Below are 1,082,500 nucleotides of genomic sequence, written 5' to 3'. Positions count from 1 at the left end.
GGGAGGATGTTGTTTGCATGGACTTCAGTAAAACCTTTGACAAGGTGCCTCATGGCAGACTGGTACAAAGGTGAAGTCACACGGGATCAGAAGTGAGGTGGTAAGATGGATACAGAACTGGCTCGGTCACAGAAGGCAAAGGGTAGCAGTAGAAGGGTGTTTTTCTGAATGGAAGGCTGTGACTAGTGGTGTTCCATAGGGATCTGTGCTGGGGCCTCTGTTGTTTGTGGTGTATATAAATGATTTGGAGGAAAATGTAGCCGGTCTGATTAGTAAGTTTGCGGATGACACCAAGGAGTGGCAGATAGTATTGAGTATTGTCAGAAGATACAGCAGTATACAGATAGGTTGGAAACTTGGGCAGCAAAATGGTAAATGGGGTTTAATCCGGATAAATGTGAGGTAATACATTTTGGTAGGTCTAACATAGAAGGAAAAATATACCGTAAATGGCATTTGGGAATATAGAAAGTCAGAGAGATCTGTGCGTGCATGTCCACAGATCTTTGAAGGTGGCAATACAAGTGGACAAGGTAGTCAAGAAAGCATACAGAATGCTTGCCTTCGTTGAATGGGCATTGAGTATAAAAACTGGCAAGTCATGCTACAGTTGTATAAAACCTTGGTGAGGCCGCACTTGGAATATTCCGCACAATTCTGGTCACCACACTACCAGAAGGATGTGGAGACTTTGGAGAGGGTGCAGAGGAGGTTTACCAGGATGTTGCCTGGTCTGGAGTGTGTTAGCTATGTGGAGGCTGAATAGACTTGAACTGTTTTCATTAGAAAGATGGAGGTTGAGGGGTGACCTGATCGAGGTCAACAAGATTATGAGGGGCATGGATAGAGTGGATGGTCAGGCACTCTTTCTCAGGGTGGAGGGGTCAGTCACCAGAGGGCATAGGTTTACGGTCCATGGGAGTTTAGAGGAGATGTGCGAGGCAGGCTTTTTACGCAGTGGGTGGGGAGTGCCTGGAAAGCGTTGCCAGGGGAGGTTGTGGAAGCAGATATATTAACGGCCTTCAAAAGGCATCTTGACAAACACATGGATAGGATGGGTATAGAGGGATACGGCACAAGGAAATGCTGAGAGTTTTGGCAAATGTTGGTAGCATGACCGGTACAGGCTTGGAGGGCTGAAGTACCTGTTCTGTGCTGTATTGGTTCTTTGTTCACAGCACCAGGGTCCCAGGTTCGATTCCCGCTTGGGTCACTGTTTGTACGGAGTCTGCACGTTCTCCTCGTGTCTGCATGCGTTTCCTCCGGGTGCTCCGGTTTCCTCCCGCAACTCCCAAATGTCTTGCTTGTTAGGTGAAATAGATGTTCTGGATTCTCCCTCTGTATACCCGAACAAGCGCTGGAGTAAAGGCGACTAGGGGATTTTCACAGTAACTTCATTGCAGTGTGAATGTAAGCCTACTTGTGACAATAATAAAGATTATTATTGAAGATTGTCTGGTTTCTTCTCAGCAGACCAAGAATGAATTTTGATTGACTTGCGTTCGAGCTTCCATGCCATTCACGGTCAATTCCACTGTGAGCTGGAACTGGCTTCCAGAGAACTTCTCAGTTCTCAGCACGCTGGCGCACAAGATAGCTTCTTCCAGCCTCCTTTATACAGATCAAAAATCAAAATGGCTACTGTGTTAATTATCAGGAAGTCATTGTTTCAAACAAACAAGGAAATTTATTATATTGAGGCATGTTAACGTCCCTTCCGGTCTCCCTTAGGAGCCAAAGGGTTGTCACACCTTTTAGAAGATTAAGAAAGTGTGAATTCCCATGATTTAATTTTCAGGTCGTTAACATTGAGGCCCAGATTTCCAGAGGGTCATGGACTTTTAAAAATGGCGGTTGAGATAAATCTGGTTGTCTCCTGCCCTGTTTCTGACAGATCCCATTTTTGCTGGTGGGGAATGACTCACACGAGTGAAACATGAACTCAGCAGGACCTTTGATCTCAATGCTGAGTTTACAGTTTGATTGACAGTCGAAAGAGGTTATTAAAGGATTAGCTATCTTTGATGTGGAACTATGAATCCTAATCCAATTTTTTAAATAGGGGATTAAGTCCTTCAGGGGGTTTAAATGTTTTGAATGGGCTTTTGTGAATGAGTTTTTTTGTTATAATAAAACATATTTAGACCTTTATTTTATTTCATATCAACGTGGTTCCTGAGGATTGCCCATTGTGCATTGGCATGAATGGTGTAAGGGCAAAGAGTGGTGGGTGATTGTGCTTTTAGCTGTCTTCATCCAGACTCTTTATAAGTTGTAGAGAGATGGATATTTATGGACCCTGGAGGAAAGGTTGAAGCCCATCTGGCCAGTCCCAAACTTTGAAAATCATGTAGCTCATTCTTAAATAAAGCCAGATTTGAGATGTTGTCAGATTTATGTTGTCCAGTGATAATTCTAGATCTATGCATTTCAAGCAAAACTGTAATAAAGGAAAATGGGCATTGATTTAATATATTTTATTAACCAGTAGGTGATAAGTAAAGGCACACATTCAGTGAGGAGAGACTTCGGTCTGAGTGAGACAGAGACCAATGTGTACATTTGAGAATTTGATTCAAAGTGGGAAAGAGGTGCATAGGGAGAAAGAGGAGCTTTAGGCAAGTTTTACTGCAAGAGGTGCAAGTTGGGAGTTGAGTAATTAAAGATGTTAAGGGAAGGAAGGGAAAGAGATGCTCTTTTTCCTTTTGTTTTCTAACTTTCTCGGCCTCAACAAGTGGTCTTATTCTGCTACATGTGAAGGTGCAAATTATTTGGTAAGTGACGATGGTTTAATCTATTCCTAAGGTTCAGCAATTAGTGATAAGGTTAATAAAATATATATCAGCATAAGTAAAATATATAATTGAATAAAGTAATTAAATTGTTAATTGGAACACGTTAAGGATGGCAGGACAGGTGATGTATCACAACTTCAGCATGTGGGAGCTCCTAGATGTCAGTTTGATCCAGGCCAAATATGTGCAGTAAGTGCTTGAAGTTGGAGCAGCTTTGACACAAGAGTTTAATAATTTAGAGGCTGAACTACAGACACTGCAGCACATTTAGGAAGGGAGAAAGCTGCCTGGATTCTTTGTACCAGGAGGCAGTCACACCTCTTTGGACAGTGTCTTCTGATTTGGTAAGTGGCCAGGGACAGGAAAATGTGACTGTGAATAAGGCAGGTAAGGAGACTCAGAGGGCTGGAGCACAGGAACCTCAGTCTTGATAATTCTACAACAGGTTTGAGGTATTTCCAGCTTGTGGTGAGGGGGCACAGGGTGGATACACTATAACTGAGCATGACTCTATGGTACAGGAAGCCATTCAAGTGGGGGGAGCAAAAACAAATGTAGTTGTAGTAGGGGAGAGTTTAGTCAGAGGGATTGATACCATTCTCTGCAGCAAAGAACTAGAGCCCAGACAGCTAAATTGCCAGCCTGGCGCCAGGGTCCTGGACATCTTCTCAGGGCTGGAGAAGGACTTGCAGTGGGAGGGACAGCACCCAGTTGCCGTGGTCCACATAGGTACCAACAACAAAGAAGGAGGTTCTGCATAGTCTTTGTGAGGTCTTAAGTGCCAAATTAAGAAGCAGAACATCAAAGGTCATAATCTTTGCTTCATTCATCGTTTTCATGGTTCAGGAACTCTGAAGGGCTCTGACCCCAATTTTTACAAACATCAACCACTTCAAAGAGAATTTTCAGCTGAACACTTCAAAATAAGTCAAGCGTGAAGCAGCAGGGGGAGGGTGGATTGGAATGCATTTAATTGCAAAGAGAGGTGGCAGATCAGAAGCATGGACAGAATATTAGGAACAGCAAAGGATGACTTAGGGAAAAAAGAGTGAGAGAAAGTTAGCAGAAATATAAAAACAGATGGAAAGAGTTTTTATAAATATTTTTAAAAGAAAATAATTCATAAAATGAGTGTTTGGTCCTATAGAATGTGAGTCTGGAGAATTGATAATGGAAGACGAGGGAATGACAGATGAACTGATCAGGTATTTTACACCAGTCTTCACTAGAGAGAATACAAGTCACATTCCAGAAGCAGCTATAAACCAGGAAATAGTAGGCAGGGAGGAACTCGGGAAAATCAGTCACAAGAGAAGTGGTACTGAGTAAATTGTTGGAGTTGTTGGCTAATAAGAGCTTGGTTCCTGATGGACTTCATCCTAGGGTCTTAAAAGAAGTGCCTAGTGGGATAGTTGAAGCATTGGTCTTAATTTTCCAAAACTCCCAGATTTGGGGAAGGTTCCATTAGATTGGAGGATAGCAAATGTAAATCCTTTATTCAAAAAGGATGGGAGACAAAAAGTGGGAAACTACAGGCCAGTTCGCCTAACATCTGTTCGAGGAAAAATGTTATAGCCAATCTAATGAAGTTATGGCAGGGCCTTTGCATAAGCTCAAAGTAATCAGACAGAGTCAACATAGTTTTGTGAAAGGGAAATTATGTTTCCCTTCATTGCAATTCTTTGAGGAAGTAACCGATATTGTGGATAAAGGGGAACCAGTGGATGTATTTAGATTTGTAGAAGTGATTTGATAAAGTGCCACATCAAAAGCTATTGTAGAAATTTAAAGATCTTGGTTTGGAGGATAAATATTGGCACAAAATGGAGATTGGTTAGCTAACAGGAAACATAGTTGGCATAAATAGGCTGTTTTCTGGTTGATAGGATGTGACAAACGATGTGCCACATGATCATTGCTGGGACCTCAACGTTTTAAAATTTAACATAAATGATTTGGCTGAAGGGACTGAAGATATGGGCCGGGATTCTCCCCTACCCGGCGGGGCGGGGGTCCCGGTGTGTTGGACTGGCGTGAACCACTCCGGCGTCGGGCCACACCTTTAGGGTCCAAGCCGTCACATTGAGGGGCTAGGCCCACGCCGGAGTGGTTCCCGCTCCACCAGCTGGCGTGAACGGCCTTTGGCGCCACGCCAGCCGGAGCCGAAAGGACTTCGCTGGCCAGTGTAAGTCCCCGGATGCGCCGGAGCGTCAGCGGCTGTTGACGTCATACCGGCGCATGCGCAGGGGAGGGGGTCTCTTCCTCCTCCGCCATGGTGAAGACCATGGCAAAGGCGAAAGAAAAAGAGTGCCCCCACAGCACAGGCCCTCCCGCCGATCGGTGGGCCCCGGTCGGGAGCCAGGCCACCGTGGGGACACCCCCCCGGGGTCAGATCGCCCCGCGCCCCCCCCCTCCTCCCCCCCAGGACCCCGGCGTCCGCCCTGCCACCAATCCCGCCGGTAAGGTAGGCGGTTTAATCCACGCCGGCGGGAGAGGCTTGTCAGCGGCGGGACTTCGGCCCATCGCGGGCCAGAGAATCTTCGCGAGGGGCCCGCCGACTGGCGCGGCGCGATTCCCGCCCCCTCCAAATCTCGGGTGGAGGAGAATTCAGGACACAGCGGGGGGGGGGGATTGAAGCCGGCCCCGGGCGATTCTCCGACCCGGCGGGGGGGGGGGGGGGGGGGGGGTCGGAGAATCACGTCCCTGGTTGCTAAATTTGTCGACAACACAAAGATCTTTTTTTATAAATGTTTTTTTATTGAGTTTTCATATTTTATATATGACAAATTACAAGTTATTAGAGAGAGAGAAAAGAAAAGGAAAACACAAAAATTTAACATGAATATTTACAGGTAAGCATCTTCATAACAATAATTGTGGCCGCCCCCTTTAGCCAGCATACATATTTTACATTCCCCAATATGGCCGAGGCACATGTTTATAGGCATTTATTTATAGTTTGGTTTTGGGCCTTGGCTTGCCATCAAACCCCCATACCGAGCCCGTAGCCCCCCCCCCCCCCCCCCCCCTCCCCCCGGCTACCTTCCCCCGATTCCCGTCCATTTTCCCCTGGTTCTTGGCCACCCAACTATTCTTCCTCATGTACGTTGGCCACAAACAGGTCCCGGAACAGTTGCATGAATGGCTCCCACGTTCTGTGGAAGCCGTCGTCCGACCCTCGGATGGCGAATTTGATTTTCTCCATTTGGAGAGATTCCGAGAGGTCGGACAGCCAGTCTGCAGCTCTGGGTGGTGCTGCTGACCGCCAGCCAAACAGGATTCTACGGCGGGCAATCAGGGAGGCAAAGGCAAGGGCGTCCGCCCTCCTCCCCAGGAATAGATCTGGCTGGTCTGAAACCCCGAAGACCGCCACTATCGGACATGGCTCCACCCTCACCCCCACCATTTTGGACATAGCCTCGAAGAAGGCTGTCCAGTACTCCACAAGTCTGGGGCAAGACCAGAACATGTGGGCGTGGTTGGCCGGGCCTCTCTGGCACCGCTCACATTTGTCCTCCACCTCCGGGAAGAACCTACTCATACGGTTTCTCGTTAAGTGGGCTCTATGTACCACTTTTAGTTGCGTCAGGCTGAGCCTTGCGCACGTGGAGGTGGAGTTGACCCTATGCAGTGCTTCGCTCCAGAGTCCCCACCCTATCTCCATCCCCAGGTCGTCCTCCCATTTCCTTCTTGTTGCGTCCAGTACGGTGTCGTCCCTATCTACCAGTCGGTCATACATGTCATTACAGTTCCCTTTCTCTAGGATACTTGCGTCCAGTAGGTCTTCCAGTAGTGTCTGTCGTGACGGTTGTGGGTACGTCCTTGTCTCCTTTCGTAGGAAGTTTTTGAGCTGCAGGTACCGTAGCTCGTTCCCCCCAGCTAGCTGAAATTTCTCTGTCAGTTCGTCCAGTGTTGCGATCCTGTCGTCCGTGTATAGGTCCCTGACTGTCAGTGTCCCCCCGTCCTGCCTCCACCTTTTGAAGGTGGCGTCAGTCAGTGCTGGTTTGAACCTATGGTTGTTGCAGATGGGAGCCTTGTCCGACATTTTGTACAGGCCAAATTGCTGCCGCAGTTGGTTCCAGGATTGGAGGGTGGCTGTCACCACTGGGCTGGTGGAGTGTTTTTTTGGGTGGGGATGGGAGTGCTGCCGTGGCGAGGGCCCGGAGGGAGGTTCCCATGCAGGAGGCCTCCTCCGCACGCACCCACTCGGCTTCTGGCTCCTGGATCCATCCCCTTACTCGCTCGGCTGTTGCCGCCCAGTGGTAGAATTGTAGATTCGGGAGGGCTAGCCCCCCCCCCCTGGATTTTGTTTTTTGTATGACCTTCTTTGGGATCCTAGCATTTTTACCCCCCCATACGAACGCCATGATATGTTTGTCCAGCGCTTTGAAAAAGGCCTTGGGGATGTAGATCGGAATGGATCTAAACAGGAAAAGGAACCTGGGCAGTACGTTCATTTTGATCGTCTGGACTCTCCCCGCGAGGGAGAGCGGGAGTGTGTTCCATCTTTGCAGGTCCTTTTTAACTTCCTCCGTCAGGCTGGTGAGGTTCCATTTGTGGATCCCTTTCCAGTCATGGGCTATTTGGATCCCCAGGTAGCGGAATTTATTTCGGGCTTGTTTGAACGGCAGCCCCTTTAGTGCTGCCCCCCCCCCCCCCCCCCCCCCCCTTGCGGGTGTACTGGGAAGATCTCACTTTTGCTCATGTTGAGTTTGTAGCCCGAGAAGGCTCCAAACTCTTTCAGGAGCGCTATGATTCCGTCCATGCTGCTTTGTGGGTCCGAGATATAGAGGAGCAGATCATCCGCATAGAGTGAGACTCTGTGCTCTCTACCTCCCCTTCGGATCCCCCTCCAATTTTTTGCTGCCCTGAGCGCGATTGCTAGCGGTTCGATTGCTAGTGCGAACAGCAGCGGGGACAGTGGGCATCCTTGTCTGGTGCCCCTGTGCAGCTGGAAGTATTGGGAGTTGGTATTGTTGGTCCGTACACTCGCCATGGGAGCGTTGTATAGGAGCTTTACCCAAGCGGTGAACCCTGTTCCAAGCCCGAACCGCTCCAGTACCTCTATGAGGTATTTCCATTCGACTCTGTCGAAGGCTTTTCTGCGTCCAGGGAGACGATCACCTCTTGTGTTCTCTCCCCGGAGGGGGTCATTATCACGTTCAGCAGGCGCCTGATGTTCGCGGTAAGCTGTCTACCTTTGACGAAGCCCGTCTGGTCCTCTGTGACCACCTCAGGTACACAGTCTTCTAGCCTTTTGGCTAGGATTTTGGCCAGTATTTTGGCGTCTGCGTTCAGCAGAGATATGGGTCTGTATGACCCACATTCCATTGGGTCTTTGTCTTTCTTATGTATCAGCGAGATTGAGGCCTGTGCTAACGTGGGTGGCAGTGTGCCCCTAGCTAGCGAGTCTGTGAACATCTCCCGCAGGTGCGGGGCCAGCGCTGTCGCGAATTTTTTGTAGAAGTCCGCCGGGAATCCGTCCGGTCCCGGCGCCTTCCCCGTCTGCATGGAGCTAATGCTCTCCATGATCTCTCCCAGTGCTAGTGGTGCTTCCAGATCCCGTTTTCTGCCCTCTCCCACGACTGGTATGTCCAGTCCATCAAGAAACCGGTTCATCCCAGCCTTCCCCGTTGGGGGCTCCGAGGTGTATAGCTCTTGGTAGAAGGCCTTGAAGGTTTCGTTAATCCTCTCTGGTTCTGTTTCCCACGTGCCTCTGGTACCTCTGATTTGCGCAATTTCCCTGCTGGCTGCCTGCTTTCTCAGCTGGTGTGCCAACAGGCGGCTGGCTTTGTCTCCATGTTCGTACAGGGCCCCGCGTGCCTGGCGGAGTTGGTGTACTGCTTTCCTGGTGGAGAGCAGGTCAAAGTTCCTTTGTAATTCTTTTCTCTCCGCCAGGAGCTCTACGGTCGGGGCCTCGGAGTATTTACGGTCTACCTCCAGTATGGAGTCGACCAGCTTCTGCCTAGCCACCCTTTCCTCCCTATCTCTTTGCGCTTTGTAGGCAATGATTTCCCCTCTTAGTACGGCCTTAAGCGCTTCCCAGAACGTGGAGGATGAGACCTCCCCGTTTTGGTTGTTCTCCGTGTATTCCGCTATGGCCCGCGCTATCCTTTCGCTGAAGGCCTTGTCAGCTAGTAAGGCACCGTCCAGCCTCCATGTGGGGCGCTGGGCCCTTCCCGTCTCCAGCCGCACGTCCATGTAGTGTGGGGCGTGGTCTGATATCACAATTGCGGAGTATTCCACCTTGTCTATCCCTGGAAGCACCGTTTTCCCCACCACAAAGAAGTCAATTCTGGTGTACACATTGTGTACTGGGGAGAAGAAAGAGAATTATTTCCCCCCCGGGTGGGCGAATCTCCAGGGGTCCACTGCTTCCATCTGCTCCATATAGTGACTGAGTTCCCCTGCCATGTTTGAGGTTTTCCCCGTTCTGGGGTTTGATCTGTCCGTCTTTGGATCCTGTACACAGTTGAAGTCCCCCCCCATGATTAGTCGGTGCGTCGCTATGTCCGGGATTTCTGCCATGGTCTTTTGGATGAAGCTCGTGTCGTCCCAGTTGGGCGCGTACACGTTGACTAGAACTACCGGCGCCCCATCCAGGGCCCCGCTGACCATGACATACCGCCCCCCTGGGTCTGTAACCGTCTTTGTCGCCCTAAACATTGTCCTCTTGCCAATCAGGATCGCCACCCCCCTGGCCCTTGTCCCGTAACAGGAATGATAGGTTTGTCCCACCCAGCCCTTTCTTACCCGCAGTTGGTCCTGCTCCCTCAGGTGCGTCTCTTGGAGGAAGACTATGTCGGCCCTCATATTTATGAGGTGGGTGAGGACTCTAGATCTCTTCACTGGGCCGTTAAGTCCCCTTACGTTCCAGATGACTATCCTGGTGGGGGGCTTCTGCCCCCTCGTTCCTGTGGGATTAACCATATTTGTCTGGTGGACGAGCCCCTGCCCTCCGGGTTTTCCCTTTGTTAGGGGGCCGTCCAGGATGGCCACTATCACTGCTCTCCCCATGCAGTCGGGTCTCTGCGCTCCGGGGTTTCCCCTTGTCCCGGGGGCACCCGCCATGGCCGTCCACTGTGTGTCCGCCACGCGGGTAGTCCCCTGCACTCCGGGGGGCCCCTTTGCTCACAGACCGTACTGGGTGGGTGCTTGCAGCGGTTCCCTGTTTCAAGCCCTTGTTTGTGGCACTTTGTGGCCCTGGTCCTTTTCTGGCCTCTTTTGTCCCTTTGTCCCTGCGTTTCCCCTCCCTGGTCTCTCGCACCCCGAGTGCCCCCCCCCCCCCCCCCCCGCTCTCTCCCTTTTCCCCCCTCCCCTGTATACCCCTCCTTTGCCCCTCCATCCCCTATTCCTGTCCCCATTTGCTCTCCCGACTTTGATGGGTGATCCCCCCCCCTCCCCTGCCTGGCGCCTTCCCCCTTGTTGGGGGTGCGCTGCGGCCCTGCTTTGTTGCGTGCCCCCGTCGCTAGCTTTCCTGCTAGCACAGTGGCTCCCCTCTCGGAGGTTGCTGTCCCGCTTCTCCTCTCCCTTCTCCAATACTCCCGTTCCCTCGTGCTGGGGCCTGGCCTCCCACCTGGAGCGGTCCCTTGGGCAGTGGGTTGTTTTTTGTTCTGGGTGTTCCTGCCGAGGGGGAGGGGGCTGGCTTTGCCTCGCCCCTCCCCACCCCCCCGTCAGCATGTCGTTTCTCCTTGCCATGGGCCCCTCGTCCCTACCTCCCATGGCGTTTTTCCAGCCCTTGCTCCTCGACGAACCTATTCGCCTCAGCAGGGGCTATGAAGAAATATTCCTTGTTTTGGTATGTGACCCAGAGTTTTGCTGGGTACAGCATACCAAAACGCACTTTGCTTTTGTAGAGGGCTGCTTTCGCTCTGTTGAACTCAGCCCGTCTCTTAGTTATGTCCGCTCCAAGATCCTCGTAGACTCGGATGGCGTGCCCTTTCCATTTGCAGGCTCTATTTTCCTTGGCCCAGCGCAGGATTGTCTCCCTATCCCGGTACCGGTGCAGTTTGGCTATGACTGCTCTCGGTTGTTCCCCTTCCTTGGGCTTCGGGCGCAGTGACCGATGAGCTCTGTCCATTTCCGGTGGGGTGGGAAAGGTGTCCCCCCCCACTAAGGAGCCCAGCAACGCAGCCACGAATGTTGTGGGGTTTCTGCCCTCGACCCCCTCTGGCAGGCCCACTATCTTAACATTTTGCCTTCGCGAGCTGTTTTCCTGGTCGTCTACCCTGCCCTTCAGGCTCCCCTGTGCTGCACCCAGTCTCGCCACTTCCCTCTCCAGGGCAGTGACCCGGTCGCTCATGTCGGTCGCTGCTTTCTCCAGCTCTTTAATGGTTGCCTCATGGGCTGCCAGTTTCTCCCCTTGGGCATCCACTTTCTCCTCCAATCTGGTCAGAGCCTGCTGCACCCCTGACATGGCCCTGGCCACTGCTGTCTGTACTGCGGCCTCTCCGTCCGCTTTCAACTCTGCCTTGATTGCCTGCAGCTGCTCCCTCACCACCTCGGCCAAGGCTGCCTTCCAGTTCACGCCCCCCTCTAACCCCAGGGGAGAGGGTACCTGTCTGTCCAGCTCTTTTTGATGCGGCGATACATCCTTCCCGCCGCTTCGTGTGCTGACTCGTTCACCCGAGCTAACTTGCCCTTTGCCCCGTCCACTTCTGGTGCCCCCTTTCTCTTGGCCCCCTTCTGTCATTTTTTTTCTCCCACTTCCCTTTCATCTTTTCTTCTCCCCTTGTTTTTCTTTCCCCCCCTTTTCCGCACCCTATTTTTATTTTATTTATTATTATTATTTTTTTTTTTTTTTAATTTATTTCCCCCCCCCCCCCTTCTTTCCTTTACCCCTTTATTTTATTTATTTATTTCTTAATTATTTTCTCTCCTCCTCCCCGCTTTTATGCAACTCTTCTCCGATGGGCTTACTTTTGCTGGGAGCGAGTGTATAAAGAGAGAAAATAGTATATACTCCCCCCTTTCTCTTTACCAGTTTTCTTTTGGGTTTTTTTTAAAAAACAGAAATATAAGTCTTTGTTTTTGTTTTATCTCCCCCTTCCTTTCTCCTCACTCACCCAGGAGAGAGAGAGAGGCTTTTGCCCAGTCCCTTTGTTCTTGCCACGTGGTGGTCGCTGCCGGTTTGGGGGGGGTCCCCGCTGCCGGTTGGGGGGGGGGGGTCCCCGCTGCCGGTTGGGGGGGGGGTCCCGCTGCCGCACTTCGCACCCCGCGGCCTCCTGGTCGCTGCCTCCGGCTTGGCCCCCCCTTCGGTCCCGCACCGCTCCTGGCCTGCGTTGGGGGGGGGGGGGGGGGGGGGGTTTGGACCGGGTTGGACCTGCCGCTGCCGAGCCCCTCTGCCGCCACTGCCGCCAAGCCCCGCTGTCGCCGCCGCTGCCGCCGAGACCCGCTGCCGCCGCCGCTGCCGCCAAGCCCCGCTGTCGCCGCCACTGCCGCCGAGACCCGCTGCCGCCGCCGCTGCCGCCGAGCCCCGCTGTCGCCGCCGCCGCCGCTGCCGCCGCCGCTGCCGCCGAGCCCCGCTGCCGCCGCCGCCGCCGCTGCCGCCGAGCCCCGCTGCCGCCGCCGCCGCCGCTGCCGCCGAGACCCGCTGCCGCCGCCGCCGCCGCTGCCGCCGAGACCCGCTGTCGCCGCCGCCGCCGCCGCTGCCGATGCTCCTCCGCCGACCGGCCTGCCCGGGGGGGTCCCTTCCCTGCTCTCTGCCGCTTGCGGGACCCCCTCTCCCTGCGACCGCTTCGCTCGCCGACCGGAAGTCGAATCTGACAACACAAAGATAAGTAGGAAAATAAATTGTGAAGAGGAAGTAAGAGACTGCAAGGGGACTTAGGTTAAGCGAGTGGACAAAAATTGCGCAAATTGGGTATAATGTGCAAAAAAGTGAAATTCCATTTTGGCAGGAAGAATGAAAAAGCGCATGAACTAAATGGTGAGAAATTACAGAGCTCTGAGGTGCATGGGGAGCTGGGTGTCCAACTGCATGAATCACAAAGGTTAGTATACAGGTACAGCAAGTAATAAGGAAAGCTAATAGAATTATATCACTTATTGCGAGGCGAATTTAATACAAAAGTAAGGAGGTTATGCTTCATTGTACAGGCCACTGGTGAGGCCACATTTGGAGTGCCGTGTACAGTATTGGTCACCTTTTTTAAGGAAAGATGTAAATGCATTGGTTTACAGAAGAAAACCTGGAATGGGTGGGTTGTCTTATGAGGAAAGGTTAGACAGAATAGGCTTATATAAGCTGGAGTTTACAAGAGAAAGTGGCAACTTGATTGAAACATATAAGATCCTGAGGGATCTTGACAAGGTGGTTCTGGAGAGGATATTTCATCTTGTATACAATCTAGAAATAGGGGGTCACTGTTTAAAAGTAAGAGATCATCCATTTAAAATGGAGATGAGGCAAAACTTAGAGGGTCATGGCCTTTGGAACTCTCTTATTGAAAAGATGGTGGAAGCAGCTAGGGAGCTTCTTTGTTCTTTGAGCATATACCCTGGGTGGAGGTTGTGTTGTTCCTCGTGTCTTAATAAAGCTCGCAGTCTCAAATGTGGAGAAGATGCTTTATTGTGAGTTCGTTCAGTTTCCAGAGCTCGACCTAGAACTACCTTCCAGTGCTAACTACCAGCTTTGCTTGCTGTGTGTCCTGCTTACCAGCCCGCCTGCTGTGAAGTGTCTCTCACTTCCTGTCCTGATCTATTTATATGGCTCTCCCGTGCTCCCTCTAGTGGTCGCTCAGTTGTGTTGCATCTGGTTAACTTGTGATCACCACATCCCCCTTTTTCTCTTAACATATTTTCTGAACATCGTTAAAGAAAATTGTACATCCTGTCCCAGTGTATTTATAGCTCTCCCGCTCGTGTTTGCTCTGTTGTTTTGTATCTGGTCAACTTGTGATCACCACAGAGGTTACCTCACTGGCAGCAAAGGTTAAGCTTGTGAGTGGGAGTGAGGTGGGGGGAGGGGCTGCGACCTGTTGGGATAGGTTTCAATGAGCCTGGCGTGAGGTGGGGGGGATCGGTTGGAGTGGGGGGAGTATTGTTCTCTGGTGGGCAATTTACAGGTTTATGGGGGGAGAAGGTGTTGGGAAGAGGGGAAAGGGGTAGAGATCTGACAGTGACCAGGGTTTTTTCTCTATCTCGCCTTATGGATGGGGTTGGTGGCCATCTTGGATGGGCCTTGGGCCTAGTTATTTAGCGTAAGAACTGGATATTCCTCCACGGTGGAAATGGCTGACTCGGGGTTGAGGGGGGGGGGGTGAGATGCCCCCGATTAGACTTACCACTGGGAACGTAAGGGGTTTGGGGGGGTCCGGTGAAAAGGTTGAGAATTTTCTTTCACCTGAATAATTTGAGGGCTGATGTGGTGCTTTTGCAGGAGACTCACCTGCGGGCGAGAGACCACACCTGGCTCTGAAGGGGGTGAGTGAGCCAAGGTTTTGTAGAGGTTAGGGTTGGGGTTAAGGTTTGTGTCATGGGTACGTTTGTATATAAGGCTCTCTCGGCTAGTGTTCACACCAATACCATGAGCTTGGGGTACTGTCAGTTAAACAGGGGAATGAGACAAGGGTGTCCGATGTCCCCTCTCCTGTTCTCATTGGCGACTGAGCCTTTGCCATCGCTTTGAGGGCTTCAGGCAAATGAAAGGGGATAATTGGGTAGGGGTGGAGGTGGAGCATAGGGTGCCCGTATACTGATGACCTTTTACTTTATGTGTTGAATTTGGTTCCCATTGTGCGTGGTATAATGGGACTCTTGAAGAGCTTTGGCTCTTCTTCAGGATATAAATTAAATGAGTATTTTCCGGTAAACCTGGGGTACCTCCTTTTCACCAAGCCAGATCTAGCTTCAGGTATTTGGAGGCCTGGGTGGCTCAGGATTGGGCCCAGCTTCGTAAACTGAATTATACTAGTCTGGCTATTAAGGTCAAGACCGGCCTGCAAAGGTGGGATAACCTTCCCCTGTCCTCGTCAGGCAGGGTCCAGTCGATTAATATTAACATTCTTCCACAATTTTTGTTCCTTTCCAGTGTCTTCCTGTTTTTATCTCTAAGTCCTTCTTTGGGATGGTCGCTGGAATGATATCATCCTTTATATGGTTGGGCAAGACTCCAAGGATTCGTAGAGCAATCCTTCACAGGGGCAGACAGTCAGGGGGGTTAGCTTTGCCTAACTTGCTGTTTTATTATTGGGCAGCTAATGCAGAGAAGAGTTAGGTTGGTGTAGCGACCCAGGGTCCACTTGGGTGCAGAAAGAGGTGAAGTTGTGTAGGGGATCTGGTTTGGGGACACAGGTGATGGCTTCATTCCCGTTCTCACCGAAAAATTATTCTTCTCGTCCAGTGGTTGTTTCCACTATAAAAATATGGGGAGAATTTAGACAACATTTTAAACTTGGGTCAGTGTCAAAGCTGACCCCCATCTGTGAAAACCATCTGTTCGAGTCAGCGAGATTGGACGCCACATTTGGGGTGTGGGGGTGATGGGGGACACTGAAGAGATTGGGAGACCTGTCTCTCGAGGGACAGTTTGCCAGTCCAGAGGAATTGATGATGAAGTTTGGATTCTCGGGCTTGGACTCGTTCAGATATCTCCAGGTTCTGAATTTTATACGGCGGATCTTTCCAACGTTCCCCATGGTCCTACCAGTATCTCTGATGGAGAGCGTCCTTTACCTCCCGGGGTTGGAGGAGGGTAGCACATTCAGAAATTTATGGGCAGGTTTTGGCGGAAGATTTGGTTTCAGCGGAAGGGATAAAGGTTAGGTGACGGGAGGAGTTGGGGCCCATAATACATGATGAGGTATGGAGTGAGGCCCTTCGTAGGGTGAACTCCACGTCTTCATGTGCAAAGCTGTGTTTGATCCAGCTTGAAATGGTGTTTAGGGCGCACCTGGTCAAGTCCACAATGAATTGTTTCTTCTCGGAGTGGATGACATGTGCGAGCGCTGTTCTGGGGGTCCAGCCAACCACGTGCACGATGTTCTGGTCTTGTCCCAAGTGTGTGAGCTTTTAGGTCTCTCTCTTTAGCGCCATGGCGGCGATTTTGAATATTGAACTGGAGCCCTTTCCGTTAGTTGCCATATTTGGGAATCAGTCTTGCCAGGGCTGCAGACAGGTGGGGTGGTCGATGTTCTTGTCTTAGCCTCGTTGATTGCCTGGAGGTTGGTTCTGCTGGGGTGGTGGTCTGCATCTCCACCCAGCGCCTCAGTATGGTTAGGAGATTTGATGGAGTTTTTGTACCTAGAGAAGGTCAAGTACACCGTGAGGGGTTCATTGAGGGATTCTACTGGAAGTGGCAATGTTTCCAGTTTATTTTAAGGAACTGATTACAGTGAGTTGTTAGGGGAGAGGGGTGTGTAGGGGGTTGTGTTAATGTTATTTTTAATGTCTTTTTTCTGTAAATTGTATTTGGTTTGTATAGATTTGTTTATTTTGTAATTTATAACATTTTTAAAACAAAAAACTAATAAAAACATTTTTTAAAAAATGATTCTAATTTTGAAAACGACATTGCAACGATTTTATAACATATTTAATATGGCATAAGTCAGTAGGGTCTTTGTCCATCCAATATAATTTTGATTGGTTCCTGGACCTGTAAGTTAGCTTGTGAACTTAGGGCAGAATTCTATAATTGCGGCCATGGGCCCATCGGCCAGCTGGTGAGCCTATGGCAGCCCTGTCACAGCCATTTCCAGGAGTGCAAAAGAGTTTAAATGCCAAACAGGCATTCTGCCAGTTGTCTTTGGATTTCCTAGGTCTTTTATGGGAGAGAAAGAGAGTGGAAGGGAGCCAGATAGAGTAGGTGTGCGATAGCTTAACTGATAGCATAGTGTAGTATTGTAGCTGCGTATTGAATAATCTCTTAGTAATGTGTTTGAATCTAATTCAGTGTAGTGTAATAAATTCGCTTTGTTTGTTCAACACTGCTTGCTGTTCTTTGTTAACACTACAACCTTCACCATCCTGAAAGAATAAAAACAAAGAACACAACATGGTACTAGGATAGGGAGACGTGTACGAGATCCAACAGGTGGATGGCCCTGCACGGCTCGTGTTTTAAGTCAGGCAGCTTCACATTCCTATCTCGTAAAAATGTCTGAAGGTTTGATTTTCAGGAGAAATCATCGTGCATTGCTGAAGGTAAAGCAACCTCAAACTCCAATTCAACCTCCAATCAAGCCTCAACAATTGTTTACCAACAGTAGGTTTCCTGGACATTTGTTAAACCTGAGTACTTCATCATCTGATACTCAATTTCCTGATACAATTATAAATCAGAAGTCAGAAAATTCTGACTCACTGACAGTTGGATTGAGAAGATCATTGCGATCAAGAAAGAAACCTGATTGTTTCAATTTATGAATTATAAACCACTGATTTAACTCGTGTAACTTTTAATGATGTTCATTATTGTACATTTCCCATATACTACCTGTGTATATAGTTGAATGCAAGTTCAAATTTTTCAAAGAAAGGGGGATGTCACAATATGTGGATATTGTAAAGCACACAAAGAGTTAATGCAATGTTACTACTCTAGTAACTAGTAAAGCACATCGGACTATTGGACCATATAAATATCACATGCCTTCATGACGTCTGGGAGAGAGTGGAAGGGAGCCAGATAGGAGGTGTGAGATAGCTTAACTGACAGCATAGTAGTATTGTAGATGTGTAGTGTAATCTTTCCTTGACTAATGAAAAATGAAATGAAAAATGAAAATCGCTTATTCTCAAATGAGTAGCCTTCAAATGAAGTTACTGTGAAAAGCCCCTAGTCGCCACATTCTGGCGCCTGTTCGGGGAGGCTGGTACGGGAATTGAACTATGCTGCTGGCCTGCCTTGGTCTGCTTTAAAGGCCAGTGATTTAGCCCAGTGTGCTAAACCAGCCCCTTATCTCTTAGTAATATGTTCAAATCTACTTCAATGTAGTATATTAAGTTAGCTTTGTTGTTAAATACTGCTTGCTGTGCTTTGTTAACACAACATTTACCATCCTGAAAGAATTAAAACAAAGAACACAACAATTATGAGTGACATCCATGACTGTAATGCTAGCTGCTGGACACTCATTTAGCATTTCCAGAGAGCAGTATTATAACAGTCTCTAGACAAGAATAGGGTTGCCAAGCTCCAACATTTAGTTTCTGAAACAGCGAATCCTGCCCTTGGTATTTCTGCTTTGCAAGATATCATTTCTATGGCAAAAGCTGAGTTCCACACAGAAACATGTGTTTGCCTGAGCAAAGCAGAAAGTAGGTTACCTGCTGCCAGAGGGCTGTGTATTTTTCAGAGAAGCTACTCCAATCTTACAGTGAAGCATTGGTGAACAATACAAGGCACGATTGTCAGCACTTTTACATTGGCAATCATTTGGAGACCATTACATTTGCTGCTCATTTACTCCCACAATTACTCAGCCTCCTCCAGTAGCTTCCTCCAGCAGGATTTCTAAAGTTGTAGCTTTAAGTAGTCCAACTCTCCTTTTGGTTTGGTGTGCCATTTTGCCCTCCTCGGTAGCAGGACAACATTAAGGGCAACCAGCAGCCCTTTAAACATTTCTGGTGCTGGAGGTCCCTGCTCATTGACTTGGATCCGTTTACAATTGCATTATCTGATAAATGTCAGGAAAATTACAGTAAACGACCTGACCTCATGTTAAGTTGCAGTGATGATGGGAAGCTCAATACAGCAACTGGATTGTAAATTAAACCACATAGAGGAGAAAATTGTAGTTGCAATATTAATGTACTCTGAAATTATACCATATATTAGTAATGTACATCTCTTTACCCTAAGAATTTGAAATTTCTCTATTATTTTACCAAAAATGTTAATGTACGTATCTTCAAAAGGTCAATTCCTCTACCAAAATAGAGGAGTGGACCTTGAGGCAAATATCTTGAGTATCAATGCACTGGTATTCTGGACCTTAATGAATTATTGCACCAATGCCAATTGCATATTGTGTTGATCTTAAACATAGTCAGAAAATCTTGATCATTATAGGTTTTTGCCATTCCTGCATTGAATGACAACAGAATAACAACTAAATCTATTACTTTTTTTAAAAAAAAAATTCCAATTAAGGGGCAATTTAGCGCGGCCAATCCACCCAGGTCCACCTGCGGGAGCGAGACCACACAGACCGAGGAGAATATGAAAACTCCATACAGACAGTGACCAGGGTCCTCGGCGCCGTTAGACAGCAGTGCTAACCACTGTGCCATCACGCCGCTCCCAACTAGATCTATCACAATGGTTAAATCTTTGCTTGCACCCTCCATTTTGCAAAATTTCGCCAGTCTGGTTTGAATTGGTTGTGTAAAGACCCTCCCTGTTGAGTCCCTTATTTCCTATTTATTTAATTTTGCTGTTATCATTTTGATCTATGGATGTTTAATGGACATTTACCTTTAAGCCGAGCAGAGGACTTGAGGAACTCAAAAGTTACAACATAGCGCACAGCGCTAGCTTTGAACGGTAAAACTCAGACGTTTTGGCACCCGAGAGATTGTAGGGACCCGATTCAATTGGTTGGCTGTTGGCCAATGAATTGGGGAGGGGGGAGGGGGAATGCAACATGGCAAGAATGGAGGATAAGTGTGGTCATGGGCGGGGGCCATCTTCGATGGGCCCTGTCTAGAGTGGGAATGGGTGAGGACAAGCCTAAGGGTGGTGATGCGGACACTAGAGGGGGGTGGAGGCGTAGGCCTCCGTCCGTGGACTGAATGGGCCGGTCAAGAGATCCTGGGGGTACGCGCACCTGAAGAGCTTGAGGGCGGAGGTGATTTTCTTGCAGAAGACGCATCTCCGGGTGAAAAATCAGATGAGACTGAGGAAGGGATGGGTAAGTGCTTCACTCGGGGTTTGATTTGAAATCAAGGGTGAATGGCCATTTTGTTGAGCAAGAGAACGAGGTTTAAGATGGCCAGGAAGGTGTGGGACTCGGTGTGTGGTGGGGGGGGGGGGGGGGGGGGGGGGGTGGTACATGACAGTTAGTGGGGTGTTAGAGGGGACACCAGTGGTGTTAGTGAACGTGTATACACCTAATTGGGATGATGTTGGTTTTGTAAAGAGGTTACTGGGAGCGATTCTGACCTGGACTCTCACCAGTTGATCATGGGGAGGGATTTTAATCGTGTAATGGAGCTGAGGTTGAATATTCAGGTCGAGCCCTATGTCGATGGGAATGTCGAAGATGGCGAGAGAGCTGGGAGGGTTCATGGAAAGGATGGGTATGGTGGATCCGTGGCGGTGTGGGAACCTCGGAAGAAGGGAGTACTCCTTCTTCTCACACATGTATGAGATTGATTTTTTCCGTGATGAGTCGGGCGGTGCTGATGGGGATGGTAGGGGGGGATATGCAGGGATTGTGATCTCGGACCATGCGCCGCACTGGTTAGATGTGAGGTTATGTTTAGGACAGGTGCAGAGGCCGGGATGGAGGTTGGATTTGGAACTTTTGGCTGATAAAGAATTTTGTGGGAGGGCGAGAGTGACAATTAAGATTTCTGTGGAGCTCAACCAAACTGGCAAGGTATCAGCGGTTACGTTATGAAGGGTCTTGAAGATGGTGGTCGGGGGGGAAATTATTTCATTCAAAGCCCACAGGCATAAGATAAGGAGGGAGAAGCACCAGCGGTTATTGGATGAGATAGTTGAGGTCAACAGGCGATACAATGGACCTGTGGGCAGAGAGGAAGAGGTTGCAGGGGCAATTTGATTGGTTGACAAGGGGCAAGGCGGTGAGGCAGCTGCGGAGCGTGAGTGCAGTATGAGTATGGGAAGAAGGCGAGTCATATGTTGACCAACCAGTTGCGGTGTCAGGCAGCATCCAGGAAGGGTTTACAGGTGAAGGCAGAGAAGGGGGAGGTGATGTCGGACACGGAAAGGGTAAATGTGGTTTTTAAGGCTTTCTACAAGGCGTTGTATAAAGCTGAGCCAGTGGGGGAGGTGGAGGATATGGGACAGTTTCTGGATGGGTTGGAGTTCCCAGAGTTGAGGATGGGAAGGGCGGGCTTTGGAGGAGACGTTGGGCTTAAGGGAGGTGATGGAGTGCATTAGTAGGATGGAGTCAGGGAAAGCCCGGGGCCGGATGGTTTTCTGGTGGAGTTTTACAAGCAGTTTGCGATGGAGATGGCCCCCCACCTGGTGGGTATTTTCAATGAGGCAGTGGAAAAGGAGGAATTGTCAGCTACGTTAGCGCAGGCGTCGCTTTTGTTGATCCTGTAAAAGGGGAAGGACCCACTGGAGTGTGGATCAGACAGGCTGCTAAACACAGATGTGAAAGTCCTGGCGAGGGTGTTGACGTGTAGGTTGGAGGGGTGCGTCCCAGAGGTGGTTTCTGAGGGCCAAACATGTTTTGTGAGGGGGAGGCAGTTCTCCTCTAAGGAGGTTGCTGAATTTAATTATGACTCAGGGGAATGGAGCCAGAGGTGATTGTATATCCATGGATGCAGAGAAGGTATTTGACCAGGTCGAGTGGAGGTATCTGTTTGAAGTTTTGGGAAGGTCTGGGTTTGGTCCGGAATTTGTGGGCTGGGTGTTGTATGAATCCCCCATGGCTAGTGTTGGAATGAACGAGATCAGCTCGGGGTATTTTGGGTTCCTTAGAGGGGTGGCTGTTGTTGCCGCTGTTGTTTGCGTTGGCTGTAGAGCCCCTGAGCATCAGCTGAATGTCGAGGGAGTGAGATGGGGTAGGGAGCACTGGGTATCATTGTATGCGGACGACCTGTTGTTTGTGTCAGACCCTTTGGAAAGTATGGGCAAAATTATGAGCTTTGAGAGATTCAGGGCGCTGTTGAACATCGGGAAGAGTGAGGTGTTCCCGGTGAACGCAGCGGTGCGGGGGCTAACCTGGGGACGCTACCATTTAAGGTGGCAAGGGAGCGGTTTAGGTATGTGGGGGTCCAGGTAACACATGAGTGGACTACAATGCATAGGTGGAACTTGACAGGGTTGGTGGAAGAGGTTATGGGGGACTTTAAAAGGTGCAAAACATTTCATTTGGCGTTGGCAGGGAGGGGCAGGTGGTAAACATGATTGTGCTGCCAAGGTTCCTGTTTGTCTTTCAGTCCCTCCCGATTTTCCTTCCTAAGGCCTTTTTCCGGAAGTTGGAGGCGCTAGTCTCAGATTTTGTGTGGGCAGGGAAGGTGCCGAGGGTGAGGAGGGCTCTGCTACAAAGGCAGAGAGGGGGTTGGCTCTCTTGAACCTAATGCACCACTGCTGGACAGCAAATGTGGAGAAGGTGAGGTAGTGGTGGAGGTGGGAAGGGGGGTGGTGGTGGTGGGGGGGGGGGGGGGGATGGTCTTGTTAAAGCTGGCTCTGAGGAAATATACGGCGAGTCCTGGGATGGAGTCAACAATTAAGATCTGGAATCAGTTGAGGAGGCACTTTAAGCTGGGCCACATGTCAGTCATGACACCACTGTATGGGAACCATAGGTTTAAGCCAGGGGTGGGCGGGGGGGGGGGGGGGGGGGGGGGGGTGCAGGAATGGATGGGATGTACATGCAGTGGAATGAGGAGCGGTTTAAGTGGATCAGGGATAAGTTCTCGGAGGGAAAATTCACTGGGTTGGATAAGCTGCAGGAGAGGTTTGAGTTACGGAGGGGGCGTGAGTTTAGGTACTGGCAGGTACGGGAATTTGCACGGAAGCTGCTAGCAACGTTCCCCCAATTACTGGAGTACATGCTCACTGGGGGTATTCCTGAGGTCAGACCAAATAGCACATCTGCCAGGGGGTTGTTTTCAAATTTAAACATATAGTCCATCTGAAAGGCATAAATTTCCAAGCACAAAAGTTATAACAGCAAAGAATAACAGAAAATAAAGGGAATACAGAAGGGAAACCAGGTTTAATCAGGAGGATCCTTACAGTGTGGGCTTCCTCCAGGTGTTCCAGTTTCCTCCCACAGTCCAAAGAGGTGTAGGTTAGGTGGATTAACCATGAAAAATCTCCCTTTAGTGTCCAATGATGTTACGGGGATAGGACAATGGATTAGGCTGAGATAGAGTGCTCTTTCAGGGGGTTGGTGCAGACTCGATGGGCCAAATGGCCTCCTTCTGCACTATAGGGATTCTATGGATAACTTATATTCCACAAACTCTATGGGGAGTTCAATCGATGAGTCATCGTGTCCTTCATGGTCGTCATAACATCACTGTCCCCTTGAGTCAGTTTCACCCCTGGTGCTTCCACAAACATAGAACATAGAACATTACAGCGCAGTACAGGCCCTTCGGCCCACGATGTTGCGCCGTTCTGTAAAACCCCTCTAAAGTCCCTCTACACTATTCCCTTATCGTCCATGTGCCTATCCAATGACCATTTGAATGCGTTTAGTGTTGGCGAGTCCACTACTGTTGCAGGCAGGGCATTCCACACCCTTACTACTCTCTGAGTAAAGAACCTACCTCTGACATCTGTCCTATATCTATCTCCCCTCAATTTAAAGCTATGTCCCCTCGTGCTAGACATCACCATCCGAGGAAAAAGGCTCTCAATGTCCACCCTACCTAATCCTCTGATCATCTTGTATGCCTCAATTAAGTCACCTCTTAACCTTCTTCTCTCTAACGAAAACAGCCTCAAGTCCTTCAGCCTTTCCTCATAAGATCTTCCCTCCATACCAGGCAACATCCTTGTAAATCTCCTCTGTACCCTTTCCAATGTTTCCACATCCTTCCTATAATGTGGCGACCAGAACTGCATGCAACACTCCAAATGCGGCCGCATCAGAGTTTTGTACAACTGCAACATGACCTCATGGCTCCGAAACTCAATTCTTCTACCAATAAAAGCTAACACACCTTCTTAACAATCCTCTTAACCTGGGTGGCAACTTTCAGGGATCTATGGACATGGACACCGAGATCGCTCTGCTCGTCCACTCTACCAAGAATCTTACCATTAGCCCAGTACTCTGTCTTCCTGTTATTCCTTCCAAAATGAATCACCTCACACTTTTCTGCATTAAACTCCATTTGCCACCTGTCAGCCCAGCTCTGCAGCTTATCTATGTCCCTCTGTAACTTGTAACATCCTTCTGCATTGTCCACAACTCGACTTTAGTGTCATCTGCAAATTTACTCACCCATCCTTCTGCCTCGTCGCACTCGGCCTTGAGTCCGTTGCAGATGGAGCAGGATCGGGATGTGTGAAAAGTATCAGCAGGTGGGGATATTGGGGAGCGGGAGATGGGATGGTGGGAGTTAGGTATTTAGTTGGGTTTGATTATTTGCAGCCCTGTTGGCTTGTTGTGTTTTATGGTTGTGTTTGATGTGTAAATATAGAAATGCCTGAATAAAATATTTTTCAAAAAAAAAGAAAAGGATCAGCAATCTTTGCTCGCACAGGGAGCGTCAAAAGGTCATCGAGGTGGGTTCTCCTTCGGCATTGGGGGAATACCCGATTCCTCAACCATCATGTCAGGTCCAGAGTCCTCATAATTTGGGGAGGTGGACATAGGGTCCCCTATTGGTGGTAACCCTGCACCAATGATGGCCAGCATTGGAGTCGGAGACGAGGCTTCAGTGGGAACAGGCTCCAACTTCTCAAATGGGCCTGGTGCTTCCTCAGGACTTTGTCTTGGACTTTGACCTTCTCGGATACATGCCCCATTTTCTCTAATGAGTCCAGGGACCCAACCGGAGCCATCTCCGAATTTCCATACATAGACTGAGTCAACACTCTCGGATCGTGATTTCTTTTTTGATTTTCCTGTTGGGACTTCACCCTCCCTGCCAAGTTTGGAAATAACAAGCTTAACCTGATGCGAAACTGCCATCTCATCAATAATTCTGCCAGGGTGACTCCTGTTGTTGTATCGGGAGTGGTCCTGTAATCATATAAGAACTGTGCTGACCTAGTCTCTATGGAGACGGCCGGCTACTTCTTCATGCCGTTCTGGAAGGTCTGCACTGCTCACTCTGTCTAGCCATTGGATGAAGGGTGAGATGCCATTTGATTTCATGAAGGCCTGGAACTTCCTACTAGTAAAAACGGTGCCACTGTCGGAGACTAAGACCTCCGGCATGCTGTGTATTCTAAAACTTGGCCAAGTTTCTCGATGGTGGCATAGAAGGTCACAGAAGCCATGCAATGTGGGCGGTACGGTGGCACAGTAGTTAGCGGTGGGGAGGCGGTGGCGTAGTGGTATTGTCACTAGACTCGTAATCCAAAGACACAGAGTACTCTGGGGTCCCAGGTTCAAATCCCGCCACTGCAGATGGTGAAATTTGAATTCAATAAAAATATGGAATAAAAAAATCTAGTGATGACCATGAAACCATTGTCAAACCATTCCAGATAGAAATCTGGAATAAAAAAATCTAGTGATGACCATGAAACCATTGTCAAACCATTCCAGATAGAAATCTGGAATAAATAAATATAGTGATGACTATGAAACCATTGTCAATTGTGGGGAAAACCCACCTGGTTCACTCATGCCCTTTAGGGAAGGAAATCTGCCACCCTTGTCTGGCCTACATGTGACTCTAGACCCACAGTAATGTGGTTGACTCTTAACTGCCCCATTAGGGATGGGCAATAAATGCTGGCACAGCCTGCGATGCCTAGGTCCCATGAAAGAATATAAAAAAAAGCACTACTGCCTCACAGTGCCAGATACCCGAGTTCAATTCTGGCCTTGGGTGACTGGAGTTTGCACTTTCTCCCTGCGTTTGTGTGGATTTCCTCCAGGTGCTCCAGTTTCCTCCCACAGTCCAAATATGTGCAGGTTAAGTGGATTGGCCCCTTAGTGTCCAAAAGAGTAAGGTGGTGTTACTGGGTTACGGGGGCCTGACCCTAGGTAGGGTGCTCTTTCTGAGGATCGGTGCAGACCTGATGGGTTGAATGGCCTCCTTCTACTGTACCTTCAATCACGTGGAATGCACATCCACTAAGATCAGGAACATAGATCCCAAGAATGGCCTGAAGAGGTCTACATGCACCCGCACCCATGCCTGGCTACTCTCATGGGTGTAGGGAGGCTGAAAGGAGGTGTTTCTGTTTTTACTGGCATAAATTACATTGTTCCATGATGCTCTTGTCAAGTCTGGGTTACCAAACGTGGCTCTTGGCGAGTATCTTCATTTTGGAAACCCCAGGGTGGCCATTATGTAATTCCATTAGGATTGGGGAACAACTATCTGAGATTCCTCACAAGATCAAACCGTCCTCGACACTGAATTCTTCTCTTAGTTAAGTACAGTTTTGTGTCATCAGAGTGTTGTCCTCCAATCCCACCATTCAGGATCAAGTGTTTTAGCTTTGAGAACATTGGAACATTCGAACCAAGCATTGATTTGCTTCGCCAATGCCGGGAGGGTTTCTGTGAAATTCAAGGCCATTGTGACCTCTTCCAATGCAAGCAAGGGAACCAGGCTTGTGGGCAGCAGGAGATAACTCAAACTATCAGCGTTGGCTATTCGAGTTCTCGGGCGATGCTATAAGGAATATTCATAGGCTGCCAGTAACAAGGCCCAACACTGTATGCAGGCAGAGGCAATAGGAGGAATTGCCCTATCTTCTTTAAAACACCCAATAAAGGCTTGTGGTCTGTCACTATCACAAAATGCCTACCATAGACGTACTGGTGAATTTTATTTACACCAAATATAACCACCATCCTTCCTTCTCGATATGCGAGTAGCATCACTCTGTATCCAAAAGAGTGCTGGACTCCTAGGAAATGAGTCATTCTGTGCTGTTTTTCCAATGATGCAAGAGCACTGGCCCAGCTCCATAAGGAGAGGCTTCGCACATCATTATATGTACCTTCTTGGCATCATAATGGGCCAATAAATTTGACGATAATAACAGACTCTTTCAAAGGCCTCTACTTGTGATGCCTCCCAAGACCATTTCTGGTAATTCCTCAATAGTAGAGGTAATGATGATACCCAGGAGACCAATTTCAGGATGAATTTCCCATTATCATTGACTAGTCCCAGGAGGGATTCCAATTCTGTGCCATTTTGTGGGATAGGCACTTCCTTAATGGCTTTGACCTTGTCTTCTACCGGTGTAGGCTTTTTTTGTCCACTCTGTAACCAGGGTAGGTTACTTCACTTACTTGGAAAACCTACTTTTCTCTTTTAAGATGTTCCCCTGCTTTTGAAATGTGCCGCTGGACCTCATCTAGGCTTGTTAGGTGTACCTGCTCCGTCCGTATACCTTGTAATGAGAACTTCATCCAGGTACACCGCCACCTTGGGTAACCTTTGGAGTATATCCTCCATACCTGCCTGAAATATGGCACATGCCAACAAGACCCTGAAGGGCAGGCAGGTATACTTGTACAGGCCCTTATGTGTGTTAATTGTGATGTATTTACGGGAGGGTTCGTTCAGTTCGAGTTGGATGTCAGCGTGGGTCATTTCTAGTTTTGTGAAAGACTGGCCCCCTGCCAGTTTGGAGTATAAGTGCTGTACACGTGGCATGGGGTACCTGTCCAAATTAACAGTGGGTTTATAATCCCCGCAAAGGCGAATTTTTTGGGTTTGAGGACGGGAATGATGGGTGCAGCCCATTCCATGAATTACACGGGTCTTAATATTCCTCGGCTTTCCAGTCACCCAAGCTCAGTTTCTATTTTCTTTAGCAATGTGTATGGAACTGGTCGTGCCTTGAAGTATTTTGGCATGGCGCCAGTGTCGATTCTGGCTCGAGCTCCTTTTATTTTTCCAAAGTTCTCTTGGAAAACTTCAGGGTATTTACTGATAATTCTGTATAATCCTCCAACGCCCAATCTGGAAATTTCCAGCCAATCCAGTCTGATCCACTGGAGCCAATCTCTGCCCATAATACTTGGTCTCTGTCCTCGCACGACAGTAAGCGGTAGTCGAGCTGACTGTTGTTTGTAGATCACTGGGGTTGTTGTAGTTCTCATAATCCATAAAGGTTCCCCCGTATATGTGGCTAATTCAGCTCTGGTGTCCTCGAGACTCAGAGGTAGGATGCCAGTCTGGAGGCGATTAAATGCCTGTTCTCCTGGGCAGCACGGTGACACAGTGGTTAGCACTGCTACCTCACGGTGCCAAAGACTCAGGTTCGATCCCGTCCCAGAGATACTGTCTGTGTAGAGTTTGCACATTCTCCCCGTATCTGCGTGGGCCTCATCCCACAACCCATAAAGATGTGCAGGTTAGGTGAATTGGCCATGCTAAATTTACCCTTAATTGGAAAAAAGGGAATTGGATATTCTAAATGTATTTTAAAAATACTCTGTTCTCCAATGATGGAGACAGCAGCCCCATGTCCATCTCCATAAAGGATGACCATTCATAAGTAACCTTAGACGTAACGATACAGTTCAATTGCATCGCCTCTTCATCTGGATGCGGGTGTAAAATGTGGTCCAAGGCTGTGATGACCTTGGCTTCTTGCCTGGGTAAAACTTTATTGTCGATTCTGGCAGTCTTGCCTCGGTTATGCACTTCTGCAGTTCTTACAGTAGCTCCTCACATTCCTCCACAGTGGGTTCCCTGGTGAACGTGGGGTTGTCATTTTCTTTTATTGCCGGAGGGGCCCAGCGGAGCACCAGCCAGGCCTTGGCGACTCATATAGGTGTCTTCATCTAAGGTATGGAGTTTCTTGTACAAGGCCCCTCCCCACAACCAGAGGACGCAACTGTCCGGTGCCCCTTGTAGTTTCTTAGCCCCATTTCTCAGCATTTTCCAGGGATAGATCTAACTCAATGGCCTTTTTCAGGTAGGTTCCGCCAGTAACTTATTTTTAGAACATAGAACATACAGTGCAGAAGGAGGCCATTCGGCCCATCGTGTCTGCCCTGATCCACTTAAGCCCTCACTTTCACCCTATCCCCGTAACCCAATAACCCCTCCTTACCTTTTTGGTCACTAAGGGCAATTTATCATGGCCAATCAATCTAACCTGCACGTCTTTGGGAGGAAACCGGAGCACCCGGAGGAAACTCACGCAGGCACGGGGAGAACATGCAGACTCCGCACAGACAGTCACCCAGCAGGGAATTGAACCTGGGACCTTGGCGCTGTCAAGCCACAGTGCTATCCACTTGTGCTACCGTGCTGCGACATTTTAGTCGTGACATTGTTTATGCCGCACACCATTCTATCATGTAGCATCTCAGCCAGGGATGAGCAAAGTTCACAGTGTTCTCCCAGTTTCCGAGGCCTCCTGAAGAATTCAGTGATAGGTTCCCTGGGGGCCCTCACTGCCTTTTTGAAATGGTAACTCTGGATGATGATTGAGGGCTTCGGGTGATCGTGGTTTTGCACTAGGTCTGTGAGCTTATCAGAAGTTTTTGGGCACCTGGGAAAGTCAGAAATTTTATTACACAAAATGCTGGGGCCCTGCATACTGTCAGTAGAATTACCTTCTACCTCTCGTCCTCCACAATGTTGTTAGCCCCGAAGAAATAGCCCATGTGCTCTGCATATTTGGCCCAGCCTTCTCCGTTAATATTAAAAAGCTTGAAATTACCGAAAAGAGGCATTTTCTTTGCTGCTTACCGGAGAGCTGCTTGTTTCAATCTGAAGGTTGCTCGGTAATCTCGTTTTTACTCCTCGTCGCCAATGTAATAGGTCTGCCATGGTCTGGCATCCTGCAAAACTCTTGGTTATTCAAACAACGAAAAGAACCCACTGCTGCGGTGAGCTGTACTTACATCCCAGCCCATCACGACCATGAGGAACACAAGTCCGGGTCTGGGCTGTGCGTTTTAAATTCTCACCAAATAGTTCCTCTTGGGCGAGCCTCTGCCCGTTCAATAGGGGAACTTGTATTCTATGAACCCCATAGGGAGATTAGTTAACGATCCTTCATGGTCATCATAACATCTATAAATTCTTATAATTTCTCTTCTCATATGGAAACATTTTCTAATCACAGAATTGATTTAGTGCAGAAGGCCCATCAAGTCTACACTGACCCCCCCGAAAGAGCACTCAGCCTATGCCCATTTCCCAACCCCATACCTGCAACCCCGTAACCTAACTTATACATCTTTTGACACTAAGGGGCAATTCATCATGGCCAATCCACCTAACCTGCATATCTACGGACGTAGGAGGAAACCAAAGCATCCGGAGGAAACCCAAGCAGACATGGGAAGAACATGCAAACTCCACACGTTCACCCAAGGTTGGAATTGAACCTGGGTCCCTGGTGCTGTGAGACAGCAGTGCTAACCACTGTACCAGCATGCCACTCTGATATGAAGAGAATGTCAACAAATTCTCATACTCAAAGTAATATATTTATTAAATATTTACTTCTGAAAATTATAATTTTCCTGTGAATTCTGTCAGTTTCACTGCATTCAATGTGTCTGAATTGTTTTGTGCTCTCTCTATTCCTCTCTCTAGTCTGAGCATCTAAATTATGAATAGACGTTGGATAGACTTGGGTTGTTTTCGCTGGAGCAGAGAAGACTAAGGGGCAACCTGATCACAGTGTACAAGATTATGAGGGCCATGGACAGGGTGGATAGGGAGCAGCTGTTCCCCTTAGTTGAAGGGTCAGTTATGAGGGGACACAAGTTCAAGGTGAGGGGCAGAAGGTTTAGGGGGATGAGAGGAAAAACCTTTTTACCCAAAGGGTGGTGACGGTTTGGACCGCACTGCCTGGGAGGGTGGTAGAGGCGGGTTGCCTCACATCCTCTAAAAAATACCTGGATGACTACTTGGCACATCATAACATTCAAGCCTATGGGCCAAGTGCTAGCAAGTAGGATTAGGTAGGTAGGTTAGGTGTTTTTCATGTGTTGGTCGGTGCAGACCCGATGGGCTGAAGGGCGTCTTCTGCATTGTATTAGTCTCTATATAACTGCGCATTTATTTCTATAAAATCTTGAACAGTCCTGAGAAGGTGACACAAATGATGGTTTATTTGGAAAACAAAAGTAGAGGCCGCAATGCAGCACATAGGTCCCAGCCAGGACTACCACTCATGCTGGCCTCAATCCGGGCTGGCTTTTAAGCACTAGGTTCACGAGTCCCAGCTGCTAGACCTTCGCCCCTTAGTGGGGGAGCTCGTCTTCCACAAACTCCATGGGGAGATCAATTGGGTCATCGTTGTGGGGGTCTCATGAGGATTGTTATAATTTCCTGATTCTTGTGGTCTCTACAGTTCCATACAGTATTCTGCACAACCAGTATCTAAAACCTCAGAAATGTGGCTGCAGTCTGATCCTAATCAGTACTCAAATGGTTTTGGAAAAATGTCCTAGATTGCAGATACAATACTAGAAGTCAAGAGACAATATTCTGCCATGAACATAAGATTACATCTCAAGTGTGTAAGACTTTATTTCATAAAGTACTTCAAAGCAATAAAAATGCATACAGAGAACATTCTCCTAGGAATAGTTGGATATGATTCTTTTGATGATAGCTAGTTCTGTATAACCCAGTCATAGGTTTATTGCTTGTGGTTTATGAAATCACATTAGTTGTTGAAAATTTCTCATTTAGCTGTGCCTTCTATAGATGCTTCTCTATTTATTTAATCGATTATCACATATTGAGTGAAATTTCATAGCCACTAGAGCTGGGGGCTTAGGAACAGAGCAGGTCCTAAACAATCAGACCAATATTACTGGAAAGGTGCCACATTTGTTCTAAGTTAGATTTTCCAGCTGGCCTCATGGCCATCTCACAAAAATGAAGCTTCAATTAAAATCAGATAAGACATTTAGATGAGGCCAACCCTTATTTTCTGTCTTTGACATTTCATGGGACATCCCTTTGTCCAACTACACAGCACCAAAGGAAGTTGAATGGGTGGAAGAGCTCTTAAGAATGAAGTTGATTTGTTGTGGTTGGTGCGAACTAGTTTCACAGTGCAGTTAAAGACACAACTTTCAATTACACAGTGACTTTCAAATTGCACATCTCAATCTGTTTCACAGCCAAAGAATAACTGTTGAAACGTAGTCACTATTGTTTAACTGGTAAACACAAGTTAAATTGCACACAATAAGATTGTAAATTTTGGGTCATCCAAATCTCTGCTATCCATGTCCTAGCTTGCACAAAGCCTCGATCACCTGTTGCCATGGTAGCACGGTAGCACAAGTGGATAGCACTGTAGCTTCACAGCGCCAGGGTCCCAGGTTCGATTGCCCACTAGGTCACTGTCTGTGCGGAGTCTACATGTTCTCCCCGTGTCTGCGTGGGTTTCCTCCGAGTGCTCCGGTTTCCTCCCACAGTCCAAAGACGTGCAGGTTAAGTGGATTGGCCATGAAAAATTGCCCTTAGTGACCAAAAAGGTTAGGAGGGGTTATTGGATTACCGGGTTAGGGTGGAAGTGAGGTCTTAAGTGGGTCAGTGCAGACTCGATGGGCCGAATGGCCTCCTTCTGCTCTGTATGTTCTATGTTCTATGGAGCCTACTTTACCAATATTGGCTTCTGCTTAAGCAATGTCTTGACTTTAAAATTCTCGTCCTTATTTTAAAATCCCTCCATGGCCTTGATCTTCTGTATCTCAGTAATCTACAACCCTCCAAGATACCTGCACTCCTCCAATTATGGACACTTGAGCATCTCCTATTTTAACCATTTCATCATCGGCAGCCAGCCGTTCAGCTGTCTCGGCCGTAAACACTAGAATTCCTTTCCTAAATCTCTGCGCCTCTTTTTTCCACTTTAAGAGAAACCTAATGCTTTGTCTCTTTTAGTCATCTACTCTATATCTCCTTATGTGACTCAGTGTCAATTTTGTTCAGTAACATTCCTGTGAAACACCTTGGGATGTTTTACTGCATTAAAGGCACTATATCAATGCAAGTTGTTGTTATAAATGATCAATGAATCTGCTTATGGCGGTGTTGATTGAGAGACAAATGCTAGGCAGGACATCCAGAGAAACCCCTTGCACTTTTTGAAACAATACCATAAGATCTTTCACACCACCTGAAATGATACAGTGCCCAATGTCTAATCTGGCAGTGCAGCACCCCATCAGTACTACATTGATGTGTTAGCTTAGATTATATGATCATGTGCGAGTGTGGAGCTTTCCCATGGATAGTAATTTTAACGTGCTGCAGATGACCATATTTACATTCTTGTACAATTTTTCATATATGGTCATTGCAGCAAATTCTACAGCCCTTTGGGTCAGGCTGGCTTCATTGGTGTCAAAGTGGACTTAAGTGGCAGCCTTGGCAAACCATGACATCAGTCACCTGGGAGATATACTTGTGGGCAGCATATTGTGCAATCCTACAGCTGTCAAGAGTAAATCCCTCGAAGAAAACAGAGATGAAGAAATTCAGGGCTGTGGTAGCCTTGCCAACCAATAGCAATACATGCCCATGTGGCCCTCTTTGGGAGGAGCTCTTGTTCCAGGAGGCTGCAAATGACCTGCCATGACGCTGGAGCTGCCTGAGGTACTGTTGTGCCATCATGTCACAGAACGTGTGCTGGGAGTATCACCTCCTTCGAGCTGAATTGCCGTGTCTATTCCCTCTGTCCTGTAGAGTGACACACGGCTGAGGAGAAGGTAGCTGCTGTTACTCCAGTTGCCGCTCTTGTTGTTCACATTGGTATTGTTGCTCCCCTTGTTCCTCATCAGGGCTGCATGATGACTGACAGCAGGGAAGTGCAGAGAAAAGTGGGCACAGTCCAAGATGGGTGAAATGACTTCCAAAATGCAGGCTTTCAAACAAAGTGACGTGGGGCAAAAATCTTTCACATGGGTAGGAAAGCAACACTGCAGTTTTACTCTTTAAAGGTTTTCCAGCCAGCCAGTCTCATTGATCAATGGTTCCCTGCCGTTCCTCTGCCTGGTTAATCTTGGCGGGTTCCAGAGCTTGGGAAATTTGTGCACTGACTTTTAAAGCCAGGACGCACGAAGGCTAGAGGCAGAATGAATGGCACTTTAGATGTTTAAATTACAGACCCAACAGCTCCAAACATGTTGCCAAACACGTTCTGGTAAAAGTCGGAAGTGAGTAGGATCTCAGGTTACTGAAATCTCAGCATTTTATGTCCATGTTAGGCAGCTCTTCCTGTACTGTCGAGCCTCCTGTTCTATTCTCTGAGTCTCTATTAATAATTTACCTTTTCATGTTTCAAAATCACATAGGGAACTAATGTTTTGTTAATAATACAGTCCTGCTTAATTACAGTATTTGCCTTATAACTTCGGAACTGACACAGTTATATAAATCTGATTTAAATATTTCACATTTAATCACTTTCCCTGAATGCTGATAATAATCAGCATTTAGTTGTTGGTGTGCTAACTTAAATATTTGTGGTAAATTTTGATTTCCCTCCAAAGAGTGCAGGTGTTTGATCTCTACCTTGAAATGTTGCCCTGAGGCAACATTTTCCATTCTGTGTGGAAATGTGCATGGACACATCCACTATTTCCCTGCGTGCTGTGTGTTGCCCATCATTCCCTTATTCACGTGGGCTCATTCCAACCAACCCCCTTCAGGTGATTGTGGGGATTAAATGTGATCCAAAGAAACCAAATCCTAAATGCTGTGAATCTGAGATATGGATTATAAATCAAAATATAAATATAGCTCTGTCTACACCAGCCAAAATCCCAGCTATCAATGACAATGGAATTATGCATTTAAAAACGAACCTTTCTTGTGGCCACCCTCTCCTCCCTGAAGACACTGGCTCATAGGTTTCCATTGTTTAATTGTTGGCAAGTTTTCATTGAGGGAACGCGTGTTCAGAACATTATTCAACTATGCGGACAATCAAGCTCAATTCTGTTCTTAGCTATAACGCGACATGCACTTTCCAGCGTTAGTGATTGTAATCAGGAGCAAAAATGTTCGTAATTTTTTTTCTAAACTTAGAGTTTCTGAGGCTAATTATATCCTTTCCTTGCCCCAAATGACTTTGGATAATAGAACAGAGTGGAGAACAAGGGCGGGGTTCTCTATTCCACCAGCCGCATGTTTCTCGGCAGCACACCATTCGCTGGCAGCGGGATTCTATCCTCCTGCACTTGTCAATGGGATTTCCCATTGAAACCACGCCACACCGCTGGGAAAACTGCTGACAATAGTGCGCTGCCAGTGGGAAAAGTGAATCCCAACAAACGGAGAATTTCAGCCCAAATCTTTAATCTTGGTTCATGTGGCTTGGTTGCACACCTGAGCTACTACTGTCTGTGGTGATATGATCTGCATACCTGTCTGCCATTGGGCCAGAACGTCGGCTTACCATTGGCCCTGGTCGGTCATGTGCCGCTCGACCGATTGGCCGAGAGGCTGAATTAACCACGCCTCCATTAACGAGGTATAAATGGTCAGACGCCTGACGATCGTCCTTTCCATTGTAGACGATCACAGAGCTGTGTTCTAGTCTATTAAAGCCTGACTTTGGTAAAGCACTCGCCTCGCGTACAATTGATGGCACATCACTGTCCATGGTATTTTATTGGTTAAATGGAAATTTCCAATATTTATTTAAACCCCCTGCGTTATGAAACCTCAGCAGCCATTCTGTTCTTCATCCAAAAAAAACACATTCAAATTCTTAATTTTTTGCCTCAGGCCAATGTTGCACATGTTTGTCATGGTGCTCCATTAATAGTGTGGAACTCATCCAAAGTTAAACTTTGCTTTCAAAAGTATTTCCTTTTCTGTGAGAATGAAGTTCAAAGAATCCTAGAAGCAAAGCAAAGAATCATAGAAATAGCAATGTCTAAATATCAACAATGCTAGTACTGCAAAGAAGACTGAGAGCACACACATAAAATTTCAATAGTACTATGACTTGTACCGGCTATAGTAATGAAGTCTTGTGCTCCAGAACTTGCCGTGCCCTTAGCCAAGCTGTTCCAGTACAGCTACAACACTGGCATCTACCCAGCAATGTGGATAATTGCCCAGTTATGTCCTGTACACAAGAAACAGGGCAAATCTAACCCAGCCATTTACCATCCTATCAGTCCAATCTCCATCATCAGCAAAGTGATGGAAGGGGTCATTGAAGTGCTATCAAGCTGCACTTACTCAGCAATAACCTGCTCACAAATTCTCAGTTTGGGTTCCACCTGGGTCACTCAGATCCTGACTTCATTATAGCCTTGGTTCAAACACGGACAAAAGTGAGGTGAGAGTGACTACCCTTGAAATCGAGGCATCAGCATGTCATCAAGGAGCCCTAGCAAAACTGGAGTCAATGGAAATCAGGGGGAAAACCCTCCAATAGTTTGAGACTTCCTGACACAAAAGAAGATCACAGAATCCCTACAATGCTTTCAGCCCATCGAGTCTGCACTGATCCTTCAAAAGAGCACCCTACTTAGACCCAATTTCCCGCGCTATCCCAGCAATCCCACCCTAAGAGGCAATTTATCATGGCCAATTCACCTAACCTGCACATCTTTGTGACTGTGGGAGGAAACCAGAGCACCCGGAGGAAACCCAGACAGATATGGGGAGACAGTCATTCGAGGTCAGAATTGAACCTGGGTCCCTGGCGCTGTGCGACAGCAGTGGTTGTGGTGGCTAGAGGTCAATGATTTGAGCTTCAGTGCATAAGTTCCTCAGCGTAGTATCCTAGGCATAATCATCTTCAGCTACATCATCAATGACCTTCCTCCTATCATAAGGTCAGAGTGGGAATGTTCGCTGATGACTGCACAATGTTCAGCACCATTCATGACTCCTCAGATAATGAAGCAGTCCATGTCCAAATGCAGCAAGACCTGGACAATATCTATTCTTGGCTGACAGGTGGCAGGTAACATTTGCGCCACACAAATGCCAGGCAATGACCATCTCCAACAAAAGAGGATCTAACCACCACCCCTTGACATTCAATGGCATTACCATCACTGAATCCCCCACAATCAGCATTCTGGGGGTTACCATTGACCAGAAACTGAACTGGACTAACCATATTAATACTGTGGCTACCAGGGCAGGTTAAAGGCTAAAATACTGCAGTGAATAACTCACCTCCTGACTCCCCAATGCCTGCCCATCATCTACAAGATACAAGTCAAGAGTGTAATGGAATATTCCCCACTTGTCTGGATGAATGCAGCCCCAACAACACTCAAGAAGCTTGATGGCATCCTGGACAAAACAGCCCGCTTGATTGCTACCTCTTCCACAAACATTCACTCCCTCCACCACCTGTGAAAAGTGGCAGCCATGTGTACCATCGATAAGATGCACTGCAGAGTGGCAGCACGGTGGTGCAGTGATTAGCATTGCTACCTCACGGCGCTGAGGTCCCAGGTTCGATCCCGGCTCTGGGTCACTATCCGTGTGGAGTTTGCACATTCTCCCCGTGTTTGCGTGGGTTTCACCCCCACAACCCAAAGATGTGCACGGTAGGTGGATTGGCCACGTTAAATTGCCCCTTAATTGGAAAAAATGAATTGAGTATGCAAAATTTGTAAAAAAAAAAAGATGCACGGGCTTCCGGTGACGGCGGGCGGGAGGCAGCCGTGCAATGGAGGGCTCTCGTTCGGGAACGGCATTTTTGGGGCTTTATGCCCGGTCCCAGGGTCCACTGAGGCACCAAAGGCAGGGAGAAGGCACAGAGGAGGCACAGTGAAGGCACAGTAAAAGAAAATGTCAAAGATCAGCAAAAAAACGACCGTTAAAAAAAACAGCTGCAGGTCCGTCGGGGAGTGGAAAGGTCACCGCGGGGTCACCAAGGAAAACGGAGGCTGGAGCACCAGGGGAGGCCGCATTGCTTACGGCTGAAGAAATAACAAAGGTAATGGCTGCGGAATTCGAAAGGCAGTTTACAAAATACATGGAGACAATGAGGAAGGAGATGAGGGAGGTTTTGAGTGCGCTGGTGGAGGAGGCGATTTCCCCGGTGATGATGGCGGTGGCGAACGCAGTGGCGGAGGTGCGGACGCAAGGTGAGGTGCTGAAGGAAGTGGAGGAGACATTATTGCAGCACGGTGATCAACTTACCTCAATGGGGAAGGAAATGCGGAAGGTGATGGAGTTAACAAGGATCTGCGAGGAAAAATGGAAGACCTGGAAAACAGATCCAGGCGACAGAATTTGAGGATTGTGGGGCTGCCCGAAGGAGTTGAAGGGCTGAGGCCGACTGAATATTTTGCCGCTATACTGGCGAAACTATTGGGGGAGGGGGAGGACCCCTCCCGATATGAACTGGATCATGCTCATCGGTCGTGGAGGCCTGTACCAAAGGCGGGTGAGCCGCCAAGGGTAGTGACTCTGTGCTTCCGTAGGTACAGTGTGAAGGAGAAGGTACTGTGCTGGGCCAAGCAGAAGCGGGTGGTGCAGTGGGCTGGAGCTGGTATACGTGTATACCAGGACTTGACGGTGGAGCTGGCGAGGACACGGGCTGCTTTCAACCGGTGAAGAGGGCACTGTACATTAGCCAGGGTGCAGTGCGGCATTGCATATCCAGCGAAGCTGAGGGTGACTTACAAGCTCAAGGACTTTTATTTTGGAACGGCGGAAGCAGCGAAGGAGTTTGCAAAGGCAGAAGGACTGTGGCAGAACTGAGAAATGCCGATGTAACCTCAGGACTGTATTTTCTTCTTTTTTGTTTCACTGCGTGCGGGTGTATGGGCTAAAGGAGCCAATGTTGTATATATTTGGACAAGGGAAGTGATGGGACTTTCACTCGAAGTGAGGGCTCTTTGGGGTGTAGGTGGATATGCGGGGTGTGTGTGCTAAAAGGGGATTTTGGGGCCTTCCTAGGGCCGGACAAGGGGGAAAGGGGTTGACAACTCTTGCGTATCACGTACAGTACTCTTTCAGAGGTTGGATGCCGTTGAGTGTGTATGGTGGTGGTGGTGGTGGTGGTTGGGGGGGGGGGGGGGGGGGGGGGGGGGTGGAGTGGAGTCTATGGTGACCATGGGTAGTCCCGGACTCCTTTTTCTTTTTCTCCTTTGTTTTTTGTTTCCATGGTGGGAGGGTTTGTTTTATTGGATGCATATATTGACAGGTGGGCCGTTGTTTGGGGTGGTGGGAGGATGGGATTGTTGTTATTGTTAAGGGGGTTGATTTTGTATTTGTTACCGTTTACTGTTTGTGGGTGGGGTGTAAATTTTGAAGGAAAATGTGAAAATGGAGAATAAAAACATTTATATAAAAAAAAGATGCACTGCAGGAACTCACCAAGGTTCCTGAGGCAGCACCTTCCAAACCCACAACCACTACTATCTAGAAAGACAAGAGCAGCAGATACCTGGAAACACCACCACCTGGACATTCCCTTCCAGGTCACTCTCCAGCTTGGAAATATATCACTTCACTTGGGCAAAATCTTGGAATCTCCCTCCCAAACAGCACTGTGGATGTACGTACACCTTAGGAACTGCAGCTGTTCAAGAAGACAGCTCACCACCACCTTCCCAAGGGCAACTGGGGATGGGCGATAAAAATGTTGCTCTAGCCAGCAAAGCTCACAACCTGTAAAATAAATTTTTTGCAAATTCACAATAAAGAGCCTCTTTCAACAGGGTTGAAAAAACCCTTTAAATGTTCATTTGAACTGTATATCTCAGTTATGTTGCACAGATGATCTAGTAATTGAGACTAACAATTTGTTTATGCAAAATCTTCACAGTTTAATAGTTGCAGCAATCATTGATTGGAGGGATGTTCTTTGGTAAGGCTGAGGAGTTGCCTAGTGTTTCTAACGAACACTAGGCAACAGTCTTATCAATTGCAAACAGGTGCTGGACTGAAAGATAAACTACTGCAACAAGTCATTAAAATCACAAACACTAGATAGATAAGCTTTTCTGTTCAGGCAAACTCATTTTACAATGGAACATTGGAAGCTGAATGCAGTACTCAAGCTATTTAAGAGGAAATCTGCAAATAAGGTTGACATAAGCAGGAATTATTTATTATTAAAGCTGATGTGCTGGACACAACACAGAAAAAGACACGATTTCACATGTAGTAAAATGCATTTATTGAAATCTGTTGGATGGGAGCAAACATGCAGAACAAGATTGTGCAGATCTCATTCTATCCAACTGCAAATAGTTTGTGTCGTCTAAGAATATTAATTCAATGGCATGAAAATTAGATCAAAATGAGACCTTTCCCAATCATCGTTTTCTTCCTGAGGTACAGAAACAATGGAAATGAACACTTTTTAAAACTTTCATTCAGAGGGAAGAAAAAACGCATCCAAATATTTTATGAACTAAAGCAGTTACAAAATTAAAAATGCTTCTTTACAAATAATAGAAGCAGGCACCCAGGAGAGACAAGAAAGGAGCCTCAGTGAGCGACACAGCACATGAAAGGGACAAGAAAAAGAAAATTATGGATCAGAGGATTTTCACAGAAATCAGAGATGAAATGATGAAAGGTTAAACCAGAACTCACTTCCATTTACAGAAGAAAAGAAGAAATGACTCATAGGCACAGACTAATAAGAAAAACCATATCAACCAAGGGTGGTATTTGACAGGGCCTGTAAGAGTGGGAAACATGACGGGTGGGGTGACGTAATTAGGTGGGAGCCGAAGTCTTGGTTTCCCAACCTCTGAAGGTTTGAGGCCTTGAGGGCTCCGATCTACCAGGGTGTCTCCCATACTGGTGCAAAGGCATCCTCCTCGGTCTCACCTTCTCGAGATGGTGTGGTCAATGGCAAAGGTGCTGAGGAGAATCCGATCATCCTGGACAAATCCTGAGAGAAAGCTCCCAGGGCAGCAGACACTTGTTTCAGTTCCTTCTGTGTGTGTGATGGCACCTCCCTGACTCCCTTGAGTAGAAGAGTCACCCAGAGGAAAGACATGGTGCCTTGTTCTCCTCTTGCCACTGCTGGATAGAACCTATGGCTCGAGCAACAGAATGCAGATCAGAGGGCATTTGGGGTCTATGTTAGATGTGGCTTTCCACAGGCGGTTGCCAACTTTTCCATGGAGGAAACCATGAGCTTTGAGTCATGGCAGAGCTCATGGCTTGCATGGACTCCTCCATCTCCTGTGCAAAGCTACTCATGGCCACTTGCATCTCTGCTCTATGTGCAACTAACTTTTGCTGCATGGCTTATTTTTAAAAAATATTTCCAATTAGGGGCAATTTAGAGCGGCCAATTCACCTAACCTGCACATCTTTGGGTTGTGGGGGTGAGACCCACGCAGACATGGGGAGAATGTGCAAACTCCATGTGGTAGTCACCACTGTTTGTATAATACGTGCATTTGAGGTAATACGGTAAGGCTCCCGTACTACAGGTACGGGGGTAGATCCCTGCCTGCTGGTTCCACCCAGTAGGCGGAGTATAAATGCGTGTGCTCACCGAGCTGCAACCATTTCTAGCAGCAGCTGCAGGAGGCAACACATCTCTGCTTAATAAAGCCTCGATTACTCTCTACTCTCGTCTCGTCGTAATTGGATTGGATTGGATTGGATTTGTTTATTGTCACGTGTACCGAGGTACAGTGAAAAGTATTTTTCTGCAAGCAGCTCAACAGAGCATTCAGTACATGGAAGAAAAGGGAATTAAACAAAATTCAAGAAAATACAAGAAAATACATGAGAATACATAATAGGGCAACACAAGATATGTTTGATATATCACAAGATATAATTAATACATGGGCAGTGACCTGGGGCCAGGATTGAAACCGGGTCTTCGGTGTCATGAAATGAAAATCGCTTATTGTCACGAGTAAGCTTCAATGAAGTTACTGTGAAAAGCCCCTAGTCGCCTGTCCGGGGAGGCTGGTACGGGAATTGAACCGTGCTGCTGGCCAGCTTGGTCTGCTTTAAAAGCCAGCGAGTTAGCCTAGTGAGCTAAACCAGCCCCATTGCGCCACTGTGCCGCCCTATCCAACAGGTTTATTGTGGCTTTGACCAAAAGCCTATTTTCAGTGGAAGGCTCGTCAAGAACCGCGGCTCTCAGATCCTCCATTAACTGCTGGGATGTGTGTACAATATTCTCAGCAAATTGTGCTCCTGATTCTAAATGCAACCCCTCTGCATGCACTGTGGTCTAACTGTGCTGGTGGAGGTTGTGGAAGGGGTAGGTGACGGTGCATCCTCTGGGTCAGTAGTGTCATAAGAACATAAGAACATCCTTCACAGAGGTGGAATATTCAGGCTCCGGCCGTGGCTGTGGCCTGAGCTGGCCATTGCCAGTAGTGGAGAGCAAAACAAAACACATTAAGGATCAGCACAGTTTATAAGCACTTCACCTTTCCCTGTGTGTCTCCTGCCTGCCCAAATGCCAGCTCCAGGTTGGATGCATTCTCACAGTTACACGTGGCCAGTCCAGCCTCACCAGCTGTGATTTCTCGGCTGCCCTCTTTTCCTGCAATCTGAATTGCCTCTTCCTCTGCAGGGGTGAGCAGCCTCAGATCCAGCTCTCCCCCCGTGGTCCTTGACCTCTATCTCATGTTGTGGGTCTGCTTATTCTGCCTGACAACATGCAGATTTAGGGACACCCAACCCCTTTGTCTGCCTGCATCCCATCACACTTCCTCACAGAAGCCTAACCATCACAATCTTTGATCTCACTTGCCAACTTTCACCAGCTTCACCTATCTGCTCGCTAGCAGGTGTGCATTACTTGATGACCCCACAAGAGACTCTTTGGTAACATACAACTTACCCTGGTGGATCGGAGCAGGTTGTTCATCTTTTGTTGGTGGACACCACATTTCTCATGCCCCCCGGCAGTCTCACGCCAGGCCCCTTTGGTCAGGTGTGAAGTTCTTTTGTTGCCATCTGTGGAAAAGAGCACCTCCTGCTGTTCCTGACAGCCTGGAAGGGACTTTGCAGGGAGACGACACTGAATCACTGGGCCAGCCTCTGACTGGTCTCAGGCATGCATGTAGTTGAAATGTCTTCAGTGATGTAATAACTTCACTCAAGGCCAGTCTTCCAACAACAAATCCCTTTATTGCAATAACGAAACACACACATCCAAGTCGGGGACCTATGGAGAAGCCAGTCCAGGTGGGAGCAGCGAGTTTTAAGCTCCCGCCATACATTTCCTATTGGGCAAGCTATTTCCCTTTTAATAAGGGAAATCATAGTCCATGAAGTACAAGAAGAGAGCTATTGACCATCCCCCGTATCCTTCATAGCCACCATAACATCCCTCCCCCCTCAAGTCCGTTTCTCCCTCAGTACTCCTGCGGCGAGGAGGTCTCTCCCACCTCTTTGCTATCAACCTGAGGTCCATCAAGGGTGGAAATATATCAGGAGGTGTGAATCGAATTGGAGACTTTCGCTTCTGGAGGGAGTGCCAAAGAGTTATCAACGCAGATTCCTCCTGGGTGTCTGCTACAGTCGGAACATCTACTTCCTCTGCTTCCATGTTGAAACCTGAGTCCTCATTATCAGGGGAGAAGGGCACAGGGTTCTCTTTGGGTTGTTGCCCTGCACTAGTGGTGGCCACTTCTGTGGCTGGTAGTGACACTTGTACGGGGACGGACTACCTAGTTCTGCGATGGCCGAGGTGTTTCCTCAGAACCTTATACTGGACCTTCATTTTGTAGGATATTGGCCCTATTTTTTCCATTATGGCTACAAGGACTCAGCTGTAACCATCTCCGAAGTTCCTCACATAGACCCGATCAGCCGGCTTGAATATTCCTTCAGCCCTCGCAGAGTCAGGTTTGAGAATAGTAGGCTCAGCCTCGTCTGAATCCTCCACCCCATTAACAGTTCCACTCAGGTGATTCCTTTTGTAGTATGGGGAGTGGTCCTATAATCAAACACAAATTGTGCCAATTTTGTTTCTATGGATATTGCCAGTTGCTTTTTCATGCAGATTTTCAAAATCTGCACTGCCCGTTCTGCCAGCCCATTTGATCTTAATCTTTCTTAATCTTTATTATTAGTGTCACAAGTAGGCTTACATCAACACTGCAATGAAGTTACTGTGAAAATCCCCTAGTCCCCACACAATGGTGCCTGTCCGGGTACACTGAAGGAGAATTCAGAATGTCCAATTCACCAAACAAGCACATCTTTCGGGACTTGTGGGAGGAAACTGGAGCACCCAGAGGAAACTCACGTAGACACAGGGAGAACGTGAAGACTCCGCACAAACAGTTGACCCAAGCCGGGTTCGAACTTGGGACCTTGGCGCTGTGAAGCAACTGTGCCAACCACTGTGCTACCGTGATAAGCTGCTATTCTGATATGAATGCTGCCATTGGATTGCATGATGCTTTAGAACTTATCACTGGTGAATGGTCAGAAACCAGGACATCCAGTATGTCATGCGTGCAAAACTCTGTCACAATTTCTCGATTGTAGCGCAGGAGGTCATGGAGCCCATGCGGTGTATCTCCAACCATTTGGAGTGTACATTTACCAGGATCAAAAACATGGAATTCATAAAAGGACCGGCAAAGTCCACGTGTACTCGCACCCATGGCCTGCCTGGCCACTCCCATGGTGTAGGGAAGTTGAAGCAGTGAGTTTCTGATTCTCCTGGCATGATTTGCACTGCTTCACCAAGTCCGTGATATCTGAGTCGACAGCAGTCCACCAAAGTCCTTGTGAGCATTTTTCTTTTAGATATCCCAGGGTGTCCATTATGTGGTCCCATTAGTATTGGGCCTCACCCTGGGCGGGGGAAAACTACCTGGGACCCCAAAGAATGGTACTGTCCTCAGCTCTGAGTTCAGTTTTCTTGGTTATCATTTGAGGGTTGTCCTCAGGATCATATGTTTCAATTCTGACCGTGTTGGATCCTTTTGTGTCCAGGTCTTGATGTGCTTTGCAGACACTGGCAAACTTTCTAAAATCTTACAGTGTCCTCTGGACCTCTTCCAACGCCAGTAAGGGAGCCGATTTGTGGGCAGCGGGAGGCGACACAAGGAATCAGCATTAGGTATTTGCGTTCCAGGGCAGTCCTCTAAAAGGTATTCATGAGTTGCAAGTAAAAGGGCCCAATGCTGTATGCGGGTGGAATAATAGGGGGAAATCGCCTTATACTCCATAAATAATCCCATAAAACCAGAAGACCATAAGACATAGGAGCAGAATTAGGCCACTCGGCCCATCGAGTCTGCTCCGCCATTCAATCATGGCTGATATTTTTCTCATCCACATTCTCCTGCCTTTTCCCCATAACCCCTGATCCCCTTATTAATCCCAATAAAAGCTTGTGGTCGGTCACTATTGTGAAACCCCTGCCATAGATGTACTGGTGAATTTATTTTACATCAAACACGACTGCCAAGCCCTTCTTCTCGATTTGAGAATACCTCCACTTGGTATCCAAAAGGGTCCTGGATACGTATCGATGGGCCGTTCTGTCCCATCTTTACAGCGATGGCAATAATAATTGAGTAGGATATCAATTCCATGGGGCGGGATTCTCTAATAATGGGACTATGTGCCTACGCCGGCGTAAAAACCGGCGCCAGCGACTCCGGCATCAACAGCCCCCGAAAGTGAGGAATTCTCACCTTTCTAGGGGGCTAGGTCGGCGCGGGAGTGGCCCCCGCAGCTCCAGCCGGCGCGGAATGGCCCGCGCGAGACCACGCATGCGTGGAACGGCTGGCGTATTTCCGTGCATGCTCAGGGGTTTCCTTCTCTGCGCCGGACCCCGGGCAATATGGCGGAGCTCTACAGGGGCCTGGCGTGGAGTAAAGTAGGTCCCCACGGAACCAGCCCGCCCGCCGAACGGTCGGCCCCGATCGCGGGCCAGGCCACTGTGCCCCCAACCGGCGTGGAGGCGATCCCGCGGGCACCCGAAGAACGGCGCCAGAGAATGGTGAAGTCGGCGTTGGGGCGGGGAGCGAAAACGGAGATTCTCCGATCCAGCACCGGGTCGGAGAATCCCAGCCATGGTGTTTCTTGGAGTTGGTGCTTCCCTGATGGCCCTCATCTTGTCCTTCACTGGATGTAGCTCTTTTTTATTTACCCAATAGCCTAAATAGGTCACTTCTCTCACTTGGAAAATACAATTTTCCCTTTTCAGATATACCCCAGCTTTTGAAAATCGCTGCAAGACTTCTTCCAGGTTTTCCAGGTGCTCTCGTACTGAAGTCCCTCTGACCAAAATGTCATCTTAGTACAGCCAATTTAGGTAACTCTTGGAGTATGTTCTCTATGATTCGTTGGAATGTGGCACATACTGATGAGACCCCAAGCCCTTGTGCGTGTTGATCGCAACGTATTTCCAGGAAGGCTTGTCTCATTCGAGTTGAAGATAGGGGTGGCTCATATCTAACTTTTAAAAAATAAGTTTAGAGTACCCAATTCATTATTTCCAATTAAGGGGCAATTTACCATGGCCAATCAACCTAGCTTACACATCTTTCGGTTGTGGGGGTGAAACTCACGAAAACAGGGGGAGAATGTGCAAATTCCACACGGACAGTGACCCAGAGCCGGGATCGAATCTGGGAACTCGGCGCCATGAGGCAGCAGGGCTAACCCACTGCATCACCGTGCTGCCTGGCTCATATCTAACTTATTGAATATCTGGTCACCTGCTAGCTTGGCATGCAGCTATTTATGTATTTATGGCCTGGGTTACCTATTCAGTTTGGTCACTCAATTGACCGTGAGCTTGTAATCCCTGGAGAGGCTGACCTATGTGTCCATCTTAAGGACAAGGACGACGGGAATTGCCCACTCTGTGAATTATATGGGTCTTACTACACCTAGATTTTACAGGCACACCAGCTTGGTCTCTACTTTCTCCAACAGGGAATATGGAATTGGTCTTGCTCTAAAATATTTAGGCATAGCATTGGGTCAACATACATTTTGGCTCTGGGTCCTTTTACTTGCCCAAGGCCCTCCTGGAAGACTTCAAGGTATTTGCTGATGATTTCATACAGCTCTCCCGTGCCCAGCCTGAAATGTTCTAGCCAGTTCAGCCTGACCCACTGGAGTCAATCTCCCCTCATAAGACTTGGTCACTGCCTCTTGGTCACGATGAGTGGGAGTCGGGCTGATTGCTGCTTGTAAGTCACTCGGGTCATTGTGGTGCTCTTAATCCGAAATATTCCCCTGTGTAGGTGGCTAGTCTGGCACTCAGGTTTTCTAAACTCAAAGGTTGGTACCAGTTTGGAGGCGCTCAAATGTCTGCTCTCCAATGACAGGGACGGCAGCCTCTGTATCCACCTCCATTTCCAATGGGTGACCATTTACCAGCAGTTCTATCATTATTGGGGTGACCTTGGTCATGATGATATGGTTTAGTTGCATTGTCTCTGCTTCTGGGAGTGAGTATACCTGCATGGTATAGGCCTCTCCTGTCCGTCGCTTCTTCCCTGAATAGCATGCATTTTGCCTATTCCTATAGCTTTTCCTTGTCTGTGCCCTTTTGTAGTACTTACAATAGTCCATCGCCTGACTTCTGCAACCTTCTGGAGCAGGTTCCCGAGCATCCTGAGGACCATCATAATATTTTCTTGGCTCCAGGGGATGCAAGCTGAGCTCCGATTTGGTGATGGACTATTCACACAGGCACCTTTAGTTGAGGAGTGGTCAATTTTACACGAGATCCCTCCCTGTAGCCAGAGGACATTACTGTCTGATGCCCCTTGTAGCTCCTGAGCTCCGTTTTGTGCGTTCTCCAGTGGAAGGGCTATCTCAATGGCTTTTTTTAGATCCAGTTTGGGCTCCGCCAGCAACTTTTGTTGAGTTGCCACAATGTTTATGCGGCACACCAATCTGTCTCGCAACATCTCTTTCAGGGGTCGGTCGGTGGGTTTCCGGGTTTTTGACTTCTGCTAGATTCTCCGCTCCGGTCCCCTACCAAACCCAGTGTGGGTGGGATGGGAAAATTCCCCCTATTGTCTCCCAAGGAACCAAAATCTTTTAGTTGAGTTAGTATGGTTAATTCCTTCCCACACTAACTGGTTAACATATAAAAATAGTTGCAACACCAGGCATATAAATTTTAGACACAGAATTAGAAGATTACATTGAAAATGCGCAATGCAATAATTTTTAAAAATAAAATATTAAAACAATCCACTTCCTCCTCCTTATAAGGTGGCCAGTTTAAATACTACATTATAGACTCACAAGTCTTTACCCCCAAACACCTTCAGGAGCTAGTTTAGCACATGGCTAAATCGCTGGCTTTGAAAGCAGGCCAGCAGCACGGTTCAATTCCCAAACAGGTGCCGGAATGTGGTGACTAGGGGCTTTTCACAGTAACTTAATTTGAAGCTTACTTGTGACACTAAGTGATTTTCATTTCATGTTCTGCTTTATTATATGTATTTTATACATGTATACATGTGCAGTGTGTGCCTCATTATAATACACAAAATACTGGGCTCCAAAGACCTGTGTTATAATGTGAGCAAACAGCAGGGAAACTTTGATGTCTTTTCAGAGTAATTATTCATAGGCTTCAGGAGTATTTATGCACTAGATCCAAAAACTGAAGGATTCAATTTTCTTCACAGAATACTGGGCTTCATATTCTCAACACTTTACCCTAATCCCCATGTACTATTCAGCATTTGCATTACCAGCTTATCATTTTAAAAAAAAGCAATAAAAACAATTTAACTCTTTCCCCTCCTTCCCCAAAGTTCGCTTAAATCTGCTTAATGGCTGATTAAGCAGACATGTAGAGAGTGTGGGAGACAGAGGGGTGGATTTTAGGAGTCCACAATGGACTATACATCCTTCAGGAGAATTCCCTCTGTCGTCTTGGGGGCCCTCAAGATGCTCAAACCTCTTTGTTACTTTCTACCTGGTCACCAAAACCGACCCTTCCAACCCTATCTCAGTTCCCGATCCCTCTCCATCCAATACCAACTTACCTCTCTCTCTGGGATTCATGTTGGGGGCCTCCTGGGGCCTATCTCAGTCCCAGCAATGCCCACTGCTTGCCTTTGGTGCTGCTGAGCCTACTGCCAACCATTCAGATTGGCCGGTAGTTCTAAAGGGTGGGATCTCATCCCCCTGAGATGAGGTAGCCTCACTGTCACCTACTTAAGGCTGCTCAGAGTGTGTTATGGCCGCAAGTTGGCCTTGTTTAATGTTGACTGGTAGCTGCAGGACTGACTGATAGTTCCTCTCATGGGTCGAGGTGGAGGGTACGGGAGGTGGGGGTGACTGAGGAGTAAAGGTTGGCCCAGAGTGAAACTCTAATTGGTGAATTCATTAGTTCTGTCGAGTCTTATGGGATAACTTTTAGAAGACAAAGTTAATTCAGTAGATATAATGGGCTGGATTATCTCAGCTCAGGGCCGGGCCGGAGAATCGGCACGACCGGCGCGAATTGCGCCACGCCGCCCGGATGCCGGGATGCGATAGAATCGGTGCCATTGGCACTGGCATGGTCGGCGTGGCGCCGATTGGGGCCCGCTCCACCGGGTCCCCCCCTGGTGATTCTCCGCCCGGGATGGGCCAAGCGGCCGTACCAAAAAACCCAAATCCGCCGGCGCTGTTCTAACCTAGTCTTACCTAGCGGGACCTCAGCGTGGAGTGGTCCGGGAGTGGCCTATGGGGGGGGGGGGGGGTCCGACCCGGGGGGGTGGGGCCTCCACTGTGGCCTGGCCTGTGATCAGGGCCCATCGATCGGCGGGCCGGCCTCTCGGGCTGGGGGCCTCCTTTGTTCCGTGCCGGCCCCTGTAGCCCTACACCATGTCGCGTCGGGGTCAGCACGGAGTAGGGAGACACTGCGCATGCGTGGAAATCGCGCTGTCCTACCACGCATGCCCGGTCCCGCGGCGTCCATCTGACGTCGGGTTCAGCGTGGGTCGCTTCAGTGCCGTGCTGGCCCCCTGTAGGGGCCAGAATTGCTGAACCTGAGGCCATGTTGACGCCGTTGGGAAACGCGACGACATTTACGACGGTGTCAACACTTAACCTCAGCATCAGAGAATCCCGCCCAATATATTTGGATTTGCAAAGGCCTTTGATAATGTGGCAAATCCAGTGGGAGATGGATGAGCATGTTACCCACTGAATTATGTTTACATTTGTATTTGTATCTTTTGTTGTTATAAAACCATAAATGCTTTAATAAAATGTTTGTTAAAAATAACAAATCGTGGAGTCATGTACTATGACAGAGCATTTGGAGTCTGTGTATGTGGAGCAGGAAGGATAGCAAACTAAGTGCAGAGTGGTATATTTCGGTCGGAAAAATAAAGAGACTTCAACTGGTTGGATAATGAGAATTTAAATGGAGGAGAGCAGCAAAGGAATCTGACGTACAGATACACATAGTGACACGTGTTATATAAAATCAGAGAAAAAGCAAACCAAGCATTGGGATTCTTTTCCAGAGGGAAAGAATTTTAAAAAGAGCAGAGAAATCACGTTAAGCATGTATAGGAACTTGGTTAGGCCACAATTGAAGTATTGAGGACAGTGGTCTCCATATTCTATAAAGAGCCCAGAGGGACCGGCAAAGGTACAAATAAAAAGATTTACAAGAATACTACTAAAACTGAGAGAATATACTCCTCAGAAAATGATAAACCTGCTGTGGAAAGAGCTAGAAAGCCAAATCGTGTGCTGATAGAGGCTGTTAATATTATTGAATGGTTTGAAAGGGTAGATGGTTGGGATTTGCGTAGGGTAGTTGTGTCCCCGAGTACGGGCTGGAAAACAGGGGACATCCCTGCCTTGGACATTTGGGGGAGCCAAAACCATGTTTTATGTCCTTCAAATACCTAATGAGGTGACGTTGTGTCTCACATCCCTTTCAGGGATGAGATCCTACCTCCAGGAGTTGTTGACCAATCAGAGTCCGGCAGCTCTTCAGATTCAGTAACTCTACTAGAAGTCTTGATCACTGATGTGGTTGCACCCTGCCCAGAGAAGCAGAGGTGGACATCACTGTCACAGCAAGGTAAAGGGGGTCTGGAGTCACTGGGGCCTGGGAGGCAGGCCTTGACAAGGAGTATGGTTGCTGGGGAACGGAGCGAGGGACGGTGCCTGGTTCTTATTGCAATGGCGTCACCATTTCCACTGGAAGTGTACAATTCAAATAATGTTCCTGAAGATGACAATGGTTTTGGAGAGGAAATAATCCACTTCCAGCACTCCAGCTGACCCAATGACATGCCAGGTCTAGGACCTAACCTTCAGGAGCAATTGAACCCGAGGGATGATAAAAATGCTTCAAACGTAAGCCTGCATCATCCCCATGGGCAAAAATAATGTACTGCCACAGCAAACTAATCAAAACGTAGAGTGGATTCATAAAATATAAATGCGAATGTCAGCTCAAGAAAATGCAATAAATAATTTATTTAAGGAATTAATGGCGGGGGAAACAACTGGTGGGCAGAGCAGTGAATAACATTAGCATAACAACATGTATGAGAGGGCATACTGGAGTAATAAGATAGTGATGGCGTGCAGATGAAGCAAGACAGATGGAGCATAGCAATGCATTTTTGGAATGTAGTGAAAATCTTTTCAAGGAGTCATTGGGTGAATGAGTTGAAATCTGTTACTTTTAGAAGATGAAAAGTGGGAAATATGCCATGAGAAAACATAATGGACTTAGTTTTAATGTGGTTATAGGTATGAAAGAGAGGATCATGTCAAAACCTGCCACAGGCCAGCAGAGATTGTCCCCAAGCAAATTATATTACAATAGTGAAGTCACTTACGTCTGGTAGAACAAAAGTGATTCAGGAATATTAAACAAGAATAAAGCTAATTAATTAAATATAGTTTTAAGAAAGGCGGGTCAAATTCTTTGGGATTGTATGATGCTGTAATAGAATTTTAGATAATGGGCGGGATTCTCCGGAAAGATTTCTAAGTGCCGATTCAACGACACCGCGCTCGCCAGTCCCCTGCTTACAAGATCAAGAATTACTTAAACAGCACTTGCACAGCCAACCCCACTCGGCTCACAGCCATGGCGCTGAGACGACCGACCCCAAGGTTTGGAGACGTGGACCTGGGGAGGCGCCTCGATTCGGTGGAGGCCAGCAGGTCTGTCCTGTTCCCCCGAGGGTCGTGGAGGGTGAGCCACAGGGCAGCCAGTGCCGCCTGGGATGAAGTGGCAGCGACCGTCAGCTCGGGAATCGTGACCAGGGGGACTGACCTCCTGTGCCGCAAGAAGGTCAACGACCTACACCGGACAGCACAGATGAGTTGACACCCGCCCCCCGCCTCGAGATCCACCCCCACCCCAAACGCGACCAGCAGTCCTCAACCTTCCATTTGCCCTCTGTGGTGAATGTATTCACCTAATGCATGTACGATACTGTAACCTATGACCTATGACCTGGAAGTGGTGATATGAGCTACTTCAAGGTACTGTACTGTAACCCCTCTGGCTCCGCCCTCACCTGGGCCATATACAGACCGGCCGCCTGTGGACGGCATTCATCTGTACAACCGACTCTGGCTAGGCAAGTTCATGATTAATAATTTACTCGCTCTCTCTGCCTCTTGGTGAATTGAAGGTATATCAATTTATTAATCATAGACAGCACGATGGAAGCTGCTCTAAAGCCAGACAGGCTCGAATTCGACGCCCGCGCGTCCGATGCCAAGGCAATATTCGAACATTGGTTTTGATGCTTCGAAGTCTACCTCGACTCCTCCACAACGCCTCACACAGAGACCCTCAAGCTGTGACTCCTCCATGCTCGGGGGAGCCATCGAATCTCAGGAATGATCGAGAAAGCGGCCACGTACGAGGCGGCAGTCCCAACCCTCAAGGCACACTTCATGAAACCCGTAAATTAGGTGTTAGGAGAATTGCTGGTCGAGACTACGTCACAGGCCTGTGCCGCGCGGCTGCCAGTCCAGCTCGGGGAACCACAGTGCTACTTCTGCGGCCAGGGCCAACACCCTCGGCAGCGTTGCCCAGCCCGCACAGCGACATGCAGCGACTGTGGGAAAAAGGGACACTTCGCCAGAGTCTGTCTGGGCCGACCAAAGGCTCAGAAATCAAAAACGCACCAGGCCCGACCCATGGACTCGCAGCCCCACAGACCCCGCAATGTGGCTGCGTGCCCGCCCGGAAGCCCCGTCAGATGCGTCATCAGCATCGTGCGACTCATGGGGGCCGCCATCTTGCTCGTCGGCCCCAACACCGACCGACACGTGCGACTCATGGGAGCCGCCAACTTTGCCGCCGTCTCTGGCACTGACCAACACGTGTCACCGATGGGGGTCGCCATCTTGGTCGCCATCTTCGCCTCAGCCCGACACGTGCGACTCATGGGGCCGTCATCTTGTGATTCCACCATCCACACAGGCTACCCGCAGCTGGGCGCAGTCACTCTCGACCAGTCGCAGCCAAAACAACTGAAGAACTCCATGATGGTCGTCCGAGTCAACGGGCACGAGACCCCCTGCCTTTTAGACTCCGGGAGCACGAAGAGCTTCGTCCACCCCGACACGGTAAGGCGCTGCTCCCTCCACACCTACCCAGCCTCCCAAACAATCTCCCTTGCCTCTGGGTCCCATTCGGTTCAGATCCGGGTGTACTGTATCGCCAATCAGGGCGCAGAGTACGCTTGTTTTAAGCTCTACGTCCTCCCCCACCTCTGCGCCCCCCTACTGCTCAGATTGGACTTTCAATGTAACCACCGAAGCCTGACCCTACAGTTCGGCGGACCCTTAGCCCCCCACCCTTCACAGTATGCAGCCTCGCAACCCTCAAGGTCTCCCCCCCCCTCACTCTTTGCGAACCTCACTCCTGACTGTAAGCCCATCGCCACCTCGAGCAGACGGTACAGTTCGATGGACATGACGTTTATCAAGTCGGAGGTCCAGCGACTGTTGAGTGAAGGGATCATCGAGGCCAGCAACAGCCCCTGGAGAGCACAAGTGGTGGTCGTCCAGACCAGAGAAAAGAATCGGTTGGTTGTGGACTACACCCAGACAATTAATCGGTTCACGCAACTGGATGTGTACCCCCTCCCCCGCATAGCGGAGATGGTCAACCAGATTGCGCAGTACCGTGTGTTCTCAACTGTCGATCTGAAGTCAGCCGACCACCAGCTGCCGATCCGCCCGGAAGTGCGCCACTACACTGCCTTTGAAGCAGCCGGCCAACTCTTCCACTTCCTCAGAGTCCCCTTCGGCGTCACTAACGGGGTCTCAGTCTTTCAGAGAATGATGGACCGAATGGTGGGCCGTATGTGCCCCCTCACAGAACTCCCCCTCCTCACAGCCTCAAGGCCCTAAAACGATGCCTGGGGCTGTTCTCCTACTATGCCCAGTGGGCCGCAACTATGCGGACAAAGCCCACACACGTATTCAAACCACCACTTTTCCCCTGACGGCTGAGGCCCGCTCGGCCTTCAGCCACATCAAGGCCGACATCAACAAGGCCACAATGCACGTGGTAGACGAGTCCATCCCCTTTCAGGTAGAGAGCGATGCGTCAGACGTCACACTGGCCGCCACACTCAACCAGGCGGGCAGGCCAGTAGCATTCTTCTCTAGGACCCTCCACGCTTCCGAAATTTAACACCCCTCAGTCGAGAAGGAAGCACAAGCCATAGTGGAAGCTGTGCAGCACTGGAGGCACTACCTAGCCGGTAGGAGGTTCACCCTCATCACCGACCAGCGATCGGTCGCCTTCATGTTTGACAACGCACAATGGGGCAAAATAAAAATGACAAAATCTTGAGGTGGAGGATCGGACTCTCCACCTACAACTACGATATCAAGTATCGTCCTGGGAAGCTCAACGAGCCCCCAGATGCCCTGTCCCGCAGCATATATGCCAACGCGCAAGATGACTAACTTCAGGCAATCCACAATGACCTCTGTCACCCGGGGGTCACCTGGCTTACCCACTTCATTAAGGCCAGCAATCTGCCCTTCTCCACCGAGGAGGTCAAGACAATGACCAGGGACGCCAGGTCTGCGCGGAATGCAAACCGCACTTCTACCGGCCAGACAAGGCCCGCCTGGTAAAGGCCTCCCGGCCCTTTGAGCGCCTAAGCATTGACTTCAAAGGGCCCCTCCGCCCCGCCAACCGTAATATATACTTCCTCACCATCATCGATGAGTACTCCCGCTTCCCCTTCGCTGTCCCCTGCCCTGACATGACCTCAGCCACCGTAATAAAGGCACTGCACAGCATCTTCACACTGTTCGGTTTCACTGCCTGCGTCCACAGCGACTGGGGCACATCGTTCATGAGCGATGAGCTGCGTCAGTACCTGCTCAGCAACGGCATCGCCTCGAGCAGGACTATGAGCTATAACCCGCAGGGAAATGGGCAGGTGGAGAGGGAGAACGCGACGGTATGGAAGGCCGTCCTTCTGGCCCTCAGGTCTAGAAGTCTCCTGACCCCTCGCTGGCAGGAGGTCCTCCCCGACGCCCTCCACTCCATTAGACCACTCCTCTGCACGGCCACGAACAAGACCCCTCACGACCGTTTTTTTATCTTCCCCAGGAAGTCCCTCTCCGGGGTCTCGCTTCCATCTTGGCTGACAACACCAGGACCTTCTCCGGAGGCATATGAAGAGCCATAAGACCGACCCCCTGGTCGAGAGGGTCCAGCTGCTGCACGCCAACCCCCAGTACGCCTACATCACGCACCAGGACGGATGGCACGATACGGTCTCCCTACGAGATCTGGCGCCAGCTGGTTCCCCTGCCAACATGCCCCCTCCCCACTGCCTGCCACCATCCCCAGCGCCCCGTACGCTCCCCTGGGTCTCCTGTATTGTCCCGCGCCAACATTGCCGCCACCCATCACCCCCCTGCCTACCCCCACACCCTAACCATCTCCGACACACCGGATTGATGCTCAAGCTCCAGACACAACGCCCCTGGAGTCACCACCTGCAACAACTGTGCCCGCCGCACCGCCAGACCTGAGGAAGTCGAAGAGAACGATCCGGCCTCCAGATAGACTGAATATGTAATGACCCCACATCACCCCCGCTGGACTTGATTTTTTTAACAGGGGGTAAATGTGGTGAACGTATTCACCTAATGCATGTACGATAGTGCAACCTATGACCTATGACCTGGAGGTGGTGATACGAGCTGCTTCCAGATTATGGTAGTATGACTAGAGGTATTACGGTAACTAGCAATGCCGAGACACCATTGGTGGAGAAGGCTCGCTGCTCATTGGCCCAATGGTATATAACACTAGTCACCCATTGGGTAGAGCTGTAAGGTAGCTCTGCCCTGTGAGGCGGGGTATAAGAGCCCGTGTGTTCCCCACAGCTTCCTTTCTGTACCTGAGCTGCTGGGGAAACATATTGTCTATTAAAGCCTTCAGTTTCGGACTACAACTTTGCTTCTGTAGTCAATTGATAGTGCATCAATTTAATAGACAAGATTTTAAAGGATGGAGCTCCACATCAAGCTGGAGTGTCTACAACTCAGCCCCCATGCGGGTAATGCAGCAGCAACCTTTAAGCACTGGTTAGCATGTTTCAACAGCTACCTCGGCACGGCAGAAAGCACACCTACAAGGGAGCAGAAACTACAGATCTTGCACTCGAGAGTGAGTCCACGCTCATCGAGGACGCTACTGACTACGATTCCACAATGGAACTACTCAAAGGACATTATATCCACCCAGTAAACCAAGTCTACGCCCGGCATCTACTGGCAACGAGACGGCAGAGCCCTGGTAAGTCACTAGATGAGTTCTATCGTGCGCTCCTCATACTAGGGAGGAACTGCAGCTGCCCACAAGTTTCGGATAACGAACATACTGAACGTTTGATCCGGGACGCTTTTGTTGCGGGTATGCAGTCCCCACAAATCCGCCAGAGACTGCTTGAGAAAGACACTCTGGGCCTCAAGGAGGCACGGGCCCTCGCCGATTCACTGGACGTGGCCTCCCGAAATGCCCATGCCTACACCCCCGACCGCGCGGTGGCCTCCTGAGCAGCGTGGAATTCCCCCCAGCGGACTCTGAATCGCCTCAGGCCTGCGCTTCGAGATGCCCCGGCAACCCCGCTGGGCCCCGTTGCTATTTCTGCGGGCAGGCGAAACACCCCCGACAGCGCTGCCCAGCCCGTTCGACAATGTGTAAGGGGTGCGGCAACAAGGGCCATTTCATGGTAGCCTGCCAGGCCCGGGCGGTCGCTGTGGTTCCGGGCGGCGAGTGCGGATCGCCGCTCCAACCCTCTCCACGGGCCATGAGCGTCCCACGAACATCGGCAGCTTCCTCGCCCTGCGCCACATGGAGCCTCCGGATGCCGCCATCTTGGTCTGCCGACGCCACGTGCGGGGGATGGGCGCCGCCATTTTGTCCACCCCCAGCCATGTGCGACCAGTGGGCGCCGCCATCTTGGACCGGCTCCAAGGACCACAGCATGGGTGACCACACACCGCCCGAAGACGATTCTGAACTCCTGCCACGGTTGGCATCGGTGACCTTGGACCAGTCTCGACCCCGCAACCTTTCCACAGCGACGACGACGGTATTGATCAACAAGCACGAGACATCCTGTCTGCTCGACTCTGGGAGCACGGAGAGCTTTATACACCCTGAAATGGTAAGGCGCTGTTCTCTTCCTGTCCACCCCGTCAATCAAAAAATCGCCCTGGCCTCCGGCTCCCATTCAGTTGCAATAAAAGGGTATTGTGTAGCGAACCTCACGGTCCAAGGGAGGGAGTTCAAGAATTACAGGCTCTACGACCTCCCCCACCTTTGTGCAGCCACACTCCTAGGGTTGGATTTTCAGTGCAATCTTCAGAGTCTAACGTTTAAATTCGGCGGCCCTATACCCCTCCTCACTGTCTGCAGCCTTTCGACCCTCAAGGCCGACCCCCCCCCCTCCCTGTTTGCAAACCTCACCCCGGATTGCAAACCCGTCACCACTAGGAGCAGACGGTACAGTGCCCAGGATCGGACGTTCATCAGGTCCGAGGTCCAACGGCTCCTGAGGGAAGGGGTCATCGAGGCTAGCAACAGCCCCTGGAGAGCCCAGATTGTGGTGGTAAAGACCGGGGACAAGAACAGGATGGTCATCGACTACAGCCAGACCATCAACAGGTTTACGCAGCTGGATGCGTACCCCCTACCCCGTATATCCGACCTGTTCAACAGAATCGCGCAGTACAAGGTCTTCTCCACAGTAGACCTAAAGTCCGCCTACCAATTTCTTAAGAGTTCCCTTCGGTGTCACAAACGGGATCTCGGTCTTCCAGCGAGAGATGGACCGAATGGTCGACCGATACGGTTTACGGGCAACATTCCCGTATCTCGATAATGTCACCATCTGCGGAACGATCAGCAGGACCACGACACCAACATCCACAAATTCCTCCAGACCGCAAAACTCCTGAACCTAACGTATAACAAGGCTAAATGCGTGTTTAGCACCGACCGCCTAGCCATCCTCGGCTACGTAGTGCGAAATGGAGTGATAGGCCCCAACCCGGAACGCATGTGCCCCCTTATGGAGTTCCCCCTCCCTCACTGCTCCAAGGCCCTGAAGTGCTGCCTCGGGTACTTCTCTTATTACGCTCAGTGGGTCCCCAACTATGCCGACAAAGCCCGTCCTCTCATCCAAACAACTACTTTCCCCCTGTCAACAGAGGCCCGCCAGGCCTACAGCCGCATCAAAGCAGACATTGCAAAGACCACGATGTGAGCCATCGACGAGTCCCTCCCCTTCCAAGTCGAGAGCGACGTGTCCGACGCAGCTCTGGCGACCACCCTCAACCAAGCGGGCAGACCCGTGGCGTTCTTCTCGCGTACCCTCCATGTTTCTGAAATCTGCCACTCCTCGGTCGAGAAGGAAGCACAGGCCATAGTAGAAGCTGTGTGACATTGAAGGCAACGGACCAATGGTCGGTAGCTTTCATGTTCGACAATGCACAGCGGGGCAAGATAAAGAACGATAAGATCTTGCGGTGGAGGATCGAATTATCCACCCATAACTACGAGATCCTGTATCGTCCCGGGAAGCTAAACGAGCCTCCCGATGCCCTGTCCCGTGGCACATGTGCCAACACACAAGTGGACCGCCTCTGAGCCCTTCACGAGGACTTCTGCCATCCGGGGGTCACTCATTTCTTCCATTTCGTAAAGACCCGCAACCTGCCCTACTCCATCGAGGAGGTCAGGACAGTCACTAGGAACTGCCACATCTGTGCAGAGTGCAAGACGCACTACTACCGTCCGGAGAAAGTGAATCTGAAAAAAGGCTTCCCGCCCCTTTGAACGCCTCAGCATGGACTTCAATGGCCCCCTCCCCTCTACCAACCGCAAAATGTACTTCCTCAACGTGATTGACGAGTACTCCCGCTTCCCGTTCGCCATCCCCTGCCCCCACATGACCACAACCACCATCATCAAAGCCCTGCACACCATCTTCTCCCTGTTCGGTTACCCCGCTTACATTCATAGTGATAGGGGGTCCTCTTTTATGAATGACGAACTGCGTCAATTCCTGCTTAGCAAGGGCATTGCCTCGAGCAGGACGACCAGTTGCAACCCCCGGGGTAACGGACAGGTCGCGAGGAAGAACGGAACGGTCTGGAAGACCGTCCTACTGACCCTACGGTCCAGGAATCTCCCAGTCCCCCCACTGGCAGGAGATCCTCCCAGACGCCTTCCACTCCATCCAGTCTCTGCTCTGCACTGCAACTAACCAAATGCCTCACGAACGTCTCCTTGTCTTCTCTAGGAAGTTCTCCTCAGGCCCCTCGCTCCCGACCTGGCTGGCAGCCTCCGGGCCCATCCTGCTCTGGAAACATGTGCGGGCGCACAAGTCGGACCCGTTGGTCGAGAGGGTCCATTTACTCCACGCTAACCCTCAGTACGCCTACGGGACCTGGTGCCCGCTGGATCCCCTACCTCGCCACCAGCCCCACCCTCCCCATCCCCCACCGGCGCAGCTCACTGTCGCCCCCCGCCCTCGACAACCGTTTTTCCCGCCGGCCCTGCCCAGAGTCACAGACGCCTGCACCTCCACCGACGTCTCTGCCGAAGCTCCGTCGATCGCAAAGGACAACCAAGGCCCCCAACCGTCTGGTTGTGTCGCTATGAACTGTATATAGACCTTTTAATGTGACATGTACATGGCCAATTGTGTAATTGCGAAACTGTATTATGTCTTTGTAAATAGTTATGGGCCAGTGGGCAGACGCAGTATGAAAGCAGCGCAGTACCTCAACACTAGTCATACTACCAGTATGCTATTCAACCCGGGCGGACCACCAGTTATGGTCGGGCGACCAAGCCGCCACCACCCCCCTGCCGGATTCTTTTTCAACAGGGGGTGAATGTGTTCGTATGACTAGAGGTATTACGGTAACTAGCAATGCCGAGACACCATTTGTGGAGAAGGCTCGCTGCTCTTTGGCCCAATGGTATGTAACACTAGTCGCCCATTGGTTAGAGCTGTAAGGTAGCTCCACCCTGTGAGGCGGGGTATAAGAGCCCGTGTGTTACCCACAGCTTCCTTTCAGTACCTGAGGCGCTGGGGAAACATCTTGTCTATTAAAGCCTTCAGTTTCGGACTACAACTTCACTTCTGTGGTCAATTGCTAGTGCATCACAGATATACAGACCGGTCGCCTATGGGCGGCATTCACCTGTACAACCGACTCTGGCTAGGCAAGTTCATGATTAATAAAGCCTAATGTTCACTCGCTCTCTCTGCCTCTCGGTGAATTGAAGGTATATCACCCTCCAACACACACTTCACCCCCCAACCCTCCATTCCTCCCCTCCCTCCATCACCTCCCTTCACCCCAACCCTCCCATCACTCAAACCCTCCCTTCACAACCCCCGCCCTCACCCTACCCCACCCCGCCACTGTGAACTGCATGTATGGCTAACAATTTCCTCTCTGTGTCTCCACAGGAGAAGCTCTCCCACAATCGTCGGGAGAGAGCCAGACTGGGCGAGGGACATAGGAATCCTCACAACCTTTGAGGTTATGGGAGTGGCCGAGGACAGAGCGGTCACCAATGCGGAGGCAGGCACACGCTGCAGAGGTGAGGATTCACTAGACCCCACCCAGAGGACCTAGCACATGTGAGTTGTTATTACCATACAGACTGACCCCTCCCTCCTGCTGACCACATGTCCATTCTCCCGCAGGTCCTCAAGCCGATTGTGCCTGCCCATTCGGGGTGGCCCCCTCCCCTGTCACCTATGAGACCATCTCGGGGGAGAGCTCCGAGGGTGCCACGGTCACAGTTGTTATCCTCACCCTTCACCAGCGCAGAGACATGCACCTCAGTGGGTAACACGCCCCTCGGTGGGCAACACACCCCTCGGTGGGCAACACGCCCCTCAGTGGGTAACACGCACCTCAATGGTCAACACGCCCCTCAGTGGGCAACACACCCCTCGGTGGGCAACACGCCCCTCGGTGGTCAACACGCCCCTCAGTGGGCAACACACCCCTCAGTGGGCAACACACCCCTCGGTGGGCAACACGCCCCTCGGTGGGCAGCACGCCCCTCAGTGGGCAACACGCACCTCGTGGGCAACACGTCCCTCGGTGGGCAACACACCCCTCGGTGGGCAACACGGCCCTCGGTGGGCAACACGCCCCTCGGTGGTCAACACGCCCCTCAGTGGGTAACACGCCCCTCAGTGGGCAACACGCCCCTCGGTGGGCAACACGCCCCTCGGTGGGCAACATTAGTGGTCAGGCTTCTGGTGAGCACCACACAGCTGCTGAGCCACATCAGATGGAGGCAGGAACGCCCAGACGAGACAGCATTTGGAAGGCTGCTGGATTCCAGGACCCGGCTGGGTCCCAACCTGATGCTGAACCTCTGGGAAAGGTCTACCCAGAGCTGATGGAGACATTAGGGAGTGGCCGGGACATTCAGAGGGAGATGTCAGCAACACTCCAGCGGGTCCGTGGCCGATTGGAGGAGTGTCAGAGGCTACACGTGCAGAAGGTGTCGCTGGCAATGCATTGCACTGAGGCCAGCACTGCTGGGATGGCGATCGCAGTGGAGAACCTGGTGCACGACACCGGCAGCACGAGTGAAGTTGTCCAAGGCATTGCACAGTCGGTGATGGCCCCATGGCTGAGGGCCTCGGTAGACTGACTCGATGGGGGGTGTGACCCAAGTACCAGGCTGACTTTGATAAGGTTCTGTGGGACATGTTCGGTCTCAGATGGGAATGGCCGAGATACTACGGAGCTCGTCCCAGTCGCAGGTGGGAATTGCCGAGTCACTGCAGAGCATGGCCCAATCACTGGGGAGCATGGTCGAAGGCGTTGACATAATGGTGCAGACTTAGGGGAGCCACCAGGCTGGCAGAGCCAGATGATGCAGTGGCAGCCGGGGCTCAATCTTGTTACCCGCCATCTCGAGGTGAACCCCAGGACCCTATGAGCTCCGACCAGGAGGAGGGGGTGCTGGGTGGCGCCCCAGACCTCTCCTATGGAGTGACGAGTAGCCACCTGCTCCCCAAGTTCAGTGCCTCTGATGAGGTCGCGTCTCACAGCCAGAACACAGGACAGAGCAGCACAGCCAACAGGTGAGCCGGGGCCCCACCGCCCCCAGAGCCCCCAGTGGACGCCCGCCAGGGGCATCGAAGGCCATAGGATCTGATAAGCAGCTGGCTGCGTCCACCTCTAATGTTCATTCTGGGGTTACACCTAATCGTAGGGTAGAGCAAGGAAGGCCAAGCACATCCAAACTCCCCCCTGCTGCAGTGAATCCCCACCCCCAATACCACCAGGCCCTCTTGTGGGCCCACCTCAAGTTGCCACTGTAGCCCCCCCAGCACAGGGGCAGCATGCCCAGTGCCCCCGGGCTCACTGCCTGTGAGCGAAGATGGCTACTCACCTCCTCGGCTCCCTGCAGTAACCCATCCACCGGAATCACGTTTTTCAAAATTACTAATTGCACCAGCGTGACCAGTTGCTGGAGAGGCTGCTGAATCATGGGAGGCCGTTGGATATGAGGTGGTTCCCGTCAATTGTATGGAAATAGGGCTTAAGTGGTGATAATTGGTTTCTTGGCACACTATGGCAGAATACCGATTTCGCCTGTGGGAGCATCGGAAACAGTTTGGTGCCCGGCGCGGTTCTTGTTTTCCGCCTCTCCCGCTATTCACCGACCTTGTTGTGTGATGTACCATCAATTGGACGCGAGACACGATGAAGGTCCAAACTTAGGCTTTAATCAGCTAGATGTTAGCCCGGTGGTCGACTACAGTGAAAGGCCGACCGCCGGGAACTCTGGGTACTTATACCCCGCCTCGGAGGCGGGGTCTACTTGCCTCTCGACCAATTGGTGAGCAGTCACATGACTAGTCCCAGCCAATCAGCCAAGAGGCACATGACCAGCCAGAGCCAATGGGAAACCAGTGCTCTGCACTAATGGCAGTGCTCCTATTCATACCACCACATTGTGCTCGAGCGAGGATACAATGAGGCCGAAGAATCATGCCCAATGGTACAGTTATGTTACCGTATCATGGGCAGCATGGTGGCTCAGTGGATGGCACTGCTGTCTCATGGCGCTGAGGTCCCAGGTTTGATCCCGGCCCTGGATCACTGTCCATGTGGAGTTTGCACATTCTCCCCGTGTCTGCGTGGGTTTCGCTCCCACAACCCAAAGATGTGCAGGTCAGGTGGATTGGCCACGCTAAATTGCCCCTTAATTGGATAAAATGATTTGGCCACTCTAAATTTATAAAAAAATAAATAGATAAATACTGTATCATATGCTTTGAGCTTCAGAAGATATTTGATAAATTACTTCACAGGAATTTGTGATGTGAAGGAAACAGTAAATTGGACAACATGTTGAGTCAAGTGTACTTGTTTCAAAATAATGAAACAGAATACTAAATAAAGAGCGGATAATATTTTTTTAAAAAGGTGATTCAGGAAAAAAGACCTTTGGTGGAATTTTCCGTTTCAGAAACTGAGGGCTGGATTCTTCCACCCCGCCTCCCGCAAGAATGCCACGGGCGAGACATGGACAATGGAGATGTCCATTGACCTCAGTCGGGATTCTCCGGCCGCCGGTTTGACGCGGACGTAGAATCCGACCCTAAGTGCTGACGCCAGGACTGAATCGGTGGTGTTTACAACAGCAAAATTGGTGGTGTTTCCATTGACGGTTGAGGGGCCAGCACCGGCTCCACATGGAACACGACTGATTCCAATGAGAAACGGTGCCCGATTCACCAGAGTCAGGATTATCATTCAAGAGGCTGACGAGCTGCAGCCACGTATAAGCACTCCCCTCCCCACACACACCATCCCAGCCAACAAGATGGCAGCAAGGAGAGTGGCACCACGGTTCACCAACGCGGAACTCAAGGCCATGCAGGGGAGAAGGGGCACCCTGTACCCCGGGGTGTGGAGGAGGTTGCCATCCACCTCCGTGCATCAAGCCTGGGCGCAGGTGGGAGAGGTCGGGAGCGCCGAGCACAACACCGCCAGGCAGTGGCGTGCAGAGGGGGGGGGCCGACGGTGCATTGGCCCCGGGCATCCATTGGATGGGGGCATCCAATCAGAGAAGGAAAAAAAAAAAATTTTTTTTTTCTTTTTTTTTTAAATTTTTTTTTAAAATTTAGATTACCCAATTATTTTTTTCAATTAAGGGGCAATTTAGCGTGGCCAATCCACCTACTCTGCACATTTTTTCGGTTGTGGGGGCGAAACCAACACAGACACGGGGAGAATGTGCAAACTCCACACGGACATTGACCCAGAGCCGGGATCGAACCTGGGACCTCAGTTCCGTGAGGCGGTTGTGCTAACCACTAGGCCACCGTGCTGCCCCAGAGAAGGAAATAAGATAGTAATTTTAAAATTTCAGCGGTGATAAATCAATTTTTGGAGGCTCACCACACTGCAGAGGCAGTTGTTAGTCCTTTATTCCTTTAACATGGTGTACCCTTTCTGTCTAGAGAAAATGGTCCTTCTCCCCATCCCCCCACACGCATGCGCATGATGTACGTGGTGCAACCATCAAAAGCAACAAGCAGACGTGGCTGTTCGTTCCTGCGTTTCCTCGAGTCATAACTCTTCTTTTCTTCAGCTTTTTGTGCATCTAGATTAGTTTTTTTACCTACTCGGGTCAGTGAATAGCTCTAGAACAGGTGCAACTACGGTTTTTATAGGTTTTTTTGGGGATATTTAATGAAATATTTACGTGGGATGTAGTAAGAGTGAAGCCTGGATGATCAGAGGACTGCTATGGCATTTAATCTCAGAATAGGAGACATTTATTCCTTAACATGCTAATATTCGAATACAGATACCACTAATTTGCAAGTCTATGATATAAATTGCACAAAATTATCAGTGGAGAATCAGTGTGAAATAATTTGATACGAAGGAACAAAGAAATGAAATATGGTTTATCCGTCTGCAACTGACCGATTGTTTACCATTTTCTTCCCATTTTCTCATGCGTCTTACGGTTTTTGAGATAGAAAATGAAATGTTACGAGTATTTCGTGTACAACCGAGTGGAGCACAGAACAGGAAAAAAAAGAGGGCCAGAGTCGAAGAAGAGTCCCATCAAAGAGGGGCATTAGATGCATGGATAAAAAGAAGTAAAGAAGAAGTAGGAGAACCTGGAGAAGTAAAAGATGATGTGGGTGCAGAGAAGGATTTTTCTGATACGGATTCAGCTCGGTCAGAACATAATACTCTCTCCTCAGTCTCGTTGTCAGGATGATGATCCATGTGAAGAAAATAAAGAAGATATTTGCATATTTTTGCAAAGAAGTGATTTTGGCTGTTTGAAGAAACCGATTCCAGATCATTTGAAGATGACAATATTACAACATGGCCCTGAAAGATATCAGAATAAAAGTGGTCCATTTGCTGAGAAGGATGGGAGATCATTTTCCAAACAGTGGTTTGATAAAGTTTCCACAAACGGAGAAATTGTGGAGAGAAAATGGTTGTTATACTCTCCATATCGGAATATTGTCAAAATTGGGGAATACCAATTGCACGAACAAGGAGAAGAAGAATAATGCCTGGAGAGTCAGCAAGAGATAGTGGACTGACGGCACAAGAAGAAATGAATAGAGTAATGGTAGAGATTGTGAACAGATTTAAAAACTGAAATTGAAGACCGCAGTGTCCGTCTTCAAAGACTCAGTGACCGATTTTCTTTTTTTCTGAACTTGAATTCAGGAGTGATTGAAGATGAACAAGAAAGAGAGAAATTAAAAAAGGAATGTTCAGACTTTGCAAATTATTATGACAATGATGTGGTTGCAATTCAGTTATATGACAAAATTATTGATTTTGTGATGCTCCTTCGAGCTGGAGGGAATAGAGTTCCCCCTGATCCTAAAGATGCTCTGGAGTCTTTACTGCAGTATGGGAGCGATGTCTTTCCGACGCTGTGTGTTTCATACAGATTACTGCTTACAATCGCATTTTCAGTCGCAAGCTGTGAAAGGTCATTTTCAAAACTGAAATTAATAAAAACATATCTGAGGTCTTCTATGTCACAGGAGCGACTGACCAACCTGGCTTTAATAAGCATTGAAAAAGAATTTCTCACAGCTGATGTAAAAAGTGAAGTAGTTCAGGTGTTTTGTGACAGGAGGTATCATTTGGGGAAAAGAACTTAATAAATTTGATTGATTTATATTAAAATCGAATAAAGCGTTTATTTCATGTTTCATCTGTGTTTATATATTCAAAATGTTTTCCTTTCTCATAATATTTCTCAGTATATTAGGCCTTATACTTGAGTCCTAGGGGCATACAATCAAGATTTGCCCCGGGCATCACCAGACCTCTGCACGCCACTGCCGCCAGGACTAGCCAGCGGTGCCATAAAAAAAACTGCACAACCTCCTCGGGGCGTGAGTCGACAGCACTGTGCCTCTGGAACTAGGCCCCGACGCACACACCCATAACCCCACCCCTTCCCCACCATTACCTGGGGTGGAGGGGTGGGCGACCCAACCTCCACTCCACTTACCCCCTGTGCTGCATGCGTCTAACTGTCTAACACTGTGCGTTTCTATCTCCTTCCCCATCAGGTGAAGTCAGCGCACAAACGACGTGATAGGGAGAAAACCGAAGTGGGACAACCGGGCCTGCGGCCCTTCACCGCAGCTGAGCAGCAGCCACTGGATCTGATGCGTGGGGAGAGGGTGGTCACTGAGGCAGAGGTCGGCATCGGGCGAGCAAGGAGACCCATTGAGTTGCAGTTCCCCATGGCATGTGCGTCACCACCTTCACACCCACCACCACCCCTCCACCCCCCCCCCACACACCCACACCACCCTGACACACACCCCCACACTGCCCCCTCCACCACCACTCACCATGCCAACCCACCGTCCAATCATGCATCTTGTCTTCTGCCTTGCAGGATCACTTGGCGATGAGGCAGGTCCTTCTAGTGCCCCCCACTCTCGACCCCAACCACCACTCCAACCCCAGAAGGATTGCAGCGAGGAGGAGGAGGGTAAGGACACCGAGGGGAGTTCTCGACCAGCAGCCCAAGACATCTCGGAGCACCAGTCCGGGTATGACACTGACTTCCCGTCACAGCTATCAGCCACACCCTCCACCATCCCGAAGACGCTACCTCAGTTGGGCAATTTAGTGAAGAGGTTCCTGGTGCACTATCTGGTGCACACCACAAACGTGTCAAGGTACAGCAGGTGGAGGTATGAACGCCCGAAGCAGTAGATGGTTGAGGGTGGTCCGACCCCAGGGACTAGCTGCCATCTTGGACTCCCCCTCCTTCCCTGGTGCATCTGGTGGGAAGTGTGCAGAACAGGGCAGCACCACACCACTTGGGACACCCGAGCAACAGCGGCGACCATCCAGGCCCAATTTGCCTCATAACATGGCTGCCAAAGAGCGGGAATCGCAGCAGGCCAGCTCCACTCCTGAATTATCACCTAGGGATCCACCTAGGTGTAGCATGAGGGCCTGGAAGGCTAGATAGGTAGACAGTATAGTGGAAGGAGCGAGGGCACGAAGATCTTTATATATGTTCACTTGTTCACATTAAACACCTATTCACAACGTTACAACCTGCCTCAGTGCTCTGTCAGTAGAGTGTGAGGGGTGGGATCGGCTGGTCTGGGCTGGCCGCAGAGTGGCGCAGGGGGTGGGGGAGGTAGATGGACGGACGTTGAGGGTGGGGTTGGCCCAGGAACCCCAGTTCAACCAGCGTTCTCCGCTCCGGTGTCCCCCCCCCACCCCTCCTTACCCAGGGGGTGACCGTACCCCCACCAGGCACCATGTTTTAACACGGCTGGTTTTCCTGGCCATGAAGGCCGCCAGCCACCCACCCCCTGTGCTGCAAACATCTGACTGTCTCACTGTGATGAACGGTATTAATAACTGCCGTAAACGGTACCTGACCTTTAATACTTTGCCCCTTTAAGAGGCTTGGAACCCTGGGGGACTCCGCCTCTGGCTACGCCCCCAGGAAACGGTATATAGGATAAGGCTCCATGTGGCGAGCACACTTCTCTCGAATGCTGTCCTGTTCTCTGTAGATTAAAGCCTTTTGATTACCGACCTCGCTCTCGCGTCGTAATTGAGGGTGCCTCACTCACACTGTGCATTTTCTGTCAGCACACAGCCGACGTGGTAGGGAGAAAACCGAAGTGGGACCACTGGACCTGCGGCCCCTCACCACAGCTGAGCACTGGACCTGATCGGCAGGCCCGGGGAGAGCGTGGCAACTGAGTCAGCATCGGGCGAGCAAGTGAGACCCTGCTGAGTTGTGGTTGTACATGGCACGTGTGTCACCACACCCAACCCCACAACCGCCACCACCCCTCCAACCCCCCCGCCCCCACACCACCCCACCCCACAGAGTGCCCACCCTACCCCCTCCACCACCACTCGCCACCCCAACCCGCCATCCAATCATGCGTCTGGCAGGATCATGTGGTGATGAGTGGGCCCTTCTGGTGCCCCGACTCCAACCGCAACCCCAACCCCAGGAGGAGAGCAGTGAGGAGGAGGAGGACGCGGACACGGATGGGAGCCCTCGACTCGCAGCCCGAGAGACCCCAGAGCACCAGTCCGGGGACAACAACGTTGGATTGAGGAGAGAAGCCACGAGTGAAATCTTCGCTGAGTGGAGTCAAGCATGAAAGAAATTACAGCCAGCAGCCAATCAGGGCACGGGCCGTGTGAGCGGCAGGTGAGAGTGCAGTCAGGAATTACGCCAAAAGAGAATCTGCAGCTGGCAACGCAACAGGAAGAGCAGGTTCGGGGGTCAGAGGTTGTGAATAAGGTCAGGCAGCAGGAGGATTTCCTGCTTGTGCCAGTCCTGTGAATGCAGCCTGATAGGACAATAATTTTCAAAGGTTTTTAATAGCTTTCCCCAATGTAAACATTTACCTAACAATTGCCATGATAAATTGTGAGATAGAAAGCGCTTCTCAAAAATCATGAAAGGCAGCTGGAAGGTGCACGAACAGGAAACATGCTACATCTGCAAGACTTCCAATAATAATTAAATAGAAAGAGCAGGAAAATGCCATTAGGTTATCAGGCCTTTTCATTCCACAGATCCTGTGATTGCTGGTCTCTCCTGTATGGAGTTTGCCTAAATAAATATTATTTTTATTCACTTATTGGATGTGGAAGTTGCTGGCTGGGCCACCATTTATTGCCCATCCCTAATTGCCCTTGAGAAGGTGGTGGTGAGCTGCCTTCTTGAACCGCTGCAGTCCATGAGGTGTAGGTACATCCACAGTGCTGTTAGACAGGGAGTTCCATGATTTTCACCCAGCGACAGTGAAGGAACAGCGATATATTTCCAAGTCAGGATGGTGAGTGGCTTGGAGGGGAACCTCCAGGGGGTTTCTGTCCTTGTCCTTCCAGATGGTAGTGATTGTGAGTGGGATTCTCCGTCTCCCAATGGAGAATTGTATTCGGCAATCGGGTGGAGAGACCCGTTTGCGACCGAATCCAGACTGGTGCCGTTTTTCAGATGCTCTGCCCCCTCCAAATCGGCATCATCGAGGCGGGTGCCACACGCCGTTCCGACGGCGCCAACACGCCACTTTAAGGCCCTCCCCCAATAGGCCGGGTTCCTGACCCCACGGGTCGCGTGTGCTCTTAGTTTTCATAAACCCAGTGTGGCGGCTGCGGACTCTGTCCAGCGCCGCCACAGTCGAGTGGGAGCAGTGCTGCTGGCAGGGGGGGCTTCGGTGAGGGTGGGGGGACTGGTGGGGGGTGTTAAGGGGGTGGCGAGAGGGGTGTCCGGGGGGCACTATTTGGCGGCATGTTGTACAGCGCGACCGCTGCAGGTCGTCGCCGTCTGCATGCACGGCCACAGACCCGGCAATTCTCTGGCCATTTATATCGGGAACGGTGGGAATTCTATGTAGCGCAGCTGCTAGCCCCCACCAGGACAGGTTTGTGCCCGTTTCCCGGGGAGCATCCATGACAGTTTAATTTGTGGGCAGTCCCAATTCCGGAACCTTTGAGGGACACCCAAGGTTGCAGCTCATCGGGGACAAGGCAGCACAGTAGCACAGGGCAGCACGGTAGCACAGGGCAGCAGGGTAGCGCAGGGCAGCACGGTAGCACAGGGCAGCAGGGTAGCACAGGGCAGCACAATAGCACAGGGCAGCACGGTAGCACAGGGCAGCAGGGTAGCACAGGTCAGCACGGTAGCACATGGCAGCACAGTAGCACAGGGCAGCACGGTAGCACAGGGCAGCACGGTAGCACAGGGCAGCACGGTAGCACAGGGCAGCTCAGTAGCACAGGGCAGCACGGTAGCACAGGGCAGCACGGTAGCACAGGGCAGCACGGTAGCACAGGGCAGCACGGTAGCACAGGGCAGCACGGTAGCACATGGCAGCACGGTAGCACAGGGCAGCACGGTAGCACAGGGCAGCACGGTAGCATAGGGCAGCTCGGTAGCGCGGGGCAGCACGGTAGCACAGGGCAGCACAGTAGCACAGACCAGCACGGTAGCACATTGCAGCACGGTAGCACATGGCAGCACGGTAGCACAGGGCAGCACGGTAGCACAAGACAGCACGGTCGGTAGCACAGGGCAGCACGGTAGCACAGGGCAGCACGGTAGCATAGGGCAGCTCGGTAGCGCGGGGCAGCACGGTAGCACAGGGCAGCACGGTAGCACAGGGCAGCACGGTAGCACAGGACAGCACGGTAGCACAGAGCAGCACGGTAGCACAGGGCAGCACGGTAGCACAGGGCAGCACAGTAGCACAGACCAGCACGGTAGCACATTGCAGCACGGTAGCACATGGCAGCACGGTAACACAGGGCAGCACGGTAGCACATGGCAGCACGGTAGCACGGGGGAGCACGGTAGCACAGGGCAGCTCGGTAGCACAGGGCAGCACGGTAGCATAGGGCAGCACGATAGCACAGGGCTGCACGGTAGCACAGGGCAGCACGGTAGCACAGGGCAGCACGGTAGCACAGGGCAGCACGGTAGCACAGGGCAGCATGGTAGCATATGGCAGCACGGTAGCACAGGGCAGCTCAGTAGCACAGGGCAGCACGGTAGCACAGGGCTGCACGGTAGCATGGGGCAGCACGGTAGCACAGGGCAGCACGGTAGCACAGGGCTGCATGGTCGGTAGCACAGGGCAGCACGGTAGCACAGGGCAGCTCGGTAGCACAGGGCAGCACGGTAGCACAGGGCAGCACGGTAGCACATGACAGCCGGTAGCACAGGGCAGCACTGTAGCACAAGGCAGCACGGTAGCACAGGGCAGCACGGTAGCACATGGCAGCTCAGTAGCACAGGGCAGCACGGTAGCACAGGGCAGCTCGGTAGCACAGGGCAGCTCAGTAGCACAGGGCAGCACGGTAGCACAGGGCAGCACGGTAGCACAGGGCAGCTCAGTAGCACAGGGCAGCACGGTAGCACAGGGCAGCTCGGTAGCACAGGGCAGCACGGTAGCACAGGGCAGCACTGTAGCACAAGGCAGCACGGTAGCACAGGGCAGCATGGTAGCACAGGGCAGCACGATAGCACAGGGCAGCACGGTAGCACAGGGCAGCACGGTAGCACAGGGCAGCTCGGTAGCGCAGGGCAGCACGGTAGCACATGGCAGCCGGTAGCACAGGGCAGCACTGTAGCACAAGGCAGCACGGTAGCACAGGGCAGCACGGTAGCACAGGGCAGCACAATAGCACAGGGCAGCACGGTAGCACAGGGCAGCACAGTAGCACAGGACAGCACGGTAGCACAGGGCAGCACGGTAGCACAGGGCAGCACGGTAGCACAGGGCAGCACGGTAGCACAGTGCAGCACGGAAGCACATGGCAGCCGGTAGCACAGGGCAGCACGGTAGCACAGGGCAGCACGGTAGCACAGGGCAGCACGGTAGCACATGGCAGCACGGTAGCACAGGGCAGCACAATAGCACAGGGCAGCACGGTAGCACAGGGCAGCACAGTAGCACAGGACAGCACGGTAGCACAGGGCAGCACGGTAGCACAGGGCAGCACGGTAGCACAGGGCAGCACGGTAGCACAGTGCAGCACGGAAGCACAGGGCAGCACGATAGCACAGTGCAGCACGATTGCATGGTGGTTAGCACAGTTGCTTCACAGCTCCAGGGTCCCAGGTTCGATTCCTGGCTTGGGTCACAGCCTGAGTGGAGTCTGCACGTTCTCACCGTGTGTGCGTGGGTTTCCTCCGGGTGCTCCCGTTTCCTCCCACAGGCCAAAGATGTGCAAGTTAGGTGGATTGACTAAGCTGAATTGCCCTTAGTGTCCAAAAAATGTTAGATGGGGTTACGGGGATAGGGTGGAGGTGTGGGGTTAGATCAGGTGCTCTTTCCAAGGGCCGGTGCAGACTCGATGGGCCGAATGGTCTTCTGCACTGTAAAGTTTATGATTCTATGACAAGCGCTATTTGCTCAGGGACTGGCTAATGACGCAAGTGTGCAGGCCACAGGCTGCTGCAAAGAGCTGTTACAAGGAGGCACACACTGCGACTCACGCAATGATTGAGCAGACCATTGGCCTCCTCAAGTTGCATTTCTGATGCCTGGACAGGCCTGCTGTAACTTGCACTGTAGCCCGGGAAGGTCTCCCATATTGTGGTGGTGTGCTGCACCCTTCACAACCTGGCTCTGAAATGGGGTGAGGAACTTTTAGAAGGGGATCTCCTCGGATGAGGAGGAAGACAAAGAGGGAGCTGAGAAGGAGCCTGCAGAGGGAGCAGAGGAAGGCGGCCATGCGGGGGGTGGGGGAGGGGGGGGGATAGAGATACCCTCACGACTCAGGGAGCCAGTGGTGTGGAGTTCATGAACGCCAGCGGCCCATTCAATGCAGGAGGGTGATAATGACGCAGTGAGGACTGGCCTGTGATACCCCTCACAGATGCTGCTAATGTTTGACTCCTGTCTGTCTGATGGCAGCACACAGACTCCCTACAGCCTGAGTCATTTCAGAGCGATGATGATCTCTCCTGAAGCTGTCTCTGGGATATGAGGTTCAGTTAGAAGATTCAGTGCATCATTACTGAGTGTTATCATTGCGAGGGAAACACTTTGACTGATAGACATAATCCTACAGAGGAGATGGACATTCTGTAATTCCAAATGCATCCTCAAAATGAGATGTGCCATTCCATTCAGAAATTAATAGAGATAGGCCTGCCTAAAAGTGAGATTACAGTGATAGATTAATTTAAGTAGTGCTCAACAGATCTAAGTGCCTAATATTACCCATACCCACGCTGTGCAACTGCACTTTCTGACCCTTACCAACCCACCCGCTAGATTTAAGTGTGTCCCCATCATCCACATCTGAGGTTAAGGCAGCCACACCCTCCTGCCTGAGATCCCTTTGGCTAGTTTCCTCAGGAGGGCCGGGACCTGGAGGGCCCCGCCTACTTGTGGGTGGCACAGGTGTTGCTGTGCCACTCTGTTCTGTCCGCTGTGCGGGAGGTGTCCTGGTCTCTGGAAGGGGGAGGCAGATGGGCTGGACACTCCCAGGGTCTCCCTGGAAGGCTCTGGATGATGCACCAGGGGACCCTTCTCCTTTTGGGTGCTCCTCAGCCCTCGGGTCACTCCATGGGATAGAGGGGCAGCTGGACTGAGATCCAGGCACCCCTCCGTCTTCTGGCACTGGCACACTTGGATGCCCACCAATGTCTGCACCACGCAGTTGATGCCTTGACCACCAAGGTCATTCCGTGAACCATTAAAGTTCATGGACTGAACCGTGGAGCCCATGGACTGAGCCATACTTTGAACACCTTCCGCCATGGATCTGATGTCAAGCCCCAGGCTGTCCACTTTGGTCACCACCATTCCAGTGCTGGCCTGGTTGCATTTCCAGCTCCATCTCTGATGAAAAAAGTTTTAGATGGCCTTCTAATCACTAGAGTGTCGCTGACACTGTTTTCTGGTATGCGCTACTCTGCCTTTGTATCTCCAGCAACTGAGGGATGAACAATGCCTGAGGCCTGGGGTGCAGCTATGTCCTGGGGTCCAGCAGATCTCTGACGTTCCTGCCTCTACCTGATGTGGATCAGAAGCAGTGTGATGCTCACCACACAGTGACCCAGAAACCTGTTTACTAAGTTCACCTATCGATGTGTGTCTCTGCACTGGCGTAGCATGCAGGTGTCAGCCGTGAAGCATCTTCTGTGTCCTCTGTCGACCCCCCTCGGAATAATGCCCGTAAGTTGGCACTGGATTCCTGCTGGTGGACAGGCCAGGCTGCTCTGGTGATTTTCCTGCAAGGGAATGGGTATTGTCTTAGTGCATGGCAAAGGTCTGGGAGATACAGAACTCACATGGGTAAGGTCAGATGGATGAAAGTGCAGAGGTTCCTCACTTTTCTTTCTCCCGCTAACCTCGCGCTCTGTACAGTCCCACTCCTGTTTCACCCCAGCCAGCTCCAGTGCTTGCTCCTCGAAAGGAGTCAGGATCTTGAGCTCTGCTCGTGGAGGTTATAAGCAAGCTTATCCTGCAGGTAGACAGATGGTGAGGTAGCAATTAGGCTGTGTGCCGGGTAAGTGGGCAATGATGCCTGGCATTTGTGGGCACCGTGTGGGAGCAGGGGTGAATTCTGAGGAGAGGAGTCTCAGGGCGATGGAAGAGTGTGTGAGAAGTCAGCTGGTGGTGCCCAGTAAGGTGGCATCATGCAGGGTCCAAGTGGCATGGCGAGGAGAGTCTGAGAGGGAGAGTTGTGAGAGAGGACACAAAGTGCTGGCAGCACAAACGGCTCATCCATTTTCTTCCAGCATTGAACCCGTCCTCTTGTGGGGATTGCTGGCACTCGCCAGTGCGGCCACCATCTCCCATGCAGGTTGGTGACCTTACTGGGGGGCCTCCAGCCCACCTGTGGGTAGATTGGCATACAACAAATGGGTCCTCTGGTATCTTTCTGCCATTCCCTGTGGCTTGGCTGTGAGCAATATCTGTGGAGCCATTTAAATGCAGTGCGCCCATAATTACATTGTTCAGATGATGCTCAGGCTGGGCGAATCAGATACTTTGTGCCATGGGCATGGCATGTTTCATGTGGGGAAATATTTTTTTCTGAAATACCTCATGAGTTTGGTTCAGACTGTGCCAATAAGGCCAGTGGAATTTACACCGGTCTTGGCACCAAAATTGACACTTAGCCTAACTTTGGAAACATTCTGCCCATTGGAGCTGTCAAAGTGTCAAGGAGCTGTTATTGAACTGTCAAAGCTGCCAATGAACTGTCAAAACTGTCAAGGAACTGTCAATGCTGTCAGGAAACTGTCAGATCTTTCAAAAGATATGAGGTGAGTTGGCATAGAGGGGGAAGTGTAAAGAGTGGTGGGTGGTGGATTTGGTTAGCATGGTTGGCACTGAGTTGGAATGGGGCTACATAGTGTGATGGGATATGGCGGCCTTGCGAGTATGAAGGGCTATGGGAGTGGCTAGAGGAGTATGGTTGACATAGAAAGTATAATGGGCTATGAGTATGAATGGGGAGGGCATGAGGTGGCATAGGTTTTCATGGATTAGGCATGGGAAGAGTGTGAGGGGGGTGAGGGCTGCTTTTGTTTTATTCTTTTTATTATTAACGAAGTGCTGGGGCACAGAGGCACACCTTCCATCCAGCCCACCTGTGCACCTGGCAGCACTTGCTCCGGAGAAGTCGTCCAAATTTCTAAGCCAGCCCATCCCCAAGAATGAAAATCCCAGTTGCAAGCGGCCATTTTTGAAGGTGGTATCACCCGACCCTAGAGTAAAAATCAATTCCCACAACCTCCAATCCTGTTCTAAACAGGATTTATGTGGGGGGGTTTTTTCAGAACTTTTTTTTTATTGTTTGCATCAATGTTTTACCATTATAGGCTGTTGAACTATTCAGTTCATCTGATTTTATTGTCTGAACTATAAATCTGTTCAACGACAACATCATCTGGATCCCGTCAAACGGATGGGAGAGTCACAACAAATGCCAGATTCCAATGTTTCTTCCAGGCGCTTACATCTCCCAAGGCAGTACTGAGAAAAGTATTTTGTTAATAATATTGCAAAAGGGTCACTTGTAGGAAATATAAAACCTTTTTTTTGGGAGTTTTTTATTTAACACAAATTTGTAACATTTACAGGGAGAAAAATGGCCCTGTGCAAAGAGCCTTAACATAGTGAAAACGAACAGTGGGAAAGAATAAACATGTTAATAAGGCACTTCCCCTGCCAGCTCTGTTTGCCCATGCCACACGTGTTCAACTAAACTAACGTGAGACTTCCGGTTGCGGCTATGCGGAGCTAAACCGCACGTTCGGCAGCTCCCACTACTTAAGGACTTTTGGGCCGATTTGAGGGCCCCAAACGGCGCTGTCTCGACGAATCCCAGTGGGGGAAGGTGTCTAGAGGAGCATTCCCCATAATTTATGGTGCTCACCCGGAGTGGGGCAAAGGAAAAAGCTGCAGCAGCTCCACAAGAAAAGTGGGGGAAGAAGGACAAAATGCGGCCGGCGGAACACCCGAGGACTGGTGGAAGTGGGCGCAGGAGCAGCAAGCTTCTCTCCTGCGCTGTTTTGCGGAGCTGAAGGCTGAGTTGCTGGACTCCCTGAATGCGACTACCAACAGGCTGCTTGAGACCCAGGCGGCCCAGGAGGTGTCCCTTCGGGAGTTGCAGCAGCAGGCCGCTGAGTGGGAGGAGGAGGCCATGGTCCTCGTGGGGAAAGTGGAGTTGCATGAGGCACTCCAGAAAAAGTGGCAAGACCGCTTGGAGGAGCTGGACGTTCGCATGAGGCGAAAGAATTTAAGGATCCTGGGCCTGGCGGAGGGGCTAGAGGGGTCGGATCTCCCGTCGTATGTGACCACGATGTTGAGCTCGTTGATGGGAGCGGGGTCCTTCCATTTGCCCCTGGAGCTTGAGGGAGCTCACAGAGTGCTGGCCAGGAGGCCCAAGACAAATGAACCCCCGCGGGCGGTGCTGGTGCGGTTCCATCGATTCAGTGACCGGGAGTGTGTGCTGCGCTGGGCCAAGAAAGAGAGGAGCAGTAAATGGGATAATTCGGTAGTGCGAATCTACCAGGACTGGAGTGCGGAGGTGGCTAAGCGGCGGGCCGGGTTCAACTGGACGAAGGCGGTGCTTCATGCCAAGCAGGTCAGATTTGGAATGCTGCAGCCTGCGCGCCTGTGGGTGACATATAAGGACCAGCACCACTAGTTCGAGTCCCCGGAGGAGGCGTGGGTCTTTGTACAGGCGGAGAAGCTGGACTCGAACTAGGGTCTGAGGACACGCTATGGCCGTTGCTGTTTTTTTTTCGCTGTTGATGTTCTGCAATTTTGACACGTGTTTTTTATGCTGGTTTTCTTTCTGCTCTGTTTCTGGGTGGGTCTGTCTGTTGGGTATGGTTGTGGGGTATGTGGGGAATGTTGGGGGTTTGTGTTTTATATGTTCTCATCTGTACGGGGCTGGGGGTTGGGGTGAAACTGGATTTTGAGGAGCTGCGTCAGAAGGATACCGGGTTGCTGCTGGAATAGCCAGGAAGGAGCTGGTGTGGGCTGGGGGGGGGGGGGGGGGGGGGGGGGGGTAGAGGAGAGGCGTTATCACCATGGGGAATGGGTCGGGCGGGGCGAGCTGGCCTGGGGCGAACAGTCGATAAGCTATGGCTAGCCGGCGGGGGAGGGGGGCGGGTTACCCTCTGATCCGGCTGATTACCTGGAACGTGAGGGGGCTGAATGGGCCGGTTAAGAGAACTAGGGGCTGAAGGCGGACGGGGCTATGCTCCAGGAGACCCACTTGAAGGTGGCGGACCAGGTTCGTTTGAGGAAGGGGTGGGCGGGGCAGGTTTTTCACTCAGGATTGGACGCGAAGAACCGGGGGGTGGCGATTCTGGTGGGGAAGAGGGTGGCGTTCGAGGTGGCTGAGGTGCTGTCGGACAAGGAGGGCAGATATATTATGGTGAAGGGTAGGCTGCAGGGAGAGAAGGTGGTGCTGGTTAATGTATATTGCCCGAATTGGGATGATCCCGGCTTCATGAGGCGCTTGTTGGGCCGCATTGCGGACCTGGAGGCAGGGGGCCTGATCATGGGGGGAGACTTTAACACAGTGCTGGATCCCCCACTGGACCGGTCCAGTTCAAGGACGGGTAGGAGACCGGTGGCGGCCAAAGTGCTGAGGGGGTGAATGGACCAGATGGGAGGGGTGGATCCCTGGAGGTTTGGGAGACCGAGAGCGCGGGAGTATTCCTTTTTCTCTCATGTCCATAGGGTTTATTCCCGAATAGATTTTTTCGTCCTGAGCAGGGGATTGATCCCGAAGGTGCAGGATGCCGAGTATTCGGCCATAGCAATTTCAGACCATGCTCCGCACTGGGTTGATCTGGAGATGGGGGAGGCGCGGGACCAGCACCCGCTCTGGCTCCTGGATGTGGGGATGCTGGCTGATGAGGAGGTCTGTAGGAGGGTCCGGGGAAGTATTGAGGGGTATCTTGATACCAACGACATGGGGGAGGTCCGGGTGGGGATGGTCTGGGAGGCTCTGAAAGCAGTGATCCGGGGGGAGCTGATCTCCATCCGGGCCCATAGGGAAAGGAGGGAGAGGAAGGAGTGGGAGAGACTGGTGGGGGAGCTCCTGGATGTGGTCAGGAGATACGAGGAGGCACCGGAGGAGGGATTGCTGGGGGAACGGCGTAGTTTGCAGGCCAAATTTGACTTGTTGACCACCAGAAAGGCGGAGACACAGTGGAGGAGGGCGCAGGGCGCGGTATATGAGGGAAATTGGTGGAGCGACGGATAAGGGTGGGAATGTAGTGCAGAAGGGGGCAGAAGTAAATGGGGTCTTTAGGGACTTCTACGAGGAACTGTACCGGTCGGAACCTCCGGTGGGGAGAGGGGGGATGGAGAGCTTCATGAACAGGCTATGGTTCCCAAGGGTTCAAGAGGAGCTGGTAGAGGGGCTGGGGGCGCCGATAGAGTTGGAGGAGCTAGTCGGGGGATTGGACAAATGCAGTCAGGTAAGGCGCCGGGGCCGGATGGGTTCCCGGTGGAATTTTATAAAATGTATGCGGATCTGGTGGGCCCCCTGTTGGTGCGAGCCTTCAATGAGGCATGGGAGGGGGGGCTTTGCCTCCGACGATGTCGCAGGCACTGATCTCTCTGATCCTGAAGTGGGATAAGGACCCCTTGCAGTGTGGATCATACAGGCCTATCTCGCTCCTCAATGTTGACGCTAAGTTGCTGGCGAAGATCCTGGCCACCAGGATAGAGGATTGTGTGCCAGGGGTGATACACGAGGATCAGACAGGATTTGTCAAGGGACGGCAGCTCAACACGAATGTGCGGAGATTGCTAAATGTTATTATGATGCCGGCAGTGGAGGGGGAGATGGAGATAGTGGTGGCGCTGGATGCAGAGAAAGCGTTTGATAGAGTTGAGTGGGGGTACCTGCTGGAGCGGTTCGGATTCGGGGAGGGATTCATCAAATGGGTGAGGCTGCTCTACGTGGCTCCGATGGCGAGTGTAGTTACCAATGGAAGGAGATTGGAGTACTTTAGGCTCTACCGTGGGACCAGGCAGGGGTGCCCCTTGGCCCCCTTGCTTTTTGCATTGGTGATTGAACCTCTGGCTATGGCGTTGAGCGAGTCAGGGAGATGGAGGGGTCCGGTGCGGGGTGGGGAGGAACATCGGGTATCGCTGTATGCGGACGACCTGCTGTTGTATGTGGCGGACCCAGAAGGGGGAATGCCGGGGGTGATGGAGCTGTTAGTGGAATTTGGGGGCTTCTCGGGCTATAAGTTAAATTTAGGCAAGAGTGAGGTATTTGTAGTACACCCGGGTGATCAAGAGGAGGGAATTGGGAGGCTCCCGTTTAAGAGGGCAGTGAAGAGTTTCAGACACCTGGGGGTGCAGGTGGCCAGGAGTTGGGGGACTCTCCATAAGGTTAATTTTACCAGGCTGGTGGAGCAGATGGAGGAGGAATTTAAAAGGTGGGACATGGTGCCGCTATCGTTGGGGGGTAGAGTGCAGTCCATCAAAATGACGGTTCTCCCGATGTTCTTGTTCCTCTTCCAGTGTCTGCCCATCTTTATCCCTAGGGCCTTTTTTAGAAGGGTGACTAGCAGCATCATGAGCTTTGTTTGGGCGCATGGGACCCTGAGGGTGAAGAGGGTCTTCTTGGAGCGGGGTAGAGATGGGGGGGGGCTGGCGTTACCCAATCTCTCGGGGTATTATTGGGCGGCCAATGTGTCGATGGTGCACAAGTGGGTGATGGATGGGTATTGGGCAGCATGGAAACGGATGGAGAGGGCGTCCTGTGGAGATACAAGCCTGGGGGCCCTGGTAACGGCGCCGTGGCCGCTCCCTCCCACGAGGTATACCACGAGCCCGGTGGTGGCAGCTACCTTCAAGATTTGGGGGCAGTGGAGGTGACATAGGGGAGAAGTGGGGGGCTCGATGGAGGCTCCATTAAGGGGGAGCCATCGGTTCGTCCCGGGGAACATTGATGGGGGTTCCAGGTTTGGCACAGAGCGGGCATCAGACAGCTGAGCGACCTGTTTATTGATGGGAGGTTTGCGAGCCTGGGGGAGTTGGAGGAGAAATTTGGGCTCCCCCGGGGAACATGTTCAGGTATCTGCAGGTAAAGATGTTTGCTAGACGGCAAGTGGAGGGACTCCCTTCGCTTCCCGCGAGGGGGGTGAGTGACAGGGTGCTTTCGGGGGTCTGGGTCGGAGAGGGGAAGATATCTGATATCTACAAGGTTATGCAGGAGGTGGAGGAGGCGTCAGTAGAGGAGCTGAAAGCTAAGTGGGAGGGGGAACTGGGGGAACAGATCGAAGACGGGACATGGGCTGATGCCCTGGAGAGGGTTAATTCTTCCTCCTCATGTGCGTGGCTTAGCCTCATCCAATTCAAGGTGCTGCACCGGGCCCACATGTCCGGGTCTAGGATGAGTAGGTTCTTAGGGGGTGAAGACAGGTGTGTCAGGTGTTCGGGGAGTCCAGCGAACTATGCCCATATGTTCTGGGCATGCCCGGCACTGGAGGAGTTCTGGAAGGGGGTGGCGAGGACGGTATCGAGGGTGGTGGGATCCAGGGTCAAGCCAGGATGGGGACTCGCGATTTTTGGGGTTGGGGTGGAGCCGGGAGTGCAGGAGGCGAAAGAGGCCGGTGTGCTGGCCTTTGCGTCCCTAGTAGCCCGGCGAAGGATCTTGCTACAATGGAAGGATGCGAGGCCCCCAAGCGTGGAGACCTGGATCAACGACATGGCGGGTTTTATCAAGCTAGAGAGGGTCAAATTCGCCCTGAGAGGATCGGTACAAGGGTTCTTTAGGCGGTGGCAACCTTTCCTCGACTTTCTGGCTCAACGATAGGGTACTGGGACAGTAGCAGCAGCAACCCGGGGGGGAGGGTGGGGAAGGGTGGGAGGGAAAGGGTGGGAGGGAAAGGGTGGGAGGGAAAGGGGGGGAAGGGTGGGAGGGAAAGGGGGGGAAGGGTGGGAGGGAAAGGGGGGGAGGGGGGGATGATGACTATGTTTGTTTATTTAATTTTAATTTATTTTAAAGTTTTTTTGTTGTTCATTGGGGGTGGGTGATACATGCGGTGATACGGTCTGGGGGGTGTTACAGTTATTATGGGGTTATTTTGTTGCATTTCATTGTTTGCTGTTATATTTTCTGTAAAAAATTCCAATAAAAATTATTTATTAAAAAGAACTAAACTAACGTGGCCCTAACCCTCTGCCCCCCCCCCCCCCCCCCCCCCACACCCCCCCTGGCCTCCCCTGCCCCCTGAGGCCTGACCTGCCAGGTCAGCCCTGCGCTTTGCCCTAGCCTGCCCCGCCCCACCTCCAACTCTCCCTGGTGCCCCCTGACCTATGCTAGCTACGCTGACCCCTGCCCTTGGCGCCTGCCTGTCTCCCGTCCGAGCGCTCGGGCCCTCTCCCCACTCACCAGGGACCCATTAACCTAATTGCATCCCACCGTGCCCTTTCAAGTCCCGTAACCAGCCAAAAGGTACCAAGTGCAGGGCCCCCTTTGCAGGGCCCCTCTCTTCCCCCCCCCCCCCCTTGTTGCAATCCCCCCCCAATGCCGCTCCACTCGACCACTTCTAGTCCAGCTGCCCATACCCGGAAAGGAAGCCTCTTCCCTATCGTCTCCTCCACCGATTCAGGCTGCCAGGTCCCAAAAAAGTCTGTTAAAAAAGGTCCGTTTGACTTCCGGTTGCGGCTATGCGGAGCTAAGCCGCACGTTCGACAGCTCCCGCTTTAAGAGGACTTGTGGGCTCTTTTAAGGGCCCCAAACGGCGCTGATTCGACGATTTCCGGTGGATAAAGGGGTCTAGAGCAAAACCTCCCGGGATTTATGGTGCGGACTCGAAGTGGGGCGAGGAAAAAACGGCAGCAGCTCCCCTGGAAAAGCGGGGGAAGGTGGACAAAATGGCGGCCGGTGGAGCCCCTGAGGAGTGGAGGCAGTGGGCTGAGGAGCAGCAGGCGGCCCTTCTGCGCTATTTTACGGAGCTGAAAGGGGAGTTGTTGGAATCCCTGAAGGTGACGACGAGTAAGCTGCTGGAGACGCAGACAACCCAGGGTGCAGCGATACTTGAGTTGCAGCAGCAGGCCTCCTCCCTCGTGGGGAAGGTGGAGATACACGAGGCGCTTCATAAAAAGTGGCAAGATCCGTTTGAGGAGATGGAGCTTCGGTCACGGAGGAAGAACCTGCGGATCCTGGGCCTCGAGGAGAGGCTGGAGGGGTCGGACCTGACGGCCAATGTGGCCGTGATGCTGAACTCGCTGGTGGGGGCAGGATCCTTCCATCTGCCCCTGGAGCTGGAGGGGGCCCACAGAGTACTGGCCAGGCGGCCTAAGGCGAATGAACCCCCGCGGGCGGTGCTGGTGCGGTTCCATCGGTTCAGTGACCGGGAGTGTGTTCTCCGATGGGCCAAGAAGGTGAGGAGTAGGAAGTGGGAGAATTCGGTAGTGCGTATCTACCAGGACTGGAGTGCGGAGGTGGCCAAGCGGAGAGCCGGGTCTAACCGGACGAAGGCGGTGCTCGATGGAAAGCAGGTGAAGTTCGGCATGTTGCCGCCTGCGCGCCTGTGGGTCACCTACAAGGACCGGCATCACTACTTTGAGTCCCCGGAGGAAGCGTGGGCCTTTGTGCAGGCTGAAAAGCTGGACTTGAACTAGAGATTGGGGGCTGTGGGAGTTTTTCTATTCTATTCATGTATCATTGTTTATAGGGCAGCACGGTGGCCTAGTGGTTAGCACAACCGCCTCACGGCGCTGAGGTCCCAGGTTCGATCCCGGCTCTGGGTCACTGTCCGTGTGGAGTTTGCACATTCTCCCCGTGTCTGCGTGGGTTTCGCCCCCACAACCCAAAAATGTGCAGAGTAGGTGGATTGGCCACGCTAAATTGCCCCTTAATTGGAAAAAATAATTGGATAATCTAAATTTATTAAAAAAAAAAAAAAAATGTATCATTGTTTATGCTGTAGTGGGTTATTCTGTTTGTTTCTGTTTTTTCACTCGCTTTCGGACGATGTGGGTTATGGTTTTGTGTTCTAAGGGGGGTACTGGGGTTTGTGGTTGATCTGTGTCCTTGTTTGTACGGAGTTGGGGGTTGGGTTGGGACTGCTGTTTGGGAGCTGCGTTGGTGGGGTGGGGCAGTGTGAAAGCGCGGGCTTTTCTCTGGTTTCCCGCGCTGCGGGACGAGGGGGTGGAGCTGGTGGCGAGGGGCGTGGTTATTAGACCTGGTTTCCCGCGCTGAAGCGGTGCCAAGGAGCTGATGCAGGGGAGGAGGGGGGACCTCATATCGGGAAGGGTCGGAGTTAGAGCGGGAGCTGCCGGAGTCAGCAGAAGTCAGCTGGCTCACGGGAGTACAGTGGAGGGAGAGTCGCGGCTAGGAGGGGTCCTAGCCTGGGGGGTGGCCGGGGGGGGGGGGGGGGGGGGGGGGGGGGGGGATACCGGGTTGCTGCTGGATTGGCCAGGGAGGAGTTGGTGCGGGTCGGGGGGGTCGGGGTGAGGTTCTATCGCCGTGGGAAATGGGCCGAATAGGTGCTGGCCAGGGGCGAGCAGTCGATGGGCTATGGCTAGTCGACGGGGGAGGGGGGGCGGGGTGCCCCCTGATCCGGCTGATTACGTGGAACATGAGGGGGTTGAATGTGCCGGTTAAGCGGGTCTGGGTGTTTTCGCATCTGAAGGGGCTGAAGGCGGACGTGGCCATGCTCCAGGAGACCCACCTGAAGGTGGCGGGCCAGGTCCGTCTGAGGAAGGGGTGGGTGAGGCAGGTTTTCCACTCAGGGCTCGACTCGAAGAACCGGGGGTGGCGATCCTGGTGGGGAGGAGGGTGGCGTTTGAGGCGTCAGAGGTTGTGGCTGATAGTGGCGGCAGATATGTGATGGTGAGCGGTAAGCTGCAGGGGGAGAGGGTGGTGTTGGTTAATGTGTACGCCCCAAATTGGGATGATGCTGGTTTCATGAGGCGTATGTTAGTACGCTCACGTACTACTCATGTTAGGGGCAGCAGGGTAGCATGGTGGTTAGCATAAATGCTTCACAGCTCCAGGGTCCCAGGTTCGATTCCCGGCTGGGTCACTGTCTGTGTGGAGTCTGCACGTCCTCCCCCTGTGTGCGTGGGTTTCCTCCGGGTCCTCCGGTTTCCTCCCACAGTCCAAAGATGTGCGGGTTAGGTGGATTGGCCATGCTAAATTGCCCGTAGTGTCCTAATAAAAGTAAGGTTAAGGGGGGGGGTTGTTGGGTTACGGGTATAGGGTGGATACGTGGGTTTGAGTAGGGTGATCATGGCTCGGCACAACATTGAGGGCCGAAGGGCCTGTTCTGTGCTGTACTGTTCTATGTTCTATGTTCTATGTATGTTGGGCCGCATTCCTGGCCTGGAGGTGGGGGGCTTGATCATGGGGGGGGACTTCAATACGATGCTGGATCCCCTACTGGATCGTTCTAGTTCAAGGATAGGCAGGAGGCCGGCGGCCTGTGTTGAGGGGGTTTATGGACCAGATGGGAGGAGTGGATCCCTGGAGGTTCGGGAGGCCGAGGGCTCGGGAGTACTCTTTTTTCTCCCATGTGCACAGGGTTTATTCCCGCATTGATTTCTTTGTTTTGAGTAGGGGACTGGTCCCGAGGGTGGAGGAGGCCGAGTATTCGGCTATTACGATTTCGGACCATGCTCTGCATTGGGTGGATCTGGAGATGGGGGAGGTGCAGGACCAGCGCCCGCTTTGGCGTCTGGACGTGGGGTTGTTGGCTGATGAGGAGGTGTGTAGGAGGGTTCGGGGATGTATCGAGAGGTACCTCGAGGTCCACGATACTGGGGAGGTCCAGGTGGGGATGGTGTGGGAGGCTCTGAAGGAAGTGATTAGAGGGGAGCTGATCTCCATCCGAGCCCATAGGGAGAGGGGGGAGAGGAGGGAGAGGGAGAGACTGGTGGAGGAGCTGTTGAGTGTGGATAGGAGGTACGCGGAGGCCCCGGAGGAGGGATTGCTGGGGGAGCGGCGTAGCTTGCAGGCCAAGTTTGATTTATTGACCACCAGAAAGGCGGAGACACAGTGGAGGAAGGCGCAGGGAGCGGTCTATGAGTATGGAGAGAAGGCGAGCAGGATGCTGGCGCACCAGCTTCGTAAGCGGGACGCAGCTAGGGAGATTGGTGGAGTGAAGGATAGAGATGGGAACGTGGTGCGGCACGGGGCAGAGGTCAATGAGGTCTTTAGGGACTTCTGTAGGGAACTGTACCGGTCGGAGCCGCCGGCGGTGGGAGGGGGAATGGAGAGTTTTTTGGACAGGCTCCGATTTCCAAGGGTGCAGGAGGAGCAGGTGGAGGGACTGGGGGCGCCGATCGAGTTGGAGGAGCTGGTCAGTGGGATTGGCCGCATGCAGTTGGGGAAGGCGCCGGGACCGGATGGGTTCCCGGTTGAATTTTATAAGAAACATGCGGACCTGCTGGGCCCCCTGTTGGTCAGGACCTTTAACGAGGCATGGCAGGGGGGTGTTCTGCCTCCAACGATGTCTCGGGCACTCATCTCCCTGACCCTGAAGCGTGATAAGGACCCCTTGCAGTGCGGATCATACAGGCCAATTTCACTGCTGAATGTAGACGCCAAGTTGCTGGCGAAGATCTTGGCCACTAGAATAGAGGACTGTGTGCCGGGGGTGATACATGAAGATCAGACGGGTTTTGTGAAAGGGAGGCAGCTGAACACTAACGTACGAAGGCTGCTAAATGTGATAATGATGCTGGCAGCAGAAGGAGAGGCGGAGATTGTGGTGGCATTGGATGCGGAGAAGGCCTTTGACAGGGTTGAGGGGGGTACTTGTGGGAGGTGTTGGAGAGGTTTGGGTTTGGGGTGGGGTTTATTAAATGGGTGAGGTTGCTGTATGAGGCCCCGATGGCGAGTGTAGCGACAAATGGGAGGAGGTCCGAGTACTTCAGGCTCCCCCGTGGGACGAGACAGGGGTGCCCCCTGTCCCCCTTGCTTTTTGCGCTGGCAATTGAGCCTCTTGCCATGGCTCTCAGGGAGTCGGGGAGATGGAGGGGTCTGGTGCGGGGTGGGGAGGAGCACCGAGTGTCGCTGTATGCAGCCGACTTGCTGCTGTGTGTAGCAGACCCGGTGGGGGGAATGCCGGAGGTGATGGAGATTCTTGCTGAGTTTGGGAGTTTCTCGGGCTATAAATTGAACCTGGGCAAGAGCGAGCTGTTTGTTGTACACCCGGGTGATCAGGAGGAGGGGATTGGTAGGCTCCCGCTAAAGAGGGCAGTGAGGAGTTTTAGGTACCTGGGGGTTCAGGTGGCTAGTAGCTGGGGGACTCTGCACAAGCTCAATTTTACTAGGTTGGTGGAGCAGATGGAGGAGGAATTTAAAAGGTGGGACATGCTGCCGTTGTCGTTGGCGGGTAGAGTACAGTCCGTTAAAATGATGGTGCTCCCGAGGTTCTTGTTTTTGTTTCAGTGCCTCCCCATTTTCGTTCCGAGGGCCTTTTTTAGGAGGGTGAACAGCAGCATTCTGGGATTTGTTTGGGCGCACGGGACTCCGAGGGTAAGGAGGGTCTTTTTGGAGCGGGGCAGGGATAGAGGGGGGCTGGCGCTGCCCAACCTCTCTGGGTACTATTGGGCGGCTAACGTCTCGATGGTACGTAAGTGGGTAATGGATGGAGAGGGGGCAGCATGGAAACGGATGGAGATGGCGTCCTGTGGAGGCACGAGCCTGAAGGCACTGGTAACGGCGCCGCTGCCGCTCCCTCCAACGAGGTACACTACGAGCCCGGTGGTGGCGGCTACCCTCAAAATTTGGGGGCAGTGGAGGCGACACAGGGGGAAAGTGGGGGGCTCGGTGGAGGCCCCGCTGCGGGGGGACCACCGGTTTGTCCCAGGGAACATGGATGGCGGGTTCCTGGGGTGGCACAGGGCGGGCATTAGGAAGTTGGGAGACCTGTTTATCGGCGGGAGGTTCGCAAGCCTTCGTGAACTGGAGGAGAAGTTTGAGCTCCCCCGGGGAATATGTTCAGGTACCTTCAGGTCAAGGCGTTTACTAGGCGACAGGTGGAGGGGTTCCCTATGCTGCACCCGCGGGGGGTAAGGGATAGGGTGTTTTTGGGAGTGTGGGTCGGGGGTGGGAAGGTGTCTGACATCGACCAGGTAATGCAGGAGGTGGGGGAGGCGTCAGTAGAGGAGCTGAAGTCTAAGTGGGAGGTGGAGCTGGGGGAGCAGATTGAGGAGGGGACATGGGCGGACGCCCCGGAGAGGGTGAACTCCTCCTCTTCATGTGCGAGGCTTAGTCTCATCCAGTTCAAGGTGCTGCATCGGGCCCACATGTCCGGATCTAGGATGAGTAGGTTCATAGGGGGCAAAGACAGGTGCGTCAGGTGTTCGGGGAGTCCAGCGAACCATGCCCATATGTTCTGGGCATGCCCGGCACTGGAGGAGTTCTGGAAGGGGGTGGCGAGGACGGTGTCGAGGGTGGTGGGATCCAGGGTCAAGCCAGGCTGGGGACTCGCGATATTTGGGGTTGGGGTGGAGCTGGGAGTGCAGGAGGCGAAAGAGGCCTTTGCGTCCCTAGTAGCCCGGCGGAGGATCTTGCTGCAGTGGAAAGATGCGAGACCTCCGAGCGTGGAGACCTGGATTAATGACATGGCGGGATTCATTCAGCTGGAGAGGGTCAAATTCGTCCTGAGGGGGTCGGTACAAGGGTTCTTTAGGAGGTGGCAGCCTTTCCTCGGCTTTCTGGCTCAACGATAAGGTACTAGGTCAGCAGCAGCAGCAACCCGGGGTGGGAAGGGGGGGGGGGGGTTTAGGGGGATAGTGTTTAAGTTAATTTGCTTATTGTTAATATATTTTGTTGTTTGGTGGGGTTGGGGGGGTGGGGGGGTTTGTTATATGCGTTGTTACGGGTGCCGGGGGGTGTTTATTACTATTATTATTGTTATTATTGTTTTGTTGATATATATTTTTCAAAAAATTCCAATAAAAATTATTTTTGTTAAAAAAGTTCCGTTTGCCCATTGCGGGCGGGAGCGATCCGACGTGCGACCTGTCTCCTCGAGGGGGCCACCGGAAGTCCCGACTAACATAAAACCTTAAACGACAGAAATGGGTTTCATGTGAGGATTGTACATTACTGGAGTTTGTTGTGAAACTGCAACTTTTTCACATGGTTCGTTCATGGCCTATAAATTTATTGGACAAAGGACAACTTCTAAAATTTCTAATAGCCTAACTCTGTGTTTCATGGTTTAGCTGTTGTATGTCAATGATCATCTGGTTTCCCTCCAAGAGCTTGCATCGTTTACTGTGAAAGCTGCATTTTCCCCAAAAAAGGTTAATGGGGATAATGCAGGCACTGTGATGTAAGTAAAGGACATGAAAAATTGTTTGTGGTGGGGAAGGGAAAACATATTTCAATGTAAAACTTTAAATTCCATAGCATTTTCACAGATGAAGTCTGTGGGATAAGGTTATGCAACCCAAAGCCAATTCTATGTAGCAATGAATTGATGTTGGATGAAGTGTTGGTAGCAGTAAAAAAGTACATTTAAGTGGATAAGTGGAATTTACGAGCTCTGATTTTGAGCAGCACGAAGCTACAGCTTCTAGATTCACTTTGGAGTTCCTACCATTCCTGCTTCTGACAACCCAATATCACCAGCTCATCCCATGCTTGATGCCCATAATAAGCTCGCTGTCCCTTATCTGCCAACATTCATACATCCTTTAGGAATAAAGAATTCGTGCCCTTTTCAAGAAATACCCTTCTCCTTATCTAGCTGTCATCTTGTCTCCTGTGTTCTCATTCTTTCCAACATCTTGGACCATATTAATGACTTGTGACCGTACATTTATCTCCTTGACCACACTGCAATCTGACTTTTGCCCAATGATAGTGCAATGGTCAAAATTGTTAACAGCATTCTGTCATTCTCCTAATATTCTCCTACTTCATTAATCTGTAAAATTTTACATCATTGACCACTCCATATTTCTCCAATCCCTCTTCTCCTCAGTCCACTTCCAGGATGTTAATTTATTCTGCTCCTGCTCTTATCTGATGCTAATATATATTGGTGGTAACAGCTTCTATTCTGCCACCCACATGTCCAGTGTACCCTATAGAGATCTCTGTATGTGCATGTACATAAGGGTTAATGTGTAATCAGAAGATCACTAGAGGGCAGCACTAAGGGGTATAAAAGCCAGACTCAGGCTGTTCCTCTCGCTCTTTTGGTTTTACTGTAACGAGAGCAGGAGCATAGATTTAGCTCAGAGTGATTAGTGTAGTCAAACATAGCTACTGTATTTAGATCTTGTAAACTTACCACTAGTATTAATTTTAAAGTAAAGAACTCATGAAGTTATTGTTTTAGTTACTCAACAAACTCATTACTGCTGGACGACTTTGAGTCTTTTCCATCAAGATTCAGAAGACCTCATCAGCAACTGGATTGAGTAGCGTATATTACATTTAGTAGTATAACCAAACATACTACAGAAGTGTAACGGTAATGAAGTGGGGCATTGACAGGAGGAGATAGCGGGGGAGGGAGGATGGGTTGTTTTTTTGTTTAGTTATGGGGGGAGGGGAGGGGTGGATGGGTTGCTCATGTGGGTGTGGTGAATTATACTGCATTGTAATTCACACTCTATTGCATTGCGTTGTATTGTGTCCTTGTGGGCTCTGTATGTGAGCCGTTGCGCGGCTCTGCCCATAGGGGGAGATGAGGAGTTTGTACTGGGCTCCAGCCTTGGCTCCACCCATGGCTCCGCCCATGGCTCCTCCCACTAACCGGAAGTATAAAGTGCTGCAGCCGTAAGCCTGCCCTCAGTTCCTCTGGTCACAGGCTGGCTTAGTTGTAAGACTATTAAAACCACAGTTTACTTCCAATCGTGTGTCTAGTGAATTGATGGCCACATCAATTTAATAGTCTTAGAAAACTTGAAGAAAACTACTATGGAATCAGCCCTCAAACCTGACCGACTAGCAGGCTACAGAGGCGAAGGAAATCTTCCTACATTGGCTTCGATGTTTCAAGGCCTACCTGGCTGAATCAAGCACTTCCGAGGCTACAGAGGAGCAGAAACTCAGCCTACTGCACGCACGGGTGAGCCATCATATCTCTCCGCAACTTAATTGTACCACCTCATATACTGAGGCCCTGGCCATGCTCGACCAAATGTACGCGCAGCCCATCAACGAGGTCTATTTCACGACCCGCCGCCAGCGCCCAGCGGAGTCGCTTTCTGCGCGATTTAAAAGCCCTTGCTCGGGACTGCAATTTTCAGTCACCCAGCATATGGAACTCGCTGTACGTGATGTATACGTTGCAGGGCTCAGGTCCAACTATGTGCGCCATCGATTGCTTGAAAAAGGGGCCCAGTAATTGGAGGACACTGTAGAGTTAGCTACAACTATGAAGGTCTCGTTCCGCAGTTTGAACTCATTCCCCGTGGACCACGCGACCCCATCGTGGGCCCCCGACCAGCGACTGCCCCAGGCCTGCGCCGCGCGGCCACCCACCCACTATGCAGCACCAGCGTGCCATTTTTGTGGACAGCCCCAACACCCAAGGCAGCATTGCCCGGCCCGCAACGCGACCTGCAGCAGCTGCAGTCGAAAAGGACACTATGCCCGAGTATGCCTGGCAAAGTCGAAAACTCCAAACTCCCCCGCAGTCCAGAGCACTCGCCTCCCCAACTCACAGGCCCACAGGCCCCGTAATGCTGCAGCGTGTCTGCCAACTCCGCCCCCACCCGACATGTGCGACTCATGGGGGCCGCCATCTTGGCAACCCTCCTCCACATGGCCGGCCACGTGCGACTCATGGGGTGGCCATCTTGGACTCCGTCCTCTCCAGCCTTCGAATCTCATCTTGACGACTACAACCTCAGCGGACAGTCATCACGGGGCCACTCCAGCACAGCTGATCGAGCCGCCGACTTCCTGCAACTCAACGCAGTCAGGTTGGACCAGTCGCGTCCGAAACACCTCCAGGACTCGATGATGTCCGTTAAAATCAACGGGTACAGGACACCGTGCCTCTTCGACTCCGGGTGCACCGAGAGCTTCGCACACCCTGACCTGGTAAGACGCTGTTCACTCCCTGTCTTCCCTGCACGGCAAACTATCTCCCTCGCCTCGGGCTCACACTCTGTCCACATACAAGGGCGCACCGTCGCGACCCTAATGATTCAGGGCGCCAGCTACTCTAATTTCCAGCTGTACGTACTCCTCGAACTCTGCGCTCCACTCTTACTTGGACTCGACTTCCAATGTAATCTCAAGAGCCTCACACTCAGCTTCGGCGGACCCCTACCTCCACTCACTATCTGCAGTCTAGCGATGCTAAAAATCGACCCCCCTCCACTGCAAACCCATAACCGCTCGTAGTAGGCTGTATAGCCTGCAGGACAGGGTATTTATTAGAACCGATGTCCAGCGGCTCCTACGTGAGGGAGTCATAGAGCCAGTAACTGCCCCTGGAGAGCTCAGGTGGTGGTCGTCAAGACCGGGGAAAAGTTCCGAATAGTAGTGGACTATAGCTAAACCATTAACCGGTTCATGCTCCTCGATGCGTACCCCCTCCCCAGGATTGCAGACATGGTTAATCAGATCGCCCAGTACCGCATATTCTCCACGGTGGATCTGAAGTCTGCATACCACCAGCTCCCAATCCGCCCGGAGGACCACCACTACACGGCATTCGAGGCAGATGGCCGCCTCTTCCATTTCCTCTGGGTCCCCTTTGGCGCCACGAATGGGGTCTCGGTGTTCCAACGAACAATGGACTGAATGGTGGACCAGTACAGGCTGCAGGCCACGTTTCTGTACTTGGATAACGTCACCATCTGCAGCCATGATCAGCAGGACCACGATGCCAACCTCGACCGATTTCTCCAAACTGCCCAGAAACCTAATCTCACTTATAATACGGAGAAATGCGTTTTCTGCACGACCAGACTAGCCATCCTCGGCTATGGCGTGGAAAACGGAGTCCTGGGCCCCGACCCGGACCGTATGCGCCCCCTCTTACAACTCCCTCTCCCTCATTGTCCGAGGGCCCTCAAGAGGTGCCTGGGATTTTTCTCGTATTATGCCCAGTGGGTCCCTCAGTATGCGGACAAAGCCCACCCACTATTTAAGGCCACACTCTTTGCTCTGTCAGCTGAGGCCCGCCAGGCCTTCAACTGTATCAAGGAGGACATCGCCAAAGCGGCCATGCGGGCGGTGGATGGATCCGTCCCCTTCCAGGTGGAAAGCAACGCCTCAGAGGTTGCTCTCGTTGCCACTCTAAACCAGGAAGGGAGACCAGTCTCCTTCTTCTCCCGAACCCTCTCCGCTTCAGAACTTCGACACTCCTCAGTCGAAAAAGAAGCCCAAGCCATTGTGGAAGCCGTACGGCACTGGAGGCACTCCCTCGCAGGTAGGAGGTTTACCCTCATCACCGACCAAAGATCAGTTGCCTTCATGTTAGACAATTCGCAAAGGGGCAAAATTAAAAATGATAAAATCCTGCAGTGGAGAATCAAACTCTCCACCTACAATTACGATATTATGTATCGACCGGGGAAGCTCAACGAGCCCCCAGATGCCCTGTCCTGCGGCACGTGCGCCAGTGCACAAGACGACCGCCTGAAAGCTATCCACAATGACCTCTGCCACCCAGGGGTCACCCGGCTCGCCCACTACGTCAAAGCCCGAAATCTGCCTTTCTCCACCGAGGAGATAAAAGCCATCACCAGCAATTGCCCGATCTGCGCGGAGTGCAAACTGCACTTCTATAAACCAGACAGGGCCCACCTGGTAAAAGCATCCCGGCCCTTTGAACGCCTGAGCATCGATTTCAAAGGGCCACTCCCCTCGACCAATCGAAATGTGTACTTTCTGAACGTCATCAATGAGTTTTCCCGCTTCCCGTTTGCCATCCCGTGCCCCGATATGACCTCCCATACAGTCATCAGAGCCCTGCACAGTATCTTCTCCCTGTTTGGTTTCCCCAGCTACGTACACAGCGACAGGGGTTCGTCCTTTATAAGCGACAAGCTGCGTCAGTACCTGCTCGACAAGGGCATCGCTACAACCCCAGGGGGAACGGGCAGGTAGAGAGGGAGAACGCAACGGTCTGGAAGACCGTCCTACTGACCCTCCGGTCCAGGAATCTCCCGACCTCCCATTGGCAGGAGGTCCTCCCCGACGCGCTCCACGCTATTAGGTCCCTCCTGTGTACTGCCATTAACCAGACCCCTCACGAACGACTATTTGTTTTCTCTAGGGGCACTACCATGGGGGTTTCGCTCCTATCATGGTTGAGGACACCGGGCTGTCAGGACACCATTTCCCTCCGGGACCTGGCGCCTGCAGGATCCAACTCCACCACCACCACCGCCGAGGTACCCCTCACACTACACCCCACCCAACCCCCCACCCCCCACGCCCCCGCACCTATAGGTTCCCTGCCCATGCTCCACGCCCCCGCGCCTATAGGTTTCCTGCATCGCCCGTCGCATCGGTCAGGTATGAAGCTCGGTCCGAATCACCCCCGAAGTCCACCATCGTACCTTCACCAACCGCCACCACCCAGCCACCCGAAGAGGCTGCAACCCTGGTGCTCTGCCGATCCCAAAGAACGACTCGGCCACCGGACCGACTCAATTTGTAGACTCGTCACCCCCGCCGGACTTGATGTTTTACAGGGGGTGAGTGTGGTGAATTATACTGCATTGTAATTCACACTCTATTGCATTGCGTTGTATTATCTCCTTGTGGGCTCTGTATGTGAGCCGTTGCGCGGCTCTGCCCATAGGGAGAGATGAGGAGCTGGACTGGGCTCCACCCTTGGCTCCGCTCATGGCCCCGCCCATGGCTCCTCCTACTAACCGGAAGTATAAAGTGCTGCAGCCGTAAGCCTGCTCTCAGTTCCTCTGGTCGCAGGCTGGCTTAGTTGTAAGACTATTAAAACCACAGTTTACTTCCAATCGTGTGTCTAGTGAATTGATGGTCACATCAGTGGGAAATGCTGGTGTGGTGCAGTTGGTTAAAGAGGGATGGCGGCGGACATCTTGGGAAGGGCTCGGAAGTGTGGGGCAACGTGGACTGAGGGGAGCTGGGTAAAAAAAGGATATGGCTGACCGGCAAGGAAGAGGGGTGAGGATCCCCCTGACCCGATTGATTACATGAAAAATGCGGGGGTTGAACGGGCCGGTTCTGGTGAATCTGGTGATCAGACAGGCTGAGGAAGGGGTTGGGCAGGTGTTCCACTCGAGGTTGGACATGAAGACGAAGTGGGTGGCAGTGCTGATCAACAAGAGGGTGGCCTTTGAGGTCAGCAGTACCGTAGGCAACCTGGGGCAGGTACGCGATGTTTAGCAAGTTGGAGGGGATGCCTGTGGTGTTCGTGAATGTTTATGTCCAAAACTGGGATGACGTAGATTTTTTGAGGCAGGCTTTAGGGAAGATTCTGGACCAGGCATCGGCTGATTATGAGAGGAGATTTCAATACAGTTCTGGATCCTAGGTTAGACCAGTCGTGCATTGGGCCCCTGAAAGTCTCATCTGTGGTGAAATAGTTGATTGGTTCGTGGAATATATGGGAGGGGTGGACCCACGGCAGTTTAGGAGGCCGAGGGCAAAGCAGTTTTCATACTTTTCGCATGTGGACTGGATGTACTCCCGGATAGATTTCTTTGTACTGGATAAGGCCTGGATCTATTCTACTGCTCCTCCACCTTTACTCGCAGCGAATTGCCTAGGTTCCCCAGGATCCCCACCTCTGCCTTCAAGGACTCTATCCTATCGCTCTGGTCGAACACCACCTTCTCCACCTAACGTATCGTGGCTCCTTGTGTCTCGAGGCACTTTTCCACTCAGTCCATCGACCCTCGCAAAGGTGCTATTGCTCCCTCAATGGCCTTTGCCCAGTCACTGTGCATCTCCTTCCTTTGCTGGCAAAATTCCTCCTTGATGAAGACCATCAATTGCTCCATCTGGAGCTTTCCCACCGACGGCGGCCCTTCCCCCTCTACCATTCTCAAAATTGTTGCTGCGCCACAGGTCCCCTCCAATTCCTTAGCCAGGTCTTTAACTGTCTTTTGCTGGGTCTGGTAGCCAGGATACATGCCAATCTTGGGAAGAACCTCTTCTCCTACATCTTCCTCACCACCTTTTTGCTGAAATTACCCCACTAACGGGTATAATGCGCCCAAAAAAAGGCCTTCCCTCCATGGCCTCCACCGGAAGGGGTGATTGTAGATTCTGACCACGAATCGTGGTGGATCTACGGGTGGTGCATGGGGAGGGTCAGCAACCGCAATGGAAGCTAGTTGTGGGATTGCTGGTGGACAAAGGGGGTCTGTAAGACAGCAAGGGCGGCCAATCAAAATTATGTAGAGCTGAATAATACAGAAGACGCCACAGCCTCCACTCTGTGGGATGCATTGAAGGCGGGAATAAGGGGAGAATTTATTTCAATTCGGGCACATAGGGAGAGAGTGGAACGGGAGGAGAGACTGATGTGTGGTAGTCACCACTGTTTGTATATATCACGTATATGAGATGTAATACAGTAAGGCCCCTGTACTACAGGTACGGGGGTAGATCCCTGCCTGCTGGCTCCGCCCAGTAGGCGGAGTATAAATGTGCGCGCTCACAGAGCTACTACCATTTCTAATAGCAGCTGCAGGAGGCAACACATCTCTGCTTAATAAAGCCTCGATTATTCTCTACTCTTGTCTCGTTGTAATTGACAGTGCATCAATTTATTAAGCAGAGATTTTACAGCGATGGAGCTCCGCATCAAGACAGATCGCCTGCAGCTGCACCCTCAAGCAGACAACGCCACGTTGGCCTTCGACCACTGGCTAGCTTGCTTTGAAGCCTACATTGGATCAGCAACAGAACAACACTCAGAAGCACAGAAACTCCAGATCCTGTAGACACGGCTGAGCTCCGATATCTTTCCCCTTATCCGGGACACACCAACTACGCTGAGGCCATGGTGTTTCTGAAAGAGAACTACACCCGGTTGACCAACAAACTCTACGCCAGGCACCTCCTGTCCACGTGGCATCAACTCCCCGGTGAGTCTGTGGAAGATTTCTGGCGTGCCGCGAGGTACTGCGATTGCCAGGCCGTTTCGGCCATTGAACATTCCGACCACCTAATCAGGGATGCTTTTGTTACGGGCATAAGGTAGGCGTACATCTGCCAGCGCCTCTTAGAAGGGGCTACCCTCGACCTCGCGGCGCCCAAGAAACTCGCGACCTCACTAACGGTTGCCTCCCGTAATGTACAAGCGTACGCCCCCGATCGCACGACGCTGCCCTCCTGGACATCGTGGACCCCACCAGCGACCGCCCCCAGCCTGCGCTGCGGCAGCCAAGCAACCCCAGGGGGCCCAAGTGCTATTTCTGCGAGCAGACAAAGCACCCCCGGCGGCGCTGCCCCGCGCGGAGCGCAATCTGCAAGGCCTGCGGGAAGAAAGGACATTTTGCTGCCATGTGCCAGGCCCGATTGATTGCCGCTGTAACCAGGCCCATTGTTCCTGCACCCCCCACGTGCGACCCGTGGGTGCCGCCATTTTCATCCCCACAACCCACGTGCGGCCTGTGAGCGTCGCCATCTTCCTCGCATCAGAACACGTGCGGCCCCTGGGCGCCGACATCTTCCTCGCATCAGAACATGTGCAGCCCGTGGGCGCCGCCTTCTTCCCCCATCAGACCTCGTGCGGCCCATGGGTGCCGCCATCTTTAATGTCGCCCGCCACTTGCGCTAGATGAGCGCCGCCATCTTCGGCGCCTCAGGACCCCTGCTCATCGGGCACCTCACCGGGCCGCTCATCGGCCGCAACCGCTGCCGACCAGCCCGGGGCATACCAACACCAGCCGCAGTTCGCCTCCATTACGCTCGACCAGTCCCGGTCGCACAACCTAGCAACCACATCGACGACGGTAAAGGTCGATGGGCACAAGACATTCAGCCTTCTTGACTCCTGGAGCATGGAATGCTTCATCCACCCCAATACAGTAAGGCGCTGCTCCCTCGCGGTACACCTCATTACCCAAAGAATCTCCCTGGCCTCCGGATCCCACTCCGTGGAGATCCGGGGGTGCTGCACCGCCACCCTCACCATCCAGGGTGTAGAGTTCAGCGACTTCCGGCTCTACATCCTCCCGAACCCCTGCGCTGCCTTGCTACTCGACCTAGACTTCCAGTCCAACCTCCAAAGTCTAGAAATTCGGCAGTAAGAGGTAGAGGAGTTGGGCGGAGAGATAGAGGATGGTCTCTGGGCAGATGTGCTGAGTAGAGTCAACGCGTCCACAAAATGTGCCAGGCTTAGCCTGATACAGTTTAAGGTTGTTGACTGGGCTCACATGACAGTGGTGGATGACCAGGTTCTTTGGTGTAGAAGACAGGTGTGCGGGAGGACAGCGAACCATGTCCACATGTTCTAGACATGCCCAAAGCTTAGGGGATTTTGGCAGTGGTTTGCGGATTTCATGTCCAAGGTATTAAATGCAAGGGTGGCACCGAGTCCAGAGGTGGCGATTTTTGGGGTGTCGGAAGATCCGGGAATCCAGGAGGAAAAAGAGGCAGGCGTTCTGGCCTTTGCTTCCCTGGTAGCCCGGAGACGGATATTATTAGCCTGGAGGGATTCAAAGCCCCGAAGTCGGAGACCTGGCTATCTGACATCCACTCATGTATATAATGAGATGCAGACAGGCAGCGATTGACACACAGGATGACCAATGAACACACAACACAGAACAACCAATCACCAGACAGGACACCACCACTATAAAGCCCACAGGGCATTAAGACTCTCCCTCTCTCAGGACCCAGCTACTGAGACAGTCAAAGTGCATAAGCTAGTGAGCACTATTACCATGCGGTAGCTAGTAAGTCTGGTCAAGCCAATAAGAGGTCATCAGTTGGATTAGTAGAGTGCCAACCCACAGCTGAACATGTACAGCAGTCCATTGTTAAATAAAACAGCGTTGGATCATCTCCTGTGTCAGACATCTGTTTCTAGCTTCCCTGCATCCAGCTGCAGTCAACGTCGAACCAACCTGCCTAACTCATCATGGTACCAGAGCGCTATTAATCCTGCCGAACCTACCTCGAGTGAATCTGCAACAACCAGCAAGCGGCCATCCAGCCAAATCGAAAACATCCAGCCTCCTCCGCAGCTCCCCATCTCCGGCAACCTCGCTGCCAATTGGAAAAGCTTCAAGCAAAAGTTCCTCCTGTATATCGAGGCCTGCGACCTCAAGGCAGCATCGGATGCCAGGAAGATCACGCTATTCCTGTCGACCGCGGGGGATCACGCCATCCATATCTACAACTCGCTTATGTTTGCCGATGGCGAAGACAAGACAAAGTTCAAGACAGTTCTGCTAAAATTCGACAGCCACTGCGACATTGAGGTGAATGAGAGCTTTGAACGGTTCATCTTCCAACAGAGGCTTCAGGGTAAGGGTGAACCTTTCCAGTCCTTCCTGACCCATCTCTGCATCCTGGCGCAGTCATGTAATTATGGCTTGACGGCTGATTCCATGATCTGGGATCAGATCGTTTTTGGGGTCCACTCCGACTCCATGCGGCTGCAGCTCCTCAAAATCAAACAGTTGACCCTCTCCATTGCTATCGAGACGTGCGTAGTCCATGAGCATGCCAAGAATCGTTACTCCCACATCAGGGCGGCGGAAACTGCAAAACTGGCCTCCCACGAGGCAGAACGGGTGCAGGCCATTGCAAAAATGCAAGGCCTGAGTATCGAGGAGAGTGGCCGTTTCGCGTGCTTTTCCCAGGTCCCTGCGCATGCGCGCCATGACCGGGTGGGTGACGAGGCCGAAAACCCTAATGCACAGGTGCTTACGTCGGCCGACCGCACTGCGCATGCGCGATGGCGCACAGAACGCGCTGACATCAGCGTCATGACGTGTCTGAATTGTGGCTCCGCCCATTTAAAGCGGCAATGTCCAGCCAAAGGATATCTACAGTGTGGGAAGCCTGGCCATTACGCGGCCTTCTGCAGGTCCGCTCCACCAATTATCAGTCTCAATATCGGGTGGGCATCATAACCACACACGCGCTGGTCTCCACTTGAAAAATGAAAATCGCTTATTGTCACGAGTAGGCTTCAAATGAAGTTACTGTGAAAAGCCCCTAGTCGCCACATTCCGGCACCTGTTCGGGGAGGCTGTTACGGGAATCGAACCGTGCTGCTGGCTTGCTTGGTCTGCTTGCAAAGCCAGCGATTTAGCCCAGTGTGCTAAACAGCCCCTTCACCTGCAACCCGCCTTTCGATCCTCAGTGTGGATCCCGATGATGAGTGGTGTGCTGTCCTCACAGTCAACCAGGCTCGCATCCGATTTAAACTGGACACCGGCGCGTCTGCGAACCTCATATCACAGTCAGATCTCGACAGCATCTGTGACCAACCAAGCATTCTTCCACCAGCCTGCCAACTCCTTGACTACAATGGCAATCCCATAGCTGCCAGTGGATCGTGTCGGCTAGGGGTATCTCACAAGGCAATCAAGGAAACATTACGATTCGAGATCGTTCGGCCTGACAGGGCGTCCCTGCTCGGTGCTCGCGCCTGCAAGCTCCTGAATCTGGTCCAGCGAGTCCACACCATGTCCTCGACACCGGCGACTGCTGCGCCCGATGTGAATCTCCAGGCCGAGATAGGCGACATTCTCACACAATAGCACAATGTGTTTGATGGAATGGGCATGCTCCCATATCGCTACAAAATATTGCTCAAGCCGAAACGCCACCCCAGTGATCCATGCACCAGGCAGGGTGCCGGCTCCTCTCAAGGATCGTCTGAAAAAGCAGCTACAAGACCTCCAAGACTAGGGCATCATCTCAAAGGTCACGGAACCAACAGACTGGGTCAGCTCCATGGTCTGCGTAAAAAAAACCTCTGGTGAACTCCGCATTTGCATTGATCCCAAAGACCTGAACCGCAACATCATGCGAGAGCACCACCCGACCCCGAAGCGTGAAGAGTTAACCAGTGAGATGGCTCATGCCAAATTCTTCACCAAGCTGGACGCCTCCCATGGCTTCTGGCAAATACAGCTGGAAGCATCCAGTTGGAAGCTGTGCACGTTTACCACTCCGTTCGGCCACTATTGCTGCAACTGCATGCCTTTTGGTATCATATCAGCTTCCGAAGTATTTCATCGCATTATGGAGCAAATTATGGAGGGCATCGAGGGGGTGCGAGTCTATGTGAACGACGTGATCATCTGGTCCATGGCGCCCGAGGATCACATTGCCCGCCTCAAACAGTTCTTCCAGCGGATTCATGAAAATGGCCTCCAGCTCAACAGGGCCAAATGCTCATTTGGTCGATCCGCTATCAAGTTTCTGAGTGACCACATTTCACAGCAGGGTATGCAACCTGACGCCGACAAGGTGCTGGCGATCAACGCGATGAAGACCCCGGAGGACAAGAAGGTGGTCCTCCGCTTCCCCGGAATGGTAAATGTTCTCGGGAAATTCATTCCCAATTTGGCAGCCCACACCACGGCCCTCCGGCATCTCGTAAAGAAGTCAACAGTGTTCCAGTGGCTGCCCGCACATGAAAAGGAGTGGCTCGAGCTAAAGGCGAAGCTCACCACAGCCCCAGTACTGGCGTTCTTTGACACAACCAGGAACACCAAGATATCTACTGATGCTAGCCAGGACGGCATTGGGGCGGTGCTCCTCCAGCGAGACGACTCCTCGTCCTAAGCTCCAGTGTCTTATGCCTCCAGGGCCATGATGCCAACCGAGCAACGGTATGCCCAGATTGAAAAGGAATGCTTGGGTCTCCTGACAGGAATAGTCAAGTTTCATGACTACGTTTAGGGCCTGCCGAAGTTCACGGTGGAAACAGACCACAGGCCCTTAGTCCACAAATCCAGAAGGATTTAAATGACATGACATCTCAGCTACAGCAAATTCTTTGTCTCCGCCGATATGACTTCGAACTCATCTACACACCGGGTAAGGAGCTGATCATCGCGGATGCCCTATCCCGATCCATCACCATGCCGTGTGAACAGGGCGACTTCATCTGCAACATAGAGGCACAGGTGCAGTTGTGTGCCAGTAACCTCCCAGCCACTGATGAACGAGTGGTCCAAATACGTGAAGAAACTGCCAAGGATCCTCTACTGCAGCGCATGATGCAACACTTCGCCCACGACTGGCAAAAGGGGCAATATCCCCAGTTCTTTAACGTTATGGACGAGTTAACGGTCATTGAGGGAATCCCTCTTAAACTGGATAGGATCGTCATTCCTCAAAGCATGCGAGCTATGGTGCTCGGACAGATCCATGAGGGTCACCTTGGGGTCGAAAAATGTCGACACAGAGCTCGGGAGGCGGTTTATTGGCCGGGCATCAACCAGGACATTGCCGACACGGTCCTCAACTGCCCAACCTGCCAGACGTTTCAACCGGCTCAGCCCAAAGAAACACTGCAACAGTACGAGATTATGACCTCTCCGTGGTCTAAAGTGGGGTCGACCTCTTTCACGCCAATGGGCGTGACTACGTGTTCTTGGTCGACCACTTTTCCAGTTACCCGTAAGTGGTGAAATTGTCAGACCTCACGTCCAGGTCAATCATCAAAGCCTGCAAAGAGACATTTGCCAGGCACGGAATACCACTCACAGTAATGAGTGACAACGGTCTATGTTTCTACAGCCAAGAGTGATCCGACTTTGCACGATCCTACAACTTCAGTCACATCACCTCCAGTCCCCATTAACCGCAATTAAACGGGAAGGCTGAGAAAGGGGTCCATATTGTCAAGCGGTTCTTGTGCAAGGCTGCAGACTCAGCCTTCAATTTCAACTTGGCGCTGCTGGCTTACAGGGCAGCCCCTCTGTTGACTGGTTTGTCTCCAGCGCAGATGCTCATGAACCGCAACCTAAGGACGGCTGTTTCAGCGATCCATATTTCAGACCTTGACCACCTCATGGTGCTGCAAAAGGTGCAGCGATCCAGGGACCAGCAGAAGATCACACATGATGGCCATGCCACGGATCTGCCTGCGCTGGCTCCAGCAGATGTTGTTCGCGTCCAGTTGCCTGAAGGAGGTTGGTCAGCCCCAGCTGTTGTTGTCAGGAAGGCCGCCCCAAGGTCTTTCATTGTTCAAATGGCTGACGGCTCCATTCTCCGGCGCAACAGGAGGGCGCTGCGGAGAGTTCCCCGCCCACCGCCTAACCGCATTGCTCCGCCGGTTGTCATGCCTCCTCCGGACGCTCCTGCCACGAGGCCACCGAGCTGCCAGCGATCCTGCCTGTCCACGACACCACTGCATTGGCAGCCATCCCGCCAATACAGGTGCCGGCGTCCCCCCCCTCCACCTCTGCGGCGATCGACAAGAATTCGGCGCCCACCTCAAAGACTGAATCTATTGACTTAACTCTTGTAAATTTTGTTCAGTTTGCTCTATATCTGCACGATTGACACCTTCCCATGTACATATGTTCATTAACTCACCACTTTTTTTATTTTTTATTTTTATTACATAGATTTTACAGTGCAGAAGGAGGCCATTCGGCCCATCGAGTCTGCACCGGCTCTTAGAAAGAGCACCCTACCCAAGGTCAACTCCTCCACCCTCTCCCCATAACTCAGTAACCCCAGCCAACACTAAGGGCAATTTTGGACACTAAGGGCAATTTATCATGGCCAATCCACCTAACCTGCACATCTTTGGACTGTGGGAGGAAACCGGAGCACCCGGAGGAAACCCACGCACACACTGGGAGGATGTGCAGACTCCGCACAGACAGTGATCCAAGCCGGAATTGAACCTGGGACCCTGGAGCTGCGAAGCGATTGTGCTATCCACAATGCTACCGTGCTGCCCTTGTACATAGTCAGGCATGTATATACCTCCACGTTCCAAAACTTATTTTTTTTAAAAAGGGGAGATGTCATAATATCCACTCATGTATATAATGAGATGCAGACAGGTAGCGATTGACACACAGGATGACCAATGAACACACAACACAGAACAACCAATCACCAGACAGGACACCACCACTATAAAGCCCACAGGGCATTAAGACTCTCCCTCTCTCAGGACCCAGCTACTGAGACAGTCAAAGTGCATAAGCTAGTGAGCACTATTACCATGCGGTCGCTAGTAAGTCTGGTCAAGCCAGTAAGAGGTCATCAGTTAGATTAGTAGAGTGTCAACTCACAGCTGAACATATACAGCAGCCCACTAGTTAAATAAAACAGCGTTGGATCATCTACTGTGTCAGACGTCTGTTTCTAGCTTCACTGCATCCAGATGCAGTCAACGTCGAACCAACCTGCCTAACACATCACGGAGTTGAGTTGGGAGAGAGGCCTTCGGCCTTTGCCTCCCTGATAGCCCGGAATCGGATTTTGTTGAGTTGGTGGGGCTCAGAGCCGCCAAATGCGAGAGTGTGGGAAAGTGGAAGAGGGGTTCACTTCTTGACTTCTTTAAAGTGAACTAAGGTGCCAGTGGGGTGGGGGGGGGGGGGGTGGGGGGGGGGGCGTTCTGGGTGTTTGTTAGTTGTGGGGGATATGAGGGGAAGGGAAATAAGAAAGAGGTGGGCTTGGGGTGACAGGGGGGTGGAGGGTTGGAAGGCGGGTGGGGCTGGGGAAGGGCGATAGGGAGGGTGGGTTGTTAGTTTAGTTACCTGTCGCTGAGGTTCGGTTTTTGTATTTTTGTAATTTTGTACATATGAAAAAAGCCTTCAATAAAAATATTTCTAAAAATAATCTCTTCCTTTATATCTCTGCACGCGCTCCCTGCTCTTCCAGTCCCAGACTTTCCATTCCTTCTTCCTCCGCCTCACCATTGGAACCCAATTCCTAACCACATCCGTTGCCATTTTCTTCCCTGCTTTTTAATACCGTCTGAAAAACCTCCCCTTCAGTCATAGCATTGACAGCCTGGTCCCTCCGTTTCTCTCCTCTTTGCATATGTTTAGTGACCAGAGAATAATTTCCCTCATTATCATAGGTGTTCCACACTGTATAAATTGCTGCATCAGAATGAACTACCTTTTTGATGCCATTAGCAGTTCCAGAGCAGATAAAGTATTGTCCAGATATCATATTTAAGAAGAACAGTGTGGCTTTAAGTAGTGTTGGGTGGTTTTAAGTGGTGTGAGTCTTGCACAAGCTTTGGCCCCCAGCTGAGATGTATAGCCAGCCAACAGCACATTCAGCACTGTTCAGGAGGCCACATACATGGAAATGAGCTGGCAGCACAACGTTTGTGAGCTGCTTGCAACACACATCACAATGCATTTGCCTGATGTAGAGGGCTATTCAATTTAGTCCTCATTATATTTCCATCTACACTGCTTACAACGCTGCCTATTATTGTGTCCTCGGCAGAAATGTGTCTCTTTCCTGCCATCAAATTTGTTAGTGAATGCCATGAGTAGTTAAGGCCCCAACACAGATCCCTGTGGCACACCACTCGTCCCAACCTGCCAACTAATGAGCCAATCAGAAGCAAATTTGGGACAGGAACTCCTGTGATTGGAGCAGCAGTGAACACCAGTAGAAGAGAATTTATTTCCAGTGTCGGGCCCAGTGAGAGGGAACACGAGTACTGGGGAGAACAGAGTGCCAGGGTGTGCGTGTGTGTGAGTGTGCGTGTGTGTGTGAGTGTGCGTGTGTGTGAGAGTGAGTGTGGGAGTGGGAGTGGGTGTGTGTGTGGGAGTGGAGGTGTGTGAGTGTGGGGGAGTGAGTGTTTGAGAGTGAGTGAGTGTGTGTGTGAGAGTGAGTGTGTGTGTGAGAGTGTGTGTGTGTGGGGTGGGAGTGAGCTTGTGTTTGTGGTCAGAGTGAGTGTGAGTGTGGGAGTGAGTATGTGTGTGGGGGGGATGCGACAGAGTATGTGTGTTTGTAGGAGGGTGGGAGTGAGTATGTGTGTATGGGGGATGTGACAGAGTGTGTGTGTTTGTGGGAGGGAGGGAGTGAGTATGTGTGAGAGTGAGTGAGTGTGTGTGAGAGTGTGTGTGTGTGTGTGTGTGGGGTGGGAGTGAGCTTGTGTTTGTGGTCAGAGTGAGTGTGAGTGTGGGAGTGAGTATGTGTGTATGGGGGATGTGACAGAGTGTGTGTGTTTGTGGGAGGGTGGGAGTGAGTATGTGTGTATGGGGGATGTGACAGAGTGTGTGTGTTTGTGGGAGGGTGGGAGTGAGTATGTGTGTGGGATGCTACTATGTGTGTGGGAGTGAGTTGGGAATGAGTGTGTGGGAGCAGGATTGAGTGTGTGTGGGAGTGAAAGTGAGTGCGTGTGTGCAATTGAGTGAGTTTGTGTGTGAAAGTGAGTGCATAAGTAAGCATGTTTGAGAATGAAGGAGGGAGGGGTGAGGGAGTGGGTGAGGGAGTGTTTGTGTAGGAATGAGTGAGTGAGTGAACTTATAACTTTACAAAACAAGCAGAATAAGTCAGAAATAATTTCCTTTGGAAGTTTTCACTGTTTCGATTGAAACTTCTCTTGTCCTTGAAAGGTACTTCTTAAAATCTGTGTTCAACAGTTCACAGTTAGTTATTCTGTGGAACACAATAAACACACCTATCTGGCACGCACAACGATTACTGAAGCTGTAGCATTTCTTTAAAAGTGACCCAGGACTATTTTTCACTTGATTGTTCTGTTGAATAGTATTGTCAATTGGCTGTGGGTAGAAGAAAGAAGCAACCTCACATAACCCAGGATCTGCAACGTTCAGCTCTGCAAGCAAGACAATTAGATTGTAGACAGCTCAGGCATTTTTTGTTTCTGATGCAGATTTAAAAGCAGTGGGCTGAATTTTATTTCAAGGTTGCATCTCCCAGTAGTGGCACCGGTAGCGGCTGCACTTTCTACAGAATCACAGAATTGTTATAGCAGATGGGGAGGCTATCCGGCCCGTCACGCCTGCACCGGCTCTCCCAATGAACAATGAACCGAGTGCCATTTTCCCGGTTGCCTTCTCCCCATAATCCTGCATTTTCCTCCTTTTCAGATAATAATCTAATTTTCTCTTAAATGCCTTGATTGATCTGCCTCCACCACACTGTCAGACAGCACATTTCAAATCTTCGCCACTTGCTGCATGAAAAGGCTTCTGCTGGTATTTCCATTGCTTGTTTTGAGGTTGAGAATAGAAATCCACCACAACTTCTCTGCAGTGGTAAATCCACTCCAGCGGGAAATTTAACCAGCCTCGGTAAGGAATTATACTTTATCCTTCTTTCTTATTAGTTAAAATTGATTGTTCGTTATACAGAAATTTCCGCCTTGTAAATCAAATCAGACACTTCTATGTTTGGGAAAATATATTTTATAACATTGCATATTCTCTCTCCAAATGGAATGTTGTCTTCTTGCTGGTGGCCTCCTGACTAAGGTTAAAATGTAAAATATAAAAGCAAGTTACTGCGGATCATGGAATCTGAAACGAAAGGGAAAATGCTGGAAAATCTCAGCAATTCTGGCAGCATCTGTAGGGAGAGAAAGGAGCTAACGTTTCGAGTCCGATGACTCTTTGTCAAAGATAACAGACAGAGAAAGTGGGAAATATTTATACTGCGGAGTGAGAATGAAAGATGAGTCATAGCCACAAAAACCCAGGGAAACCGGGTGCTAATGGCCACAGAAACCAAGGGGAAAGAGTGTTAATGGCAGTCCCCAGAGAGGACAAAAGATGTGAAAGGTCAAACAGCAGGGAAACTAACATCAGAGGATAGACTGTAGATGTAGGGGGAGGGGAAGGGGTATAAATATTTCCCACTTTCTCCGTCTGTTAGCTTTGACAAAGGGTCATCGGACTCGAAACGTTAGCTCCTTTCTCTCCCGACAGATGCTGCCAGACTTGCTGAGATTTTCCAGCATTTTACCTTAAAATGTAAAATAGTTGGAATTTTTTTCATTATAGTATTCTGACACATTGGACAAGTTCTCAGTCATCAATACACAAGCCACATGAGTAACATGTGCTGAGCAAAAATTAATTGATTACCATGTAGACAAGAAGGAATTGATCATGTGAAAACTTTTCAAGAATCTCGAGATTTCCTCACTTGTGTAAGGCGTTACGTTGTCGGTAACTAACACCTCTGGGATACTGGAAGACAGGCACAATTTCTCAATGGTTGTCTTCGAGGTGATCAACGACATTCTGTAGACTTCCAACCACTTGGAGTGGGCATCTATCAGGAGTAAGAATATTGAGCTTTGAAAGGGGTCGACAAAGTCAGCATGTAACCTCATCCACAGTCACCCCGGCCATTCCCATGGGTGAAGGGGCGCGGCTGGCGGAAGCTTCTGTTATGCCTTTTTAAAAATAAATTTAGAGTACCCAATTATTTTTTTTCCAATTAAGTGGCAATTTAGTGTGGTCAATTCACCCACCCTGCACATCTTTTTGGGTTGTGGGAGTGAGACCCACGCAGACACGGGGAAAATGTGCAAACTCCACACGGACAGTGACCCAGGGCCGGGATTGAACTCAGGTTCTTGGCACTGTGAGGCAGCAGTGATAACCACTGTGCCACCGTGCCGTCCATGGCTTCTGTTGTTCCTGATGTACACTGCACAGCTGGGCTACCTTCTCTATCTTTGCATCCAGGCCCGGCCATCAATTGTAGCTGCGGGCGAGCATTTTTTATTTTGGACACCCCTGGGTGCCCATTGTGCAGGTTCCTCAAGATCAGGTCTTGGCCCTTGCCCAGGATGGTGACAGCATTTACCCACAAGAGGAAGCTGTCTTCTCCACTAAACTCAGATAATTCCGTTGCGAATGCCCATAATTCGTTGGGCAGTCTTCTATGCTGATCCCTATACAGGACTATGTGTCGAACATTTGAAAGGACCAGGCCAGTCTGTGTCCCCTCACAGATTTGGGATGCTGTAACAGGCAACGTATCCATAAAGTTGAGCATGGCCACTACCTTGTCAGTCCTGGGAGGAGAAGGAGGGCGCATCGGCAAAGGCAGTCAGCTTAATCCACCCGCATTTGTGATCTGGGTACCTGGACCATGTTGAGTTGAGCACTCAGGTGGCCAGCAGGAGGGCCCAATGCTGTATCCTGGCAGAGGGGATGGCCTTGGCTTCTTTGAAAAGACCTTGGAGTGGCCTGTGATCCGTGATGATCATGAACCATCGCCTGTACACATACTGATGGAATTTCTTCACAGCGAAGACAACTGCCAGACCCTCTGTCTCAATTTGCGCATAATTGAGTTTGGCCATGACCAGAGTCCAGGAGGCAAAAGTGATTGGCCTCTTTGTGCCATCTTCCAAACCGTGTCATAAAACACGTGACTATTAGTTGCTTTGCGGGATCTAAATGGGTTAACAAGCCTGAGGAAGGCAATTGTTTTTTCACTTTCGTGAATGTTTCTTGCTGTTGCTTTCTTCACATTCACTCCTGGTTATTTTTTAAGAGGAGGTGTAGGAGGGCTAACATGTTTGCGAGGTCAGGGATGAACTTGCCATAATAGTTAACCAATCGCAAAAATATCTGCAACTCTGTGGTGTTTTCAGGTGTAGAAATGCCCGTACTTTCTCTGCGACCAGGTGTAACCCCTCACCGTCCACTCAGTAGCCCAGGTACACCAATTCCCTTTCGTGGAACATCCTTGCATGGAACAGACAGTTTCCTCTCCGCAGGCAAACGCTTGTGTCTGAAAAATGACGGAGAATCTCACCCAATTTACTTAAATGTTCCTGTTCAGTTGTCCCTGTGACTAACACGTTGCACAGATACACTGACACTCGCTGCAAACCTCTTATTATGTTTTCCATTACTCTCTGGAACATGGCACAGGCCAACGGCACTCCAAAGGGTAGTCTGGTGTACTCATATAGGCCTCTATGGGTGTTTATAGTGACATATTTACGTGAGGCACGGTCCAAGTCTCACTCAGGTACCCATGGTTCATATCAAGCTTCGTAAATTAGTGTCCACTGGCCAGTTTTGCATCCAGGTCCTCGATACAGGGCATCAAATAATGATCCAGCCGGGGGACCCTGTTGACCATCAACTTATAGTCCCCACATAGTCTGACCATCTTATCTGGTTTGAGCACCGAACCACCCAATTGGCAAAATGCAATGGTCTAATGGTCCCAAGGCCTTTGAGCCGGCTGCGTTCAGCCTCAACTTTTGCTGACAAGGTGTGAGGAACTGGGTGAGCCTTGGCTGTGCATCCAAGTCTACCTGAACTTTCTCCAAGGCCCCATTTATTTTTCCCAGACCGGGTTGAAAAACCTTAAGGTATTTCCCTTACACTTCATATAGGACCCTGGATCCCATTTGGAAAATTTGTTGCCAGCCCAGATGGGCGTTTTAGCCAACCGCTGCCTAGCAGGTTGGGGCCAACTCCCTTGACTATGAACGACAGATGTTGCACCGATGGTTGTCCGTAAACCACCAGGGCCATTGTGGTTCCCGCAATGGCTAATGGTTCGCTGGTGTATGTCACTAATCTTACCTCGGTGTCTCGCAGATCTAACTCGAAGGTTTGCTTTTCAATAACTGAAACCACAGATACAATGTCTAGTCTCATGTCTAATGATGCCCATTAACTCGCATGGTTAACTTGATAGGGGCAATTTGAATTAGAATTAGAATTAGAACAGTACAGCACAGAACAGGCCCTTCGGCCCTCGATGTTGTGCCGGGCAATGATCACCCTACTCAAGCCCACGTATCCACCCTATACCAGTAACCCAACAACCCCCATTAACATTATTTTTTAGGACACTAAGGGCAATTTAGCCTGGCCAATCCACCTAACCCGCACATCTTTGGACTGTGGGAGGAAACCGGAGCACCCGGAGGAAACCCACGCACACACGGGGAGGACGTGCAGACTCCGCACAGACAGTGACCCAGCCGGGAATCGAACCTGGGACCCTGGAGCTGTGAAGCATTGATGCTAACCACCATGCTACCGTGGTGCTGCAAAGTAATTCAGCTGCATACACTCCTCCTCCAGCTGGTCCAGGTGGAAAGTGCGAGCCCTTGGCTGGCACCTGCCTCTAACGGGGCATCAGGGTTGATGGCTGACTTGTGCCTTGTACTCCCTGCGGCTCCTGAGTCCACATGCCCCACAACGCCTGGGGTCTCCCTCTACGGACTTGGGGATGTATCCCATTGGGATGTTCCAGTCCTTGATCAATGGACCTGGCCCTTACGGTACTCGGTCCAGGGCGGCATTTCAGTCTTGGGTGGGGCCACTTGTCAGGAGCATCCTAGGATGCTTATCTGCATCCCCTGGATCTCATGCACTCCTCTCTCAGCACTTTTGCCAGAAAGTGCAATTTTCACTGGCTGCTGAATGTCTACAGTCTGTTCGGCTAGCAACATGAGTAGCCGTGCTATGTACACCTCAGACCAAGCGGTCATGCAGCATTTCAGAAAAGGAAGTTCTGTGTTCCCAATATTTGGCTAGTTTTTGTAGCCTCGTCAGAAACTTGGTTACGGAATCTCCTGAGGTCCTCTCTGTTGTGTTAAAACGGTATCTCTGCACTACAATTGAAGTGTTGCACCACTAGAGTTACTAATTGTTCAAACATTTTAGTGTCCGGAGCTGCAGGATATATAAGGCTTTTATCAATCCATAAGTATGAGCTCCACAGGCAGTCAGCAATATCACTGTCTGTGCGGTATTCTCCCAAAATGGGACTATGTCCACATGCCGGCATAGAAATGCTGGAGTTTTACTCCAGTGATTCCTGGAGAAAAGATCAGCTAATTCAATGCCCTGCAGGGACCAGGAGTGAATAACGCAGCTTTAGCTGTGGATACGAGCCTCCGCTTATCTGGTTCGGAGTATGCGCATGCACACAGTGGCGGTCTCCAATGGCCGCGCCGAGCTCCATGGACCGCGAAGCCACACACAAAAATTAGACCCCCCCCAATCGGCCGTATGCCCGAGTATCTAACCGCACGGATCTAACCCCCACCCCCCAAAAAGGTCTCCCCGGTGTCCGATCCCCCCGCCCCCCACCAGGGCACCCGCGGACTGAGTCCACTGCTGCCACGCCAGCATCCCGACCAGCAATACCAGGTTAGTTCCACGCCGTCAGGATCTCGGCCGGTCGGGAGTGGAGGATCGCTGAGCGGGCCTCTGGCAATGGGCCCCCAGCCGCGCGGCGTACTCCACGATCACGCCGATTCTCGGGTCCCGGAGAATCGCCAGACTGGCGCCGGGCCCAATTTTGGTGTGAAAGTGGATTCTCCGCCCCTGCACCGAGCATGATTTCGGCGCGGGACTGCGGAGAATCCAGCCCAGTGTTCGTCCGGAAATGTAACACATGTTTCCTGCGTACTGTGTCCAATCCTCTAAGCTTGCTTTGAACACATCCAATCTTCTGAACATAGACGTATTTACAAACAAAAAATAAATTCTGCAACCTTAGTCCAGCAGGGGAAGGGAGGTGACATATCAGCATCAACAGTAATCCAGTTTTACCCTTGTTGCCTGTTTAGTACGCTACAAATGAGTCCAAATCGAGTTGGTAAAAAGAAAATTTAATTTATTGCAAAGCAATTATATTTACAATATACATCAGATCCCAGCTGGGTCTGCTCTGTCGGTTCCATACCTGGCCGACTTTATACAGATCTCAATCATGAATGTCCTCGGGTTCCCCACCCCCTTAGCGAGTAGCTCGGATACAGCGAGACTCATGGGGAGATGATTGTTCCAACCCGGTAGGTCTCTTGCGGGTTATAACACAGACTAAGGTATTAGAGTTTTCAGGGATGAAAGAGTAAAGGTGTTTGACTGGAAAAACAGTACCACCCATATGATAATGAAAGAGAGAGTCACATGACTAGGCATCGAGCGGAGAAAACTCATGGCTTAGACCGAGTAGTACCTGCAGTTTTGGACATCTGTAAGTAGGTATGTTCTCACAAAGAAACGGTCATTATTCAGACATATATCTCCACAAGTCACAATCAACGTACAACAATAACTATTTATCTGTTGAATATATTCTTATCAGTCTGCCTTTCAATAATTTCTCTGTAAAGGCCCTCTCTAGAATTATGTTCAGAGCAATGATCTTTGCTTCATGCCATATCACCTCATGTTTATTCGCACTCCCAACCAAAGTTGATTAATCACTTCCACCTCTATGCACCTTGCTGTCAAGTTGTTTCAGCATATCTTATATGGCTTGACAGGTCTGGCCTCACATACTCCCATTCTGGCACAGCACTTCATCACATAGCTTTTGTCGAACTGTTAAAATAAATTTTTCTTCAAGTGATCTGTTGCGGGAAAAAAAAAACTCAACTGCAGTGGACAAATTGCACAAATCTGTTTTTTATTAGATCTGCCAAGCTTTCTAAATCAGGTCAAGTTTCCTCGTCGAGATGATCCCATCTGGAATACATTAACCAGAGTAGTGGGCAACAATCTGGTGATACTGCTAATTGATGGCCAGATGATACTTTGCATTCAAGCACCCTGAAAAACGTATCCCACCTAACATCATTTTAAACTAGCAAACATGACCATGAAGTACTGTCAATTCACCATCTGGGCAAGAAAAGTGTGATTTTCTATAAAGAAATTTAAACAGTTGAATCAATTGGATAAAAAAGTTTATTGCTGAATGCAAGTCGAAGTATATTGTTCCCTAATGTCGCATTTATATTTCAGCAATACTGTTAGAAGGAATCCTGACTACAACACCACAGCTGTAATACAAACAAGAAATGCAATGGACAAGTAGGTCAAAAGGTTGTTTCTCCCCATGCCGCTCTAGACAACTGTCAAAGCCAGCAAAACTAAAAAGCTTTTTAGGCTGCCATTTTGCTTTGGCAATGGAAAAGTACAGCTCTCAGTCTGACAGTACAGTGCTGGCTAATCATCTTTTCATTCAGCTCATCAAAAAAAATGATAATTGAGTTGTTTTTATTTCAGAGTTATCAATGGAAGTCTTATATAAGGTTGTGGGCATTCAGTTCTGATCGGAATCTTTCTCCCATGGGCGCTGGTTGCTTCGTGGTCTATTTCAATTAATTCATTAGATCTTCAAACTATTCTGTAGAATTCACCTTTTCTGCTTTGAAAATCTGGATTTGCTCTTCCGTACCACGCATCTGTACTTCAGGTTATTCAGATTGAACCGAAGTTCATGAATTTAATCACTTTTGGTTGTTAATTCTGCTTTCAAGCAACTGTTATGATTCATTAGCAATTCCTGCTCCTGTTCCTTGAACAGTTTGGGCCATTGATGAATTTAGTCCCTCAGCAATTCCAAGGGTATATACTCAGCTTGAATCTTGAGTTTCAAATCTTCCAATTCAGTTCTGATATAAATATAAATATTTTCCAACCTAATTTCGTTTTCCTTTTGCAGGGTTTGTTTATTTTGGGTTTGATCATATAGCTTCCCTTCATTCATAGCCAGCTGCTCATTCTGCACTGTCACCTATTATTGCACTTCAGGTGCAATTTGAAATTTCAAGAAAGTCCCCTGCCTCTCTGGTGCTCCTGTGCAGTTAACTCAAGTATTGTCTTTGTCCCCTTTTGTCACACTTTTCTGGGGGCTTTCTGTACCTCCTTTTAAGCTCTGTGCACTCTATAACTTAAATTTTAAAATATTTGTCAAAAGCTTTAATTATTCGACAAATTTTCATAATTTTCACCATACAAAAGAAAAAGAAGAACAACCCCAACAATATAAAATCAATCCCTCCAAAACCCAAGAAACCCCCCCACACTTCTCCCCGATTCTTCCCCTCAACAGTGAATGATAACAAACTCCCGAAAGTGCATGATAAACAAACCCCAACAATTGTAGAACCCTTTCTTCACCCCCCTCAGCTCAAACTTCGCCTTCTCCAGGGTCAAAACTCCAGTAGGTCCCTCACCTCACCAAGGTACAGGGTGGAGAGACTGACCTCCACCCCAACAGGACCCACCTACGAGCGACCAGTGCGGCGAAGGCTAAAATATCCACCCCTGCCCCCACCTGCAACTCAGGCTGGTCCGACACCTCGACTATGGCTTCTATGGCTTTTCAGGCTCCACATCCATGTTCAAGATCCCCAAGATTGTGCTAAATACTGTCCTCCAAAACCTTTCCAGTTTTGGGCAGGACTAAAACATATGAACATGGTTCACGTAGCACTCCCCACATCACTTACAGACATCCTCCACCCCCTTGAACAGCTGGCTCATCCTTGACTTTGTGAGGTGCGCCCAATATATCATCCCAGCCTCGCATATGAGGTTGAGGCATTCACCACCCTCCGCAGCACCTTGCATCATAATCCCTCTTCTAATGCTCACCAACTCCTCCTACCACTTTGCCTTAATCCCATCATAGACACCCTGTCCTCCTCCAGTATCCTTCCGTAGGACGCCGAAACAACCCCCCTCTCCAGTGCTCCCGCTGACAGCACCGCCCCTAGCAACAAAGAGGCCGGTGCTATCTGGAAGGTTCGGAAAACCTTTCTTGTGAAGTCCCCAACCTGCAGATACCTAAACCCTTCCCTCTAAGCCAACCCATACTTCTCTCCCAACTCCTCCAGTCTCACAAATCGCCCCCCAAGGAACAAATCCTTCATTTCCTTAAATCTCATCAAATTACTGAAACCTTGCATCCATCCTCCCCAGCTTGAACCCATGATCCCCCTAATCAGCATTCCCCCTGATCTGGACCCCAGCTTCAAATGTTGCCTGAACTGCCTCCAGATCTTCAATGAGGCCACCACCACCGGACTCACCGAATACTTTTGTGGCTATCTAAAATAGCCGCCCACAAAGATCGATGGGAAATTTGGTCAAAGACAGAGCACAGATTGGCTGCAGTTTGTAAATATACAAAGCTGCAGCTCAGACTTTTGCAGACAATGACACAGGAAAAAGGCTGTTAAAAAGCCATCCGAGGACAATGGGCTCAAGGTAGAAACTAACAACAAGTGGTGGACTTGGTGGTGTCTGTTTTCTTTATTTGGGAAGACCTACGTGCCTCGGACACTAACGGCCATGGCGGACCGGGACCCCCCAGCCATCAAGGTGGCAACCTTTAATTGGTGAGGGTGATCGAGCCCTGATTGATCCATTGGACATTCACCTGGGACCGCCCAAAAGCGCACAAAGTTCCCAAAGGATAAAAGGTGCTGCGTAGCCCACCACTTGCTCTCTCGACTGCAGCAGTCGACTGATGACATCAATGGTGACCCCTTCACCAGCCAAACAGAGGACCATCCACAGAGGGATCAGAGGAAACAGATGACCAACAACAGACATCCAGCACTGCCAGACAACAAGATTCCTGGTACAGCCATATCTGCTCTGTACTTGCCAGTCACCTACAAGTTAAGTTAAGGTCTTTCTAGTGTATTAGCTCAGAGTTCAACTTGTATGTGCGTGTGATTGATTAACATTAACTTTGTGTGTGCGAAATAAACTATTATTGTACTAAGCAACTTGTGGTAATTTGTGGTACACTGTGGTTTAGAAGGGACAACAATTTCCTCAAGCAATCGGAAGTGGTGCCGTTGCCAGCGCCCGCAATCCCGACCCCCTACACGAGCCTGCCTCTATCTTAACCCACCGGGGCTCCCCCTCCTTGCTCCAGCCCTGCACATTCTCTGCATTCGCCGGCCAATAATAGTACAGCAAGTTTGGGAGGCCTAACCCCACCCCGCCTGTCATCCTCTCTGCAGAACCACCCTCCGAATCCTGGCCACCTTCCTCTCCCCCAGATGAATGAGGAGATCAACTTGTCCACACCCTTGAAGAAGGACTCCCCTTACTTCAATCTGGTGTACTCCAATAGTTTAAAAATTCTCTTCTCCAGGATGCCTAATTTTCCATTGGGTTTGGCTCTCGGATGAGTCCACACTGATCTGCTAAATTACATTTTTGATCCATGTTTTAATTTTTTTTTAGGTGTAGGTTCAGCTTTAAGATATTGTTGAAATTCAAGATGATGCCACTGTTTATCTGAAGGCAATGAGTTTTACGCTGCTTGCCATGTGTGGTGGGCTCCTGCTACAATGAAGCTCACACTCAGCCTTGAAAAACCTTTAAACAATGGCTGCTTGGAATGACTAGTGTGGACTTCTCCATTTTAGAGCTGTGCATGAGGATCACAAAAGCAGTGGTGCAGTGGTTATCACTGCTGCCTACAATGCTGAAGACCCGGGTTCAATCCCAGCCCCGGGTCACTGTCCGTGTGGAGTTTGCACATTCTCCCCGTGTTTCACCCACACAGCCCAAAGATGTGCTGGTTAGTTGGATAGGCCACGCTAAATTGTCCCTTAATTGGAAAAAATAATTGGCTGTTCTAAAGTTCTTTTATAAAAGGATCACAAAAGCATCAAATACTAACCTTTAAAGTTGTTTCTCTTGATGCAACATTTGCGAATGATTAATATTTTTATTTTTCAGAGAGAGCATGGAAATGTTCAGGTCCAACTCAGGAATCTGATATTTCCAGCAAAGTTTTTAAACGGCAATCTCCGACTACTGAACTATTTATAGGTTGCTCAGGAGTTGTTTTTTTTCCCTAAATTTAAATGTTTTAGTTCACCCCTGCTAGATCTGCTGACTCTGAACTCAGTGAATTGAAGTTTGACGTCCAGGAGATCCAATGGAGTTGTCTGCTGCAGTGAGATATTTCAAATTTCTACCTTCAGCTTCCAAGCTTTTCTATGGAGTTTTTCTCTGATGACTTTCCTCTGTGCATCTGCTTCTTGAACTTTCTTCAGGTCAGAATGCTTCTTCAATTTTTCATTAGTATTGCAACATTTTAGTTTTTCTCTGCATTTCTGCGAGTTTTGGCGGTTTCCACTTGCTGCCACCATGTTGTACCGTGTTGAATACCATTCAGTAGGTCTTAATGGAGTTTTTTAAAGTACATTTAGAGTACCTAATTATTTTTACCAATTAAGGAGCAATTTAGCGTGGCCAATCCACCTATCCTGCACATCTTTTGGGTTGTGGGGGTGAAACCCACGCAGACACGGGGAGAATGTGCAAACTCCACACGGACAGTGACCCAAGGCTGGGATTCAAACCCGGGTCCTCAGCGCCATAGGCAACACTGCGAACCACTGTGCCACCTCGCTGCCCCTTAATGAAGTTTTTGTGGTCTTAATCAGGTTAACTGTATGTATTTATTAACTACAATAACTATGTACAAATATACAATAAAAGGTTTGATGCATGATCAATTGCACAAAGACGAGAGTTGAATACAACTGAGGCTTTATTGCTCTAAGATGTGTGGCCTCCCACAGCAGCTGGCGAAATGGCTGCAGCACGGAGGACACACATATTTAAACTCCGCCCACTGGGCAGAGCCAGCAGGCAGGTACATCACCTAATATAGGTGCAACACTGGTTTACCACATTCACCCCCTGTTAAAATTGAGTCCGGCGGGTGTGGTGGAGAATTATATACAACAACTGAATTTTACATATACAATTTTTGTGAGAAAAAAAATGCCTTTTGAAGTCCAGTGGACTAGTTAGAGATTTAACCGGTCCGGGGCCTTGATGTACCGCTGGGAGTGACACAGTGGTGCGGGCGATGCCGATGCTGGTGTGGTCTTCGGTGACTCCGGGAGCGTGCCAAAATCCTCTTCATCCTCGGGCGTGGGCAGGGGGAGGACGGATGGTCCTTGGGGGGTTACTGCTGGGAGCGCCGGGGGAAGGGAGGGTGGCACTGGACCAGAGGGGTGTGTATGTGGGGAACCTGCTGGTGCCAGGTCCCTGAGGGAGACAGTATCCTAGCAGCCGTCGGAGTACGCCACGTAGGCATACTGGGGGTTCGCATGGAGCAACTGTACCCTCTCCACCAACGAGTCAGCCTTGTGGATTTGGACGTGCCTACGGAGCAGGATGGGCCCTGGAGCAGCGAGCCAAGTCGGGAGCGACACCCTGGATGTGGACTTCCTGGGGAAGGCAAAGAGACGTTCATGGGGCGGTGCACAGTAGTGACTGAATGGAGTGGAGTGCATCAGGGAGGTTCCTGGACCGTAGGGCCAGTTGGACGGCCCTCCATACCGTCCTGTCATCCCTCTCTACCTGCCCGTTTCCCCGGGGGTTATAGCTTGTCGTCCTGCTGGAGGCAATACCCCTGCTGAGCAGGAACTGACGTAGCTCATCACTCGTGAATGAGGATCCCATATCACTGTGGATGTACATGATGTGGAGATGCCGGCGTTGGACTGGGGTGAGCACAGTAAGAAGTCTTACAACACCAGGTTAAAGTCCAACAGGTTTGTTTCAAACACGAGCTTTCGGAGCACGGCTCCTTCTTCAGGTGAAGAAGGAGCCGTGCTCCGAAAGCTCGTGTTTGAAACAAACCTGTTGGACTTTAACCTGGTGTTGTAAGACTTCTTACTGTGGATGTAGGCGGGGAAACCGAATAGAGCGAAGATTGTGTTGAGGGCTTTGATGACGGTGGCGGACGTCATGTCGGGGCATCGGATGGCGAAGGGGAATCTGGAGTACTCATCAACCACACTGAGAAAATACGTGTTACGGTTGGTGGAAGGGAGGGGCCCTTTGAAATCCACGCTGAGGCGCTCAAAAGGGCGGGAGGCCGTCACAAGGTGCGCACGGTCTGGCTGGTAGAAGTGTGGCTTACATTCCGCACAGACCTGGCAGTCCCTGGTGATTGTCCGTACTTCCTCGACGGAGTAGGGCAGATTGCGGGCCTTTATAAAATGGTACAACCGTGTGGCTCCCAGGTGACAAAGGCTGTCATGCAGAGCCCGGAGTCAGTCTACTTGTGCGCTGGCACATGTACCTCGGGATAGGGCGTCTGGGGGCACGTTGAGCTTGCTGGGGCGATACAAAATCTCGTAATTGTAAGCGGAGAGCTCGATCCTGCACCTCAAGATCTTATCATTCTTGATCTTGCCCCACTGTGTGTTATTGAACATGAAGGCTACCGACCATTGGTCAGTGAGGAGAGTGAATCTCCTGCCGGCCAGGTAATGCCTCCAATGCCGCACAGCTTCAACGATAGCTTGGGCCTCTTTTTCGACGGATGAATGCCGAATTTCTGACGCATGAAGTGTGTGGGAAAAGAATGCCATGGGTCTGCCTGCCTGATTGAAGGTGGCGGCTAGGGCGACGTCTGATGCGTCGCTTTCCACTTGAAAGGGCAGCGTCTCGTCTACTGCATGCATCCCAGCCCTGGCGATATCGGTTCTGATATGGGCGAAGGCTTGTTGAGCCTCGGCCGTCAGGGGAAAATGGGTGGACTGTATGAGTCGGCAGGCCTTGTCCACATAGTTTGGGACCCACTGGGCGTAGTATGAAAAAAAACCCCAGCCAGCGTTTGAGGGCCTTGAGGCAGTGGGTGAGGGGGCGCATGCAGTTGGGATCCGGCCTGGATCACATAGCCGAGGATGGCTAAGCGGTTTGTGCTGAACACGCACTTCTCCTTGTTGTACGAGAGGTTTAGGAGAGTGGCGGTGTGGAGAAATTTGGTAAGGTTGGCATCGTGGTCCTGCTGATCATGGCCGCAGATGGTGACGTTGTCTAGGTACGGGAAGGTGCCCCGCAAACTGTACCGGTCGACCATTCGGTCCATCTCCCTTTGGAAGACCGAGGCCCCGTTGGTGATGCCAAAGGGAACCCTGAGGAAGTGATAGAGGCGACCGTCTGCCTCGAAAGTCGTGTATGGACGGTCCGCTTTACGGGTGGGGAGCTGGTGGTAGGCGGATTTGAGGTCTACCGTTGAGAAGACCCGGTACTGTGCAACCTGATTGACCATATCAGATATGCGTGGGAGGGGTACGCGTCGAGCTGCTTGTACCGATTGATGGTCTGGCTGTAGTCCACGACCATTCTGTGTTTCTCCCCAGTTTTAATTACAACCACTTGGGCTCGCCAGGGGCTGTTGCTGGCCTCGATGATGCCTTCCCGAAGCAGCCGCTGGACCTCGGACCTGACGAAGGTCCTGTCCTGTGTGCTGTACCATCTGCTCCTGGTGGCGACAGGTTTGCAATCCGGGGTTAGGTTTGCGAAGAGGGAAGTTGGATCGACCTTTAGGGTTGTGAGGCCACGCACAGTGAGGGGTGGTAGGGGCCCACCGAATTTCAGGGTTAGGCTCTGGAGGTTACACTGGAAGTCCAGGCCGAGTAGTAGGGCAGTGCAGAGATTAGGGAGGACAAAGAGGCGGAAGCCGCTGAATTCTACACCCTGGACTGTGAGTGTGACCGTACAGTACCCCCGAATTGCCAGAGAATGGGATCCAGAGGCCAGGGAGATTCTTTGGTTGGCGGGGTGTACCGCGAGGGAGCAGTGCCTTGCCGTATCTGGGTGGATGAAGCTTTCGGTGCTCCCGTAGTCCAGCAGGCAAGAGGTCACGTATCTGTCGATCTTAACGCTGGTTGATAAGGTGGCCAGGTTGTGCGGACGAGACTGGCCGATGGTCACTGAGGCAAGTCATGGTTGGTCGTTGCTGGTGTCAGGTGATGGGGTGCCCGGGGGCACGGGTCCTGGAACGCTCGTGGTGCCCATGTGCCGTGGGGGAGACAAGATAGCGGCGCCTGAAGATCTTGGGGAGGACAAAATGGCGGCGCCCATGGGCCGGACGTGTCGCGCGGAGGAGAAGATGGCGGCGCCCATTGGCCACTCGTGGTCTGAGGGGAAGAAGGTGGCGGCGCCCACTGGCCGCATGTGGTCCGGGGAGGTGAAGATGGCGGCTCCCATTGTCCGTAAACAAGAGGGGTGGGGGCGATAGCGGCGACTGCGTGGGCCTGGCACACCGTGGCGAAGTGCCCCTTCTTACCGCAAGCCTTACAAAGGGCAGTGTGGGCCGGGCAGCGTTGGCGGGGGTGTTTCTGCTGGCCACAAAAGTAACATCGGGGACCCCCGGGGTTCGCTGCATGCCGCGTGACGCAGGAGTATTGGCTGGGTAAGGCCCCCGCTGGGGCAGACATCTGTGGGGTCCACGAAGTGCAGGAGGGTTGGGCCGCGCGGCTGGGGGTGTAGGCCTGAACATCGCGAGAGTCATAGAGAGCGCTAGCCTCTTTGTCTCTGCGAGATCGTGCGTGGCCCCTTCCAAAAGTCGCTGGCGTATGAGGTCCGACCCAATCCCCGTAACAAAAACGTCCCTCATAAGGAGGTTAGAATGTTCAGTGGCTGTAACGACCTGACAGTCACAGTCCTGGACTAGTGGGATTAGGGCCCGCCAGAAGTCTTCTATGGACTCACCAGGGAGTTGAGAGCGAGTGGCGAGTACTTGCCTGGCGAAGAGCGTGTTCGTGTTCTGGGCATAATTTTTTTTGAGTAGCGTCTTGGCTTCAGCATAGTTTAGCACGTCCTGGATCAGCGGAAAGATGTTGGAGCTCAACCTCAAGTACAGTATCTGTATTTTCTGAGCTCCGGAACAGGGCTTGGCGCCAAGTTGATGTACGCCTCGAAACAAGCTAGCCAGTGCTGAAAGTCCTTTTTGGCGTCGCTTGATTGCGGATCCAGCTGCAGGCGATCCGGCTTGATACGGAGGTCCATCTTCTGAAAATCTTAGAGCAATAAATTGATGCACGATCAATTGCACATAGACGAGAGTTGAATACAACTGAGGCTTTATTGCTCTAAGATGTGTGGCCTCCCACAGCAGCTGGAGAAATGGCTGCTGCACGGAGGACACACATATTTATACTCCGCCCAGGGACTACCACCGTACCTGTAGTACAGGTCCTACCATACATCACCTAATATAGGTGCAACAGTGATTCACCACAAGGTTCTAACTGGAAGCAGTCTCCATGTTTGCTGGCACACATGGCTCTGTCCAACACTAGACTGACCCCCTAGGTTTGGGTCATGCATTCTCTTACATCACTGTGAGGACGGTACGGTACACAGACCCACACTAACCGGATTGCGCCAGACCCTTATAATACAATTACCAGTGCTTTGCATTGCACAACCGATTTAAACAGGGCAAATCAAGAGTATTTGAAATGCCAGGAGCGTATGAAACACTTCCATAATATAAACACAACATTAATAAAGTTACCCTTTAAAGTAACGCTTAACTCACATATCTGCCCAATCCCATGTACACATTATGTTGCGAGCATTAAACTGCTGTGGGTGCAATTGGTAATGCGTGACTAATCCGGGTACCTAGTAAAATATATTTGACAGTTAGCCACAAAGGGCAATGGACTAGAAAAAAGCTCACTCCTAATGTGCCTGTACTGCTGTATTTAGTAGAACCAGATGGGTGAAAATTGCTCTAGGCCAGTGGTAAAATACTAGGGCTGAGAAATCATCCTAGTTTTGAAAGGATCACTAGTTCATAATTGAATGCATGAAAGCTGACATATGTCCATTTTGGCAGTGACTAATATCAGCAATAACGATGGAAGGAAAGCAAGTTAGTATCATTATCATAACAATTAACCTGATTTAGTTAATGTACTTCTCATTAATTCCATTTTAAATTGTATCTTTTTTTATTTCATTTTAATCTCTTAATTTTTAACGAGAATGAGTTACTGACTGGCTATTTTATAAACATTACAGCCATGCGGAAAATGACAGGCCAGGCTTTTATAATAGTAATAATCGTTATTAAAATACTAGCAGTATTTCTGCCAGTTTACAAATTCTGACCTGAATTTAACACATGTAAATTTCAAGTGGCAGTGACCAGAAAACATGAATTAAACTAATATTTGGCTTGCAGGATGGGTTGTGGAATTTGCTGTATTGTAAATGCTGAATAGTTATGTAGTGACAACTGCGGTTTCAAGTAATACGAAGAACAAGCCTAAAGCTGAACCAGTCGAGTGAGTATAATGGAAGGCAATGTTCAACAGCAGTGTGCATTCATATGTAGTCTCGGTATGGAGAAGCATTAACTGGAATGGTGATTAGAACTAGACCATTCAAAAATAAAACCAGGAAGCATGTTTTCACACAAACAGTCGGTAAAATATGGAATTCTGTCTCCGGGAAGACTGTGGCTATGGTAATTAGCTACATTCGCTAACACCATGAAATACCACGGGCTGGATTCTCCCATTCTGCGGCTATGTTTGCAGGATCCGTCTGGTTTTACAACCAAAAAGTCGGCGCCACATAAGGCCCCCGGCTTAACCTGCCGATATGGATGTCTGATGATGACCATGAAACCATCTGGCTTTTAGCAAAGGACTAATGTTCTTTAGCGAACAAAATCTGCTGTCCTTACCTGGTCCGGCCTATACGTGACTCCAGTTCCACAGCAATGTGGTTGACTCTGAAATGACGCAACCAGCAACGCCCACATCCTGTAACTGAATTTAACAACGTTCACCTGAGAATCAGCCTCTTGCAAAGTCAACTTCAAGAGGCTTTACCAGTTGCTGAAAATTGTCTGCTTTACAAGACCCTCTTCACTTATAGAAAGCACCGATCATTGGCATAAGGAAACACATACATTCTGTCTGTGACAATCACACCCGAGCCATCTAACTGATGCCCTTAGACTGTGGATATGGTGTCAACTGAAATTTTCAAAACTTGAGCTCGATAGTTTTTTGGTGCCAAGGGAAATGATACAATAGCAGGTAAATGATGTTGAGGTACACAGCAAACATTTGCCTATTTAATGGTGAAGTAAGCTCAAAGGGTTGAAAGGCCTCCGGCTGATCTTATGTTCCTCAGTGGCCGACATTACTCTACATGCTACCAATTGTTTTATTACGGTCTTTGTCAAAGAGGTGTGATGTGATACCAACTCCTCCTCCATGTACTAAATAACAAGATGCTGCAATTGCTGAATTGTGGGGTGCCGTGGGCTGATCACGATGGGAAATCACATTGACAAGCGGCGGAAAGTTGAATCCCGCCACCAGCAAACGGGGCACTGCCGAGAAACACGCGGCTGGGGAACCGGAGAATCCTGCCCAAGACCTCGCTGGCGAGAAGCTGGCTTCCCGACTCTAGAGGGATTATTGAGCCCGTGTGACTGTTCACACTGATTTTGAATGTGGCCATAAAATCGCCCCCATGGTGCCTCTTGAATGTTTACAATCCATTCAGGCAACAAGTTTAGCATTTATGCTCGGTAATTTTGTTTTCAATGATACTGACCTAAAATCAGGAATCAGCAGCGAAATTTACATTCTGTCTCACATTTCTTTTCAATTGACCTCAACAGGAAAAACAATTACAAGGTGCAAAACCTGCAGGCGAGTCACCTTCTGCCATTTTGCACCTCACCCAAAGCTAAAATTAGCCCTCAAGACTCCAGTGTTGAGAGTACGTTAGGGGCAAGATTCTAACTGACTTCAAAGTGAATCAGAGTAACTGCATTCTCCAAAAAGCATCAGCCTCATTCATTCCAATGTCATTTTGGCCCTGACTCTACATTCAGGCTCCATTTATAACTACAGTGTTGGTGTAAAGCAATATTCTTAGTGTCAATATCACAGTTATTAAGGAGTTTTCTGCAAGTTTATTCACAAAACAACCAGGAACAACTTGTCCTGAAACTCGATTACATTGGTTATGGCATCTTATTCACACTGATGAGTTGTAAATATTTTCGGAAAAAATAAGCACCACCTGTGTACAGTACCTTACAGTGCAAATGCCATTGCTGAGTCTCCTTCTGTGATTAAACAAGCTGGAATATCTTGTCAAGTCACATATTTTTCAACTTTCGATTTATTTTTAGTGGTTGTTTATGTTTCAAGTATTTTCATTCATTTTTCTGGACAATAAATTCTCAGTGTGGTTTTATGTTTTTGATGGATATAGAGTGGTCAATCACAGAGGTTAGTTCAAACTCTCTTGCTTAAGTTTCATGAATTGATGTCCCTGTGAAAGACAAATACCAAGCTCAGAAAGTGTGAAATTCATATATCACAGCAATTATGATTTCACAACTGCAAAGTTCTGTGTAACAAAGTCGCTGGCCTGATTATGAATTCATGTTCTCTGTGCTCACGTGCCTTGTAATTTGGGCATGATAGATTGAATAAGGGTGAGCAATGGGAGCAATGATTTATGAAGTGGATAATGAAAGACATGATGGTGTATCTAATACAAAATTAAGATATGTTCTGTTTGATATTCTGGTTACTGCTTAAAGCTTGGAGGAAAGCTACATTTTGCCAGAATCCTCAACTGCAATGTGTTTGTAACCTCCTGACCAACTAAAGCACACATTTTGGTGAACATAATTCTACTTGAGAGAGTGGCTGGGCTTTTTGCGGATTGGTGGAAATGGAAGGGCAGGCCCTCCCAATCCTGTCCCCGCACAATTTTGTGCTTTCGGTCCATTCATGGCCAGCAGCATGGTGGCCGGCCAATCAATGGCTGGAGCCGGGCGCTGAAGCAGTAGTCATGCCATCACTTGATGCAGATGGAAGTGCTGGTACCATGTTTAAAGGGTCACCAGTGTCTATTTGCCCTGATGTCTTGGCCTTAGTGATCCTCCCTGCAAGCATCCCGAGAATGTAAAAGCCAGTCAGCATCTAGGATCCCCCACCCCCAGCATCCTGACAAGGAATCCACAGTGAAAAAGCACTTGTCCCAGCATGGGAGAAGCAAGATCCCAAGTGGCCTCAAGGCTCAGTGATGACTACTATGTGTTCTTTTCTAGGCAACTTGGGCAAGATGGGAAGTCCTCTTCCCCAGCAGGAGGAGACAACCTTGCCTAATTAAGCACGTCTGGATGGAGGTCAGAAGGGAGGTCAGCTGCCAGGGGGTCATCGGGAGAACCTGGTTGCAGTGCCACATGTTGGTCAAATGCTTTCTCCCCTCTTTAAGGATGAGCACCACAACCTGGTTCCATTTTTCGGGCAACAAATGAATAAGTGTGGTGGTGCAGTATGTGTAGAGAGTGAGCGCACCATGTCAGTGGCAATGGCTGGAGGCTGCAGCATCTCTTTGATAAAGAATAGCTGCAGCTCTGTCAAGGGAGGTAACCTGCCACTATTGACCTTCACAGGGTGGCTCCAATGTTGCCCAATGTCATATGTAAGCCATTGGCCACAGACGCAGCAGCAAGTGTGCAAGGCTATTAAACATCGCGTTTACTTTAATGCAGCCACCAACATTATTGATATGTATTCCCACAGGAGAAGAGGACCCAGAACATCAGATAGAGAGCCTCAGCCGATGATGGAATCTCAATCATTGGCATCCTGACTCACATGGAGGAGGAGTTGCTGGAGCTGGAAGGGTGGTGCCCTCCTAGAGGAACAGTGATGTCGGAGTGCAGTTGCAGGAGAGTGAGTAGCTTCATCACCAGGCACGAGGGAGCCTCAGGCAAGCATGATGGATGGTGTTGCTATGTCCTCCAATATACAGGTATCAATGTTAGATGCTCCTGACCCTGCCGACTCCTATCTAGTAATATAATAATAATAATAATAATCGCTTATTGTCACAAGTAGGCTTCAATGAATCTACTGTGAAAAGCCCCTAGTCGCCACATTCCAGTGCCTGTTCAGGAAGGCCGGTATGGGAATTGAACAAGTGCTGCTGGCATTGTTCTGCATTGCAAGCCAGCTATTTAGCCCATTGTGCTAAACCAGGCCACTAGTGGGGCAAGAAGTGCTGATCTCTCATGGGCCAATTACAGGAATAGAGAGCTGTCATCAAACCGTGGGACTGCTGCAGGCACCTCTGTGCCCCCGGTGTGGTCATCACGACTAGTTTTCATTTTTGAAAACCAGTAGTGATTCACGCCGGGATGACATCACGCCACCGGTGGGGGAGGGGCGGGGGGGATGGGTGGAAACATTACAGTGTCAAGGCCAGTAATATATGGTAAGTTATTAAAATGCATGGAAACCAGGTTGATTATGTCACTGGTGGGGGAGTCAGAGAAGATCTCAAACCGAGATCTCATTGGCTCAAATTGGGCTGGATTCTTTGCCGGCGTGATGTTCCATTTTGATGGCGCACGGGGGTTTCTCGACACAATGGAGCTGCCCCAAAATGGGAAACCCCATTGACCAGCTGGTGTAACGGAGAATCCCGCCGGCAGGGCGGAGAATCCAGCCCCCATTGACCTGCTGGCGTAACGGAGCATCCCGCAAGCGTGGTGAGGCAGAAATGTGGCGTGGCGGGGCGGAGAATCCCGCATGTCTTCATGGCCATTACAGGATTTGTGCTCACGGCTAATGTGGCCGCTAGTTCGCACCCTTTACCGAATATGTTGAATAGAGGGGAACCAGTTCACCCCTTCTCACCTGGTCACAACCCGAGTGAATCCTTACAGGTTGGACCAGGAGACATTGACATATCATAGCTTCCTGTCCATCGCTGCTTCAGAGAGGTGACAAAAGGAGTGGACACTTTCATCATCTTCCCACTGAACAGAGGGAAGCAGGAAGAGTGACACTTTCCAAAGACTCAAAATGTTCACTCTGTATCTCTCTCCGGAGGTGTTGCCAGACCTGCTGAGCTCTTCCTGTACTTTCTGGTTTTATTTTTGAGTGAACATGTGCCTTTGCCAGGTTAGTGGGATGCCGGATGCTGCAGGGTGGAATTGACAGTACACATGTGACTTTGCCAAGTTAGTGGGATGCCGGATGCTGCAGGGTGGAATTGACAGTACACATGTGACTTTGCCAGGTTAGTGGGATTCCGGATGCTGCAGGGTGGAATTGACAGTACACATGTGCCTTTGCCAGGTTAGTGGGATTCCGGATGCTGCAGGGTGGAATTGACAGTACACATGTGACTTTGCCAGGTTAGTGGGATTCCGGATGCTGCAGGGTGGAATTGACAGTACACATGTGACTTTGCAGGCCCCATATAATAATGGGGAGATTTTTTGTAATTGTGAGGGCAACCATTCCACTAAACGTAGTTGGTGCAGAACCCGGCCCTGTCGATCAATGACCGCTATTCTGGCAGCGGCCATGGCACATTTATCCTGTGCCAAACAGCTGCACCCTCCCTTTTCGGCCCAGAGGCTGCCTGCTGGTTGACAAAGGATACCCACTCTACACCTGGCAAATAATATTGAGCATCTCTGGGCCTTGTGGGTCCAACTTCACTTCACTTCAGCCAAGGATGACTGGCTGAAAGGCAGCAGCAGTGGCACTGGCAGATGGCAGTGGCGGGCACATGAATGTGCCACTGCCATGGGGCAATAGTGATAGTTATAGTGATACTACCACAGCAATAGTGGCAGTGGCCTGAATCTGCATAGGATCAAGCTGGGCTTGTATGACAACAAGCATGGATTTTATGACCTTCACCTGAGCTTCCAGTGCAGTATTGAGACCCAGGGTGACTTCGGCTGTGAACTGGATGAAAGCTGAGGCATTGGTCATCAGATGCCACACACAGATAGGTTTGCAAACATTCTCATGGAGCCTCCCACCACTTCTATGCTGGAATGAATGGCTCCAAGGTCTGTGGAAAACCCTCTGCCAACTTGGACTACTTTGCGCCAGTTGACAGTGACAAGACATGCCATTCAGGCCTCCCAGTGCACCAAGCACCTTATGTGCTCACCAATCAGCGTTCGTCTCTGTTCCGGCCCATCAAAGTCCCGCATCCATGCCCTCTGCACCAGAATTCATGTGAGAAATCATGGGCCTTGGCATTTCCCCTGTTTCCAAGCCTCTTATTTCCATCCATCAACCATCATGGCCTCCTTCTGCATTGTAAATTCTATGAACCCCCCCGACCCCGTCCAACTCACTCACCTCTTTTGGGCTGATTGGTGGTACAGTGGTTAGCACTGTCGCCTCACAGCTACAGGGACCTGGGTTCAATTCTGGCTTCGGGTGATTGTGTGGAGTTTGCACTTTCTCCCCGTGTCTGCATGGGTTTCCTCCGGGTGCTCCGGTTTCCTCCCATGATCCTAAGAAGTGCAGTTTGGGTGGATTCGCCATTCTAAATTGCCCCTTAATGTCAAAAAGGCTAGGTGGAGTTACTGGGATGCAGGGATAGGATGGAGGCGTGGACTTGAGTAGGGTGCTCTTTCTAAGGTCTGGTGCAAACCCGATGGGCCAAACGGCCTCCTTCTGCACTGTAAAATAATGCGAGTCAACCAATCCTCTTAATCAGGCATATTATTGCATGTCGATTTTTAAAAATTTACTTCAATTTATGTTTGACATCTGAACCTGAAGCTAACATATCTAAAATATCTTGGGGTGGATTCTCCGGTCGGCAATGCTGAAATCCGGAGAATCCGAGTTCCCGACCAAATCAGGAGCGGCGCCTCTTTCGTGATGCTCCACCCCCTCCAAAACGGCTTACTCCAGGAGTACGCCGCACCACGTATCGATGGTCTCAGGACGTTGCCTGAGGCCTGCCCCCCCGATGCTCCGCCCCCAACTGGCTGAGTTCCCGACGGCGTGGGTCTCAAATGGTCTCATCCGTTGGGAACTCTGTGTGGCAGCTGCGGACTCAGTCCAGCGCCGCCACAGTCGGGCGAGGGCCTTATTTGAGGCTGGGGGCACTGTGGGGGGGGGGGGGGTGGGGGGGTGGGGGTGGTGGTCCCGGGGCACACGAGCCGGCCGAAGGACGGGACCGTTTTACGGTCCGGGTCCGTGGGCCGCCGGCGTGATGTAGCATGACGCAGCCACGAAGGCCGCCGCCGTGCGCACGTGCGGCCACGGAACCGGCAAATAGAACTGGGTGCACTATGCTGCCATCCTGTTAGCCCCCAGCAAAACAGGAAATCAGTGGCCGTTTTGCGCCATTTCCTCTGACGTTAAACACCACCGTTCCCACGCCAACATGGGGACATAGCCCCAGAATTGGAGAATCCAGACCCATTGCTTTATAGGTTAAGCCAATTTTGAGATATTTTTTTTCTAACCACCATCAGTCTTGCATGTTATTTATAGCATTCTGACGTAGCATACTATTATCTATGTTTCCTTACAAACTTTATGTTCTGACGTCAGATATATTGACACCGCTGCTTCCTTGCCATGCATCCTCCTCCTGCAGTTATTATTTTGCAGGTGCACTGAATTCGGAATAAAGTAAATGAGTTGATGGCACAAATCATCGTGAATGACTATGATTTAGTGGCCATTACTGAAACATGGTTAAAGGATGGTCACGACTGGGAGTTAAATATCCGAGGGTATCAAACTATTCGGAAGGACAGAGTGGATGGTAAGGGAGGTGGTGTTGCTCTGTTATTTAAGGATGACATCCGGGCAATAGTAAGGGATGACATCGGTGCTATGGAGGATAAGGTTGAATCCATTTGGGTGGAAATCAGGAATAGTAAGGCGAAAAAGTCACTGATAGGAGTAGTCTATCGGCCACCAAATAGTAACGATATGGTGGGGCAGGCAATAAACAAAGAAATAACTGATGCATGTAGAAATGGTACAGCAGTTATCATGGGGGATTTTAATCTACATGTCGATTGGTTTAACCAGGTCGGTCAAGGCAACCTTGAGGAGGAGTTTATAGAATGTATCCGTGATAGTTTCCTAGAACAGTATGTAATGGAACCTACGAGGGAACAAGCGGTCCTAGATCTTGTCCTGTGTAATGAGACAGGATTGATTCATGATCTCATAGTTAGGGATCCTCTCGGAAGGAGCGATCACAATATGGTGGAATTTAAAATACAGATGGAGGGTGAGAAAGTAAAATCAAATACTAGTGTTTTGTGTTTAAACAAAGGAGATTACAAGGGGATGAGAGAAGAACTAGCTAAGGTAGACTGGGAGCTAAGACTTTATGGTGGAACAGTTGAGGAACAGTGGAGAACCTTCCAAGCGATTTTTCACAGTGCTCAGCAAAGGTTTATACCAACAAAAAGGAAGGACGGAAGAAAGAGGGAAAATCGACCGTGGATATCTAAGGAAATAAGGGAGAGTATCAAATTGAAGGAAAAAGCATATAAAGTGGCAAAGATTGCTGGGAGATTAGAGGACTGGGAAATCTTTAGGGGGCAACAGAAAGCTACTAAAAAAGCTATAAAGAAAAGTAAGATAGAGTATGAGAGTAAACTTGCTCAGAATATAAAAACAGACAGTAAACGTTTTTACAAATATATAAGACAAGAAAGAGTGGCTAAGGTAAATATTGGTCCTTTAGAGGATGAGAAGGGAGTTTTAATAATGGGAAATGAGGAAATGGCTGAGGAACTGAACAGGTTTTTTGGGTCGGTCTTCACAGTGGAAGACACAAATAACATGCCAGCGACTGATAGAAATGAGGCTATGACAGGTGAGGACCTTGAGAGGATTGTTATCACTAAGGAGGGAGTGATGGGCAAGCTAATGGGGCTAAAGGTAGACAAGTCTCCTGGCCCTGATGGAATGCATCCCAGAGTGCTAAAAGAGATGGCTAGGGAAATTGCAAATTCACTAGACTCTGGGGTGGTCCCGGTGGATTGGAAATTAGCAAACGTGACGCCACTGTTTAAAAAAGGAGGTAGGCAGAAAGCAGGAAATTATAGGCCAGTGAGCTTAACTTCGGTAGTAGGGAAGATGCTGGAATCTATCATCAAGGAAGAAATTGCAAGGCATCTGGATAGAAATTGTCCCATTGGGCAGACGCAGCATGGGTTCGTAAAGGGCAGGTCATGCCTAACTAATTTAGTGGAATTTTTTGAGGACATTACCAGTGCAGTAGATAACGGGGAGCCGATGGATGTGGTATATCTGGATTTCCAGAAAACCTTTGACAAGGTGCCACACAAAATGTTGCTGCATAAGATAAAGATGCATGGCATTAAGGGTAAAGTAGTAGCATGGATAGAGGATTGGTTAATTAATAGAAAGCAAAGAGTTGGGATAAATGGGTGTTTCTCTGGTTGGCAAACAGTAGCTAGTGGTGTCCCTCAGGGATCCGTGTTGGGCCCACAATTGTTCACAATTTACATAGATGATTTGGAGTTGGGGACCAAAGGCAATGTGTCCAAGTTTGCAGATGACACTAAGATGAGTGGTAAAGCGAAAAGTGCAGAGGATACTGGAAGTCTGCAGAGGGATTTGGATAGGTTAAGTGAATGGGCTAGGGTCTGGCAGATGGAATACAATGTTGACAAATGTGAGGTTATCCATTTTGGTAGGAATAACAGCAAACGGGATTATTATTTAAACGATAAAATATTAAAGCATGCCGCTGTTCAGAGAGACTTGGGTGTGCTAGTGCATGAGTCACAGAAGGTTGGTTTACAAGTGCAGCAGGTGATTAAGAAGGCAAATGGAATTTTGTCCTTCATTGCTAGAGGGATGGAGTTTAAGACTAGGGAGGTTATGTTGCAATTGTATAAGGTGTTAGTGCGGCCACACCTGGAGTATTGTGTTCAGTTTTGGTCTCCTTACTTGAGAAAGGACGTACTGGCGCTGGAGGGTGTGCAGAGGAGATTCACTAGGTTAATCCCAGAGCTGAAGGGGTTGGATTATGAGGAGAGGTTGAGTAGACTGGGACTGTACTCGTTGGAATTTAGAAGGATGAGGGGGGATCTTATAGAAACATTTAAAATTATGAAGGGAATAGATAGGATAGATGCGGGCAGATTGTTTCCACTGACGGGTAACAGCAGAACTAGGGGACATAGCCTCAAAATAAGGGGAAGTAGATTTAGGACTGAGTTTAGGAGGAACTTCTTCACCCAAAGGGTTGTGAATCTATGGAATTCCTTGCCCAGTGAAGCAGTTGAGGCTCCTTCATTACATGTTTTTAAGGTAAAGATAGATAGTTTTTTGAAGAATAAAGGGATTAAGGGTTATGGTGTTCGGGCCGGAAAGTGGAGCTGAGTCCACAAAAGATCAGCCATGATCTAATTGAATGGCGGAGCAGGCTCGAGGGGCCAGATGGCCTACTCCTGCTCCTAGTTCTTATGTTCTTATGTTCTTATTCCAATAAACAAAGTTTTTTTGCAGATCTTTAACTGCACTTTTTACCTGCTATGTAAACTCGATTGAGGCCTTTATTTCTAACTGTTTTGGGCCAGGGTTCAGAGAATCCCAAAGTGTATCATGGAGTTCACTTGACCCACAACTTTTAATAGATTATAGACACGGCTCACTCTACAGGTATGGTACAGCAGAAAATGGACCAGTGGTGTTTAAAACAATACAATGTTTATTCTATGAACTCAAGTTAACCTTTTTTAAAACAAACAGTGAATAGCTTAGCAACCAGTAAATCAAATACACCCCCTAAAGAATGCAACACTAAGTAACCTGTATGCTGTCCTTTTACACCTTAAAGACTTAACAAACCTTCAAACAGGAGCACATTAAGTTTACATTTAATACTGAGACCTTTTTACAATTCTGAGTTCACCCAAATGATCCATAGATAGTCTTTCAATGCAGAGATCAACAGCAGTGCAGCTCACTGAAAAACACAGACACACCCAAGCTTTTCTCAAACTGAAACTAAAAATCAGAAGTTGAGCTCAGCTCCACCCACACTCTGACATCACTCCAGTAATATGAGCAGCTTCATTTCTTAAAGGTACATTTCTTAAACACCCATTTCTTAAAGGGTACTCTCACATGACACTAACAAACAGCAACACAGAAATGGTAATGAATTTACATCATCTAACTTAGTTTGCAGAGGCTTGTATTAAATCTGACATGCTGAGCGGGATTTTCTGGCTGTTTACGCTGGTGGAATCTTACGGTCCCGCCAATGCCATGTGCCTGCCGTGGGTTTCATGGTGGTCGGGGTGCATTCAAAGAGAAACAGTGGGACCAGAAGATCCCGCCGTCATCCACTGGCAGACATCTCACGCCACTGCGAGACACAGAGGGGAAGGAAAATTCCTGCTCATAGTCCCTGATTATGATTTGCATTAATTTGGCTACAATCGATTAAACACTATGGGCTGGATTCTCTGATTCTGAGATTAAGTGCTGACGCCGGCGTGGGAACGATGGTCTTTTATGACCAGAAAACGGCGCCAAACAGCCACCGCCCCCCCCCCCCCCCCCACCCCAATCTGGTGTGTGTGTGCCCGGCAGCAGACGTACAGAAGAATGGCCGACTGCCGGGAAGCACGGGTTCTTATATCCCGCCTTGTAGGCAGAGCTACCTATCTCTCAGCCAATTGGCTGAGAGGCACATGACTTACCCGGGCCAATGGGCAGCGAGTCCTCTCCACCAATAGCAGCTCACTTCTAGGGTACCTTAATACCCCTAGTCATACTACCACATTCACCCCCTGTTGAAAAAGAAGCGGGGGAGGGGGAAACGCGGACATGAGGGGGGGGTTGGTGTCCCATGAGTACGTAAGACTGGTAGTATGACTAGAGAGATGTTTAGGTCGTACCATCGCATCGATGGCTGCCCACCGACCCATAACTTATGTGCAAAAGGAAAAACAACAACTATGCACACTGTGCACAATTGGGGGGGGGGGGGATGGGTGAAGCAGGTAAAGACCAAGAGGAAATCTCAAGAGTCCATCCGCAGGCAGAAATCCACCAGTAGGTCACTTCGATTCAATCAGTCGAGTGGGCGCCTTCGATGTCCTGCTTGACCTGCGTAGTGGTGCCGTCGACGTCGGAGCGGTGGTCGTCTGTGACTCCGGGAGCGATGATCTTGTTTCTGTGTCCGTACCCCTGGTTGGAGCTAGCGGGGGCCAGGCCGGGGGAGGGGGTCCCTGTCCGCTGAGCTGTGGGTGCGTCGGTGCTGGGGGCAGTGGGGGTCGGGGGGGGCTGGTGTTGGGGGGTGTGGCCGAGATCCGTCGGGTGCCAGGTCCCGAAGAGAGACCGTGTCCTGTCGGCCGTCAGAATACTCCACATATGCGTATTGCGGATTTGTGTGGAGTAGCTTGACTCTTTCGACCAACGGGTCCGACTTGTGCACCCGCACGTGTTTCCGGAGCAGGATGGGCCCGGGGGTGGCCAGCCAGGTCGGGAGTGGGGTCCCTGAGGAAGACTTCCTGGGAAAACAAGAAGGCGTTCGTGAGGCGTTTGGTCAGTGGATGTAAAGAGGAGTGACCGGATAGAATGGAGGGCGTCTGGGAGGACATCTTGCCAGTGGGAGACTGGGAGATTTCTGGACCGCAGGGCCAGCAGGACGGTCTTCCAGACCGTACCGTTCTCCCTCTCGACCTGTCCGTTACTCCGGGGGTTGTAACTGGTCGTCCTGCTGGAGGTGATGCCCCTGCTGAGCAGGAATTGACGCAGCTCGTCACTCATAAAGGAAGACCCCCGATCGCTATGAATGTATGCGGGGTAACCGAACAGGGAGAAGATGGTGTGCAGGGCTTTGATAATGGTGGTTGTGGTCATGTCGGGGCAGGGGTTGGCGAAAGGGAAACGGGAGTACTTGTCAATCACATTGAGGAAGTACGTGTTGCCGTTGTTGGAGGGGAGGGGAACTTTGAAGTCCATGCTGAGACGTTCAAAGGGGCGGGAAGCCTTTATCAGGTGCGCTCGTTCAGGGCGGTAGAAGTGCGGCTTGCACTCCGCGCAGATGTGGCAGTCCCTGGTCACTGTCCTGATCTCCTCGATGGAGTAGGGCAGGTTGCGGGTCTTTATGAAATGGAAAAGGCGGGTGACCCCCGGGTGGCAGAGGTCCGTGTGGAGGGAGCGGAGGCGGTCCACTTGTGCGTTGGCACAGATGCCGTGGGACAGGGCATCGGGAGTCTCGTTTAGCTTCCCAGGACGATACAAGATGTCGTAGTTGTACGCGGACCATACTCCACCGCAAGATCTTATCGTTCTTTATCTTGCCCCTCTGTGCATTATCAAACATGAAAGGCACTGACCGTTGGTCTGTGAGGAGGGTAAACCTCCTGCCGGCCAGATAGTGCCTCCAATGTCGCACAGCTTCAACTATGGCCTGTGCTTCCTTCTCGACCGAGAATGGCGGATTTCAGAAGCGTGGAGGTTACGTGGGAAGAAGGCCACGGATCTGCCCACTTGGTTGAGGGTGGCCGCCAGAGCAACAACAGACGCGTCGCTCTCGACTTGAAAGGGGAGGTACTCGTCGACAGCACGCATCATGGCCTTTGCAATGTCTGCTTTGATGCGGCTAAAGGCCTTGCGGGCCTCCATCGACAGGGGAAAAGTGGCTGATTGGATGAGGGGATGGGCTTTATCGGCGTAATTGGGGACCCACTGGGCGTATTATGAAAAGAAGCCCAAACAGCGCTTGAGGGATTTGAGGGAGTGGGGGAGGGGGAGCTCTATCAGGGGGCACATGCGTTCGGGGTCGGGCCTATCACTCTGTTACGCACTACGTAGCCGAGGATGGCTAGATAGTCGGTGCTAAACACGCACTTATCCTTATTGTAGGTCAGGTTAAGGAGTTTTGCGGTACGGAGGAATTTGCGGAGGTTGGTGTCGTGGTCCTGCTGGTCGTGGCCGCGGATGGTGACATTGTCGAGATACGGGAAGGTTGCCCATAAACCGTGTTGGTCAACCATTCGGTCCATCTCCCTCTGGAAGACCGAGACCCCATTCGTGACACCGAAAGGAACCCATAAAAACGACAGGCAGCTCGTCTCGTGGCCATTGAGAAGGATCTTCGTGGTCGCCGTGGAAAGCGTGCGGGGCCGTGACTGAGGCGAGTCGTGGCAGGAACTCCGAGTCGTCATCCGGCAGCGAGTGGTCACTTGCGGGGTCCTCGGTGCTGGTCCAAGATGGCGGCGCCCGTCGCCTGCACGTGGTGGGGGGTGAACAAAATGGCGGCGCCCGGGGATCACACGTGGCGGTGGGTGGTGGGGCAGCGAGGTCCGCGGGCCGTGCAGGGCGCGTAAGGAGCGCGGGGGGGACCCGCGGTCGCTGCTCGGGACTGCAGCGACCGCCTTTGACTGGCAAACGGCCGCAAAATGGCTCTTTTTGCCGCAGCTTTTACAGGTTGTGTTGCGGGCCGGGCAGCGCTGGCGGGGGTGCTTGGCCTGGCCGCAAAAGTAGCAGCCGAGCCCCGTGGGTTTATCGCGGCGCCCTGCGGCACAGGCCTGAGGGGGTTCCGAGTCTGCGGAGGTGATGGGGGTCGCGTTCCATGCTGCCCAGGGGGCCGCTGCGCGGTCGGGAGCGTACACGCGGGCGTTGCGATTAGCAACATTTAGAGAGGAGGCGAGGGCCCGTGCCTCGGAGAGGCTTAAAGTTTCTTTCTCTAAGAGTCTCTGGTGGATCTGGGAAGATTGAATACCCGCAACGAAAGCATCTCTAATTAAAAGTTCGGTGTGTTTGGCCGCAGAAACTTGTGGGCAGGCGCAGTTTCTCCCCAGAACAAGGAGGGTTTGGTAGAATTCGTCTAAAGACTCACCAGGGAATTGCTGTCTCGTGGCCAGTAAGTGCCGAGCGTAGACCTGGTTCACCAGCCAGATGAAATGTCCCTTGAGCAAGTCCATAGCTGCGTCATAGTCTGTTGTGTCCTCTATGAGCGTATACACGGCGGTGCCAACGCACGAGTGGAGGATATGCAGTTTTTGTTCCCTCGTCAGGCGGTTTTCGGCTGTGCTCAAGTAACTATTGAAACACGCCAGCCAGTGTTTAAATGCAGCTGTTGCATTTGCCGCATGCGGTCTGAGTCGAAGGCACTCCGGCTTGATACGAAGCTCCATCTTTTAAAACTTGTGCATTCAATTGATGCACCATCAATTGGACACGAGACGAAGATGAGATCCAAACGATAGGCTTTAATGCACAAGATGTGTGCCCGGCAGCAGACGTACAGAAGAATGGCCGACTGCCGGGAAGCACGGGTTCTTATATCCCGCCTGGTAGGCAGAGCTACCTACCTCTCAGCCAATCGGCTGAGAGGCACATGACTTACCCGGGCCAATGGGCAGCGAGTCCTCTGTATCAATAGCAGCTCACTTCTAGGGTACCGTAATACCCCTAGTCATACTACCACATTCGGATACCGGAGGATCCCGCCCTATAACTCCATTCTGGTTAAATGGGAAGCAGTGTTTGAAGAAGCTGCTTTTTAATTCAATGTCCCTTATCATTTGTTGATACAATGATTGTTTTAAAAATATGAGGAACATACTTCTGAAAATTCAATTCTTTACCTCCAACAGAGACCCTACCCACTTGAATAACTATGTGTAGGGACTTTCTGTGGTATTGCAAACCAGAAACTATCTGAAACAGCTCTATTGAAAGCTTTGGGGACTGAGACTGCGTCATTAAAGGAACTTTACACTTTCATTAGGCCACCTAATACCAGAAAACATTATTTTATTGCGGTGGATGTTGAGACATGGGAGTAACTGCAGCAACTTAAAACAACTTTCAAAAATTCCTGTGCGAGCTGGGCTCTGCAAATACTGTATCCTCACAGGGACTCCAGGCCTCATGGCTGATTGATCGTATCAGATGCCCAAGGAAAATATTGGTATCACGGCAGAAAACTTTCTATTATCACTAAACAACAGAAACACGTGTGGAAATCGAGATTTCCAACTTACTTCCCAGTGTAAGGCTACCATTAGATTGGCCGGCTGTAATGGAAATCACCGTTTTTTTCTCTGAAAATCCACTTTACCACTTATATGCCTGGACAGACAGTCGAAAATTTACCCGCCTGTGTTTTTTCAGGCATCGTGAGCTCAACCTCAGACAGAAATCTGATGATTTTCTGGATACTGCTCACTTCCCACCGAGGGTCCATAGACCCCAGCTTGGAAAGTTAAGCTTTGACGTCCAGTTCGAAATTCCTTATTATAAGTCGGTTGATGGAAAATTCATGACAGAGCTGTTAATGAAAAAGTTTTCATTTAATTGCTCAACAGATCAGACAGTTAACAGTTATATTGAGGTCTTCACACCAAATGTGTTTATTCTCCCTTCAAAGTTTTTGTTCGGTAGGTTTCTTTGCCTTAGCTGACAGATCGAGGTGCTCTCACTGAGTGAGAAGTTGAACTAATGGGTAGGACCCTCACTAACCTGAAGTCCTGGCTGGATATCGGCATCTGATCAGACCATCCACACCGATATTGACCTATCATCAGGGAGGAGGTCCGTGGAATTCTGAGGATTGTAGTCTATTTCACCCCCTCTTGATCAAATTGAATCAAAGCCCCTGAAAACCCATCTGACTGACAGCCAGGTACTGTCTGTTCAACCTTCCTGCACTGCCCAGGCAATCAGGACATTATGGGGCTGCTTGAGTCATTAAACATTCAATCAGATGGGTGGAATGTGTTTACTCGAGTCTGGGCCCCCATTGAGCACAGGCCCCGATGTTTTGCACCCCCTGTAACCCTTTGGGTCTTGCCAGTCATCCTCAGCTAATCATTACATGCTGATCATGACACTACGCCACCCTGTAACTTACTCACAGTATCAGCCTCTGAGCTGGAGGCGGTATCAGATCAAGCTTCTTCATCAGAGGTCTGGTGTAGTTCTTGGCCTTCATGCAAGTCTGCACTCAAATGGCAAATCTTGGGTGTCTGAAAGGTTGGGGTGAAGAAGGATGGAATAGAAAACAAGAGGGAGATCTTTGGTTATAAACAAGATCATAAGAAATAGCAGCAGGAGTAGGCTTATTGGTCTCTCGAGCTTGCTCCACCATTCAGTAAGATCATGACTGGTCAGTTTGTGGCCTTATTCCTGACCACCCACCCTCTGAACTGTTGATTTTCTTGTATGCCATCTGCTTCTTGCACTTAATGCCAGAGTAGGATGAGGGTGGGAAGTTGGATTTGAAAAGGGGCACAAGAAAAACATCCGGAATGCTCTCCGCGATGTCCAGTTCAACGGCGTCAGTAACAGCCAGTCCCATGATGCAGACCGCTGTCTCCTCCAGAAGGTTTTAGTCAATGCAGGCTTGTCTGTTCCCTGTGGTATTGTGGGATCCTGTCCTGCAGGAGAGAAAGGCGAATGTCGGTGAGAGTGTGGCAATGCGTTTGATGTCCCAGCCATAGTTGAAAAGCTAGAGATATGTGGAAGAGGTTGGGTGTGAGGCATTAGCGTGTCTGTGAGGGTAGGGTGGAGTCTGAATGTAAGACATGAGAATTGATTGCTGATGGGTGAGAGATGACGATGTGGTACACTGAGCATCATGAGATATTGATGGGAGGGAGTGGGTAAGAGATTCATTCAAAGATGTATTCATTGACCTTGATACAATTTGATGTGTTTGAACATTTTCAGTTACTAAAGTTAGGTGTTTAGACCAAACACTGGGAATGTACGGCATGGCCTCCTTCTGCCATTCTCTTCTCAGGGTGAGCTGTAAGGTTCTCCTGGACTCCTTGTAAACATGGCATTACTCCTTCTTTCCATCTCCATCACTAGGGCCTCCAGCCTATATCCAAAAGAAACCTGGGAGATGTCTCTCTAGCCTCTTGTTCCACTTTCTCTCCTGTACCTCCCATCCAATCCGCCAGAGAATGTTGCAGAGGTTGCTGTATCCGCAGAGGACCTCCCCTTTAAGAAAGCAAGCTAGCTTTAAGAGGTCCAGACTAACCATGCATCCAGCAAATCATAAATGGACTTGGATTCCCTGCTGAAAGTGCAGCCATTCAGCAGCAAATTTCAGCAGCATGCTGTAATCAAGTAGATGAACTGGCAGCACAAAATTTGTGTCCTCTCTGCCTCAACCGACCAGGTGATCACGTAGTGCCACCTCCACGCCGATACTGGACCTAATTCAATTTTCTCGCCAAGATATTTTCCTTTGTGGATTACTTAGCTTCTATCTATAATAATTATTTACGCCATTCTTTGTAACTTTTCAGCCCATCAATTTTCTAAGCAGTGCAACACTTACAATCTATCTCCAGTTGCTGCTTTATGTTTTACTCAGAAGACGACATTGACGTTCCTGTTCAATGCACAATAGCTTCTGTTCCTGGAGACATTCCACAAATCTTTGTTAAATATTACTCTTTTAATATCCATTTACGTAACAGACTAAAAATGGAATAAGTTAGAGTATTGCATGCTCTTGGCTAGATGTAGGCAAAGGTCATCAGTGCAACTTGGCCTTAAAAGGAGAAGTAATGATTCAGATTAGTTATAAAAAGGGTTAGGAAATTTCTCTGTTTGCTTTTACTGTCAGGTTTTGCTATCTTCTCTAATGTTGTTTTATCAGTTTTATCAGTCATACTATCTTTAGGATAGTACTCAGCAAATGTTCATGGATCTCAACTTACAAAGGAGCTGAGTTAATGTCCACAGCCAAACATAATTGTACTCTTCAGTATGAAATAGTTAAGCAAGCAGATTTATCACCAACTGGCATGTTATCAATGAGGCCGGTCGTAATTTTTACCATCTACAAAAAACACTGATTAACCTTTTGCAGTTGCCAACATTCTTCCCATAAACTGTAAAATATTACATGGAAACATATGGATACAACAATTCATTCTGATACACTGCAGAATCATGGGTGGAATCTTACCAGAATTTGGCAAAGTGTCAGGCTCAGGCTGAAAACTGGTGTGTTACTCTCCAGTTGCACAGACCAGTTTTCACTCCAGCTATTGAGGCTCCTTCGAGACAAAAACGAGTGGCCGTGATTTACACCATCACTCTGGCAGGGCGAGGCCTGACAGAGCTGGCAACAGGCTTCATGGAGAACAGGGGCGCCCCGATAAGCACTGAGACCCAGTGATCCCCAGCCCCACCATGGGGGTATCGGGGACCCTCCCCCTGCCAACCCGCCAATCATTGCTGTCATCCCACCCCTCCCCCCTACCGTGGAAGTACTGCCAGCAATCCCCTTTCCCTCAATACCTGCTCTACCCCCAGACGTAAATGAACTTCCCCCATCAGGCTCCCCCTAGGGCCCGGCCCTGGCACAGGTTGCTACTGCCAGAATTGGCGCTGCCAGGTTGACATTGTAGAAACCTGGTAGTGCCAACCTGAGCCAAGGCGCAATGCCAGGGTACTGTCCAGACATGTGCCTCTCCCTCCTGGGGGCTATAGTTACCTCGCCGCCCCTGGAGGGATCCCCTCGACTCATTCTCGTTTGGCCAAACCTGTTGTAAACCTCGCCGGCGTTAATAATATTCAAATACGTTAAAATTATTCAAATGGGGTTCAGCCCTTTGTGGGCCGTGAACCTTATCCGGAGAGAATCACGGCCGGGATTCTCCACGCTGCAATCGTACTTGGCGCGGGGGCAGAGAATGGGGTGTCAGGCCCGCGATCGGGTCCGACGCCTTAATCGCCCTCAATTGCACACGTGCGGTCGAGGCGGCGCCAGTCGGGGGCCATTGAAAGAGACCCCCGTGGCGATTCTCTACCAGCAATTGGCCGAGTTCCCGCCAGCGTGGTTCACTCATGGTTCCACCCAGCGGGAGCTCGGAGTGGCGGCTGCAGACTCAGTCTGTGGCTGCCCTGTTGGGGGGGCGGGGGGGGGGGGGGGGGGGGGGGGGGGTGGAATCCGTCACCAGGGTGGGACCTCCAGGATGGCCAGGCTCGCGATCGGGGGCTACCGATCGGCGGGTGTGTGATCTGCGGGTGGGTTCCTATATTGTCGGGGCCGGCCCGCTGTGTGGGTCTGCCATGTTGTGCGGGGCCAGAGTGATTCACGCCCATTTTCTCGCGGGCGTGGGGGACATAGCCCCATTATCAGAGAATTCCACCCCACATTTCCCGATTCTTTCAGGATTGTCCACCGCATTGACAATCCTGCGCACAGCTAGTGCGGGCTCAAAATCGCCTCCAATATCTTCAATAACAATTTCAATTTGCATCCTTAGATTACAACATGGCTTTTGCCAATATCTTACAGAATACTTGTATGTGGGAGTTATAATATGTGAAAGAAACATATGGAAGATATATGGTACAGTAACACAACCTTTGGCAAAATGATTCGTTTTTTTTTAAATCGTGAACCTGTTATGATTTTATAATATTTATTGGGGGATTTCTCTGCTGTTGTTAAAACTCCTTTGTATGATGTAGAACTGAAAGATGGAAGCAAAGCTTTCAAGTAGCTGGGAAAATTCTCAACAAATTTACAGCATTTGATAAATGGCCGAAAATTATTATGGGAAATTCCTTCTCACCCCAGCCCATCAATTTTATTTAAATCATCCCTGTCATTTGCTACTTGGATTTTGAAAGCAATTGTAACTATTTTGAACCTACAGAAGCTGAGACAGCTTTTGCTTGTTGCTAAGCAACAGAGCATACAGTGTTGAGCTTTTGTGTTCTTTGTTTTGGCTTCAGGTTTGGATGGAAGGAATGTCAATTTGAAACCAATGTCTCACCCACAGAAATTGTCACTCTTCATTGATCAAAGAGTGATGTTGTAATTTATAAAGTTAAAGCAAACTTTTCATAGCCTTTCCATATTAACTCTTCCAAAATGTCCTCCTTAACTAGTCGTCGTATTTTAATTGGAAGTACAAAAGAGCTCTGTCCAAGACATCAATTTTAAATCAAGGTTTCATTCAAACAGTACAAAAGAAAAATGAAATTATTATCAATGTGAAATTCCTCTCAAAAGGAAAAGTTGGAGACTGCCAAAATTTGTACAAAGCCACCGATGTAGTCGAAATTCAATGTCAGAAATCGCTGAATTGAAAGCTGTTCAACCACATGATTTTGGTGATGTGTCATGAGTAATGACGTAGAAGAGATATTCTACTTGTTTATTTCGAAATAACAATTTTACCCCACAGGTCGCTGTGAAGCGTACGGTATATCCTGATATTAAAAAAATGGGCAGCAGTTCACATGGCGAGAATACAATTCATCTGCCTGCATTGCGTCTTCCCACTTACAATTAACTACAGCTGTTGGATAAACCCACAAGGATAGGCATAATACTCGCAATCTTGTGGTACAATGTAGTACACGGGTATGAACTTGCTGAAACAACAAGTCTGAAACTGCACTACATTCAGATGTGCCAAAGCACCCTACATGAAATCTGTCCACACTTATTCAAGCACACAAGCCTTTTGTTTGCTGAGTGATAGATTATAACAACATAACCTCACCCTTCAAAAATGAGTGCCACTTCTGAGCAAAATTTTGGACTACCTCCAGGTGAAATATTTTTCAGTCAAAGGCTATTGTTTCTATATATTCACCACTAAATTCTTTCTTTCTTCCTTTCCAGGGACAAAATTCCCATGACTGCACCATTCCTACTAATGCATACAGATATGTCTGGTATAAATCAAAATTGACCGAAGTTCCTTTTTTTAACCAAAGCAACTGTACAAAGTTCATGATCTCCTGACGAGACAGTTTATAGGCGGCCAGAAAGCCAGAATGACTTACATTCTTATCCAACAGCTGTTCAAATGCAAATGTGCTGAACCCTAACATATCTGTTGCTCAATGCAGGCTAGTTGCATCTAAGAAACTATTTGGGAGTTCAAGGCCACATAATCATCCCTGACATGCAATCTCCACTAAGGGCAACTCTTCGCATTTCTTATAAACTGTTTTGTCCAGTTTGAATTTTGTACACCAACAACTTGTATTTATACAGTACTTTTAGCGAACGTTTTCAGACAAAATTTGATACCAAACCACACAAGGAGGGCAGATGTCTCAGAGTTTGGTCAATGAGGTACGTTTTGGGGATTCTCTTAAAAAAGGAAAGAGAGGTAGAAAGGCAGAGAGGTTGGAGAGGGAGTTCCAGAGCTTGGGCCTGAGGCAGCTAAATCCAGAGCTGAGTCAGTTCATCTTCTGGGAGGTTTAGAAATGAATATTCTTCATTCTGATGCCCCATGGACAAGCAAATCTTAAGCCAGAGCAACACAATCTGCTCGCATCAGCAACACAAACTATGCAAATTCATGGGAACATATTTTTAAATTTTATATGCACCCACCCCAACAAAGCTTCATGGTTTGCACTAGTGTGGCACACCAAGACCACTTGTAGTACAGGTCGAAAATCCCTTATTCAAAATGCTTGGGGCCGAGTGTGTATCGGAGTGTGTATCGGTTCCGACCCACAATTTTGTCGTCTCTTATCTTGTTCAGATGATGAACAGTTTTTATTTTTAAATTTCAGTCATAAAATCAATAAACCATCGGATAAAAGGGATATAATGATTTAATAAATAACACAATAATTCATAGTTACCAAACCTTACCAGAGCCTAATAGTGCCAGAGCTGCATGACAAATTAACTTTTCTAAACCATATGATGTGGAGGTGGATGATCATCTCGAAGTGCTGTTCAGATGTCCTCAGTAAGGAGGGTGACATAATCAGCAGCCTGGTAGTACATTCAGCCAATTGGCTCTCTTGAGAAACCCAAAGGACAGGATGTACTTTAAAAGGAAATACACAGTTTGCTATCATTGGACACGTTTCCAAATAAACAAAAAATACTTCAGCACCTGATGTATTGGAGACCGCCCTTCTTGAAGAGTCGGCCAATCTTTCCAGGGTGGAACATATTGACTCCAATTATAAAGAGAAAATGTACTGGAAGTGATTCTCAGTGGGTCCTTGCTCACTTAACAACGGACGTGCAGGACCTCAATATGTGTCGGTTTGTCATGCAAGTAAATTGAGAATGGGCTAGTCCGTAGCCTGATGAAGAGATATAAAGGTGTCTGAGGCAGCTTGGCACAGGAAGCAGCCTGAGAGAAAGAAATAGCAGGCTTGAGGAAAAGGACTCTGTAATTGGGACGAGAGCAGCAGTTGCTATGTATCTAAATGGAAGAAGAAAGCGATATTTTGAAATGTATTGCTGTGGTTTTGAGAAAAGTGGGAGTACTGAGGATTGCGAGGGCCTACAGCACAGACCCATGCAGCGCCATCTAGATTGCAAGATCTGTACGTGGAAGTCTTAACTCTCTGCATCTCTGATCAGGCCAGTTAAGGTCTACATTGCTGCTAGACCTATGCCACAGATTCCCGGAATTCATGTGCTCTGCTCCTTTTCCTCACTGCCTACCCTTTCTGCCACCTGCTGACTCAAATTCCGATTTGCTGGACTGCCTTGGAATTTGTGGGTTGAGGGAAGAAAGAGTTTGGCTGAACATTCTGATCCTACGGGATGTGGGAAAAATATCTTCTTCCTCCTGGTCATCTCGTTCACCAAGACATCTTGCTGGAAGCAACAATTCACCAATTATCAAATACATTTCTCCTTTCAGAGGTGCAGTAAGCTTTTAAGTTGTTCACATTTTGAAAGGTTTTACTATCCCCAGCCCCACCCTCACCGTAATAGGCAAGCTGCCAATGATAAACCAATGAAGTGCTGACAGCTCACTCTAATTATGGATGTGAGCCATGCAAAGGTGGTATGTGTCTTAAGTCATGGGGTTCAGGTGGGTGCCCCACCTACTTCACAACCATTTGGCTGCAATTGGAAAACATTCAATAAACATGAGTGCTCACAATGTGGGTGTTGCAGGCCAAGCCGACATAAACTGTCCACCTCTAGTTTCCTTGAGATTGCTAGAAATGAGTGGTATGCCTGGCCATTTCAGGGGGCAGTTAAGAGTCAACCATGTTGGTAGAAGACAGAAGTCAGACCAGATAGCAATGAAAAGTTTCCTTCTTTAATGGATGTTAATAATAATAATCTTTATTATTGTCACAAGTAGGCTTCCATTAACAATGCAATGAAGTTACTGTGAAAAACCCCTAGTTGCCGCACTCCAACGCCTGTTCGGGTACACAGAGGGAGAATTCAGAATGTCCAATTCACCTAGCAGCACGTCTTTGGGGCCTGTGGGAGGAAACCGGAGCATCCGGAGGAAACCCACGCAGATATAGGGAAAACATGCAGACGCCGCACAGACAGTGCCCCAAGCTGGGAATCGAACCTGGGACCCTGGCGCTGTGAAGCAACAGTGCTAACCACTGTGCTACCGTGCCAGGTTTATCAGGTTTTTACAACAATCAACCAGCTTCATGATCAGTTTTACTACTACTTGCTTCTTATTTCCAGATTACTAAACTGCTAGTGTAACCTTTAGCTTTCTACCCACAAAGCCTTTTTTGAGGTATGTTAGTGCAATTATGGAAGGTTATGAATAAAGTCTTGGATTACACCAGAGTTTAGAATTGAAGACCCCTTTGGAATGGGAAAAAAACTTCAATTCCTGAGATATAGTTATCAAATCTGAGCTTTTCCAATTCTAGCGACTCTGGACCACATGACCTGAACTGCACGTAATTACAATTGCATGTTCACTGCAGGATGTATGTATGTGACTATCTGGCATGTGTACAACTCCAACAGTTCAGCTCCCTTTTTACTGTGGATAAAAATGTTACTGAAATAGGATAGCGCATGTTACATAAAATAAAAATATTGACTGCTTTAATACTGTATTCAAATCCAAAACAAAGCCACTTCTGCGCTATTTTAATTGAAAACTTTTTGAAAATATTATCAATGAGTAATGCCACTAAAGTCTTGCTGTGATTGAACACCCCGCTCCCTCCGAGCAAGGTTTTTTTTAATATGAGCAGATGTGACGTTTATATAAACACTCCACCTTTTTGTATACTTGGCGGCAGTCCCTAGACAAAAGAGTTACTGTGTGGAGAAAACCGCAGACACACCCCATGAGGGTTAGTCAGACAGCCAAGCAGCACCAAAGACACATTCTTAAAAGAAAAATGCCATAAAGGAAATGCATGGCTTGAAGTAAAAAGCTCTTTTCTGTTTTTACTGGAACTTTTCATCAGCACGGTAATCCCCGAGTGGTTCTGAGTTCTGTGCCAAGCAATTACTTCACCCCCTGCACCGTTGGTCCTTTTTCCAACCTTTCAATCAATGTCTGAACTTAAAATAAACAAAGGGCTGCTGCAAGTTAGTCCACTGTGGGAAAATGGGAGGATACAACCAGATTTGGCCACCATTGTTACTGTGTAACCTAATACCCAGTGTTTTATTTCGACAAAACTTCTTGGAATTTGCAATTTTTCTTGCAAGTCCATAGGGATGGTGGAATTACTTCCAGCAGGACTTTGCAGTTTGAAAAGGAAAATCTCACAAGGCAACAAAAAAAGAGGAGTTACTTTAAAAAAAAATGAACAAGCATGTGCTGTGATTGTGTTGAATCTGACTTTCATTCTGTAGCATTTCCAAACAGTTAATGGCCAAGAGGAAAAAGCCTCATGAATAAAGGGCAACTGCTGCTTACCCTGAGGATTGGGGAAATTGCAACAAAGGAAAAAATACTTGGTGATGCGATAAATAATAATTAAAAAAAAAATGTAGAGTACCCAATTCATTTTTTCCAATTAAGGGGTAATTTAGCGTGACCAATCCACCTACCTTGCACATCTTTGGGTTGTGGGGGTGAAACCCACACAAACACGGGGAGAATGTGCAAACTCCACACGGACAGTAACCCAGAGCCGGATCGAAGCTGGGACCTCGGCGCCGTGAGGCAGCAGTGCTAACCCACTGCGCCCCCGTGCTGCCCCTTGATAAATAATAATAGCCATAAGTTAGACTTTTAAATCTCAACATAGAGCTAACATTGCGAGGTTAGCTAATTACTCTGAATAAAAGTTCACTGTGGAGGTTTTATTTGAAATAAGAGGGTGACTGGGATGGGGGATGGGGAGGAGTCATTTTGACTTAGCATGCTGGTATGAAATGGTTATAACAAATTGGCGGTCCATTTTATACCTCTCACAACTTTTATTTCCATTGATAGAAAGAGAAATTAGCGGGGATATAAACGGGATTGTCAATTTGCTGTCATTGATTTGCAACAATTGCACAAAGTCAAAATCACTTCCAGAGAGCTCTAATACTATGGGGAGAGGTATAACTGGTGCTCCACCTCATAAAGGGTCTTTGCTCCCGCTTAAATGGAAAGGAGCATATCCTTTATAAGCCTTATTTCTTTCTTTTTGATCTTGCGGAATAAAGAGATGCTAATGGTCCAGGGTTAAGAAAGGAAGACTAACCATTTTGTCTCTGTAAAACTGTCCACAATGCATGGGAGGAGGTGGCCAAAAGAATGTACATTGTCTTCTATGTTAAAGGCCATGGAAGCAAATATGCAAGAAGCTTAACGGCTACAGGAAGATTGCCAATTTCAGATTACTCAGTGTTTGTCTAAATGAAGATCCAAATCTTCCTGTCTCTGGATCATTGGAACCTTACGGAAGTCCTGATGCGCTGTTGCCGAAGAAGGATGATATTGGACTTGAAATGTTAACTCTGTTTCTCTCTCCACAGATGCTGCCAGACCTGAGGAGCCGTTCCAGCATTTTCTCTTTATTTCCGATATCCAGCATCTACAGTATTTTGCTTTTATGCTGTAACTTTATTGATGCACAAATTGAAACATAGGGTGGAATTACCCAGCACTGTCTGCCAGTCTGGCACTAGAGTGACAATATCCCACATGCCTTTAAACCCTTGGTGATCACCGTTGGCACTGGCTGCCTTTCCAGCAGTGGGCACCATTCCTGGTGGCACTGCTGGGACCAGAGAACTGCTGGCCATTTGATTGGCCAGCAGCTCTTGGAGGCAGGTCTTCCCTCCCAGGTGAGGGCAGAAAGCCCAGCTCAAACCAACTAACAGCTGTTGGCTGAGCTGCCAAAGAGGGGCGGGCTCACTGCCAGGATGTCCGGACCCTGACCCAAGCAAAAAAATCCAGCCCAGAGAGATGGGCAGTACCTATCTACCCTTAAAATCCAATGTCCATTTGCTTTGTTTTTTTTTCTCATGGGAGAATGTATCGATGTGCCATGAATCTCCAAAATGTCCAGCCGTGAATCCGTTTTAGAGCATTAGAAATTCTTGGTTTGTCCATTGAGATAGCAGAGGTTCCTTCATCTTACAGCGCACACCACCCTTTAATTTTCATTCTTTCTGAATTCACTTATTCATTCTCTCTCTCTCTCTCTTTCCCTCCACCTCTCTCTCCATGCAAGCTCTGTATGAAGAGCGATTTTGCTGCCAGCAATCTAACATATGTTCTTTCTGTTTACATAGGCATCCAGGAAGGCCCAGAAGCAGATGGCAGTGATGAGGCCAACACCTCTTATCATCCTGCTTCACTCATTCCAACTGCCACAAGCACCAGCACATGTACTTCCAATCTGGGAGAATTCAGTCATGGATTTTAGGGAGGAACACCAGGTTCTGGCCATAAGTAATTAGAAGGAGGTGGACTGGAACTAGCTGGACAAAGAGAGTACACACTCATACCTGAATAAGTGATACATTTGGCAACTTATCTGCTCTCTCTTGATCCTCCCCGTCAGAGTTGGAAAAATGTAACTAAGACACCTTCACTCGTCAATGCTGATCCAAAACTCAAATGCTTCACTGTCAACTCCACCCTTCACAACACCATGGCCATTCCTTTCCCATCCTAACTCAGAAAAACAGAAGCCAATTATAGCATTCTTACCATTACCCTGGAATCAAAGCTGATAACTTATTGGTTTGTATGGCTCAACTTTTGACATTGCAGAACATACATCATCGACTAAAGGGCGTTGATGATTGTTGCAACAGTTGCTTATTTGGGAAAGAATGTTGCTTTTCAGCTTGAGTAGAGCAGGGAGTCCCTGAATACACATGAGGAGAAGACTAGCTGGTGGTGATGGTGGGGGAAACAATGCTCATTACCTATAACAGGGGTTCCTAAACTGGGTTCTGGGACTCTTTCAGGGGTTGTGCGGTCGGTCCAGCCAGAGCTCGGTATGATCCAGGGCCGGGGCCTGGGGAGTCCAGGGAGAGCAGGGATCAAGGCTGGCGGGGTCCTCAAAGAGAGACGGGCCAGATAGGGGTGGGGGCCCGAGAAGAGCCAGGGCCAGGTGAGCCCAAGATGGGCTGAGGGGGGCAGGGGGGTTGAGAAAAGCTAGGTGGACCCAAGAGGATGAATGGGTGAGCGTGGGTGAAAGTAGGTGAAGTAAGTGAGACTGGGTGAGAGTGGATGAGAGTAGGTGATAGTGGGTGAGGGTAGGTGAGAGTGGGTGAGGGTGGTTATGGGTGAGGATGAAAGGGGTGAGGGTGAATGAGTGCGGTTGAGGAAGTGTGTGTGTGTGGCTGTTCCCATTAAAAATCATAGAACCCCTACAGTGCAGTAGGAGGATATTCAGTCCATCGAGTCAGCACTGACCCTTTGAAAGAATACCCCACTTGGCCCACACCCCCGCCCTATCCCCATATGGGCTGCACAGTGATTAGTACTGCTGCCTCACAGGGCCAGGGACCGGTTCAATACTGACCTTGGGTGACTGTCTATGTGGAGTTTGCACATTATGCCCGCGTCTGCGTAGGGATCGTGTGGGTTCTCCGGTTTCCTCCCACAGTCCAAAGATGTGCAGGTTAGGTGGATTGGCCATATTAAAGAATGTAAGATTTGAAAGTATTTGTTGAAACACAGAACTCTTTTATTATAACAACTGTACACATATAAAACATAGAAACATCTTTTAAGATTGATTTTGCATGTTTATACCTATTGGGAGGTCAAAAGGGTTCCACAGACATCTGGTGGTGGCTATGAGGTGTGCAGTCTCACATGTGGTGTCTCCAGCCTAGAATTTGGGTTTTTGGCCCTTTCTGCCTGGTTAGTGGGTGATTTTTTGGAAGAAATTGGTGCAATGCGACAGAGTAGGATCTCCTCTTGCAAGTGCTGTCTGGTGGATACAATACAAGGCAGAAGTCGGGCAAAGGATCTTCATCAGATTCAGAACGTCCTCGAGCCTCAAAAGAGGAGAAAATGGCCAGGGTGTCTGTGGCGTTGTTGCCTCTTCAGTGGAGGACTGAGAAGATGGTGGACTTTTTAACAAGTGAATTTAAGAAGCAACATCAAGCAGTCACTGCGGATCTGATGAAGGCGATTGAGGATCTAGTGAAGGTGATTAAGGATCTGGTGAAAGTGATTGAGGATCTGGTGAAGGTGATTGAGGATCTGGTGAAGGCGATTGAGGATCTGGTGAAGGCGATTGAGGATCTGGTGAAGGCGATTGAGGATCTGGCGAAGGTGATTGAGGATCTGGTGAAGGTGATTGAGGATCTGATGAAGGTGGTTGAAGATCAGGTGAAGGTGATTGAATATCTGGTGAAGGTGATTGAGGGGGCCTTGGCACCTATTCTTGTGTCCTTGGGTAGGATGGATCAGTGGATAGAGGTACAGGGGGTGACAATCAAGAAGGTGGAGGAGGTGCTCACTGACCTTGGAATCGGATTGTCTCTCTGGAGGCAAGATGGTGTTGCTGGTGGAGAAGTGGACTGTGTTAAAGGCCAAGGTCGGTGATCTGGAGAATCATTCCAGACTGCAGAATTTAAGAATTGTTGGGCTGTCGGAACGCCTCGAAGGTACAATCTCTAAGGATTACATCTCTAAGATGTTTGGAAAGTTGGTGGGGAGGTGATCTTGCTAACCCCTCCTGAGTTGGATTGGGCCCATCGATTGCTGAGGCAGAAGCCCAGATCGGGAGAGCCACCACGGACAATCATAGTCAGGTTCCATAGGTACCTGGTCAAGGAACAGGTCTTGAGATGGGCAAAGAACCATCGAGATTGTAGATGGGAGGGCCATGCCATCAGGATATATCAGGATGTTGGGGCAGAGTTGGCAAAAAGGCATGCGGTGTTTAATAAGGCAAAGGCTGCGTTCTCCAAGAGCAATGTGTGTTCCTGGCTTATCTTCGGGTTACCTTCAAGGACAGAGACTATTACTTCGATGCACCGGAGGATGTGAATGACTTTGTTAAGAGACACAGATTGTGGAAGACGTCCGGAAGTGCTTGAGGACTATGGTCTTTGCTGTTTGATCATTGTTAAGTTCTTCTGTAGCTGTATTTTTGTGTGGGATTGTTGTAAAGTGGGGGACAGTGGGGTGTTGTTGTGGGACTTGTTGCTGAGGTTGTATCTGGGCAAAATTGGGGTTGTTTATTGTATTGTTGGAACAGTTTGCAGAAGGGGATTTGGGTGTGGTTCTCTTTCTTTCTTTCTATAATGTTTGGTATTAAAGTTGGGTATGGGTAGGGGTGCTGATTGTTGTTTCAATGCTTGAAAGACATTGACGTTTACCCTGGGTGGGGGTCATCTTGCTAGCAGTATAGCTAGTTAACGGGAACGGAGAGGGGGAGATGGCTGCAGATTGGGTTTTCTTTTGTTCTTTGAGGTAACGAGCTTAGGTTTTTTTGCTTCTGTTTCGTTTGAGATGGGGAGGGGGTTTTTTGGTTCTCGGTGGGTTGTTTGTCAGGTGCCGGGGGCGGCTGAGAGGAGGAGGATGTAGGAGGGGAGAGGGGTAGTTTTCTGATGGTGATAGTTTCTTTGTTTTTGAACTGGCTTGATGGAGGTGATGGTGGACATCTTGGGTGGGCTTGGAGCTGGCGCAGGTGCCTCACAGTGGGGATGGGGGGGGGGGGGGGGGGTGTCAGAGGACCCCTGTTGGTTATGTGGAATGTGAGGGGGTTAAATGGCCCAGTTAAAAGATCCAAGGTATTGGCCCAGCTGAAAAATTTGAAACCTGATGTGATTTTTCTACAGGAGACCCATTTGAGAGTCGGAGATCAAACAAGGACACGTGGGGCAAGTGTATCACTTGAGTTTTGACGTTAGGACACGGAGGACTACGGTGCTGATTAACAAGAGGGTGACTTTTTCTGCAGTTAACATTTTAGCAGACTCAGGTGGGAGATACATAATTGTTAGTGGGATTTTAGTGGGCATGCCAGTGTTTTGGCCAACGTGTATGCACCAAATTGAGATGGCACGGCATTCATTAAGAAGGTGCTGGCTTCTATTTCCGATCTTGACTCACATCAGTTAAATATTGGGCGGGGGGACTTCAGTTGTGTTCTGCATCCTAGGCTGGATAGGCCAAGTGCAAAGTCCTCCACTACATCGGGGATGGCAGAGGAGTTGTTGGTGTTCATGGAACAGATGGGGGGGGGGAAAGACCCGTGGAGATTTAAGTGTCTGAGTGAAAAGGAATTTTCTTTTTTGCCCACGTCCATCGGATTTATTCCAGGATTGATTTCTTCGTGGTGGCTATGTTTCTACTTCCTGAAGTTGTGGAGCCCGGGTACTCGGCAATCATTATATTGGATCATTCCCCACGTTATGTGGACCTGTCGTTGGAGCCAGGCTGCCCTCAGTGACCTCCGTGGAGGTTAGAGACGGTGTTATTTGCTGATAAGGGATTTTGAGAGCGGATATCCTCTGCTATTGGGGATTATGTGGACTTTAACAAGAACAAGACGGTTTGTTAACCGTGCTCTGGGAATAATAATAATATTCTTTATTGTCACAAGTAGGCTTACATTAACACTGCAATGATGTTACTATGAAAAGCCCCTCGTCGTACATTTGGGCACCTGTTCGGGTCGACAGAGGGAGAATCAAGAATGTCCAAATTACCCAACAGCACATCTTTGGGGGCTTGTGGGAGGAAACCGGAATTTTATGAACAGTTTGCTGGTCTGTTTGTTCCACTTTTGCTGGGTGTGTTCAATGATTCTTTGTCCCAGGGGCCGTTGCCGGCCATGCTGGCACAAGCATTGATTTACTTGATTCTGTAAAAGGACAAGGATCCCTCGGAGTGTGGGTCCTACCAACCTATTTTTCTGTTAAGCGCTGACACAAAGTTGTTGGCTAAGATGATGGCAACTCATGTGGAGCCCTGGCAATTGTCGGCCAACATTAGGAAATTGTTGAATCTGGTGTTGTCGCCCTCCTCAGTGAATGAGCCAGAGGTAATTATATTGATGGATACAGAAACGTGTCTTTGAAACATGCATGGGTGCAATGGGATAGTAGTTGGTTTCAGCAATTTCAAGTTGGCAGCTTAAAAAAAGCAGAGTTACTGAGCATTGTCAAATGGTCACACTCCTCAATCCAACCTGCCTCTGCCAAACCCTCCTTTATCTCTGTTGCGAGTGTGTACATGTAGGCTCATTATTAGCCTCAGTTGTAACCACTTCCAGGTTGACATTTACCATGAAGGTTCATTTATCAAAAATGACCATTTGAACGATGTACAATGATCTGCCAAGAGCTATCCTAGCATGAATTCCTGCCTTTTAGAATGGAGAGGCAAATAGATAAAACTAGGAGGGCTGTGTATAATGAAAGAAGAAAAAAACAAATTCCATTTCAAAACTTGTAATTAACTTGTAATCAAATTGTAAATACAAGCTCAGGTGCCAGGTTGTCCATGAGAATACATGCTGAGAATTATTATAGATGTAAATCCTACTCCAATTACTCAGCTGACTATTGTCTCTAGAGATCAGTTATTGATTGAAATGTTCTTATCAAAATGGCCAGCAATGCCCTATGAGATGAGTGGTGCAATTGCTCTGACTGAGTGACCAGGGACGGACTTACCATGAAACTCACGGCGCTGCAGCGTTGGACCCACGCCAATCAGGGGGCCCCATACTGAGAGGTGGCTATGGTGTGGGAGCACCAATAGAGCCTGGTAGCTTTGAATTTGCAGGTGGCTCATTTGAAATTCTTGAGCCTATTAGCAGGCAATGCCCAACAACACTGGGCTCTGATTAGTTGAGTCCTCTTAGAGCAGGAAAGCACTGTCCCAATGATGGAAACTTGGGAGCAGTTTGGACGGATGACTTGATTGTCTGGTGTGAAGTTTCTGAACTTTCCTTTAGTGAAGCAGCAGCCAGGTTTTCGGGCCCGGCAACTTCAGGTAAAAGAGAGGTCGCCGACTTTACATCGAGGTATGAGCCTGCGAGGCCTTCAGCAAGGACTGAGAAGGAGGCACTGTCCAACGGCCTTCGAGGGGAGCAGTGGGGTGACTCTCGCCCTCCAGGCCAAGCTAGGCCAGGGCTAAGGAAGGGCGGGGGGCAACCAGCCAAAGAAAGGACAGAGACTGGGCCAGGCAGGCTGGATAAAGTCAGCAACAACCAGGATTGCATGTGATCATCGAGGCTTGAGGTCCAGGCACCAGAGCGAGTGATGAGCCGTCGAGAGGTGCGAGGGCTAGGCAGATGCTGCTGTGGTTTTTGAGGGAGCAGCGGGCTGACTCGACCAGAGGCCAGGGCTGAGAGAAAGGGGGCTGGGTGTAAACCAGGCCGGCAAGGGTGAGGCCACCAATGGAGGGCAACAGCAGAGGCCGGATAAAGCCAGCAGTAGCCAGGCAGCCAGCCAGGAGTGCACACAGTCATTGAGGTTCGAGGCCCGGCCATTCGAGCGAGAGGTGAGCAGTTGGGGCAGGGACCAGGCAGGCGCCAGCGGGTTTTGGGGGAGCAGCGGGGCGACTCGACCAGAGGCCAGGGCTGAGAGTGAGGAGGCGGGACAACTGGACCAGAGCAGAGAGTATTGTATGAGCTGAGGGCAGATGGGGTCAGGAGGGCATTGATGTCATTGGGGGCGGGGTTTGATGTCATTTAGAGCAGGGCTTGATGTAATTTGTGGTGACATGAGGGCCCAGCAAAGAGGGAAGCGTGGGGCCCCAGAGGTGGAAATCTGCCTCTGTGAATGACTCTCAGCATCTCAAATGTGGGTGGCTGATTTCATTTTTATTATTGAGAAATCAAAATGAAGGTCCATGGTGTAAACTACCAGCAAGACTAAACCAGAATAGCAAAATAGCAGGAGCCTAGGAAACCAGGACAGATACCAAACTCAAAATGAATAAACTAGATAGCTTAACAGTCAAAAGCTTGTAGGTATGTTTACATTTTCAGTGTTGGCCTACTCTTCCCTTCATGGGTGGGTAGTTTTTAAAAAAATAAGTAAACAGTACCTTCTAATTAATGTTTTGGTTGTAAAAGTCAATTCTTTAACCAAAAACAGACTTCTTTGCCATTCTAAAGTGAGTGCAACGTGAAGTTTAAATGGTCTGTCTGAAAAATGGCATTGCCATGTTTTTTCCATTTACTTCAATAGCTGGGTGCACAGTTTTCAATAAAATCGCAAATTATAGCTTCCCTGTTGTCTCAGTGGGAAAACACGTTAAATGACGCAATACTGAACTAGACACATCAGGTTCAATCCTGGGTCTGTGCTGAATTAGCTGATTCCAATCAGTACAATAGTGGGGTGCTATAATTACCAGTTGTATCCCTAGGCTAATGAGTGAGGAAGGGAAATTGACCAGAATTTTCTCCCTTGTTAACTTCGTAATGACCTTTGCCGGAAAGTACATGTGTATGGGCACTGAGTAAGGACAGGGCTATGCTGCCTCCCACTGTCAGAATTGTTTTTGACACCCATGGCTAACAACCATGGAACCTACGACTTTTAGAAGTCTGGGCTACTGAGAGAAGCCTCTTCCACTGACAGTTCTCATCGGAAATTTGGAATCATGCTGTGATTAATAATTGAGAAATTGCAATGGGAAATGCTTAGGCCTGTTTTATTGTGTGAGTCTCTCCTACAGAAGAGTAGAAATAAGGAAAGAATACTGTGAGGGAAAAGAAGGAAGAGTTCCATTTATACCGCACCTTTCATGACCTCATAACTTCCCAGAGTGCCCAAACTTTTGAAGTGCAGTCACTAATGTAGGAATTGCAACAGGAAGCTTCCCGAAACAGCAATGTGTAAAGACCACAAAACGAACTGCGTATATCTTCATTCGGAGCACTGTCACATTGAAAACTGCAGATGAGTAACGGGCAAGTCAATGTGAATTATTGATTCTAAAACTGCAGTTCTGGCAATTTTCAATTCAGGCTGGGCCAGTAACATTTATTTTATAAGCACAACATTTCCAGTCTTTTGGATTTCTGGAGGTGTCATGGGCTTTTGTCCTACTTTCTGCTTTGCCACTTGATTGAGACTATTAATCTGCTAATAAAAATTCAAAGGAGTTAGTTTGCACTCTTACTTTTTAATAACTTCAATTTGTCCCGAAAGAACACATTGGGCAAAATCTCACAAAAAAATGGCAGTCTCAGTTCTACTGAGAAAAACGGTGCAAATGCCGCACTCACGGAATTTTGAACCTCTTAAACAACATTTATTTTCACAAGAATCATGCCACGCGCTTGGCGCCCTCCCACTGATTTGCTTGCACCTGGGAAACAATCACTGCAATCTTGGGGATCTTCATTTAAACGTCTCCCTAGCACTCAGCAGCCCTTGTTCCAGATCCAACTGAGGGGATTGCAGCCAGGAAGCTTGCTGCAAGATTTTCAGAGGGACCCCTCACTAGATCCCTGGATGGAATCTAGCAGAGGCAGGAGGCGCTATTCTCCGAAATGGAGACTAAGTATTCGCGCCGTCGTGAACACCATTGCGTTTCACGGGACAACACGAAACGGGCGGGTGGGCAACCAATTCTGTCCCCCTCAGGGGCCACATGGCGTGGGGGGTTCAGGGGCTGGCTGCACAACAACGTAGGCCCGGGGGGGGGGGGGGGGGGGGGTGTGAGAGGCCGGACCGCCAATCGGTGGGCCCTGATCGCGGGCCAGACCCCATCGGAGGTACCCCCCGGAGACGGAGCCCCCCTTCCCCCCCACAGGCCGCCCCCCCACCCTTCACGCAGAGTTCCCGCTGGCAGCGACCAGGGGTGAACGGTGCCGGCGGGACTCTGCCGTTTCCGTCCGGCCGCTTGGCCCATCCGGGCCGGAGAATAAGTGGCCTGCCGATTCCAGCGGCCGACGCCGTGCCAAATGCGCCTGTACAACTGGTGCCGATTCTCCGCACGTCGGGCGTCGGGGTGGCGTGGCGCGGTTGCGGCGATTCTCTGGCCCGGTGCGGGGCTCGGAGAATCATGCCCAAGATCTCCTATACCCAAATCCCCAAAGATGTTCCCCCAGAAAGATGATCATTCCCACCTGACAGCAGCTTTAGTAAGTGCCAGATCCGACCGGGCAGCAGTGTCGAAAAAAATTAATGACCTTCTTCCCGCAGCCAGGGTAAGTCTGCCACCTGCAGTCTCTCACTGCTCCCCCTCACCCACCCCTCACACCTCTTAGGTGATCTCTCAATGAACCATCTTGCGGGTTGCCCACCTGTCATGAGGCCCTTTTCCCCCCTCCCCCATTCCCATGCTGCCCCTCCAGTCTCTACTCAGTTCCTCACATCCCCGCTCCCACTCCTATCCCACGTATGCCATTCCTCAACTATCTGAACTGGCAAGACTCCCATCTGCACTCTCCCCACCTGTGTCTCCACCACGCAAACTCAAACACAACCGACATGTGAGGGCACAGCCCGGTGTCCTGCGAGAGCTCCGCATCCTTACCCCACATGAGGAAAGAAACCCTGAGATGACGTAGAGGAACCTGACCGTCCCTGTGCTGATGGCGAAGTGGGGGCAGAGAGCAAACGTTAGAACCCTAAGGTTACACAATCATTCATCAAGTCTCCCCCGTGATGTACTAATGTCATCTCGCTTCCCTTGCAATCAGACGAGCAGCCTGGACCATCCTCACAGCCTGTGGATACCACTGACCAAAGCTACTCAGAGGGAGACGTCTCGGACATCACCATAGAAGAGGAATGTCACCCACACCCTCCAACAGCGCAGATACTCACACTTCGATGCGATTAAGTAGTAGGCAGGCTTTCGTTCACTCACTGGTGAACACCTCATGGCTGATAATCCACAGCAGGTGGAGGCAGGGATGTTCCATAGATCTGGCACCTGGGCTCCGGCATTCAATCGGGACATTCCAGAGCCCCTGGCCGATGACATTCGCCTGAGTTCGGTCATCCCAGAGCTGATACAACTGAAAAGGCATTGGTGGGTGTGGTGATGTGCATCACTGTAGATACACAAGGGGTTAATGTAAATACACGTAGACTAGATAGACACTAGAGGGAGCACCAGAGACGTGACACACAGACATTCAACCAATAGGTTAGTAAGATAGGACACGACCAATGGGCATTCACGACACACACAGAGGTGACACTACCACAGGAGGGCATTACACCAACCCATATAAAAGGGACACAGCACACATGATCTTCCTCTTTCCAGTGGAGACACTCAGTGAGCACAGGGTTGATTAAACACATCACACACACCACGTGGATTGTAGCAGACTGGTTCGTCAGTCTGAGTAGCTATAGCAGGATTAACGGGAGAGTCGAATCCAAGTAGGAGAATTGTTAACAGTTTAAATAAACGTGTTAAAGCTATCTCCAAGTCTGAACCTTCCTTTGTCAGAGTGCACATCAAGGAAGCAGCTTATGCTACGTCAAGAGCATAACAAAACATGGTACGCAGGAGTGACCGTTTAAATCCATATAGTTACAACTCAGCAAACAGTGACAACCAGCAACAACAGCCAGGCAAGCTGATGTTCGGGATTCCGGTTCCACAGCAGCTCAGGTACCAAGGCAATCTCAGTGAAAACTGGCGTTGGTTCAGGCAGAGATTCGAAATCTACCTGGTAGCGTCCGACTTAGATGGTGTGGCGGATGCAGAGAAAGTAAAGCTTCTACTTACCATCGCGGGTCCAGAAGCAGCTGAAATTTTCCAGACCTTCAAATACTCAAAGGGGCAAAAAAAGAGCGACTTCCAGGCAGTCCTGGAAAAATTCCAAGAATTCTGCAAGGGGCATACAAGAAAAAATGGTAAAAGAGGCACCAAAACTCACCACGAGGTAGGCTTGCAGCAGAAATCTGCAATTTTGATTGGCAGCATCTTGGTAAAGGTGCTGCACATGCGCAGTGGAGAAAAAGGCCCCAAGTAAAGGAACAGCGATCTGAGCATGCCTAATCACTTCCTACGACCTACGTCACACGCTTCGTGATGTCAGAGGCCCCAGACCACGCCCACTTAAAGGGGAAATGTCCTAAAACACGTAAAAGAAATTTTACAGCCGTAAAACTCGATTCTTTTACCTGGAACGACAGCACAATGTCTGAAATTCGACCAGTAGCTGAAAGTAACCTCTGCAGAACCCTGCAACAAGCAGTTAGCACCACCCAAAGAGATGATACAGTCCTTGAAGACTATTACTCAGACCTTGAATTATTTGGACATCGCGAGCCCTAGCATTTAGCTCCGACACAAAACGTGATGATATGGTCTTGGAAGACAACAACTCAGATGAAGATTTCACCTTGGGAGGTGGCTACCCCAGTACCAAATCTGAACCGCAACTAGACATGTTGTACATTGACAACCCCGACGACGAGTTCTTCGGATTGGGGAATCCTCAGCCCAGCATATATAACATCCCAACTCGTGAGTGCGGGATTATGCTGCGGCCAGACGCCAAGAGACAGAGAGCGGTACAAGCCCACAGAGAGCGGCCTGCTGCCACATAGAGAGTGCTCCATTCGCCACGAAGAGTCCCCGACTCCACACAGAAAGTGGTCCACGCACCACGAATGGTCCCAGCCTCCATACAGAAAGCGATGAAAGACTCCACAGCAAGACAACTGCACGTCTCCACACAGAAAGTGACTCTAGTGTCACAAGCCTCCACGATAGAAGCAACGCAAGGCTCCAGAGTGCAGTCTTTGCATGAACAAGAAGTGACTCGAGTGACACAAGCCTCCACAGCGAGCTTGTGGACAGACTCCACAATTGAAGAAACGCAAGACTCCAAAGTGCAGTCCTTGCATGAACAAGACCATGAGTGTCAGGCAACCTCCTCTGAGCAACCAGCAGCAGATAATGCAAGTCTGCCACGCTCAAGTGAACAACAGAAAGACTATGACAGTCTACCACGCTCCAGTGAACAAGACAAAGCCTCTGACAGTCTATCCAGCTCAAGTGAACGACAAGAACACACTGGGGCTCTACCCACTGTATGTGAGGCAAGTGACGATGCCATCCCACTTCCCATACAAGATGTGCAATGTGACAGACCTCAGCTAGTGTGTACAGAGGCACTCGACAATCACAGTGAGACTACTGGTGACTCCGGTGACACCACGTTACTTCAAACCTCATTCGCTCGAGCCTCTCCACAAGCAAATGCATTCCTGAATGTTTTGACTCCAGACGCGGAGCATCAAGAAACCTCAGAAGATGCAAGTGAACCTGCAATGACTCCGGACGGGGAGCATCGACAAACCAAAACTGATTCAGGTGAAACAGACCAGACTCAAGATGGGGAGAATCAACAAGCCAAAGCTGATTCAAGTAAGCCGGATATGACTCCAGACGGGGAGTGCTGCAAACTCAGTGACGGCACGCTCAAGGAAACAGCAGATGCCACAATGCACGCTGACACGAGTAACTGTGTGAAGAACCCGTAGTATCCACATAGTGTGGTCCTTGAGCGCAGCAAAAACAACAACAGAACCATCCAACACAACAACACAACCTATAAAAACCACATCAACGACAATAACCAAAGGCAACAATGTCGACAACAAGCACGACAAACACAACGCCACTGGAACTACGACTGGTACAACATGGTACAACTCTGCCCATGAGGGACACTGTTACTGCTCAGCTCAGTACAATGACACACCATGGCAGGATGACACAGATTGCATTCATCGCTACCACAAGCATCGGAAGAAAAAAAGACTCCAAATCAGACAACAAAGTGATTTGACCACTTCTTGGTTCCTTATGCACAGGGACACTGATGGCATTCACAAGGACATGCCACCATCAACATCACCACCTCACCAACCAAACAAGAAAGACACTCAACCATAATAATTAATGAATTTTGGACTCATGCATATGATTTAGATTTATTGTTTAATGATCACTGTTATCATAACTTGTACATAGCATCACTTATCTACCTGTTTTTGTTCAATTTTCTTTAACACTCTACAGAAAATATGTAACATGAAAAAAGGTGGATGTGGTGATATGCATCACTGTAGATACACAAAAGGTTAATGTAAATACACGTAGACTAGCTAGACACTAGAGGGAGCACTAGAGACATGACACTCAGACATTCAACCAATAGGTCAGTAAGATAGGACACGACCAATGGGCATTCACGATACACACAGAGGTGACACCACCACAGGAGGGCATTACACCAACCCATATAAAAGGACACAGCACACATGATCTTCCTCTTTCCAGTGGAGACACTCACCGAGTAGAGACACAGGGTTGATTCAATATCACACCCACCACCTGGATTGTAGCAGACTGGTTCGTCAGTCTGAGTAGCTATAGCAGGATTAACGGGAGAGTCGGATCCAAGTAGGAGAATTGTTAACAGTTTAAATAAATGTGTTAAAGCTATCTTCAAGTCTGAACCTTCCTTTGTCAGAGTGCACATTAAGGAAGCAGCTTATGCTACGTCAAGAGCATAACAAAACAGTGGGAAGCCATAAATGTCAGCACCAGAGGATGGTAGGTCTTCTGGATCTCACTCCAGGTGCCCCTCTAGCCCATGGAGGAGCACAGGACTCACCAGAAGCCTGAAGGGAAGAGGATTGACAGGACTGCAACCTGGGGCCCTGTACCCAGGGAACCCTTCCCTGTGAGCGATGCACCTTCAGCCCCACACAATGTGAAGGGAAGCACTGCAACACCCGTCCTACCCAAAAATAGGCCCGGAACCTCAAGGTCCAGACCACCCCAGGGGACACCTGCCAAAGTTATCTCAGGGCGTGGAAGTCAGCAGACCACCTCGACCTCAGCTGTAGATCCTGGAGCAATACCTAGATATGGTGGGAGGGTGGGGAAGATTAAGAAACAGTCGGCACCTCGTGGGCACGGGTGAACATAGGCAATAGTTAAAATAGGTCACCACTGTAATATAGCACTTTTAAATAAACATTACTCTGACCACCAGTAGATCCTCCACCCTGTCATTTTTTTGGTGCCAACCCCTGCGCACACTCAGCACTCCATCCATGTGCAGTGTGAGAGTGGCAGATCTGTGTCTCTCTCACCTCGCACACTGATGACTCAGTGAAGACGCACTGCTTCTGGCAGCGCCCCCCCCCCCCCCCCCCTCCCCTTTAACACTCAGGTCTTTCATTTCTCCCACTCTTCTCCAGCATTGAGGATGCCGTGGGCTGACAAAGTGTAGCAAGGCTGACCCACCCCAGAGGTTAATTGGAGGAACACATCAGGACCACTGACCTCAAAGGCGTCTGCATCAGATTAGAGATCATCCCGCGTCTCTAAACCCCATGATAAGACCCTTGGCAGGAGGCGTTCAGCTCTCTGCCAGGCAGGAGTCAGACATATCACTGAGGATGAGAGGGGCATCGCTCTGTTCTCAATGCAAGTCATCATCATTCTCCCGCAGAGTCCGGCCAATAGCTTTAGCCACCTGCCATTGAATCGAGCAACACCACAGAAACCAACCATTGTCACCACATCAATGATGAGATCACTGGGCAGCACGGTGGCACAGTGGTTAGCATTGTTGCCTACGGCGCTGAGGACCCAGGTTCGAATCCCGGCCCTGGGTCACTGTCCATGTGGAGTTTGCACATTCTCCCCGTGTCTGCGTGGATTTCGCCCCCACAACCCAAAAGATGTGCAGGATAGGTGGATTGGCCACACTAAATTGCCCCTTAATTGGAAAAAATAATTGGGTACGCTAAATTTATTTTAAAAATTGATGAGCTCACAGTCTCCACAGTGGGAGAGCTCCTCCCTCCCTAGTTCTGGTCGTCCAAAAACCGAGAGGCTATGAGGACCTCCCTAGCTTTTCGGCCCATGCGAGCGCAGTCCATGGCCCAAGGCCCTTCCTCCTCCTCCTCTGTGAGTAGCCCCTCACCACCCTCCTCCACCACCTCCTCATCTCAGATGTGGTCCTCCTCCATATCCTCCTGATCCAGCTGGACTCCCCGCTGCAGTGCCAAGTTGTGAACAGTGCAGCAACCACAATAATGCGGGACACCCTTGGGGGGCTGTAATGCAGGGGCCTACCCCAACCAGTCCAATTGCCAGAACTGCATCTTGAGTAGTCCAATCGCCTGCTTGACCAGTGCATGAGTGATGCACGAGCCTCATTATAATGAGTCTTAGCAGGTGTTTGTGGCTTCCGCCCTGGCATCATCAGCCACCCCTGATTGGGTACACTCTATCCCCAAGGAGTCATTAATCCAGCTGCCGCTCTCCCTCGAAAAGGTCAGCTCTCTGAGATAGCCCAAGATGAAACTGTCATGGACGCTCCCCAGGAAACGGACGCAGACTTGCATGATGTGCATCGTGTAGTCAAAAACAAGTTGAACGTTGAGAGGTTAGCATCTCTTGTGGTTCATGAACGATACCGTATGAAGTCAAGCAGACCACAGAGCCACATAGGTACAGTCTCTCACACTCTGTATCTGGGGCATGCTTGCGAAATGGGCAAAGCCCATGATCCTGATCCAAGTTGATATACATGTGTGTCCTTGAATAAAGGGCATCTGTAATCTGCCTAATGCATTTGTGTGCGATTGACTGGGAGATTGCAGACAGATCATCGGTCCTGCCCTGAAACGAAGTGCTCACACAGAGGTTCAGAACGCAGATACCTTAAGGGCTATAGGCAGTAGATGCCCTCCAATTCCATGTGGTGGCTGCCCTTGCAGGACATGGCAAAGGTTATGGAACCCCAGCCAAGAACACAGTCACCCCCAGCGTGAACCTCTGTATTCACCTCCTCCCACCCGCTTTCTGGCTTCCTCCTAAGGACGGACACTCCCTCAGCAACTATTTTCCTCAGTGTGATCTACTTGTGGAGGTCTCCCTGGGGATCGGAGGCCCACAGGTGCATGTCCTCTGAGCACCCTGGCTCTGTCAGCCTGGCACCCTGGCAGTACCACCTGGATGTCAGCCTGGCATTGCCAATGTGCCCAGGGGGCATTGCCAGCTGTCAGAGACACTGCCAGGATACCAGGTTGGCACTGCCAAGGTGTCCAGCTGACACTTTTCATGTGGCATTTATCAGGCCTGAGGTTCCCTGCACGGGTATTGGGGAAGGACACCCTCATAGTGAGTTGGGGCTTGGGGCGGGGTGCGCGGGTTGCGTTCCGATCTCTCGCTACACTGCGGAGCTCCTCAATGCACAGAATGGGGCTATGTGCAGCCTCGAGCACGTGTTCCCTGCTGAAGCCCCCTAACTAACCGCGTTAAATAGCGGGGTGTTTCTCGGCGCTGCGAGCAGCAGTAAACAAGCGGATAAACGCGCTTGCTATGGGACCATTTAGTTAAATTGTGACTCAGATTTATATTCCAGATTTATTAATTGAATGCAATTGCCACCAGCTGCTGTGGTGCATTTCCAACCCATGTCCCCGGAGCATTAGGCTAGGTCCGTGAATTGCTAGATCAGTTACAATACCACTAATCCTTAGGCATTAAGGTAAAGTATTTACCAACAGGAAAATAGTGTAACTGACCGGAATGGAAGTAAATCCAGTGACTTTCATTTCCAGCAGCAGGCCAAGCTTGCTGGGAGTCCAAGGGTTAGATGCACCCTCAAGAATGGGCAGTGTCCTGTTGTCTCCAATATCTCTTGATTTTGCTAATCCTGTTTATCAGATCCCAACTCCATGCAAAAGGGAAGTATTGTGCATTATACACTCACTATTGTTAAGAGCTAAACATTGGATGATCTGATGTACCCAGCATGGCAGGAATTTCACAGGGCGTAAATCTTCTATCACCATTTTAAATCCTTTGGGTGTGTACATAAAACTGAATTTTGAATTTCAAGTTCCGACATGCTATTTTGCTAATTTTTGTGAGCGCATGAAATCTCTTGATTTTTCTCAGCAGGCCACATGCCTCCTATGGTTCAGCAACCTGCTCTTCGCTCTTCCAGTGCCCTGGAGTGGTTGCTAGGAGGCCTAGATTATTATAGCCCCATTCTATGCATTGAGGAGCTCCCTACCCCGCGGGCTTTACTCGGCACCTCCGTGTAACAGCGTTTGTTAAGATGACAATACACAAAATTAATTTGAAATGGTGCTCAGCGTTTTGATAATTTTATATTTCAACTTCATGAAATGTTAAATGTAATGTAAAATGTTGTTGTGTAGCCATCTATTTGCCACTAATGTAAAAATATTGTTGTACAGAACTTCTGCTTGGGAATGTCTCCTTTGGGTGCTGATATTGTGCTGTCTGAAAGAAGTACATTACATGAAGAAATTATGAAAATATTATGCACACACACAAGAGGGAAATTCTGAAAAAAGTCTGATCAATCCCATTATACACGCATCTTGATAAAATAAAGGATGCATAGCTTTACTGTCTGAGAACAAAGTGACAGCCTTCTCTCTCATTAAATGATGGTTTTGCGACGATGGTCAACTCTGTGTCAAACATCGCCTGCTGTCAGGAGCCCCACTCTGGCTAGGCTGTCTCTTTACTGCAGAAGAATGCAATGGGCACAAGTTGATAACCTCGATATTCTCTGGACCCTCTTCTTGGCCAGCTAAGCTTTTAGTTTCTGCTTGCCTCTTCCAATTATCTTCCAATCATCTCCAGAGGTCACGACTGTCAGAGACTCTCTCCCAGTCGTCACTGTCAATGTCCGGTATCTTCATATCTCATTTGCAAGTGTACTTGTAGTGGAGATATGGATAACCACCAGGTTGTGACTCAGTGGCCACTTCACCGTACAGAGGTCTTTGTGTATCCTGCCATCATTCATCCAATGCACATGACTGAGGCAACAGATGTTATTGGCTTAGCAATAAATGTATGCTGATTGAATTAGCATGTTCCAGAACCTCTGAGTTGTCCTGCCAAGAGATGTTGAGGATACGTCTGAGACAGTGAAGGTGGAAACTGTTCATTCTTTTCTCCTGCTTAGCATTTGTTGTCCAGATCTCACCATTGTACGTTTGGTACACTCGCAGTGTGATGATCTCAGTTGCTATTGTCCAACACTTTCTTACTCAGCTTGGACACAATGGCTGAAGTTTTGCAAAGCTTGTGTTTATTTCAGCTTCAAGTGACAGATTGCTGGTGATTGTGGAACCTATATATGTGAAGATATCAACAACCCTTATCATCATAATGTAAATGCTGATCAATGATGGCATGGCAACATCCTGGATCATGACACTGGTCTACCTGACGGAGATGCTCAAACTGAACTCTTTATAAGCATGAGGGAATCTGTGTAATTGCTGCTGAAGGTAGTCCTCAGTTTGGAATGCTAATATGGCATTGTCAGTGCATGGCAACTCTCTGATGAGGACTTGGTGCACCTTTGTCTCTTATCTCAGGTGAGTAAGGCTGAATAGTTTTCCATCTGTTCTGGTATGTGAGTAGAAACACTCAGTAGATGACCTGAGGAGCTTGAAAAGCAACAACCTATATTTTAATGTAAAAATATGTCCCGAGGTGCTTCATAAAGAAAGAATGGAAGAGAATCTTGATACCTTGTGAGAAAGCTGAGAAGTTACTAAAGTCCTGTTTGAAAGATGGGATTTAAGTTCACATTTGAATCAAATTTTAAAATATGCTAATATGTTCCATGATTAAAACATAAGATACTAAAATGGGACACTTTTTTTAAGCATCACAAAAACATTTCCAGCATTGAAAAAATGTAATACAGATTTATCAGGGGGCTGGGTAAAATCATTATAAACAGAATTAATAGTCATTTGATTACCACAGAAGGCATTAAGACAGAAATGTTGTGTCGCTGCGCCAAAGCTTTCCTGTGTCATGTTCCAACAACACCTGATTCACCCAATGAAGGCTGCTGCACAGGAGTGTTGGATTGAGTGAGCAAGGGGGGGGGGGGGCAAATGGAATTTTGATGTGTGACAAAAATGAAGCACTTCCTATTTGTTTTAGTTTGGGATATTTTATGCATGGTTATAGCATAGATGTTGTTCATTCTGGCTTCTGCTAGCGACTTCTTCAAATTCTAGAATACGGGCTGAAGTCAACTAATGTGGGCTAGAACTGCGCAAAATACCACAGATGCTGGAAACCTGAAACAAAAACAGAAAATGCCGACAGCTGGTCAGGTAGCATTTGTGGAGAGAAAAACAGAATTAATGAGCAAAATGTTCAGGAGGCAGGACTGAAGGCAGGCATGCCGAAAAATTCCTGACACCACCTTGTGTGCCAGTTTACCAGCATGTTCGCATCACCAAGCCATTTCTGACACACCGTTTGGGTGGGAAATTGTTACGAACAAGCAAATGGCAGGTAGCTGTCACAAGGGTATGCCTCTTTAGTTTTTGATAATATGATTTTTCAACTGACTGGAAATTTTGCATTTTAAACTGAGTCACAGCAAACTGTTAAAAATACAAGGCGACATTCGAAGATGAAGGTGAGAAACAAACAAATCACTCTCAGGGGAAGTGTGAAGAGAGAGACAGTTCCTACAATCCTTACACCCTTTGAAACTAAGAACTGTCAAAGGAAGAGACATGGGCCAATGACCATACTGCGTCCGAAAAGCTGCTCGCCACGGCACAGCGTGGCCAATAGAAGCCGGGAGACCCCCCCACCCCCCCCCCGTCCTGGGATCTACCCAGCTCACAATGCCTCACAACATCGTGTTAGATCACGCGAGATGTTGCGCTGTAAATCCCACCCATTGTGGGCGGGATCGCATTTGAGCAAATCTGCATATTAAAACGATTCAGCTAGTCTCACTTTAATGTGCAGTTTCCTGAGGTGTTGGGATCAATCCCCTTTGACTTGGAGACCTCGGGTGAGCGCCATTCAGCACTGGTCCCCACAGATGGAGACCAAATGGAACAACACTAGTAGGGGTCTCTCAAGGGATCGGAGGCCCCCAGGTGCATGCCCTTTGGGCAGGGTGGTACCCAGGACACTGCCAGTCTGACACCCTGGCAGTGCCAAGGTGCCAAGCTGCCATTTTCTGTGTGCTGCCGTTCGGGCTGGGGGTGCACTGTGTGGGTGTTGGTGGGGGGAGGGGGGTACCCTCCCATTGTGGATTGGGACTAGGGGGTATTGGGGGTCACGTCAGGGGTCTTGGAGATCGGGATTCCATTTGAAAATGGCGTCCCAATCTCTCCCTACACTCGATGAGCGGAACACCTCGGTCTAGAAAATGACCTTTGCGCTGCCTCGGCCGCGTGTTCCCTGTTGAGGTCCCTTATTTAACATGAGTGTCGTTGTATAGCCACGTGTTTCTTAGCACTATGAGAGCCGGGAAACATGCGCCTAATAATAATCTTTATTTGTATCACAAGTAGGCTTACATTAACACTGTGATGAAGTTACTGTGGAAACTGTGCTCGCTATGGGGTTTTGTTCCCATTTAGTTGAATTATGCCCATGATAAATGCAAAGTACTGGATATTGAACAATCGCTGCCACAGACAGACACATGCAAAACCTCTTGGAAATACGCAACGGCTGAACTATTTCAAAGAAAGTTTGAGAGAGATTGCAACTGACACAGGTTGTGTCAAGAAAGTCTTCAGTGAGGGAATCAGCCTCGGGGCTGCTCTCTCTCCCTTTTTCACTTTGGGACTAAGCAAAACCTACCTGATGAAGGAGCTACGCTCTGAAAGCTAGTGATTCCAAATAAACCTGTTGGACTTTAAACTGGTGTTGTAAGACTTCTTACTATAATAATTGCAACATCTTCTGCATTTGACCACATCAAAGAAACCAGCTAACCTAAATCAGCCTCAGTGTTTAAAATCAACACATCAAGGATAATCAAAAGACGCTTATATTCTTTCAGCTTTTTTTATTGGACTCCAAATCCCCTGTGCCTGTATGTGTTTTTGTGTGTGTGTGTTTTTGTGTCTGTGTATTTTTGTGTGTGTGTGTTTTTGGTGTGTGTTTTTGTTTGTGTGTGTATTTGTGTGTGTGTTTTTGTGAGTGTGTATTTTTGTGTGTGTGTGTTTTTGGTGTGTGTATTTTTGTGTGCATGTATTTTTGTGTCTGTGTGTTTTTGTGTGTTTTTGTCTGTGTTTTTGTGTGTGTGTTTTTGTGTGTGTATTTTTGTGTGCATGTATTTTTGTGTCTGTGTGTTTTTGTGTGTGTTTTTGTGTGTGTGTTTTTGTGTGTCTATGCGTGCCTCAATGACTGCATGAGGACCCAATGCTTGACGTCCTGTTTTTATTATTTTTTCTTGGGTTAGTGGTTAATAAATTTCCTGCTTTCACGCTAGAAAACCTTATTGATTGGCTTCTTATTCCTCACAGCTTAAATAGTTAAATACATTCTGATTTGGAAAAAACAAGGCCTCGTGAAAATCATAGAAAATAGGTGCAGGAGTGGGCCATTCGGCCCTTTGTACCACCATTCAATACGATCATGGCTGATCATATAAATTCAGTATCCCACTTTCTCTCCATACCCCTTGATCCCTTTAGCCGCAAGGGCCACACCCAGCTCCCTATTGAATATATACAGTGAACTGGCCCTAACAGCGTTCTGTGGTAGAGAATTCCACAAGTTGACAACTCTCTGAGAGAAGAAGTGCTTCCTCATCTCGACCCTGAATGGCTTACCCCTTATTCTTAGGCTGTGACCCCTAGTTCTGGACGTCCCCAACATCGGGAAAATTCTTCCTGCATCTAGCCTGTCCAGTCCCATCAGGATTTTATATATTTCTATGAGATCCCCTGTCATTCTTCTAAACTCCAGTGAGCCCAGTCGATCCAGTTTTTCTTCATATGTCAGTCCTGCCATCCTGGGAATTACTCTCTCGTTCCTCGATAAAATTACTCTTTCGTCCCTCGATGAAAAGGACAGAGAAGCACAGCGAAAGTCTCTGGCTTTGCTGAATTACACTCTTTTTCATCTTCTCACAAAAGATTGTGATTTAAAATTGTGAATTAGTCTGCTGAACTTTCGCTGGACACTCTCAATAGAAAGAATGTCCTTCCTGAAACTAGGAGACCAAAACTGCACACAATACTCAAGGTGTTGCCTTACAAAGGCCCTGTATAGCTGCAGCAAGACATCTCAACTCCTAGACTTAAATCCTCTCGCTATGAAGGTCAGCATGCCATTAGCTTTCCTCACCGCCTGCTGTACCTGCATTCAGATAATAATCTGTCTTCCAGTTTTTGCCACCAAAGTGGATAACTTCACATTTACCCACATTATATTTAATTTTCCAAGTATTTTCCTACTCAGCCAGCCTGTCCAAGTCACCCTGTGAACAAGAGGTTAAAATTTGATGTGACCAATCGAGGATGTTGAATGGAGCGGAGCCAGTGCACTCCTTCTCAGTTGGTTCTAACACAGCCAATAAGGCAGATAAACTGGCCTATTAAGACCCCTCCATTGCCAACGATTAGAATTTTCCATTTGGCAGATGTGCCCTCTGTCCTCCTCCCTTGATGGCCAGAACACCATGGGGTATGGAAGCAGCTTCCCCCTGATGGTAGGGTTGCCATGGTGCTGAAGGGCCACCTATTGGCCACTAATATATCCAGATCACTAATCCATCAGGAACCGAAAAGCTGCTGATATTGGGGTGCTGAGCCCAGATGATTATGTTAATCAAATGGAAAAAATAATTTATTAACATTGGCTGGGATTTTCCGCTCCCGTTCTTCTCAGGTGGATTTGAGGAGAGGAGCAGGAAATCTTGGAGGAGGCCCAAATCGCGTTTTATGCCAGCGGGAAGTCTTGCCGTGATTGTCCCCGTCCCTTGTCATTGATGTTCAACAGGGAGAACTCCATTATGATAAATTTGTATGTCACCAGTCCTCTACGCCTGATCCCCCCCCCTCCCCGCGCCCCCTGCACCCCCGTTAGATAACCATTCACATTAGTGTGAGAGTGCACTAACATGAATTATGACCTGTTGGAAGAGCTCAGGTGAGTGCATCACTCAGGGGTCAAAGGGTCATAGCTGAGTAGTGCCCAGGCGGTGCCAGGAGGCAGTGCCGCGAGGTGGGGGATGGTGTGGGCGAATTCCATTTTAACTTTTGTGCATCGGGGCGGCGTTTAAAAATGGCACTCTGACCTTTAAAAACGAAGTTGGTGGCGGGGCAGACTCCCAGCGTGCCAACTTTTATGGATTATGGGCACGATTCTCCGGCCTCGTTGCGCTCTCGCTCAAGTGAAATGAGGCTGGTGAATAGGGGAAGAGACCAAAATCGAGAACTGCAGGCAAAATCAGGATATTGCCTTGGCGTGGCGGGAAACCAATTGTCACCACTTAAGCCCAATTTCCATACAATTAACGAGAACCACCCCGTATCCAATGGCCTCCTGTCATTCAGCGGCCTCCCCAGCAAGTGCTCACGCTGGCGTTGATTCGTGCTCCTTTTGAATGTGAACCTGGCGGAAGGGCCTCTGTGTGGAGCTGAGGTGATGAATGGCCATCTTTGCTCACAGGCAAAGAGCCCAAGGGTACTTGCCTTGCCACCCCAGTGCTTGGTCAGGGGGTGAGGGACCCTCAGTGGGGGTGGGTGACCCTCCACAGGGGGGGGGGCTGCCATAGGCGGGGGGGGGGGGGGGGGGGGGGGGGGGCGCTGGTCAACCGGAGCGCAACCGCTCGCGGCGCCACCATTCCAATCCCAGAACATGTGCACTCGTTCTGGGGGCAACTCTTGTCCCTGCCCGTCAGTCCCAATGACCACCATAACCTCCACTGACTGCTGAGGCTTCTGGCCTTGCGACTGAAGCTATTGCTGATATGGAATTGGCAATCGTGGTTAAGTGAGCCAAGTGGATTCCTGTGGGTGGGCTGGCCATGTAGCATGTGGGAGTCATTGCCTATTGCCTAGCATCCCGATCACACCTTGATGCTGTGGTGATCCAACCACTGTATGTGTGCTTGCAGGAAGGGGATGTATGGCCGTACCTGTATTACAGGTTTCTCCGGTAAGCCCCTGCCGGCTAGCTCCGCCCACAGGGAGCTGTATAAATATTCGTACGTTTCACAGAGATGCCATTCTACAGCTGCCGCCGGACGAATAGCATATCACTGTAATAAAGCCTCTCTTGTACTTCACTCGAGTCTTTGCGTACAATTGTTAGTGCCACAATTTATTACAGTGAGATTTTCCTTACACCATGGACATCAGGATCAAACCTGACCGCCGGCAGCTGGATCCGCAGTCGCCCCATGCCAAGAAAGACTTTGATCACTGGCTTGCAGTTTTCGAGGCCTACATCTCTTCAGCGGATCCTCCACCTTTGGAGGCTCAAAAACAGCAGCTTCTTTACTCAAGACTCCGCTCCAGCGTGTTTCCGCTAATTCGAGACACGCCTGACTACGCCAGGGCCATGGAACTGCTCAAGGAAAACTACGCACTGTCGACGAACACCCTGTTTGCAAGACATCTACTCTCTACTCACGTCCAACAGCCGGGTGAGTCGATTGAGGACTTTTGGAGGGCCCTGATACCTCTAGTATGAGACTGCGACTGCCAGGCCCTCAAGGCCACAGAACATTCCAACTTAGTCATGCGGGATGCCTTTGTTACGGGTATTGCACCGGACCCCATCCGACAACGACTGCTGGAAGGGGCCGCTCTCGATCTTGCGGCTACAAAGACTCTGACGCTATCAATGACGGCCACCTCCCGTAGTGCGCGATCCTACCCCGCTAGCCACTCAGCCCACCCGTCCTACCCCTCGTGGACCCCGCAAACGGCCCCCCGGCCCACCCGTCCTACCCCTCGTGGACCCCACAACCAGCGCCCCCGCGCACTACGCCTGCGCTGCTCGCCGCACCGCGCACCCTGGGGGTTCCCGCTGCTACTTCTGTGGTCAGCAGAAGGATCCCCGCCAGCGCTGCCCGGCCCGCACCGCGACCTGCAAAGCTTGTGGCAAGAAAGGCCACTTTGCAGCGGTGTGCCAGTCCCGGACGGTTACCGTTATCGCGCCCGAATCCCCCTCCTCGCCTCAGCCGATCGCACAATGGGCCCTGCTGTCCCTTGCCCCCGATCCCACGTGCGATCAGTGGGCACCGCCATCTTTCGTCGCCCCCGCCATGTGCGCACCATGGGCGCCGCCATCTTCACCCTCCGCCTCCATGTGCGTTCCATGGGCACCACCATCTTGTCCCGCCCCCACAACGTGCGCTCCATGGGCACCGCCATCTTGTCCACTGTCATCCTCTTCCTCACAGGTACTCCAGATGCCGCCATTTTGTCCTCCCCTCAGGACGGGACCACGGGACCCGGGTCGCTGCCGCTACTCATAGGACTCGTCAGACTCGTCAGCCGATCTCCCGCTACTCGCCTCCGTGACGCTCGACCAGTCCCGTCCTCGCAACCTGGCACCCTCTTCCACAATGTGCTCGTCAACAGCCACGTGACCTCCTGCCTCATCAACTCCGGGAGCACCGAGAGCTTCATTCACCCGGACACAGTAAGGTGCTACTCCCTTGCGGTCCATCCCGCCAACCGGCAGATCTCCCTAGCCTCCGGTTCCCACTCTGTCCCAATCCAGGGCTTCTGCCTGGTTAAACTCACTGTACAGGGCGTGTAATTCGACCGTTTTCGCCTGTACATTCTCCCCAACCTCTATGCGTCACTCTTACTAGGCCTGGATTTTCAATGCAACATCCAGAGCCTCACCCTAAAATTCGGCGGACCTTTACCTCCCCTCACCGTTTGCGGCCTCGCGACCCTCAAGGTTGAGCCTCCCTCCCTCTTTGCCAATCTGACCGCAGATTGCAAGCCCGTCGCCACCAGGAGCAGACGGTACAGCAACCAGGACAAGACCTTCAGCAGGTCTGAAGTCCAGCGGCTGCTTCGGGAGGGTATCATCGAGGCCAGCAACAGCCCCTGGAGAGCCCAAGTGGTAGTGGTTAAAACTGGGGAGAAACACAGGATGGTCGTGGACTACAGCCAGACCATCAATCGGTACACACAGCTCGACGCGTACCCCCTCCCCCGCATTTCTGATATGGTCAATCAGATTGCACAGTACCGGGTCTTCTCTACAATTGACCTGAAATCCGCTTACCACCAGCTCCCCATCCGTAAATCTGACTGTCCCTACACTGCCTTCGAGGCGGATGGTCGCCTGTATCAATTTCTTAGGGTTCCCTTCGGCGTCACTAACGGGGTCTCGGTATTTCAACGAGAAATGGACCGAATGGTTGACCGGTACGAACTGCGGGCCACGTTTCCGTACTTAGACAATGTCACCATCTGCGGCCATGACCAGCAGGACCATGACGCCAACCTTGCAAAATTTCTCCACACCGCATCTCTCCTCAACCTCACGTATAACAAGGAGAAGTACATGTTCCGCACAGGCCATTTGGCCATCCTCGGCTACGTTGTCCAAAACGGACTACTGGGGCCCGATCCCGACCGCATGCGCCCCCTCATGGAGCTTCCCCTCCTCCACTGCCCCAAGGCTCTCAAACGATGCCTGGGGTTCTTTTCTTACTACGCCCAGTGGATCCCACAATACGCGGGCAAGGCCCGCCCACTAATCCAGTCCACACAATTTCCCCTCACGGCCGAGGCACAACAGGCCTTCGCTCGTATTCGCTCTGACATAGCCAGGGCCGGGATGCATGCAGTAGATGAGACACTGCCCTTCCAAGTAGAGAGCGACGCTTCAAAAGTCGCCTTGCCGCCACGCTGAACCAGGCAGGCAGACCTGTGGCATTCTTTTCCCGCACCCTCCATGCCTCCGAAATTCGACATTCGTCTGTTGAAAAGGAGGCCCAGGCAATCGCTGATGCGGTGCGGCACTGGAGGCATTACCTGGCCGGCAGGAGATTCACTCTCCTCACTGACCAACGGTCGGTAGCCTTCATGTTCAACAACACGCAGCGGGGCAAGATCAAAAATGATAAAATCTTGCGGTGGAGAATCGAGTTCTCCACCTATAATTATGAGATCTTGTATCGCCCCGGCAAGCTCAACGAGCCCCCAGATGCCCTCTCCCGAGGTACATGTGCCAGCGCACAAGTGAACCAGCTCCGTGCCTTGCACAAGAGCCTTTGCCATCCGGGGGTCACTCGTTTGTACCACCTAATCAAAGCTCGCAATCTGCCCTACTCCGTCGAGGAAGTACGGACAGTCACCAGAGACTGCCAGGTCTGCGCGGAGTGCAAGCTGTACTTCTACCGGCCAGACTGCGTGCGCCTGGTGAAAGCGTCCCGCCCCTTTGAACGCCTCAGCGTAGGTTTCAAAGGGCCCCTCCCCTCCACCGACCGCAACACCTACATCCTTAGTGTGGTCGATGAATTCTCTAGGTTCCCCTTCGCCATCCCATGCCCGGATATGACGTCTGCCACCGTCATTAAGGCCCTTGATTCCATATTCGCTCTGTTTGGTTTCCCCGACTATATCCACAGTGACAGGGGATCCTCATTCATGAGCGATGAGCTGCGTCAGTTCCTGCTCAGCAGGGGTATCGCCTCCAGCAGGATGACCAGCTACAACCCCCGGGGAAACGGGAAGGTAGAGAGGGAGAACGGGATGGTATGGAGGGCCGTCCAGTTGGCCCTATGGTCCAGGAACCTCCCAGCCGCTCGCTGGCAGCAGGTCCTCCCTGACGCGCTCCATTCCATTCGGTCACTACTGTGCACCGTGACTAACCACACACCCCATGAACGTGTTTTTGCCTTCCCTAGGAAGTCTACATCCGGGGTGTCGCTCCCGACTTGGCTCACGACTCCGGGCCCAGTCCTTCTCCGTAGGCATGTCAGGCACCACAAGGCGGAACCCCTGGTGGACAAAGTACGCCTTCTCCACGCCAACCCTCAGTATGCCTACATGGAGTTCCCCGACGGCCGCCAGGACACAGTCTCGCTCCGGGACCTGGCTCCCTCGGGTGCCGATCCCATGCCCACGCCCCTTCCCCCCCCTTGCGCCACCCTCCTTTTCCCTGGCGCCCCCGTATTCGTCTCCACCAGGTCCATCCCTCGTTTCCCTGCCCACGCTGGAGGACATGGAAGATTTTGGCTTGCTCCCGGAGTCATCCCGCCACTGGCCAGCACCAACACCGCCAGCACCTGCACCGTCGTCGCCGACGTCGCCACTACAGCTACGTCGCTCGCAACGGAACGTTCGACCGCCGATCCGACTCAACCTGTGACCGGATTGCCTGATGGACTCTTGGCTTTCTTTTATTTTGCCCTTTTGTAAATAGATCACGTTATGTATTATAGTTCCATGTCACCCCCGCCGGACTCATTTTTTACAGGGGGTGAATGTGGTGATCCAACCACTGTATATATGTGTGCTTGCATTAGGGGGATGTATGGCCGTACCTGTATTACAGGTTTCTCCGGTAAGCCCCTGCCGGCTAGCTCCGCCCACAGGGAGCTGTATAAATATTCGTAAGTTTCACTGAGATGCCAGTCTACAGCTGCCGCCGGACGAATAGCATCTCACTGTAATAAAGCCTCTCTTGTACTTCACTCGAGTCTTTGTGTACAATTGTTAGCGCCACAGATGCTGTGCTGAACACCACGGGAGGCAATGCCACAAACGCAACATCCGATCACCAAGGGGATGGTCGTGGCCGTTGAGGTGGATCAGCGTCGTTGTTTTGGTGAGCGTGCGTGGCCGTGACTGGTCGAGTTGAATGGCCGTGAGCCGTGGAGAAGAACCATCGTTGTAGTCGTCGTCGGCCGAGTAGTTGCTGGCAGAACCTTGCGTGCCAGTCAAGGATGGCGGTGCCCAGGATCCGCACGTGGAGTCGGGGTCCCAAGATGGTGGCGCCCAGGACCCGCACGTGGAGTCGGGGCCCAAAGATGGCGGCGCCCACGGGGCCCTCGTGGTTGCTGGGGGCGGGGTTAGCGGTGCCGGCAGGCCGACCGGAGCGGCTGAGAGCGGGGGCAGAGAGGCGCGCAGGCCATGCTTAGGGGCCCGGGGGCGGCGAGGAGAGAGTTGCGCAGTGCGCTGGAAGGGCCCGGAAGGCCCCGGAGGAGAGGGGGAGGATATGAAGCTTCTGTGCCATGGTGGGGGGCTGTTTGCAGACGCCAGGTATCCATCGAGACATGCCAGCCAATGTTTAAAGATTTCTGAAGCGTTCTGAGTTTGCGGGCTGATGCGGAGGCATTCGGACTTGATCCGGAGCTCCATCTTCAAAATTCTAGCTTATTAAATTGATGAACCGTCAATCGAACGCGAGACGAGTTGCTGTACAAAAGTTAGGCTTTAATAAGCTAGAAGTTAGCCCTGCGGTCGACTACAGTAAATGGACGATCGCCAGGCATTCTGGGTATTTATACCTCGCTCTGGAGGCGGGGTTAACTCAGCCTCTCGACCAATCTGGGAGCCGTCACATGACGGGTCTCAACCAATCGGTCGAGAGGCACATGACCGACCAGGGCCAATGGTAAGCCAGTGTTCTGCAGCAATGGCAGACAGCTATGCAAATCATACCACCACAATATCCACAGCCGGAGAGTGGGTGAGTGCCACGGGGAGGGGGTTTTGTTTGGGGAGATGGGCAAAAGGGTTCGGAGGTCAGTCCGCATTGCGGACGAAAGTGACAGAGACATCATAATTGTTGTGCAAATAGGTGTTTAATGTGTTTTACAATACCACACTCCCGATGGTGCAACCCACCAGTCCCCCCAATCTCAAACCCCCCTACCTACCCTGCCGGGCATCCTCTGGGGCTCTGGGGCCGGACTCTCACTTGTCGTCGGCACATGCACAGCAGTGGCGCCCTGATCCATGTGCTGACCTCGAGGCACTGCCTCATCAGAGGGGTGGAAGTCGGGGGAGCTGGTGGCCACCGTCGTCACTCCATGAGACGGGTCCGGGTTGGCGCCCAGCACCCTGTCCTCTCGGTTGGTGTCCATGGCCCCCTGGGGTTCACCTTGGGATGGAGGGGCAGCTGGTTCAAGCCCTGGCTGCCCCATGCTTCATGAGACACTGCCAACCCTGGTGGTTCCCCATGGCCCACACCATTGTGTCAACGCCCTTGGCGATGCTCCTCAGTGACTGGGACATGCTGTGCAGCACCTCGGCAATGCCCACCTGCGACCGGGACAAGCTCGGCAGGGCCTCATCAATTACTATCTGAGAGCGGGACATGTCCCGCAGAACCTCATCAAGGTCAGCCTGGTACTGGGTGATATCCCCCAGTGAGGCAGACATTCTGCCGAGACCCTGAGAAATGGCTGTCACCGACTGTGTGATGCCTTGGACACCTTCGCTCATGATGTCGATGTTGTGCGTGAGGCTTTCCACTGCGGTCACCACCCAAGCAGTGTTGGCCTCGGTGCCACTCATTGCCGGCGACATCTCCTGTATCCGTAGCCTCTGGGACTCCTCCAAGCGGCTATGGATCTGCTGGAGTGATGCTGACATCTCCCCCTGAATGCCCCGGCTGCTCCCTATCATCTCAATCAGCTCCAGGTGCTTCAGTACTACAGGCTCAGCATCAGACTGGGACCCAGCTGGGCCCTGGGATCCAGCAGACCTCTAACTGCTGTCTCGCCCGGGGGTTCCTGCCTCCATCTGATGTACATCATCAATAGTGTGGTGCTCACCAGATTGTGCCTCAGAAGCCTGTCCACTAACAAGTCCCACCGAGATGTGTACATCTGCGCTGGTGGAGGGTGGGGATGACAGCTGTGATGTGACTAAAACGGTTGAATCCGCGGAGCTCTCCTCCAAGGTGTTTTCCTCAGAGCTCGGAATGGGCTACGCCATTGGTTGGAGGACCTGCAGGAGAATGGGCATGTGGTCAGTGGGAGGGATGGGTCAGTCAGTAAGGCAATATCAACTCGTGTCTGACAGGTCCTCCGGGTGGTGCCCGATGGTTCCTCACCTCTGTGGCGTCTGCCAGCCTCCGTGTGGGTGACCGCCCTGTCCTCGGCCATCCCAGTCACCTTCAGGCTGCGCTCCTCAAAGGTGGTGAGGATTCTTAAGTCCGGGACCCCTCTGCCAGTCTGGGCCCTCTCCTGATGATTATGGCAGAGCTTTTCCTGAGGAGACACCGACGGGACCACATGCATGGTTCACAGTAGTGGGAAGGAGGTGTGGAGGGAGGGTTGGAGGGGGTTTGATAGGGAGGGGGTGGAGGAAGGATTTGGGGTTGCGTGGGATGTTGGGATGATCTCTTGGTAAGGGGGTGGGAGGGGCATTGGTGCCTACTCACTCGTGCTGCCCTGTGTAGGTCGTTGACCTTCTTCCTGCACTGGAGGCCAGCCCTCCTGATCATACTCCCCGAGCTCACAGTTGCTGCCACCTCATCCCAGGCAGCACTGGCTGCCTTGTGGCTGACTTTCCGGGACCCTTGGGTTTCCACCGGGTGCTCCAGTTTCCTCCCACAGTCCAAAGATGTGCAGGTTAGGTGGATTGGCCATGCTAAATTGCCCTTGGTGTCCAAAAAGGTTGGGTGGGTTTACTGGGATAGGGTGGAGGTGTGGGCTTGTGTGGGGTGCTCTTTCCAAGGGCTGGTGCAGACTCGAAGGGCCGAATGTCCTCCTTCTGCACTGTCAATTCTATGATTCTATGATAAGTCTGCAATCTATCTATATCCTGCTGTATCCTCCTACGTTCCTCGGCACTATCAGCAACAGGACATCCCTCCTGGCCTCCACGGCGTCTAGCAACTTCCCCAGATTAGCATCCTTGAATCGTGGGGCCGGTCTCCTCGGCTCCATTGTTGCGAGCTGGCTAGCGTTGGCTGAACAAGTGCAGTTTAAGTGCTGTTCAACCTTGTTAGCGGGGGGCTGGTGAGCGCGGTCCCGGCGAATCAGCTGGCTAGCCTTCATTTGCGGTGAGGAACCTGTGAGGTCTCGTTAAGTGGACCAATCAATGCTGAATTTCATTGCCGGCCGAGCGCCGGGAAACTCGCGGCAATTCCAGCTCACACTACCACACTTCGAAGCTTTTCTGGAGAATTGCGCCCTATGTTCCCAGCAATACGGTAGAGGAAGCCGTCATTGGTGCCAGCAGCTTCAACACCATTTTTCTCACCCGCTGCACATTTTACAAAAAAAATTTTAAACTCTGCCATTGACTAATTGTTGAGCCCGCGGTATTAACCTGTTAACAATTGGACTATTACTGCATCGATTCAGTCTAAAGATCAGTATGCTATGTATTTTTCTAAAAGTATTGTTTGAATGGGGTTAAGCATATTTATTTTGCCATGTCTTCAAAAGATCTTGAAATGGTCAATCAAGTTATCTAGCATAGATCAAAGAATCAGTCCAGGCAAAAGTTGTGGCTTTGATTTACAAAGATCTGCGAGAGCAGGGTCAATTCATGTCTGTAGTTCTTTGGTCAGCTCTGAATTTATCTGGAGTTCCCCATGAGTCAGCAAGGCAATCTACAGATAGGAAAGAAATCTGGACTAGCTGGACCCCATGTGAGCATTTCACTGCCTAGAATTCAACAACCTATTTCAGATGCGTAACTACGTTGATAGATAGCCTGGAGATAGCAGGTTTGATATAATATGAAAGGCGATCTAGTTTGGAAATGACTGAGAAAGCAACTGTTTTTGCACTGAATAATGTTTATTTACCTATCTTTGTTAAACAAGTGGTTTGCACAAGTGTTCTCCCCCAAAGTGAAAACATACATTTATAGTCGAGATACATATGTTGAAGTTTTTAGACAGGAAACTGAGACATATACAAATGCTGCTTGAATTCTTATAAAATGGTTTACCATACACAAATGTGAAAATGTTAGGCCACCTCGGTGCTGATAAGAGACATTAGTTGTATGAATGTACCATTTGAGCTTCTACTACAGTGTAGAATAGGTCAGTTTACTGAGGCTGTCCACTCTTTTAAAACATAGGATGTTAGTATTAAATGGTATTAATGTTAAAGCAGAAAACAGACACTGCTCCCCGGTTCCCTCACTGCAATTAAAGATTAGCCACCCAGAGACTTTACAAACTGTGCTACTTTTCATAGCTACAGGCCTGATACTGACACCTATAATTTAACAGCAGTGGAGCTCTGCAATGCACTAATATTTTTCAAGTTGGTTGAGTGACAGTTATGGGAACATATTTTGTTAAACTAAGCTTGACTTTAAGATAAATATTTCCACTGTCTTACTTCAAATTAGGTGATGCTGTGGATTTGAAATCAGTTTGAAAATTAACAAAATTAAATAGGAACCAAGAAACGTAGAAGATCTTTGGGACAGAAAGAGGCCATTCTGGGTAAGATTCCAACTTACTAGCCTGTGAAGCTGAAATCCCTGTGTGCATTTTCAGAAGAATCCCAGTTTTTAAGATGGAGTTTAATAGCAGGAGAATTAGCAGCCAAGAATGCTAATTTATCAGAATTAATGGACCATATGGTGCATTTAAAAAAAGCTATGACCAGACATTTTTTAAATGAGACAAAGTCAAAATGAATTATTAATATGATCAAAATAATTATTTTCAACTCAGCCCAAACTCATTGCACCCTGCCTGTCTGCTCCCCACGAACCATCAATGTTTTTTCTGACATTCAGTTGCTTTCTGATGTTTTGAAATGCATATCAAAAGTGATTTAGAAAGTTATATGGCGCGATTCTCCAGCCTCATTACGCTCTCGTTCACGTGGAACGAGGCCGGTGAATAGTGGGAGAGGCCGACAACGAGAACCGTGCCAGGTGTCAAACAGTTTGCGATGCAACCGGCCCGTTTGCATAGGCGAAATCGGGATCTCACCGTAGCGTGGCAAGAAACCAATTATCACCACTTCAGCCCTATTTACATACAATTAACGGGAGCCACCCCATATCCAATGGCCTCCTGTCATTCAGCGGCCTCCCCAGCAAGTCACGCTGACGCCGATTAGTACTCCTTTTTAAAAACGTGAACCTGGCGGAGGGCTTCTGTGGGAAGTCAAGGAGGTGAGTAGCCATCTTCGTTAAAGAGCACAAGGGGTTGGGGGTCCCTCGGCTGGGGGTGGGGATGCTCGGCTGTGGGGGGGGGGGGGGGCGGGGAGACACAGCCAAGTGGGCCGCCATGGGGGGGGGGGGGGGGGCAACCGCTTGCGGCAGCATTGTGCCAATCCCTGTATCATGTGTACCGTTCCGGGGGCAACCCTTGTCCCTGCCCGCCATCACACCAACCATCCATAAACCCCACCAACTGCTGAGGCCTTTGGCTGTGCAGCTGAAGGTTGTTGCTAATAAGGAATTGGCAATCGTGGTTAAGTGAGCACTTCACACAACCCAAGTGGATTCCTGTGGGTGGGCGGGCCACGTAGCATGTGGGAGTCATTGTCTAGTAGCTCGATCATGACCGTGATGCCTGAACACCTTGCCTGAACACTGCAGGAACACCACACCACATCTAAACACCCAGGGAGTGGGTGCCAGCTCCCAGGACATGTCCACAGCCGGAGGATGGGTGAGCGCCACTTATGGGACCAGTGCCAGGTCCAGATGACGTTGTGAGCTGGTGTCTGGGATACAGGGCCTGGGATCCGGGTGAGGGGGTCTCGCTGTGGCCGGGAGTGTGTGGGCAGGGCGTTCTGGGGGGGGTATCAATGGGGGATATGAGGGTCTCAGCAGCAGCATCATCAGATGCACGAGGTGGTGGCCCATGTGTCAGACCCCGCCCCACGCCCTGAGGACCCGGTCATCCATCAGGCCAGGGTGGGACCCAGACATGGAGGCCCACAATGGTCCAGAGTGTACACGCGTTGCTGACGGATAGCGCGTGCCGCACAAGGCACAAGGAGATGGTGCGGTATATGTGCCATGTCCTCGTGGACTTGGCACCACATGGGGGAAGTGGCCATCAAGGTCACCGCAGCCCAGAACATTTACGCCTCAGGATCATTCCAGGGCTCAAGCGGGGACCTGTGTAGTATCTCGCAGGCCACAGGCTTCAGGTACATCTGACAGGTCACGGATGCACTGTATGTCCGGGGGAAAACTACATCATCTTTGACATGGATCAAGCCCAGCAAGATGCCTGGGCAGCAGGTTTCTCCACCATCACCAGGATGCCCCAGGTCCAGGGGTAATAGATGCCACGCATGGTGCCCTGCGCTCACTAAGCCATCTGGGGGTGCCCTATATTAACCGAAAGTGGTTACACTCCCTCAATACACTGCTCGTGTGCGACCACCAGATGAAGATCATGCACGTGTGTGCCCTCTTCCCAGGAAGTGCCCATGAAGCTGCATCCTGGAGCAGACGTCATCCCTGCCCTCTTCAAAGAGCACCCCAGGATGGGCAGCTGGCTCTTCGGGGAGAAGGGGTACCCGCTGAGCTAATGACGCCAGTATGGAGACGGATGATCGAAGCAGAGACCTGGTACTATGAGGTGCATGCAGCCATGGGCTGTGATTGAGCAGTGCATCGGATTCCTCAAGATGCGGTTCAAATGCTCCGCGGAAGGTCGCCCACATTGTGGTGGTCTGCTGTGCCCTCCACAACCTCACACAGCAGTGGGGCGACTTGTTTGAGGTTTGTGGTGAGGAACATGTGGCCACTGAGGAGGAGGAGGATGAGGATGATGAGGTAGCGGTGGACCAGCAGGGGCTGGAGGATGAGGGCAGCGACGAGGGATCGGCAAACATGGAGGGACAGGGAGGCCCTCATACTCGCCCAATTCACTTAGGACATGGCCTGGTCCATCACCCCACACTCCCATTTCCCACCCTCCCAGGGCCTGTGTTACATCGCTCCTGGGTGCTGGGACTGTGTTGGCACTGTCAGCGGGTCACTGTCGAGGGCAGGGGGTGATGATAACCCACAGAGAGCTGAGCGCCAGTGCTTCTCAATCTATGCCATACTCTGACCCCTGCCTGTCTGCTGAGTGCTCGCTCACATCCATCACCTGCACACGGTGTGCCCGGGGGGGGGGGGGGGGGGGGGGGGGGGCGGATACCTGGAGAGATGGGCCAAGGGTTCGGAGATTGGCCCGCATTTCAGAAGAAAGTGACAGAGGCATCATACAGATTGTGCTCAAGGGTATTTATTGTGTTGTACAATTCTCCACTCTCCCAAAGGTGTCACCTCCACCTCTCCACTCCGTTCCCCCCTCCTCCTGTGCCCTCAGTGATCCTCAATGTGTTTTGCCTTCCTAGCCCTTCCGCTACGTCTAGCTGTGTCCCTAGGATGCACATCTGAGGTGGAGGCAGCCAGCTGCTTACCTTGTCCTGTGGCCTTCAATGTTTATGGCGGGTGTTCTCTGGGGGTTCTGGGGCCAGAGGCCCCGGCTCACTTGTCGTGGCACATGCACAACTGTGCCGCCCTGTCCCATGTGGTGGCTGGGAGACATGGCCTCAGGTGAAACTAGTGCCCACCATCGCCACTCCATGGGCTGGGTCCGGGTTGGCACCCATCGCCTCCTCCTCCCGGTCAGTGCCCATAGGGTCCTGGGATTCACCTCGGACTGGAGGGGTAGCTGGTTCAAGCCCCACTGCTCCTGCAGCATCTGGCCCTGCCAGCCCTGGTGGTTCACCATGCTCCGCACCATCATGTCGCGCGCTCAGCGATGCTCCTCAGTGACTGGGACATGCTCTGCAGCGCCTCAGCAATGCCCATCTGAAAGCGGGACATGTCCTACAGAACCTCGTCATGGTCAGCATGGTACTGAGTGACATCCCCAGTGAGGTGGACATTCTGTCGAGACCCGCAGCCATGGCTGTCACTGACTGCGTGACGCCTTGGATGCATAAACACACACTGACTGACACACTGAGAGACCAATCAACACACAGAACACAGCAGCCAATCACCAGACAGGACACGGCCATTATAAAGCCAGAGGGCACTAGTTTTCGCGCTCATTCGGGATGCAGCCTCTGAGACAGCCAGAGCCCGCAATCAGTAGCACAAACATCTACCATGTGCTAGCAGTATAGTCTGGTCAGGTTAGCCATAGGTCTTCAGTCAACCTAACATAGTGTCGACCCACAGTGCAAGTATGTTCAACAGTTCATAGTTAAATAAAATAGAGTTGCACTTCTACAAGTGTTGATAGCCTGTCTCTCTCACTGCTCTGGTAAACGCAGTCATCGCAGACCCAGCATACCCAACACATCATGGTACCAGTAGGTGATGTTAGTGTTTGATGGACCTACCCTCAAATAATCCCCCTGTCCCTCCATGTTTGCCGATCCCTCGTTGCTGCCCTCGTCCTCCAGCCCCGGCTGGTCCACCGCCACCTCATCGTCCTCATCCTCCTCCTCCTCAGTGGCCACATGTTCCTCACCACAAACCTCAAACAAGTCGCCCCACTGCTGTGTGGGGTTGTGGAGGGCACAGCAGACCAGCGATCAGCCATCCGGTAGTATGGACAGTGTCCGCCCTCCCCCGATGCTCCTCATCACCGGCAACCTCGGTGCGAACTGGAAGATTTTTAAACAAAGGTTTCAACTGTACCTCGAAGCTTCAGATCGCCAGGAAGATTGCTTTCTTCCTCTCCACGGCCAGGGACCACGCCATCCATATTTTCAACTCCCTCACATTCGCTGAAGGTGAGGACAAATCCAAGTTCAAGGCAGTCCTGCTCAAATTCGACAACCACTGTGATATCGAAGTCAACAAAAGTTTTGAACGTTACATCTTTCAACAGCGTCTGCAGGGTAAGGATGAACCTTTTCAATCTTTCCTCACCCATCTTCGCATCCTCGCGCAATCCTGCAATTATGGCTCCATCTCCGATTCAATGATCCACGACCAGATCGTTTTCGGTGTGCACTCGGACCCCCTACGCCAGCAGCTCCTCAAAGTGAAACAGCTCACCCTCGCTATAGCCATCGAAACCTGCGTTCTGCATGAGCACGCCACTAACCAATACTCGCACATTCAAGCAGCAGAGACGGCGCGGCAAGGCCCCCACAAAGCAGAGCGCGTGCAGGCCGTAAAACAGCTCCAGGGCCTGAGCCTGGATGAGGGCGGCCATTTTGTGTGCTTTTCTCGGGCTCCCACGCATGCGGCAACGACCATGGGGACGGCGAGGCCGAAGACTGAACTGCGCAGGCGCGCACTATGTACGACCGCACCGCGCATGCGCGGTGGTGCACTGAGCATTCTGACGACATGACGTGCAGCAACTGTGGCTCTGCCCACTTAAAGCGGCAATGTCCCGCGAAATCTCGATGCCGTTTCCAGTGTGGCAAGCTTGGCCACTATGCAGCCCTGTGTAGGTCTGCTCAAACAACTACCTCTCGTCGCTCCCACCAGCTGCGCAGGGATGTCAGGACCGTCCAACCACCGGTCACCGATTCTGACTCCGACATGGTTCCGGACCCTGACACCGAGGATCTCCAATCACCATTCCGGGTGGGCATCATCACCAAGCACAAGGTGCTTCAGAAGAAAAAAGCCAAGTCCTTCCCAGTGCTGAGCATTGATCCGGACGACGAGTGGTGTGCCACCCTCACGGTCAACAAATCTTGCATCAGATTCAGGCTGGACACCGACGCTTCAGCCAACCTCATTGCACAGTCGGACCTCGACAGCCTCCACGTTAAGCCGACCATCCTGCCATCCGCCTGCCAGCTTCTCGACTACAATGGCAATGCCATTGCTGCCAGCGGCTCATGCCAGCTTGTGGTGTTGCACTGTTCCTTAAAGGCCACCCTGCCCTTCGAGATAGTAGGGTCCACTAAAGCTTCCCTCGGTGCTCAGGCATGCAAGATCCTAAACCTCGTCCAAAGGGTTTACTCCTTGTCACCCGCTGAGGCTTCAGCATCGACGGACGCCGACTTTCAAACACAACTGAAGAACATCATCACCCGATACCACACCGTCTTCGAGGGCATGGGCACACTTCCATACACGTACAAAATTATTTTAAAACCAAATGCCACGCCTGTGGTCCACGCAGCTCGCCGGGTACCGGCGCCCCTCAAGGACCGCCTCAAGCAGCAGCTGCAGGACCTCCAGGACCAGGGCATAATATCTAAAGTGACAGAACCAACTGACTGGGTCAGCTCCATGGTGTGTGTTAAGAAACCATCCGGAGAACTACGCATCTGCATCGACCCCAAGGATCTGAACCGCAACATAATGAGGGAACACTACCCTATCCCAAAGCGCAAAGAACTCACCTGCGAGATGGCTTGTGCCAAATTTTTCACAAAGCTGGACGCATCCAAGGGGTTCTGGCAGATTTAACTTGACGCATCCGGTCGGAAGCTCTGCACCTTTAACACCCCATTTGGCCGGCATTGTTACAACCGGGTGCCGTTTGGCATCATCTCAGCCTCGGAGGTGTTCCACCGAATAATGGAGCAAATGATGGAGGGCATCGAAGGGGTGCGGGTATATGTAGACGACATCATCATCTGGTCTACCACCCCGCAGGAACACATCGATCGCCTCCAAAGCGTCTTCCGAAGAATCCACGAGCATGGCCTCCGCCTCAACAGAGCCAAATGCTCCTTTGGTCAAACAGAAATTAATTCCTCGGCGACCATATTTCGCAGTTCGGTGTGCAGCCAGATGCAGACAAGGTGTCGGCCATCAATGCCATGAAGACACCGGAGGACAAGAAGGCGGTCCTCCGCTTCCTGGGCATGGTCAACTTCCTGGAGAAGTTCATCCGCAATCTCGCATCTCACACCACGGCTCTCCGCAATCTGGTGAAGAAGACAACCGAATTCCAATGGCTCCCCGCCCATGAGTGACAGCTCTGATGCGACCATCAATTCACTTGGAGACTCAAGTCAAAGTAAACAGTGGCTTTAATCAGTTTACAACTTTGCCTGCCTGCGACCGTACAATACTGCAGGCGGTCCCGCAGGTCTGCTGCTCTTATACTTCCTATAAAGGGCGGAGCCATGGGCGGAGCCCGTACATTCTCCACATCTCCCCCTGTGGGTGAAGCCACACAGTGGCCCATCGATGGAGCCCACAGGGTTAATAGCATGGTATAATGCAACACAGTATACTGGTGAATTAACAGTATTTATACATTGTGGTGGTATGACAAGGAGGTTTACGGTACTCAGAGTAGCGCTGCCATTGGTGCAGAGGACTTGCTGCCCATTGGCTCAGGCTGGTACGCCGACAAAAAACGCCCCCTCATCCAATCCACCACGTTTCCACTGTCGATGGAGGCCCGCCAGGCCTTTAGCCGCATCAAAGCAGACATTGCAAGGGCCACGATGCATGCTATCGACGAGTCCCTCCCATTCCAGGTCGAGAGCGACGCGTCCGGTGTAGCTCTGGCCCTGAACTAAGCGGGCAGACCCGTGGCCTTTTTCTCCCGGACCCTCCACGCTTCCGAACTCCGCCACTCCTCGGTGGAAAAGGAGGTCCAGTCCATAGTCGAAGCTGTGCGATATTGGAGGCACTATCTGGCCGGCAGGAGGTTTACCCTCCTCACAGACCAACGGTCAGTAGCTTTCATGTTCGATAATGCACAGAGGGGCAAGACCAAGAACGACAAGATCTTGCGGTGGCGGTTTGAGTTGTCCACGTACAACTACGATATCTTGTATCGTCCTGGGAAGCTCAACGAGCCTCCGGATGCCCTGTCCCGTGGTACCTGCGCCAGCGCGCAGATAGACCACCTCCGCACCCTCCACGCGGACCTCTGCCATCCAGAGGTAGCCCGCTTCTACCATTTCATTAAGACCCGCAACCTGCCCTACTCCATCGAGGAGGTCAGGACTGTAACTAGGGACTGACACATTTGCGCGGAGTGCAAGCCGCACTTCTACCGCCCCGAGCAAACGCATCTGCTAAAGGCGTCCCACCCCTTTGAACGTCTCAGCATGGACTTCAAGGGTCCCCTCCCCTCCAACAACCGCAACATGGTAGAGGGCAGCACGGTAGCATTGTGGATAGCACAATCGCTTCACAGCTCCAGGGTCCCAGGTTCGATTCCGGCTTGGGTCACTGTCTGTGCGGAGTCTGCACACCCTCCCCGTGTGTGCGTGGGTTTCCTCCGGGTGCTCCGGTTTCCTCCCACAGTCCAAAGATGTGCAGGTTAGGTGGATTGGCCAGGATAAATTGCCCTTAGTGTCCAAAATTGCCCTTAGTGTTTGGTGGGGTTACTGGGTTATGGGGATAGGGTGGAGGTGTTAACCTTGGGTAGGGTGCTCTTTCCAGGAGCCAGTGCAGACTCGATGGGCCGAATGGCCTCCTTCTGCACTGTAAATTCTATGTCTATGTAACATACACTTTCTAAGTGTGATTGACGAGTACTCCCGCTTTCCTTTTGCTATCCCCTGCCCCGACATGACCACAACAACCGTCATCAAGGCCCTCCTCCCCATTTTCTCCCTGTTTGGTTACCCCACATACATCCACAGAGCAACCGGGGGTCCTCTTTCATGAGTGACGAGCTGCGTCAATTCCTGCTCAGCAGGGGCATCGCCTCTAGCAGGACAACCAGTTATAACCCCTGGGATAACGGACAGGTCGAGAGGGAGAACGGTACGGTCTGGAAGACCGTCCTACTGGCCCTACGGTCCAGAAATCTCCCTATCTCCCACTGGCAAGAGGTTCTCCCAGACGCCCTCCACTCGATTTGGTCTCTCCTCTGTACTGCCACGAACCAAACACCTCATGATCGTCTTCCTGTGTTCCCCAGGAAGTCGTCCTCAGGATCCCCTCTCCCGACGTGGCTGGCCACCCCCGGGCCCATCTTGCTCCGGAAGCATGTGCGGGTGCACAAGTTCGACCCGTTGGTGGAACAAGTCCAGTTACTCCACGCTAACCCGCAGTATGCGTACGTGGAGTATCCCGACGGTCGGCAGGACACGGTCTCCCTCCGGGACCTGGCACCCTCCGGCGTGCGGCCACAACCCCCCACACCAACACCCCCTCCCGCCCAATCCCAACCCCCCGCGGCGCTCCCAGCGCCCCCACAACCCAGCGCACAGGAACCCTCTCCCCCGGCCAGAGCTTCGCCAGCACCGACCAGGGGTACGGACACAGGACCACGACCGCCACTCCCGGAGTCACGGACGACCACCGCTCCAACGTCACCGGCGCCGCTGCGCAGGTCCAGCAGGACATTGAAGGCACCCGTCAGATTGAGTCAATTTGATGTTCCACTGGACTTTTTGTTGGACTCTTCGTGTTGATCAGCGTTCCCTTGTACACTGTTGCATCTTCCTTTTCATTTTTTTTTGCTTGTTTGTTCCTCGATTGTTCATAAGTGCATTGTGCGCGGTATTGTTGTTCTTTTGTACATTCGTCGTGGGCCGGTGGGCAGCCACCAGACATCTCGGTACACCTCGTTCTCTCTAGTCATACTACCAGTTCGACGCCCCCCCTCTTTTTTTCTCCTCTCCTCGTCTCCCCCCTCCGGCTTCTTTCTCCACAAGGGATGAATGTGGTGGTATGACTGGGAGGTTTACGGTACCTCAGAGTAGTGCTGCCATTGGTGTAGAGGACTCGCTGCCCATTGGCTCAGGCAGGTCATGTGTCTCTCTGCCAATTGGCTGAGGTCAGTCATGTGACTGCTCACCGATTAGCCGAGAGGCCAGTAGCCCCTCCTACGAGGTGGGGTATAAGTACCCGTAGCAGCCGGCAGTCGGCCTTTCTCTGTAAGTCAACTGCCGGGCACACAACTAATTCATTAAACCCTGATATTTGGAACTTCTTCACGACTCGAGTCCAATTGATGGTGCATCATACATTCACCACAAGCTCCAGCGCCCGTAGCCTGTGGGACACCTCCAAGCGGCTATCGAGTGATGCTGACATCTCCCCCTGAATGTCCCGGCCGCTCCCTAACATCTCCATCAGCTCAGGGAAAACCTCTTCCACAGGCTCAGCAACAGGCTGGGACCTGGCTAGGACCCAGCTGGGTCCTGGGATCCAGCAGACCTCTGACTGCTGTCTCGTTTGGGGGTTCCTGCCTCCACCTGATGTACATCAGCAGCAGTGTGGTGCTCACCAGGTTGTGGCCCAGAAGCCCACTAAGTGTGACCCACTAAGATGTCTCACCGAGGTGTGTGTATCTGCGCTGGTGGAGGGCGGGGATGACAGCTGTGCTGCGACTATTACACTGACGTCTTTGGAGCCCTTCCCTGAGGTGGGCTCTGGGGAGACTGGAGAGGAAACCACCCGGGATGGGCCGGCGTCATCGGCTGGAGGACCTGCGGGGGAATGGACATGTGGTCAGTGGGAGGGAGGGTGAGCCAGTGAGGCAGTAACAACGCATGTTTGGTCTTGCAGCAATTCCCGCTCGCTGCAACAGTTAGAAACCTTTCTGGAGAATTGCCCCCATTATAAATTGTACAATAGCATTGAATTTGTTAGAGACTGTTATGAAAGCAATATACCTCCATGTATTCAAAAGCTGCATATGACATCTTACAGCGTTACAAGGTAAAGTCCAAGTTAGACAGCCACGTCTGTGTTGTTAGATGGATTGGCATGAATTCTGGGGTTAATTTTGTAAATCTCATTCATTAACAATGTGGCAAACAATCTGATCCGGGTGACCACAGTTACATGCTGGGCTGTTCATGAAATTCCATTCGTGCAAGAGGTGTGACATCCTTGCATGGGAGTATGGATCCTTTAAAATGCGGGCCACTGTTTTCACGGGAGGCCCTATTGTGGGATCGCTCACCAGAGCATTGTTGCTGATATTGGTGTCAGCTCAGAGGTTGCACAATTTGTCCAACTTTATACCCATGCTACCGCTAAACCTAACAGGGTGATAACCGTTTTTTGCTAACTAAAAGTAGCGAAAGGTACATTCCTCTATATTATTCGAATCTCGAATAATGGAATGCAAAGTTGACGAGTAAATTGCTGATTTAAAGCAGAATTTCTTTTCATGCATATCCCTTTAGGTACCAACTGTGGAAATGGCTGCTCAGTGTGTTGGAATAGTACCCTTTCAATTACAGCACCTCGATTTCAGTCCAGCCAGCCAGACAGATGGAATGAAAGTCTCTTTGCTCTGACAGCTGTTAAGAATTCTAAGTGAAATTAGTTTTGGCAGTCTGAAACTGATTCCCAGTGAGCAGGAAGCCACTACAAATAACTGGCAATAATTCTGTACTAATTGGTTAAGCTCATCCAAAGCGGCCCTCACGATGGCTGGTGTGGGAAATGGAAATGTCCCCTATAGTTTATGTAGGATTTTTTCCAAAGTTGAGGAAGATCTTCAATGTGAGTCAGACCTCCAGGATAGACAATAACATAGTGGACCATAAGCATTCTACTTTGAGTTTTTTTAAATATATAACTGATAAACTAAAAATAGCCACATTCTACTTACTACTTTTGGCGCTGAGTGGAATAAGTAAAAGTTGAAAAGCCATTATTGTTTTGATTCTCTGCAACTTTGGTTGAATGTAGTGAATATCAATGTTCAAGTTGCCTCGATTCTGAAACTGAACCTAGTCACATATTGATGCACCATCAATTGGACACGAGACGAAGATGAGATCCAAACGATAGGCTTTAATGCACAAGATGTGTGCCCGGCAGCAGACGTACAGAAGAATGGCCGACTGCCGGGGAACATGGGTTCTTATATCCCGCCTTGTAGGCGGAGCTACCTACCTCTCAGCCAATTGGCTGAGAGGCACATGACTTACCCGGGCCAATGGGCAGCGAGTCCTCTGCACCAATAGCAGCTCACTTCTAAGGTACCATAATACCCCTAGTCATACTACCACATTCACCCCTTGTTGAAAAGGAAGCGGGGGGGGGGGGGGAACGCGGGCATGAGGGGGGGGGGTTGTGCCCCGTGGGTACGTGAGACTGGTAGTATGACTAGAGATGTTGAGGCCGTACCGTTGCATCGATGGCTGCCCACTGACCCGTAATTAATGTGCAAGTGGAAAAAAAAACAACTATCTCAGTGTGCATAATCGGGGGGGGGGGGGGGGGGGGGGGGGGGGGGGGGGGGGGATATGGGTCAATAGGTAGAGAACAACGAAAATCACAAGAGTCCATCCGCAGGCAGAAGTCCACCCGTAGGTCACATCAATTCAATCAGTCGAGTGGGCGCCTTCGATGTCCTGCTTGACCTGCGTAGTGGTGCCGGTGACGTCGGAGCGGTAGTCGTCCGTGACTCCGGGAGCGTGATCTTGTTTCTGTGTCCGTACCCTGGTCGGAGCTAGCGGGGGCCAGGGCCGGGGGAGGGGGGTCCCTGTCCGCCTGAGCTGTGGGCTGCGTCGTTGCTGGGGACAGTGGGTGTCGGGGGGGGGGGGGGGGGGGGTGCTGGTGCTGGGGGGTGTGGCCGAGTTCTGGTGGGTGCCAGGTCCCGAAGGGAGACCGTGTCCTGTCGGCTGTCGGGATACTCCACATACGCGTATTGCGGATTTGCGTGGAGTAGCTGGACTCTTTCGACCAACGGGTCCGACTTGTGCACCCGCAAGTGTTTCCGGAGAATGGGCCCCGGGGGTGGCCAGCCAGGTCGGGAGCGGGGGGTCCCTGAGGAAGACTGCCTGGGAAAACAAGAGACGTTTTGTGAGGCGTTTGGTTAGTGGCGGTACAGAGAAGTGACCAGATTGAGTGGAGGTCGTCTGGGAGTCTTGCCAGTGGGAGACTGGGAGATCTCTGGACCGCAGGGCCAGCAGGATGGTCTTTCAGACCGTACCGTTCTCCCTCTCGACCTGTCCGTTACCCCAGGGGTTGTAACTGGTCGACCTGCTGGAGGTGATGCCCCTGCTGAGCAGGAATTGACGCAGCTCGTCACTCATAAAGGAGGACCCCCGATCGCTATGAATGTATGCGGGGTAACCGAACAGGGAGAAGATGGTATTCAGGGCTTTGATGATGGTGGTGGTGGTCATGTCGGGGCAGGGGATGGTGAAAGGGGAGCGGGAGTACTCGTCAATCACGTTGAGGAAGTACGTTGTTGCGTTGTTGGAGGGGAGGGGACCTTTGAAGTCCATGCTGAGACGTTCAAAGGGGCGGGAAGCCTTTATAAGATGCACTCGTTCAGGGCTGTAGAAGTGCGGCTTGCACTCCGCGCAGATGTGGCAGTCCCTGGTCACTGTCCTGATCTCCTCGATGGAGTAGGGCAGGTTGCGGGTGGCCGAGGTTCGCGTGGAGGGTTCGGAGGCGGTCCACTTGTGCGTTGGCACAGGTGCCACGGGACAGGGCATCGGGAGGCTCGTTTAGCTTCCCAGGACGATACAGGATGTCGTAGTTGTACGTGGACAGTTCTATCCTTCACCGCAAGATTTTATTGTTCTTTATCTTGCCCCTCTGTGCATTATCAAACATGAAAGCTAATGACTGTTGGTCTGTGAGGAGGGTAAACCTCCTGCCGGCCAGATAGTGCCTCCAATATCGCACAGCTTTAACTATGGCCTGTGCCTCCTTCTCGACCGAGGAATGGCGGATTTTGGAAGCGTGGAGGGTATGGGAGAAGAAGTCCACGGATCTGCCCACTTGGTTGAGGGTGGCCGCCAGAGCAACATCAGACGCGTCACTCTCAACCTGAAAGGGGAGGGACTCGTCGATAGCGTGCATTATGGCCTTTACAATGTCTGCTTTGATGCGGCTAAAAGCCTGGCGGGCCTCCATCGACAGGGGAAACGTGGTGGACTGGATCAGTGGGCGGGCTTTATTGGCGTAATTGGGGACCCACTGGGCGTAATATGAAAAGAAGCCCAAACAGCGCTTGAGGGATTTGAGGGAGTGGGGGAGGGGGAGCTCCATCAGGGGGCGCATGCGTTCGGGGTCGGGGCCTACCACTCCGTTACACACTACGTAGCCAAGGATGGTTACACTGTCGGTGCTAAACACGCACTTATCCTTATTGTAGGTCAGGTTAAGGAGTTTTGCGGTACGGAGGAATTTGCGGAGGTTGGTGTCGTGGTCCTGCTGGTCGTAGCCGCAGATGGTGACATTGTCGAGATACGGGAAGGTTGCCCGTAAACCGTGTTGGTCAACCATTCGGTCCATCTCCCTCTGGAAGACCGAGACCCCATTCGTGACACTGAAAGGAACCCCTAAAAAGTGGTAGAGTCGCCCATCCGCTTCGAATGCAGTGTACTTTCGGTCACTCGTGCGGATGGGGAGCTGGTGGTAGGCGGACTTAAGGTCCACCGTGGAAAAAACCTTGTACTGCGTGATCCTGTTGACCAGGTCGGAGATACGTGGGAGAGAATACGCGTCCAGCTGCGTAAACCTGTTAATGATCTAACTGTAGTCTATGACTATCCGATTTTTCTCCCCGGTCTTAACCACCAGCACTTGTGCTCGCCAGGGGCTGTTGCTAGCCTCGATAACCCCTTCCTTCAGAAGCCTTTGGACTTCGGACCTGATGAAGGTCCGGTCCTGGACACTGTACCGTCTGCTCCTGGTGGCGACAGGTTTGCAATCCGGCGTGAGGTTTGCAAACAAGGATGGGGGATCGACCTTGAGGGACACGAGGCTGCAGGCAGTAAGGGGGGGCATAGGGCCGCCGAATTTGAATGTTAAGCTCTGGAGGTTGCACTGGAAATCTAACCCCAGGAGTGCTGCCGCGCAGAGGTGGGGAAGGACGAAGAGCTTATAGTTTTTAAACTCCCTCCCCTGGACCGTGAGGTCCACTATGCAGCACACTGTGATCTGGACCGAGTGCGAACCGGAGGCCAGAGCGATTCTTAGTTTTACCGGGTAAACGGGAAGTGCGCAGCGTCTTATCGTGGCGGCATGGACGAAACGTTCTGTGCTCCCGGAGTCCAACAGGCAGCTCGTCTCGTGACCGTTGAGGAAGATCTTTGTGGCCGCCGTGGAAAGCGTGCGGGGCCGTGACTGGTCCAATGTTACTGAGGCGAGTCGTGGCAGGAACTCAGAGTCGTCATCCGGCAGCGAGTGGTCACTTGCGGGGTCCTCGGTGCCGCTCCAAGATGGCGGCACCTGTTGGCCGCACGTGGTGGCGGGTGAACAAAATGGCGGCGCCCAGAGATCGCACGTGGAGTCGGGGGCCCAAAATGGCGGCGTCCGGGGATCGCACGTGGTGTCGGGGGCCCAAAATGGTGGCGCCCGGTGATCACTCGTGGCAATGGGGGGTAGGGCAGAGAGGTCCGCGGGCCACGTGGGGCGCGTGAGGAGCGCAGTGGGGGGGGGGGGGACCTGCGGTCGCTGCTCGGGACTGCAGCGACTGCCTTGGACTGGCAAACGGCCGCAAAATGGCCCTTTTTGCCGCAGCTTTTACAGGTTGCGGTGAGGGCCAGGCAGCGCTGGCGGGGGTGCTTGGCCTGGCCGCAAAAGTAGCAGCAGGGCCCCGTGGGTTTATCGGGGCGCCCCGCGGCGCAGGCCTGAGGGGGTTCCAAGTCTGCGGGGGTGAGGGGGGTCGCGTTCCATGCTGCCCAGGGGGCTGCCGCGCGGTCGGGGGCGTACGCTCGGGCGTTGCGATTAGCAACATGTAGAGAGGAGGCGAGGGCCCGTGCCTCGGAGAGGCTTAAAGTTTCTTTCTCCAAGAGTCTCTGGCGGATCTGGGAAGATTGAATACCCGCAACGAAAGCATCTCTAATTAAAAGCTCGGTGTGTTCGGCCGCAGAAACTTGTGGGCAGGCGCAATTTCGCCCCAGAACAAGGAGGGTTTGGTAGAATTTGTCCCAAGACTCAGCAGGGAATTGCTGTCTCATGGCCAGCAAGTGCCGATCGTAGACCTGGTTCACCGGCCGGATGAAATGTCCCTTTAGCAAGTCCATAGCTGCGACATAGTCTGTTGTGTCCTCTATAAGCGTGTACATGGCGGTGCCCACGCACGAGTGGAGGATATGCAGTTTTTGTTCCCTCGTCAGGCGGTTTTCGGCTGTGCTCAAGTAACTGTTGAGTGTTTAAATGCAGCTGTTGCATTTGCTGCATGCGGGCTGAGTCGAAGGCACTCCAGCTTGATACGAAGCTCCATCTGTTAAAACTTGTGCATTAAATTGATGCACCATCAATTGGACACGAGGCGAAGATGTGATCCAAACAAAAGGCTTTAATGCACAAGATGTGTGCCCGGCAGCAGACGTACAGAAGAATGGCCGACTGCCGGGGAACATGGGGTCTTATATCCCGCCTTGTAGGCGGAGCTACCTACCTCTCAGCCAATCGGCTGAGAGGCACATGACTTACCCGGGCCAATGGGCAGCGAGTCCTCTGCACCAATAGCAGCTCACTTCTAAGGTACCGTAATACCCCTAGTCATACTACCACACATATGCAGCTCACATTTCAGCAGTTCACCATCAACTCAGCTTAATAAATCACAGGAAAACAAAAATTGATATAGCCATAATATTTTACTTCAAAAGTATCCTAGGACGGCACGGTAGCACAGTGGTTAGCACTGTTGCTTCACAGCTCCAGGGTCCCAGTTTTGATTCCGGCTTGGGTGACTGTGTGTGGAGTTTGCACTTTCTCCCCGTGTCAGTGTGGGTTTCCTCCGGGTGCTCCGGTTTCCTCCCACAGCCCAAAGATGTACAGATTAGGCGGATTACCCTTAGTGTCCAAAAGATTAGATGCAGCTACTGGGTTATGGGGATTGCTTGTGGTGTGGGTCTAAGTAGAAGGGTCGGTGCAGCGATCCTATGATTCTATCCTATGTTTTGCAATCATAATTTGTTATTTACTCAGTGTTTCAGGAGAAATTAATGGAATGCAGTATAATTGAGTGAATATGGATTGTACACTGATGAGTAGATTGTTTGTGGTGTTGCTAATGGTGAGTTAGCAGCTTGATAAGAATAGAGTGGTATGCCAAGTAGTAGCATGAGAGCCACCAACATATCAATATTCAGGTCAGCCCTGGGGAACTAGGAGCCCAGGGAATGGAGCCTGAGATCTGGCAGTGCTCTGTTGGAGTTTCAACCCTTGCTGACTTGGGGACATAGGGTTTCCCACTGGAATTGGGAGAGAGGCCTTCACATCCAAGAGCATTTGTGAGTGAGGTATCAAAATCTCACAGCACTATGAAGTGATTCATACTGATAGGGATCCCAGGATCTGGGAATTGAGGGGCTCATTAATTACAGGTGGATTGGATAGGGAGGGGTTTGGAATATTGGAAGAGAACGGCGGAGTCCAGCTGCCTTGCGGGATGGAGAAAGAGAGCAATCTCCAGCTGAATTGTTGGGGGAGAGCGGCCGGCCTCCCTAGAAAACTGGGAGCAAAACTCTTTCAACAAACTGATTAAACAAGCGACAGATTTGTTTTCTCGCCATTGTTTTAAAAAAAATAAATTTAGAGTATCCAATTATTTTTTTTCCAATTAAGGGGCAATTTAGCGTGGCGAATCCACCTAACCTGCACATCTTTAGGTAATGGGGTGAAACCCACGCAGACACAGGGAGAATGTGCAAACTCCACACAGTGACCCGGAGCAGTGCTAACCTCTGTGCCACCATCCCGCCCCCGTTCCCCCATTGTTACATGGTAATGTAAGTGTTTCTGTTACAAAAGCATAACACTTGACGTAAGGTTAATATGTACATGAAATGTTTGCCATGTGCAAGCTTTTCGATATCATATTAATGAACTGCCTTTCACGTAGTTCACGATCAGTTAATTGATACGTTTTTTCCTCTGTTCAAGAGTATGACAGTAAAAAAGAGAAAGACTTCAGAAAGTTAGTCCGACAAAGCACAAGGTGACAAGCAAAGTTGAATATGAAAAGTTGACAAAGCCATTTACGGTTGTAAACAGTCAATAAAAAGTGACCAACAATTGTGATAACAGAAAATCATTTTTGTGAGCAATATGCTCCTAATGCAAAATTTTGGTAATAGACAGTTTGGTTATCCACTTGATCAGAATTCACCCCTTCTATTTTGCTTCATTGTATTACAGTTAAAATTTGCCATGATGTGGAGATGCCGGGGTTGGACTGGGGTGAGCACAGTAAGAAGTCTTACAACACCAGGTTAAAGTCCAACAGGTTTGTTTCAAACACGAGCTTTCGGAGCACGGCTCCTTCTTCAGGTGAATGAAGAAGGAGCCGTGCTCCGAAAGCTCGTGTTTGAAACAAACCTGTTGGACTTTAACCTGGTGTTGTAAGACTTCTTACTGAGTTAAAATTTGGACAGTAACTATGCCATACTGTATTTGATTAATTAAGTCTGTGCAGATTTCTTTCATTACAAAACTGGAGCAGAAGAATAACCAATGTTCTCCTACCCAAGAATTTATTTTGCTATAAATCATTTTTAAAAATCATTATGCGCTACATTCCCATCCAGAAATACTTTTCATTTTAAAATACATATGTCTGCATATAGTTATGTCACCTTCAAAACACAAGAACTACATTTTGCAAAATCTGGCAAAGTAAGAGGGCAAACCCCCTTTTCCAGTTTTTAATCGATCTGCTATGGTATTGTACATGACAACTGCAGTTTGATGAAGAATGAATCTGGACTGCTATTTGCTGCTGTACTTACATTAAAGCACAAAAACACATTTTTCTTCAGATGTAAAATAGCCATGGCAAATCTGTCTCATGATTTAAAAACTGGAACAGAACAGATGGAACCACTAGCAAGGATGCAAATTACTGTAACATGTGCTCATGCAGCAGGGAAAATTTGAATTACATGGCCAAAAATGCAGTCTATAAACACATATTAAATTGGTTCATGGAATGTGGATGATGCTGCATTTTTAAAACCCTTATTAGTTCCCCTGAGAAGATTGGTCTTCTCTTGAACCACTTTAATTTGTGTATCGATGGTGATTCCACAAAGGTGTTAGTTAGAGCATAGCAAGTTTTTGACCCAGTGATAACAAAGAAAGGCATTCATGCTCAATTCAGGATGGTGTTCCCATGTCTCTTACTGCTCTTTCCCTTGTTGGTAGAGGTTGTGAGGGGCTGATGAACCTGCAGAGTTCCGACAGTGCACCCTGTGGACTGTGCAGCCACAGTGTGCTGGTGATCGGGAAGGGTGGATAGTGAGTCCAATGACAAGGTAATCAAAAGCAAACTGCTCTGCCTTGCCTTTGTTGATCCTTTTCAGTGTTGTTGCAGATGCACCCATCCAGCTTAAATGTCAGGAGATGGGCCACTTGATGCAGAGTACCTAGACTACCCTTCTTTTGTAGCCAAATTGTTGAAATGGCTGGTCAGGTTAAGATTTGGGTCAGTGGTGATCCCTCAAAATGTTCATGCAAAGGATAAATATATGCATATTTATAATACACTTGTGCTTTACAAACAACTGGCTTCAAAGGCTTTAACATTCCTGTTAGGTAACTAGAAATCATTTGGTCTCTGTGGCCACCTGGTGGACAATTGCATAAAATAAAATAAAGAATAAAAGTGCCAAGTGATGATGCTATTCCCGGTATGAATATAATGCAGAATGCTTGAGCTTGCATGGGGGGGGGGGGGGGGGGGGACCTTTACATAATAAGTACAACACATATTTAGCTGCTTTGGGACAATTTTGCCCATTTTAAATTCATATGATCTATTTATCAGAAGTGTGCTTGTGATCTTAACTTACCTTAAGTTGTTCAGTAGGAGTTCACTAATAATGATCTGGGTGATTTGTCTGATATTGTGGGATTCTTTGTCCAGTTTCATCTGGCTGCCCACTGAGTATTCTCCTTAACAAACTTGAGATTAAGGACAGCAACAACTTGCATTGAATTCGAAGAACTGGAGGGGGATTGTGCGGGGTGGGGGGAGGAGCACCGATTGTCGCTGTACGCGGATGATTTACTGCTGTATGTTGCGGATCCGGCGGGGGGGGGGGGGGGGGGGGGGGGGGATGCCAGAGGTGCTGAAGATACTTGGGGAGCTTGGGGATTTTTCGGGCTATTAGCTCAACGTGGGTAAGAGTGAGCTGTTCATACTGCACCCGGGGGACCAGGAGAGGGAGATAGGAGAGCTCCCGTTGAAGAGGGCAGTGAGGAGCTTTAGATATCTTGGGGTCCAGATGGCTAGGAGCTGGGGGGCCCTGCACAGGCTAAATTTTTCGAGGTTGGTGGAACAGATGGAGGAGGGGTTTAAGAGGTGGGACGCTTTGCCACTCTCTTTAGCGGGTAGGGTCCAGTCAGTTAAGATGACGGTGCTCCCGAGGTTCTTGTTTCTCTTCCAGTGCCTCCCCCTATTGATCCCGAAGGCTTTTTTTAGGAGGGTTAACAGGAGTATTTTGGGGTTCGTGTGGGCGCGCAAGACCCCGAGGGTGAGGAGGGTATTCCTGGAACGAGGCAGGGAGGTAGGCGGGTTGGCGTTGCCCAACTTGTGTGGATACTACTGGGCTACGAATATGGCAATGATCCGTAGGTGGATGATGGAGGGGGAGGGTGCCGCATGGAAGAGGATGGAGACGGCGTCCTGTGTGGGCACGACTTTGGAGGCGCTGGTGACTGCCCCGCTCCCACTCCCCCCGGCAAGGTATTCTACGAGTCCAGTAGTGGTAGCTTCCCTCAAAACTTGGAGACAATGGAGGCGACACAGGGGGGAGGTGAAGGCTTCAGTGTGGGCCCCGATACGGGGCAACCACCGGTTTGCACCAGGGAGAATAGATGGTGGGTTTTTGAGTTGGCAGAGGGCAGGCATCAGGCAGATGGGAGACCTTTTCCTCGATGGGAAGTTTGCGACTTTAGAGGAGTTGGTGGGGAAGTGGGGTCTCCCCCCTGGGAACAATTTTAGATATATGCAGATTAGGGCGTTTGTTAAGCGGCAGGTGGCGGAGTTTCCGCTACTGCCGCCTAGGGGGGTACTGGATAGCGTGCTCTCGGGGACGTGGGTCGGTGAAGGTAGGATCGCGGCAATTTATCAGGTGATGCAGGAGGAGGAGGAGGCCTCGGTGGAAGAACTGAAAGCGAAGTGGGAGGTGGAGCTGGGGAGGAGGTCGATGAGGGGACATGGGCGGACACACTGGGGAGGGTGAATTCGTCCTCTTCTTGCGCACGGCTCAGCTTGATTCAGCTGAAAGTGCTGCATAGGGCCACATGACTGGGGCCAGGATGAGCCGGTTCTTTGGGGGAGAGGACAGATGTGGGAGGTGCTCGGGGGGCCCGGCGAACCATACCCACATGTTCTAGGCGTGTCCGGCGCTGGAGGGTTCTGGAAGGGGGTGGTGGGGACCTTGTCCAAGGTGGTCGGGTCTGGAGTGGAACCGGGCTGGGGGCTCGCGATCTTTGGGGTAGCATCGGAGCCGGGAGAGCAGGAGGCGAGAGAGGCCGGCATTCTGGCCTTTGCGTCTCTAGTAGCCCGACGTAGGATTCTGTTGCAGTGGAGGGACGCGAAGCCCCCGAGCCCGGAGGCCTGGGTTAACGACATGGCCGGGTTGATCAGACTGGAGAAGGTCAAGTTTGCCCTGAGGGGATCGGTACAAGGGTTCTTCTGGCGGTGGCAGCCCTTTCTCGAATTTCTGGCGGAGCTTTAGAGCAGGGGTGGGCAAACTTTTCCGTGCAAGGGCCACATTCAGAAATTCACAATTTTAAAGGGCCGCATGGTATATTAAGTAAAATAATTAATATTTAAAATAGCCAAAATAAAAGGTTATTAAAGAAAAAAAAAGCAATTAATTTTTATTAATTAATATTTTAAAGTAGAAACTTCACATGAAACACATGTTGTGCCGAGCAATGATCACCCTACTCAAGTCAACGTATCCACCCTATACCAGTAACCCAACAGCCCCCCCCCCCATTAACCTTAAAATTAAAAAATTTTTTTTTTTATGACTTGATCTTGGTGGGCCGCATGAAGACCTTTGGCGGGCCGTATGCGGCCCGCGGGCCGTAGTTTGCCCACCCCTGCGTTAGAGGGTGGTCAATCCCAGCAGCAACCCGGGGGGGGGGGGGGGGGGGGGGGGAGGGTGTTAGGAATCTGTTAAGGGGGGTTGTTTTTGCGACTGTTTGTCTGCTACTTTTTTTTCTTGCTTTTTTGTATTGTTATTAATTTATTGCTTTGTATTGGGGGGGGGGGGGGGGGGTGTTCCTGTTTATTTTTGTACTCTGTTTATTTTACTGTTGGGAGAAAATTTGTTGTTGAAAAATTTGAATAAAAATGATTTAAAAAAACAAACAACTTGCATTGATTTAATGCCTTGAAAATAATAAAAAATGTCCCAACACGCTCCTCGGGACAGTTAGCATACAAACTTTGGCATCGAGCCACATGAAAAGATATCAGGGAAAGTTTCCACAAGCTTGGTCAAAGAGGTGGGTTTTAAAAATGAGAGAGAATTTGAGAGGCAGAGAGAGAGAGGATTCCGGAGTTTAGGACCCAGATCGTTGGAAGGCATGGCTGCCAAAGTCAGGAAGCTGAAGTAGTCAGAATTGGATGAACACAAAGATCTTGGCAGGAACTTAAATTAAGGTGATTCATGACCTTCTGCGCACTCCTACTTTGTAACAACTTACTTCATTTAAAAAAAATTGATTCCATCAGGCCCATCATCTTATTTAAATGTTCTGTGCCTCCACCACTGGAAAATAATAACACTGTATTTAAAATGTGCATCATGTGTATTAATTTTCCATACGTGTATGTAACTAACACCGGAAGAAATTTAGATTTGCAAATTCAAGCAGGCTCATTTCAGGTGGGCAGGCTGATTTGCCTTTTACAATCCTGTCTGAATATTGTACCATGTGGGCGTTGGGCATCAAAGGGGCAGCAGAGGTTCCCTTCTGATTTTCACATGCAACATGGTTGACTGTGATTGAATTCCTTCCCCGAGGTATCTTGTCCAAAAGTAATTAAATATCAGCATATCTGCAAGAAAGTCATGATTAGCTGGAAGCTTGGCAGAGGAGTCACTCCCAACCACCCTGACCCCACCAAATATCTTGGGGGGGGGGGGGGGGTGTCAAATGAATTTAAATAATTTAGGTTACTGAATGTAGGGGGATGAGCAGGACTTTCAAGGGCCAAACATCATTAAAAGACAATATCTTTGGATTTGAAGTAGTGAAAAATGACTGAGGACCTGGTGAATCTAAGCATCCTTTGGAGCTTTGCAATAAAGTGTGGCGGGTCCAAAAAAGGCTGATGAGAAAGGCCGTCTTTAAGGTCACTGGGGAAAAAACGCTCAAAGCCCAATATTAGGAGATGGTCACAGCAGTAGGCCACACCTGAATTACCCCATGCATGGGTATTCATTGTATTTAATGGCTTTACTGGCCAAGGAAGATACAAATTACATCGTCCAAGAATGCAACATACCCAATGGACAAAATTTAACCCCAGGATGGGGGTTTTGTCTGCCAGTGGGAAAGCACCCCCCCCCCCCCCCCCCCAGAGCCCTGTGCTGCCTCCTTTGGGAAAGGCCCATCCATTATAAGTACTCGGCAGGCCTCCCCTGGGAACAAGGACCCTGGGAGTGGAAATCCCAGTATCCCCAAAAGTTGCTGGCAGTGCCACTGGAGGAATGCATTCATCGAGGCTCAAGACCAGTGAGGGAATCAGGCCACAGGTAAGTGAGGGTGGGATGGATGGGGGTGGGGTGCATAAGCAGTATGCTAATTTCTAAAATTTGCCAGAGCACCGATTGTAACATTCAACAATTAAATTGTCAAATATTCTGATTTGGAGCAAACGTGATAGTGCAGTTGGGTGGCACAGTGGTTGGCACTGCTACGTTGCAGCGCAAAGGATTGGGTTCTATTCCGTCCTTGGGCGATGGGCGACTGTCCGGGTGCAGTTTACACATTCTCCCCGTGTCTGAATGGGTTTCCTCGCACAGACCAAAGATGGGCAGGTAAGTTAGAATGGCCATGGTAAATTGCTCCTTTGTGACCAAAACTTATGGGATAAGGCGGGGGAGTGAGCCCATGTAGGGTGCTCTTTAGGAGGGTCGGTACAGACTCAACGGGCCGAATAGCCTCTGCACAGGAGGAATTCTCTGAACTAAGTGCAGGTGACAAAAGCGAGAACTTTCGAACGACTCATCCAGTTTCCCCCCCGACCTTATTTAAAGGCTGCAACCAAGGGTTTATAATGGTGCAGCCGTAATCAGGCGTCGGGCAGGAAACATTATCCCGCCGGCTGAGGACAAGGAGCAGAGCAGCTGCCGGAGGAAGGCTCCGGGTGAGGTGGGTCAGGGCGAGTGCGGCTTGTGGGGTTAAACGTTTTAAACCAGCCTGTTACATCGCTGTTGTGTTTGTCTTTCCTCTGGCAGCCGACTGCAGCAGCGAGCGATGCCCTGCAGCAGAGGAGATTTGCCGAGCGCATCCCTGCCGTCCTGGGAGCTGACTTTCTACCTCGCCATCACCCTGGGATTCCACTTTTACTCTTTCTACCAAGTGTACAAAGTCTCCAGAAGTAAGAGCAAGCTACCAGCGGCACCTTATACGTTTATTGAATAAAATTTAAATGAATTCAAAAATGTTGCAGGCAAGTGGTATACACCAGTTTGTTGTCCCTCAGGTGAGCATTCAAACTAATGCCAATAGTGAGCATTCAAACTAATGCCAATAGTGAGCATTCAAACTAATGCCAATAGTGAGCATTCAAACTAATGCCAATAGTGAGCATTCAAACTAATGCCAATAGTGAGCATTCAAACTAATGCCAATAGTGAGCATTCAAACTAATGCCAATAGTGAGCATTCAAACTAATGCCAATAGTGAGCATTCAAACTAATGCCAATAGTGAACATTCAAATTTATGCCAATAGTGAACATCCAAAATATTGCTAATAGTGCACATTCGAAATATTGCTAATAGTGAACATTCAAACGAATGCCAATAATGAACATTCAAACTAATGCCAATAGTGAACAAACAAAATAATGCCAAGTGAACATTCAAACTAATGCCAATAATGAACATTCAAACTAATGCCAATAGTGAACAATCAAAATAATGCCAATAGTGAACAGTCAAACTAATGCTAATAGTGAACATTCACACTAATGCTAATAGTGCACATTCAAAATATTGCTAATAATGAACATTCACACAAATGCTAATAGTGAACATTCAAAACAAGCAGTCTCAAGATTCTAGAGGAAAAAAGAAAATCCAATCTAAAGTAGGAGCAGAAAATGCTTCAAATGCACAAATACCAAACGCTGCAGATGCTGGAAATCTGACATGAAAATTACAGAAAATGCTGGGAACACTCAGCAGGTCTGGCATTGCCTGTGGAGAGAGTTACAGAGTTAATGGGCTGGATTTTGCCGTGAGCTGTGTCCCCCCTCCTCCATGACTAAATAATGTCAGTCAGGAGCCTACCCACATTAAAGGCAGCTGTCACCTCCCCAGCCGTTTAATGCTGAGGAGCAGACTTCTGACCCCTCATCTGGGGAGTAAGTCCTGTGTTGGAGAGCTGCCAGTCAAGCTGATTGGTTGGCAGCTCTTTGATCCCACCAGTGCCAGGTTTTAGAACGGTGGCCACTGCTGAGATTACAGACAGTCCCTGAAAAATAAGTTTTGGGGGATGGATGTAAGATTATGGAGGCTGGACAGAAGGTATTGGTGGATCCTGTTTGGCAGGCCCCAGACAAGGGGGCAAGGGGCTGGGTTTGAGAGGATGGGGGGGGGGGGGGGGGTGGTACGAAGGGTTAAGGGAGCTATAAATTTGGGAGCAGGGGGAGAGGGTGCCCCAATGGACATAGAGTACGCCAAAGAAGGTTGACAGCTCTGTAAAACTGCTTTGCTATCTGCTTGGTGTGGATTTCTGCTAAGTATGGGTCAAATAGCAGTGGAAGCCAGATGAGGCACTTCAATTGGCATTAATTGCTGGTGCCTCCATTGCTCATCCCCTCCCCCCTGTAAAATGGGAGGAGGTCAGGGGCAGTAATTTAGCTGGTGGGAAGGCTGCTTGCTGGATTTTATGAGCCTGCACACGTTCAAACCCGCCACTAGGGCAATGTAGGTCCAGGCCAATGCTTCAGGTCTGTAACCTTTCATCAGAATAGAAAATAAGTTAGGAATGTAATATTTGGAGTAAGTGAAAGGGGAGAGGGTGGGAAGAAGAACAACAAAGAAGGTCTGTGATAGGCTGTCGGTAGAAGAGATTAAATAGTAAAAGGATTCATGGTGCAAGGTCAAGGCAGTGGTAGTGGAGATTTCTTTTGTTTCTTGTCCCATTACAATTCCTACATGGAATAAGGTGACTGTTCCAACACTGTTAAATTTCACTGCAGTTTCACAAATGAAGTAACAGCAGGAGAGTTTCCTTCCATAGAGGAGGATTTCACATTATTAGAGGATTAGAAGTTATGGGTAAAATAAAAGCTCATAGAGAGGCTGATATGGTAGCATTTGCCTCGCTGATAGCCCGGAGGTGGATATTGCTGTGCAGGCGGGTCTTGGAGCTGCCAAAGGTGGGGGCATGGGTGAGCGACTTGGCAGAGTTCCTCCACCTGGAAAAATCAAGTTCTCCACAAGAGGGGTGAAGGAGGTTCTCCGCGAGGTGGAAGCTGCTCACTGACTTCCTTAAGGGACAGTAGCACGTCAGCGGGGGGGGGGGGGGGGGGGGTTGTGTTCTATTTGGGGTTGGGGGGTCTGGGTGTAAATGGAAGGGGTGGCACGGGGGAATAGGGGCAATTGTACATGGTTAATTGTTGCTGTTGTTGCTTGCCTGTTTCTGTTCTGTATGTACTTGAAAATACATCCAATAAAATATTCTTTAAAAGCTCACGGTATAGGGGATTACATATGGCATGGATCGAAGATTACATAACGGGAAACGGTTGGCATAAATGGGTCGTTTTCTGGTTGACAGAATGTGACGAGTGGTGTGCCACAGTGATCAGTGCTGGGGCCTCAACTTTATACAATTTACATAAATGACATTTGGTTGAAGGAACTGTCGTTAAATTTGTTGACGACACGAAGATAGATGGGAAAGTAAATTGTGAAGAGGACTTAAGGAGACTACAGAGGGACAATATATAGGTTAAGTGAATAGGCAAAAATATGGCAAGTGGAGTATAATGTGGGCAAATATGAAATTGTCCATTTTGACAGGAAGAAAAAATAAAAGCTTATTATCTAAATGGCATGAGATTGCAGAGTTTTGAGATGCAGAGGGATCTGGTGTATGAATAACAAAAGGCTAGTATACAAGTACAGCAAGTAATTGGGTAAGTCAATCATGTTCTAATTTATTGTGAGAGGAATTGATTACAAAAGTAGGGTGGATACCTTTCAGTTGCATAGCGTATTAGTGAGACCACATCTGGAGTATTGTGTCCAGTATTGGTCTCCTTATTTAAGGAAAGATGTAAATGCAATAGAAGCAGTTCAGAGAAGGTTTATTAGACTGATACTAGGATAGGTGAGCTGTCTTATCAGGAAAGGTTGGAGAAGTTAGGTTTGTATCCACTAGAATTTAGAAAAATAAGTGGTGACTTGATCAAAACCTTTACGATCCTGAGGGATATTGACAGCGGATGTGGGGAGGATGTTTCCTCTTTACTCAATCAAGGGCCGGCATTGGTGAATGATTCAGTTGTGTATGAAGTGGCCATAAGTCAATAAGCCAACAGACTGTCAAATATTGGGTGCGGGTATGGTGATTGCAGGTAGGGGGGGGCACGGTAGCACGGTGGTTAGCACAGTTGCATCACAACTCCAGGGCCCCAGGTTCGATTCCCGGCTGGGCCACTGTCTGTGCGGTGTCTGCGCGTTCTCCCTGTGTCTGCGTGGGTTTCCTCTGGGTGCTCTGGTTTCCTCCCACAGTCCAAAGATGTGCAGGTGAGGTGGGTTGGCCATGCTAAAAGTGCCCTTCGATTAGGTGGGGTTACTGGGTCACAGGAATGGGGTGGAAGTGTGGGCTTGGGTGCTCTTTCTGAGAGCCGGTGCAGACTCAATGGGCGGAAGGGTCTCCTTCTGCACTGTAAATTCTATGATTGGAAAATGTGCCATACTTGTCCACTCTTCTAAGATTAGGAATGAGGCATTTTGCTCCTATAAGATTTTTAAATGCTTTATATGTAGCCACGCTGCACCTGATCTGCAAATACTTAATACAAAACAGCTCAATACCTGTCAGCAGGATGGACTCCATTTATGAATACTAAAATCTTTCCTTATGTTGGAAATTTACAAGAGGAATGTTAATGTTATATTACTTTATCCATTATTTAGAGTGTAAATCACTGCCTGTAAGAATCTTGTGGACTAGCACTTATGTTCTGTTTACTTGCAGCCTGCAAGTTCCGAGTGACAATTATGTTGTTTTAAATCCATCATAGCTTGCACCTTTAGCAGTTGTATTGCTATATGTTTTCATTTTTAGCGCTTTAACTCCTTTGGAGTATTAGCATTTTGGTGGTAAACTGAAATTAACAATCTTTATTGGGATAAATTGTTCTGCGAAATAAAATTGCAAGCAGCATAAATAAGAATGAATTTACAACCTTGCAATATTATGATCGAAGAAACGCTTTAGGCTTCAATACCTTTCATAAATTCAGTTTAAACAAAAGCATATGCAGGTGTGTGGGAATATATAGGACTATCAGAATTTTTAATACTAATAAAAATCTATCAATCTCTGTTTTTTTACATTTCAATTCACTTAGCCATAGCAGGTTTTTTGAGGAGGGAGCACTATATTCATGATCCTTGCATGCTTTGATATCACCCTGAATTATCTGGTTCTAATTACAAGTTTATGACCCCTAGTTCTGGACTCAACACCAGATTGATATTTTTTTCTCTCTTTTTCATGAATCATCTTGAGCATCTCAATTAGGTCAGCCCTTAAGTTTCCATAGAAGAATTGGGAGTCAAAGGTTTATCAAGTTGTTCAGTATAGAGTCATAGATATTTACAGCATGGAAACAGGCGCTTTGGCCCAGCTTGTCCATGCCGCCCAGTTTCTATCACTAAGCTAGTCCTACTTGCCCCATTTGGCCCATATCCCTCTAAGACCACCCTGCCCATGTAACTGTCTAACTGCTTTTTAAAAGACATAATCGTACCCGCCTCTATCACTGCCTATGGCAGCCCGTTCTAGATGCTCACCAACCTCTGTGTGCATAAATTTCCCCTCTGGCCTCTTTTGTATCTCTCCCCTATCACATTAAACCTATGCCCTCTAGTTCTAGGCTCATCTACCTTATCTATGCTCCTCATTATTTTATAGACCTCTATAAGATCACTCCTAAGCCTCCTACGCTCCAGGGAAAAATGTCCCAGTCTATCCGGGTGGAACAAACCATTACAAGGGGACATAAATTTAAGGTGAATGGTGGAAGATATAGGGGGGATGTCAGAGGTAGGTTCTTTACCCAGAGAGTAGTGGGGGCATGGAATGCACTGCCTGTGGAAGTAGTTGAGTCGGAAACATTAGGGACCTTCAAGCGGCTATTGGATAGGTACATGGATTACGGTAGAATGATGTGGTGTAGATTAATTTGTTCTTAATCTAGGACAAAAGTTTGGCGCAACATCGTGGGCCGAAGGGCCTGTTCTGTGCTGCATTTTTCTATGTTCTATGTTCTATCCAGCTTCTCCTTATAACTCAGACAATCAAGTCCTGGTAGCATCCTCGTAAATCTCTTCTGCACTCGTTTCTAGTTCAACAATGTCCTCCAGTTTTTGCAATATTACCTACCCAAGGATATTAGAAACAAAGAACAAAGAAAAGTACAGCACAGGAACAGGTCCTTCGGCCCTCCAAGCCTGCGCTGACCATGCTGCCCGTCTAAACTAAAATCTTTTACACTTCCTGGGTCCGAACCCCTCTATTCCCATTCTATTCATGTATTTGTCCAGATGCCCCTTAAACGTTACTATCATCCCTGTTTCTGCCACCTCCTCCGGCAGCGAGTTCCAGGCACCCACAACCCTCTGTGTAAAAAAGAATTGCCTCGTACATCTCCTCTAAACCTTGCTCCTTGCACCTTAAACCTATGCCCCCTAGTAATCGACCCATGTCAATTGTTCATGTTCAGTCAGTTGTACCTTAATTTTGAAGAAAATGCTATTTTTATATCAAATATATTTAGGTGCAGCAGTTACTTCCTTTGAAGCGTTTTATTTCATTCATTCATCACCAGTTGTGTGGAACACATTCTTAAATTCTAATATTTAACACCAGGGGGCAAACCTTGGATTCCCTATGCAATTTCACTCTTTGTGAGATTTTAATTTTCTCTCTTCATTGACTGCTTCCAACATTTGTGAATGTTCCTAATCTGGTTGTTGGGGGTTGCACCTATTATATCTTGTCAATTTTTTTTCCCCTGTCTCTGCCATTATGGCTGGTATTTCTTAGTAAGGCTATCATCATGTGACTAGAAGGACATTGGGCACGATCTTCCGGCCTCAATACACTCGGGCTTCAGCGTAAGAAGGCAGGTGAATATCGGGAGAGGCTAAAAACGAGAACCGTGCCAGGCGCCAAACTGTTTGCAATGCAATCGGCCCACTCCCGTGGGTGAAATCGTGATATCGCCATAGTGTGGCAAGAAACCAATTATCACCTCTTCGGCCCCAATTCCGTACAATTAACGAGAGCGTCCCCATATCCTATGGCCTCCTGTCATTCATTGGCCTCCCCAGCAAGTGGTCACGCTGGCTCCGATTTGTACTCCTTTTGAAAAATGTGAACCTGGTGGAAGGGGTTCTGTGAGGAGCTGAGGAGATGATTAGCCATTTTTGCTTACAGGCAAAGAGACCGGGTGTGCTGGGCTTGCCATCCCAGTGCTCGGCGGAGTGTGGGGGAACCATCCGCAGGGGTGGGTCGCCATAGAAGGGTGGGGGGGGGGCAAGCTCTTACTGCACCACCATGCCAACACCTGGATCCCAATCCCATTCTGGGGGCAACCCTTATCCCTGCCCTTCTGCTCCACTGATCACCCACAACCCCCCCACTGACCGCTGAGGCCTCCAGCGTGCGGCTGAAGGCTATCGTTAATAGGGAATTGACAATCATGGGTAAGTGAGCACTTGGCACAAGCCAAGTGGGTTCCCGTGGGTGGGGCGGGCCATGTAGCATGTGGGAGTCCTTGCCTAGCATCCCATCGCACCTTGATGCCTGGACACTATGCTTGAACACTGCAGGAGGCAATACCACACATGCAGCAGCCACCATCTGAACACCCAGGGATGGAACACAGCTCCTGGGACATGTCCACGACTGGAGGTGGGTGTGTACCACTGGGGTGGGGGTTGCCTGGAGAGCTAGGCAAAGGGTCCGGGGGCCAGCCCGCATTGTGGAAGAAAGTGACAGAGGTATCATAATGCTTGTGCAAAGAGCTGTTTAATGTGCTATGCAATACATCATTCCAGATAGTGCCAACTCCCCGATGCCCTCAGTGATCCTCAATGTGCCTGGCCCTCCTTGCTCTACCACTACGTCTTGGTGTTACCCCAGGATGTACATCTGAGGTGGAGGCGGGCATGCTCTGAGGCCGGAGGGCCCCGGCTCACTTGTCGGCAGCACACGCACAGCCTCCGTGTGCTGCCTGCGGTACGCGTCCTCAAGAGAGGGGTGGATCTTGGCGGAGCTGGAGCCCACCGTCGCCACTCCATGGGACGGGTCCGGGTTGGCGATGCTCCTCAGTGACTGGGACATGCTCTGCAGTGCCTTGGCAATGCCCACCTGCAATTGGGACAAGCTCCGCAAAGCCTCGGCCATGACCATCTGAGAGCGGGACGTGCAGAATCTCATCAAAGTCAGCTTGATTCTGGGTGACATCCCCCAGCGAGTCAAATATTCTACCGAGACCCTCAGCCATGGCCGTCACCGACTGCGCGATGCCTTGGATCCTTCACTCATGGTGCTGACGTTGTGCTCCAGGTGCCCCACTGCGGTCTCCATGCTAGCAGTGTTGGCCTCGGTGCCACTCATTGCCAGCGCCATCTCCTACACCCGCAGCCTCTGGGACTCCTGCAAGCGGCTATGGATCTGCTGGAGTGATGCTGAAATCTCCCTTTGAATGTCCCGGCCGCTCTCTATTGTCTCCCCCAGCTCCGGGTAACCCACTTCCAGTAGCTCAGCATCAGGCTGGGACACGGCTGGGACCCAGCTGGACCCTGGGATCCAGCAGATCTTCGACTGCTGTCCCGCCTGGGGACTCCTGCCTCCACCTGATGTACATCAGCAGTAGTGTGGTGCTCACCAGATTGTGCCCCAGGAGCCTGACCACTAACATGTCCCACCGAGATGTGTGTATCTGCGCTGGTGGAGGGTGGGGATGACATCTGTGCTGTGACTATTATGGTGTCATCCATGAGCTCTCTTCTGAAGTGTTCTCTTCGGAGTGAGCAGTGGGTGCCACTCGGGATTGGTTGGCCCCATCGGTTGGAGGACCTGCAGGAGAATGGACATGTGGTCAATGGGAGGAATGGGTCAGGCAGTAAGGCAATCACAACTCGTGTTTGACAGGTCCTTCGGGTGGAGCCCAGTAGTTCCTCACCTCTGCGATGTCCGCCAGTCTACACATTGGCGACGGCCCTGTCCTCAGCCATACCAGTCACCTCCAGAGTCTGCTCCTCAAAGGAGGTGAAGATTCTCAAGTTCGCACCCCACCGCCATTCTGGGCCCTCTCTCGCAGATTGTGGCAGAGCTTTTCCTGAGGAAACACAGAGAGAGCATCGTTAGCCACACAAGTGGTTTAGTGGTGGGAGAGGGTGCGTGAGGGCGTGGTTGGGGGTCACTTGGAGAGCTGGGGTGGGGGGGGTTCACGTCGGTGTCTACTCACTCGTGCTGCCCGGTGTAGGTCGTTGACCTTCCTGCACTGCTGGCCAGTCCTCTTTGTCATTCCGTTGGAACTAACGGCTGCTGCCACCTCATCCCGGGCAGCACTGGCTGCCTTGTAGCTCACCCCCCAGGGGAAACGGGACATCCTTCCTGGTCTCTACCGTGTCTAGGAGCTTCCCAGCTCTGCGTCCCCGAATCTTGGTACCGGTCTCCTCGACGCCATTATTGCGAGCTGGCTGGGGTTGGCCAAGCAAGTGCAGTTTAAGTGCTGCTCGACCTTGTTAGCACAGTGGCTGGCGAGCACGGTCCGGGCGAATCAGCTGGCGAGGCGTTATTTGCAGCGAGAAACCCATGAGGCCTCCTTAAGTGGACCAATTAATGTTGAATTGCTTTGCCGGTTTCGCTGGGCCGAGCTCTGGGAAACTTGCGGCAATGCTCGCTCTCTACAACGCTTGGAAATTTTTCTGGAGAATCGTGGCCATTATTTTTAAAAAACCAAGGTAAATAAAAGCCCACCTAGTTATCGAATCCTTTTAAAATTTTGTTCTTGGGATGTGAGCATCACTGACAAAGCCTGCTTTTATTGCCCACCCCTAATTGCCCTTGAGAAGGTGGTGGTGAGCTGCCTTCATGAACCACTGAAGTCTCTGTGGTGAAGATACACTCAGAATGCTGTTGTTCAGGAGGGAGTTCCAGGATTTTGATTCCGTGACAGTGAAGGAAAGGTGATATACGTATTTTTGAAAAAATATTTTTATTCTCCTTTTTCACATTTTGATCAAAATTTACAACAACTGATAATCAACAAATACAATGGCAATCCCCCAGCCAACAATCCCCTTATCCCACCCACCAGCAAACAGCTCCCAACATTTTGAATACAAAACACTAATGAAAAAGAATCATCAATAACTTATACATTCCAAACCCCCCCCTAATGTCATCCAATTCATGAAAATGCATGATGAACAAGGCCCGTGATTTGTAAAACCCTGCTTTCCTCCCACTCAACTGGAACTTCACTTTCTCGAACGGTAAGAACTCAAGCAGATCCCCCCGCCACGCAGAGGCAAAGGGTGGAGAAGCTGACCTCCACCCCAACAGAATCCACCTTTGGGCGATTGGCGAGGGGAAGGCTAAGACATCTGCCTCTGCACCGCTTCCAACCCCGGCCTATCCGACACCCCGAATATGGCCTCTAGGGGACCCAGCTCGACTCTCACGTGCATCACCTTTGAGATTATCCTAAAGACCTCCCTCCAATACCCCTCCAGTTTTGGACAGGACCAAAACATATGAACGTGATTAGTGGGGCCCCCACGACAACGTTCTCAAACATCCTCCACCCCCTCAAAACGTCTGCTCATTTTCCTTTTGAGGTGCACCCTACACACCATCTTCAACTGTATCAGCCCCGGGGTCAGCACGGCGGTGCAGTGGGTTAGCCCTAATGCCTCACGACGCCGAGGTCCCAGGTTTGATCCCGGCTCTGGGTCACTGTCCGTGTGGAGTTTGCACATTCTCCCCGTGTTTGCGTGGGTTTCGCCCCCACAACACAAAGATGTGCAGGGTAGGTGGATTGGCCATGCTAAATTGCCCCTTAATTGGAAAAAAAAATGAATTGGGTACTCTAAATTTATTTTTAAAAACTGTATCAGCCCCAACCTTGCGCACAAAGTTGATGCATTCACCCTCCGGAGCACCTCACACCATGACCCCTCCTCAATATCCTCTCCCAACTCTTCCTCCCACTTTGCCTTAATCCTCTCTAGCGATACCTTATCTTCCCCAAGAATTACTCCATAAATTGCCGACACCACCCACTTCTCCATCCCCCCTGTCCCAACAGTGTGGGAGCCAGCACCATCGGAAAGCTCTGTACCTCCTTCCTGGAAAAATTGCGGATCTGTATATACCTAAACATCTCCCCAGCTCCTCCAACTTCGCAAACCGGCCACCCAGAAACAAATCCTTTAATATCCTAACTCCCCTCTCCTCCCATCTCCAAAATTTCCCATCCCACCTTCCTGGCTCGAATCTATGATTTCCTCGAATCAGCATTTCCCTTGACCCCACCCACAACCTAAAGTACTGACGCAACTGCCTCCAGACCTTGAGTGTCACCACTGCCACCGGACCCCCTGAGTATTTCCCCGGGGCCATGGGGAGTGATGTTGTTGCCAACGCACTCGACCCTGACCCCCTGCATAGACTCTCCTCCAATCTAACCCACTGGGAGTCAACCCCTCCACCCAGCACCTTACCTTCTCAGCATTCACCACCCAGTAATAATACAATACATTTGGGAGACCCAGCCCCCATGATTGCTGTCCTCTCTGCAACAGCACCTACTTTTTTTTTTGAAAAACATTTTATTAAGGCATTTATGATTTTATAACAGTAATTACAAATGTAAACATATCTCAGTAAAGAACAGCCCCCACCCCCCCAGCCAACCACCATACCCAGCCAACATGGCTTACACACACAGTTCCCCAGTAACAGCACCTTTTTAATCCTAGCCACTTTCTCTCCCCCTTCCCACAAATGAACGAGGTAATCACCTTTTCTACTTCCCTAAAAAATACCTTTGATAAAAAGATCAGCAGGCATTGAAAAATGAACAAAAACCACGGCAATACATTTATCTTCATTGCCTACACCTGACCTGCCAGCAACAGAGGAAGACAACCCCATGTTGCCAAATCCGCTTTCACCCTCCCACCAGACTAGTAATGTTATATCTATGGACCCCCCCCCCCCCCCCCCCCCCCCCCCCCCCCCCCCCCCCCCCCCCCCCCCCCCCCCCCCCCCCCCAATCGCATGCCACCTGCACCCCCAGGTATCTAAAATGGATTACTGCCCTACGGAATGGCAGCAAGGTGATATACTTCTAAGTCATAATGGTGTGCAGATAAGAGGGCAACTTGCAGGTGGTGGTGTTCCATGTGTCTGGTGATCTTTTCCTTCTAGGTGGAAGCAGTTGCAGGTTGTAAGGTGCTGTCAAAGGAACCATGGTGAGTTGTTGCAGTGCATCGTATAGATGGTACACACTGCTGCCGCTGTGTGCCATAGCGGGAGGGAGTGAATGTTTGTGGACGGGTGTCGATCGAGTGGACTGCTGTCCTGGATGGTGTTGAGTTTCTTGAGTGTGTTTGGAGCTGTGGCAAGTGGAGAGTATTTCATCACACTCCTGATTGTGCCTTTTAAATGGTGGACTCGCCACAGAATCCCCAGCCTCCAAAAGCCACAACACTCTTCCTTTGTGCTGGGTATTACTCCAACCATCTATTTTTAAATCCATTGTGTACCATATTTAAAAGATGAATTCAATAGTGCAATGCATTTCTTTGTGAATTAAATCAGGCACATATGGAGGCAACATAATTGTAATTGGGCTAGCGTATATTCTCTCTCGCTCTCTCTTCAGATACAGTGCCCTAAGGGGACATTGGCAATCATGGACTTCCTTGTTAATCTTACTGTAGTGCATATTATGGATTGAAAATATTTATTGGCAGCAATTTCTATAGACTTCAGAGTAGTTTCTCTCCGCTCTTGTATCTCAAATTAAGGCTGTTTCTGGGTGAATATGCTGCATCAAGTTGTGCAAATAAACTATTAGTGCTATTCTGTCCAGAAAATGTCCCTGTTGGTGATCAGGTCATGTTAATCTTCTTCACAGAGGTGGTTCAGGCAGATTAGCAAGCTTCTTGGGAAGGTAGTAAGTTGTTTCCTTCATTAACAAATATATAGGATGGGATTCTCCGCCGGCGGGATGCTCCGTTTTGCGGCCGCCCAGCGGTTTCCCGACGGCACAGGGCTGCCCCACAATGGGAAACCCCATTGACTGGCTGGTGTAACGGAAAATCCCACCGGCGGGTTGAGGCAGAAATGTAGCGTGGAGGGACGGAGAATCCCGCCGATGTTATGGGGTTGTTTCCACTATGTTCATCAGCTATATTTGTTGTTCAAATGCCTTTTGAATCGTGATTAACTGACCAGTAGTTATAAGAAATACCTGTTTTGAATTATTTTTGTTGTTGCATGTGTTTAAGAAAACTCAATAACAATATTTATTTGTATTGCAACAAGAAATCAGTCTACTTGAGAATGTAAAGAGTACGATGTGTCTGTGTGTTCCATTATATCACATCCTCACTAATTAGCAGTGGTTTGGTGTATGGGCACTTGACAAACATTCACTGAAAGTAGTAAACAAATTGAACAGGGCGGCACAGTGGTTAGCATTGCTGCCTACTGCGCTGAGGACATGGGTTCGAATCCCAGCTCTGGGTCACTGTCCGTGTGGAGTCTGCACATTCTCTCTGTGTCTGCGTGGGTTTCACCCCCACAACCCAAAAGATGTGCAGTTTAGGTGGATTGACCGCACTAAATTGCCCCTTAATTTGAAAAAATAATTGGGTACTCTAAATTTATTTTTAAAAAACAAATTGAACAAGGATTTTTTGGTGATTAACTTAATGATCATAATTACATAATAATTCTGCAGAATGGAAACCTAAAGATACATGATTCGTTTCAGTTGTATGTGACATATTTTTCTTGTCTGTTGCACACACTAAACAGTGCTTTAAAAAAACAATTTATCGGGCTAGATTTTGCTGCAGCAATTATTGGAGTGTAAAGGAGAATGCTTCTTCCAGTGGTTACATGTGCAGTTAAATGTGGAATTCCACGGTGGCCTAGTGGTTAGCACAACCGCCTCACGGCGCTGAGGTCCCAGGTTCGATCCCGGCTCTGGGTCACTGTCCGTGTGGAGTTTGCACATTCTCCCCGTGTCTGCGTGGGTTTCGCCCCCACAACCCAAAAGTGTGCAGAGTAGGTGGATTGGCTACGCTAAATTGCCCCTTAATTGGAAAAAATAATTGGGTAATCTAAATATATTTTTTTTAAATGTGGAATTCCAGAGGTTCAGCCTGAGTTAGCCTGGCATTAAAATACATGAAAAGATGTGAAATTCTTTCTTACGTGATCTATACCCTCTGAACTTCAAGAAAGATTCCAGTGTATGTAAATTCTTAATGGTGCAATAAATCTTGATTATTGGCAGACAACCTCCTGATATTGAAAATTAACAATTGTGGAGTTTCATTCCTTCAGCAATTAAAAAAAAAAATACTTTTATCTCTCTTTCTTAATGCAGCCTTTCTTTCCCCCCCCCCTCCATTATTTTGTTTTCTGTGCATAATTTTATATTGAATTAATAATTCTATTTGACAGTTGATGTTTGTTTAACCAAGATGGAATTCTAACCTAACAGCTCATTGGTCTGTAGGCAAGCTTTTAAAAATGACCGCAACATGCATCATTTGCAGAAAAGTTTGATTGGTTGAAAATGTTCGTATGTTTTTGGCAGATATTGTGGTGTAAAATACTTAACAAATTCTTGATGTAATCCACCACAATGAGAAGCTTTTGGGTGCTTTTAGCCCAGAAGGATGCAGTTTTAACATCTGGGGCAAATCTCCTTTAGTGAATTCATACAAATTAGATTGTACTGATCTTTTTAGAGATCAAAACCTGTTTTGTATCTAACTCCAACTGCTCTATTTCCCGTATTTTCTGATAGAACTCTCCTTCCCTCACTCCTGGGCTAACCAGTGATGATCTGGACACAGGGTGCTTTGTCAGTATCAGTCTAACCTTGTTGGGAACTCTAACTACTGATTGTAGATTTTTTAAAAATTAAATTTTTCACTTAGGCAAACGCATTTTGATTGCATGGTCACTGAGACAACAAAGCATATTTCTCCTAAAGAAAATAACGAAATATTAAGTAATTTTAACTTTTATGACTGAGCACAAAGTAAATGCTGGCAAATTCACAACGGAACCTTATCCTGGTGCCAGAAGTAAAATTTATCTGCAAGGCATTATGCTAATTCTCACTTGGTACATTTTAATTTTATTTGGAATTGATTCAGATTAGATATTGCCTCTATTTTAATATCAGGATTCAGTATCAGAGCCGTTGATAACAGTTCATGAATATTGTGCTATTAGAGTTTCAGATTCCCGATAATTGCAAGGTTTGGGGGGGAGTATTGACTGGCCTGGATTCTTTGAATCCATCACATGGCAAGTGGAGGTAAAATCTCACCACAGAGATTACTAGATCTCTCAGTGAGCGTTCTTCGATGTTAACGACAAGCATCTTTGCTTTTGAGCTGATTGTGCCCTGACATATTGGCCTTGATTTGTGTACTCCGACCCATATTGGCCTTGATTTGTGTACTCCGACCCATATTGGCCTTGATTTGTGTACTCCGACCCATATTGGCCTTGATTTGTGTACTCCGACCCATATTGGCCTTGATTTGTGTACTCCGACCCATATTGGCCTTGATTTGTGTACTCCGACCCATATTGGCCTTGATTTGTGTACTCCGACCAATATTGGCCTTGATTTGTGTACTCCGACTCATATTGGCCTTGATTTGTGTACTCCGACCCATAATTGGCCTTGATTTGTGTACTCCGACCCATATTGGCCTTGATTTGTGTACTCCGACCCATAATGGCCTTGATTTGTGTACTCCGACCCATATTGGCCTTGATTTGTGTACTCCGACCCATATTGGCCTTGATTTGTGTACTCCGACCCATATTGGCCTTGATTTGTGTACTCCGACCCATATTGGCCTTGATTTGTGTACTCCGCCCTATATTGGCCTTGATTTGTGTACTCCAGCCCATATTGGCCTTGATTTGTGTACTCCGACCCATTTGGCCTTGATTTGGTGTACTGCGGCCCATATTGGCCTTGATTTGTGTACTCCGGCTCACATTGGCCTTGATTTGTGTACTCCAGCCTATATTGGCCTTGATTTGTGTACTCCGACCCATATTGGCCTTGATTTGTGTACTCTGGCTCATACTGGCCTTGATTTGTGTACTCCAGCCTATATTGGCCTTGATTTGTGTACTCCGGCCTATATTGGCCTTGATTTGTGTACTCCGCCCCTATATTGGCCTTGATTGTGTACTCCGACCCATATTGGCCTTGATTGTGTACTCCGGCCTATATGGCCTTGATTGTGTACTCCGGCCCATATGGTCTTGATTGTGTACTCCGACCCAATGGCCTTGTTGGTACTCGACCCATATTGGGCCTTGATTGTGTACTCTGGCTCATATTGGCTTGATTTGTGTACTCTGGCTCATATTGGCCTTGATTTGTGTACTCCAGCCTATATTAGGCCTTGATTTGTGTACTCCGGCCTATATGGCCTTGATTTGTGTACTCCGGCCAATATTGGCCTTGATTTGTGTACTACGGCCTATATTGGCCTTGATTTGTGTACGCCGACCCATATTGGCCTTGATTTGTGTACTCCGACCCATATTGGCCTTGATTTGTGTACTCCAACCTATATTGGCCTTGATTTGTGTACTCCGGCTCATATTGGCCTTGATTTGTGTACTCCAGCCTATATTGGCCTTGATTTGTGTACTCCGGCCTATATTGGCCTTGATTTGTGTACTCCGACCCATATTGGCCTTGATTTGTGTACTCCGACCCATATTGGCCTTGATTTGTGTACTCCAGCCTATATTGGCCTTGATTTGTGTACTCCGACCCATATTGGCCTTGATTTGTGTACTCCGACCCATATTGGCCTTGATTTGTGTACTCCGACCCATATTGGCCTTGATTTGTGTACTCCGACCCATATTGGCCTTGATTTGTGTACTCCGGCCAATATTGGCCTTGATTTGTGTACTCCGGCCATATTGGCCTTGATTTGTGTACTCCGGCCCATATTGGCCTTGATTTGTGTACTCCGACCCATATTGGCCTTGATTTGTGTACTCCGGCCCATATTGGCCTTGATTTGTGTACTCCGGCTCATATTGGCCTTGATTTGTGTACTCCAGCCTATATTGGCCTTGATTTGTGTACTCCGACCCATATTGGCCTTGATTTGTGTACTCTGGCTCATATTGGCCTTGATTTGTGTACTCCAGCCTATATTGGCCTTGATTTGTGTACTCCGGCCTATATTGGCCTTGATTTGTGTACTCCGACCCATATTGGCCTTGATTTGTGTACTCCGGCCCATATTGGCCTTGATTTGTGTACTCCGGCCCATATTGGTCTTGATTTGTGTACTCCGACCCATATTGGCCTTGATTTGTGTACTCCGACCCATATTGGCCTTGATTTGTGTACTCTGGCTCATATTGGCCTTGATTTGTGTACTCTGGCTCATATTGGCCTTGATTTGTGTACTCCAGCCTATATTAGCCTTGATTTGTGTACTCCGGCCTATATTGGCCTTGATTTGTGTACTCCGGCCAATATTGCCTTGATTTGTGTACTCCGGCCTATATTGGCCTTGATTTGTGTACTCCGACCCATATTGGCCTTGATTTGTGTACTCCGACCCATATTGGCCTTGATTTGTGTACTCCGGCCCATATTGGTCTTGATTTGTGTACTCCGACCCATATTGGCCTTGATTTGTGTACTCCGGCTCATATTGGCCTTGATTTGTGTACTCCAGCCTATATTGGCCTTGATTTGTGTACTCCGGCCTATATTGGCCTTGATTTGTGTACTCCGACCCATATTGGCCTTGATTTGTGTACTCCGACCCATATTGGCCTTGATTTGTGTACTCCAGCCAAATATTGGCCTTGATTTGTGTACTCTGGCTCATATTGGCCTTGATTTGAGTATTCCGACCCAAAATGTCCTTCGACCCATATTGGCCTTGATTTGTGTACTCCGACCCATAATGGCCTTGATTTGTGTACTCCAACGCATAATGGCCTTGATTTGTGTACTCCGACCCATATTGGCCTTGATTTGTGTACTCCAACCCATAATGGCCTTGATTTGAGTATTCCGACCCATATTGGCCTTGATTTGTGTACTCCGACCCATATTGGCCTTGATTTGTGTACTCCAGCCCATATTGGCCTTGATTTGTGTACTCCAGCCCATATTGGCCTTGATTTGTGTACTCCAACCCATAATGGCCTTGATTTGTGTACTCCAACCCATATTGGCCTTGATTTGTGTACTCCAACCCATATTGGCCTTGGTTTGTGTACTCCGGCCCATATTGGCCTTGATTTGTGTACTCCAGCCTATATTGGCCTTGATTTGTGTACTCCGGCCCATATTGGCCTTGATTTGTGTACTCCGGCTCATATTGGCCTTGATTTGTGTACTCCGGCTCATATTGGCCTTGATTTGTGTACTCCAGCCTATATTGGCCTTGATTTGTGTACTCCGACCCATATTGGCCTTGATTTGTGTACTCTGGCTCATATTGGCCTTGATTTGTGTACTCCAGCCTATATTGGCCTTGATTTGTGTACTCCGGCCTATATTGGCCTTGATTTGTGTACTCCGACCCATATTGGCCTTGATTTGTGTACTCCGGCCTATATTGGCCTTGATTTGTGTACTCCGGCCCATATTGGCCTTGATTTGTGTACTCCGACCCATATTGGCCTTGATTTGTGTACTCCGACCCATATTGGCCTTGATTTGTGTACTCCGACCCATATTGGCCTTGATTTGTGTACTCCGACCCATATTGGCCTTGATTTGTGTACTCCGACCCATATTGGCCTTGATTTGTGTACTCCGACCCATATTGGCCTTGATTTGTGTACTCCAACCTATATTGGCCTTGATTTGTGTACTCCGGCTCATATTGGCCTTGATTTGTGTACTCCAGCCTATATTGGCCTTGATTTGTGTACTCCGGCCTATATTGGCCTTGATTTGTGTACTCCGACCCGTATTGGCCTTGATTTGTGTACTCCGACCCATATTGGCCTTGATTTGTGTACTCCAGCCTATATTGGCCTTGATTTGTGTACTCCGACCCGTATTGGCCTTGATTTGTGTACTCCGACCCGTATTGGCCTTGATTTGTGTACTCCGACCCCTATTGGCCTTGATTTGTGTACTCCGACCCCTATTGGCCTTGATTTGTGTACTCCGGCCAATATTGCCTTGATTTGTGTACTCCGGCCTGTATTAGCCTTGATTTGTGTACTCCGGCCCATATTGGCCTTGATTTGTGTACTCCAGCCTATATTGGCCTTGATTTGTGTACTCCGACCCATATTGGCCTTGATTTGTGTACTCTGGCTCATATTGGCCTTGATTTGTGTACTCCAGCCTATATTGGCCTTGATTTGTGTACTCCGGCCTATATTGGCCTTGATTTGTGTACTCCGACCCATATTGGCCTTGATTTGTGTACTCCGGCCTATATTGGCCTTGATTTGTGTACTCCGGCCCATATTGGCCTTGATTTGTGTACTCCGACCCATATTGGCCTTGATTTGTGTACTCTGACCCATATTGGCCTTGATTTGTGTACTCCGACCCATATTGGCCTTGATTTGTGTACTCCGACCCATATTGGCCTTGATTTGTGTACTCCGACCCATATTGGCCTTGATTTGTGTACTCCGACCCATATTGGCCTTGATTTGTGTACTCCAACCTATATTGGCCTTGATTTGTGTACTCCGGCTCATATTGGCCTTGATTTGTGTACTCCAGCCTATATTGGCCTTGATTTGTGTACTCCGGCCTATATTGGCCTTGATTTGTGTACTCCGACCCGTATTGGCCTTGATTTGTGTACTCCGACCCATATTGGCCTTGATTTGTGTACTCCAGCCTATATTGGCCTTGATTTGTGTACTCCGACCCGTATTGGCCTTGATTTGTGTACTCCGACCCGTATTGGCCTTGATTTGTGTACTCCGACCCCTATTGGCCTTGATTTGTGTACTCCGACCCCTATTGGCCTTGATTTGTGTACTCCGGCCAATATTGCCTTGATTTGTGTACTCCGGCCTGTATTAGCCTTGATTTGTGTACTCCGGCCCATATTGGCCTTGATTTGTGTACTCCGACCCATATTGGCCTTGATTTGTGTACTGCGGCCCATATTGGCCTTGATTTGTGTACTCCGGCTCACATTGGCCTTGATTTGTGTACTCCAGCCTATATTGGCCTTGATTTGTGTACTCCGGCCTATATTGGCCTTGATTTGTGTACTCCGACCCGTATTGGCCTTGATTTGTGTACTCCGACCCGTATTGGCCTTGATTTGTGTACTCCGACCCCTATTGGCCTTGATTTGTGTACTCCGACCCATATTGGCCTTGATTTGTGTACTCCGGCCAATATTGCCTTGATTTGTGTACTCCGGCCTGTATTGGCCTTGATTTGTGTACTCCGACCCATATTGGCCTTGATTTGTGTACTCCGGCCCATATTGGCCTTGATTTGTGTACTGCGGCCCATATTGGCCTTGATTTGTGTACTCCAACCTATATTGGCCTTGATTTGTGTACTCCGGCTCACATTGGCCTTGATTTGTGTACTCCAGCCTATATTGGCCTTGATTTGTGTACTCCGGCCTATATTGGCCTTGATTTGTGTACTCCGACCCGTATTGGCCTTGATTTGTGTACTCCGGCGAATATTGCCTTGATTTGTGTACTCCGGCCTGTATTAGCCTTGATTTGTGTACTCCGGCCCATATTGGCCTTGATTTGTGTACTCCGACCCATATTGGCCTTGATTTGTGTACTGCGGCCCATATTGGCCTTGATGTGTGTACTCCGGCTCACATTGGCCTTGATTTGTGTACTCCAGCCTATATTGGCCTTGATTTGTGTACTCCGACCCATATTGGCCTTGATTTGTGTACTGTGGCTCATATTGGCCTTGATTTGTGTACTCCAGCCTATATTGGCCTTGATTTGTGTACTCCGGCCTATATTGGCCTTGATTTGTGTACTCCGACCCATATTGGCCTTGATTTGTGTACTCCGGCCTATATTGGCCTTGATTTGTGTACTCCGGCCCATATTGGTCTTGATTTGTGTACTCCGACCCATATTGGCCTTGTTTGTGTACTCCGACCCATATTGGCCTTGATTTGTGTACTCTGGCTCATATTGGCCTTGATTTGTGTACTCTGGCTCATATTGGCCTTGATTTGTGTACTCCAGCCTATATTAGCCTTGATTTGTGTACTCCGGCCTATATTGGCCTTGATTTGTGTACTCCGGCCAATATTGCCTTGATTTGTGTACTCCGGCCTATATTGGCCTTGATTTGTGTACGCCGACCCATATTGGCCTTGATTTGTGTACTCCGACCCATATTGGCCTTGATTTGTGTACTCCGGCCCATATTGGTCTTGATTTGTGTACTCCGACCCATATTGGCCTTGATTTGTGTACTCCGGCTCATATTGGCCTTGATTTGTGTACTCCAGCCTATATTGGCCTTGATTTGTGTACTCCGGCCTATATTGGCCTTGATTTGTGTACTCCGACCCATATTGGCCTTGATTTGTGTACTCCGACCCATATTGGCCTTGATTTGTGTACTCCAGCCAAATATTGGCCTTGATTTGTGTACTCTGGCTCATATTGGCCTTGATTTGAGTATTCCGACCCAAAATGTCCTTCGACCCATATTGGCCTTGATTTGTGTACTCCGTCCCATAATGGCCTTGATTTGTGTACTCCAACCCATAATGGCCTTGATTTGTGTACTCCGACCCATATTGGCCTTGATTTGTGTACTCCAACCCATAATGGCCTTGATTTGAGTATTCCGACCCATATTGGCCTTGATTTGTGTACTCCGACCCATATTGGCCTTGATTTGTGTACTCCAGCCCATATTGGCCTTGATTTGTGTACTCCAGCCCATATTGGCCTTGATTTGTGTACTCCAACCCATAATGGCCTTGATTTGTGTACTCCAACCCATATTGGCCTTGATTTGTGTACTCCAACCCATATTGGCCTTGGTTTGTGTACTCCGGCCCATATTGGCCTTGATTTGTGTACTCCAGCCTATATTGGCCTTGATTTGTGTACTCCGGCCCATATTGGCCTTGATTTGTGTACTCCGGCTCATATTGGCCTTGATTTGTGTACTCCGGCTCATATTGGCCTTGATTTGTGTACTCCAGCCTATATTGGCCTTGATTTGTGTACTCCGACCCATATTGGCCTTGATTTGTGTACTCTGGCTCATATTGGCCTTGATTTGTGTACTCCAGCCTATATTGGCCTTGATTTGTGTACTCCGGCCTATATTGGCCTTGATTTGTGTACTCCGACCCATATTGGCCTTGATTTGTGTACTCCGGCCTATATTGGCCTTGATTTGTGTACTCCGGCCCATATTGGCCTTGATTTGTGTACTCCGACCCATATTGGCCTTGATTTGTGTACTCCGACCCATATTGGCCTTGATTTGTGTACTCCGACCCATATTGGCCTTGATTTGTGTACTCCGACCCATATTGGCCTTGATTTGTGTACTCCGACCCATATTGGCCTTGATTTGTGTACTCCGACACATATTGGCCTTGATTTGTGTACTCCAACCTATATTGGCCTTGATTTGTGTACTCCGGCTCATATTGGCCTTGATTTGTGTACTCCAGCCTATATTGGCCTTGATTTGTGTACTCCGGCCTATATTGGCCTTGATTTGTGTACTCCGACCCGTATTGGCCTTGATTTGTGTACTCCGACCCATATTGGCCTTGATTTGTGTACTCCAGCCTATATTGGCCTTGATTTGTGTACTCCGACCCGTATTGGCCTTGATTTGTGTACTCCGACCCGTATTGGCCTTGATTTGTGTACTCCGACCCCTATTGGCCTTGATTTGTGTACTCCGACCCCTATTGGCCTTGATTTGTGTACTCCGGCCAATATTGCCTTGATTTGTGTACTCCGGCCTGTATTAGCCTTGATTTGTGTACTCCGGCCCATATTGGCCTTGATTTGTGTACTCCAGCCTATATTGGCCTTGATTTGTGTACTCCGACCCATATTGGCCTTGATTTGTGTACTCTGGCTCATATTGGCCTTGATTTGTGTACTCCAGCCTATATTGGCCTTGATTTGTGTACTCCGGCCTATATTGGCCTTGATTTGTGTACTCCGACCCATATTGGCCTTGATTTGTGTACTCCGGCCTATATTGGCCTTGATTTGTGTACTCCGGCCCATATTGGCCTTGATTTGTGTACTCCGACCCATATTGGCCTTGATTTGTGTACTCCGACCCATATTGGCCTTGAGTTGTGTACTCCGACCCATATTGGCCTTGATTTGTGTACTCCAACCTATATTGGCCTTGATTTGTGTACTCCGGCTCATATTGGCCTTGATTTGTGTACTCCAGCCTATATTGGCCTTGATTTGTGTACTCCGGCCTATATTGGCCTTGATTTGTGTACTCCGACCCGTATTGGCCTTGATTTGTGTACTCCGACCCATATTGGCCTTGATTTGTGTACTCCAGCCTATATTGGCCTTGATTTGTGTACTCCGACCCGTATTGGCCTTGATTTGTGTACTCCGACCCGTATTGGCCTTGATTTGTGTACTCCGACCCCTATTGGCCTTGATTTGTGTACTCCGACCCCTATTGGCCTTGATTTGTGTACTCCGGCCAATATTGCCTTGATTTGTGTACTCCGGCCTGTATTAGCCTTGATTTGTGTACTCCGGCCCATATTGGCCTTGATTTGTGTACTCCGACCCATATTGGCCTTGATTTGTGTACTGCGGCCCATATTGGCCTTGATTTGTGTACTCCGGCTCACATTGGCCTTGATTTGTGTACTCCAGCCTATATTGGCCTTGATTTGTGTACTCCGGCCTATATTGGCCTTGATTTGTGTACTCCGACCCGTATTGGCCTTGATTTGTGTACTCCGACCCGTATTGGCCTTGATTTGTGTACTCCGACCCCTATTGGCCTTGATTTGTGTACTCCGACCCATATTGGCCTTGATTTGTGTACTCCGACCCCTATTGGCCTTGATTTGTGTACTCCGACCCATATTGGCCTTGATTTGTGTACTCCGGCCAATATTGCCTTGATTTGTGTACTCCGGCCTGTATTGGCCTTGATTTGTGTACTCCGACCCATATTGGCCTTGATTTGTGTACTCCGGCCCATATTGGCCTTCATTTGTGTACTGCGGCCCATATTGGCCTTGATTTGTGTACTCCAACCTATATTGGCCTTGATTTGTGTACTCCGGCTCACATTGGCCTTGATTTGTGTACTCCAGCCTATATTGGCCTTGATTTGTGTACTCCGGCCTATATTGGCCTTGATTTGTGTACTCCGACCCGTATTGGCCTTGATTTGTGTACTCCTACCCATATTGGCCTTGATTTGTGTACTCCAGCCTATATTGGCCTTGATTTGTGTACTCCGACCCGTATTGGCCTTGATTTGTGTACTCCGACCCGTATTGGCCTTGATTTGTGTACTCCGGCCAATATTGCCTTGATTTGTGTACTCCGGCCTGTATTGGCCTTGATTTGTGTACTCCGACCCGTATTGGCCTTGATTTGTGTACTCCGACCCATATTGGCCTTGATTTGTGTACTCCGACCCATATTGGCCTTGATTTGTGTACTCCGGCCCATATTGGCCTTGATTTGTGTACTCTGACCCATATTGGCCTTGATTTGTGTATTCCAACCTATATTGGCCTTGATTTGTGTAATCTTACCACGGGTAGGGAAGTACCAAAGTTTATGAAAATTTCTTACAACCAAATTTTTCTGAAAACCATATTATATTTCTAAAAGTTGTTTAGTTGAACATTAGATTCAGAATTATTTTTCCCTGAAATATTAAATGTGTTTGCAAAAACTAGTAATTAGCTGAAGGTCACATTTTAATAGAAGGTCTTTCACCGGTCAGGATCTTGTCCAAATATGTTCAGTAAGCAGGTGGCTAAGCACCTGTGTATATTGTAAACTTATTGCAGAATATTTGTTATTCCATAAATTTGTAAAAATCGTAGTTTGTATCGCTCCAAAATAAATGACTGGAAACACCTGTATTTTCTCTGGAAGAAGAACAAGGCCCTGTATTTTGCTATTCTGACCACATCTGTTGATTCCGTTATGGCAGCCTACAGATCAGCTGTGAAAGTTTAATGCTCTGATGATTTGACACTGCAAGCAGCATTTTAATCATGGCGCACCATTCATGACAGAAGAACAGGAAGTAAATATTTCATGTTACATTGATTGTACTTTATTCATGTATGCATCATCATTATTAACTAGCTTAGTCAGAGAGCCATCTGTACTAGCATGCCTCATTGTTGGCACTAATTGATGGTTACACGGGAGTCAGGGGCATTTCCTTTAATGTGGAAGAAACAATATTATGTATTTGTGTTCATTCTTCATTGACATATTCATCTTGGTATCCAGATTTGTACTCACCACTCCGTGGGACATGGTTGAATTTGCAGAATCAGCTGGACCTCCCTCTGCATTGTAAAGCAGATTATCCAAGATTACCCTCAGCAGGGATAATTGGAAAGTTGTAGGTGGCCTCAAATCCCTGTAAGGACTTTGCCACCTGGGGACGTAGGCAGCATTAACGCCGCCCTTTAGGCCCCACATTTTCCTACTTTGACTGACTGTTTCCACCATCCCCTAGACCCTTCCTGATTCCACATTTCCGTGCTCCCGGCCACACCACCTATCTCCCATGGATCACTCTTCCATTCCTCCTTGCTCGTGGGCCCATTCCACAACCCCCTTCCCCCACCATTGATTCACGCTTACTGGTCTCCAAGCTCCATGCAAATTTCTATTCTCCTGCGCCCCTCCCACAGAGTTCTACAAGGAAAACTGCTGACCTCGCACACAACTGCACAAAGCCAACTTGCACGCCATCTTTAAACGAGTGCGAACTGGATATCATAAGTGGGCCACTGACCTTATCTTAAAGGTGGGACATAAATTCAAGAGCTTATGAATTGCATATGGTTCAGTAGTTTGGGTTATATTCTGTCCTTGCTTGATCCATGAGCAAATTTGAAAGAACACCGCTTTTTATTCCTTTGAATCTTTTGGAAATAACGTTAAACCCACTTTTCTATTGGATGGATATGAAAGTTGCCATGGCACTCTAGGAAAACATAAATCTCCCTGATGTCCTGGCCAATGGATATCCCTCCACTAGCAACAATAAAAAGACACTCTGACGTTATGATCGTGGTAGAGAACAGTAACTTTATTTTTAAGTGGATGAAATTTACTAAGAGGGCATTCGATGATTACTTGAATAGGAACAATATACAAGGGTGCAGGGAAATGGCACAAAACCATAATGTCCCTTTGGAGAGCCAGTGCAGACACAATGGACCAAATGGCCTCCTCTGTATCGTAACAATTCTGTAATTTGGTGATTGAATTAAAACAACAAGATCTCATAGTTTTAAACAGCAGAAGAATTTTTACAATGCAACCTTTCCTATCCAGAATTAACTTGGAGAAGACATGAATTAGCAGGCGAAGGGGAGGAGGGAGCTACAGGCGAGCTTTGATCTGTTGTCCATTAGGAAGGCAGTGTGCCAATTGAGGTGGGCAAGGGGAGCAGTTTATGAGTATTGGGGAGAAGGTGGGACGCAGGTTGGCAGGTTAACTTTGGAGGGAGGCGGCGGCGAGGGAAATTATTCAGGTGCGGGATAATATGGGGAAATTGGTGGTGGCCCCAGGCCAGATTAATAGGGTGTTTGAGGAGTTTTAAGAGAGATTGTATAGGGCGGAGCCACCAGGGGAGGATCGGGAGATGCAGGACTTCCTGGACGGTTTAGAACATCTGAGATTGGGGAAGGAGGTTAGGGCCACATTTCAGGGGGCAATAGGGGAGCAGGAGATAAAGGAGGCAATTGGGAGGATGAGTCGGGGAAGGAAGCAGGGCTGGATGGATTCCCAGTGAAGTATTATAAGAAATTTAAGGATAAGTTGACACCGCTGATGGTGGGGATGTTTGAGGAGGTGATAGGGAAGGGGCTGCTGCCACAGACTTTGGGGCAGGCCTCGTTCTCCTTACTGCTAAAGAAGGACAAGGATCCGACAGAGTGTGGGTTGTACATGCCAATTTCGCTATTGAATGTGGATACGAAGATATTGGAGACGATGTTGGCGGTTAGGTTGGAGGAGTGCCTCACGAAGGTGATAAGGGAGGACCAGACGGGATTCGTGAAAGGGTGGCAGCTATTTTTGAATATTAAGAGAGTGTTGAATATAGTTATGGCACAGGCGAAGGGGAGGGAGACAGAGGTGGTGGTTGCCCTGGACGCAGGAAAGGCATTTGATCGGGTAGAGTGGGGATATTTGATGGCGGTGTTAGAGCGGTTTGGGATCGGGCTGCGATTTGTGGAGTGGGTACGGTTATTGTATAGGGAGCTGAGGATGAGTGTCCGCACGAGCAATATGAGTTTTGGGTATTTTGCTCTGCGCCGGCGGACCAGGTAGGGGTGTCCTATGTCCCCTCTGTTATTTGCACTGGCGATCGAGCATTTGCCCATCGCGTTGAGGGGTTCGGGAGTGTGGAAGGGAATACTGCGGGGGGGGTGGGGGATGCTTTATACGTGGATGATTTATTATTGTACGTGTCAGAGCTGCGGGCGTTGATGGGGGATATACTGGAGATGCTCTGAGCGTTTGGGTCCTTTTCGGGTTTAAGCTAAATTTGGACAAAAGTGAATACTATATGGTGTCCTGGCCTGGGTGGGGGTGCTGCTATTCCGTAGGGCGGCGGCCCACTTTAGATGGCTGGGGGTGCAGGTGGCGCGGGACTGGGTGGGGGTGGAGGGGGTGCTCTAGTTTGATGAGGAGAGTGAAGGCGAACATGGCAAGGTGGGATGGTCTTCCTCTGTCGCTGGCAGGTTGTGTGCAGGAGATTAAAATTTATGTGTTGCTGCGGTTTTTGTTCATATTTAAGTGCCTGCTGATCTTTTTATCAAAGGGTTGGGGTGGCTGGGGCTCATACAGTTGAAGGTGGTATATAAGGCGCACCTCACGAGGGCGAGGATGAGCCAACCCTTTGAAGATGTATGTGAGCCAGTGGAAGGAGCCCCGCAAATCATATTCACATGTTTTGGTACTGTCCGAAACTGGATGGGTAGTGGAGAAAGGTCTCTAAGGTCATCTTGGGGGTGATGCATGTGAGGTTCCAATCAGGGCCCCGGGAAGCCATATTCGGAGTGTCGGACCAGCCTGGGCTGCAGGCCGGAGCAGATGTCTTAGCTTTTGTCTCGCTGATTGCCCGAAGGCGGGTCCTGTTGGGGTGGAGGTCAGCTTCTCCGCTCTGTGCCTTGGTGTGGCGGGGGACCTGCTGGAATTTTTCACGCTCGAGAAGGTGACGTTTGAGCTGAGGGGGAGGATGGAAGGGTTCTACAATTCGTGGGCATTGTTCACCATGCACTTTCAAGAATTGGATGCCATTGAACATTAGGGGGGGGTTGAGTATTGTTTGTTGTTTACCGTGTGTGTGATTACCGTGGATTCTTTTTTGATCGATCTTGTTTTGTATTTGGGATTTAGAGGGGATGTTTGGGTTTGTATGTTGAAGGGATGCTGGTTGGAGATTGCTATTGTATGTGTTATTGTTGGTTATCTGTTGTTGGGTGTATATTTGATGAAAAAGTTGAAAATGAGAATAAAAATATTTTACAAAACAAAATGGGCAATCTTTTTAAAAATGTATTAGCTCATGGGATGTGAGATTTATTCTGGGTTGCTAGATTACTAGTCAAGTGACAACACCACGACACCTCTGCGTTGGAGTACAATGTGGCAAAGTGTGAAGCACAAAGGGACTTGGGGAGTCCTCGTTCAGGATTCTTTTATGGTTAACATGCAGGTTCAGTTGGCAGTTAGGAAGACAACTGCAATGTTAGCATTCGTTTTGAGAGGACTAGAATACAAGAGCAGGGATGTACTGCTGAGGATGTATAAGGCTCCATTTGGAACATTGTGAGCAGTTTTGGGCCCCATATCTAAGGAAGGATGTTCTTGCCTTGGAAGGGGTCCAGAGGAGGTTCACAAGAATGATCCTAGGAATGAAGGGCTTGTTACATGAGGAGTGGTTGAGGACTTTGAGTCTGTACTCTCTGAAGTTTAGAAGGATGAGGGGGGGATCTCATTGAAACTTGCAGAATACTGAGAGGCCTAGATAGAGTGGGTGTGGAGAGGATGTTTCCATTTGTCGGAGAGACTAGAACACGAGGGCACAGTCTCAGACTGAAGGGACGATCCTTTAAGGGCAGCATGGTAGCACAGTGGTTAGCACTGTGGCTTCACAGCGCCAGGGTCCCAGGTTCGATTCCCAACTGGGTCACTGTCTGTGCGGTGTCTGAACATTCTCCCCGTGTCTGCGTAGGTTTCCTCCGGATGCTCCGGTTTCCTCCCACTAGTCCCGAAAGATGTGCTGTTAGGTAATTTGGAGATTCTGAATTCTCCCTCAGTGTACCCGAACAGGTGACGGAATGTGGCGACTAGGGGCTTTTCACAGTAGCTTCATTGCAGTGTTAATGTAAGCGGAGAAGAGAAGGACCCCACGGAAGCAGCCCGCCCTTGATCAGTGGGCCCCGATATATTTACTTGTGAAATATTTACTTCCTGACACTTACCTGCCAGGTCCCGCCGCGTGTGCGGAGAGTAATCCACGCTGGCGGGACTGGGCAAAACTTGTCAGCCACTCGGCCCATCAGGGCCCGGAGATATGCCGGGGGGGGGGCTGCTGTCAACGGTCCCCGACTGGTGTGGCGGTAATCCCTCCGGTGCCCGTAAAATGGCACCGGAGAACAGGGAAGCCGGGTCGGAGAATCGCGGCACCCGTCTCAGCTCCCCAGCCGTGCTGCTGAAGGGACTGATCAGTGTCCTGTAATATCTCCCAACAGGATTCAGCCTCTGCCTTGAGGCAGGATCTGATGTATAAAAGCTTGTTATCTTCTGTACCTTAAATATTATAATCTCCAGTCAATCAACTATCACTACCAAAGATGCTCAATACCCTCACTCTGGTCATTTTTCCACAACGCTATTTGTGGGGCAATGCTAGACTAAAATTGCCTGTATTTTGTACATCACATACAACATAGGAACAGAATTAGGCCATTCGGCCCCGCGGGCCTGTTCCACCTTCTATAAGATCTTGACTGATCTGTTTGTGTTTGGAATTCCACATTCCCATCTACTCCCAATAACCTTTGTTGATTTCCTTACCTAACAATCGTCTATCTACCTCCGCCTTAAAAATATCCAATGGCCCTGCCTCCACCGCCTTCTGAGGCAGGGTATCCCAAAGTCGCACAACCCTCAGAAGAAATTGCTCCTCATCTCTGTCCTAAAAGGGTGATCCTTAATTTTAAAACAGTGCCTCCTATATCTGGACTCACCCACCAGAGGAAGCATCCTTTCCATGTTCACCTTGTAAAGACTGTTCAGGATCTTGTATACTTCAATTAAGTCACCCTTGACTCTTCTAAACTCCAGTGGAAATAAGCCTAGTCTGATCAACCGCTCGCTCCAGGCATCAAACCAGTAAATCTCCCCTGAACCACCTCCAATGCATTTATATCCTTCCTTGACCAAAACTCCACACAGTATTCAAGATCTGAGTCACCAATGCCCGGTGTAGCTGAAGCATAACATTCTTATTTAATGTTTAATTCCTCTCGTAATAAAGGGTAGCATTCCGTTAGCCTTAATTACTTTGTAGCTGCATATTAACTTCATGTGATTCATCTACTGGACCATCTAGATACCTCTGCAGCTCGGAATTCTGTAGCCGTTCTCTGTTTAAGTAATACTCTGCCTTTTTATTCCTCCTGCCAAAGAGAGCAATTTTATTATTGTAACTCTGTTAACTCCCAACTAACTGGAATTAATTTATATGGAGCACTAATGTGCTTTGTCACAGAAAAAAACCTGTATTTGTAACCATGACTAGCCACAATACCTGACTTTTACAGAGTGGAGGTAAAGCACTTTCCCATCCCCACCACATGGACAGAAAATTGGACGTGTGTTTTTTATTTGATTTTTACTTGTGTGCATTGTAATCATTCCTTTTCAATTTTTTAGCGGGAGAAATTAAAGTCCCCATCATTACCAAATATTGTTATTATTTCGTAATGCACTTCAGTCATCCTTTTACCATTTTATTATATTCAGAAATTAAAGTTCCACTTGCTTGGCATGGCATATGTTTTAAAAATGCAGTCCTTAAATTCTTTTTATGAATAATGAATCTACAAAGCCTTGTAATGCTCTGTGTCCTCAGACCACCTGTTTCAAATTGTTACATGGTTTGTATGACTAGCAGAAACCAAGTGGTTTGCTTTCAGCCTGGGAGATCTGAAGTGGAAGAATTAAATTATTTATAAAACTGGGAATTTAAAAAAAAAAATCTCATTCCAAATGGTAACACATTTGGTGCGAATCTCTGGTTTTGGGACAAAGTGCTCCCGCTAGCAGGAAAAATGGAGTGGTTCCCACTAGCACTAACAACATCGGTGAGTTGGGATTCTCATACTTTTACTATGCTAAATTATGCATAGTGGAGAGCACGCTGGCTAGCCTGCACATGCCAATCTCGGGCCAACATTTTGAGTGGGTGCCCCGATCCCAGCGTCCAGAGACAGGGTCCCCTCCCTCTCACAACCCAAATGTTGATCCCCGACCCCCTACACACACATACACACACAGCCACCTCAAAGCATTTTTCAGGCTTAGAAAAGAGGAAGAGAAACCACTTAGCATTGTTGAAGTGGCTATTAGCTGTCAATCAAAGCAAGGATGCTTACAAACATTGCGGCCACGGTTAGGAACTTCAGATGCATTTAAGTGTGAAGGGAAAGTTAAACAAACAAACCTGCCTGCTGTGATTAAATCATTACGCTGTCAATCAAAGGCTAGCTAAAGATGCTACGCTGTGAAATTGAATGAATGCAAAGCATTTCAAAGGATCTCCGGGGATTTCAAAGCTTTTCAAGTGTTGTGAGCTTTCTAGGCAGACTCGGGCACTTCAAAAAGCAGCAATGTTAAAAGCATGGAGTTGAAGGAGCAGATGGGAGGAAATGGAAAGTCCTTGAGGCTTCTTGGCTTGAATCTTCAATGAACTGTTTGTTTGATCTGCTCATCAGCTTTCAGGCAGATCAGTATAAAATGAGAAGGCCACTTTAATGTTTAAACTGTTCACAGAAGAGGATGATGATTTTGAATGGAGGGCTGCCTTAAATCACCAAATCCAATGATCTTTAGGTTGTCCAGAGCTAGAAGGGTGGGTTGGGAGAAGAGAAAGGTGGGTTGTGGGGGGGGGGGGGGGATTTGGGATTCCAACCCATTAATCGCATTCAGATGAATGCATATTACCTGTTTGCATGTTCTTGCTGGCTCGGGGTGGGAAGCCCACAATGGCCGATGGGTCAGGACTGGAGACTCAGGACGACCTGGCGCCGATTGCTTTTTTGGGCCGGCGAGGAATTCATCGCCAGATCAAAGCTGATTTCATAGTAATTTGCTGCTTTTTGAGTTGTCAGTCTGCCTTCGACTGTGATCCATGTCCAGTGTTTTCCCTTTGCTTGCCAACCAACCTGTATTTTCCCAACAATGCTTTTTTGTTGTACCCCTGACAATGTGTTGATATTTACTACAAATCACCTGCAAACCATCTGTATAGTCCTGACGCACTTGATAACGAAGCCTATTTTCTCTTCATCCTCAAAGCTGGTTTACAGTTAACATGTTTGTTTGAAGGAATTATATTTAACAGCAATTGAAAATTTAAATGAGTAAAAATTTTGGAAGTAAACCCGGGATGAATTGGTTATAGATTACTGCTCTTTTGCTTGGGATGGTTTCTTCTGCCAAAGTGTAACTTTCAGAGGAGTAGAGAAATTCACAAAAGGCCAACAGCAAAACCCATTTGGCTGTTTGCCTTCAGCTATTCTATGAATACTTTGGTTCCTGATTAGAAAATAGTGCTGAAATCAATGATTTTGCTCATTTCAATGGAAAAATAGACTCCAGTTTGAAGATAGTGTTGCATGAGTTTCACTAGGTTTGTTTGCTAATTTATGATGTAGACATAGAGGGAGTTGTAGGAAAATAGATTTGAAGATTCTGATGAATTTGTTACATTGGCTTTGGAAAGAGGCAAATGGAGAGTTTAACTTAAAATTGTCTGTAGTGTCAACCTTTTATATGATAGTCAAAACACTAAATCTGATTCTTTAGTTTAAAATAATGGTAATGACCAGGATTAGCTGTTTGACAAGTAGGCTGCCAGATAAAGTTTAAGATCCAAAGTCCTACCATCTATTTGTTATTTAAATGTAAGCTGCGACATTAAATAGAATCACAATTTCTGTGAAATTCAAGAATACACAAAGTACAGCACCATTTGTGACTCCTCATATAATGAAGCAGTTCATGTCCAAATGCAGCAAGACCTGGACAATATCCAAGCTTGGGCTGACAAGTGGCAAGTTACATTTGCGCCACACAAGTGCCATGCAATGACCATCTCCTACAAGAGAGCATCCAACCACCGCCTCTTGATATTCAATGACATTACCATCGCCGAATCCCCCACAATTAACATCCTGGGGGTTACCATTGATCAGAAGCTGAACTGGACTAGCATATTAATACTGTGGCTAATTCACAAAACCCTGGCCAAACCCGAACCAACCCAACACCTCCAACAGATACGCCCACTCCACCCGATCCAAGTGCCTTCTCCGCATCCATTGCTACTACTACTTCTTCCTCCTAATCTCCGACGACATCAGAATGACATTGGGCAACCTGCACACATTTGCCGACAGCTGCCGCCCCTTCACAAACCCTGTCTAATCCTCCCCAATCCGCCACGGCACACAGTTCTCTATCCGCGACGCTAACAACTTTGCATCCACATTAAGCAGCCAATAGGCCGGTACGACCCGCACTGCTCTGGGTCCTTATCTTTCTTTAAAATTCAAGAAATTGACGTCTGCAACAATGTTGGTGGAGCTCCCTCCTTCCCCTCACCTCATTATATATCCCCACTTGCAGAGGCCCTGCCTTCCCACCAAATGTCTTATAAAACTCTGCTTGGAACCTATCCGCCCCCGGGGCCTTCCCTTCCTGCATTGATCCTACACCGTCCATCACCTCTCTCAGCTCAATCGGGGCCCCCAATCCCTGACCCTTCTCCTCCTCCTCCACCGTCAGAACTCCAACCCGTCCATGAACCCCCTCAACCCCTTCGCCACCGCATTCATCCCAGATTGGAACATAAACATCTACCAGGACCACCGGCATCTCCTGCAGCCTCCCACTAACCATCATGTGCCTACCCGCTGGGTCAGCTACAATACTATCCACCTCGAAGGCCACTTTCTTATTTACCAGCACCACCTCCCCCTCGCCTTCATGTCCAACTCAGAGTGGATCACCTGCCCTACCCATCCCTTCCTCAGCCACGTTTGATGTCCCAACTTCAGGTGCGTCACCTGCAGGAACACAAAGTCCGCCTTCAAACTCCTCTAACGCATGAAAACATGCAACTGCTTAACTGACCCATTCAACCCTCGCACATTCCAAGTAATCAGCCTGGTCCGGGGCTTTCTGCCCCCCTCCCCTGTCGATCAGCCATACCCCTTCTTTAGCCTCGGCCCCCCCCCCCCCCCAAAAACTCCCACCTCCTGGCACTTCTGTTTCACTTCCATTGACTAGCCCAACCAGATAGCATGGTGCCCCCCTCCCCTGTCCAGGGCTCTGACTATACACCATCCCTCCAAGGAACACACATGCAAGGGAAAAAAAAACACACACTTAGTATTTCAGTGTATCTATCTTTATGAGCACCACTGGCAACAGCATCTTTCAAACCCGTAACCTCTACCACCTGGAAGGACAAGGACAGCAGATGGATGGGAACACCAAATAACATGACATCCTAACGTGGAACTTTATCAGTGTTCCTTCACTATCGCTGGGTCAAGCTCCTGGACCTATCTTCCTAACAGCACTGTGGGTGTTTCTCCAACATATGGACTGCACCAGTTCAAGAAGGCAGCTCACCACCACCTTCTCGAGGACAATTAGGATGGGCAATAAATGTGGGCCTAGTCAGCAGCGGCCACATCTCGTGAATAATAAAAATTCCTAATTGCCCTCGAAGGTACCCTGGATCAACTATGTCCAAATTTTGAGACCGGAGTAATGGGAGGGCTCTAAGTGCTCTTCATTATATTAGAGCACATGGGGCAGTAGCTTCAACGGCAACTTCTGGATTTTCTCACGTAGGAGAAATCTCCACAGGATGTGTTCTAATAGCCCTTACCTATTTGACTCAACACTTAAGACCATAAGACATAGGAGCAGAATTAGGCCCATCAAGTCTGCTCTGCCATTCAATCATGGCTGATATGTTTCTCATCCCCATTCTTCTGCCTTCTTCCCTGACCCCCTTATTAATCAAGAACCTATCTTTCTCCGTCTTAAAGACACTCAGTGATTTGGCCTTCACAGCCTTCTGCAGGACACGGTTCCACGGATTCAACCACCCTCTGGCTGAAGAAATTTCTTCTCTTCTCTGTTTTAAAGGATATTCCCTTTAGTCTGAGTTGAATCAATGCAATGGCAAGAACTTGGGATAATTGGCCACAAGTGCCCCATTCAAGATACCAGAAAAACTTAGGACCGGTACATTCAGGAGTAAATGAATTCTTAGTAGTATGATAATGATAGTTGCTAATCAACTATCTCTTGGCTCTGAAAATTTAAGTTTACAAGTGTGGAAGCATCATTCATTCATTCAGATGTTAATTAATGTTGGAGGTGTGCGCTTGTGTGTGTGTTCTCTCTCCTGCACTCTTTTCCTCTTGCTTTCCTGCTCTGGTTTTCTTGCTCTCTCAAACTACTCTCTCCTTCCCAATCCTAATTTTGCTTTCTGTACATGATGTAAATGCAGTATATATTTCCTGCTTCATACTTCCTGGTTTAGACTCTGCGGGCCTGAGTGTGGTCCATTAATTGCTGAGTGCAAAAAACATGGCTACGTCTTCGATTTGATTAACCTGCCCAAAAGTGAAAATATGTATTAATCCTTGTGCTTCAAGTTGAACTCTGGAAGTCCAGTTGATGTTGAGATTACAAATTGTGAAGTTAAATAAAATATTCCAAGAGAATCTTAGAATTTACAGCACATAAGGGGGTCAGGGGAGAAGGCAGGAGAATGGGGATGAGAAATATATCAGCAGGGCCTGCTCAAAGCACTGGCAACTCGGGCTGTTGCCCGGGGCGCCATGTGCTAGGGGGCGCCAGACTCGGGTCCCGCGCATGCGCAGTTGGGCCGGCGCCAACCAGCGCATGCGCGGTGGCCGCACTCCCCCAGGGTGGCCGCACTCCCCCAGGGCGGCCCCCCCCCCCCGGTCCGTCCCCTCGGTCCGCCCCCCCCCGCTCGCACCGCTCGGATCCCCGCCCCCCCCCCCTCGGGTCTGCCCGCCCCGCCCCCCCCTCGGGTCCGCCCCCCTGCCTCGGGTCCGCCCCCCCCCGCCCCCCCCCCCTCGGGTCCGCCCCCCGCCCCCCCTCGGGTCCGCCGCCCCCCCCTCGGGTCCGCCGCCCCCCCCCTTGGGTCCGCCCCCCCCTCGGGTCCACCCCCCCGCCCCGCCCCCCCCTCGGGTCCGCCCCCCCCCGCCCCGCCCCCCCCCCTCGGGTCCGCTCCCCCCCTCGGGTCCGCTCCCCCTGGGTCCGCCCCCCCTCTCGGCCCCGCCCCCCTCTCGGCCCCCCCCCCCCGCCCCCCCCCCCCCCCCCAAGGGCGCCGAAGTTCAGCTTGCCCGGGGCGCCAGCAACCCTAGGGCCGGCGCTGTATATCAGCAATGATTGAATGGCAGAGCAGACTCGATGGGCCTAAAATTTGATTTTAAATGATTTAATAGTCTCTCCCCCAAGCTATTTATGGTAAAGGATTGCATGTTCTAGGGCTGCACAGTGGTTAACACTGCTGCATCACGGCGCCGAGGTCCCAGGTTCAATCCCGGCTCTGGGTCACTGTCCGTGTGGAGTTTGCACATTCTCCCCGTGGTTGCGTAGGTTTTGCCCCCACAACCCAAAGATGTGCAGGGCAGATGGAGTGGCCACGCTAAATTGCCCCCTTAATTGGAAAAAATGAATTGGGTACTCTGAATTTATTTTTTTTTAAAGGATTGCATGTTCATACTAGGTCAGAGTCTATCCTCTCTTGTTACCAATTTGCAAACCAAGGGCACGATTCAATGGCCTCATCTTCCCGACCTCGTGGCACGACGAGGCAGATGAATCTTGCGGGAGGCCTCTTGCGAGATTCTCTATGCCTGAGACATGAAATTCAACCGAACCTCGCGCGATGCTGCAATCTGCATATTTAAATATGTTTTATGACTCATTTAAATATACTTTCGCTGTATTCTCCCGGGGTCTGGGAACTAACGACCTTGCCAGCGAGGACTCAACTGGTCCACACAAACGTGGACCAGGCCTAACAGCACCTGTGGGGTTTCCTAGGCATTTGGAGACCCCTGGTTAGTCGGGAACAGGGCAAGGTGGCCCCCTGCCTGGGTGGCACTGCCAAGGGTATGGGCGTGTGAAGGGTGGGGGGGGATGAAGGGTGGGTATGAAGGGGCCTAATAAAGCTTGGGGGGGGTAATGGGAGGGGGTCCTGAAAGGGGGGCTACGGAGGCTTGAATAGAGAAGGGCCCTCCGTGTTCCTCACTTTGGTGGGTAATGCCCATGTGTGCAGGGGTGGAGTGGGGCAGGGTACATTGCCCGTGGGTAGGGGGTGTGGGGGACCCTCAAACTCACTTAGAGATCAGGACACTATTTCAAAATGGCGGCCCGATCTCTGAGGAGCCCGTCTCATTGGCAAGTTCAGCTCTCCAGTGTTGAAAACATTCCAGTGTGGGTTAGATCGGAGAGAAACCCCTCAAAGCCCAAAAAATGATGAAGAGTGGTTGAACAGCGGTGTGGATCTCGCTTAAATAGCCGACGAGAAACACCCACCAAACTTGCCCAAAATGGCACTCAGAAATTCTTTGGTTGAATCGCGCCCCATATCCTTCAAAATTTGCTTTTTTGAAGCATCTCTTCCATTCTTTCCTTCCCAAATGTGAGATATGGGTGGAATTCTCCATTGACTGACACCGAAATCGGGAAACGCAATTGGGCGGACAATAGGTTCTGATGCTAAAATCGCAGTGTGCGCCGACTTGACACCAAATCGCAATTCTTTGTCACCTCAACAGCGGCGTCAATGTGGTCCAGGACGCACATACAGTAAACACCATTTGCATATCATTAGCTCGCCTGACCTGGTATTCTCCGGGCCTCCGCGATTCTCTGCCTCCAATAGGCCGAGTTCCCAATGGTGTGGTTCACTTGTGTTTTTAAAAATCGTGAAACTGGCGACGTGGTTGCTGAGGGAGAGAGGGGGGTTATGGAAAGTGTCCAACATCACCATAGTTTGCTGACAGTTGTGCTGCTGGCTGGGGGGGCTTTAGCCAGGAGGTGGGTTGTGGGGTCAGGGTGGAAGGGCACGGAACACCATTACCGCAGCCGGAAAGGCAGCCATGCAGCTGCGCACACCGCTGACAGCCACTGCGAACCTAGGGCCACGGGCTGAATTGATGTCCCCCCAGGCCACCCCTCAGGGCTGTTTAGCACAGGACTAAATTGCTGGCTTTGAAAGCAGACCAAGGCTAGCCAGCAGCACGGTTCAATTCCCGTAACAGCCTCCCCGAACAGGCGCCGGAATGTGGCGACTAGGGGATTTTCACAGTAACTTCATTTGAAGCCTGCTTGTGACAATAAGCGATTTTCATTTCATTTCATTTCTAGCCCCAGCTAGCCCATCAGCTGTATGGGTGCACACCTGCACAATCAGTGCCATCTTGTTGGCTGGGATGGTGTGCGTGGGGATTCCATTGCGACTGCAGCTTGTCAGCCTCCCAAATGTCAATCACGGACCCGGTGAATCCCGCACCGTTTTTCCTTGGAATCGATTGTGTTCCATGTGGCGCCGGCGCTAGCCCTTCCACATTTGCTGAATCAGTCCAGATTTGGAACCAGTTTTGCTGTCGTGGAACTCCACGAATCCTGCCCCGACGTCAACACTTAGGGCACGATTCTCCGCTCCCCATGCCGGGTGGGAGAATGGCGGGAGGGCCCCCCGACTAATTTCACGACCCCCAGGCGCACCCCGTGATTCTCCCACGCCCCGCTCGGAAGAATTGCTGCTCGCCGTTTTTCACGGCGACTGGTGATTCTCCGACCCGGATGGGCCGAGCGGCCTGCCGTTCGCGACCGTTTCACGACGGCGGCAACCACACCTGGTCACTGCCGTTGTGAAAACGCCGTGAGATGCCCGTTTGGGCTTGTAGGGGGCCTGGTGGGGAATGAGCACCACGACTTGTCGGGAGGGGACAGGCCCGCGATCGGTGCCCACCGATCGTCGGGCCGGCGTCTCAACGGGACGCACTATTTCCTCTCCGCCGCCCCGCAAGATCAAGCCGTCACATCTTGCGGGGCGGCTGAGGGGAAGACGACCACCGCGCATGCGCGGGTTTGAGCTGTCAGCCATCGTGACATCAGTCGCGCATGCGCGGGTTGGAGCCGGCCAACCTGCGCATGCGCGGCTGATGTCACATAGGCGCCGCCGTCGCGTCACTCTCGGTGGGCCGCCCGGCGGCCGAGAGTTACGGAGCGCCGCTCCTAGCCCCGCCGGGAGGGGAGAATAGGTGGCGAGGAGCGGCCTCCGAGGCCATCGTGAAACTCGGCCGAGTTCACGACGGCCCTCCCGACTTTTCCCAGGAGCGGAGAATTCCGCCCTTAGTCTCAGGAACGAAGAATCCAGACCACAATATCATCTGAATGTTCCTGCACCTTCCAAGTGCTCTACGTTAGGGCCACTTAATTGACCCGCCTGTTACCCAGAGGTAGATCAAGCACATTACCCTTCATGATCTAACAGTTTTGGGTGAAAATGTTATTCTCTTTCTGTCTCTTTGAATTTCAGCAATACTGACAATAATATAATGGCCAGACACAGTGAGCTGGATTATCCGCTGGCGGGATTCTCCATTTCGCCGACGCCCGGGGTTTTCCCGACGGTGTGGGGCTGCCCCTGCGTGTGGCTGCCCCCCATTGGGAAACCCCATTGACCGGCCAGCCTAACGGAGAATCCCGCCGGCGGGTGGAGACAGAAATATGGAGCGGCGGGGCAGAGAATCCAGCCCAATGTATCCAAATCTCAAGTGGCTTTCAATTTCAAATTTGACCGTTAACCCGGAATATTTTCATGTGTTCTAATATTGAAATTTTGTTTTTTTAATTTCTGATAGCTTATGAAGAAGACCTGGATGCTGATTTTGGATTTGAAAAAGGATTTTTTATTTGGGGTTTTAAGAAGGTAACTGAATTGCCAGTGAATAATTATGCGGTTTATTGTTGTAAGTAAAATGGATAATATAATCTTGGTGTTATTTTAAGCAATCTATAGGATTTGTATAAACTATGATTACAAAATTGGGAGATACTCAAATTTACAAATTTGGTCTGTATCTGTACCAATACAGATTTGGTATTGTAAAAATAATTGGCTTATGTTGAGGTTATGACTATACAAATATTGCCCAACCACACCATTACACACATATAAAATTGACTCGTGGTGTTGGCACTCTTGTTTCTGAGTCAAACAGCCCTGGGTTCAAAACTCACCCCAGACTGAAAACGAGTCTGGCACTTTAGTACATACTGAGAAAACTCTCAACTATTGCAGCTAATGTAACAGGGGACTTCACCCCCGAGTCCTCACCAACATTGATCCTTCAACCAACATCACTTTTTTTAAACCAAAGAGAAAATGCTGGAAAATCTCAGCAGGTCTGGCAGTGTCTGTAGGGGGAGAAGAGAGCTAATGTTTCAAGTTCAGATGACCCTTTGTCAAAGCTTTTTAAAAAAACAGTCATTATCTAATTGCTGTGTGTGGGATCCCATTTGCTGGAGCAGGGACTACACTTCCAGCAGTGATTACACTTCCAAAGCACCTCATTGACATTGACCATTTTCCACATCCAGAGATTGTAAATGATGCTTTATAAATGTAAGTTCATTCTTCCATTTAGATTTTACCTTCCTTTATCCTCCCCATTCTTACTATCTAATGGACTTGCCTAAATATATTCTGTTAGCATGCTAACTTGCAAGTGCACAGAGAGATGTGGCACTGAATAGAATGGACTGGTCCTAGAGGAGGGTTTCCTATTGTGAATTAAAATATTGCAAAATGCTCTTGCATTGTATGGGCATGCACAGACACAGATAACAGAATGGAGAAACTTTTGAAAACATCACAAAGTCAGGTATACACTTGTGTCAGGCGCAGTGAAGACATGCCTTATTCATATTTTTACACATGTAGTGAGCTCATTATGGCAACCTCTGTAACTTCATTTATTTAAAATGGACATTGATAGACTAAGATAGCAGCCAAGGGGTCAAGTGACCGTTACTTATTCAACACAGACTATCAAACTTTTGGAAAATTCCAAATGAAACAACCAATGGGTGAGGGTCTCCCCCTAGAATGGACATACCAAGACCAATGTTATCAGTGAATCCACACCTGTCATTGTTTTAAGCTTACTCAAAACGGAGTCAATGGCTACCTAGACATGATGGCTGGAATCGTATGTTCTAGAGCCTAGGTTCAGACATATGCATCCGACAGGAGCTCAGTGATTGTCACGATGTGCGGCGGGCAGGAAGTCTCTGTTCCCACCGTTGCCTTGTGGGGTCGAAAGTCCAGACGCTGTGTTTAAAGGATCCCTGGACAGCCATTCACTCACTGCAGGTCAGGAGATCCGGATTATCCACATCACAGGCAGCATGTCTCAGAGCAAACAACGTGTGGCCCCACAGTTCAGCGAAGCCTCCCTGCAGGTTCACCTTCGGGCTGTCCAGGAACGGCAGGTAGTACTGTTTCTCCGAGATGGCAGCAGGCGATGCACCCAACTGACCACGGTGGTCTGGGCAAAGCTCGCAGTGGAGATGAGCGTCTGTGGTTCTCACAGGAGGAACTGCTCAGTAGCGCAGGAAAAGGATTAATGATCTGCGCTCTGCCAAGTCTACTCACTGCAAAGTGATGCTCCTTTGGGCACCAGGCAGAGTAAATGTGCGAATGCAAGGGAATTTGGGTTGCAGGACACAGCAGCAGATGGGACATGTGTGCTAAATGTGTGGCAGCCAGGCACTCCATCGTCTTAGTTGCAGCACATCCTGCTTGTTAATCATTTATTTGGGAGGGCTCAGGAGTGCCATGAGCATGCTAACAGAATATAAATTGATCATGCTCCCATTGCGATGATAGTCAATCCTTCTGTCCCTCTGCAGGAGCGCGGGGAGGGAGTGGGCCAAGGCTGAAGGCCGCATGCCTGACATCAGAACCCTTTCCCCTTACAAAGAGGAGGCTGTTGAGTTAGTTGGGGAGGAGCAGGACCGTGTCTGTGCGGAAGACAACATAGGACTTTCCAAGTAAGGATGTCTGCAGTTGTCAGATGTACTGACTGAGTGAGACATTGCTTTTATAAGGGAGCCGCCACTAAATATTTATTTGTTCCATTCTAGGCATCAGCAAGAAAAGGGGCAGTCCTATAAGGGAGACTAGCCACAGACTAGCTATAAGCCTACCTCTGAGGGTGATTCCTCAGACGGTGCACGTCAGTGCCATTTTCACCTTCAATCAGCACAGACATTCAACTCTGTGGTTGTACATTCTGGAATGGGCTTGGGGGTCCCAATTTAGTGAACACCACGCTGACACAGGTCCATAGCTGGTGGAGGCAGTGACAAATGAGGTCTCTGACATTTGAAGGACAGGTGGACGTAAGCTCCATGCTCAACCTCTTGTAGATGATGAACCTTTGGGCTTGGCCATAAGAGAATTGATGGAGGTGCGGCGACAGGCAGGGAAATATCAGGTCAGGTGGCAGAGGCCATGTATAGATTGGATCAAAAGCTAGAAGAATCTGTCCACATTCTGTCTGCTGTTGTGTCTTCAGCATACAACCACTCGGCTGCCTCCATGGACGTGGTTGCCTTTGAGGCCCTGTTGTGGCAGAATGCACAGTGAGTGCACTCGGACCCGCACTCCTCTCTAGCCATGGGTGCAGTGCGACAGTAGCTGGGCGAGAGGTGGATGAGGCAGTTCAACCTCGCTGCAGGTGCCCCTTCTCAGTCAGGGATGTGTCATTGGGCACCCACAGGGAGGAGGAGGAGCATCAACAAGACACCCCGTGAGCTTCTCCCAGGACACCCCAAGGGTGCCCTGTCACCCCACCGCCCCTCTGCCTGTGACCCCATCACCTTCAGCAGGTCAGGCTCAGGAGGGTGCATCTGCACTTGAGAAGGGGACCCGTGGCAGGCTGGGACGCCCTAGGCCTTGGCCACCAGAGGATGCCTGCCAAAGTTATTACTGTCAACAAGGCATAGCAGTCATAGCAGGGTGCCTCCACCTCAGCTGTGGTTGTCAGGGCTGCACTTGGACATAGCAACAGAAAAAGAAAGTGAAAGATGTTTTGAAGGCACACAAGTGGCACTTGTAAATATATGCTTGATTCCACTGTGTTCAGGTTTGCTGTATTAACAGATTCCTTACCGTACAGAAGGAGGCCACTCAGCTCATCAAGTCTGGAAAGACTTTCTGAAAGAGCACCCTACCTAGGCCCACTCCCTCGTAAACTCGTAACCCCACCTAACCTTTGGATACTGAAGGGGTAATTTAGCTTGGCCAATCCACCTAACCTGCACATCTTTGGACTGTGGGAGGAAACCGGAGCACCCGGAAGAAACCCTCGCAGACACTGGGAAATTATGCAAACTTCACGCAGACCATTACCTGAGGCCGGAATTGAACCCGGGTCCCTGGTGCTGTGAGGCAGCAGTGCTAACCATTGTACCACCATGCTGCCTCATATTCTCATGATGCTGCTGGTTTCTGCCATGGATGTGTTTCTTTGTGTTTCTAATTTTTTTTTTACATAGAATTTACAGTGCAGAAGGAGGCCATTCGGCCCATCGAGTCTGCACCGGCTCCTGGAAAGAGCACCCTACCCAAGGTTAACACCTCCACCCTATCCCCATAACCCAGTAACCCCACCCAACACTAAGGGCAATTTTGGTCACTAAGGGCAATTTATCATGGCCAATCCACCTAACCTGCACATCTTTGGACTGTGGGAGGAAACCGGAGCACCCGGAGGAAACCCACGCACACACGGGGAGGATGTGCAGACTCCGCACAGACAGTGACCCAGCCGGGAATCGAACCTGGGACCCTGGAGCTGTGAAGCGATTGTGCTATCCACAATGCTACCGTGCTGCCCGGTTCCTTACCAGCTTCCTCGAACAGGCGCCGGAATGTGGCGATTAGGGGCTTTTCACAGTAACTTCATTTGAAGCCTACTTGTGACAATAGGCGATTTTTATTTTTATTTCATTCATTGAATATCAGAGTATTCTGACATTCGTGTACTTCAGCCTTGACCATCATTTGTGAATGCCCGGCCTAGGCACGCATCATGCAACCCAGAAGGTAATTCTCGCTCGGTTTTGAGCTCTCTGAGAATGCTGTCTGTCCAGTGTTGGCAGTCAAGTAATTGCATGTCCTGCTGGACTTCTGATGTGAAATGTGAGGAGGATGCAAAAAGGCCTCCAGTGTGTTATATATCTGAGAATACATTCCTGCTGGTTATGGGTCCCCTGATGTGTGGTGACGTCAGCAGAGTGTTTGTGTGGGCTTTGGGAAGATTGCAATCTTAATTGTATGAACAACGCCCTTCATAAACCTTTCAACATGTTTTACAAGAATCAAGAGTGTGGGCACCTTGTTACGTTTTCTCTTTGCGCCAACAAAGAAATATAACAAAGGGGAATTAGACATTCTAAGTGAGTGACCAGGAACACAGTAGATGAAGTGTGAGGGTCAGAAGTGTGAGGCTGTCCACTGTGTTCTGAGGAATAGCAAACCACAGTCTTTCTTAGATGGAGAGAAAATGAGAAGTGTGGGTGGGTAAATGTATCTGGGTGTTCTTGTTCAACAGTAACCGTGAGCTAACGTGCAGGTGCAGCCGCCAAATAAGGAGGCAACTGTCCAGTTGCCCTTGATTGCAAGAGAGAAAGATTGTCAGATTAATGAGGTCAGGCAGTGGTTAACTAGAGCTTTGGTGAGACTGCACCTGGGCTATTGCCTGGCCTGTTTGGCTCCTTACTTGGGGAAGAATTAACCTCCATAAGGGGATTGGAACCATCACTCACCAGGTCTATTCCAGTGACTGGAGGATTATTCCAGGAAGTTCGATGACTGCAACGTTTGATTTTGTTGAGATTTAGATGTTATGAGACCCATGAATCAGGGAGCAAACCTTTTTTTGGTAAATATTTTTAATGAAATTTTTATACAAAACTTACAAGAAAAGCCAAACAATAACACATAACTGTAATCAACCACCCCCCCAGCAACAGCTAACAGTGACCAACTCTTTATAATACATCATAAACGACCGCCATCTATGATAAAACCCGTCTACCAACCCTCTCACGGTGAACTTTAATTTAGAATCATAGAATTGTAGAATTTACAGTGCAGAAGGAGGCCATTCGGCCCATCGAGTCTGCACCGACCCTCACAAAGAGCACCCTACTCAAGCCCACGTCTCTACCCTATACCCGTAACCCAGCAACCCCATCCAACCTTTTTTTTGGACACTAAGGGCAATTTAGCGTGGCCAATCCACCTAGCCTGCACATCTTTGGACTGTGGGAGGAAACCGGAGCACCCGGAGGAAATCCATGCAGGCACGGGGAGAACATGCAGACTCTGCACAGACAGTGACCCAAGCCGGGAATCGAACCTGGGACCCTGGAGCTGTGAAGCAGCTATGCTAGCCACTGTGCTACCATCCCTTCTCGAGGTGCAAAATCGCAGGTCACCCAGCCACGGCAAGGCGCTTGGCAGTATAATAGACCTCCAGCCTAAGAGGATCCACCTCCTTGCCACAAGCGAGGCAAAGGCCAGAAAGTCTTCCCATGCCCCTGTCGGGAGCTCCGGCACATCTGATACCCCATAAATCGCTACCACTGGGCACGCCTCTAAACCACTGCTGGTCTGGCCTCCCCTGTCCTGCCTCCACTCCACTGTACTGTCCCCCCTCCCCCTTGGCCTTTCTCCAATGTCCAGCCCACATTCCACCCTCCCCAGTTCCCCATTGATCATGGGGATGGGGACAATAACGGGTTTAGGCTTACAAACGGTCCCCTAGAAGGGCAACGCAGCGGCTTCTGATCTCAAAGTGGTGGAAGAAGTTAACCTTGCGAAGTGCATGCTGCTTGAATACTATTCTAAATGTGAACACTCTCATTTCTGACTGGTGGGATACTTCATTTGGAGGGAGAACTTAATTCTGATGAGCTGGCTTTTTAATGAGCATGCATGAAATGATGATGTGTGTAAAAAGGCCTTCTGACATGGGGGGGGGGGGGGGGGGGGGGGGATCCCTGGAGGTTTGCAAGGCCAAGGGCCAGGGAGTACTCGTTTTTCTCCCACGTACATAAGGCCTACTCGAGGATTGATTTTTTTTGTCCTGAGCAGGGGGTTGGTTTCGAGGGTGGAGGATGTGGAATACTCCGCCATTGCCATTTCAGATCATGACCCGCACTGGGTGGACCTCGGGCTGGGGGAAGAGAGGGACCAACGTCCGCTCTGGCGCTTGGAGGTGGGGCTGCTGGCAGATGAGGAGGTGGCCGAGAGGGTTCGGGGGTGTATCGAGAGGTACCTTGAGGCCAATGACAACGGGGAGGTCCGAGTGGGGACGGTCTGGGAGGCATTGAAGGCGGTGATGAGGGGGGAATTGATCTCCATCCGAACCCATAGGGAGAGGGGGAAGCAGAGGGAGAGGGAGAGACTGATAGGGGAGATGGTGCGGGTGGATAGGAGATATGCGGAGGCTCCAGAGGAGGGATTGCTGGGGGAGAGGCGTAGCCTTCAGGCCAGATTCGACCTATTGACTACCAGAAAGGCGAACGCTCAGTGGAGGAAAGCACAGGGGGCGGTGTATGAGTATGGGGAGAAGGCGAGCAGGATGCTGGCACACCAGCTCCGAAAGCGGGACGCGGCCAGGGAGATTGGGGGAGTGACGGATAAGGCTGGGAAGGTGGTGCGGAGGGGAGTAGATGTTAATGGGGTCTTCAGAGACTTCAATGGGGAACTGTACCGGTCGGAACCCCCGGTGGAGGGGGGTGGAATGGGGCACTTCTTGGACAAGCTGCGATTCCCGAGGGTGGAGGAGGAGCAAGTGGAGGGACTGAAGGGCGCCGATCGAGCTGGAGGAGCTGGTTAAAGGGATAGGGAGCATGCAGTCAGGGAAGGCACCGGGGCCGGACGGGTTTCCGGCGGAATTTTATAAAAGGTATTTGGACCTGTTGGGCCCCCTGTTGGTTCGGACCTTTAACGAGGCAAGGGGGGGGGGGGGGGGGGGGCTTTGCCCCCAACTATGTCACGGGCGCTGATTTCCTTGATCCTGAAGCGGGACAAGGACCCTCTGCAGTGCGGGTCATATAGGCCGATTTCGCTGCTGAACGCCGACGCTAAGCTGCTGGCAAAGATCCTGATCACTAGACTAGAGGATTGCGTGCCCGAGGTCATTCATGAGGACCAGACGGGGTTTGTGAAGAGAAGGCAGTTGAATGTGAACGTGCGAAGACTCCTCAATGTCATTATGATGCCGGCCATGGAAGGGGAGGCGGAGATAGTGGTGGCATTGGATGCGGAGAAGGCCTTTGATAGGGTTGAGTGGGAGTATTTGTGGGAGGTGCTGGAGAGGTTTGGGTTTGGGGAGGGGTTTATCCGGTGGGTGAGGCTGCTCTACGAGGCCCCGATGGCGAGTGTAGCAACAAATAGGAGGAGGTCGGAGTACTTTAAGCTGTACCGGGGAACGAGACGGGGTGCCCCCTGTCCCCCTTGCTCTTCGCGTTGGCGATTGAGCCCCTGGCCATGGCATTGAGGGAGTCAGGGAACTGGAGGGGCCTGGTGCGGGGTGGGGAGAAGCATCGAGTGTCACTGTATGCGGACGACCTGTTGCTGTATGTGGCGGACCCGGTGGGGGGGATGCCGGAGGTGATGAGGATTCTTAGTGAATTCGGGGGTTTCTCTGGGTATAAGTTGAACCTGGGCAAGAGTGAGTTGTTTGTGGTGCATCCGGGGGATCAAGAGGAGGGGATTGGTAGGCTCCCACTGAAGCAGGCAGGGAAGAGCTTCAGGTACCTAGGGATCCAGGTGGCTGGGAGTTGGGGGGCCCTGCACAAGCTCAACCTCAAAAGGTTGGTGGAGCAGATGGAGGAGGAGTTTAAGAGGTGGGATATGTTACCGCTGTCACTGGCGGGGAGGGTGCAGACCGTTAAGATGACGGTGCTCCCGAGGTTTTTGTTCCTGTTCCAGTACCTCCCCATCCTTATCCCGAAGGCCTTTTTTTAGGAGGGTCAACAGGAGTATTACGGGATTTGTGTGGGCGCATGGGACTCCGAGGGTGAGAAGGGTGTTCCTGCAACAGGGCAGGGATAGGGGGGGGGGGGGGGGGGGGGGGGGGGGGGGGGGGGGGGGGCTGGCGTTGCCCAACCTCTGTGGGTACTATTGGGCTGCCAACGCAGCGATGGTGCGTAAGTGGGTAATGGACGGGGAAGGGGCAGCATGGAAGAGGATGGAGGTGGCGTCCTGTGTGGGCACGAGCCTGGAGGCGCTGGTAACGGCGCCGCTGCCGCTCCCTCCAATGAGGTATAACACGAGCCCGGTGGTGGCGGCTACCCTCAAAATTTGGGGGCAATGGAGACGACATAGGGGAGAAGTGGGGGGCTCGATGGAGGCCCCGATACGGGGGAACCATCGGTTTGTCCCAGGGAGCATTGATGGCGGATTTCTGGGCTGGCACAGGGCAGGGTTTAGGAGGTTGAGGGACCTGTTTGTGGAGGGGAGGTTCGCGAGCTTGGGGGAGTTAGAGGGGAAGTTTGGGCTTCCCCCGGAAACATGTTTAGGTACATGCAGGTTAGGGCGTTTGCCAGGCAGCAGGTGGAGGGGTTCCCCTTGCTGCCCCCACGAGGGGTGCGGGATCGGTTGCTCTCGGGGATGTGGGTTGCAGGAGAGAGGATTTCGGAGACATACCGGGTAATGCACAAGGTAGACGAGGCCTCGGTGGAGGAACTGAAGGGTAAATGGGAAGAGGAGCTGGGTGAGGAGATTGAGGAGGGGACGTGGGCGGATGCCCTGGAGAGTGAATTCCTCCTCTTCCTGTGCGAGGCTTAGCTTCATACAGTTCAAGGTGCTGCATAGGGCCCACATGACTGGGACGAGGATGAGTAGGTTTTTCGGGGGCGAGGACAGGTGTGCTAGGTGCTCGGGGAGCCCAGCGAACCACGCCCATATGTTTTGGGCGTGCCCAGCGCTGGGGGAGTTTTGGAAGGGGGTAGCAAGGAAGGTGTCGAGGGTGGTGGGATCCAGGGTCAAGCCAGGCTGGGACTCGCAATTTTTGGGGTTGCAGTGGAGCCGGGAGTGCAGGAGGCGTAAGAGGCCGGTGTTCTGGCCTTTGCGTCCCTAGTAGCCCGGCAAGGATCTTGCTCCAATGGAAGGATGCGAGGCCCCCAAGCGTGGAGGCCTGGATCAATTATATGGCGGGGTTCATTAAATTGGAGAAGGTGAAATTTGCCCTGAGGGGATCAGTACAAGGGTTCTTTAGGCGGTGGCAGCCTTTCCTGGACTTCCTGGCGGAACGGTAGGGAAATAGGCCGGCAGCAGCAGCAACCCGGGCGGGGGGGGGTTTGGATCGGTGGGAGGGAGAACTGTGTACATGGGTTTGTGGGATGTGGCGGGTGTTATCTCTTTCCCTTTTGTTGTTTGGGTGTTCTTTTGTTTTTTTTTTCTTTTGTTTGTAGTTGCTTTTGAAGTTGGGTGGGTATTGTTCTTGAGGTGTCACCGCGGTTGTTTTGTTAATAGAGTTGAGATGTTTATATTTTGTAAAAATTTCAATAAAAATTATTTTTTAAAAAAAAGTTCCAAGAACACAATTGTAACAGTTCATCCTGCTGTCAGGAAACTGATTTTTGGCCTCACACCAAATTCATTTTCCCCACCTGCCAAGCTTCCTGCTGCTTGCGGGCTCAGAAGAGTTTGCTCTATGACTCCAGGTTTGCAATTCAACAAAGGATAGCTAACCAGTTATCCGCCGGATAAGTGTGAAGTCCGACCACATATCTCCTATATCAATAGCCTTTGTAGCTTTAAGCCATTTCTGGGTGACCGTGTGACTGGCACAATGCTTAGCATTGTTGCTTCACAGCGCCAGGGTCCCAGGTTCGATTCCCGGCTTGGGTCACTGTCTGTGCGGAGTCTGCACGTTATCCCTGTGACTGCGTGGGTTTCCTCCGGGTGCTCCGGTTTCCTCCCACAGCCCAAAGACGCGCTTGTTAGGTGAATTGGACATTCTAAATTCTCCCTCTGTGTACCCGAACAGGAGCTGGAATGTGGTGATTAGGGTCTTTTCACAGTAACTTCATTGCACTGTTAATATAAGCTTACCTGTGACAAAAATAAAGATTATTACTGGCTTCAGAGAAAGGCTGTGCCATTTTGGCCTTTAAAGAACAATCCATCGTCAGTCAGTCTGAGAACCAGAAACAAAAGCAGAAAATGCTGGACAATCGCAGCGGGTCTGACAGCATCTGTGGACAAAGAAGGGAGCTAACGTTTCGTGTCTGGGTGACTCTTTGTCAAACTGGAGAGAACTGGTAATGGGGTCAGGTTTATACTGTAGTGGGGAGGACATGAAGCAATGGGGCTGGTTAGGGGGCCAGCTATAGGTGGAGATTGACAAAGATGTCGTGGACAGAAAGACAAAATGAATGTAAATTGGGGTGATTAAGGCTAAGAAGGGTGCTGTTAGTGGCACATAAAGAGATTAGAATGTGTGAATGACAGAACAAAAGTGAGCAGTGTGTCAAAGGGCAACTAGGAACAGATGGCCCAAGTGTAGTGAGGTAGGAAAGGGGAACAGTGGTGAGGGAAAAACAGATCAATGGAAGAAACAAAAATAAATTGATAGAAGTAAAAATGGGGTGAAGGTGGAGGAGAGAGTTCACAGTCTGAAGTTGGTGAACTCGATGTTAACTCCAGAAGGCTGTAACGTGCCTAATTGGAAGATGAAGAGAAGTTACTCCAGTTTGTGCTGGGCTTCACTGGAACATTGCAGCAGGCCAAGGACAGACATGAGAGCAGGATGGTGAGTTGAAAAGGCAAGAGACAGGAAGGTCTGGGTCCTGCTTGCGGATGGAACGGAGATGTTCTGCAAAGCAGTCACCCAATTTGCGTTAGTCTCCAAAGTAGAGTAGACCGCATTGGGAGCAGCAAATGTAATGGACCAGATTGAAAGAAGTGCACGTGAAGCGCTGCCTCACTTGACAAGAGTTTTTAGGCCCTGGGATGGTGAGTAGGGAGGAGGTATATTGCATGGGAAGGTGCCATGGGAAGAGATTAAGGTGATGGAGGAGTGGACCAGGGTATCCCGGAGGCTACATTCCCTGCAAAATGCTGAGGGGGAGATATGTTTGGTGGTGGCATCATGCTGGAGTTGGTGGAACTGGCAAAGGATGATTCTTTGAATGCGGAGGCTGGTGGGGTGAAAAGTGAGAACAAGATGGACCCAATCCTGGTTCTGGGAGGGAGGGTCGGGGGTGAGAGCAGAGGTGCAGGAGATGGGTGGACAAGGTTGAGAGTCCTGTCGACCATGTGGGTGGGAAAGCACGACTTGAGGACGAATGAAGTAATGCGAACCAGACTCTGAAACTAGCTACAAGTTTTCAAGCAGCCAAAATACTTGATCTGTTCCAGTTTCAAAGTTCACCTAAAAACCAACCTCCCAGATATGTGGCTACGAGAAACCTCAGTCTGCAGTGACCTATCTCACTTCAACTTTAAATCATCAAATCCATTTGCGAAGTCACAGGCTAGCCACATTGAGAACAGAAATTGAAACTTAAAGATTGAATTAACTGTAACCTCTAAAAGTACACTATCTTCATCTGAACCCGATTTTTGTGTGTGCCTGTGTGAGACTGAATGTGTGACATCGTGTTCATTCAAAGTACATTTGTGAGAATGAATAACCTTTATTTTAATCTCATGAAAGCATGCTGCTGAATTATTTCATTGGAATACACACTCCCAAGTGCAAGGAAATTTACACATTTCTTTCCATACAAAACATATTAATTATGGAAGGTAAGGGAAAACACTTGGATGGATTGAGAGTGAAAGCCTAAGCTGTACACTAGGACATAGAGACAAAACCAAATACACTCGGCAGAACCAACAGCAACAACAAGTGTTTATGTAGCGTCTTTATGTATGAAATATTTTCCAAGGTGCTTCACAGATATGTAAACAGAAATAAATGAATGTTTGAGTCCGAGAAAGAAATATTAGCAGGGGTGACCTGAAGCTTTGTCATGCATCAGCAATTCTTTAAGGAGGAAAGGGAGGTGTAAAGGCTGAGGTAGGAAATTCCCGAGTGTGAAGCCTATGATGTTGAAGGAACAGATGCCGGTAGTGGAGTGAAGGGTAATGGACGGCAGCAGCAATCATAATGCACAAAATGTGAGAGTTGAAGGAATGGAGACAGAAAGAAATCCACAAATATACACTGTGGGCAAAAAAGAAGATAACAAGGCAAATATGGAAAATACAAAGTGTATTTTCCTCCAGTATCTGCACTTTTATCCAACAAAAATTCATCTATGGGAAACTCCTAGTTCTGATCTCTTGTGTTAATTCACATCAATTTGAGCAGAATTGGTACACAATTGACCTCATGGCCCCTAGCCTACAAAACGAAAAGTAAATAGGCCAATGTATTTATTATTAATTTATATCCAATACGTCCTGCTGGAAAGTGTGTATTTAAACTGGAAAGCTGTGTGAGGGCAAGATCTGGCTTAGTTGTGATATTCTGATTTTCTATTTTGCAATTCCATTGTAGCTATTGATTGTGTTTTTATTAGTTGAGAGATATTTTGAGAACTAATCCTTGCAACACTTTTCAGGACCCAACGGACTTTGAATGGAGCTTTTGGACAGAGTGGGTAAAGAAGTTGTTGGTGTGGACTCTGCTTGGTCACATAATCGTATCACAGGTGACCAGTGCCTTTCTTCTAAAGGTTTGTATTATCCATGAAGGTTTGAATTAAAGCATCAGAAATGTACTGTGCAGAATACATTAGTCTGACAAGGGGCGTCATCTTTCAAACAGCAGACGTTCTTCATCTTTCTAACATTAACGCTGATTTCTATGATGTAAATATGTACGCAACCTTCTATTTCTACTGCCAGATCCTCTTGATGAATTACAATTGTATTTTCCAATTTGCAATATTTTCTGGATAAACGGGAAACTGGAAAACTGAAATTTCCAACCTAAAAGAAAATAGGTTCTGTGATGAGAAACGCTAAAGTAGAGATTTTAAAAGGGTATGCATAGTTCAAGTATAGTGATTGCACTATGCTTTTGAGTTAAATTATACTACCATCACCTTTTATGTAATACAAGGAAAGTGATAATTGGAGTGGGAGCAGGCATTTTTAGAGCATTAATAAGGGATAGAGTTGGGTCAAATAGCTTGTTTCTATCCTGTAGGTTATCTTAATTGTAAAAGGAACTGAAGAAGATATCTATTTCTATATTGAAGGGCTGGCATTGATATTAGACTGTCTGCTGATGAGTGAAATGTATCACAATGATTTGGTTCAGAATTATGAATTCCAAAATGGATTACATTACACTGAATAACCATCTAGTGAAATACTTGTAAAAATTGAGTGGAGTGAAATCTTCCTGTGTTCTAACCATTTTTATATTCTAATCAGTTTATTATCCTAAAGTCCCAACTAACATTCTTGTATAATTTGGAAGTAAAATACAGAGGATGATGGAAATCTAAAACAGAAATTGCTGGAAATGAGGTACTGTTTAAGGTCAATTGACCTTTCATTAGAATAATTCTGTCAAAAAGTAATTGACTTGAAATGTTAACTTGTTTTTCTCTCCACTGGGCCGCCTGCCCTGTTGAGTACTTCCAACATTTGCTGTTTTTTATTTCTTCTATGATTCATCCCGAATTGTCTTCTATAATTCATTGATGAATTATAATCATAAATTGACAGTAAGCCCATGTTCGTAACATTTTCAGCTCTTGCTGATATTCAAATAAATATGAGCATTACTACAGTAACGCTAATTTTCTTTCAGCTGTACTAAACTGAAACTTGGTGACACAAGTTCTGTAATGCAGCAAGTTTACACTTAATTATTTTGTTCCTGTTTCGTGTTGTATGGTAACAAGGATTATTTTTCTTTAGTTTAGGATGTGGTTGCTGATGATATACGGGATGTTGGCCTGCTTCTATACAGTAGGCTACAAAGGCCTTGTATTAATATTATTGCATCTGCTCATCTCCTATACTGTGGCCCAACTACAGTTACCTGTATTGTCTTGGCTGTGTTCAATACTACTACTGTATAGCTTACAAATGGAGTCTCTTGGAAAAATTCAGGTAAGCAAGTAATGTATGGGGATTTTACACTGATTTCAGGAATATGTTGCAAATTAGAAGTCAAAGGTAACACTGGGGAATAATTATTCAAGAATGAATTCAGTCCTTTTTGTGTTAGTGTGAACATGTATAATATGCTTGTAGAATCAACAGACATGCTTTACTGATGGAATTAGGGGTATGTGTAAAACCAACTTAAAAAAAAAAATCCAATTGAGGGGCAATTTAGCTAAAATTTTGTTTAATTTGATTCGCTGTTAACCATGTTTGCTGATGTCAATATTGCTGGATGCATGGAGATCCTCTTGTCTTGGCGCTAAATTTAAACTGGTGACAGGAAAGGGGAAGTCTGTGCCACAGAAATTGTAAAATCCTTCTGAGCAGCTTTCTTTGACGTCGATGACTCGTGGCATTGCTTTGCCACTGATTGCAAATTCAAGTCCCTTATAAAATTAATTTTAGTTTACACGTGCTATGATGAATATGTAAAACCTAAATTCACAGCTTTAACTGCATAATAGTAGCAATTTGCAAAATGTTTTTAAATGGAACCATATTGAAGAATCAAGAGATTAATTTATAGAATCTTACTCTGCCTCTAATTACCAACTTCAGACCTCACTTTTATGGTCTGAGTTTATATATTTGCATTATGTTAATTATTTTAACTAAAATTGTCTGCTGCTGTATTGGATGTAGCAAATTATTTATAATGACTTTGAAATTTCCTCGTGAGGCAAATCTAATATTATATTTGCTTATATAGGGTTTGGAATTCATGCTTGTGTTCATATACCCCACTTTTGATTGTAATTAGATGGTCAATTCTAATAAAATGGCTATTAGTTTTATTTGCCCTAAGTATTTCATATTTATGTTAATGGCAATAAGAATCAATTTTCAAATTTTACACTTTTTCTGTTTGAGCTTTGCAACGAGGCAACGGTGCAGCAGAAATATCTCTTGCATCCCCCAGTGGATTGTGGCTAGTTTCTTTTAGTATTGTGGAAAATTAAGATGCAAAACATCCCTGTTGAATAAAATAATTGGCGCGATTCAGCCACCCTGGGACCAATGGGTGAATCCCGGGAGAGCACAAATCGGGGTTCGTTCCGGGCCGATTGCAAGTCTCTGAGTCATTTAAATATCTGGATGCTGCATTCTCCCTGCGCCTATATAGAACATAGAACAGTACAGCACAGAACAGGCCCCTCGGCCCTCGATGTTGTGCCGAGCTTTGTCCGAAACCAAGATCAAGCTATCCCACACCCTGTCATTCTGGGCTTTTCTCTTTGGAGCGGAGGAGGATGAGAGGCGACTTAATAGGGGTTTATAAGATAGATAGAGTGGATGTTCAGAGACTATTCCCTCAGGTGGATGTAGCTGTTACAAGGGGGCATAACTATAAGATTCAGGGTGGGAGATACAGGAGGGGTAGTTGTGGGCCCTTGTGCTCCCCATAACCACAATCTATTAAAATTTGTCCGAGGTAGGTTCTTTACTCAGAGTGGTTAGGGTGTGGAATGGACTGCCTACTGTGATAGTGGAGTCGGACACTTTAGGAACTTTCAAGCGGTTATTGGATAGGCACATGGAGCACACGCCTGGGAGTCAACTGCTGCACCTGCAACGCCACAACCAGGTGCCGTTTAGCACAGGTTTCCACAAACGTGGACCAGGTCTGATGGCACATCGGAGGAGGCCTCGCAGGCTATTAAGGTCCCCCGGGTGGTCCGGGATGGGGCAGTGTCGAACCATCCCCACTCCTGGGTACCCTGCCCCTGCCAGCCTGGTACCCTAGCCTTGCCACCCGGGCACGGGTGGTGGTTCTAGGGGCACTGCCAGTCTGGCAGGGCCAATGTGCCCGTGTGCCAGGTTGGCACTGCAGGGATCAGGGCCTGGAGGGCCATGCGCATGAAAGGGAGGATGCCGGGGGGTTTGAGGGGTAGGCATTTAAAATAGCACCCGATCTGCGAGGAGCCAGTCCTGCTGGCGAGCACAGCTCCCCAGTGCAGGAAAATGCCTAAGTGTGGCCTCGTCCGAGAGAAACCTCCAAGGCTCAAAAAGAACGTGTAAGTGCTGTTGAATAGCGGCGTCAATCTCGGCATTGCAGCCACCGAGAAACACCCCGCCAAATCTTTGGTTGAATCGCGCCCGCGCCCAATGTGTTTAAAATCTAATTAACGGTCACAGATACATTTTCAGAAATGTGAAAGATAAATAAGTGAAATCTTAAATCTCAGTGGTAATTTATGAATTTGGCTCTTGCAGCTCAGGAATGATGAAATGAAAATCAGTTATTGTCACGAGTAGGCTTCAAATGAAGTTACTGTGAAAAGCCTCTAGTCGCCACATTCCGGCGCCTGTTCGGGGAGGCTGTTACGGGAATCAAACCGTGCTTCAGGCCTGCTTGGTCTGCTTTCAAAGCCAGCGAATTAACCCTGTGCTGAACAGCCCCTATGATGAATTATTGCAGGGCTTTCTGGTACTCGGTGTTGATCACTAATCGTTACGAAGTGAAACATGGACTAGCAACTGACTGTCCTTTCTCATTCATTGCGTACCACATAGTTAATTGCATTTTATTGGGTTTGGATTTGGGATTTGGGTTTATTGGCTCGTGTACCGAGGTACAGTGAAAAGTATTCTTCTGCGTACAGTCCAGACAGATCATTCCATACATGAGAAACATAAGACATACAATAAATACACAATGTAAATATACGGACACAGGAATCGGGTGAAGCATACAGTAGGGCAGTACTACTCAGTAGAGCAGATGTGTGGAGAGATCAGTTCAGTCCATATTCGGGTCATTCAGGAGCCTGGTAACAATGGGGAAGAAGCTGTATTTTGCGGACGGCGTGCATTGATTGGGTTTCGGATGAGCACATAAACTTACTGAAACTATGTTGTAATTGGGTTAGGAGGTGTAGGGTTTAATGTTTCACCTTGTAAATAAATGTAAAACCAAGCCGATTTGCTCCAGTACTGTCCTTCACCAACTTAGTATTTTTGGAGTAGAGCAACAGTGAAGTGAAATTAATCCATGCAGTGGGAAAATAATGGATGTCAGATTTGTGGTCTGGGGCGGCATTCTCCCCTACCCGGCGGGACGGGGGGTCCCGGCGTAGGGGAGTGGCGCCAACCACTCCAGCGTCGGGCCTTCCCAAAGGTGCGGAATTCTCCGCACCTTTGGGGGCTAGGCCTGCTCCGGAGCGGTTGGCACCACGACGACTGCCGCCAAATCCGGCACCAGCGGCACCGGGGCTGGCCGAAAGGCCTTCGCCGGTTCGCGCATGCGCCGGTGGTGACATCAGCGTCAGCTGCTGCTGACGTCACTACCGGCGCATGCACGTTGGGGGATTCTCTTCCGCTTTCGCCATGGCGGAGGCCGTGGCGGCGGTGGAGGAGAAAGAGTGCCCCCACGGCACTGGCCCGCCCGCAGATCGGTGGGCCCTGATCGCGGGCCTGGCCACCATGGGGGCACCCCCCGAGGTCCGATCGGCCCGCACCCCCCCAGGACCCCGGGGGCCCGCTCGCACCGCTGATCCCGCCGCCACCAGAGGCGGTTCAAACCTCGGCGGCGGGAGAGGCCTCCCAGCGGCGGGACTTCGGGCCATCGCGGGCCGGTGAATTGCCGCAGGGGCCTCGCCGATCAGCGCGCAGGGCGTGATTCCCGCCCCCGCCAATTCCCGGGTGGCAGAGAATCTCTGCCACGGCGGGGGCGGGATTTTCGGTGGCCCCAGGCAATTCTCCGACCCTGCTGGGGGTCGGAGAATTTCGCCCCTGATGTGCCAAATTTGAAAATTAGCTAACCTGGGCAACTAATGACCTATGTGAGTTTCTTGCTCATTTTATTATCGATGATGAAGTTTATTCGTTTGTATATGTAGGATGTTGCATTGCATCTCTTGTGGTACAATGATCTATTTATTGATCGGAGTTATGCAACTTCTAGTTTAAAAAATAACCTTCAGTGCGCTGATTTGTTTAAGTTTAATTCTGCTGTTCTGACAGCTGTACGATAGAAATAAGGAACATATGCTCTTGCACAAATCTTGACATTGATCGAAAGCAAAGGAAGTGGGAGCTGGCCTTCAAATGTTTTTTAAAAAACTAACAGGAGGGAAGCTGTCAGCTTCCAGTGTCCCAGGTTCGATTCCTGGCTTGGGTCACTGTGGAATCTGGATGTTCTCCCTGTGTGTGCGTGGGTTTCCTCCGGGTGCTCCGGTTTTCTCCCACCGTCCAAAGATGTGCAGGTTGGGTGGATTGGTCATGATAAATTGCCCTTAGTGTCCAAAAAGGTTGGGTGGGGTTACTGGGTTACTGGGATAGAGTGGAGGTGTGGGCTTGGGTAGGGTGCTCTTTCCGAGGGCCGGTGCAGACTCGATGGGCTGAATGGCCTCCTTCTGCTCTGTAAATTCTATGAGACCATTATAAACATTGTGTTCACACCCAAAGCTAGATGGCATTCTAGTCTTGCAATTAAAGGTTGGACAAACCCTCTCCCACCTATTTAGCCTTCCATCCCAAGGTCCTTCTCTGCTCATAGGTTCCTCCAATGGAACAACCTTTGTTTAGAACTTTACTTGGTGACAAAAGATGATATTGGCAGCAAAGAGAAAAAAATAGGAACATTTGGAAAGTAAGTAATGCATAGTACAAAACACAGAAAATGCAACAGAGAAACCTTCTGCGATGAACGTGATGATGCACCTTGAGCGTCCTTCTCTGGCATCTAAAATGGGCAAGGAGCATACTTCAACGAGAGTTCAAGCTGCTGAACTTGGAAATGAGTACAGTTGTGTCCGTGAGTTTAAGATGCTAATTCACGTCTCAGCTCTCTTCACTTTCTGGGTTGCAAATTCAAATTCTATCTTCAATAGGTGAGTGAGGTTAATTGGAGCCATTGGACAGGTTTGCTAATTCCTGTTTAGGCCACTAGGTGGAGGCAGATTTCTTTCAAGAGTGAGCCTGGTGCAATGAATGGACTGCTGGGCCTCTGGTGAAAAGGAAATGAATCTCTAGTTATTAAACATTGCAAAACTGATAAAAGGACAAATGGTAACAATGCTGCAATGAATGGGAAGAGACAATGACTTTAACTATGATAGAATTGATTAACTTTTTAGAAAATGTTTAATTTATGCTGGGTAATTTTGACTTGAGTAGCAGAATTTCACTACTGTGCAGGATTTAGTAATGTATGTGTTTTCTGAACTTCCACTAAATCCGGGTTAAAACCAGTGACGTGATTAGCAGTTTAGTGTGTACAGCTTGCATTCAAATGGGTTGTCTGGTATCTCCAGATTTGATTTGCTATCTACTTTCAAATTAATGTTATTAAATTAGCACTTAGAACTTTTTTAATTAACAAGAGAAAGGAAATGAAGATCAATATGGAAAAGGAACTGGCCCTTCGGCCCTCCAAGCCTGTACCGGTCATGATACCACCCTTGGCCAAAACCCCAAAGAACAATGCGGCACAGGAACAGGCCCTTCGGCCCTCCAAAATCTTCACTATATTTTAAATGTATTTCATATTTAATCTATGGTGACAGTACATTAATGACAATTTTAGTGCCACATTTACATTTTGAGATCCAACGTTATTATGACCATGTCTTCTTGGTCATGCTGTTTTATATGTAGATTTTCTTTTGCAATAAACCGTTACATTTATAACTGGCTATTTTGGTGTGCTTTTCTTTCTGCTGAATTACCTGTTCTTTATCAGTTTCTGACATTCAGCTTTCCGACTGACTATCTCATTAATGGCATTATATAAATGCATTGAACAAGTAACCATCACGATTTTCTTCAAATGAAGTAAAACTGCCTGTATCGTTTGACACATTAATCCTGGAGATAGTTTTTTTATTCCCAGCTGGAATCTGTTTCTATCAGTGTTTTGTTAAGAGGGGGAGGACAGCAGTGATGGAAGCCCACATAAGCTCTGTGGGTTTCTACTGAAAAAAACCTGATGTGCAGGGTAGCCAGTGGGTCTGGAGATAAAAATCAGGTCTTGGTCATGATCAGAATTAAATAAACTTTCCATTTTGATTTAAGGTGTAAATCACTTTTTGTCCCATTTTGGAAAGTGAGTAGCACTGGCAGTATTTAGTGCCCTTCCTTAGTTGCCTTCTGATAGCTTCTCTGCCCAGTGCCTCAGTGTGGCTGGGGAATCCGATGGAGTTTCTATACCTCTAGAAAGTCAAGTACACCGTGAGGGGGGAGATTGAGGGGTTCTACGAAGATGGCAGCCATTTATCTTGTACTTCAAAGAGCTGGTCACCATTAGTTGCTGGGTGGGGAAGGGTGTTAGACGGTGCCTGCTGTAGTATAAAGAATTAAAGGTTCTGCTGCTTTTCCACAAAACACCTTTTAATTCCTTCAACAGACTTTGCACAAAACTTTTAACATCACATCACCTGACACAAGGGCCACCTGAAGTCCCTTTACATATCAGTGTCAATTATTGGATGCTTAACATAAATGAGACAACTAATTGGAATGTTTCTTAACCCATTACTTAACAAAGGGGACAGGTAGGAGTGAGGGGAGATTGTTCTTTTTTTCCTTTTGGGGCGGTTTGCGATTGGGGGTGTTGTGTTTGGTGTTATATATAAAATGGAAAACATTTGAATAAAAATATATTTTTTAAAAATTGCCTTGAGGGAGGTCATGATGAACTGCCACACTCCATGTGACGTAGGTGTACACAGATACACACGCACACATCTAGGATTTTCCGACACCAGCGGACATCATTGCAGATGGGACGGCAAAATTTGAAGAACCAAATCTTTTTTTTTCAAGTGTAATACAACCTAATGGTTGCTGTGCCTTTTCACAGGGAAGTTAACAATCAAATGAGTAGGCCAGACTGGGTAAGGATGGCAGATGTTCTCCCCTGAAGGATTATTAGTGAGCCAAATTGCTTTTTACAGCAATCTGCTTGCTGTTAATGAAAGTAACATTTTATTCCAGATGTATTAATTGAATTTAAATCCCGCAGTTGCCATGATGGGGTTATGAACTTGTGTGCCCAGAGCATTGGGCGGCATGGTAGCATAGTGGTTAGCACTGTTGCTTCACAGCTCCAGGGATAGGGGGTTCAATTCTCGCTTGGGTCACTGTCTGTGTGGAGTCTGCTCGTTCTCCCTGTGTCTGCGTGGGTTTCCTCCGGGTGCTCCGGTTTCCTCCCACAAGTCCCGAAAGACATGCTGTTTGGTGAATTGGACATTCTGAATTCTCCCTCAGTGTACCTGAACAGGTGCTGGGGTGTGGCGACTAGGAGATTTTCACAGTAACTTCATTGCAGTGTTAATGTAAGCCTACTTGTGACACTAAATATAGATTATTATTAGTCCAGTAACATCTCTGCTTTGCTGCCAATCCTTTAGTCGTTCTATTGACATTCGTTAAACACGATATCGGAATGTTTAATTGAATTACTCCCTTGTATATGCAGGCAGTCTTCCCTCAGTCCACTGTTGTTTTCCAGACAGTGAGTAGAATTGTGTATTTACATTTTCTTCTCTATTTATTTGTTTCAGAAGCGATGGTATGAGACAGAGAATGAGTACTTCTTACTTTTATTTTGTTTGGCTCTTTGCAATCTGCGTTACACAAGTTTCAGCCTAGAGTACTGCCGGCACCGTGATAGTCCTCAAAAGCGCTACGTATCCTTCTGTTGGCTGCTAGCTTATGTATTCTACTACCCTGTATTTCACAATGGACCGATCATATGCTACGATGACTTCAATAACCAGGTGAATGAGCATATTTGGAAACAGAACCTTTTGCTCCAAAACCGAAAACTGATTCATAACACAATGTATAACATTCTGTTGTAACAGAGAAATGTCCAGCAATGTTTTAACTTAAATTATATAAAGGCCACATATATATTGCCTGAATAACGTGGCCAGGATTCTGCAATTATCTTGTCACTTGGGCAATTTATACAATTCAGGGAGAGCTTTAAAATGATCTAGTTGGAAAGTTTGATGCTTTATTGTATGGTTAATCTTCTTCCCACCACTTAACATGAATCTGATTTCTGTGTCTTATTTTGCTGTTAGAGTTAAGTAGTCATTCAGCTCATTTGCTCCTGCTGGGACTTTGCTGTGTGCATTACCCACAATAACAACAGCAGGTACTGAAACTAAATGCTTTGAGCAAAGATAGTTCTACATTCGAGGAACAAAGAGAAATATGGCAACATGGGAACTCCGCCACAGCTGTAGATTTTTTTTTATAAATTTAGATTAGCCAATTATTTTTTTCCAATTAAGGGGCAATTTAGCGTGGCCAATCCACCTACTCTGCACATTTTTGGGTTGTGGGACAGCTGTAGATTTTGATGCTGCTTCTACCATTTCAGAAGTTGCTTCCCTTTTGGTCAGTTTTAACTCCGAACCCTCCTGGTCCTTTAACCAGCTGCTATCTTTTAAGTACTGCAGCAAAACTGGATATCTCTCTCGCCCACAAGTGGTGGGCCCCTCAAGCTATATGCCTCTGGTGACAGGCCAGAGACCTGTTCCTGGAAAAACTGGCTATGGAGACGGATGAAAGTCTGCCTTGTGCACCACTGGGTGGTACGTCATTTGGGAACAAAAATCCGGTGAAAACAGGCCCTTCGTATCAAATGAAGTGTCATCTGGAAAAATGCAGAGGGTTTCTTGCAGTGACCCTGCCCCGTTTCCAGTGAATGGAAGAAGGTCCAGCCAAATGCCGCCTAGAATATTTACCCCACTATAAACACAGGTTGTCAAAAACACCATCAGAAATAGAGTTCCCATGTGTTCAATCAAAACTGCGGGAGATAATTTGAATATGTCTTTTGAAAGATGGTAAAGCGAGGGAATTGAAAATTAAGTGATAAGTAATGAATACTCAATGGGATTTGATGTTGTAAAAACACCTTCACTTATTCAATGGATGTTTTAGAGAATGCAAATCCATTATTTTACTCAATTTATTTGCAAATAAACCAAAACCAATTGCGGAGGGAGTGAGTGGTCCTGGGCTTTGATTTGGCAGATGAATAAGGGACAGCAAGTGGCTTGCGCACAATGGTGTGAAGAAACCTGCAGAGTAAATCCACAAGTTAGCTAACACCTTTAAATGTGAAAATAGACTTTTCAATAACAGAAGGAAGGCATCATATGAATGGCACAGTATTGATTAGTAAGTCTAAAAGGCATGCTACATGTTGACTTTGCATTAGGGTAAAATAATTGAGGATTTATTAAATATTGTTTGAAGCTGGAATAGAATTTCTTAGTTGTCATGGTTATATAATGAATTTTGTCAGAATAAAAAAAAGTGAGAAATTCCCAAGTGTCTGAAATGATTGATGAGCAATCCTCTAAAGTATATTGGCATGGGAGGCGGAGGGGGTTTGTTGATAACTGCTGTTTTTAAAAAGAAAAACCGAATGAGATGAATATATATACTTCTCTACTTCTAAATGGATTAATTCATTTGGTCTGTTTTCTTTTTATTTCCAAAATAAAACAGATGCGAAAAGCAGAGACATTTGTCCCCAAAACAGATCTCTTGTGCTTGTTACTCAGTGGAATGCGCATTTTATTCTGGTGGTGGTTGACCGAGTCCATGCTTCAACTGATGTACATTCATGCAATTCAGGAGCAAGAAACAATATTGGAATCTGCCTCCTACTGGACTTTAGGTTAGTGCAAGATCATTATCTCTTTTCAATGGAAAATACGAGTACCCTTGTGTTTTTTATGATTATAAGCTTGGACAACAAATCTGCTTTTACATGAGCCCCTTGCAGGCATTTGATGTTGGGGAAGCAAATGCTTCCGCTTTATTCGGAACTAGTTCAAGTGTTCCGTAAGTCACCCTGCTACATTTGTAGCCTGACATACTGGTGTGGGGAGGCAACAGACTTAATGACTTAAATCAACAGGTTTTCCAACCCCCTCTGGGGAACAAGGTGCCTTGCCTCTCATCCACAACGTCGTGAAGTCTGGTGAGATTGGTATCCCCCAAGCGAAGAGCAGGTCTGTGTGCTGCCATGTTTGTGTGTTGATTGGGAGTGAGTGGTGAAGGAGCGCTTAAAAGCAGCTCCCCCTTGTTAGTGACGATCAGCTGAGGCACGAATTGGGTAAATCAGGCAGCGTTGGAGCCAGTAACGTAGAGAATCTCGTGGGGCTCATTTTTGGCACAAAGTACTGTTGAATATGGGCCTCAATCTCGCCAACCCGGTCGACGGGAAACAAGCCCAAATGCAGACTTTAACTTCAGTGCGCTGAACTGCACCCGTGATCTCACCAAGGCCTTGTACAGCTGCAGTAAAACGTCCCTGCTTTTATATTCCGTTCCCCTTGCATAAACATCAGCATTCCATTTGCCTTAGAACATACAGTGCAGAAGGAGGCCATTTGGCCCATCGAGTCTGCACCAACCCACTTAAGCCCTCACTTCCACTCTATCCCCGTAACCCAGTAATCCTTCCTGACCTTTTTGGTCACTAAGGGCAATTTAGCAAGGCCAATCCACCTAGCCTGCACGTCTTTGGACTGTGGGAGGAAACCGGAGCACCTGGAGGAAACCCAGGCAGACACGGGGAGAACGTGCAGACTCCACACAGACAGTGACCCAGCGGGGAATCGAATCTGGGACCCTGGTGCTGTGAAGCCACAGTGCTAACCACTAGGCTACCTTCTTATCACATCACTCGCTGCATCTGCATGTTAACTTTTTGTGATTCATGCAGTAAGACACCCAGATCATCTGTTCCACCAAGTTCTGCAATCTCTCTCATTTCCTGCCAAAGTTGACAAGTTCTCATTTTCCCACATTATATCCCATTTGCTAGATCTTTTCCCACTCAACCCGCATATTCCTTTGCATACTGTCTACCTCCTGTTGACAACTTAACTTTTCTACCTAGGTTGGTATCTTGGCAAATTGTGCTATCATACATTTTATCCCTTTGTTCAAGTAGCTGATATAAATTTTAAATAGTTGAGCCCCACCCCGCTTCCTTTTTCATAACCTATCCTTTATCCAACCAAAAGTGTCCCTCCCACCCCCGCACCGTGTGTGCTCTCATCGCCATTGCATCTTATGATCCAGACCCCTGAATTACTGTCACAAACCGGCCAGGGAGCAGTAATTTTTTTGTTTCTAAGTTGGAGATCCAAGGTACTTACGAAGAGAATAAAGCTACAATATTCCAGTTTTAGAACAAACATAATAAACTTTACTATAGCCACTATCAGTCGTATGCTCTAACATACAGAAGTAACATGAGGTACATGTGAATTAACAAACGCCACACTGCATAATAAATGGCAGATGCAACCAAGACGGGTCCCACAGATTCCTCAGAAACCCACTCCGACATTTTAATCTACTGTGAGTTACGCAATCACGTCAACTTTGTCTCCCTCGTTGGAATACAGTCTTTTCACATTCGAACCGCTCTGATTCTGACAACCTCAAAAAATAGTCACTTCCCAGGGTTTTAAACTCATTTCCTGTGACTCCGTACCACTGGATTTCTGTATCTGAACTCCAGCACTAACACGCAGACACAGCTTCAGCTCTTCAGACATGCTTACAAAGGGTCGCTCTCACCCGCTTGCTTCCTGATGCCCCAGTGCTTGCAGGCCAACATGCGTACCGGGATGGGCTGGCGCCATCACCTGGGGGATCTGCGGAGAATGGACAGGAGGTCGGTGAAAGGGATAGTTCAGTCAGTAAGGCAATAACAACTCACATCTGACAGGTCCCCTGGTTGGAGCCTGATGGTTCCTCACCTCTGCAGCGACCGCCAGCCTCTGCATGAGTGAACGATCTGCCCTCGGTCACCTCGAGGGCACAGTTCTTGAAGGTGGGGAAGATCCTGATGTCTGGCACACCAATGCCACTCGCAGTGGGAGAGCTTTTCCTGAGGAGACACAGAGTGGGCATCGTTAGCCACACACATGGTTCACAGTGGTGGGAGGGGGGATGTGAAGGGAGGGTTGGGGGTTGGGAGGGGAAGGCATTGGTGTCTACTCACTCGTGCTGCCCACTGTATGTCATTGACCTTTCTTCCCGCACTGGAGGTCAGTACTCCTGGTCACACTCCCCAAGTTCACTTCCAACACCACCTCATCCCAGGCGGAACTGGCTGCCCTATGACTGAGCCTCCTGGACCCTCGGTGGAAGAGGACATCCCTTTTAGCCTCCGCAGTGTCTAGCAGCCTCCCCAGGTCAGCGCCCCCAAACCTAGGGGCTGGTCTCCTGGGCGCCATTGTTACAAGCTTGCTGGGGTTGGCTGAGCAAGTGGAGCTTAAATGCTGTTTCACCTTGTTAGCGGGGGTTTGACAACCGCGACCCCGGCGAATCAGCTGGCGAACCTTCATTTATGGGGAGAAGCCTGTGAGGCCTCATTAAGTGGACCAATTAATGCTGAATAGCGTTGCCGATCTCGCTGGGCCGCGCAATCCCTGCTCGCTACAACAGTTAGAAACCTTTCCGGAGAATCGCGCCCCATGTCTCAGTGGTTGCTTTCTTAGTCCATTGTTAAAAGATTGAATTGTCTCATGCAAAAGCTGCGAATATCCTATTCTTGCCACAAGGCGGCACTATTGCTACACTCTTGGGTTAACCCGTTATACCATGAGATATTAACAGTTCCAATGCAGATAATCATCTAACGTGTATATCCTTATCTCCTAGGTGGCCTTGGCTTTGCTCATGCACTGTTTTTCTATATGAAATACTTGTTGCTTTATGGCATTCCATCAATTATCATGTGTCTGGATGGTATTGAACCACCAAAATTGCCAAGATGTACCAGCAGTTTATACAGTTTTACAGGAACATGGAGGTAAGTTGCAGCGTTAATTTTCGAAAGTAAACATTAAGAACAGAATGAGATCTTGCAGTTGTACTGGCTTCGGTTTCATTCCATTCATTGTGATTTTTAAATTATTTTATTTGCGTATTTCAGCTCAGGAATAATTTTACAAGGTTACTTTACAAGGTTTCAAATACAATTTAATTTGGGCGGGGAATGCAGAGAGAAGGTGTTGGGCTGGAGCAAGGTGGAGGGGGCTCTGTGGGTGAGGATGGAGGCAGGCGCTTGCAGAAGGTCGGGATTGCGGATGCTGGCAAAGGCGCCGCTCCCGATGGTTCCTGGAAAACACTGGGTGAGTCTGGTGGTGGTGGCTACATTGAGGATTTGGAGGCAGTTTAGACGGCACTTTAAGCTGGGGGCCGGGTTGGGGGCATGCCGATTAGGGAAAATCATGAGTTCAAGCCGGGGAGAATGGATGGGAGGTTTCGGGAATGGGACAAGAGTGGGAGCAAGAAAATGAAGGATTTGTTCCCAGGGGGGTGATTTGCTAGGGAGTATTGTCTCAGCGATTTACGGGAAGATTCTTGAGGAGGCTGTCCATGGAGGGGATTAAGGCGAAGTGGGAGGAAGAGTTTGGAGTGGTGCTGCAAGAGGGACTGTGGTGTGAGGTGCTGCGAATGGTGAATGCCTTGATTTTTAGTGCGATGTTGGGGCTGATAAAACTGAAGCTGAAGGTACTGTACAGGGCGCACCTCACTAAGTCAAGGATGAGCTGGCTGTTCGAAGGAATGGAGGATGTCTGTGAGAGATGTGGGAGGGGCCCCACAAACCATGTGTATATGTTTTGGTCCTGCCCGAAGCTGGAGAGGTTTTGGAGAATGGTGTTCAGCACCATGTTGGGGGTCTTGCATGTGGATGTGGAGCCCGATCCCCTAAAAGCCATATACGGGGTGTCGGGCCGGCCCAAGCTGCAGCTGGGTGCTGGGCAGATGTCTTGGCCTTCGCCTCACTGATCGCTCATAGGTGAATCTTGTTCGGGTGGAGGTCAGCTTCTCCAACCTGTGCCTCGGCGCGGTGGCAGGGTACCGGCTGGAGCTTTTGACCCAGGAAAAGGAGCAGTTTGCACTGAGAGGGGCAAAGGAGAGGTCTACAATTGTTGGGGTTTCTTCATCATGCACTTTCGGGAGTTGGTTACTGTCGACTGAGGGGGGGTTGTGTGGGTGTTTTTTGTTTGTTTGGGGTTGTCTGGGATTGTTTTTCTAATGTGAAAGTGTTGAAAATTTTTCGAATAAAGGCAATTTAATTCATTCATTCAAGTTTGGGTTATTATTAATGCACAACATCCAAGTGCAAGTATAGCCAAAAGAAATCAAACACTCCCCTTTTTGAAAATTGCACAGTAACGTTTGAGATTAAAAGGGAACTATCCTGCATTGATCCTCCTGAAATGGAATACCATTACCAGAAAAGTCAGAAACTTGTCTACTAATTTATTTCATAGAATCATAGAACATACAGTGCAGAAGGTGGCCATTCAGCCCATCGAATCTGCACTGGCCCTTGGAAAGAGCACCCTACTTAAGCCCACACCTCCACCCTATCCCCATACCCAGTTTTCCCACCTAACCTTTTTGGACACTAAGGGCAATTTATCATGGCCAATCCACCTAACCCGCACATCTTTGGACTGTGGGAGGAAACCGGAGCACCCGAAGGAAACTCATGCAGACAAGTGGAGAACGTGCAGACTCCACAACAGACAGTGACCCAAGCCAGGAATCGAACCTGGGACCCTGGAGTTGGGAAGCAACTCTGCTAACTACTGTGCTACCGATTTATCCTGCTCCAACTCTCATCTTTGCACCTGGCAGTAGCAGGAGTTAGGAAAAGCTTGGGAACACTATCTAAACTTCAACATCTTCATTTTTAATAATAATAATCTTTATTGTCACAAGTAGGCTTACATTAACACTGCAATGAAGTTACTGTGAAAAGCCCCTAGTCGCCACATTCCAGCCACATGTTCAGGTACACAGAGGGAGAATTCAGAATTCTCAGCTGGTATAGGAATTGAACCCGTGCTGCTGGTTGTTCTGCATCACAAACCAGCTGTCTAGCCCACTGAGCTAAATGACCAAGTTTACAGGCTTATGGGGTGGGTGTTCATACCTATGATGGTGCTGCTGTTGCTGTCTCCACTTAAATTAACTAACCTTGTCCAGACCAGTGATCAAACTTGGCAGCTTCTTGATCCATGTGGGTCGTTACCACAGGCTCCAACTGCCTGAGCAAAATGGAACTAAAGTAAAATAGAAATCTGTATACAACTGGTTTAATTAAATGATATTAGTATTTTGTTCCATATTGATGAAACAGAATTTTTTGTGCTGCATGTTTATAAATATCAAATGCATCACTGCACATCAGTTGCTTACAGAGATCATCATATTCTTTCTAATGTGTATTCTGCAGCTTATGGAACTAAAATGATTCAATTTGTTAAAATGGGCTTGTCAATGAGAGAGGGCAGAAACCATCAAAATTGTCCAACCACATCTTGGAAATGGCGGAACCATTTTGCATATAAAGTTCTTGGAAGAAATAGATATTGAATTGCGTGTTAATTTTTACCCAATGTGATATTGATGTGGAACACTGAGTTAAGCATTTACTTCATCAGTGTGGTTAAATAAACAAAGCAATATTGAGGAAATCAAATATAGTTCTATAAATTATTAATTTCTCTCTGCTTTTCCCTCCTCCAATCCTGAAGGTGCTATTGCTGCTAATAAATCCTAAATGAGGTTCATTTCACTGTTGCCAAATTTCGTTTGTAGACCATGAAAAAAATGGCATTGTGACAATTCACATCTTGGAATTCAAAACAAAAGACATATTAAAATGGCAGCATATTTGTTTGGTTAATACTCATTATATTGACCATCAGAAATTTCTCATGAAAAATATTTTAAAACCGATGTTATGACTTGAAGCAAATGTGGAGTTCTATTTGTCAATAGGAGTCTGATGGCAACCACGACTATTTCTATCATGGTCATTAGGTTCAGAGAAATGTCTGAGACATCACCAACCTAACTCGTCAATCTTCACCAACCTACTTGTAGATGCGTCTGTTCATGGCAGGGTTAGTACGGGTGACTACCGCACAGTCCTTGTGGAGACAAAAGTCTATCTGCATATTGCATTGTGCAGTACTATCACCATGATAACTGTGATAGATTTTGAATAGAGCTAGATAGCCAAAACTAGGCATCCTTGAGGTGCTGTGGGCCATCAGCAGCAGAAGAATTATATTTAACTACAATCTGTAACCTCATGGTCTGACATATCCCCCCACTTTACCATTGCCATCAAATCAGGGGATCAATCCAGGTTCAATGAAGAATGCAAGGGGGCATGCTACAACCAGCACCAGACATGCCTAAAAATGAGATGTCAACCAGTTGAAGCTACAATACAGGATTGCATACCAAACAGCGCAAGCAGTGTGCAAGATGGACGTGATCTAAGCTCTGCAGTCCTACCACATTGGTCATAAATGGTAGTTGACAATAAAAAAACTAATTGGAGTAGGATGCTCCACAAATATTCCCATCTTCAATGATAGGGGAGACCAGATCATCAGTACAAGATACATGGTTGAAGATTTTCAGCTGCCTGAGCCAGAAGTGCTGAGTGGATGGTCCATTTTTAGCTTCCTCCTGTGGTCTCCAGCATCAAAGATGTCATTCTTTATCCAATTTGGAACAGCTGAAGGCACAGGATACTGTAAAGGGAATGGACCCTCACAACATTCCAGCAATGGTCCTGAAGACTTGTACTCCAGAACTAGCCATGCCCAGCCAAGCTGTTCCAGTACAGCTACAAAACTGGTATCTATTTGGTAATGTGGAAAATAGTACAGATATGCGTTGTCTACAGAGAGCAGGACAAACCTAACCCAATCAAATACTGTTTACTCTCAATCACCAACAAAATGATGGAAGGTGTCAATGACTGTGCTGTCAAGCAGCGCTCCTGCTCACTGACATTTACTTTGGATTCCGCCAGGGCGATTCAGCTCCTGACCTCATTACAGCCTCGGCTCAAGCATGGACAAAAGAACTGCACTCCAGAAGTGAGATGAGAGTGACTGCCCTTGACATCAAGGCAGAATTTGACCGAGCATGGCATCAAGGAGCCCTAGCAAAACTCGAGTCAATGGGAACCATGAGGAAACTTTCCGTTGGTTGAAGTCATACCTAGCGCAAAGGAAAATGATTGTGGACATCACTGCCAGTGTGTCCTTGGCATAACCATTGTTAGCCTATTCATTAATGTCCTTCTCTCCAGCATAGGGACACAAATGGGGATGTGCAGCACCATTCGTGACTCCACAGATCCTGAAACAGTTTGTGCCCATATACAGCAAGACCTGGAGAACATTCAAGCATGGGCTGATAAGTGGCAATTTACATGCGCATCACACAAGTGCCAGGCACTGACATCTCCAACAAGAGAGACGCCAATCATCTTCCTTGACATTCAGTGGCATTACCTTTGTTGAATCCCCCACTATTAACATTGATTAGAAATTGAACTGGACCAACCATATACAAGAACAGACCAGAGTTTGGAAATTTTGTGACGTGTAACTCTCCTCCTGACTACCATCTACAAGACCCTAGTCAGGAGTGTGGTGGAATACTCTCCACTTGCCTGGATAAGTGTAGCTTTGACAATGCTCAAGAAGCTTCACGCCATTGTAAGGGGCGTGCGTGAGAGTCTCTTACGGAGTCTCATTTGGGTTTGGAGCTGTATTCTGGATAGAACAGGAATGAGTGACAATGCCAAGTAATGTGTTAAAACCATAATTTTATTGAATAATAATTATACTAATATGACCATTTTAATTGATATAAAAAGAGAAAGAAGTAAAAAGAAACTTTATTGAATGGAGAAATATATATATAATAATATGTGTGTGTCTATTATAAATGTCAGAAGAAAGGCATTTTTAAAGCATAGGCAGCAGCCCAATTGGTCTGTTCCAAGACAACTCCGCAAAATGGATAACCCCAACTTGATCTGTTCCACAACAGGACGCTAAATTGGTAAAAAAATCGCCTTGGGAGGTGCGTTACTCCATCTTCGGAGTAACCTTGCATACGGGGTTGGATTCTTCGGCCAGTCACTTCAATGAACTTCCTCCATAGTCTTCAGTGATTGAGTATTCCACTCTGGCTACAGCCATGAATCCTGGAAGTCAGGGGCAGCACCAGGGCCGGCTCAAGGCACCGGCAACTCGGGCTGTTGCCCGGGGCGCCATGTGCTCGGGGGCGCCAGACTCGGGTCCCGCGCATGCGCAGTTGGGCCGGTGCCAACCAGCGCATGCGCGGTGGCCGCCCGCCCCCAGGGCGGCCCCCCCGGCTCGGTCCACCCCCACCCGCTCGGTCCCCCCCCTGCCCCCTCGGGTCCGCCCCCCTCGGGTCCGCCCCCCCCGCCCCGCCCTCGGGTCCGACCCCCCCGCCCCGCCCCCGGGTCCGCCCCCTGCCCCGCCCCGCCCTCGGGTCCGCCCCCCCGCCCCGCCCTCGGGTCCGCCCGCCCCCCGCGTCCGTCCGCCCCCCGCGTCCGTCCGCCCCCCCGCGTGTTCGCCCCCCCGCCCCCCCTCGGGTCCGCCCCCCCTCGGGTCCGCCCCTCCTCGGCCCCGCCCCCCCCTCGGGTCCGCCCCTCCTCGGCCACCCCACACCCGCCCCCCCCTCCTCGGCCACCCCACAGCGCCCCCTCTCCTCGGCCCCCCCACACCGCCCCCCCTCCTCGGCCCCCCAACACCGCCCCCCCTCCTCGGCCCCCCCACACCGCCCCCCCTCCTCGGCCCCCCCACACCGCCCCCCCTCCTCGGCCCCCCCACACCGCCCTCCCTCCTCGGCCCCCTCGGCCTCGGCCCCGCCCCCCCCTCGGCCTCGGCCCCGCCCCCCCCTCGGCCTCGGGCCCCCCCCCTCGGCCCCGGCCCCCCCCCCACGGCCCCGCCCCCCCCCCCCCCGGCCCCACCCCCCCCAAGGGCGCCGAAGTTCAGCTTGCCCGGGGCGCCAGCAACCCTAGAGCTGGCGCTGGGCAGCACGGTGGTGCAGTGATTAGCACTGCTGCCTCACAGCGCTGAGGTCCCAGGTTCGATTACGGCTCTGGGTCACTGTCCGTGTGGAGTTCGCACATTCTCCCTGTGTGTGGTAGTCACTACTAACTGTATTAGATGTAGTAAGGTAAGGCTACTGTACTAGAGGTACATGGATAAATCCCTGCCTGCTGGCTCCGCCCAGTAGGCGGTGTATAAATGTATGTGCTTGCCAGAGCTGCTCCCATTCTGGTAGCAGCTACAGGAGGCCACACATCTTTGCTCAATAAAGCCTCGATTATTCACTACTCTCGTCTTTGTAGTAATTGATAGTGCATCACTGTGCATAACCCAGGGGCTGGGTTAGCTCACAAGGCTAAAACGCTGGCTTTTAAAGCAGACCAAGTAAGCCAGCAGCACGGTTCATTCCCGTACCAGCCTCCCCGGACTAGGGGCTTTTCACAGTAACTTCATTGAAGCCTACTCGTGACAATAAGCGATTTTCATTTCATTTCTGTGTTTGCGTGGGGTTCACCCCCACAACCCAGAGGTAATGTGGCGATGCCGGCGTAGGACTGGGGTGAGCACAGTAAGAAGTTTTACAACACCAGGTTAAAGTCCAACAGGTTTGTTTCAAACACTAGCTTTCAGAGCACTGCTCCTTCTTCAGGTGAATGAGGACTTTAACCTGGTGTTGTAAGACTTCTTACTGAACCCAAAGATGTGCAGAGTAGGTGGATTGCCACGTTAAATTGCCCCTTCCTTGGAAAAAAAAATTGGGTACTCTATATTTATTTAAAAAATGAATCCTGGAAGTCCCTTGTAAGCCAAATATCTGGCTCCATTATAGATTTTTTCTCATAACAATTGGTGGGGGGGGGGGGGGATTTCCGTGCCCCTGCAGTGTGTTTCATGGTGGCCTGCTATTGGCCAGTAACCCCCCCTCCCCCGCCACCAGTGAGTCTGGAAAAACATGGATCCTTATCAGCTCTGCTGACAGGAACTGCGAAGCTTTGCAAACTTCGCAGTCCGAACTGCAAGGCTTTGCAAACTTTGCAATTCGAACTGCAAGGCTTTGCAAACTTCGAAATCCGAACTGCAAGGCTTTGCAAACTTCGCAATTCGAACTGCAAGGCTTTGCAAACTTCGCAATCCGAACTGCAAGGCTTTGCAAACTTTGCAATCCAAGCTGTTACGTATCTTTTGATGGTGTCTTCCCATCTGCCATCACTCGGGTTGTAGTTCATCAACCAAACACCATATCCTGATAATCACCCCATGTAAAGCTACTCATTGTTTTGGCCTGCAGTTCGAGGGTAATTGGGGTGTCTACAGTATCAATCACAATGCAAAGATTTTTTTAGCAACGCATCTAGATAAAAAAACAATGTTCAGTCATAGCAACAGCTGTGAATATGCAAAAAAAACATCCTTGGGAGAAAGTCCAAGTCTATAGATAATACTGATTATATAATTGATCACTAATCAAAGTACAATCACAAAGTAAATCAACATTTACAAAGATAAGATTCATTACAGGTTGACTTAAATTTCAAACGTTGAGCAAAAATAAACTTACAAAACAATTAGTGATTGTGACCTACACCATCCAGGTCAAAGCAGCCCACTTGATCACCACCACAAACGTTTACTGCCTCCACCACCGATGCATAGTGGTAGCTGCATGTACTATCTACAAGATGCATTACTGCATCTCACCAAAGATCCTATGACCATAACCTCTGCCACCTGTAAGTGCAAGAGCAGCAGGTGCATAGTAATATAGTACCGTCAAAAGTTCTGAAGAAAAGTCATCCAAACTCAAAACATTAATTCTGTTTCTCTCTCCAGAGTGGAGATGTTGCCAGTCCTGCTGAGTTTTTTCTTGTATTTTCTATTTTTATTTCAGATTTCCAGAACCTCTAGTATTTTGCTTCTATTACCACTATCTTCAGGTTCCCCTCCAAGTCACACACCATCTTTACTTGGGACTTCATGCTGCTGTTCCTTCAATGTTGCTGGGCCAAAATCTTGTAATCCCCGTTCTATAACAGCACTGACAGCAGCGGTTCAAAAAGATGGCTCACTACCACCTTCTCAAAGGCAATTAAGGATGGGCAATAAAAGCTGACCAGCCAGTAACACCCACGTCCCATGGGAAAAAAACAATGCAGAGATTCAGAGCAGGAAAGAACAGGGTCTGCACATAATAAACAGTATATGGAGGAACAACTGCATCCGAGCTTTTGAAGCATGGTATAGATGTTCGGGAACAAATCTCATACCTGGGCAAGGTGACTGAAAGAGTGATGCAAGTTGTGGCATAGGGAGCAGGGAACAAATGGGTTGGTATTAAAGGACTGGAGTGTGCATGCTTAAAGATAAATTGGGCATTCTTGAAATAGGGAGAGGAAGGCTATAGATTGACTTGAAGGTGAAAACAAAAATCTTAGTCAATTCTCTGAAACAGGTAACCATGGACAGAGATGGTGGCCAATGTGGATGTTGGGGTGGAATTCTCCCACTTTGAGACCAAGCGTGGTGGCGGGTAGCACCAGTGGAGCCTGTTCCACTGGGCAGACTGACAGGTTCCCACATCAAATTCAACGCCTGAAATCTCATTAATTATGTCGAGGCGCATTTCCATTCGGCTTCCCTGTTGCTGATTCATCCACCTGCCCCCAGCTGATGGGATTCAAAGGTCCTGGAGCCACATTTAAATCCCAGTCCAGCACACTCGTACTGCTGTCTCCAACCCACCCATTGTCACCAGACTGTAGAGGATGTCAGCAACCCAGAGGGAAAAGGGGAGCAGCCTCAATTGTTTCTCAATTCAATTTACCCCCCATCCCCCCACCCCACTGAGCCCATCACCTCCATGGTGCCCTTGCCCCACTTAGACCTCTTCCACCACATCTGGAGTCTTCATGGAAACCCCTTCCAGTAAACTGTGTGGTATCCTCTTGACCCTCTTATTTATAAGCTTTTCCTGTTACCTTGTCAGGTTCAAGCTTCTCTCCCCTTGGTATTCCCTTTGCCTTCCATTGTTCATCGTCTTCATCCACCTCTTTGCTCCTCTGTTTGCCATCATTAGCCAACCCCCCCCCCCAACCCTCTCTCTTCTCACACGCCACACCTGTTCAAACGACAAACCTATGTTGCGGTGGCTGCATGAGTGCCACAGCACAGTGCTGTCCTGATAGACACTGTTACATTACACCACAGGGGAAGGTGAGCCCCATACTCTACAAACCAGGCGTAGTATTGTTCCGAGATGGTGACACTGAGGGGCCCATGGGTCCAGCAGTATAGTGATGAGCTCGGCATGGAGATGGAGGTAGGAAGCTGTCTTCCCTGCCAGGGCGGTGGACAATGCATCAGGAACAACATAGCACAATGGCAAAATGTTTTTGCATTCACCTTAAAGTCTCTGGTGAACTGAGGACCGCCTTGTACACGCCACCCTTTCATAATTGGGTGTTGATTCTGATGTGATTTCCCACTGATGTGATGCAAGATTGGAAAGCCTGTTGGGACACCAACAGGCAGCTGTTTTAATGAGCAAGAATGATCAACCCTGACCCCCCTGGGGGTTCCCCACTGTGAAAGCAGCTTGCCATTGGCCGCTAGCAGGATCAAAGTTAATGGTAATTTGCATGGTTTGTTTGTCTGCCCGTCGTCGGGGAACCCATGGGGGGGGGGGGGGGGGGGGGGGCAATAAGTTGTGGGCAGCTTTAGCCATTCAATTCTTAATGTGGCAATTGGAGATTGTGACAACAACCAGGGAAGAAAATGGAAAAGTAAAACTGAACATCATGAGAAATATGCAAACCCTTTGCTGGTGGCTAAAATTGGTAAAGGGTAACATGTTATTGATGAAAGGGGGAGCCAAGAAATAATAACATGACCGCTTATTGTCACAAGTGTCAAAAGCCCCTAGAAATGAATTGTATCATACACTTCTGTGGTGTAACAGGGATTTTTATTTGATTTGATTTATTGTCATATGTACCGAAGTACAGTGAAAAGTACTTTTCTGTGGCCGAGGGAACGTACACAGTAACGTACATAGTAGACAAAAAGAATAATCAACAGAGAACATTGACAAATGGTACATCGACAAACAGTGATTGGTTACAGTGAGGAACAAGGGGCCAAACAAAGCAAATATTTGAGCAAGAGCAGCGTAGGGCATCGTGAATGGTGTTCATACAGGGAACAGATCAGTCCCAGGGGGAGTCGTTGAGGAGTCTTGTAGCTGTGGGAAAGAAGCCGTTCCTATGTCTGGATGTGCGGGTCTTCAGACTTCTGTACCTTCTGCCTGATGGAAGGGTCTGGAAGAAGGCAATGCCTGGGTAGGAGGGATCTCTGATAATGCTGTCTGCCTCTCTGAGGCAGCGGGAGGTGTAGACAGAATCAATGTGGGGGTGGCAACTTTGTGTGATGCATTGGGCTGAGTTCACCACAGTCTGCAGTTTCTTGCGATCTTGGACCAAGCAGTTGCCATACCAGGCTGTGATGCAGCCGGATAGGATGCTCTCTATCGCACATCTGTACAAGTTTGTGAGAGTCGATGCAGACATGCCACACTTCTTTAGCTTCCGTCAGAAGTAGAGACATTGTTGGGCTTTCTTGACTGTTGCATCAACGTGAGTGAACCAGGACAGACTTTTGGTGATGATGACCCCCAGGAACTTAAAGCTATCGACCAAAAGTGCTTTTTGGCACCTCATTGGAAGGCTTTGATCCGGGCTTGCTGAGGGAGGTAGCATCGTATTTCTAAGGGAATTATATGCTCCAGGACTTTAGCAAGAAATCAAATTTTGGTATGGGGAGTTATTTGAACAAGGTAAATAGGATTGAGATGTGGTGACCATGGGATAGAAAAGGGATGACAAGAAGCTGGATTGGTGCTTGCATTGTTTCTAGCTGATCAGAATTGTGTTGCTGCATTGCAATATAAATAGGTTCTTCTGCTGCAGTCTAAATTGCATGGGCCATTAGTTCTATGAAATGTTTAGCATAACATTTCAGTTTGAAGATGTGTGCCACTGTTTAGTTGCAGAAGTCTGCTGATTTTATTTTTTCAATTCAAAATAATTATGGGCTCATATCTATTACCACAGATGTGTGTTGCTGAAAAAAGAGACACGTTGTTCAAGTTTTTTTGTCTTCATTCATCGGGTGGGATTTTTGCTGCGGAGAACAGGTCACTGCTTATGTAGCTTCTAATAATTGAGCAACGTTGTGAGCCCATCTTAAATTGGCAGTTAGTGTAATTTTTAGTGTAATGTTTGGCACACATGCATAATATCTCCCAATTGTGGAATCACATCTCGTGTTAGATATTGGCTGGAATTTTCCAGCTGTTCACTGGCGGTAGGATTCTCTGGTCCTGCCGGCAGCGCACCCCATCCGCGGGTTTCCTGTTGGCGTGGGGTGGCTTCAATGGGAATTCCCATTGACAACAGCAGGAAGGGAGAGTTCCACTGTCAGCAAACCACGTGTCACCTTCCCTGCAAAGAAACATGCGGCTGGAAGGCAGGGGAATCCTGCCCCTTATGTTCTGAGTTTTGCAAGCAAGGGCTGGATGAACACTCTGGGCTGGATTCTCCAGCTTGACGCCGTAATCGAGCCCGGCACTGGTCCGGCAATTCTCCGGGTACTGAAAATTGGCGTGATTGCGAAGTACGCCATGCCGCTGGGGGGGGCCATTGCCAGAGGCCTGCTCAGCAATCCTCTGCTCCCGATCGACCGAGTTCCTGACGGCGTGGAACTAACCACCTATTGCCAGTCAGGATGCTCGCGTGGCAGCTGCGGACTCAGTCTGCAGTCGCCCTGGTCGGGGGTGGGCGGATCGGAGACCCCGGGGGGGGGGGGGCATATAGGCGGATCGGAGACCGGGGGGGGGGGGGGGCATATAGGCGGACAGGAATTTAATGTGCGGGGGTTGTGACTCGGGCACGCGGCCGATCGGGGGTGTCTCTTTCTTCGGTCTGGCTCCGCGTTCCGAGTCCGCCATGGAGCACGGCGAGGCCACCGCCGTGCGTATGTGCGGCCTCTGACCCGGAAGTGCGGGGGCCCTATCTGCAGAAAAAGCTGCGAGATTCACTCTGGGTTCCTGCTAGCCCCCTGCAGGGCTATGAATTTGTTTAACTGTTTTGCAGGAATTTCAGGAGTCAAACCCCACCGTTTTTACACCAACGTGGGGACATAGTTTCGTATCAATACTGGAGAACCTAGCCCTCTCCCTTTAATTGGGTGGGCATGTGCTGGTTGCATGAAAAGCTCATTGCTATCCTAACCACCCTGTCATCTCACTTAACTCAGAGGTGGGAAGATCTGCCTTCCTGCCTCTAGGCCAATTGAGAACCTTTAGTGGCCAATTAAGGGCCACTTAAGGCCTCAGCTTGCTCCTGTTGGTAAGGCCTGCCTATGGTTGGCGGGCGGGGGTGGGGTGTGTGTGGGGGGGGGGGGGGGGAGACAGTGTCCAGCGCCGCCACACTCGGCCGAGATCCATGACACTAGGGGGGTTCTGCCAGGGGTGAGGGTTGGCCAGGAGGTGGGTTATGGGGTCGGAATGGGCGGGTACGCAGTCCAGCATGGCCGGCGCTATATTTTCTGGCGTGACCAGTGCGTGTGTGGGGGGGTGTAGGCATGCGTGGCTGCAGCTTGTCGGCCCATGTGTAGCACGGGACCCAGCGATTCTCCAACTGTTTTCCGTGCGTTCCGTGGGTATCTCATGTGCCGCCGGTGCTAGTCCCTTACCGGTAGTGGAATCGGTGAGGGTTTTGCGCCGATTTTCCCGTTGTGGAACGCCACGGATCCTCCGTTGGCGCTGGCACTTAGCCTCAAGAATGGAGCATGAAGATCGGATGTCAGTCAGTGATCTGTGGGGGTGGGGGTTTGGGAATTTGAGGGCGGTAGGCGGAACTGATGCCAGGAGAGAGGTGGAAACTTACCCTTGCAGCTCAGTGGAGGTCATTGGTCTTCTTCCGGCATTGGATGGCGGTCCTCCTGGTCATACTGCCTGCACTGACAACCTCTTCCACTGCCTCCAAGGCGCCATTGCTGACCCGCTGCTGGTCCTCCGAACCCCCTCGGGGGAACAGGATGTCCTGTCTCTCCTCCACAACATCAGGAAGCCTGCCTAGGTTGGCATTGCTAAAGCAGAGTATGTCTGCGCACTGCCATGCTTGTGTGTTGACTGGGAGTGAGTGATGAGGGAGCGTCTAAAAGCAGCTCCCCCTTTTTAGCAGCGAGACCCTGAGGCACCAATGAGACAGACAACGAGACAGCCAGTAATGGCAAGGCTCATGTAGGAGCTCATTTTCGGCACTCAAGTACCGTTAAATACGGGCTGCGATCTTGCCAGAATGATCTGTTGAGCTGCTTGCAGAAAAATACTTTTCACTGTACCTCGGTACACGTGACAATAAACAAATCCAATCCAATCCAAGGAACCCCTGCCAAACCCACCCAAAATGACACTTAGAAATGTTTCTGTTGAATCGCGCCCACTGTTTTAACACATTGCTACATCTGCTATTACGTAGTTTACCAAGTAACCTTTATGAAACAATGTCCTTTGTGTAAATTTTAGCACAGCTCAAAAGTGATGAAGAGCCACAACCTGAGCATTTCGCAAAAAGGAAATAATTATACAGATTGACCATAATCCCAGGTATTAGTCAGACACTTTTATCCTGACAGTAAGGTCCGGGATTTATTTAGCATGTAATAGTATTTAATGGTTCCAGGGAACTGGGATTGTAGAAAAGATTTAACTTATTAACAATGCCACTGATTTTACTGTTTTGAGGAGTGAAAGGACAGAATTGTGCAATTTGAACAAAAATAAATTGAAATAGTTAATTCAGTCACTAACAAAAATGATTCTAAGTCGATCTAGTCACAGAATGTAGGGGCATGAGAATTAGGCAACGGTGTCCCCATCATATAACAACAGTAATGAACATTTTTTGATTTGTGACTAAGATCAAATTGTTAAATTAGTTTTCTTAATTTCTGTAATGAAGACATTGCTTAAAAAGAACAACTTGAGCATTGATTAAATTAAATTGGTCTAATTTCACTTAAATCCACCAATAAATCCCAGTTAACGTTTAATTGACTCCTTTAGAAAGAAAGCGGGCTGCATTCTCTGTCCCGCTGCGCCAGATTTGTGGTTCAGCACGCTGGCGGGATGCTCCGTTTCTCCATCTGGTCAATGGGGTTTCCCATTGTGGGACAGCTCCACACCGTTGGGAAACTCCCGGTCCGCTGGCAATACGGAGAATTCCCTCGGCGGAGAATCCAGCCCAGAATGTTTGGTTTCACCAATAGTTTAACTATTTCAGTGTTGAAATATTGCAATAAAAATAGCAGAATAAACAGTGTTTCCATTTATGAAAAATGTATTCCCAAATTTATGTCAATAGAACAGTAAAATATTGACAGTTAGATACCTTTTCCTTTCATTTTACAGGATGTAGGCATCTCTGAGTGGACCAGAATTTATTATCCATCCCTAATTACCTCTTGAGAAGGTGGTATTGAGTTGCCTTCTTGAACCTCTGCAGTCCATTTGGTGTAGCTGCATCCGCAGTGCACACCCAAGATTTTGACCCAGCGACAGTGATATATTTCCAAGTAGTGGGGCTCCCGTAACAGCCTTCCCGAACAGGCGCCGGAATGTGGCGACTAGGGGCTTTTCACAATAACTTAATTTGAAGCCTACTCGTGACAATAAGCGATGTTCATTTTTTTTTCATTTCCCAGGTATCTGCTGCTCTTGTCCTTCTATATGGCTGTGACTATGGGTTTGAAAGGTGTTGCCTGCAGTGGTATCATGGTTGTGTTGTAATCCACCAACTGACCACTAGGAGTCTCACTAGTATATAAGTGAATGTTAAGAGTCAGGAGACGGCAGACTGGCTGGAGAGAGAGGTTGTGTGTGCATGATCATACAGCTATCCATCTGTTTTGTATATAGTTTACCCCCAGTTAGTGTTAATAAATTGTGTATTGCTTTACCTACAAGTGTTCTTGTAATATAAATTAGGCCACCTGACAAGAACATTACACTGCCTCAGGAACTTGGTGAGTTCCTGCAGTTCATAGAAGGTACACACTGCTGCCATTGTTTATTGTGGTGGAGGGAGTGAATGCTTGTGGAAGGGGGAGCAATCAAGCGGAATGGCATCGAGTTTCTTGAGTGTTGTTGGAGCTACACTCATTCCAGGCAAGTGGAGAATATTCCATGACACTCCTGACTTGTCCCTTGTAGATGGTGGACAGGCTTTGGGGAGTCAGGAGGTGAGTTACTTGCCGCAGGATTCCTAGCTTCTGACCCTCTCTGTGGCAGCTACGTTATTTATATGGCTAGTTCAGTTCAGTTTATGGGCAATAGTAACCCCGAGGTGTCGATAGTGGGGAATTCGATGATGGTAATGCCATTAAATGTCAAGGGACTTGTGTGGCATGAATGTTACTTGCCACTTGTGAACCCAAGCCTGGATTTTATCCAGGTCTTGCTGCATTTGGACATTAACTGCTTCAATATCTGCGGAGTTGAATGATACTTAACATTGTGTAGTCATTAGCGAACATCCCCACTTCTGACCTTATGATGGGAGGAAAGTCATTGATGAAGCAACTGAAGATGGTTGGGCCTCGGAAACTACCCTGAGGAATCCTGTAGTGATGTCCTGGAGCTGAGATAATTGACTTCCATCACCACAACCATCTTTGTGCTAGGTATGACGAATCAGCGGAAGGTTTTCCCTCCTTATTCCCAAAACTCCAATTTTGCTAGAGCCCCTTGATGTCATACTCGGTCAAATGCTGTCTTGGTGCCAACTGCAATCACTCTCTCCTCACCTCTGGCATTCAGCTCTTAGTTTGAATCAAGGCCGTTATGAGGTCATGAGCTGAGTGACCCTGGCAGAACCCAAATTAATTGTCTGTGAACAGGTTATTGCTGAGTACGTGCCGCTTGATAGTGCTGTTGATGACCCCTTTCATCATTTCTCTGATGGTCGAGAGTAGACTGAAGGGGTGGTAATTTGCCAGTTTGGATTTGTCCTGTTGCTTGTCTACCATTTTCCACATTGCTGGGTGATTCCAATGTTGTAACTATTGGAACAGCTTGGCTAGGGGCGGAGCAAGTTCTGGAGCACAAATCTTCAATACTATTTCTAGACCATTGTCAGGGCCCACGGCCTTTGCAGTATTCAGTGTCTTCAGCCGTTTCTTGCCATCACGTGGAGTGGATTGAATTGGTTGAGGTTTGACTCTGTGATGCTGGGGACCTCTGGAGGAGACCGAGATGGATAATCCACTCAGCACTTCTGAGTGAAAATTGTTACGAATACCTCAGCCTTATCGTTAGCACAGTGGTTAGCACTGTTGCTTCACAGCGCCAGTAACTCGGGTTCAATCCCCGGTTTGGGTCACTGTCTGTGCAGAGTCTGCACGTTCTCCACGTGCCTGCATATGTTTCCTTCCTCAAGTCCCAAAAGAGTGCTGTTAGGTGAATTGGACAGTCTAAATTCTCCCTCGGTGTACCCAAACAGGTGCCGGAGTGTGGTGACTGGGGGATCTTCACAGTAACTTCATTGCAGTGTTAATGTAAGCCTATTTGTGACACCAATAAAGATTATTATTGTTATTATTGCACTGATGTGATGGGCTTCTCCATCATTGAGGTTGGGGATATTTGCGGAGCTTCCTCCTCCAGTGAGCTGTTGAATTGTCCCACTCTTGAAGCTCATGTTCTTGTTTGGATTTATTTTAATTAAAACTCTTATGTTTCCCTTTAGGGAGTTTGATGTTGGTTTACACCGTTGGCTGGTGAGGTAAAGTACATCATTTTTTAATTTACCATTTCCAAGTCATGATAGGATGACAGGCCTCTTTCTGTGCTGTACAGCTTTCTGATTCTGTGCCTCGAAGTTGGTAAATTATGTTTCTGTGACTGCGCTGTTCTTTTGGTGAATCCTGAGGATTCAAGATTTCTTGCGTCAGCCATTTTATTATAATTTCATCTGACTTAATGTGATGCTCAAACAATTCCTAATATATGACAGTCATTAACTCAAACTTTTCAGTCAGTTGCTTGCTAAACAGCACATAGGAACCCTTGGGGCATAGCGTCGGATGCAATTCTTTATTAAATAAAGTAATTAATTTAATTAAATGCAATTTTGTAGACTATGTAAATATATTTTCAGTATTTCTGTGATTAAGCTAAGATCCGCGCATTTATTTTTAAAATTGCAAACTTGCTTGCAAAGAAGTTTTCTCTGATGTATGCTTTTAGGGCAGGTCACTGACCATAGTTCCCACTGCACTTCACTGGGATTAAATTGACTTCAGTCCATTGGTTTACACTGAACTGTTATGACAGCACATTCCTGCAGGGTTGCACGTTGATACTTTGGCCTGTGTTTCAGTACTGATGTTGTCTTTTCCTGTTGAGATATTTGTCAGTTGATTTTCTGCAATCCAGCGAGATGGGTTTTATTTGAAGTCCTAAATTTATCCTTGTAAAAGGAACGCAAGGTTTGCAGCAATTGAATTTCTGACCTTTATTTGAGAATTGCTCACGGGAAACCAGATTGTTTAGGTTATCTGTGTTTTATGCAAGTTCTTACACTCTTGGAAATTACATTTTAAGGGCTACATATTTATTATTTCTGGTGTCAAGGAGAGTGCTCACAGATCGTTTGCTTACATTGTTGAGTATTTATCTTCACATGTTAAGATTCTTTCTGTCCTCTTCCCACAACGCCCCCCCCCCCCCCCCCCCCCACATTTCGCTCATAGATTGTGTATGCTTTGTGCCCAAGAAAGTAAATAGGTGAATTACCAATAATCTCTTGAAGATTCAGCAGGAGCAATTCAAGAGTGTCTCCTTGAAGACTCTGCTTTTAATTTTCTCTCCTTTCTGGATCTTGACTTCCATTCAGCATCTCCCAATAGCAGCATTTGACACACGAACGGAGAGAACCAAACCTTCCGTGCATTTTTTAGTAGTACCGTATTTTGATACTGCAATCAATTTTGTTAAAGTAGGAACATCAACCCCCCCCCCCCCCCCCCCCCCCCCCCCCAACCCCCCTCCACCACCAGCCAGGCTTTGTACTTTCTGCCCCGCGATAAGCTGAGACAAAACCCTATTTTCCTGAAAAACACTCAGGAAAGGTTCAGCAAGATGCTTCTGCAGCCAGAGCAAGGAGGGGCATTCCTTGTCTCAAAGCTAACACAGCCCTGATTTTCTTTTTTCAGCACTTTCAGTCTGTAACAGCTGTACCAGCCTCCCCGAACAGGCGGCGGAATGTGGCGACTAGGGGCTTTTCACAGTAACTTCATTTGAAGCCTACTTGTGACAATAAGCGATTTTCATTTCATTTTCATTTTCATCAGCCACATCTCCAAATCTGTAGTTTACATCTGCATGAAGCATTTGACCAGTGCTCTAGATTCTAATGTCACCTTCCTCACTAAGCTCCGCAATCTGTCGGAGAGTTTGCTGCGTGTTTACTTCGTATGCAGGACTTGATTGGCTACATGTGGCCATTAAGGTATCAGAGCATGAACTAACATTTCACAACATAAACTGTCACCATATCAATGTCCCATCGATTACAGGAACACCACTATACACCACCAGGTCTACACAAAGTGCCCATGAAGCTACCATTAAGCTTTTATTGTCAGAAACTTAAGAGGAGCACATGATTAAAGTACTCAAGTTGAGGTTTGTATGTCTGAGCCACTCTGAATGTGAGAGGGGAGGTGGAGGGCTCCTTGCAATATTCTCCAGATATAGATCATAATTTTACCATTGCCTTTGGTGGTCTTGGAGGCAGCAATGTTGGCAAAATGGTGCAGGAAAGTGTCAGGGGACGACCCGATAGCTTGCTGCCATTCTGCTTTACCAGGTTGGGAAAAATGGGAGATGAGTTGCCGAGCAGGAGCTGAATTGAACTATTTGAGTGGTCAATTAAATTACTTCCTACATCCACAGGCATTTTGCATGTGGGGGGTTGGAGGGGCGGAGGGGGGGAATTATATCCTTTTTTAAAGTAAGCGCCAAGAAACACCACACTATCTATTGGGACAATTTAGGGCCTCAGCGGGGAACTCCTCACCGAGTCCGCACATAGTCCCATTTACTGCTCTGGGGAGCTCTGCACACTGAAACTCCTCGGTGCAGAAAGCGATCAGGACGCCATTTTTAAATGGTGCCCTGATCTCTCGACCCATGCGAGACCTCAAAGCCCTAACTCGCCCATAAAGGGGTCCTGTGCCCCCCACCCCGCCTCACCCCACTGGGGCAAGGCTCTCCCAGGTCCGATCCTTGTCGTGGGACAAATGCTGGCCTGTACCTTGACATTGCCAACCTGGCACCATGGCAGTACCCCACCAACTGGCAATGCCACCTTGGCAGTGCAAGGGTGGCACTCAGGTGGTGTTGGCAGTGGCAGGATGCCACCCTGCCCAGAGGGCAACCACCTGGGAGCCTCCAATTCCCTGGGAGACCCCCTTTGAGTGCCGTTCAGTCTGGTCCCTGATTGTGGTGAAGGGGGTAGATCCCAGGGCCTCGGTAGATCCAGAGAGTGCATATTAGATTGTCTCACTCTAATCTGCAGATTTTCCACATTGTGATCTCATCCACAATGGGTGGGATTCAGATTGCCAGGCCGCATTATAATCTCGCAAGGCTTGACGAGCCGGGTAGATCCCGGGTGAGGGACCTCCGGGCATCTACTGGCTGCACCGCCTTTCAGACGCATTGCATCCAGTAGATCGCGCCATAACATTCTATTTGCCTTCCTCCTCACTTGCTGCGCCTGCATACCAATGTTTTGGGACCAGTTCTGGGGGAGGTTACACTTGGTCAGGACCTGGACTGATGTCCTTGGGCTGGTACTTACTAGAGCGGTTTGAGAGGGTTTAAACTAATATGGCAAGGGGGTGGGAACCTGTGTAAAGATTCAGAGCAAGGGGAATCAAGAACAAGAGCAAAAGACCGAAAGGAGAATAAGAAAAGCGATAGGCAGAGAAATCAAGGGGCTGTATCAGATAATAAAACTCAAAGAAATAGTAGGGAAGGCACAGGGTACGTTAAAAGGACTGGCCTTAAGGTTTTGTACCTGAACGCGTGGAGCATTCAAAATAAAATTGCTGAATTAGTTGCGCAGATAGATGTAAAGGGATATGATTTAGTTGGGATTACGTAGACATGGCTCCAAAGTGACCAAGGATGGGAACTTAACATTGAGGGCTATTCAGTTTTAGGAAGAACAGACAAAGAGGAAAAGGTGGTGGAGTTGCATTGCTGATTAATGAAGATATCGATACAATATTGAGTAAAGATATTAGTACAGATTATGTGGAATCTGTCTGGCTGGACTTATGAAACATCAAAGGGCAAAAATAATTTGTTGGGGTTGTATACAGACCACCAAACTGCAGTGGTAATGTTGGGAATAGCATTTGACAAGAAATCAAAGATTCATGTGATAAAGGAACATATATGATTATGGGTGACTTTAATCTGTATATTGATTGGGTATCTCAAATTAGTCACATTACAATAGAGGAGGAATTTCTGGAGTATATACGGGATAGTTTTCTAGACCAGTATGTTGAGGAACCAACAAGGGAACAGGCCATTTTGGCAATGAGAAAGTATTAGTTGACAGTCTAGTTGTGAGAGAACACTTGGGGATGAATGACCATAATATGGTAGAATTCTTTATCAAGTGAATAGTGAGGTAGTTGATTCTGAGACCAAGGTCCTGAACCCCAGTAAAGATAACTATGATGGTATGAGGTATGAGCTGGCAATGACGGACTGGGAAACGTTACTGAAAGGGAGGACAGCAGACAGGCACGAATAGGTGAACTCTAAAAATTGTTTATTCCTGTTTGACGCAAGAGTAGAAAGAGAACTGTGGCCAAACCATGGCTTACAAGGGAAATTAGAGATTGTATTAGATTCAAAGAAGAGGCATACAAATTAGCTAGAAAAAGCAATAGACCTGAGGGTTGGGAACAATTTTAAATTCAACAAAGGCAGACCAAGGGATTGAATAAGTAGGGGGAAATACAATTTGAAAGTAAACTAGCAGGGAACATAAAAACTGACTGTAAAAGTTTCTATAGGTATGTAAAGAGAAAAAGAGTAATAAAATTAATGTAGGCCCCTTACAGTCAGAAACAGGGAAATTCATAACGGGGAACAAAGAAATGCCTGAGTAACTAAAGTCGTACTTTGATTCTGTCTTCACGAAACAAGACATTAATAATGTACCGGAAGTTCTGAGAAGCACAAGTTTTAGTGTAGAGCTGAAGGAAATTTAGCACGAGTAAATAAGTGGTTTTGGGGCAATTAATGGGATTTAAGGCGAACAAATCTCCAGGGCCTGATAATCTGCATCCCAGAGTATTAAGGAAGTGGCCTTAGAAATGGTAGATCCATTCTACGTCCATCGTGGTCATTTTCCAAAATTCTTTGGACTCTGGAATAGTTCTTACAGATTGGAGGGTAGTGAATGTAACACTGCTATTCAAAAAGGGAGGTAGAGAGAAAACAGAGAACTAAAGAAAGTGAGCCTAACGTCGATAGTAGGGGAGTTGCTGGAGTCCATAATCAAGGACTTCATAGCACAGAATTTGGAAAGCAGTGGTGTGATCAGATAAAGTCAGCATGGATTTACAAAAGGAAAATCTATTCGAATTCTTTGAAGATGTAACTAGCCGAGTTGACCAGGGAGAACCAATGGACGTAGTTTATTTAGACTTTCAGAAGGCTTTCGACAAGGTCTCACATAGCAGATTAATATGTATAGTTAAAGTGCATGGGGTTACGGATAGTGTCTTGAGATGACTAAAAAGCTGGTTAGCAGATAGGAAGCAAAAAGTTGGAATAAATGGGTCTTTTTTTGATTGGCAGGCAGTAACTAGTGGAGTATCGCAGTGATCTGTGCAAGGACCTCAACTGTTCACATTATATATTACTAATTTGGACGAGGGAACTAAATGTATTATCTCCAAATTTGTACGTGATACAAAGTTAGGCGGGAGGGTGAGCTGTGAGGAAGATGCAGAGATGCTTCAGCGGGATTTGGACAGGCTAAATGAGTGGGCACATGCAGTATAATGTTGATAAATGTGAGGTTATCTGCTTCGGTAGCAAAAATAGGAAGGCTGATTATTATTTGAATGGGTGTAAATTGAAAGAGGTGGATACTCAGTTAGGCCATGGTGTCCTCGTGCATCAGTTGCCGAACATAAGCGTGCAGGTACAGCAGGCAGTAAAGAAGGCAAATAATATGTTGGCCTTCATAGCGAGAGGATTTGAGTGTAGTAATCGAGATGTTTTACTGCAATTGCATAGGGCATTTTTGGTGTCCTTATCTGAGGAAGGATGTTCTTGTTATGGAGGCAGTACAGCGAAGGTTTACAAGGCTGATTCGTGGGATGGTGGGAATGTCAGATGAGGAGAGACTAAATCAGTTAGGATAATATTCATTTGACTTTAGAAGAGTGAAAGGGGATCTCAAAGAAACTTACAAAATTCTAACCGGATTAGACAGGGTAGATTCAGAAAGAATAGCACGGTAGCATGGTGGTTAGCATAAATGCTTCTTAGCTCCAGGGTCCCAGGTTCGGTTCCCGGCTGGGTCACTGTCTGTGCGGAGTCTGCACGTCCTCCCCGTGTGTGCGTGGGTTTCATTCGGGCGCTCCGGTTTCCTCCCACAGTCCAAAGATAGAACATAGAACAGTACAGCACAGAACAGGCCCTTCGGCCCTCGATGTTGTGCCGAGCAATGATCACCCTACTTAAACCCACGTAACCCGTATACCCGTAACCCAACAATCCCCCCCATTAACCTTACACTACGGGCAATTTAGCATGGCCAATCCACCTAACCCGCACATCTTTGGACTGTGGGAGGAAACCGGAGCACCCGGAGGAAACCCACGCACACACAGGGAGGACGTGCAGACTCCACACAGACAGTGACCCAGCCGGGAATCGAACCTGGGACCCTGGAGCTGTGAAGCATTGATGCTAACCACCATGCTACTGTGAGGCCCCAAAATTTAGAGTACCCAATTAATTTTTTCCAATTAAGGGACAATTTAGCATGGCCAATCCACCTAACCTGCACATCTTTGGGCTGTGGGGGCGAAACCCACGCAAACACGGGGAGAATGTGCAAACTCCACACGGACAGTGACCCAGAGCCGGGATTGAACCTGGGACCTCGGCACCATGAGGCAGCAGGGCTAACCCACTGTGCCACCGTGCTGCCCTAGATGTGCGGGTTAGGTGGATTGGCCATGCTAAATTGCCCGTAGTGTCCTAAAAAGTAAGGTTAAGGGGGGGGGGGGGGGGGGGGGGGGTTGTTGGGGTACGGGTATAGGGTGGATGCGTGGGTTTGAGTAGGGTGATCATTGCTCGGCACAACATCGAGGGCCGAAGGGCCTGTTCTGTGCTGTACTGTTCTATGTTCTAATACTCCCGGCGGGAGTCCAGAACTAAGGGTCATAGTTTGAGGATGAGGGGTAAACCTTTTATGACTGAGGTGAGGAGAATCTGTGGAATTCACTACCACAGAAAGTAGTTGAGGCCAAAACATTGTGTAATTTCAAGAAGGAATTAGATATAGCTCTTGGGGCTAAAGGGATCAAGGGAAATGGAGAAGGCGGGATTAGGGTCTTGAAGTTGATGATCAGCCATGATCATAATGAATGGTGGAGCAGGCTCGAGGGGCCTAATGGCCTCCTCCTGCTTCTATTTTCTATATTTTATGTGTCACGTACCAGAACACCCAGATCCCCCGGTAAGTTCTGCAGTCTCTCTCCATTTAAATGCAGGTCGAGTATCATTTATCCGTGAATCTGAAAACCAAACACATCCAAAAACTGCACTTTGTTTTTAATCTCATCGACCTTTAGTGCGGGAAGTCTAGTTGCTTATCTACCCTTGCAATTTTTGTGGTGAACAGGTCAAAAAAGAAACATGTTATAGGTACCCTAGGCGCAATTCTCCCAGACCCGCGCCGGGCCAGAGAAACACGCAACCGCACCATGCTGCCCCGCCGAGCAATTCTCCGAGGTGCGGAGAATCGGCACAATTTGCACTTGCGCATTTGGCACGGCGCCGGTCGCGGGCCGCTGTACGAGGACGGGCCGCCGATTCTCCGGCCCGGATGGGCTGAGCGGCCGCGCGGAAAAAGCAGAGTCTAGCCGGCGCCGTCCACACCTGGTTGCTGCTGGCGGGGGAACTCTGCGCGAAGGGTCGGTGGGGGGGCGGCCTGTGGGGGGGGGGGGGGGGAGGCTCTCCTTCACCAGGCGGGGTGTCCGATGGGGTCTGGCCCGCGATCGGGGCCCACCGATCGGCAGGCCGGCCTCTCCAGCCCCGGCCCTATTATATTACGTGGCCGGCCCCTGAACCCCCACGCCATGTTGTGTCGGGGCCAGGAAGGGACCGCTGCAGCGCCGTGCTGGCCCCCTGTGGGAGCCAGAAACGGTAGTTCCCGCACCCGTTTCGCACCGTCATGAAACGTGAAGGCGCTCACGACGGTGCGAACACTCTCCATTTCGGAGAATCGCGCCCCCTGTATTTATTATTCAGTGATGCAGCTTACTTTTCTCGCCATTTTATTAACTTTAACCTAGGTCTGAAATCCGAAACACAATCGGTCTCCAGGGTTTCGAGTAAAGGATACTTGAACTGTAATATGGTACTTTTCTATTCTTCCTGCTAAAGTGGACAAGTTCATGTTTTCCTACATTATACTCCATCTGCCAATTTTTTCCCCACCATCTAATCCCTCTGTAGGTCTTTGTTCTCTTGACAGCTTAATTTCTTCCCTATCTTTGTGTCACTAGCAAATTTAGCTACTGCACCTTCAGCCCCTTCATCCAAGTCATTGATATAGATTGTAAATACTTGAGGCTCCAGCACTGAGCCCTGTGGCACTCCACTAGTAATAGCTTGCCGACCTAAAAATGACCCATTTACCCCTACTGTTTGCTTCCTGTTACCTAAACAGTTCTCTCTCTGTGTTAATCCGTTAGCCCTACACCATGAACTCTTACTTTGTGAATTAACCTTTGATGTGGCACCTTGTCAAGTGCCTTTTGGAAATCCAAGTACACCACATCTACAAGTTGCCCTTTGCTTGTTTCTTTTTCAAATAATTCTGGTAAATTCGAATAAAATTCAGTTTCAGCACTGGCCAGCACAGATGATGCTCTGAGCTGTCAGCCCTCTGATTGGGTGGATGGCCATCCTTATTAGGGACATAATTGGCTACTGCCAGGAATATGCGTCTCTGGGTCCTGACATCCACCTAAATGTGGTCGCCTCTGCTTTCGGCCCCGTTGATGGGATGTCTGATCTGCAATATCTAGTAAATTGTTGTGGTCTGCTGCATATCGCACAGCGTTCCATTACAGACAAACCTGCATGTGTCGGAAGAAAAGCAGCAGTCCACATCCGTTATCCTTGTCTGGAGGAAGAAGATGAAGCAGTAGAGAAAGGAGGGCCCCATTGGAACCTGGCAGCAGGGAGATGTCTGGGATCTGCTCATTGCTCAATGATTCCACTGAAATACTACACCATGCCCTGAAGACTTTACAAGGAACCTCTCTGCATAACTGTCCTTGACACATTCTTCACCAGGCACTTCATTTTGCATTAGGAACATTAAAAACATTCAGACAACTTATATATCAGTGATATTCTAACTTACTGAACCACACATTTAGACCAAAGTCCCAAAAGCTCTCAATTTAATTGTGTGTCTTCCCTTAATTTTTCACCCAGGTGGAAATGTTCAGTGCGCGAAAGGCATGTTATCACTGTGCCCTTGTGATTGTAAATTGATGTATGTGATGGATTTTATAATGTAACCAACTAGCATTATCAATCGTTTCAATAATGTAAATAAAATCTACTTCGAAGCTACCAGTGCCATTACTTTTAAGTAATTTAAATTTATAAAATACAACACAATTTCAGTCACATAGTTGAGGGTCAGAACTCTGAAAGTTAGCTTTTGACTGTTGCTGACGCTGGACAATGGTAGAGTAGTGATAACATGCCTTTCGCGCACTGAACATTTCCATTTTCTTTCCTCACACAAAGAAAGAACTTGCATTTATATCACACCTTTTATGGCCCGCGACATTCCAAGTGCTTTACAGTCAGCAAAAAGTACTTTTTAAATGCATTAGCTTTTTGTAATGTCGGAAAACACGGCAGTTAATTTACACTCAGTAAAGCCTTACAAACAGCAAGGAGATGCATAGTTGCAGGAAGAATATGGGGTGACATATGAGATAATATAAGGTCCTTACTCTATAATTTCTTTCTTTTGTGCTGTTCAGTGATTCCATTATAATGATGTTCACCTCCAGAAAGATCAGGGAAAATGACCAGAAGTTTTCTCCATTCAATTTACAAATGTCCCTATACTTGCTGAGGGTAAAGCCAGCACTCGGCTTTACCTGCATTGTGTGTCAACAGTGGAACATAAGAACTGGTATGATGCAAGCTAAAATGTTACGAACGAAAGAAACAGGAGCAGTAGTAGGCCATTTGGCCCTCAAACCTGCTCCGCCATTAAATAAGGTCATAGCTTATACATTTTTGTTTTGAATTCCACATTCCCAGCTACCCCGTTCTTTGATTCACTTACCTGACAAGAATTTATTTTTCTTCACCTTAAAAATATTTAATGACCTTGCCTTCACTGCCTTCTGAGGCAGAGAGTTCCAGAGTTGCACCACCCTCTGAAGAGAAAGAGATTCTCCTCATCTCTGTCCTAAAAGGGTGACTCCTAATTTTAAAAAAGTGCGCCCTAGTTTTGGACTCATGCACAAGAAGGAACAATATTTCCACTTCCACCTTGACAAGACCATTAGGGGTCCAATATATACTTGAATCAAGTCACCCCTCACCCTTCTAAACTCCATGGAATCAAGCCCAATCTATCCAATCTTTCCTCATAAGACAACCCACGCATTCCAAATATCAATCTCGTAAACCTTCTCTGAACTACCTCTAGTGAATTTACACGGTTCCTTAAATAAATTGCACACCGTGTTCAAGATGTGGTCCTACCAATGCCTTGTGTAACTGAAGCGTAACATCCTTACTTTTATGTTCAATTTCTCTCATGATAGAGGATAGTATTCCATTAGCCTTCCTAATTACTTGATGTACCTGCATTCTAACATTTTGTGACTCATGCACTAGAACACCTGGGGCTGAATTCTCATCCCCACATTTCTATTTCACCCCGCCGGCAGGATGCTCCATTACGCTGGCCAGTCAATGACATTTCCCATTGTGGGACAGCCCCACGCCATCGGGAAACCCCCGGGCTGCCGGCAAAACGGAGCATCCCGATGGCAGAGAAACCAGCCCCTAGTCTCCCTACATCTCAAAATTCTGCAGTCATTGTCCGTTTAAGGAAGAGGGCGGCATGGTAGCATAGTAGTTCGCACTGTTGCTTCACAGCACCAGGGATCCGGGTTTGATCCTGGCTTAGGTCACTATCTGTGCAGAATCTTTTCTGCTCATGTCTGTGTGGGTTTCTTCCGGGTGCTCTGGTTTCCTCCCACAAGTCCCAAAAGACGTGCTGTTAGGTGAATTGGGCATTTTGAATTCTCCCTCAGTGTACCCGAACAGGCGCCGGAGTGTGGCGACTAGGGGATTTTCACAGTAACTCTTTGCAGTGTTAGTGTAAGCCTACTTGTGATACTATTAAAGATTTTTATTATTATTTATTCTCCTCTTCCTTTTTATTCTTCCTGCCAAAGTGAACAACTTCACAATTGTTCTGCCACCACTAGGGGTACTAATGAGCTGCTGTCTCCTTTGTCTGAGTTTCATTTTCAGAGACTTCTACCAATGCTATGCCTCTTCCTCTACCATTATAATGCATAACATGGGTATGCACAATAGGAACACAATTCCAGCTGCTTGGTCCTTCTGCAGACATTAGGAGGATGGTTGGGAGAGCTCTGGAGCACCTCAGAGTCTCTGGAGATTGACACCATTATGATAATGTGTAGGGTAAAACTGGAATAAATTAGATGTGAGCTAAATTTCTTACAAAAAATGTACTCATCCACTCACTACCGTAGTTATGCTGAGAAGTTCCAGAAAATTCTGGGACCACGTTTTATTTATAGGCAGTAGCAAGTATTATTCAATGGTCAGTGCATTAATGGTCTAATATCAAATGGTAGTTTTAAGCGTTGTTATTTTTTTGAATGGTTGGCATCTAGCATTAGTTTGCAATTGTTAATCTAACTATTGCTTCCCTGTAGTGAAAAACTGAACTTCATTTAATTAACTTCCAATAGGGGCTGGTTTACTTCAATTTTCATTTTCATTTAGCACAGGGCTAAAGAGCTGGCTTTTAAAGCAGACCAAGGCAGGCCAGCAGCACGGTTCAATTCCCGTACCAGCCTCCCTGAACAGGCCCCGGAATGTGGCGACTAGGGTCTTTTCACAGTAGCTTCATTTGAAGCCTACTTGTGACAATAAGCGATTTTCATTTCATTTTTCATTTCATCAAAGAAATAATCTAACTTGATTTAGGAGGTACAATTACCTCTTTGATGACTTTGTACACAAAAGTTTCCTTAAATGTTCTGCTTAAATATTGCTGTTATACGCCTAGGGCAGTTCCACTCAAATGACAATATATTTGTTTAATTTTTCGTAACACAATATTACTCAAAGTAAATAAAGCAAAGTTACTTTCACTGTTAAGAACAGTTTATGTTTCATCTCCATTATTATTTTTGATGAAATATGAAACCCCAAATCATGTACTACTTATTTGCTTTGCTCTATACCCATGCAAGTTTCCTTCATTTTCAGCTATGACAAGGTGGCGTACAGAGTTACGCCCATATGTTTAATGTACAGCATTGTCCGAAGACATATGACATCAGCATAACTAACCGAGTTCTGGAATTTTATAGTGATTTTATTTTATTAAAATATCATGTGGGCGTGCTGTAATGTTTTTCGAGGGGCCTGTTTAGCTCAGTTGGTTAGACAGCTAATTTTGTGATGCAGAGCGAGGCCAGCAGCGCCGGTTCAATTCCTGTATTGGCTTGAGATTATTCATGAAGGCCTTCCTTTTCAACCTTTCCCGTGCCTGAGGTGTGGTGATCCTCAGGTTAAATCACCACCAGTCAGCTCTCCCCCTCAAAAGGGGAGAGTAACCTATGGCCATCTGGAACTATGACGACTTTACCTTATAATTTTTTAAAAATTCATTTTTTTAACGGGATATGGGCTTTGCTGGCTAGACCAGCATCTGTTGCCCATCCCTAATTGCCCCTGAGAGGGTGGTGAGCTGCCTTCTTGAACTGCTGCAGTCTATGCGGTGTAGCACAGGTACCCACTGTGCTATGAAGAAGGGAGTTCCAGGATTTTGACCCAACGACAGTGAAGGAACGGCGATATATTTCCAAGCCAGGATGGTGAGTGCCTTGGAAGGGAACTTCCAGGCGGTGGTGTTCCCATGTATTTGCTGCCCTTATCCTTTTAATTGATAGTGGTCATGGTTTTAGAAGATGCTGCCCAAGGAGCCTTGGTGAGTTCCTACAGTGCATCTTGTAGATGGTACACTCTGCTACTACTGAGCAGCGGTGGTGGAGCATTTGAATGTTTGTGGAAGGGGGAGCAATCAAGCGGGCTGCTTTGTCCTGAATGGTGTCGAGCTTCTTGAGTGTTGTTGGAACTGCACTCAACCATGCAAATGGGGAGTATTCCATCACATTACTGACTATGCCTTGTAGGTGGTGGACAGGCTTTGGAGAGTCAGGAAGTAAGTAACTCGCCGCTGGATTCCTAGCCTCTGACCTGCTCTTGTAGCCACAGTATTTATATGGCTAATCCAGTTCAGTTTGTGTTCAATGGTAACCCTCAGGATGTTGATAGTGGGGGATTCAGTGAAGGTAATGTCATTAAATGTCATGGGACGATGGTTTGATTCTCTCTTATTGGAGATGGTGATTGCATGGCACTGTGTGGCATGAATGTTATTGCCACTTGTCAGCCCAAGCCTGGATATTGTCTAGGTCTAGCTGCATTTGCACAATGGCTGCCTCAGTGTCTAAGGAATTGCGAATGGTGCTGAAACATTGTCAATCATCAACAAACATCCCACATCTGGCCTTATGTTGGAAGGAAGGTCATTGATGAATCAGCTGAAGGAAGTTTGGGCCGATAACACCCCCCTGAATAACTCCTGCAGTGATGTCCCGGGACTGAGATGCCTGACCTCCAACCACCACAGCCATCTTCCTTTGTGCTCGGTATGGCTGCAATAAGTGGAGAGTTTACTCCTGATTCCCATTGACTCCAGTTTTGCTGGGACTCCTTGATGCCATATTCAATCAAATGCTGCCTTGATGTCAAGGACAGTCACTCTCTCCTCACCTCTGCAATACAGTTCTTTTGTCCAGGTTTGAACCAATGTTGCAATGAGGTTAGGAGCTGAGTGACCCTGGCAGAACCCAAATTGAGCGTGAGTAAGCAGGTTATTGCAAAGTGCTACTTGATAGCATTGTAGATGACCCTTTCTATCACTTTACTGCAGATTTAGAGTAGACTCAGGGGCGGCACAGTGCTGCCTCACAGCGCCTGGGACTCGGGTACAATTCCATCCTCGGGTGATTGTATGGAGTTTGCATGTTCTCCCCTTGTCTGCGTGGGTTTCCTTCGGGTGCTCTGGATGTTGAGGTTAGGTGGGTTGACCGCGCTAAATTTCCCTGTCAGTATTCAAAAGGTTAGTTGGGGTTACGGGGATAGGTTGGGGGTGTGGCCCTGGGTATGGTGCTCTTTTCAAGGGTCAGTGCAGTCTCGATGGGCTGATGGACTGAATGGGCACGGTGGCTCAGTGGTTAGCACTGTTGCTTCACAGCACCAGGGACCCTGGTTCAATTCCTGGCTTAGGTCACTGTTTGTGTGGTATCTGCAAGTTCTCCCCTTCTCTGCATGGTGCTCCAGTTTCGTCACAAGTCGCGAAAGACCTGCTTGTTTTGTGAGTTGGACATTCTGAATTCTCCTCTGTGTACCTGAACTGACGCTGTAGTTTGCAACTGGGCGATTTTCACAGCAACTTCATTACAGTATTCCTAATAAAGACTATTATTATTAAAGAATGGCTTCCATATGCAGTGTGTGGATTCTATAATTCTACGAGACTGATAGGGCAGTAATTAGCCGGGTTGAATTTGTTCTGCTTTTTGTGTACAGGACATACCTGGGCAATTTTCTACATTGCTGGAGAGATGCCAGTATTGTCGCTGTACTGGAACAGCTTGGCTAGCGTTGCAGCAAGTTCTGGAACACAGTACTATTGCTGGAATATTGTCAGGGCCCATAGCCGTTGCAGTATCCAGTGCCTTCAGCCGCTTCTTAATATCATATGGGGTGAATCAAATTGGCTGAAGACTGGTATCTGTGTTATGCAGAGGGACAGGTAGTATTGAGGTAGCAGGGGGTTGCAGATGGACTTGGACAGGCTAGGAGAGTGGGCAAAGAAGAGGCAGATGGAATGCAATATGGATCAGTGTGAGGTTATACCCTTTGGTAGGAAGAATGGAGGCATAGACTATTTTCTAAATGGGAAAGGGCTTAGGAAATCAGAAGCACAAAGGGACTTAGGATTCCTGGTTCAAGAGTCTCTTAAGGCTCAGTCGGCAGTTAGGAAGGCAAATGCAATATTAGCATTCATGCCGAGAGAGCTAGAGTACAAGAGCAGGGATGTGCTGTTGAGGCTGTTTTAGGCTCTGGTCAGACGGCATTTGGAGTATTGTGAGCAGTTTTAGGCCTGTATCTAAGGAAGGATGTGCTTGCCTTGGAAAGGGTCGAGAGGAGGTTCACAAGAATTATTCTTGGAATGAAGAGCTTGTCATATGAGGAATGGTTGAGAACTCTAGGTCTGTAGTCGAATGAGTTTAGAAGGATGAGGGTGAATCTTATTGAAACTTACAGGATACTGACAGACCTAGATAGAGTGGACGTGGAAAGGATGTTTAAATCGCTGGCTTTGAAAGCAGACCAAGCAGGCCAGCAGCACGGTTCGATTCCCGTAACAGCCTCCCCGAACAGGCGCCGGAATGTGGCGACTAGGGGCTTTTCACAGTAACTTCATTTGAAGCCTACTCGTGACAATAAATGATTTTCATTCATTCACTAGCAGGAGAAAGTAGAACTCGAGGACACAGCCTCAGACTGAAGGGACGATCCTTTAAAACTGAGATGAGGAGGAAGGGGATCATGGGTTATGGGGAGAAGGCAGAAGAATAGGGATGAGAAACATATCAGCCATGATTGAAATTGCGGAACAGATTCGATGAGCTGAATGGCTCCTATGTTTGTATGGTCTTATGTGATGCTAGTGACCTCTGGATCATCCACTTGGCACTTCTGGCTGAAGAATATCCAGTCTTGTCTTTTGCAAAGAGGTGCTGGGGGGAGGAGTTGCAGGGGAAGGGTGGGGGAGGTGGTGATTTGAAATCATGTACTGATTTGAAAGCAAGGATGTGAATTTTAAAAATGAAGCTCTGCTTTCCCTATATTCAGTGGTATGGCAGCGAGCACAGGGGTGACGTGTAAGTATAACGTGGTGTGATGTTGCCGAGGTGGCAGTTGGTAGTCTGACCAATGGCATGAATATGTGGTCAGGAGCTCCTCATGAAATCAAATATGGCACCAATGTTGTGATCAGACTGATCAGGACAACTTCTTCTGTAATTAGTTGTTTGAGTTATAAATCATGCTAACACGGCCAAGGTAACAGTTAATTTAATAACAACCCCAATTATGCAAAACAATGATTAAAAATCACTAAACTGTGAAAACTTTATTTGACAGTTTGAAAGCATTTGAAGGTCATCCTATATCTATACAGGAATTTTCTATTTGATTAAAATTCTGGTTGATTTAATGCTTATGTAACTTAATAAGTAAACATATTACTGTTCCTTAAACACCTACTATTACTTCAAGAAATGTAACTGATACTTTAGGTGTAAGTATATGCATGTCGCAAATTGGGGCACATCATTCCAGTACTGCAAATCATCTTTGACTCAGCTATAAATATACAAATGTTGGCTGTGGCAGAATATCAATGTATATTGCTGATTTAAGCATAAAGATTTCCCGAGTTCATCTATTTTGATGATCAGTGCAGTGCATCAGTCCTATCGTCCCATTTCTTCAGAACGCACATTCTTATCTTGAAAAGTATCGTGACAGGGTAGACTGAAAACAAATCTGTATTGGAGCCCCAATGTCAAGATATTAAAATTGATATGATAGAGAAAAAAAAATTAAATCTTCATTTTTATACAAAACAACACCTTGGACGGAATTTTTCTGGTGGCAGGGGCGGCCCACCATTGGTCGGTGGCGGGACGGGATCCCGCCTTTGTTTACGGGGTTTTCCGTTGAATGCACCCCTCGCTGCTGGGAAATCTGTGGCGGGACTGGAAAATTTCACCGGCGTGAATGGGCAGAAAATTCCGGTCGTTTGGACTCTGTATTTGCAACTTCAAATAAAAAAGGGTAGTCAACCGTTTGTTATTAACATCGTGCAATCTGATCACCGGGCTCCCACATTAGATTTTTTAAAACGCATTTCCTTCTAGCTAAGATTTGCAATTTCTAAATACGGAATTAAATTAAATTTTTAAATAACTTTTCACAATGACATGTGAGATGTCTTCATTAACTGTTTGTTGTATCAGTTTATATTTCCATTAATATTTTAATTAAAGGCTTCAAAAAGCTTGGACTTGGACCTGATCATTTTACCCAGAAGTACGATTCCGTGAACTGCAGTTTGCGCATTTCCTAGCATATATTAGTGTCATTCGCTCCATTGTACTGAAAGAATATTTTTCTTTAGCACCTGCTGGTGAATGTTTTAAAAATGAAGACAAATTTTTAAAACTTTCTTGAAATGAAATATATGTGTCTTCTGAAGGAAAATTGGGGATGATATCTGCGTACAAGTGTGTATTTTGTGAAAGATTGGGTTAAAATTGCAATGCAGTGATTACAGTGTGGTTGTAGTTTTTGCCTTTTGTTATATAAACTTCAGAAAGAGAAAGTCTGCGCTATGAGGCCATGTGAAGGTGGAAAGGGTCCCTGCTACTTTTAAAACTTAATTATTCAAAAATAAATGTGTATTCAATTTTGATGCATCTAATTTTTAAACCTGCATTGAAAATACAACCACAATAGGAAGAGGAGAAGACCAAACGGCCAGTCGAACCTGCTCCGTAATTCAGTGCGATCATGGCTGATCTCTGGCTTCAGCTCTACTCTCCCACATGCTCGTCATATCCCTTGATTCCCACGATACAAATCTTTCTGTCCCATCTCACTGCTAAATGATTGGCCCCTTATCCTGAAACCGTGGCTCCTTATTCCAGATTCCCCAGGCAGGAGAAACAACAGCTCAGTATCTACCCTGTCAAACCCCATCAGAAAATGGAATGTTTTGTTGAGATCACCTCTCATTCTTTTAAACTCCAGAGGACAGAAACATGGAAAGATAGGAACAGGAGTAAGCCATTCAGCCCTTTGAGCCTGTGCCGCCATTCAATTAGATTTTGGCTGATAGTCTACCTCAAAGCTATATTCTTGCACTATCCCCATATCTCTTGATATCATTAATATCTAGAAATCAATCGCTCTCTGCCTTGTTTAACTGAGCTTCTATAGACTTCTGTGGGAAAGAAGTCCAAAGATTCACTACACTCCGAGTGAAATAATTCCTTCTCACCTCAGTCCTAAATGGCTTGCACCTTATTCTGAGACCGTGTTCCCTAGATCTAGGCCCCCTCAAGTCAGAAAAAACAGTGAGAATATCTCTCAATATCTCTCAATAGTCTAGAGAATGCAGGCCCAATTTCCTCAATCAGTCCTTATAGGACAGTTCTGTCATTCCAGGAATTTGTTTGGTGAACCTTCGCTGCACTCCCTCGATGGCAAGTATATTCTTCCTTGAGTAAGGAGTCTGAAACTGTGCACAATACTCCAGGTCCAGTCTAACCAAGGTTCTGTACAATTGAAACAAGGCATTTTTACTCCTGTCTTCAAATCGTCTTGCTTTAGACACAATTTACTCTGTCTCTCATCATAGATGAACCCTTATATCCCAGGCTCCAATAGAACATAGAACAGTACAGCACAGAACAGGCCCTTCGGCCCTCGATGTTGTGCCGAGCAATGATCACCCTACTCAAACCCACGCATCCACCCTATACCCGTACCCCAACAACCCCCCCTTAACCTTACTTTTTAGGACACTACGGGCAATTTAGCATGGCCAATCCACCTAACCCGCACATCTTTGGACTGTGGGAGGAAACCGGAGCACCCGGAGGAAACCCACGCACACACGGGGAGGATGTGCAGACTCCGCACAGATAGTGACCCAGCCGGGAATCGAACCTGGGACCCTGGAGCTGTGAAGCATTTATGCTAACCACCATGCTACCGTGCTGCCCAATCTAGTGAACATTTGCTGTACTCCCTCTGATGCAGGTATATTATTCCTTAAATAAGGAGCTGCAGTTTAGCCATCCTGTCATTTAGCTATTTTAACCAATGGACTTAACAAAGATATATGCGCCTGTTAGTTAACCTCTTTGTCATCTCCAAACTTCCGGAAACCCATTCCATCTTCTTCCACAGACTCTCCTTAATCAGTCCAATTTCAGCACTATACTTTCTTGGTTCCATTCCTGCTGTTTCAACAGTTAGTATATTTGCCATGGCTTCTCCTTCCATGCCCACACTATCAGACCGTCAGTATATCTACAGCTGAATCTGTAAAGACAGAGTGTGGATGGGTGCTGCCAAGACTGTAAGAATGAGTTTTCAGGCTTGCAGACTCTGTCATGGTCCCCTTGGATGCATGCTGATTGCCCCCCAACTGCATATCAAGACACTTCCAGGACTGACATATGCACAAAAAAAAACGGTCAACACATCCACAAATCAAAGACTAATCAAAGAAAGCGCAGTCAAAGACTAGTCAACGCAGATGAATTCCAGGACAATATGTGTCCCGAGAAGGTATGACATGGGACATAGGACAGAAGGCTAAATTACAGGACAATCCTGTATAATGCAGAATGGCGATCACCCTGGCCTCCATGCATGTTTACAGAGGATGCCTTATACTCGCTCTCACCACTGCCATCTTTTGATTCTATGGTTTTTATGCTGTCAGATATGAGATTGTCAGTGAACCAGACTTCAGCTTAACATCAGTAGGCGCACTCTGATTGGCATTTGCCAGAAAGTTCACATTGTTTGTACTAACTCCACCTCCTTCCATGACTGCTTACTTAAAATTAACTGTGTGAAAGGTGAGCGGGTTGAGCTTCACAGACACCCAGTGCCAAGTGAGCTTACTCCCACCTATGGACTATCAACAATCTACACCCATATCGAACCTCAGTTACATAGGAAGCTCTTAAATTACCTTGGGTACGAATTACCTGACAGCCTCCTACTGGCTTCCTCGGGTCCATCCCACATGAAATCCATTTTTGCTGAATTCTCTGGGCCCCATTCTGCACAGCATTCTGCACATCATCCATCCATATTTACTGACTTCCACTGGCTTATTATCCACTAGAATATTGATTTCAATGCTTATCCTCATCTTCAAATGCATCTGTTTTATCTCTTTAGTTTTCTTTTTATTAAGTTTCAACTTGCACCCTCCATCCTTTGCATTCTGATCTACTCTCCTCTACTTCAACCCCCGCTTAGGTATTGTTAGAAAAATCTTCAAGCATCACTGCCGGGGCTGTAAATTTTTAATTTCAAAGTCTTTGGTACCTTCAGGGGAATGAGGCTAAGTCATTTGGAAATTCGCCGCAGACGCGATGGGCCAAATGGCCTCTTTCTGCGCCGTAACAGCGCTGTGATTCCCTGGTAGTTTGTCAGGTCATTTGTTTTTTTAAATACGCATTTCATTGAGGTATTTTTGGTTTTACAACAACAAAATAAACAATGTACATGAGTCTGTAAACATAGTGCAAATGCCTGCTTCCTCCCTTACATGTGCCACCTTTATTAACCCCCTACTCGAAGCTAAACTAACCCCCCCCCCCCTTCTGCTGACAATTAATTTTCCGCAAAGAAGTTGACAAACGGTTGCTATCTATCGGTGAACCCCAACAATGACCCTCTCAAGGCGAACTTGATTTTCTCTAAACAGAGAAAGCTAGCCATGTCAAATAGCCAGGTTTCCGACTTCAGGGGCTTTGAGTCCCTCCAAGCTAATAGTATCCGTCTCCGGGCTACCAGGGAAGCAAAGGCCAGAACGTCTGCCTCTTTCTCCTCCTGGATTCCCGGGTCTTCCGACACCCCGAAAATCGCAACCTCCGGACACGGTGCCACCCTTGTTTTTAACACCAAGGACATGACATCTGCAAACAACTGCCAAAATCCCCTGAACTTTGGGCATGTCCAAAACATGTGGGCATGGTTCGCTGGTCCTCCCGCACACTTTACACACCTATCTTCTACCCCAAAGAACCTGCTAATCCGGGCCACTGTCATGTGAGCCCGGTGAACGACCTTAAAGTGTATCCGGCTGAGCCTGGCACATGTTATGGACGTGTTGACTCTACTCAACGCATCCGCCCAGAGACCATCCTCTATCTCTCCTCCTAACTCCTCTTCCCACTTGCACTTCAGCTCCTCAGTCTGCGTATCCTCTGACCCCATGAGTTCCTTATAGATGTCAGAGATCTTCCATTCTCCCACCCACAATCTGGAAACTACCCTGTCCTGTATCCCCCTTGGTGGAAGGAGCGGGAAGTTTGAAACCTGCCTGCGTCGGAAGTCCCACACCTGCATGTACCTAAGTTAATTTCCCCTCGCCAGTCCAAAATTCTCCTCCAGCTCCCTAAAGCTAGGAAAGCTCCCCTCTACAAACGTATCCCCTATCCTCTCAATCTCTGCCAACTCCGACCCCCCCCCCCCCCCCCCCCCCCATTACAAATTGCAGCCCAGACTGATGCTCCCTCCGCTCCCACATGCTTCTTCCATTGCCTCCAGACTCTCAGGGCCGCCACCACCACGGGGCTTGTGGAGTACCGTGCCGACAGGAACGGCAGCGGTGCCGTTATCAACGCCCCCAAGCTGGTGCCTCCATACGCTTCCATGCCAACCCTCCCCCCACCACCTATTTCTTAATCATGGCTATATTCGCCGCCCAATAGTAGTTACTGAAGTTTGGCAGCGCCAGCCTGACCTCTCCCTGGCTCTCCTCAAGCACCCCTTCTTTACTCGCGGGGTCTTGCCCGCCCATACAAAGCCAGTGATCACTTTGTTAACCTGTTTAAAAAAGGACCGTGGAATAAAGATGAGGAGACACAAACAGGAATCTCGGATGGACTGTCAACTTCACCATCTGGACCTACCAGCTAGTGACAACGGGGAGCGCGTCCCACCTTCGGAAATTGTCCTTCATTTGGTCTAGTAATCGGGCCAGATTAAGTTTGTGCAACGTTCCATTCCCGCGTCACTTAGATGCCTAGATATCTAACGCTTCCCTCTACCACTCTAAATGGCAGGTCACCCAGTTGCTTCTCCTGTCCCCTTGCCTAGATTGCAAACATTTCACTTTTCCCCATATTTAGTTTGTACCCCCGAAAACCAGCCAAATTCCCCCAGAATCCTCATGATTTCTTCCATCCCCTCTGCTGGGTCTGATACATACAGGAGCAGGTCGTCTGCGAAAAGCGAGACTCTGGGCGAGATTCTCCGCAAATGCGGAGAGTCATAAAGACTGCCGTGAAACTGGCCGTGTTTCACGGCAGCCTTCACGCCCGTTCCCGGGACCCGATTCTCCCCCCCCCCCCCCGCGCCATCGGGGCTAGGAGCGGGACCCCGGGAATCACGGCGTCGCGACCTTAACGACCGTCGTTAAGCCTGCGCGCCAAGATGGCGCGCGGCTGGCGTCTGTATGACATCAGTCGCGCATGCGCATGTGACGTCATCACGCCATTGACGGAACGCGCGCACGCGCGTTTCCGCATTTCTCCACCGCCGCCCGACAAGATGTGGCGGCTTGATCTTGTCGGGCGGCGGAGGGGAAATTGTGCGTCCCTTTTGGACGCAGGCCCGACGATCGGTGGGCACCGATCGCGGACCTGTCCCCTCCCGAGCACAATTGTGATGCTCCCGCCCCAAACGGACCTCTGGATGCCCCAAACGACGGCAGCGAGCAGGTGTGTTTGCTGCCGTGAAAAAACGGGCGTAAAGGCCCGGCCGCTCGGCCCATCGGCCACGGAGAATCGCCGCTCGCCGTAAAAATGGCAAGCGGCGATTCGTGACGTGGGTCGGGCGGGGGGGGGGGGGGGGGGGGGGGGGAGAATAGCGGGAGGGCGCAAAAAATGTCGGGAGGCCCTCCCGCTATTCTCCCAACCGGCGTGGGCAGCGGAGAATTGCGCCATCTGTGCCCCCCCCCCGACCAGCCCCTTAAAGCTCCCAGTGCAGTTGCCAACACCTCTATAGCTAACGCGAACAACAGTGGGAGAGGGGGCATCCCTGTCTCGTCCCCCGATGCAGCCTAAAATAGTCCCTGCTGTCCAATTCGTCCATACACTTGGAACAGGATCTGATACAGTTACCTGACCCAGTCAATAAAGCCCCACCCAAATCTGAACCGACCCAGTACCTCCGACAGATATTCCCATTCTACTTGATCAAAAGCCATCTCTGCATCCATTGCAACCACTACCTCCACATCCCTACCTTCTGGGGGCATCATGATCACATTTAACTACCTTCTTACATTGGCCATCAACTGCCTTCCCTTAACAAACCCCATCTGGTCCTCCCCAATCAGATCTGGAACACAGTCTTCAATCCTAGAGTACAAAGTTTTGGCCAGCAGTTTGGCATCCACATTCAATACGGATATCAGCCTGTAGGACCCCCACAGCTCCGGGTCCTTGTCCCGCTTCAGGATCAGTGGGATCGTGGCCTGTGAGGCCATCGTTGGGGGAAGCTCCCCTCTCTCCCTTGCTTCATTGAATGTCCTCATCAACGCGGCCCCAATATCCCAGAGAACTTTTTATAGAACTCCGGATAGGTACCCATCCGGCCCCGGGGCTTTACCTGACTGCGTGGCCCTCAGCCTCTCCGCTATCTCTTCCATCCCGATCGGGGCCCCAGCCCTTCTACCAACTCCCCGTTTACCTTTGGAAAATTCAGCCTCCCAAGGAAGTGCTTCATCCCCTCCGGCCCACGCGGGGGTTCCAACCTGTACAGCCTACTATAAAACTCCTTGAACGTCTTATTCACCTCTGCGAAGTCTCCAACCAGGTTCCCGTCTCCATCCTTTACTTTCCCTATCTTCCTGGCTGCCTCCCTCTTTCTAAGCTGCTGAGCAAGTATTCTGCTAGCCTTCTCTACATGCTCATAAATCGCCCCCCTCACCTTTCTCAGCTACTCTACCGCCCTTCCTTTGGTTAACAAGCCGAACTCCGACTATAGCCTCCGCCTTCCCCTTAAAAGCCCTGCTTCTGGGGTCTCCGCATACCTCCTGTCGACCTGTAGTATTTCCTTTACCAATCGGTCCGTCTCTGCCCTGTCTACCTTCTCCCTATGGGCCCGTATTGAGATCAGCTCCCCTCTAACCACCGCCTTCAATGCCTCCCAGACCACCGCTGCTGAAATTTCTCCCGTGTCGTTGACCTCCAGGTAATTCTGAATATGCTTCCTCAGCCGCCTGCAGACCTCTTCGTCAGCTAAAAGACCCACATCTAACCTCCAGTGCAGGCGCTGGTTACTGTCTTTACTAACCTGTAGGTCAACCCTTTGCCATTGCTGGCACCTTGCCCGTTTTTGAGCTTGACCGGTCTAAGCCAGGGTCAATAACTGTGTTGAAGTCCCCTCCCATGACCAACTTATGCAAATCCAGGTCCGGTATCTTCCCCAGCATCCTCTTTATAAAGTGCACATTGTCCTAATTTGGCGCATACACATTTACTAATATCACCTGCATCCCTTCCGATTTCCCACTGACCATAATGTACCGGCCTCCCACATCCGAAACTATTCTTCCCGCCTCAAACACCATTCGCTTGTTGATCAGGATCGTGACCCTTCTAGCCTTCGATTCCAGTCCCGAGTGAAAAACCTGCCCGACCCAACCTTTCCTCAATCTAATCTGGTCAACTACTCGAAGGTGCGTCTCCTGCAGCATTACCATATCCACCTTCAGTCCTCTCAAATGCGCGAACACGCGTGCCCTCTTGACCGGCTCATTTAGCCCTCTTACATTCCAGGTGATCAGTCGAGTTGGGGGGCCCATCACCCCTTCGCCGATCAGCTATCCCCTCTCTTGGGCCAGTTGCCAGCCCGCGCCCAGGCAGCCTCTGCCCCCGACCTCCTCTCTGTCCCTCAGCAACAGTCCCTCCCTCGTCAACAGAACATTTCCCACCTCCCCAGTAACAGCACAAAATAAATCAACCCCTTTGATAAGCCTAATATCTGCTCACCCCCATCCACTATGCTTCAGCAAGCTTACCCGCCCAGCTAGCTTGGTGGCCCTCGCCCCTGGCGCCAGACATTCTCCCACCTATTGTTCCCTCATCGTCCTCCCCCACCCCCGCTCATAAATACATATTCGAATGAAAAACAATCCCAACACAATTGCCCGTCAGAGAGAAAAAAACAACCCCAGTTAAGCAAAGAAAAGATCAAGCAAAAAGATCCAGCATCTAGACAAACACACCTCCATCCCCCAACAGTGCAAATGCAAACTTTAACTCACTCAGCTTTGCAACTGGCCCCAGATCAATACAGAAGGCATTACAAATAACGTGCGCAAAACAATAAACGAGAAACTCTTTTGAACATAAACGTTGCAGCAAAGTTCTCAGTCTGACACCGGTCCTTTCCTTTTCGCGAAGTCCAACGCTTCCTCAGGTGACTCGACATAAAAATTAAAAATGTTGCTCGTCGTATGTGACCCAGAGGCGGGCCGGATACAATAGCCCAAACTTCACCTTTTTGTTGAAAAGGGTTGACCTTATCTGGTTAAACCCCGCTCTTCTCCTGGCTACCTCCGCACTCAGGTCCTGATAGAACTGCAGGATACTGTTCTCCCATTTACAGCTCTGTGTCTGCTTGGCCCACTGTAAAATACGCTCCTTATTCAAATACTGTCAAATCTCACCACCATTGCCCTCGGGGGGGGGTTCTCCCATTCACGGCTTCCTCGCGAACGCTCTGTGAGCCCTGTCCACCGCCAAGGGTCAGGGGAATGCCCCATCCCCAGCAGCTTCTCGAACATGCCCGCTATGTATGCCCCAGCGTCCGCTCCTTCGGACCCTTCCGGGAGCCCAACGATTCTCAAGTTCTGCCGGCGTGACCTGTTCTCTAGGTCCTTCCTAGGAGCCTTTTCTGCTGGTCTCTCAGCATCCCCACCTCCAACTCCACCGTAGTTTGATGTTCCTCCTGGTCAGCCAGCGCCTTCTCTACTTTCTGGATCGCCTGATCTTGGGCATCCAATCTAAGCTCCAGCTGCGCAATTGCCTCTTTAATCAGGTGCAAGCAGTCCTGCTTCTGCTTGGCGAAGCCCTCCTGGATAATCTGCGCAGCTGCTCTGTTGACCGCTGGGTCAACAAGCCAGAGGTCCGGTCCTCCGCCATGCTACCTCCCAGAGCAGCTTCAGCCCAAGCCTTCTCTGTTCTTCTGTTTCTGCCTTTACGAGCACTTCTAGTCCTCCTCTCCATGCACCGATGTGGGAATCCAGTACACACTTGATTTTTCAAATCAAGTCCGGTAAAAAATCGGGGGAAAAGGTCCAAAAGGCTGACCCGAGCGGGAGCCACCAAATGTGCGACTTACTCCTTCATAGCCTCCACCGGAAGTGTCAGGTCATTTGTTAATCCATCAGAATGTGCCAGCACAAAAATGTGTAAACTAAAGCATGCTACTGCTGCTTGGTATGGTCTGTGTAATTTAGAGGTTTGTAATGCATTGATGGATTATTGTTCGTAAAGACAGATTGAAATCCTAACCTGCCAAAACATGTCCTTTCAGAACCTGTTCTGATCAATTCAAAACCTGTCTAATGTGCATCATTTACATGGGTTCTATTATATGGTGTTTTCAAAGTTGCTGCGTTAAATAATGCACATGTTACCGCTTTCAGTTGCAGTCAAGCTCATAAAACCTCTCGATTTCCTCTAATTGCACTGATGTGAGACTGCTGAAGACAAAGTGCACGGCAGACACATCCACTGAACTGAAGAAAATGCATTGCAGGAATTCTTGTCAACCTCTGTTTTTGTCTTGTAGATAATATGGAGTAATCCCTTGTGGTGTAGCGTGATTTCCTCTTGGGGAGTGTGCTAGTTTGCTTGGTTTATCTGTTCTTTAGAGTGCCTTAATGCTTGTTTCAGTGGTGCTGAATATCCATGTTTGAACTGAATTTACTGATGATTTATCTGGCATATGATGAGATGTTTTTGTTTTATTTTTCTTTGTTACTGCATTGATTGTTTTTACTTATTTCACATCTGCTGATGCAGTTTTTTTTAAACCTCCTCATAAAATATAGAAAATATAGCTTAAAAAAACTGCTCTCCATAATAACAAGGGTGGATTTTTTTAAAGGTGTTTTTCTTTTCACCCCGCTTGCTGCCCAGGCGAGGAAGGGATCTGGAAATTGTGTAACCAGAGGTTCTGGCTGGCGCAGATAGAATTGCACTTCACGCATATTTCTCTTGGGGCTGCACTTGCATGGCAATCACTTTTTTTCCAAGCAGAAATATCATTAAGTATGAATGTAGCATGCTAATGAAGGCTGTGAGAAGCCCTGTTCCTCTTCCTGAAGTCTGGGCAGAGATTTTAATTGGCAATACTCTGCTCATCATAATCATTTTGGGGGAAATGATTGGAAGTCTGAGTTTTAAGGGACAGAAGACTGGGGAGGGGAGAACTGAATTCCCTTTTGGATTTGATTTTTAATTTTCTCGGTATTATTTTGCAGCCAGGAACCTATCTCTCTTTCCACTGACCAGCAACAGGAGCATAACGTGGCTAACCAATATCATTGATGGATTTTCCAGCGGCTCATTGATGACAGTTCATGTGATTGTATCTACTTTGTGCTGGGATTGCCTGCATTTAATGCATGCCTGGAGGTTTGACCGTGTAATGATGCGAGGATATCTAATCACATGACATTGGCAAATGTTGTTGCATTTACCTTATAAATGTTAGACTCCCCGTAGTTGAAATGTTGGATTCCCTGTAGCTGAGTAGGTTTACACCTGGTTTTACACCAGCAGCTGTTAGTGTGAGCAGTTCTGAAAATTAACAAATCAACTTGGGACAGTTTTGCAAAGGACTCTTTGTCCTAGACTCAATTTTCAAACCACTCAGAATAAAAAAGGAGAGTTTGCAGAGATTGATGGAAACTAAGTGTGGTGGTGGTCAAGTCCTGTGGCGCATGTCCTGGTGGTTGGAAGTGCCCGATTTTGCACTAGGAAGATCAATAATTATGCACAGACGAGTGGTCCCCGAATCATATGGAAACTGATTTGTCCACCTCACTATTACCTGGTGTGTTCGAAGGTGCGGGCACCATATTTCTCCCCAGCCCAGCTGTCTCCAGGAGACCCACGGAGATATCTGGCAACAAGATGAAGAAGCTGCAAGCCAGGAGAAAAAGTTGCACTCGTTTCAGCCTCGATGCCCTGAGGTACTTGATCAAAGGAGTGCAACAGCATAGTGATGTACTTTATCCGAGGAACGGCTCCAAGAAGCCTCATCTTTCTGGTCTTTCTTGGCAAAGGTTATCAGCATGCTGGCCACTGCACCTGCACCTGCCATCCAGTGCAGGAAGAGGCTGAATGATCTAATCCATTCCACCAGGACAAGTCATCTTTCAACTCCCTCCAATATCAAACTCTCAACAAGGCATCATGTACTGAGAGGGCTACTCTCTTTAGGGATCTCGCACAGCCATTAGTAGGGGACACATAACGCCACTGACATGCTCCTGGAAATTTTCACTGCCATCATCTCATTTATTATGCTATTCAAACTCCATCCTCAGCCCCTTCTGGGGAGGTCTCTCAACACACAGTGGGTATGCATGTTTCCAACCTCTGTTCATCCAGGGCAAGCTGGCCTACAGCAAATGGAAGAATGCCAGACCGGGGGAAACATGGGCAACATCATGCCCCTCAGCCAGTTCAAAGAGGATGCTGCTGAGCTGGCTCGGGAGCACAGAGATCGCTTCTGTGAGGAAGGGGAGATCAGCTTGTCCCAGTAACCGAGTATGGATGACACCTCCCATAAATTAATTACATCCTGACATTCACAGTGAATAACTTGCAATCGAACTGCTCATAAATTAAAACTGCCTTTTCTTTCTTATAAGCACCAGCAGAATTAGGAACATAGGAACTAGGAGCAAAAGTAGGCAATTCAGCCCTTCGACCCTGCTCTGCCATTCAGTCAGATCATGGTTGACCTCTTCCTGGTCTTAAAGCCACGTCCCTACTTATTCCCCATATCCTATTAACCCTTTTTTAAAAATCAGAAATATATCTATCGCCCTCTTTAAATCATTTAATGAATCGGACACCAACACACTATGGGGCATCGGTTTTCATATATTCACCACGCTCTGCGAGAAGTAGTGCCTCCTCATCTCAGTTTTAAATCTATCACCTCTGAACCTAGATCTGTGACCTCTCATTCTAGATTGCCCCAAAAGGGGGAACATTTCGTCCACATTGATTTTCTCAATCTCTTTTAGTATTTTATGTACCTCGAACAGATCCCCTTCATCCTTCTAAACTCCAGGGAGTATAAGCACAATTTTAAAATCTCTCCTCGTACATCAATCCCTTCATCCCCGGAATCAATCTGGTGAACCTCCTCTGAACTGCTTCCAATACTACCACATCCTTCCTCAAATAAGGAGACCAAAACTGGACACAATACTGCAGATGTGGTCTCACCAACACCCTATAGAACTGCAACAATACTCTCTACTTTTATACTCCAATCCTTTTACAATAAATGCTAACATTCCATTTGCCTTTCTTATTACATTTAGTATCTGCGTACCGACTTTCTCCGATTCATGAACAAAGACACTCAGGTCCCTCTGCCCAGGTGCATTTTGCATCTGCTTTCCATTTAGATAATAATTTGCCTGACTAATTTTTCGGCCAAAGTGGATAACCTCACACTTATCCATATTAAACTCCATCTGACAAATTTTGGTCCAATATTATAGAAGCCTGTATCTCCTCTTCACTGCCTGCATTCCCACCTATTGAGTATCATCCACAAAATCTGCCATGTTACTCTCTGTCCCTGCTAGCAGATCATTTTATATAGATTGGAAACAGTTGAGCTCCGAGGAATAAACCCTGCGGCACCCCACTAGTTCCAGTTCACCAGCCAGCGAAGGACTCATTTAACCCAACCCTCTGCTTTCTGTCAGTCAACCATTCCTCAATCCAATCCAGATTCTCCCCTCAACCCCCTGCGACCTCACCTTAGAACATAGAACATAGAACAGTACAGCACAGAACAGGCCCTTCGGCCCTCAATGTTGTGCCGAGCCATGATCACCCTACTCAAACCCACGTATCCACCCTATACCTGTAACCCAACAACCCCCCCCTTAACCTTACTTTTATTAGGACACTACGGGCAATTTAGCATGTCCAATCCACCTAACCCGCACATCTTTGGACTGTGGGAGGAAACCGGAGCACCCGGAGGAAACCCACGCACACAGGGGGAGGACATGCAGACTCCACACAGACAGTGACCCAGCCGGGAATCGAACATGGGACCCTGGAGCTGTGAAGCATTTATGCTAACCACCATGCTACCCTGCTGCCCCTAAAGGGTCCACCTTCTGGACCATTTATGCAACACCTTGTTAAACGCCTTCTGGAAGCCTAGACATGCCACATCCACAGGTTCCCCATTATCTACCCTGCTGGTTACATCCTCAAAGAACTCAAGCAAGTTTATCAAGCGTGACTTACCCTTCATAAAACCATGCTATGATGTGGACTGAGCTTTGTGTTTCCAAATGTTCAGTCGTCTCCTCCTAAATGATTGATTACAACAACTTCCCCACCACAGAGGTCAAGCTTCCGGTCTATAGTTTCCAGTTTTTGTTTCTCTGCCTTTTTGAGTTACATTAGCGTGTTTCCAATCCATTAGGTAGTTGCGGAGGGCCAATACAAACCTCAGACTCCAGACCACCTCGGATGAGGAAGCTGAAGAAATCACTGAGGAAGAACTGACACTGCGCTTACCACACCTTCCATCAGCGTGGAGGCAAACACCTCGGTGGGTCATTGCGCTGGGAGTAACCTACAGGAGAACACCTCACTGACATGTCTCTAAAGCAGTTGGAGACTGAGACAGCCCAGGTTTCCAGCACTCATAGGGCTGATGGAGACAAACCACTTGCTGAGTCCGAGTAAGATGATGAGTCTCTGGAAATGGCCACCAACACACTGCTAGTGGTGGAACATCACACAGAGATGCGCAGACTGGCGCAAACACTGGCGGAGAGTGTCTGTGTTCTGTCTGATGTTATGACTCCAATGTGCCAGTGCCTCAAGGTCACCAAGAGAAGGTTGATGTCTACTATAGAGTGGTCTAGCAGGTTTTGCCTGATTTGCTCTTAACCCTGAACTCCTTGGCCACATGCAGAGGTGGACAGCATCATTATCTAGGCGGGAGGGGGATGCGGCACATTGACCTCCTACTAGGTGCCCTGTTTCCTCAAGGAGTCAGGAAAGGACCCTCGGGCAACCACAAGAAGGATGAATATCAGCCGGACACCATAGGGGTCTCCACTCCGGATACTTCAAGGTTGCACAGCCACTCTGAATCCTCATCAACTCCTGCTGCTCAGGCTGAGGAGGGTGCATCTACCCTTGAGCAGGAGATCCTTATCAGGCTGGGATGTTCCACGCCTCGGGACACCAGAAGATGTCGGCCAAGGTAATCACCGGCATCAGCATGTAGCTATCAGCAGACTGCCTCCACCTTTACACTGGATGCTGGGGCTGCACGTAGGTGTAGTGGTTGTGTGAGAAAAATGAAGAAGTATTGAAATCACTTCTGGGACATCAATGTGCAACCACTGTCAAAATCATAGACTTCATTCCAAGTTTTTATTGAATTAAAATTGCAACATCAGCCATGGTCGGATTTGAGCCCAGTGTAATACCCTGAGGTTTCTGGATCCCTCGTCCAGTGATAATACCACTACACCATTGCTTCCACCTAAAATGTTGCACTTTTGTGAATACACTTCATATTTATGTGAATGGCTTCGTCAACTGAAAGCATTGTGATTATGTACATATAAATCCTTTTATTTCTCGGTTTAGCCATCCTTCCACTCAATGATAGCCTTTCAATTGTGAGATTCACATTCATGTGACATCCCCCTCACTGAAGATAGTTTCTACACCTTTGTGTGATGTCATGGAGCTGTGTTTAAAATCTTTATTGGAAATGTGTTCTTAAAGTTCTTGTAACCCTTTTCCTCATGGCACACCATTATGTGTGGGCAGTTCAGTAGCTTTGAGGAATTAGCGGCAGTTGTGTCTTCTCAGTGCTAGAAGACCAGGACGACAGAATAATATCTTCAACCATCTCCTCATCTCAGTGGCTACTGTGATTTCTCATTAATGTAGCAACAGCTGCATTAAGTAAGTAGTGACATGGGACTGTCCCTTTAAGAAATGGTTTGGCTTATCACATGGCTTCAGTGATGTCATTGTGTGGGTGGAGCTGGGCTGTGGCTGAGTTTTACTTTCGCTTTGATTTGGGGTTGTTTTGTGGCCTTTGTTTTCGTTTTCACATTTTGGCTACTGGACTCAAACAGAGAAATCTTGTCCTGTCTCTCCCTCTGCATTTTAAAAGCTGTTTCCAGATTACTTGATAACTTAAAAAGAAATAATTGTTTTCTGGACGAAATTTAAACCTGCTGTTTTGGAAAGGACACAAGAGCATCTAAACCAGGTGCGGGTATCTCCGACCCCCCCGCCGGGTGGGAGAATCGCTGGGGGTCAGTGTAAATCCCGCCTCCACTGTCCTCCCAATTCTCCCCCCCCCCCCCCCCCCCCCCTCCCCCCCAAACCAGCCTGGCGTGCGTCGCGCTGCCCGCCTCGGAGAATGGCGGGGTCCGGTGCGACTCAATGGGCGCCGGGGCCGCCCGGATTTTCTGGCCCGCGATGGGCCGAAGTCCCGCCCGCCTGTAGCCGGTCCCTCCGGCGTAAATCAGAGTAGGCCCCTTACCGGCGGGACCCGGCGGAGCGGGCGAGCTCCGGGGTTCCTGGGGGGTCGCGGGGGGATCTTGCCCCGGGAGGTGCTCCCACGGTGGCCTGGCCCGCGGTCGGGGCCCACCGATCCGCGGGCAGGCCTGTGCCGTGGGGGCACTCTATTCCTTCCGCATCAGCTGTTGTGCTCCTCCGCGATGGCCGATGCGGACGTGAATCCCTGTGCGCATGCGCGGGGATGACGCCAGCACAGGGCGGGGCGCCAACCACTCCGGGGCAGGCCTAGCCCCTGAAGGTGCGGAGGATTCCGCACCTTTGGTGCGGCCTGACGCCGGAGTAGTTCACGCCACTCCGTCCCGCCGGGACCCCCCGCCCTGCCGGCTACGGGAGAATCCCGCCTCAGGTCTTGAGTGCTGTGTGCTGGGCCACACCTTTGAAAAGGGTTTTCTGGTTTGTGGGATCTTGTTATTAAATTGGAACTGTTTAAGGGGAAAATCTATTAAGGGTTATATATAGTGTACTGTAGCTGGGGTATTTATGTTTGTAGTTGATAAAAATGCCTACTGTGTGTTTATAAAAATGTTAATTACATTTGTAGAATAAACTTTGTTTTTGATTAAAGGTGCTTAAGGCCTCTGTTGAATAACCATAATGTGGAGATGCCGGCATTGGACTGGGGTGAGCACAGTAAGAAGTCTTACAACACCAGGTTAAAGTCCCAACAGGTTTGTTTCAAACACTAACTTTTGGAGCACTGCTCCTTCCTCACCTGAGGAAGGAGCAGTGCTCCGAAAGCTAGTGTTTGAAACAAACATTTTGGACTTTAACCTGGTGTTGTAAGACTTCTAACTCTGTTGAATAAAACCTGAAAGGTAGGCCCTTGTGCTCCTCGTAACCAAAATTAAGAAACAGTTGTAGGTCAGGTGAACTCCATAATATACTTTGGAGTTTTCTAAACCCTGGCCCATAACAGTAGCCATTCTTGCTGTTGTGTCAACTTTCACTTCCCAGAGTAAGCACATGCGGCGTGCACCACTGACCATCTTGGAGATCATGACCGGGTCAGTCATGAGGCTGGATGATGCAAGTCTGAATGCTGAATTTGCTCTTGATGTGACTGTTTGGACATCCCTTACAATGAAATGGAATGGCATTAAGAGACAGGAGGAATGTGGCTATATCACGTTGCCTTCACTTTACTCCTCCTTGAATTTGTGGCAATTAAAGTGGTAAAGGCATATCTTCCATGTCTTGCTTCCTCGATGCATCGTCCCGTGGTAGCTGACACTCATCACACTCCTCGGGCTTCTTGTCCTCAAATTATCATCTTACGAAGCGCTCCCATCCTCCTTAAGTCTCCCTCTGGCAAGGGATTACCCCTTTGCAGCGCCAGTTTGTGAAGGGTGCTGATGATGCGGGAGATCCTATCTGGAGTATACCACAGAGCTCTTTACCTGAGCAATACAAATTTCAGAAGTGCGTCTTCAGAATGGTCATAGTTTGCTCGATTAGGGACCGTGTGGAGCTGTCATCTATGTTGTCCCTCTCCTCCGAAGCATTCTGAGGCCGCTGCATGAGCCAGCATTTTGATGGGTGCCCCTTATCCCCAAACAGGGATGGAGTTGAGAGGTAGGAGAGGCAGAGGCTATTGGAAGTTATTGGATTGTAGGTACTTGGTGGTTGTTGGTGGAAAGGGTGGTTGTTGGTGGAAAGGAAGAAATTGCAGGGGCAGTTTGATCGGTTGACAACGTGGAAGGCGGTGGATCAACTTCACTGCTTAAGGGAGTTCAGTATGAGTATGGGGAAAAGGTTAGTAACCTGTTAACCCACCGGCTCAGGCAGCAGGCAGCGGCATGGGAAACTGAGCAGGTGATGGGGGGGTTAGTGACGGCACAGGAGAAAGTCAATGAGACATTTAAAAAAAAATTTTTTTTTTAAATTTAGATTACCCAATTATTTTTTCCAATTAAGGGGCAATTTAGCGTGGCCAATCCACCTACTCTGCACATTTTTTTGGGTTGTGGGGGTGAAACCCACGCAGACACGGGGAGAATGTGCAAACTCCACACGGGCAGTGACCCAGAGCCGGGATCGAACCTGGGACCTCAGCGCCGTGAGGCGGCTGTGCTAACCACTAGGCCACCGTGCTGCCCGTCAATGAGACATTTGAGGCTTTTTACCAGGGATTATATAGATCTGAACCTGGGGGAATGATGCAGATATGGGCACTTTTTGAACGGATTGGTGTTTCTGGAGGTGGAAGAGGAGAAGCGGCAGACCTTGGAGGTGCCATTGAAGCTGCAGGATATTATAGAATGTGTGGGGTTAATGCAATTGGGGAAGGCGCTGGGGCCCGATGGCTTCCTGGTTGCATTTCATAAACAGTTTTTGGCGGAGTTGGCACCTCATCTTTTGAGTATATTTAATGAATCGTTGGCGAAAGGGGCTTTGCCAGATCCGCTGGCTCAGGCTTTTATCTCTTTGATCCCCAAGAAGGGTAAGGGCCCTACGGAGTGTGGGTCTTACAGACCCATCTCATTATTGAATACAGGATGTGAAGATATTGGCCAAGGTGTTGGTGAGGCGGTTTGGGGGTTGTGTGCCGGATATGATCTCGGAAGATCAGACAGGTTTGTTAAGGGATGGCAGTTGTCCAGTAATATCAGGAGCTTACTGAATGTGGTTATGATTCCGTCGCGGAATAAAATACCGGAGGTAATTGTGACAAGATGCGGAGAAGGCCTTTGATCGAGTTGAGTGGCGGTACCTGTTTGAGATTCTTAGAAGGTTTGGGTTCGGGCCGATGCTCGTTGCGTGGCCAAGGTTGTTATATGCAATCCCACGGCGTGCGTGAGGACGGATACGATGAATTTTGGGGTATTTTAGTTTGCATAGGGGAACAAAGCTGGGATGACCGTTGCCTCCGTTGTTATTCGTGCTGGGTATTGAGCATTTGGCATTGCAATCTGTGCCTCGAACAAGTGGCAGAGGATTGTGAGGGTGGTAGAGAGCATAAGGTGCTGTATGCCAATGATTTACTGTTGTATATTGCCAATCCACTGGAGAGTATGGGGAGAATTATGGACTTGCTGGGGTAATTTGGAGCATTTTCTGGATATGAGTTAAATGTGGGCAAAAGCGAGGTCTTTCTGGTGAATGCCCAGGGGAGAAGTGTAAATTTTGGCGCTTTGCCATTAAAGGTGGCCAGGATTAGGTTTGCTCTTTGGGGATTCAGGTGGCTCATGATTGGGCAACTATGCAAAAATATAATCTGACTGGTCTGGTAGAGGGGGTCAAAGGGGATCTGAAGAGGTGGGATGCCCTGCCGCTGTCATTGGCAGGGAGGGCACAGACCATGATAATGAACGTGCTGCCAAGATTTTTAATTATCTTTCAATCTGTTCTAATTTTCCTTCCCAAGGCATTTTTCCGCAGGGCGGAAAAACTGATTTCTGAATTTGTTTGGGCAGGCAAGACGCCGAGGATTACTCGGGACCTTTTCCAAAGGGGGAGGCTGGTGGGGGCTGGCGTTTCAAAACCTGTTGCATTATTATTGGGCAGCAAACACTTGAGAAGGTGAGACCATGTGGGGAGAGGGGCGTTAGAGGTGCAGGTGGAGGAGGCCTCTTTCAGGGTGATGAGTCTGAGGGCCCTTGTGACGGCTCCACTTCAGTTTTCTCCAAGGAGGGATACTAGCAGTCCTGTGGTGGTGTCATCAATCAAGATTTGGAACCAGTTGAGGCATTTTAAGCTGGGACATATGTCAGTCCTGGCCCCAATATGTGGGAACCATAGGTTTATACCGGAAGGGATGGATGCGATATATGGGAGGTGGCATGGTGAAGGTATAGAGCGGATAAGGGACCTGTTTGTAGAGGGTAAGCTTTTAGGGGAGGCACTGCAGGAGAGGTTCAAGTTGCCGAGGGGGAATGAGTTTAGATATTTACAGGTGTGGGACTTTGCACAGAAGGAGTTAACCCTCATTTCCACGGTGTGGTTGGGGGATCTGTACAAATTCTTGAGGTTGGAAAAGATTATGTTCGCCCCTAGGGAATCGGAAGACCGTTCCTGTCCATTTTGAGCTTTTGTTCGTCACCAGCGGGGAGGGAGGAGGGACAGCGAGGGATAATGGGTGAAAAGGGGGATAATTTGACAAACTATGTGACATGTTTATTTTGAGGTGTTATTTGTTATCTGTATTTGACTGTGTTTGGAATAAAATATATTTAAAATAAAGAAAAGGCAAGAGACCAGAAGATCGGGGTCATGCTTGTGGATTAGGCAGGGGTGTCATGCAGAGCCAGCACCCAGTCTGCGTTTGGTCTCTCCAATGTAGAGGTGACTACATTGAGAGCAGTAAGTGCAGTGTACTAAATTGAGAGATACAGGTAAATCACTGCTTCACCAGGAAGGAGTGTTTAGGGCTTTGGACAGTGTGGAGAGATAAGGAGCAAGTGTTACATTTCTTGTTATTGCATGGGAAGGCACCGTGGGAGGGGGATGAGGTGTTGGGGATGATAGAGCGCATTGCACCGGGAACAGTCCCTTCAGACAACTGACAGGGAGGGAAGGGGCAGATACAGTTGTTGGTGACATCAGGATGGATGTGGCGGATATGGCAAAGAATCCATTGACTTTTTTGTGCTATATTGGCATTTACACAGCTATTTTCAGTTTGCAGTTCATTAGTTTAGAGAAATTGCAACAAGTGTTGAGGTCGGTCATTAAAATACCTCATGTCCTGAAGTAGCTTTTTTTTGCTGTTTGCTCAGTCCGTTATTAATCTACTGCTGATGATCATTCAAATTTATTCAGTTGAAATTAATTTGCCATTAATATTGTTACAGATTTTGAGGATTAAGTGCTTCAAGTTATGCTCATGGTAATTATTTCCTGAATTTTCTGTAATGTGACTGTCTTAAAATTCTTCTTGTTTTAATTAAAATTGAGATGTAATATAAACATGACATACTTTATTCATGCTTGTTCATCTCTCATATTTGGAACTGAATATTATTTTTTTTAAACTGGCACAATTTTATGCATACTTAGAAACATAAGTGCAAATGTTTAATATTTATACCATAGAAGGAGGCAATTTGGCTCATTGTGTCAGTTTGCTTGAGAATTTAAAAATTAATCCACTACCCTGCACTCTTTCTCCTTTAGCTGTGTATATTCCTTTGTGATTCACCCAATACCTGCTCATTTTCTTCATAAAATATATAATGTCTCTGCATCAGCCAACTTTGTGACAAAGCACTTCATGCTCTACCAATCTAATATGGAACATTTCTGCTCATGCCTTTATAACAATTTTAAAGTGATGACTTCTAATCACTGACTCTCCAGCCAGAGGATATTATCCTTAGAATGCCACAGAATCCTTACAGCGCAGACGGAGGCCCATCGAGTCTGCACCAACCCTCTGAATTTTCTTTTCATGTACTAAATGATCTGTTTGAGCTGCACGCAGAAAAATGCTTTTCACTGTACATTGGTACACGTGACAATTTAAGTGATTGCATTTGCAACAGTTGGAAAGAGCACCCTGCCTAGGACCACTGCCCCGCCTGATCCTCCTAACCCACCTAACCTCCACATCATTCTGGACACTAAGCGGAAAACTACTAAGGCCAATTCTCCTCGCCTCCACATCTTTGAACTGTGGGAGTAAACCGGAGCACCCGAGGAAACCCATGCAGACACAGGGAGAATATTGCCCTATTCATCCTGCTAAATCCCTTCATGATTTTTAAAAGCCTCTATTAAATTTATTGGGCTTCTGTATTCCAGTGGAAACAATTCCAGTATCTAGAAACTCGTATAACCATAGTTTATCATCTTGGTGAATTCACAATGCTTTTGAAGGCTTTAATTTTCATATGCATTATTCTAAATAATTGATTTATCATTATCGACTTTGGTCCTGTATTCTGAGTCTGTATAATGAAAACCAAAATATTTTTGTCCTTTTTTGAAATGTCCATCTATCTAGTCACACTTTATGTATTATATATTTGAGTTCCAAAGTCCATCCAAACCAAAAAATCTAATTATATCAATGGCAGTTCATTTGAACTAATTGATCTATTGTTGACTGTACAGATTTAATGTGGGCATGAATAACTTCCATTGAATGTACACTCCAGTTTCCTATGTTTTCTCATTAACTATAAACTCAGTCTACTATATCATAATACATTAAGTTATTCTGTGTACTTCGGTACTGAAGAAGTCATATTCGAACCAAAGCATTATCTCTCTTTTTCTCTCATTTTCTCTCTCCACCAAGCTGCCAGACCTGCTGAATATTTCCAGCACTTGCTGATTTTATTTCAGATTTCCAGCATCTACCGTATTTTGCTTTTAAAAAATTATTCTGTGTACTGTACACGCCTTACATGGAAGCATGTTCTAATTTAGGATGAGAAATTTCTGCCACTGTTGGTGGCCATTTTATTGATGTCACATCATTCCCAAGTATTTTACCATGCAACTGGATTAGATTACAACAAAACTGAAAATAAACATACATTAGATTAAACAAACGGAGCCCAAAGAGATCCTAAAATCTACACCTTTAATTATGAACATTTCAATTTTAATTCCTTTATCATCATTCATGCGCAAGACAGATAACTAGATATAAGCAATGTTCTGGTGTTAGCATTTACCTCGTCCTGTTGCAGTAACTGCATGAAACGCTGAAACATTGAAATGCTGAGGTCACTTTGGTGATTTGACATAAATGCATTGGTTCATAGTCTTGATGCTAATCGGAGGTAAACAAAAGGGAAACTAATGTTTCTACCCACTTGAAATCTAATAATTCCCTCCATTTGAAGTGGCCTAGAAGCATTTGCATTCTTAGATCATAGAAAGTGGTCTAATTACATGATTCCTTATCACAAAAGATTTTCAGACTTTTTTGTCTTCGATTACTCTCAACCTTGCTGAATGGGAGATGTTCCAAGCTGAACGATTTCTTGTCATATTTCTGATATAATGACTAAGAAGGACCAAGGTACAGTACAGTGATAGATTAGTGGCTAACATAAAATGAAACCTAAAAGTATTTTAAAAACACAAGTCGCAAAAGAAAGATTTGGGCCAAATTAAGGAACCAAAAGAGATATTCTTGTGGAGGCAGAGGGCATGCGTGAGGTATTTAATGAACTCTTGGCATCTTGCATCAACCATAGAATTTTTTAAGAGGCTGTCTCTTTGGAGTAAGCACCTGGTATTTCATGGAAATTCTTCATAATAATGATAATCTTTACTGTCACAAGCAGGCTTAAATTAACAGTGACTGTGAAAAGTCCTTAAGTCACCACATTCCGGTGCCTGTTCGGGTACACGGGGAGATTTCAGAATGTCCAAATTGCCCAACAGCATGTCTTTTGGGACTTGTGGGAGGAAACCGGAGCACTGGGAGGAAATCCACTCAGACACGAGAGAGAACGTGCAGAGTCCACACAGACAGTGACCCAAGCCGGGAATCGAACCTGGGACCCTGGAGCTGTGAAGCAACAGTGCTACCCACTATGCTACCGTGCTGTCCCAGAATAAAGAGGCAGCCTTGTGTATAACACCATGGTTAGAAAAACAACTGCTCTTAATAAATGGACCCCTGTGGAGCCATATAAATAAGCAATGGTAATGCTTCCTTGGAAACTGCCTGGACCTGTCAATCAGGAGGCTTTTCAAAAGTAATGGTCCGTGAAACCGAATGTAACTGATGCAGTTTAAAGCTTTTAGACTTCTAGGCTTGTACACAGGCTTGAAAAAGATAAAGGGCAATTAAATTGACAGTGGAAAAAAAAACACTTCAAAGGTTTCCACCACATTAAAGGGAATACTTTTATTTTAGTCTCACAGAACTTTGAACTTGGCATTCTGACATTGTAAAGAGTTTAAAGCTGCAGAGGGGAAGACCATCCAAATTGACCGCCATCCCAGGAAATACCCCGATCCTGAGCCCCTCCAGCCCAGCCCAAGCCCCCAGGACCTCCACCTCCCATGAAATACCCCCTTGTGCCCTGGAGGCAAGTGTAAGGAGAGTACATGGCCCTATGCCACCTCCCCCTCCCTCTCGGATGCAAGCCACAAAGTCCCCATTTTGCAGGTCTTGCACCAATTCACACCAGCCGGACTCCTGGCTGGGGTGCTGGAGCATTACATGAGGCTGTTGAATCAGGCAACCAATCTGATAATTGCATTCAAATGAATGCAGATGAGGACTTTGCATTTCTAGGAATCCTGGCGGGACGGTCTGGGAGACTCGCAATAGGTTTGGCGGGCAACGTGAAACCTAATTTTAGTCCAATTCCACTGAGCATCACGAAACCCACCGCTAGCTAGCAGACCTGGAGAGTCCCCCCCTGATATTGTCAATGGGTCAGGCGAAGACTAAAAGACATGCACATTGGGTGCACAGTTTGGTGCACTGGGATTTCCGGCAAGTCTAGGTTCAGTGTCAAAGGACGTGAAGAGGTTTGGCACCATTTTGACACAAGGCCTTACACAGAACTTAGAAGCCATCCCATGGAGTGCCTGGCTACTTCCACAACCCACCTACACATCCAAGCATGCTGCAGCACCTGATGGCTGTTGTCTTCTTCTTGACTAGTAAATCCCGCTGCCGGCCAACGGCGAACTGCCACCAAGAAACACGAGGCCAGAGAAACTCACTCAATATATTAGTACTGTAATGGAAGACGGATGTCATGCAATCTCAGCTTTCTGACATGGCTCCAGAAACCACCATTCAAAGGGGATTCCAGAGCATCAAAGCGTTCTAGCAATCTTCTCTCCAACAAAGATTGCTCAGGCATTGTCCGGAGGTGATGGCTCCAAGGACTATGAACCTGCTCCAGGTGACAATATTCATGCTCCATCCTTGCCACAGCACCAATATCCTTACTGTTACCTGTCAATCAACTAGATCAGACCGCTGCCCATGCCAGTCTCCTCACTGAAAGTCAGCAACTTCCAGCAGACATGCTCTAGACATTAGGAAAGTACCTCATAGGAGCTCTAGGGTAGGTAAACTAGATAGATAGTAGATGCATTAAGAGAATGCATGAAGTATATTTTTTTATTTTTCTGTGCATTATTACATGATTTAATTTATAAATTTGTACTGGAATGTGCACTTTGAAGATAAATTTGAGATTGAAATAAAACGCTTTTTAAATTGGTGAAATTGGAGGTAACCCTAGATTTTGGCCAGGTAGCAAAATTGCTCCCTAGACACAGGCCTAAATTTTCCACTCCCCCAATCTATGTCCTGATGGTGGGACATTACGGCAGGAACTTGCTCTCCCAACCATCATGGCAGGATACTGGTGGGCCTCCATTCCCATCTAGTGGAGTGCCTATATGCAGCTCCTGCTTGTCAGGCTCTCCAGTGCCGATCCCAACCCCACCATATCATACACGGGCATGCATTGGAATTGCACTAACTCCACGTGACACCGGTGCTGGCCCATTAGTATTTCTTGAATCGTTCCCGGATCCGATCACTATCGTGAACGTAGAACACTTGTGATTCAGTCCCAGCGTCAGCACTGAGTCTCTCAAATGGATAATGCAGCCCAATATGTTGCTTATTTAACACAAAGCTTCTCTTACTCGGAAATGGGAATAATACAAAGTGATGATCATAGAATGGTAAAAGAACTGCAGATTGCGATGAAGTTACTGTAGTCATCTTTCATGACTGTAAAAGATCCATAATTAGTGAATACCAATGCTTTATCTTTACTGAATAAAACAACATTGGCGACTTCCTTTCACATTTTGAAAGCACCATAAAATTTGGCAGAGACTGCAGAGCTTCAACAGTTGCTGATGTCAATGCTTGAAAAGAAGATTGAGAAAAAAATTATTTGAATCCTTATAAAATGATTTTTATTTCAGGTTAATGTAAAATTCTGTGGATTTCTGGGAAGACAAGAGTTTCTGTCTGCCCATTTCTAACATGGTTCAGATGTATAGTTTGTATCCATATCTATTTTGTGTATCTCAACTTTCATCTCCTTTACCAGGAATGCAACTTTAAACAAAGTGGAAAGACATGCTTTAACTATAATTGAATCCCCCATATTGCAAGGTAGGTGGTGGTGTCACTGGGCTAGTAATCCAGAGGCCCAGGGTAATGCTCTAGGGACCCGGGTTCAAATATCCCCAACATCAGATTGTGAAATTTGAATTCAATAAAAATTTGGGATTAAAAGTCTCATGATTACCATGAAACCATTGTCAATTGTTGTTAAAACGCATCTGGTTTACTAATGTCCTTGAGGGAAGGAAATCTGCCATTCTTACCTGGTGTGACCTACATGTGACTCCAAAATGGTTGACTCTTAACTGCCCTTTAGTTCAAGGGAAATTAAGGATGGGCACCAATTGTTGGCCTTGCAGTGACGGCTTCATACCATGAAAGAATATTTTAAAAATTGATGGAAATTGTTTAAAAGCAGACATTGAGATTTTAAAAAATTCTTTCATGATAGGTGTCACTACAGTAGTTGCCCATCCTTAACTCCTGATACCGAAATCGTGGCAGGTGCTGGTTTGCAGCCGAATCATGATGCTCCCAGCCTTCCAAATTGGTGTCATTGGGGCAGATAGGCAGGGTATAGGGTTGCCCCTGGAACAGGTACACACTATCCAGGGGCTTGGCATTGTGGAAACATACGCAGTTGCCTCCCACCCCCCCCCCCCCCTCCGCCACCCCCATGATGGCCCCCCCCTGCGGAGGATTCACCCCCCACTCCTCCCCTCCAGCTAAAGGTCCCACAAACCCAGTGCCCCCAGGCTCTTTTCCTGTGAGCAAAGATGGCTTCTCACTTCTTTGGCTCCCCACAGAAGCCCTTCCGCCAAGTTCACGTTTTTCAAAAGGAGTACTAATCGGTGCCGGAGTACTGATCGGTGCCAGTGTGACCACTTTCTGGGGAGGCCGCTGAATGACAGGAGGCCGTTGGATTTGGGGTGGCTCTGATTAATTGTATGGAAATGGGACTTAAGTGGTGATAATTGGTTTCTTGCCACACTGCAGTGGGATCTCGATTTTGCCTATGGGAGTGGGCCCGTTGCATTGCAAACATTTGGCGCCTGGCGCGGTTCTTGTTTTTGGTCTCTCCCACTATTCACCACCGTCGTTTCGCTCAAGTAGGAGTGCAACGAGGCCAGAGAATCATGTCCTCTGTCTCTCTCTGTCTGTGTCTCTGTCTCTCTCCCTCCTCTCTCCTCCGCCCTCCCCCCCCCTCTCTCTCTGTCTACTTCGGTCCGTTTCCTGAAGTAAAAGACTGCTTTATTGTTTTAAAACCAGTGCATGTGGCACGGTGACGCAGTGGTTAGCACTGCTGTCTCACGCCGCCGAGGACCCGTGTTCAATCCCGGCCCCGGGTCACTGTCGGTGTGGAGTTTGCACATTCTCACCGTGCCTGCGTGGGTCTCACCCCCACAAACCCAAAGATGTGCAGCGTCGATAGATTGGCCACGCTGAGTTGCCACTTAATTGGAAAATAATGAATTGGGTACTCTAAATTAAAAAAAATAAAAAATAAAACCAGTGCGTGTGCCTGGCACATCTTTCCTATATATCTGAAATTATCTTGAATCTACAAAGAAAGTAGACAGCTTTGCCAGAAAACAAAATCTCAATCCTAGAAGGAAGCATCGAAGCAAAAACATGATCTCTCGACTGGAAACCATCCCAGTGCAATGGAGATCCTTTAACCTTTTTACTTTGTCATCAGTTTTCTTCCCTCTCCAGCACCTATTCCATCTATGTTGGCTGTGTGTGTGTGTGTAGAGTGGGGCGAAGTGGGAAAAGCGGGCAGGGGGAATGTTCGGAAAGTGTATTAGGTAGTCAGGTACATTTTTGTCAGTTTAATTATATTACTGTTTAACAATATAAATGTTATTTGTGTTGCTGAAAGCTTTTGATACTTGCATACTAACTTTGTGTTCCTTGTCACCTTATCATCCAAGTCCCTCTGAACATCAACTTTACAAGTTTCACACCCTTTTAAAGAACGACCCTGCCTTTCTAACCTTATTGCCAAATTGAATAACTTCTCATTTCTGCTCAATATACTCCAACTGCTACTTTTTTACTAATTCACTTAACCTGTCTACATCTTTGTGTTCCGCTCAGAGCTTATATTCCCACCTTGCTTTGTATCATAATCAAACTTAGATACATTATTTTTGGTCTTTCAATCTAAGTTATTGATATAGATTGTACAGAACCTAGGCCCCAGCACTGATCATTGGAGCACACTACCAGTCACAGCCTGCCAATTTAAAAATGTCTTGTTAATCCCTGCTCCCTACTTCCTGCCTTATTCATGAAGGTCCCGTTTTCTCAACCTTGTCTCTTGTTTGAGGTATGGTGATCTTCAGGTCAAATTACCACCAGTCAGTTCTCTCCTTTAAAAGGGAAAGCAGACTGTGGTCATCTGCGACTATGGCGATGTCACTTACTTTTACTTCCTGCTCCTTAACCAATCTGCCATCCAGGCTAATAATTTACCATCGACTCCACGAGGCTTCGCCTAGCATATTAACCTTTAGTCAAGTACCTTATTGAATGCTTTTTGGAAATCCAAGTGTACTGTATCTACTGGTTCTCTTATATCTACCTGACAAGCTACATCCTCAAGAAACACTAATAAATTTGTGAAACATGTTCTTCCTTTTGTAAAACCACATTTGACTCTGTGATTCTCTAAGTGTATTGTTTACGACTTAATTAATCCAAATACTCATTTGGTAGTATAGAACTCCAGTATTGCTGAAAAAGAGATATATTGAAGCTTGCACTCATCATTTGCGAAGGTGTCCTGATGAGTGTAAGATGAAAAGCTTTGACATGTCTCTTTTTTCAGCAATACTTCTTAGATATAGATTCCAGCATTTTCATGATGACATCCTCGTTTTCCAATTAAATTTGAGGTATGTCAAATTCACAGTCATCTGGATTTGGTTCGTTATTTTTAACTAGAATCATTAAAATCTCCTCCTTTTTCTCTCCTTCCCTTTAAAAGTACCTTTTAAGCATATTCACATGACACACTCGGTGAGTTTTCCTTCTATCTGGTGTTTTTACCACATAATTCACCTCACTTAATTTCCTTTCAATCTGATAAGGTCCACAAAACCTAGCTTTTAAAGGTCCACCTACCACTGGTAACAACACTAAAACTTTATCTCCACTGGCAAAACTCTGAACTTTGGATTTCTTGTCCGCTACCCATTTCATCACATTTTGTGCAACTTTTAAATGTTGTCCAGCCACTTCACCTATATTTAATCGTTCCCTAAAATTTGACACGTAATCCAATAATGTAAGTTCTGGGGCTGGATTCTCCCCTACACGGCGGGGCGGGGGGTTCCGGCGGGATGGAGTGGCGTGAACCACTCCGGCGTCGGGCCGACCCAAAGGTGCGGAATCCTCCGCACCTTTACGGGCCAAGCCCTCGCCTTTAGGGGCTAGTCCCGCGCTGGAGTGGTTGGCGCGCCACCGGCCGGCGGGAAAGGCCTTTGGCACCACGCCAGCAGGGGCCGAAGGGGCTCCACTGGCCGGCGGAAGTCCGTGCAGGCGGGGGAGCGTCAGCGGCTGCTGACGTCATCCCCGCGCATGCGCAGGGGGGGGGTCACCTCTGCGTCGGCCATCACGGAGGCTGATGCCCGACGCGGAAGGAAAAGAGTGCCCCCACGGCACAGGCCCGCCCGCCACCGTCGGGGCACCCCCCCGGGGCCAGATCGCCCCGTGCCCCCCCCCCCCCAGGACCCCGGAGCCCACCCGCGCTGCCAGTCCCGCCGGTAAGAGAGGTGGTTTGATTCACGCCGTGCGGGACCAGCATTACAGCAGCGGGACTTCGGCCCATCGCGGGCCGGAGAATCGCCGGGGGGGCGCCAACAGGCGCGGCGCGAGTCCCGCCCCCGCCGAATCTCCGGTACCGGAGAATTTGGCAGCCGGCGGGGGCGGGATTGACGCCTGCCCCCGGCGATTCTCCGACCCGGCGGGGGGGAGTCAGAGAATCCAGCCCCTGATTTCTCACTCACCAATTTTTCCTTAATCAATTTAAATGGTCCTCTTACCTCATGACCAAAAATTAGTTCAAAAGGACTAAATTTGGTTGACTCATTTGGTGCACCCCTAATTGCAAACAGTATAATTGGAATTCCTTTATCCCAATCCTCTGGATAATTGTGACAATAAGCCCTCAACATTGTCTTTAATGTCTGATGCCACCTTTCTAATGCTCCCTGTGATTCTGGATGGTACGCAGTTGATTTAAATTGTTTTATTCCTAAGCTATCCATAACTTCTTTGAATAACCTTGAGGTAAAATTTGATCCTTGATTCGATTGTATTTCTGTGGGTAGTCCATATCTAGTAAAGAATTTAAGTAACTCCTCCACAATCTTTTTAGCTGTAATATTAGGTACTGGAATGGCCTCTGGAAACCTAGTAGACACATCCATTATCGTCAAAAGATATTGATTCCCACTTTTTGTTTTAGGAACCGGTCCTACGCAATCAATTAGGACCCCTGTAAAAGGTTCCTCAAATGCTGGAATGGATATTAAGGGCGCTGGTTTTATCACTGCTTGAGGTTTCCCTTGACATGTGTGACATGATTGACAAAATGTAACTTTATGTAGTCCAGGCCAATAAAAATGTTTTTGTATTTTAGCTTGAGTTTTCCTTATTCCCAAATGACCTCCCACTGGTACCTCATGAGCAACTTGCAACACCTTCTCCTTTCTATACCCTACTGGCAATACTACTTGATGAACTTCTGCCCACTTTTTATCCGCCTGCATATGTAAAGGTCTCCATTTTCTCATCAAGACATTACTGTTACGGTAATAACACTCTGGTATACACTCAGATTCCTCTTCCTTGTATGCTTTTTGATACATTTGTTTTATTTCTAAATCATTTTGTGTAACTCCGCCAATTTTCCTGAACTAAAAATATCCGCCTCATCCTCCACCTGTTCTTGTTCTTTTTCAACTATCTGATCAAAAATCGTTTCTGACAATTGCACTTCAACGTCATCCTCACTCTTTGATTTCTCCTCTTGTTTTAACCTGTGACTTTGCGACCTTGTCACGGCACAATCTGGAAAAATCCCAGGATATTCGTCCTTCAACACTTCAGTTGTCTGATTTTCCACTGGCTTATCAACTACAGTAGGCATCACTCCCACCTGCGATCCAGCTGTATCATTACCCAAGATAAACCGTATTCCTGGACAAGATAGTTTCTCTTTTACTCCTAAACCACTTCACCACTCTTCACTGGACTTTCCAACCTTACCTTATATAATGGAACACTACTCCTCTCACCCTGAATTGCCACCTTTTCTGGCAACATTCTTCCCAAATACATAACTCCTCATCTCTTGCCATTAAAGATTAACTAGCTCCCGTATCTCTTAAAATTGTGACTTCTTTACCTGCTCCTCCTGATACACATGAGTAAATTTTACCCAAACAAGTAAATTCTTTAAAGAGATCTGGCACCTTCTTGTCAATCACCTCTTGATCAGGCTGTACAATCTTTTGCACCTACTTCGCTTCACTTGGGCTTTCCTTTATCATTTTAACAAACCCTTATCCTGTTGTACCACATCAGCCTTCCCAGTGCCTTTCTTCAACCACCAACACTGACTTTACATGGCCTAGTTTATTACAGTGAAAACATTTGAAATTTTGAAATTTTTCATGTCTTTTCCACCCTCCTGGATTTTTTTAAAATCTGAGGTACACTCTCCTTATTACCTCCCATCAGATCACCTTTACCTTTACCACTTGAGAGTATTTCTCATGTCCCCAGTTTCTATCCCTCACAGGCTGAAACTGATGTCGGAAACCAAGCTTTGATTTATGAACTAATTCATAATCATCTGCCATTTCTACTGCTAATCTCCCAGTTTTAACCCTCTGTTCTTCCACATGAGTTCTCACTACATCTCCTCCAAAAGTATAATTTCTCTGAGAGCTTCACATGTTTGGTCTATTTTCAAAGCCCTTATCCACCTATCAAAATTACTCTGTTTGAGCCTTTCAAATCCCATGTATGTTTGACCAAATTCTTTCCTTAAATCTCTAAACCTTTGTCTGTAGGCTTCAGGCACTAGTTCATATACACCTCAGATGGATTTTTTCACCTCCTCATACGTCCCAGATACCTCCACCGGTTGTGATGCAAACACTTCACTAGCCCTACCTATCAGCTTTGTTTGAATCAGTAATACCCACGTGTCCTGTGGCCATTTCATTTGTTTAGCCACCTTCTCAAATGAAATGAAAAAGGCTTCCAACACCTTCTTGTCAAACCTTCAACTTTGATGCTCTTTCTCACTATCCTCATCACTATCATGCAACTGTATGTTTCCCTTTACGTCTGCCAATTTTAACTGACTGTCATGTTTCATGGCCATTTTCTGAAGTTCAAACTCTCTCTCTTTATCTTTTTCCCTGATCTGTATCTCCATTTCTCTTTCTTTTTGTCTGCTAGGGCTATTCTTTCTGTTTTCCTTTCTTCCCTCTCTTTTTCCTCTCTCTCTCTTTCGTATTCAAGCTGCTTTAATTTTTTCTCATGTTCCATTTGTTTCATTTATAATTGGATTTTAGCGATTTCCAATGAGTCAAACTGTATCTCAGGCAACTTTACATGCTTAGCCACCACCATAATTGCCTCATCTTTTCGCATTTTGTCAGGTAATGTTAACTGTAATGTTTTTGCCAAATCTAACAGTTTGCTTATAGTCTCTGTCCGTAAGGTACTGCGTGTGACCTTCTCCACCCCCATAAATTTCAGAGCCTCTGAAAGAGCCATTGTCCACAACACACTCCCTACTTAAACTAAAATACCACACCTGAAAAGCACCCAATATGCTCACCCCGCACTGTCTTTAAGTTCACAAAGCCAATCCAATAGATAGACTTTTATCCCCCTCGAACCTCCAATTCATTATGGGCCAGGGTTTAGAGAACCCCAAAGTGTGTCATGGAGTTCACCTGACCCACAACTTTTACTAGACTGTGGTATGGAGAGCACACAGCCCGCTCTACAGGTGTGGTAGAGCAGAAATGGAAAAGTATTTTTTAAAGCAAAACAATGTTTATTCTATGAACTCAATTTAACCTTTTTAAAACATACAGTGAACATCTTAGCAACCATTAATTCAAATACAACCCCCAAAGAATACAACACTAAGTAATCCTTTAAGCTTTCCTTTTAATATCCATAAGACTTAAAACACTTTTTACCAGAAGCACATCAGGTTAAAATCATTACTGTTGCTAGTTTTAAATCACCAGGATCGATTTATAGTCTTTAGATTACAGAGAGAGACTCTAATACACATTCTGGCTGTGACTGCAGCTATCTAGCTCTGAAAGCGAAACTAAAACACACCCTGCAGTAAACAGCCTAAAAAGAAAGTAAAAAGCTGACAGACAGTCCATCTCCACCTACTCTTTGACATCAGTGCAGTAATACATACTAATTTCGTAAAGGTCCTCTCACTACAGATACTTAAATACACACCCATTTATAAACACTCATTTCTTAAAGGTACTCTCACATGACAAATGCTCTCCAAAAACCCATCGAGTAAATACACTTCCCCGGGTTTTCATTAATCTTCTGCTGAAGGTATAAATTACACCCCAATGTTTCAGAACAAGTTCTACCATCATCAAAGGAAACAAAAAAAATTCTGTGTGACAATCAAAAAGGGACTTGAGGTATTTTTAAACGCGAACAACTAATGGTACTTTGCCTATCTAATGAACATTTCTGAATTATAGGGTATCACTTTTTGAGGTTATAACCAATGTTATTTTTATTATCTATATCCCAGCAGGTGACAAGGCATTGTGTTAGAATGAAGCCAGTAATCTGAAGGAGGTTGGAGCTCAATTTAGTATTAAATTGTCATCCATTCTAACGGTTCTTTTAGAATGTCTGCAAAGCATTGAGATTCATTGCTTTCAATTATGGATATTACCTAAATTAAACAGAAAATGATGAAAAATTCCCAGCAGTTACATAAACATCTTGATAGGAGAGGGAGACTAATATTCATCAGATCTCAGTGCTACAGCCGTATTGTACTTTGAATAGCTTTCCAACATTCTGTATTGTTATTTAAGGATTCCGGCGTTTGGGTAATTAGTTTCAACACCATAAATTTCATCCCAGGTGTTAGTTTGGCTTGACTTGAATTTTTACAGAAATAAGCTTTTTATTTTCTTCCATTTTACATGGCTTATGAACAAGTTAAAATAGAGCGGCAGCATCAATTGATTGATAATTCATATGAAAAATGTTTGAAATTTTAACTTTCTTTGAACTGTTGGGGTGAACATGCTAATTTAAATGCTAATTGCCCATGACCTGTATATACAAATTAATTTTTTTTAACATCTAGAATACCCAATTCATGTTTTCCAATTGAGGGGCAATTTAGCGTGGCCAATTCACCTAGCCTGCATATCTTTGGGTTGTGGGGGCGAAACCCACACAAACACGGGGAGAATGTGCAAACTCCACACAGACAGTGACCCAGAGCCGGGATCAAACCTGGGACCTCGGCACCGTGAGGCAGCAGGGCTAACCCACTGCGCCACCGTGCTGACCTATATACAAACTAAATTAATTACCCACAGAATTAGTTTGTGCCTCAGAAAACAAGCCTCATTGAATTTACTTCCAAATTTTATAACATTCTTTAGTCTGCTTACTTGATACTGTAGCAGGATTCAAGAAATACAGTTGGCCCAAATCTAGCTGGAGAGGCATCCCAAAACAGGAAACCTTTTCCTGCATCCTTCAGCTCCTAAATACTTTGTCCTGGAATTGCGAGCTGATAACAGCGTGGCAAGGCAGCGGAGCATCTGGGATATTGGTGAACATGGGATCCAACAGTTTCTCTCATTCCTTAACCAGAACTGAGAGAGAATCAGGGGAGCACCAGAGAAGGAGGGTGAATTAAGGCCAAATCAGGTACAGAAAAAACAGGAAAAGAGCACAGAATTGTGAGATGAGGACAATGGAGCATCAGGGACGTTGACAAACAATGGGACCAACAGTCATGTGTCCTTATTTAAACAGTGAAGTTAAAGTATTGAGTAAGAATCAAAGGAGCAACAAAGAAGGAGGGTGAAGAATGGGTGAATTAAGATCATATCATGCATAGAAAGATTCGAAAAAAAGGAACAAATTGAGAGAGAATAAAGAAAAAAAAATAGAAAGCGAAAGTAAGAAAAGTACATTATTTGGTTATTATCTGCTGTTAGCTACCACATGTCATATATAGCCACAGTGACAACATGTAGGAAGTACTTTATTTTAGACTGCAAATTGGGTATTCAAGGTCATGAATGGCACTAAATGAATAGTTCTTTTCTTTTCCCATATTTCTTTTTTTCATTCATTTCACTTAGTTATAAAACCTAAATTGCCAAGTTCCAGAGTCATTCTCATTGTTTTCCAAATAGCTTTTTCAATATCTAGAATATTTAACGATTAGAACAAAGAACAAAGAAAATTACAGCACAGGAACAGGCCATTCAGCCCTCCCAGCCTGCGCCGATCCAAACCTGTTATCTAAACCTGTTGCCTATTTTCCAAGGATCTACTACCCTCTGTTCCCCGCCCGTTCATATATCTGTCCAGATGCATCTTAAATTATGCTATCGTACCCGCCTCTACCACCTCCGCTGGCAAAGCATTCCAGGCACTCACCACCCTCTGCGTAAAAAACTTTCCACGCACATCTCCCTTAAACTTTCCCCCTCTCACCTTGAAATCGTGACCCCTTGTAATTGACACCCCCACTCTTGGAAAAAGCTTGTTGCTATCCACCCTGTCCATACCTCTCATAATTTTGTAGACCTCAAACAGGTCTCCCCTCAACCTCCATCTTTCCAATGAAAACAATCCTAATCTACTCAACCTTTCTTCATAGCTAGCACCCTCCATACCAGGCAACATCCTGGTGAACCTCCTCTGCACCCTCTCTAAAGCATCCACATCCTTCTGGTAATGTGGCGACCAGAACTGCACGCAGTATTCCAAATGTGGCCCAACCAAAGTCCGATACAACTGTAACACGACCTGCCGACTCTTGTACTCAATACCCCGTCCGATGAAGACAAGCATGCTGTATGCCTTCTTGACCACTCTATCGACCTGCGTTGCCACCTTCAGGGTACAATGGACCTGAACTCCCAGATCTCTCTGTACATCAATTTTCCCCAGGACTCTTCCATTGACCATATAGTCCACTCTTGAATTAGATCTTCCAAAATGCATCACCTCACATTTGCCTGGATTGAACTCCATCTGCCATTTCTCTGCCCAACTCTCCAATCTATCTATATTTTGTTGTATTCTCTGACAGTCCACCTTGCTATCTGCAACTCCACCAATCTTAGTATCATCTGCAAACTTGCTCATCAGACCACCTATACCTTCCTCCAGATCATTTATGTATATCACAAACAACAGTGGTCCGAGCACGGATCCCTGTGGAACACCACTAGTCACCTTTCTCCATTTTGAGGCACTCCCTTCCACCACTACTCTCTGTCTCCTTAGAATCCACAGAATCCCTACAGTGCAAAAGGAGGCCATTTGGCCCTACAAGTCTGCACCATTCCTCCGAGAGAGCACCCTACCGAGGCCCACTCCCCTGCCCTATCCCTGTAACACCACCTAACCTTCACATCTTTGGACATTAGGAGGAAACCGGAGCATCCAGAGGAAACCCACGCAGACACAGGGAGAAAGTACAAACTCCATAGACACAGTGACCCAAGGCCAAAATTGAAACCGAGTCCCTGCCACTGTGAGGCAGCAATTCTGTGTTGCCACTGTGCGACCCCTAACATTTGAAAAATCGATAAGTACAATTTACCACCTTGAAACTGCAATTTAACAGCATTTGCAATTGGTCTAAGGCACGCTGCTGTTTGATTCACAGAATTTTGTCTTGATCTGATTTGTACAACATGTTTGCAAATAGGGGACGGGGCTTATGTGCCACTAATAGACCATTGATTGCAGTAAAGGAGAATGGATTACTAAGTTGTGACGCTGCAAGTGTCATTTTCTGCCCTCTTTATAAGCGCTAGTTCCTTGTTGGAGGAGGGTTGTATGGATGAGAAGAACTTGTAAAGCTGAGAATCTCTACCAACACTACTCTTTTGCCACACAAAAGTCAGCCCAGCTGTCCTACAGTAGCTGGTGTTTGTGGACTACACTTTAATGTGAAAATCATCTATTGTTTGTACACTGGCTTGCCATCACTGACAACCTGACCCTCTACTTGTCAGTTGGCCCCTTTTTCTGAGGGTTATACTTTAATTTTGATGAGGGGCTGAAAATGTGACATGATGCAAATAAGTAAATCATGTTGGCCAAATATTAGTTCAAATTTGACCTTCTCAGGAGTCAAGAATTCCAGTAGGTCCACCCGCCACGCCAGGGCACAGGGTGTAGAGGTTGATCTCCACCCCACAGAATCCGCCTTCGGGCGATCAACGAGGCGAAGGCTACAACATCTGCATCCCCACCTATTTCCCACCTATTTCCAAATCCGGCTGGTCCGACACCCCAAATATGGTCTCCCAAGTGTCTGGGTCCAGGTTCACGGGCACCACTTTAGAGATTACCCTAAAAATCTCCTTCTGGTAATCCTCCAGCTTTGGACAGGACCACAACATATAAACGTGGTTTGCGGGGCCCTTCATGGCGCAACGTTCACACACATCTTCTACCCCCTCAAATAGCCGGCGCATCCTCGCCCTTGTGAGGTGTGCTCTATGTACCACCTTCAGCTGAATCAGCTCCAACCTCGCGCACGAGGTGGAGGCATTCACTCTCCGGAGCACCTCACACCAGAACCCCTCCTCCCACTTTGCATTGATCCCTTCGAACGTGCCTTCTCCTCTTCCAAAATACTCCCGTAAATCGCCGACATTACACTCTTCTCCAGTCCCCCTGTCGTCAGCACCTCCTCCAGCAATGTAGAAACCAGCTCTACCGGGAAGCTCTGTATCTCCTTTCTGGCAAAGCCTCAAACCTGCATGTAGCTAAACATTTCCCCCTGCTCTAGCCCATACTTTGCCCCCAGCACCTTCAATCCTGCAAACCGACCCCCAAGAAACAAATCTTTTAGTGTCCTAATTACTTTCTCCTCCCATCTCTGAAAATTTCTATTCCCACTTCCCTGGCTCAAATCTATGGTTCCCCCGAATAGGCATTTCCCTTGACCCTGCCCCCAACCCGAAGTGTTGGCAAAACTACCTCCAAATTCTCAACAAAGCTATCACTACCGGACTCCCTGAGTATTTGCCCGGGGTCGTCGGGAGCGACGCTGTTGCCAGCGCCTTTAATCCCGACCCCCTACACAAGCTCTCCTCCATTCTGAACCACTGGGAGTCAGCCTCTCTGACCCAGCTCCACACCTTCTCCACATTCGCTGCCCAGTAATATGAAGTTCGGAAGACCCAAACTCCCTGCCTGCCTTCCTCTCTGTAGCAGCACCTTTCTAATTCTGGTCAAATTGTGCCCCCCCCATATGAACGAGTTAATCATCCCTTCAATCGCTCTAAAAAATGCCTTTGGCAGGAAAATCAGCAGGCATTGGAAAATAAACAGAAATCGCGGCAAGACGTTCATTTTAACTGCCTGTACCTGACCCGCCAGTGACAGAGGGAGACCATCTTGCCAGATCAGCTTTCACCCTCTCCACCAAACTAGAAATGTTGTACCTACGTAGCCTCCCCCCAATCCCGAGCAACTTGCACCCCCAGGTATCTAAAGTGAGTTCATACCCTACGGAATGGCAGCCCCCCCACCCCCAGAAGTAAAGATACTTATTAGTTTAATAAATGGAATGCTTTTCTTGCCTGTTGTTACTAATACACAAATGATGGACTAAAGGTTAAAAAGTTACTGCCTTAGGAATGCACCAGGTCAACCTCTGGGCAAAGAAACTGCCTGTTGATTACCAGCAACTACACTCCCTCAGCTGAGGAATCTGTTCTTTTCCTTGTTGAAAACCACTTAGAAGGAGCATTCAGTGCAACAAGGGAACAGAATGTAGCCCTGACTTCTGGAAACATAGCCATTTAAGAGGGGAGAAGGGCTAAATCTTTCAGCTAAGTGTCTTGAGGCCATTGCTTATGGGCCAGAAGGAGCAAAGGTGCCTCCTCCATTCCCTTTAAGATAATGCAGAAAATTCCCCATCTTGCGGTCTTTTGGTTAACAGGGAGAAAATGCACCAGAGAAACAATTTCTATATACATATTTAAGGTTTGCTCAGAAAGTATTTCTTCCACTTTTAGCTGTTAATCATTGCACCTTCTGAAATATCTAAAAAAAAAAACAAATTCTATGATGGGCAATCCTGCAGCAGAGGCTACAAGAAGCCTTGGTCTCACTATTTCAGTGCAGTGATTTGTTTTCAAATGGTCACGGCCTATCTTCAGTACTGTATTTAAAATGTTGGCTGTTTTGGGGTCTGTGACTTCTTTTCTGAAATTTTTCATTATCTTTTGCTGTTTTGTGAGATAGGATGGTTGCGGCAAATTTCCATCTCGAAATCTGCACACCGGGGACACATATGGTAAAATCACAGGTGCGCTCCTCATGATCTGACGCTATTTGTTCCCATAGAGAAGGATTGAGCATTCAGAAAATTAGCTCCATTGTCAGCTGCTGGAGAGTCCTCTGCTCCACTGTGAGCTTTTCCATGGTGATAACCCTCTCTAAAGGTCTTCATAGCTCATTGTAATGGTAACGACTTGGCTCTGATAATAAATCATTTCCAGGAGTCCTTGATCTGGAAAATAATATTTTTCTATCCCATCTCTCAAAATTCTATTGTTTTACTTGGATAGGTTGATTTTGTTTCAAGTATTTCTAGATCAGGGACATGATATGCCAAATATAAAAGCAAATTCCCTATACTTTGCCTGATGATGTGGTTTTGATTCTTTTCAAATATTGATGAATTCTTGTTTTTGCACCAGTGTGAATTTTCCCATCTCCCATGCCAGTCTTTTACATGGCTTCCTTAATAGCTTTCACTGCATAAAATTGTAACTGATATCAAGTTTATCACTGTCGGCTCTTTGATTAGCTAAATGAAGTCGACTAATGCTATTGAAGGCACCATAATCTTTTTTGGGATGGTGTTCTGCTTACTGTCACTGGAGGAAAAGTACTTTTGGCTAGCACTGTGGTTTCCGTGTATGGGGACTGATTATTGCTTTACAAAACGTGAGGACTTCGTCTTAAACTTCTGCTGCTACAAAGGATTTTTTGCTCATGCTGAATATGCATTGCTGTAGTGTCTTGGCACTAAGGGAAAGGCTGCGTTCACTGGAAGTGGTTCCATAATATAAATGGGTTATAATTGAATGCAATTGCTAAAATGGGAAATGAAAAGAGAAAATGCTGCAAATAGTCAGTGGGCAGAATTTTCCAACCATGTCATGGTGGAGGAGGAGCCGTAAAATACAGCGAGCCATTCCTCGGCAGGAACGGAAGATCCCACTGGCGGGAGGGGCCTTAAAATTCCGCCCAGTAAGTCTGGTAGCACCTGTGGAGAGAGAACAAATTAATATTGATGACCTTTGCTGATTGTCACCGATATTTCCTGTTTTTATTTTGGATTTCCAGCAACTGCAGTATTTTAGTTTTGTATTGGAATTTAATTTACTGCCATTTCTCATCCATAAAGGCCGACCTTGAAGAAGTTCTCCTTTTCTCCCCCACAGGATTTCAGTTTGTCTTTTTTAACTTGTTCACCTTCATTGCTTTCAATTTCCCATTCTTGCGTTTGATCAAGTCTCCAGTAAAACATGTTTTGACAGGCCCATCTCCTTCCTCAGCAACTGATTCTGTCTTATTCCAGGTGGATTCCAATTAAAATTCCACCCTTCATGATTGTATCCATCCACGGTTTCAGGTATCTCTGAGACACTAAATATTCTTCAAAACACTATTCTCACTGCGTCCTGAGATCCACAATCAATGCCATGCTCTGTCACATTCACACTCTTGACCTCTCTCTTCAGCATCACTGATTCATTCCATTAAAGCTGTCCTGGCCCATTTTAATTTCATCCAATGCCTTAACAAAAAAATGCACTCCCCATTGGATGTGAAGGATTGCAGCTCTGACAACTCACTTAAAGCAACACACCTCTAGATCCATCTGTGAATGGATCGTAAGAGCTGCGTTTTGGGCCCGGCCAACGCCTGAATAGAGGTAGACATGACCTGAAAATGAACGCAGAATGCATGCCTGTATCCTCGCATTGTTGTTGGTGACACCCATTTTAGCCGACACAGTTTCAGGACAGAGAAATCATGGGCACTGGTGCTTCTCCTGTTTCTGGACCCTCAGGAGTATCTGTGCAACAGACCATTTAAGAGGCCGGAGAACAAAGACGGAATGGTTCACAAATGTACTTGTTTAGTTCGTGATCAGCAAGTCTGAAGACTCTACTGATTGCTGCTTCAGGATGCTTTCAATATCTACTGTGCAACTTTATCACAGTATTTCAATACCATAAAAACTCACATAGTATCTAACTGGTTGTAAAATTACATGAATTTGACTGACTGATTTCCATGCAGGTACAATCACAGTTGCTGCTTCTCACCTTTGGGCAGCTTTGTGGTCTCCTGGCGGGCTTTAAAACAAAATCAGAATCACAAAACTGCTTGAAGGGCAGAATCAGCAGCAGAAATGGGCGTAATTGGCACTGGCAGAGTGACAGAAAAAATATCGGAATTATCAGCCTGTTATATTTGCCTTTTTAAGAAAGTATTTCAAGGTTTTCAGCTCTGGCTGCTCAATATGAGAAACCATTTGAAAGCCTGCCCTCCCCCACCCCAAGCCCCTGGTATTTGGCGTCTTTGGCACCCCCTCGCCTCAGCCCTGCACCTGACGAGGCTGCCCACCCCCACAATCCAGGCGAGCAACTAGGCTCATTAAGAGCCTTATTATCCAGGGTTGAAGACTCAGAATGGGATTTTCCAGTTGGCCTTATGTTTCCCAACATGATGAAAATCAAGTCCAGTGCCTGGAGATGGGTACCCTGTGACAAATCAGATGCCAGCACTGAGTAGGCCATTTCTGCCTGCCTAACCTTTACCTCTAAACTCCAATGCACACCTGGCTTATGTTGTTCTAAAGTCTGTGAATTTGAGGCTATCCAAATTTGATGCCTGTGTCTGAACCTACAGTAAATCCCCTTCCTCTATTAGCCCTTTGCACACAGACCTCCATTGGCTCCCAGTAAAGTAACATCCTGACTTTAAAATTCTCATCCTTGTTTTCAATACTCCTTCACCCCCCCCCCCCTCTCTCTCTCTCTCTCTCTCTCTCTCTCTCTCTCTCGCTCTCTCTCTCTCTCTCTTCCCCCACACACACACACACCCTATGGCCTTGCCCCATCTTTTTCTGAAATCTGGGCGACACAGTGGTTAGCACTGTTGCTTCACAATGCCAGGTTCCCAGGTTCGATTCCCGGTTTGGGTCACTGTCTGCGGAGTTTGCACGTTCTCCCCATGTCTGTGTGTTTCCACCAGGTGCTCCGGTTTCCTCCTACAGTCCTGAAAGATTTATTAGGTTACCTGTTAGGTAATTTGGACATTCTGAATTCTCCCTCAGTGTACCCGAACTGGCGCCAAAATGTGGCGACTAGGGGCTTTTCACAGTAACTTCATTGCTAGTGTAAGCCTACTTGTGACAATGAAGATTATTATTATCTCCTCCACCTCCACAAGCAACTGAGATATCTGTGTCCCTCTAATTCTGGCCTCTTGTGCATTCCCAGTTATAATTGCTCCATATTTGGCAGCCATGCCTTCAGTTGCCTAGCTCTATCCCTCCTACACCTCTGCGTCTCTACCTTGTGTTTCTCTTTTAAAACCTTGTTTGATAAAGCCGTTGATCATCTGACTTGGTATCTCCTTATCTTAGATTTTGTTCCAGTAACAATCCAGTAAGCGTTTTGGGATGCTTCATTACCTTAAAGGTATTCTATAAGTTATAGTTGTTGGAAAAGTCCTGTTTCCCACTCACAAGGTGAAAACTCAGCTCAGTCATATCAAAATTTCAAAGATGAAAGTGCAATATATAAAACCTCTGTGACTCAACTTCAGGAGGCATGGGGCCAGATTTTTCCCTTGGAAAGTCAAGAACCACGGATCAGGCTATTTCCTGACCTTGCATCCCCAAAGGTTGGGGACTGCCATGAGATTTTAGTCTCTGGGAGTCAGGATATGGCTGGAGTCAGGAATGTTGCTCCTGAAGCGGGCCCAAGGTGGCATTGGTGGTGAGGCAGACTAGTTAGATAGCCTTCCTCAGTTTTCTGGGCATTGTCCCAGTCCTGTACATGGTTGATAGGCTCCTATTCCTCAAATCCACCCCCCTCTCTCACACACACACACACACACACACACACGCATGCTTCCAAATCCCTTCTATCACAGTTAAAATATTTGGGGGATCAAATTCAAATCCTGTGGTGGTATTTTCAAGAACAGCAGCTATCCTCTGCAATGTCCTGACCAAACGACCAGCATCACAAAACACCGATTAGCCCAGTTTTCCTGTGGTAATGACAGTGCAAATGTCAATGTTCACTGTTATTCACTGAAACTGACAGGAGTCTGAGCATACACAGAAAGGCAGAAGTTGTTGTTCAGAGGGCAGCATGGTGGCGCAGTGTGTTAGCCCTGCTGGCTCACGGCACCGAGGTCCCAGGTTCGATCCCATCTCTGGGTCACTGTCAGTGTGGAGTTTGCACATTCTCCCCGTGTTTGCGTGGGTTTCACCCCCACAGCCCAAAGATGTGCAGGGTAGGTGGATTGGCCATGCTAAATTGCCCCTTAATTGGAAAAAATGAATTGGATACTCTAAATTGATTTTTTAAAAAGTTGTTCAAAGGGTGAGCGTTTCCCATAACTAACAAAATACCTAGCAAGCGTGAATATGTGGAAACTACCACTTTCTGGCTGTTAATCTTGCTGTAAAAACCCTTGGGGAAAAGTTGTTGCTTATTCAATAATGAGTAACTGGGGGTGCGATTCACCAAGCTCCGCGCCGGGCCGGAGAATCGCCGCAACCGTGCCCCGCCGCCCTGACGCCGGCGCGTGATTCTCCGAGGTGCGGAGAATCGGTGCCATTTGCGCCGGCGTGTTTGGCGAGGCGCTGGTTGCGGGCAGAGTCCCACCGGCAGCTTTCACCCCTGGTCGCTGCCGGCGGGAACTCTGCGTGAAGGGTCGGGGGCGGCCTCTGGGGGGGGGGGGGGGGCCTCTGATGGGGTCTGGGCCATGATTAGGGCCCACCGATTGGCGGGCCGGCCTCTCCCTCCCCGGGCCTACTTTGTTGCGCGGCCCGCGCGGCCAGCCCCTGAACCCCCACGCCATGTTGCATTGGGACAGCGCTAAAGAAGTCCCCCACGCATGCGCGGGTTGGCGCGGCCCAAATGCGCACGCGCGGGTTGGCACAGCGCCCATTTGCCGCCGGGAAGGGAGGCTGGAGCAGCGTGAACCACTCCAGAGCCGTGCTGGCCCCCAGTCGGGGCCAGAATCAGTTGTCCCCGCGCCCGTTTCGCGTCGTCGTGAAACGCGATGGCATTCACGACGGCGCAAACACTTAGTCTCCATTTAGGAGAATCGCGCCCTGGTCTTTACCAGTATACTGTCTGTGAGATCATGATGTGCACAGATTGTCAGCAGCATTTCCTGAAATAGAATAATACTTAATTTGCTTTGAAGCACTTTGGGATATCCTATGAAAGGGGATCCTATAAAGGCAAGTCTCTCTTTTATCTCATAATCCACAGCTCATTTTAATAATATATCCTGTAACTTTTAGTTCTATTTCTATTTCTATTTATATGCTCCTTTTGATTGTCTGGTCCAAAAAAAACACTAGCACATAGTGCTTTCCAACTTGTGCAGGAAGTGCACCCCTTCCTATAAGGTTATCTTTAGAACCAATATTTGGGGAAAATTGGGCCCATTATCTGCAGGGAAGATACTGGGCTGGATTCTCCAGTTCCCCAGTTGCGTGTTCCTCGGCCGTACGCCATTTGCTGATGGCAGGAGTCTATCTTTCCGTCAATGGGACTTCCCATTGAAGCCAGCCCATGTCGTGGGAAACCTGCCAGTGGGAGTGCGCTACCAGTGGGGTAAGTGAATCGCGATGGCTGGGAAATTACAGCCATTGATTCAGTGTGAAACATCTACACCTAATCTAATCGACAACTGTTTCTGCTCCTCAGCTGTCAGTTTTGTACAAAAGCAATGATTGGCAATCATACATCTTAATACCTAAAATGGGCACAAGGTACCTTTCACAATCTGCTCATCAGTTTATTTTCCTGCTGATTTTTTCTGATTATTTTAAATGAAATCATGTAGTGCTGTACATTGTTATGTACTGGTAATACTAATTCAGAAGATTTTTAAAGAATCAAGTCTTCATTGCAACTTGTGAGCTAGGGTTTTGTAACAAAAGAAAGGGTCTGTGCTCAAGCAATGGGAAAATGCTGTCAGAAAATCAAAAAGGAAGTTTCTCTTTTGACCAGCCTACATTATACATAGAATAAAGTCAGGCACATTGGAAAAATGTAGTTAGGAATTTATTTTAGCTAAAAAATATATATATTGGGGAAGTGTTTTGTCGTCTTTGCATTGTATGAATCTGGCTAATGATTGCTTGCTCTTGAAAAACCTGCCTAATTTTCACTCAGTTGAGAATTGGGAAGGTTCTACAATAGGTGCACAATCTGCTCCATTGAACTACATACTTGCAGTGAACATAAAACCCATTAACATCTTTTGTGTTCTTCGGCTGGGTTCTGGCATTGGAATTGGGATTCAAATTCAGGCCATGAACCCACCCTTGATGTGAACCAGGCATTCCCTGGTATTTTTGTGGTGGTGACTGGTTGTTTGGAGAGAGGCTGGGTCTTCAGTCAATTAGTAGCCATCAGAGTGGAAACTGAGATGGTGCACCTTCAGAACAAACCACATTTAAATTTCAAGATGTTTGAAACTGTTTGGAACCAATACCATGATATCATAGCAGAGTGGGATTAAAGGGAGCAGGAGCAAGGTGGCCCCCAGGCTTTCTGATGTTGATCAGCAGGCCTTGGTTGGGGCCAAGAAGGAGAGGAGGGAGATTATATTCTAGAGGGTGGAATGAGGATGCCACTTGCCCATATCATGAGGGCATTGGTACAGTTTGCTGAAATAGAATGTGTTCGGAGGAGTCACACAGAGGACATGGATACAGTGCAGGGAAAGTGTAAGGCCTCAAATGCACTGGCAAGTTGAGTTCCGCCTCCAACCATCAGGACTGGCATTTGGGTATAGACACCCTGGACCACTCGTATAAGCTGAGAAGCCACAGGATGCATGCTGCGCCTCCTCATTGGAGGAGTGTGTGCCCAGAAGATTCACCGAACCCTCAGTTATGCTTTGAGCCAGAGTGCCTCTCTGAACATGCCACCACTGACAGCAGTGCTTACCTCCCTCTCTTTTGTTCTCAGGGGAGGAGCAGGAGCATAATGCCTGAGAGACTAGCAACACGGTGGAACAGTGGTTAGCCAGGGACCCAGATTCAATTCTAGCCTTGGGTAACTGTGTGAAGTTTGCACGTTCTCACGTGTCCATGTGGGTTTCCTCCAGCTGCTCCGGTTTCCCCCCACAGTCCAGAGGTGTACAGGTTAGGTGGGGGAAGTGGGCCTAGGTAGGTTGCTCTTTCAGAGGATTGGTGTTGACTCAATGGCCTCCTTCTGCACTGGAGGGATTCTATGGTTATACATCCATCAAGGATCATGGAAGACAAAGTCTTGTTCATAGCTAGAGTACCAGAGCATGAGGAAGTTCACAATGTGCAGACTGATATTCCAGGTGCAAATGGTGATTGAAGAAGCCTCACACGGCTCCATCATAATTTTCGACTTCCGGGGCAGCACGGTGGCTCAGTAGGTTAGCACTGCAGTCTCACGGCGCTGAGGTCCCAGGTTCGATCCCGGCTCTGGGTCACTGTCCGTGTGGAGTTTGCACATTCTCCCCGTGTTTGCGTGGGTTTCGCCCCCACAACCCAAAGATGTGCAAGGTAGGTGGATTGAACACGCTAAATTGCCCCTTAATTGGAAAAAATTAATTGGGTACTCTAAATTTATTTTTAAAAATATCTTTAAAAAAATAAAAAAATAATTTTCGACTTCCTCTGCCCCTCTGACAGAGGAAGCATCTTGCAACAGGGTCTGGCGATGAAGGCTACCCTGCATCGCAGGAATAGCAGTCCCAGGAGAAGCTCCAGTGGGTCCCTCCATGATGAGGATGATTGCCACATGCAAAGCAAGAGAAGTGAGCAGACTGCCTCCAACCCTTTTGAGGCTACAGGGGAGGCACCACGTGGGGATGTCCAAGAATAGAAGCCACGCAGGCAGATCACTGAGTGTGTCACTGGGGTGTTATGTTCATGGGGGCCGGTTTAGCTCAGTTGGCTAGACAGCTGGTTTGTGATGCAGAGCGAGACCATCAGCGCGGGTTCATTTCCCATACCGGCTGAGGTTATTCAAGAAGGCCCACCTTCTCAACCTTGTCCCTCGCCTGAGGTATGGCGATCCTCATGTTCAGTCAACACCAGTCAGCCTTCCCCCTCAAAGGGGAAAGCAGCCTTGGTCATCTGGGATATGGCAACTTTACCTTTTATGTTGATGTACACTTTGTTTTTTTTCATTGCACTGTTTAAATAAATACCGGTATGAGTGAATGGAGATACAAAACTATATTAATTTTGTGCGAAACAGTCATAAGTGTGTCAACAAAACTATGGGCGCAAACTTCCCAAAAGGGAACAAAGTCCCCAAGTGAACGCGTTTAGCTGCGTGTTTAAATAAATAATCTTCATTGCCACAAGTAGCCTTACAGTAACACTGCAATGAAGTTACTGTGAAAAGCCCCAAGTAACCACATTTTGGGCATATTCGGGTACACAGAGGGAGAATTCAGAATTCTCAGCTGGTACAGAATTGAACCTACACTGCTGGCCTTGTTCTGCATTACAAACCAGCTGTCTAGCCCACTAAACTAAATCAGCCTCTCGTAGTGCCGACAAACACATGGCTATTCAACACAACTCACTTTAATTCCGGGGCCGGCATGAGGAACGCGCAGCCAAGGCTGCGCATATCCCCGTTTATTTACAATGGGAGACTCTGCCCGCTGGAACTGCCTGTCGCAGGGAACAATCGGGATGCCATTTGTAAAAGACACCCCCCCCCCCCCCCGCAAAACACCCACCGGACAACCTCAACCGATCGCGCGCATGCAAAAAATGCCAGCTTGGCAGTGCCACCTTGGCAGTTCCAGGGGTGCCAGGGCACCAACCTGCCCAAAGAGCATGCAGCAAGGGCCTCTGATTCCCTTGGAGACCCTGATGAATGCCGCTGCATCTGGTCCCTGTTTGTGGGGACCAGTACGAAACAGCGCTCGCCCGAGGCCCCCGAGGGATTGATTCCCAAAGCCTCTGGTACCTCCGGAATCTGTACATTCGAGTAACGCTTACTGCCTCACTCTAATATGCAGATTTGCCAAAATGTGCATCCTGCCCATCGCAGGCGGGATTTACCTTGCAAGGTCTTGCGAGATTGCGTTGAATCTTGTGAGGCAATGCGAGCCAGGTAGATCCCGGGAACCCTGTGCTGCGGCGAGATGCTTTTCCAGCGCAGTATGGCCGGAGGATAGTGCTCTATAGCTTCTCACCGGTGACACTAATCACTCCAGGCAGTAGTCCAGCTCACTGTAATGGTAAGAATCCAGAATCTTTGCGTACAGTTATCATTCATGGTGTCAGCGGTTTGGATCATTCACATTTCTTCTAAGTCCCTCGGAAACATATTCGCTTATTCTTGCTGGATCAAATGATCTCTCACATTAATGGCATCTTGGCAAGTCTTTATTGTGATGCCTAGACACCTCCATGTTCAGAAGATTGTAGGAAATAGGAATAGAGTAGGCCATTGGGCCTTTGATGCCTGCTCCATCATTCAAGATCATGGCTGATTTCATTCTAGCCTTAGCTCCACTCAGCCAGACTACCATGCATAGCAGAAAGCTTCCCCTCCGCTTTCTCTACCCGAGATCCATGTCTTGCTATTCTTCTTCCTCCAATAGGATCAGTCCTTCCACTGCATCGACATTCACAACGCGCACTCCTCTTTGCTGGGCCATAATGTGAAGGGCCCAACAGACCAGTGAGAGACCCTTGCAGGTGTATATTGTAGGATGCCATCCAATTAGATAGCAAAAGTGCATCTTTAGCAGCTCGATGATCTGCTCATTGAGGGTTTTGGTGAGCAGGTGGATCTCATTATAGTGCCTTTGTGTCACTCAGTGAGGAGTGAGAAGGTATCTCTTCAAAGGATAGCCCTCATTCCCAGAAACCATCAGCTTTGGCATGGGATTGAATAGCTGCAGAAGACTACTCTGGTGGACAATGAAAGCCTCATAACAGCTACAAGGAAAATGTGAACACACATGAAGGAACCGTTGGTAGATGCAGAGCAGATGGATCTTCAGGGAGTAGTAGGTCTTCCAGATAATACACCTTTGAGGTTGGTTGCTAGATACCTTGATGGCAACTTGGTTGCAATCAGTGCTGCCTGCAATTGGAATACAACGATGGTGGAAAGACCCAATGCCCTCTGAGTCCTGCTGTGTGTAGTCTTGGCAAATAAGACTTATGCCACTGGGTGACCTCCTGTGAAATTCTGAAGAGGTCCACAGCTGACCTTTGAAAGGATCCAAAGGTGAAGAAATTCAAGGCCACAGTTACTTTGACGACTCCCAGTGTGGCATGGCAATCGGGTGTGGAGGTGTAAACTCCTCACTGACAAGGGCACAGATGTCTGTGACCATTAGCCTAGTGAGCCACAGTCTCCTTTAGCACTGATTCAGTCATGTCCAGGTAGCTTTGCCTATGCCTCTAGATCTTGTGTCTTTTCCTTTGTACCCTTCGTCCCTCTCCTTTGGCCCTTTAGGCCCAGAACTTAGGCCTTTCCTGTGTAGACTGCTGCTACTCCTCTCCATTGGCTTTGATTTCTGAGGGTGCAGCACCCATTTCCAGCTGCATCCTTCCTGGTCCTCGGGTGGAGTCCAAAAAGCTGTGTCTTCTGTCCTTATGCCCACATAATTCTGTGGAGGGTAAAATTCCATGAATTGACAAAATGCTGGATACTGACTCCACTCCTGACCGGTGATGGGCAGCTGCATCTTTTCCTTTAATCCACACGTTCTATAGGCTCCTTTTTTAGACTTTTACCTTCAAAAAGGTTTCTTGCCTCTCTAACTCGCACCATACTTGCCTCCAGTTAGTCTGAGGCAGACAGCTCCTCAACTCTGGCTGCCTTCACAATAATTCAACTATTTTAAGTCGATTCAAATAACGAAGTGTGACAGTAATTCAAAATGAGGAAAATAACCAGGCTTTTAATAAGTCCCTTAATTACCTCATTTTGCCTTAACACAAGCGCACACAAATACCCTGGCCTGCCCTCACAACTCATGCAGTCTTCTCTTGTGATGCCAGTGTCGCCTCCTTCCATTCAGTTCTAAACCCAGCAGCAAAAATCTCGCCTGTTAACTCTACTGCCCTTCTATTCTTGTGAAGCAGTAAGAGATTCCATTATTATATCTGCAATTGTGATTATTTTCAAGTTCTCCATTGACCAATCTTCTAACCTCTGTCTGAATTTCCTTATATGCACCCTACTTGTTTTTTCCTTTCAGATTAACAATATTTGCTTTTAATCTTTCTTTAATTCTGTTGATTGAATGAAACCTGATGGCAATTCATTTTTGCGTCTTAAAGTTGCATGCTGAGATGAGCGTGACCCCCCCAATAATAAAGATTATTATTATCTTCAGAAGGGCAATTCGGGATGGGCAATAAATGCCGGCCTTGCCAATGATCTTCAGATTCCAAGAACAAATTAATTTTAAAAAAATTGTTAGTCACAAAACAAGCTGCCAAGTGTGTACATTTACATTGACAGCAAGATAGATGGAAATTAGCAGTTACAGTGATCAAGTGCAATATTAATAGTGATAATGTTTTCCCAAAATTCTGATGAAGTTAAACTCACACCAACCTGCTTAAATCTGTGAACATATTCACCTCAAAATATTTTAGTTCAGTTACAGTTTATGAAAAAAACATTAGAAACTGGACCAAGAACAAACCAAACAGCAGTTGTTGTGATGAAAGAAATTAGCCATCATGTGTGATGATTTGAATTGTCAAACAATGGCCAGAATCTTACGCTCCTCTCACACTCCAGCAGGTTCCGAGGCGGAGGAGCCCTTGAAATTGCACAGATGGGATTGCCTCCAGGTTCCCTCCCACCCCAACATCACAATGATTCGATGCTGGGCAGGTAGGACTTCGGACAGGAAGCCCGCCCTTACCCCAGTTGAGGCTGTGAAAAGGCCAGTCAGTGGCCCTGTGACCTACAGACCCCCTCCTCCTGCAGACCTCTTCACCCCCCCCCCCCTCCCCCACTAGCCCCGAGGCCCTGACCGCCGCATTGTGAATCCCCAGGCCTTTCCTATCCTCCCCCCACTCCAGGGTCCCTGACAAAGGGAGATCACGTCTTACAAATTTGATTGAATCTTTTGAGGAGGTGACTATATGTGTAGCTGAGGTTAGTGCGGGGGTAGTCTTCATGGACTTTAGTAAGGCTTTTGACAATGTCCCACAAAGGAGGCTGATGAAGAATTTAAGAGCCCATGGCATCCAGGACAATTTGGCAAACTGAATCCAAAACTGGCTTAGTGGTAGGGGGCAGACGGTGATGGGTGAAGGTTATGCCTCTGACTGGGAACCTGCGTCCAGAGGAGTTCTGCAGGGATCGGTGTTTTGAAGTATACATTAATGATCTGGATGTGAAAATAGGTGTAAATTTGCAGATGATGCAAAAATTGGTGGTGTGGTAGTGAGGAGCAAGGCCTTAGATTACAGGACAATATAGACAGGCTGGTTAGGTGGGCAGAATAGTGACAAATGGAATTTAACGATGAAAAGTGAGAGGTAATGGGCGAGATTCTCCGGACTCACGACGGGTCGGAGAATAGCGGGCGTCGGAAATTTTTACGGCGATGCTGTTCCGACGCCCTCCCGCTATTCTCCGAACCCCGCAAATTGTCGGAGTCGCGTTTCCCGACAAACGCCTCCTTCCCGCCCCTGACACGACCAGAATCGCCACTGAGAGCCCCCCCCGCTATTCACCGGCCCGGATGGGCCGAAGTCCCGACGTCATGGCGCACTGTTTGGACGTCATGAAACACACCTGCTTTTTAAATTCGTCAACCAGTCGGCCTGGCTGACGACTGCTTGGAGGAGGTCAGGGCACCACTCTGCGCACCGCTCTGCGCACCGCTCTGCGCACCGCTCTGCGCACCGCTCAGCGCACCGCTCTGCGCACCGCTCAGCGCACCGCTCAGCGCACCGCTCGAGTCTGGCCACAACGGGGAAGGCATCCCTGGGAACGGGAGGGGGTCCAGAACGGGGGCAGTGGGGGAGACGGGGGGGGCAGTGGGGGAGACGGAGGGGGCAGTGGGGGAGACGGGGAGGCAAGTGGGGGAGACGGAGGGGCAGTGGGGGAGAAGGGGGAGGCAAGTGGGGGAGACGGGGGAGGCAGTGGGGGAGACGGAGGGGGCAGTGGGGGAGACGGAGGGGCAGTGGGGAGACGGAGGGGGCAGTGGGGAGACGGAGGGGGCAGTGGGGGAGACGGGGGAGGGCAGTGGGGGAGACGGGGAGGCAGTGGGGGAGACGGGGGAGGCAGTGGGGGAGACGGAGGTGGCAGTGGGGGAGACGGAGGGGGCAGTGGGGGAGACGGAGGGGGCAGTGGGGAGGCAGTGGGGGAGACGGGGGAGGCAGTGGGGGAGACGGGGGAGGCAGTGGGGGAGACGGAGGGGGCAGTGGGGGAGACGGGGGAGCAGTGGGGGGAGACGGAGGGGGCAGTGGGGGGCGACGGGAGGGGGGGGGTAGGTAGAGAGTGAGCCGTCCAACCCGTAAACAAATGTCTGCCACCATGCCATGGTGTGCAGGTGACGAGGACACGGCGCTGGTTCCCCTGTGGCTTCGGCCACAGGCCACTGACGCACCCGTGAGGAGGCCATAGTTTACTGGCCGTTGGATGCAGAAAGTGACCAGGGGTTAGGCTGACCGCGTGTCAGCAGCCCGGACCAGGCCACCAGGAACAATGGTATCCCATGGCTGGCGGCTGCGAGGGTGTCGATAACGTCCGTCTAACAGTCCCGTTTCTCTGCTCCACCACCCTTCTGTAGGTTAGCACGATGCATGGGAACAGAAGGCTATGTTCTGCGTAGTGGTTGGGGCAGCTCTACTGGATTGGAGATGCAGCAGCATCCCCACCCACAACCCGCAGTGGTGAGGGCCAGCTGCAGCAGCAGAGGGAAGGGCCGAGGAGTTGCCAGTCGTCGAGCAGCATGGGGGGGGGGGGGAGGAGGAGGAGGAGGAGGAAGAGGAAGAGGAAGAGGAGGAGAGTGAGGGTTGCAGCCACGGCGTCAGAGGCGACGACCCAAAGCGAGGGTGTACCGTGTCGGGTCTCTTTCCTAACAATGCCGGACATCACCTGCAGGAGAAGACTCTGGCTGAGTAGGCAGACGGTGATACATATCTGCGAACTCCTGTCGCACCTCGCCCCACGTGGAACGGGGGGAGGACACGCGATCCCGGTAGCCATCAAGGTGACGGTCGCTCTGAACTTCTATGCTACCGGCTCCTTCCAGTCTCCGAGCGGGGACGTCTCTGGGATCTCCCAGTCATCGGTGCACAGGTGTTTCCGGGATGTGACCGACGCCCTCTATGCCATCGCCGATCGCTACATCACCTTTCTCGAGGACCGAGCAAGTCAAGACTCACGAGTCCGTGGATTTGCCAGTGTGGCGGGATACCGAGGGTTCAGGGGTCAATCGACTGTGTTCACGTCCCCATGCGCCCGCCTGCTGTGGACAGGGACGTGTTCACAAACAGGAGGGGACATACTCCATTAATGTCCAGGTGGTATGCGACCCCCACATGAGGTTCATGAACGTCTGTGCAAGGTTCCCAGGGAGTGGCATGACTCTACATACTAGCGCAGTCATTCATCCCTGCGATGTTTGAGGGACGTCCCCCCCGGCCTGAGGGGCTGGTTGCTAGGTGACAGGGGTTATCCGCTGAGGTCTTGGCTGATGACGCCTATACGGAGGCCTAAGACCAATGCGGAAACACGATACAACGAGGCCCATGCAGCAACAGGGGTGTGGTGGAGCGCTGCCTTGGCCTCCTGAAGATGAGATTCAGGTGCCTGGACCGCTCCGGAGGGGCCCTGCAGTACCAGGCCGACAGGGTCGCTCGCATTGTAGTGGTCTGCTGTGCGCTGCACAACATCGCGATGCAGAGGGGAGATGACCTGTTGCAGGAGGCGGAGGGAGAAGCTTAGTGGCAGTGGTGCCAGCACAGAGGGGAGGAGGAGGAGGAGGAGGACGCTGGCGGAGAGTGGCGGGCGCAGCAGCAGGACACGACCCAGGTGCTGGTGATGCCAGGAGGCGGCACGACGGAACCGGCAAGGACGGCGGGCACGCGACGCCATGGGTGGCAGCACGGTTCACGCATCGCATGTGACGTCCCCCGATGAACACCAAACCACTACTGCATCGCTAGTCATGCAGAGGGTCACCACACAACTGCCACCACCCACAACCCCCCCCCCCTCAGTGTACACTGCTCCACTTCGACATGAACGCTTATCACTGGGTACAGGACCGAATGGCACAACATTGATGGCTGTGTCAGGGGTGTGATCCAGTGCCATGTGGAATGATGACAGCCCGCTCTGCGAAGAGCTGTGAGCTCAGAACTATTAGAGAGAGTCTGACCCATGGCAATAGCTGAACCATCCATCTTGGTGGCCGCTGAGTCGTCATGCACTCCATCACGTGGCCCGCGTGGGCTAGTGTGGGAGGGGGGTAGTGGCAGGGGACTGCACCACCGGCACCGAGGTTTCACCACCCGTCACCCCCAGCGGACACTCGGTCACCATTCACGATTCCTGTGGCTGTGGAACAATCACACGGTATTACAAGTAAGGTGGAACAGTGCGTTTAATATTAACAATTATTTACAGGTGCCCTAGCCCCCTACAACTAAACTGTGCCCTTCACCCGTGCCAACTTACTCAGTGTCTATCTTAGTTGCTACGGGCCCTACCACTACGTCTAAGTGAATCCCCAGATGATACAGCAGGAGTGGAGGAGGATTGCTGCGAATCGCCCCCCTCGACTCGTTTCTCCTTGGCCAAGCGTTTCCTGGGGCGACCCGGCCCTTGATGGGCCAGGCTGCTCTGCGGGGCGTTCTCGGGTGACATTGTGCCACCCTGCTCTGCCTGCTGCCCCACCCGATGCACCAGGGATGGGACGGGGGGAGGCCGAGAATTCCGGGACGTCCCGTGATGGAGTTAATGGGACGGGCCCCGAAACCTCCTCCTCCCTCGGGGAGCCCGGTGGCCCCCGGGCCTCACTTTGGGACAGAGGTGCGAGCGGGGAGGTTCCCCGTCGCACCACCGACACCTGGCGCTGCCAGTCCTGGAGGCCTGCAACGGTATCCACCAGGATCCGAAGGTTTGCAGAGACGGAGTCCAGGGAGTTAGACATTCCCGCCAGGGACTGTGCGATCTCAACCTGTGTGTGCACGACGCCATCCAGCACATGTGTCAGGCGGTTTGATGGTCTCCCGCGACTGACAGCTGGGACTGTGCTATCGACTGCTGGGACTGTGCCATGGCGTGCTGCGACTGGCCAATGACCTGCTGAGACTCGGCCATGGCCCGCAGGGCGCCGGCAATGTCGGTTTGGCTCTGGCACATTGCTGCCTGTGAGAGGGCAACCCTGTCCAGGGCCGAGGATGACGCCGTGCACATTAACCCCCAACGTCTTGCATAACCTGACCCATGCCTCCACCGCGGATGCCATCCGTGCGGGTGTCGGACTGGGTCTCTGCCATGAGCGGCACCACTCCCTGCTCTTGGACGCGGTTCGACTCCTCTAACAGCGTCTGCAGAGTCTGGAAGGAAGCCCTCATCCCGTCATTGTTTCCCTGGGTTTCCTGACGGCATCGGCTGTGCGGGTGGGTGATAAACTCCAGGACACTCAGCAAAGTCTGGGAGCCAGCTGCATCCGGGCCTGGTCTGGCCTCGCGAGTCCGGGGCCCTCTGTTGCTCGACCTCCCACCTGCTGTACCTGTCACTCGGATGTGCCAACCAGACTGCTGCCCCAGGAGACTCATCACTAAATAGGCCCGCCGGGGTGCTGTATCTCTGGGATGCTGGATGTGGTGGTGGGAGAAAGCAGTGCGCAAGCCGACGCTCTCAATGGTTAGGTCCTCGTCCATGGTGTGGGGGCTGCTCAGCGACAGGAGGGTTGTCCCTGGCCATTTCTGGTGGTGGTGGTGGATTCGAACCCTCTGTGCGTCCTGGTCCGCAGATTGGGTTGGGGCGGATAGGGCTGCCCGCTGATCGGGCACCCTCGTTGTGAGGCCCCGGGTTGACTGGTGGCGGCAGATTCCTGTCTACTTCTGCAGCCAGACGGCCCTGGTCGTTCGCATCACGTCTAGGGAAGAGAATGAGACGGGTTATTTCGATTTGCTCGGCAGGCCGCTGGACGGTCCCAGGGGCAGGGTGTGTGAAGGGACAGAGGATGGGGAGGGTGTCCCAGTGGGCAGGGTGTGTGAAGGGACAGAGGATGGGGAGGTGTCCAGTGGGCAGGGGTGTGTGAAGGGACAGAGGATGGGGCGTGTGTCCAGTGGGCAGGGTGTGTGAAGGGACAGAGGATGGGGGGGGGGGGGGGGGGGGGGGTTGTTTGTCAGGGAGGGTTGTCTCACTTGCTGCAGTTCCGCCAACCTCGCATTGCGCGATATCGCGGGTGGCAGACCCCCCAACAAGGTCCAGTGCCCCTCTGTTCAAAGGTGCTGAGGGGGTGCATGTTGGGCGAACCCCCTCCAGTCTTGTGCCGCTCACGGTGGTTATGACCGGCCTTGGCCTGTTGGGGGAGGGAACATAGGTAGATCATTACAAAACGGTAGGTATCAGCAGTCCGTTCTGATACTGGCACAGTTTGGGGGGGGCAAGTTGTCATCAGATGATTGCATCTCTCCTCGGGGCCAGAGCGCTGGGTCTGTGACAACTTTGTGAACCACCCTCAAATAACTCTGCCCCAATCCCCCCCACCCCCCCCCCCCCCACCCCCCCCCCCCCCCCCCCCCCCCCCCGGGCAGTTAAGGGGGAGGGATGGTTGTGACTAGGGGGCACCCTCATACACAGACCTGGTGAGGTCGTGTAGCTTCTTTCGGCACTGCTCTGCTGAGCGAGGGATCTGCCCCACAGCACTGACGGCAGCAGCCACGTCACGCCAGGCCTGGCGTACCGTGCTGGCAGGTTGGCGATGCCCTCTCCGCGGGCGGATGATGCCCCTCCTCTGCTCCACGGCATCGAGCAGCGCCTCGACGTCTGCATCAATAAAGCGAGGAGCAGCTCGCCTAGGCTCCGACATCCTGCCCGACAGATTCTGTGGTCACCCGCGCCTTTTTACGGCGTCGGGCGGCGTCACATGGGCGGGTTCGTGTCGTCGTCGCGTTCCGTCGTCATCACGCACGTAATTGACGCGGCCGCGCTGCTAGCCCATTTACAGGAAGTGAATCGGTCGGGAAATGAAGCCTTCGCGACCGTCGTAAAACGGTCCCGATTTTTACGACCGTTTGCCGACTTTCCGCGGGTGCGGAAAATTTCGCCCAATGTATTTTGGGAGGACTATCAATGCAAGGGAATGTGCAATGAATGGTTGGACCTTGGGAAGTACAAAGGATCAGAGGGACTTTGGTGTGCATGTTCACAAATCTCTGAAGACAGCAGGGCAGATAGATAAAGTGGTTAAGAAGGCCTATGAAATTCTTACCTTTATTAACTGAGACACAAGAGCTGGAGCTGTATAAAACCCTGGTTTTATATTCCTCAAAAAGCTGGAATACTGGGTGCAGTTCTGGTCACCACACTGTAGAAAAGAGAGGGTGTGGAGGAGATTCACCAGGATGTTGCCTGGTCTGGATCATTTCAGCCATCAAGAGAGACATGATAGGCTGGAGTTGTTTTCCCTGGAGCAGAGAAGGCTGAGGGGGGTCTGATTGAGGTGCATAAAATTATGAAGGACATAGTTAGGGTGGATTGGAAGGTACTTTTCCCCTTAGTAGAGGGGTCAATAACCAAGGAGCTTAGATTTAAGGTAATGGGAAGGAGGTTTTGAGAAGATGTGAGGAAAATATTTTTCACCCAGAGGCTGGTTGGAATCTGGAACTCACTGCCTGAAAGGATGGGAGAGGTGGGAACCCTCACAACTTTTAAGAAGTATTTAGATGAACACTTGAAATGCAATTGCATACAAGGCTAAGTGCAGGAAAATGTGAATAGAATAGTTAAGTGCTCATGGACAGCACGGACATGAAGGGGTGAAGGGCCATTTTTGTGCTGTATAACTCTATGACACTTAGCTGGGCCTCCGGTTCCCAGGAATTGGGCTCTGGCATCTCCATGAGTTCCTCTTTCACCCACTTCAATGCTGTTGCTGGAGAAACCTTCTCCCGAATGAGGAGGTGGAAGTCCCACTTTATGCCAATGAATACTCATTAGAGTGTAAAATAGCAGGATGCTCTTGGAGTTTGCGGGCATGTTTTCCCCACCAACTCTTTGGATAGCGGAGGCCGGACCCATGAAAATATTCAGGCCCATGAAAATATGTAGTAAATAGATGATGCCTGAAATTAATGATGTGCGACACGGTGGTGCAGTGGTTAGCACTGCTGCTTCACATCGCCAAGGACCTGGGTTCGATCCCGGCACATTGTGTGGATTTTGCACATTCTCCCCATATCTTCGTGGGTCCCACCCCCACGACCAAAAACATGTGCAGGGTAGGTGGATTGGACATGCTAAATTGCCTCTTATTTGGAATAAAATAATTGGGCACTCTAAAAAATTTTTTAAATTAATAATTCAGTTGGAATAAAACCATAGTCTTGGGTTTTACAGCATTTTATATCAGGAATGTATGTCAACTGTAAGTAACATATTGAAATTCTAGTAAAGTATTCCTGGAGTGTGTAGGTTTAAAGGTTTAGAAGTCATAAATTACCCAAGAGAGACAGTCAAGAACTCAAACATTTTTTGTTAATGTAGTTAAGTTTATAAGAAGCGGCAATATGGATATGATGCAGAAGCTAAATAGATAGAACGAGCATACGCCCCGTGAGAAGTTTACTGATACCAGAGGACAAACAGATGGATAGCGCAGATTGTGCTGATCTCTGTAGCTTGTGGCGGCAGCATTCTGCTCAGTAGCCAAACTGTTAGAAAACTATCCCTCTCTGGTCTTCGTCCATCTTCCCTCGTTTTCGTCCATCTGAAGAAGGCTGACAAGGACTGCCCCCTGCCTCTAGAGGCTGTTTGTTTATCCTATGTCAATCATGTGTTTAAATAACTTGGGTGAGGACAGGGATAATAATGATAATATAATAATCTTTATTATTGTCACAAGTAGGCCTACATTCACACTGCAATGAAGTTACGTAAAAAATCCCCTCGTCGCCACGTCTTTCTGAACTTGTGAGAGGAGACCGGAGTCCAGGAGGAAACCCATGCAGACACGGGGAGAACACGCAGACTCTGCACAGACAGTGACCCAAGCCGCGAATCGTACCTGGGACCCTGGTGCTGTGCTACCTTCCAGCCCATACCCAGTGTAGCACGGTAGCACAAGTGAATAGCACTGGCTTCATAGCGCCAGGGTCCCAGGTTTGATTCCCCGCTGGGTCACTGTCTCTGCGGAGTCTGCATGTTCTCCCCGTGTCTGCGTGGGTTTCCTCCGCGTGCTCCGGTTTCCTCCCACAAACCAAAGACTTGCAGGCTAGGTGAATTGGCCATGCTAAATTACCCTTGGTGTCCAAAAAGATTAGGAGGGGTTATTCGGTTACGAGATAGGGTGGAAGTGAGGACTTAAGTGGGTCGGTCCAGACTCGATGGGCTGAATGGCCTCCTTCTGCACTGTATGTTCTATGTGTCACCACTTTGGCTTCTCTGTGGGTACACTGGCCATAATTTTAGCTCAGGGTCATCTTTTAGTTTATCTCTTCCTTGGAGTCATCTGTTAGCCTTTACTGGACGTTTCGATAGGTAAGATGGTACAACATGCCATAGTGTTTACTTAGGAATATCAGTATGGAAGCCTGAACCAGGAGATCTTGATATTTCTCGGGACTTTTTGTGTTTTTGAGAGAGAAAGAAGAGAAACAACTTATCTGCCAGGTGACTTCATGCTGTGCCTACCTCCTCCATATGAAGTCTGTAATATTCTTAAAAATACAATATCTTACAGGCGTTAGAAATTTAGACACAGAGTGAACCTAGTCTTATTTGGTAGTTTTTAACACAAGTAGACAAAAATCAAAAATGACTAAATTCCACAGAGATATGAGTAATACACTTAGCCAATGATATAACCTCTGCCAGTGGAAGCTGCGTTGAATATAATAGCAGCTATTCCAAATCTAGTGTTGGTTTGTGAAACCACGTTATCTGTGTAGTGATCTGCATATCTGTATGTACACAAGGGGTTAATGTATAGACATAACAATCAAGTAATCACTGGAGGGCAGAACTAGAGACAGGTATACATAGACAGACGGAAGCAAAGATCTGCCTCTTCACAAGGACAGTGACTCGTGACCACAAGCAGACAAAGACAGCTCAACACAGGTGTCGCTAATCATAAGTATTTCTTATTTAATCATGTTCATGTAACATCTAGTTTAAGCATTGGAAAGAGAACAAACTCACAGTTAATTCATCAATGTTACTCAATAAAATATTTGCTCTAATTGGAAGACTACGAGTGTTAATGAGCATTGAGTTAAGGATCATTCTGGAAGAAGCAAGTGAGTAACTAATATTGCACAAAGCAACACAACATTACTATCAAAAATAGTAATATAATATGGTACCAGGACGTGACTTCAAGAAAACGTACTAGATAGATTAGATAGAACAAGAAAGAAAAAAAAAGAAAATTCGTACCGGATATTTGACTTTGGAAGGCTTTGCAGCATTCGGATCCCTCGAAGAGCAATCGGCTTGATGGACCAAGTTCAAGCTCCATGTTTACTTATTACGGTAATCTTAAGTCTAATTGGAAACTTTTTATACAACAATTCCATATATTTATGGAAACACATGATTTGAACACACTTCTGAAGCTAGAAAAATAGCTGTGCTTTTATCCATGGCAGGACAGCAGGCTGTAGACACATACAACTCTTTCACTTACTCTGGAAGGGAGGACGAAAATAAACTTGATGTATTAATTAAAGAATTTGAAGATCATTGCAAAACTCAGAAAAATGAAACCTTTGAGAGATTCAGGTTCAAAAGACGTTTGCAAAAACACGGTGAATCATTTATCAGCTTTGTCATAGATTTAAAGTCACAAGCACAAACCTGCAACTTTGCTGCTTTAAGAGACTCAATGCTCAGAGACAAAATTGTACAGGGAATATGTGATGAGGGACTCAGAGAATCATTATTAAAACAGATGGATTTAACGCTGGAAATTGAGATTCAAAAGTGTTTAACTCACGAACAAAGTAAAGAACAGTATAATGAGTTTTACCACCGTGAAAAGATACAAAATGTCCACCACGAGGTCGAGTCAGTTAAAATGGTGTCTCTGCATTCAAAAGTGCTTCTTCATGCTGGCAGATTCGATTCAAACAAGTAGACACATGCACACATCCACAGAAGACGCAAACTGGCAAAATTCCGATTGAATGAAATGAATGAAAAATGAAAATCACTTATTGTCACAAGTAGGCTTTAATGAAGTTACTGTGAAAAGCCCCTAGTCGCCATATTCTGGCGCCTGTTCGGGGAGGCTGGTACGGGAATTGAACCGTGCTGCTGGCCTGCCTTGGCCTGCTTTAAAAGCCAGCTATTTAGCCCTGTGCTAAACCAGCCCCTACCAGCCCAAACCAAGAAGCTGCGCATGCGCAGTTGAAAAGCGCACTCTGATTGAAGATCGATTCGCAGCTGAAAAAAGTTTGCACACTATCCGAAGATCGATTTGCGTATGCACAATCAATTATTACGCATAACGACACAAGCGTCATGACATCAGAAGACTCCGAACATGGCCACTGAAAGGGAAAATGCCCGAAAATCACAAACAAGACTCTAAAAGGTACAGCACCCAAATTTATTTTACCTCAAAAGGCACAACATTGCCTGAATTACAACCAGCAGTTGAAAATAACTTTCACAGCACCCTGGAACAAGCAGTTTGCAGTGAACAGCACAATAACAAATCCAAAACTAAAGAAGATGATTTGTTAATTAAAAGTGTAGAGCACAATAACAAATTTGAAACCAAAGAAGACAATTTGTTTATTGAACACTACTACTCAGACATGGCTGAGTTATTCGGATATGATGATCATAGCATCAGCAACACGGTTGAAAAGCTCAATACGACGCTATTCATGGTAGATGAATCCAATACCATGATGGAATGGCAGATCGTTGATATATTGGATGACAGCAACCTGTCAAATAACCAAGAATAAAATGATGCCACACAGAGAGTACTGACCGACTCCGTTGAAAAAGCACTAATCGATTCCACAGAGAGAACACGGCATGACTCCACAGAGAGAGCGATGAAAGACTCCACAGAGAGAGCGATGCAAGCTTCCACAGGGAGCTTGTTGACAGACTCCAGAATGGAAGTAATTAAAGACTCCACAATACCATGCATGAAGAAGACTATGAATGTCTGTCCACCTTATTTGAGCAACCAGATGTAGACTATAAATGTCTACGCAGATCATTTGAACAACAAAAATACAGCTACGAAGGTCTATCTACCCTGTTTGATGAACAACAAGAAGACAATGAATGTCTAACCAGTGTATGTATGAACAGTGACACAGTGATCACAATCTGCGTACACAATGTGCAAGATCACAGCTCGTCTGTACAGAAGCACTCAACAATCAAAGTAAAACTACTCGAGTCCAGTGAGACTGCATCAATTAAAACCTCATTAGAGTGTAAAATAGGGGATGTAGTGATCTGCATATCTGTATGTACACAAGGTGTTAATGTATAGACATAACAATCAAGTAATCACTAGAGGGCAGCACTAGAGGTGTATAAATAGACAGATGGAAGCCAAGATCCGCCTCTTCATAAAGACAGTGACTCGTGACCACAAGCAGACAAAGACAGCTCAGCACAGGTGTAGATAAACATAAGTATTTCTTATTTAATCATGTTCCTGTAACATCTAGTTTAAGCATTGGAAAGATAACAAACTCACAGTTAAGTCATCAACATTACTCAATAAAGTATTTGCTCTAATTGGAAGACTACGAGTGTTAATCAACATTGATTTACGGATCATTCTGGAAGAAGCAAGTGAGTAACTTATATTGCACAAAGCAATACAACATTACTATCAGAAATAGCAATATAATAATCTAATTTCAGAAATAATTAGGATTCATACAAGAAATATTTTAATTAGTCTCCAGTCACCCAAGTACCTTTCCGATTATGTAAAAGGAAACTACACTGTGGAACATTTACTTATTTATGAGCACTTGCATATTCAATGAAAACCACACTGCTAAACTTCACATTGCACCTGGCTGTGAATGCAACATGCTAGGAAGTGATTGACTTGGGAGCGGAGAAGGAGGGCTGGCAAGTTGTTGGCGGGGTGGAGGCAGGAAGGAGCAGGGAGAAGTACCAATGATGGTCAAAGTGGAGACTGGGCAATTTTATCTTGAAATGAATGAAAATCGTTTATTGTCACAAGTAGGCTTCAAATGAAGTTACTGTGAAAAGCCCCTCGTCGCCACATTCCGGCGCCTGTTCAAGGAGGCTGGTACGGGCCTCATTTCTGGGCCTCATTTCAATTAGCCAACGCTAATTTAAGCTTATGGGGATGATGTGGAGGCCATCGGACTTTGGTGGCAGGCTTGATCAGGCATCATAATTTGGGCAGGACTAAGCCCCGGGCAAATAATCGAGGCCCACATGTTCTCCTTGGGGCATTCCTTTCCCCTCTGGCCCATCAGGAAAAATTAAAAAAATATATAAAAAGGTAAAACCTAGTTGGGCCACTTCTGGCCAAGTTTTAGTTGAACACTCGGACTGTACACAATTCACACCAATTCTCTGTTTAGTTTGTGTCACGGGGAAATGATGCCTTGAATTGTGTTATTGCCTTTTAACGATTGATGAGACAGCGCCGGAAAACTTCTCAGAAACCCAGATTGGTAGGGATAAAATTGTGATGGGCACAAAGGTGTCAGGAATGCAGCACTTAGCTCTTGACTGCTGCTGATTTTCCTTCAGAAAGGATGGCTAAAATGGCAAGGCTAGAGTTTCATTAATCTTTGGATGTATCATCTCGTCATTCTCAAGGGTAATTAGGAATGGGCTCTAAATGCTGGCCTAGCCAGCGAGGCACACCTCATGTGATTGAATTAAAAATAAACATTTTATGGAAAAGATATGATTCAATTGAACTTCCTAATGTTGTGTTAGTTACCATTGGATTTCTTGTTCCTGCAGGTACATTTATATTCCATTGGGAGGGTCACGGCATGGTCTACTAAGAATCATGTTCTCTTCTGCTATGGCCTTTAGCTTTGTCTGCTACTGGCATGGTGGCCATAGCTTCATGCTCAACTGGGCAGCTTTGAATTGGGCTGGAGTAATGATAGAAAATATATTGAAGATGGTGTGTTCCATTTCACCTGCTCAGAAGATCATTGTAAGTGGCAAGTCTATATATTCACTTGGAAATTGTTACAGAACTTTTATGCTCCTCATTTGTCAATGAATGCCAATTATCTATTCTAAATTAAAATGTTTTGAAAATCCCACATTGGTGTGGACTTGGAAGCACAGTTTGAAAAAAAGATAGCTGATTCGTGAATACACTTGTGCTCAATTAATCAATTTTCCTCCCTACAAATGCATTATTAGATATAATTTATGGGAAGATAATTGTAAGTCACATTGCTAAATGATGATTATTGCTTCTTGCTGTTCAAACTTGGTACTCATTAGGTGAAAATGGAAGATTTTCTTAGTAGTTATCATTGGCAGCTGTAGCACTTGAAATTTTAATTTGAAACTTATATATGCAATGAAAATTAAATTTGGTGAAGTGTATACTGGGTCAGCACGGTAGCATGGTGGTTAGCATAAATGCTTCACAGCTCCAGGGTCCCAGGTTCGATTCCCGGCTGGGTCACTGTCTGTGCGGAGTCTGCACGTCCTCCCCGTGTGTGCGTGGGTTTCCTCCGGGTGCTCCGGTTTCCTCCCACAGTCCAAAGATGTGCGGGTTAGGTGGATTGGCCATGCTAAATTGCCCGTAGTGTCCTAAAATGTAAGGTTAAGGGGGGGTTGTTGGGTTACGGGTATAGGGTGGATACGTGGGTTTGAGTAGGGTGATCATTGCTCGGCACAACATCGAGGGCCGAAGGGCCTGTTCTGTGCTGTACTGTTCTATGTTCTATACACAGTTGGTTAATTAGTGGAACTAATGAATAGAAATGAGGGAAAGATGGGGAACAGAGAATGATTTTATATTTCCGCGCACTTTTGTTTTTGTTCAATAACAGCTGGAAACTACTGGTTTCTCCCATGTAGTAACTGAAAATAATTAAAACAACATTGTTTGTCCAGCAAATCCTGTGTATTTCCCTTTCTAACAGTTATACCGTTTTGCATACTGTTGGGGGAGATGACTGTGTCGGGGAAAGCAGTGGCAGCCAACTTCATGGCACCATGGGTGGGTGTGCTGCACAAGAGGGGAGCAGGAATAATGTCAGGCCTATAGTGGTAAGGGATTCAGTTATAAAGGGAACAGACAGGCTTTTTTATGGCTGCAAAAGAGACTCCTGGGTGGTGTGTTGCCTCCCTGGTGCCCGGGTCAAGGATGTCACTGAATGGCTGCAAGGCATACTTAAGGGGATGGGCAAACAGACAGATATTGTGGTGCACATTGGTACCAACGATATAGGCAGTAAAAGGATGAGGGCCTGAAAGCAGAATTTAGGGAGCTAGGAAGTAGAATAAAAACAGGACCCATAAGGTAGTAATCACTGGATTGCTTCCGGTGCCACCCGCTAGTGAGTATAGAAATAGGAGATTAGTCCAGATGAAATGAAAATGAAAATCGCTTATTGTCACGAGTAGTCTTCAATGAAGTTACTTGTGAAAAGCCCCTAGTTGCCACATTCCGGCGCCTGTTCGGGGAGGCTGGTACGGGAATGGTAGATGAATGCATGGCTGGAGAAGTGGTGCAGGAGGGAGGGCTTTAGATTTCATGGACATTGGGACTATTTTGGGGGACGGTGGGACCTGTACAAGGCAGACGGTTTGCACCTGAAACAAAATGGGACCAGTGTCCTTGTAGTTTTGCTAGTGCTGTTGGGGAGGGCTTACACTAACTTGGCAGGACCTGGGATTTTGAGAGAAGTTCAGTAGGGATAGATGCACAGCCAAAATTAGAAGAGACATCAAGTGAATCAGGAAGGCATAGAATATCTAGATCTGGTGAGTCACAAGGGAGTTTGGCAAAATTGGATGGTATTTACTTTATTACTTTATTGCAAAGAGTCTAATGAACAAGGCAGATGAATTGAGGGCACAAGTTAAAACAGGAGGGTATGATGTCATTGCTATCACAGAGACATGGTTGAGAGAGGGGCAGAATTGGCAGCTCAATATTCCAGGATACAGGTTCTTCAGGCAAGATAGAGAAGGAGGTAAAAGGGGTGTCGCAATTTTGATCAGGGAATCAACTACGTCTGTGTGGAGTCTGCACGTTCTCCCCCTGTGTGCGTGGGTTTCCTCCGGGTGCTCCAGTTTCCTCCCACAGTCCAAAGATGTGCAGGTTAGGTGGATTGGCAATGCTAAATTGCCCTTAGTGTCCAAAATTGCCCTTCGTGTTGGGCCGGGTTACTGGGTTATGGGGATAGGGTGGAGGTGTGGGTTTGAGTAGGGTGCTCTTTCGAAGAGCCGGTGCAGACTCGATGGGCCGAATGGCCTCCTTCTGCACTGTAAATTCCATGTAAGGAGGGACAACATCTTAGGCTATTCAACTGAAGCCATATGGGTAGAACTTAAAAACAAAAAGGAGCAGTCACAATACTGGGAGTGTTCTATAGCCCCGCTAACAATCTGAGAGAAATAGAAGAGCAGATTTGTAGGAAAATTTCAGAGAAGTGTAAAAGTAATAGGGTAGTAATAGTGGGGTTTTCAATTTCCCCAATATTATGAAAATGAATGAAAATCGCTTATTGTCACAAGTAGGCTTCAAATGAAGTTACTGTGAAAAGCCCCTAGTCGCCACATTCCGGCGCCTGTTCGGGAAGGCTGGTACGGGAATTGAACCGTGCTGCTGGCCTGCCTTGGTCTGCTTTGAAAGCCAGCTATTTAGCCCAGTGTGCTAAACTGGGGTAGCCATAGTGTGAAAGGGCAAGCGGAACTCTTAAAATTAATCAAGAAGAACATTTTAAGCTGTAGGAGTGTTTCCAAGGCCTGAGTATTGAGCCAGCTATTACATGGGGTTCCTCCCTCATAGTTATGGCTTAGCTTAATACACAGCTCAGCAGACACACATCAACCTGGTTAAGACAGCTTTTTTTTCCAAGCTTGGTTTCATGTATGTGGAGAAAAATCTGGATAAATGCCATGATCATTCTGGCTGACATTGATCAAAAGACACCAATTATATAGTTTTCCAAAAATCAATAGCCCACCCCAGTTGGACTTGATCCAATCCTTGGAGCTGTCACTTCTATATTATCCAGTAAAATTTACTTTAAACAAAATGATGACTTGATGATTTAACCCCACCCTGTCACCTACTGTTTACCAGGATCTTGTGTCCATTCTAAAGTTGCTTTTCTGACATTCCCATCCTACATATCGCATCAGTTCCTGTCCACCTCATTGTTCATCCAGGGACAGGATGCCAAAGCTGGTTTCCTCTTCACACTATGGATTGTTTGAGACAGGATATTGTTCTGGAAAAGGACAAGGATGGGCTTGAGATCAAAGTCCTAAACTGGGGGCAGGCCGATTTAATAAGATCAGATATGATTTGGCCAGAGTGGACTGGGATTAGACACTTTTAGGTAAATCTGTGACAGAACAATGGGATGAATTCAAGAAAGAAATAGGGAGAGTTACAGGCCCAACATGTTCCAATCAAGAAAAAGGCCAGGACCAACAAATCCAGTGAACCCTGGATATCAAGGGATATACAGCATTGGATCAGGAGATAAAGGGAGGCTATGGAAGATATCGAGGACTCAAAACAGCAGAAGCACTGGAGGTGTATAGAATGCACAAGAGGGAACTTAAAAAGGAAATTAGGAGAGCAAAGAGGGGACATGAAAGGACATTGGCAGATTAAAATATTGAAAATCCTACGTTGTTTTCCAAGTACATTAAGGGTAAAAGGATATCTACGAAAGAGTAAGGCCCATTAAGGACCACAGTAGTAATTTGTGTGTGGAGCCGGCAGATGTAGGTTAGGTTCTAAATGAATACTTTGTGTCAGTGTTCACTCGTGAAAGGGACAGTGTGAGGATAGAAATAACGGAGAAGAACTGTAATAATATTAAAGAGATTAACATAGACAGAAAGGTGGCTCTGAGTGGTCTGGCGGCATAAAAGTAGACAAATCTCCAGGGCCAGATTAAATGTATCCCAGTCTGTTGAGTGAGGCAAGGGAGGAAATAGCATTGGCGTTGGCAATCATTTTTAATTCCTCTCTGATGACAGGAGAGGTGCCGGAGGACTGGAGCATAGCTAATGTGGTACCATTATTCAAGAAGGGAGGAATGGATAAACCAGGAAACTACAGGCCACTCAGTCTAACCTCCATGTGGGGAAACTATTAGAACTAATTCTGGGATACAGAATTAATCTGCGTTTGGAGAGACAGGGATTAATCAAGAACAGTCAGCATAGTTTTGTTTAACTAACTTGAGTTTTTTGAAGAGGTGACCAGGTGTGTAGCTGAGGGCAATGCATTTGATAGGTCTCTTGTGTCATAATATACACACAAGTATATGATGGTGCACAGACAGACATTGATTGACACACAGGATGACCAATGAACACACAGAATACAGCAGCCAATCACCAGACAGGACACAGCCACTATAAAGCCAGAGGGCACTAGTTTTCCCGCTCTCTTGGGGTGCAGCCTCTGAGACAGTCGGAGCCTGTGAGCAACAACTAGAACATACGCCATGTGGTAGTAAGATAGTCTGGTCAGGTTAGCCTCAGGTCTCCAGTCAACTCAGCATAGTGTCAACCCACAGTTAAAGTATGTTTAATAGTTAAGAGTTCAATAAAATAGAGTTGCATTTCTTCAAGTGTTGGAAGCCTGTCTCTCTCACTGCTATGGTAAACGCAGTCATCGCAGACTCAGCCTACCCAACACATCATGGTACCAGTGAGTCATGTTAGAGTTTGACGGACCTACTTTGAGATAGTCTGCCTTTGACCAGCGATCAGCCATCCGGTAACATGGACAGCGTCCGTCCTTCCTCGCAGCTCCGCATCGCCGGCAACCTCGGTGCAAACTGGCAGATTTTTAAGCAGAAGTTTCAGCTGTGTCTTGAAGCCACCGACCTCGAGCTGCATCGGATGCCAGAAAGATTGCTCTCTTCCTCTCTGCAGCCAGGGACCACGCTATTCACATTTTTAACTCCCTCACCTTTGCTGAAGGTGAGGACAAGACAAAGTTCAAAACAGTCCTGCTGAAGTTCAACAGCCTCTGTGACATCGAAGCCAACGAGAACTTTGAATGCTATGTGTGCCAGCAGAGGCTTCAGGTTAGGGTTGAACCTTTTCAGTCCTTCTTAACCCATCTCCGTATCCTCGCGCAATCCTGCAACTACGGCTCCACCTCCGACTCCATGATCCGCGACCAGATCGTTTTCGGGTCCTCTCTGATCCCCTTCGCCAGCAGCTCCTTAAAGTTAAGCAGCTCACCCTCACCATCGCCATTGAGACCTGCGTCCTACATGAGCACGCTACTAACCGGTTCTCCCATATCAAGGCGGCAGAGACGGTGCGGCAGGGCCCCACGATGCGGAGTGGATGCAGGCCGTAAAACAGCTCCGGGGCCTGAGTCTGGATGAGGGCGGCCATTTCGCCCGCTTTTCCCGGGCTCCTGCGCATGCACGCAACGACCGAGGGGACGGCGAGGTCGAGGACCGAACTGCGCAGGTGCGCACATCTTTCGACCGCACTGCGCATGCGCGGTGACGCACGGAGCGTTCTGACTGTGGCTCCGCCCACTTAAAGCGGCAATGTCCCGCAAAATCTCGACGCTGTCTCCAGTGTGGCAAGCTTGGCCACTACGCAGCCCTGTGCAGATCTGCTCAACTGCCCACCGCACAGTGATCCCAGCCGCAGCGCAGGAACGTCCGGTGAGTGCAGCAACCCGTTGCAGACTCCGACTCCGACATGGTTCCAGATTCCGACACCGAGGATCTCACGTCCCCATTCCGGGTGGGCATCATCACTAAGCCTACGATGCTTTCCGCAAAAAAGGGCAAACCACTCCCAGTGATGAGCACTGATCCGGACGACGAGTGGTGTGCCACCCTTATGGTCAACAAATCTCGCATACGCTTCAGGCGGGACACCAGCGCTTCAGCGAACCTCATTTCAAAGTCTGACCTGGATACCATCCAAGTCAGGCCGAGCATTCTTCCATCGGCCTGCCAGCTTCTCGACTACAATGGCATTGCCAGTGGCTCATGCCAGCTTGTGGTATCTCATCGTTCCTCAAGAACCACCCTGTGTTTCGAAATTGTCGGGTCCAACAAAGCTTCTTTGCTCGGTGCACAGGCCTGCAAAATCCTGAATCTTGTGCAGCGGGTTCACTCCATGTCGCCCGCTGAGGCATCAACCTTGCCGGATGCCAACTTCCAAACCCAATTAGATGACATCGTAGCACGATACCACAGCGTCTTCGAGGGTATGGGCACATTCCCCTACACATACAAGATACTTCTGAAACCGAATGCTACACCTATGGTTCATGCACCCGGTCGGGTGCCGGCACCCCTTAAGGACCGCCTCAAGCAGCAGCTGCAAGACCTCCAGGACCAGGGCGTCATTTCTAAGGTCACGGAACCCACGGACTGGGTTAGCTCCATGGTTTGTGTCAAAAAACCGTCTGGGGAACTTCGCATTTGTATCAACCCTAAACATTTGAACCATAACATCATGAGGGAACACTACCCTATCCCTAAGCGAGAAGAGCTCACCTGCGAAATGGCTCACGCCAGGTTTTTCACAAAGCTGGATGCCTCCAAGGGGTTTTGGCAAATACAGCTGGACGCATCCAGTCGAACGCTCTGCACATATAACACCCCGTTTGGTGGTTACTGTTACAACCGGATCATTATCTTTGGCATCATCTCCGCCTCGGTGGTGTTCCACCGAATAATGGAGCAAATGATGGAGGGCATCGAGGGGTGCGGGTGTACGTCGATTACATCATTGTCTGGTCCGAAACTCCTCAGGATCACATCGATCACCTCAAGCGAGTGTTCCATAGGATTCACGAGCATGGCCTCCAAATCAACAGAGCCAAATGCTCGTTCGGTCAAGCAGAAATAAAGTTCCTCGGCGACCATATTTCGCAGTTCGGTGTGCAGTCAGATGCAGATAAGGTGCCGGCGATCAATGCTATGAAGACACCGGAAGACAAGAAGGCGGTCCTCCGCTTCCTAGGGATGGTCAAGTTCCTGGGGAAGTTTATCCCCAACCTTGCATCTCACACCACAGCTCTCCGCAATCTTGTTAAAAAAAACCATCGACTTCTAGTGGCTAACCGCTCATGAGGGAGAGTGGTGTGAGCTCAGGGTGAAACTCACCAAGGCCCCGGTACTGGTGTTTTTTGACCCTGCCAAGGAGACGAAGATCTCCACCGACGCGAGCCAGGTTGGCATTGGGGCAGTACTCCTCCAGCACGCCGAATCCTCCTTCTGGGCCCCAGTCGCATATGCATCTGGAGCCATGACACCTACTGAGCAGCCATATGCTCAAATCGAGAAAGAGTGCCTGGGCCTCCTCACGGGGATTGACAAATTCCATGACTTTGTGTATGAACTCCCCAAATTTACGGTCAAAACGGACCACAGGCCTCTGGTTCACATCATACAGAAGGACCTCAACGATATGACGCCACGCCTACAACGTATCCTCCTCAAACTCCGACGCTATGATTTCGACCTGGTCTACACTCCGGGAAAGGAGCTCATTGTGGCCGATGCACTCTCTCGCTCCATCACCACGCCGTGCGAGCAGTCGGACTTCATCTGCCAGATCGATGCCCATGTTGAGTTCTGTGCATCCAACTTTCCAGCCACTGATGTAAGGGTCGCGCAGATTCGTCAAGAAACGGCCAGGGATCCTTTACTCCAAAGGGTTATGCGCCATCTCGCAGATGGTTGGCAAAAGGGCCAGTGCCCACAGTTCTATAATATAAAAGATGATCTGGCAGTGGTCGATGGCATACTAATGAAATTGGACAGGGTAGTAATACCACAGAGTATGCGAGAGCTCGTCCTCTGCCAACTCCGCGAGGGTCACCTGGGGGTCGAGAAGTGTCGCCGGTGAGCCCAAGAGGCAGTATATTGGCCTGGCATCAATCAGGACATCGCCAACACTGTCCTCAATTGCCCAACGAGCCGCATGAACTGGTGTCGTCCCCATGGACCAAGGTTGGCATTGATCTCTTTCACGCAAAAGGCCGGGACTACATCCTCCTCGTGGACTATTTTTCTAACTACCCCGAGGTGGTCAGACTGTATGACCTCACATCAACAACAGTCATCAGGGCGTGCAAAGAGACCTTTGCCCGTCATGGCATTCCACTTACGGTCATGACTGATAATGGCCCGTGCTTCTTCAGTCAGGAGTGGACGGGTTTTGCCCGACAGTACAATTTCACGCACGTCACTTCAAGCCCCCACTACCCCCAGTCAAATGGGAAAGCTGAAAAGGGAGTACATATTGTTAAACGACTGTTGTGCAAAGCGGCTGATTCGGGTTCAGATTTTAACCTGGCGCTGCTAGCGTACATGGCGACTCCTTTGTCCGCTGGCCTGTCCCCAGCACAGCTGCTAATGAACTGCACACTACGGACAATGGTGCCAGCTATCCACATCCCGGACCTTGACAATTTTCCGGTCCTGCAAAGAATGCAACAATCTCGGGCCCACTGCAAGTCGGTGTATGATGCCCACGCCACAGATCTCCCTGCTCTGGTCCCTGCTGACTGAGTTCGTGTTCAGCTACCTGACAGTGTTTGGTCTACCACAGCTGTGGTGGTCAAGCAAGTGGCCCCCAGATCATTTCTCGTTCGCATACATGATGGCTCTTTTCTTCGGTGTAATATGCGGGCATTGTGGCTGCTTCCACGCTCGCCACCTGAACGTGTCCCGCCTCGCCTGCTGATTCCTCAGGGCACACCCTTCCAAGAGGTCACCGATCTGCCGCTTCTTTTGCCACCCTCTACAGTCGATGCAGCTCCGCCCATTCCAGTGCAGGCGGACCCTGACCCGCCCTTGAGGCGGTCAACCAGAATTCATCGCCCGCCACAGAGACTGAATTTATAGACTGGGTGTTGCATTGCCTTGTGCTTCGTTTACACATCTGTACATATTGTTTCTTCCTAATTTGTTGTATGCCCTCTATCTTCCCATGTAAATACGCTCACATACTTTGTACATAGTTAGGCTCATACGCACACTCACTATTTATTGACATATACACATTTTTTAAAAGGAGGGAGATGTCATAATATACACAAAAGTATATGATGGTGCATAGACAGACATTGATTGACACACAGGATGACCAATGAACACACAGAACACAGCAACCAATCACCAGACAGGACACGGCCACTATAAAGCCAGAGGGCACTAGTTTTCCTGCTCTCTTGGGATGCAGCCTCTGAGCCTGTGAGCAACAACTCGAACATCCACCATGTGGTAGTAAGATAGTCTGGTCAGGTTAGCCTCAGGTGTCCAGTCAACTCAGCATAGTGTCAACCTACAGTTAAAGTATGTTAAGAGTTCAATAAAATAGAGTTGCATTTCTTCAAGTGTTGGAAGCCTGTCTCTCTCACTGCTACAGTAAACGCAGTCCTCGCAGACCCAGCATACCCAACACATCGGCTTTTGATAAGGTCCCACATGGGAGTCTGATAGCGAAGGCAAAGGCCCGTGGGATCCAAGGAAATTTGGCAAATTGGATCCAAAATTGCTTGAGTGGCAGGAAGCAGAGGCTGATGGTCAAGGGATGTTTTCCTGAATGGAAGCCTGCGTCCAGCCTCCCGTACCAGCCTCCCCGAACAGGCGCCGGAATGTGGTGACTAGGGGCTTTTCACAGTAACTTCATTTAAGCCTACTCGTGACAATAAGCGATTTTCATTTTTTCATTTTCATTTCAGTGGGGTCCCACAGGGATCAGTGTTGGGGCTCTTTCTGTTTGTGGTTTATATAAATGATTTGGATATGAATGTCGAAAGAGAAAGTGCTGGAAAATCTCAGCAGGTCTGGCAGCATCTGTAGGGAGAGGAAAGAGCTAACGTTTCGAGTGCGATGACTCTTTGTCAAAGCTAACAGACAGAGAAAGTGGGAAATATTTATACTGCGGAATGAGAATGAAAGATGAGTCATAGCCACAGAAACCCAGGGAAACCTCGTGCTAATGGCCACAGAAACCAAGGGGAATCAGTGTTAATGGCAGCCCCCAGAGAGGACAAAAGGTGTGAAAGGTCAAACAGCAGAGAAACTAACATCAGAGGATGAACTGTAGATGTGGGGGGAGGGGAAGAGGGAAGCAAAGAGGAGAAAGGTTAATGAAAGGTGGATAAGATTGGCGGGGCGGAATTAAGTATTATTAAGAAAGAAAGAAATGGTAAAAGACAGTTAAAATGAAATGGGATGAAAACAAATGGGTCGAGGTGGGGTAGAACTGATCATCTAAAGTTGTTGAATTCGATGTTCAGGCCGGAAGGCTGCAGTGTGCCTAACCGGAAGATGAGATGTTGTTCCTCCAGTTTGGGTGGCCCAGGCATAGAGTTTAAGAGCAGGGCGGTAATGCTGGAACTGTATCAAACATTGGTTAGGCCACAGCGAGAGTATTGTGGATAGTTCTGGAATCCACATTAGAGGAGGGATGTGATAGCACTGGAAAGGTTGCAGAGGAGATTTGCCAGGATGTTGCCTGGGCTGAAGTGTTAGTTATGAAGAGAGATTGGATGGACTTGGATTATTTTCCTTGGAGGAGACTGAGGGAAAGACATGATTGAGATGTATAAATTATGAGGGGCATTGAAATGGTAGACAGGAGGAAACTTTTCCCCTTGGTGGAGGGATCAATGACCAGGGGCAGAGATTATAGGTAAGGGGCAGGAGGTTTAGAGGGAATGTAAGGAAATATTTTTTTACCAAGAGGACGGTGGGAGTTTGGAACTCGCTGCCTGAAAGGGTGGCGGAGGCAGAGACCTTCATAACATTTGAGAAGTATTTAGATGTGGACTTGCAATGCCAAGGCATACAAGGCTATGAGCCAAGTGCTGGAAAATGGGATTAGAATAGTTAGGTGGTTGTTTTTGACTGGCGTAGAAACGATGGGCTGAAGGGCCTTGTCTGTGCTGTATGACTCTGTGCCTTAATGATTACGTTTAGATAACCCTTTCAAAAAACTTACTGTCTCTTAATTTCATAAACATTTCCTCTTCAAATGGGAAGTTAGTGTTCTGATCTAAAGTTGTGAATTCTTGTGTTCAGCCAGGACAAGTGTATCAATTTGAGATTTTGGTTTATTATTTGAAAAGGCTGTAAGGTAAATACTTCCATTTGTTCAGGAACTCACGATATTAATGAATTCCTCAAATTCATTGTCAGGTGAGAAGCTATACTGTTCAGAGGTTAAATAGAAAAGCTCACAATCTCACATATTCAGCATGGTTCATTGAAATTTTATTCCAATGATGAAAGTGAAACCGATTAAACATTTCCTTTTGAAATTTTCTTTTACTATGTTGGCTGCTGTGGTGGCTCAAGACACATACTCGAGGCTTCCAATAGTTAACAAAGGAGTTTATTGATGAAAGGCAAAGGCAGTAAGTAACAAACATATACAACAGGACTTAACACTTTGATTCACTGGTCCACACTGCCCAGGGTCCTGCTCCCAGGGCCCCACGCAAACTCCCTATTGGCTGCGGTTCATGCTATTGATCGCAAGCTGGTCATGTGGTCCGTGGAGCCCGCCCCCTAAAAGCGGCCATACTACCACATCCCTCATCCCTTCAGTCCCTTATTACAATGATCCCAAAAACTATATACAGGAATTCCAAATTTCAACAGATACAACAGGGGAAGTGAGTCCATCAAAAAGTCAATAGGTTCGGAGACCTCGGGAACCTCCCAGACCTCTGTAGCCCAACCACAGACTCGGCACTCTGTTGGACGATCGAGTGGTCAACACCAGCGGGAATGGAAATTGCTCCAGATTCACCTGAGCAGAGTGCTGGTCCATTAGCATGTCCTGAATTTCCCTCCGAATAGCGCCCCAACAGAAATACAAACTGCACGTAATTCAGTCCCGGCATCAATACTTTGGCACGATGTAATGGAAAGGTTTTTAAGTATCATTTGTGTCAGGTTTTGCAGGGGGTTTCTCGCTGGCTCTCTGTCGCCAAGTTCCCCATCGCTATCTAACCATACTTTTCTGAGCCCTGGGGAGTTTCTCTCTGATCAAGCCCACGCTTAGAATTATTTGTCGGGGGCGGCACAGTGGTCATCACTGTTGCCTCACGGTCCTGAGGACCCGGGTTCGATCCCGGCTCTGGGTCACTATCCGTGTGGAGTTTGCACAATCTCCCTGTGTTTGCGTGGGTTTCACTCCCACGTCCCAAAGATGTTCAGGCTAGGTGGATTGGCCATGCTAAATTGATCCTCAGTTAAAAAAAGAATTGGGTACTTTGAATTTATTTAAAAAAATTATTATTTGTCACTCAGGAGCTAAACCCACTGACCAGACCGTCTCCTCAGAGATTGGGCCACAATTTGAAAGAGTGCCCCAATCTCTAAGAGGGATTGTGGATCCCCCCCCGCCCCCCATCTATGGGCAATGTCACCCCCCCCCCACACACATGGACATTACCCCACACACCCCCAAGTGATGACACCCCACTGTGCGGTCGCTGAGGGCCTCCTTTTGGCCTGCCCTTGCAGGACCCCCACCGTTCACATCCCCACTACCTTCCAGAGGCCCCTTCATACCCACCCTGCATCCCCCACCTTTCGCATCCCCCTCCTTTCATGAGCATGGCTACTTGGCAGTGGCACCCTGGTAGTGCTCCTCTCAGCTTTGCAATTCCACCTAGGCAGCTTGGCAGTGCTGAGGTGCCAGCCTGGCAGTGCCCAGTGTCCGTGTTCCAGGGTGAGGGCCAGGAGCCCACCCTGCACTGTTGCTGACCATCCTTGGGCTTCCAATGGCCCGGGAGATTCCGCCCGGTCCACGTTTGTGTGGACCAGTACTGAGCGGCGCCCGGCTGGGGACTACCTGTGGAGGCCAGTAGATCCTGGGTGAGCACGTCTAAGTGGGGTTAAAACTGATTTAGTTGCGTGAGGCTTGGTCATGCTCATTGTGGGCGGGATCCTGATTGTGACATCTAGAAGCCGGGAAGCCTGCGGGAGGTCTCTCCTGCCATCTAGCGGCCGTGTCACGCTCCCAATTCTCCGAGGCCGGTGGGCTGAGCGGCCGGCCCTTCACGCCCGTTTCACCACGGCAGCAAACACACCTGCTCACTGCCGTCGTGAAACGGGCGCCAGATGCCCGTTTGGGGCATCTAGAGGCCCGACTGGCACGGGAGCACCACGACTGTGTTCGGGAGGGGATAGGCCCGCGATCGGTGCCCACCGATCGTCGGGCCAGCGTCCAAAACAGACGCACTCTTTCCCCTCCGCCGCCAGGCAAGATCAAGCCGCCACGTCTTGCCGGGCGGCTGAGGAGAAAGACGGCAACTGCCATGCGCGGGTTGGCGTTCTGTGACGCTTGACATGCGGCCTTGACGACGGTCGTCAAGGCCGCGCCGCCGTGACGCACGGGGCCGGGCTCCTAGCCCCGCCCAGGGGGAGAATCTGCCCCATAAGTGGCCGTGAAGGCTGCCATGGGTCACGACCTGTCCCACGGCAGCCTTAACGATTCTCCGCATTTGCGGGGAATCTCGCCCTTAGTCTCCCAAATGGAGAATCCCAGCCGAGGTTCCTATTCAAATTACACATTTGGGGCCCGCAAACTCAGAACTTGCAACTTGTCCTCACCTATGATCTTGTTCGCGGTAAAAAGAACGGAGCCTTTGATGTACTGACTCCTCAACCCTTTGATTTCCCAATGATAGGCATTTCCACTCGCAGTTTAAATGATTTTGACTGTTGCTGGACATTCTCTACGTTCTCAACTGTTTCTTCCATTCCCACTCACTCTCAATGCATGATGACTGCGATCAAAATGTTTTATCCCATCACCAGTATTGTTGCTCGGGACGTACACTGTAGGCTTACCGTAGTTAACTAAAAGCAAAATCAGTTGAGGAACAGACATAGAGCACTACACAACAGGTCTTAATACTTGGTTCCCTGGTCCACACTGCCCGGGTCCCTGCTGGGGTCCACGCTGCCATGGTCCCTGCTGGGGTCCACACTGCCCGGGTCCCTGCTGGGGTCCACACTGCCCGGGGTTCCTGCTGGGGCCCACACTGCCCGGGTTCTTGCTGGTATCCACACTGCCATGGTCCCTGCTGGGGTCCACACTGCCCGGGTTCCTGCTGGGGTCCACACTGCCCGGGTTCCTGCTGGGGTCCACACTGCCCGGGTTCCTGCTGGGGTCCACACTGCCCGGGCTCCTGCTGAGGCCACACTGCCCAGGTTCCTGCTGGGGTCCACACTGCCCGGGTTCCTGCTGGGGTCCACACTGCCCGGGGTCTTGCTGGGGTCCACACTGCCCAGGTTCCTGCTGTGGTCCACACTGCCCGGGTTCCTGCTGGGGCCATCACTGCCCGGGTTCCTGCTGGGATCCACACTGCCCGAGTTCCTGCTGGGGTCCACACTGCCCGGGTTCCTGCTGGGGTCCACACTGCCCGGGTTCCTGCTAGGGCCAACACAGCCCGGGTTCCTGCTGGGGTCCACACTGCCCGGGTTCCTGCTGGGGTCCACACTGCCCGGGTTCCTGCTGGGGTCCACACTGCCCGGGGTCTTGCTGGGGTCCACACTGCCCGGGTTCCTGCTGGGGTCCACACTGCCCGGGTTCCTGCTGGGGTCCAAACAGCCCGGGGTCTTGCTGGGGTCCACACTGCCCGGGTTCCTGCTGGGGTCCACACTGCCCGGGTTCCTGCTGGGGTCCACACTGCCCGAGTTCTTGCTGGGGTCCACACTGCCCGGGTTCCTGCTGGGGTCCACACTGCCCGGGTTCCTGCTGGGGTCCACACTGCCCGGGTTCTTGCTGGGGTCCACACTGCCCGGGGTTCCTGCTGGGGTCCACACTGCCCGGGTTCTTGCTGAGGTCCACACTGCCCGGGTTCCTGCTGGCGTCCAAACAGCCCGGGTTCCTGCTCGTGTCCACACTGCCCGGGTTCCTGCTGGGGTCCACACTGCCCAGGGTCTTGCTGGGGTTCACACTGCCCGGGGTCCTGCTGGGGTCCACACTGCCCGGGTTCTTGCTGGGGTCCACACTGCCCGGGTTCCTGCTGGGGTCCACATTGCCCGGGTTCCTGCTGGGGTCCGCACTGCCCGGGTTCCTGCTGGGGTCCAAACAGCCCGGGTTCCTGCTCGTGTCCACACTGCCCGGGTTCCTGGTGGGGTCCACACTGCCCAGGGTCTTGCTGGGGTTCACACTGCCCGGGGTCCTGCTGGGGTCCACACTGCCCGGGTTCTTGCTGGGGTCCACACTGCCCGGGTTCCTGCTGGGGTCCACACTGCCCGGGTTCCTGCTGGGGTCCGCACTGCCCGGGTTCTTGCTGGGGTCCACACTGCCCGGGTTCCTGCTGGGGTCCAATCAGCCCGGGGTCCTGCTGGGGTTCGCGCACTGCCCAGGTTCCTGCTGGGGTCCACACTGTCCGGGGTCCTGCTGGGGTCCACACTGCCCGGGGTCCTGCTGGGGTCCACACTGCCCGGGGTCCTGCTGAGGTCCAAACAGCCCGGGGTCCTGCTGGGGTCCACACTGCCCGGGTTCTTGGTGGGGTTCGCGCACTGCCCGTTGTCCTGCGGGGGTCCACACTGCCCGGGGTCCTGCTGGGGTCCACACTGCCTGGGTTCTTGCTGGGGTCCACACTGCCCGGGGTCTTGCTGGGGTCCACACTGCCCGGGTTCCTGCTGGGGTCCAAACAGCCCAGGTTCCTGCTGGAGTCTACACTGCCCGGGTTCCTGCTGGGGTCCACACTGCCCGGGCTCCTGCTGGGGTCCACACTGCCCGGGTTCCTGCTGGGGTCCACACTGCCCGGGGTCCTGCTGGGGTCCCAACTGCCCGGGTTCCTGCTGGGGTCCACACTGTCCGGGGTCCTGCTGGGGTCCAAACAGCCCGGGGTCCTGCTGGGGTTCGCGCACTGCCCGGGTTCCTGCTGGGGTCCACACTGCCCGGGTTCCTGCTGGGGTCCACACTGCCTGGGTTCCTGCTGGGGTCCACACTGCCCAGGTTCCTGCTGGAGTCCACACTGCCCGGGGTCCTGCTGGGGTCCACACTGCCCGGGTTCCTGCTGGGGTCCACACTGCCCGGGTTCCTGCTGGAGTCCACACTGCCCGGGTTCCTGCTGGGGCCAACACTGCCCGGGTTCCTGCTGGGGTCCACACTGCCCGGGTTCCTGCTGGGGTCCACACTGCCCGGGGTCTTGCTGGGGTCCACACTGCCGGGTTCCTGCTGGGGTCCACACTGTCCGGGTTCCTGCTGGGGTCCACACTGCCCGGGTTCCTGCTGGAGTCCACACTGCCCGGGTTCCTGCTGGGGCCAACACTGCCCGGGTTCCTGCTGGGGTCCACACTGCCCGGGTTCCTGCTGGGGTCCACACTGCCCGGGGTCTTGCTGGGGTCCACACTGCCGGGTTCCTGCTGGGGTCCACACTGCCCGGGTTCCTGCTGGGATCCACACTGCCCGGGGTCTTGCTGGGGTCCACACTGCCCGGGTTCCTGCTGGGGTACACACTGCCCGGGGTCTTGCTGGGGTCCACACTGCCCAGGGTCTTGCTGGGGTTCACACTGCCCGGGGTCCTGCTGGGGTCCACACTGCCCGGGTTCTTGCTGGGTTCCACACTGCCCGGGTTCCTGCTGGGGTCCACACTGCCCGGGTTCCTGCTAGGGTCCACACTGCCCGGGTTCCTGCTGGGGTCCAAACAGCCCGGGGTCCTGCTGGGGTTCGCGCACTGCCCGGATTCCTGCTGGGGTCCACACTGTCCGGGGTCCTGCTGGGGTCCACACTGCCCGGGGTCCTGCTGGGGTCCACACTGCCTGGGTTCTTGCTGGGGTCCACACTGCCCGGGGTCTTGCTGGGGTCCACACTGCCCGGGTTCCTGCTGGGGTCCACACTGCCCGGGTTCCTGCTGGGGTCCACACTGCCCGGGTTCCTGCTGGGGTCAACACTGCCCGGGTTCCTGCTGGGGTCCACACTGCCCGGGGTCTTGCTGGGGTCCACACTGCCCGGGTTCCTGCTGGGGTCCAAACAGCCCAGGTTCCTGCTGGAGTCCACACTGCCCGGGTTCCTGCTGGGGTCCAACACTGCCCGGGTTCCTGCTGGGGTCCACACTGCCCGGGTTCCTGCTGGGGTCCACACTGCCCGGGGTCTTGCTGGGGTCCACACTGCCGGGTTCCTGCTGGGGTCCACACTGTCCGGGTTCCTGCTGGGGTCCACACTGCCCGGGTTCCTGCTGGAGTCCACACTGCCCGGGTTCCTGCTGGGGCCAACACTGCCCGGGTTCCTGCTGGGGTCCACACTGCCCGGGTTCCTGCTGGGGTCCACACTGCCCGGGGTCTTGCTGGGGTCCACACTGCCGGGTTCCTGCTGGGGACCACACTGTCCGGGGTCCTGCTGGGGTCCACACTGCCCGGGGTCCTGCTGGGGTCCACACTGCCATGGTCCCTGCTGGGGTCCACACTGCCCGGGTTCTTGCTGGGGTCCACACTGCCCGGGTTCCTGCTGGGGTCCACACTGCCCGGGTTCCTGCTGGGGTCCACTCTGCCCGGGGTCCTGCTGGGGCCCACACTGCCCGGGGTCCTGCTGGGGTCCACACTGCCCGGGTTCCTGCTGGGGTCCACACTGCCCGGGTTCCTGCTGGAGTCCACACTGCCCGGGTTCCTGCTGGGGCCAACACTGCCCGGGTTCCTGCTGGGGTCCACACTGCCCGGGTTCCTGCTGGGGTCCACACTGCCCGGGGTCTTGCTGGGGTCCACACTGCCGGGTTCCTGCTGGGGTCCGCACTGTCCGGGTTCCTGCTGGGGTCCACACTGCCCGGGTTCCTGCTGGAGTCCACACTGCCCGGGTTCCTGCTGGGGCCAACACTGCCCGGGTTCCTGCTGGGGTCCACACTGCCCGGGTTCCTGCTGGGGTCCACACTGCCCGGGGTCTTGCTGGGGTCCACACTGCCGGGTTCCTGCTGGGATCCACACTGCCCGGGTTCCTGCTGGGATCCACACTGCCCGGGGTCTTGCTGGGGTCCACACTGCCCGGGTTCCTGCTGGGGTACACACTGCCCGGGGTCTTGCTGGGGTCCACACTGCCCAGGGTCTTGCTGGGGTTCACACTGCCCGGGGTCCTGCTGGGGTCCACACTGCCCGGGTTCTTGCTGGGTTCCACACTGCCCGGGTTCCTGCTGGGGTCCACACTGCCCGGGTTCCTGCTAGGGTCCATACTGCCCGGGTTCCTGCTGGGGTCCAAACAGCCCGGGGTCCTGCTGGGGTTCGCGCACTGCCCGGGTTCCTGCTGGGGTCCACACTGTCCGGGGTCCTGCTGGGGTCCACACTGCCCGGGGTCCTGCTGGGGTCCACACTGCCTGGGTTCTTGCTGGGGTCCACACTGCCCGGGGTCTTGCTGGGGTCCACACTGCCCGGGTTCCTGCTGGGGTCCACACTGCCCGGGTTCCTGCTGGGGTCCACACTGCCCGGGTTCCTGCTGGGGTCCACACTGCCCGGGTTCCTGCTGGGGTCCACACTGCCCGGGGTCTTGCTGGGGTCCACACTGCCCGGGTTCCTGCTGGGGTCCAAACAGCCCAGGTTCCTGCTGGAGTCCACACTGTCCGGGGTCCTGCTGGGGTCCAAACAGCCCGGGGTCCTGCTGGGGTTCGCGCACTGCCCGGGTTTCTGCTGGGGTCCACACTGCCCGGGTTCCTGCTGGGGTCCACACTGCCTGGGTTCCTGCTGGGGTCCACACTGCCCAGGTTCCTGCTGGAGTCCACACTGCCCGGGGTCCTGCTGGGGTCCACACTGCCCGGGTTCCTGCTGGGGTCCACACTGCCCGGGTTCCTGCTGGAGTCCACACTGCCCGGGTTCCTGCTGGGGCCAACACTGCCCGGGTTCCTGCTGGGGTCCACACTGCCCGGGTTCCTGCTGGGGTCCACACTGCCCGGGGTCTTGCTGGGGTCCACACTGCCGGGTTCCTGCTGGGGTCCACACTGTCCGGGTTCCTGCTGGGGTCCACACTGCCCGGGTTCCTGCTGGAGTCCACACTGCCCGGGTTCCTGCTGGAGCCAACACTGCCCGGGTTCCTGCTGGGGTCCACACTGCCCGGGTTCCTGCTGGGGTCCACACTGCCCGGGGTCTTGCTGGGGTCCACACTGCCGGGTTCCTGCTGGGGACCACACTGTCCGGGGTCCTGCTGGGGTCCACACTGCCCGGGGTCCTGCTGGGGTCCACACTGCCATGGTCCCTGCTGGGGTCCACACTGCCCGGGTTCTTGCTGGGGTCCACACTGCCCGGGTTCCTGCTGGGGTCCACACTGCCCGGGTTCCTGCTGGGGTCCACACTGCCCGGGGTCCTGCTGGGGTCCAAACAGCCCGGGGTCCTGCTGGGGTCCACTCTGCCCGGGGTCCTGCTGGGGCCCACACTGCCCGGGTTCTTGCTGGGGTCCACACTGCCCGGGTTCCTGCTGGGATCCACACTGCCCGGGGTCTTGCTGGGGTCCACACTGCCCGGGTTCCTGCTGGGGTACACACTGCCCGGGGTCTTGCTGGGGTCCACACTGCCCAGGGTCTTGCTGGGGTTCACACTGCCCGGGGTCCTGCTGGGGTCCACACTGCCCGGGTTCTTGCTGGGTTCCACACTGCCCGGGTTCCTGCTGGGGTCCACACTGCCCGGGTTCCTGCTAGGGTCCACACTGCCCGGGTTCCTGCTGGGGTCCAAACAGCCCGGGGTCCTGCTGGGGTTCGCGCACTGCCCGGGTTCCTGCTGGGGTCCACACTGTCCGGGGTCCTGCTGGGGTCCACACTGCCCGGGGTCCTGCTGGGGTCCACACTGCCCGGGTTCTTGCTGGGGTCCACACTGCCCGGGGTCTTGCTGGGGTCCACACTGCCCGGGTTCCTGCTGGGGTCCACACTGCCCGGGTTCCTGCTGGGGTCCACACTGCCCGGGTTCCTGCTGGGGTCAACACTGCCCGGGTTCCTGCTGGGGTCCACACTGCCCGGGGTCTTGCTGGGGTCCACACTGCCCGGGTTCCTGCTGGGGTCCAAACAGCCCAGGTTCCTGCTGGAGTCCACACTGCCCGGGTTCCTGCTGGGGTCCACACTGCCCGGGTTCCTGCTGGGGTCCACACTGCCCGGGTTCCTGCTGGGGTCCACACTGCCCGGGGTCCTGCTGGGGTCCACACTGCCCGGGTTCCTGCTGGGGTCCACACTGTCCGGGGTCCTGCTGGGGTCCAAACAGCCCGGGGTCCTGCTGGGGTTCGCGCACTGCCCGGGTTCCTGCTGGGGTCCACACTGCCCGGGTTCCTGCTGGGGTCCACACTGCCCGGGTTCCTGCTGGGGTCCACACTGCCCAGGTTCCTGCTGGAGTCCACACTGCCCGGGGTCCTGCTGGGGTCCACACTGCCCGGGTTCCTGCTGGGGTCCACACTGCCCGGGTTCCTGCTGGGGTCCACACTGCCCGGGTTCCTGCTGGGGCCAACACTGCCCGGGTTCCTGCTGGGGTCCACACTGCCCGGGTTCCTGCTGGGGTCCACACTGCCCGGGGTCTTGCTGGGGTCCACACTGCCGGGTTCCTGCTGGGGTCCACACTGTCCGGGTTCCTGCTGGGGCCCACACTGCCCGGGTTCCTGCTGGAGTCCACACTGCCCGGGTTCCTGCTGGGGCCAACACTGCCCGGGTTCCTGCTGGGGTCCACACTGCCCGGGTTCCTGCTGGGGTCCACACTGCCCGGGGTCTTGCTGGGGTCCACACTGCCGGGTTCCTGCTGGGGACCATACTGTCCGGGGTCCTGCTGGGGTCCACACTGCCCGGGGTCCTGCTGGGGTCCACACTGCCATGGTCCCTGCTGGGGTCCACACTGCCCGGGTTCTTGCTGGGGTCCACACTGCCCGGGTTCCTGCTGGGGTCCACACTGCCCGGGTTCCTGCTGGGGTCCACACTGCCCGGGGTCCTGCTGAGGTCCAAACAGCCCGGGGTCCTGCTGGGGTCCACTCTGCCCGGCGTCCTGCTGGGGCCCACACTGCCCGGGTTCTTGCTGGGGTCCACACTGCCCGGGTTCCTGCTGGGATCCACACTGCCCGGGGTCTTGCTGGGGTCCACACTGCCCGGGTTTCTGCTGGGGTACACACTGCCCGGGGTCTTGCTGGGGTCCACACTGCCCAGGGTCTTGCTGGGGTTCACACTGCCCGGGGTCCTGCTGGGGTCCACACTGCCCGGGTTCTTGCTGGGGTCCACACTGCCCGGGTTCCTGCTGGGGTCCACACTGCCCGGGTTCCTGCTAGGTTCCACACTGCCCGGGTTCCTGCTGGGGTCCAAACAGCCCGGGATCCTGCTGGGGTTCGCGCACTGCCCGGGTTCCTGCTGGGGTCCACACTGTCCGGGGTCCTGCTGGGGTCCACACTGCCCGGGGTCCTGCTGGGGTCCACACTGCCCGGGGTCCTGCTGGGGTCCAAACAGCCCGGGGTCCTGCTGGGGTCCACACTGCCCGGGTTCTTGCTGGGGTTCGCGCACTGCCCGGGTTCCTGCGGGGGTCCGCACTGCCCGGGTTCCTGCTGGGGTCCACACTGCCCGGGTTCCTGCTGGGGTCCACACTGCCCGGGTTCCTGCTGGGGTCCACACTGCCCGGGTTCCTGCTGGGGTCCACACTGCCCGGGTTCCTGCTGGGGTCCACACTGCCCAGGGTCTTGCTGGGGTCCACACTGCCCGGGTTCCTGCTGGGGTCCACACTGCCCGGGGTCTTGCTGGGGTCCACACTGTCCGGGGTCCTGCTGGGGTCCACACTGCCCGGGTTCCTGCTGGGGTCCACACTCCCCGGGGTCCTGCTGGGGTCCAAACAGCCCGGGGTCCTGCTGGGGTCCACTCTGCCCGGGGTCCTGCTGGGGTCCACACTGCCCGGGTTCTTGCTGGGGTCCACACTGCCCGGGATCCTGCTGGGATCCACACATCCCGGGGTCTTGCTGGGGTCCACACTGCCCGGGTTCCTGCTGGGGTCCACACTGCCCGGGTTCCTGCTGGGGTCCACACTGCCCGGGTTCCTGCTGGGGTCCACACTGCCCAGGTTCCTGCTGGAGTCCACACTGCCCGGGGTTCTGCTGGGGTCCACACTGCCCGGGTTCATGCTGGGGTCCACACTGCCCGGGTTCCTGCTGGAGTCCACACTGCCCGGGGTCCTGCTGGGGTCCACACTGCCCGGGTTCCTGCTGGGGTCCACACTGCCCGGGTTCCTGCTGGGGTCCACCCTGCCCGGGTTCCTGCTGGGGCCAACACTGCCCGGGTTCCTGCTGGGGTCCACACTGCCCGGGTTCCTGCTGGGGTCCACACTGCCCGGGTTCCTGCTGGGGTCCACACTGTCCGGTGTCCTGCTGGGGTCCACACTGCCCGGGGTCCTGCTGGGGTCCACACTGCCTGGGGTCCACACTGCCCGGGTTGCTGCTGGGGTCCACACTGACCTGGTTCCTGCTGGGGTCCACTGCCCGGGTTCCTGCTGGGGTCCAAACAGCCCGGGGTCCTGCTGGGGTCCACTCTGCCCGGGGTCCTGCTGGGGTCCACACTGCCCGGGTTCTTTCTGGGGTCCACACTGCCCGGGTTCCTGCTGGGATCCACACTGCCCGGGTTCCTGCTGGGATCCACACTGCCCGGGGTCTTGCTGGGGTCCACACTGCCCGGGGTCCTGCTGGGGTCCACACTGCCATGGTCCCTGCTGGGGTCCACACTGCCCGGGTTCTTGCTGGGGTCCACACTGCCCGGGTTCCTGCTGGGGTCCACACTGCCCGGGTTCCTGCTGGGGTCCACACTGCCCGGGGTCCTGCTGGGGTCCAAACAGCCCGGGGTCCTGCTGGGGTCCACTCTGCCCGGGGTCCTGCTGGGGCCCACACTGCCCGGGTTCTTGCTGGGGTCCACACTGCCCGGGTTCCTGCTGGGATCCACACTGCCCGGGGTCTTGCTGGGGTCCACACTGCCCGGGTTCCTGCTGGGGTACACACTGCCCGGGGTCTTGCTGGGGTCCACACTGCCCAGGGTCTTGCTGGGGTTCACACTGCCCGGGGTCCTGCTGGGGTCCACACTGCCCGGGTTCTTGCTGGGTTCCACACTGCCCGGGTTCCTGCTGGGGTCCACACTGCCCGGGTTCCTGCTAGGGTCCACACTGCCCGGGTTCCTGCTGGGGTCCAAACAGCCCGGGGTCCTGCTGGGGTTCGCGCACTGCCCGGGTTCCTGCTGGGGTCCACACTGTCCGGGGTCCTGCTGGGGTCCACACTGCCCGGGGTCCTGCTGGGGTCCACACTGCCCGGGTTCTTGCTGGGGTCCACACTGCCCGGGGTCTTGCTGGGGTCCACACTGCCCGGGTTCCTGCTGGGGTCCACACTGCCCGGGTTCCTGCTGGGGTCCACACTGCCCGGGTTCCTGCTGGGGTCCACACTGCCCGGGTTCCTGCTGGGGTCCACACTGCCCGGGGTCTTGCTGGGGTCCACACTGCCCGGGTTCCTGCTGGGGTCCAAACAGCCCAGGTTCCTGCTGGAGTCCACACTGCCCGGGTTCCTGCTGGGGTCCACACTGCCCGGGTTCCTGCTGGGGTCCACACTGCCCGGGTTCCTGCTGGGGTCCACACTGCCCGGGGTCCTGCTGGGGTCCACACTGCCCGGGTTCCTGCTGGGGTCCACACTGCCCGGGGTCCTGCTGGGGTCCAAACAGCCCGGGGTCCTGCTGGGGTTCGCGCACTGCCCGGGTTCCTGCTGGGGTCCACACTGCCCGGGTTCCTGCTGGGGTCCACACTGCCTGGGTTCCTGCTGGGGTCCACACTGCCCAGGTTCCTGCTGGAGTCCACACTGCCCGGGGTCCTGCTGGGGTCCACACTGCCCGGGTTCCTGCTGGGGTCCACACTGCCCGGGTTCCTGCTGGGGTCCACACTGCCCGGGTTCCTGCTGGGGCCAACACTGCCCGGGTTCCTGCTGGGGTCCACACTGCCCGGGTTCCTGCTGGGGTCCACACTGCCCGGGGTCTTGCTGGGGTCCACACTGCCGGGTTCCTGCTGGGGTCCACACTGTCCGGGTTCCTGCTGGGGCCCACACTGCCCGGGTTCCTGCTGGAGTCCACACTGCCCGGGTTCCTGCTGGGGCCCACACTGCCCGGGTTCCTGCTGGGGTCCACACTGCCCGGGTTCCTGCTGGGGTCCACACTGCCCGGGGTCTTGCTGGGGTCCACACTGCCGGGTTCCTGCTGGGGACCATACTGTCCGGGGTCCTGCTGGGGTCCACACTGCCCGGGGTCCTGCTGGGGTCCACACTGCCATGGTCCCTGCTGGGGTCCACACTGCCCGGGTTCTTGCTGGGGTCCACACTGCCCGGGTTCCTGCTGGGGTCCACACTGCCCGGGTTCCTGCTGGGGTCCACACTGCCCGGGGTCCTGCTGAGGTCCAAACAGCCCGGGGTCCTGCTGGGGTCCACTCTGCCCGGGGTCCTGCTGGGGCCCACACTGCCCGGGTTCTTGCTGGGGTCCACACTGCCCGGGTTCCTGCTGGGATCCACACTGCCCGGGGTCTTGCTGGGGTCCACACTGCCCGGGTTTCTGCTGGGGTACACACTGCCCGGGGTCTTGCTGGGGTCCACACTGCCCAGGGTCTTGCTGGGGTTCACACTGCCCGGGGTCCTGCTGGGGTCCACACTGCCCGGGTTCTTGCTGGGGTCCACACTGCCCGGGTTCCTGCTGGGGTCCACACTGCCCGGGTTCCTGCTAGGTTCCACACTGCCCGGGTTCCTGCTGGGGTCCAAACAGCCCGGGATCCTGCTGGGGTTCGCGCACTGCCCGGGTTCCTGCTGGGGTCCACACTGTCCGGGGTCCTGCTGGGGTCCACACTGCCCGGGGTCCTGCTGGGGTCCACACTGCCCGGGGTCCTGCTGGGGTCCAAACAGCCCGGGGTCCTGCTGGGGTCCACACTGCCCGGGTTCTTGCTGGGGTTCGCGCACTGCCCGGGTTCCTGCGGGGGTCCACACTGCCCGGGTTCCTGCTGGGGTCCACACTGCCCGGGTTCCTGCTGGGGTCCACACTGCCCGGGTTCCTGCTGGGGTCCACACTGCCCGGGTTCCTGCTGGGGTCCACACTGCCCGGGTTCCTGCTGGGGTCCACACTGCCCAGGGTCTTGCTGGGGTCCACACTGCCCGGGTTCCTGCTGGGGTCCACACTGCCCGGGGTCTTGCTGGGGTCCACACTGTCCGGGGTCCTGCTGGGGTCCACACTGCCCGGGTTCCTGCTGGGGTCCACACTCCCCGGGGTCCTGCTGGGGTCCAAACAGCCCGGGGTCCTGCTGGGGTCCACTCTGCCCGGGGTCCTGCTGGGGTCCACACTGCCCGGGTTCTTGCTGGGGTCCACACTGCCCGGGATCCTGCTGGGATCCACACATCCCGGGGTCTTGCTGGGGTCCACACTGCCCGGGTTCCTGCTGGGGTCCACACTGCCCGGGTTCCTGCTGGGGTCCACACTGCCCGGGTTCCTGCTGGGGTCCACACTGCCCAGGTTCCTGCTGGAGTCCACACTGCCCGGGGTTCTGCTGGGGTCCACACTGCCCGGGTTCATGCTGGGGTCCACACTGCCCGGGTTCCTGCTGGAGTCCACACTGCCCGGGGTCCTGCTGGGGTCCACACTGCCCGGGTTCCTGCTGGGGTCCACACTGCCCGGGTTCCTGCTGGGGTCCACCCTGCCCGGGTTCCTGCTGGGGCCCACACTGCCCGGGTTCCTGCTGGGGTCCACACTGCCCGGGTTCCTGCTGGGGTCCACACTGCCCGGGTTCCTGCTGGGGTCCACACTGTCCGGTGTCCTGCTGGGGTCCACACTGCCCGGGGTCCTGCTGGGGTCCACACTGCCTGGGGTCCACACTGCCCGGGTTGCTGCTGGGGTCCACACTGACCTGGTTCCTGCTGGGGTCCACTGCCCGGGTTCCTGCTGGGGTCCAAACAGCCCGGGGTCCTGCTGGGGTCCACTCTGCCCGGGGTCCTGCTGGGGTCCACACTGCCCGGGTTCTTTCTGGGGTCCACACTGCCCGGGTTCCTGCTGGGATCCACACTGCCCGGGTTCCTGCTGGGATCCACACTGCCCGGGGTCTTGCTGGGGTCCACACTGCCCGTGTTCCTGCTGGGGTCCACACTGCCCGGGGTCTTGCTGGGGTCCACACTGCCCGGGTTCCTGCTGGGGTCCACACTGCCCGAGTTCCTGCTGGGGTCCACACTGCACGGGTTCTTGCTGGGGTCTACACTGCCCCGATTCCTGCTGGGGTCCAAACAGCCCGGGGTCCTGCTGGGGTTCGCGCAGTGCCCGGGTTCCTGCTGGGGTCCACACTGTCCGGGTTCCTGCTGGGGTCCACACTGTCCGGGGTCCTGCTGGGGTCCACACTGCCCGGGGTCCTGCTGGGGTCCAAACAGCCCGGGGTCCTGCTGGGGTCCACACTGCCCGGGGTCCTGCTGGGGTCCACACTGCCCGGGTTCTTGCTGGGGTTCGCGCACTGCCCGGGGTCCTGCGGGGGTCCACACTGCCCGGGTTCCTGCTGGGGTCCACACTGCCCGGGTTCCTGCTGGGGTCCACACTGCCCGGGTTCCTGCTGGGGTCGACTCTGCCCGGGTTCCTGCTGGGGTCCACACTGCCCGGGTTCCTGCTGGGGTCCACACTGTCCGGGGTCCTGCTGGGGTCCACACTGCCCGGGGTCCTGCTGGAGTCCACACTGCCCGGGTTCCTGCTGGGGTCCACACTGTCCGGGGTCCTGCTGGGGTCCACACTGCCCGGGGTCCTGCTGGGGTCCACACTGCCCGGGGTCCTGCTGGGGTCCAAACAGCCCGGGGTCCTGCTGGGGTCCACTCTGCCCGGGGTCCTGCTGGGGTCCACACTGCCCGGGTTCTTGCTGGGGTCCACACTGCCCGGGTTCCTGCTGGGATCCACACTGCCCGGGGTCTTGCTGGGGTCCACACTTCCCGGGTTCCTGCTGGGGTCCACACTGCCCGGGTTCCTGCTGGGGTCCACACTGCCCGGGTTCCTGCTGGGATCCACACTTCCCGGGTTCCTGCTGGGGTCCACACTGCCCGGGTTCCTGCTGGGATCCACACTGCCCGGGGTCTTGCTGTGGTCCACACTGCCCGGGTTCCTGCTGGGGTCCACACTGCCCGGGGTCTTGCTGGGGTCCACACTGCCCGGGGTCTTGCTGGGGTCCACACTGCCCGGGTTCCTGCTGCGGTTCGCGCATTGCCATGCGATTGGCCCCAAGTCAGTCACGTGGTCCGTGGAGCCCGCCCCATAAAAGAGTTGTGCTACCATAGGCTGCATGTTCTTCCCCATTCTTTGGCTCCAACCTGGGCATCCTGTCTAGATCTGGTGCATGTTATATTTAATATTTAATACTAAGATCTGTGAGCTATGATACATACCAGTGTGCCCCCTGTTAAAGTCCATTTTAATTGCATGATTTGCCTTTTTAATTGCATAATTGGCATAGTAAACTAGATGTTTAGCCTCTAACTATCATTTATCGCTTCCTTAAATTTGCATAAATTAGACACTTATTAGCAGAAACTTGCCGCATTCCTTCTCTGTAATTTGTAGGCACTTAAGGTGCTCAATTTATTAAATTTTTGTTGTTTACACCTTAAAATTGCTTACAATGGGAACACATACCAGTCTGTAAATGACACAACTGGGGACCCAATTGCATACAGCATATTGATGATGTGCTATATGCCTATTTTATACATTAACAGAGGTTCAGTTACCCAGCTGCTTCCTGCAATGAGGAAAATGTAGTTATGACATTACAATATAAATGTGCCCAATGTCAAACCAACGTGCAGTAGGAAAAGGCAGAGGGATGCATCAAATTAAAATGTGGCTAGGCCAACAGTTATGGACACGAAAGTTATTCCTTTCTGAGATTTCTTTGCTTCCTCGAGCAGTAAATGAAATAAATGCAGTTGGCTTTTTATGAATTATTTATCGACTATATGCTTTTTGAACATTTACATCCTAAAGTACAAGCTCTCATCAATCAAATTTCAGATTGTCCACTGTAACCATTCATTATTCTTAATGTATTACATGGCAGTCAGAAGTTTCCGTGACAATTAAAAAATGACTGACCTGTTACACATCATCTAGTTTTTATCTGAGTATATATCATGAGGGAATAATAAAATTGTCAGATTCTTGAAAGCAGCCATAGTAATATTGATGCAACTAATACTGCATGCAAAAAGGTGTTAAATAATCCTCCATCAAACAGCCTTGCAAAAGCATCCATTTAATATGTTAAGAGAAGCCATACATTCAAGGGCAATGAAAGCATTTTTAACAGTTGTCACTTGCTGTATTTCCTGGAATTTCTGAGATTTTGATGACATACTAAATTAATAGGAACATTATTAGAAGTAACAACTGATATATTAACATTTTTGATTCCCTGTGTTAGGCTCTCTCCATGTTACGTCTGTTTCTTTTTACTTGCCGCTGGTAGAGTGGATTTAGCAGTAAATTAAATTCTGTTGGGCATGCGAAACAAATGCATATTTCAACACACCTTCAGAATACTTGTTTGCAATCCAAAAATAATGATCAAAACTGTCTCACAAATGAGTGATCTTGCATGCTGGATTATTTTGCTTTTGAGATAAAATTGAACATAAGCCATCACTAAAACAACTAAGATGTGGAAATGCCGGCGTTGGACTGGGGTGGGCACAGTAAGAAGTCTTACAATACCAGGTTAAAGTCCAACAGGCTTGTTTGGAATCACCAGCTTTCGGAGCGCAGCTCCTCCACTCACCTGATGAAGAAGCTGCTCCCAGAAAACTAGTGCTTCCAAATAAACTTGTTAGACCTTAAGTTGGTGTTGTAAGACTTTTTACTGAAGCAACTAATAGTTAATATAAGACAATTTGTAACAACTAATTGGGGGAGAAATTCATTCATTGAATTTCTATTGACTTTTTTCATTGGTATCAATGATGAATGCCAGACAGGTAGTAGGCCGCACACAGGCTGCCCCTGGGGGATTGAGGTAAGCCTGCAGCGCAATCCATGAACAGATTTGTCCCCCATTACACTTGTGCCCATGTTTTTGATCTATTATGATCTTTGACCAGACTCCCGTAGGTGTAGTCTGGGTATTTATAATAGTTACCCAGAAGTTAGACAAAGTTTAGAGTTTTCAGATGAAGGGGTTGTTTACAGTTCCTAAAAGCTGAAAAGGAACTCAACTGTTTGTGCTTTGCAAGCGGAATTTTCAAGTACATTATAGTTTAACTTTATACATTCTATTCAGGATCATGTTAGTATTATGAATATTTAGACACCCATAAATTTATATAAAATGCTGGAACAAATGTGGATCTCATGGTTCCAGATCAGCACTCAGTAAAATTATGCCACTGCATAACACTGGCTGGTGTAAACCACATGCCCATTAGAAAGGCAATGTTGCATCATGAAGGTTTATGGAAAATAATTATTAATTGCAAATGTTTATTCTATTTGTGCGACAGAAATAAGTTTTTAAAAGCAAAATAATTGTTCAAAATATGGCTAGCAGAGAGTAGGCATTAGTGGGTCTTTTTCAGCTTGGTGGGATGTAACAAATGATGTGCCACAGGGATCAGTGCTGGGACCTGAATTGTTTGCAATTTATATAAATAAGTTTGACGAATAAGTTTGATGGTATGTTTGCCAAATTTGCTGATGACACAAACATAGGTAGTAAAATAAGTTGTGAAGTGGACAAAAGGACGCTACAAAAAGAAATAGCTAGGTTAAGTGAGCAAATAAATGGCAAAGAGAGCATAATGTGGGAAAATGCGATTTTGACAGGAAGAAAATCGAAGCACAATATCTAAATCGGTGATCGGCAACCCAGATGAGTGAGTGGACTACCTGAGTGACCCTCCTTCATCTCAGTGTGCTGCAAGATTAAGATTAAGATTGAGCATGTTCAATAACTATGACCCCAAACAAAATTAAAGAGCTGGTCATTGACTTCAGGAAGCAAGGTACTGTACACACCCCTGTCAGCATCAACAGGGCCAAGGTGGAGATGGTTGACAGCTTCAAATTCCTAGGTGTGCACAAAAATCTGTCCTGGTCCACCCACGTCAACGCTACCACCAAGAAAGCACAAGAGTGCCTAGAATTCCTCAGGAAACTAAGGAAATTCGACATGTCCACACTGACACTTACCAACGCTCACAGATGCACCATAGAAATCATCCTATCTGGCTGCATCACAGCTGGTATGGCAACTGCTCAGCCCAAGACCGCAAGAAACTACAGAGAGTCGTGAAAACCGCCCAGTCCATCACACAAACCCGCCTCCCATCCATTGACTCCATCTACACCTCCCACTGCCTTGGGAAAGCAGGCAGCATAATCAAAGACCCCTCCCACCCGGCTTACTCACTCTTCCAACTTCTTCCATCGGGCAGGAGATACAAAAGTCTGAGAACACGCATGAACAGATTTAAAAACAGATTCTTCCCCGCTGTTACCAGGCTCCTCAACGACCCTCTTATGGACTGACCTGATTAATACTACACTCCTGTATGCTTCACCTGGTGTCAGTGTCTATATATTTACATTATGTACCTTGTTGCCCTATTATGTATTTTCTTTTCTTTTCATGTCCTAAATGATCTGTTTGAGCTGCTCGCAGAAAAATACTTTTCTCTGTACCTTGGTACACGTGACAATAAACAAATCCAATCCAATGAATAAGGCTGAATACATTTACTGTAGGTCAAATATTTCATAACGAGTTAAAGAAAATAACCATTCATATATTAATGGAACTATGAACTTCAAATGGTAAAAACAAAATAAATATTTATCCTTTGATTGGGCACAGAGGAAGTGCACGGCTCCCAAAGTCAATTGTGTGCAATCAGCTGGAACCTCACGTGCCCTTGCTTTACATGCATTTCACTTTAGTTATACTGGTCAGAAAAAAACTTGCTGACGGAAAGTGGTGACCCTGCCCATGGGCAATGGTCCACAAAATGTCCCATAGACTGCGCTCTGAACCCTAATGGGCCAGATGTGGTCCCCGAGCTACAGGTGAGAGATTGCAGAGCTCTGAGGTGCAGAAGGATCCGGCTGAAGTTGTGCATGAATCGCAAAAGGCGAGTACGCATTTTCAGCAAGTAATTAGGAAAGCTAATGGAATGTTATCACTTATTGCGAGAGGAATTGAATACAAAATTACAAGGGAAGTTACAATTCAGTTTAAAGGGCATAAGTGACATCACATCTGGAGTGCTGTGTACTGTATTGGTCACCTTATTTAAGGATGGATGAAAATGCATTGGAAGCAGTTCAGAGAAGGCTTACCAAACTAATAACTGGAAAGGATGAGTTTTCTTATGAGGAAAGGTTGGACAGATTTTGGCTTCGCTGGCTAAGTCAGCATTTATTGCCTATCCTTGAGGGCATTTAACGGTCAACCACATGCTGTGGATGTAGAGTTACTTGTAGGCCAGACCAGGTAAGGATGACAGATTTCCTTCCGAGATGGGTTTTTGCGCCAATCGACAATGATTCCATGGTCATTAGACTTTTAATGGTGGATTTGAACCCAGGGCGCCAGAGAAAAAAGAACAAAGAACAATACAGCACAGGAACAGGCCCTTCGGCCCTCCAAGCATGTACCGGTCAGGATACTACCCCTGGACAAAACCCTCAGCACTTCTTAGTGCCATATCCCTCCTATACATGAGTTTGTTGAAATGCCTTTTGAAGACCGTTAATGTATCTGCTTCCCCAAACTCCGCTGGCAACACGTTTCAGGCACTCACCACCCTCTGTGTAAAAAAAAAAAAAACCTGCCTCGCACATCTTCTCTAAACTTTGCCCCACGGCCTTAAACCTATGCCCCCTGGGGATTGACCCCTCCACCCTGGGAAAGAGTGCTTGCCCACCCACTCAACCATGCCCCTCATAATCTTCTGGACCTCTATCAGGTCACCCTCCAGACCAGGCAACATCCTGGTAAACCTCCTCTGCACCCTCTACAAAGCCTCCACATCCTTCTGATAGTGTGGCGACCGGAATTGTGGGCAATATTCCAAGTGCGGCCTTACCAAGGTTCCATACAACTGTAGCATGACTTGCCAGTTTTTATACTCAATGCCCTATCCAACGAAGGCAAGCATTCTGTATGCTTTCTTGACTACCTTGTCCACTTGTGTTGCCACTTTCAAAGATCTGTGGACCTGCACGCCCAGATCTCTCTGACTTTCTATATTCTGAAGGATATTGCCATTTACGGTATATTTCCCCTCTATGTTAGACTGACCAAAATGCATTACTTAACATTTGTCTGGATTAAACTCCATATCCCATTTCTCTGCCCAAGTTTCCAACCTATCTATGTTCTGCTGTATCCTATGACAATCCTCAACACGGTCTGCCATTCCACCAGAACCTTGAGCTCTGGATTAATAGTCCAGTGACCATACCACAACGCCACTGCTAGGCTTTTATCCACTGGAGTTCAGAAGCTTAAGAGGCTACTTGATTGAAACATCTAGGAGTCTTGACAGGGCTCCCTCTTTTGAGAGAATCTAAAACTAGGGGTTCACTGTTTCAAAATAAGAGCTCTCCCATGTAATCTAATAATTAGGTGAGGTGAAATGTTTTCTCTGAAGGTTGTAAGTCTTTGGAATTCTCTTCATGAAAAGGTGGTGGAAGCAAAGCCTTTGGATATTTTTAAGGCAGGTGGATAGGTTCTTGGTAATCAAGGAGGTAAGTGCGATGCAGATTTGGGGTTATAATCTGATCAGCCATGATCTTATTAAATGGTGGAGTGGGCTTGAGAAGCAGAATGGCCCACTGCTGCTCTTGGTTTGTGTGTAAAATAAAGAAAAGATCAGTGAAATTAAAGTATTTTAATAAGAATTTATAGTGCACCTAACAGTAACACCTTCTGGATTTGGATCAACTCTGCTCAAAAATGCAAATTATTCACTAATGTAGTATCAACTATATACTACTGTTCTATAAATAATGCCAAGATAATAAAGGAAAAATAAGATTGAAGGGTATTAATGCCTTAAATCCATGGCCAGGATTTTCTGGAACCGCCTGTGGGAGGAACCAGGATTCCTGCCGAAATTCAGTGGACATTTGCTGTGTTGCCAAATTCTCCAGCTCACCCAAACGGTGGGACCAGAAATTCCCAGCCCCTGTTTCATTTATGTATGTCTGTTTTATAAATATTAGTGGTTTTCTTGGGACAGATACAAAGATATGCAGAAGGACAGGTAGTGCTGAGGAAATAGGGAGGCTGCAGAAGGACTTGGAAAGGCTAGGAGAGTGGGAAAAGAAGTGGCAAATGGAATACAATGCGGAAAAGTGTGAAGTTTTGCACTTTGGAAGGTGGAATGGAGACATAGGGCGCAATTCTCCCAAAGGGAGACAAAGTACCGACGCCGGAGTGAAAACCGGAGTGTTTCACCACCTATTCTCCCACCCCCAGGGGGCTAGGAGCGGCGCCGCGTCAATTACGCGCGCCGGGCCTTGGCGCCCGCGTCAAAGCGGCACCGCGTAAATGACGCAGCCGGCGGTGCTTAAATTACGTCACCCACGCATGCGCGGTTGCCGACCTCCCACCGCCACCCCGCAAGACATGGCGGATTGATCTTGCGGGCGTCAGAGGCAAAAGATTGCGTCTTTCAGAGACGCCGGCCTGACGATCGGTGGGCACCAATCGCAGGCCAGACGCCTCCTGAGCACCCCCCTGGTGCTCGATCCTCCCCCCACCCCCCACAGGCCCCACACGCAGTGGTCGCGCGCTGTTCACGCCGGCAGCGACCAGGTGTGGTTGGCGCCGGCGTGAACATGTTGGATTAGGCAGGCCGCTCAGCCCATCCGGGCCGGAGAATCGCCGCTTGACTTAGAAACGGCGAGCGGCGATTCTCCGAGCGGCCTGACGTAAAACGCGACACGCCGTTTTGGGGGGGGAGGGGGGTCAGAGAATCGCGTGCGGGTGCCAGGGCGGCGTGGCGTGAATCGCCCGGCACTCCCGCGATTCTCCCACCCGGCGTGGGGGTCGGAGAATCCCGCCCATAGACTATTTTCTAAATGGGAAAATGCTGAAGAAATCAGGGGCAAAATTCTCCGACCCCCAGCAGGGTCGGAGAATCGCCCGGGACCAGCGAAAATCCCGCCCCTGCCGTTTCCGGAATTCTCCGCCACCCGGGGTGGGGGCGGGAATCACGCCCCTCCGATCAGCGTGCCCTCCGCGCCGATGGGCGTTCCCCTGCGGCGATTCTCCGGCTCACGATTGGACAAAGTCCCACCGCTGAGAGGCCAATCCCGCCGCCATGGTTTGAACCACCTCTGGTGGCGGCAGAATCGGCGGCGCGAGCGGGCCCCTGGGGCACGATCGGACCCCGGGGGGTGCCCCCACGATGGCCAGGCCCGCAATCAGGGCCCACCGATCGGCCGGCGGGCCAGTTCCGTGGGGGCACTCTTTTTCCTCCGCCACCGCCATGGCCTCCACCATGGCGGAGGCGGAAGAGAAACCCCCAGCGCGCATGCGCCGGTGGTGACGTCAGCGGCAGCTGACGCACCTGCGCATGCGCGAACAGGCGAAGGCCTCTCGGCCAGCCCCGACGCCGGGGGGGCGAGGGTCAAAGGCCGTTGGGGCCGGTTTTGGCGGCAGTCGGCATGGCGCCAACCACTCCGGCGCGGGCCTAGCCCCCAAAGGTGCGGAGCACCACTCCGCTACGCCGGGACCCCCCGCCCCGCCGGGTAGGGGAGAACTTGGGAGTCCTAGTTCAGGATTCTCTGAAGGTTAACATGCATGCAAGTTCATTTCGCAGTGATGTCCTGGAGAGATGTCCTGTGACCATAGGGTCAGCCACAGCACATCAGTGCTGCCTGGGACGGGCTGTAAGCTCCACGGGTTAGACCAGGAGGATTAGCCTCCAGTGTCGAAAACGGTGAACGACCTACACTGGGCAGCATGGGTGAGTGGACACCAATGCCACCTCCCTCCCCCTGAGAGTTTTCTGCTTCAACACAGGCATCCACCTCCCCCCTCCAAACTATCATGCGACTCCCAACTCTCTCCCTTCAACCTGACCCTAACCCTTCCTGCACACACACTAGCCCCAACAGTATCCCCCCCCCCCCCCCAAAACCACTGTGAACCACGCATGTGACTAACAATGCCCTCTCTGTGACTCCTCTGGAAACGCTCCCCCACAGTCACCAGGAGAGGGCCCCGACTGGAGGTGGGGTGCCAGACTCCTCTCTTCTTCGAGGAACGGGCCCTGGAGGTGAGTGGAGTAGCCAAGGACAGATCAGTCACCCACGTGGAGGTTGGCGAATGCCACAGAGGTGAGGAACCACCGGGCCCCACCCGAATGACCTGTCACACATGAGTTGTTGTTGCCTTACTGACTCACCCATCCCTCCCACTGACCACATGTCATACCACCGCTGGTCCTCCAGCCGACGGCACTGGTCCACCCAAGGTGGCCCTCTCTCCAGACACCCAGGAGCAATCTCAGAGGGGAGCTCCAAGGATGATATGATCGAGGTGTCACAGCTGTCATCCATCACCAGCGCAGATATATGCACCTTGGGTTAATGGTCAGGCTTCTGAGGCACAATCTGGTGAGCACCACACAGCTGCTGATGTACATCAGGTGGAGGCAGGAACCCCCAGACGAGACAGCAGTTCGAGAGCTGCTGGTTCCCTGCACCCAGCTGGGTCCCGGCCTGATGCTGAGCCTGTGGAAGAGGTATATCTGGAGCTGTTGGAGATGATAGGGAGTGTTCAGGACATTCAGAGGGAGATATCAGCGACATTCCAGCAGATCCATAGATGCTTGGAGGAGTTCCAGAGACTACGGGCGCAGGAGATGTCACCCGCAATGCATGGCACCAAGGACAACACTGCTAGGGTGGCGAACACAGTGGAGAGCCTGGTGCACGACATCGGCAACATGAGTGAAGGTGTTCAAGCTGTCACGCAGTCGGTGATGGACATGGCTGAGGGTCCCAGCAGAATGTACGCCTCACTGGGGAATGTGACCCAGTACATGGCTGACCTTAATTAGATGCTGCAGAGCATGGTTCAGACACTGAGGAGCATCGCCGAGGGTTTCAACATGATAGTGCAAGCATCGGAGTGCTGCAAGGGCTGACAGAGCAAGATGACACAGGGCAACCGGGCCTTGAACTAGCTGCCCCTCCGTCCGAAGGAGAACCCGGGGTCCTATGGGCACCGACAGGGAGGAGGGGGCGCTGGGTGGCATCCTGGACCCATCCCATGGAGTGGCGACAATGGCCACCAGGACCTCTGAGTTCCACCCCTCTGATGAAGCCTTGGGCGGGATTCTACTGCCATGCGTGCCCGGCGACCGGAGAATCCCACCCATGGTTTTTCCATTGTCGCCGTCTCGCCTGTTGCATTCTTGTGGCGGGTGGGGTGAAAGAATCCAGCCCCATGTCACACAGTCAGCACCTGGAACAGAGCGGCACAGCTGTGCATGTGCTGCCAAGTGCACCGGGGCCCTCCGGCCCCAGAGCCTCCAGAGGACGCCGGCCAAGGTTCATTGAAAGCCACGGGATGAGGAAAGCGGCTGGCTGCCTCCACCTTAGATGTGCATCCTGGGACATCCTAAGAGTCCCCACTCCTCCCCCCCTTTCCCATGGTGACCCACCCCTCCAGAGAGTGCCCCCCCACCACTGACCCAGCCGAGGGCCCCAACCCCGCCCTGCCGAGCACTGAGATGGCAAGTCCAGCACCCCTGGGCTCGTTCCCTGTGAGCAAAGGTAGCTACTCGCCTCCTCAGCACCCCGCAGAAGCACTTTGGCCAGGTTCACGTTTTTCAAAACGAGTACTAATCGGCACCAACGTGCCCACTTGCTGGGGAGGTCAATGAATGACGGGAGGCTGTTCGATATGGGGTGACTCCTGTTAATTGTATGGAAGTGAGGCTTAAGTGGTGATAATTGGTTTCTCGCTCGCTGCAGTGAGATCCCGATTTCGCCTGCGGGAGCGAGCCGATTGCAGCGCAAACTGTTTGCTGCCTGGCGCGGATCTGACCTTTGGCTTCTCCCGCTATTCACTGGCTTTGTTTCACTTGAGTGAGAGCGCAACAAGCCTGGAGAATCACGTCCATGGTCTTAGAGTGTTCAGGATGAGTTGGAGGCTTCGCTGCTGTTTCAAGGCAAGAGTATTAAATAATGTTGAGCAAAGTGCATTTTGTATAATGAATCTGTTGTAGTACTGCTCACAGACTTGTACAGATTGGTTTTCTTAACTGTAAACCACAGGTGGTTAAGGTCTAAAGAAATTACAAAAAAAGAATCACTATAAAGGGCTGCAGCTGGAAAGTCAGGGTAAAGAAAATAACAAAATGTAAGAGCTGGGCTGGATGGGAAAGTGTTTGGCTACAGAGAACTAAATAATAATTGAACAGGAAAGGGCTTTAGTTGAGAATGCAAGACAAAATCACTAGGAATGGCTCCGCCAGCAAATAATTGAAGAGGATAAATGGATGTGTCAAACATGGAAACAAGTACATAGAGGAGAGTAAAACAAGTAAATAAATGAATTCAAATGCGAAGGAATCAGATAAATCAATAAAGAATGGGCTGAATGATGATCTAAAATAGAGACTAAAAGGCCACCGGTATGCACTCAGATGGATGCATAAACCTCAAGTGTCCTTTGATTGGTTTATGGCACATTGATCTGTGACCTAAAGACATGGGGTGGATTTTAAGTTTGGAATGCTGTGGATGGACAAGTAATGCAACTGCACCACCCACCCAAAGTGGCTGGTGAGAGGCCTGAGCCATTTTGAGAGTAGTGCCCCATTTACGTTAGCTCCAAAATTCGCAAGTAACATTCACACCACACAAGGGCCAGGTCATGACCAACTACATCGAGGAAGAATCTAACCATTTCCCCATGGCATTCAATATCATTACCATTACTGGATCGCCCATTATCGACATCCCGTGGGTTACCATTGACCAGAAACTGAACTGGACCAGCCATATAAATACTATAGGTATAAGATCAGGTCAGAGGCTGAGAACTCTGCAGCAGGTAGCACAACTTATAGAATCCCTACAGTGTAGAAGGAGGCCATTCAGCCCTTCGAGTCTGCACTAACCTCCTAAAAGACCACCCTACCTAGGCCCAATCCCCCGTCGTATTCCTGCAACCCCACTCTCAGGGGCAATTTAGCATGACCAATCCACCTAACCTGCACATTTTGGACTGTGGGAGGAAACCGGAGCACCCGGAAGAAAGCCATGCAGACACAGGGTAAATGTGCAAATTCTACACAGTCACCCAAGGTGGAAATCAAACCTGGATTCCTGGTGCTGTGAGGCAGCAATACCAACCACTGTGCCACCGTGTTGCCCTAGAGCTTTTTCACAATCTACAAGGCACAAGTCAGGATTGTTATAGGATGAGGCCCGACACCATCCGGGACAAAGCAATCTGCTTGATTGGTGCCCCATCCACCAACATTCAATCCCTCTGCCAATAGCGCACAGTGACATCAGTATATATTATTGACAGGATGTGCTGCAGCAACTCACCAAGGTTCCTTTGACAGTGCCTTCCAAACCTCAACGTTTACCATCTAGAAGGGTGGTAGATGTGTGGGAACACCACCATCTGCAAATTCCCTTCTAAGCCACAGACCATCTTGATGTGGAACTATATCAATATATTCACTCTCACCGGATCAAATCCTGGATCTCGCTGACCAACAACGCGTTGCATGTACATGCACCTGATGGACTGCAGTTTTTTTAAAGTTCACTCATGGTTCATGAGCTTTGCAGATTAGGCCAGCATTTATTGCCCATCCCTAATTTCTCTTGAGTGGGCAGTTAAAGGGGCGGCACAGTGATTTGCGCTGCTGCCTCATGGCGCCGAGCACCCGGGTTCTATCCCAGTCCCGGGTCACACTCCGCGTGGAGTTTGCACATTCTCCCAGTGTCTGCGTGGGTCTCACCCCCACAACCCAAAGATGTGCAGGGTGAGTAGATTGGCCACGCTAAATTGCCCCTTAATTGGGGGAAAAAAGAATTGGGTATTCTAAATTGATATTTAAAAAGAAAGAGGGGGCAGTTAAGAGTAAACCACATTGCTGTGGGTCTGGAGTCACGTGTAGGTCAGACCCGGTAACGATGGCACATTTCCTTCCCTAAAGGACATTAGTGAACCAGATGGGTTTTTACAACAATGATTTCATGGTCATCATTAGAATTTTAATTCCAGATTTTTATTGAATTCAAATTTCACCATCTGAAGTCCCATTTGAACCTGGATTCCCAGAGTATTACTCTGAGTCTCTGGTTCGCTCATCGAGTCACAAAACTACAATGCCACCACCTCGCCTTCTCAAGAGAAATTATGGATGGACCACAAATGCTGGTCTTGCCAGCGAAGCTCCCATCCCCTGAAAGAATGATTTTTAAAAAATAAAGCTGTGAGTGGTGTTCGGCAAGATTTGATTCATGCTGATTTGATCTAAAGACCGAAAATGTTGGAAAAATTCAGCAGGTTTGGCAGCCTCTGTTGAGAGAGAAACAGAGTTAATGTTTCAAGTTCACATGATTCTTCTTGAGATTCCAGGCTCTGAAGATTTGTACAGACTCGGAACACCTACTCTGTTTCTATCTTGTTGCCAGACCTGCTGAGTTTTTCCAGCATTTTCTATTCTTATTTCAGATTTCCAGCATCCACAATATTTTGATTTTATTATGTTGATTTGAGCTATGGCTACAATGTGTGACTCCCACCAGGTATAGAAATATTGCTTATTAGCACTTGCACGATACAACATCAATGATTATATTATTGATTGCAAACAATGGTTGGAAATTTAAATTTGACTAAAATCTGAAAAATTCCTTTGTTTTGACTGATTGTCGTAATTACATTTTTTTTTAGCAATCTTAAGTGTTCATCGGGTTTCTGACCAAAAAAAAAAATTCCTGTAGAATGTTAGTTGAATATGAATATGTTGGGACTTCCGGTGACGGCGATGACGTAGGAAGCCGCACATTTGGGAGCTCCCGTTTCAAACGGACCTTTCGGCTCTTTTTAGAGCCAAAATGGAATTTTTTCAACGTCTCCCGGTGAGAGAAGGTGTGCTGATCGACTTTCTCCGCATTTCACGACTCGAACTCGGAGTTGAAAGGGGGAAAAAACGGCAGCAGCTCCCCAGAAAAAACGGGGGAAGGAATCCAAGATGGCGGCCGACGGAGCACCAGAGGAGTGGAAGCTATGGGCCCAGGAGCGGCAAGCTGCTCTCCTGCGCTGTTTTTGCAGATTTCAAGGCTGAGGTACTGAGCTCTCTGCAGGAAACGAACAAAAGGCTCTCGGAGATTCAGACGACCCAGGGTGCTTCCATCAAGGCGTTGCAGACGCAGGCCACTGAACGAGAGGAGGAGGCCGTGGTCCTCATGAGTAAGGTGGAGGGGCACGAGGCACTCCACAAGAAGTGGCATGACCGCTTCGAGGAGCTTGATCACCGCATGAGGCGGAAAAATCTGCGGATCTTGGGCCTTGCGGAGGGGCTGGAGGGGTCGGATCTGACAACCTACGTGGCTACGATGCTGAACTCGCTAGTGGGGGCCGGATCTTTCCATCATCTGCCCCTGGAGCTGGAGGGAGCCCACAGGGTACTGGCCAGGAGGCCTAAGGAGAATGAAACCCCGCGTGCGGTGCTGGTGAGGTTCCACCGGTTCAGTGATCGGGAGTGTGTGCTGCGCTGGGCCAAGAAAGTGAAGGGCAGCAACTGGCAGAATGGGGTAGTACGGATCTACCAGGATTGGAGTGCAGAGTGGCTAAGCGTCGGTCCGGGTTTAATTGGACGAAAGAGGTGCTCTACAAGAAGAAGATAAAGTTCGGAATGTTGCAGCCTGCGCACCTGTGGGTAACTTATTTGGACCGGCATTATTATTTTGATTCCCCGGAGGAGGCGTGGGCCTTCGTGCGGACGGAGAAACTGGACTCGAACTAGGGGTTGGGGGTTGCGGGGTCGGTTGTAATACTTTATTGCTGGTTTCTGCTGTTGCTGTGTTCTCTTTTTCTGTACTTTTGTAATTTTGATATGGTTATTTATTGGGGTGTTGTTCTGTTTTTTGTTGGGGGGCATTGTTTGAGTTTTGTATCTTGCGGGGAGGGTTGGGGGGGTTTGTTGTATTCTATATCGGGCTGGGGGTATGGAGTGGGGCTGGTATTTGGGAGCTGCGTTAGAAGGGTGTGGTGGGGCAGTGCGAAAGCGCAAGCTTTCCTCTGGTTTCCCGCGTTGCGGGGCTGGGGGGTGGAGATGATGATGGGGGGGCGGGGCCTTAACTGGTTCTTCCCCGCGCTGGAGCGGTGCCTGGAGGAGGGATACGATGGGGGATGATCCCACTTTGGGAGGGGTCGGGTTTTTGGCGGGAGTTTCCGAGGTCAGCAGAAGTTAGCTGACCCACGGAAGTACAATGGAGGACGGTTCGCGGCTAGCAGGGTTCCTAGCCGGGGGGGGGGGGGGGAATACTGGGTTGCTGCTGGCAGGGTCAGGAAGGAGCTGGTGAGGGCCGGGGGGACAGAGGTGAGGTGTTGTCGCTGTGGGGACTGGGTCGGGCAGGGGGTGCTGGCCTGGGGCGGGCAGTCGACGGGCTATGGTTAGTCGACGGGGGAGGGGGGGCGGGACGCCCTCTGATCCGGTTGGTCACCTGGAATGCGAGAGGATTGAATGGGCCGGTGAAGCGGTCGAGGGTACTTGCTCATCTGAGGGGGCTAAAGGCAGATGTGGCAATGGTTCAGGAGACCCACCTGAAGGTGGCGGACCAGGTCCGTCTGAGGAAGGGGTGGGTGGGGCAGGTTTTCCACTCTGGGTTGGATGTGAAGAACCGGGGAGTGGCGATTCTGGTGGGGAAAAATGTGTTGTTTGTGGCATCTGAGGTGGTGGCGGATAAGGGGGGTAGGTATGTTATGGTTAGGGGCAGACTACAAGGAGAGAAGGTGGTACTTGCTAGTGTGTATGCCCCAAATTGGGACGATGCGGGCTTTATGAGGCGTATGCTGGGACGGGTCCCGGATCTAGAGGCGGGAGGTCTGATCATGGGGGGGGTCTTCAATACGGTGTTGGATCCTTCACTGGATCGGTCCAGCTCTAGGACGGGTAGGAGGCCGGCGGCGGCCAAGGTACTGAGAGGGTTTATGGACCAGATGGGAGGAGTGGATAAATGGAGGTTTGTGAGGCCGAGGGCACGGGAGTACTCTTTCTTCTCCCACGTCCATAGGGTCTATTCTCGGATAGACTTCTTCGTGGTGAGTAGGGGACTGATTCCGAGAGTGGAGGAGGCCGAATATTTGGCCATTGCAATCTCCGACCATGCTTCGCATTGGATAGAGTTGGAGATGGGGGAGGTGCTGGACCAGCGCCCGTTGTGGCGGTTGGATGTGGGGTTGTTGGTGGAGGAGGAGGTGTGTAGGAGGGACTTGGGCGGATGCCTTGGAGAGAGTCAACTCTTCCTCTTCATGTGCGAGGCTTAGTCTCATCCAATTTAAGGTGCTGCACCAGGCCCACATGTCCGGGACTAGGATGAGTAGGTTCTTTGGGGGTGAGGACAGGTGCACCAGGTGTTCGGGGAGTCCAGCAAATCATGCCCATATGTTCTGGGCATGCCCGGCACTGGAAGAATTCTGAAAGGGGGTGGCAGGGACGGTGTCGAGGGTGGTTGGATCCAGGGTCAAACCAGGGTGGGGACTCGCGACTTTCGGAGTTGCAGTGGAGCGGGAGTGCAGGAGGCGAAAGAGGCCGGTGTCCTGGCCTTTGCATCCCCAATAGACCGGCGGAGGATCTTGCTGCAGTGGAAGGATGCGAGGCCCCCAAGTGTGGAGACCTGGATCACTGACATGGCGGGATTTATAAAATTGGAAAGGGTCAAATTTGCCCTGAGTGGATCAATACAAGGGTTCTATAAATGGTGGCAGCCTTTTCTGGACTTCCTGGCTCAAAGATAGGTATCTTAGTCAATAGCGGGGGTGGGGTGGGGGCGGGGCGGGGGGGGGCGGGGGGGGCGGGGGGGGGCGGGTGGGGGGGGGCGGGCGGGGGCGGGGGGGGGAAGAGAGAGGAGGGCGGGTCCTTATTATAGTTTCTATTTTTTTTCCTACAGTTATGTAACTTAACATTGTATTAATTTAAGTTGTTATTATGTTGTGTTCATTGAGGAGAGGCAAATGTTTATGATTGCTATCATCATTGTTGTTGGTATTTTATTATGGTTCGATGTTGTATAAATTCAAAATTTTTCAATAAAAATTATTTTTAAAAAAAGAATATGAATATGTTACTGATGGGTGATGTGCGTTAGATCAGTGCTGGAATAGCTGGTTTTGTATCAGCCGCTTCATGGTAAATTGTTGATCTAACAGGCCTTTGGTAACAAGGCCAAGCTGTCTTAGCTGGCAGCAGGAAGGGAACGTTTGAGGGGATCTGCCATGAATATTATATTCCTTGGCAGGTGGTTATGATACAGAGTTAGCCAAGATAGTATGGAAGTGTGCAGGTATGTGATAACCCAAGTTCAAGATATGTGACCTTGGGGAAATAAAGAGGAAAGCTAAAGACTCAATGAATTTAAATAAAAAGCCTGATTTTTACCGAACAAATAATGTCTGTCTCCTTTCGTTCTTTTCAAGGAAAGATGCCTGTCAGCAAGAATGCAGCGTCGGGCTCACGCTGCCTTTGCGAGTGTCGCCACAACTCTGCTCATTTTATCCAACTTGGTGTTTCTCTGTGGGAATCAAGTAGGAAAGATTTATTGGAACAGAACATTTGTACAAGGTAATTAAGTATGGTTTAATCCATGAGGTTGGTGAAAATTTGCTGAGATTTAAAAAAAATGTATATTATCCATTAAATATCTAAAAGAACATTCCAAATCATGTCAAAAGGGTATTTACAGAAAGTGCACTGATGATTCACCATTTCTTGGTAGAGTACGCTGCATTCTGATGTGCCCCAGTACAATTGTAATTCATGTGATATTTATTATAAACATTCAATGTCTGGCATATGATCTGAGGGCTTTTAAGCAATTTCCAGTCTCTCGGTGCAGTGTGACTGAAAGGTCTTGGGACAGTGAAATTTCCCCATTGCGACTTTGTGGCGGCTGCCCTCAAGCTTTACTGCATCCATCAGCACATAGTCCCGAACCTTGGAATGTGGCAGTCTACAACACTCATGGACATATCTTTTCACTGGAAGACCAACAAGTTTCTGGCAGATCAAAGAGCCTCTTTCACTGAGTTGATGATCCTCCTATAGTGGCTGATATTTGTCTCAGTGCATGCAAACAGGTGGCAGATATATTCTGAAGTGTGGGATGGCAGAATTTGTCAGAAGAAATAGGGAGACGCAATATAAACTAAATGTCACACCTCCAAATAGAATGCAGGATCAGAGGGACTTTTGGTGTGGGAGGGGAGGGGTACATGTCTATAGATCTTTGAAAATGGCAGGCCACATTGTGAGAGTAATTAACAATGCTATGGGATCTTGTGCTTCATAATAGAGGTATGATGGACAAAACAAGGAAGCTAATGCTGAATGTTTCTAATGCGCTGGTTAGGCCACAACTAGAATATTGGGTGGGATTCTCCAATCCCGCGGCAGAGTGTCCACGCCGTCGTGTTTTACAATGGCGTGAATGGGCCGCTCCCACGACTAATTCTGGCCCCTCCAGGGGGCCAGCACGGCGCTGGAGCGGTTCGCGCTGCTCCAGCGGCAGATCCCGGCGCAAACTGTGCGCCGCGGGATCCGCACATGCACAGTTGCGCCGGTGCCAACGAGGACATGCGCAGTGGCACTGGCGCCAACGCGCTTTTGCGCAGTGGCCTCCTTCAACGCGCCAGCCCCGAGGCAACATGGCGCAGGACCACAGGGGCCAATGCGTAGGAAAGGAGGCCCCCAGCCACAGAGGCCGGCCCACCGATTGGTGGGCCCCAATTGTGGGCCAGGCCACATCAGAGCCCCCCCCCCCCACCCACCCCCAGGGTTGGACCCCTCTCCCTCTCCAAAGGCCACCACCTGACCCTTACACGCTGAGACCCCGCCGGCCCAGAGCAGGTTGGAACAGCGCCGGCGGGACTCGTCTCTTTTCCCTTTTCCTACAGCCGCTCAGCCCATCCGGCCTGAAGAATCGGTGGGCCGGCCGCGTAGAGCGGGGTCCCTGCGCGGGGTCGGAGAATCCTGCCCATTGTTTCCAGTTCTAGTCACCACACTTCAGGGAGAATGTGAAGGTACTTGAGAAGGGTGCAATGGAGATTCACCCAAATGTTTCCAGGGATGAGGAATATTAGTTACAAGGTTAATTTAGAGAAGCTTAGGTTGTTCTCTTTGAATCAATCCAGATTGGGGAGAGATTTAATAGAGCTATGCAGGACACTGTAATGAAATGTTTAGGTAAGGCGGACAGAGAAAATTTGTTCCCATTATCTGATGGTGTTGTGGCGAGTGAACGCAAGAAATACAGTTGGGGGTAGGGGTAGGTGTTGGTGGGAGATGTGAGGAAGATTTTTTATTGTCCGTAATGACTCGGAACCCATTGCCTAAGGAGTGGAACAGAGGTGATCAGTAATTTCAAAAGGAGGTTGGACTCAGAAGGACTTGTTTGACTCTTAACATCTCTCGGAAATGACCCTTGCAAGACACTTGGTTCAAGTGCAATTAGGGATGGGCAACAAATGCTAACCGTGGCAGGAACGCCCACAGCCCATGGAAATTTTTTTTTAAATTGCCCAGACAGCAAATTTAATGCATCACCCTATATTCATTGACCTACAAAATCGACCCTGTTGTAGTGTTACCTAAGGGCCAGACATCCAACTTGCATGGAAGGGTAATTTGAAAAATTTCTGCCACTCCAAACTATCAGGAAGTATGCTTTTGGGCATGATGTGTTGCTACATCCTCAGAGAGGACAAGGTTATCTGTTCCAACAAAGCCTACAGCAAGTATGGGGACAGCAGTTGCAGTGTCTATAGCATGACAGGGAAATGGAGCAGAGTCTGTGGAGAGAGAAAACTCTACACAATGCCCTCTCTGCAATTGGAGCTGGTCTGTTTGCTCCTTGACAGTTATAAGAGCCTTTTGGCAGACCATCCAATGCATCCAGGGCATGCACACCCATTTAATATTCTCCTGTGCTCTGCTCATCAAGGTCTCATTTGAATATTCTGCAACAGAACTTGTCTGCAACTTCACCCTCTGGTGAACTTGCAAACAAACTATTGTTTACCATTCTGGATTGCAGTCTGACGTGTTGGGTAAACTGGGTCTATGTGGACTGCATTTGATGCAGTGTAGAAAACAAAAATAAAAATCGCTTTATTGTCACGAGTAGGCTTCAATGAAGTTACTGTGAAAAGCCCCTAGTCGCCACATTCCGGCGCCTGTCCGGGGAGGCTGGTACGGGAATCGAACTGTGCTGCTGGCCTGCTTGGTCTGCTTTAAAAGCCAGCGATTTATCCCAATGAGTTAAACAAGCCCCTCAACAAGAGAGAGACAGGCTTCCAACACTTGATGAGATGCAACACGATTTTATTTAACATTTAACTATATTACATGCTTAACTGTGGGTTGACACTATGCTGAGTTGACTGGAGACCTGAGGCTAACCTGACCAGACTAACTGACTACCACATGGTGTTTGCACTGGCTACTGCTCACGAGCTCTGACTGTCTCAGAGGCTGGAGCCCGAGAGTGCTGGAAAACTGGTGCCCTCTGGCTTTATAGTGGTCGTGTCCTGTCTGGTGATTGGCTGCTGTGTTCTGTGTGCTCACTGGTCATCCTGTGTGTCAATCACTGCCTGTCTGCACTCCATCATATACATGACACAGTCAAATCATATCTCACTCAATGCCTGTTCATCCCAGCTCTATACTAGCCTCCAAAAATATTTGCAGTGCGATTCTCCGCTGGGTCACTGTCTGTGTGGAATGTTCTCCCTGTGTCTGCTTGGGTTTCCTCCGGGTACTCCGGTTTCCTCCCACAGTCCAAAGACGTGCAGGTTAGGTGGATTGGCCATGATAAATTGCCCTTAGTGACCAAAAAGGTTAGGAGGGGTTATTGGGTTACGGGGTTACGGTGGAAGTGAGGGCATAAGTGGGTCAGTGCAGACTTGATGAGCCGAATGGTCTCCTTCTGCACTGTATGTTCTATGTTCTATTTGGGCTGGTGGTTGTGAGCATCAGATCAAGTTAAGCGTTGTCTTTACCTGCTCTGTTGCTGGGCAGGTGGGGCTGAGCATTTGTTGGGTGTCTGAATACAGGAAATCAGGAAAAGTGGAACATTTGTCTGATCAAGAGAAAATGGGATGGGAACTAAGAGGTCCATGATCACAATATCTACAGCATAGTCATCATGCTAGTTAGCAAGATGAAGGTATGCTGAGACGGGGCATAAAACAGGAACATACTGTCATCCTGAATGTTCTCAATAATGCTGGAAGTCACTGTCTCTGCTACAACTGACACCATGGTGCTGAGAGCCATCTCCTCCTTAGGACTCTGCTCCCTCCTATCATGCACCACTTTGTCCAGCAATAGGGAGGCCAGAATCTCAGTGATTGTGTAGCACTGTGTTTGGGTGATCTGCCTGCCATAACTGGAGGTATATAGAGGCATCAAGTGGTGCGTGTGGAGATTGCAGGTTTGGTAACTCTGTGAGTTAAACGGTGTTTGACTGTTAAACATGAGTCCTGAATGCCAATGAGTAATGGGGGTGTGGTACATTGTGCAGTGTGAGAAGTTGGTGGTGTGGGGAGTAGGCGTTATTGATCGGGATTCTCTGGTTCTGCCAAAATTACAGGCAGGACAGGAAAGTTTAAAGAGTTGTTGACTTTTAATGGCTCTCCAAATTTTCCTGTCCCAACCATAACAATGCCCGCCGGTTGTGTAAAAGTTGATCATGTCATGTGAAAGTTGACCTCGATCCTACATGAGCATCATTCTGGACGCCGGGCATTAAGCGCCCCGGTCACTACTCCAACATTCTTCTATCCGAAGGGTATTGATTGAGGACCTCTTGGCTCTTTACAAGCCATGGCATATTTCCTCCTGACCACCTTTATTGCTAATGGCTCCAGTGCCATATCCATCACCCTGAAACCCTTTCTCTGCCCTGGTGTTCCATTTTCCATGTTTTGAATGGCAGTAATATTATTCAATGCAACTTCCCCTTTAAGGGGGGGGGCGGACTTTCTTTAAGGTAGCATCACTAAATGTGATTTGTACAATGCTGATTGACCCGCTGCAGCACAATGTAGCCACTGGCAGAGCAAAGAGGCAGCCAGTAGCCAGGCAGATTCTAAGCCCTGCTCCACAATCACGGTAATGGGGTGGGAGCATTACATTTTCCAACGGGATTTGCGCAGGAAAGTCACAAATTGTGAGCATTGCCGCTGAAAAATAGGGTAAGATATTTTCAAAATTATATTATAATTTGAAGTCTTACAACACCAGGTTAAAGGCCCAGGTCAGATGGCGGGGGGGGGGGGAGTACTCATGCGTGCGGAACTTGGCTATCAGTTTCTCCTTGCGCGATTCTGCATTGTCGCGTGTCCTGAAGGTTGCCTTGGAGAACGCTTACCAAGGCGGCCTTCAGGATGCACGACAACGCAGAATCGCCGAGCAAACACTGACAGCCAAGTTCCGCACGCATGAGTAGGGCCTCAACCAGGACCTTGGATTCATGTCTCATTACATTTACCCCCCCCCCCCCCCCACCGTCTGGCTTGGGCTTGTGAAATACTACCAACTGTCCTGGCTTGAAACAATTCACACCTCTTTAACCTGGGGTTATTCTTCTCTCCAGTCGCACCGTCTGGACCCGTAAAGACTTAATTACTTACAAAGACTTGCAATCCTAGTATCATCTTGTATCATTGACTATGTCTATATATGTGTTTGTGTAACCTACCTCTTCACTCACCTGAGGAAAGAGCCATGCTTCGAAAAAGCTAGTGATTCCAAATAAGCCTGTTGGACTTTAATCTGGTGTTGTAAGACTTCTTACTGTGCCCACCCCACCCCAGTCCAACGCTGGCATCTCCACATTATAATTTGAGGGATGGAATTGGACTCGATGTCCTGGTGGCTTAGAACACTGACCCTTTAATTCTGGTACCTGAGTTTACTATACATCTTTTTTAAAATAAATATTCTTATTAAAATTTTACATTTGTACACAGTACAATAGATAAGCAAGATAGCTCGCATGTACAATTGACATGTTCCCTTTCATCAGTTTTCCCCTTTTGTTTTGCTGTTTGACTCCATCTTGGGCCCTTCCGTCATAGATATTGTAAGCTCTCTTTTGTTTTGTATTTGTTGCTGTTGCCCCTATGGCTTTGTGTGTATGTGGAGGGGGGAGCTTGCCTCAGGCGCCCTCATCATTTTTTTTTCGTGTCCCTTCCTGATGTTTATCTGGGTTCATTACTTGCTGCCCCCCCCCCCCCCCCACCTTTGTTCCTATCTGCTCTGTGTGCTCCTGTCTGTCCTCATTGCTCCCCACCCCTCACCCTTCCTATCCGCTATTGGCCTCGAACAGGTCTTGGGACAGGCTGATGAATAGCCCCCATGTTTTGTGGAAGCCATCGTTCGACCCTCGGATGTTGTATTAGATCTTCTCCAGAAGGAGAAATTCCGACGGGTCTGCCAGCCAGTCCGCAGCTGTGGGTGGTGCTGCCTTTCGCCAGCCGAGCAGGATTCTCCGGCGTCCGATTCGGGAAGCAAAGGCAAGGACATCGGCCCTCTTCCTCAGATGGAGTAGTTCTGGCTTCCCTGGCACCGTTCACACTTGTCCTCCACCTCCGGGAAGAACCTGATCATAGCCTTGTGCAGGAGGAGGTGGAGCTGACCCTGCTCAGTGCTTCGCTCCAGAGTCCCCTCCCTACTTCCGTTCCTAGCTCGTCCTCCTATTTCTGTCTTCCTCCGTGTAGTGGTGTCCTCGTCCTTTCTAACAGGCGTCTGTAAATGTCCCCACAGTTCTCCGTCTCCATACTGTCCGCACTTAGTAATTCCTCCAGCATTGTGTCTCTCGGAGCCCTGGGGTAAATGTCGGAGCTCCTGTCCGTTTGGTAGTTCCATTCTTTCTGTCAGCTCGTCCAGGGTTACGAGTCTGCCCCCATGTAAAAGTCCCTAATCGCTAGCGTCCCCCTCGTCCTGTCTCTATTTCTTAAAAGTGGCGTCCAGCATGCTGGTGGGAATTAGTTCCCGCAGATGGGGCCATGATCGACACCTTGGTTAAGCTGAAGTGCTGTCTCATCTGGTTCCAAGTTTTTAACGTAGCTACCACCACTGGGCTGGATGTGTACTTTGCCGGTGGGGGGGTTGGGAACACTGTCATGGCTAGGGCTTGGAGGGTCATTCCTGTACAGGAGGACTCGATTTTCACCCATTCCCTCACTCTCTCAGCTGTGGCTGCCCAGTGGTTGTATTGCAGGTTCGGAAGGGCCAGGCGACCCATGTTTCTTCTGCTCTGCAATGTGCAGTGTAGTTTTGGGGATTCTTGAATTCTTCCCTTCCATACACAAACGCCACAATCTTTTTATCTATTCCTTGGAAAAAGGCCTTGTTGATGAAGATCGATATGGATCTAAACCGAAAGAGGAACCTTGGCAGTATGTTCATCTTGATCGTCTGCACCCTCCCTGCCAGGGAGAGCAGGAGTGCATCCAATCTCTGTCGGTTCCTTTTAACTTCCTCCGCCAGACTGGTCAGATTCTATTTGTGGATCCGTGTCCAGTCGTGGGCTATCTGGATCCCCAGGTAGCGGAATTTGTTTTGGGCTGGTTTGAATGGTAGACCCTCCAGCTCCGTCCCTCCCCCGCTCGGGTTCACCGGGAATACCTCGCTCTTGCCAAGGTTGAATTTGTAGCCTGAGTAGATCCCAAGCTCTTCCAGGAGCTTCATGATTTCCTTCAAGCCATTCTGCGGATCCGAGATGTAGACGAGCAGGTCACCCACAAAGAGTGAGACTCTGTGTTCTCTGCCTCCTCTTCGGATACCCTTCCAGCCTTTTGCATCTCGCAAAACGATCACCTGGGGTTCAATTGCCAGGGAGAACAGGATCGGCGGCGGTGGGCAAACCCTGCTTGGTGCCCCTGTGCATCTGGAAGTATTCAGAGCTGGTGGTGTTGGTCCAAATGCTCGTCTTGGGGGCATTGTACAGGAGGTGAAAGCCGCCCCAGCCCAAACCGCTTCAGTACCTCTGTGATGTACTTCTGTTCGACTCTGTAGAAGGCCTTTTCTGTGTCCAGGGAGACAATCGCCTCTGGTTCTTTCCCCGGGTGGGGTTAGTATCACATTCAACACCTGTCTGATGTTCGCAGTTAGCTGCGATCGTCGGGTCTTTGTCTTTGTTGGATATCAGCAATATGGTGGCCTTTGTTAGCGCATGAGGAAAGGAGCTCCTTGCTAGCGAGTCTACTGGGTGTAGGGCCAGAGCTGGTGCAAATTTTATATAGAAGGCCTTCCCTGCCTGCATGGAATTGATGCTCTCCATGATCTCTCCCACTCCTATTGGTGCTTCCAGCTCCCTCCATCTATCGTCTCTCATGACTGGCATGTCCAGTTCATCGAGGAACCATTTCACCCCGACTCCTTGTCGGGTGGCTCAGAGGTGTACAGTTCCCTTCCATACACAAACATATACAAGAAGGCCTCGAATGCTTATGAATTGAGATCCAATCTGAATGTTGGTGTTCAAATTATACCTGCAATTCAATCAGGTACAAAGGCAGTGCCCCTGCACTTCCACTGCTTCTGCAATTAAAGCAGAACATTTGCTCCTTTGCCTGGAATCCCATTGTATGGGCTAAACTTTACACTCCCCTACTGGTGGGTTTGCAGGCAGTGTGCGGCGGCCTGCAAAATTCCCTGGATGATCCTCCCATCCCATCCTGAATGTAATTTGTGGTGGGACTTGTGGACCGCACTTTCTCCAATTGAAGCACATAAGTGGGCAATTAATGACCACGTAAGGGCCAATTTTCAGGCTGGCAGGAGGAGTTCAGAAGTAGGGATGAAGCCCAGAAAGTTCCCTGCAGAGGCCTCGGGCTGGAAGGTGGGGTAGGGGAGCCTCTTTTCCACATCATGCACCCTCACCCCTCCCCATAAAGCTCTACCTCATGGGTGCTCTCTTTTCTCTTGCCTCTCCATCAAGACTCCCACTCCTCACCCTCCCTCAGGCCTTACCTTCCCTCCCTGCTGTCAGACCACCTGCATCTAACTGGTTTTGGACTCAGGAGACTGCTTGCAGTCCCAGTCTTGGCCACTGCGCTGCTGGCCAATCTGATTCCACCCGTCCACCTCCAGCTGATTAACGCTCCTTGGAGCGTTAAATGATTGTGGGGGGCAGCTGGTATCAGACAATAATAATAATAATAATCGCTTATCACAAGTAGGCTTCAATGAAGTTACTGTGAAAAGCCCCTAGCCGCCACATTCCTGCGCCTGTTCGGGGAGGCCTGTACAGGAATTGAACCCAAGCTGCTGCCTTGTTCTGCATTACAAGCCAACTGTTTAGCCCACTGTGCTAAACCAGCCCCAGATGGGTGGGAACCCTGCCATCTGAAAAGTACTGCCCTGTATGTGGTATTGAAACCTAACATTTTCCTGATGCCTAATATTTTCAATGTTTTATGTTTTGAAATGATGAATGGAATTATGCTCAAATCCTATATTTATATCGGGTTATTTAAAAATATATATGTTTTTAAAATATATTTTTCCCAAATGCAGATGATGTTCATTGTGGAGAAGAAATATTGATATTTCATGATTACTGAGGTCTAGTAAATGTTAAAGAATAATGTGCTTCAGTGCTGTTGAAGATATTATGAATTTCCTAGATACTTGGTATTTCAAATATCCTTTTCCATGGTATTTTTGTGAGTTATTTTATATTTTGGCATAGTTAATTATTTGTTTTAGGCAGAAATATTGTGGGGTGGACTGAGGAATAAAAAAAATGGGATTTCTGTGCTGACTTCTGCATTGAAGCTGGCAGATACTTGAACATAAATTGGTAATTTAAACGCCACCTGAGGTACCATAAACATTAATACATTGTTAAAAATCTACCGTATCTCAATGATAACTATGGATAATATCTATTTTCTCAGGTTTTGTAATTTTATTTTGGGTGTGTCACTAAATGTCCTTGATGGTGCTGAATGTACATTGGAAGTTTACTTTGGACTCAGTCCAATATGCAGAATGGATAAGTGAGCTAACAGCACAGGAGGAAGCTCGAGTTATGAAAGATGAAGGAAAAAAGCTACCAACAGAGCTTGTAGATGCTTGACTCATTGGACAGAACCTTTGTTCGGAGATCAGGATCTTGATGTCTTAATGCATTTCCTGATCCCAACCCCACTGACACCTGAGATGCAGAGTGATTTTAAACAAACAGGGCATTTAGTGGCCAGGAGGGTTCACGAGCTGTCCAATTAGAGAAAACAGAGGCAGGAATTAGTTGGAACAGATTATAATTTAAAATGAAAGAGGCAGCCATTATTGTGGTTACCAGTTTAGAGGAAATGGCAAAAGGAAAGTGTGTCTGAAGGGCAGGCACCCATGCCAGGCTAGCCCACCCCTGCTTTAGCAGTGCCTTCTTTGTGGTTTTATTGGAGGCAGTATCAACACATTGCGACATATAAATGGCAGACGGTCAGCCAGCCAGATCAAACAATTTTGACTTTGGTGGTAGAGGAGGTGAATGGTGTAGCGTGGTGAGAAGTACCTGGATTTAGTGCTGTAAATGCTTTAACAACCTTTTGTGGACTGGGAAGTCCAATGACAGGCTCCCAGGTCTGCAGTCGCAAACATACACACAAATTGAGGGCACAGAGTCCTGCTGAACAATAAATATGTGATTGCCCAGAAGCATCACTGAGTCATGCACAAAGTTTTTTAAAAATAAATTTAGAGTACCTAATTATTCTTTTTTTTCCAATTAAGGGGCAATTTCACGTGGCCAATCGTAGAAGCAGATTCGGCAATTTAGCATAACCAGCGTGGCCAATCCACCAAACCTGCACATTTTTTGGGCTGTGGTGGTGAAACTCACGCAGACACAGGGAGAATGAGAAAGCTCCACACGGACAGTGACCCAGGGCGGGATTCGAACCCGGGTCCTCAGTGCCGTAGTCCCAGTGCTATCCACTGCACCACCGTGCTGCCCTGAGTCATGGACAAGCTTGACCTCTGAATCAGAAGTACAGAAAAGAACACTATGGCCAATGACATCAGATATATTTGTGAAGCTGGCTGTAGTGAGGGAGTACACACAGCGCCAGCCCTAGGGTTGCTGGCGCCCCAGGCAAGCTGAACTTCGGCGCCCTTCGGGGGTGGGGGGGGTGGGTTGGGTCGGGGGGGGGGGGGGGGGGGGGGGGGTCGGGTCAGGTTGACATTGATCCTGAGCTGCTGCGACCTGTCTGGTAGTGGTACATAAATTTTAGTTGCTGTATCTATGCTCTGGATATATATTAACATTACCTGTCTAATTTTTTTCGCTAAAGGAGCACGGACGAATTCAAGCCTCTAAAATTGTAGCTTCTATGCCTGTGGCCATCCGCCATGTTTGTGCGGGGCGGCATGGGGGAGGGCAGCCACCGCGCATGCGCTGTTTGGCACCGGCCCAACTGCGCATGCGCGGGACCCGAGTCTTTTACGCGGCGCCGGGTCTCGGATGGCGCCCCCTAGCACATGGCACCCCGGGCGACTGCCCGAGTTGCCGGTACCTTGAGCCGGCCCTGAGTACACAGCCGTCTTAACTCCCTTCCTCTTGACCTCTCACAAAAATAAAGAATGTACATAGCAACTGGGACTCAGGTGGGTAGTGGAGAGCCAAGCCTGGCCATTCTGAAAATAATGGAAGAGGCGGCCTTTCAGATGGCTAGGTTGGCAACACATGATGGTGAGAGGGGAGTCCATCCAAGATGGGGTGAAAAGATCTGAACATCTTGAATTGATAGAATCATAGAATTTACAGTGCAGAAGGAGGCCATTCGGCCCATCAAGTCATCACCGGCCCTTGGAAAGGGCACCCTAACCAAGCCCACACCTCCACCCTATCCCCGTACCCAGTAACCCCACCTAACCTTTTTTGGACACTAAGGGCAATTTAGCTTGACCAATCCACCTAACCTGCACATCTTTGGACTATGGGAGGAAACCGGAGCACATTGAGGAAACGTACACAGACACTGGGAGAACGTGCAGACTCTGCACAGTGACCCAAGCCGGGAATGGAACCTGGGACCCTGGAGCAGTGAGTGCAACAGTGCTAACCACTGGTGTTACTGTGTCACCCATGTGATGCTAAAGGAGCTCACTCCTTCCTAGTTTCCTTCATACCAAAGCAGTCAGGGCTGCTTCAACAGAGGCCACAGATACAATGCCAACATTGTGCGCAGAGGAGGAAGAAGCAAGTGAGCCTGCACCATCATGCCAGTCAAGAACAGTTGCCACTAATATTCACCTCATTCACCTCGGTGGGCCCTCAAGCGATTATAGAACAGATAGTCCAGGATGAGCAGCACATCATGGAAGAGGTAAAGGATGCTGAGGCAGCACTGACAGTCCGTCACGGAGGATGGGAGCCAGGCACAGCCATACGTTTTTTAAAAATATATTTTATTCCAAAGATATATGAAAAGTTACAACCCATAAACAGTTTGGGAAACAAATTTCCCAACACACAACTGTACAGTTCGTACAAATTTGACCCTTTTTCGCCCTTCCCCTCCCCCGCGACGAACAACTCCTCAAACACGGTCACGAACATCACCACTCCCCTCCCCGTGAAAGGGGAAAGCAGCCTATGGTCATCTGGGACTATGGTGACTTTTACTTTTTATTCCTATCCACTTGCAATAAAGACCAACATGCTATTTGTCTTCCTAATTGCTTGCTGTACTTGCATACCAACTTTAAGTGTTCCTTGTGCAAGCACCTCCATGTCTCTTTGAACAGCATAACCAACTTACAGTTTTTTCACCTTTTAAAAAATATTGTGCATTTTTATTCTTATAAACAAAGTAAATAACTTCACACTTCCCTACATTGTACTCCACAAACTATCTTGTTGCCCACTCACTTAATCTATATCTCTTACCAGCCCTTCCCAGTCCTTCTCACAGCTTACTTTTCTATCTAGCCTTATATCATCAGCAAACTTATTCTTTGTCTCTTCATCTCAACATTAAACTGAGGCCCCGGCACTATCCCTTGCAGCACTCCCACTATTCACTGCCTGCCAACTTGACGTTAGGTTTTCAAAGTTTATGTTTGAAATAACTCCAAAATGAATTACATGTTTCACAGTGCAAATATAAACTTCAAATATTTTCTTGTGCATCAGTTGCTTGATGCCAACTTGCAGGTTATGATTAAATCAAACCTCAGGTCTACTTCTTGGCAGTTTGCCTGTTGGCTTATTATTCAATAAAGCAGTTATAATGGAGTTCACATATACAAGATTGACATAAAAGGTTTTCAACTATAAAATATTACTTGCATGCAAACATTTTATCCCCAAGCTTTACTCCTAAAATTAAATCAGTATGAACAGCTTTCCTGTCTAGGGTACCATAGTCTCTTATTTTGGGCAAATAGTTTTAAATAGCATTATTTCATTAGTTTAACAGATCCATACCAAAATGAACATGGGCAGTTTCTCTACAAATTACTTCACGTGATGCATATATGTCAAGGAAATAAAGTGGCTAGTCAGAATGCACTCGTAATAATTTTCTTAATGATTTGCCACAACTGCCAAAAATGATGTCCAGTCTATGTGTGAAACATGCCAAAAGCCTTTGCACAATGGCTGCAAAAATTAAATAGAAAATTGTATTCTCATAAAACAAGTCCCAAGTCCAAATGATTTTGGGGTAGAAATTTCTGCTGGTCAAAATGGACATAATTTGGGTATGTGTTTATCAGTACCGCCTCAAGATTGAGAATGACATTTCAGTTCAATGGACCATCTCGTTTTTGTTAACCTGAGTTGGATTTTCTCAACAAGTTTCTAAATTCCTCTTAATTGTTTACTTCATTGAGTAACATTTGTGTGCCTCTGTGTAGGGTAAGAATCTTGCTTTTGGCAAGTCAGCATCAGGAATAGGGAGCTCTGAGACTCCTGATGACGTAGATTCCCACCAGAACCTTTAGTAAGCACCACAGTGGGTTGCCTGTTTGCTGCCTGCTGGAGCTTACATGCACAGAGAAGGATATTTCAAGCACTGTTGCAGCTGTTTAAGGGGCTGTAGCGATGAACCGAATATGTTTTGTTTATTTCTAGCAGACTGCATTCACGGTGTCTGCATTTATTCTTTGGAGAATGAAAAAGTACAGAAATTCAAGAATTTCTAAGTAAACTCGCACTTCACGTGCAGTTCCAAAAGAGAAGTTGGGGCTAGACAAAGAAATATTGGAGGAGGCATGTGTGGCCTATAAACATTGACAAGGCCCAGTTGGGTCTCTGTGCTGTGATTTATCTGTGAAGTAAGGATTCATAAGATTTCTTGACAGTGGATCTTCCAGAAATCTCATGGATACGTATGCAGACAAAGTGATGCGGGAAAATTCAAGTGGGACCAGGGATACTGAGAAAAGGAGGAGTTGTTCCATTGGGATAGAACATAGAAAAATACAGCACAGAACAGGCCCTTCGGCCCACGATGTTGTGCCAAACATTTGTCCTAGATTAAGAACAAATTAATCTACACCCCATCATTCTACTGTAATCCGTGTACCTATCCAATAGCCACTTGAAGGTCCCTAATGTTTTTGACTCAACTACTTCCACAGGCAGTGCATTCCATGCCCCCACTACTCTGGGTAAAGAACCTACCTCTGACATCCCCCCTATATCTTCCACCATTCACCTTAAATTTATGTCCCCTTGTAATGGTTTGTTACACCCAGGGAAAAAGTCTCTGATTGTCTACTCTATCTATTCCCCTGATCATCTTATAAACCTCTATCAAGTCGCCCCTCATCCTTCTCCGTTCTAATGAGAATGGATGGATTGCACTTACCGTGGTCTAGAATCAGTGTCATGGTGATTTGTTTAAAAGAGCAAAGAAAGGGTGAGGGGAAGGGAGATTAATGGAGGGTAAGGTAAAGGGAGAATAAAGAGAAAGGTTGAGGCAATAGAATCACAGAATTGTTACGTCGCAGAAGGAGAGCCATTTGGCCCATATTGTCTGCACTGGCTCTCCTTCTGCACTGTAGGGATTGCACTGTAGGGATCCTTTGAAATAATCACCTTACAGAGACATGGGGCGGGATTCTCCCCTACCCGGCGGGGTGGGGGATCCGGCGCTGAGGAGTGGCGTGAACAACTCCGGCACGGGCCGCCCCAAAGGTGCGTAATCCTCCGCACCTTCAGGGGCTAGGCCGGTGCCAGAGTGGTTTGCGCCGCGCCGGCCGGCAGGGAAGGGCCTTGGCACCACGCCAACCGGCACCGAAGGGCCTTCACTCCTGGGGCCAGATCCCCCCGCGCCCCACCGAAGACCCCAGAGGCCGCCCACGCCGCCAGGTCCCACCGGTAAGGACCTACTCTAATTTACGCCGGCGAGACCGGCAAAAGAACGGCCAGCCACTCGGCCCATCGCTGGCCAGAGAATCACCGGGGGGGGGGGGGGCTGCCAGCCAAATCTCCGGCGGCAGAGAATTCGGCAGCTGGCGGGGGTGGGATTCACGCCGCCCCTCAGCGATTCTCCGACCCGGCGATGGGGCGGAGAATCCCGCCCATGGTAACAAAGTGACCAAGGTTGGGAAATAAATAGCTCAGGGTACACACAACATTTTGGAAAGTTAGGCCGAATAGAAAAAGAAGAAGTGTAGCCTTGATATTAAAGAACAATATAAGGGCAGTGATAAGAAAGGATCTTGGCGACTTCCGGTGGCGGCCATGGAGTAAAATGTCGCACATTCAGCAGCTCTCGTCCTTAGTGTTTTTTTTAATGGTGTTTAGGCCGGATTTTACAGAAAATTTCTCAACATAAGTTGATCAAAAGGAGAGGAAAAGGAGGTGACCCTCAATTTATGGAATCATGTCCAAATAAGAGTCGAGAAAGGAGAAGCCAAAAGATGAGTGAAAGCAAGAATCAGAGGTCATCGAGCTCAATGGTAACGAGACAAAGCGGGTCCACGCCACCTCACTGTTCGATGGAGCAATGGGTTGAATACCTGGATGAGAAGTTGGCCCGGCATTGCAAGGAGTGTACAGAAGATGTAACCCAGATGATAGCCTCGATTAAGGAGGTGGTTGACCGGGTGGAGGAGAAAATGACGACCCAGGGACAGGAGATTCTAAAGTTGCAGGAGCTGGCGACTGAACAAGAGGAGGAGTCCACTACATGGCTTTGGAAATTAGCATACTACAGGACAGCCATAAACGACTGCTAGATGAAGTGGAAGACTTGGAGAACTGGTCTCGCAGGCAAAATATCCGAATCATCGGGCTGCCAGTGGGGAAGGAGGGATCAGATGCTGGAGCATATGTGGGGAAGATGTGGCAGGAGATGGTCGGGGCCAATGTGTTTGACAAGCTGCTGGAGGTGGACCGGGCGCACAGGGTGCTTGTACGTAAGCCCCAGGGTCGTGAGCCCCCGAGGGCCATGGTGGTGAGACTACATCGATTCCTCGACAAGGTGCGTATCATGAAGTGGGCCAGGCAGACAAAACGGTTCATGTGGGAAGAATCAGAGATCTGGGTGTACCAAGACTGGGGACCAGAACTCGCAAAGAGGAGAGCAAGTTTCAACAAAGTAATGGCGGCCCTGTTTGAGAAAGACATTGGATTTTGACTGTTATACCCGGCGCGTCTTGGGTGACCTACGAGAACTGGGAGCTGTACTTTAATTCTCCGGAAGAGGTGAATATATGAACATGGGGAGAAAGCTAGCAGGGTGCTGCCGCATCAGCTGAGGAAACAGGAGACAGTGAGAGAGATAGGAAAAATAAATGATTTGAGGGGGAAGACGGTGACGGACCCGGGGGCACTGAATGAAGTGTTCCGGGAATTTTATAGCCAGCTATACGAGTCGGAACCCCGGTTGGGGAAGAGGGCATGAATCAATTCCTGGGGAGTCTAGAGTTCCCAAAGGTAAATGAGGAGCTGGTGGAGGCCCTGGGGGGCACGATTGGGCTTGGGGAGGTGATAGAGGGACTGGGGGTGATGCAATCGAGTAAAGCCCCGGGACCTGATGGGGTTCCCAGTGGAATTTTATAAGAAAGTGTCTGGGTTACTGGGGCTGCTCCTGGTTAAGGCTTTCAATGAATCCAAGGAGCTGAGAGTACTCCCCCCAATGTTATCACAGGCATGAATTTCTCTCATGCTGCAGCATGACAAGGATCCGGAGAGCTGTGGATCGTACAGGCCAATCTCCCTCTTGAATGTAGATGCCAAATTATTGGCAAAGATCTTGGCCACTCGAATAGAGGATTGTGTCCCGGAGATAATTGGGGAGGATCAGACGTAAAGGGCAGGCACCTGACATCCAACATTAGACAGCTTCTTAATGTTATTATGATGCCAGCGGAGGGGCGCTGGGCTGAGGTGGTAGTTGCCATGGACGCGGAGAAGGCTTTCCCGAGTGGAATGGAAATATCTATGGGATATTTTAGGCAGGTTTGGGTTTGGACAGGGATTTGTGGAGTGGGTCCGGCTACTGTACCAGGCCCCGATGGCAAATGTAAGAACTAACTGAGTTCGGTCAGAATACTTTAGTCTTTGTCAGGGGACAAGGCAGGGATGCCCGCTCTCCCCATTACTGTTTGCCATGGTGATAGAACCCTTAGTAATGGCTCTGAGAGCAGCGAATACCTGGAGGGGTATAGTGAGAGAGAGAGAGAGAGGGGGGGGGGGGGGGGGGGGGGGGGGGGGGGGGGGGGGGGGGGGGGGGGGGGGGGGGGGAGGGTTGGTGGGGGTGGGGGGGGGGGGGGGTTGGGGGGGGGGGGGGGGGGGGGGGTGGGGCGTTGGGGGGGGAAGGGTGGGGGGGGGGAAGAATACAGGATCGTTCTCTATGTGGACGATTTGTTGCTTTATCACGGACCCGGGGGATGACCGAAATCATGGAGGTATAAGGAGAATTTGGGCGATTTTCAGGCTATAAGTTAAACATGGGAAAGAGCGAGATGATCGTGATTCAGGCACGGGGGCAGGAATTGAGGTTGAAGGAGCTACCTTTTAAAGTGGTTGGGAAGAGTTTTAGGTATCTGGGGATTCAAGTGGCCAAGGATTGGGGGCAGCTTCACAAGTTTAATTTGGGCAAAGCAATGGATCAAATGAGAAGGGATTTTTGTAGATGGAACATGCTCCCAATGCCGCTGGCGGGAGGGTTCAGACGGTGAAGGTGACGGTCCTTCCAAGACTGCTTTTCTTTTTTCTGATTTTTGTCCCAAAGGCTTTTGTATGTATGAATGTGGCGATATCGAGGTTTATGTGGGCGGGTAAAACCCCGAGAGTAAAGAGGACACTCCTGGAACGGGCCCGCGGGGAAGGGGGATTGGCTCTCTCAAGCTTTATTTACTATTACTGGGCTACTGAGCTACTGCCAACATATCAATGATCAGGAAGTGAGTAGTGGGGGAGGGGTCGGTCTGAACATAGAACAGTACAGCACAGAACAGGCCCTTCGGCCCTCGATGTTGTGCCGAGCATTGTCCGAAACCAAGATCAAGCTATCCCACTCCCTGTCATTCTAGTGTGCTCCATTTGCCTATCCAGTAACCGCATGAGAGTTCCTAAAGTGTCCGACTCCACTATCACAGCAGGCAGTCCATTCCACACTCTAACCATTCTCTGAGTAAAGAACATACCTCGGACAGCCCTCCTATATCTTCCACCCTGAACCTTATGGTTAAGCCACCTTGTAACAGCTACATCCACCTGAGGAAATAGTCTCTGAACGTCCACTCTATCTATCCCCCTCATCATCTTATAAACCTCTATTAAGTCGCCTCTCATCCTCCTCCGCTCTAAAGAGAAAAGCCCTAGCTCCCTCAACCTTTCCTCATAAGACCTATCCTGCAAACCAGGCAGCATCCTGGTGAATCTCCTTTGCACCCTTTCCAATGCTTCCACATCCTTCCTATAATGAAGTGACCAGAACTGCACACAATACTCCAAATGTGGTCTCACCAGGGTCATGTATAGTTGCAGCATAACCCCACGGCTCTTAAACTCAAGCCCCTGTTAATAAACGCTAACACACTATAGGCCTTTTTCACGGCTCTATCCACTTGAGTGGCAACCTTCAGAGATCTGTGGATATGAACCCCAAGATCGCTCTGTTCCTCCACATTCTTCAGAAGAGCGGAGGAGGCAGAATCCTGCAAAGGTACGAGTCTGAAGGCTTTACTGACGGCGCCCCGGCCGTTCTTACTGGCTCGGTACTCCACAAGTCCTGTGATGGTGGCAGCCCTGAGGGTGCGGGGGCAATGAAGGCAGCATATGAGACTGGAGGGGGCGTCAGTATGGTCACCAATCTGTGAATCACCAGTTTGTCCCGGGGGGGGGGGGGGGGGGGGGGGGGGGGGTGCGGTGGGCTGGATGGGGGTTTTAAGGTATGGCAGCGGGCAGGGATTGAGAGGTCTGGGGATCTATTCATCCAGGAGGGCTTCCCGACCTTAGAGACATTAGAGGAGGAGTTTGATTTGCCGGGTGGAAACGGGTTTCGGTACCTTCAAGTACAGGACTTTGTATGGAGACAGGTCCCAAGCTTTCCTCGCCTCTCCCTGAGGGGACTACAGGATAAAGTGCTGTTAAAAACAGGGGTTGGAGGTGGGTAGGTTTTGGACATATACAGGGAATTGTTAGAGTGGGAAGGGGCCCCTATCAGAGGGGTGAAGAGGAAGTGGAAAGAGGAGCTAGGAGGGGAGCTGGAAACTGAACTATGGGAAAAAGCCTTGAAAAGGGGAAATGCATCCTCATCCTGTGCTAGACTTAGCTTGATTCAGTTCAGGGTAGTCCACACGGCCCACATGATGATAGCTCAGATGAGTCGGTCCTTCGAGGAGGTGAAGGACAGATGTGGGCGGTGTGGGGATATCTCAGCCAACCATGTTCATATGTTTTGGGCATGTCCGAAACTGAGGGAGTTCTGGCAAGGATTTGCAGATGTTATGTCAGAGATCCTGGAAGGTAGGGTAACTCTGAGTCCAGAATTAGCAATATTTGGGGTGTTGGAAGATCCTGAGGCAAAGTGGGGGAGGGAGGCCGATATTCTGGCCTTCTCCTCCCTGGTAGCCCGGAGATGGATCATGCTGAGATGGAGGGACTCGGAGCCCTCGAAATCAGGTGTGTGGGTCAGCGATATGGTTGCGTTTCTCAGTCTGGAAAAAATGAAGTTCGCTCTAAGGATCAATGCAGGGATTCGTCTGGAGTTGGCAGTCGTTCATCGATTTCTTTAACAAAAACTGAACGTCAGCAGTAAGGGGGGGGGAAGGGAAAAAGGGGGGGAGGAAAATAGGAGGTATGATAATGTTAAATAAGGACAGGGAATTTAGTATACGGGTAATTGGGGATAGGACGGGAGAAGTGGGGTATGTGGTTTATTGTTTGTTGTTACTTTAGGGGGTATTTTGTGCGTCGACCCACGCGTTGTTTTAGAAATGTCAATATGTTAAATTGTGAAAATTACAAATGCTTCAATAAAATATTTTCTAAACAAAACAGAAAGGATCTTGGCTTAGAAGATTAGGATGTGGAATCAATATGGATGGAGATTAGGAATAAGAGTCAGAAAACACTGGTCGGAAATGTTTATAGGTACCCTAACTGTAGTTTTGAACATATAAACGGACAAATTAGAAGCAGTAGGCTATTTGATAAGATCATGGCTAATCTGATTATAGTCCCTACTTTCCTGTCTAACCACTATACCCTTTGACTCTCTTGTCCGTCAAATATGTATCCAACTCGGCCTTAAAAATATTCAATGACCCAGCCTTCACTGCTCTCTGGGAAAGAGAATTCCACAGACGAACAACTCTCTGAGAGTAAAACATTCTCCCCATCTCCATCTTAAATGGGAGACCACTTATTTTATACTGTGTCCGGAGGCCTCGTCTCTTAAGCGAAAACATCTTTTCAGCATTTACCCTTTTCTCCTAGAATCTTATAGGTTTCAACAGGATCACCTCTGATTCTTCTAAACTCTAATGGATACAGGCCCAACTTGTCCAGCCTTTCCCCATAAGTTAACTGCTTCATCCCGGGAATCAGTCGAGTGAAACTTCTCTGCATTGCTTCTAATACAATTATATCCTTTCTTAAGTGTAGAGACCAAAACTGTACACTGTATTCCAGATGCAGTCTTGTCAATCTCCAGTATAATCGTTACAAAATGTTTCTATTTTTATATTCCATTTCCTTTGAAATCAATAACAAAATCCCATTTGCCTTCCTAATCACTTGCTGTACCTGAACAATAACTTCTGCAATTCACATATAATGACACCCAGATCTCTAGAGTCCTACAATCTCTTTCCATTTAAATAATATTCTGCTTTCTATTCTTCCGAACAAAGTGGAGAAGTTCGTATTTTTCTTACATTATACTCTATGTATCAAATTTCTGTCCTTTCACTTAACCTACTTATAATCACTTTCCAGGCGCCTTATGTCCTCTTCACACCAACTCTCCTGTCTATCTCATGAGCAAATTTAGCAGCCATGTATTCAGTCCTTTCATCTAATTTATTGATCTAGATTGTAAATAGTTGAGGTAAATACAGAAAATGCTGCTCTGGCAGCATCCATGGAGAGAGAAACAGAGTTAATGTTTCGTGTCTGTATGACTCTTTGTCAAAGCAGACTAATGACTCTCTGAAGAAACTCTGAAGAAAAGTCACATGGACTTGAAACATTAACTGTTTCTCTTGCCAGAGATGCTACCAGACCTGCTGACTTTTTTCAGCAGCATCCACAATATTTTGCTTTTACTAATAGGTGAGGCCTCAGCAGTGATCCTGTGGCAGCAGGGTAGCATGGTGGTTAGCATAAATGCTTCACAGCTCCAGGGTCCCAGGTTCGATTCCCGGCTGGGTCACTGTCTGTGTGGAATCTGCACGTCCTCCCCCTGTGTGCGTGGGTTTCCTCCGGGTGCTCCGGTTTCCTCCCACAGTCCAAAGATGTGCAGGTTAGGTGGATTGGCCATGCTAAATAGCCCGTAGTGTCCTAATAAAAGTAAGGTTAAGGGGGGGGTTGTTGGGTTACGGGTATAGGGTGGATACGTGGGTTTGAGCAGGGTGATCATGGCTCGGCACAACATTGAGGGCCGAAGGGCCTGTTCTGTGCTGTACTGTTCTATGTACTGTTCTATGTTCTATGGCACTCCACTGGCTACAACTTGCCAACCCAGAAATGACCCATTGATCTCAATTTTTGTTTCCTGTTAGTTAACCAATCCTCTATCCATGCTAATATGTTATCGCCTACACCATGAGCTCGTATTTTATGGAGTAACCCTTTGCAGCACCTTGTCAAATGCCTTTTGGAAATAGGTGCACCATGTACACCAGTAATAATACTTTTAGACACAGCATTAAACAAGAAATTATTGAAGCATGAAACAAAGCCAATATAATAATCATGGGAGACTTGTATTTTGCATAGACTTGACATCCTAGCAAGAGTTCCTCAGGGTAGTGCCCGAGGCCCAACAACCTTCAGCTGCTTCATTAATGACCTTCCTTCCTTCTCTGTGCTTGTAAGCTCCAGCAGGCAACCCACTGTGGAGCTTACGAGAGGTTCTGGTGGGAATCTTAAGTCAGCAGGAATCTCAGAGCTCCCTATTCCTGATGCTGACTTGCCAAATAAATTTTTAAAAAAAATAAAATTGGCAAAGTTAGTTTGGAAGATTAATTTATAGATTGCTTTGACATCAGTTTCCTGGGCCAACATATTGTGGAACAAACTAGTGTCCAAAAAGGTTACTTGGGGTTACTGGGTTATGGGGATAGGGTGGAGGTGTGGGCTTAATAAAGGTGCCCTTTCCAAGGGCTGGTGCAGACTCGGTGAGCCGAATGGCCTCCTTCTGCACTGTAAATTCTATGAAATTCTACAGAGGGGGAGGCAGGCAGGGGGTTTGGGTCTTCCGAACCTGATGTATTATTACTGGGCGGCAATTGTGGAGAAGGTGCAGAGCTGGGTCAGAGGGGTTGATTCCCTGTGGGTCAGAATGCAGGAGAGTTTGTGTAGGGGGTCGGCATTGAAGACGCTAGCAACAGCGCCGCTCCCAATGGCCCTGGGGAAATACTCAGGAAGTCCGGTAATAATAGCTTTGTTGAGAATTGAGAGGCAGTTTCGCCAACGCTTTGGGTTGGGGGTAGGGTCAAGGGAAATGCCGATTCGGGGGAACCACAGATTTGAGCCAGGGAGGTGGGATGGAAGTTTTAGGAAATGGAGGAGAAGGGATTAAGATACTAAAAGATTTATTTCTTGGGGGTCGGTTTGCAGGATTGAAGGAGCTGGGAGCGAAGTATGGGCTGGAGCAGGGGGAAATGTTTAGATACATGCAGGTTTAAGATTTTGTTAGGAAGGAGATACAGAGCATCCCGGTGGAGCCGGCCTCCACATTGCTGGAGGAGCTGCTGAAGACAGAGGGACTGGAGAAGGGGATATTGTCGGCGGTTTACGGGCTATTTTGGAAGATGAAAGGCACTACTGGAAGGATCAAAGCAAAGTGGGAGGAAAAGTTGGGAAAGGGTATGGAGGAGGAGTTCTGGTGTGAGATGCTCCGGAGAGTGAATGCCTCCACCTCGTGTACGAGGTTGGGGCTGATACAGCTGAAGGTGGTATATAGAGCACACCTCACAAGGGCGAGGATGAGCCGGCTCTTTGGGGGGGTAGAAATAGAACATAGAACAGTACAGCACAGAACAGGCCCTTCGGCCCTCAATGTTGTGCCGAGCCATGATCACCCTACTCAACCCACGTATCCACCCTATACCCGTAACCCAACAACTCCCCCCCCCTTAACCTTACCTTTATTAGGACACTACGGGCAATTTATCATTGCCAATCCACCTAAATGTGTGTGAACGTTGCGGGGGGCCCCGCAAATCACATTCATATGTTTTGGTCCTGTCCAAAGCTGGAGGATTACTGGAAGGAGGTTTTTAGGGTAATCTGGTGCATATGAAACTGGACCCGCGCCCTCGGGAGGCCATATTCGGGGTGTCGGACCAGCCAGGGTTGCAAACAGGTATGGAGGGAGATGTTGTAGCCTTCGCCTCATTGATCGCCCGAAGGCAAATTCTGTTGGGATGGAGAGCAACCTCTCCACCCTGTGCCCTGGCGTGGCGGGGGGGGGGGGACCTGTTGGAATTCCTGGCTGTTGAAAAGGTTAAGTTTGAACTGAGGGGAAGGATGGAGGGGTTCTACAATTCATGGGCGTTATTCATTATGTGCTTTCGAGAATTGGATGACATCGAACATTAGTGGGAGAGGGGGTTGGGAGGGCTGGGGGGAGGGGGACTGTATGTGTTAATGGTGACTGTGGGTGATTCCTGATTCCTTTTTGTTATTTGTTTTTGTTAACATACGGGTAGTTTTTTGGGGGGGTTTGATGGGATGATGTGATTGTTGTTATTGATATGGGGATTGGCATTATATTCGTTACTGCTTATTGTTGTTGGTGAGTGCAAATTTGGGAGAAAATGTGAAAAAGAAGGAGAATAAAAATATTTTTTAAAGAAGTATCTTTTAAAAAAAACTAAAAATCTCCAGGACATGATGGGCTATATCATCGGGTTCTAAAAGGGGTAGAACTACAGGTAGCGGAGGTTACAAATTTCCCAAATTCTCTAGATTCTACCATTGCCCCACAAAGGAAGATAGAAATGTAATATACTGCAATTCAAGAAAGGAGGTAAAATAATAATCTTTATTGTCACAAGTAGGCTTACATTAACACTGCAATGAAGTTATGGTGAAAAGCCCCTAATCGCCACATTCCGGCGCCTGTTCGGATATACAGAAGGAGAATTCAGAATGTCCAAATTACCTAATAGCACGTCTTTCGTGACTTGTGGGAGGAAACATGACCACCCGGAGAAAACCCACACTGACACGGAGAACATGCAGTTTCCACACAGATGGTGACCCAAGCCGGGAATCGAACCTGGGACGCTGGAGCTGTGAAGCAACAGTGCTACCCACTGTGCTACCGTGCAGGTAAAGAGAAAATTGGGAACTACAGGCTAGTTAGCCTGACATCACTTAGAAAATCATAGTATGATCTGACAAGAGTCATTGGGCGGGATTCTCCGCCGGCGTGATTCTCTGTTTTGCCAGCGCCCGGGGGTTTCCCGACGGCGTGGGGCTGCCCCACGATGGGAAACCCCATTGACCGGCCAGCGTAACGGAGAATCCCGACGGCGGGTTGAGGCTGAAAAGTGGCGGGGCGGAGAATCCAGCCTATTATGCTTTACAAAAAGGAAATCTTGGTGGCCAAGTTTTTGGAATATTTTCAGGATATAACCAAAGGAATTGATAAAGGGGAGCCAGTAGATGAAGCATTCTTGGAGTTTCAAATGGCATTCAATAAGGTGGTACGCCGTAGATTAATACACGGAATATGGTCTCATGCCAAGGGGGGTAATATATTAACAAGGATGCAGGTCTGATTCACAGGCAGGAAGTGGAGAGTAGGGAAACAAGACACTTTTAAGTAGGCAGGCTGTAATGATTGAAGTTACAGGATCAGCGCTGGGGCCCCAGCTATCTATGATCTATATCAATGATATCACTGAAGAGACAAAGAATAAACAGGTTGGGAATTTAATGCCCCCCCCCCCCCCCCCCCCCCAAACCCCACACTCACACACACCCACCCACCCACCCCCCAGACATTTAACGCCCACTTTAGGGCTTCATCCCTCCACCGTTGGTATTCAACCAGTGGTGGGAAAGAAAATCGCCACACAGGAAGCCATCGTCAGATTTTCTTGTGGACCTTGCAGAGTCTGATCAAGGGACCCAAAATACAGGCAAGGGTGGATCCTGAAAGATAGAACCCTGCCCTTGTCTTTAACTACCCCACACCCCACAAGCTTCTCCCCACCCTCACTCGCCTTTGGCTTCAGGCCCCTCTTGGGCCTTTGGTAGGTGCATTGTCATCAGCTGTCACTGCTCCTAGGGGCGCTGCCTGCAGTGAGAGTTGATGGCCTTTTTTTGGCTGAAAACTCTCACTTGGCAAGTTTTCCACCTCTGGGCTCCTTAATCTCAGCAAAGGCCTGATGGTGGCTGGTGGGTATTCCCCAATGGGGTCTCTCATCAGCTTTCATGCCAGAGGCGAGACCTTAAATGCTTGGATTAAATTCCGTCCAGTGAGTGAATAGACAACAAGGTGGCAGATAAGAGTATAATGTGAGAACGTTTGAGATTATTCACTGGTGGTGAGGACAGAGAAGCAGAATTTTTGTTGGAAATGTGAAACATTTAAATGTTGACATTCAAAGAGACTTGGGGTCCTCGTAGAAGGAATGTAGAAAGTTAGCATGCATGGCACAGCAAGCATTTAGGTATGCAAATGGCATGTTGGTCTTTTTAACAATGTGCTTGGACTACAATATGGAAGTCTCGTTATAACTGTATAGCCCTTTGGTGAGACCACACCTATAGCACTATGCACAGTTTGGATCTCCATTTTTAAGGAAGGATATACTTTCATTGAAGACAGTACAATGAAGGCTTTGAGTGGTTCCTGGGATGAGATAGAATCCAAGCCAGTTGGTGAAATCAAATGCAAGGCACAGAACCTTTCTTTCCTAAGAGAATTTTCCTCCCTCTCCAACACTATGGGTGCGATCTACCGGCCACATTAAGCTGGAAAGGCAGCTGGGCGCAGCACAACGTGACAGGTAGATGTCGGGAGATCCCTCTTCTTGGATCTACCGGACTCGTCATGCCTTGCAAGAACTAAAGCGATCTCACGAGACGTCGCAATGCGATCCCGCCGATTGTGAGCGGGCCACTTTTTAGCAAAGTGTGGAGTCTAACCCCTTCGCCTTGGAGATCTCAGGCGAACACTGTCCAGGGCTGGTTTCCACTAACGGGCACCACACGGGACAGCATTCATGGGTGTCTCCCAGGGGATTGGTGCCCCAGGTGCTTACCCTTTGGGCATGGTAGCACCCTGGCAATGCTAGTGGCACCTGTACATCTTGGCATTGCCAGCCTGGCACCCTGTCAGTGCCAGCCCAGCACCCTGACAATACAACCTCGGTGTCAGGCGGCATTTCCATCAGCCAGGGTGGCAGTGCCAAGGTGTCAGGCTGGCATTTTTTCCCTCAACGGGGATCAGGCCCATGGGTTACCCTGTGGAGATGCAGGCAGGTGCGGGGGAGCCGGAGGACACAGTCATTGGTGAGTTACGGCTTGGGGGGGATTTAGGGGTCACGAAGGGGGTTGAGATGACGTCCCAATCTCATCCTGCACTGAGGGGTTCCAGCGAGCTGAGCTCCTCAGTGCAGGAAACTGGACTAAGTGCGGCCTTAGCCGCGCATTCCCCGCTGAGGCCCCCCATCTACCCGAATGGCCGTTCGATAGTGTGGTGTTCCTTAGTTCTCCGAGCGCCGGGAAACACCCGGTTAATCACGCTGCTAGGGGACTGTGGTGGTATGATTTGCATAGCTGTCTGCCATTGGTGCAGAATACCGGCTTACCATTGGCCCTGGTCAGTCATGTGCCTCTCGACCGATTGGTTGAGACCAGTCATGTGACGGCTCTCCGATTGGTCGAGAGGCTGAGTTAACTACGCCTCCATACCGAGGTATAAATAGTCGGAACGCCCGGCGGTCGTCTATTTTATTGTAGTCAACCGCAGGGCTAAGTTCTAGCTTATTAAAGCCTAACTTTTGTATAGCAACTCGTCTCTCGTGAAATTGATGGCTCATCAATTTAATAAGCTAGATTTTTGAAGATGGAGTTCCGGGTCAAGCCCGAATGCCTCCGCATCAGCCCGCAAACTCCAAACTCTGCAGAACTTTTTCAACATTGGCTGGCATGTCTCGAAGGATACCTGGAGTCTGCAAACAGCCCCCCCACCATGGCACAGAAGCTTCACATCCTCCACTCCAGATCTTCTTGGATCTACCGGACTCGTCATGCCTTGCAAGAACTAAAGCGATCTCACGAGACGTCGCAATGCGAATCCCGCCGATTGTGAGCGGGCCACTTTTTAGCAAAGTGTGGAGTCTAACCCCTTCGCCTTGGAGATCTCAGGCGAACACTGTCCAGGGCTGGTTTCCACTAACGGGCACCACACGGGACAGCATTCATGGGTGTCTCCCAGGGGATTGGTGTCCCAGGTGCTTACCCTTTGGGCATGGTAGCACCCTGGCAATGCTAGTGGCACCTGTACATCTTGGCATTGCCAGCCTGGCACCCTGTCAGTGCCAGCCCAGCACCCTGACAATACAACCTCGGTGTCAGGCGGCATTTCCATCAGCCAGGGTGGCAGTGCCTATGCGATAATCAAGGAGGAGAAAGATCACGATGCCGCCATGCTAAAGCTGAATAGACAATTCCTTAAATCAGTCAACAGAGTATTCGCCCGACATCTGCTGGCCACCAGACAACAGCTCCCCGGTGAGTCATTAGACCAATTTTACCAGGCCCTCGCCATCCTGGGGAGGAACTGCTCCTGCCTCACAGTTTCAGCTACGGAGCACATGGAACTGCTGATCAGAGATGCTTACGTGGCTGGGATGCAGTCCCCCGCTATCCGCCAGCTGATGCTGGAGAAAGACGACCTCAGCTTAACTGAGGCAAGGACTCTCTCCACCTCCCTGGAGGTCGCCGATCTAAACGCCCGCGCCTATGTCCCCAGCCGCGTGGCACCATCCTGGGCCTCCTGGCACGCTTCCCCACCGCCATCCGCCGCTCCCGACCTCCCTCAGGCCTGCGCCGCGGGACGCCCCGACAAGTCCACGGGGCCCCGCTGCTACTTTTGCTGGTTCGCGAAACACCCTCGCCCGCGCTGCCCAGCCCGCTCCGCCATCTGTAAGAGCTGCGGGAAGAAGGGCCACTTCTCCACTGTCTGCCAGGCCAAAACGGTCGCTGTGGTTCTGCGCAGCGACCAGGGATCCCCCCCTCCGGGCCCTTGCTGGCCCCTCCTGGACGCCACGCCGATCTTTCCTCCTCGCCCCCGGGCCCCTGCGCCCGGCCTGCGTGCCTCGCTCTCTCCTCCGGGCCCTCCCGGTCCCCTCCTGGGGCCGCACCCCCCCCCCCCCCCCCCCCCCCCCACCCCCGGGCCCCTGCGCCTCTCTCTCTCTCCTCCGGGCCCTCCCGGTCCCCTCCTGGGCGCCGCGCAACTCTCCCCCCCCCCCCCCCCCCCCCCCCCCCGGGTCCCCGCGCCTGGCCTGCGCGCCTCTCTCTCTCCTCCGGGGCCCCACCAGCGCACCGCGCTACTCTCCGCTTGCTGCCCCCGCGCCTGGCCTGCGTGTCTCTGTGCCCCCGCTCCCAGCCGCTCCGATCGGCCCGCCGGAACTGCTAACCCCGCCCCCAGCAACCACGAGGGCCCCACGGGCGCCGTCATCTTGGGGCGCCGACTCCACGTGCGGACCCTGGGCGCCACCATCTTGGGGCGCCGACCCCACGTGCGGGTCCTGGGCGCCGCTATCTTGGGCCCCGCCTCCACGTGCGGGTCCTGGGCGCTGCCATCTTGGAGCCCCGACTCCACGTGCGGATCCTGGGCACCACCTTCCGGGACTGGCACGCAAGGTTCTTCCAGCATCCACTCGGACGACGACGACGAATACGGATTTTCTCCACGGCTCGCGGCCATTCAGCTCAACCAGTCACGTCCACGCACGCTCGCCAAAACGACAACGCTCATCTACCTCAACGGCCACGAGACGGGCTGCCTGCTGGACTCCGGGAGCACGGAAAGCTTTGTTCACCCTGCCACGGTAAGACGCTGCGCGCTCCCTGTCCACCCTGTAAAACACAAAATCGGGTTAGCCTCAGGTTCGCACTCCGTCCACATCACCGGGTGCTGCATCGCGGACCTCACGGTCCAAGGGAAGGTTTTTTAAAATTATAAACTCGTTGTCCTCCCTGACCTTTGCGCACCGGCACTCCTAGGACTGTACTTCCAGTGCAACCTGCAGAGCTTGACCTTCCAATTCGGCGGCCCTATAACCCCCTCACTGTCTGCAACCTCGCGTCCCTCAAAGTGGACTCCCCCTCCTTGTTTGCTAATCTCACCTCCGATTGCAAACCTGTCGCGACACGGAGCAGACGGTACAGCGCCCAGGACCGGTCCTTCATCAGGTCCGAGGTCCAGAGGTTGCTGACGGAAGGGGTCATCGAGGGCAGCAACAGTCCCTGGCGAGCCCAAGTGCTGGTGGCCCGGACTGGGGAGAAAAACTGGATGGTCATCGACTATAGCCAGACCATCAACCGGTTTACGCAACTGGACGCGTATCCTCTCCCCCATATTTCCGCCATGGTAAACGATATCGCGAAATACAAGGTCTTCTCCACTGTGGACCTTAAGTCCGCTTATCAACAGCTCCCCCTCCGCGCAAGTGACCGCAAGTACACCGCGTTTGAGGCAGATGGGCGCCTCTACCACTTCCTTAGGGTTCCATTTGGTGTCACAAATGCGGTCTCGGTCTTCCAACGGGAGATGGACCGAATGGTCGACAAGTACGGATTACGGGCTACCTTCCCGTATCACCACGATCAGCAGGACCATGACACCAACCTCCAGAAATTCCTCCAAACCGCAAAACTCCTTAACCTCACGTACAATAAGGATAAGTGTGTGTTTAGCACCGACCATCTAGCCATCCTTGGCTACGTAGTGCGTAAAGGAGTGATAGGCCCCGACCCCAAACGCATGACCCCCTGATGGAACTCCCTCTCCCCAATACCCTCAAACGCTGCCTGCGTTTCTTCGCTTACTACGCCCAATGGGTTCCCAACTATGCTGACAAGGCCCGTCCCCTCATTCAAACCACGACCTTCCCGCCGTCGACAGAGACCTGCCAGGCCTTTAGCCGCATCAAAGCGGACATCGCAAAAGCCACGATGCGCGCCATTGACGAGTCCCTCCCCTTCCAGGTCCAGTGCGACGCATCAGAAGTAGCTCTGGCGGCCACCCTGAACCAAGCGGGCAGACCCGTGGCCTTCTTCTCCAGAACCCTTCAGGCTTCCGAACTCCGCCACCCCTCTGTGGAAAAGGAAGCCCAGGCCATAGTCGAAGCGGTGCGACATTGGAGGCACTATTTGGCCGGCAGGAGGTTTACCCTCCTCACAGACCAACGGTCAGTAGCCTTCATGTTTGATAATGCACAAAGGGGCAAGATTAAGAATGACAAGATCTTACGGTGGCGGATCGAGTTGTCCACATACAACTATGAGATCTTGTATCGTCCTGGGAAGCTCAATGAGCCTCCTGATGCCCTGTCCCGCGGTACCTGCGCCAGCGCGCAGATAGACCGCCTCCGCCCCATCCACGCGGACCTCTGCCATCCAGGGGTGACCCGTCTCTACCATTTCATTAAGGCCCGCAACCTGCCTTTCTCCATCGCGGAAGTCAGGTCAGTAACCCGTGACTGCCACATCTGCGCCGAGTGCAAACCACACTTCTACCGCCCCGAGCGCGCACACCTGATCAAAGCATCCCGCCCCTTCGAACGTCTCAGCATTGACTTCAAGGGGCCCCTTCCCTCTAACAACCACAACATTTACTTCCTGACGGTAATCGATGAATACTCCCGCTTCCCCTTCGCCATTCCCTGCCCCGACATGACCACATCGACCGTCATTAAGGCCCTCCTCTCCATCTTCTCCCTGTTCGGCTACCCCGCGTACATACACAGCGATCGGGGGTCCTCATTTATGAGCGACGAACTGCGTCAATTCCTGCTCAACAGGGGCATTGCCTCTAGCAGGATGACCAGCTATAACCCCCGGGGTAGCGGGAGAATGGTACCATTTGGAAGACCATACTACTTGGTCCTCCGGTCCAGAGATCTCCCTATGTCCCGATGGCAAGAGGTTATCCCCAATGCCCTACATTCTATCCGCTCACTCCTCTGTACCGCAACAAATCAGACACCTCATGAATGTCTTCTTGTCTTCCCCAGGAAGTCGTCCTCTGGATCCCCTCTCCTGCCGTGGCTGGCCGCCCCCGGACCCATCTTGCCCCGGAAGCATGTGCGGGTGCACAAGTTCGACCCGTTGGTGGAACAAGTCCAGTTACTCCACGCTAACCCGCAGTATGCGTACGTGGAGTATCCCGACGGTCGGCAGGACACGGTCTCCCTCCGGGACCTGGCACCTGCCGGCGTGTGGCCTTCCCCCCCTTCACCACAGACCCCCACCCCCTGTTTTTTTTCCCCCTAGCTTATTAAAGCCTATCTTTTGTATAGCAACTCGTCTCTCGTGCAATTGATGGCTCACCAGGGACTCTGTTTCCATTTGAGTAGATTGCGCCCCTTGTGTCCCCGTTCACCTCATTTATACTTGTTTCAAGCCCAAAAACAAAAATGAACAAAGTAAAAGCCCCTTAATGGACACTGCAACAAAAGGTAAATCTTGAAAGGAAACGTAGCTAAGTAAAAATTTACATTTTGGGACCACTTAAGGACTTTAAAAGGGGCAAGGACACTTCCCATCAAAGGCCCTATCTGCCCCACCGTAAATTTGCCTCTGGGTTGAGGGCGGGCAGGATCATGGAGGGAATCCTGTCCATGCTATTTTAAGCTCCCCTCCCCCACCCTGCCTCAGAATTCCCAGGGAGGGAGGGGGAGGGGTGTAAAATGCTGGCTTTTCGGTAATTTCTGTTTTTATTTCGGATTCTGAAGGAAAATGACAGGGTACATAGTCACAGAGGTTTTCCGCTTAGCTGTGGAATCTAGAACATATGGTCATAACCTCATGGTAAGGAATGACTCATATTGGATGATGAGGAGAGATTTTTCATGCAGAGAATTGGGAATCTCTGGAACTACCTACTGCAGAGGGTTGTTGATGCACCATTGTTGAATATATTTAAGGCTGGGATAGAAAGATTATCTCAGGGAATCACGGTAATTGGCAAGCGGGTGGAAGAGTGAAGCTCTGTATTCCAGCCCTTACTCCTATTTCTTATGTTCTCAGAACTAATGCTGACAATAGGACAAAAGGGTGTTGCTATGGCAGTAACTGAAGGCTGCCTTCCCCAGGGAATAACTGTCCAAAACGCTTGACAGAAGAAGGTCTGCCTGTTTACATATGCACCATTCTTACTGTAATCCTCCAGCTCGACTCAAATTCATTTTCCAAAGCTTAAATAAGCTAAGATACTCTCGCCAAATCTATTCAAGCCCGTCACCTACCCCATGAATTAGCAATGATGGGACATTTAGTGACTGTCAAAAGACTTGCATCAACCACATTGTATCTGGGGGCCAACTATAAAGGTATTAAGGGCTGTGGTGACATTTGTGTGCCATTTTAAATTGCATCTCATGGGGTCTGTGGGAAGTCTGGAGAAAACAGGTGAAAGGTTGGCCTACATTTTTTCAGCTATATCCACATTCTTCAATGTTATACAAGGATTCTTTCTTGCTTAGATCCTTTAAGACCAATCGAAGATAGAATGATAAATGTGGAATGAGCTTGAATTTGCGAAAAAGAACAGAGTGTCACATACTCCACTATCTCACATCAGTAAAATTCAGCAGATTCAACCTAACCACATTTCAGGTTAAATATAAACAATCCTATTCAACTCTAGAAACTAAAGGCATAGAACCAGGGTAGAATATATCGGGTCGAATTTAATGGGCGAAGGTGCCAAATGGGGACATCGCTACCTTCTCACTTCTGCTGATATGAAATCTGATACTGGAAGGCTCTCGGATGGCCTTCCTGCCCTGCTGCTAATTGAGGGTCTTAAGTGGGCAATTAGTACTCCCTTAAGAACCTCATCCCACCACCACTCGTATTTGACCAGGGACCAGTTGCCACTGAGGGAGCTCGTTATGTTTGCTTGCGGGTTCCCAAGGGGTCCCTCATTCAAAGACAGACAGCGTCTGGTCAAAGTATCCATTGAGAGAGGGGCCCTGTTAAGAGTCAATCCCTTGCCCTCACTCACCTGTGGCCTGGGTCCCTAGGCCATCTTAGGCCTCTGTCTGGATCTACCATTTGCACTGGGTGGGGGGTGGGGGGGGGGGGGGGGGGGGGGGGGGTTCTCTCCTGAGGTCGTTGATCCTGGAGAAGGCCCACTGCTGGACTGTTAAATGCCTGAGAGGCACCTAATACTGGCAGACCTCCCCAAAAGCAGCCGACAGGGAGCACTTGCCACTCTCTTGCTGATTAGAGTAACCGCTGCCACTTACATTAAATAGCAGTAAGCTGTGTGAGCAGGCAGTCTTACAAAACCACTGAGTAAGGGAGTGCGGTGGGAAGGTAAAATGCTGGATTAATTTTTACACCCTACCCAGCAGAAACCATGCCAGTTACTATTGAGTGGAGGAATTTGTACACTTTAGTAATCAAGGAAGCATCCAGAAAGGAGAGTCAAACAATGGTTTATTTCCAAAAGGCAAGTATTTACATGCAATAATCCAAATCCCAGGGGCCACTCTGCAGCTCAGCCCCTACCTGGACCGGCTTTTATGCCAGTGAAATAATGAACTGCTGATGGGCCTTCGCCCCTCAGTGGGGAAGCGCGTACTGCACAAGGCCCACGGGGAGATTAATTGGGTCGCCTCTGTGGGCCTCCTGGGGGTTATAACACACTCCAAGGCCCAGATCTGCAGCTCAGATTTTTTGTTGGGGGGAGCTGGTTAGAATAGGAGTGAGGGTGGGCGACTTCAGAATGAGTGCGGAGGCTGGTGGGTGCAAAGGCAGGCTGGGCGCAACATCTGCCTGTGTGTTCCAACACGGCTTCAATTTTTAAAGACAAACGTCCTCCCCTCACACACTCTGTATGCCCCAAGCATGGCAACCTATGCCCTGGAAATCTCATGTGGCCCCCATACCCAAAGCCAACTCATGCCAACCCTCGCCCCCCCCCCCCCCCCCCCCCCCCCTCCACCCTTTGTGCTTACCCCCTCCATGCCAACTTAAGTAGTATCCTTGGACATTTACTGGATAGCTTTTATACTTCCTGGAGAACATCCACACTTCTTGGACAGCTTTGATGCTTCCTGATCACCTGTGACAGCCTTGACACTCCCTGAGCAGCTTTGACAATTCAACAGCTCTTTAACAGTTCCTTGACAGCCGGAAATCTTTTTTTACCATTTCTTAACTGTTGGAAAGCTCGTTAACAATTCCTTGACAACTGGTCAGTTCTTAAACAGCCTGACAGTTCCAATAAGTTTGTGCATTAAAAAAAGCATAATGATGTTCACTTTTAACAATCCCACAGGGTCCCTTATCTCTTTCAAAGGGCACCTTACGTCTCCAAACTTTCCAAATGAATCCACCAAGTTCAGACTTCCTTAACCGGTTCTAATCTGAAAACTCTGGATTCCACACCCCGCCTTACCAAAATCCCACTTTAGTCGAGCAGCTGGTGATTTGAGTGGCTGGCTATTTCCTGGGAAATGCCGAGTTAAGGGGCAGATCTTAGAATTTTAAGCCATTTCTGGGACTTTTGCCATGTCAGAGAGCCTCTCCATTATGACGGAAACCCAGAACCACCTTTCTACTTGATTAGTCAACAGCAGTTTAAAATTGCAGCTAGAAAGGACACTGTCCCATATCAGATTGGGTCTTTCTTTTCATAAGCTCAACTGAAATAGTAACTTGAAACCTGAGCAGGAGAACAGTGCTGCTTTCCTCATCAGAAAATAATGTCCTGCAATGATGCAAGAGGGGAAGAGGCCAAGGCAATATACATTTTTAATTTTTAAAGGTTTTCCTGAGCACCTGGAGTTCTCACTCAGAAACCGTAGGCCTCCTCTGCTCCAGGTTTGCCCACCGATTGTGATTGGCAGCCATCATCGTCGGGTATCTGGCAGTGGCTTTCTACCTGCCTGATGGACAGACAGCGATTTCCAGGTGCTTTAGGCAGTGGTTCAGTCTATCTTGTCCTCCAATGTCTGCCTGAATTGTTTGCTCAAGCTTTTGGATTTGAACCCACAACCTTTCTCAGAGATGAGAGTCCCTGAGCCAAAGTTGACACCTATGGGAAGTGTGGGAAACATTTAGAGGATTTTTATCATATTTAGTGACCTTAGCAGATCTTATTGTCCTTAATTTGAATAGGATAACATTTCTTCAGCCCTTTGCAAGGAGATTTCACTACTAACCAGTAACTTGATATTTTAACTTGAAATTCTCAGAACAATGATATTTAACGTCCTGCTTGAAAAAAATCATAAAACGTTTTGGCCCTATAGTGTCCAATCTGGATGCTGTTTTAATTTATTTATTTACATCCAAAGAATTTTACAGCACGTAATGAGGTAATTTGGCTGATGAAAAATTATTTCTACTGAACCTCTCCACTCCCCCATAGCTCTGTATCCTACTCCTGTTTACGTTCACTGATCCCTGCCTCATGCCTCATGCACAGCCTTTGATAAAGCATTTAAAGCTCCAGCAATTCTCTGCACAAGTAATATCAATGGATTCAGGGGTGCAAAATTACCAATTCAATCTTCTCAGTTTCTTCTTGGGCAGGTTACTTTAACATCATTCCCAATGTTTTGGGCCAGTTTAGTGGTAATGAACAATATGTTGGTGCTAATGACTCCAGTATTGGATTCACAGACAGTTGGAGAACAATCAAGGCCCATAGGACAGAAGTGTGAAAGTGAAGACATAGAACATAGAACAGTACAGCACAGAACAGGCCCTTCGGCCCTTGATGTTGTGCCGAGCTTTCATAGATTATCATAGTCCATCGAGTCTGCACCGGCTCTTGGAAAGAGAACCCTACCCAAGGTCAACACCTCCACCCTATCCCCATAACCTAGTAACCCCACCCAACACTAAGGGCAATTTTGGTCACTAAGGGCAATTTTTCATGGCCAATCCACTTAACCTGTACATCTTTGGACTGTGGGAGGAAACCGGAGCACCTGGAGGAAACCCACGCACATACGGGGAGGATGTGCAGACTCCGCACAGACAGTGACCCAAGCCGGAATCGAACCTGGGACCCTGGAGCTGTGAAGCAATTGTGCTATCCACAATGCTACCGTGCTGCCCTAACAAAGATCAAGCTATCCCACTTCCTGTCATTCTGGTGTGCTCCATGTACCTATCCAATAACCGCTTGAAAGTTCCTAAAGTGTCCGACTTCACTATCACAGCAGGCAGTCCATTCCACCCCCTAACCACTCTCTGAGTAAAGAACCTACCTTGGACATCCCTCCTATATCTCCCACCCTGAACCTTATAGTTATGCCCCCTTGTAACAGCTACACCCGAGGAAATAGTCTCCGAACGTCCACTCTATCCCCCTCATCATCTTATAAACCTCTATGAAGTCGCCTCTCATCCTCCTCCATGCATGTATCACCACATCAATCGGTACGGTATAAAAATACAAATCTTCTTCTTGAATAAGGACTGGGTAATCTGACGACAGAAACGCCTTGCGTGCTCACATCCCCCGTGTCCCGTCTCACACACAGGAACCTTGGCTTTCTGACGTTTTGCTTCAGGTGTTTGAACAAATCTGTTGAACTCTGCTGGACAGTTCATTGAGAATGTCCAAGCTTATAGTAGCTGGCCGCATGATACATAGTGTCGTGATGCAGAAAAGTTAACTACTTTCTGAAGCCGAAGAGAATGACATTGAGAAAGGAGGAGGTGGTCCCCTACACCCGCAGCAAAAGGTTGCAAAGTAGGGAGAGCAGGTGGTGAAGAGATCCATCCGTATACCAGTGTATCATGTAAATGAAGATTCTTCTCTATTTTAAAAAGTTGTACCCTCATGATTCTTGCACTCTAACACTCTTAACTTCCTCATTAAGACTCGGCTCTGTAATTTATCTTGGTAGTAGAAATCACATATTCTGGTGTTTCAGATACTCACTTCATTCGGTTTTATACATCAATAAGTGAACTCTTAATAGTCAAGAAATTTCCATAAACTTTTCAATTTAATATTTGCCAAACTATATCAAGAATTTCAAAGATTAACTGTACTATGGACGGAATATTGAGACCACACTCGCCGCCAGTAGGATTGATAACAAGGGCGGAATATCCCGCGGGAATCCGGAAATGCAATTTGCCAGAGAGATCGCTTTTCTCAATTTTCCCTGACCCTTGCTGGTGACGTCATGGCATTCGCAACAAGGGGCGAGAACTTAATTTTAATAAATTCTAATACATTTCCATGCACTTAATGCCCCCCCCCCCCCCCACTTTGCAAATTATGCCTCTCACTAAATATTCAGACCACATCGGCAAGGTTTTCATCTAGTTGGGCCAGGCATGAGGCAGTCGAGGGAGCCCTTCTGGGGGTGCAGAGGTACAGATAGCCCGGGGGGGGGGGGGGGGGGGGGGGAGGGGAGGTACTGCCAGGGGGCAATGATCAGGCAGACAAGTGGTGTGTGCATATGTGTGGTGGGGAGAGTGGACACTGAGGGGCCCGGGGGGAGAGGCCCCCGATGAATGTCAGGATTGGGAGGGGGAGGGGCAGCACGATGGCGCAGTGGCTTAGCCCTGCAGCCTCACGGCGCTGAGGTTCCAGGTTCGATCCCAGCTCTGGGTCACACCCCCACAACCCAAAGGTGTGCAGGCTAGGTGGATTGGACATGCTAAATTGCCCCTTAATTGGAAAAAATGAATAGGTTACTCTAAATTTATAAAAAACTAAAAAAAAGGATTGGGGGGGGGCTTGCGGTGAAGAATGTCGGGGGAGAAGATGCTTTGCCAGCAATGAATTTGGGTGGGGTAGGGGGCTGCAAGAGAGGCTCCGAGACCTCCATAATGTGGGAAGGGGGCTGTTGAGGGTGTGGGAGGGGGTGCAGGAGAGACCACGAGAGCTCCATGATGTGGGAAGGGGGCTTTTGGGGGTGGGGGGGGGGGTTGCAGGAGAGGCCCCGAGACCTGCATGGTGGGAAGGGGGCTGTTAGATTGCAGTGCTGGTTGGGGTGCCCTTTAAAGACCCAGTCTCTTTGAAGCTGGGTCCCGGGTCTAGGAGGCCCCGCCCCACCAGAGTGATGGCATAAACTACGGCCACTCACATTTTTTGGCAAAGATTCCATGAGAAAGTTCCAGTATATTCCAGTTTTCTTTGTGAGCCTGACACTTTGCCAAATTCTGGTAAAATTCCGCCTTATATCTGACTGCCATATCTGCTCTTTGTGCTTAATATTTTATTGATTCTGATCCCTATGCCTCTGCTTTATTCTGTCTATTTGTGACAGGTGACTGGTATATTTCTATTTTGAGATTTGTGTTTCTTTTAAACTTATATTGCTGGGGGCACCACGTGATGTGAGCACGGGTGCTGCTGTGTTTTGAGAGGTCTTGCCTACTATCATTTAAACCTGTATTTTATCTTAATGCATTTCCTGTAAGTACTTTTTAAAAATATTTGTTCATGGGATGTGGGAGTCGCAGGCTGTGCCAGCATTTATTACCCATCCCTAATTACTCTTGAGGGGGCAGTTAAGAGTCAACCACATTGCTGTGGGTCTGGAGTCACATGTAGGCCAGACCCGGTAAGGATGACAGATTTCCTTCCCTAAAGGACATCAGTGAACCAGATGGGTTTTTCAACAATTCCAGATTTTTATTGAATCCAAATTTCACCATCCGTAGTGGCGGGATTTGAACCTTGGTCCCCAGAGCATTACTCTGGGTCTCTGGTTTACTAGTCCAGTGATAATACTACTGCGCCACCACTGCCCCATCTCGTACTGTGTCCCTTCACGATAGTGGCTAGATTTTACAGACGAGAAGCCAAATTAAATCAAAAAATCCTCGTTTGATTGAGATGGTTGGAGGCGGCTAGGGTAGCGCCCAGTTCACAGTGGGGGCTTAGCTGGTAAGCGGGCCTATGCCTTGGCAATGCTGTTGGTATCAAGTTGATAGCTGCCGTTGCGGATTATGTCCTGGACAATGATCTCGGCTCCGTGGTGCAGACGTTTGGTGCTAGCTTTGATGAACTGAAAAATATCCTTGAGAGAATATTGGAAGCAGAGAAGAGAATCCTGGCATTTGATAGAGTAATCTCCCTGGTGGGGACCCGCCTTTGGTCCTTGGAAATTATGTTGCATGGTTTGTCGTCTATCCTGACTGACTCAGAGAGTTGGGCTAGACAGAGGGTGCTTGTGCACCCTGCCTCTTGCGAGGAGTGAGGGACGAATCCCCGATCAATGTTGAGGGTTGGCTGCCATGATTTTGAAATTTCTATTTGTAGGCTGGAGTTTCAGGTTTGACAGAGCATATTGTATATGCTCTTTGAGTCTTGGGGATGGTCGGTGACCTGGACCATTGGTTTTATGTTGTCTTGCTCTCGATGCCCATCGTGAGGGATTGGTGGCGGCTCAACGCATCGAGTTGTCCCCTCCAGCTGGGGCCAAGAATACTTGTTGCCTGGGCATCCGGATGACAGCGTGGCGGAGGTGCAGGTGCTTCGTTCAATGGAACTTTGGAGGGATTCTGAGGGTTGCTTGACGATCCTGTCATGGCTTTGGTAATTCAAAGCGTCATAGATGGTGTTATTATACTGCAGTTCATCAATAATCATGGACTTTATTCCCCCGTGACTATGCAATTAGTTTTATATTATTGTTTGTTTCCTGACAAGGGTGTATGATTTATGAGCACGGAAGTGAGGGTCCCCAGTTATCCTGTTCTGGCAAAAACCATAGTGAGTCAGTAATGTGACATATTGAGTGGGATTCTCCAATAATGGGGCTATATCCCCACGCCCACAAGAAACGCGATGCGAACCACTCCGGCATCAACGATTCCCAATAATGAAGAATGCTCCCCTTCCTAGGGTGCTAGGTCGGTGCCGGACTGGTCCCCGTAGCTCCAGCTGGCACGCAACGGCCAGCGCGAGTTTGTGCATGCGCGGAACGGCCGGCGTGATTCCGTGCATGCGTGCTATGGCCAGTGTGATTCTGCGCATGTGCGGGGGTTCCTTTCTCCGTGCCGGCCCCGGGCAATATGGCGGAGCCCTACAGGGGCCCGGTGCGGAGGAACATAGGCCCCCACAGAACCAGGCCGCCCGCCGATCGGTAGGCCCTGATCGTGGTCCAGGCCATCGTGGGGGGCTCCCCCCCCCCGGGTCGGAACCCCCCCCCCTACCAGGACAGCCCCCGCAGACACACCTTTCAGGTCCCGCTGTGTGGGACCTGAGTAGCCCCCGACCGGCACAGCGGGAATCCCGTGGGCGCACGAAAATTGGCGGGGGGCGAATCTCACGTCCCCCCGGGGATTCGGAGGGGTTGGAGAATCCCGGCCACAGTTTGTGTATAGCCTTGCCCTTTTCTTTATGTGCTGTAATCCTTGCATTTAGAAAGAGGGAGTGCGTTTTATACAACCCTCACTTCATTTATAGAGAAAATGTGTAGAGCTAAGGCAGGTTAGTGAGCAAATGGTTGGTGTGATGGTGGGTGGTAATGTCAGGTAAGTCCTCACTTCGATTGAGGAAAGCCCCCGGATAGAAATATCTGTATCTGGTTATTATTTTTATTTTTTGTTACTTTGAGTCTTGAGAATCTGTGCCCATTTCCCACGAAAGCCCAGACAGATCATGCATTCTAGAGAAGACTGGGCTCTTTGTGAATCTTCTATGTGCTGGGAGCTGTTGGAATAGGGGGAAATGTGTGGTGGTGCGCACCTGGGCGTGGTCGATTAATCCTTACTCGATTTGTTGGAGTGAGAGTCTGTATGCTATGGATCTGCTTTGTTGGAGCCCTTCTTAGGTTTGCGGCTAGGCTAGATGTGAGAGATGGGGGCCCTTCTCCAAGTGGTTTTATATGATGCGTTTTTGAGTCCCCTCATCATTGTATTCAGGGCTTCTATGGACAAGCAGTGTTTTTGTCTCTGTCGAGGCAGCGCTGCTTTGTCCCCTAGTATCCATTTGCAATGGTGTACAGTGCTGGTCTGTGACTGATATTCTTTAGTTAATCCAGGTGTTCCTCCCTTATGGGGGTTTCTTTCCTAATTGGGCTGGGTAGCATGCTGTTGCGGGTCCCAATTTAGTCTGTTGAGTTATGGGATAGCTTCCCTTATTGCAGAGGACCGGCCTCCACCCAAGACGCCCAATTGATAGGTGTCTTGGCGATTCTTCTTGGTGGTTGGGTCGTCTCAGTTGAGGATGATGTCATTTTTCTAGTGTTGGTGCCTTGGTTGTGGTTAGTGTCTAGTAAGGCTGGTTGGGTGGTGAGTCTTGGCATGTGATGAGCATTGACTCCCATGTACAAGAGTGTGCCGGACTAGGCCAGGTCCTGGGTGGCTGGTATCCTGTTGCCCCCCAATGCTGGAGACTTCCTTCTTGAAGGAACTTAATAAAGACGTCCTGAGAAGCTGAGTCTTGATATGTTCTGAGTATCCTTGGTTTACTGATGCTTAAGGGCACAAGGGACTGGGCCAGGTCCTGTACTGAGTTGGTATCCAGTCGCTCCTTTATGTTTGGAACGTTCCTTCTGAACCAGGATGTTATGAGAAGCTGAGTGAGGTTTGAATGAGCTACTTTTTCTCTACTATATCTTTTGGTGAGGGCTGTGCACCAGAGGATCATGGGTTTATGGCTGTGTCCTGATCCTTTTTATCCTGCGACTCTGTACTCCTGGTAGTTTTCCCTTTTTGTATACTGTCTCGGTTAGCTTGTTGGGAGGAACTGACTGCATTGATAGAACCTGTTGTGTGAATATTTGCTGGTCCTCACTGTATGAATATGAAGAATAATAATTGTTCTGTATTGTGTCTGAGTTTGAGGTTTTGTTGCATCTTGTGGTATATGTAAAATATCCTTTTAGAACTGATGTTCTCGCACAATGTTTTTTTCCCTAATTTTTTATTTCTATTATTGTGGGGTTAAGGAATTAGCGATTGGCTCCTGCAAGACCTGATATCCGAGAGGAGGATGTTACAGTGTGTTATTGGTGCCTCTGGTGTTGCTGGAGTTGAGGGAGATATTTTCTGATGTGCAGCTCGATATGGCACAAAGATCCTATACTGAATTCTTGTGGTCCATGGTGTGCACCATTTAACCATGATTTTGTGGCCTTATCCTCATCTCCCTTCTTCTCTGGTAATGAATATAGAGGCGCCAAGTTGAGTTTAGTGATTGTACTGAGCCAATTGTATTGTTCTTTTGTCCTCCTGTGCATCAATGTATGTTGGGACATTATGCCAAGCTGTACCATTCCTGTGGTTTTGTTGCATTATTTGTTAAAATGGAAACATTTGAATGAAAATACGTTTTTAAAAAAAACTTCTGTTGCTGAGGGCACTGCAACTAGTACGCTTTCTTTGTCAGAGGATACTGCGCCCAGGTCCGAAGATCCCAACTCCTGCCATTGGAAAGGAATTATGCTGATTCTCGCAAGGGTGACATCAGTTAGCAAAGCTTGTCGATTTCTAGTGCTAGTTATCATTGTAAGAAAAGCCACGATACTTCTAATTAGTCTTTTGTTACCTTTCTGTAGTATGGTTGGTAGCACTAACTGTAGGTAACATGCGTTACTCAATCCAGTTGCAGCAGAGGCTTTCTGTACCTTGATAAAGAAGGCTCGAAGTCGTCCAGAGGTTTTGAAAGGTTTATTGAGTAACAGAATTTAACAACTGCGTGAGTTCTTAGTTTAAGATCAAAACCAGTAGAAAGGTTACAACTTTTATCTACAGTAGCTATGTCTGGCCACACTAGTAGCCCTGAGCTAGATCTATGCTCCTGCTCTCATCACAGTCTAATCACCCAGAGGGCAGAGAGCCATTTGCGTCTGCATTAATACCCACCAGTGCTGCTCCCTAGTTATCTTTCAATTTCCCATTAACCCCTTATGTACATGCCCATGTAAAGATCACTACAATTAGGTCCTGGAAGTACTGCTTTTAAAACCATCTGTGGGACCAATCCAGTGGTCTGTTAGTCCAAATAGCTCTTCCATTGCAAACTTCTCCAAGGTGTTCTGCATGGAACTTCCTGGCTGTGTTACAGATATGTAGTAATCCACGGGAAGCAAGAGTTCCGTCACCACACCAATATTTATTAACAATAGCGATATTACAGGAGCAGCTACAAACAGTGCTGCTAGCAGTCCAGTGAACTTAAGACTGCTCACAAAGCCTACACAGGTGATTATATGGGCCCCCTCAATGGGCTATCATTGAGGGAGCTCATACTCCAATTGGCCAACCAATAAAGCCAATTGGAGTTCATTACACCCCTCCCCCCCAAGGTCCGAGGAATTCCTGCCAGCTGACATTCCTCTGAGCTTCTTCTTGCTCCTCATGTCTGGGTCTGTCACCTCTGTGTCATCCGCCGGGTCGTTCTCCGAAGTGGGCTGGGTGTACCTTATAGGTGCCCGTCTTTTCCTTGACGACCTCCTTGGAGATTGTTCTTCCTCCTCCTCGGGGAGAGGTGTCGCGGCGGCCTCGTCGAGTGTGTCGATCTCCGACTCTGATGACTGGATGACGGGGTCTGGAGAAATTGCTCGGGGCTGGGGTGTGGGTATCCTTTCCGTCTGGGCTATCCCAGCTTGAGGCGGTCCTGCTTCGCCTGCCTCCAGGTGTGGTTCCGCTGCCCTTATTTGGTCTAGGTGTTTCTTCAGCACCTTACCTCCTATTGAAACCTCATAGGATATGGGCCCTGTTTGGGACTCTACCGTGCCTTTGACCCACATTGGTCCATTCCCATAATTCTTGACCCAAACCGGTGCCCCCACCTGGAAATGTCTCTGCTGCCGACTATTATCATGCCCCCTGCGTTGGGCCTCCTGTTGTTTCTCCACTTTCCCCGTTAAATTTGGGAAAAGGAGACTCAGCCTCGTTCGCAGCCGCCTTCCCATTAAGAGTTCAGCTGGTGGTATGCCCGTTGTGGAATGCGGTGTGGTCCTGTAATCAAACAGCCAGCGGGACAGCTTTGTGTCTATTGACGCTGCCGGCTGCTTCTTGAGTCCCGCTTTAAGTGTCTGGACCGCTCTCTCTGCCAGGCCGTTGGTCGCTGGATGGTAAGGGGCCGATTTGATGTGACGGACTCTGTTTTCCTTCAGGAATTTTCCAAATTCCCCACTTGTGAATGCCGTTCCGTTGTCTGACACCAATACCTCCGGAGGTCCATGTGTTGCAAACGAGGCCCTGAGCTTTTCAATTGTCGATGCTGTGCTTGCCGTCTTTACCCGGTGGACGTCCAACCATTTGGAGTGGGCGTCCACTATCACCAAAAACATTGAGCCCATGAAAGGGCCGGCGTGGTCAATATGCAGGCGGGTCCACGGTCTGCCTGGCCATTCCCACGGGTGCAATGGCGCCGCTGGTGGCACTCTTTGCCCCTGTTGGCACTCCTGACACCGACGTACCAAGGCTGCCAAGTCTGTGTCCAAACCTGGCCACCAAACGTAGCTTCGAGCTAGCATCTTCATTTTAGACACCCCTGGGTGTCTGTGATGTAACTCAGTTAAGATTGCCTGACGGCCCTGAGCTGGGACGATTACCCGGGCTCCCCATAATAGGATACCATCTTCTACGGTTATTTGGTCCCTTCTGCTCCAGTATGGGTGCATCTGGGGCTCCACTGGTCTTTCCAGTTCCCCTGTTAGCAGTAAATGCTTCACCTTGGCTAAAACTGGGTCTTTTTGCGTCCACAACCGAATATGTTGTGCGTCTACTGGTAGGGTGTCCAAAAAATTTAGGGTCATTACTGTCTCCTCTACTTTTGGTATTTGCGGCGGAGTGTCCGGGAGGGGAAGTCTGCTCAAAGCATCTGCATGTGCTACTCGCGTTCCCGGTCGGTGCTCCAGAACGTATCTATATGCCGCCAGTAGCAACGCCCAGCGTTGGATTCTAGCTGATGCAATCGGGGGTATTGACTTGTCTTCTTTTAATAACCCTAATAATGGCTTATGGTCCGTCACCATGGTGAATTTCCTCCCGTACAGATACTGGTGAAATTTTTTTACTGCGAATATCACCGCCAGTCCTTCCTTCTCGATTTGGGCGTACTTCCTCTCAGCCATCGCCAAGGTCCTCGAAGCATAGGCTATTGGCCGTTCTTCCCCATTCCTTCCTCTATGGGCTAAGACGGCTCCTACCCCGTAGGGGGATGCATCACAAGTGACCACCAACTCCTTCCTTGGGTCATAATGCTCTAGGACATTTTCGGATGACAGCTGTTTCTTAATGGGCTGGTTTAGCTCACTCAGCTAAATTGCTGGCTTTTAAAGCAGACCAAGCAGGCCAGCAGCACGGTACGATTCCCGTACCAGCCTCCCCGGACAGGCGCTGGAATGTGGCGACTAGGGGCTTTTCACAGTAACTTCATTGAAGCCTACTCGTGACAGTAAGCGATTTTAATTTTTTCATGTCCCTAAATGCTCGGTTTTGGCGGGTGGACCATTTCCATTCTTGCCCCTTTTATAGTAGCTGGTGGAGGGGTTCTAGGATGGATGCCCTATTTTCAACAAAATTTCCATAATAGGTTACCAACCCTAGAAATGATCGTAACTCCTGGACCGTGGTGGGAGCTTGGGCTTCTTTTATTGCCCTTACTCTGTCTTCTAATGGATGTAAGCCTGACTCGTCTACTTTATATCCCAGGTACGTCACTTGTGGGGCCAGAAAAACACATTTTTCCCTTTTTAGCCGTACGCCTGCCTTTGTGAAACGCCTGAGCACTTCCTCCAGGTTCCTCAAGTGTTCCCTGTTTGTCCTACCCGTGATTAAGACATCGTCCAAATAAATCGCCACCTGCGGTAGTCCCTGCAAAATATTTTCCATCGTATGCTGGAATATAGCGCAGGCTGATGACACTCCAAAAGGTAGCCTAGTTTAACGAAAAAGGCCCTTCAGGGTGTTGATCGTAGCGAACTTCTGGGAGCCCTTGTCTAGTTTTAACTGCAGGTAGGCGTGGCTCATGTCTAGTTTCGTGAACAAAAGCCCACCTGCCAATTTGGCATATAGGTCGTCTATTTTCGGGATTGGGTATTTGTCCAGCAGTGCGTATTTGTTTACTGTCTGTTTGAAATCTCCACAGAGACGTATTGAGCCGTCTGGCTTCAAAATTGGTACCACCGGCGCTGCCCATTCCGAAAACTCTACTGGTCTGATAATGCCGTCGCGCCGTAACCTTTCTATTTCTTCATATACTTTCTTCCTTAATGCAAAACGTACCGGCCTGGCCGTACAAAATTTCGGAAGGGCTTCTGGGTCCACGTGCAAAGTTGCTTTGGCGCCTATGATTTCCCCCAAACCTTCCTGGAAGACCTCCGAGTATTTTTGGAGTACTCCACCCCACTCAACTGCCCGCTTCCACTCTGGAAAATTTTCATCCAATCTAATTTTAGGTCTTTCAGCCAGTTCCGTCCAATTAAGCTCGGTCCGGAGCCCTCTACTATCGTCAACGGTAATCTGAGCAATTGTTTCTCATATTCCACAGGTACATGAGTCGTGCCTAGAACTTCCAGGGGTTCCCCCGTGTAGGTTTTAAGTTTCGTCGATGTTTTTGTTAGGGTTAGTGGCTGGAGTCCATCTTTGATTTTTCTAAATGCTGCCACTCCCATTACTGATACGGCCGCACCCGTGTCTATTTCCATTATTGTCAGCCGCCCGTTCACCCGTGCGGTAATCCTAATGGGTTCTGCTTTCTTCGTTGTAATATTATATAATTGTTCCCCTTCGGAGGAGGATGGGGCGTCTAGGTTGTGTACTTCCCTGCGTCCCCACCTGCTATTGCTCTTTTGCCACCTCCTTCTAGGGTTTCTGTCGTTGTTACCCCACTCTGTGTGATGCCAGAAACGGTCCTTCTCTGTTGGGGGAGCCTCAGCCGGCACTTCCCTCTGTCTCCAGTTAGTCCTGGCAGACTTGAGGGCAGTTCTGGGGTTTTCCTTTTTCCCTCTATTCCTCAGGTTTTTCCTGAGAGCGGCTATCTGGTAGCAGGACCCGTTGTGGTAGTCCCTCTCACAGATATCTACCTCCATTGGCGTGCCCTGTAGTTCCTGTGCCCCACTTGCTGCCTTTTCTAGGGACAGTGCGAGCTGTAACGCCTGCCTGCAGTCTAGCTCCGTTTCCGCCAATAGGCGTTTCTGTATTGTGAGGTTGTTTATACCACACACTAACCTGTCCCGAAGCATTTAATTTAACGTCGGGCCGAACTCACATTTTTCCGCCAGCCTTCTCAGGCAGGTCAAGAAATTCGTGACTGACTCCCTGTCTTCCCGCTTCGCTGTGTAGAATCTGTACCTACGCAAAATGAGGGGTGGTTTTGGGTCGTAGTGCTCTTTCACCAATTCCGTTACTTCTTGGAAAGTTTTCGTGTCCGGCACATCGGGATAAGTCAGACTACGTATAATGGCGAAAGCGGAGGGTCCGCACGCCGACAGCAGGATAAGCCATCTCCTTTCGTCCATCAGTATATCATTTGCCCGGAAGAAGTAACGCATTCTCTCCACATACTGGGACCAGTCCTCAATAGCCGGGTCGAATGCCTCTAACCTCCCAAAAAACGGCATTTTTAAAATGGCAAGGCGTACCCTCCGAGTGCGGCAGCTGGTCTCCGCAAAATTCGTAGTTTACCTCGTCGCCACTGTAGTAATCCACGGGAGGTAGGAGCTCCGTCACCACACCAATATTTATTTACAATAACGATATTGCAGGAGGAGCTATAAACAGTGCTGCTAGCAGTCCAGTCAACTTAAGGCTGCTCACAAAGCCTACACAGGTGATTATATGGGCCCCCTCAATGAGCTATCATTGAGGGAGCTCATACTCCAATTGGCCAACCAATAAAGCCAATTGGAATTCATTACAAGATACATCTAGCAGACTCTTCCCACATTCTTTTAACTCAGCTGCATTCACAGGCAGTCCCCTCTGACTGCACATAAGTTAATGCTCACTGGTGATTACTCTTTGAAGACCGAGTCCCTTTATTATTTATGGGCTCCTCAGCTAAAGTTAAGCGTTTTTCTACTCATCGTGGCAAAACCAGTCAATCCTACTCTTCCACTTTCAAGTACTTATCATCACTCAGTGCATCAAACTGACTTGGGTAGCAGTTTCTCAGAGTGCATCTCTCTGGGCTTGATGCCCGGAGCATGTAAGGTGCAATCACACAATTGGTGAAAGTGACATTTAAAGTGCTCGATTATCCTGTGATAGGTTTTTCTCTTTCCTAAGCCATTCCCGTGGCTGATAAAAACACAAAATCTACCTTAGCTTTGTGAATAACGACATGGCTTCGAGGAATCCCATTACTTCCTATGCTTCATTTTTTATGCTTCCCAATAAACTGCAACGATTCCTCTTCACAAGCACACTAACTTGAGAAGGTGGGTTCCTCAAGTTGTGTTTCTTTTGGGAGAATTTTAATCCCCAGGAACAGGGCTTCTTGGATCAGGTGGTTTGATAAAAATCTGAATCCCGTTCGCAAATCTGCTTATTTATAATTTTAATAGAGGAGGAACGGGGACTCGGCAACCCATCTGTATTCAGGAAGTGGGTTAGCAATATAAATATTAGAATGAGGCTGGATGTGCCTCATATTTAACCACCATTTTAAAGTTTAACTTTGGCCCGTTGAATTTTCCAGACCTCGGGAAACCCAGTGAATAAAGGGAGTAGAGGACAGCTGTATAGTTTACCTGCTTCCCCTCCCCTTGCCTCCATGATTCTACATCCTCTACTTCTGATTGTCCCCCCACCCCCTCACAAACACCATATCAAATGCGCTACCCTCATCAACTCTCTCTATTACTTCATCAAAAAATCAAGCAAGTTAGTAATACGTAATTTTCCCTAAAAGAAACCCTGTTGGCTTTCCTTAATTAATTCACATTTGTCAAGTGACTGCTAATTTTATCCAGAAATACTGGGGAGCCATGGTCCCTGCCCTAAAAAGTCAGGGAAAACCGCCCACAATCTTGATGGTTGCCCTGCAGTAATTTAACACTGGGAGCAAGGTGAAGTGCTATCAGGTGAGATTTCCACTCCTATTTCACAGAGAAGTCGCACCTGAGAGAGTTGCCAACTAATTGGATGGCCGGCAGCTCTGTAGTCTCAGCAGTGCCAGCTGGGAGCAGTGGCCACTGCTGAGACTACGGGCAGTTCCACCACGCCAAGGAGTGCAGGTAATTCCAGGGTTTGGGATCTCAGCTAGGGTTTGGGGTGTTGGGTTCAAGAGGCCAGGGGGAGGGTTAATGAGGGGATAGACTTGATAGGAGGGAATGCCTCCAATGAGTTCAAGGGCCCTGCAGGAGATTTCCCCCATGCATCTCCCCCATGCAGCTAAAGCTACCTGGCTTCCCGCAAGGCATGGGCCGCCCGCTTTTCACCCGCTCCCCCTCACAAACTGGAAATAAGATACTGACAATGGTGGAATGAGATCCATAAGTGTCTAAAATATCCCAAAGGCCAAGGGAAGTTGTTGAATTATTTCCTACCGAGCTATGTCGCCCAGCAAATGACGACCTACAATTGACAGCCTTTCACTGAGAAGTTTCCAGAATCAAGTATAAAACTGGTGGATTTTCATCCTGCAGCAGTAAGTGAGGTGTAGTCATTGAGCAATAGTTTACTCCCCATCACAGTGATACCATCCACCAAACCAGAGATTGAGATTGTGGATCTCTCAATTCAATTTGAAACGAGGCCAAAATATGCAGACACTGAAGAGGCAGACACTGAAGAGGCAGATACTGAAGAGGCAGACACTGAAGAGGCAGACACAGGAGACACTGCAGCAGACAGTGGACCTGGTTTGGCTTTTTACTGAAGGCGGTAATGAAAAAGAAGCTGTTGTAACACTGAGTGATCCATTGGAAGCTGACATCCTAGAAGTTGGTATGCTATTTAAATCTACCGCAGTTCAAGAGAGTTTAGAACATAGAACAGTACAGCACAGAACAGGCCCTTCGGCCCTCAATGTTGTGCCGAGCCATGATCACCCCACTCAAACCCACGTATCCACCCTATACCCGTAACCCAACACCCCCCCCCTTAACCTTACCTATATTAGGACACTACGGGCAATTTAGCATGGCCAATCCACCTAACCCGCACATCTTTGGACTGTGGGAGGAAACCGGAGCACCCGGAGGAAACCCACGCACACAGGGGGAGGACGTGCAGACTCCACACAGACAGTGACCCAGCCGGGAATCGAACCTGGGACCCTGGAGCTGTGAAGCATTTATGCTAACCACCATGCTACCCTGCTGCCCCGAATTTAAGTGTTGATCTCTTTCAGTTTTCTCTCTTGGATCAATCTTTACAGTTCAGAGATCCTGAAATTTACGCCCTAATTATCAGCAGTCCCGGAAAGCTGCTGTGTTAATTCACCGATGATGTTGCCCACCAAGGAAAATGGGAACACCTCATGTCTCCAAGACATCTTCCCAGAATAATATCAAGTTAAACTATCCCTTATATATTGCTTTTCTGAAACTCTCTTTTATTGCTACAGCTTCTGTCCAGATCCTACTCTTACTCCCTTATAACAGTCGACGTGGGAGAACCAGTGGATGTGATTTATTTAGATTTCCAGAAGGCCTTTGACAGGATGCCGCATAGGAGACTGTTAAATAAGTTAAGAGCCCATGGTGTTGAGGATAAGATCCTGGCATGGATATAAGATTGGCTGACTGGCAGAAGGCAGAGAGTGGGGATAAAGGAGTCTTTTTCAGGATGGCAGCCGGTGACTAGTGGTGTGCTTCAGGGGTCTGTGCTGGGACCACAAGTTTTCACAATATACATTAATGATGATCTGGAGGAAGGAACTGAAGGCACTGTTGCTAAGTTTGCAGATGATACAAAGGTCTGTAGAGGGACAGGTAGTATTGAGGAAGCAGGGGGGCTGCAGAAGGACTGGGACAGGTTAGGAGAGTGAGCAAAGAAGTGGCAGATGAAAAACAATGTGGAAAAGTGAGGGGTTATGCACTTTGGAAGGAGGAATGGAGGCATAGACTATTTTCTAAATTTTTGAAGCACAAAGGGACTTGGGAGTCCTTGTTCATGATTCTCTTAAGGTTAACGTGCAGGTTCAGTCGGAGTTAGGAAGGCAAATGCAATGTTAGCATTCATGTCAAGAGGGCTAGAATACAAGACCAGAGATGTACTTCTGAGGCTGTACTTCTCATCCCAACGAATGGCCCTATACATGTTGCAACAGAGAAGCTACTAGCTGTGGTAGCATGTTTATGAGGCTTCTTAATCATAGAATCTCTGCAATGCAAAAGTAGGTCATCTGACTCATCGAGTCTGCACCGTCCCTTTGAAAGACCACTCTAGCCATGTCTTCTCCCTTGTCCAACCCACCCTATTCCCACAACCTGCACATCTCTGGACACTAAGGGACAATTTAGCATGGCCAATTCACCTAACCTGCACATCTTTGGGCTGTAGGAGGAAACCGGAGCACCCGAAGGAAACCCACGTAGAAAGAGGGAGAAAGTGCAAATGCCACACAGACAGTGACTCAAGCTGGAATTGAACCTCGGTCCCTGGCGCTGTGAAACAGCAGTGCTAACCACTGTGCCACCGTGCCACCCCTTAAAATGGCTTTCCAGCAACACAAAGGGGCAAATAGTGCGATCACTCTTGCAACAACGCACCCATTTCAAGCAGAAGTCCAAACCTGCTCTCAAGGTGCCTTTAATGGAGAAAATTGCCTTCCTGGCATTAATATCTGTCGCCTTGATGAGGATAATTAAATGAAAATACAAAGGAATTGGATAAATGCTTAACAAATATTGACACATAGAAATATCATAGATCATAGATTTTACAGTGCAGAAGGAGGCCATTCGGCCCATCGAGTCTGCACCGACTCTTGGAAAGAGCACCCTACCCAAGCTCCACACCTCCACCCTATCTCCATAACCCGGTAACCCCACCTAACACTGAGGGCAATTTTGGACACTAAGGACAATTTTTAGCATGGCCAATCCACCTAACCTGCACACCTTTGGACTGTGGGAGGAAACCGGAGCACCCGGAGGAAACCCACGCACACACGGGGAGAACGTGCAGACTCCGCACAGACAGTGACCCAGCCGGGAATCGAACCTGGGACCCTGGAGCTGTGAAGCAATTTGCTAACCACAATGTTACCGTGCTGCCCTAATAGAGGATATGAGAGTAGATCGCTCCAGCACAGCCAAGGTAGGCTGAATGGCTTTTTCCAATGCCACAATTTGGATGAAATACTTACAATAATTAACAAACTTTAGTTTAATAGAGCATATTCTTGCCTGAGAATTTCTTTTTGCATTTCAGTAATTGCAGTCTACAGTAATTACACATAATAGCAGTAATTTAACCATTCTTTCTCAAATGCGTATGTTTTTTCATGTACTAATCTTTGTTCACCTGGCAAGATGCAGGTGGCTTGTTCACACACGCTCCTAGTATTACTTTAGGCAAAATTGCGTTTACATATTATGAAAAAGATGCAATGTTTGTGTCCAGGATAAGGTGCATCAATTGTAAGGAATCGAGTTGCTCCTGATTTTAATTTTTAATATGACCACATGATACAAGGTAGGAATGGCAGTATATCTATACATTGATCTGCTTAAATTCCTGATATTACATCATAATTTCTTCTTTAAAGATGTCAAATAAATTTAGAAACTTAATTCAAATAGTTGCAGTCTGAATATTTTGAATCAAACAGAGATATTAAAACAGAGTTAATAGCCTTGTATTTACTTCAAGGAAGGAAGTATAATTATGGAAATTAAAATAATTAAAATAAGAATGTAGTGCAGTTCTGCTGACCAAGGACTGAATAATACATGATGAAAATGAGCTTAGACCGTGCTGACATTATTAGGTGCAATGACATCAGGTTGTGTTCTCAACATCATCACACGCTAACATGATATTAAGGTAAGTGGGTGGACCTAGGTATCGGCCACCCGCCTCCCTTTTAAAATTCAATTTAATTGCTCAGTCAAGCTTGTTAATGTGGCAATTGACTGGAATAATATGTGCTAATAGCAAAAAAGCGCTTAGAGATTGTGAATCACGGCAGGTGGAAATTGTGGTGCTAACAATTGCACACAAAGACTCGAATCGGTACAAGAGAGGCTTTATTACAGTGAGATGCTATTCCTTCGGCTGCAGCTGTACAATGGCATCTCAGGGAAACTTATGAATATTTATACTGCTCCCTGTGGGCGGAGCTAGCCGGCAGGGGCTTACCTGAAAACCTGTAATACAGGTACTGTCGTACATCCCCGAAGGCAAGCACACACATATATACAGTGGTAGATCACCACATTCACCCCCTGTAAAAAATGAGTCCAGCGGGGGTGACGTGAAACTATAATACATAAACGTGTTTTATTTACAGAGGGGGGGAAAAAAAGAACCAAGTGTCCATCGGGCAACCCGGTGCCCGTCACAGCTTGACTCGGACCGGCGGTCGGACGTTCCGTTGTGAGCGACGCAGCAGCGGTCGCGACGTCTGCACAGGCAGTGTTGGCGTCGACGGCGTAGGTGCTGGCCGTGTTGGCGCTGGCGGTGTTGGTGCTGGCCAGTGGCTGGATGACTCCGGGAGCGAGCCAAAATCTTCCATGTCCTCTGGTGTGGGCAGGGGAACGAGGGATGGACCTGGTGGGGCTGAGCCAAGTCGGGAGCGCCACCCCGGATGTAGACTTCCTAGGGAAGGCAAAAGCACGTTCATGGGCTGTGTTGTTAGTTGCGGTGCACAGCAGTGACCGAATGGAATGGAGCGCGTCAGAGAGGACCTACTGCCAGCGAGCGGCTGGGAGGTTCCTGGACCGTAGGGCCAGCTGGAGGGCCCTCCATACCGTCCCGTTCTCCCTTTCTACCTGCCCGTTTCCCCGGGGGTTGTAGCTGGTCATCCTGCTGGAGGCGATACCCCTGCTGAGCAGGAACTGACGCAGCTCATCACTCATGAATGAGGATCCCCTGTCACTGTGGATATAGTCGGGGAAACCGAACAGAGCGAATATGGAATCAAGGGCCTTGATGACGGTGGCAGACGTCATATCCGGGCATGAGATGGCGAAGGGGAACCTAGAGAATTAATCGACCACACTAAGGATGTAGGTGTTGCGGTCGGTGGAGGGGAGGGGCCCTTTGAAATACACGCTGAGGCGTTCAAAGGGGCGGGGTGCTTTCACCAGTGCGGCTTGCACTCCGTGCAGACCTGGCAGTCTCTGGTGACTGTCCGTACTTCCTCGACGGAGTAGGGCAGATTGCGGGCTTTGACCAGATAGAACAACCGAGTGACCCCCGGATGGCAAAGGCTCTCGTGCAAGGCACGGAGCTGGTTCACCAGTGCGCTGGCACATGTAGCTCGGGAGAGGGTGTCTGGGGGCTCGTTGAGCTTGCCGGGGCGATACAAGATCTCGTAATTATAGGTGGAGAGCTCGATTCTCCACAACAAGATTTTGCCGTTTTTGATCTTGCCCCGCTACGTGTTGTTAAACATGAAGGCTACCGACCGTTGGTCAGTGAGGAGAGTGAATCTCCTGCCGGCCAGGTAATGCCTGCAGTCCCGCACCGCTTCAACGATTGCCTGGGCCTCCTTTTCAACAGAGGGATATCGGATTTCGGAGGCATGGAGGGTGCGGGAAAAGAATGCCATGGGTCTGCCAGCCTAGTTGAGAGTGGAGGCAAGGGCGACATCTGAAGCGTCGCTCTATACTTGGAAGGGCAGTGTCTCATCTACTGCGTGCATCCCGGCCTTGGCTATGTCAGAGCGAATACGAGCGAAGGCCTGTTGTGCCTCGGCTGTGAGGGAAAATTATGTGGACTGGATCAGTGGGCGGGCCTTGTCCGCGTATTGTGGGACCCATTGGGCGTAGTAAGAAAAGTACCCCAGGCATCGTTTGAGAGCCATGGGGCAGTGGGGGAGGGGGAGCTCCATGAGGGGGCGCATGCGGTCGGGATTGGACACCAGTAGGAGCCCGCAGTCTGTACCGGTCAACCATTCGGTCCATTTCTTGCTGAAATACCGAGACCCCGTTAGTGACGCCGAAGGGAACCCAAGAAATTGATACAGTCGACCGTCCGCCTCGAAGGCAGTGTAGGGACGGTCCGATTTACGGATGGGGAGCTGGTGGTAGGCGGATTTCAGGTCAATTATTGAGAAGACCCGGTACTGTGCAATCTGATTGAACATACCAGATATGTGAGGGAGTGGGTACGCATCGAGCTGCGTGTACCGGTTGATGGTCTGGCTGTAGTCCACGACCATCCTGTGTTTCTCCCCAGTTTTAACCACTACCACCTGGGCTCTCAAGGGACTGTTGCTGGCCTCGATAATACCCTCCCGAAGCAGCCGCTGGACTTCGGACCTGATGGAAGGTCTTGTCCTGGGTGCTGTACCGTCTGCTCCTGGTGGCTGACTGCAATCTGCAGTCAGATTGGCAAAGAGGGAGGGAGGGTCAACCTTGAGGGTCATGAGGCTGCAAACGGTGAGGGGAGGTAGGGGTCTGCCGATTTGAGGGTGAGGCTCTGGAGGTTACATTGGAAGTCCAGGCCCACTAAAAGTGTCTCCCCAATAGAGGTTGGGGAGAACGTACAGGCGGAAACGGTTGAATTCAACGCCCTGTATGGTGAGTTTGACCAGACAGAAGCCCCGGATTGGGACAAAGTGGGATCCGGAGGCCAGGGAGATCCGTTGGTTGGCGGGATGGACCGCGAGGGAGCAGCACCTTATCGTGTCCGGATGGATGAAATTGTCCGTGCTCCCGGAGTCGATGAGGCAGGAGGTGCGTGGCCGTTGATGAGCACCGTCGTTGAAGCGGTGGCCAGGTTGCGAGGACGGGATTGGTCGAGCATCATGGAAGCGAGTAGTGGGCGATCGACCGAAGAGTCCGATTAGTAGCGGCAGCGACCCGGGTCCCGTAGTCCAGTTCCGAGGGGAGGACAAAATGGCGGCGTCTGGAGTACCTGCGGGGAAGAAGTTGGCGGCGCCCATGGTGCACACATGGCAGGTGCAGCGAAAGATGGCGACGCCCACTGATGGCACGTGGCCTGGGAGCAGCGAACGGCAGGGCCCATTGCACGATCGGCTGAGGCGAGGGGGAGTGTTCGGGCACGATAGCGGCAACTGCGCGGGCCTGACACATCGCTGCAAAGTGGCCTTTCTTGCCACAGGATTTTCAGTTCGCGGTGCGGGCCGGGCAGCGCTGGCAAGGATGCTTCTGCTGACTGCAGAAGTAGCAGTGAGGACCCCCAGCATGCGCGGTGCGGCGAGCAACACAGGCATACTGCGCGGGAGCGGCCCCAGTCGGGGGGTCGGTTTCGGGGTCCACGAGGGGTAGGATGGGTGGGCCGCACGGCGGGCGGGGTAGGATTGCACATTACGGGAAGCGGCCGTCATTGAGAGCGCTAAAATCATTGTTGCCGCAAGGTCGTGAGCGGCCCCTTCCTGCAGTCGTTGCTGGATGAGGTCCGATGCAATACCCGTCACAAAGGCATCCAGCATGAGGAGATTCGAATGTTCCGTGGCCGAGGCCGAGACGACTGGCAGTCGCAGTCCCGTACTAGAGGGATAAGGGCCTGCCAGAAGTCCTCAATCGACTCACCCGGTTGCTGAGCGAGTACATGTCTCGCAAACAGAGTTTTCGTCGACTGGGCGAAATTCTCTTTGAGAAGTTCCATGGCCCGGGCGTAGTTAGGCGCGTCCTGAATCGGCGGGAACACGCTGGAGCTCAACCTTGAGTATAGGAGTTGTACCTTCTGAGCCTCCGATGGTGTAGGGTCCGCTGAGGTGATGTAGGCCTTGAAAACAACCAGTCAGTGGTTAAAGTCTTTCCTGGCGTGCGCCGACTGCGGATCCAGCTGCACTCGATCGGGCTTAATTCTGATGTCCATGATGTTGGAAAATCTCACTGTAATAAATTGTGGCGCTAACAATTGCACACAAAGACTCGAATTGGTACAAGAGAGGCTTTATTACAGTGAGATGCTATTCCTTCGGCTGCAGCTGTAGAACGGCATCTCAGGGAAACTTATGAATATTTATACTGCTCCCTGTGGACGGAGCTAGCCGGCAGGGGCTTACCGGAAAACCTGTAGTACAGGTACTGTCGTACATCCCCTAATGCAAGCACACACATATACAGTGGTAGATCACCACAGAAATCTATTTTTTTTCTTTCACTGAAGAGATTGTAAGGGTGGGTTAAAAGTCAACAGCTGCATCCTTCGTTTGACCTCAGCAGTTCAGGTTGCTGAGAGTGTTTCCATTTTTAACTGGAAGCTGTGTTTCCAGGGGATACCTTTGATGTTTGAGGCATAATTTAAGGCGGCAATAAGGCGCATTTCGACCTTCAACTGTACCTCAGCCTGTTTGATTTGTTAAAAACATGGGATAATGGTCTTTGTGGAAGGCACATCCCCCAGTGAAGAGGGGAGGGGGACATTGAGAGGCACAGGAAGAAGGCCAGATGGTCAGGGGCAGGGCACACTGTTAGTGCATGAAGGTGGCAGACCAGCGCTGGAGCAAGCACCTGATGGAGGCATAATGCTGCACCAATGGAGGTGCAGAACTAGCACTTAATCTGCCAATTAAGAACATAGGTAAATAATGAGTTACCTTCAAATGTCAGCGAAACATTTCCGGAGGAGACTTAGGTTCTCCAGAGTCTCAGCAGCCTCTCTCTGTGAGTTGCTGTCAGGGGAGATAGCAGCTTCCAACTGCATAGGTGGTCACCTGATGCCAATGGCTGTAAAGGTGACTGGTGCACTGAATTTCTTTCCCACTGGATGCTTTCAAGTTGCCTGTGGAGACCTCAGTGACACTATGCAGCCTGCTCTACACCACTGCTTTAAGGTCTTTACAGATGCAATGTCCTGAAGGGCAGGTCAGTGAATTGCATTTTCAGTGGACTTCCACAATTATCTTGAATGAGTCAGAGGCTTTGCAACGATTATAGGTTTCCCCAGAATTCAGGGAGCAATAGACGGCACTCATATTGCCATAAAGACTCCAGGAGGCCAGCTATCACTCCTTAGAGGCTATCACTCCTTAAATGTCCAGTTGGTCTGTCACGGCAATCGTAGAATAATGTAGGTATGCACAAGATACCTGGGCAGATTCTCTGGAACTCCCAGGTGCCTGACATGTTAAATCAATCCGGATAGATGGCTTCTGGGTGATATTACGATCCCGGACCAGACCCCAACAGAGGCTAGGATACTGGACAGAAACCCCAATATTTAATTTCATTTTGTAAGACTGTGAGGAAAGGATACCTTGCTCCAGGAGTGATTTCACACAAAATAGGGATATGATGTAATAAAACAAACTTTATTACCAACACAGTATTAAAATATCTCTAACATCACCCAAGAAACTCGCTTACAACTACCCCGTAAACAATGCTGATCAATACAGTGACACAATAACCCTTAACTCATATCTTTATTTCTGCTCAAACAACAGAACCATTTCAGATCCTAATCCACTTTTAAATGTGGCTAGCACTCAGGAGTACTTGCAGTAAAGAAATTGTCTTGAAACTCCACTTTGAAAAGAGAGATCCTTTGTGTCTGCTTGAAAGAAAGCGACAAGATACCAGAGATACAAGGGCCTGCATGGGAGCAAATGGATGGCGGTGACACACGGCAGGCCTGGTTAAGACAGAGGTTCCAACAGGTCAGGCATTCTCAGCCTCAGAGATGCGTGTACTGCCTATGTCTCAACATCATGCCATCCAGCATATGAGCACATTGATAAAGTCCTGTCAGCACAGTCATTCTCTCGATTACGTAAGCAATGTTGCATCTTAACCAACGTTCATTACTGACATTTCATGAATCCTTTCTCCATTCATTTTCTCAAGTGCTTACAGATATACTGCATGATGGAAAGTAACTTGAAGGTTTATAACACATTGCCAATGATTCGTCTGATGACAACATCTACAAATATGACCATGTCACCATATGAACTCCGTAGTAACTAGTGTGGGATTTTCTTAATCTTTTTCCAGCGCACTGCTTCGCCATCACTTGCTGGTCCACAGGAGAAAGGCTGCTGATCTGCTTGACCTCTTGCCTGGATGGGTTTGGTGGGAATCTTCTGTGCAGCTGAGGCTTTGAGGGCCCCGCAACATTAAACGACTCCTGCCGAGTAGCAGAAGGAGTTTCTGTCGCCGTGGCAATTGGGAAGGACTATGCCAATGGTGATGAGGCGAAGGAAAGGCTGTCTGAATCAGAAGTGCCCTGAGAGGTGCGCTGAGATGGTGGCAGCTGCTGATCATCCTCCGCCATGAGGATTGATTGGTCTCCTGTGCCTTCTTTTGAGTTCCGAGGAGCTGGATCAATGTCCAGGCTCCTAGTCCTCCTGTTTCCCTGAGCACAAAGCCAGGGTGACGGGATATGGGTTGAATTGCACATCATGATTGCAATAAGATGGGTTTGCCTCTCCAGGACGGTCGGATGAAGCTTGGCACTCAAGAGAGTCGGTGATTGTAGTGCACATGGCCTGGATGGACACCCCCACAGTGCACGCAACCTCTCTAGTATATCCACCAAATTTCCATGCACCTCATAGGGCATCCAGCTTTTGCTGCTTCATGGACAACTCCTGGGTTTATTATCTGGCTTGGACTGTTTCTGAATAACCTTGGATACTTCTCTGACTGCCTGATAGCTGCTCCACCACACTCTCCGGCAGCTGCATTTGAAAATGTGAAGAGCCGTCACCAGATCGTTCTTGCTCTTGTTCCAATGCGATAAACCCTGCCGAGGCACCAGTAGCTGTGCTATTGCTTAGTGCAGGGAGAGGAATTGATGCTGCACTCTCCATGGGTTCCTTGTCCTCCTGGGAGGCAAGTGTCAATCCCTTAGGCCTGGCGGGGTCAGCAGAAGACTCATTTCTGCAGGATACAGAGGAGAAAGAGCATTAATAATAATAATCTTTATTATTGTCACAAGTAGGCTTACATTAACACTGCAATGAAGTTACTGTGTAAATCCCCTAGTCGCCACATTCCGGCGCCTGTTCGAGTACATTGAGGGAGAATTCAGAATGTCCAATTCACCTATCTAGCACTGTTTTTTGGGACTTGTGGAAGGAAACCGGAGTGCCGGAGGAAACCCATGCAGACACAGGGAGAACGTGCAGACTCCGCACAAACAGTGACCCTAGTTGGAAATCGGACCGAGCTCCCTGGCGCTAATGGGCCTTTCAAAGCCATCATGAGGTGTGCAAAGTGACAATATTCAACATGTGGATTAGGAGAAATGACACCTTGCAATCATTAAATCACATTTATAGCAAACTCTCAAGATTTCTACCAGGAAGCTTTGTAGATTTTGAATGAATGAAAAAACCCATGTAATATCCATGTAAGCAAGCCAAGCCTCAGTCACACTCCCCCAAGCCCTCTCCCCTTGTGTGGCCCAAATTTGGTTAAAGGCATTTGCAATCTCACCAGCCTCAGGCCTTTCTCAAATTTTGCCTCTTGCCAGTGGAGTGGATCCATTCCATCAAGGATAGCAGCAGGACCTCCTCCTTAAGTGGCATGAGGATTGCCAGTCAGGCACACCACCTCCAGTCCTGTTTCCATAACTGACATTGTGGGGCGCTTCTCCTGAAGTGAGGTACAACATTTCAATGATGATTGTTGTCAAGCGTCTTAATTTCAGCATGCGGCAAGCTCAGAAAGGGCTGTATATTCTGGACAAACTCCTCGTGTCTAAGGCCTCCTGCCCACCCAACCCCCCAGCTCCGTAACCGCACTGAATCTGCCACAGAGGTATTCACACCACCAACCGTGACAATGTGCACATTGCTGCTCAGAGGTACTATCAAGGTTGGAACATTTTTGAGCCTTCTCTGTACCTACCTTGAACGCCAATACAGAGTGGGGATTCACTAACTGCAGATCTTAAGAGGCTATTTAGCCCTGACCTCTGTGGTCGCCTCTGTCCAGGCAGGTTAGGTTATTAAGGGAGATCTCCTCTTCCTGTCAGCTGGTATCAGGACCTCACATCTGGTGGGCACAACCTGGGGGAGAGCGCAGAGGCAGACCATCAAAACATAGGGTAATTCTGAACCTTCCTCTCTGCCGCCTCGCTCCCCGCCTTGGCCATCAATGGAGGAAAACATCTATAGCTAAGCAGCTGCTCAATTTTCAGATCTTAACATTTATGTGGATGATCAGATTTCATGCCATCTGTGTTCACTGGTGAAACACTTAACTCAAAATCGTTGCAGAATTTGACCCATTTTAGTACTACCAATACTTACCTCAAATAATATTTCCCTCAAACAATGTCTTATAATCTTGCGGAAAACAAAATCTTCCTCAGGCTTCGCCCCTTAGATCATCGCTGGGTCACTTAACACTGACCCGTGCCAGGTGCCCCTTTAAATACGTGGTCGTGACCTTCCGGGTCAAGGCCCAACGATTACGGCCACTGGCCATCCCACCCTACAGCTCTGAATGGATGGGGGAACGGCAATCCTGCAACGTTGCAGGCTTAAAACGCACTTCGCTGCCATTAATTGGGTATTGCTGTTTTATATGGCGTTCTGCAACGGCAGGGGCGGGAATCGGAAACCCACTCACTTCTGATCCGACTCCTGCTCACCAATACTGGCCACCGTGTATTATTTAGGCCCAAGTGTCTACTGATGTTGTTGATTTTCTAACATTTATTGTAAGTGGGATGGACACATGGTTCTGTGATATTGTTGAATTGAGGAATTAAAGTATACAACTTTGCAGAAGCAATCTTCCAGTTGCTAAGCAAAAATAACAGAAAATGCTGGAAATACTCAGCAGGTCAGGAAGCCTCTGTGGAAATTCTGCGACTGTTCGTGCCCGTCCCACCAGCAGCGCACCCTCTCCCGCAGGTTTCCCGGCGGCATGGGGTGGCTTCATTGGGAATTTCCATGACAATGGTGGGACCAAGAGAATCCCACCATAAACGAATGGCCACTGCTGAGAAACACATGACTGGGAAACCAGAGAATTCCTCCCAACATTTTAGGTCTGTAACTGTACTCCCAAATCCTATAATACTGTACATCCAGAATTGCATTGTTGCTGTGGTGTGATGTGTAATAATGGGGTCCAAGCTAAGATGTTTGTAACTGTATTATTATGCCACTATATCGTGTTATTGCACATCAGAAATTCGCATTGCTTCTGGGCTTTAATTAGTCCGGTACCAAGAAATTAAATTTTGATTGCAGTTACTTTCTTGTGCGCAGATTTAATGATGTTCATTAACAATAAAGAAGACTGAAATTTGTCCCCATTGGAAACATTCAGTCCTGAGAGCGATTTATCAGCTGCTATCAAAGCCTAGAGCACTTTGAGGTGTAATTTCAACAACAGATTTCTTTGCTGGCTAGCTTTTCTAAATTGAGGTCAAATTATTTGCATTTTTTAGGAGAGACATTTGGGACCCTTTTACATTATATAGAGGCTGTCAAAGCATCGTATGTGTACTGCTCTTTCGTTCTCTCCATTGTTCTTTGCCTCAGCTCCTCAGTAAACCAACTGGGTGACAATGCAGAAAGCTGGAGTTCTGTTCTCTTATGCCTGCAATTTTTGCAGGAAGCTTGAGTATTTTCATGAAATGTCACACTGTAAATGTGAAGATTTTCAAACTGCAACCTGTCATGTTTCTGTTGACTGGTTGATATGAACGAGGCTCTACAGAACATCTAGCTTAAATAATTTATTATGAAACAACTGCATGGTAAAGATAACTGGAATAAATAAATAACCAACTACTAACACTAACTAACTATTATAGAGCTACTGCAAAATACGTCTATCCACCAATATGACTCCCAACTCCCCAGACACACAGTTATGTGTTAGGTTTACACTACCACCTGGTGGTCGGAGGTCGTGTACACAATATTATGTACAGAATTGATTTGTGCATATCATCACACAACCCACATTTGGCAACAGATTAACTGATAACAAAACCACTCTTCTTTCATATTGAAGAAGACAGATTTTTTTTTATCTTGAACATTTGACTGAGTTAAAGCATATAATTTGTAGAATTAGTTTTCACTGTCCACATTATGTTAGCTTACTTCAGAATATAGCAGTTAACACCTTTATGAAAATGAAATGAAATTCTTGCAAAACTGTTAAACAATAGTAGCTACAATCATTTTTGATTGCAATGAGGGAGCTAATTTATGCATGTTCTTATCAAAGCATTACCCATTCTAAGCGTGTACAACAGTTTTATTTGCCATTTGTAAAATTATGCATCAGTCAGAAGCCACATTTCCTAAAGTTTTGCATTTTTTTTTCATAACCTCCACGAGGATCACAGAGAAACCATTATCGATCTCTCCGTGGGACTCATGGAGTAAGAGCTTCCCAGGTAGGGAGCGGAGGCTACCCAGCTGCAGCTCGTTAGACCTACACCACGCAGGGCCCAGGGTTGTAGGTTGTTCCAACAGGGACTGGATTGTGGAGAGTTACTGCCGTGGGCAGACTATTATATGTAGTTTAAATAAATGTTTGTTTCGCTACCGCTGGCTTCCTTGTTACCAAACTTTCATTTTTATTTCTAAAAAAATATGCATTCAGAAAGTCCCACATTGTTTTCTAGTCTTTGATTATTTCAAATGGTTATTTAATTTGACTTTTTAATTTAAAATATTTAAGTTAATCTTCTGCTAATCAGATGGTTAATTGCTTTTAAACATTAATTTGAGTTTTTCACACTGATGAAAGGAAATTGTTCAGTGCTTTTTATAAGGTTTATTTGTCTAAACGTATTGCAACATCCTGCATATAATAGAATTTTGCTTTTTGTTATGTTTTGTTTTCTCTACAGTGTTTTATCGCATTGTGTGTAGTTTCTTCAACTTTATAGACTTTGGAAATATTAGGATGGAAAACTTTTGGGAAGGTGGAGGTGCAAAGCTCACCGGAAAAGGACTTTATCTGTCATCAGCATGTTGGTGCCATTTTGTGATGTCAATTGGGCAGCTCACTGGTTCTTTGAGGGTGATTTGAGACTGGCTGTCTCCCTGGTGTCAGACCTCATTTAGGGCTGGGGTGGGGGCGGTGTTTGGAAGGGAAGGATGCAATCAGAAGGGATGAGGACGATTTGCTGTGTAAGAGTCCTTCCTGTTGATTTCCTTTGTTCCTCTTTTGGTCCGTGGATCGATAACTAAGATATCCCTTTAAGTCTATTGGAGGAAGTAAAGGACTCGAAGTTCAAAACAGCTTGCTTACTGGAACACCGTGTTCTCTAGTTTTGTATTCGGGAAGGGAGAAGGCAGTCTTTTTGGCATCCAGCAGACTGGAGGGAATCAGTTCAATTTATTAATTGGTCACCAAAGGTTGGCCAGGGACAGTGTCCTGCCTGACAACAGTCAGTGATTGGTCCCTGCCACGTGTTTTTTTCAGAAGAACCTGCCAGTAGCCTCGAAGGAAGAGGAACTGCCTTAGTCATTCTCAATGTTTACGGTTGTCTTCTGTCTCTGTGAGTCTGCAGTGAAGATCATTACAAGCTGAAGGAACATAAGTGCCCAACTGAAGGCCTAACCTTGCGAAGGAAAATAACTGGAAGCCATCCATCTGAAACAAAGATTCTTATCTTTATTTTTTTTATTATAATAATATGATAATCTTTATTGCCACAAGTAGGCTTACATTAACACTAATGAAGTTACTGTGAAAATCCCCTAGTCGCCACATTCTGGTGCCTGTTCAGGTACATGGAGGGAGGCTATCTCTCTCCCCGTTCCCTTTGTTGTTTGTCTGTGTGTGTAGAGGGTGGGGTGAGTTAGAATGTGGGCTGGGGGTTAGGATTCAAATATTCGATAGCCAGTTGTATTTTTGCCTATTTTATTATGATTACTGTTAATAATAAAACATTACTTGTATTTAAATTGTTAGAGCCCTTCCTTTTGATTTCCCTTTGTTCCCATTTATTTTATTTTATTATTTTTGGTCCATGGATCAATAATAAGAATTTGCTTTAAAGCAGTGCAGTTAAGCTGAGGCAGCCTGCTATTCAGGACAGTGTGTTCCAGGATTTGTTTTAATGGAAAGGAGAAAATTGACTCGTCAGCACCGAGTGAATATTAAGCTTTGGAGGAAGTTGGTCTCTCTCTCACTCTCTCTCTCTCTTTTGATTGTTCTAAAACAAGTGAGTGCCTGACACATCCGTTCTATATATCCAAAATGATTTGAATCTGCAGAGAAAGTAGACAGCCTTGTCAGAGAAAACCATCTCAAGCCTGAAGGAAGACGTATCAAACAGATTTGAACTCCTGAAAGACTTTAACTGGAAGCCACCCTCGTGCATCGGAGATCCATTTATATTTTTATTTTATCATTATTTTCTTCCTTCTCCACCACCCTTTTCCTCTATGTTGTCTGTGTGTGTAGAGTGGAGCAAGTTGGAACGGAGTGGTTGGGTAAGGGGTATTAGGAGTTAGTTAAATTTTTGTCAGTTTAGTTATATTCCTGTTAAATAATATTTGTGTTAAATTTACAAATGTTATGACTGCAGTTTATTGGGCTCAACCAAGGTTCTCAGGTAGTTTAAAATAACATCTAATTTCACTTGTGTTGCAACTCCGGGTCAAGTGGGGCTGAAAATGACCATGCACTAGCCCAGGGGATCCTGAAAAAATTTACAAGCCTTGTGACTCAATTTAACTCATCCAAAGCCACAGGTATTAATATAAAATCTGATTTCATCTGTGTTGCCACTCCAGGTCAAGTGGGGCTGGAATTCAGCATGCACTAGCCCAGCGTGTAAGGGTTTCTTCCTGTTATTTCCTTTGTTCCTATTTTATTTTATTTTATTATTTTTGGTTTGTAGACCCATAATTGAGATGTGCCTTTAAGCAGAAGACTAGGTTAAAACAGTCTGCTTATAAGGCCACTGTGTTCCCAGGTTTTGTATTTTGGAAAGAAGAAGTCAGACTCCTAGGCAGCGCTTGGATCCTAGGAATCAGCTTTGGAGGGACTCTGTTCGATTGATTAATTGGCAACTGGTGTGTTGGCCAGGGATAGTGTTCTACCTGACAACAGTCAGTGATTGGTTCCTGTGTGATGCTTTCTGAGAGAACTGAGCAGAAGTGATTAGACCTTGGAAGTGAAAGGAACACTCTCTTTTTCTCTCTCTCTCTCTCTCTCTCTCTCCTGCTTGCTGAAGTGAAAGAACTTCTCTATGGTCCTGAAAGCAGCAAATCATCTGGCACATCCTTTTCTGTGGAGCTGAAATAATGCTGAGTCTGCAGAGAAAGCAGAGAGCCTTGCCAGAGGAAACCATCTCAGTGCCTAGAAGGAAAAGAATCAAAACAAAAGCCTGAACTTCAGAAAGACATTCACCGGAAGTCATCCTAGCGCCACAATGATCCTTATCCTTTTATTTTTCTTAATATTTTCTTTCCCTTTCCATCACCCAGTCCCCATTGTGTTGTTTGTCTTGTGTGCATGTGTAGAGAGTGGGGTGAGTTAATAGGCTTAGAAAGTGGTAGTAGATAGTTACACTCTCTGTCCGTTTAATTATAATACTGTACATAATAAAAGGTTCCTTATATTTTCAAGTCACAAACCTGGTGACTGGCTCAACCGAGGACCTCAGATATTTTAAATAAAATCTAATTTCACCTGTGTTGTGACGGTGGGTCAAGTGAGGTTGTAATGGATTGCGCACTAGCCCAGGGTGTTGTGACAACAGGGAATAGATGACTTGGAATTAAATTGTAGCTGTCAGAGATACTCTCTCAAAACTGGTGAGGCCTGTCTTTAATCCCACTGGTTATAGTCGCTAGTGTCATGTGAGAGAACCTTTAAGAAACGGGTGTTTAAGAAATGTACCTTTAAGAAATGTGTGTTTATTAGTGATGTCAGAGTGTGGGTGGAGCTGGGCTGTCAGCTTTTTACTTTCATTTTAGGCTGTTTGCTGCAGGGTGTGTTTTAGTTTTGGTTTCGGTGTTGGAGCTGAAGCCAGACAGAGCAGGTGTACTGTTGATTTCTCGGCCATGAAAAGACTATCTCTTGATCATTTGGTGAATTCAGAATTATAAATGTTTTCTGTGATGAATGTAAACCTGAAGTGCTTCTGTTAAAAGGTATTTCTTCTGTCTTCTGGATGTTGTTTGGGAAGTTATTAAGGATTACTTAGTGTTGTATTCTTTGGGGGTGTATTTGAATGGATGGTTGCTAAGATGTTCACTGTATGTTTCAAAAAGGTTAACTTGAGTTCATAGAATAAACATTGTTTTGCTTTAAAAATTACTTTTCCATTTCTGCTGTACCACACCTGTAGAGTGGGCCGTGTACTCCCCATACCACAATCTATTAAAAGTTGTGGGTCAGATGAATTCCATGATACACTTTGGGGTTCTCTAAACCCTGGCCCATAACAGCTAGGCTCATTCATGGGATTAAGTTTTTGTCTTCTGGGGAATGGTTGAGGAGGTTGAATATGCACTCATTGGAATTTTTAAGAATGAGAGGTGACCTTATTGAAACATATAGGGCGGTATAGGGCGGTGAAATCGGCCGAGGTTCACGATGGGCTCGGCTCCCTGCACCTAATTCGCCCCCACCTGGGGGGCTAGGAGCGGGCCTCCGTCTTTCCCGGCCGCGACCTCGTCGTGCCGGGAATGATGCGCAAAACAGCGCATTTGTGAGGTCATCCGCGCATGCGCGGGTTGCCGGTTCCAACCCGCGCATGCGCGGATTACTTCATTGTGCAGACGGCGCGAACTGCGCATGCGCGGTGGCCATCTTTCTCCTCAGCCGCCCGGAAAGACGTGGCAGCTTGATCTTGCCGGGCGGTGGAGGGGAAAGAGTGCGCCCATTCTGGACGCTGGCCCGATGATCGGTGGGCACCGATCGCGGGCCTGACCCCTCCCGAACACAGTCGTGGTGCTCCCGTGCCAATCGAGCAGCTAGATGCCCCAAACAGGCATCTGGCGCCCGTTTCACGAATGCAGCGACCAGGTGTGGTTGCTGCCGTGTTGAAACGGGCGTGAAGGGCCGGACGCTTGGCCCATCGGGCTCGGAGAATCGCCGTTCGTCGTGAAAAACGAGTGCCAGGTAATGACCATCCCTAACAAGAGAGAGTCTGACACTGGCCCTTGACATTCAACAGCATTGTGATTGCTGAATCCACCACCATTGTTTGGGTCACCATTGACCAGGAGCTTAACTGGACCAGCCACATAAACATTGTGGCCACAAGAGCGGATTATAGTTTGGGTATTCTCTGCCAAGTGGCTCACATCTTGACATCCCAAGCATTTTTCACCGTGCAAAGTCAGGATTATGTTATAATATTCAATTTTCAATTCCTCCACCACCAAGCAGATTGTGGGCTGCATTTTACTGGTGAATCAGACAACTTTCCCCCTTCCACCCATCCCCACCCTGCCCTGCCCCCACACTCCAGAAGGAAAGTCGGTTGGTAGCTGTGTGCCCAGGAGAAGCTTGCGCTGCAACCATAACATGCTGTGGGTGGGCTAGAGTGATTGAGAATGGGACACCCACCTCTCAGTGGGAGGATGCCCACCCTCGGGAGCTGCTGGCAGCTCCACCTGTCCTGACAGTGTTCAATATCAATAGTGGGCACTACCAGGACTGCTAGACGGAGCATGAAATGATAGATGGTTGCCCCAGAAGGGTACGTCCTCGGTTTTATGGTGAAGCGGGAGCCAGGAGTCTAGCGAGGGGGAAGAGAGGGGTGGAAGGTGCTGTGTTTTGGAAGGCAGGTGGTACAGAATGAAAGGGAAGCTGGGTTGTACTGGGGAGTGGGTGGGAAGGTGATGGGCTAGCCACCCAATTTTACATGAACCCACAGTAAAACAAGCCCAGTGGGGCATGTAAATTTCAACTTCATGAGTGCAATAGGTACCCATCAAAAGATGCACTTTAACAACTCCCCATGGGGTCTTTGACAGCACTTTCTAAACCTAAACTTCACAACCTAGAAGGGCAGGGCAGCTGGCACATGGAAAAAGCACTTCCTGTGTGGTACCCCTCCAATTCACGCACCGTCCTGACTTGGAAAATATATCACTGTTCCTTAACTTTCACTGCGTCAAAGTCCTTGAATACTTTGGCTAGGAGTTTCTGCTCCCAATCACATTGGGCAGGTTTGACGACAGAAGTGGAAAGTCTCATGAGAACTGCCAATTTGCATTTTTGACATGAATGCATGACACGATTGTCACGTTCCCGCAGCAATGATTACCCCCCTCCCCGGCATCATAAAACCCATCCACATCCACAACAGGGCAGAGCACTGTAAATCCCGACAGGTTTCCCAAGGTGTGCACCTGGTGAGTAGACCTCCCAGGGGAGCTCAGGTGGGTGCATCTCTCAGTGGGTAAAGGGTCATACCCGGGCAGCGCTAGTGGGCAGCACAGAAGACAGTGTGTGGGGTGAGGTCCAGGATAAAATCTTTAGCACTGGGGCAGCCTTTAAAAATGGCGTCAAGATCCTCAAAGGATTAAATTACTGGCAGGGTAGACGAATAAGAGACTGCCTAGCCAACGAAACGTCGTAGGACCTGCCCCTTGCAATTTTTTTAAAGTGTGAGACTATGTGGCAGAGAAGGCTGCCATTGCTGTTGGCGGCTTTAATGCCACTTTTCCCGCCTGCTATCAGCATGGTGGCGCAGTGGTTAGCACTGCTGCCTCACGGCGCCAAGGTCCCAGGTTCGATCTCAACTCTGGGTCACTATCCGTGTGGAGTTTGCACAATGTCCCCGTGTTTGCGTGGGTTTCACACCCACAACCCAAAGATTGGCAGGGTAGGTGGATTGGCCACGCTACATTGCCCCCTTAATTGGAAAAAGTGAATTGGGTACTCTAAATTTGGGCAGCACGGTAGCATTGTGGTTAGCATAATTGCTTCACAGCTCCAGGGTCCCAAGTTCGATTCCCGGCTTGGGTCTGCGGAGTCTGCACATTCCCTCCGTGTGTGCGTGGGTTTACTCCGGGTTCTCCGGTTTCCTCCCACAGTCCAAAGATGTGCAGGTTAGGTGGATTGGCCATGCTAAATTGCCCTTAGTGCCCAAAATTCCCCTTAGTGTTGGGTGGTGTTACTGGGTTATGGGGATAGGGTGGAGGTGTGGGCTTGGGTCAGGTGCTCTTTCCAAGAGCCGGTGCAGACTCGATGGGCTGAATGGCCTCCTTCTGCACTGTAAATTCTCTGATCTTTGCCGATTTTCGGGAAAATTCAGCCCTCTATCTAACAGCGCAGAGTTTCTTCACCACACAGATTGAAGCAGTCTCAGTAAGTGACTTACCATCTTCTTCTTAAGAACAATTAGGGATGGACAATAAATGGTCTTGCTGGCGATGCACATCCCATGAACAAATAATTAACAAAAATCATGCCTGAGCCCTTGGAATCATCCGGTGTTGCCATGAAATTTGGAAAAGGCACAGAGGTGACCTGGTCACCATATTGTACACTGTGAAGAACTATCGTTCCCCTACTACACCTCCAGTACGTTGCTAGCAGTTTCGGTTATTACAGGCATTTAATCCGCATAACAGGTTTTCTTCTTCCAGCCCCTCCCAATAATTTATTCCCACGTTACACAAGAGTTTTGTTCCTGCCCGCTTCCAATATCCTAACCTCGCAGGTTCTGAGCAAAGTCAGTGACACAGTGTGGCATTGCTGTAGGTAAATTCCACTCTGAATTTTCAGGATTACCATTACATGGCTGTGCGTTCATTGGAAGCAGAAAGGCAGAATGGCGGCATAGTAGAACAGTGGTTAGCATTGTTGCTTCACAGCTTCAGAGTCCCATGTTCGATTCCTGGCTTTGGTTACTGTCTATGCGGAGTCTGCACGTTCTTCCCGTGTCTGCGTGGGTTTCCTCCGGGTGCTCCAGTTTCCTCCCAAAGTCCAGAGTTGTGCAGGTTAAGTGGATTGGCCATGCTAAATAAATAGACAAATTGCCCTTAGTGTCCTAAAAGGTTAGGTGGGGTGACTGGGTTACAGGGATAGGGTGGAGGTGAAAGCTTGGGTAGGGTGCTCTTTCCAAGGGCCGGTGCAGACTTGATGGACCAAATGGCCTCCTTCTGTACTGTAAATTCTTTTTTTTTTAAATAATTTTTATTGAAATTTTTTTGGAAAATGTATAACAGAACAATAACAATGATAAACACCCCCGCTGCACTGTAAATTCAATGATTAAAAGTTTGAGGAAATTTAGCACCAAGAATATTTTTTGTTTTCACAACATACAGTACAAGCATTCCAATTTAACATCATGATTGTTATAATACCTGATTGCTATAATTTTCTCTGATACCCATTATTATAATAGAGAAAGAAACATCGATTATGCCTGAATAATTTCATGTTAAATTTAAAAATCCTAGCAGGTAATTCTGTACCTTTTTGTTGTTTGGTGGCCTTTACAGTTTATTTAATTCGATTTTTGTTACTGTTGCAGTGCAATATGTTCTTGATCTTTTTCTTTTGTCATTTGGATTTCTGCACCTTGGAGGACTGGTATCATGTTTGAGAGCACTTGACAGAATCTTTAAAAAAACTCTCCGGGTATTGCTGTATGTATATGGATGTCTGGGTATTTGATGCACTGTGCCACTACTTCAAGCAGATGTTTGAAAGCGAAACAGCTATGAGCATTTGTCCTCTTTTTCCCTTAAGTCATTATTCAGTCCAGTATCTGTTGGAATTGAAGGTGTTTTCTTCATTGCCACAGGGATTTAGTTAGTTAGCTCATCACACTGATATACAGCAAGAAGAAAAAAGCAAAATGTTGTGATTATCTTACTGTGACAGATAGTCTCTACTTACATTTTTACAAGATAGTAAAAACTTGTGGCTTATCACTGTATGCACTTAAAAGGAGGTTTTTCATATTATTAGAAATCCTGACTCAGTAGACACGGACTGAGGCTCGTAAATTGGTGGATTTTTAAGTCTTACTATTCCAAGCTTTTCATGTGTTGTGGGAAACCCTTGTATCAGAACGTTTGCATTACTTACCATCTAAACTACTGACAGAGATGAATCCTAGTCAAAAGCCAGCTTCACACAATCTTTTCAAGGCTTGAATATCTCTTATGTCACAGTGTTGCTGTCATCTACAGTCCCATCTTTGGCTCAGTGTTATAATATAAAAGAGATGTTACCAAATTAGATAGCCAACAGCACCTGCTGCAGCAGCAACTCCAGAGGTGACCAGTACAGCATTTCAAGAGAGAGAGTGTATTAATTGCAGGGTGTCCTCGATAGGTGAGCTGGATTGGGGGGAAGTTTGCCAGCCATGCAGGCCCTGGCAATTGGGAGAGGATTAGGTTGTGGTGCACAGGCGGTGCCGTTACTTCAGGGGTGACCATTGCCACTGCAGGGTCCTCCGTGGGCTGTGGAACGGTTATCAAGAGGATCCCTCCAATGCTCCCCCCAACTCTCCCGAACTCCCCGCAGCCCCTCCCTTAATGGCCCCACACACCGCAGAACCCGTTGGAAGGCCTTTAGAGTACAGGGGTAGGCCCCTCTGATGTGGGCAAAATGCCTGCAGGGTTGAGAAGAAGCCCTTAATTGGTCACTTGAGTAGTTCAATTGGCCACTTAGTGGGCAGCTACGATGCCAAAGTTCCTGTCGCTGACGATATACCATTCCCCCCACCATATTGCCAGCCCTCTAACCTCCCAGCTGATCTCCAGTGGGCTGGGAAATTTCAACCCCTTACATAAATTCAGCAATCCTATGCTTCTTGTAGTAAACCCGAGGGAAATGTTCAAGTTGGACACTGTTCAGAGAAGTGTCATGAGGCTGATTCTTAATGTTGCATGAGTAAGACAAAGGAGCATGGATTTAGATTGGTGAAGACCAAGTTTAAGATTGACATCAAACAGTTCCTCACACAAAGGGTGAGCAATACATTAAATGTGAGGCATGAAGACAAAAACCCGAATCATAAGAAAAACTTAAATGCTGCAAGATGTTTGGGTGTTTTGAACTAAGTGGCCTCCTTTGCGTTCATCCTGGTAGCACAAACAGCAATTGATTGGGGTAAATTAGGGACTGAAATTGAGAAAAATCTTGCAGTAAAACAATGGCCTAGATTTTGCTGTAATAAAAACAGCAGGTTTTCAACACCTATAATTAAAAAGGTAAATCTAACAGTAGGTTCTGGCATTTGCAATCACACAGATAGATGTGGAAATCCAGAAGTTGCCATCAGAGATACTCTGATCCTGCCAAGGGTGCACCACTGCAGCCCTCGCCAAAAGACCTGGCACTATAAAACTATCATGGCATGGACTGAGTTCTACACTAAAGATGACTGGAAAAGCTGGGACTTTTACATTTAGCAGTAAGTGCCTTTTCAATGGTAGAAAAAATGATAATTACTGCGAACAATCACCCTGGCCCTGAAAAAATGAATTTTACAAGGTGCTAACCATCACAGTATCCACTTGACCACAACACAAAAATAATAGCCAACAAAATTAATCATTCCAAACCAAATGAAATTGTGTCATATTGAATTCAAGTCTCAATGACTTACTGTTAGAATAGAATAGAATAGAACAGTACAGCACAGAACAGGCCCTTCGGCCCTCGATGTTGTGCCGCGCAATGATCACCCTACTCAAACCCACGTATCCACCCTATACCCGTAACCCAACAACCCCCCCCCCCCCCCCCTTAACCTTACTTTTTAGGACACTACGGGCAATTTAGCATGGCCAATCCACCTAACCCGCACATTTTTGGACTGTGGGAGGAAACCGGAGCACCCGGAGGAAACCCACGCACACACGGGGAGGACGTGCAGACTCCGCACAGACAGTGACCCAGCCGGGAATCGAACCTGGGACCCTGGAGCTGTGAAGCATTTATGGTGTTGTTCATTTAAAGGTGTTGAATTATAGGTGTTGTTCATTTCCTTAGTGGCTGCCTTCTATGTTACCTTTGCCTGCTCTCGTGCTCCGATCCAGTGCAACTCCAGTGGCTGCCTGCTGACTTTTTCCGTGAGGGAGATTGCAGATAACCTTGCAGGATGCTCTTGAGCAGCTCGGGCCTAGAAGGCCAGGCGTCAGATCCCACACCATTTCAGCATCGGCCTGCAAGGGTACTGCATGGTGAAATGGCAACGATGGGAGGATGAATGCTGTCATCCTGAGAGAGGACGGCAGGTTCATGCTTAATGGAGCCACTGCCACTCTCCCGGGGCATCGCCTCAGCAATCCTGGTAATCTGTTGGAGAACAGATTACTGCGCTGTCATGGCACCGTGCAAGACCCTTTGCATACGGACATGAGGTGGCAAACAGACCTTGCATGACAGAACTCTGAGCTTCCACTACAGCACCCCAACATTGAATGCAAAAAGTCATATGGAAAGCTGATGCCAGGCTCCTCCAAGCCCTTTGATGTTGCACAATGGCTTTTTGGCAGCCCAATGCTCAAAGCATTTTGTTGTGTATACCCATCAGCCTTTTCCTGTAGGCTGACCCATTGAAGTGCACATCTGAGTCCTCTAGAACCGAGTGTGATCTTGCCTCCTGCCTGGCTGCAGATCACTGTGTCCAGTGCCTCACATGCTTCCATGCTATCCTGTAAATTACTTGCAGTGTCAGTATTTAAGCTGGTGGCTGTTAGTGTGAAATCAAGTGGTGATATTCCTTTTTCATCACTGTATGCTTGTTGTTTCACCTGTTGCGGTCCCACCATTGCCTTGAAAGTTGGCAAGGGTATCTGAAAGTAATCTGGTGGTGGTAGCCACGCTGAATATATGGAGGCAATTTCGACAGCAATTTAAGCTAGAGGCGGGGTCAAAGCTGATGCTGGTTTGAGAGAATCATCTGTTTGAGGCGGTGAGTCTGGGTGCTAGGTTTCGGGGATGGGAAGAGCGGGGCGGTGTTGGAAATGAAGACTTATTTTTGGATGGGCGATTTGCGAGTTTGGAGGAGTTGATGGAGAAGTTTGTGGTTCCGTGGGGGGAGGCCTTTTGGTTTATGCAGGTGTGGGACTTTGCAAGGAAGGTTTTCCAAATGTTTCCAGTGACACCTCCCTCCTCGTTGTTGGAGGTAGTTTTGCCGGTGTTGGGGTTGGAAGGGGGATCACCTCGCCGATTTATGGGAAGTTTTTGGAGGAGGATATGGTGTCACTGGAGGGGGTTAAGGCCAAGTGGGAGGAGAGCTGGGGTGGCATTGGAGCTGGGGTTGTGGTGTGAGGTGTTGCGGAGGGTGAATGTCTCAACCACTTATGCCCAGGCTGGGGTTAAAGGTGGTGCAAAGGACGCACCTTACAAGGGTGAGGATGAGCCGGTTGTTTGAGGGTGTAGGGCACACTTGTGAGCGGTGTGATAGACGTCTGGCCAGCCATGTACATATGTTCTGATTCTGCCCAAAGTTGGAGAAGTTTTAGGGATCATTTTTCAGCACCATGTCAGCGACCTTTCCTTTGGATTTGGAGCCCAGTTCCCTAGGTGCCATATTTGGGGTGTCGGACTTGCAGGAGCTGCACACTGGAGCGGGGGCAGACGTTTTAGCTTTCGCCTCGCTGATTGCTCGCAGGCGGGTCCTGTTGGGGTGCCTCAGTGTGGCCTGGAGGCCTGATGGAATTCCTGTATTTGGAGACGTTTAAGTTTACCTTGAGGGGGTGGGGGTGGGGGGGGGGGGGGGGAGTGATTGATGGGCTTCACAAGAGATGGGGTCTGTTTATTCTTCACTTGTGTTGGTTAAATTGCCCTTAGTGTCCAAAAATTGACCTTAGTGTTGGGTGGGGTTACTGGGTTATGGGGATAGGGTGGGGGTGTGGGCTTGGGTAGAGTGCTCTTTCCAAGAGCCGGTGCAGACTCGATGGGCCGAATGGTCTCCATCTGCACTGTAAATTCTATGATTTTATGATTACCGTCAGCTGCTTGGTGGGGGGGGGAGAGAGAGAGAGGGTGGGTGGGGTGGTGGGGGGAGGTAGGAATGGGGGGCACTATTCTTCGAGCTATTGGGGTGTTGGTTAGTAGAGTGGGGGTATTTTTGTTGTTCTTGTGGTTTTGCATTGTTTTATTTTATGCAAAAAATGTTAAAAACCAAATTTAAATATTTAAAAAAAAAGGGTATCTGAAAGGAGAACGGTATCAGCATAGTGCTGGTGAAGAGAAGGAGAGGAAGCAAGAGGTGCATGTGTATACCATCTGCGCTTGTAAATCAGAGACTGTTGTGGGACGAGGGGGATACGGGATGTGAGGATACTGCCATTTTTTAAAAAATTATTTTTATTAAAGCTTTTTTCAACCAGAATTTTTACATAACAGAAAAATAAACGAAAAATATTTAACAAAACTAGGTGGCTGTTATCATTATACAAAACTCAAATATACATTAAATAGACAATTCCCCCCACCTAAACCCCCCAACTCCCCCCCCCCCCTTCTCTCCGCACCCCCCCTCCCCAGTTGCTGCTGCTGACATTTTGCCGCTCCCCTAGAAAGTCAAGGAAAGGTTGCCACCGCCTGGAGAACCCCAGCAAGGACCCTCTCAAGGCAAACTTTATTCACTCCAGGCTGAGGAACCCAGCCATATCACTAACCCAGGTCTCCACACTCGGGGGTTTCGAGTCCCTCCACATTAACAAGATCCGTCTCTGGGCTACCAGGGAGGCAAAGGCCAACAACTCGGCCTCTTTCACTTCCTGCACTCCCGGATCCTCCGACACCCCAAAGATCGCTATTGTTGGACTCGGCTTCACCCGGGTGTCCAAAATCCTGGACATAGCCGTCGCAAAGCCCGGCAAGAATTCTTTAAGTGCCGGGCATGCCCAAAACATATGGACATGGTCCGTCGGACTCCCTGCACACCTCGCACTCCTGTCCTCCACCCCAAAGAACTTTCTCATTCTCGCTGTCGTCATGTGAGCCCGGTGCACCACCTTAAACTGAATTACACTGAGCCTGGCACATGATGCGGACAAATTCACCCTTCCCAGGGCATCAGCCCACAGGCCCCCGCCTAGCTCCTCCTCCCACTTGCCCTTCAGCTCCTCCACTGAGGCTTCCTTCGCCTCCTGCAGCTCCTGGTATATGTCCGACACTTTCCCCTCTCCTACCCAGATGCCAGACACTACCTTGTCCTGTATCCTTCGAGGGAGTAGCCGCGGAAATAACCTCACCTGTTTTTTGAGAAACTCCTGGACCTGGAGGCATCTGAAAGCATTTCCCGGGGGCAGGCCGAACTTCTCCTCCAGCACCTTCAAGCTAGGGAAAGTCCCATCTATAAACAGGTCTCCCATTCTTCTAATGCCTACCCTATACCAGCCCTGGAACCCCCCCGTCTATCTTGCCCAGAGCAAATCTATGGTTGTTCCGTATCGGGGTCCAAACTGAAGCCCCCTCCTCCTTCCTGTGCCTCCTCCATTGACCCCAGACCCTCAGTGCCGCCGTCACCACCGGGCTTGTGGTGTATCGTGCCGGCGAGAACGGCAGCGGTGCCGTTACATAACGCCTCCTCTAGTCGCCCCCCCCCCCTTCCCGGCTACGCTCCAAAACCAGTCTTTTGACCCACTTTGGTCTTGTTTGCCCTCACAAATCCCGAGATAATCCTGTTCACCCACTTGAAGAAGGATTTGGGGATGAAAATGGGGAGGCACTGAAAGACGAACAGGAATCTGGGAAGAACCTTCATTTTCACAGTCTGCACCCTTCCCGCCAGTGAAAGCGGGAGTATGTCCCACCTTTTAAAGTCTCCCTCCGTCTGCTCTACAAGCCGAGATAAGTTGAGCCTGTATAGGACATCCCAGTTCCTAGCCACCTGTATACCTAAATAACGAAAGCTCCTCTCCACCATCTTGAGCGGGAGCTCTCCCAGTCTCTCCTCCTGACCCCTAGTGTGGATTACAAACAGCTCGCTTTTCCCCACGTTCAACTTGTACCCCGAGAAGCTCCCAAAGTCCCCCAGGATCCACATGGCCTCCCCCATCCCTAGCGGATCCGAAATATACAATAGCAGGTCATCCACGTCGAGAGAAACCCGGTGCCCCCCCCCCCCCCCCCCCCCCCCCCACCCACCGGACCAGCCCCCTCCAGATCCCCAAAGTCCTCAGCGCTATGGCCAACGGCTCAATTGCCAGGTCAAATAGTAGCGGGGATGGGGGCACCCCTGCCTCGTCCCACAGTACAGCCTAAAATACTCCGACCTCAGCCGGTTCGTGGACACGCTCGCTACAGGGGCCTGATACAGTAGCTTGACCCACCCTATGAATCCCTCCCCGAATCCAAACCTACCTAACACTTCCCACAGGTACTCACACTCCACCCTGTCAAAGGGCTTCTCTGCATCCATTGCAGCCACTACTTCTGCATCCCCCCCCCCCCCCTCTGAGCCACCTCACATTTGTGTTCAGTTGCCTGCCCTTAACGAAACTCATCTGGTCCTCCTCGATCACTCCCGGGACGCAGTCCTCTATTCTGATGGCCAGAATTTTTGCCAACAATTTGGCATCTACATTTAGGAGTGATATCGGTCTGTAAAACCCACAATGAGATCCTTCTCCCTCTCCAAAATGAGCGAGATCAATGCCTGCGACATCGTCGGGGGGAGGGCTCCTCTCTCCTTTGCCTCATTAAAGGTTCTTAGCAGGAGCAGGCTCGGTAGCTCTGAGAACTTCTTGTAAAATTCTACAGGAAAGCCGTCTGGACCCGGGGCCTTGCCCGACTTCATACTTGCCAGTCCCTTAACTATCTCCTCCAACTCAATCGGGGCCCCCCAGTCCCTCCACCCGATCCTCGTCCACCCTTGGGAACCTCAATCGATCCATAAATTACTTCATCCCTTCACTTCCCCTCGGGGGTTCTGACTCGTATAGCTTCCCATTAAACTCCTTGAAGACTTCATTGATCCTCTCTGGGCTCAACACCGTATTACCCTCCTTATTTGAGGACATTACCAGTGCAGTAGATAACGGGGAGCCAATGGATGTGGTATATCTGGATTTCCAGAAAGCCTTTGACAAGGTGCCACACAAAAGGTTGCTGCATAAGATAAAGATGCATGGCATTAAGGGTAAAGTAGTAGCATGGATAGAGGATTGGTTAATTAATAGAAAGCAAAGAGTGGGGATTAATGGGTGTTTCTCTGGTTGGCAATCAGTAGCTAGTGGTGTCCCTCAGGGATCCGTGTTGGGCCCGCAATTGTTCACAATTTACATAGATGATTTGGAGTTGGGGACCAAGGGCAATGTGTCCAAGTTTGCAGATGACACTAAGATGAGTGGTAAAGCGAAAAGTGCAGAGGATACTGGAAGTCTGCAGAGGGATTTGGATAGGTTAAGTGAATGGGCTAGGGTCTGGCAGATGGAATACAATGTTGACAAATGTGAGGTTATCCATTTTGGTAGGAATAACAGCAAACGGGATTATTATTTAAACGATAAAATATTAAAGCATGCCGCTGTGCAGAGAGACCTGGGTGTGCTAGTGCATGAGTCACAGAAAGTTGGTTTACAGGTGCAACAGGTGATTAAGAAGGCAAATGGAATTGTGTCCCTCATTGCAAGAGGGATGGAGTTTAAGACTAGGGAGGTTATGTTGCAATTGTATATGGTGTTAGTGAGGCCACACCTGGAGTATTGTGTTCAGTTTTGGTCTCCTTACTTGAGAAAGGACATACTGGCACTGGAGGGTGTGCAGAGGAGATTCACTAGGTTAATCCCAGAGCTGAAGGGGTTGGATTATAAGGAGAGGTTGAGTAGACTGGGACTGTACTCGTTGGAATTTAGAAGGATGAGGGGGGATCTTATAGAAACATTTAAAATTATGAAGGGAATAGATAGGATAGATGCGGGCAGGTTGTTTCCAGTGGCTGGTGAAAGCAGAACTAGGGGACATAGCCTCAAAATAAGGGGAAGTAGATTTAGGACTGAGTTTAGGAGGCACTTCTTCACCCAAAGGGTTGTGAATCTATGGAACTCCTTGCCCAGTGAAGCAGTTGAGGCTCCTTCATTACATGTTTTTAAGGTAAAGATAGATAGTTTTTTGAAGAATAAAGGGATTAAGGGTTATGGTGTTCGGGCCGGAAAGTGGAGCTGAGTCCACAAAAAATCAGCCATGATCTCATTGAAAGGCGGAGCAGGCTCGAGGGGCCAGATGGCCTACTCCTGCTCCTAGTTCTTATGTTCTTATCCCTCACTCCCCCGATCTCCCTGGCCGCCTGTCTCCTGAGAGGTTGGTGCGCCAGCATCCTACTTGCTTTCTTCCCATACTCATAGACTGCCCCTCTCACTTTCCTCAACTGCGCCTCTGTCTTCCCCGTGGTCAGCAAATCGAATTCCGCCTGTAATGTCTGGCGCTCCTTTAGCAGCCCCCCCCCCCCACCCCCCCCCCCCCCCTTGTGAGCCTCCGTGTACTTCCTGTCTACCCTAAGTATCTCTCCCACCAACCTCTCCCTCTTCGTCATCTCCCTCTTCTCTCTGTGGGACCTAATAGAGATTAACTCCGCCCTGATGACCGTCTTCATAGCCTCCCATAAGACCATAAGACCATAAGACATAGGAGCGGAAGTAAGGCCATTCGGCCCATCGAGTCCACTCCACCATTCAATCATGGTTGATTTCAACTCCATTTACCCGCTCTTTCCCCATAGCCCTTAATTCCTCGAGAAATCAAGAATTTATCAATTTCTGTCTTAAAGACACTCAATGTCCCGGCCTCCACCGCCCTCTGTGGCAATGAATTCCACAGACCTCCTACCACTCTCTGGCTGAAGAAATTTCTCCTCATCTCTGTTCTAAAGTGACTCCCTTTTATTCTAAGGCTGTGCCCCCGCGTCCTAGTCTCCCCTGCTAATGGAAACAACTTCCCTACGTCCATCCTATCCAAGCCATTCATTATCTTGTAAGTTTCTATTAGGTCTCCCAGACCGTTGTTGCTGTTACCTCCCCTGTGTGGATACCGACATCTTTGATAGTATCAGCCCAACCACTAGCCACCTCTGGGAGTCCTGTCCAATTAAGGATAGTGGGGGACTCCATGGCCAGGAGGGGCAATAGGACTCCTGATGCTCTGGACAGCCGACAACCCATTCCTGCCGCCCCAGGAAGTGTGAGCAATGCTATTGTAGGTGGGTGAATGAGAGGCACCTCAAGATGGAGGCACCCTCCGACAATTTTAGAAAGTTTGAAATAACACACCACAGCTGCCAGGACACCATTGCGAAGGGAGAGGCCTTTCACAAAATGGCCTGTGGCAGCTGTGCCCCTTAATACCCGCGAATCTGGGGCTGGGGAATTAAAGAAGACATCGCCAGCTCCCTGACATGCTGCAATGAGACCACCTCCATCTAACTGCTGGGCTCCAGCCTCAGTGGGTGGGTCTGTCTCCAGGTGGCATGCAAAGAGTGCTCTTAATAGACACTTGAACTGGCCTTAATAGCTATCCTACACTGGCAGACAGGTGGCCGTCACCACCAGAAGCAACCTCACTGAAAACAGGGCAGAGATGGAACTTGCCAGCAAACAGGTGCACAAAATTGCTGGCATGTCTTTTCAGAATGAAAATCCAGCCCATTGGGTTGCAATAGAATCGGTAAGAAATGAGGAAGAGTCAAGATTAGTGAAAAGGAAAATGCACACTGTCGAAAGGGCTGAGTTGTGAAACAACAAAAGTGCCCAACAGAGGAATTGTCAAAACTTTTTTTAATGTTTCTTGTATTTTTTATTTTTTTTTTAAATTTAGAGTACCCAATTAATTTTTTCCAATTAAGGGGCAATTTAGCGTGTTCAATCCACCTACCATGCACATCTTTGGGTTGTGGGGGCGAAACCCACGCAAACACGGGGAGAATGTGCAAACTCCACACGGACAGTGACCCAGAGCCGGGATCGAACCTGGGACCTCGGCGCCGTGAGGCGGTTGTGCTAACCACTAGGCCACCGTGCTGCCCTAATGTTTCTTGTATTAATGGGTTTGTTCGAAAGGCCCCGTAATTGTGAGGGGGAAACAGAATGGGAAGTCTGTCTGCGGAGGACGAAATGTGTAGGAATAAGAAAATTCTTCTTCTTGGTTATTTTAATTATTTATTGGGTGGGAGGAAGTCAGTGCAACAAAGGAATGGATTGTTAAAAACGTGAGCAGGACAGTTTTATTAAGCAGATTTTTATAGTAATCTAAGTAGTTTGTATGTCTATCAGAGCCTTGGGATGTTTTAGTATGTTAAAAGCACTAGGTAACTATAAGTTATTGTTGTAGCAGCATTGTGAGGTTGAGGGGTTCGTGATTGAAGTAAAGTTTATGCCAGCTTTAGGTCTGATAGTTAAAGAAAATAGGGTCAAAGGCTTATAGCATCAGAGTGAGCAGATGACAATACTTTTAATGCAGGTGCCGGAATGTGGCGACTAGGGACTTTTCACAGTAACTTCATTGGAGCCTACTTGTGACAATAAGCGATTATTATTATTATTATTAGAAACACCCCCATGGACTAGTTGGATGGTTACTCTGTTTCTATGTTGTTGTTTCAATGCAATTTGTACTTTTTCTCTTGATCATTTGCCAGTTCCAGAATTTGTGCGATTGAAGTGGGCTGGGGCGGGATAGCGGTGACTCATTAGTTGGTGATGCTGCACCAACTCTGCATGAGGTGGAGTGGACAAACCAAATCCTTTTCCCATGTTTATTTTTCTTAGTTAATACATTGACAGAACTGATATGAACGGTCACCACTGAAATACTTGGAATAGCATGAAGTTGCTGCATTTGCATGGTAGTCACGGAAAGTTAAACATTGTCCATTTCAGTAATAGTATCCTTTGTTGCCTTTATAGGTACCAGCCTCCCCGGACAGGCGCCGGAATGTGGCGACTAGGGGCTTTTCACAGTAACTTCATTGAAGCCTACTCGTGACAATAAGCGATTTTCATTTTCATTTTCATTTCATAGGTGTTGGTTATTGCCAGTCAAGCTTTATGCTTTTAGTTTTTAATTGTTGTTGTAGGTTTTACAAAAATGCAAAATTAAAACTTTTTATTATTTTTGTTTTGTCTCAGTTTTCTCTTCCTTAATCCAGTCTTTCCCCCATGTTATTTCTCTTTCTCTACCTGATTTGACATTGAATTTACCCTCTCTAATTTACCCTTCCTTCCTAATCCCAGCATTGGTAATTTTGCAATCGTTCAATGCATTCAGTTAAGGAAATACACTGTTGCTTGCCCTGTTTCCCTCGCTGCAACATTATCATCTTGCATTTTCAGCAACCTGCCACGCAAAAACTTAAAAAATCTAAGAAGGCAAGGGTAAGTGTGACTAACAGAAGATGTTATTAAAGTTAATCCCACAGCAAACCACGGGCCAAAGTTAAAATACTGATAAATGTTACTGTTGCTTCTGATGAACATTTAAATAGCATGAAATCACAAAGAAATCCCAGAAATATGTCTTATATTACAGTGTCAGCTTGCTAAGGCTGCCAAAACGATTACAGCCAGGAATAAAGAAACTAATCACCCCTTCATAGAAGCCTTCCCCTCGTTATTATTTATAGCAGTGGAGGTGAATGAACATTGGCAGTTTCTCTCTTCACTAACCCAAGAGGCAAAGGCCAATTGTGGCATTATTCCTGGTGCCCTTGCTGAGATAAATTAACTACATAGAAGGAAAAGAAGATTAAATGTGCGACATACCTAATTTGTATGGCTCAGTTACCCACTTCTGTAACTAAGTCATTAGGGAAATATTTCTGCATAATGCAGTACAATGACAAGGATATGCAAAACTCTAAATATGCATTTCTCTTCCGTCCATTTGAAGTTGAGTTTTTTTTAAGGTGAAAGTCCATTGGTTGAGTGCGGTGTAAATGAGTCTGCATGGGCTTGCGTGATGTGAGCTCCGTTTTCACGAGCTCCGGCTCTTCTCATCTTTTAACCTATTTTTTTTTATCCGGGTGCACATTTTCTTTGTGTTGTTTCTTGGTTGATATAGTTTTTACTATGTTCCGAGATTGGTTTGTCCGTGTTTTGGCATTATTGAGCTGTGACAAAATGGGTAAATCATCATTGCTTCACAGCGCCAGGGACCTGGGTTTGATTCCTGGCTTGGGTCGCTGTCTGTGCAGAGTCTGCATGTACTCCCCGTGTCTACGTGGGTTTCCTCTGGGTCCTCCGGCTTCTTCCCACAAGTCCCGAAAGACATACTTATTAGGTGAGTTGAATATTCTGAGTTCTCCCTCCGAACAAGCGCCAGAATGTGACGACTAGGGGATTTTCACAGTAACTTCATTGCAGTATTAATGTAAGCCTGCTTGTGACATTAATAAAGAGCATTTTTATTGTGCTTTGTTGTCAATGTGGAAGATCCTGAAGATCGCTCACCAATTTTGATCCTACTTTTTCCTTGATTCTACTTTTTACTGTGCCGATGAAGACGTCTTTATGCTGTTAACGGCCCTACATCGCAGTTGGTATCCGGGACTTTTCCCCCTGATAATTATGTACTGTCTGTTGATCCCGGTGTGGAGGGAATTTATTATGAGGAGATGATAAATAGATTGGGCCTGTACTTGTTGGAGTTTAGAAGAATGAGAGGTGAAGTTATTAAGACATATAAGATTCTCAGGGGGCTTGAAAGGGCAGATGTTGACAGGATGTTTCCTCTTGTGGGAGAGTGTAGGACCAGAGGGAATAATCTCAGAGTAATGGGTCACCCATTTAAGACAGAGATGAGGCTGAATTTCTTAGAATCATAGAATTTACAGTGCAGAAGGAAGACATTTGGCCCAATCGAGTCTGCACCGGCCCTTGGAAAGAGCACCTACTTAAATCCACACCTCCACCCTATCCCCATATCCTCTCTACTGTTTTGGACACTAAGGGGCAATTTAGCATGGCTAATCCACCTAACCTGCACATCTTTGGACTGCGGGAGGAAATTGGAGCACCCGGAGGAAACCCACACAGACATGGGGATAAAGTGTAAACTCCACATAGACGGTGACCCAAGGCCGGAATTGAACCAGGCGCTGTGAGGCAGCAGTGCTAACCACTGCGCTACAGTGCCGCCCATCTTCTCTTCAGGGTCGGAAATCTGTGGAATTCTAACTGCCGAGAGCTGTAGAGGCTGGGTCATTAAGTATGTTCAAGGCTGACAAAGGTTATGGGGATAAGGTGGGAAAGTGGAGTTGAGGATTACATCAGATCAGTCATGATCTTATTGAATGGCGGAACAGACTAATTGGGCCGAGTGGCCTACTTCTGCTCTTGCATCTTATGGTCTTATGGTCTGTTGATGTTGTCAATATATTTGCTTGCAGGGACGTGAATCATTTGGGTGTGATGGTTATCTTGACTGAATAAGTTATCATGTTATACTGAATGTTGTGTTCGGGATTTGTACATAGTCTCTTCTGTCCTCTCATGTTTGAGGAAGGTCCCCCCAGTGTAAGTTTGTCTTTTTTTTTGTTTAGCACCTTTCCTTTTTCAGGCCCAGGCAGACAGTGTGTTATCCTGCTGAGGACTGGGACTTGTGTGGCTCCCCCATGGGGATGAGCCAGCTGTTTCTCCTGATATGGGCTATGCCAGATATTCCCTCTTTGACTGCTGGGTGTGATCATAATCCTTGGGGCTTAGTTCTCCTATGTTTTTATTTGATGACTGAAACGACGGAGGTTGAGGGGCGACCTGATAGAGGTCTACAAAATTATGAGGGGCATAGACAGAGTGGATAGTCAGAGGCTTTTTCCCAGAGTAGAGGGGTCAATTACTAGGGGGCATAGGTTTAAGGTGCGAGGGGCAAGGTTTAGAGTAGATGTACGAGGCAAGTTTTTTTACACAGAGCGTAGTGGGTGCCTGGAACCCGCTGCCGGAGGAGGTGGTCGAAGCAGGGACGATAGTAACGTTTAAGGGGCATCTTGACAAATACATGAATAGGATGGGAATAGAGGGATACGGACCCAGGAAGTGTAGAAGATTGTAGTTTAGTCGGGCAGCATGGTCGGCACGGGCTTGGAGGGCCGAAGGGCCTGTTCCTGTGCTGTACTTTTCTTTGTTCTTTGTTCTTTGATAGTGCAGGGTTAGACCAAGCTCGGCTCCGGGATCAGTGACCAGTATCCTGTTGTTCCTTGGGGATGGGTGAGTCCATTTTTTTTTCCAAAGAAGAACTTGGGTTGAGATTTGAGTCTTCGTAGTGGCTGGTTCTGTCCTCATCGTCCTGTAGTTACATCATGGTTACCTGTTCTAGCCTGGGCCTGGAGCAAATAGTGTAATTTGCTCTGTGAGTCGATTTCCCCTTTAGCTTTGGTATTCCCAGGATTTTGTTATCTTCCTTTTGTCATTGTAGTTATGGGTACAATGTAGGTCTGTGATGTTGCTTGTATCCTGTTCTGGTGCAGATTGTCTTGTATGCGTGAAGTGAATATGTTGGGGATCTCACCTCCTATTTCTCCGGTCTTACTTGTTCCCATTCTTGCATTGATCATTGTTGTGCTCTGTATCTGCTGTACATTTCTACCTATGGCTATCCTTTTTGTTATGTTTAGTTTGATGTGATTTCTGTAAAATTTGAAAGCTCCAATAAATCGTCTGCACTGTTCTGCAAGTGTTAAATAAATTCCCAAATCATTGGCCCTTCCGAATTTGTTGCACTATTACTGGGTGGCGAATGCTGAGAAGCTGCAAGGCTGGTGTAAGGAGACGGAGGCTCTGTAGGTGCAGATGGAAGTGGATTCCTGTAAGAGGTGGGGTCTGCGGGCCCTGGCGATGGCGCCGTTAGCATTCTCCCTGGGAAGGTACGCAGGTAGTCCTGTGGTGGTAGCCACGCTGAAGATTTGAGGGCAATTCCGACAGCACTTCAAGTTGAGGGCAGGCTCGAGGGTGATGCTGATAAGAGGAAGCCATTTGTTTAAGTCGGAGGATGGATGTGGCATTCCGGGGATGGGAGGAGAAAGGGTAAAAGAGATTAAGGATCTGTTTTTGGAGGAGCTGGGGGTGAAGTATGGGCTCCACTATGAGGAGGGCTTTAGGTATAAGGTGTGGAATTTCACAAAAAAGGCTTTCCAGAGCTTTCTGGTGGCAGCGTCATCCTCATTGCTGGAGGAGGTGCTGTCAGTGGGGGCTGTAGAGTGGGGTCGTTTCGGTGCTATAGAGTAGGACTATGGAGGAGGACAAGGAGTCTGTGGAAGGGATTTAGGCCAAATGGGAGGAAGAATTGGGGATGGGGACTGGAAGAAGGATTATGGTGCGGTGCAAAGTATTGTATTGGGTTCAAGGCTGGGTTGATCCAGTTAAAAGTGGTGCATGGGGTGCACTTAACAAAGGCTGTTTGAGGGGGTGGAAGATAGATATGAGCGGTGTGGGAAGTGCGAGCGGTGTGGGAGGTGCGAGTGGTGTGGGAGATTGCCAATTGCTTCATTTTTGTATAGGCGTGTTTTCTTTACAATAAATTGATTTAAATTTTGATGATAGACCTTGGTAATTAATTAGGAATTCTCTGCTGAGTGACCTTTTACTTGTGCATTCTTGCATGGCACAATAGTTCTTGTTCATCACAGAAACGCTCCATAGCAAATGTCGTGTGGAATAAGAAAGAATTAGAGTCATTGGTTGAGCTAATGCTCTGATAGCTTTCCTGTATTAGTTTGCAATATTCACCCAACTGTACCTCAAACTCTGGTTCACTTCATATGCTTCCTTCAGTTCAGAGGATCAGCCATTCCTTTAAGGCTATAACTGCGAGCAGTATTTCTAAAAGAAACACATCAACATTTCATCACATTGTTAGGTGGTATTTTCTCGTAATGTTCTACCCGGTAACCCAGCTCACAGCTAATTATAACCCCAACAAATTGTAGTGTGTGACAGTCCTGGTACTGACACTCATCCTGTCTCAAGTTCTCGTGGGACCACATCTGCCAGTGCATTAATGGAACTCTGCTGCAGTTTCCTATTTTAGAGCAACATCAATGTCAGTAATTTCTGCATCGTTAGTCAAAATTTTTGCTTTATATATAATCTATTACATTAAAAATAGTGTCAGAATATGAGTAGATCAGAGGATGCTTTTGTGGGCTTTATGTATTCCTGCAGAAGATTCTATGTAAGGATCACTCTTCTGCAACTCTTCAATGACTGATTCTGGAAAGATTCTGACAGACTAACATTCCACTGTCATTTTGCATAGCACTGAAATTTTGTCACTATGGTAACAACTGCAGTTTTTCAAAGTTGCTACCGTAATTCCACTTCCTTTCCCCTCTCTTTGACACCATGTTCTAAAGGTGCACGAATAGTAGCCCAGCAGGTTTAGGACATAATTTCACGCCTGCGAATCCACATATGCTGATATCCATATCTCATGCTGACTGTTGAGAGGAGGTGCTGTAGGATTCTGTATTGAAAATTAGAGAAGCTTAGTCAAACTGGGCCACTTTCCTGTGTGGGCACGGCTCAATGCTCTGTTTCTGTCTTCAAATGTCAAGGTTTTGCTTTCCATTGGGTGCATTTAAGCAGAATTGGTGAAAATGACATGCTGTGGTTTGGTCTGCCCTCTTGTTAGGGATGGTGTATGATGCAGTGTGATCTTAATGAGTGACAAGAAAGAAAATAAAATCTGGTAGTTTACCCTTTTTAAAAAAATCCTGTCTTGATTTAGGTTGTTGGGAGGCGCTGACTGAACTGACTATAATCCGAATCTATAGCCGCTGGTCCTCTCTGTATAAATATGAGGAATGATGATCATTCTGTACTGTGCCTGAGGTCGGGGTTATGTTGCGTCTTGCGGTATATGTAAAATACTAGGCACAATTCTAAGCCGAGTTTACGCTCTCGCTCAAGCGAAACGACGGCGGTGAATAGTGGGAGAGGCCAAAAATGAGAACTGTGCCAGGCGCCAAACAATTTACGATGCAATCGGCCCGCTCCAGTAGGCCAAATCAGGACCTTGCCATAGCGTAGCGAGAAGCCAATTATCATCACTTAAGCCCTATTTCCCTACAATTAACAAGAGCCACCACATATCCAATGGCCTCCCATCATTCATTGGCCTCCCCAGCAAGTGTTCATGCTGGCGCCGATTAGTACTCCTTTTGAAAAACGTAAACCTGATGGGAGGGCTTCTATGGGGAGCCGAGGAGATGAGTAGCCATCTTTTCTCACAGGCAAAGAGCCCGGGGGTGCTGGGCTTCGCCACCCCTGTGCTCGGCTGGGGGTGAGGGACCCTCCGCAGGGGTGGGCTGCCATAGGGGGTTGGGGGGAGGCGTTGGGGGGAGGGGGGGGTGGTCAACCGGGGCAACCGCTCACGGCTCCACCATGCCTACCCCAGGATCATAGAACATAGAACGATACAGCGCAGTACAGGCCCTTCGGCCCACGATGTTGCACCGACATGGGAAGTCAAAAACTGAAGGCCATCTATCCTACACTATGCCCTTATCATCCATATGCTTATCCAATAAACTTTTAAATGCCCTCAATGTTGGCGAGTTCACTACTGTTGCAGGTAGGGCATTCCACGGCCTCACCACTCTTTGCGTAAAAAACCTACCTCTGACGTCTGTCCTATATCTATTACCCCTCAATTTAAGGCTATGTCCCCTCGTGCTAGCCACCTCCATCTGTGGGAGAAGGCTTTCACTGTCCACCCTATCTAACCCTCTGATCATTTTGCATGCCTCTATTAAGTCACCTCTTAACCTTCTTCTCTCTAACGAGAACAACCTCAAGTCCATCAGCCTTTCCTCATAAGATTTTCCCTCCATACCAGGCAACATCCTGGTAAATCTCCTCTGCACCCGTTCCAAAGCTTCCACGTCCTTCCTATAATGAGGCGACCAGAACTGTACGCAATACTCCAAATGCGGCCGTACCAGAGTTTTGTATAGCTGCAACATGACCTCATGGCTCCGGAACTCAATCCCTCTACCAATAAAGGCCAACACACCATAGGCCTTCTTCACAACCCTATCAACCTGGGTGGCAACTTTCAGGGATCTATGTACATGGACACCGAGATCCCTCTGCTCATCCACACTGCCAAGAATTTTACCATTAGCCAAATATTCCGCATTCCTGTTTTTCTTTCCAAAGTGAATCACCTCACACTTCTCTACATTAAACTCCATTTGCCACCTCTCAGCCCAGCTCTGCAGCTTATCTATGTCCCTCTGTAACCTGCAACATCTTTCCACACTGTCTACAACTCCACCGACTTTAGTGTCGTCTGCAAATTTACTCACCCAACCTTCTGTGCCCTCCTCTAGGTCATTTATAAAAATGACAAACAGCAACGGCCCCAGAACAGATCCTTGTGGTACGCCACTCGTAACTGAACTCCATTCTGAACATTTGCCATCAACCACCACCCTCTGTCTTCTTTCAACTAGCCAATTTCTGATCCACATCTCTAAATCACCCTCAATCCCCAGCCTCCGTATTTTCTGCAATAACCGACCGTGGGGAACCTTATCAAACGCTTTACTAAAATCCATATACACCACATCAACTGCTCTACCCTCGTCTACCTGTTCAGTCACCTTCTCAAAGAACTCGATAAGGTTTGTGAGGCATGACCTACCCTTCACAAAACCATGCTGACTATCCCTAATCATATTATTCCTATCTAGATGATTATAAATCGTATCTCTCTTATAATCCTCTCCAAGACTTTTCCCACAACAGACGTGAGGCTCACCGGCCTATAGTTACCGGGGTTATCTCTACTCCCCTTCTTGAACAAAGGGACCACATTTGCTACCCTCCAGTCCTCTGGCACTATTCCTGTAGCCAATGATGACATAAAAATTAAAGCCAAAGGCTCAGCAATCTCTTCCCTGGCTTCCCAGAGAATCCTAGGATAAATCCCATCTGGCCCTGGGGACTTATCTAATTTCACCTTGTCCAGAATTGCCAACACTTATTCCCTACGCACCTCAATGCCATCTATTCTAATAGCCTGGGTCTCAGCATTCTCCTCCACAACATTATCTTTTTCCTGAGTGAATACTGACGAAAAGTATTAATTTAGTATCTCGCTTATCTCCTCAGCAGAGCAGAGCTACTGATCAGCTGTTCTGGGGAAATCGTGTGTATCCATTCCGGAGGCAACTCCTGTCCCTGCCCATCTGCCCCACCAATTGCTGAGGCCTCTGGCCGTGCGGCTGAAGGCTATTGCTAATAAGGAATTGACGATCGTGGTTAAGGGAGCACATCACACATCCAAAGTGGATTCCCGTGCATAGGCAGACCATGTAGCATGTGGGAGTCATTGCCTAGCATCCCAATCACATCTTGATGCCCATAGGGTGCATATGACTCGGGCGAGAATGAGTGGGTTCTTCCAGAGTGTGAGAGGTGTGTTCAGGGGCCAGCGGATTAGGTGCACATGTTTTGGTGTTGCGAAAAATTGGGACGATTCGGGGCAGTGTTGTGTTTGCAGTCTTAGCCAGGATAGTGGAGAAGGCAGTGGACCTGCACCCTTTGGTGGTGATATTTGAGGTTTCAGAGAAGCCGGAGCTCATGGATAAGAGGAAGGCTGATGTCATGGCCTTTGCCTCTCTGAATTTTGCTGGGCTGGGGGTCGCTATTGCCACCGGGGGTAGCGGCTTGGTTGGGTGACCCGTATGACTTCCTGCAGTTGGAGAAGATAAAATATGAGGTAATGGGCTCTGCAGAGGAACTTGAGAAAATGTAGGTGACGTTAGTGACCGTGTTTGAGAAGCTGTGGGAAGTATGTTTCTGGGGTATTTATTTGTTATAACCTGTTTTGATAAATGTTTGTAATAAAATTCATTAAAAAAAAAAAATGCCTGGACTCTGTGCCTCAACACTGCGGGAGGTAACACCACACATGCAGCACGCAACATTCAAATATCCAGGGAATGGGACACAGCTCCAGGGACATGTCCATAACATGGCCAGAGGGTGGGTTGGTGTCACGGGAGGGGGAGATGCCTGGACAGATGGGTCAAGAGTTCAGAGGTGGGCCCACATTATAGAGGAAAGTGACCGAGGCAACATACTGGTTGTGCACAAGGGTGTGTAATGTGTCGTATAAGCCCCCCCCCCCCCCCCCCCCCCCCCCCAAACCTCCTGCGGTGCCCTTAGTGATCCTCAGCCTGCTTGGCCCTCCTAGTTCTAACTCTACGTCTAGGTGCCTCCCCAGGATGCACAACAGAGGTGGCAGCCAGCTGCATCCCGTGGCCAATGCCCTGGCAGGCGTCCTCTCAGGGCCCTGGCTTACTTGTCGGCCATGCCGCCCTGTCCCGTGTGCTGACTTCGAGACGTGGCCTCACCAGAGGGGTGGAACCCGGAGGAGATGATGGCCCCCATCGCCACTCCATGGGACGGGTCTGGGTTGGCATTCACCGCCCCCTCATCCCGCTCAGTGCCCATAGGGCACTGGGGTTCACCTTGGGATTGAGGGGCAGCTGGTTCGAGCCCCACCTGCCCCTGCATCATCTTGCTCTGCCAGCACTGGTGGATCTCCATGGTCTGCACCGTGGATCCATGGCTGCCCCTGTAGCGCCTTGCTCTGCCAGCCTTGGAAGCTCCCCGATGCCTGCACCTTCATGTCGACACCCTCAGCGATGCTCCTCATTGACTGGAACATGCTCTGTAGTGCCTTGGCCATGCCCATCTGTCCCGCAGAACCTCAACAAGGTCAGCCTGTTATTGGATGATATCCCCCAGCGAGGCAGACATTCTGCCGAGACCCTCAGCCATGGCCGTCACTGACTGCACAAAGCCTTGGACACCTTCACTATTGGTGCAGACCCTAGCAGTGTTGGCCTCAGTGCCACGCATTGCCAGTGACATCTCCTACGTCCCTAGCCTCTGGGACTCCTCCAATTGGCTATGGATCTGCTGGAGTGACGCTGACATCTCCCTTTGAATGTCCCGGCTGCTCCCAATCATTTCCAACAGCTCTGGGCAACCCTGTTCCATAGGTTCAGCATCAGGCTGGAATTCAGCCATGTCCTGGGATCCAGCAGCCCTCCGACTGCTGTCTCGCCTGGGGGTTCCTGCGCATACCTAATGTGCATCAACAGCAGTGTGGTGCTCACCAGATTGTGCCCCCGAAGCCTGTCCACTAACAAGTAGCACCGAGTTGTGTGTATCTGTGCTGGTGGAGGGTGGGGATGACAGCTGTGGCGCGACTGTAACGGTGGCATCCTGGGAGCTCTGCTCTGAGGTGGTCTCCTGGAAGGCTGGAGAGGGGGCTATCAAGGATGGGCTGGCACCATCGTCTGGAATAACTGCGGGAGAATGGACATGTGGTCAGTGGGAGGGATAGGTCAGTCAGTAAGGCAATAACAACTCACGTTTGACAGGTTCTCCGGGTGGAGTCCAGTGGTTCCTCACCTCTGCTGCGCCTGCCAGCCTCCACGTGGGTGGCCGAACTGTCCTCAGCCACATCAGTCACCTCCAGGGCACGCTCATTGAAGGAATGAGGACTCTTAAGGTGGCAGACTTCTGCCAGTCTGGGCTCTCTCTTGGCGATAATGGGAGAGTCTTTCCTGAGGAGTAACAGAGGGGGCATCGTTCGCCACATGCGTGGTTCACAGTGGTGGGAAGGGGTGTGTGAAGGGAGGGTTTTGGGGGGTCTGATGGGGGAGGGGGTAGATGGAGGGTTGGGGGTTGAATGGAGAGTTGGGTGGTGAATGCTCCTTTGGGGTGGGTGGGGTCGCTGTCTTCTTTTCCCAAGCTCACAGCTGCCGCCCTAAGGCTCACCCTCCATGAACCTCGGGGGAACAGGACATCCCTCCTGGCCTCCACAGCTACTGGGCAGCATGGTAGCATAGTGATTAGCACAGTTGATTCACAGCTCCAGGGTCCCAGGTTCAATTCCCGGCTGGGTCACTGTGCGGAGTCTGCATGTTCTCCCCATGTCTGTGTGGGTTTCCTCTGGGTGCTCTGGTTTCCTCCCACAGTCCAAAGATGTGCAGGTTAGGTGGATTGGCCATGCTAAATTGCCCCTAGTGTCCAAAAATTGTTAAGTGGGGGTTACTGGGTTACAGGGATAGGGTAGATACATGGGCTTCAGTAGGGTACTCTTTTTAAGGGCCGGTGCAGACTCGATGGGCCGAATGGCCTCCTTCTGCACTGTAACGTCTATGATTCTATGATTGCTTCTAGGGCCGCCCCGGGTCAGTGTCCCTGAATCTTGGGGTTGGTCTCCTCAGCGCTATTATTGCTAGCTGGCTAGGGTTGATTGAGCAAATGCTGCTCGACCTTATTAGCAGGAGGCTGGTGAGCGCAGTCCCAGCGAATCAGCTGGGGAGCCTTCATTTGCGGAGAGAAGCCCTTGAGGCCTCGCTAAGTGGACCAATTAACTTTGAATAGCGGTGCCAGCCTCGCTGGGCCGAGCGCCGGGAAGCTCGCGGCAGTTCTCACTGCAACTCTTAGAAATCTTTCTGGAGAATTGCGTCTATCCTTTCAGAACTGGGGTTCTTGTGAATTTTATTTTCATTTTTTCTATTTTTGTTATGGTGTCATTAAAGAATCCTTGATTGGCTCCTGCATGGGGCACAGGCGGGTCTGGTATCCGAGCAGTGGGGGATACAATGTGTCATTGGTACCTCTGGTGTCACTGCTGTTGAGGGAGATATGTATTGGTACGTGCCCGAACAAGTCGCAAAGAACCTATCCTGAATTCTCAAGGTCATTTCAAGCCAAAGGTGTGCACCTTTTTACCATGTTTTGCATGGCCTTATCCTCTTCTCCCTTGTTCTCTGGCAGTGTGCATAGAGGCACCAAATTGAGTCCATTGATTGTACTAGGTCAGCCATATTCTTGTTCCCCTCTGCATCCATGTATGTTGAGACATTTCTATTGAGCTGTACCAGTCCTGTGGTTATTTAGCATTATTTGTTCAAATGAAAAACTTCAAGAAAAATACGTTTGTAAAAAAAACTAGCAGTGAAGCTGTTGGGGGCAGGGTCAAGGGAGATGCCGATTCGGGGGAACCATACATTTGAGCCAGGGAAGTGGGATGGAAATTTTCGGAGATGGGAGGAGAAAGGAATTAGGACGCTAAAAGATTTGTTTCTTGGGGGTCGTTTTGCGGGATTGAAGGAGCTGGGAGCGAAGTATGGGATGGAGCAGGGGGAAATATTTAGATACATGCAGGTTCGAGACTTTGCTAGAAAGGAGATACAGAGCTTCCCAGTAGAGCAACTTCCACATTGCTGGAGGAGGTGCTGACGACAGGGGGACTGGAGAAGGGGGTACTATCTGTTTATGGGGTTATTTTAGAGGGGGAGAAGGCACCATTAGAAGGGATCAAGGCAAAGTGGGAGGAAGAGTTGGGAGAGGGTATGGAGGAGGGGCTCTGGTGTGAGGTGCTCTGGAGGGTGAACGCCTCCACCTCGTGTGCGAAGTTGGGGCTGATACAGCTGAAGGTGGCGTATAGAGCACACCTTACAAGGGTGAGGATGAGCCGGCTCTTTGAGGGTGTAGAAGATGTGTGTGAACGTTGCGGGGGAGGCCCCGCAAACCAGGATCATATGTATTGGTCCTGTCCAAAGATGGAGGATTACAGGAAGGTTTTAAGGGTAATCTCTAAAGTGGTGCATGTGAAACTGGACCCGGGCCCTCGGGAGGCCATATTCGGGGTGTCGGACCAGCCGGGGTGCAGAGGCAGATGTAGCCTTCGCCTCGTTGATCACCCGAAGGCGGATCCTGTTAGGGTCGAGATCAACCTCTCCACCCTGTGCCCTGGCGTGGCGGAGAGACCTGCTGGAATTCTTGACGCTTGAAAAGGTCAAATTTGAACTGAGGGGAAGGATGGAGGGGTTCTACAATTCATGGGCATTATTCAATATGCACTTTGGAGAATTGGATCACATCGAACATTAGCGGGGTTGGGGGCTGGGAGGGTTGGGGGGGGGAGAAGGACTGTATGGTTAATGATGACTATGGGTGATTCCTGATTCCTTTTTGTCATTTGTATACGTTAACATGCGGGCTAATGTTTGGGGGTTTGGTGGGAGGATGAGATCGTTGTTATTGATATGGGGGATTGACATTACATTCGTTATTGATTATTGTTTATTGTTGGGTGTAAATTTGGGAGGAAGTGTGAAAAAGGAGAATAAAAAATATTTTTTAAAACTAGCAGCGAAGCTAATGTAATTCACTGTTATTTAGGCACAAATCCATAGAATCCCTTCAGTGCCGGAGGAGCCATTCAGCCCATCGGGTCTACAATGACCATCTGAAAGCACACCATACCTAGACCCCCTCCCCGCACTGTCTCACTTAACCTGCACATCTTTGGACTGTGGGAGGAAACCGGAGCACCCAGAAGAAACTCACGTGGACATGGGGAGAATGTGCAAACTCCACACAGATAGTTATCCAATGCTGGAATCGAACCCGGGTCCCTGGTGCTGTGAGACAGCAGTGCTTGCCACCATTGCGCCCATGGTGCAACAAATTCAGGTGCGAGAGCAGATGTGTGTTTAAATGGCAACATTAAAATGTTGCTGTCTGAATTGCAGTGTCAGCTCCACAAAAATGGATTTTGTTGTTTGTCTCACCCTTGAAATGTACTGAATGTTGTGAAGTTATATTTGCACAGTGGATACAAATTAAACTCGCTACCAAAAGTTAAATATTGTCATTACAAGATTGCAACAGGGTGATAGTTGTAAATTACTGGCAATCAATCTGAACTGCTTGGAAAATAAACAAAGATTAGTGTGGAGCTACATGTCTTCAGGATATCTTTAAAAAGTCAAAGCCATTTCATTTCATTTTCCATCCCAACTCTTTTTGTTTCTCTGTCTTAATCCAATCTTTTTTATCTAGTCTATTTTTCATTCTGTATCTGAAGGAGTTCCTACATTTTATGAATATCCTACTTATAGTTCTTTTGACCCGTGAATTACAAGGGAACAGATTTGCTCACTCAAAAGGTTGTTGTGCTCGATTGGGTTAGTTTATTTGTACACAATTACAAATTTAACATGGGCATGGATTTGAAATGGTTACCAGAAAATGTAATTGGTTACAGCAAACAATTACATAATTAACAGGTTGAAAGAAATGAAAATAATCTAATAACTCCTGAAAGTAAACACTTCACCAGTATCTAACTCAGATATGCTAACTGTGGTTATACAATCAGCAGAAGTGGCTGAGTTGTAGATTCTTCTCCCGATGACCAGTTGAGCTTTCGCGCTCTCTCTAGATCTCTTCGACAATTAGTGGGTTTGTCTTCCATTGCAATGCAGGCCTCTGATGTGTTTAATTTGTTTATACCCTTTTTCACAGGAATGGGCTGGTTCACTATATTGATGAGCCATACTGTTCTATGAAGCTCCATTTAAAAGCAGAATATCAAATTATATTCCACGGCCTTTGTTTAAATCATGATTCGTATCTCCTCAGAACAAAGTTCACCTTTCTTTCGCTTTCCTAAGTAATTTTCCATTATGTGAAGCCTCTTATTGTCAACTTTCTGGGAAAAGAAAAAAATGAAAATCGCTTATTGTCACGAGTAGGCTTCAATGAAGTTACTGTGAAAAGCCCCTCATCGCCACATTCTGGCGCCTGTTCAGGGAGGCTGGTACGGGAATGTGGCGACTAGGGGCTTTTCACAGTAACTTCATTGAAGCCTACTTGTGACAATAAGCGATTTTCATTTTTTTCATTTTTTCTTTTCCCGGAAAGTTGACAATAAGAGGCTTCACATAATGGAAAATTACTTCGGAAAATTACTTGCTGAAACGCTGTGTATCAATTTATTTCCATTCAAGGCACAACTAAGATCCTAGTGTTTCTTGCTGGTCTGTTGTAATCTCTATTGTTTTTATCGATAGCATTTATTTTGTGTCTCTGAAAGCTATTTTTAGAAATAGCTGCACAGAAGTTGCTTCCTTAGTCCATTGCAAAGTGTAATGGGCAGTATTGTCAATCATTGTCCTAGATTTGTTTAAAAGGTTTTCTTGTGCTTGGATGAAATTTTATGACCAAATTCAGTAACACATTTCAGCATGTTGGATCAAAGTGCATTATTCACCAGCACTATGGTAGCAATTTGCTCAAACTATACTCTGCAAACATATACAAGGATATTCAATATTTTGGAAGAATTGTCAAAAAGGGAAAGGAGGTGGAGTTATTAATTAAAGATTAAATCAGCACAATAGTGCCCGAGGATATTGGCTTAGAAAATTTAAATGTAGAATCAGAATGGGTGGAGCTAATCTTTAATCTTTTTTATTGTTACAAGTAGGCTTACATTAACACTGCAATTAAGTTACTGTGAAAAGCCCCTAGTCACCACATTCCGTTGCCTATTCAGGTACACAGAGGGAGAATTCAGAATTCTGAACCCACGTTGCTGGCCTTCTTTTGCATTACAGACCAGCTGTCTTGCCCACTGAGCTAAACCAGCCCTCAGCTAAGAAGCAACAAGGGGTAGAAAACATTAGTAGGAGTTGGCTTTAGACCTCCAAACAGTAGTCACAAAGATGGCATTAAATAGGAAATTTGAGATGTATGCAACAAGGGTGCTACAATAATCATGGGTGACTATAATCTAGACATGGACTGACAAAACAAATTAGCAACAACACTGGTGGTAGATTTATTCCTGAGTGTGTATGAGATATTTTTTTTAGATCAGTATGTTGAGGGATCAATTAGGAAACATGCAATCCTTGATTTGGTATTATGCAAAGAGAAGAGATTTGTTTTGCGGGGTCCTTTAGGAAACTGTGATCATAACATGTTACAATTCTTCATTAGGATGGAAAGTGAAGAAGTCTGATCTGAAACTTTTTAACGGCGAAAATCATGGTCAGTCCCTCCTTTTCAATCTGATAGTACCTGCTCTCTGTGTCAGCCAAGGTTCTTGAAGCATATGCTATCAGACGGACGATGGGACAAAACCATCCCGATGACATATAGGGAGGCATTGCACATGATTATGAGCAGTTTTGATGGACCGTAGTGCGTTAGTAGCTTAGAGGATAATAGTTGGTGCTTTACTTTGGCAAATGCCTCCTCTTGTGGTGCCTTCCCTGCCCATTTCTGGTGCTTCTCTAAGAAAGCATGTAATGGTGTCAGTATGGTCGCCAGATTTGTAATTAACTTTCCATAATAATTAACGAGCCTGAGGAATGACCTTAGCTCCGTCGTATTCTCTGGCGTTTGATGTGTTGGGTATGCTGGGTCTGCGAGGACTGCGTTTACCATAGCAGTGTGAGAGACAGGCTTCCAACACTTGGAGAAATGCAACTTTATTTTATTAAACTCTCAACTATTAAACATATATTAACGGTGGGTTGACACTATGCTGAGTTGACTGGAGGCCTGAGGCTAACCTAACCTGACCAGACTACCTTAACCTGACCAGACTACCTTACTACCACATGGTGGATGTTCGAGTTGTTGCTCACCCGCTCTGGCTGTCTCAGAGACTGAATCCCAAGAGAGCAGGAAAACTAGTGCCCTCTGGCTTTATAGTGGCCGTGTCCTGTCTGGTGATTGGCTGCTGTGTTCTGTGTGTTCATTGGTCATCCTGTGTGTCAATCAATGTCTGTCTGTGCACCATTATATACTTGTGTGTATATTATGACAGTGTTGGGGCACGCTTGGTAGCGAGAACCTTCTCTTCCACCGGGTGTAATCCGCACTTGCCAACCCGGTACCGACCCCAGGTATTTCTCTCACTTGGAAGATACACTTTCCCCTTTTCAGGTAGATGCCTACCTCCCAAGAAATGGCGGAGGACTACTTCTAAGTTATCTAGGTGTTCCTTCTTGGAAGCCCCTGTAATCAATACGTCATCCAGATAGACCGCCATCCTTGGGAGCCCTTGAAGGATTCTCTCCATAACCCGCTGGAAGATTGCACAGGCGGATTATACTTCAAATGTGAGCTGATATATTCATACAGTCTCCTGTGGGTAATGATGGTCATATATTTTCTGGACTCCGCATCCAACTCCAACTGGAGGTATGCGTGGCTGATGTCCAACTTGGAAAAAGAATGACACCCCCCCCCCCCCCCCCCCCCCACCACCAACCTCGCATTGGGTACCCATCCAAACAGGAGGCCTTGTTTACTGTCATTTTACAATCATCACACAAGCAGACGGGCTTGTCTGGCTACAGCCCCGGGACCATTGGTGCTGCCCATTCTGCGAACTGAACTGGGTGAATTGTTCTCTAGCTGGCTGACCTCGTTGTCCACTTTCGACAGAAGGTTGTATGGAACTGGGCAGACCCTAAAATACTTGGGTAGGACGTCTGGGTCCACATAAATTTTAACCGTGGCTCCCTTTATCTTCCCTAAACCATCTTGGAAGACTTCCAGGTGTTTTCACAGAAACCTATACATTCCGCCTGCACTCATTCTAAAGAACTGTTGCCAATCTAGTCGTAGTTTCTGTAACCAGTCACAGCCCAAAAGATTGGGTCCAGGCCCCTGCCCCACTGTCAGTGGCAGTCAAACTGATTGTTGTCCATAGGGAACCAGAGTCATTGTTATCCCAATGATGGTCAATGGATCTCCAGTATACGTCACCAGCCATGTCTTAGTGTCCCTTAGGCCCTGATGCTGGCTGTATGAAGTTTACAGTACATTTGTTGTCCAATGACCAAAACAGCAGCCCCTATACAGCTTTTACTTGGATGTTGATCTTGATGGGAGGCTACTTTTGGCGCCGTAATGTAATTTAGTTTGCATGCAATCATCCTGATTGGGCTGTGCTAAGTGTTATGCCCTGGCTCAGAGCAGTTGTATTACCCGACCAGGGCAATGTGTTCACTGTCGATTCTGATGTTCCCAGCCACCACCGGTCCTGCGACCACAAGTGCGTGAATCTTCCTAGAGCTCAGGACAGATGCCTTGTCGGGCTGGGGTAGCTCATGGCCAATGTGTCTGCCCACGATGTTGCTCAGATTGCGACTTGGTCCCATAGGCCCAGCTCTGGGGGGCATTAGTTGCTTGAATTTGGCCCGGGGGGGGGGGGGGGGGGGGGCAGTGCTATGTACATCCATATCCATAGAGCTCTGGAGTTCTTGGACTCCCTTTTACATGTTTTCAATGCGAGAGGGATAATTCTATGGCCCTTCTCAAGTCAAAAGAAGGTTCTGCCAACAACTTTAGTTGGCTCCCCATGTTGTTAATGCCACACACTAGGTAGTCTCTCAACAGCTCTGAGAAGGATGGCCCGTAGTCGCAATGCTTGGCCAGCTTGCGAAGAATTCTGTGACCGACTCCCCTTGGGTTCGCTCAGCCGTCTGGTAGGGGTCGTAATGGTCTGCAACAAGCGCTACCAGCTCGTCAAAGGTCTTTGAATCTGGGGCCGCCAGGTAAGTAAGGCTTTTGATCACACTGAAAGTTCGGTCTCCGCAGCCGGTATTACTTTTTGTCAGTCGTCTCCGATAATAACATTCGCCTGAAGGAAATACCTCATCTGTTCATTATACTGGGCCTGTGTCAAAGGCCTCAAGCCTTTCAAAAAGCAACATTTTTAAATTCTCTCTGATCTTGACCTTGTGCTGAGGAATCCAAGTGCGGTTCAGCTGTCCAGAATCGCAGCCATAGTTTTTCTTCGTTGCCAATATAAAATCTTCAGGAGACCCAAGAAGGTGATACAAATAGGTTTATTCTTAAGGCAAAATTAAAGGCCACAATGTGGCATACAGCACATAGGTCCCAGCCGGGACTATCGATCATGCCGGCCTCAATTTGGGCCAGCTTTTAAGAGTTAGTTTCATGAGCCTAAACTGCTAGGCCTCCACCCCTCAGCGGAGTAGCACGTATTCCATGAGCCCCATGGGAGATCAATTCGGTCCTCCACGTGGGTCTCGTGAGGATTATTACATCCAGTATTCAGCAAGGAAAGATTAAGAGATTGCTTAAGAGGGGAAGAATAGAGCATGGGAGTAAACTTGCATGCAACATAAAAGCAGACTGTTATACCTTCTATAAGAATATAATAAGAAAAATAATAGTGCAGACAAATGTACGTCCCTACCAGTCTGAAACCGGAGCATTTATAATAGGTGGTTAGCACTGCTACCTCACAGCTCTAGGGCCCCAGGTTTGATTCCGATCTTGGGTAACTGTTTTTGTGGAGTTTGCAGATTCTCCCTGTGTGTGTGGGTTTCCTCCGGGTGCTCCGGTTTCCTCCCTCAGTCCAACGATGTGCACGATGTGCAGATTAGATGGATTGGCCATGCTAAATTGCCCCTTAGGGTGGGGTTGCAGAAGGGGATTGAAGGTTGGGCCTAGGTAGTGTAGTTGTTCAACGGGTCGGGGCAAACCGGGTGGGCTGAATGGCCTCCTTCTGCACTGTAGGGATTCTATGAGAACAAGGAAATGGCACGACAATTAAACAACTACTTCAGTTCTGTCTTCCTGGGGAAGATGCAAATAACTTTCCAGAAATGCTAAGGAATTGGGGGTCTAGTTAGAATGGGGAATTGAAGAAAATTAGTATTATTAAAAAAATAGTGCTGGAGAAATTAATGGAACTGAAAGCTGATTGGTTTGCATGGATTGAGAATTGGTTAACAGACAGAAAATAGTAGGAATAAATGGGCCTTTTTCGAAGTGGCAGGTAGTGAATAGTGGACACCGCAGGGATCACTGCTTGGGCCCAAACTTTTCACAATATACATCAATGATTTGGATGAGGGAACCAAATGTAATATTTTCAAGTTTGCTGCTGACGTGAAACTTGGTGGGAAGGTAAATGGTGAAGAGGATGTTAAGAGGCTTCAAGGCGATTTAGATAAGTTGAGTGAGTGGGCAAACACATGGCAGATGCAGTATAACATGAATAAGTATGAAGTTATCCACTTCGGACAGAGAAAAAGAATGAAAGAATATTATTTAAATGGTGATCGATTTGGAAATGTTGATGTACAAAGGGACCTGAATGGCCTTGTACATTAGTCATTGAAAACAAGCATGCAGGTACAGCAAGTAGTTAGAAAGACAAATGGAATGTTGGCATGCAATGCAAGAGGACTTAAGTTCAGAAACAAGGATGTCTTACTGCATCTGTGCAGGACCTCGGTGAAATCACACCTGGAGTATTGTGTGCAGTTTTGGTCTGCTTATCTAAGAAAGAATATACTTGGCCAGAGAGGGAGTGCAGCAAAGATTCACCAGACTGATTCCTGAGTTGGCAGCATTGTCGTATAAGGAGAGATTGGCTGTAATTTTCCATCCTCGTTCACAGTTGGGACTTTTCCAGTGCTGTTGAAAGTGCCCGGAGTTTTGGCTGGAATGCCAAATTTTCCATTCTCGCTCACAACGGGTCCCGCCACAGATGAGAGCAGAGAATCCTGCTGTGGGTGAACTTGGCCTGTATTCACTGGAATTTAGAAGAATGAGAGGGGTCTAATTGAAACCTCCTTTACCCCTATCCATCTTCATAGTGCGATAGCTTTGACTAAGTATTGGGCTGGATTCTCCACCAACCACCGCTGGCAGCACTTGTCAAGTATCCAGCTTCGGGGAAAATGGGATTGGCTCCCTGTTTCCAATGCTCCAGTCCCCCGCTGGCAGCAACTTCATGGTTCGTGCCCCACGCCGGCAGGAGGATACAAATGGTTCAAAATGACCCATTTGCATCCTAATAATGGGCTGGACACCAGATTCTCCATGCCTTCGAGATCCTCTGGCCCTCAGCCAGGATTCTCTTGGGTGTGGATTGGTACAAGTAATTGTCAACGTGGGCCTGACGTGGTGGACCTCGTGGTAAGCCAAGGGGGTAAGTATTTAAGGTATAGTCTGTCAGAGAGCATCCTATCCCCTAAAAAACCTCTAGGTGGGGTCTCTGATGGGTGGGTCTCTAATGGGCTGGTCTCTGGTGAGGGGTTGGTGGGGAGGGTCGGGTCACCCTTATGTGCGTGTTCAGTTTGGGGGGTGATCCAGCAATTCCCCTGGTGGTAATGGGGAGCATGCCCCTATTCATTGGGGGCAGGATTTGCATTGCAGAGGGCCAGCCGCCAGCCTCATTATTGGGCCGACCATTCAAAATGGCAGCCAGATAGCAGGATGTTTGCTGAATCTCTTCTGGGCGCCGCTCGCAATGCTAATGTGAAATCAAAGCGATACAGCTCCAGTGGGAGAACATAGTCTCCATGGAGAATCCAGCCCAATATTTCTTCTTAACATTTAATTGTCCCAATCCAAATTTTGTATCCATTTTACATTAATTTTATTCCCCTCTGATAAATATTAGTGTTTAATTCTATCCTGATTGTTTTGAAGTCACTTTATCTTTGGAGTATGTGTTAATGCCTTGTTTATTTAAAATTGTTTTCTCATGCTACTAGCCCGCATTAACCATTTCATGTCATGCTGGTTGTCCAGGAACTGAGCATGATTGTGACCTGGTCTTCAATGCAGCTTCAGCATTCATTTTGATATGTTAGTTACTCCAGACATCATTTTGACATTTCAAATTATCCCAAGTTCAAATAGTAATGTTCTTAGGCTCACAGATTTTGTCTATATTCGATTTATTTCTCCTTAAATTAATTTTTCTTTTGATACCCAGGAACCACCTACGTTGTGTGTATTTTTTTCATTCGTTTTATTTTTCTGTGAATTTATTATCTGCTTAAACTTCAGGTAAATTTCCCTGTGAGTGCTTGAAGAAATGAAATGAAATGAAAATCGCTTATTGTCACGAGTAGGCTTCAATGAAGTTACTGTGAAAAGCCCCTAGTCGCCACATTCCGGCGCCTGTCCGGGAATCGAACCGTGCTGCTTGTCTGCTTTAAAAGCCAGCGATTTAGCCGAGTGAGCTAAACCAGCCCCTACGAAGCAATTCGTATCAATTTTTTAAATCAATTCCAATTTCAGAAACAATTGTGCCTCGGCTTAGTGATTTTGAAATTTATGTTTATAGCAGAACTGGAAGTCCTTGCAATCAGTTTTGAGGTAACTTCTGTATCGCCTGTTCTCAAGCATCTTGTCTCGAAAGAAAACATAGGGCCTGAATGGTTACGGCTAAGTCTTAAAATGGCAAAGCCTTTAGTTCAAATTGTCGTTATGCTGTGCATTAATCCTCAAAAATGTTAATAGCATCTGGAAATGAAGGAAAGCTGTCTGAATTTAGCCTGCAGCAACCCTAAGTAAGATGTGTCAAAATAGACAGCAGCAGGAAAGCAGTGCTTTTAAACCAAAGTTCAGCAGTTTTGCTGGACTTGTCTGACATCACTGGAGACAACAGCACTTTATCTCAAGCAGAGTGATTTTCCAGTATAAAATCAACACCATTAATTAGATTAGGCAATTTCAACACAATTCCCATGGGTATAATAACGGAAATTAAATCACATTTTAAATTAACTTAATCCAGCGAAGTAGTTAAACAACCCCCATTAATACCTTTAATCAATACATTCTTAAATACCGCGGGCACGATTCAGCAGACTTAAAACTAAGTTTTGGCGCGGTGTGTCTCAGCGACTGCAGTGCCGAAATTCACCCCGCTATTCTTTGGGCCCGGGGAGTTTCCCCCCCACTGAGGCCGCACTTTAGTAAGTTTCCCGTAAGAACGGCTCCTCGCAGATCAGGGTGTCATTTTGAACGGCAGCCCCGATCTCGACATGCTCCCTTTTGAAAAATTGTAAAACCATTTGTAGGCACCAACAATTATTGAATATGCTCTCATCTGTGAAACATTATGGTCTTCTCGGTGGGACCTTAATTCTAAAGTGAGATACTGTTTTTACATTCTTCCATTATCATTAATTCGCTAAGGTTTTCAAGGTCTTGCTCAATCTTCGAAGCCCTATACTATCTATAAAATATAATTTCCTTCCTCTCAAGCAACATCAACAAAAGTCTGATTCACATCTCTACGTTCTGCAGTGTTCAGCGAGAATTCCCGGAACCAACTTTCAACAGTAAGGCCCACTCTGGTGATTTCTTCTCCTTGATTTACGAAGGCAAATCTTCAAGTGTCCTTAAATCCCTGAAGGTCCCTGTTTTCCTCAACATGGTGAAAACAACCTTTTCCCTTTGCAGACCTCAGCGACTGCTCTTCTGTATCTCTCTCTCTTTCTCTCTCTGTCACTCTGTTAATGTTCAAAGTTTCTCAAACAGAAAACTTGTAATAACAAGAACATCTGCTTTGTCCTTTGTTTTCAGGTGTTAAACCGGACATGTGTATTTCAATAGCACATGACCGTGGCCCCCTGCCTCCATGGTAAATAAACCACACAGGCTTATTGTTGGGCAGACCTTAGCCGATCACATGACTCTATTAGTTCACTTTACCTTAATTTATAGAGAAAGTCCAAAACATAATCATCTTCTAAAACCTTGCATTTGTAACGGCAAGGCAAGTAATCTTACAGCACTGATTGTGGCTCAGTCTTGTTCATCCTTCAAGGTGAGGATGGCCATGTTCATCATCTGGGGGATTTATTAGGGTTTCGGAGGGGTACCTAAGTGACTACTAAAACTGATCTGCACTGAGCTAGAATAGGCAGAAGTGCCTTCCCCTCACCACGACCCAAGAAGCTATCCTATAAACTCCGCCATCTGTTTGACTCCTTTGCTGCATCCATGATCTCTGCTCACCAAATCCCCCCATTCTTTGCAATTACCCCTCTGCAACCACATTGTATCCCTCGATCTCTCCTCTCCCAAATATCGCCTTCACCCCCTTAGGTCCACCATTTCACACCCATGTTCTATCCCCCTTTGAGTTCTTCCCCACCCCCATGATTACACTTTTTGAAACCTTACATCCCATGATCATGCTTCCCCCCTCCAAAAAAAACACTAAACCTATCTGCTCCAATGCTGCCAGACTTTAGGGGGGTAGCATCAATGGCAAAATGAAAAGAAAGTGGGAACAATCCTCCTCACCTCGTTACCGGCTTACACTGCAGGTTTTGATCCAATTTCTCCTCTTCATTAGGAAAGTTTAGTTATCCTAGGGTAGCATTGAATGGACAGGGACCTGATGTTATGGTTTTGTGCGTTCAATTCTCCCTCACTGCACTGGGAACCTGAATGTTGCCACAATGTTCCCAGTACAATGAGGGAGAAATTCCATACCCTGTTGACTACAATGATTTCACTGCACAATTAACTCTTTTTAAAGTCACCCTGAAGTCAACTGAAAGAAGTGAGTTTGTGTACGCAAGCTGACCATTTCCTTACCCACTGAGTTTAGTAGGGGATTTTAAATGTTTGATGATTTACCTATTTTTATGAGATTGGGTTGTAACTGATAACTAATGTGCATTGCTGTAAAAAGAGCCACGCTGTCAAAGCTTTTCATCTTGCACTCATCATGACATGTTGAAAGAACACCAGTAGTAAATGGAACAATAATTTGTACTGCATGAGAAGTGAGAACTGATTGGTTGACAGATTCTGATTGGTAGAGGCATTGCCATGGAGAATGCACCAAGGAACAGTTAACTGCCAAGCATTTGTTCAGATTCAAACTAGGCAGGTCAACACTGACTGGTCAAGGCATTATCATGGGGAAGGAACCAGGGAATGACTTTCCCCCAAGCTTTTGTTTCTGTGAAAAATATGCAATGTGTGGACATGCTCCTTCTGTGTGCAAAGGTTAAGTAGAGCCAGCATGCATTTTGAAAGGTAAAATTGTGTTCAACTTGCTGGAGTTTTTTGATGTAACAGAAACACCCGATGAGGATAATGCTGTTTTTTTTTTTAGGAAATATTTTATTGTGACATTTATAATTTTAACAATTTTAAACATCAAATTTCAACAGAAACAAAAACACAACAATATGATCAACAAACCCCCCGGGCACAAACCCCAGCCAACATGGCTTACACAAACACTGCCACCTTCTCCAACCACCCCTCGGTTCTCCTATTCTTACTCATCTCTCCCATGCCTCCCCTTCCCCCAAAGCTATTCCCCCCATACTCATATACCGCGCAACTGCCCTACCGCCTTACCCATGGTTGACAGTACAAATTCCATTTGCAGCCTCTGGCATTCCTTTAACAGCCCTTCTTTCCGGGTCTCTGCAAATCTCTTGTCCACCAGCAAGATTTCCTCCACTAGCTTTCTATCTCCACCCGTTCTGCCTTTTCCCTATGTGCCCGAATCGAAATATACTTCCCCCTGACCACTGCTTTCAGTGCCTCCCAGCCCGTACCTGCCGAAACCTCCCCCGTATCATTAATCTCAACATACCCCGGATGGCCTTCCTCACCCACTCACACACCTCTTACCTCTTACTCCGCTAACAGTCCCACATCCAGCCTCCATTGCTGCCGCTGCCTTCAATCACTTTAAGTGTGCAATCACACGAGCCCTCTTGACTGGCCCTTTCAATCCTTGCACGTTCCACGTGACCAGCCTGATAGGGGGGCACCCTGCCTCCTCCCCACCCCACCGCTGATCAACCATAGCCCCTCTTGGGCCGGCCCATGTCCCGCACCTCCCCAGGCCTGCACTTGGGTTGCCACCTTCATCGATCCTTCTCCCCTTACACTTTAAATACCTTTCTCCTGTTATCAGTACTCCCCCCCCCCCCCCTCCCCCCCCCTGACTCTCCACCCCCCCCCCCCCCATTCTGTGAACTAGCCCAGCTAGCCTGGCGGCCCCTGTCCATGGCACCTAGCACACTAGACGATTCCCTTCCCATACTTCCTCGCGACCATTAGTTGCAAACAAACCAAAAACAAACCCTCCTCAAACCCAAACAAAGAGACCAATCCTTTGGCGTCCTGTGCGCTCGATCCACCTCCAACGGCTTTATAAACGCACCCCTAACAAAGGACAAAAAAAACAAAATCTGAAGCTGAAAAAGAAAGAAATGGCCCCAAACATAGGTTAACAGCAGCATCATAACATCATCTCTACCAAAGTTCAAAGCCCTCCTTCTCCTGCCTGTCCATTGTCTCTGACAAAATCTACCGCCTCCTCCGCCGAGCCAAAGTACAATTACCACCTTCGTAGGTCACTCACAAACGTGCCGGGTATAGTAGCCCAAACTTCACCCCTTTCTTTTAGAGGGCTGCCTTGACCTTGTTGAAGCTTGCTATCCTCTTGGCCAACTCTATACCCAGGTTCTGGTACACTCGAATTTCACTGCTCTCCCAGGTGCAGCGCCTCGTCTGCCTGGCCCACCTCCTAATTCGCTTCTTATCCAAGAACCGATGCAGCCGCACTGCAATCGCGCTCAGTGGCTCTTTCCCCTGGGGATTCCTCATTAGCGTCCTGTGCGCTCGATCCACCTCCAACGGCTTTATAAACGCACCCTCCCCGAGCAGCTTCGCCACGAATGCATCAACATCGGCTCCTTCACTCCCCTCCGGCAGGTCAACGATCCTTATATTCTGCCTGCGTGACCAGGTCCCTAGGTCCTTGACATTCTCCTGAAGCTGCTTCTGCTCATCACGCATCAGCCCCATCTCCTCTGCCATCGAGGCAAACTGCTCCTCATGTTCCCCTACCACCTCCTCCATCTTCTGGATCGCCTGACCCTGGGACTCGCACAGTCAACCACCGCCCTGATCAAATCCACCGCCAGGGCCAGGTCCTCCAGACTCTCCTTCTGTTGCTGGGTTTTATTCTCGTTCAGGAAGCTCACCAGCTGGTCTGTCGACCACTGAGCCGCCAGGGCCGCTGCCTGCTCCTCCGCCATCTCCACGTGCATCGCAGGCGCCGCACCAGCTCCAAGCGACTGATTCCCTCTTTTCTGACCGCTGCTGGCCCTCAGCTCCGTACACCAGAGGGTCAATCTCTTCCTCTCACTCTCCTGCACCTATATTCCTCCTCACATCCACCTGTTAACCGGGGAAAAGGTCCGAACAAACCGCCACAAGTGGGAGCCACCAAATGTGTGACCACTCACCCCATGGTCGCCTCCGGAAGTCCGAGGATAATACTGTTAATGTGGTGTACGTGGACTTTCAGAAGGCATTCGATAGTGTCCTATAACAGACTTGTGAAAACATGGGAATGAAAGGGACAGTGATAATGTGGATACAAAAGTGGCTGAACAATAGGAAATGGAGAGTCATGGTTAATGGACGTTATTCGGACTGGAGGAAGTTTTGTAGTGTTATTCCCAGCTGTTGGTATTGGGAGCAAAAGAGAAACTGCTGGAAAATCTCAGCAGGTCTAGCAGCATCTATAAGGAGAGAAAAGAGCTAACGTTTTGAGTCCAGATGATCCTTTGTTAAAGCTGGTTTTGGGACCCTTGCTTCTCCTGATATATATTAATGATCTTGGTGTGCAGGGGACAATTTCAAAGTTTCTGGATGACACACAACATGGAAGTATTGTAGACTGTGAAGTAGAACTTAATAAGGACATAGACAAATTGGTGGAGGGAAGATAGATGGCAGATGATATTCAATGTGGAGAAATATGAGAAGATGAGTTTTGGTAGGAAGAACATGGACAGGCAATATAAAATAAGGGGCCAAATTCTGAAAAGAGTTCAGGAACAGAGGGACCTGGATATATATGTGCATAGATCACTGAAGGTGGTTGATGGTGACAGCAGTTAATAAAGTATATATATAATATTTTGGGCTTTATTAGCGTACAAGAGCAAGGAAGTTATGCTAAACTTAAATACAAGACACTATTTAGACCTCAGTTAGAATATTGTATACAGTCCTGAGTGCCATACTTTAGGAAGGATCTGAACACTTGGAGAGAGTGCAGAAGAGGTACAAAAGAATGGTTCCAAGGATGAGAAACTTCAGTTATGAAGATAGATTGGAGAGGTTGTGACTGTTCTCCTTGGAGTGAAGACGGCTAAGAGGAGATTTGATAGAGATGTTCAAAACCATGAGGGGACTGGACAGAGTAGTAGATAGGGAGCAACTGTTCCCCCTTGTAAAATGATCAAGAACGAGAGGGCAAACACCTGAAATGATTTGCAAAAGAAGCAAATGAAATGTGAGAAAAGACTTGTTCACGCAACAAGTGGTTTGGGTCGAGAATGCAATGCCAGGAATTGTGGTGGAGGCAGAGGCAATCCAGGCATTCAAGAGAGCATTAGATGATTACTTTGAATATAAACAATGTGTAGAGGTACAGGGAAAAGGCAGGGGAATGGCACGAAGTCATGATGCTCGTTTAGAGAGCCAATTCAGACAGAATGGGCCAAATGGCCTACTCCTGTACTGTAAGAATTCTGTGATTCTAAATCAGTTAATGTTGCATCCAGTAACTTGTTCTGACAGGTCTACAAATGAAATCAGCCAGTTTTAATATGATATGCTGTCAAAAGTATTGAAGATCCAAATATGCAAGCAGCGTGACCAGACTGGAAACCAGATTAATAAATGCTTGTTGCTGCCAAGATGGATGGCATCAAAGCATGTATTTTTGGAGATGTAATTAACCCCTTCAGCCTATATCCATTTCCTCTGTTTTGTACTGCAGTTAAAATGTGTATTTTGCTTCTGTGCAAAGCGAAGGAAGGGAGAGGGGACGATAAACAATGAGGAACTGTGAGACAGTAGGGAGAATGAAGAAAGGGAAATTAGAGATAGGGCATCAGTAAATAACAGTGAGAGAGGCTAAGAGAGGAGAACCCTGGCCTAAGGTTAATTCAGACTTTCACAACTTCAACACCCTATTTGACCCTGAGGTTCCAATCATTCATACTTTATTTCAAAGACTGTCTACTTCCAACTTCATGACTTGCATGACTTTGCCCCTTTACTCGATTTATATTTTTGTCACTTCCATCCTCAACAGGGGCCGGGGGGGGGGGGGGGGAGGTGGTGTAAATTTTAACTTTTGGTCAGAGAAAATGAACAATATCATTTGGTTGCTTGTTATGCTCTATTCTAGTGATATCTTGGCTGGCTGCCCATCCTCCATTCTTTGTAAACTTGAGCTCATCCAAAATTCTGCTGCCATTATTCACTCCCACATTTGCTCAGCTATCCCACTACAATAGGCCCCAGTCCCTGAATGACTCCAATCTAAAATTCTCATTAAGATCCTTCATGGCCTTGCTCCTCTATCTTTGTAATTTCCTTCAGCTTTACAATTGCCTTACCCCTTCTGAACAAACTCTGCATCCCTCAAACTCTGGTCTCTGGTACATCAGGCCATTTTCATTAATCTACCTATTACAATCTCGGACCAGACCCCAACAGTAGCAAGGATACTGGACAGAAACCCCAATATTTTATTTTAATTTTGTAAGACTGTGAGGGATGTATACCTCACGCCAGGAGTGATTTCATGCAAAACAGGGATATGGTATATTGAAACAAACTTTATTACTAACATGGTATTAAAATATTGTTAACATCACACAAGAAAATAGCTTACAATTACCCCTTAAACAATGTCAATCAACATAGTTGCACAATAACCCTTAACTGCTATCTTTATTTACAATGCAAACAACAAAACCAGCTCCGATCCCAATCCATTTTTGAATACAGTTAGCACTCAGAAATACTTGTTGTAAAGAGATGTCTTGAGAAAGAGAGATCTTTTGAGACTACTTACAGAAAGAGACCTGATACCTAGTCAGAATAATGCAGAATCTCTGGCTGCATCGCTTCAGAATCCTTCTCAGCTCACCTTCTAGCCAAAACCTAACTCTGAAAACTTGAACTGCTTCAACCCCTGCTCCTCCCATTAACTACCCCATAAGCTGAGCACAATTTCACTCTTATTAATTACTCAGCAGGAAATTCTCTTACTATAAATAAAAGTCCAGTAGCTCATACTTTTATGATCCTTTAATTGCACCTCTTGTAGCCACAAAGCCTGGCTGTCTTGCAAACCAGGATTTTTAAAAACACTACTGCAGCAGTCATACACACACTAACCCAGGCTTTAAACTCTTATTGCACCAAATACATATAATACAATATATTTGAAATTCCTACATTCATCACACCCATTGACTGTATCTTCAGTCATCCAAATCCTACGCTTTAGAGTTCCCTCTCTGGATAATGACCTCCCTGTCTTTCAATATCCTCCTCAAGACCACTTTTTTGATCAGGTCACCTGTCCTAATATCACCTTTGTCTGTTTTAATCTGATTACTGAACAATTTATGTAGCAGTTTGAGATGTGTTTTCTATATTAAGGGTGCTATACAAATGCACGTTATTGAAAAATAAATGAGATATGTGGCGAAAAGTAAAACTGAGAGATCAGGAATAAGGGCCAAAGGACTGGGGAACTATGGAAAAAATAATTAATTTGCATTATATAGCAACTTTCATGACCTCAATATCCCAAAGCTCTTCACAGCCAATAATTTGACTTTGACGTGTAGCCAGTGTTGTACTTAAGGGTAATGTGACAGCCACTTTATGCACAAAATGGTCCCACAATCAGATAATGTGCAGGTAATATTTTTGTGTGTGGTGTAGGCTGAGAGATGGGCGTAGACTGGGGGTGGGGGGAGGGGGGGGGGGTGGAAATGTGCAAGCAGGTAATAATTAGTAACAAATGGCTGGATCCTAAAGTGGACTTTGGGACTTGGGACTAAATGAATTCCCAAGCCCACACTTGCAGGCAAAGACCAGTAGCACAATCTTCCAGCACACAGCCTCTTAATTGGCTGTTTCCACAGTCACTGACCTAGGGCGCTGCTGAGGTTGCGGGCTGTGAGGGTGACTTAACATGGAGACACATCAGCTGCCTAACACAGAAGGGCAGCGCAGAAGAATCTGATAACCAGTAGGGACATTAGGGTGGAGGGGAGACCACTCCACAGGCCTATTCGCTGACAAGGCAGCAGCCTTTCATCCCTTTGACCTTTTCATTGGGGCATGGAGCCACTGGTCTGATGGTTCCTTGGTCCATCAGCAAAGCATCAGGATACAGCAGGAGACCACTCTATTGTCAGTAAAATATTGGCACCAGCTCAGAATGGTCCCCGAGTAGGGCCTTAATTGGACTATTGGGTTCCGGCCTCCATGGAGCAGTTACCCAAACCAGTTTTCAACCTGCCTTTGGGAAAGTCCACTGGAGGCAGGAATATATTGGGATGCCATCTCGACCCAACTACTCCCTATTTTCCATGTTTAAGCAGGGCCAGAAAAATCCATCCCTGATCGTGTCAAAAAACTTATTGCTGTCAAGTTCAAGATTTATTCAGTATATTTGTTCCTGTTGGAATTGCAATAAAAATACCAATTAGGGTGATAAATGGATATTCTAATGACTTTTGTTCGGTTACAATTTACCTTTTGGTTGCACATCACTGAGGGGTTGTAGGAAGATTGCAAATTGCTGTTTGAACATTTCTTGCTCGGGAATTTAGCTATTTTGTCTATACATTTTCTTAAAATCATACCTTCTTCGGGAATCATGTGCAAAATAAATCAAAAGTAAAATTCACCGTCCGTTTGCACTGGTGGGGTTCTCTGGTCCCACTACCGTGGGCAGCACGGTAGCATGGTGGTTAGCATAAATGCTTCACAGCTCCAGGGTCCCAGGTTCGATTCCCCGCCGGGTCATTGTCTGTGCACGTCCTCCCCGTGTGTGCGTGGGTTTCCTCCGGGTGCTCCGGTTTCCTCCCATAGTCCAAAGATGTGCGGGTTAGGTGGATTGGCCATGCTAAATTGCCCGTAGTGTCCTAAAAAGTAAGGTTGGGGGGGGGGGGGGGGGGGGGGGGGGGGGGGGGGGGGGGGGGGGGGGTTGTTAGGTTACGGGTATAGGGTGGATTCGTGGGTTTGAGTAGGGTGATCATTGCTCTGCACAACATCGAGGGCCGAAGGGCCTGTTCTGTGCTGTACTGTTCTATGTTCTATGCTGTGAATAGAGTTTTGGTTGAGCACCCAATTCTCCATTCTCGTTGGCAGCGGTGGCAGGGCGAACTGGGATTGGATAATCCCTGCCTAGGTTTCCTTCATGTTACGTGGTTGTTGTTTATTCCTACTCAGTGCAGCCATGGATCGCCAGATCGCACGTGGATTAGTTTTAGAGGGTTTGATATTGGTTGACTATAATTATGTTTTTTGTTTACACTGAATTATTAAAAACCCTGAAAATTGCCTGTTAACTTCTCCATCTTACATAAACCATCATTGAATGTCAGGAGAAATAAATAAACATTTTTTTGATCTTTGGAAGCTTTGCTGTAACGTTCACATACACTTTAGGTTTCTCCAGCAATGAACATTTGTTATGAACAACAAAGAACAAAGAAAATTACAGCACAGGAACAGGCCCTTTGGCCCTCCCAGGCTGCGCCGATCCAGATCCTTTATCTAAACCTGTCGCCTATTTTCCAAGGATCTACTTCTCTCTGTTCCCCACCCGTTCATATATCTGTCTAGATACATCTTAAATGATGCTATTGTGCCCGCCTCTACCACCTCCGCTGGCAAAACGTTCCAGGCATCCACCACCCTCTGCATAGAAATCTTCCCACGCACATCTCCCTTAAACTTTCCCCCTCTCACCTTGAAATCGTGACCCCTTGTAATTGACACCCCCATTCTTGGAAAAAGCTTGTTGCTTTCCACCCTGTCCATACCTCTCATAATTTTGTAGACCTCATAGCTAGCTAGTACCCTCCATACCAGGCAACATCCTGGTGAACCTCCTCTGCACCGTCTCTAAGGCATCCACATCCTTCTGGTAATGTGGCGACCAGAACTGCACATAGTATTCCAAATGTGGCCTAACCAAAGTCATATACAACTGTAACATGTCCTGCTGACTCTTGTACTCAATACCCCGTCCAATGAAGGCAAGCATGCTGTATGCCTTCTTGACCACTCTATCAACCTGCGTTGCCACCTCAAGGGTACAATGGACCTGAACTCCCAGATCTCTCTGTACATCAATTTTCCCCAGGACTCTTCCATTGACCGTATAGTCCGCTCTTGAGTTAGATCTTCCAAAATGCATCACCTCGCATTTGCCTGGATTGAACTCCATCTGCCATTTCTCTGCCCAACTCTCCAATCTATCTATATTTTGCTGTATTCTCTGACAGTCCTCCTCGCTATCTGCAACTCCACCAATCTTAGTATCATCTGCAAACTTGCTAATCAGACCACACATACCTTCCTCCAGATCATTTATGTATATCACAAACAACAGTGGTCCGAGCACGGATCCCTGTGGAACACCACTAATCACCTTTCTCCATTTTGAGACACGCCCTTCCACCACTACTCTCTGTCTCCTGTTGCCCAGCCAGTTCTTTATCCATCTAGCTAGTACACCCTGAACCCCATACGACTTCACTTTTTCCATCAACCTGCCATGGGAAACTTTATCAAACGCCTTACTGAAGTCCATGTACATGACATCTACAGCCCTTCCCTCATCACTTAACTTTGTCACTTCCTCAAAGAATTCTATTAGGTTTGTAAGGCATGACCTTCCCTACACAAAACCATGCTGCCTATCAATGATAAGTCTATTTTCTTCCAAATGTGAATAGATCCTATCCCTCAGTATCTTCTCCAACAGTTTGCCTACCACTGACGTCAAGCTCACAGGTCTATAATTCCCTGGATTATCCCTGCTACCCTTCTCAAACAAAGGGACAACATTAGCAATTCTCCAGTCCTCCGGGACCTCACCTGTGCTCATGGATTCTGCAAAGATATCTGTTAAGGCCCCAGCTATTTCGTCCCTCGCTTCCCTCAGTAACCTGGGATAGATCCCATCCGGACCTGGGGACTTGTCCACTTTAATGCCTTTTAGCATACCCAAAACCTCCCCCTTTGTTATGCCGACTTGACCTAGAGTATTTAAACATCCATCTCCAACCTCAACATCTGTCATGTCCCTCTCCTTGGTGAATACCGATGCAAAGTACTCATTAAGAATCTCACCTATTTCTTCTGACTCCACGCATAAATTCCCTCTTTTGTCTTTGAGTGGGCCAATTCTTTCTCTAGTTGCCCTCTTGCTCCTTATATACGAATAAAAGGCTTTGGGATTTTCCTTAACCCTGTTAGCCAAAGATATTTCATGACCCCTTGTAGCCCTCTTTATTACGCATTTGTGATTTGTCCTACTTTCCCGATATTCCTCCAAAGCTTCATCAGTTTTAAGTCGCCTAGATCTTATGTATGCTTCCTTTTTCATCTTAGCTAGTCTCACAATTCCACCCGTCATCCATGGTTCCCTAATCTTGCCATTTCTATCCCTCATTTTCACAGGGACATGTCTGTCCTGCACTCTAATCAACCTTTCCTTAAAAGACTCCCACATTTCAAATGTGGATTTATCCTTAAACAGCTGCTTCCAATCCACATTCCCTAGCTCCTGCCGAATTTTGTTATACTTGGCCTTTCCCCAATTCAGCACTCTTCCTTTAGGACCACTCTCGTCTTTGTCCATGAGTATTCTAAAACTTACGGAATTGTGATCGCTATTCCCAAAGTAATCACCGACTGAAACTTCAACCACCTGGCCGGGATCATTCCCCAATACCAGGTCCAGTATGGCCCCTTCCCAAGTTGGACTATTTACGTACTGCTCTAAACAACTCTCATGGATGCTCCTTACAAATTCTGCTCCATCTACGCCTCCAACACTACAAGAGCCACATTCAATGTTGGGGAAGTTAAAATCTCCCATCACGACCACCCTATCTCCCATCACGACCACCGACCACAGACAAGGACCCCAATTTTGGTTAAGACCCCACATTAGAACCTAACTATTTGCCTTTGGTAAAACTGTGAGGAAATGTTACTGCACCACATGAGTTAGAACACAGACCAGTCAAGAGCTTTTATATTAAAGCAAACTTTAATTTGAACACAGAATTAAGCACGTTAGCAGCAAAGAAATAGCTTTACAATTAACAGGTACAACATCTTAACTTGCTTCCTGAAACCTGCTTCTACATTCCAATTAAGCAACCCATATATTTCAAATATCACTTATGTATAAAGTTGACAACCAGGTTTTACTTGCTTGTCTTGGTGCAGAATCCTTAAAGAGAGATAACCTTTTTTTTTTTTTAAATACTTTTTATTGAAGAAATTTTTCAGAGTACAAACATTTTAACCCCCCCTACATTTAAATTATATCAAAACAAAGTTAAACCCCCCTACTTAACAAGAATCCCCCCCACCCCCTACCCGCGCGCCCCCCCGTCTCCCCCCCCCCCCCCGCCGACGAACCGGCCGCCAGACCATCTTGTCGTTTCTGGCAGTGTCCTCGGGCAGGCCTTGCCCGTGACCCCACCGATACCGTGTTTCCTTCGTTGTTATCCCCCTCCCCCCCCCCCCCTCCCCCCCACCCTCCCCCCCCCCCTCCCTCCCGCCCTCCCCTCCCCTCCCGGGTTGCTGCTGTCACGACCCCAGTTTCTATCTCTGATCTAAGATGTCCAGGAAGGGTTGCCATCGCCTGAAAAACCCCTGCACCGACCCTCTCAGGGGAGAGATAACCTTTTTGAGGGCCAAGCTGAAAACCTTCTGCTCAGTTTAGAAATCTGACTGGTGGTGATTTAACCTGAGGATATCTCGGGCGAGGAACAAGATTGAGAAGGGGGGCCTTCATAAATAACTTCAGCCAGTATGGGGTTTGAACCATGTTGTTGGCCTCGCCAATTGAGCTGAATCCTGGAAGCAACTCCTTTTTTTTAGATAGAGCTGGCACCTCCCATTAGCTACACCAGCTGCACTCAAAGCACACAGCATTCTTTTGACTCTTGCTACAAGATGTGCCATAATTTGTTCAGCCAGGCTCAACATACATTAGCTCTCTATCTGCAAACAGGCAAAATGGTTTTTAATAGCTAATAGCAAAACACTTGCCCTGCAAAAATCACGGATTGCCTCACTTCTGATCACAGTTCTGGCAGATATACTGTCTGTAAGCATTTTGGCCTGGGTTTTAATAATATTACTGCAAAATTACAAACTATAAAGTGACAATTCCTTACATTCATCACACATTATTGATATTTACCTTGCTTCCTTGTTATATGCCTGAAATGTTATGACATCCCTATGCTGTGAGCATGCATGCGTGCATTTCTTTGTGAAATCAGTTATCTTTATAAGGTTATCTGATTATGTTTATAGTTAGTCCCCAAAGTGATTCCATCCAGTTTGGATCCAGGTGACTATAATTAATCACTCCCTCAACATCAGACAACGACCTCAGTTTGTGCCGGAGCAGATACTAACTTACAACGGAACCGCCGTCAACACATTAACATTCCCAGCTTTGGATCAAAAGGTTGTGGATCTAATCCCACTCCGGAGATTTGAGCATTTAATGGTTCAATGCAGGTTGAGGTGGGTGCTGCACTGTCAGAAGTGCTGTCTTTTGGTAGCGATGTTAAAGTAAGGCCACACTCTCAGATGGCATAATAAAAAATAACTAGGCTGGAATGTTGTCAGTGCGCCATTGAAACCTTTGTTCTCACCGTCGGGGATGGGACATCTCGCCGGCGTGAAGCACTGGAAAATTCCGGCTATTCTGTCAGTTGGAGAAAAGCAAGGGATTTATTTGTTGTCCTGGCTAGTATTTATCCGTAACATATTGGGGAAGGTGGAAGAGTTGGGAAAAGCCCAGAAAAAAGAGTTATCTCACCATCCTGTGCAAATTCCCTGCCATATTTGCCGATCTTGCAACAGTGACTAGGTTTCAAATGTAATTAGTTTACTCAGAAGCGTACCTGAGGAACAGAAGGTTCGAAGTAACTAAGTTATTTATTCTGATTAAATGTTTCAACCCACAAGAGACTGGCTCGGGCATTTTGCTTCCCTGACAAAGCTGGCAGGACTGTGATGAACATTTTTGTTATGACTTAAATTTGCATTGTTTGCAGTATATATGAATAAAAACCTCCCTCCCAGGTGCTGTAGGTTTTTAACGAATTAACTTATGGGAACAGGAGAGTTAAGAGAACTGAAACTCAAGACCAGGGGTGGAATTTTCTGTTTATTTGACTCAGTGTCACCTCGGATGGGAAAAGCGGTGTGCAGCCCGCCAGCCCCACTGCTGCCCTCCCTCTGCTTTTACACTTGGCCTGATCAAAATCAAATAAAAATAAGAAAAAGGACCTCCCCACCCCTCCAATAGACAGGGTAACCCCACTGACACACACAAAAATACACACACAGTCCCGACATGGACAGGAGGAACCACCTTCACGCACTTGCCCCCCCCAACCGGGAATCCCCCCGCACAAACCCAGGGAAAATCCCCTCACACTCTCCCCCCCCCTCGAACAGACCTACCCATTGGAAACCTCCATCCTCAGCACTGCTTCCTGGCCCTGACGGGCATCATCCTCGTCCCCCCCGCTGTACTTAACCTATGCGTCTCTGGGAGGTTCTCTTCGCCAGGTCCCTGTTTTTCAAGAGCTGCTCTAAGTCCAAATGATCGCAATTAAAATGCATGCCATTGGGGTTCCCAACCTTTTATAGCGGGGACCCCATTACGACACTAGCTGTGAACAGGGACGATCAGAACGGGAATGTCTGACGACATAAAAGCCCTTTCGGGACTCCTGTTGGATTTTCCGTCCCGTCCACCATTCTTGCCCACTGAAAATGAAGGGGGAAAATCATTGTTGGATCTGCGGGAAATAAACTGAGGGAAATAAACTAGCAGGGCTACAGGGTAAAGGGACTGACTGGATTGTTCTACAGAGGGGCAGAGTGGACTCGATGAGCTAAATGTACTAACAACTCTGAATCTGTAACACTATAGTTTTCCAGGATTTGTTTTAAGAAATAAGAATTTGCATTTTTACACAATTGTCACAACTTCAGGACTTCCCCAAGTACTTCACAGCTAAGGTATTTTTTTCAAACGTAGTAAGGTCATGACAGCAGTCGCCAATAATGTGCAGCAAAGCCTCACAATCATCAATGAACTAAATGACTAGACAGTCTGTTTTAACGGTTATGGTCATGTGCCAGACAGTGGGAGAACTCCCCAGCACTTCTTTGCCGCACAACCTCAGAGTATCCACCGAAATAATGAAGAAATTGAACTATTTGGATGGAGGGACAGTTTGCTGGTATAGATTCTGCTGGAGGCACCAGCACTGTTCACAACCTCTGCGCTCACTGCTTACTGAAGAAAATTTCAGCCATCCATTGAAGTTGGTTTGTTTTGGGCATCCAAGACATATACTGACAATTCAGTGGGCAAGACTAGGACATGTCCTATAATAGCTATGATGTGGAGATGCCGGCGTTGGACTGGGGTGAGCACAGTAAGAAGTCTTACAACACCAGGTTAAAGTCCAACAGGTTTGTTTCAAACACGAGCTTTCGGAGCACGGCTCCGAAGAAGGAGCCGTGCTCCGAAAGCTCGTGTTTGAAACAAACCTGTTGGACTTTAACCTGGTGTTGTAAGACTTCTTACTATAATAGCTAAGCAGCAATCATCTGACAGCCATCAGTGTTGAAATCTATGTTAATATCAGCATAAGTAAATTCCAGAATTGGCTTTGAAAGGATGACCTTATACATTCAGGAGTTGTTAGCACTAATAAGTGTCATAATATACACCAGTATATCATGGTGCAGACACACACACTGATGGACATACACTAGGACCAATCAACATGCACAGACACCACAGCCAATCACTAGTTAGAACACACTCACTATAAAGACAGAGGGCATCACTTTTTCCGCTCATTCGGATGCAGCCTCTCAGAAGCACAGGAGCTTATAAGTTACAGCACAGACTCTCACCATGTGCTGAGTGATTCGACTGGTTAGGACAGGCACAGGTCTCTAGTTAATCTAGCATTGTGTAACCCACAGTAATAGTATGTTTAGCAGTTTATAATTTAATAAATAGTGTTGTACTTTTTTTAAATATAAATGTTTTTATTGTTTTTTTTGAACAAGGTATAGTTACCGTTATGTACACAGAATAAGAAACACACATATATATATATATATATATATATATATACACACATTTAGAGGAGAAGGGCACACCCTAACATAAAAAAAAACAATAATATATGAAATGGAATAACTGGTGGGGTATTGTGCACCAGCTTGACAGCGGCATCTCTGTACATCTGGCAAAATTACCCACACCACATAAGTAGGCGACTGCCTGCGGGGTGGGCGGGGACTGGGGGGGGGCAAGCACACCTTTGGGTGCTGGGGAAAAAATCACAGTGTGCGATATTTGGCTGTGCTGTGTGTTGCTGTCGCCCGCCCTTCCCGGACGGGTCTCGCTGCCGTCCCACGCTCGCCCCCGCTTCTGCCACTCCTCCCGTCCTCCATCTCCAGTTTCCTCGTTCCCCGCTCCTGGAGATGTCAAGCACGTTTTGGCATCCCGTGTCCTCCCTCCGGCTCCCGCTTCCCTGCCCCCCGCCGGCCCTCCTCTCCCGTCCCCCCACTCCATGGTTCGCCTCCCTCTCCCCAGGTTTAGCTGTCTTCCCCACTCCCCCCCCCCCTCGTGGTTCGCCCCTCCCTCCTCAGGTTTAGCCGTCCCCCCCCCCCCTCCCTCCCAGTCCATCTCTCCCCTCCATGCCCCAGCTACCTTCCCCCGACTCCCGACCATTTTCCCCTGATTCTTGGCCGGCCACCCGACTATTCTTCCTCTTGTTCGTTGGCCACAAACAGGTCCCGGAACAATTGCATGAATGGTTCCCACGTTCTATGGAAGCCGTCGTCTGACCCTCGGATGGCGAATTTGATTTTCTCCATTTGGAGAGATTCCGAGAGGTCGGACAGCCAGTCTGCAGCTCTGGCCGGTGCTGCTGACCGCCAGCCAAACAGGATTCTACGGCGGGCGATCAGGGAGGCAAAGGCAAGGGCGTCCGCTCTCCTCCCCAGGAATAGATCTGGCTGGTCTGAAACCCCGAAGACCGCCACTATCGGGCATGGCTCCACCCTCACCTCCACCACTTTGGACATTGCCTCGAAGAAGGCTGTCCAGTACTCCACAAGTCTGGGGCAAGACCAGAACATGTGGGCGTGGTTGGCCGGGCCTCTTTGGCACTGTTCACATCTGTCCTCCACCTCCGGGAAGAACCTACTCATACGGGTTCTTGTTAAGTGGGCTCTATGTACCACTTTTAGTTGCGTCAGGCTGAGCCTTGCGCACGTGGCGGTGGAGTTGACCCTATGCAGTGCCTCGTTCCAGAGTCCCCACCCTATCTCAATCCCCAGGTTCTCCTCCCATTTCTTTCTTGTTGCGTCCAGTACGGTGTCGGCCCTTTCAACCAGTCGGTCATACATGTCGCTAAAGTTCCCTTTATCTAGGATACTTGCGTCCAGTAGGTCTTCCAGTAGTATCTGTTGTGGCGGTTGTGGGTACGTCCTTGTCTCCTTTCGTAAGAAGTTTTTGAGCTGCAGATACCGTAGCTCGTTCCCCCTGGCTAGCCAAAATTTCTCTGTCAGTTTGTCCAGTGTAGCAATCCTGCTGTCCGTGTATAGGTCCCTGACTGTCTGTGTCCCTCCGTCCTGCCTCCACCTTTTGAAGGTGGCGTCAGTCAGTGCTGGTGTGAACCTATGGTTGTTGCAGATGGAAGCCATGTCTGACATTTTGGTCAGGCCAAATTGCCCCCCCTCCCCCCCCCCCCATACGAACGCCATGATTAGTTTGTCCAGCGCTTTGAAAAAGGCCTTGGGGATGTGGATCGGAATGGATCTAAACAGGAAGAGGAACCTGGGCAGTACGTTCAGTTTGATCGACTGGACTCTCCCCGCGAGGGAGAGTCGGAGTGTGTTCCATCTTTGCAGGTCCTTTTTTACTTCCTCCGTCAGACTGGTGAGGTTCCATTTGTGGATCCCTTTCCAGTCATGGGTTATTTGGATCCCCCGGTAGCGGAATTTCTGTCGGGCTTGTTTGAACGGCAGCCCCTTTAGTGCTGCCCCCCCCCCCCCCCCCCCCCCCCCCCCCCCCCTTGCTGGTGTACTGGGAAGATCTCGCTTTTGCTCATGTTGAGTTTGTAGCCCGAGAAGGCTCCAAACTCTTTCAGGAGCGCAATGATTCTGTCCATGCTGCTCTGTGGGTCCGAGATGTAGAGAAGCAGGTCATCTGCATAGAGTGAAACTCTGTGCTCTCTGCCTCCCCTTCGGATCCTCCTCCAATTTTTTGCTGCTCTGAGCGCGATTGCTAGCGGTTCGATTGCTAGTGCGAACAGCAGCGGGGACAGTGGGCATCCTTGTCTGGTGCCCCTGTGCAGCTGGAAGTATTCGGAGTTGGTATTGTTGGTCCGTACGCTCGCCATGGGAGCGTTGTATAGGAGCTTTACCCAAGAGGTGAACCCTGTTCCAAGCCCGAACCGCTCCAGTACCTCTATGAGGTATTTCCATTCGACTCTGTCGAAGGCCTTTTCTGCGTCCAGGGAGACGATCACCTCTTGTGTTCTCTCCCCGGAGGGGGTCATTATCACGTTCAGCAGGCGCCTGATGTTCGAGGTAATCTGTCTATCTTTGATGAAGCCCATCTGGTCCTCTGTGACCACCTCGGGTACACAGTCTTCTAGCCTTTTGGCTAGGATTTTGGCCAGTATTTTGGCGTCTGCGTTCAGCAGTGAGATGGGTCTGTATGACCCACATTCCGTTGGGTCTTTGTCCTTCTTAGGTATCAGCGAGATTGAGGCCTGTGCTAACGTGGGTGGCAGTGTGCCCCTAGCTAGCGAGTCTGTGAACATCTCCCACAGGTGCGGGGCCAGCGCTGTCGCAATTTTTTGTAGAAGTCCGCCGGGAATCCGTCCGGTCCCGGCGCCTTCCCCGTCTGCATGGAGCTAATGCTGTCCATGATCTCTCCCAGTGCTAGTGGTGCTTCCATGTCCCGTTTTCTGCCCTCTCCCACGACTGGTATGTCCAGTCCATCAAGGAACCGGTTCATCCTAGCCTTCCCCGTTGGGGGCTCTGAGGTGTACAGCTCTTGGTAGAAGGCCTTGAAGGTTTCGTTAATCCTCTCTGGTTCTGTTTCCCACGTGCCTCCGGTACCCCTGATTTGCGCAATTTCTCTGGTGGCTGCCTGCTTTCTCAGCTGGTGTGCCAACAGGCGGCTGGCTTTGTCTCCATGTTCGTACAGGGTCCCGCGCGCCTGGCGGAGTTGGTGCACTGCTTTCCTGGTGGAGAGCAGGTCAAAGTTCCTTTGTAGTTCTTTCCTCTCCGCCAGGAGCTCTATGGTCGGGGCCTCGGAGTATTTACGGTCTATCTCCAGTATGGAGTCGACCAGCTTCTGCCTAGGCACCCTTTCCTCCCTATCTCTTTGCGCTTTGAAGGCAATGATTTCCCCTCTTTTAAGTGTTGGTGGACTGAATGTGTTTCACGGATCCAGAGCACCCAACACATCAGTAAGGAAGTATCAGGCTATTCTCCACTGTGGTTGGAAGGAATCATGAGTAGGGCGCGATTCTCCGCTCCCCATGCCGCGTGGGAGAATCGCGGGAGGGCCCCCGACAAAATTCATGCCTCCCTCGCGCCCCCCCCCCGCGATTCTCCCCCACCCCCGCTCGGATTAATCGCCGGTCGCCATTTTTCATGGCGACCGGCGATTCTCCGACCCGGATGGGCCGAGCGGCCTGCCGTTCGCGGCCGTTTCACGATGGCGGCAAACACACCTGGTCGCTGCCGTCGTGAAACAGTAGTGAGAAGCCCGTTTGGGGTTTGTAGGTGGCCTAGAAAGGAAATAGCACCACGCATGTGCTCGGGAGGGGGCAGGCCCGCGATCAGTGCCCACCGATCGTCGGGCCGGCGTCCAAATCCGACGCACTATTTCCCCTCCGCCGCCCCGAAAGATCAAGCCGCCACGTCTTGCGGGGCGGCTGAGGGGAAAGACGGCCACCGCGCATGCGCGGGTTCATGCCGTCAGCGTCATGACGTCAGCCGCGCGTGCGCGGGTTGGAACCGGCCAACCTGCGCATGCGCGGCTGACATCATTAGGCGCGCCGGCCACGTCATTCTCGGCACGACGCCCCCCGCAGCTGAGATTTCCGGAGCGCCGCTCCTCGCCCCGCCGGGAGGGGAGAATAGGGGGCGAGAAGCGGCCTCCGAGGCCGTCGTGAAACTCGGCCGAGTTCACGACGGCCCTCCCGACTTTTCCCGGGAGTGGAGAATTCCGTAATTTCTGCCCGTAATTTCTGCTTCAACTAAGCAAATGCATGGATCATAGGCACCACTAACGAAGCAGGTGAACCAGTAATTTATCACATTGCTCTTTGTGGAGTTGTCCTGTGCGCAGATTGGCTGCTATGTTTCTCTTATTAGTAGTGAATACTCTTCAAAATTAATTAATTGGCTCAGATACTCTATGGAACATCTGGAAGAACTGAAAGGCACTATATAATTAGATTTTGTTGTCCGTTGATACATAGAAGTACATAGCTCATGGGAGATAATCTTAAGCACAATAGATTAACATGTTGAAAAACAGCATTGCGGGGACTTCTAGACAAATGCCAAGCAGAAGACACATTTGGATTCTTCCATCGATGAAAAACATTACTATAAATTCATTCTGTTTGAAGAATACCTTTGTTTAGGTACAGGCATCATTATCGCCCTTCTGGATTTGATTGAAAAGGTGAACCAGTGACGTCAACTGCCATGAATGAAATGTGTGCATCTTACCTCCCAAGGAGCCAACCATCCATCTTTTCTTCCTCTTTAAACAATTAAATCAAATTAGACTTCCCTCAAAATGATTGATTTGTTTGCTCACTGGGTATGGTATGTGCTTAGATATGTATAATCTTGAAACAATGCACATTAAATACCAGCCTATGCTATATATGTAGGAACTAGAATGATGAACAGTTGCTAATGTCCTGGACTTCAGAGAAGAGGGCCAACAAGTGAAAGCGAAGCTGCCTTGCTCTTGCTGAAGAGTTTTCAGGACCAATTTCTATTTCTCGTATCTCGTAAAAAAAACATTGCTTATGGTCCTATTTCCAAATATATTCAGATCAGCACCATTTTGGTGGAATTCGTGATAAGGGCAGCTCAAGCTCCTGTTGGAAACAGACAGAAGCGTAATTTATCTTGATTTCTGATAACTCAAGTTTCTTAATTCATGTCCGCACTCTGAATTGGCCATGAGCAACTTTGCTATCCTTAATTTTGTAATAAATTGCACAGCAGAGCATACTGCAGTAATGTTCCAGTGAAGCTCATTGCAAGCTGGAGGAGCAGCATCTCATCTTTTAGTTGGGCACATTACATCCCTTGGGACACAACGTTGAGTTTGGCAACTTTAGATTTTGGCCTTTCTCCTCCACGTTAACCCCCCCTTTCTTCTTTTAAATATTCCATACATGTATCGTCTCAATGCAAAACACCCCCTCCCTCTCTCACACCAGACAGGGCTTTTGTCATTTGTTCTTAAAGTTGCTACTTTTCGTTGCTATTTCTTTTGCTCTAACATTCTCCCTCCTTTCAGTTCCAACGGTCTCTGGTTCTCTCCTGATCGATGCTGGCAGACCGGCTGAGTTTTTCCAGCGTCCTCTGTCCTTGTTTCAGATTCCAGCATCCGCAGTATTTTGCTTATTTTACTGCAGTATTGTTAGTCTGCATGACTTGCAAGTATTGCTTAAAATTGTAAATTATTTCTCTCCTTCTGCACAACCCTGAAACTGTTCAATAATGAGGCGATGGGTTGATAGTCAACCGTTGTAAACATTTAGGCTGGGGTTTTGTCAACAGCGTGCTATTCTCAACTCTGTAACTGGAATTCTGGCATAAAAGTGATTTTCTCGTCGAATTTTCTCTCTTTTTGCCTTCTTCCACGCAATTATAATTTAAATTCTCAATGTCAGCAGCGTGCATGCAAAACATGTTCGATTTAATAGTAGTGAAGCTTTGCATTGGTGAAACCCACCATCAGCTCACAATGCTGTAACTACAGCTGTCTATTAAAGAGTCTCCTGGTCAAACAAGGAGATTCTGCATCAAAGCTGCAACTTTCCTTCCCAACTATATTGCCAATAAGATAAGATTTTTGACAGCGAGAAATTTAATTTCACTTGGTAAATATTTCATATTCCATCAGTTTAATTTTATTCATGTGTGCATCATGATTATGTATTGAGACTAGCTTTGTCAGAGAGCAAAATGTACTGACACACCTCATGGTTAGCACATATTGATGGTTACAGAGAAGTTAGGGGCATTTCCTTTGTTGTGGAAGAAACAATGGACTGCATTTAATGGGGGTGCAGACTGCTCGACCTTAGGAAGGAAAGGTCGCTGGACGTCAGCTAGCCAACAAGTCTAATAAACTGTTAATTATTCATTTACATACGGTGGAGGGGCTGGCAATTTTGCTGCCTGCCCACCAAGCATATTATGGAGGTCAGCTTGGAGATGGGTAGGGCAGCACGATGGCGCAGTGGTTAGCACTGCTGCCTCATGGCGCCGAGGTCCCAGGTTCGATCCCGGTTCAGGGTCACTGTCTGTGTGAAGTTTACACATTTTCCCTGTGTTTGCATGGGTTTCGCCCCCACAACCCAATGATGTGCCGGGAGGTGGATTTGCCACGCTAAATCGCCCCTTAATTGGAAAAAAATGAATTGGGTGCTCTAAATTTATAAAACAAAAGCTTGGAGATGGGTGGGAAGTTGGAGGGCTATCCAGCCATCCTATCAGCCCCACATTTGCATTTCTGCATTCATTCTTTATTGAATATTCATGTTAGTGGCCAGTATTGTAGTCACCACTTTGTGGGGCATTGCTGAACTTGCATAATCAGCTGGCTCTCCTTCCTATGCGTGGTAAAAGATATTGTCAGAAAGCAATCTCTGTGGGCATAACTGAAATGTTATAAGTGAACTCGAGTCCAGCCAACCACAACCTGAAATGGACATACACTTAGTCAGTACTGATACTGTCCTTTAGGCCCCTCCTTCCATTACTTTGACTGTCTGTCCCCATCACTCCTCCACATTCACAACACCAGGCCCTTCTCACTTCATTCCTCTATGCCCCAGACCCCACTTCTCAACTCCCCTTTCCACTGACTCTAGTATGTCAGGTCTGAGCCTCCATGCAAGAGCCCATTCCCCCGCTTCCTTCCATTGTGTCAGAGAGTTAAAGGAAAGCTGCTGACCTTACACACCTGCACAAAGCTAATAGCTGCATTTCACCTTTAAACAATTGTGAACTGGTGTGCCGAGATTCTCATGCATCATGAAGTGCTCACTTCATCTCGAACGTAGGACATAATTTTTAAATGTTTTACGCAAATGAGTATTCATGGCATGCAAATGTTTACAATCACAGGCCTGCCTGAGGCCACCAACATGCCACTGTTATCTCTGCACCTCAAAATTTCACATCCTTTCTAATTAAGTCACCACGGTTCCTGCTCTTGTGGGAGCCATAAATATAACCCCCCGCAACACTATGTGTGGGATTTGTGATCTGTAGGGGTGATTTAAAACCTTTAACTTTGGTTACATTTAAACCCCATTTTGTACACCTCAGCCTCCATCACTATTCCCTTCTTTTCTTCCAAATCTTTATCACCTGCGGTTGCATGAGTCCCTTGGCCTGTTTCTCGCCCAAATCTCTTCCATCTCACCATGTTCCTTTGTTCCAAGCAACTCTCGATCCTTTCTGAATTTAATCTTCACCTAAATTCCCCTTTCTTCTCATCTCAATCTCATTATGCACATCAACATACCAACCACTCTCATGGCTGCCCATTCGCCATCTTGTTAGACATTACCTGCTTACGGTACATGGGCACGAGCGTGTTTAGCCCCGTGTTTCTTGGAGCTCGCAGTGCCAAGAAACATAATGCTATCAAACGGCACTCGGGTCAGATATGGGGCCTCAGCAAGGAATGCTGAGCCGCTGCCACACATAGCCCTGTTTTCTGCACTGAGGAGCTCTGTTCGCCAGAATGGTGTCCCGATCTGTGGATCTGTGGAACCCTCAATGGAGCCCTCAGCGCAACCCCCAGCAACCCCACCCCCCCGGTCCCCAGTCATTATTATGGGGTCCCCAGGCCCCTCCAAAACCCGCACTCCCCCAGTCTGATTGCCGCTGTGTGAATAATTCCAGGTGGCACTGCCAGGGTGCTAGGCTGGCAGTGCTAGGGTGCAGGTGGCACCAGCAATGCCAAGTACCACCCTGCCCAAAGGACATGATGCATCAGGGGGCCTCCGATCCCCTGGGTTACCTCCACAAGTGCCATTCCATCTGGTCCCCATTTATGGAGATCAATCACTGAACGGCACTCGCCCGAGATCTCATGGACGAAGGGGATAGATCCTGGTGCCTCGGGAAACTGAATAGCTGTCTCGCTCTAATATGCAGATTTGCCGAAAAGTGATCCCGCCCACAATGGGTGGGATTTACATCGCAATGTTTCACGAGACTGCGTTAAATCTCGCGTGGCGTTGCGGGCTGGGTAGAACTCGGGAGCGGGGTCTCCCAGCTTCTATCGGCCACACTCTGCCACGTTGCGTTGCTTTTCGGGTACAGTGTGGCTATTCGATCACACCCTGTTTCCGTGAAAGACCATCTCTAATCATTCCCTCATGCCTTTCAACATTCACATCTCCCTATTTGCCTTCAGGATCAGCCCTTGATTCCCAACCCCCACCACCCCCTAAAATACTCATCCTTGCTGCCTCTTATCACGATTTCAAACTCACAACTTCCTCACCTTGCTTCTGCCATAACACTCGGATGCCACTAAGCTCCTTACTTGCCTCTATCTTCACTGCCTTATCATCCCATCCCTGCTATTTCTACAGTACAATTTCCAACTCTGTCATTTAGATCTGAGAAGTGTACACTTAAACACATGACTTACCTGAGAGTTATCAGTAAATCTGAAATATCTGGATTCTCCTCCAAATCCCCCCTATTAGTGCAGGATTGTCCTGAAGAGTAAAGAAGCTGCAGATTCCTTTCCTTAATAACAAACAAAATATTCTGGCTTGTTTCCTCTGCTCCCTCATTTTATCTCCAAAGTAAAGTGTGAGGAGATTTTTCTCAAGTAGAAATTGTGAAATTATGTTCAATAACAATTGAGATTACACCTGTATTATAGATTAAGCTTAGTTGAATCGGCTTAAGGTTTTAAACTACAGCCTGTGGAGATTTATAGCGATAAAGGTTTACGGTGATGGAGCACTTCAGTGATTAAAATAAAGGGAATCAGTACAGGTGTGCATTTTCTTTTAAATAAAGCCATAGGCTTAGCATTATGAGAGTGGTCCGTAAAATCCATAGGTAGTTATTGACTGTATCCAGGCACAAGTGCATTTTGGATACTGTGGCTGTGGGAGTGTGTGGTTAAGGGCTGGGGGTTCAGCAGAGAATGACTCACCTCCTAGCTCCCTGGGACATGTCTGACATCTGCAGGGCACGGGTTGGGAATGTGGTGGAGCGCTCCCCACTTGCTTGGATGAATACAGCTCCAATAAAACTCAAGAGACTCGACAATTGTTGGCCGGGCCTCCCTGACACCGTTCGCATTTGTCCGCCACCTCCGGGAAGAACCTGCTATTCAGATTCTGGTTGGGTGTGCTCTGTGTACCACCTTTAGCTGAATCCAGCTCAGCCCTGCACGTGTGGAGGTGCCGTTCAGAGGCCCCTTCATACCACCCTTCACCCCTCCCCCTTTCATATCCCCCTTAACCCTCCTTTCCCGAACATGGCTGCCCTCAGGCCCTGACCCTTGACAATGCACCCCGGCACTGTCACCCTGTCAGTGCCACCCAGGCACCATGTTGAGATGGCAGTGCCAAGGTGCCCGGGAGTCAGAGAGATAGCCAGGGTACCACCCTGCCTTGTCCATGACCACGCAGGGATCTCAAATGGCCTTGCTCGCAGGGGAGCCAGTTAAATCATGGAAGGCCATTCGATATGGGGTCCTTCCCATAAACGATGTTAAGATTGGCCTTCATTGGTGATTATTGCTTTCTTGCCACATTAATGCGGGATCCGGATCTCACCAAAGGGAGTGGGCCAGTTAGATTGGGAACTGATTGGCACCCAGCAGGGTTCCCGATTTTGACCTATCCCGCGATCTAACCAGCTCTCTCGGATTCGAGCCCGGCATGAGGCGGCCGTTAGATTGCATCCTACATCTCCTGTTGCAATGCTTCAAAAGTACAATTAACTAAATTTACTATTATGCCTATCTGATATTTCTTTGAATGAAAGTACAGACTAACATATGAAAATAACATGAACATGCTAGTCTGTACAATATTCATGTACATAGAAATGTAATGGGAATGTACATAGAATCCCTGTTTGCAGAAAGAGGCCATTTGACCCATTGAATCTACACTGACCCTCTAAAAGAGCACCCTACCCAAGCCCACTCTATTCTCACAACCCTGTAACCCCCTCTAACCATTGGACATTAAGAGCAATTTATCATGGTCAATCCACCCCACTTGCACATTTTTGGACTGTGGGAGGAAACCGGAGCACCCGGAGGAAACCCACGGAGAACATGCAAAGTCCACACAGGCAACCGCCCAAAGTCACAATTGAACTCGGGTCCCTGTCGCTGTGAGGCAGCAGTGCTAACCACTGTGCCACCGTGCCATGCCTATGACTGATAAAGAAGGGATGAACCAGAATGTAACTAAGGAGTTATCCTAACTGTTATATAGAAGCAAATTCTCAGAACAATGAAAGTTCATGCAGGAAAGGTGTCAGACATGTGATGTGAAGAAATACATTTGTAGTCGTTCACAATGTAAATCTTAAATGCAGCTATTGTGTAATGAAAATTACTGAGGGAATGTGGATTTGTCCTTGGATTAATTTGCAAAACTTAAAAGAGCCCACTGAACGAACATGCAAAACTGAAGTGTGGCCATGCACTTGGTAAAACTAGGCTCAGTCAGATTACAGTTTTTACACTGTGGACAAAGTCCTTTGATGATAAGGGTTTGAAGGTAATTTTCCACTTTGTTACATTATTCTAGCTTGTGATTTAATTAATGGTTAATGAGCGACTCAATGTTACAAGTGCACCTAGTTTATGAAGTACGTGGCTCACAGTTGTGAGGCACAATATGTTTATTCTCATTGGACTAATTAATTTAGAACCGATCAGTCTTTCTGGTAGATTGTCTTGTAAATTCATAAGAGTACTTTTATTCTTTAAAGGGTCCTTGTTGATCAAATTCTTGTAATCTCATAAATTGAATTAATTCTTTTAAAACGCACCAGTTTGAATATTATCAAAAGTAAATGACCACCTGCTGCAACTATCATTGTAAAAATAAAGTTTCTGAACAAATTTCAAGGATTAAAAACTAGATTAAATTTTTGAAACAGTTTAGGAATGTTCTCGCAAAATTGGCATCTCACTTGCAAGCCACATGTTCCGGATTACTGTGTCCATCGATTATAAATTCAGTTGAGTTTATGTTTTGAACTCCATCCTGGTAATATGTATTGTAACAAAATTGGATGTTTTATTTATTTTTATTTCCAGATTAATAAGTACATAAAGAGTAATTTCTCAGTGATACAAAGACTGGCAGGCATTCCGTTTGAGATCTAGAGCTGAATTTTTACTCTGGAGGTGGGAAGCAGGAATTGGATCTGTTTCTGGGACCCAAGCCACTGGGGGAGAACAAGTCACTCATTGTAGGGGATCAGGGGTCTCCCTCTGCAAGGTAAAATTTGACTGTATTTCCATGCAGAGAGGGCGTGCTGGCACCCTAGTCAACTGCTGGGTGCCCACTTCCAGACAATTGATGTGCTACACATCACATTGAGAAACTGGAGGCCGACTGGAAAATTGCAGTCTGCCTCTGTAATTTACCTTTTGCAATGCTCTTAATGCGTCTAATTGACTGTCTGCCTCATGTGGGGTGGGCAGTTCTGGCAACCCCAAAACCACCTTGGTCAAAGTGGCCAACATCAGGAATGGGGTTGGGAAAGCAGCACTCCAGCCGGACATGGTATTTTCGAGCCCTTTCTCTGTGCACAAGCTTTTATATTCCTAGATTATGTTGGTTCCAGTTTGGTTCCAGTACCGTCTGTAAGCTTTGATCTAGGCTCATAGGTTAGTTGAAGAGTTAGAAGTGGCTTATTGAAAAGTGAGAAAGTTATAGTTCAACTGCAACAAAAATAAGTAGATATATAAGAGCTGTAACAGGTGAGGACAATTTACCAGTCACAAATTGGACTGACAGATGAGGCTTAGAAAAGAACATAAGAAATAGGAGTGGGACTAGACCATACAGCAGCTCAATCCTGCTTTACCATTCAATGTGATCATGCCAGATCTTCTCAATTCTGATTTTCCCTCCTGCTCTTCCTATCCCTCAACTCTTAGGGTTAGGGAATTGCAAAGATTCACATCCCTTTGAATGAAGAAATTCCTCCTCATTCAGTCCTAAATATATCAGTCCCATATCCTGAGACTGTGCCTAGTGACCTAGATTCTCCAGCCAGGGTAATAGTTTCTCTGTGACTACCATGTCATGTCCCTTCAGAATCTTTGAATGAGATAACCTATCATTCTAAACTCCAAAGTTAATTAGCCCAATTTATTCAGCCTCTCATCATAGGACAATCTTAATTATATCTCTGGAGCTTGCAGTATCTATCTTTTCTCCTCCGGTTCCCTCATGAGCTGGATAGTGATGTTAAGCCGAAGACAGCATTGATTCACCTCGACCGTTAAAGCTGACCAAGATGTTAACCATGGATCCTTCTTGAGGGAGTTTTCCCCCTATCCAGCGTGATCTATTCCTCCTCAGTTGCTTGTTTATGTATATTATTTTTGGGGGTTGGTGGATACTTTATGCCAATCACACGTTCAATTACATCTTCCCATTCAATCACCCAATGACCAGGCTACTGGTATTCTATATGAGCCTCTCCCATTCCAGTCCCAAAGCAATGAGGTTATCTCTTTGCCTATCTCTTGTATGAACACCTTACCTCCATCCAGACAGTTTTTTGTAGATACTGCACACGAGTCCTTATCAGTAATACCTGCAGAAACACATGTTCCTGAATTATGTCATTGACTGGATAACATCTTGATGAAAATATTTCATTCGATGCAGCAGAAACCTGTCTTTTTCAGAAACAAAGAGAGGGAACGAGAGAGATCTATTTTTAATGTATAAAATTAATTTCTTCAGATTTAGACAGCATTTCCGTACACTACATTAAGCCATAGCAACAAAATCATTCATTGTTGTACAGGTTAGAATAACAATGAATAAAAAAGTGCTGGGGTGGTTCTTGATTGGTGCCTTTTGATGGTTGTGCTCCCCTGGTGAGAGAGGAATCCGCGAGCAGTTAGCCAGATGGGAAAATATAAAGAATCTGAATGAAATAGCATTTTATATCCCACAGCACTTCACAACCAGTGGGTTAATTTTGAAGTGCAGTTATTTTTATGTTTACAAACTTGCCAGGCCGTCTGCTGCGAACACAGTCCAACAAACAGCAAATGAATGAATGAGCAGATTAAAACAGAAAATACAGGAATACTCAGCAGGTTTGGCAGCATCTGTGGAAAGAGAAACAGGGATAACATGCTGGATTTCTAACTTTGAGGCATGTAGCAGGGAATGGGAAATTTTCTGGCTTGGCCCGCTCACTTTGGGGGAAATTGCCAGCAAAGACAGGAATTGTATTTTGGTGGACAGGGTGGGGGTCTGTGTGTGCGCTAATAGGAGTGGGGACTGCTGCCACTATGGCCGGACTCAGGAACTGCCGGGTGCCAAGGCACACTGTTAGAAAGGCCTACTTCAGACTTTATCTCAGTGATAATCAAACTAGTAAGACCCTCTAACCCACACCCCACACACTCCCCATGCCCCGTTCATGCCACCTCATGCTCCTCCACCTACCATCCATCGCCCCTCGTACCCTCAATGCCACATTATGCTCCTCCACCCACCCTTCATGCTCTCAATGCCAAACTATGGCACGTCCATGCCCATTCACCGACTATATACTCTGAGAGTTTGAGGGGCCATGGGAGAGGAGGGAGCGGGTGGGTTGGAGCGTACGCACTACTTTGTCACTGTATTTCCACTCTAGTGAAAATCACTTTTTGGAAACACTTCATAGAAACCTTACTCTGTAGATTATTTTGTGATATTTTTGCAGCTCAACTTTCATGGTCTAATTATTTTCTTTGGTCGTATATAGGTATAGGGTAACATCCATTCAGGATCATATACGAATCGTAATAGATTCTTTATGGTATAAATGGCAATATAAGATGGACTGGTTGAAAAACACACCACCAACTAACAAAGCACTCTCATTGACACAAGACTCAAACAAATTCTACTTAAATACCATAGTCCCTAATGGAACAGATTACATACTCTACAAACTGACAACAGGAACACTTTTCTATTCTCCCGGGAGTTATTTTTGAAGGGACGCTGGCCATCATACTGGAATATTTGCGATAGATAGTCTTTAACAACTTCAGCACTCACACATGGGCATAGATCAGGGGCAGGATTCTCCCCTACCCGGCGGGGCAGGGGGTCCCGGCGTAGCGGAGTGGCACCAACCACTCCGGCGTCGGCCCTCCCCAATGGTGCGGAATTCTCCGCACCTTTAGGGGCCAAGCCCTCACATTAAGGGGCTAGGCCCGCGCCGGAGTGGTTGGCACCACACCGACTGGCGCCAAAACCGGCAACAACGGCCTTTAACACCCGCCGCCCGGCGTCGGGGCTGCCCGAAAGGCCTTCGCCGGTTCGTGCATGCGCGGTGCGTCAGCTACCGCTGACGTCACCACCGGCGCATCCGCGCTGGGGGATTCTCTTCCGCCTCTGCCATGGTGGAGGCCGTGGCGGCGGCGGAAGAAAAAGAGTGCCCCCACGGCACTGGCCCGCCCGCCGACCGGTGGGCCCCGATCGCGGGCCTGGCCACCGTGGGGGCACCCCCCGGGGTCCGATCGCCCCGCGCCCCGCCCAGGACCCCAGGGGCTCACTCGCGCCGCCGATCCCGCCGCCACCAGAGGTGGTTCAAACCACGGCGGCGGGAGAGCCCTCTCAGCAGCGGGACTTCAGCCCATCGCGGGCCGGAGAATCGCCGCAGGGGGCTCGCCGATCGGCGGGGCGTGATTCCCGCCCCCGCCAATTCCCAGGTGCCGGAGAATTTCTGCCACGGCGGGGGCGGGATTTTCGCCGGCCCCGGGCGATTCTCCGACCCTGCGGGGGGTCGGAGAATTTCGCCCCAGATGAGAAAATCCACAAGAGAGACAGTCTATTGACAGGGTATGACATTAAAGTTGTTGTCAAGAAATATGAGGCATGTCAAGAGCATATGCTAACTTCGCACACAGCACCATCAATTCCACATGAACGTCCTACCCATCCTTGGTCAAAAATCACATCCGACTTCTTTCATGTAATTTAACTTCATTGTCATAGTCATCTACTTTACCAAGTATCCCATTATTTGACAATTGCACAATACATTAAGCACAACTGTCATGTGCACGCGAGATGCTATTTTCAGTTAATTTGGTGCATCTAGAGAAACCATTATGAAAAACAGTTTGCAATTTCTTGAAATGACATTTCAGGATATATGTGGGAAGTGGAATGTCAATCACGCTACTTCTTCTCATTACCCTAACAATAATGGTAAAGTAGGGGGTGGCATTAAACAGGAAATTTGAGATGCATGTAACAAGGGTGCAACAATGATCATGGGTGACTTTAATCTACATATAAATTGGGCAAAAATAATTAGCAATAATAGTGTGGTGAATTCATCGATTTTCGTTTTTTAGACCAACATGTCGCGAAGCCAACTACAAACATGCTGTCCTAGATGTTGTATTGTGCAATAAGAAAAGGCTAATTAATAATCTTATTATTCAGGGTAATACCTTGGCATGGATTGAGAATTGATTAGCCGACAGGAAACAGAACAAGGAGTCACAGTCTCAGGGTACAAGGTAGGCCATTTAGGACTGAGATGAGGAGAAACACTTTCACTCATAGGGAGGTGAATCTGTGGAATGCTTCACCACAGATGGCTGTGCAAGTCAAGTCAGCTTTTCCACAAATCTCTGATTCATTTAATCAGATTGAAACTTGCTCTCAAACCTTTGCAGAAATCCTTTCTGCACATGCAATCACTTTTGTGTCACTAGGGTTTTATTACCATGCTAGTATTGTCTGTTCATACAATATGAATCCTGACTAGCAGTGTATCATGTAGGTGCTCACAATCCTAGCCATGTGCTTCTAAGGTAGTGCAGGATCACATGTCGATTGAGGCTGATTACTGTATTTGTGTAGGGCCTGATGGAGCCACAGCGGCCCTGATCTTCTGGCAGCTGTCAACCCAGCTTAACCTGTGCCACTTGAATTACTGCATGGGCAGCCTCCATGCTTTTCTGTACGTAGCATGCAGACATTGGAGGGGATTGACCGGAGATTCCAGATCATTGACATACCATATTCCAGGTCCATTCCAGCCATATCTCTGCTATTTGGCATTCTGAATAGTTGGTTCATGGATGCAATGGTAACAATGAGCTCAATTGTTTTGAAATCACTCCTTGGCCTCACCCCACCAGTCCTTGCAGTCATAGAGTTTTACAACACGGAAAGAGGCCCTTTGGCCCATCGTGTCCGTGCTGACCATCGAACACCCTAACCATTCTAATCCCATTTTCCAGCACTTGGTCCATAGCCTTGTATGCTGTGGTATTTCAGGTGCTCTCTCATCTAAACACTTCTTAAAAGTTATGAGGGTTACCACCTCTACCACCCATTCAGGCAGTGACTTCCAAATTCCGACCACCCTTGGGTGAAAAAGGTTTTCCTCACATCTCCTCCAAACCCTCTTCCATTACCTTAAATCTATGCCCTCTGGTTATTGACCCCTCCACTAAGGGGAAAGGTACCTTCCTGTCCACCCTATCTGTAACCTCCTGCAATTCTCCCAAGGTATCTGTGCTGCCCAGTTCTGTCCTCCTGCACATTCCTGATATTACTTGTTCAACATTAGCTATCATCCTTCCAGTGACTAGGCCTTGAGCACTGGGATTCTCTTCCTAAACCTCTCTGCCTTAAAATACTCCTGAAAACCCATTTCTTTGGCTAAGTGTACGGTTATTTGCCCTCTTTGTGTGGCTTGTTTTAAACTGTTAAAATTGATAATACTCCTGTGAAATGCTTTGGGATTTTTTTTCTATGTCAAAGGTGCTATATAAATGCAGTGTGTTGTTGCAATGAATCTCCCCTCTATGATTTTGATTAACCAATCCCTAAACCTCTTGAAGGTGGGGGGATAGTACATTCCACTCTAGCAAAGAGTCTGAATGAAATAATCTGTGCATCTACAGGAGAAACTCGCATTCATTTGTGGCATAGGGAATATCACTGGAGTTGCTATATGTGCCATCATGGAGTCCAAATTTACAAAACTGTTGTACAAATCTGAATCTTATGGGTAAAGGAACTTCTTTAACTTAACTTTTATCAACATTACTTTTCACAGCATGAAGCTCAATGACTGCACCAACACATGATGCTCAGAAAGCAGCGTTCACTTAAAAACAGGCTCAAAGAAGTCTAGAATCCTAAGCTCACCAACCAAAGTAGAGTGCAAGGTAGATATACAAAAGGCAAATTCCCCCTTTTCCACCACCACCTGCCACCATCAACTGTGGTGTAACTCACAAAATGCACTCGCCTCTAGCTCATTCTCAAAATACTCCATTTGTGTATGTTTCTGAGCTGCTGAGTTGGAGGGAGAGTACAAGTTATAGTGTGTGCTCTGAAATGTTAGGGTTTCTGGATACAGTCGACCTGGTTTGGCTTTTTGAAGTACATCTGGAGAAAGAGACGAGAAAGATACGTTACAGTGGTGTCCTTATTAGGAGTAAATGAATAACGTTTTCAGTTGCAGTGAGATTGTAAAGGCACTCACTATTTTGGCAGTTAGTTAGTGAGTGAGAGAATATAAGAAAGAAGAGCACCAAAAGAGGATCAGACGACTAAGCTGAAGAAAGGTTTTCCACTTCACATCCAGCACTATTAATAGCCTCCATTCTCAGGAATTCAAAGGCGTCTTTTTCACTGAACGTTAGATGTCTGCTATTGGTGATACTCCTGTTGGTGTTTTGTCCTTGTTGCTATGGATTATTATCTGCAAGAAGAGTAAAATAAGTGAGAAGTTTCAGTTGTACCTGGTCTAAATGTTCTTGTCTCTACTCTGGATATCAATCGCAACAACCTGGATGTTCCATTAAATGTGGTGCACCTTACTAAACCACTAAGCAATAGTACATACTCACAATAATACCATTGCTTAATTTTCCTACGGGCCGGAGTCCGTCTCTGGTGAATCTGCTGACAAGCTCTCCATGCATGACTTCTAAGCAACAGACCAGGTCATTCTAACCACTGTGGCATGTGTTCTTTTGTCTCCCTTTTTTTTTCTATGGCCCTCTACCATACAATGTAACCCCTGTTTTTAACCCATCTAATTGGTTTTCAATTACTTTTTCCATGCCTTCTGCAGGACCACGGTTTTACAGTCCCTCACTCCAGCGGGATATTACGGTCCTGCTGAAGTAAACAGCAATTTAAATGGCTTACCATGTCATCCAGTGGGAGACTCGCCATGGTGGAGCTGTAAAATCCTGGCGGCCCGGGTGTCTCATGTCTTAAAGGAATTTCAAGTTTCATGCTCGAGGTATCATGGCCAGCTCGACTTGCCTTTGTTATCTCTAACACTGGTCTCAATTTCCAAAGCTGGGAGAAGGAAGCATGTTATTATCCCTAAAATGAGGGATAGTGTATTTCTATTCCCTGGTACAAGCCCTTCTTCAGTTTAATTTATTTTTCAGAACTTGCTAATTCTAGCAATTTTTGTCTTAGCTAAATTAACCTTCCCATCTTGCGACTTCAAACCCATAGTACAGTTCTTTAGATATCGTCAATCTGACTACTCCTTTCGTCTTGATATTTCATGTTACCACCATGAGACAAACTCCGCAAACAGGGCTCCACCACAACCGGTCTACATTTATTAATGTAGAAGAAATAAAGAAACAGTTGTATCGTTAAAAAGTGGTTGTACATTTAAAAGATAAACAATATATTGGCTAACTGACTGTGTGCATGATGTGGAGATGCCGGCGTTGGACTGGGATGAGCACAGTAAGAAGTCTTACAACACCAGGTTAAAGGTTCACCTGAGGAAGGGGCAGTGCTCCGAAAGCTAGTGTTTGAAACAAACCTGTTGGACTTTAACCTGGTGTTGTAAGACTTCTTACTGACTGTGTGCAGTCAGCATTAGCGACCAACCCAGTGGATGTGGAAGAGCAACAGTTGTGTTACATGATGTGTCAGGATTAATTTTTGCTGAATGCCCTGAAGAGTGTAAGAAAGAGGAATTTCCAGGTGAATGATGATGCTGTACAGTGTAATTCGTAAAAGGTGCTTTAAGACTGGATGAGGAGAGGAAATTGCAAATATCATACATGGATATGATACTGCATTAATGGAAGGTTATGATCAGTTCTCCCACTTTGGTTGACCTGGCTGGATCACTTAATTTGTACTTGCATTGTTTCCAGGTGTGTGCAATTATGGAGGAGGCATTTTTCACTTGTGGTGAAATCCTCCCATTCTCCTGAACTGAGCTTTAGGCTTTGTGATGCTCGTCACAAAAGCTTAAAGCTTGGGATACGTTATAAAAAGAGACAAACACACTTAAATTGCCACAGGACTTTAATTCCTGCAGCAGTACCCGATTTCCTGCCCACGTGTTTGGAGCTCTCCTGTAATATGGAAATTAGGCTGTCCTTGAAATTTGCACAGGTTGGAACACACCATTATGATCTGATGACTGTGGGTCAATTTGACATATTTTGGATTCTGCCCCATTGGGCTGATGTTCAAATGGAAAATCGATGCAATTTTTTCACCTTTTTCAGCGAAAAAAAGGAATGCCTAAAAAATGTTCCATTTCATTTCATTTCAAAATCAAACGGATGGCACTCACAGTGGTCTCCTCACAGCTGGAGAAAGTCCTTTAGTGCAGAGACTAGATTGATCTTCTCATCGTAAGCTCATTTCTGAGTTATGTTTTGTAAACAGTTTGCTGCAGCCAGATTAGCTCAGTTGCAAACATCATGCGCACAGGAACTGTTGTAAATCATGATTGAAATAAAACTGTCAAACTCCTAAACTAACGGCGTGATGGGAATTATACTGTTACAATTCTGTTTTTCAGCCTTTGCATTTGTCCCTAAACACAGCTGCATATCATGTGAACTCTTAAAGTTCCAAACCGTCGTTAAAATCCTAATTGAATGTATGCATGCTCTTGTCTTTGGGTTATATTAATTAAAGAGTCAGTACTATCACTTAGGGAAATGGTTGTGGGAAAAGTTCAATTTTCATAGATGTCTGTTCTAAAATCATACTTTAGGTGAACTTGCAGTGAGTTACAAGAGGACCCTTACTATTGACCCCGAACAGGTGCCGGAATGTGGCGACTCGGGGCTTTTCACAGTAACTTCATTGCAGTGTTAACGTAAGCCTACTTTGACAATAAAGATCATTATTATTATGATCAGAATGTCAACTGTCCACGACTGCCCCCCCCCCCCCCCCCCCCCCCCCCCGGTGTAATGGGAATATACCAGGACTCCCTAATCCCTGACTCCATTCATAAAGGTTTTTTTTCCAAAAATCTCAGTCCATTATTCAGAGATCCTGTCACTTGCCTCCACCAGTGAGATATGCTTATAGTCTGCCCTCTGCCCTCAAATCAGTGTGCCTATCTGCCTGGGTCCTGACTGAGCCAAGCTAGCAGGAATCCTTGGTATAGGGAGTTCCCCTCTCCTTATCCCAATTCTGCTTTCTGTTGGTGTACAAAAGATCCACTCGTTATGAGGCATCTTGATCTGTCATTTTTGAATGATTTCTTTCAGAGTCCGACTGAAATTACAGCAGAAGACAAGAGATCCCCCAGAGATTGCTTGGATTTGGATTTAGATTTATTGTCACATGTACCGAGGTACAGTGAAAAGTATTGTTCTGCGTACAGTCCAGGCAGATTATTCCATGCATGAAAAAACATAGGACATACGATAAATACACACTGTAAATACATAGACATAGACATCAGGTGAAGCATACAGAGTACAGTGCTACCAATAGTAGAGAAGATGCGTAGAGGGATCAGTTCAGTCCATAAGAGGTTTCATTCAGGAGTCTGGTAACAATGGGGAAGAAGCTGTTTTTGAATCTGTTAGTGTGTGTTCTCAGACTTTTGTACCTTCTGCCTGATGGAAGAGGTTGGAAGAGAGAATAACTCGGGGGGGGGAGTCTTTGATTATAATGCTTGCTTTCCCAAAGCAGTGAGAGGTGTAGACAGAGTCATTGGATGGGAGGTGGTTGGTGGTTCGCGTGATGGACTGGGCTGTGTTCATGACTCTCTAGTTTCTTACAGTCTTGGGCTGAGCAGTTGCCATACCAGCTGTTATGCAGCCAGATAGAAAGGTTTCCATGGTGCATCTGTAAAAATTGGTCAGAATCAATGTGGACATGCCAAATTTCCTTAGTTTTCTGGGGAGGTATTGGCGCTGTTGTGCTTTCTTGGTCATTGCGTCGACGTGGGTGGACCAGGACAGATTGTTGTTGATGTGCACACCGAGGAATTTGAAGCTGTCAACCATCTCCACCTCAGCACCATTGATGCCGACAGGGGTGTGTATGACACTTCGCTTCCTGAAGTCGATGACCAGCTCCTTAGTTTTGCTGACATTGAAAGAGAGATTGTTGTCATTACACCATTCCACTAGGTTCTCTGTCTCCCTCCTGTACTCTGACTCATCGTTGTTCAACATCCAACCTATTACGGTCATGTCATCAGCAAACGTCTAGATGGAGTTAGAGCTGAATTTTGTCACACAGTCATGTGTGTATAGGGCGTGTACTCGAGGGCTAAGCACACAGCCTTGCGGGGCCCTGGTATTGAGGACTATTGTGGAAGAGGTGTTGTTTATTCTTATATTAGCCCAAGGCATAAAATGTAATTGCAGGGAGGTTAGACCACAGCTATAGTTCTGTGTGCAGTTCTGACTGCCACACTATAGGAAGGATGGGATTGCACTAGAAAGGGTGCAGAGGAGATTTACCAGAATGTTGCCTGGGCTGAGAGGCTGGATAGGTTGGGGTTGTTTTCCTTTAGAGTAGGTAAGGCTGAGAGGGGACCTTATCGAAGTGCACAAATTTATGATGGATATAGATAGAGTAGCTAGGAAGAAACTTTTCCCCTTAGCAGAGGGTCCATAACCAGGGGACATGGATTTAAAGTAAGGAGCAGGAGATTTAGAGGGGTTTTGAGGAAAAACATCTTCACCCAGAGGGTGGTGGGAATCTGGAACTCACTGCCAGAAAGGGTGGTAGAGACAGGAATCCTCACAACATTTAAGAAGCATTTAGATGAGCACTTGAACACCATAGCATATGTTATGGTGGATACTAAGGAGTCCGGGATTGTCAATATATCTCCCCGTGGGAATCATGGAAAAGAACTTTTGTATTAAGCAGGTGGTAGCTCGCCCAATAGAATTGGTGGGAGGTTAAAACACGCAGCTCTATTCCAGACCAGCATCTTTGGGCTTGGATGTGGGTATTGTAAGTGGCAGCAGCTGCCTTTTTCGTTTATTCAGTAAAGGGTTTTGGTGTTGGAAGACCAGCCTTAGCAAATTTATTATATTGGCAACGAGAAGATTTTCCGAGCAACCTTTAGTGTCAAAAATGAGCACCTTCTCCGGTAAGAAAAAACAAATGCCTCTCTTCAGTAAACTTAAACCCTATGACGTTAACGGAGTGCATGCGTTACTTTTTCCGGGCTAATAACACTGTGGGAGATGAGCAGCAGAGAGTAATTCTGCTGACATGGGGGGCCTCAACATTTAGCTTGATAAAAACCCAGGTGCCCCTGACTCGAAAACTCAAAGCCCCCTATCATCCTCCAGAGATACTGTTTTAACACGGCAGGGAGAACCCCAGAGGTACCTGCCTCTGAACTTTTGACAAAATTGCAGAAACTGGCAGAACATTGTGAATTCAACCTAACTCTGGCCACAATATTGCGAGAGAGATTGCTATGTGGAATGAACAATGTGACAACTCAAAAAAAGTTATTAGCAGAACCCAACCTAAATTGTAAAAAAGGTACTGAAATAGGTCAATCTCTGGAAAAATTCAGAGAAAGGGGCTCAGGAGCTACAAGAATCATCAGACAGCAATGTCCTCTGGTTAGGGGGAATGGCCTCATGTAAAAGTGACCATTACTTAACCAAAGGCATAAATAGTCCATCACCAAATCGGAGATCAGCTTGCATACCCCGACCTTCAAGTGAATATTATGACAGTCCAGAGGATGCTAGGGAGCCCGCTCTGGAAGGTTGCAGATGTCAGATGATGACCTATTGTAAGGTTTTACCTTCAGAGAGTCCAATGAAAGCTAAGGTATTAGTGAATGGGATAAATGAAGATTATATCCCAGATCCCGTGTACAAAGTATAATTGGCATGTGATTTATTATCAAGTCCAGTAGTTGTTGGTGTGTTTAAGAAGTTACCAGTAGATGGAGTTGGGTTGAAGGTTGTAGTTTTACCCATGATTACAGAGAGTACGAGGAAAGATGAGGAGACAGAACAGTTACAGGAACAGTTTCCAGATATTTTTCACCATGGGTGGTGACCAAGGAAATGGGTAAACAAAGTCCACCACCAGAGATTAAAGTCACAACACCATCGGATGGTAGAATAGCCAAAATTATCCTTGAGGATGAGTATAATTCCAATAAAAGTTTGGTAGTACAACATCAATTGAGGCGCTGGATGCATACCCAGAGTTATATAGATGAGCACAGACAGCTCTCAAAGAGGTTGAGGCAGAGGGGTTTCAAGAATGCTATTACATTCAGAACGGAATACCAATGAGGCAGTGGAGACATCAACATAGATCTGCGGACAAGGAATGGAGGCTTCCTTCATCAGATAGTGGTGCCATCCAAATATCATAGGGAAATCCTGCAGGTAGCACGTGAGATGCCAATGGCAGGGCATGTGGGAATTCGGAAAACTCAGGCTTCAGTCAGCTCGCATTTTTCCTGGCCAGGACTGCATAATGATACAGTGCAATTCTGTAGAACCTGTCATTCCTGTCAGGTAATCAGGAAACCACAGCATGTGATTAGACCAGCACCTTTGATACCCACACCTGTTTTTTAAGAACCATTTAGTCAGGTAATGGTAAATTGTGTAGGACCATTTCCTAAAACGAAGGCAGAGTATCAGTACATTCTTACATAATGGATCCGACCACCTGATTTCCAGAAGCCATTCCTTTCAGAACAATTACAGTTCAGGTAGTAGTGGAATTTAAAAAAAAAAAAATGTATTTTATTCCAAATGTATATAAAAGGTTACAAACCATTAACAATTCGGGAACGATCTCCCCAACACACAACTATACAGTTTGTACAAGTTTTTCCTCTTTTCAGCCCCCTCTCACCGACCCTGGCGATGAACAACTCATCAAACAGGGACACGAACATCCCCCACCTTGCCTCGAAGCCCTACGCTGAACCCCTTAATTCGTATTTGATCTTTTCCAGCTGAAGAAGGTCATATAAGTCGCCCAGCCAGGCCGCAACCCCCGGTTGGCATTGTCGACCATCATCCCAGTAAGATTCTTCGCTGGGCAATCAGAGAGGTGAAGGCCACAACATCGGCCCACCATCAGCTCCAGCTTCTCTAATATCCCAGTACTTTGGGTCTCCTTTAGCACCATGACAGTGATTCTGAAAGTCAAATTGGATCCCTGTCCACTAGTTGCCATATTTGGGGTGTCGGACTCGTCGGGGGGGCAGACAGGGGCGGAGGTGGATGTTCTTGTCTTCTCCTCGTTGATTGCCCGGTTGCGAGTTCTGCTGGGGTGGAGGTCTCCACGTCATCCAGCACCTCGGCATCATTAGGGGACCTAATGGAGCGTCTGCACCCGGAGAAAGGGATTGTTCAAGGGATTCTAATAATAATAATCTTTATTAGTGTTACAAGAAGGCTTACATTAACACTGTAATGAAGTTACTGTGAACATTCCCTAGACACCAAACTTCGGCGCCCCGTGTGCATTAAGGGAGAATTCAGAATGTTCAATTTATCTAACAAGCACGTCTTTCGGGACATGTGGGAGGAAACTGGAGCACCTGTAGGAGACCCACACAGAATGTGCAGCGCCGCACAAAGAGTGACCAAACCGGGAATCGAACTCAGGACCCTGGCACTGCAAAGCAACAGTGCTCAACCACTAGGCTACCGCAGATGGAGGCCTTTCGTTGTATATTTTAAGGAACTAACCACCGTCAGTTACTAGAAAGGGGGGTGGTAGGGAAGGGGGTTTGGGGTGCATTGGCAGCGTGGGGTTATATTTTATTCAGTATTTTTTCTTGTATGTTTTATCTGTGGAAATGCAGAAATGTACATTTTTTGTATTATTTGGTAAAATTGATAGACTTTAATTTATTTTTTTAAAAAAGAAATCATTATGCTAGTTACTGAGAATTGTGCCGAAAATGTGCTTAAAATTGCACTAGTTATCTTAAGCTTTACAATTTTGCTAAAAAAAATTTGCAGAAGCATAAAAATCTTCCCTTAATCTGTGCACTAGGAAGAGCACTCGAATATAATTGTTCCTTTTTTCCCATTAAAAGTATTTTTCCCATGAAAAATACCTGCTGCACTTTAATTAATATAGCGGAAAATGGGTTTATTGGTAAAAATAAGCATTTTTAACAAGGGTGCCCATTCATTCACATCTGAGTAACCCAACCTTAAATGACTGAAAATCACTTTAAAATCTATATGAACGATGTATTAGTTGCAATTGTGTACGTCGGTCATTTTGGCTGTAAACTAAATGCTTTTGGATATAAAAGAACTTTTAAAAGGGGCCTGCGACTGCATGTGGGCCTAAGAAAGTGGGCACAATCTGAAGAGCTTTCCAGTGTAATTTGTGGAATGAAAAATCTAAGTGTTATATGCACCATTGAGGATCAGATGGACTGTTCATTAGCTGTATATGTGCCAGAGAATTGAAAGCTAAAGCTCCATTTAAGATTGGAATATTGTCATATATCAAGAACAAGGAACAAACGCTGACAGTCATCAGCCACACTGACAGGTGCTGCCATTACAAAGTTTGATTAAAGACCAGGAAAAAAAATGGAACCTTATTTATTATAAACAACAACAGATAGCAGGGAAGGATTTCAAAGCAATAGTTTAAGCTTGTGCTCGGATGATGGTTAGAAATGATTGGTCTCCTCTCTTTTTAGAATGAAAGCTGAGCTCAATTCCATTTTGCAGTTATAATAACTCCACATATCTGCCATACCGTATATCACTGGCATTACTGCTGTGATCCTGCTCCTATCAGTCCAATTATACAGGGTTCACTCATTGGGTATTTTAAGGGTATTTTAACTTTCTGAAGTTGACCTGTAAGGTGACATGAAAGATGATCATGGCCTAGCGGATGATACATTTTGGGTGATTAATATGGTCTTCTTTTCATCAAATTAACTCTACTGTATAAATTCTTGCTTATAATAATTTACGGGTGACATGACTGCCGTATTATTCTGATTGAAGTATCTGGAATGGAAAAAACTGACTTTTTCACTGCAACATAATTAGTTCTAGCAGGGTATTATTTATCATTATGAAATACGAGGAAATTTGTTTCTGTTGATCAAACTGGTGAATAATAACTAACAATTACTGGTCAAAATATAGAATTACTGCATTACTGTTGTCCCACCGTGAGCTGCAAGGCAATAAATGAGCTGGTGGGGGGGGTGATAAATTGACAATGGGCTTTTCTGACTCCTGGAATTGGACAGGAATGATTTGTTTATTGTCACGTGTACCGAGGTACAGGGAAAAGTATTTTTCTGCGAACAGCTCAAAAGATCATTAAGTGCATGGAAAGAAAAGGGAATAAAAGAAAATACATAATAGGGAAATTTTAAAAGATTAGGATGAGTATAAGTAAAGTAAAAAGTGGATCTGTTGGGGGGAGCTCGCAGAGAGTCGCCTTGCTCCGGCGCCATCTTCGAATAAGCCGAGAATCCCAAAGAAAGCCCAACGAGATCTTGAATAAAGTAGGTCCATTTTCTCTAGAATTTAGAAAACTGTGATCCCATTGAAATGTAGCTTGACAGGGTAGGTGCGAGAGGGATGATTCCCCCTAGCTGGGAATCTAAGGGCTACGGTTTCAAAATAAGGAGCCAGCCATTTAGGCTTGAGATGATGAGGAATTTCCTCACTCAAAAGTGTTTAGAATTTTTGAAATTCTCTACGTCAGAGCTGTGGGTGGGTGCTCAGTCACTGAGTTGATTCAAAACAAAGATCAATGTATTTCTGAGTACTAAGGGAATGAAGGGATTTGGGATTGTGGGGTTGAGATAGAGCAGCTATTATCTATTGAATGGGTGGAGCAGGCGTGAAGCACCCATTTTCCTATAAGCAGCATCCACACTGATAAATTGATGGGAACTGTAGTCGAACTTCCACTTAAATAACAGGGTTAAACCTCAGATTAGCATTTCAGTGATTTAAGTGTAATGCCCCTAGATTACTAATTCAGAATTTATGGGGGGTAGACTAGATGGCCTAATTTTGCACCTATCTCTTCAATTCACATAGCCTGTAAGGATTGGGTTTGCAAACCATTGTTCTTAATCGTTTAGGTCTTTCAAAATCTTCATTTGTTCAAACAAAAGGACTGCAGTTTCCATGGTGGCTATATTTCAAAAGATCTGAAATCTGCACCTTTCATTTTCTGCCTTAAAGAAATGATTAGTGAAGTTCTGATAAAATAGATTGATTCGAGCAGAGTTTTAAATGGTTTGATTTTTCCAGATTTTTAAAAAAATAATAATTTTTATTCAAATTTTCGCATTTTCACAAAAAGAAAACAATAATAGAAAATCCTAAGAACAAAAAGAACAGAACCCCCCCCCCCCCCCCCCCCCCATAAATACAAAAGGGAAACAATAAATTAACGCCCGTTGTTGGCAAAAAACAGATATTCAACCCAAAACAAAAACAAAGAGACAACCCCCCTTCCCCCCGGGTTGCTGCTGCTGCTGACCTTTTGTCTTTACCGTTCTGCTAGGAGATCTAGGAATGGTTGCCATCTCCTGAAAACCCCCTGCACTGACCCTCTTAGGGCAAATTTCACCCTCTCCAATTTAATAAACCCCGCCATATCGTTGACCCAGGCCTCCACGCTTGGGGGCCTCGCATCCTCCGCTGGGCTACTAGGGACGCAAAGGCCAGAACACCGGCCTCTTTCGCCTCCTGCACTCCCGGCTCCACTGCAACCCCAAATATTGCGAGTCCCCAGCCTGGATTGACCCGATTTTTCCAGATTAATGACTGTTTCTAATGGGCGAATATGTTAAATGCAGCTTGACTCCATCATCCAAAAGAATAATTTAAACCAAAAAATCTCATCATTAAAGAAAAAAATGTGAATTTTTGTTACTTATGGTTGATCGTTTCTATTAATACAAGTTTAAATGGTATAAATTAGAACTGATTCATTTATTTTCTGTCTACAGCCTATCTAGCAGTATGATTTTGTTCATTTAAGTAGTAGTTCTACAATATTTACTTTTCAGATCCAAGTATTAAATCGCATAAATGCTCCCAAACAGGTGTGCAGAAATGAATAAAATGTTTTTCTCAGAATATTTTCATAATTGTGCATTCAATTCAAGATGAAAATAATCTCAGCACCTTGCATTTGGTGCCGTGAAGAGAGACCTTGCTATGCTTAGCTGACAGTCTGAGGCTATGACCCTGATGAGGTTATTGCTTTTTCCCACTGAAACTGTCTCGTTTTTAGACAAAACTGGATTGTTGTGCAAATAATACATGGCATAATAGGTGTGCCTGCACTGGTAAGGAGGTGATGCTAGTGTTGGGCATGATGCATGTGTTAGGTTTAAAAATGTATGAACGTCTCGAATATAATTTTTACAGTGCTACTAACTGATAGGGTGCTAACTGATATTTGTGACCATGGTCAGCTGCAGTGTCTGTGAATGCAGAAGATTCTAATGTACATGCCAGACATTTACTCTCCCCCCCCCCCCCCCCCCCCCCCCATACCCCCCATACCCCCCATAAAAAACAAAAACCCCATCACTCACATTCTTGAGGAAAGAATGAGTCTGAATTCAGCCTGTACCTTTAGGCAGATTTATTTTCAGGGTAAACCATAGACTCTTCCAGTTACCCTCAGTATGAGCACCTTTTTACCCTCGTTCAATGAAGCCCTGATGCTTCCTTAGAGCATGTGTTCTGCTGCAGCACAATTGCAACGTTAACAGATTTCTTTCACTTTTCAAAGCAAAACAAAATACAAGTACATGTTCTTTTTAGACAAATCAAAATACATCATGTCCACACTTTACAGGATAGTGAATTATTGATTTCAGTAATGCTCAATAGCCTAGAATTGACTACTTAAGGGCCTCAATTGGTCCCTGGAAGGAAAGGCCATCCTTCACCTTCCCTGTTGTTGATAAAATTGCCTTGGGATATCAACAGGCACTCCATCCTTAATCTCCCCTCCCAATTCGCCAGCCCTTCCCCGCTACTCCAAACCTGCTCTCAAGGGCTCGATTAAATTCTGCTTGGAATGTGCCACATTTTCTATAACCCAACACGAGCTTCATTGTGAGGACTGATTGTTGTTGCTGAGGGGTGGAGCATGAAGTGTTCAAGCCGTTAATGATATTAAAATCCATTCAAATGCCGGTTTTGCATGGAATCGCCAGCGCGGGGTGCAAACCTAGATATCGCCACCAGTGAGGGACTGGAGCATGGCGTCGGAATCCATTTTGTGAAATTCTCCGCCTGAACGTGATTCTCGATTCCGGCGTCGCAAAGCGGAGAATCCAGCCCCATGCAAAGTCAATCAGATCTGTTTCTCTGGAATGATAATATTCTATATCAGTCCAAGTGTACCTGATCTCTCAAGGTTGGACTTTGAAGATTTATATAAAGCATGCTGAGCATTGCCATTGGTCATTTCCTACTTTCATTGTCCACTAGAAAGTGCACAAGTGCTGCTCTGAATTCCCTTCTAAGTTTATATATCTTCCTGTGGAGAACACCCATTACATCTCTGCAACCCAGCCCAGAGAAGCAGCAGTGGACGCCATAAACAAAGAACAATTATAGGCAACTGAAGGGTCTATTTTGCTGTCACTAGCATTTTATCAGAGGTGGGGGGGGGGGGGGGGGGCTCTGCCACACACTTGGTAAGCCCTACAACCCCAAGCCGACTAATCTTTGTCCAAGCATGAGGGTAGTGGGTGCCTGGAACTCGCTGCCGGAGGAGGTGGTGGAAGCAGGGACAATCATGACATTTAAGGGGTATCCTGACAAATACATGAATAGGATGGGAATAGAGGGATGTGGACCCAGGAAGTGTAGAAGATTTTAGTTTAGACAGGCAGCATAGTCGGCACAGGCGTGGAGGGCCAAAGGGCCTGTTCCTGTGTTGTACATTTCTTTGTTCTTTGTTTATGGCGTTCATTGCTGCTTCTCTGGGCTGGGTTCAGCTCCAACAGTGGCCAGCAATCCGAGTGGAGCTGCTGAGACTGAAGAACTGCTGGTCCTTTGATGGGTCAGCAGCTCTTGGAGGTCAGATATTACCCCTTAAAGGGAGGGAGACCTCAAGGCAGCTAATTGCCACAGAATCGGGTTGGGGCCTCCTGAAATGGCTTGGCTATGTTGCCCCTGGCTTTCAGGCCTACTGCCACCCCAGCAGAATTTAACCCTCTGTCTCTGAATGTGCGATGTTGAAAATGTCATGGGCGCGATTCTCCGCTCCCCACGCTGGGTGGGAGAATCGCGGGAGGGCCCGCTGGTAAATTTCACACCCCCCTGGCGCTCCCCGGAATTCCCCTCCCCCCCCCGGCTCGGAAGACTCGCAGCTCGCCGTTTTTCACGGCGAACAGCGATTCTCCGACCAGGATGGGCCGAGCGGGTTGCCGTTCGCGGCCGTTTCACGACGCCGGCAAACACACCTGGTCGCTGCCGTCGTGAAACTGTAGTGAGAAGCCCGTTTGGGGCTTGTAGGTGGCCTAGAAAGGAAAGAGCACCACGACTGTGCTCGGGAGGGGACAGGCCAGCGATCGGTGCCCACTGATCGTCGGGCCAGCGTCCAAATTGGACGCACTATTTCCCCTCCGCCCCCCCCCCGCAAGATCAAGCCACCACGTTTTGCAGAGTGGCTGAGGGGAAAGACGGCCACCGCGCATGCGCGGGTTCGTGCCATCAGCGTCATTACGTCAGCTGCGCATGCGCGGGTTGGAGCCGGCCAACCTGCGCATGCTCGGCTAACGTCATTAGGCGCGCCGGCCGCGTCATTCTTGGCGCGACGCACACGTGGACGAGAGTTACAGAGCGCCGCTCCTAGCCCCGCCGGGAGGGGAGAATAGGGGGCGAGGAGCGCCCTCCGAGGCCGTCGTGAAACTCGGCCGGGTTCACGACGGCTTTCCCGATTCCGCGCGGGAGCGGAGAATTCCGCCTCATGTTTATGCTGCGGACTACCTTCACCAAAACAAAAATGTCTATCCTAATGTCCCTATGCTCTTATTGGAAACAGTGCATGCATGACATCTTGACATCCAGCTGAGTGAGGACTGTCTCATCTGGAAATCAGCACCTCCAAAAGTATGGCATAATATTGCACTCTAGTGTCAGCATTTACGTGCTTGTCTCGAGTAGAACATGAACCCATAACCTGCTGACTCAGAGACATACTGGTAACAGAGTCACAATACTATTGGTGGAAGAATTGAGGATAGAATAATTAATAATGTAAAATAAAATGTATATTGCTACCAATGCGAGAAGTACCTATGTACAGGAGTCCGGTGCATGATGCTTGCAATGAACACTGATAGTTATTGCTGTAAAATGCCATTTTTTTGAGGCTTTTCAAAGCAGTATTAAGTTGTTGTTTCCCCTGACATTGTTACCCTTATGATTTTCCTGATGAGTGCAAGGTGAAAAGCTTCGACAAACGGTCTTTTTCTAGCATTACTCAAGTTCCGTACTACTAAACAACTAAATGAGAGTTCTTTTTGTTTGTTTTGCAGGTTGGCCATGGATACCCATAGCAGTTCTGGCATATTTCTACTGCTATGCCCAAGTAGGAATTGAATATGACCGAATCAAAAATTGAATCTTGTTAACCGTGCTACATTTCTGTGGTAGAATAAAATATTACTCCTAATGCTATCCTGTGTTTTTCTTGAATTTTATAATACAATACACTCTTTGGATCAGTGTTAATTTGGACACATGATTTGACTGTATTCTGACCTCCCAATTTTCTATACTGTTTGAATAAACTTATACGCGCTTCGTGTGATGCCAAAGGTTTGGGTAGAGAAATACACTCAAAGCAGAGCTTCTATATTGTTTGCTTTGACAAAGAGTCATCCAGACTCGAAACATTAGCTCCCTTCTCTCTCCACAGATGCTGTCAGACCTGCTTTGTTGTCTAGTATATTCTGTTTTTGCTTCTATATTGTTTTCCTTGGTGGAGTTATGCAGGCCCTGCCGTGACAGTTTTCAATGATATCAAAGGAGAAGACGGTGCAGGTAGGGGTCGATGGTGCTGTCTGCTTTTGGGGGTTCACTGTAATCGGTGTAGCAACCCCAACACAAACAAATGTATCCACCTTGGGGTGTGTAGAATGCACCAGTGCTCATTGAAATAGTACATTGAAATGACCTACTATTTAAATCTTCATTTTCCTGCTTTTTGGGGTCGATTAGACACCTTGATCCATCTGTATGAAATTCCGCGACCTAATATTTTAACAAAGGATTGTAAAACCGTTCAGTTGGTCGGCCAGAGGAATACAATGCAAATTGTTCAAACACTTTGGCAAATTCTTCTATTTGCTACATACCATAGGCTAATTTGAAAAAACTCAATTAGGATTTTTACAGAACTGAAGATTAATGCAGGTTAGTTGATCAATTAAATCAGAGAAGTAGTACCTGATTACGTAATCCTGAAGAAGATTCAAAGAGTCAATTTAGATGAAAAAATACTGTCTATTGGAATTAACCTGAACGAGAATGCTAGATATTCGCCTGTGCCTACAATGGAATGTTTATATCACAACAGAAAAATCACATTTTTTTGAACCAGGTGTAACTCAGTCAGGGCAAGCTGTTCTGCAACAATTGATTCCCTAAGATTAATTTCTGTTATGATAAATTAACATCAAAAAAAGACAGTTGATTCTAATAGATATTTCAGCTTCCTAGTCTCAATAACCTTCTCCCTTTATATTCTCTGCCCGCCTCTCTTCACACTAACTGAAGGTATCTTTACGTAATTCCTCCATGATCAAATAGTATGCACATATTCTGCTATCTTGACATCCCTGCAGTTTTTGTCTTGGCTGACCATCCCACCATCCTTCACTACCTTTCTTCCATTATCCAGCTTGGAGGGGTTTACCTTGGTTTGATTTGACTCTTACTTAATTGGACTTAGCCAAAGAATCTTCAGCAACTATATACTTTTCTGCTCTCACACCATTAGGTTTCGTGTCCTCAAGGATTTATCCATGGAGTCAGATTCTGCATGGTTAGTGGTGATGCCCAGTTCAATCTCTATAACCCTTCTACAGTTTCTGGATTGTCAGGCTCCTTGTTCAACTGTCAATGATGGATAAAATGTAATTTCCTCCAACCAAACACTAGACTTAAGTAGGGGTTCCAATTTGGAAAGAGGGACCTTTTTGAGATGCCACACCGAGGCCTGAGAAAGGTGATTTGCTAGGCTTCATTACCTGCCCCTGAAAGCCTCAAAATTGAGACCCCTAGGTCTTGTCCGCCCCACGTTAAATTGCGGGAAGATCAGAGGTGAGTAGGAGGGTAGTAGTAAGGCCACCTGAGCAAATTTACGGGCCGGAGGGGGCCTGTAAAATTCTGCACCTGCCTCAGCCCATTTGTTACGGAAACCTTTATCTCTGCCTTTTCGCCTCACACCTTAACCGCCAGTGTTGGCCACTTTTCCCCTTCCACACTCTGTAAACCTGAGCATTCTGTTTGTGGCAGATTCCACATCAGATCTCACACATCCATTACCTTCAGTACCTCAAACATGAAATTCTTATCAAGTACATATCTTTTTCTCGGAGCTTCCAGTAAAAAGGGTAGTGTGAAATGTAATCGAATTGCTTTTGTTGAATTTGCAGGCAGAGGGAATGGAGTGAAGGAATTTACAAAAAGATAACCATGAAGGCAGTCCACTGAATGGGAAGGAGAAGTGACATAAGAGGAATTGCTGTGGAACCACAGAGAAAATACAGTAGAACAGGAAAAGAAATGTTGTAAACCTATTGACATAAAAGGAACATTAAAAAATGGCTGACAAACCGTATACCTCCAAATCAGGTGTCATCTGCATGTATATTTCGTCACATCCTCTTCACTTCTTCAATATTTACTTTTGAAATTGATTTCCTCTGAGAATCAAAATTGCGAACAAGTGTTGTTTTTCTAATTTCGCCACTAAGACCACAGCAAATTTGCCCCTTTTGTTGGCTGTTCAGAAGTGTTTCCCAATTCAGTATTAGATTGGAACCTATAAATAGATTGAACAATTTCTCCTGTGTGGGACACTTGAGAAAGTGACAATCATCTGTGTGTGCACTGAGTAAGGGTCATCCTAAGAGAAATGATTGCTAGTTTACTTTGAACCAATGTGTAGTTAGAGATTTTGTTCACTGGAGATTATCTGTCTAATTATTCTTGCTAATTTTGCTTACTTGCTATGTATGTAACATTTTAGATTATACAGTGATTTTAGTCTCATTAAGTCTTTTTTAATACATTTAGAGTACCCAATTTCTTTTCCAATTAAGGGGTAATTTAACATGGCCAATCCACCTACCCTGCACATCTTTGGGTTGTGGGGATGAGACCCAGACTGACATGGGGAGAATGTGCAGATAGCGAGGAGGACTGTCAGAGAATACAACAAAATATAGATAGATTGGAGAGTTGGGCAGAGAAATGGCAGATGGAGTTCAATCCAGGAAAATGCGAGGTGATGCATTTTGGAAGATCAAATTCAAGAGCGGACTATATGGTCAATGGAAGAGTCCTGTGGAAAATTGATGTACAGAGAGATCTGGGAGTTCAGGTCCATTGTACCCTGAAGGTGGCAACGCAGGTTGATAGAGTGGTCAAGAAGGCCTACAGCATGCTTGCCTTCATCGGATGGGGTATTGAGTACAAGAGTCGGCAGGTCATGTTACAGTTGTATAGGACTTTGGTTAGGCCACATTTGGAATACTACGTGCAGTTCTGGTCGCCACATTGCCAGAAGGATGTGGATGCTTTGGAGAGGGTGCAGAGGAGGTTCACCAGGATGTTGCCTGGTATGGAGGGTGCTAGCTATGAAGAAAGGTTGAGTAGATTAGGATTGTTTTCGTTGGAAAGACGGAGGTTGAGGGGGGACCTGATTGAGGTCTACAAAATTCTGAGAGTAATGGACAGGGTGGATAGCAACAAGCTTTTTCCAAGAGTGGGGTGTCAGTTACAAGGGGTCACGATTTCAAGGTGAGAGGGAGAAAGTTTAAGGGAGATGTGCGTGGAAAGTTTTTTACGCAGAGGGTGGTGGGTGCCTGGAACACTTTACCAGCGGAGGTGGTAGAGGCGGGCATGATAGCATCATTTAAGAGGCATCTAGACAGATATATGAACGGGCGGGAACAGAGGGAAAATAGAAGACAGATTTAGATAAAGGATCTGGATCAGCGCAGGCTGGGAGGGCCGAAGGGCCTGTCCCTGTGCTGTAATTTTCTTTCTTCTTTGTTCCACACGGCAGTGATATAGGGCTGGAATCGAATACGGGTCCTCAGCATTGTGAGGCAGCAGTGCTAACCACTGCATCACCATACCACCTTAAGTCTCATTAGGTTTGTGCAAATCATTGTAAACAATTAGTTTTCATTTGCATATAACTTATACAGTCGCTTACCTCAGACTTTAAAAAATATATTCTCGGTCATTATAATTATAATGCAACATTATAATTTCCTACACAGGCTTTATTGTGATCTTTCATAGTTAGACCTGCTTGTTAGTGCTGAACTTTCAGTAGTTTTGAGCTGTGTCCTTGCAACTACTCAAAAATTGTCAAACAAAGCTTGCTGTTATAGGATTTCTAACTGCTTCAGAATGATATGTTCTTATTGTAGTTTTTTTTTAATTTAAGAAAGATTCCCAAGGTGTATCCTTTATATTTTGCTCTGATGAAATGAATAACGTAAGGATCATGCCATACCATATATACATTGTTTCAAAACTGGAGGGAGGAATGTGACAGGTGGACTATCTAATATGCAGACAATCAATACTTCAATGATTTATACGCAAACACCAAGAGCTTAAATATGTATAAAATATTCTTTATTGTTATAAATAAAGTTTACATATCTTTACAAATCAAATAATTTGTGCTTCATATTTCTTTTGTTACAGGAATATATTAATATATATGATGTGCATAAATTATATGTAATTGATTTTCAGTACATGTTGCAAAACTGGTACATATGCCACTACTGGCAGCTTTTCTTGCTGACCACAAAAATAGTTCCTAAATTGTTCATTACTTTTGCCATGCTCACAAGAGTATGTGCATAATTACATTAGTGATGAAAGTAAAGTAGTAGACTGGAACCAATATTGTACATTATCTGGTGCTTCATTGATTTGGGAAGAAAATAAGTGAAGCACATACCTACTGTGCCCTAATCTCAATGCAGTTTGCAGGTTCATGCAAAAAGACTAAAATTAACTCATTCAAAACAGGTACTTCTTGTATATCAGAATTTTCTCCAGTCAGTTTTAACAATGACAAGAACCTGGTTTTGTATTTTTAAATCTATGTTTTCCCCAAAGTTCGGAAGGTTTGAATCTTTAAGATAAAGAATTATCCTACTCCACAACTTGTAACTACTGTACACAGTATTAAACTGCGTCTGTGATTTTAATTCAAACACCTTATAGATCAAATTCCTTTACGTGTATCTAGCCATCCTGTGTTGCTGATCCAAATTTATGTAAAATATTGCTCAGCTACTGTGTCATTGCTAATGGAGTACATAGCAAGATTGGTGCACAATTAGAAAAGTCGTATCAATTAATTTCACTGACTAGTTTTAAGAAAATGTGTCCATTTATGATTCTTTAGATATCACAGCTTTAATGCATAATTTCAGCTATGTCAAATAATTTGAACCGAACTGTAAAAAATACACATTAGTAATAATTTAAAACTTATTTTAAAAATTAAAGCATCTTTTCTATGTACCTCTTATGACCACATTCATTGCGTGGTACCATCTGCCAATTCATCCTAGATTGATGAACAAAGGCGACTGTAGAAAAATTACATGGAAATAATTGTAAGTGTTTAACAAAGTCTTTAGAATTATTTAGTTTACTAGCTAATGACAATGGATTAAACCACTCATTTTAACTGAGTAATGTAAACATCATTCCCTGTTAAAGACTGAGTTCTTGGATCCTGGCTGACATAGTCATTCAGTATTCGACTCATTCACAATAATTGTCAACTGTGGGTGCCCAGGAAAGAATGTCAATTTGGGCAAACAGCTTTGGACAATAGTAGAAACTTTTAAATCATTAAACTATTCAAAATGTAGTGAAAGGCCAAACTGAAACTGGAATTTATATTGTTACTTATAACAATAAGAAAACCAGAAAAGCTGACAGTTACAAATTTCTCTTGTTCCCATTCTTTTTAAAGCAAATTTGCTTTGAATGGAAGTATGTTACAATAGGCTTATTAAATTTTTCCCTTTAAGCACTTAAATCAATAGATTGGTCTTGAACTGTATAAGAGTCGCTTCTGCCTGTACATAGCAAACTGGCACTTAGTATGTTGTGGTAGATCCTTTGGATTAGAAAAGTCTATATTATGCTGCCACTGAGCAATTTCTCCAAAGCTGGTCTTTTAACATTTTGGCTCCTGAAGCAGCTGCTGTTTGCATTCACATTTAGGGTGGAAGAAGATACTGACCCAATTTCATTTTTATCTTACATGACCAGTGGAATCATGCAGAGTAAAGAAAATACTCAAATCCTATGGCCTTTTCCAAGGATATGTATGCAGCCACTTTTTAAGCAACTATTATTTCTACATGCTGTTTGAGTTTTGATTCTGAGAGAACTGTGTCATGATTTGGCTACTGGCATTTTCACTATTGAAAGAATGTCAAACTTGTCAGTGATATCCAATTCTCGTGAATAAATTGAAATCTGCCTTTTAGCTTAACAATGGATTTGTGAACAAATAGAAACAAATGTGATCATGGGCCTAAATTCGTTATGGCTTCTAAATCTCCCGAGCAGCCAAAACAGGATTTGGACCGGCGAGATCTCAGTTTGAGATCTATCCTGCATCCCCCTTGCTGGTGGCATAATCAGAACCTGATTTCCATAAATTTTAATAAATTAACAAATACCTACTGGCCTTGACACCATAATGTCCGCCCAAGCCTTATCCTCCCATACACCGGGTGTGATGCCATGCCGGCATGAATCACTACTGGTGATCTTATTGGGGGGAGGGGGGTTCTGCCCTGATGCTGGGGGAGCGATGTGGCGGGTCATGGTGGGGGAGGTGTCCCAACGCTTGATGCGGGGGGGGGGGATGTTCATGGGGGGGGGGGGCTTAAAATTAACTTTGAGATCGGGGTGCTGTTTTAACCCTGGCATTGCCGGTGTGTTTAAGTGCCACCCCTGCAGATGGCCGGGTGATCTCCGCCAGCACACTTAAATTGCACAGAGTGCCGTTTAATCAGGCGAGAAAAGGCGCCTGTGAAGCTGGCGAGTTTCAGACAGCTTTTCTCACCTGATCCAGCACCCTGTGCAATTTTGAGAAAATTCCACCTGGATGTAGGGCGTCTGATTTGGCAACATAAACTTAAAATGTTGGCCTACAAATTCTAGTCTTCTTGGGTTCAGTATGAAATTGGTTTGTGTTCCAAGTCATTGCAGCACATCTGCTAGGGAGGGCAAAATCATCGGTGAGTCCCACTCCTGACCATTATTCTGTCACAGCTGCACAAAATGTGTGTGTGCATGGCACTCGAGTGAAGACAAACCAGACTCAGTTTTGATGCTCCCATAATTAAAAAATTGTTGATACTGACTGTTTTCAGTCACACATGAAGAACAGTCGCTTGGGGCCATATACTGGAGTATATGCAGCACTATGGAACTATGCACACTACAATTTAGTGGCATCAGGAGGGGATGGAGCAATATTTAAAAATCAGCTGAGGTGTAAGAAGACTGCAGGCAGAAGCAGCAGGATAGCAAATATGACTCAGCCATTGTATGTTCAAAAACTGCAATTTTCACAAAATTTCAGTTCAAAAGCTTTAAAAAAAACTTTGATTTGTTTTGCTTAGACAGCAAAGTTTTGAATCACAGAATCCCTATGTACAAGAAGCAATAAGATGATCCATATTCTGTAAAAAGTTGCAAAGGAGAATGATTAATGTTTGCCTTCGGCTGTTATTTTCCTGCAATTAAAAAAAATCAAACTTCCATCTCCTCTGTAAAACAAAATGAGCTACATAGAGCATGAAGAGGCATTATGTATGCTCTGTGTATAATCTAAAAAAATTAAGCAAAATAAATGGCGAATTTAAAGAAATACAATACAAGTCTTAAAAAAATTCCTAAGAGTTCCTTTGGTTGCATAAGTGAAATTGAGAAGCTGTGCAGACACTAAGCTAAAAATAAGGATTGCTGCATTTTTCAAATTAGTTTCCAGCAGAAGTCAGGCATTTGTCTCCATGAAGTGACATAATAATCCAGCGTGCAAAGGTATTTGTAGATTGGGTGCTAATAATTTCATTTCCTGGGGCAGCATGATGGCGCAGTGGTTAGCACTGCTGCATCACGGCACTGAGGAACCGGGCTCAATCCCGGCCCCGGGTCACTGTCCCTGTGGAGTTTGCACATTCTCCTCCCCCCCCCCTCCCCCCAGCACAAAGATGTGCAGGGTAGGTGGATTGGCCACGCTAAATTGCCCCTTGATTGGAAAAAAAATAATTGGGTACTCTAAATTTATTTTTAAAAATAATTTAATTTCCTTTAAACTGTCTGATCAAAATATGTAACACAGCAAATCAGTAGAAACAAAAGGAGTGTTCTTTAGTCTTCATTCCATGAGTGAGACATATATATATGGGATGCCTCCTAGAAAATTAAAATAAGCATGATTATTCCCTATCATTTCAGCACTCTGGACAGCTCATCTTCAAATTAGATGATGTTTAACAAAAGACACCTGAATTTTACCATTATAGATTTCTGTTGCCTAAAGCCTGGTTCAGCTAAAACTGTTGGTCTTCCTTATCAGATTCTGGGGTTGTTGGCCTTGATATTTCAAATATTTCCTCCGGTGAATTTGTGGATCTTGCATTTAATATTCTCAGTATTTCTGAAAGTTGTTTTTCAATATTGGTGATCTTGTTATTCAGGGACTTTATGTCTTGTTTCAGCTCATTTTTTACTTCCAATATGGTTGCTTGAAGGGTTTGTTCAGGGATTGGATAAAAAGTGTGCTTCGCCTCCGTCTGCACGGGGCTTGGGTCCTGAGGGCTCCGTGTTTCCCCTGCGTTGTCTAATCGTAGATCACTCTTTGTGATGCCACTGTCACATGAATCTGTTTTTCTCAAAGACATCTCCTCATGTGTTTTAGTTCTTTCTGGTAAAGTTTCCATGGATTCTGCCTTTGATACTTTATTCCAGTCTTCTGCTTTAGAAGCAGAATCTTTAAATTTTGACCAGCCCTTTCGTTTGCTGGACTCTCCAGACTGCCGAGCGGCTGCAAATTGCTCAGATGTTGGAGCTTGCAGTTTGGCCTGGTCAGATATCTCTGACGTTGAAGCTCTAATCATTTGTGAAGGGATTGGAGTTGCAGGACTTTCAGTTACCGTCACTACACTTGTTGTTGCTGCAACATCTATGACATGACCATCGAACTGTGCAGTGCCTTTCTCGATATCATCAACATCCTTCGATCTTTCTGCTGCTATGCGAGCCTCCTTCTGCTGCCTAAATCTTTGAAAAAGTCTGCGCACAGGATGGTCAGGAGGCAGGTTTAATGGCGCCTCATTCTTTCTCCTCATTCTTTCCTCTTCTTCACGTTTCACATCACTGATCTTCCTGAACACAATCTACATGAATGGAAGGTTGAAAAATCAGATATTAATCGTTCAGTTATAATGTGCTACATGTGTACAGTTCTTCCTTCACATTATCAATGTTTGAAGGTGCATCAATGTAGCCAAACAATTATAAAGAAAGTTATTTTACTTCTGTTAACTTACACTAAAAACATTGATATAAAGTCACAACATCACGATACTTTAGTGTGATGTGATTGTGACCCATAACTCTTGCTGGTAGCAGCTACAAACAGCACTGAACTTTTTAAAATTTGGTCGTCGCTTTGGTTTAGAGTATTATTGATTTCTTGTGTTGATCAGAAACTAATGAGACTCTCAACTGTTCCCAAATAAAAATGCTGCTTTAAAGGAGAAAATGTTAAAAGGTAACATTGTAATTCACATGCAATTAAATATGTTGAACTATGGTTCAAGGCTACACCAAGTTATTGACTAAAGTATTAAAATGTCTAAATCTATTTTCAAAAGAGTACGTTACAGTCTGGGTAATAATTGTAAACAATTGTTCCAGAATTCACTAAGCACGTTATGATAATTAATTGAAGAATAAATTGTCTTTGATTTAACACACAAGCTAAAAATTTTTAAAAATCAAGACATTTAAAAGTTTTAGTTGTACACTAAGACCAGTTAATGATTGTATATTTTAAAAATAGTAATTTTATTTAAGACCCTGAGATTCTGTCTTCATATGAATCTACTGATCAAAAGTTAGTTACTAATCGCTGCATAGATTTTCTTAGTAACTGTATACACTAAATAGTACAAGTCTAATAGGATGCAGGACAGAAAGGCTTAGGGTTTGCATAAATGTTTTGACGGTGACAGGTCAAATTGATAAAGCTGTTTAAAAAGCTTATAGGACCCTTTGACATCTCTGCTACCCACTCCAGATATTAGGGTGAACATATCAATGTAATCACTTTTCAAACTCTTCATATTAAATTGATTTGACACATATATGCAAACAAGGAGCAAGAGTAGGCTGTGCAGCTGCTTGAGCCTGCTCAGGTATTTTATAAGATCATGGCTGATCTGATAGTAACCTCAAATCTGCATTCTGCCTACTCCTGATAGCCTATCACCCCCTTGCTCATCAAGAATGTATCCATGTCTGCCTTAAAAATATTGAAAGGCTCTGCTTCCACCACCTTTTCAGGAAGAGAGTTCCAAAGATTCAACCATCTGAGGAAACAATTTTGCCTCATCTCCATTTTAAATGAGCGACAACTTTATTTTTAAACAGTGACCCCTCATTCTAGATTCTCCCACAAGAGGAAACATCATCTCCACATTCACCTTGACAAAACCCCACAGGATCTTGTATATTCTAATCAAGTCACATCTTACTCTTCTAAACTCCAGCGGATACAAGCCTAGCCTGTCTAACCTTTTCCCTTAAGACATAAAGTAGTCACACACAATACATATATGTATACGCCATGTGACTTGAACATCATATACAAACAAACAAATGCATCAAACATGTTCAAACATGGACAAAAGAGTGAACACCTTAGGTGAGAGTGATTCCCCTTGACATCAAGAGAGCATTTGACTGAGTATGACATCAAGAAATCCAAGGAAATCTGGAGTTAATGGGAATCTTGAGAAAGTTCTTTGCTGGTTGGAGTCATACCTAGCAGAAAGGAAGATGGCCGTGGTTGTTGAATGTCAATAATCTCAGTTCCAAATCTTCAGCGTAGTGTCCTCGGCCTAACCATCTTCATCAATGATCCTCCTTCCATTATAAGGTCAGAAGTGGGGATGATGACTGCACAATGTTCAACAGTATTTGTGCCTCCTCAGATACTGAATCAGTCCATGTCCAATCGCAGCAAGGCCTGAACTCTATCCAGACTTGGGCTGACAAGTGGCAAGTAACATTTGCAAGTGCCAGGCCATAACCATCTCTAACAAGAGAGAATCTAACTATGGCCCCATGACATTCAATGACATTACCATTACTGAACAGTCATTGGCAAGAAAAGGAAATTGACTGGCTATATAAATACTGGGGCTATAAGAGAAGGTCAGAGGCGAGGAATCTTGTGGCGAGTAACTCATCTCCTGACTCTCCAAAGTCTGTCCACCATCTACAAGGCACAAGGCAAGTGATGACGGAATACTCTCCACTTGCCTGGATGAGCGTAGCTCCAATAACACTTGAAGAAGCTTGACACTATTCTGGACAAAGAAGCCCACTTGATTGGCACCCCTGCCACTAAAATTTACTCCCTCCACCACCGGCGCACAGTGGCAGCAATATGTACCATCAACAAGATGCACTGTAGGAACCCACCAAAGCTCCCTAAACTGCACTTTCCAAACACACGGCCTCTACCATCTGGAAGAAGAGCAGGAGGCACAGGGTAACACCACTACCACCTGTAAGTTCTTCTTCAAGCCACTCACCATCCTGATTTGGAACTTCATTGCCGTTCCTTCACTGTCGCTGGGTCAAAATCCTGCAACTCCCTCCCGAACAGCACTTTGGTTTACCTACACTACAGGGACTGCAGCGGTTCATGAACACAGCTCACCACCACCTTCTGAAGGCAACTAGGGATTGGCAATATATACTGGTCCAGCTACAGACACCCACATCCCATGAATGAATTATTATACCTTCAATGTGGACCCAAAACTATCAAATCTATTAACCGTCTTTAAATTATAAACAAAATCACATCATCCAATCATTACAGATACTATGGGCGAAATTCTCCGCGGACCGACGTGACGCCCATTTCCGGCGGGAAAAAGCGGTGCGCATGACTCCGGCGTCCGGGCATTCTTTTAAGCTGGCAATCTCCGTTCCCGGAAGGGCCAGCAGCGGACTGACGCGATAGGCGTCAGTTTCACCAGCTGCGGAAGTGGCGAGTCCCGGCGTTTGTGTGGTGGGGAGAGAGAGAGACCCAGTGGGGTGGGGGGTGGGGGAAGAAGAGCGACCCGGCATTGGGGGGGGGGGGGAAGAGCGACCCGGCATTGGGGGGGGGGGGGGGGGGAAAGAGCGACCCGGCATTGGGGGGGGGGGAGAGGAGAGAAGAGCGACCCGGCATGGGGGGGGGGGGGGGGGGGGAGAGAGAAGAGCGACCCGGCATTGGGGGGGGGGGGGAGAGAAGAGCGACCCGGCATTGGGGGGGGGGGGGGGGGGAGAGAAGAGCGACCCGGCATTGGGGGGGTGAGGAAGAGCGACCCGGCATTGGGGGGGGGGGGTTGCGGAGTTGAGAGGGGGAGAGGGAGGGAGAGACCCGGAGAGAGGGAGGGAGAGAGAGGGCGGGAGGGAGGGAGGGAGGGAGGGAGGGAGGGAGAGAGCCGGAGAGAGGGAGGGAGAGAGGGGAGGGAGGGAGGGAGGGAGAGAGAGAGGGGAGGGAGGGATTGGGGAGAGGAGAGGGGGTACCTGCGTTGAGAGGAGGGGGGGTACCGGCGTTGAGAGAGGGGGGGGCGGCGTTGGAGGGGGTAGGGGTGGTGAGGGGGGGTTGGGGTAGGGGCAGCGGCGTGCAGAGGGGGGGGCGACAGATGGCCAGGACCAACGCACCGTCGCCCCCTCTGCACGCCGCTGCCCCCAAACCCCCCCCCACCACCCCTACCCCCTCCAACGCCCCTACCCCCTCACCACCCTGACCCCCTCACCACCCCTACCCCCCTCTCAACGCCGCAACCCCCCCGCACTCTCCCCCCCCCCCGCACTCTCCCCCCCCCCGCACTCTCTCCCCCCCCACTCGCCCCCCCCCCCCCCCACCACTCGCCCTCGGACACTGAACGGCGTCAACCATCATCAATGGTTGACGCCGTTTTAGAGCTACTCTGTTTTTCGCCGACGCGACCCGTGGCCACGTCGGCGGGACTTCGGCCCATTCGGGCCGGAGATTTGTTGAAACAAAAATATAATGACATCCCGCCGGCGCCAGCTGTTTTCAGAGGCTGCCGGCGGGATTTGCACAACGCCGGTTTTTGGCCGGTCAGAGAATAAAAAACCCTGCGGGAGCGGGATTAACGCCGCTGCCGGCCGATTCTCCGACCCTGCGTGGGGGTCAGAGAATTTTGCCCCACATCTACAGAATCCTAACAGTGCAGAAGGAGGCCTTTTGGCCCATCCAGTCTGCATCGACCCTCCAAAAGAGCACTCATCCTAGGCCCACTCCCCTGTCCTTTTCCCATAACCTCACGCATTAACCATGACTAATCCACTTAACCGGCAAATCTTTGGACTGTGGGAGGAAACCGGAGAATGTGATGAAAATCCATGCAGACACAATGAGAACATGCAAAGTCACAAGACCGGACTCACTGTGAGGCAGCAGTGATAACCACTGTGCCACACTATACATACACAGGTCAAATTCCTTAAGCTGCACCATCTGTTGTGTCCATCTGACTTTCCTCATCGGGACAGCTATGTTCAGGTATAAAACCTGTCTCACCAGCAAGAAAGAAAACATTCACAGCCTCTGAGAAGTGTGAATCATACCGTTCCTTAAGAGAGAGCGACTCTACCTTACGGATTTACCACAATACAAGATGGAGCACCAGTAAATCCATTTACCTTCCTGCCATTATGTCTTTCTATCTCATATTCATCTTTCGCTGGCTATCGGGATCCTATTAACCTTTTACCAGCCTAAATACCTCAGTCACTTGTCCATCTTACATGTACCAACATCCTTGGATTTATAAATAGAGGTATAAGGTAGAGTCGTGATCCTGATGCTATTTCTGTATGGATAACCAACAGGGAGCGTCTTTGACATCTAATTAAGACAACCTATGGGCTTTCATATCGCGAGGACCAATAGAATATCTTGCAGCAGTAACACATCGGCAGCCCCATGATTTGAGGTGGGAGCTGCCGCAGTATGGGTGTTCAGATATTGGCTGCTGCGTCTGTGAGGTTGCCACCCACAGTGTTTAAGCACAGTGTCCAGGCATCACGATTTGATTGGGATGCTAGACAATAACTCCCCCATGCTACATGGCCCACCCACCCACGGGAATCCACTTGGGTTGTGTGAAGTGCTCACTTAACCACGATTGCCAATTCCCTATTAGCAATAGCCTTTAGCCATGCGGCTAGAGGCCTCCATGGTCAATGGGAGTTATGGGTAGTCAGTGGGACAGGACCATACGATCCAGAGGTTGACATAGTGGAACTGCAGGTGCTGAGACACCTATCTCCCCCTCCGCCACCCCTCCCCAACCGATGGCAGCCCATGCTGACTGAGGCAGGCCCCCCCGGGGATCCCCCACCCCCTCCTGAGCACCGGGGCAGCAAGCCCAATGCCCCCGGGCTCATTGCCTGGGAACGAAGGTTGCTACTCACCTCCTCGGGTCCCCGCAGCAACCCTTCCGCGAGCGTCAAGTTTTTAAAAAGGAGTACTAATCGGTGCCCGCGTGACCAGTTGCTGAGGAGGCCATCAAATTACGGAGGCCGTTATATAGAAGGTTGCTCCTGTTAATTGTATGGAGATTGGGCGTAAGTGGTGATTATTGGTTTCTCGCCACACTAAGACGGGAACCTGACTTCGCCAATGGGAGTGGGCCGGTTAGATCGGCGCCGGCACGGTTCTCGATTTTGCCCTCTTCCATGATTTAATGGCCTCACGTGCTCTCGCTTAAGCTCAACTTGGCCATTAAATCGCACCCACGGTTTCCAGTTGCAACAGAGTTGGTAACCAGAGGACAAGGATTGAAGGTAACTGTTTTACACAGCGAGTTATTATGATGTGGAATGTATTGCCTGGAAGGTTAGAGAAAGCAGATTTATGAGTAAGTTTCAGACTGGAATTAAATAACAAATTAAAGAAGGATAACATTGCAGAGGAATGAAACTAATTGGATAAACCTTTCAAAAAGCTAGCATAGGCATGATGTACCAAATGGCCTCTTTATCTGTTGTATCATTCTATGATTCTAAGATACACATTTTAAAGAACTGAAATTGCAGTATTCAGCTAAAGACAAACCTTTCTTGGTTTCTGTTAGTAAATTATCATTTGCTCTGCTTTACTCAAAATGCCCAGCTAATAAAGTGCCAACACCGTTAAATCAGTTAATTTACTTCCTTAGAACATCGGGCAAGAACCATTCATTTTGAGATGCATCAGGCATAATTCTGTATGACTAAACCGTAGTTTGAGCCGCAATTAAACTTTTCCAGTGCCTGCAGCTGACAGCAGACATTGGCAAGGTACATATTTAAACTTACCCCCCTCCTACAAGCTTTCTATGACTAATAAGGAATGTGAAAGTTTGACCCCGGCTTCTCTTCCTGTGGTACTCCGATAATTAAAGCACCATGTAAAAATGACAAATGTTTAAAATGTAAATTTCAGTTCTTGTGATCGACCATTAGCACTGCAAAAGTATCAGTACATTTAGAACTACAATACAGCACAGAAACAAATATGTTGCACTGTCAGACGAGATGGAAGAAGCAGATTCAAGCCACTGGCGCATCAATCAGCCATTCAGAGCTCCAAAACCCAAGCGTAACATTAGAAATGGCAATGATGTCTGCATGTGATGCGTGATAGTGTAGGTATTATCAAGTTGACATTAATGATGGGGGCTTGGCTGAGTGGGTTTCATTGCTTGAAATTTTACAATTCAGGTTTAAGCATTAGTCATTTCAAGGGTGCCATAAATACAAAATTAATTCCTCTCACTATGTCCCGTTCAAAATGAATCCAATTTTATTCCCTGAATGGATTAATTCGTAACCAATTATTCAATTACAAAATAACGTAAAGTCCGTTCTCAACAGTTAATAAAAGGTTGACTCGAAAAATAAGCGGCTATGCAAGACAAAAAATAGCTGTTTCCTAAACTCTTTTCATATTTACTTGCCATATAAAAACAAAACAATTAATCAAAAATAAATAAATCTCACACAAAGAGCACTAGCTGTTACTTCTGATATTTGTAAATGTCAGCAGAACTTAATTGCTAGATCATTAACTTTCACAGTGTCAGTCACAGAATCAATGCATGTCTAGCTGCAAAGCACAAGGGCCGGGAGTCTTCGACCCCGCGCCGGGTTGGAGAAACCCCGGGGGGACGCGAGAATCGCGCCTCGCCGCCGGCTTCCCGATTCTCCCCCGACGATTCCCAGGCACCCGCGGGACTCCCGCCCTGCCAGTCGGGGACCATTGAAAGCGGCCCCCACCCCGGCGATTCTCTCCGCCCCGATGGGCCGAGTGGCCGATGCATTCGGCTGCGTCCCGCCACCGTGGGTTACTCAGGTCCCATACGGCGGAACCTGGAAGATGAGTCTGCGGGGGCTATCCTGGAAGGAGGGGGGGGGATCCGACCCCCGGAGGGGGCCCCCATGGTGGCCTGACCCGCGATCGGGCCTACCGATTGGCAAGCGGTCTGGTTCCGTGGGGGCCTATGTTCCTCTGCGCCGTGCCCCTGTAGGGCTCCTCCATGTTGTCCGGGGGCCGGCGCGGAGTCGGGAACCCACGCGCATGCACGGAATCGCGCCAGCTGTTCCGCGCCTGCGTGGAAATACGCCGGCTATAGCGCGCATGCGCCAACTTGAGCCGGCCCTACTGCGCCGGCTGGAGCTGCGGGGAGCACTCCGGCGCCGACCTAGCATTCCCCAATATCGGGCGACCGTTGACGCCGGAGTGGTCGGCGCTGCTTTTTACGCCGGCGTGGGGACATAGCCCCATTATTGGAGAATCCCGCCCAACATCTTTCAAGTTGTTGGAAGAAAATGTGTTCCTGGTGGGTCCATTAACCTGATAAACACTCAAACTATCTTAAATATACTTCTGCACAAATAAACAGCGTGGAACAAATCAGCCCAAAAACTCCCAAAGAAACAGCATCAATATTGCAAAATGTTCAAGGTCTCTTCAATTCGGAGTGCTGATGACAAAAGTAGCCTTGGGATTATGGTTGAATAACCACTTTTTTTGTTTATGTTCAGTTCTGACAAAATGTCATCGAGCTGAAACATTGGTCGGAATCTGACCAAAAAATGGCAAAGTCCTGGAGTGAAAATTGTGCGAAACCGTGCCGACTCCGTCAACGGCATTTCTCACGGAGCCTCCTAGAAAAAAGAGTGAGCAAAGTTAAGGTGGTCATTCTGGTGAGGTGGTGACTCTTGGAGGTGGTGACTCTTGGAGCTGGAAACCAGCTGAAAGCAGATTGGGGCGCCATCTTTAAAGGGCACCCCAGCCAGCTCTGCAACAAGCCAATCACGCCGAATGAATCACGCTTTTCACTTCTCTCCGGATTTTGAACCCTTGTCAACATCCTCACGGATCAACATCCTCATGGCTCAAAATAGCCCCTCTGAGGGCTGAATTCTCCGTGATAATGGGCTTGGAGGCGGGGAGGGTTGGTGGCTTCCTGATGCATTCCTGCCATCAAGGAACTTTCTCAGGGCGGGCTGTGAATAGGCGGACATCCAATTAAGACAGTTAAAACCCAAATTGAAGGTGCTTTTGCAGAGTGGCACCCTTCCACATGCAGAGGGGTGCCAGCTCAGTGGAGGTAGATTCCTTGTGACAGGCAGAGGACTGTCAGAGCCGCAGGTTCAATGTCCCAATGACAGGGCTATGGGCGGGAAAGACTGCAATTGGGACACTAACAATACCTCCGGTAGGTTTTCCCCCTTTCTCTAAGGTGCCTAACAATATTGAGGGATGAAGAGTGATAATACTGGCAAAAGGTAAGGAGCTGGATTAGGAATTTTTCCCTTTCCATACTCTAAACTCTGGCTTAAAGTAAAAAAAATAGCGGATTCTGTTAATAGGAGTTCCAAGGTCAGTGCTCAGTGGGAGAAAAACTGAAAAGCAAGGGACAGGTAGCCATGTGGGGGAGGGCTGGGGTTATGTTGGGGCAAGCTAAGGGAACCAAAAATAAAAAGTGGGATTGTTAGTCAGTCCTTAATAGCACCATTAACACCTCTACTGCCCCCCCCCCCCCTCCCGCCCCCCCACCAATCTTATGTCCATGACACCTTTGTCAATCTCTCTGTTGGTCAGATCTGTGCTTCTATTCTGCCCCACCTCCTCGCCCTGACCATCCCAATACATCATTCATTACATTACATTACTATCTTTCTTCAGTTCCGAAGAATTTGACTGAAAATTTGGCAGACCAGTTAAAGGTCAGTTTTCCTCGGGAGGGAATTTCCATTCTCGGGTGGGCGCGACTGGAAAATAAGCCTCAGTAACAGTAGGGCTGGGTGGTGAGGGTGGGGGATTGCGCCAGACCAATGTTTAGGAGGAATAGCGGGAGCTCAGAATCGCAGACTGGGGGGGGGGGGGGGGGGGAGCTGACCGATTTCTGCAGATAATTTGCTTCAGAAGCTGGATCGTGATCCACAAGGAGTGATAAGGTAGCAAGGTGGTTAGTACTGCTGCTTCACAGCGTCAGGGTCCCAGGTTTGATTCCCGCTTGGGTCACTATCTGTGTGGAGTCTGCATGTTCTCCTCATGTCTGCATGGGTTTCTCCGGGTGCTCCGGTTTCCTCCCCAAGTCCCAAAAGATGTGCTTGTTAGATGAATTGGCCATTCTGAATCCTCCCTCAGTGTACCCGAACAGGCGGTGTAGCGTGATGACTAGGGGCTTTTCACAGTAACTTCATTGCAGTGTTAAATGTAAGCCTACTTGTGACACTAATAAAGGTTATTATTATTGTATAAAAAGCTTTGCTCCAGACATCATTTAGTTGCCAGGTATCCCAAGTTCTGGAAAATTAAGCTGGCCGGCAATCAAGTCAGGATTGCAGCTGCACTGTGGGAGCCTGATTTCAATATTATAGTGAGGTTTTCTGCTTGTTTAGAACATAAGACCCATATACCATTTGTACTTTTACACGTGTGCCTCTTTGTTGGCACTGCTGACCGTAGCTATTTCCAAGTCTGTTAACAGGATTAGTGTGAACTAGTGAGCTAACAAATATATACTATAGTAAGAGTGAATATTAATATAAAAATATACACATATGTTTAGGTAGCAGAACATAAATCACTTTACCCACATGCAAACAGAATAGTGCCCAAATTAAAGAGACATATGCCAAGTTTGCAATCGGCTCTCTAGTTTATTTAAATTGGAAACAACTTGACCTTCACTTATCCCCATTCCTAACATTTATGTAAAACAAACTTAACTAGTATTGGTCACTATGTCAATTGCCAGCTGCACAGTATGTATAACCTAAAATCCAAAACAGTTATTTGTGCTTGCAACTGTTCCTGAGCAGGTGCAAACTGTGATTTCATAGGGTCCAGGGCAGTTTCATTTTAGAAGATGAAACATTATAATGAATGAAATGGTTTCTTGAAGTCCAATATTGAATGCTCGATTCACACTGAATAACACTTGACTGATACTTACTGGATGAATAGAAGTCAGCTAATTTATATGACCACCTGCAAATATTTTAGCAGTTTTACAGTTTCATTTCAGTCCAATAAAAAACAGCACCCAGGAGGTGACGAGAGGAGAGTGTTATACGCTCTGGGGCTGCATCCAGTAAGGAAAGCAATGTCAGTTCCTCCCAAGAAATAACCCGTACATTATTAATGTGGAACTCTGTAATTTGAAAACAATATGTGCATAAATAGAAAATAGGAATGCTTGTGATTAACTCTCACAAAATAGGTTGAGTAATTTGAACTATTTTCCAGCCACATTTTAATTAACTTATTGATAAGAGTATAGTTTTATTCATATAGGTGCTAGTTGAATGCATATAATTAAAGATGCAAAATATTAAAAGTGTCTTGACTGTGGGAATCAAGTCATTTTCTCATGTAATGAATTACCCGTTGTATTCCAGTGTATTCAGCACTAAGAACGTATGGTTTTCTGTCTAACCAACTAATCAATTCTTAAGGTTTTTGCCAAGCTATAAGACATAGCAAAATGTGAGAAAAAATATCCAGTACGTTTCCTAAGACTGCATACGCAGATGCTAAGCTAGTTTTGATAGGCACCAGTAAATCTTAAGTAATATCCAGTACTTTTCCTACGACTGCACACGCAGGTGTCAAGCTAGTTTTGATAGGCACCAGTAAATCTTAAGCAATGTCCAATGTTTGATTAACAAATCATCCTCTAAGTAGCAGACATTAAATTGAACAAACCAGGAGATCTCAGCTGATAATTAGAAGCTAATGAAGGTAAATGAGGGTTTAAACCAGAGATAAGGGGCTAGATTCTCCGAGCCTCCATGCCGAAATTGACATTGAAAAAGGCCCCTGCAGCGATTCTCCGCCGACAGTTGGCCAAGTTCCCGCCGGTGTGGTTCATTCATGTCCACGGCCGCCCAGGCGGGTGTGGGGGGGCTTCAGGGCGGCCAGGCTCGCGATCGGGTGCCATCGATTGGCAGATATGTGCGATCTGGGGGGGTCTATATTGTTGGGGCCGGCTTGCCGCGTGGGTCCGCCATGTTGCGCGGGGCCACGGCTGGAAGTGCAGGGCCCCGTATTAGCAGCCGGAGCTGCGTGGACTACTCCGGGGCCCTGCAAGCCCCCTTAAAAACAGAGAATCACTCTAGGAAAAAGTCCAGAGTGATTCGCGCCCATTTTCTCGCGGGCGTGGGGACATAGCCCCATTTTCAGTGAATTCTGCCCAAGTATTCCCTGAAAAGTAGGGTCGAAGTCCTTTCTTCCTGAATTCTTGAATCATCTATCTGTTTGTTGTGTATAGTGATTTATTTTTGTTCTACGCTTTTTGCTATGTGCTTGACCCTTTTATGTATTGTTTGATATTTTATTTCCAAGTTTTTATTCAGTTCTTATTCAAGTATATACCAGTGCGTAATTAGTAATAAAGTCAGAGTTTTTGACACTTCCCACAAACCGGACTACTGATTCTTATTGTAATGTAAAATAAGCGTCCCCACACTTATCGAGTAGAATGATGCTTGGAATAGATTGACCAATTTTAGGAAAATTACAAGACCGAGCATAAGTTAAATTTGAGCTTTTTTATACTGTGCTGCTTCTCAAAACAATTAATTTAAAAAAATTATACATTCATTTGGTTCCTATTATATTTGCTACTGCAAAGTAGTTTTTTATTGAATTAATTTTAACATCCTCACTTATTAATATCTTGGATATCACACAGAGGACCCAGGGATCCCTCTCTATTGGCATTTCATTATTTCTTTCCTATCTCACTTACAAGTTGGTGGTCAGATTCCTAACAGGAACATGCTCATCCATCAAGTTGCCAAGAGAGGTTTCTGGCAACACCAGTATACAAACAACTGCAGAAAGCACACATATTATGTCAAGATTTTGATATAGGAACAATTATTTACATTATGGTGCTTCACAAAATATCCATAATTACTTCAGAAGGGGATGTTTCAAGGTTTTTCTTTAAGATGAGGTGGTTTGAATAATTTAATATCTAAGATAAAACGTGCATTTATAATGTGTTTCATGACCTCAGAGTGTTTCAAAGCACGGAATTGATCAGCTTTCATTTCAGTTTTCAATACTGCAGATATAACCTTACTTGTTCTTTCAGAAAATACTGAGGTTGCAATTGATCCTGTAACAAGGTGACAATAGAAACAGTGCAGTTTTATTCATGGGTTACAATATTATGGGATTTAACTTAACAGTATTATTAAAAAACTAATTTGCTGGATGTCTCTTAGTGAATAATAGAGTTTATCAGGAAGTAGTGATTAGATCATGCTAAATTTATGTTTTTATAATATGGAGATTATGGAAGCCAAAATTGTCCAGTATGGAGTACCACAGTGTGCTCGCAGGAAAGAATTTGAGCAGGAGACTCAATGGCCAATACGGAGTAAGATAGTCCATTTGAAGCATGGAATGAATAACATGAGAAAGTTCTGACAGGTGATTTTCACTGTCACATCATAAAGTAGAGCGAAACTATGCAAGGAAATTAGAAGGCAGAGATGAAAGAGCAATCACCTTTCAGATAACAGCCAATTTGCCTGGCCGGAAAGTCCAGACTCGGGAGTGCTTCTTGGAGAATGTGGCCACCATGAAGTGATGTTCTGCATTGCAATGGTGAGCCCATCTTCCTGTAGAAATATTTATTTTTATTCATGGGTCCTCTTTGGGAATCAAAGGCACATCCTGACCTGGACACACAGGTGGGCCCCACGTCCAGTGTTCAGCAACCTGGTATGCGTTGTTTCAACAGATGTCATTGATCCCACCCGAGCAGACTTCAAGGCTAGGGACACAGGAATGGTTTCCACCCTCTGAATCTCATAAACTGTTGGCATTGTAAAAGACAACGGGGTGGATTCTCCGCTCCCTGACGCGAAATCGCGTTCGCCGAGGGGGTGGAGAATCCCCGATGACGCAAAAATCGGGGGCGGCGCCACTTTCATGATGCACCGCCCACTGAAAAGCGGAGTACTCTAGGTGTAGGCCACGCCACGTATCCACGATGCCCACCCCACGATGCTACGTCCCCGACCGGCTGAGTTCCTGACGGTGTGGGAAATGTGTGGTCTCACCCGTCGTGAACTTAGCGTGGCGGCTGTGGTCTCAGTCCAGCACCACCACAGTCGGGGGAGGGCTGATGCGGACAGGGGTAGTTTCATTTGGGCTGGGAGCACTATGGGCGGGTGCTCCAAGGCGTGCGAGAGGCCAAAGGGGGTACTATTTTTGCGGTCTGGGTCCGCGGGCTGAGTATGCCATGAAGCACGATGCAGCCGCTGCAGGCTGCCGGTGTGCGCATGTGCGGCCATGGACCGGCAATGCTCCGGGTCATAGCAGCTAGATCTGGGAATTCTATGCTGCCCCCCCAGCTAGCCCCCAGCAAAATAGCAAATCGGTGGTCGGTTTACGCTAGTTTTCCTGGAGGAAAACACCACCGTTTTCACGTCAGCGTGGGGACTTAGTCTCCCAAACTGAGAGTCCAGCCTAAAGGCTCTGGCCCCTTAAGAGACTGAGCAGAACGTCTCCGGCATGTCCAAGGACCAGTGGGTGTATCCAGGTTCCAGTAAAGAAATTAGGACAGGGGTAATTGGGAATAGTTCTAACTATTCTATATTTATGGTCCCCAGTTACCTCTGTCTAGCTTCAACCAAAATAGAATTACATTGAATTTACAGCAAGGAAACAGACCATTCACCCCAATTGACTATGCTGGTATTGATCCTCCATAAGTGCCTCCTCCCACTTTATTTTCTTAATTCCACCGGATGAACATATCCGTCTATTCCTTTCTCACACATGTATTTATCTATTTTCAATATTCAAGCGTATCTTTATAAATGCAGGTAAAGCTACTGAATATATTATTTAACTTATTACTGAAAATGTTTTTCAGTGAACATAAGAGCCATACAAGAACAGGCCAGAGGCTAGGAGCGTACCCCCCGTCAGTTAGATGCAGCACCGACCGGCGACTCCGAGCAGTGTGTCCCAAGGGTAGCAAGCAACTCACGTCCTGACTTCTCAAAGCCTATTCATCATCTAAATGGCACAAGTTAGGAGTGTAATGGAATACTCTCCACTTGCCTGGATGAGTGCAGCTCCAACAACACATCAGGAAACTCGACACCAGTCAGGACAAAGCAGCCCGCTTGATTGATCAGTGGAGGAATCTGTAATCCCTCCACCACCGATGTACAGTAGCAGCTGTGTATACCATCTGCAAGATGCACTGCAGGATCTCATCAACGTTCCTCAGGCAGCAATTTCCAAACCCACGACCACTACTATCAAGAAGGACAAGAGCAGCAGATACCTGGGTATACCATCACCAGGACCTTCCCCTCCAAGCCCCTCACCACTCTGACTTGGAAATATATTGCCGTTCCTTCACTGTCACTGCGTTAAAATCCTGGAACACCCTTTCTAAAAGCACTGGGGTATTACCACATCTCAACAGTGGGTCAAGAAGGTAACTCACCACCACCTTCTCCAGGGCACAAAATTCTGGCCTAGCCAACGATGCCCACATCCCATAGATGATTTTTTTTAAAAGGCAGCAATCTTTTGCCTTTAGTTGGAGGAAATAATGAAAATATTACATTGCTGTTTCTGAATCTGTAATTGATACGGTTGACAATATTAGGGGCGCGATTCTCTGGAAAGATTTCTAAGTGTTGTAGTGAGTGGAAACTGTTGCGAGCTTCCCGCTACTCGGCCCAGCGAAGCCGGCAATGCAATTCAACATGAATTGGTCCAGATAGCGAGGCCTCACGGGCTTTTCAGCACAAATGAAGGCTCTCCAGCCACTTTGCCAGCACCGTGCTCGCCAGCCCCCCGCTAACAACGTCGAGCAGCACTTAAGCAGCATTTGCTCAGCCCACACCAGTCAGCTCGCAATAATGGCGCCGAGGACACCAGCCCCAGGATTCGGGGATGCTGACCTGGAGAGGCTGCTGGAGGCCAGGAGGGATGTCCTGTTCCCCCGAGGGTCCAGGAGGGATAGGCATAGGCCAGCCAGTGCTGCCTGGGACGAGGTCGCGGCAGCAATGAGCGCTGGGAGTGTGACCAGGAGGACTGGCCTCCAGTGCCGGAAGAAGGTCAATGACCGACACTGGGCAGCACGAGTGACTGGACACCAAGGCTGCCCCCCCCCCAAAAAAAACTCTGTTTGCCCCCACGGGAGCATCAACCCCCAACTCTTCATGCAATCCCCAACACTCACTCCACCACCTCCACCTTCAACCCCCCCCCCCCCCCCCCCCCCCCCCCCCCAACACCTCTGTGAACCACGCATGTGGCTCACAATGCCCTTTCTGTGCCTTCTCAGGAAATGCTCTCCCATAATCTGAGGGCCCGGACTAGCTAAGGGGTGCCAGACATCAGAATCCTCACCACCTTCGAAGAGATCCCCTGGAGGTGACCGGTTTGGCTGAGGACAGGACAGTCACCAACGTGGAGGCTGGCGGACGCCACAGAGGTGAGGGATCACTGGGCCCTACCCGGAGGACCTGTCAAACATGAGGGGCGGGATTCTCCCCTGCCTGGCGGGGCAGGGGGTCCCGGCGTAGCGGAGTGGCGCCAACCACTCCGGCGTCAGGCCTCCCCAAAGGTGCGGAATTCTCCGCACCTTTAGGGGCTAGGCCCACGCCGTAGCGGTTGGCACCACGCCAACTGGTGCCAAAACCGGCACCAACGGCCTTTGACGCCCGCCGCCCGGGCTGGCCGAAAGGCCTTCGCCGGTTCGTGCATGCACCGGTGGTGACGTCAGCGGCAGCGCTGGGGGATTCTCTTCCTCCTCCGCCATGGTGTAGGCCGTGGCGGAAGAGAAAAAGTGCCCACACGGCACTGGCCCGCCCGCCGATCGGTGCGCTCTGATCGTGGGCCTGGCCACCGTGGGGCACCCCCCCGGGGTCCGATTGCCCCACGCCCCCCCCAGGGGCCCGCTTGCGCCCCGATCCCGCCGCCCCCAGAGGTGGTTCAAACCTCAGCGGCTGGAGAGGCCTCCCAGCGGCGGGACTTCGACCCATCGCGGGCCGGAGAATCGCCGCAGGGGGCTTGCCGCTCGACGTGGCGCGATTCCCGCCCCCGCCAATTCCCGGGTAGCGGAGAATTTCTGCCACGGCGGGGGCGGGATTTTCGGCGGCCCCGGGTGATTCTCCGACCCTGCGTGGGGAGTCGGAAAATTTCGCCCAAGTTGTTATTGCCTTACTGACTGACTGACCCATCCCGGGAGGCCCCCTCTCCTGCCTCGGAGGAGACCACTTCGGAGGGAAGCTCCTAGGATGCCACCGTGGTCGCGGCACAGCTCCACCCCCCCAACAGCACAGAGACTTGCACCTCAGTGAGAAATGTTAGTGGTCAGGCTCCTGGAGCACAATCTGGTGAGCACCACACAGCTGCTGATGTACATCAGCTGGGCAGGAGCCCCCAGGCGCCACAGCAGTTGGAGGTTTGCTGGATCCCAGGACCCAGCCGGGTCCCAGCCTGATGCTGAGCCTGTGGGACAGAGTTACCCGGAGCTGATGGAGATGCTAATGAGCAGCCGGGACGTTCAGAGGGAGATGTCAACATCACTCCAGCAGATCTGTAGCCGCTTGGAGGAGTCCCAGAGGCTATGGGCGCAGGAGGTGTCGCCGGCAATGTGTGGCACTGAGGCCAACACTGCTAGCGTGTCGGCCACAGTGTAGAGCCTGGTGCACGACGTCGGCATCATTAGCGAAGGTGCCCAAGGCGTCGCGCAGTCGGTGACAGCCATGGTTGAGGGTCTCGGCAGAATATCCCCCTCGCTGGGGGATGTCAACCTTTATGAGGTTCTGCAGGAGATGTCCCACTTTCTGATGGGCATGGCTGGGGCACTGCGGAGCTTGACCCAGTCACTGAGGAGCGCCGAAGGCTGGCAGAACCAGATGATGCAGGGGCAGCCGAGGCTCAGACCAGCTGCCCCGCCATCCTAAGGTGAAACCCGGGGCCCTATGGCACCGAGTGTGATGAGGGGGTGCTAGCTGGCAACCCGGACCCGTCCCACGGAGTATTATCCACGGCTGTGCATGTACCATTGACATCCTGCGGCCCCAGAGGACGCCCACCAGGGGCATCAAAGGACACAAGACGAGGTAAGCAGATGGCTGCCTCCATCTCTGATGTGCAAGCTGGAGATATCTAGACGTAGTTGTAGAGTTAGGAGGGCCAAGCGGGGGGAGGGGGGGGGTGGCGGATGGTTGGGGGGGGGGGGGGGGCGGCACTGTCGGGAGAGTGGGGATTTGTATTAGACATTAAACACCCTTCTGCACAACCAGTATGATGCCTCTGTCTCTTTCGTCTGCAATGTGGGCCGACCTCCGAACCCGTGGCCCATCTCTCCAGGCATCCCGCCCCCCGCGGGCACACCGCATGCAGGTGATTGATCACTCAGCAGACAGGCAGGGGTCAGACTATGGCATAGATTGAGAAGCACTGGCGCTCAGCTCCCTGCGGATTATTACCGTCTGCCCTCGTCCGTGACCCACTGATGGTGCCGACATAGTCCCAGCACCCTGGAGTAATGTGACACATACTCTAGGAGGGTGGGAAACGGGAGTGGTGGATGATGGACCAGGCCACGTCCTAATTGAATCGGGTGGGAATGAGGGCCCCCCTGGCCCTCCGGGCTTGCCGGACCCTCGCTGCTGACGCCTGTCCTGCAGCCTCCCACTGGTCCTCAGGTTCCTCCCGAGCCTCGTTCTTGAGCCCCTGCTGGTCCGGCGCCACCTCATCCTCCTCCCCCTCCTCGGAGGTGGTCACATGCTTCTCATCACCAACCTCCAGCTCATCACGCCGCTGCTGTGCAAGATTGTGGAGAACACAGCAGACCACCACAAAGCGGGCGACCTCTTTGTGGGCGGGTGGGTGTACTGGAGGGCACCACTGGAGCGGTTGAGGGATTGGAACCGCATCTGAGGAGTCCGATGCATGACTCAATCACAGTCCGGATGGTTGCATGGGCCTCGTTGTAACAGGTGTCCACTTCGGTGATCGGCCTATGTACTGGAGTCATTATCCAGGGCATCAGCAGATACCCCTTATCCCCCAAGAGCCAGCCCCCCCATCTTGGGATGCTCCTCGAAGAAATCGAGGATAACCGACTGCCCCAGGATGTCGCTGTCGTGGACACTCCCCAGGAAGCATGCACACATGTGCATGATCTTCATGTGGTGATTGCAGATGAGCTGTATGTTGAGGGAGTGAAACCCCTTTCTGTTAACATAGGGCACCCCGGAGTGCAGGGCGGCATGCATGGCATCTTTGACCCTAGAACCTGGGCATCTTGGCGATGGTGGAGAAACTTGCTCCCTGGGCATTCTGTTGGGCCTGATCCATGTCAAAGATGATGTTGTTGTCATCCTGAGCATACAGGGCACCCGTGACCTGTCAGATGCACCTGTGAGTTTTGGCCTACGACATGCCACGCAAGTCCCCGCTCGAGCCCTGGAATGATCCCGAGGCATAAATGTTCAGAGCTGTGGTGACCTTGGCGGCCATCGGGAGTGAGTGTCCTCCTCCTGCCCATGGTGCCAAGTCCGTGAGGACATGGTACAGGTGTCGCACCGTCTCCTTGTTGAGGTGGAGCCTCCTGCAGCACACGCAGTCTGTCATCTGTTTGAATGACTATCAATGCCTGTACACCGTGGGCCGTTGTGGGACTCCCCCTCTGGGTTCTTTCCTGGCCTGATGGGCAGTCGGCTCCTCAGGATGTGGGATGGGGTCCGGCACATGGGCCGCCACATCGAGCATCTGCTGACGCTGTTGCTGCCGCCGTCTGGCCGCCCGGCCTAGCAGCCGGACCACTGGGGCAAATTCTGCGTCCAATATCCCTGCCATAGGATTCAATATCTATCAGAAATTGGAAGAGGGTGTAAGACTGACAAACAGCGGTGGCTCCTACCCCGGGACCCTCCATTCTCCCATTATCTTCCCATCCCCACCTGGAATGCACATCCCACGCACGCCAGCTGCAGAGGGCTCCCCTCACCTGACCCCAGACCCTATAACCTAGAACACCAGCCGAGGGTCCCCCATCCCCAAGTGAGTGTCTCTCACACCCCGCCGAGCACTGAGGCGGCAAGCCGAGCGCCCCAGGCTCTTTGCCTGTGAGCAAAGGTGGCTACTCACCTCCTCAGCTCCCCACAGAAGCCTCTCCACCAGGTTCACATTTTAAAAAGGAGTACTAATCAGCACCAGCGGGACCACTTGTTGGGGAGATCAATGAATGGCGGTAGGCCATAAGATAAGGGGTAGCTCCCGTTAATTGTATGGAAATCGGGCTACAGTGAGATCCCGATTTCGCCTACGGGAACGGGCCGGTTGCATCGCAAACCGTTTGGCGCCTGGCGCGGTTCTCATTTTCTGTCTCTCCCGCTATTCACCGACCTCGTTACACTTGAGCGAGAGCGCAACGAGGCCAGAGAATTGTGCCCTGGATCTATGACATATCTGCCTGTTAAAAGGAAGACTTTATATACCAAATAAATACTCCTCAGGGTTGCATGCTTATTTAGAAAGATACATATTTAACCCCTTGGTGACTTGGTAAGAACAGTGAGTAGTTCATCCACTGAGATTAGAAAGTCGCAATTCTGTCCTGGTCTTCACGGATCACAACTGCTCTGGATTTAAAGGGAATAAATGGCATGCATTCCAGTGGCGATTACTATCCACTAACCCTTCTGGATGTGGATATCTGTAGACTTTGGCTGAAGCCACGATTGACTGATGCAACCCAAGGTAAACAGCCTCCTGTCATTCAATAGCCTGTGTGGCTGATAATGAATTATTGGTCAAGTTACTGGGGACCACTGGCACTTACTGAACCACTGAGTAAATTACCTAGCAGTCCACACCCATTTATCTCAAGGAGTCGATTACTTCAGGAGAGAACGGAAAGGCGGATAATTTGCAAAAATGAGAAAGATTTGGCCTACAGCGAAATCATTGTCCTGATTATTTTATACAAACAAATAAAGCACAGCGGTTGTATCCTATTTTTCCGTTATAGTCTGTGTTGTTGAAGGAGACTAATTTTCATTATTTAAAATATGTTTAAAGATATTATTAATGATATTCCTAGAAACATAATAATTATGTTTTCTTTCTCTTACCCAGGTAAATGTGATGCTTCTCAAATAACGAATACCTTATTGCGAATTAACCGAATGTCCAAATTTGTAATTAATTTACGCTTCGCTTTATCTTTTACCACCATAATTATATTCTACAAATTTCATCCTAATAAACTTAGTTTCAGGAAATAATCCATTTTCCAAATAACTAACAAATACCACTGAAGGTTATAAGTTTAAAAAAACATCAATGAAATTATACCTTCCTTCTATTTCTACAAATAATGTTTTTGTAAAGGCAATGCAAACTGGATAACAACTACACTATGCAAGGCCCTTTTTCCTGGATCAATTCTTGCTGAGAAACCACAGAGTGATTGTTCTAATACTGCTCGTTATCAATCTGTCCAAACACCTACAAGGCTTCAATGCTGATTTTAGGAAATCTATTGCTCTGATACTGTTAATCCTATCAATCAACAAGAAGCTGGAGACTCCTCGTCTTTAGGCAAACAATATGTAACGGAACTGTCACTGCAGATACCAAGTGTCAAGGGAGGTAATGGCATTTTGGAACTGAATAGAAAGAAAACAGAACAATGTAGAAAATGTTGCATTTTGTCACATCTCATGTGCTTTGTGAATAACAATCAAGGCCTTGGATAAATGCAACGCTTTTGATGTCCTTTTCCAACAAGGACAGACAAATTATTTTCCTTAAATACTGTCAATGGTCAAACACATCAGATAACATTTGCTGTGTAGTGAATACCTACTCTGAGCCATTGACAATGCTGCCTTCACCATAGCCCTCAAACTAGACCCCTTACAAGATTCCTCCTCCATCCTAACCCACTCTACCCCTTCTCCTTCTCACCATCGCCGCACCTTGTCCACATTCGCCGCCCAATAATAATGAAGCAGGTTTGGCAACGCCAACACCCCCCCCCCCCCCCCCCCCCCCCCGCTGCCTCTGCCTCTGTAGCAGGGTCCTCCCCACCCTCGACACCTTCCCCGTCCATACAAAGTCAGAGATGATTGTGTCTACGTTCCAATAAAAGGCATTTGGTATAAAGATCGGGAGAGCCTGAAAGATAAACAAGAACCTCGGCAGAATATTCACTTTCAGTGTAGTGTATCCCACTTCTTAAGATCCTCCCTGGCCTCCTCCACCAGCTTTGTTAAGTTCCACTTATGGAGCCCCGTCCATTCTCTCGCTACCTGAATCCCCAAGTACCTAAGCCTAGACTTCGCTACTGTAAATGGCATCCCCCCTAAATTAGCCCGCTGTACCAGCTCATTCACCGGGAATACCTCACTTTTCCCTACATTCAGCTTGTATCCCGAGAACCCTCCAAACCTCCCCAACTGGCCCATAATCCTTCCCATACTCTCCAACGGATTCGAAATCAGCTGAGAAGGCATTTTAGGGTGGAAGGGATATCGGTGCTATCGCCGCTGTGCGAGAATCATGGGTTTGAGCCGGGGGGGATGGATAGTGTATACAGGAGGTGGAGGGTATACATGGGGCTGGTCAAGGTGAGGGATTTGTATTTGAAGGAAAGGTTCGCCAGTTTGGAAGAGCTAAGGGGGAGGGTAGAGCTGCTGACAGGTAGTGAGTTCAGGTATCTACAGGTCTTTGCACGAAAGGTCTGGAAGGGGTTCCCTGGATTGCTGGGATACACCCTGCTGGAGCGACTGCTGCTTCCGGATGTGGAAGGGGAGGGAAGAATTGGGGATATATATAAGTGGCTGGGGGAGCAGGGAGGCGAGCGGGTGGTGAAGGTCAAGGAGAAATGGAAAACGGAGTTGGGAGGGGAGATCAATTGGGGAATATGGAGTGAGGCACTGCAAAGGGTAAACGGGACCTCTTGTGCAAGGATGAGCCTGATACAGTTTAAGGTGGTGCACAGGGTGCATATGACTCGCGCGAGAATGAGTGGGTTCTTTCAGGGGGTAGCTGATGAGTGTGAGAGGTGTGGGCGGGGGCCAGCGAATAATGAGCACATGTTTTGGGGTTGTGAAAACTTGGAAAGATTCTGGGTGGGAGTGTTCGCGGTCTTAGCCAGGACAGTGGAGGAGGAGGTGGACCCGGACCCTTAGGTGGCGATATTTGGGGTTTCAGAGAAGCGAGATCTCATGGAGAGGAGGAAGGCCGATGTCTTGGCCTTCGCCTCTCTGATTGAACAGAGACAAATTTTACTGGGGTAGCAGCATGGTTGGGTGACCTGTACGACTTCCTGCAGTTAGAGAAGATAAAGTATGAATCAAGGGGCTCAGCAGGGGAGTTTGAGAAAAAAAGTGGGGGATGTTTGTGACCGTGTTTGAGGAGCTGTTCGTTGCGGGGGGGGGGGGGGGGGTAAATCTGGACAAACTGTCTAGTTGATTGTTGGGAAGTATGTTTCCCGGGGTGTTTATTTGCTGTTACTACTTTGATACAAGTTTGAATAAAATGCTTTTTAAAAAAAAAATGGCTGTGTAGTGTTTTTTTAAATCCTTAACATTGCTCAGGGAAAATTGCTCAGGGAAAAAGAGAGAATTGAAATCTGAAATAAGAACAAACATTTCTAGAATTACACAATGGATAAATTGCTATTTGACAGAGATAGATAGGTTAGTATTTTGGTTGCATTAACCTATTTACAGGCAGTTGCTTTCAGGAGTCCATTTCCACCATTTTTCAGTTTATAAGCACAGTTTATATGGGATTCACTGTTGGTGGGATAAACTCAAAATCCAGCAAAGGAGGACTAAAAAGATAATAAAGAGAGAGAAAATGAACTAGAGGGCAAGCTAGTGTGGAAGATAAAAACTGACAATAAGAGTTTCTTTAAATATATAAAAAGGAAGAGAAAGTAATTGCAGCCCTATTGGTTTGTTTTGATTTGTAATTATGTTTGTTGTGTGAAAATATAAATGCCTCAATCAAATATTTTTCCAAAAAAAAGAAAAGAGAGAGGTCAAAGTGAACATCGGCCCCTTAGAAAATGAATCTGGGGCGGTGGTTATGGAGAACAAGGTAATGGCAGAGGCGTTAAACATATATTTTGTATCAGTCTTTTTGGTGCAAGATACTTCGAACATTCCATTAATGCTAAAGAATATGGGGAAGCAATCAAATACCAGAGAAATACTACTAGACAAACTAATGGGATTAAAAGCAGGTAAGTGTTCTGGTCCTGTCCTGATTGTTTACATCCGAGGATCCTTAAAAGAAGTAGCCACAAAAATAGTGAATGTATTGGCTATAATTTTCCCCAAATCCTCGGATCCTGCAAAAGTACCGAAAGATTGGAAAACTGGCAATGTGACACCCCTTTTTAAAAAAGGAGAGAGGCAAAAAGTGGATAACTATAGGCCGATTAGCCTAACATCCATTGTTGGAAATATGTTGGAATCAATTATGAAGGAATTAATAGCAGCACATTTGGAAAATCATAATCTAATCAGAGTCAGCAAGGCTTCATGAAAGGGAAATTGTGTTTGACTAATTTATTACGAGTTTTTTGTGGAAATCAAAACCAGAGTGGATAGAGGGGAACCAGCAGATGTGTTGTATTTGGACTTCCAGAAGGCATTTGACAAGCTACATTACAAAAGGTTAAGTCATAAGATAAGAGCCCATGGTGTTGGAGGCAGTATATAGCCTCGGTGCAACATCGAGGGCCGAAGGGCCTGTACTGCGCTGTATCGTTCTATGTTCTATAGCCATGGATAGAGAATTGGCTAATGGGCAGGAAACAGCGAGTTGGGATAAGGGGTTCTTTTTCAGATTGGTGACCAGTGGGGTTCCACAGGATTCCGTTCTGGGACCACAATCGTTTACAATATGTATTCATGATTTGGATGAAGGAAATGAATGTACTGTAGCCAAATTTGCAGGCGACACAAAAATAGATGGAAAAGCAAGTTGTGAGAGGGATACAAACAGTTTGCAAAGACATATTGATAGGTTAAGTTAGTGGGGAGAAAGTTGGTAAATGGAGTATAATGTGGGAAAATGTGAAGTTGTTCATTTTGGAAGAGAGAACAAAAGACAGAGTATTATTTAAAAGGAGAAAAACTTCAGAAAGCTGCAGCACAAAGGGACTTGGGGAACCTGTACATGAAACACAGAAAGCCATCACACAGGTGCAGCAGGTAATCAGGAAGGCTAATCGAATGTCGGTCCTTATTTCAAGGGGGTTGAAGTACAAGAGTAGGGAAGTCTTGCTGCAACTGTACAAGGTACTGTTGAGACCACTGACTGCAGTAGTGTGAATAGTTTTTGTCCCCTTATTTAAGGAAAGGTACAAGGTGCGGGTTTTTCCAGCGTGATGTGCCCACCGCCGATCGCCTTGGGTGAGGCCTAAAGTGGGCTTCATGCCGGGTACTGAACAGCACGCAAGTCACCTGACCTGTGGGCCAACGTCAGCGAGACCATGATCCAGATAATATTATTTAAATGATCCATTAGGCTCATGTAAATATGCACAACCTGCTTGAGGCCGCAGTCCCCCGGCTCCCAGGAGTTAGCGGCTGCACCAGAGAGGCCTCACTCGGGCGTCAATTAGTACTGGTCTCAACAAGCAGAGCCTAGGCCATTCTGGGGGTTTCGGAGCCTACTAGAGCCCCAGATGTTCGGGGACACGTCAGGGCAATGCCCTGACACATTCCCTGGCACCTGGGTACCTGGCAGTGCCAACCTGCCTGGATGCCAGGTTGGCACTGCCAGGCTGTCAGGAGCAGTGCCCATGGGCCAGGTTGGCAGTGCCAAAGGGGCCCAGCGGGGGTATTGTCCATGAAAGGGGGTGTAGGTGGGTGGTGAAGGAGGGATGTGAAGTGTGAAGTGACTTTTATGAAGGTTGGGGGAGGGGATTATGCTCACTTGGGGGGTGGGGGGTGGAAATTCCCCGATGCCCACCAGGATGGATGGGTATGGTGCAGGGTCAGCCTCATGCCTAGGTGGTGATGGTGGGGCTCACAATGATGTTTATTGATGACGGGGGTGGTTGCCCCTCGGAGTTGGAGGGTTGATGGTGTTGCCCATGTCTGCGGAGGGTAGCACTGTGCCGGGGTGAGGGGAGAGGGGAAGGTGCGGGACCCTCAAGCTCACTTTTTAAAATTGAGGTACGCTTTCAAAATAGTGTCCAGATCTCTAAGATCATAAGATGTAGGAGCAGAGTGGGCCACTCGGCCAATTGAGTCTGCTCTGCCATTTAATGAGGTCGTGACTGATATATGATAATCCTAAACTCTATTTTCTCGCTTTATCTCCATAAACCTTGATTCCCTTACTGATTAAAAACTGTCAATCTCAGCCTTGAATATACTTAATGACCCAGATTCTACAGATCTCTGTGGTAATGAATTCCACAATTTCACTACCCTCTGAGAGAATAAATAGCTCCTCATCTCTGTCTTAAATGGGTGGCTCCTTACAAATGATGTGGAGATGCCTACACGATGACTACACGATGACATCAATAAGTTCCATCCCACCATCAAACTCACCATGGACTATTCTCCAAATTCAGTTCCATTCTTGGACACACTCGTCTCCATCAAGGACGGTCACCTCAGCACCTCGCTTTACTGCAAGCCCACAGATAATCTCACGATGCTCCACTTCTCCAGCTTTCACCCGAAACACATTAAAGAAGCCATCCCCTATGGACAAGCCCTCCGTATACACAGGATCTGCTCAGACAAGGAGGAGCGCAACAGACACCTACAGATGCTGAAAGATGCCCTCGTACGAACGGGATATGGCGCTCGACTCATTGATCGACAGTTCCACCGCGCCACAGCAAAAAACCGCACCGACCTCCTCAGAAGACAAACACGGGACACCACTGACAGAGTACCCTTCGTCGTCCAGTACTTTCCTGGGGCGGAGAAACTACGACATCTTCTTCGCAGCCTCCAACACATCATCAGCGAGGATGGACATCTTGCCAAGGTCATCCCCACACCCCCACTACTGGCCTTCAAACAACCGCGCAACCTCAAACAAACCATTGTTTGCAGCAAATTACCCAGCCTTCAGAACAGCAACCACAACACCACAAAACCCTGCCAGGGTAATCTCTGCAAGACATGCCAGATCATCGACATGGACACCACCATTACACGTGGAAACACCACCCACCAGGTACGCGGCGCATACTCGTGCGACTCGACCAATGTAGTCTACCTCATACGCTGCAGGAAATGATGTCCCGAAGCGTGGTACATTGGCGAGACCATGCAGACACTGCGACAACAAATAAACAGGCAGGACTGTTCCCTTCCAGTTGGGGAACACTTCAGCAGTCAAGGACATTCAGCCTCTGATCTCCGGGTCAGCATTATACAAGGAGGCCTTCAGGAGACGCGACAACGCAAAATTGCTGAGCAAAAACTTATAGCTAAGTTCCGCACGCATGAATGCGGACTCAACCGGGATCTGGGATTCATGTCGCATTACATTCGGCCCCCATCAACAAGCCTGGACTTGCAGAGGCCTACCGACTGAACTGGCTTGGGACAATTCACACCTCTTTAACCTGGAGTTACCTCTCTCTCTGCATCTTTGATGATTTGATTGCCTGCAGGTGCTCGCATTCCGGGGCATCTCTGACTGTGTCTATATAAACATTTCTGGAACAAGCCTTTCCATTCACCTGAAGAAGGAGCCGTGCTCCGAAAGCTCGTGTTTGAAACAAACCTGTTGGACTTTAACCTGGTGTTGTAAGACTTCTTACTGTCCTTACAAATGGGTGACCTTTTACTCTCAGATTATGCCCGCTGGTCTAGACTCTCCCACAAGAGGAAACAACCTCTCAGCATCTACCCTGTCAAGCCTGTTGAGAATCCTATATGTCTCAATAAGGTCACCTCTCATTCTTTTAAACACCAATGAGTACAGGCTCAACCTACTTAACCTCTCCTCATAAGAAAATCCCTCCATACCCAGGGTTAATCTAATGAACCTTCCTTGGACTGCCTAATTTGTGAACCTGAGCAGTTCGTTTTTCTAATTCAAACTGTTTGCAATTTAATAAGTTCTTCTGAAACTCCTGTCCTCACTCCCACCAAGTAAGTTTCACAAGATTTACCCAGAGAAAGGTGGGATTGTCCTTAGAGAAAAGTTTGAGGAGACTGAGCCTGTATTCTCTGAAGTTTCGAAGAATGAGAGGTGATCTAATTGAAGTGTATACATTTTTGACAGGGCTTGACAGGGTTGATGCAGGAAGGATAATCCTCTGGATGGAGTTGTCTAGAATAAGGGGTAGGCCATTTAGCACCGAGATGAGGAGAAATTTCTTCAGTCTGAGGGTGGTGAACCTTTTCAATTCTCTGCCCCAGAGACTGCGGAGGCTCAGTCATTGAGTATGTTCAAAGCAGAGGTCAATAGATTTCTCGGTACCAGTGACATAAAGGGACATGGGGATAATGTGGAAAGATGGCATTAAGGTAGAAGATCAGCCACGATCCAGTTAAATGGCAGAGCAGGCTCGAGGGGCCACGTGGCCTATTCCTGTTCCTATGTTCCTATATTGCATGATGCAATATTCTGTCTTTCCTGTGGAGATACTTTGAAATCTTCTCACTCATTAATTTCACGCCCAACCTGACCCAGAGTGTAATGCATGTTGTTTCATTAGAGTCTGTAAATGAGAGATGCTAAACAAATTCCTCATTATAAACTTAAAAATTCCTCCCCTTTTAGCTTGATCTTTTGTTAAAGATTTGCAGTTGCTCTTTCAAATTGACACAAATCCTCAACACAGTGGTGGACAGGTACAAACAGTCCGCAAGTTCTTTCTACTGGCATTACACAACAATGATATGTGATAACCATCAACTCCACTTTCCTGCCTTCCCCTTGGTTCACTTACTGATTAAAAATCTATTCCAGCTTTGAACGTACTTAACGACCAGCCTCCACAGCTCTCTGCCATAAAGAATTCCACAGATTCACTTCCCTCTGAGAAGAAATTCCTCCTCATCTCTGTCTTAAATGGGTGACCCCTTTACTCGGAGGTTATGCCCTCTGATCCTAGGCTGACCCACAAGAGGAAACATCCTCTCAGCAATTATCATATCAGGCATTACACAACTTTTGAACACATTCCAACTATTTTGCTATCAGTAGTAAATATAAGTACAATTAAGACCAATTAATTTAGACCAATTAAGTCTTCTTGGAATCTAATTTTCTCAAATAGAAAGCTAAAGCAATGATGATTAGCTGCATGACAAGCATGAAATAAGAAATACAGGGTTCATAACAAAATGAAACACTCACCAAACAACATTTTAACCGTGCTAAGCTACTTTGGGTTGAGGATACAAACTTCTTTTATTAGGTTACATTTACAGACAGATGTTTGTGTTTCCTCCTTTCAAGTTACGAGAGTTCAAAAAATGAGGTAATTTATCGTTCCACTAGAAAACAATTTTCAGATTTTGATTTGATGTGGATGTATGTATATATATATATACATACATATATATATATATATATATATATATATATATATATATTCTAAACTCCTTCCTGTGTGGTGACTGACATTCAGTTCTATTATCTAATATGATTTTAAAAAATAATTATTTAAAAAAACACGGGTACAAAATATGCAATGTGTCACATCTGCTTTTCTACTAATGACGATCTTAGATCACTATGTGTACCCCAGCTGTAATGGTTTGCCATAGGCATTATTATTAGAGACGTGTCTGTGGTGCTTACACCTCTATGATAATGACAAAACAATTGCATTCTGTTGTGCCATCAGCATTTCCTCAACTGTCTTATGTGCAATGCACAAGAAGCCTAAATCAACACTTTTTGAATAGTACCTTCTTTAGTGGATTATATTAAATATACATGTATCCCCTTGAAGAACAGAAGCATGCATCCAATGTATTTTTCATCATGGGGCACTGAACATTAAAAATATCACACACTTAGCTTAAAAGGATGTTGCATGTCCTGACTCAATTAATTATTAATATCTATGCTGCCACTGAAATCTGTGACTTATATCAAAGGCATTCAGCAACTGAGAGGATGCCAAAAATAAATTCTATTAACTTCCACAATCTATATATCTCCTTCGGTGTTGCTCACAGGGGATGGAGGGATATGCTATTTTATGCTATATAACATACAATATATCAGGCCATTGATCCAAATATTGAGCTAGGAACCTTGAGTGATGGTGCAACTGATCAATGGAAAAGAAAACCGGACAGGGTATGAAGGGGAGTGCAACTTATTATTGGCTGTTTTACACCACTGCTGCAGACAAACTACCCCTCCCTGTTTCTGGTAATACCTCTGCCATTGTGCCAAAAGGCTGTGTGTTCAAACTCCACTGCAACTTGAGTATTTGGTCTGGACTGACACTCTGGTGCAGAATTGATTGAGTGCTGCACTGACAGACATGACATCTATCGGAAGAGACATTAAACTGTGCGGGTTCAGATGGATGTGAAAGATCTCACAGCGCTACTTTAGAAAAAAGTAGGGAACTCTCTCAGTGTCCTTGCAATGCTGTTCCTACAATGAATACTAGTGATTACCTGGTCAGTCATTTATTTGCTATTTGTGGGATCTTGCTGTACATGTATTGATTGCCTTGTTTTCCCGCAAAACAGCCGTGGCTATTCTTCAAATGCTAACTCATTGACTGTGAAGTGTTTTAGGATGTGATAAAGTGTGGTGGTATGGATATGAGCACTGCCATTGGTGCAGAGCACTGGCTTCCCATTGGCTCTGGCTGGTCATGTGCCTCTCGTCCGATTGGTTGGGACTAGTCATGTGACTGCTCTCCAATTGGTTGAGAGGCAAGTAGGCCCGCCTCTGAGGCAGGGTATAAGTACCCAGAGTTCCCGGCAGTCGGCCATTCTCTGTAGTCGACCACCGGGCTAACAACTAGCTGATTAAAGCCACAGTTCGGATCCTAAATGTGTCTTGAGTCGAATTGATGGTACATCATAAAGTATTACTTAAATACAAGTTCTTCAGTCATGTTACTAATTACTGTTTAAACACATTGTGCACTGTGGCTGTTCCGTTCCAGAAATGCCAGTCAGACAGCTATTCCTGTAATCACCTCATTGCTCCATTACTAGCTATGAACCAGGAACTTTTTTTTTGTTTCCTGAACACCGCAAAGCTGGTTCCCAGAATATTCTAGAAAATGCAGCAGTCCAGTCCAGGATGTGCGGGGACGCGCAAGGCAGCATACAGTGACGGGGGATCTCGGGGAAAGTGCTCCAGTGTGTGAGAAGAGCGTGGAAGGTTGCACAGAAACACATGACTTCTGGGGAGTCGGGTGTGGGCAGGGGGTTGGGGACGAAAGCAGCCACCCAAATGGAGAAACAGTTCAAAAATGCACATTCTGCCACAGCTGGGTCTGGTTAGCATCAGCTCAGTGGACAGTCTTGGAGTCCAGCTAGTGAAGCAATTTGCCCACTCAAAACAAAATAAATACAGGGAGTACACAATAAATGGGAATATACTAAGAGTGGTAGATGAATGCGTCATGAATCCAAGGTCCCGGTTGAGGCCGTACTCATGTGTGACAACACAGAATCGCCGAGCAGAAACTTACAGTCAAGTTCTGCACACATGACTACAGCCTCAACCGGGACCTTGGATTCATGTCGCATGACATTCACCCCCCACCATCTAGCCTGGACTTGTGAAATCCTACCAATTATCCTGGCTTGAGACAATTCACACCTCTTTAATCTGTGATTATCCCTCTCTCCAGTTGCTCTGTCTGGACCTGTGGACTTAATTACCTGTAAAGATTTGCATTCAAAGTATTGTATTACATCTTTGACTTTGTCTATATACATGTTTCTGGAACCCGCCTCTTCATTCACCTGAGGAAGGAGCAGTGCTCCGAAAGCTAGTGATTCGAAACAGACCTGTTGGACTTTAACCTGATGTTGTCAGACTTCTTACTGTGCTCACCCCAGTCCAACGCCAGCACTGAACATTCATCTGAGTGCATGGCACCAGAGATGAGAGCTCAGGATGCAGTTGAGTGGCCGAAGCTCTTGTCACTTGGACATGTGGTGTGGGCAGAGGCGGTAGTGTGATGGTGGAACCTTCATGCGCACAAACATTGGGCATCTATTTGGTAGCCAGGACTCTCCAGCATGTGTAAAGGGGACTTGAGATGTAGCCGCAGATGATTATTTGGCCAAAGGTGGCCCTTAGGAGGCAAATGCTGACCCTCACTCCTCGGTCTTTGATGCTGCAGTGTGGAACCATCTTGAAAATGGAACCTGATGATCTCACTATCTGCATCATTGCTTTTTAGCAGGAGAGAAGAAGAAGAATTAATCAGAGGTGCATGTCTAAGGGAGGAGCAGAACCCTCAAGACCATGGGTGGCAGGACCTCCTCCGCACAGAGAGAATGATCTCAGAGAGCCATCATTTTGTAGGCACCTTGTTAGACCCACGATCTATAGACGATGCATGTGCTACCTGCAGATGCGGAAGAACCAGTTTCACTGATGGCTGCACATGTCAAAGGAACTGGTCACTCACATATCCCACCTTCTGTAGGATTTGGTGCCACATGGACTTGGAGGGTACCTATCCTCTGTCAGTGGCAGTGAAAGTTACTGCTGCGCTCCATTTCTGCAGCAGTGGTGCCTTCCAAGGCTCCAAAGGCAAACTGTGTGGGATCTCACAAGCCTCCATCCACAAATGCATCCAGGAGATCACAGATGTCGTTTATGCTAAGGCACACAATTTTGTCAAATTTGACAGAGATCAGGCGAGTGCTGGGATTAGCTCAGATTTGTAGTCAGCCTCCTTATGGGTGCCAAGGGCCCCTGGCTAATTCCTTGAGGAGAAGGTGCAGCTGGGGTGACAGCAAGATGTCATGCCTCATCTTGCATTGACACTGATGGATGCAGCTACTGCTTCAGTGATGGAGTGCAGCTCCTGCAGCAGTGCAAGTCCAATGCTTTGGTCCAAAGTCTCCTCTGCAGCTGCCATCCTACCAGTTTTGACCTCAACGCAATGGCAAGCTGGTGGTATCACCTGAAACTGACTCCTCCATTAAGCCTTGAAATCTCAGGAGTGCAGTAGACTTCCCTTCCTGATGTTTCCGAGATGGTCTTTGCAGTTTCAGCAACTGAGGTCACGCCAATTCCAGAGGCTAGTCATCTGACTCGGACTCAGCAGATTCCTGACCTCCAGCTGTGAGTCAGGTGAGCACCCGGACATGTCCCCGCATCCACTGCTGTGGGTCAGGTGGCTTTGTTCACTAGACTGTGACTCGGTGGATGTGTTCTTATGTAGGGCATTGGTGCTCACCACCGCAGTCATTGCCTTCCATGCTAGATTCGTCATCATGGATGAGATTCTTCACCCAGAGCAAGGGGTTGAGGACTTTGTCGGGCTTCCACTGCATCCAGTTGGCACTCGAGAGAGGGGGGCAGCATATTTACTCTCTTTAGAAGCTATGGCTTTTCAGCAGCTTTCAATCTCTTAGAGAGTGCTAGCTCTGTGCAGGGACATCCTGTAAATGTGGCACCCGGATTTCAAGCACAGCGGGCGAATCAGAGGCCAGTGATTTGATGTGAAACCCATGCCTCTAACGTTTATCCACCAAGGTGTGCACAGTACGGGGTGAAAAGCCGCCATTGCCATCAGCGGGTCTGCCTTCCGACTTTGCTGATTTCATGGGGAATCCGGTCAAACACACACAGACATAGATATTTTAAATAGCAGGGTTATGGTTCTGTTCAGTATTTTAGTCCAAGTCTCCTAAGCCAAAACTGTACGTTGTAATATTAGTAACACATTTGCTTGTACAATCTCCGTTCTTGACCATCTTAATAAAGATGGCTTCCATCAGACAGAAATCTGGAATAATTAAAACATAATCTTTCAGGAAAGCATAGATAATTTTAATTAAACTATATTTGTATTGTTAAATATTGGTAACAAGGTACAGCTTTAAGTGGATTTAATTTAGTATTTCTGTGTAAGAAGAGTTAGATTCATGTCAGACAAAGGTGTTTCTATGTGTGGAGCTTTGGTCAGTTCAAGCTATGCTTCTATTGTGCTCAGAGAGGGTTGCGGCATGAAAAATAAACAAGCTTGGAGAAGTAAAACGTTGTCGCTGAGCAACAAGGGCAACCTTTAGGGTAGTAAGGGGCGCGATTCTCCGCACCCCATGCCGGGTGGGAGAATCGCGGGAGGGCCGGGCAAATCACCCCACCCCCCAAAAATGGTGTTTCGCGTTTTTCGACAGGCCGCTCGGAGAATCGCTGGTCGCCGTTTCTCATGGCGATCGGCGATTCTCCGGCCCGGATGGGCCAAGCGGCCTGCTCAACCCGACCGGTTCACACCGGCGCCAACCACACCTGGTCGCTGCCGGCGTGAACAGCGCGCGACAGGTGAGTGTGGGGCCTTTGGGGGGCGAAGGAAGGATCGGGCACCACGGGCGTGCTCAGCAGATGTCTGGCCCGCGAACGGTGCCCACCGATCATCATGCCGGAGTCTGTAAACAACGTACTCTTTTCCCTCCGCCGCCCCGCAACATCAAGCCGCCATGTCTTGAGGGGTAGCGGAGGGGAAGACGGCAACCGCGCATGCGCGGGCTGACGTCACTTGGGCGCCGTCGGCCGTGTCAAGGCCGGGCGCTCGGGATTCACGCGGCGCCGCTCCTAGCCTCCCCGGGGGGGTGAGGAGATAGGGGGCGAACAGCGGCCTCCGATGCCGGAGTGAAACACTCTGGGTTTCACTGCGGCATCGGCACTCAGTCTCCCGTTGGGAGAATCGCACCCAAGGTTTTTGAGATAATATTTTTAACCAAATTCATAGCGATTGGTAATCGAAAGCTAGAGAAGGAACATCTATGGAACCTTTACTAGAAGAAAAGCCGTACCATGGAGTAATGGTGAAGAAAAACAAATGCGGAAACTTAAAGAACAGCTAGTTAAAGAAACTAGAGAAATGAAGATAAGTTTCCAAGAAGTCTGAAGTCAAAGGAACAGAGGAAATAGAGATTAGAAACGGATACTGATCAGTAAAGCCACAGAGCGTTGAAAAGGAATTGGATCCTCAGAGGCCAGAAAGATATCCAAATTAGTTCTAAGGTTTGTGATATATTACTAGTTTGTGAGACTGTTGTAACCTGCACAGATCCTATCCGGTAGGGACAATTGGTTACCCCATGGATATTGGGGAATATGAGTTCACTCCATAAGTGGGCGGGGCAACTGTTAAGTAGAGCTGGCCAGTTAGGTAGCAGCTAGAGAAGACCAGCAGTGAAGTACTGGTGCTGTGCAAATCTCAACATAAATAAAGTTAAGTTTCGATTGACTCACAAACGTAGGGGCTGGTTTAGCACAGTGGGCTAAACAGCTGGCTTGTAATGCAGAACAAGGCCAGCAGCGTGGGTTCAATTCCTGTCCCGGCCTCGCCGAACAGGTGCCGGAATGTGGCGATTCGGGGCTTTTCACAGTAACTTCATTGAAGCCTACATGTGACATTAAGCGATTATTATTATTAAACTTGTGGTGGACTCTTCGTAGCCCCCGCAAAAGAGACGTTATTTTAAATAGTTATGTAAATCAGTGGCTGGATCTTGGAGTTGGTTTAAAAGTATTTAAGACAAAGGAAGCCTGAATGGAGAGTTGGAAAACCTGGATCTGGATTCCTTATTAAAACAGTGGAGCGGAAGCTTTGTTTGACAGAATAATTGGAAAACCTGGAGCGTATTCTTAATGATGGAAAACATTGTTTAAAAGAGGATTCTAAATCATGGGCATGATCGGTTCAGTGACATTGGCCATTTGGTGTCAGAGTGGGGTGTTATCTTTGAAAACAATTTAAGTTTGTGAAGCTAAAAGGGGGAGTAAAAGAGTATTGTACTATAATCAAACTTTTCACATTGAATAAATGTTTTTTTCTTGTTGTTAAAAACTATTTACCAGTCCTGTGACTCTGCTTCTCTACATTTTCTTAGAAAAGTAAAATGTTATGGTCTTCTGATCCAGAGGTCCATTCCAGGTATTCCCATCATGCAGTAGCACCAACAAAAAAATCCACATTTGACATTATTTCAACATTCCTGAAAATGGGACTCACAGCTTCTTTGTAAAGTTCACTCCTAGGCATTACTTTGCTTAAATGAAAGTGATGACTCCGAATGGTGCCCTGAAAATAAGGACTTTCAGTTCACTCTGATATCACAGTTTTCATTACTTGCATTACATATTACTAACACATGGTCGGCAGCAGTTCAAGCCAGGACAATTAGGGATGGGCAATCAATGTTGGTCTAGCCATCAACGCCAACACCCCATGAAAGAATGGACAAATATACACAATTACCCCAGATATTTGATGGCTTTTCTTCATAATATGTTTGTTGCATCATGGTGTTGTAAAGAGTTCATTGAAAAAAGCTTGCCCAGTATGTCAGTTTTCTAACAGTCTTTGAGGCTAATAAATTGCATAGTATTTTGGAAGAGAAAATAAAGCAGTTGAGAGGGATCTATATTTTTGGATTATTTCTGTCTGATTTTGGGTTGAGCCTGGGCCCTGGTTGTAGGACTATAACTCCCAGCATTCCGGGGGCTTTAGGACAAGCACAAGCGAGGGCCGCACATGCTCTGTTCTGGGTTTGCTTTGATGCCTGCTCAGAGAGGATGTGAAAGCGTAACCAAGGGACTGTGTGTGTGGCAGGAGGAGAGAACCCATGTGACAAGAGCCCACATGATAAGATTTGGAAGAAGAAGGTTGGCAGCAGTCAATGACCATAGCACAGCTGAAGAGCTGGAGTATAGACTTTGGAATGCAGCCTGGCAAATACTGTTGGATACATTCTTGGTCAAGGAGATTGAGTGGCTTGGGGATAAGCAGTTGTTGAGGCAGCCTGACAGGTCACAGCAGGCAAGAGGGCTTCCAGGCTGAGTTAGTGCTCTTATTGAGGGAAATCAGAGACCAAATCCTTGAAGGAGAAGAGCTGCATCTCTCATGAGGAAGACAGAGTTCTAAGTATATACTTGTGTGATTCAGACTGATCACTAAAATCTGGGTGGACTGCCGAAAAATTTGTGGGTTCTGTTTTGCTTGTGTTTGCCGCTTGTGTTTGCCATTTGGTGTGTAGTTTGTGGTTTGTGCTTGACCATAGTTTGCCCCTTAATTCATGATTACTTCATGTCAATTCTGGATATTAAGGTGTAAGATAAACAGTATTGAGTGCTTTATTGTATAGTGAAGCATGTCTTCGGATTGTTTAAAGCCATGGAATTTTGTGACTGCACTTTTAATCAGCAACTGCGATTGCAAATTTCGTCTTCTTTACAACAAAATGTACAAGTCCCTGACTGCTTCCTATTTATTGCTATTTCCTATCGCATGAACAAAATGTTGTGACTGCTTATTGACAGGAGTCTAAAGCTATTGTTTTTTAAGATAATATTACTGTGTTAAGTAACAGACAACATTGTGTTAAACACTTACAAAATGATTTCTAAATAATGCTATCCTCATTCTGTTTCAAACTGGACAATTGATGTGACAGTGCTTCATCTATAATAAGTCAAGAAAACAAACTCACCGTACTTTCAGTCATGATTCTAATCTTATGTAATCAAGACCATTTTCAAAGGTCTCAACTGCAATCAATTTTGTTAGAGAAAGGTTTCCGAATTGTGAAGATGGCCAAAGAAGAAAGCCAATTTAGAGGCAGGGGATGAGTGCATTGCAAACACATCGGGCGCGATCGAATGGCCGCGGGAAAGCGGCTGGCCATGGCGCAGCGTGGCCGGTAGAAGCCAGGAGACTCCGCTCTCGGGATCTACCCGGCCCGCAATGCTCTTGTGATCTGACGTGATCTCGCAAAACGATGCGATTGATCACTTTTTCACAAATCTGCATATTGTGAGAGTAAGTCTTACTTTAATATGCAGTTTCTCGAGGTACCGGAGATGTTGTGATCAAACGGAGACCAGGCGGAACGGCACTTGTTTGGGTCTCCCAGGGGCCCCCAGGTGCATGCCCTTTGGGCAGGGTGGTGCCCTGACACTGTGGGTGTCACTTGGGCACCCTGGCACAGCCAGTCTGGCACCATGGCAGTGCACAGCCAGCCTGGCACCATGGAAGTGCCAACCTGGCACCCTGGCAGTGCCAACCTGGAACCCTGGCAGGGCTAGCCTGGGTGCCAGCCAGGCACTGCCAAGGTGCATAGGGGTCAATGCCAGGGTGCCACAGTGGCATTTTCTAGATCATGGCACAGATGTTGGGGGGGTACCCGTTGGGGCTTGAAGGGGTTGGGCTCACTTGGGAGGGCAAGTTCTTGGTATGCCATTTAAAGATGGTGTCCTGATCTCTTGCTACACTGAGGTGCTCCGGCGAGGGAGCTCCTCAGTGCAGAGAATGGTGCTATGTGTGACCTCAGCCACGCGTTCCCCGCTGAGGCCCCCTATCAAAGTGAGCGCCGGGAAACACGCGCGCACTATGGACTTTGTTCCCATTTAGTTAATTTGAGCCCAATGTGTTATGACATTTTAACAGAGCAAAGTAGAACTTGTTACATTCTAAAGGATGGTTATTTCTCACATTTTATAATTACAAACAATATTAAATAAGAACAAAAATGTCCTCAAATATTTTGTAAAATAGGCTGTTATGTAGTATTTTGGTTAGATCAACTGCAAAATTGTATTGAGTTCTAGTCATTTATCCTGTTGCCTGTTCCAGATATCGAAGAACAAGAGAGATATTCAAATTAAATTCAATGCCCTTCTATTCTTGATCCAGGGATGCTACATCACAAATGGGGAGACCCACAGGAAGCCACTCACTGCCTCCACCTTGCTGTCTACTGCCCTCTCGCTTTCCTATGCTCGCTGGTAACTGCTTTCCTGAGACCCCAATCCCACCCCAGTTACCTGAATCCAGAGAAACCTCAGCAATCCTCCAGTTTGGCCCAAACGCAGTACGGCAGTGGCTAACACACAGTACCACTGCCAGTATTGAACATCTGCCAGCCTCTAATTAGCCAGCAGCACTAGGACGTCGAATATCCATTCCACATGAGATGGTTCTGCAATTTGATGTCCCTTTTAGAGTCTCGCACACAAGCAGGATTCCCACTGCCAATTAGACACTTTATTCCATTGGGTCTCCAGGTGATTAGGTTGATGAAAGTGCCACTAGATATCATCCATGGAGATAGGGGGCGGGATTCTCTCAGCCCTGGGCCGGGCCGGAGAATCCCCGCGACCAGGCCACGCCGCCCCGACGCTGGCACGCGATACTCCGCTCTGCCGAGAATCGGCACCGGTGTGGTGCCGGTCACAGCCCGCTCTACGTGGCCAGCCCACCAATTCTCAGGTCGGGATGGGCCGAGCGGCCCTCGTGGAAATGCTGAATCCCACCGGCGCTGGCCACGCCTGCTCTCAGCTGGCGGGAACTTGGCGTTGAAGGGTTGGGTGGTGGCCTGTGGGGGGGGGGGGGGGGGGGGGGGCCCTCCGATGCGGCCTGGCCTGCGATCAGGGCCCACCGGTCGGTGGGCTGGCCTCTCAAGGCTGGGGGACTAATTTCCTACCTGCCAGCCCCTATAGTCCTGTGTCATGTTGCGTTGGGGCCGGCGTGTTGAAGGACGCCATTGCGCATGTGCGCGTTGGCGCCAGGACCACTGCGCATGCGCGGATCCCCCGGCGCCCAGTTCGTGCCGGGATTGACAGCTGGAGCGGCGTGAACCACTCCAGTGCCATTCTGGCCCCCTGTAGGAGCTGAATGGAGTTCAGAGAAGAAGCATAAGACTGATCGTAGCATCAGAAGAGTGAATTATGAGGAAAGATTGGAGAAACTGGAGTACATATTCATCCTTGGCACCCTGGCACAGAGCTTGACATTCCTAGCATGTGAAGCATTGTTCGATTAGCATTAATCACAAAATAAAACATCTCACGGTAGCATGGTGGTTAGCATCAATGCTTTACAGCTCCAGGGTCCCAGTTTCGATTCTCGGCTGGGTCACTGTCTGTGTGGAGTCTGCACGTCCTCCCCGTGTGTGCGTGGGTTTCCTCCGGGTGCTCCGGTTTCCTCCCACAGTCCAAAGATGTGCGGGTTAGGTGGATTGGCCATGCTAAATTGCCCGTAGTGTAAGGTTAATGGGGGGATTGTTGGGTTATGGGTATACGGGTTACGTGGGTTTAAGTAGGGTGATCATTGTTCGGCACAACATCGAGGGCCGAAGGGCCTGTTCTGTGCTGTACTGTTCTATGTTCAGCCTAGCAAAGGGGTAACTGAGAGGTATACCTATATAATCAACAATACATATGTCGACAAATTGTATGGAATATTATGGTGCCCACCGAAGTGAGCTTAGTGGCTGGAGGGGCCCTGGAATTGTATAGGAGCAGCTCCAATGACAGAAACTGATGGTGGAACTAAACAGCAAGTGTGAAGGCAGCAGGGAGGTGAACCTGCATGACTTCTGTGGTAATTCAATTAAGATTGTTGAAAAGGCAGTTTAGAAACATTTGCATGCTACTGAACACAATTAAATGTACCTTTTGGGATTAAGTGCGCAGGAATCACAGGCTGTCAGATCACTGACCAGTGACAAAGCTGGTGGTGTTGAAGTGAGCTGGTTGGCCAAAGTGGCAGGTCAGCTATTTTGCAGCTGCCTTCCACAGGAGACCAGGAGGAGTTCAGAATATTGCAGTCTCAAGGGTATAAATTCGTGGTGACAGCATGTTAGTACAGGCTGAGGGGCATAGATCAAAGCAGGCATGATTGTGCAGGCAGAGGGGAATAGGTCACAGGGGAAGGGTTTGATGGTACAGGCTGAGGCATGTAGATTGTCATTTTAAATCCAGGGGTTTCCCGCTGTGGGCAGCCCCACGCTGTCGGGAAATCCCCGGGCTTGGGTGCACTGCCGGCGTAACAGAGAATCCCGGCACACCCATGTGAGTGCAAGACAAAAATCTTTGACAACATGTGTCTTTTTTCAGCAATGCTCAATTTTAATATTATTGGACAGTGAATAGCGAAAGAACAGCACTGAGGGAGGTGACTGGAGGCACCTGAGACTCCATTATCAGAGAGGCTGGTGCAGCAAAAGGGCCTGTTTCTGCCACGTAATTGGATGGGCAGAGCACACTACTTCCCTTAATTGGACAGACACGTTCTGCCCTTTAAGTATACTTTCTGTTTTGTCTGCATTAATTACTTCCTCCTATAATTTTTCATAACAAATTCCTATGATCACATTCATAATGAGCTTTGTCTAAGCACACCAAGCTAATTGCCCAATTTGGCCACTGATTGTGCAATTCTCTGTTAAATCACCTTATTGTTTTCTCAGTAAGATATTAGTTTACTTTAGTTGTTAAAAAAACATACATTTTTTGCAATAACACAAAGAAAGATGCAGAAAGATCGCGCAACTGCAATGCAATGATCATCAGGTAATCTGCTTTCAGTGATGTTGGCAAACAAATAGATGTTCACCAGGACACCAATGACAATAATGCCATGAAGTGTTTTAGGTTCACCTCACTAGACAGATATGGGGCGGGATTCTCCCGTACCCAGCGGGGCGGGGGTCCAGCCTGGACGGAGTGGCACGAACCACTCCGGCGTCGGGCCACCCCAAAGCTGTGGAATCCTCCGCACCTTCAGGGGCTAGGCCGGCGCCGGAGTGGGCCAGGTCAACGTGGAGGCACCCCCAAGGCCAGATCGCCCCGCCCACCCCCCCAGGACCCCGGAGCCCGCCCGCGCTGCCAGGTCCCACCGGTAAGGGACCTAGTCTAATTTACACCGGCGGGACTGGCAAAGAACCACCGGGAGAATCGCCAGGGGGGGGGGGGGGCGCTGCAAGCGGCCGCCGACTGGCACGGCGTGATTCCCGCCACCACCGTATCTCCGGTGCCGGAGAATTCGGCGGCCGGCAGGGACGGGATTCACGCCCCCCCCCCCCGGCGATTCTCCGACCCGGCAGGGGGTCGGAGAATCCCGCCCATGGATCTTGGTTTAACATCTCTTCCAATGGACCACGCCTGCAACAATACAGCATTTCCTCAGTACTGCATTGAAGTGTCAATCTATATAATGTGAAAATTGTTTTACATTCAAACGCAGTAACTAAATATCTTTATGGTATTATGATTGTTATGTAATGATTGTTATGGTGAGAATAAAATATATAAAGCCAAATTTGAACAACAATTTTATTCCATGTTCATTTTAGGATCAATAAACCCATCTGTTTTCTTTTCATGTAATTGCTACAGACAGAATGTATTTGCTGTCTTACTGCCTATAATCAATAAATTTTGTATGGAAAGAGGTGTGTCTTTTCTTATCCTTGAAATGTGTATTCTAGTTAAATAATTTAGCATCACATTTTGATGAGTTTAAAATAAAGGAGGTTATTTATTCTCACGCATTTACCCCGAAATAACGTAATGTGACACATTTGCACAGATAGACAGATATTGGATACAGATAAAGATTTTAAAAACACTTTTGTAGATTTCAGTTAATTCAGTTTCTGATTTCTGATTTCCAATCTCCCATTTGGCAGGCCCTTGATTTCTTGAATAGGTTCCATTATTTAAAGTTGAAACAAGGACCTTGTGAGGCTTCTTGCAGTCGAATATCTGGATCGTTGGTTCTCAGGTGACATTTGAAACTAGAGCAGGTTGAGTACTTTGCTACTTGATGACTTGCAGCTACTTGCAGTGTCTGGTTCGCAGCTGACTTACAACTCATGGTCCTGGAGTTATAGGGTTTCAGTATTTGAAACTAGTTTCCGTCACATGACTGACTGGTGGGTTAACACTTCTGAGGTCCATCCAGTCAAATTTGGATGGGAGAGGCCATTGTGATACAATAGGAAGTTGATATTGGCCATTGAGTTTCAATCTTCCCTATTGTCCAGTATGAAACATGGGACAAGGCAGTCTACAAATTCTATACAGCAGAATTTTCCTATTTTTCTCGCCATGTTTTCCAGCGCTTTGATAAAGATATATGTGAGTCTAGCTTCGGCGGGAACAGTGAGAGATGGAGGGGTGCGTTACGCACTGAATTATGTTTACATTTGTATTTGTATCTTTTGTTGTTATAAAACCATAAATGCCTTCATGAAATGTTTGTTAAAAAAAGTGTTAGTAGAGTAAGAAGTCTTACAACACCAAAAGGTTTGTTTCAAACACGAGCTTTCGGAGCACTGCTTGTCACACGCCAACCTTCCAGGGTGTGAACCTCGTTATGTCACTGGAAGGGGGAGGTAGGATCACGTCTCAAGATCATGCTGGCGAGCTTCTCGTTTTTGGCCTCTCAAGACTTTGCTTCCACGTTGCCATTTGCTCCTGCAGCATACATGGGTGCAAAATCCGGGCCATATTCTGGAGTTGTTGGCCCATCCTTAAATAACAAGCTGTGTGAATTTCACAAATCCATGGAATGTACCCTTAGCTATGTCAATTTTTAATTAGATATTTGCCAGAGATTTGATACTGTCTGCAGTCCAAATGCCAGAAATCATGTAATTTGTGACAATCATCCTAACAGCTTGCTTGTGTTCAATTTTAAAAAGTATTGACTGAAAGTTCATAATAAGATATATCTGCAATGGACATTACACTAAAATATATCAGAACAAGCCAAATTATCATTTGATGTTTTTAAAATGGGAGGTTAAGCATTGAAATTGTTTTTATTAGCAAAATAAAACAATGTTGTTTGTTTTATTATGTACATTATTGAAAGGCTGTGCTAGCTATATTTTGTAAGAACCATTAAATTCAATAGCTATTAAGCAACGCAAAAGCCAATAATCATTCACATTTGTGGTGGTAATTGTGCATCAAGCCTGAGACTGTCAGCTGCAAAGACAGGGAGCTGAATTTTACCAGCTCTCTGGAGATGGGCTGGGAACTGGGAGGGCTGATAAAATGGCAGTTGAAGAACGAGAGCCTGACACATCTTGTCACTGCAGCATATTACAGGCAGCAGAAACCTCAGTAAGTGCAGCAACCCACTGGGTGGTCAATTGTGGAAATTAAGGGCCAACCCTTGCCTCTTCTAGAAATTTGCCTTCACCGGGAGAGGCCACCTAAGATGGCATCCTGCATAGGATGCTGGGAGAATTGGTCAAGTTTAAGGACAAGCGGGCTGTGACTCAAATAAACATTGATTAGCAAGCTGCAGCTAGACTTTATATTACACAGGGAAAATGCCATCTCCAGGCCACCCCAGGTACAATAGAACTACCCTGTTAATCACACTTGTTTACCAGACACAGCAACACTTAAACTCCTTGGACGCGATTCCCCAAACCCACGCTGGGCCAGAGAATCGGCGCAACCATGCCATGCCGCCCTGATGCCAGCGCGCTATTCTCCGAGGTGCAGAGAATTGGCACCATTTGCGCCGGCGCGTTTGGCCGGGCCGCTGATTCTCCGGCCTGGATGGGCCGAGCGGAAAAACCAGAGTCCCGCCGGCGTCGTAGGGGCCAGAATCGCCAATGCCTGCGCCCGTTTCGCGCCGTCATGAAACTCGACTGTTCATGACGGCGCCGACACTCTTTCCCGCGATCGGAGAATCGCGCCCCTTATTTGGAAGGGCTTACCTGCCTCAACACTTGCAGGCATGACAACTGAGTGCCCACCCCAAAATCGGTGTGGCAGCCCCTGACTGGACTTGATCGACCAGAATGATCGAGCCATGATCAATTGATTGGCAATGACCCAGAGACCTCCAAAAGGGCATGTAATCCAAGCAGGTTAAAAGGTGCTGCACCACCTTAGAATCTCTCTCTGCAGCCACCACAAACAACGGTGATCTTCACCGGCCACCACAAGGAGGACCATCATGCTACCAACAGAAGGAAAACCAGAGCCAGAGACAGACCAGACCAAGGGCCGGACATTGAGGACTGCAGGATTCAGCACACAGATAAAGGCCAATACCTGTCTGCTACTTGCTAGTCACTCTAAAGTTAAGTTAAGGTCTAGTATGAACTTTTAGTACTCTGTAGAATAACTTGTGTTGATGGTGTGATTAATTAACTGTAACATTGTGTGAGTGTGAATAAATACTATTTGATTTTAAAAAAGTCATTTGTCCACTGCATTTGGCTTAAAGACATACTGTGGTAGCAACAGTGTGGAGTTTGTACATTCTCCCCGTGTCGGCATGGGTTTTCTCCGGGTGCTCCGGTTTCCTCCCACAGTCCAAATATGTGCAGGTTAGGTGGATTGACCATGTTAAATTATCCCTTAGTATACAAAAGGTTAGGTGAAGTTCCTGAGTTACGGGGATGGGTGAGGTGCTCTTTCAGGGGGTTTGTGCAGAATCGATGGGCCAAATGGCCTCCTTCTTCACTGTAGTGATTCTATGATCACACTTCATTGATTCTATGATCGAACTTCTATGTTTTATGAAAGAGCCCCCTTCCTCCTCCCTGCGGCCAGGCAGGCAGGCTCATTAGAAAAAACCTTTAGCATTGGCCACCTGTGACTGTTGTCGGGCCTAGCTGCTGGCCCTCTGATTAGGCCGGCAGTTCTGGGGGGGTGAGGTGAGTGGACATCTTTAATTGGACAGTAATAACGGCTGCAGCCACTTTGTTGGCCATCGCTGGTAAAATGTGAAATGCTGGCCTATGGACCCTGCTGGCTCCTACTTCCAGTCTTGATAATGGGAGGTTTTCCAGTGGAAAATTCAGCCCAGAATGTTAACACTAAAATAGCATTCCATTTCCCTGCACTTAAAATCATTTAGTTGGCAAGTAAAAACTGCAAACAGAAAATAAACTACCATCAGAAAATAAACTACCATTCGCACAGTGAGTCAACTAATTGACTTTGATTTTAAAATTTGACAATGCCTTTCGTTAACCACATGATGATTATAGTATGCTTTTATTTGTTGTTCATTGCAAAGTCATGAACTGCAACATCATTACACTTGGCTAAGCACAGCCATAGGTTTGGGGCTGTGCATCCCTCAACAACAAACAAATTTACTATTTTTATTAGTTTTATACCTCAGTTCAAGTACTCATGACATGTAATATCACGAAGATCCACACATTATAACATGATTCAAAAAAATCGCCTCTGGAGGTTTCATTGAGTCAGTGAAATCTTATGGTCAGTCAGCTTATCTGAGCGAACCTTGTTTGTTATTAAACCTTCTGCTATCAGCAGACAGGCTTTGCTTCATCTATAAATGGGTTTCTCGGTTTGATAAGTTCAAAATTTTCTACATACAGTTCATCTTTGTAATGTGTTCACGAAAACAATCCTCGGTGAAGGTTGATAATAACAATCTACTAGTCTCCCAGAAAATTCCATCGGGGTTATCAGTCTTCTTTCCGATCTGACACAATAGGAAGCTTACAAAGTGCATTCACCACAGACAGATTCTGAGCCTAATACAACATTCACAGGCTAGGACAATTTATCCACAAGGGACAGGTTACTCCCACCCAACAGTTGACAGCAAATGGGCTGGGTTATATATTGAGGACAGGCTCCCTGTACCCCAAAGTAAATTCTTTGGGTGAACACACTTTGCTTGGCTGGCTTGCTCTGCTTTAATTTTTCCGGGTGCAGGCCCTCTAATAAGTATGAGACGGGACATCTGTTAAACCTGCCGGGGACACAGTATCCTGTAGGGCACAGGTTTTTCCCACTAGTCGTTACATCACTCATTAGTTGCTCACTTAAAGGTCTTCAATTGGGCCATAGGACAGCCCACTTATGCCTTCCCTTCGCCTGGAAAATTGAGGCAGAGGAGGATGGCCATCACCCATGGCATGCGGCTCAATTTATGGGTCCACCTGTCTTTTCTCCTGCCTCTGGGTGTAAAATTCAGCCCCATGAATCAGCGATATTACGGAAGCTCCTCTGTGAACGGAGCCTCCTTGCCTCAACTGACTCCCCGGTATCACCATCTTCACTTTCCAATGAAAAGAGGAATGGAAACAAACATTAAGTCACTAAATAGCAGAAAAAAGGAATGCTGCGCTATGACAACATGCCTGTCAGACGGTATTTAATCTTATAATCTTTATTTTATTGTCACAATAGGCTTACATTAACACTGCAATGAAGTTACTGTGAAAAGCCCCTAGTCGCCACATTCCAGCGCCACAGAGGGAGAATTCAGAATTCTCAGCTGGTATGGGAATTGAACCCACGCTGCTGGCATTGTTCTGCATCACAAACCAGCTGTCTAGCCCACTGAGCTAAACCAGCCCGCTTCAACTACAGAGACTGGGTTTGAGCATAATGCTGAATGAGCCACTTGGAACAGACTTCGAAAACAATGGATAATAAAAAAGTCAACACAATCCCTCAATTATTATTAAGTAAACAAATCAGATTCTGGTCACGTGGCCATATATCGTTGTATAAAACAAGTTTGAGTTAGGTTTAACAATCACTCCAATGGTCAAAATTCTTACACCAATTGTTTTGAATCCCTTATCTCATTGCTTTTTACGATTCGGAAATAGAAGGACTTTTTTTTTCCTATTTCAGTACAAAGTCCCAATTTTTGTTAAAACCCAATGTGAAATGAGTCTTTAGGATAAAAACAGGACTTGTGTGACAAAAATGCAAGTGTATTCTTAATATTAATTAACCGTTAGATAACTGGGAACTTGCTTGAAGCAATTGTGGGATTGAAAACTGACTTTATGAATTGGCTTTATTAAAAATACTGATGTAATCCTTAAATTGCCTTCAATAGAATTAAACTCAGTTAAAACAGGTTACAAAAATTGAATGCATGCTTGAAATATTTAGAATTGTTCAAAGTTTTCTAACATGTTTCTAAAATTTTATATATAATGGCTGTGAATCGATCAGTGGACTGAAAAACTTTCTTCCATTTGACTAGGTACAGACTGTGGGCCATGGAAATCACTAATAACAAATAGGTGCACATGCATGGGTTTCTCTCATGCATCACCTGGTGGGGATATAAATAGTGACAGAGACAGAACCTTCTTCACCAAGGAAATTGGCCACATCAGCTGAACCCGAAGTGGGAAAAGTGTCAGGAATGAAATAACTATCTCCCCTATGAGCACTCCACCCTTGGAGGGTGTCACGGTGATTGAGATAACACATTTTACTGCCTAACTTGGATCCAAGTGATCTTATTGGGTCCTTTGCATCTCTTGCAATTGACAGAATTAATCAAAATAAAACAGTCAAGACTTCTTCAGCTGATATAATTGGGCCAAATATTGTTTTCCAATTAGTTGGAAACAAAAACAGACTTCAAGAAATAAGTGTTTCAACCAATTAAATAAAGGGTTTTTAATTAGGTAGATTAGTCAAGAGAGACAGATTAAATTGTGGAAAGAAAAACATAAAATATGCGTAAATTGACTGAATAATTGATTTAAAAAACAGTTAGATAATGAACGATAAATATACAAATGATTTTATTTTGGGATTTTTCATAACCGAGCCTGTGTTCTCTCGAGTTTTGAAGTGTGAGAGGTGATTTCATTGAAACCTGCACAATATTTAAAGGGCTAGACAAGGTAGATGCAGGTAAGATATTTCCCTTGGTTGGGGAGTCAAGAACCAGGGGACACAATTTCAAAATAAGGGGAAGCCACTTAGGGCTGAGATAAGGAGAATTTATTTACTTAGAGGCCTGTGAATCTTTGGAATTCTCTACCCCAGAGGGCTGTGGAAGCCCAGTTATCGAGAATGTTTAAAGTAGAGATTGACAGATTTCGAAATGCGAAAGATGTAAAGAGATATGAGGATAGTATGGGAAAAAGACATTGAAATGGATAATCGGCCATGATCATATTAAATGGCGGAACATGCTCAAAGGGCTGAATGGCCTACTCCTGCTCATGTCCATGTTAATGATATTTTGGCAATAAACCAGTTTCTGATATCTCAGCAGCAGTATAAGTGCAATGTTTAAAATGTACGTTCTCCATCAGTATGCCTTCAAAACAAAAGCTACAAAACATTATTATTTAACTGACACTATTTATAATTTTCTTTTGATTTATTCCCCTTTATTCCCCTCAGCCATATAGTTCCGTTAGTGGCAGCAACCCTCTGGTACTCTACCTAATTAACCTTTATTTATGTGCGGGTCCAAATAGTGAAAGTCATCAGGATATTTTACAGTTGAGCTTGGGCTTGTCACGGAACAAGGGGGAGCTGACACAAGCTGAGAAACAGCTTCTGAACATATAAAGCCAGAGTTTCTGCATGGGTCTGACAGGAGTCAGAACTTGTCTTTAAAGCAGCATCAAGAGATCACTCTTTCTCAAAGAGTGATCTCTGTAAAGCAAGTATTCCTATCGCCATTGGTAGTTACAACATAGAACATACAGTGAAGAAGGAGGCCATTCAGCCCATCGAGTCTGCACTGACCCACTTAAACCGTCACTTTCACCTTCCGCCCTATCCCCGTAACCCAATAACCCCTCCTAACCTTTTTTGGACACTAAGGGCAATTTAGCATGGCCGATCCACCTAATCTGCACGTCTTCGGACTGTGGGAGGAAACCAGAGCACCTGGAGGAAACCCACGCAGACACGGGGAGAACGTGCAGACTCTGCACAAAATTTGACCCAGCAGGGAATCAAACCTGGGACCCTGGTGCTGTGAAGCCACAGTGCTAGCCACTTGTGCTACTGTGCTGCCCTAACCAGGGGTGATTGTAAGCTATTTTATTGTGTGATTTTAAAGATTTTAATACTGTATTAGTATTAAAGTTTGTTTTCATATACCATATCCCTGTTTCTTTGTATAATCACCCCTGGAGCGAGGTATCCTTTCCTCAGTCTTCCAAAATTAAAATAAAATTTTGTGATTTCTGACCAGTATACTAGCCACTGTTGGGGTCTGGTCTGGGATTGTAATACTCTCTCACACGGAGCACCATCACAGCTGGCTCAGCTCAGATCAACTAGCTCAGCAGACACCTTCTGGGCTGTACAGCTGAATGTCGCACAACATTTTGTAGCTAATTTGACTCCAGAAGATCTACTAGTTTGAAGACAGGATATTCTTATTGAAGCAATGAATGTTCATCAAGGGGGGATTCACAAAGAACAAAGAAAAGTACAGCACAGGAACAGGCCCTTCGGCCGTCCAAGCCTGCGCTGACCATGCTGCCCGCCTAACTAAACTCTTCTACACTTCCGGGGTTCGTATCCCTCTAGTCCCATCCTATTCATGTATTTAGTTTAGAAAATTTGCAAGATCAAGAGAACATTAGTCATTCTAACTATTGATTTAGTAGAGGGAGCAGTGCCAGGGGAGTCATAATTTATTTGTTAATTGTATCGGGTGGTTTCAGAAAAAGCAGCCCTGAAAGGGAGCTCAAACATTGTGCCATTCTAACAATGTAGATGCTTCACATCCACAAATCTGGTTTACTCCCACAGGCAACTTCTCCTAATGAACTCATTACTGATTACTTTAAATCCAAAGACAGCTGGAGTGAGTTTGAGATGGTTAGTTTGATTAATGGCTTTGTGGCATATGATTGACTAGTTGGACATGGGTTTGTGTTCAAAATGTGTCAACTGTAATATCCAGCTGACCTCAGTCTAATGGAAAGGACTGAAGGGGCTGTGAGCCATCAGTCAGCAGGCTGACATAACTAAATTCAAGACATCAAATTAATCCATTGATACCTGCTACTGCTGGAGTTCACTGATCCACTAACATAATAGAAACTTAAAAAGGATAACATTTTGCACAACTTAAGCCAACAGCTGTTAAAAGCAGCTTAGGCACCCAACAGAGCTGGCATCAGAATGCCTGAACTGGGCCAGCTCACCCATCACTGGTCGGTATCATGCCTATTTTTCCAATGTGCATCTCCTCAGTCGCAACGTGTACTGTACAAGATTAAATTTATAAACAAGCTTAACTTGAGTAAAACAAACTGGCCAAAACGCCAATTTCAAATAAAAGCACAAAATTAAATACTACATCTAGAGAAAAGCAACTTAAAACTCTATAATTTTTTTAGGGCGGCGCTTGGCGCAGTAGTTAGCACCGGGACTATGGCACTGAGGACCCGGGTTCGAATCCCAGCCCTGGGTCACTGTCCATGTGGATTTTGCACATTCTCCCTGTGTGGGCGTGGGTTTCACCCCCACAACCCAAAGATGTGCAGGTTAGGTGGATTGGCCATGCTAAATTGCCCCTTAATTGGGAAAAAATAATTGGGGTGCTCTAAATTTATAAATCTGAGATCTTAATGGGGCTGACACGAAATGAGAGCAATCACTTCAGCTCACTGGAAACAGAAGAGCTGCGAATCACAGGATCTCCTCATTCAACGCTCCCTTTGTGTCAACTGAACACCCAGGGAAGAATTTAACACCCTCCCTCGCATTGACGGGAGCAGGCTGGGAGGGTCCTGGTGTGGGCTGTGGAATCAGGAAGGGTTGCAGCTGCCAGAGTTCTCATCACCTTCGCAACTCCCCCTTGAGTGGTGGTGGTGGTGGTGGTGGTGGGTGGGGGAGAAGAGAGAGAGTGAGAGAGGGGATGAGGGAGGTTCACACAAAAGTCAATTGAGCCTTTTAAGTTGCCAATTAGGGATGACTTAAGCATCTCATCCCACCTCTGGTTGACAGCAGTAGGTGGCTGTTCACCACATGAGTAACCACCCTGTAAAAGCTGGCAGGCTCCCATGGGCTCGCAGAGTGGGGACAGGCCCTACTGATCAGATACCCGATGGCCCATGGAGGGCCCTCTCTGGCAAGGCCCATCCCAGTTGAAAAGGTCCCCCACCAGGGTGCTGCCAGGGCCTTTCTGACTGGCCCCACCAAACCCACTCCATTCACCTGTATTCTGGGTCCTTCACCTTGGCTGCTGTTCCAGTCCCAGCAATGACCTCAGCTCCCAGTAGTGCTGCAGGTACTGAAGAGCTGCCAGCTCTCAGAGGCGACTTCTGTACTGGACGGCAGGCAGCTAACTGCCTGATTGACATTTACTTCTTTCAGGGCTTCTGAAAATAACTGGGGCAGGGATGCCACTGGTTTCCTGGCCACTGCCTCGGACATTAAATCCAACCCTATGCTCCTGGAGAACAGAACCATTAATGCCTTATTGGGAATTTGGGTGACAAGGTTAGCGTGCTCCCGCACAATAGTCTATCCATGAAAATTAGTATGCAAACCAGTCGTGGAAGCTTTCATTGATTCTGAAATTTGACCATGGCCTATCGAAGCTGCATTCTTGTTTGTTTCTTTCCCCATATTCTCCAATGTTCATAAACTATTCTTTACATGAAAATTATTTTTGTGTGAACTTTTTTGAATGAATGAAGATAAGAAAAGCCCAGGCGCTAGAGGATTATATCTAGTTCCATTGGAGGATATCAAAAGCATAATGAAAATGATTATGACTCAACAGAGGCAGGAAGGCTTTGCATTCCGTTGAGTATTCTCTTCTGACTTTACTGGTAAGACACATACTGAGATCTATTAAGATCAAGCCGCATGAAATAGAAATTTGTTTTCCTTTGACAAATAACAAATAATCTCTCGAGCACTCCTGCATTCTGTCCATGCCAATCAACCAAGCAATTTGCTCATATAAATCAACATCCATACACAGATAGTACTTAAAATAAAATCTTCGCAACGGTAGGATACTTTACATCAGCTCAATGTATGAACAAATACATTTCTGAAGACCCAATTCAATAGAAAGATCCAGTGAGGTAATCATTTAACAGCCTTCAATAAAGAATTTGAACCAAATATTGGGGCAGCACGGTAGCATGGTGGTTAGCATAAATGCTTCACAGCTCCAGGGTCCTAGGTTCGATTCCCGGCTGGGTCACTGTCTGTGTGGCGTCTGCACGTCCTCCCCGTGCGTGCGTGGGTTTCCTCCGGGTGCTCCGGTTTCTTCCCACAGTCCAAAGATGTGCGGGTTAGGTGGATTGGCCGTGCTAAATTGCCCGTAGTGTCCTAAAAAGTAAGGTTAAGGGGGGGTTGTTGGGTTACGGGTATAGGGTGGATACGTGGGTTTGAGTAAGGTGATCATTGCTCGGCACAACATCGAGGGCCGAAGGGCCTGTTCTGTGCTGTACTGTTCTATGTTCTATTTAAGCGATCAAGGAATACATTAAAAAGAGATCTCAGGAGATATTGCTAACATCAGCCACCAAGTGGAAACCTTGGTGGAAGTTAGTTTTCTTTGTCTTTATTCGATGTCAATGGGTCCATAACAGCAATGTGCTTGCCCCATTTTGATGCAACTTGTTCAAAACCTGCCTGTTTCAGGTGTTAGACCCAATTGAATATGAAAACTGAGGTACCATGATGCTAATAGTTTGTCATTTCTGGTCACAACAGACTGAAGGTCCAATCAGTTGCATAGGCAACAAGGTCTATGAAAGGATGTGTTGAATTACTTTTGAGGGCTTCATTGGCCCTGGGATTCACGCCGCCCCTCTCCCCCCCCCCACCCCTACCCTCAGCGATAACACCCCACCTTTATCCCACAAACGGAACTTGCTGCCAGCCATCCTGCTCTCAGATCTTGAGACTTGATAAATTAAACGAAGCCGGCACCTCAAAATCGAACGATCCTCTACAGTGCTGGAGCAGGTGGCCATCCAGCGCACTTCACCAGTTGATCATGCAAGGGGGATACCATCAATCCCAATGCAATCAGAACAGCTGTCCCATCTTCCTCACTATTGACACCAAAGAGCAAAATGAGGCTATAAGTAAAGCATGATGTGGAGATGCCGGCGGTGGACTGGGATGAACACAGCAAGAAGTCTTACAACACCAGGTTAAAGTCCAACATGTTTGTTTCAAACACTAGCTTTCGGAGCACTGCTTCTTTCAGGAGCAGTGCTCCGAAAGCCAGCGTTTGAAACAATCATGTTGGACTTTAACCTGGTGTTGTAAGACTTCTTACTATAAGTAAAGCAAGCAGCCCAGCTGATCCTGCCTGTTTCCCATGGCAGGCGGATTAGGTCAGAATTACCTCTCTGTCTTCTCTGATTATCAACATTGTCAGTGTATAACTGTTGACCCTGATTTTAGCTAGCTCAACAATTCTGGGTTGATAAAATAATAAAATGCCTCTAAATTCCAAATATAGCACAGATTATTTTTGTTCTTACTGAATCATAAAGTATAGTTTTTGAAATTAGCAGATTAAATACCAGCCTGACTTGATGGAATTGGAATCATTGAAAGCTGTCACGGAGTAAGAGAAGATTATTGTAATAGAGCGTTTCAATAGCATTTTAATAACCATCTTCCTATTTGATTATGTGTATAGATGTCTTTAACAAAAGTGCGCATGAGCACCTGACGTCATCGGGAATCTGGCTAATGTATGTTTTCAGTTTACCACGAGGACCTTGTGTATAGTTCTGTTTAGTAGCTGCTGGTATCGGAATCTAAATCTAAATTAGCTCAATCGAGATTTAACTTTTACAATGCTTTTGACTACCTTTCTTGTGGTCAAGTTACCACATCCTTTGGGCGACGAGAATGAAAAAGAACAAGAAAGAATTTGAGGTGCAATGAGGCAACACAAGGACTTGTACAGTGAGTAGCTAGTTTGCAACATGGTCGGCCTCAATGGCTATGTTCAGGACAATCAGTGAGTTTGTGAAGGGGCACGAGGACTGGATTAGGTATGTGGAAAGGTGGAGACACTTGGAGATGGTTGGAGATGGCTGCCAACAATGCAAAGGATATTCAAAAGGTACATAGTGCCTTCATTGTAGTGTTAATGTAAGCCTACTTGTGACAATAATAAAGACTCTAAAAGACCCTTGGTTGGCGTAATATCATGTGTTACACAATGACATAATTGGAGCAATTTGCGGGCTTTTTTGGAGTTCACCACTGTACCTTGTTTGAGCAGCATCGTGTAAACAAACCCCTTGCACAATGTTATACGAACTCGAGGTGTGCCACCTCTGATTCTTTCTCTTTGCGGCTACAACAAAGAATCTAACACCTAGTCTCCTCAGGGATGACTGGTGCAGGGAAATTCAGTTGAAGTGGGGAGAGAGAACGCACACAACAGTGACAGAGGATGTCAGTCAGAAATATCCTGAGATTTTCAAAGATAAACTGGATACATTGTGAGGTACATTACAGTTAAGTCGTTCGTGGATCCTCAGGTTAACCCTCGCTTTTTCAAGCCCAGGACCGTTCCCTATGCTATGAGGGGCAAAATGAGGGGCTGGATTCTCCCCTACCTGGCGTGATGGAGGGTTCCGGCGTAGGGGAGTGGCGCCCATCACTCAGGGGTCGGGTCTCCCCACCTTTGGGGGCCAGCCCCACAACGGAGCGGTTGGCACCAGAAGACCGGCACAAGAAACCGGCGCCCCCGGCAGCGGGGCTGGTCAAAAGGCTTTCGCCGGTCGGCGCATGCGCCGGCACTGACGTCAGCGGCCAGCTGCCGCTGACGTCACCACCGGCGCATGCGCAATGTGGGTTTCTCTTCTGCTTCCGCCATGGCGGAGGCCGTGGCGGCCGCGGAAGGAGAAAGAGTGCACCCAGGGCACTGGCCCGGAGTCTGAGCGGGGGGCCCCGATTGCGGGCCAGGCCACCGTGGGGGCACTCCCCGGGGTTCGATCGCCCCCCGCCCCCCCAGGCCCGCTCGCGCCGCTGATCCCGCCGTTACAGAGGTGGTTCAATCCTCGGCGGCGGGAGAGGCCTCCCAGCGGCGGGACTTCAGCCCATCCGGGCCGGAGAATCACCGCAGGGGCCTCGCCAATCGGAGTGGGTGGCGGAGAATCTCTGCCACGGCGGGGGCGGGATTTTCGGCGTCCCCAGGTGATTCTCCGACCCTGCTGGGGGTCGGAGAATTTCGCCCGAGAGAGGAGCTGGAGTGAAGGCTGGAAATCATTGATCCCATTCAATTCGCTCGCTGGGCAGCTTCAATTGTTCCTGCTCTTAAAAATGATGCTGCATGTATGTGGGGATTATAAACTTGCCATTAATCAGGTTTCCACGCTGGACACTTATCCATATCCAAGGGTAGAAGCTCTGTTTTCAACTCTGGCAGGAGGCCAGATGTTCTCCAAACTTGACATGAGTCAAGCCAACCAACAACTCTTCTTCGAGGAGGACTCAAAGCAGTACATCATAATCAACACCCACAAGGGTTTGTTAAAATACATTCGTCTGTTTTTTTGGGTGTCTTCCAGTCTGGCGATTTTTCAAAGGACAATAGACAATCTGTTGCATGGATTCCATGTGGCAGTTTATTTGGATGATCTCCTAATCACGGGGAAAACTGATGAGGAGCACGTCAACAACCTGTATCAAATGTTGAGTGTCTGAGACATGGCAAACACATCTTCCAGGCACAGAGTGTGGACTGTCTGGGTCACAGAATCACAGTGCAAGGTCTGCCCCCTGTGGAGGAAAAGGTTTGAGCGATCAAGAACGCTCAAATCCCCAAAATGTGCCTGAGCTCAGATCATTTCTGGGTTTAGTGAACTACTACGGGAAGTTTCTGCCAGACCTTTAAACAGTGTTGGCGCCACTGTATCTGTTTCTCCACAAAGAGACCAAATGGAAGGGGGCCAGCACAAGAGAAAGCGTTCAAGGAGGTGAAATTGCTGCAACATTCAGCTAATCTGCTGGTTCACTTTGTGTCTCTCCTATACATGCTGTGACTGTGAACCTGTCTCCACTTTATCTGATGAAGGAGCAGTGCTCCGAAAGCTTGTGATTTCAAATAAACCTGTTGGACTTTAACCTGGAGTTGCGAGACTTCTCACTTTGATCAGGACAGAGAGCTCATTCTGTCATCTGGCACCTTGCCTTATGGTGTCATGGCAATGCTCTCTCATCTGATGGGAGGACAGGTCAGAGAAGCCCATTGGATTTGCATCATGCACACTGACAACAGCTAAGAAGGGATATTCACAGCTAGAGAAGGAAGGTCTAATCATCCTTTTCACTGGGAAATGGTTTCATCAGTACCTTTATGGGCATTCATTCAGCATAAGGACAGACCACAAGACACTGATGAGTCATTTTAGTGAGTCTAGATGCATTCCTCCTATGGCCTCGGCGAGATTACTTGGCTCTCATATTGTCAGCTGACCGGTGCAACATTGTGTACAGGGCAGGGAAGGGCAATGCAAGCGCAGACAGGGATCCCGTTTTGTCCTGGGTGAGTAGGTTCCTTATGCAGGTTTGATCTCCTGTTATAGATGATGAGGAATTAAGACCATATGCAAAACACAAGGGTGTGTTGAGCGTGCAGGATGATTGCATTCTTTGGGGGTCTAGAGTGGTTGTTCCATCTGCTGGCTGTTCGCAAGTCATAGATGAAGCCAATGAGGCGCATCTGGGTGTCTCCCGAATGAAAGGTTTAGCAAGGTCATATGATTGGCAGCCAAAAATGGATCAGGACTTGGAAAACAAGGTGAAATCCTGTTCTGCGTGTCAAATAAACCAAAAGATGGTGTCACTAGCACCACTCCATCCACGGGGGTGGCCTGACCACCCCTGGTCTAGACTTTATGCAGACCTTTCAGGACCTTCCATGGGTCACATATTTTTACTCATCATGGATGAGCATTCTAAGTGGTTAGAAGTGCACATCATGAAGAATATTACAATAGAGAAGCTACGCCAAGTTTTTACAATTCATGGTTTACCGGATTCTCTGGTTTCTAATAACGGGCCAACGTTTACGAATGATTTATTCCAAGTGTTTATGCAGAAAAAGGAATACACTATGTGTGTACTGCTCCTTTTCAGTGTCGAATGGTTTGGCAGAGCGAACTGTTCACACTGAAAGAAGGACTGAAGGGAATAGCAGACAGTACTTTGGGAACTATGCTCTCATAATTCTTGTTTCAATACTGTATCAAGCCACAAACCCAACCACAGGGCTTTCACCAGCAGAAATATTGATGGATAGGAAACCATAGTCTCACCTGGATCTGCTACAGCCAGATGCCAAAGCGAGAGTGGGACGGAGACAAGAAATGCAGGAGAGGTATGACTAACATGCGAAGAGAGCCATTTCAATCCGGATGACTGTGTCTATATCAGACATTTCAGAAATAACCAACGGTGTCTACTTGGAGTTATTCTGAACCAAAGTGGTCCAGCGGTGAAGCTGACGAATGGAAGGGTCATCCACAGACACTAAGATCACCTTAGTCTACGCCATGACTTTGAGACAGTTACATTTCCAGATCACACAGCAGAAGGGAATGCCGCTGTGTAAATTCGACAAGAAGTGGTTCCTGTTGCTCAGGGGCAACCAGTAGATGGTACTCGAGGAGAGGTTCTAGGGCTTCCTCTCACGAACAACATATCTACTTCTGTTCCCTCAAGTCCAGCTCAACTGAACCAAGACCTACCAGGGTCTATCGAGTTAACAGTGGTCTTACATAGATCACAATGTAGTCACAGAGTTCTTGAAAGACTGATGTATTAGTTGTGGTACGCATGTTATGATATTTCTTGTTGTCTTTCCTTGGGGGGGGGGGGAGTGTTATTAAGTGTTTTAATAAGCATCTCCCTATTTGATTTTGTGTATGACGTCTTCAGGAGTGCAGGTTTTAGTTTAGCCATAAGGAGTGTATAGTTGTGTTTTGCTGATGCCTGAAGCCAAACTGCATCATTACCTCAATGTTTTCTGAAGTAAAATAGATTTAACTTTTACAACACATTTGACTACCTTTCCTGTGGGCACATTGCCACAATTGCAAACATAATTTCAACTGATAATGTATTTTAGAGCTTTAGAGCTAAAGTTTAGAGCTGATATATCAAAGCTGATTTTTCGAACACTTGTCTGCCTTCCAGGCGTGTTTACCAAGAAACCGCATGCATGCTCTTATAATTTTGTGACCATTAGAAAGAAAGACTGAAAATTTGCAAGTTGCTCACCAGCAAGTATGTGGGTAAGGTTCTCTACTAGGCATGTTGGAAAATTGATTTCATCGGCAAAGCCTTGTTGGCAAGAAGCCACAATGAGGAACTTCAACTGATGGATTGCTAAGACAAAGTTGTGCAAAGACATTTCATTACCTGTTGGTTATTGTTTATGAGCAACTCGAGAATAATAACAAAGTGACAGCAGATCATTGTAAGCGGATCAAAATCAGGACCCGGAGCTGTGTGGTTCAGGAAAAGTGCTTCTGTTAATTTTACAATGGCCAAAAAGCATCCACATCAAGGAATAGTTCCAGATTAAACATATTACTAATAATATTAATAGCTATTTATATATATGTGAATTTACCTGCATCACCTTTTAGCATCAATTAGATAAATAAAATGGTGTCCTTTTCTGGGACATGAACATTTGTCATTCTAAGGTGTTTATATTCAAACCTGTACTCTTTTTTTGTAAGATTTGCTTACAAAACCAAGCATGACTTACATTAAACATGTCTGTCTATATGGGTTAACTCATTCAGCGACACTCATTTTCACTTGGCGTTGTTGCTGGTGGTCTGTGTTTTGCCCCGACAGAGCAACAGATGGAAGACTGAATGTTCACTCACAAACAGACCTGGTGTATTATTAAATAAGATATTCAAAAACTCAGCATTTAAAAATCATCAAGGCGGCATCTGCAAAACCCGACTACCCAGCTTGGGTAGTCAATTGGAGCTGGTAGTGGAAGGAGTTGGAAATGCAGAAGGCAAGTTCTTAGAGGTCAGCTTTTGCATGACCTGTACAATGAGTAACCCTATCATAAAAGCACCTGGATTAATGCCATCAGAGTAGAATCAGATGATCGCACCCAGTACCCAAAAATTAAAGTTGGGAATGGCTGCTTGCCAGAGGCTAATGGATTAAACAGCCACCTTTCCTAGCACTTGAGAGTCAATGTCATGGCTCATAGGCTAATACAGATTTCGGTCTGCCGTCTTTACTCATCATTAAATACGCCAATCTTTATTTACGACCCTATTCTGCTGTTTTACGTAATGGAATTGCTGCAGTGCAAATCAGATGCAAGTGGGAGAGGAAGAAGCACCTACAATAATTAGTGTATCACTTAAGTCTGATCTTACTAGAACATTGCAATTACAAAGTACTGAAGCGTATTATCTTAGTCTTAAGAATGTGACCTTTATTTCACAGGTACATGCATGCCTTGCACACAATCAGTAGCACAGAACTGAAATAAGGAACTCACTAAAACTGACTTGATCATGCAATTCATTCTAGAGATACGCATTTTTGATTGATTTCTTCTGTTAATCAAAGAATTTACAGTGCAGAAGAAGGCCGTTTGGCCCATCCAGTCTGCACCGGTCCTTACAAAGAGCACCCTACTCAAGCCCACGTCTCTACCCTATCCCCGTAACCCAGTAATCCCCACTTAACCTTTTTGGACAGTAAGGGCAATTTAGCATGGCCAATCCACCTAACCCGCACATCTTTGGACTGGTTAAATTGAAAGGGATCCGATCCTCTGCTGCTTTCAGGTAAAGCTTTACAATGTAAAGGTTTTCTCTGACTTTTGATTCAGGAAGTGTTCTGGATTTTAATTGTTGAAAACCTCTGCAGCTGTCAGTGCTCTCTCTACACTACTTGCAATTGGGATTAAGGTGCTTCTAGCAATTCACATTTACCTTTATTGGAGGCCTGTCAGGCATTCTATTGTGATGTTGATGATGGAGGAGACCCAGCACCAACAGGAGGAATGGGAACACAACAAGCAGATGGAGGTGAGCTTATTGGAATCCTCACCCCCTCTGGCCAAGGACACTGATGGTGTGATTCTCCAGCCACATTGTGCTCTCGCTGAAGCGTAACGAGGTCGGTGAATAACGGGAGAGGCCAAAAATGAGATCCGTGCTAGGTGCCAATCAGTTTGCGATGCAATCAGCCCGCTCCTGTAGGCAAAATTGGGATCTCGCATTGGTGTCTCAAGAAACCGATTGTCACCACTTAAGCCCCATTTCCAGAGAGTGACCCCATATCAAACGGCCTCCTGTCACTCAGCGGCCTTCCCAGCAAGTGGTCTCGCTAGCGCTGATTAGTACCCCTTTGAAAAGCGTGAAGCTGCTGGAGGGGCTTCTGTGAGGCGCCGAGAAGTGAGAAGCCATCTTTGCTCACAGGCAATACTGATTCTCTCTGTAAAGAGGAAAGGCGAGAAAGAAATGGGGCAGGCTTTTCCCCACAGGCTCCAGGACCCCAACACCAGAACGTATTTGCAAGCAATGAAGCCAGTTCCTGGAGGAACTGAAATTTCAGAGGGGCCCAATCTTTTCTACCCAAAAGTATAATTTGCTCATAAAATTTATAAAGGTACGTTACATAACAGTTCAATGTTGACCTCATAAGGGCCTCACGGTAGCATGGTGGTTAGCATCAATGCTTCACAGCTCCAGGGTCCCAGGTTCGATTCCCGGCTGGGTCACTGTCTGTGTGGAGTCTGCACGTCCTCCCCGTGTGTGCGTGGGTTTCCTCCGGGTGCTCCGGTTTCCTCCCACAGTCCAAAGATGTGTGGGTTAGGTGGATTGGCCATGCTAAATTGCCCGTAGTGTAAGGTTAATGGGGGGGATTGTTGGGATACGGGTTACGTGGGTTTAAGTAGGGTGATCATTGCTCGGCACAACATCGAGGGCCGAAGGGCCTGTTCTGTGCTGTACTGTTCTATGTTCTATGTTCTATAAGATCAATCTTTTTCAATAATTAGTGAATGGGGTTTGGAGCTGCTTTACTTATATTTACAATATTCATTCTACTTCCAATATACAGCTTGAGGGGTTTTACACAATTTCCAATCGTGCAGTGTACAACAGTGGGAGAGTCCCCATTGCACATTTGTGGCAACTGCCCTCCATTGTAGTGCACCCCCAGCACATAGCCCTGGACCTTGGAATGTGCTAGGTGCAATTCTTTGCACTGGACGTCCAGCAACAAGTCTTTCAGAGAGTTGGTGGTCCTCCAGTAGCGGTTGATGGTTATTCTGCTGTGCGTCTCTGGGAATGGTCCATAAAGCCACAAATTCAACTGAACTCATTGCTCTGAACCTCAATAAAGCCATTACGTCTCATTCCAAGCCTGCTTTTCAAAGGTATGTTCCAGAAGAAGGTGGCCGACCATCAATTGGCCACCACAGCTGCCTCCAGTGGAGCCTGCCAAAGGGAAGAGACGACTCAGGCTTGCAAGAAGGATCTGACGGGGAGGGCCTTCTCACCACCAGCCAAGTTACACCTTAGTACTTGTTTAAACGTTCTAGCAATGTGGCAATCTGTCAAATGACATTAAACAGTCTATTCAGCAAACCATCCAACCAACTTATTTTCCTGCAGGGCCTTGAGGACATGATGTGCTGACCACTGGCTGATGGACTTGTTCGTTAAAGCTATTTATCTGCATAAACATTTTAAGGAGGAACAGATGACTGAGCATGGTGCAACTAAACGGAGCATTCTGCAGCAACGTGGCAAGACCCATCCTTCGCTGCAAGAGAAAGAAATAGATCCTCAGCAGAAGTGACACTTGATGTTTGCATACCAAGAGCTGCACAGCTTGATGCTGCCGTACACAACGGTATTCATCACAATCAGGATGACATACTTTTCTGGAGATTTGTGAATTGTATTCTAGGCCATGGACGATTTTGATCTCCAGACAAAGCAGAAGATTGCTTAGGTGATTGCCATGGTGCAGGAGTGGTGTATGGGCCAGATCTACACCACATAGAGCAACACTGAAATGCCTCACACCTGATTACCAGATTATTAACCTCAATGGAGATGAAGCATCACATCTATATTCCTAGTTTTTGTTTAACCATGGCTACATGCGACTTCCAGTTTTTTAGTGCATGCCCCAGTCTCTCCATACCATATCCCAAGCACCTTCAGATAGCCTGATCTGACGGTGAAGGGAACAAAGGGTCGTATGTTCCTGTTCCCAAATGACATGATCTCAACCTTGCCACAATTTACATTGGTCCCCAAAGCCAGTTTGAACTGGTTGTAGATGCTCATCATTCTACATGAGGATAGCGGATCTGTGCAGAAGACAGGCAGGCCCCTCAGATCAGTGGGAAAACCACAATCGATGGCTGATTGGAGTTGTAGGTACAGCCTTTCCTGCTACCTGCCCCCTTTTGGGGGAGGGGGTGTGAAGCTGGTGACCACGCCCCCTAACCCAACCCCCCACCGTTGGGAGGCTGCCTTCATTAAGGGGTGGCATGGTGTCACAGTGGTTAGCACTGCTACCTCACAACACCAGGGACCCAGGTTCGATTCCGAACTCGGGTGACTGTGTGGAGTTTGTACATTTTTCTCGTGTCTGCGTGGGTTTCCTCCAGTGCTCCAGTTTCCTCCCACAGTCCAAAGATGTGCAGGTTAGATGGATTGACGATGATAAAGTTGCCCCTTAGGGTATGGGAATGGAGTGGGGGATTAAGCCTAGGTGGGGGTGGTCTTTCCAAGGGTCAGTGCAGACTCAATGAGCCAAATGGCCTTCTTCTGCACTGTAGGGATTTGATGAGGATTCTATGATTATACCTTAATGTAACAATTTTAGCAGCATTGCTGCCTCACAGCTCCAGGGTACCAGGTTCAATTCCGGCCTCTGGAGTTTGCATTTTCCCCTTGTGTCTGCGTAGGTTTCTTCTGGTTGCTACAGTTTCCTCCCACAGTCCAAAAATATGCAGGTTAGGTGGATTGGCCATGATAAATTGCCCCTAAGTGTCCAAAAGGTTAGGTGGGGTTACTGGGTTGGAGGGATAGGGTGGAGTGTGGGCCCGTGCATGCCACCTGCCATAGACACCCTCTGATACACCAAGCGTTCGGCTCACAATGCCCTATCTTTGTCCCCGCAGGATAAGTTTGCCCACAACAGACGTGAAAGAGCCTAGATGGGCGGCAGGGTGCCGGACATCAGAGTCCTAAAGCCTCTATGAGGAACCAGCCCTGGAGGTTGCGGGGCAGCCGGGACAGATCGATCACCGACGTGCAGATAGGCCTGCACCGCAGAAGTGACGATCCACTGCCCTCCACCCAGATGGCCTGTCGCAAGTGAGTAGTACATACTGGGGGCTGGTATAGCTCACTGGGCTAAATCACTGGCTTTTCAAGCAGACCAAGCAGGCCAGCAGCACGGTTCGATTCCCGTAAGAGCCTCCCCGGACAGGCGCCGGAATGTGGTGACTAGGGGCTTTTCACAGTAACTTCATTGAAGCCTACTCGTGACAATAAGCGATTTTCATTTCATTTCCTGTCAAGGAATAATGACTCTTCCCTCTCACTGACCACACGTTCATTATCCCGCAAGGTCCCCACCTGACAGGGCCGGGCCGGTCCTGGAGGGGAGTGACGGGGCCAAGCTATCTTGGACCCCCCCCCCCCCCCCCCCCCCCCCGAGGAGAACACTTTTGAAGAAAGCTCCGACTAGAACACCATCAATGCATCACAGCTGTCACCCCCACCCTCCATTCGCGCAGACACACCTCGGTGAGGGGCAGCAGTGGACAGGTTTCTGGGCACAATCTGGTGAGCACCAGAAAGATGCTGATATACATCAGGTGGAGACAGGAACATCTGGGGGAGGCAGCAGTCGGAGGTCTGCTGGGTCCCATCACTTAGCTGATTCCCAATCAGATGTCGAGCCTCTGGACCAGGCCATCCTGGAGCTGACGCAAACGCGAGGGTGCAGCCGTGAGATTCAGGAGGGGAATGTCAGCGACAGTCCTGCGGGTTCATAGCTGATTGGAGAAGTCCCAAAGGCTAAGGTCGCAGATGGTGGCGCCAGCCACGCGTTACACTGAGGCCAACACTGCTAGGGTGGTGACCGCAATGGAAACCCTGCAGAAGGACATCGCACCATGAGTATGCATGGCTCAGTCAGTGGCGAACATGGCTGAGTGCCTCGACAGCACGTCCCAGTCACTAGTCGGCGTGTTCTAGGTGCAACAAGACGTTGCCAATGCAATGCAGAGCGTGTCCCAGTCGCTGAGGGACATGCCCAAGACGCAGGTGGCCAATTGTGGGGTACTGCAGAGCGTGGCCCAATCACTGACAACATGGTGCAGTCAACGGGGAGGCGCTATGGTTCCCACTGAGTGAGCCAAGCCTCCTACCAGGGTGGAGATGGTAGTTAAGGACAATGGGGCTTTCGATTGTACACCATTAAACACAATACACCTCGAACCCTGGAACATGCGAGGCCTTTGTCACTTTATTCCACACCACCATCCCCTGTTACTCTCTGCTTGCCCCCCCCCCCCCCATTGCACACACTCACTCTCTGTTTGCAGTGTGATTCCCAGCACCATGCCTCAGTCTTTGTCTGTTTGACTGTTGGCTGCTGCCTCTATGGTGTTGACACCTCCAGGGCTTGGGCAATGTGTCCAGGCCGCACAGTTACATTAGAACGTGGTGCAGTAATCATCATCTGAGACATTGTAAGTGTACCCATGGGAATGCACTCGGGTATATTTTAGTTTAATAACAGTATCATGATAAAAAAATCATAACAAATTACAGAGCAAACAACGATACACTGAAATTACCGACTATACACCATAGACATAAAAATCAAGTACCAATCAACAAGAAGCAAAACGCCCCACCTTTGGGCACAGTGGAAGGGAGAGAAAAACACCCTCCCCTCCAAAGAGGGGGAACAGTTCAGTCCAAGAACAGGTTCATCGTACAAAAGGCAAGGCCATCGTACATAGCAAACACAGAAATCATAAAATAGGCAATAGTACAAATGAAAATACTAACCTTACACCAGAAACAAAGCAATAAATTATCAATAGGAAAACCAAGTCACCAGCACCTGAACCAACGCACCCCCCCCCCCCCCCCCCCCTTGCGCCGTGCCCCAACAGCAGACCAACAGCTGTGGAAAGGGCCAATGGTGACATGGAGCAAAGCGGGAGAGAGTGAGAGAGCCCCTCCTCTTCACCAGCACGGGTAAACCGCAAACCCGGGCCACAGAAGGAGGAGGGGTGCAACTGGCGAGCACACAGCCGGTGACGAGAAACAAGAAACAATAACACAATATCAAGCATGCAATTCCCCACCAGTTAAATATACACCAACAATAGTATGAAAGAAAACAAAAACGACCAGCAACCTGCATGGCTCCTAAACTGGGAGCAGCAGATAGCCATTAACACAAAAAGTCACCAATAGGCAATAAAGGCGTCCCAACATAGCCTCCAAGTTGCACAGTTGAACCGGGCCGCCACCCCTCCACTTCTTCTTGTCTCATTAGCAAATGACAACCCGTTCCAGACATAAGTCAATAAACAGTTAACGGTCAATAGACAAAGTATTCCAGAGAAGATGTCAGCTAACTACAAGAGGAAACTCTTCTCCATCTTCAGCCTGGTAGTAGGCCAGCCAAAACCTTCCCCACGCCTCATTCCAGGTCAAAGAAAGCAGGAAGGCAGCCTCAAGCAGAAACACAGCCCCAGCTATTTGCAGTACCAGGCAGGTTTCATCCTTCCTCTCCCCCTCCAGCAGCTTCCAGCAGCAGAATTTCAAAACCGGCACAGTCAGTACCTGAGCCACAGTAACTCAAAGCATAGTATAGGAGGGAGAAAAGATCTCCTCCCCTTCTTCAGACTGGTAGTCGGCTTGTTCACAGCTTTCCTGTGCCTCCTTCCAGGCTTCAGGAGCAGAAAAGGCAGCCAGCAAACAGAAAACTGAGGTCTTCAAGCAGTTTTGCAGCTAAACAGGAGGAGCACAGAACACACACAAGCTGCAGCCTCTCAGGAGCTACGTGGTGCTCGCATACCTAAAAATGCCAACACCTTATCAGCAATAGCGTTCAGCAGCGTGGGCAGAGGCTGCTCAGAGTCAGGTCGGATTCAAGTGACCTCCCGTATACAGCTAGGAACAGGGCTCTGTCCTGGAGGTGTGTGGTGGGACTGGCATGCAGCTGTGGTGCAGCTGCCCTTATTATAGGTACACTCATATCCGCCGTTCAGTCCACAAGCGCTGGCCCCTGCCAACTCCCCCCCAGCTCAGAGGCGTCCCCTGTTCTCCCCCCCCCCCCGACCAATCCCATCCCCTTTGGGGTCTCCCCAACCTCTTCCACCCCCAAGCACTGGGTCAGCAGCTCCGGTGCTCCCGGATGCCCGATTCCGAGGATGGCTACCTACCTCCTCCAATACCCTCAGCAGTCATGGTGCCAGGTTCCCGTTTTGAAATACATGTACTAATCGGTGCTGGCGTGATGTCCCACTGGATAGATCCCAGGAGGCCATTAGATAGGGCGAGAGTCTCATTAACGAGATGGAGATTGGTGATTATTGGTTTCTTACTGTGTTCAGGCGGGATTCTGAATCCGCCAACGGGAGTAAACTGGTTAGATTGTGGCGTCAGGCGAGATTCTCGATTTCGGCCTCTCCTGCAATCTAACCAGATCTCCCCGATCTGGGCCGGGCTTGGCATAAACGCTACGTTTATGTTTTGCCATAAAGTCCTTTCAGGGAGCCACTGGCGGGCAGGTGGCGCTGTTGCAGTATGGGTGGCTACTGCCATCAAAGGAGTTGAGGGGCACTTAATTGGCCACATAAGTGGCACAATTTGGTTTCTGGTGTGCGGCCCATCTGCCATCTTTCTCATTTCTGGGAACTTGTAATGGTGGCTGTGTTAAGAATTGAGGAAAATTAAGATTAAAAATGAAATTGGAATAAAATAAAATAAAGAAAGGGGATAAAAGGAGACTGATAAGTGCAGCTGTCTGAAGGTGTGTTTTGATCTTTGAATTGGCATATAAGTGGTAAAAACAATTGTTACCTCGGTGACTAGGGGGAAACAATGGTGGATAGAAAAGGTGGTTTCAAAGTGTAGAGCTAAGGGAATTGGCAGTTATATGCTCTAAGGCGGGTCCACAAGGTGGGTAACATCAAAGGGAAAAATGATATAGCTATAGAGATAACTGGAGAAAGGGACATGGTAGAAGCAGCTATCATCAAAGCTGCTAAATGCAGAAGCCAGGCTCTGCCAAAAACAAATTATTATTAAAAGGTTGCTGTTAAATCCAAAACTCGAACAAAGAAGAGTATTCCTTCACTGAAACTGAAGTTAGCTTTCCCAAATTTGGACAAATAACCTGTGGGTGCTAACTATCTGCTGGATTTAGCTCATAGAGTTATATAATATTGGATGCTGTTTGTCAGGAAATGTAGGTAGTTGGGAAAAGGGGTTAAAATTACCTTATGAAATACTGAGTGTGCAGCCGTCAAAATAGTTAAGTATAATGTTGTAGTGTATTATAGTCCATCTTTCATTTTTTTCTTTTAAGTTAATAAATATACTTTATTAATTGATCACAAAACAATTGGACTGTTCCTCCATAGTTTGGCTAACGTTTTTCACATTATACTAATTAAAAATGTGCACCATTAAGAAGCGGTGTTCCAAATTACCCTTCTTGATTTTGGTTATTTTGGCAATTATCTTAAGTCTATGTCATCTGGGTACCAATCATCCAGCACCCTTTCCAAAATGTGATGCCTCAACCTGGGCACAATACCCCAGTTGAACCATGCCCAATAATTTCTGATGGTGCAATATAAGTGATTGATTTTGTACCTACTCTTCTATTTAAGAATCTGTCTGGATAGCTTTATTGGTTTCACTGCCACCACAAAGATTTATGCATGTGAACCCCAAATCTCACTCTTCCTACACCCTCCTTAAAGTTGTACAATTTACTGTTTATTTGAAAATAGTTTACAGTGGTTACAAATAAACTTTTAATGACAAATGGATTTCAATGAGACCAGAACTTCAGGCCCTTAAAAAAAATCATCATTTTAACAGATCTAATTATTTAACTCAATTTAGTACACAACTAAAACTTATTTTAAATAGTCTGGCATGTATGTTTTTGCGCTTTTGCAATGGCTGAGATTGACAGATTGGAATGGTTTTACCCTTTCACAGTGGTTTTGGCGGTAAAGAAACAAATCCAAGACAATTTTTATATTTCGCCCTGACAATGACTGCTTATCTTTCGGAATAAATATCATTTCTACCTTTCTGTCTTGGGCTATTTCCCCCCTCAAAGCCATTATAATTCAAATGCATGTGGGTCTTAAAAATAGAATTCAAGTGTTAATGTAGATCCTTTTGGGAAATACTCGGAGGCAAAAAAATAACATCCCTTTGATTTTCCATACTCTATTCTCACAAAATAATTTCAAGAATTACTGAGGCTTTGCAGGATGAGGGATTAAGCACGAGCACCCTGCAGGTGCACAGTCAGACAGCTATCAAGCTGCAGCTTCCCAGTGGAAACCCTACTGTGATCGCATACAATGAGCCACGGAACAATACGTTAGTAAACCAGCTTCTCTTCTCTTTTACGTGATTGAGCCGAGTATGGATTCCAAACTTGTTTCTGATCTGTATGTCACTGCGTACACGTACAGTTGAGCCTTTGCAATTTGTAATATAGAATGTCACAGCGAAGAAAAGGCCATCACACCTGTGCTAGCTCTTTGAAAGAGTTATCTAATTTGTTCCTACTCGCCTCCTTCCCCCCTCTACCCCCCAAAAGTCCTGTAGAATTCTTTCCCTTCAAGTATTTATCCAATTCTCTTTGGAAAATTACTACTGAATCTCCCTTCGCCATCCTTTCAGGCAGAGCATTCCAGCTCTTAACAACTTGCTGTGTATAAAAAAGTTCTCACGTCACCTCTGGTTCTTTTTCCAATTACTTTACACATGTGCCCTCTGGCTACAGACCCTTCTGCCACTGAAAACAGTTACTCCTTATTTACTCGATTATACCATTCATGAATTTGGACATCTCAATCAAATCTTCCCTTGCACTTCTCTGCTCCAAGGAGAACAATTCCAGCTATTCCCAGCACATAATTAAGTCCTTCAACCTCAGTACCTTTCTCATAAATGTCTTCCATAACCTCATTAAGACCTTGATATATTTCCTAATGTGTGGTGCTCACAATTAAACCCATTACTCCACCTGAGGTCTAACTAATGGTTCATTAAGGTTTAGTGTGTAATCCAGGGATATGAATTTCATCTCTATAGTACCACTGGATACCTAGTAGGGGCATGCTAGACTATCAGCCATGTACTACGCCTCCTTTAGAAAGGCATCCGTGTGGGCATCCCCTTTATGCACCAGAAGATTGAGCACTATCTTGACCTCACACTGCCCTATTGGGTCAGACAATGCTCAGATTCCTAATTTGGATCATGCAGGCCCACATAACAATTTTGCACACTCCTCTGAAAACAACAGGCACTAAGATGCAAGCTGGATTGTGCACTATCGTTATTTAAAGAACCAGGCACCCAAATTGCAGTTAAGGTTATTTTTAAGAACTTCCACTATTGCAAAGTACCTGGAGATCCGCTGGACCGTTTATGGCGGTGTTGTGGTGATATCCTGGATTTTCCAGGTGTTCCATCCTCATAGCTGAGATTAGGTGATTTTCTTTTACAAAAAGGTTGGCATATTGCCGGGGCAGCGGCAGCCCTGATAACATCAGGAAACTGGGGAACAACTCCACCGTGGCCATTTGGGGCAACCAGGCCAGATTTCTACCAATAGTGCAGCTAACGAGCTGTTGTTTGATGATCTTTCCCTTTAAGAGATGCCAGCCACCTCTAAGAGCTGCTGGTCAATCATAGTGCCGGCACCTCTTCAATTTCAGTAATGCCACTAGAAGCTGTGGCCATTGTTGGAACCGCATCCAGCCGCAAGATATGCTGACAAATGCTGGCCTCGCAGCAAGAGAGGTAGGGTCAGGGGTCAGTGGGTCAATCAGGGGGAGGGTGCGGTGATGAGGGTGGGGAGGTTTTGGCCGTTGGGACAGCTATTGCGGCAAAGGGGTCCTCTGCGGACCACACAGTCATGATTAAGAGGTCACCACTCACCCACGGAAGCCCACAGGGAAGCTACCAGGCAGTCTCGCCGTGCTGTAGAGGTCCCAGCTGCTGAGCCAGTCGTGACAGAAGGAGGTTCTTAATTGTGGCTCGGTAGCACAGTGGTTAGCACTGTTGTTTCACAGAGCCAGGGTCCCAGATTCGATTCCCTGTTTGGGTCATTGTCTGTGCGGAGTCTGCACGTTCTCCCTGTGTCTGTGTGGGTTTCCTCCGGGTGCTCTGGTTTCCTCCCACAAGTCCCGAAAGATGTGCTGTCAGGTAATTTGGACATTCTGAATTCTCCCTCAGTGTACCCGAACAGGCTCCGGAAGTCCCTCAAAGGAAGGAGGGACTGGGGCTTTTCACAGTAACTTCATTGCGGTGTTAATGTAAGCCTACTTATGACAATAAATATTATTATTATTCACCATTTAAATGGTACAATTAACCCCTCTGGGCGGGCATGGGGGGGGGGGGGGTTGTCCTTCATCTTTCCCACCCCATTGGCTCAATGCCACAGCAGCGGTAAGGTGATGGCCCCTCCAACCCCCGCCCTGTTTCCCGATTTTCCACACACCCTCCATCCTGCTTCCCAGCTTGCTCCAACAAGCTTCATAAAATCCCTGGCAAAGACAGCAACATATATGGGAACAGTTGGTGCAGTTTCTGAGTCTGCAGCATGGTATAGTGACAGAGAGATCAATCTCTGTGCAATGGCCTCTGTAAATTGGAGCTTTTCTGTGCTTCTTGACAGCGACAAGAAGCTGTTTGGCAGGATAGGCAATGCAGCCCTAGCATTTCAGGGCAAATGCCCCTTGGCACTCTCCCGTATGCTGTTTCATCAAGGTCCTCATCCAAGTCCTCTATAGCAGATCAATCTGTGACCTCACCCTCCACTGAGCTGGCACACAAACCATCCTTCCTCCGTGCAGGCCTGGCTGTAGTCCACTCATGGCTGAATGGCTGCCAAAGCATACAGTTTCCTCCAAGGTGTACAGTGCCAACATCTGAGCTGGTGGCTACAAGTGTTAGATCAAATGATGGGACCTTTTATTACGTCTGTGCTATGTTTTCTTCATTGGGCTTGTGTGCCAGTCAGGTGGCTTTTCTTGGGTGTCTGGAAACTGTAAATCAGAAAGGGGCGTGTTGATGTGAGGGAAGCGGTTGTGGAGCGGGGAGGGTGGTTTGGGGTAGTGGGTGGGGAGCTATAGGCCCATGTTGACAGCTCGGCTGAAAAGTCTATGAACCTGGTGTCACCAGTCCATGGCTTGCTTGCTGTGGTTGTTGTTGGCGGGAGGTGGTGACAATAGTGGTATTGTCACTGGACTAGTAATCCAGAGACCCAGGGTAGTTCTCTAGAGTCCTGGGTTCGAATCCCACCATGGCAGGTGGAATTTGAATTCAATTAAAAATCTGGAATTGAAAGTCTAATGATGACCATGAAACCATTGTCGATTGTCGTAAAAACCTATCTGGTTCACGAATGTCCTTCAGGGAAGGAAGTCGGCTGTCCTTATCCAGTCTGGCCTATATGACTCCAGACCCACACAGCGATGCGGTTGACTCTTAACTGCCCCTCACTGAAATGGCAGAGCAAGCCACTCAGTTCAAGGACTTTAGGGATGGGCATCAACTGCTGGCCCCGCCAGCGATGCCCACATCCCAAGAACAGAGATATGTTAATATATAGTTTCAAGATCCAGCTACAAGTATTTGGGACACAATTTTCGGAAAAGCAATAACAAACTGTGCAGTTCAGGTGCATCAGGATGTTGATGGACGTCAAGGGTTACTGTTATGAAGTCGGACTTGAGAAGCCAAAGCTTTTTTCATTTAGAGCTAATAAGATAAAGAGGTGATCTGGTAATTATGAAGCATCATGACAAGGTAAGTAGTGATGGTTGTTTCCATTGGGCGCTGAGTTACTAACAGATCCAATCATGGTTTTCAAAAGAGAATTGAATAAGTGCCTGAGGAGAAAAGATTTGCAGGGCTATAGGAAAAGGTCAGAGCAGTGAGACTAGCTGAATTTCTCTTCCCAATAGCTGCAACAATATGGATGGGCTGAATGGTCTCCTCTATGCTCTAACATTTAATGGGCTTGACTTTATGGCCCACTGCCGGTGAATTTGAAGGCGGAGGGGCTCATAAAATAAAGCAAGTGGCCCTCCCACCCAAACCCAGCCTGTCTTCCATATTCCAAGTACGGGGGAGGCAAATGACAGCCCACTCGCCTTTAGCCGTATTGAGGCCCATAAATGGCCATTAGTTGGCAAGTTAAGGGTCTCGTTCCACCTCTGCCACTTCTTTGTGCGTAGCAGCGGAAGGCGGACACAAGATAGGCGGCCTGACAACTTTCACTGCAGGAAGAGAGGAGAATACTTCCTTTGAGAGACCTGGCTTCTCACTCCCTGGGGCCTGCCAGCAAAGCCCATTCAAAATCCCAAACCTACCTTTAAGTCTGGACTCCAGTGCCTGACTGCAGTCGCGGGGAAATACTGCACCTTGTAAATTCCAGTCCTATGATTCTATTCTGTAACATTCTGTATTCTACGTTAGATTTCCATCCACTCAGTAAATGGGCAGAAAATCTTGCCAGGGGTATTTGGATCCAGCTGTTTGTAATTGTTGAGAGTAGTGAGGTACTGAGGAGGGTATCAAGGTTGCAGGAGTGTACCGGCAGACAGAAAGGTGGGTTGAAGTGTGTCTACTTCAATGCAAGGAGCACCCAGAATAAGGTAGGTGAACTTGGAGCGTGGATTGGTATTTGGGACTACGATGTTGCGGCCATTATGGAGACATGGTTAGAACAGGGACAGGAATGGTTGTTGAGGGCAGCACGGTGGCACAGTGGTTAGCATTGCTGCCTACGGCGCTGAGGACCCGGGTTCGAATCCCAGCCCTGGGTCACTGTCTGTCTGGAGTTTGCACATTCTCCCCGTGTTTGCGTGGGTTTCACCCCCACAACCCAAAAAGATGTGCAGGATAGGTGGATTGGCCATGCTAAATTGCCCCTTAATTGGAAAAAATTGGGCACTCTAAAATTTTTTAAGAAAAGAAAAAAAAAAGGAATGGTTGTTGGAAGTTCCGGGTTATAGATGTTTCAGTAAGAGTAGGGAAGGTGGTAAAAGAGGTGGAGGAGTAGCATATTGTTAATCAAGGGATAGTTAATCAACGGCTGCAGAAAGGCAGTTCGAAGGGGATCTGCCTACTGAGGTAATATGGGTCGAAGTTAGAAATAGGAAAGGAGAGGTCACATTGTTAGGAGTTTTCTATAGGCCCCCAAATAGTAATAGAGATGTGGAGGAAGAAATTGCAAAACAGATTATGGATAGGTGTGGCGGTCTCAGGGTAGTTGTCATGGGTGACTTTAACTTTACAAATATTGATTGGAACCTCTATAGGTCGAACAGTTCGGATGGGGCAGTTTTTGTACAGTGTGTGCAGGAGGGTTTCCTGACACAATGGGAGAAATTCTCTGACCCCAGCAGGGGGCGGGAATCGCGCCACGTCGAGCGACGAGCCCCCTGCGGCGATTCTCTGGCCCGCGATGGGCTGAAGTCCCGCCGCTGGGAGGCCTCTCCCGCCGCCGAGGTTTGAACCGAGGACCCCGGGGGGTGCCCCCACGATGGCCAGGCCCGCGATCGGGGCCCACCAATCGGCAGGCGGGCCAGTGCCGTGGGGGCACTCTTGATAGGCTGACAAGAGGAGGGGCCACATTAGATTTGGTACTGGGTAATGAACCGGGCCAAGTGTTAGATTTGTTTGTGGGAGAGCACTTTGGAGATAGTGACCACAATTCGGTGTCTTTCACTATTGCAATGGAGAGGGATAGGACCATACGGAAGGGCAAGGTTTATAATTGGGGGAGGGGTAATTATGATGCGATTAGGCAAGAATTAGGGAGCATAAGATGGGAACAGAAACTGTCTGGGAAAGACACAAATGAAAAGTGGAGCTTGTTCAAGGAACAAATACTGCTTGTCCTTAATAGGTATGTCCCTGTCAGGCAGGGAGGAAATGGCCGTGTGAGGGAACCATGGTTCACAAAAGAGGTTGAATGTCTTGTCAAGAGGAAAAAGGAAGAGTATGTAAGGATGAGAAAACAAGGTTCAGTTGGGTTGTTTGAGGGTTCCAAGGTAGCAAGGAATGATCCAAAAAAAACGGCTTAGGAGGGCTTGAGAAGTCCTCGGCAGGTTGGATCAAGGAAAACCCCAAGGCTTTTTACTCTTATGTGAGAAATAAAAGAATGACCAGGGTGAGGGTAGGGCCGGTCAAGGACAGTACTGGGAACTTGTGCATGGAGTCAGAAGAAATAGGAGGGGCGTTGAATGAATACTTTTCTTCAGTGTTCACCAAGGAGAGGAGCCATGTTTTTGAGGATGAGAGTGTGATACAGGCGGGTACGCTGGAGGAGGTAGATGTTCTGAGGAAAGATGTATTAGCAATTTTGAAAAACCTGAGGGTCGACAAGTCCCCTGGGCCAAATGGGATATATCCAAGGATTCTTTGGGAGGCATGGGATGAGATTGCAGAGCTTTTGGCTTTGATCTTTGGGTCCTCACTGTCCACGGGGATAGTGGTAGAGGACTGGAGAGTGGCGAATGTTGTTCCTCTGTTCAAGAAAGGGAATAGGAATGACCCTGGTAATTATAGGCCAGTTAGTCTTACTTCGGTGGTCAGTAAGTTAATGGAAAAGGTCCTGAAGGATAGGATTTATGACCATTTGGAAAGATGCAGCTTAATCCTGGATAATCAACACGGATTTGTGAAGGGTAAATCTTGCCTCACAAATTTGATTGCATTCTTTGAGGAGATAACTAAGTGTGTAGATGAAGGTAGAGCAGTTGATGTCGTATACATGGATTTTAGTAAGGCGTTTGATAAGGTTCCCCATGGTCGGCTCATGAAGAAAGTAAGGTGATGTGGGATAGTGGGAAATTTGGCCAATTGGATAAGTAACTGGCTATCACATAGAAGACAGAGGGTGGTGGTGGATGGAAATTTTTCAGACTGGAGACCAGTTACCAGCGGTGTACCACAGGGATCAGTGCTGGGTCCTCTGCTATTTGTGATTTTTATCAATGACTTGGAGGAGGGGGCTGAAGGGTGGGTCAGTAAATTTGCTGATAACACCAAGATTGGTGGAGTAGTGGATGAGATGGAGGGCTATTGTAGGCTGCAAAGAGAAATTGATAGGATGCAGAGCTGGGCCGAAAAATGGCAGATGGAGTTTAACCCTGATAAGTGCGAGGTGATTCATTTTGGTAGGAAAAATTTGAATGCGGATTACAGGGTCAACGGCAGGGTTCTGAGGAATGAGGAGGAACAGAGAGATCTTGGGGTTCATATCCACAGATCTCTGAAGGTTGCCACTCCAGTGGATAGAGCCGTGAAGAAGGCTTATAATGTGTTAGCGTTTGTTACAGGGGGCTTGAGTTTAAGAGCCGCATGGTTATGCTGCAACTACACATGACTCTGGTGAGACCACATTTGGGGTATTGTGTGCAGTTCTGGTCACCTCATTATAGGAAGGATGTGGAAGCATTGGAAAGGGTGCAAAGGAGATTTACCAGGATGCTGCGTGGTTTGCAGGATAGGTCTTATGAGGAAAGGTTGAGGGAGCTAGGGCTTTTCTCTTTGGAGCGGAGGAGGATGAGAGGTGACTTAATAGAGGTTTACAAGAGGGTGAGGGGGATAGATAGAGTGGACGTTCAGAGACTATTTCCTCGGGTGGATGTAGCTGTTACAAGGGGGCATAACTATAAGATTCAGGGTGGGAGATATAGGAGGGATATCCAAGGTAGGTTCTTTACTCAGAGAGTGGTCAGGGTGTGGAATGGACTGCCTGCTGTGATAGTGGAGTCGGACACTTTAGGAACTTTCAAGCGGTTATTGGATAGGCACATGGAGCACACTAGAATGACAAGGAGTGGGATAGCTTGATCTTCGTTTCGGACAATGCTCGGCACAACATCGAGGGCCGAAGGGCCTATTCTGTGCTGTACTGTTCTATGTCTATGTAATGTTATGTTATGAATTTGGAGAATTTAATTGACTGAGTAGATCCATCTTACTTACTTAACAAACTCTTGTTTGTTATGTTCATTGGGTTAGGAAGTTTGTGGTAGAGAACAGAACACCTTTCGTTGTTGTCTTTCATTTCTGTTTGGTTAGCCAAATTGCCAGGCCATTGTACCATTTTCTTTCATTGTAACAAACACAATGACAAAATCAAGATTAACATACATTTAAGTAGATTAAATTAGCGTATGGAATTGAGCCCCAGCTGCAATTGTGCACAATTGCCAAGCAATTAGGACAATCTTTCTGATTTGACAACTGTAAGCTGTCAAACGGGTATGCAGCAATTCCTTAGCAGTAACTATTTGGTTATTAAATTATGTTGATTTACTTTTTCTATATTGAAAATTGAGTTGAGCTTTCTTACTAAATGTTCAAAATATAAATTTCAAAGTGCTGTAAATTATATTGTGCTTCCTGTGAGTTTGTTAGCAATATGTCAAGACACTGACACACATAGAATCCTGATTTAATTTAGAAGCAGACTGATTAGGGTGGGCCCAACAGGAAGAGACCCAAAGAATTATTGAAAATTATTTTTCTGTGGGGACCAGGAATGGAAATTGGGTGATTACCAGTTCAGCATTCGGCAATCCATTGTAATAAATTATCTTCCGCAGTCATCATTATCTCTCGGATATTGTATTCCAAATGTCTTTTTTAAGTTTCCAATCTAGACTGAATTTAAAGAACTGCAAAAGCATTCTTCCATTGTTTTTTTCCTCCAATCACTGGCCTGGGGTTTGCAGTGATAATCCAGCATTTGCCATCATTACACAATTGAAAATGACAGCAACTTCAGACGCCTGCACCTACGAGTAATGCCGAAATCCAGAAGTTGTTTCTATGCTTCTCGAGAGGGTGAATGTTGAGGTCCTGTCCAGACTGCAATTGTTGGAAAATCTTTACACTCTTTGTCTTGCTGCAAAATGTTAGTTACTCTGGACAGGATTTTCGGACCATTCAATCTCGCGGGACCTCACCTTCGCCACCTGCACACCGGTGCTCTCCCAGCCACCCATATATGTCTCCGATCCTGCTCTCCCCTTCCACATCCGGAAGTAGCAGTCACTCCCTGCTCCCCTGGGAGCAACCTGGGAACTATTTCCAAACCCTTCCACACAAAATCCCTCATCTGCAAGTATCTAAACGCACTTCCTCTCGGGAGCTCAACCCTCACCTTCAGTTCCTCTATACTGGCAAACCCCTCTTCCAGGAATAGATCCCTCACCTTAACCAATCCCCCTTCTCTCCACTTCCTGTGCAGCAGCACCAGCACCAAAATCTTTTCTATCCTGAAGTGCCTCCTCAGCTGGTTCCAGACCTTTATTATGGACTGCATCACTGCGCCCTCCATGTATTTCCTTGGCGCCATTGGCAATGCCGCCATCACCATAGCCCTCAAGCTGGACCCCCAACGGAATTCCTCCTCTAACCTAACCCATTCTGCCTCTTCTCCTTTCCACCACCACCTCACCTTCTCCATGTTTGCCGTCCAGTAATAGTGTAGTAGGTTCGGCAACACCATCCCCTTCTTCTGCCTTTGCTTCTGTAACAGGGTCCTGTTTACCCTTGATACCTTCTCTACCCAGACAAACTCTGAGATAATCATATCCAGCTTCTGAAAAATGGCCTTTGGTAAAAAAAACAAAAGCATCTGAAATATTTATAAAAACCTTGGCAGTTCCTTCATCTTCATCACTTGGACCCTCCATGCGAGAGTCAGATGCAAAATGTCCCCTCTCTTCAAATCCTCCCTAACCTCCTCCACCAGCTTTGTTAAATTCCATTTGTTGCAATGTCACCCACTTTCCCGTTACCTGAATCCCTAGGTATTTGAACCCATCTCTGGCTACTTTAAATGGTAACCCCCCTATTAAAATCTCCTTCCATAATTAACTGGTGTGTGGCCAAGTCCGGGATCACTGCCAGCAACTCCCTTATAAAGCCTACATCATCCCAATTTGGTGTATACACATTCACTAGGACCACCAGCGTCCCCGCTGGTACCCCACGCACCATCACATATCTCCCACCGGGTCCCTCACTCCCTTTGCGCTCACAAACTCAGTTTTCTTGCTCATCAAAATAGCCAGCCCCCACGACTTTGAATCAAACCCAGAGTGGAAAACCTGTCCCATCCATTCCTTTCTTAGCCTAACCTAGTCCTTCATGCGGAGGTATGTCTCCTGCAGAAAGACCACCCCTTTAAACTCCTGAGGTGCGCAAAGACACAAGATCTTTTCACCAGTCCATTGAGCCCTCGCACATTCCATGTTATCAACCTTACCAGGGACTTACGTCTCCATTCCCCTCTACCATCCTCCTCTTTTGGCTCTACCCCTGTTAATATGACCCTGTACCTGGCCCATCCAAGATAGCCCCTTTCTCCGCCCCAACCATGTTTCTTCTCCAAACTCGCCGCGTCGCATCTCTCCTCCCCCCCACACACACTCCAGCCACCTCTCTCGGCTCTCTCCCCACCTCACATCCATTCACCAGCATTACCTGCCAGCATGGCAACTCCTGCCCAAAATGCTCCTCCTACTGACCCCCACCCCGCCCCCATCCTCATCTCTTTGTTGTTCTGTGTAGAAGGCTCCCTACTGACCTCCCCTCCCCCGCTCAAACAAAGACTCTTTTTGAACCACAGGTCATCTTCCCCTAAAGACAAACAAAAAGAAAAAACACAGCCACAGTCATCCCCTTACAAACTTTTCACCTCTGCTGACCTTTCTCAACCCAACAGAAAAAGGAAGAAAACCCCTCCGCATCGGAGGAAAAGAAAAATAAACCCTCCCTCCATTCCCCACTCTACTCATATTCTCCATTATGCCAGAGTGCCAGCACCTCGGTCTCTCAAAGTTGTTCAGTTCTCCACCAATTTATGCACCTTGATGAAGTCATTGGCTGCTTCTGGCTCTCAAAATAATATTCCCGGTCTTCATAAGTCACCCATAGTTTCGCCGGGTAGAGCACCGCAAACCTGATCCACCGTCGATATATCGCCGCCTTGGCTCTGTTGAACCCCACACGCCGTTTTGCCAGTTCAGTTCCAATATCCTGGCATATTCGGAGCTTGTTCCCCTCCCATTCGCAGTTCCGCTTCTCCCTGGCCTACTGTAAGATCTTCTCTTTCTCCACAAACTTGTGAAGTCTCACGATCACCGCCCGCGGCAGTTCCCCAGGTCTTGGCTTCTTGCTCAGAGACCTGTGCGCACTGTCCACCTCAGGGGCCTTTCCCAGCACCGGCTCCGCCACCAGCCCTGCCAGCATCCTCAAAACATGCCTCGTGGCACTCACACCTTCCACTCCTTCAGGCAGGCCAACTATTCGCAGATTCTGCCTCCTCGACCTATTTTCTTGCTCCTGGACATTTGCTCTCGACATCTTGCAAAGGTCTCCTAAGAGCCCCACCTCTGTCTCCAGTGCCACCGCTCTATTGCTGTGTTCTGTGATCACCCTCTCCATCTCTCCGTCCGATCTGCGACCCCTGAACCTCCAAACATTTCTCTATCGAGCCCTTTGATGGCTTTCGATTGATCCTCCGGCATCTCCTACCTCTGCTGGCGGAACTCTTCCTTGATGAAGGCCATCAACTGTTCCATCTGGAGCTTTCCACCTTGCACTAGCACTTCCCCCTCCGCCATCTTTCCACCAGCTTCTTCCAGCTCCTTGGCCAGGTCTTTCACCTTCTTCTGTCGGGTTTGGTAATCAGCAGACATGCCACTCCTGGGGGGAAACGACTCTTCCGACCTTCAGTTACACTTTTCCGTCGAGCTCTTTTCTGCGCCTTCAAGCAGGAGCGACCCTGTGTGTGTGACCACTCACACCAAGGCCGCCACAAGAAGTCTTTATGTTTATTTATATGGGCATTTCAGTTTCTTCCTGAATCCAATCATATCACTTATTTTGCTATCCGAAAATTCTTGGTTTGCTGCCTGTGAGAATACTTCAATGGCCCTACTTGCTGACATAATTGGTTACTGTATGCCAGACCCTTGACTTGGCATCAGATTTAAACTGCCCGGGGGAAAAGAGAAGTCTGTGCAACAGAGATCACTATTGCTCAGGCACTGATCGAAAAATCTTTGTCAATTGAGAATTTTACCATTTAAGTTCTTTTTCCCAAATTTATGACATCACTCTTAGTTTGAATTGCACTTTCTGTATATCTGTTTTCACTTTTAATCTATTTTTTCATTCAGTCTTCTATATTCATCCCGGCAACCTGCTATGTCCTCTAATTTTGCATCATCAGTAAAATTTGATACCTGGCCTTCTGCATCCAAGTTGCTTTCATGAATTGAAAATAAGAGTTCGATACACAAATCCCTGGATGTATCATTTGCTATATCTTGCCAACTGAAGAAACTCCTATTATCTGTTTTCTACATGTCAGTCATCCCATCTCATTCATGCTCATAATCCTGAAGATAATGACCATTGGCATTATCTTCCTAACTGGTCTTTTAAGGTGCACTGTCTAGAAATATTCTTAAAGTTTAAATATATCACATCCATTGCATTTATTTGGTCTAAATGCTCATTATGTTCCTCCAAGAGTGTGATTAAATTAAGTATAAAAAGAAACAGTCTGCCCTTTACCCCACACTGGTTCCGACTTCTGAGAAAGGTATAAAATCCCTCTGAGTCATTTCTAACCTCATGGGATAGCCGGGAAACAAGATACTTCAAGAGCAGAAAGGGGTGACAAACTTGGCTTCTCACAGAATAATGCAAACCATCAATACACAGTTTGTTGTTGTTTTACAGCAAAGTCGTTCAGGTCTGTAGAATGCCACTGAGTAGCAAGCAGTAACAATGACATCTGTCCTTAGGGGGATCCTTAAGTACAGAGGTGGAATGCACAGTTGTAGCATCTCTCACTAATGATTTCACTGCTGCTGTTAACGAAATGGAGTCCAAATGCCAAGTTTCATTAACAGCTGGTTTCAATGTTTATGGGGATACACATGGCTGAGGAATGATAGAGAATTATGATCGAGGGATCCAGAGACTTCCTGCAGTGCTCTGTACTAAAAGAAATGCTGATGTGAGAACACATCTCAGTAGAGGCTTATGACTAGAAGAAAATGATTAGGCGGGTGGCTCTCAAGCCACACCAACACCTTTCCTTCAGTCGCCTCTGAACAAATGACAGGAAATGTCCCCTAACATCTGACATACCCGAAGCAGAAGCAGAAACAAGTCTCTGTGGACAGAATAACACATACTGTTCTTCCATCGTAAACATCTGGGTTTATCGTTTTTTGGAATAAGCTGCCAACTAGCAATCAAAAGTACCTATCAGAAAGCCTCCACACCTGTTCTGCGACATGCTATCAAGTGCACTGATTTACATATCATAAGTGGTCAGCACTTTGCCACATCATGTCAAATACATTACTCCTCCATTACTATTTTCAAAAGGCACAAAATAACATCACCTTTGCAGTCAGTGCTTAACTTCAAAATTAATGATTTCCACATAATCAACACTATTGAGGAATGGGTTTCCATAAACGAAAGTCAAGGGGCAATTTTAACATAGGAACAGAATGAGTCGGGGGCGGTGAACATTGTGGTGATGTGTATCACTGTAAATACACAAGGGGTTAATGTAAATACATGTAGACTAGCTAGACACTAGAGGGAGCACCAGAGACATGACACACACACACTCAACCAATAGATCAGTTAGATAGGACATGACCAATGGGCATTCACGATACACACAGAGGTGATACGACCACAGGAGGGCATTACACCAACCCATATATAAAGGACACCACACACATGATCTGCCTCTTTCCAGTGGAGTCACTCAGTGAGTACAGACACAGGGTTGATTCAATATCACTCCCACCATGTGGATTGTAGCAGACTGGTTAGTCAGTCTGGGTAGCTATAGTAGGATTAGCAGTAGTGTTGGACCCGAGTAATAGAAGTGTATATAGTTTAATAAACGTGTTGAAGTTATCTCCACGTCTGAACCTTCCTTTGTCAAGTGCACCACAAGGAAGCCGCTTATGCCACACTTTGAGCATAACAAGACAAACATTACCACGCAGCTCTCATTGCATTTCCCCCACCTGATGTCTTGATTCCCAGTTGTTTCTTAACAGGGTTGAGAAGACCTGTCGGGGACAGAATTGAGCTTCACAAACACACAAAAAGAAAGCTCCTATGATGCTATTAGTACTTTGATGTTATTTTAGCATGTAATTCTGGAGATTCCGCACAGTGCACCTCTGCTGACTAAGTTTGAGTACCCAGAGCTCTGTCTGGCGTATGGGTCAGCTCCATTGTGGAAGACTTGTACACAGATGGAATATGGCCCAAACCATTTATCAGCACGAATAAAGAAAAGCAAGGCTGAGGGCCTGCATATAGGCTCTTTGACCTTTTTCACAGCTGTGTTGATGTTGCAGCAAGACGTCCAGAGATGTATGTTTGAATGCATTTTCGAACAAAGAGGAGGCCTTCAAAACGAGTAGAAAATGAGCCTTAACAAAAGTTACGGAGGTATTCAAACGTGAATATTTCTATGTAAGTGATTACGTTCTTCATATAGCATTAGCATTGCATTTGCCATCGTAGCAATCAATTTTGATTTCAACTTTATTGCATCATAGGTCCAACAAAAAAGATTCCTTACACCAGCCAGACCTGAAAACCCAACAATCTCCATTAATAAGAGTAAATTAAATATAATGAACAAGTGTTTTTTTTTGTCTCTAGGTAGTGTGTTTACCAGATAATTACAGACCAAGAAGATTAAATTAATTAATCTACCCACGCAGAATCTAACATTTCTCCATGTCAACATTCAATTGATTCCTGTAAGATTGCAAGGTTTTTGTCTCTCTTACTCTTCCTGAAAGTGTAATCCATATTTTGGCTGCTCCATGGGTGGGTGGCTCCATGGCTGGGATTTTCCAGTCCTTCCCTATGGTGGGATCTTCCAGCCCTGATGAAGGTGACCCCCTGCAATGGGTTCTCTGGTGGCTGTGTGAGAGAGCCAGATAAAACGGTGCAGACTTCAGCTGACTGGAATATCCCACCAGCCATTGGCAAGCCGCCTCTGCTGCCAGAAAACACGTGGGGGAGCCAGAGAACACCAGCCCATTGATGCAGTATCAATTCCGATGAGACGAGAGTAGAGTGTAATCGAGGCTTTATTACGCAGCGATGTGTAGCCTCCTGCAGCTGCTGCCGAAATGGCTGCAGCTCGGAGAGCCCACACATTTATACTCCGCCTACTGGGCGGGGCCAGCAGGCAAGGATCTACCCCCGTACCTGTAGTACAGGAGCCTTACCGTAATACACCTCATATGCGATATATATACAACAGTGGTGACTACCACATTCACCCCCTGTTTAAAAAAAAAGGAGTCCAGCGGGGGCAGTGGAAGACTAGTTACACATATAGGTTAACATTTTAGGAAAAGTTTACAAATTCAGACGATCGGGCACCTTGATCCTCCATTGTGGGCGCCGCAGTCCCGGTGGCTATGCAGGCGTCGGTTCGGTCGCCGGTGACTCTGGGAGCGTGTCGACCGCATCTTCATCCCGGGTGGGACAAAGGGGAGGACTGATCATCCTGGAGCGGGGGCTGTGGTGAGGTGCGCTGGGGAGAGGAAGGGTGGCATTGGGGCAGAGGGGGGAGGGGGGGGTGTGGGGACCCAGCTGGCGCCAGGTTCCTGAGTGAGACTGTGTCTTGACGGCCGTCGGAGTACGGGCGTACTGCGGGTTTGCGTGGAGTAGCTGTACCCTCTTAACCAATGAGTCCGCCTTGTGGAACGCACATGCTTGTGGAGGAGAACAGGTCCTGGAGCTGCCAGCCACGTTGGGAGCGAAACCCCGGAGATGGACTTCCTGGGGAAGACAAAGAGACGTTCATGGGGGGGTTTCATCAGTCTCATTGTAAAAGAGCGACCGAATGGAGTGAAGGGCGTCGGGGAGGACCTCTTGCCAGCTGGAAGCCGGGAGATTCTTGGACCATAGGGCCAGCTGGACAGCCTTCCAATCGTCCCATTCTTCCGCTCCACCTGCCCGTTTCCCCGGGGGTTGTAACTGGTCACCCTGCTCAAGGCGATGCCCTTGCTGAGCAGATACTGGCGCAGCTCATCACTCATAAATGTGGATCCCCAGTCGCTGTGGATGTAGGCGGGGAAACCAAACAGAGCAAAGAAGGTGTTGAGGGCTTTGATGACGATGGCAGACGTCATATCGGGGCATGGGACGACGAAGGGGAATCTGAGGATTCGTCGACCACATTAAGAAAGTATGTGTTTCGGTCGGTGGAGGGGAGGGGCCCTTTGAAATCCCGCTGAGGCGTTCAAAGGGGCAGGAGGCCTTCATGAGACGCGCTCGGTCTGGCCGGTAGAAGTGCGGTTTACACTCCGCGCAGACCTGGCAGACTCTAGTGATAGCCCTGACCTCCTCGATGGAGTAGTGCAGATTGCGGGCCTTTATGAAGTGAAAAAACCGGGTGACCCCTGGGTGACAGATCGTCGTGTACGGTCTGGAGTCGGTCCACTTGTGCGCTGGCACATTTACCTTGGGATAGGGCATTGGGGGGTTCGTTGAGCTTACCGGGGCGATACAAAATCTCGTAATTGTAGGTGGAGAGCTCGATCCTCCACCTCAAGATCTTATCATTTTTGATCTTACCCCGCTGTGTGTTGTTGAACATGAAGGCAACCGACCGATGGTCAGTGAGGAGAGTGGATCTCCTGCCGGCCAGGTAATGCCTCCAATGTTGCGCAGCTTCTACGATGGCTTGAGCCTCCTTCTCAACAGAGGAGTGCCGAATTTCGGAGGCATGGAGGGCGCATGAAAAGAATGCCACAGGCCTGCCTGCCTGGTTGAGGGTTATGGCCAGAGCGATGTCTGATGCATCGCTCTCGACTTGGAAGGTGAGCGTCTCGTCGACCGGGTGCAACACGGCCTTGGCGATGTCGGCCTTGATACGGTTGAAGGCCTGGTGAGCCTCGGCCGTCAGTGGGAAAACGGTGGAGTGAATGAGTGGGCGGGCCTTATCCGCATAGTTAGGGACCCACTGGGCGTAGTACGAGTAGAACCCCAGGCATCGTTTGAGGGCCTTGGGGCAGCGGGGAAGGGGGAGTTCCATGAGGGGGCGCATGCGGTCGGGGTCGGGCCCTAGAACTCCATTTTGAACAACATAGCCGAGGATGGCTAATCGGTTAGTGCTGAACACGCACTTCTCCTTGTTGTACGTTAGGTTGAGGAGTTTGGCGGTTTGGAGGAATTTGGAAAGGTTAGCGGTGGTCCTGTTGGTCGTGGCCGCAGATGGGATGTTATCCAGGTACAGGAAGGTGGCCCGCAATCCGTACCGGTCAACCATTCGGTCCATCTCCCGTTGGAAGACTGAGACCCCATTGGTGTCGCCAAAGGGAACCCTAAGGAAGTGGTAAAGGCGGCTGTCCACTTCAAACGCGGTGTACGGGCGGTCCGCCTTGCGAATGGAGAGCTGGTGGTAGGCAGATTTCAGGTCCACTGTCGAGAAGACCCGGTACTGTGCAATCTGATTGACCATATCAGGTATGCGTGGGAGGGGGTACGTGTCGAGCTACGTGTACTGATTGATGGTTTGAATGTAGTCAATGACCATCCTGTTTTTCTCCCCAGTTTTCACAACTGCCACTTGGGCTCTCCAGGGGCTGTTGCTGGTCTCGATAATGCCTTCCCGTAGCAGCCGCTGGACCTCAGACCTGATGAAGGTCCTGTCCTGGGCACTGTACCGTCTGCTCCTGGTGGCGATGGGTTTGCAATCCGGGGTGAAGTTTGCAAACAGAGAAGGGTGGTCGACTTTAAGGGTCATGAGACCGGAGACAGTGAGGGGTGGTAGGGGCCCGCCAAATTTCAGGGTTAGATTCTGGAGGTTGCACTGGAAGTCCAGGCTGAGTAGCAAGGCAGCACAGAGGTTCGGGAGGACGTAGAGCCGGAAGCCACTGAACTCTATACCCTGGATGGTGAGGGTGGTGGTGCAGTACCCCTAGATCGCCACGGAGTGGGATCCGGAGGCCAGGGAGATTTTCTGGTCAATGGGGTGTACCGTGAGGTAGCAGCGCCTTACGTATCAGGATGGATGAAGCTCTCAGTGCTCCCGGAGTCCAGAAGGCATGATGTCTTGTGCCCATCGACCATCACTGTTGTCGACGCAGTCGGGACTGGTCGATCGTGATGGAGGCAAGTCGCGGCTGGTGTTGGAAGGCCCCTGGCTGGTCGGTGGCAGGCGTGAGCGGCCCGATGAGGTGCCCGACAAGCAGGGATCATGAGGCGGGGAAGATGGTGCCACCCACGCGGCGCACGTGGCGGGCGGCGTTAAAGATGGCGGCGCCCACGGGCCCCTTGTCCTGAGGCAAGCAAGATGGCGGCGCCCACGGGCCGCACGTGTTCTGAGGTGAGCAGGATGGCGGCGCCCACGGGCCGCATGTTGTCTGAGGCGAGGAAGATGGCGGCGGCCACGGGTCGCACGTGGGGGGTGCAGGGACAATGGTCCTGGTTACAGCGGCGATCGAACGGGCTTGGCACACCGCAGCAAAATGTCCTTTCTTCCCGCAGGCCTTGCAGAGCGCGCTCTGCGCTGGGCACCGAGCCGGGGGTGCTTTGTCTGTCCGCAGAAGTAGCACTTGGGTCCCCCGGGGTTGGTTGGCTGCCACGCGGCGCAGGCTTCGGGTTGGCTGGAGGTGGTCACTGGTGGGGTCCACGATGGGGTGTTCGCTGGCGGGGTCCATGTTGCCCAGGAGGGTAGGGCTGTGCGGTCGGGGGCGTATACCTGTACATTGCAGGAGGCGACAGTTAGTGAGATCACCAGTTTCTTTGTCGACGCGAGGTCGAGGGTAGCCCCTTCTAAGAGGCGCTGGCGGATGTACGCCGACTCTATGCCCGTAACGAAAGGGTCCCTAATTAGGAGTTCAGAATGTTCAATGGCTGAAACGGCCACAGACTCTTCCACAGACTCACCGGGAAGTTGATGCCGCATGGACAGGAGGTGCCTGCCGTAGATTTTGTTGGTCTGCTGCGTGTAGTTCTCCTTCAGTAGCGCCATGGCCTCAGAGTAGGTAGGCGCGTCCCGGTTGAGGGGAAAGATGTCGGAGCTCAGCCGCGTGTAAAGGATCTGGAGCTTCTGTGCCTCTGAGGGTGGTTCTGTCGCAGATCCTATGTATGCCTCGAAGCAAGCTAGCCAATGTGCGAAGGCCGACTTGGTGTTGTCTGCTCGAGGGTGCAGTTGCAGGCGATCAGGCTGGATGCAGCGATCCATCGTTGTAAAATCTCTGCGTAATAAATTGATGCAGTATCAATTACGACGAGACGAGAGTAGAGAGTAATCGAGGCTTTATTACGCAGAGATGTGGAGCCTCCTGCAGCTGCTGCCGAAATGGCTGCAGCTCGGAGAGCCCACACATTTATACTCCGCCTACTGGGCGGAGCCAGCAGACAGGGATCTACCCCCGTAACTGTAGTACAAGAGCCTTACCATAATACACCTCATATGCGATATATATACAACAATGGTGGCTACCACACCCATGTGTGCAGGAGAGTTCCTAAATATTAGTCTTAAATTCATTTTTAACTCGCTGAAATCTAAAACTTGGTTCAAGAGGTGGTTTTAAGGAACACCTTAAAATAAGAGGGTGGTGGGGTGGCGGATAGGTTTGGGCAAGGAATTCCAGCAGCAGTTGTGTTGGCTTTGAAACGTAACCAGTCTGATTTGTCTGCAGAATTTGAACTATTATGCGAACTCACTACCAAGGTGAGCAAGAAGCAGCCAGGGCCGGCTCAAGGCACCGGCAACTCGGGCAGTCGCCCGGGGCGCCACGTGCTGGGGGGCGCCAGAGACTCGGGTCCCGCGCATGCGCAGTTGGGCCGGTACCAACCAGCGCATGCGCGGTGGCCGCCCTCCCCCAAGGCGCCCCCCCCCGGTCCGCCCCCCCCGCTCGGTCCGCCCCCCGCCTCGGGTCCGCCCCCCCCCCCTCGGCTCGGCCCCGCCCCCCCCTCGGCTCGGCCCCGCTCGGCCCCCCCCCTCGGCCTCGCCCCCCCACCCCTCGGCCCCGCCCCCCACCCCTCGGCCCCCCCCCCCCCCCCTCGGCCCCGCCCCCCACCCCTCGGCCCCCCCCCACCCCTCGGCCCCGCCCCCCCACCCCTCGGCCCCGCCCCCCCAAGGGCGCCGAAGTTCAGCTTGCCCGGGGCGCCAGCAACCCTAGGGCCGGCGCTGGAAGCAGCATCCACTAAAATCAAGCAACTAGTAATGACAATGTCAGTGCTGAAGTACTACTATCTCAATGATAGAATGGCCTTTCAGTGCGATACTAGCGAGATTGGTCTCGGTACAATTCTGATGCAGTAAGGACAATCGGTCACCAAGGGCACTAATCCAAATGGAATGATGCTACACTTACGATTGATAAAGAGTGTCTGACTATTATTTTTGCCTGTGAGCATTTTCATCAGCACAATCTCGAGAGAGAGACAAAGTCACAGTGGAGTCCGCACATATCCTCTTTAAAACATCTCTCTCAAACTGTTACTATCTGCCCCAAAGCAGCTGCAAATAATGTTATTTTGTTTCCAAATATATCATCTGGATGTGACATACAAGCAAGGAAAACAGATGTACATCACAGACGTGCTGTTGAGAGCAGCATTCTCCATGAAGAAAGTTGAGGATGCTACAATAGATAGATAGATAGAGATAGAGAAATACAGCACAGAACAGGCCCTTCAGCCCACGATGTTGCGCCGAACTTTTGTCCTAGGTTAATCATAGAATTTTGGACAATTTTTCATGGCCAATCCACCCAACCTGCACATCTTTGGACTGTGGAAGGAAACCGGAGTACCCGGAGGAAACCCACGCAGTCACGGGGAGGATGTGCAGATTCCACACAGACAGCGACCCAAGTCGAACTTGGGACCCTGGAGCTGTGAAGCAATTGTGCTATCCACAATGCTACCGTGCTGTCCTTAAGAAGTTAACTTAAACTCCATTATTCTACCCTAATCCATGTACCTATCCAATAGCCACTTGAAGGTCCCTAACTTTTCCGACTCAACTACTTCCACAGGCAGTGCATTCCATGCCTCCACTACTCTCTGGGTAAAGAACCTACCTCTGACATCCCCTCTATATCTTCCACCATTTATCTTAAATTTATGTCCCCTTGTAATGGTGTGTTCCACCCGGGGAAAAAGTCTCTGACTGTCTACTCTATCTATTCCCCTAATCATCTTATAAACCTCTATCAAGTCGTCCCTCATCCTTCTCCGTTCTAATGAGAAAAGGCCTAGCACCCTCAACCTTTCCTAGTATGACCTACTCTCCATTCCAGGCAACATCCTGGTAAATCTCCTTTGCACCTTTTCCAAAGCTTCCACATCCTTCCTAAAATGAGGTGACCAGAACTGCACACAGTACTCCAAATGTGGCCGTACCAAGGTTTTGTACAGCTGCATCATCACCTCACGGCTCTTAAATTCAATCCCTCTGCTAATGAACGCTAGCACACCGTAGGCCTTCTTCACAGCTCTATCCACTTGAGTGGCAACTTTCAAAGATCTATGAACATAGACCCCAAGATCTCTCTGCTCCTCCACATTGCCAAGAACCCTACCATTAACCCTATATTCCGCATTCATATTTGTCCTTCCAAAATGGAATGCAAAATCTTCCAGATTCAAAGTGAAACAGCAGCAAGTCATGATCTGGAAGCCATCAACCCAGCAGAAATTGAATCTTGACAGACAAGTGCCTTGTTTAAATCAAGCAAACTACCCAACAAGATGCAACTTTACAAGCGCTACAGAAAGTAGTGATGAAAGGATTGCCTAAGAGCATCAAGGACCTACCTATGGTCACAAGAGTATTTTATGTGTACTGAGATGAATTGACAGTCCAAGATGGCATCTTGTAAGCAGGGCCGGCTCAAGGTACCGGCAACTCGGGCAGTCGCCCGGGGCGCCATGTGCTAGGGGGCGCCATCAAGGAGTGCGTGACCGGCGTCAGAGACCCGGCGCCGCCGTAAAGACTCGGGTCCCGCGCATGCGCAGTTGGGCCGGTGCCAACCAGCGCATGCGCGGTGGCCGCCCTCCCTCAGGCCGCCCCGCACAAACATGGTGGATGGATCCAGGCTCGCCGGTGGAAGAAAGGAGGCCTGCCGACAGAGAGACCGGCCCGCCGATCGGTGGGTCCCGATCATGTACCAGGTCACTCCGCCCCCCCCCCCCCCGAAGGGCGCCGAAGTTCAGCTTGCCCGGGGCGCCAGCAACCCTAGGGCCGGCGCTGCTTGTAAGGAGATGAGAAGAGAGATGCTGAACTGTATCCATGCAAGTTATTGAGGAACTGAATTGACTCTGAGGAAGGCAAGAGATGTGCTTTACTGGGCAAACATGAGCAATGAAATTGAAGGCCACATTGGTCAATGTGGCGCGTGTAAGGAGTACCAAGCTAAACAAACTAGAGAGCCATTGATGACACATGACAGACCACAGGTGAAGCTGGGAGTAGACCGTTTCACTTTGGCAGGAAATAATTATCTGGGGCGAAATTCTCCGACCCCCAGCAGGGTCGGAGAATCACCCGGGGCCGCCGAAAATCCCGCCCCCGCCGTGGCAGAAATTCTCCGCCACCCGGGAATTGGCGGGAATCACCCCACGCCGATCGGCGAGGCCCCTGCAGCGATTCTCCAGCCCGCCACCAGCAGAGGTGGTTCAAACCTCGGCGGCGGGATCGGTGGCGCGAGCGGGTCCCCGGGGTCCTGGGGGGGGCGCACACGATCGGACCCCGGGGGGCACCCCCATGGTGGCCAGGCCCGCAATCGGGGCCCACCGATCGCCGGGCGGGCCAGTGCTGTGGGGGCACTCTTTCTATTCCGCCGCCGCCACGGCCTCCGCCATGGCAGAGGCAGAAGAGAATCCCCCAGCGCGCATGCGCTGGTGGTGACGTCAGCGGCATCTGCTGCTGACGTCACCACCGGCGCATGTGCGAACCGGCGAAGGCCTTTCAGCCAGCCCCGGCGCCGGGCGGCGGGTCTGAAAGGCCGCTGGTGCCGGTTTTGGCGTCAGTCGGCGTGGTGCCAACCGCTCCGGCGCGGGCCTAGCCCCCAAAGGTGCGGAGAATTCTGCACATTTGGGGAAGCCCGACGCCGGAGTGGTTGGCGCCACTCCCCTACGCCGGGACCCCCGCCCCACCGGGTAGGGGAGAATGCCGCCCCTGGTCACTGGAGACTACGTGCGTGATTCTCCCCCCCCCCCCACGACGGGTCGGAGAATAGCGGGAAGGCCTTCCTGACATTTTTCACGACCTCCCGCTATTCTCCCCCCCCCCCCCACGACACGAATCGCTGCTCGCCGTTTTTTACGGTGAGTAGCGATTCTCCCCTAGCCGATGGGCCGATTTCCCAGGCCTTTACGGCCGTTTTCACGAACGCCAACACACCTGCTCTCACAGTTTGTGAAAACGCCCACAAAGTGCCGTTCTGGAGAACCATGCCACCGATTGGCACGGCCGCGCCAAGTGTGGCATGGGCCCGCGATCGGTGGGCACCGATCGCGGGCAGCGGGTCCGAACCCCGCGCACTCTTTGTTCCTCCGCCGATCCACTGGATCAGTCCGCGGGGCGGCTGAGGGGCATAACGGCCCGCGCATGCGCGGGTTTCACGCATATGCGTGATGACATCATCCGCGCATGCGCGGATTGGAGCCGTCCAATCCGCGCATGTGCGGCTGACGTTATCGTTTGCGTCAGCCGCCGTTAACCTTGGCGCGCGGGCTTAGCGAAGTTCGCTAAGGCCGCGATGCCGAGGTTCACGGGGCCCCGCTGCTAGGCCCCGACCGGGGAGCAGAATCGGGTCCCGGGAGGGGGCACGGAGGCTGCCGTTAAACACGGCCAGTTTCACGGCAGCCTTCACGACTCTCCGCATTTGCGGAGAATCGCGCCATATTATTCTGACTACCAGGAGTTAGACCAGCTGACTTCAACAACAATGGGAGAAACAGCAGAATGCCTGAAAGGCCACATCAGTCAGTGTGGCATTGCAGATATTGTGATGAGTGACAATGGCCCTCAGCTTGCAAGTGAAGAATTCAGTCGATTCACAAAGGTTTGGAAAATTCAGCATTACACATTGTCTTCACACTATTCCCATCTGAATGGAAAGGCTGAGGTGGCAGTAAATATCACCAAAGGAGTCATGAAGAAATCGAACAAATTTAGCATTGACGTGTACAAGGCAATCTCTACATGGAGAAAAACACAGACTGAAGGCATGGAAGGCATGGAAAGTAGGTCTGTCCAAAGACTAATGTTGTGCCATTTGAAAACTTCTCTTCCAATAGCAAAACAAAACACTGAAACCAGAGGTAGTAACCAGCCTGAGTGAAAAGTTCAAAGTGAAATGACAGAAGAACAAATTTCGGTTTGACAAAACTGCCAAACCATTTCTCCAGCTGAGTATTGGAGAGCCAGTCACATTGCAAACGTTGACTGCGCTCAACAAGAGTCAGCCTATGTGGAAATTTGGCACATACGTAGAGACGTCATCACCTCAATTGTATGCAGTGGAACTGAACAACCAAATATACCTGTGCAAACACTGGCATATCCTAACAAATAGCGAAGTTGTTTTTTCACAGCAATCGGCCATTAGGGGGAAGAGATCTCACCAATTTAATGAAACACAGAACAACTTAAATCCTATAGGTCCACAAGTCCCAACAACCCCAATCACAAGTCACCAAGGTGATGAGGGCCATGGAAATGACACTCTCCAGACAAGGAACATTATTCAGGGGAACATCCAATTTCAACTCTCATATGCTCCATTGAGAGAGCTGCACGGTTATGTGTGCAATTCATGTATAGTGACTGACTAGTTGAACAAACAGTGTTCATGCATGAGGACTGTGGGAGTATAGTGGGAACCTTGGGTAACTCACAGTACACATCATCCTGTATGCAAATATGTTGTTTGTTTGCTAGGAAAAGGGGAATTTTTGTATCTTTTGTATGAGTTGAAAAATGGCGTGTTGGGTTTTGAAAAGTAACCAATTTGGTTGACACCTCAGGTTTTCCTCGTCGCTGTGCCATGAGGTGACTTCTGGAGGCAGGCATCTTGAGATCACTTCAATAAAACCTCTCACAGAAACAGACACTGAAGAAGCCATTATACATAAAACAGAGGGATGGAAAGAGAGGGAACTGCAGACCATGCAACCAAGATATATGTAAAAGCCAGTAGTAAGCTGAGAGAAGAGAGTGATGCATCAAAAATCAGGGTCAGGTGAAGAGAGTTTGAGATTGGGTTGGTGGAGATGCTGGGAGATTGGCAGGGGTGATGTCATCAAGCAATTTAAACTTCAGAATGAGAATCTTTAAGTTGTTTTGGGGAACTTGGGGACCAGTGTAGGTTTAGCAACTATAACAGTGATCGCCCTCCTTCTAGTCAGAGTACTTGTAATTTTGTAGCTTTGGAGGAAACCTGACGTACATTTTTGGTTCAAACAAAATAGACAATGATGAGTGTTGTACGTTGACATCTTAGGGAATGAAGAGTTAACAGTTAAACCTTTTATCATGGAGCAACTGGCTCTCCAGGATAAATTAGATGTTTTGAAGTGTTATGAGAGGAAAACCTGGCTTGTCTCATGCTTTTGATGTCCAAGTATTATATATAAGAAATGTTTGTGCAAAGTGATAGCAGTGATGTCAGGCATGACTTATTAAGTGTAACTTTCATGGATACAGTAAGCACAGATGGTGGGATCCATTACGGCCTGCTCTTCAAAGGGGCTAAAAGTAGTTTGGTCAGGAAGACTTGTTTGAGGGAAGTAGCTTTGGGGTTACAAACAACATATTGGACATGAATGAATTTATCTTCAAAAAAAATTGAGAACACTTCATAATGTCTCATCTATGACCTGTAGCTTTGATGTAAGCAAAAGAAGCATGATTTTCAATAGGTTCCAGAGTGCTTGAAAGATACAGAAACTGAAAATCTGCTCTGTGTGTTTAGTTGAACTACACATCAATAAATTCTGTTCCATTTACTCCATCATCATGCTTAGCTGAAGCATGTAGCTGTGGAGAAAGAAGGTGACTGAATGCTAACAAACAGGGCCTGGTACAGGATAGGAAATGGACAACAGAGTTTTGAATGAACTGAAATTTAGGGCTTGTGGTGGAAGAGAGGTCAAGTCTGAAGGTAGTAAGAAGTCTTAAAACACCAGGTTAAAGTCCAACAGGTTTGTTTCAAATCATTAGCTTTCGGAGCACTGCTCCTTCCTCAGGTGAGGAAGGAACCTGAGGAAGGAGCAGTGTTCCGAAAGCTAGTGATTTGAAACAAACCTGTTGGACTTTAACCTGGTGTTGTAAGACTTCTTACTGTGCTCACCCAAGTCCAACACCAGCATCTCCACATCAAGTCTGAAGGTGACAAAGGATTCAACCGCAGTTTGGAGGATAATGTTATAAAGATGGGTGTAGACAAGCTTTGTGATGAGACTAAACGGAGGTTCAAGATTTGCTCAGGGTTGAATGATAAGTGAAAATAATGTAGAAAAGAGTAAACTATTACATGAGATGGAAAATGCAAACATAATAATAATAATGTTGTGTATTGTCACAAGTAGGCATACATTAACACTGCAATGAAGTTATAGTAAAAAGCCCCTAGTTGCCACATTCTGGTCCTGTTCAGGTACACAGGGGGAGAATTCAGAATGTCCAATTCACCTAACAGCATGTCTTTCGGGACTTGTGGGAGGAAACTGGAGCACCCGGAGGAAACCCATGCAGACAAGGGGTGAACGTGCAGACTCCACACAGCCAATGACCCAAGCCGCATATCGAACCTGGGACCCTGGAGCTGTGAAGCAACAGTGCTACCCACTGTGCTATCATGCTGTCCATACTCCATGACTTGTATTAAAATACTTATGGATCAGGTCTAAGAGGAGGTCTTGTGGGGCACTGGGTAGCGCCCCTACCTCGAAGCAAGAAGCTCCGAGTTCAAGTCCCACTCCTGGACTTGATGGTCACAGAAGATGCATTCAAACAGGTTGACTATTAACCTGCTAATTATTCCAGATATGGCAGATGGTCAAAGTGCGAGAGTCTCCTAATCAGACATACATCCTGTGGAGTGACGCACTTCAGGCTATAACATGTTGCATCAGGCTAGCAACCTGTTCCAGGAACAACGAGCTACGAAAATAGGCATAAGCATGTTCTCATGTGTCATGAAGAGGAAGATTAGGCCTAAAAGACATAGGGACTCACTAGACTCAATACTCAACACGTCTAATGGAAGGCTGCAATCAACAAAGATAATGCAATGTTGAACTACACAATGAATATCGTAGCAGATAAATCAAGGAAAATTGTGATCAATCTGTATAATGCTCTACACAAACTACATTTTAAGTACTCTGTCCATTCTTGGTTGCCAAAAAAAAGGAGCCATTCAATCATTGAAGGCAGAGCACAAAACAGCTCTATTGTCAGGGGTCTAATTAATGAGAAGGATCTGGAGAGACTTGGAAAAGAGACACCTAGGATGTGATTTAAGAGACGTATACAAGACAGTAAATAGAACATAGAACATACAGTGCAGAAGGAGGCCATTTGGCCCATTGAGTCTGCACTGATCCACTTAAGCCCTCACTTCCACCCTATCCCCCTAACCCAATAACCCCTCCTAACCTTTTTGGTCACTAAGGGCAATTTAGCATGGCCAATCCACCTAACCTGCACGTTGTTTGGACTGTGGGAGGAAACCGGAGCACCCGGAGGAAACCCACGCAGACACAGGGAGAACGTGCTGACTCCGCACAGACAGTGACCCAACGGGGAATCGAACCTGGTACCCTGACGCTGTGAAGCCACAGTGCTGTCCATTTGTGCTACTGTGCTGCCCACTTGTTTTTTTTTAAAGTGAAAGTTTTTCATTTAACTCAAAATAGTGTAGAAAAAGTTAATCCAGAACATTAGTTTAAATTCTGCAGTGTATGCAGTTTCAAAATAGTACAAGATTATTTGAGGGACGATATCTGGAGGTGCTTCTTCACATAGAGAGTGATCAATAATCGGAATGGAATCTCACGCAGTATGATGGGAGACAAAATCCCCTGAAATAATTTACGAAATCATCATTTATAACACACCAATACTGGTGGGGAGGTGAAGGTTCTTCTGGATGGGTGAATTAAGATGGGCCCAACGGTGACAATCCTTATCTGGAGGAATCTCATAATCTTGTGCTGTAATAACTTCAGTGATAAAATGATGGATTCCGGATCAATTTAACAAAGTAAAGATCGCTGATTATATTTTTTAATTTGGCTAACCTTTGAGGGAAAATGTTAATGGTTCTATCAGACAGTCAAATGGAGTGCCCTGCTGTGGTGCAAAGAATCATACTGAAGGATAGGAAGATTGATAAGAACAGCTATTCTCTCCTACAAAGCCAACAGAATGTTTTACTGGTGATACAGAGTTCTAGGTAGGCACTGGTTTGTGGCATAAGGTTAGAAAGCAATAAGCAGATATATTGCTTTTAAAATTTAATTTAGAACAAAACAAACCACTTTATTGAAAAAGGCACTTGGAGAGTGGGTGGGGGGGAACGGGACAGAAAGGGACACTAGCAAACAAACAACATATTTGCATACAGGATGATGTGTACTGTGAGTTACCCAAGGTTCCCACTATACTCCCACAGTCCTCATGCATGAACACTGTTTGTTCAACTAGTCAGTCACTATACATGAATTGCACACATAACCGTGCAGCTCTCTCAATGGAGCATATGAGAGTTGAAATTGGATGTTCCCCTGAATAATGTTCCTTGTCTGGAGAGTGTCATTTCCATGGCCCTCATCACCTTGGTGACTTGTGATTGGGGTTGTTGGGACTTGTGGACCTATAGGCAACAGAAGAACTATACTCAATTATTATTAGATCTGATTTGAACTATGGTCAGATATCAAAAGAACATTCCACACTACCGTTATTATCAAACAAACCAAGGGCGCAATCTAACCAAATTGGAACGATGTGATGAGTACGTTTAGCCAGGAATTTCCCAGCACTCGTAGCGCTGAGAAACACTGCATTATCTATCAGCAGTCTGTCTCAATTCGGGGCTTCAGCAGTGTTTCCTGCACTGAGGTGCTCCACTCGCTGGAACTCCTTAGTGCAGGCAGAGATCGGGAGGCCCAAAAATGGTGTCCCAATCTCTCACCTCCCCCGACGTGATCCCGAACTCCCTCAAAGCCCAAACTCACCTATTAGGTGTCCTCGGTAGCCCCCCTCCCCCCTCATACACACTCAGGGCACCCTTGGGCCCGATCCAGGCATGGGGAAAATACCAGCCTGGCACCTTAGCACTTCCAGCCTGACAGTGCCCCTACCAGTGCCACCTGGGCACATTGGCAGTGCCAGACTGGCATCCAGGTGACACTGCCAGGTGCCAGGTTGGCAGTGCTAGGGTGCTAGACTGGCAGTGGCAAGATGCTGTGGTGGCACCAGCAGTGCCAGAACACAACCCTGCCCAAAGAGCATGCAGCTCGGGGTCTCTGATCCCCTGGGAGACCCCAAGTGCGGTTCCATCTGGTTCCCGTTTGTGGGGACCAGCACTGAACGGCACTCGCCCGAAGTCACCTAGGCGAAGGGGATAGATCCCAAAGCCTCGGGTAGATCAGGAGAGTGCATATTAGAGTGAGACATGCTTGCCTCACTCTAAGGTGTAGATTTGCAAAATACTGATCCTGCCCACAATGAATTGGATTCAGATTGCGATGACTCTCGCGAGGTCTGGCGAGGTGGGTAGATCTCGGAAGAGGGTTCTCCCGACATCCACCAGTCATGCCACAATGCCTTTCGGGCACAATGAGGCTGGTAGACCATGACCATAGTAGCCAAGTCTATATCATTCTTTTATACACTAAACTGATAACCACAAAATGAATCCCGGTTTTGAGCAGTCAAAAAAAAATAATTGTTTTTTAAAATAAATTTACAGGCTGTGGGCATCGCTGGCTAGGCCAGCATTTATTGCCCATCCCTAATTGCCCTCGGAAGGTGGTGGTGAGCTGTCTTCTTGAACCGCTGCAGTCCCTGAGGTGTAGGTACACCCAAAGTGCTGTTAGGGAAGGAATTCCAGAATTACAGCAATGCATTGGAATGGGGAGCGGCTTGGAGGGGAACCTCCAGGTGGTGGGGTTCCCAGGTCTCTGCTGCTCTTGTCCTTCTAGATGTAGTGGTCGTAGGTTTGGAAGGTGCTGCCTAAGGATCCTTAGCGAGTTACTGCAACTCATCTTTTGGTGATACACATGGCCGCTGTAGTGATCTTTACTCAGGGCTGCTAGTGTGGTCAGGCCTAATTGTAGTGTATAGAAAAGTTGTAACCTTTCTACTAGTACAGTATTTAAAGTAAGAACTCACGCAGTTATTTAAGTTGCGTTGCTCAATAAACCTTCTGTAAAACTTCTGGAAGACCCCGAGCCTTCTTCCAAAGTCTCTATCGTAACAGTTGAGTAGCACAGATTACCTGCCTTACAGGTAACAAAATAGTTGCCACTGCAGGGCTTGTACAAGAGTACAGATAGAAACAGCAGCAAATATAACATATTTATCATAAGGTTGAATGCAAGAACATTTAGCATGGCTTGAAGATTGTGACCCATTCAAGGAAACGGGAAGGAAATACTCCTATTGACATTCAAGCATTCACTCATTTGATCCTGTGGATGCATTTGTTTGAGGCTGCAGGGAAGGGACATCAGTTACCAGCCTTTTGACTCTACTTAACAGTAACCTGGATGCATTTTAAACCTTTGACTTGTGTTCAGAATAGCCACAAGATGGGTCTCCCCCACCACCACCACTGCTCGATGTCCCAGGAACAAAGTGTTTGCAAAATCTCATTAGAAAGTTAGAAGAGCGCACAGCTCCCAGGATGATATGTGCTTACAGCTGAACATTTTGTACATTAACTCGAGCAATGGATGGTTTTGGCACTGGTATCTTTCCCACTACTCACAAGATCAGATTTCGCAGCACATTCAGTTTCCTGAAAGCACTGCAAATGTGCCAGAAAGCCAAGCAGAACTTACTTTTAATGCAAACACCCAATATACCTCATATGCTACTGACATCTGTCTGAGCAGTTAGCAGAAAGTGAATAAATTGTGTTGACAAGTTGAAAGTACAGCTAAAAAGAACCCTAAATATTCATGATCTGTCGAGTACCAGAGGATTAAATATACTTTTGGGGGCACTGGGGAAGAAAGCTTGAGGAGCAGGATCTCCTCTCCTATTCCCTACTGCCCTGACTCCATTTACTCATTTTGGGTGAGAGTTAAGTGGGCATTATTCACATATTTCTTGGTAGTGAACTGTGTAAATTTCATCCTGATGTGCCAAATATACTTATTGCAAGGGATGTGGAATAGCACTGGCCCTGTTTTGGGGCAGATGGGGGCCGGGTGGGGGGGTGATGGGATGCTCATGACCTGAAAATCAGAGTGATATATTTACTGCCCCATTCCCACTCATTTCTGCTTACTCTTACTTAAGTTAGGGGTGTTCTCATTGCACCCAGGCAGCCTATTTCAGTGGGGAGCCTACTTATAATATACTATTTGGGGTCAAATGAAGCACGTCTCCCCAGTTTAATATTGAGGTCACAATGCATACAGCATGCACTATGCACGTTCCACTCACTGGCGTCAGGCGTTGGGTGGTCTAACCTGTGGGGCCGTCAGAAACCTGTAAATTGCAGATAAAACCTCTGGCTCTGCTTTATATATTGAAGGCATGAGAATTTCTGCTCCTCCCAGCCAGCAAGCTGCAATGGTTCTGGACCATCAAAATGGTTCACACCTCTCGGCAAGGATCTCAAGCAGGCCACGGGACCACCCTTCCTGCACTGCCTACCTGAAGTCCAGCCAAATTCAAAGGGGCAGATTCTGACCATGACAGGAAGGTTTCTCGCAAAAACATGAAGCAAGTTAGGTGGATTGGCCATGCTAAATTGCCCGTAGTGTCCTAAAAAGTAAGGTTAGGGGGGGTGTTGTTGGGTTACGGGTATAGGGTGGATACGTGGGTTTGAGTAGGGTGATCATTGCTCGGCACAACATCGAGGGCCGAAGGGCCTGTTCTGTGCTGTACTGTTCTATGTTCTAAGTAGGAGCAGTAATGTCAAAGGCCAATTTTCTTTTCGTAGAGCATAAAATTTCAGTTCCTCGCCTCGGATTAATTTCCAGGATGAATATTTTGACTTTTGTGCCTGTGATTTATGGGCCCATGGATGTATCTCTAACCTAAATCTCGACTGCCTTGGCCAGGAGTCTGCAACATGGTGCAACTCTTTAACATCTCATTTATGGCTCCCAATCTTTTCCAGTTGGATTGCATTAACATGAGAAAAGCCTAAATGAATTAAGTCGAGAAAAGTAAGAGCCATGTTTCATTGTGGGGAGGCTAATCATTATGCTGAGCTTAACTTTCAAATGACTACTTTAATGAAAAGCATGGTCTAAACTTGTTTGAGTAGTATAACAAAGTGGTTATGGAAAATGCTTTTGATTCAAGGAACAGATTTAATGGATATGGTTGTGACCATTCCTGTTTACAGGCAGCACGGTAGCACAAGTGGCTAGCACTGTGGCTTCACAGCGCCAGGGTACCAGGTTCAGTTCCCCGCTGGATCACTGTCTGTGAGGAGTCTGCACGTTCTCCCCGTGTCTGTGTGGGTTTCCTCCAGGTGCTCTGGTTTCCTCCCACAGTCCAAAGACGTGCAGGTGAGGTGGATTGGCCATGATAAATTTCCCTTGGTGTCCAAACGGTTAGGAGGGGTTATTGGGTTATGGGGATAGGGTGGAAGTGAGGGCTTAAATGGGTTGGTGCAGGCTCGATGGGCCGAATGGCCACCTTCTGCACTGTATGTTCTATGTTCTATATAGCTGAAATGAGAAATGATTCAGAATGTGCTATTAGTAGATTGTCTGAATTTGAGAATCAATACCTGAAAAAAATGACTTAATTCCATGCTTCTGAAGTTAAAGTTTGGTTTAAAGATGACTACTGACAGAAATTACAGTTAAAAAATGAAAAACATGATCATTCAGAGTTAGGTCTATTTAAATTTAAATTATTTTCGATTGGTAGATTAATTGTTATTTATGATATCTGCAAAACTAAACATTGTATGAGAAACACCAAGCAATTTGCCAAATATTTTGTTTAGAAATGCCAAATCTTTGTCTTTATTAATTTAGGCAATTTCTTTTTTTTTTTAAAAAGGCTCTTCAAGCAGAGAAAGGTTGCCGGCCCCTAGCCTTGCCTTTAGCCCTCTGTTTTCCATAATCCTTCTACAGGCTGCTAAATCACTCCTTCAACTTTGGTGCCCTTGTCCACAGGCATCTGTTACTCACAATCATCTCTGTTGATCCCCCTGGTATGGTCCCCATTGCTCCTCCAAGTCCAAAAGGTATGACTCAGAAGTGAGTGTACCTGACACACAACTGAATTGGACATCCATCGCAAGTGCTATCAGGACGTCAAAATCACATCTTACTCTGGGATCATCCTGGAAAGTAAGATTGCTCCCACTACTTTGTTTCTCCTTAAACCACTCCCCCTTGCCCCTCCACCCTGATCTTGAACAATTAAAAAGAGTTCAAGAACTTTCATATCACTAAATTTGAAATCAAATGTGAAATCTCATCACTTTAGATTTAGGATTAACAGGTCATCCAGGTGCTCAGAGAAAAGCAATTAGGAGCTCCCACTCCTTGGCCTATTAGGGAGGCCCGGCAGGATGACATGGCCATTTTATCAAAGGAAGGATTTCTGTTTAGAGGGGCCACAGCATTTTTCAGAGAAGCTCGCCAGCAATTTGATTTTTCCAACTGGAGTATCCACAGGGATGGTGAGGAGACATAGGAAGGTTTCCATTGGATCTCCAACCCTGACCTGATAGTGCAGCTGAGGAAGCTGATTAGCTGCAGTGAGGTGAGCTCTCACAAGGACAGGAGGGGGGAGGACAGTCTTCCCCCCCAAAAAAGCAGGCATGGATGGAAGGGCCAAGGCACTGAAGAGCAGGAGTGTGGCCCCTCCAGAATGGAGATGGGGATAAGCCTCCAGTGCCAGGCACCTTGTTGGCCACTGGCAATTTGTATCCATTTGGTTCACTGAAAAAGAAGATCTTGTCTTATGAGGCTACCAATATCAGTTGGGCGCTGATATGACAGCCTAAGCTTCCTGTGACATTGGTTCTCAGACATGCTCAGAGCACTGGAGCTCTGCTTGTAGACCCTGTGTTAGGGGGGCCTTGCTTTGCTCTCACTGGACCTCTGTTTCCATCCTCTGCCCTGTGGACAGGCATGCAGCTCAGGAGAAGGCAGCTGGCGGTGGCGCAGCCTCAGGAGATGTGGACAACGGAGCTGCATAAGCTGTTCACATGCCACCCTGAAGAGTGACAGTAGAGAAGTGCAGTGGAAGGTGGATGCATTTATGGACTAGTGAAGTCCCTTTCAAGAATTTGACAATCACCTGTAAAGCAGTGACAACACTCCTAACAGAATAGCAGCCATGGCTGGATCTTTTAAACATAACTAATCAAAGCCTTTCCAGTGTGCCAGTTTTACTGAGGATGTCCATCCTACTATAGAACATAGAACAGTACAGCACAGAACAGGCCCTTCGGCCCTCAATGTTGAGGCCTTCTATGTATTTGCCTTCTCCATCTCACCAGATTGGAGACACAGCATGAAACTCCTGCACTGTTGGGAAAGAGGAGGGCATCCACATTGCAAAATTCCTCTCAATTACCTTAAGCACTTCAACTGCCTTCACATCTCAGTCTCAGGGGTTTCCTATTTCACTACCAATCCTTTCCAGAAAAGATGGTCGAAGGGGCCAACACATTGGGATCCCACTCTTAGGAAATTTTCTGCAACTTTTCCGGCCCCTGCCCGTCTCTAAGCCTACCTGGACTGCAAAAATTACACTCCAACTGTTCCAACTGTCTTTGCTGCTTCCACACCTTCCTTGTCAACCAACCCAAAAATGTCCCATCCTGGCTAACCTTTGTCCAGCCCAGAATCCACATGTTTTTGACAGATTAATTTCATCCAACTCATATTATCTCCAAGTTCATCAGGTTGAGCCGGTGGCATTGTGGTATTATCACTGGATTAGTCATCCAGAGAACCCAGGTAATGCTCCAAGGATCCGGATTCAAATCTCAACATGGCAGATGGTGAAATCTGAAGTGAATTTTAATCTGGAATTAAAAGTCGAATGGCGATCATGAAAACATTGTTTATTGTTGTAAAAACACATCTGGTTCACTAATGTCCTTTAGGGAAGGAAATTTTCCATCCTTACCTGGTGACTCCAGACTCACATCAATATGGTTGACTCTCGAAAGTCCTCTGAAAGGGTCTATTCAGCTGAAGGGCAACTAGGGTGGGCAATAAATGCTGACACCCGCATTCCATGAACAAATGTTTTAAAAGTGCGTGAGACACCCTCTGCTTCCTTGACCTAATTTCCTCTAAACTGAAATTTCCATTCCTGACATCAACCATAACTAAAGAATCTGCATCAATGATGTCTCTTCCCACCCAATCTGTGGTATCAGCCATGGCCATTCTCTCTTTTTCATCAACATGTCTTTGCGTGATGACATCATCAGCAGGCATGGAATTCAGTTACCACACAATGATAGCCATCTCTCTTGGGCCCTTACCGCTGCTTTGTTGTCAGATCTCTTGTTTATTTCACCAGTTAAACAAAGAAAGGCCAAATCCAATCCAATTCAGGTCAAATGCCACTTATAAATAAAGTTAACAAAACAGGTTACTTGCTTATCTGTGCAGAACTTTGGAGAGAGACCCATTTCAGGAACAACCTAAGAATCCTTCTGTCTTGTCAGACTCTTCTCCCAACCTAAAGTGCAAACTACAGTCAGACATGGCTCCTCCCATAAATTACATAATCTGTATCCCACTAAGATGTCCCATCACCTGCTTAGCTGGGACTAAATTAATAATAATAATCTTTATTGTCACAAGTAGGCTTACATTAATGCTGCAATGAAGTTAATATAAAAAGCCCTTGGTCGCCACATTCCGGCACCTGTTCAGGTACACAGAGGGAGAATTTAGAATATCCAATTCACCTAACAGCACGTCTTTTGGGACTTGTGGGAGGAAACCGGAGCACCCGGAGGGAACCCACGCAGACACGGGGAGAACTTGCAGACTCTGCACAGACAGTGACCCAAGCCAGGACCCTGGACTGTGAAGCAACAGTGCTATCCACTGTGATTCCATGCCGTCAAATTATATTCCTCATAAATTATCTAATCTCCAGGGAATCTCCAGCAATCAGAACAATATCCCATCAGCCATCTCTCTGCAAACAAGAAAACTGTTAGAAACGATGGTTACCTCGCCTTTGTGGCTCCTTAATTATAGCTTTAGTAGACACACTGCCTGTATGTATTTTAAATCAGTGATTTTAATAACATTACTGCTACAAATGGGAAACATAATATATAAAAAATTCTACATTCATCGCACATTACAATGAATTCCATACTTTCACTGGTGATTCTGCCTTCTCTCTTTGGCCACTGGCTCAGGCATATACTCTACATATATCTGAGTTTATACCAAACCCTGCTGTCTTCATCCTACCCCACTCACATTTCACTCATCCATCACCCATGTTCTCCCTGACCTACACTGCTCCCATTCCAACAGCTCAAAACAAAAATTTTCATTTGTGCATAATTTCCTTCCTGGCCTCATTCTTCCGATCTTTGCAACATTCTCGAGCTCTACAAATTCTAGCCTAAACTCTCCATTCGTCTGTCCCTAATTCCGGTGCATCTCCATTCTCTTTACCTCACCATTGGCTGCCACCTACTGTCATGGAACCTGCCTCCAGGATTTATTATTTCAGAGTGTTTAAAAACTCAGCAGGAAAAGCTGACAGTGCAGCCGATGGGCAACACACCATTTTTCCAGACCAAGTTGACACTCCGAAAAAAATGAGAGAACTCTTATGAAACCTACTTATATGTCAAGCAGCCTGATGAACAATATTTCTTACCATTAGTGGCTGTCTAAGAATTGTATACGTACTGCATCAACTACAAAATTGGCAATACGTTATTGCAATGTTGATCCAGATTCTTGTCTCACACAGCTTTGAAATGCTATGAACAGAATATATATGTTGAATATTTATTGGATTTGGTGCTTAACTGGTTGACTCAGCTAAATAAGGACTGTACTTGTACATCATTGTGCTGTATTGTATTGTCAAATAATACAGGGGTTTCTCATTTGTTATAATAATTATATTGGAAAACTGAGAGCAGAGCCAAGAGGATAAATAAATGTGAGGAAGAGCAATATTGAGAGCGGAGCTGGGGAGATAAAAAGAGCACGAGAAATAATGTGACTGGGGGTGGAGTTGGGGAGATAAAACAGCACAGCAAAGAGTGAGATTGAGAGCAGAGCCGGCATGATAAAAGAACGCGAGAAAAAGGCGCGAATGAAAGGGGAGCTGGGAGGATTGAAGAGCACAAGAAAGAGTGAAACTGAGAGCAGACTGCGTGCTTGGAGTTTGGAGCTCCTGAGGTGATGTCAGGGTTCAAAAGAGATGCGGGGCAGGGGAAGCAGATGATTAGGTGAGTTTGGTTGGCTAGGTACTTACTACCTTTATCGCTTACAGTTTGTAAGGTTCACATTTTGTGGTATTGATATTATCTGATTTATTATTGATAATATCTTCCAGAAAGTTAAATGTATAGGGGTAAATCATGACAGGAGAGCTCAAAGTCATTGTGTGCTCCTCCTGCTCATTGTGGGAAGCTGGAAACATTTCCAGTGCCTGGGGCCAGCATTGGTGCAGTAAGTGTCTCCAGCTGCAGCTCCTGGAAGCCCGGGTGCATGAGCTGGAGTGGTAGATGGGGGTCACTGTGGAGCATCCAAGAGGTGAAGAGTATCGTGGATAGCACGTATAGAGAGATGGTCACACCTTAGGTTAAGACTCCACAAACAGGAAGGGGATGGATGACCGCCATGCAGTGCAAGAGAATTAGACAGGCAGTGCAAGAATCTCCTGTGGCCATTTCTTTGCAAAACAGATATACCATTTTGGATAATGTTTTGGGGGGGGGGGGGGGGAATGGCCTGTCAAGGGTATGCAGTAAAAGTCAAATTTGTTGAACCATTTGTTGGCTCTGCTGCACAGTAGGTGTGTAAAAAGTGAGGGAATGCAATTGGTATTGGGGTTCAATTGTAAGGGGAATAGATAGGGATTTTTGTGGCATAAACATGTCTCGAGGATGGTATGATTCCTCCCTGGTACTAGGGTCAAGGATGCCTCAGAGTGCCTATAGGACATTCTGAAAGGGGAGGGTGAACAGCCAGTGGTCGAGGTATACATTGGTATAAACAACATTCATGAAAAAGGGGAAGAGGTCCTAAAAGCAGAATATTGGTAGTTAGGGAGTAAGTTGAAAAGTAGGACCGCAAAAATAGTGGTCCCACGATTACTACCAGTGCCACGTGCAAAGCAGAGTAGAAATAGCAGAGTATACCGGATTAATTCATGGCTGAAGAAATGATGCAAAGGGGAGGGTTTCAAATCCCTGGGACATTGGGACCAATTCTGTGGCAGGTGGGACCATACGAACTGGGCTGAACCGGGACTGATGTCAGAGGGGAGTATTTACTAGAATGGTTGGGTAGGGTTTTAATTAAAATGGCAGGGGGGTGGGGAACTATGCAAGGAGTCAGGGAAACACAGAGAAGAACAAAACAGGAAGGGAATAAGAAAAGTGCTAGGTGGAGAAAGCAAGGGAATTTGGGGAATAAGTGGTAATTCAGATAACACAGTGTGTATTTAAATACATAACTATCACAGTGTATATTAGTTTTTTGTCGTGTGTTTTTCCTTATCTCTTTCGTTAATAACTTTGATATTAATCGTTTACATTACGACCGGACTGGCTCCTCACTGGGTTGTACATTATTCCAAATAAATATACACCACTAAGAACCGGTATTTCAAGTTATCTTTTGGGGTTTTGAGACACTCTCGCAGGTAACATTAGTGAAGGCCTTGGCTGGGATTTTAAAAAGCATAGGGCGGAATTCTCCGCACCCCACGTGGTGTGGTAGAATCGTGGGAGGGCCTCCCGTCATTTTTTACGCCCCCCCCCTTGGAAAAATCAGCGCTCACCGTTTTTCACGGCGAACGGCGATTCTCCGAGCCCGATGGGCCGAGTGACCGGCCCTTCATGCCCGTTTCACCACGGCAGCAACCACACCTGGTCGCCGCATTCGTGAAATGGCCGCCAGATGCCCGTTTGGGACATCTAGGGGCCCGATTGGCACGGGAGCACCACGACTGTGCTCGGGAGGGGACAGGCCCGCGATCGGTGCCCACCGATCGTCCGGCCAGCGTCCAAAACGGAAGCACTCTTTCCCCTCCGCTACCCGGCAAGATCAAGGTCTTGCCAGGCGGCTGAGGAGAAAGACGGCCACCGCGCATGCGCGGTTCGTGCCATCTGCGCGATGAAGTCATCCGCGCATGCGCGGGTTGGAACCGGCAACCCGCGCATGCGCGGATGACCTCACAAATGCACCGTTTTGCGCGTCATTTCCGGCGCGACAAGGTCGCGGCCGGGAAAGATGGAGGCCCGCTCCTAGCCCCCCAGGTGGGGGTGAATTAGGTCGGGGAGCGGGCCCCGATTTTTATCGGGAGCGGAGAATACCGCCCAAAGTTCCCTTTGAGTGTAGGGGACTGACTTTTAAACATAACAAGAGTGGGGAAACTAGCAAACAAGTGAGAAGGTGTTATTTAAAATAAGAAGACTGCAAAGATGTCTTATTTGGAAGTAGACAACATAGCCTCAACAAATTTGAAAAGTGTGCCAAAAGCTAAATTGACGGAATTGGCAGAAAATTGGAATTATGATTAGCCACAGAGGCTAAGAAAGCTGAAGTAATTGAAAGCATGGCAACTCATTTAAATATACAAGCGGTGTCAGACAGATCCAGTACTTCGAGAAGTGGAGAAAGTAAATTAGCTAAAATTCAATTACAAAGAGAAGTAGAAATGAAGAAATTAGAAACGCAAGAAAAAATAAGAGAGCTTTCCAAAGGGAAGTAGAAATGCAGAAGTTAGCATTGGAAGAAAGAGAATAGGATAAAAAGAGAGAACATCAAATTAAAATGCAGCGAATTGCAGCTGGGACAACAAGCTGGATGAGGAAGAACGTAGCTCGGGACGTGAATCTAGTTGGGAGATGCTTAGGTTGTACAGGTGGTTCCAAAATCTGATAAAAGTGATGCTGAGACATTTCTAAATGCCTTTTAGAAAAAAGCTAAATAGATGAAATGGTCTCAAGATATTTGAACGCTGTTCTTACAAAGTAAATTTATAGGTAGGACTAGTGGTGTTGTCTTTGTCAGAAGTAAGGTCTGGGGAATATGAGATGGCGATGAGCTATACTGAGTGCTTATGAGTTAGTACCAGAGGTTCACAGACAAACGTTCTAAAACGTAAGGAAACAATCTGGACAGACTTATATTGAATTTGAAACAAAATAATTTTGATCGGTGAGTGAGAGCATTAAAAATAAAAGAAACCCATGAGGCCCTCAGGGAAGTAATTCTGTTGGAAGAATTTAAAGACTCGTTACTTACAATAATAAGGATTCTTTTTGAAAAACAAAGAGTTAAAACTGCAAGATACGCAGCAGAGCTTGCGGACAATTTTGGGCTGTCTCACAGGTCAAAGACTTTCTTTCGACAATCTTTTAAATCTGAGAAAGATAGAAAATGGGAAGGTGCGAGAAAAGACAGACACGCAAGAGAGGGAGAGGTTAAAAATTCCAAACAGACTTCACCTCAAAAGAAAAAAGATAGTACTGAGGGGATAAGAGAAATGAGGAAAGTTCGATGCTTTCTTTGTAATAAACTGGGCCACACAGTATGCTGGGAACTAAATGTAAAACGGGTGGGAGTTATAAATCTTAAAACAGGAAATATGACATCAGAGGCCGGAGAACAGGAGAAGTAGGTAGGATTTATGCACAGAGGAAAAGAGCAAACAATAGGAATGAAAATATGTGTACAAATGGTAAAAGTGCAGGAGGAGTTGGGGGAGGGATTAAGTTGGGGATTGTGGTGCAAGGCGATGCATAGGATGAATTCAACCTCTTCTTGTGCGAGGATGGACTTTATTCAGTTCAACATGGTGCACAGGGTACATGTGACCCAGGCGAGAATGAGTGGGTTCTTCCAAGGGGTGGCTGATGAGTGCGAGAAGTGTGGGTGAGGGCCGGTGAATCATGCACACATGTTCTGGGGTTGCGAGAAGCTGGAGAGTTACTGGGAAGCAGTGTTTGGAACAGTATCTAGAATTGTGGAGCTGGAGGTCAGGCCGGACCCAATGGTAGCGATCTTTCAGATATCGGAAGTGCCGGAGCTGTTGGAGGGGAAGGGGGCTGATGTTGGCCTTTGCCTCTCTAATTGCCCGGTGAAGGATCTTTCTAAATTGGAGGTGGATATGCCTGGCTGGGGCACTTGTATGACTTTCTCCGGTTGGAAAAGATGAAATTTGAGTTGAAGGGGTCAGCAGAGGGCTTCGAGACACGGTGGGAGCTGTTTATGACAATGTTTGAGGAAGTATTCATCGCGGGGGTTGGGGAGGGTGGGTAAAAGGGAAACATTGTACAAACTGTTGACTGAGTGTTTTCGGAGTGTATATGTTACTGTTTTCTGTACACGTGTTTGGAATGAAATATATGTAACAAAATGGTACAGGGGTACCAAATGACCAGCATTTGTGTTTAAGCTAATGTGTTTAAAGATTTTGAGTGCAAAGGTCAAGTATTTCCATGTGGTCAGAACAGAAAGGGGAAAGATATTAAAATTTCAAGCAATAGAGGTGCGGGTCAGTCCTTAATGTTCTGGGATAAAGATATTTGTAGTTCAGATGGGATATTGAAGGGAGATGTTCTGGTCAGTAGCATTTATGGCAGAGCAAGAAAAATTCCTTTGGTAAATATAAACTTAAGGAGTAGTTTGAAGACGGAAGAAGGATTTGTAGGAATGGTAGAAACACTGTGCATTGCAATGATTAACTTTATCCTAGACAAAGGCGTAGCAGGATCACAGACAGTCGTGATGCCTACTGGGCTACAGTACAGTAGGCATCAGCTGCAGAGAAATTGCAAACATACTATCTGGAGGTTTTTCCTGATTGTGCAGTGATGATATCACAGACAAAAGAGGAAGGAGTTGCAAGTGCAGGATGAGACAAGTGAGATCAGATTATCTGATATGGGGCTCGATTCTCCGACGGTGGGATCCTCTGCTTCGCTGGAAGCGCACTCATCCCCGCGGATTTCCCGACGGCATGGGGGTGCCCAAAATGGGAAACCCCACTGGTCGGCTGCCGGCACAGAGGATCCTGTTGCCGGCGGGGGCGTACCACACCAGAAAACGGGTGCAACAGGGTGGGGAATCCCGCTCATGATCTTTAGCAAGCTGAATGAAGATAAAACAGACAATAAGACTAGAAGACCATAAGACATAGGTACGGAATTAGGCTGCTCCGCCATTCAATCATGGCTGATATCTTTCTCATCCCTATTCTCCTGCCCGCTCCACATAATCCCTGATCCCCTTATTAATCAAGAACCTATCTATCTCCGTCTTAAAGACACTCAGTGATTTGGCCTCTACAGCCTTCTGCGGCAAAGAGTTCCACAGATTCATCACCCGCTGGCTGAATAAATTCCTCCTCATCTCTGTTTTAAAGGATCGTCCCTTCAGTCTGAAATTATATCCTCTGTGTAGTGATCTCTGTATGTGCATGTACATAAGGGCAGTAGCACCAGATGATCACTAGAGGGCCGGACCAACAGGTGTATAAAAGCAACCACAGGGGTCTCTCTCTTTTGGGTTGACTGTGACCAGGACAGGAGTATCAGATTAGCTCAGATGGTTAGTGTAGTTACGCATAGTAACTGTAGTTAGATCTAGTTAACCTAACACTAGTATCAATGTTAAAGTAAATAACTCACACAATTATTATTATAGTTATTCAATAAACCTTTTGTTACTACTGGACGAGTTTGAGTCTTCTTCACCGAGATTCAGAAGACCTCATCAGTAACCAAGGTTTGAGTAACACATATTATACTCCGTAGTATACCAAAACACGCAGAGAAGTGTAATAAAAGATAATACAGGAGTGTAATAAAATATGGTACCAGGACTGGTGGCTTTAAACAAACTAGTTAGATTAGGTTAGACAAAAAGAGAAGAAAATTCAAACCAGATATTCGACCATGGAAGATTTCGCAGCATATGGATCCTCGACGATTAACTGATTCGATGGAACTCATTGGAGCTCCAAGGCAGCTGGAAACAACCGGTAATTTAAGTTATGACTGGAAAATGTTTGAACAGATGTTCCAAATATTTATCGTAGCTAATGATTTGAGCACGGCCTCTGACACAACGAAAATAACGCTGCAGTTTCTCAACAGCAGGGCATGAATCTAGAGATATCTATAATTGCTTTAATTATTTAGAAGGTGAAGACAACACCAAATTAGAAGTAATACTCAAAAAATTTGAAGAACACTGTAAAAGTCAGCCTGCTGAGATGCTGGAAAGACTTAACTTTTGTCATAGGTGCCACAGAAACGGAGAGTCCATCACTAATTTTATTACAGACCTCAAGTTAATAGCACATGCTTAAGAAGTTTTGTGACAGAGGAGATGAGGTCATGATAAGAATGAAACAGGGAGAAGGGTTAAATTCTAACAGTGACTTTCCTAAAATTCAAAAGGCTGATGAAAAATTTAAACAACTGGTTATCTTATCTTCCAGATAAGAGATGGACAGAATTGAAAGAGTTACTGCAGTCCTATAAATGTATTTGTGGGGATAAATTAGGTAGAATGGGGGTAGCAATGCATGATTCAGTTTGTGGGGGACACAATTCTGATAAAGCAACCTCCATGTAGGTTAAATCCAGTACAGTTATCACAAGTACAGAAGGAAATTAATATATGCTCCAAAATGACATCATTCAATTGAGTTCTTGCGATTTGAGATCCCCTATCATACTGGAGCTGAAACCAAATGGAACACAAAGACATTTTGCGTACTGTAGGAGAATGAATATTGTCACCAAGAGGGTTTGTTTCCCATTCCACCTTTGGGGGATTGTATCAAAAGAACTGGACAGTCAAGATTTATCTCCCCGTGATGTTCTAATGCTATCTCCGTTCCCTTGGAGGACAATCAGACGAGCAGCCCAAACCATCCTCGCGTCCCCTGGAATCACCAGACCCGAACAGCTCTGAGGGAGATGTCTCAGATTTAATCATTGACGAGACATCACAGATGTCACCTGCACCCTCCACCAGCACAGATACTCAAACCTCGGTGGGATTACCTTGTTGGCAGGTTTCTGGGTCACTTGCTGGTGAGCACCTCACAGTTGATAATCCAGGGCAGGTGGAGGCAGCGAAGGTCCAGAGATCGGGCACTCGGTGGAATGCTGGAACCCCGCACACTGCTGAGTCCCTGGCCAGTGACGTATCCCTGGGTCCGGTCATCATCAAGCTGATGGAACTGCAAAGACAGAATCGCGAGCTTCAGGAAGGGATGACAGAATCCCTTCTCAGACTGCCGACTGACTGGAGAAGTCCCATCGCTTTCTGACCAAGGAGATGGTGCAGTCACTCCAATGCAACAAGGCCAACATTGCGAGGGTTGCGAGATCTTGGTGCAGGACGTGCACTCCATGAGGGGGGTTGACCGCTCCATTGCTCAGGTCATGACCTCCATGGCTGAGCACTTCACCTGAATGGTGCAGGCACTGCTGGGTGTCTGCACCAGAGAACAGCAGGACTTTTGGATACCACTCCAGCTGCCCCTCTAACCAATGGAGGCGCACAGGGCCCGAGCCTGAAGGGAAAAGGATCAGCAGGTGCACAGCATGGGACCCTCGAACCAGGGGACCGGGGGTTGTCCAACCCATCTGACATCCGCCTGCCTGTGAGCGACACACCTCCAGTCCCACACACTGATGAAGGCGGCACTGCAACATCTGTGCTGCTCGAGAGCACACCTGGACAGTCAAGGTCCAGGACTCCCAGGGGATGCTGCCAAAGTCATCAGGCAACAGGGCATGGAAGCCAGCAAACCACCTTAACCTCAGCTGTAGATCCTGGGTATACACCAACACGTAGTGTGAGGGTGGGAAAGTGTAGGAAACTGTGGCACCTAGTAGGAACCAAAGAGACCAGCTAAGGTAGCTCACCACTGTAAATAGGTACTTGTAAATAAACACACCAGGACCCCTGACCTCAAAGGGGGCTATATCAGATGAGAGCTCATCCCACATCTCTGAACTCCATGATAAGCCCTTTTTTTGGTAGGACGCGTTAAGCTCTATGTCAGGCAAGAGTCAGGCACATCACTGAAGAAGAGAGGGGCATTGCTCTGTCCTTAATGCAAGTCAATCATCATTCTCTTGCAAAGTCCTGCTGATGGCTACCGAGCCCTGCCCATGATATTGGAGCGCATCATGGTAACCTACCCCTGGCGCCACACTAATGCTGAGATAGCTGTCCTCACAGTTGGAGATATTTTCACCCCTAGTCATGCTTGGCCCACAACCTAGAGGCTATGAGGGCATCCCTAGCCCGATGGCCAAAGCGAGCTCCATTGGGGCTTTAGACACTCTCGCAGGTGACATCAGCGGATTCTTCACAGTCGATAGTTGGGAAAGTGCTTGATTCGATTATTAAATATTTAATAACAGAGCACTTCGAAACTTAGAATCGGACACCGTCAGCCTGGATTTAAGAAAGGGAAATCATGCTTGATAAATCTAATGGAATTTTTTGAGGATGTAAACAGTAGAGTTGATGAAAGGGACCCAATGGGCGTGGTTTATTTGGACTTTCAGAAGGCTTTCAACAAAGTCCCACATAAGAGATTAGCATGTAAAATTAAAGTACATGCGATTACAAGGAGTAATAATAATAATAATATACAGGGGTCTTTTTACAAATGGCAGGCAATGGCTAGTAGGGTACCACAGGGATCAGTGCTCGACCATTGGGCGCGATTCTCCGCACTCACAACGGGGCGGAGAATAGCGGGCGGCGCAAATTTTTATGGCGACGCTGGTCCGACGCCCTCCCGCTATTCTCCCCCCTCCCCCACGCCCGCCCCCCCCCCGACACGAATCGCTGCTCGGCATTTTTTTACGGCAAGCAGCGATTCTCCCCTGGCCGATGGGCCGATTTCCAAGGCCTTTACGGCCGTTTTCACGATTTTTAATACACCTGCTATACCAGTTCGTGAAAACGGCCGCAAAGTGCCGTTCTGCACAACCATGCCACCGATTGACACGGCCGCACCACGGCCGTGCCAAGGGTGGCATGGGCCCGCGATCGGTGCCCACCGATCGCGGGCAGCGGGTCCGATTCCCACGCACTCTTTCTCCCTCCACCGCCCCGCAGGATAAGTCCGCGGGGCGGCTGAGGGGCATTACGGACCGCGCATGCGCGGGTCTGACGCATATGTGCGGATGATGTCATCCGCGCATGTGCAGGTTGGAGTCGTCCAATCCACGCATGCGCGGCTGACGTCATCATATGCGTCAGCCGTCGCTAACTTTGGCGCGCGGGCTTAGCGAAATTCGTTAAGCCCGCGATGCCAGAGTTCACGGGGCCGCGATGCTAGCCCCGACCGGGGAGCAGAATCGGGTCCCGGGAGGTGGCACGGAGGCTGCCGTGAAACACGGCCGGTTTCGTGGCAGCCTTCACGACTCTCCGTCTTTGCGGAGAATCGCGCCCATTATCTTTATATTTCAGTATCAGACAATAAGCATTGAAGTAAATATGGCAGATTCACTGGTTATATTTATATAATCAATGTGAGGTGATGTTGTGACATTAAGAAGCAAGTGAAATGTAAACTGAAGCGACTGATTCGGATTAATATCAGTTATTTTAGCTCCCAGAGTTTAACACTTCTGGGGAGCTGTGAGGTTGTCAAAGAAATGCTAATTCAGTACAGATTTTAACTTTAGCACCTCTGACGCTGTTTGAATAGCAGTTGAAATGAAAATCCTAACATAACCTCATCCATCCTTATATGGTTTTAAATAAAAGAATGAGCATAATCAAATATAACCTTTCCATAGATTAAACATAAATGAGTTATGTGGCACGGTGGTTAGCACTGCTGCCTCACAGCAGCAGGGACCAGGCTTGATTCCAGCCTTGGGTGACTGTGTGGAGTTTGCGCATTCGCCGCATGTCTGCGTGTGTTTCCTCCGGGTGGTCTGGGTTCTTCTCACGGTCCACAAATGTGCAGATTAGGTGGATTGGCCATTCTAAATTGTCCCTTAGTGTCAAAAGGTTAGGTGGGTTTACGGGAATGGGGTGGGGGAGTGGCCCTGGTAGGGTGCTTTTTTCAGAGGCGGAATGGCCTCCTTCTGCAGCGGAGGTATTCTTTGATTCGAGTTAAAAAGATATACAGCAAAGGTTCCAGGCCTCGACAATGTTCCGGCTATAGTGCTAAAGATTTGTGTTCCAGAATTAGCTGCCCCCGAGTCAAACTGTTCCAATACAGCCAAAACACAGGGATTCATCTGACAATGTAGAAAATTTCCCAGGTATGCCCTATCCACAAAATGCAGGACAAATCCAATCCACCGCATCAGTCTACTCTCAATCATCAGCAAAGTGCTGGAGGTTATCATCAAGCAGTACCTACATGCAATAGCCTGCTCGTTGATGCTCAGTTTTTTGACTTCATTGGTCCAAACATGGACAAGAAACAAAACTCCAGAGGTGAGGTGAGATTGACTGCTCTCAGCAACATTTGACTGAGTATGGCATCAAGGAGCCCGAGCGAAATGGGAATCAGGATGACAATTCTCCACTGGTTGGAATCACACCTAGCAGAGGGAATGATGTTTGGTTGCTCAAGGTCAATTATCATAATCGCAGAATATTGCTGTTGGGAGTTCTTCAAGGAAGTATCCTAGGCCTAACCCCCTTCAGCTACTTCATCAATGACTTTTCTTCTATCATGACATCAGAAATGGGAAAGTTTGTTGATGATTGTACAATGTTCAGTATCATTCATGACTCCTCAGATATTGAAGCATTCCTTGTCCATATACAGTAAGACTTGGACCACGTTCAAGCTTGGGCTGATAAGTTGCAAGTTACATTCACACCACACAAGTGCTGGGCAATAACTATCTCTCACATGAGTGAATCTAACCACCTACCAAAACATTCAATGGTATTACTATTTCTGAATCCCCCAACATCAAGGGCAGAATTTGCCTGGCCTGCCTGCCCCCCCCCCCCCCCCCCCCCCCCCCCAATGGCAGGTTTTCCCACAGCAGAGCAGCTCGCCACTGGCTGCTGGCAGGGTCTTCTGGCCATGCTGAAGTCAATGATGATTTACATTCCTTGTTCGTGCGATCATCGGGGGAACCCATGGTGGGGGTCAGCTTTGGCAGGGCGGGAAGATACCACCAGCAGAGAGGGTTGAAGAATTCTGCCCCGATATCCTGGGGGTTACCACTGACCAGAAACCTAACGCTAATAGCCCACCACATTAGTGTACCAATATTCTACGCCTAGTGTAATATTTTAATTTGTCCATCAGGATGATGACACCAGCAGCACCACATTAGAAAGGAGGGGAAAATGAATGAGCCTAATTATTCTCACACTACTCCCAATGGCCTGTCACACAGTACCATAAACAGAGCCAGGATGGGAGGTTGCCTGGTTGTCCCTCAATTGGACTAGGGTGGAATCTGAAAAGGCGGCAGGAAAAATAAGCATAAAAAAGGGAAGGGACATAATGTGAGAAAAAAAAAGCATAGAGATATCGAAGGTTTCCAATTCCAAAAAAGTTTGCAAAATATTAACAGTAACCTAGCACTGCGACACAGGTTCATAAGCAACATGTTAATTAATTAACAATAGCATTCCTTCATTTGTACTAAATTTATTTAATTAAAACAACTCTCGTGGGATTTGCATCTCAGACATTACCAACAAATTTATACAATGCTGGCGCATGAACAAAAATGAATTTGAATTATGTAAGCGCATAATTAAATGCTGACAACATTGGTATTTGAGGCACTGCTATATGTAAATTTTTGTGGAAGATAAGGATTACAGTAGCTATTGCAATGATTTTCATTAATGCTGTACAGATATTATATCAAAAGTAATCCTACTTTAAAACCATGCTTCTTGGTTATGATCTAAAAATGTATTATAAAAATTGCATTGTTCTAATTCAAAATCGAAAGAAAAAAAGAATCTTACAAAGTCATTACAAATGTCATTAGTCTGGCTACAGATAAACCACATGCAGATCGTTTCCATAGATTCTGACAATTAACCTCATTCCAACCTTGTGTAAATGTTCTTACTTACTGCACTGTCAAGCTACTGTTTTGAGATCCCAATATAGCTCTATAATTTTCAATTCATACGCTTTCCTAGAACCTCAGAACTGTAACAATCATTACCTTTTCAGTTTTATTTCCTTCTAACGTCTTCAGGCTTTTAAAACCCAGTGTCATCTAATCACTACTTTTTGCTTTACTCCCTGAACCACTTAAGCTTTTCAGTATCCTCCATGTTGGGCTTTAACAATTAATCTCGGCTTCTAAATAAAAATACAATGGAGATGCATTTTCAAATAATAACACACGAGGCAAGAACGGCACATTCCCAATATTCAGTTCTTGTATAAATGTGGTGATTTTGTTGTGTCCAACATGTCTCTTCTCCCCCCCCCCCTCCCCCCCCCCCCACCTCCCCCTCCCCCCCCCTCCCCCCCCCCTCCCCCTCCCCCCCTCCTTCCCCCTCCCCCCTCCCCCTCCCCCCCTTCCCCCTCCCCCCTCCCCCTCTCCCCCCCTCCCCCTCCTCCCCCCCCTCCCCCTCCCCCTCCTCCCCCCCCTCCCCCTCCTCCCCCCTCCCCCTCTCCCCCCCCTCCCCCTCCTTCCATTGAAGCAAAATCCTCCGCCGGGCTACTAGGGACGCAAAGGCCAGAACACCGGCCTCTTTCGCCTCCTGCACTCCCGGCTCAACTGCAACCCCAAAAATTGCGAGTCCCCAGCCTGGCTTGACCCTGGATCCTACCACCCTCGACACTGTCCTTGCTACCCTCTTCCAGAACTCTCCCAGCGCTGGGCACGCCCAAAACATATGGGCGTGGTTCGTTGGGCTACCCGAACACCTCGCACACCTGTCCTCGCCCCCGAAAAACCTACTCATCCTCGTCCCAGTCATGTGGGCCCTATGCAGCACCTTGAACTGTATGAGGCTAAGCCTCGCACAGGAAGAGGAGGAATTTACTCTCTCCAGGGCGTCCACCCAGCTCCTCCTCCCATTTACCCTTCAGCTCCTCCACCAAGGCCTCATCCACCTCCTGCATGACGTGGTACACGTCCAAAATCCTCCTCCCTCCAACCCACACCCCCGAGAGCACCCTGTCCCGTACCCCACGTGGGGGCAGCAGAGGGAACCCCTCCACCTGCCGCCTGGCAAACGCCCTAACCTGCATGTACCTAAACATGTTCCCCGGGGGGAGCCCAAACTTCCCCTCTAACTCACCCAGGCTCGCAAACCTCCCATCCACAAACAGGTCCCTCAACCTCCTAATACCTACCCTGTGCCAGCCAAGAAACCAGCCATCGATGCTCCCTGGAACAAACCGGTGGTTCCCCCATATTGGGGACTCCATTGAGCCCCCCACCTCCCCCCTATGCCATTTCCATTGCCCCCAAATTTTGAGGGTAGCCGCCACCACCGGGCTCGTGGTATATCTCGTTGGGGGGAGCGGCAACGGCGCCGTTACCAGCGCCTCCAGGCTCGTGTCCACACAGGACGCCATCTCCATCCTCTTCTATGCTGCCCCTGCTCCATCCATTACCCACTTACACACCATCACTGCGTTGGCAGCCCAATAGTACCCACAGAGGTTGGGCAACGCCAGCCCCCCCCCCCATCCCTGCCCCGCTCCAAAAACACCCTTCTCACCCTCGGTGTCCCATGCGCCCATACAAATCCCATAATAATCCTGTTGACCCTCCTAAGGCCTTCGGGATAAGGATGGGGAGGCACTGGAACAGGAACAAAAACTGCGGGAGCGCCGTCATCTTGACGGACTGCACCCTGCCCGCCAGCGACAGCGGGAACATGTCCCATCTTTTAAACTCCTCCTCCATTTGCTCCACCAGCCTAGTGAGGTTAAGTTTGTGAAAGGCCCCCCAGCTCCTAGCCACCTGGACTCCCAGATACCAAAAGCTCCTCCGTGCCCTTTTCAGTGGGAGCCTACCAATCCCCTCCTCTTCATCCCCCGGGTGCACGACGAACAGCTCACTCTTACCCAGGTTGAGCTTCTACCCAGAAAAGCCCCAAATTCCCTAAGGATCTTCATCACCTCCGGCATTCCCCCCACTGGGTCCGCCACATATAGCAACAAGTCATCTGCATATAATGACACTCGGTGCTCCTCCCCACCCCGCACCAGACCCCTCCAATTCCTCGACTTCCTTAACGCCATGGCCAGGGGCTCAATTGCCAACGCGAAGAGCAAAGGGGACAGGGGACACCCTGTCTCATCCCCCGGTACCACCGAAAGTACTCCGATCTTCTCCTATTCGTGGCTACGCTCGCCATCGGGGCCTCATATAACAGCCTCACCCAACTGACAAACCCCTCCCCGAACCCAAACCTTTCCAGCACCTCCCACAAGTACCCCCACTCAACTCTATCAAAGGCCTTCTCCGCGTCTAATGCTACCACTATCTCCGCCTCCCCTTCTACCGCCGGCATCATGATAACATTCAGAAGCCTACGTATATTGGTGTTCAGCTGCCTTCCCTTCACAAACCCCGTCTGGTCCTCATGAATGACCCCCGGCACACAGTCCTCTATCCTTGTGGCCAAGATCTTCGCCAACAGCTTGGCATCCACATTTAACAGTGAGATCGGCCTATATGATCCACACTACAGGGGGTCCTTGTCCCGTTTAAGGATCAAGGAAATCAGCGCCCGTAACATAGTAGGGGGCAAAGCCTCCCCCTCCCTTGCCTCGTTAAAGGTCCTAACCAACAGGGGGCCCAGCAGGTCTGCATACATTTTGTAAAATTCAACCGGAAACCCATCCGGCCTTCCCCGACTGCATGCTACCTATCCCTTTGACCAGATCCTCCAGCTCAATCGGCGCCCCCAGCCCCTCCACCTGTCCCTCCTCCACCTTCGGAAATCTCAGCCTGTCCAAAAAGCGCCCCATTCCACCCCCCCCTCCACCGGGGGCTCGGACCGGTACAATTGCCCATAAAAGTCCCTGAAGACCCCATTAATGTCCATCCCCCTTCGCACCACATTGCCTCCCCTATCCGTCACTCCACCAATCTCGCTGGCCGCGTCACGCTTACGAAGCTGATGCGCCAGCATCCTTCTCGCCTTCTCTCCATATTCGTACACCGCTCCCTGTGCCTTCCTCCACTGAGCTTCCGCCTTTCCGGTGGTCAGCAAGTCGAACTTGGCCTGAAGGTTACGTCGCTCCCTCAACAGTCCCTCCTCCGGAGTCTCCGCGTATCTCCTGTCCACCCTCACCATCTCCCCCACCAACCTCTCCCTCTCTCTTTGCTCTCCCCTCTCCCTATGGGCTCGGATGGAAATCAACTCCCCTCTAATCACCGCCTTCAATGCCTCCCAAACCGTCCCCACCCGGACCTCCCCATTATCATTGGCCTCTGAGTACCTCTTGATACATCCCCGAACCCGCCCGCCCACCTTCTCATCTGCCAGCAGTCCCACCTCCAGGCACCAGAGCGGGCGCTGGTCCCTCTCCTCCCCAGCTCAAGGTCTACCCAGTGCGGGGCATGGTCCAAAATGACTATGGCCAAATACTCGGCATCCTCCACCCTCGAAATCAGCCCCCTGCTCAGGACAAAAAAATCAATCCGGGAATAGGCTTTATGCACGTGGGAAAAAAATGAATACTCCCTGGCCCTCGGCCTCGCGAACCTCCACGGATCCACCCCTCCCACCTGGTCCATAAACCCCCCAACACCTTAGCCGCCGCGGGCCTCCTGCCCGTCCTGGACATGGATCGATAATGGGGGATCCAGCACTGTGTTAAAGTCCCCCCCCCAGTATCAAGCTCCCCGTCTCTAGATCCGGAATGCGGCCCAACACGCGCCGCATAAAGCCCGCATCGTCCCAATTTGGGGCATAGACATTCACCAGCGCCACCCGCTCCCCTTGCAACTGGCCGCTCACCATCACATACCTCCCTCCACTGTCAGCCACCACCTTTGACGCCTCAAACGACACCCTTTTTCCCACCAGAATCGCCACCCCCCGATTTTTTGCATCCAGCCCCGAATGAAACACCTGGCCTACCCAGCCCTTCCTCAGTCTAACCTGGTCCGCCACCTTCAGGTGCGTCTCTTGGAGCATAGCCACGTCCGCCTTCAGCCCCATCAGGTGCGTAAACACCCGGGCCCGTTTGACCGGCCCATTCAGCCCCCTCACATTCCAAGTTATCAGCCGGATCAGAGGGCTTCCTGCCCCCCTCCCCTGCTGACTAGCCATAACCTGTCCCCTGCCCGCCCCAGCGCCAGCGACCCCCGCTCAGCCCGTTCCCCACAGTGGCAAACCCCCACCCCGGCCCCCCCTGCATACTCCAGCTCCTTCCTGGCCATTTCAGCAGCAAAAGCCCACGCTTTCCCTCTGCCCGACCCCGTCCCCGCAAAAGACGACAGCACCCCACCCGCCCCAGAAACACACAACCAGCTTAAAACAGCATGAAACAGCATAAAACAGAGACCCTTCCCACCAAAAGTTAACTCAGTTATTTACAAACCCCCGACCCTCAGTCAGAGTCCAACTTCTCGGCCCGCACAAAGGCCCATGCCTCCTCCGGGGACTCAAAATAAATGCGCACCTTATAGGTGACCCACAGACGCGCCGGCTGTAACATGCCAAACTTCACACTCTTCCTGTGGAGCACCGCCTTCGTCCGGTTTAACCCGGCCCTCCGCTTGGCCACCACCGCACTCCAGTCCTGGTAGATCCGCACTACCGTGTTCTCCCACTTGCTGCTCCGCTCCTTCTTGGCCCACCTAAGCACGCACTCTCGGTCAATGAACAGGTGGAACCGCACCAGCACCGCCCGTGGTGGCTCATTCGGCTTGGGCCTCCTGGCCAGTATTCTGTGGGCCCCCTCCAGCTCCAGGGGCCCCTGGAAGGACCCAGCTCCCATCAGCGAGTTCAACAAAACAACCGCATAGGCCCCCAGGTCTGACCCCTCCAGCCCCTCCGTGAGGCCCAGGATCCGCAAATTTTTCCGCCTCGACCGGTTCTCCAAATCCTCGAACCGCTCCTGCCACTTCTTGTGGAGCGACTCGTGCATCTCCACCTTTACCGCGAGGGCCATGGCCTCATCCTCTCTTTCGGAGGCTTGTTGTCGGAGCTCCCGGATCTCTACCCCCTGGGCTGTCTGCGTCGCCAGCAACTTGTCCATATTCGCTTTCAGCGAGTCCAGCAGCTCCACTTTTAGCTCCTGAAAACAGCGCTGGAGAGTCTCCTGCTGCACCTGCGCCAACTTCCTCCATTCCTCGAGGCCTCCGCCGGCCGCCATCTTGATTCTCTTCCCCCGCTTTTTCTTAGGTGCTGCCACCACTATTCTGCTGGCCCCGCTCCTGGTCAAGACCATAGACCACTGGGGATCTGCTGCAGACACCTTCCCACGTCGGGAACCGTCGAGCAAGTACCGCTGGGGGCCCTTAAAAGAGCCCAAAAGTCCGTTCCTGACGGGAGCTGCCGAACGTGCGGCTTAGCTCCGCATAGCCACAACTGGAAGTCGGCAATGACTCCTCTTAAGATGCATTCCCACACTTGTCAGCAACCCGGTCTCGCTTCCACTAGTGGCTATTTTTAGTGCATGAACTCGACAGAAAAGATGACCCTATTATCCTTACTCCACAGGATAAAATCAGTGTGCTAGTTGCTTCCCACAGAGATCCAACTTTGAAGGCAGTGCAGTTTAGAAGTAGGACTATAATGTAGTAATCTCAATTCTTCAAGTACATCTAGGCAAGTTAGAGAAATAGAGCAAAGGGCAAGGTAGGCAAGTGTAAAATATTGACCACTATAATATCGTTAGTATCTTTAATATCCCAAGAAGATTAAACGACAAGGGTTTGTTTAGGCAAACAAAAGTAAAGCCCACAATGCGGCATACAGCACATAATTCCCAGCCAGCTTTTAAGTACCTGGTTCATGAGCCCCAGCTGTTAGGCCTCTGGGCCCCCACAGCAGGGGAGCTCGTACTTCACAAGCCCCAATGGGGAGATCAATTAGGTCAACCCATGGGTCTTGTGAGGGTTATTACAACCTCGTATTCTACTTGAGTAAAGGGGAGGTAGGAAGTAAGAAAGAAAGGCTGCCGTTGTGTCTGTTGTTCGGCTGCCAAACAAAATTAATCTGCTTCAAGATTATTTGAGAGCATAAACAACAAATCATTAAGGTTTGTCATAGCTTATTCAGCTTTGCCAGATATATTAAGATGCCCACTTTTCTTTTTCAAAGTATCAGGTTCAATTCCAGTCACTGTCTGTGTGGAGTTTACACGTTCCCCCCAGTGTCTACGTGGGTTTCCTCCGGGTGCTCCGGTTTCCTCCCACAGTCCAAAGATGTACGGGTTAGGTGGATTGGTCCTGGATAAATTGCCCCAGTGTCCAGGGTTGTGCAGGTTAAGTTACAGGGTTACGGGGATAGCACTGGGTGGATGGGTGAGTGGGAGTGGACATGTATAGAGAGTGTTCTTTCGAAGGGTCAGCTCAGACTCGATAGGCCGAATGGCCTCCTTCTGCACTGTAGGGATTTTATGATTCTATAAAGATACATGGCACGGTTGCAAACAGGAGATTCATAGCTGTTGTAATGGAAACATAGATGAGGTTATATCTTGCTTCTGGAAAGTTACTCCTTTCCCACAACTTGAGTAGGTTTTGATAGATGTAATGCACCTAAATAGAGTGAGATTGAATTGTTCCAGAGCAATGACTTCATAGCAAATATATTTTAGCACAACCAAATGCATGGTGCAAAAAAAGTAGCATAATGACACTGAATGTAAGGTTTCATGAAATTAGTTCTATCCCATGACCATATGGTTTTTGACATTTTAGCTGCAATACAGGGATACTGAAGTCAAGATGGAATTTTAAAAAATAAGGTGAGATGGCAAAAAATAAATGATGGGTTTTTCTCACGGTCTTTTAATTCAGCTAATTTCTCCCGATCATTGTTTCAGAATTCATTAGCAAGAATTCTACCTGGTCATGTGCATCCCCAAGTGAAAAAGATTACTTCTGAATTTTACCACTCTACACAGATGGTCACTGTTTTCTTTTCATTACTCTTCCTGACAACAATCCAATTTTCCTTTTACTAGCTTCTCCTTGTCCGACTTGTATAATTTAGTTTGAAGTGGGTTTCTGAATTTACCTTTTCCACACCATGTGTCATCTTATATAGCTGTACAAATTCACTTCTGACTTGGCTCAATGTTACAAAGATGAAATTTATCAATGTTTCACTTACAGCTTAGTAATTTGATTCTGGCATTGTGGTTCTTCTCTGAATTACCTTCAAGGCTTGAATGTCGTTGCATCTCACTGTGCAGAGGTTGACACAGAACTCAAAGTGGTGCTCCAAGAAGCTCAGACACAAAACTCAAAGTTTGATCTTCTTGGAGGACAACAGCTTTTACATTAACTTCCCTCCCACTTGTCCTCTATTGTTCTGGCTAAACATTTTATTTGTAGACCTAGGTACACTGGATGGCATTATATTCTCTCTCTCTCTCTCTCTCTCTCTCTCTCCCCCGCCCCCCCCCCCCCCCGCACCTCTCCCAGGAGGCAGGCTGGGAGGTGGGACACACACACCCAAGAATGGCCTTCCCACTCAGAAGTCAAATAAGTGGTCACTTATGAGCCTCATGCCACCGTTGCTGGTATTCAAACAGTGATGAGCTGGGGACAAGAAATCTTCCAGGGATTACTTGGCAGGAATTCATTACATGTTTTTAAGGTAAAGATAGATAGTTTTTTGAAGAATAAAGGGATTAAGGGTTATGGTGTTCGGGCCGGAAAGTGGATCTGAGTCCACAAAAGATCAGCCATGATCTCATTGAATGGCGGAGCAGGCTCGAGGGGCCAGATGGCCTACTCCTGCTCCTAGTTCTTATGAATGCATGCAGCTTGGTGGAGGAGAATCCCTTTTACTTGGGCAGCTAGAGGTGAGGACCTCCCACTGCCCAAAACCAACTAATCAATCACCAACTACCAACCCCCATCACCATTTGCTGGGGCCTCCCTAACTGATGGTGGCAAGCCCGCCTCATTTGCCATCTCAGCAGGCCCAAGGGATAATCCTGCAGCCTTAGCCTCCTGCAGTACAGGAATATGAACATAGATACAAACATACATATGGACATGAGAATTGTGAGCAGGAGTAGGCCACTGGGCTCCTGAAGTCTGCTCTGTCACTTGATAGATTCAATCTAATTTTAACCTCAATGTTACATTTCTGCCGATCCATGATAACCTTTCACCCCTTTGCTTACCAAGAATCTGTCTACTTCTGCCCTACTGATATTCAAAGACACTGGCCGTAATTTAACAGCCTACACCCCCCACTGCCTTGGGAAAGCAGGCAGCATAATCAAAGACCCCTCCCATTCGGCTTATTTGCCCTTCCACCCTCTTCTATAGGGCAACACACACAAACAGATTCAAAAACAGCTTCTTCCCCGCTGTTACCAGACTTCTGAATGACCCTTTTATGGACTGAACTGATCTCTCTACGCATCTTCTCTACCAAGGTAGCACTATACTTCATATGCTTCACCCGATATCTGTCTATGTATTTACATTGTGTATTTATCGTATGTCCTATGTTTTTCATATATGGAACAATCTGCCTGGAATGTATGCAGAACAATACTTTTCACTGTCCTCGGTACATGTGACAATAAACCTAAATCCAAGAGGAAACATCCTCTCCACATCCAGCCTGTTAAGTCCCCTCAGGGTCAATGTTTTAATCAAGTAGTCTCTTACACTTCTAAACTCCACCGGATACAAGCCTAGCCTGTCCAACCTTTCCTTATAAATTAACCAGCCCATTTCAGGTATTAATCCAGTAAACCTTTACTGAACTCTTCCAATGCATTTATATCTTTTCTTAACTAAGGACACCAGTACTGTACACAGTACTCCAGATGTGATCTCACCAATGCCCTATACAACTGAAGCATAACCCCCCTACTCTTGTATTCAATTCCCCTTGCAATAAACAATAACATTCTATTAGCTTTTCTAATTAGTTGGTACACCTGTATACCAACCTTTTGTGATTCATGCACTAGGACACCCAGATCCCTCTACATCTCAGGCAGTGACTACCGCTACCACACGAGACAGCTTCTGCCTCTTGTTAGCTGGCAGTTCTCAAAGGTAAGAAATTCCTCCTGAGGAAGACAAGGAATGGAGTGGTAATAAATCATGCTGTGGCATTAGATTCTGCCTGTTATTTCTTTTTGCTTTGAAGTTGGAATGCCATTTCCCCATCAGGAATTTGGTAGAGCATGGTGTTTTACCTCTGACTCTTGTTGTTTACAGTGTTACAGATGATCTATTGTCAGGCTTATTCCTGACAGTCGATTTCATTATTTTGCACACTTTTTAGATAGAAGTTGGTTTATCAAACCATTGAATCTAAAATATTCATATTTCTATATATCTGTCAAATAAGTAATTTAATTTTGATAGACGCTTGTCATTTTTGGAACTAAATTACATTCAACAGACTTTAGACAAAAGCATTGAGACAGATATATTGGGCGGAATTCTCCCAACCAGCCCATGGCAAATTTGGTGGTGGGGGCGGACACATGTGAACCTGGAAGGAGTCAAAAAGTCAGAAACCTGCCAGTGTAAAGTCCAATTGCAATTCTCCCAATGGTAGGTCGCACTTCCTGCTGGTAGGTGGCGCAAGCTCCATTTGATTTCATGAATGCTTATGAAAAATGAAATGAAATGAAAATTGCTTATTGTCACGAGTAGGCTTCAATTAAGTTACTGTGAAAAGCCCCCAGTCGCCACATTCCGGCGCCTTTTTGGGGAGGCTGGTACGGGAATCGAACCGTGATGCTGGCCTGCCTTGGTCTGCTTTAAAAGCCAGCGATTTAGCCCAGTGTGCTAAACCAGCCCCTAAAGTGAAAATTTGGGCAGCACTGTACTCAAAAAAATAAGTATACTGCATTTCTAATATGTGAGGAAGAGAAAAAAAGAAAAGATTTGCATTTAGACAGCACCTTTCATGACCTCAGCATGCCCAAAGTGCTCAATAGTTAAATCAGTCATTTTGGGCAGAATTCTCCATTTTTTTCTGAAGTGTGATGACCGGTGGTTCTAGTGGTGCCACTCATGTTGGCCTGGATGGCATGAACGTTAGTCCAATTTGTGCGTGGAGCCTCATTAATCATGCATGAGCATCTCTCTGAATCAACTGTCGGGTTCGGAGCAGATTCGCCCGGCCGCCGTCAGCTATCGGGTTTGAAGGTTCGGGCACCAAATGTAAACACCAGTCCGACATTCTCACAGCACTCTCTTCAGTCCATCTGTCTTCACCAGGCTGTGAAGGATGTCCAGAACCAAGAGGCAAAAGGCTCGCACCCTATAGAACAAGTCTGTACTCAGACCGTCATGTACTTGAGGCCTTCAGTCGAGGTGTCTGGGCCAGAGGCATGTGCTCTAACCAAAGTAATGCCTGACATGAAGTTTAATATTTGTAAGTGCTGTAGGTTGCATAATGTTTTCATTGTTTATTCTCTGAATGGAGACTGATTATGTTAATGGAGTTGATGGTCTCTTCAGTATGTTCTTCATGGGACGTTGCTGAAAGGACTGAGCGCAGTCACTGCTACTTGGCTGGATGGATCCTCAGCCATGGACAATTTTACATGTGGCAACAGTGTATTATGATACAGACTATCCCTCAAAAGCAGTTTTGTTTTATTGCTGAGGGCAAGATTGCACATGCATTCCACTGCTGAAGTCTCAGATGAGGACTCTGATGAGGCTGGCCACATAAGGAGATTGTTGGGAATGCATAATAAAATGCTTAGTGCAATTTCAAGGAGCAGGAGGAGTCTGGCATCAAGTTGACACATGGCTTTAAGCACAATTTGAAGCCCATTCTGTTCCGCATGTAAGTTGTGACCAAACTCACTTGCAGATCAAACCATGATGCAACATCTGATGGCCAATGTCACAACTTCCACTGTAACACAAGCAGAAGCCACCCAATGTTGGGACGCTGCAGTGGAAAGGTTAGACTTCTGTCACATAAACTCAGACTGCTGCCATCGTGGTTGCAGATCACTGTGTGAAAAAGGGATTTGCAGGATTGTCCCAGCAATCCAGCAACATGCCAATATACAACAAATGACCAAGATTGCTGAGGCATTGCCCCAGGGGCATGGCAGTAGCTGCATTGAGCAGGAACCTGCTGTACTCTCTCAGGAACACAGCATTTGTGGACAAGTGAACACTGTGATAGTTTGTAACAGGCAAGGTAAAGTATGTGACTGTTAGTGAATAAGCAATTGGGATTGTATTTACCAGTACTGCAGTCAGATAAGTTAGTCATGACGATCTAGTGAAAATGGGGCAGTGTAGACTGCGTCCTCCCTTCCTCTTTCCACCACTTCCTCATGCTACTCAGGGGCCTCCATATTACTGGTATGCCCTCAGGATGGCAAGGTTGTGCAGCATACAGCAGCCCAACACAAATCTTGATGGCCATCCAGCAAGTACCGCAGAGCTTTTCCAGAGTGGTCCTGGCAGCGGCAGTATTGTTTTAAATGTCATATTTTGTGTGGAAGCATGACTTTTGTTGTACACATGTGTTGGTTGTACACCAGTGCCAGGAGCCATGTCATCAAAGAATAGAACTTGTTACTTAGTTACGGCCCTCTGGCATGTAATGGTGTCTCAATTTTTTAAAAATTGTTCATGAGACGTGGGCGCCAGCATTTGGGATGTGGGCGCCAGGCTGAGCCAGCATTTATTGCCCATCCCTAATTACACTTGAGGGGCAGTTAAGAGTCAACCACATTGATTTGGGTCTGGAGTCGCATAAAGGCTGGACCAGATAAGGATGGCAGATTTCCTTTGCTAACGGATATTAGTGAACCAGATGGGTTTTTACGACAATCGATTCATGGTCAATACCAGATTTTTATTCAAATTTCACCATCTGCAGTGGTAGGATTTGAACCTGGGAACCCAGGGCTGTACTTTAGGTCTCTGGATTACTAGTCCGTGACAATCTCACTACGCCACCGCCTTCCCTGTAGATGGTACAGCAGACAGTTGCAGAACAAAGGCATCATGACCGCTTCCAAGATACCAGGCATTGGCTTGCATGATACTGTGTATCATTGCACACCAATGACACACTGAGGAAGTACAATCTATTTTAGTTACAGTACATCTCTGAGTTGACATAGTGCTTACAAAGCAATGTACATACAGAAAACCTGTAATCCTCACAAAGCTGTATGCTCGCTCTGCCTACTAGAGACAATGAAATGTATTCAGTTCTCTTTGCATACAGTACCTCAGTGACATCCCTTATGTAACAGTGAATATAAAACTAGGAAATGTTACAACTATCACCTGCCCCTACCTGGAAGGAACCAAATGCATAAAGGTTCTTGGGCATGGTCACCTCCACAGTCACTGATAATACAGTCTTAGATGGTACATTTCAGTGAGGACATTCTTCCTGAAGTGGAGACATCTGACACACAATTCCTTGCTGATGTTCAGGTAGGAGAATTGTTCCCTGATGAGCCGGGATAATTATGGCCTTTGCCTGAAATGCCTTCTTCCCATCCTCCACCTCCCTCTTCTAGCAGATTGTCCTGCACTGTATTGCCTCTACTCATTCTCATTGTTGGGTTATAATACAAGGGAATGCATATAACTGTCCTATGCCTGTGAGCAGATTATGCAAAATCCTTGAAGCTAGGACAAAGTCCTTCATTATAAGCCATACCACTCTCTGTAGACTTTAAAGAACTCTAGAAACCACCAAACTGCAGCAAGAGTTCCTAGAAATCAATCAGCAACTGATGTGTAAGTAATTAATGATCTCTTTAAATAGTATCGCTTGGGTGCATGTTCAGCTGTGTGTGTTGGCATTAGTTGCAGTGTTGAGTTCTAAAATGAACTTCAAATCAGCAATAGTCATTGACTGATGTCACTATCTGTCTATTCTACATTTCCCATTGAACATTCCCCGCATATGTGCTAATGACTGCACAAAATTTAGGGCAAAGCTTGGATCCACGAAGCTTCCACGCCACTTCAGTTACAAATTCCAACCTGGATGACTTTTTTGCCTGCCATCCATGTTGGGACTGTATCTGGGGAAATTATTAGACTAGGCTGGGAATTTTGCCAGAAGCACTATTGTTACAATATCATGAAAGATGATGTGGGTTCCATTCGGAGCCTAAATTAGGGCCGACAGAGCAGGTGAATCAATTGACAATGGATGACGGACTACATAGCACTCTGGCTGTAAAAAAAAAATGTAACCAATTTATAATTTTTTCCCTGAAAAAGCCCTTCGGCCTCTTCCTTCTGAACAAACAGATCCCTTCTGAGATCTCAATGGTACAGAGGAGCAGACAACTTTTGTAGCACCTCCAAAGGATTGGATCACCCACCCCAATTATACAATTGATCCTGTGACCAAAATATAGGAAGGGGGTCATGGCAAGACCAACGCAGCATGCATAAGATCAGTGCTTTATTTCCAACCTTTTCTTCTACACTGTACTTGTGAGATATACTACGGCATTAGACATCATGTGATATCTTTTCAAGATGCATCTCATGTATATTGTATACTTTCCACTTGTTATTGTTATAGTTGCTTATTAACTACACTTAGCAGACAATTTTCTTGAACAATAGCCATTATTAGTACGGTTGATTGTTGTTGAATGCTTCCAGTGATCATACACTGAATTATCTCTGTAGTATTGAGCATCAGAAATGAAACAAAATGCTCCCTTTAGCTGGAGTGGGCTCGAGGCTGGGGTATAACTGGAACAATTTGGAAAACAGGGACATATGATTAGATGGAGCACAGAAGTGATCTGCAACACAGGCTCAGGAACGGAGCGATGCTAAACCCAGGTGTTACAGCAACACCATTGTCGGAAGATTATAATTACAGTATGAGGAACACACATTGGCAGTTCTCGTAACATTTTTTTGGAAATAGGAATTCAAAATGGAATATGTTTACACAAAAGTGTGACAAAACTGACATCCAGAAATCAGCTTTCATACACAGAATAAATGTTTAGAATCTTAGAGTAATATCAATTGCATGTTGCAACATCTAACTCTACTATTGTCAAACAGCAGTCTCTGACTGACTGGCAACAATACCCCGGATCATTCATTTTGTTTTGTTCGCTAATTAAACATGAATTTGGTCAAAGTGATTCAAAGGTTGTGCTTTTTGCACTAGAAAATTCATTCAATATCATTTAGTACCACAGCTAAATTTTCAAGCTAATGCCAGTCTTGTTTTGTACAACACCAGCTTGAAATTGAAATTGCAACACAGCAACAGATGATCCTCAGAAGCCAATACAGCAGATCCAAAACACTCTGACAAAGAGTCAATTCATCTGTTATTTTCCCACTAATACTGACTGGTCTGCTGAATATTTCCAGTATTTTCTGAGCCCTGAAATATAATTCAGTCGACCCAGGAACCCAGCCTACAACAAACTCCCCAAAGGGGAAATTATTGCTGTAGCCAACGTCAACATTAAAATAATAAAAGCAAATTACTTTGAATGCTGGAATCTGAAACCAAAGAGAAAATGCTGGAAAATCTCAGCAGGTCTGGCAGCATCTGTAAGGAGAGAACTGAGAGATGCTAAACCGAGGTTTTACAAAGGCTCCAAACATTAGCTCTTTGGTCAACATTAAAAGGTGTATTTGTAAAAAAAATACATTCACGGAACTTAGGTATATATTTCTAGGATGACTTGCCAAATACTGTGAAGGGGTCAAATTTACTGGGTGGAAATTTAACTTGCTTTGCATCAGAATGCATCAGCTAAGGGTGGCATTCTCCCATCTGTGTGAGAAGATCATGGCTTGGAGCCCTGGGTAGAATTTTAAGGATGGCGAGAGGTTGGTGCTCTCCACCCTTACAATCTGTGCATAAACCCCATGCTACCGCTGGCCCTCAGAGGCCCACTGCCATTTAACACTCACTTGAACGTTGATTGGCAGTGGGCAGGAGTTCCGCCCGCCCTTGGATGGAAGCTCCACCTGTGAGAGCTGAGAGCCAATCTGCCGATATTTCTCCAACCCATCCAAGGCAGAGAGCTGCAGTGGCCAGAAGAGGTACTCGAGCTCTCCACCTGGAACCAAGTCACGGGACCGTCCTCAAGGTAAATCCTGGGTATCGCTTGGGCGGGAGGGTAAGGGATGCCCTCGAGAGTCAGGAGAGGGACGATCACAGTGTTGGGGGTAAGTCAGAGTGGGTGGAGGGGGTGGTGCTGGAACACCAAGTTCCCAGAGGAGACTGCCCCCAAATCTGAAGGGGCCTTCCGATTGAGGCAACCCCCACCTTACCGTCCAAGATGGAGAAAAGTTTATTTCTCTGTTTACTACCCTATTGGCATCCACCAGCCTTAAAATTGAGGTGAAAGGGCAGGTTTCTTGGTGAGGCCAAGTTTGGGTGGGGATGGGTAGGATCCTGTGTGGAATCCTGGCAATTCAATTTTATGCACCCCCCCCCACTAACCTCAGAACCTGCTTTGGGGAGAGTGTAAAATACTGCCCCATATTCAAAAATCTTCAGCACATCCTCTAGATCAGTGGTTCCCAGCCTTTTTTTACATCACACTTTTCTACTATAGAAGATTTTGTGGCACCCCTCCTATTTTCTCCAACTGAACTACACTCTTGCAAAAGCCTTTTATCGCTAAAACCCCCTAAAATTATGCCAAGCCACCATTTAATACCATTTTCATTAGTTTAAGCAGTTTACAATGAAAGCCTTAGCTTTCTTAACTTGCATCTCAATTATAATATTGGAGCCTGTTTCTCCTTTTCTTAACTTTATTGGTTCCTGTTTCTTACCTCTGTCTTCTTCCCTTACTGGGAACATTGTATTTTACTCCTCCCTGTCTTCTGTCTATTTTTAAACCTCTCCCTGTCTCCCTTGCATCTCTCAGTTTTTGCACCTTTTTGTGTTATTGCTTTTCGCAAAGGTGTACGGAGCCTTTGGGCTGGATTCGTCCGCCCCGTCCGCCGCATGAACTCCACGGGCAAGACCCGGCCAATGGAGAAGTCCCTTGACCTCAGGTGGGATTCTCTGGTCTCAGAGAATCCTGCCCTTTGTCTTCAATTGTGTGGTTGGCATCTGCAATTCCCACAGAACCTGGGATCTCTTGTGCATGTGTCAGCCAGGACAGGGCTGTACATGCACGGTTCGGAATGTTTTATGTTGGTAATCCGAACCATGCAAATGCTGACCGGAAAGGGCCATGCACGCGCAGTTCTGATTTTTTTGTCAAACATCGGTTAGGCAGATGCGCATGACGAATGTTAAAAACTCCAAACCACGCATGTTTTTAAAAATGTATTAATTCGTGGGAAGTGGGCGTCTCAGGCTGTGCCAGCATTTATCGCCCAGCCCTAATTGCCCTTAAGGGGGCAGTTAAGAGTCAACCACATTGCTGTGGGTCTGGAGTCACATGTAGGCCAGACCAGGTAAGGACGACAGATTTCCATGCCGAAAGGGCATTAGTTAACCAGATGAGATTTTACGGCAATCGACAATGGTTTTATGGTAATTATTAGACTTTTAATTCCAGATTTTTATTGAATTCAAATTTCACCATCTGCAGTGGCGGAACGCGAACTTGGGTCCTGAGAGCATTACTCTGGGTCTCTGCTTTACTAGTCCAGTGACAATACCACTACGCAACCGCCTCCCCATGAGCGGCTCATTTCCAGCCTGCGCAATGCGTGGGAAGCCTTAGATTCATCGGGACTTGGAGATGCTGGCCATGGAGTTGAAAACGAAGATTAGGTTTAATTTATTTACATTAATGTGTAATCATATTGAACCTTATTTTGTGGCACGCTTGTGGGGCCTTCATGGCACAAACATCGATTGGAAACTGTCATAATATCCACTCATGTATATAATGAGATGCAGACAGGCAGTGATTGACACACAGGATGGCCAATGAGCACACAACACAGAACAACCAATCACCAGACAAGACACCACCACTATAAAGCTCACAGGGCATTAAGACTCCCGCTCTTTTTGGGACCCAGACACTGAGACAATCAGAGTGCACATGTCAGTGGACATTATTGCCATGTGGTAGCTAGTAAGTCTGGTCGAACCAATAAGAGGTCGTCAGTAGGATTAGTAGAGTGTCAACCCACAGCTGAACATGTACAGTAGTTTGTAGTTTAAATAAAACCGTGTTGGATTATCTCCAGTGTTAGACGTTTGTTTCCAGCTTCCCTGCATCCAGTTGCAGTCAACATCAAACCAAACCACCTAACATATCAGAAACCTCTCTCTAGGTTCACATTTCAGTTCAGAACTGTCGGTGATGCCACCTTTCATATCAGATATCACACCAAGGCGCTGTTTGCCTTCTCAGGCGAGTGTAAAAGATCCCATGGTACCATTCAAAGAAGGGTCATTCTCTTGGAATTATGGGTAATATTTTTCTTAACCAATATCATGAAAGCTATGATGTGGAGATGCCGGCGTTGGACTGGGGTGCGCACAGTAAGAAGTCTTACAACACCAGGTTAATGTCCAACAGGTTTGTTTGGAATCACTAGCTTTCGGAGTGCAGCTCCTTCATCAGGTGAGTGAAGGTGGGTTCTATAAACACATATATAGACAAAGTCAATGATGCAAGACAATACTTTGAATGCGAATCTGTGCAGGTAATTAAGTCTTTACATGTACAGACAGAGCGACTGGAGAGAGGGATAATCACAGGTTAAAGAGGTGTGAATTGTCTCAAGCTAGGACAGTTGGTAGGATTTTTCAAGCCCAGGCCAGATGGTGGGGGGTGGATGTAATGCGACATTTTATGGAATTTTCTCTCCATATCATACCTCTCCATTCACCTGACGATATCAATCCAAGGTCCCTTTTGAGGCCGTACTCATGTGTGCAGAACTTGGCTATCAGTTTCTGCTCGGCGATTCTGTGTTGTCACGCATCCTGAAGGCCGCCTTGGAGAACGCTTACTCGAAGATCAGACGATAAATGGCCGTGACTGCTGAAGTGTTCCCCGACTGGAAGGGAACATTCCTGCCTGACGATTGTCGCGCGATCTCCGTTCATCCATTGTCGCAGCGTCTGCATGGACTATGATCTGGCACATCTTGCAGTGGGTTTCTGGAACCCACTTCTTCAGTCACCTGAGGAAGGAGCTGCGCTCCGAAAGCGCCTGATTCCAAACAAACCTGTTGGACTTTAACCTGGTGTTGTAAGACTTCTTACAATATCATGAAAGTTATCTGGTCATTTACTTCATTGCGGTTTTATGTTGAGTTTGCTATTTGTAAAATTGGCTGTTGCCCTCCCCGACATTAGAACAATGACTACACCTTCATTGGCTATAAAGCACTTCAAAATGTTCTGAAGTTGTGAAAGGTATTTTATTAATGCAAGTTCTTTCTTATCTCTGGAATTCATTGAACATGAAAGTACACAAATGAATTAAATATGTAATGAGAATGTATTAGACACTTGCATAATATCAAACTCATTCATGTAAAAGCTAATTCCATACTGATAAAGTTATGATAAAGTAATATCACGTTTGTTATTGACCTGACTCTAGTTTCCCCCATCAAAAGCATTTACAGTATAATTACGACAAAAATGGCATAGAATGACAGTCAAATCATAGGATTTACACTTATTTTTACTCATGGGACATTCGATCATTTTATTACATCACACAGCCCTCCATAAAATGTAAATCTGCTGGATGCTTTTTTTCCCCAGCCATTTCAACAATATTTTACACCATTTTAAAATTTAAGAAAAGGTTCCAACATCATTAAATAGGTGCTGGCTAGAGCTTGGAACCACATTGTTTATGCAAACCACAAAGCAGCGAGTGAAAATAAATCAAGCAAATAACAGTAACACATTATCTACAAAAGCCAGACGATGCAACTGCACAAACAGCAATCAAGATGCCTTGTCAATACAATGATTCACACCTGATTTCACTGTATAATCTAGCAAGAAAGGTAAAAGCTTCAAGAAAAATTTCATCTTGATAAAAGCAATAATAACTGAAGTGACAGTCATACTCTGCAAATTGAGAACAGCCGGTTATCTTTTCAATCTGCGGTCCGTACAACAGCAGTGAAGAGTAACAGATGAAGTGAAGGGGGGTTTTGTGCTGGGCTAGTTGGTCTACAATAGTGAATTAGCTTTAATTTTTCATTCTGGAGAAGTTTAATAAAAGATTTGAATTCTGGATTGTTATTCAGTAATTCTTGCTATGATGGGTGCCATGGTGCCTATTTGTGGACCATGACATCAGCCTGCCTTCCAACACTTACCATTTGAGCTCAAACATGAAAATAAATGGAAAATTGGTGAAGTGCTGCCAGCGTTGGTGGCATCTTAGATGCCTAAAGTTAATGAATGAGAAATTATGCCATGGAGCAGTAATTATTTTAGGCATAAGGTCCATTGCGGGAACAATTTTTGGTTCATGGTCTCTCCTACTGAGTCACACCATAAGCAATCCATCTAAACAAATTGGCAATCAGTGACTTCCAGGTGTTGAGTTCTGTTGAAAATTCATCGACATGAAATGTTAACTTTGGGCGTGATTCTCCCAAAAGGAACAAAGTCCCCGAGCGAGCACGTTTAGCCACGTGCTTCCCGGCACTCGCAGCGCCGAGAAACACATGGCTCTATTCAATGCAACTCATTTTGAATAAGGGGCCTAAACAGAAAACGGGCCACTGAGGCCAGACATCGTCCGTTTTTTTACCGTGGGAATCTCCGCTCGCTGGAACTCCTCGTTGTAGCAAGAGATCGGGATGTCATTTTTAAACAGCGTCCCGATCGGCAAGGCCCCAGAAACAATTCCCAACCCCCCCCAAACCCAAAATGGGAGGGTCCTCCCACCCCCACGCCAGGCAACTCCGGCCCAATGGCGGTGCACAGAAAATGTCAGCTTGACACCTTAGCAGTGCAACCTGGCACCCTGGCAGTGCCCATGCCAGCTGGCAGTGCCACCTGGTCACCTTGGCAGTGCCAGGCTGGCATCCAAGTGGCACTGCCAGGGTGCCAGCTGGCACCAGCAGTACCAGACACCACCCTGCCCAAAGGGCATGCAGCTGGGGGCCTCTGATCCCCTGGAAGACCCCGAGTGCCATTCTGTCTGGTTCCCATTTGTGGTATAACTGGAATTAGTTATACTAATATGTCACTGATAAGCCCTCTGCTCTGAGACGAGCAGAGAACCAAGGAGGGTTCCATAGGCTGTGGTGCAGGTGTCCTCTGGTTGGGGTGAGTTCTACTGATCCCCTGCTCCTCTGTAATGGTGATGTGGAGATGCCGGCGTTGGACTGGGGTGAGCACAGTAAGAAGTCTTACAACACCAGGTTAAAGTCCAACAGGTTTGTTTCAAACACGAGCTTTCGGAGCGCAGCTCCTTCCTCAGGTGAATGGAGAGGTATGTTCCAGAAACATTTATATAGACAAAGTCAGAGATGCTGGACAATGCTTGGAATGCGAGCATTTGCAGGTAATCAAATCATTACAGATCCAGGGAGAGGGATAATCACAGATTAAAGAGGTGTGAATTGTCTCAAGCCAAAACAGTTGGTAGGATTTTGCAAGTCCAGGCCAGATGGTGGGGGGTGGATGTAATGCGACATTTTCTGGAATTTTCTGGAACATACCTCTCCATTCACCTGAGGAAGGAGCTGCCCTCTGTAATGGGGCAGCACTTCTGAGGAGACCTGATGAAGGAGCTGGTCTCCGAAAGCTAGTAATTCCAAACAAACCTGTTAGACTTCAACCTGGTGTTCTAAGACTTCTTGCTGATTCTTTTTTATGCAATTTAATCTTTGTACCTGTATTTTAATTAATAACTTTATCACATATACCTAAGTAACTTTCAGCAGCAGTTTTTCTAATAAAGTAACCTTTATCTTCTTTAACATTAAATTTGTCTGCTGGTCTAGTTTTAAATTGAATCATAAATTAAAAGGAGGCTATATGTTCACAGATAGGGCAGGATTTACCCACCAACCTGCTGCACATTTTCAGTGGCGGAGGCAGCATGCCAGCAGGGTTTTCTGATCCCATTGTTATCTGGGGGATTTGCCGTTGACTGTACACCTCGTCATGGGAAACCCATGCGCCATTGGTGGGACCGGAATATCCTGCCGGCGAGAACAGCTGGTACATTCCACCCATAAATTCTTGGATTTTGAGGCACTTTAAGGAAGTACCTTTTCCATGGTCATGTCACTGCTCGATACAATTTTCATGATACAATGATTGCAAGCAATGTCCTCAACCTGCTGTCATTTTTACATGCAGTAGAGTGAACTGCTGGGCCTCATTGCTGCCGACAATTAGAGCGAATCCCCCCAAAAGGCAGCTGTAAATCCTGCAATAAGGTTTGCAGTTGGTTCATGCATAGATACATTCAATGTCAGAGGCGCGCGCAGTCATTACACGGCTGACCAGAATATATGTGCCATTCAGCATACATTAGTTTTGGAAGTTAAGAAGGTTAAAGAGTAAAGGAACCAGGAAACAGATATAGAGGGGCCACAGAACCAGTGTTGGTCCAATTCTATTTCTCTTCCCGCACCTAGTGGTGCACTAAGGTAGACCTTTTTGTCTGTTTCCATAGCTAGCTATTCCTGGAACAGGTCTCTAGCCTGTCTCCAGAGGCTTATAGCCTGAGGGGCGCCACTTCACACCAAGCCTGGCTGACCAAGAGCCTCTCCTGCTCTTACCGCCAACCATTGACGTGCTGGAAAGATTGCCACATTTCACTCAACCTGTTTGGCTACTTTGTGAACACACCTTACCTGGTTATCAAGTCTTGGGGTGGGACTTAAACCCAGAGCTTCTGGCTCAGAGGCAGGGTTGGGGGAGGCCTGTAACTACAATTCAATAAGTGAGTCCTGACATTGCAAAGAGCCATTATAAATGCTTGCATATTGTAAAAGTGTTGCTTAAAAACAGCAAAGATGATGCATTTACTTCAAGAATTTTAAATGAAAAAATTCAATTGGGCTCATTTTCCAGCATGGGGGCTGTGATTTGTGTTATGCCTTTGGCTGTTTTCTCGAGACAGGCAACATGCAAACTTACAAGCTGCCTCCTCTTTTGATTGTGTCATTACCTGAGCTGGACCCATGCTGCTGGCTGTATGAGCATTCAGCAGGGGGCTGAGCATTGTGTACTCATATCATGTGGTGGAGTCAGTCTGTTCCTCTTAAAGGCAGTCTGCCCCTCTTAAATGGAAGCTGTACTCAATGGAATAGAACAGCTGCTGACTGCTTGTCCTGACATTTGCTGCAAACAGGAGTTGCACAGATGGAGCAGCACTGAGTGAAAGTGTTCCTAGATACACAAATGTGATGCTTGAGGTCTTATTGATGGGGTTGGCAGGGGTTGTTTTCCTGGGGAGACGGGTTTTGAGGAAGCTCTCATGGAACACCCTCCAAAGGGAATGAGAGTAGGTGGTCAGGAAGGTCAATGCAATGCTACCTCTGGCCTCAATGACCTAATTGCAGGTCAATGATCACAAAAAGATGGCTAAGGACAGTGAATGCATCCTCAGATAAAATCTCCTCCCTGCCTTTTCCTCTTCCTCCTCTTCACTTCATGCAGAGGTTTCCCTCTCCTTAGCCTCTGCTCCATCTCACTGTCACGTTGCAGATCTGGAGGCACTGCAACTACAGCACACATACCTACAGCAGCCATTATATAGACAGGTCACGAGATCCTCTGACATCCCTATGAAGATGCAGCAACATTCCCTGCCAAATCCAGCATTTCACAACTATAACTCTGAGAATATTCCACCGTACGTCCACAAACTTTATTCAAATCATTGAGAAATTACTCAAGATCACCTGATCTAAAAGATGGATGGTTGACCTTTTAAATAGTAACATTGTGGGTTGCCTCCTACAGCTGAACACATGCTCATCTTTTACAGACAGGTGAATGTGTTCAGTGGACCTGCACAGTCCAAGTTCAGTGAACTGGCACCAGCACAGTATTGACAGTAATGTCAAAGAGCCAAATTGTTTGCCCTTTATTATATGGAAAAGAATTGTCCCCCATGCCCCATGGCATGGAGACAGACCGCCATACGTCTGCAGTGGAATTTTCCGGTCACGCTGCTATCAATGGAGATTCCCGTTGTTCACACCTCCCGGGGAACCCACGTCAGGAGGACGCCATCAGGAATGGCCTTAAAAACCTGTCCTAAACATGTTCGCCTTATGCTTCTGTGTTTTACACTTTAAAGCCACTTTCAAGAAAGAGGCTGATATCAAGAAATTAATTAATAATGTGCAAACGCTTACCAGAATTTGGACAAGTGTCAGGCTCAGACTCAAAATTGCCGTGTAATTCTCCGGTTAAACAGAACAGTTTTCTTTACAAATATTGACCTCTTGACACCACACATCAATGTGCCCCCCCCCCCCCCCCATGGGCACTCACTAGGACCCCAATCTGGCTGTGCCAATTTGTGCCAGGCTACTGCCCAGGCATGTCCCTCCCTTTCTCTCCCCCCCCCCTCCCCCCACCAACCTCGGCAACCCTGCCGCGTATGCTTACTACCTCTGTGCCCCGAAAAGGAATCCCCCAGACTGTCTTCCATCTGGCTAAACCTGTTGTAAACCTCGCCTGTGTGAAGCATGATTATTTAATGAGGGGGTGGATCCTGTTGTGGGGGGGCACTGTAAATTTATGGACATGCATTCAAATGATGTTCACGCCCTTTGTGGGCATGGACCTTGTGACATCGCCAGTGAGAGGCTGGGGAAATCGGGAAACGCGATCTGTCTGATCCCATGGATGCTAATGCGGACTCAAAATCGCCCCTGACCTCTGATGAGGGAGTCCACACGTACATCTGCTCACTACCTCTCTCTCATCAATATACAAAGAAAAAAAGAAAATTGAGAAGAATTTGTAAATATACATAGTAACCTTCCCGTATATTAGTTGGACTTACACAACCATTCGGATTAATACATTTGTTCTTCACTTCTTCACTGTTGCATGCTCATCACACTATGCAGCTGAATTTTTACAGTTGCTGTCTCTTTTCACAAATGATTACCTTTAAGTCTTCTGAACCTATACATTATTACATGAATCATCAAAGATAGGATACATTTCATCACATAAACTTAATAAAAACTATTTTGTACACATCATTGAATAATCCATAATCAGGTCATCTATTTATTAATATCTTCGGAATAAGAATCATTAGTTAGCTGTGTAAGACGTCACAAATTACTAAATTCATTCATTTTACTAAATGACAAGACTGCTGGGAAGTTCATTTCTAGAACCATTTGTGACATGCTATAGTGTTGAGCTTTGTTATTGATTCGTTTTGAGATTACTTATTTATGAGGTGAGAATCATGCTTAAGCAGAAAATGCCAATGACTGAATGTGAAGTTACTATGCCTGAAGGTGGAAGTGTCAGGGAACTGAGCATAAACAACTGAAGTGACACAAACATTGCCACACTCTAGGTTAGCAAACAGCCATGGATATTAATGAACATCTCTCATGCTAATAGTCTTACTGACCCATCCATCAGCCCTTCACCCAACATCATTAATGCTGTATTTTTAGCAGCCATTTGAATAAATGCAAAAAAAGATAGAAAAGTGTCATAACCCCCATGAGGCCCAAGGAGAAACCATTATTGATCTCCCCATGGGGCTCATGGAGTATGAGCTTCCCAGGTAGGGGGTGGAGGCCACCCAGCTGGGGCTCGTTACAACTGAATATGAAAGCCAGCCCAAGCAGGGACTGGTTGTCCCCAGTAACTATGCCATGCTCTGGAGTACCTCGGCAATGTTCCCCAGTGACTGGGACATGCTCTGGAGTAACCTCGGCAATAACCCCAGTGACTGGGCCATGCTCTGGAGTAGCCTCGGCAATGTTCCCCAGTGACTGGGATATGCTCTGGAGTAACCTCGGCAATGTTCCCCAGTGACTGGGCCATGCTCTGGAGTAACCTCGGCAATGTTCCCCAGTGACTGGGATATGCTCTGGAGTAACCTCGGCAATGTTCCCCAGTGACAGGGATATGCTCTGGAGTAACCTCGGCAATAACCCCAGTGACTGGGCCATGCTCTGGAGTAACCTCGGCAATGTTCCCCAGTGACTGGGATATGCTCTGGAGTAACCTCGGCAATGTTCCCCAGTGACTGGTCCATGCTCTGGAGTAACCTCGGCAATGTTCCCCAGTGACAGGGATATGCTCTGGAGTAACCTCGGCAATGTTCCCCAGTGACAGGGATATGCTCTGGAGTAACCTCGGCAATAACCCCAGTGACTGGGACATAATGTCAAGGCCCTCAACCATGGTCGTCACTGACTGATCCACACCTTGAACACCACACAAGATGCTGAAATCGTGCTGCAGCAATTCCACTGTGATCGCCACCCTAGCAGTTTTGGCCTTGGTGCCATGCATCGTCAGTATCATCTCCTGCGCCCATAGGTTTTGGACCTCTCCAATTGGCTATGCACTCACCTCAGTGTCGCTGACATCCCCTCCTAAGCGTACCCTAGTGTCTGCATCAGCTCCGGGATAACCTTATCCAGAGGCTCAGCATCTGACTGGGACTTAGCTGAGTCCTGGAATCCAGCAGACTTCTGATTGCTGACTCCCTTGGACGTTCCTGCCTCCACCTGGTGTGCATCAGCAACTGTGTGGTGCTCACATGCTTGTACCCCAGGAGCCTGTCCATTACTGTCGCCCTCCGAGCTATGTGCCTCTGTGCTGGCAGAGAGTGGGGATGACATCTGTGATGCCACAATGGTGGCATCCTTGGAGCTCTCCTCGGAGGTGTTCACTTGGGCGGCGTGAGGGGTGGTGGGCAGGGTAGGGCCGGGGTATGACCTGCAAGGCCCAGCCCCATTAGATGGTGAGCCTGCAGGGGAATGGACAGTGTGAGGGAAGGATCATTTAGGATCAATTTGTCTGACAAGAAAAATGTATTTGAGACAGGCCATCAGGGTGAAGGGGCAGTGGATCCAGTTAACTTACCCATACGGCCTGGTGGAGGTTGTTGGTCTCCTTCCTACACCAGACGGGGGTCCTCCTATTCATGCTGCCCGAACTGACGGCTGGTCCCCTGACCCCTCGGGAAAACAGAGTGTCCCTTCTCACCTCCAACAGCCTGGGCAAGTCGGCAACCCCGAAGCGTAGAGCAGGTCTACGTGGTGGCATGGCTGGGCACGGACTGGAACGTGTTCTAAGGGATCACTTATGAGCAACTCCCCCTCATTAGCAGGAAGTTGCCAGGTGCGGTCCAGGCGATTCAACTGGTGGGACAGCTATTTCGCCATGATGCTCATGGGAACTCGATTCCCGCACTTAGTGCTGTTTAATATGGGCCGCGGCTGATTCGGCCATTGGGAAGCACCCATTACAGCACTCAGAACCTTTCCTGTTAAATCATGTCCAATATCTCCTTATGTGGCTCTGTTTCACATTTTGTTTTATGCTCAAGTGAAGCACCATAGGATGTTTTAATGGGGCTCTACGAATATAAGTTAATCTTACTGTTATTGTGGGGACAAAAATATGTCTTTGGGTCCTCTGATCAGAGAGGTATAAGGCTTTGGGTTTTCGACCTACTTCTTTAGGTTTTCCTTCCTAATGGGCTTCATCTGGCAGAGGGGATTGCAAACAAGGTAGAATGTCCCAATCTGACATTAATTGAAATGCAATTGGAAAGCTTCCATTGCATATGCCATTACTCCTCCCATCAAACCCCCACAATCTGAAAATCACGTCTGGATTTTCGCCTTCGTGGAAATTCTGTGAACCTTTAAAAAAGATGGGCACAATCTGGAAGCGGAAATCTTGTCCCATTTCAAATATATCCCATTTTGACAGGAGGGGGAAGGGTACGGGGCATTACTCACATGTAAGAGAAACCCAAACTCAGCAGGCTCTTATAAACTCAGCGCTGAGTTCAAACGGACCCCATTTTTGCTATAGGAAAGGCCTTAACCCACAGTGCGGGAGTCACAAGTTTTTAGAATGAGGTCTGTAGAATTAACAAGATATGATGCTATTTAAATACCCAGCCCCTTAAAAATTAAAAAGCAGACTGCTGGTGTCAATGAGGGCTAAATAAACCATGTCCTAGCAGCTAGAACAGCTGTTTGCTGATATCCCCCTTATTTCTCAGAAGCTATAATTATCTCAGCAGTGGAGTCCTAAGTTTGCAGTTTAATTGATGGCAGAAAGAAGTTATTTGCTTGTCTTTGATGTGAGGTTATGAATAGATGTGTGTTTGTTTTTCTACATGAATAAGCATTTCAGGAGATTCAAAAGTTTTCAATGGACTTTCATGAATGGGAGTGTTTTTTTAACCTTTATTTTATTTCATCTTAATATGGCTTCCGAGGTCAGCCCGAGACAGATACGGAGTAAGTTGTCATGGAGAATGCAAAGGGGTGGATGGGGGGGGGGGGGGGGGTGGTGCATGAATTGACACGGTTTGGTATTATGTTGGCATGGGGGCTATTAGGGGCCAAGAGAATAATTACTGGGATTGGCATGGAAAGTATGTGGAGCCGTTGAGCATGAGGGTTGGATGCCTAAACCTTAGCAAAACAACTGTGAAAGAATCCCAGAGAACTGAGGTTGGCCTTTTGACCAGATCGCCGTGGCACTCAGTCACCCCTGTGGATGTCTCCAAACTGCGTTCAGGGTGGTAGGCCCAATTCTATCCCACACTCGCAACAACCCCCCCGCGCCCTCACTGAATGGAGCTACCCATCTCGTTAATGAAAACCCAGCCCTCAGTGCTATGTGTCTCCACCCTTTATTGTCTGAGCTTTCTGCAAATGCAAAGCATTTATATTCTACATGACAACATTGTATTTGGATAACCCAAAGCAGTTTTTTTTTTTTTTTAATAATTTTTATTGGAATTTTTTACAGAAAATATAAAATATAACAAACAATGAAATGCAACAAACTAACCCACAACAACTGTAACACCCCCCAGGCCGCCTCAACGCATGTATCATATCCCCCCAACCCAACCCCAAGAAAAGAACTTAAAAATAAATTAAAATGAAATGAACAAAAAGTAAACAAACATAGTCATCGTCCCCCCCCCCACCCTTTCCCTCCCCTTTTCCCTCCCCCTCCCCCCCCCCCCCCCCCCCCCCCGGGTTGCTGCTGCTACTGTCCCAGTACCCTATCGTTGAGCCAGAAAGTCGAGGAAAGGTTGCCACCGCTTAAAGAACCCTTGTAACGATCCTCTCAGGGCGAATTTGACCTTCTCTAGCTTAATAAAACCCGCCATGTCATTGATCCAGGTCTCCACGCTTGGGGGCCTCGCATCCTTCCATTGTAGCAAGATCCTTCGCCGGGCTACTAGGGACGCAAAGGCCAGCACACCGGCCTCTTTCGCCTCCTGCACTCCCGGCTCCACCCTAACCCCAAAAATCGCGAGTCCCCATCCTGGCTTGACCCTGGATCCCACCACCCTTGACACCGTCCTCGCCACCCCCTTCCAGAACTCCTCCAGTGCCGGGCATGCCCAGAACATATGGGCATGGTTCGCTGGACTCCCCGAGCACCTGACACACCTGTCTTCACCCCCAAAGAACCTACCCATCCTCGTTCCAGTCATGTGGGCCCGGTGCAGCACCTTGAATTGGATGAGGCTAAGCCGCGCACACGAGGAGGAAGAATTAACCCTCTCCAGGGCATCAGCCCATGTCCCATCTTCGATCTGTTCCCCCAGTTCCCCCTCCCACTTATTTTCAGCTCCTCTACTGACGGATCCTCCACCTCCTGCATAACCTTGTAGATATCAGATATCTTCCCATCTCCGACCCAGACCCCCGAAAGCACCCTGTCACTCACCCCCCTCGCGGGAAGCAAAGGGAATCCCTCCACCTGCCATCTAGCAAATGCCTTTACCTGCAGATACCGGAACATGTTTCCTGGGGGGAGCCCAAATTTCTCCTCCAACTCCCCCAGGCTCGCAAACCTCCCATCAATAAACAGGTCCCTCAGCTGTCTGATGCCCGCTCTGTGCCAACCCTGAAATCCCCCATCAATGTTCCCCGGGACGAACCTATGGTTCCCCCTTAACGGAGCATCCATCGAGCCCCCCACTTCTCCCGTATGTCGCCTCCACTGCCCCCAAATCTTGAGGGTAGCCGCCACCACCGGACTCGTGGTATACCTCGTAGGAGGGAGCGGCCACTGCGCCATTACCAGGGCCCCCAGGCTTGTATCCCCACAGGACGCTCTCTCCATCCGTTTCCATGCTGCCCCCTCCCCCTCCATCACCCACTTGCGCACCATCGACACATTGGCTGCCCAGTAGTATCCCGAGAGATTGGGTAACGCCAGGCCCCCCCCATCTCTACCCCGCTCCAAGAAGACCCTCTTCACCCTCGGGGTCCCATGCACCCAAACAAAGCTCATGATGCTGCTGGTCACCCTTCTAAAAAGGCCCTAGGGATAAAGATGGGCAAACACTGGAAGAGGAACAAGAACCTCGGGAGAACCGTCATTTCGACGGACTGCACTCTACCCGCCAGCGATAGCGGCACCATGTCCCACCTTTTAAATTCCTCCTCCATCTGCTCCACCAGCCTGGTAAAATTAAGCTTATGGAGAGTCCCCCAACTCCTGGCCACCTGCGCCCCCAGATATCTGAAACTCTTCACTGCCCTCTTAAACGGGAGCCTCCCAATTCCCTCCTCCTGATCTCCCGGGTGTACTACAAATACCTCGCTCTTGCCTAAATTTAACTTATAGCCCGAGAAGCCCCCAAATTCTGCTAACAGCTCCATCACCCCCGGCATTCCCCCTTCTGGGTCCCCCACATACAACAGCAGGTCGTCCGCATACAGCGATACCTGATGTTCCTCCCCACCCCGCACCAGACCCCTCCATCTCCCTGACTCCTTCAACGCCATAGCCAGAGGTTCAATCGCCAGTGCAAAGAGCAAGGGGGACGGGGCACCCCTGCCTGGTCCCACGGTAGAGCCTAAAGTACTCCGATCTCCTTCCATTTGTAACTACACTCGCCATCGGAGCCGCGTAGAGCAGCCTCACCCATTTGATGAATCCCTCCCCAAATCCAAACCACTCCAGCACCTCCCACAAGTACCCCCACTCAACTCTATCAAACACTTTCTCTGCGTCCAGCGCCACCACTATCTCCGCCTCCCCCTCCACTCCGGCATCATGATAACGTTAAGCAGTCTCCGCACATTCGTGTTGAGCTGCCGTCCCTTGACAAATCCTGTCTGATCTTCGTGTATCACCCCTGACACACAATCCTCTATCCTGGTGGCCAGGATCTTCGCCAGCAACTTAGCATCCACATTGAGGAGCGAGATAGGCCTGTATGATCTACACTGCAAGGGGTCCTTATCCCGCTTTAGGATCAAAAAGATCAGTGCCCGCGACATCGTCGGGGGGCAAAGCCCCCCCCTCCCATGCCTCATTGAAGGCTCGCACCAACAGGGGGCCCACCAGATCCGCATACTTTTTATAAAATTCCACCGGGAACCCGTCCGGCCCCGGGGCCTTACCTGACTGCATTTGTCCAATCCCCCGACTAGCTCCTCCAACTCTATCGGCGCCCCCAGCCCCTCTACCAGCTCCTCTTGAACCCTTGGGGAACATAGCCTGTTCATGAAGCTCTCCATCCCCCCTCTCCCCATCAGAGGTTCCGACCGGTACAGTTCCTCATAGAAGTCCCGAAAGACCCCTTTTACTTCTGTCCCCTTCTGCACTACATTCCCACCCCCATCCGTCACTCCACCAATTTCCCTAGCAGGATCTCGTCTGCAGAGCTGATGCGACAACATCCTGCTCGCCTTGTCCCCATATTCATATACCGCGCCCTGCGCCCTCCTCCACTGTGTCTCCGCCTGTCTGTTGGTCAACAAGTCAAATTTGGCCTGCAAACTACGCCGTTCCCCCAGCAACCCCTCCTCCGGTGCCTCCGCGTATCTCCTGTCCACATCCAGGAGCTCCCCCACCAGTCTCTCCCTCTCCTTCCTCTCCCTCCTTTCCCTACGGGCCCGGATGGAGATCAGCTCCCCCCGGATCACTTCTTTCAGAGCCTCCCAGACCATCCCCACCCGGACCTCCCCCGTGTCATTGGTATCAAGATACCCCTCAATACTTCTCCGGACCCTCCTACACACCTCCTCATCAGCCAGCATCCCCACATCTAGGCGCCAGAGCGGGCGCTGGTCCCGCGCCTCCCCCATCTCCAGATCAACCCAGTGCGGAGCATGGTCTGAAATCGCTGTGGCCGAATACTCGGCATCCTGCACCCTCGGGATTAATCCCCTGCTCAGGACGAAAAAATCTATTTGTGAATAAACCCTATGGACTTGGGAGAAAAAGGAATAAACCCAAAGCAGTTTTAAAGAAAAGTAAAACAACAGGTTGCAGTTTGAAATTTAGGGGCTGATGCTGAGCATTGAAAAATATAAAACTTCACCAAAAATCAGTGTGTGGAGGCCTAAGCTTAGCATGTACCTCTGCTCTCGGCATTGCCCAAGTCTGGGCAGTGAAGTCAAGGGGAACACATAGTCAGCACTTAGGAGTTCTTCAATCTTCATTTAAATGAATGCCCACTCCATTATGTAACTGGAATGGCTGAGCAGTACTTCAGCTGCACAACTCCTTGAAATTAAAAAGATTCAGGCACTTCTGTCCTTTGCCCCGGCACCATTGTTTCCTTGTGGCCTATTTTTAATCTTTTGCACTGCGCCCAGTATTTCTCTTCTTTATGCCAAAGAACGACCCACCTAGGGCCGGATTCTTTCACCCCACCCACCACAAGAACACAATGGGCGAGACGGGGACAATGGACAAGTCCAATGACCTCGGGCGAGATTCTCTGGTCGCCGGGCGGACGCGGCCGGAGAATCCTGCCCCTGGTGTGCAGCAGGCAGCCAGCAGTCCTCTAATGAGCAGAACTCCTGCCATCAACAAGATCAGCTCTTTAATTTGTTCACAGTTGTGTGGAGTATCTGAACAGCAGCAGCACTGGTTGAACTGAATTAACACCCACATTATCGTCCCCATGAATGTTTTTGCTGAAATGTCAAGGAATATATTTTTAAATTATTTTTCAAAATAGACATGGAAAGAGTAGTATTCCCGCTGGACTTTCTTTACCCTTTAAGAGCTTTCCCTTTATACTGATAAAAATAAAATAGAGTATTGCAATGAGGCATAAATTGGGCACAGGAGAAAGCTCGATTTAGTCATTAGGAAGATGGCTAATTATCTCAAATTGTCACCATGATCTCTTCTATTACAATGCTGAATAGCTGCAGTGCTGTAGACAGCCATATACATTGCACACCAACAGATACAGCTCCTCTCCCTTTAGATGGCTGTCGCAGCAGAGCTGAGTAGGGAAAGAGAAGCTAGTTGGTGTCAGATTTGGAACACGCAGGAAAATTGATCAAGGTTAGTGCTAGTGGGCGAGCACAATGATCTATTCAATGATTCAGAGATTTTACTTGTGCCCCATTCAGTCCCTCACTAGTAACATATCATCAGTAATATAAAAACAAAGCGTCACAACTGAAGAAAATTGAAAAAGTAAATTTGGAAATCACGGCTTTTTAAAAAAAATCACAGAAACTTAATCTTGTGGGAAGCAGAGTCAAACAGTGGAACATGGGTGAAACTACTTTTCTGACATATACAGTAAGTTTCTGCAGCAGAAACAGGGCACAGACTATAGATTTCATTCAACTCTCTGCAGTTTTTTCCCCTCCTGGATGCAAATCAACAGGTTTTCAAAACAATAGGCGATTAGTTGCTTCAAGAGATGGTTGGAAATTGTTACTGCTCAGCCCCGTAATAGTCTTCCCACTGTCAATCCTGGTTGCAGCTACTATATTGAGTTATTGAGAGACCAAAAATTCCCAGACAGCATATAGCCCGCTCCCAGGCCAAAGCGGTATCAACAGCGAAGAGTTATAGCCAGAAGCGGCAGTGACGGTATCACTAAGGGGGGGAGACTGTCTTTGTGACTTGGATGAGGGGGTGGGGTGGCATATGGAAGAGAATACATATGTAAACTGGGGCTAAGGGTGGTTAACGTGCAGGCAGAGAGTATCTCTGCAAAACAGAGAGGGGAAAAAAACTGCAATTCTTTTGTCGGTACAGGCTCTTGTTTAAATGAATGCTGCCGTTGTTAAAGATTCAATAATCCACACCACTGCACTGCAGGGGAGAAGAAAGATTTATAGTGTAGCAACCGCATCAGTGATAAATGCAATCACAGTCTCACAGTTCTAGGATTGCATCCACTGTTCACATTTTATTAGATGGCAACTAAATGTATCCCTTGGAATTTGTTGCTTGCAGAGATGATGTGATTTTAAAAAAACTGAGCACTGAATAAGTGAACTTATAACAAGGAGAGATGGGTAAATGTGAATGTATTTTACTGTACCACTTCTCTGTAGTTAACATTTTAAAAATGATAAATGTTTAAATAGTATTGCCTATGAAAGCCACACCAAAGGCTATCCTGTAAATTGAAAGGTAGCGAAGGTAACCCCACTATTTAAAAAGGGAGGTAGAGAGAAGACAGCAAATTATAGAGTTATGGACCAGTCAGTCCGATGTTAGTAGTGGGGAAAATGCTAGAGTCCATTATAAAAGATTTAATAGAGCACTTAGAAAACAGAGGTAGGATCGGACAGAGTCAGCATGGATTTACAAAAGGGAATCATGCTTGCCAAATCTACTGGGTTCTTTGAGGATGTAACTGGTAGAGTGGATGAGGGGGAGCCAGTGGATGTGGTTTATTTGGACTTTCAGAAGGCTTTCAACAAGGTCCCATCTGAGAGATTAGCATGTAAAATCAAAGTACATGGAATTGGGAATAATGTATTGAGATGGATAGAAAACTGGTTGGTAGACAGAAAATAAAGAGTAGGCAAAAGGGGTCTTTTTCCGCAGCGATCAATGCTAGGACCCCAGCTACTCACAATGTATATTAATGATTTAGATGAGGGAACTAAATAGAACATAGAACATACAGTGCAGAAGGAGGCCATTCAGCCCATCAAGTCTGCACCAACCCACTTAAGCCCTCACTTCCACCCTATCCCCGTAACCCAATAACCCCTCCTAACCTTTTTGGTCACTAACGGCAATTTATCATGGCCAATCCACCTAACCTGCACGTCTTTGGACTGTGGGAGGAAACCGGAGCACCCGAAGGAAACACATGCAGACATGGGGAGAACGTGCAGACTCCGCATAGACAGTGACCCAAGCCAGGAATTGAACCAGGGACCAAGGCCCTGTGAAGCCACAGTGCTAACCACTTGTGCTACCATGCTGCCCCTGTAATCCAAGTCTGCAAATGACAGAAAGCTAGGTGGGAAGACGAGCTGTGAGGAGGATGCAGAGATGCTTCAGTGTCATTTGGACAAGATGAGTAAGTGGGCAAATGAATGGCAGATGCAGTATAATGTGGATAAATATGATATTATCCACTTTGATAGCAAAAGATTGAGAGAGGGTGATGTACAACGTGACCTGGGTGTTGTTGCACACCAGGGGCGAAATTCTCCGACCCCACGCAGGGTCGGAGAATTGGCGGGAAGCGGCGTTATTTCCGCTCCCGCAGGTTTTGTAATTCTCCCGCCGGTCAAAAACCGGCGTTGTGCAAATCCCGCCGGCAACCTGTGAAAACAGCTGGCGCCGGCGGGATTTCATTTGTTAAAAAACTTACACAAATCTCCGGCCCGGATGGGCCGAAGTCCCGCCGCTGGGAGGCCTTCTCCCGCCGCCGAGGTTTAAACCACCTCTGAAACGGCGGGCTCAGCGGCGCGAGCGGGCCCCCGGGGTCCTGGGGGGGCGGGGGGGCGATCGGACCCGGGGGGGTGCCCCCACGGAGGCCTGGCCCGCGATCGGGGGCCCCGCTCACTCTGCGGGGCAGTGCCGTGGGGGCACTCTTTCTCCTTCCGCTCCGCCACGGCCTCCGCCATGGCGGACGCGGAGGAGAACCCCGCATCGCGCATGCGCCGGCAGTGACGTCAGCGGCCAGCTGCCGCTGACGTCACTGCCGGCGCATGCGCCGACCGCCGAAAGCCTTTCGGCCAGCCCCGCTTCCGACGGCGCCGGGTGTTTGCGCCAGTCTTCTGGTGCAAACTGCTCCGGCGCGGGGCTGGCCCCCAAAGGTGGGGAGAATTCCCCACCTTTGGGGAGGCGCGACCCCTGAGTGGTTGGCGCCACTCCCCTACGCCGGCACCCTCCGTCACGCCGGGTAGGGGAGAATCCAGCCCCAGATCTGAAAATAAGTATGCAGGTGCAGTTGGCAGTAAAGAAGGTGTACTGGCCTTCATAGCGAGAGGATTCGAGTACAGGAGCAGGGATGTGTTGCTGCAGTGAAACAGGTGAGACCACAGCTGGAATATTGTGTGCAATTTTGATCTTATCTGAGGAAGGGTGCTTTTGCTATGGAGGGAGTTCAGCAAAAGTTTACCAGACTGATTCCTGGGATGGTGGAGATTGAGTCAGTTAGGATTCCATTTGCTGGAGTTACAAGAATGAGAGGGGATGTCATAGAAACCTGTAAAATCCTAACAGGGCTAGAGAGTGTAGGTGCAGGAGGGATGTTCCTCACGGTGAGGGTGTCCAGAACCAGGGGTCACAGTCTGAGGATATGAAGTAGACCATTTAGGACCAGGGTGAGGAGAAATTTCTTCATCCAGAGTGGTGAGCCTGTGGAATTCTCTACCAAAGAAAGCAGTTGAGATCAAAACATTGCATGGTTTCAATAATGGCCAAATGACCTTCTCCTATTTTTTATGTTAAACATAGGACATTTATCACAATTTCTCTATTAAGCTCCATTGACAACATTGACAAAGGTAAAATTTTAGAGCATTTCTAGAATAATTTTCCTGGACATCTTCCATATTGGCAATTATTTCCAGATTAATATTACATTGGCTTTGCCACAACAAAAATAGGTGTATTTTATGCAATGTTTGAATTTTTAATACCCTGTATACATTAAATTAAAAGAAATGTATTACACCTGCATAACCTACTCACTGTAAATTACAAAGCCAAGTCTCGGATCTCCCTAACACTGGGTCAACACCTCGGTTCGCTGGGACTGTGGTGGTTGGTGTGCAATGACCACCCCAGGTTAAAGGAAGCTTCACACAGGCATCTTCCATCCCAACCCCACGCACTCACCCAATGGGTTCCGGGACCTGGAATTTCAGGACCCTTATGGATAACCCCAACAGCAACAGACCTGAACGTCACACCGCCATCATAGCCCGGGAACTCCGACACCACAATATGGACATCGCTACCCTGAGTAAAACATGACTGGCAGAAGGTCAGCTTAAGGAACAAGGTGGTGGATATACCCTTTTTCTGGAAAGGCAATCCAGAAGAAAATCACCCCTACGGGGTCGGCTTCACCGTAAAAAAACAAATTGGCCGGACTTCTCAAAGAACAACCCTGTAGGGTGAGTAATCGACTCATGATCCTACGACTCACCCAGAAACAGCACATCACAGCCGTCAGTGCCTACGCCCTACCCGAGATGCAACGGACGAGACAAAAGAGGCATTCTACTCCAGCCTTGACCAATCGCTGTCCCGCATCCCAAAAGGAGACAAGCTGATTCTCCTCAACAGCTTCAATACGAGAGTTGGGAAGGACACAAATCTTTGGAAGGATGTGTTTGGCAGGGAAGGCATGGGGAAAGCAAACATCAACAGAGTCCTCCTCCTGACAAAATGTTTAAAACATGGCCTGGTCATCACGAACACCCTGTTCCGCCAGAGGGACAAAGCAGAGGACAACATGGCAACACCCCCATTCCAAGCACTGGCACTTAACAGACGGCATCATCTTCCGAGCAAGGGACCGCAAAGATGCCCGCATCCATGCCACGGCTGGAGCCGACGACTGCTGGACTGACCACTGATTAATCCGCTATACCATCTCCATCACCCTGGCACCAAACCGGCACAGTCAGAAAAACCTCTACCACAGGAGACTCAATGTCACTGGACTCAAAGACCCTGAGAAGAGCTACTCATTCGGCATCTCACGGTTAACCTGCTGACAACCAACTAGCCAGAACTGCAGAACGCCCACAGTGCCTGGTCTGCCTTAAAATCCACCAGAGTCAGCATCTGCGAGGAGACATTCGGGCTCTCGACCAGGAAACACCATCACTGGTTCGACGAGAACAACCAGGAAATCCAGGATATCCTTGACGACAAACACAAGGCGTTCCTGAACTGGCAGCTCCAACAAAGCCTGACTGAAAGGAAACAAGGCTACAGGCAACTGTTGGCTGAGGTGCAACAAAGAACTCGTGACCTAAAGAACAGACGGTGGGTGGAAAGAGTGCAGGAGGCTCAGCAACTCGCCAATAACCACGATGTGCGCGTCTTCTTCAGCACAATCAAAATCATCCACGGCCCGATGACCCAGGGACCCACCCACGGACAGCCAGAAATGGAGAGGTGTTCATCAAAGATGGAGAGGCAGTCAACACCCGCTGGAGAGAGCACGACCAGGACCTCCTCAACCAAGATCTCAGGGATGTCTTAATTGTGACCACCTTCAAGAAAGGAGACAGGTCAGACTGCGGAAATTACAGCAGGATTTCCCAACTTTCCGCCACGGCAAAGGCCATTGTGAGAATACTCCTCAACCTCCTCCTCCCTGCGGCTGAAGAGCTCCTCCCGGAGTCTCAGTGCGGCTTCCGCCCAGAAAGAGGCTCAATGGACATGATCTTCAGCACGCGACAAATCCAGGAAAAGTGCAGGGAGCAGCATCAACTTCTGTACATGACCTTCTTTGATCTCGCAAAGGCCTTTGACTCTGTCAACCGTGAGGGATTGTGCAACATCCTTCTCAAATTCAGCAGCCTGCTGAAATTCGTCACTATTCTCCGCCTGCTCCACAATGACATGAAAGCCGTGATCCTCACCAAGGGAACCACCACAAACCCAATATGTGTGCAAACTGGGATCAAGCAGGGCTGCATCATCACACCAATGCTCTTCTCCATCTTTCACACAGCAACACTCCAGTCCGTCACCCGGAAGATCCCTGATGAAGTGGAGCTACCTTACCGGAGAAGCGGTAAACTGTTCAACCTCTGATGTTTCCACGCCAGAAGCAAGGGCACCCTAACCTCTTGTCATTGAACTGCAGTATGCAGATGACGCCTGTGTATGATTACATTAAAAGGCCAAGCTACAAACATTCGTCGACGCATTCACTGAGGCATTTGAGCGAATGGGCCTCAGACTAAATATCCGGAAAACAAAGGTTCTCTCCTTTGTCTAGTCCTGCCACACAAACTGCTCCCCGACAATCAAGATCCACGGGGGGGACTCCCATACCTCTGGAGCCTCCTCTCGGTACGAGCAGACATTGATGACAAAATCCAACATTGACTCCAATACACTAATATAGTCTTCGGACACCTAAGGAACAGAGGGCGGGATTCTCCAATCACACAGCAGAGTGACCACGCCATCTTAAATGCCGTCGCGGCACTGGAGCGGTTCACGCCGCCCTAGCTGCTGATCCCAGCGCTCATGTGCAGTGGCGCCAGCGCTAACGCACGCATGTGTATTGGCTTCCTTCAACGCGGTGGCCCCGACGTAACATGACGCAGGACTACAGGGGCCGGCACATAGGAAAGGAGGCCCCCAGCCAGACAGGCCGGCCCGCCGATTGGTGGGCCCTGATCGCGGGCCAGGCCACATCGGAGGCCCCTCCTGGGGTCGGGGTCAGGACCCCCCCCCCCCCCCACACACACACACAGGCCGCCCCCGACCCTTCCACGCCGAGTTCCTGCCGGCTGAGAGCAGGTGTGGATGGCTAATCCCCGTAAAACATTCAGAGTATGTGAACAGTGCTGCAGACATTCACACAGAACAAATAATGCATGTGGGTTTTGGTGATTCATAGCAGGTCTTTGCTTTTAAATGGGTTACTATTTTGGGAATAAATCCAAAATACTACAGATGCTGGATTTATCTGAAACAAAAACACTGGAAAAACACAGCAGGTCTGACAGATTCTGTGGAGAGAGAAAATATAAGGCACGCTTCACCGGCCTCGTTATGCTCTCGCTCAAGCGTTACAAGGCCGGTGAATAGCGGGAGAGGCCAAAAACGAGAACCGCGCCAGGCACCGGACAATTTGGGATGCAATTCCCCGTTGCCGTAGGCAAAATGGAAACCAATTCTCACCATTTAAGCCCAATTTCCATACAATTAACAGGAGCCACCCCATATCCAACGGCCTCCTGTCATTGAGCCCTTGCTGGCATTGATTAGTACTCCTTTTGAACCTGGTGGAAGAGCTTCTGTGGGGAGCCGTGGAGGTGAGTAGCCATTTTTGCCCACAGGCAAAGAGCCAAATGGCATTGGGCTTGCCAGCTCAGTGCTCGGTAGGGGGTGAGGTACCCTCGGCTTTGTGGGGGGGGGTTAGGCTGTCATATGAAGGTGGGGAGGGGCGTTTGGGGGGGGGGGGGGGCAACCGGTTGGCGACTGTGCGGGGCACCACCAAGCCAACTCCTGGATCGTGTGTACCCGTTCCGGGGGCAACCTTTGTACCAACCCGACTTCCTCACAGACCACCCATAACCCCCACTGACTGCTGAGGCCTCTGGACTTATGGCTGAAGGCTATTGCTGATTGGGAATTGGAAATCGTGAATAAGTGAGCGCTTCACACAACCCAAGTGGATCCCTTTGGGTGTGTGGGTCTGCAGCATGTGGGAATCATTGCCTAGCATCATAATCACACCTTGATGCCTGGACACTGTGCCTGAACACTGCCGGAGGCAACGCCACACACGCAGCAGCCAACATCTGCACACCCAGGGATGTGAGACAGCTCCAGGGATGTGTCCACAGCCGGACGGTGAGTGAGTGCCATGGGGGGGGGGGGGGGGGGGGGGGGGGGGGGGGGGGGGGGGGGGGCTTGCCTGGACAGTTGAGGAAAGGGTTTGAAGGTCAGCGTGCATTACAGAGGAAAGTGATAGAGGCATCGTAATGGTTGCGCAAAAATGTCTTTCATGTATTTACAATCCCCCCACTCCCGATGGTGTTACCCCCCCCCCCCCCCACACCCCAACCCATCCCCTCCCCATCTGCTACCTACCCCCCCCCCCACCTCCTGCTGTGCCCTCAGTCATCCTCAACATGTTTGACCCTCTGAGCTCAACCACTACATCTGGGTGTTTCTCCTGGATGCACATCTGAGGTGGAAGAAGCCAGCTGTTTACCCCGTCCCATGGCCTTCGATGCCCCTAGTGGGCATCCTCTGGGGGCTCTGAGGCCGGAGGACTCCGGCTCAATTGTCTGTGGCACATGCACAGCTATGTTGCCCTGTCCCATGTGCTGCCTTCGAGTCACGGCCTCAGCAGAGAGGTGGAACTCAGGGGAGCTTGTGGCCACTATCGCCACTTCTTGGGACGGGTCCGGGTTGGCATTCAGCACCCCCTCCTTCAGGTAGGTGCGCATAGGGCCCTGGGGTTCACCTGGGACAAAAGGGCAGCTGGTTCAAGTCCCGACAGCCCCTGCATCATCTGGCTTTGCCAGCCCTGGCGGTTCCCCATAGTCCGCACCCTCATGTCAACACACATGGCGAAGCTCCTCAATGACTGGGACGTGCTCTGCAGCACCTTGGCAATGCCCGTCTGCAACTGGAAAAAGCTCCGCAACATCTCGACCATTCCCATCTGAGAGCGGGACATGTCCCCGAAGAACCTCATCAAGGTCGGCCTGGTACTGGATGACATCTCCTAGCGATTCGGACATTCTGCCGAGAACCTCAGCCATGGCCGTCACCGACTGCACACCACCTTGGACACCTTCACCCATGGTGCCGACGTCATGCATCAAGTTTTCCACAGCGGTCGCCAGCCTAGCAACGTTGGCCTCAGTGCCAATTCCCACTCATTACAACACTTCGAAATGTTTCCGGAAAATCACGCCCAGAGTTAACGTTTCGCGATCATATGACATTTTCGGAGCTAGTATTTCCCTCTCTTTCTGAAGAAGAAGAGTCATATGGACCCAAAACATTGGGCGGGATTTTACCATAATCGGCGGGGCGGGCAACTCTGGCTGGAAGGAGTGGCATGAACCACTCCGGAGTTGGGCCGCCCCAAAGGTGCGGAATCATCCGCACCTTCAGGGGCTAGGCTGACCCCGGAGTGGTTGGCGCTGTGCCGGCCGGCGGGGAAGGGGCTTGGCGCCACGTCAACCGGCGCCGAATGGCCTCCACCGGCCAGCGCGAGTTGGCGCATGCGCGGGAGCACCAGCATGTGCTGGCGTCATTCCAGCGCATGCGCAGAGGGCTTAGTCTCTGCACCGGCCATGGCGGACTACTACAGCCGTCAATGCGGAAGAATAGAGAGCTCCCACGGCACAGGCCTGTCCGCGGATCGGTGGATCATGATCGCGGGCCAGGCCACCGTGGGGACACCTCGTGGGGGCACCTCCTGGGGCCAGATTCCCCCATGTCCCTCCAAGGACCTCGGAGGCTGCCCGCGCAGCCAAGTCCCGCCGGCAAATACCTGGTGTAACATACGCCGGCGGGACTGGCCGAAAACGGGCAGCCACCCGGCCCATCGCGGGCCGGAGAATCGGCGGGGGGGCTGCTACCAGCGGCCATCGACAGCGCGGCATGATTCCCACCCCCACCAATTCTCCGGTGCTGGAGAATTCGGCAGCCGGCAGGGGTGGGATTCACGGCGCCCCCTGGCGATTCTCCGACCCGGCGGGGGGTCGGACAATCCCGCCCATTAACTCTATTTTCTCTCTCCATAAATGCTGCCAGGCCGACTATTTTGGGGATATGCTTTCCCGATGCTGGCAATTATTGCAAGCAATCATTCACCCTTTCTGTTTTAGGTGGTTGAATCGGGTTACAGATATCTGCTCGAGGCTGCGAGCCTTTTGCTTCTGGATTCCAGACATCCTGCATGGTGTCATGAAGACAAATGGGCTGAAGAGAATACAAGTGCGCCTGACTGGCGTCCAGAACTTCAATCCCGCTTGCTGACGGCGGGCGAATGAATCAGCTCCTGACCCGCCAGGTGATTCGGAGAGATGGTGGCTCGTGCATAATTAATGAGGTTCCAAGCACAACACTGGGCATGAGTTCAGGCCATTCTGGCCATTGGGAACACCATCACCGGAACCACATGCCACCGCACTTTGACAACAAAATGGAGAATTCTGCCCCAACGTCCTGAAAAATTCTTAAAATTGTATCCCATCTGCTTTCTGTAGACCAGCAGCATTCTTAAATAAAAGATCAAATATTAGGTCAATCAGAGGAATGTTACAGTATCTGTAAACTAAGGTATCCAAGGTGATTGTTGACTGCTATATCTTACATAACTTTGACTCTCAGAGGGTCTTTCCATGAAGCAACCGTAAAAACACAGGCAGCATCAACCAGGAGCACAGGCCAACCCTGGCTAAAGTTGTGTCCGCCTAACCAGCAAGATTATTATGGCAAGCTCTGAAAGGAAAACCATTCAGTTACAGTTCAGAAGCAATGATCGCCAAAGTATAACTAACAGTTGCACATGTGCCCAATGTTTTAACAAAATTCGACTTTGTCTTATCGACCAAAGTCTCACATCAAAGTCCAGGAACACAACATTTTGTTTCAAACCTCCACCTGCCTCACATCATTAGAATTATTAGAAAACAGGCAACACGGTGGCTCAGTGGTTAGCATTGCTGCCTCATGACACCGAGATACCAGGTTCGATCCCGGCTCTGGGTCACTGTCTGTGTGGAGTTTGCACGTTCTCCGTGTGTTTGCGTGGTTTTGCCCCTATAATCCAAAAGGTATGCAGGGTAGGTGGATTGGCCACGCTAAATTGCTCCTTAATTGGAAAAATGAATTGGGTACTCTAAATTGTTTTTAAAAATAAAGAATTATTAGAACACAGTAGAAAATCAGTGACCCTTAATTTAATTTACACTAGCTGTGTGGTGCAAGAAATTTCAATTTGCTATTTCTTGGTTCTTTCCCTCTATTGAATTGGGTGGGGAATACTATGCTGCCATTTCTCCATTGCAATACAACTATAAGGGGGAGCAGCAGCTCTTTCAAAGCTACTGTTTGCAATGTCTCATGTGAGAGTACCTTTAAGAAATGGATGTTTAAGCAATGTGCCTTTAAGAAATGAGGCAGCTCATATTACTGAAGTGATGTCAGAGGGTGGGGGGAGCTGAGCTGAGCTCATTTCTGCTTTTTGGGAGTTTTAGTTTCAGTTTGGAGGAAAAGAGCTTAGTGTGTCTGTGTTTGCAGTGAGCTGGATCTGCTGTGATCTCTGCCATGAAAGACTATCTCTGAATCATTTGGGTGATTTAAACTCATAATAGTAATGTCTTTAACCTGATGTGTTTCTGTTTGAAGGTGTTAAGTCTTTTGGAGGTTTGAAGGAACATTTTGAGGGATTATTTAGTGTTGTATTATTTTCGGGGTTATCTTTGAAGTAAGGGGTGGTAAATGATCCAATGTTTATTTAAAAAGGTTAAGTTGAATTCATGGAATAAACATTGTTTTGTGTTTAGAAAAACCACGTGTCCATAATTGTAATACCACAGCTGGAGGCCAAGCCGTGTGCTGGAAAAGCAACAATACATTAAAGGGAGAGGTTGGTTGAAATACATGATACATTTTGGGGGTTCTGAAAACGCCGCTCCCATAACAAATGTCTCATGTTCGTGCATACGACAATGTGTATGTCAGAGCAACATACCACTGGGCCCCCTTCTAACCTTTTGAGGCCCAAAGAGGTCCAAACCTCACATCTGCCTGCATTAATCCATCAAGGTCTCTATGGCCACATTATATTTAAATGAACTGGTCTTGTGTTACAGTTGCATGGTCTGTTCAATTTAGTGATAAAACAGCTCTCTTTTGAAGTTGATGCAGAAGTTGCACCAAAGACGGGCCTGATTTACCATCCCAATCTGTAACAGGTGTGGCTTCATTTGAAGCCCAGCCTTATTGGTCAATAAATGGCCATTCTATTCTCATTTGTTCCCACCTTGAAAATAAAAGGTATGAATCTGCAGAAGAGAAAAGGTGCTGTTAAATGTTTCCAAGCAACAATAATGGGAAAGAAAGGCAGTCATCTGGGTCGAGGGAAATTATTAACAGGAATGGAAGTCTAGCTGAAACATGCTTTGTCACTTGATTCTTGCTTTTGTGAAATTTGTGCTGGCCTAAATTCCCAAGGTTCTCAATTGGTTCAGGTTTAAGAAAACGGGGGGATTCACCATCTGTTTGCGGGAGGCGGGATTCTCTGGTCCAGCTGCGGTGAATGGGATTTGGCTAGTGCCAAATTCTCCGTTCTAACTAACAGTGGCAGCGGGGCGGATCCACAATGGAAAATCCCAGTCATGTCCAGACATTCATTCTTGGGGACTTCCACTGATTCTAGTAAATGCTAAATAAACATTCTTTAGTTTTCTGTGGTCCTCCTCATAAGCAAAAGGCTAAATGTAAATTCACATGTTTATACTGCAAATGGCGATCGCCTTCTGGAAAGCTGTGTGTATCTGTCCAACACTAACCCATCTGTATTCAATGTCACAACAAAGAATAATGTGATTTATTTCAATAAACATTAATTTTGCATTAACATATATGTCAGTTCTCACGCTTTTAAGATGGTGAATTGAAGTTTATTTGTCAGAAAATATGCTGTATTGATGGTATAATGATTATTCTGCTAATGTAACCAACCAAGTACGTGAAATACATCGACACCAGATATTGGTACTGTCAACATAAAACAGATCTAATACTAAATAAAAACTTCTATGCAAAATAAGAACATTTTAGTTTAGAAAATATCAGACACCAGGTTGGTTTTTAAAGGCTGTTACCAAATAATGTTTATGACAATAGCTGAAAATTTACAATATTCACAAGGTCATGCTGGCGTTTCTGTAACCGAGAGGGTCTTACAGCAGGGATGATTGACATTGGAAGGAATTACAATCAGCATTGCTACATGGCACTTAAGAATACTTTCAGGCTCTTCTGCCTTTACAGCGAACTTATTAAACATTAAATTAGTGATCTATTTTCTGACGCAATATGTAGCACAATTTATCCTGTAGGGTACAAAATCCAATTGGGTAATGCGTTCATATGAAATTCTTGTATACGCTATGTTATTTATTTGAAATGAGCCTGTGTAAATGCAGCACATACTGGAATGTAATATGGCTGGAGTAAGTGCTCATGCACAGTTTCTCAATTGGAATTTCTACCCCAATGTATGTAAATAATCTTCCAAAGGGATATCAAAACCAGAAAAGAGTGGCAATTAACCACAGGTCCACCAGAGGAATAACTGATACTCTCTTATGATGTGGAGATGCCGGCGTTGGACTGGGGTGAGCACAGTAAGAAATCTTACAACACCAGGTTAAAGTCCAACAGGTTTGATTTGAATCACTAGCTTTCAGAGCGCATTCACCTGAGGAAGGAGCTGTGCTGCAAAAGCTAGTGATTCAAAACAAGCCTGTTGAACTTTAACCTGGTGTTGTTAGACTTCTTACTAATATCCTGTTGTTGAGTGATTTAAAGAGCAGAAACAGATCAACTCTTTCTGTGTCTTTCGTCATACGAGCCACCTAATCTCATCCATTCTCCTGCTCACTTCTTATAACATATAGAATTTTGAACAGATTATTTAATGTTTCAGGTAGAGGCTCTTAATCAGTTGTGAATGATCAGTGTTATGTGCGCAGTTCTGAGGAAAACTCTCTCCTTGTGTCATGTGAGAGTGTATATAAATATCTGTAGTGAGAGTACCTTTAAGAAATGGGTGTTTATTACTGCAGTGATGTCAGAGAGTGGGTGGAGCTGGGCTGTCTGTCAGCTTTTTACTTTTGCTTTCGGCTTTTTGCTGCAGGGTGGGTTTGGTTTCATTTTAGTTTTGGAGAAGCTGAAATCACAGCAGGGTGTGTATGAATCTCTGCAAGCTTCTGAATGTTCATTTGGGATTTTCAAAGTGGTACCTGCTCTCAATAGTGAATTTAAACCTGATCTTTGTGTTAAAAGGGTCTTTTGTCTTCTGAATGTTGTTTGGGAATTTATTAAGGATTACTTAGTGTTGTATTCTTTGGGGGTTGTATTTGAATTGATGGTTGCTAAGATGTTCACTGTATGTTTTAAAAAGGTTAACTTGAGTTCATAGTATAAACATTGTTTTGCTTAAAAAAGTACTTTTCCATTTCTGCTGTACCACACCTGTAGAGTGGGCCGTGTGTTCCCCATACCACAATCTATTAAAAGTTGTGGGTCAGGTGAACTCCATGATACACTTTGGGGTTCTCTAAACCCTGACCCATAACACATGAAATATTAAAACCTGTCTTTGGTCAGGTGCAAATGGTTCACCCATACATATACAGCATTTTTATTGTTATTTTGGATTTTGAACATTTGCAAGTTTCACTGCAAAACAAATAAATGAAAGAAAAGCAAATGTACGTTGCATCTTTAATTACCTTGCATTACACAGCTATGCTTAAAACCAACGTGTTATGTATCTTCTTAATCCTTTCTTGATAAAAAAACTGAACACCAGATTTTTTTTTTTTAAATGTTTAAATAAATTTTTATGGGATGTGTGTTGCTCATCCCTAGTTGGCCTTGAGAAGGTGGTGATGAGTTGTCTACTTGAACCGCTGGAGTCCATTAAGTCTAGGTACATCCACAGTGCTGTTAGACAGGGGGTTCCAGGATTTTGATCCAGTGACAATGAAGGAACAGCGATGTATTTCCAAGTCAGGATGGTGAGTGACTTCGAAGTTAACATCCAGGTGGTGGTGTTCCCATGTATATGCTGCCCTTGTCCTTCTTGATGGTAGTGGTCATGGGTTTTTGGAAGGCGCTGCCTAAGGTCAGTGCCTGCAGTGCATCTGGTAGATTGTACGCTTGACTGGTACTGTTCGTCGGTGGTGGTGGGAGTGAATGTTTGTGGAAGCTGTGCCAATCAAGCGGGCTGCTTTGTCCTGGATGGTGGTGAGCTTCTTGAGTGTTGTGGAAGCTGCACACATAGAATTTATGGTGCAGAAGGAGGCCATTTTCCACATTGGCGGGTAGATACCAGTATTGTAACTGGACTGGACCAGTTTGGCATTACCAAGTTCTGGAGAGCAAGTCTTTAATAATTTTAATTTTAAAAAAATAATCTTTATTGCCTCTAGTAGGCATACATTAACACTGCAATTAAGTTACTGTGAAAAGCCACTAGTTGCCACATTCCGGCACCTGTTCGGGTAGAGGGAGAATTCAGATTTCCAAATGACCTAACAGCACGTCTTTTGGGACTTGTAGGAGGAAACCGGAGCACCCGGAGGAAACCCCACGCAGACACAGGGAGAACGTGCAGACTCCACACAGTGACCCAAACTGGGAATCGAACCTGGGACCCTGGTGCTGTGAAGCCATAGTGCTAACCACTATGCTAACATGCTGCCCCCACTATGCTACCATGCTGTCCCCACTATGCTATGTGCTGCTTCAGTTCTATTACCGGAATATTGTCAGGACCCAAAGACTTTGCAGTATCCAGTGCATTCAGCCGTTTCTTGATATCACACTGGGTGAATCAAATTGGCCGAAGACTGGTATCTGTGATGCTGTGGACCTCAGGAGGAGACCAAGATGGATTCTCTACTTGGCACTTCTAACTGAAGATCATTGCAAATGCTTCAGCCTTGTCTTTTGTACTGATGTGCTGGGCTCCTCCATCATTGAGACTGGAGATATTTGTGGAACCATCTCCTCCAGTGAGTTGTTTAATTTTCCACCATCATTCACAGCTGGATGTGGCAGGACTGCAGCACCTAGATTTGATCTGTTGGTTGAGGCATTGCTTAGCTCTGGCTATTACTTACTGCTCATGTTGTTTGGCATGCAAGTAGACCTGTGTTGTACATTCACCAGGTTGACATGTCATTTTTAGGTATGTCTGGTGTTGCTCCTGACATGCCATCCTGCACTCTTCATTGAACCAAGGTTGCTCCCCTGACATGATGTAATGGTAGAATAGAGGATATGATGGGCCATAAGGTTACAGATTGTGACTGAGTATAATTCTGCTGCTGTTGATCGCCACAGCGCCTCATGGATGTCTAGTCTTGAGTTGCTAGATATGTTCTGAATCTATCCCATTTAGCACAATGGTAGTGCCACACAATGCGATGGAGGGTATCCTCAATGTGTAGATAGGACTTTGTCTAACTATGAGGTGGACACTCCTATCAATACTGCCATGGACAGATGCATCTGCGGCCGGCAGGTTGATGAGGATGAGGTCAAGTATGTTTTTTGCCTTTTGTTGGTTCCCTCACCACCTGTCACAGACTCAGTCTAGCAGCTGCGTCCTTTAAGACCTGACCAGCTTGGTCTGTGGTGGTATAACCGAGCCACTCTTGGTGAAGTTCCCCACCCAGAGTATATTCTGTGCATGTGCCATCCTCAGTGCTTCCTCCAAGTGGTGTTCAACATGGAGGGGTACTGACTCATCAGCTGAGGGTGGACGGTGCATGGTAACAGCAGGAGGTTTCCTTGTCAATGTTTGATCTGAAGCCATGGGGTCCGGCGTCAATGTTGAGGATTTCTATCCCTTTGTACTTTTCAGCCTATTTTAATATCACAGGAAATGTGAAATAACTGATGAAATACAATTGGACCCCGATAATGTGTGCATCTAAAACAGTTGCACTGTAGAGGACAAATCATCACACTCAAAAGTATTTATGAAGCTAGGAAAGAAGGATGCCATAATTTCTAGGTATACATAATGTAACTGTTATTCATTGAGAGAACACAATCAAAAATTGATTGAGAAAAAAATGTTCATAATAAAAGGAGGACTTACCCTTTTTCTAAGATTATATGTCAGGATAAGGTTTCTTGAAAAGGAGTTTGCAAAGGCTGTATAGAATTCTAGTACTTTCTGCAAGGCATCTCTTTTGATAACATGAAGGTCACAATAAGTCAGGGCTCTGACATTAACGCATGACTGAGCAAGGGTATTTTCCTTCCAGAAAACATCTCCAAAGACATCTCCTTTCCCTGGGCAAGCAAAAAAAAAACACAAATGAGCTACAGAGTTGTGATATTTTTGCTTTATAAGAAATATTAGTTAATTTGTATACTAGACTGACATTCTGCACAGATATTTTGCCAATGATCATGTTAAATGTTAAAATGATCATATGAAAATCTGTTATCAACATTTTATCAGTACCATTAACCTACTTACTTTATACATGTGAATACTGCAATTAAAATAACACACATGGAATTTCACAGAAATACATTAAGCTCAATCATTTTAAAACTGAACAGGCAACCATCATATGTTACACAAGTTAACATTTGAGGAGGAGATAAGCAATCAGATTTCATGATGCCATGAGTGTAAAACTTTGATATAGTTATTGTACATGCTATACATCAATCAGGCAGCACGGTAGCATTGTGGATAGCACAATTGCTTTAAGCTCCAGGGCCCCAGGTTCGATTCCGGCTTGGGTCACTGTCTATGCGGAGTCTGCACATCCTCCCCGTGTGTGCGTGGGTTTCCTCCGGGTGCTCCGGTTTCCTCCCACAGTCCAAAGATGTGCAGGTTAGGTGGATTGGTCATGATAAATTGCCCTTAGTGTCCAAAATTGCCCTTAGTGTTGGGTGGGGTTACTGGGTTATGGGGATAGGGTGGAGGTGCTGACCTTGGGTAGGGTGCTCTTTCCAGGAGCCGGTGCAGACCCGATGGGCCGAATGGCCTCCGTCTGCACTGTAAATTCTATAAAATTCACTTGTAAACAGGAAGCATCTTTCCCCATGAAGTACACTATACAGTATTTCCTGAACTCGAACCTCTGGACAATGATACAAGCTATGCATGGTATTAAATGTATGAAAAACACACGTGTTCCGTATATAGAACAGATCATAATACTATTGAAAGATTCCATGTAGAATTCTTGGCCAAAGACCAAGATCCATAGTTAAACACTGGTCCCAACAGCAAGATAATATGACAAGTAGCAATGTGCTGAGGAATCTTTTATTTATGCTGACAACTTCACAACACATTGAACCCAATCAGAATCTATTTCTTCCCCCAATATAACTGACTGTGCTCTTCATGGGAAGCACTATGGGGCACTTCTGAAAGAAGCTTTTCTGCCATAGTGTAACGGCTATCTTTTTCTATCCAACATGAAAGCAGCCATGCACCATGAGCATTTATAAATTATCATCAGGTAGTAGTTATGTTACTGGATTAGAAATCCAGACAGCATTTTTGAGTCCAGTGCACCTTCTGGGTTAATTTTATGGGAGGCGTCCTGCCTATTGGCAGCCTCCGCATTCACCATCCAACTAGGGATGACGAGTGGGTTCTGAAGGTGCAAGGTGGCCCAATGGAAAAGCAGCCTGCAACCATCACTGGATCATCATTTAGAGCAGGGGTGGGCAAACTACGGTTAATGGGGGGGGGGGGGGGGGGGGGCTGTTGGGTTACTTACTGATATAGGGTGGATACGTTGACTTGAGTAGGGTGATCATTGCTTGGCACAACGTCGAGGGCCGAAGGGCCTGTTCTGTGCTGTACTGTTCTATGTTCTATATGAGGCGCCCAGAATCATAACTGGGTGAAGTAATTATTTTACTTAATATACTATGCGGCCCTTTAAAATTGTGAATTTCTGAATGTGGCCCTTGCACGGAAAAGTTTGCCCACCCCTGATTTAGAGCAATGCTGAGAGCCTAGCAGTGAGAAGGGTAGGGATGCAACGTAACATTGCATTGTAACAATGTATCATTATCGGGGAGCAATAGCAGCATGGTGATGCAGTGGGTTAGCCCTGGTGCCTCACGGCGCCGAGGTCCCAGATTCGATCCCAGCTCTGGGTCACTGTCCGTGTGGAGTTTGCACATTCTCCCTGTGTTTGCGTGGGTTTCACCCCCACAACACACAGATGTGCAGGCTAGGTGAATTGGCCACGCTAAATTCCCCCTTAATTGGAGAAAATGAATTGGGTACTCTAAATTTATTTATTTATTTTTTAATTATTGGGGGAGCGACTATTACTGCATCAATCCCAGTATTAGCGAACAGTCTCCGGGAAATCCTCACAATGGTAAGCCTCTGACATGGCAATAGCCTTGCTATTTTCAACCTGTAAGAATTAAATATCTATGAAATCTCCAGCAGCAACATGTTCCCACTGTGCAGCTTCCTCCTCTGAGTTGGCAGGGTGCTGACATAGTAAAGGGGGGGGGGGGGGGGGGGGGGGCTCCATCCAACCCGACAAAACTGACCTATGGTGTGAACATTGCTAATAATTTCACCTTCAACTACCTGAAATGGCCTCCCACCATAGAACCATAGATTTTTGGGATTGGTCCCAGCCGCCCATGAGGAAAGTAGCCGAAGGAAGGAACACATCGACAGGCCAATCCAACACATTTCTTGCAAATACTTTTGGGCCCACTTCCTCACAACGTGTCTCCAAGAGACGAGGAAAAGTCTCCCCAATATTTTCCATTGCAATATTAAGTCCAGGCAGCAGCTGCCTTCTCTGGTTTAATGGCTCAACAAACAAAACAGTTCCCTGACTGAAAGGAAACTCACACTATAAACACAGGAGCATAAAAGCATAATATGGAAACAAAGGCGAGCATTCTGCACCGCAGATATCACCTGGCAGATGTACAGTTTTTCTCTGTCTCAATAAATCTCCTGGAGGCACGGGTTATATCAGAGGGACACTGATTTATTAGCCTAGGGATAGGCCGAAGATCAAGAACTAAAGTCAGGGTGCAGGGCCTGGTCGTACCTGGAGTTGATCCCAGGATCAGGAAACACTGGAGAGAAAAGCTTTAGGAACACTAGAGCAAGCCTTGGAGTTTGAGACCTCTGGGGAAGATATCCTGGGATCTTAGGAGTACTGGGCAAGAAGCTCGCAGTGTCTCCTTTATTCTTTCTTAGAATGTGGCCAACTTTCATTGCCCATCCTTAATTGCCCTTGAACTGAGTGGCTTGCTAGGCTATTTCAGAGAGCAGTTAAGAGTCAACCACATTGCTGTGGTTCTGGGGTCACATGTAGGCCAAGCCAGATAAAGATTTCCTTCCTGAAAGGACATTTATGAAACAGATTTTTTTTTTTTACAACAACGGTTTCTAGATCACTAGACATGCTTTCAATTCAAGATTTTATGAATTTAATTTATATTTCCCCCAAGCACCCATGGTGGGGTTTGAACCCGGACCCGCATATAGTTAGCCTGGGTCTCTAGATTACTAGTTCAGTGACATTGCCACTATACCGCCATGTAGTCCTCACCTTGCAGCATCGAACTAGCTTTCCACGCCCGGGAAACCTAAGGCTCACAGTTAAAACTGAAAAGAAGGCTGTTGGAACCAACAATTCTACGGACACGTGTTTGTAGGATTAGAATAGCGGTTTTAATATACTCACAACAGAGCCAGACTGTTAGCCATTGAACTTTCGGTGAACTGGTCGGCTGACCCTGTGGCACTGAAGTTTATACAGCAGCTCCGGGGGAGGAGTCCTGGGTGGAGCCAAGGGAGAAGCCCAGTACAATTCTCGAGCATTCCCAGAGCTACTCCCCCTGGTGGTCAGGTACTGCAACTGCACTTACAATATAGACACATGTATATACAGATTATAATCCGGTGTGAATCACATTCACCACACAGGCTAAAGTGGAGTGGACACTTTTGAGAGCAGGTTGGCTGCCTGCCCCTGTCCCACCTGAGTAAAAACTAGAAGTTGGCAGGTAAAAGCCAGTCTCTCAACTTACTTCTATTTGTAATTAATTTACCCCCACCCACAGATAATCGCATCTGATCCCCAAGTTTGCATTTCCCCAAATAGTCTGCAAAGGAAGATGGACAGGTTGACTAAGAAGGAAATAAAAAGCAGGTGTATTATAATGTGGGGAAGTGTGGGCTTATTCACTTTGGTAGGAAAAATAGGAAAAAAAAAATTAATTCCAACATTTAACATCACCAGAACAATTTGGGCATCCTTATAAATGAAACACAAAGGCCTGGATTTTCCCACAAGGGATTCTTCGTCATGTGAAAACGGCAGGAGAGGCAAGAATCCAGAAGTAATTCCCTTAAAACCGGGCCCAGCCATTTTTATAGGTGCGAGGAATGAGGGTGGCCTCTGAATTGCACATCTGTGGTTCACGAAGGCAACTGCACATGTTAAAGTACAGCTGTCTCAATAAGATCTGGCTCTGGCTAGCGGGATGTCCAAAACACAACTTCTGCATTTTAGACCTGTTAGGAAAAGGTCTAAAGTTGACTGAATTCTTTGCAGAGGTAGGGTATACTTTTGGATATGGTCTTGGGACACCTTTGGAAGAGATCAGGTTCCCTTGGGGAGAGGTATGGTGCCCTTTGGATTGTTAAAACTGCACATGAATATGTGTAAAAAAATGGATAAACTCTTTGGAACTGTCAAAATGAACTGTAAACGGGATGTGTCAAGCTGCCAAGCCCTTTAAATATTTTGGGGGGAAACTGCCAATCAAAAGTCAGTGCTTGCTTTACACCATGTCTGTTGATACTGAGGGTTAGCATTATAGGAATAGTGCTCCACGACTGATTTCACATCTTACCATTACCACAGTGGGTGCCTGTCAGTTCACAGTTTGATTGAAAGCTGCAAATGCTTGTAATGTCTTTGAAGTGGGTCTATGAACATAAAGGTTTGTTGTAACAAATAATTCATTATTTGAAGGAAGTTAAATGTAGTGAATGGGTTTTTATCAATGACTTTTTTATAAATGATAAATTAATTAATTGGGACTTGAGAACTTTATTTAATCTCAGCATGGGCCCCGAGGTCTGTCCATGGTGGGTACTGGGTGAGTTGGCATGGAGGCTGTAAATGCAATGGATGATGGACGGGAGGCATGGGTTGGCATGAGTTGACACTACCTTGGCACTGATGCTATGAAGAGCAATGGGGGTGGTGGGTGGAGATGTATAGGCTGGCATAGAGGATGTGAAGTATCATGGGAATGGGTAGAGGGCATGAGCTGAAACAAGTTGGCATGGATGGGGCTTGAGAAGTGTGTGGGAATGAGGGAGTAATGGGGGGTTGAGTGCTGATCTCATTCTCTGTTCCACAGCTGGAATAAAGTTTGGATCACTGAGAAGGGCCTTTTCATCGAGCCCGCCTCTGCACCTAGCAAACCCTGTGCTGCCCCCACACTGTTTCCAGTCACTGTTTCCACTGCCACAACTCCCATTTTACACCCACCCTCCCACACTCTCCCCCCACATCCCTTACCATGGAATGAAAATCTGAAGTTTCAGAGCACTTTGTCCCGGGTAGGGTTTGCGGAGCCAGGTACTGTCCAACTCTGTGCTCCCAGCCAAGGAGCAAAAATTCAGGCCGAAGTTAACATGCAGTTCCATCAAGGAAATAGGAAGGCCTACGGTATGTTGGCTTTTATTGTGAATGGGTTGGAGTGCAAGAGTAGGTAATTACTGCAATTACACAGGGCTTTGGTGAGATTACACCTGGAGTACTGTGTACAGTTTTGCATTCCGTACCTAAGGAAGGATACATATGTCTTAGAGGTGGAGCAAAAGAAGGCTCACCAGGTTGATTCCTGGAATGAGAGAATTGTCCCTTCCTGGGATTGTCCTTTAAGAAGAAATTGGTTTGTGCGACAGGGTGCTTTCGGGGGTCTGGGTCGGAGAGGGGAAGATATCTGATATCTACAAGGTTATGCAGGAGGCGGAGGAGGCGTCAGTAGAGGAGCTGAAAACGAAGTGGGAGGGGGAACTGGGGGAACAGATCGAAGACGGGACATGGGCTGATGTCCTGGAGAGGGTTAATTCTTCCTCCTCGTGTGCGCGGCTTAGCCTCATCCAATTCAAGGTGCTGCACCGGGCCCACATGACTGGGACGAGGATGAGTAGGTTCTTTGGGGGTGAGGACAGGTGTGTCAGGTGCTCGGGGAGTCCAGCGAACCATGCCCATATGTTCTGGGCATGCCCGGCACTGGAGGAGTTCTGGAAGGGGGTGGCGAGGACGGTGTCGAGGGTGGTGGGATCCAGGGTCAAGCCAGGATGGGGACTCGCGATTTTTGGGGTTGGGGTGGAGCCGGGAGTGCAGGAGGCGAAAGAAGCCGGTGTGCTGACCTTTGCGTCCCTAGTAGCCCGGCGAAGGATCTTGCTACAATGGAAGGATGCGAGGCCCCGAAGCGTGGAGACCTGGATCAATGACATGGCGGGTTTCATTAAGCTAGAGAAGGTCAAATTCGCCCTGAGAGGGTCGGTACAAGGGTTCTTTAGGCGGTGGCAGCCTTTTCTCGATTTTCTGGCTCAACGATAGGGTACGGGGACAGCAGCAGCAGCAACCCGGGGAGGGAAAAGGGGAGGGAAAAGGGGGGGGGCCGACAATGACTATGTTTGTTTATTTAATTTTAATATTTTTGAAGTTCTTTTGTTGTTCATTAGGGTTGCGGGGGTGGGGGGATGTGATACATGCGCCGATACGGTCTGGGGGTGTCACAGTTATTATGGGTTAATTTGTTGCATTTCATTGTTTGTCGTTATGTTTTATATTTTCTGTAAAAAATTCCAATAAAAATTATATTAAAAAAAAAAGAAGAAATTGGTTTACATTCTCGTTGTCGGGGGGCGGAAAGCATATTATTCGGCAATTGTTATCTTGGACCATGGCCCGCATTTGGTGAATGTGATCCTAGAGAAGGGTCCAGCACAGAAGCCGGCGTGGAGGTTGGACGTGGGGCTGCTGGCGGATCCAAATTTTTGTGTAAAGATTGGGACGGTGATGACTATGTGGGATTTAACAGGAATGGTGAGGTCTCACAGTCAGTGGTCTGGGAGGCACTGAAGACGGCAGTGAGGGGCGAGATCATGTTGTTTAAGGCTTAGGTGTATAGGAAGGCAAGAGAGGAGCGGCAGCGGCTGGTGTGGGAAATTCTGAAGGTGGATGGGAAGTATGCGGAGGATCCTACTCTGCAATTTCTGGTGAGGAGTTGCAGGAATGGTTTGATCTTCTGTCCACAGGGAAGGCATTTTCAGCAGTTAAGGCAAGCACAGGGGGTAGTGTATGAATATGGGGAGAAGGCCAGTCGTTTGCTTGCAGGCCAGCTCTGGATGAGAAATTGGGTTTTGGATGGGACGGGGGAGTTGGTGGTAGCTCAGGAGCAGGTGAACAAGGCATTTGAGGAGTTTTATAAAAAGTTGTATAGGTCAGAGACCCTCGGGGACAAGTCATAAAATGAGGGATTTGAGGGGGGGAGGGAGGTTCAAAGATGCTGTGGTTAAGGGGACACTCCTTCAACCTTGATCATTGATCATTGCTCGGCACAACATCGAGGGCCGAAGGGCCTGTTCTGTGCTGTACTGTTCTAATTCTAATTCCTATTTTGTTGTTAAAAAAAGATAAGGTCCTGGTGGAGTGTGGACCAATATCTCTGCTAAATATGGATGCCAAGATCCTGGCCAAGGTTGAAAGAGTACCTTCCGCAGATGAGTGGGGGAGATCAGACGGGGTTCTTAAAGGGTAGGCAGTTGTATTTGAACATGTGGCAGTTGTTACTCATCAGAGTAGAGGAAGCCGGAGGTGAAGGTGGTGCTGGACGTGGAGAAGGCATTTGACCATGGACGGTGGAGCTATCTGTTTCCGGTGTTGGAGAGGTTTGGGATTGGGCCTAAGTTTGTGAAGTGGGTCAAATTGTTATACAGTGAACCGAAGGCGAGTGTGCACACAATGCCGATGATTTGCTGATGTATATCTCCAACCCGGGTTCTACGGTGGGGGATATAATGGGGTTACTCAGGAGATTTGGGTTTTCAGGTTATAAGTTGAATCTGGAAAAAAAGTGAGTGTTTTCTGGTGTCTTCTCCTGGGGCAGGAGTCAGTCTGGGGGTGTTGCCATTTTGGGTGGCGACTACCCACTTTCGGTGCCTGGGAGTGCAGGTGGCTCAGAATTGGGCCCGGCTTCTTAAATTGAATTTCATGAGCCTGGTGGGTAGGGTCAAGGCAGATTTATTGAAGTGTGACAGCCTTCCCTTATCGTCAGCAGGCCGGATACAGACAGTAAAGATGAATATTTTGCCATGGTTTTTATTGTTACTTCAGTGCCTACCGTTCTTTTTGCCGAAAATGTTTTTTATGGGGGTGGAACGGTTGATTTCATCTTTTATTGGGGCAGGTAAGGTAGTAAGGATTACGAAGACTGCCACCCTCTCTGAAGCAGCCTCTTCGTAATCCTTACTACCTTACCTGCCCTTCTGAACCTGTTGTTCATGGGGGGGGGGGGGGGGGGGGGGGGGGGGGGGGGGGGGGGGGGGCCTTTAGGTATATACAGGTGCGGGACTTTGCAAATAAAGTTTCCCTGACTTTTCTGGTGGTGCCGCGTTGTTGGAGGGGCTGGTGACAGTGGTGAGGCTGGAGTGGGTGGGGTCATGTCAGCAATTGATGGGAAGATGTTGGAGGAGGAGAGGGCGTCGTTGGAGGGCGTCAAGGCCATGTGGGAGGAGGAGCTGGGGATGGCACTGGAGGAGAGGTTGTAGTGTGAGGTCCTGCAAAGGGCGACTGTCTCAGCCTTGTGCAAGAGGCTCGTACAACTGTGGGTTGTATGTTTAAAATGTTAAAAATCAAATAAAAATATATATTTTAAAACAATTGGCTTATATTTTTTGGAGTTTAGAAGAATAAGAAATGATCTAATTGAAACAAAAAGGTTTCAGAGACATTTTGACAGGGTAAAGACTGAGGCAGCTTCTCCTGGCTGGACAGTTTAGAATTAAAGAGCCTGTCTCCAGTCAAGAAGTCAACCATTTGGGATTAAATTAAAATGAGGAAAACTCCTTCAATCAGAGGTCTTTGAAATTCTCTACCCCAGATGCGGTGAATCTTCATCAGTGACACCTCATTTTGGCATCTTCCAGCTCCCCCGTGTGTAATGCAAATTAACTCCTTTATTCCAATCAACTTATCCTCTTATACCCCAAACTACCATGTGTCTTGCTAATAAACAATAATAACATAAATTAAAGAATCATAGAAAAGACAGAATGGATGGCTCTGAAAAGATGACTAAATTAAGTTTGAACACAGTGGTCCTATCACTTCCCACCCTCTAATTTGACTTTGCCTAAAAATTGCACTTGGCGACGACTCTCCATGTACAATGACATGGAAGATCAACAGATGTTGTATCAAAGATAATTGAAACCCCTTCAGCCAAGGGAAAATTCACTTGTTTGGCCAATTTGGAAAAACAAAACTAATGCAAAATTCAGCTGCAATGTAAAAGGCAAAGTCTTGAAAAAGTAATTCACGTAGAAAGATTTACCAGTACCTCTTTTTAAGAGCGATTCATGACCTCAGAATGTTACAAAGCATTTTACAGCCAATTAAGTACTTTTTGAAGTGTAGTCTCTATTGTAATGTTGTAAGCGTGCAGTCAATTTGCACACAGCAAGCTCCCACTGACAGTAATGTGGCAATGACTCAAAAATCTATTTTAGTGGAACTGGTTTAGGGATAAATGCTGGCCAGGACACTGTGACATTTAATCTTATTAAATGTGAATCTTTTACACCAACCTGAGAACATAAATAGGGTCTTAGTTTAACAGCCCATTAAAAATTTCCATAATCTACAATTGTGACATCCTAAATCTTGTGCTGCTCAATACCTTGCAAAGCTGTGCCACACTAAAAATACGCAGTATAGGAACTTCAGTTGCTTAAACTTCATCATCATTGGGTCAAAAAGGGATAAGAGTATTGAGGCTATGCCACAAATACAGTCATGAGTAGAAGCCCACACTATCTACTTAAGTTTAAAATGTGACAGTGACAGTTCACAATGTGCGTTCTTCCCAGGATAGTCTTACAATACCTTATTTCTCAGGTAATTTGATGTATATAATAAATTATACTCAGTTTCAGAACACAATTTGAACACAGATATTAAGCATCGCACTGGAGTAAGCACTGGAGCATACGTTTGGGCTATTTAACATTTTATGAAGAGTCACAACCAGAGCATTAACCTTTACCTTTTAAATGTTAACTGGCCTTCTGTACATCTTCAGTATTTTTTTTGTTTTTTATTTTATCTCTCATATTGATTGACATGAGAACAGCTGGTATGGGCCGGCATGGTGGCACAGTGGTTAGCACTGCTGTCTCACAACCCCAGGGACCAATCCCAGCCTCAGGTGAACGTCTGTGTGGAGTTTGCACTTTCTCCTCGTATCTGTGTGGGTTTCCTCCAGGGGCTCCGGAGTTTCCTCCCACAGTCCAAAGATGTGCAGGTTTGGTGGATTGGCCATGATAAATTGCCCCTTGGTGTTCAAAAGGTTAGGTGTGGTTACTAGGTCACAGGGATAGGATGGAGGTGTGGGCTTAAATAGGCTCTTTCCAAGGGCCGGAGCAGACTCGATGGGCCAAATGGCCTCCGTCTGCACTGTAGGGATTCTATGATTCTATGTCCCATCCAACAAAACATCAGAACCAATACTTTGTAACATGTGGTGACTATTTCCTTTGTTCAATTTTTAAAAATAAATTTAGTGTACCCAATTTTTTTTTTTCAATTAAGGGACAATTTAGCGTGGCCAATCCACCTAACCTGCACATCTTTGGGTTGTGGGGGTGAGACCCACGCAGACACGGGGAAAATGTGCAAACTCCACAAGGATAGTGACCCGGGGCTGGGATCGAACCTGGGTCCTCTGTGCCGTGAGGCAGCAGTACTAACCACTGCACCACTGTGCTGCCCTTCCTTTGTTCAATTTTATTAAGCGTTCATGGTTACTGGAAACTTGAAACAAAGTCACTGAAATTCCTTACCAGCAAGTATCATCAATATAGAAGAGAGATTGCAGCGTACTTCAGTTAAAAATAGTATCAATCTCGTTTTATTGCTTTGAATATAAGGTTCGTCTGTGCTAAATAGTCTGTCTTTTTGCATAGCAACCCAGATCAATTTCTGAAGTTAATGCAATGGATTCGGAAAGAACAATACTGTGATCTATAAAATGCTTTGATCTCTTCTATTATATAACAGGAAGATTTTGTGCTATTTTAATATCTAATTAAAAATTCAATCCAGCTCTGCAGGTGATGGAGTTACTCTGAGAGATCATTGTGTTCTCTCTAAACAGTAGTCAGAATAATTACTTATTATTCTGCCTCAATTTATCATATTAAACCAAAATTAACATGCTCTCTATACAACATTTTAATCCATTTGAGACATTCAATTACAGATAAAAATCTGAATTCCGTTTCAATGTAGCATTCAACACAATTGAAAGACGTTGTGTATTTATAAAGCATTTTTCATAATTTTAGGACTTTCCAAAGCATTCCGCAGCCAATTAAGTACTTTTGAAGCATTATCACTGTTTCTTTTCAACATTTCCAAAGTAATTCTAGTAAGTAGTATCCTTTGGATAAAGCATCAATAGCCAAAGAAATAAATCTACAAACGAGTTTGCTGTTGTACTGCAACGTGATGAATGATTATTAAAATTAATGTGCAGATCTAAATTATCTACATAAACTAGATTTACGTTATGCTTATTGTGCTATTTTAATTACCTTATATTGTCTTATTGTTTTGAATGGAATGTGAAATTACATAAATTTTAAATGTAATTTAATTTCACCTGGAATAATCAATGTATTAACAAAGATACCAAGACATTTATAATTAGGATGTATTATTCCTAATCATAAGATTAAACAAATCCTGATTTATTATTTTTAACAATCAATTCTACATGGCTGACATGGTATTAATGGACGAGGAAACAAAATCCTCTGGTACAGTATAATATCAGTCAGGTGGTTAGATACTTTTGTCAGTCTAACTGGTGATCAGTGCAGCATTCATGCAGTCATCTTTCTTGATGCTTCTGCTTCGGTAATCAAAGGTTAACGCAGAATATTGGTTAATCTATGTTTATATGGATGGTAAATTGCATGATCAAAATCGTAGAATGATTCTTTGGCCAGTGTTGCAGACAATGAGTCAGATTTCAACTCAAGAGTGGGAAGCCAGCTGGAAACTGCTCCAGCAAGTGGATTTTCCTGTCCAACAGAGGCAGCAGGAGGTCAAGGGAATTTTAATTCCCGAGTTGTATTTACATGCTGTAACTACATTTGGCTAGCAGCTGCTAGTAGAGGACGATTGGGCCACCCTTAACCACTCATGGGCTTCTCGGTAAGATGCAGGGTAGGGGTTTTGGGAACACCTTGAAGGTGGCTCTCCACAAAGAAAGATTTTAGATACTAGAATGGCACCTTCTCTCTTGAGATAGCTGCACATCTGGTTCTGCCTAGTGGAAAACTCACAATGGCTCTGGATGTGGACGAAGTCCCCGCTATTCAACGCAACTTGCTTTGAATAAGGTGCCTGAGCGGGAAATGCGCGGCCAAGGCCGCACATTGCCCCATTTTATACAATGGGGAGCTCTGCTCCCCGTAACTCCCCATTGTAGCGAGAGATCGGGATTTTTAAATGGCGTTCCGTTCTCCGAGACCCCAAACAGAATCCCCGACCTCCCCCACAGCCCGAATGCAACATGGGAGGATCCCCGGCCCCACGCACCCCCAAACCCACACCGGGCAACACCGACCCAATTGCGTGCGTGCAAAAAAATGCGAGCTGGATGCCCTGACAGTGCCAACCTGTCACTGCCCCTTCCAGCTGGCAGTGCCACCTGGGCACCTTGGCAATGCCAGGCTTGCACTGCCGGGGTACCCAGGTGGCACAGCAGTGCTAGGGCAACACCATGCCCAAAGGGCATGCACCTGAGGGCCTCCGATTCCCTTGGAGACCCCGAGTACTATTCCATCTGGTCCCCGTTTGTGGGGACCAGTATTAAACACCGCTCATCTGAGGTCCCCAAGGTGAAGGGATTGAATCCCAAAGACTCATATACCTTGCAAACCTAGAGTAAGGCTTACTGCCTCACTCTAATATGCAGATTTGCTAAAATGTGATCCCGCCATTGCGGGCGGGATTCCACTTGCAATGTCTCACGTGATCGCGTTGAATTTCGCGAGGCATTGCAAGCCGGGTAGTTCCCGGGAATGGGGTTTTCTTTTTCACCAGCCACACTGTACCGCAGCGAGCTGCTTTTCTGGCGCAGCGTGGCCAAAGGATCGTGCCCATTGTATCTGGATCCTATATTAGGACCTCGATTTGCATACATTCATGAAGCTTCCTCCAAAGGCCTACAGAGTAACAGTGGAGAAGATTGAAATCTGAATGGGAGATAGAATAGTGTCATCTCGGGCAGCACGGTGGCTCAGCGGGTTAGCACTGCAGTCTCACGGCGCTGAGGTCCCAGGTTCGATCCCGGCTCTGGGTCACTGTCCGTGTGGAGTTTGTACATTCTCCCCGTGTTTGCGTGGGTTTCGCCCCCACAACCCAAAGATGTGCAGGGTAGGTGAATTGGCCACGCTAAATTGCCCCTTAATTGGAAAAAATTAATTGGGTACTCTAAATTTTTTTTTTAAATCTCTACAGTGCAGAAGGAGGCCATCTGGCCCATCTTGTCTGCTCTGACCCTCTGAAAGAGCACCCTATTAGCCCTCACCCCACCCTATCCCCATAACCCCACCTAATCTGCATATCATTGGACACTAAGGGCAATTTAGCATGTCCAATCCAACTAACCTGCACATCTTTAGACTGGGGGAGGAAACCGCAGCACCCACGCAGACACAGGGAGACACAGGACACGTGCAAACTTCACACAGTTGTCCAAGGCTGGAATTGAACCCAGGTCTCTGCACTGTGAAGCAGCAATGCTAACCACTATGCCACCGTGCTGCCCCAGATCGAGATATGCTCGATTTAATAGCCCACCAGTCCTGTTTCCAATGGGTGGAAATAGCTAAAATCTAGAGAAGAATGAGACATTTGTGATAATCAGCTATTTGTTGATGCTGAATAGGTGGTGTAGATACCATAATACTGAAGATCGGATAATCATCAGTCTCCTCATACCTGTTCCAGATTAATATTTCTAGATTTTCACTAGTAATTAAGCTCTGATCACAGTCCAAGTTTTGGGACTGTACAGCAATGGGTAATAAAATGATATGAAATGTTTTAACTTTCAGCTACAGGCTAACTTGTACCACAATCATTGTTGAAGTTTGGGCATGATGGATGTGACAAGTCCAATTCTTTGATTAATTTGTACTGCAGAGGTGGCTCTGGAGTGGATGCTTCTACTAAGGTAGATGAAATGGTCAACATGATTGATGTTCTTTCTGACCTTTGGAGAAGCAATTGATGGAAGTTGCCAATAGAACACATGTGTCGCATCTCTCACCAACTGATTCCCATTCTCATTGTAAATTTGGCAGTTCCTTTGGCTCGATGGCTGTGATCAATAACAGTATAGCTGAGATCAGAGATAAAGGTGTCCAACTAGTCATCATCTCTGTTATATTTCAGTCCGTCACTTCTTTGATCTGTTCTGGTGACGTCTTCTTGAAAAATTTCACATTTAGGAAATGAAATGATTCGGTGAGTTGGAACAATTATCTTGACAACTACTGCAGTGTTTATGATTCTTTGTTGGCAAAGTCAGGTCAGTGATATTGTGATAAAGCCTCACCGGCGACAGGATCAAAGATTTGTCTTTTGTGATGTTGTGATTTAAGCAACATTGTGATGTTGCTTAAAATTATCCACAGGAGTAATTATTTTGTTCGTAATTTGACTAGAAAATTCTGGTCAGTTGTTGAACAGCATAATACAAAGTAAAGCAGTCAGAAAATTAGAAATAGAAACAGAAATCATTGATCCCCTTAGTAGCCAAAAATCTGTCGATCTGTTATGGTTGAGGATCCACAACCCTTTGGGGTACAGAATTCCAGATGTCCACACGCTTTGACACATTTCTCACTCAAGACCTGGATGGCTGACACCTCATTCTGAGACTATGAACCTGAGATCCAGCCTCCCCAGTCAGGGGAAACATCCTCGTAAAACCTGCCCTGTCAAGCCCCTTAACAATTTTATATGTTTCAATTAGATCATCTCTCATTCTTCTAAACTCTAGAGAATATAGCCGTAGTCCACGCAATCTCTCCTCATAAAACAATACTTTAATCTCAGGAGTCAGTCAAATGAACCTTTGTTGCATTCCATCAGAAGCAATGATATACATGTCTTAGGCAACAAGTGCAACAGTACTCCAGGTGTAATCTCACCGTGATCCTATATAATTGCAGTAAGGCCTCTTGGAGGGGAAATTTGGATGAGGCATTAAAACCAGCATGGTGATTGCAATGCTCAATGAATCAAACACCGTTTGTCCTCCTGCATGCAAACTTCATGCTACCTGCTAATTCAAAAGATAACTGTGTACAGCCCAATGCTAGATGCACTGCTGAGCTACTGCCAGCCTCAGCAGAGGACTAAGTTTGTGGAAGGTTAGCATCAGTTAAAGCCCCCACAGAGTACCAACATTCTCTATCAAGCATCACTCATACCTGACATTCAAAGTTTCACCGCAGCCTAGCACCTCCACAGGTCTCGTACACAAACCTCGTCGCTTGTACACATTGTCAGTCAGCAACTGCACCTAGATACATTGCACTCACTGACACACTTGCAATAAGCACACATTAACCGACCCAGAGAGCTGAGGTGGAAGCTCAGACGCAAGTCATGCAATTTCAGCTTCATGCTATACAAACTGCTGTCATCATAGCTGCAGATTTCAGGGCTCAAAAGAATATGCAGTTGTGCAGAAATCCATCCTCCAACAGATTAACAGGATTGCTGAGATCCTATTCTGGGGGAGTGTTGGTGGCTCTGTAAAGGAGGAACCTCCTTCTTAAATTGACAGTATTCAAACTGACAACACTCCCACATGCCAGTACCTGTACAGTTGCCAACTATCCCAGACTACTGCTACTTATGCTGGGATTGTGTAGTGTGAAGCTGGCCCAGAGCTGTTTGCGGCTGTCCTGAAAGACTATCTGCTGTCTCCCCTATTGGAGGTCATTTGCCTTCCACAAGCCATAGTGCAGCCAGTGCCTGGGAGAGAAATTAGTGACCCTGATGCTTCGCCTGTTTCGTCCCCACCGCATACCCTCTTTAACCCTCCACCTCAATCATGCATTTGATGTTTCCCGTTTCCTCCTTTAAAGATTCACCAATTCACCAAACAATCACGGAAAGATCCCAGTAAAATTATAACACCCATCGCTGGCATCTGGTTCCAAATATCATCTGATATATATGCAGCACAGGTCATTAATGTTAAGAGCATCAACAATATAATGCAGTATTAATTTGTGCGCACAGTGATCCCACCATGTCTATTATAGCAAAGAATACACATTTTATCTTAGCAGCATCGTGCAATATTGTTAATTTGACAGGAAAATATTCCATTAGCTATTTATAACACTGCAGACAATAACACTGCTTTCCATACCTGCCTTTTTTAAAGTGTTCTGTCCATTGTTCCCTATGTATACGGTGACTGTAAATTCATTTTTGGGATAAAGATTCCATATTTGCAACCCAGATTGCAAAATAACCTTTCGGGTTTCACCTCTTGTGAATATTTTTCACTGCCAGTTCTGTATAGAAAAGAAAGACCATCTCCAGTCAGCGCTGTTGAAATGCTGTAGAAGGGAGACAGCGAGGGTGTTAGGAAGGGAAGGAAAGGGGATTGCCCCATTCACTTGCTGCTCCATCTCGGATAGGGATGGCCAATGAGGTGGCTCGCCGTTTAACCTCTGCCTATTGACTCTGCCGTGGATTGGTTGTCACGGGGTCGCATTGCTCAGCTACAGCAAAGGAAGAGAACATAAGAACTAGGAGCAGGAGTAGGCCATCTGGCCCTTCGAGCCTGCTTCGTCATTCAATGAGATCATGGCTGATCCTTTGTGGACTCAGCTCCACTTTCCCGCCCAAACACCATAACCCTTTGTTCCTCTGTTCTTCAAAAAATTATCTATCTTTATCTTGAAAACATTTAATGAAGGAGCCTCAACTGCGGAGAGATGCTGGATGACCCAAGAGCTCTGATGATCTCTCTGCTTGGTCTCGATAACAACAATTAACTCCATTACGAAGAAGAGCCAAAGAAGAAAACTGAGCGCATACTCATGTTGAGCTGGGAACAGGTAACAGAGAACGTGCACCTTGTATACGACCTCTCCGGGCCCTGGCTACAGCTAGAGTAGTACTGTATTTGAGCACTACTACAGGCAAATCTTCCACAAGACAGGCACTAAGGGAATGCACGCCGATTATTAGCTAACTTTGGTATGGAATGGTTTGGTAGACGTTAGTTTTGAACATTTTTTTTGATGCTTTTATTCCAATATTGTGGCCAAGCTGATACTGTGATGCTCAATAACAGAGGAAAAGTAAGGGAATGGATATTACGGGTAAAGCAAAGTTGGCATGGAGTTGTATTGCTTACGTATGCCCACCCATGCAGCTATAAAACGATGCGGATTGCATGAACCTGACCAATGTGGGACGTCTGTGCACACCCTCCCCCCCCACCCCCCTCCCCAACCACCCCCGGAGCGAGCAAGGCCTTCTCTCGGGAGCTGCCAGTCAATTGGATTGGCCAGCTGCTCCATCAATCCCAGCAACATCAAGAGTGCATTAGTGAACAACAGGAACAAGAAGGTGGCACATGGATCTCCAGAAACAGGCAAGTGTGGTGCCCTGGGCAGAGAGGGTTTGGGAGGGGGTGAGGGATGGTTTTAAGGCACCAGGCGATAGGAGGGGGAGCAGAGAGGCTCCATTCTAGAGGCACCATCCCTGATTCGCAAAGGGCAGCCCCTGAAAAGAGACCGCCTTTCCTTCCAGGCTCTTGCTGAGAACCATTTTTCCTTTCCTTTCTTTACGGTTAGCTTGTCCTCTTCAGTATTGCCTCTGCCCAGTCTCCGTATTATGCCAGTAGGCCATGGGGTTGATAACTGCAATGATAACTGGTGGCAATGGTCTGACCAGAACCCTTGAAATCAAATCCATGGCCGTTAACATACGCAGACTTCCCTGTGGCATTGTCTATTATGATTAAATGATTGAAATTTCTTCACATGGCTTTTTCCCCACACCTACTCCCTTCCCCAGATGCTCCAGCCATTATTCAGCAAAAGTATCGATCCATGTAACGTACTACTTTCCTGTGCTAACTAGAAAGCAAAAAGGCTCATTACCCAATTGAATGATGCTCGACTGTCAGCCATACAGCCCGTCATTCTCTCATTTTCAATATTTTTATACCCGATAAAGAAAAATTTTTAAAAATCTTTTTTTAATGCAGCAATGATTTTTCTCCAAGGTTGCAAACAGCAGTGTTGTGGTGATTAATCGTCAATTCCTGGAGACTACAGGTCAATCCTTGAGCGTTGGCATCCTTACTTCCCTGACTTTCCACAACGATTTTGCTAATATCTTACTTTCTACATGCCTATTTGCAAACTGCTTTTATGTGTCTTGATATTTAGCTCTCCTATTCCATTTTCTACATAAACTGTATATTAAAATAAGCTGTACTAGAAAGATCAATGCAACTAAGTGGAAAATTCCTGTGGATCAAGGAGCTTACATACAAGGAAGCGGTGGTTTCAGATATAGCAGATGTACGGTGTTTTTCCATTGGTGACGTTGACAGTAAAGACGTGAAATTTATCCAGAGCCTATATTAGGACCAAATAGCAACCTTAACGTGAAAAGATGGACAATCATACATAGAATCATAGGATCCCCACAGTGCATAAGGAGGCCATTTGGCCCATTGAGTCTGCACCGACCCTCTGAAAGAGCACCCAATCCCCCACAACCCATCTAAGGACAATTTAGCATGGTCAACCCACCTAACTTGCACATCTCTGGACAGTGGGAGGAAACCCTGAGCACCCCGAGGAACCCCATGCACACACGGGAAGAACTCCACGCAGTCACCGAGGTCGGAATCAAACCCGGGTCCCTGGCGGTGTGTGGCAGCAGTGCTAACCACTATGCCACCGTGCTGCCCCATGTTTCGAGTGAAGACAAAATTATTCAACCTGTACACAGAACAGGGAATTTGACGTACCTCCAGGGATAAAAATTGGAGGCAAGAACATAACAACCTTGTCGATAACACTTGCAGAATCAGAAGAGGTCCCACAATATTTGGTTTGATTTATTTGTTGTCACATGTACCAAAGTACAGTTAAAAGTATTTTTCTGCAGCTAAGGAAACATACACAGTATGTACACAGTAGGCAAAAAAATAGTTACAGTGAATGTGAAAACGTACACTGTACATCAACAAATAAGTAATTAGCTACAGATATTGTAGATCAAGTAAAATCTAGAAACTGAGAATATGGATTGAGCATGAACATCAATAGACAAAAATAATGGTCGTTGAAAGTAATGCATTAGAAGAATCTAGAGTGAAACTTGAAGTGGATAATTTCACACTGGGACAAGTAGATATGTTTGTCTATTTAGGACAAATGATAACAACAGATGGTAGATGAGGTGCCAAAATTAGAAGGACAGCGGTAGCCAAACGTAATTTGTGAAGATGAAGGATGTGTTAACAACAAAACACTTAAGCTTGCAACAAAGGAAAAAAACACATAAGGTGCTACAATATATCCACTTTCCTGTATGGCTCAGAAACATGGAAAAGAAATAAAGCTCTATGGAAGAAAATAGATGCCTTTCAAATATGGATACTAAGACATGTGCTTCAAATTTAATATATACAGACATTAAGACCAATGCAATGGTGATTGCAATTGCAAAAACAGAAAATTCTAAAAAGTGAAATCCAGAAAAGAAAATGTCAGTAATTCACCTATGTGTGCGGACGGGGGGGGGGGGGGGGGGGGGGGGGGGAGACGACGACGACGGCCCGTGGATGTGTTGGGGGGAGAGAGAGAGAATACTCTGAAGTTCACTCAGAGATCGGCGGGCCTCCTTTCAAAATGGCAGCCCACACTCAAGGAGCTGGCCTGGCCAGCGAGCTCAGCTAGCCAGTGCTGAAAATAATTCTAAGTGTGAGCTCACCCGTCGAGCAATTCGCAACAGCCCAAAAAATGACTAAGTGCCGTTCGATAGCGGGCAGGTGCTCGCCAATGCGGCCATCGAGGAGCTCGCGGGAAACCTCGCTCGCTGCCCCACTTAGTACTCGTCCTCTTAAATTGCGCCCAACGGATTCACCTTCACTTCATCCTGAGTTTGAACATTGAAAATATCTGGGCAATACTGCAACAGCTGGGATATTTCCTATCTTCAGCCAACGAATAATTTACATAACATTGGTCCAATGTTGTCTGGGTGCTTGACTGAACAATTGCTGCACAGCCATTGTGATCACGCAGCACGACAGAAGGTCTGTGAATTCCACATTAAGCAAATGGTCAAAGTGTTCCAGCCATTTTTCTGACTGGTCATGAGTTATTATTTTCATCAAAGAACGGGTTGGCATTGGTTGACCTGCATTTTCATTGCCTCTTGGAACAATGCCTTTTATCCCGTTATGCTTGAAGGCCTTGTTCCAAGGCAAACACAAGAATTCATTATCTTTTTGTTCCAATTAAACCATCCTTTGCATTAAACAGATATTTATCAACTGGCTATTTCCCAAAACAATTTTGCAGCTTCAGAATGGAAACAAACAATTTAGAGGCAACACTATTTCAAAATTATGATGAGTTTTGATAGAGCAATCAAGGGACCTGTAGGTCAGTCAGTAATTAGATGACACAGAACCAAATGAATGTAGAAAAGTGTGTCAGGGTTTGCACCAGACATACCTCAAAATGAGGTGCCAATTGATGAAGTTAAAATACAAGACTGCATACATACTAAACAGCAGAAGCAGCGGTTGACTATAGATAGAGCTAAGTGATCCCACAGCCAATGGATTAGATAAAGATCTGAATTCCGATCACAGGCAATCGTGCATGATGGTGGGAAATTAAACAACTAACAGCAGGAAAAAGCACTATAAACATTGTTACGAGATCTGAATTTCTCTTAAAGCCCAATGGGAGGTTGTGAAGTCCAAGTCACCACAGGCCCCGGGAGTTTTGCACATGTGCAGACCCGGGAGCACACAGTATATGCGCAATTTGATATTTTGTGCTTCTTTGGGACAAGGGCAGGCCCAGTGCGCCTGCCTAAGAAAAAAGGAGTAGCATGTAAACCCCAATCATGTGACCCGGAACGGCGTGACATAATCGGTGAGAGGGGGCAGGGAGAGGAATCCCAGAGATGAGTCCCAGACGGGATAGTGAGAGGGAACAGTGAGAGACCCCAGATAAGAAGAAAGAAAGAAGATCATAGAAAGAAACTCCAGGCAGAAAGAGGACCGTGGTTGGCATACTTTAACAAATGGGAGCCCAAGAAAGGCCCTGAAGATCTAAGTCGGCGGTAGAAGGTTGTTGTTGGGACGTGATAATGATTACGATGCAGCAGAAGAGTTGAAATTGTGCTTGAAAGTTGGTGCTGGAGTACAGATTCAGAAATCCAGGGGGAATGGTGTCTTCGAAGTTGACATCGTACCTATGGAGATGGCAGGTCATTGGGCCGATTCAAGTTTCAGTGACTTTGGAGAGAGCTCAAGGCGAGATCGTCAAAGATGAAGACTGGAATCCATCGTGAGAAAGACAGAGTTTCAATTAGACTGGTTTACTAATGCCTAGATGGGTTGCTAAAAAAATCCATGGAATCTGTCTTGGTTGCACCTGTTATGTATTGTACAGTGTTGTGTTCACTGAGAGTTTACCTGTTAATTCAAATTTACCTCATATTAATCCTGAATGTTAGAGTATAAGATAGATAGTCAATTGTTTTATCTTTCTGACCGTGCATAGTACAGTTTATTTTTGCTTGTACAAATCTGGTGGAATTCTGTGGTTTTATTCTCTTAGCAAGCGTCGTAAATCTCAAACATTGTCTACTTTAAGCAATAAGTTATTGTACCCAACTGGATTGTACCAAAAGCTTGGCGGTCTAGACCAAGGTCATAACAACATCCCCATCCTCAATGATGGTGAAGGCCAGCATACGAGTGCAAAAGTGGGCAGCAGTGATGTAGTGATAATATTACCAGACTAGTAATCCAGAGGCCCAAGAAAATGTTCTGGGTCCACAAAGCAGCTGGGGAAATTTAATAAATCTAGAATTCAAAAGCTTGATTCAGTAATAGTGACCCTGGCCTACATGTCTCCAGATCCACACTAATATGTAGTTTGACTTTTAAATGACCTAAATTGGACCAGCACTCAAGTGTATCAAACCAGTGCAAAAAAAAAACAGGTGATGTGAGCACAGGAACAGCAAGCAGCTGCATTTGAGTTACGGTGGCGTCTTCTCATTTGTGGCATAGCTGCCTTTGAGAGGTTTCCCACCCTGATGATGCAGTGCGCACCGATGGATTAAGGTGATCAACTAATATCCTTGGCTCTGTGGTGCTGGACCTTGAAGCCCAATTTCAAGAGTTGCGAGGCATCTTTATGGAGGCGGTGGTGGCGCATGAGGAAGTTCTTGTTGCAGAGAGAGCACTGTCTGCTGGAAGCCTGCATCCGCACAGTTTATTTCCTGTTGCATGGACTATCGCCCATCCTGAGGAATTCATGTGAGGACAAAGGGAAGCTGGTGACGAGCCAGTGATGCCTGGTGTCTCCGGTGAGGGGGTGGAGGTGTTCCCAGCCAAGTTTGAGAACTGCCTGCCATGACTCTGGAGTCTCGATCAGAAGGCTGGGCTGTTTGAATTCGATGGAGGACATTTAATTCTGTCCACAAGGCCAGGGTTTGGGTTAGCCTTCCAGCCTCTGGTAAAGTGTGGTCATGTTCCTGTTGTCAGAGGAGAGGGGTTGGGGTCACCTGAGTCAGCAGGGCCATTCCCCCCTATTGGAGCCTAGGGAGTTGACTGCCTGGGCTCAGTTGAGTCAAAATATTGGAAGTAATTAGGTTTCCAATCGATGGAATGCTTGGAAGATCCTGAAGAGTGCACTCCGTTTCAGATCCTGCTTTATCCTGAATGTGTGCTTTCTTTGTGTGCCAGTGGATTGGTCTTTACCCTGATGGCTGCTTCGTTCTTCAAGCTGTTATCCTGAAATTTATTCCCTGATAACCATGTTGTTATCTGTTAATATTGTTAAGATATTCGTTTAGAGAAGTAAATATTTTGAATGTGATGTCCTGCACCCTGGGTTATCCTTATTTAATAAAGGGTTTGTCATGTTTCGTTGAATATTGATTTTGGTATTTGTACACTGTTTCTTTATCCCAATATATCCTTTTTTGGGTGGGGGGGGGGGGGGGGGGGGGGGCAAGGATGAGCAGACCAGAGCAGGGGGAGGGGTAGAGGGTGTGGGTGCTAAGGTTAGATTTGTCCTCGCTGTGTTCGAGGAAGGTTCCCCATTATCATTGCGTTCTATGTTTTCTCCGGCTGAGCCTTTTTCTTCTTCAGGCCGAGGTGGACTGTGCATTATCCTGTTGAGGACTGGGGTTTGTTGGACTCCCTTCTAAGGGGGAGTTGGTTCTTTCTCCTGAGGCGCATCTCCCTCTTTGACTGTTCTAATTGCTGTCAGAGCTCCTGTGAGTGAGGCCGGTCTGAATGTCCTTTATTTGGTGGTAGGTGAAGTGTCTGGTGGGATTGTCCCTCCCAAGAGGGTTTCTATTTTTTTTCTTCTCTTCTCCTGTTGGGGCTGTTGGGTGCTGGTCCTGTCGGGTTTTGGCCTTGGTGTTGCTATGTTGATTGGATGATTTGGGAGGGGAAGGGAGATGTCCTGTACTGGACTGAACTGGCTTAACCTCGGAGGAGTGCAAGGACTGGGGTGCCAGAGGGGTCCTTGGAGATAGTTCTCCAATCTTACCTTTTTCTTTGTGGTGGTGCTGGGCTAGGCCAGGCTCGGCATCATGGTCAGTATCCTGTTGCTCCTTGGATTGGGCTATCTCCCTTGGGGGTGTTGTGGGGAAGTCCAAAGTTGGTAGGTCCACATCAGGGGAGGTGAAGATTGGGGAAGGGCCTGAAGGTTTTGTCCAGTTAATATTGTTTTTGTCCTGGGAGTTGGAAGGGCCAACTTGACGGATGCTTTACCAATTTTCATCTACTCGTAATATCTTAGGAGATGGTTTGCAAGTCTGAGGGGTTAGTTTTGACAGACATTGTTCTTCTTCATTCTTCCTCTGACTTTAAGAGGTTTACGGGGAGTTGCTTTTACTTCTCTCTTTGTATTGGTGCCTGTGAGGGATGGCCGTGGTGGTGTTGGATGGTGAGCCTCAGCGTCATGGACACTCGGATTCGGATCTACGTTGGCTTTTGAGTTGCCCAATTGTTTCTTTTTTTGAGTGGTCCTGGTTGCGGGGGGAAGGGTCCAGCAGTTTTGAGGGGTGGGGGCAGGTCGGCCCTCCCTCCCAGGGTGTTTCCCAGTCTGGGGTTCACTCGGACGACCCTCCTATCTGTTTTGCGATTGGGACTAGTTTATATTCCTTTTGGTTATTCTGGTGTCCTCTTGAGGGGGATACTGGTGCTAGTAATCCAGTGGTCTGTTTTGTCCTCTGATCTGGGGCACAGAGATTGGATTATGGAAGTTTGGACTCTTGCTCTTGGCTCTTGTTCCTGCTCTCTTTTTATTTTTTCTATGGGAGACCCTCGGCTGAGTATTAAGGTTTGTTTGTGCCGGGCCCTCTCTTTCCCATTGTTTTTGTCATTTTGCCATCTCAAAAGTATAGGATGGCTGCCAGTTCCAGTCTGGATCTGGAGAAGAGTTTAAACTGTGCTATAATTGTTAGTCGACTCCCCTTAGCACTGGGCTTCTCAGGGTATTGTTTTCTTCTTCTGTCATTTTGTTTTGTAGCTATGGTTAAGATGTAGGTCTGTGATGTTGCCGTCAGGCAGAGCAAAAAAGGTGACAAGTATGAGAAGGGAGGTGGTTAATGCAGGACTGAGGGTGTTGTACCTTAATGCGAACAAAGTAAATGAGCTTGTTGCACACATTGAAATTGGCCGGTACGATGTTGTGGGCTTCACAACAGAGACGTGGCTGCAAGGGGATCAGGGCTGGGATCTAAATATCCAAGGATATGTGTCCTATCGAAAGGACAGGCAGATGGGCAAATGGGGCGGGGTTGCATTGTTAGTAAGGAATGAAGTTAAATCGATAGCAATGAGCGATATAAGATCAGAAGGCATAGAATCTCTGTGGGTAGAGTTGAGGAATCGCAACGGTAAAAAGACCCTGGTGGGAGTTATGTACAGGTCCCCCAGCAGTAGTCATGATGTGGGGCAGAAAATAAATAGGAGATAGAACGGGCATATAAAAATGGCACTATCACAATAATCATGGGGGACTTCAATTTGCAGGTGGACTCGGAAAATCAGGTTGGTAGTGGTACCCAGTAAAAGGGATTTGTGGAATGTCTAAGAGATGTTTTTTTGGAGCAGCTTGTGACAGAGCCTACTAGGGAACAGGCAATTCTGGATTTGGTGATGTGTAATGAGGCAGACTTGATTAGGGACCTTAAGGTGAAGGAACCCTAAGGGAGCAGTTACCACAATATGATAGAATTTACCCAACAGTTTGAGGGGAAGAAGCTGGAATCAGATGTAACGGTATTACAATTAAATAAGGGTAACTACAAAGACATGAGGGAGGAGCTGGCCAGTGTTGATTGGAAAAGGAGGCGAGCAGGGAAGACAGTGGAACAGCAATGGCAGGCGTTTTTGTGGGTTATTCGGGAGGCACAACAGAAATTCCTTCCAAGGGGGAGGAAACATGCTAAGGGGAGGACAAGGCATCCATGGCTGACGAGGGAAGTCAAGGACAGCATAAAAGCTAACAAAAAAACATACAAAGTCACGAGGATTAGTGGGAAGCCAGAGAATTGGGAAGCCTTTAAAAGCGAACAGAGGACAACTAAAAAAGCAATAAGGGGAGAGAAGATGAAATATGAGTGCAAGCTAGCTAGTAATATTAAAGAAGATATGAAGAGTTTTTTTCAATATATAAACGGTAAATGAGAGGCAAAAATAGACATTGGATCACTGGAAAATGTGGCTGGAGAAGTAATAATAGGAAACAACGAAATAGCAGAGGAACTGAATAGTTACTTTGCATCAGTCTTCACGGTGGAAGACACCTGTGACAAGCCTGAGCTCCAGGAGTATCAGGGGGCACAGGTGAGTAGCCATCACAAAGCATTTTCTTTTTGGTTTCAGATTCCAGCATCCGGAGTAATTTGCTTTTGTTCTGAGAAACTGTAAGGTCTGAAGGTGGCTAAATCACCTGGACCGGATGAACTACATCCCAGGTTCTAAAAGAGATAGCTGAGGAGATTGCTCATCCAGTCTTATTTGTTCCCAATTATGTATTATTTTTGTTTTGTGCTGTACCTGCTGTATATTGATACCTATAGCTATCTGTTTGCTTTCTGTTTTTTGTTCGTTTGATATGAAATTTTGTAAAAAAAAAATCAAAATCCCAATAAATAGATATGTAAAAAAAACTCCAGAAAGGAATGAAACCAGATGGATTACCCAGCATCAACCAAGGCACCAGAAATGACAACAGCAAACCAAGCCCTGTCAAGTCTGCAAATCACCCCCCCCCCCCACCCAGCGTTTCAACCTCAACCTCTAAGTTGAACACCATTTGGAAGAAGCATTGAGGGTGCAAGGGCACAGAACGTACTTTGGCGCGGGGGGGGGGGGGGGGGGGGGGGGAGAGAGGGGGGGGCTTCAATGTCCATCACCAGGAGCAGCTCCGTAGCACCACTCCTGATTGAGCTAGCCAAATCCTAAAGGACACAGCTGCTAGATTTGGGCTACCGCAGGTAGTGAGGGAAAAACCACTTGACCTCGTCTTCAGTAATCTTATTATGAGGGGCACAGTGGATGGGCAGGCACTCTTTCACAGGGTGGAGGGGTCAATAACTAAGGTTTAAGGTTAAGGTCCGTGGGGCAAAGTTTAGAGGAGATGTGCGAGACAGGTTTTTTACGCAGAGGGTGGTGAGTGCCTGGAACGTGTTGCCGGGGGAGGTTGTGGAAGCAGATACATTAATGGCATTCAAAAGGCATCTTGACAAACACATGGATAGGATGGGTATAGAGGGATATGGCACAAGGAAGTGCTGAGGGGTTTGGCAAAGGTTGGTATCATGACCGGTATAGGCTTGGAACACAGCCTGTTCCTGCGCTGTACTGTTCTTTGTTCCTGTCACAGGTGCATCTGCTCATAATAGTATTGGGATGAGTGACTACCGCGCAGTTCTTGTGCAGCTGAAATCCTTTCTTCATATTGAGGATATCGTGTAGTTGTGGCATTACGACAAATGGGGTAGACATCAAACAGACCTAGAAACTCAAAACTGGGCATCCATGAGGCGCTCTGGGCCATCAGCAGCAGCAGAAGAATATCTATCCACAATCTGTAACTTCAAGTCCCGGCATATCTACAACTTTACCATTACCACCAAGTTGAGGAATCAACCCTGGTTCACTGAAAAATGTAGGAGGGCATGCCAGGATCAACACCAGGCATACCTAAAAATTAGGTTTCAACCTGGTGAAGCTATAACACAGGACCACTTGCATGCCAAACAGTGAAATTAGCATGCAACAGACACAGTTAGAGTTAAGCAATCCCACAGCCAATGGGTCAGTTCCAAGATCTATAGTCCTTCCACATCCAGTCATGAACAGTGGTGGACAATTAAACAACTAACTGGAGAACAAAGCTCCATAAATATTCCATCCTCAATGATGGGGGGAACCCAGCACATTAGTGTAAAAGACAGAACTGCAGTATTTGCACAATCTTTAGCCAGAGATGCCAGACAGGATGATCCATCTCTACTTCCTTCTGAGGTCCCCGTCATCCTAGATGCAGCCAATTCAATTCACTTCACATGATATCAAGAAACAGCTGAAGGCACTGGATACTGCAAAGTCTATGTGCCATGACAATATTCTCACAATATTACTTGCATTGCAGAATTAGCTGCACCCTTAACCAAGCTGTTCCAGTACAGCTACAACACTGGCATTGTGCCTCCTATCCAGCATTGTGGAAAGTTGCCAATGTATGTCCTGTCCTCAAAATTCAGGACAAAACCAAACCGGCCATCTGTCTCATCAGTCTACTCTTGATCATCAAACTGATGGAAGGGGTCGTTGATAGTGCTATTAAGCAGCACTTACTCAGCAATAGCCTGCTCATTGACATTCAGTTTGGGTTCTGCCGGAGCCACTCAGTTCCTGACCTCATGTAGCCTTAGTTCAAACATGGGCAAAGAAGCTGAACTCCAGAGGTGAGATAAGAGTGACTGCCCTTGACATCAAGGCAGCATTTAACCGAGTATTACATCAATGGTCCCTGGCAGAACTGAAGTCGAATTGAATTGGGGGAAATGCTACACTAGTTGGAGTCATACCTGGCACAAAGGAGGATGTTGAAGGTCAATCATCTCAGTTCCAGGACATTGTTGCAGGAGTTCCTCAGTGTCCTAGGTCCAACTATCTTCGGCTGCTTCAACAAGGGCCTTCCCTCCATTATAAAGTCAGGAATGGGAATATTTTCCGATGACTACACAATGTTCAGCACCATTCACAACTCCTCAGAGACAAAAGCAGTCTGCGCTCATATGCAGCAAGCCCTGGACAACATTCAACCTTGGGCTGATGTGGCAAGTTCACACTGCACACGTGCCAGGCAACGCCCATCTGTCACAGGAATGGCATGACCATCACTGAAACACAACCATCAACATCCTGGAGGTTGCCGATGACTGGGAAACTGAGCTGGACCAGCCACATAAATACTCTGGCTACAAGAGCAAGTTAAAGGCTGGGAATTCAGTGGAGAGTAACTCACCTGACTCTCCAAAACCTGCCCACCATCTACAAAGCACAAGTCAGGAACCTGATGGAATACTTTCCACTTGCTTGGATGAGTACAGCTCCTACAGCACGCAAGAAACTTGGCGTCATTGAGGACTTCCGGTGGCAGCCATGAAGTGAGTGGTCACACATAAGGTGGCTCCTGCCTGAGGACTGGTTTTGTGGCCCTTTTATGCAGGGGTTGTGCAGGTGGAAAAATGGTGCAGGAGAAGAACTAAGATTCCTTCTCCAGTGAGAGCTGTCAAAGAGTTATCAAACAAGGAGTGTGTTGATTCAGTGTAAGCGTAGGCGTCGGCAGAAGGTACTCCGAGGTCCCAACCGTACAGCTTCTGGCGGTGAGGGAAAAGCTACAAATGGAGAATAACCTGCGATCCACCAGGAAAGCAGTGCACCAACTCCACCAGACATGGGGACCTTACTGTATAAGGTGTTAGTGAGAACACACCTGGAGTATTGTGTTCAGTTTTGGTCTCCTTACCTGAGAAAGGGTGTACTGGCGCTGGAGGGTGTGCAGAGGAGATTCATTAGGTTAATCCCAGAGTTGAGGGGGTTGGATTGCGAGGAGAGGTTATGTAGGCTAGGACTATACTCGTTGGAATTTTGAAGGATACGGGGGATCTTGTAGAAACATATAATATTATGAAGGGAATAGATAGGATAGATGCGGGCAGGTTGTTTCCATTGGCGGGTGAAAGCAGAACTAGGGAGCATAGCCTCAAAATAAGAGGAAGTAGATTTAGGACTGATCTTAAGAGGAACGGAGCTTCTTCACCCAAAGGATTGTGAATCGATGGAATTCTCTGCCCAATGAAGCAGTCGAGGCTCCTTCATTAAATGTTTTCAAGATAAAGATAGATAGTTTTTTGACGAATAAAAGAATAAAGGGTTATGATGTTTGGGCGGGAAAGTGGAGCTGAGTCCACAAAAGATCAGCCATGATCTCATTGAATGGCGGAGCAGGCTCGAAGGGCCAGATGGCCTACTCCTGCTCCTAGGTCTTATGTTCTTATGAACACTGAGAAGAGGCTGGCTGCCTATTGGCTCACCAGCTGAGAAAGCAGGCAGAGAGAGATAGCACAGGTGAAATGAAACAAATGAGATCAGCCAAGCATTTGAAACCTTCTACCAAGGGCTAGACACCTCCAAACCCCCCAACGGGGATGCAGGGATTAAACAGTTCCTTGATGGACTGGACATGCCAGTTGTGCGGGACGATAGGCGGGGGGGGGGGGGGGGGGGGGGGGGGGCCTGGAAGTACCAATAGGACTGGGAGAGATCAAGGAGAGCATCGGCTCCATGCGGGGGTTCCGGCCGAAATTTGCACCAGCCCTGGCCCCACACCTACGAGACGTGTTCTCAGGCTCGTTAGAAAGGGGCACCCTGTCTCCAATGCTAACACAGGCCACGATATTGATGATAACCAAAAAAGACAAAGACCTGACGGAATGCAAATCATACAGACCTATTTCGCTGCTCAATGTATATGCGAAGGTATATGCGAAGATACTCGCAAATGTCCTGGACAAGAGACTGAAGAACTGCATACCGGAGGTGGTCGCAGAGGACCAGACAGGCTTTGTCAAGGATAGACAGCTAACTGCGAACATCAGCCGGTTGCTAAACGTAGGAATGACCGCTTCTGGGGAGAGAAAACAAGAATGCGATCGGCTCCCTGGACGCTGAAAAGGCTTTCGACAGAGTTAATTGGAAGTACCTCTTCGAGGCACTGGAGCGGTCTGGGCTAGGGGCGGGTTTCACCTCATGGGTGAAACTCCTGTACAACTCTCCTAAGGCGAGCATTCGGACCAACACCGCCAGCTCTGAATATTTCCAGCTGCACCAAGGCACAAGGCAGGGATGCCTGCTGCCCCACTCCTGTTCGTCCTGGCAATTGAGCCCCTGGCGATCACACTGGGAGACACGAAAAGCTGGAAGGATATCCAAAGAGGGGCAGAGAGCACAGAGTGTCGCTCTATGCTGGTTTAGCTCACTCAGATAAATCGCTGGCTTTTAAAGCAGACCCAGGCAGGCCAGCAGCACGGTTCGATTCCCGTACCAGCCTCCCCAGACAGGCGCCGGAATGTGGCGACTAGGGGCTTTTCACAGTAACTTCATTGAAGCCTACTCGTGACAATAAGCGATTTTCATTTCATTTCATTTCTATATCCCGGACCGACAGAACCGCTTGAAAGCAATTGTGCAACTTCTGGAAGAGTTTGGAGCCTTCTTAGGCTACAAATTCAACCTGGGCAAGAGCGAGGCGTTCACAGTATACCCGAATGGGGGAGGGACTACCATTCAAACTAGCCCAAAGAAAATTCCGCTACCTGGGGATCCAGATAGCCCATGACTGGACATGGACCACAAGTGGAATCTGACTAGTCTGGCGGAGGAAGTTGAAAAGCAACTACAGAGATGGGATGCACTCCTACTTTCCCTGGTGGGGAGAGTGCAAGTGATCAAAATGAACGTACTGCCGAGGTTCCTCTTACTGTTTAGATTCATAGCCATCTTCATCCCAAAGAAAAATGATCATGGTTTGTGTGAGGGGGGGTAAAGAACCCAAGGATCCCTAAGTCAATACTGGAAAGGAGAAAAATATGGGCAGTCGGGCCCTGCCGAATCCACAATATTACAGCTGGGCAGCCACAGCCCAGAGGGGATGGATAAGAGAACCCAATATGGAATGGGTGAGGCTGGAGGAGTCCTCCTGCAAGGAAACAACGCTCTGGACCGTCGCCGTGGCAGCATTCCCATCCACTCCAACAAAGTACACCTCCTACTCAGTGGTGGTAACCACACTGAAGACATGGAACCAAATGAGACAGTATTTTGGTTTAACCGAGATGTCCCCCATGTCCTCCATCTGCGACATCCACAAATTTCCGCCAGCCATGCTCACACCACCTTCACAAAATGGAGACAGGACAGAGGGCGCTAGCAGTCAGGGACTTTTACATAGGGGACAGGCCCGCGACCTTGGGAAAACTGATGGAGGACCAGGACCTATCAATGGGACAGGAACTCAGATGCTTGCAAATTAAACACTTTCTCCACAAGGAGACGGCAAGATACCCCCAGAGCCCGGAGAGGCACACAACAAGAGGAACTAATAAATACAGACAGTAAAGATGGAGCAGAAACTGTGGGAACATTTATGGATGGTTGCTGGATAGGAAAAGACTACCACTGGAGGAAGCCAGACGAAAATGGGAGGACAAATTGGAGGTAGAAGTGGGTTGGAGATTCTGGAGCGAAGCACTGAGCAGGGCCAACTCCACCTCCTCCTGTGCAAGGCTCAGCCTCATGTAGTTCAAAGTGGCGCACAGAGCTCACCTAACCAGAACCCGAATGAGCAGGTTCTTCCTGGAGGTGGAGGACAAATGTGAACGGTGCCAGGGAAGCCTGGCCAACCACATGTTCTGGCCTACCCCAGACTTGTCTGGTTCTGGACAACCTTCATTGAGGTGATGTCCAAGGTTGTGGGGGTGAGGGTGGAGACTTGCCCGAGAGTGGCAGTCTCGGGGTATTGGGGCAGCCAGAACTACATATGATTAAGAGGGCTGATGCCCTGGCTTATGCTTCCTTAATTGCACGCCAGAGAATCCTGCTCGGCTGGTGATCAGCGGCATCACCCACAGCTGTAGATTGGCTGGTCGACCTGTCGGAATTTCCCCACCTGGAAAAGATCAATTACACCATCTGAGGGTCGGACGAGGGCTTCCACAAATCATGGGAGCCATTCATCAGCCTGTTCCAAGACCTGTTTGTGGACAATAGCGACTAGGAAGTTGGGGGGGGGGGGAAATAAAGGCAGATGGGGAGGACCACATGTAAAAATCTCTGTAAATAAGAAACAACTTTATTTGTAAAACTAGGTACACTTGAGCTGTTACTCTGTAAAAACTGGAAAATACCAATAAACATATATATTTTAAATTTTCTCCCATCTGATTCTGCGCAGTCCCAAATCAGTCCCTTGCACTCCAGAATTAGTTGATTCTCTGCAATGTGCCCCACCCATTTACAGGGGTAAAATGGATGCCTGAGCTTTTAAAGTGTCAGGCAAACACTCTTTCTGCACCAGAAATGCATCACTCACCATGATGGAAAATACCCTTGTGTGGGAATCCAGGACACATGCCTGAAACAGGAATTTGGGCAAAAGCAAATGGACAACCTAACACCTGTCTGCTTTAATAGAGGCTTAGGAACCCCATTTTATAATTAAGGAAGCAAATGAGGGCTACACCATCTGATTTCTTGCTCTGGTTGTTTCAAAGGTTTATAATTGCTAATAAGAGGCTGGGTTCTCTGTTCTGGAGACTAAGTGCTGACACCAACGTAGTATGTGTGGACTTTCAGGACAGGGAATTCAGCACCGATCTCTCACCGATTCCGGTGAGGGGCTAACACAGGTGCAGAGTAAAAGTCCCGTGGATCATGCCGAAAACGTCCGGAGAATGGGCTGGTCCCAGGCCGCGCATGTGCATGGCTGACCGCCTGCACTGGTCATGCCGTACAACATGGCGCGGCCATGCATAAAATCTAGCCCCCACAGCCCATCCCTGGTCACACCCCACCAGTCCCCCCCCCCCGGCCCTAGCGGGTGCCCCCGGCCAGCGGCATGGATCCCGGCCGGGTGCGGTGGCGCTGGACACAGTCAGCAGCCGGCACACCGGCTGAGACCACACCTGTACCACGCCGTCGGGAACTTGGCCTATCGGGGGCGGAGCATTGCAGGTAGGACGGCCGACGACGGTCTATTGAACAGCTTCAAATGGATGGAGTTTATACAGAAAAAAAATACTCACCTTCTAAATCAAAGGCATTGGGCTAAACTGATATCATTAATTAGCAATACTATTGCTGATGTTAAAGGTAGCTACAATGATCACCTATTTCCAGCTATGATTTCCCCTTTCAGATAACACCATGGCTTTTTAAAAAATATCTAGACATATTAACTTCTGTATTTCTTTGTTTTGCAATCACATTATCGTAAATGTTTGCTTCCCCTAAACAATAGGCAAGCCTTCTTTCAGTCAAAGCATTTTATTTTAAGCAGGGCATACAATTGCCGATGCAATGGTGTCATCAGTCATATCTCTATGCAATTCTGGTTACATAGCTGGAAATAATAGATATAGTGCCAGGGTCACTGTGTTTTGTGACAGAGAAAATCCACTGTAAGGGCCAACATTCTACCTTCATAATGTGACAAAGGAATGGTACACAGCAAGAAGCGAAATATGATAAAGCATTTAATCTATAGTAAGTGGAGCAGAACCTATTTTAAGGCTAAATATTATACAGTGTCTACTGAAGAATGCGACGCAGCACTTTGTGTCTATGACCACACAAAAATGAAAATTTGTCCAACACACTAGAGTAAATCCAATGGGCTGGATTCTCCATTATTGCGACTATTTTACCCCACGGTGTCAAAATGGTTGAGTTTTACACCAGAAAAACTGGCATCAAAGGGACACGAATTCGTAGCTGTGCAGGGGGCTAGCAGGGACCTGGAGTAGATCTTGCAATTTTTGCTGCAGATACGGGCCCCCGCATTTCAGGGTCAGAGGCCGCGCACGTGCATGGCAGCGGTCTCCAGTAGCTGCGCCGTGCTCCATGGCAGACTCAGACCGCGGAGCTGGACCCAAAAGCGAAACCCGCCCCCCCCCCCCCAATCGGCCACGTGCTCGACTCCAGCACAAGCATTCACCAGCTGCCTATAAGGCTCCGCCGCCCTCCAATCGGCACCCCTCCAACCAGGGCAGCCGCAAATGAGTCAGCAGCCGCCACACGAGTATCCAGACCGGCTGGAGCACATTAGCTCCACGCCATCGGGACTTCGGCCGGTCCGGGGCGGAGAATGGCGGAGTGGGCCTCTGGCAATAGCCCCAGGTAGATCCCGGGCGGCGCGGCATACTCCCCGAGTACACCGCTTTTCGGGGCCTGCGGAATTGGGGTATCGCCGCCGGTCCCAATTTCTTGCGGGAAAATGGATTCTCCACCCTCATGCTGGCCGCGATTTCGGCGTCGGGGTGTGGAGAATTCGGCCCAATGTGTCTCCAATGAAATCCTGCAAAGTGTTCAGCATCTCCAGCAGAGGTCAAGTAAAGATAAAATTGGTGAGAAATGATGACAAGAGAAAGCTAAGCTCAATAATTTTGACAAGTGAAAAACAACGGTTAAGAGGACCATCAAGAGGAGAAAGTTTCCCTCTGAACGATACACGTAAAATAAAATTTTACAAATAAAATGGTTTTACAAATGAAGCCATGAGGAAGGAGCAGTGCTCCGAAAGCTAGTGTTTGAAACAAACATGTTGGACTTTAACCTGGTGTTGTAAGACTTCTTACTGTGCTCACCCCAGTCCAACGCCGTCATCTCCACATCTGAACAACATGATAATCAGAATAAGGCAGCTTTTTAGCACTGCTGCCTCACGGCGTCGAGGACTCAGGTTCGATCCCGGCCCCGGGTCTCTGTCCGTGTGAAGTTGGCACATTTTCCCCATGTCTGCGTAGGTCTCACCCCCAAAACCCAAAAAGATGTGCAGGGTAGATGAATTGGCCACACTAAATTGGCCCTTAATTGGGTACTTTAAATTTTAATAGAAAGAAGGCAGCTTCAAGCGATATGCAGGATTCAGCAGAATGACTTTACCCCTCAGCAATCACAGTGAACTGTTTGTCAGCGTTTTCTTTTTGCTTTTATGTAACACTTCAAACAAGAAAGCTGATGCCATTGAGATCTTCCATGCCACGGGATATTCAACACAGTAAAAGAGTGCACAATGACTCAAAATGAAAAGTCTATTATTGCTTGCATTTGTAAAAAAGCAGATCAAAGATCCTGTTAGAATTGTGAATCTTCCATAATGGCTTTTAAAGAACTGTTAATAAAAATGAAAACAGTAAATGGTAGTTCCAAATTCAATACATTTTCTTTAAATTTCTGTTATTGAATGCATTTTAAAAATAATTCCTTTTGTTGAAGAAAACAACTTCTAGGAAGGTCTGTGATACATTGGAAGGTAGGAGGGATTAAGCAACAAAAGGAAAGGCGATGCAAGACAATAGGATTCACAAATGAGATGGGTAAAGAAAGAAGACATGGGTCTGGGAGAGATGTAATGGGAAGAGAAGCATCATTATGGACAGTAGCTGTCTAAAAAATGGGGACAATTTAGCTATGATTTGAAATGGCTGAACTCAGCTGTTGGCTGAATTGTAAGAAGATACTATTGTTCCTCAGAGAGGTCAGAGAGGTCAGAGTGGGATTGAGGATTAAAATGACAGGCACCCAGAAATTTGGAACCACACTCATGCACTGAATAAAGGTGTTCTGTAAAACAATCACCCGTCAGTGTTCACTTTTTGCATTGTATGCAGCGATTCCAGAATGGTACATTGAAAGAAATACAAGTAATTTGCTGATTCGCCTGAAAGGAGTGTTTGCAGTGTTGGACAATGAGAAGGGAGGAGGTAAAAGCTGAGGCATTTGGTATCCTGTTCTTAGAATCGTAGAATCCATAGAATCCCTACAGTGCAGAAGGAGGCCATTCAGCCCATCAAGTCTGCACCAGCCCTCTGAAAGAGCACCCCAACCGAAGGGCAATCCCCCATCCTATCCCTGTAACCCCACTGGGGGCAATTTAGCACAGCCAATCCACCGAACCTGCACTTCTGGAGAACGGCAAACTCCACACAGACAGTCATCCAAGACCGGAATTGAACATGGGTCTCTGGCGCTGTGAGGCATCAATGCTAACCATTGTGCCACCATGTTCTTTCACAGGAAGGTACTGTGGGAAGGAGAGGAGGTGCGGGGGAGATTATAAAAAAGTCAGAGTAAACAGTCCCTTTAGAATACGGAAAGGAGACTATGGCCGCAAATTTCCGGCTGTTCATGCTGGTGGGATCAGAAGATCCTGCTGCCGGCCACTGGCCAGAAAATCCCGCCTATGTCTGTAACTTCCTCCAGGCTTACAACCCTCCAAGAATTTGGTGCTCCTTGAGTTTTGGGCTCTTAAACAACCCCAGTTATCATTGCTTTACCATGGGTGGCCATGCCATCAGCTGCCTGGACCCTAAACTCTTAACGTTTCCTCCCTAAACCTTTCTTTTTTTCCACCTTTTTTCTCCAGCGTTACGATACCGACCTCTTTGGTCACAAAACGAAAAAGACCAGAAGGGAAAAACAGTTTGACTAGCCTGGTTGAAACAGTTGCCGACTGTGTTTTGGGACCAGTTGAAAATTAATTAATTGGACCCTGTTCTGATCCATGGCCCTAGGAGTGAACAACTGCAACTTCTGCATGAAGCCATCAAAAGGTCCAAAATCTAGACCATGATCCAATACACTAATTCCCTGCCTTGTACTCCATGTGGGCATGTAGGCCTCATCGATGTCTCATACAAGGTTATTGCTCCAATTGGGAGCAGAGACACTACGGGTAGGGGTGTTGCGGGCACCAGCAATATGCAAATATATTGACAATTTATAAATATATATTATAAAGGCAAGTAATTATAATGGGAACTGACCACCTAGCCAGGCATTCTTTGGCCACCAGTTGTGTCCCTTTTGTTGCAGGTTTCTGGGTAGGGTTAAAGAGGATACTTCTCAAAAGCCCTAAAGTCCACGGGGAACAGAAATTTGTAGTTAGTGCATTGTAGGAGGTCAGCTAGGATTTACCTCATGGCAGATTTTTAGGTGCCGACTGTCTTGGCTGTATAACTTGGGTTTTCTGTGAAAACCAGGATGACTTGGGAAATCAGGGGGAACAAAATGATTCGTTTTAATCAGGAATATTATGAAATCGAAAATCCATCTACTGTAGTTAATTTTTTTAAAGGTTTAATATTTAAATATGTGTCTCTTTAAGCTATTGCCATTTAATTTCAAGCAAGCTTTTGATAAGATTTCTCACTGAAGACTGATTCAGGAACTGAGAGCATTGGAAGTTCAAGGCATCACCATCAAAGTGGATCAGAAACTGATGAAAAGAACGGAAGCAGTGGTAGTCAGGGAGTGATGTCAGGGTGGTTCAGTACCAAGGGAAACACCTCAGGCATCAGTGCTGTGGCCCTTAATGGTCTGAATCTACCATGTCAGGGGATGGGAGGGATTATTTATTATTTAAAGCAACATTGCAAACATCTTCATAATAACAAGCATTTTTGATTTGCTTATAAATGATTAGCATAAGCATTTATCCTAAGGACTCAGAAAATCAATGCAAATCAATTAATTGAACAAGCGTATTGAACTAGAAACGGCAACTGATTTTGAGAAATTAGACAGGGACCTACCAAAGAAATTATATGAAATCCCTATAAATCAGCAGAATGGATTTCATGTACATATTATGGATGAAAGGGATTTGGGATTAATAATAGATTTCGTACTAGCATGTCAGATTGCTGTAAAAAAAAACTGCTTACCAAATCAATAAAATATGAATTGAATGGTACCATTATCAAACTGTACAATGCACAAGTAATTCCACAGTTTAAGGACTGTGGTCAGTCTCAGTCAACAAGATTCATGGACAATATCCAGACCACAGGGGTGGTACAGAGATGTCAGGACGCAAATCCTGGTGTCAAAAGGATTGCATTCTGAATAAAGGCTGGAAAACAGTGGATTGTTTTGAAGGAGGTGGCTAAAAGGTGACCTTACAAAAGGCATAGTGTAGCCCTGGGCATGACTTCAATGTGAACCAAAACGCTAGAACAGGGAGCACAGTTGAAAAGTGGCATAAAGCCCATCCAGGGTGGATGTCAATAAGAGCTTCTTCACATAGACGTTGCACATTTGAACTCGGCTCCATTGGTGTCACTGGTACAGGAGTCTGGAGTCCCAAAAATGACAGTTGATCCACTTGAACCCACTTCCAGTACAGCCTACACGGCATGTTGTGTTTCGAAGGGCACTGGGATGGGTGGACCATGTGTGCACAGAAACAAGCAGAGTGAGCACATTGTGATATTTTCTCAACATTTAATACTGATTTGGTATTCAAACTGATATTTTGGGCCTGGCAGGTCTTGTCAATGATCTCTCTTTAACATGCTCAGCTGACCATGCATTCAGCTTCAGGAGAGATCCCCTACTAGCGTTGTTCAACACTGTCAGCATGGGACTTCCAGGTGAAGTGTTGTGTGTGTATTGTTGCCATGATGTGAAGATGCCGGCGTTGGACTGAGGTGGGCACAGTAAGAAGTCTAACAACACCAGGTTAAAGTCCAACAAGTTTGCTTGGAGTCACTAGCTTTTGGAGCACAGCTCCTTCATCAGGTGACTCACATCCTTCACAGAAGTACATAACCACCTAAACTATTCAGAGAGCATTTCTTCCTTACTCTAACTCAGTCAGTAGTGTCTAAAACTACTGCAATTGACCAAGGTGCCTACTAAACTGTCACCTTCTCCAATCGGACAGGTCAGCACAGTGTGGCCATCAAGATCTTAGCGCCCCTCAATTTCTACCCTTAAGGATCATTCCAGAATGGACCCAACAACCTCGTTAACATAAAAACATAAGAACTAGGAGCAGGAGTAGGCCATCTGGCCCCTCAGGCCTGCTCCGCCATTCAATGAGATCATGGCTGATCTTTTGTGGACTCAGCTCCACTTCCCGGCCCGAACACCATAACCCTTAATCCCTTTTTTCAAAAAACTATCTATCTTTACCTTAAAAACATTTAATGAAGGAGCCTCAACTGCTTCACTGGGCAAGGAATTCCATAGATTCAGAACCCTTTGGGTGAAGAAGTTCCTCCTAAACTCAGTCCTAAATCTACTTCCCCTTATTTTGAGGCTATGCCCCCTAGTTCTGCTTTCACCTGCCAGTGGAAACAACCTGCCCGCATCTATCCTATCTATTCCCTTCATAATTTTATATGTTTCTATAAGATCCCCCCTCATCCTTCTAAATTCCAACGAGTACAGTCCCAGTCTACTCAACCTCTCCTCGTAATCCAACCCCTTCAGATCTGGGATTAACCTCGTGAATCTCCTCTGCACACCCTCCAGTGCCAGTACGTCCTTTCTCAAGTAAGGAGACCTAAACTGAACACAATACTCCAGGTGTGGCCTCACTAACACCTTATACAATTGCAACATAACCTCCCTAGTCTTAAACTCCATCCCTCTAGCAATGAAGGACAAAATTCCATTTGCCTTCTTAATCACCTGTAAACCAACTTTCTGTGACTCATGCCCCGGTCTCTCTGCACAGCAGCATGCTTCAATATTTTATTGTTTAAATAATAATCCCGTTTGCTGTTATTCCTACCAAAATGGATAACCTCACATTTGTCAACATTGTATTCCATTTGCCAGACCCTAGCCCATTCACTTAACCTATCCAAATCCCTCTGCAGACTTCCAGTATCCTCTGCACCTTTCGCTTTACCACTCACCTTAGTGTCATCTGCAAACTTGGACACATTGCCCTTGGTCCCCTACTCCAAATCATCTATGTAGATTGTGAACAATTGTGGGCCCAACACGGATCCCTGAGGGACACCACTATCTACTGATCGCCAACCAGAGAAGCACCCATTAATCCCCACTCTTTGCTTTCTATTAATTAACCAATCCTCTATCCATGCTACTACTTTACCCTTAATGCCATGCATCTTTATTTTATGCAGCAGCCTTTTGTGTGGCACCTTGTCAAAAGCTTTCTGGAAATCCAGATATACCACATCCATTAACATTTTCCCAGGCACGTTGCAAAGGGAGGTAATAGAGATCTACAAAGGTGAGCGGGGGGAGGGGCGAGAGAATATTGTTGCCTTCTCTTTAACCACTGAGAAGCAGGGTAAGTGACACATAACTTTACCAAGTAAGTGGGACTCCCAGTGGTGCAGTGCGCCATTAAACACACACATGCGGCACTGCTGACTAATCTCAATGGAGGAGGCATACCAAAGCACTCCCCTGACACTGGTGTATGACAATGTTATGTCAGTGAATGCTCACTTTGCTGGCAATAACCGCATAGCTTTTATTCTGTTCCCACAATATTCAAGCAACAAAACATGAGGGAGATTGCTTGGTAACAGGGGATACCCTCTCGACAGTGGTTCATGAACCCCTCCATCATATCATGCTCTTGGCCAAAATCCTGAAATAAAAGACTGCCCAAACTCACCGTTCCATAACAACTTTATCCAATAAAACTTCAAATAATACATACAAAATTGAAATATTCACTTTTGGGCATTGCAGTAGTACCTGTATCACAGGTGCCTTTACCTATCCTGGTGTCCCTAGCTTTTGTCTGAAAATTGGCAGTTGAAGGCTTGGGAGGAAGATTGTAAAAGGGCTTCCAAGAGCCTTCCTCGAGCAGCTCTGGGCTTTGAGGGCAACATGGGTCTGGATGGCAGAGGTTTGGGCTGGTTGACATGATCATTGGCGGAGTGGCAGCGGTAGGAGAACAAATGCTATCTTCTTGAGAAAGAATAGCAGGCTCCCATCTGCAGAGTCATTGCTAATAACAGATCTCAGACAACATGAGAGCCTCTCTATGCTCCGCTACATTTGTTTAACTGAAAATATTACATTATTGTCATTCAGGGTGCTACTAACCATATTCCAAATGTTACTTTCAAAGGTCGTTTTAAAGAAATGTACCTCTTTCTGAAATGTGAGGCGGGAGGGGTTATTGGATTAGCACAGTCATATCATATCAAAGTTTAAATCTAACCAGACTGATAGGTATTGTAGATTTGTTCTGCATCTGCAAGGGTCATAAAACTGACAACTTACACCAACTAAGTTAAATTTGATTTGATTTTCCCATACTGCACCCAATAGTTGCACATTTACATCAGTACTGTGAATACTGAAATATTTCAATCCTTCACATACAACTTTACATCAATATAGGTTTCAACTTTACACGTGCCTAAATTATCAGTTTAAGATACTTGAGGTTTTAAATTTGTTAATTAATTATTACAATACCTCCTTGGAATGTACCTACTGCACAATTATGAATGAGACATAGCACTATCTTTGGGAAAAAAGTAATTACTAAATTAATGTTCTCAAATGATCTTCTCACAAAAAAATACTTTATACAGTGACCAAATGATATGATTATGAGAAATATTATTCAACAGCCTATTTAAAATATTGTACAACATCCTTCACCAAATTCTAATAAAATGCACAAAAACTATATTTGGACCAATAAAAGATGTTTTTTCTAACAGCTGTTCCATAAAGTCTCTCTGCACATAATTGCTGAAAATGTACTTTAAGGAAGAAACTATGATATATTTCTCCTCACAATAAAATGGTTTTAATCCTGCAGCCGCCACCCCTACCCTACCCCCACCCCGGAACCCGCTGTAAAACCATTAGGGTTCACTCATTGGCATCCACACATGGTAGGGGGCCCCCAGCTGTAGCCATCTGGGATGGCCACTTTCAGTGTACAAAATGGACACTCGCAGAGCCTATAGGGAAATATGGACAATACTAAGCAACAAGCAGGCACAGAGCCTGAATGTATATTTGGAAGGCAGTCAGCAGACAGAATCGAAACTCTGGGTCGATTTACATATTGATGGCCCATCTCCGGGAAACAAAGAACAAGTGCTCAGGTAGCCAATACTGTTCCAGACAGTCCGGCGCCACTACCCCAACCAAAAGACACAAACAAAGCAAGGCCAATGGCCACTTAGGACATGCCCAGTCATCAAGGCACCCATCCCTTTATTGGTTTAGATCGATGACAATGATCAAGAAGCTGCCCAATTAATTGGGACCAAGTTTGGGGCCCGCCTAAAAGCACGCAAAGCCCCTCCAAGTATAAGAAGGAACCCCCGCCAAAGGTTCAGCCTCTTGGATTCGGCTCTCAAGCGGAGAGACCCTTCCACCAGCACCACCATAAGCAAGTAAGTTCAAGTTCAACGCTCGCTACCAGACGGACGACCTTAGCTGTACTCCTGTTACCTCTTCAAACCCAACAACCTCAGATCTGGACAACGGCTATTGTTCCTCTGACTGAGTGGGCACCCGAAGTTAAGTATAGGTGTTAGTGATGGATATAGTTTAGCCTGTAGTGTTATTGTGCATGAGTAAATCATACTGTGTGTAAATAAAGTAGTATTGACTTTGAACTAACTAACTGGTGTGTTGGCTCTTTGATCAGTATTCAGGCTGAACCTTGTGGCGGTATCGAGAGATACCTGGCGACTCTGAAAGCATGCTCATAATTAGGATTAAGAAAGGCGACCTGATTAACCGCCATATTTATAGCAAGTAAACAGAGCAACACAGCCAGTGGTAAAATGCCAGTGGAGATGGTAAGCAGCCCTTAAATTGCCACTTAAGTGACTCAATTGGGCTCCAAGCGGCTGGCTATTTGCTACCATTTCCACTCATAGAAAAATGAAATGAAAGTTGTCATAGTCCCCAAGGACCATAGGCTGTTCTCTTCTGAGAGAGCGCTGACTGGTGACGATTTAACGTGAAGATCACCACACTTCAAGCAAACCTCAGCCGGCACGGGAATTCAATCCACATTGTTGGCGTTGCTCCGCATTATGAACCAGCCATCCAGCCAGCTGAGCTAAACAATCCCCAAAGCAGCAAGACGACGATGGACAATCCACCCACTACCTTCCTGAGCCTTTTGCCAGCCTTCCCACCTCCCAGCCCATCCCAAAGAGCTGGTAAAATCCAGCCCTCGTTTCTGGTGCTGTTGATAAAAATGTCTAGCGATAAAACTAAATAATTTCTGATTTATGAAACAAAGCCAAGATAGGGAGCCAAGTAGAAATCTAAAAAGGAATCAATAATAACTGAATCCATCAAGCAATTTGTTAGATTCAAGAAGATTACCATGGCTGAGATTGTGCTTTGAACATAGCGATACAAAAACAAATAAAGATTAAAAGTAACTACGAAATGGGCTGCAAGGTGGCCATCAAATACAGGTAAACTGTGGTATGTGATTTAGTTAGCCAATTCCAAACGGAGTCATGTTGAGCAAGCAGTATATGCCAGCAGGGAAGAGAAATAATTGAAGGGTGAGAGTGACTGGTGAGTAGCTCCCTGTATCTCCCAGAGAGGCTGGTCATGTGGGGAAACTCAGCCAGTGGTCTGGAATGGGGCAATATTTCTGCTTTCTGCAAGATGGACAAAGACAAATAAAAAAGGGTCAAAAATAACCGATAAAGAGAATGAACTTAAAAGGGAAAGGGAAAGGGAAAGGGTCGGGGGAAATATTGTCGGGTGGGGGTTTCAGTGTGCTGTGGGTGGGTTTTTTTTTGTTGTAAAATGTTGAAAATTGGATTAAAAATACTATTTAAAATGCATAAATGAATAAATAAATAAAAGCATTTTCCCCTTGTTAATGGCAAGCTACTGAGGCTGGCGAATCATACAGCGAAACAGCCAGTAATGGTGAGATATTGGGTGCGATAGAACAGAAACATTTCTGTGTCATTTTGGGTGCAATTGGCGGGGTGTTTCACGTGATTTCGCCAACATGTGATCCCGTGAAACACCCCGCCAATTGCGCCCAAAATGACACTTAGAAATGTTTCTGTTATATCGCGCCCAATATATTCGAACACGGGGCATGCTTGGAGTTTTGTCACACGCAGTAAAGAATTTTATACCCCTCCCAGCATAGTAGTCACATCAACCAAACAATTCTCATGGCAAGAAAATGACTGAGTTAGCAGTGTGTCATTCTGGACAACTGCAAATGCTAATAATAAGTACCAGTATAAAATCTATAGTCCAGGTAGGGGGTTGTCTCTATATTCTGCCAATGCTTCAGCAGGAGATTAGTAACTCTCGTGGAGAAACAGTTTAAACAGCCACGGACAACATTTCGCTCGGGGCTTTTCTGATTTCCCAGTGCGGAAATATTTTTCAATTTTCATTAATTTCACATGGTTCCAATTTGAAAATGATGTTCAGACAACCAACCTTTTTTTAAAAATATTTTTATTCTCCTTTTTCACATTTTCTCCCAAATTTACACCCACCAACAATAAACAATAATCAGCAACAAATATGTCAATCCCCATAACAAAACAACGATCCCATCCTCCCACCAAACCCCAAACATTAGCCTGCATGTTTACATAAACAAATGACAAAAAGGAATCAGGGATCACCCATAGTCACCCTTAATACACACAGCCCCTCCAACCCTCCCACCCATCCCCCCAACTAATGTTCGATGATATCCAGTTCTTGAAAGTGCATAATGAATAATGCCTATGAATTGTAGAACCCCTCCATCCTTCCCCTCAGTTCAAACTTAACCGTCTCAAGAGTCAAGTATTCCAACAGGTCCCCCCGCCACGCCAGGGCACAAGGTGGAGAGGCTGCACTCCATCCCAGCAGGATCCGCATTCGGGCGATCAACGAGGAGAAGGCTACGATATCTGCCTCCGCCCTCGTTTCCAACCCTGGCTGGTCCGACACCCCGAATATGGCCTCCTGGGGACCCGGGTCCAGTTTCACATGCACAACCTTGGAAATTACCCTAAAAACCTCCTTCCAGTACTCCCCAAGCTTTGGACAGGACCAAAACATATGAACGTGATTAGTGCCCCCCCCCCCCCCCCCCCCCCAAATACTCACACACATCTTCTACTCCTTAAAAGAATCGGTTCATCCTCGCCTTCGTGAGGTGTGCTCTGTATAACACCTTCAGCTGTATCAGTCCCAACCTCGCACATGAGGTGGAGGCATTACTCTCCGGACCACCTCACACCAGACCCCGTCCTCTATAACCTCTCCCAACTCTTCCTCCCACTTTGCTTTGATCCCTTCCAGTCGTGCCTTATCCTCTTCCAAAATAGCTCCGTACACCGCTGACACTACCCCCTTCTCCAGTGAACCTGTCGTCAGCACCTCCTCCAGCAACGTGGAGACCGGTTCCTCCGGGAAGTTTGTATCACCTTTCTGGCAAAATCTCGAACCTGCATGAATCTAAACATTTCTCCCTGCTCCAGCCCATACTTCGCTTCTAGCTCCTTCAATCCTGCAAACCGACCCCTAAGAAACAAATCTTTTAGCGTCTTAATCCCCTTCTCTTCCCATTTCCGAAAATTTCCATCTAACCTCCCTGGCTCAAATCTGTGGGCCATTTCCCTTGACCCTGCCCCCAACTCGAAGTGTTGGCGAAACCGCCTCCAAATTCTCAATGAAGCTATTATTACCGGACTCCCTGAGTATTTCCCCGGAGCTATCGGGAGCGGCGCTATTGCTAGTGCTTTCAGTCCCGACCCCCTGCACAAACTCTCCTCCATTCTGACCCACTGGGAATCAACCCCTCTGACCCAGCTCCGCACCTTCTCCACATTCGCCGCCCAATAATAGCAGTCAACCAACCTTGAGAGTTAAGTGCATGTGAGCACCAATTCAATAACCAATACAATCTGACTGAGGAGTCTATGAAAAACTCACTCATTTCTTTCCTATTCCCTCTCCTCTCCTCTGGTACATCATAGGTACTGCATCCTGTCAATTGTCGGAAGCTGTCCAATTGCATTCAAGAAGCCATTTAAAAAATTGTTTTCCCAGATTGAAGTGTGAAAACAATTGATGCAGCGGTAAAATAAAACAGTAGCTTAATGTGCAGCTATTTCGCTGAGTGCATTAGGGCAGTTCTATTCCATGATCAACATGTATATTGAATAAATTGAACATGAACTGGAATTTCCAGCTCTACAATCTCATCTTCAGCTCCTTCATCAATAACCTTCCCTCCACAATAAGGTCAGAAGCGGGAATATTCTCCAATGATTGCACAATGTTCAGCACGAGTTAGTTTGTGCCCATGTGCAGCAAGACGTGGACAACATTCAGGCCTCGGCTGATAAGTGACATATAACATCCGCACCAAACAAGGGTGGCAGGCAATGAGCATCTCCAACAAGAGAAAATCTAATCATCTCCCCATGACAATCAGTGGTTAGACCATCACTGATCAACATCCTGGGGGGGATTACCATTGATCAGAAACAGAATTGGACCAGCATATAAATATTGGCCCCGGGGGGGGGGGGGGGGGGGGGGGGGGGGGGGAGAGAGAGAGAGAGAGAGAATTTCCACTGCCCCCACAGCATGCTTCTCAGCGGCATTGTTGGTTGGTGGTGGAATCTTCTGATGGGATGTCCGTGCTGTGGGCCAGGCCATTAGTTGGTGAACCTTGAGGGAATTAGAGCTTCCCATGTGTGCCAACCTGGCACACACTTTGTGCGGCCTCCTGTGCCTGCCCAGACCCTTGCCTTGCCCACTCCGGCCCTCCTCCGCACCATCCTCGACTTCGAGGCTGGGTATTCATCTTCCTCTTCCAGCACATCGCTCCTCTGCTGCGCGATGTTGTGGAGGACGCAGCAGGTCACCATGATGTGGGAGACTCTCCTAGTGCTATACTAGAGGGCCCCTCCAGAGTGGTCCACACACCCTAACCGCATCTTCAGGATGACGAAGCACCAATTACTCCCCTGGTCACGGCATGGGCGTTGTTGCAGCAGGTCTCTACATCAGTCTATGGCCTCCGGATAGGTGTCATCAGCCACGTTCGCAGCCCTGTCGCCCAAGAGCCAACCCTCACCCAGGGGTGCACCTCAAAGGTGACAGGAGCCGTTGCGTGTGCCAGGATGATGGCGTCAGGGGCTGGTTTAGCACAGGGCTAAATCGCTGACTTTGAAAGCAGACCAAGGCAGGCCAGCAGCACAGTTCAATTCCCGTACCAGCCTCCCCGAACAGACGCCGGAATGTGGTGACTAGGGGCTTTTCACAGTAACTTAATTTGAAGCCTACTTGTGACAATAAACAATTTTCATTTCATTTTATGCACGCTGCCTGGGTATCGGGTGCAGAAATGCATGACGTGTGTTCGGTCAGTTCCTGAGTGAAGTATGCTCTAGTTTAATAACTACTGTTGTAACTCCCACAACAATGTGTATCTCGTGGTCACACACTAGCTGCACATTTATTGAGTGGAACACCTTTCGGTTTCTGAAGACCGGCCCCTTATGAGCCGATAGGGGGACATGCATCCCGACGATCACCGCGCGGACGTGGGTATCTTGGCAATGGTGGCGAACCCCGCTTCCCGGGCATCCAGGTGGGCTCCATCAACATTGAACTTGATATATTGCACCGACCAGGCATATAGGGCCTCTGTGACAGCGCGGATGCACCTGTGCATCGAGGTCTGTGAGATCCCGGACAGGTCTCCACTTGGCGCCTGGAAGGACCTCCGTGCTTAGTTTCAGGGTGACTGTCACCTTGACGGCCACCAGGAGCAGGTAGCCTCTCCTATGCCCCCGCGGTTCCAGGTGCGCCATGATCCGGCCGATATGTCACATTGTCCCTCTGCTCAGCCGCAGCCTTTGACAGCACGCTCTGTCCTGAAGGTCCTCAAATGAAAGGCGTTGTCAGTACACATGAGGCCTCATACCGAAGGTACGTCTGGTGGCCAGGTCTAGATGCAGAGGTAAAGCGGTTGGCTCAGCAGGAGAGTGTTTGCCAGGAGCAACAGATGCTCCCGCCCGCCATGCATCTTCACCCACGGGAATGGCTGGGTCGGCCTTGGGTGCGGCGTCATGCCGACTTTGCCTGTCCTTTTCAGGGCTCCATTGGTTTTAGTTGTGGATGCCCATTTGAAGCAGCTAGAGGTTCACAGGATGTCATCCACTACTTCAAAGTGATGATTTAAAAACTGCGACTCACATTCAGCACGCACGGTGTCCCAGAGGTGTCGGTCACCGACAATAGCACGCATTTTACTGGCGAAGAGTTTAGGGTTTCATGAAGGTAAATGGGATGCAGCACACCCACAGGGCCCCGTACCACCCGGCTTCAAATAGGCTAACCAACAGGAGACTGCCAATATTTAAAAGAGGCTTGAAGAAGCAGACCTCAGGGTCTCTCGACTCAGGATCGACCAGATTTTTATTCTGTTACCATACCACCCACATGCCATGACCGGCGTAGCACCGGCTCAGCTTTTAATGGGCTGAAGACTCCAGACCTGCCTCAGCATCGCGTTACTGGCAGGAAAGTACGCTGCAGCCAGGAGCAGCAGGGGTGTTGCCCAGTCAGGGAGAAATGGAACAGATAGTTCTGACCAGGTGACACAGTTTACATTTGAAACTTCGGAGACGGCGCCAAGTGGGTCCCAGAAATGGTTCTATGAAAGACAGAGCCAGTTTCATACCAGGACCAAGTGATGAAGAAGTACGTAGGTCACCTCAAACCTAAGAGACCTCCTCAACGCAAAGCTCTTCCGGAGGTACCAGTTTCAAGTCAGACAGTCATTACATCAATGAATCCAAGGGCACTGCCTCATGGGGGACTCGACGAAGGACACCGATATGGAGACCCAGCATCGGACGTTTCTGATCGTGAACCAGCCAGAGACCAGCCACCAGCAGTGGCCTCCCTCGGCGGCAATCAGCAAGGGAACAACGATCGCTTCCAGATATACGCCTCCTGGTCCAGCCTCGCAGGCTCAAGGGGCACAACCACAGGCAAAAAAGAGCAGGTGTCTTCCTGCTCCACCTTCCTCAGACTTTGGGGGGTGGGGTGGGGGGGTTGGGGGTGGAAGATATGTTATAACTCGCAAGAGGCCTATGGGGATGGATCAATTAGCCTCCCAGTGAGCCTCATGGAATACAACCTTCCCTGCCCATCAGTGGAGTAAATGGACACGAACATAAAAGCCGGGCCAGATGCGAGCCGAGCATGTGTAGTCCTGGCTGGGACCTGAAGAGTGCCATGTAAATAGTTAACTTTGTAATAAACCAGTTTTCTTTACACTTCTTGTTTGGACTCCTCTGTGGCCACTGAAGTATCCCTTTTATTTGCAGAGAGCAGGTTTCTTATACAAAAGTATGTCACTTCTAGGAAACGTAAATGAGCTTGACTGATTATCTTCAGTTGTTTTTTAGTGAAGCAATTAGCATACTCAAGATTCTTCAGTAAGTGCTACCTAATCGCAGAATCATGCCGAACAGTATTTGTTTTGGATTTGCAAGCATGGGTTGGTTGAGTACAGTTTGAAACCTGCCTATTAAAACAACTCAAGGGATGTGCAGGCTGTAATTGTTCAGAGGAGTGCAGTTAGACAGACAATCCAAATGGCACCATTGAATGAGGGAAAATTAATGCTTCATACAGCTGTAACATTAGAACTAAATGCCTGCGTTGAACAGAAAAGGAACTACACCCATGTAGAAAGCATGTCGAATACGCAAGAGAAAAACAGCTAAAACTGAATAATGGCCATACTAGAAGAACATTGAGAATGGAATCGTAGTGACAGAATGTAAGTGACACAGTTTGGAACAGTTACTTTTTTAATATGACAGCACTCCCTCTGGGCAAAAGAAGGATAACTTCAGCTGTTCATTAACTTCTGTGCATTTGTTTCTGTACTCTATGCATAATTTCTTTGCACACATCTAAGTTGGTTACACTTATTTCATAAATCATATATCTCAGACATTAATCTGTATATTTATGATGCTCACTAATAATTAATCATGTACTCCTTTCTTCAGAATTCCTAGTACACTATGAGCAGGATTTTCCCAGCCTCAGGTGACAAGCTGAGAGTGGGGAGGGCAGGAACATAAGAGGAGAGCTGGTTTGGGAAGGCTCCTGATGCATTCCTGCTGCTGGGGTAGGAAGGTATGTGTATCGGTTACCCACTCAACAGAAGTGGGCTACCGATTCAAGTAATTCAGGCCCCAATTAGAGGTAATTGTTTTGTGCTCATTGGCATTTTGTCAGTGGCAGAGCGGCCTCTCTATCTCATTTGGCACCTGCCTGTTTCACAGAGGCATTGTCCCAGTAGAAGCCCAGTGCACCAGAGTCAAAAACTCCATCCCCCGAAGAAAGTTCCGTGGGGAGGAAGAGTGTCCCTTCAGCCCCAGTGAGCCACTAGAGTGACTTCCCCCCAATCAGTGGAGTCTGCCTGTTTGGTCCCTCTGAATGTTTATTTTTAACAACTCTCTCAGGGCTCCTCCACATTCAGACGCCCTCTCGATTCTCGACCTGTCTCAGCAATACCTGCCTCACCCAGTGGGACTGCCGAACTTTCTAAACTGCTAACCTTCTGTTTAGGCTGATAGCATCAAGAGACCGCCTGTCATCCGTCATTGTGTAAGTGTCCCTCCTGTTGTTCCCATTTCTTTTATGTAATTTTATTGTTTTGGTCCAAGGATCATAATTGGAATGTGCCTTTAAGTAGAGAGAAGAAAGCAGAAGACTCAAAGTTTAAAGCAGCCTGATTGCTAGGAAACTGTGTTCGCAGGCTTTCCATGTTGGGAGAAGGAGAAGGCCAGACTTGTTGGTACCAAGTAAATGGGAGGAACCGGTTTTGGAGGGGATCAGTTTGACTGGTTAACTGGCATCCAATGGGTTGGCCAGGAACAGTGTTCTGCCTGACAACAGTCAGTGATTGGTTCCTGCTGGATGATGTTTCTGAGAGAACCTTCCAGAAGTGATTAGACCTCAGAAGCAAAGTTTTCTCTCTGTGCTACCTGCTGTCTGTACGTGGAAGCGGAAGATCTTTTAAGTATATCAAAACCAGCAGCTTGTTGCACTTCAGGGGCTGAAGTAAAAGAACGGAGCTATTGTTTTGAAAGCAGTGAGTGTCCAGCATTTATTTTGCTGTGAACCTGAAATGATGCTGAGTCTGCAGGGAAGGTAGACAACCTTGCCTGAGAAGATCATACATATCAAGCCTGGAAGAAAGGAAATGCCAAACCGGAAGCCTGAACTTCAGAAAGACATTGCCTGGAAGTCATCCCTGTGAATCAAAGATTCCTATCCTTTTACTTTATTAATACTTTCTTTCCCTTTCCACCCCCTTTCCCATTCTATGTTTTGTGTGTGTAAAGAGGGGGCCGAGTTATAAAGGGGTGGGGGGGCGTGGTTGGGAAATGGTTAGTAGATAGTCAGTTACATTTTCTGTCTGTTTAATTCAATAAGAAGTCTTACAACACCAGGTTAAAGTTGTTTGTTTCAAACACTAGCTTTCGGAGCACTGCTCCTTCCTCAGGTGAAAGGAGGAAGGAGCACCTGAGGAAGGAGCAGTGCTCCGGAACTAGTGTTTGAAACAAACCTGTTGGACTTTAACCTGGTGTTGTAAGACTTCTTACTGTGCTCACCCCAGTCCAACGCCAGCATCTCCACATCATGTTTAATTCAAGATACTGTTCATTATAAAAGATCACACATGCTTTAAAGTTACAAACCGGGTGACTCAACATAGAACCGTGGGTATTTAAATAAATCTAGGTTCACTGCTGTTGCGTCAAGTGGGGCTGGAATTCACCGCGCACTAACCCAGGCTGATGTAACAATTGGATGGAGAACTTGGAGGCAGACAATTAGGAAGTGGTCTCCGGAAAAAGAGCTCCCTTGGTCTGGCTTCGAGTATGTGCAAGCACAGGACTCCCATTTGGTCCTGACACAGGATCCCTAAATCTATGCTAAAATTCAGCCCCACCGTCTGAATGTCACACAACATATTGATATATGTCAATTCATGTAAACAGATCTGATAATCACTTTTGGTATAACTGTAAAAATCTGATGTAATTTACCCCATAGCATTTGCCCATTCATATTAGATAAGGATTAACATTAAAACACAGCAATATGCACACTTGTTCAATGTATTATTCATATTTGCAAAGGGCAGTGTTTCATTTCAGATCATCAATGCAAAGCAGAAAATAGTGGGAGGGTAGGGCCTTAATTTTGCAATCCACAAAGCTGTTAATGAATGGCACTGCACAGGGGATATCAGACAGAAGTCATTCCAGTGCCCAGGGGCAGAGATAATCAGATGGTAGTACTGTCCTCAGGACTTGCATGTTTTTGAGTAGGCAGAGTAGCAGGGCCACTAGCCTAGGAGCAAGCCTTCACTTCTCATTCAACACCAAAAGTGACTTCAAGATACAATTGGATAGAAAATGGCCATTGCTGATAAATGCCTTCATTAAAAATAAACAATTACAGTAATTACATCTGTGAATTCTTGTAAAAAATTCATCCCATTGAGATCAGTGGAATGAAACTTGGACATGGGCTATAATGGGAAAGTGATTGGCTCTACCAGATTACTGCACATGCAATGAAGACAATTAGTGCAAGGTCTCTTGCATTGGTAATTATTGTTTGATCGTATCTTTGGCTAACAAAAAATGATCCAACCATGCAGGAAATATTGCAGGATGACAAAACTCCCAAATAGGGAACAGGATTCAGTACCAGGTTCCTTGCTTCTGGTGGTATACATCATTGATTTAGACTTAAATGTAGGGGGCAGGTTTAAGATATTTGCAGATCGATACAAAAATTGGCCATGTCATTGATAGCGAGGAGAAAAGCATTAGGTGCAAAAAGATATTAATGTACTCGCCATGTGGCTAAAAAGAGACAATGGACTTCAATTCAGAGAAGTGTGGGGGTGAGCGAACAAGGCAAAGGGATATGCAATAAATGGTTAAAAAAGTATAGAGGAGCAGAGTGATCTTGGAGTTTACATCCACATCCCTTGAAGATTGGAGGACATGTTGGGAAGATGAAACCCACGCACACATGGGGAGAAAGTGCAAACTCCACACAGTCACCCAAGGCCGGAATTGAACCCAGGTCCCGGGCGCTGTGAGGTAGCAGTGGTAACCACTGTGCCACCATGCCACCCATATGGGTATCCCATACTTTCCTTCATTAGTTGAAGCATAGAATAAGAGTTATGCTGGAACTACATAAAACACGTACCATGTACAATTCTGGTCACTGCATTACAGAAAGGATGCAGGTAAGTAACAGAGGAGTTTTACGAGGATGTTGCCAAGACTGGACAATTTTATTTATGAGAAAAGTTTGTTAGACTGGGATTGTTTTCTTTATAACAAAGGAAACTGAAGGGAGATTTAACTGAGGTTTATAAAATTATGTCCAGCCTAGAGAGAGTGGATAGGAAGGGCCTAGATCATTTAGCAGAGACGTCAATAAAGTTGAAGAAGTTGATGAAGAATTCAAAGAAATTAGGGATTTTCCCCCCCTTCCACAGAATGGTAGGGATCGAGAAACATTGTCTCAAAGGATGATAAGAGGCAGAAAGCTAGTACTTGGATAGGCTAATTATAACAATATTAGGCGGGAACTGAAGAACCTAGATTGGAGGCGGATGTTTGAGGGTAAATCAACATCTGACATGTGGGAGGCTTTCAAATGTCAGTTGAAAGGAATTCAGGACCGGCATGTTCCTGTGCCGAAGAAGGGTAAATACAGCAAATTTAGGAAACCTTGGATAACGAGAGATATTGTAGGCCTTGTCAAAAAGAAAAAGGAGGCATTTGTCAGGGCTAGAAGGCTGGTAACAGACAAAGCCTGTGAGGAATATAAGGAACGTAGGAAGGAACTTAAGCAAGGAGTCAGGAGGACTAGAAGAGGTCATGAAAAGTCATTGGCAAATAGGGTTATGGAAAATCCCACGGCTTTTTACATGTACATGTAAAGGGGAAGGGTTCGCCCACTCAAGGATAGGCAAAGGAATCTATGTGTGGAGCCAGAGGAAATGGGCGAGGTACTAAATGAATACTTTGCATCAGTCCAAAGATGTGCGGGTTAGGTGGATTGGCCGTGCTAAATTGCCCGTAGTGTCCTAAAAAGTAAGGTTAAGGGAGGGGGGGGGGGGTTGTTGTGTTACGGGTATAGGGTGGATATGTTGGTTTGAGTAGGGTGATCATTGCTCGGCACAACATCGAGGGCTGAAGGGCCTGTTCTGTGCTGTACTGTTCTATGTCTATTCACCAAAGAGAAGGAATTGGTGGATTTTGAGTCTGGAGAAGGGTGTGTAGATAGCCTGGGTCACATTGAGATCCAAAAAGATGAGGTGTTGGGCGTCTTGAAAAATTTTAAGGCAGATAAGTCCCCAGGGCCAGATGGGATCGACCCCAGAATACTGAAGGAGGCTAGAGAGGAAATTGCTGAGGCCTTGACAGAAATCTTTGGATCCTCACTGTCTTCAGGTGATGTCCCGGAGGACTGGAGAATAGCCAATGTTGTTCCTTTGTTTAAGAAGGGTAGCAAGGATAATCCAGGGAACTACAGGCCGGTGAGCCTTACGTGGTGGTAGGGAAATTAATGGAGAGAATTCTTCGAGACAGGATCTACTCCCATTTGGAAGCAAATGGACGTATTAGTGAGAGTCAGCATGGTTTTGTGAAGGGGAGATCGTGTCTCACTAACTTGATCGAGTTTTTCGAAGAGGTCACAAAGATGATTGATGCAGGTAGGGCAGTGGATGTTGTCTATATAGACTTCAGCAAGGCCTTTGACAAGACTGGTGCAAAAGGTGAAGTCACACAGGATCAGGGGTGAGCTGGCAAGGTGGATACAGAACTGGCTAGGTCATAGAAGGCAGAGAGTAGCAATGGAAGGGTGCTTTTCTAATTGGAGGGCTGTGACTGGTGTTGTTCCACAGGGATCAGTGCTGGGACCTTTGCTGTTCGTAGTATATATAAATGATTTGGAGGAAAATGTAACTGGTCTGGTTAGTAAGTTTGCAGACGACACAAAGGTTGGTGGAATTGCAGATAGCGATGAGGACTGTCAGAGGATACAGCAGGATTTAGATTGTTTGGAGACTTGGGAGGAGAGATGGCAGATGGAGTTTAATCCGGACAAATGTGAGGTAATGCATTTTGGAAGGTCTAATGCAGGTAGGGAATATAGAAATAGAACAGTACAGCACAGAACAGGCCCTTCGGCCCTCAATGTTGTGCCGAGCCATGATCATCCTACTCAAACCCACGTATCCACCCCCTATACCTGTAACCCAACAACCCCCCCCTAACCTTACTTTTATTAGGACACTACGGGCAATTTAGCATGGCCAATCCACCTAACCCGCACATCTTTGGACTGTGGGAGGAAACCGGAGCACCCGGAGGAAACCCACGCACACAGGGGGAGGACGTGCAGACTCCACACAGACAGTGACCCAGCCGGGTCACTGTATATAACAGTGAATGTTTAATTACCTCCCAGGCAGTGTATTCCTGATCAAAACCTCTCACTGCGTAAAAATTGTTTTTTCCTTATGTTACCATGGCTTCTTTTACCCATCACCTTACATTCGTGTCTTCTGGTTCTCAATCCTTACTCCAGTCATAACTGTTTCTTGCTAGCTAGCCTGTCTAGACCCCTCATGATTTTAAACGGCGATCAAACCTCATCTTAATCTTCTCGTCTCCAAAGAGAACAGCCCGAGTATCTCCAGTCTATCCAAGTAACTGAAGCTCCTCATCCCTGGAACTACTTTTATCAATCTTTTCTGCACCATGTCTAATAGCTTTGCATCTTTTTTAAGGTGTAGCGCCCAGATTTGGACACCTTTTAAAATCCACTGCCAACAGATTTGGAGACAAGGCGGACTCATTAAATCCACTGGGCAGCTTCCCGCTGCCAACCTAACTGCTCCCGCCATCACCACAATTATACCAGTGGCAGGGTAGCATTGGATAGCCTGCCTGCCACCCGGTCAATTAAGGGCCTTAAGTGGGAAATTAATGCCCACACAAGAGCCTCACCCTTCTCTGACTGGTGGGAGAGGCCACAGTAAGTGGGCTGCCCAGCATGTTTTCCTCCTTAACGGGCCATCAGAGAGTCCTCCCCAAAGTTCTGCCTCCCCCCACCCTCCCTCCGTCACAAGGTCGCACTTCCCCTAAGGCCTCTCAAAGCCAACCTCCATCACACTCGTCTCCTTCACTGGGACTTGCCAGATTGATACCCAGCAAGACCGTCAAACACTGACCCAAATCCCGATCCAATGACACATGCCTCTGTTTCAAAGTGATGGAGATTTATCAGTCTCTGATTGGCTGGTAGCTCTCTGAGGCGCGACATATATTTGGTGAGGAGTGGAAGTCCCGTTTCAACGCTATTATCAGCCAATTAGCCATTAAATAACTGTGGGGCATTTGGTTTTCCACTCAATTGACTCTGCCCTTGACCTTTTAACTGGGAGGGATTGGCGAACCAAGCGCCTTGTATAATTCAGCCCCATACTTCAGTTGAGGCCAAATTGTATCAAAATTCTGCAATCCTGACACATACAGTCATGAATGGTGGTGGGGAACCCAACAACTAACTGGAGGAGGAGACTCCTAAATCATCTACAATGATGGTGGAGTCCAGCACTTCAGGACAAAAGACAAGGCTGAAGCATTAACAATGATCTTCGGTCAGACAAGCTAAGTGGATGATCTATCTCAACTTCCTCCTGAGGTCCCCAGCATCTCACTGCCAGTCTTCAGCCAAATCAATTCATTCCATGTGCCATCAAGGAACGGCTGAAAGCACTGGATATAGCAAATACTATGGACCTGACAATATCTCACCTGTAGTACTGAATACGTGTGCTACAGAACTAGCCAAAAGATTTGTCAAGGTACATCCTGCTCACAAAAACCAAGATAAATCTAATGTAGCTAATTAGCACCCATCAATCTAACCTCAATCTTCAGCAAAATAATGGAACGTGTCTTCAACAGTACCAAGCAGCACTTACCTTGGCACCAGCCTGCTCACTGATGCTCAGTTTGGGCTGTGCTAAGGGTCAGTTAGTTCCAGACCTCATTCCAGCCTTGATCTGAGCACGGACAAAAGAACTGAATTCCAGAGGTAACTGAGAGTGATTAATGTTGACATGAAGACAGCAGTTGACCAAGTATGCAATCAAGGAGCCTAAGGAAAATTAAAGTGAACCAGAATCAGGGGAAAACTATCCACTGGGTGGATTTACCTAGCACAAAAGAAGGTGGTTGTTGTTTTTAGACGTCAATTATCTCAGCCCCAGGACATTGTTGCAGCAGTTCTTCAGGGTAGCATCCTAGGCTCAATCATCTTCAGCTACTTTATCAATAACCTTCCCTAAATCATAAGGTCAGAAGTGAGAATACATCAGACAATGAAGCCATTCATGCCCACCTGCAGGAAGACCTAGAAATGATTCAGGTTTTGGCAGATGAGTGGCGAGTGACATTCATGCCTCTAAAATGCCTGGCGATGAATCTCCAACGAGAGAATTTAACCATCTCCCCTTGACATTCAACCACACTGAATTCCCCTCTACCAACATGTGGGGAGTTACAATTGACTAAAAGCTGAACTGAACCAATCATGTAATTACTTTGGATACAAGAGCAGGTCAGAGGTTGGGAATCTAGCAGTGAGTAACACACCTTCTGAGTACCCAAAGTCTGTCCACCGTCTACAAGGCACAAGTCAGGAGTGTGAGGGAATACTCTCCATCTGCCTGGATGAGTACAGCTTCAACAATATTCAAGAAACTCAACAACGTTGGAGTTTGAGTGAAGGCAAGCATCCAGCAGAGGGCAGCAGAGCAGAGCTACTGATCGGCTGTTCCGGGGAAATTTGCATACGTGCAGTGCGGTCAGCCTAATTTGAAGGTGGTTTGTGGAGGGGCTGTTGTCAAGTGACAGTTAAACCCAAAACACTTTGTCAGTGTTTCCCCCCCTACCTCCTCCTCTAACCAAAAAAAAAAACCCACGGTCGTTGGGAAGCGGGAGCAGGGGCCTGTCGTGAAGGTGAGTGAGTGCCTTTAAATTTGCTTACCTTTCAGCGGGAGCAGGGTTTAAGGGAATATCAGGTAAGCTCTTCCTTTCTTTTTCTTGTTTTTAAAAAAAATCTAGAGGTAATGTCAGGGAAGGCAGTACAATGCTTCTCCTGCAGAATGTTTGAGGTGAGGGACGCCGTCAGTGTCCCTGCTGATTTCATCTGTGGGAAGTGCACCCAAATCCAGCTCCTCAAAAACAGTGTTAGGGAACTGGAGCTGGAGCTGGATGAACTTCGGATCATTCGGGAGGCAGAGGGGGTCATAGATAGAAGCTTCAGGGAGGTAGTTACGCCAAAGAATAAAGATAGATGGGTGACAGTGAGAGGGGCTGGGGGTAAGCAGTCAGTACAGGGATCCCCTGTGGTCGTTCCCCTTAGTAACAGGTATACCGCTTTGGATACTGTTGGGGGGGACGACTTACCAGGGGTCAGCCATGGGGTACAGGTCTCTGGCACAGAGTCTGTCCCTGGTGCTCAGAAGGGAAGGGGGAAAAGGAGTAGAACATTAATCATTGGAGACTCCATAGTTAGGGGGATAGATAGGAGATTCTGTGGGAACGAGAGAGACTCGCGGTTGGTGTGTTGCCTCCCAGGTGCCAGGGTCCGCGATGTCTCAGATCGTGTTTTTGGGATCCTTAAGGGGGGCCGGGGAGCAGCCCCAAGTCGTGATCCACATAGGTACCAATGACATAGGTAGGAAAAGGAATAAGGATGTAAGGCAGGAATTCAGGGAGCTAGGGTGGAAACTTAAAGAGCTAGAACAAACAGAGTTATTATCTCTGGGTTGTTACACGTGCCACGTGCTAGCGAGTCGAGGAATAGGGAGAGAGAGCAGTTGAACACGCGGCTGCAGGGATGGTGCAGGAGGGAGGGTTTCAGATTCCTGGACAATTGGGGCTCATTCTGGGGTAGGTGGTGTAGCCATCTAAGATGGACACTGGGCTAACAAAATGGAGAACTGCTAAGGCTGTAGGGAGAAAACAGCCTTAGCCAGGACAAGCAGTTTGCAAAGGCTAATTAGCATTCTGCACGTATCGAAACTAGTTTATGGCCAGGTGCAAGATCTCAACCAAAGGTGTAAATAGCAAAACGCTTTGCATAGTAATGAGGCGATCCAGATCTGGGCCCACACAATAGCAACATTTGAGTTTGAATGGATACTTTGAGTGGACGCCCAGACGAAACGGCACCAGAAGTATCCATCACAAAAGACCCTAGAGACCGCCCCACCCATCGAGAAGAGACCCTCAGATTGGGGAATTTGTAAGATATCGATTGGGAAATGACCCAATCGATACATGGCAGGTAGAGGCCCGCCCCGAAAAGGCACGGACATTGGGGGACCTATAAAGGTAGACCCCGCACATGGTTCTGTCTGTTGTGCTCCGGCTCCGTTGCTGTTTTGCTCCGGCCTCGCTGTCTGTTGTTGCTCCGGCTTGCTGTTCTGACTCCGACTCCAGCCTCCAGATCCTGTCTTCCATCACCAGCCGTTGAGCACCAGCCATCGTTCAGTAAGTGCCAAAACGACGCTCGCTACGTGAACCCGGCATTGCTTATACATTATCCGACTATTAGAGAACAGAAGGTGCAGTCCAGAAAGGAACAAAGGCCTTGTCCCCTGACCTTGCTGGTTCCTACTTAGATAAGTATTTAGTCGTTTAATAGTAGAAATAAGTATTAGTCTTTAGCGTATGCATGCGTATTTATTATATTTGTATAATAAATATCAATCGTTTGAACTTACTAATCGGTGTATAGTTTTATTACTTTGAACCTGACCTTGAAATACTTGTGAGGTGTCTAAATACGGCACCTGGCGACTCCGAGCTGAAAATACATACACAGAGCTGTAGTAGTGTTAAGCACACGGCCTTTAAACGGAGGCGTGTTAATACACTCCAATAAACGCGTAATACACTCAAGTAAAACGTGAAACAGTGGGACCTCTACAAACGGGATGGTCTACACCTGGACCAGAGGGGTACTAATATCCTCGGGGGGAGGTTTGCTAATGCTCTTCGGGAGGGTTTAAACTAGTTCAGCAGGGGATTGGGAACCTGAATTGTAGCTCCAGTACACAAGAAGCTGAGAGTAGTGAGGTCATGAGTAAGTTGCAGGAGTGTACCGGCAGGAAGGAAGGTGGTCTAAAGTGCGTCTACTTCAATGCCAGGAGCATCCGGAATAAGGTGGGTGAGCTTGCGGCATGGTTTAGTACCTGGGACTTTGATGTTGTGGCCATTTCGGAGACATGGATAGAGCAGGGTGAGGAATGGTTGTTGCAGGTGCCGGGGTTTAGATATTTCAGTAAGGGAAGGTGGTAAGAGAGGTGGAGGGGTGGCATTGTTAGTCAAGGACAGTATTACGGTGGCTGAGAGGACATTTGATGAGGACTCGAATACTGAGGTAGTATGGGCTGAGTTAAGAAACAGGAAAGGAGAGGTCACCCTGTTTGGGCTTTTCTATAGGCCTCCAAAAAGTTCCAGAGATGTAGAGGAAAGGATTGCAAAGATGATTCTGGATAGGAGCGAAAATAACAGGGTCGTTGTCATGGGGGACTTTAACTTTCCAAATATTGACTGGAAACACTACAGTTCGAGTACTTTAGATGGATCCGTTTTTGTCCAATGTGTGCAGGAGGGTTTCCTGATGCAGTATGTAGATAGGCCAACAAGAAGCGAGGCCATATTGGATTTGGTACTGGGTAATGAACCAGGACAGGTGTTAGATTTGGGGGTAGGTGAGCATTTTGGTGATAGTGACCACAATTCGATTACGTTTACTTTAGCGATGGAAAGGGATAGGTATAAACCACAGGGCAAGAGTTATTGCTGGGGGAAAGGCAATTATGATGCGATGAGGCAAGACTAAGGATGCATCGCCTGGAGAGGAAAACTGCAGGGGATGGACACAATGGAAATGTGGAGCATGTTCAAGGAACAGCTACTGTTAGGCAGGGAGGAAGTGGTTGAGTGAGGGAACCATGGGTTACTAAAGCAGTTGAATCACTTGTCAAGAGGAAGAAGGAGGCTTATGTGAAGATGAGACGTGATGGTTCAGTTGGGTCGCTTGAGAGTTACAAGTTAGCTAGGAAGGCTCTAAAGAGAGAGCTAAGAAGAGCCAAGCAAGGACATGAGAAGTCTTTGGCAGGTAGGATCAAGGATAACCCTAAAGCTTTCTATAGGTATGTCAGGAATAAAAGAACGACTAAGGTAAGAGTAGGGCCAGTCAAGGACAGTAGTGGGAAGTTGTGCGTAGAGTCCGAGGAGATAGGAGAGGTGCTAAATGAGTATTTTTCGTCAGTATTCACACAGGAAAAATACAAAGTTGTCGAGGAGAATACTGAGATACAGGCTACTAGACTAGAAGGGTTTGAGGTTCATAAGGAGGAGGTGTTAGCGATTCTGGAAAGTGTGAAAATAGATAGGTCCCCTGGGCCGGATGGGATTTATCCTAGGATTCTCTGGGAAGCTAGGGAGGAGATTGCTGAGCCTTTGGCTTTGATCTTTAAGTCATCTTTGTCTACAGGAATAGTGCCAGAGGACTGGAGGATAGCAAATGTTGTCCCATTGTACAAGAAGGGGAGTAGAGATAACCCCGGTAACTATAGACCAGTGAGCCTTACTTCTGTTGTGGGAAAAGTCTTGGAAAGGTTTATAAGAGATAGGATGTATAATCATCTGGAAAGGAATAATTTGATTAGAGATAGTCAACATGGTTTTGTGAAGGGTAGGTCGTGCCTCACAAACCTCATTGAGTTCTTCGAGAAGGTGACCAAACAGGTGGATGAGGGTAAAGCAGTTGCTGTGGTGCTGTTGTATATGGATTTCAGTAAAGCGTTTGATAAGGTTCCCCACGGTAGGCTATTGCAGAAAATACAGAGGCATGGGATTCAGGGTGATTTAGCAGTTTGGATCAGAAATTGGCTAGCTGATAGAAGACAAAGAGTGGTGGTTGATGGGAAATGCTCTGACTGGTGTCCAGTTACTAGTGGTGTGCCACAAGGATCTGTTTTGGGGCCGTTGCTGTTTGTCATTTTTATAAATGACCTGGAGGAGGGCGTAGAAGGATGGGTGAGTAAATTTGCGGAAGACACTAAAGTCGGTGGAGTTGTGGACAGTGCAGAAGGATGTTACAAGTTACAGAGGGACATAGATAAGCTGCAGAGCTGGGCTGACAGGTGGCAAATGGAGTTTAATGCAGAAAAGTGTGAGGTGATTCATTTTGGAAGGAATAACAGGAAGGCAGAGTACTGGGCTAATGGTAAGATTCTTGGTAGTGTGGACGAGCAGAGAGATCTCGGTGTCCATGTCCATAGATCCCTGAAAGTTGCCACCCAGGTTGAGAGGGTTGTTAAGAAGGCGTACGGTGTTTTAGCTTTTATTGGTAGAGGAATTGAGTTTCGGAGCCATGAGGTCATGTTGCAGTTGTACAAAACTCTGGTGCAGCCGCATTTGGAGTATTGTGTGCAGTTCTGGTCACCACATTATAGGAAGAATGTGGAAGCATTGGAAAGGGTACAGAGGAGATTTACAAGAATGTTGCCTGGTATGGAGGGAAGATCATATGAGGAAAGGCTGAAGGACTTGAGGCTGTTTTTGTTAGAGAGAAGAAGGTTAAGAGGTGACTTAATTGAGGCATACAAGATAATCAGAGGATTGGATAGGGTGGACAGTGAGAGCCTTTTTCCTCGGATGGTGATGTCCAGCACGAGGGGACATAGCTTTAAATTGAGGGGAGATAGATATAGGACAAATGTCAGAGGTAGGTTCTTTAATCAGAGAGTAGTAAGGGCGTGGAATGCCCTGCCTGCAACAGTAGTGGACTCGCCAACACTAAACGCATTCAAATGGTCATTGGATAGGCATATGGACGATAAGGGAATAGTGTAGAGGGACTTTAGAGGGGTTTCACAGGACGGCGCAACATCGTGGGCCGAAGGGCCTGTACTGCGCTGTAATGTTCTATGTTCTATGTTCTAACATCCAGGACAAAGCAGCCCATTTTACTGATACGCACCACCTTAAACATCCACGACTCCACCACCAATGGACAGTGGCAGCAGGGTGTACCATCACAAGATGTACTAAAGCAACCCACCAATCCTCCTTTGACAGCACTTTTCAAACCACGACCTCTACCAACCAGAAGAACAAGAGCAGTATAACGCCTGGGATCACCTGCAGTTCCCCTCCAAACATTACACCTGACTTGGAACTATATTGCCAATCCTTCACTGGGTCTTAACCTCCCGAACAGCACCATGGCTGTACCTACACTACATAACTCCAATGGTTCCAGAAGGCATTTCTTACCACCACCTTCTCAAGGACAATCAGGTGCGGGTAAATAAATGCTGGCCTGGCAGCAATGCTCACATCACAAGCTGGACTGAATTAAAAAAACAGGCCCAACAGATCACTCATTACTGGTTGTCGCTGTCCCACTAAACTTATTTGCTCTAATCCCAATGTTGATCATTTCCCACTTGCACAATCCCTATCCATCCACAGCAAAGGCCAGTTTTTGTAGCCCCGAACCATCTCCTTTCCACCATGAGAATGAAGACTCTCTACACCTCCATATCTCATCAGGGCGGTCTGTGAGCCCACTGCTTCACCTGTGAGCAGGCCAAACAATTCCCATCATCCTTCGCTGCTGTGCTGAACAACTTTGCACTCTTTGGGCCTTAACTTTAACTCATGCTTCCCTAATGATGCTAATCTCGTGCTAATCTTATTTCTGCCATTTCCTGTTCTTCAGCACTTCACAGTAATATTTAATTTGCTGTGTGGCTATGTATTTACATTGCCCCTTCCCCTTGCTTTATTCCTTTACATAAGCCAATCATCTGCAATATCCTGAAGTTCGAGTGAAAAGTTCATAATATTTTGTTTGTTCTCTTCATAGATGCTGCCTGACCTGCTAAGTTTTTCTAGTGTTTTATATTTTTGTTTCAGATTGCCAGAAGCTACAGTATTTTTTAAAGATAAATGATAAGGTTTAGCTCACTGGGCTAAATCGCTGGCTTTTGAAGCAGACCAAGCAGGCCAGCAGCACGGTTCAATTCCCGTACTAGCCTTCCCGGACAAGCGCCGGAATGTGGCGACTAGGGGCTTTTCACAGTAACTTCATTGAAGCCTACTCGTGACAATAAGCGATTTTCATTTCATAAGACAAGTCTTATAGGTATAAGTTATGGTTAAATTTACATTTTTAATTTAACATGTATTAATCTTTTTAAAAAAATACATTTAATTGCAATATCTGTATTAGGATTTGCATCCAAAATATTGTCAACAAGATACATTTTTTACAGATATAAAATGAAGGAGAAAAAGGTTTTAAAACTAAATTATGCTGTCCTGCATTAAGTATCACTACATCACTGAGAGCTAAAATTAACCATGGAGAAGTAGATTTGCACAGATTTGAATATATTGGAGAGAGTTTAGATATCCATGTTGACATACCCAGCACTGGATTTTGTGGTTAAAGCATTGAATAAGCCAATTACACCAGTTCATGATCATGCCAATCATAGAAACATAAGAACAGGCCATTAGACCTTCAATACTCCTCCATCATTTTACGAGATCATGGCTGGTTTGCAACTTAATTCCATAAATCCATCTTTTCTCCATATTCATCAGGACGTTTTGTTAACAAATATCTATCAACCTCAGATTTAAATTTAACTGTTGATCTAGATCAGTTGCCATCTGCAGAAGAAAGTCCTGAACTTCCATCGCTCTTTGTTTGCAGCGGCTTTTCTCATTTCACTCCTGAAAGATCTGGCTCTAATCTTTAGACTGTACCCTCTAGTTCTAGACTCCCGAGATGACAAAAATAATTTCTAAATCCCCATATTTTCCCTTTGATATCTTGAAAACTTCAGTCAAACCATCTCTTAACTTTCTATATGCCATGGTAGCATTGTGGATAGCACAATGGCTTCATAGCTCCAGGGTCCCAGGTTCGATTCCGGCTTCGGTCACTGTCTGTGCGGAGTCTGCACATCCTCCCCGTGTGTGCGTGGGTTTCCTCCGGGTGCTCCGGTTTCCTCCCACAGTCCAAAGATGTGCAGGTTAGGTGGATTGGCCATGCTAAATTGCCCTTAGTGTTCAAAATGCCCTTAGTGTTGGGTGGGGTTACTGGGTTATTGGGATAGGGGGAGGTGTTGACCTTGGGTAGGGTGCTCTTTCCAAGAGCCGGTGCGGACTCGCTGGGCCGAATGGCCTCCTTCTGCACAGTAAATTCTATGATATCTATGATAATACAACCCTGATTTATGTAATCTCTCCTCCTAATTGAAGCATTAGGGCCCACGAATCATTCTGATAAATCTCCGCTACACTACCTTCAAGGCCAATCTAGCCTTCCTAAGGTGAGGTGCCCAGACCTGCTCACAGTACTCCAGGTGTGGTCTAATCAAAGCTTTGTTTGGCTGAAGCATGACCGTTACCCCCTGGTATCATGGTCCTCTCGATATAAAGGTCAGCATTCCATTAGCCATTTTGATTATTTTCTGTACCTGGTCATGATATTTTAATAATATATGCATCTTTATCCCCAAGTATCTTTGGACCATCATTGTTATAACTTTTCACCACTGAGAAAGTAGCCTGTTCTGTCCTCGCTTTCATCCTTTGTGAAGCTAATTAGCGATGCCAGAAACAGCGGGAAATAATCTATTTCCAGAAAACGATATAGTCAAATTCATGCTGAGCTGGGGGATGCAAATCGAAAACTCAGTAGGCAAAACCAATAAAAGACAACGTAAGCATATAAGCTTATTCAATTAGTACTGCATATTTTCACTGATGCAGCAAACGCAGGAAAAAATATTGGTGCACTGTACCCCTTTGTGCAATGCACCTAAAATTTATTGGATTTTTATCAGTCTCCACATAACTCTGATCAGCAGAAGACCAGTAAAATCCCATAGGAAAGGCAAAAATGACTGACGGAAGACCTATGGAATCTCGGTCCTAATGTGCGTAGCACAGTGACGAGAAATTTTTAAAAATAACCCTCTTTTGACAAGATCTCCAAATTACAGGCTATAATAATGATGTTAGCCTTGATTCAGTTGGTGCCACACTTGTCTGTGTCATGATTCTTGAATTACAATCTTTAGAGAACAAAAGATTGATTTTTGATTTAGTTGAAGTTCATAAATTGATACATGGCCGTACTGCCTCGAAGCTTGAAAAGTTCTTTACTCGCAATTACAATATTTTGTGCGGTCATCAGTGTAGACTACAGAAATTTGGTTCCCGTCTTTATATTCGTAATTTTTTTCACATAGAATTGTTGATACCTGGAATGCTTTGCCTAATTTTGTTGTGAATGCTGGAAATATAGTGATGTGATTTGTACATTCCAGTGTAGTACCGAGGGGTTATGACATTGCACAGAAACGATGAAGTATATTTGTGGATAGACACAATGCACAAGGTGACAGAGAAAGTAAATGTATTGATATGTGTATGATTTTTAAAAATTCAGGAAAATTTGTTACACCTGCATTGTATATCGGTCCCTTGAAACCAGCATCTACTTTTCCTCTTTCCATCCATCTTTTAATTCAAAGTTTTCAGACCTTCCCTGTGTATCCTTGAGTGCATCTGATACTATCCCTGGAACATCAGTCACCTGTGACATTTGTGTATTTGTGTAGATGCTGCTGTCATTAATATATTCATTATACCATGACTTGTTCTAATGCAAGATAAATTACTTCCTTCATTCAAATAATGCTCTTGCATCCATTTTCAATATGGTCCACAAGACTTGTTACATCATGCATTAATTTTGTACATTGAATTTGCTATATTTAAAGCCACATAAAAGTATAGAGAAAAACAGTTGTAATAATGCATGATGCGACTAAACAACAGTATGATATGCATAGTCATTTAATTTTCAAAATTCCATCACATGTTAAAAATGTGACCTGAATCATATCAATTTTGCTACAGCAGCACTTTGGTCTAGTCCTGGATCTCACTGACAACACAAAGACACCACGTTCAGAATATGCAGTTAGACTTAATTGGATCTACCCAAACAGTCCACAATAAGTGACTCAATTGGTGGTTAGCATACAATATTTATCACCCAAAGAAGCCACAGTTCTTCAACTGCCAATCTCCGCAGGATGGCAAATCATTATCACTGTCCTTAACGTTTGTTAACCATCTGTAACAAAACAGTATTAAAATCATGGAATAATTAGCTCGAAGACCTGTACTGAAAACATGCTTGCTTTATGAATCTTTTCTCTTGCCTCATATTAAACATAGAACCCCTCCAACAAAAGCCAATCATTCAATAACAATAACCATTGTGTATCCTATTTCCACCTGATACTGCATGCCCCTTTGGTTATCAGTGTTTCTTTCTACTATCCACTTGGGTCCATCAATATGGAACAATAATAATTCCAACAAGTAATTTCCTCCTGATGACTCTGGCAGAACCTTCATATTTCATTAGTTTCATTACATCTCAAAAATCAATAATGATTATAATTCTACTCCACACAAATTTAGGGCGGAATTGCGAGTGTTTTACATTGACAAAAGCATTGCTGGTCCCGGACCCATTCAGGTCCCATTAATGGGCTGGAACCGGCGCCAATTAAAACACGCACAATTTCAATGCATGCCAACCCTCTTCCAGCCAAGATAATGGCACTGGTTGCGCTGGAGCATGCCCATCCCGTTGATGGGTCGGCTGGGGCAAGAGGGTACATGGGGGGGCACCCAAATGACTTGTGGTGCTAAGTTCCCAGTGGATAGTTAGCGACATACGCAGCTGGATGGCTGCCTTGCAGGCTGCGGCAATGGAGGTCACTGCCTGTCCTCATCTGACCCCATGGCACACCTCCTGACCGCACCCTCCAACACCCCCAGCCCTGCCAGATGCCCCCCCCCCCTCCATGGCCAGCAACACAAATGTCAGCACACTACAGCGATGTTGGGCATGGTTCGTACCCCCTCTCTCACCCTCAGCAGCCATGGCGCCTGTTTCCTGATTTTAAATACCACAAGTGAACCTCGCCGTCGGTAATTCCACCTGACGGAGATGGAGCATTGCTGGAGGCCTGAAAGTTGCCAGGTCGGGCCCATTAATGATATGCCAAAGGCATTTACTGTACAATTTGCATGGCCACGCCGGCGTATGGCGTAGATGCATCCATGTCGCTGTCGAGGGACTGGAACATGGCATTCTGTTCAGCGCCTGGCACCAGCCTCGATTTTTGGCTGACGCCCGATTCTCCGCCCAATTGTGTTTCGCGGTTCTGACAGAGAATTCCACCCCCCCCCCCCCAACCCAGTGTCTTTTCACTGAATGTACATTGTGTATATAATACAAATTTTCAACATACATTATTTCTAAATTTGTGCTTTGCTGATCACCCTTCAACCCTACAAGAACTGCAATAGTATTTTTGCACCTACAAAGAAGAAAAAATATCTTTAAGCTTTTAAAATAAAAATTGCATGTTTTGAAAGCTGGAAGAAACATTTGGCATGCAGTAGAATTATTTGTCTCCTTCACACTAGCAACTCAAATGCTCTAATCGTATTGTTTATTTGGATTGCAATATAATTCTCTAAGTCCAAATTAGCTGCCGAAGAACGAACCAAATTAGCATTCATCCAGTCCTGTATCTATTTACTCATTGGACTAAAAACTAATGCTTGATTTATTATGTACTAAGAAATAAAAGCATTATTGATTAAAATTTGCCATTCAAATCACATAATTGAACACTGTTTACATGTGGGTATGTTTACTTTTCACCAAAATTCTTACATAAGCTTTGCTTTATTATCAACCCTCCTTCCATATTTTAAATTGATTGGTTAGTTGCAAATGACAGATTAAAGTGTATAGGACTTAAAATATCCTGGTCTGGCCTCATTAGTTATCAGCACCTTGACTGTAATCAATAGATAATGGCAGCAAATCCCAGAGGGGTGCTCAGTAATTATTGTAGCAGCTGGGTCGACAATATCAATGCGATGCCTGTGTAGAAATTTACACTCTGGAGAGAAATTGACTCGGCCTTTCCCTTGACACATGGTAAGATCTGATATTGCAAGGGCAGCAAAATCAGAACAAGGCCGATATGGCATTGATGTTTCTGCAGTGGCAGTGGAGTGAGACATGCTCAGTGATTGTTTTTTGAAGTTGGGGCAGAATTTAATCCAGGTGATGGGGCCAATCACCATTCTCGTTTTCTTTCCACTCTTCCAGTGTGGAAAGCTGCATGAAAAAATTGTACTTGTGCACAAATATAACTTTCCCTGTCTGGCCCGAACTGCACGACCATCAGAACCAACACGCAATCTGTACAACAGAAGGCTGGTCACATAAGTGGTTGTCTAGATAGTAAGGCAATTTTTAATCATATCTCCAGAAGGATGTCTACAGCCACTGGCAAATTAGTAGGAGAAGAATTATGTTGAAGGTACTGTTGGGCGGAGGAGTTATGGTATGAAATTTGAGAATAGGAAAGTATGAGGTGAGGGGCGGATAATGCGGTTAGTTTCGGATTGCTTGTCATTTAAGGCACATCTTAAAAGAGGAGAGAGAGTTACAGAAATGGGAGAGGTTTAGGGAGGGAATTTCAGAGCTCAGGGCCTGGGCAGCTGAAGGCGCAGTCACTAATGATCGAGTGATTACAACTGGGGATAGCAAAGAACTGGCTGAAATATGGGCAAGAATTCTCCGGCCGGCAGCTCGCAGCAGGATTCTCTGGTCCTGCCAATAGCAACCCCCACCCCGCCTGCGGGTTTCCCAATGGCGTGAGGAGGCTTCAATTGGAAATCTCATTGACAACAGCGGGAGCAGAGAATTCCTCCACCAGCGAACCGTGTGCTACCTCCCACCACTGATGATTTGCTCGAACAGCACTCATGGGGAAATTTGGCTATAATCACAGTATTTTGCTGTAACCATTCCATGATTACATTCTAATCATTTGGGCCTGTACTTCGATTCCAGATAATTAGTGTCAGGAGTCACATGCTCAGTGGATGCCCCTTGCTTCAAACTGCTGGTTAGGTATTCAATTCCCAGGATAGTAAAATATGGGGTACTGAAGACTGGAGAAAGATAAAGGCACCGTGACAATTGGCCAGAAACATATCATTGATCTGCATAATGCATAATCTGGTGACATGTAACAACAGAACGTCAAGTCAATGGAAGGCTTTCCTGTTGCCAGCACAAATAGAAAATCGCTGAAAAATCGGAAACAAATAACCAGAGACTTATCTGAATGCAGCTGAGGATTCCTTTAAATACCGGTGTAGATTTCCTTGCAAATGTTGCCACCAAGGATTTGATGGTGGATTTTTGATTGAGATAATGTAGCATCCCAAATGCTCCTTGTTCCAAAAGCAGCAAGGGCGGGATTATCCGGCCCCCCCCGCCGGGCCGGAGAATCGCCGGGGGCCGGCATTAATCCCGCCCCCGCCATGTCCCAAAGTCTCCGGCACCAGAGATTCGGCATGGGGCGGGAATCGCACCGCGCCAGTCGGCCACCCCCCCGGCGATTCTCCGGCCCATGATGAGCCAAAGTCCTGCCGCTGTCATTCCTCTCCCACCAGCGTGGATCAAACCACCTACCTTACCGGTGTGACCAGGCGGCGCGGGCAGGCTCCGGGGTCCTGGGGGGGGCAGGCAGATCTAGCCTCCGGGAGTGCCCCCACGCTGGACTGGCCCGCGATCGGGGCCCACCGATCAGCGGGCAGGCCTGTGCCGTGGGGGCACTCTTTTCTCTCCGTCTTCGCTATAGTCTTCACCATGGGGATGACGTCAGCAGCCGCTGACGCTCTGACGCATGCGCGGGCTTCCGCCGGCCGGCAAAGTTCCTTCGGCCCCGGCTAGCGTGGCGCCAAAGGCCGTTCCCACCGGCCGGCGGAGCACCAATCACTCCGGCGCGGGCCTAGCCCCTCAATGTTAGGGCTTAGCCCCTAAAGGTGCAGAGACTTCCGCACCTTTGGGGCGGCCCGATGCTGGAGTGGTTCATGCCACTCCATCATACCAGGACCCCTCGCCCTGCTGGGTAGGGGATAATCGCGCCCTAGATTCCTCAATCATGCTGGAGTCAATCTCTAGAATCTGATCATTGCAGGAATTACTTGAAACCTTTTTATAAGTATTTGCATAAGATGTAATCAGGAACTGTGGGAAAGAGCCAGCTAATACTTTATGATCATAATTTTGTAGCCAACAAAACTGCCATAAATCATATCCCTGCTTAAAATCCTAATAATATTGAATACTTATATTGTATTTGTCATAATAAGATGGAAGATAAGCTGTCTTTTGCTATATTGCACACATATTGCAAAGGCCAATTTATGGGAAATAATTGAAATTGCATTTGTCTTGTATGGTAACAAAATTATTCAGTTAACAAAATAACTGATGCAGCAAGTTCCTGCAATCCTCAAAGCATTCAATCGTTTTACATTTATTTAGCTATCTACATATCACTGCCCCTTAATATCATCGGGCAGAATCTTACCAGCATTTGGAAAAGAATTTGGCTCACACTGACAACTGGCATGTAACTCCAGTTGCGCAAATCAGTTTTCCTGCCAAATCTTGAGCCTCTTTCAAGAAAAAATGAGTGGGCATGGTTTACGTGGTCATTCTGAGTGGGCGGAGCGAGGCCAACTCCCCTCAATCCTTGACAGCGTTCTGCTCCCTCCCATACCCCCCACCCCAACAATCACGAATGGCGTTCCGCTCCCTCCCACATCCCCACCCTTGACAATCCTGCATGGCGTTCAAACCCCAACATCCACCGCTGGCATTGAACCCCCTACCCCCAACAATACCGCAGAAGTATATCTGCCATTCTCCCCACATCACACATCAATGCTCTCGCCCCATGTTGCTCCCATAAGGTCCCACCACCGGCACAGGTTGGCACTGCCAGTCCATCTACTCCCCCAGGGGCTATAGTTACCTCTGCGCTCCTCGACTGCCTTATGTCTTGAAAAACCTATTGCAAACCTCGCTGACATATGAATATTTAGTGCGGAGAGATCATTTGTTGGGGGGCCACGAATAACATTTAAATCCATTCAATTGTATCAAAATGAGGTTCACACCCATAACGTTGCCAGCGAGGGCCGGGAAAATCAGGAAACACGATCTCTCCGGCGAGAATCATTTTTTATCAATTCTTGCAAGATTTTCCGTCCGCGTAGCCGATCCCACAAATGACGAGTGTGGGCTCAAGATCACACCCATTATGTTACATTTTGTGGGCTATTGTATCAGTTTGAATGAGACAGATAGATCATAAAATTCTGAGTCAGAAAGAAGCATGTGAATTTTGTCATCTATCCTAAATACCAAGAAATGCTACCATTCCCATTGTTGCTCTTTCTTGCTACCTTTATTTAGCACATCTGCTTTCAGGGAGCTTTCAATCTTTGCACATGTATCGGTCAAACATAACCCAGTATGAGCTTCAAATATTCACACGATTCTGCTTAGCTTCTACCTACCTGCAAATCTACTGTTCCTCTTGATTAAGTTTAATACATACATAGCCACTTCACTAAGTTTATCACTTAGTGATGATTGCTAAGTTTATGGATTTTTTTTTAACAAACCATTTTATTGAGGTATTTTAGGCATATAGAAAAAGTGACATTGTACAGGACAAAAAAAAGTCAAGACAAAAATTACAAATTAAACATAGTGCAAACCATGGCTCTGTTCACGCATGGACCTGCCTCAATATCCCCCTACTCTACTCTTGCCCACCCCCCCCTGCTGACGCTTACTCCTCTGTGAAGAAGTCAATAAATGGCTGCCACCTTCGGGCGAACCCTAATAGCGAACCTCTCAGGGCGAACTTGACTTTCTCTAGGCCAAGAAAGCTCGCCATGTCCGATAGCCATACCTCAGCCCTCAGGGGCTTTGAGTCCCTCCATGCTAACAGTATTTGTCGCTGGGCTACCAGGGAAGCAAAGGCCAAAACGCCGGCCTCTCTCTCTTCCTGGACTCCCGGGTCCTCCGAAACCCCAAAGATTGCTACCTCCGGGCTCATTACCACCCCAGTTTTCAATATCCAGGACATGACATCTGCGAATCCCTGCCAATACCCCCTGAGTTTAGGGCACGACCAGAACATGTGTACATGGTTAGCCGGCCCTCCGGCACATCTAGCACGAAGCATCGTGCTAGCCGAAGAATCTGCTCATCCGGGCCACCGTCATGTGGGCCCGGTGCACGACCTTAAACTGGATCAGGCTGAGCCTGGCGCATGTTGCAGTTGTGTTTACTCTGCTCAGGGCTTCTGCCCGCATACCGTCCTCCAGCTCCCCCCCGGGCTCCTCCTCCCACTTAAGCTTCAGGTCCTCAGTCTGTGTATCCTCAGCTCTCTTTAGCTCCTTGTAGACATCTAAAACTCTACCCTCTCCCACCTCTCCCTGAGAAACAACTCTGTCCTGCCTCTCTTTCGGTGGGGGACGTGGGAAGGACGGCACCAGTCCGCGTACAAAATCCCTCACCTGCAAGTATCTAAAGTCGTTCCCTCTCGCCAGCCCAAACTTCTCCTCCAACGCCCTCATGCTCGGAAAGCTCCCTTCCAGGAACAGATCCCCCATCCTCATAATCCCCGCCCTCCTCCACAGTCGATCCCCCCCCCCCCCTGTCCATGTTCCCCGGGGCAAATCGGTGGTTGCCGCAGATTAGGGTCCACACCAATGCTCTTACCTCCCCTACATGCCTCCTCCAGTGGCCCCAGATCCGAAGAGCCGCCACCACTATCGGGCTGGTACCGGCGGAAGCGGCAGAGGCGGCGTGTCCAGGGCTGCTAAGCTAGTGCCCCTGCATGAAGCAGCTTCCATCCACTCCCAAACCGACCCCGCACCCACCATCCATTTCCTTATCATCGCTATGTTGGCCGCCCAGTAATAGTTGCTGAAGTTCGGCAAATCCAGCTCCCCTTCTCCTCTGCTCCTTTCAAGTGCTTTCCTCCTTTCCTCCCTCTTCACCCGACCATACAAATCCCAGAATAATTGTATTCAGCCTCTTAAAGAAGGACCGCGGGATAAAGATGGGAAGACATTGAAAAACAAACAAGAACCGCGGGAGAATCGTCATCTTAACAGTCTGCACCCTCCCCGCCAATGACAGCGGGAGCGCATCCCACCTCTGGATCTCCTCCCTCACTCGTTCCATCAGTCGGGACAGGTTGAGCTTATGCAACCTGCCCCAGTCCTGTGCCACCTGAATCCCAAATATCGGAAACTCTCCCCCACTAGCCTGAACAGTAACCCCTTTAACCTACTCTCCTGCCCCCTCGCCTGAATTACAAACAACTAACTCTTAGCCATGTTCAATTTATATCCTGAGAACCGGCCAAATTCCCTCAGGGTTGCCATAATACCGTCCATCCCCACCATTGGGTCCGATACATATAACAGCAGATCATCCGCGTATAACAAGACTCTATGTTCCACTCCCCCCCTGGATCAGCCTTTCCAGCCCCTGGAAGCTCTCGGTGCAGTTGCTCTATGGCCAGCGCAAACAGCAGTGGGGAGAGAGGGCAGCCCTGGCTTGTCCCACGGTGCAGTCTAAAGTAGTCCGATATCGTCCTGTTCGTCCTTACACTCACCTCCGGGGCCTGATACAATAGCCTAACCCAGTCGATGAACCCCACCCCGAACCTGAACTGCCCTAGTACCTCCCACAAATAGTCCCACTCGACCTGGTCAAAAGCCTTTTCAGCATCCATGGCTACCACTATCTCTACCTCCCTACTCTCCAGGGGCATCATAATCACGTTGAGCTGCCTCCCCTTTACAAACCCGGTTTGGTCCTCCACAATTACATCTGGTACAGTCCTCAATTCTGGTCGCCAAAATCTTGGCCAGTAACTTGGCGTCTACGTTGATCAAAGAGATCGGCCTTTATGACCCACAGGCCTCCGGGTCCTTATCCCATTTCAGAATGAGTAAGATGGTGGCCTGCAACAGGGGTAAACTCCCTCTGTCTCTTGCCTCGTTAAAGACCCTGACCAGCACTGGCCCCACTATCCCGGCAATTTTTTAATAAAACTCCACCGGATACTCGTCTGGCCCCGGGGCTTTACCCGACTGCATGACCTTCAAGCCCCCCAACCTCTTCGATCCTGACCAGGGCCCCCAGTCCGTCCAGCAACTCCCTCCCCACTCTTGGGAAGGTCAGTCCATCAAGGAATCACCTCATCTCCCCCTGGTCCCCCGGGTAGTTCCGAAGTGCCCAGCTTCCTATAGAAGTCCCTAAAGACCTTGTTCAGCCCTGCTGGATCACCCACTAGATTACCTTCCCCATCCACTACCCTCCCTATTTCCGTAGCCGCGTCCCTCTTCCTCAGTTGCTGTGCAAGCATTCTACTGGCCTTCTCCCCATGCTCATAAATCGCGCCTTTTACCTTTCTAAACTGCTCTACAGCCTTGCCTGTAGTCAGCACCCCAAATTCGGCCTGCAGCCTCTGTCATTTCCTGAGTAACTCTGGCCTTGGGAATTCCACGTAACTCCTGTCCGTCCGTAGAATTTCCTTAATCAGTCGGTCAGTCTCTGCCCTATCCGTCCTGTCCCTGTATGCCCGGATTGAAATCAGTTCCCCTCTCACCACTACCTTCAGTGCCTCCCAGAGCACCGCTGCCGAGACTTCTCCAGTATCGTTCACCTGCAGGTAATTCTGCATGCATTTCCTCAGCCTCTCACACACCACCTCGCCCGCGAGTAGTCCAACTTCCAGCCTCCATGGTGGGTGCTGAAACCTGTCCTTACAAAACTGCAGGTCTACCCAGTGCGGAGCATGTTCCGATATGGCAATTGCCGAATATTCTGCCCCCACCATTCCGGCCAGCAGGTCCCTACTCACCACAAAGTAGTCAATTCGGGAATGCACCTTGTGGACGTGGGAGTAATACGAGAACTCCCTCGCCATCGGCCAGCTGAATCTCCATGGATCTGCTCCCCCCATTTGCTCCATGAACCCTCTCAGTTCCTTTGCCATCGCTGGCAACCTGCCTGTTCTTGAGCATGACGGGTCGAGGCTCGGGTCCAGGACTGTATTAAAGTCCCCGCCCATGATCAACTTACGCGAGTCCAAGTCGGGGATCTTCCCTAACATCCTCCTAATAAAATCCACATCGTCCCAATTAGGGGCATACACACTGCCCAGGACTACTCTCACCCCTTCGAGCTTACCCCTCACCATAACGAACCTGCCATCCCCATCCACGATTGAATTTGTACCCTTTTATTAATCAGGATCGCAACCCCCCTCGTCTTAGAATCAAGCCCCAAGTGAAAAACCTGACTGACCCAGCCCTTCCTTAACCTAACCTGGTCTGCCACTTTCAGGTGCGTCTCCTGCAGCATGACTATGTCCGCCTTCAGAACCCGCAGATGCGGAAACACACGCACCCTCTTCACTGGCCCGTTTAACCCTCTAACATTTCAGGGGATCAGCCTAGTTGGTGGGCACTTTCCCCCCCCCTTTGCCGATCAGCCATCCCCTTTCCTTGGCCAGCCCCCCAGCCATGTGTCGCGCTTCCTCTGGCCCGTCTCCTGGCCAGGTCCACACATGACCTCCTCACTGTTACCATGTCCAGTTTCCATACCCGTCAACAGAACAACTCCCCCCCCCTCCCCCCAGCAACACCATCCTATCACCTAACCCCTGCTCTAATCTAAGTATATGGACACCCCCCACCTCGGCTCCCGTTGACTAGCTGCACTCAGCTAGCCTGGGGCTCCCAGCCTCGGCACCAGCCCATCTCCCACCCATTGTTCCCAGTCCCCCCCCCCCCCCCCCCCCCCTCCGCCCCCCCCGATCTCCACACCACTTCCCCAGATCAGCCCTACTGAAGCAAACACTTTATACAAGTCATAAACAACCCCCACAATAGCACAATTCAAGTTAAACAAGAAAAAAAGATAAGAAATAACAGGCACTCTTCAGTCCTACCCATACAGACACAGAAAAAAATTGCACGAAGTTCCCCTGAAGCATCCATTTTAACCCAACCCTTTTAACTGTTTTCGTTATTAATTCCCCACCAGCCAAACTCCAACTAAGCAAAGAGCCCAAACAGGAAACATTCAGGAAAACCACGCAAAAAGCACGCAGAAACAAGAAAAAAAAGATACATCCCAAAACGGGAGAGACACCACATATACTTAAAAGCTCTAACATGAGTCCAAACGTCCTCAGCTCAGGGCCAGCCCTTGCTTCTTAACGAAGTCCATCACACCTTCGGGTTCCTCGCCGGAAAAAGCAGCCCGAATTTCACCTTGTTTTTATACAGTATCTCCTTCACCAGCCTGTAGCCTCCACTCCTCCTGGCCACCTCAGCGCTCAAATCCTGGTACACACGCAGGGTGATATTGTCCCAAATACAGCTTTGTGTGCTCTTTGCCCATTGCAGCACCCGTTCCTTGTCCAGGTACCTGTGAAAGTGTACCACCATCGCTCTTGGGGGACCCCCTTGTCGCGGCTGCCTCACCTGCACTCTGTGTACCCTGTCCACCAGCGGCGGGCGCGAGAACACCTCGTTCCCCAGCAACTTCTGAAACATACCCTCCACATATGGGGCAGCGTCTAGCCCCTCTGCCCCCTCAGGGAGGCACACGATTCTCACGTTTTGCCAGTGAGATCTGTTGTCCAGATCCACCAGCCTTTCCAGAAGCACTTTTTGCTGGTCCCTCAGCCTCCGAATCTCCACATTCCCCACAGTTTGAAAGTCAGCCTGCTCCTGCACTGACTTCTCCAACTGCTGGAGCTTCTCAGCCTGATCATCCAGCCTTTTTCCCATCCGATCAATCGACTTCTGAAGCGGCTCCAAGTTGTCACGCTTCAAAGCCAAAAAGCCTTCCTGCATAGTCTGCAGCAGCTGCTCCATTGTGGGCTGGGCTGTCGGCTCCTTGCTCTGAACACCAGCCATGCTGGTCTCTCTCACAGCCTCCACTGTGCCCTTACTCGACCACTTCTTCTGCTGTTTACGGTCCCTCCGGCTTCTTAGGTCCATACAATTCTGTATGGGTCCTGTGCCTGAGTACGTTGCTTTCCAGTTCCGGCTCAAAAGCGCAAAAAAGTCAGGGGAAAAGGTCCAAAAGTCCGACCGAAACGGGAGACACCAAATGTGCAACCTACTCCCTCATAGCCGCCACCGGAAGTCCCTAAATTTATGGATGTTGATATAATCTTCTAAAATGTATCCATTTTTGTAAAATAAAGGGAATCCAACTTTTTGTGTTAAGTAGAACTTGCCTCGCAAACTCACATAAAATCCAAGGCTTAAACCAGAACTTAAGAGTCTAACTAATAAGATGTTACATTGAGGCCCTCTCAGATGGATTTAAAGGAGCCCATGACATTATTCAAAACAGGGTGTCATAATATGCACCCATGCACATCATGAGGTAAAAGCAGGCAGTGACAGACACCCAGGTGAGCCAATCAATATGCAGAAAAGAACACGACCAATCACAAGACAGGACACCAGAGGGGGACTTACACCTATAAAACACACGAGGCATCAGCACTCTGCCTCTTTCCACTGGTGACAGCTATAGCAATAGTCAGGGTGTACAAATCATTCAGCACCTCCAACACCAGGATCAGAGCTAGCCTGGTCTAGATAGTTAGCTTTAGTTGCTTAGGGTAGTAGAGAGTCAACCCACAGGCAGCTGTGTGTTTCGTTACTCGAGTTCAATAAATCTCATATTGAACCAACGCCTTTGTTTGGTGTATACTTGATCAGTTAATTGCATCGTGTGCAATCCGTGTTACCCCAGGGTGAACAACACGACACAGGGGAGTCCACCCATTTTCCTGGTCAATATCCATTCTCAACTAATATCTAAAACAGGTAACTGATGAGTATTTCATTTCTGTTTCTGGAAGGAGGTAATGCATAAATTGGTCGTAATTTTTCCTAAATGACTAGAGTCTACACTTCAAAAATATTTAATTGACTGTAAAGCAAGATACAACATCTTGAGTTTATGAAAAGCATTGTTGAAAGCAGTTTTTTTCCCTATATATATGGTTCTCACCTTTCAAGCTTCCCTAATTAAGGTCACTCATACTTTCCAGAATTATGACCTGCATAATATTTTTTAAATGTTTTGAAAATGTCAATGGTGTGCTATGATATCATTAGCAAATATTTCAGTTCAATGCAAATTCAATTGGTACATTATATAATATGTTGTCAGCCTGACAATCAAGCCAACCAACAATTATACTTTTAGGTATTTTTAGATGCTTATAGTTTCCATATTGCATAGCATCATGAATGCTTGAAAGCGGATAAGTTACCAGCTGTCTGACCTCTAAGTAGCCCAAATGTCAGTCTATCATCGACAAAAGTAACCGTAATCAATACAGCATGTTTTTAAGTTTTACCTAGGATAGCAACAACTTCTTCATCTTGTATTACTTCCAAGGACCCAGAAACCACAAAGCAAAGGTTGTCCACACTTTCGCCTGCATGGTAAATTAAATCTCCTGGAGCACTATGTGTGGTTTGAAACTCTATTGCCAGAGCTCGGAGACAGCCATCACTTGCAAGTCTAAATGCTGGGTGTTCTTTGAAGACTTTGCGGTTTAAGTGGACACAAATGTCTGCTCGCATATCCTTGGGACAAATTTCTAGAACCTATAGACAAATAAACAAACAGAATCAATATTTGCTCCATAATTTATTAAAAGCATGCTATATCATTTTGTAGATGTCAGACACACTACATAAAGCATCTTGTATATGAGCTAGATGGAACATATTCTTCTGCAATGTACAAGCAATTATAATGGCACAGAACAATCCATGCAGTTTTAGCATTATTTGATCCTGCTTAACCTGTGAATATAAACGGTGTTAGCAAAATCTCATCGACTCGTTCATGCTCTTACCATATGTCAGAAAGGATTAGGACATTTGCTTTTACCACATAATGCAAAGCATTTTGAAAATTATAGAATCACATAACAATAATGCAATTAGTTAAGGAATGCTATATATATTAAATACAAGGTACTAGAAATTATTGTTGTTTGTTAAGAGTATTAGATCAGGGTGCCATTGTGGAAGGTTGACCCAATCTCCCCCTCTCCTCCCCCCACTTTAAGGCCATCCTTTTTTGACCCCCCACCTCACCCCCGACCTTTGGGAGGCCTCCGGGAACTTCCCCTCTACCTGGTAAGCATCCGCCCCCTCCTCCCAGGGCCTGGGCCTGACCCTTGGCAGTGCCAACCAAGCACCCTGGCAGTCCAGAGTGGCACTACCAGAGTACTCGTGTGGCGGGCACGGCCAGAGTGCCAGGCTGGCAGTGCCAAGGTGCCTGGGTGCCAGAGGGAGAGCCAGGGTGCCACCCTGTCCTGTCCCAGACCACGCGGGGTTTCCAATGGCCTGCGAGATTGCCCTTGGTGCCATGTTTGTGTGGACCAGTACTAAACGACACTCCGATGAGGTCTCCAAGGCATAGCCATTGAGTCCCAGGCGCTGGGTGAATCCGAAGAACGTATATTTAAATTAGCCGTACATGCGGGATCACACCCAGTGAGGGTGAGATCCAGATCGCGACATCTCACATTGGATCTCGAAAGATGTTTCATCCATCGCAAATCGGGTGCGGCGAGGCCTCTGAATTGCACCCGTAATACGTAACTAAGTACCGTGTTATTCAAGATTAACATACATTTCTTTTTCTTGGAATGTGGAGAAAATCAGATTCAACATACAACTTAAGGTGTTTGCTATTTATTTGGGCTCTCCATTGATTGTTTTAGAAATTAGGTTGTCTTAATGATATAAATTCTGACTATATCACAGCATTCTGTACAGCAGTACAATATAAAAGCATGTACTAACTGCAAGACTATGAAAGGAAAAGTAAAAGCAAAATACTGCTGATGCCCCAATCTGAAATAAAAACATAGTGTGCAGTTCTGGCAGCATCTGAAGGGAGAGAAAGAGTCTGTATGAGTCTTCTTCACAGCTGATTAAATACTGTACAAGAGGGGGTGGAAAGTGAGGACACGGGAGATCATATCATGGTTCTGAGAGGGAAGGGAAGGGAAGTGAAGGGGTGAGGGAAGAGGTGCAGGAAATGGGTCAAATTCAGTTGACTACGCTGTCAACCATGCGGGGGGTGAAACCTCAGTTTAGTGAAGAGGCATTCATGTCAGAAGTGCCATTTTCAAAGGTGACATCATCAGACAGATGCCATTTTTTTTTAGAACAGTACAGCACAGAACAGGCCCTTCGGCCCTCAATGTTGTGCCGAGCAATGATCACCCTACTTAAACCCACATACCCGTAACCCAACAATCCCCCCATTAACCTTACACTACGGGCAATTTTAGCATGGCCAATCCACCTAACCCGCACATCTTTGGACTGTGGGAGGAAACCGGAGCACCCGGAGGAAACCCACGCACACACAGGGAGGACGTGCAGACTCCACACAGACAGTGACCCAGCCGGGAATCGAACCTGGGACCCTGGAGCTGTGAAGCATTGATGCTAACTACCATGCTACCGTGAGGCCCCATCAGCCTCAACACTCAAAGGATCATTTTCCGCCATTTCTGCCAACTCCAGCATGATGCCACCACAAAACACATCTTCTCCTCACCCACTAAGTTCACCTTTACACTGTGACCTCACCTTTATACTGTGACCTCAACTTTACACTGTGACCTTTCTCCTCCATCTTAATCCCCTTTTTTTGATATCTCAAACATTTTTTGTCCCAATGCAAAAACCCTCTTCTCCCCTCCCCCACCGGGCCATCTGTCACGTGTTCTTAGGTTTTGCTACATCTTTGTTGCAAACTCTCTGAGATCCCACTAATCACTGACCTTTCTGTCTAGCTGCTCCACCCGCTTTCATACAGTATATAATCCAACACATTTCTCCCTCTCTTTAGTTTTGAAGAAGTCATACCAACCCAAAATGTTAACTCTGTTTTCATTCCCTACAGGTTTAAAAACAAAATTAATTCGCAGGATGTGGGTGTCGCTGGTTAGGCCAGCATTTATTGCCCATCCCTAGTTGCCCTACAGAAGGGGGTGGGGAGTTGCCTTAGAACATGGAACATAGAACAGTACAGCACAGAACAGGCCCTTCGGCCCTCGATGTTGTGCCGAGCCATGATCACCCTACTCAAACCCACGTATCCACCCTATACCCGTAACCCAACAACCCCCCACCCCTTAACCTTACTTTTTAGGACACTACGGGCAATTTAGCATGGCCAATCCACCTAATCCGCACATCTTTGGACTGTGGGAGGAAACCGGAGCACCCGGAGGAAACCCACGCACACACGGGGAGGACGTGCAGACTCCACACAGACAGTGACCCAGCCGGGAATCGAACCTGGGACCCTGGAGCTGTGAAGCATTTATGCTAACCACCATGCTACCGTGCTGCCCCTACTTGCTGCCCCTTCTTGAACCGTTGCAGTCCCCGAGGTGTAGGTCCACCCACAGTGCTGATCGGGAGAGAGTTCCAGGATTTTGACCCAGCGACAGTGAAGAAACGACGATATATTTCCAAGTCGGGGTGGTGAGTGATTGGGAGTGCAACCTTCAGGTGGTGGAGTTTCCATGTATCTACTGCTCTTGGCTTCTAAATGGTAGTGGACGTGGGTTTGGAAGGTGCTGCCAAAGGAACGTTGGCGAGTTACTGCAGTGCATTTTGTAGATGGTGGACACGGCAGTACTACCAGACCTGCTGAGTTTTTCAGCGTTCGCTGTTTGTGTATGGAAAAAAAAAATGCTTGCCAGAAAGATAAAACATTGCACAACAAAAAGCTACTTTAATAATTCAAACACAAAATAATGGAATGACACTAATGTTAAAATAAAACAAAATGGCCAGCTTCTGTTAACCTTTTCTTAACACATTCCTCGAGATAGCCTGCAACTTAGATGCAAGACAATGAGATAATATAATGATTTATTAATTTTGTATATTCTAGAAGCAAGTTACAACTAAAAAAAAAATCAATAGTTACAGGCTAGAGAAACCTGTGCAATCCTGGAGCCACACTTTAACTGCATGTCCTGCAACAGTATATACAACTGCATCTTCACTTTAAGATTCAAGTGGGTTTCAATTCAATCGTTTTTTTAAAAATCTTTTTATTGGCATTTTCAAAATTATGAACATTGCCGTTCATTTTCATTTATTATAGTGTAAAAAGGCTTTGTCTTACGTTTCTTTCTTTACAAATTATTGCCGTCTAATTCGGCTGTCCTCCCGCGCACCCCCCCTGCACCCCTTTCCCTAGCCTCTCCCCCCTTTCCCCCATCCACCACGCTCCTGATGCCCTCCCTGGTTAGTCTGTGGGAGCGTGTTCCCCCTTCTCCTTGTTCCCCCTTTCCTTTCTCCCTCAGTCGGCTTTAGCCGTGTCCTTTTTTGTGGATGGGTGGGGCTTTCTCCCCCTCTCCCCCCTTCCTATGTGTTGTTCCTCTTTGTCCCTCTCAGGCTCTCTGTTTCCTTTCTCCTCCCTCCCCCCTCCCCAAACCATCCTCCTCCCCTCTCGGTTGAGCGACCCTAACGTTTCTCCTTGCGTTTCTTTCTGTCCCCTTTCTAATCCTTCCAGTTTCCCTCTCTACTGGCTGTTGTTGTCCTCGAACAGGTTTTTGAACGGGCCAACAAACTGCCCTCATCCAGTAAGAAAGCCTTCCTCTGACCCTCGAATGGCGTAATCAATTTCCTCCAGGTGGAGAAATTCGGAAAGGTCAGCGAGCCAGTCTGCAGCTGTGGGTGGTGCTGCCGATCGCCAACCGAGCAGGATTCTCCAGCGTGAGATTAGGGAAGCGAAAGCTAGGGTGTCGGCCCTCTTCCCCATGTGTAGCTCTGGCTGCTCTGATATCCTGAAGATTGCCACATTTGGGCATGGCTTCACCCTCACCCCACAACCTGGGACATTGTCTCAGAGAAGGCTGTCCAGAGCCCAGCAAGTTTGGGACAAGCCCAGAACACAAGGGTGTGGTTGGCCGGGCCCCTCTGGCACCGTTCACATTTATCCTCCACCTCCCGGAAGAACCTGCTCATTCGGGTTCTGGTCAGGTGCGCTCTGTGCACCACTTTGAACTACATGAGGCTGAGCCTTGAGCAGGAGGAGGTGAAGTTGGCCCTGGTCAGTGCTTCGCTCCAGAGTCCCCATCCCACCTCTGTCCCCAGTTCATCCTCCCATTTCCGCCTGGTCTCGCTCAGTGGAGTTCAGGCTCTGTCGAGTAGATGTCCATATATCTTTCCACAGAATTCCCCTTCCTTACTGTCCGTATTAATCAGGTCCTCTAATAGTGTGGTCACTGGGGCCCAGGGGCATCCTATTGTCTCTGCGGAGGAAATGTTATATTTGTAAGTGTCTCGTTTCCTGTCCTGTCAGCAATTCCCATTCCTCTGTCAACTTGTTCAGTGTCGCTAGACTGTGCCCTATGTAAAAGTCCCTAACTGTCAGCGTTCCTCTGTCCTATCTCCATTTCTTAAAGGTTGTGTCTAGCATGGCTGGTGGAAATCTGCGGTTTCCGCAGATGGGGGCTATGGAGGACATCTTGGTTAGCCTGAAGTGCTGTCTTAGCTGGCCCCACGTTTTCAGTGTGGCAGCTACTACTGGGCTAGCTGTGTATTTCGTCAAGAGGGATGGGAGTGGCCAGGGCCCGGAGGGTCGTTCCCTTGCAGGAGGCCTCCTCCATCCACACCCACTCCGAGTTGTGTTCGCGCACCCATCCCCTCACTCTTTCCGCTGTTACTGCCCAGTGGGAATATTGCAGCCCCCCACCACACACATTGGCTTCCTCCACCAGGCTGGTCAGGTTCCACTTGTGGATCTGTGTCCAGTCTCTGGCTGTCTGGATCCCCAGGTATCAGAATTTGAGGCTATTTTAAACGGGAGCCCAGCAGCTCAGTCCCTCCCCGTTTGGGTTCACTGGGAATGCCTCGCTTTTGCCCAGGTTGAGTTTGTAACCTGAAAAGGTTCTGAACTCTCTTAGGATCCGCATAATTGCTTTCAGTCCTTCCTGTGGCTATGAGACGTACAGTAGGTGTCCAGATCACCAACAACCTGTCCTGGTCCCTCCATGCTGACACTATAGTTAAGAAAGCCTACCAACTACTCTACTTTCTCAAAAGACTAAGAAAATTTGGCATGTCACCTACGCCTCTCACCAACTTCTACAGATGCAATTCCGGTTGCGGCTATGCGGAGCTAAGCCACACGTTTGGCAGCTCCCGCTATTTAGGGACTTTTGGGCCATTTTGAGGGCCCCAAACGGCACTGTTTTTACGCATCCAGGTGGCGGAAGGTGCCTGGAAGAACTTGCCCCACACTATATGGTGCTCACCCGGAGTGGGACGAAGAAAAAGGCTGCAGCAACTCCCCAAAAAAAACGGGGGAAGGAAAACAAAATGGCGGCCGGCGCAACACCCGAGGACTGGTGGAAGTGGGTGCAGGAGCAACAGGCCTCACTCCTACGTTGTTTTGCTGAGCTGCTGGACCCCATGAATGCAACTACAAACAAGCTGCTTGGGATCCAGGCGGAGTCTATTCGGGAGTTGCAGCAGCAGGCTGTTGAAAGGGAGGAGGAGGCCGTGGTCCTCATGGGGAAAGTGGAGTTGCACGAGGCACTTCATTAAAAGTGGCAGGACCGCTTGGAGGAGCTGGACATTCGCACAAGGCGAAAGAATCTGAGGATCCTGGGCCTGGCAGAGGGGCTGGAGGGGTCGGATCTCCCGGCGTATGTGACCACGATGCTGAGCTCGTTGATGGGAGCGGGGTCCTTCCATTTGCCCCTGGAGCTTGAGGGAGCTCACAGAGTGATGGCCAAGAGGTCCAAGGCAGGTGAGCCCCCGAGGGCGGTGCTGGTGCGGTTCCACCGATTCAGTGACCGGGAGTGTGTGCTGCGCTAGGCCAAGAAAGAGAGGAGCAGTAAATGGGATAATTCGGTAGTGAGGATCTACCAGGGCTGGAGTGCGGAGGTGGCTAAGCGGCGGGCCGGGTTCAACCGGGGGGGGAAGAGGAGAGGCGTTATCGCCATGGGGAACGGGTCGAGCGGAGTGTGCTGGCCTGGGGCGAACATCTGCCAAGCTATGTCTAGTCGGCGGGGGAGGGGGGCAGGTTGCCCTCTGGTCCGGCTGATTACCTGGAACGTGAGGGGGCTGAACGGGCCGGTTAAGAGAACCAGGGTGTTTTCCCATCTAAGGGGGTTGAAGTCGGACGTGGCTATGCTCCAGGAGACCCACCTGAAGGTGGTGGACCAGGTTTGTCTGAGGAAGGGGTGGGTGGGGCAGGTTTATCATTCAGGATTGGACGCGAAGAACCGGGGGTGGCGATTCTGGTGGGCAAGAGGGTGGCGTTTGAGGCGGCTGAGGTGGTGTTGGACAAGGAGGGCAGATATATCATGGTGAAGGGGAGAGAAGGTGGTGCTGGTGAACGTATATGCCCCGAATTGGGGTGATGCTGGCTTCATGAGGCGATTGTTGGGCCGCATCCCGGACCTGGAGGCAGGGGGCCTGATCATGGGGGGAGACTTTAACACAGTGCTAGATCCCACACTGGACCGGTCCAGTTCAAGGACGGGTAGGAGACCGGCGGCGGCCAAAGTGCTGAGGGGATACATGGACCAGATGGGAGGGGTGGATCCCTGGAGGTTTGGGAGACCGAGAGCGCGGGAGTATTCCTTCTTCTCTCACGTCCATAGGGTTTATTCCCGGATAGACTTTTTTGTCCTGAGCAGGGGATTGATTCCGAGGGTGCAGGATGCCGAGTACTCGGCCATAGCGATTTCGGACCATGTCTCGCACTGGGTTGATCTGGAGATGGGAGAGGCGCGGGACCAGCGCCCGCTCTGGCGCCTGGATGTGGGGATGCTGGCAGAGGACGAGGTGTGTAAGAGGGTTCGGAGAAGCATTGAGGGGTATCTGGATACCAATGATACGGGGGAGGTCCAGGTGGGGATGGTCTGGGAGGCTCTGAAAGCAGTGATCCGGGGGGAGCTGATCTCCATCCGGGCCCACAGGGAAAGGAGGGAGAGGAAGGAGAGGGAGAGACTGGTGGGAGAGCTCCTGGAGGTGGACAGGAGATATGCGGAGGCACCGGAGGAAGGGTTGCTGGGAGAACGGCGCAGTTTGCAGGCCAATTTTGACTTGTTGACCAACAGAAAGGCGGAGACACAGTGGAGGAGGGCGCAGGGAGCGGTATATGAGTATGGAGAGAAGGCGAGCAGGATGTTGGCGCATCAGCTCTGTAGGCGAGATGCGGCTAGGGAAATTGGTGGAGTGAAGGATGGGGGTGGAAATATAGTGCAGAAGGGGACAGAAGTAAACGGGGTCTTTACGGACTTTTACGAGGGATTGTACCGGTCGGAACCTCCGAGGGGGAGTAGGGGATGGAGAGCTTCATGAACAGGCTATGTTTCCCAAGGGTTCAAGAGAGGCTGGTAGAGGGGCTGGGGGCGCCGATAAGAGTTGGAGGAGCTAGTCAGGGGGATCGGACAAATGCAGTCAGGTAAGGCCCCGGGGCCGGCCGGGTTCCCGGCAGAATTTTACAAAAAATATGCGGACCTGGTGGGTCCCCTGTTGGTGCGAGCCTTCAATGAGGCATGGGAGGGGGGGGCTTTGCCCCCGACGATGTCGCGAGCACTGATCTCTTTGATCCTAAAACGGGATAAGGACCCCTTGCAGTGTGGATCATATAGGCCTATCTCGCTCCTTAACGTAGACGCTAAGTTGCTGGCGAAGATCCTGGCCTCCAGGATAGAGGATTGTGTGCCAGAGGTGATTCACGAAGATCAGACAGGATTTGTCAAGGGGCGGCAGCTCAACACAAATGTGCGGAGACTGCTCAATGTTATCATGATGCCGGCAGTGGAGGGGGAGGCGGAGATAGTGGTGGCGCTGGACGCAGAGAAAGCGTTTGATAGAGTTGAGTGGGGGTACCTGTGGGAGGTGCTGGAGAGGTTTGGATTTGGGAGGGGATTCATCAAATGGGTGAGGCTGCTTTACGCAGCTCCGATGGCGAGTGTAGTCACAAATGGAAGGAGATCGGAGTACTTTAGGCTCTATCGTGGGACCAGGCAGGGGTGTCCCCTGTCCCCCCTGCTCTTTGCACTGGCGATTGAACCGCTGGCCATGGCGTTGAGGGAGTCAGGGAAATGGAAGGGTCTGGTGCGGGGTGGGGAGGAGCACCGGGTATCGCTGTACGCGGACGACCTGCTGTTACATGTGGCGGACCCAGAGGGGGGAATGCCGGGGGTGATGGAGCTGTTAGCGGAATTTGGGGGCTTCTCGGGGTATAAGCTAAATTTAGGAAAGAGCGAGGTATTTGTAGTGCACCCGGGAGATCAAGAGGAGGGAATTGGGAGGCTCCCTTTCAGGAGGGCAGTGAAGAGTTTCAGGTACCTGGGGGTGCAGGTGGCCAGGAGTTGGGGGGCTCTCCATAAGCTTAACTTCACCAGACTAGTGGAGCAGATGGAGGAGGAATTTAAAAGGTGGGACATGGTGCCGCTATCGCTGGCGGGCAGAGTGCAATCCGTCAAAATGACGGTTCTCCCGAGGTTCTTGTTCCTCTTCCAGTGCTTGCCCATCTTTATCCCTAAGGCCTTTTTTAAAAGGGTGACCAGCAGCATCATGGGATTTGTTTGGGCGCATGGCACCCTGAGGGTGAAGAGGGTCTTCTTGGAGCGGGGTAGAGATTGGGGGGGGGCTGGCGTTGCCGAACCTCTCGGGGTACTACTGGGCGGCCAACGTGTCGATGGTGCGTAAGTGGGTGATGGAGGGGGAGGGGGCAACATGGAAACGGATGGAGAGAGCGTCCTGTGGGGATACAAGCCTGGGGGCCCTGGTAACGGCGCCGTGGCCGCTCCCTCCCACGAGGTATACTACGAGTCCGGTGGTGGCGGCTACCCTCAAGATCTGGGGGCAGTGGAGGCGACATAGGGGAGAAGTGGGGGGCTCGATGGAGGCTCCGTTAAGGGGGAACCATAGGTTCGTCCCGGGGAACATGGATGGGGGATTTCAGGGATGGTACAGAGCGGGCATTAGACAGCTGAGGGACCTGTTTATCGACGGAAGGTTTGCGAGCCTGGGGGAGTTGGAGGAGAAATTTGGGCTCCCTCCGGGAAACATGGTTAGATATCTGCAGGTAAAGGCATTTGCTAGACGGCAGGTAGAGGGATTCCCTGCGCTCCCCGCGAGGGGGGTGAGTGACAGGGTGCTTTCGGGGGTCTGGGTCAGGGATGGGAAGATATCCGATATCTACAAGCTTATGCAGGAGGTGGAAGAGGCGTCAGTAGAGGAGCTGAAAACGAAGTGGGAGGGGGAACTGGGGGAACAGATCGAAGACGGGACATGGGCTGATGCCCTGGAGAGGGTAAATTCTTCCTCCTCGTGTGCGCGGCTTAGCCTCATTCAATTCAAGGTGCTGCATTGGGCCCACATGACTGGGACGAGGATGAGTAGGTTCTTTGGGGGTGAAGATAGGTGTGTCAGGTGCTCGGGGAGTCCAGCGAACCATGCCCATATGTTCTGGGCATGCCCGGCACTGGAGGAGTTCTGGAAGGGGGTGGCGAGGACGGTGTCGAGGGTAGTGGGATCCAGGGTCAAGCCAGGGTGGGGACTCGCGATCTTTGGGGTTGGGATGGAGCCGGGAGTGCAGGAGGCGAAAGAGGCCGGTGTGCTGGCCTTTGTGTCCCTAGTAGCCCGGCGAAGGATTTTGCTACAATGGAAGGACGCGAGGCCCCCAAGCGTGGAGACCTGGATCAATGACATGGCGGGCTTCATTAAGCTAGAGAAGGTCAAATTCGCCCTGAGAGGATCGGTACAAGGGTTCTTTAAGCGGTGGCAACCTTTCCTCGACTTTCTGGCTCAACGATAGGGTACTGGGACAATAGCAGCAGCAACCCGGGGGGGGGGGGGGGGGGGGGGGGGGGGGGGGGGGGGGGGGGGGGGGGGGGGGGGGGGGGGGGGGGGGGGGGGGGGGGGGGGACCACGATGACTATGTTTGTTTATTTTATTTAAATTTGATTTATTTAATTTAAATTTATGGTTAAGTTTTCTTGTGGGGGTGGGGGGAGTGTGATACATGTGATGTTACGGTTTGGGGGGATTTGTGGGTGTTATGGGGCAGTTAGTTGCATATTATTACTTCTTATATTTTTATATTTTCTGTAAAAAATTCCAATAAAAATTATTTTTTTTTAAACTTCTACAGATGCACCATAGAAAGCATTCTTTCTGGTTGTATCACAGCTTTGTATGGATTCTGCTCTGCCCAAGACCGCAGGAAACTACAAAAGGTCGTGAATGTAGCCCAATCCATCACGCAAACCAGCCTCCCATCCATCGACTCTATCTATAATTCCCGCTGCCTCAGAAAGGCAGCCAGCATAATTAGGGACCCCATGCACCCCGGACATACTCTCTTCCACCTTCTTCCGTCAGGAAAAAGATACCAAAGTTTGAGGTCACGTACCACCCGACTCAAGAGCAGCTTCTTCCCTACTGCCATTAGACTTTTGAATAGACCTACCTCGTATTAAGTTGATCTTTTCTCTAAAGCTTGCTATATCTGTAACATTATATTCTGCAGTCTCTCCTTCCTTCCCTATGTATGGTACGCATTGTTTGTGCAACATGCAAGAAACAATACTTTTCACTGTATACTAATACATGTGACAATAATAAATCAAATCAAATCATAATTGGCATTTCCAATCCGTTGAGGAAATGCTTCAACCCCACATCCGTGTCGGGGGGCTCGGAGGTGTATCGCCCTCGGTAGAAGGTCTCACATGCCCGGTTAACCTCTTTTATTTCCGCTACCAGTCTGCCTCTGCTATCTTTTACCTGCGCTATTTCCCTCGTCACTGCCTGCTTTCTCAGCTGGTGGGCCAGTAAACGGCCAGCCTTTCCTCCGTGTTTGTAAAAGGTCCCCCATATCTGGCGGAGTTGGTACACTCCTTTCCTGGTGGATAGCAGGTTAAAGTCCATTTGTAGCTTTTTGCTCTCCGCCAGAAGCTCTACGGTCGGGGCCTCGGAGTACTTTCTGTCTACCTCCAAGATGGAGGCGATCAGTTGTTGCCTGGCCTCCCTCTCTTCCCTATCTCTATGCGCCTTGTAGGCTATAATTTCCCCTCTGATCACAGCCTTCAGTTATTCCCAGAACGTGGAGGCCTTCCCGATCTGGTTGCTACTCACGCCGCCGCCAATGGCCTGTGATGTTTTCTGGCAGAAGGCCTCGTCAGCCAGAAGGTCCATGTCCAACCTCCATGTGAGGCGCTGGTCATGGCCTATCTCCAACCTCACATCTACATAGCGTGGAGCGTGGTCGGAGATGACTATCGCGGAGTATTCCGCTATGGGGCTGGTTTTAGCACAGAGCTAAAGAGCTGGCTTTTAAAGCAGACCAAGGCAGGCCAGCAGCACGGTTCAATTCCCGTATAGCCTCACCGAATAGGCACCGGAATGTGGCGACTAGGGGCATTTCAGTTACTTCATTTGAAGCCCACTTTAGACAATAAGCAATTTTCATTTCATTTCATTTAATTTCTATAATTCCTGGAAGCACCGATTTCCCCACTGCAAAGAAGTCGATTCGGATGTATACTTTGTGCACCTGTGATAAGAGCGAGAATTCCTTTTCACCCAGGTATAGGAATCTGCACGGGTCAACCACCCCCATTTGCTCCATTAATGCTCCCAGTTCCTTAGCCATGCCTGTCTTTTTCCCCATTCTGGCGCTCGATCGGTCGGTCAGCGGGTCCTTTGCATAGTTAATGTCGCCCTCCATAATCAGTCGGTGTGGATCGATGGCGAGATTTTTTATAAAGTTTGTGTCATCCCAGTTGGGCGCGTACACGTTTACCAGGACGACTGGTGCCCCTTCCAGGATACCGCTGACCATGACCATGTCCTCCTGGGTACGTAACCATCCTTGTCTCTGTGAACTTCATCCTTTTGCTGATCAGTGTGGCTACTTCCCCAGCCCTCGTTCCGTAGCATGAATGGTCTGTCTATCCCACCCAGCCCTTCCTTACCATTAATCTGTCCGTCTGTCTCAGGTGTGTCTCCTGTCGGTAGATTATGTCAGACTTCAGGGGCAGGATTCTCCAACCACCCGCCGGGTCGGAGAATCGCCGGGGGTCAGCGTCAATCCCGCCCCCGCTGTGTCCCGAATTCTCTGGCACCGGAGATTCGGCGGGGGCGGGAATCGCACCGCCCCGGTCGGCGGCCCCCCCCCCCCCGGCGATTCTCCGGCCCGCGATGGGCCGAAGTCCCGCCGCTGTCAAGCCTCTCCCGCCGGTGTGGATCAAACCACCTACCTTACCGGCGGGAGCAGGCGGCGCGGGCGGGCTCCGAGTCCTGGGGTCCCCACGGTGGCCTGGCCCGCGATCGGGGCCCACCGATCGGTGGCGGGCCTGTGCCGTGGAGGCACTCTTTTCCTTCCGCCTTCGCCATAGTCTTCACCATGGCGGAGGCAGAAGTGACCCCCTCCCCTGCACATGCGCGGGGATGACGTCAGCAGCCGCTGACGCTCCGGCGCATGTGCGGACTTCCGCCGGCCGGCGAAGTCCCTTCGGCCCCAACTGGAATGGCGCCTAAGGCCATCCACACCAGCCGGCAGAGCGCCAACCACTCCGCGTGGGCCTAGCCCCTCAATGTTAGGGCTTGGCCCCTAAAGGTGCGGAGACTTCTGCACCTTTGGGACGGCCCGACGCCGGAGTGGTTCACGCCACTCCATCACGCCGGGGCCCCCCGCTCCGCCGGGTAGGGGAGAATCCCGGCCCAGGCTTCTCAGGTGTGTGGAGACTCTTGATCTTTTCACCAGGCCGTTAAGTCCTCTTACATTCCAGGTGACTATCCTGGTGGCGGGTTTCTGTCACCCCGGTTCTTGCAGGATTGCCCATACACACCTAATGGGCATGCCCCTGCACCCCAGCATTTCCCTTTGATAGGGGGCTGTCCAAAATGGCCACGAGCGACTCTCTCGCCATGAGGTCGGGTCCCTGCACTCCAGGGTCTCCCTTTGTTTAGGAACCATCCAAAGTGGCTGCTTGCGGTGCCATCTTGGTTCCTCGGCCTGTTCCATGCTCGCCGAAGACTGTGCCTGTTTCGCTGCCAACCCTTTCCTGTCTTTCTGCTCCTTTTCAGTTCTATCCGTTCCCCCACTCACTGTACCCCCTCCCTGTATTCACCTCCCTTTCTGTCCGCCCCTCCGGCCAGACACTCCATCTCCCCTGAGAGGTGCACCGCGGCACCCTTAATGCTTGCCTTCCCGTGCTAGCCCTCCCTGCTAGTATGGTGGCTCCTCTGCCTGGGCTGATCTCGCCCTGTCCCTATTCTGTCTGCCTGTCTCCATTCCCTTCCTCTCCCACTCACCCGTTTCCCCTATTCTCTCTCCCTTCTCTTTGTCTTCCAACTTTAATCCAAGAACGAGGCAGCACAGTCCTGCGCAAACACAGAGTCCGTGCAATAGAAATTGGCCCCATTTCTGATGAACCATCAATTGAACGCGAGACGAGTTGCTGTATAATAGTAAGGCTTTAATAAGCTAGATGTTAGCCCTGCGGTCGACTACAGTAAATGGACGACCGCCGGGCGTACTGGGTATTTATACCTCGCCCTGGAGGCGGGGTTAACTCAGCCTCTCGACCAACCGGGAAGCCGTCACATGACTGGTCTCAACCAATCGGTCGAGAGGCACCTGACCGACCAGGGCCAATGGTAAGCCGGTGTTCTGCACCAATGGCAGGCAGATATGTTAATAATACCCCCACATTCACCCCTTGCGGAGAAAGAAGCCGTGGGGGGGGGGGGGGGGGGGGGGGGGGGGGGGGGGGGGGGGGGGGGGGGGAGGGAGATCAACGAGAGCTGGGGAGGGGGAGAGAACTGGTGGTATGAGTAGTAGCCAGAGAAGGGAAAAAAAGTTTGGCTTCCCACTGGCCCAGACATTTAACAATAGTACATATTGTCCATACAAGGTGCATGGTGTTGTTGAAAATTAAATAGACTCAATCAGCCTTTTCGTTGCCCTTGACGTCCTGGCAGACCGCCGCAGTGGAGTTGGTGACACTGGTTCAGACGATGGTGGTGGTTCCGCTGATGTCCCGGAGTCCGGGAGCGATGGTCCTTGAACTGTCTCCGTCACCCGAGCTGATGGTGGAGACGCCATGGATGGGGAAGGGGTGGCCTGGGTGGGGTGCTGGGGGAAAAAAAACAGGGGGGGGGGGGGGGGTCTGTGGGGAAGGGGGGGGGGGAAGGCCGCAGGCCGGCGGGTGCCACGTCCCGGAGGGAGACCGTGTTCTGCCGACCGTCGGGGTACTCCACGTACGCATACTGCGGGTTAGCTTGTTCCACCAACGGGTCGGACTTGTGCACCCGCACATGCTTCCGGAGCAAGATGGGTCCGGGGGCGGCCAGCCACGTCGGGAGAGGGGATCCGGAGGACGACTTCCTGGGGAAAACAAGAAGACATTCATGAGGTGTCTGATTTGTTGTGGTACAGAGGAGTGAGCGGATAGAATGTAGGGCATCGTGGATAACCTCTTGCCATCGGGAAATAGGGAGATCTCTGGACCGGAGGGCCAGTAGTATGGTCTTCCAGATGGTGCCATTTTCCCGCTCGACCTGTCCGTTACCCCGAGAGTTATAGCTGGTCGTCCTGCTAGAGGCAATGCCCCTGTTGAGCAGGAATTAATCGCTATATATGTATGCGGGGTAGCCGAACAGGGAGAAGATGGAGAGGAGGGCCTTAATGACGGTCGATGTGGTCATGTCGGGACAGGGAATGGCGAAGGGGAAGCGGGAGTATTCGTCGATTACCGTCAGGAAGTAAATGTTGCGGTTGTTAGAGGGAAGGGGCCCCTTGAAGTCAATGCTGAGACGTTCGAAGGGGCGGGATGCTTTGATCAGATGTGCGCGCTCGGGGCGGTAGAAGTGCGGTTTGCACTCTGCGCAGATGTGGCAGTCACGGGTTACTGTCCTGACTTCCTCGATGGAGTAGGGCAGGTTGCGGGTCTTAATGAAATGGTAGAAACGGGTCACCCCTGGATGGCAGAGGTCCGCGTGGAGGGAGCGGAGGCGGTCTATCTGCGCGCTGGCGCAGGTACCGCGGGACAGGGCATCAGGAGGCTCATTGAGCTTCCCAGGACGATACAAGATATCATAGTTGTACGTGGACAACTCGATCCGCCACCGTAAGATCTTGTCATTCTTAATCTTGCCCCTCTGTGCATTATCGAACATGAAGGCCACTGACCGTTGGTCTGTGAGGAGGGTAAACTTCCTGCCGGCCAAATAGTGCCTCCAATGTCGCACAGCTTCGGCTATGGCCTGGGCTTCCTTTTCCACTGAGGAGTGGCGGAGTTCGGAAGCCTGGAGGGTTCTGGAGAAGAAGGCCACAGGTCTGCCCGCTTGGTTCAGGGTGGCCGCCAGAGCTACCTCTGATGCGTTGCTCTCGACCTGGAAGGGGAGGGACTCGTCGATGGCGTGCATCGTGGCCTTTGTGATGTCCGCTTTGATGCGGCTAAAGGCCTGGAAGGCCTCTGTTGACGGCGGGAAGGTCGTGGTTTGAATGAGGGGACGGGCCTTGTCGGCGTAATTGGGAACCCATTGGGCGTAGTAAGCGAAGAAACCCAGGCAGCGTTTGAGGGATTTGAGGGTATTGGGGAGAGGGAGTTCCATCAGGGGGCGCATGCGTTCAGGGTCGGGGCCTATCACTCCGTTACGCACTACGTAGCCGAGGATGGCTAGACGGTCGGTGCTAAATACGCACTTATCCTTATTGTAAGTGAGGTTAAGGAGTTTTGCGGTTTGGAGAAATTTCCGGAGGTTGGTGTCATGGTCCTGCTGGTCGTGGCCGCAGATGGTGACATTATCGAGGTACGGGAAGGTAGCCTATAATCCGTACTTGTCGACCATTCGGTCCATCTCCCGTTGGAAGACCGAGACCCCATTTGTGACACCAAATGGAACCCTAAGGGAGTGGTAGAGGCGCCCATCAGCCTCGAACGCGGTGTACTTACGGTCACTCGCGCGGATGGGGAGCTGGTGATAGGCGGACTTGAGGTCCACAGTGGAGAAGACTTTGTATTTCGCGATATCGTTTACCATGGCGGAAATACGGGGGAGAGGATACGCGTCCAGTTGCGTAAACCGGTTGATGGTCTGGCTATAGTTGATGACCATCTGGTTTTTCTCCCCAGTCCGGACCACCAGCACTTGTACTCGCCAGGGACTGTTGCTGGCCTCGATGACTCCTTCCTTCAGCAACCTCTGGACCTCGGACCTGAGGAAGGTCCGGTCCTGGGCGCTGTACCGTCTGCTCCGTGTCGCGACGGGTTTGCAATCGGGGGTGAGATTAGCAAACAAGGAGGGGGGGTCCACTTTGAGGAACGCGAGGTTGCAGACAGTGAGGGGGGGCATAGGGCCGCCGAATTGGAAGGTCAAGCTCCGCAGGTTGCACTGGAAGTCCGGTCCTAGGAGTGCCGGTGTGCAAAGGTCAGGGAGGATAAGGAGTTTATAATTTTTTAAAACCTTCCCTTGGACCGTGAGGTCAGCGATGCAGCAGCCGGTGATGCGGACAGAGTGCGAACCTGAGGCTAACACTATTTTGTGTTTTACAGGATGGACAGGGAGCGCGCAGCGTCTTACCGTGGCAGGGTGAACGAAGCTTTCCGTGCTCCTGGAGTCCAGCAGGCAGCCCGTCTCGTGGCCGTTGAGGTGGATCAGCGTCGTTGTTTTGGCGAGCGTGCGTGGCCGTGACTGGTCGAGTTGAATGGCCGCGAGCCGTGGAGAAGAACCATCGTCGTAGTCGGCGGCGGCCGAGTAGGTGCTGGCAGAACCTTACGTGCCAGTCCAAGATGGTGGTGCACAGGATCCGCACGTGGAGTCGGTGCCCCAAGATGGCGGCGCCCGCGAGGCCCTCATGGTTGCTGGGGGCAGGGTTAGCGGTGCCGGCGGGCCGATCGGAGCGGCTGAGAGCAGGGGCAGAGAGGCGCGCAGGCCGGGCCCGGGGGGAGAGATTTGTGCGGTGCGCTGGAAGGGCCCGGAGGAGGGGGGTTGGCGCGCAGGCCAGGCGCAGGGGCCCGGGGGGGGGGGGGGGGGGGGGGGGGGGATTGGTGCGGTGTACTGGAAGGGCCTGAAAAGGCCCGGAGGGGGGGGATCCCGGTCGCTGCACGGTACAGCAGCGACCGATTTGGCCTGGCAGTCTGTCGAAAGTGGCCCTTCTTCCCACAGCTCTTACAGAGGGCGGAGCGGGCCGGGCAGCGTGGGCGAACCCGCAGAAATAGCAGCGGGGCCCCGCGGACTTGTCGGGGCGTCCCACGGCGCAGGCCTGAGGGGGGTCGGGAGCGGCGGATGGCGGTGGGGAAGCGTGCCAGGAGGCCCAGGGTGCTGCAGCGCGGCTGGGGACATAGGCGCGGGAGTTTAAAGCGGCGACCTCCAGGGAGGTGGAGAGAGTCCGTGCCTCAGTTAAGCTGAGGTCGTCTTTCTCCAGCATCCGCTGGTGGATAGCGGCAGACTGCATCCCAGCCACGTAAGCATCTCTAATCAGAAGTTCCATGTGCTCCGTGGCTGAAACTTGGAGGCATGTGCAATTCCTCTCCAGGACAGCGAGGGCCCGGTAAAAATTGTCTAATGACTCACCGGGGAGCTGTTGTCTGGTAGCCAGCAGATGTCCGGCGAATACTCTGTTTACCGGTTTAAGAAACTGTCCTTTCAGCTTATCCATGGCCGCGTCGTAATCTTTTTCCTCCGCAATCATCGCGTAGGCCGCCATGCCCACGCTGGAGTGGAGGATATGAAGCTTCTGTGCCATGGTGGGGGGGCTGTTTGCGGACGCCAGGTAACCTTCGAAACATGCCAGCCAATGTTTAAAAATTTCTGAAGCGTTCTGAGTTTGCGGGCTGATGCGGAGGCATTCGGGCTTGATCCGGAGCTCCATCTTCAAAATTCTAGCTTATTAAATTGATGAACCATCAATTGAACGCGAGAGGAGTTGCTGTACAAAAGTAGGCTTTAATAAGCTAGATGTTAGCCCTGCGGTCGACTACAGTAAATGGCCGACCGCTGGGCGTGCTGGGTATTTATACCTCGCCCTGGAGGCGGGTTAACTCAGCCTCTCGACCAATCGGGGAGCCGTCACATGACTGGTCTCAACCAATCGGTCGAGAGGCACATGACCGGCCAGGACCAATGGTAAGCCGGTGTTCTGCACCAATGGCAGGCAGCTATGTTAATCATACCACCACAGTACTCTAAATTTATATATTTTTTTTAAATCAGCTCTCAAAGTATCCAGCATGAATTATTACAAATGAGTCAAGATTGGAAAGGAAACTAACATAATATATTATTCTTTCGCATTTAACCATCATCCAACTAGAACATCCAAAATGTATCATTTAATTATTTTTCATGGCATGTTGAGCAATTCATTTTGAGTAATCTGTGTAACCAGCGTAAAATTTGTATTGCTTAGTTAGTGTATCTGGAAAAAAATTTCAAAATAGAATTTTAAATGAAATATTCCTCATGTCAGTCTCCGGCTCAGTATTTTTGAGGTATTTAATTAGATAAGACACATAAAACCTTTTCAAAACAATGATCAGATCTCCCAACAATGGCACTGTTCACAGGATGGCAGGCAGTAAGCCACCTTGTAAGCGATACAGTTTTATCTTGTAACATAAGAAGTGTTATTAGATAACACACTTATCAGTATTGTCTAGCAATCCCATGCTTTCATTGGGGTTCCACACTCAAAGGGAGTTCAGGGTTAGTACACATTTTCTGGCCCATGCTCGATTCAACAGGCCTCAGGATCAGTGAATTTCCCTTTTATTCTCCAAAGACGTTACTCATGGAGAAAATTAAAACAAAAACATTCTTCCCTTCCTTTAGCTGTCTCTTGTTCTTTTGTACCAGCCAATGATTTATGTGTTGCATTATATGGGACAGATTTTGACTTTGTGTAATAATGTAAAATGGGTGATAGAGAATTGGATTTCAAGGTTTACACTACTGCGCAAAGTCAAAATCTACTCCTCTGTGGGGTTTCCACATGTTCTTTCATCAATATATTCAAAGTTGCATATATTTCCTTTTTAAAACTCAACAGGATAGGCAAAATTTAACAAATTCAAATTATATTTGGGGATCAGATGGGAAAAAGGGGAACACAAAATTGAGAGAGGAAGTATGGATTGGGGGTTCAGTCTGGGAGGTAGTAAAGATTCAAGAACCAGGTGTAAGCAAGAGGGTGAGGTTTGGGAGAGAGGTGGGCAAGAGTTGGTACCTGATAGAGCAGGCTTTTTCAAAGTGCGGGTCGCGACCCGCGGTAGGGTCGCGGACGGGTGTCGGGAGGGTCGCTGAGTGATCGATCGCAGCGTACCTGCAGTGGTCCCGATCTGATCCTGGGAGAAGCGCCCAATGTCCACTACCAGCATATATATTAAAATGGCCTGAGCTGCACTGTTCAAGCCAGGGTTGGTCTTCAGTCTCATCACTCTCCTGTTCTTGAGCAGAGGTGCACTAACAAACCTTCACGCTGTGAAGCAATTACTGTTCTTTTACATGCTGAATTCAGAAGGTGTCTCGTGATGGAGGCTCAATTCAGTATGTACCAGAGCAGGACAGTTTCCTGGCATCGCTAAAGCAAGGGACAGATGGGCCTGCGGACTGTGCAGTATGTTGTCAATGTCAGACACCTGACAAAGTTCTGCAGAGCCAGGTAAGAGTTAACCATTGGGACTCTGGAAAAATCAACAGCTCAAGCAAGTGTTATTGAAAGGACTAAACCTATCTGTCATTTTATGCCAGAGGCAGCTTACGTTGAGCATAGTACAACTGAAGAGCATGGCCCAGACTCTGCAACAGATGATGGTGGAGAAAGGTTCTATGATACCCCAGTAGAACATGCAGATGAACATCGGTCACAGCGGAACAGCTCAATTCCCAAGAGCGATGAGAGGTCAAAGTCACAAACAGGTTTGTCAGGAGGTGGAGTTGGAATATTACAGTTGGCAGATCCTGGAGTCAGCAGCATCGCATGAGCGAATGGGACACAGTTAATGTGGTCGGTTTAGATACAGCATCAAGCCAGACTCTGTTTTGGAACAAAGATGCTTGAATTTCATCCCTCAAAGCTTCAACTAACTCGTTACTCTGGAGGTGCTTGTGGAACTAAATGTTGATTCTGTAAATGCCACTGGGTTCGGTGTCATTTTTGGGATTGTCTTGTCGGTTATCGGTGAGACCTGGTTGCCAATGAGTCTGCTGGTGACCAGTGTATTCCGGAACGGTTGATATAATCCCTTTCCTTGTGTACATGCACATTTCTTCAGATTATAAAACTGAGCTCACTCACCACATCTCCAAAAACAAAATGTATAAACAATGTACAAACTATATGCCAATCAGCATATAGTTTGAAGAAATTGAGATGTATTTATTTCTATCCACTTGCAACAATAAATTAAATCCTTTTGTCATAAATTTTATTTTCGTACTGAACTGATTTGCAGACAAAGATTGAGATCTGGTCATTGTATGGAATTCATGCACTGGTTCCAACACAACGGGGGGCAGTGGAATAGCTGTGTAAGAGAGAGTCACTACAAGGTTCGTGTGCCTGGGTGTGTGAGAGAGAGAGAATTATAGCACATGGTCGGCCGGCGTGGGTCCCGAAGGTCGGCCGGTTGGCAAAAGGGGTCCCGAGAAAAAAAGTTTGAAAATCACTGTGACAGAGTACGAAGAACATCTAAACACACAGGGTATGGAACTTGGGAACCGAACACCACACAGGTCAGCTTCAACCCTGGGCTGGAATTCTCTGGCTGTTCACTGGCAGCGGGATTCTCTGGTCCCAACAGCAGCGCACACCAGCCCGCGGTTTTCCCGGCAGCGTAGGGGTGGCTTCAATGAGAAATCCCATTGACAGCGGCTGGAATCCCGGAGAATCCCACCCCAGACCTCAAGCAGGATAACTCTTTTGGTCAAAAAAAAAACTATTAGTACAGGGTGTTTAATTAAATGATCAATTTTAATTTTTGTGAATTATCTAAGTTTTATGATTATCGGTTGCACTTTTTGCATGCTGGTAAGTCAGTAAGGAAGTCACAAACAACAAATGAAATAAATCACAAATTAAGCGCTTTTTGGTTGAATGAGGAGGGATGATGGTCAAACTCTTCCCTGCTTGCTTCCAAATAAGTCGACAGGATCGTCTACATTCACCTTAACAGGTGAACAGAGCCTTTGTTTAACATCTCACATAAAATACAGCACTCTACACAATGCCCTACACCCTTGGTACAGCAGTCGAATGGCAACACAAATGATGTGCTCAAGTCTTAAGATTGGAGTTTAAACCCAAGACCTAACTCTGAAGGTGAGAATACCACTACGCAAAGGTGACACCATTATACCAAAATATACTACAGATTAGAAAAGATGTGCATATTTTCTTTTTAATTTCTGTACCTTTTCTGTATCAATTCCCTTAGACATCGACCAAGTCGAAACAATGTAGTCCATGACACGCTCACTCAGGCCCTTGGGCACCTGATAAAGCTTCAAAAAGTCTCGGACACAGTTCAGCATCTCGTGGTACCTGTTGCTATTCGCATACATTTGCTGGAAGATCGTTGTCACGTTACCAAAGATGGTTGCATACAGGAGGGCTGCAAACAAGAAAAGATCAAATAACATTTTAGCTGCAAAATGAGCAGTTAAAAAGTGAATGTAAAGGCAGTGTTGAAGAAGGAACATATTGTTCAGAATGGGAACTTAGATTCTTAATGCTACTCCCTTGATTAACTTTTCATTGTGCACATTAAGATCAGACGGTTAATGGAACTAAATAAATCCTGCAACGTAGAACAGCCTGCAAAAGTTGCAGGAAAGGTGGCATTTGGAGGGATAGGGAAAAGATCTAAGTGATACAAATAAGTACGGTCTGGTAAGAAAGCCTGAAGGAACATATAAGAACATAGGAATTACTAGACAACAAGAGACAAAGATCCATCTAATTCACCTTCTATTTGTCAGCCATTTGATAGAGATATAATAATAAAGTTAGTGACAGAGTTGTAATCAATTTGTATTAAATAGTTCACAACATAATCTTTATTAGTGTTACAAGTAGGCTTACATTAACACTGCAATGAAGTTACTGTGAAAATCCCCGCGTCACCACATTCCGGCGCCTGTTTGGGTACACAGAGGGAGAATTCAAAATGTCCAAATGACTTAACAGCAAGTCTTTCGGGACTTGTGGAAGGAAACACACGCAGACACATGGAGAACGTGCAGACTTCGCACAGACAGTGCCCAAGCCAGGAATCGAACCTGGGACCCTGGTGCTGTGATGCAACGGTGCAAACCACTGGGCTACCGTGCCGCCCATTGTCACAGACATAAGGTGAGGAAAACCTCACTGGCGAAATGCTTTGGAAACCATGGATGGAATGTTTCCACCCTGTCGTGGGGGAGGTGGGACGATAAAATGTGGCGAGCCGCTCAAATGTCCAGTGACCTGTGCGGGACTGGAAAAGTTCCACCAGCAAAATAAGTTGCATAAGTCCAAAGTTACCTGTTCCTCCATGTATGTTATACTTATCAACAAGAGTCTTAAATTAGTCATACATTACATCCAAAGAGATTTTCTGATAGTACTATCAATGAAAAGACTGCAAATGGAGAGAAACACACTACTGGCAAATTGCTTTAGGTTGTCATTACATCAGTACTTTAATATTATTCTGAAATATACCCTAAAAATGGCTGTGCATAACATTGATATAAAACTCTAAAATGCTTAATATAAAATCTATCTTTGTTGTCAGTTTTTCAATTGACCGAGCCTCGATAACACTTAAAGGGAGCCAGTTAGAGATTTCCACTTCCCAACATCACCCCTGAACACCTTAGCTATAATTTTACTGAAGCGCCATCATGTCCCGAAACTTGCCCACCAGATTAAATATTTTCTCACTTTCTATCCTATCAAATCTTTCAGTCAACCATACTTCCAGTGGTGGCCATGGAGTGAGTGGTCGCACACTGGGTGGCTCCTGCCTAGAGGTGTTGGTTTTGGTCCCTTCTACCTGAACTTCAGGGAATTTTGGCGGTAAGATTGTATGGAGAGTGGAGGGGGAATCATTTCTGCCCAGGGTGGGCATGTCTACAGGGTATCAAACCCGACGTAAGACAGTGAAAACCCTGGCTAAAGAGTTAGAGGAGACTCGTGGTGCAGCATCAATTGGAAAAATGGCGGAGGGGGAAAGATTGTCGTTGACTGGAAAGCTTCCAATGGAGCAGCCGATGAGCTTCATGAATTTCGGCAGGGATGTTTGTGGCGGGCAGGTTTGCTGGGCTAGAGGAACGTCGGGAGACGTTCGAGCTACCACGGGGGAGTGGGTTCAGATATTGGCCAGTGCAGACTTTGCGTGCAAGGAGCTGCCCTCATTCCCTCAAGTACTGGAATAATAATAATAATAATAAACACTTATTGTCACAAGTAGACTTCAATGAAAAGCCCCTTTTCGCATTTGGAGAAAATGTTGACCGAGCCTCGAGAACATTTCAAGGGAGAAAATGTTTGGAATATACGCTTTCAGAAAAAATGTTGTTCCCGGATGAAGAGCGGGGGTTGGTAGAATTGGGAGCATATATGGGTGGTTGGGAGAGCAGGGCCTTTGTGTAAAGGATCAAGCAAAAGGAGCAGTTGGGGAGGAAGATAGGGTGATAGTAATGTGCCGAGTGAACGCAATCTTGGCCTGCGCAAGGATGAGACTTATACAATTTAAGGCGATGCAGGGTCCACATGACTCGGGCCTGGATGGTTTTTCTTACAGGTAATGGATGGATGCTGTAATGACCTCCAATTAGCATTATTGGTTGGCCAATTGGAGTATGAGCTCCCTCAATGATAGCTCATTGAGGGAGCCCATATAAGCACCTGGAATGCTCGCAGCACTGTTTGGAGCTGCTCTTGTATCTAGTGATTGGAAATAAATATTGGTGTGGTGACGGGACTCCTGCCTCCTGTGGATTATTACAGTGGCGACGAGGTAAACAAAGAACTTCGCGGAGACCAGCTGCCGCACTCGGAGGGTAAGCCTTGCTATTTCAAAAATGCCGTTTTTTGGGAGGTTAGGTGCATTCGACCCGGCTATTGAGGACTGGTCCCAGTACGTGGAGAGAATATTTTACTTCTTCCGGGCCAATGATATAATTACGGACGAAAGGTGACGGGTTATCCTGATGTCGGCGTGCGGACCCTCAGCTTTCGCCATTATACGTAGTCTAACTTATCCCGATGCGCCGGACACAAATTCTTTCCAAGAATTAACGGAATTGGTGAAAGAGCACTACGACCCAAAACCACCCCTCATTTTGCGTAGGTACAGATTCTACACAGCGAAGCGGGAAGACAGGGAGTCAGTCACAAATTTCTTGACTTGCTTGAGAAGGCTGGCTGAAAAATGTGAGTTTGGCCCGACGCTAAATGAAATGCTTCGGGACCGGTTAGTGTGTGGCATAAATGACCTCACAATACAGATGCGCCTGTTGGCGGAAACGCAGCTAGACTGCAGGCAGGTGTTACAGCTCGCACTGGCAGCAAGTGGGGCGCAGGAACTACAGGGCACGCCAATGGAGGTAGATACCTGTGAGAGGGACTACCACAACGGGTCCAGCTACCAGATAGCCGCTCTCAGGAAAAGCCTGAGGAATAGAGGGAAAAAGGAAAAGCCCAGAACTGCCCCCAAGTCTGCCAGGACTAACTGGAGACAGAGGGAAGTCCCGGCTGAGGTTCCCCCAACAGAGAAGGACCGTTTTTGGCACCAGACAGAGTGGGGTAACAACAACAGAAACCCTAGAAGGAGGTGGCAAAGAGGAATAGCAGGTGGGGACGCAGGGAAGTAAACAACCTAGACGCCCCATCCTCCTCCGAAGGAGAACAATTATATAATATTGCGATGAAGAAAGCAGAACATATTAAGATTACCCCACGGGTGAACGGTCGGCCGACAATAATGGAAATAGACACGGGGGCGGCCGTATCAGTAATGGGAGTGGCAGCATTTAGAAAAATCAAAGATGGACTCCAGCCGCTAACCCTAACAAAAACATCGACGAAACTTAAAACCTACACGGGGAACCCCTCGAAGTTCTAGGCACGACTCATGTACCCATGGAATATGAGAAACAATTGCTCAGATTACCGTTGACGATAGTAGAGGACTCCGGACCGAGCTTAATTGGACGGAACTGGCTGAAAGACCTAAAATTAGATTGGATGAAAATTTTCCAGAGTGGAAGCGGGCAGTTGAGTGGAGTACTCCAAAAATACCCGGAGGTCTTCCAAGAAGGTTTGGGGGAAATCATAGGCGCCAAAGCAACTTTGCACGTGGACACAGAGCCCTTCTGAAATTTTGTAAGGTCAGGCCGATACCTTTCGCATTAAGGAAGAAAGTAGAGGTCGAAATAGAGAGGTTACGGCGCAACGGCATTATCAGACCAGTACAGTTCTCGGAATGGGCAGTGCCGGTGGTACCAATTTTGAAGCCAGACGGCTCGATACGTCTCTGTGGAGATTTCAAACAGACGGTAAACAAATACGCACTGCTGGATAAATACCCGATCCCGAAAATAGACGAGTTATATGCCAAATTGGCAGGTAGGCTTTGTTCACGAAACTAGACATGAGCCACGCCTACCTACAGTTAAAACTGGACAAGGACTCCCAGAAGTTCGCTACGATCATCACCCTGAAGGGCATTTTTCGTTAAACTAGGCTACCTTTCAGAGTGTCATCAGCCTGCGCTATATTCCAGCGGACGATGGAAAATATTCTGCAGGGACTACCGCAGGTGGCGATTTATTTGGACGATGTCTTAATCACGGGTAAGACGAACAGGGAACACTTAAGGAACCTGGAGAAAGTGCTCAGGCGTTTCGCAAAGGCAGGCGTACGGCTAAAAAGGGAAAAATGTGTTTTTCTGGCCCCACAAGTGACGTACCTGGGATATAAAGTAGACGAGTCAGGCTTACATCCATTAGAAGACAGAGTAAGGGTAATAAAAGAAGCCCCAGCTCCCGCCATGGTCCAGGAGCTACGATCATTTCTAGGGTTGGTAACCTATTATGGAAAATGTATTGAAAATAGGGCGTCCATCCTAGAACCCCTCCACCAGCTACTAAAAAAGGGGCAAGAATGCAAATGGTCCACCCGCCAAAACCGAGCATTTAGGGACATTAAGAAACAGCTGTCATCCGAAAATGTCCTAGAGCATTATGACCCAAGGAAGGAGTTGGTGGTCACTTGTGACGCATCCCCTTACGGGGTAGGAGCCGTCTTAGCCCGTAGAGGAAGGAATGGGGAAGAACGGCCAATAGCCTATGCTTCGAGGACCTTGGCGATGGCTGAGAGGAAGTACGCCCAAATCGAGAAGGAAGGACTGGCGGTGATATTTGCAGTAAAAAAATTTCACCGGTATCTGTACGGGCGGAAATTCACCATAGTGACGGACCATAAGCCGTTATTAGGGTTATTGAAAGAAGACAAGTCAATACCCCCGATCGCATCAGCTAGAATCCAACGCTGGACGTTGCTACTGGCGGCATATAGATACGTTCTGGAGCACAGACCGGGAACGCGAGTAGCACATGCAGATGCTTTAAGCAGACTTCCCCTCCTGGACACCCCGCCGATAATACCGAAAGTAGAGGAGACGGTAATGACTCTAAATTTTTTGGACACCCTACCAGTAGACGCACAACATATTCGGTTGCGGACACAAAAAGACCCAGTTTTAGCTAAGATGAAGCATTTACTGCTAACAGGGGAACTGGAAAGACCAGTGGAGCACCAGATGCACCCATACTGGAGCAGAAGGGACCAAATAACCGTTGAAGATGGTATCCTATTATGGGGAGCCCGGGTAACAGTCCCAGCTCAGGGCCGTCAGGCAATCTTAACCGAGTTACATCACGGACACCCAGGGGTGTCTAAAATGAAGATGCTAGCTCGAAGCTACGTTTGGTGGCCAGGATTGGACACAGACATAGCAGCCTTGGTATGTTGGTGCCAGGAGTGCCAACAGGGGCAAAGAGTGCCACCAGCTGCACCATTGCACCCGTGGTAATGGCCAGGTAGACCGTGGACCCACCTGCATATTGACCACGCCGGCCCTTTCATGGGCTCAATGTTTTTGGTGATAGTGGACGCCCACTCCAAATGGTTGGACGTCCACCGGGTAAACACGGCAAGCACAGCATCGACAATCGAAAAGCTCAGGGCCTCATTTGGAACACATGGACTTCCGGAGGTATTGGTGTCGGACAACGGAATGGCATTCACAAGTGGGGAATTTGGAAAATTCCTAAAAGAAAACGGAGTCCGCCACATCAAGACGGCCCCTTACCATCCAGCGTCCAACGGCCTGGCAGAGAGAGCAGTCCAGACACTAGAAGCGGGACTCAAGAGTAGCCGGCAGCGTCAATGGACACAAAGCTCTCCGGCTGGCTGTTTGATTACAGGACCACACCGCATTCCACAACGGGCATACCGCCAGCTGAACTCTTAATAGGAAGGCGGCTGCGAACAAGGCTGAGACTCCTTTTCCCAAATTAACGGGGAAAGTGGAAAAACAACAGGAGGCCCAACGTAGGGGGCATGATAATAGTCGGCAGCAGAGACATTTCCAGGTGGGGGCACCGGTTTGGGTCAAGAATTATGGGAATGGACCAACGTGGGTCAAAGGCACGGTAGAGTCCCAAACAGGGCCCATATCCTATGAAGTTTCTATACGAGGTAAGGTGCTGAAGAAACACATAGACCAAATAAGGGCAGTGGAACCACACCTGGAGGCAGGGGAAGCAGGACCGCCTCAAGCTAGGATAGCCCAGACGGAAAAGATACCCACAACCCAGCCCCGAGCAATTTCTCCAGACCCCGTCATCCAGTCGTCAGAGTCGGAGATGGACACGTTCGACGAGGCCGCTGCGACACCTCTCCCCGAGAAGGAGGAAGAACAACTTCCAAGGAGGTCGTCAAGAAAAAGACGGGCACCTATAAGGTACACCCCGCCCACGTCGGAGAACGACCCAGCGGACGACACAGAGGTGACAGACCCGGACATGAGGAGCAGGAAGAAGCTCAGATGACTGCCAGCTGGCAGGAATTCCTCGGACTTTGGGGGGGGGGGGGGGGGGGGGGGGGGGGGGTTGTAATGACCTCCAATTAACATTATTGGTTGGCCAATTGGAGTGTGAGCTCCCTCAATGATAGCTCATTGAGGGGGCCCATATAATCACCTGTGTAGGCTTTGTGCCCCAGTCTTAAGTTGACTGGAATGCTAGCAGCATTGTTTGGAGCTGCTCTTGTATCTAGTGATTGGAAATAAATATTGTGTGGTGATGGGGCTCCTGCCTCCTGTGGATTATTACAGATGCGAGAGGTGGGTGTGCGGCGAACTATGTCCATTTGCTCTGGGGGTGTGAGGTGTTGGGAGAACTTTTGGGAAGCGGTGTTTAGGAACCTATCGAGGATTGTAGGATTTGAGATGAAGACGGACCCTATGGTGGTGATCCTTGGAGTGCTGGAGCTGCTGGAGGGGAAGGGGCCCAATTGCGTGACCTTTGCCTTTCTGATTGCTGGCTGATGGATATGTCTGAATGCTACGCCACTGGGGTTGCGGCATGGTTGGAAGGCTTGTACGAGTTTCTCAGTTTAGAGAAAATCATATTTGCCCTAAGGGGGTCAGAGGAGGGCTTCGAGATATGGTGGAGGCTGTTCATGGCTATATTTGAGGAGCTGTTTGTTGGGAGGGAGGGGTAGGAGTAAATGGGGGAAATGTACAAACTGTATACTCTGTTGGATTTTAAGGTTGTGTTACTATGTTGAACAAGTTTGGAATAAAATACCTTTTTTTTTTTTAATCTTTCCGTCAACAGTCAACAGACATCAGTTAGATTGTCCCTTAATCTTCCATGCCCAAAGGTTAGTTTATGAAACCTGTCCTCATAATTTAGACATTTTAATCTAATATCATTCTGGTCACTCTGAGTTACAACCCCTCCGGGGCCAGTTAATCCTTTTGAAGGTGCAGAGCTCAGAACTGAACACAGTTCCAGATGCAGTCTATCCAGATATCAATACACAGGCAGCATAACTTCCTTCACTTTGATAATAGCTCAAAATCCTTTTCAACCTTTTGAATTATTTCCTGTGCCCTAGGTTCTAGTGATTCCCATGTGCTCTCCTTATATCTTTCTACTCCTGTCTCCTATTGTTTGAGGAATACTCTGATCTTTCTTTCTTAGGTCCGGAATGAATGGCCTTGCACTTCCCTGCGTTGAACTCTATCTGCCATCATCTGCATAATTTAACAATGGGCAGAATTCTCCCATGTTGAGACGAAGCACAGTGGCTGGTGGCTACGCTGACCAGGATGGTGGGTTTCCGTGTCAGATTCGGTGCTTGGAACGTCATTAATTATGCACAGGTACATTCCCCTCTCAGTTACCTGGTGGGCTGCCAGCTCATTCATTAGCTGCCGGGTTCAAAGGTCCTGGTAATATTTAAATCTTGGTCCAGCACACTCGTATCACTCTGTTCAGCCCACCTGCCTTCACCAGACTGTGCAGGATGTCAGCAACCCAGAGGAAAAAGAGGAGCAACCTCAAGAAGAACTTTGTTCCTCAATTCAACAACCCTCCCCCCAAACTCATCACCTACGAGGTGCTCATGCCCCACTTTCGCCTCTGACCACTGCATCTAGAGTCTTTGTGTATCCCCTTCCAGTAAACAATGTGGAATTCCTTTGACTCTCTTGTTTGTGAGCTTTTCATACAGCCTTGTACTGTCCAACCCCAGGCGCAGTACTGCGTGATAGTGGAGGGTCCATGGCTCCAGCAGCATGGTGCTGTCCATGAAGACCAGCTTGGCATAGAAATGGAGGCTGGAGCCAGTCTGCCCTGGCAAGCGGTGACAGTGCATCAGGAGAACTATCACCCCGAAGCCACTTGTAAACTGAGGACCGTATAGTGGACATCCCCTATCTCCCCTCTCACCCCCTCACTCGTCTATTATAGCGGGTTTTAGACAGACATCATTTCAAGCTGGCCTGACGCAATATTAAAATGTCTGACGGCATGTTGGTGGGCAGCTGTTTTAATGAGCGTTCATGAGATGTAAATTAATTCAAATGGCGTTCACGCCACCAACCAGTAGGGAGACCGACTCGTCATTAACCCACGATTGGGAGAATTGTTACATGATTTTATGCTGGCAGTTTTTGGCTCCAGCTAGAATGTCTACTCCTGCCCCATCTATCCCTCCCTCCTCTACTCCTCCTGCTCCCATTTCTCCTCTCCACAATTATTCTCTCTATTATCTTCGTGATTCCCTGCTTCCTGCTCATTAATCTCACATTCTCTCCTCCTCGCTTTACTTTTCTTCCCGACAACCTCATCTTCCCGTCCCCCTCGCTCTCCCTCCCTTCCCTCTCAATTCCCTCCCCCTGCCCTCCTCCCCCCCATACCCCTCACTCTCTCTCCGTAAACCCCTGTCCCAGCATCTCTCCCCCTCTTTGCCCTTTCTTCCCCACACACCTATCCCACTCTCCTGTCTCCCTCCTCAACCCCTCCCATCCCCATAGTCGTCTGGCCCCTACCCTTCTTGCCCCCATCAACCTCTGTTCTCCCTACTCCCATCCGCCTCACCTCTCTCTCTTGCACTCCTCTCTAACTATCCCCCTCCCCCATCATCATTCACAATCCCTCCCCATCCCTATCTCCTCTCTCAGCCCCTCCCCATCTCGCCTACCTCCCCTCTCACCCCCTCCCCTCTCCTCCCCTATCTCTCCTGTCACCCCTCCCCTATCTCGCCTCTCACCCCATCGCCTATCTCGCCTCTCACCCCCTCGCCTATCTCGCCTCTCACCCTCTCCCCTCTAACCCCATCCCCTACCTCCCCTCTCATCCCCTCCCCTCTCACCCCATCCCCTACCTTCCCTCACCCCCTCCCCTATCTCACCTCTCACCCCCTCCCCTATCTCGCCCCTCACCCCTCCCCATCTCATCTCTCACCCGTCCCCAATCTCGCCTCTCACCCCCTCCCCTATCTCGCCTCACCCCCTCCCCGTCTCGCCTCTCACCCCCTCCGCCATCTCACCTCTCACCCCCTCCCCATCTCGCCTCTCACCCCCTCCCCTATCTCACCTTTCATCCCCTCTCCATCCCCTATCTTCCCTCTCACCCCCCCAACATCCTGTCTCCACCCCTCTTTCCTCTTACTACTCCCCTTCCCCTCTATTCCGAACACATAGAACATAGAACAGTACAGCACAGAACAGGCCCTTCGGCCCCCGATGTTGTGCCGAGCAATGATCACCCTACTCAAACCCACGTATCCATCCTATACCCATAACCCAACAACCCCCCCCCCCCCTTACTTTTTAGGACACTACGGGCAATTTAGCATGGCCAATCCACCTAACCCGCACATCTTTGGACTGTGGGAGGAAACCGGAGCACCCGGAGGAAACCCACGCACACACGGGGAGGACGTGCAGACTCCGCACAGACAGTGACCCAGCCGGGAATCGAACCTGGGACCCTGGAGCTGTGAAGCATTTATGCTAACCACAATGCTACCGTGCTGCCCCAACACCTCCTCCTCCCCTATCTCCACTCACAAACCTTCCCTTATGTCCCCTTTAACCTCTCCCCCACAACTCTCTGTCCCTTTCCCTCTCCTTCCTCTCCCTCCTCCATCCATCTCTTCTGCTTCTCAACCCCTCCTCCCCTCTTGCCTCCCCCCCAATGTGTACCTTCCTCTCCCCTTTCAACCCCTTTCCCTCTCCCACCCTCCCCTTTCCTATCTCAATCTCCCCTGCTGCTGCCCCTCTCATCTCTCCTTCTGCTATTCCACCTCCCCTTCCTCACCCCTCACTCCCTCTCTCCTCTTCCCTTTCCCACCCTCCCCATTCTCTCCTCCCCTTTCACTTGTCCCTTTCCCTTCCCTTCTTTCCTCTCCCATTACCTTCCTCCTCCTTTCTCACCGCTCCCCATCTCTCCCAACTCCCCTTCCCATTCACTTTTCCCCTCCCCTTCCTCACCCCTAGCTTTCCCCCTACACTCCTCCTCTGACGGCATCAGTGATCTCCATTCAGCCTGCTTCATGTGGATAGGAGGCCTGCTCCTGCTGCACTCCAGAAAGAAGACTTTCCACTTCTCCTTAATGACTTCCAAAATGGCATCAGAAAATCAAGGTGGTGCACTGCCCCAGATTCCAGGTCTCTTAGTCATTCCACATTTCTCCCAATGTATGATCTTGTAAAAATATGAGGCAGCAGTGAAACCATTGCCATGCAATGGCTGCCACGGTTGTTCAATTCAGGCCAGTACTAAGCACATTATCTCCATTCCTACCCCACAGCTGATTATTGCCTATCAAGCCTGAGGCATGGTGATCATCAGATTGAGCCAACACCAGTCAGTTCTCTCTCTCTCAAGGGGAAAGCAGCCTATGGTCACCTGGGACTATGGTGACTTTTACCAAGTCTGTCTCCAGGCCAATGATGAAACTTGAGGTCTCTAACAGCTTCTGTGTTAGGTCAGAGGGGGGTTTGCGTACCACGGGGCAGCCTGTTCTGGAGTCTGGACCCTTTTGACAAGTAAGTTTGAAAATCAGTGACAGCTTCACAAGTTATTATCTCTATTCCAAGATGGCGCCAGAGCATAGCGACTCTGCGAGCTCTCTCCCCATGTCCCTTTTATTTTATCTCCTGTCAGTGTTCTGACCTACTAAAGCTATTTTCCTCTTATATAATTACTAACAATGTTCTTCTATGTTTTCTTACAGATCTGAGAATCCTTCGAACCTCGAGGTATGTATTTGCTTTGTTTGGCCCTTGTTCCGTACTGTAACCAATCACTGTTTATCGATGTACCATGTGTCAATGTTCTCTGTTGATTATTCTTTTGTCTAATATAATACTGTGTACATTGCCTTGGCCGCAGAAAAATAATTTTCACTGTACTTCAGTACATGTGACAATAAATCAAATCAATCAATCAATCTATTAGATGTTGTATGAAAATTTACGAGATTTTTTTTTAATGCAGCGATTAATGATAGGGCTATGGTTTTAAAAGGTAAGCGATCATTAATTAAATAGCACGAAAAAATGTTCAAATGCATTTCAGTACATTATCCAAAGAATAAAATACTCTACTGAATTCAAAAACATTGAGATTCAAATTTTAATGGGCGATTTGGATTTTGTGCTGTACCCTTTAAATTCATTCACAGCCCAGCCATCTGCAGAGTCTTTGAAATAACTGAACAGTCGGATGTGTTACAATCGCAGTACAGAACACTAACTTTTAAAAAAAGAAATCCTCGGGCAGCACGGTGGCCTAGTGGTTAGCACAACCGCCTCACGGCGCTGAGGTCCCAGGTTCGATCCCGGGTCTGGGTCACTGTCCGTGTGGAGTTTGCACATTCTCCCCGTGTCTGCGTGGGTTTCGCCCCCACAACCCAAAAATGAGCAGAGTAGGTGTATTGGCCACGCTAAATTGCCCCTCAATTGGAAAAAATAATTGGGTAATCTAAATTTATAAAAAATTTTAAAAAAGAAATCCAAAATCCCAGTTATTTGCTGAAAGGATGAAGCCATAAAATTCCATGTCTTAAAACAAAAGAATTTTAGCTACACATGCGTCAGACCAAGGTACCCATCTATCACCCTAAACCCAGATCAATATAAGTTAGACACTAATTAACAGACCAACTACGGCCAATTGTAAACTATATTCTACACTTTGGGCGCGATTCTCCGCTCCCCAGGCCGGGTGGGAGAATCGCGGGAGGGCCGCTCTGGCACCCCCCGCGGTTTCCCCCCCCCCCCCATGCGACACGCCGCTCGGAGAATTGTGGGTCGCCGTTTTTCACGGCGACCTGCGATTCTCCGGCCCGGATGGACCAAGCGGCCTGATGTTCCCGGCCTGTTCACGCCGACGGCAACCACACCTGGTCGCTGCCGGCGTCAACAGTGCGCAAAAGGTAAGTCTGGGGCCTGTGGGGGGCGGAGAGGGGATCGAGCACCACGGCCGTGCTCGGGAGGGGACTGGCCCGCGATCGGTGCCCACCGATCGTCGGGCCGGCGTCTCTAAGAGACACACTCTTTCCCCTCCGCCGGCCCGCAAGATCAAGCCGCCACGTCTTGCGGGGCAGCGGAGGGGAAGATGGCAACCACGCATGCGCGGCTGACGTCACTAAGGCGCCGCCGGCCGCGTCATTATCGGCGCGTCGCCTTGACGCCAGCATCAAGGCCCGCCGGCCAAGTTCCCCGCAACGCCGCTGCGGCCTCCGACGCCGTTGTGAAACACTCCAGGCTTCACGCCGCCGTCGGCCGTTGCGGAGAATTGCACCCATTAAATGGCAGCACAACTTCCCATCCCATCCCAAACATTTTAACAAACACATTCTTTCATACTGTACAGGTAACCCTTTCTTTTGTCACAATTACCCATATTAATTTACAAAGTGATACAGCATTAACCAAAGCAAGTAAATGTACCAATTAGGATTAGCAGGATTCAAACATCATAGAATTATCATAACTCCGAGTCTGTCTTCTCTCTTATATCCCTTCTTTAAACTCTGGACAGAGCATCAGCAATTACATTGTTTTTCCCACCAATTTTTAGGTTAAAGTAATGAAGCATCAAACTCCAGTAAAGCAACCAATGATTCTTCATGCGCAATTTCTTCAAAAATATCAGTGGGTTATGATTATTGTAAATGAATATCGCTCTATGATTATTTGAAACATATGCTTCAAAATTTTGAAGAGCCAAGACAAGATTGAAAGGGGATAACTTAACGTTAGACTTGCCTCCCAGGGGGAAAGTAAGAGACTGTTGTATGCTCGGTTTCATGGCGACATGGCTCACCCCTGCCTCTCCAGACAATGCCATACAACCTGAAGGCTTCTCAATACACCAGACAGATTGCATGGCGTCATCAGGCCTCATCAACTCCTCCTGGTGCTCGGACATGGCAACACTGGTAACCTACTGCTCCTGGGACCTGGAATACTTGACCAAGGAATGCCATCTGTACTATCTTCCACGTGAGTTCCCTTCAGCCATTATCACAGCGGTCTACATCCCACCCCAGGCAGAAGTGAAGAAGGCACTGGACAAATTGTACACAGTTATAAGTAACACCCAGATGCCTTGTACATCGTGGGCGGGGACCTCAACAAGGCCAACCTCAAGAGTGTCCTGCCAAAATTCCACCAAGGCATCTCCTGTACCACTATGTGCATCAACACTCTCGACCACTGCTACACAAAAATCAAGGGCGCCTACCGTTCCATCCCCCGACATCACTTTGGAAAATCAGACCATAAGGTGGGGCTCCTTCTCCCGGCATACAAGCAGAAACTTAAGCGGGAGAAGCCGGTTATAAAGGTCTTGCAGTGCGAGTTCGAGGCAACACAAGAGCTCTTACGTGACTGCATGGAGAGAAGGACTAGAAGTGCTAGTAAAGGCAGAAACAGAGAAGGCTTGGGCTGAAGCTGCAGCTGGAGACAGCATGGCGGAGGACTGGACCTCTGGTTTGCCGACCCAGCAGTCAAAGGAGCAGCTGATGCAAGTTATTCAGGAAGGCTTTGCCAAGCAGAATCAGGACTGCTTGGACCCGATAAAAGAGTCGATTGAGCGGCTGGAACTTAGATTGGACGCCCAAGATCGGACAATCCAGAAGGTGGAGAAGGCGCTGGCTGAGCAGGAGGAACATCAAACAGCAGTGGAGTTAGAGGTGGGGATGCTGAGAGACCAGCAAAAGAAACTCCTGGAGAAGATGGAGGATCTAGAGAATAGGTCCCACTGGCAGAACTTGAGATTCGTTGGGCTCCCGGAGGGGTCTGAAGTTGCGGATGCTGGGGCATACATCGCAGATATGTTTGAGAAGCTGCTGGGGGAGGGGGCATTCTCCCGACCCTTGGAGGTGGACAGGGTTCACAGAGCACCTGCGTGGAAGCCGTGAACGGGAGACCCCCCCCCCCCCCCCGAGGGCAATGGTGGCGAGATTCCACAGGTACTCAGATAAGGAGCGCATTCTGCAGTGGGCCAAGCAGACACAGAGCTGTAAGTGGGTCAACAGTATCCTGCGGGTCTACCAGGACCCGAGTTTAGAGGTGGCCAAGAGAAGAACAGGCTTCAGCCATATTAGGTGGATCATTTTAAAGAAAAAGGTGAATTTCAGACTGTTGTATCCAGCCCGTCTCTGGGTCACATACGAGGAACAGCACTTTTATTTTGAGTAACCTGAGGACGCGCTGGACTTCGTGAAAAGGAAAGGACTGGTGGTGGACTGAGAACTTTTGAACCTTTGCTGCAATGTTCATGGGGGTTTTTTGTTTTCTTTTTGTTTCTCTGTTCTTTTTTTTTAAAATTACTGTTTTTCATTTTGTGGAAGCTATTTGTAATGCCTTCTATATTGGTTTGGGACCAGTGACAGAGCTGAGTGAGTTAAGGTTTCCATTTGCACTGTTGGGGGATGGAGGTATGCTTGTTTAGATTTCAGTATTTTTCTGTCGGGCAATTGTGTGGGGATTGTTTGATGTTGGAGTATGTTTGGGAGCAGTGTTTTCAGAACCCCAAAATGTATCATGGAGTTCAACCAACCCCCACCTTTAAAGGACTGTTGCTTTTGAAGCACATGGCTTGTTCTCCAGGTGTGGTATTACAATTATGGACACGTGGGTTTTTAAACACAAAACAATGTTTATTCCATGAATTCAACTTAACCTTTTAAATAAACATTTGATCACTTAACATCCCTTACTTCAAAGATAACCCCGAAAATAATACAACACTAAATAATCCTTCAAAATATGCTTGTCCACAACTTTTACAGGTGCACCATAAAAGCATCCTATCTGGCTGCATCACAGCCTGGCATGGCAACTGTTCAGCCCAAGACCGGAAGAAACTGCAGAGAGTCATGAACACCGCCCAGTCCATCACACGAACCTTACGGCTGCCTTGGGAAAGCGGGCAGCATAAGCAAAGACCCCTCCCACCTGGCTTACTCACTTTTCGAACTTCTTCCATCGGGCAGGAGAAACAAAAGCCTGATTCAAACAGATTCAAAAACAGCTTCTTCCCAGCGATTACTCTGAGCTGATCTGGTCTCTTCACACATCTTCTCTACTGAGTAGTACCACACTCCTGTATGCTTCACCCGATGCCTGTTTCTATGTATTTACATTGCGTATTTTATTTTTGTCCTGTTATGCATTTTCTTTGTATGTAATAAGTGATCTGTTTGAGCTGCACACAGAACAATACTTTTCACTGTACCTTGGTACACGTGACAATAAACCAATCCAGTCCAAATTTCCGTAAAATTGACGGTGTCACTTTTGGCAAGAAAGTTGGTGCGATTCCCACCGGTCCCTTTGGCGCGAGCTGGATCGCAATTTTTTAGGGACTTCGAAGAATTTGATTTCCCCGCTTGAAAAATGCCACGCCTAGGACACAAAGTGGCTGATTCACCTGCCCCGGGGATCATCTGAGAACTTCAATGAAGTGGGCGCAGCATTTAAACGGCTCCACAGCACTTGCTCTTATTCAAGCCCGGAGGATGGCAGTGAAGATACCTGCTCCTAGATTTGCGGAGGAGGCCCTCAGGCATTTTCTGGATACCGTGGAGGAGAGGCGGGCTACAACATACCCTCGGGCTGGCAAGAGGCCCTCCAGCAAGGAGACCAATCCAACCTGGGAGAGGGTGACAAGTAGTGGTTAGTGCCAGAAGCCTGACCAGAACCTGCGCAACGTAGAAAAAAGATGAAGACCTACTGCGAGAGTAAATGCTCACCCGTCTTCTCTCTGCACTCCACCCTTACACAGCCCCAGATTGTCACCCTCGACTGCACATGCTGCCACCACCTCACAGGGCCCCAGCACCCACCCTCTCACCAGCATCCTCAAATCCCCCGGCACTACTCGGGCGGAATTTTCCTAAGGTATGGTGAAGTGTTATGTTCCAGCTGAAAGTCGACGTGTATTTCCCCAGAAACACAGCCAGCTCATCACTCCAGATCTTCCGACACTTTGTCAAAGAAAAGGGGAGTGTGTTTTGTGTCATTCTAGCGGGGCGGGCCTGATAGAGCCTGCAACACCAACTACACAGAGGTCAGGTCGCTATTTTCAGAGTCAAAGTAAAGGTTCCCCATTGGGCATCGGGACCCCGTCAGAGAAGGGTAGCACCCTGAACTCTAAACGTCAGAGGGGCAACCTTCCCCCACCACTCAACGTTTGGGTTGCCCCCTCCCCCCCCCCCCCCCCCCCCCCCCCCATCATCGCCAGCACCAGGACATCATTAGTGACCTCTATCCCGGAGCCCCCCCCCCCCCCCCCCCCCCCTCTTCCACAGAGCTGACCAGTGGGCTCTGTCCCCTTAGACTCCTTGGTGCTCAGTGGAGACAGTGGTGCTCACCTCCTTCCTCCCTCTCGGAGATCATGGCACCTGGTTGCCATTTTAAAAAGCAGTAATAATTTGTGCCGTCCTTACGTCACGCTTGGTGGAAGCTTTGTTAAGGATTGAAGATGCAACGTTAGCCTCGCTAAATATATTATAATGGGTTCAAATTCCGCCCTTCCTGGCCGTGAATTTAATCACAGCTGGGGGAGGGCCCGGGAAGATCACGTTCCCAAATTTCGCTGGCAAAAAACACTTTTTTGGCCTCTCCTGAGATTTAGCGATCATTACGTGATTTGCACCATTGGCTAATGGGCGAACTACATCCTGCCCAATGTTTCTGTGGTGGCGTGGCCACTTTAAAGAGCGTGTTCTACGGACCACGTGACTGGCTTTGGGCCAATGGGAAGTTTGCGCAGGGCCCAGGAAGCGTGGGCCAGGGAGCTGCAGTGTAAAGACCTGTTGTATAGTGTTCTGTGCCTGTTATCTAACTGCCTTTGCCTCTGCACAAACATAACATTTCAGCCTGACAAAATTTGATTTTGATCACAAAGCCATGTTTCTGCAGAATGGATGGGTATCTAGAAATGAGTAGGTTGCTGACTCACTCAGGTTACAACTACTTTAGTTTTAATCTGCAGTTTCTGAAGGCAAATGAGGCAGTCACCTAAACCAGATGGACCCCTCATGAATTAATTCATATCCAGAGTCCTTTTGCAGAAATTGGGATGGGAATGCAATTTTAGCCTGGAGCTAAGTGGAAAAGTAGCTGGCAAGAGGCCTTCCATTTCAACAGATGCATGTCTCAAGAGTTGTTTGTCATATTTAAGTTTAAGCTTTACAACAAGACCATAACACCATAAGACATAGGAGCAGAATTAGGCATCTGTCCATCGAGTCTGCTCCGCCATTCAACCCTGGCTGATATTGTTCTCACCCCATTCTCCTGCCTTGTCTCCATAACCCCTGCTCCCCTTATTAATCAAGAACCTATCTATCTCTGTCTTAAAGACACTCAGTGATTTGGCCTCCACAGCCTTCTGCGGCAGAGTTCCATAGATTCACCACCCTCTGGCTGAGGAAATTCCTCCTCATCTCAGTTTTAAAGGATCGTCCCTTTAGTCTGAGATTGTGTCTTCTGCTTCTAGTTTTTCCTACAAGTGGAAACATCCTCTCCACGTCCACTCTATCCAGGCCTCGCAGTATCCTGCATGTTTCAATAAGATCCCCCCTCATCCTTCTAAACTCCGACGTCTACAGACCCAGAATCCTCATACGACAAGCTCTTTATTCCAGGGATCATTTTTGTGAACCTCCTCTGGACCCTTTCCAAAGCCAGCACATCCTTCCTTAGATACAGGGCCCAAAACTGCTCACAATACTCCAAATGGGGTCTGACCAGAGCCTTGTATATAAAAGGAAGGAAGTCATGAAATGAATGTTGTTGCCTCTCCTGCAGGCAGGCTCCATTCCACTCCAGGTTTTCCCACCCCGGGATGCTCTCAAAACCCTCCATATCATTTACCTGGATGGCGGGTCCCAGCCATGAGTATGTTGCACTCATGGCTCAGATTTAAAAAACAAACCAATGGGTTTTGTTCAACAATTATAATTACTAAATACTATCATTTCAGGAATCTCATTTAATGCCCAATCAAAACAATACAGAGATAAAGCTCTGCATTATCTGCCATAATATTTAATTCCAAAGCTGTACTAGAATTTTGTGTGACATTACAAAAATAGCACATAGGTATCTTGGCATTATTAATATAGGAATAGAGGATTGGTGCAAAGAAGTTAGGTTAAACCTTTATAAAAACACTGGTGATCCTCGTGGCTTTCTTCCTTTTATTGTTTACAGGATGTGGGCGTTGCTGGCTAGGCTGACATTTGTTGCCCATCCTTAATCCCTTGAAGGTGGTGATGAGCTGCCTTCTTGAGCCACTGCAGTCCATGTGGTGTAGGTACATCCACAGTGTTCGAGAAGGCGTTCCAGGATTCTGACCCAGTGACAGTGAAGAAAGAAATATAGTTCCACGTCAGGATGATGTGTGGCTTGGAGGGAACTTGCACAGGGGTAGTGTTCCAATGCATCTGTTGTCTTTGTCCTTCTGCATGGTCGAAGTCGTGGATTTGGACGGTGCTATCAAAGATGCCTTGGTGAGTTGGTGCAGTACATCTTGTAGATGGTGCACACTGCTGCCATTGTGCATTGATGGTGGAAGGGGTATCGATCAAGCGGGCTGCTTTGTCTTGGATGATGTCAAAGCTTTATGTTGTTGGAGCTGCACTCATCCAAGCAAGTGGAGCGTATTCTATTGCACTCCTGACTTGTGCTTTGTAGATGGTGGACAGACTTGTGGACAGACTTTGGGAGGCAGGAAGTGAGAATTCCCAGCCTCTGACCTGCTCTTGTAGCCACACTATTTAATGCAGCATCATAGCCTGTGTTAAAAGGTTTGCATCTCCTTTTAACACATATAACAAGCTTTACTATTTGAATTAAAATTAAATGTTTGTGGTTTCTTTACTAATAGAGAAATCAAATATAGTTCTGAAACGCAGCTTTAGCTGCCACTACAATTCATACGATTTTCAATTATAAATGTGACATTATGTGTTTTATAATGTGGTTTCTAATAGTTTATTTAAATTATTTTCTCCACAGTAGTGTATTAGAAATCTAATGGAGAACATATTAATTCAGATTAGTTTCCTTCTGAAACAATTGATTTCCAGAGATAGAGGGAAGCAGCAAAATACAGTGGAACTTCCATTATCCACCATAATGGAGAGGCCGTTCTTGGAGGATAATGGAAATTGTTGAGAATTGTGCGCATCATTTTATTTAAAATGCTACAGCAATAATCTAGCATGAGAATAAAGACAAGTATAATATAAATTGCAAATACTGAATTCACTCTTCCTTACCCTGTAAAGTTGAATTATTCAAGAAATAGTAAAAAGTTGTTTTTTTCAGACTGTGAAGTGAAACAATGGACAATTTTTGTGTTTTTTTTGACTAAGTGTCAACTCAAGCAAGAAAAATGCTATGTAGCTTGCCGGCTCCTGTGCCACCTTTTCCCGCCATATTTTTTGACATTTGGTCAAAAGAAATTCTGGAGGTGGATCCCACATCACGCTTGAGAGGCGGTCTCTGAATGAGGCCACCCCGTCAGGAACGTCAGCTTTTAAGAGATCGGGACACTCTTCGTAAAGGGCACCCTGATCTAAAAAGATAAGAGAAAGGTTCCCCCACTGACATGGGAAACCACTCGCATTCTCACCCACCACCTACCCAGGGAATCCCCCCCCCCCCACAGACACGGGCAGAGTCCCACTTAATGGTGGCACAGTGGCTTCCACTGCTGCCTCACAGCGCCAGGGACCCGGGTTCAATTCCAACCTCGGGTGAGTCTGGGTGGAGTTTGCACTTTCTCCCCGTGTCCGGGCACTCCGGTTTCTTCCCATAGTCCAAAGATGTGCAGGTTAGGTGGATTGGCCTTGCTAAATTTCCCCTTAGTGTCCAAACGTTTAGGTGGCTTGCTGGGTTATGAGAACAGGGTTGGGGCTTGGGCCTAGGTAGGGTACTCTTTCAAAGGGCCAGTGCAGATTCGATGGGCTGAGTGGCCTCCTTCTGCACTGTAGTGATCCTATGATTCTTTTTTTTAAAAACATTTTATTAGGGTAATTGTAGTTTTGATGATAATAATAAAAATAACAGAACATAAACATGGTACATAAAACAATTCCACCCCATCCCGTGAAACCCAGCCATGTCACTAATCCAGGTCTCTAATTTCAGGGTCTTCGCGTCCCTCCACATTAACAGTATCTGTCTCCGGGCTACCAGGGAGGCAAAGGCCAGGACATCAGCCTCTCTCGCCCCCTAGACTCACGGCTCTTCCGACACTCCAAAGATCACCACCTCTGGACTCGGCACCACCGGTGTTTTTAGCACCGTGGACATTGCCTTAGCAAAGCCCTGCCAAATTCCTCTAAGCTTCGGGCATGCCCAAAACATGTGGACATGGTTTGCTGGACCTCCCGCGTACCTCATGTGTCCTCTACCCCAAAAAACTTGCTCATCCGGGCCACCGTCATGTGTGCCCCGTGGACTACCTTCAATTGTATCAGGCTAAGCCTGGCACATGATGAGGATGTGTTAACACTACTTAAAGCACCCGCCCACAAACCCGCCTCTATCTCTTCTCCTAGGCTCATCTTCCCACTTGCCCTTTAATTTCTCTATCGGAGTTTCCTCCGACTCCATAAGTTGTTGGTAGATACCTGATACATTCCCCTCTCCCACCCTGTCCTGTATCCCCCATGGTGCCAGGAGAGGGAAGGTCGGAACCTGCCTTCTCAAAAAATCCTGTACCTGCAGGTGTCTAAACCCATTCCCTGCTGGCAATTCAAATTTCTCCTCTAAAGCCTTCAAGCTAGGGAAGATCCCATCCATAAATAGATCTCTCATCCTCTCGATTCCTGCTCTCTGCCGTCTCCGGAACCCTCCATCCAGTCTACCCGGTACAAACCAATGACTGTTGTAGATCGTGGCCCAAACCGATGCTCCCTCCGCTCTCCTATATTTCCTCCACTGCCCCCGGACTCTCAGAGCCGCCACTATCACCGGGTTTGTGGAATACCGGGCCGTGAGAACGGGAGAGGTACCACTATCAGTTGTGTCCTTGCATGATGTGCTCCCAAGCCGACCCCACCCCCCTCACTACCCCTTCCTAATCATGGCTATATTAGCCGCCCAGTAGTAGTTACAAAGGTTTAGCAGCACTAACACACCCTCCAACAACACTTTCTTCACTCGCGGGGTTTTACCCGCCCACACAAAACCCGAAATCACCTTATTCACCCGTTTAAAAATGGCTCTCGGGATAAAGATGGGAAGACAAATAGGAATCTGCAGAGGACCATCACTTTCACAGACTATACCCTCCCCGCCAGTGATAGCAGGAGCATGTTCCAGCTCTTAAAGTACTCCTTCATTTGTCCTACTAGTCGGGATAGGTTTAACTCGTGCAATGTCTCCCATTGCCGAATCACCTGGATTCCCAGATAGCGAAAGCTCCTTCCTACCATTCTAAACGGCAGCTCTCCCAGTCTCCTCTCCTGCCCTCTCGCCTGGATCGCGAACATTTCGCTTTTCCCCATGTTCAATTTAAACCCTGAAAACCTGCCAAATTCCCCTAAAATACGCATAATTTCCCCCCCCCAATCCCCTTTAACAGGTCATCTGCATAAAGCGAGACCTGGTGTTTCCCCCCCCCCCCACCCGGAACCAGATCTTTCCAGTTCCTAGAAACTCTTAACGCCATAGCAAATGGCTCCATGGACAGAGTAAACAACAGCGGGGAGAGGAGACACCCTTGCCTTGTCCCTCGGTGCATTTTAAAATAGGCCAACATAAACTGATTCGGCGCACACTTGCTACTGGTGCCTGATACAGCAACCGCACCCAGTCAGTGAAGCCCTGACCAAACTCGAACATTCTGAACACCTCCAAACACTGATGATTGCCACTCCTTGGAAGATTCAGCCCAAAGTCACATGAAAGGCTCTGTCGCAAGAACATTCCAGCAGTTAAGTGCAAAAGCCAGGAAATGAACAGCTGGATCTTCTGATGAAATGAAATGAAATGAAAATTGCTTATTGTCACAAGTAGGGGCTTCAAATGAAGTTACTGTGAAAAGCCCCTAGACGCCAGATTCCGGCGCCCATTCGGGGAGGCTGGTACTGGAATTGAACCATGCTGCTGGCCTGCCTTGGTCTGCTTACAAAGCCAGCTCTTTAGCCCTGTACTAAACAAGCCCCCCAACAGTGGGAACCTAGGTGGGCGGGGGAACTTACTTTTGCGCGAGAGCAAAAATCAATTTCCTAATGCTATGATGAGCTTTAGCAATCAAATTCTCAGAATTTTAAAGGTGGACTTACCAGAACAGATGAGAAATTAGAATGTTCACATTCATGGCTGCACATACGTGATGTGTACCTACCAAGGTAGACTTCTTCCATTATTAGCGATGCATTCTCCTCTTTGGGGAACATCTACGAATGCCGGGTCTCTTCCTGAGACCGGGTGGTGACAGCACAAGTTGCGTGGAGGAAGACCCAGGATGGGGGGGAAGTATTAGTGGAAAAGGGTAGAGCAGTGCCTCGGCAAAGGGGTGCAGAAGGATTTGGACAAGCTGGGAGAGAGGGTAATGAAGTGGTAAATGAAATACAATGTGGAAAAGTGCGAGGTTATGCACTTTGTAAGGAGGAATTGTATAATTGGAGAAATGCTGATGAAATCAGAAGCACAAAGGGACTTGGGAGTCCTTGTTCACGATTCTCTTAAGGTTAATGTTCAGGTTCAGTCGGCAGTTACGAAGGCAAATTCAATGTTTTTTTTTAATAAACAATTTTATTGAGGTAGTTTTTGGCTTTGTAAACAGTTACAGACATCAACAGAAAGCAAAAAAGGCAAAAATGTGCAAACATCCATGTACTTTCAATACTTCAATCGTAACATACTGCACAAGCCCGCTCCTCTCCCACCGGTACTACCCGCCATATTTTCCCTCCTACTCTACTCTACCTACCCCCCCCCCCCACCCCCTGCTGACGCTCACTCTCCCGCAAAGAAGTCAATAAATGGTTGCCACCTCCGGGCGAACCCCTGTACAGATCCCCTCAAGGCGAACTTAATTTTTTCCATACCCAGGAAACTCGACATGTCCGCAAGCCACAACTCAGTCTTCGGGGGCTTTGAGTCCCTCCACGCCAATAGTATTCGTCGCCGGGCTATCAGGGAAGCAAAGGCCAAAACATCGGCCTCTTTCTCCCCCTGCACTCCCGGGTCTTCCGAAACCCCAAACATTGCCACCCCTGGACTCATCACCACCCTTGTTTTTAGCACCCGGGACATGATCCCCGCAAATCCCTCCCAGTACCCCCTCAGCTTAGGGCATGCCCAAAATATGTGAACGTGGTTCGCTGGTCCTCCCGCGCACCTAGCGCATTTGTCCTCTATCCCAAAGAATTTGCTCATCCGAGCCACCGTCATATGGGCCCGGTGAACGACCTTAAATTGAATCAGCCCGAGCCTAGCACATGTCGCGGTCGAATTTACACTACACAGGGCCTCTGCACACAGCCCGTCCTCCATTTCCCCGCCTAGCTCCTCCTCCCATTTAAGTTTCAGTTCCTCTGTCTGGGACCCTTCCTCCCTCATGAGCACCTTATAAATACCCGAGACTCTACCCTCCCCTTCTTCCCCCCTAGAGACTATTCTGTCTAGGATCCCCATTGGCGGGAGGCGTGGGAAAGATGGGACCTATCTACGAACAAAGTCCCGCAACTGTAGGTACCTAAAATCATTTCCCCTTACCAGCCCCAATTTCTCCTCCAAGCTCCTCAAACTCGCAAAGCTCCCTTCCAGGAACATATCACCCACCCTTCCCACCCCCGCCCGCCGCCATACTCGGAATCCCCCATCCATACTCCCAGGGGCAAACCGATGGTTGTTGCAGATTGGCGCCCAAACCGACGCTCCCGTCTCCCCTACATGCCTCCTCCACTGGCCCCATATCCGCAGGGTCGCCACCACTACCGGGCTGGTGGAGTACCTGGCCGGCGGCAGCGGTAGAGGAGCCGTGACCAGGGCTGCCAAGCTGGAGCCCCTGCACAAAGCCGCCTCCACCTGCTCCCAGATAGACCCCGTACCCACCATCCACTTCCTTATCATAGCGATGTTGGCCGCCCAGTAATAATTAATCAGACTCGGCAGAGCCAACCCTCCCTCGCTGCGGTTCCTCTCCAACATCGCCTTCTTCACCCGCGGAGACTTTCCCGCCCAGACAAAGCTCATGATCATCCTGTTAACTCTTTTGAAGAAGGACTGTGGAACAAAGATCGGGATGCACAGAAAAACAAACAGAAATCTAGGGAGGATTGTCATCTTTACAGTCTGCACCCTCCCTGCCAGCGACAGCGGGAGTGCATCCCATCTCCGAAACTCTCCCTTCATTTGTTCCACCACCCTGGCCAAATTTAACTTGTGCAGCCTGCCCCAGTCTCGTGCCACCTGGATTCTCAAATACCGGAAATTTTCCTCAACCAGTCTAAACGGTAGCCCTCTCAATCTGTTCTCCTGGCCCCTTGCCTGTACCACAGACATTTCACTCTTGGCCGTATTTAATTTGTATCCTGAGAACTGGCCGAACTTCCTCAGCATTCCCAGTATACTTCCCATCCCGGCCACTGGGTCCGTCACGTACAGGAGCAGGTCGTCTGCGTAAAGAGAGACCCTATGTTCTACCCCGCCCCTCACCATCCCCTTCCATCCCTCTGCGGCTCTCAGCGCAATCGCCAGCGGCTCTATGGCCAGCGCAAACAGCAGCGGGGAGAGCGGGCAGCCCTGTCTGGTCCCTCGGTACAACCTAAAGTACTCCGACACTTCTCTGTTAGTCCTGACGCTGGCCCTCGGGGCCTGATACAATAATTTGATCCAATCCACCAATCCCTCCCCGAACCCAAACCGTCCGAGCACCTCCCATAGATAGTCCCACTCCACCCGGTCAAAGGCCTTCTCGGCGTCCATTGCCACCACTACCTCCACCTCCCTGCCCGCCGGGGGCATCATTATCACATTAAGTAATCTTCTCAGGTTGGCCGCCAGCTGCCTACCTTTCACGAACCCAGTTTGGTCTTCCCCAATCACCTCCGGTATGCAGTCCTCCATTCTAACCGCCAGTACTTTGCCAGGAGCTTGGCGTCAACATTAATCAGGGAGATTGGCCTGTAGGACCCGCACGCCTCCGGGTCTTTACCCCGCTTCAATATCAGTGAACTAGTGGCTTGCGACATTGTCGGCGGCAGGGTCCCTCTGTCCCTTGCCTCATTGAAAACCCTCGCCAAGACCGGGCCCACCAGCTCAGAAAACATCCTATAGAACTCTACTGGGTATCCATCCGGCCCCGGGGACTTCCCCGACTGCATGGCCTTTAGGCCCCCCAATACCTCCTCCACTCTAATCGGGGCCCCCAGCTCATCCACTCGCCCCCCACCTACTGTTGGGAAGGTTAACCCGTCCAGAAACCTTTTCATCTCCTCCGGTTCTTCCGGCGGCTCCGAAGTATACAGCTTGTGATAGAAGTCCCGGAATACCTTATTCAATCCTGCCGGGTCCTCCACTTTGCGCCCCTCCCCATCCATCACTCTACCTATTTCCCTGGCCGCCTCCCTCCTCCTGAGTTGCTGCGCTAACAGTCTGCTAGCCTTTTCCCCATGCTCGTACACCACGCCCCTCGCCTTCCTAAGCTGTTCCACGGCCCTACTCGTGGATAGTGCCCCCAGTTCCGCCTATAGTCTCTGCCTCTCCCCGAGTAAAACCTCCCCCGGGGACTCCGCGTGCTCTTCATCTATCCGACCCATTTCCCTGACCAATCTATCCATCTCTGCCCTGTCTGCCGTGGCTCTGTGGGCCCCAATTGAAATCAGCTCCCCCCGCACTACTGCCTTTAGCGCCTCCCACAGGGTCGCCGCTGAGACCTCCCCCGTCTCATTCACCTGCAAGTAATTTTGCATACACCTCCGAAGCCTCTCACAGATCCCCTCCTCCGACAGCAGTCCCACGTCTAGCCTCCATTGCGGGCGTTGGTAGCTCGCTCCCCCGATCTGCAGGTCTACCCAATGCGGGGCATGGTCTGAGATAGTAATTGCCGAGTATTCCGTGTTCTTTACCTCCCCTATACAAACCCTGCTTAGTACGAAGAAGTCTATCCTAGAATATACTTTATGGACGTGCGAGTAAAACGAGAAGCCCCTTCCTGTCGGCTGTCTATCTCTCCAGGGGTCCACTGCCCCCATTTGCTCCATAAACCCTTTCAGCTCCCTTGCCATTGCTGGGAGTCTACCCGTTCTGGGACACGACCGATCCAAAGCCGGGTCAAGGACCATGTTAAAGTCCCCCCCCCCCATTATTAGCCTGCGAGAATCCAGGTCCGGGATCTTCCCCAGCACTCTTTTAATGAAGTCCACGTCATCCCAGTTCGGGGCATATATATTCACCAGCACCACTCTTCTCCCCTCCAGTCTGTCCCGTACCATCAGATATCTGCCCCCCTGCTGTCTGCGGATATGCCTTCCGCCTCAAATTGCACCCGCTTGTTGATCATGATTGCCACCCCCCTGGACTTCGAGTCCAAGTCCGAGTGGAGGCAAATTCAATGTTAGCATTCATGTCAAGAGGGCTAGAATACAAGACCAAGGATATACTTGTGAGGCTGTATAATGCTCGGGTCAGACCCCATTTGGAATATTGTGAGCAGTTTTGGGCCCCGTATCTAAGGAAGGATATGCTGGCCTTGGAAAGGGTCCAGAGGAGGTTCACAGAATGATTCCTGGAATGAAGAACTTGTCGTATGAGGAACGGTTGAGGATTCTGGGTCTGTACTCGTTGGAGTTTAGAAGGATGAGTGGAGATCTTATTGAAACTTACAGGATACTGCGAGGCCTGGATAGAGTGGATGTGGAGAGGATGTTTCCACTTGTAGGAAAAACTAGAACCAGAGGAGACCATCTCAGAGTGAAGGAATGATCCTTTAAAACAGAGATGAGGAGGAATTTCTTCAGCTAGAGGGTGGTGATTATGTGGAGCTCTTTGCAGCAGAAGGCTGTGGAGGCCAAATCACTGAGTGTCTTTAAGTCAGAGATAGATAGGTTCTTGATTAATAAGGGATCAGGGGTTATGCGGAGAAGGCAGGAGAATGGGGATGAGAGAATATCCGCCATGATTGAATGGCGGAGCAGACCCGATGGGCCGAGTGGCCTAATTCTGCTCCTATGTCTTATGGTGGAAGGGATAGCGCAGGCTGTCGTGGTGCTCTTTACATATTGCGCTAGGACCTTCAACCTCATGAGCTAACAGTGGGGCGGAGACTTCCTGCCTGCCCCGGAGTGTGAATCAGCGAGGTTCTCATGGATGCATATTTAATAAGCTGAACAACACAAGATCCTATGTGGTCAGCCATGATGCTGCCCCGCTGCGGAAACCATTCCCACTTCTGCACCCAGCACCGAACGTCTGGCAGTGTGTATAATAGATGTTGTACTGCACTTGATTCTTGGAAGTTTGTATTAACAATGGAGAAATAGCACATCTAAAATTAAGTGCTTTGAGTCGGCTTAGATTTTATTTTGTTTGAACTTCCATTGATAGTTGTGCATCATAATTAAGTGATAGTCTTGCTAATTAACACAATTGCTAAATTTTACGTACTTCAAGCAACATCCTTTGGTAAGGTTCCCAGTGTATTTTCGTATAACATCTGCCATATAAAAGGTTCTGATTGAACTGACTGTCACCAGGAAATCACTTTGAACCTTAAGACTTGCTATATGAAACACAGCACAGCTTGCTGTATGTGAATGTAAAGTGTGATATTCCTTCATCTAAAAAAGGACATTCCCTCAGGCATTTGGCAGAGATGTCAGAGTAAACCCAACAAGAAAGCTAGACTGAACTTATCTATCAACACTGTTGCCACTACAACAGTCCAAATTATTTGGTTGCTTCACAATTCAGCATTTAAACACAAATCTTCATCTTCTCTAAGTAGTATCCCAAATTATTTGAGGATTGCCGAACCACGGCTAATGCCGTGATTTTTACTAAGGGGCAGAGTAAGTTTATGTCAGCCAGAACGGGGACCGAACATCGCACTGTTGGCATTATTCAGAACCACCCACAAACCATCTAGCCACATGAGCTAACCAACCCACTGACCACAGATAATGCAGCATTTATCAGAGAAATCACTGTGATACGAATGTTGAACATATACTCCCAGTAGTGTAATTCCAAGTGTCCATCTGTACCCTCAGCTCATCTACTTTATTTGATTCATTCTACTGGAGGATATGCCACTACTCACTAAACAACTCCTTTGTCGTCTTTTTTTTTTGCATTTGTCTCCTCAATCTTCCACACTCACTTATTAACTTTCTATCATCCCATGCTAGAGTCATGTCGATAGCCTATTACCCAAAACATATTCATTCACAATTTACTTTGTAACAACCATAGGGAAAGAATTCCTCTGTTGATGTTTTTTTAATAAATAATCATCAAATGTGTACTTTACACTTACCGCTATGGTCAGGGTTTTGCTGTCACAGCGAACAGCAATGTGGCGCAAATCCCAAGAGTCACAAAATGTGGAATTTCGTTGGTGAGATCTTGCTTGTGGCGCGATTATCCCCACTGCTCGCCAGTGACAAAACAAAGTTCCCATCCAGGAAGGTCGAGGACCTCATTTAAATAGATTAACGTTTAATAATAGGGCTTTCCCGCCATATACCCCTCCCCCATATTGGGGATCTCCCCCTCACCGACATGACATCACATTAGTGAGGTTTACAGCAGCTTTTTAAAAATGGAAACTAGGCAAAAGGAACCCGCTGGAGGTTCACAGGTAAGTACAACCCCCAGACAGGAGAGGAACATGCAAAGCATAACCCTGGCAATGCCCTCTGATGTCCTGGCACTGGCTCATGACAGTGCCAGGGGGAAGTGCCAGAGTCCTGGGGGTAGTGCCATGGTGCAATGCCGAGGGACAGTGTCAGGAGCGGCTCTCTGGGGAGCTCCATGGGGGAAGGGAGGGAGAAGATTCCTGTCTCCATGGGGCAGGAGGGGTGTTGCCTATGTACATGTGAGGGGGGGGTCTCCATGTGATTGGGGGGGGGGTGCTTTGTCTTTTTTTTTATTGAAGATGAGGGCTCTCGGGAATCTCAACATTTTGGCTTCTTCCTGCCCCGGCCCTGCAGCATGATGGTCCACATTTTGTTTCTTCCAACTGCTGCACAATGTAGTGAGAAAAGCTGACTGTGCAGCCGGCATACTGGACCTGGTTTTTCTCACCTGAGGCAGCACTTAGAGAAAAAGGGAAAATTCCGCCCGATTAATTTGTACAAATCACAAATAGAGAAATTTATTTCTCCGTGTGCTTGTTCTTTCTACAACAGGAGTTAGAATAGTTTACAGGCAAGTCTCATCTCCCCACAATCTCCCCATGAGTGGATAACAATGGGCGGGATCAAATGGCCACACACTGCGCCCAAAATGCAGCCCGCCACGGTGCAACGTAGCCGATAGAAGCCGGGTGACCCCGCTCCCAGGATCTACCCAGCTCGCAACACCTCTCGAGATCTAACGAATGTCACGAGTCTTATGATATAAATCCTGCCCATTTTAGCAAATCTGCATATCAGAGGGAGATAGTAGTTTCTGCAAGCGCTAGGAAACATGCGGCTAAACATGCTCGCCAGCGGGCTTTGTTGCCATTTGGTTGAATCGCGCCCAATGACAATTTGAGCACGGTAAGAAGTCTTACAACACCAGGTTAAAGTCCGACAGGTTTGTTTGGAGTCACTAGCCTGTGGACTTTAACCTGGTGTTGTAAGACTTCGTACTGTGCCCACCCCAGTCCGACACCGACATCTCCACATCCTGACAATTTGAACTGAGAAAAGACAAGTCAAAATATAGTGCTGGTGCATTATAAATTGTTGCATCTCTCTATATAATAAAAGACCTGAGTAGTCTCTGCTACTAATACCATTCAAATCCTACTGTGTCCCTACCTTCAATATGTTATCACTTTTGACAGTCGAGAAGATTTGTGGTGTGTAATGTGCAACAAAATTATAAAGGTATTTGTCATATTATTTTTTATACATGCTGTACCAGAGCAATTTCTCCCTCTGGTGTGTTAAAGGATTACCTTAATCTTGTTTCATATCCAGCATAACCCATTAACAATCTGGCGCTGTCTGCCCTCAGGTGAAATTAAAAGATCCCATGGTGCTATTTCAAAGAAGAGCGGCAGAGTTATACTCTGTATCCTGGCCAATATTTATCCCACAATCAACATCACAGAAACAGATTATTTGATCATTACCACGTTGATGTTTGTGTAAATGAAAATGAAAAAATGAAAATCGCTTATTGTCACGAGTAGACTTCAATGAAGTTACTGTGAAAAGCCCCTAGTCGCCACATTCCGGCGCCTGTCCGGGGAGGCTGTTACGGGAATCGAACTGTGCTGCTGGCTTGCTTGGTCTGCTTTCAAAGCCAGCGATTTAGCCCAGTGTGCTAAACAGCCCCTCCTGCTGAGTCTAAACTGGCTCCTGTATTTTCTATAGTAAAACGATGCCTCAAAGGTGATAATGCACTTTGGGAGATCCTGTAGTCATGAAAGTCATTATGTCACTACAGTGAATAGCTGAAGCCTCAACACAGATCCTTACAGGATGCCACTAGTCACAGCCCAAACAGCAGCGCACCACAGCTCAATGTGGCCGACAGAAGACGGGAGACCCCATTTCCGGGATTTAACAGGCTCGCAACAGCTCACAAGATCAGACCCAATCTCGCGAGATGTTGCGATGTGAATCCCGAGCATTGTGGGCGGGATAACTTTTTGGCAAATCTGCAAGGCGGAAAGTCTCACTTTAATATGTAGTTTGCCAAGGTTCGGGGACCCCTGCATAGCGTGTTGGGGCTTGGGGCTGTCACGTTGGGGCTCCAGAGATCATCTCTCGCTACACTCAGTTTTTCCGGCGAGTGGAGCTCCTCAGTGCAGAAAATGGGGCTATGTGCAGCCTTGGCCGTGTATTCCATGCAGAGGCCCCCTACCTAACCCGAGTGACGTTAGATAATGTTGTGTTTCTCAGCACTGCTAACATGCGACTAAATGCGTTCGCTATGGGACTGTGTTCCCATTTAGAACATAGAACATGCAGTGCAGAAGGAAGCCATTCAGCCCATCGAGTCTGCACCGACCCACTGAAGCCCTCACTTCCACCCTATCCCCATAATCCACTAACCCCTCCTGACCTTTTTGAACACTAAAGGCAATTTAGCATGGCCAATGCACCTAACCTGCACGTCTTTGGACTGTGGGAGGAAACCGGAGCACCCGGAGGAAACCCACGCAGACACATGGAGAATGTGCAGACTCCGCAAGGAATGTCCAGTGATCCAGCAAGGAATGAAATCTGGGACCCTGGCACTGTGAAGCTACAGTGCTAGCCACTTGTGCTACCGTGCTGCCCACTAGTTAAATTGCGCCTACAATTTTTTGGCCTCAACTACTTCCTGTAGTAATGAATTCCCCATTCTCCGGGTGAAGAAATTTCTCCTCATCTCTGTCCTAAATGGTCCAACCCGTAGCCTCAGACTGTGACTCCTGATTCTGGACACACCCACCATTGGGAACATCCTGCATCTACCCTGTCTAGTCCTCATTGGTTTCTACGAGATCCCCCCTCATTCTTCTGAACTCCAGCAAATACAATCCTAACCGATTCAATCTCTCCTCATACATCAGTCCCGCCATCCCAGGAATCAGTCTGGTAAACATTCGCTGCACTCCCTCTAGAGCAAGAACATTATTTGCCTAAATAAGGAGACCAAAACTGCACACAATATTCCAGGTGTGGCCTTGCCAAAGTCCTGTGTAATTGCAGCAAGACATCCCTGCTACGGTACTTGAATCTTCTTGCAATGAAGGCCAGCATACCATTTGCCTTTAGCGGCAGGAGTACCTGCATGTTTACCTTCAGTGACTGATGCAAGAGGACACCCAGGTCTTGTTGCACATTCCCTTGTCCTAATTTATGGCCATTCAGATAATAGTCTGTTTTCTCGTTTTTGCTACCACAGTGGTTAACCTCGCATTTCTCCAAATTATACTGCATCTGCCATTCATTTGCCCACTCAGTCAACTTGGCCAAATCACACTGAATCATCTCTGCATCCTCCTAACGCTCACCCTCCCACCCAACTTGTATCATCTGCAAATTTGCAGATATTACACTTTGTTCCCTCATCTAAATAATATATATATTGTGAATATTTGAGGTCCCAGCCCTGATCCCTGCAGTACACCACTAGTCACTGCCTGACAATTTTAAAAAGACTCGTTAATTCCTACTCTTTGTTTCCTGTTGCCGGCCAGTTTTCTATCTATCTCAATACACTACCCCCAATTCCATGCACTTTAATTTTACACATTAATCTTTTGTGCAGGACTTTGTCAAAGGCCTTCTGAAAGTCTAAATATACCACATCCACTGGCACCCCCTTGTCAACTCTGCTAATTACATTCTCGAAGAATTCCAGTTGATTTGTCAAGCATGATTTCCCTTTCATAACTCCATGCTGACTCCGTCCAACCCGGCCACTGTTTTCCAAGTGCTCTGCTTTAAAATTTTTGATAATGGATTCTAGAATTTTCCCCACCACCGACGTCAGGCTTATTGGTCTATAATTCCCTGTTTTCTCTCTACTTCCCTTTTTAAATAGTGCAATGAAATTTATCAAGTGCCTGCTGAGGTATATAAATAACATCCATAGAACCTCCCCTTCCCACTACATTAGTCACTTCTTCATAAAATTCAATCAGGTTCTTCAGGCAAGACAAACGTGTTACAAATCCATGCTGCCGCTCTTTGATCACTCTTCAGTGCCATTATTTTCTTCATTTCTTTTTCTTTTGCTAATTTAGTGATTTCCTGTCCGCGATTCAATATTAGTTTCCTTGGGTTGTCTGAGATGTCAACCGATGTTTGGCATCCTGATCACTTCCTCTCCTGAAAATGTGAGAGTTGAAGAGGCGATAAAGCTTGGTGACGGGAATTCCGAAGTTTAAGGCCTGGGCAGCTATTGGCACAGATATCAATGGTGGAGCAACGAAAATCAGAGATGTGCCAAGGCCGGGGGCTGGAGTCCCTGCCGGCAGGATGCTCCATTTTGCCGGCAGCCTGGGGGGTTCCTGACGGCGTGGGGCTGCCCCACAATGGAAACCCCATTGACCGGCCAGTGTAACGGATCATCCCACCAGAGGTGCGAAATACAAATGTGGCGGGACGGAGAATCCAGCCCCTGAATAGGAATAGCACAGAAGTCTCAGAAAGTAGTAGGACTAGGGGTTACAGACACAGAGATGGCTCAAGCGGTGGAGAAATTTGAAAACAATTTGAGGACATTGACAGACAAGGAGTCACTGCAGGACAGCAAGCACTGGGTGTAAGTTAGGATATGAACAGCAGAATTGGATTAGCTTAAGTTTACAAAAGATGGAAGAGAGGAAGGATCTAAAGAGAGAGCTAAGACGAGCAAGGAGGGGACATGAGAAGTCTTTGGCAGGTAGGATCAAGGAAAACCCAAAAGCTTTCTATAGGTATGTCAGGAATAAAAGAATGACTAGGGTAAGAGTAGGGCCAGTCAAGGACAGTGGTGGGAAGTTGTGTGTGGAGGCTGAGGAGATAAGCGAGATACTAAATGAATACTTTTTGTCAATATTCACTCAGGAAAAAGATAATATTGTGGAGGAGAATGCTGAGACCCAGGCTATTAGAATAGATGGCATTGAGGTGAGTAGGGAAGAAGTGTTGGCAATTCTGGACAAGGTGAAAATAGATAAGTCCCCGGGGCCTGATGGGATTTATCCTAGGATTCTCTGGGAAGCCAGGGAAGAGATTGCTGAGCCTTTGGCTTTGATTTTTAGGTCATCATTGGCTACAGGAATAGTGCCAGAGGACTGGAGGATAGCAAATGTGGTCCCTTTGTTCAAGAAGGGGAGTAGAGATAACCCCGGTAACTATAGGCCGGTGAGCCTAACATCTGTGGTGGGTAAAGTCTTGGAGAGGATTATAAAAGATACGATTTATAATCATCTAGATAGGAATAATATGATTAGGGATAGTCAGCATGGTTTTGTGAAGGGTAGGTCATGCCTCACAAACCTTATCGAGTTCTTTGAGAAGGTGACTGAACAGGTGGACGAGGGTAAAGCAGTTGATGTGGTGTATATGGATTTCAGTAAAGCGTTTGATAAGGTTCCCCACGGTCGGCTATTGCAGAAAATACGGAGGCTGGGGATTGAGGGTGATTTAGAGATGTGGATCAGAAATTGGCTAGTTGAAAGAAGACAGAGAGTGGTGGTTGATGGGAAATGTTCAGAATGGAGTTCAGTTACGAGTGGCGTACCACAAGGATCTGTTCTGGGGCCGTTGCTGTTTGTCATTTTTATAAATGACCTAGGAGGAGGGAGCAGAAGGATGGGTAAGTAAATTTGCAGACGACACTAAAGTCGGTGGAGTTGTAGACAGTGCGGAAGGATGTTGCAGGTTACAGAGGGACATAGATAAGCTGCAGAGCTGGGCTGAGAGGTGGCAAATGGAGTTTAATGTGGAGAAGTGTGAGGTGATTCACTTTGGAAAGAATAACAGGAATGCGGAATATTTGGCTAATGGTAAAATTCTTGGTAGTGTGGATGAGCAGAGGGATCTCGGTGTCCATGTACATAGATCCCTGAAAGTTGCCACCCAGGTTGATAGGGTTGTGAAGAAGGCCTATGGTGTGATGGCCTTTATTGGTAGAGGGATTGAGTTCTGGAGCCATGAGGTCATGTTGCAGTTGTACAAAACTCTAGTACGGCCGCATTTGGAGTATTGCATACAGTTCTGGTCGCCTCATTATAGGAAGGACGTGGAAGCTTTGGAACGGGTGCAGAGGAGATTTACCAGGTTGTTGCCTGGTATGGAGGGAAAATTTTATGAGGAAAGGCTGATGGACTTGAGATTGTTTTCGTTAGAGAGAAGAAGGTTAAGAGGTGACCTAATAGAGGCATACAAAATGATCAGGGGGTTAGATAGGGTGGACAGCGAGAGCCTTCTCCCGCGGATGGAGGTGGCTATCACGAGGGGACATAGCCTTAAACTGAGGGGTAATAGATATAGGACAGAGGTCAGAGGTGGGTTTTTTACGCAAAGAGTGGTGAGGCCGTGGAATGCCCTACCTGCAACAGTAGTGAACTCGCCAACATTGAGGGCATTTAAAAGTTTATTGGATAAGCATATGGATGATAAGGGCATAGTGTAGGTTAGATGGCCTTTAGTTTTTTTCCATGTCGGTGCAACATTGAGGGCCGAAGGGCCTGTACTGCGCTGTATCGTTCTATGTGCAGTGAGAAGTCAACTAGGTGAGCTTATATCTCTCCTCAGTTCATTCACAAAACAAGGTTACGCATACTACATTATTTCCCTTTAGTCCACTTTCATTGAGCAGAATTTTCCGTTCCTGCCAGCGGCAGGAGTCGTGACAGTGGGGCATTAAATTTGGTCCGATGGAAATGTCAGTATCCCACTGGTAGGAAATTAGATTGCAACTTTGTTCACGGGATTTTGATGGTGGGTTAAAGACAGGTCGAGTTTCCCACTGAGCTATGTCAGGAACCACATTGTAATCATTTGCATCTTATGAATGCTCATTAAATGGCCAACTCACCGGAATTATGTTCCCCCTGCCAGTGGAACCATCTGTTTCCGAACTGTAAATAAGTGGTGTGCGATGTGTTATCTGTGTTGGTCTAACATCGACTGCAACTGGATGCAGTGAAACGAGAAGCAGGCTTCCGACACAGGAGATGGTCCAACACTGATTTATTGAACCTGTTGATTGCTGTACCTAATCTGCTGTGGGTTGACACTCTATTAACCTAACTGATAACCTCCTACTGGCTTGACCAGACTAGCTCTCTATCACATGGTGATTTTTGTGAGGGCCACGAAGAATCCAGCACGAGTCTTCAGGATACAAAGAAATAACATTTATTTACAATAACATATATATACACAACAGCAGCAACTTCCCTTGCAGCTCACTCCTGTCTCTCTCTGCTGGTTCCAAACTGGCCAGCTCTATTTATACAGGGAGTCTGCTAATGATTTCTCCGCCCCCCTCATTGGGGAAGCTCAAACTCCCACAGGATTGTGGGATTGTCATTAGTCCCCAGCCAATGGTATGCAGGCAGGTTATAACATCCCTCCCCCCCAAAGTCCAAGGAATCCACCAAAGACCCTGGCGAAGGAGGGCGTCGGACTCGTTGTGCCGCAGGCCGGGCCCCATTTGCACGAGGCGCTGGATCGGGCGGCGTGTAACGAGATGGAGACCGGCGCTTCCGTGATGAACGGCGTAACGGTTGTACATCCACGGCCCGTGGGCCCGAGGATTCCCCCTCTGAGGTGTCTTGTGTCTCCATCTCGGAGTCAGAGTCTGCTGCCTCTGTCATCTCGGCGTCTCTATCTCCAGGTTCTGTCACGACCTGCGCAGGCTTTGAGTGAGGCACCAGAGGAAGATCGTGAAGAATACTTTCCATTGTGTCTGTGGCTGTAGAAATTAGCTCCTGGGGCGGGGAATCTTTGGAAGTGATAGTCTTCTGGACCGAACACGGTCTACATGTTTGCGCTGTAGACGACCCTGGGCTTGCACCTGGTAAGAGATACGGCCCGTTTGGCGAAAGATTACACCAGGGACCCACTGGGCAAAATGCCAAATGAACACTGGGTCACCGGGCGTAAACTGACGAATCGGCAGATGCCGAGAAAAACCACGTCCCTGCCGCTCTTGTGTGCGGCGTACTTTTGCGCCAATGTCCGGGAAAACCATGCTATGGCGGGTGCGAAGTCCCCGGCCCATTAGGAGTTCTGCGGGAGCTACCCCAGTCACCGCATGGGGGGTGGTCCTGTATGAAAACAAAAAACGAGCCAGTCTCGTGTCCATCGACCCGGAAGACTGCTTCTTGAGGCCTCATCTGAATGTCTTCACTGCGCGCTCCGCCAACCCATTTGAAGCCGGGTGGTAAGGGGCAGTGCGGATGTGGCGTATGCCGTTCATCTTCATGAACCTCGCAAACTCCTCACTTGTGAACGGAGTGCCGTTGTCCGTGACCAGCACCTCGGGGAGGCCATGCGTACTGAAAGACAAATGCATCTTCTCGATTGTTGCGCAGGACGTTGTGCCTCCCATCTTATGCACCTTTAGCCATTTGGACTGGATGTCGATTAATAGCAGGAACGTGGATCCTTGAAAAGGGCAGGCGAAATCCGCATGCAAGCGCGCCCAAGGCCACCCTGGCCATTCCCAGTGATGTAGGGGCCCGGCCGGCGGAAGCTTCTGATGCTCCTGGCAAATGGAGCAGTTTTGGGCCACCTTCTCAATGTCGGTGTCGAGGCCTGGCCACCGGACATAACTCCGGGCCAACATTTTCATTTTGGTCACACCTAGATGCCCATTGTGCAAATCTCTCAGTATCAGCTCCTGTCCTTTTTCCAGGACAATCACACGCGTCCCCCACAAAAGGATGCCGTCTTCCACGCTGAATTCGGACAGCTTGGAGGAAAATGCCCACAACTCGCCTGGGAGCTGTCTTTGCTGCCCAGTCAGCGAAACGGATGGGCCTGATGATACCCAAAGTCTCCAAACGAGTGAGCTCCCTTTCTACCTTCTCGAGCAAGGTGCAAGGCACCTGGCGCACCCGGAAATAGCGCGGCGTGGCTCCTGGTTCGACTTGAATACGGGCTACAGCCCCTTATATTTTCCCCAAACCGGGCTGGAATACATCTGGGTATCGTCCTAGCACCTCCGTAAACCCTCCAGAAACTGTTTGGAGGATGTGCTGCCACTGCAGCCGCAAATGGCGCAACCAGTCCCGACCCAACAGGCTGGGCCCATGGCCGCGCACCACGATAAGTGGGAAACGCCCCTCCTGGCGTCCATAAACAACAGGGGTCATCATAGTTCCTGCAATGTCCAATGGTTCCCCCGTGTAGGTGGCCAACCTGGCCTGTGTGTCGGTTAATGTAAGGGTCTGTATACCCTGCTTGATGTGGTCAAATGTCCTCTGGGTGATCACGGAGACCGCTGCACCAGTGTCCAACTCCATCTCAAGCGGGTGACCATTGACCCGTACTGTCACTTTAATGGGGGCCACACGGAGAGCTGCCAGACAATGCAACTGTAGGCAGTCATCCTCCGTCTCCACGTCCTCGGGAGTAGTCGCTGCAGGTTCATCCAAATGAAAGGTACGGCCCCTGGGCTGGCCCCAGTTTCGGTCAGAAGGACGGCGACACTGGCGCCCCCAGGACCGGCCTCCGCGACAGGGTTGGTGCCTACAAGTCTGACACGGACATGGTTCCTCATCCCATCCTCATCGCCAGTTTTGTGAGGGCCACGAAGAATCCAGGATGCAAAGAAATAACATTTATTTACAATAACATATATATACACACAACAGCAGCAACTTCCCTTGCAGCTCACTCCTCTCTCTCTCTCTTTGCTGGTTCCAAACTGGCTAGCTCTATTTATGCAGGGAGTCTGCTAATGATTTCTCCGCCCCCCTCATTGGGGAAGCTCATACTCCCACAGGATTGTGGGATTGTCATCCAGTGAGTCGGACTGGACCCCGAAAATGATCTGATCGCAGATCATAGAATCAGCCGTCGAGTTATAATTACATGACTGCACTAGGATGCGGAGATGGGTCAAGAAGGATTGAAAAGGTTCATCCTTACCCTGAAACCTCTGTTGGAAGATGTACCATTCAAAGCTCTCAGGGGCTGGTTTAGCTCACTTGGCTAAATCACTGGCTTTTAAAGCAGACCAAGCAGGCCAGCAGCACGGTTCGATTCCCGTACCGGACTTGCGCTGGAATGTGGCGACTAGGGGCTTTTCACAGTAACTTCATTGAAGCCTACTCGTGACAATAAGTGATTTTAATTATTTTTTTTTCACCTCAATGTTGCAGTGGTTGTCGAATTTTTAAAAATATATATTTAAAGTACCCAATTAATTTTTTTCCAATGAAGGACCAATTTAGCATGGCCAATCCACCTACCTTGCACATCTTTGGGTTGTGGGGGCGAAACCCACGCAAACAAGGGGAGAATGTGCAAACTCCACACGGACAGTGACCCAGAACCGGGATCGAACCTGGGACCTCGGTGCCGTGAGGCCGCAGTGCTAACCCACTGCGCCACCATGCTGCCCCTTTGGTTGTCGAATTTTAGCAGAACCATCTTGAACTTCGTCTTGTCTTCGCCATCGGCAAACGTGAGCGAGTTATATATGTGGATGGCGTGGTCCCCCGCAGTCGACAGGAACAGCGTGATCTTCCGGGTATCCGATGCTGCCTCGAGGTCAGAGACCTCGATATAGAGGAGGAACTTCTGTTTGAAGACTTTCCAGTTGGCGCCGACGTTGCCGGAGATCCGGAGTTGCGGAGAAGGTTGGATCTTTTCCATGCCGCTGGATGGCTGCGGTGCTGGTCATTGCAGATTTACTCGAGGTAAGTTTGTTAGAGTTAATAGCTCTCTGGTGACATGATGTGTTATCTGTGTTGGTCTAACATTGACTGCAACTGGATGCAGTGAAACGAGAAACAGGCTTCCGACACAGGAGATGGTCCAACACTGTTTTATTGAACCTGTTGATTGCTGTACATAATCTGCTGTGGGTTGACACTCTATTAACCTAACTGATAACCTCCTACTGGCTTGACCAGACTAGCTCTCTATCACATGGTGATGATGTTCATTGGCCTGTGCCCTGGACTATCTCCCTAGCCGTGTCCTGTGAGAGAGGGAGAGCCTTAATGCCCAGTGGGCTTTATAGTGGTGGTGTCCTGTCTGGTGATTGGTTGTTCTGTGTTGTGTGTGTTCATTGGTTATCCTGTGTGTCAATCACTGCCTGTCTGCATCTCATGATATACATGAGTGGATATTATGACAGTGAGCACCTGGCAAGCTTCACTTCATCAACGACATTGAATTACAAAGATGTTACTTTCGCTACCTTTACTGTGAGATATTGATTGCCTGTATCACGAGACGCTTTGGGTCTGGACATGGGCAATGCAAGCAGGGAGGAGCAGGGAGGGGTGATGTGGCAGGACAATTTGTGGAACATCGGTGGGTGGTGGGGAGAGAGAAAGAAGCAGGACTGGAAATGTTAGTATGGAATATAGGCAAGGAGGGGGAGACAGCAGCAGAACTGTGGGTGGGGTTGTGGAACACATGAGGGAAGAGGGGAGAGAGAGGCAGGGCAGGGTGTGGATGTAGAACACAAATGGTGAGGAGGAATACAGAGGCAAAACTAGGGAGTGGTCAAGGAGTGGTCAAGGAACAGAGTAGCGTACTGAAAGACTGTCCTGGGGCAAGAGTTGAAAGACCATCCAAGGAAGAGCCCAAGGTTGGGATTTTCCCCAATATTGCCAAAGGCTGATGTCAAAAAGGAAAAGTGGCATTGAAGCCACCGACGGCAATGACGGTTTTCTCCACCATATAGATCAGCACTTTGAAAACAAAAGTTCAATTCACGGGTTCCGTGGCATATTGCTAGCAGGACGAGTAGACACTTAATGATCTGGGGTGCCACTTTTAAAGGCCGCCCAGCACAAGGCGAGCAAACTAGTACACCCAAACACCCCCCTCCCCCCACACTCTGCAGCTCACTCACACTACCCGGGAACCCGCCTGGCACTGCCCGGGCCTCAATTTGGCACTGCTGTGGCACTGCCCAGCCATCAAACTGGCACTATCAGTGCATTGCCCAGGAGATGCCTGGATAGTGCCAGCCTGAAGCCAGCAGTGCCAAGGGGTTCCCGGGTAGTGCTGGGCATTACCCTCTTCCCCTAATCACTTCAATCACCTGAGCGCCCCTAGAGGGTCTGTTTGCTATCAGTACACCATCGGAGATCAGTCGTGCATCATGCTGTTCTGACATCATGCCATGTGGGGGCGGATGATTCCAGCGCATTGGGCTGATAATTATATGTAATTTTATTATTGTGATGTTCCTGATGTTGAACATCAGAAAATACTCCCCGTCACTGAAGGGGGAGGGAACAATCGCGTCATGCTTTCATGCCGAAGTAAAACGTGATGTGGAGGTGCCGGCATTGGACTGGGGTGAGCACAGTAAGAAGTCTTACAACACCAGGTTAAAGTCCAACAGGTTTGTTTCAAACACTAGCTTTCGGAGCACTGCTCCTTCCTCAGGTGAATGAAGAGATATGTCCCAGAAACATTTATATAGACAAAATCAAAGATGCCAGACAATGCTTGGAATGCGAGCATTTGTGGGTAATCAAATCTTTACAGATGCAGAGGAAGGGGTAATTCCAGGTTAAAGAGGTGTGAATTGTCTCAAACCAGGACAGTTGGTAGGATTTTGCAAGTTCAGGCCAGATGGTGGGGGGTGAATGTAATGCGACATGAATCTAAGATCCCGGTTGAGTCCGCATTCATGCGTGCGGAACTTGGCTATAAGTTTTTGCTCGGCAATTCTGCGTTGTCGCGTGTCCTGAAGGCCGCCTTGGAGAACGCTTACCCGGAGATCAGAGGCTGAATGCACTTGACTGCTGAAGTGTTCCCCGACTGGAAGGGAACATTCCTGCCTGGTGATTGTCGCGCGATGCCCGTTCATTCGTTGTCGCAGCGTCTGCATGGTCTCACCAATGTACCACGCTTCGGGACATCCTTTCCTGCAGCGTATGAGGTAGACAACATTGGCCGAGTCGCACGAGTATGTACCGCGTACCTGGTGGGTGGTGTTCTCACATGTAATGGTGGTATCTATGTCGACGATCTGGCACGTCTTGCAGAGATTGCCCTGACAGCGAACCCAAGGAGACGACCAATGAACCGGAACAGCAGACCGCGAGATCTGCGGTGCGGTAACCGAAAAGGAAAGAGTCAAATTGGACCCCTCCGGAAGGCCGCTGCTCTAGACTCGACATGCATGCTCAAGCCATCAGGAGTCGTGTCAATTCCAAATTCATCAGTCGCATTCACAAAGCAGCCCCGAATGTCACCCAAGCACAACGCAACGCCATCCGCGCTCTCCAGACCAACCACAACATCGTCATCAAACCAGCAGACAAAGGAGGGGCCACCGTCATACTGAACAGAACGGATTACTGCAAAGAAGTATACCGACAACTCAACAACCAGGAACACTACAGACAGTTACCCGCAGACCCAACCAAGGAACACATCCGCCAACTCAACAGACTGATCAAGACCTTGGATCCAGACCTTCAGAGCACCCTACGTGCTCTCATCCCGCATAATCCCCGCATTGGAGATCTCTACTGCCTCCCGAAAATACACAAGGCCAACACACCAGGCTGTCCTATCGTTTCAGGCAATGGGACCCTGTGTGAGAACCTCTCTGGCCACATCGAGGGCATCTTGAAACCCATCGTACAAGGTACACCCAGCTTCTGTCGCGACACAACGGACTTCCTACAGAAACTCAGCACCCATGGACCAGTTGAACCAGGGACATTCTTCGTTACAATGGCCGTCTCGGCATTCTACACCAGCATCCCCCATGACGACGGCATTGCTGCAACAGCCTCAGTCCTCAACACCGACAACTGCCAATCTCCAGACGCAATTCTGCAACTCATCCGCTTCATTCTAGATCACAACGTCTTCACCTTCGACAACAAATTCTTCATCTAGACGCACAGAACAGCCATGGGGACCAAATTCGCACCTCAATATGCCAACATCTTCATGCACAAGTTTGAACAAGACTTCCTCACTGCACAGGACCTTCAACCGACGTTATACACCAGATACATCGATGACATTTTTTTCCTTTGGACCCACGGCGAAGAATCACTGAAACGACTACACAATGACATCAATAAGTTCCATCCCACCATCAGACTCACCATGGACTACTCTCCAAAATCAGTTGCATTCTTGGACACACTCGTCTCCATCAAGGACGGTCACCTCAGCACTTCGCTTTACCACAAGCCCACAGATAACCTCACGATGCTCCACTTCTCCAGCTTTCACCCTAAACACATTAAAGAAGCCATCCCCTATGGACAAGCCCTCTGTATACACAGGATCTGCTCAGACGAGGAGGAGCGTAACAGACATCTACAGACGCTGAAAGATGCCCTCGTACGAACGGGATATGGCGCTCGACTCATCGATTGACAGTTCCAACGCGCCACAGCAAAAAACCACACCGACCTCCTCAGAAGGCAAACACAGGACACAACTGACAGAGTATCCTTCGTCGTCCAGTACTTTCCTGGAGCGGAGAAACTACGACATCTTCTTCGCAGCCTTCAACACATCATCGATGAAGATGAACACCTTGCCAAGGTCATCCCCACACCCCCACTACTTGCCTTCAAACAATCGCGCAACCTCAAACAAACCATTGTTTGCAGCAAACTACCCAGCCTTCAGAACAGTGACCACGACACCACACAACCCTGCCATGTCAATCTCTGCAAGACGTGCTAAAAGTAAGGTTAAGGTGGGTGGGGGGGGGGGTTTGTTGGGTAACGGGTATAGGGTGGATATGTGGGTTTGAGTAGGGTGATCATTGCTCGGCACAACATCGAGGGCTGAAGGGCCTGTTCTGTGCTGTACTGTTCTATGTTCTATCTCTTCATTCACCTGAGGAAGGAGCAGTGCTCCTAAAGCTCGTGTTTGAAACAAACCTGTTGAAGTAAAACGTGACTTGTGTTTCTCAAATTAATTCCACTCCTGACATCGAGTAGCAGCCATAAGATGAACAGTCGCACATAAGGTGGTTCCTGCTTGGGGATTTAGTTTTTGGCCCTTTTTGCCTGTTTAAAGGGTGTTGTTTAGAAAGTGGAGTAAGTTGAAAGCTTTGGATCCTCCTCCAGCGTGTGATGTCTGGAGGTTATATTACAAGGAACAACTCGAATAAGGATTTCTCGTGTGACTTGAACATCCCTCGTGTCACAAGAGGGGAGAAAATGGTGGAGGCCCCAGTGTCATTATTGCCTTCTCAATGGGCAACTGAGAGGCTGGTGGAATTCCTTACATGAGTTCAAGGATCAGAGACAAGCAGTCCTTGATGACCTGGCGAAGGCCATTGATTGAGGTGGCGGAGGCAACCATTCGTGTAACTCGGGACAGGGTGGAGCAATGGCTGGAGGTACAGGGCATGACTATTCGGAAGGTGGAGGAGATGGTCATGGAGCATAGTGATCGGATTGTTTCTTTGGAGTCAGAGGTGACGATGTTGGCGGAGAGGCAAAAGATAGTGAAGGCCTGGAGGATCGATCCAGGAGTCAGAATTTGAGGGAGGGTACAAGTACCAAGGAGTATGTGGAAAAGATGTTTGGTAAGCTAGTGGGGGAGGGGGTCTTCGCAAACCCTCCCGAAGTGGACCGGCCCACCAGTCGTTGAGACAGAGGCCAAGGTCTGGGGAGCTGCGAGGAGCAATTATAGTCCAACTCCACAGATACTTGGATAAGGAGAGGATCCTCAGGTCAGCGAAGGACACATGAGAATGTAGTTGGGGGGCCACCCCATCACAATTTATCAGGACGTTGGGGCAGAACTGGCAAAAGGACTTGCAGGATATAACAAGGCCAAGGCTCTTTACAAAGCAAAGTGTCCTGGAGCTGAGACCACGCTGTTGGAGGCAGATTGAAGAGATTGTGACTGAGACAACGCTGTTGGAAGCAGATTGAAGAGATTGTGACTGAGACAACACTGTTGGAAGCAGATTGAAGAGATTGTCCTGGGGCTGAGACCACCCTGTCGGTCAGATTGAAGAGACTGTCCAGGGGCTGAGACCACCCTGTTGGGCAGATTGAAGAGATTGTCCTGGGACTGAGACCACCCTGTTGGGCAGATTGAAGAGACTGTCCTGGGGCTGAGACCACCCTGTTGGGCAGATTGAAGAGATTGTCCTGGGGCTGAGACCACCCTGTCGGTCAGATTGAAGAGACTGTCCAGGGGCTGAGACCACCCTGTTGGGCAGATTGAAGAGACTGTCCTGGGGCTGAGACCACCCTGTTGGGCAGATTGAAGAGATTGTCCAGGGGCTGAGACCACCCTGTCGGGCAGATTGAAGAGACTGTCCTGGGGTTGAGACCACCCTGTTGGGCAGATTGAAGAGATTGTCCTGGGGCTGAGACCACCCTGTCGGTCAGATTGAAGAGACTGTCCAGGGGCTGAGACCACCCTGTTGGGCAGATTGAAGAGGCTGTCCTGGGGCTGAGACCACCCTGTTGGGCAGATTGAAGAGTCTGCTCAGGAGCTATATGGGCCATGTTAGAGGGCTCTGTATGGCATGCCTGTCTTGTTCCTGGTCTTGTGCGGGTGGCAAGGCTCCTCTCTGCAGTGACAGTCATGCGTCATATACTGTGCAATCAATTGTGAATCTGTGAATATATTGTGAATCAATATTAAAGGTGAAGGGAGAACAGGCGTATCCACATGGATAATGATGGGTATAAGGATAATAGGGGGAGACTGATAGTGATAGTGAGAGGAACTAGGAGGTACTGAATATAGAGGAGGATGAGAGGAGCTTAGTGGGTAATAGCGGGAGGTTGGAATCTTGTCACCCAGGCGAAGTTCAGCGGCACCATTTTCGATCTCACTTTACAGTGACGAAATTCGGAAAACAAGCCAGACAAAAGTCTCAGGGCATGTAGGAAGAATTCAGCACAGCAAATCTTGTCTGATTGAAAGGGTCTCTATAACTATCCTGCTCAAACCATGGGGAGCATAGCTCAGCTGAGTTTTGGACTTTATATGTAATGCACAATGAATGAGCTTGGTGCACATTCAACAATAATCCATTACATTTGGTTGCTGCGGTACATGTGCATCTGATCCTTACTGAAATATTTCGGAATGAATGTAGGGTTCAAAAATCAATATCTATAATTTTCTGTAGAGAGGCAGCAGTGGCCCGACAGGCCCTGGTGATTCCAGTGCACTGGTCATGACATTTAAGACACTGTGCTTGCAGTCAGGAGACAATTACAAGGATTAGGTATCGATCGTTATTGTCAAGGCCACTGGAGGACAACCACCACAAGGGTGACTGTGGATCCCGGAACTTGGTCTTTTGACCCGAATCAAGCTCCTTGTTATTAATGTGCAGTCAATGTCTGAGGGGAATGTTTAGCAACATGTCATCCTCCAGAGGGATATCATCCTGCAGGGTGCCCAATTCATTTTTTCCAATTAAGGGGCAATTTATCGTGACCAATTCACCTACGCTGCACATAGATACATAGAAGATAGGAGCAGGAGACGACCTTTTGTCCCGTCGAACCTGCTCCGCCATTTATCACGATCATGGCTGATCATCACACTCAATAGCCTAATCCCGCTTTCTCCCCATAGCCTTGGAATGCAATGTGCAGACTGTATTCCTGACTTGTATGTGGAAGAAGACCGGGGCAGCACGATGGCGCAGTGATTAGCAATGCTGCCTTACGGCGCCGAGGTCCCAGGTTCGATCCCGGCCCTGGGTCACTGTCCATGTGCAGATTGCACATTCTCTCCATGCTTGTGTGGTTTTCGCCCCCACAACCCAAAGATGGGGGAAGTGTATTGAGGTGGATAGAAAACTTGTTGGCAGAGAGGAAACAAAGAGTAGGAATTAATGGGTCTTTTTCAAATTGGCAGGCAGTAACTGGTAGGGTGCCCCAGGGATCGGTACTGGGACCTCAGCTAATCACAGTATATATTAATGATTTGGATGAGGGAACAAAATGTAACATCTCAAAGTTTGCAAATGATACCAAGTTGGGTGGGAGGGTGAACTGTGACGAGGATGCAGGGATCCTACAGCAAGATCTGGACAGGTTGGGTGAGTGGGTAAATTAATGGCAGATGCAGTATAATTTGGATAAGTGTGAGGTTATTCACTTTGGAAGCAAAAACAGGAAGGCAGATTACTATCTGAATGGTTTTAAATTGGTAGAGGGGAGTGTGCAGCGGGACCTGGGTGTCCTTGTGCACCAGTCGCTGAAGGTAAGCATGCAGGTGCAGCAGGCGGTAAGCAAGGCTAATGGTATGTTGGCCTTCATTGTGAGAGGTTTCGAATACAGAAGCAGAGATGTGTTGCTGCAATTGTACAGGGCCTTGCTGAGACCACACCTAGAATATTGTGTGCAGTTTTGATCTCCTTCTCTGAGGAAGGATGTTCTTGCTCTCGAGGGAGTGCAGCGAAGGTTTATCAGACTGATTCCAGGATGGCGGGACTGTCATATGAGAAGAGATTGACTAAGTTAGGATTGTTCTCGGAGTTGAGAAGAATGAGGGGAAATCTCATAGAGACTTATAAAATTCTAACAGGACTACACAGGGTAGATGCAGGGAAGGTGTTCCCAATGATGGGTGTGTCCAGAACCAGGGGTCACAGTCTGAGGATTCAGGGTAAACAATTTTGGACAGAGATGAGAACATTTCTTCACTCAAAGAGTGGTGAGCTGTGGAATTCATTACCACAGGAAGTAGTTGATGCTAAAACATTGAATATATTCAAGAGGAGGCTAGATATAGTACTTGGGGAGAATGGGATCAAAGGCTATGGGGAGAAAGCGGGATTGGGTTATTGAGTGTGATGATCAGCCGTGATTGTGATAAATGGCGGAGCAGGTTCGAAGGGCCAAAAGGTCTCCTCCTGCTCCTATCTTCTATGTATCTATGTGCAGCGCAGGTGAATTGGTCACACTAAATTGCCCCTTAATTGGAAAAAATGAATTGGGCACTCTAAATTTTTTTTAAAGTATATAGAAGAAGACCATTCAACAGGAACTACCATTGATTGCTCAATTGTACCCTTCACTGTTAAGGAAGATTGGAGAATGCAGGCTGCAGTAAACACTGCCTTTTTGATAGATAGATTTGATTAGAATGAAGAGGAGCGGGATAAAAATCAAGGATTGATGGAAGACGCAGTTCATACTTGGAAATGAGCAAAAGATGTCTTTGCCTGTGTCTGGATGTGGTAGCTCATATTTGTCACATTCTGCATGAGAAACCAATGCTGCACTAACCTGGAGGGTATCCAATGCTAGTTGCTCTGAGATTTATTGCCACACTAAACTTTTTTGCCTGCAAATACTCATGACCCTGCATTCATTGCAAGCCTGCCCAGTTTACGTCCTGCATTCCCTTGATATTTGGGAGACGTGGCCCAGGCAGTTCTGACACAGCAGTCAATGATAACTTACTCCCTTCATCAATACTGCTGAGTGCTCAAGAGATGTGCCAGAGCATCGCTTTTATACCATTACATTCCTCGACATTGTCCATCTCACAAAGCCCAATAATTTCCTGGAGCCCTAAGTCAATAAGTGCACAGTCAAGCCATTAATTACAAATTGATTTGCGTTCTGTAACTTCAGAAGGATTCTATGAAGCATCTCTAGACAGCCGTTCAGGAGCAAACTGTGATCCTCACATGTAAGTGAATGAGTTCATCAGGATGAGCACACACCTCTGACAACACACACTCATTTCAAATGTCACCGAGTCGAACCAACATCCATCATTCAGTGTCATGCACAGGGATTGTGTGAATTAAGAAAGGAATACGGTTCAGCCTTAAATGTGGAGACAATTTTACTTTGCAGGGAGGAATGAAAGACTATGGTGTTTGACAATGAATACTTCTTTGACCAAAACCTCAGTTAGAAAAAAAACTCCTTTACAAAGTGATTTGGGTAAAAAGACTGCAACTTTGCGACAAATACTTTGTAACATCCGCATACTGCAGACTTCAGTGCGATATTATTGGGATAATCTTAATGAACAATTCTCACGAGGTCCCATAGTGGCTGCCTAAAATGCAAGGGTTACATCTGTTTTGTCCAGCCATCAATTTCATACAGGAAATGACTCTGTTCATGTCACTGATGTGGTAATTCACTGAGGAGATTAAGTTATACTCAATGAAAGCAAGGGAAAATTCAGGAGATAATTAGTTCATGTTGCACCTTTAAATGAATGCATTACCTTGCAACATATTAACAGTCCATTCAATATCTGAGACTTGGCGAGGGATAAATACAGAATATATTTACAATAGTGCATTTTAAAAACTGCTTAATTTTCCTAATTCTACCACCGGTTCAGGTGCATCCTCAACATCTATGGCAGGGGTGGAGACAGCCTGAAACAGCTATGCCCTCTTGACTGAGATGACTTTAGTGGGTGTCCTCTGGAGGTCCCAACCTGGAGGCCCGGTCTGCTAAAGCTCTCCTGCTCTGGGGCAGGTGCATGCTCTTCAGCCTGACCTGCTGGGGTGATGGAGTCACAAGAAGAGAGGATTTGGATAGTTTTGTTTGGATGCCCACAGGGTGTCTGGCTGGTGCTCTTCCTCCCTTTGGGTACCCGAGGGCCTTCCTTGACTCCTTGATGAGATGGAGCACCTGAGGGAGGTCAAGATGCCCTGTTTCCCTCTTGCCTAACCACTGCTGGAACAGACCCAAAGATAAAACAAAGCTGAGCAGGTCCGAGCACAAATCCAGCAGAAACTGCTGGACCTGGGTCTCCAAGACAGCTACCACCCTTCCAATGGAGACTTTGATGCTCTAGCATGCTGGAACCACAACATCAGACAGAATGTGGACGAACTCCTTCATTCCAGTCTGGTGACAACCTCTGACCGTAACGCCAGAGAAACAAATGGCAACCTCTGACTGTCTAGTTTTCCCCTTCCTGTCTTTGCGTTTCAAACATTTCTCTCGGGGCCAATCTGCAGAGGTTTGTCGTCAGAATCTGACTCTGCAGGGACTCATAGCCAGCAGCTCTCAGAGTATCAGGGCCGGGATTCTCCCCTACCCGGCGGGGCGGGAGGTGCCGGCATGTCGGAGTGGCATGAACCACTCCGGCGTCGGGCCGCCCCAAAGGTGCGAAATTCTCCACACCTTTAGGGGCCAAGCCCTCACATTGAGGAGCTAGGCCCGCGCTGGAGTGGTTCCTGCTCTGCCGGCTGGCGTGAACGGCCTTTGGCGCCACGCCAGCCGGGGCCAAAAGGACTTCGCCGGCCGGCGTAAGTCCGAGCATGCGCCGGAGCGTCAGCAGCTGCTGACGTCATACCGGCGCATGCGGCCCGCCCAGGCTGCCAATCCCGCCAGTCAGGTAGGTAGTTTAATCCACGTCGGCGGGAGAGCCCTGTCAGCGGCGGGACTTTGGCCCATCGTGGGCCAGAGAATCGCCGCGGGGGGCCCGCCAACCGGCGCGGGGGGATTCCCGCCGCCGCCGAATCTCGGGGCGCGGAGAATTCGGGACACGGCAGGGGCGGGATTGACGCCAGCCCCGGGCGATTCTCCGACCCCCCGGCCCCCTGCTTCCAACCCTCTGGAAGAGGACCTCAAGCATTTTCTGGAGGAGACAGCCGAGAGGAGAATCCCTCGGGAGGCCTTGCTGAGTCATGGAGCCGAGGGTTTGTTACATTTTGTCACCATGGTAATGTAAATATTCAGTCCACACTGGCCTGGAGTGAGAGAATATCTGTGTAGATGTCGTTTAAATAAGGCATCGGGACCTATGACCCCATGAGGTAACAGCAGGACGGACAAATCACTGCAAAACCCGTTACAAGATTCACCGAATTATGTTGATGCATAATTAATGAGCTGAAAATCCTCAGTGTGGGTGCGAAAATCCACCCCACTGCCCAGCAGGAATCATGCTGACTTTCACACCTCACACACACACCGCCCCCCCCCCCCCCCCCCCCCCCCCCCCAACCACAAACCTAAGTCTCCAGAATGGAAAATTCCACCCACTGATTTCTATACTTAATAATAATTATTAATATTACTGTTATTATTATGAAGGTTCACTCACCTGATGAAGGAGCTGCGCTCTGAAAGCTAGTGATTCAAAATAAACCTGTTGGACTTTAACCTGGTGTTGTAAGATTTCTTACTGTGCCCACCCCAGTCCAATGCCGGCATTTCCACATCATTGTTTATATTGAGTTATGCAAATAGACACCATTAGTACATCTTCCTCTTTATTTCAACTGACCAAAGAAACAACTCAATAACGGACAATTAAATACATGTTGGAATCCCTCTTTAGTTTTATCTAGTTGTGGTAACTATAGTTTTAAACTACGATTTTCCTGCCACCCCTTCAAACTCATACTTGTAGTTGATTTCGCCATTCAATTAATGCTGGCGTAGGTAAATAACTGAGGATGAAAATCATTCGTAGTCCAAGGATCTCAGCTATTAAGCACCAGTATCTCAATGTGCAAACAGTTGATGATAGCCTGCACGTTTGGAAATGCACATATTACGTAGACCTATTGTCTTGACAAATAGTGTCAGAGTGCGCCATTACAATTTGACAACTTCCTTTTCCGTCCCTTTTGCATACATTTTTCTCTTTATTGTTTCAGGGATGTGGACATCACAGGCAAGGCCAACATTTGTTGCTCTTCCTAATTGCCATCGAACGGAGTGGCAATTCAAAAAGTCAACCGCATTGCTGTGGATCTGGAGTCACGTGCAGGCCAGGACAGCAGATTTCCTTCCCTAAAGGACATTAGTGAGCCAGGTGGGTTTTTACGACATTGACAATGGTGTTAGATTTTTAATTCCAGATTTTTATTGAATTCAAATTTCACATCTGCCATGGTGGGATTTGAATCCGGGTCCCCAGAGCACTACCCTGAATATCTGGATAACTATCCAGCAACAATACCCCAAAGCCACCACCTCCCCAGCATTAGTGCTGTGAACTTCATAAGGTGTTTTTAAAAAAAGTCCATGATCCCAAAACAACAAAATAAAAATCAGATTAGCATGCTTTCATTTCCCCTGGAGTGGAAGAAAATTTACAGAAATATTGCCCATGGTTTAAGTAATCAGCATGTCTCTCCAAAGACCAAGCTGTTTGATGCAAACCTCCTCAAATACTCCCCTTCAGAATAACCAAAATAATCTGTCTGTGACCTGTAAGTATTTTTAACAGGATACATTCTCCTGAAACATTTCCCCCATTTTTTCAGCCTTAGCAGGCATTTTCTGAAATGGTAAGAAAACAGATTGTTCTGTTTGGCTTCTGAACCTGCACTGATTGAGTCATTAATTCTCATCTGGCGGAAGACTGTCTCATTGTTGGCAAACCATTGTGCACACTTCATAGGATGCACTCCTTCATAAGTAAGTAAATTATAGGTTTAAATCATAAGGCAGACTTTCCGCTGAACTGAATCTGTTCCAGTGGCACAAAACAGGCATACATGAGATGGGAAGTGAGACATTTTGCTGGGCCTCAAACTTGAACGGTAGTTTTCTGTTGTTCTTTGATGCCAGCCTAAACCATTCCAGCTATTGTAGGAAATTAACCTGTGCTCCGATAGCCTGTACAAAATGTACTATTGACATTTCCCTTGACGTTTGAGCATTTTGGAGGATAAAGAAGTAAATGAAAGGATGCAGAGATGGTTCACCTGTACTCGAGGTGCACCTCCGCTACCCATGCAGCCATGTATGTAGACTCATACACAAGCTTACTGTAAAAAGGACAACTCCCTTCCCAGAAGCTGGGTGCGATTTAACTAAATGGGAACAAAGTCCCATAGCAAGCGTGTTTAGCCGTGTGTTTCCCGCGCTCTTAGCACCGAGAAACACATGGCTATAAAATGTCACTCGCATTAAATAAGGGGCCTCAGCAGGGAACGTGGGCTGAGGCCGTACATCGTCCTGTTTTCTACACCATGGAGCACTGCTCGGCAGAACCTCTCAGTATAGTGAGAGATCAGGGGCTGGATTCTCCGACCCCCGCCAGGTCGAAGAATCGCCAGGGGGTGGCGTGAATCCCGCCCCCGCCGTCTCCGGCACCAGAGATTCGGCGGGGGTGGGAATCGCGCCGCGCTGGTCAGTGGGCTCCCCCCCCCCGGCGATTCTCCAGCCCGCAATGGGCCGAAGTCCCGCTGCTGTAATGCCAGTCCCGCCAGCGGGAATCAAAACACCTCCCTTACTGGCGGGACTGGCGGACTCCGGGGTCCTGGGGGTGCGCGGGCAACCTGGCCCCGGGGAGTGCCCCCACGGTGGCCTGGCCCACGATCGGGGCCCACCGTTCGGCGGGCGGGCCTGTGCCGTTGGGGCACTCTTTTCCTTCTGCGTCGGCCATAGCCTTCTCGATGGCGGACCCAGAAGTGAATCCCTCCCCTGCGCATGCACAGGGATGTCGTCAGCAGCCGCTGACGCTCCGGCGCATGCGCGGATTTCCGCCGGCCGGCGAAATCCCTTTGGCTCCGGCTGGCGTCGCGCCAAAGGCCATCCACGCCAGCCGGCGGAGAGCCAGCCACTCCGGCGCAGGCCTACCCCCTCAAGGTTAAGGCTTGGCCCCTAAAGGTGCGGAGAAATCCGCACCTTTGGGGTGGACCGACGCCGGAGTGGTTCACACCACTCCATCCTGCCAGGACCCCCCGCCCCGCCGGGTAGGGGAGAATCCCGGCCCAGGACTCCATTTTTAAATGGTGTCCCAATCTCCGAGGCCCCCAGCGCGAACCCCCGGCCAAGCACTAACGCACTATGGGAGGGTCCCTACCACCTCCCGCCCCGCATTGTCAGCACACACGCAGGGCGCCCCCAGCCCGATCGGCAGCACACAAAAAATGCCAGCTTGGCAGTACCAACCTGGCACCAGTGCCACCTGGGGACCTTAACAGTGCCAGACTGGCACCTAAGTGGCACTGCCAGGATGCCAGGCTGACACTACCAGAGTGCATGGGTGGTACCAGCAGAGGCAGGGTACCACCCTGACTAAAGAGCATGCATTTAGGGGCCTCCTATCCCTGGGAGAGCCCCCCACGAGTGCCGTTCCATCTGGTCCGCACTTGTGGAGCATGGCAGCATAGTGGTTAGCACAATTACTTCACAGCTCCAGGGTCCCAGGTTCGATTCCCGGATTGGGTCACTGTCTGTTGTGGAGTCTGCACGTTCTCCCAGCGCGTGCGTGGGTTTCTTCCGGGTGCTCCGGTTTCCTCCCACAGTCCAAAGACGTGCAGGTTAGGTGGATCGGCCATGATAAATGATCCTTAGTGTCCAAAATTGTCCTTAGTACTGGGTGGGGTTACTGGGTTATGGGGATAGGGTAGAGGTGTGGGCTTGGGTTGGGTGCTTTTTCTAAGAGCCGGTGCAGACCCGATGGGCCAAATGGCCTCCTTCTGCATTGTAAATTCTATGATTCTAGAACTGAATGGTGCTCACCCAAAGTTTCCGAGGTAAAGGGGACAGATCCCAATGCCTGGGGTACCTCGAGAAACTGCATATTAAAGTGAGACTAGCTGTCTCGTTCTGTTATGCAGATTTGGTAAAAAGTAATCCAGCCCACAATGGGCAGGATTTATATTACAACATCTCACAATATCGCATTAGATCTCGCAAGGCATTGCTAGCTGGGTAGATCCGGCGAGCGGAGCCTCCCAGCTTCTATTGGCCTCTCTGCGCGAACTGCTTTTCAGGCACTGACTGGCCTTTGGATTGCACACTGTGTTGCTGCAGGAAGACTGGAATCAGATCAGCAACAGGCTACCACAACAGTAGGTGTTTGTGGCTCCAGATCCTTTCAAAGTATGACAGGGAACGGTAACAACACTCATGAATTTAGGGGACAGAATTGCATCCAGCAATTTAGCAAACATCCTCAGCACTTTGCAAAAATTAAAACAAATCAAAACCGCCTTGCACATTTTACACATCCCGAAAGTGAAGGACATTATTAATGGTAGCAAGAAGTCATCTGGGCCTCTAAACAGAATGCAATGGATTTAAAAACACAATTATAAAAATGGGAAATCAGTGCTATTATTCAAACATATAGAAAATAAAGTATTTGGATGTACTTACAGCCAATCATCATCATAGCCACAGCAAAAATCTTCTCGCCATCAGTTGTTGGAGCAATGTTACCAAACCCAATGCTGGTGAGGCTGGTCATTGTAAAGTAGAGTGAGGCAATGTATACGGAGTCTTTACTCGGTCCACCTTCCCATTTTGCTGACCCACTCGAATTGAAATGATACGGCATTCCTACAGTTTCTCCTAACTGATAGAGCCAGCTGTCAGTTCTGATTTTGTTTAGTTCTTCATCGATCACTTCATAATCCCCAATGCTGTACCAGATGCAAGCCAGCCAATGAGCTGCAAGCCCAAAAACACAGACAAGTAGTACTAATACAGCTGCTCCGTATTCAATGTAATGATCCAACTTCCGTGCTACTCGGCCTAAACGAAGAAGCCGAACAACTTTCAGGGAGCTGAAGAGACTGCTGATGCCCTGCAAAAATGACATCATATAAGTAAATATATAAGCACTTGGAGAATAAATCTAATAATGATAGAACATTTCAACTATTTCCAAAGTTATGCATCAGATTTCTTTAGTCCTTCTATATTGAATAGAACGTTTTAATAGCAAGAGATTGTGGATTGCGGGGGGCGGGGGTAAGGTCATCATGAGAGGGAGCAAGAGGGGAATATCGGGGTTGCGGGGGATGGGGGATGCAGCGAAACCACTGAGGGAGAGAGGGAGGGAGCGATCAGGGCAAAGCAGGAGGGAAGAGATGCCAATTCAGAAGGGAGGGAGACAGGAATGAGGTTTAGTTGGAGAGGACAGTTGCAATCAGCAGCAGGGGGGGGTCCAGTTTCAGCACTCCTGTTCCTCTTGGCCCCCAAGGAGCACTGGAAAAGACAATTAACTGTCTTGGCTCCTGCTTCCCTTTTACTGTGTGTTTTCTGAACCCTGGAAAACCCACACCGCCGCTGTTAAATTTAAATCAGGCTCCCAATCACTCTGTGGGAGTCTGAAATAAATATGTTAATGAAGTGTTCCACAACTTCCAAACCCGTCATTGCAGAAACAGGAACGTACATAGCAGGTTGGGTATGCATCCCCTGTTAGATTATTTTTAATCACTCACCGACCGGTGTCCCCACCTTCCACTGGTTATTGGGGTGAGTGTTAATATTTACGTCAGAGTTTTTCATAGTCGTGTGTGCTTTGCGTGAAAACAAACATCTTTCAGTTCGCCTTCAACAGCTTAGCAGATGTATGAAAAACTGGTTGTCTGATTGGAAATTGAAATCGGAATACTGTTACAGGCTAATTTGTTTCTTTATGAACAGATTCAGCTATTAAGGGATATAAAACAAGGAATTACAAAAAAAAATGAGGAGGGGAGGCAATGGTTGGAATACTCCAGCCATTGGGATTCTTTTTTCCCGCTGGCAGCACATCCCTGCCCATGGGTTTCCTGGCGGCATGAGGTGTCTTCAATGGGAAATCCCATTGACAAGCAGCGGGAATAGAGAATCACATCACCAGCGAACGGCACACTGCCGAGAAACTCGCTGCTAGTGGACTACAGAATCCAGCCCAATATCTGACTAAGAGTGAGTTATGATTGTCCTGTCATTAATCTGGAATAATAACCAAGAATGGGTCAGAGTAGCCTGTGCCACTTGTGAAAATAACATCTAGAACTCATCTTATTCAAGCAGCCTTCAGCACATATTTGAGGAAATTCAGAAACATACTGCGAATTAGCATTTTGAATTTTCACACCTGTGATATTCATTAATATAGTATATAGTATTTATCCAATCACATTAATTCAATTAATGAAGATTAAATGGATGTTCCTTATGCAACTCATTTACAAAAGTCAAGCAACATTCAATGTTGTCTTCAGCTGCTCACTACGTATGCATAAGCAAGTGGTGAAGAAAGCCATAAGAATTGTAGAATGCATCATAAATATGATACAGTGACTATACTAGAAATAATATTTATACATTTTTATATTAATGACAATTGCAAATACAGGGTGTAATTTTCAAATTTGTGGATGATTAGAAACTTGGAAGCATTGTGAACCCTGGGGACGATAGTGTTGACCGTCAGAAGGACATAGACAAGTTGGTGGAATGGGCAGACAAGGGGCAGATGAAGTTCAATGCAGAGTAGTGTGAAGTGGGTGCTTTATTTCAGTAGCAAAAACATGGAGTGGCAATATAAAATAAAGGGTACAATTCTAAAGGGGTACAGGAACAGTGGGACCCGAGTGACGGCATGCCTAAGTCACTGAAGATAGCAGGGCAGGTTGAAAGTACTGTTAATAAAGCATACAGGGGGCGGCAGATGGCATAGTGGTTAGCACTGCTGCCTACGGCGTTGAGGACCCGGGTTCGAATCCCAGCCCTGGGTCACTGTCCGTGTGGAGTTTGCACATTCTCCCCGTGTTTGCGTGGGTTTCACCCCCACAATCCAAAGATTTGCTGGCTAGGTGGATTAGCCACGCTAAATTGTCCCTTAATTGGAAAAAAAATAATTGGGTACTCTAAATTTATTTTTAAAAAGCATACAGTATCTCAGGCTTTATAATAGGGACATACAGCACAAGAAAAAGGAGGGCATGTCAAACTTGTATAAACACTGGTTCGGACTAGAGTTCTTGGCATCACACTTCAGGAATTACATGAATATACTATAGAGTGCAGGAAGGGGATCGTCAGGGATGAGAACATCAGTTATGTGGACAGTTTGGAGAAGGTGGGAATGTTTTTCTTGGAGAAAAGAAGGTTGAGAGCAGGTTTGATAGAGGTGTTCAAAATCATGAGGGGTCTGGATAGGGTAGATAGGAAACACCTTTTCCCACTGGTGGAAGGATTGAGAAACAAAGGGCAAAGCTTTACGGTTCTTGGCCAAAGAAGCAATAGAGATATCAGGAGAAACATTTCATGCAGTTAGTTGTTAAAATCGGGGACGTGCTGCCTGGGACTGTGATGGTGGCAAGTAGAATCAAGGTGTTCAAGACAGAATTGGATTACTATCTAAAAAACAAGAACATGCAGGGTTAAGGGGAGAAAGTAAGGGATTGGCACTAGGTGAATTGCTCAGCTGGACAGCTCAGACATGACGGAGCTGATGGCCTCCTTCTGTGCTATAACAATTCTGTGAAGTTAAGTGGACACACTTTTGTACATAGATTCTGTGGCATTCTTTCTCCAAATTTCTCAGCAACATTTAGCTGTACTAAGTTCATAGAGCACAAATGATACAACCTATTGTACAAATGTCAATGCCAAGCATCACGAGGAGAGCATTATAAAAAAATGCAGCCCATCATTACATTCAAACACTTTAGAGATGGCACGCTAAAGATAACTTATGAAATAGAAAGCCTACTTTAGTTACAGCATGATGATTCCAGTTCTTCAAACCCCAAAAGATAGTCAGAAGAAGATCAAGCCACAGAAATAAAGAAGCATGCAAGTGGAAAAAGTAGAAATCAAAAAGGATATAAAGCATAAAAACATGGTTTAAATGCTGGTGTAAATGTCGCAAACCATTATGAATAAAATACAGTGCATTATTTTACACATTAAATATCAATACCAAAATAAAAGCACACAATTAACTGCAACATTGTTTAGTATTCTGCATACATCCAGGAAGCTCAGTACCACAAGGTAGCATGTAAATACTACTTGATGTACACAATAAAAACAGCACTTCAAACATTCCTTCAGCACTATTCTCAGTGTACAGCACTTTACGTGCAAGCAAACAGGGCATGAACATGGATTTCTTTGTAATTCAGCAAACAACCCATTGCCAATTTTTTGTTTTAACTAAAGCACATGCTCAGCAATATGGATAAGATCAATTTGATGAATGAACAGCAATGATGTAACTCCCACAGGATGTTTAATCAAAGGAGCCACACCATCAAGATCATTGAGCACAACTGAGTAGAGGACTAAAATGCCACTTTCTGCCTTTTCATTCTACTCCTTGGATGAATATTATAGTATTGAACTTGTTCAGAAATACTCTTTGATAGCAGTGATAGCAGTGACACAGAAATGTAAACAAGAAAACACTGTTCCAACAGTGCATAATTTTATATTATGCTGCAGTATAAAACATACTTTAGCTCCATAGTGCCGTTATGTTGGGTAAGAATTAATAATTGTATTAGTGGATTACTAATCGAATTTCAGGCCTTCATAAATGACAGATAATGACCGTCTCAAAGAGGGGCAAGCCCATCCATCTCCCTCTACCCTTCAATTTGCACCATCATCACTTGAGTCCCACATCAGTACCTTGGAGGTCACCGCTGATTAACTAGACCAGTCATATTAATTCAGGTGCTGGGTTCTGAACGATTGGTTCATTTTCTGCCCCCTCAAATTGTCTCCACCTTCTACAAGGCTGAATTTAAGAATGTAATGGAAAATTCACCACTGATCTGGATGGGCACAGCTGCAACACACAAGAAACTCAATATTATCCACGGCATAACTATTTGTTAGGTTGCCACCCATGCCATTGAATTCAATACCCAGCCATGCACTGGTTGCAGTATGGCAGTCAGATGGCAAATTGACCGGTTTCCCAAGCCCCACTTCCTCACCATCACGGGGCAAGAAACGGGTGGGTAACTGAAACACCACTCAAGTGTTAGGAAGATCTACACCTCACTATATAATTTCCCCCACTTCACAATTCCAATACTGCCTGGTTATGGAAATTTGCTTGGCAAAATGTTGTTCAAATGTCATCACTCGGAAATATTGACTACTAGCCAACCAATTACAATTTTTACTGAACTTTTTTCTAACTGAAAAGTAACATCTTCTAAAGTCAATCCTGTTAATTTTACATATTTAACACGTAAAGGAATCCTCCAAAATAATTTTAAAACTTTGATGAAGTAAATTTTCCAGTAATCTGGCAGAGCAAATCATCCACCTTTACTGCTTCTGTCTAATTTACATTTCAATGATTTCTATAAAAGGAGACTGCTGCACTCTACCAGGCTACCACACAAATAATCACAATGAAAACCTACCCCACTAATTCATTCATACGCTGTAAGGTTCCACTGAATCTTCAATTTTCCTCCCTCCTGAAGCATGAGGTGTTCTGAATTTACCAGAGTATTAACCTAGATGTGATAGTCAAGTCTCATCTGACATCTAGACAGAAGCACTTTCTAGCAAGAGCGACTGGATAATACTCAGAATGAGAAATCCAGATTTATTTTTCCCCTTGCTAGTGTGGAGCAAGGAGAAGTTATTTTACAGGGATTATTTTACTATCCATGAATTACAGGGCAAAATCATCAGATACCAACCTCATCTACATTTTCAAATGCGTTGATGACATCGTACGGCAAACAGGAAAGGAGATCTATAACAAACCAAGTCTTCAAATAATTCATACGGATGAGCTTTGGGTCTGAAATTACTTCTCCCGCTGGCCCAACGAACGTGGTATGAAAATTGAGGACAATGTCTACTAAGAAGATTACATCAACTATACTATCAACCACCAACCAAGTCACATTGTTTTGTTTGGTCTTGAAGGAGACATTGTATGGGACCATGATTGCAGTGTAGAAGGTCAGAATCAGAATTATCCAATCCCAGGAAGTTTTGAATGTACAGTAATGCAAGATGATATGAGGTGGAGTCTTTGGTGCCTCTTGCTTGTACTGTGGAAGGATCTCAGACCCAAGCTGTAATACCTGCACAATAAAGACAAAGTATGATTATTAGTTACAAAAACATTGAGATTAATAACAGCAGACTGCAGTAGTGTACGTTAGCGGTGCTACCAAACTTCCCATCAAGGGCCCTGACAGCCTGATCCAAATCATAGAAGCAAGAAGGAATTCCATGGCATCTAAAGCTATGATTTTGCTTTTAAAAAAACAAAGTTTGATGTATGCTACAGAGGACTAAGAAGAATCTCGAAAGTATTTGGTAAATTAATCTCAGAACTCAAGATTTCTACCAGCGCTTACAGACTTACTCATTTTATCCCTTTGTACTTGTCCTTTTCCCATATTCTTTGAAACTTTTATCTGCCAAATATGCCCACACAGAAAACTGGAGTGGAACTCTCCAGTTTTCTCATATTATAGTGAGCCCCTTTGCCAAAACAAAGTGAGTGGCCGCTGTTTACTCCATAACTTAAGTGGGCAGGGACTCTCAGAATTAGAGACCGTCTCCATACAGATTGGGGTGTCATCTTTAAAGGGCGTCCAGACCAACAGTCTAACAGCCCCCAGCCCATGTATTTGACGTCTCAGGGGTTCTCACAGTGACCACCCCCCCCCCCCCGGACATTCATTTCATCGCTGTCAAAACACCCCTTATGTTTCCGCTCTCCTCCCACACACCCTTGGCACACTACACATGTACATAAACCCCATGGGCCTCCCACTAGGATCCGTCCCGGCACTGCCCACTGACGCAAGTTGGCACTGCCAGGTTAGTGCTGCCAACCGAGCAGTACCAACCTGGCAGTGCCAACCTGTGGTATGACTATTTCGTAAGGCGGGAATCATTTGGTGTGCGGGGGTGGTTGTTGCTGATAAATGTTGCACTTAAATAAATTCAAATTTATTCATGAGGTTCATGCCCTTTGTGGGTGTGAATCTCGTGACAGTGCCGGCAAGGGACAAGGGAAATGGGAAACACAATCTCTCCGGCGACATTTTCCAGTCTTCCCGCCGAGTGCGGACTCAAGGATTTCTATTTGTGCATAATAGCCTTGTTATTTTCATGAAGATCCCTTCCATTTTAAATGTTGTGGGTTTTGTTCCCACACTGTTGATAATGAAGCATCCGATATCCTAATAATCCACTACATCCAAAAAATCTTGCTAATTTCTTCCTTTATTTTTTTGGTAATATTATTAAATTTATACCCTCACTAACCAATGGAAATCGTTTTTCCCACAATTTTCTTTATCAAACCCCTCATAAATTTCAATACTTCTATTAGATCTCTTAATTGTCTTAATTCAATTGCAAAGACTTCGAGTTTCTCCCACCTTGCTTCATAACTGAAGCCTTTCACCATTGATACCATCTTAGCGAATCTCTTCTGCCGTCTCCTTGGTCTTCACTGTATACTACCTGCAGTATTTCTAGGTTTTCTATAGGCTTATCATTATTCATGTTTTCATATCCAAAGCTACTGTCTGTAAAACCTGGGATGCCAGATGTGATTTTTTTTCATTAAAATTCTTATAAGCTTGGTCTGCCCACGTTAAAGCTTTGTGCATTTGAAGCCGCTATCTCCCTCTGCTCCTCTGCTTTAAAAAAGTGGGGCTGGATTTTCCGTTTTGGAGACTAAACGCCGGTGTGAAAATGGTGGTCTTTTACGTCAGGAAAACTGGCGCCAAAAGGCCACCGATTCCCTGTTTTGCTGGGGGCTAGCAGGGAGGCAGCGTAGAGCTTCGCAGCTCTAGCTGCCGCTACGGCCCCCAGCACCCCTGCATGCGCATAGCGGCGGCCTTCAGCGGTCGCATCGTGTTCCATGGCGGACTCAGCCCGCAGACCTGGACCACCAAAGTTGTGCCCTCCATCGGTTGCTCGCGCGCCCTGGACTGCCTGCCCACAGAGCCCCAAGCCCTGAATGAAGCCCCCCTGCCAGCGGATCTAAGTCCGCAGTCACCACGCGAGGTTCCCGAACGGCTGGGACCATGACAGTCCCACGCCATTGGGAACTCGGCCAGTCGGGGACGGAGCATCACGGAGCGGGCCTCAGGCAATGGCCTGAGGGGGTGGATAATCGGCGTAGAGTACTCCTAGAGTACACCACTTTTCAAGGCACGGAGTATTCAAAAATTGCCGGCACTGCCGATTTTGGCACCAAAACGGATTCTCCGCCCCAACGCCGAACGCGATTCCGGCATCGGGGGGCGGAGAATCCAGCCTAAGGCTTCGCCACATATTTCCTCTCATTCTTCTTCCCAAAAAGTTTCACTCCACATTTCTCCACATACACTTCATCTGACACCAAGATGCCCAATTTAATCCATGTCCCTTTGAAATTACTTATAGTCCAGTGGAAGTTGTGTGTTATATTTATCGTCTTACTGTGCAGATTTGTTCATGCTTGCTCGCAACTTTACTTAATTAAGCCAAATTAATTATTTTTATTTCAAATCAGTGCTGGGAAAATCTGAGGGGGGAAGATCCACAGAAACCTCGGAGACATTGCCTAATTGGGATTTCTGCAAATCGTCTGCCAAAGCACAGTGGTTGATCAAGAGAACTCAAGGAAATTCTTGCATATCTGCTTAATTGGAATTTATCTTTTGTTGGCATATTGAAATTGCATCAGTCAGTGAGATTGGGAGTATGGAATGACACCCTATAATATTTCTAGTGCAGCACTTTCCAAACTATTTTTCAATACAACCCCATTTTAAGATTTTAAATTAACACGACACAAGATGCCAACATAAACAAAACAGCATAACAACATTCAGTGTATAATTATTAAAGTTTGTATGTTATAGATCTACATGAAAAACATTGTATAAATATGAAAATCTGTGATGCAAATGCCAGGCCTTTGGTGACCTGGTTGCCGCCAGTTGCCAAATCCACATCTGCCTCCGTTGCCACCGCTCCAGGAAACCTCTACCTTATTTACATGGATGCAGCCAAAGTGTTCACTGTCAGGAGCCACCTTGTGATTGGTTACTTCCTACTGCTCAAGGCTATAAGGCGGTGGAGGTAGAGGGGCTTGGGCATTAATGTAATTTTATTTCTCATGACCCCTTTCACTATTTCACAGTTCAAGTGCATACCCCAACAATATTACTGCTTGTCCCAAGACCTGCTATCCTAGATACTCAGGGTCAAGTTTCTGAATATAGGAAGTATCTGCTTGCCTACGAAAGCTGTATTTTCCATTCGGCAGCATGAAGTCACCTTAGATCATTGCAATTACTCCGAGAGCTGAGTTGTGATAAAAATCAGGGGGCTTTGTAAACACAGACATGGCCAGCTGTTTGTCCAAAACAGACATCTAGAGGCAGCTCACTAACTTTAGTTTCCAGGCTGCATGATCAGCACTCGGGTAAGTCGTCAAATGGAGGGTTTTGAAAACGTAGAAGGGGGGTGCTTGGAGTGACAGCAGCGCAAACTTCTTATGTGGAGCACTGTAGAGCTCTCCTGCTTCACCTGGCCTGAAAAATAACTCTTTTGCAGGACCATAAAGATCCCCACTTTTTGCCCATCAGGTTTTGCACAGTGGAGTGTCTGTTAGCCCTAAATATATCATAAGACCATAATTTGCATGTATCCTTGAGGCTTCCACTGTCCAAGAAAAAAAGTGGAATTACAATAGCTTCCTAGAATCATAGAATTTACATTCAGCCCATCGAGTCTGCACCGGCCCTTGGAAAGAGCACCCCACCCAAGCCCACACCTCCACCCTGTCTGCGTAACCCAGTAACCCTACCTCACCTTTTATGACACTAAAGGCAATGTATCATGGCCAATCCACCTAACCTGCACATCTTTGGACTGTGGGAGGAAACCAAAGCACCCCGAGGAAACTCACATAGACACAGGGAGAACGTGCAGACTCCGCACAGACAGTGACCCACACAGGTGTAGGTGGGCAGTCTTTTGCAGGTCCCGAACAAGCTCCAAAATACATAGGATGTCCATCACAGATGTCTCGTTTGTGAGAGCAGGGGAGGAGCAAACTGTGTCCACTCCGCTGAAGCCTCAGGAGTTGTGCCATGTTGGAATAAGAGGGTGGCTTTGAAAGCAGACCAAGGCAGGCCAGCAGCACGGTTCAATTCCCGTACCAGCCTCCCCAAACAGGCGTCAGAAAGTGGCGACTAGGGGCTTTTCACAGTAACTTCATTGAAGCCTACTTGTGACAATAAGCGATTTTAATTTCATTTCATTTCATTCATTCCAGTCATTCAGCAACAGTGGTGTCACAAGCAGAGTAAGGGGATAATCACAGTGAAATAATTCTCTCAGACAGCAAACCAGGAAGTCAAACATACAAAGCTTTACACTTTACAGGGTAAAGTAAATGGGACATACACGCATGATTAAGAGACGGAAATAACAAACCCATTTAAAAAAATAAAAATTCTACGCTTTTAATCAGAAGGGAGAACCTGGCATTTCACAGATATTGGGGGCGATTCTCCGATACGGAGCCCAAGTGTCCGTGCCGTAGTGAACGCCGTCATGTTTCACGACGGCGCAAACCGGGCCCGGGTACAACAGATTCTGGCATGTGCGGGGGACTTCTTTAGCGCCCCGGCCCCGACTCAAGATGGCGTCAGTGTGCAGGGGCCAGGCGCACCAGAAAGTAGGCCGGGGGGGGGGGGGGGGGGGGTGCGCCGAACGGTGGGCCCCGATCGCAGGCCAGACCCCATTGAAGGCCCCTTCCACAGGCCGCGTGCTGACCGTGCGCGCAGAGTTCCCACCGGCGGGGTGAACAGCACCAGCGGGAGTCCATCGTATCGCTGCGGCCGCTCGGCCCATTCGGGCCGGAGAATCGCCGGCCCCGCCGATTCCAGTGGTCCACGGCCAGCGCCGCGCCAAACGTGCCGCGGTTACGGCGATTCTCTGGCCCGGCACAGGGCTCGAAGAATCGCCCCCATAAAATGTGTTTTCCCAGGGACACGAAACTGTTCAGCAGTCCTTTTTCTTTGCTAAATTTAGAGTACCCAATTAATTTTTTCCAATTAAGGGGCAATTTAGTGTGGCCAATCCACCTACCCTGCACATCTTTGGGTTGTGGGGGGCGAAACCCACGCAAACACGGGGAGAATATGCAAACTCCACACGGACAGTGACCCAGAGCTGGGATTGAACCTGGGACCTCGTCGCCGTGAGGTCTGTTCAGCAGTCTTTATCAACACAGTGCGCCATCAAAATCCCCAGTTACATATCATTCAACAAGGTGTGACATTTTCAAGGTTTTTACAGTGAACCTAATGACACTAAATGAAAGGTTTTCATCAGTTCAGTGATTTCCATTTGATTGCAGGCTGGGGGCATTTCAACAGTGCATGCTATGGGGAATTGTAGAATCACTGACTGCAACTTCTGAGCTTTCGCATTTGGGTGTGTGCAGTCTCCAGAAATTGCTGTCAGTTTCAGAGGAGTAATAACAGTAAACTGGTAATTCCATGTTGTCAGTCTAGGTCATTGTGCCTCGTTCTGCATGCAATGTCAGGTAAATGTATAAATTCATAAGGAAGCACATACTACGCTATGGAAGCCAGTCTTTGTGAAGATATTGAATAAAAGGTATCAAAAATAGTCCAAGTAAAAGCACTTTAAAGGCCTAATATTGTACAAAATAATTCCTAACGGACACACTTGAAGCAAGAGTCATTTTATATCATATTCATGACCACAATTGGAGATTAAATCCTCTTTCTCCCTTGCCCACTCTAAAAAGTGTGATTTGGCCCCCATTTGTCACTTTTGCAACAAACAAAAATCCAACATTTTGTAGATTCCCTTTATTTCCATTTATTGGCCGGAATACTCTGGCCTTTGGGATTCTCTTTTCCTGTCGGCAGCGCATCTCCACCCGCTAGTTTCCCGGCGATGTGGGTGGCTTCAATGGGATATCCTGGTCAGGATTCTCCGTTACCCGACGGCAAAATCATGGGCTGGATTCTCCGCACCCCGACGCCAAAATGGGACAAATGTGCTCTGAGTTTTCGTCAACCTCAAAACCGGAGAATCCATTCCCACGCATGGAATTGGGACCGGCGGCGGTTCCTCGATTCTCCCAGCCGGCCGAAGTCCCAACGGCGTCGATCTACTCTGGTCCTGCCGTTTTGGATACTCGCGTGGTGGCTGCGGACTCAGTCCTCGGATGCCATGGTCGGAAGTGGGTCGAGACGGAGGCAGGGGGGGCCTCATAAGGGGCCGGGCTATTTTTGGGTCTAGGTCTGGCGCACAGCGCACACTATTTACACGGTCCAGCTCCATGGTCAGAGTCCGCCATGGAACACGCACGGCCGCGGAAGTGCGGGATCCCGTATCTGCAGCTGGAGCTGCGAGTTTCACAACGGGTCCCTGCTATCCCCCTGCAGGCCTGTGACTATGTGGCCTTTTGTCGCCCGTTTTTCTGGTGTAAAAGGCCTCAGTTTTTACGACGGCGTGGACATAGTTACTGAAACGGAGAATCCAGCCCCATATTCAGCGATCAGGCGAAGAATCCCTTTTGACGCCGAAATCGGGGGCAGCGCCTGTTTTCGGATGCTCCGCCCCCTCCAAAACGGCATCATTGGTGAGTAAGTCGCATGGCGTGGGGACGGCCTCAGGACGTCACCTGAAAGCCCTCCTCCAATGCTCTGCCCCCAATGGGCCGACTTCCTGACGGCGTGGGACAAGTATGCGCTGAGTTTGCATCAACCTCAAAATCGGAGAATCCAGCCCCCTATTGAGCAGCACGAGCAGAGAATCCCGCCGACCGCCAACAGCACACCGCCGAGAAACACGGGCTGGGGAACGGAGAATCCAACCCAGTATCTCTGCATGCAAAGCATTTCACTGGTGCAGACACTGCAGATCCCGACAACCAGTTTCATAGTGGTCAGGATTTCTACTGTATAAACTATGTTCTGCGAGCTGTAACAAAACGTTTATCCACTACAAATGATTTGCAACATTGATGGCATTCAGGTGAGAGACTGCTCCATAACTATCAACAATAATGTTCCACAATCACGTCCTCAGATGGTTTTGCATCTGGTGGGACTTACAAGAAGCCCTCCCTTTCTCCCCTACACTGCAGTTGGATTTGGACAGGCTAGGAGAGTGGGCAAAGAAGTGGCAGATGAAATACAATGTGGAAAAGTGTGAGGTTATGCACTATGGAAGGAGGAATCAGGCATAGACTATTTCCTAAATGGGGAAATGCTTAGAAAATCAGAAGCACAAAGAAACTTGGGAGTCCTTGTTCATGATTCTCTTATGGTTAACGTGCAGGTTCAGTTGGCAGTTAGGAACGCAAATGCAATGTTAGCATTCATGTCAAGAGGGCTAGAATACAAGAACAGGGATATACTTCTGAGGCTGTATAAGGCTCTGGTCAGACCCCATTTGGAGTATTGTGAGCAGTTTTTGGACCCTGTATCTAAGGAAAGATGTGCTGGCCTTGGAAAGGGTCCAGACGAGGTTCATAAGAATGATCCCTGGAATGAACAGCTTGTTGTATGAGGAAGGGTTGAGGACTCTGGGTCTGTACTCGCTGGAGTTTAGAAGGCTGAGGAGGGATCTTATTGAAACCTATAGGATACTGTGAGGCCCGGATAGAGTGAACTTGGGGAGTATGTTTCCACTTGTAGGAAAAACGAGAACCAGAGGACACCATCTCAGAGTAAAGGGACGATCCTTTAAAACAGAGATGAGGAAGAATTTCTTCAGCCAGAGGATGGTGAATCTGTGGAACTCTTTGCCGCAGAAGGCTGTGGAGGTCAAATCATTGACTGTCTTTAAGACAGAGATAGATAGGTTCTTGATTAATAAGGGGATCAAGGGTTATGGGGAGAAGGCAGGAGAATGGGGATGAAACAAATATCAGCCATGATTGAATGGCGGAGCAGACTTGATGGGCCAAGTGGCCTAATTCTGCTTTTATGTCTTACAGTCTTATGGTCTATACTAAAAAAGATCAACCTCAAATGAATTCATAAAACTGAAGACCTCAACCTTGAGTGCCAGATATATCTGAGATTGCACAGCTGTGATGATGACCACATTCTGTGGAATATTCAATGTTTTAAACTCTTTTTTTGAGAAATTATCAGCATCAAGATGCACAAATCTGAAACACATGAGAAACAAACATTAACTATACCTCTCATTCCTGCCCTGCTCTGCTTGTAGCTACTGCTATGAGGACATCTGCTTCTCATTAAGATGATACAAATGCTTTAAGTTAACACTATCCAAGCATATAAAGGATGCTGGGGCATTAAGTCTTTAATAATTCATGACATGAGAGCACTTCAAATTAGAAATTTAAAAGAGAAAAATTCCTTTCAGTGGCAGCATAGTCTGCATTGCAACAACTCATCGTGATGACAAAGGTACGCGCTTATTCAGTTCAGATAGCTGGTAATTGCTAACCCCAGCATCACAACCAAGACTTCAAAGCACTCAGCATTTGAAGAGGATGGCAGTTCTGAAGTCTTACCAGGATTTTTACCATGGAAACCAATTACAAGCATTACCGAAGAATATCAGTAAGTCAAAAGGACCAAACAGCACTTGAGAAGCATTTAATAACAACCAATGTCAAATACCTATTCCTTCTTTCTATTTTTTGTGACATTATTTCCTTTCAATTAAATAGTGTGCTTAGCAAAATGTACATTACATAAAGTATAAAGCGTTCAGTGATTAATGCCCAATAAAACTTGTATTTTCAGTTATTTTGTGCGTGGATGGATGGCTGTCATTGCAGTTCTCTTCTAGTCTTCATTGCAGGATTAATTTAGGATAGTACCAATTTTATATTACATTGGCTACTTATTGGCTGTGACATTATCATAAATCTAAGAACTGCAAGGGTTAATGAAATGTCTAAATTGAGCAGTAGGGGGGAGCTAGATGTACAACTATATACGGCATTGATGCTAAGCCTTGTGGGTGAGAGATTGAGGAGAAAGCCAGAGTACAGGCTGAAGAAAAGAAAGTGCTAGTGAGAGCAGATCATAGTTAATGTAATAGTGCAGAGATTAGTCGAGGCATGCAGATTATATGTTAATAATCAACTGTGTATTATATAGGAGTAAGTGTTGAATCCAATTAAGTAGTGTTAATAAGTTTATAGCTTTGTTCAATTTAAAAGCTACTTGTGATCTTTGTGAACACTACGCCAATCATCCCGAATTTAGCAACACAAAGAACACCACATTGGCCATTGGTGAATTTGATTCAATTTTAATGACTGAGCACAATAATTTTGCAGAAAATCAAAATTGGGAAGTACATAAAGGCTTTATAATTGTAACATTTTTTGCTTGAAATACAGAATAGAAAGAAATTCACATATCATGAATTTCTTCTGAAAACCAGTGACAGTTGATGTATCAGCAAACATATCAGCCAATTCTGGACACAAGATCAAACAATTATGTAAATGAAGTCAATCTGCTCCTGATTGTAGTTCAATACCTCACTGCTGAAAAGTGATCTTTGCTGATCTTCAGATTTCACCGCCAGAAAAATAATATTGAAAAGGCCACAGATTTAACATAACAAATGTAAATTATAATGATAAATAATATGATGAATACTTCAAAATTTGAGCAAATAAACATTTGTAGAATGACCATATATCCATTCCACCGGATTGCACTTATTACTTTCAATATCAGCTCAGTAGCAGCACGCTCCCCGAGTCATAGACTGTGAGTTCATGCCACAACGAAAACCCGTGCACAAAATCTTAGGTGGACACCCAGTAAAGCACTGAGTACATCACTGACGAATAGCTATCTTTCGAAGAGACACCGTGGCGCTTCAACAAGAATAATTCTATGTCCAGTTTCAGCCATATTTAGCAGGGTCAGTGAGGAACGCCCCATTGAGGCCGCACTTAGGTCATTTTCAAGGAGACTACTTGCGGATCCTGGTGCATTTTTAATGGCAGTCCCGATCTTTCAACCCTGAGTGGCCTCCAGAACTCTCTCCCACCTGCACCCAACTTACCTCTTCCAGGTTCTTCGAGCCCCCTTCACTCCACCTCTCATGGGTAAGGCACCCCAGTCTCTTATCCCTGGCATGGGCAATCTGGCACCTTGGTGCTGCCAGCACCCCTGTCAGTGCCACCTGGGTGGTACTGCCAGAGTGCCCAGGTGGCAGTGCCAGCGTGCCAGGCTGGCAGTGCCAAGGTGTCCCAGACCACCCTATGATCTCCAATGGTCTGGGAGACCCCCGCCAGGTGCAGTTAGGACTGGTCCACGTTTGTGTGGATCAGGACTAAACAACGCCCTGGCAAGGTCTCCCAGGCATATCGGTGAATCACGGGCCCCGGGAGAATCCGGCAAACACATATTTAAATGAGCCTAATGAATCATTTAAATATGCTGATCTGGATCTCGCCTAGCATGGGCGAGATCCAGATATTTTTAAAAATAAATTTAGAGTACCCAATTATTATTTTTTTCCAATTAAGGGGCAATTTAATGTGGCCAATCCACCGAACCAACACATCTTTGGGTTGTAGGGGTGAAACCCACGCAGACACGGGGAGAATGTGCAACCTCCACACGGACAGTGACCCAGGGCCCTCAGCGCCATAGGCTGCAGTGTTAACCACTGTGCTACGTGCCACCCGAGATCGCGATCATGATGTCTCGTGAGGTTTGGTTGATTCTCGCAAGACGTCTCAAGCGTCGCAAATCTCGTGACGTGTCTCTCACGAGATTCAAGGACCCTGTTTTGACAATACATCTGCCGTAAAGAGGCCGTTAAATCACACCCATTAAACTGGAGGTCCATCTGTCGTCTCAGTCTCTGTAAACAATCTTGTGGGGTTCCTTTGAACAGCTGGAAAAATTAGTTGAAACTGCAACTGTCTTCCAGATGTTCCCGCTCCGCTGCGGTGGTTTTCTCCAAGGTAGTTGTGGAAATCCATTTCAATTCCCGTTGACTTAAGCAGTGGGAAGGGCCAGAAAATCCCACCCTGTATCTAATACGCTTTTAACCAGGATAACCGACATGCAAAAAGTTGGTTTGCAGTGCAGCAGGTAATTAAGAAGGCAAATGGAATTTTGTCCTTCATTGCTAGAGGGTGGTGTTGAAAAACAAGAATGTTATGTTGCAGCTGTATAGGGTGCTGGTGAGGCCACTCCTGGAGTACTGTGTGCAGTTTTTGTCTCCTTAGTTGAGAAAGGATATACTGGCACTGGAGGGGGTGCAGAGCAAATTCTCCAGGTTGATTCCGGAGTTGAGAGGATTAGCTTATGAGGAAAGATTAAGTAGACTGGGACCAGACTCACTAGAATTTAGAAGAATGAGGGGGGATCTGATAGAAACATATAAAATTATTAAGGGAATAGATAGGATAGAAGCAGAGAGGTTGTTTCCACTGACAGGTGAAACAGCTTTCGGACTGAGTTGAGGAGGAACTTCTTCACCCAAAGGGTTGTGAATCTTTGGAATTCCCTGCCCAGTGAAGCAGATGAGGCTACCCCATTGGATGTTTTAAGGCAAAGATAGATAGATTTTTGAACAGTAAAGGAATTAAGGATTATGGTGAGCGTGCGGATAAGTGGAGCTGAGTCCTCAAAAAGATCAGCCATGATCTTATTGAATGGCGGAGCAGGACTGAGGGCCAGATGGCCTCTAGAACATAGAACATTACAGCGCAGTACAGGCCCTTCGGCCCACGATGTTGCACTTTCCTGTGATACCCTTCTAAAGTCCCTCTACACTATTCCCATATCATCCATATGCCTATCCAATGACCATTTGAATGCGTTTAGTAATTCTCCTGCTCCAAGTTCTTATGTTCGTATGTTAACACAACATTTGGGAAATCCAACAACATATCAGTTGGTGCCTGTTTTTTGCCACCAACGCAGATTGTGGACATTTGAATTGTTTGGGAAATGACTGGCCGAAGCTTAGACCCCCCCCCCCCCCACCCTGCGAGCGGAGGTATCGGGGGCTCCTCCCACTCTGACAATCATCAGGGGTACTCCCCGCCCCGGTGGACAATCAATCATCGGGGGCTTCCCCCCCCCCCACCACCATGAAGGTATCACTGGCATTCCCTTCCCTCACTGCCTGCTCATCCACCCTCCCCCCCCACAAGTTCCCCGCTCAATGCCCGCCCTTCCCCGTGCCTGGAAACCCCTCCATGGGGCTCCCACCAAGGGTCCAGCCTTGACACTGCCCTTTGGCATGGTGGTGGGGGAAGTTTCAGGCACAGTGCCAGGGCATGTCCCTCGCCCCCGGGGCTATCCTTACATTTGCGCCACCGGATGGATCTCCTCACTACCTCTCGTCTTTCAGAACCTGCTGTAAACATCACCAAGGGTTTGAATATTCAGTGAGGGGGCATCATGTGGCGGGGAGGGGGGGTTGGTAATTATATTTAAATTTATTGAAATCCATTAAAATTAGGTTCTTGCCCTCTATGGTCATGAAACTCATGACGTCATCGCGAGAGGCGGAAAATTGGGAAAAGTGATCTCTCCGTGAAGAATTTTGTTTCCCAATTCTCTCTGGATTTCCACCAACGTCACTGTTTCTCTGACGATGAACATGGCTAAAAAACCGCCCCGTTATTCTCTATATCAGGGGTGGGCAAAACTTTTCCGTGCAAGGGCCACATTCAGAAATTCACAATTTTAAAGGGCCGCATAGTATATTAAGTAAAATAATTACTTCAACCCGGTTATGAGTCTGGGCGCCTCATATAGAACATAGAACAGTACAGCACAGAACAGGCCCTTCGCCCTCGACGTTGTGCCGAGCAATGATCACCCTACTCAAGTCAACGTAATCCCCCTATACCAGTAAGTACCCAACAGCCCCCCCCCCCCCCCCCCCCCCCCCCATTAACCTTAAAAAAAAAAAAATTTTTTTTTTAATGACTTGGTGGGCCGCATAAAGACCTTTGGCGGGCCGCATGCGGCACGCGGGCCGTAGTTTGCCCACCCCTGCTCTATATGGTTCCCTGTATATTGTGTCACATGTCTGATACGAGAGTAGTGTTCCCCATTCTTGCCTGTTATTAGATAGACCTTTTGATCTGTCAGTAAGCAAAGTTATGGGCGGGTTGGACATGGGACCTGTCCCTTCACTGCTTCTTGTCTAAGTGCTTATGAATGTGATGAGAAAAGCTGGCAATGCAGCTGGTGGGCAAAAATCCCTTAAAAACATTCCTCGCCTTTGGCGGCTCGGATTCCCTCCTTCTCAACAAAATCCTTATCTGGAAAATCAGGGAGGCAAAGGCCAAGACATCAGCCACTCTCCCTGCCTGAACTCCCGGGTCTTCCAACACTCCTAATATCGCCACCTCCAGACTCAGAGCCAGAATTTCAGACATTACATCAGAAACCTCCTTCCAAAACTCCCTTAACCTCTGATACGTCAAAGCGTGTGCACAAGGTTCACCAACACCCCCCCACCCCCACCTGCCCACACACACACACACACCTCCAACACTTATCCTCCACCTCCAACAAGAGCCGGCTCATCCTCAAGACCGTCATGTGGGCTCTGTGTACCACCTTAAATTGAATGAGGCTTAACCTCGCACACGACGAGGAAGCATTCACCCTCCAGAGGGCTTCCCTCCATGCCCCGGCCCCTAAATCTGCCCCAACCCATCCTCCCACTTGCGTGTGACATCCTCCACAGGAGCGCCCTCGCTATCCATCAGCTCTCCATATACATCCGCCACTCCCCCCTCCCTAACGCCATCCTCGGACAACAACTTGTCTTGCAGCACTGGAGGTGCCAGCTCCGGAAAGGATGACACCTCCTTCTAACAAAGTCCCTCACCTGCAGGTACCTGAACCTATTTCCCTTAGGCAACTGATACATCTCCTCAAGTTCCTCCAGGCCCACAAAGTCCCTGATGTACTCAAACTGGTCACCCTACACGAAGGCGCTTCCACCCGCCCTCAGACCAACCCCTCCTCACTGCCCATTTCCTAACCATTGCAATGTTTGCTGCCCAGTAGTAATTCAACAGGCGCGGCAAAGCCAAACCACCCCCATGTCGATCCTTTTCCAGAAACATCTCCTCACCCGTGGGGTCTTCCCCGCCCTCGCAAACCTTGAAATCATCCCATTCAACTTTCTAAAAAAGGACTTAGGAACAAAGATGGGGAGGTTCTGAAATACGAACAGAAATTTGGGACAGCAGCATAATTTTCATCGTCTGTACCCACCCTGCCAAAGGCAAAGGACTTCCACCTCTTGGAAGTCTGCCATCATACCCTCCACCAATTCAAGTTCAACTTATACAGCTGGGCCCAAAGCCACGGCATCTGTAACCCAAAATAGTGGAAGCTCACACTCACACCACCACACGGAAGGGCAACGCCCCCCAGCCTCCTCTCCTGCCCCCTGCCATTTATCGGGAACACCTCACTTTTCCCCATATTTAACTTATATCCTGAAAAATGGCCAAACTCCCCCAGGATCCTCATCATCCTAACAAAACTCCCCACCAGGTTGGAAATGTACAACAAGAGGTTGTCAGCATATAAAGAGACCCCTCCCTGCTCAATTCCCCTCCACCCCCTTGATGCCTTGGGAACTCCAGCCCATCCACGAACTGCCTCATACCCTCCTCCCTGATCGGAGGCTCCGATTCATACGGCCTTCAATAGAAGGCCTCAAAGACCCCATTCACCCCATCTTGCTCAGACACCCACCGGTGAATTTTAAAGCAGTGACTTTTTTTTAAACTGCCTCTGTCGTCTGTTCACTAACTTCCAGGCAGAGGTCTCTCTTCTGGCGGGCTTCCAGTAAGGAGTGTCTCTTCTGGGGTGTCTCTTTAATAAGGGGGTATCGGGGGGAGGGGGGGTCACTTTAATAAGAGCACCTCTGGTGGGGGTATCTTTAATTCGGGGGTCTCTGGTGGGGGGTCTCTTTAATTTGGGGTCTCTGGTGGAGGGTAGAGTGGGGAGTCTGGTGGGAATGGGGTGAAACATAGAAAGATAGAAAATAGAAGCAGGAGGGGACCATTCGGCCCCTCGAGCCTGCTCCACCAATCATTATGATCATTCCTCATCATCAAGATCAATACACTGATCCTGTCTTTCCCCCATATCCCTTGATCTCATTAGCCCCAAGAGCTATATCTAATTCTTTCTTGAAATTACGTAACCTTTTGGCCTCAACTACTTTCTGTGGTAGCGAATTCCACTCTCTGGGTGAAGGAATTTCTCCTCACTTCACCTCAGTCCTAAAAGCTTTACCCTTATCCTCAAACATTCTTTCTGAATCTACCCTCTCTAATCCTGTGAGAACTTTGAAAATTTCTATGAGATCCTCTCTCACTCTTCTAAACTCCAATGAATATAATCCTAACCGCCTTAGTCTCTCCTCCTATGACAGTCCCGCCATCCCAGGAATCAGCCTGGTAAATCTTCGCTGCACTCCCTCCATAGCAAGAACAGCCTTCCTCACATAAGGACACCAAAACTGCACACAATACTCCAGGTGTGGCCTCACCAATGCCCTATACAATTGCAATACAACATCTCTATTCCTATACTCAAATCCACTCGCTATGAAGGCCATTTGCATTCTTTACTGTCTGCTGTATCTGCTTGCTTACTTTCAGCGACTGATGCACAAGGGGGCCACGGTCTCAGTTAGTATCCACCTCTCTCAATTTACACCCATTCAAATAACAATCTGTATTCCTCTTTTTGCTACCGAAGCAGATAACTTCACATTTATCCACATTATACTGCATCTACCATGTATATGTCCACTTACTCAGCCTATCCCAATCCCGTTGAAGCACCTCTGCATCCTCCTTACAGCTCACCCTCCCACTCACCTTTGTATTATCTGCAAATTTGGAGGTAATACATTTAGTTCCCTCGACCAAATCATTAATATATATGTGTGAGCAGTTGGGGTCCGAGCTCAGATCCCTGTGGTACCCCACCAGTCACTGCCTGCCAATCAGAAAAAAAAACAATTATTTCAACTTTTTGCTTCTCGTCTGCTAATGAGTTTTCTATCCATCTCAAGACACTACTTGTAATCCCAAACGCTTTAACTTTACATATTAATCTGCTATGTGAGACCTTGTCAAAAGCCTTCTGAAAGTCTAAATCAACCACATCCATTGGTTCTCCCTGGTCAACTCTACTAGTGACATCTTCAAAGAATTCTAGTAGATTTGTCAGGCATGAATTTCCTTTTGTAAATCCATGCTGACTTTGATTACACCACTGCTTTCCAAATGCTGGGCTATGCAATCCTTGATAATGGACTCCAGCAACTTCCCGACTACCGACGTTAGGCTCACTGATCTATAGTTCTCTGCTTTCTCTCTACCTCCCTTTTTGAATAGCGGGGTTACATTAGCTACTCTCCAATCAGTAGGAATCATTCCAGAGTCCAAAGAATTTTGGAAAATGATCACCCATGGATCTACTGGGTGGGATTCTCCCATCGGGCTGCTAAGTGCCGACGCCGGTGTAAAAACGGGAGTGTTTTACTCCGGCTTCGGCGCCCGTTCCGGGACCCCATTCTGCAGCCCACAGTGGGGTAGCACGGCGCTGGAGCAGCTCATGCCACTCCAGCTGCTGATTCCGGCGTGAACCCGGCACTGCGGGGTGCGCACATGCGCAGTGGCCTTCTTCCCCTCGCCAGCCGCGACGCCAAATGGCGCAGGGCGAGCCAGCGCGGAGGAAAGGAGGCCCCCCGACAGAGAGGCCAGCCCGGTGATCAGTGGGCCCCAATCTCGGCCAGGCCACTACGGACCCCCCCCCCCCCCCCCCCCCCCCCCCACGGGCCGCCCCTGGACCCTTCAAGGCGGAGGTCCCGCCGGCTCAGAGGATGTTAGAATGGTGCCGGCGGGACTCGGTTTTTTGATGACGATCGCTCGGCCTATCTGGGCCGGAGAATCGGCACGCCGGCCCAGGTTGGAGAGTCATCGCATACCGCAATCGGCACTGTGCCGGCCACGCCGGCTCCAATGGCGCCGATTCTCCGTTCTGCGGAAAAATCACGTCCCGGCATCGGGGCGGCGTAGTGCGAATCGCGCGGCCCGCCAGCAAAGATAAATTATTTGGTTACACTACATTGCTGTCTCTGAGACCTTAATCTGGAGAAATTAGATGTCCTGTTTCCTCTATCACAAGAGTGGTTCGCCTCAAGATTGAGATGCATATAGTGCTTTTGGGCATCATGAAAGAAATCATATAAATATTCTTTCATTCTTTTATATTTGTGGGATGGGTACATGCACGTATACATGTGAAATCCATGACTTAGACCATAAGATCCAGGAAAAGACGTAGGCCATTCGGCCCACCGAGTCTGCTCCGCCATTCAATGAGATCATGGCTGGGCGAGAATACCCTGGCTGTTGTAATTCACGTTTCCCGCCGGCAGTGCACTCCAGCCAACAGGTTTCCTGGCGATGTAGTGTGGCTTCAATGGGAAATCCCATTGACAAGCGGTTGGAGTATAGAATCTGGCCACCATTAAAAATCTGCCAACCTCAGCTTTGGACAGCCAGCATTAATCTCTACAACTCTCTGCGGTAAAGAATTCCACAGATTCACTACTCTCGAAGAGAGGAAATTCCACCTCATATCTGTCTTCAACCCTGGCTTGTTTGACTTAATTTTACAAGCATTTTAATGTGGTTGAATTCTCACCTCAGCCAGCCGTGAGTGTTTATGAACACTTTCTCCTTTATGCACAGTTGGAGCAAGTTGCTGTAGAACACCTCTGCTGCTTGTCAGTGCTCTCGTCAGACGGGCAAATTTACCCCAACCTACAAATAGATTAAGCAGTTTAAAAACATGTGCCATCCACAAAAAAACATAAGCAAACTGTTTCAACCGTTACTCTTCAAATATCAATTCCATTAATTATATTTGTCAGCCAGTTTAAAAACAGAAAAAAATCAAACATGGAAAGCAGCATTTGAGCAAAATTTGTACCATCTAAACAAATAATTCAACCATTTCTGTTGTCCCTGGAAGTCAGAAATACGAAGTATTCTTTTTGCTCCCACTTTAATGGATATACCGAGAAAAATAAATGATGGAATTAGACAAAAAAGATTGGAAAATTACTAGTTGTATCCTGGAAGTGTTCGGTCTTCATTTCGAATGAGATTTGAAACTAAAGTGAAAAAATGACTTGCATTTAAATATTGGGCAAGATTTTCAAAAAGTGGCAAAGTGTCAGTTTCCTGATTGAAAATTCTACCATCGAGATCTCCCCATACTATGTCACGTTTCAGATCCATCGTGACGGGTGTGCCTAAAGATGCCGGCAAGCCTGGTTCCACAATGATCAGGGTAAGTGCACCAACCCGACCTTTAAAATGAAGTTTTAAACCCCCCCCCCCCCCCAACAACGGCACTGCCCTGCCATGTCCCTGACCATCTAGGGGCTACACCAGCCTCCGGAGCCCCCGGAGGGGTCATCACATCCGGTTTGTTTTTGGAGACCAGTCGTGACTCCCACCAGCATTAAACTACGCCGGCGGTGGGAACATCTAACGTTCACGGGAGATTCAGCATTAAGCCAATTTTGGGTATTTACACATATTAAGATGTATGGGAATCAGGTTCATGACCCTCACTGGGCGTGAACCTGATTACGTCAGGTGGAGAAGATCCAATTGTGAGAACTCCCTGTCGCAAATCCGTTATGGCCATATCACAAGAGTTTCCAGCCATAACGGGATTTGCTTTGGGGCGTAACAGGGCCTGAAAATTGTCCCCAACGCCTTTCATGACCTCAGGACACTCCAAAGCAGTTTACATTCAATTAAGTAGTTTTAAAGTGCAGTCAATGTTGAGACGAAATGGGCAACCAAATTGCAAATAGCAAATTCTCATGAACAATAATGTGGGGCGGTATTCTCCGACCCAGCGGAGGGAGTCGACGTGAATCCCGTCCCCACCGTCTTCCGAATTCTCCGGCCCCCCAAAGGTCGGGGCGGCATGAATCGCGCTGCCCGCCTCGGAGAATGGCGGAGACCCGAACAACTCAATGGGCCCTGGGGCTACCCGAATTCTCCGGCCCGTGATGGGCCGAAGTTCCGCTGGTTTTTTGCCAGTCCCGCCAGCGTGGATCAGACTAGGTCCCTTACCGGTGGGACCTGGCGGCATGGGTGGGCTCCAGGGTCGGGGGGCACGTGCCGTGGGGGCACTCTTATCCTACGCGTCGGCCGTGTTAGCCTCCGTGATGGCGAACCACCCCCCCCACGCATGCGCGGGGATGACATTAGCAGCTGCTGACGCTCCCGCGCATGCGCGGACACTCGCCAGCCGGCGGAGACCCTTCGGCCCCGGCTGGCGTGACGCCAAAGGCCTTCCTCGCCAGCTGGCGAGGCTCAAACCACTCCGGCGCCGGCCTAGCCCCTGAAGGTGCAGAGGATTCCGCACCTTTAGGGCGGGCCGACGCCGGAGTGGTTCACGCCACTTCGTCCCGCCGGGACCCACCGTCCCGCTGGGTACGGGAGAATCCCGCCCATGATAACAACCAGATAATCTGTTTTTATGATGTTGATTGTTTGATGTCCCATGTGCTTTTGGAAAAGGAAAACTTCTATTTTATGTTAGGGTGATGGTCCCTTTAGGAATTGTATTTTTGGAAGTTGAATTTATGTTAAAAAAAAACTTTTGCTGTAGTAACTGATGATGTGACCAAGTTACCTGGGAGATACAAAATAAGGACGTCTGGCGGCGGCCATGGAGTGAGAGGTCGCACATTTGGTGGCTCCCGCTCAAAATGGATTTTATTCAGTCCTTCCCCACCCAAATGGTGTGGTATTTGACAGCAAAAGGTGTACGAGTGTCCAGGGAAGGCAATGCTCCTCTCGCGAGGTCGGAGTATGGATCAGCAGATGAGAAGTGCCACGAGAAAGAGAGCAGTTGGAGCAGGAAGGTTTTGTGGTGCAACACAGGTGAAGATGGCGGAGTGCAAGGGGGCAGGAATTTGGGCGAATGCAATGAAGTTACTTTTGGTAGTCCTCCAGGTGGCTTTCCTGGTGCTGGCGCTGCTTCTTCTGGCGCAGGTGCACCTTCTGGTCCAACAATTGAGGAGGTTGATTAAAAGTAAACAGCTTTCTAAATAGGAGTTTTTAAATAACAAATTCCAGCAGCAGAGGAAAGAGGCCTTGCAGGATTTGGCCAAGGTAATAGAGCCAATTAGGGCGGCGATCGGGCAGAGGCAGAAGGCTCAAGGTCTGGTGATCCAGAAGAAGGAGTCAGTGGTGAAGCATGAGGATCGGTTGACCTCGCTGGAGGCAGAGATGGGGATAGTGATCAAGAAAAACACCTGGGAGAGGAGTGAGCTGCAGATTTACCAGGACCTGGGTGTGGAGCTTTCTCAGCGGAGGGCCGGGAACAACCGGATAAATGCGGCCCTCTTCAAGAAGTGGGTGAAGTTCGGGGTTTTGTACCCTCACCGCTTGTGGGCGAGGCATTTGTGGTAGTCACCACTGTTGTATTATATTGTATATATGGGTATTACGGTAAGGCCACTGTACTACAGGTACGGGGGTAGATCCCTGCCTGCTGGCTCTGCCCAGTAGGCGGAGTATAAATGTGCGTGCTCTCAGAACAGCAGCCATTTCATCAGCTGCTGTATTGCCATTTGCCTCTCTGATAGTCCAGAGACGGATTTTGTTGTGTTGGCGGGTCACAGAGCCGCCGAAGGCAGGAGCATGGCAGAATTCCTGCAGTTGGGACAATAAGTGTCAACAAAAAATGAATTATAAGGGGTGAAGATTGTGTGTGTGGTTCTCTTTTTTCAAGCAGTTTGACTTTGGTTTTAGGTTTAGAACTGGATGCAGAGATCAACTGTTTCAGACTGGATTCAGTTGAACTTCTGTGTGCTGGTTAAAAGGGATTCAAAACTTTGCTACCTTAAGGATTCTACTCATAGTGAGTTAGAATCCTGAGGTAGCCAAATCGAGACGAGAAAGAAAGAGTTCATAGATGCAAGATTCCAGAGTTAAAGAATATTAGAACCAGGAAAGGTACGACTAGAGATCACTAGCTGCACCTGTGTTGCAATGCGAATCTACAACCATGGGATGGTTGGAGTAGATTTGATGGGGCAACTCTGCCGAAAGTAAGCTGAAAGCCCAAGAAATTTCATTGCTTATATGAATCTTTGAAACAGTCCTCAGGGACCAAGTGGTTAAATCTTTCAATTTCAAGGGCAGCATGGTGGTGCAGTGGTTAGCACTGCTGGGTCACGGCACCAAGAACCCAGGTTTGATCCCGGCCCTGGGTCACTGTCCGTGTGGAGTTTGCATTTCTCCCCGTCTCTTCATGGGTCTCACCCCCACAACCCAAAGATGTGCAGGGTAGGGGCATTGGCCATGCTAAATGTCCCCTTAATTGGATTTTTCTTTCGTTCATGGAACATGAATATCGCAGGATGAGCCGGCATTTATTGTCCATCCCTAATTGCCCTTGAGGGGGCAGTTAAGAGTCAACTACATTGCTGTGAGTCTGGAGTCACATGTAGGCCAGACCAGGTAAGGATGACAGATTCCTTCCCTGAAGGACATTAGTGAACCAGATGGGTTTTTACAACAATCAACAATGGTTTCATGGTCATCTTTAGACTTTTCTAATCTCGTTCCCCCTTGGTAGCACAAACCTATACTGCAGCTCCCCTAGCCCAGCAAACACCCCTCCCGCAAACAGGTCCTTGACCAGCTCTAACCCCTCCTCCCTCCATCTCCTATACATCCCATCCAACCCCCACCCCCCGCATAAACCTATGATTCCCACAGAGTGGAGTCATTGCTGACACGAGACCCAGTTTAAAGTGCCTCCCCAGCTGGTTCTAAGTTTTTATAGACAACTCCACCACCAGACACCTCGTGTACTTCCTCGGAGTGAACGGCAGCGGGGCCATCACCAGAGCTCTCCGTCTTTGCTAAAGAGCCCTCTTCACCCTCCACACTATCCCTGCCCACACAAATTCCGAGATTAACGCATTTACCCTCCGAAAAAAGGCCTTGGGGAAGAAAATCTGAAGGGACTGAAACACAAACAGGACTCTTGGCACTATGTTCATCTTCACCACCTGCACCCACCCTCGCCAATTTCAGGTGTAGCACATCCCAACTTTTATGGTCCCCTTAACCTCCTCCACCAACCCTGTCAAATTCCACCTGTGCAACGTGGCCTACTCATGCGTTACCTGAATTCCCAGGTAGCAGAACCGCTCCCTTGCCACCTCAAATGGCAGTTCCCCCAAGTTCGTCCCAGCCCTGCTGCATTCACCGGGAACACCTCGCTTTTCCCTACATTCAATTTATAGCCCTAAAAGGCCCCAAATCTTTCCAATAAGCCCATGATTTTGCCCATGCTTTCTAACAGATCCGTCACGAACAGCAACAGGTCATCTACATACAACGACACCTGGAGCTCCTTGCCACCTCCCCCCCCTTCTCAAACCCCCACCACTAAGCCGAGGCCCGAGGGGCCCTATCGCCAAGGGCTCAATCGCCAATGTGGACAATAGCGGGGACAGTGGACACCCCTACCTCGTACCTCAATGCAGCCTAAAATGCCCTGACTTTGTGTCATTTGTTCGTACATTTGCCATGGGTGACACATACAGCAACTGATCCCATGCCACAAACCTTATACCAAACCCAAACCTCCCCAGGATTTCAAACAAATACCTCCACTCTACCCGGTCAAAGGCCTTATCTGCGTCCATTGATACAATCACCTCCAGCACTCCCCCCCTCCCCTCCCGACACACAGTTCGCACCGGGATGGGAGGTTGGAGTGGCGTGAACCGCTCCAGTGCCATGCTGGCCCCCTGTAGGGGCCAGAATCGGTACTCCCAGTGTCCCGTTCCAACGGCGTGGACACTCTGCCGCCAAATGGGAGAATCCCGCCCATGAATTAGCAACCCATCTTACCCAGCATGGTGTAAATCGGGCTGCTGATTCACTATTGTCCATTTTACCAAGGATGGTGGAAAAAAGGCTGTCAATTCACTCGTGCCCACTTTACCCGACAGTAAACCAGCCTGCCGGTTAACAAAAGTGAGTTTTACCTGGCTTTGTATTAAACAGGCTGCTGATGCGCTGTTGTTTGTTTTATCTGGCTTGCTGTTCAACAAGCTGACGATCTGCTGTTGTATGTTTTGCATCACTACTCAAGATGTATTTCTACCCCAGTTAATTTCATTTGACAACTATTTTAATGATAATTGGCTCAAAAGAACACAAATCAGAACTACTACACAGTAAACTCAATTACCAACTGGCTGCATGGGAGATGCAATTAGTCTTGATGTTTTATCAATTTAACCATGTCTAAACTTACTATCAATTGAAAGCATTTTCCTTTATTTCTGCCACCATAACTTTGTTAGGACAGCATATTAAAAGATTTTGATCAAGCACATTAAAAGGAGATTATCTATTTACTTATTGGAATATACTTATTGGAATAGATTGCTACAACCTTCACTTGTAATGCCTAATAATATAAATGCTGGAAAATCCAGGCATGAATTTATTTATTGTCAGAGTACACTCTGATGTTGGCCGGGATTCTCTGATCAGAGGACGGAGAATTTGACCCTCAGCCAAAACCGGAGAATCCGCCACCGTGAACCAGGGCAGAATTCCGGCCGCGACGTTAAACTGAATTAATATTACAAAAATGAAAGAGGCCAGAACAGTTACCTTTAGATGACTCATCTTCAATGGGTTGCTTGAAAGCTGTGATATCGCTGAAGGTGCAAAGAAATAATACCACCTTGTCTTGCTCATTTCGGATGGGAGCAATTTTCACAAAGAACCACACTGGTGTCCCTTTCACAAGAAAAAAAACGTATTTACTTCAAGATGTCAAGTATATGCTCGATTAATCTTACACAATTTAAAATGGTTGCAATCTTTAATAAGAAAATGTAATTTTAATTATGTCAGTTAGACCATATCCAAGAAAATGTGGAACAGATTTTTTTTTTATTTTAAAGTTTTGATTAAAGGTATTTTAATGTACAAATACATGCTTGGGTGTTTGAATAGATTGGCACAACCAAGGATCCATAGAGCGCAATTCTCCGGCTGTGTTGTACTCAAGTGAGACCTCGACACGGCGGAGAATCCCAGGAGAGGCCTCCCGACACCCAACGCACCTCGCGAGATTCACCGAACTCCTGCGAGACGTCGGAGTCGGAACACCACCCCCAAATGGACGTGACCAAACGTCACTCCCAGAAGTAGATCGTAAACCTATTTACGATCTACCAGCTCAGGATGCACCAGCCTCTCTCGATTCTCCGCTCTTCCCAGGAAGTCTGCAGCCGGGCGCCGGTCAGTGCTGGGCCACACAAACTTGGCATCCGGTGGGTCTCCCAGGCCATCCGAAGCCCCTGGCCCCTGGGTGGTCAGGGTAAGTGCGGGGTGGTCCTCTGGCCCACTCCCTGGAACATGGGCGCCTTGGCACAGCCCAGCTGGCACCTTGGCACTGCCACCCTGGCACCAGCAGAAGCACTGCCTGGGTGCCAAGGTGGCAGTGGAAGGGTGCCCAAGAACCAGGGTGGCACTGCCAAGGGTCGAGGAGGGCTATGCCCATGAAATGAGGGTGGAGGGAGGAATTGAAGGGTGGGGGTGTGCAGGGAGGGTAATTATGGGCTTCTGGGAGGTTGAGGGAGATGGATGGGGGTCCTAGAAGGGAGAAGGTGCTATAAAGGGGGCTTGGGGGATCCTGAAGAAGGGGGAGCCCCCTGGGTCCCCATAGTGGGAGTCCTCACTTGGGTGGTGTGGGCTAGTGTCCATGTATATGGGAAGTGAAACTGCCCGTGGGTGGGGGGTGAAGCTCACTTAGAGATCGGGGCACCCTTTCAAAATGACAGCCTGATCTCAGCTCCCCAGTGCTAAGAAATTCTAAGTGTGGGCTAAACCAGTGAGGAATTCCACAGGGCCCAAAAAAGTGACGACGTGTCATTAAATAGCGACAGGGAACTCCCTGAAAAACCTGCCACAAATTAACTTCAAAATATTTTGAGAGAATCATGCCCATATAGTCCTGGATATGCAATTTAAGTTATTCCGTGAACCATTTTTTCAGAAGACCTATTTTTATGTTAAATCCCTCTCTGCGTTACTTGCTGTAGTCATTAACTAATTTATTTTAATTGAGCTAACAACTGTGTCAAAGGAAATTAATTACCAGAGATGGCATGCAGACCGAAGCACAAACTCTGAGTTCTAATCTACATTAACAGTTTTCATGATGAACAAAAGAAAACCAGCTTGATAAAGTATAACAAGGCGTATTTATCTTGAGAGAGAAGAAAACAAAAGCAGGGTTGAGGAAAGCAAAGTTATTCATAGGAAACACAAGTTAAGTAAATGGAAGAAAACAAGTTTTGATGAACAATTCTGGTGAAATGATAACCTTTCTGTTTTGCATGATTATAATTCTTGCATTTTCTATTTTTTATTCAATTTTGCAAAGTTTTTTTTAAGCCAACCAAATACCCTGGGAATACAGTACTAATTTGTTGAGGGGGAAAAAAAAGATTCATTAAAGTTTCTACAAATTAAAGTTAATACGATATTGCATTGTTTAGCACAGGGCTAAATCGCTGGCCTTGAAAGCAGACCAAGGCAGGCCAGCAGCACGGTTCAATTTCCGTACCAGCCTTCCCGAACAGGCGCCGGAATGTGGCGACTAGGTACTTTTCACATTAACTTCATTTGAAGCCTACTCGTGACAGTAAGCGACAATAAACACCAGATATCTTTTACTTAATCAGGATCTTGCTAACCATCAGGAAATGTACCAGTTTGCATATAGGTACAATTTGGACATTCTCAGTATCGACAGTCACCCATGTGCTTAGATCATAGAATCAACAGTGCAAAAGGGGGCCATTTAGCCCATCGAGCCTGCACCGGCTCTTGGATAGAGCACCCCACTTAAGCCCACACCTCCACCCTTTCCCCACTTAAGCCCACACCTCCACCCTTTCCCCACAATCCAGTAACCCCACCTAATCTAAGGGCAATTTAGCATGGCCAATCCACCTAACGTGCACATCTTTGGACTGCGGGAGGAAACCGGAGTACCAGAGGAAACCAACGCAGACACTGGGAAAATGTGCAGACTCCGCACAGACAGTGGCCCAAGCCGGGAATCAAATCAGGGATCCTGGAGCTGTGAAGCAACTGTGCTACCGTGCTGCCAAATGTGCTTCTTGGTCAGAAAATCGGAGATCACCTACTGCTAAATAAAGATAGTTTTCTGAAACTTTTTTCAAGCTTTCCATCAGTTAAATGGAAGTCCAACAAAATTGAATAATCTTTGCAGACATAATTATCTGGGTACTAATTTGACTAATCTGCTTTTCATCATTTTGGCCAACAGTATGAATTAAGGTTGCTCTGTACCATATGTACGTTATTTAATTTAAGATGGTTGTTAAAATAATCCTCAATTTAAGTTTCTGCAAAATAAAAGTTTTATTTATTGTGTAATGTTATTAGTAGATCACCCATACATGGGCAGAACTATTATGTTGGTGCTTGTAGTCCTTGTGGTGCCTGCACGATTGTAAGAAAAAAAATCACAAATAAGACACTTCACAATGTTATATAAATGTTACATTAAAATTGAGGATTCTAATACAAAAAGCAAAGTTTAAAAACCTCCCACTGCATCTTCATCTTGAGTTCTCTGTCTGAAGGAAGGTTCTTGGAGACAAAATGCCATGATTTTTACTACTAATAGGATGCAGAGACAGGCCACAGGTCTACCTCAGCCAGAACAGGGGCTGAATCCTGTGCTGCTGGCATACTTATATTCCATATTCCACCCAAATCACCGGTATTCCTCCATGACCCTTCTAAGCAACTATAGGATATTGAAAGATCATGCATTGACTAACGATAAGAGCAACAGTATGCTACATTGATATTAACACTTTTGATCTGCCAACAGCTATCCAGAGTTCAAATGGAAGAGTGAAAGATTGAATTTACTTCATGCTGTGACTCACAACATGCGCGAGCTTCTCATGTTAGGAGAGCATGGTTGGCAGAGCCAACATCTCAAAAGGTTTTAAAGGCGTAAGCCCAAGCTTATAAAGAGGGTAAAGTTCAACTTCCTGAAAAGCACAAATAAGGCAGGACTGGAGTAGCCAGCTATTACATATCCCATCCAATTTTTCTTTCCATTTAATTTGGATCTTATCCCAAAATATCCAATTTGGCTTCAATATGCTCGTGAATAAGGTGGGCAACCGATTACCAATTAATCTCATTTTGACATTAATAGATAATTGGAATTGCTTTGCATTGATGCAAAACTAACTTTGGTTATGATATGCTCTTTCACTAAACCTAGATCAGTGAAACATCAGTAAATGCTGCTGCCTTGTTGCATCTTGGTAACTAAATACAAAGCGAGGCTTCTTGCAAAGTACTTGTAAATTAAATCAATTATTTCTTCAAAATAAAACCAACAAAATAACCATTTTCTAATCATACCCTCGCTCACTATCGATATTTCCACTGCAACATAATCTATATAATAATAATAAATTCTGCACAAAACGTTTTTACTTACTGTTCTTTTTATACATCAGGATTTCAAATGAGTTTATCTCGTAGTTTTCAAATGTCTGTTGTACTTTTTCAATTGTTTCTTTGTCAGTTAGCTCTCCAAACATGAAACTGCAAACATAAATCAAATTTAAATTGACATTTATTGAAATAAAATTTTCATTTTTGTTTCAAACCACTGTAAATTGGATTTTACGTTCAACGTTGGGATTTTGCAGCTTAATTTACAACTCCTTGTTAACTATCTCCAGTGCAAGGGCAGCACGGGGGTGCAGTGGCTAGCACTGCTGTCTCACGGTGCCAAGGTCCCAGGTTTGATATCGGCTCTGGGCCGCTATCCGTGTGAAGTTTGCACATTCTCAAGTGTTTGCGTGGGTTTCGCCTCCACGCCCCCACAACGCAAAGATGTGCAAGGTAGGTGGATTGGTCACGCTAAACTATCCCTTAATTGGAAAAAATGAATTGGGTACTCTAATTTATTTTTTAAAAACTATCTCCAATGCCCATGTTAAACACACTGTACACTGTAACAATGAACTGCACGGTGTCGGAAAGTCTAAGAGCAATTGTTTTCTGCTGATTGCTTTGTAGAAGCAATGGGAACTTCATTGAGGGGGAAAAATTGGCAGAATTTCCACTCCTAATGATGCCGCATAAAGGCCACTGGAAAGTACTCTTACGCATATTGGGTGAGGACAGTAACAGGCTCAACTCTGGTGTCTGCAGGGTTCAAGAACCTACAGATACTTGCTGTCTAGCCTTCTAGAAAAGAAGGATTATTGCAGGGCTACAGATACCCCACTGAACTCACCTCCTTCAGGAAGGAAGAGCAGAATTAAAAATATCAATCACCGGCGCGGTTCAGCGACCCCATTGCGACTGGCGTGGATCCGGGCCCAATGGGTAAATCACACGAGATGCCCATGGGGCACTGCCAAGGTGCCGGGCTGGCAGTGCCAGGGATCAGGCCCCGGTGCCTCTCCCAGATTTGCAGCATGAAGTGAAGTCAATTAATTGAGGCGGGGCCTGAAAGTGGGGTGGGGTGGGGAGATCAGGGCTGCTGATGAAAATGGCGCACTGATCTGCGAACAGCCATTCCTACTGGCGAGATCAGTTCAGCAGCAGGAAATCTCTCTAAGTGTGGTCTCGATGGAGAGAAACTCCCTGAGGGCAAAGAAAGCTGTAAAGTGCCGTTAAATAGCGGAGTTATTCTCGGCACTGCAGCCACCAAGAAACACCGCCAAAACGTTCAAAAGTAGACATCAAATTCTGTCCATTGATTCCTGCCCCACTATTCTATCATTCTCATATTTACAAAGAATAGTTACTCCAGCCTCCTAATGGAATTTCCAGACTCCAATCAACTTGCCCCAAAATTCCTGGGTCCATTCCAATAAAGGCAGTGGGCACAATTCTCTGGAAAAATTTCAAAGTGTGGTAACAAGCGGGAATTCCCGCGAGCATCCTGGCGTTCAGCCCAGCGAGGCCGGCAACGCAATTCAGCGTTAATTGGCCCACTTTATGAGGACTCACGGGCTACTCGGCGCAAAAGCCGGCTCGCTAGCCGATTCATCAGGACCGCACTTGTCAGCCCCCTCTCGCTAACAAGGTCGAGCAGCACTTAGGCTGTGCTTGCTCAGCAAACCCAGGCAGCTCGTAATAATGGCACCTTGGGGACTATGGTGAATGTAACTTGGTAATTCACACTCTATCTTTGTAAGCGCAGTAGCGTTATCCGACCACTAGGGGGAGTAGCTCCGGGAATGCTCAGGAGTTTGTACGGGGCTCCACCCACAACTCCTCCCCCTTGTTCTGCTGTATAAATACCCTTGTCCAGAGTCAGCCTGCAGTTCACCGAGAGTTCATCAACGGGTAACAGGCTGGCTCTGTAGTAAGTCGATTAAAACCACTGTTCATATCGGAAAGCACGTGTCTGGTGAATTGATGGTTCCATCAGGGACCAACCCCAACATTTGGGGCTGCTGACCTGGAGAGGCTGCTAGACGCCGGGTAGGCCAGGCAGGATGTCCAGTTCCCCCGAGGGTCCAGGACAGTCAGCCACAAATGCAGCCAGTGCTGCCTGGGATGAGGTGGAGGCAGCTGTCAGCTCAGGGAGTGTGACCAGGAGGACTGGCCTTCAGTGTCAGCATGGGTTCAATTCCTGCACTGGCTGAGGTTGCTCATAAAGGCTACGCCTTCCCAACCTTGACCCTCACCTGAGGTGTGGTGATCCTCAGGTTGAATCACCACCATTTCCTCCAAGGGGAAAGCAGACTATGGTCATCTGGCTACCTTACCTTTATGGGAAGCATGGTGGCACAGTTAGCACTGCTGCCTCACAGCTCCAGGTTCAATTCTAGCCTCAGGTGATGGTCTGTGTGGAGTTTGCACTTCCTTCCCGTGTCCGCGTGGGTTTCCTCTGGGTGCTCCGGTTTCCTCACACAATCCAAAGATGTGCAGGTTAGGTGGTTTGGCCTCTCTAAATTGCCCTAAATATCAAAATGGTTTGGTGGAGTTACTGGGTTATGGGGATGAGGTGGAGGTGTGGGCTTAAGTAGGGTGCTCTTTCCAAGGGCTGGTGCTGACTTGATGGGCCAAATGGCCTTCTTCTGCACTGTAAATTCGAGGATTCTATGACTTACACCAGGGCAGCAAGAGTGAGTACCTCCCAACTCCCCATGTGACCCCCAGCCCTTCCTCCACCACTCTACCCCTTCAAACCCCCGCCCAACCCCTCCTTCACATCCCCTCTCCCATCACTGTGAACCACGCGTATTGCTAATGATGCCGTCTCTATGTCTCCTCAGGAAAAGCACTCTCGTAATCGTCGGGTCACTTGCGGAGGGGTGCCGGACATAAGAATTCTCAGCTCCTTCGAGGATCGGGCCCTGGAAATGACTGGGGTGGCCGAGGACAGATCGGTCACCCATGCGGAGGCTAATGGACGCTGCAGAGGTGAGGAGCCACCGGGCTCCACCCGGGAGACCTGCCAAACACGAGTTGTTATTGCTTTGCTGACTTACCCATCCCTCCCACTGACCACATGTCCATTCTCCCACAGGTCCTCCAGCCGACGGCAACGGCCCATCCCAGGCGGCACCCTTTCCTGACTCCAAGGAGAACACCTCAGAGGGGGGGCTCCGAGAATGCAACTCTTATAGTCACAGCGCAGCTATTAACCCGACCCTCCACCAGCACAGATATACGCACCTCGGTGGGACATTTTAGTGAACAGGCTTCGGGGGCACAATCTGGCGAGCACTACACCGCTGAAGAGCACATCAGGTGGAGGCAGGAACCCCCATGCGAGACAGCAGTCAGAGGGCTGCTGAATCCCAGGACCCAGCTGGGTCCCAGCCTGATGCTAGGCCTGTGATACAGAGGTACTCGGAGCTGATGGAGACATTCAAGGGAAATGTCAGTGTCACTCCAGCAGATTCATAGCCGCTTTGAGGAGTCCCAGGGGGTAGAGGCATAGGAAATGGTATCAGCAATGTGTGGCGCCGAGGCCAACACTGCTAGGGTGGCGACCGCAGTGGGGAGCCTGGTGCATGACATCGGCACCATGAGTGAAAGTGTCCAATTGCCAGTGACGGCCATGGTCAAGGGTCTCGGCAGCATTTCCAACTCGCAGGGGGATTTCACCCAGTACCGGGTTGAACCTGATGAGGCTCTGCGGGACATGTCCCAGTCGCAGATGGGCATGGCTGAGGCACTGCAGAGCATGGCACAATCACTGAGGAACATCGCCAAGGGCATTGACACTATGGTGCAGACCATGGGGAATCGCCAGGGCTGGCAGAGCCAGGTCTCAAACCAGCTTCTCCTCAGTCCCAAGGTGAATCCCAGGGCCCTATTTGCACTGACCAGGAGGAGAAGCCAGACCTGTCCCATTCAGTGCCGACAGTGGCCACCAGCTCCCCAGAGTTCCACCCCTCTGATGGGGCCGCGCTTCGAGGTCAGCACACGGGACTGGGCTCTGCATGTGCCGCTGACAAGTTAGCCAGGGCCCTCCGGCCCCAGAGGATGGCCACCAGCGGCATCAAAGGCCACAGGACGAGATAGGCAGCTGGCTGCCTCCACCTCTGCTGTGCATCCTGGGGAAACACCTAGACATGATGATAGAACTAGGAGGGCAAAGCATGTTGAGGGTCACTGAGGGCACGGGGTGGGGGACGGCATCATCGGGAGTGGGGGATTGTGCAACACATTAAACACCTTTTTGTACAACCATTATGCTGCCTCTGTCACTTCCTTCTGCAATGAGGGCTGACCTCCAGTCCCTTCGCCCATCTCTCCAGGCATTCCCACTACCCCTCAGTGGTGCTCACCCATTCTCCAGCCATGGACATATCTCAGGAGCCGTGTCCCATCCCCTGGGTGTTCAGATGTTGACTGTTGCGTTTTTGGTGTTGCCTCCCGCAGTGTTCAGGCACAGTGTCCAGGCATCAAGGTGTGATTGGATGCTAGGCAATGACTTCCATCGGACGTGTTAGCACTGAGCACCCCTATCTCCCGGTCAGTGCCCATAGGGCCCTGGGGTTCACCTTGGGAAGGTGGGACAGATGGTTCGAGCCCTGGCTCTCCATGCAACATCTGGCTCTGCCAGCCCTGGCGGTCCCCATGGTCCGCACCATCGTGTCGATACCCTCAGCGTTGCTCCTCAGTGACTGGGACAAGCTTCGAAGGGCATGGCCATGCCTATCTGTGAGCAGGACATGTCCCGCAGAACCTCATCGAGGTCGGCCTGGTACTGGGTGACATCCCACAGCGAGTCAGGCATTCTGCCGAGACCCTCAGCCTTGGCCGTCACCGACTGTGCAACACCTTCAGTCATGATGCCGACGTTGTGCACCAAATTTTCGACTGCAGCCGCCATCCTAGCAGCGCTGGACTTGGTGCCACACATTGCAGGCGACATCTCCCGCGTCCCTAGCCTTTGGGACTCCTCCAATCGACTATGGATCTGCTGAACTGACACTGACATCTCCCCCGAATGTCCTGGATGCACTCTGTCATCTTGATCAGCTCAGAGTACCTCTGTACCACAGGCTCAGTATCAGGCTGGGACCCAACTGGGTGCTGGGATCCAGCAGCCCTCCAACTGCTGTCTCGCCTGGGGGTTCCTGCCTCCACCTGATGTGCATCATCAGTGGTGAAGTACTCACCAGATTGTGCCCCCGAAGCCTTTCTACTAACATGTCCCACCAAGGTGTGTGTATCTGCGCTGGTGGAGGGTGGGGATGACAGCTGTGCCGCGACTATAACAGTTGCAACATCGGAGCTCTCCTCTGAGGTGCTCTCCTCGGAGTCAGGAGAAGGTGCCGCCTGGGATGGGCCGCGCTGTCGGCTAGAGGACCTGTGGGAGAATGGACATGTGGTCAGTGGGAGGGATGGGTCAGTCAGTAAGGCAATATCAACTCGCGTCTGACAGGTCCTCTGGGTGGAGCCCGGTGGTTCCTCACCTCTGCGGCGTCCATCAGCTTCCGCGTGGGTGACAGACCAATCCTCGGCAACCCCGGTCACCTCCAGGGCACACTCCTCAAAGGAAGTGAAGATTCTTAAGTCCGGCACCCCTCCCCAGTCTGGGCCCTCTCCCGATGATTATGGGAGAGCTTTTCCTGTGGAGACACAGAGTAGGCATTGTTAGCCAAATGCGTGGAGCGGGGGGTGGGTCACATGGAGAGTTGGGGGGGGTGGATGTTCCCTTGGAGGAGGCGGGGGAACCTTTGGTGTCTACCCACTCGTGCTGCCTGGTGTTGGTTGTTGACCTTCTTACGGCACTGGAGGCCAGTCCACCTGGTCACACTCCTCAAGCTGACAGCTGACGCTACCTCATCCCAGGCTGCACTGGCTGCCTTGTGGCTGACTCTCCGGGACCCTCAGGGGGGAAGAGGACATCCCTCCTGGCCTCCAAAGCATCTCCCCAGGTCAGCCACCCGAATCTAGAGGCTGGTCTCCACTGCACCATTGTTGCGAGCTGGCTGGGGTTGATTGACAAGTACACCTTAAGTGCTGCTCGACCTGGTTAGCGGGGGGGGCTGGCGAGCACGATCCCGGCAAATCAGCTGGCGAGCATTCATTTGCGACGAGAAGCCTGTGAGGCCTCGTTAAGTGGACCAATTAATTTTGAATTGCGTTGCCGGCTTCGCTGGGCCAAGTATCGGGAAGCTCGCGGCAATTCCCGCTCACCACAACACTCAGAAATGTTTCCGGAGAATCGCGCCCATTGTATTTGTCTTTAACTGGCTGTTCTTTTAGAGTAACCATTGACCGGAATTTTCCGGTCATTCACACTGGCGGGATCTTCTGGTCCCACTGACGGCGAATCCCTGCCACAGGTTCTTCGGCAGCGGGGGTGCAAATAATGCAAAACCCCGTTGACAGCGGCAAGACCAGAAGACCCTCCTCCCAGCCAATGGCGGGCCGCTTCTGCGAAACATGCCGTGAGGGGCACAGAAAATCTGGCCCATTGTATTTTAACTTTACTTTTCACTAGTTCCTGTTGAGCAACTATATATATATAGAACATAGAACATAGAACAGTACAGCACAGAACAGGCCCTTCGGCCCTCGATGTTGTGCCGAGCAATGATCACCCTACTTAAACCCACGTAACCCGTATACCCGTAACCCAACAATCCCCCCTTAACCTTACACTACGGGCAATTTAGCATGGCCAATCCACCTAACCCGCACATCTTTGGACTGTGGAAGGAAACCGGAGCACCCGGAGGAAACCCACGCACACACGGGGAGGACCTGCAGACTCCACACAGACAGTGACCCAGCCGGGAATCGAACCTGGGACCCTGGAGCTGTGAATATATGTTGAAACAAGGTTTCCTTTTGCGTGTTTCAGATCAAATCTAATATAAATTGCTTTTACCTGTTTTACTCAAGCATGCTATAATTAACATATGTCATGCCTCAAGTTACTCATATGTCCAACAATATTATTTTTTGAAACAAAGGGATCTAATTTGCATGTGAATAAATCAATGTTATCCATCTTCTCTAGGGAACCTATTTCACTCACTCATTGAAATAGTGACCTGAATTTTCAGGATAGTTAGGGCTCGGCACCCGTCATCCACAGAGTCAGTGGGGAACAGCTCCCCACTAACTCAGACAGACCCACTGCCATTTCATGCTCCAATGAGCATTGATTGGCAGCAGGAGACTTCTGTCCACATTTGAAGGAAGTCCGCCTTGGTAAAAGATAGCTGCAAGCCAATAAGATCAGAAATATAGAAAATAGGAGGAGTTGGCCATTCAGCCCCTCGCGTCTGCTTCACCATTCATTATAATCATGGTTGATCAACAAACTGAACAGCTTGTTTCCGTTCCCCCGTTCTCCTGCCAATGCCCTTTGATCCCTTCCGCCCCAAGAGCTATATCGAACTCCTTTTCGAAAACATACACGGTGCAATTCTCTGGTCCTGAGACCAAGTGTTGACGCTGGGACAGGATTTGTGGACTTCCATGACAGCGAAGCTGGTGCTGCACCTGGACCGATTCAGCGACCGTTGAGCGGCTAGCACCGACGCCACGTGGAACGCAATCGATTCCAATGAGAAACGGTGCCGGATTCGCGATTGACACTCCCCACATACCCCATTCCAGCCAACAAGATGGCAGCAAGGAGAGTGGCCCCGAGATTCACAGACACCGAGCTTGGGACCCTCCAGGATGGCATGGAGGAGAAGCGGGCAGCCTTGTTCCCCGGCCTGTGAAGGAGGCTGCCAGCCGCCACACTTCACCTAGCCTGGGCGCAGGTGGCGCAGTCAGTAAGCACCATGAGCAGCATCATCTGAATGTGCAGTTAGCCTGGGTCACATTGAGATCCAAAAAGACGAGGTGATGGGCGTCTTGAAAAATATTAAGGTAGATAAGTCCCCAGGACCTGATGGGATCTACCCTAGAATACTGAAGGAGGCTAGAGTGGAAATTGCTGAGGCCTTGACAGAAATCTTTGGTTCCTCACTGTCTTCAGGTGATGTCCCGGAGGACTGGAGAATAGCCAATGTTGTTCCTTTATTTAAGAAGGGTAGCAAGGATAATCCAGGGAACTACAGGCCGGTGAGCCTTACGTCAGTCGTAGGGAAATTTCTGGAGAGAATTCTTCGAGACAGGATCTACTCCCATTTGGAAGCAAATGGATGTATTAGCGAGAGGCAGCATGGTTTTGTGAACGGGAGGTCGTGTCTCACTAACTTGATAGAGTTTTTCGAAAAGGTCACAAAGATGATTGATGCAGGTAGGGCAGTGGATGTTGTCTATATGGACTTCAGTAAGGCCTTTAACAAGGTCCCTCATGGTAGACTGGTACAAACGTTGAAGTTACACGGGATCAGGGGTGAGCTGGCAAGATGGATACAGAACCGGCTAGGTCATAGAATGCAGAGAGTAGCAATGGAAGGGTGCTTTTCTAATTGGAGGGCTGTGACTAGTGGTGTTCCGCAGGGATCAGTGCTGGAACCTTTGCTGTTCGTAGTATATATAAATGATTTGGAGGAAAATGTAACTGGTCTGATTAGTAAGTTTGCAGACGACACAAAGGTTGGTGGAATTGCGGATAGCGATGAGGACTGTAAGGGGATACAGCAGGATTTAGATTATTTGGAGACTTGGGCAGATAGATGGCAGACGGCGTTTAATCCGGACAAATGTGAGGTAATGCATTTTGGAAGGTCCAATACAGGTAGGGAATATAGTGAATGATAGTACCCTCAAGAGTATTGACAGTCAGAGAGATCTAGGTGTACAGGTCCACAGGTCACTGAAAGGGGCAACACAGGTGGAGAAGGTAGTCAAGAAGGTATACGGCATGCTTGCCTTCATTGGCCGGGGCATTGAGTATAAGAATTGGCAAGTCATGCTGCAGCTGTATAGAACCTTAGTTAGGCCACACTTGGAGTATAGTGTTCAATTCTGCTGCCACACTACCAGAAGGATGTGGAGGCTTTAGAGAGGGTTCAGAAGAGATTTACCAGGATGTTGCCTGGTATGGAGGGCATTAGCTATGAGGAGCGGTTGAATAAACTCGGTTTGTTCTCACTGGAACGATGGAGGTTGAGGGGCAACCTGATAGAGGTCTACAAAATTATGAGGGGCATAGACAGGGTGGATAGTCAGAGACTTTTTCCCAGGGTAGAAAGGTCAATTACTAGGGGGCATAGGTTTAAGGTGCGAGGGGCAAGGTTTAGAGGAGATGTACGAGGCAAGTTTCTTTATACAGAGGGTAGTGGGTGCCTGGAACTCGCTGCTGGAGGAGGTGGTGGAAGCAGGGACAATAGTGACATTTAAGGGGCATCTTGACAAATACATGAATAGGATGAGAATACAAGGATATGGACCCAGGAAGTGGTGAAGATTTTAGTTTAGACGGGCAGCATGGTTGGCACAGGCTTGGAGGGCCGAAGGGCCTGTTCCTGTGCTGTACTTTTCTTTGTTCTTGAGCCAGCAGTGCTGGAAGAAACTGCACAACCTCCTCCGGGCGGCCAGGGCGCGTAGACAATACAGTGCCTAGCACCAATCCCCATCTGCACGCGCCTGTAACCCCCCCCCCCCCCCACCAGGAGGGCGGCCGAACTTCCACCCTGCAACACATGCTGGCAACAATACTGGCCACTATGGCCAGGTGGCCTCGCCACTGAAGCCACCAGCTATCCACCCCCGGGCTGTCTAACACAGTGCATTTTCTGTTAATCCCTCCCAGTGGGAGAAGGCCGGCTATAACCGATAGGGTGGAGATCGGCCTCGGGCAAGGAACTGAGACCCTGCCGGGTTGCGGTTCTCTGTGACATATATATATGTGTGTGTCACAACCCCCCCCCCCCCCGCCAACACCACCCGCACCTTCACACCATCCCTTCACCCCAGTTCCACACAGCACACCACCCGCATTCCCCACGGCCCACGGTTTAATAATACGTCCTGTCTTGTGTCTTGCAGGGCCTGCTGGTGATGGGGCGGGTCCTTCTGGTGCCCCCCCCTGGTGCCAGAGCGCCGGATGCCAAGCAGTGATGAGGATACTGACACGAAGGGGAGCCATATACCCAGGAAACCCAGCAGCTCGAATCAGAGGATGACAGTTTCCCCCGGAGGTGGGCCCCACCCACAGGTCACTTCAGCAGCAGCCCAGAGTCGGGGAACCTCCACAGGCGATAATTGTGAAGTTCCATAGGTATCAGGACCAAGAGCAGAACCTGAGGTGGGCAAAAGACCCGAGAGGGTGCAAGTGGGACGAACATTCGAGCCCCTTGTAGCAAAAGATTGGGGCAGACCTGGCCAAGCGCCGGACTGAATTTAAGAATGCCAAATCTGCCATATACAAAAACAAGGTGCGTTTTGGCATGCTTTACCCTGCCAAGTTATAGGTCACACACTCTGATGCCCCGGAGGAGGCCAATAAATTTGTTCAGGATAATGGTCTGGGCAAGCAGTGATAGGACACAAGGGTTAGAACGCGAGTTGCGAGAGTGAGAAGGGAAGAAATGAACGCGGGCAGGATGCAGAGATGGTGGGGTAAGGGGGTGGGGAGAGGCAGAGGGGTGTTCAATAGGGGAACTTAATCAAGAGGGGAACTGCTACCTTGCGTTTCAGCTGGTGGACGGAATTACAGTGAAGGAGGAGGCTGCAGTGCACCTCCCGGGAGGAAGGGTGCACCTGGCAAGAGGGAGGGTGATGCACGATCAATTGTACAAAGACTAAGGTTGGATACAATTGTGGCTTTATTGCAGTAAGGTGTGTGGCCTCCCACAGCAGCTGGCGAAATGGCAGCTGAATAGAGGACACGCATATTTATACTCCTCCTACTGGGCGGAGCCAGCAGGCAATGGCTACCGGTGAACCTGTAGTACAGGTCCTACCTTACATCACCTAATACAGGTGTAACAGTGGTTTATCAGAGAGGGAAAAGACAGAAATTCAGGGGAATCAAAGGGCAAAAGAAGGGGAGGGCAGGGCTGCAGGGGAGGGAGGGTAAGGCCAAGGGGAAAGCACAAGGCTACGGGAAAGGGTGGAATGCTGGTTGCAACAGGAAACAGGTTTCCTACAGAAAACATAGCTGAGAGAGACGGGCCGAGGGGTAAGGGAGGAATGGGCGGGACAGACTCATGTTTCGACACTTGGACAAGGGGGGGTGGCCATATTAGTTAGCAGGACAATTTCATTTATGGTGACGAGCACAGTGACAGACCAAGGGGGGGCATAATGGTTAGCGGGACACTGGAAGGGGCCCTGGTAGTTCTGGTAAATATATACGACAGAAGTCGCCAAGAAAACAACGTCTGAAATCCCGGACCTGGGACATCCACCGGCTAATCATAGGGGGGGGGGGCGACTTTAACTGTGTACAGGACCCGACACTGTACAGATCCAACACCAGCACAGATAATGCAAGGCATGTAAATTGAAAGCCTTTATGGAGCAGGTGGGAGGGGGTTACACCCGTGGAGGTTTCACCAACCGATAGAAAAATAATTCTCTTGCTTCTCCCACATGCATAAGGGCTACTTACGGATAGACTCTTTAGTGGGAGGAAAGAGGGTGCTTCCAGGGGTATCAAGGGCAGAATACTTTGCAATTGTAATCTCCGACCACGCGCTGCACTACATTAATGTGTGGTTGGAGAAGGGCCGGCCCAACGCCTCCCAAGGAGGCTGGATACAGTTCTCCTTGCCGATAAGGAATTCAACACTAATACATCCCAAGCCATCAACGATGTATCCTGCCGCTAGAACGCGGGAGTCCACTTTCTGGCAGGCACTGAAGGCGGTGATCGGGGCCCTTAGGGACTGGGAGGAAAGGGAACCCAAGCAGCGGCAGATCGGCTCTATACAGGAGGTGGATCGGCGGTACACCACGGCCCGAACCATGGAACTTCTGGCAAAAAGGAAAAAGCTGCAGATGGAATTTGACCTGCTTCCTACTCAGAAAACAGTCCACCAGCTCTGCCAGGCACGGGGAGTCCTTTTACGAACATGGAGACAAGGCCAGCCATATGCTGGCACACCAGTTGAGAAAACAGGCAGCCGCAAACGAGATAGCTCAAGTTAGGGACAGCATTGGTAGGATGGTAGAGGACCAAACGAGGTCAATGAGGCCTTTACAAACTTTTACCAAGGGCTATGCACCTCCGAGCCCCTCCTGAGGGGATCTCGGGGATGGAACAGTTCATCGATAGGTTGGACATACTGGTGGTGGGGGAGGACAAGAAACAGGCGCTGGAAGCATCGCTAGGGCTGGGAGAAATTGTGGAGTGCATCAACTCCATGCATTCAGGTAAAGTGCCAGGACTAGATGGGTTCCCGGCAGACTTTTACAAAATATTCTCAGCAGCGCCGACTAATGGTCAATGACTCACTACTGAAGAGGGTCCAACCGTCCAGGCTGGCACAGGCCTCAATCTCATTGATCCCCAAGAAGGATAAAGGCCCAACAGATGTGGATCATACAGACCCATCTCTCTCTTAAATACTGACGCAAAAATCTTAACAAAAGTGCTGGCAAGGCGACAGGTGCCAAATATGATCGCAGAAGATCAGATCGGATTTGTTAAGGGCAACTAACAGCAAACATCAGGAGCGGAATTCTCCGACCCCCCGCAGGGTTGGGGAATCGCCCGGGGCCGGCGTAAATCCCGCCCCCACCGTGGCCGGAATTCTCCGCCACCCGGGAATCAGCGGAAGCGGGAATCGCGCCCCGCCGATCAGCGTGCCCCCCGCGGCGATTCTTCGGCCCGTGATGGCCCAAAGTCCTGCCGCTGTCAGGCATCTCCCACCGACGTAGTTTAAATTACCTCTGTGCCGGCGGGATTGGTGGTGCGAGCGGGTGGGTGGGTGGGAGGTGGGGGGGGGGGGGCGTGGGACCCCGGAAGGTGCCCCCACGGTGGCCTGGCCCGCGATCGGGGCCCACCGATCGGCCGGCGGGCCTGTGCCGTGGGGGCACTCTTTTTCTTCCGCCGCCACCAAAGCCTCCACCATGGTGGAGGCGGAAGAGACCCCCTCCACCGCGCATGCGCCGGTGGTGACGTCAGCGGCCGCTGACGCTCCAGCGCATGCGTGGACTCACGCCAACCGGCGAAGGCCTTTCGGCCAGCTCCGACGCCGATCGGTGTGGTGCCAAAGGCCGTTGCCACCGGCCGGCGGAGCGGGAGCCACTCCGGCGCGGGCCTAGCCCCTAAAGGTGCCGGAGTGCTTGCCGCCACTCCGCTACGCCGGGACCCCCCGCCCCGCCGGGTAGGGGAGAATTTCGCCCCAGATGCTTGCTGAACATAATAATGATATCATCCCGGGAGAGGACACCAGAGGTGATCGTCTCCCTGGATGCTGAGAAAGCCTTCAATCGAATAGAATAGAGGTACCTCATGTAGGTGCTTGAACGGTTTGGGTTTGAAGCAGAGTTCACCACATGGGTGAAGCTCCTGTACAGTGCTCCTATGGCGAGCATACGGACAAACAAAACAAGTTCTGAGTACTTCCGGCTGCACAGAGGAATGAGGCAGTGGTGCCTGCTATCCCTTCTCCTGTTTATGCCGGTAATTGTCCGCTGGCTATTGCCCTTAGATCAGCTGATTAATGGACAGGTACTTGGAGAGGGGACAGAGAGCATAGATTCTCACTCTATGCGGATGACCTACTTCTCTACATATCGAACCTCCTAGCCAGTATAGGAAAGATAATCGGATTCCTCAGGGATTTCAGCGTCTTCTCAGGTTACAAACGCAACCTGGGAAAGAGCAAAATCTTCCCGGTAAACCCCCGAGAGGAAGGAGCGGAGCTGGAAGATTTGCCATTTAAAGTAACCCACACAAATTTCAGGTACTTGGAGATCCAAGTGGCCCACACCTGGAAGAGACTCTACAGGTGAAACCTCACTAGCCTGGTAGAGGAGATAAAGAGAGACCTGCAGAGATGGGACTCACTTCCTCTTTTGCTAGCCACAAGAGTACAGACGGTCAAAAGGAACGTGCTCCCTAGGTTGCTCTTCGTATTTAGATCACTCCCAATCTTCATCCCCAAATCCTTCTTCACCAGGGTCGACAAGTTAATCATGGCTTGCGTCTGGGTGTGTGGGGGGCCGCCACATTCCCAGCACCCCCCACACTCAAAAAACTCCAGGAGCCATGAGGTAGTAGCCACCCTAAGGACGTGGAACCAGTTTCGCTGCCACTTCGAAGCACCGACAAGAATGGATGCCACGTTCGGGACACTGGTGGTGGTGGTGGGGGGGGGGGGGGGGGGGGGGGGGGGGCACACACGACAGTGGAACGCTGACAGTAGAGGACATGTATGTGGACACCAGACTGCTAACCCTGGGGGAACTTACAACGTCACCATCTGTGGCCATGATCAGCAGGATGACGATGCCAATCTTGCCAAATTTCTCCACACCGCCACTCTCCTAAACCTCATCTATAACAAGGAGAAGTCCGTGTTCAGCACGACCCGCTGAGCCATCCTCGGCTATGTAGTCCAGAACGGAGTTCTGGGGCCCGATCTCGACCGCATGCGCCCCCTCATGGAGTTCCCCCTCCCCCACTGCCCCAAGGCCCTCAAACGCTGCCTGAGGTTCTTTTCATACTACGTCCAGTGGGTCCCAAAATATGCGGACAAGGCTCGCCCACTCATACAGTCCACCCATTTTCCCCTGACGGCCGAGGCTCAACAGGCCTTCACCCGTATCAGAGCCGATATCGCCACGGCCAGGATGCACGCAGTAGACATTACGCTGCCCTTTCAAGTGGAAAGCGACGCATCAGACGTCGCCCTAGCCGCCACCCTCAATCATGCAGGCAGACCCGTGGCATTCTTTTCCCGTACCCCTCATGCCTCAGAAATTCAGCACTCATCCGTCGAAAAAAGAGGCCCAAGCTATCGTTGAAGCTGTGCGGCATTGGAGGCATTACCTGGCTGGCAGGAGATTCACTCTCCTCACTGACCAACGGTCAGTAGCCTTCATGGTTCAATAACACACAGCGGGCAAGATCAAGAATGATAAGATCTTTAGGTGGAGGATTGAGCTCTCCACCTACAATTATGAGATCTTGTATCGCCCCGGCAAGCTCAAAGAGCCCCCAACGCCCTATCCCGAGGTACATGTGCCAGCGCACAAGTAGACCGACTCTGGGCCCTGCACGACAGCCTTTGTCACCCGGGACTCACACGGTTGTACCATTTTATAAAGGCCTGTAATCTGCCCTCCTCTGTCGAGGAAGTACAGACAATCACCAGGGACTGCCAAGTCTCTGTAGAGTGCAAGCTGCACTTCTACCAGCCGGACCGTGCGCGCCTGGTGAAGGCCTCCCGCCCCTTTGAGCGCCTCAGCGTGGATTTCAAAGAGCCCCTCCCCTCCACCAACCGTAACACGTATATTCTCAGTGTGGTCGATGAGTACTCCCGATTCCCCTTCACCATCCCATGCCCCGACTAGACGTCTGCCACCGTCATCAAAGCCCTCAACACAATCTTCGCTCTGTTCGGCTTCCCCACCTACATCCACAGTGACAGGGGATCCTCATTCATGAGTGATGAGCTGCGTCAGTTCCTGCTCAGCAGGGGTATCGACTCTAGCAGGACGACAAGCTATGACCCCTGGGGAAACAGGCAGGTAGAGAGGGAGAACGGGACGGTATGGAGGGCCGTTCAACTGGCCCTACGGTCCAGGCACCTCCTGGCAGGATGTCCTACCTGATGCACTACACTCCATTCGGTCACTACTGTGCACCGCCACTAACAACACACCCCATGAACGTCTCTTTGCCTTCCCCAGGAAGTCCACATCCTGGGTGTCGCTCCCGGCTTGGTTCGAAGCTCCAGGACCCGTCCTTCTCCGTAGGCACGTCCGATTCCACAAGGCGGACCCGTTGGTGGAGAGGGTGCAGTTGCTCCATGCGAACCTCCAGTATGCCTACGTGGCATATCCCGATGGCCACCAGGATACTGTCTCCCTCAGGGACCTGGCACCAGCAGGTTCCCCACACACACACCCCTCGGCCCGGCGCCACTCTCCCCTCCCCCGGTGCTCCTAGCAGCAACCCCCCCAGGACCATCCATCCTCCCCCTGCCCACGCCCGAGGATGAAGAGGATTTTGGCACGCTCTCGGAGTCACCGAAGACCAGACCAGCATCGGCATCGCCGCCACCACTGCGTCGTTCCCAGCGGCACATCAAGGCCCCGGACCGGTTAAATCTCTAACTGGTCCACTGGACTTCAAAAGATTTTTTTCTCACAAAAATAGTTTATGTAAAATTCAGTTGTTGTATATAATTCTCCACCACCCCACCGGACTCAATTTTAACAGGGGGTGAATGTGGTAAACCACTGTTGTACCTATATTAGGTGATGTATGGTAGGACCTGTACTACGAGTACGACGGTAGTCCCTGCCTGCTGGCTCCGCCCAGTAGGCAGAGTATAAATATGTGTGTCCTCCGTTCAGCAGTCATTTCGCCAGCTGCTGTGGGAGGCCACACATTTTAGAGCAATAAAGCCTCAGTTGTATTCAACTCTCGTCTTTGTGCAATTGATCGTGCATCATCCTGGCCATGCCCAGGCATAACCTGTCCAGTTTCTACATACCATCTTGGAGTCACTGTTACGGTCACAGAAATGCCCATCTATTCCCCTTAAAATTGAATCCCCAATAACTATTACATTCCCAAACATTTTACTCCTCCCCTGTACAGCAGAGCCAGACCAACAATTCTCCAACCCATCCAGGCACAGCACTGCAGTAGCCAGAAGAGGTACTGCAGCGCTGTACCTAAAACCTAAAAGTGAGGTTGGACAGGAAAAGGTCTTGAAGTTCTCTAAAGAAGGCTTTAATTGAGGCATGGGCAGGCTTCTCGCCCGTGGCCCTGTCCATCCCACCACAAAATAAGATCCGGGTTCGGTGGCGGGACCCCAATCCATGTTATTTTATGCTTCGCCCCCCCAATTCTACCGTAGAACCCTTTGGGGGGGGGGGGATTCTTTCCAGTGTTTTCACAGATTAAATTTGAATTTACCCCTTTGAAGTGCTGCGTCCTCTGGTTCAACTGTCCTGGACAAGGTGCATCAGCATGTGTCACTTTGAACTATTGCAAGCCTTTAGATCCTGCAGCAGTATGCAAATTCCTACCCTCTCCACAGCAATCTCCAGTGGGTGATAGTTCTGATGTCAACTCACAATTTATATTTATCTGAGCCGGAAACTGTGGCAGGATCATCCCACCTCTCATTCAAACACTTGCTAAATGGAAAATATAGGTTTGCATCGCCATTTATGTTAGTTCACCGTTGTAGACTATATAGATCAGCTACGGACGTCACAGCACTCACTGGTTACATTATTTTTTTTATAAAACTATATAAAGATACTTAACAAAAATGCCAAATGTATTCATAAATATTTAAAAATAATTTCAGGTGATGACTAAATTCAGTGTTCTGCACAAAGAAATTAGTTACCTATAAATTTAATTACGTCATAATAATCAGTGAGTTATGCTTGAATCATTTAAAGGTCTTGAAAGCTATGCACTTAAACAATGTTTAAGTTAATTAGACTTAGATATCTTTTATGTAGATTACCTGAAAATATCACATGAATCACTCAATTGCCAAATGCAACAAGGTAAAACTAATTTAAAATTTACCCATACAACCACACACAAAATGATTTTAAATTGATCTTGTCAGGTGATATTTTTATACTTTAAAAGTCACTGACAATTGCTACGAGGTATCATTAGAACCTGACAAGTGAAGAACCTCTTGCCTACATTCAAACAGGCCACTGGTTACCCATGAATTGCCATTTGATTACTGATGCAAAATGTGTTCCAGTTGGTCAGATTATTCTTTACAAATATACAGAATAATATTGGACGCAATTCAGCGGCCTCGTCGCGCCTGACTTGGTGTCGGGTCAAGGCTGCTGAATCTCACGAGAGGCCTTTATCGAGAATCACGACATACAAAACATTTCGGGAGATTCGACAGAATCTCACAGCCCATCACCATCTGGATCTCGCTCTGGCTGGGCGAGACCAGGCGTGCATATTCAAATAATCCATTAGGCTCATTTAAATATGCACTCGCCCAATCCACCCTGGGCCTGGGATTCACTGGCCTCGCCAGCGAGGTCTCAATTGGGCACCGTTTGGTACTGGTTCACAAAGTTGTGAACCAGTCATGATGGCACCTCAGGGAGTCTCACTGGGTGGGCTGAGGCCCTGGGTGGTTGTGCACAGGGCAAGATGTACCTTGGCACTCCCCCTGACACCCCGGTAGTGCCACCCCGACATGTCAGGGTATCCAGGTCGCACTGCCGGACTGGTAGTGGCACTGCCATGGTGCCAGGCTGACAGTGTTAAGGTGTCCAGGTGGCAGGTTGCCTATGTCAGTGGTCGTTCCCGGGGGGCCCTTGCCCGTAAGGGGTGGGGGGGGGGGGGGGGGGGGGGGGGGCGCCATGAGGCCTCCGGAAGAGGTAAGTTCGGTGAAGTGGGGGCGGGGGTAACTGAAGCCGTGGTGGGGGCGCAGAGGGAGGTCGAAAGATCAAGGCTGCCTTTAAAAGTGGCGATCTGCGAGTAGTCTTCCTGCACTGGTGAGCTGGTACTCGCCAGGACAGGAAATGACTGAAAAGAGTGGCCTCGATGAGAATTTCTTTCCCAAAGCCCCCCAAAAAACGACAAAATGCCGTTGAATGGCGGGGTCTTTCTCGGCGCTGCAGGCTGAATCGCGTCCATTATGTCCGGCAACACATTTTCTTAGGAAGGTGAAAATAAAATGCTGTTATATCTTTTAATACCTGCAAGTGCTGCTCTTTTGCATAACTTCTGCTCGATGATATCCAGACAGTTTGCAGAATCCATCATTGCTGTATACAATAGGCCAGTCCACTATCTGGGCATTCCCAAGAACAAAATTGGTGTCTGGAGAAAAATAAAACAGATTTTAAAACCCCTCATTTTGACAAGCCATTACTCTTCTCCAATATTTTGGTTTCTCAATAACCGACAGAATGGATTTTCCATTTGCCTCATCATTGTCACAGAAATGAAAACCAGAGCCATTCAGATCTTTCTGGGGAAAGATCACACCATCTGTAGTTTCTGAGTTTTTGGGAAAATTACACAACAATCTACGTATTTGTTTGGGTCCAGCAGTCAAGTACTTTGATCAACAAGTTCACCCTTAATTTTCCAGTACAACTCACTTTAATATAGATTAATTTTTAATCAGTGACTAGAATGACTGGTCTAATGGATTAGGTTCAGAATGCTAAGGGGTAACTTTGACTTCAATTAACTGAAATGGAAATGAAAATCGGGAGAAATGTACAATGGGCAGCTGAATCAATATCATCTGTTTCATGCAATCATCCAATGTCAAAATTAACTCTTATTCTTTTAGCTCCAGGTCAGACATTTCAATCTAGCCCAACTGTTGAAATGAAAGTTTCTGTACATGCTTCGCAGGTAACCTTTACTGTACTTTTTTAAATATATATATTTTTATTGAAGTTTACATTTTTATACTGTACAGCAAATAAATTAAACAATTTACATACTGTACCGTTTTGGCACCCCGTCTCTACTATCACTGGGTCCTATCTTATCCTATCTTAGATGTTTGTTTGTCGTTTGTTTTGCTCTTATAGTTTTGTGCAGGATCCTCTGCCCCCCCCCCCCCCCCAGCCCCCGGTGTTGGTCTCTCCCTGGGTTCCCTCCTGGCGTTTCCTTCGGTCTCTCCCCTGTTGCCCCCTCCCTCGTTCCTATCTGCTTTCTGTGGTCCTGGTGGTTCCCAAGCCCCAGCCCCCTCCACCCCCGCCCACTTCTCCATCCATTGTTGGCTTCAAACAGGCCTTGGAACAGGCTGATGAACGGCCCCCCACGCTTTGAGGAAGCCCTCGTCCCACCCTCGGATGGTGTATTTGATCTTCTCCAGATGGAGACATCCCGACAGGTCTGCCAGCCAGTCTGCAGCTGCCGATCGCCAGTGGAGCAGGATTCTCTCGCGCGTGATTAGGGAATCAAATGCAAAGGCGTCAGTCCTCGTCCCCATATGTAGTTCTGGCTGGCCCAATACCCCGAAGACTGCCACTCTCGGGCAGGGCTTCACCTTCACCCTCACAACCTTCCACATCACTTCACAGAAAGCTGTCCAGAACCCGACAAGCCTGGGGCATGCCCAGAACATGTGGGCGCGTTTGGCCGGGCCTCCCTGGCACCGTTCACACTTGTCCTCCACCTCCGGGAAGAATGTGCACATTCGGGTTCTTGTCAGGTGTGCTCTGTGCACCACTTTAAACTGCATGCGGCTTAGCCTTGCACAAAGGAGGTGGAGTTGGCCTTGCTCCGTGCTTCGCTCCAGAGTCCCCACCCTACTTCCGTCCCTAATTCTTCTTTCCATTTCTGCCTTGTTCCGTCCAGTGGTGAGCGCATCCTTTCTAAAACTCGTCCGCATATGTCCCCGCAGTTCCCTTTTTCCCTACTGTCCATGTCCAGTAACTCCTCCCCTCACTCTCTTGGCTGTGACTGCCCAGTGGTAGTATTGCAAGTTCGGGGAGGTTGCCTTGGGGTGTTTGCAAGCTCGCCCTGGAGTGTTTTACAAGAGTTTTACCCGTGAGGTGAACCCTATCCCTATCCCACACCACTCCAGTACCTCAATGAGGTAATTCCACTCGACTATGTCAAAGGTCTTTTCCATGTCCAGGGAGACGATCACCTCTGATGTTCTCTCCCCAGATGGGGTCAGTGTCACATTCAGAGGCGTCTGATGTTCACAGTTAGCTGTCTACCCTTGACAAAGCCTGTCTGGTTTTTTGCAGCCATCTCTGGTACATAGTTCCCCAGTCTCTTGGCCAGGACTTTTGCAAGTATTTTCACGTCCACACTAAACAACAAAATGGATCAGTATGATCCACATTCCGCGGGTCTTTGCCTTTTTTGGGTATAAACGATATGGTGATCTGGGTTGAGTTGGAGGCAAGGTGTATCTAGTCAGCGAGCCTACGAACAGCTCCCATAGGTGCAGGGCAAGAGCCGGTGCAAATTGTTTGGAGAAGTCCGCCGGGAACCCAATAGGTTTCAGAACCTTCCCCACCTGCATGGAGTTCATACTCTCCATGACTTCTCCCAGTCCTATTGGTGCTTCCAGTTCCCTCCGTCTATCAGCCCCCACGACTGGCATGTCCAGTCAATCAAGGAACTGTTTCATCCCTGAGTCCCCGTCGGGGGGAGGGGCTTGGAGGTGTACTGTCCCCAGTAGAAGGCTTCAAATGCTTTTTTGACCTTTTTTTGGTTCGGCTACCAGTCCGCCTCTGCTGTCCTTTACCGCAGCTATTTCCCTCGTGGCTGCCTGCTTTCTCAGCTGGTGAGCCAACAGGCGGCTAGCCTTCTCTCCGTGCTCAAAAAAGGTCCCTCGTGTCTGGCGGAGTTGATGCAATGCTTTCCTGGTGGATAGCAGGTTAAAGTCCATTTGTAGTTTTTTCCTCTCCACCAGAAGCTCTACAGTCAGGGCCTCAGAGTATCTCCTGTCGACCTCTAGGATAGAGTCAATTGATGCCTCGCCGCCCTCGCTTCCCTGTCTCAACGAGCCTTGTAGAGTATAATCTCTTCCCTAATCTGGTAAACATGGAGGGCAGCATGGTAGCACAAGTGGATAGTACTGTGGCTTCACAGCGCCAGGGTCTCAGGTTCGATTCCCCGCTGGGTCACTGTCTGTGCGGAGTCTGCATGTTCTCCTTGTGTCTGCGTAGGTTTCCTCCGGGTGCTCCAGCTTCCTCCCACAGTCCAAAGACGTGCAGGTTAGGTGGATTGGCCATGCTAAATTGCCCTTAGTGACCCAAAAAGACTAGGAGGGGTTAGTGGGATAGGGTGGGAGTGAGGGCTTACGTGGATCAGTGCAGACTTGATGAGCTGAATGGCCTCCTTCCGCACTGTATGTTCTATGTTCTCCCACTTTGCCAGCATTTGCAGGATGTAGGATACATTAATGAAGGGGGGGGGGATTTTCCAGCCATTCTCAGCAGCGGGACCTCCGGTCCCAGTGAACCCCTGCGCGGGTTTCCCAGCGGCGATTGCGGGTCCCATTGACAGCAACGGGACCGGATGATCCCGCCACTGGCCAATGGCTGGCTGCTTTCCACCGCCGAGGAACACGCCTGGTGGGACATGGAAAATCCCCCCCGAAATTCCAGCTTCACTTCCGATGAAGTAATGCCTGCAGAGAGGGAGAAATTCTGAGCAATTTCCTGAACAATGTTTATCAGACTGAGTGAATGTAAACAGTCACATCCAACAGTGGGTTGTGCTCGGGCTATTGCTATTCTTCAATAAATATAAGAGATTGTTAAATGTTAGTTAAATATGTGGAATGTAAATTATGCAATTTCTAAACTATGCAAAATCTAATAAAAATATTTATTAAAATAAATAAATAAATAAATATAGTAAAACTATATAAATAATCTGAATGAGTTTATAGTGCACAACATCAAAGTATAAGTAAAAATATGGGGCTGGATTCTCCGTTTCAGGGACTATGTCCCCACGTTGTCGTGAAAACGGTGGACTTTTAACGCCATAGATTCACCGTCTTGCAGGGGGCTTGCAGGCAGCTGTCGTGGAGCTCGCAGCTCCAGCTGCCGATATGGTCCCCCGCACTTCCGGGTCAGAGGCCGTGCATGTGCATGGCGGCGGCTTCTAGCGGCCGTCCATGGCGGACTCAGCCCGCAGATCTGGACCACCGAAATAGTGCCCCCGATCGGCCACTCGCCCGACCCGGACCGCCCGCACACATAGCCCCCAGTCCCGAATGAGGCCCACCCTGCCCTCCGATCGTCCCTCCCCAACTGTGGTGGGTGCGAACCGAGTCCGCAGCCGCATTGCGAGTTTTCCAAACGGCAGGATCACATTAGAAATACGCCATCAGGAATAGCGACCGGTTGGTAACAGAGAATAGGCAATGGCCTGAGGCTGTGGATACTCGGCACGGCGTACTCCCCGAGTCCGCCGCTTTTGGAGGGGGGGGGGGAATAGTGGAACCGGCGCCGGTCCCGATTTCGTGCAGGAAAACGGGTTCTCTGCCCCATCGCCGAATGCGATTTCGGCGTCAGGGTGTGGAGAATCCAGGCCCAGGAGCCTGGGTAACTTTGAAGATAACTAGGCGTCTTCAGAATAACATTGACAATAGATTGAGCAGGTAGATGAAATTTAATCCAGAACCTTGAGGAAATACATTTTCAGAAGAGGAACAAGGAGGAAATATTTACAAAATGTTAATTTTTCAAGAAGTACAGGAACAGAGACATCAAGAGAGCGTGAGTAGAAATCAATAAAAGCTGTCAAAAAATTAAATCGTAGGATGTATAGATAGGGATGTGCAAATACAAAGGCAAAATTATAAGGAGCCAGATTTTACTGCAGCAGAGCACTCAATGGTCTCTGTCATCATTTAAACTCATTCTTGTACCCTTCAAAAAATTTTGAAAGTGTGAGCAAATAACTATTGTAGTGAGGGAAACAGTGCATTTGGGACCTGAGGCAACAGGATATCTTCTTAACCAATGAAATTTAGGGATTGGAAATAACCAGTGGAAATACTGAAAAGCAGTGGGAATTAAAGGGGGTGGATTCAATATCAAAATTAAGTACAGAAAGAGAAATAAAGTACAGAGCGAGGGGGAGAAAAAAATAAGAAAAATAAAAATTAGGTTGAAGTTAAAATACCATTTTTAACATGCTAAAATAATTTGCAACTTGAATTAATGAAACTCCACAATTAGGATAGTGCTTGGACAGGGCGGCACGTGGCGCAGTGGTTAGCACTAGGTCTATGGCACTGAGGACCCATGTTCGAATCCTGGCTCTGCCCAGGTCACTGTCCATGTGGAGTCTCCGTGTCTCCCCGTGTCTGTATGGGATTCACCCCACAACCCAAAGATGTACATGTTAGGTGGATTGGCCATGCTAAATTGCCCCTTGATTGGGAAATAAAATAATTGGGCACTCTAAATTTTTTTTAAAAGGATAGTGTTCGATGCCTTGGAGGTTGATTGACAGTTATTAACTCCATCTCCTCCTATGATGCTTACACTTCAGGTGGGATTCTGCGGCCCCGCCCACAACAATGATTGTCCAATCCTGCTGAAAGTCAATGGACATTTGGCTGAGCAGCCAAAGCTCCCGTTGCAGGCCTGGAACATCCTGGCCTTCGAGTGAAACAGGCCTGAAATTAATAAAAACTGGCAATCCTGTGGTTAGCCACAAAGGCTTGCGCTGACCGCGACTATTCCTTCAGCCTGGATGGATAGCAACTTTATTCAATCGAGTGCCGGATTCCACTGAGAATAATATTGGCCTTAATTCTCCAGCTGTTCGGATTCTCGAGTTTCCCGGCAGCGTGGTATGGCTTCAATGGGAAATCCTATTGACAAGCGGTGGAAGTAGAGAATCCCACCCATTACCTTATTGACTCCCCTGCAACATGGATGGGGCCTACATATTCTGCAATTGATTAAACTTCTAAAGGAGGAGATGGCGCATTCTCCAGTTCAGACAGAGGCAGTAGCCACCTTTCCCACAGCCACTTGCACAGATTTGATGGGATGGGCACAGGGCTGTACCTCAAAGGAGGGATATCTCCAGCACAGAGTCCATTGACCAACAGTCAGGTTCCTCAATTCCTCTCAACAAGTGTATCAGAAGGTTTAGGCTCTTGGAGCAGAGAGTCATAGATGTGTGCAGATTCTTGGATGAGGACCTCCCCCAAGGGGGGGTAGATGGTCACCCATTGCTCATGGCTGTAAATTGTGTTACCACTAGAGGCACCCTTCAATGCACTCAGCAAGTTTCTCTAACATTATAGTGGTCCACTGTGCCCTGTATAACATGGCCCTGCAGAGATGACTAAGCTGGCACCAGGGAAAGGTGGAGAGCATCTGGCATCCTAGGAGGAGAAGGAGGAATAGGAGCAGTGATGTGCCATTGCCACCTGCAGGCACAAAACTGTCTGCCAGAGAAGCCCATGAGTAAATCTTTCAGACACCATTCACTTTCGAAGCATGTTTGAAGCATTGAAAGTTTCACATCATGGGCACAATTCTCCCAAACAATTTCTAAGTATTGTTTCCGGCGGGAAAAGCAGCAGGATTCCCATCGGGTGGGTCAGCACGATCCAGATCACAATCCACCCATGCATGGTCATTTATTTTGGAGCTTGGGGTTATTCTCGCTGGGAAAGAGATATGCAGGACAGAAAGATGCCAGCAAGGCCGGCTCCTCAAACGTCAGGGTGGCTATTTTTCATAAATTTAAAGTGCCCAATTCGTTGTTTTCCAATTAAGGGGCAATCCACCTACCTGCACATCTTTGGGTCGTGGGGGTGAGACGCATGCAGTCAGAGAGAGAATGTGGGCAGTGACCCGGGATCGAACCCAGATCTCCGGCACCATGAGGCTGCAGTGCTAACCACTGCACCACCGTGCCACCCCAGGTGGCATTTTAAAGGAATCACCTCCCCACCCCCATGACTCCTGAGATTAAGGCTTCCTATTTAGTAACGTGCAGATCATGATATTTAATTTATTGATAATATCTATTTAACATGAGTGACAGTTAAATGACAAGTGACAGTATCTAATGCTGTTCCATAAGTCCCACCACACTTTCACTTCCAGCTATATTCAGCAGTGCAGGAAAGGGGCAGGTTTCGAAAGCTTGCTGTTTATAACTTGCCGGTACCATTCTGGAAGTGGGTTTTTCAGAACTTGTGCAATTCTCAACAAGGCAGCTGTGTTTTGGAAGTTTTTCTCAATCACACTTGGTGGGTGGATGCGTGAACTAGGGAGTTGCCCTTTTCAAATAGAGAGGAGGAGAAATTTTTTCCTCACAAGGGGTTGTTTGACTGTGGAACTCTGCCTCAGAACGTAATGGAGGCAGGGTCACTGAATATTTTTAAGGCAAAGGTAGATAGATTCTTGCTGGGCAAAGGAATCAAAGGTCGTCAGGGGTAGATGGGAATGTGGAATTTGAAACATTACCTCCTAAATGATAGAGGAGCTCCGTGGGGCTGAATGGTCTACCTCTTTTCCTATTTTGTATGTTCCTATGAACCATGGATTGGAGATGGAAATTGCTTAAAGAATGAGTAACAGTTCATCATGCAATACTGCAGCCTGAGTTATATCTGTGCTTACTAAAGTGAATTACGACAGCACTGTGATTGGAAAAGATGTGACCATTAAACAATGTGTTTGCCAGTTTATTCTGAAAAATGGAAAGAGGTCAAGTGAAAGAACAGCATTGAAAAGGGGGGGGGGGGGGAAGTCTTCAGCAGCATTGGAATAGATTGTCCACTGGATAAAGTACTATTGTACATTGAAAGCATAGCGCACTGTCAGATAATTGTTAATTGGCTAAACTTTTCCATGGCTTTCATTCATTTTTAAAAGATCATCTCAGCCATCTGTCTGGCTGTTTCAAACTTTGATCGATGTCTGAAGTTTCATTCATTCTTTAAAGAACGGCTCAGCCATCTGTTGGCTGTCTTCAAAGGAACTAATGTATTCTGAACTGCAGAGTTTGTTGAGATAGCTATGCTGGGGTACATCAGTTTGATGACCTGGCTGCCTTCCAAAGCACTAATGGATTCTGCACTGCACAATTTCTTTATACATGTGATACAACCACTGTATATATGTGTGCTTGCAGTAGGGGGATGTATGGCCGTACCTGTAATACAGGTTTCTCCGGTAAGCCCCTGCCAGCTAGCTCCACCCACAGGGAGCTCGTGTATAAATATGCGCTAGCTTCACTGAGATACAGTACTGTACTACAGCTGCCGCCGGAGGAATAGCATCTCACAGCAATAAAGCCTCTCTTGTACTTCACTCGAGTCTTTGTGTACAATTGTTAGCGCCACAATACAGCTGTCCAGGAAAGTGTGGCGCTGGTGAAGAGGGGTGAGGGGAGTGAAAAGGGGGTGATTTGGGTACGAGAATTCATAATGAACTGTAGATCTAAGCTGATGTCTTAGCTAATGAAGGCAGACCTTTTAACCTGGCCACTTCAGCATTGGCCCACCTTCATCTCCACTTCGATAGGTCCAACACCAGACTGTCCCCACCTCCATGAGATGAATATCCCACCAGCAGGCACTACTGAGAGAGAGGTGGGATCACGACACAGAGAAAATTCCCACCTCCTAACTCCATAACAAAAATCCAGCCCTGGGCTATCCCCATCTCTCCAATACCTGTGTACAGCCACTTCACCAATTTCCAGTGTTTCCTCCTCCATTGTGGTTAGAACGGCCATGGTTGCAGCTCCACTCTGATTCTCTGTGTCTCCCTGGAGTTACGGGCTGTCTTCTCCAGCAATGAGAAAAGCCAGAGAGTATGGAGTGTGAGAAGGGAACTGATTGCAAGGGATGCAAGGTAAACGTTATTTTGAAATTTAGAGTACTCAATTATTTTTTACCAAACAAGTGGCAACATAGCATGACCAATCCATCTATCCTGTATATCCTGTACATGTTTTGGTTGTGGGAGTGAGACCCACACAGACACTGCAAGAACGTGCAAACTCCACACGAACAGTGACCCGGGGCCGGAATCGAACCTGGGCCCTAGGCGCCATGAGGCAGCAGTGCTAACCACTGCGCCACCATGCCGCCCCTGGATGGAGGATAAACATTTGGGGAGAATTGGAGGAGGAGCACATTAGGTTGAGGGTGAGTGTGAGTGACATCTTTTAAGATTGTGATTTGAGGAGGCTAGAGAGAAAGGAATGTATGTAACCCCGCAGTGTTTTGGTCAGAGGAGTACTATGCAGGAGAATGCTAGGCAGGTAGCAGAGTGACGGCTGCCAGCTGCAAGCTGCTGGACACTCCAGTGGGTTAGCCCTGCAGCCTCACGGCTCCGAGGTCCCAGGTTCGATCCCGGCTCTGGGTCACTGTCCGTGTGGCGTTTGTACATTCTCCCCGTGTTTGCGTGGGTTCTTGAGAGAGGACTTGAAGTCTCAGCCTCTGATTCAAAGACAATAAGATTGGCAATGAATACAAAGCCAGAGATTCCAAATCATTTTATTCTCAATGTGTATTCAAATAAATATTCCATTAAATAACATTAATGCCTCATACGTACGTGTCAGGCAATGACCGTCTCCAAGAGAGAATCCTACCATCTCCTCTTGAATTCAATGGCACTACCATCACTAGCAACACCTTGAGTGTTTCCATTGACCAGAAACTGAACTAGATCAGAAGTATAAATACTGTGGCCACAAGAGCAAGTCAGTGGTTGGGAATTCTACAGAGCCTCTCCAAGGTACAGGTCAGGAGTGTGACTGCATACTCTCCCCTTGCCTGGATGAGTGCAGCTTCAACAACACTCAAGAAGCTCAACACCATCCAGGACAAAGCAACCTGTTTGATTTGCATGTCATGTGCCACCTTGAACAGCTACTCCCTCCAACACTGGCACATAGTGGCAACAGTACGATCTGCAAGATGCACTGCAACAACTCACCCAGGCCCCTTCGACAGCACCACAAGCTCCCATCCAGAAAGACAAAGACAGCAGATGCATGGGAACACCACCATCTGCATGTTCCCCCTCCAAGACACACACCAACATGAATTGGAACCATATTGCTGTTCCTTTACTGCTGCTGGGTCAAGACTTTGGAATCCCTCCCTAACAGTGGGTGTACCTACACCTCATGGACTACAGCGGTTCAAGAAGACAACGCACCTCCACTTTCTCAAGGACGATCAGGGTTGGGCAATAAAAAGACTCACACAATCAATGACCCCCAGATCCCATGAAAAAATAAAACATTAATGTTTTCAAGACATCATCAAGAATGCCCTAACCATTGACGCTTACATGCAGAAATTATCTTGCCAGAGTGGGTGAGTCATTAGTAGTTATTTTCACAATGTGTCTACTGCCAACACAATCAAAATTTCCACAAAACTACAGTACAAGTTACTCTCAAACCACTCTAAATAACTGATTTTGTTTCTTTTCATGAAGCAGTAAATCTCCATTTTATGGGAGTGTAATGGTTTTATTGTTACTTAAGGTTGAACGATTTTTTGTGTTGCATGGTTAAAGAGATGGAATGGAATCCACTATGCACTGATAAATATTGTATCATGTTAACAGTGAAGGAGTTCTGGCTTAGTTTCCAAAGTGGCAATCGTTGACAATCCTGTTAAAGAGAAAGAGATCAAGCCCTTAATTTATTTATTTTTTAAAATAAATTTTATTCAAGTTTTTCAATAACAAATTTTCTCCCCACAATTTAAAACATACAAGGCGTGTTTCCACACCAACACAAGAACTCACCCCGCCAAAATAAATAATAACAAAAAACCAACAGCAATACAAGAAAGAAGAAAAGAACAACATAGCAAACCCACCGCCGCAAAAACAAACCCCCTAACCATCCCCAAACCCCCCCCCCCCCCCCCCGTTGCTGCTGAGACCGACCACCCTCTACGCCCTTCGCCAGGAAATCGAGAAAGGGCTGCCACCGCCGAAAGAACCCCTGTACCGACCCCCTCAGGACAAACTTCATCCTCTCCAACTTGATGAACCCAGCCATGTCGTTGATCCAGGCCTCCGAACTCGGGGGCCGCGTATCCCTCCACTGTAACAGAATCCTGTGCCGGGCTACTAGAGACACAAAGGTCAGAATGCCGGCCTCTCTCGCCTCCTGCACTCCCGGCTCCGAAGCTACCCCAAAAGCCCCCAGCCCGGCATGACAATAGACCCGACCACTTCCGACAAAGTCCCCGCCACCCCCTTCCAAAACCTCTCCAAGGCCGGACAAGCCCAGAACATATGGGTGTGGTTCGCCGGGCCTCCCGAACACCTCCCGCACCTGTCTTCCCCTCCGAAGAACCGGCTCATCCTTGCCCCTGTCATGTGAGCCCTATGCAGCACCTTCAGCTGAATTAGGCTGAGCCGTGCGCACGAGGAGGAGGAATTCACCCTCTCCAGGGCGTCCGACCACATTCCATCTTCAATCTCTTCCCCTAGCTCTTCCTCCCACTTCACTTTGATCTCTTCTACTGAGGCCTCCTCCTCCTCCTGCATCAGCTGGTAAACAGCCGAGACCTTTCCTTCACCGACCCACGTCCCCGAAAGCACCCTATCCTGCACCCCCCCTTGGCGGCAGCCGCGGAAACTCCGCCACCTGCCTCTTAACAAATGCCCTAACCTGCATATACCTAAAAGCGTTCCATGGGGGTGGTTCCACTTCCCCACCAGCTCCTCCAGAGCCGCGAACTTCCCATCAAGGGAGAGGTCCCCAAACTGTCTGATGCCAACCCTGTGCCAACTCCCAAATCCCACACCCGTCCCCCCCGGCGCAAAACGGCGATTGCCCCGTATCGGGGCCCAAACTGAGGCCTTCACTTCCCCCCTATGCCGCCTCCACTCTCCCCAGATTTAAAGGGACGCAACCACCACCGGACTCGTAGAGTACTTTGCCGGGGGGGAGTGGAAGTGGGGCCGTCACCAAAGCCTCCAGACTCGTATCCGCACAGGACGCCACCTCCAATCTCTTCCATGCGTCACCCTCCCCTTCCGTCACCCACCTGCGAATCATCGCCACGTTCGCCGTCCAATAATATCCACACAGGTTGGGCAGCGCCAGGCCCCCTACCTCCCTTCTTCACTCCAAAAATACCCTCCTTACTGTCGGGGCCTTCCGCGCCCACACGAACCCCAGAATCAACTTATTCACTCTTCTGAAAAAAGCTTTTGGGATCAATATGGGGAGGCACTGGAAAAGAAGCAAAAACCTCGGGAGCACCGTCATCTTAATCGACTGGACCCTGCCCGCCAACGAGAGTGGTAGCGCATCCCACGTCCTAAACTCCTCCTCCATCTGCCCCACCAGCCTCGAAATGTTAAGCCTATGCATGGCCCCCCAGGTCCTAGCCACCTGGACCCCAAGATACCTAAAGCTCCTCTCAGCCCTCTTCAACGGGAGTTCACCTATCTCCCTCTCCTGATCCCCGGGTGCAGGACAAACAGCGCACTTTTCCCCACATTGAGCTTATAGCCCGAAAAGTCCCCAAACTCCTCAAGTATCTTCAGCACCTCTGGCATCCCCTCAGCCGGATCCGCGACATACAGCAGCAGATCATCTGCGTACAGCGACAACCGGTGCTCCTCCCTCCCCCCCCCCCCCCCCCCCCACAATCCCCCTCCAACTCTTCGAGTCCCTCAGCGCCATGGCCAGGGGCTCAATCGCTAACGCGAAGAGCAGGGGAGACAAGGGTCACCCCTGCCTCGTCCCTCTGGAAAGCCGAAAGTCCTCTGACCTCCTCCCATTCGTCACCACACTCGCCACCGGGGAGCTGTACAGCAACCTCACCCAGCTGATGAACCCCTCACCAAACCCAAACCTCCGCAACACCTCCCACAGGTAACTCCACTCCACCCTATCAAAAGCTTTCTCCGCATCCATGGACGCCACTATTTCTGACTCCCCAGCCGCCGGCGCCATCCTCATGACATTAAGGAGCCTCCGCACGTTGGCATTCAGTTGTCTCCCCTTTACAAACCCCGTTTGATCCTCATGAATCACCGTCGGGACCAAATCCTCCACCCTCCTGGACAGAACCTTTGCCAACAACTTGACATCTACATTAAGGAGCGAGATCGGCCTGTAAGACCCACACTGAAGGGTGTCCTTGTCCCACTTCAGGAGCAAAGTGATAATTGCCCTGGACATCGTTGGGGGCAGAGCCCCCCCCCCCCCCCAAGCCTCATTCAGGGTCCTCACAAGCAGCGGGCCTAGCAAATCTGAAAATTTCTTGTAAAATTCACCGGGAACCCGTCAAGCCCCGACGCTTTCCCTGTCTGCATACTTCCCAACGCCTCCACCAGCTCCTCCAACTCAATTGGGGCACCCAAACCCTCCACCCGCTCGTCCCCTACTCTTGGGAACTCCAGTTTATCCAAAAAGTGGTCCATCCTGCCTGCTTCCCCGGGGGGTACCGCCCGGTACAGCCCCTCGTAAAAGGATCTGAACACCCCATTGATGTCCTTTCCACCCCGCACGAAGTTACCTCCTGCATCCGTGGCTCCCCCAATTTCTCTAGCTGCCTCCCGCTTCCGGAGCTGGTGAGCCAACATCCGACTTGCCTTCTCCCCGTACTCATACACCGCCCCCTGTGCCCTCCTCCACTGCGCCTCCGCCTTACGGGTGGTTAAAATGTCAAACTCCGCCTGGAGACTGCGCCGCTCCCTCAGAAGCCCCTCCTCCGGGGTTTCTGCATACCTCCTATCCACCCTTACCATTTCCTCCACCAGCCTCTCCCTCTCGGCCCTCTCCCCCCTCTCCCTGTGCGCCCGAATAGATATTAGCTCCCCTCTGACTACTGCCTTTAGCGCTTCCCAAAGCACCCCAACTTGCACCTCCCCGTTATCATTGGTTTCTAGATACCCCTCTATGCCCCTACAGATCCGTCCGCACACTTCCTCCTCTGCCAAAAGCCCCACATCCAACCTCCACAGCGGGCGCTGATCCTTCCCCTCCCCCAGCTCCAAATCCACTAAATGTGGGGCATGATCAGAAATGGCTGTCGCCGAATACTCCGCCCCCACTACTCGGGATTAGCGCCCTGCTAAGCACAAAAAAATCAATCCGGGAGTACGCCTTATGAACATGGGAGAAAAAGGAGAACTCCCTACCCCCCGGCTCCAAAAACCTCCAAGGGTCCAACCCCCATCATCTGATCCATGAACCCCCTCAGCACCGAGGCCGCTGCCGGCCTCCTGCCCGTCCTAGACTTCGAGCAATCCAGAGCCGCATCCAGCACCGTGTTAAAGTCCCCACCCAGAATCAATCCCCCTGTCTCCAGGTCCAGGACCAGGCCCAGCAGACGCCGCATGAAGCCCGCATCGTCCCAGTTGGGAGCATAAACATTAACCAAGACCACCCGCTCCCCCTGAAGTCTCCCACTCACCATCACATATCGACCTGCACTATCCGCCACCACTTTGGACGCAACGAACGACAGGCTCTTACCGACCACAATTGCCACCCCACGGTTCTTCGCATCAAGCCCCGAGTGAAACACCTGTCCCACCCAACTTTTTCTTAGCCTCACCTGATCCGTAACCCTGAGGTGCGTCTCCTGGAGTATGGCCACATCCGCTCCCAACCCCCTCAAGTGAGCCAAGACCCGGGATCGCTTCACCGGACCATTCAGCCCCCTCACGTTCCATGTGACCAGCCGAACCCGGGGGGGGGGGGGCCATCCCCCTCCCCCTACGCCAATCAGCCATAGCTCTTCCTCAACCCGCCACGCACCCAGGGAACCCCACAAGCCCGCTCCCCACGGCGGCAGACCACCCTCCTAAACCCCCCCTTCACCATCCATTCCCTCACAGTCCCTGCAGCAACAAACCCCCCACCCACCCCCCCCCCCCCCCCAAGCTAGGGCCCCCCCTAGCTGCGTTACCCCAAACATTGTGCTTCCGTGAGCCAGCTGACTTCTGCTGACCCCGGCTACTCCCACCATAACCACGACCCCCCCCAGCCGGATGCAACACAGCCACCAATCCCTCCCTACCAGCACCAGCCCCGCCCCCAATTCCTCCGGCATGGGAAGAAAGCCCGCGCTTCCAACCCTAGCTCCGCCCCTCGACCCAACACGCGGGAAAAAGACGGACGCATGACCCATCGGGACCCCAAACTACTCCCCAACCCACCAGTGGACAAAACAAAAAAAAACACCACAGTAAATAAACAACAGCCCAGAAAACAACTCCGAAAAAACCAAAATAGCAAAAACGAACAGGCAACATCAATCAGCAAACACAGCCAATATAAACAACAGGATACCCAGGAGGGCAAAGCCTCCAAACAAAGTACGTTTTTCCCCAGCCCCCCAGTCCTCAGTTCGAGTCCAAGTTCTCTGCCTGGACAAAAGCCCAGGCCTCCTCCGGAGAGTCAAAATAGAGCTGGCGGTCCTTGTAAGTGACCCAGAGGCAAGCCGGCTGTAGAAGGCCAAACTTCACCCCCTTCCTATGAAGCACTCCCTTCGCTCGATTGAAGCCAGCCCTTCTCTTCGCCACCTCCACGCTCCAGTCCTGATAAATCCTAAAGTCCGTGTTCTCCCACCTGCTGCTCCTCTCTTTCTTTGCCCATCTCAACACGCACTCCCGGTCGACCAAGCGGTGAAAACGGACCAGTACCGCCCTGGGAGGCTCGTTCGGCCTCGGCTTCCGCTGCAGCACTCGATGGGCGCCCTCCAGCTCCAGGGGACCACGAAACGACCACGCATCTATCAGTGAGTTCAACATTAGGACCACATAGGCCCCCAAATCCGAGCCTTCCAGCCCATCTGAGAGGCCCATAATCCGCAGATTCTTCCGGCGGGAGCGGTTCTCCATCTCCTCCATCCTCGCCAGCCATTTCTTGTGCAGGGCCTCGTGTGACTCCACTTTCACAGCCAGGCCCAAAAGCTCATCGTCGTTGTCCGAAGCCTTTTGCTGCAGCTCCCGAATCTCCACAGCCTGGGCAGTCTGAGTCGCCACCAGCTTGTCCAGCGAGGCCTTAAACGGCTCCAAGATCTCAGCTTTAAGCTCATTGAAGGAGCGCTGAAGCAGCTCCTGCTGCTCCCGCACCCACTGCTGCCACGCTGCTGCTGCTTCCCCGCCCGCCGCCATCTTGCCTTTTCTGCCTCCCGCCTTCCTCTGCTGTAGAGCCGACTTTTGGACCGCTCCACTGCGTCCATCCAGTCCATCCACTAGTCGCTGGGCACACTGGCTGTGTTTCCCCCCCGGGGAAAAGTTTTAAAAAGCGCCATTGCGGGCTCTTAAAAGAGCCCAAAAGTCGAAAAAAAGCGGGAGCTGCCGAACGTGTGGCTTAGCTCCGCATCGCCGCCACCGGAAGTCCGATCAAGCCCTTAATAAGACACATGTAATGTAATGGCATATGTATTTTACCCATTTTAAATGAATATTGCAAAATCAAATTTCTTCTTATAAATACATACCTCAGCTTCTTTGTTACTCCATATCCATTTAACTTGCGCATGCATACAACTGACCCCAACTAGCCTGGTAATTTGCAAGGTCAATCGTATTTGCTCAACTTATCACTATGCAACAACTATGTGCCCGCACCCACCCACCTCCCAGTTAATAAGTCTTGCCTCTGCCTGTTTAATTTCCATAGGCTTTGAGCTTGAAGTTGTTATAAGTGGAAGAGGTAAATAGTATGGCACCCTCTTCAGGGCATTTGGGATGTGTGTGAACAGGAAAAGCAACTGTCCTGAACCAATCCAATGTATTGTGAAATGAATGGTACAGATCCTAAACCAGAAAGCGTAAATTAGAATTCAATGTCAAATCAGATACAGAAAGTGAAATAAAGCGGGGGAAGACTGGATTATGAGGTAGAAAAAATGTTTCTTTTAAATTCCTAAAACAATTAAAAGGAATTGAAAGAATGAGACTTGTAATATTTCATTTTCAGTGCCAGAGAGGATGTTTAGCAGAAATAAACACTCATCAGTCCATTTTATGTGAACACACGAAAGAGGGGCAGAAGTAGGTCATTCGACCCCTCGGGTCTACTCCGCCTTTCAATAATAATAATCTTTACTAGTGTCACAAGTAGGCTTACTTTAACACTGCAATAAAGTTAATGTGCCTGTTTGGGTACACTGAGGGAGAATTCAGAATGTCCAATTGACTTAACAAGCACGTCTTTCGGGACTTGTGGGCGGAAACCGGAGCACCCGGAGAAAACCCACACAGACACGGGGAGAACGTGCAGACTCCGCACAGTGACCCAAGCCAGGAATCGAACTCGGGTCCCTGGGTTCAATGACCAATGAGATGACTGGATGATCTGCTTGTGTTTTGAATTCCACATTCCCATCTACCCCCGATAATTTTTGATTCTCTTGCCCAACAAGAATCCATCTACCTCCGTTTTAAAAATATGCAGTGACTCCACCACTGTGTGAGGCAGAGTGTACCTTGTAAAGACCATTCAGGATCTTATATACTTCAATCAAGTCACCCCCTCACTCTTCTAAACTGCGATGGAAACAAAGACCAGTCTGTCCAACATTTCCTCATAAGACATCAAAAGTGTACTTAGACAGAAATGGACAACTCCTAACTTTCTGTGAAGAGTTTAGTTCATAACTACAGGATCTTCACTCTGTTCAATATATTTAAATTATTAGCCAGTTGGCAAAATGTCATTTTTGCAAAGCTAATGGCAGCACGGTGCATTTTGGACAGCAGTACCTGGATTGTTTTGTTTGACTGTACATCTGCTCTCGCCTGAACTTACAGTGTGATCTTCATATAAATAACAATGTATCACCCTAATTTGACAGGAAATTCTGGGCCAATATATGTTAATTTGGCTTACACAATCTTTCTTTTCTCTGAAGTTGTCAGATAAATCATCTGTAGCCCATTTCTGCCTTACCATAAATCAGTGTTTCCATTAAACATTTGGCTTATACTTTGACAAAAGTTTCAAAGGATGTACCTTTGCTTTCATATAAATATCCCCCCCAAAATTATAAATATTTGAAAGAGAAAAACCACATCAAGAAGAACCATACAAAACTTTAGTGTTGTGCAAATTTATTTGCACCAAGAAAATTTGATCAGAACTGAACATGACATACTTTGGAATCATTTTTAAAGATTAATCTCAGACTATGTACACAAATGATAAAATATATTTCTTGGCAAGTTATGTGATAGTACTTCAAATCATGGTTGTTGCTTCTAAAATTTCCACCTAATGGTTCTAATAGAATATTAGGGCCAAAGCTACATTAAAAACTCTCAGCGCATTAGTCTATTTATGACATTGATTCATTACAAAACTATGTCTGAGTATAGCAAACAATTAGCAGCACTTCTCATAGAATCATAGAATTTATAGTGCAGGAGGCCATTTGGCCCACAGAGTCTTCACCAGCCCTTGGAAAAAGCACTCTACCCAGCTGATGCTTCCACCCTATCCCCGTAACCCAGTAACCTAACCCAATCTTTTGGACACTAAGGGGCAATTTAGCATAGCCAATTCACCTACCCTGCACATCTTTGGACTGTGGGAGGAAACCGGAGCACCCAGAGGAAACCCACGCAGACACGGGAGAACGTGCAGACTCTGCACAGACAGTGACCCAGCAGGGAATCGAACCTGGGGCCCTGGCACTGTGAGGCAGCAGTGCTAACTACTATGCCACCGTGCTGCCCAAAATTCCATTGAACATTTTAAGACTGAATTCAATCCATTGGCAAGGCTCTCACAAAATGCAAGGGGGCAAATCCACATTCCAAATTATAATACCATTAGCATGAGCTTTAAATTTAACAGGAAGCCAGGGGGAGGCCTGAGGTGCTGATTCTCAAAAGGCAAATGTTAAAGACCTCAGGGATGGGAAGAGAGGAGGCACCAAGGACTTTACACGATACTCTGGAGATCATGTCTTAATAGGTGGCAGGTTTTCAGAACACCTCCTTCATAAAGCACAGGCGATGCTCCTGGCTTAGGTAGAGTTAAGGGTACTGCTCTTGAAAGATCCTAGATGGACAAGACTTTGTGTTGAACTCTTCCGCCCTACCTCCTCCTCACTTTGTGAGCAGCTTGCCTTCTTTATTTGCAGCCTCTGCTTCATCTCCCTCTCACACTGCATCCCAAAGGAACATGCGGCAATAGTACCCATGACTGGGAGTGCTTGCAGTCACAACCAACAACTTTTCCATGGGCTGCAGCACCCACTTCATAAAATACCAACTGCAACCAACTACTTAAAAAACCCAGCTCCTTCACAAACTCAGTCAGCAGAAAGGAATCTCAACAGCTAACCTCAACTTATTTAAGATCCATTTAGGTAGCACTAATGGAGGTCACTGTCCATGTGGAGTTTGCACATTCTCCCCTTGTCTGCGCTCGTCTCACCCCCAAACCCAAAGATGTGCAGGGTAGGTGGATTGGCCACACTAAATTGCCCCTTAATTGGAAAAAAAAAAGAACTGGGTAGTCTAAATTTATTTAACACTGAAGGCAGATCCTTCTTGCTTCTGTACACATTTACCGCGAGATTGGGAGGGCCTCAGTCAGATCAGCCAGGTCCAAAATGGCGGTGTGGGTGTCAAATTACTGTTAGGTGCTGATTAACACCATGATTTGACTACTCTGCAGACTTCCAGCAGATCCTAATGCCCACAGCAAGCTGGTGTTTGGTGTGGGCCATGCCAGAAGTGAACATGAGAGGTACGGATTCTGTTTTGGTTCCAAAACAGCACCCATTGTGCCAAAACTAAGGGCACTAAGAATCCCAGTTCTGTGGCCATTGTGCCCTAATCTTGTTACCTGACCCCTATATAGTTTACGAACTGAATCATTAGTAACTACTAAAATTGAAAGCATAAAAAGGTTTATATGATTTATAGAAAAATGTGTTACCTCAACCGTAACCAAGAAAAAAACATCCTGAGCACAAACAAAGTTTCTGATTATTCCCCATTTAACAGGGTCGCGGAAACATAACCAATATCAAGATCACAGTTTCAATTTTAGGATGGTTTTGGGTGGATGGGCACTACATCATAAAACAGGAAAAGGGTTTTAAGGAAGCACAATAATCTCACATAAAGATTTCCCATTTGACTGGCTGACACTACGGGAAATGCAGTTCATAGCAAGTCAACCAGAATGAGCCTCTTAAAGTGAGGTTGTATTCCCTTTGGCTAGATATTGCTTTGGAATAGTGGAAGAAGAAATCACTTCAAGATGTGTCGCCTGCAAACCCACTGTGGTAAACCACTGTTGCACCTATATTAGGTGATGTATGGTAGGACCTGTACTACAGGTACGGCAGCAGTCCCTGCCTGCTGGCTCCGCCCAGTAGGCAGAGTATAAATATGTGTGTCCTCCGTGTAGCAGCCATTTCGCCAGCTGCTGTGGGAGGCCACACATCTTAGAGCAATAAAGCCTCAGTTGTATCCAACTCTCGTCTTTGTGCAATTGATCGTGCATCATGCACGCCAGGGTATCAGGAAGTGCCCATCATTAACAGGAAGGGGTTCCACTCCATGAATGTTCAATTCGTGTGCGACCACCTCTGGATCATACACATTTGTGCATGCTTCCGGGGAGAGTACATGGCAGCTACATCCTGGGACACTCGGAGATCCCTGGCGTCAAAAAGGTGGGAAAACCACAAAAGAGAAGAGGGTGGGGGGGGGATACCTCCCCCCTCCCTGAAAATAAAAACAAAGCACAGCTGAAGTCAATGGGGGGAGGGTGAAGAGTGACAATGGGCCGATCCAGAGGGTGGCGAAATGTATACAGGGTCAATTAAAAGGACAAGATAAACCTTTCTGTACAATAAATTAACGCGGGTAAGAAATATGTGATGTATATATACAATTGTTTATAAATATGAAAAATGCCAATAAAAAGATTTTTTTTTTAAAGTAGAGGTAGCTCAGGTGAACACTGAACGTGCACTCACCTAGCGCTGGACAGATGCCTGGCCGGCCCTGCCACACCAGAGCACTGTCCAGCAGGGTTCGCTTTAGCCCCGGGGGATGTGTTGGAGAGCAGCCTGCCAACGATCAGTTCACTCAGCCCACACTGGAATCAGACCTTGCACTGTAATGTTTTGAATGCCACACTGTGCAGTGCATTTATTTAACCGGCAGGACATCCTCCCCAGCAAAAAAACGCAGGTTTAAAAACCCAAACATAGCGACAACACAATCAGCTGCCCATCCACATTCCTCTTTATTATTATAGTGGCTCTGACACACTTCATAGAAATACATGTTTTAATGAGCTTTTAAAGTTCGGTACAAGACAGAGACTATAAAAAAGGCATCAGCATTTTTACCAAAAAATAAGCATTTGGAAATCCCTGGCATCTTCAAGGACCTCCCCAAGATGATGGTTGGCTCTTGGGGGATAACGTTCTGAGGCTGAGATCCTGACCTGACTGATGACGCCAGTGCGGAGGCCAGAAACCGAGGCTGAGACCAGATATAACGAGGCCCATGTTGCCACCTGTGCTGTCATTGAGCGATGCAGGGGACTGCTCAAACTGTGGTTCCGATGCCTGGACCACTCTGGTGGTGCACTGCAGTACACCCTCCCCAACGTCTCCCACTTTGTGGTGATCTGATGTGCCCTCCACATCTTGGCATAGCAGCGAGGTGACATACTGGAGGAGGATGAAGAGGGACATGTGACCTCGTCTGAGGAGGAGCTGGACCAGGAGGGGATGGTGGCGAGCCCGGGGAGGAGCCGGAGGCTGGAGGGCAGGTCCGGCATACCCAGAGAACCAGGGAGGACCTCATTCTCGCCCGCTTCTCACAGGATGAGGTTTTGTCCATCAGCTCACCCCCTCCCCCCATTCCCCTTCTCACCCCATTCCCTACCGTGCCTCCCCCGCCCCTCGACAACCCTATTCCACCTGCCCTGGGTCTCTGAAACATCACCCCAAGGTGATGGGCCTGTGTTGACATTGTCAGCGGGTCAAAACACAAGATAATTCGCTGTGAGGTAAGCTCTGATACTCCTTGGTTTATACCAAAGTCTGACAGCTGTCTTTCTACTGACAGAGCGCTTACACCCATCCTCTGAATGGGGTTTGCATCAGGGGCATTTGATCTTGGACCACTGTGCCCAGGGGCAGGATGACAACAGGGGGTGGGGATGCAGGCAGGCCCGCTGTGAAGATTAACATGACTGAAGCTTCACTTGTATCAGGTGCAACATGTTTAAACTGTGAACATTAGACATTTCCATTTTGTGACCCCCCCCCTCACCCCAACTCTCAGTCCCCATTCAGTGATCCTCAATCTTCTTGATCTTACGTGGTCTACTGCTATATCTAGGTATGTCCCTAGGATGCACATCAAAGGTGGAGGCAGTCTGTGGCTTTTGATGCCCTTGGCGTATATCCTCTGGAGAGCCTGGAGCTATAGGGTCATGGATTGGATTTGTTTATTGTCACGTGTACCGAGGTACAGTGAAAAGCATTGTTCTGCGTGCAGTTCAGGCAGATCATTCCATACATGAAAAAAAATACATAGGGCAAACACAAATACACAATGTAAATACACAGACACAGGCATCGGGTGAAGCATACAGGACTGGAGTATCATTCAGTGGAGAAGATGTATGAAGAGATCGGGGTGGGATTCTCCAATAATGGGGCTATGTCCATAAGCCCATGGGAAAAGGGGGCGAATCACTCCGGACATTTTTTCTAGAAAGTTCGGAGTGATTCTCCGTTTTTAAGGGGGGTAGCAGGGCCCTGGAGTGCTTTACGCTGCCGATAAGAGGCCCTGCAATTCCGGCCGCGGCGCCGCCCCGCGTGACATGGCGGACCCACACGGTGGGCCAGCGCCGAAGAAGTAGGCTCCCCCAGATCACGCACGCCCTGCGATCCATGGCCACCGATCGCGGGCCTGGCCATCGTGGAGGCCTCCCCCGGTGATGGATCCCCCCGCCCCCCCCCCACCAGGACGACCACCGCAGCCGTGACTCCGAGCTCCCGCCGGGTGGAAACATACCTGAACCACGCCGGCGGGAACTCGGCCGGTCGTCCGCGAAGAATCGTAGCGGGGGCCTCTTTCAACGGCCCCCGACTGACGGCGATTCTCCAGTCGCTGGAGAATCGCGGGAAGACGTAGGACCCAATTGTGGGTCCGACGCCCCATTCTCTGCCCCTGCACAGAGCACGATTGCAGCGTGGCGGCTCGGAGAATCTCGGCCCAGATTAATCCATAAGAGGGTTGTTTAGGAGTCTGGTAACAGCAGGCGAAGAAGGTGTTTTTGATTCTATTAGTGAGTGTTCTCAGACATTCTCAGAAGAAGTTGGAAGAGTGAATAAGCCGGGTGGGATTGATCTTTGATTATGCTGCCCACTTTCCCAAGGCAACGGGAGGCGTAGACAGAGGCTGACTTGCCGGTGTCACTGGCATTACTGTGCCACCACGTTCTGCCCATTACCCTAGAGATGCGCCAGTGTCAGGAGGGGGTGGGATTCAGAAGAACTGGGGACCGCCGTCGTCCCCTTGGTGTCAGGTCTCAGGTTGGCCTCCAGCACTTTCTCCTCCCTGATGGTACCCATAGGGTTGTGGGGGTCTCCATGGGACGGAGGGGCAGCTGTGTCATCTGGCTCTGGCAGTCCTGGTGCCTCCCCATTGTTTGCACCATGATGTTGACGCACTCAGCAATGTTCCTCAGTGGCTGGGCCATACTCTGCAGTGGCCTGGCAAAGTCCACCTGCGTCTGGGGCGTGTCCCTCAGCAACTGGGGCATGCTCTGCAGTGCCCCGGCAATGTCCACCTGCATCTGGGACACGCCCCTCAGCGACTGGGACACGATACCCTCAGCGACGCTCATCACAGACTTAGCCATTCTTTGGACACCATCAATCAATTTTTTTTTTTAAATATAAATTTAGAGCACACAATTATGTTTCTTTTCCAATTAAGGGGCAATTTAGTGTGGCCAATCCACCTAACCAGCACATCTTTGGGTTGTGGGGATGAAACCCACACAGACAGGGGCAAACTCCACGTGGACAGTGACCCAGGGCCAGGATTCGAACCCGGGTCCTCAGCGCCGTAGTCCCAGTGCTAACTACTGCGCCACGTGCCAGCACCGGACACCACCAATCAAGACGCTGATGTTGTGCTCCAGGCTTTCCACTATAGTTGCCACCCTAGCATTGTTGGCCTCGGTGCCACACATTTTCGGCATCATCTTCTGCACCTGTAACCTTTGGGACTCCTTCAGTTGGCAATGCACTCGCTGAGATGTTGCTGACATCTCTTCCTGGATCTCAGGGCCGTGTGCTAGCACCTACATCAACTCTGGGATAACCTTGTCCAGAGGCTCGGCATCTGATCGGGACACAGCAGAGTCCTGGGATTCAGCAGACCTCCGACTACTTAGATGTTCCTGCCTCCACCTGATGTGCATCAGCAACTGTTTTGCAGCCAGCAGATTGTGCCGCAGAAGCCTGTCCACTGAAGTCGGCCACTAACATGTGTGTCTCTGCGCTGGTGAGATGATAGCTGTGTCGTCTCACCGGTCATCTCCTCGGAGCTCTCCTCCGAGGCTGTCGCTTGGGTTGTAGGGCAGGTGGGGTGTAGGGGAGGGAAACCCGGATGGCACAGCGCCATCAGATGGAGATCCTCTAAGAGAAAGGACATGTGGTCAGCGAGAGGGAAGGATCATTTTGTCTGGCATCTCACATGAACAACTCACTTAAGACAGGTCATCGGAGGGTGAACGCCTCCACCTCGTGCGCGAGGTTGGGGCTGATACAGCTGAAGGTGGTGTACAGAACGCACCTTACAAGGGTGAGGATGAGCCGGGCTTTGAGGGGGTAGAAGATGTATGTGAACGTTTGTGGGGGGGCGCGCTCTGCAAACCACATACATATGTTGCGGTCCTGTCCAAAGCTGGAAGATTACTGGAAGGAGGTGTTTAGGGTAATCTCTAAAGTGGTGCACGTGAAACTGGACCCGGGCCCTCGGGAGGCCATATTCGGGGTGTACGACGAGCCGGGGTTGGAAACGGGTGCGGAGTCAGATGTTGTAGCCTTCGCCTCGTTGATCACCTAAAGGTGGATCCTGTTAGAGTGGAGATCAAACTCTCCACCCTGTGCCCTGGCGTGGCAGGGGGACCTGCTGGAATTCTTGACCCTTGGAAAAATCAAATTTGAACTGAGGGGAAGGATGGAGGGGTTCTACAATTCATGGGCGTTATTCATTATGCACTTTTGAGAATTGGATCACATCGAACATTGGGGGCGGGGAGGTGACTGGGAGGGTTGGGGGGGGGGGGGAGGGGCTGTATGTGTTAATGGTGACTATGGGTGATTCCTGATTCCTTTTTGTCATTTGTTTATGTGAACATGCGGGCTAATGTCTGGGGTTTGGTGGGAGGATGGGATCATTGTTATTGATATGGGGATTGACATTACATTCGTTACTGGTTATTGTTTATTGTTGGGTGTAAATTTGGGAGAAAATGTGAAAAAGGACAATAAAATTTATTTTAAAAAAAGACAGGTCATTGGGGTCAAAAGGCAGTGGATCCTCCTCTGCGAGCAGGCCAACACCAACCTTGCTGTCGGTGACTCCTCTCCCCTCAGTCAACTGCTCGAACTCCAGGGTTATGTGTACTTTATGATTATTGAAGTTAAGGCTAGTAATGTCTCAAAGCAATAGTACTAAAAATCTGACTGTAAAATTGGGCATATCCTGCAGCTTTCAAATGAAGATTATCAAATGTGGTTCTAAGGCTGAGAAAGTTTGGCCACCCCTGGGAAAAATAGGGCTGAGCAATGCTGCAAACACAAAGTCAAATCAAAGCACGATAGTGCTGAATATCCAACTATGAATGGTGGTGGATAATTAAACAGATAACTGGAGGACGGGGGTTTGACCAGCATCTCCATCCTCACTGATGGCATTGCTCAGCACTCAAATGCAAAAGACAAGATTGAAGTGTTTCCAAACACCTTCAGTCAGAAATATCAAGTAGATGATCCATCTTGCTTTCATCCTGACACTCCACCATCATGGATGCCAGTCTTCAGACAATTAGAGTCACTATATGTGACATCAAGAAATGGCTGAGCATTCTGCGTACTGCATTTGACAAAGACTATGGACCCTGACAACATCCCTCCTGCAATGTTGAAGACTTGTGCTCCAATACAAGCTGCACTTTTAACCCTGATGTCCTAGTACAAAACTGGCATCTACCTGAAAATGTGGAAATGTGTCCAGTTATATCGTGTATGCAGAAAGCAGGACAATTCAATCCAGCTAATTACTGCCCTATTAGTTGACTATCAATCATCAAGGTAATGCAAGGTATCATCAATAGTGATATCAAGTGACACTTACTCACCAATAAGCTGCTAGTGATGCCCAGTTTGGGTTCTACCAAGACCACTTGGCTCCAATCCTCATTACAGTCTTGGTCAAGAACCCCAGCAAAATACAAGTCGATGGAAAGCAAGGAAGAAACCTTCCACTGGCTAGAGTCATACCTAGAACAAGGGATGATGATTATGGTTGTTGAAGACCAATCAATTCAGCCTAAATACATCACTGAAGAAATTCACGATAGTGTCCTTGACGCAACCATCTTCAGCTGCTTCAACAATTATCTCCCCTCCATTATGAGGTCAGACATCAGGATGTGGAGATGCTTCTACTTGTCAGAGAATCCAAAATTAAGGATCATAAATATATGATGGAGGGCATGAAGATGGCCAATAGATACCCACTAAAACGGGAGAAAAAGTTAGTGTTTGTCAAGTATAAGTGAATTTTTAACAAGATGCTAGGTCTAAATGCTGCTAAATAACGAGTCTGAGACTTTACTTTTACAAACTGGAGTCTCATTCCTATAGTTTTTAAATTATCCTTGGAGATTATTTTAAAAATAAAATGTTTTTCCTTTTCTTTCTGCCTTCTTTATCTCAGTCTCTTAATCCCATTGTTCCTTCCCTCTCTAAATCATTCTCGATGTGGAGACGCTGGCATTGGACTGGGGTGAGCACAGTAAGAAGTCTTACAACAGGTTTGTTTCGAATCACTCACCTGTTGAAGGAGCTGTGCTCTGACAGCTAGTGATTCGAAACAAACCTGTTGGACTTTAACCTGGTGTTGTAAGACTTCTTACCAATTTATTCTCAGTATCAGGTTGGGCATTAAATATTCTGTATTGCAGAATATGGTTTGGACTGTTATCACAGGAAAGAATCTTCGGCCCAGACGTTTACGAATACAAGCCACGAATTGCCCAGTTCACAATGGTCCCCTGTTGAGGAGGCCACACTGTCCCTGCTATATTATAACTGTAAATTGCACTGCAAAAGCCCACAGAAAGTTCGTCACAGCTCAAACTGGAGGGGCGGCCCCATGACCCAGCCTGGGTCACTGTCTGTCCTAGCCGAGTCTGCACGTTCTCCCCATGTCTGTGTGGGTTTCCTCCGGGTGCTCCGGTTTCCTCCCACATGGCCCGAAAGACCACTGACTGCAACATCCAGCCAATTATCAAAATTTGCAGATGGTACAAATGGGAGGGATATAGCTAACAGTTCAGAAGAATGCTATATAATACAATAAGACATTAGAAAATTTCACTTCTGTGCAGTTGTGGTAAAAATCTTTAATTTGACAAACATAAGGCACACTTTAGTAAATAAAAAACTGAATGAAATAGAACAGCAAAGGCATTTAAGTGCTGGTGAATAAATCATTAAGAGAGGCATCACAACTTAGCAAAGGTTAATTAACAAGACACAAGGATTTATTTCTCGAGGTAAAACATTCAAAAGTAGTGATGTTATCTGAAATTTAACAGGATCCTGGGCATGCTGCATGTTTGACTGCTCTACACAGTTCTGATCTCCATACCATAAAATGTAGTGAAGAATTTTACCGGCTGTCGCCGTTGGATTTGCAAGCGGCGAGGCGGAGGTAAATTCTCCAAGAGACTGTCACAGTTCCTATCAGCTCATCCCCAACCTGTCAGAAATTCTATCAAGGAGGGTGGAGGGGGGAGGCAGTGGCATGCAAGTCAAAATGTGGTGCACCTGCCCTCCTCCCAATTGAGGCAACTTAAGGGCTGCTTCCCACCCGACTATAATTTTGAGGCTGGTGTGAGGAAGTATGGGACAGGTGGAGTAGTTTGGCAAATACGGCTGCTTGGACCTCAGGCAGGATGGGGGAGCGTAAAACACCTACATCACTCCCCTTTCCCGATCACTCCAAACCCAAGATCTTCACCCATCGTCTCTCCATTCCCTCCTCACCATCCTTTCCAACATGACCCGCACTTTGTTGCCGCCTCCTCCTCATAATAATCTTTATTAGTGTCACAAGTAGACTTACATTAACACTGCAATGAAGTTACTGTGAAAATCCCCTAGTCGCCACATTCTGGAGCCTGTTCAGGCACACAGAGGGAGAATTCAGAATGTCCAATTCACCTAACAAGCACGTCTTTCGGGTCTTGTGGGAGGAAACCGGAGCACCCGGAGGAAACCCACGCAGACATGGGGAGAATGTGCAGACTCGGCACAGACAGACAGAGTGACCCAGGCCGGGTCATGGGGCCCGCCCCTCCAGTTTGCGCTGTGAGATCCCTAGGCTGACCTTTCTTTGGACTCCCAACATTTAGAATCTGGAAACTGCCTGCAAGTCCCAGCACTGGCCACCGTTGCCAGTGGAACTGCTGGGACTGCAGAACTGCTTGACAATCTCTGACACAGGACGTCCTCCCAAGTGAGGGACAGAACTTCCATGTACAGTGAAATAGTGCTCCATCAAGTGGCTGCAGAGCTGACAAAACTGGCAGGGATGCATGAGGTAGAATGGGAAACCCCACCATCATAAAAATCCTATCCCTAGAAGTACTGGAGAAAATGCAAAGAGGATTTACAAAGACAAGACTTTGGTATTTATTCACAGAGATTCCAGGCAGCTTTCAGGAAAGAATTAAAAGATGTGGGCTTCTTTCTCGAAAAATGAAGATTTTGAGGTGAACTAATAGAGGTCTTTAAAATTATGAACAGGTTAGACAGGGTAGAAGTGGAGAGAATGCAGAAAAATCCAGAACTCAGCAGTCATACATTCAATATACTAATAAATCCAATATACTAATAAATCCAATAGACTTTAAGGAAAAATGTATTTAGTCAAAGTTGTTAGAATGTGTATCTTGCTACCATCAGAAGTGTTTGACAGAATTGCTTTGACGCTTTCAAAAGGAAACCATCTAAGTACAAGAGAAAAAGGGATAGAAAGATATTCTGAAAATATGTAATTGCAATGGGAGGTGGCACATGTGGAAGATAAACACAGACTTGTTATGCTGAATGATCTGCTTCTGTGCTGTATATTCTATATAATAAACATCAAATATGACAGAAATGTTGTGATACGGTTTTTGAATTTCATAGCATTTAACAATTAGCGTTTCTCTTATTCAGAAGTTAGTCTCAAGACTCATTTTGCATCCCATAGAATGCTATTGTATGATATAAATCAATGACTAGCCATGGGTGCAGCTATTGCAACACCATTAGTCACGGGCACTAAATTTAGTTGAAAACTTTTCAACCACAAAACAAGTAAATTTACTTCATCTTTGTATTTATTTAAACATCTACCACAATTTAGTACAAAACTCTATACCCTCTATCAGCAAAGTTTGGACTTCTGGCATGGATTTATCAATCATGCCACATCTTTGTGGAACTTCTATGTGTTGTCCACCAGTTGCAAACTGTATCTTGACTTTGATCAAGTTATTGCTGGAACTGGTGACACACACAAGATATGCAATAACCACCTCTGTTCTCAATCCAAAATTTATTGGATGGTATATGCCCTTTGCCATGATGTGCCCTGTTGGAGCGGTTATTATTGGGCTTGCTCTCTTCCGCTGGTCTCAAGCACTTGTTCCAGTTGACTGAACTGACCACACTCACAGCTCCCCTCTCCATGCTGTATTTTTAGTGTTTCCGTGGTGAAGTCCGACAGTTCCATCCATGTTGCACTCCACTTTTAATAGATAACAGAAGTAGCATCCAAGGAAAGTAAAGCATATCCAGATAACAATCAAAATTACCCATACGCTTTTCTTTTTGTTTACTATTTTACTAAATTAAGAAAAATTTTAAAAGTATGTGAATAAGTATTGTTATCACATGCCCTAGTATCCATTACTCACTTTCTATTTACCAACAGAATTGCAATTAGCCACATCGAAATTCCAAATTAGTCACATGTGGATAGTAGCAAAGATATTGAAAAACACAGTTTATAGAACTGAGAGAGACGAAACAAAATTTGTTGAATATTCAATCTTTTTGATAAATTGGCCAATTATAAAAAGCACACACACAACAGAGCCATCTTCCGCCCAAGCCCAACAAACCTGAAACTAGTCACAATTAAAATCAATAAATGGGATTCATGAACCATTCTTGTGTTACGAATGCTGTTCTAAAGCAGTACACGACTACCTGAAACTGGCTGGAGATATTGTTAAATAGTTCTCATAAACATACACAAACAACATGACAATTATGACATTGGTTACAGACAAAAAGTAATATTTAGCTAACTTCCACACAACCAGAACATAGAACCATCCTTTGAGTTATCTCGCAAGACTGTCGAATTATATTGGACCAGCTTTTGCTGTCCTCGTCATCTAACGACATCCACTATGAGTTAAATTTGCCCTTGCACCCTTCAGCTTAAAAGGTTTTTGCCCACTAAACTGCCCACAATGTGAGCTGATAACAGCACAGCAAGAGAAATAAGGGATATGCCATTTGAGTAAACAAGACAAACAACAGGGTATTTCCTTGACCGATGAGACTTAAGGATTCATACACTAAACCGTGATTACACTTCACAAGTGTTTCATTGACTGTGGAGCACTTTGGGGCAGCCAGAGGAAAGCACTTTAGAAATTCAAGTATTTATTTCTACTGAGATGTCAACAGTAAGAATGAGAAAAAGGTGACTTAAAGGGGGCTGGTAATTCAATATAAAATCGGGTACAGGAAGAGAAATAAGGGAAATAAAGATTAAATAATAATAATACTTTATTAGTGTCACAAGTGGGGCGTGGGCAGTAGGGGACATTGTTTTTTAGGTTTTTTGAGTGTGCCGGCCCACGCAAAATTTTTCTTTTAAGACATGTTAATGTGTTAAACTGTGAAAATTACAAATGCTTCAGTAAGATTTTTTTTTAAAATACTTACCACATTATTAAAGGTGTAATCATGCTTGTAATTAATGGCTAGCCTTAAAAATTTGCAGTGGGTCTAGTTTGTATCTACCATGTAAATACAGCAGCTTAACAATATGTACTACATTTCATTGGTGAGGCAGTCAAAAAAAATGCTGATTGTTACAAAACTAATGGCGTAACGGCATGATGAGTACAGCATCCATTTTAGCAGCAAAATCTAGCCCATCGATTTCTTGAGAAAATGTTATTTTATCTTCATTTGTGCCTTGTTTTTCTTTATTTTGTAAACAATGGCAGGAGGATTAATATTGTGTTGAAAGGTAAATGGGAGTTGGGGGAAATGGGTCATTTTGATTTTGTCTGATAATGCAACCCATTTAATACCTCTCTGATTTTATTTCTATTGAATTCATAGAGTCGTCTTGCAATCTACTGAGCGTCAGAAAAGCTTTATTTTCAATTCTTTAATGTTGGAGAAAAGAGAAACTCTCAACCACTCCCTACAAACATCAAAAAACTGTTAGGAGGGCAGTAGCTATACACCCAAGTACATAAACTCAGGATTCCTTTGTGCTTGGCATAATTTCAGCTAGCATCAAATCAGAGATATGCTGCAGGGTAGCACATTCCCTCAGATCGTCAATGTGTTTCACTCTAAGGCTGAGAATAGTATTTTCACCTTCTATACCCCATTAAGGCCCGATAAGAGTGTGATGTCACAGATTATATTTTAAATCATGATCAAAGTAAAAATTATAAGCTTTCCAGTTTCTAGAAACATTTGTTATATCTGATCAACTATAGAACAAGGAATACCAACATTACAGTCTGAGATTAGATGGCTAACACTTTGTTTTCAACCCAATCATCTCATGCCTATTGTTAAGTGATTGTCCTGATAGGGAATTGGTATCCTACTTCATTTATCTTACTAATACAAAGAATGTGTAAATATAAGTCTAGACAAAGCAAACGCCGGAGAAAAAAAGAACTTCTATAATATTCCCCATACATAGAGAGGCTGGCGGATCAAAAGATGATACCAATCAGGGAGGAAAAAAGGGGAAAAGTACTGGTAGGGGCAAAGGCACAATTAAAGAGAAGAACCTTAAAACAGATTTTAATTGTATTGGTGGAGAGATTCAGGCGGAAGCACTGGGCAGGAACATAATAGTAGAAAATAATTCATGCTCACTAAGTTCATGGATCTTGCATTTGTTTATTGTCATGTGTACCCGAGGTTCAGTGAAAAGTAAGTTACTGTGAACTGGGTGCAGGGAATAATTCCTGCAACTGAATGGCCCAAACCAGATCAAACTGGGCCTTGGGCCGTATTTTAATAAGTCCAAAGAGATGTGGACACCAACCACACATTCCTGGGCAGCTCTCCAGTACAGCAGCAAATGTCAGGCCACTGTGATGTTGAAAATAGCCCTCAGATGGGTTCTAAGGGGGTCAGAGAGACAGTTGGCTCTTCCTGAATCCACATTAAGGTTGGTTATAAAAATTTACTAAAAAAAAAAAATCCTTATCTGGTCTTTAGTGACCTCTAAAGTTATCTTAAAGGTCCACGGACTAGGCCTCTGTGGAACTATGCTTCCACAATGCAAGGTCTGCCTAGTTTTCAAACAATTTTGAAAAGGGGTTCTGCATGGGTGTTAGGAATCAGATGAACATATTCAAGGAGCCTATTAGCTGTTTTGAACTGAGGCCAAGGAAATCTTGGCAGCACGGTAGCATTGTGGATAGCACAATCGCTTCACAGCTCCAGGGTCCCAGGTTCTATTCCGGCTTGGGTCACTGTCTGTGCGGAGTCTGCACATCCTCCCCGTGTGTACGTGGGTTTCCTCCGGGTGCTCCGTTTTCCTCCCACAGTCCAAAGATGTGCAGGTTAGGTGGATTGGCCATGCTAAATTGCCCTTAGTGTTGGGTGGAGTTACTGGGTTGTGGGGTTATGGGGATGGGGAGGAGGTGTTGACCTTGGGTAGGGTGCTCTTTCCAAGAGCCGGTGCAGACTCGATGGGCCGAATGGCCTCCTTCTGCACTGTAAAATCTATGAAATCTATGAAATCTCTAGATTACCAGCACCACTTTATCAAGGGGAACATGTTTCTGATGCTGTTCTGAAGGTTGGATCTCTCTGCCCCATTTTCTGCCCACATAAAGGGCACAACAGGTTAAATTTCAACTTCATAGGAGCAGCCTTCTGCATAGAGTCGTGAATAAAGAGTAGATATAGGAGTGTATACTGGAGGAAACTACTAGAAATAGAATGGGGCAAGGTAAATTTGCCCAGGTATGGAGCTAGCAAAACAGAAGTGACAAGATAGTGAACCTTTTGCAGATGAGGACATGGCATCTTGGTCTTCCCTGATAAATACTTCCTGATATTCCATATTCAAAGCAAAATGTAGATATGTGTGTTCAAATATTATGCGGGAAAGATCTTTGTAGATGCCCATAGACAGGTTAAAAAAACAGTTGCTTTAACTAATCATGGCAGCAATAGTTTTAGCAGCTCTTTACTTAACTGATAAACCCTTAGAATTGTTAAGCTAAACAATACAGCAGCATAAATTATTAGTCAAGAGAAACAAGAAAAAAGCTAGAACTCATCATCTCCAGACAGTGTCTATGCAATTGTTTTTTTTAATCAGTGTTCAACAGAAAAATGCTACTGTTGTCTTCACAGAATGTGTGCCATGGTTTAATTCCTGTTTCTTGTTCTATCTTCTGTCACTGCGCCTGTCTATTTCAATACTGCTGAATGTTTGAAAATCACAAATTATTTCTGTCTACTCTTAAACAAATTACTCTTTTCTACCAAAATGAGGCAATCATAACTTATAAAGACAGCCCATTAACAAACACTAAGTCAATATGCAATCAACTATTAACACGAGTTTTGTAAATTTATTACTTTATAAAGCCAATGGGGTTGACTGTGTTTCATCAAAGAACAACCTTTTGAGAATTTATTTATTTTTTAAATAGACCTGTTCTACAACAATATACCAGTGATTTATCACTTTGTTCTACAAAAAGACTCGGTACCAAAATACTCATTTTAGTTTTTGATTTTAAAATGTGTGCGCAACCCCAAACAAAGCCTGATTGAGTAAAACATAATTTAGCTTGACATGTTAGCAGTTTTGTTTATGATAGACATTCCGTTATGCTGTAAATTAGGAGATGGAGAGCTAAATACAGCATGGGATTCAACCAAGTCTTTCAATCAGCTCAAAGCTCCAGTCTAGTATCAAACATGTTGGCATTCACATTACAGCTATTAGTCAGCAGGACAAAAGAAAACAGAACCCCCCAGGGTCTGTTTAAGAACCTACATTATATTGCTTCTGGTCTTCTCAGAATGTGACCTTATCATTCATTGATTCTCTTTTGTCAATCAGATCACTTCTATGTAATAATCAGCCTACTGATTCCTGATACAGATTTATGGGGTGAAAAAGTAACGATTTTGTTTTCCAATTTACAAACAAAACCTGAACATAAAAGTCGTCCCTAAAACATCAAATGATCAACATTAATTACCATCTCACAAACAGTGGGGCAAAATCATTTGCCTAGAATAATATGGATGTGGTGAAACCGCTATTGTTGGCTTATAGTTACAGAGAATATCCCAGCAAATTGTATGCCAGAATAGCTAACCCAGGATAAAACAAAAAGTTCAGTTCTCAACTCTTGCTTCCATTCTCTTTTCTCAGGTTAAAATCAGCTATAATGACTCAGCTTATCAAACAATTTGCACAATAACACAAAACATCTGCTCATAAACCCTTCACAATATTCCTCAATACAAATATTCACAAACTCATTGCTGAAAACAAACTCATTGAGGACAAGTGCGTAAAAACATGGGACAAAAAACATTAGTCACGTTTCCTCGGCAAGGCAAACGCTTCCAGATTTATTAGCCACAGTAAAATTTTATCTAATCTTTCAACAGACTCAAGAGCCCTCATTGATCTTAGATTCTGTCTGGGTCACAGACCCTCAGTGCTTACTGACAATAAGTCTAAGAAAACAGAATCAAAGCTGAAGAGCCCTTCTCAACATAAACGAGTATCATCAAAAGGGTTTCCCGATCAGCTGCAAATATGAGACTATGAAGTATATATGGGTCAAAGATAATGTACGTATGTTTTTAAGACTACATAATTTCCTTGTGAAGTGAAGTTTGTAAAATGTATCCCAAAACTGTACAGAAAGCTTGTGCCCTAAAGAGATCATTTGTTCAAAAAATTCCTTTAAAAACTTAACACTGAGATATGGCTCTGGAGTTTCTTAAAGTATTAGCATGACAAAATATAAGGATTGTAGAACTGCAGCCCAAATTAAAGGAGTATTACGATCCGTCGAAATATCGCACTTTAAGCAACTATTTTCATTTGCCAACAAATCGAAGTTGAAACTAGATCTCATGAATAGTTCTAGGATCGCCCGATCTGTGCAATGTTTTTCCCCCAAAGCTATCTGATAATTCCTTGCCAAGCACTTATAGTAAAGAAACCCTCTGGAACGAAAAACCAACAACACGAAACCCAAATAATTCGCACCTAAAAACAGTGCTCCCCTTTGATCGGGTCGTGTCGCTGTGTGCTGAACGTATTTCTGTAGTATTCGTTATCCTACTGCAATTACTCGAGAAACATGCTAACACTATGCCAACATCATAAAGATCGGTCCATGTATATCCATGCCTCTGCTCGATTTCCTCAATGATCAAATCCGCTGACTCTGATAAAGGGGAAGATTTGTGATTTTTCTCGGTGGAAGTGTGCATCTTTCTTTAGAATGAAATAAATAACAAAAAAAGAAAATCAACCTAATGATGTCAGAATTACTGCCACTTTGAACATGGGATTTGCCAAAAAAAAACATCCTGCTTTTCGGGAGCTTACTAAACCGGACCCGGGTTATTTTGTCGCATTCAGAAAACGGAGAAATGCTTCGATCTGTTTATTTTTGTTCCAATGTTTCCAACGTCCAATATTCACAGCTGCAGCATTTCTCCCTCCATCCCGGAGAGAGTTTGCATCTCTCGACTGCAAAAAACTTGCAGCGTTTGCAGACTGGCTGGCTGGCTGGCTGGGTGCTGCATTGAATGTCCACTGATCTTAAGCACTGCAGAATGCACATGCATTTCAAATCGCGCATTTTAAAAGCATTTCTGCCACAGGACTGTCGATATTCAGATGACTACAATTCAGGTCAAGGCATGCAATCCAGTTGCTGCACTTGCACGGTCTGCCATCCCAGCAGAAGGTGGACAGCAACCCTGTACACTACTGTACTCACAGTGTAACACAAATCGTCATCGTGAACCTTTTATTTTCCAGAAACTAGAATCAGCAGTAATGACACTTCTCTGGGGTACTTGTTTGTCAGTTCACAAAGGGCGAGAGACCCCCACCCCCCACCCCCGGTGGCAGCATTGTCATCCTGGGAAGAAAAACAACATTGCACTTTCTAACCCTGCTTTTTAAAAAAAACTAACTTTTAAGAGCGCCGATTGGGAGCCTCTTCCCACTTACCATTGGAGCGCCTGACAATATTTTCCAAAAAAGTGTTCTGAGGGGCAACAAGTCCTTTCCTTCCCCCCGCCATGGTTTCTCCTCGGTGGGTCTGACGGTAGTGCTGCAGTGATGGGGAGAGCGGGATGCAGGCTGCAGCTCTCGATCTTCCCTGCTCATGGTAACGGCGCACACAATGCGTGCAGCTCCGAGCTCAGCCGTAACCTCCCCTCCTCATTCCGCGGCTCTCACCGCCCACCTCTCTCTAACACACACAGACAGACACGCACGCGCGCCGCGGGGACGCGCGACGGCGGCGTGCGCCAGGTTCGAGGCGGGAGCTAGCTTGGGAGCGCGCGCGGCCCCTCCACTCTTCTCGCCCCGGCACGGCCGGCGTGGATTGGTCCGGAAAAACAAGACTTCCCTTCTTCCCCCCCGCGCATGTGCACACATCCACCCGAGAACCACTTCGGGCATCTTCAGCCTCTCCAAGTGTGTCCAGTTTCACTCCCTCCAAAATGGAACCGTCTTTGTAAAATGATTGTAGACTTGGCAATTACATTTCCTCAAAGCTGCCTGTTTTCTCCCTTGCACATACATCCAAACAAGTGCCGTGGAGAAGGGTAACCTGCTGCATCTCCTAAAGATCAAGAGCTCCAAAGTGTGTAGACAGTATTCTGAAAATGTTCCTCATCGACAGAAAAGTGGCCCAGGGGGGACAAGGTAGATTCCAGAGTGATACTCTGGAGTTTTCTTCAGTTATCTCCTGGGGGCTGGGGTAGATTCCATAATTGGCCAACTGTACATTGCCCATTGGAAAGAAGGGTTTTGATGGATAAATGCACGTTTTCGAATTCATACTTCTGTGTAACTTACATTTAATGCGCACAGCACTTTCAGTCAATATTATTAGTCTGTGCTTAGCTATGAGGTGGTCAACCTTGGGGTGGCTACCAGTGGCACACTTATTAAAATCCAAATCTACGGATACAACTCAATACGAGAATGAATGGCTAGTTGCAGTGCAATTTATATACACTAAACTCTGCGTGGTGACAGAGAATGAGCATAGTTCAAATGTATACCCCGACTCCAACCACCATCACCTGCATCAGCATCATGATGGCCGTATTTAACAAGAATGTACATTAACTCTAGAACAGCGACCAATAAATGTGTATTAACAGCTCACACTAATGGACAACGAGTGTAGTCCATTCCTCTTAATACAGGTAGGTTAATATTTACCTTCTATTATTAGGCTCTTCACTTTATTCTTGTGAATGTTTCAAGGGATCTTTTAAAGGAACAAAATGACATAAAAAGATTATAAATGATGAAATCCTCACTATGATTTTGCCACTTACAATTTACCAAACTCTTCATTTTTTTTCCTTTCAAAGGAAAAATTGAGGAGCATTCTTGTATCTGTATCAGGGCTGCTTCCAAGCACAGGTTCTATATAAATCTGTATAACTGCACGTTACAATACGGTGCATTCAATACAGAATTATTTGACAGCTCATGAGGAGCTCAATCTGTTTGTTCAAATTACTCTAATTTGATTTTTTAAATTTATCTACCCATAAGAAAAGAATAAGTATTTTTTTTCTTGCTAAAGTCCTCCCCTCCATTTATCTCCAGACGTTATTGATTCCATGGTGGTTTATAATTTCTAGGCAATGGGTGCCCTAAAGCACCATACGCAAGTGGCTATGATTGGTTGACAATGCAGCTGAAGAGGAGATCAACATTATCATCTCTGATATCCATAGAGCTGCACATCCAGTGGAAATTACTCAATAGCATTCAAAAGTGGCAACTACAGTATAATAAACGTTCCTCACTTATCTTGAGGTGCTGAAGCCAATTGAAACACCCTACTTCCACACTGACTTCCTCTTTTGCCTGATGGAGTGCCATTGACTCCTGATGTGCAATCCATCCACCACGTGGCACACTCCTGAACATACACCCACTGCTGCCACATAAACAACAGGACAAACCAAAATTTTGTGAATGCTGCAAACATTTGACGGATTACCACCTACTCTTTGGCCTGCTAAATGTACTGGACATATCCAATTTAACAGCTTTTTATGTAGTGATGCAAGATAACATCATGATACGGGTACATTGACACACACAACTAGATTTGTGTCAAATCCCAGGTCTGTCCCTACCTTGGTACAATTTTCTAGGCTCACCCATCATATATAGAACAGCTAAACAATGCACTCCCCTCATAATTACAAATAAATAAATTGTAACTTTGCTGCATTGTGGCATCTTAATACTCACATGCACAAAAACAGTTTTTTTTTTTTCAAAATCAGTCTCCAGCAATTCTAAGGAGAAAGGACGTCTAACAAAAATATAAAAACAGTACAGCAGTGCTCAGAGGCTGTTTTTAGTACCAATCTGTGAACTTTTAGGATACAAGTTAAAAGGTGCATGAGATTGTCTACCCTAAAACAGAACTGAAACTAAATTTAACATTTGTCTGTTTGATGTAACTACTTCTTGAATAAACTCACTAAACCATCAGGCAAGCTTGGTGAAATAGTTTATATGTACTGCAACAAATGTACTTTGATAAATCTCTGAGTTCCTCACCATTATTTGCAATGTGTGGAATAACTCCCCATTCCAGTTCTCATTTGAATCACTAGACTGGAACTGCTTGTCAGTGATGAGAATGATCAATGCATAGCTGTGCAGCAGCAATACTTCACTGACAGCATTCAAACCACCAGTACTTACATTATCTACTTTGAAAGGGAAGTGGCACTGCATGCAGCTGCTGTCCTGCTGGTCACAGCAAAGATATTTGCTTTGGTTCTATGCATGAATGACAAGCTCTTTTTTTAGCTTCACCTTCTTTGCAGGAATCTACAAAATTTAAGTTTATTTCTGGTGCAAACATTGAATTCCTATATGCCAAACCGCATCCTATTCACTCTGATTGTATAAAGCACGAACGTAACACTTAAATAAAGCTGAATATGTTATGTTATTAAAGGAAGTGTATTAATTCCATCTAAAATTTAAAGGTATTTTAGAAAGTTGGCATAATTGTGTAAAGTACATATTTTCAGGCTGTCTTTAGATTGCATAATTATGCATTTTGAGCATTTTCCCAAATAATTACTAATTTACAATTTATGGAAATCCTAATTTACATCACATTGCATCATCATATTATACATCATACTTACCAGCATTTATTAGCATTCAAATATATCATGAATTCCAAACCGTAACTTTGAAAACCAAGTCAATTCATAACTAACTTTATGCATGTCAGAAGAATTAAAAAGCTCCTCCCAAACCTTACCACCAAACAAGGTATCTCCGACCTACTACAGGATATTATTTAATTTCTCCACATTTTTCCCTTGAATGTATCTGCAGTAAATGTAATTTGTCAATCATTGAAAAATTCCTGGCTTGGCATTTTGTTCTCCCACGCAGATATATGTCATCAAACTCCAATTTCAAACCTTCTATTGAACTTCAGCTGTAAGCAGTCTTCACTGCTAAGACACACTAGTTTTTCCCTTATCGTTCTTTTATGCATATAGGCTTCCATAAAAATGCAAGTAAAGATTTCCACCCATACATTGTGTATTTATAACACATCTCAATAATTATGGATGAAGAGACATGGGACCTGAACTTCAACAATTCCACCTGAAAAGAGATAGGAAGATGGCAAAGAATTGTAGAAAATTCCAGCAAAAAGGCTTGTCATCGACTCACTGCCCTTATCCAGATTTCTCTCGCTCCTCCTCAACCTAGATCTTCACTGACTATTCCTTCTACCCTTACTGTGTGCAAATTGTGGCAGGGATATAAAGCTCTGGTTCCTGACAGATTGTCCTGTCATCCTGCACAGTTAATACTGATTCCTGGGATGACCATGGAAAAACAGTGGTAAAAGTCCAATTAAAGGAGAGAACCAGCTCCCACTTACCTTCAAGCCTCAACCTCTGCAAATTGTACAATCCTCAGAGATCTCTGCATCTTTAAAATGCCTAGCTGCTGCAGCACCACTGTGATTTTGTAGCTGGACGCAGGCAAGTTCACTTCTGGTGGCAGGAATCCCATTGAACTTGCAGTGTATTAAAAATGACCCACAACCAAGGTAAATGGGACAGGATTGGAACACATGTGATGCAGATGTTGAACGTTCCAAAGAAGGGTTTACAGCCCATATTTAGTAGTGAATGAGATTAGTCCCATTGGCACCGAACAGCAATTAGAGGCCAAAAAGATGGCATGGGCTATACCTTTCCTAACAAATCCTAGAAGGGACCATAATCTTCCAGAAGCCTTTATGGCCACCTGACAGTGCTCCTGCACAAAATAAGTTTAAATTAAATGTTATAATGGTGGTTAATAAAATGGGAATGAGTCACAGTGACTTCCACTAATATGTCATCAAAGTACAGTACACTAAGTACTGGCTCTAACCCAACCAACTGCTTCCTTAAACATGGTGTGTGCATATTCTACTAATAGCACTTGCCCTATATGCTTTGGTGGCATTTCGTTTTTCAAATGCACATTTGGTGTAATATAAATATTATATTCTCTTATTGCACCAATTCTAAAACCCACACCTCAAGTGCCACCATTCAATGTTGGGAATTTAATTTCACCTCTTGACAAGCTTTTTAATTTTGGTGAAACTTTATTTTTTCCTTAGCTCGATTGCATACTTGCTTAGATTATGACTGAGCTCCTGATTACGATTAGAGTAAGAGCTTATTTCCAAAACAATAAAAAAATTCTATTTTGCTCTGTATTCCTATTATTATTATTTAGATCGTGAACTTCCATCGTTGAGGTTTTAATCTCATTTTCTTTCAATCTGATCTTTCATTTAAGACTATCCACAATAGGACCACACAATAGTATTTCAAATTAAGTATAATAAACATTTTGATATGTATTAACCTACTAAAATGAATAAAATTTATTTTTTTTTTCCAAGAAGACTCGGTACAGTGCAATCCATTTAAACAGTTGCAGTTTTTACATAGTTAGGTAAACTAGACAAAAGCTGATTTTCAAAACTATTCAATAAAATTAGGCATGTTTTCTTGGTTCTAATAGGAAAAAATATCAGCTTGTCTAGACAAATAGATGCAGTCTCTTGCAATCACAAATTCCAGGCAGCTCTGCTCCTGTAGCATTTTTAAACTTAATCGGATTGTTTTATAGCTGCATTAGATAGGAAATTCTGAATTTAAAATCAAACCTTCCCCAGGGACAGAAAATGCAAAATAATGCTGTCTGTATTTTGCTGCTGCAAAATGACATTAAGCGAGAAAAAAAGAAAAGCTTGTTGTAGGGAAAGTTGCCAGCCCATGCTGCTTTAGAGGACCATAACATCTGTTACATGCTATGCACAAAGGCTGCATTGTTTGATTTATTTTATATTCACTGAAGGTCCCTTCAGTTAGAATGGATATCAGTCATAATGGACAAATTAAGTTAGCAGTGCATTTGAGAAGGTTATTTCACCATTAAGCAAACCATAAAGTGAATGCTAACTTACTAGCTGGAATCTCACCATTTCTACTTTGTAGAACTGTAAGATACACCTGTGACCTGAAATGGCTTGGGTTGTCAATCTCTAAATTTTAAGCAAGTGCCTCAGATACGACCCTGTAAAGGGCAGCAACTGCTATCTGTGTTAGGCATAAGCAATCGGCGGATGCTATTCCTGAACTGCTAGTTCAGGTGTCACTGCTAATACCGTCCTGCTCCAGCTACACTGTGCTTAGGCACCCCCTGCTGTCTTCAATTGAACAGCCTTTAGATGTAAATGCGAGAAAAATAAACACCTGCATTGTTTCATATGGAGAGGTCTTTCTATTTTCTTCAAACTGAATCAGACAGTTAATCACAAGTGAGTTTTTCAGTTTCCACTGGTATGTAAGTCTCTAAGTATGTTCTCAATGCTACATGTTATTCGACTCAAACTCAAGCACTGCTCCTTACAGCATCAACAGGGACTTCCCTGGTGATGCTGTAAGCAGTGCAAATACCAGCCAATATGTTGTAAGCAGATCCAAAAGATGACTTGGAATGAGATTGGTAAAGTAGGATACATTCAGGGATGCCACTCGTATCTTTTCTGACAAACTGATCATCTCTGACCTTGTAACTATTTTCACATTCAATTTAAAAATTGAAAGTGGACCAAGATTGCAGTTGTGAGTGATGATTGTTATGTTTTCAGTACAGTTGCAAGTACCATAATTAAAGCTGCAGTAACAATCAAGGTATAAATCTGCAGGGAGTCCAGCATAGATGGTTGGAATACAGATGAATCCCAGATATGCCAGGTCCCAACTTCCACTATGAGCTTCTGAAAGAGCCTATTGCAGGTTGCACCTCAAACATGACCCTTGATTTTGGAGAGGATGAGGTCAGGAATGGATTTTCCAGAGACAGGGACACACATCTTATCAGAATTTGGCAAAGTTTCAGCTCTGGTGAGAAAAACAGTGCAAATCTTGAGATGCCAGTGGGGAAATCTCATGGAATATTGAACCTCAACCATGTGAATCATTTCGCACTCGTAGCAGCCTCCCGCTGATTTAAATTAATCTCTGCAATCAGTGGGGAGCTCCATATAAACTCTTCCCCAGCACTTGGTCCAGATACATTAAAGGGGATGGCTGCCAGGCTGCCAGCACCATAATGTGCAGAGGGAACCCTGACCAAACTCTCGGATGGTAAGCAGCAGAGGCGGGATATCCTCTATCCACGGTCGTGCAGACATCCTTCCAGCAAGGTCACCGCTCCCGCCTGGGAGGCAGTGGCAGCAGTCGTCAGTGCAAGCTCACGGCAGAAGTGGATGGGTCAGCAGTACTGGAAGAAGATTAATAACTTTCTTTGTGCAGCCAGGTAGAGTCTGCTTCCCCCAGTCTTCCTCTGCACCCCCTCACACATTCCATCTCCAAGGTGATCTCTCACCCAGCCACCTCACGATTTGCCGAGACCCATCAGGCGGGGTCAGACATATTGCTAAGATTAAGAGGAGAATTTCTCTGTCTTCAATGCAAGTCATCACCATTCTCCTGCAGCATCTGGCTAATGGTTTTAGCTCCCTATCCATGAAATTGAGCACCATCCATGGGAACATATTGCTGGCACCACATTACTGATTAGTTGTCTCACACCATGGTGGGAGAGCTCTTCACTCCCTAGTCCTATTCATCCCTGAACCGAGAGGCTATGAGGGCATCCCTAGTTCTTCTGCCCATGAGGGTCCTGGCCATCACTCTCAGTTCTTCATCCTCCTCTTGTGCATTATGGTCCTTGCTGTCCTCCTCGACCTCATTATCTGAGGGGATTGTCACCCCTCCCTTTTCCTCCTGGTCCAGCTGGTCTCTGCTGTGCAGCGCCAAGTTGTGGAGAGCGCAGCAGACCACAATTATACAGACACCCTCTGGGAGCTGTACTGGAGGGCACACTCAACCGGTCCAGGCAGCGGAACTGCATCTTGAGTAACCCAGTGCCCCTGTTGAAGCATGATCTCGATACAGTGAGTCTCTACAGGTGTTTGTGGCTGCCACACTGGCGACATCAGCCACCGCCTGAATGGGTAACCCCTGTCCCTGAGGAACCATCCCTCCAACTGCTGCTGTCCGTTAAAAACATCTAGGATCTAAGAATGCCCCAATATGTAATTGCCCTGGATGCTCCCCGAGAAATGGGCACACACCTGCATTATACGCATCATGCAGTCACAAACAAGTTGGACATTGAGGGAGTGGAATCCCTTGTGGTTCATGAATGGCACCTCATGATGCCATAGAGACCACAGAGCCAAGTGGATGCAGTCAATCACACCCTGCACCTAGGGCATGACTGCAAAGTGGGGGAAGCCCATGACTCTGGCGTCCTGGTTTGTCTGGTCGCGGTGCAGGTGCTCTTGCAGGACATGGCAAATGTGGTCCATCATCCCAAGGGACAGACGCAGTCTTCTCAGCACTAAGCTCCACCATCTGAAGGTAGGATGTCCGCGATGTCAGAAGACCCTTTGCAGGTAGTGTCTCCTACAAGGCTCCACCATCTGCGGTGTTGCTCCCGGAACAGTTACAGGCCCTCCCGTCTTCTGCAGGAAGCTAGTCCTGGCTGTGTGCAGCGACACATCAATGTCTCTGCTGCTCCTCAATTGCTGAGTAGAATCACCAACTCAGCTGGCTCTATGATTCTCCAGAACCATACACTAAAAATAAGAGAATACCAGCATGAGTGATGAGGATTCCTGACAGAGCCCTGACCCTCAACTTTCCAAGCCTCTGGGACATCCCCCCTTAGTGGATGTTTCCCCCTCAGTGAGTGCCTCTCCACTAAGCCTTACACCCTCCCCTCTCATGCTATAGCCACTTCCTCACAGTTTCCCCTCTCAACCCGACTTGGATAAAGTGCATGGACCCTCGAGAGTCTCCGCGGCACCTAACCCCTGAAAATTCACCCACAAGCCTGGTTAAAGTTACGAAAGGACAGTTGAGTGGATGGATGGGACCAGCATCTGCATCCTCATGAGGGACCTGAGTGATGATAGACATCACCATCACACCTTGCATAGTGGTACACATCAGTGTTATCAGTGCAATGTTAACCCTTGTATGAGCTTTTGAGTTCACTGCTTGGGCAGCCCCTTAAAGGGATACTGCCTTAAACAAAAACATATCACAAATTAACATTAAAAAAGCATCAAACTAAAATGTGATTTAGGGGGTCAATATTGTACCCAGTCCCTGTGGTGCCCACCTGGCACGAAAGGCCTCGGCAATGCCAGTGGGCATCACATACTCTCTCTCCAGGGATACCTGCCCATGAATTTACCCGCGATAGAGGGGCAGACAGTTGGGTCAGACAACCCCCTGGATCGTCCACTGCCTAGATAGTGAAGAGCCAACGCTTAAAAGGTTAAGAATTTGGCCCCAATCAATGGCGCTCATGTTTAGCTCTCCTGATTTAATTGGCACAATTGACTAGTCAAGGGAGGGGAGGGAGCTTGTCAGGAAACTGGCTGCCTCTTGTGACAGATGAAGCACAGCTGATTCATGTGAAGACTGCAATTATCATGTCAAGAACATCCCTGGAGGGCATCCTCATTCTCCCTGGTCACAAAGGCTGCAGATTTAACCAACCTTCCATCAGCCACAGCCACAGCCACAGCCATCCACCTTTACAATAATTCCTGACACTCAAACTTTCCTGACAAATGGATTTGAACTTCCAGGCAGCATTTCCCCTTTGTCCTCACACTGCTGCCTGAGCATGGGATTCTAATCACATTGCAGTTGTCCTTCCTCCAATGAGAAGGTCTCAGGCCTCATTAGTCAGGGATGCTCCCCATTCCTTTTTTTTTTAATTTAGAGTGCCCAGTTCTTTTCCAATTAAGGGGCAATTTAGCGTGGCCAATGCACCTACCCTGCACATCTTTTGGGTTGTGGGGGTGAGACCCACACAGACACGGGGAGAATGTGCAAACTCCACACAGACAGTGACCTGAGGCCAGGATCGAACCTGGGACCTCAGTGCCGTGAGGCAGCATGCTAACCACTGCGCCACCATGCCGCCCACACTCCATTCCTGAGCCCACCACTCTGCCCTGATAGCCTAGCCTCTCATGGAACCCCACCCAAGTAGCTCACAGTTGCCCGCAACTAACCTGCATATCGTTGGACACCAAGGGGAAATTTAGCATAGCCAATCCACCACACCTGCACATCTTAGGACCAGCGCCGGCCCTAGGGTTGCTTGCGCCCCGGGCAAGCTGAACTTCAGCGCCCTTCGGGGGGCGGAGGGGGGGGGCGGGGGGGGGGGGGAGGGCGGGGCGGGGGGGGAGGGTGAGGGGGGGGGCGAGGGGGGCGGGGCCGAGGGGGGCGGGGCCAAGGGGGCGGACGGAGGGAGGGCGGACGGAGGAGGGGGGGCGGACGGAGGGGGGGGGCGGCCGGAGGGGGGGGCGGCCGGAGGGGGGGGGCGCGGCGGGAGGGGGGGGGGGGGGAGGGCGGCCACCGCGCATGCGCTGGTTGGCACCGGCCCAACTGCGCATGCGCGGGACCCGAGTCTCTGGCGCCCCCTAGCACATGGCGCCCCGGGCGACTGCCCGAGTGCCGGTACCTTGGGCCGGCCCTGCTTAGGACTGTGGGAGGAAACTGGGGCACTCTGGGAAAACCCATACAGACATGGGGGAAACGTGCAAGCTCCACACAAACTGTCACCCAAGGCCGGAATTGAACCTGGGTCCCTGGCACTGTGAGGCAGTAGTGATAACCACTGTGCACTCTGCTGCGCCTGATGCTGGGCTTCATCTGACACTTGATCTTCGGGAAATGCACAGAGTCACCATGGGAATCCAGCTGAACTCTCAAGTAAATTCAGGACCAATTTAATTCCAGGAAGCATTAAGAGGATCTTAATTGACTCTAGATAAATCTTTTGCAATTCTAAATTCTTTCATGCTTTCCCTCAATTCCATAGCCCAGCATCACCGACCGCAACAAATTGCATTGTGTGCAGCCACAGGGGATTTGCTGGTCTTAGAAATAATGGCAACGTATGGACTTCTGGTGGTGGCATGCAGGAGAGGGTCACACATGAGGTAGCTCTCGCTAGAGTCCTTGTTATTTGGTCCTTTTAGCCCAGTTCCCGAGGGAAATTGGTTGACAAACCCAGCCCATCTAATTGTACTTTATGAGAAGGTGTTGAAAACGTGAAAAAGAATGTTGGAAAGATGGGTACAAGTGATAGCTCCTCAGGGGAGACGGTGAAGGTGCGAAGCTCATTGGAAAGAAAGGTGGCAGAAGCGACCTTGTCGGGTGGGGCCATGCCTATCACAGTCGAAACGCTGACTGAGGTAATGGTACTCGTGTCCGTGAGACAATTTAGCAAGAACTTTGAAAGGCAAGGAAGCAAGATGATGGAGACCCCAAAGAGTCTGTTAAGGACATGCTGGGTCCGATAAGAGAGATCAGGAACGACCTGGGAGGCGTTGAAAGAGCATGGAGGGGTGCTGAAGGGGGTGCAGGAGGTCTTGTCGTGGTATTGCGACTAAATAGCCTCGCTGGAAGCTGAGCTGCAGGTGGTGGAGGAGAGGAATAAAGGCCTGAGGGTGAAGGTCGAGGACCTGGAGAACATTTCGAGGAGGCAGATCCTCAGAATCGTAGGGTTGATAGACGGTATGGAGGGCCCGAGACCGACTGAGTACTTTGCCCAGATGTTTGCAAAGTTGATGGAGGGAGATGAACAGATGTCCCTCCTGAGATGAACAGGGCCCATCGAACACTCTGGCTAAGGCCACGGGCAATTGAGCTGTCATGGGTGGTGAGTGTGTTTCCACAGTTAACAGACAAAGGAGCAGGGCCTGAAATAGACTAAAGAAAACTGAGGTATGAAGTGGGAAGGCAGCAGAATTCAGATTTATCAGGAAGTCTGGGCAGAGCTTGCAAAGAGGTTTGCAGCCTTTAATAAGGCAAAGTTGGCGTTGTACAGGAGCGAAGTGCGTTTTGGTGTGTACCCGGCGAGATTGAGAGTCACTCAAAGGATCACTTTTTCGAGACGACGGAGGTTTCCGTCAAAGAACAAGGTGTTGGACTGGATTGAGTGGGGTTGAATGGGACTTTCATGGGTGTTGATGAGACTTGATTGCTTGGGATGTTCTAATATCTTGTATATATGTTTGGTTAACTCGTGTTTATTGTTCTGTACTGGAGTGTATATGTTGTTGGAGTAATGGGGGGGGCAGAGAAATTGGGGGTAATGATTAAGATAGTACTGTGGATAATATGTGGCCCAAGGTGGAAGGTTGAAAAGTGTAGCTGCTTTAGTTTTGATTATTCCTTTGTAGCGGGTTTGAGGGGGGGCGGTTTCTGTTTCTTTTCTTTGTAATTTGGGGTGGGCTGTGGTGGGGAGGCCACCTCGTTGGCAGTTAGATCTTAGTTGGTGAATGGGAGCGAGGTGGGGGAGGGGCTGCGACCTGTTGGACCGCCGGCACATTAATTATAGGTACATTAATTATCCAGGGAGAAAAATTGAAGTAGCAAAATAATTACAATTAAAAGGAAAAAACAAGGGACAAAGAGGGATTAACAGGAGGATCCTTACAGTCCTCATTAAAATTCTTTGAGTAAGCTGCCAGCACTCAAATTAATGCTAGCAATTTACTAATTGGGACAGGGTAGGAAACCTGGCATAAGATCACAAAATGCTGGAAATACTTGATTGGTCAAGCAGCATCTGTGGAGCGAGGAACTGAGATAGTGGGCTGAATCTTAATGGAAGGCTGATATTGGAATCCAAATGGAGTTGTGTATCCGTATGGGTGGGCGGCGGGACAGGAAACATTATTTTGTCAATGACATTCAATTCAGAGCCAGGAGGTTTAGGAGCAGGGGGTCTGGAAAGTTTAGTGACATTCAAAATACCAAGCTTGCAGCCCTATTTGTAATGAAAGACACTAAATGTAAGATTAGGTCACCCACCAAGCATCAGGCATACCAGGTAACAATGTTCACAGTGAAACATATAGTATCCTCACAGCAGAGCCCCTGGTCAGTCATATTTGATCAGTGCATCGTCAACACTGACTGGCCACTTGCATCAGACCTCCAAGTGGCATAATATTGACATTGAAACTGTCACAAAATGATGAGCGCAGCTTAGTATGAAAGATCAGTGACATTGTCTGTGTTTGTAGAAGCGAGCGTACAATACCAGTGAGTGGAGGCAAAGTGGAAGCAGATTGCCATTGCTTTCTGTATTGACACTGATGGAGGCTAAGGCAACTCAGCTAGGGATCATAGCAGGGAGGCTTGTTGCTAATGGTGATGTAGGTGTGGAGCCAATGGGGAATGTGTAACTTCATGGAAGCAGTCAAGAAACCTTCTGACAAACAATAACTATGGGGTACCTGTGGCCATTGATGAACACGGGTAATGTCATTGAATGTCAAACAGAAGGACGTGGTGGAAAGAATTACATGTTGTTAGGTATTGGTTTGCAATTCGGAAGGGCAGCACAAGCTGTTGAGCATGGCTCAGACACACATGAGCGATCAACAGAGGCTGTGACAGCTGCACCCACTCCCCATTGGAGGACTGAGAAAGGACCCAGCGATGCTCAATTTCACGCAGACGGTGAGCCTTGAGAGTCATCAGCAAATTGGAAAGTGCTGGAGCAGCAAAGTGAAATGTGTGCACACCTGTAAGATTTTGAGAGCCTGTTCACATCCATGCACGGATGAGAGGCGAGTCCATCCATGCCATGAGTGGTGCTATGTCTTTGGCATATGAGCATATTGCCTCATCCGTGGCACTCTCATGGAGAGCCAGGTGCAGCAAACTACCAATGGATGCAGGAGGTCTGCACTGACTTGCAGGTCATTGCCATAATCATAAGCGCACTGTGGAGTGATGGATGGGCAAATTGGCCCTGAGTTGCCTGAACCCTTGTCAGGTGCTCAAGCACTTCAGATGAGCAGGGAAGGACAAGTAGATCTTGAAAGGGTGGTGTAGCCCTACAGGTTCTTCTCAGAGCCTTCCTGCCTAGACAACTGCTCTTTGGCCCACTTGACAATGACATTAATGCTTTATGAAGCTTCAGTGAGAGGCATCTCCTGGAAGAGATGCAGGTGGCTACTCTGTCACAATCCTCCCCAGTCCTGTGCTGAGACACTTTAGGCTTCAGGCTCACAGTAGACATATGTTGTGGCTGTGTAGAGTTCCTGTAGGCCTCAGGCATCCAGTGGACATCTGCTGTGACCGTCTAGGATATTGGAGTGGAAAGGCAAGCAGCTTGTTTCCACATCAGCTGCGTGAGGCAGGAAAAGCCAACAGTCGCAAGCATTTGTGTACATCCATCTAATTTCACTCGGGTCTCAATGGGTGATCATTTATTGTCAAATGTCAAAGGATTGGCTTAATGTGCGAAACAAAAGGTCAATCTTTACTTCAGAAAATATTTTGAGTGTTCATTTCCGCAGTATAGGATTATCACCAGTTAGTGAACTCTTGAGAAGGAGTACATGGAAAGGTCAGCGCTATGGTTAATGTGTACCTTAGCTTAATATAATCGCAGACCAACTGAGATTGTAGAACATTTAAGAAAAGGTCGACAAGGTTAAACGAGGGAGAAGACTGAATCAGTTACATGGAGTTTAAAGGAGGAGCATATCCTTATGAGTGATTTGCGTGTCTCCCTGGTACCCATCATTGCCCATTGACAATACCCTCAGGTGCATTGCTGCATTGCCATTGTTTGCCTGGTTTGCAAGCCCCTTCCAAATCTTTTGTCTTGGAGGAGGAGGCATAATGCTCAAGGAGGTCTTCTTCTGCAATGCTACTGCCCTCAGGAGCGGCAGTTCATGCAGAGCACAGATACGGTAGGGGCAACACGGTAGCATGGTGGTTAGCATAAATGCTTCACAACTCCAGGGTCCCAGGTTCGATTCCCGGCTGGGTCACTGTCTGTGTGGAGTCTGCACGTCCTCCCCGTGTGTGCGTGGGTTTCCTCCGGGTGCTCCGGTTTCCTCCCACAGTCCAAAGATGTGCGGGTTAGGTGGATTGGCCATGATAAATTGCCCTTAGTGTCCTAAAGAATAAGGTTAATTGGGGTGTGGTGGGTTAAGGGTATGGGGTGGATACGTGGGTTTGAGTGGGGTGATCATTGCTCGGCACAACATTGAGGGCCGAAGGGCCTGTTCTGTGCTGTACTGTTCTATATCTATACCACACGATATGTAAGACCCTGATTGGGGCAAATGGCAGGGCTCAAATATAGATTCAGGCATCTATGTCAGACGTTTAGCTGCTGTCGTATGAAGAGTCAAAGGTTCTGCTCCTTTTCACAAACACCTTTATTTTCTTTTACAGAGAAATCCTTTATTTTCTGGAACCTATCAAAATCTGACCATGCTTCATACGCACTTAACAAATCATCCTTTTTATAAATCTTATCCAGATAACATAATAGAGTCTCCAGACCTTCTTCTTAGTCTAACTCTTCCAATTCCAGCTGTTATGGGAGTGGCATTTTCAGAACCCCAAAATGTATCATGGAGTTCAACCAACCTCTCCCTTTAATGTAATGTTGCTTTTGAAGCACACGGCTTGTGTGGTGTGGTGTTACAATTATGGACACATGGGTTTTTAAACACAAAAAAATGTTTATTCCATGAATTCAACTTAACCTTCTTAAATAAACATTGGATCCCTTAACACCCCTTACTTAAAATAATACAACACTAAATAATCCCTCAAAATGTTCCTTTAAACCTCCAAAAGACTTAATACCTTTAAACAGAAACACATCAGGTTAAAGACAGTACTATTATGAGTTTAAATCACCCAAATAATTCAGAGATAGTCTTTTCTGGCAGAGATCACAGCAGATCCAGCTTACTGCAAACACAGGCACACCCAAGCTCTTTTTCTTCATGCAGCTCTCTCAGCAAAACAGCCAGGCACTTTTCAGCTGCTCTCTCAAAACTGGCTTTCTCCTTTGAAACAGCTCACAGCAAACCAGCCAGGCACTTTTCAGCTGTTCTCTCAAACTGAAACCTGAACACTGCAAAATGGCTGCGCTAAAAACCCCAGCTCCACCCACACTCTGACATCACTTCAATAATATAAGCTGCTCCATTTCTTAAAGGTACATTGCTTAAACATCCATTTCTTAAAGGTACTCTCACATGACACAGCACAGAAAACACTTTGCTTCGGATTTTACTGCCATAAGGTAGAGAAAGAGCCAATGTCATACCTTGTTTTCTCTTTCCCAAAACTACTGCACTTCTCCATTGGTCGTACGATCCCCTTTCAGAAAATAAGGGGGGATAGTCATATCCGGCTATCTTTATCCTAGGTTCAGCCATATATCTTTTTTTCTTCTCACTCACTCCTTGGTTTGGTCTGGAAAAGTTGTACTTTTCAACCCTTCACATTCGCACAGCAACCATTCTCTGCTACCATTTGTTAGATGTTTAGGTGCTGTTGTATAAAGAGTCAAAGGTTCTGCTCCTTTTCACAAACACCTTTATTTTACTTTAACAGACTCTGCACAAAACTCTATCGTCACATTACCTGACACAAAGGCCACCTGAAGCCATTTACATAATCAGTGTCAATTATTGGATACTTAATATAAATGAGACAACAAATTGGAATGTCTCTTAACCCATTACTTAACAATCGGAACCTCATTTCCAGTTGGCCTGTGTCTGTTAAATGGCTGCCCTGATCATCGCATAGCAGCAGTTGTAGGTGTCCTCTGCCTCTGTATTGGGATTCTGAACAGGTATAAGGAGCTATTTCTTCAGGGTGTAGCCCAGGGGTGGGCAATAGTTTTCTGGGGGAGGTGGCACTTAAGAAATTTGGTATATCGCCATGGGCGGCATATCTATTTTGTCATAAAATTACCTCACCATCTAAACAACATGCTTACTTGTGTGAAGAGTAAAGTATCCCACTGGCATCAACAAGGAAGCTGAAGTCAGGTGTCATCGGTAGCACAGTGGTTAGCATTGTTGGTTCACAGCTCCAGGGTCCCAGATTCAATTCACGGCTTGGGTCACTGTCTGTGCGGAGTCTGCACATTCTCCCTGTGTCTGCATGGGTTTCCTCCGGGTGCTCAGGTTTCCTCTCACAGTCCAAAGATGTGCAGGTTAGGTGGATTGAGAGCATTACGGGGTTTGTGTGGGCACACGGGACCCCGAGGGTGAGAAGGGTGTTCTTGAAGCGGGGCAGGGATGGGGGGGGCTGGCACTGCCCAAACTCTGTGGGTACTATTGGGCTGCCAATGCAGCGATGGTGCATAAATGGGTGATGGAGGGGGAGGGGGCAGCATGGAAGAGGATGGAGATGGCGTCCTGTGTGGGCACGAGCCAAGAGACGCTGTAACGGCGCCGCTGCCGCTTCCTCCTTACCACGAGCCCGGTGGTGGCGGCTACCCTCAATATTTGGGGGCAATGGAGACGGCACAGGGGGGAGGTGGGGGCCTCGCTATGGGGCAACCACCGGTTTGTCCCGGGGAGAATTGATGGCGGGTTCCTGAGTTGGCGCAGGGCAGGTATCAGGAGGTTGAGGGACCTGTTTGTAGATGGGACGTTTGCGAGCCTGGGTGAGCTGGAGGGGAAGTTTGGGCTCCCCCGGGGAGCGCCTTTAGGTACATGCAGGTGAGGGCGTTTGTCATGCGGCAGGTGGCGGAGTTTCCTCTGCTGCCGCCGTGTGGGATCCAGGACAGGGTGCTCTCGGGGGTGTGGGTTGGTGAGGGGAGGATCTCGGCAGCGTACCAGGTGATGCAGGAGATGGATGAGGCCTCGGTCGAGGAGCTGAAGGGTAAATGGGAGGAGGAGCTGGGTGAGGAGATAGAGGAGGGGACGTGGGCGGACACCCTGGGGAGAGTGAACTCCTCCTCTTCTTGTGCGAGGCTTGGCCTCATACAGTTTAAGGTGCTGCATAGGGCGCACATGACTGGGACAAGGATGAGTCGGTTCTTCGGGAGTGAGGACAGGTGTATCAGGTGCTCAGGGAGCCCTGCAAATCATGCCCATATGTTCTGGGCATGCCCAGTGCTGGGGGAATTTTGGAAGGGCGTAGCAAGGACAGTATCGAGGGTGGTAGGATCCAGGGTCAATCCGGGCTGGGGGCTCACAATATTTGGGGTTGCAGTGGAGCCGGGACTGCCGGAGGCGAAAGAGGCCGGTGTTCTGGCTTTTGCGTCCCTAGTAGCCCGGCGGAGGATTCTTCTTCAGTGGAAGGATGCGAGGCCCCCAAGCGTGGAGGCCTGGGTCAACGATATGGCAGGGTTTCTTAAATTAGAGAAGGTGAAATTTGCCCTAAGGGGATCAGGTTTTTCAGGAGGTGGCAGCCATTTCTGAACTTCCTGGCAGAACGATAGGAAAAGGCCAGTTGCAGCAGCAACCCGGGGGGGGGGGGGGGGGTTGTTTTGTTGTTTTGGACCGAAGGGACGGGCATAGTTGTTCTATGCTAATGGAGGGCGTTGATTTATTTATTTCTCTATGTATACACCGGGGGGGGGGGTTTGTCGAAGGGGCGGGCGTGTGTTTTGTGCGAATGGAGGGTGTTAATTTACCTCTTCCTTTGTGTATGCGTGGGGGGGGGGGGGGGGGGGGGGGGTTACTCTGGGTTGTTTTCTGTTCTTTGTAAAAAAAATTGTTACTTTTTGTTGTTGATATTTTAGGAACATTTTGAATAAAAATTATTTTTAAAAAAAAAGGTTAGGTGGATTGGCTGCTAAATTACCCTTAGTGTCCAAAAAAGTTTAGATGGGATTATGTGGATAGGGTGGAGGTGTGAGGATAGGGTGGAGGTGTGGGCTTAGGTAGGGTGTCCTTTTCAAGGGTCGGTGATGACTCGATGCGCCAAATGGCCTCCTTCTGCACTGTAAATTCTATGATTCTATCATCTCTGTTGTTGCAATGCGGAGCACTGCTGCAAGGTGGTCATCACTGTTGGTGGATCTGTTGTTTGATTTGTTGAATTTTATTACAGAAAGTGGTTGTTCGAGGATGTAAGTTGACCCAAACAAAGAACAAAGAAAAGTACTGCAGAGGAACAGGCCCTTCAGCCCTCCAAGCCAGTGCCGATCTTGCTGCCGGTCTAAACTAAAATCTTCTACACTTCCTGGGTCTGTATCCCTCTATTCCCATCTTATTCATGTATTTGTCAAGATGCCCCTTAAATAACGATACAATCATATTTTGAGCATGAGCCGCGATCTCCAGAAAGTGTACAGAGAGATGGATAAAACCTCGGATTTACATCCGTAAAGAAGAATTTGGAATTCCACTCTTTGTTAAACACCCGGCATTCAGCATCTACGTTTCCCTTTTTTTGACAAACTCATGTTTGTATTGTATCCCTCCATTGACATGTGGCAAATGCAAATTCCTGCCAAACTGGAAATCAGGTAACTCATTTTCATATGGCTCCCACTCTAAACTATCGCAACCAATCAAAGGCCTGTACCCTGCAAACAGGCATTGCATTGTCACTGCACAATTTTCAGAATAACATTACAATAAAGTCAATTTTGATCAAACTGCAACAACCTGGTCTGGTCAGGGAGTCATGGGCCCGACAGAAGTAATATATAGGCGGATCCAGCCCATGGGCCGTATTTTTCCCACCCATGGTGTAGTTCTTGTCACCCAGTATCCATCCACAAAGGCGCTTGAGTGGCCTGAAAAATGAGATTGTCTCTGAATGGATGAGTTGTGATGGCTTCTCAAGAAGCTTGCACGCACTGGCAGGATCCTTTTGCAGTAGTTAATTATTAATTGTAAATTCAGCAGCATGGGCGGGGAGAGCCGAGGGTGGGGAGGACCCTGCTTCAGAGACAGAGGCAGCAGGGAGGATTGGTGTTGCCAAACTTGCTTCATTATCATTGGGCGGAGAATGTGGATAAGGTGCGGCGGTGGTGGGAAGGAGGAGGGGTAGAGTGGGTTAGGATGGAGGAGGAATCTTTAAGGGGTTTAGTTTGGGAGCTATGGTGCCGGCAGCATTGCCAATGGCTCTCAGTAGGTATTCAGGGAGCCCGGTGGTGCAGTCCATGGTGAAGATATGGAATCAACTGAGGAGTGGGTGGAGGGGATGTTGGTGATAATGTCGCTGTGCGAGAATCATGGGTTTGAGGCGGGGGGAGGGGGGGTGGACAGTGTATACAGGAGGTGGAGGGACGTGGGGCTGGTCAAGGTGGGAGATTTGTATTTGGAGGAAGGGTTCACCAGTCTGGAGGAGCTAAGGGAGAGGGTAGAGCTGCCTAGGGGGAGTGAATTCAGGTATCTGCAGGTTAGGGACTTTGTGCGAAACATCTGAAGGGGGTTCCCTAGGTTGTAGGGATACACCCTGCTGGAACGACTGCTGCTTCCGGATGTGGAAGGGGAGGGAAGAATTGGGGATATATACAAGTGGCTGAGGGAGCAGGGAGATGAGCAGGTGGTGAAGATCAAGGAGAAATGGGAAACAGAGTTGGGAAGGGAGATCAATTGGGGAGTATGGAGTGAGGCACAGCAAAGGGTAAACGGGACCTCCTCTTGTGCAAGGATGAGCCTGATACAGTTTAAGGTGGTGCACAGGGTGCATATGACTCGGGCGAGAATGAGTGGCTTCTTTCATGGGGTAGCAGATGAGTGTGAGAGGTGTGTGGGGGGGGGGGGGCAGCAAATCATGTTTTGGGGTTGCGGAAAATTGGGAAGATTCTGGGGGGGAGTGTTCGCGGTCTTAGCCAGGATAGTGGAGGAGGAGGTGGACTTGGACCCTCTGATGCCGATATTTGGGGTTTCAGAGAAGCCGGAGCTCATGGAGAGGAGGAAGGCCGATGTCGTGGCCTTCGCCTCTCCGATTGCCCGGGTGCGAATTTTGCTGGAGTGGCGGTCGGCATCGCCGCCGGGGGTAGAGGCTTGGTTGGGTGACCTGTACGACTTCCTGCAGTTAGAGAAAGTTGTATGAATTAAGGGGCTCAGCAGGGGGTTTGAGAAAAGGTGGGGGATGTTTGTAACCTTGTTTATGGAGCTGTTTGTCGCAAGGGGGGTGGGGGAAGGGGGGGAGGGTGAAAAAGGGAAAAAATCTGTACAGACTGTATATTTGATTGTTGGGAAGTATGTTTCCTGGGGTGTTTATTTGCTGTAACTTGTTTTGATACATGTTTGCAATAAAATACATTTTTAAAACAGTAACTTCAGCAAGTGTAAACTGTTGACAAAGGCTCCTGGCTGCTCTGGGGGAACCTTGATCGTCACATTCATGCAGTTGATTACTGGGGTTTGGTTCTGAATACTACATCCTTCTCAACCTGACTAGCTTCATCTGTGCTAAAGCATATGCATTGATACAAGATATCTGTAACGAGATGATGCAGTGAAAGGCCACTGAGTGGGAAAACACACAAGTGTTTCCAGAGAACTCCTGGAATGATCTTGAGGTATAAAACGCATTGTGCTTCTCGAGTGCTCCAAAGCTTATAAGAGCTAGTGATCACTGTTGTCTGGTAAATCATGACGTTAGTTTCAGGTTTGAGAGCTTGGTCCTCAAATATTCTTCTCCTCAGTCGACGAAAGGCTGGCCTGGCACATTGGGGAAAATTATGAATTTCTCAAATTAACACTGGAAAGATGTATGGGTGTATGTTGCACTCGACTGATTACACCATTGGAAAAGATCATTCTGTTTCCACATGCTCCAAGATTGATTGTATGGTTGTGTTACCTCACTGCCAACAAGTGTGAGTTCATGGACTACTTTGCCACTAAAAGTAAGACCATTTAATCAGCTGCCTCTTCCATTTTTCTCCTAGCCCACCAGAACAAACCTCCTGTGATTCCCTGCTGCCCTAGCCCTGAACTCGCATTCCTCTCTCTCTCTCTCCCCCTCTATTTCCCCTCATGGTCTCTCAGTGCAAGATGTCCACAGGACCCACTTCTGCTCCCTCAAGCATATTCCCACCAAACCGCTGAACACCCAACATTTCTTCCAGGTCCCAAAGTCAGCTGATACTGTTAATGGCTCTTGCTCCTCACATATTGTTTCCCTCCCCTTCAAATCTACTGGCATCACCTCTCTCAAAACAATCAACCCGTGCCTTCTGTCTTTATAAGATGCCGATTATAAGAAAAGGGAAGAGCTTCCCTTTTCTTTCCAAAGTTCTTGAACATGCTGTCACCTTCCAAATCATAAGTCCACAGCCAGAACTTAAAGGACGGTGGTGGCCACTACAGCATGGTAGCACAAGTGGATAGCACTGTGGCTTCACAGCGCCAGGGTCCCAGGTTCGATTCACCACTGGGTCACTGTCTGTGCGGAGTTTGCACGTTCTCCCCGTGCCTGCGTGGGTTTCCTCCGGGTGCTCCGGTTTCCTCCCACAGTCCAAAGACGTGCAGGTTAGGTGGATTGGCCATGCTAAATTGCCCTTAGTGTCCAAAAAGGTTAGGAGGGGTTATTGTGTTACGGGGATAGGGTGGAAGTGAGGGCTTAAGTGGGTCGGTGCAGACTCGATGGGCTGAATGGCCTCCTTCTGCACTGTATGTTCTATGTAATGCTAACCCAGCGGCAGGGAAGGGCCTCTCTATGAAACCCTGGCATGTTTTCTTTTGGGCTCCCAGCCTGTGTATTTTGTTCAAAGGCATCAAATGCCTGATCAAGGCACCCAGCATTGGGAAGGGAGGGCCCATTGCAGACGACCCTACAATCTGCGACTGCTGCCCTGCATGCCCCCTCTCCCAACACTGTGGCCTGCCTCCTGGGGCAGTGATGGTGTGTCATTCCAATTGTAGCCACTGCCTACTCAGTGGTGCTACTGTTCAAAAGAGTTGTCAGCCTCTGATTGATGTGGAGATGCCGGCGTTGGACTGGGGTGAGCACAGTAAGAAGTCTTACAACACCAGGTTAAAGTCCAACAGGTTTGTTTCAAACATGAGCTTTCGAAGCACTGCTCCTTCCTGAGGAAGGAGCAGTGCTCCGAAAGCTCGTGTTTGAAACAAACCTGTTGGACTTTAACCTGGTGTTGTAAGACTTCTTACCGAGCCTCTGATTGGCCAGCAGCTCTCAGTGAACATAATGTTTGCCCCAGGGTCCTGATCTCAGGGAAAGCCCCATTGCTGGCCTGCAAAATGTCTGATTGGCACATAATATTGGCAGACCTTCCCGGAAAATGGTAATGCAGAGCTCTTGCAGTCTTTCCACTTGTCAGCACAAGATTCCGCTCCCCATATTCACTTGCCTTCTTGACTCTCAGTTAAACAAAGCCTTCTTGTAAACATTCTCATTCTTGGTTGCAAATCCTTCCTTGGCTTTGCACTCACTGGGTGGAGTTTTCCATCTGGCGTCCAGGTTTGGTGGCGGGCACAGAAGTGAGAGTGAGTTCTGCTCATGTGTTGGGGGGGGGGGGGGGGGGGGGGGGGGCGGTTGGTAGAGCAGTGCGATGGCTAACCACACGCAATCATGCGCTGGTCAGCTCACTAAATATGCATCCAAGAGGGACCCATCAATGCTCATGGCCAGGGTAGGCAGGAAGTCGCCATCTCTACTATTACCTCGTGGGGTTAAGGTCCTGGCGCAATATTTAAAGGGTGCCGGGACAGCCTGCACTATCGTTTCCACCTTCGCCTGGCCACTGCTCCACCTTTCCCCACTAACACTTCCTCCCTTCCTTGGTCATCCTTCACTCAGTCCCAAACATAGGTTGGCAATTATAGGTGCTCCCCAAAGAGGACAATACAGCAGCAAATCACCATTAATCATGGAAGGTGTCTACTTCACAGCAGTTATGTGCAGTCGTGAATGTGAACATTCTAATTTCTCTTAATGGGAACTTAAATTAGATTCTTAATTAGATAACTTAGTTCTGGCAAGTTGGGGTTGTAATGATCATGCATGACATGCTAATGCATGCAAAAGGACTTCCTGACATTGTTCGTCATGAATTTCAACCCACCATAACCTGCTTTTATAGTCCGGAGAACATAATTGCTAAACTGATTCTTCCCCTCCCACAAGACCTTCCCCTGCTGGTGGGACCAAAAGCTTCCACCCAATATCTCTGAACCTCCTGCATACAACATCCCGAGATATCTGTGCTCCTCCACTTCTCGCCTTTTGCACACCCCCAACTTTCACTGCTCCATCATTGGTGTCCAGGCCTACAACAACCAAGGATCTATGTTGTGGAATTCCCTTTTGTGGTAGTCACCACTGTTGTATATATATCACATATGAGGTGTAATACGGTAAGGCTCCTGTACTACAGGTACGGGGGTAGATCCCTGCCTGCTGGCTCCACCCAGTAGGCGGAGTATAAATGTGTGGACTCACCGAGCTGCAGCCATTTCGGCAGCAGCTGCGGGAGGCTACACATTTCTGCTTAATAAAGCCTCGATTACACTCTACTCTTGTCTCATCGTAATTGATAGTGCATCACCTTTCTAAAGATCTCCACTGCTCCACATCGCTTTATTCCTTTGTTCTTTAATCCAACTTCTGTGACCAAGATTTAGGTAATCTTTTCAGTATTTCCTTATGTGGTTCAGTGTGAAATTGTGTTTGATAACATGCCTGTGAAGCACTTTGCTACATTTTATGATGTTAAAGGTGGCAGTTGTTATTTTATGCATATCCAGAATGGTGCCATTGAGGCAGGTAATGCGTTTCTCCACCTAAACCACTGTTTGCAGCATATTATGGAATCACTCAACAGACTTCATATTTTTCGTGGTCTGAAGTGAATAGCCATGGGTTGTTTGCAAGGCAGGGATGCAATGGCAGAGTTGGTGAAGAGCAGCCAAGTGCCTCATTTGCTGCTTTTGCTCCACTTGTTGTTCTTTGACCAGATTTTTTTACCTAACCCGAGGGACTGCATGCTAAGGATTCTCTTGATCTGATACTTAAGGCATGACAACCGAACGAGGCAAGCTGGATGACCAGCTGATATTTTCCCCTCTGATATTTTCATATGTTTATGTTGCAATTATATATTGATTTAGAGCAGCAGGAACTGATACAAGAATTATCTTGACCAATAATAGCTCTTATTTCACAAAGACGGATACATAATTTCTAGGTAAGTGTGAGAAGGCTTAAAAAATTGGCGGGTGGCATCTTTGTCACCCCCCCCCCCACCCCCCCCAGCATGCTCTTTTTCTTGCAGTACCATACCAAGGATGTAATTTGGAGAAATTTCAAGAACCTCCCAATATAACAGTAAGGCATTCATACTCTGAAGAAAATTACAGTCACAGTAATTCCCAACTATTGATGCCTGCAGCTTGTGCTCGTTATAGAAATTATTGAACAACATGACTGGTTTAGGTTTTCTGTTTTGTTTGGAAGTAACAATTTGCTGTCTGACACAGCAGGTTTATATCTATTTGAGTGGAGCAAGGAAACATTATTTACAGAATATAACATGGTTCAGTCTACTAATTATTATACTCTTTCACTTACTTAGGGGTGTGAGGGGGAGAGAGTGTGTGAGAGAGATGAAAGTGTGAAGAAATGAGATAAAAGAGTTACGGTTTTGGGAGATTTAATGTACTCAGATTTTTGGTTTAAATTCTGCCTCGTTGATGATTAATTTCTATTGATTTGTGAAATGTAATCTGGAACATTGATTCTTAGTAATAGGAAAGCAGATGTCATATTTACCTTTAAAATTGCATTCATTGAACCTAGAGGAGAAGATCTAATAGAAAAGTTCAAAATTATGATGGCCTTGATCAGGCTAATAGAAAATAAAACTACTTCCACTGGTTGGTGAGTTGAAAAGTAGAGAGGATAAAGTTAAACTCTCCAAAAAAAACAAAGAGAGAGATTGAGAGAAGTTCATCTTATGCTGAATTAGTTGTGTGATGGATTGCCTACCAAAAACAATGGTGGGAGCTTTGAAAGTGGAATGGCATAAATATTTGAAAAGGAAAATTAAAACAAATTTTGCAAAATAACTTGCATCTCACAAAAACAAAATAAAATTAAAAATACAATCAACTAAAGACCATTTTCAAATTTACAAAATATTTGGTCCATCTTCAAGTTATTCTGAAATAGGTCAGAAATAGACAGTTTAAAGCAAATTAGAAGCTGCCACCACAAATTCGACTATAGTCCATAAATCAAAGGCATGACATTCAAGTGGTTTATAAATGTAATTGTAGCTTTTCACTAGCGTCTGATAGTTTATACAATGTACTAATTTCTCTCTCAGGATATTGTTTACAGAAACAATTTAAAAGAAACAACGCACAGTGTTTTCAACTTTGGTTGGGGGTGTATGATGAGTGCTATCAGATCAGCCATCTGTTGTATGTCCTATCCAATTTTTATTTGCACTTCTTGCAATTGGCTCCCAGCTTCCCTCCCATTCTGTGGGCGGAATTCTCCCGTGGCGTGGGTGAGAATATTTCCTGCTGCGAATGCCAACAGGAAACGACTCCATATCTTCTAACCCTGACTGCATTAATTTGTTTTGCGCTATATTCCATGGCTGAACAAGCACGATAGTGCACATCCTGCCATCATATTTGGGTGCTATATTGAAAAGCCGCCCAACATCACTGACTCACCATTATGGATAGAAGATGGGCCTCCTGAAAAAGATGAACCATAGGAACACTCAGGCCGAAAGATGGACTTCCTGAAAAAGAAGATGAATCTCCAGGAACATTCTGAGGTTGACACTGAGTCTGAAAGATCTGTAGCTGCTCCCTTCACCCTCTCCTGTTGTGTTCTGGAGTCCAGGGTTACTAGGGAGCTCCATCCCAAACTCCGGAGATAGCCCCCCCCCCCTCTCCATTGTTCAGGTAAATCCCAACAATGGCACGCTACGTTGTTCAAGACATATTCTGGATCAATGTGTTTTTCACAGTAACTTCATTTGCAGCTTTAACGTAAGCCTATTTGTGACACTAATAAAGATTATTATTACTCCTGTTTGAGACGCGGAGGATCAGGTGTCAGTGAAAGATTATGGCCACGCCTTCACCTGCATCTCATTAGTGGGATGCAAATCAGTGTTGCGCCAGCATCCGACAAGTTTCCTGATCCCCCATGATGGGCACCAGTGGATGATCCTGCAGGAAATTCACGCTAGTGTAAAAACGATTTTTGGATTCCTGCCAAATTATGCCCCCCCCCCCCCCCCCCCCCCCCCCTCCACCGAGCCCACCAGCAGGACCATGAGATGATTCCACTCTATACACATTCATACCAAAAAAGAGCATCCGCGGGCACAGTAAATGATCCTTGACCTTGAACCCGAATAGATTGCACCCAGGCACATTTAATATTGGACTTCCTCATTTATTATCATTGAACCTAATGTGGATTCCTAATGGGCTGCTTCTAAGTTTCCAATTTTAAATTCAGCATGCTCACCCTTCTATATCATGGTTACAGCAATTGTTCCTAGTCCAACATATTCTTCCACAGCACCTTAAACCCCATAACTAAGTTAGTTTTCTATTCTTTCCATGGATCTAAAGGCTCTGAAACCCATTTGTGGCAGCAAATAATTCCTACTTGACTTCCCTTGTTGAACTTTCCGGTATCCTATATTATGGTCATTTGGCCTTTCACCTTTGTCTATGAATTGTAAAAGTCACTTTAAGTTTATCAAGTTATATAGTTCTTTAGCTAGCTATCAACCTTTGCAGTATTTATTATAAATCATTATAGAAAGACAGAAAAATATAGAACTGACATTTAGGTTATACTTTCAAGAACTTATGACATCCTTAAAGTAATTTATAGCCAATGAAGTACATTTAAAGTCCAGTTTCTTGACAGCCAATTTGCATACACCAAGACCATGGGCGGGATTCTCCGTAGCACGACGCCAAAATTGTGTTTGACGATCGGGCGAAGAATGGGTTCCGACACCAAAATCGGGACCAGCGCTGATTTGACATTGGTCCGCCATGCTCTGACCCCTCCAAAATGGCGTCATTGTGACGCGTGCCGTGCGCTGTATATTGGTGCATCATCAGCTGGCCCACCCGATGGGCCAAGTTCCCAACGGCGCGGGACATGTGTGGTTTGAGCTGGCGTGCCAGCTGCGGACTGTGTCCAGCGCTGCCACACTCCACCGGGATCCGTGCCGCCGGCCGGTGTTGGGGGGGGGGGGGTGCTGCTAGGGGAGGGAGGACTGGTGGGGCTGGCCAGGGGGTGGGTTGTGGGGTGGCGGTTTGCGGGTTAGGTTACTCGCATGGCCGGCCCATGTCGTACGGCACGACTGGTGCAGGTCATCAGCCGTGTGCATGTGCTGCCTGTGACCCGGCCATTTTCGGCACAGGCGGCAGCAGTTTCAGTCGCCGCCGGTGCTAGTCCCTCACCAATACGGAATCAGCGCTGAATTTCCTGTCGTGAAAGTCGACACATTCTACGCTGGCATCAGCACTTAGTCTCCAGAACGTAGAATCCAGCGCCATGTTTTTAAAACTTTTTATTTCTGTACTTATTATTTTTTCATTCAAATTTTATGCAAAATCATAATCAATGCTCATTATTGGAAGATACAATTTGAACTTTAATCTTTTGTGCCGTGTTTCATCAAGATTTTTAGTGCTGATGTGCCATCTGCTGGCTGCTTGAAATGATAGCAAAAGGGCAAAATGCCTGGCATTGATGTCAGGAAGATTAAATATTGCCACCTAGCTGAAGTCAGCTAGATTGCACTTAATGCACATCTGATAATTTATTTTATTTAGCTTTTGTTTCGCTAGGTGAGCCAATTGAAAATAACGACTAGGCCAAGAGGTTAACGCCACAGCAACAAAAATTACACAATATAATTTACTTGAACACTAAAAACAACAAAATCCAAATTAGCAATGAGAGAGATGTGACAGTTTAGCAAGTACAAATTGCTGAGTAAAGGATTGTATGGCTAACATTGTGCCATGAGGCTTGATGGTAAAGAGGCTTGTGTGTGAAGACTGCAACTCAGCAAAATTACTTTTGTGGGAAATGGAGAACAACATTTTGCAACTGGACTTGTCACTGATAACACGTTGTTTTGAAACAGCAAAAACAAGACCCTCTCAAGGACGAATGATGCTTATGTGCTGCAGGATTATTTCTAAGAATGAACTATAAACTAAGAACTAAAACCTTATAAAAAGGACATTCCGCGATTTCAGCAGTGATAACCTGGGACCAATATTTGCAAGACGAGGCCTTGGGTTTGGAAACTCAGAGCATCGCACACCCTCCGGAGCAAACCTGGCCAGCTGTCTTTATTTTGAGTTCAAGTTGTGAGTCTTGAAATTCATGTAACTGTTCAGATAAGCACATATCAAAAGTCTTAGCGAGTTAAATAAAGTTGTATTAAATCGAGTTTGCATGAAGTACTGGTTTGTTTGTTTCACCAGTTGAAGCCAGGAGAGGGCAGCAACAACGTCATTAGATCAGGGGTGGGCAAACTTTTGCGTGCAAGGGCCGCATTCAGAAATTCACAATTCACAAAGGGCCGCATAGTATATTAAGTAAAATAATTACTTCACCCGGTTATGATTCTGGGCGCCTCATATAGAACATAGAACAGTACAGCACAGAACAGGCCTTTCGGCCCTCGACGTTGTGCCAAGCAATGATCACCCTACTCAAGTCAACGTATCCACCCTATACCAGTAAGTAACCCAACAGCCCCCCCACCCATTAACCTTTAAAAAAAAATTAAAAAAAAAAAAAAAAAAAATTTAAAAAAAAAATTTTTTTTTTTTTTTTTTTAATGACTTGGTGGGCCGCAGAAATACCTTTGGGGCCGTAGTTTGCCCACCCCTGCATTAGATCATGAACCCTCAGCAAAAAGCATGCACGGTAATAAAATTAGTTACTTTCAGCTTTAGTTCTCCTGGTTCCTGTCACTGGCAGTCACAAACTGAAATTAATTATGACCAAAGGCTACGTTCACTCTTGTAATGACCAATTTGATCAAGTCATATGACCTCAGACTATAAGAAGAGACAGTAAAACTTTTCAATAGGCAGGTATTTTCCCTAGCAAGGTTCAATAAATTAAAAGAAACTATGGAGGTTTTTTTCTTTATTCATTCGTGGGATGTGGGCATGCTGGTAGGGCCAGCCTGATAATATGGTTTATTTATTGTACCCACAGATTCTTATAGATTGATCCGACTTGAGAATGGGGGCTATGGGAACTGCCCATTTAGAGAACTGAACCAGTTTGATTGTGCCCAATACTTCTAATCTCTTAAACTCAGCTTCAACCTTCTCCTGCAGGGCATAGGGAACTAGTCTGGCTCTAAAGAACTTGGTGTTGAATCTGGATTGACATCATTTTTAGCTCTGATGCCCAATTCGCTGTGAAAAATGTCCTCATATCTTCTGAGGACATCTTTAAAGACACCGTTGGAAATTCAAAGAATTTCAAGCCAGTTGAGTTTTATTTGCTGTAACCAGTCCCTTTCCATGAGGCTGGGTCTGTGACCTTGCATGACAACCAGGGGTAATTGAGCCTTTGTATAAGCCACTGTGTGTGGATGGCCCCAAAGATTTTCAAAGTTTCCTCAGTGTAAGTGAAAAGCTTAGCTGTGGTGCTGCTTAAATTTAAAGATTGAACTCCGTTACAAATATACTTTAAGTCTGCTTCCTCACAACTATCCTGGTTGATGTCCAAGGCCCTGATGTCGACTTCCATTTTCAAAGGTTTACCGTTCACACTATTTTCTATTGGAGCCTTCTTGTTCAACGGACCGCGTTTAAGCGGTACATCGCATGCTCCTCTTCAGAGCGCATGCTCCTCTTCAGAGCTCCTATCCATTATGTTCAATGGCAATATGGACTACTGCCACGTTTTCTTTTTACGTTGCCGTGTTTTGCTTTGTGTGGCAGCATGCTTGAATATGGCCCCTATGATTACGACGGAGCCTCACAATCTCTCGACAATGGTAGGTCGCTTGGGGATGGTCCCCCTGACAACAATAGCAGTCCCGCTCTGTCTGAGGCTGACGTCCTATTCTTTTCCCAATCCTCTGACTCTAGTCTCAAGGAGTGTGTCTAGTTCTCTGCTGTACCTGTTGATCCTGCCGCACACCTCGCCCCATACTTGATTGACTTCCCCTTCAGCCATGCTTTGGAGCTCAAGTGGCGCACTCCATCGCCTGAGCTATCTCGATTGCTTTTTCTAACATTAGGGTAGTTTCATCCAGGTGTTTCTTTTGGATTTTGAGATTATGAATTCCATAAACCATCCGGTTGCACAGCATATCACTAAAAGCGGTCCCAAACCTGCAGTGCTCAGCAAGCTGAAGAAGCCTAGCTGTGAAGGCTGAAATAGACTCTTCAGCGTCCCCAGCAGCGGAGTTAATTTATAACATTGGAGGATTATCGAGGGCCTTCAGATAAAATGTTCCGTGACCAGCTTGACTATATAATCAAAGCTCTTTGAGTTGGGTGCCTCCAGGGAGGTGAGGTTCCTTATCAAATTATAAGTGTGGGGCCCACAAAGTACCAGTATAGCCTTCTGCTCGTCTTCCCCTGTGATCTTGTTCGCGGTGATGTAATAGTGGAGCCGTTTGATGCACTGACTCCAATCTTCAGCCTCTTGGTCAAACAGAGCTAGTTTACTAATAATAGGTGTTTTCAATCACATGTTGATGGTACCCAACTCTTGTTAGTCCTTCTTCCTTTCCAATTGCTCCTTCCTTCCCCTCGAATCACAAATACTGCAGTCTGAAATCGAACCTTTTACCTTGTCACCAATTGGTGACTCGGGCAGTACTCTAGAGCCTTCCAATAGTAACAACAGCGTTTACTAATGAAGGCAAAGGTGGAGTACAGAACACACAAGGATGGATCCTGTCTCTTCAGCTGCGGAGTCCACACCGCTCGGGCCCCTGCTCCCATGGCCCCGTGCAAACTCGCTATTAGCCGTGGTTTGCGCGCTTCTGCACTATTGGCCCCAAGCAGGTCACATGTTCCAGCAGGCTTACCCCCTTAAAGGGCCACGCCACCACAGGTTTCATGGGGTGGAATGTTCCCATAATTTGCCAAAGTGTCAAGCTCTGACTGGAAACTTGCATGTATCTCTCCTGATGCACAGCCAAGTTTTCAGACTAGACCTTCAGCTACTCTGACAAAAGAAAATCTGGGGTGTAGTTTACACCATCACTCTAGCGGAGCGGGGACTGATAGAGCCAGCAAGGCCAGCTCCATAGAGATCGAGGCAGCATCTTTAAAGGCACCTTTCTCAGCACTGAAGTTAAACTCCCTGCACCCACTACCTCCCCCCTCCCCCCCCCCCACAAGCATCGAGGTAACCCCCCCTCCCCCCCAGCACATGAAATTTCTGTCCAACATGGGCAGTATGGTGGCGCAGTTGTTAGCACTGCTGCCTCAGGGCGGCGAGGTCCAGGTTCGATCCTGCCCCCGGGTCACTGTCTGTGTGAAGTTTGCACATTCTCCCCATATTTGCGTGGGTAAGTGGATTGGCGACGCTAAATTGCCCCTCAATTGGAAAAATGAATTGGGTACTCTAAATTTTTTTAAATAAATAAATAGAAATTTCTGTCCAACAGAAACTGGTGAAATTTTGCTATTCTGAAAATGATTCTAAGCAATTGCTTTTCTATCTGCACATGGTTGCATTCACACTTAGTAACTGTGCACGATGTGAATGCTATAGGTTTCTCTTGACCACCATCCATGACATGACTGATCACTACCCCAACTCATAATTTGAAGCATCACACACTAGCTTCAAGTCACGATTTGTGTCATAAAAAAGAATATCGTATCTGTGGACACGCTTCTCTTACATGTAAACATCTTGTTATGCTTTAGATCATTCCCATTCACATTTTTCTTCATCAACAGCTCATGTAGTAGACACAGTTGCAAGCTCAGGTAGAAATCGTGAGTAATATTGGACCATACCTAGAAAAGATCAAAGCTCAGTCATAACTTTTGGTTTTGAGGTATTGACAAAGCCTTTATCTTCTCTTTCATAGGCTACAGCCCATTTTCCATGATTTTCAGGCCATGGTTACTAGGGCGCCACGGTAGCACATTGGTTAGCACTGTTGTTTCACAGCACAGTGACCCAGATTCGATTCCCGGTTTGGGTCACTGCCTGTGCGGAGTATGTATGTTCTCCCCATGTCTGAGTGGGTTTCCTCCAGGTGCTCCGGTTTCTTCCCACAAGTCCTGAAAGATTGTTAGGTGATTTGGACATTGGTTGATTGTGACTTTGTAGTCCCTCATAGTCTCAGTTTTCTCTCACTTGGGAACTACAATAATTGCCCTCTCACTGTAGTTAGTTTTCACTGGCATACCATTTTTCTCTTGCTTATTAAGTACCTTGACAACCTGGGTTTTGAGAGCAGAAGGAACTAGCCTAGTCTTGCAATATGCTGGTCTTGCATCCAGCCTGATTCAGATGTGCGTTTCCACACCAATTATACCTTCATAACTATCTTTGAAAATGTTGTTGGGGTGGTACGGTGCAATGGTTAGCACTGCTGCTTCACGCCACCGAGGACCCGGGCTCAATCCCGGCCACGGGATACTGTCGGTGTGGAGTTTGCACATTCTCCCCATGCTTGCATGGATCTCACCCCCACAACCTAAAGATGTGCACGGTAGGTGGACTGGCCACACTAAATTGTCCCTTAGTTGGAAAAATATTTTAAAAAGAAAATGTTGCTGTAGCTATTCAATAACTGATCAAGTTGCTTAGTCATCTCAACCTGAAAAACATACTTCCAGTAAAACTTCAGCTTGTGCTTTGGAGCATTCTACAGCCATATTGAGACACATGTTGATGCTCTGTTGACTTAACAACACCTTTGTACAAATTTTCTCCACCATTTGGGTGATTATATTAGTGACATAAATGCTGTACAACCCTAGCTCCTCTTTGCTTAAGCTCTCTAGTTTCATTTCAATATTGTGAACTCCATCCTTGTGACTTTGTCCTTTTCTTTTTACTGCAACTGGAATGTGCACTTTTTCCCACTTTGGACTTCTCTCAGCCAGCAATTGCAATGTGGCCTTTCTTTTGGCAATTAAAGTATTTGACATTTCTGGACTGACATGCCTGTGCCATATGGTTGCCATTGAAACAATAACAAGTCAATAAACTGCTATCACCAGCATTTTCTGACCAGGTCTTCCCACTTTAGACTTAGCAGAAGTCTTTTTTTCTGTGGACAGAAGCTGTACAAGTCTTTTCCAATGGACACAATACCTGGGCATTGTAAAAACAATCCTACACGTTATCTCAAACGTAAGATTTGGTGTGTTTAATTACTTCTTTTGTCCTTGAATCTACATATGAATCTATTTCATAATGGAAGGTTTAAAAATATGCCAAAGTTGCAATGTAGTGACAAATTCTTCAATACCATACTCGCCGATTGTTTTGCTACTTTTCTGGTTCCAAGTTTGTAGCTTTCTGCTATCTCTACTAGCTCAGGATTGAAATGCTCCTCCACCTTGGTGATGTTGGCACATCTTTTGCCAAGTTGGGAGCAAGAAGGTTTGCTGGCATACCACACATGTCTGGACCAATCTCCATTCGCTAAATTGCTTTCTTGCCTGATTCTGAGTCTGGACCTCTTTATTTTCACCTTTGAGTTCTAGTTCTGAAAAAGATAGCCGTTCTTTCATTGTGGATCTGAATGGCTCTTGAGTTCTCTCATATGTTCCTTGACTTCTGATGTATCCCATAGGTGCAGTCATATTGTCCTGTTTCAATGTAGCAGTGAAACAGTACCTTCACTGTGATCCAGAGACTAAGTCAGCTGAGGTAGAATGGACTCACCCAAAGCCAGTCTAATTGGTAGTTAAATCCGATAGACACTAGGAACCTGCAGCAGCCCATTTTTTTTTTATAAATTGAAATTACTAATTATTTTTTTCCAATTAAGGGGCAATTTAGCGTGGCCAATCCACCTAACCTGCACATCTTTGGGTTGTGGGGGTGAAACCCACGCAGACATGGGGAGAATATGCAAACTCCACACGGACAGTGACCCAGGGCCTGGATTCGAACCCGGGTTCTCAGTGCCGCAGTCCAAGTGCTATCCACTGCGCCACATGCTGCCCTCGCAGCAGCCCATTTGACAGATTGCAACCACGTGATGCCAGGAACAGGGACGCTCTGAACAATCCAGTTGAAATGTCCACCATCCAAGCAGGTAGGTAACTGGGGCCAGCTGATCTTGTTCATTACAGTTCCTGCTGCCATTTGCTGCCAATGTTTTTGTACTGTGATCCTATCTCATCACCAAACCCTTGTACATATTGTTAGACAAGAAACACCAAGGTGGCCAGTTCACATATTTAATGATGTAATTGCCATGCACATAACATTTGAATACATTACCGCTGCTAATGTCACAGCAATGGAGAAGAGTAGATAAAACTAAAGAGAAGGTACTAAAGCGCCAGGTGCTTGAAGGAAAAAGTCACCCAGTCCAAATGGATGAATCCTACATTGCTCAGAGAAATAAATAAATTTAGCCACAATCTTTCAATTCTCCTTGGATATGGGAGCGGTGCCAATGAACTGCAAGGTTTCAAAATGTTACATCCCTGTTGAAAAAGGGGGAAAGGGATAGACTCTAAACAATTTGACCTAACTTCTGTGGGGAAGGTATTTCTAAAGACCATAATAGAGAACAAAGTTAATTGTTACTTGGAAGAGCATGGGTTAAATGATTGGCCATCATGGATTTATTAAAGGCAAATCATGTCTGACTAGCCTGGGGATTGATGAAGTAATGCAGTTGATGTGTAAGTATATGATTCTCCGCTCCCCACGTGGGGTGGGAGAATCGCGGGAGGGCCCCCCGACATTTTTCACGCCCCCCTGGCGCCCCCCGCGTTTCTACCACCCCCCCCCCCCCCCCCCCCCCCCCCGGCTCGGACGAATCGCCGCTCACCGTTTTTCACGGCGAATGGCGATTCTCCGACCCCAATGGGCCGAGCGGCTGGCCGTTCACAACCGTTTCACGACGGCGGCAAACACACCTGGTCGCTGCCGTCGTTAAACGGGCGGCAGATGCCCGTTTGGGGCTTCTAGGGGGCCGTTAGGGGCAAGAGCACCACGACTGTGCTCGGGAGGGGACAGACCCGCGATCAGTGCCCTCCGATCATCAGGCCGGCATCCAAATCGGACACACTATTCCCCCTCCGCCGCCCCGCAAGATCAAGCCGCCACGTCTTGCGGGGCGGCTGAGGGGAAAGACGGCCACCGCGCATGCGTGGGTTTGTGCTGTCAGCGTCATGACGTCAGCCGCGTCATTCTTGGCGAGACGCCCCCACAGCCGAGAGTTATGGAGCGCCGCTCCTAGCCCCGCCGGGAGGGGAGAATAGGGGGCGAGGAGCGGCCTCCGAAGCCGTCGTGAAACTCGGCCGAGTTCACGACGGCCCTCCTGATTTTTCCCGGGAGCGGAGTATTCCACCCCATGGTCTTTTAAAAGATGTTTGATAAAGTGCCACATAATAGATGTTAGAAAAATCAAAACCCATGATATTAAAGGGGTGTGACAACATGTATATGAAACTGGCTGAGAGGCAGAAGGTAGAAGGCAGTGGTGAACGAGTGTTTTTCAGCTCCCGTGGAAATATACAGTGGTTTCCCTCAGGGGTTGGTGTTGGACCATGCCCCTTTTTGATATATATCAATGACTTGGATTTGAGTATAAGGAATAAAATTTAAAAGTGTGCAGATGACACAAAAAAGGAAGTATAGGAAAGAAGATAATAGAAGATATCAGAAGGACAGACTGATGAAATGGAAGGCACATGATGGACGAAATGTAATGCATAGTGGAAAGTGATGTATTCTGGATTGAAGAAATGTCCGAAATGGTATCCTCAGACTGTGAGCCATGGTTCTGGACACACCCATCATCAGGAACATCCTTCCTGCATCTACCCTGTCCGTGTTCTGTTAGAATTTGATAGGTTTCTATGATTTTTATAGGTTTCAGGTCTTCAAAATTATGATGTGGAGATGCCGGCGTTGGACTGGGGTGAGCACAGTAAGAAGTCTTACAACACCAGGTTAAAGTCCAACAGGTTTGTTTCAAACACGAGCTTTCGGAGCACGGCTCCTTCTTCAGGTGAATGGAAAGGCTTGTTCCAGAAATGTTTATATAGACACAGTCAGAGATGCCCCGGAATGCGAGCACCTGCAGGCAATCAAATCATCAAAGATGCAGAGAGAGAGGTAACTCCAGGTTAAAGAGGTGTGAATTGTCCCAAGCCAGTTCAGTCGGTAGGCCTCTGCAAGTCCAGGCTTGTTGGTGGGGGCCGAATGTAATGCGACATGATTATGATTCAAAATTATGAGGGGCATAGACAGAATGCTTTTTCCCAGGATAGAGGGGTCAATTACTAGGGGGCATAGGTTTAAGGTCTGAGGGGCAAGGTTTAGAGATGTATGAGGCAGGTTTTTTACACAGAGGGTGGTGGGTGCCTGGAACTCGCTGCTGGAGCAGGTGATGGAAGCAGAGACGATAGTTACGTTTAGGGGGTGCCTTGACAAATACATGAATAGGATGGGCATAGAGGGGTACGGACCCTGGAAGTGTAGAAGATTTTAGTTTAGATGGGCAGCATGGTCGGCACAGGCTTGGAGGGCCGAAGTGCCTGTTCCTGTGCTGTACTTTTCTTTGTTCTTTTGAGATTCCCCCTCATTCTTCTGAACTCCAGTGAATACAATCCTAACCGATTCAATCTGAAAATGAAATGAAATGAAAATCGCTTGTCACAAGTAGGCTTCAAATGAAGTTACTGTGAAAAGCCCCTATTCGCCACATTCTGACGCCTGTTCGGGGAGGTTGGTACGGGAATTGAACCCGCGCTGCTGGCCTGCCTTGGTCTGCTTTAAAAGCCAGCTATTTAGCCCTGTGCTAAACCAGCCGCTGCTGTGTCCTCGTATGTCTGTGCTGCCATCCCAGGAATCAGTCTGGTAAACCTTTGCTGTACTCCCTCTACAGCTAGAGCATCCTTCCTCAGATAAGGAGACCAAAACTGCACACAATATTCCAGCGTGGTCTCACCAAGGCCCTGTATAATTGCAGCAAGACATCCCTGCTCCTGTAGTCTAATCCTCTCGCAATGAAGGCCAACATAACATTTGCCTTCTTTACCGCCTGCTGCACCTGCATGTATATCTTCAGTGACTGGTGTACAAAGACACCCAGGTCTCTTTGCATGTTCCCCCCTCCTAATTTATGGCCATTTAGATAATAGTCTGCCTTCTTGTTTTTGCTCCCAAAGTGGATAACCTCCCATTTGTCCAAATTTTACTCCATCTGCCATTCATTTACCCACTCACTCAACGTGTCCCAATCACACTGAAGGATCTCTGCATCCTCCTCACAGCTCACCGCCCCACCCAATTGTTGCAGTTCCTCCAAGCGCTCTTTGAATGTTTACCACTGCCTATCCACTGTCATCCCTTTAAGTAACATTCCCCAACTGATCATAGCCAACTCACACCTCATTTCATCGTAGTCTCCTTTGTTAAGATTCAGGACCCAAGTCTCAGAATCAACTACTTCACTCTCCATCTTGATGAAAATCGTTCATCCCCAAGAGGTCTTGCACAACTAGATTGCCAATGATTCCATTCTCAGTACACAGTACCCAGTCTAGGATGTCCTGTTCTCTAGTTGGCTCCTCAATATGTCGATCCAGAAAACCATCCCGTATACACTCCAGGAATTCCTCCTCTACAGTATTGTGGCTAATTTTATTTTCCCAATGTATATGCAGATTAAAATCACACATAATTACAGTTGGTCCTTTATCACATGCATCTCTGATTTCCTGTTTAATGCCATTCTCAACAATATCACAGCAGTTTGAGGGTCTGTATATGATGGCCACTAACATTTTTTGACCCTTGCTGTTTCTCAGGTTGACTCATACGGATTCCCCATTGTCGGAGCTAATATCCTCCCTCACTATTATGTTAATTTCCTCCTTGACCAGCAATGCAACTCCGCATCCTTTCCTTTTTGTCGGTCCTTCCTAAATACTGAATACCCCTGGGCATTCAGTTCCCATCCCTGGTCATCCTGCAGCCATCTCGGTTATCCTGGCTATATCATACCCATTCACGTCTATTTACATGATTAATTCATCCACTTTATTGCAAATTCTCCGCCCATTAATGCACATAGCCTTTAAGCTTGTCTTTTTAACATTCCTATATTTTTATTTTTCACTGTGGCCCTGTTTGAATCTGGCTCTTCGTTTATCTGCCGATCACTTTTCTTATTCCCCTTTGTCTTTTGATTTTGTCCTTATTTCCACCTCCTCTGACTCCTTGCTTATGTTCCCATCCCCCTGCCATATTAGTTTAAATCCTCCCCAACCACTCTAGCAAATACTCCCCCTAGGACATCCAGGTCCTGCCCAGGTGTAATCCGACCAGTTTGCACTGGTCGCACTTCCACCAGAAACGGTCCCAATGCCCCAGGAATCTGAAACCCTTCCACTCATACCATCTCTTCAGTCATGTATTTATCTGATACATGCTGCTATTTGTACTCTGACTAGCACGTGGCACGAGTCGTAATCCTGAGAACATTACCCTAGAGATCCAACTTATCAACTTTCTTCCAAACTCCCTGGGCGCAATTCTTCTCTTCCCCCCCCCCCCCCCCCCCCCCCCCACGCCGGGTGGGAGAATCGTTGGGGCACCGGGCGAGTCCTGCCATGCCGCCTGGCACCCGCACGCGATTCCCCCACCCCCCCCAAATTGGCGCAGCGAGATTTACGGCTGGCCACTCGAAGAATCGCCGCTCGCCGTTTGTAACGGGCGAGCGGCGATTCTCTGGCCCGGATGGGCCGAGCGGCCTGCCCAATACGACGGGTTCCCGCCAGCGCCGTCCACACCTGGTCGCTGCTGGCAGGAACAGTGTGGGAATGCTGGGGGGGGGGGGGGGGGGGGGGGGCTGTAGGGGGTGGCCTGTGGGGGGGAATGCTGGGGGGGGGGGGGGCTGTAGGGGGTGGCCTGTGGGGGGGAGGGATCCAGCACCGGAGGGGGGGGCTCAAAAGGGGTCTGGCCCACGATCGGTGCCCACGAATCGGCGGGCCGGCCTCTCCGAAGGAGGACCTCCTTTCCTCTGCTGCCCCGCAAGATCAATCCGACATTTCTTGCGGGGCGCCCTGGGGGAGGACGACAACCGCGCATGCGCGGGTGACGCCATTTACGCAGCGGCGGTCGCGTAAATAACAGAGAATAGGGGGCGAGGAGCGGCCTCTGACGCCGGAGTGAAACACTGCGGTTTTCACTCCGGCGCCGGGACTTAGTCTCCCGATGGGAGAATCTCGCCCCCTATATTTGCTTTTAGGACCTAATCCCTTTTTTTTAACCTATGTCATTGGTACTGACGTGCACTGCGACCACTGGCTGTTCACACTCCCCCTCCAGAATGTCCTGTAACTGCTCCAAGACATCCTTGACCCCAGTACCAGAGAGGCAACATATCATCCTGGAGTCTCGTCTGCAGCCACAGAAATGCCTGTCTATTCCCCTTTCAATTGAATTTCCTATAACTATTGCATTCCAACACTTTTTATTTCTCCACTCTGCAGCAGAACCAATATGGTGCAACAAAGGTGGCTGTTTCTGCTTTCCCCTGAGAGGTTATTCCCCTCAACAGTATCCAAAACGGTATGTCTGTTTTTCAGGGAAATGGCCACATGAGATTCCTGCATTGCCTGCCTAGCTCTCTTGCTCAGCTTGGTGGTCACCCATTCTCTTCCTGCCAGTGGAGTCTGAGCCTGATGTGTGACCACCTCTCTATATGAGCTATCCACGACATTCTCCACCTCGCGGATGCTCTAGTGTCCCCAGCCGCTGCTCCAGCTCCGAAACCCGGGCTTCCAGGAGGTGTACCTGGAGACACTTACTGCACACATGCTGGTCCTGGGCACTGGAAATGTTCACAGCCCCCTGCATGGAGAAAACCAAGGCATTGAAATCTTTTGCCATGACATAACCCTTTTAATTAAACTTTAAAAGATGCTTAATATCAGATTATTCTGTAGGGCCCTTCTTTCCTTGTCCTCGTAAATACCAATTCTAGCCCTTAAAGATTATAAACCACAAAACGGATTTTCAGACCATAAAAGTGATAGAAGACTTACCAACCTCACCCACTACTTACCAATCAGATCTCTCTCTTTTAGGCTCTTCCAGTCCCACCTAACTCCCTATTTCCACCCAACTTTAAAAGCACTCTCACTCAGCCAACCAGCACTCAGAGGAGCCAGCACTTAGAGAGCTCTGCTTTTATAAGTTTTGCAGCAAACTACCCAGCCTTCAGGAGAACAGTGACCACGACACCACAGAACCCTGCCATGGCAAACTCTGCAAGACGTGCCAGATCATCGACATGGATACCACCATTGCACGTGAAAACACCACCCACCAGGTACACGGTACATACTCGTGCGACTCGGCCAGCGTTGTCTACCTCATACGCTGCAGGAAAGGATGTCTCGAGGCGTGGTACATTGGCGAGACCATGTAGATGCTGAGACAATGAATGAACGGACATCGCTCAACAATCGCCAGGCAGGAATGTTTCCTTCCAGTCAGGGAACACTTCCGCAGACAAGGGCATTCAGCCTCTGATCTTCGGGTAAGCGTTCTCCAAGGCGGCCTTCAGGGCGCACAGCAACGCAGGATTGCCGAGCAAAAACTGATAGCCAAGTTCCGCACGCAGGAATATGGTCTCAACTGGAACCTTGGATTCATGTCTCACGACATTCACCCCCCACCATCTGGCCTTGGTTTGCAAAATCCTACCAACTGTCGTGGCTTAAGACAATTCACACCTCTTTAACCTGTGATTATCCCTCTCTCTAGTCAGACTGCCTGGACCTGTGAAGACTTCATTACCTGCAAAGACTCACATTCAAACTATCATCTTGTATCATTGACTTTGTCTATGTATGTCTGTGTAACCTATCTCTCTTCACTCACCTGATGAAGGAGCTATGCTCCGAAAGCTAGTGATTCCAAACAAACCTGTTGGACTTTAACCTGGTAGTGCAAGACTTCTTACTGTGCCCACCCCAGTCCAACGCCAGCATCTCCACTTTATAGGTTTCAAATTTCAATGCTCTGGAAAATATTTGAATCAGTTGCACAATTAGCCTACCAAAGCTAAAGTTGAGTGCAACTCTGCTGACCCCTGTTTCAGGAATGCAACTAACTAAAGTGTATTATTTAATTACCCAATTAAGAACTAATTTAGTTAACCCTGAAAGCAAGTTTAATTACTACTTACCTCCATATAACTCACCACTTGAACTCCCTGTTTCCACCCAACTCCAAAAGCACTCTCACTCAGCCAACCAGCACTCACAGTATTATTCATCAGGTCAAACATGGGCAAGAAAACCCCCTGCTGAATACAACCAACCACACGGCCCCACCTCCCCCCAGCCCCCAACCGATGAATCAGTACACCATGAAGAAACACTGAGGATAGCAAGGGTGCAAAATGTACTCTGGGTGGGAAACTTCAATGTCCATGACCAAGAGTCGTTTGGTAGCACCACGACTGGCCAAGCCCTAAAGGACATAGCTGATAGACCTAATCTCTGGCAGGTGAGTGAACAAAAAAGAGGGAAAGTCCTACTTGACCATATGCTCATCAATCTACCTGTCACAGATGCTTCTGTCCATGATAGTATTGATAGGAGTAGCCAGGAGTGGAGGCAAAGTTCCACCTCTAAAGGGTAACCTCTATCATGTTTTGTAACAGTACTACTGTGGTAAATGGGATAGATTTTGAACAGATCTAGCAACTCAAAACTGGGCACTCGCAAGGCACTGTGGGCCATCAGCAGCAGCAGCAGAACCACGATTTGGCCTGGTAAATTCCCCACTTCACTATTACTATCAAGCCAGGGAATCAACCCTGGTTCAATTAAGGATTGCAGGAGGGCATGCCAGGAGCAGCACCAAGCATATCTAAAAATGATGTGTCAACCTGGTAAAGCTACACTACACGATACTTGCATGCCAACCAGTGGAAGCACCATACAATAGACAGAGCTAAGTGATCCTAGAACCAATGGATCAGATCTATGCTCTGCAGTTCTATCACATCCAGTCGTGAATGGTGGTGGATAATTAAACAACTAACAGGAGCAGGAGGTTCACAGATATTCCCATCCTCAATGATGGGGGAGCCCAGAACACCAGTGTAAAAGACAAGGCTGAAGCATTTTCAACAATCTTCAGTCAGAAATGCTGAAGGGATGATCCATCTTGATCTCCAACTGAATTCCCAGATTCACAGATGCCAGTCTTCAGCCAATTTGATTCACTCCATGTGATATCAAGAAACAGCTGAAGGCACTGAATACAGCAAAGGCTATCAGCTTTGACAAAATTCTGGCAATGAAATTGAAGACTTGTGCTCCAGAACTAACCATGTCCCTAGCCAAGTTGTACTAGGACAGCTACAACACTAGGATCTACCCGGCTGCAAACACTCAATAGCATGGAAACTACTGGGACATCTGCAGAAGGGAAGGGAATTGGCAGAGGTAATGGCAAGAGGAAGATTCTGGGTGGCACCACTGCTAAGCAATGCTCCCTGCAGGTTCTTCACTAAGCTGCAAGGGAAATGCAGAGGTCCTCTTCCCCAACAACTGGAGGAGACGTCCCGACTGACTAGTCCAACTATTCTTGTGTTTTTGTGACCAAGCAAACCTGAACAGAGATTGCAGAGGAGCTTAGCAGCCATGGGGTTATCCTCGGAACCAGGCTCCTTTGCTGCAAGCATGTCAATTATCTTATTTGTTCTGCCTAAGAGATTGCTCCATCCCTCTTTTTCCTTTGGGGCTTCCATGTGGCAGCATGAGAGGGTGCACTTGGTAGAGAAGGCATGATCACCCTGTTGGTGGCAATGGGGTCAAATAGCAGAATATCCAGCCAGAGGCATGGCTGCATTGTTGCCACCGTGTTTGATGTCTCTAGAGCGGCCTCATTGTGACTGCTGGACTGCCATAACAGGCGTTGTGTTTGTCTTTGTGGAACAACTAACTGTGTTCAGCTTTGTGCTTGCAGGAGAAGGGAGCCTGTATTGTAAAGGAAGGTGACAAGAACAATGGAGGGGTTCCATACCTGGCCATCTTAAACCCCATGGAGGAGGAGGCATTGGAACTGGCAGAGCAGCAAAGTGGACATTCCATATACAAATGGCGAGACAGGAGAGCACCACCCACTGACATGAAATTATCTGTGCTGCTGGATGGTGTGGAGGAATGAAGGTGCACCTTCTGAGGTCCTCCCCTCCCCATCAGCGGTGAACGTTTGCGTGTATAGGCACAAGTTAGCATCTGGCACCCAGGAGGTATAGTACTCATGTGTTCACAATTAGGAATGTGGAGCTCCACAATAGGATTAATTGGAAGAACACAATGAACACATAACCCTTTGATCTATTTGTTCTCTCATGCAGGTGAGGCAGAAGATCAGAGAGCTAGGGTGACCTGGGCACAGCTACCCACCGCTGATGGGGAGGGGAGGACCTCAGAAGGTGCACCTTCATTCCTCCACACCATCCAGCAGCACAGATAATTTCATGTCAGTGGGTGTCTGTTTGTGTATAAATTCAGGGTTATGAATTGGTAAGCATAACACAGATGTGTCCAAGCAGCTGATGAGAATTGTCACAGCCAAGACCACTGGCAGTTGGACAACTGTCAGGGGCCAGGGCGTTGCTGCGCCTCAGGCTGATTATCTGCCTCTGTGGTTGTTGCCAAATCAGCAGATGCTGGAATTGCAGCGTCAATTGAAAGAATATATGACAGAACTTCTAGAGGCTACATGTATCTTGGCATGGCCATTGGAAAACCTATTCAGGCCATGAGTACTGCCGTGTCTCTGGTGTATGCACATTTGGCTTCCTGCATCGAGAGATTAGTGACCTTCTTGAAGAGGCAGATCCAGCAAACCACTCAGTGGATGCTGGAGCTGTGCGCAGACATGCATGTTATCACCTCATCCATGAGTTCTGGGCAGCAATGGCAAGACAAAAGGTAGACAAAATGCCTGGAGTCTCCACTACATATTCATCCTTCTCAGATCAGCAAGGAGGTATTAGTGTGCTTTGTAAAAGAAGAGGAGTGGCTGAATTCTAGATTTGTGGGTTCCTCCCGGGGTTCCAGAGGCACCTTAAGCGGCAGTGATGACAGTGGAGAGTGATGTGACCATCAATTCACTAGACATACGATTGGAAGTAAACTGTGGTTTTAATAGTCTTACAACTGAGCCAACCTGCGACCAGAGGAACTGAGAGCAGGCTTACGGCTGCAGCACTTTATACTTCCGGTTAGTGGGAGGTTCCATGGGCGGAGCCAAGGGTGAAGCCCAGTACAAGCTCCTCATCTCCCCCCTATGAGCAGAGCCGCGCAACGGCTCACATACAGAGCCCACAAGGAGATAATACAACGCAATGCAATAGAGTGTGAATTACAATGCAGTATAATTCACCACACTCACCCCCTATAAAACATCAAGTCCGGCGGGGGTGACGGGTCTACAAATTGAGTCGGTCCGGTGGCCGAGTCGTCCTTTAGGATCGGCGGAGCACCAGGGTTGCAGCCTCTTCGGGTGGCTGGGTGGTGACGATTGGTGTGGGTACAATGGTGGACTCTGGGGGTGTTTCGGCCCGGGCTTCATTCCTGACCGGTGCAACGGGCGACAGGGTGCGCAGGAAACCTATAGGCGCGAGGGCACCGAGTGTGGGAAGGGAACCTATAGGCGCGGGGGCGCAGGACGTGGGGGGTTGGGTGGAGTGTAGTGAGAGGGGTACCTCGGCGGTGGTGGTGGTGGTGGTGGTGGGTCCTGCAGGCGCCAGGTCCCGGAGGGAAACGGTGTCCTGATGGCCGGCGGGGTATTCAATGAAGGTGAGTGATCTCCCTGCCTGATTCAGGGTGGCGGCGAGAGTGACCGCTGAGGCGTTGCTTTCCACCTGGAAGGAGACGGATTCATCAACCGCCCGCATGGCGGCTTTGGCGATGTCCTCCTTGATGCAGTTGAAGGCCTGGCGGGCCTCAGTGGAAAGAGTGTGGTCTTAAATAGTGGGCCGGGTTTGTCCGCATACTGGGCGACTCACTGGGCACAATAAGGGAAAAATCGCAGGCACCTCTTGAGGGCCCTGGGGCAATGAGGGGAGGGAGTTGTAAGAGGGGGCGCATACGGTCCGGGTCGGGGCCCAGTACTCCGTTTTCCACGACATAGCCGAGGATGGCTAGTCTGATAGTGCGGAAAACGCATTTCTCCGTATTATAAGTGAGGTTGAGTTTCTGGGCGGTTTGGAGAAATCGGTGGAGGTTGGCGTCATGATCCTGCTGATATAGTACGGAAACATGGCCCGCAGCCCGTACTGGTCCACCATTCGGTCCATTGCTCGTTGGAACACCAAGACCCCATTCGTGACGCCAAAGGGGACCCGGAGGAAATGGAAGAGGCAGCCATCTGCCTCGAACGCCGTGTAGTGGCGGTCCTCCGGGCGGATTGGGAGCTGGTGGTATGCAGACTTCAGATCCACCGTGGAGAATATGCTGTACTGGGCGATCTGGTTGACCATGTCTGCAATCCTGGGGAGGGGGTACGCATCGAGGAGCGTGAACCGGTTAATGGTTTGGCTATAATCCACCACCATTCGGAACTTTTCCCCGGTCTTGACGACCACCACCTGAGCTCTCCAGGGGCTGTTACTGGCCTCTATGACTCCCTCACGTAGGAACGGCTGGGCTGCAGGCTATACTGCCTACTGCGAGTGGCTACGGTTTTGCAGTTCGGAGTAAGGTTAGCAAAGAGAGAGTCCTGCACCTTAGGTCTCAGACAGCCAGAGAACAGTTGCCATGGTCATCCTAAGCCACAAGGTAGCAAGGTCAACAGCCTTACTTCACCTCAGCTGAAAGGAAAGAGGGAGCATCATGGAGGAGGATACTTAAGAGATTTAAGATGACCTTGTTGCACTTGGGAATCATGGAGAAAGACAGTGTCAGAGTGTGAAGTCTTGCATTTCTTGTTCTGTTTAATAAAGCTTTAATTTTTTGGTATAACATCCATTTCCCTGTCTTATGGGCCTCTGGCACTTCTAGTATACCCTGGTTCGCTCAAGCGTATGATTACGAGGAACCATGCTGTGCACAATCAACATTTCAGCTTTGCCGCTGGAATGGTAAATGAAGGAGGCAACAGCAGGGCTGCAGAAAGGCAAACCTTTATTGATTAGGATACAACAGGCGGTAAGGGTCATGTGAGATGTCTATGTATCAACACATCTCGAGCCTCTCTTGCACATATCTTATCGCACCTAGTCTGTGATCTCTGGGGCCCTTCAACTTGCATCACCTGGTCAGCAGTCTCCTCACTTCCTCATCATTGGAGGAGGCATTGTAATGCATAATTTCCTCCCCCTCTGAATTGCCAAGGTGTCCAGTGCACAGCAGGCCACAATGATATGGAAGCCTCTTGCGGGGGCAAACTGAAAGGCTCCACTAGATCTATCAAATTGCATTATCAAAAGATCAATGGTCTGTTTCATGTTTTTTCAGGTTGTCTATGGCAGGTGCTGTATATCTCTGTATCTGTTTTAGGGTTCCTCACAGACGTGGGTAGCCATCTCTTCAGTGGATAGCCTTTGTCTCCGAGTAACCATCCCCGAAGACGTGCAGTGGGGCACTGGAAAACCCTTGATACCTGGGACGGCTTCCTGGGCCCATGCAACAAACCTGGAGGATCTGTCTGTGGTGGTTGCCGACCAGTTGAACATTGCTGGAATAGAAGCCCTTCCTGTTGATGAAGGTCGTTGGCTGGTCTGTGGAAGCCTAAAAACGTCACATGCATTCAGTCGATCACACCCTGCATCTGGGGGAATCCAGAGATGGTCCTGAAACCAAAGTCTCTCTCAGCTTGACCATCTGGATTGGTGTGGAACTGCACATATCGACTCGCCCTCTTGGACAGGTCATTGTTCACCACCCTGATGCATTGGTGAGCCACAGACTGCGAAACCCACATATATTTCCAGTGGAACCATGGAAAGAACCAGAGGCATAGACATTCAGCACCGCAGTGACCTTAAGCCCCACTGGCATTAGGTGGCCATCACATCCCATGGAGCCTAGCTCGTCCTCCATCATGGTACACAGCTCTATGACGGCCTCCCTAGAGAATTTCCATCTTCTACCACACTGCTATTCAGACATTTGAAGTTAGCTGAGCCTCTGATGATATAGTCTCTCGGCTGGGTAGTCTCTTCTCTGCACATGTACCCCTCTGGCGCCATTTGCCTGCCTCCTTACCCTGAAGCTGACCCTGCTGGTTGCTGATCTCCCACTGGCTGTGGCTGTATTTCCTCCTTCTCCTCACTTCCTTACAGGAGGTGCCCGATGGAGAAAGAGGACCTTTGAGTGAAGACCCCCCCCCCCCCCCCCGGGAGAACCAAGTAGGGTGGATCTACCGGGCTCCCCTTGGCCCTTACTCCTTCCATCAACCTCAAAATTGAGACCAGATGGAAAGTGGCCCTTAAGTGGTCATTAAGAGCATCTGTTGTGGCTGGGCTGGGAGGGCCCCACCAGCCGTCACCTGCCCCACATAGAATTGTGGACCAGGTTGGAAGCAGTTGGTAGGCTGGTGGGAAGGCGACCTGGGGTATTTTATGGGCCTCCCTCCCTGCCAGGGCACGACCATAACATTCCACCCATGGTATCTTTTTTCCTCTGTTCTGTTTCACCACCCCACACATAATAACTGACAGAGCAAACAGATTACCTCTCTTCAGATATCTGCCCATGATGTCTGCAAGAAACCACTAGATGGTGTTTGAGAGCAATCCATGTTGATTCAAACAGATTTTCCTCCCATCTTATTGAAGGCAAGGGAGATTTAGAATTCAAAATCAGGATTCACTTAGTAGAATCGCTGAGGACAATATGTATATTAGTACTCTGGATTATTCACCTCACGTTCTAAATGCCAATTAAAACAGCAGAATATGGATACAATTTAATGAGTAGAATGATTCTTATTGGCAATTTCGAGCAGCTAATCAGTACTAGAATACGATCATCATAACATATTTTAGGGTGGATCTCTCAGGGCAGAGTTTCACAAACTAGGGCCACATATTGAGAGTTCAAGTGTGGAAGTCAGCAGGCAGCACTGGTGCAAGGGTATTTGCCGCCCTGGCGATCCTTTAGCCTGTGAGTACCCACAAACACATACAAATGAGTTACTCATGAGTAGTTGTTACTGATGCCGCCCACTGTTCTGCACAATGTTCCTTTGGCACCACTCACTAGATTCCCACATCAGGCACCTCACCACGGGATCAACCAGGAGCTAAAATAAAAACAAGTTTGCTATTTGCTCATCAATACGAATCTAGCTGGCTTTCTGTTCTCTTTTTTTCATAAAAGCCAACAGTTTTTTGCCTCTCCCCAAACAGTGTCGCCCTATGCGACCACCTGGTTTGCCTAGTGCAGTGTTTCTCAAACTTTTTTACCCCAGGACCCATTTTTACCAACCAGCCGGCCTTCGGGACCCACGCTGGTCAACCTTCATGACCAACACCAGCTGACCTTCACAATACAGCATTTTCGCTTACCTTTAATTCGACAAGTGAGCCTGCGTGGTCCTTATGATCTCACCTGCTTTGTCATTCAATGTAACATATCTGCTAAGGACTTCAGCTGATGATATAAGTCCTCACTGCAACCTTTGAAAAAAATCAAGAGGTTTGTCCTCGAGCTCGTTATTCTTAGGCTTCAAAAGCTTTTGAAGGTTTTAAACTTTCATTTGTCAGTACTTCCCTGCATATAGCACACATGAGATTTGCATCCTGATTTGCATTGGCAAAATTAACAATGCCATACCTCAAGAAATCATCTATATACTGCTATGTTCCCAATTTCAGTTTCTTCTTAATGAGTTGTCACCAGAGGCGCTGGAGCTCTGGATACAGCTCACACCAGCACTGCTTTGTCCTGCCATGCACTCTCTTGAGCAGCTCTCTCCAGCAGATTCAATTGTGAGATCCCGGCCTGTTTGTATCTCTGGTTCTCTATTCCTTATTACAAAATGATCCTACTTCAGTTCGTCAAACAGTCCTGTTGGCTTGCTCGCTGGCAGTTACAAAATAGAGGAAGCTCTCTTCTGTGATTTGATGCCCAAAGCATGGACCTACAGAGTGCATGGCATCAGTATACGTGCTGGGCATGTGACGTGTTCTCTGTGGCTGCTTCTCGCTGGAAGACTCCAGCGTTCGCAATTAATATCCAGTTGCGGCTGAAATTCTCAACTTAAAAACCGGTCACGGCCGGCATTCTGAAAAGCCCGTTGCAGCTGTTGGACACTTCTCCCACGATCTGGAACGGCGCGACCATCACTCCGGGACCCGCCCAACACCCGCGTGCGACTCACCCGCAGGTCGTGGTCCTGAGTTTGAAAAACCCTGGCCTAGTGTACGCACGGGTCTGGCAGCAATTCTGACAGGCATGTCATGTGTTCTGGGTATTGTCTCAGTACAATAATTGGTATGTTTCAGATCAAAACGTTGGTCTATGAGGCTTGTAAATCCTTTCTTCAAAGTTGTCTTTATGTGATGTGATACACTATCAATTACGACGAGATGAGAGTAAAGTGTAATCGAGGTTTTATTAGGCAGAGATGTGTAGCCTCCTGCAGCTGCTGCCGAAATGGCTGCAGCTCGGTGAGCACACACATTTATACTCCGCCTACTGGGCGGAGCCAGCAGGCAGGGATGTACCCCCGTACCTGTAGTACAGGGGCCTTACCGTATTACATCTCATATGTGATATATACAACAGTGGTGACTACCACATTCACCCCCTGTTAAAAAAGAGTCCAGCGGGGGTGGTGGAAAACTATTTACATACATTTTAAGGTTAAAATTTTGGGGAAAGTTCACAAATTCAGCCGATCGGGTGCCTTGATCCTCCATTGTGAACACCGCAGTCCCAGTGGCGATGCAGGCGTCGGCTTGGTCATCGGTGACTCCGGGAGCCCTGGGTGACAGAGATTGTTGTGTAGGGTCCGGAGTTGGTCTACTTGTGCACTGGCACATGTACCTCGGGATAGGGGGACTCGTTGAGCTCACAGGGGCGATACAAAATCTCGTAATTGTAGGTGGAGAGCTCGATCCTTCACCTCAAGATTATATCATTTTTGATCTTGCCCCGCTGTGTGTTGTTGAACATGAAGGCAACCGACTGTTTTTCAGTGAGGAGAGTGAATCTCCTGCCGGCCAAACAGCTTCTACGATGGCTTGGGCCTCCTTCTCGACGGAGGAGTGCCGAATTTCATAGGCATAGAGGATGCGTGAAAAGAATGCCACGGTCCTGCCTGCCTGGTTGAGGGTGGCGGCCAGAGTGACATCTGATGCATTGCTCTCGACTTGGAAGGGGAGCGTCTCATTGACCACGTGCATCGCGGCCTTGGCGATGTCGGCATTGATATGGTCGAAGGCCTGGTGAGCCTCGGCTGTCAGGGGGAAAGCGGTGGAGTGAATGAGTGGGCGGGCCTTGTCCCACTAGGGACCCACTGGGTGTAGTATGAGAAGTACCCCAGGCATCGTTTCAGGGCCTTGGCACAGTGGGGGAGGGGGAGTTCCATGCGATCGGGGTCGGGGCCTAGAACTCCATTTTTTACCACATAGCCAAGGATGGCTAAGCGGTTGGTGTTGAACACGCACTTTTCCTTGTTGTATGTTAGGTTGAGGAGTTTGGCGGTGTGGAGGAATTTGGAAAGGTTAGCGTCGTGGTCCTGCTGGTCGTGGCCGCAGATGGTGATGTTATCCAGGTACGGGAAGGTGGCCCGCAGTCCGTACCGCTCAACCATTCGGTCCATCTCCCGTTGGAAGACTGAAACCCCATTAGTGACGCCGAAGGGAACCCTAAGGAAGTGGTAAAGGCGGCCGTCCGCTTCAAACGCAGTGTACGGGCGGTCCGCCTTGCGAATGGGGAGCTGGTGGTAGGCAGATTTCAGGTCCACTGTCGAGAAGACCCGGTACTTTGCAATCTGATTGACCATATCAGATATGCATGGGAGGGGGTACGCGTCGAGCTGCGTGTACCGAGTGATGGTCTGACTGTAGTCAACGGCCATCCTGTTTTTCTCCCCAGTTTTCACAACTACCACTTGGGCTCTCCAGGGGCTGTTGCTGGCCTCGATGAAGCCTTCCCCCAGCAGCCGCTGGACATCTGACCTGATGAAGGTCCTGTCCTAGGTCTGCTCCTGGTGGCGACAGGTTTGCAATCCGGGGTGAGGTTTGCAAACAGAGAAGGCGGGTCGACCTTAAATGAGACCTCTTTCAGTAAGGGGTGGTAGGGGCCCGCCGAATTTCAGAGTGAGACTTTGGAGGTTGCACTGGAAATCCAGGCCGAGTAGCAAGGCAGCGCAGAGGTTGGGGAGGACGTAGAGTTGGAAGTCGCTGAACTCTACGCCCTGGATGGTGAGGGTGGCGGTGCAGTACCCCGGATCTCCACGGAGTGGGATCCGGAGGCCAGGGAGATTCGTTGTGTGATGGGGTGTACCGCGAGGGAGCAGCGCCTTACCGTATCAGGATGGAGGAAGCTCTCTGTGCTCCCGGAGTCAATAAGGCAAGATGTCTTGTGCCCATCGACCTTTACCGTCGTCGACCCGGTTGCGAGGTTGTGCAGCCGGGACTGGTCAATCGTGATGGAGGCGAGCTGTCGCTGGTGTTGGAAGGCCCCTGACTGGTCGACGGCAGTTGCAGGCGATGAGCGGCCCAATGAGGTGCCCGACGAGCAGGGGTCCTGAGGCAGGGAAGATGGCAGCACCCACGGGGTGCACGTAGCGGGTGGAGTTAAAGATGGCGGTGCCAACGGTACAGGGAGCTGATGGAGACCCAGACAGCCCAGGGGGCTGCGATCCGGGAGCTGCAGCAGCAGGCTTCCGAAAGGGAGGATGAGGCCGTGGCCGTCGCGGGGAAGGTGGAGATGCACGAGGCGCTTCATAAAAGATGGCAGGAGCGGTTCGAGGAGCTGGAGAACCGGTCGAGGAGGAAGAATTTGCGGATCCTGGGCCTCACGGAGGGGCTGGAGGGGTTGGACCTGGCGTCCTATGTGGCGGTTATGTTAAACTCGCTGATGGGGGCTGGGTCCTTCCAGGGGCCCCTGGAGTTAGAGGGGGCCCACAGAATTCTGGCTAGGAGGTCCAAGCCGAACGAGCCGCCGTGGGCGGTGTTGGTGCAGTTTCATCGGTTCGTGGATCGTGGGTGTGTGCTCCAGTGGGCCAAGAAGGAGCGGAGCAGCAAGTGGGAATTCGGATCTTCCAGGACTGGAGTGCGGAGGTGGCGAGGCGGAGGGCCGGGTTTAACCGGACGAAGGCGGTGCTCCATAGACGGAGTGTGAAGTTCGGCATGTTGCAGCCGGCGCGTCTGTGGGTCACCTATAAGGATCGGCACCATTATTTTGAGTCCCCGGAGGACGCGTGCGCCTTTGTGCAGGCCGGGAAATTAGACTCAAACTGAGGGTCTAAGATGGGGGATGTTGTATAATACTGGATTTGTATTTGCTTGGTTTAATGTAAGATGTGGGTTGGCCTTAGGGTGGGTGGGGTGATGTCGATTTGTCTTTTCTATATGGGTTTTTCTGTAGGGGTCTGGTGGACGGGTTCGGGCAGGGGGGTAAACGGGGAGTTCGGGGAGCTGGTGGGGGGAACTTACAATGGGAATAGCCCTGGAGGAGGCGGGGCCGGGCAGGGCGAAAGCGCGGGCTTTCTGCGGGTTTCCCGCACTAGGAGATGGTGGGGGGCGGGGTCGGGGATGAGAAGTGCGGGTCGTTGCTGGCTGTTTTCTTTTCCCACGCAAGAGCGGGGGTGGGGGGGTGGGTGGGGGGGAGGACCCATTGACGGGCACGATGGAGGAGGGGTAGTCCCACGTGGGGAGGAGTCGGAGGTAGGGCGGGAGTCGCCGGGGTCAGCAGAAGTTAGCTGGCTCACGGGAGTGCTATGGAGGGAGGGGCGCTGCTAGGAGGGGTCCCAGCCTGGGGGGGGGGGGGGGGGGGGGGGGGGTACCGGGTTGCTGCTAAAAGATCAGGAAGGAGCTGGAGGACGCAGGGGGTGCTGGAGGGGGGGGAGTTGCCGCCATGGGAAACTGGCAGAGCGGGGGACGCTGCCTGGTGGTAGGCAAGGGATGGGGTATGGCTAATCGGCAGGGGAGGGGGGCAGGGAGCCCTCTGATCCGGCTGATAACCTGGAATGTGAGGGGGCTGAATGGTCCGGTCAAACGGGCCCGGGTATTTGCGCACCTGAAGGGGCTGAAGGCGGATGTGGCCATGCTCCAGGAGACACACCTGAGGGTGGTGGACCAGGTTCGGCTGAGGAAGGGATGGGTGGGCCAAGTATTTCACTCAGGGCTGGATGAGAAGAGTAGGGGGGTGGCGATCCTGGTGGGGTAGAAGGTGTCGTTTGAGGCGTTAAATGTGGTGGCTGACAGTGGCGGGAGATATGTGATAGTGAGTGGTAAGCTGCAGGGGGAGCGGGTGGTGTGGGTGAATGTTTACGCCCCAAATTGGGATGATGCGGGGTTTATGCGGCGTATGTTGGGCCGCATTCCGGACCTGGAGGTGGGGGGCCTGAACACGTACTTCCTCAGTGTGGTCGATGAATATTCCAGATTCCTCTTCACCATTCCATGCCCCGATATGACATCTGCCACCGTCATCAAAGCCCTCAACACCACCTTCGCTCTTTTTCGGCTTCCCCGCCTACGTCCACAGCGACAGTGAATCCTCATTCATGAGCGATGAACTGCGCCAGCTCCTGCTCAACAGGGGCATTGCCTCGAGCAGGACGACCAGCTACAACCCCCAGCGAAACTGGCAGGTGGAGAGGGAGAATGGGACGGTCTGGAAGGCTGTCCAACTGGCCCTACGGTCCAGAGATCCCCCGGCCTCCCGCTGGCAGGAGGTCCTCCCCGACGCCCTCCACTCCATTCGGTCGCTCCTGTGCACCACGACTAATGAAACACCCATGAACGTCTCTTTGCCTTCCCTTGGAAATCCACCTCTGGGGTTTCACTCCTGACATGGCTGGCAGCTCCAGGACCCGTTCTCCTCCGTAGACACGTTCGACTCCACAAGGCGGACCTGTTGGTTGAGAGGGTACAGCTACTTCACGCCAACCCGCAGTACGCCTACGTAGCATACCCCTACTGGCCGCCAAGACACAGTCTCCCTCAGGGACCTGGCAACAGCTGGTTCCACACACACACAACCCCCCCAACCCGGCGCCACCCTCCCCTTCCCTGGCGCGCCCCACCGCAGCCCCCGCTCCAGGACAATCCGTCCTCCCCCTGCTCACACCCGGGGATCGAAAACCAAACCGACGCCGGAGTCGCCGCCAGCACTGCGGTGCTCTCAATGACAGATCAAGGCCCCGGACCGCCTGAATTTCTAATATTATCTGTACCTTTAAAACACATCTTTCTGTATATAGTTCTCCACCACCCCCGCTGGACTCAATTTTTTTAACAGGGGGTGAATGTGGTAGTCACCACTGATGTATATATTGTATATAGAGGATATCGATGTAGGTGATTTATGATAAGGCCCTGTACTACAGGTACAAGAGTAGTTCCCTGCCTGCTGGCTCTGCCCAGTAGGCAGAGTATAAATATGTGTGCTCCCCATACAGCAACCATTTCGCCAGCTGCTGTAGCAGGCCACACATCTTAGTGTAATAAAGCCTCGATTGCATCCAACTCTCGTCTTTGTGTAATTGATCGTGCATCAGTAACTTCTTTGCAGTGTTAATGTAAGCTTAAATCCACCACCAGCAGTAAAATCTGTTCCAATAATTCCTCTCCCCCCCCACTTGTGACAATAAAGATTATTATTGTTCTCTACCTTGGCGCTCAGCCCTTTGTTACTTTCCATCACCCTCCGCAACTCTACTCCCATCGATGTGAACTGGTCACTGTGCTGCGGCAATGTCTCCGCCACCCCTTCAATGTCTGTCCTTGCTTGTGCACTGCCATTGATGTCTTTGCCAAAGTCTACTTCATCAGGGCAAGGGTCTCATCCACCCATCCCTAAAGCAAGGTCATCATCTCCATTCGATGCTTATTGAAGTGTTTTGAAAACAGCTGCTCAAATTCCCCCGCCATCACTTCGGCCAGCTTATCCACCGTCGTTGGTGCGGCCCCACTCGGCGAGCTTACTCCCACCATCTTTCCTATCGCTGAACTCCCCACCAAACTCACCGGCTGACCTTCACTTACCCCCTTTTTTCCTGTATTCTTTTTCTGGGATTTCAACATCCTTTAGTTGCCTTAAGCTTTCCCACGAATGATCATATGAAATTCTCCCCAAAAACGGGGTACAAAGGACCAAAAAACAAAGGGTCTAGCAGGAGCCACCACATTTGCAATCTCCACCATAATGCCACCACCAGTTTATTATTCAAATGTTTTACCCAGGTGCCCTTATTTGCGAGATGAAAAAAGGAGACATCGATTCACAATTCAACACAAATTTATTTTCAAACACAGTAAAAGTTATCCTCCCAAATAATTCCAACTATAATATGCCCAAGATTCTAACACTGTCCGTGCGGATGAACTTGATTGAGCTGCAGGTCCAATCCTCTGAGCCTCAGTCGTCCCAGGGCCCTCTTCTGTGAAGGTGGGTCTTGCATGCCTCTTCCATCTGCTCTTTGGTCTGCATATCGATCCTTTACTGGGGAGGGTCCCTGGGTGACCTGTTCTAATCCCCCTCTTCGCGCCTTTCCAGAAGTTTCTCTGGCCCCCAACCAATGAGGTCACTCGGTGGGGGTCGCAACACCCAATGGAGTTGCTGAGTTCAACTCTGCAGGACGCCAGGAACTACCCCCAGGGGTTCATCCTCAGGTGCATTGTCTGCACGTAACCGTATCCCATATAAGGTAATGGCGGGAAACCTAGGTGCCAAAAAGTCTAGCTTTATCTGGGCCATCCACAACAAGTGGTCCATTTGAATGGGGTCGATTATCTTCCAATCCCCTGTTTATAAAACAGGCCCCGACTTGCCCCACCTGTTTGACTTTATCCAGTATATTAAAACCTGGTTGTTTGAATTCCCATCAGGCCTGTCTCTGGTTTTATTTTAAAGCCTCCAATTCCTAATTTAAAGTGTCCAATTGAATATTGGGCCTACGACTCAGGCCGTTGGCCATTCTACCACATCACTTTGACATGGGAAAGAGCGGAGAGGAAATTATTTTTGAGATCAGGTTACAGGCTTCCCTACAAATCAATGAATATCATCGACAGAGAGCAGTTTGTTCTGTATGATCAGCAGAGAGCAGACTGCTTGGTATTGCGGGCTGCCACGCTGGATTGGGGATGAACATAATCTCTAGTCAAAGAAGCATATCCTGCATCTTCCTATGGATTCCGGGAGATTTGTGCTGGCATGGCGGGGGGGGGGGGGGGGGGGGGAGAGGAATTATTGGAACAGATTTTACTGCTGGTGGTGGATTTAAGGAACTGTCCGAAAACTAAGGGAAGTTCCTGGAGGTGGTCACTCACAAGTCACTGTTCAGCAAAACAGGGATACCGGGACCCATTGAAGCTGGGAGCAACTAAATAGTATTTATTTAATAGTGCTTTTAGTCATTTATTATTAGAGGCTGATTTAGCACTGTGTGCTGAACAGCTGGCTTGTAATGCAGAATAGTGCCAGCAGCTCCGGTTCAATTCCCGTACTGGCGCAGGAATGTGGCGACTAGGGGCTTTTCAATGAAGTGGCTTAATTGAAGCCTACTTGTGACAATAAGCGATTATTATTATAAAAGTTTTAAAACGTGAATCTTTCACCTTTAGCTGGATGTTCAAATTTCTCTTTAAATGTTATTGGTCTCTATGGAGATAACAAAATATATAAAGGTTACAGAAATACATGAAAGTCAGGCACTGATATATTTTTAAATTATTACTAATTGTGTTCAATTCTCCAATTCTGTGACTAAGGCTGCATAACAGGTTTGGAAATCTAAAGACGTTAAGTGTAAAATTTGGTATCTATGGACCTAAAATTGGTGGAGAACATTCCAATTTAAGTAGCAGAACTGGCGACATAAATATTTTTCAGCAGTCCCTCCAAGAGTGCTCCCTACCATTGCACTAGCTGTGACCCACCCCCACCACACTCTGGCCTCGTGCCTGATCAAACTCTTACCTGAGGGCTGCTTCTGGAAGCCCCAAATGTATCTTTCACATCAGGTGAGTTGTCACTGATATCCGCAGCTTGCCTGGAAGAATCAAAAACGGGCCAAATTCCAATTTCAGGATGATTGTGTGCCTCTCTGTCCATGTGCATGTTGCTCGTGCAGCATCACATATAGGCCCCAAAATAAGCCAAGACTAATTTATACCCCATACTTTTTCATATTCAGCTTCACTGGTGAGGAATGGCTTGTTAAGCAAGGTATTAGAGGAGCACGGTACCTCTGGAATTGGTATTGCAACATGAACCACTGCTTTCAAGGGAATAAGGAAGAGAAGGGGATATTAGAGGAAAGCTTAAATGCTAAAATTATTTTATATACCAGCTGGCGGCTTAAAGATGTCAGATTTCTGGAGCAGTTTGTAGCTTATTGAGAAGAGGTTGTCTGTTTTCTACAATAATGTTTTAGGAAATGTATATCTGATATTTACCTGTCAAGCATGTCTGTTTCCTCCAGTGAGCTCATGGGATTGAATAGGGGAAAGAGCCCAGTCTTTGATACTTTAATAGGAGAGTATGCAACTCACAACCTTGGTGGGTCCTAAAGGCAAATAAGGTTACAATGGCTGCATCAGGCCTCTGGTGATATAAATATTAGATTCTATCTGTTTTCTCTAGATATATAGTGGTGGAGAGGTGTATATTTATTCCTAAATGATCTACAGAGATTCAATGAGATTAAATCTTTGGATTCCTGAGTTTGGCTTTCCTAATATTCAAATTACCAGTCACCAAACATGAATTTTAAGCAGAATTACAATTTTTTCATCAACAACAAAAGCGCCAAGTAAGCCGCATATAACTTCAGTTGTCATTAATAGCATGATTCACTATAAATCAGTGGAAAATGTCAGGATAGGCACTGGATCTTACAGAAGCAAAACTGGAAGGCAAAATAAGAATAAGTTGACAGGATGACAAGGATAATTATAACAGCAAATTGATATTTAGCATTTCAGTTTTGACTGTCAATGTATTTGAGTTAGCAAACTATGTTACAACAGAGAACATGCTTGGAACAGGAAGGAGCACAAAGTCGGCCCTAATGAACTGGCAGCCGGTTTTCATTCTAATTTTCTTTTCCATAGACGACAGTTAGGAAGGGAATTGGATGGAGTTCAAAATGGGCCACCAGTTTGCTGTTACCCTTTCTGTGCTACCCCAAGGTAATGTTATACCCCATTATATTGTAGAATGGGTGTTTGATAACAATTCTAGAATTTAAGAAAGGTATTCAGTTAAGGACGCATTGCTTCATTAGATGTGTGAAATGTAATTCTGCAATCCTGTGAACAAATGATCCCAAGATTGATTGTAATAGAGGGCAGCACGGTAACGCAGTGGTTAGTGCTGCTGCCTCACGGCACCGAGGTTCCAGGTTCGATCCCGGCTCTGGGTCACTGTCCATGTGGAGTTTGCACATTCTCCCCATGTTTGCGTGGGTTTCGCCCCCACAATCCAAAAGATGTGCAGGGTAGGTGGATTAAACATGCTAAATTGCCCCTTAATTGGAAAAATGAATTGGATACTCTAAATTTATTTAAAAAAAGATTGATTGTGATGGTGAAGTGGAGAACTAGTCTTGCTTGATTCAGCGAGGTCAGCTAATTTAAATGATTTACATGTGCTCCCTGCATATTGTTCACAGGTCCAGGGAGTTGCTTCTTGCTACTTTAGCTCACGGTTCTACTCGAGTGCTGCAAATAAAATGGAGTGCAGTCAAAGCACAGAGTTTCCCCTTGTGGTGAACCCCCTTGGGGTTTCAGAGGGCTCGGAAGTCCAGGGGGAAAAAGAGGCCGACATCTTGGCCTTTGCTTCCCTGGTAGCCCGGAGACGGATAATTCTAGCTTGGAGGGAACTCAAAGCCCTCGCAGTCGGAAGCCTGGCTGTCAGACATGGCGGGTTTCCTGGGCTTAGAGAAAATCAAGTTTGCCTTGAGAGGGTCGTTGTTAGGGTTCGCCCGGAGGTGGCAACCATTCATTGACTTCTTTGCGGAGAATTAATCGTCAGCAGGGTGGTGGGCGGGGGGGGGCTTGGGGAATATAGTATAGGGGGTCAATAAGGCAGATCTGAGTGGGGCTGGCGACGGCAATTGCACTATGTACTTTGTTTACTGTACAGTCCTTTTGTTTTCTCGCTCTGTAATTCTACTGTTTACAATGCCAAAAAATACCTCATTAAAATTGTTTATTAAAAAGAGTGGGGGAGGGGAGGGTTTCTAACAAGGGTGTGGTTGATGTGGCGCAGTTGGAAAAGGATCGATGACGGTGGACATCCAAGGATGGGCCTGGAGGGTCGTGTGACATGGGCCGAGGGCTGGCCCAAAAAGGGATAGAGTTGATCGGCAGGGGAGTGCGGGCGGGGAGCACCCCCCCCCCCCCCCCCCCCCCCCCCCCCCCCCCCCGGCCAAGTTGGTTGCATGGAACGTGAGGGGGCTGAATGGCCGGTCAAACGGTCATGTGTGTTCGCGCACCTGAGGAGTCTGAAGGCGGATGTCCTTTTCATAGAATTTACAGTGCAGAAGGAGGCCATTCGGCCCATCGAGTCTGCACCGGCTCTTGGAAAGAGCACCCTACCCAAGCCCACATCTCCACCCTATCCCCATAACCCAGTAACCCCACCCAACAATAAAGGCAATTTTGGACACTAAGGGCAATTTAGCATAGCCAATCCACCTAACCTGCACATCTTTGGACTGTGGGAGGAAACCGGAGCACCCGGAGGAAACCCACGCACACACGGGGAGAACGTGCAGACAAGCAGGGAATCGAACCTTGGACCCTGGAGCTGTGAGGCAATTGTGCTAACCACTATGCTACCGTGCTGCCCTAAACACATCGCCAAACTCCGTGGCCTTGGCCTCGGCTCCTCCCTCTGCGACTGGATCCTGAACTTTCTAACCCACAGGCCACAATCAGTACAGATCGGCAACAACACCTCCTCCACGATCATCCTCAACACTAGTGCCCCACAAGGCTGTGTCCTCAGCCCCTGACTATACTCCTTATACACCTATGACTGTGTGGCCAAATGCCCCTCCAACTCGATTTTCAAATTTGCTGATGACACCACTGTAGTGGGTCGGATTTCAAAAATGACGAGACAAGAGTACAGGAATGAGTTAGAGAATCTGGTGAACTGGTGCGGTGACAATAATCTCTCCCTCAATGTCAACAAAACGAAGGAGATTGTCATCGACTTCAGGAAGCGTAGTGGAGAACATGCCCCTGTCTACATCAATGGGAACGAAGTAGAAAGGGTCAAGAGCTTCAAGTTTTTAGGTGTACAGATCACCAACAGCCTGTCCCGGAACCCCTATGCCGACACTATAGTTAAGAAAGCCCACCAACGACTCTACTTTCTCAGAAGACTAAGGAAATTTGGCATGTCACTACGACCCTCACCAACTTCTACAGATGCACCATAGAAAACATTCTTTCTGGTTGTATCACAACTTGGTATGGAGCCTGCTCTGCCGAAGACCACAGGAAACTACAAAAGGTCCTGAATGTAGCCCAGTCCATCACGCAAACCGGCCTCCCATCTATTGACTCTATCTATAATTCCCGCTGCCTCAGAAAGGCAGCCAGCAGAATTAAGGGCCCCACTCACCCCGGACATACTCTCTTCCACCTTCTTCCATCAGGAAAAAGATACCAAAGTTTGAGGTCACGTACCACCCGACTCAAGAGTAGCTTCTTCCCTACTGCCATTAGACTTTTGAATGGACCTACCTCGTATTAAGTTGATCTTTTCTCTACACCTTGCTATAACTGTAACATTATATTCTGCAGTCTCTCCTTCCTTCCCTATGTATGGTACGCATTGTTGGTACAGCATGCAGGAAACAATACTTTTCACTGTCTACTAATACATGTGACAATAATAAATCAAATCAAACCCTTTCTTAACCTAATCTGGTCCCCCTCCCCCCTCCCCTGCTGATCAACCTAACCTCTCCTAGGCCAGTCTGTGGCCCATGTCCCGCACATCCCCTGGCCTGCCCTCGGGCAACCACCAACGTCAGCCCTCCTCCCTATCAGCAGTATAATCCCTCCTCCCCATCCCCCACATCGATCTTCAGCTCACCCCCCACTTTGCTTCCGTGAACTAGCCCACCCAGCTAGCCTGGCAGCCCCCGCCCATGGCGCTTAGCATCCTACCCCTCACTGGTTCCCCTCCCCTTTGTCAAAACAAAGGCAAGAAGTAAAAACACACAATCCTTCCCTTTTTTTTTTTTTTTTTATTTTAAATTTAGATTACCCAATTATTTTTTCCAATTAAGGGGCAATTTAGCGTGGCCAATCCACCTACTCTGCACATTTTTGGGTTGTGGGGGCGAAACCCACGCAGACACGGGGAGAATGTGCAAACTCCACACGGACAGTGACCCAGAGCCGGGATCGAACCTGGGACCTCAGCGCCGTGAGGCGGTTGTGCTAACCACTAGGCCACCGTGCTGCCCTACACAATCCTTCCCAAGGTCCAACATAAAAACCCACCCCATATCCCTTAACAAAGCACTGTAGACGGAAGTAAACTCAACCAGAACCGTAAAACGGAAAAAAACAAAAGAAATCCGTACAAGATACCCAAAGTTTTTCACAACATAGTTCAGTTCTCCTCAATTGAAGTTCAAGGTCCTCCATTCCCTGCCAGTCCATTCTCCTTCATGAAGTCCGCTGCCTCCTCCGCCGAGCCAAAGTACAACTCCCAGCCCCCATAGGTCACCCATAGGCGAGCCAGGTAAAGGTCCGAACTTTACGCCCTTCTTGTACAGGGCCGACTAGACCTTATTAAAGCTTGCCTTCCTCTTCGCGAGCTCTGCTCCCAGGTCTTGGTACACCCGAATCGTGACATCTTCCCAAGTGCATCGCCTCGTTTGCGGCCCACCTCATGATGCGTTCCTTGTCCAGGAACTGATGCAATCGTACCATCGCCCTTGGCGGCTTGGCCCCCCTGGGGTTTGCACATCAGCGCCCTGTGGGTCCGATCCACCTCAAACGGCCGGTCAAATGCACCTTCCCCAAGCAGCTTCTCCAGCATCTTCCCAACATATGCATCCGCATCCAATCCTTCGATTCCCTCCGGTAGACCCACGATCCAGATGTTCTGACTCTGAGAACGGTTCTCCACTTTCTCCAGTAGTCTCTTCTGCTGGTCACGAATCAGCCCAATTTCTGCTGCCATCGAGGTGGATTGTTCCTCCTACTCCCCCGCCTGCTCCTCCAACCTCTGGATCACCTGTCCCTGGATGGCCAGTCTCGTCTCCATGTGGTCAACCACTGCCTTGATCGAGTCCACTGCTCGGGCCAGGTCCACAGCACCTTCCTTCCGCTGTTGGGTGAACTTCTCATTTAAGAAGCTCACCAGCAGGTCTGTCGACCACTGAGCCAGCAGGGTCGAACCCTGCCCATCCGCCATCTCCGCCTGCGTTGTCCGTTCCTCATTCGCCACCTGGTTCATTCTTTTCCGAGTACTTCTGGACCGCAGCTCCATAAACTAAGTGTCACTCGCTTCTGCACTCATTTCTTCACCTTCTTAGTACAAAATTCTTGTGACAAACAGGCGTAGAGGCCACAAAAAGACCTCAATGAGCAGGAGATGCCAAATATGTGACCACTCACCCCATGGCCACCATCAGAAGTCCTTCCCCCTGCACTATCGCAGGCTTTCATCTCCCTGATATTGAAAAAGTTCAAGGATCCAGAGCAGTGTGGGCCATACCACCCAATATCGTTATTGAATGTAGATACAGTAGTCCCCCTTTATAACGCGGGTGTTGGGGTCCAAGACAGCAACCGAGCCGCGGATATCCACGATGGGGGTTTTAAATTTATTTTAAAATCTATGCTAGCGCTTCCCATTGAGAGTCTACGGGGGGCGGGGGGAGAGGTCAGACCCCCGTAGACTCACAATGGGAAGCGCTAGCATAGATTTTTAAATAAATTTAAAACCCCCATCGTGGATCTAATTAAAACAGTGTCAATTTCAGCGGCCGGCTCACTTTGATCCGGAGAGGGAAGCTGCTCTCTCACTGAAACAATCAGCCGGCCGCTGAAATTGACACTGCCCGCTGCTCTCTCCCTCCAATCCAACTTTTAAGTTTTAATGTTTCTGATTGGAGGGAGAGAGAGCAGCCGGCAGTGTCAATTTCAGCGGCCGGCTGATTGTTTCAGTGAGAGAGCAGCTTCCCTCTCCGGATCAAAGTGAGCCGGCCGCTGAAATTGACACTGCCGGCTGATTGGAGGGAGAGAGCAGAGAACATAGGAGGAGGTCATACGGGCCTCTGCAAGACCAGCATGGTCTCACATCGCCCCTCCCCTCTGTAGCTGGGGTTCAGGCTGTGGCTGCTGTGGTACAGGCTGTGGCTCCTGGGGTACAGGCCGTGGCTGCTGGGCTTCAGGCTGTGGCTGCTGGGGTACTGTGGCTGCTGGGGTTCAGGCTGTGGCTCCTGGGGTACAGGCCGTGGCTGCTGGGCTTCAGGTTGTGGCTGCTGGGCTACTGTGGCTGCTGGGGTTCAGGCTGTGGCTGCTGGGGTACTGTGGCTGCTGAGGTACAGGCTGTGGCTGCTGGGGTACAGGCTGTGGCTGCTGGGGTACTGATTGGAGGGAGAGAGCAGCCGGCAGTGTCAATTTCAGCGGCCGGCTGATTGCTTCAGTGAGAGAGCAGCTTCCCTCTCCGGATCAAAGTGAGCCGGCCGCTGAAATTGACACTGCCGGCTGCTCTCTCCCTCCAATCAGAAACATTAAAACTTAAAAGTTGGATTGGAGGGAGAGAGCAGCCGGCAGTGTCAATTTCAGCGGCCGGCTCACTTTGATCCGGAGAGGGAAGCTGCTCTCTCACTGAAACAATCAGCCGGCCGCTGAAATTGACACTGCCCGCTGCTCTCTCCCTCCAATCCAACTTTTAAGTTTTAATGTTTCTGATTGGAGGGAGAGAGAGCAGCCGGCAGTGTCAATTTCAGCGGCCGGCTGATTGTTTCAGTGAGAGAGCAGCTTCCCTCTCCGGATCAAAGTGAGCCGGCCGCTGAAATTGACACTGCCGGCTGATTGGAGGGAGAGAGCAGAGAACATAGGAGGAGGTCATACGGGCCTCTGCAAGACCAGCATGGTCTCACATCGCCCCTCCCCTCTGTAGCTGGGGTTCAGGCTGTGGCTGCTGTGGTACAGGCTGTGGCTCCTGGGGTACAGGCCGTGGCTGCTGGGCTTCAGGCTGTGGCTGCTGGGGTACTGTGGCTGCTGGGGTTCAGGCTGTGGCTCCTGGGGTACAGGCCGTGGCTGCTGGGCTTCAGGTTGTGGCTGCTGGGCTACTGTGGCTGCTGGGGTTCAGGCTGTGGCTGCTGGGCTTCAGGCTGTGGCTGCTGGGGTACTGTGGCTGCTGAGGTACAGGCTGTGGCTGCTGGGGTACAGGCTGTGGCTGCTGGGGTACTGATTGGAGGGAGAGAGCAGCCGGCAGTGTCAATTTCAGCGGCCGGCTGATTGCTTCAGTGAGAGAGCAGCTTCCCTCTCCGGATCAAAGTGAGCCGGCCGCTGAAATTGACACTGCCGGCTGCTCTCTCCCTCCAATCAGAAACATTAAAACTTAAAAGTTGGATTGGAGGGAGAGAGCAGCCGGCAGTGTCAATTTCAGCGGCCGGCTCACTTTGATCCGGAGAGGGAAGCTGCTCTCTCACTGAAACAATCAGCCGGCCGCTGAAATTGACACTGCCCGCTGCTCTCTCCCTCCAATCCAACTTTTAAGTTTTAATGTTTCTGATTGGAGGGAGAGAGCAGCGGGCAGTGTCAATTTCAGCGGCCGGCTGATTGTTTCAGTGAGAGAGCAGCTTCTCTCTCCGGATCAAAGTGAGCCGGCCGCTGAAACTGACACAACTGACAGTTGGGGTCCATAAGCCCCCCCGCGGTATATCGCGAACCGCGGTATTGCGGAGCGCGGTATAACGGGGGACTACTGTACCAAGTTTTTGGCGAAGTTGCTGGCTTCGCGAATCGAGGATTGAGTCCCGGGGGTGATAGGTGAGGATCAGACGGGTTTCGTGAAAGGGAGGCAGCTGTCAACGAATATGAGGAGGCTATTCAATATACATATATGATGCCTTCGGAGTGGCAGGAAGTAGAGGTGGTGATAGCGATGGATGCGGAGATGGCGTTCGACCGGTTGGAATGGGAATAACTGTGGGAGGTGCAGGAGCGGTTGAGTTCGGGCAGGGGTTGTGCACTGGGTCCGGTTGCTGCACAAGGCACCGGTCGCAAGTGAGCGGACAAACCAAATGAGTTTGGGATATTTTGGGCTGCAGCGGGGGAAGAGGCAGGGGTGCCCGCTCTCCCCGTTGCTCTGATTTGGCAATAGAGCCACTGGCAATGGCGCTTTTGAGAGATTGTAGAACGAATGTATGGGGGAGGGGGGGGGGGGGGGGCATCGAGTATAGGGTCTCTCTGTACTCGGCCGACCTGCTGTTATACATTTCAGGCCCATTATGTGGTATTAGGGGCATTTTGGGGGATTTTAGCCAGTTCTCTGGGTACAAGTTGAACATGGGAAAGAGCGAGTTGTTCCCCATTGAGACTAGAGGGCAGGAGAGGAGATATAGGGAACTGCCATTTAAGGTAGTGGGCGAGGGTTTTAGATACATGGGCATCCAGGTGACGCAGGGTTGGGCGCAATTGCACAAATTGAACTTGACGCAGTTGGTGGAGCAGATGAAGGGGGACATTAAGACGTGGGATGTGCTGCCATTGTCACTGGTGGGACGTTGCTGCCAAGGTTTCTGTTCGCGTTTCAGAACTTCCCAATCTTTTTCCCGAAGGGGCTCTTTAAAAAGGTCAATGCGCTCATGATACAGTGGTTATCACTACTGCCTCACAGTGCCAGGGACCAGATTCAATTCCGGCTTTGGGTGACTTCCTGTGTGGTGTTTGCACATTCTCTCCCTGCCTGTGAGAATTTCCTCTGGGTGCTCTGGTTTCCTCCCAGTCGAAAGATGTGCAGGTTAGATGGATTTGCCATAATTAAATGCCCCTTTTTTCCAAAGATGTGTAGGTTAGATGGGGCTACCGGGATTGGGTGGGGAATTGGGACTAGGTGGGGCATTCTTTCATTAAGGTCGGTGCAGACTTGGTGGACCGAATGGCCTCCTTCTGCACTGTAGGGATTCTATGGACTCTATTCTATGGACTTGTCCCGGACCGGACCCCAACAGTGGCTAGGATACTGGCCAGAAACCACAATATTTTATTTTAATTTTCTAAGACTGTGAGGAAAGGATACCTCACTCCAGAAGTGATTTCATGCAAAAATAGGGATATGATATGTTAAAACGAACTTTATTGCGAACACAGTATTAAAATATCTTTAGGGATGGCATAGTGGCATAGTGCTTAGTGCTGCTGCCTCACGGCGCCGAGGACCCGGGTTCGAACCTGGCCCCGGGTCACTGTCCGTCTGGAGTTTGCACATTCTCCCTGTGTCTGCATGGGTCTCAGCCCCACAGACCAAAGATGTGCAGCACAGGTAGACTGGCCATGCTAAATTGCCCCTTATTTGGAAAAGAAATTAATCGGGTAGTCTAAATTTATTCTAAAATAAATTAAATATCTTAAACAAACTCACAATAAATTGCTTACAATTACCCTTAAATCAATGTTAATCAATACAGTGACACAATAACCCTTAACTGTTATCTTTATTCCCACTCAAACTGTTGCTTGTTTTTGATCACAACATCGTCGCCAATACTGTTGCTAATATTAATGATAATGTTGGTGAACCACACGCCTTCCCTTATATCGATCAAATGACCACACAACCAGTTAGTTAGTTCAAAAGATGGTTTATTTACATACACAAGAGTTACCTCGACATGCAAACACAATATCTACTACGAGTTAAACTACACCTATCAGCTACGATAACCTATACTTAACTTCAGGGCGCCGGCACTGTGCAAATGGATAAGGCCTTTATCTGGATTTCACTTGGCTGGTTCGAAGAAAGCGGCTCTGTCTCTGCTGGGCTCATCCGTCAGCTAGCGATCGTTAGTCCTGAACTTGGCTGGATGTTCCTGCTACAATTGGTTTATCACAGTCGGATCCAAAAGAGACACAACACATGGCTGTGCTCTCTTTTATCCCCCTGGGATTTTGTGCTCTTTGGGGTGGTTCTTAACCTTGGACCCAATAGTCCGACAGGGCTCTGATCAGTGTCTTCGATTTTGGCCAATAAAGGGGCGGGTGCCTTGGTAGCTGGGTGGGTCCTTAGCGGTCATTGACCTTGGCAGTTGGGCTTTCTTAGTAAAGGGAGTGGCGCCGATCAGTCTGTGGCTCTACCGGTTTCTTGAGTGGAGTTCTATTGTCCTGGGAAAATGGGCCATTAAAATGCAAACAAGCGGGGGGGGGGTTTCAAATACATAGAACATAGAATTTACAGTGCAGAAGGAGGCCATTCGATCCATCGAGTCTGCACCGACCCATTTAAGCCCTCACTTCCACCCTATCCCCGTAACCCCTCCTATCCTTTTATTTTTAGTCACTAAGGGCAATTTATCATGGCCAATCCACCTAATCTGCACGTCTTTAGACTGTGGGAGGAAACCGGAGCACCCGGAGGAAACCCACGCAGACACGGGAGAATGTGCAGACTCCGCACACAGTGACCCAGCGGGGAATCAAACCTGGGACCCTGGCGCTGTGAAGCCACAGTACTATCCACTTATGCTACCGTGCTGCCCATATACACATAGGCTCTGTATCTATCTGAGTCCTGGGTTGGCCATAATTCCCATGGTCCTTTGCAGGTGGCCATCTTAGTTGGCTACAAAACAACAAACCCATCCCAGGTCCCAATTCACTTTTAAATAGTTAGTACTCAGGAATACTTATTGTATACAGATGCCTTGGTTACTCCTCTTTGAGAAAGAGAATTCTTTTGAAACTGCTTGGAAGAAAGAGACCTGATGACCTGTCAGAATAATGCAGAATCTCTGGCTGTTTCTTCAGATACCTTCTCAGCTCACCTTCCGGCCACAAACAAACTCAATACCTGACTGCTTCAGGCCTCGGCACCTTCCATTAACTACATCATAGAATTTACAGTGGAGAAGGAGGCCATTCGACCCATCGTGTCTGCACTGGCCCTTCTAAAGAGCATGCTATGCCTCCACCCTATCGCCGTAACACAGTAACCCCACCTAACCTTTGGAAACTAAGGGGCATGGCCAATCCACCTAACCTGCACATCTTTGGACTGTAGGAGGAAACCGGAGCACCCGGAGGAAATCCACGCAGACACGGGGAGAAAGTGCAAACTCCACACAGTTACCAGAGGCCGGAATTGAACCTGGGACCCTGGAGCTGTGAGGCAGCAGTGCTAACCACTGTGCCACCCCAATCATCTCACTGAACTGAACATAATGTCTCGAATTAACTGCTCCGGAGGGACCCCTCTTAATATAAATAAAACTCCATTAATCCGAACTTCGACTATGCTTTCATTGCACCTCTTTGTAGCTACAAAGCCTGGCTGACTTGTCAACCAGGATTTTTAAAACCACTACTGCAGTAGTCATACATACATTAACCAAGGCTTTAAACCCTTACTGCACCAAATACATTAAAAATGGGCGGAATTTCTAAGTTCATTTCTGGCGGGTTTTTCAGGGAGTTTCCCACCAGGTCTGCTGGCAGGTTCCCCACCGCTATCAAACGACACTTAAGTCACTTTTTTGGGCCCTGGGGAGTTTCTCACCGGTGTAAAAATTTTTTCAGCATTGAGGCACTCTCAATTACGACACGAAAGTTAGGTCAGTAATCAAAGGCTTTAATAAGCAGTGAACAATGGCAGCCTCCATGAGAAGTGTGCTCGCAAAAATGGAGTCTCATCTTAAGTACTGTTTCCCAGGGGGCATAGCCAGAGGCGGAGTCCCCCAGGGTTCCAAGCCTCTTAAAGGGGCAATGTATTCCGATCATCACAAGCCTCTTAAAGGGGCAAGGTATTCCGATCATCACATTCACCCCCTGTTTTAAAAAAAACATAGTCCGTCGGGGATGAAGTGTTTTTAAATTATAAGTTCAGTCTTTGTGGTGGTCTGATAGTCCGTGCTGACTTTCGCCGCTCCGGTGGTGGCGCCGTGGATGCGGTCGGTTCCGATGGTGGTCTATCCGGGAGCACGGTGACTGAAGCTTTGTCCGCCTTGGAGAGGGGGGGGGGTATCAGGAGTGATTAGGGTGGTCGGTGTCGGCTGGGGGGCAGGGGGCGCTATGGAGGGGGCGCTGTCGAAGTCGGCGTTCAGTGTAGGGCCGGGAGCGTCGGTAGAAGGGGGGGGGGGTCGGTGGGAGGATCGGTGGAGTCGGTGGGAGAGCCAGCGGGTGCCAGGTCTCGCAGGGATACAGTATCCTGCCTGCCATCGGGGTGCTCGACGTAGGCATAACGAGGGTTTGCGTGCAGCAGGTGGACCCTCTCGACTATTGCATCCGTTTTATGGCTCCTCACATGCCTCCGGAGTAGGACTGGACCCGCAGTCGTCAGCCAGGGTGGAAGCGAGACTCCAGAGGTGGACTTCCTGGGGAAGACAAACAAACGATTGTGAGGGGTCTCGTTCGTGGCCGTACAGAGGAGCGACCTAATGGAGTGCAGGGCATCGGGTAGGACCTCCTGCCAGCGGGCGATAGGGAGACTCCTTGACCGTAGGGCTAGGAGGACAGCCTTCCAAACTGTCGCGTTCTCCCTCTCCACTTGCCCGTTTCCCCGCGGGTTATAGCTCGTCGTCCTGCTCGAGGCGATGCCCTTGCTGAGCAGGTACCGACGCAGCTCATCGCTCATGAACGATGTACCCCGGTCGCTGTGGATATAAGCGGGGAAACCAAACAGAGCGAAGATGCTGCGCAGTGCCTTGATCACGGAGGCCGAGGTAGTATCGGGGCAGGGGACAGCAAAAGGGAAGCGGGAGAATTCATCGATGACGGTGAGGAAATAGATGTTGCGGTTGTTGGACGGGAGAGGCCCTTTGAAGTCCACGCTTAGTCGCTCAAAGGGCCCAGAGGCTTTTATCAGGCGGGCCTTGTCTGGTCGATAGAACTGCGGTTTGCATTCTGCACAGATCTGGCATGCCTTAGTCATGGTCTTGACCTCCCCTGTGGAGTAGGGCAGGTTGCGGGACTTGATGAAGTGGGCAAGCCGGGTGACCCCCGGGTGGCAGAGGTCATCGTGGATGGCTCTCAGGCGGTCCAATTGCGCGTTGACGCACGTGCCGCGAGACAGGGCATCTGGGGACTCGTTGAGCTTCCCCGGGCGATATTTAATATCGTACGTATAGGTGGAGAGCTCTATTCTCCACCTCAGAATCTTGTCGTTCTTTATTTTGCCCCGCTGTGCGTTATCGAACATAAAGGCGACCGACCGTTGGTCGGTGATGAGGGTGAACCTCCTACCAGCTAGGTAGTGCCTCCAGTGTCGCACGGCCTCCACTATGGCTTGTGCCTCCTTCTCGACTGCAGAGTGTCGAATTTCCGAGGCGTTGAGGGTTCGGGAGAAGAACGCTACTGGTCTGCCCGCTTGGTTGAGGGTAGCAGCCAGGGCGACGTCTGATGCATCGCTTTCTATTTGAAAGGGGATGGCTTCGTCCACCGCGTGCATGGCGGCCTTGATGATGCCGGCCTTGATACGGTTGAAAGCCGACTGGGCCTCATCCGTCAGAGGAAAAACCGTGGTCTTAATGAGTGGCCAGGCTTTGTCCCCATATCTGGGGACCCACTGGGCGTAATAGGAGAAAAGCCCCAAGCACCGTTTGAGTGCCTTGAGGCTACGGGGGAGGGGGAGTTCCTTAAGGGGACGCATGCGGTCGGGGTCCGGGCCTAGGACCCCGTTCTCCACGACGTAGCCGAGGATGGCGAGCCGGGTTGTGTGGAACACGCATTTCTCTTTGTTGTAGGTGAGGTTGAGGGACCGGGCAGTCTGGAGGAACTTCCTCAGGTTTGCGTCGTGGTCCTGCTGGTCATGGCCGCAGATGGTGACGTTGTCCAAGTACGGGAAGGTCGCCCGTAAGCCGTACTGGTCCACCATTTGATCCATTGCCCTCTGGAAAACGGAGACTCCGTTTGTAACACCAAAGGGTACCCTGAGGAAGTGAAACAGCCGACTGGCTGCTTCAAAAGCCGTGTAGGGGCGGTCCTCTGAGCGAATAGGGAGTTGGTGGTAGGCCGATTTGAGGTCAACCGTGGAGAATACCCGATACTGGGCAATTTGGGTCACCATTTCAGCTACTCGGGGAAGTGGGTACGCATCGAGTTGTGTGAAGCGGTTTATTGTCTGGCTATAATCCACAACCATGTGTTGCTTTTCCCCGGAGCGGACTACTAATACCTGGGCCCTCCGAGGGCTGTTGCTGGCCTCTATGACCCCCTTTTTTAGTAGCCGCTGAACCTCCGACTTGATGAAAGTCAAGTCTTGGGTACTGTACCGGCGACTCTTGGTGGCGATGGGCTTACAGTCGGGAGTGAGGTTCGCGAAGAGGCGGGGTGGCGCAACTTTGAGTGTCGCCAGGCTGCAGACTGTGAGTGGGGGCAGGGGTCCGCCAAACTTCAGTGTCAGGCTCCGGTGGCTGCACTGAAAGTCGAGGCCAAGCAGCAGGGGAGCGCAGAGTTGAGGAAAAATGTACAGTTTAAAACGGGAGTATTTCGCGCCTTGAATTGTGAGGTCAGCGACACAATACCCCGTGATTTGAACCAAAAGGGAGCCTGAGGCGAGGGCGATAGTTTGGGAGGCGGGATGGGTGCGCAGGGAGCAGCGCCTTACCGTGTCTGGGTGGATAAAGCTCTCCGTGCTCCCGGAGTCGAACAGGCAGGGAGTGTCTTGGCCGTTGATTCGCACCCGCATCATCGAGTTTCGCAGGTGTTTCGGCCGTGATTGATCAAGCGTGATCGCTCCTAGGTGCGGGCCGTCAGAGTCGGACTCACAAAATGGCCGCCCGGAGTCACAAGATGGCCGCCGCCGCCGGTCGCACGTGTCGGGTTTCGAAGATGGCCGCCGCCAAGATGGCCGCTCCCATGACTCGCACGAGGTCGATGACGCGTCAGAAGTGGGCGTGTCTGGCCGCAGTGCAGCCGCGTTGCGGGGTCTGTGAGGCCGGGAGCTTGATTTCTGGGCCCGGTGAGACTTTTGTTTGTGGCCTTTGGGCCCAGCCAGGCAGACTTTCGCGAAGTGCCCTTTCTTCCCGCAGTCGTTGCAGGTCGCGGATCGGGCCGGACAACGCTGACGTGGGTGCTGGCCTTGCCCACAGAAATAGCATGGGGAGCCCCCGGAGTGAGTGGATCGACGCGTGGCACAGGCCTGTAGCGTGGCCGAGTCTGGAGGGGATCGAGAGGGATTCGTAAGGTCCGCGGAGTACGTACGGAGGTTACGGTGGGCAGTTGAGAGAGAAAAGCCGAGCGTTACCGTGCCTTGGAGATCCTTCGCCCCGTCTTCTAGGAGCCACTGCCGGATGTACGATGACCTGATGCCAGACACAAGGGCGTCGCGAATGTGTAAGTCCCTGTGTTCTTCAGCCGTCACTGCCTTGTGGTCGCAGTTCCTCGCGAGCGCGGTGAGTCTTTCCACGAACTCGTCCAGCATTTCTCCGGAGCGCTGGCTGCAGGTCGAGAGCAAATGCCTGGCATGTACCTCATTGGTAGTCTTTATGAAGCGTTTCTTCAATATTTCGATCGCCGCCTCATAGGTCGTAGCGGTTTCAATCATGGCAGAGATTCTGTGGCTCACCCGGCCATGTAGGAAGCGCAGCTTGCGAGCGCTGTCGACATCAGACGGTGAGGAGTCCAAATAATCCTCAAAACACCGGAGCCAATGTTTAAAGATTTCCGAGGCTTCAGGCGTCCTGCCTTCCAGGTTGAGTCTCTCTGGTTTCAGACCGCTGTCCATCTTGATGAGAACTGCTTATTAAATTGAGGCACTCTCAATTACGACACGAAAGTTAGGTCAGTAATCAAAGGCTTTAATAAGCAGTGAACAATGGCAGCCTCCATGAGAAGTGTGCTCGCAAAATGGAGTCTCATCTTAAGTACTGTTTCCCAGGGGGCGTAGCCAGAGGCGGAGTCCCCCAGGGTTCCAAGCCTCTTAAAGGGGCAATGTATTCCGATCATCACAAGCCTCTTAAAGGGGCAAGGTATTCCGATCATCACAAGCATTGAGAAGCTGAACTCAGAAATCGGGCCGCCATTTGGGTGTCCTGATCTCTGCCTTAAGATGGTGCCGGAGCTTGGCGACTTTCTGTGAGCTCTCTCCCACAGATCCTCTGCTTACATTTCTTATACAGTCTTTACTTATCGTATGTCCTAATTCGGATTACCTCCAAAAAGCAGAAACATTAGTGATCACTGAATTCAGATGCACAGTAATTCTGATGCTCAGATGTAATTGCCTGGTTCTGCGATTGATGTCTTTCCGATCGTTGAGGAAGCATGCTTATATGCCATCTTCAAAAGCTTTTCAACCATGATCGTATTGAATGACGGAGCAGGCTCGAGGGGCTGAATTGCCTACTCCGCTCCTAGTTCGTATGTTAGTTAATGATTGAAGAAAGCATGTTACCCCAGACAGAGGGCCTTTTGATGTCCTGTGACAGCTTGGAGTGATGTAAATCAGAGCACCCAATGACTCAGGTTTGCTTTGTCACAGATTGACAAGTTTTCCCCGTTCCATCACAACCCAATTTTCAATTTATTACATGTAACTCTTAATAATTCATGCCATATTCCCCTCATCTATATTGGCACTAACAATTGTAAGAATGTAATCAATTCTCCCTTGTATTATGTATTGGGAGTCAGTCTGACCCCTGCAACGATGCCATAAATTGTTGAACTGAGCAGCTTTTGGCAGTATCAGTAATAAATAGCTACATTTCACTATAATGCCAAGGTGTGCATCAATTTTCAAAAAGTCTGTTTTTCCACAAGTTTTGACAGTACAGTTCTCCCTTCATACTCAAGCATAACCCTGCATGCTGTAACTTCACTTCTAAGCCTCAAAGCGTTAATCTTCAGGGTTAAAGGTGAGAGTGCTATCAGTCAGCCAATACTGATATCCAGTACTTAGTTTTATTTGTTGCATATACTGATTTCAGAATGAGAAATATCAATTAAAATTATTATTTTTTAAAAGTGATTTTTATTAAGTTTTTGGTATACAAAACAAATATAAATATGAACAAACAGTGGGAGTTAAACAACAGAACATACAAGTGTTATGGGCCAGGGTTTAGAGAACCCCAAAGTGTATCATGTAGTTCACCTGACCCACAACTTTTAATAAATTGTAGCATGGGGAACACACGGCCCACTCTACAGGTGTGGTACAGCAGAAATGGAAAAGTATTTTTAAAAAGCAAAACAATGTTTATTCTATGAACTAAAGTTAATCTTTTTAAAACATACACTGAACATCTTAGTAACTATTAATTCAAATACAACCCCCAAAGAATACAACACTAAGTAATCCTTTACAACTTCCCAAACAACATCCAGAAGACAGAAAAAACACCTTTCAACAGAAGCATATTAGGTTTACATTCATTACTGAGAACATTTATAATTCTGAATTCACCAAATGATCAAGAGATAGTCTTTTGACGGCAGAGAGAACAGCAGTACACCTGCTTGGTCTGGCTTCAGCTCCAACACTGAAACTGAACACACCCTGCAGCCTGCTCAAAAATGAAATTAAAAAGCTGACAGACAGCCCAGCTCCACCCACTCTCTGATATCAATGCAGTAATGAACACCCATTTCTTAAAGGTACTCTCACTACAGATATTTATATACACACCCATTTATAAACATCCATTTCTTAAAGACTCTCACATGACATAAGTTAAACTAAAACTATTTCTGGCAAGATGGATACAGAACTGGCTAGGTCATAGAAGGCAGAGAGCAGTAATGGAAGGGTGCTTTTCTGATTGGAGGGCTGTGACTAGTGGTGTTCCGCAGGGATCAGTGCTGGGACCGTTGCTGTTCGTAGTATATATAAATGATTTGGAGGAAAGTGTAACTGGTCTGATTAGTAAGTTTGCGGACGACACAAAGGTTGGTGGAATTGCGGATAGCGATGAGGACTGACAGAGGATGCGCAGGATTTAGATCATTTGGAAACTTAGGCGGCGAAATGCCAGATGGAGTTTAATCCGGACAAATGTGAAGTAATGCATTTTGGAAGGTCCAATACAGGTAGGGAATATAGTGAATTATAGTACAGTACCCTCAAGAGTATTGACAGTCAGAGAGATCTTGTTGTACAGGTCCACAGGTCACTGAAAGGGGCAACACAGGTGGAGAAGGTAGTCAAGAAGGTAGTCAAGAAGGCATACGGCATGCTTGCCTTCATTGGCTGGGGCATTGAGTATAAAAATTGGCAAGTCATGTTGCAGCTGTATAGAACCTTAGTTAGGCCACACTTGGAGTATAGTGTTCAATTCTGGTCGCCACACTACCGGAAGGATGTGGAGGCTTTAGAGAGGATGCAGAAGAGATTTACCAGGATGTTGCCTGGTATGGAGGGCATTAGCTATGAGGAGAGGTTGAATGAACTTGGTTTGTTCTCACTGGAACGAAGGAGGTTGAGGGGCGACCTGATAGAGGTCTACAAAATTATATGGGGCATAGACAGAGTGGATAGTCAGATACTTTTTCCCAGGGTAGAGGGGTCAATTACTGGGGGACATAGGTTTAAGATGTGAGGGGCAAGGTTTAGAGATGTACGAGTTTTTTTACACAGAGGGTAGTAGGTGCCTGGACGAGTGACGTTTACATCTTGACAAATACATGAATAGGATGGGAACAGAGGGATACGGACCCCGGAAGTATAGAAGATTTTAGTTTAAAGGGGCAGCATGGTCGGCGCAGTGTTCTTTGTTCTATTTACATCAAGATCGGTTTTGACTACTTACATAAATACATCACGGTTTCCCCCTTCCTTTTCTTTTATTCCTTCCTTACAGTGTTTGCCGTGGTGATTGTGATCCCCTATGTCTCGCTCCCCATCGGTTTTCCCTTTGCTTTTCTTCCCTTTGTGTCTCCTGGTTCTTTTGTTGGGCTTGGCTGAGTTCCTTGTTCCCTGAACCCCCTTCCTTACTGTATCGTGGTTACCACCTCCTCATCTTTGGCTTCCTAGTTGTTGGCTATAAACAGGTCTTGGAACAACTGAGTAAATGGCTCCCAAGTTTTGTGGAAGCCCTTTTCCGACCCTTGGATGGCGAATTTAATTATGTCCATTTGGAGAAGTTCCGGCAGGTCAGCAGCCAGTCTGCAGCTTTGGGGGGTGCTGCTGACCGGCAGCCGAGCAGGATTCTCCGGCGGTCGACTGGGGAGGTGTTGCTATATTTATTTGGTTCTAAAAATGGCAGTCAATATGGTCGCCTTCCTTAATCCTAATTATGTTTACACTTAAGAGTCGCCAGGTATCTCTCAATACCGCCACAAGTTTCAAACCCGAATACTGATCAAAGAGTCAATACACCAGTTAGTTAGTTCAAAGTCAATACTATTTATTTACACACACAGTAATATCTACTCATGCATAAAATACTACAAACTAAACTATCTCTAACGCTAACGTCTATACTTAACTTTGGGTGCCCACTCAGTCAGAGGAACAATGGCTGTTGTTCAGATCTGAGTTTGTTGGGTTTGAAGTGGTACAGGAGAACAGCTAAGGTCGTCCGTCTGATGGCGAGCGTTGACCTTGGACTTACTTGCTTCTGGTGTAGCTGGTGGACGGGTCTCTCCGCTTTGAGAGCCGAGTCCAAGAGAGCGATTCTCTCTCGGGGCCTTCTTCTTATACCCGAAGGAGCTTCGCGCGCTTTTGGGCGTGCCTTGAACTTGACCCCAATTAATTGGGCCGTATCTTGATCACTCGCATTGATCGTGACCAGTAAAGGGGTGGGTGCCTTATGGCTGGGCGTGTCCTAGGTGGCCGTTGGCCTTGCTTTGTTTACGCTTTCGGTTTGGGGAACTGGCGCCAGGGTGTCTGGAGCTAGATCGGTTGCTGGAGTGTCTTTCCTTTGTTCCCGGAGATGGGCCATCAATATGTTAATTGACCTATAGTTTCAGTCTCGTCTGGGAGCTGCCTTCTCCAATATGCATACAGGCTCTGTGTCTGCTTGCTTTCTTAACATTGTCCATATTTCCCTACAGTCATTGCAATCATCCATTTTGTATTCTGGAAGTGGCCATCCCAGATGGCTACAGAGGCAAAGGCAAGGGCGTCGGCCCTCCTCCCATTAAGAGATCTGGTTGTTCTGATACACGAAGACTGCCACTCTCGGGCATGGCTCCACCCTCATCACCACCACTTTGGACATTGCCTCAAAGAAGGCTGTCCAGTACCCAGAAGTCTGGGGCAAGACCAGAACATGTGGGTATGGTTGGCTTGTCCTTCTTGGCATCGTTCGCATCTGTCCTCCACCTCCGGGAAGAACCTGTTCATTCGGGTTCTAGTTAAATGGGCCCATTTTTAGCTGCTTTAGGCTTAGTCTTGCGCAAATGGAGGTGGAGTTGACCCTGTGCAATGCTTTGCTTCAGAGTCCCCACCATATTTCAAACCCCAAGTCTTCCTTCCACTTCTCCCTTGTCTTGTCCAGTTGGGTGTTGGACCCCCTTAGTCGGCATCCATACATGTCAACACAGTTCCCTTTCCCTAGGTCAGTGCTTTTCAAACTTTTTTTCTGGGGACCCATTTTTACCAACCGGCCAACCTTCGCGACCCACCATTTTCTCTCACCTTTAATGCAAGTGGTGAGCTTGCTTGGTCCTCATGATCTCACTCCAATCAGGTTCACAGGAGGAGAGGTAAGACATAGTTAGCATCCAAGTTTCATCAGCAAACGAATCAGCCAGAGAGGACAATTTCTCGAGGAGGAAAGCGTGGATTTCGTACCTCAGTTCGTAAACTCTGAGTAGTTCCCCTGTTGACTGATCATCACAGTAACTCTTCAAGCGGATGAAGTCCACAGTCATTAGGATTGACTGGTCATTGTTTCGATTCAATGCTTTAATGTAGTCTAAAAGGACAGCAAAAAACTTAGAGCCACCCTTCAGTACACAGAGGGCGATGATTTCCCATGGCTTTCATTATATCCCTTGCCAAACGTTCATTTCTAGCCACGATTAAACCATGAGGAACATATACTCTCCAGATCATTTGAAAATGTTTTGGGATTGTTAATCGGTGATCACCATGCAGTCAGCCGCCGCTATCGCACTTTGACTCAGGGTTCAGGTCCCAACACTCCCGGGCCACATGCGCACTGATGAGCGGGCACGCATTTGCAGCGCACCCGCATTATGTTAGCTGGTCGCGGCTGTCATTTTCAAAGTCGCAGCCAGCTTTACTGTGGTTGTTGTGTGTGAATTCCCACGATCGGGAACGTTGTGACGGACGGCACCACAACCCTCCCAACACCTGCCCGCGCCACACTTTGAAAATGCCTGCCCTAGGATGTTCACATCCAGCAAGTCCTCTAGCACTGCCTGTCTTGGTGGTCGTGGGTATCATAGAATTTACAGTGCAGGAGGCCATTCGGCCCATCGAGTCTGCACCGGCTGTTGGAAAGAGCACCCTACCCAAGGTCAACACCTCCACCCTATCCCCATAACCCAGTAACCCCACCCAACACTAATTGCAATTTTGGACACTAAGGGCAATTTATCATGGCCAATCCACCTAACCTGCACATCTTTGGACTGTGGGAGGAAATCGGAACACCCGGAGGAAACCCACGCACACACGGGGAGGATGTGCAGACTCCGCACAGACAGTGACCCAAGCCGGAATCGAACCTGGGACCCTGGAGCTGTGAAGCAATTGTGCTATCCACAATGCTACCGTGCTGCCCAAAATGTCCTTGTTTCTTTTCGCAGGAAGTTTTTGAGTTGTAAATACCTATGTTTGTGCCCCCCCCCCCCCCCCCCCCCCGTCAGCTGGAAGCTTTCTGTCAGCTCTTTGAGTGTCGTTAACCTGTTGTTGGTGTAAAAGTCCCTGTCAGCGTCCCCCCCATCCTATCGCCACGTTTTGAAGGAGGTGTCCACGGTCGCCGGTGTGAACCTGTGGTTATTGCAGATGGGGACTTTATCGGACATCTCAGTTACCTCGAAATGCTTCCGCAGTTGGTTAAACGACTGGAATGTTGCTACCATCACTGGGCTTGTTGAATATTTATCAGGTGGGGATGGGAGTGCCACCATGGCTAGGGCCTGTAGGGAGGTCCCTCCGCTGCAACCCTCTTCCATGGGCACCCACTCAGCTTCTGGGTCCTTTATCCACACCTTTACTCTCTGCGCGGTCGCTGCCCAGTAGTAATATTGTTTAGCAAAATGGCTATGCCCCAGGCCCTCATCCCGTAGCAAGAATGGTATGTCTGTTCCACCCAGCCCTTCCTTACCCGCAATCGGTCCTTGTCCTTCAGGTGCATCTCTTGGAGGAAGACTATGTCGGCTTTCATGTTTCTCAGGTGGGCGAAGATTCTGGATCTTTTCATTGGGCCATTAAGTCCCCTCACATTCCAGATGACTATCCTGATGGAGTATTTTTATTCCCCCGCTCCTGTGGGATCAACCATACGTAACTGGTGGATGCACCCTGAGGGGTTTCCCTTTGTTGGGGGGCCGACCAAAATGGCCACGGTCACTATTCTCCCCATGATGTCGGGCCCCTGCGCTCTAGGGTTTCCCTTTGTCCAGGGGGCATCCAACATGGCCACCAACTGTGCGTTCGCCATGTGGATGAGCCCCTGCACTCCAGGGTTTCCCTTCGTCCAGGAACCTTCCCAAGTGGTTGCTTGCAGCGCCATTTTAGAACATAGAACAGTACAGCACAGAACAGGCCCTTCAGCCCTCGATGTTGTGCCGAGCAATGATCACCCTACTCAAACCCACGTATCCACCCTATACCCGTAACCCAACAACCCCCTCCTTAACCTTACTTTTTAGGACACTACGGGCAATTTAGCATGGCCACTCCACCTAACACGCACATCTTTGGACTGTGGGAGGAAACCGGAGCACCCGGAGGAAACCCACGCACACACGGGGAGGACGTGCAGACTCCGCACAGACAGTGACCCAAGCCGGGAATCGAACCTGGGACCCTGGAGCTGTGAAGCATTTATGCTAACCACCATGCTACTGTGCTGCCCCCAGCATTTTGTTCCACGTCACCACGTGTGGCCTGTTGAAGCCAGTTTAATGCCCTCCATCTTTCTTCCGCTCTTGCTCCCTTAAGAAGCCCACTCCCCACACCATCTTCAGTCCCTCTCTTTCTCCCTTGCCCTTGTTTTTCCTGATTACCTCCCTCCATATCCGTTATCTGCCCCCCTCTCTGCCAGGCGCCTTCCCCTTGCTGGCGATGCGCTGTGGCATCTTTCTTCCTCATGAATCCCAGTGCTGGTTACCTCGCTAGTGTGGTGGTCCCCCCCCCCCCCCCCCCCCCCCCCCCCGGGAGTTATTGCATTAGCTGTACTTAGATCATGCGTCCCTCTCTTGCTGCTGTCGCCTCCAAAATGAGGCAGTGTTCTCCCACGTAAGACAGTCGCTGTGGCAATGGTCTACTGTTGGCTGCGCAGACTGTAAAAGGGAGAGAGCTATTTTTTTGTTAAAACATTGCTTTATCAAAGTCTCATTCTGCGCGCTCTTCATCGGTGCCCCTGCTGCCGCTTCTCCAGTCTGTTCTCTGCGCCAAATGAGTCAGTGTCCGCAGGGACTGTGCAAAAGTGTTCCCTCATTTGGTACGTGACCCAGAGCTTGGCTGGTACAACATTCTATATCTTACGCCATTTCTGGACAGCATGGCCTTCGCTTTGTTAAATTCAGCACAGCGCTTGGTCAGGTCAGCCCCAATGTCCTGGGAGATCCAGATCTTGTGACCTTCCCAACTGCAGGTTTTGGACGGCCTGGTCCAGCACAGGATTCTTTCCCGGTCCTGGTACCGGTGCATTTTTGCAACTATTCGCTCTCGGCTGTTCCAAGGATTTGGGTTTTGGTCAGAGCAACCATAGCGTTCTCGTTTTCTGGTGGGTTGGGGAAGACCAGGTTACGTAGCTTTTGGGCCACATGGTCTATGAGGTTCCTACCTTCGATCCCCTCTGGTAGGTCCACGATTTGTAGGTTCTGGCGCTTTGACCGGTTCTCCTGATCCTCAACCTTTCCTCTCAGGTTGCCTTGTGTTACGACCAGCCGTGCCACCTTCTTTTCCAGGGTGACAATCTGGTCGCTCTGATCCGTTGCGGCCTTTTCCAGATCTTTAATCGTTGCCTCCTGGGCCTCCTGTCGCTTTTGGGCTTTGTCCAAGGCCATCTGCATGTTCGTCAGAGCTTCAGCCACCGCACATTTAACCACATCTTGTATGTCTGATTTTGTCTCATCTCGGTGTACCCTCAACTCTCTTGAGAGGAATGTCCTCCATCCATCCCCTGGTGAGGGGGGGGGTGCTTCTCGTGCGGCAGGTCAGTTCCTCTCGCTCTGGCGAAGTCCGAGTTTCGCCCCCTAGTGCGCTAGTCGGCTCAGCCGATTGCTGTTTGTCCAGGCTCTTTCCACTTGTCCTCTGGACTGGCTGTTATTTGGCATCTTTCCTTCTTTCTTCATTTTATTAGTGTTGTGGGGATGATTTGCTTCATCTGCAGCTGTTTTTCTGGCAAAAAGTGCCTATTTTTCAGGTTCTCGGGAGGAGAGCCACCTTTTGTGCGACTTCTCAGCACATCCCCGTCACCGGAAGTTATCAATTAGAATTATTGATATGACAACTGTAAAAAAAAAGTGTATTTTTCTCTATTTGACAATTTTAGCAAATAGCAGAGTCATGGGAAGACAGCACGGTGGCGCAGTGGGTTAGCATTGCTGCCTCACGGCGCTTAGGTCCCAGGTTCGATTCCGGCTCTGGGTTACTGTCCGTGTGGAGTTTGCACATTCTCCCTGCGTTTGCGTGGGTTCCGCCCCCACAACCCAAAGATGTGCACAGTAGGTGGATTGCCAACACTAAATTGCTCCTTAATTGGAAAAAATGAATCGGGTACTCTCAATTTAAAAAAAGTTTAGCAAACTTCATTCTTTTTCATTAACATTGTCAAAGCAAGGGGGTGGCACAGTGGTGCAGTGCCTATGGCACTGAGGACCCGGGTTCGATCCCGCCCTGGGTCACTGTCTGTGTGGCGTTTGCACATTGTGGGGGCGGAACCCACGCAAACACCATGACTCTTTGCACATTCTCCCTGTGTCTGTGTGGGTTTCACCCCCACAACCCAAAGATGTGCAGGTTACGTGGATTGGCCATGCTAAATTGCCCTTAATTGGAAAAAAAAAGTGAAAAGGCGACTCTAAATACTCCCAGAATGCTGCTGGTCGAGAAATTTCAGGATTTTGATCAAGTGACGATTAAGGAACAGTGATATTTTTCCAAGTCAGGGTGTTGTGTTTACTTGGACAGGAGCCTGGAGGCGGTGGTGTTCCCATGTATCTGCTGCTCTTGTCTGACGAGGTTTGGGAAGCGCTGTTGAAAAAACTTTGTTGATTTGCTGTGGCGCACATGGTATTTGGGGAATTTGGTGTCAGTGAATTAATAATCTACTGAGGTCAACATACTTCTGAGGACTCGGTTTGAATTTACTGCTGGTTGATAGTATAGGAGTTTCCCACTTCTGCTAGGTCTAAGTATTGTACTAAAATGAGTTTGGGTAGCTTGAACTCATTTCCCCAAGGCTGACGCTCACTCAGAGACAAAAGTGTAGTGTTGAGTCTTCCACAATTGATGTACCTTTACTAAAAAGGTCAAGGGGAAAAAAGCAAGCCATTTTAATTACCACCATCTTTTTACAGCTGGATGTGTTGGGGCTTTGCCTGCATTTGGAAACGTGAAACTGTTAAGCTAATATTTCCTACATTTTATGTTTCCCAAACTAATAAAACCAATTTGCTACTCAAACATTAAATGTTAAAGGCATGCTTCTACAAAGAACATTAGTAGTTTATATTGAGGTTGTCCTCTTCTTTTTAACAAACTGGATTTGCAGTTTGATGTATTGGACAGATCTGCGCTACATGAAAAACTTTATTTGTTTGATAGATTGATGAAAACGATGACATGCGAGTTTGACAACAAATTCCTGCGAAGTTATATTATTTATCTTGTTTATTGCCATGTCCCAATTGATGTGCAGCAGCAGAGTGGTGTTCAAATAGTCAAGCTCTCCAAATGTCAACGCATCGTCACTGCTAAATCTGTACTTGCGACTAAGCTGAATTAATAACCGCGTACATAATATTGGTTATTGAGCAAGAGCAAAATCCCTTGTGTCCGAGGGGGGAGGGCGAAAGGAAAACTCATCAACTCACTCTTTTGTTGAACGGGGCCGCCTCACCGCTGACTGGCAGGGTGACAGCGCGTCCTCCGCAGCGAGAGAGAGAGAAAAGAGTGCACGAGACGAGACGGGGGGGGGGGGGGGGGTGTAGCTGCCACCGCGCCCTGCGATTGCTGGGCGGCAATTGGCTGGGAATGTCTGTAGCCAGTGGGCGGCGGGGCCCGGGGGAGGAGCTGAATGGTGTTAGAGCGGGGGGGGGGAGGGGCGCAGAGTTACCTCCCTCCCCGTGCTCAGGCTGCCTGTTGTGAGCCGCCGCTCCGCCCCGCCTGTCAATCCTCATCCGCGCCAGAGAAGTTTCGCTGTCGCCCGTCCCCCTTTTCCCCTCCCCTCCGCGGGCCCTCCATTGTTTCCAACTCCCGTCCGGTCGCAATTTTGCTTTGCATTTAAAAAAAAATAAAAAAATATTTGGCAATGCCCGGGATGATGGAGAAAGGGTCGGAATACCTGGGGAAAGGCCGATCAAACGGCACCAAGAGCCCGGCTGGAGGAGCCTCTTCCAATGGACATTATTCCGAGGAGAGTGGCAGCGACGACGAGCACGGTGGTAGCCTCGAACGCTATGCGAAAACAAAAATTAAAATCAAACTCCCGTTTCGTAGCCGTCGTATTCTTTTAAATCGCAAGATATTCCGGCGTCGGTAGCCGGACGCCGTCTGTTTTCTTTTTTTTGGTGTTTCGCGTCCTCCTAACGCGTTTTATTTTTATTTCCTTGTTATCGTTACAGATGTCGGAATGCGAGTGGGCTCCGATTATCAGGCATCCATTCCGGAATTTAACGCCGGTAAAAAAAATCCGCCTCAATCCGTTACGATAATAGTGATGATGATAATAATAATAATGTGCTTGTTTGTTAATGTGAGCCTAGATTGTTCTGGAACTGAAGGTGTGGGTTGGTAGCCTCGGCTCTAGGTGGCTGTGACCCCCCCCGGGCTCTTGGGATGAGTGATGGGGGTGGGGAAAGACATTCGCCGTTTTAACTTCTTTTGGGGGGTGGTGCACCAAGCGGCTTGCCTGTTGTACCAGGGTGTTGCGGGTTTTATTTTTAAGGGGTGGCTGGGGGTCTCCGAATGACGATGTGGTGAGCCCACCCGAGACAGGAAACTAGCTCTTTAAATAGGCAGGGTGCCCCCGCGCCTGCGCACTGTTCGGCCCGGAGCCCCATCCCGCGTCTGCGCAGTGGTCGGGCCGGGCGCCCCTCGCGCCTGCGCAGTGGTCGAGCCGGGCGCCCCTCGCGCCAGCAGTGGTCCTCCCCCACCCCCCATTGGCAGTCAGGCCCAGTTTAGAACGAGGCTGCTCAGATCCATTGCTGGAAATTCTGGAGCTCCTCTTGGTGACTGGCAGAGAGACGATTACGGTGTCCCTCATCGAGCCGTTCTTCACTGGCTGACCATCGGCTTCCTTTTCTCCCAATTGCCGGCTGTCATTGTCCGCCTTACAATTTTAGCTAAAACGGTGCCAGACCCCCCACCCCCCATCGTTTTTTTGCCCTCTTGGGCAAAAATTGCCAAACAAAATCCAGATAGATGTCCCTACGTGCATGCAATTTCTTTAACACATCTGTATCTAAGCGACTTCCTAAATTCACTGTCAGAATACATTTCAAAATCAAAATACAGTATATGGTAAAATTGGCACTTTTCTCCCAATTGCCGGCTGTCATTTCCTCCTTGCAATTTTTGCTAAAATAGTGCCAGAAGAAAAAACACATTATGTTTTTTTGTCACCTTGGGCAAAATTGCAAAGCAAAATCTAGATAGCTGTGCCTACATGCAAGTAATTTCTGTAACAGTATCAAACAACTTTCTAAATTCACATGTGAGAATACATTTCAAAATCAAAATATATGGTAAAATGGACACAATAGGATTCATTAGTGGACCTGTAACCCTGTGCACCATGGATGACAGAAAAATTAACATCCAAACTTGGTTGGGCTGCTTTTCAGGTGACCCTGGTGGCAACCTAAAAGAGAAAGTTTAGGTCCCTGATTTATGTAAAAGCTGCTGAATGCATGTTTTAAATCCCCTTCCTGAAATTGGTCTGCAATAAGGAGGGCCCATCCCACAATTGTGGCAGTACATATAATGATTGTTAAGAAAATGTGAGCTTTCTTTTATTTGACCATCTTGGACAGAGGAGGAGCAGGAAATAATCCCCTCTCTGTTTCCTTAACCCTCTACCCACCGAGTGCCACAGGGCAAGAGGCCTAAATTTGAAACAGCAGGAGGGTGAGCTACCTGTGGAGGTATAACTGGCAACAGCATCGCGTGCGTTTATGTAGATCAGATTTGTCTGGCACACAGGCCATAGAACATAGAAAAATACAGCACAGAACAGGCCCTTCGGCCTACGATGTTGTGCCGACCTTTTGTCCTAGATTAAGAACAAATTAATCTACACCCCATCATTCTACCGTAATCCATGTACCTATCCAATAGCCGCTTGAAGGTCCCTAATGTTTCCGACTCAACTACTTCCACAGGCAGTGCATTCCATGCCCCCAGTACTCTCTACCTCTGACATCCCCCCTATATCTTCCACCATTCACCTTAAATTTATGACCCCTTGTAATGGTTTGTTCCACCCGGGGAAAAAGTCTCTGACTGTCTACTCTATTCCCGTGATCATCTTATAAACCTCTATCAAGTCGCCCCTCATCCTTCTCCGTTCTAATGAGAAAAGGCCGAGCACCCTCAACATTTCCTCGTAAGACCTACTCTCTATTCCAGGCAACATCCTGGTAAATCTCCTTTGCACCTTTTTCAAAGCTTCCACATCCTTCCTAAACATTGGATAAAAGCAAATTACTGTGGATGCTGGAATCTGAAACAAAAGTAGAAAATACCAGTCAATCTCAGCAGGACTTACAGCATCTGTGGAGAGACAAAGTCATCCAGACTCAAAATGTTGGCTCCCCTTTCTCTCCACGGATGCTGTCAGACCTGTTGAGATTGTCCAGTATTTTCTGTTTTGAGTCCCTTGGAGCTCTTCTATGCGGTCCTTGATGAACTTGAGGGAGGGGCAAGGGTGCCTGTGGAGAGCTGGAGATGAGGGAGTCTGGTAAGAGGGTGTGATGAGGTGGGTGGGAGGTTGTCCAGAGAGAAGGGGGGGCGGAGGTTGTCCCGAGAGAAGGGGGTCGGAGGTTGTCCAGAAAGAAGGGGGGGGGGGAAGGTTGTCCAGAGGGAGGGAAGGGGGCTGTTGTCCAGAGGGGGAAGGGGGCGGTTGCCCAGAGGGAGGAAGGGAGGGAGGAGGGCAGTTGCCCAGAGGGGGGGGGGGGGATGCCCAGAGAGAAAGGGAGGCAAAGCGAGTGTCCAGATAGAAGGGGAGGTGGGGTGTGTGCCCAGAGAGAAGGGGAGGCGGGGTGTGTGCCCAGAGAGAAGGGGAGGCGGGGTGTGTGCCCAGAGAGAAGGGGAGGCGGGGTGTGTGCCCAGAGAGAAGGGGAGGCGGGATGTGTACCTAGAGAGAAGGGGAGGCGGGGTGTGTGCCCAGAGAGAAGTGGAGGCGGGGTGTGTGCCCAGAGAGAAGGGGAGGCGAAGCGTGTGTCCAGATAGAAGGGGAGGCGGGGTGTGTGCCCAGAGAGAAGTGGAGGCGGGGTGTGTGCCCAGAGAGAAGGGGAGGCGGGGTGTTCCCAGAGAGAAGGGGAGGCGGGGTGTGTGCCCAGAGAGAAGGGGAGGCGGGTGTGTGCCCAGAGAGAAGGGGAGGCGGGATGTGTACCTAGAGAGAAGGGGAGGCGGGGTGTGTGCCCAGAGAGAAGTGGAGGCGGGATGTGTACCTCGAGAGAAGGGGAGGCGGGGTGTGTGCCCAGAGAGAAGTGGAGGCGGGGTGTGTGCCCAGAGAGAAGGGGAGGCGAAGCGTGTGTCCAGATAGAAGGGGAGGCGGGGTGTGTGCCCAGAGAGAAGGGGAGGCGGGGTGTGTGCCCAGAGAAAAGGGGAGGCGGGGTGTGTGCCCAGAGAGAAGGGGAGGCGGGGTGTGTGCCCAGAGAGAAGGGGAGGTGGGATGTGTACCTAGAGAGAAGGGAAGGCGGGGTGTGTGCCCAGAGAGAAGTGGAGGCGGGGTGTGTGCCCAGAGAGAAGGGGAGGCGAAGCGTGTGTCCAGATAGAAGGGAGGCGGGGTGTGTGCCCAGAGAGAAGTGGAGGCGGGGTGTGTGCCCAGAGAGAAGGGGAGGCGAAGCGTGTGTCCAGATAGAAGGGGAGGTGGGGTGTGTGCCCAGAGAGAAGGGGAGGCGGGGTGTGTGCCCAGAGAGAAGGGGAGGCGGGGTGTGTGCCCAGAGAGAAGGGGAGGCGGGGTGTGCCCAGAGAGAAGGGGAGGTGGGGTGGGTGTGTGCCCAGAGAGAAGGGGAGGCGGGTGGGTGTGTGCCCAGAGAGAAGGGGAGGCGGGGTGGGTGTGTGCCCAGAGAGAAGGGGAGGTGGGGTGTGCCCAGAGAGAAGGGGAGGTGGGGTGTGCCCAGAGACAAGGGGAGGCGGGGTGTGTGCACAGAGAGAACGGGCGGCGGGGTGTTCCCAGAGAGAAGGGGAGGCGGGGGGTGTTCCCAGAGAGAAGGGGAGACGGGGCGTGTGCCCAGAGAGAAGTGGAGGCGGGGCGTGTGCCCAGAGAGAAGTGGAGGCGGGGCGTGTGCCCAGATAGAAGGGGAGGCGGGGTGTGTGCCCAGAGAGAAGGGGAGGCGGGGCGTGTGCCCAGAGAGAAGAGGAGGCGGGGTGTGTGCCCAGAAAGAAGGGGAGGCGGGGTGTGTGCCCAGAGAGAAGGGGAGGCGGGATGTGTACCTAGAGAGAAGGGGAGGCGGGATGTGTACCTAGAGAGAAGGGGAGGCGGGGTGTGTGCCCAGAGAGAATGGGAGGCGGGGTGTGTGCCCAGAGAGAAGTGGAGGCGGGGTGTGTGCCCAGAGAGAAGGGGAGGCGAAGCGTGTGTCCAGATAGAAGGGGAGGCGGGGTGTGTGCCCAGAGAGAAGTGGAGGCGGGGTGTGTGCCCAGAGAGAAGGGGAGGCGGGGTGTGTGCCCAGAGAGAAGGGGAGGCGGGGTGTGTGCCCAGAGAGAAGGGGAGGCGGGGTGTGTGCCCAGAGAGAAGGGGAGGCGGGTGTGTGCCCAGAGAGAAGGGGAGGCGGGGTGTGTGCCCAGAGAGAAGGGGAGGCGGGGTGTGTGCCCAGAGAGAAGGGCGG

The 1,082,500-nt window shown here is 48.2% G+C and overlaps 3 protein-coding genes across 15 annotated transcripts in view; 2 read left to right on the top strand and 1 right to left on the bottom strand.

Annotated features, from left to right (window-relative positions):
* Positions 1–206,775: 206,775 nt before the first annotated feature.
* hhat (hedgehog acyltransferase) lies at positions 206,776–570,613 on the top strand. Of its 4 annotated transcripts, none has more exons than XM_038812207.1 (12): positions 206,776–206,848; positions 206,935–207,077; positions 246,670–246,737; positions 259,469–259,582; positions 260,781–260,975; positions 268,541–268,753; positions 270,507–270,678; positions 273,687–273,837; positions 290,743–290,778; positions 372,155–372,356; positions 416,011–416,155; positions 570,472–570,613. In XM_038812207.1, exons 2-12 carry the CDS (start codon positions 206,954–206,956, stop codon positions 570,555–570,557), a joined length of 1,506 nt encoding a protein of 501 aa, XP_038668135.1. In that variant the 5' UTR covers positions 206,776–206,848; positions 206,935–206,953; the 3' UTR covers positions 570,558–570,613. The 4 variants fall into 4 exon arrangements, with proteins under 4 accessions (XP_038668135.1, XP_038668143.1, XP_038668129.1 ...); XM_038812215.1 differs by having other exon boundaries at positions 268,538–268,753; positions 416,016–416,155; XM_038812201.1 differs by having other exon boundaries at positions 268,538–268,753.
* A 7,801-nt stretch (positions 570,614–578,414) lies between these two features.
* On the bottom strand, positions 578,415–993,430 carry kcnh1a (potassium voltage-gated channel, subfamily H (eag-related), member 1a). Of its 3 annotated transcripts, XM_038812190.1 has the most exons (12): positions 993,167–993,430; positions 956,588–956,711; positions 937,794–937,900; positions 933,899–934,027; positions 927,867–927,985; positions 909,822–910,214; positions 907,865–907,891; positions 904,525–904,954; positions 848,962–849,161; positions 826,872–827,124; positions 746,661–746,857; positions 578,415–579,630 (listed from the first exon to the last, which is right to left on the bottom strand). In XM_038812190.1, exons 1-12 carry the CDS (start codon positions 993,237–993,239, stop codon positions 578,785–578,787), a joined length of 2,898 nt encoding a protein of 965 aa, XP_038668118.1. In that variant the 5' UTR covers positions 993,240–993,430; the 3' UTR covers positions 578,415–578,784. The 3 variants fall into 3 exon arrangements, with proteins under 3 accessions (XP_038668118.1, XP_038668107.1, XP_038668112.1); XM_038812179.1 differs by lacking the exon at positions 907,865–907,891; XM_038812184.1 differs by lacking the exons at positions 907,865–907,891; positions 909,822–910,214.
* An 84,172-nt stretch (positions 993,431–1,077,602) lies between these two features.
* LOC119973713 (REST corepressor 3-like) overlaps positions 1,077,603–1,082,500 on the top strand; it is a 202,358-nt gene continuing 197,460 nt past the window's right edge. For 6 of the 8 annotated variants that reach the window (XM_038812159.1, XM_038812142.1, XM_038812133.1 and 3 more), the window contains exons 1-2: positions 1,077,603–1,077,892; positions 1,078,073–1,078,129. In XM_038812159.1, coding sequence (XP_038668087.1) covers positions 1,077,760–1,077,892; positions 1,078,073–1,078,129 — 190 coding nt within the window. In that variant the 5' untranslated portion in view covers positions 1,077,603–1,077,759. The remainder of the gene's footprint in view (positions 1,077,893–1,078,072; positions 1,078,130–1,082,500) is intronic. The other 2 variants (XM_038812117.1, XM_038812150.1) reach the window with 2 other exon arrangements.

This window comes from Scyliorhinus canicula, chromosome 1, assembly GCF_902713615.1.
Source record: "Scyliorhinus canicula chromosome 1, sScyCan1.1, whole genome shotgun sequence".
NCBI classification, from domain to species: Eukaryota; Metazoa; Chordata; class Chondrichthyes; order Carcharhiniformes; family Scyliorhinidae; genus Scyliorhinus; species Scyliorhinus canicula.
This window is presented reverse-complemented; position numbering and strand designations above follow the sequence as displayed.

Bases quoted from the DNA above. Each gene is read 5' to 3' on its own strand.
- hhat (XM_038812201.1), top strand. From the start codon at position 206,954: ATGCCCTGCAGCAGAGGAGATTTGCCGAGCGCATCCCTGCCGTCCTGG. The intron at 260,976-268,537 runs GTAAGCAAGTAA...TATTTGTTTCAG, and splicing joins AGTCTCTTGGAAAAATTCAG to AAGCGATGGTATGAGACAGA. The intron at 416,156-570,471 runs GTAATTAAGTAT...TTTGTTTTGCAG, and splicing joins GAACAGAACATTTGTACAAG to GTTGGCCATGGATACCCATA.
- kcnh1a (XM_038812190.1), bottom strand. From the start codon at position 993,239: ATGGCGGGGGGAAGGAAAGGACTTGTTGCCCCTCAGAACACTTTTTTG. The intron at 927,986-933,898 runs GTAACTGTTCTG...ATCTATTTGTAG, and splicing joins TGAAGATGAGTCATCTAAAG to GTTGGGGTAAATTTGCCCGT. The intron at 904,955-907,864 runs GTAGGCTTTCTA...TCATTTTTGCAG, and splicing joins ATCATCATGCTGTAACTAAA to GGCATCAGCAGTCTCTTCAG.